Here is a 1135837-nt window from a genome sequence, read left to right as displayed (position 1 = left end):
TAACAAATTTGTGTACTGGAATCCCCCCATGTTTAAAATATTTAATCACACGGGAAAATATTCGCCAAACAGTATGCAAAATTGCAGTTACAAAAAAATCCCAATTTTGTTTGTTACAAGGGGGTGATCTCTGCATAGCGTAATTACAGGAGCTTCTCCCCTTCTTGTGCATTTTTATATTTTCAAAAAGTTCTATAATGAATTCTGTCATAAACAGATCAACTTTTTAAGTCAGGAAAAGGTAGTTTTTCTCAAAAGAGATGACCTTCTCTTGGACAGCTTTTTGGTGTGTGAAAGTTTCATCTACACCCTCCATGAAGTAATCCCTGAGGTCCTGGCAAGACCACCCCCAAGGGCCCCTTTGGACCTTTAGTTGAGAGTGTGATTATGAAACAATTATGTTTCCCCACAGGCTTGTCGCAATACATTTTCTACATCCTGAATATGAATTTGCTATCTCTTCAGCTTGGTCTCTTCTGTTTTACCTCCCCAAAGAAGTTCACATTCATTCCTCATCCCCACACTGGACTTCCACAAGGTCCCTGACCTCGAAGGAGGTGGAGATTGTTATGCCCATTTTCCAGGAAGATATACAGTGATCAGCCCAAAGCCACACAGTAGCAGAGTCCCAATGAACACTGGGAATGACAAGCTGGTGCCCCGAAAACCACAGGATTCATGGGGGTGAGGATGAAGGTAGGGAGCAAGTGCATTTTCTCCAGTAGAAGCCTCTGGTGCCCAGAATTCACTTCAATCCAAGAAGACCAGAGTTTATGGAGGTTTGATGTGCCCAGGGCACCAGACAAGGGGCAATAGGAGCAGCTTTTCCTTTCTACCCTCAATTCCAACCATCCATGGAGCCCCCAGGAGAGAAAGCAAATCAGATTACACATAAATACACAAATGTCAGGTATATTCGCTCACTTTTAAAAAAATATCCTAGTATTTGGGCATACTAAGGATCATAAAGGGAATATTGACAGCCCTGGGGAAGGAGAGAGTACCTCATTTATTTATTTGCTCAACTATTAAATTTTAATAATAACTGCTATTATCTACCTATTATTGGTACTGCATGCCAGGATGGTGCTAAGCACTTTATATGCATTGTCTCATTTAATTCTCACAACAAACTGTATATGAGGTAACTACTTTATTATTTGCATTTTTTTTTTTTGGTTGGGGGAGGTAATCAGGTTTATTTAGTTTTTTGTTTTTAGAAGAGATAATGGGGATTAAACCAGGACCTTGTGCTAAGCATGCACTCTACAGCTTGAGCTGTCCTCTCCCCTACTGCAATTTTTTAAATAGAGGAAACTAAGGCACAAAAAAGTGAGATCTGTCTGACTGGCTGGTACCCAGTCCTGCCAGGCGATAAGACAGGCAGCTTCTACAGATGTGGGACTCACAGTGCAGCTGGGTTCCAGCTGGAGGGATCATGGAGATTTCTGTGAGAGGGACCTTGAAGGTTCAGAGGATTTGGCTTTGGGATGGTGGAACATTTCAGGCCGAAGGAACATTTGGAGCAAACCGTCAAAAGTGAGAGAGAGTAGGTTGTGCTGTGGGTTTTATTCAATGGACTTTGGGGAATCAGGAAGTTTCTTAGGTAGGATAGTCATGATTAGATTCATATTTTATAAAGGTCACTTGCAGGACAGACTGGAGAGGAGAGAAAGAGATGAATGCAAGATAAGGTAAGAAATATTTCTGTCAGTGTTTTGCAGTAGACAAAATAATGCCCCCTAAAGATGCTCACATCCTAATCCCTGGAACTTGTGACCATGTTACCACACACGGCAAAGTGGACTTTGCAGATGTGATTAAGTTCAGGATTTTGAGATGGAGAGATTATCCTGGATTATCTGGATAGGCCCAATATAATCACGAAGGTCCTCATAAGGATAAAAGGGAGTCGAGAGATCCAGAGAAGATGGGGTGACACAGCAGAGGTCAGAGCAGTGTGATGGCTGGCTGGCTGGGGACCACAAGTAGAGGAATCATGGCAGCCTCTGAAGTTGGAAAGGCAAGGAAAAAATTCCCTCCTAGAGCCTCTGGAAGGAATACACCTTCTGCCAACACCTTGATTTTAGTCCAATAAGGCCCATTTTGGACTTCTAACCTCTAGAATTGCAAGATAATAAATTTGTTTTCTTCTAAGCAACCAAATTTGTTACCGCAGCAGTAGGAAACTAATACATGTTCTTTGGAGGCAGGCAACAGAAAGACTGGTTACATTAAGCAAGAAAGGAGATAATTGGTAGGAAACAGTTGTATAACCCACAGCCTCAGGAATGGCAGGACCCAGAGCTGCTTTGGGTAATCTAGGTAGCAGGAACAAGGGGACAATGCCTAGGGGAATATTTATTTCCTCCTCCAGCTTTTTCCATGTGAAGGGACTTCTTTTAGAGTAACACTCTGCTTCCCACCTCACCTCCTCACTCATCCATCCTCCCAAGAGGAGGAGGAGGAGGAGTGACTGCTCTGATTGGTGAGTTTAGGGAGAATGATTAGAGTTAACTCAGCTCTTCCTCCTTCTTTCTCTTTCAGATCTACTTGCCCACAAGAACCATGCTTTTTTCCTCTCTTCCTGCGTGCTCTAAATTTTCCGGAGTCTGACCCTCACAGGGAAAACTATGATTTTCCAAGTCTGCCTGAGACTGGGTAGAAAAGATTAATTTGGGGGTTCAGCATTAGCAAACCCACATGTCAATAAGACCTAAAGGTATATTTCTCAGGGGAGGGTATAGCTCAGTGGTAGAGTGCGTGTTTAGCAGGCACAAGGTCCTGGGTTCAATCCCGAGTACCACCACTAAAAAATAAAACAAAATAAAAAATTAATTTAAAAATACATATAGAATCTAATTACCTCTCCTCCCAAAAACAAAAACAAAAACAAAACATCTCCAAAAACTTTATCAGTAATGAAGCTGATACTCTGATCTCCCTCTGCAATACGTCTTCAACTATCTCTTTTGGTTCTAAACTTGGGTGAGGCTATCCCAACACCTAATAAACAATTTCTCATGGATGCTACCATTGGAATGACTGAGCTCATTTTTGTTTTTTAAAATATCTGTGTCATTCTACTCAAATTTAAAGCTTGGATATCATGTTCACTCTTTGGCAAAGGTGGTGAATACCTTGATTGACAGTTCCCTCAGACTGCAAAGAATGGGAGAAGTAGTTGCCAAAAACAAATGACAACTTCCAAAATAAGAGGAGAAAGCTATTGGACATACAGAAAGGACAGATGTCCACCACAGGGAGCTATTGCAAAGGCCAAGAGAAAGGTAATGAGGGACTGGACTATGGAGATAGAATTAACGGGACTTGACACCAGACCAGATGGGGATGAGAATGTCTTGGGGCCAGCTGACTAGGGGGATGGTGGTGCCATTAATATTCATCTTATTCGTTCTTTACTTGATTCATTCAATATACATTTAGTGAGCATATATTATGTGCCTAGTATTGTGCTTGGTGCTAGAGATCCAGTGGTGAACAAGGAGGGCAGGGTCTCCTCCCTCACAGAACTTGTAGTCAAGTGGGGGAAAAAAAAGAAAAGATGGTGATTTCAGTACAATGGCGGAGGATATGCTGGGGGAAGTCCAGGCTTTAGTGGGGACACAATAGAAGGGCACCTAGCCCAGATTTGCGGGGAAATGACATCTAAGAGAGATAAAATCTCAAGAATGAAGAGAATTTGCCTAGAGAAGAGAGAGGGGACAAAGGGAATGGTCTGGATGCAAGAGAGACTATGGCAATTTGAGGGGAAGCAAGGTACTCAGCAGATGAATGCCTCTCTTATGTCGTGGAAATCCTATACTGTAAAGGGCTTGCGGGAAACAGCCACATTTCACCTACAGAAGCTAATAAGGTGGACTCTTGCCTGCCTCCCTGGCAACCAGGGGATGAGCACATGACCAGGCTTGACCAATGGGATGTTCTTGCCCAGGACTTTGACATTTGAGGGAGAGAGGCAGAGTGGCAGGGCCTGTTCTTTGAAGGAAGGGGAGAGTCCCACAGCAGTGGGTGGCCAGTAGTGGCTGTCCAACCAGGCTTTTCCTGTGTCATGTCCTTGCCTATGTTCTTTGCCTAATTGCTTTTGGTTCCTATCCAGGTTTGGAAATTGTGAACACCCCACATTATTCAATAAACTCCTTCACTATTTACGCTAGCCACAAGAACCCTAATTGGTACAGAGCTGAGAGAAGGTCAGCATGGCTGGAGTTACAACTTGAGAGGGTGAGGGAAGAAAGAAGAGGGTGGGGAGGCAGGGACTCATGGGAATTTTCCAGAAGGTTCTATGGAAGGCTCTCCTCTCCAGTAAAAAGAGAGATGCCAGGAGGAAAAATCCCTTCCTGCTTGCCTTTGGATATTGAGGGAGAATGCAATGCTTAGCTTAACAGCCATCTTGGGACCATGAGGGGAGAGCCAAGAGACTCAGAGAGAAGCTGACCTAGAATCTGCAGATCACTGAGCTGCTCAGTTAAACCACCTGGATGTCACCCTCCTCTAGATTTCTTGTGATGGGAGATAAACCCCTAATGCTCAAGCTACTTTTGTGTTTTTTTGTGTGTGTGTGGGGGGGTGGTATTCTGGTACCTGCTGCTGAAGGCACTTTATGTGACTCAGGCAAGTCACCTAATCTCTCTGGGCCTCAGTTTCTCTCTGCAAAGTGAAGATGTTTATACCTGCCTCACTGATCATAGTGAATATTGAATTAGATAATGGATGTAAATTATTTAGCACAGTGTCTTAATTATTACTATCTGCATCAAAACCATGGAGCAGATGAATTTGTCCTTGGAGAGGATAGAGAAAAGAGAAGGAGAATGAAGACTCAACCCTTAAGGGGAAAGAGGTAGTCAGAGAAAGAGTCAGGGAATGATTAGAGAGTTAAGAGGAAAACTTGAAATTTCATTCTAGCCACCATACCTTTTTTCATCTGGAAAACTCCTGCTCATCCTTCAAAGCCCCAGTTTACATACTCCCTTCTCTATGAAGTCTTCCTGGGTACTCAACCCACAGCCTCACACTCTGAGTTAGTTGTCCTGATGCTCTAGCTCCCAGAGAAGAGCCTTCTTTTCTCTCACTTGTCATGATTTATTGTGATTTTCTGCTTTTGTATCTGTCTCCTGCCTCAGACCACGAATGAACTCCCTGAGAGCAGGGGTGCCCTGACTTGGTCTTCTGCCCTTAACATGGGGCCTGACACCTAGGGGTAAGAATAATAGCTAACATTTGATGATTGGTTACCCTGTACCAGATACTGTGCTAAGTGCTTTGCACATATTAAATAATTAATCTTCATGACAACTATATAAGTTAGGTGCTATTATTAGTCCCATTTTACAAATGAAAAAAAAATGGAAGAACTGAGAAGTTAAATACTTTGCCCAGGTCATGGCTAGTCAATGGCAGAGGTGACATGGACTACAAACTCAGGTGGCCTGGCTCTCTAACCTGTACTGTTAACCATACACTACATTGTCTCTCATGTGATTTGGGCACTGATAAATATTTGTTGATTGAAATGATAGGAAGGAGTGTTACCGAAGCCAAAGAAAGAATTTCAGGGAGTACTTTAATTAGCTTTAGCTAAGTCATGCTGCAGTGACAAATAATCCCAAAATATTAGCTTATGGAAAGGGGCACATGTCAGCAGCAGATCAGCTATAGTTCTGTTATACATCAGGGATGCTGGCTGAAGGAACAGCCCCTATCTAGAACAATGTTGTTCTCAGGGGGAAAAAGATACACAGGTGTGTTGGAGTTGGCTTGAGCTAGCAAGAACTGATAATGTGCATCTCTTCCCAACTCCATGCTCAGGGATGTCACACTGGTAGTTTGAAATCAGTCACAGTGGGAGCATTTATACTATGGAAATCAACAGATACTTTTTTCCCCTTAGAGAGAGAGTTGTTAAACATTTACTAGCACAGCACTGGAAAAGGACAATGATATAGTGTCTCAAAGCTTCTGCCAGAAATGGTACAGGTGGTGGAAGTGCCACAGGTCGTATGCACTCACATTTTACTTACCAAAGCAAGTCTCCTGGCCATTCTGCAACCAATGGGACCAAGAATATATTTCTTCCACTGTGAGGGCCCCAGTGGGAGGGAAAGTGAATATTCACGAACAATAATATAATCTGCCTTCATGAAGGGGTCAAAGATGAGGACTGAGAAAATCCCCTGGGATCTGGCCTCAAAGAGTTTGTCCATGACCTTTAATAAGGGAGCAGTTTCAGTTGGGGTTTGGGGTCGAGGGTGGATGGGTAAGGTATGAATTGAGAGCCCACATTCTTGAGGCTATGGAAGGAGACAGGTGAGCTGGTAACCTGAGGAGTGGCCAAGTGGAAAGCAAGATGTCTTCTAGAAAGAGGCAGTGTGGTTATCGGTGGGTTCAAACGTCATTTTTAGTGTTAACCAATCTCTTTCTGCAACTGTGGTTTTTCCACCTTTATGCTTCATGCCAGGGATGACATTGGGGAAAACAAAGCACAAAAGAGAAAGAGTCTTACTTGAGGGTGCTAAAAGCTGAGGTCCTAGCCTAAGGAAAAGAAGAATGGAAGAAACAAAGTCAGTTTCCCACTGCCAGAACCAAGCATTTTCATGCCTGTGGGGTGCCCTGGGGGTGGGTGGCTTGGGGAATGGCAGTGATAGGATTCCCAGGCAAGGGTGGGACATTCTAGAGCAGGAGAGGATCTGTCATTTTTCTGGGGGCAGAGGGCGGGGTGGGGCGGGGAGCAAGAAAGCACAGGATCTCAGAGCCCTATCTCCACTCATGATGCAGGGCAAGGCCAAGGACCAGAGACACGAACTCACTCATGACCCCATGTGCTTCAGGGGCATCAGAAGGTGTAGCTGCCCATCGTGAGTTGAGGGGCAGTGGCTGGTGACCAGGGGACTAGAAGAGGTCTTGAGGGAGTTATAAGGAGCCTGTGGTAGGGACCTCTGTGGACTGATGGGCCTCTGTAAACTGATGACTGGAAAACAAATGGGGACAAGGTCGATCCTGCCTGCCCTCTTAGGAGGAGCCTGGTGTAGTGGTTACCTGCTGCTGTTATTGTTACAGGGCCCCAGTCCCTTATCCAAAACCAAATGTGATTCAGAACTTGGAATCCTTTGGGACTTTAGACAAAGTTGACACAGGGCACAGCAGGGTGTAATGTAACCCTGCTTAGTGTGGTGCAGCCCCATGTGATGAAATACATTAAGGTTTCTGCAGTAAAATGCCTAAAGATCAGAGTCTCATCTCTTTCAAATCAGAATGCCTTTCAGGTCAGATTTTGCTATCAAGTAAGTTTTGGTGCCAAATTTAAAAACTCTTTCCTAGAACAGTCCCAGGAGTTAGACTGACTCCTTCTTGTCCCTCCTCACCCTCTCCCAGATCCAACTGGCCAGCAAGTTCCACCTGTCCTGTCTCCTAACATCTCTCATGTCTATCCCCTTCCTTCTAGCTGTCCTGCAACATCCTGACTCAAGCCACCTTCCCCTCTTACCAGGATGATCATAGCCACCCTCTAGCTGACCTCCCACAGTCTCCAGTTTCTCCCCGATACCGTCCTTGGAGGCACTACTCTAGCATACACACTTTTGGCTCACCTGGGGTGTTTCAACTGGAGAGTGATCTGGTTAACAAAAAATACTAGCAGAACTGAAGAATCAACTTTCTTTAATGGCCCTGGGTATGGAAATATATGTTTGGAATCCACTAAATGGAAGACCGCGTACATGACCCCAGATCGGGGGGTTGGTAGCTCAGGCCTCCAAAGTTCCACACTGAGATGTAAGCTGCTGTTGCCCCACAGAAGGAGGGTTCTGTGAGGTATGAGAAGCTCCCACTTCCCATTCTTGGGAGTCTGGTTCCCTACTGGCTCCTCCTGACTGCTCAGGCAAGAGCCAGTTGTGCACCTGACTGGTACAAGCAACTGATACTAAACACACATCCCAGAGTCAATTTCTTAGGCCTAGAAGAATGAGGCTTCAATTTGCATGACAGCTCTCCTTGCAACCCTCCAAAATCCAATGCTGACCTCCAGAGAGCCTGGCTGGCCACATTTATGGTCCTGTTTCACAGGCAAGAACCCAAGCAGGCCAAGAGGTCAGCTCTGCCTACTCGGGCCAACAAAAGCCAAATAAAAATCCCAGGTCTTCCCAAGCCAGGGCAGCAGCCCTTGATCCCAGCTGCTATATGTGTGAGAGAACGAGAGAGAAATGCAGCTTAAGTTCTTACTGTTCCAGCCTCTATGAAGGAAAGGGCCACAGGGCCTCCATTTTAATTTTGCCTTTTGGCAATCAAGGTTCTCCGTAATTTAATTTAAAAAATTGTGTATTGAGCAAGTATTTATACCAAGCCCTGTGTTCAGCTCTCTCCGTATAATCTCACTGAGTCATCACAATACTCTGGCTATGTCAGAACTATCAGTATCTTGTTTTCTGCTTGGGAAAACCAAGTCCTAGCATGGTTGATTGGCTTGCTTGAAGTCATAAAGTTAGTGAAAGCTCCCACCACATAGCATTTTCTTCGGTGGTTCTTCACAAATAATTGATGTGTCTCCCTTGTACGTATTCCTGCCCTGTGAAACTTAGGTGAGAGCACAGGACTTGCTTTGGCCAATGAAACAAGAGCAGAAGTGACATGCATGCCACTTCAAGGCAGAAGCTTTTGAGAGCTAGTGCAGGATTTATATGTTCTCGTTTCCTTGCCTCTGTAGTCATGGAAACCTGTATTGAGATGGAACCTCCATCAGCCTAGGTCTCTGCGAATCAACCTTGAGGTTAGACCCTTAATTCACATGATTATAGAGTATAAGCAAAAAATTTATTTTCTTGTTTCAAGTTACTGAGATTTCCCCCGTTGTTTGTTACTAGAACAAAACCTAGTCCATCCTAACTGATCTATCCCTCATTGGGGTCAAAATAAAGTGGCTGGATAAGAAGTTCTTGCCCAGTGAGGCAAGACCTACTTACTTTGAGTTTCAGTTACCTCCTCCCACCTGCCAGAACACACTCTTTCTTCTGTGTCCTTCTGGGGCTCCATAGCCCCTCCTGACCTAGCACCCACTTCCCAGTTTCTGTAACATGCTTCCTGTTCTTTGCCATCCAAACCACAATGCTAAGATGTGGTTTTCTAAAGAACTGGCCAAGCCCAAGCCACCTGAACAAGTAAAGCCTTTGAGCTACTGCTATGAGGTCACTGTGACCAAATGTTAATTTCCATAAATGCTGCCAGTCTACCAAGAAAAGGCTTATGATGTTAATAGTAACAAATAACATGCTTTGAGGGAAATGCCGCACATTGGACACTGCCTGTGAGGAAACCCTTGTGGAAAAAGCCAGAAGTTCTATTAGAAAGTGATGTTGCAGAGCAGAGGGCTCTGGGTTAGAAGAGCTCCTGGAACAGCATTTATTGAGCATCTACTATACCTGGCAGTCAGAACTCTGTGTTCCCTGTGTCAGGGAACTCAGATGATGGTGAATTTAGACGAGAGAGTGAGCTGAGGGTGATAGTACAGTGTGATCAATGAGGTTGCTTGGTTAATTTAATCGTTCATTCATCTGATGCATATTTATTGGGCTTTCCTGATATGCTAGGTACTGGGCATTTAGTGCAAACAAGACAGGGACTATCACTGCTCTGCTGAAGTTTATAGTCTATCAAGACATGAGAGAAATAAACACAAAGTGCTAAGGAAGCATTTAACAGAGGCAAATAAATTAATCTGGGATGGGGTGGGGATTCTGGGATAACTTTATAAAGGACGTTACGGCAGAACTGAGTCCTGAAGGATGAGCAGGAATGAAGCAGCAAAGAAGAAGCCAGAAGGGCATTCCACGCCCTTCTGGGAAGAGTTTCAGCAAAGGCCTCGGAGCATGAATCAGCTTAGTGCATTTGGTAAGTGCAGGTAGTTTGGTACAACTAAAGCATAGAATTTAAACTGAAGAAGGGCAAGAGATAAGGTAAGGAACTAGGCTGACGGGCACTCCATCTTGAAGGGTCCTAGGTGCTGTGTTCATGTGCTTGGACTTAACCTGAAGACCATAGGAGCCTCTGGAAGTTTTGAGTTGGAGTGTTTTTAAATTATTAAACATGCTCAGCTACTATAATGAAGACTCCAAAATAACAATGGCTTAAACAAGAAAGACGTTTACTTGTCATTTATGTAAAAACCTAGGTGGGTAAACCACAGTGCCTGTGGTGGCACCAGAATCCTCAGGGACCCTGGTTCCTTCCAGTCTGTTGCCCAGACATCCTTAATATACAGCTTCTTTCTTGTGGTCCGAGAGGGCAGCTCCAGCTCCCACCATCACTTCTGCATTGCAGTCAACAGGGAGGAGTAAAGGGGCTGTGGAAGACAGACCCCTTCCCTTTAAAGTCGTAACCTAGAACTTCACTGTCATTCACATTGCTCTGTCCAGAATGCAGTCACGTGGCCACCACTGGGAGCCAGGGTGCTGGGAAACGTGGTTTTTATTCTGGACAGACGTGTGCGTATCTAAAATGTAGAAGCTCTGTTACTAAAGGAAGGATGGATGCTGGGGGACAACTACCTGTCTTCAACAGGGTGTGATAATCCTATCTGCCTGTTGGAAAGATCTTTCTTGGGAAGGGTGGAGAAGGGACTGGATGGTCAGAAGTCAGAAGTCAGAACCAAGGGTATAATCCAAATGGGAGCTACTGAGGCTTGAACCAAGGCAGAGACATCTGGGGTCGGGGAAGTGGACAAAAAAAGTCTTAAGAGATATTTCAAGTTAAATAAACAGGATCTGGTGGCCAATTGACTATACTTTTAATTAACTGTACTTAAGACAGCACTGTGCCTAGCACACAGTAAGTGCTTATGACTGAATGAATATATGAGGGGAAAGAGGAATGAGTGAGTGAGTGAATGAACGAGGTGAAAGAGGAGCTAATAATAATAACAACAACAACAACAACAACAACAACAACAACAATAATAATGGCTCTGGGAACTAGTTTGATTGGGGAATATCAGCATTTAAAGGTAAATATCAAGGAGTTTAAAAAAATAACACACCAACTGTGATCTGTCATTCGCCCTTCCCTGATGGGCACTTGGCCCCCTCCATGATATCTCCAGCTGGTTCCAAAACTTTCAGTCATTTTTAGTTTTTCATGCAGTTTCTTGTTTGGGGCATTAACCTGGTCTTTCTTTTTACAGCGGAAAAATTTCAACGTGGAATTCAAAGTCCCAGCAGGTAGGACGGGTGGAGATAGGCATGCTCTGCTATCTCTTCCCTGCCCTCTGGTGGAGGAATTAGAAGGAAAAAAAAGACTTGTTTCCTTAGGTGTCCCCTGCTGGCCCTTGGCTGACCTTTCCTTTCCTGCTTATCGGGTGGCTGTGTCCCTGTCATCACAGCCGCTGCGCACATTCATTATCTGCAGACACAGTGTGCGGGGGCGGGGCCCCCACAGGCAATGCTGATCAAGGGCTGGGTGCCAACGAGCTTCCTCGGTCCCCGCCCCACCCCCGCCCCCGTCAAGGCTCACCTCTTAGCCCCCGCCCACCTGAGCCCTCATAGCTTCTACCCTCTGCAGCCCCAGTCCCGGGGCCTGTGGACTTGGGCAGAATCTTTCTTCCTCTTCTTGCCCATTTGCCGCTTGGTCACCTCCTTGGCCATCTCCCTGTGGTGCCCTTCCCCCTATTTTGGTAGCACCAGGGCAGGGCAGCGAGGGCGGTGGCTCAGCTGACAACCACTGGGCAGGAGCGGTCAGACGCCCCCTGGTGGCACCCCAAACTGGACGAATAATTCTCTTGGCTCTGTTCTTGTTATTTACTGCTGTGTAATAGACCACCCCCAACTTTATAAACAACTACTGTTTGATCATGCTCATGGATTCCGTGGGTCAGGAATTTGACAGGGCACAGGGGGGTGTCTGGGTCCTGCTTGCTGTGGGCAGCCCCCAAGGTGGTTCCCAATGACCCCTGCCTTACGGTTTTCATGCACTCACGTCGTCCCCTCCCACTTTGTGTCAGCTTGGTCTGTGTAGCTAATAGAATATGGCAGGAGTGATAGTATGTCATTTTGGAGTCTAGGTTATAAAAGATACTGTGGTTTCTGCCTCTCTGTCTTTTGGATCACTCACTCTGGGGAAGCTAGCTGCCATGTTGTAAAGACAATCATATATGGAGAGGTCCACCTAGGGAAGAATTGTGGCCTCCTTCTACCCCCAGAGAAAGCCTTAGGTGATCACAACCTTTGGCCAACAGCTTGATTGCAACTTCACGAGAAGCCCTGAGTCAGAACCACCCAGATGTGCTGCTCTCAGACTCCTGAATGTCAGAAACTGTGTGAGATGATCAATGTTTGTTGTTTTGAGCTGTTACATTATGGGTGTAAGTTGTTACACAGCAATAGATAACTAATACATTGCTCCCTGATGTCTGGGCCCTTAGCTGAGAAGGTTCAAATGGCTGGGGGCTGGGAGCTGCTTCATTCATGTATCTGGTCCCTGAGCTGTAGTGACTTGAAGGCTCAACTGGCACTGTCACTTGGAGGGACAACACATGGCCTGTCCACGTGGCTTGGCTTCTTACAGTATAGTAGCTGAGCTGTGAGAGGGAATGTCTTCAGAGGGAGTGTCTGTGGAGTAAATTTTCCAAGAGACTAAGGAAGAAGATGGAAAGTTCTTTTGGCCTTGCCTCAGAAGTCATGTGGGGTAACTTCTGCTGCATTCTGCTGTTACAAGTGAGTCACCAAGGCCAGCCCAGATTCAAGGGGTGGGGATGTGACTGATCCTCTTGATGGAGGCGAGATAAGGTCATATTGCAGAAGACCAAGTGCGATGAGAGATACTACGGTGGCCATAGTTGGGCATAACTGCCCTGCCTCAGGAAGAGGAAACAACCCATTGCTCCCTGCTCTTCCCCTCAGGGAGAGAGCCACACACCTCCAGCCCTGTGGGCAGTGCTAGCTCTGCTTAAAATGCGCTTCCCACCAAGCCCTGAGAGGAGTCACTAGTCCGCTGAGCTTGGAAGGTGGAATACTTCTGCCTTTGATTCTCAGCTCTGGATTCTGGCGTTATTTCTACCTTTCTGGGTAAATAGGGAAGGTCCCATCTGGCATCTTGTCCCATCAAGTCACACTACCCTTTCTCTGCTAGCCACTGGACTTAGCACTTTACCTCAGTCAGTCCTGCACTCACCCATTTTACAGAAGAGACTGTCATCTGGCCAAGGTCATGTAGCCAGAAGGTGGTAGAGCAGGGATTCAACACCCTGACCCCTAAGCTCAAGGGGCCCTGGGATTCCAAAAAGCCTACTGGGTGTTGGAGCCACAGTTCTAGTCTCCTCAGGGCCCTGCCGAGGGTGAGGCCAGTGAGCAGTGTGAGAGGGAGGGGCCGTAGGGAGGTACTCAGTGAGGCCCAGCTTCAAACCCCTGCCTGAGGGTTGGGGCTAATTGTTAGGTGCCTTGTTTGGGTGAAAAGGGAGGAGAAATAAGAGAAGGAGAATCAGTTTTTACTTTCTTTTCAGGCCTGTCCTCAGGTCAGTGACCTTTTCTCAGTGGCCGGAGGGCAACCTCCAGGGTGACAGCCCTGGACTCATTGTCCCTCTGTGTTTGTTGGACTGGAAGTTCCTCTCTGTCCTGGAACCTCTAGTTGGAGTTCCCTCTGGGCTCATGGGGCCTATGGGCACTGGGTCTTGGAGTGATTTCTGGCCCCAGTGAACATGTCTCCTGCCAGTGTCCGGCCTGTCCTGCCCTGCCGCTCCCTGCAGGCCCCTACTTCCCATCAAGCAGCTTTTCCAAGTCTCCGGATGCAAGAGTTCCCAGCACCTCCTGCCTGCCAGGCACTAAGCTCATGTTGGGAACTCAGAAATAAATGAGATTCAGTCCAGTAGAAGGAGAAACACACAGAGTTAACTGCCAGATGTCAGGTGTTGACTGGGGAAAAAAGCACAACATAAAAGTTATGAATTATGTTTTATCCAGCAGACATATGGAGGACTCAAGCCCAGGAGACAGCCTCTCAGATAGTTCTGAGGGACTGTTCTGAAGAGGTAACGGAGGGACCAGGATATACAGGAATTTTGCCAATAAACAAACAAACCCCAGGTTGTCAGAACATCAAAATATTACTGTTAATTAAAGGAAAAACAGACATCTCAAGTTTATGAATTGAACACTTTTCTATGTATGGGAAGATGCAAAAGTCTGGGCTCCTTGGAATCATTCCTTTGCTATGCATCTTAACTATCTAAGGCCAGGATCTTGTTTTTCTCCATCTGGAATCCCCTCTGTGTGCACAGTCTGGGCGGCTGCAGTGGCCGATGGCTTGAAGTCTGCAACGTCCTTTGTTTATTGACATGGCAGGTGACATTCTTCGTCCACACAGTTTACAGGGCATGCTGAAGAAGGTCAAGAATCACACTGAGGCGAGATTGCCTCACTCAGCAAAAAAAAGAAATGAACATTGATGCACACAACAAAGGGCACATCTTACAAGCATGTGGAACACAAGAAGCCAGACACAAAAGACAATTAAAAAAGACTGCCTGCTTCCATGTTTATGAAGTTCTAGACCAGGCACAATTGTGGATTGCGTATCGATAGAAATGAGATCAGCAGTAGCTTGGAGTGAGGGGGGATCAACTGGGAAGAGGCATGAGGTGATGGATGTTCTGAGGATGAAGAATGAGGATGAGGGGTGTTGTGAGGTGATGGAAATGTCTTAAACCTTGACAGGACTGTCAGTCATGGGAAAATATCTGATTGTTAAAACTAATCAAGCTGTACACCTAAGATCTGTGAATTTCATTATCCGTAAATTATACCTGTGATGGGCAGCATTCAAAATAGCTCCCAGGGACCCTTGCCTCTGGTGTGCACAGCCTGGTATAATTCCCGCCCATACATTGTATCCGGCTGGCCTGTGTAGTGGATAGAATATAACAGAAATGATGGTTTGAAATTAGGTTATAAAAGATGCTGTGGTTCTTTTTTGGACTTTCTCTCTCTCTCTCTCAGATTGTTTGTTCTGGAGGAGGCCAAATGTTGAGCATCCCTATGGAGAAATACACGAGGCAAGGAACCAAAGCCTCCTGCCAATAGCTCTGTGAGTGAGCTTACAGTAAGTGGATCCTTCAGCCTCTGCTAAAGCCTTCAGATGTCTGCAGCCTTGGCCAATTGCTTGACCACACACTCATGACAGATCTTGAGTCAGGCCACCCAGCTAAGCTTCCTCCTGATTCTTGATCCTCAGAAATTGTGTGAGATAATAAATATTTGTTGTTTGAAGCCATTATGTTTTGGGAGTTATTTGTTTTGCAACTGTGAATGACAAATACAATATTTCAATAAACTAAACGTGGGGAAAACATCTTCTAAGGGCTCCTGGCCCAGATGGCTTTCCCAGAGATCTTTAAGTGCTTTCTGTGACTCAGACTTCTGGGCTCAGTCTCCAAGATGGGGAAATGAGGAGCCTGAGTTCTGTCTAGACCTCAGGAACTGGTGTCTCCAAAATAGCCACAGCCTCCGCCCAAGCCCACAGAACCAGCCAGCGGCACGCAGCCCCCAGGTCCACACCTGTGAAGCAGAGAGGACTCCAGAAATGCTCCCCCAACCCCGGCCCATGTGTACCTGCAGGAATCCACTCAGAGCTCAGAAGCTAATAGCAGCTACTATTTTTAGAATACTTTCTATGTGTCAGGTGATATGCCAAGCATTTTGTGCGGATCTTTTTTTCATTTACTCTTCCCAACAACCCTTGGAAAAAGATACTACTAAGCCTATTTTAAAGTGGAGAAAGCTGAGGTTCAGAACACTGAAGCAAATTGCCAGGGCCATAGATCTACTACTGTGTGGCAGCTTTAGACTTAAACCCCGATTTGCCTAGTTCCCAAACTGGGAGGCTGGGAAGCAGCAACCCCCGCCCCGAAAATACTTTTCTCAGCTATTCCTGGTAAGAACAAGCCACACGTTCTTCCCTCAGAGAAGAGGCCCCAGTCTCAACCCAGATTCCCCAGGGCAATGATGTAAAAAGACTGCAGAGGATATTTGAGCCACCAAGAGTCTCAGAGGAGGAAACTGAGACCCAGAGAGGAAAGTGACTTTTCCAAGGGCTCCTGCCCAGTGCTCTTTGCACCGAACTGCTCTGTCCCCACCACACAAGAGGGGAACGGTTGCCACATGGGGGAAGCACATTGTGGGTAAAGCGTGGCTTTGGGGTGGCAAGAGGAGAGAACAAAGGAAGATAAAAGTCACAACAACAAAATTGAGAACTTATCATTTTATCTTGGGTTATCCCCGCGTGGCTAGGAGCTATAGAAACCAGCTTCACAGGTGGTCCCGTTGAGAGCCTAGGCAGCCCCAGAGGACTTCAGAGAAAAGCACCAAGAACAGAGCCTGGCCTGTGGCAGGCCCTAGTGAAAAGCGCTGAGTCATCATTTGCTGTGACCCTGAGTTGTCTCATTCATTCATTCATTCATTCAATAAGTATTTATTGACTATCTGCTTTGTGCTAAGTACTGTTTCAGGAGCTTGAGATATTTCAGTGAATACAAGATCCTTGCCCTTATGAAGCTTAAAGTACATAGACTTAAGATATAAATTCTGAAGTGTTCTAGAAAGTGAAAGGTGCTGTAAAAGAAGAAAATATAAGAAGGGGTAAGAGGACTGAAAGTGACAACAGAGTGTGTGGAGGGGGTGGGTTGAAATCTTTAAAAGGGTGATCTGGGAGGCTTCCTTGAGAGGTTTCATCTGAACCTTCAAAGACTTGAAGGAGGTGAGGATGTGCCGTATCCAGACTGAGCCACCTGGACACCTGGAGGAAACCCATTCCAGGCAAAATACACACTGATGTATTTGCTGTGAAGAGGAATTATGTCTACAACTTAGTCTCAGACAGTTCAGAAAAAATAAGTGATGTACATAGAAATGGGTATACACAGATAGATATATAGAGAAAAGGAATGATAACGTTAACTTTTGAGGAAGCTAGGTGAAGGGGATATATAATTTTTAGAAATTTTCTGTATGAAATTCCAAAATAAAATATATTTTTAGAAAGATTTATTTTATTAAAAAAAAAAAAGATATTCCAGGCAGGGGGGGCAGCCTGTGCAAAGACCCCAGGACAAAATTGTGTCTGAGTGTGTGCAGGAAACACTCAGGGTGCTGGCAAAGAAAATGGAGACGGTCCCCAACTTACAATGGTTCGGCTTAATTTTTCAGCTTTATGATGGTGAGAAAGCGATATGCATTCAGTAGCAATTGCACTGCGAATTTTGAGTTTTGATCTTTTCCCAGGTCAGCGATAAGCGGTAGAGATGCTGGGCACCACAGTGAGTGGCAGCTTCCAGTCAGCAGCGCGGTCACAAGGGTAAACCACAGATACACTTAAGACCATTCTGTACCCACACAACCATTCTCTTTTTCACTTTCAGTACAGTGTTCAATAAATCACATGAAGTAGTCAACACTTCATTATCAAAGAGGCTTTGCGTTAGATGATTTTGCCCAACTGCAGGCTAATGTAAGTGTTCTGAGTACGTTTAAGGTAGGCTAGGCTAAGCTATGAGGTAGGTTAGGTGCATTTTCAATTTACGGTGGGTTTATCAGCATGTAACCCCATCTTAAGCTGAAGAAGATCTGTAAAGAGAAGGCATTGGTGTTTATGATCTGCCTAGAATGCATCTTTGGGTAACAATATCCCATTTTTCCTTTGGGGAACTACCCCTTCCCCACTCTCCTTCCATACTGATCCCATCTGCCGGTGGGAGGGAGGGAGGCAGCTGCAGAACCAGAACTGGCCAGTTAGAGATGGATACATCTTGCAACAGGGCCAAGGAGACAAGAGTCCTGGGTCCCGGGCTGGCAGCTGGGGTGAGAGCCTGCCTTAGGAGAAAGCCAGTGGTGTGGAAGTCCACGCTGAGACTTGAAGCAAACACTGTGTCTGAGCTTTTATCCCTTGGTGGCTTAGTTATAAGAGGGAATGCATTCCCTTTTTGCTTGAGTCAGTTTGAGGTGGATTTTCTCTTGCAACAGAAAAATGTGTTGACTGATCCCAAGGGTGAGGGCCAGGCTCTGAGGAAAGGGCATTTTGGCAGAGACCTGAGGTATGAGCTGCGGTTGGTCTGGTGAAGAGGCGGGGATAACATTCCAGGTAGAGGGATCGGCAAATGCAAAGGCCGCAGGAAAGGAAAAGGCGGGGCAAGTTCAAGGAGCTGCAGGGAGGCCTGGAAGGTGGTGGCAGGGAGACGGAGGAGCTTGGAACTGGGTCCCTGATGCAGGGCCTCAGAGGCTTCGTTAAGGATCTGGGATTTTCACCCAAGAGCCGTGGGAAGTCATTGCAGGATTTAAAATAGGGATTGACTTAATTTGCATTTGACATTCTTTGTATTTTAATAAGAATGCTCTGGTGGAGTGTGGGACTAGATTGGCAGAGGTGAGAGGAGTGCAGGGGGCTCCCTTAGAAAATTACTGCAGACCTACAGGCTAGAGATGATGATTTAGAGCAGGGGCTGTGGCTATGTAGAGACTGGATGAGTTTTCTGGCTCTGGTCCCCAAAGATCGCCCCCAATAAACCAAGCTTCCCAATGGTCACACCTTGTGTATGATCTCACATTGAATCTGGAATAGCTCTGTGACACGCTGCAGCCAACAGAATGCAGAGGAAGCAATGCTATGCCTTTCAAAGGCAGGTGGTCTGGTGTCCATGCTATAGAGGACTCTGCTATGTGGCCTCTGTAAAGGGGCTTACCCAGTGGATGCGGGGCCTCTCATGGACACCAGGCAGGGCTGGAAGCCTCAGAGACAGAGGCAAACAATCTTTGGGTCCCTCAGGAGTGGGTTCCACTGACCCTGGTTCTGACCTATTGCCTGACCACAGTCTCTGTGTCTCTGACGGTCAGTTAACTGGAGGCATAGGGATGCTGTTTGATTCCATTGGCAGTGGGGCAGGGGAGCAGGAGCCCGGAGGTACAGATGGGGCTGCCGGGCTCCACACCTCCCCGGAGTTAGTGAGCGGTTTTCAAGGGGAGAACATGACACTAAAGAAATTTAGAAAGAGGCTCAGTGTGGCTCAGTCAGGCTTCCATGACTCAGTGCTCAGCCCATCAGCTCTGCCCCTATGAAATCCCATGGGGAATGGAATGGACTTCCACCACCCATCATCTCACACTGTGCTGACTCTCTTCCTGAGCCCCTGATCCCTGCTGGGTGTTCCTCAGCCCAGGTCCCAGAACCTCCCTGTGAGGCTGTTCCAGCAGTATCCCTCCAACACTTTTCTGGATTTTCTACTCTGGCCCCCTGCACCCGGACTCAGGGTAATAATACTAACAGTTACTACTTAGAGTAAATTTACTAATGTATGTGCTGGGCACTAGGCAAGAGCTTTTACATGCTCATAAACTCCTTACACCCATTCTAAGAAGTGGGTACTCTTAATATGCCCATTTTACAGATGAATAAAATGAGGCTCACACAAGATAAATAACTTTGCCAAGGTCACACAGGCAGTGAGTGCGGCCCCAGGAGATGGAGTGAAGCTAATACTCCCATGAAGTTTGTTCTCTAACTATCTAGAAACAGGACAGCCCTCAGCTAGCCCAGGTTGGTTTTTGCCCCACCCTACTTCCCGGCCAGAGGGGGGTTGGGCGTGAGAGCCTGATGCCTTCTTTCAAGGATAAACAGCTTTGACATCTTGCCTGCTGTGCTTCAAGGTCGTTCAGGCCAGGGGTTCCCAAAGTGTGGTTCTTGGGCCCCCAGAAGCAGAAACACCTGGGACCGTGTCAGAATGCGTATTCTCTGGCCCACCCCAGACTTCCTGAATCAGAAACTCTAAGATGGGGCCCAGAACTCGGTCTTTTAACAAGGCTGCCAGGTGCTTCTCATGCACATCCATCTGAGAACCATTGAGAACACAGAAGAATCAACATCTTTTCTCATTCTTCTCCCAGATGTCTCCGGAGACAGCAGTTGGACAAAGTGAGAATTTTCAGGTGAATATTTTTTTTCATTCAGTTTTTGTTGTTTCCTTATCACATTTGTCAGAAATGACTCAGGTCTGCTTGAGAGATAGTGTGTGAATTTCTTAATTGCCGCACACCATTATTATTTTTTCACATATGTGTTCAGCCTAAAAGAGAGTGAAAATAAACCTAAAGAAATCCGAAGTACTAAATTCAGCATCTTACCATCCTATCTGTCTAGGGAAAGGTTGTGACTATAATTCCACATTCAGTCAACACACTCAAGCTTTGCCTCCTTGGTGCTGGGTCCCGGGCTGGGCTCTGAGGTACAGACTGGGTCTCTGGTGTGCCTGCCTCCGTGTCACCTAATAACTAGAATTTGGGGGTTCCAAGAGTTGGGGTACAGAGTCTGCTCCAACACAACCCTGGGCCGCACCATTTCAAGTTCCTCATCGGTGCACAGCCCTAAGTTTGGATCCACGCTCTGCCACTTACCGTTGTGTGATCCTGGGTGAATCACCTGGCCTCTCTGGGCCTCAGGTTCCTCCACTGTGAAATAAGAGTAATAATTCCCACCCTGCAGGCTTGTTGTGAGGCTGGAGAAAATGCGTGTAGCATTTTGGTGCCCCTTACTCGCTGTGTGACCTTGAGCGGGTGAGTTAGCCTCTTTAGCTGTCTCTTGCCCTGTAATACTAGTAGCACAAACCTTATCGGGTTGTTGTGAGGTTAAAGGTTATATAAATCTTGCCACAAGGCTGCAAGATAGTAAGTGCTCTGGCAATCTTAGCTGCTATTTTTATAATTAAGCACACAATACGGTGCCTGGAGCATAACAGATGCTCAATAAAGGTGTGGCTACTGTTAGTACTTAGTTTCCATCTGGGCTTGAAGACAGCTCTGACCTAACAATGCCTAATGCTGCTTGCAGTTTCTGATTTCTGATTACTTCAAGGTCTCCATCTCACTGATGTCTTCAGGGAGTTTGCAGGGCTGACTTGGGGAGGATGCCTTTTCTGCCAATTTGTCTTGTGTCTGACTCTGAGTTTTATCCTCTCTCAGGTCTCCTGCTATTTGCTCTTGGCTTGGTCTCAGCATTCTTTGTTCTGGCTTCATGCTGCATTCCCAGGGTGCATCTCATAGGCATAAAATCATTCAGACTAGAGTTAAGCCCAAGCTCTGTTACTCACTAGACAAAGGATTTAATCACAATTTTGTCATCTGTAAAATGGGACTAATCATGCCTATCTTGCAGGGTTGCCTAAAGATTAAATGCAATCATGCATTCAGCATGGTGCCTGTCATCCAATGGGTGCTCAGTAAATGTTTATTTACTTTTCTGTCACCTCTCCCAACGAAGTAAATCCCATAATCATTCTGAACTGGTATACTGATCTGTAAAAGGAGGAAATAATCTTTCCTATTCATGGCAGAGTCTCCCAGTCTCCACACAACATCCAGTCTCCCTTTCTTCTTTACTATTTTGACTTTATTCAGGGTGGGAGGAAGCAACAATGCACCCAACTAAAGACTACTCCTTCCTGCCTCCCTTGCAGCTATGTGGCATTGTGTATCTATGTTTTATCCAATGATATGAAAGGAAGTATTGGATGCTGGTATGGCTTGAATTGTGCCCCCCCCCGCCAAAGATGAGTTAACGTTCTAACCCCCAGTATCACAGAATATGACTGTATTTGGATATAGGGTCTTTACACAGGTAATCTAGTTAAAATGAGGTCATTGAGAGTAGTTCTTGTCTTGTTGCAGAAAGAATTCAGAGATGAGACACAGAGGTCAGGAAAGTGGAATGAGGATTTATTTAGTGATAGGATGCTCTCAAGGGGAGAGTGGGCAGACTCAGGTAAGTGCTGTGCTGAGTTTCTTTGGCAAGCTGGTGATACAGGGTGTAAAAATGAATGGGTGGAATATTCATTGGGGAGGGGGGGTTTGGGATCATATTTGCAGATTTTCATCCTAGCTCCACCTTTCCGAAGGGAGGAGGGATATTTGTCCTTATTTCATTTCAGTCTTCATTAGGAGTGTCAAGACTTTGGTGCATGATGGGTCCTTCCTATGAAAAGCTACTTTTATTGTAATGAGGGCATAATGAGCAAAAGGTACATTCAGATGTGGGAGATTCCTGTCTTTTCCCACATTTTTTTGTCTGCCTCCAGGACAGACAAAATGTTACCCCAAATTGTGTGATTTCTTATCAGTCTGGAGGTTCCTGCTTTTCTCTGTCTGCCCAAGGACCCCTGTTATTCACAAGAGGTATGGTTTCCTGCCATTTGACCTGTGCCCTCCTTTCTCTGCTCATATCTAGCTATCTGCTTGATCTAGGTTCAGGTGGGCCCTAATCCAATATGACTGGAGTCCTTATTAAAAGGGAAAATTTGGTCACAGAGACTGACATGTACACAGGGAAGATGACGTGAAGGCACAGGGAAAAGAAGATAGCCGTGTGACTGGGGTGATGCACCTATAAGCCAAAGAGCACAAAGGATTGCCAGCGTCAACTGAAAGAAATGCACAGCCTGAAAGCTGAGAGTTACGTTTTATTCAGTGGACATTTCTGAGGACTCAAACCCCTTGGAGCCCGGGATGACAGCCTCCCAGATCACTCTGAGGGACTGCTCTGTAGAGGTAGGGGAGGAACCAGGATATATAGGAGTTTTACAACAAAGACCAGGTAGTCGGAACATTAAAAGATTCCTTGTTAACTGAAAAAAACCAGACATCTCAAGTTAAAGAATTTAGCATTTTTCTATGTATGGGAGGGAGCAAACATTTGGGCTCATTGAAATCATTCCTTTGACAAGAATCTAGCTATCTAGGGCCAGCATCCTGTCCTTTCATATTCTGAGTCCCCTCAGGCTCCAGAGGCCAGGCTGCAGGCTGATCTTCACTGCAGGGGAGTGGCGGCAGCAGCTGACGACTTGATGGCTTCAGCATTCTTTATTTACTGATAATGGTTTGTAGTATTTTTCATTCACACCAGTGGACACCAGAAGATAGAAAGGGCAAGGAAGGGTTGTCCCCTAGAATCATCAGACAGAGCATGATATTGCCAACACTTCGATTCTGGAATTCTAGCCTTCAGAACTGTAAGATGATAAATATCTCTTCTTTTAAGCCACCCAATGTCTGGTACCTTTTTAAGGCATCCCTGGGAAATTAACACATGTGGAATTTGGGGGTGGCTGATTCCTCCTGCCTGAAATGTGCAAGGTTGGTGTTTAAAATATTTAACAATCAGTATGGAGATGGGCACTGATTGATCAGAAAGGACACTGACCATGAACAATTTGTCTGGTCACATTCGTGTGGACTAGTTAAATATTAGCCCTAGGAATGTGGCTGGAGCCCTTGCAGCCATTTTGGACAATGAGGCTAGAAGCCAGGTAGTGAGGATGGCAGAGTTGAAAGAGAGGAGGCACCATGGTTCATGATGACTTTGTGGAGCCGCCACACAAGGTTTGGACTGCTCACCTCCAGTGGTATATACTGCACACATATTAGAATAAACCTGTGTTTGTCTATGGCTCTGTTACTTTTGGCTTTTCTATTTTCCTCAGCCAAACTACGTTTAACTGATATCCAATTCCATAAAGTACTGGGAAGCCCGAATAAAATGATGAACTGGAAAGCATTTTACAAACTCTCCAGTTATATGTATACAGAAGGCACTTTAATTATTGCAGTGTTTATGATTACACTTATGATTGGTTTAGGAAGAACAGGTTGAAATTGACTGACATGATTCTGGCCAAAGATCAAAGGCTCTTTGTCCTGCTTCAGTAATACATTCTTGAGTGCTCTGCGTAGCATCAATGGATAAAGTGACATGAGAGACTACAGCAGGAATAGAGCCACCAACCAGCCTTTGTAATGGATGCCAGCAGGATGACTGGGTGACTTTTTTTGAGCTGGGGTCTGAATGGTCAGCCACTGGTTGGCAGTTAAGCATGAAGGTTAAATTCAGGCCAGATGGGTTTAAATTCTGGCCCCACCCTTCCTTGCTGTGTGACCCTGGGTAAGTTACTAAACTTCTCTGAATTGCAGATTCCTCACCTGTAAAATGGGGACAATTATAGCCCCTATGACATAAGGTTGTCATGGAGATTCAGTGACATCACATATCCAGTAGGGAAAAAGATAAATCCACAGCTTATTAGTATACAGCCCAGGGGACAGAATTTTCTGCTCTGACTTGACAGATTACAAGTGGACAGATTGGATTATGGTTTGTTTCTTTTTACCTTTATTGATTAATTCAGTAAACATACTGAATGTATCTATTATGTACCAGGTGATGAAAAGAGGTAGTGAGGCTGACTTAGACCATGACATCCAAATACAGCCAGCTCAAAGAATGATTAGAAAAAAGAGTAGAGACAAAGTTTGTTTGGGTGTCCCTCCCCTTCTCTTACTGTTGTCTTTTCTTGAGGACTCCCTTTGAGATCTACTCCCTCTCAATCAAGAGATGCTTGTTCTTAGGAGGGCTTCAGTCACTAATTCATACTATGCTACAAATGACTACAAACCTCTCAAAACATGGACCTGCAAATGACCCTTTTAGTAAAGGTGACTGCCTCCTGAAAGGCTGTGCCTATGCATTGAAGGCAAAAATGTTCCAGGCAGAAGGGCCCAGAGAAATCATTCAGTCTGAACCCTCTCAGTTCATATGGGTAAATCAAGCCAGGCAGAAGTGACCCTGGTCTCAGCAGGATGATCCAACCAAGGATATCCAGCAGTTATGTGGCCAAGCTGGGGGTCAGGGGGCAGAACAGAAAACGTCGCTTCCAGACTCCATGGTCACTACTCTGCACCATCTGTGTGATGAGCATGCTTTGATTAGGTTGTACAAGATGCAGAACAAGAAACACCTCTCGCTTTCAAGAAGCCTACCGCCTGACAGGGGACATGAACCCATAAGTCAGACTAAAAGCCCTTTGGCCCTGCTGATCTGAAATGCTGCCTTCATTGTATACTGAATTCTCTAAGTGCCAGCACTATGTGGTTTTAAAGACCATAGCTTTATAAAATATTTTGATATCTGGTAGAGGACATCCTCTTTCTTCTTTTTCAAAAATGTCTTGGCTGTTACTGTACAATTACTGTTTGAGAAGAACTTTTGGATTAGTAGCACAGATGTTGAATCTTCCTCAGTACTCTTGTTTACGCCAGGCGCTGGGTGCTCTGAGGAGCCAGGCACTCAGATCCTGCCCTTGGGAGCTCACAGACTAGCTGGGAAGTATAAAGAAGTTTAAAGCAAAAACAGGAATCTCATACGATAGGTAACAAAGGCCAACAGAGTGAGGAGTCCACACAGATATAAATGCTGTGAGTTCCATTGTTCCTCCAGGTTAGGAAAATCATGGGAGGCTCAACAGGGGAGGTGACATTATACTGGGCTTTGATGGATGTGTAGGAGCATGAGTTCATTAGGTGTAAAAGAGAAGAAACGCTTTGCATTGAGGAAGTCAAAGGATGCTTCTTGGAGAGGGAGACATATTTGATTTGAGAGGTGAGTAGGAGTTGGTCCGATCAGAAGGTAGGATGAAGGAAGGGACTGCCCTCAGTTGGGAACGTCACAGGAAGGATCTCTGAAGATTATTTCAGCTGGGTTTTGAGTTGGAAGAATCAGAGACGATGTTGGAAGAGGCAATTAAATAAAAAGAATTTTACTAGAAAATTAATACAAGGAGAAGTTATTTGACCTGGGCTTCCAGGGATGAACGGGCAGTTTACCAGATAGGAGAGGAGAGGCACCATTGAAATGAGGTCGTCACAGAAAAGGCTTCCCGGAGCAAACAGGAAACCTCTTGGCTTCCTGCCCACTCTCTAAGATCCAAGATCCAGGAGCTAAGCGTCTCACCTAGTGGACGCTCGTGATTCTGAGCGGGTCGCCCTGCAGTTCCGATTTCCTAGCGTAGGGTGGCTGCAGAGGCTTCTCGGGAGGACTGAGGCTCAGGTTTGCCGGGTTGTCTCGCAGAGTTGAACGCTTTATGTCGGAATCGACCAATGGGATGGCGGCACCCAGTTACCAGGGCTACGGAGGTGCCGCAGAGCGGAGGCGGGGCCTGAGCACTAGGGGCGGGGTCTGGGCGGGGCTTATATAAGTGGGCGGTGGAAGGAAGGCGTGGCGTGGGGTCGGTGGCTGCTGGGCGGGCGGGGCGCAGGCCGCGGGGCCGGAGCCGGGGGGAGCCAGCGAGAGGAGGCGCCGAGAATCCGATTCACTCGCTGGGGAGACCTATGGACCGAAGCCGTGTAAATGCGTTTTAAGGCCAGTGCCGGGAGTGGCTCCGGGAGCCTCGGGGAGCGGGCGCCCTCGGCTCCAGTGTTGACCTGCTCCCTGGCCCCTCTTGCCTCCTCTCAGCAGGGGCCTCGGCTCCGCAACTGCCACTCCTCCTTGGGGTGTTGCGCAAGTTTCGAGGTCACCGGCGACCCCCCCTAGCAGCGCGCCTGGCTCTGGCCCCCGCGAAGGAGCACGGGGCTTGGTAAGGGGGTTTAGGGGGGCGGGACTTCGAATCTACACCCAGGAGGGATCAGCCAGACGGAACCGCAGTCTTCGGATCTTGCCAGGGAGCCCGGGGTCCCCACCCACTATGTGGGGCCCCCATGCACGCTTAGAATCCTAGCACATCAGGACCAGCCCGGCCCCTGTTTACAAACGGGGAAACTGAGGTTCCAAGAGGGGGACGGGACGTACCAAAGGCCACCCAATGGAAAGCACTCTGGCTTAGAGTCCTTGGTACAGCTACCTGCAGCCACTTTAGGTGGGCGTGGTCAGGATGGGGAGCATTTGGAAACTTCCCCACTCGACTTTCCTGCTCCTTCTCTCTCATTCTTTCCCTTTTTACCAAAACTCGAATTTCAGAACTGGAAAGGATCGCCAAAACAATTCATCCATTTTACAGATGGAGAAACTGAGGCTTGGAGAGGCAGTGACATCTAGGCAGATAATACATAGTCCTAGTACAGGATTCCTGATCATTCCCCGTCTTCCCAGTGAACCAGAGCTCCGCAGGCTTGTGCTGAGGGCTGGATGTGACAGGACTGGGTGCCTTGGCCAGGGGAAGTGAGGGGTGCAGGGGAGGCCAGCCCCCCAGCAGCCCCCTCACTCTCTTGCCCGCAGTGTGTTGCATACTTTTTAAGGCGGCCAGAGGAAGCGGCAGCTCCATCCAGCCCATCGGCTTCTCCTCGGCATGGCTGGCTACCTGAATGAAACGGACTTTGTGATGGTGGAGGAGGGCTTCAGCACCCAAGACCTGCTGGAGGAGCTCACTCTGGGGGCCTCACAGGCCACCAAGGTGAGGGTCTGGGAGTGGGGGATGGGTCCTCTGTCCCCCTCAGCAGGCCCAGCGCCCCCCCTAGGGCCCTCATCTTATTCTTTCACTTATTTGGCATTCAATCCTTGCTATTTCCAAGAGACGGGCTATTTCATCACCAGTTCCTGGTCCTTGTCCCTGGACCTGCTCGTCCTGTGTTCCCTTCCTTCATGAACAACACCACCACCATCCACCCAGCCCTCTAGGTCAGAACCTGGGAGTCTTCGCTTCCCCGTCCCACACCTGGGCATCACCAAGCTCTGTGAACTTAGCTCCTTAAATTACCCTTCAGTGTGCTTTTCTGGAACTTCACTTTGTTGTTTAGGCTTCATCTCTAAAGGCCCCCTAACCTTTTCCCTGACGCATCCCACCCCTTCAACTTTAGCATAGCCCTGCTCAAAATCAGAATTCTTTGGCAGATTCTCACTACCTACAGGATCCAAGTCAGAACCCCTCTGCCTTCATAGTCCCAATTCTGGCTTTTCCCATGGCACATATTTCCCACAGCACATATCCATCAGAGCTGAACTACTCTCCTCATATTTCTGGATGATTCCATGTGCTCCATTATCAGTCCTTTGCCCAGACTCTTCCTTCTGCCTGGAACACCCTTCTCCCAGCCTTTCTCCCTCTTATCTATTTCTTCTCATTACTTATTACTCATCCTTTCCTGTCACCTTTTCCTGATTGCCCCAGGTACATTTTGTACTTTCCTTCTCTGTGGCCCCTACTGCATTTTGTGGAAAGTCCCATGTAGCATTAATGGAATGGGCTTGTAATTGCATAAGGGATTAGTTTCCTCCAGACCCAAGCCCCTTTAAGGCTAGACCCTGTCTGGTCATCTCTGTCCCTTGGTATATTTGCATAAGGATGCTTAGTCAGACACCAAGTGGGTGTCAGTAAAAGAAAGTGTTGCCTAAAAGAGAAGCTGAGTCCCAGGAAAGGTTTAAGTCGTGTTGTGTCACCCATGGCCTCGTATATGTTAACCTTCAGCAACCAGCTGTCCACAGGAATGGCTTGCGGTGGCAGTGGGACTACACCAAGGCTTCGCTGAGCACCTAAATGTGAAAGGCAGTGGCTGTAGGCCATAGCTTTGGTCTTCAAGGAATTTATCTGTTTTTTGGAGAAGACAGATGTGTATATACACAGTTCTGATACTTTGGAAGCATGTGCAAAATGCAGTGGCAGAGAGTTTCCTTATTGGTTTAAGGGAAGGTGGCATTTCAGCTGAAACTTGAAGGTAGATTAGGTCTCATTTGCCAGACACCTGTTGGGGAAGGGTATTCTCCCTGGAGGGCACGGCGGGTGGGGAATAAAGGCTGGGAGGTAGGCAAATGATCAGGATAGAGCTAGAGTTTGAGCTGCAGTGAGGGGAGGGACTGGAGCTGGATCACAGAGCCTCAAATGTCCTGTAGGCTTGGGGAGCCCCAGAGAATTTTAGAGCAGGGTCCTTAGGAGGTACTTGGGAGGACTGTGGATGCAGCCCAAGGCAGGAGCTGGGTGAGATCTCATATTCACCCTTCTTGTTGTGCAGGATGAGGTTGCTGCTTTCTTCGTGGCCGACCTGGGTGCCGTAGTGAGGAAGCACTTCTGCTTTCTGAAGTGCCTGCCGCGAGTCCGACCCTTTTACGCTGTCAAGTGCAACAGCAGCTCAGGCGTGCTGAAGGTCCTGGCTGAGCTGGGGCTTGGCTTCAGCTGTGCCAACAAGGTGAGCCTCTGCCCCGCACCGGCACACTGACCCCCGCTGCTTACTAAACACAGGGCCTGGCTGCTGCGGGTGGACCTAGGGAAGCAGGAGTGACCTGCAGTTGGCCCCTGATCTCTGGGAAGGGCCACCACTTGGGAGGGGCTTAAGGGGTGAGGGAGGGAGAAATAAGCATGGAATTTGGCAGCCTTGAAGTTCCAAACTGGAACCACATGTGCTGTGTCCCTGGGCAGGTGGGTCTCCTTTTTAATGGAGATCTTCAGACTTCTTGGCATAGAGCTATACATGGTATTTTTCTAATTGAAACAAAACCAAACCACCTTTTTATCATTGAGGGGAGGAACTGGAGCTGGATCACAGAGCCTCAAATGTCCTGTGGGCTTGGGGAGCCCCAGAGAATTTTAGAATTTTTAGAAATTTTTAGAATTTTTCTTTTATAATCTTAATAATGTGTGACTGTACATTTTCTTAACTAATCCTTTTAGAGTTTTGTTGTTGTTCCCAGTTCTACAGCCTTTTGGATTTGATTAATGCTGTTGTCTTAATTCCCCCTGCTCTCTTTAGGTTTACTTTGCTTATTAACTATCATTCTCTATTCACTGGAGTCCTGCAATGTGCTAGACATGGTGCTAGGGAGGGCTGGCAAGACAGTGTTGATTAAAACAGACTCTGTTTTCCTTGAGTTGCCTGCTTAGCTTATCTATTTTATTTCTATTCTTGGTAAAAGCCTTAAGCTATGACATTTCCTCAGAGTACAGCTTTGGACATACTTGTTCATTTATTGAGCACCTACTGTGGGGCCAAGTACTTTTCTAGGTAAGGAATGAACAAGTGAACAAAACAAAAAGACCCTTCTATCATGGAGCTTACTTCCTAAAGAACAAACAAGTTAAACAATGAAAATCTATGGTATTTTAGGTAGCAAATGCTGTGGAGAATATTAAAGCAGGGAAGGGAGGTAGGAAAGAGACATGGATGTTGAGAGAAAGGATTGTATTTTTAGATAGGTTAGCCAGGGAAAGCTTCACTGGAATTTGAACACAGACCTAAAGGAAGCAAAGGATCAAGCCAGGTAGATAACTGGGGGAAGGGCATTCCAGGCAGAGAGAACAGAAAGTGCAAAGGCCCTGAGGTGGCAGCAAGCTTGGTGGGTGTTGATTTGTGATACTGTCATTACTGTTATTTTTTTTAATGGTTAATAACGATTGTTTTGAGGGGGAACCCCTTTTAAACCATGGTCAGCAATGTGGCTAGGTGTTGTGCAGAGGATTCTAGGAAAGGATCCTGGAGGAGACAAGAGGAAAGCTCACCTGGGCAAGATGACAGGGCTGGAGGGATTCCAGGTGGAGAGAGGTGTGCACCACAGTGGGTGGTCAGAACCAGCAGGTTCATCTTTATCAGAGACGTGTATTACTGTCCTTAGTGGTAGGTGAGTCTCCGTCGTGACACCCACAAAGCCCCTTTGCATCAGCTCTTGCTTTGCATGCCTAGTTCCGTGTGTGCCTCACATGAGGTTCCTAGGGGGAGAGATTATCATTTTGCAGTTGAGGAAATGGGGGGCCAGCTGCACACAGCTTGCTGAGAGTAGAGCCAGGACCTCCCCTCTGCAGCACGCCGGGCTTCTGCTCTGGCAAAGGAGGACAGGGACCCTTTTCCAGCCCCCTTGGTCTAGGGATGAAAAACAGGACCAAACCCCACTGACTAGAGTCCTGCGTTTCTGGAAACCCAGTGGTGGGGCACTGTGCCTGGCCCTCAAGCTTCAGAGCTGGCCTCCAAAGAGCAGAGCCATGGGGTGTTAGGAAATGACCTTGAAGTCAGTGGGGGACGTTAAAAGCATCTACCGTTTGCTGAGCACTCTTGTGCTAGGAGCTTTGCCAAGTGTTTTCTGTACTTGATCTCATTTTATTCTCGCAAGAACCCTGTGAGGTAATTATTATTACTGTGGTTCTGACAACAGCCCCGTGAGAAACATTTACTATGTGAGGAAAGGAGGCACAGAGGTTGAGGGAGGCACTGGTAAGGGCCCGCTTGAGTATGGCTAGGGGTCTCAGACTCTACTGCTGCTGTCTTCTCCAAGGTCCTCGTGCAGGAAGTGGTGGAGCTGGGGTCCCTCCCTGTACATGGGCTCATGTAGCCCTTGGGTGCCCAGACTGAGAGGTGGCTCAGGGAGGCACAGCTTTTCTTAGAAGGCCGAGGCTGCCCTCTTCTGGTTGGCCGGAGCTGGTGGCCACGCTGTACAGCACCATGCCTTGGTGGACACTGACCTAGGGTGAGGCCTGAGCTGGGGCTGTGTGTACAGATAAGCATCAGGCAGACTCCAGGGTCAAGGGCACCAGCCGTGCCTTGTACGGGGCTCAGGTCCACACACCCACTGTCCCAAGGACCTTGTGCCGTCTTTCTTGCCCCATCCCTTGCCCTTTCTTGCTGTCTCCCTCAGCATCCTCCATCTGAAAAAGCCTTCCCTGGGCACCACATCATCCCCAGCCCAATCTTGCTCCCTCTTTATGGCCAAACCGACTTGTTCACACTTGCTTGTCTGCACTCACTTGTCTCTTTCCCTTGGTTCCCACTCCTTAAGCCATTATTTCCTGACCTCCTCTCATCCATCATTCCAAGGAATGTCCTCTTACCAATGTCCCCAGAGATGTAAAGCATCACATTAGGGTGGGGGAGGGTATAGCTCAAGTGATAGAGCGCATGCTTAACATGCACAAGGTCCTGGGTTCAATCTCCAATACCTCCTCTAAAAATAAAGGAATAAATAAACCTAATTACCTCCCCCCTGAAATAAAACCAATCTAAATACATAGTCACTCTTCAAAAAATAAAAAGTAAACTTAAAAATATTTAAAAAAAAATCACATTCGGTGCCTGCTTGTGGTAGGTGCTCAGTGACTGTGGTTGCTGTCACCACCATCATCATCGTTGTCTGTATCATCAATGCAGCAATCGGGTGGAGCACTGTTCTGGGAAGTTGTGGAAGAGGAGGCCCCGTGGGGAGAGGGCCTTACTGGAGCCACCCAGCCCAGTGCCATACACAAAGCAGGTCTCTGGGTCTTGGATTACCTGTGTCAAAAAGACTCTTGGTTGGTTGAACTTTCTAATATATCAAGTGGTATTCTCTAAACATTTAATTCTGCCAGAAAAATGTGTCAGAAACCTGTTTTCTGGGCCACCATGAATCTGATAGTGCCTTTGTGTGAACTAGAATATGTATCACTTCCTTAAGACATGCCATTATTGTGAATACACTGAGTGAGATGCTTTGTTAGAGCGAGTTGCTTTAGTATTGGGAAGTTGTAATAAACATACAAATCCACCATGTATTCTCTGAATAGGATCCCTCCCTCCCTGGAATTGTGCAGTTCACCACCTGCACAGCTGTACGTGGCAGCCCTCCTTGTCAATGGTGAACCAGCAGGAGTCCTGGTTTTTGTATATCTATTGTCTAAAAGTAAGGCCCACTTCTTAAGTACCTCCCCTAGGGATAGCTGCGACTCTGCCCCTCAACTGTGCTTCCTTGGCCTCTGTGGGCCCAGCAGGCCCTGGCGCTTCCTGATCACCACCTTTGGGACCCCACAGGCAGAGATGGAGTTGGTCCAGCATATTGGTGTCCCCGCCAGTAAGATCATCTACGCCAGCCCCTGTAAGCAAATTGCACAGATCAAGTATGCTGCCAAGCATGGGGTCCGGCTGCTGAGCTTTGACAACGAGATGGAGCTGGCAAAGGTGGTAAAAAGCCACCCCAGTGCCAAGTAAGCTGAGAACCACTCATGTGGGAGGCCAGGCTGTGCATGAGGGTGGAGGGAGTGGGTGGAGTAGGGTTGGGGCTGAGGACCCTGCCCTGGACCCAGCCACAGTCACAGGAGGTTGGGCAGACACTCCTGGACTGGACCCAGGATGCCAGAGCCTGACTAGGACAGAGGTAGGAATGATGGATAACTGCCCAGGCAGAGCCAACCCACGGTACTCTGGAGGTCAAAGTCATGGCAGAAGGAGCAAGAGGGATGGTCGGGAAAGTTTCACGGAGGAAGTGGCATTTGAGGTGGGTCTTGAGGAATGAACAGCATCTGGGGAGGGCATAAACAGTGCATCAGAGTGAACTGCACGAGCAAACGCATGAAGGTCAGAAGCAGCACACGGGGCATTTGAGGGATAAGCAGAAATTTGAGGGATAAGCTGGAATACACCACGTGCGAGGGGTGGAGGAGAAGTGAATGACGCTAGTCACGGGGCAGGGGCTCAATGCACGTGGGCTTTGGAGGGGGTCAGGGCTGGACATTTTGCTCAGGATGTGGCTCTCACTTGGTCACTGGACACTCTGGGGTTTCTAGGGGGGCCTTAGGTTCCATTTTGTCTGTTTGACATACTGGGGATGTCAGGGTTCTCAATAAGACTGTTTAAATAAATAGTCCCCTCACACAAAAAAAGTTGGAAAAGCCCGGCTGGTGTAAAGGCTGATTCAGAGGAAGCAGGGCTGCCCAGGGGAGAACTGGTGAGGTTGGGACCAGGGCAGAGGCCCCAGGGAAGTGCCCAGGGATGTTTAGGGAACTGATTGGACAGTACTCAGAGGCTGACAGGCTGTGCAGGGGGAGGAAGGGGTCAGGGCCCCATGGGGTTGGGTAGCTCTGAGCCACGAGGGTTCACCTCCCTTGACTCAGGGAAGATGTGGTTGGGGTGGGGGAGGCAGGGTCCCCCTGCAGAGGTGCACTGCGTGTCTCCTCAGGATGGTTCTGAGCATTGCTACTGATGACTCCCACTCCCTGAGCCGCCTGAACCTCAAATTCGGTGCGTCACTGAAATCCTGCAGACACCTGCTTGAAAATGCCAAGAGAGACCACGTTGAGGTGGTGGGTGTGAGGTAAGTGCCCTGGAGCCCCGCCATCCCCACCCATGCCCACTTCTTCTTTCCTGGGAATTGATCAGTTCTGTGTGAGACCTCCCCTGGGGCCACCAAGGCCGGCCTGTCCCTGGGCCTGGAATTCTGCCACTTGAGAGTTTCCTCCCTTTAAGAAAGAAGGTTTAGAGTGTCCCACTGCCCCGACCTCACAATCCCCAGAAGGTCCTGTCCCAGGAGGATCTAGGAGGGACCCTTCTTTGCAGGAGTTTTCCCAACCTGAGGCCGAAGGTCGTCCACCTTGGCTCTGCTTGTTTTCTGGGAGGCATATGGAGGACCTAATAATATAGCTTTCCTTTATTCTGGACTTAGGATGTGCCAGGCACTGGGCTAAATGCCTCATTGTGCTAAATGCTGTGGAATCTTATCCCCACTTTACAGATGGGGAAACTAAAGCATGGGCAGGCCACACTGCTTGAATGTACATCAGATCCGGCTGACTCTGGGGCCCTAGCCCTCATCTCAGAAGGCTTAGCCTCAGGGGCAGCATGGAGGGATGGGTGAGGCACCCAGTGCCAAGGGACCTTTGCTGTAGTCTCCTGTCCACTCCTCATTTGCTACTTGGCCCTTGGCAACACATTTAACCTTTTAGGCCCTTAATCACTACATCTGGAAAATGGGCACAGTGTCCAGCGTGCTTGTCTGAGGTTGCTCCCGGCTGGGGCTGAGGTGGTGGGTACTTGGGGTCCTGCATGTAAGCCGAGGCTCTTCCTCTCTTCCCAGTTTTCACATTGGCAGTGGCTGTCCTGACCCACAGGCCTTTGCCAAGTCCATTTCAGATGCCCGGCTCGTGTTTGAAATGGGTGCTGAGCTGGGGCACAGGATGCACATCTTGGACCTCGGTGGCGGCTTTCCTGGAGTGGAAGGAGCCAAAATGAGATTCGACGAGGTAACCCTGGGGTCGCAAGTGTCACACCGAGTTTGGTGGGGGTGGGGGTGAAAGCAGGGAGGGTTATAATGATCCTTGAGCTCACTGTGAGTGGGTCCCAGGTGCTACGTGCTTGGTGCTTTACCTGAATTATCTTATCATTAACCCTGTGTTAAAGCTGAGCAAACTGAAGCTCACAGAGGTTACTTTACTTCCTGGCTCCATGGCAAAGCTGGCTACACATCCAGCTCTGCCTGACTCCCGCCATGCACATATTTGAGGCTTAATCAGGCTATATTTGCATAAGTCATAAGGCTCTTTGAGGGTCTGAGTATGCCCTCTTCACCCTCCAGTGGGCTGATGAGAAATCAGGTTGGAGGGCAAGGGAAGGAAAAGCCAGCCTTCTGTCCACTCCCAGTCCACCCGTTTCCGTATCGGTAACATGAAATCAGGGAAAAGGTGTTATTGCAATCCCCACTTCAACCACTAGGGGTCGCTTTCCCCTAGTAAGTGCTTCATTCTGGGACATTCACATCGTGGAACCCACCCTAAGAAAATAATGTGATGGAGACAAAGAATTAGCTTCAAAGATGAGCATTGCAGCCTAGTTCATAACAGAAGTCCAGTGGACTTCCCTGGTCCATCTAACACTCGGGGATTGGTTAAGTTATGGTATATTTTTATGGTGAAAACATTTACACACATGGGGAAGTCATTCAGTTTATTGAATATAACAGATTATAAAAGTATACACATATAGCCCTATCATGTTAATAATAAAAAAAATCGAGACTCAAAGGAGCTTCTTCTTTTTAACATTTTTTATTGAGTTATAATCATTTTACAATGTTGTGTCAAATTCCAGTGTAGAGCACAATTTTTCAGTTATACATGAACATATATAAATTCATTGTCATATTTCTTTCTCTGTGAGCTACCATAAGATCTTGTATATATTTCCCTGTACTATACAGTATAATCTTGTTTATCTATTCTATGTTTTGAAATCACAGTCTGTCCCTTCCCACCCCCCAGGAGCTACTTGATTAGGTTAACCTGGGTGATAAAATTAGGGATGACTTTGATCTTTTTCCTTCATTGTATTTTCTGTAAAAAAAAAAAAAAAAAGTGTTATTTAACATATTGGTTATTTGTGAAAGAAAGCTCCACATCAGGGCTTCTGGAATCTGACACCAAGTGTTAGATTAAGAGTGCCTTTTCCCAGGGGATGGGTATAGCTTCGTGGTAGACTGCGTGCTTGGCGTATACGAGGTCCTGGGTTCAATCCCCAGTGCCCCCATTAAGGGGAAAAAGTAAAAAAAAAATTTAAAGAAGTTCCTTTTCCCATTGTGGGAGCACTGAGAGGGTGATTTACACAAGTGTGAGGGGCTTGACCCAGCTCTGTCTCTGCTTACCTTCTTGGCCAGCTGTCTGCAGTTACCAGCTGGGGCCTTAGCAGCTGCCAAGTCATTCTTCATGGAATCAAAGAGGCTTTCAAGAAATATATTTGGAGCCGTAGCAAGTCTTCAGCATCAACCCCACATTTCAAATGTGTGATTGTCTCCCCGCCCCCGTATTACCAGATTGCTTCTGTGATCAACTCAGCCTTGGACCTGTATTTCCCAGAGGGCTGTGGTGTGGACATCCTTGCCAAGCTGGGGCGCTACTATGTGACCTCAGCCTTCACCTTGGCAGTCAGCATCATCGGCAAGAAGGAGGTTCTTCTGGACCAGCCTGGCAGGGAGGGTAAGTGCCAGGCGGGCAGCTGAGCCCCTGAAGGCAGGGACAGTGGCTGGCTGTGCAGGGTCTGGCTTTAGGGGCTGGGGGACTCTGGAGACTGGGTCCTTGCTTTAGGGAAATTTATAATCACATCTCCTCACTCCCAAGACAGTCATTTAGTATCTTTTTTTCCCCTATGCACATTTCTATTTTATGAAGATTGAGATCAAAGCAACTTGAGGGAGAATTAGACATTTGATTAACCCCGTTGTACAAATGAGGAAATTAAGAGCTAGAGAGAATACAAGTGAATTTTTTAATAGCTAGTAAGTGGTAAAGCCTGCATTTGACCCATATTTGTCTTCTCTCCAATGTACAGGCTCTTACTCACCCTACTGCTTCTCGTAACATAATGAAGATAATTAATGACAACTTATATTTGTCTAAGCCCACTTTACAGATGACAGAACGTAGGCAAGGAGAGGCTGAGTCACTAGCCCAAGGTCACACAGTTGATAAGGAGCAGTGCTAGGGTTCAAGTCCACGTGGGCTGACTCAAGTCTCCTCTGCCCACACGGCCAACATTAGTGCTCTTCCCTGACCTTCCAGATAGTTCAGTCCTCCCAGCAGGCCCTTGAATGAGAGGTTGACTCTGATATCGGGGCTTTGTTCTCTGCTCTGGGGCCTCCCGGCAGGAGAGCCTGTGTACTCTTCCCCAGGGAGAATCCATGTGGAGGGGTGATGGTCTGTGTGTGTGTACGTGCGTGTGTGTAGTGATGGAATTCTTCTGGCCTCCTTTATGGATCTGGGGGATTATCCTATTAGCCAGACCTGGCTTCTCATTCCAGCTCACGTACTGCCCCATCATGTGCTTCTGAGCAGGTGGTTTAACTTCTTGGGGTTTTGGGCTTGGGTGGGCTGCTTTTCTTTCTGCCTTTGCTGGGGCATTGAGGGGGCTCAGATGCAGGCAGGGAGTGTGTCCTCAGCAGGATTGCTCAGCTGCAAGGTATTTCCAATGCAGCAGTGAATCTCCTGTCACAGGAGGAGGCAGGAGCCACCCAATAGCTGAAAAAGGGTTAGTCCTTTCTTTTCAGTAACCTGAGCTCTGCCGAGCTGGCCACTGTTCCGCCCCTCACCTGCTTGTGCTACCCTGACCCCTCCCCTCCCTGCAGAGGATACCGGTTCCGCCCCCAAGACAATCGTGTACCACCTCCACGAGGGCGTGTATGGAATCTTCAACTCAGTCCTGTTTGACAACACCTGCCCTACCCCCATCTCGCAGAAGGTGAGCCTACCCAACCCGGGCCTGTGTTCAGCTGTGTGTGTGCATTTAAATAACATTATTTTGTGTACTGCTATCTAATTTTTAAAAAGTAAAACATATTCACTGTAGAAAATAGGCAATAAGGATGAAAAGGTTTTCACCCATAATTCCACCATGAAGAGATAGATTCTTTGAATGTTAGATTTCAATCTTTAAAAAAATACATTATACTTTTTTCCTATAAAGTTGGGATCATATTGATTTGTAACCTGATTTTTTTAACATAATATGGGGTGTAGCTCTTCCACACCATTAACCCATCTTTGATACCGTGCTTCCTGATGACTACCTGATATTTTAACCAATCTGACTCTAGTGATTGGCCATTTGGTTTCCTGTTTTTGAGCTTGGTGGGTCTATCTTGACACCCCTCTCTGATCATGGCTCTGGAGTTAATTCCGAGAAGTAAAAGCAACAGTTCATCTTGAATGGGTTTTTCCCTATTGACAAGGGGACAGGAATAGACAGAACATTCCTCCTAGTCTGCGGAGTCCAGCCCACGACCTCTGGCCACTTTACTTGGCATTGTTAAGAAGGGAAAGGAACTCAGGCACACCGTTGTATTTTCACATATCCTGGCCTTTGTGTGGTCCTGCTTCCGGAAGGAAACTTAGGTGCCTAACCAGCACTTAGACCATCATGAGCTTTCAATATGTGATTTGTTCTTCTTTCCCTTTCCATCCTGCCAAGTTTTTCTAGATGCAATCAGATGTGGGCTCCTCTTTGTAGATCCTCCTGCCCCTCCTCTACTGCAGGCAGAGGGCGCCCCTCCCTCCTCCACGGTCCCCCGTCCCACCCATGACTTGATGGGTCCTCATTCCCTAGCTGCGTTGCTGAACGTGGTTACTTGTCTGAGTAAGCCTCCCGGATGGACGTGCTCAGGAATTCAGTTTTCTACGGTGGTGCACTGGCATTGCCTGCATTCCTGTGGTCTCCCACATCCTACCGCACAGAGAAAGGACCAGGCCAGCCTAGGCCCGCCGAGCCCCAGGTTACACAGCAGGCAGCAGCTGCTCCCTCGTTACTCTTCCTTCCAGCCCCTCTCTCCTTCCTAGTCCCGTCTTCCTGTTGCAGGCCATTCCTGACCCCATGCCCTTCATCAGCTCTTCCAAGGAACAGGGCTGTGGTCCCAGCCCCGCACCACGCCCCGCTCCAGGCTCTCCGTCTTGATCAGTCTCCAGTTGGTGTTCCTGACTTGGGTACCAGGATGTAACTGGGACCCTCTCTGTGGTCGGTGCTGCTCCTCCTCTGGTCAGTGCTGAGCTTTCTTCCTTCAGGCTGTCAACCACTCAGGAGTCCTGCCAGGTGACCATACCCTGGGTGGGGCCCTCAGTGTGGCCATGGAGATGGACACTATGTAGGGGACAGTATACAGAGTAAGTTAGCTACAGTTGTGCAGAGAGTATGTCAGAGGGGCCCAGCTTGGCCAGGGGTATCTGCACTTTCTTCCCCAAGGAAGGTGACTAGCCAGTTCAACAGCTTTGCACCCTGCTCTTTGCTCCCAGGGACTTTGTTTTTGGACCTCAGGTAGAAAAAGTTGTATTAAACATAATCCTTGGTTCAAGGTATATTTCTCATCATTGGAATGTGCTTGGCCCTTTTTTGGGATGTTTCTTTTCTTTCCCCTTCTTTTAATGTAGAAAATTTAAAAAATTTTATTTATTTATTTTAGGGGGAAGATAATTAGGTTTACTTATTTATTTTTAGAGGAGGTACTGGGGATTGAACCCAGGACCTTGTGCATGCTAAGCATGTGCTCTACCACTTAAGCCATACCCTCCCCCGCTTTTAAAAAAAATTCAAATATTTGAACACCCTCCGTATGCAAAGTGTTGTGCTGAGATCTATGGAAGATAGTAGGTGAGGAAGAATTGTGCCTTGGAAACACAATCCTGCTGGGTAGAAACATGTGAGTGTGTATGTGTGTGACAAGTATACAAACTACAACAGTGTTATGAGAAAAGCACAAAAACTACAGAACAAAAGTTATGGAGCTTTTTTCAAAAATATTTTAGTACTTATCACTACAAAATAAGGACTTTAAAAAACAGCAATGCCATCATCAAACTAAAAAATGAACAATTCCATAGTATCCCCTGTCATCTAGGTAGTGTTCAAAATATCCCCAATGTCTCATAAATGGCTTTTCTATTTGATTTGCTGAAATCAGGAGCCAAAGAAGATCCACATACTGTGTTAAAAATTTTTTTTTATTGAAGTGTAGTTGATTCACAGTGTTAGTTTCAGATGATTCAGTTATACATGCACATACATGTATATATATTCTCCTTTCAGATTCCTTCCATTATGTTATTACAAGAAATTGAATATAGTTCCCTGAGCTATAAAGTAGGTCCTTGTTGTTTATCTATTTTATGTAGAGTAATCCACGTACTGCATTTGGTTGATTTCTCTCCCTCTTAACTATAGGTTTCCCCAATCCTTTTTTTTTTTTTTTTTTTAATTTGTTGATGAAACCGAGTTGTTGGTTCTATAGTTTCCTGCGTTCTGGATTTCCCTGATTGGTGAATTCTCAAGACTTCCCTTTGGTGCTACTGAACATGTTAGCCATACCCTGTATTTCTTTGAAACTAGATAGTCAAATTTAATGGTTTCAGTAGAGTCCCAACCAGTTTTTGATAAAAATACTTCATGGGAGGTCTTGTCTTTGCTATCTTTTTAGTGTAATAAGCATCCTTATCATTTTATCACCTCATCCCTCTGTCTCTTCCCATGCAAAGTACCACAGTTTTGACTGATGTGTTATCATTTTATACAGAGTTTTTCTTTTTTTATATAGTCTTTTTGTGTGTGTGTGGTAAGAACTCTTAAGATCTACCTTTGTAATAGATTTTTCAGTGTACAATACACTGATGTTATCTGTATGCACTGTGTTGTACAGCAGCTGTCTAGCAGCTTACTTATCTTGCATAATTGAAATTTTATATTCATTGATTAGCGACTTTGTTTCCCCTCCCCTCAGTCCCTGGCAGCCACAATTCTATTCTTTGCTTCCATGAGTTTGACTATGTTAGATACTTCACATAAATGGAATCACAATTTGTGCTTCTGTGACTAGCTTGTATCAGTTAGCATTATTATATATATATTATACATCAACATTCATCCAGGTTGTTGCATATTGCAGGCACCCTTCTTTTATAAGGCTGAATAATATTCCATTGTATGTATCTACCACATGCTTGAATCCATTCACCCATCGATGGACATTTAGGTTGTTTCCACATCCTAGCAATTGTGAATTGTGCTGCAGTGAACTCGGGAACAGTGATGTCTCTCAGAGATCCTGATTTCCATTCTTTTTGACAAATACCTAGAAGTGGAATTGCTGGGTCATATGGTAGTTCTATCTTTCATTTTTTGGGGAACATCCATACTGTTTTCCTTACTGACTGCACCATTTTGCATTCTCACTAACAGTGTACCGGGGTTCCAATTCTCCACAACCTCACCGACATGTTGTCTCTTGTTTTTTGATAATAACCATCCTAACAGATGTGAAGTGATAGCTCATTGTGGCTTTGATTTGCATTTCTCTTACGATTAGTGATGTTGAGCATCTTTTCATATACTTATTGACCATTTGTATGTCTTCTTTTATAGTTTTCTCACATTGAAATCTATTCCTAAAATGTATTTATAATTTATTTTGCTTTTTTTTTTTTTACTTTACAAAAAGAATGTTATGATGTATGTTACCTTTGGACTTTAAAAAAATACTTAATATCACAGTCTAAGATCCATCAATCCTGCTGTATGTCTCTAAAGTTCATTCATTTGACAACTTTTTAACACTCTGTTGGTGAATATGCTGCAGTTCATTCGTCTGCCCTCCTCTCAAGGCACTTGGATTGCTTCTAGGTTTTTGCCACTGTGAATACTGCTGCTATGAACATTCTTGTTGTGTCTGTGACATGTGAGCAAGGAGTGGACCGCTGGGCACAGGGTATGTGCATGTTCAGCTTCATGAGATGGTGCCACTGGTTTCCAGAATGGTTGTGCTGATTGACAACCCCACTAGCAGGGGTGAGAGCCTGGGTGGGTCCACACCTCCCCCCACACTTGGTATTGTCAGACTTAAACATTTTTCTAATCGAATGGATGGAAATATCTTGTGTCTTGATTTGAATTTCCCTGATCACTAATAAGGTTGGATAGCTCTTTGTATATTTATTGGACATACATATTTCCTCTTCTTTCAGAGACCTGGTCTCTTTCCTTTCAGCAACTGCCCCTCCTGTCTGAACTTCTTCACCGAGTGGTCTACATGCCCAGCCCCTGCTACCTCAGCTCCCATTCACTCTTCAAACCTCTCCAACCTGATAATCTAGGCCCCGGCTTCATAGAAGATGCTCTTGAAAGTCACTTCCATGTTGCTGGCCCAGTGGGAGCTCTTCTGTCCTCAGCGGCTGATCTTCCTCCGACTTCATGCTCCTGGCTCCTGTTGTGTGTGGGCTTTGCCCACTCCTCTGCCACGTCCACCCTATTGCTCTGGCATCTTTTCACTGCTCATCCTCTCGTTGTTGACCGTCTTGGGCCTCTGTCCTTGATCCACTTCTCTGTCTACATGCATTTCCTAGATGAGCTCTTCTAAACTGAGGCTTTAAATGTCTTCCATCCTCTCATCAGCACCAAATTCATCTCTCTGTCCCCTACCTGAGCTCTGGACTCGTGTATCCAACTACTCACTTGACATTTCTATTGGGTGTCTCACAGGCATCTCAAATTTAACTCATTCAGAACTGAACTCTCGATTTCCAACCCCAAACTTCTTCCTTTATCCAGTCATCTCTCAGTAAATAGCACTGCCAGTGAACCAACTGTTCAAGCTGAAAAACTTTGACATTACTCTTGATTCTTGCTTTCCATCTCTTCCCACATGCAGTCCACCTGCAATTCTTGGGTCTAACTCTAAAATCTAACGTCTTCTCTGCCACCACCCTAATGCAAGCTACCATCGCCTCCTTCTTGGGCTACTGTAGTAATCACTGACTGGTCCTCTGGCCCCTACTCCTGCCGTCCTGCTGCCCATTCTCCACACCACAGACAGAGTGACTTTAAAAAACAACCCCAAAGATTATGTATTTCTCTGCTTAAAACCTTCCCATTACTCTCAGAATAGAATGCAGACACCTCACTGTGGCTGGCCAGGCTCCTGCCCATCTCTTCAGTCACAACTTTCCCTGCTAAGCCCCTTGCTCCCCTGCTCCAGCCCCACGGACCTCCTTTCTGTCCCGAAAACACCTAAGCTCTTTCACACCTGGGTACAGCTGCATTCACTTCCACTCACTCCTGAGATGATGGCTTTTTTCTCTTCGGTCATGCCCCAGTTTAGATGTCACCTCTCTGGGGACACCTCTACTGACCACTCTCTCTAAAGCAGGCTTGCTTCTCACCATCCGATCATTTGATCACCCTGTTCCTTTTCTTCATAACGAGCCATAATCTGTAATTATCTTGTTTGTTTTCAAATACTCGCTTATAGTCTGTCCTTCCTACTGGCATGTAGGCTCTGGCTGAGGTAGCCACCTTGGTCGGTGTCCCCTCTGAATTCCCAGCACATGGCAGGGTGCCTGGGACACAGGAGGTGCTGGGTAAATATTTGTTGAGTGAATAGCTGGCCCACTCTCCTGTGAGCCCATTGAGGGCAGAAACCGCTCACATCTATTTCCTCAGTACAGGACTTGGCACACAGTGGGTGCCGGGTATATGCTGGAATCCATTTTTAAAAATTATATTAGCAACCTAAAATTTAAAGAAACTTAAAAGCTCCTGCAGTCCTCCACCCTAATACAACTCTATTCATTTTTCTGTAACATCACCCCTTCACCCCTTCTTTTGCCATATGTAAACAGTGTTTTGTGTCACATATATATTGACGGTGGCTAAAGTATTATAGCAGGTGCTGTACTAAGCATTTACATGGCGTTACTCTGTTAATCTCTATAATAATCCTGTAAGGTAGACACTATTATCAGTCCCATTTTACAGATGAGAAAACTGAGACATATGGAGGTGAAGCAAGTTACTCAAAGTCGCACTGTTAATAAAGAGTGGAGTTTTTAAACTGTAGACCCTTGGGGTAGAGTTCACGTCTTACTCATCTTTGAGTATCTGTCTATTGCCCAAGAACAAGCTCTTAACTACTTACCTATAAAATGATTGCCTCCCTATAAAATTACTGCCTCCTTGTAAATTTTCCTCATCACTGGGCATTTGGGCATTGCTAATTTTTGGTTATTCTTATTCATGTTTCTGTGAGAAATCCCTCCACCTAAAATGTTCTTTTTTTAGTTTTTTTTTTTTTTTTTTGGTATATATATATTTTTACTGATGTATAGTCAGTTTACAATATTGTGTCGATTTCTGGTGTACAGCATAATGCTTCAGTCATACATGATCATACATGTATTCATTTTCATATTCTTTTTCACCAATACAAGTTACTGAATATAGTTCCCTGTGCTATACAGTATAAATCTGTTGTTTCTAAAATACTCTTTGTTAGTCTCTTTGTGCTGCTGGCTCAGTGTCCCTGCTTAAAGTGTATTCCCTTTGAAAAGACCATTTTCTTACGGTGAGTCTCTGGAGTAGGACTGCCGGGTAAGAAGATGTGAGCATTTTGATGCCTCTTGATACATATTGTCAGACTGTTTTCCTCAGAGCCTGGACCAGTATTTATTGTTACCAGTTGTGCTATTTCACAGTGAGCTCACCTGCATTACGTGCTGTGACCTTTTTCTTGTTGGCTAATTTATCTGAAATGGTATACCTCAGGATTTCTTTCATTTTTCTCTCTTTGACAAGAATAAACTTTTTTTAATGTTTATTTCTTTTGATGTCAATATTTTTTATATTCCCTGTTCACCTAATTTGGGAGATCTTAAAGTTTTTTCCTTACAAAGGAAGATGAGCTTGCATATGCATGTGTGTTTAATATAATATTTGACAACTATTTTTTCTCAGTCTGATGGTTTATTATTCTAGTTCTGTGATTTTTTGTTATCCTTTCATAGAAGTGTCAACATACTATCATGTGTCTTAACTAAGTGTGCTGCAATTAGAAGTAAGGAAATCTGTCCCTTTCTACCTGCTCTGTGGATTATAGATATACCATATATATGTGTGTGTGTGTGTATATGTATGTGTGTGTATATATATATATTTATATATATGGTAATATATAGTATATATAAATTATATTTTTATATATATAACAAATAAACCATTTATTGGAGAAAATTTACCACCATCAGTAAAATAAAATAAACTACTAATTCCACCATTCAGAAACGACTATTGTTAAAACTTACTTTGATTCCTTTTTAAGTGCCATAGTGTACATTGTTTTTAACTTTAAAAAATACATATTGTGAGCCATGGTTTTCTTTAAATACTGATGAACTTTTTATTTATAAACATTTTAAATGTTCACTGAGTGGTCTAAAATATTTAAGGTATAAAGGTGCAATTCAGTAAATGTGTATTAGCACTTCATAAATGCAAGGTACAGGTAGGTGTGGGGAGGGACCCAGAGGGGGCAAGTACCATGGTATTCTTACGAGAATCTTGGGAAGCAAAATTCAGGGTAAAAGCTCTAGTCACCCTACTTTGTAGAGAGACACTCTCCCTCTGTTGCCAAGATTGGGCTTTTTTACTGGCCACTGTATTTTATTCTAATTATTTATGGTTTAAAAAGTGTGACTCTGTCTGGAATGTGTATTGCAATAGCACTTAAATCTGGATCTGGTTAGTTCTTGTCTTAAAAATTCTTAAGTAATGATTTCTAACCTTTTTTTGTTTTATTTCTGCTTTGCCATACTGTACATTAGTTTTGTTTTTTCAACGATCTCTAGTTTTTAACTCTGTTCTTTTGATAATTTTATTTTTTGTTCAGCCGATTCTACACTGTTTTGACAACAGCTTTGTGATACGTTCAGAAAGTGGGTAGGGTGCCTTCTGTTTCCAGCAATGTGTTAGACTAGATACTCTGAACAGCCTCCCGACTGACAACAAAGAAGTCTGTGTCCTGACTTACAAGACAGCAGGGAATCTTCAGAGGTCAAAAATAAGTGAAAGCAGGAATCTCCCTTTCACTTAGAGTAAAAGCCAGTCAACCCCCCAGTCTGAGGAATCCTTTTAAAATGTAAGTCAAATCATGTCTTTTCTCTACCTAAAACCATGCTTTGGCTCCTGTTTCACTCTGAATCAAAGCCAGAGCCCTTCTAGTAGCACCCAAGGCCCTTGTGATCTGACCCTGTGTCCTCCCTGACCACCTTCCTCATCCTGCTCTGGTCACACCAGCCTCCTACAGTTCCTTGAACTCACCCAGGCATGTTCCCACCTCAGGACCTTTGTACTGGTTTCCCCCTCTGCCTGCATCATTTTTCTTCCAGGTACCACACTGGTTCACTCCTCACCCCCTTTAGGTCTTTGCTCAAAGGTCATTTCCTCAGTGAGGCTTACCCTGACACTTAGTTCCTTAGTTAATACTATAACCTGTACCCTCCCCCCACAACCTGATCTGTTTTTTTAAGTTACTTTATAACATACTATATATTTTATTTATTTTATTGTTTTCCTCCCCCCTGCTAGACTGTAAACCCCATGAAGACAAAGATCTTTGTCTGTTTTGTTCACTAGTGTATCCCAAGCACATACAAGTGACTACTCAAATATATGCTAAGTAAATTAATCCAGAGAGAAAACCTAACTCTGAAACTGGCATTCTCTCTGGGGGTGTATGCTGAATCCTTTTAGCACTGATTTTCAGTTTCTATAGCTGTGTGTGCTCCTAGGGACTGGTCAAGATGGAGAATCTGATAGGATCCCTCACATAAAGCTGGAAATCCTAAAAACATACATCATTATTAGTGTAAGAGAATATTAGAAAAAAAACTCCCACAGAGGAGGACAGCAAGGAAACCTGTCTGTTTTGATCTTGTTAATGATTGGAAAAGGTCAAAAAATTGAGAATTTGAAACCATAACCCAGCCTTCTTGGGTTTCTTACCCAGATTCATAGTAACTGTGGTCTGAAAAACCTCAAGTATGGAATTTATTCTATCTTGCAGAAGCAAACACAACTTCCCTCTGGAGAAGGAATCTTCAACCTAGGCTTTTAATAATTTTCACAGATGAAGTTCCAAGGTACATGAGCTCACAGGAAAAAATTACTGAACACAGAGAAACAAGTCACCATGCAGGGGAGCCAGTAGAAGCAGTAGACAGGAGATTCAAACCTGCAATTACTTTCTGTATTAGAATTATCAGATGCTAAAAATAAAACAAAAAATACTTACAATGCTTAAATATATAAGAAGTTGAAAATATGACCAAAGAGTAAGCAAAATAAAAATATGGCCTAGGAAATTTTAAAAAGGATTAAGTAGAACTTCCAGAAAGCATGTCCAGCAAAAATCAAGGATTAGAATTGCTGGGGGTAGGCAACTGGTAGCCTCTGTCAGAAACAAGATAGACTAAAGCACTGGACAGCAACAGCATGTAAGTTGGGAGGCAGAGTGACCAAGCTGGTGTTCTAAGGTCTTGAACTGTTTGACTAGAAGGTAAAAATACTGATTATTTTTAGACTTTATATTAGGTATGCATGTTAAAATGTAAATATCTAGAGTAACTACTAAAATAGCAGAAGTTTATTAAAATAGTTTAGTTTGGACAGTGGCATAAAAACACAGACCAGCAAAACAAATAAGAAAAAAAAAGGTGAAGCAGAAGGCAATAGAAATACGGGCAAAAGACCTTAACAGGCAGTTCACAGAAGAGGAAAGCCAAATAGAAAATGCAAAAGCGCTCAACCTCATTGGTAATCAAGGAAATGCAAAGTAAGAGGAAAACAAGATACATCTTCTACCAGCTAGATTAGAAAAAAAGTTAAAAGCATGATGATATCAGGTGTTGGTGAGGATACAGAGAATTGGATCTCTTAGCCACTGCTAGGTAGGAGTTGGTACTTCTACTCTAGGAAGCAAGTTGGCATTATTTAGGTAAAGTTAGACATATGTATACTTTCCCCTCCGGCAAGTTCCTAGGTATATGTTGTATAGAAACTCTTGGCATGTGTGTTGGAAGAGGTGTCAGAATGTTCATGGGAAGAATTAATTAATATAAAACATTGGAAACAACCTTAATGTTGTCTTGATGCAGGGTAATAGATGAATAAATTACAGTGTACTGCACACAATGAATTCCATATAGTGATTATGAGTTAGGTCTACATGCATCAGCTGGATGAATCTTGGGGATGTAAGTTTTCAACTAAACAAAAAAGCAAGTTGCAGAGATTACATACTCTATATAATTCATATGAATTTCAGGATTATGCTAAACCAAATTCTAGATTGTTTAGGGTTAGGTATATTATTGGAAAACAATGTAAAGCAAGAGAATAATGAAAGCAAAATTCAGGATAATGGTTACCTCTGGAGGGATTAGGGAAAGGGCATGTCTTTGGAGTGGGGATTTCAAAGATACAGGAAATGCTCTATTTCTTTAGCTGGGCAGTGGGTACATAGATATTCATTTTATTGTTATTTTTATTTTATACATGATACAAATGTTCTTTTGTATGAATTAAATATTCAACAAAAGTTGAGTCTGCTAGGGCTTATTAATATTCTCTGATAGGCTCATGTTTATTCTTTTATCATACTGTTTCTAACATTTAGAAAAATGTCTTGGAGATTTCAACTAGTAGTAGCTTATTTAATCTACTCATTAAATTGGGAAGAATTCTCTTTTTTGCTTTACTAAGTTTTTCCAGCTAGCAGAGGGTAGAGCTCTTGTATTTTATCTCCCCTTTTAAAGTTTTAATATTTTCTTTGAATAAGTACTATTGTGATCCAAGCACATCCCAGAGTTTAATAACTTAAAGCTCTCATTATTGTTCTGAATGAAGACAGTTCCCTGTGTGTTTGAGCTGAGACACTGGATTGTATGCTGAAACTCACTGGTTTCCTCTAGTAACTGCCTCTCTCTACTTTGGATTTTCCAGGTTGGCAAATGTTATCTGCAATGTGATATTTTATTTCTTCATTTTCTCTACATCATACTTTTTTTTGTTTCTTTTCTTCCCTAATAGCTATTGCCAGCATTTCTCATGCTATATAAAATAGAAATGATGACAGAAAGATTCAGACTTGGAGTCAGAAGACAGGGTCCAAGTCCTGGCTCTGCCATCTAGTTGCTGAGTAATATTAGGCAAGTTACTTAACCTCTTTGGGCCTTGTTTCTCTTGTTTCTTCATCTGGAAAATGAGGCGGCTGACCTTTAATTACTAAGGTTGCTTCTGGTTCTGAAATGAGGCCATTCTAGTGTATCTCCAGTATGTTAGAGTTGGCTCCTTATATTAAATAGTTTCTCTTTATTGCGGGGTTTAGTTTTGTCTGTAATTTTAATAAAGAAGAGATTCTATAGGCTATTGAATGCCATGTTGACTTCTATCGGAAAAATTACATTAGAATTGTAGATCTAAGTTTCCATATTATGGTAAACCCAATGATCATATCATCCCCGCCTTCCATGATAAATTATCTGATCATTGAAGGTGATTTCTTGACTACGAGTGTGTATTTGATTAGCGAGGATTTCATTTTGGATTTTTGCCTATATGTTCACAAGGGAGATTTTGATCATAGATTTTTGTTGTTTCCTTTTTCCCTTTTTGTGTACTGCCCTTGTTCATCCCATGTTTTTCCTTTTAAAATATATTTGTATAATTTAAACAGTATGGAAATTAATTTATTTATTCTTTAAAAGTCGGGGAATTATTTAGGGATTCCATTAGAGCCATGTGCTATTTTAAATGTTTCATTTCTGCATCTGCTCACTTATTGGGTCTCTTTGACGAAGGCAGCAGGGAGGTGCCTTGTCTGGGACCACTTGGAGTTCTGCTACTAATTAACTTCAGAACCTGGAGCAGGTCCATTTTTCTGAGTTTTCTCATCCGTAAAACAGGAATTGCATCTGCCTCCCAGATGAGGTGTGCGTTAGTGGTGGGCACGCTTTGTAAACTAGGTACCCTTTTCCCTCTTTCAGAGGGGGCCCTACTAGCAGACTGGGCATCTTGTATTTTTACAAGTGCTTGACCATTTTCACCCAGTTTTCTGACTCGTAAACAGAGCTGAGACGTAGAAGCCTGTTGCCATATGCTTTTAGAATATTTATTTTGCAGATTCCTTTTTGTTTCCTTTAAAAAAAACTTTAGTAAAAGGGTAGCTTTGCATTATTTCCTGTGAAATTTTAAAATCTTTTCCCCCACCAATGTTTAATTTACACCACTAATAAGAAGTGAGAGAACTCTGATTATAACTCAAGGGTGCCCTTTCTTTTTATTTTATTGCAGAAGAACCTTTGAAACCTATTTTCTCAAGGATCCTTATGGATCCATTTATATAGCATTTCCCCTCCCAAGTCTTTAAAAGTTAGCTTAATGTTTTTTTTTAACAATTGGAGCTAAGGGAAATAATTTAGAGCAACTGAGATGAATTTTACTCATTAGCAAGAAGCCTGTAAACAAGAATTTTACATTATATGAACAAGGATGTATTTGTTTGTCTCCCTCTCCCAGAATGTGAGCTCCAGGAGCACAGGAACTTTCATTTTTCTGTGTTCACTGATGCATCCCCAGCTCCTAGAGCAGAGCCTGGCACATAGTAGGTGCTCAAGAAGTATGTGTTGAATGAGTGAATGAATGAGTATAGGATAGTTCTCATCCTTGATTTTAGTAACATGCATATTTTTCTTTGTTAATGAGGACGATGGCTTATTCATTAATTTTTGTCATATATATGAGTATTATTTCTGCTTATGGAACTTGTTGACTCTTCTTTCTCAGTTTTACTCATTCCTGTTCCTGATTAAGGTATTGAAACACCTTTCCTTCTTCCCCCATTGGTCTTCTCCCCTGCCTCGTTCTAGGTTCTTTGGATGGTTTCTAGTCATAACCTTCTCCTTTTTCTTTCTTTCTTTCTCTTTCTCTTTCTCATTACTCATGTATTTCCTATTCATTAATTTAAGATGTACCATTCACAAAAGCCCCAGCTGTATGCTAGACCACTAAGCACGGAGGAGATGGTGGTAAATAAGACTGTCATGATCTCTGGACTGATGGAGTTTATACTCTGACCAGGAAGACAGGCCTGGGCAGATACATTTCCTAAGTATCTAATAATAAATTACAGTAAATGCTGTGAAGGCAAAGCTTGGGGAGCCTTAGGAAAGGCTTCTATGAGGATGCTGAAATCTAAAGGAAAATTAGGAGTTGGCAGGTTTTGGGCCACAGGGAACAGCAGGGGGACAGTTGGGGGTGGGGGAAGGGAAGCAGGGTTTACCTGGGGAGCCCAGAGCAGCTGGACTAACTGGAAGAGGGCCTTCCAAAGGCAGGATTTATTCAGGACTCACTCATGTCCATCTTTCGGTCATGACTCTTCCTTCAGGACGTGCCTGGCAAGATCCCTACACTGTGACAAATTGCACTATCTTTTTCCCCCATTTAAAAAAATAGAAGTATAGTCAGTTTATAATGTTGTGTAAATTTTTGGTGTACAGCATATTTCATACACATATATACATATATTCCTTTTCATACATATACATACATGTTCCTTTTCATATTCTTTTTCATTATAGTTTATTCCAAGATATTGAATATAGTTCCCTGTGCTATATAGACTTGTTTATTTTATATATAGTAGTTAGTATCTGCAAGTCTCAAACTCTCAGTTTATCCTTTCCCACCCTCTTTTCTCCCTGGTAACCATATGTTTGTTTTCTATGCCTGTCAGTCTGTTTCTGTTTTGTAAATAATTTCATTTGTGTCTTTTTTTTAGATTCCACATATAAGTGATACCATATGGAATTTTTCTTTCTCTTTCTGGCTTTCTTCACTTAGAACGATGATCTCTAAGTCCCTCCATGTTGTTGCAAATGGAATTATTTTATTCTTTTTTATGGCTGAGTAGTATTCCATTGTATAAGTATACCATAACTTCTTTACCCTGTCATCTGTTGATGGATATTTAGGTTGCTTCGATGCTTTGGATATTGTAAATAGTGCTCCTATGAACATTGGGGTGCATGTATCTTTTCAAATTAGAGCTCCTTCTGGATATATGCCCAGGAGTGGGATTGCTGGATCATATGGTAAGTCTGTGTTTAGTTTTTTGAGGTATCTCCATACTATTTTCCATAATGGCTGCACCAAACTACATTCCCACCAACAGTGTAGGATAGTTCCCCTTTCTCCATGCCCTCTCCTGCATTTATTGTTTATGGACTTTTTAATGATGGCCATTCTGACTGGTGTGAGGTGGTATCTCATTGTAGTTTTGATTTGCATTTATTGAGCATTTTTTTCACATGCCTATTGGCCATTTCTGTCTTCTTTGGAGAATTGCTTGTTTAGGTCTTCTGTCCATTTTTTGGATTGGTTTGTTGTTGTTGTTGTTATTAAGTTATATGAGCTATTTATATATTCTGGAAATTAAGCCCTCATCAGTTGCATCATTTGCAAATATTTTCTCCCATTCCATAGGTTATCTTTTTGTCTTATTTATGGCTTCTTTTGCTGTGCAAAAGCTTATAAGTTTAATTAGGTCCCATTTGTATATTTTTGCTTTTATTTCTACTGCCTGGTTAGACTGCCCTAGGAGAACATTGCTAAGATTTATGTCAAAAAATGTTTTGTCTGTTTTCTCCTAGGAGGTTTATAGTGTCTTGTCTTATGTCCAGTCTTTAAGCCATTTGAGTTTATTTTTGTGTATGGTATGAGGGAGTGTTCTAACTTCATTGATTTACATGCTGTTGTCTGGTTTTCCCAAAACCACTTGCTGAAGACTACATTTTCTCCATTGTATATTCTTGCCTCCTTTGTCAAAGATTAGTTGACCGTAAGTGTGTGGGTTTATTCTGGGCTCCCTATTCTGTTCCACCGATCCATATGTCTGTTTTTGTGCCAATACCATGCTGTTTTGATTACTGTAGCTCTGTAGTATTTTCTGAAGTCTGGGAGGGTTTTTCCTCCAGCTTCATTCTTTTTCTTCAGTATTGCTTTGGTAATTCTGGGTCTTTTGTAATTCCATTTCATTTTAGGATTGTTGTTCTACTTCTATGAAAAATATCCTGGGTAATTTGATAGAGACTGCATTAAATCTGTAGATTGCTTTGGGTAGTATGACATTTTTAACAATATTAATTCTTCTAATCCAAGAACATGGGATATCTTTTTATTTCTTCAGATCATCTTTAATTTCCTTAATCAGTATTTTGTAGTTCTCTGTGTATAAGTCTTTCACCAACTTGGTCAGGTTTATTCCTAAGTATTTTTTTGTGTGTGTGTGTGTGCACTGTTATCTTAATTGTCTCCAAAGGTCTGTATTACAGATTTCTTTTCTGGATTTGGAAGTCACGTACAAAAAAATTAAAATTTTATGTAATTGTTAGTTGTGTCTTTGGGCAAGTCACTTAACCTCTCAGGACATTACTTCCCCTGAAATGGGAGTAATTCTGTCTACCCTGTGAGGTCCTCTATGACCTCTGCCAGGTCACCCAGTGATTGTCTGTGGGATGCCCATCTGCCTCACCAGACCAAGAGCCCAAAGGAGGGAGGGTCTAACTCACTTGTGTGCTTCTGGCTCCTATAACCAGGCCTCAAGTGGAAGGAGGGGATCATGGAGGCTGGGCCCAGAGGTCAATCTTGATTTGAGGGAAAAGGAAGGGCTACAGAGGTGAGGACACACCCAGGGTCTGGAAAGTGGCAGATACACCACTGAAGACTGAAGCTGGCAGGTAACAGCTACACCAACAATAAAGATGATGGTGCTAATTTACTGGGCCTTTGCCGTGTGCCAGACACAGTTCTAAATGCTCTACCCAGACTCATTTATCCTCTCAGTAATGCTATGAGGTAGGTACTGTTATTATTCCCATTTTACAAATGAGCAAACTGAGGCACAGAGGGATTAAGTATCTTGCCCAAGGTCACACAGTTAGCACGTGTTGGAGCCTGGATTGATGACCAGGCATTGTGGCTTCAGAGTGAAAGAGGCAATGAATACAGAGAAGTGGGAGGGCCACAGATACCAGGCTAGGAGGCCCATCCAGTCTTTATCCTATTGGTTCTGGGAGCCATGAAGGCTTTGGAGGGAGGGCGTGCTCAAGCTGTGCACATATGCCCAGGAAAGCTGAACATGGCCATCTCTCTCCTGCAGAAACCATCCACAGAGCAGCCCGTGTACAGCAGCAGCCTCTGGGGCCCAGTGGTCGATGGTTGTGACTGCGTAGCTGAGGGTCTGTGGCTGCCGCAACTACATGTAGGGGACTGGCTGGTCTTTGAGAACATGGGCGCCTACACCGTGGGCGTGGGTTCCCTCCTTAGAGGGGCCCAGACCTGCCGCATCACCTATGCCATGTCCCGGGTGGCCTGGTAAGGGGGCCCTGCTGGGAAGGGGAGTGGGGGGAGGAGGAGGGGGCAGGCTGGGCAGAAGCAGTGGGGGAAACCCGAGGTTTGAGACCCTGCTCTGGTGTAATCCAATGTGACAAGTAGCTCTTGGCTGCTGATTCCAAGAGAGGCCTGTGCTTGGCACCTGGCTGTGGCCATGAATGAGACTGAGCTTCCCTTGAGGAGCTCAGAGTCCTGTGAGGGACACAGAGAAGTAGACCTGATAACACGGTGCTGGGTGGAGGGGGTGGGCTCTGGAAGCTTAGAGCCCCCGGGGCCCAGATCTACCTCCCTGAGGAAGGATGAGTGGGAGTCAGGTGGCAGGAGGCAGGAGGCAGAAGGGGTGGGAAGGGGGTTCTCGGAAGAAGGAACAGGGAGCGAGCATGCCTTCCAGAAATGACATGAGGTTGGTCAGGGCTGATCTGGGAATGGCCTTGAAGGCTGAGCTAAGAGCTTTGAGCATTTGGATTTTTAGAAATACCACTCTCACCACTGGGTGGATTCAGGGAGGACATGGGCAGATGCAGATGGAGCCAAACAGTTGGGTGGCTGCTATGTGACCCAGGAAAGACCTGACTGCTCATGGAGCTTGCCCTTGCTGGGCCAGCGTTGGGATCCAGTGAGGCAAGATGGAAAGAAAGTCACACGTGTTGAACCTTTCTGTCAGACCCTACATTAGGCATCTTATGATGACTTCCTTTTATCCACATGAAATGCTATGGGACCAGTGTCAACACAGAGGTCACTAGCAGAGGTCACTACTGGTCAGCAGTGTATAGCCCCTCCTTTGGGGGCTGGGGAGATGCCTGCAGAGGGCAGGAGCACTTGGGAGGGTTTATGCTGGGGTCTCAGGGGTGAGTGCAGCCTGTGTCCCCAGGGATGTGCTGGATGCTTGAGGGCCCGCAGGGACAATGCTACCAAACGCCAAGTCTGACGGGTTCAGTATGAAAGTTGCATGTCATTTATTCAGTCAACAAACCTTTGTTGTTTCTACTCCCTGCAGGGGTACAGGATAGGCTGATGCAGCTATTTTGACATCAGGGGTGTTTTGACAAGGCCTAAAAATCAAACTTAAGAAAACAATAACCACACAGGCTTTATACCACCCTGGCCCCGTCATCAGCAAACATAAGTGGATGAGGCTGCAGTAGCACTCACTACTGGGAACAAAAATTTCTGATGTATTTATATATTTTTTAATTTTTAAAATTTCTTTTTTTTTAGTTTTTTTTTTTTTTTGAGGGAGGGGAGGTAATTAGGTCTATTAGGTCTATTTATCCAATAATTTTTTTAATGGAGGTACTAGGGATTGAACCCAGGACCTTGTGCATGCTGAGCATGCACTCTACCACCTGAGCTATACCCTCCCCCTCTGATGTATTTAAATGGCCATGTCAAAGAAATTCCCTATATCAAAGGGGCCTCATTGAAATGTCCTGCTTTACAGTGTGGCTCTGTGCTGGGTCCTGGGGGGAAAAGAGCCTCTAAGAATGTGGTGAGCCAAAGTATGCACACCTGCACACAGCATAGAGAGGGCAAAGGTCACTAGGGAAAGAGGGACAGCAGGCTGGGGAGGGTGGTGAGGGCTGCTTCTCAGGAGGCATTGCCTGATGGGTAAGGAGGAGTTAGGCAGGCACAGGAGGGCCAGGCAAGATGACAGGAGGGAGGTCGTGGCCGAGAGGTGTAGGGGCTTCAGAGTCCAGTTCATCCACAGAATTTTAAGTAGCTCTGTCTGGCTAGAGTGGCATGTGGGGAAGACTGGATGAAGAAGGACCTTGGAGGCCCTGGTTGGGCTTGATCTTGAAGGCAGCAGGGAGCTAGTGAGAGGTTTTAAGAAACTTATCTTTCAAAACCCATTTTGCAAGATGAGGAGACAAGAGGCTCAGATAGAGGATGCTTGTCTCAGAGAGCCTCCCACCTGGAAGGGAATGGCCTGACCAGATTCTGTGCAAAGATACTGACTACTGATTTGCTGCTGAATTGCACACATCAGCAAAGAGGGAGGCCTTCCTGCAGGGGGGGACTGGAATAGGCTGGAAGTATGAAAGGAGGATATAGATGGAAGAGGGAGGTTCTTGTGGGGAAGCAGATCTAAGCAGAAGTAAAGGACAGGCTGTCATGCCACCCTCCCTCCCCTCAGGCCTCTTGATACAGCCCAGGGCTCCTTCCCTGTCCTCACACGCAGCGTCCACCCCTCCACCAGTAAGCGTTCACCATGTGCCAGCCTGCTGTTGGGGGCACTAGGCAGTGAGTAACTCAGATACGTTCCCTGCCCTGCTATAGCTGAAGGAATGTTGGGGAAGCAGACACTAAACCCTATTGTTATCAAGGAGTGCTGGTGCTGTGGGACTCAGCAAAGGGACGGTGATGTGGGGAGAGGTACAAGCATGTGCAGAGGCCTGGGATGGGATGCACGAGAGCCCAAAAGACAGCTGCTATGGATGGCAACCAGGTGGCACCACTGCCCATGGTGGGAGAGACTGGCAGGGAACAGATCTTGGGGGGCCTGAGAGTGGAGGGAAACTGCTGGCAACTCAAGAGCAGGGATTTACTTTTAGAAAAGATGGACCTGGGTCAGAATTGTCTGGAGGGGGCAAGAGCAGATTAGGGAGACTGTGCGTTCTCGGATAGAGACGGTGGTGTCACTGGGAATGGAGAGAAGTGGACACCTGTGAGGATGCTCTGGAGGTGGGCTCAGGAGGGACCAATGGGGGTAGGAACGAGATCCCCAGCCTGGGGCTGGAGCAGGAGCCATTTATTTACACGGATGTGCAGGGGAAACAGCTTGCAGGGCTTTTGAGGGGGGCAGATGATTTTTGAGTCCTAAGCTTCGGGTCTGAAGAATGTGGGCTTTGAAATGAGCGCTGGGTTGAATCCTAGTTCTACCACATTCTGGGGATATGACCTTGGGCAGGTAACTCCCAAGTCTCAATTTCCTCATAGTAAACAGAGATGATAATGTCACCCTTACAGGGTTTGGGGACATACAATTAGGTATTTTAAGTAAAGTGCCTGGCACAATAATGGGCATATCAGTGAATGTGGGTTCCTTCTCCTTGTGGGCTAGACGACCAGGAGAAGGGAGCAGGGGGGAAAAGGGCTTAGCAGGCCTCTCCCTGCCCCCTCCCCCAGGTCCTGGCCCCGGTGGCCCTGAGTCTTCCGCTAGAGGGCCATCAGGAGTCCCTGAAATGCAGACCTTGTGCTGGCTGCTTCCAGTGCCCCCTCTTGTTTGCAGGGAAGCCCTGAGAGGGCAGCTGCTGCCTGCAGAACAGGACGAGGACGCCGAGGGCATGTGCAAGCCGCTGTCCTGTGGCTGGGAGATCACAGACACCTTGTGCATGGGCCCTGTCTTCACCCCGGCGAGCATCATGTGAGCAGGCCCCGTTCCACCCGGGAGAACCCCAGCGGGGCCGCAGAGATGCCTCTGGGAAAGGTGGGGAAGGCGGCAAGCAGGGGCACCCTCTGGCCAGGACTCTGGTGCTTGCTCTGCCATCCCTCACGCTCCACCTGTAGTGTTTCTGCCCTGTAAATAGGACCAGTCTTACACTCACTGTAGTTCAAGTATGCAACATAAATCCTGTCCCTTCCAGCTGTGTCCGCCTCCTCTGCAGCGCCTCTCCTCTGCACACCTCTTCTGTGGTGGTGTTCTTGGGGTCTTCCTTGGTCTCCTTCCCACCTTTGTAAATATGAAGCAAATAAATATTTAGGTTTTACTAATACTCCAGTGGAATCTGGCAGTTCAATTCACAGAGCAGCCTGGGTTAGACCAGGGCCGAGGCCTCCCCACCCTCTGCTTCAGTCCTGCCCGGGCTGCAGTGTGGGCATCTCCTACTGGCACCCAGCTCCTCTGACTCCTCTCTCTTGTTTTCACAAGCGTCCGTGCCTGGTGTCATGAGGAAGGGTGAGCTGTTGGGCTGGGGTGTGGGGGCAGGGTGGCCTCTCTGCAGCACTGGAGCTGCAGCTCATGGCGGGTGAGGGGGTCTCTGTGTGAACCCAACACCCAGCTGAAGGCCTGGTCCCAAGTGGGGACAATCGAGTATTTGACACAGCTTTTGGAAATTCATACCAAAGACAAAGAGCAAAGAGATGGGTATCTGGGAGGTTTTGAGGAGATCCTGTTCCCCTCCTCTCCTTGCAGGTCATCATGGCAATCAGACTGATGCAAATGCGTGGTAGTTGGTTTTCCTTATTCAGGCGGTAATTTGCTAGAACACCACTGGCCGTGGAGTAACTGGCACATCCTGTGCCAAGGGCCCTGATGCTGGTGGGCAGTTCTTCTCAAGACAAAGGCTCCCTCACATCACTCGGGTCTCAAGCTCTGCACCTGCAGTGTGTGAGCTGCTCAGCAAAGGAGTTCATATTTTAGAGCTCCCCCAGCTGCTACAGGTGACCCTAAACAATTTTCTTCTGGAATTGAAAAAAATTGAGTATAATTCACATGCCTTAAAATCCACTCTTTCAAAGTATAGATTTCAGTGGTTTTTAGTGTACTCACAGTTTGTGGAAATCACCACTGTCTGATTCTGGAACACGTTCATTACCGCAAAAAGAAACCCCGTATCCATTAACGGTCACTCCCCGTTCTCCCCTTCCCCCAGCCCCTGGCACCCACTAATCTATTTTCCACCTCTGTGGATCTGCCTGGTCTAGACATTTCATTGCGATTGTTTTTATATCTTCACTTGAGTGTCTCACTGGGTAAGCCTGGTAAAATGTGTGTGTTTTGTTTTCCACACCACCAAGCAATTCTCTGACACCAGCTGGGTGTCCTACAATTCAACTCAATTCTGACACTACCTACCTAGAGATAGAATCAGATCCCATGGGTTAAAGGCTCAGTCTTACAAATCTGAACAACAGAGCAAGGAGTCTGAACTGAATTCTGCAGGCAGTAGGGAGTCCTAGATCCTTCTGGGGCAGAAGCATGACAGGACCTTTGAGAGGATAACTGACAGTATATTCAACAGGGGCAGAGGGAGGCAACCCAGTGGGCTGGTGGGAGCATGCACATCCTTCACCCCCTGGCCTGTTTAAGGCGAGCCCAGCCAGGGATGGACGACACAAGTTGTCATCTCTGCCTGCCCATGCCCCGGAGGAGATGGTGGCTCTCTGGGTGTCACCCTTCCCTAGGAAACTCACCTGCTCAAGTCAGCTCATTCCAGCTGTAAAGGGACCGTAGGGAAGGCAACAGGACGGGAGTTCCCAGTCAACCCTTTGCTCCATTTTAAACCCTCTCCCTGGCACCTATGGGATGAGTAGCTAGGCTTGTGTAAATTTAACCAGCAAAATTATGATATAGGCTCCTAGCAGTCAGAGGGATCTTTTTGAATCATAAATCCGACCTTGTCATTCCTCTGCTGAAAACCCTTCAGTGGATTCCCACTGTGATGCCAGTAAAAGTTAAATTGCCCGAGATCTCCATCCACTTTTCAACCTCATCTCCTGCCACTCTTTTCTCACCACGCACCAGTCTACTGGCCTCTTTTCAGTTCCTCACATTTACCGAGTTCTTTCCTGCCCCCAGGACTTTGCCCTTGCTGTTCCCTCTGCCTAAACAGCTCTTCTTCCAGCGTCTTCCGGGCTGACTCATTCTCAGCTTAAAGGGCTCATGTTAAATGTCGCCTTCTCAGGAAGGCCTTTTCTGTACACTGTATTCAAAGTGCTCCCCCTCATCTAGTTATGTGGAGTCATATTTTACAACAATTAGATTCTAAAGGCAGTATTTAAGGCAAGAAACACATTATCAAAGTTGTCATTGAAAATCCCGGAGGAAGCTATCATATTGCAGGCAGTACCTCATTCTTCTCTGTGTTCCTGATATGCAAGGCACATTTCCTTAAAACCCCAAATAGCTCCATGATCTCTCTCCTTCACACCTTCAGGTCTTTGCTCAGATGTCACCTTCTCTGACCTTCCTGACCACAGTCTTTAAAACTGCAACACTCCTGCTCCCACCTCAGCATCCCATGATCCCCCTTATAGCCTTACCTTTCCCTCTCATAGCTCATCACCTGACATACATTTTACTTAAATTAAGCTCTGAAAGGCAGAGATGTTTATTTTGTTCACTGCTGTGTTCCTAGTGCCTAGAACACTGCCCCACACAGATGTTCAATAAATGACTGTTGAATTAATCTTCCAAGTCTCAGCGTGGTATCTCCCTTTTCTCTTACTCTATGCCTGGGTACTACTTCTCTAAGCTTTCACAGCATGCTGTATTCACCCACAGTAAAGACCTGCTGATCACAATGTATTGTAACTTTTCTACTTGTCTTTCTGCAAATCTGTTAATTCCACAAGGAGAGGGAATGTTTCTCTTACTTGCCAGTATCACCTGGATCCTGGGTTTGTACTTGGGACAGAGTAAGTGCTTAGAGTCTTTTGAAGAAACTAGTCTTGGAGGATCGGGGATACCCCTGAATCCCCAGGCAGGGGTATCCGGTCCCTTCTCCTCAGCTCCTGAACAGCAGCCTAGATCCTGCGAAGGGCAGACCACTGACTGTAACGGGCTGGGGGCCCTGCAGGCTTGCAGGCTTACACCCAGGAGGAGCGAGGGGCCACATACCAGGGCGCTTAGGCGGGGAAGCACATGGGATGTATCAATAGCTCTTTCTTCCCTTCCACTCAGCTGGGTGACCATGAGGTAGGACTGCCATATAAAATACAGGATGCCCAGCTAAATCTGAATAAAGATAAACGGCAGCTACTTTTTCAGGAAACGCATGACCCACGCACTATTAGAGATATCCCTATGCTAAAACACTGTTGTTTACCTTAACTTTGGGCGTCCTGCATTTTAGCTGCTAAATCCGGCAACCCTACTCCGCAAGTCCCTGTCTCTCTGGGTTCGTTTCCCCCATCTGTGGAATGGGGGTATTTCTGTGACACTTGCCTCAGGGACTCCTCAGGCGAAGCAATCCCCCACCTCCCGCAAGGCTGTCCCTCCCCTCGGAGGAGTGGGAAGCGCTGATCTCGGGAGACGTTCTCGGTGGGTAAATATGAACAAGCCACTGCCTCTAGGAACTCCCTTTTCTCATCTGAGCCTTACGACGCTCTTACGCACCGCTTCGTGGAACTCCGCTCGTTCGGCTTCCAGGCGCCGGAACACCCCATCATCCCTAGTCCCAGCCGGCGCGGATTTCCGGCAGCGTGACGTCACTTCCGTGTCAGAGAGCCTCCGAGGCCTCGAGCCCCGCGCTCTGGCGCCCCCTGTCTGCCCGGAGGAGGGCCTGACTTTACCAAACAGGGAGAAGAGACAGACGAGTCCACTGGCTGAAAGACGGACGGACGCAGCTCGCAGCCTCCACCAATGGAAGACCGAACCTTCGCCGAGGGCGGGCCTCCACGGGCCAGGGGTCAGTCTGGGACCCAGGCTGCCAGGAAGACAGGGACCCTGTCCCGGCCCGGCCAGAAAGGCTAGCCGGAGCAATATCGGAAGTGGGCTTCTGCCCACCAGCTACTTCCGCTTCCCCTTACAAAGTAGGGGGATACTTGAATAACGAGACCAGAGAGCTGTATGGATCTCAGGTGTCCAGTGTCGTCCACTCTCATCCATTTCATTCCCAAGAGGAGACACGTGATGAATTCACGCAGAAAATCGTAGGCTTTGAATGAATTCTTGACCTGGAGGCCAAGGTGTTTTACGTTTTAAATAATAAAGAGTACTTACTTTGTTCCATGCCCTGCCTTCGCCTTTCACTCGCATTTTTTCGTTTAATCTGCACAGGCCGGTGAAGTGGATATCGCGACACAGAGTCCGACCCCTCAGTGCCTGTGTTGGGATCCTGGCTCTGCCAGTTACAGCCTGTGTTTCCTGTGCCACAATTTTTGCATCTGTCAAATGGAATCTACCTTATACCCTAGTTCTAAGGATTAAATAAATTAACATATTTAAAGTGCTTAAACAGCAGCTGATGTATCCATAGGAATCACTTAAGTTATGCCTATTTATAAATTAGAAAACTGAGGCTTAGCTATGAAGTAACTTGCCTAGAATAGATAGTAAGTAGTGGAGGCAGGTTGGGAAGCATCTCTACCTTTCAGTCGTACTCACCCAGCCGTCTTCCTATGGAAGCCTGTGGGGACCATAACTGCCTTTAGAGCAGCACATGTATTTATTTAGTAGGACCCTATTACCAAATGACTGCTCTGGGGGCATTTTAATAACTCCAGTTAAGATGGTGAGGTTCTATAACTTGTTCTATACATCTCCAGTGAAGATAGGCTGTAAGATCCAACTGCTAAATCTCATTGATATAAAAATTAGCAGAAATGAACTTCTGAACATGTTCAATTTGAGATCCTGTGAGAGATCCAAGGTGTGATTTGGTGTGATAAGTAGTATGCTAATGGAAAGCACAGGGTCCAAGGAAGTCTGAGTAGGGATAGAGATAACTACCTGCTAGAGTTAGGATGGACTTGGCAGAAGCAGTGGATAGATGTAGAAACATTTATGGATGAGTAGGAGTTGCCCAGGTAAAAAGTCTGGGGAAGTTGAGGGAAGCATTCCAAACCAGGGAAATGGTGTGTAAAGGGATAGTGGTGTGATAATTCAGAGCTCTTTCTTGGGAACTGGAGTACCAGACGGAAGATGAGAATTAAATGGAGATTGAAGCATATTGTGAAGGGTTCTCTCCTGATAGCAGCAAGTCAACAGACGTTTCTGAGCAGGGGTGAGATCAGCTTTGCAGTGTAGGTGGCTCACTAGGAGGCAGTGAAAAGGATGCAATAGACAGTCTCTAAAATGCCCCCAATAACCCCAAATCCCAGCATTCCCACCTTGTATAATTCTCTCCCCTTTAGTATGGACTGGGCTGACTGATTCCATTCTAATGACTTGAATATGTTAGAAGTGATGGGTTATCATTTCTGAGACTAGATTACAAAAAAACCTGTAGCTTCTGTCTTGGGCACCCTCTCTTTTTCTCTTGCTCACTTGCTCTTAGGGAAGTCATCTACCATGTGATAAGCTGCCCCATGTGTCAGGAACTGACATCTCTGTCCACAGCCAGCAAAGACTGGAGGACTTCTAATCACCACATGAGTGAGCTTGGAGGTGGATGTTGCCCTAGGTGAGCATCAGCATGACTGTGGCCCTGGCTAACACTTGATGGCAGCCGTGTGAGAGACCCTGAGCCAGAGGTACCCAGCTAAGCCACACTCAGATTCCTGACCCACAGGAACCATGAGACAATAAATGTTTGTGGTTTTAAGTTTTAACAAAAATTTAAGGTGATTTTTAACACAGCAATAGATAACTAGAAAATATAAAGAGATTAGAAGCAAAGAGAAAACAGGGTGATTAGGAGAGGACACTTGTTCCGAGCCATGGAAGAGGTGCAGAGAATCTGAATTAAGGCAGTGGCTGTGGGGGTGATGAGCAGAGGATGAATCTGAGATACGTCTGGGGAAAAAGAGAAGGCATTTGGCAGTGGAATTGGTTGTGGGGATGAGGGAGAAGGCAGGGGAGAGAACACCACCAGTGTTTGGTAACACAGGGGATGGTATTAGCTAGAGTTGCCAGCATGCAGGCCACTGGGGATGAGTTTAAAAAGTATCTCCTTGAGATTTCTAGCAACAACAAGATAGATCAACAAACAGACTCTAGGCTGGACAAAAAGAAGACAATCTCTGTGGTCTGGGAAAAAATATTGCAGAAAAATAGAATCGAGGAAGTAAAAACTGGAAGGAACTCTCTTCCCTCAGTTAGATTTACTTGTCAAAGTGTACAGCGTACCACTCTCCCCTTCATCCAGTCATTCATCTGGAAGATATGTATTAAATGCCTTCTCTGTGCCAGACACTGGTCCAGGCATTGGGGACATAAAAGTGAGCACAAAAGTCCCAGCCTTCATGGCATTCATATCTTTGTAGTGGGAAGAGAAACAATAAGACTTTCAGCTCCTGGCTGTTACTCTCCCCAACATTGCTTCTGTCTCAATCTTTGATGATTTCAATACACACAGAGATGACCCTTCTAACACTGTTCTCTCAGTTTCTTGCTTCAAAAATCTTGTCCTCTCTCCACCTCAGGCATGCACTCCATGGTCATACCCTAGACCTTGCCATGAATCTAATTCTCTAAGCAACACCCCATGCCTTTCCAGTTATTCTCCCTCCCATTCTGACTTCATCAACCCTTCAATGCTGTTAATTTGAGTTAAAACTTTTTCATTAAAAGTAATAGAAACCGACTTTGAAAGGAAACAAAAATGAAAAGTTTGGGGAATTGGTTGCAAGGGCCTTGTGAATCAAAGGCATTGTTGATTAATGGGTCTGGGAAGGATCAGGGCAGCTCCAGGCAGCCGCAGCAGCAGAGGTTCGCAGACATTAATGTAACTCAGCTCCATTCTGGGTCTTACATTCCACATTTCAGATTCCTAGGAAGAGAGAAGCTGATTAGATCAGTTTAAATCAGGTGTGTCTATTCCCGATCAGTCCACTATGGCTAAGGAAAGAAGGACCCATTGTGAGCTGTCTGTGGCGTTGTTCACACCTCTATCCTCCAGCCACTGTATTCCTAAAAGGCAGCATGAGCTCTCTGAGCTCTCGGAGTCAGCAAGCTTTTCTGTCGAGAGCCAGATAGTAAATGTCTTATGCTTTGTGAGCCATAGTGTCTGTGTCACAACTATTCTGCTCTGTGTAGGGTGAAAGCAGTCAGAGACATTACATAAGTGAATGACCATGACTATGTCTCAATAAAACTTTATTTATAAAACTGGGAAGTGGGCCATAGTTTGCCAATCCCTACATTGTACATTCTAGATTTTTTGGCAGGGGGAGCTAATTAGGTTTATTTATTTTTATTTATTTGTTTTTCAGTGGAGGTACTGGGGATTGAACCCAGGACCTCATGCATGCTAAGCACATGCTCTACCACCGAGCTGTAATCTCCCCTTACACTGTACTTTCTGTTCCCTCTCCTGTACTGTCCTTTCCTACCTTCTTTCTAGCAAGTGCTTAGTCATCCTTCAGGGCTTGGTTTAGATGCCACTTCTTAGAAGCGTTCCTTAACTCTCCTCCCCTGGCTGGTTAGTGGTCTCTTCTTTATGCTCTCCCAGACTCCTGTAACCCATCCAAGCACTTCTAATACTCTGTTGTCATTGTTCTGTTCCAACCACTAGATTCCTAGTCTGTTATAAACCCAGCATCCTGCATGTCCGGCACGTGGTACACACCTGGGTATCATTGGATGAGTGGAAGAAGCCATGAACCTGTGGCTAGTGGACATTTGGAGCAGACATTCTGAGATCCTAGGGAGGTGGTGAGAATTCTGGGCTTTTGTATTAACTGTGTGAGATCCATTTCCTCACTTTGTTGCCCCTCTGAATTCCAGGGCTCAGGCAGTAGTTAAGGGAGAGGGGAAGCTCCAACCTGGGCAGGGGTCCAGGGACCCCACAGTTTCTATGCCCTCTGAGCCTTGCCTGGCAGTAGCCCTAGGTTTATGCTCCCCACAAGAGCCATGTAATAAGCTGAAATTCCATGACCAGGAAAGCACAGGTGATGTGAATGTTTTAAGATATGAGAAGTGGAAAATTGTAAGGACTGCAAGCCTTGGATAATATGATAAGCCACAACCCAGCTGGGGTGAAACCAGGAGTGCTCTCATCCAGTCCCTGGAGGACAACTTCCTGCTCCTTGGTAAGGTTCCCTGTGGAGGCCCCACCAGGCAGGGAGCATTGCAGGGAGGTAGAGGGGCCAGTGTGTGGCCAAGGGTAGCTGTGGTCTCACAGTCACCCAGAGCCACAGTTACAGAGGCTGCAGAATGGGATTCCTGGACCTGAAGGTTGATGAGTAACATCCAGAAGAACCTGGACAAGGGCATGTGGTTGTGGCTCTGTGAGGCTTTATCCAGCTCAGCACATCATCCCCTGTTGCCTCAAGAGAGTAAGGAGAGTTTCTCCTCTTGACTTAAGGGTCACATGTCCCACCTTTGGGCAATACAGACACTATAGGGCTTTTTCCAAAGAGATAAAGAATAAAACAGAAATGGAACCCCCCTGTCCTTATGGACCTTGAGTGGCTTACCTGGGCCCCTCATGGGGACGGCGGGCTGGGGTGGGTGACCTGAGACCACTGACGGCAAGTTTTCCATAAGATGTAGCTGACGATCAGCAGAGTGGACAAGGAGAACAGGGTTGGGATGATGATCACTGCAGGCTGCAAGCCACCCACGTCTGGCCAAAGGGACGGAGTCATCAGGGCAGGGGTAATGGATTGCTCCCCAGGGGCAGGCTGTGCCTCTGCTCTTAGTAGCTGTGACCCACACAATACTGGGGTCCCAGGTCTGGGGGAGGCATGGTACAAGAACAGGCTTAGAGGCAAAGACTGAGTGACCTTGGATAAGTAGCCAATGATTCTTTTCCCTCACTGTTGGGCACTTAGAAGGTGCTTGGTACATACTTGCTGACTAAAAGGGAGAGAAGTGATGCTTATAACACAAGGTGCTTAATATACCTTGTCTTATCCAACCTGGCACAATGTCTTTGCTATTCCCATTTACCAGATGGAGAAGCTGAGATGCAGGGGCTGGCTGGTCCAAGGTTAAAAAGTCCATAATGGTGGAGGCAGGATCTGAACCCAGGTCTACATGTAGCCAGGCCTTCATGGTTCAAGCATGCTTTGAGCACTTGCCATGGGCCAGGCGTGGGGCCCAGTCCAGTAAGACAACACCTGGGATACATTAGCCTCTCAGTAAATTCCAGCTCTCATTAGGTATTACTATTAGTTTGACTCATTTGGTCCTCACAGCATCTCTGCAAGGGTAGATGTTATTATTCCTATTTTCCAGATGGGAAAACTGGGGCTAGCCAGGTGAACTGTCTTGCCTAAGCTCAGCTGGCTGGTAAGGCCACGGTTTAAATCCAGGCTGACTCTCCTTTTCCCATGTCAGCTAAGGTGTTTAGGTAGCAGAGGGATCCAATACTACTGGATCAGTTTCTTCAGCTGAAGAATGGGAAGGCATTTGAGGGAAAGGAGTAAACAGAGGGACCTTTAAAGTGCTGTCCTATGGAAAGGAGGCCAGTCTTTTCTGAGGAGCACAGAGGACGGAACTAGGACCAGTGGGGACACAAGGGGACCCATGTAAGGAAAGACCTGCTAGTCATTATTGTCCAGTAGTGGGTGGGGTGCTGCGGCACTAGTGAGCATCCTGCCACCAGACAGGTTTACCCAGGGATGCTGCGGTGTGGGAGACTGCGAGAATCAAATTCTAAGGGCTATGCTGGTGTCAGGAACAGTGAGGGGGCTCTGGGTCTTGTTCCACAGAGCTGCCAGCTTGCTGTGCCTGTCCTCTCTGGGGCTCTTGAAACAGGGGAGTAATCCAGCTCTGAGACAACCCCCAGTGCTCCCAGGAGAATCCTCACTTTCTCCATCTTCCACTTCCTTCACCTCCCCACCAGCCTTCTCTCTGGACTCCCTGCCTCCAGCTTTGCCCTGCCCTATGCAAAGATGACCATATCTCTTCTCTGCTGAAAAGCCTTGTCATGGCTCCCCATGGCCCTCAGACGGTTCACGGAATGGCATGACCTGGTCCTGCTTTCCTCTCCAGCTTCATTGCTCTGCCTCTCTGCCTCCTACAGTCCTCAGCCACTAGACCTCATTTCCAGCCTCCGATCCCTAGCACATGCTGTTCCCTCTTCCTGGACTCCTCACCAGACTCTTACCCATGCTGCATGTCTCGGCTTCAGTGGTACCTCCTCCAGCAGGCCCCCTTGTACATGTTCCTGAGCCTCCTCTCTTGTCCTAGCCCAGCCCTCGGTACCTGTGCTGTGACTGCTTGTTCACTATCAGCTCTTTGATGGAGACCTGGGTTGCACCGTCCCTTGCTTATCTCATTGCTGGCACATAGTAGGCACTCAAGAGGGGTTTTTCAGGTAAGTGGCTGAATACGAGTGTGAGGGAGTGGAGAGCACAGTGGGGCTGTCTAGGAGGAGAGTGGGGAAGGAGCTCCAGGCCCCACCTCCACAGATAATGCCACCTTTTCTCCTTCAAGGCTTGCCCAAAGTCAACACTTCTCTGGATTGAGCTGGGGGAGGTTGGACCCAGGCTGGGCTGAACAAACACGGGCTTCCCCACCTGACTGCCCCACCCCCATTCAGTTCTGGGCACTTGACTCCAGCCTCAGGGCTCTTTCTGGTTCACAAGCCTCCCTCTTTGAAAACTAGCCAGTGCTGGGCAGGAGGTGAGGGTGGGCTGGGGGGCATAAAGCCTGTGTTCACCTAACTCTGCCATGAACATGCTGGGTGACCTTGAAGAATTCACTCTTTCTGTCCTCAGTTTCTTCAACTGTAGCAAGGGAGGAATGATCCTTGCACACATTACAGTGGTAAGGGGATGAGAGGACAATAAGGAGTGTGGGTTTGGGAGTCACACAGCCCTGGGTTCAAATCTGAGCTTTACCACGTAATCAGAAAACCATCTTAACTCTCTGGACTTAATGTTCTCATCTGTAAAATGGGGATAAAAGTGGTACCTCCTCTCAGGCTTGTTGTGAGGATTGAATGAGATGAAGCTAACAGTATTCATGATGTTCATGATCCCACAAACAAGTTCTGGTGCACAATCAGATTCCACAGATCATAAGGTGTGCAGGAGCATGGAGAGAAAAGAGGGCATTTGAAAACATGGGTTCGAATTGGGTTACAGAATTCCAGAGCTGGGAAGGTGCCTTAGGAACCACATGGTATGTTGGTGAGGAGACTGAGACGCACTCCTCTGCCACTGCCCACCGCCTCCCCAACTCAGAGTGGAGAAGGGTCTTGTCCAAGATCACACTTAATTCCACACTACTTGGCTGGCAATTCCTGGGACGGAGCACGGGCTTGGGCTGGGGAGTTGGGTATTTGCTTTGGGAACCAGAAAACTTTCAAGTGGCTCAGCTCCCACCTCCTCCCCCTCCCCCAACCTGCCCCTGTTCCTCCTCCAGTCCCGTCAGTATGAGGGAAACTAGCTGAAGTGCAAGGGCAAGTGGCACTCCTCCTCTCCCCCTCCTTGATTCCAGAGGCCCTCCTCCACCTCAAGGTCATGATCACTCACGTCCCCCATCCCCTTGGATCGGAGGAGCCCCGGGTCCAGGAAAGCGGCAGAGGAAAGGGACAGGCATCTACTTACCACACAGGTGGGCAGCAGTGGAGAAGTTACAGGTGGGCTCCGTGCCCATCAGAGGGATGCTGGGGCCTCTGCTCAGCCTTCCCTGGCCTTCCTTTCCTGAAAGTGGGGCACAGGCCAAGGTTACACCCTGGAGCAACGGCTCCAGTCGACTGTTGTAGCAGGCTCCCTACTCAGATTGGGGGTCAGGAAAAGCAGGCTTCTAGAGGGCACCCAGAGGTCAAACATCTCTTATTATATTAAACTGACACTGTAGAAGACTATTTAGTAACATGGAAAAATGTACACAATCTGTTATTGAGTGGGGAAAAAATAGACTATGGAACAATAGCATACTGTGTTCTAATTTTTGTAAATAAACATATGTACTTACATGATAAAAAAAAAAAAACCCTGTAAATCTTATCACCAAAATGCTAGCAGTGGTTATCTCCGCACAGTGGCTCGTGGGTAATTTTTACTCTGTGTGCCTTGACAGTATTTTTCAAATTTTCTACAATAAACATGTTATAAGAAAAAAAATTTACTTAGGAAAGCATCACATTTTAAATGAGCAAGACTTTAGACCAACAATTCCATTTGTGGGAATTTACAGAACACATAGGAAATGAAGAATGAGAATATTTTTGTAAGAGAAAATTCTATTTTTGATTATTCTTGCATAAGCAAGAATGCCTGGAAGGACTTACACCAAACTGTTAATAGCTATTGACTTCTGGGAACAGAATAGGGGGACTTTCTGTTTTAGCGTCTTACATTTATTTGAATTTTTTTTGCAAGGAGCAATAGTTATTTTATAATTAAAAAAAAGACAAATAATCAAACAACGTTCCTAGTCTTTGCCGGCTCTCCCTGGTTCTCCCTGTGCAGAATCTGGGTGGGGGCAGTTGGTGGGCTCACCGTGGGGGCTCAGCTTCCACCTGAGCGTCTTCAGGGAGGACCTATCCCTGGCCTCTAAGATCCCTCCCATCTTGAAGACGGAGTGCTTTCATGATTCCAGCTTGGACACTAACCAGTTTCAGCCATCAAATATTTTCTGATGGTCAGTGTGCTTCAAGGGCCCAGAACATTGTGTTCTCCTGGAGCTGAGTCACCAGGGCAGCTTTGTCTTGAATGGGACATGAAGGATGAGTAAGATTTCAACAGGGAGAAAAAGGAGGGCACAGGCATTCTAGGAGGCGGAGGTTAAGCAGAGGTTAAGGACCAAAACATGCTTAACACTTGCCACTTGGGATCCTAAGATTCTGAGTACTCTGTTTCTAACATTACATGCACAGCTTTTTCTCCTCTACCAGGAGATCCTGAAAACAAAAATGCAGTGTTGTGTCACCATTAGCCTGTTGGGTGTTGGTGAAGGGGAGTAAGGCTAAAGGCTGGGTCAAGACTAGGACTGAGGTTGGCTCAGTGCATGGGAGCCAGGTCTGTGCCCACAGGGTAACAGCTGCTGCAGTGCTGCCCCCTCTCTGGAGGTGGGGAGATAGCTCAGAGGTAGAGCGCATGCTTAGCATGCTCAAGGTCCTGAGTTCAATCCCCAGTACCTCCATTAAAAAAAAAAGACTATTAAAGAAAAAGTAATTATTAAAAAAATGTCCCCTTTGCCTTCCTATTCCCCACTATTATCTTTCCCACACCTGCTTGGTGTGGTGCCTGAAATCCCACCACTAGTTGACACTTTAAAAGAGGTTCCTACTACAAATGTGTATGAGTCAGGGAGGGAGGCATCGCAAACCGTAAGTCGGTGACCCTGAGGGAACACAGAAGAAGGGTAAGTGTTGATGGAGGAATAAAGAGAGTGGAAGGGAGCATTCTAGGTGTGTGACAGAGGGAGACCCCTAAAGAAGAAGAGAGACTGAAAGGGGGGTGCTGTTGGGCAAACCCCACAAGGCTGTCTCAAGATAGAATCTTAGAATGGCGGTGCCCTCAGGGCCACCCATCTCTCTCACTGAACCAATGAGAGTGGACACTCCTAAGGTGAGATGCAGGGAGCTGCCCAGGGTCACTGGTGGGTCAGAGACTGAGTCGGGCCCACTCTAGATTTAGCAGGTTTGCCCAGGTCTGGACACACAGTCCACACCTGTCAGACACCTCCAGCTGGTCTCTGCTTTTTCTGGGACCTCCTGGGGCCCTTATCTGCTTCTCCCTACTGTCCGTGGCAGGGGAAGAGCTGATGGGCCCCTGGACCCCATTCCTGGTTGTAGAGCTGGCAGCTTGGTCATGGAGGGGTTTGCCTGGGGTTTGTAGTCGGCAGAGGAAGCAGGTGCAGGGGCTCAGCTTATAGGGAGTTAGGGGGCAAAAACCCCTTCTGTGGGAAAAAAATTCCAAATCCTCAAATCACCTGTGGTACCGGGGCTGACTCTAGTGCCAGGGAATTAGGGGACCCCCTGGGCCGTTGCCCCCAGTGTCCCCACGTACCTGTGACTCCCTGTGGCTCCAGCAGCTGCGCAGGTGGTTTTGTCCCTGCTGTGGCTGGTACTGGGTCTGGTACTGGCTGCCAGTAAAAGAGGTACCAGGTGTGGGCAGGCACCAACTGGCTCTGCCCTGGAGGAGGGGCCATTGGGGTCCAGGCCAATTCTCCATTCTCTTCGGGGAGGAGGATGGAGAAAGGTACCCAGCTCTTGGTGCCTGGGGCTGCGGGCACCCTGGCCACTCCCCTTTTCTTTCTCCTCAGACTTCAGGTTCCCAGGGGGCGGGAGGAGGCATCAGAATCCACAGATGGAAGACAAAAGGTTGCATGAAAAGAGCCAATGGCTGTGAGTCTGGAGGCCTGGGTCTGGGCCTGGCTCTGCCTCATAGGCTGCTGACTTCCCATCCAGATCTCAGTTTTCCTACCTGTGAAATGATGGGGTTAAGATCAGAGGTCTCTTAGCAGCCATCCTGGAGTCTGTGATGCTGGACGGACAGTATGCTCAGCTGGGCTGTCTCCACCACAGAGAGGACTTCCTGATTCTGCTTTGTTCCTCTTCCTCTCTGAGGAGTTGCAGTCCCCAACTCTGAGGGCACCCCTGTACCCCACTGACCTTTTAGTGATGGGGGTCCTTCTCCTCTGAGCACCACCCTCTTTAGCCCTGCTCCTGCCCACTTCTGGCTGGCCCTCTGTGCTCCTTTTTCTTGCCTAGGTGGGGCCATTCTCCCTCCTCAGTTACTAGGAGCCAGGACACCTGGATTCTGGCCTTGGTGCTACCGCATGCTAAATGATCTTAAGCTAGAAGCCAACCCTCCCTGGCCCTCAGGCTCCTCCAGCATTCAGGCTTGAACACATCACAGTGCAGTTTTGGGGAGCTCACCAGGGCCTGGGCCTCTGGCTCCAACCTCTTGAGATACCTTCCCTTGTCATGACATCAGAGTAGGTTCTCTGTCCCAGGTTCTCTGTCCAGTGTCAACTCTTCCCCTACTTCACTGAATTCCTAGGGTGAATTGGGGGCATTTTGAAATAGTCAGAAATATGATAGAACTGTCAAAATTTTGAAAGAAGATGGACGACTGCTCTATTCTCTATCTAGGGTAAAAAAAAAATCCACATAATTTAATCCAGAAAAGAAAAACAAAGGAAAATGAACACATTTCAAAATAAAAGACTTTCCTCTCCTGCTATTTTTTTGGAGGCTGTGCCTCCTGAATGCATCTCTACTTCTCTCCCTCTCCTTCTCCCTCTCTCTCCCCCTCCCTCCCTTCCCCTCTCAAGTCTGTTTTGCTTCCCATCATGCCCTCCTTCCCAGAGACACTGGCTAGAATTGTCGATGTCCCAGAGTAAGGAGAAATAACCATGTCCGGTGGCCAATGACAGTTCAGCACCTTGGCCAGCACTCCACCCCTCCCCCAACCTCACCCCACTCCTGGTCCCCAGCATTTAAATCTGTGATATGGCGCTTTGCAATTGACTTTCTGGTGGAGCATTTGGGGATAGTGAACAGAGCCAAGATTCAGGCAGGAGGGCAGGGAGCCGGGAATGCTGCCCAGGTGTGAACAGTCAGCCTCCCAGGATGGCCTCTCTGGCAGGAGGGAAGGCCCATCCCCAGAGCCCCTGAGCTGAGACTGTGCTGCCAAGAGACCTTATCTCTGCTGTTTTCTGTTCCTACTGCTACCCTAGGGAGAGACCCAGAGCTAATGGCCTTGTTAGGTGCTGAGCATGCCAAGCCCTGGGACCAACATCAGACTTATAGAATCCTGGACCATCAGAGCTACTGCCTTAGCAATCAATTAACTAGATCCCTAGCCCCTCCCGATATAGATGGGGAAACTGAGGTCCAGGTAGGAAGGAGGATCTGCTCAGGGTCACATGGTGCCTTCATGTGTCCACCCCTTGACTCACAATTGCATAATTCAATGGTGTGGGGCCTGGGTTAAGCTCCCACTTTGAATCCTAGGGGGACCACGGTTCTGGTGGCTGCTGCTTGTCATTGAAGTGGTCCTCAAAGTTGAGAATCATTTCCAGGGAGGTCAGTGAAGAGTTGGGCTTTAGCTTTGCACAGGCCTGGGTCTGATTCCCAGGTCTGCTGAGTATTGGCTATGGGTTCCCTGAGAAGTGGTGTTTCCCAACTCAAGCATCAAGATAATGATGCCAACCTCATGGGCTTGTCTCGATGTTAGATAAGGTGCAACAAGTCCCAGCATTTTGCTTGCTGACCACAAACAGTCATCTGAATGTGATTGCTGTTGTTCTGTCAATCCTTTCCTGCCCTGGGTGGGATCTTTGCTGATCCCTCCTTCCCCTCCAAGGCTGGGCTGCCTTTGCCTCCTCTCTTTGCTTACCTGTGTTAAATGTGGGGTTCCTAGCATGAGGCTGATGACACCAGAGTCTTTCATTCAGGAATTCTCTGGACACATCCTACTTCTTGGAGGTACCCCGATTTCCCAGAGTCCCCAGCTGGGTGTTCAAATTAGGCCCCAACAGTTACTACCAGACACTTGGAAACTGAAAGTAAAGACTGGGCTGTGACCAGCATTTCTTGGACCTGGTGCTGACTGAGTGGGGGAAGGGGAAGGGGAAGGGGAAGGGGAAGGGGAAGGGGAAGGGGAAGGGGAAGGGGAAGGAAGGAACTGGATGGGGTGCTTCTCCTTCAGAGGACAGATTCACTAAGCAAAAGTGGAGGGGTGTGGCTTTGGGGAAGTCACAGGGATCTGAGATCCCTGGGGAGGGTGGGTGGGAACACTAATCCTGGTATCACCCTCTACAACTTCTCCGTAAACTGGGGTGCTCTCCATCAGCCAGTCAAAGACCTCTTCCTCTGCCCTTGCCAGCAACCCCTCCCCCTCCTGTCCCTCTTCCTAGAACCCTAAACAAGTCAATGACTGGGGTAGGTCCCTCTCTTCTCTCTCCAACTCCAGGTATAGGTGAAGATCTACCTGGTGCCCCAGGGAGCAGCTATCTAACCTCCCTCATTCTGCAGGAGAGGAGACTGAGGAAAGGACCCTCAGGGTACTAAATGAGTCAGCACAGAACTAAGACTAGGCCGAGGACTCCTGTTTCCAAGGCTGCTGCCCTGCATGACTGCAGGGGGCCCCAGTGGCCTTTCTCCTTATAGTGTGTGCAGCCTGTGTGTCCACACGCAGGGCCCTGACGCCTGGCCAGGCTGCTTCCCCATCAGTCAGAGGTGGGATGGACCTCCTTCTACACAGCAGACCTGGGGATCTTCCTGGCCTAGGCGGTCCCACACTCCTCACATGGCCCAAGGAAGAAGATAGATTCCTTAGGGGCAGAGCCAGCCCAGAGGTTCAGAAAACCCACACAGTTCCAGGCACTGACTCTGGGAGGCAGCTGGAGTGAGAGGCAGGGCCTTCCCAAGTACACTGCACTTTGCAGCTCACCAATAAATTGTGTGAGATTGGTGTGATTATCCCCATTTTCCATGTGAGAAAACTGAAGTCCAGAGAGGTTAAGTCATTTCTCTAAATGTACACAGTGATGGGGCCTGGATTTAAGCCTAGGTCTGTGGGGTTCTAGTGACCAGGCTCTCGCCACTGTCTGGTGAGCTCCCCTGTCTGCTCGCAAGACTACTACCACACCCTTCTCCAGGCAAAGGCTGACAAGTGTCCTGGCTGGTAAGTTGTGATATATGTGCTTTGGGCTCACTCAGTTCTAAACTCACTTACCAGTGTGGGACATGGGACTGTAGGCAAGTCATGTCCTCTCTATGAACCTCAGTTTTCCCCCTCTGTAAAATGGGCATAATACTATTTACCAGTAGGGTTGCTTTGTGGATTAGCCATGCTAATGTACATACATTGCCTGGGCCAGAACAGGTGGGCCTCTGTGTTTGTCAAAATGAATGGAACTGACCACTCACAGCCTGTAACTTTAATTTAATACAAATTCATCATAACTCACAAAATGGGCAACATTTAAAATAAAAATACTGCTGGGGGTGGCCCAGATTCCCGTAGCTGAATGGGTGGGGTGAGACTGAGGATTCCTCCTGCCCAAGGGAGGCCCTAGTGGGCAGCAGTTGTGAGGTGGGAGCCCCCCAGGTTCAGCTAGTCTGGCTCCTTTGAGATAGGTGTGGTCAGAGACCCCAAATTCAGAATCTAGGCTCCAAGACTAGAAAGAAAAGCCAAGGCCTGGGAGCCATTTCAGCCTGGTCCTGTTGGTCCACTTCCTGGGCTCCTGTCCTGGACAGGGACAAAGCCACGCAGTAAGACACCTGGAGGCTCTGTGGCTTCAAAGCCAAGGCCTAGAGATGGATTCCAGCGGCCAAAACTGTAGATGGGCTTGTTCAGCATCCGTTCTAGCTTTCTTCTATTGTGCCTTTTTGTAAGGATGAGGTTGGAAAGAAGAAAAGTACATTTTCCAGACTCCCTTGCAGCCAAAGTTCTGGATCTGATTTAAGTTTCCCCAAACAGAATCACTCATAGAGATCTGGATCTGGAAACTGAATTGAATGGAGGGAGGCAGGCCTCAGGACATCCATTTCCTGGCACAGACAGCAGCAGAGGGAGCACAGTTCTGCAGCCAGTGGCTTCTTGATGCAGCGGCTTCCTGCAGCAGGGAGCAGTGTCCCTGGTCACCTTAGACATGATGAATTTGGCGGCTGGGAGCTGTTCCTGGAAATTCAGTAGTCTGCTCCTCCAGCCCTTCCAATGATTTTGCAAAGCCACTAGGGACCTGGTAATAAATCCTTGTCTAATTAAACGAGCTAAAGCAGCTCTTGTTTTCTGCAACAGTATCCCGACTGAGACAGATACCAAGATTGATGAGGGGGCCCCGTCAACAGCCCATCCAGTGCTCAGCATTTGACTAAAACAATTGCTCCCCACAGACCTGCTACACCCCAGACTGGTCACAGAGGCCTGGCTGGACCCTTGTTCGGAGCTGCTGGGGACCTCCAGCATCCAGTGATGCTTGTCCTACATCAGCCCCGGGTGTGCCTTCATCCTGCCTGAAGATCTGTGAGTGTAACATGTGGGCTCAACTACTGGGTGATTTCCACAGGCCACAGCATCATTTCTACCCGCAGATAAGTGGGAAAATCAGGAACCATAAAGCTCTTAGTACAGGGCTGGAAGGAGAGGGTGGTTCTCAGGCAACCCGGAGACTAGCTACTGCCTGTGTCTACCATGGGTTAGGGTCAAGGATAAAACAGCCCATCACTAGGTTGGCCAGGGGCAAGTCTTAGGCCTGGGACCGTAAGAGGGTTCTGTGTATCTTTCCAGCTGCCAACTTCTGACAACCCTCTGACACATCCTGAGGTCAGGGTGTGTGGGAAGGAGGAAGACAAAGGGACACAGTGACACAGTCCCCTGCCCCTGAGAGGAGGAAGAGGAGGGTGGGGCAGGGGCTGCCCTGAGGAGAAGCCATGTCACATCCTTGGACCAAAGCTGCATCCCCATTAAGGTCAGAGCTACATAACGTCAATGCTGGGAGACAGTTTCAGAATTATGGAGCACATCCTCCACTATACAGACAGGGAAATGGAGGCCTCGGGGTAATCAACCGGCCTGAGATCTCAGCGTGGCCAAGCTGGGCCACAATCCAGGTCTCCTGTCTCCCAGGCGGGGCTCTTGCTAGTGGCCACTCTCAGGAGCCGCGGTCCCCCTTCGACGCACTAGATGCGGACGGTGTTGATCCGCAGCGGCTGCACGTTCTTGCCGTTGGCATGGCTCTGCCCTGGGCTGAAGTAGGAGCAGAGCTTGCCGGGGAACTTCTCGCGGAAGGTGTAGAGCCAAGACATGTCATCGGCGTTGTAGAAGATGAGCAGGCCTTGGTCGTAGTCCAGGAAGACGCCCACCTTGTCGAGCTTGTCGCGGACGTTGAGCCGCGTCCAGGGCTCGGTGCAGGCGCTGTACTGGTTGCCATCGTGCATGACGATGCAGTAGAAGCCGCGGCTAGGCTGGATCTGGATGCTGCCCTTGCGGCTGGCGGCCTCGTGGGCCAGCCCGATCACCCACTGTGTCTTCTCTGCCACCACCACCTCCCAGTAGTGGACGCCGCCACTGAAGGCCTCGGAGCCCAGCACCGACACCTCCACGTCGAAGCGCTTCGGTGAGTCCTGCAGGGGCTGTGGGTGCAGGTTGCCATAGGCCACGATGGTGCAGTCGTCGGACAGGATCAAGCGCTGGTGGGCGGTGCCCGGGTCCAGGGTCAGGGCGGCTGGCACTGCGGGGACGGAGGAGGAAGAGAAGATGAGTGGAGAGAAGGCTGTGGACCCACCCTACGGTTCCTCCCTGAGGCTGGGTTCTGGGTCCCTAAGAGGCTGTGTGATGCTGAATGCAAGCCTGCCCTCTCTGGGCCTCAGCTTCCTCCTCTGTGAAATGGAAGGATGACAGCTAAGGCCCTTTCAGATTTAAACCTGGCTGCAGGGACAGGAGCTATGGCTGCTTGTTCATTGATGATACCCTGGGACAAGGCATTTCACAAAAATTTGTTGTATAAATCTGAATGAGGTCCAGAGTTGGGCAATTTCAGAGTTGGTAGGGAGCCTTAAAGATTATTCAGGTGCTGGATAATCTCCCTATGGGGTGATTAAGAAAGCTGTGGGGGTGTTTGGGTGGTCTCAATAGATGGGAACCAGGGATGCTAAATGCCCTGTATGAAACACACAGGGTGGCCCCATGCCCCACCCCCCAGTCAGAATTTCAAATGCTTCACCAGGTATTTACGTGGATGAAAAAACTTCTTTACCATGATCTGAAGTTATAGCTTAACTCCATGTGACATATAAACAAGAAATAATTTTTTGTGCACTTTTAATATATACTGAATATTCTGAAACACAACTACTATGTAAAATGGGGGATAACTGAATTTGTTTTGTCTGGAACCTGACTAAGAATTGTTCACTTTTTTGGAAAATACATCTCCAAGAGCAACACCATTGACCACTATAACCTACCTGTCTCAGACTGCATTTGAGGCAGAATGATGTTTTATCTGTGGTGTGAGCACCTGACTCTTTCATTGTTTTCTAGTGTGGTTGTAAGCATCTACATATTAATATACACAACATTTTATTATAAATAAGCAAATGTTTGTTATAAATAAATATATATCATATATATATTCTTGAAATTGTGAAAAGATCTTATTATCTTCGAGAAATTACAAATTATTTGTTATGAAAAGCAGATCAGGGGTCTGAAAGAGTGAAAGAGTTGAAAACTACTGATTCTAGGCCAACTCTCCCATTTGACAGATGGGGAAACTGAGACCCATAGAGGAGGCATGACTTGTCTCAAGTCACTTAGCAAATGTTGGCAGAGCCAGGACTAATCAAGACCATGTGCAGTCCATCCCCAGGCTTCTCTTCCTGCCTGCCTCTCACTTACCATCCACCACCCCACTCAGGCCCAAAGCCTTCCTTCAGACTGTTTCCTCCACCAGCTCCTCTCTGCTTGTAGTAATCACACCTCATGAGGCTCAGTTCCAGGGCCCATCATCCTCAGGGAATCATTCCTGATTGCCCAGCAGGTGTGCCCACTCCTTCCTCCAAATTGTTTAGCTTTGTTTGCACCCCTCTCCTGATACATGGTGTAGTTTTCTGTGCCGATATCTTAACCCCATTTACACCAGGAGGGCAAGAACTGGGTACTATCCAACTAGGCTCTCCCTTGTGTGCCCAGTGCCCAGCACAGGGTCTGGCATGCGGAAGGTTTCCAGAAAGGTTCACCAAATTAAACTGACCCTACTTGTGTTGCTCTTTGGGCAGGCAGCACGGGCTGGGTCAGCCGGCTCTGGGCTGGCCACACTGGCTTAACAGGTCTGGCTCTCAAAGTCTCATGAACTCTTGTCAAAGACTCTGTTTACTCTTGCTTCCCTGAGGGAGCTGATGCTTAGCCAGAAGGAGGAACCTGGGATTGGCTCTCCTTAGTTTGGATGACCATTTCCAGGGCAGAGCACGACAGAGGGGAGAAAATGAGAAGAATCCTGCCACCAGTTCCTTGGAGCAAAGGAAGGGCTCCTCTCTCTGAATCTCTGATGCTTTCCTTATCCAGTGGAGGGGGGCATGATTACACTTGGCTGGAGGTTACCTCCTACTTCTGTCACCTCTGCTGGATGTGTACATGCACAGAAATAAAATGCCTCGATGATGACAATCGTCCCCAGCAGGGAGTGACAGCCAGTCCCTGAACTGTGCTCCTGTTCTTATGTCCACTGATAAAGCTGACTGTTGACTTATAGCAAGGAACAGATTTAGTTTTGAATTTTACACTCTTCTCTCCTGTTCTTAGAGGTCAGAGCCCTGTGAATAGAGGGGTTAATGGAAACACAATTCCCTATCCAGGGACACAGAGGAAGGGAGCCATGAGAAGGAAGACACTGAGTCAGTGGATGGACGTTTCATCCTGTTCTTGGTCACAGCACAGCCTGTCGGAACCAGAAGGCTCCTGCCACGTGGAATGTGGGGACTGGGTCAGCCAGCTCTGACACCCCACAGTGGGGTCGGAGGTAGGAGGTGGAGGGGCTATAGGAGGGGTGTGTATGTGGGGGAGCTCAGGAGAGAAAAATCTAATCAGACACACGTGGGGCCACTCCTACTGGCTGTGGAATGTGGGTCATACTCAGCGTCTATGGTGGAGGGGCAAGAGGGGCAGAGCGGACACAATGCCAAGGGGTGGGCAGCTGCAGTTCTGAGTGCCCCGTGGGAAACTGTGTCTTATACCTGAGGTGCACGGGATGATTTGAGAGGACTAGAAACAGGCAGAAACTGAGGCTCAGGGTAGAAAGACCGGGGGGAGACGGGTACACGGGCAGGAGGGCTCAGCCCCACACTCTTAAGCTTTAAAGTAGGGCAATGAGGGCCACTTCTGGTGCTGCTGTTGAGTGGGGAGAGCACTCAAAGAGGCAGCCAAGGGGACTTTCAGTGGTTCTGAGATTGAGCCTACAGAAATAAGCCTATGGGACAGAGGAAATCCATGCTGCACTGAGTGCCAACTCCTAGACCCTGATCTGCAGGCTTGAAGCCCAGAGGCCTGGATGAGGACAGGAGCGGACACTCATTAGGTGGGCCCAGGGGCGGGGTCTACCACTCATTGGTCAGTTCTGGCAGTAGAGGCGGGGCTAGGGGCAGGACTTGATCCACAGGGGGCAGGGCCCAACATCCTATAGGGTGGGCTAGGGGTAGGGTCTGGCATTTTTATTAGGCAGAAGGTGTGGCCTGATTCTTCGGCTTTTACGCTCCAAAATGGTAGGCTGAAGTCCACCTTCTCATAAACAGAGGTCCTGTCTTTGGGCCTCCCTCTTGGACTCTCAGAGGCTAGGGCTGGCGGGAATAACAGCCTTCAGACAAGAGATACCCAGCTGGGGACATGGCAACACCTTTTTCCCCTCTGAGAAGTCAGTACCTGTGCAGGGACTGGCGATCCCTCCACCCATCCTTTATCCTCAGAAGAGGTGACAGACCCAGTGAAACAAATCCTGTCGCCTGGGGTTCACAATTTTACAGGTCAGAGCTCTTTTCCAGGTCTTAGGATACTGTTTTATAAAAACAAAAAGCAGGCTCTGAGGCAGCCCATCTGGTTTCCAGGTGTGTTCTCTGTCCACTTAAACCTCTTTGAGACCTCAAAATCAAAAGGCATTCAGGAAGGAGCATGGACTCTGGAGGCCCAGGAACTGTCTCCTGGCCACCGTCAACCACATATCACAGTGTCCCAAGCAGCAGAGAGACCCCACAGTCCAGCGCCATCACTTGGCAGCAAGTGGCTTGTACCTTTGTTCTTAAGGACAGTGGCTTTGAGGCCTGACTGGGCAAGAAATACCGTCAGCTCTTTCTTCTGGCCAGACCCTTAAAAAGTCCAGTCCCTCAGGCTTCCTGCCTATTCAGGCCCTCAGCTGCACAGTGAGGTCATTTGAAAAATATTTTCACACCCTCTAGCTCATGGGAACACCACAGTAGCTCCAGGAGCACAAATTACTGTACCCATTTTTCAGAATAGGAAACTGAGGCTCGAAGGAGACTTCTTTGAGTTAAGAGGCTTACTCAGATTGTGACTTGAGGTGGAAGCAGAGCTAGAACTAGAGCTAAAATCTTTTCACACTAGGTTCTTTCCTTTACGTGGCCCCAGAAATCCTGTTCAGCAAGACTAAGGAACCAAGCATCTGGTGATTCATGACAACCATAACAAACAGGTATCAAGTACTTACTAAGTTCCAGGATTATTATCACAAAAAATGAATCTTAATTCTCCTACCTACCCTGGGAGATAAGTCACACCTTCCCCATCTCTGTTTTACAGATGAGGATATAGCTTGGAGAGGCAGAGATTTGCCCTGGGTCACACAGCTAGGCAGTGAGCATGCTGGAACCCAAGAGGATTGGATTTAGATAAGCAAGTGGAGGAGAGAGCAGCCCAGCAGAGGGAGGTGGTAGGAGTAAAGGGAGCAGTGTCTGATATCCTTGGGACAATGTCACTGGGCCTGGGTGGGGAGGAAGTTTGTGCCTGGGAGCTGGGGCCATCAGGCCGGGCAGTTGGAGGAGGGTTTCCAATGTCAGCTGAGAGGTGGGGCAGGGTGTGGGTGGTGGGGCAGAGTGGAGGATCCAGAGCAGGGGAGTGACAGGTGTTAGACGGAGTTCTCAGGTGACCCAATAGGAAGCCTGAGCTGGAAGAGGGGCAGGCAGGAAGCTGCTAGAATCCAGGGCTAGGTCCCTGGGGGCACCTGCCCCTCCCATCTGGACATAAAGGGCCTTGGTTTTGGCAGAGGAGCCAGAGCGACTTCACAGGCCTTACGGACAAAGGAAGGGGCCCAGCTAACCAGGTCACTGTTCTCTGAACCCCCAGGGGCCACTGTCCTTGGCAGGATGTTCAGGGCACACACTGCTGCTCCCTCAGCCCCTCTCCCACAGGTAGCTTTCTCTGGGCTAGTGGTTCTTAACTAGGGCAATTTTTCTTGCAGGGTACATTGGGCAATGTCTGGAGACATTTTTGGTTGTCACAACTGAGGGATGGGGTGCAGCACTAGTTGGGTTGAGACCAGGGATACCACTAAACTTCCTACCATGCACAGGACAGCCCCGAAGGTAAGGAATTATCCAGCCCCAAATGCTGATGGTGCTGAGCTGAGAAACCCTGCTCTGGGGCAATTGGGAAGTTCCCACATCTGTTTGTTCACTTGTGAGGGAGTGGAGAAGGGAACACTAACATTCTATAATACAGAGGAGGAAATGGACTCAGAGGGAGGAAGCAACTTGTCCAAGGGTGTATAGCAAGTTCCTTCATTCAACAAATAATTATTGAGCACCTTCTTAATGCCAGGCACTATTCTAGTAACAGAACTGAGATCAGGACTCATTCACTCATTCATTCATCAACAAACACTGTACTGGTTGCTGGGGATGTATAGTGATGAGTCAGAACCAGCCCCTGACCCCTTGGAGCTCACAGTCCAGTGAGAGAGATGGCCACACAGACATTATTAACAAAACAGTGAGACCAGGAAAGCCCAGAGCTACCTGGAGAAATCAGGAATGCTTCCCAGAGGAGGTGTTTATCAACTAAGATGTGAAAGAGAGTAGGAACTAGTCATTAAACATTGAGGTTGGTGTAGAACGTTCTAGGCAAAGGGAACAGCAGGTGTAAAAGTGTGGGGGAGAGGGAATATAGCTCATGTAAGACTGATGGTTCAGTGTGGCTAAGTGTGATTTAGAGGGAAGAATGAGAGAATGGCAGGGCTCACATCTCATAGGACTTTGACTGTCAAGCTGAGGTGCTTGGATTGCCTCTCTGAGCTATGGTAGGGGTGGAGCAGGTGGCAGCTGAGGTAAGTAGAGCTCTGAGACCATCTGCCTGAGGGGCTTCCCTGGGTCAGGGAAGGGAACAGGACCCTTGGATGGGCTTGTTGCCTCCCTGAATTATGCTGCTTCACCCATGTGTGGCCCTCACCCTGCTGGGTCCCAGTGTGGAGGCCCCTCCAAGGCTGGGAGCACACAGAGACCCCCCCATCCCATGAGGATAGCCAAGAGCCCCACCTTGTCTGCTAGAAAATGGGCCCTTCCCCCAACTACTGTCCCCTTTGTCAACGAGGGTACAGATCCGGATTTAAGGGTACTAAGATGTGTCCCTTCACTTCTGTGAAACTGGCAATGATGCATCAAGTAAGTTCTTCAGTCACCTACAGGGGAGCCCCATCTCTGTCCAGCATTCACACCCAGTGACTGCCCTCAGCCCCTGTCCATCTGCACCTGAAGGCCCAATCGTGAACATCTTGGATCATTCATGCCCCTGCCCCGCCCCCCACAGCCTTTGCCTATACAGTTCCCAACGCTGGGGGATGTCCAGAGGCACCTCCAGGCCCCACCCTTCCCTGAATGGGAAAGTCCTCAGTTTTCAGCACTCAGTTCAAATATCATCGGCTCAGTGTTTCCCTGGCTCCGCCCCTGCCCCACCCAGAATCTCCTGTTGCCCCTCTGGGCTCCCAGGACTCTGTGTAAGTCCCTCATCATGGCCCCTGTCCCACTGGACTGCCAGGGAGTGTTTGCCCATCTGTCTCCCCTAACCCCTGAAAATGCCTCGAAGGACTTTCAATGTTTGTAGATCAAAAGAATGGATCCAGACAGGTGTAAAGAGCTCCGACTGCTGGGGGGGAATCCATGAGTCCCTCTGAGCCTGTCTCCCCAGCAGGGTTTCTCTTCTTGGGTTCGTATGAGGCCAGAGAGTGCCTGGTTAGCTTAGTAGGTGTGGGTACAGGCTCCAGGCTCTTGACAGATTTGCGTTTAAATCCTGTACCGTTGACAAGTTGCGACCAAGGACAAGTTCCTAATAGCCCTGTGCCTCAGTCTCCTCATCTAAAAAATGATAATAACAGTGTCTGCCCCTTAGGGAGAATTCCCTTCTGTATCTTTGTCTCACCTCTAAAAGACATTGTGCTTGATTCAGAAACACAGAAAATTCCCTGCTGCCAATAGGTTTGAATCTGATGCCCTTGTGGGTCCTGTGACTTTGGGAAAGTGCTGATCTCCCAGTCCCGGGGTCTACTAACTCTCCTAGGAACCCACTTCACACCTTCTCCTCTCTGGGCGAACCTCCCATCACCTCCTCTACCCCATCCTCATCTCAGCTGACAACCTTGCTTCTGACCTTGTTGGGAAAGGTGAAACTGGCAGAAGAGAACTCCCATGAGCTCCCACCACTGCTTCCTCTGCTTTGGTGCCCATTTGTTCTACATTCTCCAGGCTCCCAACAGAGGCAGCGGTGGGTCCCACTCCTGGCCGTCACTCCAGCAACTCTCTGGCTCCTACATCCTCAATTCCGCCTTCTCCTGGATCTTTTCCATCCCCCTCCCCCGCTCCATATGCTGGCATTTCTTCTATCTTAAACAAACAGCCGCTGCCACATTCTCTCTCCTTCCCTTAAATAAAACTCCTTGAAAGCACTGTCTCCACTTCCTCTCTTGTTCTCTTTTGGATGACCTCCAGTCAGGCTCTTGCCGCTACTGCTCCACCAGAGCAGCTCTTGTTAAGGTCACCAAAGACTTACAGGTTGCCAGACCCAGAGAACCATCAGTTCTGGTTCTCCCATACTTGGTGTAGCAGCATGAGCCACCACTAGCCACTCTCTCCTCCTCGAGACACTTTCTCCACTTGGCTTCTAGATGGACCCAGGTCTTCCTCCTACTTCTCTGGCTATTCCTTCTTGGTCTCCTTGGCTGGTCCCCCTCCTGTCCTTGACTTCCAGGAGTGCTCCAGGGCTCCAAATGTTAGAGTGACCCTCTCTCTTTTCTCTTTATCCTCACTTCCTAGGTGATCTCATTCAGACTCATTCAGTACCATCCACATGCTGATGACATCAGCCCTGATCTTCCTGCCATCCTGCAGACCTGTCATTCCCACTAGCTTCTCCATGTCTGCACTCAGACATCTAATTGGCGTTGCTAACCTCATGTGTTGACAGCTCCATCCTCCCAGGCACCTCGGCCAAAATCGTAGTCTTCTTTGCCTTTTTTCTCTTACACTTGAGATTCAATCCATTAGCAAATCCCATTGGCTCTCTGTTCAAAATAGATCCTAACTCCAATCCCTTCTCACCACTCTGTCACCACCATCCATCTCCAAGCCACCCTAGTCCCTCACCTGGATTACACCCTTTACCTCCTGCAGCCAATTCTCAGGGCAGCAGCCAGAGGGATACTTTAAAAACTTAAGTCAGCTCGTGTCACTTCACTGCCCCCCAAACCTCCAATGGCTCCCACTTCACTCAGCTAAAATGTAAAGTTTTCACATGGACCTAGAGGTCCTCGTGGTCTGGCTACTCCTGTTTCCCTGACCTCCTCACCTCCACTCTCCCTCTTACTCATTCCACTCCAGCCACTCTAGCCTCCTTACTGTTCCCTGAACATGCCAGGCTCGTGCCTGCCTCAGGGCCTTTGCACTTGCTGTTCCCACTGCCAGGAGCACTCTTCCCTCAGATACCTACAGGGCTCACTCTTCTTCTTCCTTCAGGCCTTTATTCTAGTGCCTCCTTCTCAGTGAGGTCTTCTAACTGGATCCCCTGTCAAAACACTCTATCCTACCTACACATCCCCAGCCTTCTTCCTTATCTTTTATCATTATCTGATAAACTATATATTTTACTTATTTAATTTTATTTTCATTCTCTCTCACAAGCTAGCATGTAAGAAAGATCCACAAGGGTAGGAATTCTTGTCTGGTTTGCTCACTGCTATACCTCCAGCACCTAGAATACTTCCTGGTGTGAGGCAGGTGCTTGATATATCCTGTACTTATATAGAGTGAATGAGTGAACTGCCCAGGGCCTCGGTCCCCTCATCTAGAGAATGGGTACACTAGTGGAACCTGCCTCCTGGGGTTGTATGAAGGTTCACTGGGTTGAGTGATTGCACAGGCGCCCAGCACAGGCCCTGGAACATAGCAGGTGCTCAGCAAGGCATTCTCCTCACCCCTCTGCCCTGCCCCCATGCTGTGTGTAAAGCAGAGGGCTGGGCTGAGAGGTGCCCCATTTAGCTCCAACCCATGAGAATCCTTGTTTCTTCCTGGGCCTTCTTGGTGAGTGGCAGGAAGGGCCTTACCTGGGTGGATGTCCTGGAACAGGGACTTCCAGATGGTGTACTGCAGGGGGCCTGTGTACTTGGAGGTTGGGAAGTCTTCATAGGTCAGATTGGTCTCATGGATTTTCCCTTTGAGCCTGGAAGGAGAGCAGGAGAGCAGGCTGCACTGGGGGCTCAGTTCTTGCCCCGGCTCCTTCAGGGCAGCTGACGTAGGGTGAGGTCATGCGTGTGGAGTCTGCCGGGCCCAGACTCAAGTGCCCACTTGTGCCACTCCCTACTTCTCCAGCTATTCCTCTCAGTTTCCTCATCTTTAACATGGATACTATGCTAACAGCTGCCTTCTAGGTTTGTGAGGATTACATGGCATAACGTACGTAAAATGCTTAGCATGGTGCTCGGTGCATGGTCGACACTGAATATGTGATGCCAGCTCTCGGTGTTGATCATTAACAAACCAATAATTAAGTGCTGTTACTATTATTAAAGGTGGCTAGGGAACCAGAGAGACCTGGGCTTGAATCCTGGCTCTCCTACGTACTAGATGAAGGGCCTTGCCAATTGCTCCAGCTTCTCTGTGCCTCAGTTTCTACATGGGTAAAATGGGGATGACAGTGGTAACTACCTCCAAGGGGCTAGCAGGGTTATAATAATATAAATATTACTATTTATTATACATAATATCAATGTTATTAGAAATAATAATAGATAACATAAGACACATTTATAATATAATATAAATAATAACACAAGTAATATATTATAGGATTATAAATATTATATATAGTAATTATTACAATTATCAATAATAAATATATTAATATATAATAAATGTATTATTTTATTTATTATATTATTGTACATTAATATATAATTATACAATTAAAATGATTAATTCTATATAATAATTATATAATTAAAATTACTAATTATATTTATTATTTACAATAACATATTTATAATATTTTAACAATTACATAATTTATATATAATAATACATATATATAATATATAATATATAATATTAATACATAAAGCCTTACCCCAGGCTTTGGCACATACCAGATGTCCTGTGTGTTTGACAGAGATTTTAAATGAATGAATTCTCTGCTAACCACCCTATCTGCCTCTATTCCCACCACCCCACAGGGGCCAGGGAGGGGAAACTCACCCGGGGAAGACCCCTGAGAGGCGGGCACTTACCGCTCAGATAACGAGGCCACCCCGGCCAGGAAGGTGTGCCGGTCGGTTTCGGCCAGCCGCTCCTGCAGGATCTGGGCCCCCTCCTGCACCTTGCGCAGCTGCTGGCTGTAACGCTGGACTTTCTGCTCGATGTCGGTCAGCGTGCGGGCCGTGTCTGCCTCCAGCTCCTCCAGCATGGCCTTCTGCCGCTCCCGCAGCAGCCGGTGCAGCCGCTCGAAGGCCTCCCCAATGGTGGTCCTCAGGCTTTTAGTGGAAGACTGTGGGGGCATTCATCATGGGTTAGGTCAGGGAGAGTTTATGGGGTGACCCCTGGGTGAGAGGAGGAAACTGAGGGCTGTGGCACACCAAGTGGAAAGGGCAGGAAAGCCACGCTTGGTGGGGGGATGGCACCTGCAAAAGCATGGTGGCGGGAGAGGACTGGCATGGCCAGAGACAGCAAACAATTTTATCTGGTCCATTAGGAGACTAATGAAATGGTCCAGGCAAGACAATGAATCTTGAACTGGAGGAACAGCAGAGGGACACGACTTGAAAGACATTTATGGGGGAGCCTCTTTGGCCCTGGTGACCGATGGCTGGCTGCAGGGATGCAGGAGAGACAGGGTGAGGATGATGTCCAGATTTCTGGCTCAGGGATGGGAGGGACAGGGAGGCTGGTGGAAGACTTGGGGAATGGGGAGAAGATGCTGAGTTCAGCCTGGGAGACAGTGAAATCTTTATTTTTAAAAAAGCACTTATGGTGCAGAAATTTCATTAAATAACTACTGACCTATCCAAATAAATAAATAAATAAATAAATAAATAAATAAATAAATAAATAAATAAATAACTCATGGGGCCCAAGCAAAGATGACCAGGGGACCACAGATGTTAGAAAGCTTTAGCAGAGTGCTGGGCAAAGCTTGGTGGCCACTTGTCCTGTCCCACCACCACGAGCCCCTCTGGTCAGCGAACAAGAGCTAGAGGTGAAAGCCATCATCACAGGAGACAAGTGTGGGCTCGCGTGGTTCTCTCTGCCCCCACGGGCACGGCCAGGCCCAGGAGGGAGTTGAGTGGTAAAGGGCACAGCTTGCGGGCCCAACAGCTCTGGTTCTCCAGCTGTGACAACCTTAATTGTCCGATATCTCTGAACTTTAGTTTTCTTATCTGGGAAAGGGTAACCCAACTACACTGCAGAGCTGTGGTAAATGAGGGAATGTTCACAAAGTGCACGGCATTGTTTGAGGTGCAGACAAAGAGCCTGGCTATGAAAACAGTCAAACCGGCACATCCTAGAAGTCTTCGTGGAGAGCTGGCTTCTAAGCTGGGGCCTGGAGGATGTCAATTGGCGGTGCGGGGAACAGGCTTGGGGAACAGCATGGGGCAGAATGACACAGGGTACAGAAGTGTGGCCAGGCTGCAGCGTGTGGGGCCTGCCTCTGCAATTTGACTTTGTGGGATTCTGGCTGGGAGTTCACAGAGTCAGAGACCCCGCTGTGTTCAGTGCCCAGGGCTCTGTGGGAGGCTCGACAAAGGCTCAATTAGGGCCTGTTCCCTCCCCATCTCAGCTGCCGCCGGCAGGAAGGACTGCTGGCAGTGGGCCAGCCTCCCTGCGCATGCCCACCCAGAGCGCCAGGCAGACAAAGCGGGTGAGGGAGAGGCTGGGGATGAACAGCCAGGCTGCCTGTGGTCCCTAGGCCCCCTCATCCAGGGGGGCCCAAGGCTCTCCAGCAGCAGGTCATGGCGGAGAGGGTGGGGCCTGCTATCCCTGCACCATCAGCCACTGCCCTCCAAAGAACCCCAAATCTCATGGCCTTGCATCCACCTCTTCAACCAGTCTGCAGCAGCACTTGGCCCAATGGCCGCCCTCTACTAATTGAAAATTCTGGTTTACCTCCCACCTCTGTAGCTGCTCCTGCTCTGCCACTCATGTTCCTCAGGCTGGCTCCTTTTGTTCTCACCCTATATGCCCTCCCTCGTTTTCAACTCCCACTGCTTTGAGGATGGCTTCCAAGTCTATATCGAAAGTCTTACATGTCTCCTGAGTGCCACATTCATCTTTCCACTTGCCTCCTCCACACTTGCCCCCTCCACACTTGCCCCTGGAGTCCCACCAACTCACTGGATCCACATGTCAACACCACATCTTTGCCAAAAAACTTGCCACCAGAGTGATCCTTCTAACATGCAAACAAACTGGATTACAGCTGATCTTGTGTTTGGGAAACTTTCTTGGCTCTTTCATGACTAGTACAATGCTAAATTCCTTAGCCTGGAATTCAAAATCCTCAGTCTGATCCCAGCTTACCTCTCCAGTGCCACTACATTGTTATTCCACCTGCCTGGAGTGGACCCCTCCTCCAACAAATACTTTATTCAATGGGCAAACTCCTATTCATCCTGCAAGACCCAGATCAAAAGCCACTTTCTCTATGATCTTTTCCCTAACTTTTTCAGGCAGTTGAACAGTTAAATGTTCCCATGGCATTCTGTAAATATTCTTGATATACTGCCCTACATTTTATGTGGCTCACAGGCTAATGGATGAACTCCTCCTGGGTAGGAATGACATATTCCTTAGCCCTGCAGCCCCTGTGCCCATCTGAGCCTGGTACAAGGCTGGCAGTCAGGACCTGCTTGAGAGGTGAAGGAAGAAAGGATCTTGCCCAAGAGAGGTGGGTGCAGACTCTATCTTCTTTCCAGGGTCGGAGTACCCAGTACAAGAGGAGAGGAAGAGGTTGGGAGAAGGCAGCTCAGAAGTGGAGCATCAGAGTGACAGCTACTCCAGAAGCCCTAAGTACGTCCCTTATGGGTTCTCCAGCTTGGTTCTCCAGCTTGGTTCTCCGACCCAGCTTGTAGCCCACAAAGCCAGAGATCTTGCTGAGGACACCCCAGCATGAGGCTGGAATATGCACTAGGCTTGGACAGAATTGGACAGTAAGCTCTCAATTAGCTACTTACCAGCAGTGGGCCTGTGGCCTGTATCTCAGCTTCTGTGTGCTTCAGTTTCATTCCCGACAAAATGGAGATAACAGTTCCTACCTCAAAAGGTGTACTTTTCCCCCACTCTTTTGTCCAATGACTATTGTGTGCTAGACACTGTGTAGGTTCTGGGGGATCCTGCGGTCATAGGGGTGACATTCTGTGGGATTCGGTGAGACAGTGAATGGGGAACACAATTCCCAGCACAGAGAAAGTTTCAGCTAAACTGGTGTGCCCCATTTACTCTAGTTTTTTCTAGGGCAGAGCCGGCCCCCCACCCTCATCCCTTTAAGGCTACCATTGGGAAAGCAGCCCCACCCCGGCCCACCACAGCCCTGGAAACTCACTGGGGCTTGGAAGACCTGGGGCCATTTCAAAAAAACACCCTGCCAAGAACCCGTCACTTGGTCAGGCCCGACCAAGGAAAACATTGGGCCCGGGGAGGGAGATCAGACAGGCCCTCAGGCAGGGCCATTGGAGGGGCAGGCGCCGCAGGAAAGCCAAGTCAGGCACCAGGTGAAATACGACCTCTAAAGCATCCATAGGCATTTCTTGTATAAACACCCCGGTCCAGACAGGAAGCAGGGCTGGGGGATCTGGAGGGGAAGGGGGGCCCCCCAGGACCCCCCAGAGGTAGACAGATGGACAGGAAAGCAGGGGAAGAAGAGGTCAGTGGAGAAAAACAATGGGGGGTGGAGGTGGAGAGGAGAGAATGCTGGGGAGAAGAACAGACCATAATATTCCCCTTTCCTCCAGACATAGGCTTCCATGTGCTTCTCTTCACCTGAGAGGTGCAAGATCACCTTGGCAGATGGGGAAACTGAGGCCGTGAGAAGCAAAAAGGCCAGAGTCCTATGACTGTTTCTCATCTGTTGCCCACTGAGGGTTCTGCCCAGAGGCACTCTGGAATGTTCTCTGAAGAAATGTGTGTCATGACCTCCCTGAGACCCCACAGTGGGTTGGTAGCCAAGCTGGGGCACGGGATTGAATCTCCAACGGCCTCTCCGGGCCCCAGGGTGACCTCTGGGGGCCCAGAGCATTCCTAAGGCTCTGTTCCAGCTGCCCTGCCAATGGAGCGGAGCCGCACTGAAATCCCCCAAGGGCTTAGCAGCCCGGGCTGCGTCCCCAGTGCTCCGTCCCAGAAGTACGGCAGAAATCAGAGCAAGGCTCGCCTAGTTAGTGTGGTATCTGTGGGGGACTTGGAGGGAGCCTCTTGGAAGAGTGCTAGGAGCCAGAACATCAGGGCTGGAAGGAGGCTGGTAGACCCCACTGCACAGATGGGAAGACCAGGGGTGCAGAAAAGTACGCAGTCTACCCAGAGTCAGACAGCGTGGTCGTGCTGGATCAGAAACTATGGCCCTCCTCTCAGGTCAAGGAAAAAGGCTTTTCTTTTCAAACCATTGTGATCAGAACCTGCAGGGTCTGGCCCTACTTTTCAGAGTCTGTATCTTCACAGTCTGAGTTTAAGAGGGGAGCTGATATCAGGGCTGAGCTATAAATCATAAGGACGGCTTTGAAGGAACATTCTCACGGTTGGCTCCTCGGGCAATGTGTGTGTTTAATAATGGGAGAGGAAGAAGAGACTAGGCACGTTCTTCCAGCCCTGCAGGACGCCAGGGTCTTCCAGAGGGTCTCTGGTCCCACTTCAACATTCACCCAAAGCAGGAAGGGAGAAGGGGTCCCATCCTTAACCCAGGCACGAGCCCAAATCACCTTGCCCTCGGTCACCTTGGAGTGAGTCCTCGCCCCATTTACCCTCATGGAAGCTCCAGCTTCCGTCCCACCCTATGCCCCGCCCCTGTCAACTGAAGTTTAGACCCTCGAAGCCCCGCCCACACCGCTGACCAGCGTCCCCGCCCCTCAACTTCCCAATTGGCCCTGCCCCACGAGACCCCGTCCCCGGCCTTGGCAGCCCCGCCCCCGCGTCCAGGCCACGCTCACCTTGGTCTCTGCCAGCTGTCGTTTGAGCAGCTGCAGGGCCTCCGTGTGCTCCCGTTCACTGTCCTGAAGGGCCTGAAGCTGCTCCTTCAGCTCCCTCTGGAACAGAGACAAGGCTGGGCTGGGGGCCAGAGTTGGCCTGGGTATTGCCTTCTGATGAAGAGCCCAGGCCTGCCAGCTGCCGGCGCTGGGAGTTATCCTGGTCCAGTTCTTCCCTTCCCCAAGCACCCTCCTTCGGTCTCAGTTTAACAACCAAGTCCTGGAGACTCTGTCTCCTGAGTATCTCCATAGTCTGTTCCCATCTTTCATCTGGAGTTTTGCAACAACCTCCTCTCTGGCCATCCTAAGAGCTTCTGGATTCCGTTTCCAATCCACCTCCACATATGTTCTGCCCCACACTGATTTGCTGGCCAAGGCTCCTTGCTTAGAATCCTCTGGTGGGGACCAAGGTTGTACCACTGTCCATGGCAATGACTGACTGCCAACCTCCTCTGAGCACTTCCAGTGGGCTCTGCACTGTTCTCAGAACTTTGCTTGTATTGGGCCATTTAATCCTCTCAATAATCCAGAGGTAGACTATTATTATCTCCATTTTCTGATGGAGAGACTGGTACAGAGAGGTCAAGAAACTGGCCCCAAAGCATACACCTAAGCATATAAGGGTATTGCCAGAATTGGAACTCAGGAAGTCTGGTTCTGGAGACCATGATCGTGACATCACATAACACGTTTTCTACAGTGATGCCACACCTGGTGAACAGCAACAAAAATCCATGATAGGCAACATGTCAAATTTTTAAATGGCAGGATCCGTGTCCCTGATTTCCCTTTGCCCCTCGTTCCAATATGGCTCGGCACGGCACTGCTAGTCATCTTGTCTTTATTTTAAAATTTGATATTTTGTTCATCATGGGTTTTTTGGGCTTGATTTAAAAATTTTTTTTAACATTTTTTATTGATTTATAATCATTTTACAATGTTGTGTCCAATCCCAGTGTAGAGCACAATTAAAAAACTTTTTGTTTATTTTTTGGGGGGGAGTAACTAAGTTTATTTATTTATTTATTTAATGGAGATACTGGGGATTGAACCCAGGACCTCGTGCATGCTAAGTACTTATTCTACCACTGAGCCATACCCTCCCCACCATGTATACCCTCCCCTCACTGGGCATTGATTTTTCAAAATTGCATTAAGTATTATTCATCTTGATTATTGGGTTTTTGGGCTCTTAAAGCAAGTGTCTCAGTCCCCTAGCCCTAGTCCCATTGCTGTCTCCATCACTCCCATCCAGCCAAAGCGGTCTTCCTCTTCCTCACTCTGGGCTTGTTTCAGCCTTCTGACTTTGCACTGGCTGCTTCCTCTGCCTGGTGCACTCCACTCTCAGATTTTATCCCTGCGATTCTTCTTGCATCATTACAGTATCAACTCAGATGCCACCTCATCAGAGAGGTCTTTCTTGCTTGACCAGCCCATGCACAATAGCATTCCTTACACCCTCTGTCCCACCCTATTTCATGGTCTCCATAGCACCTCCTGCTGTCCGTGATCTAGCTCATTTATTCAACGATGTGTTTATTGCTCACCTCCTCCACTGGAATGTGTTTCATGAGGGCAAAAATCTTGTCTGGCTTGTTCATTGTTCTATTCTCAGAGCTTAGAATAGTGCCGAACGCACAGCAGGGCCTCAATAATTATTTGTCGAATGAATGGGGTATAGGGGTGGGTCCCTTCCAGTACAGGGCCCAGCTGTTTGCATTTCTGGACATTTGGCCCACTGTATCATAGCTAGTTGTTTTCCTGGCTGTCTGTCTTCCATCCCCACGCAGGGTAGCCCTATCGTTTCCTCTCTCCAGCCCTCCGCACCCATCAGCGGCCTGGCACTGAGATGGGTCTCAAGGAAGTTTGCTTCGGGAATGAGTTTCTGTGGAAAGAGCCAGCAGGGCCAGGGCTCCCCAGTCAGCCGAGTGTGAGTGATGCTGAGAGCTGACTTACTTGTTCACGTTCACCTCCTGCCCACTCATTCATCTCATTAGAGCAGGGAGGGCCCTCAGAAAACATCCAGTCCAACTAATTTTGCAGACTAGATAGCAATAGGAGAAAACGATTATGATGACACACTAAGGAAAGAATGTGGAAAACAAAATGATCTTTGCTTATTATCCCTTATTCATTCAACAAACATTCATTGGGCAATTATTATGCACCAGGCACTGTTGAGGCATTGGGGATACAGCAGAGAACCAGACAGACACAGTTCCTACTGACAGAGCTCTTCCCGTCTGGGGAAGACAGATAATAAACAAGGAAAATAATAAAAGCATCATTTAGTTACTGATTATGGTCTGTGCTCTGGAGAAAATAAAGCCGTGTAGGATGGGTGGTGAATTTAGGTAGGGTGTCAGGGAAGGCTTCTCTGGGGATGTAACACCCGAGATGACAGCTGAAGGGTGAGGAGGAGTCAGCCACGAAAACACGAATTAGATAGAAAAATGGGAATAGCTGGTTTTGTGGGAATAGAGAGCATGTGTAGACATGACTGGAACTCTGGTGGCCACCTCAGGGCACAAGGCAATCAGAAAGATGGACACTGCAGGCAAAAACTAGAGAAATATAAGAATGAGGCAGCCTGGGTCCCTGACCACTGTGAGGTGGCCACACCACCACGGGACTCGGTGATGTGCTAGGAAGCTTGCCCTATGGAAAAAAGAAAAACAGCCTCAATTTATAGCGTTTGCCAGTTTCCATGGTGGAAAGGCTTCCACCAGAGCCGATTTCAAATTTTCAATGGAGGTCCCCGGACACGATGCTGGGAAGAGGTTTGCACGATTGGCTCTAAAGAACCGGCACAAGCTGGCTGTGGTGCACCATCGCCTGGGGTCCTTTCCTGTTTTACATGAGGAATAAATATGGTCCATTTAATTTCAGCTACTATGTCAGGCCTCTGTGACTAACAGCTGGAAGTCATTCCCAATAGGTTCGTGTGCATCTGGGCCACTGGGACAGATGGATCACGTTCACCTTAAAGGACAGAGTGACTGCTCATCCCTGATGGCCTTGGGTCTGTCCAGCTTGGGACACAGTCTGCGTGAGATGCAGAAGTCTGAGATGAACCAAGCACTCCAACCCTCCCCCTTGGAGGTCCTCATGGGCCCACAGGGGACCCAGCCACCCAGGCAGCTCTTCAGACTCTCCGAGGAAACTGCCCTAGAGGCTGCGTTCCTCACATTGCTTGGGGCACCCCAGGGAGCTGGACAAATTCCTCCTTGCTTTCAGGGCCAGGGAACAACAGGATCCTGGGAGCAACAGGACACTCATTTGTCCGTCCACAAACATGTGGCCCCACATGCTGCTGATTCAGCAACATGGAAAGAGATGGGGACAAGTCCCATGAGGCCTCATAGCAAAGGACACAGGCATTAACATCACAGTGGCTGCTGGAATAGTGGTATGGGACCTCCAAGCTGCTCCTCCTCCTGTGTCCCCCATCTCAGTGAAGAGCACCCCCACGCCCACAGCCACCCAAGCCAGGAATCTGGGATTCACCCTTGACACTGCCCAACCATCAATCCAATCAGTCATTAAGTTTGCCCTGGAATTTATTATCTCCTTTCTACACCCCAGGCCTGGTTCAGTTTTCATCACTTCTTTTCTGGACCGTGGCCCCAGGCTCTTCCCTGCCCCTGTGCCCCTCTGCAGGATTTCCACACTGTCTGGGAAGAAGGGCATAGCCTGAGCATGGCGTTCAAGACCCTTCACTCCTGGCCCCAAACTTCTGCAGCCTTTTCTCTTCATCCAGATCTGCACTGTTCAATACAAGAGCCACTAGCCACATGTGGCTATTTAAATTCAAATAAGTTCAAATGAAATAAAATTGAAATTCAGTCCCTCAGTTGTACCAGTTACACTAGGTTGCACATTTCAAGGACTCAATAGCCACATGTGACCAGTGGCTACTGTATCAGATGGCACAGATGCAGAACACTCCCATTATCCCAGAAAGTTCCACTGGACAGCACTGCTCTAGACGCACTAAGCAACTTGCAGTGCTTGCCTCCAGGCCTTTGCACATGCTGTTCCCTCTGTCTGGAATGCTTACCCGTGTGGTTTTCTCCACTTGTTAGGTACATGCACATCTCGTAATACCTAAATCAGACATCACCTCCACTAAGAATCCACACTCCAAGTTCCATTCTGTCCTCAGACAATCCTGTGTGTGCAGAGCCTGCCCTGGCACTGTATGGTACACACTGCACTTTAACTGCAAGGTTACCCGTCAGTCTGTCTGGTGAGACTGCAGGATCTTAGGGCAGGGACTGTGTCTGTTAGTTTCACATTCTCAGTACCTAGGAGAGGGCAGGACACAGTTTGCAGAATGCAGGAAGAGGCTGGGCTGGTTCTGAGCTCACCTCTGAACGGGTGGGCGGAGACCCCAGGCAGGCAGGCAGCTCTCCCTAGGTGAGACTGAGGGAACAGGTAACTTGGGAAAACGAAAACCTGGAACCCACAGAGCAGGACGAGGAGGCAGTCTGAGCTTTGTTACCTGCCTGCCTCTTCTCCTTTCAGTCCTGGGGTCAGACCTGATCCCTTGGGTTAGGAGGCTGGTTCTGCCACCCTCTGGCTGTGGGATCTTGGGCAGGTACCCTAACCTCTGTGTGCCCCTGTCCCTCGAGTCTGAAATGGGGATAATAATCCCTTCCAGGGTTGTGACAGTGAATTCAGTGATAGTAAGAAGTGTTCAGCCTCACAGTGGAGAGCCTGGCATATACCAGGTGCTCAGGAGACAGTGATCACCATGTCCTACATGAGGCTCCTTGGTCACTTCTCTGCATCACCTCCATTCACTGTCTCTAGGCCCTTCCTTTCCTCCTCAGATGGTCAGAGCAGGAAGGGGCCCCAGGGACCATCTGGTCCAGCCATCTGGAGTTCTAGAACAGGAAACTGAGGTCCAAGAAAAGGGAATGAGTGGCTCATGGCCACACAGCTTGACAGAGAACCAACTGGAAAATTTCCTCCTAGCAGAGGTCAGATAAGAAACAGGGAGCTGCTGATAAACTCCTAAGGGAGAGAGCTAACGGTGAGGGAGGACACTGGCGAGGCTGGAGGCTCAGAACCAGGTCTGGAGGTGGTGTGGTTTGGGCTTGAATTTCACAGGCGTCATGTCAGCTAATTCTTACAACAACCTCATGAGGTTAGTGCCTTTATTACCTCTGTCTCACAGAGGGGGAAATGGGGGCTCAGAGAGGTCAGGCAGCTTGCCTAAGGTCACACAGCTCCTCAGAGTCCGAGGTGGGGATCTGAGTGACTCCAAAATCCATGCTGGAAGCCACACAGCCTTTCTGCCGCCCGCTCAGTTCAATGCAGCAATCACGTCTGGGCACCCACAGTCAGGCTCTGTGCCAGCCACTCCGGGGGCTGCAGACACAGTCCTTGACCTTGAGGAGCTGGCAGTGAGTCAGGGAGGCAGAAATGCAAACAGGTAGACCCCAAGGGAGAACAGGATAAGCGTGGAGGGAACACCTAGGAACCCGGCTGCTTGTGACACTATCCCTCCACCTCAGTTTCCAATTTTGTAAAATGCAGCTAATGACAACGCTGGCTCCTGGCTCCATGGCAGCTGTGAGGATTAGATGACCTAATACACAACCTGACCTGACGCACAGGAAATATTCAGTCACTCAGAGTTATTGTCATTACCATCGCAATCACTATAATTGTATGTGAAGTAGAGACTCAGAAAAGGGGGGAGCTTCCTGGAGAGTGCTGATTATTGACGGAAGAATCAGGGAAGGTGGATGGATGCGCAGGGTCCCTTCCAGTCTCCAGGGTGGGGCCAGAGTATTCCAGGGGCACACCTGGTGTGTGCAGGAAGTGAGGGGCTTTTGGGGATGATGGAAGCCAGGTTTGTGGGTAGAGTCACAAGCTGGAAAGGCCAGTGAGGCGAGCTGGGGTGAGGGTGGAGTGAGGGGGGTGGAGGAGGCCTTGGAGGTCAGCCTGGGGGAGCTGGACTCTGCAGGTCCCATCAGAGCTGCGGCAGGACAGCAATCGGGGATGGGAGGGACACCCCTCCCTCTGGAGAGGGGGCAGAGCCAGGCCTGGAGCAGAACTAAGCACACAATTATGCAAATATGTCAGCTGAGAGGCTCTGGGGCTCCCATAGGATCGGAGAGGCCAGGACTGGGGCAGCTGCTGCGGGGGAGGACAGATAGCCCGGGCTCACGTGCCCCCAAGGCCAGACCTCCCCTCCTGCAAGGCCATCCTGCTCCCCGCCCAGAGGACAAAGCTGCTGAAGGAAGCCATCTGCCCTGGCTTCGGGGACCTTCTCACCCCCATCACCAAGCAGTGCTGCCCAGTGGAGACAGCATGAACTCTGGTGTCAGAATCTGGGCTGCGTGCCCCTGTGGGGATCACTTCTTCCCCTCTCAGGGTCCACCTCTCAGGAGCCTTAGCTATAAAATGAGGATGGGAGACACTCACGGGGACTGATGAGGATTAAATGAGATGACACCTTTGAAAAGTCATGGTGTGGCCCACTGTAGATGCTTAAGGCCCCCTCCCCTTCTCTGGGCCCGGGACTGCCTTCTCTGCCCCTCTCTCACCCAAGGAGGGCTCAGATCTTCATGTAGCAAACTGAACTTGCCTGTCTTTTCTCCTTTCCCCCAAGTCCCTCTGCTACATCCAGAACCCCTGATGCTCCTGCTCCCGACAGACTGAACTCTTATAAATCTGTCTTTGAGACCCATTTGCCCCTGAGGCTCCATATAACACCTCCTGACTGCACCCCTTCCTCCAGGCTTTCCCACCAGTACCCCCTGCATGCTGCCCCTTAATGTATATCTGACCAGGCCAGCCTTGTCTGCTCAAACCTGTTCCTTGCTCTCCAGCATCAAGTCCAAGCTCCTTGGGTTGAGGGGTGGTGCATTCAAGGCCCTTTATGAGCTGGTCAGACCTCACTTTCCCACATACACCTCCCCCTCTAGCCTCAAGGAAGCACCTGCTCACCTCAATGCCGGTCACTGATCAGACTCAGATAACCTGAGTCCAAGTTCCAGCATCATCGATACATATTGATTGTGTGGCCTTAGGTACAGTTTCTGAACCTCAGTTGCCTCATGTGTAAAATGGGGTGATGAGGCCCACCTCATATGGCTGCTGTGAGGATTAAACAAGAGAGGGTGCCTGCACTGTCTGCACCCAGGCAGTGGTGGCAGTGGATGTTTTTATCTTCTCAATCCTTAATGCCTTCTCTCTCTGCTCTCAGGACTCAGCTCAGCTGTCAGTTCCAGGGGAACCTGGGCAACCCTCAGTTACCACCAGAGGAGACTGGGACCTGACCTTGCAGCTTATGGGCCTGTCCCCCAAGAGCCACAGCGGAGTGTCAATTGAAGAAATTATTGAATGAATCTCTGAATCCAAGATGAAACCCACTTCCAAACCCTCCACGCCCACCCCAGTGTCCAAGCAGATCTCAGGGTCCAGAAGGTAAATGATGCTGTGAAAACATGACTGGAATGAGGGTCCAGGGAGCTGAGCTCTGAACCAACCTCGGGCAAGTCAGTTTCCCCGAGTCTTAAGTGGGGAAAGGACAGAAGTGGATGGCTTCTGAGGTCCCTCCCCACTTTGAATGCTTCCTGAAGCCATTAGGGTGTTGGTGAGGAGGGTGAGTCCTGAGCTAGACAGATCTGAGTCTGATTCCCAGCTCTGCCTCCTGTTTGCGGTGTGATCTTGGGCAAGTTACTGAACCTCTCAGCCTCAATGTCTTCATCTTCAAAATGGGCTGATCACAGTCTTATTCAGGGAGCAGGGAAAGGGAAAAGGGCTGCTGTGAGGATTCAACACCTGTAACAGCACCTGGTACATAGCACACATCCAATACACTCTGGCTTGTGTTTTTTTTTTTTTTAGAGTGGTTATTATTTCTGTTGTCACTTCCTACCAGATCCTTTTTATAAACGTACTGAGACCGCAACTTCAGTTCTGAGTTTTGACACCATGGCTAGTGCTTAGTCAAGGTGTCCTGGATGAAAATGGCTTTCCTGGCTGCCCACAGATACTTGTGAAGAGGGAAGTAGTGATGCCAACAGCGGCCCTGGGTCTGACTCAGTGCCAGCCTCACCCCCGTGGAGGTCGCTGTTTGCACACAGATCTTGTCCTCTCCTGGGAAAAGTAGCAGCAGAGGCTGCTTCCCCAGGACACAGACAACCTGGACCCCTCCCCATCCACGGTACAAAATGACGTGCCATCGCATCTGTTATCTCTTTGGATGGGCAGCAACTTTTTCTCTCTCTTTATACATTATTTAGACAGTTTTTGTTCTTACTTCCACTTTCCAGGTTGGGAAATGGGGCAGGGGAGGCAGTACCTTCTACTCAGCTGGAAGAAGTCAGAGCCAGAACTAGAATCCAGTCCCCAGATCTGCTCTTTCCCTGGTGGCTGCCTTAGCTTCTGTGGACCACCAGGCCCAACTCATCGGGGCTCCCATCCAGGGCTGATCCACTGCTGTCTCCCTTGGCATGAAGGAGGCCTTGGGAAAGTTTCCAGTGATCACATGAGGCCTGGAGGGGGTGGCTGGGACTGAATCCGATCCCTCCTCTGGAGGTTAGGAAGCTGAGAAGGCCGGAGAACCGGATGCCATGCCTGACCAAGATGACATCCAGCACCTGCCCTCAGTGCATCAGCTGGCCCAATGTCCTTAGCCTGACCCTGTGCCGAGTACACTCGAAATACAAAGACAGGCAGGGCATGGGGCAGACAACTACCCAGCCCTCAGAGGCAGCTCGGAGGCCAAGTAGCCCGGTCAGACTGGCTTCCAATCCTGTCCCTGCCATTTACCAGCTGGATGACAGAACAAGTCACTAAAATCCTCTGAGCCTCTGTTTCCTTATTTGCAAAAGGAGCAAATGATGGCTCCCACTCGACAAGGCGTTATGAAGATTAAATGAGGCAGTACAGGGAAAGTGCAAGTCCCACGGAGTAGGCTAGGACTCAGCAAGTATTGGCTGAGAAGCCCCAAACCCTTCTGAGATGGGGCTCCCTCCTGCCCCTTTGCTCTGTGGTCCTGTGCTTAGCCATGAAAAAAAAGGGAAGGCATGCACACACACACTCACACACACACACACGCCCACATGCTGTTTACACAACAAAAATGCTGTAACACTATATAGCAAATCTTTAAGAAAAAATCATGTTTTTCTATGGGGTAGGATTATGGGGACTTTTACTTTTACATTATATAGCTCTTCTTATCATGTTAATTTTAAATCAGAAAAAAATAAAGATATTTAAAAATTGTTGTATGCTACTCTGTGCCAGGCACAGTATCAGGCACTTAAAAAAATTTTTTTTTTAAATTGAAGTTTAGTATCAGGCACTTTTGATCCAGCCTCCCAAACCCTTACAACATCCTTCTCAGGGAGGTCCGATTGTCTTCATGTTATAAATCAGCAGGTGGAGGCTGAGAGAAGTGAAGTGACCTGACCAAGGACACACAGCTTATCAGAGATGATGCCAAGAACTGACCTCAGTATTTGAATCTTGAGTACAAAGCAATTTCACTTGGCAGGTCAGGGAAAGCTTCATGGAGGAGGTGATATTTGAGCTGAGACTGTAAAGCTGAATAAGACTTCTCTCCACTAGAGTTCTCAACCAGGGGTGATTCTGACCTCATGGGACATTTGATGATGTCTGGAGACATTTTGGGTTGTCACAGCTTCAGGGAAGAGGGGGTTGCTACTGGTATCCAGTGGGTAGAGGCCAAGGATGCTGCTAAACATGCTACAATGAACAGGACTGCCCTACACAACAAAGACATATCCAGCCCCAAATATCAATAGTACAGAGTATGATGTAACATAATAGAGCTGTCATTTATCGAGTGCTTACTATGTGTCAAGAACAGTACCACATTCTTGAAAATGTCATCTTATTTAATCTAACCTCATTATTCCCATGCTCTCAATGAGGGACCCGAGGATCAGAGATGGTCAGGAACTTTCCTAAGGTCACACAGCCAGAAAATGGTAGTGCAGGACTAGAGCTGCCTGAGTACAAAGACTGAGCTCTTAACCTTTCTGCTCTGCTGCCTCTGGGATTTATAATAAATCAAAAAAGCTCCAGGCTAACTGCTAGGCGAGGTGTGAGGAGACTCCGGCTGAGCCCAGGAGTAACCTCCTCTGGCCTCAAGGACTTGGGAAAGATCTCCTTCTTCCCTCTCTGTCATTTCCCCATCTGTCAGATGAAGTTTGCACCAGATGATCTCCAAGGCCCTGCTGGCTCTGAGTCTGTTTTTCTCCAGGAGAGGGGCTCAAGCCCAGCCTCCAGGAGCCCTGGGGACAACCGCCAGCTGCTGAGAGAGGAGGGGGTGTGCCAGGCAGGCTTAGACTCATTTCTAGTGCTTAAATTGCTAATGAGCCTTGAGCCCCCATGAAAGGAGAGGGGGGTGGGGGTGGGGAGTGGCTTGAACTTCACCCAGGAGCTTACTTCTCCTGGGGGGGAGGCATGTTTCTCTGCTACTTTCTTGCCAAGCCCAAAGGAGGCACCGAAGCAAGGCCCTCTTCTCAGGTGAGAGGCAGGTCTGGGCATTTGCCCAGCTGGGTGCATGAGTTCTCACAGGTAGAAGGAGAAGGGTTGGGAGCGGGTGCTGCCCCGGCCCCCACCATGTGCCAGGCATCTCAAATAGTAGGTTCATCTCAGGTCAGCCTCATGAAAATCCTGGTAGGCAAGAATCATCCTGACCCCAGTTCTTACGGAGAGCGTCAAGGCTGCCATAAAGTGACTTGATGATCACACAGACAGTGCTGAAGGAAGGTTTGGAACCAACCAAGACAGTACAATAGAGGGTAAGTAAATAGCAGTCCTGTTTTTCTTTTAACCAGAGAATGACAGTGTTTCAATGATGTTTGGAGAAAATATATGTTCAGTTTTTCCTGCCTGCCCCAGGACATGGGATAGACTGCAAAAAAAACCCCAAACACAGTAATTCAGATTTCCTGGCTTGCAGGTGGGGAAACCAAGCTTCAGAAGGCAGAGTTCTCTCCAGCTAAAAGTCAGACAGGGAGAGGAGGGGATGAGTGGCAGGGGTGGGATCTGGCCCAGGTCGGGCTGAGTTTTCTAGCCCGGCTCTCTCACTGCCTGACAGTGTGGCTTTGAGTAAATCACATCACCTCTCTGGACCTGCATCTCTACAATTGCATAATGAAGAGGCTGGGCAGATGGTCTCAGACAGAGTCCCTTCAATCTCTCACGCCCTGTGCCCAGTCCTGTCCAGGGTTCTCTCCTCCTCCTTGTTTATGTGACTTCATAGTTGGGGAGATGGAGACACCAGTGCCTGACACAAGGGGCTCTGGGGGCAAACGACAAATGCCAGCCTTACACAAGCCCCCAATGTCCCCAACCCTTGCTCTCCACTCTCAAAGAGACAGACTGGAAGGGAGTCTGTTGTGGTTTGGGGATTAAATGGACAGAGAGGGGGTGAGGTGAACATGGGGCCATTTCTCTTAGGGCCGTGGGCATCTGCTGGTGTAGGCTGACTAACAGAGACCCATGTATAAGGTGTGTGTGGGGGCTGCCCTACGACATCAGGGCAGGTAGTTATTTAGCTCCTGCTTAAGCATCTTGAGGGTCAGGGAGCTCACCACCTCCCAAGTTAGCCCACTTGCATTTTCATAAAGTATTTGAGTCAAAAACCTTTTGCTTCCAAAGGCCCCACAGTCTGGGCCAGCTCAGATCAGGGCTGATCATTCATTCATTCAACATTTAATGATGCGTGCTGTGGGCCAGGACTTGTGCCAGACTTTGGAGCCATAGATATGATGACTAAGAGACTGTCCCTGCTCTTGGGGGACTGTGTGCTGGTCTAGTATTCCAAGAGCAAAGACACAAGGCTGCTAGATTTAAATGGTTTACCTTGAGAAAATGGTTTAAGTTTAAAGAAGCTTGGGAGTCATTTTATTAAACACAGTAAAATGGGTTTCTTTGCTACAAGATTTGCCTTTAATATGCAAATATATGCCAAGAATCCTCCAAGGAGGGTATAGAGAATACCCTATAATTCCCAAATATAGCTGATCTTGGAACACTACTTTTTGAAAGATTATACTTATCAACAAAGACTATTTAGGGGAGATACAGCTCTAATGCTATTGTTTTGGCTGGTGGAGCTTGGAGAAGGTTTATACAGAGAGGGCATTTGAACAGGGCTTTGAGAGTTGAGTAGGAGTTGGTCAGTGAGGATGGGAAAGCTTAAGGGAGACCAGTTATAGTCCTAGCCTGACTATGCTCAGATTACTGTGCATATACTGTTTCATTTAGTCCAAAGGTCCTGATGTGGGTGACGGAGCCAAGGAGGTCACCAAAAGTCCCTGGAAACTCCTAGAAGTCCACTTTCCTCTGTTTTCTCAAATCACCTCACCTCTAAATCTTATTGTCCAAATCTTGAGTCTTGTCCTCATTCTCATTCTGGCCTCTACTCAGATTTAAACCCAATGGTTCTTAGAGTGTCTGAACTTGATCCCAGCCTCAGCCCCTCACACACCATGGCCTAGCCCCTGACACCCAAACCCACCCCCTCAGCAACTTGATGACCCTCATTTAGACCTTCTCTTAGATTTAACCCTGACCTGTCCAGAGCAATCTAGCTCAGGTACTGCTCCCTAGGTCCAGATGCATACCTGATTGAACCCTGGGGCATAGTGCCCCCAAGTCTGCAGCTCAGCTACTCCATACAGTTCAGACTCATCCTCATATGGCGATCCTGCCCCCTGTCTAGCCCCGACTTTGTTCCCATCCCCATCCGTGTCTTTGTCCCCAGCTCAGTCCTGATCCATTCTTATGTGGCCTTGTCTCCAGGTCCAGCTCCATGACCCCTCACAGTGGCCCTGCCCTTGTCCAGTGGATTCGGCTCCATCCCTAACCCTGCTCCAGTCAGTACCTGATCCAGCTTTTATTTCATTTGTCCCCGCCGCCGTCCCACTCCGGTGATCTCTCCGCCTACCATGGACCCACCCCCCCACTTCAGGTCTATCCGAGACCCCGCCCAGTATAGACGGCCCAAGGCCCCACCCTCAATACCGCCCCCTCTCCGCGGCCCCGCCCCATCCTAATTCTGATAGGGCCCTGACCCTGCCGGCAGCCCCGCCCTGTGACAATTATGACTGAGCCCTGCCCGTGGTCCAGCCCTGACCCCGCCCCTGGCCCGGCCCCCCCCCCCGCCCCAGGCAGGCGGGGCAGCCCACCTGCAGCTCCTCGAAGGCATCGTCGATGCCGGTGACCTGGTGCTGCTCGTGCAGCGCGGGTTCGTCGCAGAAGAAGCAGAGCAGCGCGCGGTCCGTGAGGCAGAAGAGCTTGACCTTGTCGTGGGCCTGGCAGGGTCTCGCGGCGCGGCGCGCGCTGAGGATGGCGTCCAGCGGGAAGGCGCTGTAGCGTTCCACGATGTTGGCCAGCTTGAGGCTGGGCGCGAGCGCGGGCTCGGCAAACGTGCGCCGGCACTCGGGGCAGTCGCGGGCGCCCTGCGCCTCCTGCCTCACCCAGTGCTCGGTGATGCAGCGGCGGCAGAAGTAGTGCTCGCAGCCTAGGCTCACCGGGTCCTGGTAGATGCTCAGACAGATGGAGCAGAGCAGCTCGTCCTTGAGGCTGCACGCCATGGCGCCGGGGCTGGTGAAGAGGGTCCCCTGAGATGCAGGGGGGCGGCTGGGAAAGCGCGGCGCTGTCGAGGGCAGCACCTCGGGATAGAAGAGCAGGCCCGGAGAGACAGGAGCTACAGGAGAAGGAAGGGGGTGATGTCTGGGAGAGAGGTAACATGAGTAAGAGTAGCAGGATAGGGACTACCCTGGAAGTGAGCCCAGAAAGGTGGTCTCGAGGTAGTGGATGACCAGGAGCGATGGGTGCTGGAGGGAGGGTGCGTTGGGTGTCTGAGGGAAGGTGCTCCTGTCAAGAAGCTTCTAGGGAAAGGGACAGTTCGAAGAGATGGGTGCTGGGAGAGGGAGATCTGGGAGGGGGTGAAGGTCTTGGGGGGTTGTAATATCGGGATGGGTGCCCTGGGGGGAGGGGGAGAAGCTGAGGATGGGGAATTCTCGCGGAGGGGGAAGCCAGGCGGAGCCGCACCGCGGCTCTGCCTGGCAGAGGTGAAGAGGGGTGTGAGCACGCTCAGCTGCCCGATCCCGGCCCCAAGATCCGGACCCGCGCGGCCCCTTACCCTCGCCGGCTCAGCGGCCACTGCTCCGGTCCGAGCGCAGCCTCTCAACCCGGAACCAGCCGAGCTGGAGCTGCCGGTGGCCGTGGCTCCCTCCCCGCCCCTGCGGGCGGGGCCCAAGCGACTCCGCCTTCGCGGCGGGCGGGGGAGAGGAGGGGCGGGGCCTGGCCTCCAGCTATGGACCCCCCCTCCCCGCCCCCACCATTCTCTAGCTCCCCGGGGAGCGAAGCCCAGCTGTTTCTTCAGGGTCTGCAATTGGAACAACATCCAGGTCTCGCTTGGGGGTCCCTGTGGTGGGAGGGGGGGCAGTTAATTTGATAGGATAACGAGTAAAGGAGGGATATCTTTTTGGATCATCAATGCGAAGATATGGGAAAAATAATATTTTGTATTAAAACAAAGATACATTGTGTAATCTGCATAAAATAACAACTTTTGCATAAAATATTAAACTAAAACTCGAGAATTACCCTGCTTGCTTAGAGTAAGTTCAAGACCCTCACATTCCCAAGCTTTGGGGTCCCATTTCCTCTTCACTTTCTTGACGGGTGCTTGGGGGAGACGTTTGGAAAGCCCTGGCCCTGACTAATGTCTGATCCAAGGAGTTGTCTCCACTCAGCAAATATTTCTGGAGGGCTATACTGTGTGTGTGTGATGAGGGGTGTAGGGAGTAGGGGTGGGGGAGTGGAGCAAGAGAGGGAGAAAGAGTAATAGGAGACCTTGTCTTGTTTGCCAGATGGAGAGGGGATAAGGGATTTCTAGGCAGGGGGGCAGCAGGAGCAGGAGCATGGAGGCGTGAAAGGGGAGGGCACATTTGGGGGAAGAACAAGTGGTTCTTTACTGTTGGGGGTGGGGTGCAGAAGGGGCTAGGGTGAGATGGAGGGCATTGAGGGTCATGGTAAAGGATTTCCTGAAGGCACTGGGCTTTCAAGCAGGGGATTGACCTGGTCTGTTATGGGTTTCAGGAAGTCAAGGAGCAAGATGAAGATAGGGACCCTTTCTGATGTGTCTGCGTATGTGAATTGCTCCGCGAACAGTGAAGGTGCGTAGCTGAGTAACAGTAGCAAAGACGTGGATTTCAGGAAGAGAGACTGGGCCCCAGTAGATCACTGTTGGCATAGTGCCTGCAGGAGATGACAATCTGAACTGGGGCAGTGACAGTGAGTAAGGAGAGAAAGCCAGGGTACTGAAAATACAGACACTGTGAACTTTTGTAATGGATTGGATATGGGGTGAGAAAAAAGGAGGCATGAGGGTGACTCCCCAGTTTCTGGCTCTTTCAGCAATGTCTTCACTGGAGTTAAACTTTATTGAGGTACAATTTAAGAAGCAGCTTGAAGTTTACTCCTCTGCTACTTACGTGTCCTCTATTATTACATCATCACCTGGTTCAGCGTCTCCATCATTGCCAGAAACAAGTTGGTAGCTCATGCAACAACCATTCATTGACTTTTCCTTGCAGTCAGAGCCCTGGTTTTGTTCAGGTGGCCCCCTTCCCCATGAGACCAAGGGACGGCTGACCCCAGCCTAGCTCTGGGAGTAAGTCCTGTTTGGTATAAGTCCATCAAGGTGGTTGCATTCCTCTTGCCAGTGATGATTTGGGTTTGGAAGTATGATGCAGGTCTGGCCTGAAAAACCAGAGAGGAAGCCTGGGGATGGGGTGGGGATGGGGAGGCAGCTTCTGCAAAGGGTCTCTTCCCTTTCAAAAACAGTCTGCCCCCTTTGCTGGATGTAAATGTGTTTGGTGGTGATACTTGGAATTATTCCCAGTCTGAGGATGCAGCCAACACATGACAGAGGCGGGGAGAATCCTAGGGAGCTGGTGCACTGATGCAGAGCCTAGACTTTTAGATATGTGAGATGGTCCATCTTATTGTTTAAGCAAGTTTAATAGCAGTGTGCTCTCTCTCGCCAAACAAAAGAATCCCAAATGATGCACTGACATGCATCTCTATTTTTTTTTTATTGTAAAGAGGGCAGGTCTAAATTATTGAAGAATTTGAATGGAAATGAAAAAAGGCTTGATGATGGATGAAACAGTGGGCTTCATTTATTCAACATGTAATCCATCCTCCTCTTTCAGAGCAATATAGCAGCTGGAGAAATGGCTGGTGTGCTAGAGCTCACGTTTTCCAGGCGCTCTTGCAGCTGAATGTGGCTTTGTGACTAAATTCTTTCCAATAGAAGGTAAATAGAAATAGTCCTTAAGGCTTTTACTCTTCCTCTCTCTGTTTTCTCTTCTTTTGTTGTGGAACACAGATGTGCCAGGAACCCAGCTTCAATAATGCTTCAAAGAGGCTACCAGTGCAAAGATAAGGAAGGAACCTAGGTTCTTGAGTGACTACATGGAGTGGAGCCACCCACCAGTGTGGACTTGAGAGTGAGAAATAAACTTCCGTTTTCTAGAGGCCACTGTATTTTGGGTCTCTGTTGCAGCAGCTTAAGCCCTGCTATCCTACAGCTCTTTACAGAAGGGGCTTCGGTACTGTTGTATAGTATTGTCTAAATCCTTTGAGGAGGTAAGTTCCTCTTAACATCTAGCACCAATGTCTTCCAAAGTGCATAGAACATGGTTTTCTCTGGCTGCAAGTCACAGTCTCTTTGACCTTTCACAATACATTTCAGCTTTTATTCTTTTCACCCTTTGAGCTGTTCTTCTCCTGAACTTACCCCGTTAAGGTGCTGAACGCTACACTCAATGCAGACTGTTGGTTATATTTAAGCTTAAGTTTGGCAATCATTGCTTTTTCTGGATCTGTTTCCCTACCCTGATGCTGTTGAGAGATCTGAACCAAGACTTGGTGATCCCGACTTCAGTGCATGCCATCCACTTTCATTCATACTCTAAAAAATAACATCAGGGTTTGTTTGTTTGTTTGTTTGTTTGACAGTCACCCAAGAGATGCTGTTGAGTGAAAAAAAAAGAAAGGAAGACTCGAACACACACAGACGCACAGACACAGACACACGCAGTCCTACACATGTGCACAGGCATTATCTGTATAGGAAAAAAATCTATAGAATGCTATAGTGATCCTACGTGTGTTTATCTGTGGGCTAGGGTGGGGGGAGGACTTTACCTCTTACACTAGATAGCTTTATTTGTTTATTATTTAATTTTATAATCAGAAAAAAGACACAGTCGATTCTCATCATTCATGGATTATTCATTCATTACTTGCAAATTCACCTACTCCTCAAATTTACTTGAAATCCCCAAGTCAATACTTGAGGTGTTTTCACTGTCATTTGTGGACGTTCGCAGGCCCAGGGTGGCCAGAATTTGGACTGCCCAGCACGTGTGTTCCCAGCAGAGGTGGGACTGGGGCACCACTGCCTTTTTGTTCCAGCTGTCGTGCTGTCAGCTTTTCATAGTCAATTTGGTGCCACATTTTTCTCACTTTGGGGCTTTTGGTTGGTGGTTTTGCTATCTTAAAGTGGCTCCCAAGCGTAGCACCAAAGTGCTGTCTGGTGTTTCTAAGCATGGGGGCTCTGACGGACCTTGGTGAGAGAATGTGTGTGTTTGATAAGCTTCATTCAGGCATGAGTTATAGTGCTACCAGCCCTCAATTCAGTGTTAATGAGTGAACAACATATATTAAATACAGCATCTTTAAACAGAAACACACGTGAAACAAGGTTAGGTATTGATCGGTTGACGAAAATGTGGCCAGAGGCTCCCAGGAACCTAATGCTGTATTTCCTCAAGGGGCAATGATTCAATATTCCATATTTCCATCTTTGCAGCAACTGAATAGAACAGAACTACATGAATGTCAGGGAGTCACCTGTATTTAACGTTGTGTCTAACAGCATCCATCAACACGAGGTACCAACCCCCCATGCCCCTTTCCATCCAGGTAACATAGGCTCAGGCCCATTGAAGGGGGAGGGACAAAAGAATGAACGTGGATTGAGCCCCTCCTGCTTGCCAGGCTGCTTCCCGTCCATTGCTTTCTTTAATCCTCACATCAGCCCTCCAGACTTGAAGTTTCCCTCCCCCTTTGCAGATGAGGAAACTGCAGCTCAGAGCGCTGATGCAACTTGCCTGAAGCCAGAGCAAGTAAAGGGCACAGGTTTCTCCACCTCCAGCTGCTGGAGAAGATCCCACAGTTGCACAGCTTGGCACTGGGCCAGATCTGGGCTCTCAGCTCCAACCCATGACCTTTATAAGGGTCCAGCTAGCCCCCCTTTCTCAGTCTCTTCCTCTCCATTTCCAGACTCCAAACCTTTTCTGGTCTCCTCAAGGCCCATAGGGACACCCCTGCTTCTTTCTCAGTGGGGGACCTTGCCTCCCACACCAGGAAGAAAGTGCCTCCAGGGAGACTTCACCTCCGCTCCCCTTCAACCTACCAACGTATCTGAAGAAACCCCTCCAGTCCTTTGTGAAATGAGGCTGAGTATAAAATAAACAAGTAGATGAAATCAGTGCGTTTATAACTCCATTCATTCTCACCTCCCTTCCTCTAGTCTGAGGATGGAGTTGCCTTCCATTCAAAATGAATTCCTCCACCTGGGCCCTGGTCTCATTCTCGCAAGCCTCCTCTGGGACCTGACTCCTTCAATTCTCCCTGTATCCTCTTCGTATTTTTGTTTCCTTCCTTGGCATTCACTGGCTTCTCCCCCCCAGCCTATAAACATGCTCGAGTTTCTCTTAAAACAGCCCTTTCTCCAATTCCCCCACCTTCAGCCACCTCATTTCTTGCCTTTCTCTAGTCCAGCCTCTTAAAAGAATCGTCTACACACTCTCCCCTGCCATTCATCAGCCATGGCAGCCTGGCTCTGCTCCCCACCACTCCACTGAACTCACTAATAATCTCCTAATTGCCAATTAAATATCACTGCTAACTATGCTAACACATAGTTGTTGCTGCAGAAAAACAAAACACAGAGACAAATTAAAAGGAATTTGAAATATTCATGATCACACCACCCAGAAAGAACTATTGTTAGTACTTGGTTTACATCCTTACAGGCTTTTTTCATGTATTATTCATGCTTGTGTATGCACACGCGCGCGCACACACACACACACACACACAGGAAGAGGGGAGGGAGGGAGAGGGAGAGAGAGAGGAACATGGGAAGGGAGAGAGATTTTTTAAAAATATAAATGAATTCACTTTCTAAATTATTGCTTCTCTTGAACTACATGTGTCTTTATCATAGGTTCTTCCAGGAGCTGATCTGGAGAAAATAGTTTATTTGGAAAGTGTAAGTAACACTCCAGGGAAGTGGGAAAGTGATACAGGGAAGGGGAGGCAGCCCCATGAGTCTGCACCATTAAGCTGCTAGCACCGAGGCAGCTGAATATTAATCCTGCAGGGAAACTCTGGGAAATGGTATAAAGCACATGCCTCAGAATGATCCCATGCAAAGGACAAGGGAGCCGGGCATTTACACACCGTCTTTGAGTGTTGAGGCTGCTCCCCAGCACTTGTGACCTGTGTTGTATGCAGTCAGCTTCCTGCAGTTCTGGGGGAAAAAAAACCCCTCAGCCCCAGATGCAGATGCTGGCAGTTGGAAGCCTTGGGGGCACACGGACAGGTTTAGGGGATAAGGGCAACAACTGTGTCTGTTACCCTCCACCCCTTGCACCTGTTCAGATCAACTTGCACTTGACCTTCAGTTTCGTGTCCTACCACTGTTTCTTCAAGGTAGTGGCCAGTCACAATTTATTTTTAAAAGAAGAAGACAAGAGGCATGGTAGTGGAACAAGCTAAAGATCTGCCACTTTAGCTGGTCCTGAGACTAAGTGATGCTCCTCAGTTCCCTTCTCTACCACCCATTTGAGATGCCCCTCACCTGGGCCGGCTGGGGTCACTTACCCTGAAAATTCAGTAACTCCTGTCTTTGCCTGCTGGTCTCCTGGCATGAGAAGCTCAAAGTTGCCAGGGGTCAGATATAATTTTAGATTTAGTGAAACCATTACAGTGTCCTCTGGTAGGAGTGTTCTCTCTCTACCTTCTGGGGACTAGAATCTCTAGTCTAACAGAGCCTAAGGGCTTGGGGATAGGAAGTGTAAGTTTACCACATGGGCGACTGGGAATAAAGGTGAAAAGGGCCACTTCCATGGTTCCCAGACTTGTATAATCTACTGATCAGGAATATACATATATAGAGTATACATGTGTAGTGTAGGTACAGATACATAATGGCTATTGGCTGAAGTTATAGAAATGTTTCTTGGAAAAGAATCTGAAAAGAAAAAATATATATGTATGTACATGTATAACTGAATCACTTTGCTATACACCTGAAACTAACATTATAAATCAACTACACTTCAATAAAAAAAAATGTATCTTAAGGAAAGCACCTCAACCTTGTCAAGCTAATACCTTAGTTATACCTTTAAGAGATTATTCCAATCTTTTCTTAGGATGGTGGCTTCTGGTTGATATGCCAAATAGTAGGTCCATTGGATAATATGGTCGTGTGTCCACTTTCATGGTCATTTTATTGGGGAGGGGAATCCCAAGATGATAAATTAGATACTCTGGGAGCCTTCAGATAGTTATGTTAGCCAAGACATTATAAGTGAGAAGGCAAACCTGGATCCATCCCATGAAGTCATAGAAGAATCATGTTCCCTCTGAGATGGTTGGGTTCTTGGTAATCAACCTGTCGTCATGCACCTGGGTGCTCTCCTTCAGGGGTGGGACCATGTCAAGAGGTTGGCATCAGTCTTTGCTCTGACAGACTGGAAACTGAGTTGTATCTAGATCAGCTTTGGTGAGAGGGAGCCCACGCAGGTAGGCCATGCATGGCTTCCATCCTTGCCACCATGGCTCCTTGGTCCACGGGCCCATTGTGCACGCTCTGAGGTGAGAGGGTGGCTCATTTTAGTGGGATGAACCATCTGTCTACCTGGCTGTTTGGTGCCCCCTCTGCAGTGGGCCCTGTCTGGTAGACATTGATATGAGACAGAGACCCATATATTTTGTACCTTCCCTTAGAGGTCAGTCCACAAACTTGTTCTCCAGACTTCCTGAAATCCAGTTTTTCAATCTTACCCTTTGCAGGTTCATAATTAACCAACCAAACCATCACCACTGCCCAGGAGTACTTTACTCAGGCCACTTCTTTTCAGCAAAGTTGAGGACTTAAAGCACTGCTTGAAGTTCTACTTCCTGGGACAATTTCCCTTTTCCACCATCCTGCAGGTCACCCCTTAGTAGGGCTGTAGTGCAGCAAAAGTTTTTTTTTTTCTTTTTTTGTCTTCTGTCAACCTATTGTGCTAATTTAGGGTAAATGAGGCCCTAGATTTTTCCTCCTCTGAGGATGGACATAAGTAATCCCCCATGAGTTCACAGGAGCAAGCTGAACGAGAGGTTCCGGGACAGATACGGGTGCTAACGTGGGGTCTGGCCCACATGTGTAATTTACGTGTGACCTCTGATCCTGCTCAGGCTTGATCTTGAATGTTCCATTTCCATCCTACTGTAGCTTGCTGTCGCACCTCTGACTTTATGACCTGAGGGATCTGACCACACAATTAAAGCTCTGGCCAGAGGGTCGGGTGATCTCTGGTTAGTTGCTCAGTCTCTGTTAAGAATCCAGTAGCCTGCCAGTTGTTAAGTTTTAAAATATTGAATGATTTCCTGCTGCATAAAGCATACCTTGCTCCAGATTCCTAGAGGTCTGCCCTGAAACCTCCTAGTGGGGCTTGCTAAAGGCTCCATGTGTGTCCTTACCTACTATGAATAATTCTATCACCACGGCATCTGGGAAGTGGATTGAAACAGTATTCCCACATGAGCTATATGCTGTCTCCAAAATCCAGAAACCTGTCGAGTGCCTCTTTCTTGGTGGTAAGAGATACAAACTACTTACTTGTCTGTTACTTTAGAGGGAGTGTCTCTTCATGTCCTGGATCACTGAACCCCTTAAACTTTTACCATTGTGTCAGAATCCCTGAATCTTTTTATCTCCAGCCCTCTTGTGCATGTGCCTTAGAGGGCATTCCAGACACTCACCACTTCCTCTTTCCCGGGTCTGATTAACATGATCTCATCAGCATAGTATTCCTCAGAACCCTGGTTCTGCCATTCTGAGGATGTCTCTATATCGTGAAGTTAACATAGCCCTGGGGCAAGTCTATGAATGTATACTGCTGTCTGTTCCAAGTGAATGCAAATTGCTTCTGATCTTCCTTCCTAAAAATGACTAAGGGGAGGGGTGGAAGGAGGGAGGGAAATGCATTTGCCAGAGTAATTGCTGCATCCCAAATGCCAGAAGCTATCTTAGCCTATTTTAGTAAAAATATCCCATCTAGTAAATATATCATATCTTGAGGCTACTACTTACTTAAGTTTATGATAGTACACCATCAGCCATCATGATCTATCTTTTGTTCTGTTTTGTTTTCATGTTTATTTTTGCAGTGGCCAGGCTGGTGAATTAAATGGGAATGCCGTGGGGACCACCGCTCCTGCATTCTTTAAATTTTTGAGGGCAGTGCTAATCTCTGCCATTCACTACAGCGCAGTATTGCTTCTACCTACCTAACTACCTTATCTAGGGGCAGTGTGTGTGTAATTTCAGATGCTGCCATTTGGCCTTCCTATCATTGTGGAACTTTCTTGTACAGGTTAAGAAACCAGTGTGAGCTGTCTACAAGCTGCTAAGTTTATTCATCCCAATGAAATATTCAGGGATGGAGAATTTACTGCAGGAGGGTGTACAGATCCAACGGATCCCCTGTGAGATGGGCTTTGGCCAAGATTCCATTTATCATCTTGCTTCCCTACGTCCCTACTTTAACAGGATGGCCACAAAGCATTTTAGATGCCCTGGTATTAGTGTCAGCCCAGACCATATATCCAAAAACCATAGAAACATCTGGATATTCTTCACTATTGTAGTTACAATAGTGGCTACACTGGCTGAGGTCCTTTTGGGGAAAGAGCAGGGGAATCAATTCTGCATATACTTACTCTGGCATTATACTGCCCCTTTTCAAAGGAACCTGGTCTTTCCTTCAAATGATGGGCTGTGGGTCAAAAGACAAGTTGTAGGCATGGAAAATGGGTAGGGGGTAGCAGTTTTCCATTGTGATTGTTTGCATTCGTCTTCAGATCACATGCTCGTGACGTGTTTTGATTACACTGGTCAATTGTACTCTTGTTGGTTGTCCATTGATCTTGCCCTTAGGAACTCCAAGGTCTGTTAGCTCTCTCTCAGAACTCTGTGGGTAAGGCTCCCTTGGCAGCCTCTGATGGTTGAGTTCCTGGCACCTGGCCTCTGCTGTTCTGAAATCCCATTGTCACACTAGGGTATCCAGGCACATGGCAACCTCCTCTACTGTCCACGTATCTTAGAAAGGACAGCCACCACTGAGCTGCTCCGTGATGCCAGTGTCCCCTTCACAAGCTCATTTCGTATCATTCCAGTGAAAGGCGCTGGCTGAGAACACCTCGGCTAGAGGGTCCTCTGGTTTTCGGTATTACTTTTCCTCTAGGGAGCCTACCTCTCTGAACCTTTTGATTGCTTTCTCCCATTCTGGCAGCTCATGCATTGCTGCGTCGTTGGTTGTAGCTATTCTGTTGGTTGTTTAGCTATTGCCTGAGCACCAAATCCTGTTGTTTAGTGCTGGAGCCAGGACTCAGAAAATCCTACTTCAGTATCTCCACTAGCTCCCTGTTATACTCTGCAAATAAGGAGTTCCAGAGGGAGTTGACAAGGCTAAAACATGAAGGTGGGACTTGCTGCTTCCCACTGGATTCCTTTCGGCTTCCTGTTCTTGCGAGCATCACCCTGGTGAAGCTTCTTCACCCTGGCACAGCAGTGCCTTCCCTTCGTGGCAGCTGAATCCAGTTTGTTTTCCCAGCACCCTATAGCACCAGTTTCCATCACTTTGGTGCTCCTCCTTGGAGGTCTGAGTTTTAGTTTCTTAGACTCTCTCCTCTAAGCTTTTCAATTTTGGTAATTCTACTCTCTGACCTTGTTTCACCAGCCCTGGGCATGGCATCTGCCCCTGTGATTGCTACTTTGCGAACTTAGCGATCTCCATTTTCACCCGTTCAGTTACAGGTTAAGAAAGCAATGTGAGGTTTCTACTAGCTGCTAAGTTTATTCATCCCAATGAAGTATTCAGGGATGGGGAAATTATTACAAGAGGCTGTGCATATAGTTAATAGCATTAAAGTCATTAATATCATTACGCCTACTTAATTCGTTATACCTACTTAACAATACTTTACATTAGATTCTACTTAAATTAGTCTTGTGGTTTCTGTCTCCTCACTGAAACCCGATCACTTTTTTCCCCAAGTTTCAAGGAGTCACCCCAGCTCCAATTGCCCTTGCCAGGATGATAAATCCAGAAGCCCAGGAGAGTAATTCCATCTCAACGAACTTCTCTAATCCAGCCCCATGGTCCATTCCCCCCACCGACTCAATACCCTCAGTATCCATTCCCAGTTTTCCATTGCTACTTATTAGTCAGATCCTGCGATTCTTTTTGCAAAAATACAAATTCTCTGAGCAGAGATAGTACTTCCTCAGTGGTGCCATGCTGAGACATGACCCTTGTGATTAGCCTGGAAGTCACAAGAGGAAGTAGGAGCAGGCCTTAAAGAGGGCAAGTATCTTCTTGCAAGGGATCTGCCTTAGGGGAGGTCTCTGCCTGGTCTCTCGGCACGGAGAGGGAGCCTCTTATCCTCTAGCAAAGGGAAGTGGGACACTCCTGCTGGCTCCTGGGCCTGGCTTTCAGCCTTTTCTTCCCTCCAGCGGCAGGAAGATGAGATTTTTAAATGCTGTCATAGAAGTCTTCTGGCTTTCGTGCTGTGCCCTAGACTGATAATTGGCTACTTCCAGCCTATCATTTACTTCTTTCATCACATCAGTGGTATTTAACAACAACCAACAAACCTCACAAGCTCTTCTAATTACTATTGCTTCTGTATCTCTCAAACATTAGAGAGGCTCTATAAATGTCACATCCCCTTACACTTGTATCCTACCTAGCCCCCCATTCACTGCAAGTGAGCATCCCTGTAATGGGGCTTCTGCGCCACGTCAAGGTCTGCTAACAATGGGATCTTGTTGCTGTTGACTGGCAAGAACTCCATCCTAAGGATCTGCTTCCTAACCCCATTCTGGTACAATCTGCCCAGATTTGACAAGGATTTGAGTTAAATTAGCTTATTTGGGAAATATCAGTTACCTTGGGAGAGAGGTGGGAGGTGACAAAAGAAAGGAAAACAGACAAGGACAAGGAGAGTGCACTGTTAAGCCAGCTACCACCATTGGTTTTCAAAGCTTCATCCAGCTGGGAAGGTCTAGAAAATAGTACTATACACATGCCTCAGAAATAACCCATGTGAGGGGTGAGGGAGCTGGGCTGTTTATATATCAACTCTGGGAGTCGTTGGTTAGAGGCAGATGCCAGCAGTTGGCAGTTGGCAGGAAAGGTCCGAGGGATCTGGGTGTGGAACTGACAGTATCTGCAACAACCTGTATCTATATCTGAGTCATCTAATTGCTTGGTTAAAAATGCAGAATTCCTTTTTTATTAGGATTATTTTATTTTATTGGTGGGAGAATTAGGTTTACTTAATTGTTATTTTTAAATGGAGGTACTGAGGATTGAACCCATGACCTCTTGCATGCTAAGCACGCACTCTACCACTGAGCTATACCCTCTCCCCAAAATGCAGATTTCATGTTCTTTTGTTTTTTTTGTTTAAAAAAATTTTTTTTATTGTAGTATAGCCAGTTAGAATGTGTCAATTTCTGGTGTACAGCACAATGTCCCAGCCTTGCATATACATACATATATTCATTTTCATATTCTTTTTCATTAAAGGTTATTACAAGATATTGAATATAATTCCCTGTGCTATACAGAAGCAACTTGTCTTTTAAATCTATTTTTATATATAGTGGCTAGCATTTGCAAATCTCAAACTCCTAAATTTATCCCTTCCCACCCCCTTTCCCCTGGTAACCATAAGATTGTTTACTATGTCTGCGAGTCTGCTTCTGTTTTGTAGATGAGTTCATTAGTGCCCTCATTTTTTCTTTCTTTAGATTCCACATACGAGTGATATCATATGGTACTTTTCTTTCTTTTTCTGGCTTACTTCACTTAGAATGGTGATCTCTAGGTCCATCCATGTTGCTGCAAATGGCATAATTCTATCCTTTTTTATGGCTGACAAAATGCAGATTTCTAATTGGGGGAAACTATGAAGAGCATACAAGATTCCTCTGCAATTTCCTGCTGATCTATAATTATTTCAAAATTAAAAGTTAAAAAAATAGATAGGATGACCAGAGAAACCAGTTATATGGAAAACCGGTTATATGCAGTTAACAAACTATAAATACTTAATGTGGGTTTTGGGGTTTCCTTTCAGTAAGTATGGGGTACACAGTGAAGAAAAACCCCTTTCATCTCCTACCCTAAATGAACAGAAATGATGGATAATATACAACAAGTGTATTTTTAAATATGTAGCTGAGCTCAAAAGCTGTAGGTAGAAAAGTCAGCTGGGAATAATTGTAATCGCAGCTTGCAATAGTGTGGGTGTGGGAATTAGGTTTTCTTTAACAATGCAGTGGTGGTGGTGGTGGTGGTGGTGGCTGGGCAAAAGCTTAGCCAAGAAATTGAAAGAAAATTTATCTTGGAATTGGTTAAATGAATGGAGCTTCTTGTGAAACTACCCATGGCACACCTCTGCAATTTAGGGCGCACGGGACTTCTCTAGAAACAGCTCCCACTAGTAAAACATTACAAAGTGTGAGAAGAGAAAGATTTCTAGGAGATAAAAGTCAGAAGATGAAACAACTTGGATAATTTACATGCTGTGTTAGTTGGGTCCTCCAGAAAATAAGTGCAGGGTTGGAGTTCTCAGTGCAAGGGGTTTATTGAGGGGTGATGCCTGTGAAGGATGAGATGTGAGGAAGCAAGATTGGACAGCAAGAGCCTCGGATGTGATGCAGATCTGATGAAGTTTTGGCTAACCCAAAGGGGAGCTACAGAGCAAGTATTGCCCATTCGAGGAGTCCCATGCTGAGCAAAAGTGGTGACTCCAGTACCCTGTTCATAGTAAGTCATTGCTTAGAGACTGTCCAGGGAGAGCATCTCCTCACCTCAAAAGCTGAGGCAGATCCTGAAGGCACTAACAGCTCTAGGTTGTCAACTAACTGCACACCATGTGGCCGAATGGCAAGTTTTTTAATGAAGGGAGATCTGAGTGGTGCACACACCAAAAAGTAGGATAATAGAACAATCTGAAAGACTTTAATAGAAATTATATCTCAAGAGATAAAATTAGGACTAGAAGGCATCAGGCAAGAAGAGGCGCTCATGAAAAAAAACAACAACAACAACAACCAGAGAGATAGTAGAAATAAACTATCAAAAACTCAGTAAATGTTTTGAAAAGTAGAGTAGGCACAGACTGGAGAGCAAATTAGTAAACTCAAGTTGGTCTGAAGTCACACCCAGATTGCAGCACATAAAGCAGCACAAAAAGATGCAATTATGACAGATGGTATAGACTATTAGTGGAGCACATGGGCTCTGAAGCCACATACCTGGGATTAAATTTCAGCTCTGCTACTTACTAGTTATAAGGCCTTAGGCATGTTTTGAAACCTCTTTGTGTCTCAGTTTTCTCAAAGATAAAATAAAGATATTTTAGTTCCTACCTCAGGGTATTGCCATTAGGATTAAATGAGTTTATAGTTCTTATCAATGAGTTATAGTTCTTATAGCACATAGTAAGTGCTCAGTAAACGTTATCTAATATTACAGAAGAATGGGAAAATATGAAAGCTAATTTAAAAGTCATGGTGGAGAAAATGAGAAGTTCCAACATTTATCTATTCAGTCCCAAAAGGAGAAAATAGGTAAGAAGCAGCATTTGAAGAAATGATGGTGGGGAATTTTCTATACATGAAGGAAAATGAGCCCCTAAAATGAAAAACACTGAGTTCTGAGTAGGTTTTTAAAATGTCATTCCTAGAGATGTAGAGAAATTGAAAAATGTAAGGAAAAAAGTCTGAAAAACTACTAGAGAGGAAACAGATTATCCACAAATGAATGACATTCTGCTGGAAGCCAATTTCCCTTTAGCAACAATAGATGCCAATGGAGTGATCAGAAAAGCAATTAGAAGCCTGCGTTCAGCTAACTAGCATTTAAGGGTGAATGTGAAATAAAGAAATTTTTGGATATATAGAGACTGAGAGATAAGGGGATCTTATCTCAGACTTACACTCCAAATTTTTGGAAGAGTGAACTTCAACAAAAAGAAAATTAAACTCAGAAGAAAAAAGCTTCTCTACCAGTCCAGATGGAGTAACAAGAACCAGACTTATCTTCCAGCCTGGAAAAACAAACAAACAAAAAGCTGGACAAAAATGTATGAAACATTGGTTCCCGAGGCATTGGATATCAGGCAGCAAAGGGCAGGGATCTCTGAGAGATGGAAAATAAACTAAGTGGGCCACCCTACTGTTGCTCTAGCTTATTGCTTAGAGAATGTTTCCAAGCCTCAGTGCGGGGAGGGAGAACTCACACAAACCCTGAAGTTCCTCCTGAGATAAGGAGACAGAGCTGGGAGTCCAAGATGGCCAAAGAAGCTGGAGTTTACAGGACAAAGTACTGGATAGGGGAGAGCTGCACAGTACTGAGTACCAATCAATGCATGCATACGAGAAAAGGACTCAAGGCTGGGGAAACAACTTCCCAGAAAGATTAGAGGAAAAAAATTCTCAAGTTAACATGTAGCCAGGAATAGTACCATTTCCACCAGCTAGAGTGCAAAATATCATAATTCTTGGGGCACTGAGTAGAGTACTCAGAATTGTTTTGCCTCAGTAATGGGGAAAATTATCTCTAGACTAAAAGCTACTCTAGTCCTGCCAAAAAAGTTTAAAAGCAAGACCTGAAAGGGTCAAATTATTCCCAAGTAACTTAACCACATCCAGAACAAAGCTAAAGAATATATATAGGAATACAAAAATTTTCCAGCACCAACAAGGTAAAATTCACAATGTCTGGCACCCAATGAAAAATTACCAAATTTTAAAGAATCAGGAAAATACTACATATAAAGAAGGGAAAAATCAATCAAAGCTACTCAGAAATGACACATGATAGAATTAGGAGACAAAGACATTAAAACATCCATTGTAGCTGAATTCCATATGTCCAAAAAGCTAGATGAAGGATTAAGCATGTTAAGTGGAGTCATGGAAGATATAAAAAAAGACCAAAGTCAAATTTCTAGTAGTGAAAATTATAATCTTTGAGATGAAAAGTACACTGAATAGGATTAATGACAGTTTTGATGTTGCTGAAGAAAAGATTTGTGAGCTTAAAATAGTTCTTGAAAATAGTTTTTAATTATTTGTGAACTCAAAATAGTACAGTTTCTTAACTATAGAAACTATCCAAAATAAAACATAGGAAGAAAACAAAAAGACTATGACAAATGAAAAGAGCATAAGCGAGATGTGGGATAACTTAAAGCAGCCTAGCATATGTGTATTTGGAGTCCCTGAGTGAAAGGAGATGGGGAGGGACAGAAAAAAATTTGAAGAAATGTCTGAAAAATTTCCAAACTGATGAAAAGTATAAATTCACAGATCCAAGAAACTCAATAAACCACAAACACAAGAAACATAAAGAAAAATACACCAAGGCACATCATGTCAAACTGTTTAAGACAAGTGGTAAGAAGACAATCTTAAAAGCAGCCGGAGTAAGAAGACACACTGCATCCAGAGGAATAAAGAACGATGACGACTGATTTTGTATTGGAAACAGTACAAGCTAGAAGACAGTGGATCCTCAAAGATCTTCAAGGTACTGAAAGAAAACTGCCAAACTAAGTTTGGTAACTTAGATAAAATGGACAAATTCCTTGAAAGTTGCAAACTACCAAAGGTCACTTAAGAAGAAATGGATAACTTGAATAACTCTACAAGTATTAAATAAATTTAATTTGTAGTTTAAAACCTTTCCACAAAGAAAACTCCAGATCCAGATGGCGTCACTGAGGAATTCTTCCAAACGTGTAAGGAAGAAATAGTAACAGTTCTACACAAAATCTTCCATAAAATCAAAGAGGAGGGAATACTTCCTGATTTATCTTATGAGGCCAGAAAATTGAATTCAACAAAATATAAAAAGGATACTATGTGATGGTCAAACAGATATTACATGCCAGGAATGTAGTCAATATAATTCATCATATGAACAGACTGAGAAAGAAAAGCCATAGGATCACCTTTTTCCTTTTTAAAATTCTTTATATATTTTTCTTGTTGGGGAGGGGATTAGGTTTATTTATTTTTAAATGGAGGTATTGGGATCCAGCCCAGGACCTTGTGCATGCTAGGCATGCACTTCACCACTGAGCTATGTCCATCCCATCCCCATAAGATCATCTTAAAATATAGGAAAAAAAAAAAACCATTTCACAAAAGCCAACATCCATTCTTGATAAAAAAAACCCCTAATGTTCTAGGAGTAGCAGGGAAATTCCTCAACTCAATAAAGGGCATTTATGAAAAATCTATAATTTCTATCATACTTTATGGTAGAAGACTGAATGCTTTCCCCTAAGATCAGAATAAAAGCAAAGATGTCAGCACTCATGACTTTTATTGAACATGATACTAGAGGTTCTTGCCAGTGCTACTGGAACAAACAAGTGTGTTTAGTAAGGCTTGACACAAGATTAACATGAAAGAATCCATTTTATTCCTGTTTATTAGCAGCAAATAATTACAAACAAATCACAAAATTTAGAACATTATTTACAGAAGAATAAAATATATGAAACACTTGGGAATAAATCTGACAAAAGATACAGAAGTTCCTGTACACTGAATACTAGAAAGCGTTGCTAAGAGGAATTAAAGATGACCTGAATAAATGGGAAGATATACCATAGTCTTAGATTAGAGGACTCAGTATTGTTACATATCAATTCTCCAAAAATTCATCTGTAGATTCAACAGAATCCTAATGAAAACCCTAACAGGGTTTGTGTGTGTGTGTGTGTGTGTGTGTGTGTGTGTGTGTATATGTGTGTAGAAATTGACAAGCTAATTCCAAAATTTATGTAAAAATGTAGGGAACATAAACTAGCAGACACTTGAAAAAAAGACAGGAATGTTGAAGGACTTATTATAAAGCTATGGTAAATAAGACAGTGTAGTCTTGGTTTCAGGACAGACACATAGATCAGGGGGACAGAATAGAGACTCCAAAAACAGAGCCACACTTAAATGATTTTTGAAAAGATGTGAAGGCAATTCAGTTGAGAAAGGATCGTCTTGTCAAGAAATAGTACTGAAACAATTAAATGTCCACAGGCAAAAACCAAAAACAAAAGACTCAAAATGAATTAGAGACTTAAATGTATGACATAAAACTACAAAACTTCTAGAAGAAAACACAGAAGAAATGCTTTGTGGGTCTTGTGTTAGGCAATGATTTCCTGGATACAGCACTGAAATTGTAAAAACTGGATACAACAGGCGAGAAAAACTGGATAAATTGGATTTCATGAAAATTAAGAAAAATTTATTCTTTGAAAGACACTGTTAGAATAATGAAAAGACAAGCCACGGACTGGGAGAAAATATTTGCAAATCACATATTTAATAAAGGGCTTTTATCTAAAGTATAAAGAACTCTCTAAACTCAATAATAAGAAAACACACAGCTCCCCACCGCCCCCTCCAAAAAGTAGGTAAAAGATTTGCACAGACACTTCACCAAAGAATATATATGGATGGCAAACAAGCATATAAAAAGATGTTTGACATCATTAGTCATCATTAAAATGCAAATTAAAACCACAATAAGATACTACAGTGCACTCATTGTAACGTCTTAGACCGTGCCAAGCCCTGGTGGGGATGTGGAACCATTAAATCTTTCCTACGTTGCTGGAGGAAAGGCCCAATGTACAACTATTTTGGAAAAAGGCTTAGCAGTTTCTTAAAATGTTCAAAGTACACCTACCATATAACCCAGCCATTCCACTCCAAGGTACTTGAGAAATAAAAACATTGTTTCATAAAGATCTGTATGCAAATGTTTATTGCTGGTTTATTTATAATAGCTCAAACTGGAAATAACTCAAAGGTCCCAAATCAACAGATAAGTGGATAAACAAAATGTGGTGTATCCATACAATGGAATACTACTCAGCGGTGAAAAGAATAAACTATTTATAGATTCAACAACTCGGTTGAATCTCAAAATAATTGTACTGAATGAAAGAAAAGAGACCAAAAAGAGTACTTACTGTATGATTCCATTCATATGAAATTCTAGAAAATGAAACTAATCTATAGAGACAGAAAGCAGATCAGTGGCTGCCTGGGGATGGGTGGGGCAGGAAGTGGAGGGAGGAGGGAGAAATTACAAAGAGTCACAAGGAAAACTTTTGGGAGTGACGTTCATGATCTTGACAGTGGTGATGATTCTACAGGTGTATACATATGTCAAAATTTATCAAAACTGCTCACTTTAAATCTGTACAGTTTATTATATGCCAATTATACCTAAATCCCAGAAGGAAAGAAAGTAGGGGAAGCAAGAGGTAATGATGAACAAAGAAACTGACAAATGTGTTGGTGAATTTAAATAATGATGATAATTATAAAATGGAATAACAACATCTGATTTCGTATTGGCTAGTAGAGATAAGGCAAGGGATTTTTACTCAGCTCTCAATTTTAAGTGTGCATTAGGTATAAGCTTCACTTCCATGCTAGCTGAAAGAACAAAGGGGATTTTTTAAAAACATCAATTCAAAAGGAGATGTGAAAAGAAAAACAAAGTAAAGAAAAAGCAGGTAGTAATTGAAGTTACAGGAAAGCAGGTAGGAAGAGTTTAACACGCTGCCTTAAAAATTTCTGGGGTTGTGGGAGGAGTCTAAGAAGGCTTCCTGGAAAGGGGGACATTGATTTAAGATGGTTTAAAAGAATGAGCAGAAAGTATTCACCTAGAGGAGGCAGAAACAGTATAATACCTAGAGGAGGCAGAAACAGTATAATACCTAGAGAGGGTTGCGTGAGCAGATGCACAGGGAGGGAAAAAGCCATGCTAGAGTCAGCATGTAGACTGTGACCCCAGTGGAAGGGGGCTGGAGGGGATGGGCAGGAGGCTGCAAACCCAGGTTGGGGCCACATCACTGACGGCCTTGAATGAGGGCAGTGCGGAGCCACAGAGATATTGTTCAAGCAGAGGTGACATGGTTGGAGTGGTGTTTTTGATGCATCCGTCAAGGGCGGGGTAGAAAATGAATTATTGGGGCAGTACTGGAGGCGGGGGAGGGGGCGGTGAGGAGGGCTGAGGGGAGGCCACAGGGACAGAGAGAAGAGGCCATCACTCATTCCCCTACAACTCAGCTTCCTGGTCAGCACTGGAGAGGCCTTTTAGGACAAAGATATCCCCAGGGAGCTGTAATTTCCTGGCTCATAGATGAGACTGAGTTGGAGAGAACTGTTCTCCCAGCCAGTCGGTGGTAGCACCATTTCTGAGGAAACATGCTGTTTAAAAGTGACCTAACTTCTAACCTCCAGATCTGCCTTATGAAGTGAGCACAACCAGCAAAGAGCCCTGGCCTTGGGTCTGAAGGCCTGGGTTCTGGGGGCCAAGTTAGCACTGGCTCACTGTGTAACCTCAGCCAAGTCCCTTGCCCTCTCTGAGCCACTATCTGATCTATCAGCTCCTGCCTCAAAGTGAGGGGGTTAGACAAGCAGGCCCTCCCATCTCTGATCACCCAGGACTCACTCCAGGTAATTTCACAATGTCAGCAGATCTGGCCCCAATTCTGTCTCTCCTTAAAGTCCCAACCCACTGGCATGCCCTCCAAGTAGGGTCACCCCTCATCCCCACCACTGTGCTCCACCTCTTGGGGAAGCAAGGCCCTCTAATTTCTTTCTTTCCTAAAATGAAAATAGCATTATTGTTTTCATTATAAAAATAATGAGTTCATTGTTAATAATTTAAACCATAAGAGAAATATAAAGGAGAAAGTAAAATTCAAGTGCAATCCTATTATACAAAAGTTCACACACACACACACACACACACACACACACTTCAAACACAACTTTGAGTAAATGAGATCATAGTATTTTAATTATGTTGTAATCTATCTAAAAAGTCTATTTTTTCACTCAGTAATATGTCATGAAATCTATGTAAAAATATTTTCCTTGTTATTTGATTAAAAAATTTTTTGATTATATACAGATAAATATACCATTGTATTTATACAAATGCATAAATGGATCAGCACGAACATGAGCAAAACCTAGTCCTCTATTTTTGGTGGCTCCTTATTTTCCTCTATCAGTGAACAGACAGTAAACACTGCTACAATGATCATATTTAAACATATCGTTTTGCATTTTTAGGAGAAATATCCAGATGTGAAATTGTTGGATCCAAAATGTGAACATTAAAATTGTTTATGTATATTGCTCAACTACCATCTCTGCACAATTAGTTCCAATTCTCACTTCTACCAACAATATGAGTGCCCCTTTTTGGGTAGGTGGCAGTTTCAATAAGCAATGGAACTTACGTATGAGGCTTGTCTTGGTCAACACCCTTTTTTTTCCTTTTTTTTTTAACTGATGTATAGTCAGTTTACAATGTTGTGTCAATTTCTGGTTTACAGCATAGTGTTTCAGTTATACATATATATACTCCTTTTCATATTCTTTTTCATGATAGGTTACTACAAGATATTGAATATAGTGCTGTGCTCTACAGTAGAAACTTGTTTATCTATTTTATATATAGTAGTTAGTATTTGCAAATCTCGAACTCCTAATTTATCTCTTTCCCCTGTGGTAACCATAGGTTTGTTTTCTATGTCTGTGAATCTATTTCTGTTTTGTAAACAAGTTCATTTGTGTCTTCTTAGAAAATTCCACATATAAGTGATGTCATATGGTATTTTGCTTTCTCTTTCTGGCTTATTTCACTTAGAATGATGGTCCATTCATGTTGCTGCCAATGGTGTTATTTTATTCTTTTGTATGACTGAGTAGCATTTCTATCTATCTGTATATAGATAGATAGATATATACCACAACTTCTTTATCCAGTCATCTGTCAATGGACATTTAGGTTGTTTCTGTGTCTTGGCTATTTTAAATAGTGCTGCTTTGAGCATTGGAGTGCAGGTATCTTTTCGAAGCAGAGTTCCCTCTGGATATATGCCCAGAAGTGGGATTGCTGGGTCATAGGGTAAGTCTGTTTTTAGTTTTTGAAGGAACCCCCATACTGTTTTCCATAATGGCTGCATCAAATTACACTCCCACCAACAATGTAGGAAGGTTCCCTTTCTTCTACACCCTCTCCAGCATGTATCATTTGTGGACTTTTTAATGATGGCCATTCTGACTGGTATAAGCGGTCAATACCCTTTTTTAACAGAAGGAATTATCAATTTCTAGTGTAATAGGTGAACATGTCATTTCATTGTTTTTATGTTCATTTTTTTGGTTATTAGTGAAGCTGATTATCTGCTTACTAGCTATTTTGATGTTTTCTTTTGTGAAATGGCCGGTTTATATCCTTTGTCTATTTTCCTGTTGGGTACATTGTTTGTTATCTTCTTGCTTTTTTAAGAGCTCTTTATATATTAGGGGTTTAAGCTCAGACCACCAGGCTTTCTGGGGTCCCTAGAGTTGGCAACACAGTCCCCTGCAGTCAGATTCCCAAGAGACTGGAGCAATTCTGCCTCTGGTCAGCGGAGGGCAGCAGTGGGCAAGACCCACTTTCAGGCAGGACATACGCAGGCCTTCCAGGAGCTGGACACACACATGCCACGAGGACCCTTCCAGAGAGTTTCTCAGGAAACCACTTGGTCTGCTGACTCTTACGGGTTCCCCAACACAGATTATTTCACATTAGTCTTTGGAGACAGCTGTAAATATTGAAGAGAATCAGGCTCCAAAGTCAGACTAGAGTTCAAAATCCAACTCTGTTACCTCTTGGCTGTAGGTTGGGTGCAACCTTCAGGAACCTCCCCACCTCTCAGTTTCCTCATCTGTAAAATGGGTCCAGTGATACTCACCTTCGCAGGGTGTGCAAGTGATTGGAGGAAGGTTGTAGTCTGGCATGCGTAGGTGCTCAGAGATTATGAACCTGGGCCTGCCCAGGCCACTCCCTAAATCCCGTCCTCTCACTGCCTTAACTGAGAGAAGCATTGGGTCCTGCTGTCCCTGCTGGGTTTGCTCTTTCCCAAGCCTGCTTCATGTTTGATCAATTCTGTCTACAGAAGATCCCCCTTGGGCTGTCTGTGTGGAGGGAGATTGCGGGAGAGGAGACCAGTGAGGAGGGGGAGAGCTAATGAGGACCCACACCAGGGCAGTGGGGAAAGACTTGTGGGCAGGAGGGACCAGTGAGGAAGAAAAGGCCAGTGTCTGGTGACTGATGAGATGTGCTGACCACAAGAGGAGTGGGCTGGGGCTCCCAGGTTTTCTACCTGAGTCACTGCAGGGCTGGCTGAGGGAGATACAGTTTTGTCACAGAGGAGAAAAGTTCTGCTTGCATTGTGCTGAGTTTGGGGTGCTAGAGGGACTTCCAAGACCCTCCCGGAAATCATGGCTCTAGCCTGTCCCCTCTCCTCCTACCTGCCTTACCTTTCATTCTGTAGGCCCACAAAACCGGGGTCCATCCCTACGCAGGGATCAGAGCTGCTCGAGACCTAACTCAGACCAAGAGAGGGAAGGGTTCCTTCCTTGCTTCCCCTCCCTTCTCCCCTGCCCACCCCCTGCCCTTGCTCCCCCAACTCCCTCCAGGTCCCAGGTCTGGGGAGGGGGACAAGAGGGAGAACTTATTTGACTTTGGGCTGCCTACCACTCCCTTATGCTAGGAGCGAGGCAGGGCCCACGGGGCCCCTGACTCAGGAGGGGAAACTGGAAAATTGGGTTTCTGATGGGTACAACTATGGCCTGGAGGTGGGATGAATCATCAGTCATTAGGCAGAGAGGGCAGTGAGCTGAAGGAGAGGGCTGGGCCCAGGCCCCTAAGCTGTGGGCTTTGTGGGGAGGAGAGGGAGCAGGCAAAAAGCAACGAGGTCCTGGGACGCCAAGATGGCGGCAAGGTTGGTGGGGGTGGGGGAGTGGGGCTCTTCTATCTCCAACCTGGTTCTGGGGCTGAGGCAGGATTACGGACCTTTATTCCTTTGTTTATATGAATGGTGATGGCAGTAGCATCTTCATTTATAGATTGCTTACTCTATGCCCCATCCCTTGCTCAACTCTTTATAAACATTATTTTATTTAATCCTCACTTACCTTATTGTCAATCTCCTCCACTTTACAGATGAGGTCACAGGAGCTCAGAGAGTTTAAACCATTTGCCCTGGGTCACAAGTCCTCAGTCAGGGGGTCAGGGCACAGCCCTTTTGACCCTAGAGGCTAAGAACTCCCCTCCTCTTTCCCCGTCCACCTCCACAGTCATGATTGGACTGTGTCCTGCTCCTATCAAGATCAGGGGGTTCCCACCTGGGTCCTGGGTACCCAGAGTCCTCAGAGTTACAATCAAGGTGAAGATTCCCAGAGCGTGATGGGTATATCTGTCCACCATTAGGTCATCAGGGGCACAGTTTTCCTAATGCCAAAGGATTCTGAGCATGTTTTTTTAAATGTGTGGGCTTCATAGGGAGGAAAGGATTGAAGCTGGTTGGTGCTGGCTGGGGAATGTGTTAGGGGGTGGGCACCAGATTGGCAGGGCCAGGGTCATCAGAAGGAAGATGCTGAGGCTCTTCAGGGATCCTTAAAGCTGTGCTCTCTGTGGTTCTGTGAAGAAGGGGCGGGGGTATGTGCATATGGAGGGGGGTGCTGGCTGTCACCCTCTGCCATGTGGAGGGGGTGTGTTCCCCTCCCATCCAGCCTGAGATAGGCAGTGGGTGGTGATGTGGCTTCCTGAATCTTATCAACCCCTTAGGAATGTATGTGGCTTTAGCAAACCCCAGCCGCAGGCAGAGGAGTGGGGTGCAGGCTAGGGCCTGTCCTGGCTGTGGGTGGGGATACTGGGGAGGGTCCCCACCTGGCAGGCTTGGGCTAAGGCCAGGTTTTGGGTGGGGCTGACCAAGGGAACTGCACAGAAAGCCTCCAGCATCCCTGCCCTCTACCCCAAGCTGGCTCCCCTCCCCCTGCCAGGCTGGATTCCAGCTTCACATCTCCCCACCCATTTCTCCCAGATCAAACCCAAGGTGGGTACTGCAGCCCTTGTTATGTCCTCATTTATCAAAGCATAGAGTACCTGAACTGTGTCAGGCATTTTTCTTCAAGCTCTTGTTTAATCCTCATAAACTACCCAATTACATATTTCTAATCACGAGTTTATAGATGAGGAAAAATAAGTCCCAAAGAAGTTAAGTGACTTGTCCAAGGCCACACAGCTACTCAATGTCAGAGCCTTGTGGAATCCAGGTGTCTGCTCTAAAGCTGATTAACTTTTCATTTCCACTAAGCTAGGGGATCAGAGGGAATAAGATATAGTCCTTACCCTTGAGGGGTATCCAGTATGTTCCTAGAGGGATAAACAGATAAGTCTCACACAACACGAGTGATGGGCATAGAATACAGAGGAGCTCTGGCTATGGAATGGCCTTTCTCCCGCTCTAGACGGTTTCCTTGGTGAGAGTGGCATGGCTGCAGTTACTCCAGGCTTAAATCATTCCTGCAAAAGAGGAGAAGGAAGAAGAAAGGAAGAAGGAGGGGGAAGCGGGGGAGGATGTGGAGGAGAAAGAGAGGGAGAAGGAGGAAGAGAAGAAGGGGAATAGAAAGAGAGAGAGTGTGTGAGTTCTGATGACAGAGCGCCTGGATCTAGCTATCCATGAGGGTATATTTCCCAAGAGATTCAGCCAATAATTTCTTATTTTTGCTTAAGCCACTTGATACTTGTAACCAAAAGACACCAAATTAATGCCACTTATATGGCATGTAAATGGCTTCAATATGGAACTCGACTTTTATCCCTCAAACCTATGCCTTCACCATACTTCTCTATCTTGGTATGTGGCACCACCATGCACCCAATTGCTCAAGCCCTTGCCCTCCCACCCCATACCTAACCTAACAACAAGCCCTGTGAATCTTATCTCCAAAATATATCTCCAATCCATCTATTTCTCTTGATTTGCACTGCCACCCTAGTAGAGGCCACCATCATCTCTCTCGGATCACTGCAAATAGTCTTATCAATGGTCTCTCTGCTTCAATTCTTCTGCTCTCACAAATATTTCTCTAGCCAGGGTAAACCTTCAAAAATATGAACCAGATCATGTCACTCCCTTGTGTAAAATTCTTTAATAATTACCCATTGCTCTTGGAATGAAATCCACACTTTTTGCCAGGGCTGCTAATATCTGACTCTTATCTACCTTGAAATGTCATCCTGTCTTCTTTATATTTCACAAGATGTCAAGCTAATTTCTACCTCAGGGAATGTGCTTTTGCTGCTCACTCTGTTTGCTCACTCTGTATCTTCACACAGCTGTTTCCTTCTCATCATTCCGGTTGGGTCTCAATATCACATCTCTCAGAGGCCTTCTTTGCCCACCTTAGTTAAGGAGGCATCCATGTCTCACTCCAATCCCAAATCGCTCTCTATCATTCATTTTATCTCGTTCATGGCATTATTCACAGTTTGTAATTTTGAGTGAATCAGAAATAGACTAGCCATTATAAACACTGAAGACCAGTTTCAGATCAGCTCAGTCCATGATTGCATTAAGGTGATCAGCCTCTACTACCTGTCAAAAGTGAAAGTATATTCTTTCTTGAGGAAGGGAACATGAGCCAGAGCTTCAAATTATCTCCACATTTTTAATACACAAAGTCAATTTTTTTTTTGAGATTAGAATGTGATGGGAATTTATTACTTGGAATGAAGCTCAGCTTAAATGAATAAAAAGCCCCAAATAATGGTGTGCTAGTCAAACTTTAATAAGAGGTTACCAAAAATAAAAAGAGACATGGACCAACAAAATCAAGAGAAAAAATATATAATAGAAAGAGACCCACAGGAGACCTATTAGTATTACCAGACTTTTCGATAACAGTGATTAATATGGTCAACAAATTAGATTAAAAGATGGAGATTTTCATCAGAGAACTGGAAAGTTACTAAAAATAAATTCAATAACTTAAAAACATAACAATTGAAATTAAGAACTCAACAGATGTGCTTGACAGCAGATTAGACACAACTGAAGTAAGAATTATTAGACTGGAAATAGGTGAAAGGAAAACATGCAGACCAACGTAAGGAGAGGATAAAGGGTGAAAAAATACAGACAAGAATGTAAGAGACACATGAAACACAGTGAAAATGTCTAAATTGTGTGTAATTAAAAATCTCATGAAAGGAAAGAGAAAATAGGGTAGATATAATATTCTAAGAAATGCTGGTTGAGAATTTCCAAAATCAAAGAAAGACCTCAAGTCATAGAATGCATGAAACACTATGAACCCTAGACAGAATTAATACAAAGAAAACCAAATTCACATAATAGCGAAACTTCTGAAAACTAAAGACAAAGAGAAAATCTTAAAAACAGCCAGAGGAAGAAAGATACATTATCTTCAAAGAACATACAATAAGACTTGCAGTGGACTTATAGACAGAAACCATGGAAGCTGGAAGACAATGGAATGAATGAGAATCTAAATTGCTGAAAGAAAAAAATTGCCGATCTAGAATTCTGTATCCATTACTATGACCTCATCTTTTACTCTCCCCTGCACTCATGTAGTTCCATTCACACTAGCTTTCTTGTTATTCCTTGTATATTTCAAACATGTTCACACTGTAGGTTCTTTGCATTTACTGTTTCCTCTACTTGAGTCATTCTTCCAATAGATATTCATGTGGCTATTGTCCTCATCACTTTCAAAAGTCTTTTTTCTCAAATGTCACCATTTCAGTGAGGGCTACCTTGAACACCCTATCTAAAACCCTAACCTACTTACTCCTGATCTTTTTTTCCCTGAATTATTTTTCTCTATATATTATTATCTTCTGACATATATACCTTATTTGTTTATGATTTTTTAATCTCCTTTGACTTTAATAGAAGTTGGTAAAAGTAACTGATTCATTTAAAATAAATGTTTAAAATGACTCGTTTTTTCTTTTTTTTTTTAATCAGGAGGGTCAGTAAGGATATTGAGGATGCTATGACATCAGAAACAGAAGTCTCCCTTCATTACTTGTTTAACCTTGTTCTGATTTTTCCCTATGTCTTTTATTGTAAGATAAGATTAATCCTCTCTGGAAGTAGATGGGAGAGATAGATAGATAGATGGATAGAAACTGATAGGTGTTTAAGCATGGATGTTTTCAGTTGCATGTTACAGGATAGCCAGCTACAAGTGACCTTAAAGAAAAAAGATATTTATTATCTTACATAAGCAGTTGTCCAGAGGCAAGGCTGTTCCTGTGCCAGTTCAAGGCTGACATCAATTTGATTTCCATTTTCACATTTTATCATGCTCATGAGAAGACATGAGACTATCTTGCTAAAGATGGATAGTTCCTTCTTCACCTCTTTTTAAGGGCTAAGAAACTCATCCTCTGCAGGACTCCCAGTAGGCCTCTTTCCTGTTTCATTGACCAGGCCTGTATCTCTAGGCCAATCCAAAACATTTACAGAGAAGAACAATGGATTATTGTGATTGGCTTAGACTGATCATGATTTGTCTGCTATGGTAGGTGGGGTCCAGACTTATGAGGCAGATGCCTGCTTGATACTTGATACTTGACAAAAATCAAGTTTCTGTTACCAAGACAGGGAGTGCAGTTGGGTTGGCTGCCCACAGGATCTCTCCCATAGCATCTCACAGATTCTCATTTTAATAGTCACTTCAAATCCTTGAGCTCACTAATCTTCACCCATTCATAGGTATTTTATCATGGTATTTTGCAGATGAAACTTGGCAATATTGGGTGCCTTGCTGAAGGTCATAGAGCTAAGATGTTGTTTGGGGTCCACCTGAGGATGTCCTGCCTGTGAATCTGTGATGATTTAAAAAAAATTGGCCACAAAACTCATACATGAGTGTTCATAGCAGTATTATGCATAAAAGTCAAAAGGTAGAAACAATCTAACCGTCCATCAGCTGATAAATGGATAAATAAAATATGGTATATACATACAATGAAATATTATTTGGCTATGAAAAGAAATGAAGTTCTGATACATTCTTCAACATTGATGAATCTTGAAAGTAGTATGCTCAGTGAAAAAGGTAAGTCACAAAATACTATGGATGTGGTACCATCTATTTGTGATATCCAGAAAAAGCAAATCCATAGAGCTAGGAAGTAGATTAGTGGCTGCCAGGGGCTGGGTAGAGGGGTGGGAGTATTGGGGACAGTGGTAACTAAAGGATATAAGGTTTCTTTTTGGGGTGATGAAAATGTTCTAAAATTGATTGTGGTGATGGGTTGAACCCTCTGTGAATTCAAAGCCATCGAATTGTACACTTTAAATGAGTTAATCATATGACATGTGAATTTTGTCTCAAACTGTTACTAAAAAAATTGGCTGTAAATTGTTTGAAAGATCTTCTTATGGAAGGGTGGGGTCTATGTCCCCTCCCCTTGAGTCTGAGTGGGCCTGTGACTGCTCTGACCAACAGAGTATGACAGAAGTGACAATACGTGACTTGAGGCTACACCTTTTAGTAGCTTCTGCCTGGCTCTCTGTAGACGCTGGTTCTTGAGACATTCCCTCTCAGAACCCAACAGCCACACTGTGAGAAGCCCAAGTCACATTGAGAGGCCACATATAAGCCCTGCAAGTGTCATTCCTAGTGAAGCCCAGCCTTGAGCCACCCAAGGCCAGGAGCCAGACATGGCAGTGAAGGGGCCTTCAGGTCATTCCAGTCTCCACCCACTGGCGCCTCCCTAGCTGAGGCCTCAGACATCATGGAGCAGAGACAAACCCTTCCCCCTGTGCCCTGTCTAAATTCCTGAATCCCAGAATCCATTGGCATAATGAAAATGTTGTTTTATGCTACCAAGTTGGAGCGGTTTAAGCAGCAATAGAAAACCAGAGAGTCACCTTCCTCCTCCCAGGTCTACAAGCCCTATTTCTGTCCCATCTGACTCTTTCCAGACCCCTCAAGAGTCCGTCATTCAGGAGCCCTGGAGAAGCAGATGATGCTCAGATCCGGGAGGGCAAGGGGCTTTATTTCCCCCTCACCCAGTTCTCCTCTGAGGTCAGTTTCCCGCACATTATATGTGATTGATGGTCTCACCTGTGGGTTCAAGTCCCTGTTTTAATCCCTGGAACACCTGCACTGACACCTGTTTGCCCTCACTCTGGAAATTGGGAAAAGGGCTCAGGTGTGTAGAGATTTGCATTTCTTTTACATAAATTTGCTGGAGCTTCAGTTACCCTCTGTCTCTGTCTCCTGCCCAGATCTCTCTCCTGAGCTCATGACCTGATGGCCTCCCAGCCCAACTCCTGTCCCTCGTGATGTCCTCCAGTGCCTCAGGCTCAGGGTGTCTGTGCTGAACACATCACCTTTCCTTCAAAACCTGCTCCTCCTCTCCTGTTCTCCATCTCTGAGAAAGGAAAACCATCCTTCCAGTAACCCAAGCCTGAAACCCAGGAATCATCCTTCTCCCTATCCTCACTTTTAGACCTTCTCATCCAATACTTGGGCTTTAAATATCACCTATACATTGATGACTTTAAAATTTTTGTCTCCAGTCCTGACCTCTCTACTGAACTTCTTTCCAGCATGTCCACCTGTCTATTTGACATCTCCACACAGATGGCTGAAAGGTATCACAAACTTAATATATCCAACACCAGCCCCTGGCTTCCCTTCTACAGATCTGGTTCTCCAGCAATCTTCCCCTTCTCAGGAAATGTCAGCTCTAATCTCCCAGTTGCACAGGCCACAAATTTGACTTACCCTTGACTCTTCTTCTGCACTGCACATCTCGTAAGTCAGGAAATACTGTTGGCTCCATTCAAAGTACATTCAGAATCCAACACTGCCCAGTGTGACTCTACCACCCTGGAAGCCACCATTATCTCTCCTCTGGATCATTGCAAACTTGTCCTGGCTGGTCCTTTGCTTCTAATATTGCCTATGTCTATTTTCCACACAGCAGCCTCAGTGATTCTTTTGGTGATGGCCAAGCCTGTCACTCCTCTGTTGGAAACTTCTGCTGGTGTCCCATCTCACTCAGAATAAGAGTCCAAGTCCTGGCGATGCTGCCATCATTTGCCCCCCTTGCCTCTCCAATTCCATCACCTCCTGCTGCTTCCTTCCATCCCCCCCCCTCCAGCCACCCTGGCCTCCTTGCTCTTCCATGACACCCAAGATGCACTTGTCACAAAGCCTTTGAGATTGCTGTTCCCTGTGCAAGAATGGTTTTCCTCAAGATCCATGCAGGGTTGCTTCTCTTGTTTTCTTCCATCTCTGCTCAACTGTTTCTAAAATAGAGTCCTTCCCTGGCTGCCCTCCACCCAACCTTGACACTCTCTGTCCCCCTCACCTGGCTTTGCTTTCTGCCATAAACTTTCCACTTAACACCTGACTCCTCCGGCACTGCTTTTTTATTATCTGCCTTCTCCCAGTTGAATGGAAGCTCCATGAGCTTGGGGTTTTATGTGTCTTGTGCAAGCTGGTTCCTAGAACAGCTCCTAGAACACTTGTAGGAGACTTAATAGTCATCTGTGGAATGAAGGAACGAGCCAACCAGATCACTCATCCATGTCCAGTCAGTCACAGTCATTTCTATTCTCGCCTGTACCCACCACCCCCTTCACACCCCGGGTCAACGCCACGGTTCTCCCCGCTCAACTATTGCAATTGTCTATTAACCATTGTCCCTCCCTCTGCTCCCCATCCATCTAGGCTCTTGCTCCAGCCACGTAAAACATTGATTTTGATTATTTGTCTCCAGTAGAAAAGTAGTGCATGTTGCTAACGGAAAACTTCTGACACAGATCAATGAAAAAAGAGGGGAAAAACCCCACCCATATTCTGCCATTTAGACATAAGCACTATTTACATTTTTGAGGTGTTTTCCTGATAGTCTTTTTTTTTCTGTGCACAAGCTATTAAATTTTGCACGTTATTACATTAACTGTGCTTCTGCTGATTCTTCAGATTTATGCTCTACTTTGAAAAAAACCTATAATCATGGTAGCTAATGTTTAAATTTGTTGTGTGACTTTATGTTATTTCACCTTCTTGTGCCTCAGTTTCCTCACCTGTAAAATGGAAATGATATTAATTCCCACCTTCTCGGTAGGTTGTGAGGATTAAATCTGGAAGTGAACCTGGTAAGTACTCAAGATGTGTTGACTATTATTATGGTTGCCGTCGTTGTTTCTGAGCGCTTCCGCTGGACCAGGCACCATTCCAAACAAGCTACATGCGCTAACTCAGATAATCCTCATTATCACCCTATGAAGTAGGTGTGGTTATAACGTAACGTGATAACCTTAAAGAGGCTTCAGTGGTTTCACAAAGGGAAGGGAAAGCAAAGCTGGGGGCTCTCTCCAGCTTACAGGAAAGTCTGATACTCCTACCATCTGGAGGACGCGTAGTATCAAAAACAATAGCTGGTGTTCCCCAAACAATTAACGTCCGTTGGGCCCAGTGCTAAGTGTTTGCGCGAGCAGGCGTTCCTCCCGCAGCGCCAGTTTTCATAACCTGAGCTGCGCATAGCTTGATGGATCAATTAGGGAACACAATTTGCATCCTGCGGCTTGCGATTGGTTCTACACCGCTGCAGGCTGGAAGCAGCCCGGAAGTTGCAGCTGCGTGCGGCTGCTGGCTGGGTCTTGCTTTGTTTATTTTAACAATGGTTGCTTCTCAAGGTGTGTTATTGATGGTGCTGGAGGTGACAGAAATAGGCAGTCCAGGACTCCGGAGGAACATCTAGATGTAATCAAACCCAGAGATGCTCTGGGACGTTTAACATTCATAGCTGTACCCTTACTGCTGGTACAAACACCTTTAGTGTTAAAATGTCAGCAAGGAAAATGACTTTGCAATTGCTAGGCAAACTCTCATTCGACCATCTTTTCACATCCGTTTTTATGGTTAATTTCAAAACAACAACACAACAACAATAATAACCTTAGTCAACATTTATTGAGCTTACTATGCACCAAGCCCTGTGCTAAGAGCTTTATATACATAATCTATCTAATCTCTACAACAAACCTATTTGTTATTGCTGGTTCCCAGATGGGAAAACCGAGGCATAGAGAGATGTGGCAATTGCTTGATGTCACACAGCTAGAAGGGGCAAGAGCCAGGCTTCAGACTCATGTGGTCTGACTTGAGCTGGAAGCCTCAGCCCCTGCAGTACTACTGGACAGTTGATAGCATGAGGTTTCTGCGTTATTGCTTGATGATTGAAATAGGCCACAGTACCTCATTTAGTTTTCCTACTTGTCCCAGGGGACCAAGCCTATTATTTCTGCTGTTTCCCAATGAAGACCAAGGCATAGAGATGTCAAGTAAATTGTCTTTGAAAAGTCACACTGCTGGTAAGTGGCTGAGCCTGGGCTCAGAAGTACACCTGCTGAATCCAAAGTCCTTGAGCTCCCTGCCTGGGTTAAGTCCTCCTGCTATTTTCTCTTCTGGCATCACATGCCGGAAACAGTCTACAACTGGATCCTGGTTGTCATTCTACACACACCTGTGTGGTTATTTGATTGTCTCCCCAACTAGGGGGTAGGCTCTGCAAGGACAGGGTCTGTGTTGAGTTTTTCTCATTGTTTGTCCCACCACAAAGCAGGTGCCCAATTCATATTTGTGGATTGAATGAGTGAATGGTGGAGTCTGCCAGAGGCACTGAACTGAACTCAGGGGCACAGTCCTACCGAGGCCGTTTCTAAGGCTCAGGGCATAGGGCTCAGTCTGTCCTGACCTCAGGGGTCATAAAATGATCTCAGCATCTGAACCCACCAGGAAGTGTGGCCTGGAATTACCTTTATTACCCAGAGTTTGGACCCAGGTTGTTGGAGTCCTGTTAATAATGCTCATGGCCTAGCCAAGTCTATCCCTACTTCTTCCTTGCTGGAAAGGCCTGTTTTGTTTGGGTGCCATCCCCTTGAGGTCAAGCACTCATGGGACAGTCCCCTCCTCAGCCCTGGGGCATTAATTGTGATTAGCTTAAGACAATCATGGTGATTATATTCCCTTTGCCAGTATTGGTTTAACTGAAAGGTACGTGATCTAATCCTGGCCAATGGGAACTGACTGGGGAGGGGGGAACTGATGTGGGGGTGGGGGGCTTTAAATAAAGGTTTTCTTCTTTTAAAGATGCACAGGAGAAAATACCTTCTTCATTGACCGTTGTCATGTCTGCAGATGATGGCAGGCACTGCTGCATCCATCTTGTGGCCCTGAGGCAAGCCATTGCCAAGATGGGACGGAGGCTGATGTATCTTTGAAGGCATCATTGAGCCACTGAATTTCCAAACTCTAGAACATCTCTCTCATTATGTAAGAAAATGAACTTCTTATGGCTTAAGTTATATATTTAGTTGGAGATTCTGTTCCTTGCTGCTCAAAGCCTCCTTATTGGTTCCTGTGGCATTTGTAGTTGTTCAGCTGCATGTTGAGTCCTTACTTAGTGGATGATGTAGGTTGGAGACTAACATATTTGAGATTCCTACTACAAATGCATTGTCCCCTTTCTTTCACTGCAAAGTAGATTCTTTTACTTCCAACTTACTGATTAGGAAACTGAAGTGCTGCTATCTGGTCAAGTGACTTGTCCAGGGCCACACAGCTATCCTATGCCCATAGGATAAAACTCAAACTTCTTACCATGGCATTCAGTGCCCTTCAGAATCCTTGGTCCCCTCTGCCCTCTTCAGCTTCAAGTCTCACGATTCTGCACTCCCCACCTCACTCTAAGCTCTAGCCAGACCGATCATCCTTTAGTTCTCCTGATGTCCCCTTTGCCCAGGACAATCTATTTCCTTTCTGCATGACTCTCTACTCACCAGGCATTAGTTTTGCTGTCAGAAGCCTTTCCTGACAACCCGAACTGGCTTTGGCCTGCCCTTCCTCTGCATGATTATGGTGCCCTTACCCATCACTCATCACACTTTATTATAATTGCCAGGAGTCATGTCTGTCTTAGCATGAGACTGTGAGCTTCTGGAGGCTTCCCAGGGCAGTGTGATGCAGTGCTCAAGAGTTTAACTGCCAGCTCTGTCTCTTCCTATCTATGGGACTATGGTACACCTTCACCTCTCTGTGCCTTAATTTCATTCCCCGTAAGATGGACGTGTTTAATAGATTCTACCTTGCACAATTGTTGTGAGGATTAAATGAGTTCATTCATGTAAAATACTTAGAACAGTGCCTGGCACATTGCAAGTTCCCAATAAATCTTGTCTCTTTTTATTATCTCTGTAGTCAAAGCGCTTGGCACCTACTGGACATTCAGCAAGTAGTTGTTAAATGAATGAATGGAGCAGTTGTGATGGTCAGTTTTGTGTCAATTTGACTAGGCCATGAGATGCCCAAGTATCTAGTTAGACATTATTTCTGGGTGTGTCTGTGAGGGTGTTTCCAAGAAGAGATTAGCCTTTGAATCAGAAGACTCCAACAGATCGGGGAACTTCTCAGCCTCCATAATCCCATAATGAGTCAACTCCTTTTAATAAATATCATCTATCTGTTTATCCATCTATCAGTTGGTTCTGTTCCTCTGGAAAACCCTGACTAATACAGAGATGAAATTCAGGTTACCCAGAACACAACCCCTTGGGCACTGATGTAGCCTGAAGTTAAACATTGTTAAGACTCTTGCATCAGACACACTTGGGCTCAAATCCCAGCTGTGTGACCTCAAGCAAGTTACTTCACCTCACTGGGCTCCATTTCCTTATCTGTAAAATGAGGAAACCAATTCCTGCCATGCAAGATTGTTATGTCTATGAAAGATTCGCCTGGCACAGAGCCCAGTGTGTAGCAGTGGCTCAAGTACCTTAAGTGTCCCTCCCGTGTCATAATTGTTGCCAAGGGCCACGTCAGAAGAAAGGATGTTAGGAAATTGGCTTCTGTCCACTTAAAATCTCAAAGGATAAAGTCGTCTTTGTGATTTAAAGACCCACTCCCCACCCTGTGCTGTCAAGGCACTGCCCCCCTGCCCCCCTTCCCACTATTCCAGGAGCCTTTGAACTTAACTCAGCTTTGACAGGAAATGGGCCCCCCACAGCCAAGAGCTTGGAAAGAGCAGGCCCTCCCTGCTTGCTTCCCGCTGAGCCAGAGGAAGCAGGAGGAGCTTTGAGGAGTGGCGGCAGCCCTGGGTGATCCCTGAGGCTCCCTGGGTGACCTTGACCTGGGCCTGCACCTCTCAGGGCTCGATTGGCCCCATCTGTCCAATAGGGTTGGGCTCCATGACCTCTGAGGTCCCTTCCGGAGCAGGCATTCTGGGACGCAGGAAGTGGGACCCCTCGGTTGCTAGGGAGATCAAAGGGTGACTCTCCAGAGGAGGCCTCCCAGCTGCCTGGCCTCTGGAGCAGCTCCTGGCTTCCTGCTCTGCACGGAGCCTGCATTGCAGCCCTGGGAACTGCGGAGTGCTCTGCCTGGACATTGGGCTTCCTCACTCCCCTCCTAGTCTTGAGTCATAGGCTTGAGATACTTGACTCCATTTTCCTCTGTTAGCCACCTGTGATGGAGGCACCGGGCTGTGTGTTCTTCAAGTTTAATTCCTAGGAAATGCCTGTCTGTGCCTTAGGACACTGGGGAAACTTCCCACTTCATCCTTCCAGATCTCGCAAGACTCTGTATGTGTAACCGATCCCGTCCACACTCCTCATCTGGCCTCTGAGGCCCATGACACCTGCTTTGCCTGGCTTCCCATCCTCTGGTTCCGGCTGGTTGATTTCTCCTTTCTCTGCTCAATGCCACCTCTGTACCTTTCCAAGGGCTGTCCCTGCCCTGCTCTGCCCCATGCCTTCCTCCTCAGATACTCACAGCCAGACACAGGATTGGTACTTCTCTAGGCCATCTCACTTCTACCTGGCAAAAGCCTCTGAGGGAGACAGTATTGCCATCTTTTTTTCCTGGCAGAGTCGGAAAGGTGAGGCGCCTTGTTGAAGGTCTCCGGGCAGCTCCAGGCTGAGCCCAGTGTAGGACCCCTCCTCCTTTCTCCATATCCATTGCCCTGCTCATGCTCCCTCCTCCCTGCTTCTGTTGGCCCAGGACTCTTGGCTTTGCATAACACAGAAATCCAACCTGAAGAAGCTGAAGCCACAAGGGAAATCACCAATTTATTAGAAGGATATTAGGGTAGATTTTAGAGTTAGACCAGAGTTAGTACAAATGCTGACCGTGTCACTTCCTAACAGTGCAGCTTACAGCAAGTGATGTCCCCTCTTGGTGCAAGTCAGTTTCCCCACCTATAGGATGAAGCTTGTAATAATACCTTCTTCAATGGGTTGTTGGGAAGGGCCAATGAATTAGAGCAGTGACTGCAACCCACAGTAAGAAAGCTATTTTATATCATGATCCAGTACACCCCATACTACAAAAGAAAAGTCCATAAAACAGTATTTGTCTTTATAATGTGTGATATACGCTGAAATTTTCTGCTGTAGTTTAGTCTAGTTCCAGTTCTAGTTTAGTCTACTCTATTTTGTTTGTTAAAATATATTGATATCAACTCCTTAGAATGATTTCATGACCCCTCCCCCGCCCTGGGTTGTGGTTTGAGTTTGAAAATTGTTAACATCTAGTAAGAGCTTAGTAAAGCATCTGGCACATAATAAGGCTGCAATAAATGTTAGCTACTGTTATTGTTGTTATTCTTTGCAGACGACCAAGACCAGAGAAGGATAGGTCTGATCGTAGCAGACACTTTGGTACTATCAGGATTCTCTCTCTTACCTCTGTCTCTCAACTCAGCTCCTCTTTCTGTGTGTTGGCATCTCTTCCTCACTCTGGCTTCCCATTCAGTTGGCGCTATGGTTGCAGCTGCTCTAAGATGACATCAATATGTCTCTACTACAAAAAGAGCTCTTTCCTTTTTCACCTCCAGCTTCAGTAATAATCATAGCTAACATTTATTGAGTGCTTTTGAGGGCCAGGCATTGTTCTAAGTATTTACAGTTTTCTCTGACTCAGTCCTCATGAAAACCTGAAGTCCAGAGCAGAGATTGGCTGGATGCTCATCAGATACAGTTCCTCTTCCTGGATCCACAAGTGAACTACATTTCCCAGGCCCCTGCATCTAGATGGGGCTGTGTGACTAGTTCTTGTCAATAGAATATGAGCAGAAGTGATCTCTGGTCCAAAGCAGTTAAGAGTGAATACTCTTCTGTGCTATCTTTTCCTTTAATCTGCCAGAGGGCTAGGGACAGGGCAACCTTGAAGCCATGTATTAAAGATGGTGGAACCACATGGTAGAATGAATGTGGGTCTCGGAATGCCTTCACAGAGCAGAGCTGATACTCACTGTGCCACTTGCCTCTGACCATCAACAGGGGACTATGAAGAGCAAAAGAAATAACTTCTTTGTTGTGCTAAGCCACTGACGTACTGGGGTTGCTCATTATAGCAACTAGCATTGCCCAGCCTGACAAATACAAAATTGCCTTTTTGTCCATATTTTACAGATAAGGAAACTGATGCACCAAGATGTTAAATTATATATATTTGTTTTTGTTTTTGTTTGCAAAGATAGCAAGTGGTGAAACCAGGATTTAAATGGAGAAATCACATTATGAGCCCACATTTTATGCACTATTCTATGCTGTAGATCAGAGATCAACAAACTCCAGCCCACCATGGGCCAAATCCATTCAGGACTGTTCCTTTACATACTGTCTTTGACTGCTTTCACCTGCAAGGACAGAGTTTAGCACAGATTTAATAGTTGTGAAAGAGACCAAAAGTTGAAAATATTTACTATCTAGCCTTCTATTTTAAAAAAATTGGGACTCTAGCTCTAAATTGAAAAATAAATTTCCTTGGAAAGCCACTTTGAATCATGTGCTTATGGATGGACCAGTCATCGTAGCTGAAGAGAGTAAGGTGCTGTGATTGGCCAAGCTTGGATCAGGAGCTTGCCCCTGAGCCAATCAGTGCAGTCAAGAAGGCAGGGTTGTATAAAAAGATATATAGGTAGAGCAAAAGGAGGTGTTATGGACTAAAATGTTTCCCCCTAAGATTCACATGCTGAAATTCTAACACCCAATATGGCTGCATTGTTGGGCCCTAATCCCATAGGACTGGTATCCTTACAAAAGGAAGAGACAATAGAACTCACTGTGTCTTTCCATGCAAAGACTCAGTGAGAAGGTACTGCCTGGCTGCAAGCTGGGGGGAGAGGTCTCACCAGAAACCAAACCTTCTGGCACCTTGATCTAGGACTTCTGGCCTCCTGAACCAAGAGAAAAGAAATTTCTGCTGTTTAAGCCACCCAGTTTTTTTTGTTATTTTGTTATTTTGTTATGATAGTCTGAGTAGATAAATACAGGAGGAGTGGTTTTCCAAATGGTGAATTAACACAAACATGGTGAATTAGCACTATTTTCAACTTTTGGGGAAAGGAGGATATGGTCTCTTTCACTACTATTAAATCTGTGCTACACTCTGTCCTTGCAGGTGAAATTCTCATGTTTGTGTTCCCAAGCCCCCAACCAAATCACCGCTGTGAGCCAAGTAACACCCACCCCAGCCCCCAATCTGTATCTGTTGCACTATTATCAAACACTATTAACAATAGAATATTATAAATAGTGGATAATTACACCATTGGACAGAACAATGGCAGCAAACTCACTCAGTGGGACTTGCAGACAAAAATTGAAAGGAGATCTCAGATTTGCTCCCTCCTGCCCCAAGATTCTTGGAAAGACCCAACACATGAGACCCAGTGGGGGCCCCCAACATTCCCTCTAGGGTCCCTTAGGTCATTTTCCTGGCACTCATATACATATTGGTCCACAGACACATACTGGTATACATAGACATATTGGTACGCATTATACATACTGTTACCCAGAAAGTAAGGAAGTACTCCAAAGAGTGAGGGGATCTACCAAAAGGACCCAGGAGCTAACTTGAAGAGGTTCCCACTGGCCAAATTAGAGACAATTTGAACATCAAAATAATAAATGATAGTAGTGGATTATATACCATCAAATAAAATAGCAATCTACGAGTCCCTACTGATATGAATGAATGAATGAATGAAATGGAAATGTTTTTTCCCCACCTAGAATGCCAACTACTAAATATAGGAAGAGTGAGAGTTAGAAAATCATCAAGAGATGGTAGAACTAGTGGGTGAAAGCCTGATGAAGAGCAGAATATTAATGGGGTCTCAGAGTACTTCCTCTATGTTATCTATTAGTTACAAAAGGAAGCATGGTACCTTCACCTAGTGATTGAGGTAAACACCACCAATATTAGGATAAGCTGACATGGTGTGCTTTCTGATATGATGCCCTGGATCAGTGGTGTGCCAAGGGCAGGGCTGTGTGGTGGGGAGTTGACTGCCCTGGGTGCAGGCAGTGAAGGGGTGAACTGTACTTATAAAGAATTTAAAAATAGTGAAACTGACTGAAATCAATTCGCTCTTTGTGATGACCATGTGCCAGCAATTTGGTGATGAAGCACCTGAAAATGCTTAAGCTATTGCCTTTACTTTTGAGTTTTAATTATGTATTTAGTACACACACACACACACACACACACACACACGTGCACATCTTATGAACATATTTTAATTACTTATCTTTTAATAAATGTTGGGCTCAAAGAGGGAATGTGTTTGGTGAATTCCCAGTTGTACAGTTGGCCCTGTCATATGTGGACTCTGAAAAATGTGGTTTATTCTGCTTTTTTTTTTTAGAGTAAGTCAATTTCAGTTTTTAACCATTCAAGCTAACTTGAGTGAAGTTTGTGCCTCCAGTCTCTATTTTAGGGCATAGCCTTGCATTTATTTATTTTAACGAAATGTTTTTAAATTTTTATTTATTTATCTTTTCTGTGCCTAGAGCATTTTATTTATTTCTTAAATTTTTATTGAAGTATCGTCAGTTTACAATGTTGTGTCAATTTCTGGTGTACAGCATAATATTTCAGTCATATAGGAACATACATATATTCATTTTCATATTCTTTTTACCCATAGGTTACTACAAGATATTGAATATGGTTCCCTGTGCCTTACAGAGTAAAATTGTTGTTTATCTATTTTATATATATTAGTATGGTACTGGGGATTGAACCCAGGACCTTGTGCATATGCATGCTAATTATGCGCTGTACCACTGAGCTATACCCTCCCCTGACCCCTGTATTTAAGTAGAAGACTCAGAGTAATGGCAAAGAAATCGATCCTGAGTTAGTTTAATTCTGACATTCTATGTGACTGCCTGGAGTTTTCAGTTTTCCCTCTATGTGTGACTTTTTTTTTTTTTAACTTTAGACAAAAATGTAGTCATTCTTTTCAGGCTCATTTCATTGATGGAAAATGCTGCAGAAGGAAGAACAGTGAAAAGACTTTCCCAGACAAAAAAAAAACCGATCGCTCCACACGAAGCTGTGCATGCAGCAGAAACAACATCGGGAAAGTTAACCTTAACCTTTGAAGAACCGTGTGATCCAAAGGGAGATCGCTTCAGATTTTGCTCTCTGCTGTGCGTGACAATTTTTTCCCACGTTATCTTTTATCAGTTGTGAAGTTTTAGGGGAGATCTATCAGACACAAAAATGTTTGAATCAGCTGGACTCAGCCGTGATCCCTGTACAGTAAAACGTCAAGCTTTAAAATTGCCTCTTGAAGGTTGGTGAACGGAAATTGGGGAGAAGCTTGTTAGCTGTGCATCAACAAAGGTAAGGAAGTGAACATTTACGTAGAAATAATAATCGAATCTCAAAAGAGAGAGCTGGGAAAAAAACAACACAAGATGCCAGTTTTTCCCTGCCAGAAGAAAGAAAAGGGAATGCGTGAATGCTGCAATCGTTTCCCCCAAGAATTAGATACTCTTGAAAAACAATGGATCATAAAATGTCCATTTTCAGCCATTTTGTCTGTTTTTGCAAAAGAAAAACTTTGGAAGTGTTTTTTAAACTAAGCATAAGAGAAATATTTGATAAATTTTCTGGTGAATCTATTTCAGTGGAAATTTTCTGACTATGGAGCTGTTTGAATCAGTATCAATCCGAAAGAAACAAAGCAGCAGTGAAATTTCTTGGATTTATTGTGAAAGGGGATTTTTATGAGTGTCTTCCAAACTTCCCCCGTTTAAGACATTTTCAAACTCTTTGTTAATCTGTTGATGCATATGAAAGAAACTTTCCTAAATTCAAATTAACAGAAACTATTCTTGGATCAGCTATGAGTAAAGACAGGTTTACAAATCTGGCCATGCTCCCCATTAAGCATGAACACATGGATAAGATCAATTCTGACGAAGGCAGGAGAAATTTTTAGCAGTTGAGGCACAAAAACAGAAACTATAAGGTTATTATGCATATCAGTGACAGACCAATATGTAGGCTTATGTTTTCCCTCTTCTAAAAATTACACTGATGTAATTAAAAATCATTAATCCATTCATCTCTTCTTTAGTCCTAGAATATTTTTTAATATTTTATTTCATTGTATTTTTACTGGCATTTCTGTGTTTCTTTTCTGGGCCATCACTATCGTTCATATAATTTCATGAGTATTTCTGAAAATAATTGTGTCGTATACAAGAGGAGAGTGTTAATTTAAAAAAAGGTCTGTTCTGGTTGTTGGATGCCTTAAGTAGGACACTGAGAAGGTACAATCTTCAGTGGTATTCCTACCAAAAATGTACAACCTAATTCTGATCATGAGGGAACATCAGGCAAACCAGAATTGAAGACTTTTTTTTTATAAATTGAAGTATAGTCAGTTATAATCTGTCAGTTTCTGGTGTACAGCATAATGTCCCAGTCATGCATATATATATGTACATATATTCATTTTCATATTCTTTTTCATTAAAGGTTATTACAAGATATTGAATATAGTTCCCTGTGCTATACAGAAGAAGTTTGTTTTTTATCGATTTTTATATATAGCGGTTAACATTTGCAAATCTCAAACTCCCAAATTCATCCCGTCCTACCCACTTTTCCCAGTAACCATAAGATTGTTTACTATGTCTGCGAATCTGTTTCTGTTTTGTAAATAAGTTCATTAGTGTCCTCTTTTTTCTTTTTAGATTCCACATATGAGTGATATCAAATGGTATTTTTCTTTCTTTTTCCGGCTTACTTCATTTAGAATGATGATCTCCAGATCCATCTATGCTACTGCAAATGGCATTATTTTATTCTTTTTTATTGCTGAGTAGTATTCCATTGTATAAAGAAACCACAACTTCTTTATCCAGTCACCTATTGATGGACATTTAGGTTGCTTCCATGTCTTGGCTATTGTATAGAGTCCTGCTGTGAACATTGGGGTGCATGTATCTTTTCGAATTAGAGTTCCCTCTGTATGTATGCTCAGGAGTGGGATTGCTGGATCATACGGTGTTTTTTGAGGGATCTCCATACTGTTTTCCATAATGGCTGCACCAAACTACATTCCCACCAACAGTGTGGGAGGGTTCCCTTTTCTCCACACCCTCTCCAACATTTATTATTTGTGGACTTTTTAATGATGGCCCGAAATTGAAGACATCTTACAAAACAACTTCTCCATGGAACCTTCAAAAACGACAAGGTCAAGAAAAACAAAGAAAGGCTCAGGAATTGTTTCAGATGAGAAGAGATTAAAGAGATATGACAATTAAATGCAGTGTGCCATTGTAGAGTAGCTCCAGGACTAGGAAACAACAGTCATGAAGGACCTTATTAGAATAATTGACAAGATTTGAACATGGACTATGGACTAGACAACAGAATTGTATCAGTGTTAAATTTCCTGGTTTGATGATTGTATTCTTGTTCTTTAAGAGACTACTTTTGTTCTTAGGAAATATACTCTGAAATATTTAGTGGAATGTCACCATATGAGTGTGTGTGTGTATATGGATGGATGGATAGATAGATAGACAGGCAGATATAGAAAGAGAATAACAGAGAGAATGAGGCAAAATGTAAACAGTTGGTGAACCTGAGTAAAGGGTATTTGGGAGTTTCTCATGCTATTGTTGCAACTTTTCTGTAAATTTGAAATTATTTTGAAATGAATATTTATCAATACTCCACCACCACCAAACCAAAAAACCCTATACAGGTTAAGCTGGATCAGTGATTTACGGAGTAAAGGAGAACAGACAACTCTGGGCCACCTATTATGGGTAAACAGAAAAAGAGAGAAAGAGAGAGAATGAGAAAGAGAGAGAGAATACATCAATTCAGCAAGAAGAGTTGGGGGAAGGTGACGAGGAGGCTGTGCACAGGTGGAATCTCAGGCCCCTGAAGGATAACCAGGGGATGCCACAGCACACCATTGGGTATGTGGTCCTGGGGCTGGAGGGACCCATCAGGGTGGGAGAAATAACCTTGTGCAAGTCATGAGAAGGATGGAAGAAATTACACAGAGGAGAGAGAACCGGGGATGAACCCTAGGGAGAACAAGATTTAAGAGCTGGCTGAGAGAAGAAGTCAGCAAAATAAATAGAAAGGGAATGATCAGAGAGGAGAAAGGAGAGTTAAATGACAACAGTATCACAGAAGTCAAGGGAGGTGAGAATTTCAAGCAGAAGAAAGTGGTCACTGGGGACAAATGCCACGAAAAGTCAAATAGGACAAGGACAAACTTCTGAAGTGGATTCCAGCAAGCAGTTAGTGATACAGCCACAAACATACCTATGAAGATGCAGGAAAGGACAAAAATTCATTAAGGCATCAAAAACCAGGTTTAGAAATCAAGCCATGGTTGGTATCAAGACTTCCCACTGATTAGAAAGTGACGGAGGTGGATTAAGAAGTGGAATTAACAAGCCACAAGTGATATTTGATAGGAAAGGACAAGCTGTAAATATCTCATCCTTCTTTCCCTCTCTGTCCCTGGGTCAGAACCATAAGGTATTTTGCAACTAGAAAAAATGGGGAGCTGGGTTTCTAAGGCATAAATGCTGCTTTTTGGGGAGCCAGAGTGTTGTCTCTCTTCCTCCACAACAGTCCTTAAAAAAAAAAAAATCCACACAAAAATTGCAAGTCCTAAAAAATGATGGAGTAGGAAGTAGAGGGAGGGACCTGGGAGTGCATTGCATCCTGAATTGGGGGATTCTGGTTAATATTTCTTTTTTCTTTCTCTTTTTCTTTACGTATTAATTTTATTCATGTATCATAATGAAAAAAGAGATTTTCAAAATAATTATATGTAAGTTTGTATATTACCAAATGATCACATTTGGAAAAACGCCTTTGTGAAAATGCCTGGCAAAAAAAAGATTGGAAGAATATCCTTCAAAATATTAGTTATCAAAGGAGATATTTTTCCATCTCTTCCTTCAACTTTTACATAGTTTCAAATGTTCCCATCATCAGCCTGCAATGCTTTTATAATGGAATGAACTAAATGTAATTCTTTAAAAGGAAAAGAAAGATGAAAAAGTGTCCATGAACTCGGAGATTGGTGAAAGAATACGATGGGAGAAACAGAAATGCAGTTCCTATGAACAAGTGCTGAAATTTCTAGAGCACTTTCTGTTTTGCAAAGTGCTTTTACAAACATCATCTCACTTTGTAGACTTTGCTGGCTGGCTGGGACTCAGGGTCAATGCCAACACTGCAGCACGTGGGACACCTCCCTGGGAGTCTGCAGTGGGTGCTGGCCCAGCTCATGTGTTGATAACAATAACCAGTTAAAGTGGCAAAAGTGCTGGGTACTCAGCTCATCTTTATACAAGTCCTATGAAATGGGAAACAGTATTAAATCATCTTCACCTTATGGGGAAGGAAGGTGTGGCACAGAGAGGCTAGGGGACTTGCCCAAGGCCACACAGAACCAGGATTTGGGCTCAGAGAGTGTGGCCCCACAGCTCCTCTGCAGTCCATGTACACGCTAAGACTCATCCCAGCACCTTCCAGCCCCCCATCCTCCCAGCGCCTCCCAGCCATGCTGTATTCCTGGGTTGTGCAGTGGTAGCCCTGCGGCTGTATTTCCTCCCTACTTGCACCGTGCAAGGCACAGGAACACCGGGGTCGCACAGATACCTCAGTTCCCAGACCCCAGGACCCCTCAGCTGGAGCTCCCTTCTCAGTGGTGGTGGGGTCCTCCAGCATTCCAAGCTTTATTTTCGTTTCCCCTCTGATTCTCCTCTCCCTCCCTTCATTCCCAGGGTGGTGGGTGCAGAGGGGTGTCTCCCAGTCTTGGGGATCATCACATGTTCCCCCGAATATTTGGTCTTGGTTCTGGGCCTGCCTAGGGTTTCAACACAAAAAGTTCGGAACAGGAGCCCTTTGTTAGTCCTGTTTCCATGTCATCCCTTCCCTGAGGCACTAACCACAGGAGTGCCCTCACTAAAGGAATTATTTCAGGCAACAAATATTTATCGAGTGTCAGCTCTGTGCTGGAGACGGTTTTAGGCACCAGGCAGAGAACTGCGACTCAGAGTCTGACAGAGGAAGGACTGAGAGCACGAGGGCACTTTGTGGGGAAGGAAAACCCCTCAGTCAAGGTTTCAGAATGCTATCCCCTGCTGCTTCTATGTGCCCTGAAGCCACTGTCGGAGGGAAAAGAGACGCCCAAGGGGCAGTTAGCGTTGCTGATGTGACATGGTGGAGGAGACAGGCGGAGCGAATGGAACTGGACCAGGCCCCACAATTCACTTGCTTGTGGCCTTGGGCCCCTGACTTCATCTCTCTGAGCCTCGGCAACTTTGTTGGTAAAATAGGGATCACCAAAGCTGCCTCACGGAATCATGCCAAGGAGTAAAGAGGGGGCTGAATGGCCTGCACGTGGAGCCTGGCTCGGCGGAGGAGGCAACCAGCAGGGAACAGCTATCAGTACTGTGTTTTCCTTGTCTCTGGGGTTTTCTTCCGTGGCTGTGAATCTCATTTAATCGGCCTTCAGGTTCCTATCCTTCTGTAAGGCTGATGGGCTTGGCCAGAGGCTCTAGCCCTCAGCTCTGAAACTTGATTTTGTCAAGTCCCTAGGGCATATTCTTGGGAACTTGAGGGTGAACCAGGTGCCAAGTGGTTGGTTCCTTGCGGTGATCTGATGACTCCATCCACCATCGGGCCTGAGGAGACAAGCTGGGGCGGAGTGTGTCTTGCGTCTGTGATGCTTCATCTAACCCACTCAGCATCCCTGTGGATAGACAGACGGCCCCGGGTTTACAGGTAGAGAGCAGACACTAAGGCTCAGAGAGGGATCGCACTCCTGGAGAGGAATTGGAATTAGTTTTTAAAGTGTTGTTCAGAGCCCAGGACCAGAACGAAGGGATGAGGACTGATCCCTACCTGTGAGTACGTACAAGTGAGAGTGATTCTGGTTACAAGGACATATGCCTGCTGCAGTGGGTTGAATGGTAGCAGACCCCCCCACACACACACACAAAGTATGTCCCTGTCTTAATCCCCAGAACCTGTGAATGTGACCTTATTTGGAAAAAGTTTTTGTAGATGCAATTAAGTGAAGGATTTTGAGCTAAGATCGTCCTAAATCTAATGACAAGTGTCCCTATAAGAGACAGAAGGAGAAGAAAGCCATGGGAAGACACAGGCCAAGACTGGACATCTACAGCCACAAGCCGAGGGACACCTGGAGCCACCTAAAGCTGGCAGAGGCCAGGAAGGATTCCCTTCTAGGACCTGAGGAGGGAGTGTGGCCCTGTTTACATCTTTATTTGAATCTTCCAGCCCCCAGAAGTGAGAGAGGATAAATTTCTGTTGTTTTAAGCCACCACGTTTGTGATCATTTGTTACAACTACCCAACAAAACTCATACACCTGCCCAAGGGGAATTTGGCTCATTGGAGCCAAACCAAGTGAGGGGCTTGTGGTTAGGCCGAATCTTGGGGTGGCTGGGTGGAGGCGTGGGGGTGCTGCCAGCGCCTTCTTCTCTGGACTCTGGCCCTCTCAAGATTTCTATTCTATTTCTATTTCTCTCAGGCGGCTTCTGGGGCCATGGCCTTAGGTGCCCAAGGAAAGCCTGGGAGAAGGATTCTGATTGGCCTGGTTGGGGTTATGTGACCCTCCGGTCCCCACTGGAGCTACCTGGTTGGAATAAGAGGCACAGCAGTTCCCCCAAAGAAGGAGGCTGTTGCCGCCAGTAGGAGGTAAAGGCCGAGCAGGCAGCACGAATCGATGTCCGCTCACAGGTATTTCATCCAGGCCATTGAGAAGCCTGGAAACGGCTTCTATCCAGGGCGGTGAAGTGCACAAAGGGGATGCTCAGGGAGGACTGAGTACCCAGCTCAGTGGGCTGAGATCTGAAGTCAAGCCTGTAAGCTCTCCCCTTCCTGCCCCGCCCCCAGGTGAGCCCCTGGTATTTCTGCATTCCTGGGGATTTAATACCACGGCTTTGGTTTTATGATCCTCCCTTTCACTCTTCTTCAGGCCATGTGCAGGGATTTTTGTTTTAGTGAATGACCATGATTTTGCTTGCCTACTGCCGCCTACTATTCCCAGGGCAACTTGCCCCTTCTCTTGCTCTTATCTCTAACGCTCCCATGAGATATTATAGATGCTGCCCTACTGGGTGCAGTTGATTGGTCCAAGGAAGGCCATCTGATTCAAGCAGGGCCAATGAGCACAGACTCCCTTAAGTGGCTGAAGCTCTGATATGCAGTTGGGGTAGCTGTTGGTGACCTTGCACCCTGGAGAAAGATGGAGGAAGATTAATGCTGAGTGCCGAGGAAGGCAGAGAGGAGGGAGGCCTGGGGTGTTCTAGCCTCTGGTTCAATTTTTCCTGAAACCTCTGCTTCTTGTACAGCTTGTCTGTTCAACATTTTCTGGTATTCTATGAGCTGGTAACTCCCTTTTCCTACCTATTCGCTAGCCTGAGATGGAGTTCTGTTTCTTAAAATCTGAAGTGTGCAAAAAGAATTGCTCAATACTGTATGAATGGAATAAAGCAGCAAACTCATGGCAGGTCAAGTGTTGGCTCCATGTCATTTTACCTATGGGACAACTGAAGCCCAGAGAGGGAAGTGACCCATCCACAGCCACAAAGCATGTGAGCAGTGGAGCCAGGACCCCCAACACAAGCCCCCAGTTGTCTGCCACTCTGAATCACTTCTTCAAAAATCTTTCCATGATTCTGGCACCCTAATTTGTGTGTGTCTTAGAGACTTATTCCTTTCTTTCTTTGCCTCAATTTCCCCAACCCATCCCTGTAGGCACACAATTCCTGGCAGAAAAGAAGGGAATCAGATGTTATGCACGAGGGCTGCTTTGAGTTCTCAGGGCCTGCAAAAGACTATTATTATTTAATTACTGCTAATGGTAATTATAAGGGAAAGTAATTGTCTGCCCTTTCATTACAGCACTTCTGCCCTTTTCCTATGGCAGCCCCTGAGCCAGTCATAAAAAAGAGCTGGGTCCAGATCCACGGTGACAGCCCATCACTGGAGGTTTATGGAGACCAACTAGGGAGAAGGGCTGAAAATAGTTACTGCCATCACTTTCTGAAGGTGATTTGTGGATGATAAAGCCCTTGCATACTCATGAATTCCCTAGATCCTGTAGGGATGGGGGAATTAACACTCCCTGAGCACCTGCCAGGTCCTGGACCTTGTATTGGGCACTCCGACTTCTCCAGGTGAGATCAGCCCACAGAAAGCCCAGCAAGATGCCTCACTTATAATAAATGCTTGGTAAATGGTGGTGTATACAATTTCTAACCCTGACACTTGTCTCTGTGAAATAAGGATTATCATCCTCCTTCGATAAAGCAGCAGACTGAGATGCCCTCAGGTCCTAAAGCTAGTGGGAGCCAGTATTTGAACCCTGAGTGTCTGATCTCAAAGCATTCATGCTTTTCACTTACCCTTTGCCACAGGTACTATTGGCCCATTTCATGGTTGAAGACATTGAGGCCCAGAGCTGCAACGCGGTTTGCTCCAGCTCACTGAGGTTATTTAACAGAGTCAGGACCAGAATCCACATGTCCTGCTCTGCCTGGTTGGGGCTCTGACTTGCTTCTGGCTCTGCTCTGCCTCCCTGCTTTTCCATTTGCCACCTCCCCCCGTCCCCCTGTCCCCAGCTCACTACTGGTGGTAGAGACACACAAGATGACTAAGATGTAGTCTTTACCCCCTGGCTAAGCAAGCACTAAGCTAAGTTGCAGATCTGGAAACCCCTGAATAAGGCTGTCCCTGCCCGTGACAGATATTATGAATGAGTCACAATAGTCTTCCTGTTTAGAGGCCAGATTCCTAATCCTTTGCAATTTAAATAAAAATTAACTGGAATTTCCTACCTCAATTTTGGTGGAAATCCAATGATGTCCCCAAGTTTTCTTTGAATTTCAGAGGACTTACAGAGTCCTGGTCACTTCCAGCTCTGACTTCCTACTTCTAGTGCATCCTCACTCTCTCTCCTCTGTCCATCTTTCCTCTCTACTCTGTGCCAATCCAGGCAACCCAGTGTCAACCTAACATGGATGAGTGTGGCCAGGCCGGGGAGCACATGCCAGGAGGAGGGTACCGCAAAGGCCACGTGCCTTAAGGGACCAGTGTGCCTTGTATGAACTCACAGGAGGCCTGTGTGGCTGGCACACAGCAGCCAAGGGAAAAAGTGGTCCTGGCTGGGGACGGAGAATTTTGGTAGGAGCCAGACCTTGGAGAGACTTGGGGGCCAAAATCCCCATCATTTTTTCAGGTAGAGCAATTTAGGCCTCCATCTCCTGCTCAGCTCAAGGCCAACCTTGGTAAATCCCCAACTCCATTCATATCCCTCAGGGCCAATGCTCAGACTCTCCAACAGGAAGTGGTGGAAGTTTTCCCTTCCCTGTCTCACCTCCCAAGAAGGTGGGAAAGGAGAGCACAGAAAGATTTGGTTTCACACTGATGTGAATTATGCCACCACCCTGAGAAGATAGAGAGGCCAGTTTGGGACTTGAATGATACCTTTCCTCACATTTATATCTTGGACAGTATGGCGGTGAAGGGCTTGAGAAGTTCCTATTAGGGTGGGTCAGTGTGGGCTGGTGTTCTCAGGGAAGATTTTCCAGAGGAGATGAGGTGGGAGTGGATCCCTGAAGGACAGATGCTGCTATGGCTTAACCCACAACTGACCTCATTTCGTACCTCCTCTAGGAAGTAGGTAATGTCATGCTCAGTTTGTACGTGAGAAAACTGAGGCCCAAAGGGTGGGAGAAACTGGCCTAAAACCACTAGCCTATAAGAGACAAAACCAAGGGTCAAACCTAGCTCTATTGAACTCTTAAACTGAATCTATTAACTCTAGACTCTGTGACTTCTTGAGGGAAACAAAATGAGCAAAGGTGAAGAGGGTGAATGGGCAGAGAACTCACATACTCATTCATTCATTAATTCATTCACTCACTCAGCTGACACCCCATAGTGCCCACCAGGCACCAGGCACTGCAGTGAACAGAGCTCTGGACCAGGAGTGGGAGGACCTCAGTGAAAGCCTGGCCCCAAACTTAGCCAACTATTTTCCCCCTTTGGGCTTCAGTTTTCCCACCTGTGAAGTGGGGGGATAATGTCCCTGCCAGCCATCCTCCCAGGGATCCTGTGGGGCTCCAGTTAGAAAATGCCTGTGTTGATGCTTGATGTTGTTTTAGTTCTGATGGGAGGTACACCCCAGTTTGAGGGATGAAGAGGCAGCTAGCTTGAGCAGAGAGCAAGGAGAGGAGGATGGAAATCTTGATGTCAATGTCCCACTGTGAAAAGGCTGGGGACGCAATGCTATGAAGCCAGCCTCGTGCTCATCATGATGGGACTGCAGCACCTGGGAGGTGCCTGGATGCCTCTTGCCTTCTCACACCTCACGTCTATCAGTCACCAAATTCTGGTGACACGGAGTCCTTAATATGGCCCACATTTGTCCACTTTTTTCCACCTCTCCTAGTGCCACCCTGGTCCAACCCATCACCGTTGTTTTCTAGGCAGACTTTGAAAGTCTCCCTCCTGGCCTCCCTGCTTTCCTGGTTTGCTCCATTCCAGTCCATTTTTCCCCAGCATGGACCTTTTGAAAAGAAATCTGACCACATCACTTCTCTGCTGAACGCCCGCCTCCCCATGACTTTCCATTGCTCTTAAGCTAAAATCCTAAATCCTTGCCAGCCCTGCCTGGGACTTCTGGCTGTGAGTGCTACTTTGCAGCCCCTCTCATTCCACTCCAGCTCCATTGTCTTTTTGGCCTTTCAATATGGCAAGCTCCTCTTTGCCCCAGAATCTTCACATACTGTTCTCTCTGCCAGAAATGCTCTTCTCTCATCTCTTCCCTGGTCTCAGCTTAAATGGCCCTTCCTCTGTGAAGTTTTCCTTGATCTTCTCTTACTCCCCAGACACCTCAAACCTCTCCTTTGAAGCTCTTACGAGACGAATTAATTATTTGCTTGGTTATTTGTTAAATTCTGTCTCCTGGAACAGACTGTGGGAGACCGCACCAAGGTCCACTTCTTTCCTCCTTCCAGAGGAACTCTCTGCTTCCCAGATTCCCTTGCAGACTCCCTTCCCATGTGACTAGTCTTGGTCAATGGATGGCCAGGATTTTCCAGTCTCTCTTCTCCTGTCATGGTAACTGAGAAAGTCATGTGTTACTATGGATGCAGCTTCAAGATGGTAGCGATGCCTCAGCCTAGGTCTCTGAGTGACTAGAGAAGAGGACCTAGGATGAGCATATGACACACATGAGAAATAAACTACTCGTGTTATGTCACTGAGGTTTTGTGTTATGTCATTGGAGGTCTTTGTTACTGCAGCATAGTTTGGTTTATCCTAACTAATTATTTATCGTAACTAATGCTCTAACAGAGCAGTGCCTGGGCCTTGTTCACTGCCTTTCCAGAGCCTGGGACCCTCACTGCGACATAGAAGTAGGTGCTTTGTGATTACTTGTTGAGTGAGTGAAAAAGTAGAACATGTAAGATGTGGTTTCTTCCTCAAAGAATTTAATCCAAGAGATGGATACTCACACACATAACAGAGTATAATCAGGGGCTAAATTGTAAAAATTAAAGAAGAGGGAGGGAGGTCAGTGGGTTGAAGTGGTCATGGAGGGCTTCCTGGAGGAGATTAAGGAGGACTTGAAGATTGGAGAGGTTGAGAGTGGGCTTGATGCTCACCCCGTCGTTTGTCTCTCCATTCAGCAAATATTTAATATCATGAACTATGATAAGTGCTTTGCCAACAGTGTGACCAGAGGACTGCAGTGTTCTTGGGAACCAAGGGAAAGCACTGCTCTCCATACAGAGGACCTAGAACAACCTCCCAGAGGAAGTGGTAAGTAGGTGTTCCCTAGGGAGATAAGAGATGGGCAGAAAAGAACTAAGGATCCTGGGCAGAGGGAACAGCAGGAGCAGAGGCCTGGAGGCATGAAGGTGCACAGTGTGCTCAGGGACGGGGCAGTGTTTAGTGTGGCTAGACCGGGGGTAGAGGAGTCTGGCAGTGGCAGAGAGGAGTTCAATCTCTTCACCAGTGACTTCTCATACCTCAGCCCACACGGATTCCATTCAGACCATATTAAAAGCATCTTGGATGATCTCAGAAGGCTTTTTAGAGAACACCTAAGTTAAGACCTGAAGGATGAGTTAAAAGTGACTAGGAAAGGTGGGAAGAAAGGACAAGGGAGGGTATTCTAGGCAGAGGTGACAGCATGTGCAACAGGAAAGGGCCAGGCCTGGGATGGCAGCTCACTTTGGCTGAAGTGCAGCTTTCCAGGACAGCTTTCCTGGTTAAAGAGGAGGCTGGTGAAGTGGGGCCAGATCCAGTTGCCCTCCCCCCATAAATCTCTTATAAAGATTCCAGCTCAGCAGCCATCAAAGCCTTCAGGATTCTGCCTCCCATCTCCCTCTGCACTCTAAGCTCCAGTGCCTTTGCATGTGCTCTATTCTAAGTGCCTAGAATTACAATGATGATAATAATAACATAATAACATTTGTTCGGCCCTTGGAATATGTTGGGTGCTGTGTCAAGCATGATTTCATTGAATGAGATCAACAACAACATGGGTTGATGCATCTTTTAACGATTTTTTTTCTTACTAGACTTTATCTTTTAGAATAGTTTTAGGTTTACTGAAAAATTGAGAAGATATTGCAGAATTCCCATATGTCCCTCCACACCCCTCCCCCATCCAGTTTTCCCTATTACTAACATTTTATGTTAGTATGTGATGTTTGTTTTAATTTGTTGCAATTATTGATGGATACTTTTATTGATTTATTATCATTAATTGAAGTCCATTGTTTATTAAGATTTCCTTAGTTTTTACCTAACGTCTTTTTTCTGTTCCAGGATCCCATCTAGGACACGCGTCACTTTTAATCGTTGTGTCTCTTTAGGCTCCTCTGGACTGTGACAGTTTCTTGGACTTTTCTTATTTTTGTTGACCTTGACTGTTTTGAGGAGTACTAGTTAGGTATCTTTTTCAGCTGCCCCTCTATTATATCTAGAGAAGAGGACCTAGGATGAGCATGTGACACACATGAGAAATAAACTACTTCTAGGTTAGTGGGGAGAAGACCACAGAGGTAAAGTGTCATTTTCATCACATACCGTCAAGCATGCGTACTGTCAACATGATTCGTGGCTGCTGATGTTGGCTTTGATCACCAGGCTGAGGTCGTCGTCAGGTTTCTCTACTGTGAAATCATTCTTTTCCCCCTCGTTTTCAGACTTTCCGTTGGAAGAAGTCCCTGTATGCAGCCCACCTCCAAAGACTGGAGAGTTGTGTTCCACCTCCTTGACTGTCTACATAAATCATTACATAAATTTTTTCGAATTCTTCTGCACGAGAGCTTTGGCTTCTTTCCCATTTATTAATTTATCATTTCATGGAACTTCTCAACAATGGGTGGATACTTACCACCCCCATTTTCCCAGAAACTGGAAAACCCTTCCTTCTTCCCAACCCTGCTCACCCCAGACCTAAATTCTGAAGAAATTTTCCACCTCCCTGAGTGGATAAAAGTAGGTTCTTCTGTGTCTTCTACATGCCCCACCCTCATACACAACAAGTTCCCTCTACACATATGTATTGTGCTCTGTACTGGGCTAGGGGCTTGAACACGAATGGTCCACGTAGGCCCTATCCTGTAGTTACTCACTGCCTTGACCTCCAGTGCTAGACTAGAAGCTCCATGAGGGCAGAGACTTTGTCCAACTTGCTCACAGCTGCATTTCGAGCCAACCAGCATGGCGTCTGATAGTAGGTCCTCAACCACTACTTACCGAATTGGGAAATGCTTTCTGGCGGAAGGCAAACCCTGGCAGGTGATTGTTTATGTGTGTTACCTTCCCTGGGGACTGGATGCTCCCTGAGGGCAGGGCCAGCCTTGATTCGTCTGACCCAGAGAGGCTAGTGGCAGTGAGGGTCATAGGAGGTCTGAGCCCAGTGAAAGGACCCAGGGACGGGTCGCCTCCCCAGGTAGCAGTTAAGTTTGGAAGCTGACACAGCCCGAGAGGCCGAATCCGGAGGACTTGGTGACTGATTGGCTGGGGAGGGTGAGGCGGGAGGAGGAGTCACACACAGATGGCTCTGAGGTCTGGCGCTGGGGACAGCCGGTGCCACCTCTGATAGACTCAACGAGGAGAGCCGCTGACAGTCTCCGGCGGCCCCACCCTTTGGGGGCTCGAGCCTAGGACCAGGGAGGGCCGGAGCTTCCTGAGGGAGGGGTGGCCTGGCCTGTACAAACTTCTGCCCCCCATCCCCTTGTCCTCATCTTAAAAAAAAACTCAACCTGGATTTTGAGCACGATCGTTGGTTATCAGGTGTGGGGGCCCATCCTGGGGGTCCCCTCCTGCCTGTCGCCTGCGAGGGAGACCCCCAGGGGAGGCCTGGCCCAGCGCGGGCTCGGCCCGGTCGGGGCCTCGGCCCGCCAGGCCCAGCTTCCCCAGCCCGCCGTGGCCGGGGAGGGGGCGGCGAGGCGGCGGCCCGGCCTGGGCGGGACAATGGCCGCGGCCGCCGGGGCCCCGGGAGCCCCCGCGCTGGGGAAGGGGCTGGCCTAGGGCCCGGGCGCCGGTGCCCTCCCCGCGCGGCTCGGGCGGGCGGAGGGGGGCGAGGAGTTCCTTTGTGGCTCTGCCTTCGGCGCGGCGCGGGCGGGGGGCGCAGCGCAACTTTGCGAGGCGGCGGCGGCAGCGGCGAGCGCGAGACGAGGCCCCGGGGCCCGAGCGGGGCCCCCAGCGCGCGGCCCGCCCCCGCCCCCCGCCCGGCCCCCTCCCCTCGTGCGCCGTCGCCCGCGCCCGGCGCTGCCCACTCGCGGGAGCCCCCGGGGCCGGACGGGCTGCGCAGCCGGAGAGGCGGGGGCCCGACGCGGCCCCCCCCGGAGCCGGGCGCCTGGCGCGGGGGCTCGCCGAGCGCACGGGGGGCCGCGCGGCGCTGCAGACCCAGCCTCCCGCCGCCGCAGCCGCCGCCGCCTCGGCGCTTGCAGAACCCAGAAGTGAACAGCAGGCGACCCGGAAGGTTTGCGCGCGGCTCCGCACCGAGCCGGAGCCGGAGCCCGGAGCCGGAGCCCCAGCCCGGCCCTGCTCGGGCCGCCGGGCGCGGGCTGCGGCCGCGTCCGGGAGCCGCCGCCAGCACAGCCAGGTCCGTGCGGGCCCGCGTCGCGGGGAGCGGGCCCGGCGGCGGCGGGCGCCCGCCCGCGGGAAAGTTGCGCCGAGTTGCGGGAGGGGGGCCGGCCGGGGCGCGGGCGCTGTCAGCGCGGGCCGGGGCGCTCCGAGGGCCCGGGGCCGCCTGCGCCTCGGGCCGGGCCCGGAGCAGTGGCGGCGGCGGCGGCTGCGCGCGGGGTAGGAAGTGTCTCTGGCGGCGTGTCTGGTCTGCTCTCCCGAGTGTGCGTGTGTGTGAGTGTGTGTGTGTGTGTGTGCGCGCGCGTGTGTGTATGTGTGTTTTCTTAAGCCGGGCTATTCAAACCTGCTGCAATTCTCCGGTAAACAATGATTCATGGGGCATAATGCAAATAAACGGATTGCAAACGGCGCGGTTCGCGCACTTTGCAGCCGGCCGGGTGGAGCGGCCAGTGCCGGATTTCTCCCTTTTTTTGCAGATCTGCAGAATATGGCGTCCCTGTCCTGTTTTAAAAATAAGCCAGGCTGCCATTTTTGTTTTTCTTTTGTCTGAAAATTTTAATAAAACTGTCTGAGAATGTGGGAGAGGCGGCTGGAAGCAGAGGGGGCACCCGAAGGGTTGGCTTTTTTCCTTTTCTTTGGCGAGAGCCGCGAGCCTTTCGGGGAGGTGAGACACAATGCAATTGCACTTTAAAGAAAAAAAAAAAGGAAGCCGCTGGGCGATTTCGGGGGGAGGGTTGGGAATTTAAAGTTAACTTCGAAAGTTTTTTTTTTAAGCTTTTTTTTTTTTTTTTTTTTGGAAGTCGGTGAAATGCCGCGAAAGGATCTCGGGGCGCATTTCTCCCCCCAGCCAGTCGCCTTTGCGGGGGTTTTTGGGAAAAAGTTAACTGCCGATTTCCTCAGAACTGCGGGTGGGGGTGGGGGGATGTGGAGGGTTGGGGATGGGGGTTTCGGGAACCAGGAAATGTCTTTTGGAAGAGGCCTATTAAATGGCATAGTAAGGAACTATATTCTCAGATTTAGAGGAGATGGTTGTCAGTAGGGGCTCTGAGTGAGCCCGGGGTTTCCAGCTAAGACCCTTGGCATGAGAAAATAATCCTGCTCTCCCCTACTCTGCCCTCGAGCAGTGTGGAACCCTCAGCTGTGAGCTGTGTCTTGAGGGGTGGGTCTGTCTCCTTCATGGGTGGCCGGGGCCCCATTGTAGGCGGATATCCTGCCCTGGGTGCTGGGGTGGCTCCCTGAGCCCTCAGGCAAGTGTGCTTGGTAGTTGGAGAGCCCCTTCCCTGACTTGGTAGGCCTCCTGGCCCGGGTTGGTGGCATCTGGTGGTGAAGTATCTCTCTGGACAGGTCAGGGCTTGCTGGCTTTCAGACTATAGAAAGGTTCTGAAGGCCAGGCCCACAAGGTCTGGGGTGGCTGGCGCTGTCCAAGGCTCCTGGGCAGCTTGGGCCTGGTCTTTCCCTCTTCGGGAAAGTCTGTCCTTGGAGGACCCTTAGCCTGTCTAACCCCTGCCCCAGAGTCTTCTGGAGGGGAGACCCCTCTCGTCACTCTGGTCTGAGTCCTGGCTCCACAGGGCAGTGTGAACTCACTTTGGGCAGAGTCAGGCAGGGGTTGAAGCCTGGGGTTTGGGGGTTTAGGATTGCAGAACTTGGTATATGAGGGCCAGAGGGTACCAAGCCAAGCACTTTTCAGATCGGGAAACTGAAGTCCAGAGAAGGCAAGTGACTTACCCAAAGTCACACTGCCAGTTGGAAGGAGAGCTGAGACAGCTACTCAGATGTTCAGGTTTTCCCTTCTAAGCTCTCTGCACTCTTCTCTGTTGGGGGCCCTGACCCCTGCAGGAGTCATTTTGGACAGGACTGGACTGAAATGGGACAGCATGTCTCTTTTCACTCTCCCCCTCCCCCCATCATAATCCTGCCTGGGTGAATGGAACTTTACAGTTTGCACAGTGTAGTGCATGGTTGTTAGTTATCACATCAGGTTCTCCCAGAAACTCGGTTGGGTGAAATTGTCGAGGTGGGGGTACTTTACTTCATTTTAAAATTTAGGAAACTGAGGCTTGGAGAGGTTGAGCTGTGGCAGAGGAGGGCTTAAACTCCAGCTTCTGGATTCCTTGTCCACAGAGCCTCTTCCTGGTGGACTTTGGTGCTTGTGGACCGATTTCTTTCTCAACTTGTAGTTTTTGATCTTTCAAATCCTTCTGTTGACCCTATGTAAAAAAAAAATCTAGAAGCCCACCCCCTAAAGAATGTCAGAGTTAGAAAGGCCCTGAGAGGTCATCTGAGCTCAGAGAGAGGAAGCCACTGGCTTGAAGTCACCCAGTGATTTGGGTCCCAGGTAGGTCCAAAGAGCCCTGGTCTCCCATCTCTCATTCTCTGTGAGACACTACTTACTGCCAAACTCCACTGGGCCCAGAAGGCAGTGATTGTTGGTGGTGCTGGTGGTGATGGGGCTGTGGGCACTATAATGGCCAACACTTGGTGGACACATGGGTTTGTCCCAGGGGCTGAGGAATAGGCTATCTGTGGTCTTGGGGGATGGAGGCAAGATGGTCCCAGGTGGAGAGGAAGCCGATGTGTGGATGAGGTGTAAACTGGGTCTGAGCTAGCCTGGCCCCAGCCCTTCCCTGGGCAGACACTTACTTCCCTGCCTCTCCGTAAAGTGAGAGTCATTCATTCCTTCATCTCCATGCATTAGTTCATTCATTAGTTTGCTAGATCATTCCTTTGTTCTTTCATTGTACATTCATTAGTTTACTGGTTAGTCATTTCAGTAGTTGTCCATCTGCCGGTCCATCCATCCATCAGCTCACCTAGCCCAGGTTGGACAGCCATGTGAGATACAAGTGCAGTCCATCAGGGCCTCAAGGCCAACAGGGTACAGAAAGCACTAGCTAGGGCAGTATTCATGGATGCCTACATGACTCCCCAGGGAAGGTCCCTTGGAGAAACGGAGGCTTGAAAATGCCACAGGAGTTCCACAGACTATCACGATGGTCAATCTGGGTCCTAGGACCGAGACCCATTTGTGAATTGAAATTTACAGTTTGTGAAGTGTGGTTGGTGTATGGCTTGTGTGACTTTGGGCATATTCTTCCCCTCTCTGAGCCTCAGGGGTTTTTTTGAGCCTCAATTTCTTGATCTTTAAAATGGGGTAATTTCTGTGATCTCTCATAACTGTTGGGAATGATCACAAGGTGTCTGCTAAGTCTCCCAGCCCTGGCCAGGCACATGGTGTTTTCAGAATGAGCCACATGATCTGGGGGCCCTGCAAACCTTGTTTAGCCTTGTCATTCCCCTGCTGAAACTCTTCTAGGCATTTTGAAGAAGAAAAATCTAAAGTCTTTTGTGAGCCTACAAGGCAACAAGGCCCTTTATGGTCTGGGCCTGCCCACCCTCTACCTCAGCTCCCCTGCCTGCCCCTCAGTCTCACCACTTCCAGCCACGCTGGCTTCTTTCAGCACCTTGAATTTACAAAGCCTGTTGGCAGGGCCTTTGCACATCCTCCTCCATCTGGGATGCTGGCACGGCTGGCACCTCCTTGTTTCACAGGTTTCCACTCTGTTGGGGCTTCCCTGGCCACCTGCTCTGTAATAGCTTCTCACTGTCACTTTCGGCCACATCAGCCCTCTTTTATTTTCTTTTGCAGCTCTTATTGGTATCTGAAACTTTCTCGTTTATTTGTACTTCTTGCCTGTCTTGACAGCTGGCACGTGCTTAAACCCCATGCAGGCGAGTGGGCAGGTGGATCCAGCCCAGGGTGGCTGTGGCTTTTGCAGAGGCCCAGAGATGCTGGGAGGTGGGGTGGGCCCGGGTGTGGCGGCTGCCTTGGCCGTGGGACAGCGCCTGGGAGATGAAGTGACACGGAGCTCTGCCCTTTCCTCCCCTGGGAGGCTCTGGGCTGTTGTCGGGAAATAATGAGATGATTAAATCATGGGATCTAAGAATCCTGGTCTCTTCCAATCTCAGAACCTCAGCATCTGAGAAGCTTTCTGCCTCAGAACCTTTGACACTTGGAGTCCGCACATGATCCGATCTGGGATTTGGACTCTCACAAAGGGGCTCTCACTGCCTTACTTATTGAGTTGCACACAGTACTTACTTTGTGCCAGGCCATGTTCCAAAAGGCTTTATAAATGTTGACATATTTAACCCTCATTGTTATTACCCCCATTTTATAGCCAAGGAAGTTGAGGCACAGAGAGGTTAGGTAATTTGCCTAAGTTCACAGAGCTCATCAGGTGCTTTGTGGGATGTGAACCCAGACTCTTTCTTAGAATCCCACAGCTGTTGAGGGGAAGCCCAACCTCACTCAACCCCTGCACAGCGGGAACCCCCTTCCCGCATGCTTGACAAAAGGGCCTCTGATCTCTGCTGGAGTGACAGGGAGCTCCCTCCTCACCAGGCCCCCTGGCCTCCCTTGGTCAGACATTTGTCATTGCTGGAGAGGTTTTCTTAACAAAATGTAAAGGGCTGCACCTCCCCTGTGAATTACACTTGAGAAGTGAAGTTCATGTTACGGTTTCCCAGTGCATTTGACTTTGTGGTTTTGTGACTTCAGTAGCTTCTTCCTCCCCACTGGGTTGTGAGCATCTTGAGGGCAGGCAGCCTCGGGGCCCGGTGTTGAGTGTATGAATGAGTGAAGCTGTGAACAAAGCATCTGTGTCCCCAGCTCCTCCTATCTGTGCAGCACCATGCCGGGCACTGGTCCAGGGTATTGGACAGGCTTGCTGTACTTGTGGAAAAAGGATGGTTATCTCTCTGGGTAGCCCCATATACCCAGTTCTTGGAGAACCATTTGAGATCTAACGTCATGCACTAATTGGAGAGAGGGGGACATCACAGTTTATCCAGCCAAACCTTAGTTTGTCTGTTGAGGAAACTGAAGTGGGAAAGGAGAGGAGTAGACCTTGTCTGAGGCTACCCACACCTTCTGATGCTTTGCCTGGTGGGCTTTCCTCTCCCCAGGTGCCAGCAGGCTGCCACAGCATGTACCTTGGGGTTTCAGGGCAGCAACAACCCTTGTTGGGAGGCTGCTCCCTCTGTTGCACCGGCTTCCTTGTCTCCACGATGTGGGTAGCATTCCTGGATACATGGGGCTGTGAGAGGGACCAGTGCCCCACCTGGCACGTGGGCGGGATTGAGAAGTGGGTGCAGTGGAAGTGGGTGGGGGGCTGTGGCTGTGGCTTCCTGCAGCTAGGGCTGGGGCCGGACTTTGGAGGCTGGGTAGGATTTGGGAAGGGGGTCGAGTGGTGTCTTGAGTGGATAATGTGCGTCCTGCCTTGTCCCTGCATCATCTGCGTGGCAGGATATCTCTGGGAGATGGTCCCTGCCATTTGGGTCCTTCCTTCTCTGAGCTTTGGGCAAAGGCTTCCTGTTTCTTAAGGGGACAGTCTCATCATTTCAGTTTCTGGGGTTCAGTGGGGAACACCTGACTGGGTGGACACACCCCCTGGACACACTCAAATACACACTCACATGTATTCACACTATCAGCCAATCTACCACCTTCAACCCTGCTCCCCCACCCCACTTTTGCCAATTTGAGGTGCTCCCCTACTGTTTCAGAAATGCCACCAGAGGTGCCCCAAACTGGACCTATAGAGCTGGGGGTTCAGGAGACAAGTCCTCTGGAGTGTGTATCCACACACATGGTACACACCCATCACCCTGCATGCACCTCCCAGGAGACAACACATAGCTGCCTGCCTGCCCTCCTCGCGTACTTCCACACTCATGTACATGTCACGTTTATCACCTGCACACAGGCATACTTGTGCACATGTGTGCTTTACACGTAGGTGCACCTTATACCCAGGAGGATGCAGCCTCACTTTCTGGCTTTGCACACGATCCCTCCCGCGCTCCCATGCACTCGTGTGTGCCCATGCCCTGCCTCGACCTGCTTGCAGCCTGCCTGGACCTCCCGCCTTCATTCAGCAGTACTTGAGCATTGAATGTAGACCAGGCCCCATGCGCGATGCTGGGGACAGTGGTGAGGAGAACTGATGTGGTCCCTGCGCTGGTCCAGGAGACAGACATTAGACAAACACAAATGATAATATGATTAGAGACTTTGATAACTGCTGGGAAGGAACCACTTCACTATGATCAGGGCTTCCCTGTAGCTTTGTGCTTTTAGATTTACTATAAGAAGCACCCATAATGGTGTGTGTAGGAGGGAGGTGCTTCTGGGAGGAAGTGTTATCTGAACTGGCTTGAAGTTTTCCAGGTGAGGGCATTCCAGGCAGAGTGAACAACCGGGGCAAAGGCCTGGAGGTGAGAAATCGAGAAACATGGAGATGGCAGTAGCCCTGAGGCCTGGAGGAGGGTGTAAGAGACAAGGAGGTGGGTGGGGCCTGGTCTGCCGGGCCTTGCAGTAGGTCTTCCCTGGCCTCTACCCCAATCCGCTCCCTTTGCTGCCCTGCCCTGCCCGGGGCCCACTCATCGGTTGGCCTCCACCTCCGGCCTGAGCCCTGTCTGTCGTGTTCCACAGGCTACCCAGCCCAGGGGTCCTGAGATACAGCATGAGAACAGGCTCTGATCACCTGGAGGTTCCTAGCCTGAGACCCCTAGGATCTGTCTAGGAAGCTCTGGGGAGCCAGGCCACAGCTAGGGTTCAGCAGCTGGCTCTCTTGCTCTGAGTTAATCCCAGATTTGTCTCCCCATCAGTCTGCCAAGCAGCCCCTGTGGGTCCTGAAAGGTTCCCAGAGCTGCTGCATTCCCAGCCCCTTAGACGTTACTGGTTGGTCAGATTTACATGTGGGTCTTTGGAATGTTGGGAGAGTCTCCCTGTGCCTTGGAGAAGCTAGTAACAAAACAACAGCCCGCACAGAATCCTTACCATGTAACAGGACCTGTTCTAAAGGCTTTATATGTATTGACTCCCTGAATCCTCACCACAATGCTGTGGAGATAGCATTAGCACCCCCAGTCTGGTAACAGTCTCTGGGGCTTCGACCTAGGTTGTCTTGTTCCAGAATCCATACTTTTAACCCTTCACTGGCCACATTGCCCCTCAGAAGGCCCAAGAACCCAGGCTGTGATTTAGTTGAATCTCTCTTTTATAGAGGAAGGAACAAAAGGCCCAGAGGGGAAATGGACTTGCCAAAGGTCACACAGCAAGCTGACGGCAGAGGGGCCCAGCCTCCTCAGCCCTCACCAGTTGCACGACCTTGGGCAGGTTACATCTTCTCCGAGCCTCTTCCCTGCCCCAAGCAAGGAAGAAATTGATGTAGAAGCCAGCAGGGTGGGACCTTTGTGGCGTGCAGGGAACTGCAATTGAGAAGGAACTCAGGGTGGGGGCTTCTGGGTGCCCTGGATGTGCACTTTGTCATCAGTCATTAAGTTGCTCATTTTTGTTCTAAGCATCTTTCTGCACATGGATTATATTGAAGTGTTCACAGCATCCACATCACAGGTCATTAAGGAGCCTGAGTGAGAAGTGCCTGGAATGGAAAAAGTGCTTAGTACCTTCTTTGTAGTGTCCTTTCACACTGGCAGAAGGCATTCCCTGTGGGGATGGGAGCTAGGGGTCCCAGGGGGAAATGGAAGTAGAGAGGGGTATGTGTTCAAAGCCTGCGGTATGTCCTCATCCCTGAGAAGGCTGTCATGGCCCATTCTCTAAGGGAGGGCACTGAGGCTCCTGGAGATGGTCGCCACCCTGGGTGTCTCTAGGGGGCTGGTGGTGAGATAGAGGAGGGACAGGGGGGAGGGGGCAGCATCCTGGCTGCTGGCTGCCTCAGCAGCCCCATCGTGCTGTGATCAGCACCCCCACCGCAGTGAAAACAGCCCTCCCCAACCCCTCAGGGCTGCGGAAACCCAGCCTAATTGGATCCAGGACCCTCGGGAGCCTCATTCCGCACAGGAAGTTCCCAGGAGTGAGTTTCCAAGGCTGGCCTGGGTCTTGGAGGGTGGGGTGGGGCGCAGCAGCTGGGACTCCGGGCTCTGGGCTGCATGGATTGGGGGCACATGGAGGGCAGAGGGATCGTGGGAGGAAAACTTTGAGCACATGGGGATCCCCAGGCTCTGGGAAGTTGGGAAATCTCAGCTTCTCTCTCTTAGACCATCTCCTGCTTGTCCCTTCCAGGCCCTCCTTCTGGCCCCGTTATGACATGTCCATTGAAAACCTTGACCATGGCCTTTCCCTGCTCAGGGACCCCCTGAGCATGGGCCCCCATGGCCTTTCATCCAAGTGTCTCAGCCTGGAACTTTGGCCCTTTATGAACTGCCCCAGCCACCTCTCCCTCCACCTGTGAATTCCTGCCCTGGGCCTACACCAGACCAAACATCAAGCTGTGTGCTTTCTTGCTTCAGGGCCTTTGCACGTGCAGTTCTCCCCACCTGGCCTGCCCTTCCCCAGCATCTATTTCTTGATGTCTCCCCTTCCCCCTGTCAGTAAGTCCCACCTTTGTGCAGTCTTTGTTCATCCCCCACTGGGATGAACTCATCTTCCAGGGAGCATCCCCACCCCTAACCCAGCCATACCCTGGCAGTAGCTTGTTGCCTCTCTCTGGAGCAGGGAGCGTTCGTGAAAAGGCTTTGCTGTCCTAGGAAGCTAGCAGCTATCCATGCCTTTGCACACAGGGCCCCTCTGCTTGGAATGCTCTTCCTCTACCCTCTTGCTCTTCTGGCAAACATTTCAGTCTTTGAGGCCCACATGGACAGACCCCCCCTCCTCCCTTGGGTTCCCTCAGTGAACACTATTGAGCAGCTCGGGTGAACTAGACACTTGAGCACCTACTATGTGGCCGGCACTAGGGTCTGGGGCTGTGGCGGTGGCCCTGTCCTCAAAGATCATGGCAGGAGGGAGTATTTAGAGGTGCAATACAGAGGTGGGGTAGGAAGAATGCAAGGGGTGACAGGTGTGTGTAACAGAAGAAGGTCAGAGAGTGACCTTCAGCTGAAATCTGAAGGAAAAGTGAGGTGAGATGTATGCCGAGTCTGGGTACAGTGTTGTAACGAAGAACCAGACCCCTGCCCTGATCTCAGGGAGCTCACAGCCACCTGGGGACTAGGTGGATAAGTAACTCAGCAGTTCTAGGGTGGTGGGAGCCCAGGAAGCTGTGGGAACTCGGGAGAGGCTGCAAATAGGGCCTAAGATGGGGATGGTGATGGTGATCAGGAAGGTATCCTCATGGCAGTGACACCTGAGTTGATTTCTGTTGGTTGATGGGCACCTGTCAGGGTTCCAGCTGGGGGACTGCCCCCAAGTGGGTTGGCACAGCCTGTGCAAAGGCACGGTGGCATGAGAGAGCAACTTGTTTTGGGAACCTGCAGGTAGTTTAGTGAGGCTGGAGGGAGAGAAGCTGTGGGGGTGCACCTGTTGGGATGCATGTGGTCAGCAGGGCCTCCTTAGCAAAGGCCTCTGGGTCATGCTGGGGAGTTCGAACTGTACCCCAAAAGTTATGGGAACCCAGTAGGGATTTTAAGCAGGAAAGTGAGTGACCCAGGAAGGCTTTCTTTTGTTTGGCTTGGTCCTACCCCCTGAAGTCTCTGGATAAGAAGGGGAGTCCCTCTCTTCATGACACTCCTGGCTGTGGTCTGGGGTGGGGCTTGAAGCTCACTGTGGGACTCTGAGCAAGCCTCTGGCCCTCCCTGAGCGCCACTGTCCTTCTGGGTAAATCTGCAGGGCCTGAGGCCGGAGTCTGTGTGGGGCTGTGGGCGGGACCTGGGGTGTCTTGATTGGCCAAAGCTGGCTGAACCTTTAGTGTTTAAAAAAACTCCCTTAAAAAGTTACGTAGCCATGCTGCAGAAATGTCAGAGAATTCGGAAATGAAATAAACCAAAACTCACCCCCATTTCTGTCCATCCCAAGCCTGGAACACACCACTGCTAGTATTTCGGTATTTCTTTCCCATCTTTTCTCTCAGCACCTGGATTTTTGTATGGATGTCATTGCCCTGTCTTTACAAATAGTTTTTAAAATCTTCCCTTTCCCCCAAGTAATGTTGTAGCATGAGTATTTTCTAAATCACTGCAGGGTGGTTTTAATCCTTCTTCCTAATGGATCTGGTGTCAGGGTGGAAAGCATGGGCTCCAGAGCCCGACTTTCTGGATTCAAATTGTACATGCACTGCTTGACATCAGGCAGGTTACCTCATCTCTCTGTGCCTCAGTTCCTTGCAGGGTTGATATGAATGTTAAATGAGTCATTACGATGCCAGTAAACATCGGCTATTAATGACTGTAGACTGTGTCACTGTTCAACATGATTTACAGAGCCATCCCCCTATTGTTTAAAATTTTGGCTGTTCCAGGTTTTTGCTACTGTAAAAATCCACTGGAGCAAACAACTTTGTGTGTAAAACTTTGTCTCTATTTAGGGTATTTTCTAGGGACAGATGACCAAGAATAGGATTGCTAGGCCAAGAAGTCTGAACATTTTTATAGAGCTCATGACACATTACCAGATTGCTGTTGGAAATGATTGTTCCAATTTACACTCTCAGCAATAAAGCGTGGGAGTGCCAATTTCACAATACCTTTACCAGCATTGGGCATTATCATTTTCTTATTGCTTTTTGCTATTTTAACCACGTGAAACTCATTTAATAATTTTCACTGTTAGGGAAGCAGAACCATTTGCTGTGTTTATTATCTGTTAACAACTTTTTTTGGTCTGCTAATCTTTACAGCACACAGCCTCTTCTCAGGTCAATTAGGAAGATAGGGCTTAGGGAAGAGTGTAACACAGGGGACATACAGTACCAGAGTGGGTGGGGGGTACTCAAGAAGGGGAGGGGACTTTTCCTCTGTCCAAGCCACGATACTTTCAGTTCCCTCCACTTAGACCATTCATTCACCCAAACATTTATCAGGTACTGTTTGGAGCTTAGAAGGTAAATGACTCAGCTTTGATTCTGCCCTGACAGAAAGCATGTTCAGCAGCAGAGATGGGTGAGAAAACAGGCAGAATATGGAGTGACAAGTGTCTGATAATGGAAATGCAGGGCACCTAGGGAGTAGGCCAACACATCCTAGGGGGTGTAGGGGGAGCAGTCCTGGAAGGCTCCCAGGAGGAAGTGACCTGTAAACTGGGGCCTGAGGAATAAGTGGTAGTTAACCAGTGAAATGGAGAGGTCAAGGAATTCAGCCAGGGAGAGGAGGCAGCCTGACTGGAGTGAGGAAGTGGGAAGGAAGTGGAGTGCTGGGGGAATGGTCAGTCTGGCTGGGCAGAGTGGAAGGTGGGAACAACCAGTCAGGCCAAAGAGGTTGGCAAGGGTCAGACATGGAAGGCCTAAGGAATCCAGACCTCGTCTGAAGGGAAGGAGGGAGCCATGGAAGGTTCTCGGTGGGGGAATGTTGGGATCTGATTTGTATTTTAGAAATATCACAGTGACTACTCTGGGAGACCAGGACGGGGCACATGCGTAGAGGTGCAGAACTCTGGAAGGAGGCTTTTGCAATAGCTGAGGCCACAGCAGAAGGGGGCCCGGACCAGGGCAGGGAAGGTGGTGGAGATACTCCCTGTAGAACCCTAACCAGCTTCAAAGTGCCAATTGAATGTCACCTCTGCCAGATAGCCCTTAGTGACATCTGCCATGACCCTCCCAGGTCTGGGAGATGGGGTCTGTGCGAGGCATGGCATGCAGTGGTGAGTCGAGTGCCTGCCATCACTGACCCTGACTTCCCCTTGCTCCTCCCAACCTCCAGACCTTCCATCTGTTACCCCCACCCCCTTGGCTAGCAATAACTTCTTCCTCTCTCTCCTTTTTTTCAAGAATAAATTTATTGTTTTCATTATAAAAGCAACAACAACATTGCAGAGTATCTGGAAATCAGAGAAACAAAGACAAAAAACCAGATCAGCTCCAGCTGCCTCCCCCAGTACTCCCAGCCTCCCTCTGGGCGTGGTTCCCTGCAGCTTGCTTTTTCTGACGCAGGTTTTTATTTTTGCCTCCTTGTAATCATAGTATCGGACAGTTTTGGGTCCTGCTCTCTCCCACTTGCTTTGTTGGAAGCTCGTTCCCCTGTGGCCATGGGGTCTGGGCAAATCTCATTTTTTAATGTTTCTGGGCTGGTGGGGGAATGGGAGTGGGTGGGACAAACGTTGCTTCACTGCACCCTCCACCTTATAGTGGGCAAGGCTGATCACATTCCACCTTGGGCTGCCCATTCTCTTTGTTTGTCTAGGCCTGAACCTTCCCAGGTGGCAGGGCCCCTTCCTCAGTGTCCCTACCCCCTGTACCCCCATGTGGAGCTCACTAGGCTGGCCTCAGGAGGGTGGGAAAGGGTGATGGACAGACCTGGTTTCAAATCCAGACTCAGTTCTGTGACCTCAGGCAAGTTACTTAACCTCTCTGGACCTCAGTTTCCTCATGTGTATTATGCGTCTATTGCAACAGTAAAATAATTTCTATAAAATGCCCTGATACCATTCCTGGCCTATTGTAAGTGTTCAGGAAAAGGTAGTCGATATTATTGTACTTTTTCATTCTCCAAAGAATTTCTGAGGCCACCTTGGACAAGACAGTGGAATGGCAGAGGTAATGAGCACCAACTCTGCCTGTGAAGAGCTCACAGTCTAGTGGGGAAGTTTCCCAGGGACACATAACTGCTCCAGGGTGTGATCAGCTCTGTGGGGTTGCACCAGATCTGGGTGGTGTCCTAACTCCCGTTATTTGCTAGCTGTGTGACTTTGGGCAAGTTGGTCGACCTCTCTGAGCTGCAGTTTCCTCTTCTGTATAACGCACATCTCACAGGGTCATTGGGAATATTCAGTGACATGATGCATATAACATACTCAGTACAGTGCCTGGCATATAGTAGGCGTTGAAATCAACAGTAGCTGCCATTTTATTATTATTATTGTTATTATTCCCATATACAAGGTGCTGTTGGGAACACAGAGGAAGTGACTGACTGGGGGTTCAGGGAAAGCTCCGTAGAAGAGGGAACACTTGAGCTGGGTCTTGAAGGATGAGTAGAAGTTCACCAAGTGGGAAAGGACACTCTAGGTAAGGAGCCTGTGATTCCAGGTTGAAATCTGTCGAGGGGTTTGTTCTTTGGGGGACCAAGGCATTGTGTTCATCCCAACTTCCCCAAGTGCCCCTTGCTGCCTCCCTCCTGGTCTGCCTGGGGGCTGTGTGTACTCACCCTCCTGTAACAGTATCCCCTGTCACTCTGTCCTGGTGGCTGTGGGGTCCTGTTTACGGGAGTTGCTGTGTCCCCATTTGTCCAAGTTTGGGACCACAGGTTTGTGTCCCATGTGTTGGAGTTTGGTGCTGTCTGTCTGCATGTTCCTGTGACTCTGTTTGTCTGTGCCACACCGTTGGGGGGCAACCTGCCAGCTTGCTTGTCCTCCAGCTCTAACCAAATAGCCAGGCCTTGGTCACTCTCCTCCCTGGCCCAGAGTAGGCCCTGCCTTTTACCTCCGTTCCATTCCCTGGGGGCCTTCAACCTGTATCCTCCCATTGCCTCCTCTCCTGACTTCTCCTCTCCCTCCTACACTTAGCAGTCAGAGGGGTCTTTTAAACCACAGATGCTGTCCCATCACCCACTGCTTCAAGTCCAGACCCCAGGCCTCGGATTCAGGACCCGCCTTTCTAGGTGTGGCCCAGGCTGATGGCTCCGGCCTCATGTCCTGTCTCCCAGTCCACACCGATTGCTATGGCTCCCTTCACACATCATGTGGCTTCTCACCTCGAGGCCTTTGCTCAGGCTGCTGCTTCTGCCAGGAATGCTCCCCACTCTTCCTTTGCCTGGCCAACTCCCACTCATCCTTTAAGACCCAAAGCACGCATCACCTCCGCTGCTGGGAAGTCCTCCCTGATCCTTTCTTTCCATTCTGGGCTCTGGGCTGCTCATCCCTTACTTGGGGAATAGGAGCAAGTGACTTGCCCAAGGTCACACAGCTGTTGAGTTGGAGCCAAGATTTGAACCTATGTGCACTGGGCTCCAAATAAAGTAGGCCGTTCCATGGTCCAGGTGAGGTGATAGTAGCTAGGACTTGTGTAGAGGATTGAGTGGATTTGAGAGTGATTTTGGAAATAGAATCCCGAGGATATGACTGGGGGAGGGTCTGAGCTAGGAGGGCAGGGAGGGGACATATTGTGGATCAGTGTCTGTGGCAGGAGCATCCAGGCAGATGGGGATGCCTGGCTCCGAGCTGGGGATGGCTAGAGGAGCACACGTCTTACATCTTACTGGAACACCAAGTCCAGCTCAGGCCGGCTGAGTCCGCGCAGCCCACGAGCAGTCAGGGAGGTAACTGGAAGGTGGCCTGTCGGCTTTGACTGCATGGAGGTTCCTGATGGCGTGTGACGAGTCTCATAGGCAAAAGTTCTTTTATGCAGAAGCTTATGGGTCCCATGTCTGCTTCTTCTTCTTGGGGCAGGGTTCTTCTATTGGCCTTCAGTTCCCCGGCACTGGTCCTCACTGTGGCCCAGAGGATGGATCCAGAACGGGTGGATGGGCAGATGGGCAGACTGGCTGACTGCCAGCGGGGTGCTGTTTTCAGAGGCAGCTCTAGGTGTTTCATTCATTGACCCATCTAACTTTTTTCACCTTTTAGAGCAAGAAGAACAAAATGACAGCTTACTGGCCCCACTGTAAGGATCAGGGCTATGTGTCTCGGGACTCACAGCACAGAGTCTTGGCTTCTGTGTGGGGCTTAAAGCCCAGTTTGCATGTCCTGCCCGACCCCCAGCGTGTCTCCTCTGCCTGTCCGGCATGGACACTCAGCCCCAGCCCACCTGGCTCCTTTGCCCCAGCTTCTCCCTCTGACCTCAGTCCTCTTTGCTTCATTGTTCCCCCGCCCAGCACACTCTGATGCCTTCTCACTGCCAGCATTTCATCCCAACCCCTAGCTCGGCATTCAGGACCCTGCCGACTGGCCTCTGTCTCTCACCACCTCATCACTCCCCAGCTCTCCCCTTGGTGCCAGTGGGTGGCTGCTCACTCTCCCAAACCTGCTTTATACTTTCATTCCTTCACAGCTGCCCTTCTGCCTTGTCAACCTGTCCTAAATGTACATCTGACCCGTCTCTCTCCCGCTTAAAATCTCTCCCTCAAGACAAGGTCAGAGCAGCTGAGGCCGGCCCTGGCCTCCTTCCCACCATGTCATGCGGGTCCCCCAGCTGCCCGGGTGCACACTCACGCCTCGCAGGCTTGTTGTGGGGCTCACATGAGATCCTCTTGATGTGCCCCCAGCCATGTGCTCAGTAAGGGCTCAGCTAGTGCTCACCCTACCACCTGCCTTCCCTGCACTAACACACAGATGTGCACCAGGGCCTGGGTCACCCACCAAATCGTGAAGTTACTTAAGCTCAGCCAGAGATGGACACAGAACAATGAAGCAGAGGCTGTGCCAATCGGATTCCATGACCCAGGCCTCTCCCCTCTGCACCCTTCCCTAGCCAGGGTTAGGGGTGGTCCCTGACTGACAAGAGGCCTGAGAAGTGGCAGAGAGGATGCTCGATCCCAGCTGTAGGACCTCCTACCTCCCTGACCAGGGTGGAGCTTTGGAAAGCCTAAACTTGGCATTGAATTGAAGAGGAGGTGGAGAGGGCAGCTCCCCCAGAACTGTCTGAGGAACAGTCGGGTATAGTGGGCAGTCTTGGGCCAGGGCAGGAATGAGGCAGAACAGCCTGTTTCAATCCCATTTTACAGATGAGGAAAACAGACTCAGAGCCAGTGCCCTATACTGCAGCACAGTGCTCCCTCCTGTTTCCCTGTCTGTGCAGCCAGCAGCAGAGTGCTGCCCTCCTGGTACCCTCACTTTTTCCTCTGTGAAATGGGCGTGAAGATGTTCCCTGCTTCCTAGGGCTCTGGTGAGAATGCTGCTGGGTACAGAGGGCTTTGCACACTGTCAGCAGTGTTGGATAATTGTGTGGGATGCCTTTAAAATATTTCTGATTATTTATGCCGTCATTTATTCATTCTGTCACACAACTCATGCTGCTGGTCTCCTCTGGGCCTGGGTGCCGGGGAGGCCACAATGAACCAGACAGGTGTATCCAATTCCCAGGCTTCTCTGAGGCTCCCCAGCTCCCCTCTCCCTCAGCCCTGGTGCCTTCTCACCCAGGAGCTTTACAGCTCAGACCCCCTTCATGTTTTCCTCAGCGGGCGACAGCAGGAGAGGGACAGGTGTGAGGCTGCTGGATGAGCCTGTGGGGCTGTGGCCGTGCCATCCTAAGGCATAGTCACAATCCTACAGTCAGGATGCCTTGTCATTCCCTGAACAGCTAAGACTGATGAGCTGGACTTGGGAGTCGGCAGCTTAGAGTGGGAATCTCAGCTCTCTGCTTACTTGCTGTGTGACCTTGACCAAGTCACTCCATCTCTCTGAACTTCAGTTTTCTCAGTTGTGAAATGAGGATGATGAGAGTACCTGCCTTTCAGTGTCAGGGAGCCTGGCACTTGGTAAATGGCAGCCTCCTCACTGTTACTGTGTTGAGGTCTTTCTGAGAAAGGAGAAGTCCCAGTCCAGGGATCTGGAGCCGTCAGGGAGAACTCCAGGCAGGAAGTGCTTCTGGTATTGGGCTGTGAGGGATGGGCAGGGTTGGCTGGGCAAAGGGAAGGGCAGCTTGGTGTCTGCGGGTGGCAGGAGCAGAAGGGCTCTTACAGCTGCCCCAGCCACTCCAGAGGAGGCTCTTCTGATCCCCAGCCTGGCCAGACTCAGACCCAAACCGGCCCCTAGTCTGGGAGTGAGAGACAAGGATTTTTGCATACAGGTATTGAGTTATTTGCATGTGGATAATTATTCCACCAAGGACTGAGGTTGGCAAAGAAAATTTCCCGGGAGGAACCAGCTTGAGCAAATCTGATTTCTAGTCTTGACTCTGGCACCCTAGCCCTGTGGTCTTGGACAGGTCTCTTCCCCTCTCTCCAAGCCTCAGTTTCTTCACCTATAAAATGGGGTAATACCTCCTGTACCTACTTCTCAAGTAAAGATCACAAGAGATAATTCATATAAAAGATCATTCTTATAAAGTATTGAGATTAAATGGTATCCATATTGAGGGTCTTCTCCTGAAACCCTCTGCCTACAGTTCCAGTAAGAGCTTCTCCAGCTTGTAGGGCCAGGAAAAGAGGTTAAAGGCACTTCATTTCAGCCTTGCCTGTCCAAAGAAACAGTTCCGTTTAAGCAACCAATATCAGTAGGCATTTAGTAATTTCTGTAAGAGAGAGAAATAAAAGAAGTTTGATAGGGAGTGAGACTTAATGGAATAGCTGTGGCCAGCATGGTCCCTGTAAGTCACTTCTTGACTTACTCTAGGGTTGCGGGAAGACTCAAACCCTCTGGAAGACAAAGAGCTTTAAGGCCCACCCTTCGTACTGCCCTGGTTGAAAAGGCCTAACTGCACCGGGACTTGTCAGCGGTGAGGGCCACCAGACACATTGTCACATGCTTCTACTGAAGAACCTAGCCTCAGGCCTCCTCAACCCCCTCCTTAAGCACAGCGTTCTGACACATCCTTCTAGGGAAAATGTACATGGCCATGCTTATTTCTTGAGGATGACTTTCCAGAGGTACAATTTCTTGGGTCAAAGGGGAAAACTGTAATCCCTGGCTCTCCGTAAATCATCCTGCCAAATTGCCCCTCAGAAAGGCTGTATCTGATGACCCAAGTTGCCCTCTGTGTTCCAAAGGGGCTATAGGTCAGAGGGCAGGTATCAGGGAGGGGCAGTTGCCTCTGCTCTGTGGCCATTTACAAAGTTGCCCCAGGACTCCTCAGTTTGTCTCTGGACAGCAGGCTTCTGTGTAGAATCCCTGGTCCATGGGGTTGGCTGTGGAACCGAGGGCCCTTCTGTGAAGTAGGGATTGGTCTGCCAGCATCACAGTGATGGGGGAGCTGGGAGTGCTCTGTTCTGGATATGACCTTTGTTCTCTGGGGCCCACTGAGGGAGAATTCCAGACTTTGCAGCCTGGAGATGTGGTACTCTGGCCTGGTAGGAGGCCTGCTCTGCTGCGGGGTGAGGGTCCCACGGGGGCAGGGATCCCAGACACTGGCCCAGACTTGAGTGGGCGTTGCTGATGGGAGCTCGCCCCAGGCCGGTGGGGAGGGCCCTCTTCCCTGTGACAGTCGCTCTCTCCCCGCAGGATGGCCGAGCCTCGATTTAACAACCCGTACTTCTGGCCCCCTCCTCCCACCATGCCCAGCCAGGTAAGACCGAGCATCGCCCCACCGGCGCCTTCCCCCTCTTGGAGCTGCTTTGCTTTGCCCCTGGGCTTTGGCTGCGGCCTGCGGGGCGAGGGTCTCCTTGCGGGTGGCCTGGTGGCCCGGGGCCGGGGCCGGGCGTGACCCAAGCCCCCTTAGTCCCTCTCCTCTCCTGTCCACAGCTGGACAACCTGGTCCTGATTAACAAGATAAAGGAGCAGCTGATGGCAGAGAAGATCCGGCCGCCTCACCTGCCGCCCACGTCGGCCTCATCGCAGCAGCCGCTGCTAGTGCCGCCCGCGCCGGCGGAGAGCAGCCAGGCCGTCATGTCGCTGCCCAAGCTGCAGCAGGTGCCAGGCCTGCACCCGCAGGCAGTGCCGCAGCCTGACGTGGCGCTGCATGCGCGGCCGGCCACCAGCACGGTCACAGGTACGGCGGGTCTGGGCGGAGACTACCTGGGAGGGGCGTGGCCAGGATAGCCTGGGACTCGGGAAGGTGGGTGGAGGGGCTCGGAGCGAAAAACCTGGGGGGATCTCAGATCCGGCTAGTCACAGCCACCTGTACCAGGATGACCTGCCCCACTAAGTGGACCAGATAGGGCTGGAGCGGGTCACTGCCCGCAGGAGGACTCGCCAGGGAAGCCAATCCACGTAGAGAGCTTTAGGAATCCAGAGGAGAACCCTAACCAGACTTGTGTCGTGGGGCGTGAGGGAAGACTTTGTTGGAGGAGTCCATATGTGAGGAAGGGTTGGCGGCTGACAAGAGAAATGGAGGAGGAAGTAGCATGTGCGAAGCAAATATGTGTGTAGAAAGCAAGAGCAGGACAGTGTCCAATTGGGGAGGATGGAAAGATGATGATGATAATGTGGCAGCTAACTCCAGGTGAGCATGTGTATACGTATGTATAACATATACAGTAGTCGTGGCATTACTCCCAGCCCTTCTGTGCCGTGACTACTGTGAGCGTTAGGTTGCCTTACAAAGATAGCAGTTTTGTGTGGTTCACCCTAACATCTCCACTCAACAGATGAGCAAACCAGGGCACAGTTTCACAGCCAGTAAGAGGCAGAGGCAGGCAGCGTGGTTCCAGAGCCCAAGTGGGAACCCTTTGCTCTACCTGGTTCAGCCCAGGCTGGAGAGGAAGCAGGCACCAGAATTGTGAAGGGTCCTGTGGGCCACCCATGCAGTTTGGCTTTACCCCCCGGGCAGTGGGAGCCGCGGAAGGTTTTTAAGGAGGCGAGAGAAATGCTCAGATTTGGGTTAGAAAGCTGGGTCTGGCTGCTGGGTGGAGGCTGTCTTGGTGGGAGACAAGCATGGGGGCTGGGAGAGCTGCAGGAGAGGGTGGTGGCCTGGACAAGGCAGTGGCAGTGGAGATGGAGAGAAGGGGACAGGTGTGAGGTATGTCGAGGAGGAAGAGTGGACAGGGCTGGGTGCTGGGCTGGATGTAGGGGTAAGGAGCGGGAGGAGGCAAGGGAGACTCCCAGGCACTGCCTGTGAGATGGAATCGTGTAGGAGGAGGAGTGGGGTGAGGGAACCATGTGAACCCAGTCTTGGATAGGTTGAGGCTGGGGGCAGGGGGCACATCCTGGGCAGGGTCCTGGGGCTGGGCTGCCTGGTGCCCACCTCAGAACCTGGCGGACAGGCTTTCTGGGAGGCCACTGTGGCTGGGCTTTTGTTCCTCCCCAGCTCACCCTGCTGCCAGCCAGACCCCCCTGCCTCTCTCCCCCTCTCCCTCCTCCCTCGCAGAGATACCCAAGAATTATGGAGCCCAGTGAGCCTCCCCCTGGTGAGGCCCCAGCCACACTCTGCACGTTTCTTTCTTATGATTTTATTAAATTTATTTTTCATTATAAAAGTTATATTAAAAAAGTAATATAAGCATATTAAGGGAAATTTGGGGAAAAAAAGAGAAACTAAGAAAAAAAATCACTCATAATCCCCAGCTTGTAACCCAGTAGCTTAGAGAGACTTTTAGTCCATTTCCTTCCTTTTGTATCTTTTTTATTTTTAATATGTGTGTGTTTTGCTGAGCTTGTGGTAGGGCTGTACCCATGACTTTAACCGTTTTTTCCTGCTCACCATTCTATCATAAATATATTTAGTGCATTCTTTTTAATTATAAAGGGAATTCACAGCATTATAAAACATTTAGAAATTGCAGACAGGGTGAAAGAGAAAAAAATTTGCCCTAGTCCTGCTATTGTTAGCATTTTCATGTCTTCTCTATAATTTATTTTATTTTATCCTTTAATCACAGATGTAAAAAATGGATGAATTCACCAGGTAAAAAATTTAAATAATATGGAAGCAGAGAATCAAAGTATGAAACTCTCTTTTTACCAACAAATTCTCCTCCCTCCCTAGAGAGAACCATAATTTACACACAATTTAGTTTGGGGTGTCTCTTCTCAGATCTATTCCTATGTTTTCACACACATTTACTGTCTGTATATACGTATGTAGTTTGGATTTTAAACAGAGGGGTTCATTCTGTCTGTGATTTGCTTTTTGACCTGATAGCACGTTTCTCTGTCACTGCACGACACCTGTCTTATTTCCGTGGCTTCCCATTCCTCTGTATTGAAGATAGCACACATCTCTTTACAAAGCCCGTGCTGAGGACAAGCAGGTTGTGTCCAGTTTTGTTTGATCACGGTTTTGTATGGATGATCTTTGTGCTCATGTGCAAATATCTCTTTATGGGAGATTTCTACAATTAGACTTGCTTCATCAAAAGTTATGTACATTTAAAATTTTAATGGCCGTTGCCAAACCTCTTTCATTAACGTTGAGAAGCCTTCCACCAGCATGTATGACACACAAAAGATACTTGTGCCAACTCTGGATATTATCTTTTTAGTGCACAAAATTTTATGTTTTTTTTTTTTAAAGCAGTTTAACCACGTAATAGATACCATTTTCATCTTTTTGTCTATTCAACCTGATGTTGTAAATGTTTCAAGACCCCTCATTTTTAAAAGAATAACTTTTTACTGCGGAAGTTAAAAAAAAAAAAGAAAAAAGTTCATTGTCAAAGAATCAGAAAATACAATTAAGCCCTTAAATTTTTTAAAAAATTACTCTTAATTCTATCACCCATATCACATTTTGGGGCATCTCCCTCTCCTACTTATTTTTCTGTGCCTTAACATTTTCTTTTTTTTATGAACATAATCTCCTTTTTAATGAGCAATTAATGTTCAGTAGAGAAGATTGATAGCAATTTATTGTACCCCTTCCCTAATAGTGCATATTTCAATTGCCTCTAATTTCTGCTATTATAAATAACACAATAGTGAACATCTTTGTGCCTCAGTTTTTTGTTTGATATTTTTGTTTGAATGAGTTTTAAAGTGCTCCTTCCTTCTAACTCAGTTTAGGCCCTAGGTATCTAAGGCATCTCACACATCCACAAGCTCTCATTTAGTTACAACCCTGAGTAGTAATTTACAGAGGGAAAGGGAGGCTCAGAAAAGCTGGTGAGGTGCCAAAGTCACACAGCGGGGTGGCGGGGGCTGAGCCGGCCTCTGCAGCTTCCCCTCACCCCATCCCCTACCCCCATGTCTTCGCAGGTCTGGGGCTCTCCTCCCGGACCCCGGCTGTGAGCACGTCTGAGTCGAGCGCAGGCACGGGTACCAGCACCCCGTCCACACCCACCACCACCAGCCAGAGCCGCCTCATCGCCTCGTCCCCCACCCTCATCTCAGGGATCACCAGCCCCCCCCTCCTGGACTCCATCAAGACAATCCAGGGCCACGGCCTGCTTGGCCCCCCCAAGTCCGAGCGCGGCCGAAAAAAGATCAAGGCGGAGAACCCAGGGGGGCCGCCTGTCCTCGTAGTCCCTTACCCCATCCTGGCCTCGGGCGAGACTGCCAAGGAGGGCAAGACATACAGGTGGGGTTCTCGGTGGGAGGGGGGTCCAGGTGGGCTTGGGGCAGAGGCCAGTGCCCAGGGCTGCTGCAGGAGCCCAGCAGTAGGGGACTGGGAAGAGGAGCCCCAGAGGCTGAGAGTGGGGGCTGAGGTCTGGAGGGATGTGGTCTCCCGGCCAGCCTCACCCACATCCCCTTCAGAGGTGGTCTCTGGCTGCAGCAGCCCCCACCCCAGCCTGGGATTGTGAGAGCCCATTTCCTCTTCTCTTCAAGCAGTGTTCTTACCCCTCAAGGTTTGAATCATCTGGAAAGCTTTCCAGAATGGAGGGTGTGTGGGTTGGGAGCCTGCCCTCTATTTTTCTCAGGGGGCCCATGCTCCCAGACACTCAAAGGAAGGCTCTGTCCCTGGTGTAGGGTCTCTCTGATGTAGAAGGTCTCCCCTGAGCTGCGCAGGCGTGGGATGGGCGGGTCTTCCCAGGTGTGAACCTGCCTCTTGCCCACAGGTGTAAAGTGTGCCCGCTGACCTTTTTCACCAAGTCAGAGATGCAGATCCACTCCAAGTCACACACAGAGGCCAAGCCCCACAAGTGCCCGCACTGCTCCAAGTCCTTTGCCAACGCCTCCTACCTGGCCCAGCACCTGCGCATCCACTTGGGCGTCAAGCCCTACCACTGCTCCTACTGTGATAAGTCCTTCCGACAGCTCTCCCACCTCCAACAGCACACCAGGTGAGTGGCCTGCCTGCTGCCGCCCTACTGCAGCCGGTTGCAGCTCAGCACCTGCGCCTGGGGCCCGGACCAGGTGCACGGAGGGGCAAGGACTCCTCTAGGTGCCTGTTGCCCTCAGGGTCAAGACCAAATTCCTTTGCTTGGCATTTGAGGCCTTTTATGATGTGGCCTCTGGGGACCTCACTGGCCTCGGCTCTCACGACTGCACTGCCCTTTCCACTGTTTTTTATCTGTAGGTTTTTGCATGTGCTGTTGCCTTTACCTAAAAACCCTCCCCCTCCTTTACCCTGTTTCTCTGGCCCTCTCCTTTCCATCCCTCAGTCCAGCTTCCTCCAGGAAGTCCTCCTGGGTCCCCCTGAGCTGGTTGCACAGGCCCTGGCTTTCCCCATCCCAGCAGTAGTAGACTGTCTTTGGCTTCCCTGGTTATTTGCCCACCACCCCCAATATATCGGGAGCTCTTGAAGGCAAGGGCTGAGTCTCCTCCATTTCCACATCCCCAGTGGGTGGCATGTAATGAGCATTGAGGCATTTGTTTAATATTTGTGGAATAAATAGAACTAGCTTTTATAAGGCAGATGATTCATCCATTTAACAGGTATTTACAGAGCCTCTCCTATGTGCCAGACATGCCCCTGGGTGCTTGGGAATACGTCAGTGAACAAAACAGACACAAATTCCTGCCCTCTTAGGGTGTACAGTCTAGTCAAATGTGTGAAAGGGAGATTCAGAGAGCCATGCTTTAAGGAAAGAGAAGTTTTTGCAGGGGAATGCAGACATCAGAAAGGCTGGCTTGCCAAATAAAAATACCATAGGTATTTAAAGAAATAAACTAAAGGTTACCAAAATTACAGTTCATCTCTTCAGAGGGGAAGAAACACAGCGGTTTTCTCACCTGGTGGTTATCATATCCATAAGCGTGGCTGTGTGCCTCCCAGTATTGGCATTGTGAGAGTCGGAGGTGAAATTGTTCTTGCTGGGGAGGTTGCAACGCACAGGAAGCGCTCAAGGTGTTCTCTTTGGGGGATGAATGCTAGACAGAGGGTTTCTGTTCTGTTGTTGTGGTTATTTATTCGTTTCTCTCCATCAGCTTCATATGCTTCATCCCAGGGTGTGAGATGTTTTGTCTGTTTCTCTGACTTGGGGGTGTGATGAGTGGGTTTGATAGTAAGAAACAAACATCAGGAGGGCAGCAGGACACAGCACGTCTGCTTTTCTTGTTCCCATGCCCCCTGAGATGTGGGCTTGACTACACTGGTGTGTTTTGGAAGCTTTCTAATTTTGCCATTAATTTATGTTTTTGAAGTTTGGCTAGTTTCCGTACACAGGTATATGTCACGGGGTGCAAATCAATAAACAAAGTCCTCCTGGTTGTATGGTTATTAAAATTTGAGTATGTGACCCCAAGGTTTGAGAGTTAACTTCTGCCAGGAGACTTTGTAAAGCATCTAAGATCTAAGTTCCTGTCTAAAGTACCCTCTCCTCTTGGAGACTCCCCACATTGGTCAGTGTTTCTGGGCTGGCAGGAATGGCTTTTTCCATAATCTTAAAGGCAGGGATTCCACAAGCCATGCAGTGGATTCAGTCGAGTTTCCTGGGAGCCAGGGGAGGCTGCATTCCCACTTACGAAGTCCAGGCCTTGTTTCTTATTATCAGGCTTGTCATGCCTAATGAAATGAAATTTGTTTTTAAATGTGACATTTCTGGCATGGTCATGGTTACAAATTTGATTTACTAGATTATAACTTGTTAGAAGAGAGGACAGATTTCTTAGTGAACCTATTTACAGAAACTAATGGTCATGAAAAAGACAAGGTCTCAGTAAAGGCACTTGGGATAATTTTTTTTAGCAATTGTTCTGAGTGGTTTTATAGACCAGGCCAATTACATGTTTTAAACAATGAAACTATTATCTTTAAATTTCCTTGCTAATTCATTAGATATATCTAATTTTTATAGACCACCCCCCCTCCAGCCCCGCCCGTCCCCTGAATTGTGAAGGGTTAGGTGGAGCAAGGCACATTTAAGGAATATTCCACTCCAGTTTGTTCAAATATAGCCTCCTAAATTGAGGCTTAGAGATAGATCAAAGAAAACAAAAAGGTTTCCTCATATGCCCATTAGAAAATAGAACATTAACCACACTGAAATCACTTTCATCCAGTTCTAGGCCATAATTCCTGTTTCTTGGCTAGTTAGTCTGTTTTGCAAAATTGTCTGCTTCTGTACCCAAGACTCTCGGATCCTGCCTTGGTCTTGGGCAGTGTCGGGTCACGGTGATGGGTCCACGTGGGAGCCTGTGCCTCTCTGTCTCTTCCCCGAAGTATGGAGAGCCAGTGCGGTGGTACAGTCCTCCACTGAGGCTCATCTCATGATGTTTCTTTCAGAAGATTCAGTCCCTGACCTGAAGCACAGGTGTGAGCTGGGGAATAAGACCTGTTAATAAGACTAAACGACTCTGGTCCATTTATTATGTAATCAACACATTCAGAATGGAGGAGAATGGAGTCCTCCATCCAGGTATAACGCATGATCAATTTTTCAGATTCAGAGCGTATTCTATGCAGCAAAGGCATTGACCCATCGTCACAGCCTTTTAATTGATCTCATAAAGCATATTTTATGATTGGCGCTAGTAAGTGTAGTTAAATCTAGGGAAAAAAAAATCTTTTTAAAGACATTTGTCGTGGATACTTGTGGTGCCAGCCTCTACATGAAAAGAAATTGTTGGGTTTTTTCCTCTATCTTAAGAAGTACACACACACACATGTATCATACACAATTATGTATTATATATGATATTACTCTATATTCTATTTACATAAATTGTATATAATTACACACACACACACATCAAGTTAACTCAGGGAGATGGAGCGTCTCTTCTTTGGATTTGCCAGCTTTCTTATACTGGAAACTTCATAGGACAGCTCTCACTCTAGTGCTTGGCTAATTAAAAATGTGGAGAATACCAAATATGCCCTCATTGGGAGCTTTTATAAAGCGGGGGAGCAAATCTCTGGCTTTGCCCAGTGGCCAGGGAAACTCCAAGAGCATTTGGCTGTAAAGGATACCTTGACATCTTACTATTTTGAACGTGGGGCCTGGATTTGAGAAGGGCCGTAGCACACAGTTGGCGGTGGAGACCATGTGAGCGTCAGTCTGCTAGGAAATAAACACAGTAGCAAGTAATAATTAGTGAGTCCGAGTGTTTTCAGACATCGATGTTTATTTAAAAATAGTATTTAAGACCATGACCAAACAGGCAAAAAGAAATTAATAGGCCCTGAGGGAGAGTATTTTATCAGAATGTCCCTTGTCCAGGGATCCTATTCTGTTCCTAAGGGCACAATTTTTTCTCTCTCTGTCTTTTTTTCTTTTGAGTCATTTGAGTTCATGGTGGTTGGAAACCAAACCAGCAACATAAGAGGGTCCTATCAACATATAGAGACAAATTAGTCATCCCGTGGTGGCATATATAATTAAACCAGTGCAGCCTAACCCAGTGACAAAGAGATGAGTGTCCCAAATGCCCTCAAGTCCCAGAATCATTTAGACAAACAAGCAAAAGAAGCTAAACATGAAGAAGCCACCGGATTCCAGGTCGCTTGTGCCCTGCCATTCCACGGAGACTCTCTTCTGGTTTGTGCTCCTCAGTAGGGAACCAGATAGTCAGACATCTAATCAAATCCATCTTCCCAACATCATGCCAGTCATAAGGGGGTACAAGAAGGTCATGTCCAAAACGGAACCAGCCCCCATCATGTAATAAATGTCGGTCTAGAAGCAGGATGAGCAGAAACCCCCAGGAGGTGACAATGAGCATTTTCAGGGCAGGTAACATCATTGCATGGCCCTGGCGACCCTGGAGCATCTTGATGGGACCTCCATCTGTCAAAAGAAGGCACCACAAGTGAAGAAAAGCAGGTGTTTGCACAGCGTTTGCAGAAATCCAGACTCCAGAAGGGTCAGCCTGGTAAATAATAAAGACCACATGTATTTAAGGAGAAAATAACAGGAATTTGTCCTGAGGTCTGTTCATGATATACAGCAGTTGTCTCGTGCCGTTAGCATCTGGATAAGATCACGTATCCGTAGATGTCGTGATGCTGGGTCAGGGGTAGCGTGGCTCTACAAGGCAGTCAGGGAGGTATAGGGAGGGGCTCAGCGTTTTTCCTGTTTGGGGAGCATATGCTGGACACAGTGACTCTGGATTTGTTTCTTTACTTCCTCAGGCTGCAGAATGGTTTGCGCCTTTGTTTTTCTTCTCCTGGCTGTGATGTTGTGTACCTGTGTGAGGATAATTGTGATAGGGGCAGGTGTTATTCTGCTTTCTCGAGTGTGATGATGGAAGTGGTAATAACATCTTAGCAACAACTATTCCCCATCAGAGAGCTCCCAAGTGTGTGGCCCTGCGTAAGGTGATTACATACAAGGTGTCCATAAAGTCCTTGCACAGTGTGAATTTGTTTCTTAAATAAGAGAAAATGAATGTGAAAAATGCAACGGAAAGGGAACCAACTCAGGGAAGGTTAACTTTCACTGTATCTCCCATCGTTTCAGTTAGGAAGCACAGCATGACTGAAGCCATTCGATAGAATGTGCCGTTTATTACCTGGAAAATAAAAGATAAATGATAATTAACGAACCCTCAATAATTTTATTTAAACATCAGATAAATTCCCCGTTTGTTGTTTTTCATAAATTGTTTATCTTAAATAGACAAGAGTGTATTAAAAACTAACACTGTGGAGGGGAGGGTATAGCTCAATGGTGGAGTTCTTGCCTAGCATGCACGAGGTCCTGGGTTCAATCCCTGGTACCTCCACTGAAAAATAAATTTTAAAAACTTGATTACTTCAATCCCCCCCAAAACAAACAAACAAAAACAAACAAACAAACAAACCCTAACACTGTGAAAATATCTTCGGCATGCCCTTTATGTCAGTTACATAATCCTTATTACAGTCCCCATTTTAGAGGCAGGGAAACTGGGGTTCAGGGTGGCAAAGTCACTTGCCCAAGGCCACCCTGCTAAAAGGAGGCAGAAGTGAGGTGCGAGCCAGAGCACCAGCGAGCAGCCCGTGCCTCTGAGGAAGGCTGGAGCTGGGGATGTCAGGCTGCCGAGGAAGCTCAGGTGGGGGCGGGGTGCCAGGCAGGAGAGCAAGGCAAGTCTTTGGGCCCCAGGGTGGGGCTGGGGCCGTGCGGGTAAAGGAGCAGCCCAGGGGCACCAAGTTCAGCTCCACTTCCCTGCGTTGCCCATGCCTGGAGGTGGTGGTGAGGCCCCGTCACTGCAGATGTGGGAGTCAGGGCTGGACGCTCCCCTGGTGGGAAGATGCCCTACAGAGAGAGGGTTCTGATGTTGGAATTTAGGGCTTGGCCCTGACTTGAAGTTCAGGAGCTGAAGAGCCCACAGGCCATTTACCAGTGGGAACTTTGTCTCCCTGAATCCCCTCTGAGCCAGCCCAGTGCTGGGTGCTACGCATAATGACAGACCAGTGGTCAGAGGTAGGCTCTGGGCCAAAGGAACTCCCACCATGACCTGGGAGGCTGGTGAATGTGAACATTTCCATGAACGAGGGAAGTATGTGATGGAGGTAGGGGAGGATCATTTGAATTGGGTGTTGAAGGATCCATAGACCTCCCTGGTGAGAGATGGGAACAATGTTCCTGGCAGGGGGAGTGGCATAAGCAAAGGCTCAGAGGCTTGCTGGGGATATGTGTGCACGTGTGTGTGGGGAGGTTGGTAAGATGTCCCAAGGCTCCACTGGGGAGACCAGTGGTTGGGGGGAGGGTGCTTTAGGCCTCGAATGATGGAGTAGGGAATTTGGATTCCACCCTGGAAAGGGGGGATGCAAAAGTGGGGGGTGCCAAGCCAGGCTGTGACAAGGTCAGCTCCCTACGCTGCTGTAGTGGTGGAGGTCAGGAGGGGAGAGGTTGAGCCTGGGAGTCCCGGTAGGAGGCCAGAGGGGATGTCCCCTGGTCAGGAGGGCTTGGCTGGGTCCCCAGGGAAGGACCTGAAGTCCCTGGAGGACCATCAGTCAGTTAGTCAACAAACACTTGTGAAATGCCCCTGAGGAATGGGTAGTGGTGATTATGTGGAGCATATTACTGTTGTCAGTGATGGACTTCAGGGGGAAAGAACTCCCCTGCCCTCTTTCAGTGAGTCCTTTCTGCTGAGTCTGTGCCAGGCCCTGGGATGATGGTGCTGGATGAGACTAAGGAGGGAAGCAGCCAAGAAAACAGTGACCAGATGTGGACACAGTACGTGCCCACACACAGACTTCTGCTCAGGGGTGAGCTGCAGGGGCCAGGCCTAGTGTGGGGGTCAGGAAAAGCTACCCTGATCAAGGGGCTTTCATACTGAGAATGGTTGTCTGGGTTGTAGCCAGGTGCTGGCTGAGGGAAAAGTGCCTGGAAGAGGAGCAGCCGTGGATGACAGACAGGGTCAGAAGGGATGTGCATGCTCGCGGGGCCAGAGGAAGGCCGGCGGGGCTGGAGCCTTGGGGTCGGGGAGAGGTGTGGCTTGGGCAGCAATGGGAGGTGAGTACTCAGGTGGGCATCGTGCGGTTTGAAACAAATCAGTGCATGTCCCGTGGTCCCTCGGTCCCCTCTGCCACCTGACCCCTAGCTGACCAAGTTCTGCAGCCTTGGAGGGGAACGAGGATTGGGTAAAATGGAGGGGATTCTGCAATAGGTGGAGCTGGTCCAGGTGACCCTTAAGGTCCTTCCATTGTAGAGACGGGATGCAGTAGCCTGAGATTATGTCCCCAAACATGTAATGCCCCCAAATGTACAGGTAGAACAGGGATCCTCAGAACTGGGCCAGCCCAGCTCCACCTGGCCAGTCTCCTTGCAGCCTCTGGACTGGGCCCTGGGCCTTGCACCTGAGATGAGCTGTCCCTGCCCTTGGGATTCCCTGTCTAGTAGGGGAGACATAGGAGGGGCGGCCCCGTTGCTGAGGACATACTCCGGGCACAGGGGTGGCGGGCAGAAGCATCAATCAGACACGGTTGCCAGACGAGAAATGTTTCTCTGACCAGGACACAGGGTGCAGGAGCAGGGAGGTGAGGCCAAACCACACATGAAGGGCCTCGAATGACACACTAAGGAATCTGGACCATCAGTCACGGTCCTGGGCTTACTGATGGCAGGGACTTTATCCCAGCCTGACCAGCATGGGACCTGGCTGGACGGGCCTTTGTTTGTTTGATGAGTCTGTTCCTGGGCAGAGCAAACCCAGGCAGTGAGGCCGGCTGGTGCTTCAGGGGAGTCAGACCGCATGGCCAGAGCTGAATTTTCCCTCCACCTTATGCTCATCGGCAACTTAGGCAAAAGAGGTTCGTGTCCAGCCCGCATTTCATCACCCACCTGCTTGGCACAAGATTCACTGGAACAGATGATTGAAGACAAGCCTAGGAGAGCAGGGAAGGCCTGACATCCTGGCCTCCGTGTGTGCCCCACTCCCCAGCCCACGTAGGCACCTCTCTGCGTCCCCTCTGTCCTCATCTGGCTGGTAGACAACACAGTCTGCAGCAGCTGACAGAAAACAGCTGTCAGCCTTCAAGTCACTGCTCCCAAGTCATCTTCTCAGTGGGAACTCTGACCACCCCATTTAAGACCGCACCCCCTGTCCCGGTTCTCATGACCCCCTCACCTTACTCTGTTTCCTCTCTTAGCACTTACCACCTCCTACACGTGCTTTACTGACTGACTTCATGCTTGTTGTTTGTCTCCACGAGGCAATGGGGTTTGTCTGTTTTGTTCACTAATAGGTTCCAAGCACCCAGGTTGGTGCCTGGTGCATGGGTACTTGATGTAACAATTGTTAAATGAATTAATAATAATAATAATAATAATACTGGCAAGTGTTTTTGGAGGGCTGACTTGGTTAAGCCCCTTCCACATATTATCTAATGTAATATTCACAAAGCCCAGCAGGGTTGGGACTCTTTTTTTTTTTTTTTTGCCCATTTTGCAGATGTGGAAACCGAGGCTTGGTAATTTGACCAAGGTCACCCAGCTAGTAAGTGGTAGAGTTAGGGTGGTCACAGGGGCTCATAGGGAGGACATGAGGGCCTGACCTTCAGGGCCATCTTGTCCAGCATTCTCTCAGTAGCTGGGGTGACCAGGTAGCCATCATGGACATATGCCTGACATGGGGAGGAGGCAGGAAACAGAAATTTGAGGCCAACTGGAGGGAGATGTCTCCTTCTGAGAAAGACGCAGGATGGGCAGGGAAGGTCCTGGCCAAGCTATGAATCTTTTCAGTGAGTGGTCTGCTGCTGGCTTTTTTAGAAAAGGGGCAGAATGTCTCTGTGATGATCGGGAGTCCTGGGCCGGGTTTCTGAGTCTGTGCTGGTTCAGCGGGGACCTGCAGGGACCGTGGAGGATCTGGTCAGACTGGAGGTGGGAGGCCAGAGAAGAAAGTAGGGAAGGCCTTTGAAGGCCCAGCTCTTGCTGGGGCTCCCTCGGCAGGCTTGGGGGCCAGAGGTGTGTGCGGGCCAGCCAGGGGCCATGGGGCTGGAGCTGGCCTGGGGGATCTGCCAGGGGCTCACCCTGACAGCTGGCTGCCCGTTGCAGAATCCACACAGGCGACAGACCCTACAAGTGCCCACATCCTGGCTGCGAAAAGGCTTTCACTCAGCTCTCCAACCTCCAGGTGAGTGCCTGCCCACCTCCACCTGCCAGGCGCACACAGCCCCTCTCCTGCCCAAAGGGGAGCATGGGGATGGGGTGGGTCTGGGGGAGCCCAGCCCCTCCCGACCCCCTGCTATGCTCCCCGCAGTCTCACCAGCGCCAGCACAACAAGGACAAGCCCTACAAGTGTCCCAACTGCTACCGGGCCTACTCGGACTCCGCCTCCCTGCAGATCCACCTCTCCGCCCACGCCATCAAGCACGCCAAGGCCTATTGCTGCAGCATGTGCGGGCGGGCCTACACCTCGGTGAGTGCCCGCCTCCTGTCCCCGGCAGCCTCCGGTCTGCACTGACTCTCCGCATTCCCCAGAAAAGGAAACTGAGGCCCAGAGAGGGGCTGTGCCTCCCCACCCCAGATCACAGTGAGTGGGAGAGCCACGGCTTCTGCCCCCCAGTTCTGTTTTAGGGCACCTCAGGCAGAGCTCCCTCCAGGCAGCCTTTAGCCTGGGTTCCCAAGGTGTGGTTTCTCCCCTGCAGTGGTGAGGGGCCTGGCACCCTGGTGAGAGCCAAGGAGGGAGAAGCACCTTTCCTCACTAGGGAGGCTGCAACCCCCATCATGGCCACAAGGTGGCACAGTGACCTGGCCCAGAGCCACCCTCATCTCCCAGGAAAGACCCAGACGGCATCAGAAAGGTGCCTGCCTGCTGTCCCTGGGTGGGAATCTCCCTAAACAAGGGCTTTTCAGACCAAGATGAGGGAGTCCAGGTGAGTTACTTGAGTGTGTGTTTCTGACTAATCAAATATTCTGGGTAACTGACTCCCATGTATACCTAGACAGAGATCACGGAGTCTCCATCTGCAAAATGGAGGAGGTAATAGTTCCTCAGTTGCAGGGCTGTTGGCTGGCAGAGTCTATGCCTGATAAACCTTAGGTAACACGAGTCTACTCACTCACTGTTTACTGAACACTTGTGCCAGGCACTTGAGACTCAGGGTGAATCAAACAGACATATTCTTTGCCCCAGGGAGGTTGGAGTCTACTGCTGGAGACAGATAATAAACAAGTACCCACACAAATAAATATGTAATGACAAACTGTGGTAACTGATCTAAGGAGGGTTTCTCAACCTCGGCCTGTGTTGACACTTTTGCTGAGGGGGCTGTCCCGTGCTTTGTAGGATGTTTAGCAACATCCTTGGCCTCTGCCTACTAGCAGCCCCTCCCCAAGTTGTGACAACCAAAAATGCCTCCGGACTTTCCCAAGTGTCCCCTGGGGGGCAAAACCGCCTCTGAGCCACTGCTATAAAGGAAAAAGGAAACACATGTTTTGGGCTACAGCCTCAGGGATGGACGTTTAGTTGGGGAAGGGAGGTAGGGCGGGGTAGGTGTCTGAGGAAGTACCATTTAGAAGAGGCCTGAAAGGGTGATTAGCCAGGTGAGGAGGAGAGGAGGGGGAAGAACTTTCCATGCAGGGGCAGGGTGAATGCAAACACCCCAGGTGGAACAAACATGGTGTGTTCCATGAACTGAAAGAAAATTAGGTCCCATGAGGCTGCAGGGCCCTGTTAGGGAGTTTGGATGCTTTTCCAGGTGAAGTGGGAAGCCATGGGGAGGGTAGTTTTGAAAGTTCAGTTTGTCTGGAGGTGGGCACGTGGATTGCACCCTCCTACACATGTCCACTCCCTGAGGAGGGGCTGCCAGCGTTCATGGCTGTGGTTCTTAGAAGGAATCTGAACTCCTGTGGGGAAGGGGCTGTCAGATCTCATGTGGCCTGAGGCCCCTCCCTGAACCGGGCCTGACTGGACTCCACAGAACAAGAATAATCACCTTTGGTTTTTAAACAGACATTTTAGTGGATTGACTTTTAAACTCCTTTAATACATAAAAGAAACATTTTAGAATAGTGACTCCTCATGTTCCAATCAGCCCCCAGAACCTGGCATCAACCAGTCCTACTTCATCCATATCCCTATGTTTTGAAATAAAACTGATGACATACTGTTTCAGCTGAAAATTTTCATAGGAAAATTTTCTCACGGATGCCATCATTTTATTTACTTACACATTTTATTTTTTAATCAAGATCCAAGTAAGATTCTTACATTGCACTGGATCACTTTATCTTTTAAACTCTTGGTCCCCCACCCCCACTGCCTTTTTTTTCTTTGCAATTTACTCATTGAAGAACAGTTTTCTGGTTTGGATTTTGCTGATTGCTTCCCTCTGGTGTGGTCTGATACACTTGAGGGCTTCCTCTCCCGGATTCCGAGCAGACTGAGGTATGAGGCCAAGGAGGGGCAGGTGGGAACCAGAGCACCACCTGGCAGCTTAGTGTGAGGGCCTGTGGGCCTGCAGGTGAGCCTGGGGCCACCTCACCCACCCAGTCTTGGGTGCCCCAGGTCAGACTTAACAGAGCCTATGCTCAAGGAATGAGCTGAGCACGCCCAGTTTATGCTTCCCAGAGTCACCAATCAGATCAGGCCTAGTTTCTTCCCAAGGGAGGATGAGGTCTCGGGTACAGAGGCCTGGGCTCCCACCACCACCTGGAATGAAGTGTAGAGACTAGGGAACCAGTGGTCCCCTCAACCCTACTGCATGCTGAGAGCTTTACCCACATCACCATAGCAACCCTTTGAGGTTGTCCCTTCCCCATCCCTGCCTGCAGAGGAGGAAGTTGAGGCTTGGAGGGGTGAGGTGACTTGCCCAGGAAGTACCAGAGCTGGGCTGGACCAGGACCTATGCTTTGCCCTCATTGGGAGCATTAGCCAGATGGGGGCAGCTGTGCTGCGTTAGGCAGGCGGGCTGAGGTGGGGTCTGCAAACTCACTGCAGCCAGCGGAAAATGGCAGCTGCCCTGGCCCTAGGGAGTTCCACTGCTGATGCGCAAGCCTGGTGCCTGCCGGCTCTCCAGTCAGCACACTGTAGGCTCGGACCCTGGTCAGTGAGCCACCCCCCCACGGCCAGCAGCAGTGCAGCGTCCCTAGAACGGATGTGGATGCCCGCCACTAGCCCGCCCACCTACCAAGGAGCCCTCTAGTGGCCGCTTATGGGGACTGCAGCTCCCCCTGCATCCCTTGCCAGCAGTTGGTTATATGTTCTGAATCTCATCCCTGCCCACAGGAGACCTACCTGATGAAGCACATGTCCAAACACACGGTGGTGGAGCACTTGGTGAGCCATCACTCGCCCCAGAGGACGGAGTCCCCCGGCATCCCGGTGCGAATTTCCCTCATCTGAGCCGACCCAAGGCACCACCCCTCCCTGCGCACTGGCAGACAGACCCAGGCAGCACCAGGCCCTGACTCCCTCCAGGAGCCCTCCAGGAACAGCTGAGCTCTCTCATGACCTTCCTGACCTTCCAGAAAGCCTGGGCCACAGAAGCCCTGCCCGGTCCAGCTCTGCGGGCGGCCAGGCCAACTGCAAGATTCTAGACTGTTTTGGTGGCATCCAAAGACGATCTCAGAGCACTTTGAACCTCTCTGCTGGGTTTTCCTTTTGTTCCCCACCCTTCACTTGCTTCACTGTTTTTTTTTTTTTTTAAGTTTGTTTTGGAAATAACAAAAAAGATATTTATTGGCCAAGAAGTTGGTGCTGCTAAGACCGAGAAATTAAAAGAACCGGACAGATGGACACAGAGAACCAGAGGGCAGCGTGGGACCTTCTCTTGCCATGGCCTCAGGTCTTGAGGGGGAGGCTCAGGCCGGGGTTTCTGGACTGCAAAGGGGACCCCCAGGTGGGAGGGGCAGGAGGCAGCTGGAGTGACCCACTCGCCCCTGGGTGCTCAGCTCAAGCCTCTGGAGCTGCGCCCTGGGCATCACTGAGCAGAGGAATGTGGCAGCTACCAGGGCTGCCCAGGCTTCAGGAGACAAACGAGAGGCCGGGAGGTCCGCAGGACCAAAGGGTGCAGTGCGTTGGGCTGAGCTGGGTGCAGGCCCAGGGAAATGGGGTCGGGGTGGGCTGGGTAAGACCTGGTGCCCCCACTGCCCTGAAGACCACCCCAGTCTACCTCGGTGCTGGCCAGAAAACCTATTGGCTACCTCTCCCACCATCCCAGACTGTGGGCAGGGGGATGGGGAGGGAGGGGGCCTGGGGCTAGGACCCCCTCTCCAGAATTTCCTCCAGATGGGGCAGTGCCCAAGGAGGGGTTTTGTCTTCCCTGCCATGGAGGGGACTCCCCAGCCCAGGCCCCAGGTCCCTCGGCAGGGAAGGGACCCTCGGGGAGGAGGGTCCCCAGGAGCAGACCCTGCCCTCAGCCCCCACACACACACCCCAATCTGAAAGCCATGCGTGTCCGTGTATATAGGAACAATGTACAGAGCCTGGGGAGGCCCCCCACATCCCCCTGGGGGGAAAAAAAGAAAACTAGACAGAAACTCATCTATATATTCTGTATCTGGAGTTCCGTTTTGAATATTAACTGTGTTATTTTTATACACTTTTTAAGCCTTAACTCGCCATTGATTTACCAGTTTAACGTCTCCTGGGCTTTCTTTTCCCACGGGGTTCTCTGCCCCGCCCCCACCCCTTTGTTTGACTTGCGTCGTCTGATACTCAGTATTGTAGCTTTTCGTCCGCATGTTACTACCCTGTAAATACGCTGTTATACATACTGTTAACACCCCTTTGCTTTTTTCTATGGGACCTCCAGGCCACCATATTTAGAACTAGTTACCTTATTAAAAAAGAGAAAAGAGTGTTGGCTTCTCAGTCTGCATCGTGGTGGCAGGGAGGTGAGGGCAGGTGCCCCTCAACGCTTCAGGAAGGAAATTTGCATTCTATTTAAGAAAAGGGGTGGGGAGCAAAACAAAAGTCGAATGTGGGGGAAGACACTAAAGGGGGCAAGAAACAAAGGAATTCCAAACCCTCTGCTCTTTGTATTTCTCTGTTGTGAAGAATAAACTGTACCTGCAGCCGGGTGGCGGCGGTGTGTGGTGTGCTCTGTGCGAGGGGGGGGCTGGGGGGCACCTTTCCACTGCTCCTCTCCCCTCCCCCGCCCCCCAGATTTGGGGAAGGGAGATGGCCCACCCTGTGTCCATCACTTGTGGCCAAGGACCATGAGGGCTCAGAGGAGTGAGCTCCCAATGGTGAGCCCCACGGTGATTCATGGCTGAGTCACTTTCTGTCTTTCCCACAGTGAGGCTAGTACAGGGCCAGCCTTGATAAACTCTGGGGGATTTCCTGCATTTCCCTCCAAGGCAATCGAAGCACTGACCCCCTCTCCCCATGGGGAAGATGTCTGTGAAGGGGACTTCTTGGTCCCCAGTCCAGAGTAGCTGGGGGCTGTGAGGCTGGAGCTACTGCTGCTGCGGAAGGAGCGGGGATGAAGCCGACTCAGAACAAAGCCAAGTGGATAGTTGGAGACACATTATCCAGCCCTGCAGCTGGCCTGACCCCAGCTCTGTCCTGTTCACAAGCCAATAAATCCTCATTTGGATCAGCCTCGTATTCCTCAAAGAGTCAGTTGCTCAACATTTACCAGCACACCACTGGCTGCCTCTCCAATCAGATTCTCTATCCAAATTAGGAACGAGTAAGGAGATGGTGGGCACCTGGACTGTGGACAGGAGGTGGGGGTGGCCGTGTTGGCCAGACACAGACAGAAGGAAAAAGGAGGCAGAGAGAAGCCAAGATGGACAGATGAGACTGAGAGCCAGTGGCAACCTCAGCTCCTGACCTTCAGTCTTCATCTTCTGGCCAGGTTTAATTTCCTGCTTATTCTCACACTAATGAATTTATAAGTTGCTATCGTGTGCCACTGGGTAAATTACTTACTCTATGCCTGACTTTCTTATGTAAAACAAGGGAAATAATAGTAACCAATTTATAGGGTGGATGTGAGCATTAAATGAATGGATAGATAGCTGAGGCTTAGACCTGTGCTAGCACATAGTAAGTACCCAATAAATGTAATTGTTTTTATCATTTGATGTAGCCCTGGTGGATCCATGTCCCTTATGATCAGTGAACCCTGACTACCTGACCAGAGAGCTGACGACGTTTGGGAATCTCAGGGAATGGGATCTGAGCTGGCATGGCAGGGTGGGACAGCTGGACAGGTGAAGATTTTGCATGGGGCAGTGACACTCGGGGGACTGGGTGCCTGATTTTCACCAGCTCATCTGGAAGCTCTCAGGAGCTTCAGCGGTCCCTGAGGGTCCCAGCATGGATGCGGAGGACAGTGTTGAATGACAGGGACACTGATGGAAGTAGCTGCAGAAGGAGCTTATTCCTTGTTATTCCTGAGCTGCCCTGAGCCACTCTCTAGCCCCTACCCTGACTGCCGGCCTCCGGGTAAGACAAAGAGGGAGTTGTTCCCAAGTGATCCTCCACTCTGTTACACTGCAGCTTCCTTGACTCCAACCCCTTCTCAGGAAGGTCTTGACCCGCAGCATGAGGCTGCCCCAGCCCAGCACATGGTAACTCCTAACTTGTGCCATCACTTCCTCTTTTTTTTTTTAATCACTTCCTCTTGAAAACAGGAAATGGCTGTCCTTTGGTGAACCCTTTGCACTCCATGAACTCGCAGGAGAGGGGGCAGGCAAGGAGAGGGAGAAGCTAAGTTATTTCCTGGAGCACCACAACCCCTGCAAGGAGGGTGACTGCCACCCCCATTTTATATATGAGAAAGCTGAGACTCAGCAAAGGTAAGGAACTTGTCCGCAGCCACCCAGAGAGTCAGAAGAGGAGCAGGCTCTATCCAGATCTCACTGGCTCGAGCTCAGGTCTCTGGCAGCCCAGGGGTTGGGGTGTGTGGCCCTTGGTGAATGATGCAGGGTTAAGGTGGAGGATACTCTCCCACCAGAGGAAAGGATGTTCCAGCTCAGTCATCAAGCGATAACCCATTCTGAGGCACACCTGGCCTGTTCTTATCTCTAACCCAGAGTCCAAAAGGCCTTTTCAATTTTGCTAATCTAGTTTTGAACTGCTTTTGAGGGAGATATTTATCTCACATCAACTGGAATGGGTTTGTAAAAACTGTCAGCTTGTAGAAACCATCAGAGATGGCTTATAGTCAGAATTGCTCTCCTACCTGGGAACAGTGTTAAAAATGCAAGGCCTATGAGAACACCTCATGCACGATTCAGGAGACCTGGAGGGAAATCTCACCCTCTCAGGGCCTCCGTTTTCCTAACTGTCAAACAGTATCTCTGAGGCTTCCAGCAGGTAACTTCCCTGTTCCCTCTGCTATTTCCTGGAGGGAACCACCTTTCCTGGAAGGCCTGATGACTTCGCGGTCCTATCCCGGGAGTGTGTTTTTCCTTATTGAGGATGAAGTCTGGATGGCAGCCATGGATGAGGAAGTTCATCTCCCAGATACTGTGGCCAAACAGCCATATGGGTCCCATGGCAAGGAAATGTCACTTTAGTGGACTTTGTTTCTCTAGGAGAAAGGGCCATAAGGGCACTTTGGAATAATGTATTTTATTATAATATTACTTAATATGGACAAACTGTGCCGAGGCTGGGGAGGTGAACCGGAAAAGTCAAGGAACGGGATGCCACTGTTTCTCCAGCTGGGGTTCCTGCCCAGAGGCAGCTCTATTTGGCCTGAGAGCCAGTCCTGGCTCTCCAGCTGCTGACATCACAGACTGACTGACAGATCCTCTGGTCCCTAGGCAGTTACGATCCGTTTCTGTGCCTCAGTCCCATTAAAAAAAAAAAGTGGGAGGATATGGGGTGGGGGGGCTAAAACATCTCTTCAGGGGGCCCCAGCTGAACTCAGTAAGGTCAGAGGTGAAAGGTCTCCAGGCAGCTGGAGTTGCCTGGGTCGTGGAAAGTCAGGGAAGGGATGGATCTCCCTCCTCGGGGAGCCGCTCCCCAAAGGCCGGGCCTCCTCCCGCCACCCCGCGGCGCGGGCGGGTTTCACGCGGTCTCCCCACGTCCCCAGTACCACGCAGCTACCAGAAGGGGCCTGGCCGGGCCGGCGTCCGGGCCGATGGCGCCGCTAGCCGCGCAGCAAGGCGTACTCCTTGGGCGCCCAGAGCAGGCGCGGCCGGCGGATCTCGGCGCGGCGGCCGATGTCAGGGCTCCAGCAGAACTCGGGCGACAGCAGCTTGGCGGGCTTGTAAATCCAGAAGAACTTGTTGAGGTGGCTTTCGTCGTGCCAGCGCGCCTCCAGGCCGCGCGCGCGGTCCCGCCGCAGGCCCCGGGCGCAGTGCGCCGTCAGCCGCCGCAGCGCCGCCACGCTGCCCCCGAACACCGCCGCGTGGTAGTAGAAGTCGCCCTCAGCCGGACCCAGCGCGGCGGCCGAGCGCGCGTCGCGCTCGAAGGGCAGCAGTCGCCGCGGCCAGCGGTAGTGCCAGGCGTGCAGCTGCGCCACCGACTCGGCCAGCGCCTCGGGCCCGAAGGCACCGCTGAAGTGCTGGTCCACGTCCATGCAGAGCACAAAGCGCGCCTCGCGGCCCAGCCGCCCGCCCAGCGCCGCGTGCAGCGCGCGCATGCGCGCCATGGACACGTCCTGCCAGCGCCGCTCGCGAGCCACGCGCTCCACGCGCAGCCAGCGGCCCGGGCCCAGCGGCACGCGGGGCACGGCGGCCGGGCGCTCCGTGAACACATAGTACACGACGCGCAGGCCCACCATGAAGTGCTGCTCGGCAGTCTCCAGGAAGCGTGCCAGGTACTTCTCCAGGTACCTGCCGGGCGGGGCGGGGCGGGACCGAGTCAGTGTGGCCGAGGCGCCCTCCCCCGTCCGCGGAGCCGTTGGGCTTCCCAGCCTTCCCCACACTGGTCCTTGTGACCCTGAAACCTCCGTGCCCGGAACCCCAGAGCTCTCCAGTCCCAGAACCGTCAAAGCGGGTTCAAGATGCTGGCCGACGGTTTGCCACCCCTGCCTCGAGGGGCCCGGTATTCCGTCCGTCCCAGACCGCTTTGATCATTAGAGTCCCGAGGAAGGGATGCTGTGCTAGCTCTTGGGAGGACCTGCGCGTTAGCCTTTGTCTCTTTATAGTTCTGACCCTTCGCTAAAGAAGCCCCAGAACTCAGATGCTGCGGCGAAGTGAGGAAGCCCAAGCTAGCCACGGAGAGAGGCACCCGCCTGCCTTCCGCAGGCTGGTGTCCCAGTGGAGACCCAGACGTTTGGAAGCAACGTGGAGCCCTTGCTGCTGAGACCTACCGGGATTTCTGACCCACAGAATTATGAAGTATGATAACAATGAATTGTTTTTAGTCGTTGAGTTTGTGCTGATTCCTTACAGATAATTGGGACATTTGGAATACTGGAAACTTTGTATGAACAGACTTTGGGTTCTAAAATAATAGTAATAATGCCTGCTATTTTTGAACCTTTATCATGTGGCACAATGTTCAAAGTAATTTGCATTATCTCATTTAATCCTCACCAGTATTGTCTCCATTTCTCAGTAACTTGTGCTAGTGTATACACAGTTGGTAAGAGTAAAGCCAGGATCTGAGCCCAGCTTGGCACTGGAGCCTCTGCCTTTACCTGCACTTGCTCTGTTCCTGGTGGAACTGTGAGAAAGTGGAATCAGAGACCTAGGAAGCCTCAGCACCCCAGGGTGTTGGACTCTTGGAACCTTGGAACTCAGGACCCTGGAATTTCTAGACCCAGAGACTCTGACCCCTACGGCTGATGCAGGAACATCCCACTCAGCATCTGGAACGGAAGTGGGGGCACCAAGGCCCTGGAAGAGGCCAGCAGTTCTACCCAGGCGGCCCGTGGGTCAGCCCTTGGTCCTATTTGCCCCCTTGCCTCATAGGGGCCCTCCTGGCTTTCTCTCCCTTCTAGAATGTGGGGGATGGAGTGGGAGGGGTCCTGAGCAGTTGTTGGGGTATATGATGACAGAATTCCTTCCCCAGACTTTTGGATATCTTTTCCTGGAAGGAAAGCTCTCACTGCCTTCCCAAAGCAGTCTGTTCCATTATTAAAACTCTTCCTTAAACTGCCCTGAACTCTAGCTCTCTGTATCTTAGGATCTGATTGCCACCCTCAGCCAGGAGTCCCGTTAACATCATTCCTGGAAAGTGAATACCCAGCTTGGACACCCTGCCATCGATAATGGGGAGATGGGGAGGCCAGTGCCCTTGAGATTTCTTCTCCATCTACCACTTTGGGTTCCTTCTTCATACCTGGGGGCACCTCAGCCCCTTGATTGGCCTCCTCTCCTGTGGTGATTCTGTCCTCCACCCTCCTCAGTCACCTGCCCCCATGGCCTCTCCCTCAGCTTGGTCATCATGTGCCTTACCCCACCCCCCAGAATTGCAGCTTCATCCGTCCCAATCTGTGGGCATCCCCATCCTTCCAGCCCGCTTCCTGTGATACCACCCATGACAGCCCTTCCTCCCGGAGTCCCCTCCTCTGCTGACCCTGCCACTCTCAGTATCCCGCTTTCTTCATGTCCCTCTTTACTCAGCTTAGATTCATTCTCTTGCAAAAGCCCTCAGCTCCCAGACCTGCTTTGGGGAGCTCCCCCTCTCCTTACTGTGTGCCTGGGCCTGAGCTGCTGACCTCCACGATGTGCTTACTGCAGCCAGGCCAGCCTTCTGTCTACCTGCTTGTTCTCCCCTCCCCTCCCCACTCTCACCTCCATCATTTTCTCACCACAAAACCAAGGACTTCAGGTGGACCAGCCCCAGGCCCTGAGCAGTTTCCTTCTAGGACATGCTTCTGAGCCCTGGGCTGCCTTCGCTGTGTGGGCTCCACATTGTTGGTGTCCAGGGAGGAGAGGAAGGGAAAGGAGGGGCCTGCCCTCACCCTGGGAGTCTGCGACAACGACTGCTATCTTTGCCTCCTGTTTCATCTTGGGATCCTATGGCCCAAGAGAACCAGGTGCCCCACCTCTTGCATCACATGGCACCCCTCCCACTCCCTGCATGGACAGCACCGCTCCCCTCCCTAGGCCTTACCTGCCTACAGCAAAGACAGTCAGTCCAACCGTGAGGTTCTGCTGTACCGCCTCTTGCTGGGCCACATCTGGGTCGAAGGTGCCATCCCAAATGATGGGGGCCCCCCAGGAGGTACAGGTCAGGACTTCAGGCCGGGCCCTGGCCAGGGCAGGGGTGGAGAGACAGGTCCATTCATCCACCTGCGTGGTGAGTTGTCACTGCTACCTCCCCAGTCCTGGACCCTAGGGACCCACAAATGGGTCACACACAGGCCTTGCCCTTGGAGATCCCTATCCGATGTGTTACCTGATGGGGCCACTGGGTGGAGTGCCTGGTCCTGCCAGGGTTAGGGGTGTGAGGAGGGCAAGGGACTTGGGCAGAGCTCTGTAGAGGGTGTGGGAGGGATGGCAGCTTCTTACCAGGGATGCAGGGGACCCGTGAAGTTGTCTCTTAGCAGGGGCATCCTGGCCAAAGGGCAGACACCCATGGGGATGAGGACTTCCAGATGCCTGTGAGGTGGGAGCAGCAGTGAGGGGGCTGCCAGCCTCCTCGGGAGCCCTCTCGCTTTGCTCCTTACAAGGAGGGAGAGCCCACAGGACACTTGTGTGGGCCCAGACAGCGCCACTCCCCATCCCTCCAGGAGGCCCTTGGAAAGAGCCGCTTTAACCCTGCCCTGGCTGGTCCCACTGCAAGTGCTGGGGGGAGGGGGTTGTACCTGACTGCAGGGAGCCCGTACAGGAGCAGCCCTAAGAGGCCAAGTGCAAGTAGGATCAGCCGCCAGAAGATTCTCTTCCAGGCCCTAGAGGGTGGGGAGAGGCATCAGCAACTCATTTATAGATATATTTTTAAACACATACATGTGTGAGAAATTACATAATTTAATGTTTCACTTCATTTTTTTTTGGAGTGTGAATATATTATTCTATTCACGTGGCACAGACATTCAGAGGTACAAGAGTATAGACAGTGCAGTCTTGCTGCTCCCAGCCACCCAGTTCCTCTGCATGGAGGTAGTCTGTGCATATACAGGAAAATATAAATATGGTAGCAAGTTCTCTCTCCCTTCCCTTCCTTCCTGTTTTTTCCCACCACAAACAGTAGCATGTGCTGTGCTGCTCTGCACCTGGCATTTTCCACTGACCATTGTGTCTTTGGGGTTATTCCATCTCAGGACTTGGAGCTCTTCCTCACCCTTTTTTTCCAGCTGCCTAATACGCCATTGATTGAAGGTAGCATAATTTACCAAACCAGGTCCCTTCTGATGAGCATTTAGATATGTAATTCTTTGCTTTTCCCAGCAGGCATATTTGGGGGTGGGCAGTAACATTAGGGGTTGAGGTACTTAGCCTGGGTAGAGGGTAGGAATGACCTTGGATGGGGAGAGTCTGGGAGGGGATTTGGGGAAGTTTGTGGCTTAGTGGCTGGGAATTGAGAGCTGTCAGGGGCTTGGAGATGAGTTTCTGGGCTGCATGGAGGTCTGGCTGCAGTCAGGGACCACGTGTCTATCGTGGCTCCAGTCACTGGGCCAGGTCCCTCCAGCAGAGCTCAGTGGCCCAGTTTCTGGCATAGAGGAGGTGGACCTTGGGATTTGTCCATGGTTGGTTGTTTTCTAATAGGGCCCTAAAAGTTGAGAATTTTAATAGGCTCCTCCCAGGGGTCTCCTCCAGCTCTCCTTATCCCTACTGGGTGCTGGTGTCTCTAGCCAGTTGGACCCATATGGTGAGGAGCATGGCTAGGCCCCTAGGTTCAAATCCCAGGCCACCACTCCTAGCTGTCTGACCTCAGGCAGGGTTCTGGGCTTCTGCACTTCAGTCTCACCTAGAAATGCAGATAATAAGAATACCTACCTTAGAGGGCTGTCGTGGATATTGAGCTAATACCCACTAAGCAATTAGAACGCTGTCTTGCAAGTAGCAGAGCTCGGTAAGCCTTAGCTGTTGTTGGGTATCATTAGCGTTAGTCTTCCAGAACAGGTCCTTGTGATTCTCCGCACAACCTCCCAGCTCCAGTCCCTGCCCTATGAATCCTTCCAAAATCAGCCTCACCTGGTCTCTTTCAAGAACCCTGCCTGATCGGACCTTCCTGCACCTGCCTTTTCTGCTACCCCGCTTCACCAATGAAGTGTACCCAGATTGAAAAGGCACCTTGCAGCTGTGTTTGTATGTGTCCACCTGTGTACCATCTCAGCGCAGACGCCTCCTTCTGTTCAGTTGACCAAACCTGGGTGCACCCCGACCCCTCCCTCTGCCTTACCCAACTGTCTGCTGTCAGTCCCCAGGGTGGGTTGACTGAGCCTCTTTGATCTGCCTCCTCTCTGCCCCTCCTCTTCCCCCAGCCCCCACAGTGACCCTGCCTGCTCCTCCCTCACCGGGACCACTGCAGCAGTGACCTCCCTGCCTCCAGTCACTCCTGACACAGCCCCCAGAGTCATCTCATAGAATGCCAGCCTGTCTCAGCAGAGTCCATGTCATATGAACAGGTAAATCCTTGAAGGGGAAATGCATTTAGTAGGCAAAGATATGGAAAGATGTTCACCCTCACTAGTAATCAAAGACTTACAAATTAGAACTCGGCGGGATGTTTTGCCTGTAAAATGAGCACTTTTTAAAAAGAAAGAAATATGAAAATAGCCACACTGCAAGAAGACAGTTGAGATAGACACTTTTACACCTGCTGGTGGAATGTAAATTGCTACAGCTCTTTTGGAAAGCTACTTAGCTATGGGAACCCAAGCTTTCAGTACTCATCCCCTTTAATCCAGTCACCACAACTCCTGGAAATCTGTTCAAAGGAGATCATCTTCAGCACGGAAACAGTGTATGCGCCAAGATGTTCACTAGTTTCTGCTCGTTCATGCGCTCAGCCTTTACTCACTGGTCATAAGCTCAGAATCAAGCACTGTGCTAGGTCAGGGATTCAGAGGTGAGCAAGACACAGATCTTGTCTTCAGGGACTAGGGTCAGAAAGATGTGGGTGGCCAGGGAGAGAGGAGGATGGGTTCACATGACAGACCACAAACAGATGAATGGAACACAGCACTGTGAAGGCTGTGATTGGTGTAAATGTGAGATGCCATTAAGGGCAAATTGGAGGCTGGCACCTGAGCCTTGACAGATGGGGAAGAAGTTAGGGAGGCTTCCTGGAGGAGGTGATCTCTAAGCTAAGACCTGAAGAATTAGAAGTTATCCAGACAAAGAAGGCAGTGGAGGGAAAAGGGAGGTCCATGAAAAAGAAACAATAGTGTGTAAAAGTGAGGTGAGAGAGTTTGGAAAGTAGGTGGAACTGCAGGTCTTTTGCAGGGGTGGAGAGCAGAGTGTGGATGGGAAGTGGTGAGAGTTGAGGCTGGAGGTAAGCTGGGGCCCACACTCCGGGCTAAGGGGTTTGGACTTCATCTTGAAGGCCATGGGGAGCCCTGAAAGGTCTTTCCTCCAGGGAGGGATGCAGTCAGATTTTTATTTGAAAAATACTGCTGAACTGTTTAGCTTGGATGTGAGGCGGGGTGGGCAGGGAGCACTGACTGGAGGCAGGAAGACAGGTCAGTGCTGGCAGTGGGTTGGGGAGAAGTTGGTGATGAATGGCTGAGAGGGAAGTGGGATGGAGAGGATTTGAAGGTCACTGATGAGAGGGACAGGGCTGAGGACCGGGAAGGAGATGAGGCCTGATTGTCTGGTTGGGGGTAGGGGGCTGGAGCCCAGAAGGCAGGCAGGCAGGCTCAGGAGAGTTCTGTGATTCATGGAGGGCAGGGATGGAAGGAGGAGGGGAGAGCGGGGTGGGGGAGGATAGCCAGGGCCCAGGCACCGAGGGCAAGGATGGGAGCGGGCAGAGGTTAGGCGACTCTTCAGAAGTCTGGCTGTAAAAGGAGAGACGGGATGGTAACTGGAGGGGCTGAGGGGCAGGGATCAGTGGAGGTGCCTGGGTTTCTTTTACACAGGAAGACGTGAGCTTGGTAGAAAGCACTGTGGAGAAGGCATTGTGTAGGCCACTCAGATACAACCAAAAAAGGCCCTAGTGTCCAGCTGAAGGGACCCTCTAAGTGAACTTTTTATGAAGACTCTGCAGGCATGTGGAAAAATGTTTACACGAGAACTTTAAATGAAAAAAGCAGGATCTAAAGTTGACAGGCCCTCTGATTACAACATAGCAAGGAAAGCACGCACTGACGAATAAGACGAAAAGGAAAAACTGCAGTGTTGGGGCAGTGAGTTATGGGAGGGTTTTTTCCCTTTACTTTCCCCCTAGTTGTCTGTAATGTGCGCTTATTGCTTTTTTAATGAAGGAAAAATGCAGAGTTGGCCATTTAGAAAAAAACAAGTTGTTTCAAGTCTTCCTAGTGACTGTAAGATTAAGTCTACATCTCCCAGCCCTGCCTGAGGAGCCTGCAAAATCTGGGTCCTCAGCTGTTACCTTTTAAACACTCACCCCAGACCCAGCTTTCCCACCTCTAGAAATAGAGTCGTCACAGTGGGCAGGCCCAGGAGGTTCTCCGAGCATTGCTGGAGAAAGTGAATAGATAGAAGTGAGGCCCCTGTTTGTCAGTGGGGAACTGGATGAATGAATTAAGCGTGCCTATACTATGGAAAGTATGGCCATTGAAAAGGATCAGGTTGGGGGAAGGCATAGCTCAAGTGCTAGAGTGGTTGCTTAGCATGCATGAGGCCCTGGGTTCAATCCCCAGTACCTCCTCTAAACATAAATAAACCTAGGTACCTCCCTGTCCTGTCAAAATAAAAAACGATAATAATAAGTAAGGTATTAATAAATAAATTACTTCAATAAAAAAGAAAAGGATGAGGTCGATTTACATGTACTCTATGGAAAATAGGGCCTAAAGAATTAAGTGACTGAGGAAGTGACAGAACTGTATGTGGACGCTGACCTCCCTAGGGAAAGCTCCTCCCCCTGGGACCCCGTGCGTTTACAGACGTGTTTATCTGTGTGCTTTTATAAAAATGTAGGAAAAGAAATCTAGAACAGCATTGTCCAATAGAAATATAATGGGAGCCAGGAATGTAAATTAAAATTTTCTAGTAGTAGCCGTATTAAAAAAGCAAAAAGAAGTGAAATTAATTTTAACATTTGAATTTAACCCAGTATATCCAGAATATCATTTCAATATGTAATCAGTATAAAAATCACTAAGATACTGTACATGCTTGTTTTATACTAAGTCTCAATATTAAATCCAACGTGTGTTTCAGTTGGAATCAGCCCCAGTCCGAGAGGCTTGGTAGCCGTATGGGATGGGTGGCTGCCATGCTGGGCGGCGTTGATTCAGAGGAAGACACACCAGTTAGTGGTGAGCTGAGACTGGCGGGAGGAGGGGACTTGAGCTTTTCACTTCATGTACTTCGTAGCAGTGGACTGCACGGTGGGCATGTGCTGCTTTTGTTATTTAACGAAAGACAGTGAGCTCTGTGTCTTTACGCTCATCTCTTGCCCAGCCTCCCTTGTGTTCTAGCCACCTTCTGGGGTGTTTTCCAACATCAGCACCAATTCAGTTCTCCAACATCAAGCAAATGTCCAAAAATTTAGCTCCGTTCTGACCCCGTCTACCTGGAGTTAGCATCAGATACCACAAGTTAGAGGGCTCAGTCCCATAAAACCACCACCCCCACTTCAGATGCCATTGCAAATCCCGGGGCTACCCATAGTTCCAATTGGCTGTAATTCAGGGATTCCCACAACTCCCTCCTCAGGTTCAATAATTTGCTAGGAAGGCTCACAGAACTCAGGAAGGCACTTTACATAGAGTCACTGGCTTATTGAAAAGGATACAAATGAACACCGAGGTGAAGAGGTACCTAGGGTGAGGTCCAGAAGGGCCCCTGGCTCGGCATCTGTCCCATGGGGTTGGGGTGCAGCACCCTCCTGGCATCTGGATGTGTTCCCAACCTGGAAACTCTCACAACGTTGTTGTTCATGAGTTTTTATAACCCAGTGGGGCTGGAAGTTTTAAGCCTCTAATCACCGGGTCTTCCTGGTGTCAGCCCCATCCCGGGGCCCTGCCCTGAGTAACCTGGTGGCATAAACGCAGCTGTGCTAGGGGCTCATTGTGAATAACAAGACACTCCTTCACTCTGGAAATTCCATGGGTTTTAGGAGTTCTTTGCCAAGAACCAGGGAAAAGACCAATGCTTATTCTACCACACTCTCTATCAGACTTCTCTCCTGGAACTGGGGTCCCTGGTGGGGTTGATCGGGGCATCGTGGGTGCAGTGACAAGAGGACAGCTGGGGGCATTGGTGCCACCCGATCTCTGCACTTCAATGTCTCACAAGCATCTGAAACTTGTGTGGACAAAAAGGAACTCTCCATGTTCCTCTGACAGCTGCTCCCCATTCAGGTCTCCTCCATCTTGGGAAGTGACATCACGGTGCTCTAGCCCATTCCTCAGCGGGAGGCCTGGGAGTCCTCCCTGAATCGTCCCTCCTCTCGCTCCTCACGTGCAGTCCTCCGGCACACCCTGTGGACCCCCGACCCACACCCCTGGTTCACCCTCCTGCCTTCACCTCCTCTCGGTCCAGCCCAGGCCATGGGCTCTCTCACCTGGACAACTTCCACAGCCCCCTGCCAGCCTCCCTGCTTCTATCCCTCACCTCCAACAATCCATTGAGCTTTCAAAACTATAAATAGAACACGCCCCTCCCCTCTCCCAGACCTTCCAGTGGGGTCTCACTACTCTTAGAGCAAAATCCGCACCCTGGACTCTGGTCTGCAGAGCTCCATGCCTTCCAGCCCTGCTGCTCTCTAGGCTGCTTCCGGGTCACCCTTGCCCTCGCCGATGGCCCCAGCCTTCCTTTGTGTGGCGTGCCCTTATTGTCACCATATGTCAGTCCGACTCTCTCTCCCAGAGACTCCCTAGTCTTCGTGTCCAGCCCAGCCCCCTCCCCCTCAGGGCTTCTCCAGCTGCACTTTGCGTTGCCCTCACCTCTTCGTCCTCCTGTGTTCTCTGTGATGGTCCCAGTCACCCGGGGGGGGGGGCCCTGCTCCCTCCTCCCACCCCACTCTCCCTGAGCTCTTTGCACCTCATGGTTCCTCATTGGGATTCCTGTGATGACCGCCCACCAGGCCGCTAAGTCTCCATCTCGCTCCATCTTGTGAAGTTTCCTCAACTTGCCACGACCCTGTGTCCTCCCCGCTCTGGATCTTGGCCCAGGTTGCTTTCTTCCTATCGGCTGCTGCCAGTGCCTACTCAGTCCTCAAACCTCAGCTTCCTCCCTTGTGAAGGCTTCCTCGGCTTCCCCACCCCTGGTCCCCGCCCCCCAGCGCTCCTCTGTCCTTGGCCGAACCTCTGGCCGTCTGCACTCTGGAACTGTCCACTGGCCCCGCCAGGCTGTGGGTGTCCAGCTTCATTAGACTCTGCATTCCAGGGCCAGGTCCAGACCCCAGAGGCTGCCTCATAGTGGTGGTTAGTGGTTACTTGTTCAGTAAGTGAATGAAGCAATGAATGAGTTCCTTGTCCTCATTCTCTTTCCCAAATGGTTACTCCTTTGCCTAAAACGCCATTTTCTTCACTCTTTATGAATAGCCGCAGACACTGATGTGTCTCATGTCCCCACCTCACTGAAGTCTGACACAGCCCCTTGAGGGAGATGTTATGATTACCGCCACCTTATGTGTGAGGAGACCGGGGCTCAGGAAGGTTAAATCTCTTGCTCAGGGTCACACAGCCAGAAGTGGTGGGGCTGAGGTTTGAACTTAGGTATGACCTCCAGGCCAGAGAGTGGCAATGGGGCTCCTTCTGACTCGGCCCCAGCTCAGCCCTGAGGCTTGTCTCCCAAGGGTCTCCACCGGGTTATTCCTCCCCACAAGCCTGGCTCCTCTCAAGTCACCTTGAGTTCCCTGCCAGTCAGTGTCCCTCCTGCAGGAAGCCTGCCTGACTCCTCACTCCCCGCCCCGCTCCACGCCAAGCTGCTGGGGGACTGGCTGCAGCTGGGCCTCTCTGGCTCCTGGGAGCGAGCCCCCAGGTACACTATGGGAGGTGTTGGGCAGAAGCCTGGAGCGGAGTCCTCTGCCCTCACTACTCTCCCAACCCTCTCAGCCAGCCCCTCCCAACCAGGGCAGCCAGGCAGGGCTGCCCAGGGGGGTCCAGGTGGGCTCCAGCCGACACCCAGGCCTGTGGTCGGCACATACCGGCTCCTGCCGCCCTGTCCTGTGCCCCAGCCTGGGAGCCCTCAGTCCATGGGGGTCCCTTTCTGACCCATTCCTCCACATTCCTTGCTCAGATATTTTCAAAAGGACCCCCTCTCCACCCCACTTCCACCTGCAGGTGGTCCCTCTAGCCCACCTCACACCTTGCTCCTGTATGCCTTCCTTGCTTTCAGGAAGGGGTTAAAGATCAGTAATTAGTTCTTAAGTGGGAACAAGGTTGCAGTCCTGGACAGTCACTCCCAGTGGGAATAGAGAGCTCCCAGTTACACTGGACAACACACCCCAAGTCTTCGTCCTCTGGTTCACTAAGAGGGCCCAGAGCTCAGGGCGGCAAGAGGAGTGGCCGAGCTCTTCACAGGCAACAAGACCTCCAGGGATGCCATCTTCCCCCACCCCACTGTTTACCCCCTGGACCATCCCTACCTCTTGGGCGATATTCCCTCTCAGGCCCCTTCTCCCTGGACCTCTATGGCTCAGCTGGCCTCCTCTTGACTGTTCTGGTCATCGGGCTGGACTCCTCTCAGGTCAGCGTCCCACCCCGTCTTCCCCTGACACTGACAGTGTCCCCACTCACCTGAGTCCTTCTCTGAAGGCCATGTACAGAAGTTGGTGGGACAGCCTGCCAAGAACCTTCTCAGCTCAGAGCCAGGGAAGAAGTGACCCGCTCTGGATGACTGAGACAAAGCAGTTCCAGGCCATCTGTCAGAAACCACACCCACAGGAGCAGACATGGATGAACTGCCCTGAGAGGGCCTTGCCTGGGGGGTGGTGTCTGCTGGGAGAAGCTGGCCCCCGAAGGGGGTGGGGGCTGGGAACCCTGCTGGGGCCAATCACCTGGAAGAGGGTGGATCTGAGGAAGGCTTGCTTTGGTTGGCCGAAGGCTGAGACATTTTGTACTAATTCCTTTTCCTCCCCAGGGGCCCTTGTGCCCCTCTTCGTGTGGTGGTCCTGGGAGAGGTCCTTGGGCCAGGCTATGGTGTTTGCCACCCAAAGAGAACATTATTCTGCACAGAGCTTCTGTCAGATCTCAGAGGCACCAGTCACCAGATTGCAACCTTGGACTATTCACCTCGAGGAGCCCTTGACCTCCTGAGTAAAACGGGGTGTGTACTCCTGTCACCCGGACTGGGTAAAAGCCACACGAGATAGTAATATGGAAAAGTTCTGGGAAGTTTACATGGGGCAGGGTTTTTTAGTGTAGGTTATGATCTATCAGAGGGCCAGGAAATCAATTTCATGGATCATGACTGAGATTTTTAAAGTATTAATAGAAAGGGAATTGTAAGGTCAGAGTGTATTGTACATCAGGGTAGGTAGTGTTTTGGGAAATTTTTGTTTCAGTTATATATATTTAAGTACGTATACAAGGGCAGGAACCTTTTTTTTTGAACTGTTGATCATGATCAAAAATGTTTTGCAAAATCCTGTGTAAGGTGTAAACACCAGGAGCAAAATGTTGAAGGAAGCACACTTCAAACTGGGTTTCACCCAGACTCAAGAAATAGCACCAACACTTACCTGTGTAAGCCAGTCCCTCAGATCCATCAGATCCTCCTTCAGGACTTTTGGTTCCCTTCTGCACCACATACATAAGAACAAACTCAGGTCGGGCCTGGCTTTGCCATCCAGAAAGGCCAAATCAGGTCCAGCGAGGAGACTTGCTGAGCCGCACAGGGAACAGCCCACCGGCCACCTGGGAGAGTGGCACAGGGGCCCCCGGGGTGCCCTCCTCACGAGGTACCCTCCCTGAGGTTCTTTCTACCCTCCCGCTCCCCCTTGGCCCAGGGTCCCGTGATGGCCCGTCCTGCCAGCCATCCCCTACCTCCTGGAATACTGGGCTTTTCAGACCCAGCTCCATCTTCTGGGTCAACTAACCCGTTTCCCCTCTTTCTCCAGGTAGGAGCTTCCTCCAGGCTTTCCAGACAGGAGTTACCAAGGTATGGGCATTGGCTCTTAAAAGTCCCCCAGCTAGTTTCCCTGTGCCCCGCCGTTAAGAGACTGACTGTGCAAGTGGTCTGTGTCTGGAAGGCGCCTTTTCCTCTATTTGAGGCTTAGGCGTCACCTCCTTGAGGACAGACTCAGTCTGCTATTCCAACATCCAAAAAATGCTCAGGTGTTGAGTGAACTGAAGCCATCCCAAAGGCAGTGCTGGACACAGAGCTGCAACCACCAAAGGTGTCTGATGGGGGATGGAAGGGTCTGAGCTCTGCTCAGGTGACCTAGACATTATTGGTCCCACAGTGTCATGTCTCTCGGTGGGGATGGTGGGTAGTGGGGCTCAGAGTTGAAGGGGCCTGGACCCTCCCACTCCAAGGGACACCTGTGTGAAGCAGCATCTGCTTTTCTTGTGTGAACTGGGGCGAAGGGCAACCTCACGTGAGCCGACTTCGGCAAAGCATGGAGGTTATGCTGTCCAGTTAAGGTGGTCGTCCCTCTCCCAACCCAGGGACAACCCCACCCCTTACAGGTGAAAAGTAGCCATTCAGGATCAGAGAAAGGCATCCCCAGGGGAGAAAGGCACAGAAGGAACAGATTTTACAGATTTATTTTTAAAAAACAAAAACAAATGGTTAAAAAAGTCCTTCATTTCCAACCCTGCCTGGGGGTGTGAGTGGGGAATAAAACAGGTGGAGAAGGCCGCCCACCCTCCCCCCGGGGAGGGTCCCACTCTCCCCGGGGGCCTGCAGAGGACAGGGCAAGTCAGAGGCAGGCCCTCGCCCTTCCTGCCCTGCCTCCTCCATGGGCAGCTCACGTGGCTGCCAGCAAGTTCCAGAGGCAAAGAAGCGAGGGAGCCAAGGCCCAAGGCTGCCTTCTTCGCCTCAGTGGCCCCTCCAGCTCTTCTACCCTTAGACATTCGCTCTGCCCACCCCTGGGCTCCTGGCCCACCAGCAGCTTTCTTAATGCCATCTGTGCCACAGCAGGGCAGTCAGGGGGACGTCACAGTGTGGGGAAAGGGCTTCGGAGACACCTCGACAATCTGGAAAGGAAAATCTCCTAGTCGTCACTGCTTTCTGACCTTGCCTCTCTGCACTGAGGCCGCCCTTCTTGTGTATTCCCCATCCTGAGGCGGAGTGGAGTCCAGGACAAAGCACTAAGTGGCTGTTTGCTACAAAACACCTGGAGAAGCCAGAGGGGGGCTCGCGGCCTGTCTGCCAGTCCAGGCTCCCACACAGTCATACAGTCACACACACAGCGTTAAGGCGTCTGTGCCAGCAGGCGTGGCCACACTGGGCCCAGCTTCTCTCTCTCCACCTGCAGAGGGTAAAGGGGGAGAACCCTTCTGGCTGCTTCAGAAACAGGCCAAAGTGGGAGAAGCTGGCAACGGAAGAGTCAGCCAGGCCCGGAGAGAGAAGTGGAGGAAGGCGGGCAAGGGCTGCCGAGGCCTCTAGCCAGGCCTGATGGCTGCCCCTGGAAGTGACCCAACTCAGGTTGGGGAGCCCTGACCATATACCCCCTGGAAAATGGGGGACAGAGAGAGGGGAAGAGAGAGGGGCTAGAGTATTGGGACTTTGGAGGAAGCCAGTGCTATCAATATTTACAAGCATAAAGCCCCATCTTCTGCGCCACCTACCTCTCTGCCCCTCCCACAGAAAGAAAGGCCCCTGAGAGCCATCGACGAGGTGCCGAGACCTCCTCCCCAGCCATGCCCCACAGGGAGGGCCCTTCCCTCGACCGACCGCCCGTTGCTGGGCCCCCAGGAGTGTCCGCTGGCTCTACTCAGCCGGGGGGAGGAGCCCGGGCGAAGGCGCCGGCCCTAGGAGTCCTTGAGCATGCTGATGCGTGCGTAGATCTTGAGGGCGGGCCCCAGCTTGATGTTCATGGCGCTCATCAGGTGGTCCTCCTTGAGCAGCAGCAGTGCCTGCCCATCGATCTCCTGGGCTCGGAACTCCTCTGCTATCTCCTGGCAGCCTGAGGGGATGCCACCAGAGACAGGATCAGTTAGTCACACTCGGCAGCCACCGCCCTTCAGGGGCGTCATCTCACTTGAGCCTCGTGACCACACCCTGAGGAAGCTGTTGCTGTTCTAACTTTACAGTCTGAGAGAGGCCGACTGACTGACCCCAGGCAGCCAGACTCCACGGTGGTCCTGTGACCCACGCCTCCTCGTTCAGGCGTGTGCCTGTTCCCACCCGTTAAATGAACCGGGCTGACCCGGGAGATCGCAGGTGTTGCGGAAGTGATAGTGCAGGATTTCCTAGGCTACATCATCAAGGGCACAGCAGCTTCACCCCGGTCTTTCAGATAATTTGTTTTGGAGTGAGCCAGCCACCATTCCGTGAGGACACTCAAGCAGCCCTCTTGCCCACAGCCAGCCCCTGGGGCCATGTGAGTGCAGCCCCTTGGAAGGGGCTCCTCCAGTCCCAGCCCTCAGATAACTGCAGCTCTGGCTGCCACTGCGACACAGACCCTGTAAGAGACTCTGAGCCAGAAATGCCCCACAAAACCCCTGAGATAAGAAGTCATTATTGCTTTAAGCCACTAAGCTTTGGGGTGATCTGTTTCACAGCAGCAGATGACTGATGCAGATTCTGGTACCTGGGAGAGGGGTGCTGTCACACCCAAACCTGAACAATGTGGGTGTGGCATGGGGTAGGGGCTGGAGGACTCTGAGGAGAGTGTCAGTGAACGTCTGAGGTGCCCAGAGAGACTGAGGAGACATCTGACGGCCTTTGAGGAAACTGCTGGAGAGGCTTAAAGTGAGGAAAGTGTTACTGGAAACTGGAAGAAATGGGATCCCTGTTATGAAATAGAAAATTGAGCAACACTATTGCTGGCGTTAATCTGCTAAGAGTGAGACACCTCCTGAACCCAGTGCTCCAGCCAAGGAGACCCCAGGCAGAAAGCCAGGTGCTGCCCGGCTTCCCACTGTGGCTGTGGGAAAATGTGAGGACGGACGAGGCTGAAGAAAACTGGAACACAAAGCAGCCTGGATTTGTGGTTTTGAAAATCCTCAGCCTCTCCAGATGCAGATGATGCTAAAATTGAGAAACGGTTTCTAGGCAAAGACCAGATCGAGGACACAGTCGAGAAAATACAGTGTAAAAATGAAACTGAGGGTGTGACTTAAACCTTGTGTTAAGTCCTCAGAAAGCTCTAAGGTGCTGCCCCAGAGAGCTGCTGGATCACAAGGCTCCCTAGGGGCTTTATGGGTGTGCCTCACAGAGCTTCTCCATTCAACAGCCCGGCTCCTAAGACTATTCAGGGTACTGACCCTCAGCTTCAGAAGAAGCCTAATGTAGAGAAAGGCTTGTCCTGAAGACATTTTTGGATATGGTTCTTGTCTAATGGGGTGAACCCCAACAAAAAGCCCACAAAGATTTTAAGAGAACAGTATTTGCAGAAACACTGCTCACTTGGACTGAAAGGGTCAGAGGTCATACAGAACAAAAGCAGCACTGAAAACCCGGGCTACCTTTAAGAGCAAAGGAAGTATGACTCAGGGTGGAGCCAAGAGTGAAAGAGAATCACTCCAGGCTTTGAGTCCCAACCAAGGCAAGGCCAACACGTGCCCTGGTAGGGATCAGTGACTCCCACAGTCCCCCGTGTTTGCCCTTCTTGACTGGGCGTGTCTACTGTGGTTCCCCTGTGCCTGTCCCACCATATCCTGGGCTTATGGAGGGAATGGATAACCTGTTCCTCGTTCTCAGGTCTTCAGATTCAGAGGAGTCGTACTTGAGGAGCTGGACCCAAGAGCCTCATCTGTGCCTGGACCCAAGTTAGTGGATGACATCCTGGACTTCAAACCACTTCTGCAATGGGATGAGACTCGTGGGGACTTGGGTGGGGGGGTGAGGGTAATTTGCCTGAGGGAGGAACATCAATCAGTGGGATGAACTGATCAGCCTCCAAATAGCTCCCAATAATCCTTGCTTCCCTTTCATGCCTTCCTGAGTCCCTCACGATGAATGGGGTTGACCTGTGTTATCTGTAGATATTATTGGGGTGACAGTATGTGACCTCTGAGCTGGATCGTGCAGGGCATGGTGGGTGGTTGCCCCTTGCTGTCTTGGATCACCACTTGTGGGGACCGCTGGCTGCCATGTCACAAGAACACTCAAGCATGAATGTTCTGAAAAGACCCACGTGGAGAGTGACTGAGGCTTCTTGCCAACAGCCATGCCCTCTTGAGAATCATGTGAGCAAGGCACCCTGGCAGAGGACCCAACAGCCCCAGTCAAGCCTTCAGATGGCCTCAGCCTTGGTGGACACCTTCATCACAACCTCAGAAGAGTCCCAGTGGCAGAACGGTGCAGCTGGACCACTCCAGAATTCCTGACCCTGGGTGCCTGTGTGATAACAAATTTGGGGGATACAGCGATAACTAACCTGGCTTAAGTGGCAGAGCCAGGATTTCGGCCCAGTTCTGTTTGACTCAGAATTCCGCTCTTAACCCCACTCCAGTCTCTGAGTAAACAGGCATATAGTTGCCACCAGTATCTGACCCGGTCAGTGGCGGGATGAGACTGGCAGGAAGAACAGTGGAGAAGCTCTGGGGTCTCACCAAAAGCAGTCGTGCAGATGTGAGGCTTGTCTTTCAGGGCTCACTTCTAGACCCTAGCCCATGAGACCACCTGCACTGCACACCCAGGGTTACGGGCGGCTCCCAGCTCCCTCACAGGCTTGCGTGTCTTCATGCCTCTGCTTAGGCTGCTCCATGATATGGTCTCTCCATCCGGCACAGGCCTGCCTGTCCACTGTCATCCAGCGTAAATTTCCTTCATTTTGATGTTCTCCTTGACAGATTTCCTACACTGCCACTTGACACTCCTACCAACCAGCCCCGAGAGACACAGAGTTGGGCATGTCATCACCTTCCAGAGACCCCGTGCCCGTGCGTACCTGTGTCGGACTACAGCCACAAAATACTACTTTCAGTCTGTGTTCTGAGCTGGAATGTAAGCTCCTACAGGCAGGAACCTCGTGATACTCATCTCTGCACCCCTCTTCCTGAACCTGAGTCACTCACTGAACTGCCCAGTCTCTCCTGGTGGTGGGCAGTGAGGTCTCTCACACCCTCTCATTCCCTGCTGTTCCAGGCAGGTGTGGAACCTCCCAGGGCCTTACCTGGCAGAGAGCGGATGAATTCGTAGACATCCTCCACGTTCCATTTGGTGGGCTCACTTGGCAGGAAGTGGTGTCCCATGCCCACTAGGTCCCGCATGTGCATGTCAGGGAGCTCCAGGTCCCGCTGGCCTTGTCGCCGGCGGGAGGTGGATGAGCTGGCTGAGATGGGTGACAAGGGTTCCTCATAGCTTGAGTTATCTGAGCAACGGCTGGAGTCTTCCTGGCTGTGTGTTAGCTGCAATGCAGCAGTAACTGAAAGGGGTACAGTGCCTGTAGGCTGGGAGCAGAGACAAACAGTTTTCTTTAGGATGGGGGAATAACCATCTCTAGCAGAGTGATGGGCAAAGGCGGGTATATTCGCCCTTTTCTATGTGGTCTGCTACTATGTATCTTTGAATTCTAGATCAAAAAGCATCCTTTGCAATGCTCCTCTCTGATCCTAAGCAGAGTTAGTCCCAGTACTGGAGCATGTACCACACTGCACTGCAATAATCTGATTTGATGTCTGTACTTTCTTCTAGATGTGGGGTTTTAAACCCAGGCCCTGTGGGTTTTGGGGGATGGTCTATGAACCACCTGAGAGCATGTAAAATTTCCTGTGTATGTCCATTTTGGACCACAGCTTTCATCAGATTCTTAAAGAGGTTTATGACCAAAACAGTAACAATAAGCAGCAAAATACACTTAAGAGCTGAAGCATCACGCTAGGCTGTGAGTTCCTTTAGCACAGTTCATAGCTTTAGTGCCTAACAGAGTTCCTGCCACGTAGCCAGTGCCAAAACATGCTTAGTGAACAATGCCCACGCCCCTGGTAGGGACCTTCAAGGAGCCGGCGCTCTAACGTTCAGAGGCAACAAGGGGTGGAAGGAAATGGCGTCGGCTGCCTTCTCCCCCAGCCCTCTGCGTAACACAGGAGCTGAGTGGGCCAGCCTGTCTCCTCATAGGGCCAGGCAGGGAAGCCCCACTTCCACATCCCCAGAAGTCAAAGAAGAAACTAGAAGAAAGGGGTAAAGTCAGGGCAAGGTCACGGAGAAGGGAAAGATGAGCACACGTGGGTCTAGGTAAAGGGACCTATGAAGGGACAAGGGGAAGGCTTGACCTGATGGATTATGAGAAGTGAGTACAGGAGGGAGCACTGACGGCAGCAGCAGCAGCAGCAAAGAAAAAGCAGTGGGCATCCCGGCTCCGCCAGCCCTCACCTGCTTCTTGGTATCCTTGGTGAGTGTCGGCAGACTGGTTTTGCTGGCCCGACGGCGGTTGTGGGTCGTGGCTCCCGCCTTCTGCAGCTTGCTCCGGTCTGAGTGGAAAAGGCCCACTCGTTTGGTGCATCCCACGTTGTACCTGCCAGAGTCAGGGAACCGGGGAAGTCAGGGCAGTCGCAGGGCGAATGGGCCCCAGAAAGAATAAGAGCAGTAAAGGTATTTGGCAAAATTTGAGTCTGTCTACTTGCTCCAGCCTGAAGTCCACCACTTACTACCAGCTGTGTGAATCTGGGCAGGTCCCTCCACCTCTGAACCTGTCTCCCCATCTGGACCTGGGGATGAGACCACTCGCTTTCTGTAACTGGTCTGGCAGTTACAGAGCTAATGTTTGCAAAGTGGGACACACCTTGGGTCATGGTAAGAACTCAGCGCTGCCACGTTCTACTTCAAACATTACCTGTGCCAGGAAACCAGCGTCCACTGTCCTGATGGAGAGTGGCCTGGCAAAGTGCCACAAAGGTGCCGGGACGACCTCCAGCACAGCCTGAGGGGAGGAGGGCCGGGGAGAGCCTTACTCTAGCTGGTGTGCAGAGCACCTCTGCCCGGGGGCCCCGGGAGTTCTTCCCCTCGGGGAGCTCGGGGCCTCTTCCAGCTTGGTACAAAGACCAAGGGGCTTGGAGTCAGACTGGTCTAAGTCCCCAGCTCTAGGACTTCAGGCACAATATGTCTCCTTTGTGCCTCAGCTTCCTAATGTGTATGAAGGGCACAATGGCAACACCTGCTGTGAGATGAGATGATGTAACGCGGGTCAGCCCCCGGGCACGGGGACCTGTGCACGGCCGGCCTGCTGGTTTTTACTGTGCTCATCAGCCTTCTAAGCTGGGTGAAAGCTGGCGAAGAGGACATGTGTAACCAGTGCAGTGGCTCTGGGCAAAGCTTCCAGCGGAGGCTGAGGTAAACCCTAAGGAGAGGGAGCTGCAAGGGCAGGTGCTGGTGGGCCCCAGGAGGGCCGGACAGGCTGGACACTGCCTCTTTCCCTTGGACTCTGTGCCGCTCTCTCTCTGACCTTCTCATGGGAGTTCTCTGGTGAATGAGTGACGTGATGTTGCTTCCAGGCGGGCCGAGGAAGTAGGGAGCTGGACCCCAGGGAGCAGTCCTGAGCAGAGGGAAGGGCTGGGCAGGGGACTGGGGCCGCAGCTCTCACCTTTTTGCACAGGCCATGGAACAGAAGCGCTTGGAACGCTTGAACTTGTAGGCAAAGTCCACCCGGCCACAGAGCTCACACTTGAGTTTGAGGGGAGTACCCTCCTCTTTGGATTCTGAAAAGCATGAAAACTGGTCATCAGCGTGGAGAGGGAGTAATTCCCACCCCAGGGCCTCTCTACTCTGTCCTGCCTGTTCCTTGCGCTCCCACAGCCCTGCCCGGCAGCCGCAGCAGCTTGGAGAAGGCCAAACTGCTTTCGTCATTGTGTTTGGAAAGGCTATGGCTTTGGCCCTGGAAAGAACCCAAAGGTGTCCACAGATTGCCCTGGACCCTTGACAGGTTTTTCTTTGAAGGGCTGTGAGACAAAACACAGTTGGGAAAATCAGTGCTCCCCTTTATAACCCCGGGAGAGTGCAGGAGGCTCAGAGGGAACACTGCTGCCATCACACTGCTTTGGAATCACCCTGCCCTTCCCCGAGGTGTCCAGTCAGCTGCCAGCCTGGAGAACAGAACCCAGGAGCTTGGCAGCCTCTGCAGACACCCTGCCTGCCCCCATTTAGTCCACAACCCATGCGGCAAGTGCAGCGCCTGCCTGGCCACCACTGTGCCTGCGAGCTGGCCCCTGTCCTGAGCACAGGCTCCTGAGGCTGTGGGTGTCGGGGGCACGAGCTGCCTGGGCTGCCCCTACAGTCCTACAGCTTGCCAGTGATTCACGTGGGAATAGGGACTCCTGGAATCCTGGGGCTGGAGGAGAGGCAGGGAGAGACAGTTCCCTGGGGGCAGGAGCTCCTGCCTACTTTCTAGGGACAGGGCTGAACAGGCACCTGGGGAAATGTCCAGTCGACTGACATGTTCACACACTTCCCGGCTCAGAGCCCCTCCGTGGACATCAGGAAAGGACTTGCCAGCCTTGCCTGCGTCCTGCCCAGCCCTGTCAGAGCCCTAGCATCCAGGGTCTGAGACGCTACCTTGCAGATAGGGCTCTTCCATCTCTGAGTCAGTGGTGGTGGTATGGTCCTGCTGCGGAAGTTTCTCAGGCAAGAACCCCTGTGCATACTTCTTCTTGAGATTCCCCACCAGCAGGGACGAGCGTCCCACCTAGAGGACAAGGTGACACGGAGGCCGTGAGGGTCAGGTAAGCACACTTCCTTGCTATCAAGCCTCATCAAAATTACATGTAAAAAGCACCCAGGCGCAGATGCCTGCCCCCGTACCACCACCTAAGTACACCCCGCTCAAGGCCTGTTTTGCTGTTTAGCTCATGAGGCAAGATGCCAACGGCCATCAAAATACAGGGATGGAAATGGCTTTAATCCAGGACCAATGGATGGCTTAGAAGGTCAGGAGAGCATCTACTCTTCCAGGTATCTTGGGGGCAGAGATGAAGGCAGGGACCAGGTTTCCCACACCGCCAGAACCACGGCCAGGCCCAGGCCCCAGTGCCCACACGTCACGGGGCAGGAACACAGCTGAGGCCGTGTGTGAGTGAATGTGAGAGAGAGAGACTCAGCCGCCATTTCTGGATGTCTTACTGTTCTCTCTCTCTCCACTGCCCTCTCCAAGCCAGATGGATAGGCAGCCACGGAGGAGGAGAGGAAAACGCGGACGCTGGGCCCCACCATAAAGCAAAGGCCCTCGGTGGTGCCAGGATCCTGCATGGGCTGGTTCACTCCCTTTGTTGCCTTTTGTTCAGGCAGCCTGGTGGCCAGATCTCTAGGGCAATGCTGGGCTGCTATCCAATCTGCATCTACCCTGCGAGATCAGCTGGTTCTGGTGTTTCCCCAGGAGACCAAAGGGAGGACCTACTCTAACAAGGGAAGGGACGTGACAGGGCTAGAGCTACTTATAGCCGAGGTGCTCCTGGCTGTCTCTGCCACAGGCCTTGAGTGACCCCCAGAGGGAAAGTGGACAAGAACCTATCTTGGCATTTTTGTCTTTTGGCATTTTAGAAGGGCAGGGCACCCAGCTCAGTTAATCAAGCTTTGAGGCTCCGGCTGACTATTCAGACCACTCATGGATCCAAAGAATGTACAAAAGACAGATGGCATCCCATGAAGATGCTGTGGCTCTACCAGCCAGTTAACTTTATCACGAGAGGGGCTGGAGCGCACCTGGCTCTGGGCTCCTCCCACCGATAGAGCAGGCCACCTGTCTCACAGATTCACACTGCACACCATCAGCTCTGGGTGCTGTGTTCCAGGAAGCCATTTTCTTGATTCTTCTGTATTTCCCCTTGGTCTTACGCTTTCATTTGAGACACCTGATGAAGTGCCTTTTTCTGAAGTGCTCCTTACTTTCCTCACTGTCCCCAGGAAAGAAGCTTTAGGCTATAATTCTGTTCTCTTATCTTTCTTTCAGATAGATCTTGAGAATTCTCTTCTACACAGCTTCCTTTTGCTCACAAACTGGTCAAAGTGTTGCCATGTGGGGGTTTAGGCATTCAAACCTGAATGAGGTCTCATTTCCCAAAGTCCATCATCCTGCACCAAACACTCCAATGTGAACCCCCCTCTAACCAAGGGGGTCTCACTTCATCAGGCAGGGCCACAGCTGAGTCTGTGTGCGGAAACCTCTAACCCAGGGGCCCTGCCGATTATTCTTAATCACTGACCCCTTCTGGACCTTAGGAAGACACTCAGTCCTAGAAAGAAAATAGCTCTGACATTCCTTTGAGGGGAGATTAGCAAGGAAAGAGCATTATTTTTCACATTTTCAGAAATTTTACATGGAAATGTAAAAATACTCTAATACACATCCAAAGTATACTTATAAAAAAAAAAAAAGAGGGGAAAAGAAGTAGTCCGTACCGGGAAAGGCTCCGCCCCCTCCTGGATCACAAACCCTTCGATAACATGCGTCAGGATTTGGGGTTTCACAATGGCCTGTGGTGGTTTATTCTCACCATTCTGGGGGGCAGTGCCGGTGATGCTGGAGGCAGAGTTTCCGTTCCCTGAGGTCATGCCGGGGCTGCTGAGGTCGGTCAGTGCATGAACAATGCCCTGCCCTGTCTCTGTACAAGAAAAAGCAGGAAAACACAAGCAGGGGAGGTCAGAACCAAGTCCAGGCCAGCGGAAGGAGAGCGGGGACTCAACATCTCCCGGTTTTTCCCTTGGAGCCAAATGTCAATGCAAACCGAGCAGGCCCCTCCCTCAATGACCCATTCAAAAGCAGGACGGTTTCAAGGAACACGCCACCAAGTGTGACTAACTACAGTCAGGTCTCCAACAATGCAGCTCATCAGCTGGCAGTGTTTCAGTGTTTCTTAATTTCCCAACTGTGCCAAGAAGAGTTTGACTAGGTTAAACAGGCAGGAATTCTGTCTTTAAGGAGCTAAGACCTTGGTCAATACTGATCTGGACAAACAAGTTAACATTCAGCTCAAGGGAGAAAATGTATTCAAGGTGATATCTAAGACAGGATGAAAAGCTGAACTAGGCTTGGGTGTGATGGGGTTTGAGGGAGAGAGGTTTGGGGAGAGAAGGGTTAGATTTTAAGTGTGCCATGAAATGTCAAAGTACTGAACCCCAAGTAAACACTATAATGTAGATCTGTCTATCAGGAGAAACTGGTTATTTGGGATCACTGCATTAAGATACATGTGTATTCTACTTCTCCAGCAAGGAAGCCACAGGCAGAACTGAGGTTTTCTATGCTGCTTCTGCAGGTCCAGTTCTCAGCTCCCTATCCAGTCTTGTCCTCAGCCAACCACAGACTCTGCCCTTCCATGGATAGCCTTGCCTACGTTCTCCTCTCCAAGGGCCTGCCAGCCTTCATCTGAAAGGCTTGCCGGAGAACTCCAAAAAGTGTGACGAGGTGCCTGGACAGAGCCAAACCACAAAGTATCTCCTTTCTACTTCAAACAGCACCTCTCATGAGTTGTTTCACTGTTTTAGAAGCAGCTCTTATATCTTCACTTTTGTAACTCTCTCCTCACCCCTTCCCAGGGCCATTCTCTACCACCATCAACTGTGTGAACTGAGGTTGCCCTCAACCTGGAACTTCCTAAAAACGAAAAAGAAAAAGAAAGAAAGAGCGAGCCACTTCTTTATTGCAATGAGCCTATTAATAGTAAGCATAACCCAGTGTGCATGTATGTATTACACTCCTTAAAAACAATTTCAGTACATATATTAGTTATTTTTGCACAAAATTTATATGAGGATGCTCTTATTTCAGGTTAAAAATCTAAAAATCCCACCACAGAATAGGAATTCACCATGTCTAATTACATAGCATGGAGAAATCAAAATAAACTCATTTTAGGGAAGGTTTATAAACTGGTTCATTTTATTACCAGTAGTCCCAATGGGCAATAAACCAGGATAAATCTTTTTCTGATGAAAGAGTTGGCCATGACATACACCTTCAGTACTCAGACCTCTATAATCAACTATAATAATTCCAGAGATGAGCAGATGTCACTTAAGAGATGTGATTAATGAGATTTTTTAAAATTAATTTTTGTTTGAGACACAGTCACACCAGCAAGTTAGAAAAATTCCTTTAAGTGTTTATAGTCATTTGAAAAAAAATTTTTTTGACAGTTTTGACTTTTCTATAGAGATGGAAAATTTCTCCTTTGGAAATCAGTCTTTCTAAATTGTATAGGTGTTTGGGAACTGAAAACAAAAATCTTTCCTTAACAATCCACGAATAACTGGGAGGGCTGAGTTAATTATACAATCAATCAAATTAAGTTTCTTTGCTTTTAAATTTTAGGTATTTAAGTCTATATTTATATCCCTACATTCTCTGTACTTTTATTTTAAAATATCTTAAATATGCAAAGAAACAAATCTATATATTATTTAAAATGATGAATAAATGTTAAACTAGAAAGCTTACTATGTAAGTTAAAATTCTATCTTTAGATGATGACTATTTCCTTCTAATTAGAGCCTAGTAAAATATCCCCTGGTCTCTAATCAACTACAGATTATAGAATCACAGGATTAGAAAGTCTGGTTCAACCCTCTCCCAACGCTTGACCCTTCTCTGTAACAGCCCCACCCAGTGATTTTCTGACATTTACTTGAATATCTCCAGTGACAAAAGAACTCACTACCTCTGAAATTGTTTGTTCCCACCCTGGGCAGTTCAATTAAAAAGTTCTTCCTTATAATGAACCAAAAATTCTACCTTCTGTAGAATTCTGGTTCTATTCCTCAAGACCACACAGAAAAAAGCTGCTCATATTTGTATAATGGGCAAAAAACACAGGTTTAGAGACTGGTCTCTATCACACAAGTGAATTAGGGGCAAGTCCTCACCTGTCTCTGAGCCTAAGTTTCTCCAGCTGTAAAGTAAGGACAATAATAAGACCTACCTGCTAGTGTCGCAATGAGAAAGTGAAAAGCAGGGCCCTGTCAGCGCACTAGGAAATGCTCAAGAAATGCTCCTGGTGCACGAAGGCTGTCACTCCAGGCCACAATTCCTTTGCTCCTTCAACTATTTCTTATATAAAAGGTCGCAAGTTCACAATCACCCTTGGTCTACTTTGCCAGTATCTTTTAAAGTCAGGCACTCAGTCAATACTAACATAGTATGTCAAGTGTATTAAGAGATCCAGTTGGTAAGATTTTTGTTTTCTTTTGAACACAGCTGCATTGCTTGCTGAGCACACCAATGGAGGGAAACGAGTGACTCCCTTGTTTTCATTTATACTACTTCTATGGGATTAATCCATTCTCCTCTGAATTCTGGGATCACAACTGCCTCCCGCTTTTCACTGATATTTATCACCAAACAGCTGCTGATACCCTGTCTCCTCTTCTCCTTGCCCCCCAGCCCCTTCCCTCCTGTCTCTCAGATCTGTGCCTGCTAATGTACACTGCAAGACCAGGGATAGCTCTTGAAGTCAGTCCTTCCTCATGCCCAACACAGTAGCAAACAGACATTCACCAGCTCAGAGGCTACAAAGCCAGTGCTTAACTCTGGGAAGCAAAGACTTTTTTGGAAGCAAAGACTTTTGGAGTCCAAGGTTTTTGTTTTGTTTTGTTTTGTTTTTTAAAGGATCTTATTAATAAGCAAGAGAACAAACTAATAAATCCTTTCACCACAACATTAGAAGTCATCACTCTCCATAACTCTGGGTTAAGTTACAGGAGAGACAGGATCCAAGGGTCGGAAGGGAGAGTGCTTTATGACTATGCAAAGATTTTGCAGCTACTCTGCTTCGCAGTTATCTTGTAGGCCAAGACCTCACCACCTGCTTTAGTAACAAAGGAGTTTGGGCTATTTCTGGAATGACCAAACACAATCTCACCCCCTGCCAAGCTCAGCACACTGAGATTAATTTAATCTGCTTCCCGCTCTCCCAGACTGCTTTGCGGCCTGCTTAGGGGAAAGCAGCTTAAACTTGCGGAAACCTGCCCTGCTGGCCCTGAGGCCAGATGAAAGAGACAAAGAAATACTCTATCTTTGGAATTCGTCCTTACTCAATTCCCTTGACCAGTCCCGAGGCTGTAAGTGCTGCCAGGGATTCCCACAGGTCTCAAATGCCTTCATACAGTTGGGTACCTGGATCTGAAAAGTGGAGGCCAGGACACCCTAAGTAGGAGAGGCTGCAGGAGGGAAGTAAAGCCAAGCTTCAGTGGTGGTTGGGGTGGGGGGAGGTAGAATCTAGCCTTTAATTGAAGCTGACCACAAAGGGCCAAGTATTCTGATCAGAATGAACAAAGCCATGTGTTCCCGGGGAATCATTACATAGTATATGCCTCCGCCTCTAGATTGCCTCTCAATCCCTGGTCTTGTAGGCTCTGGCAGAAATAGCCCTTCTAGGGACTAGATAAAATAAGAAGGACCCTCGGTGGCTCCATATGTGAAATTATCTGCTGCAGGGCTGGTTTCCTCTGCTGGGCAAAGCAGATGCCTTCAGGCTAGGGTGTCTGGGTCATTCTTGTATCTTCGGGGCAAACTCAGTGTCCAGTTTGTGACAGTTGTTTAAGGGCTGCTAAACTGGAGAGTGTAGGACCTGCGGCCTCAGTCTTCACTGCTGGCCGAAGAGCACAGGTATCCCTGGTCTTCCAACAGCGACCTGCCACCAGCTGACATTTGTAAATCACTTTGAGGCGATGACTGAGAGTAGCTTGGCTGGTGCCTGCCTACAGGAGGGGCATTTCAGGTATCTCACTATAAAAAAAAGAGTTTAGAGCTCCTTAGCCCATTTCTTTATTTTTTTTAAGTTTTTTTTGGGGGGGGAGTAATTAGGTTTATTTATTTATTTATTTTTTAATGGAGGGACTGGGGATTGAACCTAGGACCTTGTGTGTGCTAAGCATGTGCTCCACCACTTAAGTTATACCCTCCCCGCATTTCTTCTCTTTAGAGTGGAGACTTCTTTGGCAGAAGGGAGACACAGCATTAACTCATCCCCAAAGGCTGGAGCTCTGGATTCCCTGGCCCCTTTGAAACATTCACGTGGGCTTCAGGCATTTGGAAAGGCACGATGACCTCTAGAGGCAGAGGCTGGAGGCACCTATAATAGCGTCCACCCCCAGGGCGGGTAGGTAGGTGTTGAGAGGCTGAGCTCTCTTGCCCACTGAGGACACAGGTCAGGCTGGCCCCAGTTTGCACGATCTGGGCCATGTCAGACCCAGCTCTGATGTTCTTTACAAGCACAGATAAGATCAAAATCACCAGTTATGCTGAAATATGGTTCAGTACTAACATTTATTGCCAGTATTCCAGATGACCTGGTCATTCGATCTGTCCCTAAAATAAGTAGCCTTGAAGACCTGACTTCAGAGGAAACAGAGGGCAGAGCCTCTCTTTCCACCCCTCAGCTTGGCTAGTGGCTATTTCCCCTTTCTCTAGACACAAGGAGAAAGGAGTATTTTAATTTACAAGACTTCTAACTACCTTTGCTTCCGGTAGCAGGAGGAAGACAGAGCTAACAAAGTTAATGAAGGATTTCAGGAAGCAGAGCAGGTGATAACATGGATCATTTGCTTGCAGCAGATTCTGCTCGACAAATGGCAACACAAGGTCGCTTATACAACACAGAGCATTCTCTCCAGGCCGCTGGCTCTGAAGTCCTGCTCACTGTGCGCCACTGTGGCCAGGAGGGGACAGCAGGATTCCTGAACAACTGCCTGCTCTAGAGAGACTGAGTGGAGCACCTGCAAAGTGATGCCCAGGGAAGTCATGTCCTGGAGGCCGAGAGCAGCTGATGCAGACCAGAGTCCACCTGGTGCGAGCAGCAGGCACTAACAGCACAACAGGCTGAGGGTGGAGCCCTCTGGAAAGTCTGCAGCAGCCCTTTACAATCTCATTAGTTATATTTGGGCCCCTAAATAAATCAGTGCCACTTTGAGGTAAAATATCTCATTAAGCACCAATTTGCTGAGAGAGAGTGGAGCGGGGGGAGAGGGAAGGAGGAACGAAGGCTCTATCCTGGGACCCTGACAGAGCTGTCAACTAAAGAGATTCATTTGGTTAATAACCTTCTTTAAAATGCAAATATACACCTGTAGTCATTCACACCTTGCTGCGAATCACGACTCAGAGAAGCAAACAGCTTTTCTCTCAATTTAGGGACAGAGAGCTTGGTGGGAGGGGTGGAGGATGAAGAGTGAATATTTTGGATCAGGGGCCCCAGATCACAGAGCACTGGAGTTAGAAGGGTCTAACAGCTTAATTTTCCAGTGGGGGGAAGCGGCGCATAGTTAAAACTGTACATTTTAGAATCAAGGCAAGAGTGGAAGGCACCTAATTTGGAAGACAGTACCTCCTAAAACACATATAAAAGGAGCTCTTAGAGGTGGGAAAATTGTAGGTCCCTTCCCACCTGGGTCTCCAGAGAACCAGAAGGCAGGAGGCGCCAATGCCAAATGTTTGCAATTTTTGCAATTCTGCTAAGGACTGTGCTGTCAGACATATAAGAAGCCCTTGCTTTGAGGACACACTGCAGGCTGTGGCTCTCACACAGGTGCCATCACCACCCTGCCCCTCAGAGCACCTCTGTCCTCAAGGGCAGCTCCCGAGAAGGGAAGAAAGAGCTGTGACAGGAGGATCCCTTCCGGGTGCTTTGTGAATCACAGAAGGGCCAGGCCCTGGGCCCACACCCGGTGTCTGCAGGGGGGCTGGCCAGCACAATGAAAGGGAGGCTGAGCCAGGTGGCCCCAGACGTGCCTCAGTGTCACTGCAGAGTGACCCTGTTGAGTCTGGGTTAAGAGGATTGGAGAGCAGACAGGCTTCCTGGATCTTAAGCATCTGGGTCTGTTAGGGAGGGCTCCTCCTCCTCCCAGGAGGCCATTACCATACAGCTGACTTTCATGCTGTCTCTTAGGACACAGGCAGAGAGAGCGGCCCTCCTGACTCACCCACAGTCCCCAGCTAAAGTGTACATAAGCTGAATTGTAAACAGCTGAATCTTTTCCAAGCGGCCACCCCCGGCTCTGGAGGAAGAAATCAATGGAGTGAACAGCCACCCTTCCCCTGGGGCCACAGATGCCGGGAGCGAGGGGGTATTTCCAAACAGCTGTGGGCACTGCTCCCCGGTGGGGGCCGAGGACCAGGTCATAATCAGCAGCAGCACCTGCACAACCGCTGGGTGACTTCCAACAGGACAGGTCAATGTTTAATACGCGAACTGACTGCAGGGATCCAGGGAGTTTTCAAAAAGAGCTCGACTCACTGGAGCCAGTCCTGAGGTATCCAGTGCCAAGTTGAGGACTCCCAGATAGCCTCACATCATAGTTCTTCAGCAGACACCATGACAGCAAAAGGTCTGGAAGCAATGGGAAAGGCTCTCCCCTAGAGACCTCAAGATCACAGAAGACCAGAGGAAGACTGACAGAGTGGAAACAGCACCGCTCTGGGTCAGACCTGGGTTCAAGCACTTGGTACCTGCTCTGAGCCTTAGTTTCTCCATCTACAAAAATGACGATCATACTGCCTATCTTACTGTGTTACAGTGACAGAGTTTATATATGTGAAATGCCTGGCGCTGACTACATTTAGAAGCTGTGTTAAATAGCAGTTAAGACTTCGGGATCAGGGAGACCCTAAGCTTAAATCCTAGTTTGTAATCCCAGGCAAGTTACTCTAGGCCTCAGTTTCCTCATCTGTAAAATGGGGTACTTATCCCATCTCATATGGCTGTGGTGAGGATTAAGTAAGATAATGCAGTTACAACTCAGTGGAAGAGGCCTGACATGGCTGTTGGAGGGCTCGCATCACTGAGACCCAAGAAATTAGGAAACGGCCCTAGTCTCACTCACACTGAGCCCGGCCTCTTGCAGCCCCAGAGCAGAGCTGCTCTGTCACTGGCCCAGACTCAGGTATCACTCATGTCTCTCAGAGTGTCCTGTCCTTGCACTCTTGATGTCAGCCTTCAGTAAGAAATCTTATTTCCACTTTGACAATGACTACAAAACCAGGGAAATGCACCTGCCCTTCAGGGCCGACCACACGTGTCAATTCACCTTCAACAGTCGTTAATCCTAAAGACAAGACAACCAACCACCAGATTCCCTTCCTATGCAGTTCCTTCACAGAGAGTCCCGTGGTATCCCACAAAAGAACCCCAGAAACCAGAAAAGAGAGAACTTTGGAACAAATAAAGAACCACCTTTCCTAGAGAATACTAAATGTATGGACCTTAGAACGCCAGGATGTGGTTTAGCTTGTGAAAAGAAATTAATTTAAAAGGCTGAAGATAAAATCATGCAAGATGGATTTAATAATAGTTTAAAAAAAGAACCAGAAATGTTTAGAAAATCCCCTAATTATTTTCAGGTTGATAACAAGGAAAGGCCATCATTTTGCCTACGATGCCTTATTTATTTACCAACTGCAGGAGCACTAATCTTCTTATAGGGGTGAGAGCAAGAGTGAGAAACAGGAAAAGGAGAAAGGAGAGAGGAAAGAGGGAAAAGGGAGAGTGAACGAGTGCAAAAGTGAGCTAGAGAAAAGTAAGCCTCAGTTACCTTGCCTATATAATGGGGTAGATAACATTTATCTTGCAAATTAACCTTCCTGGTAATTTCTGCTCTTAGAAAACATTGCCCCCTTCCTTTGGTAACCATTGTTTAAATTTTCAATCACTCTACTTTGCTATCAATCAGCTGACAGAAGAGATTAATACTGATTACTGGAGGCCTAGAAGTGTGGACTTCATCGATTTTTTGAAAACTAGTATTTGATTCACATTAGTTTTGTTTTAAAGTGTCATTTGCTTTGATTATTTTAAAATGTCTTAATATAGCTGTGTAGATTTAGGCCACATATGGATGGTTTCAAATATGCTAAAGAGATCAGTAACTCGGGATAATTATACAGTATTTGAGACATAATAGCCATGCAACCGGAGCTTTAAAAATAACTCCAGCAGTCATGAACTCTCATTTTCTTGCCAACAGTCTCAATATTCAGCATCAGGCCTGCTCCCCCTAATCTACTGGAGAAGAGTTGGTTACGACATGGCATCTAACAGTCATCTTAAGAGAAGCTATGACAAATTTCATTGCTAAGAAGACAAGCATCCAAGAAACAGGTTTTTTGCTTTAACGAAGATCATAATAGCAAACTGGGAGTCTCTTCAACATCTGGATTCATCTTAGAACACTGGCAATCCCTATTTAAAAGCAATCATTTCTTTGGCAGATGTAGAAAGAATGTTCTCTTTTACACTTATCTAAACTAAAAAAGTCATTTGGAAATTGAAAGCATAGCAAAGCACAACCCTTTTCACTAACTATAAACAATTTGGAAGGGGAAGGAAAAAAAACCCAAACCATTAAGTTTACTATGCTGGCCTAGATGGTCTTATAATGAATCACATAGCAATAATTTATTATTAAATTATATGCTGTGTTTCTTACAATACTTTTTAATCTTCAAAAATGGATCATTCTTAATTGTATAACTCTTGATTAACTATAAAACAGCCCATTTCTTGACCATATCAATTACATTCTACTTTTGTTACTGATGGGGAAAAACGCCAAGACAGTTGTCTTGGATAAACAAATGGTTGATTACTTTCCTAACAATTCCCAAAAGGTCATAAAGTTGAACTAAAGATGGTTTGCTTGAGTTTCTTTACAAGTGTCAAATCAGTGTTCTGATGTAGCTTAATTAAAACTGAAAATTTTAAATAAGTCAGTGCTTAAAATGAACCCTGCATCTATTTGAATTGTGAATAAGTAATCTTAAACAGGCACACTTTTAAGAATTTTTAACAGAACACATCCTCAGAGTCTTTTTAACCAGTGACTCACATTGTAGTATAAATCATATCTTAAAAACACTGAAAACATAAATCGGTATACATTCATACCTCTACCTTGAGGGGTAGTCTGGCTTTGATTTCCATCAGACAAGGTGCTAAGTCACTGCAGAGAGTCATCTCTGTTACTGGTACAATGGCCTCATGAGAGGAGATTGCATAAGGCAGCCAGTCCTCACCCTGCTTTTCCACGGGGGTGGAAAACACAAAAGCATCTCTACAACCACTTTTGTGAGATTCCTCCTGACCACAGAAAATCATCTTCATCTTCCAGTTGCAAAATGGCACAAAAGAAAGGGGATAAAAGAGAAATCATGCTTTTATGAAGGCTCCTTAGTCTCGTTTCCCCACTCTAATCTCTGGTAGATCTGTCTTTCCAGAAGAGAATCTTTTTCAGGACAGAACCAAATCGGTCTGGAGAGTAAATGGCATCGCACAGCTGGGAGAACTTTAATGGAAACTTGGACTGACCCAAAGGAGGAAAAAAACCCCTGGCAAACGTCATACTAACACGGAGCAGCACTACCAGTACTGGAGCTGCCATCCTATTCCTGACTTTTTTCTATTTAAATTTTATGTGGGCTTACTGATCCATGCTAGCTGACAGTGAAGGACTTGGATAGGAAGGGGGTGAACTTGGCAAATGGTTACCAAATGCCTAGCATGAGGCCCAAAGCCCAGAGGAGGACAGAGACTTAGAAGAATCTAAGGTTGACAAATTACCCTCTTCATACATTCACAGCAGGAAAAAACAAGAGATGAAAAACACATTCACAAACTCACAGGGAAAGGTTCTTAGTTCTGAGCTAGTAATCTTTTTTTTTTTTCCCTGAAACAAGAAAACCTAGGGGAGGGGCAGCCTATGTAAGAGCATGCAAGACCAGAGGCAGGAACAGTTCAACTTTATAAAATCATCTATCTACTTGTTCCTTTTAGTGTATTCTCTCTCTCACTGAAAGATCCAGGGGACCCAGAGGATCTGAGACAGGAAATGAGTAAGGCAGGAAAAAGGATGTGGTCTGAAAAAGAGTGGATTCTGGGGCTGAGCCAAAGCAAGTCATAGTCACCGGGTCACAGATGGGGGAAGGGGTCTGGGTGGCAGGAAAAGAAGTCTCAGGATCACTCAGCTCAGTGAGTGAGGAGGTATGTCTGGAGAGGCATAACAATACCTTCTTAAAAGGTTATCCTCCACTGAAAGAAAGGCAGAGGAACAACGGCTGAAGAGACCTACAGCCAGGAGAATCATTACTGGGGCAGAAGAAGGAAGAGCTGGAGTTTCCCCCTTACTTTGAGGGAAGCGGAAATAATATCTACTGAGTGCACCTGACAAAGGTAAATCAGAAATTAAGCCAGGACCTGGAAGAGAAATGGAAAGGGCTGGGAGGTGAGCACATGATGAAATGCCAACATTCACGAAGCATCTACGTGCCACCTACAATAAGATAACAGCTAAAAAACAAAAAGGAAGAAGGTGATTATGACAGCAGCGGCTGCTCATGAAAATGCAGTTGGACAACTGAGAAACCAACTCAAGAATAGAAAAGTGGGCTAAGGAACTGCCTACTTTCTCAAGATTAATGCCAGCGAAAAAAGGCATCTATTCCTCCCAGTGTGTATGGACAAGCCTGGAAATAGACTTTGGGTGGGCTGAGAGGCAGCGCTCACGTGATAAGAGTGCCTGGAAAGGGCAGGTGCCACACGAGCACCATTACCCATCTGCTGGGCCCTCTGTGAAACAAGCCAGCCCTTGTGAAGGAGCCAAACCAGAAGGTCTGGTTCCCGCCTCGCAGGGACTGGAACTTAGGTATAGAAACAGTGGGAAATAACAGTGGGAAATAATCAGTTGATTCAAAAGTGTGGCTGTTTCCAAATATAGACCCAGATGTTGAGGCCATGTGGGAAAAATCACATTTATATTAGCCACAGGGCCTAGGACAGTGCTTTACAGGAAGCAGGAGCCTGATGAAGGTGTGTTCAATCTGAGTGCAACCAAAACTATTTAGCTCTGCAGGTATCGTAAGATCCAAGACAAAATCTCCTGCCCTGTAGCAACACAGTAAGTTTGTTTCTTTCCATTCTAGAGCCAAAATGATATGAAGCCCTGCATCCCTTTTGACTTCAACTTAAGCCCTAATCAATACAGACTACCACAGGTCTGAGGCCCTGCAGCGGAATAAAAAATGGGGAGGGCAGGGGGGCAGATATATAGGAACAAGGAAGAATTTCCTTGCCTCATTAGCCCGCAATTTTCAGACTCATCTAGAAATCCTAGCAGTTCCAACATTTGGGTTGACTCAGGAGGAGATGAAAAATCCCAGGTGAATGATAATTGGATTACCCAGCTATGCCCCAGAGCCAAATGGCTGGAAAAGGCCAGGACAGCAGGGTCTGATACAGTTAAAATGGCATTATTTTCTAAACCAAAAATCGAGACATCTGGCTGATAGACAATGGGATGGAATATTTTAAACTGGGGTTGTCCTAGAAAAATCGGGGACATATGGTGGATTTAGGTCGGTAGCTTATATCACGACAAGGGATCCTCTGGGCCCAATATGCTAATGGGAGGGGATTAAAGATCTTGGATGGGACATATTTAAGGGGAGAGCTGTCACTGATTTGTTAAGTAGGAAAAAGAATAAGAGTTATGTCTGCAGACGGCACAGGAAGAAGGTCACCGTTCTAGGTATGGAGCAGGAAGGAAAGGAAAGTTGATCAGAACTGAAAGTACGTCAGTGAAATCTGTTCAGGTATCAAAAGCAGCCTTGGGGGCAGGGATGGTGAAGGTTGGGATGATCGGGGTATCACTGCCACAGACTGATATCCAACAATACAGGAGTCGGAGGCTAAGAGTCCACACTGTAGGTCCACCATTAGTTTGCAACCTGACCTTGGGCAAATTATTTCCCTCTCTGTGGACTTCAATTTAAACAGAGAATCTCACAAATCCCGATTTTAATGTAAAGAATCAACAATACAATATGCCTTCATTTGGCATGAGGAGAGAAAACGCGCTTCTAAAAATGGAAGAGAGGACAGACACAGAACAGCTTGTCCCTTTCCATCCAATTAAAAACCTCGTGAGACTGAACTAGATTAAAAACAAAACTCTCCAGCGAACCCGCAGGCCCTCTAAGATAGGCAGTCCCCAACCAAAGGGTACAGAGGACGCCAACAGCTTGTCCCTAAACGGACGGTCCATCCCCGGGAAAGCGGCGTCCAGGAGGACGGAGGCGAGGGTGGGGTGTGCGGGGGATCGGGGTAAGGACGGGGTCACACGGAAGCGTTTGTCACGCCGAGGGTGACATAGCGGCTGCCAGGGGAGTGCGGGGCAGGCAGAGTCCTCGACGAGGGAGGGAGGCGCAGGACACCTCCCCGGCGCCGAGAGGGCGAGAGTCGCGGGCTGGCACGGCATGGCAGCCGAGTAGGCCCGGGCCGGGCAGGAGTGGCACCGAAGGGCGGTGCCTGGTGGCCGTGCGACCGACGCGGGCCGCGGACCCCCTTCTGGCGAGAACCCCTCCCCCGCCAAGGGCACTGACCTGTCCAGGGCCCGGCTGGGCCTGGCCGGGCGAGGCCTACGCAGCCCCTCGGCCGGGCGCCGCCTCGCGCGGGGTCCCGGGGCCGGGCGGGCCGCCTCCTCTCCGCCGGGAGCCTCCGAGCCGGGGCCCGGGGCTGCCGCGGCGCATCCGACCGCACCGGCCGGGCCGGCGTCCACAAAGGGCAGCGGGGGCTCGAGGCCGGGGTGGGGGAGCGGGCGGCGGCCGGGTTGCGCGCGCGCGGCGGGCGCTCGAGGGCTGCAGCCGCCGCGGAGACAATGCGGCGCGTCCCGGCAGAGCTCCCGCGGCCGCCTCCGCCGGGGGCGGGGCGAGGCGCGGGGCGGGGCATGGGAGAGGCGCGGGGCGGGGCCTCCGGGAGGCGGGGCGCCGGCGCGGAAGCCGGGCCGCGCGCTTCCTTTGTGCGGCCGCACCGGCCCCGCCCCGCGCCCTCCGGAAGGCGCAGCGAGGCCCTAACCTGCGGCCGGTTAGGGACGTCGGTTTCGGTTTAGGGAGGCTAGCGCCGCGGGCGCCACGCTGCCTTCTGCCCTCGCCGGGTCAAAAGTCCCCCGTGCGGTGGTGGGCTGTGATCCCGCCTCGACCAGTTCGGAGGCAGGAAGAATAACGACTAGCAGTAATTGAGTGCTTAATATGTGTCAAGCCCTACGAGCATGCACACTCCTCTTAGTGTTCACAATGACCCCACAAGTAGTCATTATCCTCCCCACTGGGAACTGAGGATCAGGGAGGTTAAGTAATGAGCAAAGTGACCCAGTTACACCTCCATAAACGGGGATAATGCCTACTCTTTAGGCTTACTGTGAAGGTTAACTGAGGGCATTTATACAAATTGCCTGTAGAGCCTGGCACACAGTTGGAACCCAATAAATGTTACTTCTCCTCCTAAACCACACCGGTTTAAACGGAATTGTCATGGGGAAGCACATTCATTCAGTAGCTATGCTAGAACTTGCGAGACTCACAAGTCTCACTGTCGCCCCTCCCCACCCAGCTTTATTCTGAATAGACGACCCGAATTTCTCTCTCCATGCTTGACTTAGATTTCCAACATTTTCTCCTATTCTTACCTTTCTTAGCATTCCTATCCCCACCTCTTTCCCCTCAGGCCTCATCCCCTTTTCTTTGTTTTCACATTTTACATTTACTTTATATTCCCTGATGGTTTACTTTGCCCCTTTTATCTTTTCCCTTTTCCCTGTCCCCTTTCTTCCCTTCTACTATTTTTCAAAAATTTCAAACCCTTTTTAAATTAATATTCACGTTTCCTCCCCCTTTCTGCCTTTGCATTTCTTACACTTACATTTTGTTTTATACGTGAAGGTAGTAACACACGATTGAATACTCAACTTCTCTATTCTGTACACATGCCCACACTTCCCTGCCTCCCTACCTTGACTGTACTAGTCCCTTTTGGAATGCCCTCTCCCCACCTCCACATGTCCAGGTCCTACCTATCTTTCAAGAACAGTGGTTGGCAAACCTTTTTGTAAGGGACCAGAGAATATTTTAGACTTTGCAGGCCACGCAGTTTCCATTGCAGCTACTCACCTCTGCTATTGTAGCAGGAAAGCAACCACAAACACCACTACATGAAGGAATGTGGCTGTGTTCCAACAAAAGTTTACTGATGGACACAGAAATTTGGATTTCATATAATTTTCATGTATCACAAAATATTCTGAATTCTTCTGATTCTTAAACATTTTAAAATGTAAAAACTGTGACTAGCTTGTGGGCTGTACAGAATTTGGCCCTTGGGATGTAGTTTGCCAACCCTTGCTCTAGAACAATGCCACTTCCTCCCTGCAATCCATCCTGATAACCTCTACTTGGCAGTAACTTTTCTCTTAACTTCTAAAGCACCTAGCCACAATCTTTTTATGGCATTTATCCTATTCTAGTTTTTACTGTATTTTTTCCTATGCATTTCTCATCTTTCCCAGTAGACCTTGAAGGCAGGGTTACAGACCTGATTTCTCTATGTATTACCTCCCATCCCACAGTGCTTTTGCACAGAGCAGGCATTCACCATATACAGAATGGATATTTAAACCTTGGGTGGTTGACAATTGTTTCCACTGTGTAAAACTTACTTTTTTCATGAGCTAGTACCTCAGGAGCAGGATGCTTTGTTATGTGTGTAGCATCTTGATTAGATTTCAGAAAGAGATTTTTGAGAGTTTTATAGACAAGACGAAGAACGGTCGGCAAATGTCAGTCCATTCAGGGGTTGTTGGATAACAAATACTTGAGCAAAGACTGTTGTTTATCATCAAACTGCAGACAGGGCATGTGTCTTCACTCAGGTCCTAGTCAATATTTCTATCAGCAAATTGGTTAAAGACAAAGAAAACATGCTACATAACTTACAGATGGCAAAGTTAAGCAGAGGAGTTAGTATAATGAATAACAAAAATCAGGTATAAAACATTCCTGCCTCACTACTTATTCTCTCTGTGGCTCAGTTTCTTATCTTTAAAATGGGCATGATAAAAGTTCCTGCTTCAAAGGGTACTGTCAGGATTAAATGAGAAAATGCATGTAAAGCTGGCAGAGGGGACTCATGAAATGTTAGCTATTAACTATTACCATTTTCTTGCTAGGCTGGAACTGTGGGCTAAATTCACAAGATAATATTTAACAGAGATAATTAATCATATTTTGGCTCAAAATAGAAACTGTACAATTTGGAGACTGAGGAGACCTGAAATGAGAGCAGTTCCTGTTTAAAAAACTGCAAAAACAAAAACAGAAACAAAAACCAAACCCAACCCCACTGGAATTCCAGTGACACAGTGCTCTGCAAACCAATGGTATCACTCCCCTGGGTCGAAGGGGTTAATGTGGGGCCATAGGTGTGGCGTCCTGATGTAGGAAGGTGGCGGAGTTACCCCTGCAGCCAAAGTCATGGTGCTGCCCTTTCATAGCTGTGTGACCTGTAGCCTCTGCAAACTTTTGTTTCCTTCTCTAAATAATGGGGACAATAATATTTCTCTCTCAGGGTTATCATGAGTGAGTAAAGGAAAACTTAGAATAGAACTTGGCACATAGTAGGAGTTCAACAAATTTTAGTCCCTCTCTATGCTACCACCCAGATCTAGGCAACAGTCTGCCCTTGGAAGGGCTTATAAAGCTTGGTCCAGGTGCCAAACTATGGTGACTAGCGGCTTTTTATATTTGGAATTAATGTGCTTAGTTTGGGGGTATCACACTTTAAGAGAATTAGTGAAAAGGTGGAATGCAGCTAGACGAGAATGATCAGCGTGGTGGGAATGGGAGGAACTGACACGGGACAGGTGAAAAATAGAATGTCTCAGATGTTTAACCTGGTAATTTTCTCTCTCTCTCTCTTTTTTTTTTTTTTAAGTGGGGGATGTGGTGAGGGAGCAGAAAGAGACATAACTGTCTATAAACACTGCAGGAGATGGATTCTGTTACAATCCACAAGACAGAATCACAACCATTGGTGGAAGTCCCAGGAAAGCAGATTTTGCCTTAAAGTGAAGAGCAATTTTCTGATAATTAGAGCAGTTGCACAATGGAATGGGCTGCTTTTCAAAAATGGTTTCAAAATCCCTTAACACTGCAAGTGTGCCAAGGGAACGACGGCCTCCTTGCTGTCTTGTACTTTTTCTAATATTCTTTCTCCATACGCCTTTACTTTCCTTTTCCTTCATCCCATCCTCTCTTCCTTGTAGGGCACTTATAACTACTTTGTCCCCAAGCACTTTTCTTCTCATGTCTCCCTCTTCCGTTTCCAAACCCCTTTTCTCTTGGCTCTCCCTGCCCCCACTCCCAGCACACATTTAGTCTGATGTTGGAACTGCCTCCCTGAGTTGTAGGTGGCCCGTGGCTCAGACTGTCACTGAGATCTGGGCCACGATTGCCCTGCACACTGGCAGAGAAGGAAAGGAAAGCCAATAGATCTCCGAGAAGGCAGAGGTACTGCTGTGACTCTCCCACCAGGGCAGAGGGATCCAGCAGTCTCTGGTCATGGAGAAGCCTGCCTGTCACTGAGCGCTCACAGAAGACAGAGCTCAGAGCTGAGCTCCATCCCTCCAAGGATGCTTTCCATAAGCTGAACTCATTCTGACTCGTTCTGAACCCCATTCTGGCTCCCCGCAGGCATTGCCCTTAGCTTTGAGCTACGCAGCCATCTTGCCATACTTACAACTCCACGCAGAGGATGGCGACAACTGGATACCTATGTGAACTTGCAACCTGGCATGTGGATATGCAGATACATCTGACAGCAGTGACATGGTGGCCTCATCTAGAACTTTCAATTCTCCTTTTCCTTCTCTGTCCTTTTATACCCTCTGGGTCCCCTGTCTTTATCCTTGCTTCATCTTCTCCCCACCCCGCCATTTCCCCCTACCCTGCTTCTTTCTTACCTCTTGAGACTTGAGATAGTTTCCCTCCCATTCTAGCTGCCCAAGGGGAATGTGCCAGGGGATGGCAAGCAAGGCGGTCTCCTTCCCCTCCCCCAAGGGCCCCACTACACTTCATACCGTGAGCTGGGGACTGCTGGACATTAGGGCTCTTGGGTACAGGCAGGCCACCTGGCGTGGCAGTGATGATGGCTTGCTGATGCGGTGATGGACCAGACCGAGTCTCAGGCCCACTCTTCTCGGCGGTTCCCACTTCCTTCCAGTCATCAAGGGTGCACTGCTGGGGCTGTTAGAGGACAAGACAGAGATGACCATCTCGTTAATTGCCTTGACATTCCTGGACACATCCCCTGTTTCTGTGGAGCTTGGGTAGAAGGCCAGGGTGTTAAGATTCAGCCAGCCCCAAATTTGGGAGCTGGAATATCCTTTTCTTTCCTGGAATACCCAGAGAGGACGTCAATGCTCAGCTCACAGAGAAACACATCCAAATGGGGGCTGTGGGGCTCCCTGGGCTGTGTCCTCCCCCTTTGTTCCTGGGGCCTTGGAGTTGGCTTACTCACCACTGGCGAGGCAGGCTGGAGTTGTAAGATCACAGCCGAAGCGTGCTGGAACCTGCGTTGTGGGGTGTGGGACAGGCCCTCAGGGTATCCATTGTGAGGCCCAGTGTCTGGCGTCGGAGGGTGGCACTGCTGAGTGCTGCCAGGCTTGTGCAGGTTACCACTGGAGCACTGGAGAGGCAGAGTGGATGAGACCGGGCCTAGTGGCATGGCGTGGGCCTCGGGGCTAGGCTGCAGGGCCAGGCTCGGAGGGACTGAGGTGAGCTGGGGGTGGGACTGGGCTTGGAGCCCTGGCCGTGATGGCTGGGGTGGCGGCTGCTGCTGTGATGGTTGCTGTTGCTGCTGCTGGATCACAAACTGGGGCTGCAGGTGCTTTGAGGATGGCTGGGGGAGGAGCTGGTGTGGCTGCAGCTGAGCATAGGCTGAAGAGGGAGAGACGGGTTAGGAGGCGTGGCTTGACCTCATCTTCTGCCATGTCCCCCAACTCTGCCCCCTCCCAGGTCCACAAAAAGAAGGCTTCCCAACTCAATGTCTCTTGCTTTCATCTCTTTCATCTTCTCCTAGAGCCCAGCCTGGCCGCTGTCACGGCCCAACTGTCTCTCTCCATTTTCTTACTTTCTTCCTAGGCTGAAATATTGGGCCCTTGGCTGTCCCTCAAAGCCCAATACAAAGCTCACCTCCCCTGTGACACCTTCTTTGATCAGTCCAGCTGTTCAGAGAAACACTGGCTTTTGCAGTGTGCTATATTCTCTCTCTCCTCCATGCCCTTCACTTGTTTTTCCCCATGCCCCCAACAGATGCAGCCTCCCATGGCCCACCCCAGCTCTGGAAGGCTGGTTCTTATTCAACCTTTGGGCTCTACTCAGGCTGGGCCTCCTCCCAGGAGCACGGGTTGCACACAGTGGTCCTCAGAGGCAGCCCAGGGCTGGGGTGCTGGTTCCTTCTGTTACCTAGTGTGGGACCTTGGGCTAACTACTTAACCTCTCTAGGCCTCAGCTGCCTTGTGTGAAAATTGGAAACAAAAATAATTCCTGCCCAGAAAGTTGTAAGGATGAAAGGAGAAAAAACTGCACAAATAAAACGAGAGGAAGATGGCATAATGTGCCCAGCCCAAGGCCTGGCACTCAGTCATGGTCAGTCATTTCTAGCTCTAATTAAAATAATTATTTCAGGCTAGGTTTAGGTTCTCACAGTACCCTGGGCTTACCTCCACCATAACGACATGTATCGCAGTGGATTATAATTGTTCCCTAGCTGTCTTCCCTTCTAGATCATGAACCCCTCATAATCAGAAACCATCATGTATCTGTTTACCCAGAACCTCGCATGATGCCTAGTATTAGATGGGGGCTAAATAAATAATTGGTTTGTCCTGAACTGGAATTCACGTGTTGCCATTTGCTGCTTGCCCTTTCTTCTTCCATCTTAACCAGGCTGGCTCTTTGAGGTGAGGATTCTTAAGACTTTTTAGTAATTCCTCCAGTGTCCACTGCATGCCTTGCAGACAGTAGGGATTCAGGACACTCAGCTCAGAGATCAACTGTCCTCAGGCTGCTCGCTCTCTGTCTAGTGGCATCCAGGCCAGCTGAGTATGAAGGCCACTCAGCTGAATCTGTCCTGCCTAAAACCTGTCCTCCGCAGGGATTCCTGTGGCTGGAGGGCCAGCAGAGGGAGGCGGTGCCGTGCAAGGGCACAGGGGGCCACGGCTGGAAGCTCACAGACAGATTTTCGCAACCAAAGGCTCCCAGCCAATGAGGAGAATGTAAATTCTGGATCTTGAGCTAACATTTAAAAAGGATCCCGTGACACAGGGCAAAGTAAGCAGATTTCAAACAGAGTTAGGGGAGGTACCTGCTTTCTTGGATTTTGTTTATTTATATGCGAGTTTCCAACTAGCTCATCACAGCCCAACAAGGAGTTCTAAGCAGAATGCCAATAGGAATAGAAAGGAAGGGATGGAAACAAGAGGTGTTAAGGAAAAACAAAATGCTCCCCAGTGAGGAGTTGTAGGCAGAGGAGGAGGGAGTATGGATGGCTCACTGCCTGGATGACAGGGAGTGATGGGAGAGAGAAACATGGACAGTGATGAGGTTTTGAGAGAAGCGTGTGGCATTTGAGGTGACGGCAGAAGGTCCAAATGGAAATTGCCAACAGGCATTTGGTGATTATAAATTGCCCCTGACCCCAACCTAAGCTTTGTCTCCTAATTTCACACTGAATAGCTCAAAGCTTAACAATCAAAGACTGTTATTCAGGCAAACTTAATCATCAGGGATTTTTGAGACGACCCTTGTTAAGACACCAGAGAGGTACTGCAGACGCCACCAAGCGCCTGGCTAGGCTCCAGCAGCCAAGAAGATCTGCAGAGTGGTGGGCATCATGGCTGCAGACTCGAGTAAAACTTTCTCCCTTAATACAAAACAGTGAATTCCTGCCCCAGGAAGAGAGTCCCTCTAGGAGCTGCCCGTCTGAGCCGAGAGCTGGAGATGGTGCTGGTGAGAGAGGCTACGAGGGTCAGAGGCTGTCCTGCTACCAACTGGCTGTGTGGCCTGAGACAGGCCCTTTCCTTTCCCAGGGCTTCAGGGTTTTATCTGTGAGGTCAGAGGTTTGGGCTAGGTGATCACACAAGTCTCTTCCAGCTCTACAATCTGATGGGGGTGGCTAGCATAGGAAAAGGGTTTAAAATTCAGGACGTGTAAGGTGGTAAAAGGAAGGTTAGAGAAGAAGGTTCTAGACCTACAGAACATAGAGAGTATAGTTGGGCACAGGACACATTTGTTTACCAAGAATGGGAGAGGCAACTGCTGGCCTCCTGGCCCTTAATCGCTGGGCCTCCCCTCTGTCCCACTCTCTGCCCCACCCTGGGCCACTTGTGGAAAACCCAAGGCCATTGTTTTAGAACAAATGATGCTAGGATATGCCAAGTCTGGAAACAAAGCTCATGAAATCTTAGATAACTTTGTAGATCAAAGACCCCAGGGTATTTTGCAGGGAGTGTACCCCCTTAACATTTTGAGGTTAATTAAAAGCGAAGACCACGACTGAACTCCAGCATTATCCTGAGTCAAATTCCTTTTATTTAAAGTGTTGCAATAGCTTTCTAATTGGTCCTTCTGATTCCAGTTTCTTTTCACTATAATCCACCTTGTAGATAGATCACAAATTAATCTTCCTAGTGCTCAGATCTGATCCCTGATTAAAAACCATCAGAGACTCTCCTTTGTCTGTGGTTGTCTAAGGCCCCTGGCATTCAAGATCTTCTTACAACATCAACTAACCTTTCAATTTTCACTCTTTGATCCAAGCAATCTTTACTGTTCACTGCCTGCTGTATGGAAGTCTGTGCCTTGTCTCATACTGTCTAGAGGGCCATGAACCAAATCCTCATCATCATTTTCCTGCCTCTTACCAGCAGTGGGAGGCTGGGCAAGTCCCTGGACCTCTCTGTACCTCTGTGTCACCATCTTTAAAGTGGGAGTAACAATGATATCTGTATCTCACAGTAATCTCAGTCAGCAACTCATCTCCTTCGATAGGCAGAATTTAGGATTTCTTTGTTCCCTCCAAAATACCTGGAATTCAGTAGATGCTCAACCAGTATTGCTGCATGAATGAATGAATGACAACACAGTGGGACTCCAGCTTGTCTGTCCCACCGAACTTCTCCTCTTCAGAGTCAGAACATGGACGAGATGGGTGTAACCCCACGGACCATCTGGTTTTATCAGCACTCTGCTTTATTGAAGACCCTCCTCCCGACCAAGCTCTGCTCGCTGCCTTCCTGCACTCACCTTCCCCCACCCGACTGCTCTAGTCCTTGTCCTCCAGCATCACTTTCACTTTCCCCGGTGCCTCTTTGGCTCCGGTTTCAGGGCTTCCACTTTCTGGAATGCCCTCCTTCTGCTTCAGTGATCTCAGTAAGGCTTAAGCTCCTCTGGCCCAGGCTCAGCTCGTTTTCTCCCTTTACCTTAACCCTCAATTTTCCCTCAGAAGTCCCGAATGCCTTGATGGTTTGTTTGTTTATTCATTTGTGATTTAACATGTGCTATCTGTGTATGTATCCCATTGATTCTTACTCCCGACCCCCATTTAATGCCTTTAGAATTGGGATTGCATATTAGAGCTGATGATGTTAAACTGGTAGTGCTTCTCTTTCTTAGAGTTAAAAAAAAATCATGGCACATCTTACAAAGTGGTGTCAAACTGGAATACTTTTACGCTTTGTGTGTTTATTTCCTATCTATCTGACCAGACTATATGCTTTTTGAGTCGAAGATATGTCTTATGTTTCTTTTTTTTTAAACTTAAAGATGCACTTTAATTGAACTAGGTTTTTATGTTTCTTTCCCCTTCCACATGACAATCTACATGTCTGTAGATGCTTAGCAACTATCTGCCATTGATCACAGTGGGATCAATCACTTCTCCTCCCTCTCCCACGTCCTCCCAGCTCAGCGTGGGGTGGTGAAGGTGGGTACTTCACACTGAAGCCTTGACACCAGAGGAGGCCACATCCTGCTTCCCTACAGCTAGGATGGGGCATATCAGTTTAAGAAATATTAATGCACAGAAATCTCTCTGGACCTTTCTTTATTTTCCCCTAAGATCCAGTAGCTTCATTTCTCTCCTGTATCTACTTTGGCTGCCCCATCCTCTGCAGCTGGAAAGCTCATTGCTTCTCAGGAACAAAAGGTTGTTTCCATGGGACCTCAGCCACAGCTTTGGAAGGCCTCATCAGCCCTTTCTTTAATGGAGCAGAGGAGGGGCAGGCCTAGGGCCGTCACAGATTAGGGCCTCCCTAAAAGGAGAGACTCCAGGCAATGCTCATTTTCCCGTCCGGTGCTCTAACCTTGACAGCCTCCTTAGAATCTGAAGAGGCCAATTCACTGTTCCCCAAACAGCTGGTGGTTAGCAACAAGAGGATTAAGATCCCCCATGCAGGAGGGCTGACTGTGAGGGATTACTGGCACACCCTGCTTGCTGTATCCACTGCCAGAACCTATCAGTAATGGATCTCCATTGATCCCAGGGCTTCAGGTATGCAGGAAACAGCTCACTGTCCAGAAATGCTAGGACTCCTATTTCAAAGTACACGGGAGCTGCAAGCATCCCAACCATAGGTTGGAGATTTGCTCATACATTTATTTTTCTATGGTTGTAATAATTGACTAGTGTTTGACATTACCTGGACTATGAGCGAGGAGAAGGTGCCCATGAGAGAGGAATGGCCTAACTTTTTATTACCTGCTACTCTTCAAGGTTTAGAGAGTTGAATGAAGAGATATTTTCAATCATTCATTCACTCAACCAACATTACTAAGCACCTACTACCAACTAAATTCTATGTTTGGTGCTGGTTAAAACATGGTCCCTAGAATAGGTTACAGTTTAGTAAAAGAGACAGCTGGTAAACAGACACTCTCGACGTAACTTGGTAAATGTTATGACGAGATAAGTGCAGATTGCTGGGAACACAGAAAGGGGGTTCAGCTTGGGAAGGAAAGCAGAGAAGGCTTCCCAGAGGAAGTAGGTGCTGAGCATGATTCAGAGTGAGGAAGAAGACAGAAGGAAGAACAGGCAGGAAAACTCAGAAGCATCAAATACCACGGAGCATTCAGGGACCCAAAGGGCATCCTGTTCGGCTGACCCTGAGGTGACTACACAAGAGAAGCCAGAGAGGAGGCAGTTTTAGGTTGGGTCTAATCTATGCCAGCACCCTCAAGAGGCTACTCATCTCCAAATGTCTCTGTCTCATGTGATCGGGCTGCAGGGAGTGGCTGAGACTGACATTGACTCTAGAGGTCAGAGTCCCATTACACAGAAATAGACGAGGAAGCTCCTTTTAGGAAAACCTATTTTCCGAGATGTAGTCCTTCCAGGCTGAGGGCTGGGAGGAATACGAGAGGGGAAAGGGAGCTAAGGGAAGTTCCCTTGGAAGGGGAAACGAGGTTACAAAAGCAGGGGTGCTGCCTGCAGGGCCCCTCTGTGGTGGTCTGTCTATGCCTTCATGTCTTCAGGCCTGCTCTGCAGCTACCTGGCAAGACCACCAAATGTTCTCTGTGAGCAGGATTCCTTATAAGGTAGCTTACAGTATTAAGAAAGAAACTACCCACCCACAGCAGATTGGCTAAAGGGAGAGGGTTTTAGAATCAGAGAGATCTAGTTTAAATCTTGGGTCTGCCACCTATAGGCTGTGCAACTTAAGGCAGACTGTTTAACCTCTCTGAATCTTGACTTTCTGTTCTGCAAATAGTGATACATACTTCACAGACTAGCTATTAGTATCAAATGGAATATTATGTTTACACCACAAAGAGGAGAGGTTCACTGCCTTTGTTCATACATAGTAGATGCCCAGTAAATGGTAGCTATTCTTAAAATACTACCATATGTATATTGCTTTGAACTTCTCAAGGCATTCTGATAATTTAAGTCTCATTCATTCCTTACACTCAGCCTCTGAGGCAAATGGGCAGTGTTCCCTTTTTACAAACAAGGACAGAGAGTTGTTCCCAAGGGCTTTCTACAACGCAGCAGATTCAGGGAAAACTGACTTCATTTGACAGACGAGGCATGGTGCCTTGTATTTAACAAATTTCAAAAAAATGCTGACGGGCGAGTGAATGGCACAAGTCAGCAAGCACAAATTAAAGCGGCAGGGCTTCGAGTATTAGCTGGCGGCTGTTGAGAACTTTGGAGGTAATCTTGGAGGGATGACAACAGAAGGGGAGGTAAAGGGTCTGCACAGGTCGAGTAACTCACAAAGGGGTGGGGGTGGGAAAGGAAGAGGCAGAGGATCTGAGTGAGGAGAACTTGGGCAGTAAGTGGTTCATGGGGCCGCTGGGGAGGGTCTTGAAGGCCCCCACCCCTGTCACAGTCTGTCAGAAGTCATTAGCGTGCTGATGATTGAATCCTTCCTATAGACTGGGCATTGCAACTGATACAGTGGGAAATAAAGACACAGTGCAGGTTTCTAAACAAGAAACGACTAAAGTCTCTGAGGAAGGTGATTCTGGCAGCTATGAGTGGATGTTCTGGCCGCCAGTTAAGCCTCGTACAGTCCGCAGGCCTTAAGCAAAGTGGGGAGCTGACACAGAGGAAGACATGTCAGAACCTGGTGATAAACTGGGCGGTGACAGAGGGTGGGAGTGAGGAGGGGAAGGGAACGATATGAACCTACTGTGCTGGTCTCTTTTGCAGGCCATCTCATCCATCCTTACAGCGTGTTGTAAATATAATCATCTTTGTTTTACAGATGAAGAAATTGGGGTTTACGGAGATTAACTTGATGATGGGTGTAAAACTAGTAAGTGATGAAGCTGGAGTCCGAAACCAGGTCTAACTCCGAAGCCTATGTTTTCCCATTAGAACCCTCTGCCTCCCTGCTGAAGGGAGATAAAGTCGAAACAACCCTGAGATGGTTAGCCTGGGTACAGGAATACCTGGTGACAGTGGGCAGTGGTCAGGGACCGGGAAAGGGGGAACTTTCCGTAGAGGAAGACTTTCAGGTTTTTGCTTTTGTTTTGTTTATCAGTCTCCAAATTTTAAAAAATGTGTAGGTAGGTGGGGTGATACCCACTTGGGAAGGGCCTATAGACAGCTGGAAATCCATGGGGAGCGAGGAGGAGGACAGAGATAGATGCATATTGAGAAGTCATCTGCGGACAGGTGGCTGGTGTCTAAATGGAAAGACAGACAAGCTCCGCTAGAAGGTAAGTGTTGGAGTCAAACACTAGGGCAAACAGATTGTGTTGGGAATCCCACAGCTAATGGCAGTGGGGCCAGGGAAAAGCAAGGAGCTGCAGGGCCCACCCACGTGCACAGATGGTCACACCTACACATGGCCACTGGGCGTGGGTTCCTCCCAGTGCCAGCTGAGATAATCCCTCTTCAGATCTGTTCTTGAAACTTCCTCATTTCTCAAGGTTTAACTCAAATTTCCACACCCCCTCTTAGAATTTGCACTGTTCAACTCTGTAGCTCCCATATGGTTGGCATCATGTTTGGCACATAATAGGTGCTAAATGAATAATAATTTTTCAGGTGGAGCTGAACAATTAAAGAGAGATAAACTATATGGAGATGGTAGTTAATTATTTTTTTTCTGAGCCATGTCTTCTTCATTTTATGAGATGAGTAATTATTGTTAGGATTACATGAGATATGTAGGTTAGGCATTCAGTAAAGTGCCTGGAACGTGGTTGTGCATTCTCACTATTAGTTGGCAGCAATGAACATAATAGGAGCTTAGGGTGAAGGATTTCAGGAAAGAAGGGATGCTCAACAGCTCCAAGGCCCTTTGTGTGTCACAGTCTGTTTCTTCTCGCTCTCTCACATACACACGTACACACCCATGGAGAGGGATGTTAAGCAAAACAGAAAACTCCTCTGCTGATATCCGCTGGCTTTTCCCCCCTCATATAAGGAGGAGACGCTTTCCCTTAAGATAAGGAGTAAGCTAAATCTGGTCCTAAAGTGCATAATTGAAATGACCTTCATGGCTGGTTGCATGATTTTAGCATCAAAATTGTTGGGGATTTGATTCCAGCTAGATAACAGCTGTATGTTTTGGTTTCTGTTGGATTCTCTAAGTGAAAGTGTATCTACCCCACAGTTTGGCAGCTGCTTTGGGAGGGAAATATGGTACCCAAGAGTCCTAGAATCAGCAAGCATCACGCTGTCGAGCCTATTGCAGACAGAATCACCACTCCCTGACACAAAACCTCTTCTGTGATAAAACAAAGCCGCTGTGTGGCAGGCCTCCCCAGCAGTGAATTCTCTCTCCTTCCTGAGACCTGAGGAGGGATGAGGACATGGAACAAAGACCTGGCATCTGGAGCACAATCGTGGGGAAAGGGCCCAGGATTTTCAACGGCGCACAGTTCTCTTTCACCACAGCATCTCCCTCCTGGTCAGCCACTTTCTCCTCACCTTTGAGCCTGAGTGTGCATCCAAGGCCTTGAGTTTAGCCACTAGACTGAGGACTCCAAGACCCCAGCCTACTATCAGGAGCTGTGGCGTGGTTTCCCCTAGGTCTCAGCTTCTCTGGAAGCCAGGCCCATGGGACCTTGCAGCCTGTCCCTCTCTGCCCTCCTGGTTCAGTCCTCAGATCACAGAGAAGCCCAACCTCTCAGGCTCTGCTCTCGGCCCCTGACTCCCCTCCCCCACCCACCCACCCCTTTTCAGGGCATAAGGGACCTTTTCTATTTGCAGAGCCTAAATAAGCCCGTTGCCAAGGTGACAGGAGCAAGAACAGCAGGGAGCTTGCCATGGGGGAGGGGCTTTGCCCCCAAACAGCTGTCAGTGGGAGCGGTCCCAGCTGGGACTAGAGCAGTCTGCCTGCTCTGGGAGGAAACAGCCCCCAGGAGGACACATTCCTCTCTGCTCTCCTCCCTCCTCTCCCCCTCCATCCACAAGTCTCCACTGGTTACTCTCCCTGGGGGCAACCAGCCAGCCAGCTCGAAAAATGCTCCAATAACAAACAAAAAACCTGCCACTCCACTCCCCCACCCTCTCTCCCCACCTCCTCTCTCTCTCTCTCACACACACACACACACACACACACACACACACACACACACACACACACACACACGCTGATCCCTCAGCACATTCACAGTGGCTGGGCAGGAGGCCAGAAGTTACCTCTGCCTGGGGAACTGGGCAGGTGCTGCTCCAGGCTGCTCCCCAGCAGGTCAAGATTATTTCAGTCTTTTTTTTTGTTCTAGAGGCTCGGAGAGGATCAGCAGCATCTGAAACTCCCTGCTGCCTTCCATGTGGGCAGTGGGGGTGGGGTGTGGAACCACTGAGAAGGGGTGGGAAAGGAAAGGAAGAATAGGAGGGGGCAGCGGGAGGCAGGAACAATGCAAAGCCCACTGATTTGAGTCACTGGGAAGAGGGTCTTTGTGGTCTGCAGCTCACAGCTGCTCCGTAGAAAGTTTGGGGGACCTCTGGTTTCTGTACCACCTATAGCCACAGACTGTAAGTCCCAGGAGACACGTGGGGCCCTGGATCTCAGTCTGTAACTCACTGGCCTTCACCTTAACCAGGCTCAAGAGAAGAGAGCCCTCTACTAGACTCTATAAAACCTAGAACAATCTTAAAACTGGCAGGCTCTTTGAGCTTTGGGTCAGGAATAAGAAAGGCCTAGGAAGCCCCAAATTACTGTAAGAACTGAAAGAGGCAAGTACGGCTTGATGATTAAGAGCACAGGAACTGACTCAGCCAGACGTGGAATTGGTTCCCAGTTCTGCCACGTAATACTTATGTGACCTTGAGTGACATACATAGTAGTTCTCGGGTAACCTCTTTGAGCTTCAGTTTTCTCATCTGTAACGATGGATAAAAACATCTACCTTACAGGGTTCTTCTGAAGGTTACAAGAGGTAGGGTACATAAAAATGCCCAGTATATTATCTAGTGCACAGCAGAGGTTTTATCAGGCTGATCTGCTTTCTGTCCAGTTTTCTTGAGGCCCTAAGGTTGCCTACGAGCCCAAGGAAGAAACTTAAAAACTAGTCTTTCTTTGGATGGGTCCTTAGAATCTGGGGGGCTGGCTCAAATCTAGGGAGGGGGTTACATTTTGGCCTGGGCAGAAATGGGGTTCTCAGTAAGTTCTGAAGCCCCAATGCTGCTCTGTGGTTTGTAGATTGCGTGAACAGGTAGAAGAAATGCTAATTTGGGGTCCTCACTCTACTCCCGGCAGCTATCAACTCACACTGTAAGACCCCCCAGACTTCCTCCTCTGAGCCTCAGTTTCTCTCTCCATGAAAGGAGAGGCTGGACTAGTCTCTGGAGAGAGCAGTGCCAGACACTGAGAAACAGCCGGAGCCACAGGGCAGTGAGGCCTGTGCAGGGCGGTGCCTGTCTCGGCTCGGATTGGCCACTGGAGGCAGAGGCCACCTCCGTCCTCGAAGCCTCAAAAGGGTGAATAAAGGACTTGAAGTCACATTCTCCCCAGCTCAGTGTCACAACGCTCCGCCTGTGCCTCCCGTGTCTGTCTGGAACTCCTTCCCCTACTTTGTCTGTTGGGGAAATGCTCCTGCTTTAACACCCAGTGCCATTTCCTCGGAAGGACAGCACCTCTGCCCAGTCCTGCCTGGCACTGGGGTGCCCAGCTGGGCCCACACTTACCTCATACTGACTCCTACAATGGAATTTATGCAACCGAATGGATTTGCTTATATATCTGGCTCCCTCCTTTTGACTGCACACTCCTTTGGGTAAGAAATCACATTTTGACCATCTTTGTTAATCTAGTAACAAGCACAAAGTAGGCTCTCAAGAAAAAAAAAGATGCAGGTTAGACTGGATGGTAAAATGGTCTGAATGAGGATAGGATTAGTGGTTATTTACGGGATGTGACCAGGGTGATTCTCTCTGTGATGCAAAGTCGCGTGGCCCACCACTGTATTTCTGTGCTGTAACCACAGCGTGGTCTTATTCCTGAGACTGGTAAGTCTGGCTTCCAGGGCTCTTGGCTGATTTTCTCATTAAAGATTGCCTACAACAGGCAGTGCTGGGAGAATTTTAGCAGGCAGGGAAAGAGACTAGCCCCAGGGAACACTGATTCATCCCCTTCACAGAATTTGCCTCACAAGTCATCTGCTGGATTATTACTTTTTTAATCTGCTAGATTTATTCTCAAGTGTCACCTTCCCTGGCAAGCTTTTCTTGGCTCCTCTCCCCAAGGCTAGATAGTGCCTCCGCGTCCCTCCAGGGCTCAGCGCTCACACGTATTATAGCGCTTGGCACACCATATCGCATTGTACTTGTCTGTCTCTCCAGACCGGATTCTCCTTGGAGGGCAGGGTCCAAGTCTTACTTCTCTCTGCGCACCGAGAACTGGCAACATAGTTGGTGAATATTAGTCAACAAATGTCTGTCGAATGATGAGAGAACAAGCTTCCCACTTCCTCATCTCCCTGTGTGGTTCTTACACACTTCTGGCTAGCCCCTGTTCTTTCTGCTGACTCTCAGAAAATTTCAAAATAGTCCAACTGCCAAGCTCCACTCTCAAGGTTAAGTGCTATGATTGTGTGCTCGGAGAATCACATGGTGCCCACTGTAAAGAAGGTCTCATTTATCCTAGCTGATGTGGCTGCCTTCTCTGAAGCTAGATGAGAAGAAGCATAAAACAGAATCTGGAGCTGACGCACATGTCAAGATTGTAAGAGGGAAGACAGAGAGACGCACATACGGCTGACATCTTAGCATGTCCATGGGAAAAAAGAAAGTCTGATAGGTTCCCTCTGACCCACAGGCCTTCTGAGTTTTCTGGGATAGGATCCTTCTTCCCGGAGCCCTTACCTGGTGCAATGAGGGGGTGGGTCGCCACAGCGGGCACCATCCGGCTGAGCCCAGCCCGGCCCTCCGAACTCCCTGGTACACTGCCGTTGCCCTCTACTTTCTTGAGTGGCTCCGTCACACTGTCAGTGGTGCCAGGCTTGGCACCTGCAGGGGAACCCTGAGCAGTGTTTCTGCCCTGTGATGGGGTAGGCAGAGGCTGGCTGCCACCTGGCGTGGGCTTCAGGGCCAAGCTGGGCAGGACGGGCTGAGTGGGGGTAGGGCCCGAGGCTGCTGCAGTTGGTGTCTGCTGTGTTCGGAGGGTCAAGTTCTGAACCTGGAAAAGAGGGGTCTATAAGAGTCCAGAGAATGTGGGCAGGAGCCATGCCAACACACAGTTCAAAGAGGGAAGGAGTTAGGGATGGATCCAGGAATGGGTGAATAGGACAGTGGGTTGTAAAATCAGAAAGGAGAGAGAATGAGATAGGGGCTGAAAGAAGAACCACAAGCAGGTAGAGTTTTTAAAGGAGACAGAAAGAGTGCTAGTGACTGGATTCATCAGCAGAAGAAGTTAAGTTCTGAGCAGGGATGTCTGTCCAGGCTGGGGCAGGCTGGGGCAGGCCGTGGCAGGGAGGCCAGGCTCTCTCTCCTTTCTGTTACCTCCCCTCCTCCCTCAAACTATCAGGATGGGGTGCACCCCACTTAGAAAGAATTCCCAGATATGGCGGGGCCTGGGGCTTCCCACACTGGAAAAGGCAGAGGCAAAAGTGAAAGTTAATTGACTAGCAAGACCCTCCAAAGGATTATCCTGTCCTCAGGACAAGGGTTACAGACTCCATGAAGGGCGTGCTTATTCAACCTGGTCCCTGGTGCCCTCTGCTGGACACTTGGAGGCTGTGCCAGACTCGCATCTGACAAATCTGATTGTCTTGTTACCCTGTGGGTCCCCATCCTGAAGCTGAGGACGGTTCCTCTCCCCGCTGCCCATAGAATCTTTACATCCACAGCAATGTCTGTCTGCTCCCAGCAGAAGGTAGGGACCCAGGACCCATATTTGCTCCCTCTTGGTCCATGCCATTTTTCCCTTCCTAGAGGTGCTAGCATGTGTCATCAGAGTGGAATTTCCCTCTTAAAAAGCAGCAACAGAGCTTCTCCCAGGGACGGTGTCAGGTAAAGCAGTAGTATGACCACCATGACTTGGCCTCAGTGCGCTGCTGGCTCCCGACCTGTGTTCGGGGCATCAAGCAGAGTCAGGGGTGGCCGAGGACTTCTCAGCGGGGAATTAGGAGCAAGTCTCGGAGCACTGGGTTGTCCTGTCTCCCCATTGCTTTCCTAGAGGACCCCAACATTTCCAGAGATTCAAAGCTCTTCCAGGGCTTAGGACCATACCCAGCATTGGTGCCCCTGTGTGGGGGTGCCCACCCCCCTGCCCTCCCACAAGCAAGGACTCCTCACCTGGGCGGGGGTGGGGGGCCGGGCGGGGGAGCCAGTGCCGAGCTCAGGCTGCACAGTAGCGACGGTGGCCGTGGGCGTGAAGATGAGCTGAGGGGACAAAGGAACAGTGCCGCCTAGGCTCCTAGCTACCTGCACCAGGTTACCTGGCTGGGCCTGGAATCACAGGAAACGAGGCGCCTTTTACCTGCCCAATGTGGGCTCAGCCACAGGACAACAGTTTAGCCAGGGAGCAGAGTGGGGAATCAGGGGGCACAAAAGGGGAAGAGCTCAAGGGCATCTCCTGAAAAACCTATTTAAGAGGCTCATCGCGTCCTGACCCCGGCCGGGCAGTGAAGGGGTGGGGGTGGGGGATGTCCTGGGGCTGCACCTAAGTCAGATCTACTTCAGAAGCCTCTGTGAGAAGCTCTCCCAGAAGGACAACAACCGCAGGACCCCCTCAAGACCCCCTCTGCAACATCGCGGTCAGCAGGGACCGTGGGCAGAGACAGATGCCCTGGGACCATGTTCTAGATCTAACCTACTCCGGACTCCAGGTCTGGGTCAGAACAGGACTCTCCGTCAGAAGGGATCAAGTTAGATGTACTCTTCTGGCCATTTTCCAGTCAAATTTAGAGTAGGCTATGAGCATGTGTGTGTGTGTGTGTGTGTGCCCACAGAGACAACAATGCTCGAGGAATGAGAGTGCCCAGAGCGAAACTCAGATCTGCTTCTCCTTCTGTGGGGTGCAGGTGACTGAGGGTCTCTGCGTGACATTCCCACCCCTGTGAGTCTAGAGTGGTGTGTATGTGGACACATAGTGTCCGACAGTGTGCCTGCTCCTCTGAGCTTGTGTACCCCGCTCTGGGGAGGAGGATGGCCAGCCTGCAGGGCTCCAGATGGGGCTGTTGAGCAGACAAGGGGCAGAGTAAACTGAAGACAGAGCAGGCTTGGGCAGTGTCACGGGTGGCCGCCTGGCTCCCTGGAGTGGAAGTCTATTCCACACCGAGGGTCTACAAGGCTGCTCCCTGGGAATGGCGCTGCATCTCAGTGAACTCTGAGTCAAAAATGGAAGTGCTGGAGCTGGACCAGAAAAGCTCCCAGGGTCCATTTCTGGCTGCAGGAGCCAAGGGAGAGGTGGGGGTGTATAGTCCTCAGGATATGTGTCGAGGAGCTGAAGGAGAACTCTTCAGACTGGGAGACAGGAGACTGGACTCACAGTAATTGGAGCCCAGGGTAGAGCTAGATGTTCCTGCCTCCTCAGGTGTGTGCTGCAGTTTTCCCAGGACATTCTGCTAAATATTAGGAACCTCCAGGTTCCTGTGGACCTCTGTGACCTCTCAAGGGTAGGTGTGAAGGAGGGACTCTGGGCATGCACGTCCAGGGCCACTGCCATCCTGACTACATTCAGCCCAAGCCAGCCCCCCTGATGAACGTTGACAGGGTGACCCTGGTGAGAATGGGGGCCCAGCTGGAGGGCATGTTCTGAAACCACTGCCACCTTCACCACCTGGGCTGGAGTGCACTTCCGGCCCTGAACTAGAGGTGGCCAATCCCTGCGAGGACTGTCACAGTGGGATAAGACCCCACTTCTGTAGGGTACTTGGACCACCTGGGCACAGGCCCCTGCATTCTCTACCTTAACTAATTTTAGGGCGTGGTTTCTGATAAGAAGAGGGCAATTCTGTTTCCCTCTAGGAGGGGAAGGAAAGGAAGCATCAGGGGTAACTTTATTTCGACCTGGAGCCCCACCTGTCCTCAAGTCATGGAGCCCATACCAAAGCTCCAGCTCAGCCTTCCAGTCCCCCTTCTTTATGCCAATTGCCCCTCAGCACTTCTCCCCAACCCTTCTCTCAACCCCACTCTTCTCTAATCGCCCGGCTCCCCACTTCTCTGCCTCCGTCCTCCTGGCCCACCTGAGCTGTGGCCCAGGCTGGGTACTCACCATCTGTGCTCGCAGATACATCTGTGCTTGGCTTGCGGTCAGGGCGGGAGAAGACGTGTTGCCCAAGAGCACAGCCTGCTGGGCGATGCCCGAGGCTGCGGCTGAGTTGACACTCTGAGCCCGGTTGATGAGCTGGGCTGCAGCTGGGGAGGCTGCCAGGTTGATCTGAGGAGAGAGGCATGCGCAGCAGAGAACAGGAGGCTCTGAGGGTTAACGCTGTGCCCCTTCGTCCGTTCCTCTCTCTCCCCCCTTCCCTTCCTTGGCAATTCAGCCTTCTTTTGCACCGTCTCTGGTCCTTGGGCCCTGGGTCTCCCCCAGCACTGCTGCATCTGGCCTACGTGCAGAGCTGCGGGGAGGATGCAGTGGGGAGAGGACTGAGCTATGAACAGAGAGCCTGACACTGGAAAGATGATGGGGAGTAATTAAAGGGAGTTAGAAATCAGCCTGCACTTTAAAAATTTTTTCCTCGCAAGAGTAATAGATACTGGCCATGATTCTACATGGCTAAGGATTCACCACAGTTGGGTCTGGAAGCATTCTGGACAAGGAGGGTGGGGCTGGTCCTGAAGCTGGGGGCCCTGCCTGCTGTGCTGTGTCCTACTCACCGAGGATGCTGGGGCCGGGGCCTGTGCAGACACGCTGCTTCCTGAGGTGCTCCCCTGTCTGTTGGCCACCAGGCTTGCCTAGGACAGAAGAATTCTTGTCACTGGAGGAGCCGATCTCCTCCAGTCATTCCCCAGGCTCTCACCTTCCACAGGAAGCACGACAGGGTGGTGGTCAGGAGTCAAACCCTTATTCTGTTTCATCTATGTGATCTCAAGCAAGTGTCACAATTTCCTTTTTTGTAAAGTGGGGGTAGGAACAGTATTTACCTTGGAGGGCTGCTGAAAGGGTCACACGAGGCAGAGCATTTACACATAAGCACTCAAAGCGTCAGCCATGACTGTGACCTATGCTTCCTGCTCTCTTTGCCCCCCTGCTTCACCCCACTGCTCACGTCAGGCTCACGGGCCTCCACGTGGATAGCTGGGCACATACTGTCTGGAATGTCCAGCCTGCCTCTCCTCTTGGCCAGCTTCTCATCCCTCAAGTGTCAGCTTCCTTTTCCTCCAGCAGACAGGCTCCCCCAACCACCTTGTCTAAAGCAGCCCTCCCTGTCACTCACTCACAGCTGACTGCTCTTCTCTTTCACAGGGCTTATCACAGCCATGATATTTAGACATGCTGTTTCCTTGTCTATATGAGTTTCTGTTTACTTGCTGTCCACCCACTATAAGCTCCAAGAAGACAGGGTCCACAGTGCACTCAATGCAGGACATACTCTCTGGCAAACAGCAGGCGCGTAACAAGTTCTGTTGAATGAATGACTGAGCTCTTCTCGGCCACTAAAGGCAGACAGCAAGCTGAATGGGTGATGGGCTTCTCCCGTGGACACCTCCCTGGGCCCTCGGTCCCTTCCCTGTAGGCAGTGATGTGTCAAGGCAGGCCGTCCCGGTCCCTCCGGGCCACTTGGGCTGTGAGTTCCAGCCGCTCCACTGGAGAGCTGTGTGGCCTCGGGCAAGGTGCTTAACCTCCCAGAGCCTCTCTCCTCATCTGCAGAAGGACGCTCATGACGATTGTACCTACTTCACAAGGGCTCTCTGAGGGTCCAGTAAGAACTCGTGGGAGCCCGTGTGTAGCGCCTGCCTCTTCTCCCCCTCACCTGGGCGGCATCAGCGGTGTTCCTGTACCTTTGTCTTACCTGCTGCACAGCTGCCAGGCTCTGGAGCTGGGCGCTGCTCAGGTGCTGCTGCTGCAGGGCCGCAGTCTGCAGCATGAGGTGCTGCTGCTGGGCTGCATACATCTGCTGCAGGTACTGGGCCGCGGTGCTGGGCTGCCTGTGCAGGGCCTGCTGGATCACCTACGGAGGGAGGGGAGGACCGGGGGCAAGCTCACTGCAGACCTGCCCCTTCTGCAGCGACGCCACCTGCTCAACCTCCTCTCTCCCCAGCTGCTCAGAGAAGGACAAAGCCTGTGATTCCCATTCTCCAGGGAGTGGAGGAGACCACTGTTTGCAAAGCTTCATACGTTCCTGCCTTGTCTATCTTGCATTTCTCTTTAGCACATATGCTCCCTGCTCCCCCTGGATCCGGGCGGCACATGCTGCTCTGACCAACAACCAGGGCTGTGGGAGCTCGGAAGGCAGAAGTCCTTTAAGCCTCCAGTGACTGGGTCCCACGCCAGTCTTGTTTGTACCCCTTTCCCTCCGTTCTGCAGCCTTTGATGGGGGTAACTGGACCACAGGGATGACGACAACAAAGGGAAACGAAAATCAACAAGGCTAAGAGGAGGAAAGGGGTGGGAAGAAAGAGACAAGTCTGAAGAAGGGCCTACTCCACCTTTGGCCACACAGCCAGCCAAACTAAAACCTGTTCAAGGGCAACACCCTCTCAGCAGCACCTGCCCTCACCTGCTTGAAAGTTCATATCGGTCCCTCAGAAGACGGTTCCCCTGGCCTTGCAGAGCAGGGATGCTGCAGCCGCCGGGATGCTGTAGCTGCTGGGATGCTGCATTCCTCTTCACTCTTTCCCTCCTTCTCTCCATCGCTCCCTCTTTTGAGCCACCACCTCCCATTCCCTGGCCTTACTGCTATTCCCACTTTCCTGATGGGACTGGCTGAGCCACAGTCTCTAAGAAACAACATAAGATTGCTCTTTGATCCCCTCCCATCTTCCCACCCTTCAAAGCATCTCCCACCTCCCCAGGAATGAGGAAGAGCAAATGCCTTTCCCCAGCCCTGAGATCCTCTGTCTTCTTCTCATTAGCCCCAGAGACATTTCTCCTCCCTTCTCCCTACCTGGTCACCCTCCTTCCATCTTCCTATGGGGTGCCCTACACAGGTCCTGGCCAGGCTTTGGCCCACTTCCTCCCCTTAGCTCTGCTGAATCCCTGGCTACAGGGCTGCTCCCACCCTGGATTCTGCCCCCAGCACATGAACCTCCAGTCTGGCTCTCTCCTGCTGAGCGTGATTTCAAGGGGCTGGTGGCTCTAGGGTGAAACAACCTCTGGGCTCAGATTCGGGGTTCTGTAAAAATAGGCTGATATCACAGATCCTCCAAGGGCTCTCAGGTCTCCCCAGATCCCCACCCCCACCTAGCTCCTCCACACCTTCTTTCAGTGTACTTTCCCCTCTGAGGGTCCTGGTTTACATGAACTCGGTTCTTTTTATCCCTTGTCCTCCCCAGAATTCCTTCTTCTTATTCCCTTTGTCTAAGCCTCTCTGTTTCCCTTAGACTCCTAAAGGCAGCTCCCAGCCATCCAGACAGCAGTAGTAGAGATACCGTGAGTGCTCCTCACCGAGGGGTGTCAAGGAGTAGAAATAGGAGGAGCCCCAGAGGTTCTGCTTGGGGGCGGAACACAACCTTGGGTCACTCCATTTGCCAGACCAGAAACCCCAAATCCCTCCTTCTTAGAATTGTGGTGAGGGGCAGAGGAGAGCACATCCTAAAGTCAGCTGCTAGAAATTGGTGCTAAAATACTCATGTGCAAAAGGGCCAGGGGAGGAAGCCTGGTGGGGGTGGGCAGCAAGGATGGAAGCGTGATTTTATGAAGTGTGAGGCCGAGGTAACTGGGAGATTATCTGTTAAGGGAAGATTTCAGAGTATCTAATGGGGTCATCTTTAACCAGATTTTCCAGGCCCTCTCACCATCTGCTGTGGCTTCTCCTCCATTCCCTAATCTGGGCCCAGGGCCAAAGCAGGATGAGGTCACTTGTCCAGTGCACCCAAAAAGTGACAGCAAAGTTCTCAGAGCAAACACTTCTCAGCTGCAGTCTCTCTTTCCTGCCAATTTTATCCAGGAGCCTCAAACAGACATTGTGGTGAGGAAGGACACAGGTCTGCGGGGCGATACTCAGGTTCAGCTTTTTTGTCTTTATCTGAGTGAACCTGGACAAGTCACTATCTTCTCTAAGCCTCAGTTTTCTCAATTTTAGTATTGTGCCTAATAATACCCATTCTCACAACCAGAGGAGAAGATAACCAGGCAAAATGCTTCGTACGCTGTGGGGCACATGGTAGATGGTAATACGTGGTCATGATTGCATTTTGGGACCATGTGTAATCACCTGGAAGACCTCACAGATGACATTTTGCAAACTGCTGTTTTAGGGAAGAAGGTAAAAAGCTGCAAAGACAGAGGATTGTTTTGGGGTTCTTTTTTGGTTCACTGTGTGTACGAAGCTTAGATTTGTTACAAAGTAGTGATCATTTAGATAGTGGGTCTAGGACTGAGCAGCCCTCAGTCACTTTTTCTGTTCGCTATTTTTATTTGTCTGCCCCTTAAACTTTCACACGCCTATCCTCCCCAGATGGCGCTCTGGGACCTGAATCCCAGGTGAGACAGGAATTTTTCAGATCTGCTAAGTATCCCCACTCTCCCCCAACTTCCTCGACTGAACCCATGTGGCATCACTTCTCCTCAAACTGTGCACAAATATCTGCCCACTGACATACTCTCTTATGCCTATGCTAGATTCGACACCCAGGTTGTTCTCCAGACCATGGAAGCTGATGTAGTACCTAGGTCAGGTGGAATCTTACCTGCACTGTCTGCCGGTCAGGAATGCCACTGTACACAGAGATCTGGGGCCCCGTGGGGCGGCCACTTCCACCACCGCTGCTGCTACTGACCCCGCTGGTACTGCTGGTGACACTGGCGCTGCTAGATGTGTGGGGGGCCGGCAGCTCATTCTCCATGGCCTACAGGATGGCACTGTCAGGGTGCTCGGGTGGCAGAAGAGCAGGCAGGTGCTGGGAGGGAAGAGGCAGAAGTGAAATGTCAAACAAACGCTGACTAGAGAAGCACACGTAGGCATCGCCCTCCACCAGCCTGAACAGAGGTCTCGAGCCGCACCTGCCACCAGGAGGGCAGGGCCAGGGTTGGCTTGCTAGGCGAGGCCTGAATCTAAGTCTGTTACTCTGCTAGAGGCAGTAAAAAATCAGGCACCGAGGCGGATTCCCTATGACCGGCTTCCTAGGAGGGATCTTAGGGGTCATCCTCACACCATCAACTTTTTCATCACTAGAATGGAGAAACTCAACACTAGACACATTATTATTTGTTCATATTTATACAGGCAGTTCTTGAAAGAAATGGAATTAAAAATCTAGAGCGAACAGAATGAGAGACAGAGGCAATGCAATAAACTGAAGTGTTTATTTTGTTTTGTTTCCAAAGCTGGAAGAGCTTCGAGTATGCCTGGAGTCCCTGTTTCCTCCGTGGAGTACTCACTGAGTGCTCTCTGATCTAATGCTTCATTGAGCATTTTGGTTAAAATCATAGGTTTTGGAATCAGAAAGACTTGGGTCTGAGTCCTGGCTCTGCCACTTACCAGCTGGGGAAAACTGGCGAGTCACACTTCTCTAACCTTCTGTCTTAATCTGGCAGACATATGAGTGTATGGATTGTTGGGAGGATACAGTGAATTAATGACACGAAGTGCTTAGTGGGGTGTCAAGCACATACCAAGTGTTCCTTATGCACTGGCTGTTGTTGTGGTTGTTAAAGCTGCCCCCAGCTAGGTTCCCATTGTCGGTCCCAATAGATCAACCCTCTTCCAGGTGGAACTGGCAAGCCTCTTGGAGCTTTTATCCCAGTCACTAAGGGACACCAAAAATGCCTTCAGGGGCCATCTTATGATCAGGATTCAGAGTTGGAAGCTGCACACCCCCTCAGGGAAATGTGTTCCGGAGTGGAGAAGGGCTGGGATGGAAGGAAGGCAAAGGCATACCTAGGTCTGAGGTCAAGTGCCTCTCTTTTTCCTTCATGCTATTCCTAAAATCCTAATTTTCATATATAGAAGCGTTTCCTTCTACCCATTTCTTCCTCCATCTAAAAACAGCACTTTTGTTGATGGATATTGACTGGATAAAGAAGCTGTGATATATATATACAATGGAACACTAATCAGTCATAAAAAAGAATGAAATAACGCCACTTGCAGCAACATTCTTGGACCTAGAGATTATCATACGATGTAGGCCAGAAAGAGAAATGCCATATATCACTTATATGTAGAATCTTTTAAAAACAACACAAATGAACTTACTTACAAAACAGAAACAGACTCACAGACACAGGAAACAAACTTATGGTAACCAGAGGGGAAGGAGAGGGTGGAGGGATAAATTGGGAGTTTGGGATTTGTAGATACTAACTAGTATATATAAAATAGATAAACAACAAGGTCCTACTGTGTAGCACAGGGAACTATATTCAATATCTTGTAATAGCCTATAATGAAAAGGAATTTGAAAAGGAATATATATATGTATAACTGAAGTTATGCTGTACACCAGAAACGAACATGACATTGTCAACTGACTATACTTCAATTAAAAAAAAAGAAAAACAGCACTTCTTTGTTATTCCATCACAGACATTCAATTCTCTGCTTGCAGATTATACCACATTAATAAATGAAGAAAATAATATGATTTTCTCACACTATTGAGAGAACTGGTGAGTGCAAAGAACTAAAATAGTCATTAATGTCCTGACATCCTCTTCCCAACGCTGCTCAGTTTGGAGGCTGTCAGCGTTTCTCAGGATGCCTTCTTCAGACAGGGGTGGGGGCGGTTTCACTAGGGGCTGCAAAAAGTGTCCATGCAGGCTCAAACACAGAGCGTTGGGGGTGAGGAAATCTAGGCTCCTCCCAGTGGGCAGGGAGCAAGTTGAAGTCTAGAGGCCTATGGCGTCTGAGGCAGTGTAACAGCCTGCAGACGGCACGCGTGATCTGGGGTCCTTAAACAGGGATTTCCTTTAATGCTTGTATGTCTGCTTTTACTGCCACTGGGCAAGGCCCTCTTCCGTGAACTCCCTTTGTCCTGAACTGCACTCAGTCCTGGATCTCACTTTGACCACCTGCTTGTTAAGGATGCTTATGTTGTCATGATGGTGCAGGTGGATGAAAGAGGAAAGTCAAGTATTTCCTGTGCTCTGCTCAGTCGACATCTACCTCATCTCACTTTCCACGGAAGGAAGGGTAGCCTGGATAGAAAGCAGTAGACGGCATAATTCTGATCTTGCAGAAACCGAAAAATTAGTTGAAGAGACAAGCTGAAGTTTTAAGGCTCACCAAGCTACAAATCAGTAAATGAGAGTTATGTTCAAACTTGGAACATCCCAGAGAATCCCAGAGTCTTCTCTGTGTTAAATGCCCATCTCCCTTTCCCAAATTATTGATCAGAATTGGGTTTCAGTTCTTGCTTTGCATCCCGCCCTAGGAAATCTCCATGGAAATACATATAAACATAAACAGTAAGATGGGAAAAGAGGGCAGCGGCCACAGCAAATTAAGGAGAGGGAGTCTACATCCTGGATGGTCAAGTCTCAGTTCAATTTTTTTTTTTCCTTTGCAGCAGCTGAGCCGATCTTGGGCACAGTGTATACTCAATCTCTGGTGAGAAATAAAGCAAGACAAAATTCTAAAGAGAGCATGGCATCCCTTTATGGAAAAACAGCAACTGCTCTCCATGCCCGGGAGGGAGACTGACCTGAGCAACATGGGGACACAGGCACAATGCATTTCCCCAAATCTCTTGCCCGTCTGCCCCCTTCCTTCTGCTGCCACACATGCCTTTCCTTTCTCTCTTCATCCCATCGTTCTTGGCTTTTGCACCCTTCCTTCGTCTTTCCCTTTTCTGTCTCTCATTAATTTTTGCCCATTCTTGCTGCCCGCACATCCCTATCCTCCCACACCCGAGCCCACGCCTGCCCTCCCTCTCAGCTGGCTAGCCCTCTCTGTTCCAGCCCCAGCTTTTGGTAGCTACAGCTGTCTCTCCAGTGCACACACTCTCCCTCTCCTCTCTTCCCCCCTCTTTTCTGGCTCCCTATCAGTCACTCCTGCAAAGCAAAGAGGAGGGAAGGACAGACCCTGCCTAAGAGATGAGGGAACACTTCAAAGGAGACGAAACATTGAGTTGACTGAACCCACGCTTTCTCTGCTTTCACAGCATAAAGCTGCCCTGTCCCATCTTCCACGTCTTGTCAATCACTTCTAGAAGTTCCCCCAACCAACATGTTCCTAGTTTTCCCACAATCTGAACATCTATTGAGCATCTACTGCATGCAGGGTATTCTCGCTAAGAACTGACAATAGAAAAGAAGTAGAAGACATGGATCCTCATTTGAAGATTTTGAAACCTCTTGCCCCAGAAAAAAAAAAAAATGCAGACCTATGAAAGATAGGCTTACAATTGTAGGGGTAAGCGAATGCTTTGAAGCCTGTCCATTAACACTGGATTCTGTTTCTTAGTAGGTAGGGGGCATGAAGTACAAATTTAAAGATAAGACGACAACCTACGGAATGGGAGAAAATATTTGCAAATGATGCGACTGACAAGGGCTTAATTTTCAGAGTATATACACAGCTCATACAACTTAGTACCAAAAAACAAACAACCCGATCCAAAAACAAGCAATTCTCCAATTAAGACATACAAATGGCCAATAGGGATATGAAAAAATGCTCAATATTGTTTATTACCAGAGAAATGAAAATCAAAACTCCAATGAGGTATCACCTCATACCAGTCAGAATGGCCATCACTCAAAAGTCCACAATCAATAAATGCTGGAGAGGGTGTGGAGAAAAGGGAACCCTCCTACACTGTTGGTGGGAATGTAGTTTGGTGCAGCCATTATGGAAAATAGAATGGAGATTCCTCAAAAAAACTGAAAATAGATGTACCATATGATCCAGCAATCCCACTCCTGGGCATATATCCAGAGGCAACTCTAATTCAAAAAGACACATGCACCCCAATGTTCACAGCAGCACTATTTACAATAGCCAAGACATGGAAGCAACCTAAATGTCCATCGACAGATGACTGGATAAAGAAGTTGTGGGATATCTATCTATCTAGCTAGCTAGCTATCTAGCTATCTCTAACTATCTATCCCACAACTTCTTTATATATACATATATACACAATGGAATACTACTTAGCCAAAAAAAGAATAAAATAATGCCATTTGCAGCAACATGGATAGACCTAGAGATTGTTATTCTAAGTGAAGTAAGCCAGAAAGAGAAAGAAAAATACCATATGATATCACTCATATGTGGAATCTAAAAAAAAAGAAAAAAAGAGGTCACTAATAAACTCATCTACAAAACAGAAGCAGACATAGTAAACAATCTTATGGTCTTATGGGAAAGGGATAGATTTGGAAGTTTGAGATATGCAAATATTAGCCACTAAACATAAAAATAGATTTAAAAATTTTCTCCTGTATAGCACAGGGAACTATATTCAATATCTTGCAATAAACTTTTATGAAAAAGAATATGAAAATGAATACATGTGTGTACATGCATGACTGGGACATTGTGCTGTACACCAGAAACTGACACATTTTAGCTGACTGTACTTCAATTAGAAAAAACATAAAAATAACATTGCCGACCATATGCCGAGTTCCAAATGAGAAGCTTAGACCACATCTGCTGGCATTCAGGAGCGTGATACGTTAGAAATGTGTGCACCGTGATAGGTAGGAAGTGGATGCATGCTACTCCAGGCTTTGTGAATGTCAAGACTGACGCTACTGCTGAATAGTCACTGCCACAAGGTGAGGAGATCACCTTGCCTCTGGGCATTCTCTGGTGGCTCAGTTTTCCCAGGAGAGTCAATGTGCTAAAGGAGAAAAGGCATGGACTTAGGAGTCAGGTAGTCCTAGCTTTGGGAAGGCCAGCTCTACTGTCACTAGTTGTACGACCTTGGGCAACGCAGTTTAGCTCTCTGAGTCTTAGTTTCCTAATGTGCAAAGCTGGGTAATGAGAATACCTATTTGGGGTGGTGGTGGTGGTGGTGTATGTGGGTGAGGATTGATCTCCTAGCTTCATTCTACCTTTCTAACCTAATCTTCTACAGCAGGAGTCCACTGCTCTGGTCTGGTGGATCTGCTTTCTTTCTCACAAATACCATATGCCCACATACTCGTGATTACCTTCTCTGCTCTTTAATTTTGATGAAGTCCAATTTACCTTTTTCTTTATAGAACCCCCATGAACTGACCCTGCCTGCCTCCCCAGCGTCATTTTCTACACTGCACTCTCACTGGGATGAGCATTATTTCAAACAACTTGACGTTGTGGACACCTAGGTTATTTTCTTCCTTTGAAGTTTTACTTTTGCTGTTTCCTTCCCCTGAAATGCCTGCCTTCCATTTTTCACTTAACCAACTCCTTAGATTATCAGAACAAATTGAGTCTCCTCTGTGAAACAGTCACTGAATGCAACTTCCTCTAATGTTTCTCTTGCTTCCTTCAAACTAGGTCCTTATTCCTTCCTTAAAGCCATCCAGTTGGTTGACTTCTCCCACCACACTTTGTGCCTATCTCTCTCCTAGCACTTGAAATGTATTACAAGAAAGTGATTTGCTTATGAATCTGTCTTCCCCACTAGACTCTGAACTCCTGGAGAACAGGGATCACATCTTATTTTCCCATATATATCCAGTGTTTAATTTCATAAATATTTGTTGGATAGAATTGCTTGAAATACACTGCACTCCAGCCTACTTCTCATTTGAAAGCTCAGCTTAATTTCTACCTCATCTGCAGAATTCTCTCCAACTACTTTCAAACATATACCACTGGTGAGCTAATTTCAGTACCTTCCATCAGTGGTATCTATACCAATAACATTATTTATTGAGCACCAATTATGTGTCAAGCACTATAGTAGATGCTTCATATATACTTATGAGGTAGGTATCATGGGGTAGATATTATCCCAATTTTGTCAATGAAGAATTTATCAAAGTAACTTATTTAAGGTCATCACAGAACTAGGATTCAACACCAAGTCTGACTCCAAAGCCAGAGCTTTTCCCACACTACACCCTGTGAGACTTCACCCATAATCTCACCTTGGGCAATTATTTTGGTGACATTGGCCAAAGTCTATATCAGAGCATACTAGATTTTCAGAGGTAGAAAGGGACTGCGATCACTGAATTTAACCCCTAATTATCAATTAATGTCTATTAAATATTTTATACCTACAAAATAACCTCTCTCTCTATAATGTACAAAGGGTAATATGCATGTATACCCACTAATCAATTTAAGAAACTGAACATTACCATAATCTCCCTTGTTTTTCCATGCAAAAACTGAAGCCTAGTTTTGGGGGAAGTGAGTCACTCAAGGAGACAGGACTCTGCTGACCGTCCTCCAGTAGCATGGACATGGACGGCACCCCCAGAAAACCTACCAGACTCATGGTGGTGGGGATTTACTCAACCAGAGGGTCGGAGTTTGCCCTGAGGAGAAACCTGAAGCTAGGGTCCTGCCATCTGTCACTTTCTCACTGGTCTCCTAGTGGGAGGGATCTTGGGTTAGAAAGAAACAGAATTAATTAGGAAGCGTGGAACAATATGGCAGCTGTCAAACGTTTTCTACTACAGTTCCCCTCTTTAAACCCAAGCTTTCAGGGCCTACCCACGCCAACCCTCCTTCTGCCTCAAAGCTCTGCTTTGTGGGAAGGAGGGGAGTGCTCTGAAGTCTCAGTGAGGGCCCCTGTGGTGAAGTCTCCTTACACACCCTGGCCCTGGGGCCCCACATTAGAAAATCTGAACAATTTAAACTTTCTCATGTCTAAGCTCTAAGCATTTTACACACCCCTATTCAATTTCCTTTTAATTCCTACCCTTATTCCTCCCTCCTCCTCCTTCTAACTAGTTCCTTATTTCTCCCCCAAGGCCACCGATCCCTGCGGACTCCCACTATGAACCACAGCCAAATCTGATTAATAGCTAACATCTAGAACTGGAAGTCTGTTTTTCTCTGGGTTCCAACTCACTGTGTGGTTTTGTGTGAGCCGGAGGTCTGTAGCCTGTGATTCGTACTTGAGTCAATTTTCCCCTCCCAACCGCAAGGGACCACTTTGAATGATGTGGCAATGATAGTGATCTTATTACAGGTCTCTGCTGCCCACAGGGCCTGAGACCAGCAGCTGGAGAAATGCTGATGGTTCTGCCCTCCCAGGAGCCACCAAGTCTGGGGAACACTAGGTCTTTGTCCCGAGGGTCAGGGAAATCCATTTGCTGCGGATTACAGCTGTGACCGAGGTTCCAGGAAAGTTGAGGGGAAAGATACTGAAAACAGAGCTCTCCAAATGGAGCTTAAAGCCCCAGGGGGAAGTGGGGTGGGCTTTTCCTAATGGCAGAAGAGACCGACGGGAGGTGAGAGGTCTAGTCCTCCCCACAGAGGCTGCTGGTGTTATCGCCCCGGTAGTGGCTCAGGGATGGAGAGTTTGAAAAGGCAGGTGAAGGTCGTTGTTCTTTGCTGTGGCTCTGCCTCTCCTCTGGCTGCTTCTCTGTCCACAGTATTAGTCAGTATTAGCAAAGTGTTCAAGCTCTCTTGACTCAGGGGCTGGAGGGGAGGCCTTCTTACACCCCTAGTTTCTGCAGTAACATAAGTGTCCTGATCTGTACTAATCCGATGATGCCTCTGGCAGCTGAGGTTACTGATACGCTGCAAACAGTCCACATGGATTCAGCTCAAACCTCCTCAAAAAGTTCCCTCTCTCTCCCCAGTTCTCTGCATGCTGTCTCCTTTAGCATCTCTAGAAACTGAAGTAAATAAATCAGGGCTAGCAAAGGCAGAAATGTAAGCGGAGAAGTTAAAGCTGATCACGTAGTCCCAGCAATCAAAATAGAACAATTTCATTGTGAAACAGAACCTAATAAATAAGTAAATTTTTAAGAGAAGCACTGGGGTGCATTTATTTATTTTGCTTTGTACTTTGAAATAATTTTAGACTTACAGAAAAGTTGGGAAAACAGACAAGAGTTCCTAGATACTCTTCACCCAGCTTCCCCTAGTGTTATCATCTTATGAACCACAGTATAATGATCAAAACCAGGAAAGTCACATTGATACACTATTATTAACCAAACTACAGGCCTTATTTGGTTCTTTATCTGGAGCAGGATATCACGTAGCATTTAGTTCTCTCATCTCCTGCAGTCCATGACAGCTTAGTCTGTCCTGTCTTTCATGTCGTTGACATTTTGGATAAGTACTGGTCAATTACTCCGTAGACTGTTTCTCAATTTGAGTTTATTTGCTGTTTTTTCCTCCTGATTAGATTGAGGTTAACCTTTGGAGCAAAAATACCACAGAAGTGACGCTGCCTCCTTCCCAGCACCTCATCTCAAGGGTCATGTGATGTCAACAGGTCTATTATTGATGACATTAACCACAATTACTTGGGAAAGGTCAGAACCCCATAAATTTAAATGCAGAAACTTTTTCTGAAACTTCATTGTTTTCCTTATAATTTATAGAAGACAGACTCTATCAAGTACTTCTTTAAGCTGGTGCCAGTTGGCTTAAGAAGATGGAGAGGAAAAAGACCTATGACCTATGACACAGGGATTCTGTCTTCATTCCTCCCACAAGAACACTGAGGTTCAGAGAGGTCCAATGATTTACGTGAGGCCACGGAGTTTGCAAATGGCAGGTGTAGGATCTGAAACTAGGGCTACAGGTACACACACCTGAGGCAGAATGACTTGTGCTCACTCCAGTCTAGGCCTGTCTGGGCCAGTGAGTTCTTACCAGTTGAACTTGGCTCCTATAGCCTTCTGTCTGACCGGCTGTCCCACAGGCGTTATCTCAAGCCAGGGTCAGCCTACGGCAAAGCTGTCAACTGTACCTCTCCCAGAAGTCACACGTGGAGTACTAACTGGGGCACGTCTAACATCAGTAGGCCTTTCCTGTTCCTAAATTATATTATTTAGATATAAATCTGGTCCTGTTAGTGGTGTTTACAAAATCATTTTCAACCATCTAATAGAAAAGTAATACAAAATGAAAACAATCACACAGTCCTTGGGTGAGAAGGGGTGAAGGAAAAACCTACCTTCGTCCAAAGCCCACGATGTGCTGGGCACAGTTTCAGAAAGGCAGCATGATTTAGAAGAAAAAGAAAGTTCCACATTCAGAGAAAGCTGGTCTGACTCCTGCCTCTGCTCTAGCTGGGAAACTTTAGACGGGTTACTTGAAGTCCATGGGCCTCAGTTTCCTTGTCTGTAAACAGTGCTAATGATATACATTTTTAAGAGTTATTGGGAAAAAGTAAATAATAAAATGCAAGCAAAACACCTAGCTTGATGTGCAGTGCAGAATGGGCATCGAATAATCATCAGCCTCCCTCTGCCTGCTGACTCCTTCTGGCATCATTCTGGAGTATGCTGAGGAAACAGTCTCTCAACACTTTGGGCTTTTACTCCTTTACAATTATTGAACATACTCTTAGTCCAGGCTTGATTATAGGCTTTTCACCAGAGCCCAAAAAGCCCCATTCTCATATCTTAGGAATTCCCTTCCTAAGAAAAGGAAAAAAAGAAAAAAGAAACCTACCTCACCTACAGATGAAGTTGGAGGCAGTGATAACCAGGTAGACTTAACCATGGAGTGTGTGGTGTGTGTATGTGAGGGGCGTGTGCACACGTGTGCACTCATGCACGTATGTGCTGGGGAGAAAGGGGGAAAGCCAGAGACTAGAAGCTTATTGGCATCTGCTGTTTCTAGACTACGTGCCCCACACAACTCCAAGCTCTCCAGTAAGTGCTTTAGAAATGCAGAGAGTGAGTGATCAATGAATGTTGTTCTTGGAGCTATTTTTCATGCAGTGATTGATTTGTCAGTTTGCAAGGTGTCTGGATGAGTACTAAGCTTCCATTATATCGTGAACAGGTTTACATCTTGAGATTTTAGCCTCCTTCCTCCACCCTCTCCTCCCATCTTCTTCGGGATAGTTCCCTCCCCTGGCCCTCTCTGCTTTGGCCCTGATCGCCACGTAAAGGACTCGGCCGTACCTAAGAGGCTTTCTCTTGCTGTTTGTGCCTTGGCAACTTGTCATGGTAGCTGTTTCATAGCTTTGGAATCACAAAGCAGCTCCAGAGTTCCGCTCCCCCCAGGCCCCCACCCCAGCCTAGCTCTGGGGCTTCCTTTCCCTCATTTGTCCCAAATAATAGCTTCTAGTGCTATGAGCATTTCTCTTTAGCAGAAACCTACTGCTTGTCTGTGGTCAGCCTATGACCTACTGACCACCAGTCTTTTGCTTCCTATCGTATTTGGAATGTTCTGTTCTGCTCCATTTGATACCCATATGTTTGCTTTTCTTCTCTTGGCATAACTGCTGGCATTTAGCTTCTTGTATTTCTAAACCATCTTGCTACTGTTTGCAGAAGAAAACTATCTAAATGGGGTAGATCCTCTCAACTTGCCACTCTTTCCAGAAAAGTATACACTTACCCTACTTCTTTTCTCTTATTTGTAAAACTTAGGTAGTGAATTTTGATAGCTAGAAAGGGACTAGAGTGAAAATTGCAAGGAGATAGTAAACACTTTTTTTCTCTTGAGTTGAAATCTAAAGTTGGAATTGTTAAAAAGTGGAATGCCCTGCTTTGTGAAGAAGTGAGTTTCCTGTTGGTGGAGGCATTCAAGCAGAGGGTGAGCAGTGGCAGGTGTGATCATGCAGCGTGGCCTCTAGGGTCTCTTTTAATTCTACTAGTGTGTAACTTCATGAAAAGCCTTTACTGGACACCAGAAATCCAAGGGAAAATTTAAGCTTTTTTGCTTATTTTTAGTACTTCTGTTTATGAACATTCTAAATGCTAATCTTGTTTTTCAAGTGGTAGGACAGCTTCTACCTGGTTTTCATCATTCTACTTACTTACTAATGAAAAGAGCTAATTCTATTAGTGTGACCTCTTGATTCTCATCATCTATTCAAATAAGAAATTACTGTTCTGATTTCATGGATAAGGCAGCCCCAGAGTGGCTAAGTAGAAAAGCTGATCATCTCTTTCAGACATCCAGAACACTGGTTAGCCATGCAACCCAGCCAACATCCATCTTTTCCTTGTTTATTGAACAATTATTATGTGCTTGGTACTGCATGGAATACAACAACATTCAGATACTGACTCTGGAGTTAACAGTTTATAAGAAGAAGTAAGAAAACTACATAAATAAATAGAGCAGGAACTGGCAAACTCTTTCTGTAAAAGGCCAGATTGCAAACAGTTCAGGCTTTGGGGACCACATATGGTCTCTGTTGCATAATCTTATTTGATCCCCCTCCCTCAACCATCCCTAGTTTCCTGACCTCTGAAATATAATAAGTTGTAAAGTAATAACCTATAGTCAATTAAGCTAGTAGTTTCATTTGGGGTGGGCCTTCAAAGGTGGGTTTGATTGGGGCTTTGGAATTGGGGAGGGGCATTGTAGGTGGAAAGACATCATTCCCATTACATGTTGTCTCCCGTTTTCTATTCCCAGAGCAGAGATTTTCAAAGAGTGGTCAGTATCATCCGGGAACTTACTATAAATGCAAATTTTCAGGCCTACAGTGACCCCCAAACTTTAGCATACCTGAGAAATCACCTGGAGAGTTTGTCAAACCAGAGCGCGGGACCCACGTGCAGATCTCCGAAGCTGCTGGCCCAGGGACTGCACTCTGAGAACTGCTGTCACATCTGTACACAGGGCGTGCATGCCCTGCCCTGCACCAGGTTCGTGCTGTCTAGTTCTACTCAGAAAGGTGCTTTGAGCCTCGGGAAGTTGGTGATGGCTTTTTTCCCTCTGGGGCAGGGGCTTTAAATTTTGTTAGGTTCACCCACGGGAGGCAGCTGGTCATTGTGGGGGGCTGTGTGCTGGGAAGGATATTCCCTTCTGAGTTGTGGTTACTGGCACACATTCTGTCTTGTTCCTGATATACATGTGTGTGTTTTTATCACTGTTACAAAATGGTTTCCTCTGCATCTGCATTGTGCCCAGGACTGCCTCCATTGATTAGGCAGAAAAAAAAAAAAAAAAAAGAAAAAGAAAAGATAGTGTTTCTATTTTAGCATTTAAATGAAATGACCTCTAAAAACTCAGATCTGGAGCTCAGAGAGACAGCTGAGGAGCGGGTAGAAGGGAAAGACAAGCCAGAGAGAGGACACAGAGGAGGCTGTGGGCAACCAGACACAGGAGTCATTAATCTGGCAGACAATGAATGGTAAAAGGCAATTAGCTTGCCTGGGGTTGGAGCAAGCTGATGTAGTACACAGTATGGCAACTGAGGGTCTAGTGTAAGGGCAGAGTCATTGCTAGGGAGCTCAAAAGGAGGACAAGATAAGGGAGGTGAAAGGTAGGAAAGCCATCTGGGACTAGCAGGAAGGGGAAGGAAAGTGCTCATAGTCTCCATGGATATTCACTGTCCCTGTGGAAGTGTCCAGGTGCAGCTGTACACTTGTCAGGGCTCAACATGCTGCTATTGGAGGATGCCACCTTGAAAAAGATCTAGGTGATTCAATGCACTTGTGCATGCACATGTGCACGCACTGGCACACACACACACACACTCGCCACACACACACAAGAATGCTCTCTTCGTATTACTTTTCATTCACCAGTCTAGCCAGGCAGAAGGGTGGGCTGAGGACAGCCTGGCTGAGTAACAGCAGGACCACATGCCTGAACATCGGCGGAGTTATAATAGACACAGTTCCAAACTTCAGTTTACGGGGCTTCCTTCCACATTTTAAAGCACACTTGTTTTTCCTAGTCACACACCTCATTCACATGCACATTCTCACGTCTGTTCCCACAGGCGTTCTGCAGCCACGCTAATGGAGTCTCATCCGCCTACATACGCTCTCCCGACACACTCATTTATTCCTCACTTGGAGTCATCCTCATATACTAAGCACTACCTCCTGCTTCTAAAAATCACTTCAAATGTCAAAGTTGCATCCATAGCTTCTGTTCCTGCTGTCTGCAGGACCTGCTAGTTTTGTCATTCTTACAAGAAAGGAAAATGTACCAATATTGGCTTGACTGAGTAAAGAGCCCAACCCAAAGCAGATTGTCCTACCGTGGGATGCAGGTTTGTGGCTGTGATGTCCCCGCCTTCAACACCATCCCATTTATCTCTCTTTGTTCCACTCCCTCTCTCTTCCTGCACAACGCTGCAATCACACACATACTCTGGGTTGGAAAAAAATAAAAGGACAGCCTAATTTCCTGATGATTATGTTGTTACCTAGCAACAGCCAATCAGCGGCTGGGCTTTTTGCCTGCAGTATTTCATGCAAATAGTTTGGAGAAATTGCAGGGTAACCCAGGCTGCTTAGTCTGTCTTCTCAGGGGACACATTACAGAATAAAACCAGTCCGAAAGGGGACTGTTGAAGCCAGGCACATGCTCAGAGCAGGTCACATGCCATCTGATCTCTTTCTCGCACCCCCTGTGCCCTGTACCCCCTAACAAAAGCATACGGGTTCCACAGATACTCAGGGAGGCCAAAAAGTTGAAAAGGGGCTCATGAGCAGCCATCCTTTACCGTAGGTCTCTGTACTGCTAACTGGAGCCCAGAGCAACCTCTGATACTCTGGAAACCCTATTTCTCCGGGAAGTTAGGAATGCTGCCTTCTCAGTAGTTATCTGCAGAGGATGTGAAGGAGGAGCCTCCACAACCCTCCTGTTCAGAAAGGAGCTCAAACCTGGCACTTCTAGCCTGATTTAAGAGCCTCATCTATGCCCACGCTAGTCTGTCTCACGTGGAAAAACCCATTGTTCACAACTGCATACTTTCTGATGCCAACTGGCAAATCCTCATTCAAACAGTTGAACAATGAGAGAAGCCACATCACCCACAGGACCTCTTAAAGAGATCTTTGTTGTTGCTGGTGTTGTTTTTCCAACAAGTACTGAGCATCTGATGTAAAACATAGCCAGGTGTCACACAGACCAACCTTCTGTAAGGCTCAGGGGGCAGTTCACTCAGATCTGAACTGGTATCATAAAAGGTGAACTCGGAAGACAGTGCCCAGGTCTGCCCGCCCCCTGGGGTGGGGGAACTGGGCCAGGCTTCAGACAGTAGGGATCAGGTTTCAGTGGTTTGTTTTGTTGTTGACTCGGTGCTCAGTAATCAGCTGCTGGATAGCTCCTGACTGTTGTCTTAATACTGACTCCAGCCAGCAGTCTTGCAAAGGTGCATTGTTGGTTACACGGTGAACAGATAGAATAGCCCAAGTTACCATCAGGACAGAAACCAACTCAGAATCCTTACCCTACTGACTTGTAGCTTTTACATATTTGTAAGACAAGAGATAATTATACTCCAACCATTATAGGGAGGTGGTGACAGCTCTCCAACCTCTGACATTCACAGTCTCACCACCCAGAGCTGTATTATGGAACCAAAGAAAGGAACTGTCAATCTGCCTTTGTTCAGAAAGGCAGTTAAGGAATCCCACTCATCTAGGGATTTGGAAACTCTATTCCCACCCAGATCCTATGGATTTCAGAAAATTCTTTGAGTCAGGCACTTTTATCCTCATAACCTTGGAATGCATACAATAAGCCCCATTTTATAGAAGAGGAAACTGATGAGTAACTTGGTCAAAGTGGGAAATCTGGGATCAGAAAGCTCATCTTTTTACTCTGAAGCCTGCACTGTGATGTCCAGATCATCTTAGACCATGCCCAAGTCTTTCCAGCAGTAAAAATAAAGGGAAAAAAGGAAACAGCAACAGAAAGCCACCTTTCAAAGTAAAAAACAAAATAAACTTTTTGCATTTAATATACTGCAATATATCTTCAGTGATTCTTACCTCTGGATGCACATTAGAACCACCAGATGATTATGTCAGAAATACTTACACCTCGGCCCCGATCCAGACCAATTAATTAATTAAGAGTTTCTGGGGATAAGGAGGAGGCACTGATTTTTAAAAGCTTCCTGGGCACAACTGCTTTGGAAAATGGTCTGGCAGTTTCTTATAAACCAAACATGTACCTCCCCTCTAACTCAGAAATTTCACCCCTAGGAATTTATTCAAGGAAAATGAAAACATCTGCCTGTAAAAGTGTTATACAAACATGTCTCTAGCAGCTTTATTCATACTAACTAAATACAATCCATACAATGGGATACTACTCAGCAACGGAAAGGAACAAACCATCCATATGGGCGGCAACATGGACGAATCTCAAACATGTTATGCTGCATGAAATAAACCTTACACAAGCATGCAAACCATTTAGTCCCATTTACATGGAGTTCTAGGAAAAGGAAAAGTTAACCTATGGTGGGAAAAATCAGAGTCAGAGTGGTGGTTACCTCTGGAAGTGGGGGGTGGGGGAGGTAACTGGGAAGGGGGCACGAGGGAACCTCTGGGATGATGGTAATGTTCTATATGTTGATGGGGGTTGGTAGTCCATCAATGTATGTCATAGGTATACATAAACATGGTGTACGTATCTGTCAAAGCTTATAGAATAGTGTACTTCAGATCTGCACATTTCATTGTTTATAATTTTACCCCCAAAAGAAAAAGAAACAAATATTAAGCTCTAGGTAATGATATGCATGTTGAAGTGTTTAGGGGTGAAGCATCTTGATGCCTGCAACTTACTTTGAGATGCATAAAAAAGAAGACGGACTCATGGATGGATAGAGGGATGGATGGTTGGATAGATCTGTGATACAGCAAGTACAGTAAAATGCTAATTGTAGACGCTAGATAAATACATACATACCATATTCACTGTATAATTTTTAAACTTTTCATATGCTAAAATTTTTTCAAAAATAAATAAATTTTGGGGTGGGGGAAGCTCCCCAGGTGATACTCATGAGCAGACATTGGCATAAAAGACAAATTTTAATTGTCTTAGTTGAAAAGTATGGAATGAATAATGCTGTGCCCCTAATCTCCAGAGATGATTGCATTCTCCCCGACCTCCCAACACAGAGAAAAGAAAAAAAATTATCTGAAACCCTAGAACAAATGGGCAAGTTGAAATAAGACTCCCTAGAGTTAGGCTAAATCTTATGGAGACCCTATGGCCTACTTCATACTGGACTTCAACAGGACACATCATTTGATACATGGTCTGATGGGACATTTAAAGCCAGGACAGCTCTGGAAAATCTCGGCAATATGACAGCTATACTTATGTTCTATACTTATGCCCTTAAACCAAGCTCAGCAAGTATGAGAGTAAAGTGCTATTAACTACTCTGTATTTGGCTTAAAAGCTCCCACTTAAGCCTCTGATTCTCCTCCAGGGCTTGCACCTCTAGTCTTCACAGACTGTAATTTTCCCTCCTCCATTTCCCCCAGTGGACCACAAATCCACAGGGATGATGCGGGGTCAGGCATCAGAGAGGGAGAAGCTGGTGTGTGGTGCCCCAGAGGATCTGAATGGAGAGCTGATTTCAAGGGGGTGGGGAAAGAGTGAGGGGAGGAGTACTGGGGGAAATAATGCAGTCAAGTGCAATATGGAGCCCCTGTTCCCCGAGCTGCCCCATTTATTCTGCATAATTGCTTCATTTCCACTGGCAGTGCATCTCAAAATGAATTTCATTACTGGTGCCTTGGATATCATATTGATTACCAGTTTCATCGATTCTTATCTTGCTAATTAGCATATAAATTAGCCATTTGGGGGAGGCATTAGGCAAAATTGAATTTTCTCCTTAATCTTCTTTCAGAAGGTAAATGAAAATGGATGTGGCCTGTTAAGGCCCATGGCCTTCCCATGACACAATCTAAGTGCTGTTCACAGACAAGGAAGCCTCTCATTGGGGAGAGACAAGGCTCATGGAAGCAGCCTTCCTACCCTGTTGGCTGATACTGCTGCTGTCTCAGAACCCCCTCGGAGTTATCAAGAAAATTTGAGGCAATAGCTAGATCTGCCAGCTGAGACCTGTTCCCTTGGAGGAGACACTCTGAACTGATGGACAACAGTTCCCCCTCCCACATACACATGATGCAGTGGCGTTCACTTCCAAGGCTTCTGAGAATGCCATTCTGCTCTTTGGTTCAGTTGTAAAATGAGGGCTCTGCAATCAGATAATCTGGGTTGGACTCTGCCCCCTACCAGTTATGTAATCTGGAGCACTTCAACCTCTCTAAGGCTCAGTGTCCTCATCTGTAAAATGGAGACCGCCATGGCACTGACTTCACTGGTTAGCTGTGAGGATTATGAGACAGAATGTACTTAGAGCGCTGAGCACCATGCCCGGCACACAGGAGAGGTCACGGAACATCAGCATTCTTTAGCAGAGAAGAGTCTTAGGAAATCAGATCCTAGGGTTCTCCAGACAGAGCTGCTCCACTTCAAAGTAAATGTTACTTTAAATCTCAGTTGCTTAATCCCTAGAACAGGTCATGGGTCATTAGTCAGGCCAGTGTGGTCCTTGCTACTCAAGACCTGAGCCTCAGACCAGCAGGATGACATCACCTAGGAGCAGGTTTAAAATGAAGACTCTTGGCCCCCATCCTAGATCAGTGGAATCAGAATCTGCATCGTAACAAGATTGCTGGGTGCTTCATATGCATATTAAAACTTGAGAAACACTGTTTTAAATTAACCCATTATGGACTGAATGTTTGTGTCCCCCCAAAATACATATGTTGAACCCTTACCCCCACAGTGTGATGGTGTTAGGAGGTGGGGCCTTTGGGAGGAAATCAGGATTAGAGGAGGTCATAATGGTGGAGCCCTCATGAATGGGATTAGTGCCCTTATTAGAGCTACCAGAGAGCTTGCTTCATCTGCTCTGCTCTCTGCCATGTGAGGATATAAGAAGTTAGCCGTTTATAACCCAGAGGAGGGCTCTCATCAGAACTGATGATGCTGGCACCCTGATCTCAGACTTTCTGCCTCCAAAACTGTGAGAAATCAGTGTCTTTGTTTATAAGCCACCAGTTGGTGGTATTTTGTTATGGCAGCCCAAGCTAAGACATCCTCTTAATTAATCTCTTGTGGTTTGAGAAGAAAGGGACTTGGAGATTATCTAGTTAAAACCTGCAGCTCAGAAAGGTTAGGTAACTTGCCAAAGTCAGTCCAGGGCAGAGCCCGGACGAGGCTTTTGGTCTCCTGACCCTGAGACTGGTGCAGGTTCAGCCATGCCTCCAGCAGCAAGAGTGCGGCTCCCTTTCCTTGCGGTAGCTCCAGTGCCTCGAGATACAGCCACAGTGGGCTCTGGAAGGGGAGATTCCATTTTGTTTGGAATATTGTGGGTGGGGGGAGGTTTGCATCCTAGTTACTCGGATGACCTCAGCAGAGGATACCGATGTGATGGAGGGAAATACTGATGCGCTTTCTTCTTGCCCTTGACGACCTCTGCACACTCCTGACCTCTGAACTCAGAGTGCTTCAGGTAAGGACACACAAGAACTTGTGACAGTGATGCTCCAGGAGGGTGACTAGGTGGCTAAGGATCTTGGGGACTGGGAGATAGGGTAGGGGGGGCTGTTTTCATTGTATACACTTTTATATCTTTTAAATTATGTTCCCTATGCATGTAAAACATATTCAGAAATTGATTAGTCAACAATAATTTAAAAAAGAATGCCTCAGAGAGATGTGCAGTTAAAAACAGTACCCATCTGGCCCTGCCATTCGATCATCTAGCTCTGCTTACAACTGTACTTTCTCTCCTCCTGAAACCTGAACCTTTAAAGCACCGTGGAAAGACAGAATCAATAGTGGTGGAAAGGTTCCGAGGCTGGTGTGCAGATATAGACTCTGATCTTGCCTCTGCACCATGAGTAAGAATAAGTTTTTTCCTCATTAGGATGTGAAGTGCTTTATAAACTTTTAAATGACATTAAATAAGTGTAATTATGACTTAACCCAACCCCACCCTGCTAAATCAGAGAGAGAGGAAGGAGAGGATTTTTCTCTAATAGGGCTTTCACTAGATTTGGAATAACCAATAAAAATGGAAGGGGACGAAGCATGTTACAAACATAGTATGCACAATAAAATCTAGGTTTTGTTAATTACATGTTACTGAACGTACAGCTAGCTGGGAGGGTATACATCAAAATGTTGAAAATGGTTGCTAGGTGTGGTGTGGTTACCACTGACTTTTACTTTCTCATTTGCGCTTTTATTTATTTTCCAAATAGGCTTTATTTTTTTTTTAAAGTATCTGGGCTTAAACACCACAATACTCTTAGCATAAAATGTAAGTGAAAAAGGAAAACCTCAGGGAAAGGATGTTCATTCTCCATCTGAACAACTCCAGGTCATTCAGAAGCTGGTGGCGCAGATCTGTGCACAGGGTCCAGACACCTGCTGAACTGGGGCGGGAGGCGCTCCTTGTTTTTTAAATACACATTCCAGTGGACCCAGGGACTGTTGGGTGGTCTTCAGAGCTAGAAAGCACACAAAGATGGGAAGCACTGGACTCCTGGGGTCATCTCCCAGCAGAGAATGCAACTCCTGACCCAGATGCTCCCCGTGAAGGGGCCTGGAGCAGGCCATTCAATCCAGCTCACTTCGCTGGCCTCACTTACTCAGTGCTGCTTGGATGGTAGGTGGAAAAGACACGGTTTCTGCCTTCAAGGACTTTGACAATATTGTAAGCACGACAGAAATACAGAAAAGGAACTACAATGCAAGGCAAAACAAGGAGAATCCTACTATGGACGTACAAAGTGAACAGTGGGACACAGCAGTGTGGGGTAGTGGCTTTGGGGTTACCCAGGCCTGGGATGGGTTTCACTGTCTTCCACCATCAGGGTGACCCAGGACAAGGTGCTGCACCTCACTGAGCCATGAATTCCTCATCTATAAAAGGGAATAACCACCGTTGAAGGAACATTGTGAGGAATAGACAGGATCCCTGTAAAACTTCCAGAACAGCACTCACACACAGTAGGCCCTCGTGAAAGGTACTACAGTTGCTATTACTTTGGATGCTAAGCTGACAAGGGCCACGAGGGCCACATTACAGGATGTTATCGTCACCACTGTCCCCATTTAGAAAGAGTTCTATGGAGCCATACAGTTATAGGTGAATGGGTACCAAAAAGCTCAGTCTTTCCAAGTCTTCCTGGCTGATGCCATACAAACAGGCCAGTCTTTTCATCTGCTGTAATAGACTTGAACACTGCCCTTGGAGATGTGTAGAGTCTGCTTTGACTCTGGACAGCTTTTCTTGTTTCCGAGCTGTACATGACCCAATGAGTGGTTTATATCTCAGGACTCTGACTACTGTGCCCCTCTACCAGTCACTGAATTTGGCAAAGAAGCTGGTGCTATTGGGGAGCAGGGGACAGGAGAGAACTTTCAGGTGGGAATGATCAGGATATATGTGGGGTTGGGGTTGGGGTAGGGTTGTAGGGGAGAGGGAAGCTTTAAAATATTTATAAGGTAATACTAAATGAATGGAACTCATTCACAGTTATGCCTAATTTTCCCAGTAACTATGTTTCTGAAAATTGATGTGTTAGTATCTGTATTTATAAGGCTCTGGGGGCTCATAGAAATCAGTAAGAAAAAAACATATAACTTAGTGGGCAAATAGGCAAAGGAGGTGAACAAGGCAAAGTACTCATCATCATTTGTTTTAAAAAAAGGCGATAAACCTATAAAGGATGTTTAACCCCACCTATGTTTAAAGAAGTACAAATCAAAATAATACCTTTAAGACTGACAAACATTTAGAAATGTGACAATACCCAGGGCTGATAAAAGGTGGGTAAATACATTTCTCACACTGCTGGTGGGAATGTAATTTGAAATATCCTTTTTGGAGGGCAATTTGGCAATAGATATCAACATTTTAAAGCACATCTCCTTCAACCCAACAACTCTGCTTATAGGAATTTACCCTCAAGGATATACAGCCCCAAAGTATTTTAAGATACCTGTACTAGGATGTTCACCACTGTTTCTCAATCAAAAACCTAGAGATAAATCAAGTATTCATCAGCAGTGCCCTAGTAGGAATAATAAAAATACCAGCCAGAGGATGCAGGAAAATAGTGGCAGTTAATATTGAGCACTAACTATGTGGCAGGCAGGTTCTAATGCTTTACACGCATTATCTTATTTAACCTTCGCATCCACTCGAAGGTAGGTATTGTCACTTGTCCAATTTATAAATGAGACTCACAGAGGTTAAGACACTGGTCTAAAATCATACAGTAGGTGGAAAAGCAGGATTCTGAGAGAGGCAGTCTGGTTCCAGAGCTTATGTTCTTCATCATTAACACACACACACACCCCAGAACACTCTGCATCAGTTAAAAAGAATTAGAACTGCACACGTTGATATGGAAAGCTCTCTAAGATATATTACTAACTGAAAAGATCCAGGTTGGAATAATGTGCCTTAGCTAGCCCCTCTGTGTTAATAAAAAAGGAGATATATCAATGGGTCATTTTATCATTCTTCTTTATATTTAAAAATAGTAAATAAATAAAAGCACTAGGGGAATTGGTTGAGAATCAAAGGACTCCAGTATAAATATAAATTCTTTTATAATGTTAAAAACTGCAACCATTTTGTTTGAGAGGAGGGCTGGTCAGTGTAAATTTTAATAGTGAGTTTTCCTAAAATAAATGATTTCTTTAGTATAGGGAGGGAATGAGAGTTCAAAGAATGAGGGAAGGGTCAGGGAAGGATTGGTATTGAATCTTGAAAGCCAAACTAAGGTCCAGATTGAAAGTGAAACACACAGAGCCATTGTAGATTTGCTTATAAAAAGAAGTGATGGGTCTGATTAAATTTTTTGGTGAAGATTTTTCCAAGGGCCATGTGCGGGCTAGAGCAAGCTGCAGAAAAATAGGAAGAGTGTGTGTGGAGGTTATAATAGCAAGGTGAGCATGAGGTCGATGAAATCTGGGTCAGTCTTGGTTGGGAGATGCAACACAGTGGACGTGTGTCTGGATGAGACTGAAGTTAAGCCATGGCTCTTTGTGCATCTGGTAGCTACCTGTCCAGTTTCTCTTCTCTCTGTTCTTCTGCATTCTGATCACTACCACCTTAGTCTGGGACCTCATCAGAATGTGGCTGAGTTACTGTTATGGTTTTCACAGGCTTTCCCTCTCTTTTTTTGGTGGGGGGAGGGAATTAGGTTTTATTTTTTTGTTTATTTATTAATGGAGGTACTGGAATTGAAACCAGGACCTCATGCATGCTAAGCATGCGCTCTACCACTGACCTATAACCTCCCCCTAGGTGTTTCCTCTTCCTAATGTCACCTCTCTAATTCATCATGCCCAGCTCCACTGGCTCAATATTTCTGTATAACTCTATTTTTTACCAGCTTTCTAGCCCACTCTCTTAAAGACCTGAATAGTTAAACCTTAGGAAAGAATTCATGTACTTGCCTCCCAACTGGCCCCATGCATCCCACATCTTTGTTCACTCATTCGACAAATCATTGAGCATCAACTATGTGCCAGACACTGTTTTCAACACTGCCTTGAACAGAACCTAATCCTTACCTTGTGGTTTACACTCCAGCTGGGGGAGACAGAAAATGAGTATTTGGCTGTGTTAAACACTTTGGAGAAAAGTAACGCAGGGTCCAGGAACAGAAGTGCTGGGGTGTAAGGGGAGGTTGCTATTATATAGTGTGGTCGCAAAAGGACTCTCCACCTAGGGATATTTGAGCAGAAGCCTGAAAGAAATGAGGGAGTGAGCCATGTTAGCTAATGGGAGGAAGAGAATCTCAGGTGAAGAGAAGAAAGGTAGTGAAGGGCCTGAAGTGGGGGCACGCTTCAAGTGTTCAAAGAAGTTAAAAAAAAAAAAAAGGTAAAACTAAAGACTCCAGCATTGCTGAGCTGAGGCCAGGGAGACTGAGAGGAGTACAGTGCAGATTGAATTATGTGGGCCAGTAGTTCTCAATTGAGGGCGATACCACCCTCCAGGAAATACTGCCAATGTCTGCAGACATTTTGGGTTGTCACCACTGGGGTTGGGGTGCTACTGGCATCCAGTGGGTAGAGGCCAGGGATGCTGCTAAACGTTAGTTGTGAGCAGGATGGCCCCTGCATCCAAGAAGTATCTGGTCCAAGTGTCAATAGTGTTACGGCTGAGAAACACCAATGGAGGGCCTCGTAGGCTACTGCAGGGACTTTGAGTTTTACTCCAAGTAAGCTGGGAGCCACTACAGGTGTGACTAAATGCTGATAGGATTCTTTGATGCCATCGAAAGGAACTATAATCTCCCGGCCTTCTTACCCTACCACCTACATGCCAAGCTCATTCCTGCTTCTGTTCCTGCTATTCCCCTCCTCCTACCCTGGCATGCCTTTCTTATGTGGGCAAATAATAATTTGGATTTCAGGATGTCAAGCAAGAGCCTTTCTTAGCCAACAGAGCCCTCTCTTCCAGAAAGCTTTTCTAGTCCATTCCTCAGTTTAAAATTCACACCTCAATTTAATCCTCAGTGTGCTTTTCATTGGACAAATATATATTGAGATGCCATACTCTATGGTGAACCCACGGAGGAGGTGCCTGCTGTCACCACTTTGTTAATACTGTACTGGTCCTAGCCACCCCAATTGGGCAAGAAAAAGAATTCAAGTATAAAGGAAAGTATAGCGAAGGAAGAAACAAAATTGCCATCATCTGCAGATTACATGATTGCATACATAGAAAATCCAACTGAATCTACAATTAAATGATTAGAATTAATAAGAGTTTTAAACACTTCTGACTATAAAATCGATACATAAAATTCAACCGTATTTCTATATACTAGAAACAAAGATTGAAAAATGACACTTAAAAAGATACAAAAAATACAAAGTGCTCAGGAATAAACTTAACAAAAGATGCTGATAAACATCTATCATGAGCTCAAGGCACTTACAAGAAAAAATTATAAAAACTTATTGAAAGACACTTAAAAAGACTCCCCAAAATAGAGACATATACTATGTTCATGGCTTCGAAAACTCCATATTATAAAAATGTAATTTCTCCCCCAATCAACCTTTAGGTTAACTGTAATTTCAATATAAATCCCACTTTAAAAAAAGAAACATGATAAGCTGATTCTAAAATTTATATGAAAATGCAAAAGACCAATAATAGGCAAATCACTCTGGAAGAGGACAGTGTGGCGAAACTGCTCTACCAGATATCAAGCTATAGTAATTAAGAGAGTTTAGGATCAGCACTGGAATAAACCCTTCTCTTGAGAGCCCATTGTTGGCATCTCTTCCAAACTTTGCATTCTGTGATGTCAAGTTGGTAGCTTGAAACTGGTTATGGTGAGAGTATTTATACCACAGAAATCAGCAAATGCCACAAATCAGGGCTTGTTTGTGTGTAAAGGAAAGGAGAGGGAAGAGCTGATTGCTAAACATTTATCAGCACACCACTGGATGGAACCAAAAAGAAATTCCCAGAACAGATCCACACATTTATGAACACTTGTTACCCAACAGGTGGGTATGTCAGGTCAATAGATGAAGGATGGATATTTCATTAAACAGTGCTGGGAAAATCAGGTCTCTATATGGGAAAAGAAATGAGACTGATACCCCATTTCACACCAAACTCCCAAATTACTTTTACATAGATTAAATATTTAAGTGGAAAAAGATAAAATGTAAGATTTTAATAATGACTTCAGAGTAGGAAAGGGTGTTTTTTTAAATAAGAAAAGATTGATAAATTTGACTATATTAAAATCAAAAACTTATGTTCATTAAAAGGCATCATAAAGTGAAATTCAAGCCTGACACTGAAAAAAAGTATTTTTGACACACATAACCAAAAAAGAATTTGCTAAAGGGAGAAATTGATGAAAATACAGTAATAGTAGGAGACTTTAACATCCCACTACATCAATGGACAGATCTTTCAGACAGAAAATCAGTAAAGGCAACAGAGATCCTAAATGACACAATAGAACAGTTAGACTTAATTGATATTATCAGGACATTGCATCCAAAAAACCCCAGAATATACACTCTTTTCAAGTGCATATGGAACATTCTTTAGGGTAGACCACAGATTAGTACACAAAAAGGAGCCTCAACAAACTTAAGAGGATAGAAATTATTTCAAGCATCTTTTCTAACCACAATACCATGAAACTAGAATCAACACAGAAAGAAAAATGACGGGAAAAAAAAAAAAAAAACAAAAAACGACTGTGTGCAGACTAAACAACATGCTACTAAATAAAACCAACGGGTAAATGATGAAATTAAAGAGGAAATTTAAAAATATCTTGAGGCAAATGACAATGAAAACAACCACACAAAATCTATGGGAGGCAGCAAAAGCAGTTCCAAGAGGAAAGTTCATAGTGATACAGGCCTTCCTCAAAATACAAGAAAAATGTCAAATAAACAACCTAACCTACTACCTAAAAGAATTAGAAAAAAAAGATGAACAAAACCTAAAGTCAGCAAAAGGAAAGAAATAACAAAAAATAATTTGCATCCAAAATATTAAAGAATACCTATGAATCAAAGAAAAAAAGGTACAACAGAAAAACAGACAAGACATTCAATTGGGTTTTTTCTTTTGTGAAAACATGGCAATAGGTGTACAAAAAAAGTTCACCTTATTAATCAGCAAAACAATGCAAATTAAAAACATAATGAGATAAAATTTCATAGACTGGCAGCAATTTTAGAGTTTGACAGTGTCAAACATTGGGGAGGATCTGGAGCAATGGTTACTCTCACAAAGAAATGGTAGGTGTGTAAACTGACACGTAGGGAACAGCTTGGTACTTCACAGTTGAGTTGAGCATACCCATGTGACCCAGCAATTCCACTCCTACGTGTACACTCATCTTAGAAATACTCTTACACAAGTTCATAAGGCTGACCCAAATGTCCATTAAAAGCAAAATGTAAAAATAAACTGTATATTAATTCAACAGAATACTGTACGATAGTGAAAACAAATGATGTGCAGTCTCATCATCACCACAGACAAATCAGAAAAACATAATGTTGAGCAATGAAAACAAGACCTAAAAGAATGGATACAGCATGATTCCACTTATATAGAATTCAAAACAGTCAAAGCTAAAAAGTATATTGTAAGAATAACAGTGTATTGTTTAGGGAATCATTCATATATGGTAAAAAGGATAAAGAAAAGCAAGGGAATACTTATCATCACCGTTGGCAGAGTGGTATCTCTGGGCAGAGAAGAAGGTGGATGCAACCAGGGAGGGGCAGACAGGTGTCTTCTAAGGTTCTGTTAACTCGGTGATCAGTAAATGTTGTTCACTTTATAATTATTCCTTAAATTCTACATATACATATTATACACTCTTCTGCATTATTAAATACCTCACAGTAAAACAAATGAAAAACTAGATCTAGTGTAAAGGCACTGTGGATGCAAAGCTAAGCCTGACTCAGATTCTACCACCACTCGCTGAAACTACTTTCACTGACATCCCAGACTTTAATGCCAGTAAATCTAAGAAACATTTTCATTCCTTATTCTTTTTGATGTCTCAGCAGCCTTAAACATTGCTGAACCTCCTCTCTCTTCATCCATCACTGGAATCTCATTTCTTTCATACTTCCTTCCCTCTCTTGAAATTCACATCCACATTCATGGCTTCAATTACCTTCCGTACATCAAAGATTTAGATCTTCAGCTCAGACCTTTCCTCTGAAATCTAGGCCGATATAGCCCATTATCTAGTCAACATCTCTCTCTACTTGGATGTTTCAGAAGCCTCTAAATCTTAACCTGTTAAAAAAAATGAAACTTATAATTTGCCTCCAAAATGGGTTTTCTAGTATTCTCTCTCTGTGAATGGCCCTACCAGTAATTCCAGACAAATATTACTCCACAAAAGCAAATAGCCTTTCATTCCTATAGAATGAAAGAACTTGCTCTTTTCTTCCTAGGAGAGAGCTGAAAACAAGGAAAATTATTTTGGTTACAGCTCTAAGTAGAAATGAAACCTTTCAAAAAATAACATCATCTGGCAATTTAGACTTCCTATGTAGAGGGAGCTCAATAGTTAGTTCCTTTCCCTCTAATTAAAAGAGCTTTTCTGAAACACAACAGCACTACTATATAATTAAAGTATTTTCCTTCCTCCTCCTTTCAACCCATTGTGCACATTTTCTTGTCTCTTCTTCCTCTTTTAAAAAAATACTATATTTTGGTATACAACAGGTTCCTAAATAGTTCAACTTTTCTTCATTTTCTGTTTCTACTTTTCTCCTATTTTTCTTAGTCCACCTCTCCCTGAGTGAATCAGAAGATGGTACTTCAATCAACAAATATTTATTGAGCATCTACTGTGTTCAGTCCAGGACAGAGTGGTGAGCAAGATAAGGTTCCTACTCTCATGTGTTTTATAGGTGGGGCAGGGAACAAATAATTAAAAATTCAGATAGTAGTATGTGCTAATTAGGGAATTAAAATTGGATCATGTGATGGGGAATGACTGCTAGCCACATTAGGCTGGTGGTCAGGAAAGGCCTAGCTGAGGAGGTTATGGTTAAAACTGAGATCAAACTACAAGGAGACAGTCATTGCATCCCAGAAAAAGAGATGAGTCAGTGCAAATTCCCTAAGACAGAAACAGACTTGGCATGTTTGATGGCCACACAGTAGACAGGAGAGCAAGTGGTATAAGAAGAGAGGAACACAGGGGTTAGATCCCACAGGGCTGTGCCCATCCAGGACAAGAAACTGGAGTTCATTCTTTTAGAAATATATTATTTTTCATGCCTGCAGGTTCTATAGGGATGTTCTCTTTTTCATTCTTGATGTTGGTAATCTGTGTCTTTTTCTTCATTAGTCTTTATAAGGATTTTTAATCTTATTAGTCTTTACAAAGAACCAATTTTCTGTTTTGCTCATCTTCTCTATGAATGTTTTCTCTTTCATTAATTTCTGTTCTTGTCTTATTTTCTTCCTCCTGCTTTTTTTTTTTTTTTTTTTTTTTAATTTGCTATTTTTTCCCCTAACTTCTTGGAGATGGGTGAGTTTAAAGCTATAAAATTCCCTCAAACTCAGCTTTATTTACACCCTGGAAGTCTTTTATATATCATATTTTTCATTATTATTCAGTTAAAAATAACTTCTAATTTCCCCTGTGATGTTTTCTTTGACCCCTGGGTTATACAGAAGTGTACTGCTTAATTTCAAAATATTTGGGGCAGAGTGTGTTTCCAGTCAGCTTTTTCTTATTGTTAACATAATTATACTGAGGTCAGAGAACATAATTATGTGCACTTTTAATCCTGTGGAATTTGTTGAGACTAGCTCTACGGTCCAGTATATACATAGCCAACTTTTACAAATGCTCCACATGTGTGCTGGAAGAGAATATGTCTTCTGCAGTTGTTCCTTACAGTGTTCTACCCGTGGCCATCAGGGACATTAGTTAATTATTATTCAAATCTTACATATTCTGTTTTTTTGACTGCTTGTTATATCAAATACTGTAAGAGAAATGTAAACATAAAACACCTTGATTGTGAATGTTTTTGTCCTGCAAATTTTTGCTTTATGTGTTTTGAGGCCATTTTATTCTACCCTTTATGTCTCTTATCCTAATTTGTGTATGTTTACCACTCTGTCTCCTCTCCTGCATTCTAGTTAACATTCTTCAGCCCCATCTTTCAGTTGTGTATAATCTGTTGATTAATAGGTTCACTGAGTTATTAATTTTTGCCATTGTTTTTCAGTTTTAGAAGTTCTGTTTAGTTCTTTTTCAAATCTGTTACAACACTTGTTCATAGATCCCTGTTCCTGCAGATATTTTCAAGCTCATTAAAAAATAACTCCTTAAATTTAGTCAGCACAGTTGTTTTATGGTCTAAGAACTGCAATATCTGAAGTTTTTTGTAGGACTTTGTGTTGTCTGTTGTCTCTATTGGTTATTACTCAGGGTAGATAGTTTTTTTTTTTTTTTGAACTGATTACCTTTCATTATACTAGTCATTATACTTGAAAAAAATCACTTCTGAGATTAATGTGAGTCCTAGGATGATGGTACAATCCTCTAGAAAGGATTTTTCTTCGCTTCTGCCAGGCACCAGTGGATACGACTAGTATTCATTCTGGTCTAAGTTATTAACAGTTTGAGGTTCCCTGGGCCACTGTGTCAACACGTCTGATGCTCTAGGGGAGCTTTACTTCTTCTTTACTCTTACTCTGAAGGCAAGAGTCCAGCTTAAAGAAGGGGAGGGTTCATTAGATTTCTTAACCCAGGTTTTGACTCCTGTCTCCCTTGCCCTATAAGGCTACCACAACTCAGTTTGATTTCATAGATACTTCTCCCAGATTAGCAAAGGTCTTCAGAGGAAAAGAGGATTTGAGCTCCCAGCTTACCTCTCTGGGTTCTTGCTTTACCCTAGATTTTAACTCAGGTCTACAAATCTTGCTCTTTTGTTAGCTCTTCAATACATTTAAGAAAATTAAGAAGAATATTTCTCTCAACTTTTCTAGGTGTCCTGGGTGGCTCTAATCACCTAATCCACCATTACCAGAAATGAAAATTCCTACATAAAGTGTGGTGGGAGGCCAATAGAGGACTTTTCAACAGGGGAGGGAGGTGACTGACTAGTTTTTTTGGTCACATTCTGTCAGACTCTGTTTATAAGTAGAATGGATACATACTTAAAACATTAACCAATTAGAAAATAACAGTTTGAATTATGTGAATTTGGTATTCGCACAATTTCTGCTGTTCATGGATGTGTGTTTTCTCCAGACTAGACAGTAAATTCTTGAAGATTAAACATCCTTTCTGCTTAGCAAGCATCCACCCCTTCCTCTAGGACCTAGGACAAAAAAAAATGCCAGTCTTCCTGCCTTCCTCGTCATCATCCTGGGGCTTCAGGGTACCTTAGGAGAACTAGATTCTCCAGAATTCATCTATTCCCTCATCTCCTGCCTCCCTGTGGTTGGGCATTAGCTGAATACTGACAGCAACGAAAATGGCTTTACATCAAGTTTGAGGATTTAAAGAATGCAAGGATGTACAACTGGGTAAATACAAACACAGAGTTTGATGCTGTTCAATTAAGTCCAGCTTAGAAGTCAGACTTTCCTTATAAATTCACTGAAAGCGCTAAGATAAAATCTTAACAGTATCATTTTGGGGTGGTGGGACAGCAGGTTTCTTCCCCCCTGGCTTTTCTTACTCCCTCCATAATCTTCTTTAAGGAAAATGCATTTTTTATAATAAGAAAAAAATCGATTGTTACAAAATACAGTTCCTGTCCCTTATGGATACATCTAATTAGCCACCTCAGACCAGCCATTTTCAGGTCCAATCCATCTATCACTAATTAGCAGAGAAGTCTATGTTCTTCTAATTCCATCCTTTCTCTATGCTTAGTCCATACACTGCTTTTTGGGCCACCCAGAATCAGCAGTGGGTAGGTGGCTCATAATATACATCTGTTGAACTGAAAACAGATTGCTAAAAGCCAGGAGTTTACCCACATAATGGTAACAGAATATCACCTTTTAAAAATGTGATTATTTTCTACCAAATAATCTGCATTTAAAGCTATAATTATGGCATTATTATCTCTCACACCCAAACTAAAAAATATCTTTTGAGAGAATGAATACCCAAGGTGAAAGATACTGTTGTGGCGACTTCATGTACGGTCCCTGAAGGTCAGTCTGTTCTGTACTTAGTACTCCTGTGCCACGCTGCTCAATAAGGCTTAACTGCCTCTCCTGCCTGGAGGGGATCCTACCTGCCCCCACTCCTTCACAGAAAAAACACCTGCCCGGAATGAGCTGGACTTCCCAGGATAAACATCCGAGCTCAATTCACACCCCTGTGGGATGACTGCCCTGATGCCATTTTCAGTGTGCCTTCCTCTCCCCCTCTGGCATCATCTGCTTCCTCACCGGCTCTGCTGCTTCTCTGAGAGCAGACTGTCTTTGTGGGTGATCCGCCCAGGAAGCATATGCAGGACAGGCACACAGCCTTCCTCCCCAGAAACACGGGAAAAAGCTGGAGAATGGGCTGAGAGCAGCTGCTTAATGGACTGGGTCAGGCCGCTTCTCCAAGATGAAGAGGCGGATTCTGTAACGGAGTCGATGAGAGCACCTCTCCAGGTTCGACCCCATGGGCCCCGTGGGTGCAGAGAGGGCTGGGAAATGCCACTCTGCACATGAGCAGGGAAGTGAGGCTCTGCGGCTGCTCTCTAGACACACTTACCCACTCATCTGTTTGATTCAATTTTATTTGTACAAAAGGTCGGTGGAGGCGATGGCAGACTATGCCTGCAGAGACCGTGGGGTATGCAAACTGAACCGTAATGGAAGATTAAATCAGCGGAGGTCCCCCTCAGTGCTGTTTCCATTTGTGGGACTGAAACTGGCAGCAGGAGGGATGAATCACTCTTGCTATATTTGAATGCCTTCCTTATAAAAATAGCAGGCACTGTAATAAAGCAGGCCCAGAAATACCTAGTAACAAACAATAAAAACACCTTTGTATAAAGAGAATGAACATCACGTTATGGATGATTAAAGAGCAAGCATGATAAATCAAGGTACTAACTCTGGGGTCCTCTTTTCCTTTATCACCAGATGAGGAACCAAGACTTTCTTTACCTGGAAACATCTGCTTATTATGATTATTGCTCCAAAATAATTTCTTAACATGCTGTTAACTGCTTCTAAACAACTATGTATTACCTAGCTAGCTTCATTACCCAGTATACTCATTTCTTTAAAAAGTAAGATCTCAAAAGAATTAAGATTACTTGTCTGTGGATTGTGGGAGAAGTAAATGATCTGGAAGCCAATGTAAATAGTATATTATCCTTATACCGGTTCAGATTTCATGAAAACATATTTAAATCATTTATCAGGAAGATTCAACATAATCATTTGTTTAACCCCCAAAAGGTGTATTACTATTGATTATCATGTCTTTCACATATAGCTTTATAACTGAGAGCCAACTACAAAATAAGTCTAGAGATTTTAAATTACCTTAAGAGATTGCCAGTTTCTAAAAAAAGAAAATGCACAGAAATATGTGCTGGAATAGCTTAATATATATTATGTCTTTAAAGAAGCAGCTTAGGGTTATCATCAGGGACTTTACATATGGATTTTTAAGTAGTTATAATCAAAGTTATACCATAAATAACATGACTAGTAGGATAACTGGCATTGCTAAATTAACAAAGTATTTATTGAACCTACTGTGGAATACTGAAGTCTTGAAATAGAGCCAGTCTACCAACACTGGACAGGGGATAGGCAGGGAAAAATTACAGCAGGAGACTGAGGTAGTTTTGTCATGATGCACTAAATCAAGGAAACTGCTAGTAGATAAAATTATATGAATTCGGTGTAGGACCTTATTTATTTAGCATGGCACAGCTGGAAAACAACCACAGAAAAACCATTCCATGTTGGCAATCTCAAATGTGAAGGCTCTTTATGAAGATCAAAAGTTTAAAAGACAGAGTTGCAATCGCTGTTAGGCTTTCCTAATACTGACCACAATCACAAACTAAAAGGTCTGTCTTTGAGTGACAGGTGGTATGCTATTGAGGCTGTATCAGTCTTTTTCAGTTACCCCAACCTATATGGATAATCATATACTGCCTTGTTGTTGTTTCGTTCCACTATATGTAAAGAAGAAGTTGGAATTCTTTTTCTAATGAAGGACACTGACTGTGTGCCCAACTCTGTCTTACAATGCCTCTTGTGGCCCAGAGTACCTATGTGCAAGATGAATGGCCTGAAGCTGTGTTTATGGTCTGTTGATAATGGAATTATGGTGCTACTGAGGGTAATACAGTATAGCATCATGAGAGGTAGCAAGGTGTAGTGGGAAAAACCTGAACAAGTCACTTGGTATCTCTGGATGTCAGCTTTTTCATTGTGTACCTAATATGTAATACCTAAAAGCTGAATTTATAGGGTCATTATGAAGATTAAATGAGATGTCTGGCACATGAAAGATGCTAAATAAATATGTGAGCATGCATACTTGCATATGTATGGCCCCCACCACCCACATGCGTGATCTTTCTCTCTCCCTCTCTCTCACACAAATACATATACACGTAGACACGAAAGGTTAATAGTTGAGGTTGATTTATTGCCCATAACCTGGCCCAAGGATAGACTGTTGTAACTGGCCTCATTAATTTTCAGTGTGGCCAGCAAAGACTTGGAGAAAAATAGTAATTCTGGGGCCAGTAGGTAGTTGGTGGAGGGTTCCATAGTTTAAACACTGTTAGCATTTTCTTTGTCTGACCTGCTCACTATAGTTTTGATCTTTATCTCAATGGTTCTGAGTGTTTCACTCCTTGTTTGAATATTGGGATGAGGCATCAAACTAAACATTTAAACACTGAAGACCTTTGACAAAGAAGGAATTTAAACAGATAGCAGGGCAGTTAAAGGGGTTACAGTCAAGGCTCAGTGAATGGTTACAGCTCTGTACAACAGTGGAACCGGGTAAATCACAATCTGGGCAGCCTCAGCCCTATTTTTAAATGCCTTGTCAACTCTTTGACATTTTAGTAACAATGAATTAGTCTCTAAGTCCCCAAACTCTATTTTGATTTATCTAGATGCATGACTTTGCTACTTTAAATACAGATCTAGTTTTTAACTATACAAGAATCATGTCTGAAGTGACAGAGTTTCTTTAAAGAAAGGAACCTACTATCAACATGTAAGGTGCCTAGAAAAGATGTTAGAGGCTTTTACTTAAATATTAGAGAAACACGGAACTTCCTTCCTCAAACAACTAAAAACCTGGACAAAATACATAAAGCAATGCTCTTCAGGCATTGGTTGACAGACAGTGCAGGCCTACGATCTGAGAAAAGACAAACAAAGTGAGCCCTGAGACTGTGTCAGCTTACTGCCTGGAGGTGGTTTCCAGGATGCATCACAGGGATGGGGAACCTCTCACTGGGCTGAAGAGACTGACATTAGAGATCCTGGAGGGCAAAGTGGCTACAATTTGAGAAGCAGAGAACCAGAGAGAAGGATGCTGCACAGAGAGAAGGAGAAAGAGAGAGAGGAAAGAACACACTCTACCACTCCATGTCCTATTTATAGACAGACCTCCCCAGAGTCTTTGGCTGAGTACAGATTTGCCCATGGATGAGAGGAAGCTACTCAAGACTACGATAAAGGAGTTAGGAGAACAATTCCCAGAGTTCACACAGGGCTGGGAATGAGCTGTGTTCACACCAGTCAGAGTAGAAAGACCTTGTAACATACAAGGAATCAGACAGAATCTGCAGAATGGTATTGCCATAGTAGTGTGGGCTAAATTAGTCCTAGAATAAAGGCTGCTTTGGCCCCACCAAAACAATGCTTAAAAGCAATCCCCAAAGGCTCAAACTGATCCCAAGTAACCTAACTACATTCCAAAGCAAAATCTAGCAACCAAGAATACAAAATGGACAATGTCCAGTATCCAGTAAAAAATTACCAGGCATGAAAAGAAATTCATTAACCAGGGGAAAACAATAAAAATAAAAACATATCCAGAAACGACAAGGATGAAAGAAGTAGCAGACAAGGATATTAGAACACCTGTAATAACTATGTTCCACATGTTCAAGAAGTAGAGGAAAACAAACACAAGGACAAGAGAAAGGAGATGTTAAAAAAAAGCTTAAACATCTAGAGACTAAAATACAATATCTGAAGTTACAAATACAGTGAATTAGATTAACAAGATTCATAACAGAAGAGGGACTTCAGAAGAAAAGATTAGTAAACTTAAAGATACATTATTAGAAACTATCCAAAATGGAGCACAGACAAAAGACAGAATAAAAAGGAACAGAGTATCAGCAGCCTGTGGGATAATATCGAGTGATATAACATTCATGAATTTGGAGCTCTAGAAGGAAAAGAGCTCTGGGGAGGAAGAGGACAGGAAAAAACATTTGAAGAAATAATGGCTAAAAATTTTTCCAAATTTGATGAAAATTATAAATCCACAGATCCAAGGAGCTCAAATCCAAGCAGAATAAATATAAAGAAAACAATTCCAAGGAACATTGTAATCAAATTGCTGAAACGATAAAAAGAAAATCTTCAAAGCTGCCAAGCAGTGGACAATGGGTAGACATCTTTAAAGTACTAGAAGAAAAAAACTGTCAACTCAGTAAAAATCTCTCTCAAAATGAAGGTAAAATAGAACTTTTAAAACAGAAAAGCACTGAAAGAGTTAATTCTAGCATACCCGTACTACTAAATATATTAAAAGAAGTTCTTTATGCTAAAGGAAATTGATCAAAGATGGAAACACAAAGGAAAAAAAAAGTGTCCAAAACAGTAAATAAGTGGGTAAATATAGACGTCATGTTTTCTTATTTTAAAAAGATAATTGATTATTTAAAACAAAAATAATAACAACATATTAAAAATATATGATAATAGCACGAAGGACAGGAGGGGAGAAATGGAAGTATATAGTTTTAAAGTTCTACCCTATACATAAAGTGACAATATTACTTGAGGATAAACAAGGATAAGTTAAAGATGTATATTATAAACATGAAAGCAACTACTTAAAAAAGATAAAACAAAGACATTGGCAATAAACCAATAATAAAGATACAACAAAGAATAAATAAGAAATTTGAATAACCCACACCTGGGCGAAAAGGAGTAAAAAAAGGAACAAAGAACAGATGGAATAAATAGGAAACAAATAGCAATCCAACCATATCAATAATTACGATAAGTGTAAATTGTATAAACAGCCCAATTAAAAGGCAGACATTTTCATGCTGGATTATAAAGTAAGACCCTACTATATGCTTTCTAAAAGAAATTTACTTTTAAAATAAAGACATATACAGGTTAAAAGTAAAAGGATGGAAAAGATAAACGACGTAAACAATAACCATAGGAAAGTTGCAAGGACTGAATCAATATTGGGCAAAGTAGACTTCAGAACAAGGAATATTACCAGGGAAAAAGAAGATAATTTCATAGTGATAAAGGGGTCAATTCATCAAGAGGATATACCATCCTACATGTATATGCATCCAGCATCAGAATTGCAAAACATACAACGCAAAAACTGATAGAACTAAAAAGAGGAAAAGAAAAATTTACAGTTATAGAAATTTAAATTCTCCTGGCTTAGTAATTGATAAAACAAGTAGACAGAAATATTAATAAATATATAAAAGTCTTGAACAACACTACCAGTCTAATTTAGATATACAGAACACTCCACTCAAAGACAATAGGACACACATTCTGGACCATAAAATAAGTCTCAATTTAAAAGAATCAAAATCACATAAAGTATATCCTCTGAGCATAACAGAATACTTGAAAACAATAATAGAAAGCTATTGAGAAAATCCTAACATTTGGAAACAAAACAACACACTTCAAAGAAGAAATCACAAAGGAAATTAGAAAAAATTTTGAACCAAATGAAAACAAAAATATTCCACCAAACTTTATGGGATATGTCTAAAGCATTACTTGGAAGAAATTTTATAGCATTAAACACCTACATTAGGAAAGAAGAAAGAGCTTAAATTATTAATCTCAGCTTCCGCCTTAAGTAGAGTGGAAATCAACAAGATAACAGAAAAACTATAGAGAAAAATTAACAAAATGAAAAGCTGGTTCTTTGGAAAGATCAATAGAATTGATAAACCTCTAGTCGGACTGATCAGAAAAATAAAAGAGAGAAGACACAAATTATCAATAATAGGAATGAAAGAGATCAGATAGACATTATAAGGATAATAAGGTAATAGTATGAACAACTTTGTGCCAATAAAGTAAACAACTTAGGTGAAATGGACAAATTCCTTGAAAGACAGAAGCTCACTCAAGAAGAAATACATAACCTCAATAGCCCTTTATTTATTAAAGAATTTGAATTCTTGAATTCTTGGTTTAAAATCTTTCCACAAAGCAAACTCCAGGCCCAGATGGTTTTCCTGGTGAATTCTATTAAAGATTCAAGAAAGAAATAATATCAATGCTATATAAACTCTTTCAGAAAATAGAAAAGGAAAACCCTACCTACATATTTTAAGAGGCCATAAGTACTCTGATACCAAAACCACACAGGATATTAAAAAAGAGAAAAGATATGAACGGACCACACATGGAAGAAGACAAATGCAGTGAACACAGCAGAAAACACAGAGAGGAAGTGGCCAGAGTCTTGAAAAGGCTTTAGACACTGTGCCAGTGTCCTCTGTTGAATGCCTCCCGAGCTCAAAGTGGACTTCTGGAGCCAGACTACCTGGGTTCAGATCCTGGTCCCACTACTTACTAGTTACATAAATTGGCCACTTCTCTGTGCTCCAAAGTTGTCATTTATAAATGAAGATAATAATAGAACTCCTCTCTCCAACCCCATAAGGTTGTTAAGAAGATTGAATTAGTAAATACATTTCAAATGCTTATAATCGTGCCTGGCACATAGTAAGAACTACACAAGTGTTTGCTGAAATTATTATTACCATGCACATTATATTAGTTGGTAGTGACCTTTATGAAGTCATGATATTTGCCCTCAAAGTGAACTAAGCAGGACAAGAATGAACTATTCTCCTTATATTAGTTCACTGTGGCTGGCATAACAAATTGCCACAAACTCTGTGGCTTAAAACAATAGAAATTTATTGTCTCACAGTCCTGGAAGCCAGAAGTTCAACATCAGTTTTACTGGGTTGAAATGAAGGGGTTGGCAAGGCTGCACCACTGGAGATTCTCAGGGAGAATCCATTCCTGGACTCTTCCACCTTCTGGTGGCTGCCAGCATTCCTTTGCTTGTGGCCACATCACTTTAATCTTTGCTTCTCTGGTTATGTCATCGTCTCCTCTTCAATTTAAGTGAAATCTCCCTCTGCCCCTCTCTTATAGGGACATACGTGATTGGATTCAGGGCCCATCCAGATACCCAGAATAATCTGCCCATGTCAAGATCCTTAACTTAATCATATCTGCAAAGACCCCTTTTCCTCATAAGTAACATTTACAGGTTCCAGGGATTAGGACCTAATTATCTTTGGGTAGCCATCATTCAGTCTACTACACTCAGCACCAGGGGTAGACTGATCTTGTGTGGAAATTACAATGCAAACAACATTTTTATAAAGGGCATTTAGCTCTCTCTACAACACACCTGTTAGGATATGAAACTATATTCCCAGGGACAATGTATCCACCTGGAGGTCGGTCCCCACACTATAAGCATAGTATCCACAATGAACCATAACACCTCTACACCATAAGATGCAAACTCAAACCTATGAAATTATGACAAACATTAGACTTTTTGGGGGGATGTTACTAGAAACTTACTATACCATTCTGTGATCCAAATAAAATAGCTTATTAAAATGACTAGTAAGAATCAAGAAAGTTGGGAGAAACTAGATTTGATGATGGCAGTTATGACTAAAGGGAGGTTGAAAATGACTGGCCCACTCTTAATGACCGTAGGTGCCTGCACTCAGACCCTGCATGTCTACCCTGCACAAGACCATAGTGAAGGACTTTGCTTCTGGAATTGGATAGGCCTGAGTTCGAGATCTGGCTCTAACCTGTATTAGTTATATGATGGATATTTCACCCCTCAAGCCATTTTCTTCACCAGTAAAATGGGAGTGATATGAGCACTTGCCTTGCAGAGCTGCTGTGAGGATTAAATAATGTTCTAACATGGCAATTAGCATATATAATAAGTGCTCAATAAACTGTTAACACAATTTATCATTATGTGATAAATACTACTATTCCTCATAAAACTCTGTCTTCTATTCTACTGCAAATAGAAATATCACCTCATCTTCAATTTATTGGTTTTTCAAGAGGGGAGGAGTTTTTCCTTTGGGGGCTGTGATCTCATGGCTGAAAGGCCCTAACACCACATAGAAAACGCAAAGAAAATCACACAGTCTGCAGTTCTGGCATGCACGTCTTTGAGGAACAAGAAGAATGAAGAAAGCAAGGACTTTGTAAGCCAGTAAAGGACAGGAAGTAGGGTCCAAAGAGTTTAATGTGGGACTAAGACTGCTAACATACAGCACTTGAGGTGTCGGGGAAATGAGAGAAAATTAAGAATTTAAATAACAGAAGTCTAAACAAGGGATGTAATAGGTTCATTTTCTGTAGGAATTCATTTAATGATTGGAACTTTACACTCTGGAGAGATGAAGGCTGAGAGGAAAGAGTTACGATGGGGACAATAAAATCGAGAAGACGAGATAAACACAAACCAGCTCCTTTTTACACCCGAGACACCCGCACTGGAACTAAGGTGAAGCAGATAGACCAGGAAAGCTGAAAACTCAAAAAAATTTTGGTTCAGGACAAATAAAACACTGCAAGCAACTCCAAGATATGGATGGTTGTTGATCTGAGTACTTCCAGCAGTCAGCCCAGCACCTGCATGTCATCAATAATCTGGATTGAATGAACAAATGGAAATGCACACAGTCGATAGTAAAAATACTGGCAGCAGATGAGAAGCTGAACTAGAGCTCCCTTCTAACTGCAGGGTTCTGTCACCAATCTCACTCCTGCCCAACCCAGCCTCTACACTGCGGATGGACAGGATGCTCTGAAAAGGCAGATCTGATCACATTTCTCCTAAAGTGCTCCCCCAGCTCCCCGTGGTCTCCAACGTCAAGTCCCAATTCCTTAGCCTGGAAACAAGCCTTCCATGTTTGACGCTGGCCTACTTCACAGCCTTGTCTCTGGCCCTGCCCTCCTCATGCGTTAGGCTCCTGCCACTCCGGGTGACCGGAATCCCCCACGTGTACTACGCTCTTGTACCCATGCCCCACCTTTGCACATACTACCCTCCTCCCTGAGATGCACTGTCCGCCTGAGGGACTCCTCATCTTCAGACGTCATCTCAAATGTCACCTTCTCCAGAAGGTGATACTTCTAAGCAGAACTCATATCACCCCTCCTCTAAACTTTCAAAACACCTTGTCCATACTTCTATTACGGCACTAAGTACAATACCATAATCGATGTTTCCATGTCTCTCTTACTTTAGAAACTTCTGGGGGGGGGGGGCAGGATTGAGTTCAAGTCATCTTTGCAACCTGAGCAACTAGCATGGGGGTACAGAAGCTTTAAAAATGTTTTGTTGAAAAAAAAAAAAAGAACAGATTTTAAAGAACAAAGATAGAAATAAAGTTTAAATACTTGGGTGAACAAGACACAGCAGGATATTAAAAGACAGTTAGGGATGGGCAGGTCCATCCCTATAATTAGAAGGTTTCATCATGGATGGCAGCTCTGATACTCCCCTCCAACTGTCCCTTGTGTCCACGATCAGAGACAGAACCTTGCGCTGGATATGCTGCAGGCCTGACTCGTATAGCATCCCTATCTTATATTATTGCCAACCACTTCTCACACTTATTTTGCCTTTGTGAAAGCAATTTCATTTTCAGATGCTTTAGTGTCACCCTCTTCTGCGAAGTAACGCCTATTTCAAAATGCTCCAAGAGCCAAGCTCCTCTGTTGTTCTCGAATTTTCATTTTCTCTGTCTTTTATTAAGTAGAGTGGGACACTTCAGCCCTAAATTAAGGATGAAAATAACCTAAGCCCAAACTTAGTGCACAACTTTAGGGAAATTATGTCTCCCTACATCTCAACAGTCTCCTCCTTCAAATGCAATCAACCCTACATAGGGTCCCTATATAGGAAAAATAGTTAAGAGGGAAAACTTACATAGCACCTACATACACTGCACGCATATTAACTTGTTTAATTCTACAATCCTTCGAGGTAGGTAATATTATTATCCCCACTATGCACAGAAATCCTGGAACACAGAGGGTGAAGACTTGGAGGGGGCTGTGAAGTCATAGCTAATGAAGGGTAGAGGCAGGGCTGGAACCCAAGCAGTGTGGCTCTGGTGTCCATGCTGTTAACCATGATCCTCTACAGCCCAGTGAAAGGCACTGTGCTCGGTGCAAAACTCCAGTACGTCCAAGATAAAAGAAGACATTGAATGGTAGGCCTTGGGTATAGGACAGTGTTATGTATTTCAATCCAAATGCATTTTATAGCCAGGATTTTATGCCTCAAACTATCCATCATTTTTAGCTAAAATAAGGTTCTCTTGTGATCTGAGCCATCAAGAAGATAGATTTGTCCTTCGCTGGGACGCCACCTATAATTTAGATGACACTGTCACTACATGACACTTGGGGTGTAGCTTTATGGATCAGTGAGTTAGGTTTTCTTCAGGAGTGACCATCTGTGAATAGAGATGGCAGAAGATATAATCAAGTTCATGCTTTTTCTACAGAAATAGAATTTTATTTTTTTAAAATAGCATTAAATATTTAAGTCCACATCACCCTCTACTCAAAAAATTAATTTAGATAAAATTTAAGGAACATCCACTAGGTGTAATACAATACCTTCCAATGGTTATCAGTCTCTTATAATCATATTCCCTGATGGGTGATGAGCCATTTTAAAAGTGCTAAATAAATATTTGTTGAATGAATGAATGCTATTTCACAGGTGGATTTGGAAAAGCTCTGCATTTCCAGATGTTTTCTCAGAAGGAACAGGTGCCTTATAACAGTCCTCTTTCCCATGGAGAAAATATTTAGTCCTGCTTCCAGAGGGAGAATTTAACCCCTCAAGTCTCTAGAAAAGCCTCAAGCCACTTTATCTGTACTCATGATTTCTACATCATTTTCTTCCCCCATCAGAAAGAGAACAGAGAAAGATCGGGTTACACTGGTTCTTGGGCCTGTATAAATTCCTGTGAGGTTCTCTCTTCTGTCAGGGAAAGTTTCCCTGGCAACCATATTTACACACTCAGTTAATTCCCTCTCCTCCCTTGATTTGCTGGTTGGTATAAAAATTAATTTGCACTGAATTGCTGAAGCTTACAAGTTAATCAGTTTAACAGGCTCACAAAATTTTAGAACTTGTTTTCTGGCCGAAACTCACTTCTTTTGAAATCTAAATGTAATTCTCTTCAGTTCAAATATTTTAAAACACATCAAATATGTATGCTGGATATTTCTGGCTATATGTAGGGAAAAGAATATTCTCCTAAGGGCATCTGGCCAATATTATTGGTTAGGAAGATCAAGAGAGGAAGAGGCACTTTACTTAGTTCTGAGTTAAGCAAGATCAGCTTTGATAAGGAAGTGGAAGAGATGAGACAAGGACCAAGACAAAAAGTCTGGGCCATGTGAAATGATGAAGTCAGATCTAAGACTCTGGGTGATCAGAGCTCAGGACCTGGGTAAAGGAATGGGATGTGAATATCAAGAATGGAGCATCACTGTTTCAGTCACCAAGTATTTATAACATCTAACAGGGCATGGTGCTGGGAATACAGTAGTAGATCAGCCCAGACCCCGATACTGCCCTCATTATGTTTTTTGTCAGATATTTAAATAGTGAACTGATGTTGGCTCTGTCTCTGGGCTAGGGGCTCATTATATGAGTTCCTACAAGGGCCAGGATTGGTTCCAGAGTATGGATGGAGCAGGGACTTACAGATAGAAACAAGTTCAGGAAGTCTTCCCTGGAGAAGGTGAGTTGGCAAGTCAAGAAGTCTCTGACATACACCATGCTTTTTTTTACATCTTCAACAACAATGATACACAAGCTTCTAGATAGAGAGATGAAAGGTGTATTTATCACAGGGCACAAAGCTAGGTACTTTGCATTATACATACGTTTTCTAAAGAATAGAGTAAAAAGTATAGAAAAGTACAAGCCAATTCTTAAGTATATTCAACAACCATTTATTGAGCATCTACTATGTTAAGAAATGGTTTTAGGAACTGAAGCTATGGATGTGAAAAAGACAGAGTCCCTAGCAATTACAATGATGTGGTAAGTTCTGTAATGAGACGTAGGGTCTCCATAAGGCACCCTAGAGGTTGCCTAACAGATGACCCTACTAGCAGCACAAACAGGAGACCATGGAGGACGCCTGGCCATCTAAGCTATTTCATGATGGACACCATAGGTCACACTCTGAATCTCTTCCTATTGTTAATCTCATCCTCTTAGGCTCACTGACCCACGTTGGGAGTAGAAAGTAAGAGTAAGCACTCTTGTTCTGGGACGGGAGTGACACAGGTAACAGGAGGAAGCAACAGAACCTCAGCCTTGTCTGATATTCTTCGCAAAGGAATCTAGGTTGGATGGTGTCAGGCCTTGGTCAAGTGGTCGGCTGGTATCGAGTGGTGTCAGGACGTGGTCAGTACCTGGTCAAACGATTACTAAGAGAGACCAGGAGTGGGAGGAATCTGAGGATGCGTAAAGGCTGTTTTTGAGAGAGAAATAACCATGAAAACCAGAAAAACTTAATTTGTTGTCGGTTCCAAGCAGTGATTACAAAGCCACAAATGACAGACTGTATCAACAATTAAGTTTTTCTGGTTTTCATGATCCATATGAGTAGAAGAAGGAACAGAGTGGGCAACAAAGGCAAGAGTGGGATGTGAGCATTCAAGACAAACATGGTAAACAGGCCAAGTGGTTCAAACCGGCTGGGTAGCCCCTGGCATGGGCATCAGCCTGGATAAAAGGACAATGGATTAGGGCAGACAAATTGTATTATATCTATTCGGCCCCAATTTCTGTTTCAGTATGTTGGAAAATGGTCTTCCTGGCTTCCTAGCAAATGTAAACATCTGCCTACAAAATGAATAGAGATTAACCATTTCTTATTTAAATTAGGGGTAACAACAGGATCTGGACAATAATACTCTCATGAGATGATGAATGAGTTTCCAGAAGCCCTCCTGGGTAAATAATTCCTTACCTCCTTTAGTCTCTATTCTCTTCATACTGGCTACCTACTTGAACTTCAAAATATCCCCCTATGTGCTCTTTACACCAGGAGTCCAAAATGACAAATGATAGGAAAATGTGATCATGTACCATGACACAGCAAGGGCTTTAGGCTACGCAACCAAAAAGAAGGACACAGCACAAAACGCTTTCCCAGCTTCAGCAGATAGTACTCATACCTTCAGGTAGAATGTGTTCCATAATTTGTGGGGCCCAGTGCAAAATGAAAATGCAGGTCCCTTTGTTTAAAAAATTATTAAGAATTTCAAGACAGCAACAACAGAGCATTAAGCCAAGTGTGGGGCCCTTATAAATGCAGGGCCGTGGGAGACCACACAGGTCCCATACCCATGAAGCTGGCCCTGCCTCTGGGGACAGTCAGTACAGCGTGGTCCTTTCATAGGGCTTTAGAGTCAGACCTGGGTCCAAATGCCATCTCTGCCCCTCATTAATGATGTGATCACACGCAATCATTTAGCCTCTCCATGCTTCCACGAGGCTGTATGATTGTAATCTAGTATCATGAGGATCCAATGGGATAATGTGGAGAGTGCAGACAAAGTGCTTAGCACAAAGTAATAAGCACTCAATAAATGGTAGCTATCTTATTATTGTTCAATGAAATGTACAGGTAATTCTCAAAGTGATAAATTTAAGAAGTGAATTGCTGAACTGCCATTAAGGATATGAAAGGATGAGAATATTTTAGGACAATGACATAATAAAGCAGATAGGGAAGAGCAGATCTTTTGCTTGACTCTTCTAACCCTTTTCCTATTTCTCTTCTTTCTTTTACTGCCGAACATACAAAGGGTGATCTACACGCTGTCTCCATTTCTTATCCACATCTCACGCCACAATCCTCTCTAATCTGGCATTAATATTCCTATGGCCACTCCCCACAGAACGGAAGCTATTCTTTTCAAAAAGTTACTAATTACCCCCAACCTCCCATTTACTAAATATAATGGACATTTCCCACTTTTTCTGTAAAATTTCATACTGCTGACTGATTCCTCCAGCCTGAAGCCCTCTCTCGACTTGACTTCCGTGATATGACACCCTCATGGCTAACAGCATGGCTAATCAGCCTTGCATCCATCAGGTACACAAATAAATGGCTGTGAAGAGAATGCATTTGTTGGGTGAATAAATTATATGGTTCTTCTGCTTTTCTGGCATTCCTTATTTTTCACCATATTGTCTCCATTTCTTCTTCCTACCTCCCTGAATGTGGGCAATCTCCATGCTTCAGCCTTGATTCTATGCTGTTACCCCACTAAGAAGTGTGAACTAAACTAATCATATGGCCTCAATTATCACATACATATAAGACCCCTGACTTCTCTTTTTTGAACACTAGCCTTCACCCCTCATTTCCAAAGACTTATGGGACACATCCACTTATACATTCCAGTATCAACTCAAGATATCTAGCACTGAATTCTTCCTTCTCTCCCCCAAGCTGGCTTTTCTGTCTGTCCTATTTCTGTGGACATTGTCACCCATGTTCAAGGCTATATTTGATTCTTCCTTGTATCTGGTCCTTCATATTTATCAGCCACCGACTCCTGTTTATGTTTCCTTTATAATAGTTACTGAACACATCTCTTTTTATTTCCACTGCCATCACTCTAATTCAATTCCTTATCCTATCACATCTGAACTATTTGAATAACCTGCTAACTGGTTATACAGTTCCTTTTCTATCCCTATTAAAGTTTATTCTCCACACTGTTACTGAGAATCTTCTTAAAATACTACCTTCATTCCTTAAAAAACTAAAAAGAGTTACCATATGATCCAGCAATCCCACTCCTGGGCATACATCCGGAAAAATCTCTAACTTGAAAAGACACTTGCACCCTAATGTTCATAGCAGCACTATTTACAATAGCCAAGACATGGAACCAAACTAAACGTCCATTTACAGATGAATGGATAAAGATGTGGTATATGTAAATACAATGGAATACTACTCAGCCATAAAAAGGAATAAAATAAAGCCATTTGCAGCAACATGCATGGACCGAGCAATGATCATACTAAGTGAAGAAAGTCAGACACAGAAAGACAAATATCATATGATATCACTTATGTTAATCTAAAAAAAGTGATACAAGTGAACTTATTTACAAAACAGAAAGTCTCATAGATATAGAAAACAAATTAATGGTTACCAAAGGGGAAGGGGGGAGGGGTAAATTAGGAGTTTGGGATTAACATATATAAAACAGATAACCAACAAAGGCCTACTGTATGGCACATGCAACTATATTCAATATCTTGTAATAATCTATACTGAAAAAGAATAGGATAAAGAATATATTTATATATATGTATAAATGAATCACTATAATGTACACCTGTAAACATTGTAAGTCAACTATACTTCAATTTTTAAAAAATGAAAAAAATGCAGAAAAAAAGGCTAGAATAAAAATTCCATACTAACCTACCAAAAGAAATACTACTTTCATGATCCCACACTTCCCTAACCAAACATTCAGATTTTTCCACCATATATCACAACTCTTTAGTTCTGCATTCAACGCCTGTTAAAATTTGACCACAACCAACCCTTCCATTCTTACAACTTCTCCAGTTAAACTTTCTGATCTTGCCAGATTGGTCAGTCTCATCAGCTGACCCATGAAAACTTTCTTCCCTATTCTGATCCTGTGTTTTATGAACATTATTTTTCCCATCTAGAAACCTCTTCCACTGTCCTTTTCTCTTTCTAACAAAATTCACCCTGACTCTGAAAAAAATAGTCCATGATGATCTTCCTCTTTTTAACTCCTATATCATTTGTTTAGCATTTTAAATATTTACTGAAGTATTGTTTCACATTTAATCCTTACAAGTATATGAGGTAGGTGGCATCATTACAGATGAAGAAACAAAGTCAAATAACCTGCCCAAGTCACACAGCAAGTAACTGGTAGAATTGGGGCCCAAATTCTTGTTCAGCTGAGAATAATCCCCAGACTACACCACCTATCTCATTTTCCTGTCTCTTCCAAAGTGCAAATACAGCACAGTATTTGCACACAAGCAGGTGCTCAGGAAACATGCTGATTGAGAAGATTGCTTAAATAGCACCCGTGATTCTCAGGCACTTACGGAACTGTCAGTCTCAACAGGGCACATTAGGCATATCCCCGCAGTGTCACCTTCTTTACGTGACTTGATCTGTTACATAGAGTTCAAGGCAGGGGGTTTGCCAAAATTTCACCACAATGCATTCTAAAAATAAATTTTGGTTTAAGCAAAACTAAAAGAACTTTATCTGATTCAAACATTAGGTGAGTTTTCAGAATGAGGTCTCTGGGCTCATCCTTGCTCTGTCCCCAAATGATCAGGAAGTAAAACTGGGCTGGCTACTTAATGGCTTATGAGGTAAAATGGACTATTTATAGCTCTAGAAGTGGATGCTAAGGCAGCAGAACAGGATTTTCTCTACTCTGGTAGCTAAGACCTTAGTAAAAGAAGCCTAATAAAAGTGAAGCATAGGTGGAAACTGGGATCCAAAGAGGATAATAGTGAGGAAGGAGAGAGAACAAAAAGAAGGAAGTTCTGGAAATAGTCTATCGAGATGGCGCTGCCCTTTTCTGTGGTTGCTTGAACCAGTCAGATCCAACCCTGCTCTACGCAGCTGGCACCACGTACCAGCAGGCTCCATCATCTCCGTGTGATTCATGGTCCCAGTCCCGAACTACTTGTCCTGACCCACATCACAGTCCAGATCCTCTCTTGCTCCAGATCCTTCCAGCTTCTGATCTGATTACTCATTTCCCCGGGTCTCAGATATCTGACCTCACAGATTTGACATCTGGCATGGCTTCCCTAGGTAGGACCTATATCCTCCTCTTACTGTATGGTTTAGATTTGCCCTTCTGGGATGGTGCCTCTAGTCTCACACCTTATGCCCAGTTTTCAGGCTCCCTACCTTGGACCTACTGCAAACTATCCCTTTCCCATCTCCATATGTTGGACTCTTTTGGAAAGATATGAATGACAAAGACCAGGAGGGAAGCTCAAAAAAAAAAAATGATGAGGCAAAAACATGGAGAAGAACAAGAAGGAAACTATCACTGGAAAATGTGGTAGGAATTAGAAATTCTAAGTTACTTTCTCGAGGAAGGAAAAAGGCCCTGGCTGCAATATAAAGGCATTGCCTAGAGATATATCATACTCTTTAAAGTTTTCTCTGCTTTGGCTGCCTTTCCCATCCTTCCCAATCTTCTCTGCAAGGCATACTCCTATTCATCTGTTAAGACCTTATTTAAATGTGTTCTTCTCTGGTAAGCCTTCCTGGACCCTCTCAGATAGCTAATTGTTCCCTCCTCTGTGCTTTCACAGCTCTTTACATACACGTCTTTTATGCTGTTAGCACTTTCACTGGCAATTTTATTTCTGTCTCTCCCACTACTTCTTTTGAGGACAATGACTAATTATTTTATTCATCTTTGCATCCCCAAGACACAGCAGAGTGCCTGGCATATAGCAAATGTTTGTTGTTGTGTGATAAAAAGCCATCAAGAGCAACATGAAAGGGCAATTTGTACTTCACTTGCAAAAAATCAAATTGGTTCCTGGTACTTTTCCTGTATAACCACATTTTGCCTTGGTTTAGAAGAAAGGACTTCAGACTCGTAAAGGAAATTCTATTGAGATCACTGGCACATTAGCCAGTTTTTCATCTGCACTGGTGCTAGAATCATCCTCCTCCCACCACCCCCCACTTCCAAGAAGCTCCTAGGGCAAGCTTAATATTAGTGGCACATGGTCCATCCTACCATTTATATTGTAGTGAAAGCTAAATTACACTGTAAGCGTAAAGCTGCCACCAATCTTACTGAATTGGTGGGGGGGGGGGTAGGATGGTGGACAATTAAAAGAACACACTTCCGTAGCAGACCTAGGAGGAGGGTAAGGGAGGAAGATGAATTTAATCCTGGCCTTATAAGAAATTTGTTAGAAACTCACGCAAAACAGCCGCTTTCTCTGGACATGACAGACCCGAACTAGGTGCCAGCACTGACCTTTTCCCATGAGTGTCAGGTCATCACCCAGCACAGAAAACAAGAGGTCAGTGCCCTTTTGGGGCATCCTTCCTTCTGAAACCTGGCAAACCTTGGGGCCTGCTTTTCTTTTAGGGGATTGCCCTCTCCTCCCAGCACCGACAATCCCCATTTCCCTCGGCTGGTGCCCCTCAAGCACCTTTCTTGCCTGGTCCCACCGGGGCCTCAGCTTGACTCTAGGTCAAAAGTGCCGCCGGCTGGGCTGTCAGGCCGCGCCTGGGGAGGGGGAGCCGAGGTCAGGCCCCACCCCGGGTTTCCTCGCACTCTGCGGGACGCGCGGAGGAGACGCAGGCCGCGCCAGGCCACGAGCTGACGAGGCGCTGGCTTCTGCGCGGGAGGGGCTCGGCGCTCCCCCCCCCCCCCCACCAACCTAGAGAAACCGAGCGACTGTCGGTACTTCAGCCGGTTCCCCGCAGCCTCCCGCGAGCCCCGGCCCCGGGCCGCCCGGTAGCCTTCGCTGCGGCTGGGTCCCGGCCCCCGGGTGCGCCGCGGCCAGTCGATCCGCCGGCCCCGGCTGCTCGGCCCCCGCGCGGGCCCCACGCCGCGGGTCCCGGGTCAGGCCGCCCGCCGCCTGCCTGCCGGTGCCCACGGCAATGCCCCGCCCCGCGCGGCCCAGCCCGGCCGTGACAGCTGGGTGCCCAAAGGGTTAAGCCGGCAGCGCGGCCGCCCGAGTGCCCCGCGCGCTGCCAGTCCGCCGTGAGCCGGCCCCAGCGCGCACGCGCCCGCCCGTTACCTGCGGTCGCGTTCGCGCTCCTCCTCCACCTGGCCGCTCTCTCCCGGGGGCCGCCCCTCAGCCCGCCCCCTCGGCTCGGCGCCGCGCACCCTGCTGGCTACTCGGCCAAGGCCCGGGGAGGAGGGGCGTGGGTCGATTACCATATATTAGCATACAAGCATGCATCACGTGTCCTCTCCAGCCAATGGTCACTCTGGAAAGGCGGGGATTGGGCTGAACACGCCTAGGTGCTGCTCCGGGCCTGAACCGGTGGCCATGGCAACGGCTGGCAGGGCGGGGGAGTGGGGAGGCACAGAGCATCTCCCCTACCTGAGCTCCGTGTGGAGGAATCCGCACATTTCCCACTCCGCGGAAGGAGAGGGGCTGGATTTGGTTCCTCTCAGGATTGAGATTTAGCAAACATTTATGCATTTACCATATGCCTAGCACTTTTCTGCAGAATATGATTCTCGGGGTAATCCTGTTAATCCCACTTGATAGAAGGGAAAAAGGAGGCTCTGAGAGGGTATGTCGCTCACCCAAATGACAAAAGTGGAGAACTGAGTCCATTTCTGACTTCGAGCCCGGGACTCTCCTGAGTTATTTTCTCCAGCAGGGGTCTCCCAGTACCTCACAATTCCAGGTATACCAAGCAGCTAAGAAAATTCTCATACAAAGTCTGTACAGTGCTTTAGTGTTTCCTTACAATGACCTTTGAGATTAGTAGGCAGACCAATTATGCCCATATTGCAGATGAGGAGAAATGAGGCTCAGAGAGGTGATGGTGATCTGCCTTTGGTCAAACAGCTATTAAGAACTAGTGCTTAGGGAAAAGGTGGAGAGTGCACACTTAGCACGCATGAGGTTCTGGGTTCAAACCCTAATACCTGCATTAAAACAAATAAACCTAATTACCCGTCCAAAAAATAAATAAATAAAAAACCATAAAAAACTAATGCTTAATTACTATGACTTAGACACACTCAAGCTCTCTAACTTTATAAACTTAAATTCAGTCTTCTCTATATGGCAGTATTGCTATGACCATTTACACATTAAGAAACTGAGGCTTTGAGAACTTAAGCAAATTGCCCAAGGTTATGCAGGTAGAAAGCAGCAGATGAGGGGTCAAATCCAGGTTTATCTAGCTCCAAATCTGGTCTCATGGAGTCTCATTGTACCAGGTTCGTTTAATTCAGACTTGGACTTTAGAACCCCTTCTCTAACAGAATTTTCTCTCTCCTCTTAAGATATGACTATGTCCTCTCTTAATCCAGCAAAATATCACATGATGAATGATATGTGTTAGGGTCACAGAGGCTAAATGTTAAAAGAAAATAGAGTCTCCCATGCAAGTGGCTTAAGGACACTATAATTCTTGGCTCTTCATTTTTACCCCTAGGGGTTTGATAGTTTACCAAAAAGCAAAATATTTTAAAAGCATACACATCTGCATATAGACATTCCTTCTGCTCCTTCCTTTAGTTTAGCTCAGTGGTGCTCTAACTAATTATTAGACAAGGCTATAAGCCTCAAACCAAATATACTAAACTTTATAGGCATTTTAAGGGATTATCAAATGTAATTTTGAATATATGTACAATTCACCTCACTGGGCTGACTTAGAACTGAATTTCCTCCTAAGCTGCATTGTTTGGTGCTTAAGAACACAAACATACATACTTGGGTGAAAATCCTGACTTGGCTGCTCACTAACTGTGGGACCTTGGATGAGTTACTTAACCTCTCTGCACCTCAATGTCCTCATTTGTAAAATAAGATAGGAACGGTGTGAATTAAATAAATTAATGTATGAAAATCATCTAGCACAATCTCTGGCTCAGAGATAAAACTTCCATAATTGTTAGCTGTTATTGATACAGGAACTTTCATAGGAACAGGCAACCCACATGTACAGAATCTCTCAAGGTTTCCTAGCTGACTTTGGAATTCTGGAGCTGTCTCTCATCCCTTGCGGCATATTAAACAGCCTGTTGTGCTAGTGAGGGCTTGTTATCTCTCCAAATGACATTCTGTCTTCTTAGGATCATAAATAATTCTTGGACTCAAAGGAGCTGGTTTCTCCTGCACATCTCCTAGCACCAAATAACTGGAGTAGCTCCTTGCAGAAGGGGATTTTGACAAACAGCGGAGCCATAAGTCAGGCTTCTTGAAACACTTTTATGAGCGCCTTAACGAGGGAGATGAGCTGTCATCAGGAACTCTTCCCGTCCTTCCTGGCCACAGGAAATGAGCTGTTTGTGCTCAAAGGGTTTCCAAAGCTAAGGCGCAAAGAGTTTTCAGGAAGTGGGCCAGGGATGAGAAGCTGTTGACTCAGAATCCCAGGGCTAAACAGCCCCCATCCTGCCATTCACCCTATGGGGTCAAATTACTCACTGTCTTATTGCAGCAATAGCACCAAAGGGTGGCTTGTATGTGTGTGTGGTGGGGGGTGGGGGGCAGTGTTAATCCTCTCCCCTTTCTCCTATGTACACACTTCAACAGCCCACCCACCACCACCCCAAAAGATAAGGCAGTATGGAACAGTGGCTAAGAGCACTGTCTCTGGAGCTGAAGAAGCAAGTGTGAATCCTGCTTCCACTAATCACTATCTGTGTGACCTTGGCAAACGTGCTTAACCTCTGTCTCAATTTCCACATCTGCAAACTGGGAATAATATAGTGCCCACTGTATAGGCTCTTGTGAATATAAATGAGTTACTAACATAAAGTGCTAAGAACACCCTTTAGTAAGCCCTAGAGATACATTTGCTAATTAAACAAAACAAACATGTAAGTTCAATATAAACAATGTGCTTTCTATAGAGTCAACCACAGCCTTAAGCAAAGTGCTCTAGGCCGTCTCAACCATATGCTGCCCTCCACCCGCTCTGACTTGCAATAGGAAGAATAAGTGCTTGGGAGTCTGAACCCAGACTCTGCCACTTTCCTTGTTCTGTGAACTTGGCTAAGTTATTTTACATCCCTGAATCAGAGTTATGCTATTTGTAAAAAGAAACTCACTGCCTCCCAGAGTTGTTCTGAACATTCAGTCAGATAGCGTCTGGTAGGAGGAGATGAGGGTCTGAACTGGACAGAGGTTCTGCTTGATCACAATCACCTTGCTTTTTTACAGAGCTGTTTCTGGTGAATGTCTGTGCTCTCCAATAATGAAAAGAACTAACGTTTATTAAGCACTTACTCTGGCCCTGAAATATATCTCTAGGGCTTACTATAGGGTGTACTATATGCATCATTTTACTTAATACTTACAGTAAAATGAAGACCCAGAGGGATTAAGTAAATTGTCCAAGATCACAATGGAAGTCAGTGGCAAAACCAGGATTCAAGCCAGGACTGTCTGGTTGCCAAGTCTGTGCTAATAGCCCACCATGCTACAGTCTTTCTGCTCCAGCTCATAGAACTCAGGGACTGGGTGTTATATTTCTTTGGCATTCTTCCCCCACCCATGCTGTCTACCGGTCCCTGCCAGTGCCCAGTGCAGTGAGTTCTCCACGTGTATTTACTGAATGAGTGAAAGTAAATGACTGTGACATCCTCTTCTAGTGATGAAAGCCCCCTTTTTCTTGGGCTGTCCCCAGTGGGGGAGAAAAGCAGCTGGCAACCCTTCTCCCCACCCCCTAACATCCTCTTCCTGCTAAATAATCTCAAGGAAAGCCTTCCTCCTTCCCTCACTGGGGAGTCAGGCTGCTGCTCCCCCCTACCCCAGAAATCCACAAGGGACACAATGATAGTGCATCTTTAGTGAACATTTGGAAAGATGTCAGGGCCACTGGTGCTTTTTAGGGCTCTGATAACCTCCATCAGTGGGGTGATTTCCAAATAATGGCCTTGGAGAGGCATATTAATTTCTTAGGGCTGTTGTAACAAAATACCACAAACTAGGTGTCTTAGAACAACATAAATTTACTCTTTTACTATTCAGGGGGTCAGCAGTCCAAAATCAAGATGTCAGCAAAATTGATTCCTTCCTGTGGGCTGAGAGGGAGAATCTGTTCAGTGCTTCTCTTCTAGCTTCTGGCAGTTGCCAGCAATCCTTGGCTTGCGAAAGCATCCCTCTAATCTCCATCACCACGTGGCATTTTCCTTGTGTGTCTGTGTCCAAATTTCCCCCTTCTTATAAGGTGGTGGGTGGGCTGTTGGAGTACAGCCCACTCTATTCTGGTATGATCTCCTCTTAACTTGATTACATCTACAAAGATCCTAGGTTTTTAAAAGTTGTTTGAGTTCTGAGGCTCATTACCAGCTCCTCCAAGCTTCCATAGGCTGGTCCAGTATTTGAGGGACTTTGGAACCTCAGACAAAACTAGAACCATCCCCTCTGTGAAAGGGCAATCCTGCTGACTTTCTTCTCTTCGGTCCAGTTCATTGGGTAATCTTGGAAACATCATCTTCTCTGAATCCCACAGAGAAACTGAGCATAAGGGAATTTCTTGGGGGGCAGACACAACATCTTGTTCATCTTTTTTGCCCCAGTGTTAACACAGAAACCATCACGGAATCAGCTCTCAATAACCATTTGTTAATGAACGAAAAAACATTGCTCCAGTTCGTACCATGGGCTATTTATTTCTCATTGTTTCCATATCCCAACACTCAGCGACAGTTAAGACACCTGAATTCCACTCTGAAAGTCACAGTTCTTTTGACATAAATATTCCATTGGTCATGACCTTATAGAAGAGAATTATCTTGCTCCCATTACTGGTGGCTGATACGAATATTGTCCTGCCTCGAGCTGTCATCCTGTGAGCAGCCTGGAGCAGTGAGGCTGAAAACTGGGGCAGGCTGGGGTCAGAGATGGGGTCAACCCAGCAGGAGTTGTCAGATCAGAGCAGGGGTGAGAAGGAGGTCAAATGGGAGATCAAAGTCCAGGAACTAGGCAGGTACACAGTCAATCCCCAGCGCTTCTGAGGACGGTGGCCTGTGGCTGGACCCCCTTTGGAAAATATAGGCAGGTCCCTTGAGCTGGCCTTCAGCTGGCAGGTCCCTTGAGGCTTCTTTGTAATTGATCTGGGTTTGGGTTCCTTCCTCACAAAGGGGATACAATCAGTCAACATTATTCGGCAAGCCTCATGTTCATGTGATCAGATAGACTTTAAAAGCCTGGAAGCAGCCTTACTTGTTTCAGTCACATGGCCCCAGGCTTACTGCTAATGTCTAGGCTTACAGTTTCAGGTCTAGTTCCGGCTGTGCATCAGAATCAGCTGTGAAACCTGTTCAAATACAGATTCCCAGGTCCCACCCCAGAGGTTCTGGTTCTCTAAGTCTGGGGTGGGCTGCTGGCACCTGAGAGGCTTTGTGGCACAGAGGTTGAGCATGGAGGCTCCATCAGAGCCAGACTGCTTAAGTTTGCGATGATTCTGCCACTAACTTCTGTGAACATGGGTGAATTTCTTAACCGTTCTGAGTTTCAGTGTCTTATCTATGAAAGAGAATAATGATATTCAGCTAAATGATGGTTGTGAAGATTCATAATTTGATAATGCAAAGTCTTAGAATACTAAGAAAATGTTACTTATGATTGTTATCTTTCTTTGCATCAAGCTCTACAAGTGATTTAGAAGCACAGCCCGTCCTTCCTTCCTTCCATAAATAATTATCAAGGACTTCTACCTGCCAGGACCCATTCTAGACACACATTCCTCCCTGCTTATGTCTAACAGGAAAGCCGGGATTGGGAAGCACCGGTCTACTCACTGACTTGGGGTCTCTGAAACCTTATTAATGTCTGAGGCTCTGGGCCTCACCTCTTTTTTCCTCCAGGCACAATGACCTTCATTTCATAACCCTCAAGTGGAGCAAAATGGAACATAGGAGTCATTTGAACTTGGTATGCCATTTTCTAGCTGTGACACTGGATAAATCACATGCAGATGGTACCTCTGTCTACTTCCCCGCCCAATATCCCTGTCCTAGGAATGTCTCCGTCCCTTCTGTATCCACAGGGCTGCGAGAACAGCCAAACACAGCTGTGACTGCCCCCATCCCCAACTCAGGCCACAGATGATTGGTCAGGGCGGGCATCTGACCCAAGCTGAGCCAATCACATCCCATCGCCAGGACCCTGGAATGGTGCTGAAGCCCTGCTGCCTTGCTTGACTCTGCCTGCTCCCTTGAATGAAGGTGATATAAATGCAGGAGCTGTTGGTGGTGGACATTTTCTGTCTTGCAGACCAGGAAGAAGGACCAGTTAGTCTGTCGCGAGAAAGAAAAGCAAAGCCAATGCTTGGATTTCTCAGGGCGCTTAGGTTCCTGATTGCCTCCCTACTGCAGCTCCCAGCTTTGGATTCTGTGACACATCCTCTAACCTTATAAATTCCTCTTTGCGTTGAGGTCTGATGTAGGGTATCTCTTGTTTTCACCTGGAAGGCAAGCTCTTCCCCCAGCTGCTGGTTCCCCCATGCTCAAGAGGTCTGTTTCTCAAGGACTGCTCAAGGGAGAAGCAGACCCAAGGGTCTTGATCTGGAGTCTTGAGACCAAAGGTCCCTAGCCCAGTTCTGGAGACTCTCTCTCTACTTTGAATGAGCTGTTGGGTTAGAGAATTTTAGAAGCACAGAGAGGAGGAAAGGGCCTAGGGTCCTGCACACGAGTGGGGGCCTGGGCAGCCCTTCCATGGGAGGGACCTCTATTTCTAACTTCCCTTAATTAAAGAGGAAACTTCTGGAGAGCCACAGTCTCTCTGGCCACCTGGTCCTGTTTTGTACTTTCATATTCGCAATTTCTCAGACCCTGGCACACTTTCGAAATGGAGCTGGAATTCCCCCCGACACCTGGCACTCGTTACTAAGACTTGTTTATCTCTCTCAGGGCTGGGAGTTGGGGTGGGGAGCAGGAAGGTGAAGGCAGCTGTTTCAGTCCTAGTATTTCCTAAGCTTCTGGTGTTTTCTTTGTCTCAGGCCTGCCTCTCCTAGCATGTCATGGAGCTGATTGATGTCACCTCTCCCAGCACCCCTTTTGATCAGCTGGGTATCAGTTCTTCCATTTCACAGACAGCGAGGAACATTTAGCCTGTTTGCACCAATGCGGCCTCAAATGCTTGCTAATTTAGTGACACGTGTTTATCGATTGCTGTTCCAAATCCTCTGAGTGCCCCTCCAACTCTCCTTCACCCCACTTTCTCCCCTGGGATCCTCCAGATTCCTGCACCATCCAGCAACTGAAGGGTTTAATACCTGGCACAGCAGGGACCTCCAGCATACTCGCTGCTCTTGAACTTGGCTTGAACAGTTGGCAGGCTTCCTGCTGTGTTCCAGCCCCTGCCTTACTAGGTAGATATTTTAAACACTCTCCTTGCTCATAGTTAAGTTTAGAGACAGTAGCTAACTTAACTCGCTTTTTTACTCATTCATTCTTTCATTTAACACTTTTTTTAAAAAATGGAGGTACTGGGGATTGAACCCAGGACCTTGTGCATGCTAAGCACCTGCTCTACCACTGCTCTATACAGGCCCCCTCCCCCCACCCCCGCCATCCTGCTACACACATACATTTGCTTATGCCAGGCCTGGGCTCAGTGCTGGAGATAAAACTGAGCAACACTAACTTGGAGTGTCCCAATTAGTGCAGGGACAGATGAAAAATTAGAAAGGAAGTAGATAAAATAGTAGATATAAAAATAGTGGATATCATAAAAGCCTGACTAGTGCTACAAAAAGATAGATCAGGGTGCTGTGGGGGAGAATCATACAGAGACCTGCCTTTAGGTGGGAGGCCTCTGAAGGACTTCAGACATTAAGTAGACAAAGAGAGGGAAGAACTGTTTGGGGGCACAGAAGGCGCGGTGTGAATGAAGACTGTGGCGTTAGGTGAACTTGGCGTTAAGCCAAAGCCACCCAGCTGAGAAGGGACAGGGCTGGGTTCTGGGTTCTGCTGGACTCTGAAGCCTGTGTTCTTTCTTTTCTACTGGATTGTCTTGCCTTTGCTCAGCCAGCCATCTTTCCTAGTTCCTCGGATGTGGACCTCAGGTCTCCTGCAAATCTCTGCTGTCCTGTCTTTACTACAAAATGATGCCCTCATGATACAAGGCATGGCCTCAGCCAGAGGACTTCTGCTGCCTCAGTAAATGTGTCATTTACCAAACTGAGCCATCTCATCACAAGAGGAACAGAAGGAGTGTCAGAGATGTGGAGATGGATGGTGGTGACCCAGTGTCAGGAAGGTATTTAATGCTCTTGAGCAGGACACTTAAAAGTGGTTAAGATGGTAAATTTTGTCTTTGTCTATTTTACCAGAATAAGAATATTTTTCTTTACAAAAAGGAATATTAGGAAAATGACACAAGGCGAGCCTCCTACAAGCTGAGCTCGGTGGTAGGGGCAGGGAGAGGGCTTTCACTCTGCCGCACATGGTGTCACCTTCTGGTGCCTCTGAAGGCAGCTTTGTGCTAGGTCCCTACCCTGCTCCTCCACCCCCGGGCAGAGCTGAGTAGCCCAAGTGTGGGCCCCTGGCCCCAGGGCAGGCAATATAGAGCAAGGAAGGGACAAGAACAGACAAGCTGTACTCAGGAATTTGAACCAGGGAGGACTTCTTGTAGAACAGAAGGTGAGGAGGATGCTAAGGAGTGAGAGAAGTTAGCAGAGACAACAAGAAAATGTGGATCAACTATGGCAGAGTCTGCTGGTTGCCTCCCAGTATCCACTATCCGTGGCACTGGCAAATGTTTAGTAACGGGCTCTTCCGGCAGGTTGGGATGGGGAGGGTGGGGGCGGGTGTCCAGATTGGTAGTGTTTGCCAATGTCGGTGGTGCCAATATTCTCACTAAGGCTGATTTCCATTCACATCAGTGAATATGGAATCGGGGGGGAAAACACATGCAATTGACTCTTGTGAACCTGGTGAGCCAGCTCCAGAACACTGCTGAATTATCCCCTTCTTCCTTCTACTAACAGGAAGCCCCTTTTGCGTTTCATCAGGGCACATTGCCGCCTGGCTAGAAGGTAATTTCCCAGTCTTCTTGTATTAGCTTTGGCCATTTAAGTAAGATCTGGTCAGCAGATTGTGAGCAGAAGTAATGGGAGCAACTTCTCTGTACATCTGATAAAGGATCACTGGTCGTCCCTGCCCTCTCTTTCCCCCTCCCTGCAGGCTGGGATGTGGACGTGGAGTGGATGAGGATAACACCATAGAAGGTAGCAGTGCACCAAGTTGGAAGGACCTCTGGACAAACCCATGGAGCTGAGCTGCCTAACAACTCCAGATCAGCCACTTACCTCTGCACTGTTTTATGGGAGAAGTCAGTGTGCATCTGATTTAAGACTTGTGTTTTGGAGTCTCTTTATTATGACAGCTTACTCGGCCCACTAGCTACCACTTAGCCCAAGGACTACCTGGGATTTGCTGCATTTTACAGATATCTTTACCACAAACCCACCCTCCTTTTAAAGATGTCCCCAGTGAGTTTATCTGTGTTATAAGCAAAAAATTATTAGTTGGCATTTGCTAGGCTGTGCAGCAGAAAGCACCCCCACAGTCTCAATGGCTGACAACAGCAAAGGTTGATTTCTCACTTACGTTACATGACAGTGGCAGGTCATTTGAGGTTCTGTTCTATATGTCTTCACATTTTATGTCTCAGAGTGAAGGAGCAGCTCCTAAGGCAGTCTAGAGATGGGAGGAAAAATGCTATGGATGAACCTTGCAATGGCTCTTAAAGCTTCTGCTGGGGTGTGGCATTGGTCACTTCCACTCCTGTTCCATTGGCCAAAGGAAGCCAATGGCCCAGGCTGACACCAAGTGGGCAGTGAGGTACGTTCCCCCCACAGAGAGGCACTGCAAGTCTCATTGCAATGGGCAGAGATGGATAATCCTCTTACCAAGAGTCCAGCAAATAACTGGGAATAATAATACAAGAGGCTAAAGTGAAAAACAATGCATTTTGTTAGGGCAGGTGCATTTTGTTAGGTCCAATTTTTCAGATGAGAAAACTGAGGCTTAGAGAGAGGATAGGGGCCACACATTCATATAGTCTTGCTCTTAGAACTGGAAATTTCTGAGAAGCTCCTCTCAATGTTTTTTTGTTTGTTTTTTGCTATGGGTTATGTTGTTGTTAATAAAACCTTCTATAGCCTATTTTTGGAAGCCAAGCTTGGGAGTCTGTGAAGAGCTCTCTTAAGCTCAGCATCGAGAAAGAGAGGAAAATGCCGTGGACTAAAAAGTTAGGAGGTTTGGGGCCAGTCCAGGGCTCTGCTACTAAACCACTGTTCAACTTCAGAAAGTTATTTTACCTCTCTGGGTCTCAGTTGTCTGCACATGGCCAAGCTCAGAGTGCACAGTTAGGGTTAATTTTTCTCTAAGATGCTAATATCTAATTTCACTATTCCCAGTGGAACTTCAGGGGTTCCTCATAAGAAGCCCTCTTCTTTATTTAGAAACTCCCTTGAAAGATACCCATCTATGTTCATTCAATTTTTCATCCATCCATCCATCCACCCACCCATCCATTTATCCATCCTTCCATTCACTCATTCATTCATCAAAGGTTTATGGTGTATCCTCTGTGCCAGGCTCTTCTCTAGGCATTGGGAGAGCAGCGATGAGTCAGACCCAGGCTTTTGTCTCTGGGAGTTCACTGTTTATTAGAGGAGACAGACAGAGATACAGATGATGGTAAAACCTGCAGTAAATGGTCCTAATTATAAAACAGGGTGGTCAGGGCTATAAAGGAGGTGTAGAAAGATGCTGCACTGGGCCAGGGGGGAAGAGGCTTCCTCAGCCTGGGTGTGGTGCCCATCAGTGAGGGGGAGAAGAGCAGCAGAGAGAGGAACATGATGAGTTCAATTGGGGGCCTGTTGGGTGTGCGGGAGGAGGCACCCAGCCGGCTACTGGATAGCTGAGTCTGAGGCTGGGGGAAGATTTCCGGTCAGGATGTGGATTGGGGGTCATTCACAAGTGGCTGATCACTGAAGCCACGGGAGCACATGAGATTGTGGTTTTTCTTTTGTACACAGTCCCTGAGCTCCCAGCAGCCTGACCACACAGGGTGGCCACACACACAAACCTTTCCCAGAGTGGGTCCTGCAGGGGATTGACCTAAGCTGGGTGCAACTGTACAAGTCGGCCCTGCAAGCAACAAACGTGCAGCACCAATTCCGTTTTATGGCCTTGTCTGATGCTGGAACACGTAGAGAGGGCACCAGGTCATCCTCAGTGCAGCAGGGACATAAATCAGACAGCATCCTGCTTCCTGAGGCCCCGGCCAAAGAAGACCAGGCCTGTCCAGCTCTAACTGGGATCAATTACAGACCACTCCTCCGCCTGCCAGAGCTTACTCTCACAGATCCATGCAGGCCTGGCCCCGGAGGCCCTGTGGGACACAGCTCTTAGGTTGTGTCCCTGACAAGATGCAGGCCTCTCACCTGGACAGGGCACAGGACAGAGAGCTACTTGCCGAAGCGAAGAAAGTAATCACGATGCTGATGGAACAACGATCTCCACCTTCATTAAATGCCACACACTGTGCCAAGTGTTTTATGTACATTCTTTCACTTTAACCTCATGACAACCTTCAAAGGTAGGTTCTACTGCTGAGCTCATTTTACAGATGAGGAAACTGAGACTCAGTAAGATTAGGTGACTTTCTCAAGGCCACCCACTTAGGAAGCGGTAGAGACCCGAATTCAAGCCCAAGTCTGCCGGCCTCCAGAATGAGTATGGCAGGGACAGTGGGCCTAGGCAGCTTGTCCTTTGAAGTCAAATCATCTTGGGTTCAAGTCTTGGCCCTGCCATGTCTTAACTGTGATCTGAAGCAAGTCACTAAACTTCTTTAGCCTCAGTTTCCTCACCTGTAAAACAGGGAAAACAGAACCTACCCTGTGACATTGTTATGAAGATTAAGAATATCAGATGCAAAGTGTGTGTTAAGTGCTCAGCTGTGGTAGTGTTGTTAGCATCCTCCTCACCATCCTCACCCTTGCCTCTTACCTTTGCTTACCTCTTTCAGGTAGACGGAAGAGTGTGTGCAGAGGTCGCAAGCATGAGCCTGGCAGCCCTGAAAGTGATCTGACGTGGCTGAGAGTGAAGGCAGAGGTGAAGGAACTGACAATTGAGGTTCAAAAAATAAATAGAGGCTGAATCGTGCTGGGTTGCCTTTTAAACCATGATAAGGATTTAAGGCTTTATGCTGAGGTCAATTAGAAGCCACTGAAGAATTATTAGCAGGTAGAGGAGGGACAGACCTGACTTTGTTTCTCAGAGTGATGTTTTAGGCTGTCTTTAGGGGAGATGCTTATTCCCCCAGGTACCCCAGTGCATACAGCAGTGCCTAGGACGTGGTAGGTATTCAAAAATACTTGTTGAATAGATTTACCCACAGCTACTATTTAATCCAGGCCTGCTTGATGATGGGAAACAAGAGTGCACTCTTGTTAGCCCAGGGAAAGAGGATGTATTTTAGGGATAATTGTAGATGTTGTCAATGGAAAGCCAGGAACAGAGACAGGGACTGGGAGATAATCCCAGATCCAGGTGGCTGTGGGGCTCAGCAGACAAGAAGCCCAGGTCCTCACTGGTACGGTCTGCCTGCACTTCACATACCTGCTTTTTCCCTACCTGCTGGTGCCTCTCAGTCTTAGTTTGGGCACGTGGTCCATTGTTACCTCACGGGCAACCTCTGCATTGTGAACTTTCCATCTTAGAGCCTTTTGATAAATGGCTCATGCTTTGTTTCTTACTTCAGAATCTAAGAGAGAGGCTCTGATTGGCCTCAGCTCATCTTTTTGTGCAACATGAGTCTGAATGAGGGAAGCACAAATACCTGCATAATATCAGGATTCTGTGAGATCAAAAGAAGGGAAGGGAGACCGTTGCTGGGAAGGTGATCAATAATGGTCCCTACATTACACAAGCAATGACTTAATCACAAGTCGTGACAGGTGCTTTGAAGAAGGACAGGGTGCTATAAGAGAGTGTAACAGGAGGACCTAAGTGAGATTGTGGGGGAGGTGGGTTTTCGAAGGTCTGTGGATTGCCTGCTCTTGAGTCAACGCCACAGGCTAAGCTACCGTAAAGTTCCAAAGTACAATAGCTTAAATGTGATATAAGTTTATTTTTCTTACATGAAAAGCCTAGATCTGTGTCGTCCGTGGTTGGCAGGGCCAGCTCTGTCCCAAGAAGTCATCTGGGACCCAGGTTGGTGGGTGGATACTACTGTCCTTAAAACAAGGCTCCCATTTCTGGGTCCACAGCGCCAAGGGTAAGACCAAGAAGCTAGCCCGTCACTTCCGCTCACATCCTGTTGGTAGGAACTTATTGTGAAACCCCTAGTTGTAGGGTGAGGGGGCTGCTGTGGAATGGAGGGTCCAGTGGGGCAGCCATGTCCTCTGTTACAACCCTGGGGCGGGGGTGGGGATTAAAAAAAACAGACAGAAGGGAGCCCGCTGAGGGCAATTCCAAGTCCCTGCTTCAGGTACCCTGCCCTTGAGGGAGGAGATGGAGGCTTCAAGTGGTACTAAATAGTTAAATGCAGTAGGTAAGGCCAGTAAGGTGAGGACAAATGGTACCCACTGGATTTGGCATTTTGAGAACTTCATATGATCCCAGAAGGGCAGGGTTGAGGATGAGAAGTGAGGATATGGAGCTAAAAGAAAAAGACAACTCTTTTGAGTGACTTGGGGGTGAAGGGAAGGAAAGAGACAGAAATGCAGCCAGCCCTCTGTATCTGTAGGTTCTACATCTGCAGATACGAAGGGCAAACTGCATTACACCATTTTTTTCTTAAGGGACTTAAGCATTCCCTGATTTTGGTATCTGTGGGAGGTCCTAAATCCATTTGCCTTTGGATACCAAGGGATGACTGAGGCACATATAAAACAAAGGAGAGCATTTTATTTTATTTTTTTAGCTGGGAGAGCTTTGAGAATATTTACAGGTAGGAAAGTATTTTAGTAGAGGAGAGTTTGAAGATGTGGGGAAAAGGAGTTAGCCTTCTGTACGAGGTAGAGGCAGTTCTCAGAGCAGACAGGAGGGGGTGGGACCAAGAGCAAAGATGCAGAGATCAGCTTGGAACAGAAAGAGAAACATTTCTTCTGAGTTGAGCAGAAGGCAGAGAGGATGAATGGTGAAGAGGTCATGCTGGTGGATGTGGAGTCGGGGTGAGGTCAAGCAGTTCCTGCCCCTTGGCTCCACTTTCTCAGTAAACCAGGGGGAGGGTGTTCCCGGTGCAGAGGAGGTGTTGGAAATAAAACAGACTAAATAATGTGTCATCTCAAAACTCAAGCAGTGCTGCTGTGATTCCCCTCTAAGGAAGCAGAGCACAGTGGAGAGAGAAGTTTCTCTACCCTCTAAGGAGTAAAAAACACAAAGCCCAGTGTGAGGGGCACTGGCACTGATCAGAGACCAGCAGATAATTCAGAGGCAGTCGGAGGCTAGCCCTGCAATGTGAGCATCTGCCGAAGTGCTGTCCAGGGCAGAGCAGAGGAGGCAGCCTGAACGGCGGCCTTGACCGATGCAGAAGCATGCATGAGGCCGCCGGGAGTCCCGGAGACGCCAAGGGCAAAGTAACCTTGTGATGACTCTGAGCCCGGCAGTTGTCCAGGTTAGGGATGGGGCAGTACTGAGCTGGCAAAATGTGTGTCCAGATAATACGGTGTCCTCCTTCATCCTTGCAGGCTGTTGAGGCCCCTGGGGTCCAGGTTATCCCTATAACACAAGCAGAAGAAGCCATTCTCCCCTGTTCTGCCTCCTACCACTGCATATCATCCGGGGCCTTGGGGAGCTGCTGGGCTTAGGGGATCACAGGAAGGTCCAAGTACCAGATCAAAATATAAGAAGTTGACAAAAGCCCAATTGTTTTCATTTATTTAACCGAAAAATGAGAGTCTGCTGTGCATGCCGTGCTGTGCCCAGCAATCAAGCAGGATTGGACTCCTCGGGCCCTGTGCAGCGTGGCTGCAGGCCTCGCGGACAACAGCTGGACATGGCGGGAGCAGCTGTGTGAATCAGGATCCGAAGGCTGGGTCAGCTCAGCAGAGAAGTGTGGGGAGGGCCGAGGGTCAGCAAGATGGCAGGGCTGCCATGGGAAGAGACTCATTCTTAAGCACAGGTGAGGTGTGCCCTGGGAACCAACTGAACTCGGTGGGGACAATTTGCAGGGAGCTGGAGGTATTCTGATCACTCAAAATCACTTTCACAAATGCAAGCAGATCCTCCCCTCTCTTACCTCTTCCTTAACAGCTGGCTTCCAGCAGCCTCACTCTTCCATCCTCTGGGATTTTATTGCCTAGAGGCAGTGCGTCCTGCCTATTTCTAGGAAGTGACCCCTAGATCTCAATAGGGAAATGGGAAGAAGTTCTTCCCCACAGGAAGGTTTTGGATTCCACCTTGGATAGGATTGTGTGAAGTAAGCCCCTGAAAGATGGAAGGAGGCAACTGGGAGTCAACTTTCCTGGGGTCCAGAGAGGAAAAGTTAGCTCAGACAGTGAAACAGGATGAGAGGGAGCACAGAGGCACAGTCGGATATAGGATGTTCAAGGAGTTCTATGGGGTGGTGGCAAAAGGGGCACCTGGTGAAAGATGGGGCTGGAGAGAGGCCAGGGACCAGATTATGCTGCAAGATGTCATGTGGGGTGCTCCTTGCTGCTGGAAGGAGTCAGAGCCTGGCCCGAGATGACCCCCATCTCAGAAGGATGTGTCACTGCAGTCATGAGATGCATAGTAGCTTGGGATGTCAATAATTAACGAACCATTTCTGTCTGTGGCTTTCCAGCATACAAAATGCTTGCATGGGTTCCTAGTGTCCCAGCTCTCTATTGCTTCATAACACACCAACCCCAAAACAGCAACATTCATTTTGCTCACAGACCTGAGCTCCACAGCTCAGGAGTTTCATATGTTTTCTTCACTGTTTATTCACTCTCACTTAGGGCTTGGAAAAAACAATTCATCTCTGCTCCACTGGGTATCAGCTGGGACAGCTAGGATCATCTGAGGGCTCTGTCACTCACACCTCTGGCGGTGGATGCTGGGACCTCAGTGGAAGCTGTGAGTTGGAACCCTTCCATGACCTCTCCTTTTGGCCTGAAAATTTTCAGAACATATTGTCTGGGTTCTGAGGTTGAGTGTGCTCAGAGTGAGAGCCAGGCAGAAGCTTGGCTAACTCAGCCTTGGGAGTCAGATTCCAGAACTTCTGCTGTACTCTGCTTGCTGGCAGCTGGGCACCCACATCTGCCCAAGAGCAAAGGGAGAGGAATGAGACTCCACCTTTGGTTAGGAGGAGCATCCAAAAATTGTGGACATGTTTTAAACATACCACACCCTGGAGGTAGGTCTGATTAGGTCTACATTCCATAGATGCTGGGTGACTTGCCGAGATACACAGCCACCAAGAGTTAGAACCAGGTTTAACTGTGACATACTTACACACAAAAATTGCTCCCTTCTACACATAGCACTTTATGTCATTTGACGTCATCACTACGATATGTTATAGTCATTTTAAACGTAACATTTCCAAAGTTGAATTCCTAATTTTCCTAAGCCTGTTCTCCCACAGTCTTGGCATCATCCTTTATTTCTCTTTCTCCCACATTCTACGTCAAAACCCATCAGTCAGTGCTGTGAGTTCTGCTTCAAAATCCATCTAGAATCTACCTATGTCTTTCCCTTCCAAGTCTACCACCATGGTCCATGCCAACATGACCTCTCACCTGAGTTACTGCAATGGCTTCTTGCTTGTTTCTATCCTTCTGGTCTCATCCACTGACAGCCCTCGCCATTCTGTTCTCATCAGAACAACCTCAATGATTCTTTAATAGTATAAATCAGATAGTGTCACTCTTCTTCTGAAAACCTCGTAATGACTGTATATCTCACTCAGAGTAGCCGAAGTCCTTACAACAACCTCTCTGACCTCATCTCCTACAACTTCCCTGGCTGGTTCTACTTCAGTCACCTTCACCTCCTGTCTTTTCTTCTAACAGGCCAGGCACCCTCCCACCTCAGGGCCTTTGCACTTGCTCTTCCTTCTGCCTTGAGTGTCCTTTGCCAGGGAGATGCTTGGTTCTCTTTCACAGGCTTCAGGCTTCAGCTCAACTCATTAGAGAGTTCTTCCTGGACCACACTATTTAAACTTGCAGCTCCATCCCCATCCCTGCTTCTCTCCAATCACTTTTATTGCTTTATTTTTCTCTAAGGAACTCATGATTATAATACATATTACGTATTTACTTTAAAAAGTGTCTTTTCTCTCCCACTAAAAGTAAGCTCCACAGCTCAGGAGTTTCATATGTTTTCTTCACTGTTTATTCACTCTCACTTAGAACAATGCCTAGCACATAGTAGACTTGAACGAATAAATGAAAACTACCATTTTTACTTCTGGCAACTCTTCTTTACTTTCTAAAAGCCATGGTTTGTGTGTTTTGCTCTAGTAATATAACTTTTATTATTTCAACATGGTCTTGTTTAATTCTAATGACTTGGTTTTAAATTCTATTTTGTTTTCTCCTCTTCCTCCTCCTTTTTGTTCTTCTTCTTACCAAGTCGTGGTCTTCTCTCCCGCCTCCCCTTCTATTGTTGGAAAGACTTCAAAGTGTTCCCTTTTGTTTTAGCTTCCAAGTCATGTTATCTGCTAAGAAAATAGTGTAGGGGAACAGAACCTCTAAATGGGCTAAGAAAATCGTTTTGTCTTAGGCAAAAAGTTCCTACGGTGGTTACTCATAGGCAAAGTCATTAGTTTTGTAGCATTAACTCGTGATTAGCATAAATAAACACACACACACACACACACACACACACACACACACACACACCTCTCAAAGGTGCGTAGAGCTTACTAGACAAAGGGAACAGCTATTGCAAAAGGTCTTGGGTGGAGGTGGGCTTGGCCCTTCTGATGAACAGAGAGAAGGCCAAGTGTGGCCGGGGCGGGGTTGGGGGTGGGGGGAACAGAGGGAGAGATAGAGAGAGAGAGAGAGTTGTGTGTGTGGTATTTGATGGTGGCAGAGAAGGCTCAGCTCAGGGAGGGCATTGTAGGTCAGAGTAAGAAGTGAAGTTTTTATTCTAAGTGTGACGGGAAGCCATGGAAGGGATTAAGCAGGAGAATGACATGATCTGGTTTGTATTTTTAAAAGCTCACTCTATGTGGGCTTTTATTCTATGGATTCTATGTGGGAAATGGATTGTAGTGGGACAGCAGTGAAAGCAGAGAGCAAGTCAGGGTACCACTGCCATCACCTAGGCAAGAGATGATGGTCACGTGATCTAAGAGCCTAGCAACAGCAATGGAGAGAAGTGGGCCGATTCGAGATGGGTTTTGACCTGGTATTGACAGGGCTAGCTGCTGGTGGGGAGTCAAGAGAAGAATCAGGCATGTTTCGGGTTTGTAGATTGAAAAACTAAGTCAATGATGTTGTGCTAGGAACTGAAACAGCTCTTAAAATGTAGACACTTGGAGGGGAGCTGGTTGGGACGGGTGTGGCAGGGCAGGAAACCAGGAGTTTGTTTTGGCTAAGTTGTTTCAATGGCCTGTTTTACCTCCAAGTGAAGATGACAAATAGGCAATTGGAGATAAGAATCTGGAGCTCAGGAGAGAAGTCAGCAGTGCTGATATAAATTTGTAAACTCATTTCAAATAGATGGTATTTAAAAGCTGTGAGACCGGATAAGATCACATAGGGAGAATGTACAGATGAAAGAAGGGAGCTTGGGGTGAGAGACACAGCTGTGTTAAGGTTGTATGGGAAATAGGAGTCTGGGGAGAGCAAGTGTCCAAGGGCTGGAGGTCCACGGCAGCAGACAGAGGTGACAAGTTGTTGCAGCAAAGTGTGTTACAGCTCCGTGTTACAGCTCACTCGTAACAGCAACCTGGATCCAGGTGAGAGACCAAGCAGCACTCAGAGGGTTGGAGAACTCAGGTTTATTATGCCAGCGAGCCCAGAGGAGTTAACACTCCAAGCTCTGGACCCTGTCTGTAGGTTTACACAGGCTTTTAGAGGCTACCAGTCTAGACTTTGCAACACATTGTAACATCATATGCAAATAAGGTATAACAAAGATGACTAATTAGGAACAAGCTTTGTAGAAATGGACCAATTAGGAGTGAGGGAAATGGACCAATCAGGAGTTAGCTCAGGGAAACAATAGAATCTTAGGGATAAGTTCCGCTTTCCTAGAAGTAAGCCATTTCAGAGCTTAAAAAGCGAGATAATGCCGCAGGGCCGGGGAACCGAATGGTGCTGGCAGGAGGTGTCCCTGCCTGGGGGTCCTGCCTGCTGTCTTTTTCATGGGGCTTCCCACCTCAAAGTGACAACCATATGAATAGGTGGAACATGTAAGAGTTCTCAGAGATCCTTGGGCAAGGGAACTTCGTAAGAGACTGGATTTCCTGAAATCTTACAGACTGAGGGTTCAGTTTATTGCTGCTTATGCATTAAAGAGAAGTGTGACCTGCCAGCAGGAGAAACAAGAGGACATCTGGGTCACTCTTCTTTTCATGGGTTTGCTGCTCCCACCTACCGTGAGCCTCCCAAGGGTGGGTGCTCTGCCCCCTTTGCTTCTGCACACTGTGTTCAGCTCTGAAATGCTGTGATGTGAATGAGGGAATAGAATGAATGTCTAACAGGCATTGCATAAATTGTCTGAAAAGGAGACTGTCCAAATAATGAGATCTGCAGGCCAACAGGAAAGGGGACACTGAGAGACCAGGACCAGACAGCTTCATACAGCCCAACCTGTGAGTCCTCAGGAAGGGAACAGCAGCATGCTTTACTGCTTCCCTGAGCAAGAAAACATTTTGCTTCCCTCTCCAGAACCATGGAGAAACCCATTCATCCTCAAGCAGAGCATCCTGCAGGCTCACAACATAGACAGTGTACCATATGGTGCCAGATTTCTCAGAAGTCCCCAAGGAAGGAAGATACTGGCTTTTCTTCGCCATGAGCTCCCTGAGTGGATCCTGGTGGAGGGAGTTTGGGGGAGGGAAAGTATCAAAACCAATAGTGGGGAGGGAGCTTGAGCAGATGTGGTGGTGGGAGGGGGGTAAACGGCTAGAGCAGGGAGGGGTGGAGCTTCTGCCCTCTCCAAAATTGCCTTTTGGTTTGGTTCAGTCTGGTGTTCCCTTGGGATGGGGTGGCCTCATCAGCTATGAGGGTGTAGAAGCAGAGGTACTGTTTAGGGGAAAGGGGAAAGTTTAAGTAGAGATGAGAGAGAGAGAGAAATTTCTAGAAGGTCTCCAATTTGGCTCTTCTCTCTGACTCCAGGTCTTCCCCAGACCCAGCTGATTTCAGATTCCATGAATTACCCCTACATCTTCCCAACAGATTATGCCTGGGGTATTCTAAGTCGATTTCTGTTCCAGAACACAAACGGAACTTCAACTAGGACAGCAGAGTAGCCCAGGCTCCCCTTGGTCTGGCCTCTTTCCCTTCCCTTGAAGGGCTGGTGCTGCAGCAGGACTACGGGGTGCTCGTCTTCGAAAGCTCTGCCCAGCCACCCCTGGTTGGATTCCCATTTGTTCTGTGTATCAGTGAAAATATCTCTTCGTCCTGTATCCCTTGTTTAGACTCCGCTGCATGTCCTTGTGATGTTTGGAATAACAGGAAACAAACATTCAAGGCTGTCTGGGAATTACACCTGAAAACAGCAAAGCCACAATGGCAATGACAAAAAAGGAGCTCCCAGGCAAACCCCAAGTGTCCCTTGGAAACTCAAATGGAGAAGTGATAACTAGGGCATTCTCACCTTTCACAGAGGAAGAAGCTAACTACCCCGGGGACCTTGGACAGGCCGCTGAACTTCCCTGGGCCACAGTTCTCCAGCCGGAGGATGTCAGTGGGGGTGGGAAAGAAAACACACACAAACTGGGTCATTAGGACAAAAAGAGAGCATGGCGTCCAGGTCATAGTATGCTCTCAACAAATGTTTGTTATTCTTATTATTCAAAGGAATTCTAGATAGTCCAAAAAAGGGGGATTCTGGGAAATAAAATACTTCTGGGTTTATTTTATCTGAAGTGCCTCTCAGGATGCTTGACATATAGAAAAGTGCCAAAAATGGTAGTTATCTGAAAAATGTTTAAAATTGGGACAAGCACTGCGGCAAACTCAGGCAAGCAAAAGCTATTTCGGTTGGTGGTGGAGCTGTGGGCCAATGTTTCTTCTTTTTATTTAGAATTCTTTTCTTTTCTGTTCTATCTCTATTTTTTATTGAAGTATAGTTGATTTACAGTGTGTTAGTTTCTGGTGTAAAGCATAGTGATTCAGTCATACATACCTATATATACATATCCTTTTTTCGTAATTCCCTGTGAATTCTAGTGATGTTCCTTGAATGTGGTTATGCGATAAAATTGCTGAAAGCTTGTGTGATTAAAGATTATATTAGTTGACCAGTTAACAACCCACACAGAAGGCGATCACTTGGGTTGTCAGAAGTCCGTCCTCCAGGAGGGCAGGAGCGCCTCGGTGGGGTGGGGAGGGAAAGGAGGCGGTGGAGAGAGGATCAAGGGAAAGCACGGGGAGAAAGGGTCAGCTGAGCGTGGGGGCAGGAGAAATGGATGAATGGAGAGAGAAGGAGAAAGCCCCTCCAGAAAGTGGTCCCCATATGATGAAAACAAAGGCATTTATTTTATTTTATTTTATTCTATGTCATGTCATGTTATTTCATGTCATTTGTTTATTTGCAAAGCTAGTTCCTCAGTCATCTTTCTTCCCAGAGCCCTTCTCTGGGCAGCCCTGGCCAGATCACACATAAGAACTGGTCTGACATGAGCCTCCTTCCATAAACTCCTCATGTCCCAGACCAGGGAGGGGATGGAAAGATCCCTGTCTTCTGAATATGTGTGGGGTGCAGCGGGCCAGGAGGATGGTGGGAGGGGTCTTCTGGACTCCAAGAGCTTCTCTTCACTTCCCATGGTTGGGAGTGGAAGTGGCTTGTTGCCACCAACACTCCGTCCCCACCTGGCTGGATTATGACCCGGGGATCTGATCCCAGCTCTGCCACTTGCCCTCTGCTCAGCCCTGTAAAATCCCCTTCTTCTCTCTGGATCTCGGTTTCCCCACCTGAAAAGGGAGAAAGGGAGGTGTCAGACTGAACGAGCTCAGAGGGCTTTTCCAGCTCAGTCAGTCTGTAAGTCTCTGAAGTCTCTGAACTACTGGGGAAAGGAAAGAAACAGAGGTGGGGATCCCACAGCTTCCCATCGGATGCCGGCCCTCTAACCCCCGACTTGGAGATTTAGGGTAAAGCAAGTTAATCTGGTTCCTGTAACACAGGGAAAGTGAGGCGGTCTCATTCTAGTATTTCCTTCCTTTTTACCTGACTGCAAATTCCACTCTTCTCACATTTAAAGAGGTAAAAGCTAGGTGGGCAAACACTAAAAGGGTAAAGTCCATAGTTTTTCATTCTTTATCTAAATGCTCTGGATTATGTCCTAGGGAGTGACACAGTCGGACATGGACCTAGATGTTGTGGTGCATTATAATGATCTGTTATGTCTCTCTCTCCCACCAAATGGAGAGCTCTCCAGGGGCAAAGGCTATGTCACATTTAGCTGCAAAACAGTAATAAATATTAGTGGGTAGAGGGGCCTCCTTTCCATCCCTGACTTATGAACCAATTGAAAAGTACACCAAAAAATAAACTCTCCTCTTTCCTACTGTAGAGTTGATATTGGAGACTATGTCGTAGAGCTGCAGACGTAATAGTGAGTCCTAGTTTTATCCATCTAGTAATAGACAGTGCCAGGAATATGCACATCTCTCCATGTGAGGTCTGTTCTTGTAAAACCTGGTGCATGAAGCAGATGTGAATGTGTATTCCCAAAGGGAGAGGAAGGAAGGAGGCAGAGAGCCCCAGACAGCCATGTTCTCTCCCAAACTCATCAATAATGTAAGTCCCTCTTCCTCCAGGAGGTGTAAGGGGGTGAAGACCCAGAAGGGTTATAATAACGGAGGCTTCTTCACATGGAAGGAATGGGTAAGAAGCGTTCTCCCCTAACCACACAGTTGTAGGCATGTATCATGAACTCGGTAAGTTTCATGTGAGGCAGTGGATATTCACCATCCTCTTGACTGTCCAGTACCCAAATCTTTCCCTATGTTTCTTTCTAGGGGAGACAGTGCACCTTTCACAGGGAGGTAGAGCTTACTTCTCATTAGAGAAGATGAAAAATGCCAGAGGCTTGCATTCTCACCCTCTCTTGAACTATAGTGTAGACCCATGGAGTAGTATTTACCAATCAGATAAGTCTGGTTTTAAATCATAAGACAGTGACATTAAAAAGTCGGGACTGAACAGAATCCCTTTTCGGTAGTGGGGCAGAGGGGGCAGCAGGGAGCTCTATCTAGTTTGTAGTCTAGCAGCAGCTCCAGCATCCAGTTTCTGCCAGACAGGCAGAGCAAGCCAGCCTCGGCAATGGCAGGAGTGATGTCCCCACTGGATCAGTCCTGCAGCACGATTTGGGATGTTATTCCTAACCGTGTGGCCGTGGGTCTGGTTCTGTTTCTAGAAATTCTTGAATTTTCTATGTAGACCGTCATAGCATCTTATAAATGACGACCTTTTTGTTTTTAAAAATACTTATGATTTTAATTTCTGTTCTTTTTCTTTCTTATTCTCCTGGCCAAGGTCTCCATTATCACGTGGAACAGAAGTAATTATAGTTGTCGCATTTATGGCTTTCAATGTAATGCAGTCTATGGTGCACCATTAATAGTTAAACTAATTGTACACCTGGGGTAGATACCCTTTTGTAAGTCAGGCAATTTTTCTTCTCTTTGAATTTATTGTTTTAAAAAATCATGATCAGGTGTTGAGTTGTATTGAATGGCTTAACTGCATTGTTTGAGATAATCATAAATCTCCTTTCTTTTTCTTGTTCTGCCCTCCCTTGGGGTCTTGGCTCCATCCTGGTAGAAGCACATCAAGGTCGAGGACATGGAGACTCTTCCGTCTCGCTCCAGCCTGGAAGGGCAGGAATGGAGCCTTACAGTCCTCATGGGTAAATTTTGGGCTTCTGGGAATCTTCCATGTGCAGCATCACAAGATGTCCATGAAGGCATCATTTTGATGTATTATTTTACTTATAAAACATCTGCTTTTTAAAAAAATCCTGATTTACTCAAGACCTCCTTTTTTTTTTTAAAGCAGGGAGAGGAAGTAGTAATGAGTGTGTCGAGAAGAGAAACCCCATCTGGACACCCGTATGTAATCTGCAGCAGTCCTATGAAGCAGGTAGTGGTGTTCTTGGTTTACAGGTAAGGAAACTGAAGCCCAGGATCTGCCCAACAACGATCTGCATCCCCTAAACCCCAGCCACCATCTCCTGTTTGCCTCAGTTGTGGGAGCTACTTCTTCAGGGAAATCAGCTGATTTGTCTGGAGGACCAGGTATTCCAGGCTTTAAGGAGGCTGGAGGTGTTGGCTTTGGCCAAGAATCTACTGGTAGCCCTGGGTGAGGGCTGGTTGACTCCGCTGCCTGCACTGACCACCCTAAACCTGTTGGAGACCTGCATGGCGCTGAGCCCAGCCTGGGACTCCCAGGGCCCAGAGCATCCACACAACTTGAGCTTCCAGCTCCTTCCTGGCCCTTGAGGGGGTAGTATTGTCCTTGCCCGTGAGCTTGACCAGCTGGGAGCTTCATGGTTCCTCAGGCAGGAAGCCTCGAAGCTGGCTGCTGCTGTCTTTCCAGTCTTGCAGACCTTGACTCTAAATGGTTGGGGGCTGCAGCTGGGGATGTGGAATGTCACCGAGATCTTCCCTGCCCTTTGTCAACTCTCCCTGCTTGGTGATAGCTTGCAGGTGCTCTGCTCCCAGGACACCTCCCACTTGTCCCTCTGGCAGCTCCCCAGGCTCCAGTATCTGAGGGTAAGAGGAGATGGACACAGCCCCAGGCCCCGCCGCATCTCGGGGCTGCCCAGCCTCCGGGAGCTGAAGCTGCAGGCACTGCTGTCCCGCACCCGGCCCCTCCAGTGCAGCTTGAGGAGCTGACGGGTGAGCTGCCCAACCTCCAGGTTCTGCATCTGGTCATAACAGGGGTTGGAGACACTGTCAACTGCTGTTTTCCAGGGCCGGGGAAGTCTCCGGGTCTTAGTACTAGACTGGGAGACAGGCCTCATGCGAGACGGTAGCCTCCAGGAGCAAAGTCCCCAAATGGCCCAGTACGTGTATAGTCTGAGTGTGTCCTGGTCCTGCCAGTATGCCAGTGCTGGGTCGGGCCCTGGCTTGAGTGGCACCCCCAAACATAAATGCACATAGTATCACACCAGCTGTGCCAGCCAGAAACTGGGGACTACTCCAAGAATCCCATTTCTTCTTTTCTCTGGAGCCACTGCCCCCAGATTTTGGACTTGGAATTCTTTTTGGGCAGCCCTTCCCTGCTGCTTCTGCTGATCTCCTTGGCCTTTCCATAGGAAGCCAGGAACTCCTGGATCCTCCATCTCTACGCCTTGTTCAGGGCTTGGCTTCAGGGTCTGAGGAGTCGGAGGGGTGAGAGCAGGAGTTTCCTTTATGATAAGTTTGTGTCCCACTGCAGACAAGACCAAGCCTGGGTGATCTGGGAGCTGCTGCCTACTCTGGAGGGCCGCCCTCCAGCAGGCTAGGGGTTGTGCCTCTGCCTCCCTGAGCGAGATTTTGAGCCAGGCAAGGATGTGGCTGACAATGTGGCAGAGAGCATGGCAAATAGCCAGATCACGCTGTGCATGCTGATTCATTGGGACCTGCACACCCCATTCTGCTGCCTGGAGCTCTGCCTGGCCACCTCCCTTCTGCTGGCTGCTCCCTGCCTCTCAGTGCTGCTGCTGGTCTTCGTGGAGCCTGTCTCCTACCACCAGCTCCCTCACTGCCGTAGTCACTGCCTGGCTACTACTCATGTGGCCCAAAGACGATGAAAGAAAGGGCGAGTTCTGGGCTTGGCTGGGGAGTAGATTGGAGCAGCGTGGGTTGGGCTAGTGTGGGTGACGTGTGTTGGAGGGTGGGGAGAGGGAAAGCAGGCCAGCCTAGCAGGCAGATAGGGGTACATGTGAGTGCGTGAGGCTGACTTCAGCTTCCAGTAGGAGGTCAGGGTACTGCGTGTGCAGGGAGGATCAGTGGGTGGCTTTAGGGACACAGGCTTTGGGAACACAGGCTTTGGGAAGGCTCTGGAGGCTGAATGAGAAAATTTGGGAGTTGGCAGTTGGCAGTGTTGTATGTGATGTGATCTCAAGATCTCCAAATCCCCAGTAAACTCACTAAATCCATGAAATTCTTGGCTTAATTGGACCTTTTGTTTTTGATGGAAACCCACATGAGGCAGAGGGCAAAGGGGCTGGGGTCATGAAAACTGTACCCCAGAGGAAATAAAGTTGGGAACTGATGGAGAATATGGGGATGGAAGGAGGGCTCTGAGCACTTCCAAGTTAGGGAAAGGGGTCCAGGCCAAGTTCAACCAGATCTTTGAGGGGCAAAGGGGCCTCCTTTGCCATCTGAGTTATAGAGGAATTGGCAGCTGAGGACCAAAAACTGGGAAGCTGCCAATCTGCAGATTGATTGCCTGTTCCCTCAAGAAGAACATGAAGGCATGGTCATTTCTGTCATCTTGTTTGAGCCTCATAGAAACATTGGGGTGGGGGAAACCACCGCCTTGACACTCTGTGCTCCAGCCATGCTGAACCACTCGTAGCTCCCAGAACGCCATGTGCTCTTGCCTCTTGGTCTTTTCATGTGCTGCTCCTTCACCTAAGAACACCCTTTCCCCTCAATCTCTTTCTCTGGGAGAACTACTACATATCCTTTAAGATTCAGCTCAGCCATCACCAGAAGCCATCCTGACCTCCCTGACCTCTGGGTAAGCTGCTGCCCCTGGGTTCCCACGATTTCCTGCACTTCCCTTTCTCAAAGTACTGGTCACACTATACTGGCCCTCACAGATCTGGGAGGCTCTCGAGCAGTGGGCTTCAAAGAAGGGTGCACAAGATGAGTCACTGGAGTTTAGGAAGAAAGTGTTGTAACTTCTATTTCTATTTTGTTTTTAAGCTCAGTTTATTCTGGAGCTAGACTGCCTGCTTTTTAGCCATATGGCTTTAGTAACATGGGATAGTATTAGATCTTCCCTCAATGGGTTTTGAGAGGCTAAATGTCCTTAATATGTACAAAGCACTGAGAGCAGGACCTAACAGTACATTATAAATGTTTGATAAAAGTTAGCTTTTCATGTATATATACAATACGTATATCATTTAAAAGTAGATAAATATACATATGTTGAGAGTGTGCTCAAAAATGTTTTACTAGTAGGAAACATGGCTAATTTACTAATAGGAAACTCGATTGGGAAAGTTCAGAGATCAGGTTCTGGGGATAGGGACCAAGTTTCATTCATCTCTGCATCCTTAGAGCCTAATGCTGGCCCAGTGTAGAGAGGGTTTTGATAGACAACTGCGGACAGAAAGAAATGTTGGTGGATGCTGGAGCAGAGAACTGGGATCTAGTTCAGGCTCTGTTGCTTATTTCTCTATGACACTAGGTGGGGCACTTGGCTTCTTGGGGCCTTAGTTTTCCTCTTTTGTAAAATGCCAGGCATTAATTAGACAAAGGCTAAGGGAAACCATGGAAGAATTCCAAGCTGGATTTAGGTGAGGGGCGCCCTCTTGTGTCCTAATGGTGTCTTACTCTCCCTGTGCATCCTCATCTCCATTCCTCCTCTTCAGGGCAGAGGATCCTGAAGAGGACATCCTTACCTGACCCTGCAAAGCTGCCTTTCCAGCTTCAGAGCCCGACACTCAGAATCCTAGATGTTTTCGGCCTCCCAGCACCTCACACTGCCACACTGTCTCTCTCCCGGGTTAACACCCTCTCTATCCGTGATCCTTTTCTTATGCAGTGTGGGGCTGAGAAGAAACATTTGGAGTCACATGCCCTGCAGTTCAAATCCCAGCCCTGGCACATATCAGCTATGTGATCTTGAGTAGGTCGCATCATCCATCTAAGCCCTCATTTCCTCCTTTAAAATTAGGGGTAGTAATACCCACCTCATAGGTTTGTTGTGAGACTTCACTAACAAGGAGTGCTTGTAGGTTGCTCTTACAGTCACCGAGGAAAATCCCACAGTTATTACTACAAATGAGTTGGAACATATTTTGCAAAGGAGAAGCATTTTGAACTGGGTCTTTAAAATCAAAATATAGAATTCCACTAACTTTTTAAAAACTTTTTTTTGTTTTTTTTTTAAGGGAGGTATAATTAGGTTTACTTATTTTTAATGGAGGTACTGGGGATTAAATCCAGGACCTCATGCATGTTAAACACATTACTATTGAGCTATACCCTCCTCCCAGAATTCTCCTAATTTTAACAATAGCTAACATGTATCGAGCATTTGCCATATGCCAGATACTGTCAATTTTCCCAAAGTCTCATAACCATTCATAAAAATAATAATAGCTAATGATTATTAAACTCCTTCCGCCAGACACATGCCAAGCTCTTTACATATTTTCCCCCACTTATTCCTCTCACAAACCCTATCATGTAGATGCCATTATTATAATTCCCATTTTACAAATAAGAAAACTGAGGCATAAAGAGGTTAAGTAATTTGCCCAAGGTTTCACAACTAGTGAGTGGCAAGGCCTACATCCTGCATTTGAAAGTAAGAAGTTTCAGACACAGCAGCTTGACTTCAGGGACCCTGCTTTACCTGCATTTTCTTATCTAATTTTCACAATACCCTGTAATGTAGGTTCTGTTATATCACTTGCATTTTACAGATGAAAAAACCGAAGGCAAAAGAGAAGCAGTGTGCTCGGTTCAGCAGCACATATACAAAAAAACCTGGAACGATACAGAGAAGATTAGCATGGCCCCCGTTCAAGGATGACACGCAAATTCGTGAAACGTTCCATATTTTTTGGAAAAAAGAAAAAAAGAGAGAGAAGTAGTAATTAATTCAAGGCCACACAGCTATGAAATCTTTGGGCTGGGATTTGGATCCATGCCTGACTACAAAACCCACATTCTCAACCCCATGTTAGATTGGTCATACCCCAAAGTATTCACAACGGAACAAAGCAACTGCATTTATATTAAAATTATTCTGGATTATTATTCTAATACTGATTAACATTCTTTCAACACCCACTTAGTGCCAAACTCTGTACTAATTTACATAAAAATAGCTAATATTTACTGTGTACTATTAGGACCCAGGTCCTGAGCTGATCGTTTTGGGTGTATTATCTCAGTGAAGCCTCACAAAAACCCAGCGACACGGATGCCATTATAGCCTCATTTCACAGGTGAAGAAAGGGAGTTTCACAATTGATCCAAAGTCACGCAGCGTAACTGAACTGGAAATTGAAACTACAGTTTTCCAATACTCTCCCGCCCACCAGTCTGGTCACCTTCAGTCACCCTCTCTCCTAAAATCTTATTGTTTCCGCTTTGACCTCTCCTGGCCTTGGGCTCTCACATCCCCTCTTGAATACACCCCGCCTCTTCGGCTTGAATGCCCCCCTGGGCGGTGCGGTTATCTCAGAGCCTGGGGAAAGGACCAGGATCGCAACAGGCCCCGCCCTCACGCTTAGACTCTGTTTCGATTTGTTCCCGGGCGAGGACCCGGAGAAGATGACTCATCGATTGGCTGGCGACACCTGGAAGGCCTCTAGCGGAGGGGGCCGCCCAACGGCGCTCTCGCGGTTCTTTCTGGGAGATGTAGTCTCAGACGCGCCATTCCCGGGGTGGCGCCGTTCGGACTCCGCGTCCCAGCATTCCCCGCGCGCGCTCTGGAGCACTTCCGCCCTGTTGTGAAGTGGGTGTCTCGGTGGGTGAGTCCGGGTGGCGGGGCGGGGGCAGCTGAGACTCAGGCTCTGGGCTGGAGACTTAGGAGGTGGTGGTGTCACAGGGGGCCGGGGAAGGTGAGAGGGGGAAAAAGAAGCTCTTATGTGGGGCGGGGGTGGTGAGGGGCGGTCAGAGGATGAAGCCTCCGGAGATGGAAAGGGTCACAGAAGGGTCGGGGATGAGGAGGGAGATAGAAGGCCCTAGGAGGGTCTTAGAAAGGTCCTTAGGTGAGGGGACCGAGAGAGGTTCTGAAGGTGGAAGGGTCTGGAGAACTCATCGGGAAGGATTAGAGGGTTCTGGGGCCCTGGCAAGAAGTGAAGATAAGAGGGCCTGAGCTTCAAGCCCGACGTTAAAAATAGTGTTCCAATCTCTACCTGCTCGTCTAAAACGACCGTATCTAATTTGATACCCCCTTACACTTTAATGATTGTGACCTCTGGAACCCCGTGGGTGGGACTGGCTGTTGTGTTCCGCCCCAAACCTGCACCTCTTTCCTTCTGCCTAATGGAAGTGAACGGTTCCAACATCCACTTAACCCAGGCGTGCTCTGAATCCTCTTGCATTCTTCCACATCCAGGTATCTTCACATCTTTCAATTTCCTTAATGTATCTTGAGACATTTCCTTGTCAAGGTTTTTCTGAAGCCTATACCTTTTCACCTCCCCAGCCTGGACAAACACATTGTAGCTCCTGTGATCTATTTAACCCACAAATGAGATGAGGCTTTCTACTTTAAAAACTTCATTAACTCCCATCACCTATCGAATTAAGTGCAAACACCTTAGCCTGACATTCAAGACCCTTCATGAACTCCCTTTACAGCCTGATCTTCCTGCTGTCAAGGTTACTCCCATACCTTGGGGAGGCTGTTTGGTTTTTCACTATTACACCTGGTGTTCTCTCTGCTTAGAGTACACTTGCCTCCCCGTTTTTTGCCAAGAGAACCATTCTTTCTTCGAGAACCAACTCAAATGTTAACTTTGTTCATTTAAGTCACCCCGTACCCCAGGTCCCAGAGGCCTCTTTTATTGCATTTGCCACATTCGATCATAATTATCTGTGACCTTTTTTTTTTTCTGTCCTTCCATTATACTGGGAGCATCTCCAGGACAGGAACAGTTTCTGAGTCACCTCTATTTCCCAATTGCCCAGCCCAGAGTAATAAGTACTTGATGTAAAACAAGTAACTCATTAAATACTTGATGAATGTGTGAATAAAGACCATCCCTGTTGAGTTTTGCTTTACCAGGCTTGAAGACTGCTATTTCCAGTGGATTTCCAGGGGGATGAGCTTGTTAGTCTTCTCCTGCCTGTCAGGGCTTCAGTGATTGAGTGCCTCTGGGAGGGTAAGCCAGGGGTGACAAATACACAGAATATGTGCTGGTACTCCCCCTCCTGTGTCTGGCAGTCACATCTTATTGGTCCCAGCACATGTTCCCATGGGATTCAGAGTCCTTAACCCAGCTGAAGTTGGTGCTTTAAATGAAACCCATTTGCTCTCCCTGGTTTAAGCACTTAAGTATAAGATCAGGCTGCTGTAAGCAGTAGCCTGGACTATCAGCCAAGTTAGCCTGATAGGCGTCGAGAACTCCCAGTTTCTTTCTCTTTGGAGGTCACAGACTAGTCTTGGCCTTTCCAGTGGGACTGGGGCAGATCTCCATCCCACTGTTCACTGGGCTCCCATTCCTCATGTCCACATCCATATTCACTACTGCAGGAGCCAGGATGCCCCTCAGCTTCCCTGTATTTATAAAGGGATCCTGGTTTTGATGGCAGATCCCTCATTGCTGAGGGGAATGTGTCCTTTCTAGGCCTTCCTGGATACTGGAAGAGACTTTTGAGATCATTTAGCTGAAAGGTTCCAAAATGACAGCTCATGCTGAATGAAGCCTACCATCATGCACTATTTGTTTATTTACTTAATTTTTAAAACTTTTATTTATTTGTTTTTAATTGAAGTATAGTTGATTTACAGTGTTGCATCATTTTCAGATGTACAGCAGGGTGATTCAGTTATACATATATATACTTTTTCAAATTCCTTTCTGTTATATGTTATTACAAGATACTGAATATAATTTCCTGTGCTATACCGTAAGTCCTTGTTTATCTATTTTATATATAGTAGTGTGTATATGTTAATCCCAAACTCCTAATTTGTCCCTCCCCACAACCCCTTTTCCCTTTGGTAACCATAAGTTTGTTTTCTATGTCTGAGAGTCTGTAGTTTCATAAATAAGTTCATTTGTGTCATATTTTAGATTTCACATATAAGTGCTATCATATGATATTTGTCTTACTCTTTCTGACTTACTTCACTAAGTCCATCCATGTTGCTGCAAATGGCATTATTTCATTCTTTTTTATGTCTGTGTGTGTGTGTATTCCACATCTTTCTCCAGTCATCTGTCGATGGATGTTTAGGTGCTTCCATGTCTTGGCTATTGTAAATAGTGCTGCTGTGAACACTGAGGCATCATACTTTATTTAATCCTCATGGTGTTTGAAACAATTTTGAGTTGGTTGCCATCATTTAGAAATCCAGAGTTCTAGCTTCTCCTGGGAAAATTGGAAGGCCTGGGAACAATGTATCAGTGTGTGTCCTGGTGCTCTGTAGTTAACCTCAGTCTCCACACCACTCATTTACTCATTTACATTGCCTGGGGCCCATAGCTATTTAAATTCGTAGCTACTGATTCTTGCTTCCCTATTTGCTCTACTCCCACGTTACTAATGGGGGCACCTGGGGCAACTGCTGAGTAGGGTCAGGCAGCTGCCAAGGCCAGATGACCTGTCCAAAGTCACACAGCTGGTAAATGGCAGGAGTGGAACTGGAACCCTGAACTGCTCATTCCTGCCTTCCTGTTCTTTCCACTTTCCATACCATCTTCTCAGGAGTTCGGGTAACTGGAGACCTAGAGGAGGCTCTATGGGATGGTTAAGAAAAATGACAGGAGAAAACAAATCTGGGCTTAGATCCCAGCTCTACACTTGCTGGTTGCAGAACCTCGCATGAACCTTCTTCACAGAAGCTCAGTTCCCTATATGTAAATTAGGGATGTAGTGAAGTCATACCTTACAGGATAATTATATTCTATAGTCAACACAGAAGGTGAAAATCACTTTTAGCCAAAAATCACAGCTTGAAAATCCTTGGCAAAGAGCCATTTAAAAACCAATATGCTGTCTTTCAATAAGCTGATAGCACAGCCAGATTTTCTTGGTTGAATGAGAGACGGAAGAGTTGGCTTGTGTTTAGGGACCGTGAAAGACACTCTGCTCACACTCAGTGGACACTAAGAGCAGCTTGGGAGAGCTCGACCTGTCTGGGCACCAGCAGAGTCATGGGTGTCATCACCACATGCTCTGGAACGACATAGAGTGAATGGGAATGACTGCACTCTTTACATTATATCTTTTCCTCTTTTTGGGGTCTGTATGTAGTGTGATGCGTGTAAGTTACAGATCAGGGTAAGGCAACTCAACACCAAGCGCTCTTCAGTTGCTTGCCTGGAGGATTCTGAGATTGTGAATGTAGCCAGGCACCGCAGGGGCACTCGGTAAATGGATACTCTTTGAGGTTGCTGATCCTAGTGGGCCCCCGATATTTCTGGTAGTCTCAGGACTGAGGCATGCCCTTGTGCATTTTGCCTCTGTCAGCTCTATGTGAAGTCTGCTGACTATGTTGACCTCCCTCTGTGGATAGACTGCTGTTCATATCTGTCTAAGAGAAGAGGAGAGACATCTTTCAGATTGTATTTGAAACTAACCTGTGGGACTTTCAAATCTTCCCAGAAGGAAATACCTAATATTTGAGACCCTGGACTTTGTGCCCAGTGGGACTGTTAATTGCCTGTTTTTGTGTCTGTTCTCTGCGCAGGAGCATACACCTCTTTGCTTGCTTTATCGACTGTCTCTCTGTTTAGATGGTAACTTTGATAACAGTGGAGACTGTCTGTCCTAGTTACTGTTGGCACTCTAGCTCCTGGTACAGTTCAGGGTCCATAGTGGGACTCTGCAGATGACCAGTGAATTTGTCTTCATATGAGACAGTGATGCAGATATGTTTGGGCTAGTGCATGATTAAGGGTGTGGTTAAAAGAGAAATTAAATTTCACCAAAGTTTCATTCTTTAGCTCAGTATAAATTATGGATCTTCCATAGCCCATTAGGCTTTGATGTACCTGATTTACTGTTTTAATAAAAGGCAAAACTCCCAATGGCCCTGCTATTTATCAGACATGGGGTTGGGCACTGTGGATACAGAAATGGGTCAGATACAGTACTGGCCCTAGCAGTACAACCTAACAGGACTGTCAGATGTAAGAACAGGTAACCATAGTAGTGTAGGATATCACCTATGTTAGAGGTATGTGCCAAGTGCTTTGGGAACACAGGGTTAGGGGAAGTGATTCTTGAAGAGCAGGGGTGAGGGGCTGGGCATGACAAGGTCAGGTCAGGAAACTCTTAGCAGATGAGGTGACATTGAGCTGGTAGCCGAAGGATGAGCAGGAAGTTGCCAGGTGGCCATGAGTTGTGTCCTAGCCTCTCCCTGTGTGTGTGTGGAGGTCTTTAGGACAAGCCTTCATTTTTCATCACTCTTGCCTTGTTTCCAGACAGCCAAGTCACATGGCCTAAAATCAAAATTCCACCCTCCCTCCATTCTTAATTCAGCTGTGTCCTTCCCACTTGGAAGCAACTAATAGCCTCCTTTGAGTGGGCATTTTTAATGTTATCTGTATTTGTTACGAGTGACACAAAGAACCCATTTTTCCAGAGAACCCAGCACGAGTGTTGTCAGAGTCTTCATTGTGTGAAAGAAGCAACCCTCGGCATTCACTCAAGAAGCATTTACTGAGAGCCTCCTGTGTTTAGTGCACTGTGCTTACTGTGGGCTGGGGGAGGGGAGGGGTGTGGAAAAAGAAGTGAGGAATAAGCTATATTCTTTCCCCTCGGTGAGGCTGTCATCTCTCCGGGGACACACGTGTCCACACACCCCTCTAGGACAGCGTGGAAAGTGGCAAGTGTCACAGAGATGGAAATAAAGAGGAGAAAAGAATTCCTTCTGACTTAAGCAAGAAGATAATTTATTTTTTTTAAATCTAGAAAGGGATTAATTATAGTTTTTGCTTCATGACCCATCACCATCATCCGTTGACATTATTCCATTATTTCACTGTTCATCAAGTGCTTCCTCTGTGTGCCCATCCATGTGCTAGGTCCTTAGGAAGCTTGTGATCTAGTGAGTGAGGTAATTACCATAAAGTGTCATCAGGGTAATGGTAGAGAAAATCTAAGGTGGTATGGAAGCCTGTGGCTGAGGACTGAATTGTTTCAGGGCACGGGAAGGGCCACTTGGAAGAAGTACACTTTCAGCTGACGCTATGGGATGAAAGGGAGGAGACTGTTCCCAAAGGAGATGGTAACGTGAGAGAGGGTTCGGAGGGCAGCCCGACGCTGGAGCTGTGAGCCGTGCCTGAAACACCCTGATGGGTGGGAGCATGGTCACGAGATGAGATGGAGACTAGGGCAAGGCTTGCCCTTTATCCTGAGGCAATGGGAGGTCCCTGAAGGTTATTAGCCGCGACCTGGTCAGATTTTGATCTAGTCAGGTTGTGCAAAGAATGGACCAGGTGATGGGATGAGAGGAGTGAAGGCAGGGACATGAGTTAGGAGGCTGATGAAGTGAAAAGCATGATGATTCCTTGGACAAGGTGGTGGCACTCGGGGTGTAGGTGCTTAGAAGGCCAAGTAGACCCAGCTTGGTGGTGAGTAGATGTGGGGGATCTTGGAGAAAGATGATGCCCCGGTTTCTGGCCTGGGTAACTTGGTGGGGGGTGGTGCATTTGTTGGGTGAAGAATTCCAGAAGAGGGACAGGTTTGCAGGAGAAAATGACGAATTCAGTTTTGACCCATTGAGTTGGAGATACCTAAGAAAGAGTCAAATGGAAGTGTGCTGTTGGACTTTGGGGGTCTGGAGACAGGTCCTGGCTAGAGTTTTGGGAGTCATCAGTTTAGAGATGGTCAAAAATGGCAGATGAGTGGGATGACCAAAGGGGAGTGTAGAGTGAGAGGGATTTTGCAGGGAGAGCACCCTTAGAAGAAAGCTTAAGGGCCAGGAAGAAAGGCTTTATGGAGGGGGTGACATTTGGAACACAGCTTAAGGGAAGGTCAGACTTGGGACACGTGTAGAGGCTTTGCTGGGACCAGAGCATGGAAGCCTTGATACCCAGCTAAGGCATTTAGGGCATCCTGCAGGATTCAGTGCCATGCTGTTTTCCTCTGAGGTGTACTGGCTGCTGGTTTTGGTGGCAGATTGTGGGCTAACTTCCTGCTTATGGGAAAGGGCCTCTCTTAGCACCCCTGCCCCCTGTGCAAAGCAGTGGAAGGTGTGGGGAGAGTGAGATTCCTGGCCCTCCTGCTTACACTATGCCTTGTCTTTCTGCCTTCAGAACCTGGGGGAGCATTTCCCCTCCCAGGAGCCCCTCGAAGGACACACTCCAGATGCAGGAAGACGTTGGACCAGGACGTCCCAGCTGAAGGGAGGCGTCTGGGAGAGACCATGGCTGTATCCCTGGAATGCCAGGCCCAGGCCTCTCCCCGGCCAGAGCCTGAAGAACTCCTGATTGTGAAGCTGGAGGATGATGCGTGGAGATCAGAATCTCAGCCCCGGGAGAAGGGTCATGAGCCTGTCCCCGGCCCCGAGGCCTCCCGCCAGCGCTTCAGGCAGTTCCAGTACAGGGATGCGGCAGGACCCCATGAGGCCTTCAGTCAACTCTGGGCACTCTGCTGTCACTGGCTGAGGCCAGAGATCCGCCTCAAAGAGCAGATTCTGGAGCTGCTGGTGCTGGAGCAGTTCCTGACCATCTTACCCCGGGAGGTCCAGGCCTGGGTACAGGCACGCCACCCCGAGAGTGGAGAGGAGGCGGTGGCCCTGGTGGAGGATTGGCAGCGAGAGGCCCAGGCTGCAGGGCAGAGGGTGAGGCTGATGGTCTGTTCTCCAAGGAGCGGGTCCAAGGCAGTGGGGCTGTGACTAGGTTAATAATTGCCAAAGCCACCACAATAATACATAGTAATAATGGTAATTATTATTATCAAGTACCTGACATTTGTTGAACACTGCTATGTACCAGGCACTGTTCTAAGTGCTTTCCATGTATTAACTCATTGAATCCTGTCAACAGTTTAATGAGATAGGTACCGTTACCTTAATTTTAGTGATGAGGAAACAGACAAGGAAAAGATAGGTAATTGCCTCAAGGTCACTGGCTTCTAGATGGTAGAGGCAGGATTTGGGTTCAGGCAGTCTGACTCTGAAGCCAGCATTCATAACCACTGCTCTAAGCTGCCTCCCAGTACCGTATTCACAGTACGTTTGATTTGTATTGTGTTTTATACTTAACACAATCTTTTTATGTATGTGGTCTCTTTGGATGCTTACAGCAATCATGTGGGTGGGTAGAAATAGCATTATTGTCCTGATATTTTAGATTAAACTGAGGCCCCCTAAGTCAGGTGGCTCACAGGTCTCAGTCAGTGTGAACCAGAGCCTAAACCCTGATTCTTAGGTTCCAAGTTCATTGTTATTTCTACTATACGACAAATGCCTCATCTGTGGACCATGGGAATTGAAATACCTCTGAGTCATGGCTCAAATGAGATATTAACTGATATTTATTGAGCACTCACTGTGTGTCAGACACTGTTCTAAGCTTTCTTTACGTATTGCTCATCTAATTACTCAGCAACCCAATAAGGTAGATGCTGTTTTCATCACCATTTTTCCAGTGGGTAAACAGACTCGGGTAAGTAACTCGTCCAAATTTATGTAAGTGGTAGAGCTGAGATAAGGAAAGTGAATGCATTGTGGATTTAACATTCACAGTTTAAACAGTTTGCAAGAGGCCCTAAAAACCCGTGGTAATAATTTATAATTTTGCTGTGACATACATTTTGAATCCTGCTTCGACTCTGGTATGTGTAGAACAAGTCCTTCAGGTGACTGTGGGCTGAGCCAGCCTCCCAGAACCTTTATCTTGACATCACTTTGTTGCTTCCACTTATAATATAGTCAATAATTCTTGTGGTATTATACTTAGTCACATTTCATTGGCGGAAATCACAGGTTTGAGAACAAACCCCTTGCTTGTTGCAGGGGTTTCCTCTTTGTTGTTAGAGGTAAAGGTTTATATGGATGTGAGACTAGGGGAAGAAAGATTTATGGTCTTTGGCTTTGCTTTTTGAATTCCTTTACAAACTGATTGAAGACACAGAAAGCATAATATTTAAAGTTACAGAACTAAATAGGAGGGAGTATACCTTATTTTAATATACCACCCCAGCCTCCCAGATTAATTCTTTTAAAGAAATCAGCTATTTATTATAAGTGGCAGTGGAAACAAATGGACATCTTAGGACTTCAGAGCTGGAGGGTGAAGAACTTGAAACCCAGAGATAAGAACTGACTTAAATGAAGGTCTTTATAATTCTTCATGTGTACAATGAGAAGGTTGGACTAGACCCAAAGTTCTCAAATTATACCCCTGTGAACTGAGCAAAGGTTGAACTCACTCTAAAATTGGAGGGGAAAAGAAGTAATAGAGTCTTCTCTATAATGTATTTTTTTCCCGTGACTTTTATTTTTTAACTTTTCTATCTGCTTCTCAGTACTCAGAAATGTCAGAACAAATGGATAAGTAGCAAAGAAGGTTGTTTTTTTCCCCAGGCACATATGTTGTTGCTTGTGATCTTACATTGCAAGGTTAGTTACATTCACTGCAGGTAAAATTTGTCCCCAAGTCTTAGTAGTGGAATGAAATAGATTAAATATGTTCCTCAGAGAGAACCACCACCTGAAAAGGGTTGCTGCTTACTGGGCTAAATGACCTCTAATTGAAAAAAAAAAAAACTTTCAGTTTTGCTATTTTGTGATTTTTAGCTTGTTTATTCTGTTGTCACCCTCTTGCACAACCCCTCTCCCCATCAGGTGCCTAGGCATTAGAGAAAAAAAAGAAAAAAGGCTATTTTCTAGAGCAGTTTGAGTTTCGTAGCAAAATTGAACAGAAAGTACAGAGTTCTTATTTGCCCCCTGCCCCCACACATGCACAGCCTCCCCCACTGTCAACATTCTTTTCCGGAGTGGTCCATTTGTTACAATCCCTGAACACTGTTATCACCCAGAGTCCATAGTTTACCTTAGGGTTCACTCTTGGTGCTGTATATTCTGTGGGTTTGGACACATGTGCAATGACATGACTACATGTCATTTGTATTGTGGATACCACCATTACGGTGTCACGCAGAATAGTTTCACTGCCCTAAAAATCATCTGTGCTTTGCCTGTTCATACCTCCTTCCCCCTCTAACCTCTGGCAATTACAAAACCACAGATCTTTTTACTGTCTTCATAGTTTTTGCCTTTTCCAGAATGTCATATAGTTGGAATTATGTGGTAGATAGCATTTTTCAGATTGGCTTTTTTCAGTTTGTAATATATAATTAAGGTTCCTCCATGCCTTTTCATGTCTTGATAGCTCATTCGTTTTTAGCGCTGAGTAATACTTCATTGTCTGGATGTACCGCTGTTTATTTGTGCATTCACCTACCGAAGGACATCTTGGTTGCTTCTAAGTTCTGGCAATTCTGAATAAAGCTGCTGTACACATCTGTGTACAGGTTTTTGTGTGGTGTACAGGCATTTTTAATGGCTTCTTAATTCACCCTCACCCTGGCCAGTAGCCTGCTGATTTTTTGCCTCCTCATCACCACTTGAATCTACATCTTCCTGTGTCCACAATTACTATCCATGAAGTCAGAATCTTGGTTTAGGTGTAGCAGTAGTTGGAAAAGCTAGGGAGTGAGGATTACTGTTGGGGCTCCTGCAGAGTTCTACAGACTATAAAATTGTAATTATAACAAAGTTAATTTTTTCTTGAGCACAAAGTTGTTATTTTTTTAAACAAAATGTTGATGAGCAGATGTCATTTCTCTGTGAACCACACGGGACACTGATAGGTCTTCTCATTTGGAATGGCTTTTGATGTGCATGGCCCAATGATAAAATTCCTGTCTGTGAGAGTGGATTTGAGTTTTCAGATTGGCCAAACGATTTTTGGAGTGAAATTTGGCAAACTCAATAATAAAGTTTGAAAAAGATGGATATTATATGGGGTAAAAAAAAAGATTCAGAGCAATGTATATAGTTGCGACCTTTTGTGTAAAAATGGGGAAGAACAAGACTATGTATTTTTAGTTGCTTATATATAAAGAACCCTGAAAAGACGCAGAAGGACAGTGGTTTCCTGTGCTGAGGAGTCGGGGGAGACACTGGGCAGGTGGAATGGAGACAGGTGGGGATGGGGTGTTTTCACTGATTATATCCTTGTATATTTTCCATTTTTGAACCATGCGAGTATTGAAAATACCTACTGGAAAAAAATTGAGGTACTTTTTTTTTTTTAGAGTTAGGTGTTTCTGTTAGGCAATAAAATTGTTATATTGTTGGGATTTTAGGGCCAGGAAATAACATCTCAGCCTTATACCTCTGAATTTGGAATCAATTTTGAGACAGAGATAAGATATTAGCCTTAAGATTGATAAAGCTGAATGGGGCAATGTTAGCTCTTAACTGATTATTTCCTTTTATTATATATCTATTCTGTATATCTCCAAGTACTTTTTTGCCTGTACTTCTACACTGAAATTAAAATTGCCAAGTGTGTTTTCTTTTTGAGTTACAGCGCCTTGCCTCTGTGTATCCTTTTGTTTTAAGATCAGGTGTGCTTTTCTGAAAAGCGCATACTTTTATTTCATTTTAAAATTCCATCTACAATTCTTTGAATTTTCTTTGCCTTTCAGCAGGAATATTTAGAGCATTTACATTTAGAGTTATAGTTGTATCAGCTCTTGTGTTTTTCTTTGTCTTTTAATATATACCTGATTAACTTTTATTTTTTTTATAACTTAAAAACTAAACCTGTTTTTTTATGTTTAGAGATTTTTTTTATGCCACAGAAATTTTACATAAAACATTTCTGGATCATTAAGAGATAAATTGAGTAGTAGTGGCCTCATTTAGACACTTGTCTAGCCTCTCTGTGTTGATCATGACAGTATTTATTTGGTGATATAAATGCTAGTCATTTACTGAAGTCAGTCTAATGGCTTTGTCGTCAAACTTCAAGCCATTTTTAGATTTTAAAAAGAGCCTGTTAACCTTTGAACCACAGTTGTACTCAAAAGAACATTCCCTGCCCTACCAGTTATTGAACTTACAGTTGGGAATTTTGGCCGTCTATGTGTAGGAACTGGAGTTGTGTGCAGAAGAGACCAGGTCCTTAAAGGCAATGAAGGGATCTCAGAGCTTCCAGCTGGAGCCAGCAGATCACTGGCCAGAGGGACAGTCCCAGAAGCAGTGGGTGAAGAATCCATATCCTGACCTTCCTGAGCATCTAGACACCAAGATGGCACCACAGCCCTTGAAAGAGAGTGGTGAGTACCAGGAGCCAGGGAGGAGGGGTGACGGGTGGGGGTTAAGGGTGCACGAGGAGGAAGGATGTGCAGAATTCAAGGCAAGGGTTAGAGGAGTGTGTGAGGGACACCCTGAGAAGGAAGGCCAGTAAGCGTTGTAAGAGAAGGTGAAGCCCCGGTGGTGTTAGCACACCCGCCTGAGCTGAGTCATGTCGCAGGTTCAGGCTGGAACTGGGGCAGACTGGTGCTCACAGGAGTTCAGGGCTGACATCTCACAACGACTCAGGAGCTGGATACTCTAGAAGGGAAGTGAAAGTGGAAGTCTGCACTGGCTACCGGGAAGGGCTCAGTTTGATCCAAGCAAGGCTTTCGGAAAGCTGGACCTCAGAGGGAGGTGGTTTGTGGGGAACCAGAGTTTGGGTTTCAGAGCTGTTTTCTCTTCCTCAGCTGTCCTCACTCCCCGAGTCCCTGCTCTCCCAAAGATGGGGAGTGTTGGAGATTGGGAGGTGACAGCTGAGTCCCAGGTGAGCTGCTCTTTGTTCTCCCTTTCCTGTCATTCTTTCTCCCGTGTTCTTGTCCCTGCTCCTCTCCTCTCTCTGTGGCCCGCCCTCAGCAAAAGGGCGTCAGGTGCAGGGCGTTGGCCCCTGGCCCTCCACCCCCAGAGCGCTGGGCCTCTCCTTGGTCATGCTCCTTGTGATGCTCGCCTCACACATGGTTTCACTGTGCCCATTATTATCTCTCCTGGGGCCTGGGGGGACTCCCAGGCTGTTTTCAGGGGTCAGTGACATTTGAGGTCCTTCTGTCATACATCTCACAGGAAGCCCTGGGCCCTGGCAGACACACGGAGAAGGAGTTCTGCAAGGACCCCGCCGGAGACAACTATGGGAACGGCGTGTCCCTGGGTAAGGAAACAGTGCCCTCTGATAAGAGATTGTCGGGTTTCTGGTACACTCCATTCCCAGGGAGTGTTTCGTCACTCCCTTGAGACTCGTGGCTCTGTGAAGTCTCTGGAATTTCAGACCTAGGAGGGAGCCATGCTCTTTGTGGCCAACACTGTGGAGGCAGGGAGGGCGCGTGGGAAGTGGATAGAGGCTGGCAGGCTGGCGGCCCAGAGCCTGCCCTCTTGGGGCTCGTTCTCTTCATTTCCTCAGTACGTTCACCACCGTCCTGGGGCTGTGCCCAGCCTGCCGTCCCAGAATTCCAGTCTTCTCAACATCAAATAGGGTCCATCTCTCGGGCAGATTCAAGTAAACTAAGCCCATGAGTTTGATGTATTAAACCACAATGAGAAATAACTGTCACAGGGCTCAGAATACTTGACTCCCACATGACCAGCACGGACCCCTTTCTCTGTAGGTGCATCTCCAAAGGAAGTCAAAGAATATGAACATTTCCCCGTGGAGCTGGGGTCAGTGAGAGGGGAGTTAGACGTGAGAGTGGGATAAGGTAGAAGAGACAGCAGTAGGTCTGACTTGTGGCAGTAAAGTAGGATACTAGGAGCTTGTTGGCTGCTTGCTGGGCAGCGTGCCCTTTTTACACATGATGAAAAGTATGCCCTTCTTACACATGATATCTGGGGAAAATCGTGTTCAAAGGAACCACCTTCGGGAAATGCTGAACTAGATAATCCTTACGCCTCTTTTAGCTCTAAACTCTTTTCATCTAGTTTCCTTCAAATATTTATTTTAATTAAAGGCTCCCTATTGGAAGGGTTAGGGCTGGGAGCTCCTGGGACATCTGTCCTTTAAACATAGCTAAGTATTTTAAGAACTAAGGAAATTTATTTTCTCATGCGATTGGCAGTCCGGAGGAGAGCATGCTTTAACCACAGCACAGATGGGCTCAGCGACCTGGGTTCTTTCTTCTCTCTGCTCTGCCATCCTCTGTGTCAGCTCCATGGTAAAGCTATTTGCTGTCACAGTCAAATGGTAGATGCCAAAGGCAGTAGAGGCCTGACATTTCTAGCAAGGGAGACACACCACCCACACAGATACACACACAAACGTTTCCTCCAATCATTAAATTTATTCTGATTGGGTCAGTTTAGGGCACGTACCCATCTGTGGACCAGTACCAGTTACTCTTTTGTATGATATATTTCATTACACAAATGTTCAAAAAAACATATGAACAAAGCAAGCAGGTCAGTATGTTTCTGGTGAGGTTACGTCTAGTTTCCTCTCCCTCTCCCTCCAGACCTTTTGAGGGATTAGCATGGGAATTCCTCATTAGTTTCTTGCAGGAAAATGATGTATTTCAAGGACATTTTAGACAAACACTTGGCACAACAGATCATTTCTACGTAATCATTTCTCTTCTTCCTTTTGTGTAGGAGTTCCAGTTTCAAAACCAAACATCCTGTCCCGGAGGGAGCAAGGACCAGAATTTTGGGGTCCAAGGCTTATAAATTCTGGAAAAAGGATCCCTGCAGATTATAGCTTGGATCCTGAGCAAACAAAGTCAGCTCAGGCAGTGGCCTGGAGGGACTCCAGGGCCTGGGAAGAATGCCAACGGTGGGACGTGGAGGACGTGAAGGTGTCAGGTGTACACTGGAGCTATGAGGAGACTAAGACTTTCCTGGCAATTTTAAGTGAGTCTCCTTTCTCTGAAAAACTCCGGACTTGTCACCAGAACCGCCAGGTATACCGGGCCATTGCGGAGCGGCTGAGGGCACGGGGCTTCCTGCGGACCCTGGAGCAGTGTCGCTACAGAGTCAAAAACCTCCTCCGAAATTACCGGAAAGCCAAGAGCAGCCACCCACCTGGCACCTGCCCCTTCTATGAGGAGCTGGAGGCCCTGGTGAGGGCTCGGACAGCCATCAGAGCCTCAGATGGCCCAGGAGAGGCTGTGGCTCTCCCCAGGCTGGGGGATAGTGACGTGGAGGTGGATGAGCAGGAGGAAGGGGGCTGGGAGCCTGAGGAAGCAGCTGAAGACTGTAATGGTGATGACCTGGCCACTGAGGAGTCCATCCAGGGGCCGAGGATTCCAGGAGGCCCAGCTCTATTCCAGAGTCGTATTGGTAAGAACATGGGGGGCATTAATTGGATCCATGTTCTAACCCTCTTAACCAACCAAACCTCTGCTTTTTGAGTTCAGGGCGCAGATTGAAAGGCTGAATTGATCCTACGGGACTAAGGTCACCTTCAAACTCCTACTCTCTTCTCCTGTGATCACTTCACCCTGATGAGTTTTCTTAATTATAGAAGCAAACACTTTTAAAACCTTAAGGGACCTTAAAGAGCTAATTCAGTATTTCCCAGTGTGTCACTGGTAGTTTGGGGGTGATCACAAGTGTTACATGAGTGAACTTTTAATTTTAATGTGTATGAGCACATCAACCTGTGATGTCACAGCTAGTGAAGTTAGGTAAAGAAAGATACTGAGTGAAATATTTAATAGATACAGCAGAAATCATGACAGTAGGTACTTGAACAGCTGATGCTGAGGAAATACCCAGTCACTGTGAGAGTGAGAACATCGGAGTCCGGGCTGTGAAGGGTGGTGTGTGAAGGTACACGGGGATCAGAGTCCAGGGCTCCTGCTTCCAGCTTTATGTGGTTTTCCCTCCACCATGCTGCCTCCCAGGCTGCATCATTTACCTGCAGGGGAACTGAAAACAGACCACCTCCTTTTCCTCCTTCTGCAAAAGAGGAAAGGGTATCCTCAGTTGGACTCTATTACAAGCTTATCTGAAGTCCATTTGTGTCTTAGGGATTCTCAGTTCCCATGTTTGTTAAAAGGAAAATTCATAAAGTAAGTAGAGGACATGTATTGAATGGTTATAAAGAGAGTCTCTTGTATCTCAGTTACAGGCCTTTCCCTCAACCAGTCAGCTGAAGCCCGGGGGTAGGTCACCTTGTATAATACGACCACTTAAGTCCTCCCCTTTGGCCAAGTTTCTTAAGCGTTAATAGAACCTCTTAGAAGGGAGTGGGGGTGGGGGTGGGAAGCCTTGAGAAAGAAGGGCCTGTCCTTTGCTGGTGCCCCAGGCACCTAGACAGTTTCTGAAGTGTCTTTGTTCTAGGTGTTTAGCAGGGCAGGTGACCCCGATCCCTGATGCCTAGGCAAGTCTCATCAAGTCTCTCAATTCTGAACTCTTCACTCCTGACAGCAGGTGTGCACTGGGGCTACGAGGAGACCAAGGCCTTCCTGACCATTCTCAGTGAGTCCCCATTCTCTGAGAAGCTGCGCACCTGTCACCAGAACAGCCAGGTGTACCGGGCCATTGCAGAGCGGCTGTGTGCACAGGGCTTCCTGCGGACACTGGAACAGTGTCGCTACAGATTCAAAAACCTCCTTCGAAGCTACCGAAAAGCCAAGAGCAGCCACCCCCCGGGGACCTGCCCCTTCTATGAGGAGCTGGACTCGCTGATGAGGGCTCGGACTGCAGTTAGAGACACAGGGACTGGCAAAGAGGCCGTGGGTCTCCCTACTTCTGGGCAGAGCAGTACCGAGGCTGGCAACCAGGAGACCTGGGGTGAGATGGCAGATGAAGATGCCATCAGACCTCCAACCCCCAGTCCTAAAACCCCAGACACTGGTAAGCTTGAAGCAATTAGATGTCCACAAAATCTGCAAGCATGCAGACAATGTGGGAGCCAGGCTTATTATCTTTTCTCTGAACTAAAGGGGATAACAGAGTTGAATTAGAATCTATGCTTTGCTCAGATTATCCCATCTCTAGCTTAGTGCAATCCTCCAAGTGAGGCAAGTAGTCAGGCTTAGATTTTACTTGGACTCATCTAGGCAATTAGAGAGTTTATTCAATCTCATATGACACAGGATGTACTGAATGTACTAGAAGAAGGCAGTATTCATTGTTGACTAATGTGATGGGGTAGTTAGTTGGCCAGGGAGACTGACTGGCTGAGTGCTTGGGCTGGGGCTCAGGGCTCCCAGGTGGGATTAGCATGTCCCAGGCTCTGCTCTGCAGCTTTACAGGTGAGAAATGCACGTGTGCACCAAAACTCGATCAGTTTCATGTTAGTCACATTTATAAGATGTGTGATGTAAGATATACACACACATTCAAATTAGCCGAATTCCCGAGACACAAGATCCAGATATGTAAATAGACATTCACTAATGAAGGAACAAGAACTGCATTTCTGTCCACTTTTCCAGGTTTTGAGATGAGGCATGATGATGAAGACCAGATTTCAGAGCAGGACATTTTTGAAGACTTGCCTGGAGCCTTATCAAAATGTACTGCAGAGGATGATTGCTGCCCTCACGATTGGGAGGAAGACAGTGAAAATGAAAATGAAGGTAAAGGGCAGTGGGGAAATCCGTCCCGGGCACAGTGGGAAGAATGTTGTTCTGAAGAGGACCTAGAAAAACTCATCGACCATCAAGGCCTGTACCTTGTAGAGAAACCCTACAGGTGTGACACGTGTGTGAAAAGCTTCAGTCGGAACTCGCAGTTAATCGCCCACCAGCGGATACACACAGGTGAGAAGCCCTACAAATGCCTTGAATGTGGGAAGAGCTTTAGTGACCGCTCCAACTTCAATACCCATCAGAGGATCCACACTGGAGAGAAGCCCTACAAATGCCCTGAATGTGGGAAGAGCTTTAGCGACCACTCCAACCTCATTACCCACCAGAGAACACACACACGGGTAAAGCCCTATAAATGTGGAGAATGTTGGGAAAGCTTCACCCAGAGCTCAAACCTTCTGAAACATCAGCGGGTCCACTTGGGAGGAAATCCTGACCACTGTAGTGAGCCTGGGGAAAACTCTGGCCAAAGCCCATCCTTTAGTGCTCCCTGGAGGAACTCAACAGGGGAGACATCTCCGGAACAACCTCAAAGTGCCAGTAAGAACTTGAATTCTCCTGGACCGCAAAGCACCAACTCAGGGGAGAAAGTTTATCAGTGTTCTGAATGTGGAAGAAGCTTCTCTAAGAGCTCTGCCCTCATCAGTCACCAAAGAATCCATACGGGAGAGAAACCCTACGAATGTGCCGAATGTGGGAAAAGCTTCAGTAAGAGCTCCACGCTGGCCAACCACCAGCGAACCCACACCGGGGAGAAGCCGTACGAGTGCGCGGACTGTGGGAAATGCTTTGGGGAGCGCTCCAAGCTCATCACCCACCAGAGGGTGCACACGGGGGAGAAGCCCTACAAGTGCCCCGAGTGTGGGAAGTTCTTCCGTGACCGTTCCAACCTCATTACCCACCAGAGGATTCACACAGGAGAGAAGCCTTATAAGTGCAGGGAGTGTGGGAAATGCTTTAACCAGAGCTCCAGTCTTATTATTCACCAGAGAATCCACACTGGGGAGAAACCCTACAAGTGTACAGAGTGTGGCAAAGATTTCAACAACAGCTCCCACTTCAGCGCCCACAGGAGAACCCATGCAGGAGGAAAGGCCTCGTAGGAGATACCTCCCCCCACAGCAAAAGAGAGAAACTCAGATTTAAATCTCCCAAGATCCGAAGACGTACGCTAGAAAGAAGCTGTCCCAATTTGTAAGCTTGATGTGTACCCGGGATGTTATCTTGGTGTAACCCAGGTAATTTGGAAGTGAATTACAAATGCTAAGGATCCAGATTTGAAGGCACTTTTCTTTAGTGTAATGTGTTTTTATCCTGCAAAAAACCCACACAGAGTCCTCAGGCTGTCCTTATATTTTCTGTCATGTAAGAGCTTTATCAGTGTTTGAGCCAAACTGGTCACTTAGGGGATTACAGGTAAGTCAGTGGTCCTGAGCAGTGATTCCAGACCTCCTGTGCCTTCACACCGTCCACTTGTCCACACGCCCCATCGGTGTCCGTCAGCAGATTCTCATCTGGCGCAGTTTTCAGTTGGGGCGTAACCTTCTGGGAGAACTTTGAGACCCCCGGTGAGAGGAGCATAACTGAGACTCAGTGGCCTAGAGCAGGCCGCCGTGAGCTCAGCAAAGGGGTGGGAACAACAGTGACGTCATTTCTAAATTGTTATTGATAATTGCCAGTTAGCCAGCATTTATGGAGCTCTTCCACAGGCTCTGTGTAAGCACTTTATACACATCATCTCATGTACTCCTCACAGCAGCCCCAGGAGGCACTCATATTTCCCCTGGTTCCCGGAAGAGGAAAGTGACTGGCTCGGGTCACATGTCTGAAAGTGGCAGAGGCGGGATTCAGCCAGATCTGTCTCTAGGGCCCGAGGTGCTCACCGCTATGCTGAGTCCCCTTCGACATTAGGGCAGGTAACTCAGGTGCCAAAGCGCTTTGTAGACCACGCTTCCTGTTAAAATTTCTGATGAATTCTCCTTTTATAAATATGGACACCGAGAATCCCAAAAGACTGAAGGACTTGGGATGTTCCAAGTTGGTGATGTGCTTTGAGCAAGGCTGAGCTGTCATCAAAGCACGGGATGTGAATTTCCATCTTCACAATAATATGGATGAGAGGCAGAGGTGGGCGGAGATTCGGAAAAATATGTAGCCAAAGTGATGTTTCTTCTAATGAGTTACTGCTTTGGCTGAGGAAGTGGGGTTTTTAAGAATTCCCCTTTTGTCTAGGGGTCAGTCCTGCTTCTTGTTAAACTTGGCTGGATCGTGGGTTAAACCTTAAGAAACCTGGGTTTCCTCGCCAGTGCTCACGCATCCATGTGTAAACGTCTGTGTCCTGGTCCTTTCCCTCTTCTTTGTTCCTGGTCCCCACCCCAGGACAGGCAGAAGGGAGGTGGGGGAGTTGGTGTGTGTGGCGTGCCACGGAGGGGGCTCTGAACACTGTTCTGCGTTCCGGGTTCGCGGTGCAGCTTTACCCTGAGCCGTCTTGTCCCAGGCCCCCCCAGTGCTTTCTAGTTGGCTGTGAAGACCTGCCTCCAACACGGACAGGTTCAGTCAGAACGACTCACACAGGATGCTTTTAGAAGTTTGCAGCAGTTTGGCCTTCAGAATTTCTCCCTAGTAAAGTTTAAAAATGTTGACCAACAACTCTGGTTTCCATTTTAAAGGCAAATCCCTCTCCTGACGCCCGCCGTGATGCTGGGATGCCATTCATAGCCTGGCTGTCTCATGAACTCAGGAAGCACCTAGTAGGCAGTAGATGTGGTGGCACCTTAGAGAATGGAACTTCCTGGTCGCATGTGAGGAAGTGAGTGGAGATTTGCACTCCCACAGAAGGTGATCACTCCTTAGCCCCTCCCTCTGCTTCCCAGGAACCAGCTCCCCTGGGATCACTGCCTGTCACCTGCTCACCTTTCCTGGCTCACACTGTCTCTGAGGAGCAGGGGCGGTGGGTGAGCCCTGGCTTCGAACCAGCAGATGTCAGTAACTGCAACAGTAAGATGATGGGGAGGTACCATGTGAGCCAAGAGGAAGGAACCTGAGGCAGGGGACGGTAGGTCCAGGGAAAGACACGGTGGTGTGGAAGAGCATGGATTCAGGGTCAAGGCGGGGCTGTAGCCTCCTAGCACTACTTGGGTGTCAAGTGGGCAGTGGGGAATAGTAGGAGCTGAGGTTGGAGGGGTGCTGGGGCAGGGTCACCGAGGACCTCGTGGCCGAGGGGGGTGTGGTCACATGTGCATTGTTGAAATCTAATTCCTGAAGGCAACGTGGATGTGCTGCACTTAGGACGACCTGTTGGGGCACTGCTGCAGTATTCCAGCTAAGAGCGCGGGTCTGGACTAGCGCCGTGGTTACGCTGAAGAGGAGGGGAGGATTCGAGGGGCTTCACTGGCAGCACTGAGGACAGCAGGCACAAGCTGGAGGCCCAGGGTGGCTGCTGGAGCCTGCCGTCTTTCAGGACTGGGGCCATGAGGAGGAGGTGCAAGGAAGGCAGGAGGGCAGGAGAGAAGTTTAACTGGGGACATTTTGAACTTGAGGTGCCTTAGGGATATCCAAGAGGAGACATGCAGCAGGCATTTGGCTACCTGGGCCTGAAGCTGAGGGAGGTTAGGACTGGAGAGTCGTCTGCATGCATGGCTATTAAATTCATGAGGAGGGCAGGATGTTCAAGTTCAAGTCATCGAAATACTGGGCCTGGGACAGAACTTGAGAAGCAGCACGTGTAGAGGAAGATGCCCCTCGCAGGATATGTAGACCACTCCCCAGTCTCACGCCCCCGCACGCTCCAGTCAACTTTTGGACACTGCCTCAGTGGCTGCTGACATCTGAATTCTGAATGTAGTCCTGGATTTTCTGGAACCTTCCCTGTGGAAGCCAAGCTGAGCTCTGTGTAGAAGCGAGATGGTAGCCCTCTCCCCAGCTCAAGTGTCACCCATTCCCCGCCTCTTGGAAGTGTACTAGTGTCTCATGTTCTCAGCTGAACAGTTTTGAGGTTTATTCCTCCCATCTCATAACTGGTGACTGTAGGTTCAGCCGTGAGATGGAGGGCAGTGTGGGCCCGGGGAGAAAATGGCCCAGCAGGACCTTCTCTCCTTGTGGACCTGACTCTTCCTTCGGTGGCTTCCACGCCTGGGGCCTGGCCCATCACTGTGCTGGGGCACCCAGACAGCCTCCCGCAGATCTCTGCTGCTCGAGTACACTGACATCTGGCTTTACACGTCCTGAGCTTTGTTACAGTGAGTCTGCCCTTGGGAAGTAGGTCCACTCTGCAGGACGGGCAGTTTCTCAGCCTGCATGGCCACGGATCAGACCCTGGTCATGGGAGATGGAAGCAGTGAATGCTGCTCAGAGAAGGTGTTATGTGTGAGCTGCATCCCCTCCCATGATTTCTGTACCCTCCACCTGGGGAGGGCGTTGGCTCCTCAGAGGTGACTGAAAGGCACCACAAACACTCATTCCACGGACTCATCAGCAGGCAGCAGACCAAAGCTACGGGCAGGGAAAGGTGGGCCAGGCCACTTGACATACCCAGTTTTTTTCTTCGGCCTTGGCCCCAGCACCTGAAGGCATGGTCATGGCTGCCTCAGCCTTAAGTGTCCCCACAGCCCCCGTCTGAAGGAGCGTAAGGTAAGCAGGGTCCTGCCTGTGCTGGAAATTGTAGCTTCTGGGACTGTGGGTCCCTGGGTTCGCCTCATCCTGGTCTAGGACCCCTGGTCGGGATAGCCCTCCACCTTCAGGCTGCAGAAAAGGGTGCATCTGTAGTCACTTTGTGGAGACGAATAAGACCGTTTGGGGGCAGGGACGCAGAGGTTTTGAAGTAGTGAGTTTGGTGATGTCTGGAGTGGGTGTGGGTGGCACGTGGTCTCACGTCTCCCAGGACTCCCTGGGTCTCTACCCCAGATTGGGTCCCAGGCCTGCTTCTCTGTTCGCTTCATTCACTCTGTTCTGTTTGCATTTTTTTCTGCTGTGTACATGCTTATAACTCCCAGGCTGCCTGCTGGCCAGTCCTACTTGGGTCACTCTGGACCCCTCCAGCCCCACACCCACCTGCTGCCGTCTCCGACCCCCTGGCCCACCTGCTCAGCCCGTGCATTTACGTGCACACTCGGTGGCCCACAGAAGCCTCTGCACATCCCCAGTGAGGTGTACATGCTTGGACTTGGAACAGACGTAGTCCCCTAGACGTGTTCTCCCTTCTAAGGGCATTTTCCACCTGGGCTGTGATTGCCCAGTGGCCTGGGAAGTCCTTTTCTGAACAGACTCAGTTGGAATTCACCCAGTGAAACACCCCATTACCTCAATTGAAACCACCCTCGCTTTGGATGTCCCTCAGCCCCCACCTCTTAGCAGCAAACACCCTCTTAGGCCCCTGCCCCAGTCTGTTACTGGAGGTTAGTGCTACTGATAGTGGGAGGTCTGGAAGGCAGGAGAGGTGGGGCTCAGGCCGGGCCTTGGAGTCTGGGTGACAGACGTTTTATGCTTCTTCCCTTGGCCCTTGGCTGGTTCTCTCTGCGCACCCCCAACACCAGTATTACCCTGAGTGTGCCTTTAACACCACCCCCCTCACTCTGGGTTTAGGCAAATCTGGAATCACCTCCCAGTGCAATTTTCTGAGGGTCAGGTTTCTCACCCCACTGTCCCTTCCCCTAGCCCACACTGCAGCAGAACAATGACCTCTGCTCATCCCCGGCAGGTGCCTCGCTCACCTGGTCCCGTCAGAAGCCCCAGTGACCCGATCCTGTGCTACTGGGAGGGAGAGGCAGAGCCCCTCTTCTCTCTGTACGCGGTCAGCCCTCCCATGTCTCAAGGCTCAGAGCTACTTTGCTCTAAGAGCCACGTGGTTAAGTCCAGGCCAGAACCCAATTAAGCATTTGGCCTACACTCACTAGAATAGGGATCCATGTAGACATCGAGTTTCTAATCAGGCTAGCGGTTCTCCTGGCATGTGAGGATGATTCTGATCTTGTCTGCCATTCCATCATACTTCTTTCCAAAGTCACGTTTATTTTTCACATTTCATCATCGTTTCATTATTTCAGTCCGTAATCTTGCCATCAAGAGGGTGAGGGTCCTGGGAAGGAAGACAAAGAAAACGAGTCTACCTCTTGGGCTGGTTCTGGACCAGTGTTACGGGTCCGTCTGAGAGCCAGCAGGCAAGGAGCCACAGGCGGGGGCTGATAGAGCTGTGGGCACTGAAGTCGCTGGGGCTGAGGGAGCCCCACTTTGGTGCCAGGTGGCAAACGTGACACGGAGAGGAAAGGGCTCTTCTCCCTCCTTCCACACAGGGCACGGCTTGGCTTTCATGCTTTGGGGAGTTCGTGGACCACAAAGGAGCGCCTGCGCATTTAGAGGTGGGGTGTCAAGGGGGTGCCTTGGGGGCCGTGGTGGCAGGCAGACTTCATTCACCCAGGGGGCCAGGCTGGGAGAACCTTCTACAACCAGCGCCTGGTGAGGGCTTGGTCATGATCACATACGAAGTCCCCGACCAACCCAACCCCACTCCTGAAGTTTCCCAGAAATAGATGGAGGGGGGGAGGCTACCTGGGCTCAAGGTCACGTTAAACCCACCTGGCACATCCTGGGAAGGGGGAGGGAAAACAGGTGTTATCTCAGGGAACTTTCTTGAGCAACTGATTTTCACGGAAACCAGACATTTGTGATCGATTTTTGTCTTAGTGACTGTGGAATTAAAATGGATTAAATTTTGGCCCCTAGGAGGCTCAGAGATTTAAGGTCCAAATCTAGAAACAGAACTGGCTCTTTTGATTTACCATTTGTGCATCCACCCCGCCTTCATTTTATTTGACTTTGTTTTCACTTCTCCATCCTTTATTATTTCTTCTTCCTATGAGATTTTGTATCTTTTAACACTAGTCAGATCCTATTTTGGAATGAAGTGGCTTGATAAATTAATAAATTATACAAATTGAACGGCAAAAAAAGGAACTTGTTTTGGGTTCTTCTGGCATCTTCCTGGTTACACCAAAAGCACGGAGGAAAGCAGGAGGGGAAAAGTGAGGGGGACACAGTGAGGCTGTCGGGGAGGCTTGGGGCTCAAGATCTCACGCCCCTTGTGTTGGACTGGCATCTTCCTTTCATGTTCCCTATGGCTCTTCAGACATGAGTGGATATTGCAACCCAGAGTCATTGCCTTTTGTCTATAACAGGCGGTTCCTCAGTCTGCTGGCCTTCCTCACACATCTTTGCTTTGATGTGTCCCCCAGGATCTCTGTGCTAGGGAATCTGAGGTATCTGGGACCTAAATAACATAAGGATGAAAGGATGAAAAGAAAAGGTGTTCCCAGGGGGCTGAATCCTACCTGACTCTTCCGATCTGCTTCCCAGTCCGGGAGGAGAGCTGATACACTTTGTGCTGGAGAAGGAGGTGAGTGCTGGAGGGTTTTTATGGGAATTCTTTCCCCTCCTTCCTCCACCCACTCCCCTTCTGGTAACATTCAGAAGACACTGTAGCTCAAGGTTGAGGTCTCCTTTAGAAACTTTTATTCTTTCATCCTTGTTGAATGGGTTATAGGCAACTTTGCCTTTTAGAGTCTGATATCCTTGAATTCTGATTAGGAGTTAGAGAAACAGTGATATTTCAGAGTTTGACGTGACTTTGATCAGAAGCCACAGGAAACTGTTTCTTCCTGTAGGAGTCAGAATCTTAAGTGGAAGCTTAGTAGCGGTTGGACTGAGTGTACTGATGCTCTGTTCATCTTGGGACAAAGATGAGATCTGGGAGAAAATGAGTCATGGTCTCCCTGAAGGAGAAGTTCCAGCTCTCGCTTACATGTTTTCATGTAACTCCTATCTAGCAGTTGCTCCAACAGCGAGCAGATCCACAGGGCTTGCTTTCCTCGGACAGAGGCCACAGACAACTCATTGTCATTCTCTTGCTGTTAGCAGGGCCCAGAGGTCAGTTTCAAGCGTAGGGTCCACCAAGCCTGACCAGCTGGAACAGGAACTCTTTAATCAGTTTCGACAAAGAGGCAGCCAGTGCCAGCGTTACCGAGAATATAACACTAGGAGAGAATCCTCACCTGCAGGAGATGCCTATGCACTGGGCCGGCTCTCTGCTGGCCCCACGTCCACAGGCTGCTGGGTGCTCCTGTTGCCAGAAGTTCTGGGCTGAACCAGGAATCCAAACGGCAGGGCACCTGGTCCCCAGCTAGGCAGTGGGAGTCACCAGGTAAGAGCCTGATATCCTTGGGGAAGAGGAGGTGTGTAGGATCCAGTAGTTTCAGGGCTCAGGCAGCTTGAGGAAGGGGCCAGGTCAGGGTCAAAGGAAGGACTGAGAGCCGAGAAGGGAGCGAGTCGGAAGGAAAGGGAGCATATGGGGAGGGCAGAGAGGCAGAAAGGGGAGAGGAGCAAAGGGGGAGGCTGAGGAGGAGGCAACCAAGTTTGGGAGAGAGGAAGGGCAAGAGGTAGAACTTGGGGTTGGCTGTCCTGTGTGTCCCTGAGTGAGGTGGGGGGTGGGGCAGGTGGAACAGAAGAGGGGAGAGAAGGCATTGGAGCAGGAAGAGGGGGAGGGAAGTGGGGAAACAGAGGCGGCTCCTTCATGGTTCCCAAGTTAGAAATGGAGGGCTGGGCTGCTTGGGCCAGTACTCTGCACCCTCCCCCTCTTCCATTCTCCCATGATCCAGACTCGATAGTAACCAAGACCAGGAACCCTGGGCTGCGCTGTCCTGTATGGTGGCCACCAGCTACAAGTGCCATTGAGCCCTCTAAAGGTGACTAAGTCTGAGCTGAGATGTGTTGAGATGTGTAATATATACACCAGATTTTGAGCAATTCTATGAATAAAAATGTAAACTATCTCAATACTTTTATTTTGGTTACATCTTGAAATGATAATTTTTAGGATATATTGGGTTAAATAAAGTATATTAGTAAAATTAATTTCACCATTTCTTTTTGCTTTTATAACTTGGCTCCATCCAGTCAGTGCACATGCAGCTTCATTCGTGGCTTGCATTGTATTTCTGTCAGACAGCATGGCCCTAGGGCATTTGAACTAGAAAAGACGCCCCTGGAAGTCTCATTTTATAGATGAGGGAATTCAGTCCCAGAGGCTTGTTTGTGGTCACCAGACACACACAGCAGCTCTTGGACGAGGATCCAGGTCTGTTGATCCCCACTGGTGCAGGGCCTTCTCCTTGGCTCAAGCTAGTCAGACATGACCAGGCCTGTGCCCAGGCATGAGGTTGCCCCCTGCGTGTTGCATGAGAAACATGAAAGGCAGACCCGTTGCCCCCACATCTACCTCTTTTGCAAGACTGGAACCTTAAGTGGACCCATTATTGCTCTTGTTGGGAAGGCCACTGAATGATGGGCCGTGTGCTCCAGATAAAAACAGTAGTAAACCTGACCTCCCCAGCAGGCAGAAACTGAGCATAGCTGCGTCTGGGTGCTGGGGACTGGGAAGAAGCTTCTGAAGATGAAATAAACTGAAGGAGAGAAGTTAAAAGTCACAATTTCAGCCTGTATGTCACATCTCAGTTTTCAAACTCTTTTCAGAGTTTATCCCATTGAAACCTACTCATGGGAAGATTTCGAGGGAAAATGTTACACCCTTTTTCCAGGTTAGGAAACTGAAACTCAGCACAGGACCTTGTCCAGAAGTCCCCAGTCCAAAGAGCAAACACCCAGCACAGCAGATGCCTTTCAGTCAGGCTTCCCACTGTTGCTTCAGTGCTCCTTCCACTTGGTAGCCAAGAGCCAGATGGCTAGGGTACCGGGCAGCAAAAGGAAGGCTGCTGGCCACTAGTGTGTGCTGTGCCCACTGTCTTGGCCCCAGGAAGGAAAAAGAAAGAATCGTGGGTACTTCCAGTCAGGACTTTACAATGTTCATTTACTCTTTCTTTTTTAAATTGAAGTATAGTCAGTTTACAATGTTGTGTCAATTTCTGCTGTGCAGCGCAATGCTTCAGTCATACATGAACATACATATATTCCTTTTCATATTCTTTTTCATTATAGGTTACAAGATATTGAATATACTTCCCTGTACTATACAGTTTAAATTTGTTGTTCTATTTTATATATACTAGTTAGTATCTGCAAGTCTGTAACTCCTAATTTATCCCTTCACACCCCTTTTCGCCCTCTAGTAACCATAAGTTTGTTTTCTATGTCTGTGAGTCTCTTTCTGTTTTGTAAAATGTGTTCGTTTGTGTCTTTTTTTAAGATTCCACATATAAATGATGTCATATGGTATTTTTCCTTCTCTTTCTGGCTTCACTTAGAATGATGATCTCAGATCCATCCATGATGCTGCAAATGGTGTTATTTTATTTTTTATGGATGAGTAGTATTCCACTGTGTGTGTGCGTGCGTGTGTGTGTGTTTGTGTGTGTGTGTGTGTGTGTGTGTGTATATGCTACAACTTCATTATCCAGTCACCTGTCAATGGACATTTAGGTTGTTTCCATGTTTTGGCTATTGTAAATAGTGCCTCTGTGAACATTGGGGTATGTGTACCCCAATTGGGGAACATTTCAAATTAGAGTTTCCTCCAGTTATATGCCCAGGAGTGGGATTTCTGGATCATATGGTAAGTCTATTTTTAGTTTTTTAAGGAATCTCCATACTGTTTTCCATAATGGCTGCACCAAACTACATTCCCACCAACAGTGTAGGAGGGTTCCCTTTTCTCCACACCCTCTCCAGCACTTAACAGTTTGTGGACTTTGTTGATTTACTCTTGGTCTCTGCAGGATTCTAGGGTGTGGAAGATGGATTCCATTGCCTGCCCCAGTCACACAGGCAGGGACTCCTATCCTGTCTGACCTGTAAACTGAGTCAGGGCCAAAGTCCACCCAGTGCTGCCCACCCCAGAGAGCCAAATGGCCCAACTCAGTTCTCTTGTTCCTCACCCTCTGGTACGTGTGCTTCTGCAGGGGGCTACTGCTCCACATCCTCTCCTGGACCTCCTCTTGCTGTCCAGAGAATAAGAAATAACTATATCTGAATTCTCTGAGACTGAAGTGCCGTGTCAGGACTGCCTCCACCAGCACCTCCTCACACCACTGATTTTATTGATCAACCTCTTATAACGCCCTGGGTGGCTGCTGCTTCTTTGAGCCAGCCTCTTCAGACTCTTGCCCTTCCCCGAAACCCGTCCATTCCAGTCCTTTAGAAATCTTGCTCTACATTGACCAATCCCTAGAGCCTCCGTCTCTTCACCTGACCTTTGCTGCACCACCAAATTTACAGAAGCCTGCCTTTCTCGTAATTTTTGTTTAGGCAACTCGTTCCTCCCATGAAGCCCACATGCCCCAGGGCTTCCCCTACTCCCACTTCCAGACTCCAGCCTGCTCCCTCCAAAGGTAATCCCATTCTCCTTGTCCTGTTCTCCATCTCGGAGCATAATCAGCGAATCAGCCATGACATTCCTGTGATGACAGGAGATGAATGGATGATCAGAAACGGATGGCCCAATTTGTGCCAAGGAGATGAAATAGCAGGTTGGCGGGGTGGGACTAGAAAATTAGTTTCAGAACTTTACCACCTTGGGACCAGGCTGCCTGGAGCCACAGCCACACACACAGTATAGCTGAAGGAATCCAGGAGAAACGGAGCTGGAGATACTGGCTAAGCCAATGCCCACTTGGCTGCCAGACTCTGTGATGTGAGCCAGTACATTTTTCTTGTTAAGTTAGTTTGAGCTAGGTTTCCTCTTCCTTTGGTCTCTAGTACATTCTTTCCTCAACGCCTCCTTCTTGTCTTCATATCCCTTTCTACCCAACTTAAGTGCCACAGTTCAGAATTTCAACCTTTCTTACCCATATCCTTGCTTTTCTTCCTGCTGACTTCTGTTACGTCTGCCTGGCATAAACTCAGTCATCTAAGAATACAATAATGCAGCCTCTATTACCTTGTCCATGCTGCTGATTTTTGCTGGAAGTAAAAAAAAAACATTATCAGAAAGATTGGTACCATAATAAATTCATGGTCAGTTAGGTCCTAAACAATGTCCAACAATCATGCTATGAGGTTGTTCATGGCAGCTATATGATGATACAACATTCTATAATTGAAACATCCAATAAAGGGGAATTTAATACAAATTATAGTACCAGCAGGCAACAGAAAACCAAGCAGCTAGTTAAAATGTGAAAAAAATACATAAACACAATGCATATTAAAATGCCCACAATAAATTGCTAGGTGACAAGAGTAATATCACAAAGATGTGGGAACAGAAGCACTTTGAAAGTTACCATGGTAATATCAGGGTGCTAGAATTACAGATTTTTATGGTGTTCTTTTGTAATTTTTATATAATGCTCAATATTAATATATCATAAAATTTAAAACTACATTTCTTTGAAATAAAAGCAAAGACCAAAGATGACCAAGAGTCCTTGCCAGGGTTCTAACATCCACCGCACCCTTCCTTTTGTTCTTAGACTGCATTCCACCAGAGATGTATAGACAGGGTATTGTGTTACAAATAATTTGAAATAATTATTTACCAATATTCTTTGTTGTTAGGCTCATTTATTTCATTTTATTTTTAATTTAGGGGATTTATTTTTTCATACTATGGATTTGGAGGGGGATTTCCTTCTTTTGCTGTTCTTGGGAATAATACATACATACATGTATTTTAAAGATAAAATACATCCTGAGATTGTAGTGATATTTCCGATTCAAATTCAGGACTAAAGAGTTTGACTTAACCTCATCTATGTTAAACATGAATCTCCTTTCTTCTCTGAGAAAAATCCTGGTTCCCAACACTAACAAAATTATTCATGTGCTTTCCCTCATAATACACAAAACAATACACTATCATCATCAATATGATTTCTGAAAACAGTTAGTTGTTTGCAGTTTTTTTTTGCCTTTAGTTCTACCCTGCTAGGGATACACAGTTAATTTACTGTATTTATAAAACCATTTGACATAGTTCCTTTCCTACGATCGTTCCAACTTCATAAGAAGGTGTGTTTATTTCATTTTGCTTTCAATTTGTAAATCTAGTCCTCTGCTTTCCTACACAGAGTACCAAAATGTACTCTTGGTATAGTAAGAGTGTTAACAGTTTATACACGGGTCACCTCCTGAGATTTGATACACTGAGGTTGTTTCCGGTCTTTTGTTTTTATAAATAATACTGCTAGAGTAACCTTGTGTGTATGTTAGTTCATATTTGAGGAGGTATATCTTCAGAAAAATTCCTACAGGTGGGATTGCTGGGTCAAAGCATAAATCATTATATTTTGTTATGCATTGTCAAATTCTGCTTCATAAGAATCGGACCAGCAGCATCTGAGGGTGTTTCCCCTACATCTTTGTCAGCAGAGTGTGCTGTCTAGCTTTTGGATTTTTGCCAATCTAATAGGTGAGAAACTGTATCTCTGAGGAGTGAAACTGAGCTTTCATATATTTAAGAGTTTTTGCTTATCTTTCTTTTCATTGTTTTTGTCTACTTGCTTATGATGCTTTTAGTCTTTTTTCTCAGTTATGAGGAATATTTTTATGAATGGGTCATGCCTCTTTCAAAAAGAATATTCTCTAATACCGAGTTGCAGTTTGACATGTATTTGTTACCAACTCTTGGACTCCTTAATCAATAGAAATTGATAAAAGGCCAGACTAGAATTCAGGCAGGGATTTACTGGGACTTGTGCTGCAGCACCAGGGAGTGAAAATAGGTATCAGGCTCCCTTGCTCCCTCTCTGATGCAGGTGAACTGGTTGCTTAAATGGGGTAAGGGTTGGGGAGGGATCTGGGGGTAGGGTTAGAGGGGTTGCTGAGGTGGTCTGCCCACCCCCTTGGCGGTGCTGTGTGCAGGGATCATGCACAGTACCCTGCTTCTCCTGGTTACTCAGAAGTGGCAGTTGGCTTGTGGCCTTTTTGTATCTTATTGTTCATAATTGCCCCAATTGCAGTGTGTGCAGTTATTTTTAGGTCCTGATAGTTTCTTTGTATTCTGTCAATTGTTGTCCAGGTGCAAGTACTCTGGTAAGGGTCCCAGCTCCTGGCCTATCTCACAAAAACTTCCTTATGATTATTTTGTTTCGGTCTTCTACAACCATACATTTTTGTTGTGGTTGTTACCTTGATCTTTTGTGTTCTGAGAGAGATGAGTTAAAGCTCCTATGACTGGTGTGTTTCTATTTCTCTTTGCATCTTCTACTTTCTGCTTTGTGAACGTGGGTGATGCTTATTTGGTGAGTAGTTAATATCTGTTATATATTCGTTGTGAATTGTGTCCTTCAGTGTTATAAAGTGTCCTCCTTTGTATTCTTTAATGCCTTTGAGCCTGAATTCAGACTTGTCTGATACCGAGATGGTGATCGCTGGTTCCTTGTTTGCACATGCTGGCTCTTCCTTTGCCCATTCATAAACCTAATTACATTTAGTGATGTAAGTGGTATGTTTTCAGATCTGTCATACTGTAACGGAGCAGGACCCTACTGTCATCAGTGACCACCTGATACCTGTAATGGTGTTTGCAATTGTGTAACTAAATGATGGTTTAAAGGGCTTTCCTCATGCTCTTGCTGACCAGGGTTGGGCTGGAGAGGAGGGAGGCTTGGGTGGTCCACCCAACCCCCTCATGGTGCTGCTGTGTGCAGGGATCATGCTCAGTGCCCGGCTTTTGCCCCCAGTGACCTCCTCTTGACCCCTGTGCCCTCCTCTTAAGCCGTTGTGGTTTCCTTGTATCCTGTTGTTTGAGCTGCAGGCCTCAATCTGCAGCAGGAGGTCCCAGGCCTCAGCCTGCTTAAAAGGCTAAAAACATTTGTCAACCTGACTTTAGCACAGCTTTTTCTCTAGAGCTCTCTTCCATAGACCCCATTCCTATGCATCCTTTGTTCCAGGTAGAAGAATAGTAAGAGTCCCAAAGCTGGAGGTGGACTTCATACCCAGCAGAGGGAAGGGGACCACTACATCTGCAAAAATTTGTTTGCAACAATTTGTTATCCTGTATGCGATCTCTGTGGAAACTAGCTCCACCCCTTGAACTCTTGGATTTTATTATAAACCCCTCTGCCTTCTCTCCCCATTAGGCTCACAGTCTTAGAAGCATTAGGCCACTGTGACCTCCTTTGCCTGGCAAAGAAATAAAGCTGCCTTTTCTACTTCATCCAAAACTCTCCTTAAGTCTCAACTCAGTAAACAGGATACGGAGGCCATGTTTTGGCAACAATATTATTTTATGTTGTATTTACTTCGTGCATTTTGTTATATTTACTGGTTCTCTCACAATGTGATACTCTGGGTACTTGGAAAATACATGTATTAATATTTAGAATAGTATGTATTTTTATTTCAGTGATTTTCTATATACTAATACGTTTATGTAATACCCTTAGTCCTCTTTTTCTCTATTTATGTCCTTGCTATTTTATTAGCTTTGTATCAGTGGTTTTTCAATGGAGGGAGGGTATGCGTGTATGAGTGTCAGTCTTGCTCCCCAGAAGACATTTGACAGTGTCTAGAAGCATTTTGGTTGTCGCAGCTGGGGGAGGGGAGCTACAAGCACCTAGTGGGTGGAGACCAGGGTAGCCAGTGCACAACTTATAATGTGCAGGACAGTCAAGCCCTACAAGAAAAAAGCATCAGCCCCAAATGTCAATATTGCTGAGTTTTGAAAAATCCCTCCTTATACCATCATTTGGCTCCCCCCTAATATTTATGTGGCAATCAATGAGTTCCTGTTACAGCCCCCTTTTCTCTCCCTATTAATAAATTATATTATTTCCACTTTGTTAGACATATGACATTTACATTTCTTTATCTCCATCTTCATTTTAGATTTCGATATAATCAATTATCAATGCCAGTCCTTTGGCTGAAGTTTTCCAGTTATCACTTGGTTGGATAAAACTTGTCCTCCCATTAGATTTTTGACGAAGGGCTCCTGAGTAAAATAGCACCAAGTTCTTAAATATCTAATACTGTATTTTCATCGTCTTGATGCTTAAAAAAAGTGAAAACATTGATTCGGTCCTGTTTTGCTTTGTGTGTTGCTCTTAAGAAATCGAATGACAACCCGATTTTCTTTCCTTGCAACTGACTTAATTTTTAAACTGGATCACGAAAATGTTTTCTTTTTCCTTATAGTTCTGCTGGGCTATGTCTCAGAATTGCCTGTTCCTGGATAATTTCCCCAGAACATGGTGGGACTTCCAATAAATAGGTTAAAGATTTTCTTTTAGCTCTGGAACGTTTACTTAGCATATAACTATATATATTAATTCTGTTCTGTTATTTATATTTCCTTCTTCAGGGACTCCTATTGCACATAAATTGGTTTATCTTCGTCTGTTGTCTATGCGTATCCTTTTTTGCTCTTTATTGATTTTTGTTTTCTTAAATGCTTTAATTTTCTTCCACTATGCCCTTTATTATACTTTCTGTGTCTAGTATTCCTCGGACACTTCACAGGTTGGTCTTAATTTCTAAGATATGTCCTTTTTTGGTAAGCTCTCATTTCACTTCTTCCTGCTATAAGTCCATTTCTATTCTGAGTTTTTGAATTTCTTATTTGTGTTGTACTGTAATATTTGCAACTGGCTGTTTAATTATATTTAATGTTGAAATTCTTTTTAAAAAGTATTCTCCTTTGTTTATCTTTTGGGGGAGTGTTTTCATTAGCTAAAATGTTTCATTACTTATTTTCTGTTTTATTCTTATAGAAATGTTGTAGATGTGTTGAGTACCCTTTTTCTGCCTGTGATAAAATAAATGTATAGGATTTTTCTAGACCAGCGATAACAGGTGATCCTATTGGAGTGAGGGATGGAGTGACTTGGGTTATTTGCTTTGTTAGTTCAAGGGCACTCTCTTTTGTTATTGGGTGATCTAGGGACAGTGTAGCTTGTCTCACAGGCACTGTCCCCTCTATCTATGTCCTTAGGCTTATGAAAGCCTGTCCTAGCATGATGTTCGGAAGTGTTCCTCACTCTGAGGGGTGTCTAGAAATTGTAATTTATTGTAAAGTGGATGTGGGGAAAATTTACATTTGGAACTCAGATTTAATACTTGCTACCTGGCGCTCCCAGCTTCTAATCCAGCAGTTGCCTGTGTTTTACAACAGTTCAGTTCCTAACCCTGAATCCTAGCCAAGCTACCTAATGTCCCTGATGGGAGGGTGGGGTCTACCCGGCTGGTTCCCTGTGGACAGGAGATAAATACAAGATGTTATGTCCCAGATGACATGATGCCTTTTTTAAAACTGGGAAAGTTCATATAAATCTGATGATTCAGGTGATCGAGGGACAAGGGGGGCCAAGATGCAGTGCGAAAGTGAAGGGTAGTGGGAGTCAGGAAACAGAAGGCAGTCTGGGTGAATTTTCCATATAAAATGATGACTCCTAATAGATATTTAATTTGGAGAAGGAGGCTTCTAGCTCTCGTCAGTCTTTCCTTTTCTCCCTCACTCCTTCTTTAGTGGCTTTTCCTCCTGGATGGTCCTCCTGTTTTAGCCTTTCTCTGCTGTAGATTTCCTGTTGCCCAAGCCCACCTGCCCTTTAGGCTACAAATCCTTTGCACTGACCGCCTCAGTCCAGGCCAGGCCAGGCCCCATCCCCGAAGGGGAGCAGCTTCTTTGTCCCCAGGATCCTGCCCTGAGCTGACCTGGGCACCACTATAATTTAAAAATTTATTTATTGTTATTTATGCCATTGTATGTATATACACATACACATTGTCTTGATCCTTTAATCCACTGACAGACACTTAGGTTATTTCCATACCTTGACTACTGTGAATAATGCTGCCATGAATGTGGTAATGCAGATATCTTTTCAAGATAGTGATTTTATTTCCTTTGGATGTAAAAGTGGGATTGCTGGATCACATGGTAGTTCTATTTTTAATTTTTCTGAAGAACCTCTACACTGTTTTCCATAGTGGCTGCACCATTTTACATTCCCACCAATAGTACACGAGGATTCCAATTTCTCTACATCCTCACCAACACTTGTTATTTTCTGTGGGTTTTTTTTTTTTTTTGATAGTAGTTATTCTAATGGATGTGAGGTGGATATCACTGTGATTTTGGTTTCTGTTTCCCTAATGATTAGTGACGTTGAGCATCTTTTCATGTGCTTGTTGGCCATTTTATATCTTTGGAGAAATGTCTGTTCAAGTCATTTGCCCATTTTAAAATCAGGTTATTTGTTTTTGTTGCTTTGGTTTTGTTGTCGTTGAGTATAGGAATTCTTAATATATTCTGGATATTAATCCCATATCAGACATATGACTTGCAAATATTTTCTTCCACTCCATAGGTTGCCTTTTTACTCCGTTGTGTCCTTTGATGTACAGATGTTTTTAATTTTTATGAAGTCCAACTCACCTATTTTAAATTTGTTGCCCATACTTTTGGTGTCATATCCAAGAAATCACTGCCAAGTCTAATGTCACAAAGCTTTCCTATATTTTCTTGTAAGCATTTTATAGTTTTAGGTCTTCTGTTTAGATATTTGATCCATTTCAAGTTAATTTTTTACATATAGTGCACTATCAATCACTTTGCTGGGGGTTCCCAAAATGTAGCAGAGGCAACACAAGTTTAAGAAAGAGATGTCCACATTTCTACCCTTGGCTTTTAGTCGCAGATGTGTCTTTCCTCTCCTTCCGCAACAAACCCTTGCCCCTAGCCATGACAAAGGCCATAAAAATGTAAGAAAACCAATGCAAAAATTTATATTTTATTTGAATTCAAAAAATTTAAAATTGCTTTCAAATTCAGGAAAGTACCATAATAATGCAGGACCCCAGGGAGGAAGCCTCATATACAGAGACAGATAAATTAAATGTATATACTGCAGACAAGCCAAGGTGTGTAGATTACATATTTACAGCACTTGATGTTTTCTGAAAACCATATTTATACATTTTATTACATTTACAAAAAAGGCTTCCACTACCGTTTACCTACAATAATGAAAAAAAATTTACACCTTTTTTTCTTTTCTTTTTTGGTACTGTACAAACTTTGTATAATAAAAATATATCTCTGTACAAAAGATTTTTTTGTTTGTTTTTGTTTTACTTTTTTTTTTTTTTTTCCTCATGGGATGGTGGTGGGTATATGGTGAGAACGGTGGGTGAAGGGCCTAGTCTGCCCTGGTCGCTTCCAAGCCTCTGGAGGTGGAGAGAAAATGCCAGAGGTGGGAAAGGGTAAAGCACAGCAGAGTGCTGTGTGCCCCACCAGCATGTGCTCCTTGGGCATCTCCTGGGACTTCACAGCGGGACACAGGGGAGGGGCAGAGGTGGGGCTGAAGGAAGATTCCACTGGTTGGTCTCAGAGGAGCATAATAAGAAGGGGGAAGGGAGCAGCCAAAGAGCTTCCTGCACTTGCTTCCAGAAAAAGAAAGAGATGAGCGTGTGAGTGCGTTTGTCTGGACTGGCCCTCTCGCCCAGGGATGCTGTGACCTGGAGCGGTGCGGGCAGCTGGGCCCCTGGCACGGCCAGACCCAGCTGCATCTGCTGGAAATTGACACCTCTCACTTTAGCCCACCTTCATGGTTCCAGCTCAGAATATGCTTACAAACCGGGCATCCCCACCACTCCATTCCTGCGTGCTTCTATCTGTCATTTCAATATGCGTTATGAACATCTGAGGCCAGCCGGTCACATGTGCACAGGGGCTGAAGCCCGTGGGGACCTTCCCGAGGACAGAGAAAGCGGCTCTAAGTGCCACAGTTTTATTTCTAAACTCATTAGCTTCTCAGCAATACTTATATGGAATTCATCAATGACCCAAGCACGATGAAACTCAAAATAAATCAAACCTACTTGCAAGGAGTTGGAGCGAGTGTGACTCACCCACCTCATTCTTTTCAGTCAGTAGCTCCTAGGTCCTGTCTGCTATGGCAGGGTCCTGCGGGGAGCCCAGGGGCTGGCACCAGCTCCAGGAAGCCTGGGGCACTGGGTCCTTGCCCTGATGCTGCCAAGGTGGAGAGAATGGAACCCAGAAGGACACATGGGTCCCCTGCCTGGCCCAACAGCCCTGGCCACAGTTCTACTTAGAGATTCATCTGCTCCCCCCAGTCTTTGGTCCCCCTTTGAGACATGGGTTTCTGGCAGCTGGTGTAGTAGACTTTGGAGTCAGACCCGTCTGGGTTTGTAACCTGACTCCACACTTACTGTGTGGGTGACGTCTCTTTACTTTTCTGGGCTTTTGCTTTCTCATCCATCCGGAATCAGATGTTCTACATTCTGGGGTTGCTGGAAGGTCTAGAAATGATACACCTAAAGTGTCAGGCACAGAGAAGAAACTCAGTACATGGCACCCATTATTGTTTGGACCTTGGGGCAGGCTCGCTTTCCTGGCCCTTCCCTCACCTCTCCGATGCCTGCAGACTTGGTGTCCCTGTTTGGGCCAACTCTCTTGTTTCTCTTCTCTTTGTCAGTTGACAGTCAGACTTGACCTTGGGCTCATGGCCGGCTTCCTTCCCTTACCTCCCCTGACGTGCCCTACTTTTTCAGTGTTACCTTCGACCTAGAATGCCTTTTTATTCACTGGTTTAGAACTCAAGAAAATTACGTTAGAAAAAAATAAAGAAACTGATTTCCAAACTATTTCTTAGGATTGTTTTCTGCCCTTGGGGTAATCCCCGCTGGCATTCTGCAGCCAGGACTGTCCGTTTACAGACGGCTGGTCTCTGGGTACCCACCGCCCGCCTCGAAAGGCATCCTGCTAACACAGCCACTGTGTCTGCACAAGAGGGGTGGGCATGTTGGTTTCCAGGCCGATGGGCCTTATTCTCCTTCACTTCTTCTCTGTGTTTGTGGGGAGCAGGGCACGGGACATCTTTCATACCCATTTCTCTTTTTTAAGCTTCTGTGGTCTCTTCCGTAGGACTCAAATGGAGGAGAGGTGTGTGTTTGTGTGTGTTCAGGCCCATCCACACACGTGCACACCCACAAAATCCTTTGCTAGTTTAGATCCATAACTTCCTTCCCCCAGTCCGGGCGGAGTGGGAGTCCTCTCCAGGGTGGCAGTGCGGATGGTGGCAGGGCGAGGGCCCAAGTCCCAGCGGTAGCAGACACGGGCGGAGAGACGGACGAAGATGGGCACTGGGCACTGTGCTCAGGGGAGCTTACTTCCTGTCCCCTGGAGAACTGGGAACACAGATCACACCAGAGTTTGTAAAAGAAGGGGGACGGCGAGCAGAAGGTAAGAGAAAAGAGGCAAAGCGAAGGGTTGAAGGGGGAAGAATGAAAGACAGTTAGTTGCCTTGATCTTATCTTTGATTTTTAATCTTCCCAAACTGAGGGTGGGAGTGTAGGCAGGGAAGGGACATGGAAGAATACACATTTTCCTAAGGTTACTTTTCTCCCAGGCAGGGCCGACTCACCTGTTACCACAGGAGACCCACGGCTGCTACACTTTTACAGGCCCAGAAAAATGTTTTTCAGTTTCTTCCAAAATCAGAAGGTAAAAAAAATGAATATAATAAAAATGGCCATGGAATAATGAATCCAGCCTGGATTCTATTCATCTTTATAACAACAGAGTTGTAAAGTATCTTTGTTAAGATATTACTCAAACAGAGGAAGGGGTCCATGCAGGTCATAACACAGCCCTGCTCCCAAGCGCCCTACTCACTGACCCCGCAGGCCTCAATGACATCCCTGTGTGGGGTTTATTTTAATTTCAGCCATTAGCTCTTGTGAAGCATATCACCTTGCCACTCATTTAAAATGTATGTGTGTCTATTCAGTGTGGATTTTCATGCATCTTTTTCCAGAGCCAAGCAACCCATTCTCTGTGCTCCAGGTCTGCGGGGGGGGGGGGGGGGGGGGTCAGAAGTGGGCGGGGGGGCCCTCCGGGAGAGCCTTGGGCTGGGCGGGATGCTCAGGTGCCCACTGTTGGGTCAAACATCAGTCTAGATGTTGCAGTGAAGGAATTTGTTAGATGTGATTAACATTTAAATCAGTAGGCTTTGGATAAAGCAAATGACCCTCCCTAATGCAGGTGGGCCTCACCAATTAGCTGAAGGCCTTAAGAGACAGGGCTAAGGTCCCCTTGACAGAAAGGAATTCTGCCTCTGGACTCAAGAGCACAACTCCTGATGGAATTTCCAGCCTGCAGGCTTGCCCTTCAGACTTGCCAGCACCACAGTCACTAAGCCAATCCCTCTCCCTCTTTCTTTATGTCTATATATACCACATAAATATGTATACGTGCAATATGTCCATATATACTCCCCCTAGATAGGTAAGTGTATGCATATTTGTATGTATTTAAGTATGTATGTCTCAAGAATTCTGACTAATACACCTACTGGGTGTATTTGCTGAGCTCAATGGCTAAAAGCACATTCTTTGGAGCCGCCTGCCTGGGCTTGGATCCTGGCCCTGCTACTTGTGAGCTGTGTGATCTTGGTCAAGTTAACTCCTTTCTCTGTGCCTCAGTTTTCCCATCTGCAAAGCGGGTAACCACAGTCCCGGTCTGAGCTGTGGGGCGGTGCCTCCGTGGCTGGCACGTGGCAGTGCTAGTGCACGGGCCCTCTTACTGGCCGTGTCTGTTGTGGGGGGCTGTCCCGGGTGCACGGCCACCTCCCACCCCCCTCTCACCGGCTGCCGGAGGCGGGGCTCTCGGTGGCGGAGGCGAGGGCAGCCAGGCCCGGGGGCTATACCGCTGTGCACACCGTGCTGACTGTGAACTCCGCCTCAGTGGCCATGATGTCTGTGGGCTGGATGTTGCGGTCGTACATGGGGTTCTCAAACGTGGCCCGGACATTCGTGTTCTCGTGGCCAGCGTAGCCATTGAAAGGAACTTTGGGTCTTCTCCTGGGAATAAGAGAGTGTAACCCAGATGTCAAAAGAGGAGAGACTCAGGTCTCTAAGGGGGGGGTTCAGTCTTCCCTTCAGACGTTTGCAGCTCTGAGCCAAGAAGCCGCTGGGAGGGGGTCTGGCAGCTGCCCTGTCACCTCCCATTCCCGGGCCTGTCCCTTCACTCACCTGTGCTTGTAGAGATAGAGCACAAAGCCCGCAATGATGAGGGCGATGAAGGGCACCAGGATTGCAGCCGCCACCGAGCTGCTGTTGGAAGCAAAGTGGCGGCTGATGGACTCGGGGTCTGACTCCAACAGCCTGAGGTCTGCAAAATCCCAAAGCAGAAACCTCAGGTCAGGCACAGTGGCTGCCACGGAAGGGGAGGCTGCGGCTGGGACACTACCTTCTCCAGCTCATTAGGGAGAGGCCTGATGCCCAGAGCACCACCACCCCCACCTGCCTTCCACATGCACTTGGACATCCCCCTGGAGAAGGGTCTCAAGTGTGCAGGTCAGTCCCAGGGAAGCCAATCTACAGGAGAACCTGAAACGGGGTCCCAGAATAAAATCTTAAAAGAGTGCAGCCCTTTAGAAGTTTCAAAATGTCTTTTGGCCATAGGAGCCTTTTATCCCATGAAACCTTACAAAGAAGCCAAAATATGAAACAGACAAAGATGGAACTGTTAAGCAGTCAGATAGAAATGAGCACTGGGGAGGGGGAGAGGAAGGGGAAAGGAACAACTCAGAAAGGGGGAGAGGAAGGGGAAAGGAACAATCCCTATGTCTGCAAGCAGGATAAGGAACTCCAGAGATGTTTACTTTCTCTAAATGAGGGCCAGCAAAAGAAGCCAGTTAAAATCAAAATGCTGCAGCTGCGTATGAGAGAAGGCCCCGGTGTAACTTGACCCAGTGCTCATTATAATGCAATTAACATTGCAGTTTGAGCCCCCACTCATAGGTTTCTCTGTGTAGCTTCAGGGGTAAAAACCTGCCCCAAAGGGGATGGGCGTGCCAGAGCACAAGGAACCGGAGTTGTCAATTAACCTAAGCACAAGGAACCTGAGCTGACAATCAGCTTGATCACTCAAAGAACCTGAGCAGTTAATCAATCAATCACAAAAATGGCCCTAAGCCAGGATATAAGACAGAAAAACAAAGGATCGGCGCCATTTTTCCTCTCCTGGATTGGCCCGTCCTGTTTTCGGGAGTGTACTATCTTTTACTACTTTTTTACTTTACTAATAAAAATCTTGCTTATATCACGCTGTCTGTCTCTCATTAAAAATTCTGGTTTTTTTTTTTTGGGTGACTAAGAACCAAGGTAATTCTTATTTCCCCTTTCCCGGTAACAGAACTGCTCTGGTTGGGGTGGGAGAGGGGGTGCTGAAGCTTCTGCCTCGGGAGGGTCCCTCTCCTCCCTGCCCCCTCCCTCCCCAAGACTGGGAGGGTTCTGTAGTCCCCTGGACGAGCTGGGACCCCTGTTAAGTGCCCCACCTAACTGAGGGGGCTCTGCGAAGGGACCGGTCTGCTCTGGGAGGCTAGGAGTTAATTGTGAGACCAGGACAAGAACTTGGGTTTCCTGAGGTCTCTCTGGTGTGCAAGGCTGAGTATTTGAAGGGCTGCTGTATGGAAGAGGAAAGGCTCTTTCTTTATGCAGCTCAAGAGGGTGGAGCTCAGAACAACTCTGAGGAGGAGCAGGGTGGAGTGGGAACCTGATTTCCACTTGAGACAAGGAGAAGTTTTCTGAAGGTCAGAGCTGCGTGAAAACACAAGGTACTGCCTGGCAGGCAGGCGGAGGCAGGACGACTGGTGGTGTCAGCCCCGGGGTGTACAGAGCTGGCGCTCAAGCCCCCATGCCTGCCTCCTGTCTCCTCCTGCACTGCTTCTGAGAAGTCAGAACATGGCCCTTCCTCCCATTAGAGGCTCCGGGTCAAGGCCAATCTCTGGAGTAAGATTGCTTGACACTGATGCAGGCAGGGCACAAAGATGCCAGGGAAGAACTAGGGAAGGAAGCCTCCTTGCAGCTCAGTTTTCTCATCTGAAAATGAGGACAGCAACACCAGTTTCCCAGGACTGAGGGAAGACTCCCCTGAGAGCAATGCTCGGGGGGTCTCGGGGATGCCCCAGGGCTGGCCAGATAGTGTTGTGGGGACATATCTGAGACCCAGTGTCCCTTCAGCTGGGGGCTCTCAAGTCTAGGGTTGAGCATGAAACTGTTTGGTAAAGGCAGAATGTATGCATTGTGTATTGTCCTTGTTTCCGGGGAGATATTCCTCCGTGGCTTTTATCAGAATCTCAGAGGCGTCCCTGATCCAAAAGAGGCTAAGAACCCCCGTCTTAGACTGCTGAACTCCACCAATCCCCACCCTCCATCCCCACATGCTGGTTTCTTCCTGCTGAGCTCACACCCCAGGGACAAATGCTAGTTACCAAGTCTTTGAAAGCCGAACTGCCCGAAGCCTTGGCCTTTGACAGAGCCTTGGTAGATGAAGGTGCCTCCGGAGGACTCTGAGGAGACCTGTGATGGTGGCAGCAGAGAGAGTGAGATGGGAGGCATGCTAGAAGGAGCTGGAAGCCCTGCCAGCCAGGCCAGAGACACGCTCCCAGGTACACGCTGCCAAACGGGCTGGCGTCACCCCCACCGACATCGACTCCCTGCCTACACCCAGGCCGGGATGGAGCACGACCGAGGTGCTGGGGTGGGGCAGGGGCACCCACTGCAGACTGAACATACTTTGGAGGGTTCATTCCAGTTCCAATAGCTATTAATTTTGAGGGGCGGGGACTTGGAGACTGAACTGCTCCGTGCTCCCTCTTCCCCTGCCTCGTGATGCTCATGGACCAGACACAGACATGCAAATCTGTGGGCTGGGGGCTGCTCAGCTGAGGGCGTGCCTTGAGGATGCTTGTGCTACTGGTTTCCCTTCCAACTCATGCTCCATCCCAGGGTGCAGCCCTCTGTCTGTTATGCTCTAGGCTGACCTCCCCTCCCATCCCCCCAGACATGTCCTGGGGGACACAGAAGTGGGCCTGATGGTTGACTGTTGTCCCAGGCAGTTGCTCAGCTGTTCCTGGCCCTCTGGAGCTCCATTTACATCTAACACTCTAGCTTCAGCTCCCAACTTTGACCCTTGTTCTCTGACCTCTGGCCACCATCCCAGCATGATGGAGTTTGTTGTCCTCCTGCTACTGATGCTAGCCAAGCCTGGAATACCCAAGGGGGTCCACAGGATACTCCCGAGAATCCCAAGGAATGGACCCCATGTGCCCAACCCTGGAGAAGCCACTTGCTTCTTCTTAGGTGTTTATAAGCAGAGTCACTAAATCCACAGTCCTCTACCAGCCCGTACCACCCACGAGGATGCACCCTGACTCCTCAGCTCTCTGCTCCTCTGGCTGCAAGACCTCTTCCTCCTTTCCACCCCTCCTCTTTCAGCTCCAATTTTCCAAGTCAGGGAAGCTGAGGATGTGACAGGTGACTGCTCTATTCCCCTGTCTGTGAAATTAGAAGGTCTGGGCAAAGCAGTTTCACTGGGGACCTGGATTCCACTTCAAGAATGCCCTTGAATGTAACAAGTCTTTCCCACAAGGGAATGCAAAAGAGTTGTCTCCTTTTCCCCAGGTCCTGGTCCCTTGAGCGGTGCTAAATGGCACACCACGTGCATCCTCAAATGTGAGAAGATGCTCAGTGTTCATCAGGGACTCACCAGCTCCTCCGGGCTCCCATCACCACACCAAGACCTTCAACTTGCTTGAACTTACTCTTGTCCAGCTGACCTCCATTTCCTTGCTTTCTGCTCAAACATCAGAACCTGCTTCATCTTGCTCAGATGTCCTGAACTCTGCACTCTCAGCCTCTGGTCGTTTTTATCTTTTCCTTTGCTCGCTTCACTAGCAGATGAGGACTTCCTTGGTCCCAGTCCTCGCCCCACAGAAAACCTCCTCCCCAGTCTCCATGTTGATCCTAACAGTTCCCACCACCTTCCTCCCCTCCTCCTCCCTGCCAGTGATCTGGGAATCAGGGATGGGGCAAGGGCACAGGGAGGTCAAGGACTGAAGGAGATTTTGCTGAACTTACATGCCCATCTAAAGCCCACTGGTCATCTTTAAACTTATTCACGAAGCTCTCCACAGGCCCTGTAATCTGGTAAACTTGGAGGAGGAGATGGAAATCTTCTCTCCTGTAAACTCCTGGGAAAAGAAAGTTCAGTGGGTACACTTGAAAGATCTGGGAAAATTTCAAAACCCAGATTTGGGGGTCTGTGGGTGTGAGTGTCTGTGTGCGATTTCACGTGCAGATGTTGATAGAAAAATCCCATGTATAATTGGAATTGGGTAAGTATCGTGTGGCCTGTGAGTGTGCGTGGGCTGGATGTGAGGGCACACAAGAATGTGCACATGTGGTTAATGAACAGCAGGATTACTGCCTGGTGGTTGTGCTCCTGACTACACCTGACTTCCTCTGAGAATAAAGGGGATAGGATTTTGTACATGTTAATGGGTCAGTAAAAGCATGGATGTGCTTACAAGTCAGTGGCTGCAGGAATGCAGGAGGGGGTATATCCAGGTGTATGTACATGGGCTTAGGACAATGTCTGAGAGCAAATGAGTGACTACGAATGCTCAGCTGTGTGTGTGCACACATGAAGGAGTGGCTAGGACCGCCTGTGGGGTTGCATCTGAGTGTGTACAGTCCTTCCCTCGTGCATTCACTGACCTACCTATCTAGTCAATGAACACTTGTTTTCTAAGATATTTAGTTTTTCTGAGTATAGAAAATTTGAAAATTGGGGACATCTTGGAAAATGCAGAGACGCATGAAGAAAGAAAATTTCCTCTTGATCCCACTTCTGAGAAATAACCCCTGTTAATGTTTTGGTGTCATTACTTCCAATTTTCTTTCTTATGAATATATATATTTTTTCCTTTAAAAACTGGAGTCACCACAGACATAGGAAACAAACTATGATTACCAAAGGGGAAGGAGGGGAGGGATAAATTAGGAGTTTGGGATTAGCAGATACACATTACTGTATATAAAATAGATAAACAAGGACCTACTGTACAGCACAGGGAACTATATTCAATCTCTTTTAATAAGCTATAATGGAAAAGAATCTGTATATGTATATATGTATATATTTGTGTAACTGAATCACTTTGCTGTACACCTGAAACACTGTCAATCAACTACTCTTCAAAAAAAAAAAAAATCCCAGTAAAACAGGGAAAAAAACTGGAGTCACATTCTAAATGCATTATGGTGGGTATATTTCTTCCCAAATTGGCATAATATTTTATCCAGCATACACAATTATCTATTTCTTTTTAGACAGTTTCTAATCCCCAGTTTTTATGTAATACAAATAGCTCTGTAATGTGAACATTCTTTATTCATAAATGTTTCATTTCCTCTATAACCATTTCTCATGATAAAAATTCTTAGAAGTGTAATTAATGGGTCCAAACATTTTCATGGTTCATGGTACAGATTACTCCCTGGAACTGCACTGTTTTATACTTTGACCAGCACTGCATCAGTACCTTCCATGGACCAGCACTAAGGGTTGTCGCTTAAAAAAGAAGAATCTTAGTCGGGTAAGTGAAAAGTGACATTTTGTGTTTACTTTTTTTTTTTTTTGGATTATTGCTAAAAAATATTTTTCCATTTGTTTATTAACTGTCTGTACTTTGACTTCTGGGAGTTCTCTGCCCATATTTTTGTTCGATTTTAGGGCTATCAGTCTCTCTTTATTTGTAAGCATTCTCTGTATGTTCAATTTATTAATGTTTGGCATTTAACCAATTCCCTCTAGTCTGTGGTGCTTTTATAGTGGAAACAAAGAAGAATAGACACTCCCTCTTCCCCCTCCTGCCAGATGAGGCTGAGCCTTGCGTGACAATACAATGAGTAGACTCATCCTTGAAAAGACTGTGGCGCACCCAAGCTCACCCCCTGCAGGCTTTCCCGGAGGCATGCCTTACCAGCCAAGTGCAGCTCCACACCACTGTGGTCAATCATGGTGGCATTGACCTTGCTGTTGATGACCTGGAAGCCAGTCACTCTGAGCATGGCTGGCTGTTTCTTCCCCTGGTACTCATAGGCCCCTTTCCATAGGGAATTCTTAGCAAAAACATCCCCAGGAACTAGAGGAATTGAGAAACAGATGTGAGAGGGACCCTCATGTGCGCCGGTAGAATTGAGGACACCTGGTGACTGATCCCAGTTCCCTCCCTGAGATTATCTTCCCCAACACCTAGCACGGGGGAGGTGGTGGGGTGCTCTGGCCCCCTCTGCGTCTCAGAGTGGATGGGTGGAGGGAAAGAGAGAGGGGAAAAGTGGGTAAGAAAAAAATGAGAAAATGAGTAAGAAAGAGAGATGGAGAGAGAGAGACAGAGACAGAGAGAGACAGAAAATGAACTAAAGGGAAGAAAGAGGACAGAAGGGGTTGAAAAGATGGAGAAAGCAAAAAAGAAAGAGAGAAACCGATGTCAGTATCACATGGTAGAGAGGAACTTGGGTGAATGAAGTCAGGCAGACCTGGATGCTCATCCTGGCTGTCACTTATCAGTTGTTGGATCATGTGTAAGAGCCTCAACTTCCTCACCTGTACTGGGCACACCTGGAGTTCTGTAAAGCAGGTCAGTTCTCCACTCACCTCATCAGGGCTATTATAAGGGCTAAATGATTGTGCCACACGATGCTGGGCACATAAAAGCACATCATGAATATTAGCTACTAAAATTATTATGTATCCTTATAATATTCTCTAAGGAGAGTGTGAGGATCCGTATTTTAATGAAAGGTAAACCGAAGCTCAAGGGGTGAAGCTTATTCGTCCAAGGACACAGCTGGTCAGTGACCAAAATGGAACTTAGAACTGAGTATGAGGCCAAATCTAGTCTTCTTTCTTGTATAGTACACGTGTTAATATAATAAATAAAAGTATAAGGTTCACAAAAGGATATGATAGTCTAGAATAGTTGTGCACTGGTCAGGCCACACCTGTAGTTGTGTCCAGTTCTGGACGTCACACTTTGAAAGACACAATAATTGTCTTAAAATCGTAACCGTTTCCAACAAGCTCCCCGGGCAGGGCCTGGGTCTGTGTGTCTGTGTGACCAGATACTGGCCAGCCCTGTACCAGGAGGGGTTGGGGTGATCAGTAACTCCAGAGCTCAGCGCTCTGGATGTGCTTCTCAAATGCCTTGGCTCTCTCTTCTGGATGTGGTTTTTGCTTCCTTCAAGCTCACTTCCTCCTAAGGTCTGCCTTGGGTCGGGAGGTGGGTGGGGAAATCTGCTGTCCTCCATGGAGTTTTTAGGCCGTTCCTTTGAATTCTCAGAAACTCATGTGCACGTTTCTGGGTAACCAGGTGAAGGAAGCAATACCAGTTTCCTGAGTCAAAGATCTGGACCACACATACCTGAGGCTTGGGTGAGCGGAGGCTCTCGGGCAGTGTTGACGGGTCTCCCGCTGGCCCGGACCTCTGCTGGGGAAAGAGAATGGAAGAAAGTGGGTTCAGCCTCTGGTCTCTGCTCTACTGGAAAAACAATGGCCTCATTTTTTGACATGAGGTCAATGGGTTCTTTGAGATCTTGCTTTAGACTCATCCTCTTAGACCAGGAGGCGGACTACTTTGATGGTCTGGTGATGCTCAGGAGCCCCCTCAGAACAGTAAAGAGTTAAAAGGAAATCTATTGATCAATTACAGTCATTGAAGCATTAAACCAAGAAGTAGAATACAGTTATATGTGATTCTTGATTACTACATTAAATAACAAGATCAGCAGTGGGTCCAGCAACTGTCATAGTCTTGGAATAGTCAGGAACACAAACACTACATCATGATACCAGTAACAGCTGTAGTGTGACATGAAGATCTCTGCACTTCTGCTGGTGACAAATTCACAGGTATTGCTAACACTGCTACAAGTTTTTGTCTACACCCTAAATTAAAGAAATGTTAAATTTCAGTAAGAGGTAAAGGGAAAGTAAAGATGTCTATTTCCCATCCTAGTACACAGATCTGCCAAGAGCCTCTGTTGAGGACCCTTAGTTGAAAAGCACTTTCGTCCCAGAGGCCTGGCACAAAGGAGGGCCTTCCACCAACCAAAAGTGAAATCCTTGTCCCCGGGTGGGGGTTTCAGTGGGGTGCTTCCGTCCCCTGGAGTGATGATATTAAGACTGAGAAGCCCTCCCAGGCAAAGGCCAAGTCAAAGGTGAGGGCTTTGGGCCTGAGCCCGACCCCTCAGGTTCGGTCCCCACAGTGCTCCTTAGTGATCGTGTGACCTCGACTGGTCCCTTCACCACTCAGAGTCTTGTCTCCTTGTTTGAAACGTGAGAAAATCCTAAAACCTATCTAACAGGGCTATGCTGAATACATGAGGTTATGAACATGAAAGTCACAGTCAATAAATATTAATGTCTTTTCTCCTTTTGTGGAGAAACAACCGGGATATCTATCTTGTCGCCAAGTAAGGGCGGACTCCCCCCTCTGTCTTCTTTGGGAGGCCTCAGAGCTTCAGCACGCCCCTTCCAGCTCTGGAGGTCAGCTTATGTTTGCGTACACAGCAGGCTGTGGACCAATTTTCCACCATGACTCCATGAAGGTACACTTCTCAACAAAATGCCTTTATTGTCTTAGGTTTTATAAGATGAAGGGAACAAAGAAGGAGAAAGCATTTCATGAGCCAGACACTCTGCTAGGCACTTACTTCATTTACTCTTTCTCTCAGAACTGAGGTAGACATTATTATCTTCATTTAACAGAAGAAAAACTTGTTAAGAGGCAGAGAGGTAAGGGGCCTGCCCAAGGTCTTACAGAAAGGGGTTGAGTTGAGATTCAACTGCATCTAAAGCATTTTGTATTTTTAAATGCAAGCACCTATAATAGCATTAAAAATAAAGGAAGTACAAGACTTGTACATTGAAAACTATAAACCATCACTGAAAGAAATTAAAAATCTAAATAAATGGAAAGATAGCCCATGCTCAGGGATTAACAGACTTAATACTGTTCAAATGGCAATACTCCCCAAACTGATCTACAGATTCAACACAATCCTTATCAAAATCCTAGTTGTCTTTTTGCAGAAATTGGCAATCCAATTCTAAAATTCATATAGAAATAGAAGGGGCCCAGAATAGCCAAAACAATCTTGAAAAAGAGCCAAAAGGAGAATTTACACTTCCCAACTTCAAAAGTTACTACAAAGTTATAGAAATCAGGACTTTGTGATAAAGGCATAAGGACAATTATGCAGACAAATGGAGTAAACTTGAGGACCCAGGTATAAAGCTCACACATTTGTGGTCCACTGATCTTTGAAGAGGGTGCCAAGACAATCCAGTGAGGAAAGAATAGTCTTTACAGCAAATGGTGCTGGGACAGTTGGATAGTCACATGCAATAGCGTGAATCTGGGCCCCAAAACTCTTAGAAGAAAACATAGGCGCACATCTTTGTGACCCTGGATTAGGCAATGGTTTCTTTGATATGATAATAAAAGCACAAGCAAGCTAAGAAAATATAAATAAATTGAAGTTCATCAAAATTAAAATTTCACTAAGTGAAAAAATTCTAACTCATCAAGTTGCATACATTAAATACGTGCAGTTTTTGTATATCAATTATATCTCAATAAAACTGTAAAAAACTCATCTGAAAAAATTTAACACAGGACAAAACAGAGCTTAAATATTAGGTGATGAATGAAACAAGAAAGTATTGTAAATTAAAAAGAAAAATAAAGTGAAAAGACAACCCACAAAATGGGGAAAAGATTTGCAAATAATGTATCTGATAAGGGTCTTATATTCTAGATGTATAAAGAACTCTGGAAGGGACTCTGGACCAAGATGGTGACATAGGAGGCTCCCGAATGCCCCTCCACACACAGACACACTGAATGTGCGGAGAGACAGATCAATTCTCTCTGAGAAAAATCCAGAAACTAGCTTAGTAACCCCTACACTTTGTGAGACTGAGAAAATACCCACATCAAAACGGGTAGGAAAGGTGAGACACATTCTGGCCATAAACCCCCACCCTGGCACAGCGCCATGCAACCAGGAGGAGGGAATCCCCAGCTCCCAGCACTTCCCTGGAGTGATGAGTTTGTCCCACACACCCAGCACCTTTGATAGATGGGTGCCCAAGGCACCCAGCTCTGAAGGCCAGTGGGGCTTGCATTCCTGAGTTTCACAGGACTACAGCAAACAAGCCGGTTTTAAATGGATGCAGTAGAGACCCCTGTGGCTATATACCTGGGCTCATACTGACGGAGCAGGTAAAACTCCCGCCTCCCAGTTTCCCCCTGGAAGGGTTTGACTACATACTTTTCCAGCTGCTGCCTGAGGGTCTGCTAATCAGCCTGCATCTAGGTGCTGACTGTGGTCCTCCCCTGTGGGACACTGCTGGGTCTTGGTACACCCTCAACTGCTGGAGCCACTAAGAACAAAGACGGCAGCTTAGACAATAACAAAGGCTTGAGAGGCACCAGGAGCTTGGGCTGGGCTGATGAATGAGGGTCATCTTCCACACGAGACCAGTCTGTCAAGATTGGGAGAGCTGCCTGTTTTATCTAACGAGCAGAAACACACACAGAGAATCAAGGAAAATGAATCAACCAGGGAAAATGTTCCAAACCAAAGAACAAGATAAATCTCCAGAAACTCATCATAATAGAGAGTTCAAAATAACCCAATAGAGAGTTCAAAATAATGGTCATAAAGGTGCTTGCTGAGGTCAGGAGAGCAATGCACAAAGCAAGAATTTCAGCAAAGAGATAGAAAATACTTTAAAAGTACTAAATAGAGATCATTGAACTGAAGATGTGATAACTGACACAGGAAATTCAGCTGAGGGGTTAAACAGCAGGAATGTGAACTGGTATAGCCACCATGGAAAACAGTGTGGAGACTCCTCAAGACATTAAAAATAGATCTACCATGTGATCCAGCCAACCCACTTATATATATCTAAAGGAAATAAAATCACTATCTTGAAGAGATACCTGTTCTCCCATGTTCATGGCGGCATTATTGACAATCGCCAAATTATGAAAACAAACTTAAGTGTTCATTGATGGATGAACGGATAAAGAAAATGTGGTGTATACATACCATGGAATATTATTCAGTCTTAGAAGGAACTCGTGCTATTTATGACAACATGGATGAACTTGGAGGGCATTATGCTAATAAGCCAGACAGAGAAAGACAAATATTGTATGTTACCACCTATATGTGGAATCTAAAAAGAATAAAGGTCAAACTCATAAAAACAGAGAGTAGAATGGTAGTTGCCAGGGGCTGAGTGGGAAGAGGGGAGAATGGGGAGAGGCTGGTGAAAGGATACAAACTTTCAGTTACAAGACACACATGTGTAACCAGGTAACCATAGCAGGTAATACTGCATTGAAATTTGCTAAGAGAGTAGAACTTGTGTGTTCTCACCAAAACAAACCAAACAAACAAAAAAAGAGATAAATATGCTAGGTGATGGATGTGTTAACTTCATGGTGGGAATCCTTTCTCAATGTATATCAAATTATCATCTTGTATACTTTAAATATATTTCTATTTTTTTTTTGGCAATTATACTTCAATAAAGCTGGGAGAAAAGAAAGCAACAGGATAAAAAACGGAATCTTACAACTCAACAATAAGAAGACAAATAGCCCAATTTTAAAAAATGGGCAAAGGATCTGAGAAGACTTTTCTCCAAGGAAGATACAGCAATAGCCAACAAACAAATGAAAAGATGCTCAACATCGTTAGCCATTAGGGAAGTACAAATGAAAGCCACAATGTAATATTGCTTTACACCTACTTGGGATGGCTGTCCTCAAAAAGATAAACAATAACAAGTATTGGCAAGGACGTAGTAAAATTAGAGCCCTGGTGCCTTGCTGGTGGGAATGTAAATTTAAAGTCACTTTGCAAAACAGTCTGACAGTTCCTTACACTGTTAAACATTGAGCTATTCTGTTCCTAGATAGACACCCAAGAGAACTGAAAACATATGTCCATACAAAAATATAGACATTTATATATTTTAGCATTACTCATAATGGCCCCAAGGCAGAAACAACCCAAATGTTCATCAGCAGATAAATGGGTAAACAAAATGTGGCATATCCATTGATAGAATATTATTCAGGCATAAAAAAGAATGAAGTAATGACACCTGCTACTTCATGGATGAACCTCAAAAAAATAATGCTCAGTGAAATAATCCAGACATGAGAGGACAAATATTGTATGAATCTACTAACATGAGGTACATAGAATTGGCAGTTCATAGCTATAGGAAGTACAACAGAGGTTATCAGGGGCTGGAGGGGAAGGGGAGTGGGGAGCTATTGTTTAATGCGATGATGGAAAAGGTCTGAAAATGGATGGTGGTGATGGTTGTACTTAATGCCATTGAACTGTACGCTTGAAATGGAAAATATTATGTTTTGAATATTTTACCACAATAAAAACTTAAATCAACGTACTCTAAAAAAGAGACCTTTATCACTACCCTATGTGGAACAAAAATATTACTTTCCATAAATAAAAGAAATTGACAACAACTCATACAATGAAAATATATTTAAATTTCAGCTCTGATCAAGGCTGTGAGCCTGAAGCCTTCTCTCTCTGGGGGGCAGGACAGCAAAGTACTTAAGAATGTGGATTCTGAAGTTACACCTGCAGAGTTTGAATCTTAGCTCTTTCCTTTTATCAGTTGGTGACCTTGGGCATGTTACTTAACCACTCTGTGCCTCAGTTTCCTCATATGTTAAGTGGGGATATGAGTAACACTGCCTCAAAGGTGATTGTGAGGATTAAATGAGTTAGTACACACAAAGTACTTAGAACAATGCCTGGAATATTGTGAGATCACCACCTGTAAGAGAGAGTTGAGCACCATCCCAGCACCAGACTGATCCTTTATCTTTGCTGCATTCTTCACTTAAGACTGGACTCAGATCACCTTCTCCAGGAAGCCTTCCCTGATTCTTCCCTGTCCCTCTTAGGCTGAACTAGTGCCCTTCCTCCTCATCCCCCCTCCAAGTATTCAGTGTATCCCTATGTTCCTGAAGGTACTGTTCTGTCTGATAATGTGTGTGTCTTCTGCAGCTGAACGTGAGTTCCTTTAGGGCAGGGTTTGTATCTTCCACCTCCCCATCCCACATGCCCAGCACAGGCATGCACAGTGGGAATGCTCAATAGAGACAAATGAATGAAGACGAGGAGGAGGGAGGTCTGGGACATCTTGGTTATCCTGAGGGATCTGTGAGTGGGTGCTGTTTTATCAAGGGTACGATATGTGTAATGTGTTACTCCAGTTTGGTGGAACAAAGAGCTTTTCTCAGCCTGATGATTAAATATAATCCTGGGGGGATGTTTAAGCTCAGGCATAAAGCAGCCAAATAAAACTGGGGGTGGCTTCACCATGTGCCTCTTTAGACTGCTCTGGTTTCATCTCTAGACTCTACTTTCTGATTCAGAAAATCAGAAGCAGGATCCAGCTTCTGGAATTCACCTTTCTTTCTTCTCCTTTGCCCCCTTTCACTCAGGCTCAGCTGTCACCCTTGGCCTCGGGCCCCAGAGAGGTTGAGCGAGGGGCGCACTCACCCAGGCAGATGGGTGGTTTCCCTGTCCAGCTGCCGTCTGCTTTGCAGGTGCGGTGCTCGGAGCCACCCTTGAGGGAGAAGCCTTCCTGGCAGGAATAGATGAGTGTGTAGCCCATGGATGGCAAGTCCAGGGCCCCGACATTGGCATGGGTTGGCGTCTCCGGCTGCCTGCAGTGGTGGGCTGGATGAGAGGAAAAACATTGTTGGGCGTGGGATTAGGGTCTTCAGGAGGTCCCTCCCCTGCTCCCCTGTTCCTCGATGGAACTTCCCCTTCCTTTCCCTTATGGGCCCCTTTCCTGTCCAGCATCCCCTCCCTAACTCCCACTCCACCCCAGCCTTGATGTCTATACCAGTGGCCCAGATGGAGATCATGCAGACACTGGCTCAGCCAACCCTATGGGAACTTAAGCCTGCAGCACTTTTCCTGAGGGGAGGGGAGTCATTGTAGTCAAAAGCCTGAAATCTTTCATCCTGAGGGCTGGCATTGTACTTGCTAGTATTTGCTGCCATGGGAAAGTTCTTTCTTTCTCTTTGCTAAGGCATAGGAATTGCCTTCAAATATCAGAAAGGCTTTCTTGTGGAAATGTCTTCTGTGGGTCCCCAAGGAGTAAGGATGACAAAAAGACCAATATTGGTCTCAATGAGAAGTTGTGAGCTTTCAAGCACATCCTGGATGCCCAGCAGGAGTAGATTATGAGTTGCCAAGAGGAGTTTTCTGGGATGCAGGCCAAGTCATCACTCACGGACACAGTCGGGTGGGGTTCCGCTCCAGGTCAGGTTGGGGAGGCAGGTCCTGGTGGTGGAGCCCTGAAGCAGGTACCCTTTCTGACAACGGAAGAGCACTGTGCTTCCAACCTGTGGCCAGGGCGGAAGTTCCCACAGTCACCTTCCACCCAGCCACGTTTCATACCCATGACTTGACTGCTTACTTTCTCATGACCCTACTCCTCCCCACCCTTCTGTTTCTCTGCCTGGTTAAATCTTACTTGTCCCTTGAGGCCACTTATATTATGCCTCTTCCCCAAGGCCTCACCCAAGTCCCTGGGCCAGATCAGTGCTCTGGTGGAATATATCAGACTCCGCTGCGGTGGACTGCATGCCCGACTCAGAATCAGAAGACCCTGAGTTTGAGTTTTGGCGTCCACGTTTACTCACTGAATGACAGGCTGCAGGAAACCCTCCACACCTGAGCCTGCCTGTGTAGAGCTGGGATGACCAGCTCTGCCATGATGACACTGGAATGTTGTGATACTCAAATGTAATGGTGGATTTGAGAGCATTTAATAAAATGGGAAGAACTGTGCAAAAGAGAATGTTACTGTATGTATCTCTTCCTTCTATGAATGTACACATTCTTTTAGGAGATGTTCCCTATAGAATCTGGAGCTGTGCTATTTACAATAGCCAAGACATGGAAGTAAATGTCCATTGACAGATGACTGTATAAAGAAAATGTGAGATACACACACAATGAAATACTACTCAGCCATAAAAAAGAATGAAATAATGCCGCCTGCAGCAATATGGATGGACCTAGAGATAACATACTAAGTAAGTTAGACAAAGACAAATATCATATGATATCACTTATATGCAGAATCTAAAAAAAAGACACAAACAAACTTATTTACAAAACAGAAACAGGCTTACAGACATAGAAGACAAATCAATGGTTACCAAAGGGGAAGCAGGGGAGAGAGGGATAAATTAGTTTGAGATTTGCAGATACACACCACTATTTTTAAAATAGATAAACAACAAGGCCCTACTGTATAGCACAGGGAACTATATTCAATATCTTGTAATAAACCATAATGGAAAAGAATCTGAAAAAGAATGTATATGTTTCTGTGTGTTTGTGTAACTGAATCACTATGCTGTACACCAGAGACTAACACAACATTGTATTGTAAATCAACTACACTTCAATAAAAAAATCTGGAGCTGTCCTTTGTAAATATCTCTTGAGCAGAATTGCCACTCTCCCTCCACCTCTCCCTCCGCTCAGTTGCTTCCCCACTCTTACCCTCCACTGGCCTCACTGTCCGACTCAACACCCCTGCAACCACCAGCTCCACCTCTCCATCTCTGATCTATGCAGCACGATGCTGCCAGATCAGCTTCTTAAGCTGACTCAGATCACACTATTTCCCAGCTCAAGACACTCAGGTGTCTCTATTATCTCTGGGAGTAAATTCAAATGCAAAGTGAAACTGAATTTCTGCTCCCTTCCTCCATGCCGACCAGTCTTTCTGCTGTGTTTCATCACCTCATTCAGCAAATGACACCTGTATCCACCCGAGTGTGCAAATCAAAAACCTCAAGTCATCCTTTTTTGTGTGTGTGTATACACGTATATATATTTTTTATTGAAGTAGTCAGTTTACAATGTGTCAGTTTCTGGTGTACAGCATAATACTTCAGTCATACATGAACATACATGTATTCGTTTTCATATTCTTTTTCAGGTCATCCTTGATTCCGTCTTTTCCATCCAATCCATCAACGCATCCTCTTGGTTCTACCTACAAAACACATCCTGACCCCTTCACTTCTCTCCATGTCACCCTCTTATGGCTCCATCCTACCCTCATCTCTCTCTCAAGCTGCTGCAAGTGTCCTATTTGTCTAAGTGTTTCCATTCTGAACCCTTGACTATTCATTCTCTCCCCAGGGTCCTGAGCAATAGTTCAAATGATAGATCAGATTGAGTCCCCTTCAAATGGTTTCCCATGACACTGAAAAATAAAATCCAAAATGCTTATCATGGTCTCAAGGCCCTACATGACCCAGTCCATGCTGTTCTCTTTTCAAAATTTATTATGTGATATTTTCATGCATAGAAAAGAATATATGGAACACATATAGACATGAATCATCCTAATAAAATGGACACCCTACGCTGAGCCCACTACCCATCTCAAGTGCTAGAACGTTCCCGTCAGGGCTGTAGCTATCTGTGTGATCCTTTCCTGCCCCCTTAGGGATAACCACTATCTTGAATTTTGTGTTTTCCATTTCCTTGCTTAGTTAAAAAATAAATCTATCACATACGTATACATAGATCTCCAAACAAGGTAAGTTTTTCTTGGTTTTACTCTTTATAGAAATAGTACCATATCACCTTCATCATTCAGTATTATGTTTCTAAGATTCATCAATGCTGTGTCGAGCTAGAGTCCCTTCATTATCACCGCTGTGTGATGGACCATCGTGTGACCACATCACGAGTTTTCTCATTTCTTGGTAACATGCACAAGAGTGTCTCGGGGGTTGGCTGGTTTCTGTGAGCAGAACTTCTGGGTCAAAAGACGTGCGGACATTTAACTTCACAAGACGGAGCCCAGTTGTCTCCAAACCCAGCCCAGCTCTCTAGCATCACGTCCTTCTCCTCTCCTGCTACACTCCGGACCTGCTGGCTGGCTGCTTTCTGGTCCTGCGCCCTGCAGCTTCCCTGCCTGAGTGCTCCCCTGTCCCCCAGCTCTGCACAGAGCTGGCCCCTTCTCATCTTGGGCTCCAAAGTTCAAGTTCAGGAGGCCTCTTCTCTCACTCCCTAAAGAGCAGCCCACCTGGTCACAGCCCTTTATATCATCCCATGTGAATGCTTATCACTCTCAGAGGTGGGCTTGTTTATTATCACTAGCCAAGGAGCTCCCTTAGAGCAGACACTGGCCTGTCCTGTTCCCACTGAATTCCTAGCACCTAGGATAGTTGGTGGCAGTGAATATTTGCTGATTATGGATTGAGTGAATAAATCCCATTCCTTGGCCAGATCCCAACCTGCCATTTCCAGGCTAGTCCCTGATAGTCCCCTGGGCACATCCTGGGCTCCAGGGAATTGCCCTGCCTTGAACACAGCCACACTTTCCTGCTTCCATCTGTTCAGAGCGTCCCATGCGGGCTATCTGAACTCATTCCTTCTCCGGAAGCTCATTCTGAGACGTGTCCGGGAGCCTGTATCCTACTGGGATGGGGCCTGTCTCCCATGTGGTATGTGCTGGCTCCTGCCGCCCTGCCCGAGCCCCCGGTGCCTTGGGAATGGAAGGTTCATCTGTCTGTCTCACTCATTTCTGTATTTCCACCAATGCCCTGCCCCGACGACACGGGGTTGCTGGGAAGCATCTGTGGAGCTACATGTGAGTCTGTCCTTCCCCTTCTGCTACTCGGGTTGGAGTGAACACCTTCCTGTTTCTGAGTGGGGCTCCCCGGCAGTGTGGCTTGAAGAGACAGGCTGCGTTCACTCTTCAACTTCTAAGGTCTTGTCCCTCCTAGTACTGTCCTGAGGAAGGTCCCAGGGCCCTCTGAGACTGACAGGAAGGGACAGGAAACACAAAGGCCCCCTCCTGGTTGGTCTCATTACCTGGTAGCCCTGGGAATTGTTCTGTATCCCAAACTGCGGCATGCCGGGGTCTGCACACGTGGTCAGCGTCGGGTCTGGATTGCAAAACAAAGGAACAGAGCATGGTCACAGACACTCTCGTTACCTCTGCTCACTCCGAGAAACAGACGCAGGAAAGAGAACGGAGCCACGTCCTGCCTTCCCTGCCTTTTGGTATCTCCACCCGAGTCATCCCCCACGACTGGACTATATGATTCCCGGCAGCACATCAGCTCTGGCCAGTTCACATCCTGTTCTAAGTAGCTCAGAAGAGGGCTTGCCCCCTTTGCAGATGAGACCACTGAAGACAGGGAAGGAAAGTCATCACCGCAGGCCCCGAAGAAGGATGCCCACCAGCTGGGACACTCTGCTCCAGGTCACCTCTCACCTATGCAGCTGGGCTGGGTGCCACTCCACGTCCCATCTGACTGGCAAAACCTCCGCGGAGAGCCCACCAGCACCAAGGGTGGCTGGCAGGAGAAGGAGACAGACGACCTGTAGGAGAAGCCTCGGTCCTCTCTCCTCCCACGGGGTGGGACCCCGGGATCTCCGCAGAACACAGCTGGGAAGACGAGGGAGAAAGGCAGGTCCGAGTGACTTCTGGGAACGCAGTCTGCCTGCCCCGCACTCACCCGCCACCCAACCCCGCCTCTGGTCTTTGTACTGCTTTCCTCCTTGTTCTACTGGACTTAGGAAGGGGCGGCCCTGGGCAATGGATGACTTCTGCTTCAGTGCTACTGTGTGTTTCCTCTCCTTCCCGTGTTCAAATGCTCATTAATAACCATAACCGAGCAACGGAGCAACATGATAGGAAGTTAGAATATTGAGGAAAAAACTATCATCCTACCACCCCAAATTTTTCCCCCCATTTCTGTGCTCTTTCCCTTCCAGCCTTTGCTCTGTTGTATGGAAGTGTGCGCATGGCTCAAAACCCAGCGTCCACGCATGTCTGCCTTGCTTGGTTCGCTTGATATTCTGCAAACATTTCCCATGCTTACGCCATCTCTATCACTTATTGGTGACATAATTTTGCAGTGAGATGTTGTACCGTAATTACGGTTTATCATAGCCCTCTTATTAGGCATTTTCTATGATTATAAGGTTACATGTGGCTTTTCTTTAACTTATTTTCTCTGGGGGATTCTCTGTGAGTGAACTTGTCATCCTTAAAGGTTTGAGCGTGTGTGCAGCTCTTGACGTACTGCCGAGTGCCTTTCCAAAGAGTGTGCACTTACCCTGCAGTGATTAGTGTCTGAGTGTGTGCATTTCATTCAGATCATCAGACAGTATCATCAAAAATTGACTACAGAAGGCAATGTTCCCCAAGACATCACTTTAAGAGTGAGGAATATTCTTTACGCTATGGGATGTGTGTGTGCATGTGTGTGTGTGTACACAGAGTCATGAGGTTCACAATCAGATGCAAAATCAGATGGAATCCTGGACTTGGAAGCTGGGGAGTCTGGACAGACCAGTCAGAAGTCAGTTAAAGCCAGAGCCGCTCAGAAGTCATCACATCCAGGAAGAGGCAACTCAAAGAATAAGAGATACAAATGGATGACAAAGAAAGAATAGCTCAGTGTCACTAATCAGCAACGTGATACCAATTTAAATACTGAGATATCTTTTTAAACTCCTCAGGCTGGTAAATATTAAAGATACGGACAAAATCAGTTGGTAATGAGGGTGTGAGTCAAGCAATCTTCTCATCAACTGCTAGTGGGAGTGTGAACTGGGGCTCTCTTTCCAGAAGACAGTCTGGGAACATGTGGCACACATGCCGTCTGGCCCAGCGTCCTCCCTCCTAGGGCTTGACCACAAGGGTAAAGAAATGCTATTCTCGAGGCCATTTATTGCGGAGCTGCTTCTAACACGATTAAACTGGAGGAACCCAAATTCATCATCAGTAGAAGATTAAACCAGTTGCGGCATCTACAAGAAGGAAATGCTTTAAAGCCGCTAAAAATGATGACGTGTAGATTAGTCCGTATTGATAGAGCCAAGGGGTGATGGCCAATCAGTGAATACAAGTTGTGAACAGTATGACTCAGTATTGCTCATAGAAAACTGTATACAGATGGCTACACAGACAACACTGCACAGTGAAGGGAAAAAGCAAGACTTCCGAGTCCAGACCCGACCCGGAGACTTGCTGCCTTCCTCATGTCTCCCTGGAGGGATGCAAACCGCACATCAGACATTCCCTTACCTGTATCTACTTTTCCTGGCTCTCATCTTTGCTGAAACTTCCCAAATTGAAGCAAATTTTCAGAGGTCCCCAAATAGTGTCCTGAATATGTCGATAGTTTTCTGAAGCATCAGATAAGTGCCAAGGAGAAATAAAAAAAATGGGTCCTACTGTTTCTCCAAAGCATGGGCACTGAGAAAACCTTCCAGAGCCCGGTTACGGGGTAAGTCAAGAGTAAGTGACCTGGAACCTGCTTCTTTTGGGGACTCGGTAAGAAATGAGCCCTGGAATGTGACTTTGAGACACACTTGGCGACGCAGATAAGAAATAGCTCTTTCACCAGGAAGTCACAAGTGCCCAGAGTCTTCGGTGCAAGGGATTTCCCCTGAAGACGGGCACGTCGCTTCTCGCAATGCCCTGCCTGCCCGGCTCCCACCCCGACCTTCTGGTTCCATCCCATCCAGTTAATGATATTTCAGGTTAAGAACACCCCCTCCTCCCCGGGTATCTCTGGTTTAATTTCCTTCTGCTGTGACTCTACACAGTGACCAGGGCTAGGGCTCCATTCAGACATCTCCTTTTCTTCCTTTAAAAGCCCTTCCTTCTTTAATAGTGTCTCTGACAAAGCTCTTCCCTGATTTCGGGGAGAGGACCCTTCATTCCAGGCCTTCCAGCGGCAGAGCTCTGAGGAGGGAAGGGGGAGGTGCCCGCAGATGGGATGCCCCGGAGGCCCCGTGAGCAACACTTACGGAAACACTGAGGCAGCTCCCCGGTCCAGGATCCGTTTCCCTCGCAGGTGAGCACCGCGGGCAGGGAGAGCTGGTACCCCTCCAGACAGGCATACGTCACGCTCGAGCCCCACATGAAGTCGGACCCCACCACTTTCCCGTTGGGGATGAGCTGAGGCGGCTTGCACATGATAGCTGGGGGAGACCAGAGCAGTCTGAGTGCCGGGGCTGTCCTGGTCCCCAGTTGCCAGCACTGATGTCCCTGGCTAGCCTGGGCCTGCCGGGAGTCTGGGCTAAGTGGGAGGACTCAAGACTGACCCCTCTCACTCTGGCACCAGACAACTCCTCTCTGCACGGCCCTCTCCTTGGTGTTCAAGGCCCAGGCCTTTCCCTGGGACCATCCCTTGCTGATGTTCAGGGACTAGTCCTCACCCTGCCCACCCCCGATGTTAGGGCTCTGCCTCATCCCCACCTCCTGTCTAGTTGTTCAAGGCCCCCCGTCTCACTTTTGTACCTGCTCTGGCCCTGTGTCCCCATCTGCCGCCCCCAGACACACCTTTGCACACTGGCTTGGTGCCGTTCCACGTCCGATCCTTTGTGCAGCTCAGCACAGACACCCTATGTGACTCCATCATGTAGCCGGGGACGCACTGGTACGTCACAGTTTTGTTGTACCTGAAGTCATTGCCCAGCCGGAGGCCGTTGGCTGGAATCCCAGGGTCACCACAGTTTATGACTACGACGAGGAGATAGAGCCTGTTCACTCCCAGCACGGACCCCTCTCTCCCCAGCATCCCAACGCCATCCCCGTCACTCCCTGCACGTGTTCGGGAAGAAAAATTGTCAGATCAGGGATGTCCTGTCTCCTCACAGGTTCCTAGTTGGGCGTCCACTCTAGAGTCCCTTCAGCAAAGTCTCCTTGCAAAGTCTCTCCTCTGTCCTTCCGTCCTTGCCCACACCATCCTGACGCACCCCAGCAACCTGGGCTGTGAAGCGCATCCTGTTTATTAAAGCCACACCCCTACGAGGAAGTATCCAGAGGCTCACTTCATACATGAGGCTGGGGGCCAGGGAGAGGGAGGTTTCCAGGTTGAAGAGACTAAGGTGAGTTAATAGACCGCATAAGACACTTGGTTTGCTGAGAAGGGCATCTTACCCCTGCTCTTCTGTCCAGGAGGCCTCTGTGGGCCCAGGGGCCTAGGAGCAGGGTCTGGTGACCTATGCAATGGTCATACCGATGTTATGATGTTACAGTATCAAGTTAGGGTGGGGTTGGGGAGCTCTGGCCTCAGAACAAAAGTGAACTCGACAGGGGATTGCAGATGGGGCCTGAAATCACAGCCAGGACTTTGACAGGGAGAATGCTGTCAGATTCCCTTATCTTATCACTTCCCTCCATCCGGGCCCCACCGTGACTTGCTTTTCAAGGAAAAGGGTCTGGAGCTGCTCTGAAGTGAAGCAAGAAAGGGAGCTGTGGGGCAACCCCATGCTCAAATCCAGGCTGTGGGGAGAGGTCCAAGGGAGAGGAGGAAATAACAAAGACGGTGGATGGCGGCAGCTTTAAAGTGGAAAGGGAATCACGCTGAGCACTGGGGGGTTGCCCTAAAAGAGAAAAAGAAAAAGCCCAAGGAACTGGCCAGAGTCTGAAAAATAGCAAATATGTATATTCTCAACTTCTTGGAGCCCCAGTTGTCTCATATGTAAAGTAGAGCTAACAGGATCTGCTTCACGGGGTCGCGGTGAGAATCAAAAGATGTAATGCTTACGAAACAAAGCCCTTAGCTCCGTGGCTGTCACATAGTACATGCTCAGTAAATGGAGGCTATCTGTATGATTCTCATTCAGGGTCAAGTCCCACCAGGCCAGCCTTCCCAACCTCCCAAGGACAGCCCTCTTCTTTGCAACGAAGGGGCCCGATCGCCTTGGCCATCATTTGCCCTGGAGCCTGGGGGCCGATTCTCACCGATGCACTCCGGGTCGCTGCCTGTCCAGGTGCCGTTGACCGAGCAGTGCCGGCTGAGCAGGCCTGTGGCGTAGTAGCCTTCCCGACACTCGTAGACAACGGAGCTGGAGAAAACCAGGCCGTCGCTGAACAGGACTCGGGCATTGCTTGGAGTTCCAGGGTTCCCACAAGAGATCACTATGAAGCCGAAAGAACACATTACTCATCAGAACAAGGGCAGGTGTCACGGGGGGGACCAAGCCCTGCCCTGTGTGGAGACCATGTGCTACGTAAGGACCCTGTGGACTGAAGCGCCTCCCATGATGCTTTCCTGTCTGATCATCTCACCCCCAGAAGGCACAGAGAGACCTGTGGGAATTTTCTTCTGATTTCTAAAATATAAAGACTGTATCTGCTTTATTATCATACCTAAAATTTTAAACAATTCCTTAATATCGCCAAGTATCCAATCAGGGCTTAATTTCCCTCAATAGTCTCTCTCTCTCTCTCTCTTTCTTCTTTATAGTGGGTTTGTTTGACTCACAGTCCAAGTAAGGTCCACACATGACATTTGGTTGGCAAGTCTCTAGGACTCTCTGAATCCAGAGATGACTGGATTACCCTCTCCTGTAATTTATGTTTCAGAAATCAGGGCATTGATCCAGTAGAATTTCCCCACCTTCTGGATTTTACTAACTGAACCAATGAGGCATTGTTTGACATGTTCCTCTGTCCCCGGTAGCTCCTGTAGTCAGGTTCTGCTTTTTGGCAAAGGTACCTCACAGGTGGTTTTGTGTCTTTCCTATTGCATCACACCAGGAGGCACAGAATGTCTACCTGTTTCCCTGTTCACGGTGTTGAGGCTGATCAGTGGGTCAGGTCTGCCTGCCTAATCTGGCGTTATAAAGTTCCTATCAGTTTTCACTGAATGGTTTTAGCAGAAATTGAATATTGTTGATCAGATCAGTTCTTTCATTAGGGGATAGGAATGGCAATACTCCAATTGCATAATCCTTTCTGCTTTAGCTAGGGTTCTATCATAAAGAAATTGCCTATCCTCAAGTATTTGCTTACCCTGAAATAAAGTGCATAAAGGAAGGCTGGACAATGCTTGATTTTTTTTTTTTTAAATCAGACATCAGGACAATGAGTTGGTTCCCTAGCAAGCTTCAAAGGTGACAATCATTTGAATTCATAGATTTAAATTTATTTGCTACATTGTCCTCCATTGCCCCTCATATTTTTATTTATGCTCAAATTATTCCATCTTTGGCTAGTGGGAGCCTCTTCAAGTTGACTCCTGTGTTCCTTTGACATGACCCAGTTCTGTTTGCTAGACCCCTTGCTGGAGTGACAAGATGTTCTATGTTCGTCTTGTATATTTCCTGCCCCAGTCATGGAATCAGCCACTTCTCTAAAGAGTTCTGGTTCCTTTTAATGGAGAATACAGTCAGAAACTACAGTTTGGGCATCAAGGGCACTCATTGCTACTGAGCTGATCACTGACTCTTGACTTTCAGAGTGGGAAAATAACTTTTCAGATTGAAGGCACATTATGCATGTATACTGATACTACCAATCCACATTTAAACCTGAGTTTTCCCTTAACTTTGTGATTTTTATATGATATCTCTTTTATGTTGAAAATCTTGGTTCTTAATGACCATAAATAATTTAACTTGTTTTACCCACATACATTACGATATTATACATGTAATAGTTTTGAAATAGGAATGCCAACGTTATTGGTAACAACACAATCGCTAAAAACAGTTTAAGGTTTCATTGCAGGTCTTTGTCCTTAGGATGTACAGGCTATAGTCAAATTTCATTTTCTCAAGTCAGTTGAAGGAATGCTCTGGGTTATTAAATCATCAACTTGATGGAGTTAAGTTCATTGGTTTCCATTTTGATTTTGATATTTAGAGATGACTGGTTTCTAATCTTTCATTTAATTTTACTTTGTATGTACATTTACATGGTCCCAAAGTCAGATCTACAAAATGACTCCTATGTAATTGGTACAAAAGATAGGCCCTAATATCCATCCATTCAAAAATGTTTGTGCTGCCTACGTGCTGGACATGTGATGACCAAGCTGTGTCCCCTGCCTTTGGGGAGCCCAGTCTATCTTAAGAACCCTATAAACAGATGAGTTACAATATGATGGGATAAGTGCTACACTTGAAGGAAAAATAGCACTAATAAGGGAGCAGCTTTTTGAGGCTGGAGATAAGAATTTGAGTAAAGCCTTGAAAGATAAGTGGGAGCTTGCCGAGGGAAGCTGTGTACACAAAGAGCTGTGTACATGTTACACGCACACACACACATTCACTCATTCAACAAACATTCACTTCCAGGTCCAACTCTTAGCCACCCACTTTCTGTTCCCTGAACACTCCTGACATGGTGGCTGACTTCACCCTGGACCTGAGTGGCAAGAAAGGGGACCTGGACTCCAGTGGCTATTTGAGAATATCCTAATTTTCCTCTTGCCAGTGTGCTCTCCCAGGACCACAAACCTCTCTTACAATGCCTGTGAAATCCTGTAAAAACTAACTTTGCACCCCTGGAAAGGCAGGGCTTTGGACAAACAAGAGAGAGAGGGCACTGACTCCATCTGTATCATTTCCTGGGCAGGTGTCCCCCGATCATGGGCCAGAACATCTCCGCTTGCTCTGCAGGACTGTGCCACAATCTCAATTTCACATTCAATTTCCCATTCACGAACTGCTGCCTTTTAGCTCTTCAGCTTACTCTGCCTGGAATTCATTCTCTGGTGACTGTTTAGTCCTATTGGGACCTATAATCCATGGATCCTACCACCTTTTCACTGCCTCTTATACCACTCATGAACCTGTTCCCTCCTTACCCAGCCTAGATGTAGGACCCATCATTATGACTGCTTTGGGTACACCCTCATCTTCTTGCCACTTTCTGCAAATGTCTTAGTCGCCTAATAAAACCCCAGCCCTACACCTAATGTTTCACTTACCCTGTGCCTGCACCTATGTATGAAATGTGTTAGAAAAAAAATCCAGACCAGTGCTAACTACTTTCACTTTAAATGAAGAGCTCTCACTATAATGAGCCCTCGGTGCTGCCTGGCAATGACACATTCCACGATTCCATTCCCACTCCTCCCTCACTAGGTGATGGTTTATATTGCCTCCCTCCTCTTCAACACCTTCTCACTCAGTCTTACTCTCTAGCTGCTAAACTGCTTCCTATCTACGAGAGTGGGTTTTTTTTTTTTAAAGTATAGTCAGTTTATAATGTCGTGTCAATTTCTGGAGTACAGCACAATGCTTCAGTCATACATATACACACATATATTCATTTTCATTATAGGTTACTACAAGATATTGAATATAATTCTTTGTGCTATACAGTATAAACTTGTTGTTTATCTATTTTATATATAGTAGTTAGTATCTGTAAATCTCAAACTCTCTATTTATCCCTTCCTACCATCTTCCACTCCTGGGAACCATAAGTTTGTTTTCTATGTCTGTGAGTCCCTGTTTTGTAAATGAGTTCATTTGTCTTTTTTCTTTTAGATTCCATATATAAATGATACCATACAGTATTTTTCTTTCTCTTTCTGGCTTACTTCACTTAGAATAACAGTCTCCAGGTCCAACCATGTTGCTGTAGATGGCATTATTTTATTATTTTTTATGGCTGAGTAGTATTCCATTGTATAAATATACCACAGCTTCTTTATTATGTTTCCTTTTTTTTTTTTTTAAACTAGGACAGTGTCAATCAGGCTGTATTTTACAGAGAGAAAGAATGACATTAGAGGAACAGCTACAAAAAGTTGGATTCTGGGGAGAGAAGTTTTAAAAAAGAGTTTTTTCAGAAATTTAGGAGTGTGTGGAGAAATATAATTTCCCCCACTGGAGCAGCCTCAGGAAACATCAGTAAGGGCTTTTATTAAAGGGTTTTTAAAGACTGGATTTGTATTTCTTTTGGCACTTTGGATGCTTGTTTAACCTTAAATGTACACTCCAAGAGGGCAAGGGTGTCTGTCTTGGTCACCATTATGTCTTCAGCGCATATTACAGTATTTGGCATATAGTTGTTGAATGAAACTGTATGGAAATAAATGAGTAAATGCACTAAACTTAGCTTATTCTGGTTTCTTCCCTTCTTAGGTGAGGGTGGGGAATATGCTTGCCTTTGGATTACTAATGAGAATGAACGTGAGCTATCTGCAAATGTCCACCATGTGCCAGGCCAAGGGTTCAAATGGGGCCCTGGGGCTTGTCTGTGCATGTGAGGGCAGGCGCTTGCGAGCAGGAAAACGGGGGGAGAGCCTGGGGTGGGCAAAAGGGAAAAGCAGAATGGTCACATACATTACCTCCACACTCAGGCTGCGTGCCGCTCCACGAGCCGTTGGCCTGACAAGTTCGCTCTGACGACCCCCGGAGTGCGTGGCCAGCTTCACAGCTAAAGCGCACCAGGCTGCCTGGGGCAAAGCTGTCCCCCAGACGGATGCCGTGGGCTGGGATGCCAGGATCACCACAAATCCCCACACTGGTTCCTATGGACCAGAAACAAACCCCATCTTGTTTTCAGCATGGAAGGGGAGAGAGTGGAGAAAGATGTTGGTTCATTGCTAAGGGGAGGCAGTGGGCTCTAAGAATGAGGGCGATGAAACTGACCATGTGTCTAGCCCAAGTTACCTGGACAGGCTCCTGCCTTAGTACTCAGTGATCGAAGAACACACAGCTCTGAGGTCACGTGTGAGTCTCTGGGGACCACACAGAAAAGGGAGAAAGAAGGCAGAGGGAGGGCTTTGTGGTGGAAGTCATGCCTTCGTTCTTTGGCTTGTGCCAGAGTGGAATGCCCGTAGTCCAAGCTGGCCTTCTCCCTTTTACCTCTTCTCCACCAACATCTGCTGATTCGATCCCCTTTGCAGTCCCAGTTCCACTGTCTTAGCTCAGATGCTCAGCATCTCTTGCCTGAACTGCACTGCAGGAGCCTCCTAACTAAGGTCCCTTCCTCTTAAACCCTCTCTCTAATCCACCTTCCACTTTATCCTTACATCTTAACAATGAACAACCACAGCCATCTGATTTTGTTTCTTTCCTGCTGAAACACCCTCACCGGCTTCCCGTTGCTACTAGAATAAAGCTCAGACTCTTCAGCATGGTTTCTTCTCAACAGCCCAGCCTGAATCTTGATCCTATGCCTTTAATGGAGGATTTCCTATTCATAAATTACACAACACAGGAGAGCTCTAGATTGGATCTCTTAGATCCCTCATTTCATTTTTTCTTTGCCCCAGGCCTCCTGCCACATTTTTGTGTTTATCTGGCTTCTGATATGGTACAAACCCACCCCAGAGAGTGTGAAGGACCCAAGAAGTGGAGGAGGATAGGGAACAGGAGACAAAGCCACAAGATCTAGTGCCTGGGGGAGCCAGTGCGTCTCAAAATACAGAGATGTGCAGGAGAAATCACTGGGTCAGACGAGGCCATGGCAAGCTTGAGGGAGGAAGAAGAAAATTAAGGACTAATTTGGAAACTGCATGAGAAGATCAAGTTCCTGGCTGCTGTGGAATGTATCTTCTCATGAATCCACCTGAGTAGGCATCAGTGGTGACATCTGAGTGATGACAGTTAGTTTGTTAGTTGGAGTAAATAAAAGCTTAAGTCATATACACCCTTCCATTTGAGATGTCTCTTCTGCTCAGTCTTGGAATTACTCCCTTTTCTAGTCTGGTCTCAGAGTTTGGGAGTACTCTATAACCCCACATCCCCCATTCTGCTGCCTACCATGGAAGGGAGATTCATTCAACTCAAACACTTGAAAAAAGAGAGCCTATCCCACTGGGCCAGGTTTTCTTATCTTTTGAAGTTTTCAGGATGCAGCTCAGGCAGCAGGCAACGCTGGGTCCCCTTGCAGGCAGCCCTGACGGGGAGTTGCTGTAACTCTCTCACTGGCTAGCTGACCTTGGCTGGGGCCAGCGCTATGTGCAACAGGCCTGAGGGTGGCCTCTCCAGTCCTGGGCGTTACCTGAGAGAGCAGCCCCCAGGGCAGTGTGCGGGGCTCTGTTTCTGTGATAGAAGCAAGTCAGGGACAGGATATTGTACCCTGGGCAGATGGCAACTGCTGACTCTTTACTGAAGAGCATCATCAGCAAGATGACGACACCACAGAGGTGGGCAATGAACTTCCTGAAGTGTGTCTCAAGTGCCAGAAATCTCGGCATGTGCTTGATGGCCCAGGGACTTATGACATTTGTTACGTATCATTTGGGTGCACTGACTGCACAGAACAAGGCTTGAAAATTTGACCCTGGAACTCCTGAAGGTGTATTTTTTTTAGGACTGGCCGGTGATGGTGTTGCAAAAGATGATCTGTGTAAGTTTCAGGAAGGGAAGGATTATATTCTACTCACTATTGGGCACAACGAGTGTACTTCCTAATCACCTATTCTTTTCATCTCTCATTTTCTTTTCTAAAACAAATATTTTATTTTATTTAGTTTTTTTTTTGTTGGGGGGAGGTAACTAGGTTTATTTATATATTTACTTATTTATTTATTTTAAGGGAGGTACTGGGGATTGAACCCAGGACCTTGTACATGCCAAGCACATGCTCTACCACTGAGCTATACCCTTCCCCTCTCATCTCTCACCTTCTTATCTAAGGCATTTAAGATTCATTCATTCCTCAGCCTAGATGTTTATGGACTCACTTCTAATCCTGTCCTCAGGGGTCTCCAGGAAAGCTCTGCCCATAGTTCTGGTCTCCTACATGTCTGTCATCCTTGTGGAAGACACAGGAGGGGTGAGATTGCCAACTGTTCTTCAGAATATTTAGGATCAGGGATCAAGCAGCTTAATGCAACACATCTCCTAGTAAGTGGGGTCCATGTGTTCTGAACGTTCCTTTCTGGCTTCTCACTTGTTCCTGTTCCCAAGGTGTCAGCTTGTTTCTAGTCTCCCCTTGACCTTCGATGTGGCTAAGGAAGAGTCCCTTCTTCCTTCAGGACCAGTCCTTAGGAAGCCACAAAATTATGAAATCTCAAGGTTAAAAGGGTTTTAGAGAGTTTCTAGCTTTGTTATCTACTCCAGACAAGAACTGTTTCTGTACTATTTCCATCAGGTCATTTCCCAGCCTTTGCAAACACAACTTCAGAGAAAGGAAATTATAGTTTGGTAGAAAAGACTTTGGAGTCTGTGCTTTGGGTCCAGAGAATCACTGTGTGGTTGCGTACATATGCTAATGGTAGGAGATGCTGAAGGCTTTCTTTCTGGTTTCTTTCTCCCTACCTTGTACTTCCTTTTCCCAAGGAGAACAAAGACCCCAAAATAGATAAAGTAGACCTTAAGAACACCATTAGTCCCATGTGCTACTGAAGTGTCTAGAGGGAGGAACTTCATGCAAAAGGACTAATTCACCAAAGAGATGGGGGCGAATGCATGTTTGGATGAGCATCTGGATGGGAGACGTGTGACTCTCCTCTTTGGAGTGCCTCTTCCTCCTGGAACTCGACCTGTGGATAACTCAGGAGGCTTCAAGGTACATGATCCTTGTCTTCCCTCAGCCGTCCTCCCCAAGACACTTCCAAAAGAAGTCCAAGCAGAAGGAAGTCTGGGGCCCAGTTAACAAGCTCTCCTCTAGTCCAGGCTAAAGAAATCCCAGTGGCTCATACAAAGTCCTTCCCAGTTCATGAACTGGGTGATTAATGAGATACATAGGGGTGAGAGGCCAAAGTCCTGGGTGGGAACGGAGGGACGTGTCTGGGATTGATCCAGGCAGCCGACGGCCTTTTGAGACAGTAACCAGTGCTTCGGGAATTTCTCCTTCCTGAGGAGACCTAATGATATCTGGTCTGAAGTCTGTCAGTGCCCTCAGTTCTGGAAGACAGGCTCATCTGGGAAGCCCAAACCGCAAGAACAGCTGCATGTCTTGTGGATGAGGTCCCACTTTAAGGAGAAGGCTTCTGTATTAGGAGGAGGTCAGAACCCTTACCTCTGGAGGGGATCTGGCATGGGAAGGGATGGAGTGAATTTCAATGCCCAGGTGGGCTCCCTGTGGAACATCAAGCTACATGAACAGCTGCCCTCTTGAGGGCAACCTCCCGGTTGGGATCACTCCTTGGGGCCAGGCAGGCTCACCTTCCAGAAGACAAAGCTGTGGGTGGCTTGGTGGTTTCTGCCATTGGTGGGACAATTCAATTTCAAGTATTTTGTTCTGTTATGGCATTTCAGATGAATTTCTGAACAATATGGACATGAGAACTTTGGCAGTTCCCTACATTTGCTGTGTTGATAACATCTGTCAGTGTCTCTGTGGAGATTAACAGTAAAACAAATTCGGGGAGGCGGGGAGGGTGTAGCTCAGTGGTAGAGTGCGTGCTTAGCATGCATGAGGTTCTGGGTTCAATCCCCAGTACCTCCATTAAAAAATAATAAATAGAAAATAATAAACAAACAAACCTAATTATCACCCCCTCCCCCCCCCCCCCCAAAATCTGGAAAACAAACCCCAGTAAAACAAATTCATTCATAGGAAAAGTCTGGGGGCTGGTGAGTTAGTGCCTTGGGACAAACTGTATCTCACCATGTAGCCTTGACACAGGACAAATGTGAGGCAGTGATGGAGAAAGGGAAGTAGGCTGGGGCCTAGAAGTCCCAAACAGGGAAGGAACAAACACAGGAGTGGGTGTGGACCTGGGCCAGACAACAGGGAGGCTTGGGCTATTCCAGGGACCTCACAGAAATAAGTGTCTGGACAGGACTCTGGCCATAGGTGACCTCATAGACTGTGTCCTCACTCGTTTTGCAATCTTTTGACTGTGTGGGCTTGGCCAGAGCTGATGAAGGGGGTGAAGCTGGGCTCAGACCACCCAGGGCTGAAGTCCAGCTGGGACCTCTGAGAGCTGGGCTCTGCCTGGGAGGGACATGACAAGGGTTCAAGAGGTTGGCTTCCCTCCCGTCCAACTGTCACACTCACATCTTGGGAGCTCACCCACCTCCTCTGAGCCAAATGTTCCATCGAACCCCTCTCCCCGACCCCAGGCCCCCTACCTGAACAGTGGGGGAGGGAGCCAGTCCAGTGTCCGTCCAGCCCACACATGCGGGTGGCGTTTCCCACCAGGGTCCGCTTGCCGGTGCAGCTGTAACGCACGACCGCCCCCACGGTATAGCTGTCCCCGGACATCTGGGAATGGGGCGGGGAGCCCGGATGGCCACAGGACACCACTGCGGGGAAGAGCAGACACCTCAGCCACTCCGCACAGGGATGGATCGTCATCACAGGACATGTGCTAGGCTCTTCATGTGTCCCGGGTACCTGTTGAAGCCAGCTTCTGGCTGGCACACCCACCCGACATCAGCAGACAATGCCCACCTGCCTCACAGTACAGTTTCTGTATCTGTGAAATACAGAGCAATGTCTGTTGTTTTAGGAGTTGAATGAGATAATATGTGTAAAACTGCTCAGCCTGTGGTAGGGACACAATCACACTCATTTCTTCTTTCTTGTCTCTATATAGAAATAGATAAATCTCTATATAGAAATAGATAAAGATGGCTCATGGTTTCTATAGATACAGATATATAGATATAAATCTTATCTGTATCTATGATAGGTATAGATCTTATCAAAGATCATATCATCATATGTATGATACATACATATACTATGTACCTATATGTATCTATAGCTCTATATAGAATATACTCAAAAATATCTCCTATTGGTTCTTGGTTCTATTTCTCTGGAGAAACCAAGCTAATGTACCTCTAGGCCCTACCTGAATTCCTGATCTATAGAACTGGGAGAAGACAAAAACGGATGCTATTTTAAGCCACCATCTAAGTTTTGAGATGGTTTGTTACACAGCAATAGATAACCAATACAGTGAGTTTCAAGGATTATACTACTATTCTTTAAGACAACCCTATGAGGTAGGTACCTTTTTTTTTTTTTAAAAATTGCCATCTTACTGATGAGGAAATGAGGCACAGTGAGGCAAAATAACTTACCCAAGGTCACAGACCTGTTCAATGGTAGAATTCGTTCTTAAAACCAGGCAGGTTGACTTCAGAGGCCACACTCTTAATTACTATAATGGACTCTCTTTTGCGGGGCTGTTTTAATACTATCAACAAATTCTCTCTTTTTGAAAGGAAGGAAGCCTTCAATTATAATTCAAGTGATCCTATGACTGTTTATTAGAAATTTTGGACTTCTAGAAATTATCCAATTTTAACTCTCTAATGATTTTTCAAATAAATTCTTTTTTAAAGGAAATGCAACCCACACAGAAAAACACAATAGTCATATGTATACAGCTTAATGAATTGTCACAAAGTGAATACACTCATGTAACTATGACCCAGTTCAAGAAAAGAATATCACCAGTGCCTAGAAGCCCCCTCACACCCTCTCCCTATCACTGCCTCTCTCCCTCCCCAAAGTAAACACATCATTAATTAGTTTGCCTGCTCTTGAATTTTTTATAAATGGAATCACATGGTATATATTCTTCTGCTTTGGCATCTTTCACCCAACAGTATGTCTGAGATATTCATCTGTGTGTAGCAGCAGTTCATTCATTATCACTGTAATATACCAGGGGTTAGCAAGTGCTTTCTGTAAGGGTCCAGACAGTAAATATTTTAGGTTTTGAGGTTACATACAGTGTCTGCTGCATATTCTTACATTTCTTTTTTGTACAATATTTTTAAAACATTAAAAAAATTTCTTAGCATGAGGGCCGTACAAAAATAGGCCATTGACCAGATTTGGCCTGTGAGCCAAAGTTTGCTGACCCCTGCTATGTAGTATACCATTTGTATTAGTTATCTATTACTCTGTAACAAATTGCCCCAAATCTCAGACCATAATAAACATTTATTATTGATCATGGTTTCTGTGGCTCAGGAATGTGGGAGTGGCTTAGCGGGTGGCTCTGACTCAGAATTCCTCATGCAAAGAAATCTACCTATCTATTTATCTGAAATCAGTATGCTGTACACCAAAAGTTATCACAACATTGTAAACCAACTATACTTCAATAAAAAGAAATTCCTCACGAGGTTGCAGCCAGGATGTTGACTGCATTCATCTGAAGGCTTGACTGGCTTCCTCCAGAGTGACTGTTCCTAGAAAGCAAGGTGGAGGTGGTATATCTCTTATGACCTAGCTTTGCCAGTCACCCACTTCTCACAGGCCAACCCTGGTACAGTGGGGGAGTATGTACATAAAGGCATGAATACTAGGAGGTGGGAGTCTTTGGAGTTCAACCATCTTCAAGGTTGACTGTCACACTGCTGTGTGAATATGCCACACTTTATTCCTCCATTTCCTGTTGATGGACATTTGGCTTGTTTCTGGTTTTGGACTCTCATGACTAATACTGATAAGAACATTTCTGCTCATGTCTGTTGGTGGATATATGTACACATTTATGTTGGCTACCCAAAATGATTTCTGTGATAGCAACTGGTTGTTTTTTCTGATGTTCTTATTTGGTTTTAAAATGTTTCTTTAGGAGAATTTGAGGATAGTGTTAAATTACAGTAATATCTAATAATCTCTGAAAATGTATATGCCATGTCTGAAATTATTTTTTTCACTATTGGCTTGATCTAGGCTACTTGGGTATCTGGAAAATTAGCAACCAGTGTATACTTTACTGTTTTATTCCCTTCCTGTGGTTTGCTCTTTTAAAGGAGGAAGTAGTCAACAATAATAATGCTTGGGGCAAAAGGAAGATTAATGACAACACAATTTGGCTGCTGTGGATAAGAAAAAACAAGAAAAGGACATGTGATAACAATAAAGATAAATGACTTACATTTAGGAAATATTTGCACAAAAAGGGTGAAGAACAAGGCAAGCTGAGTAGCTACTGTTGCATTTCTCAATTTGTCAATATAAGAAAATTAACATTTTTAATGTTCATGCCCATGTCCAAATGGGCTCTCTTTGGATCATTACAGTTTCTGCAGTGGCTCTTTAGCTGATACCTGAATATTAAGCTTAAATATGCACATAAAAATAGGCAAGATCAATATTTAGCACTCCTAATAGTAGTAGATTTTCTTGCATTACACAGAATGCACATATAACAGGGGACTGTGAAAGAATTAAATTGTCATTAATCAAAAAAACAGTAATACAGATCAGCAATTTATGGTTAGGTGTAGGCTTATGCTGAGTCCCCCAGCAAAGTGAAAAGGATCTCTACACTGGTCCTAGACCCTAAGTATGCGAGTTGCAGTATTGGCCCGCCACCTCCAGAGCTGCTTCAGCTTCTTCAGCTTCTTCAATTTCTAAAGCACTTCAGCAGGGAAACGGTATCTAATACAGACCCAGATCACGGTATTATTTTTTTGGCCTCTGCATTTCCACTCTGATTAGAGCAGTTTGCTATCATCTGGAAGGAACAGCTGTTATTCATGGACTCGGTTCATTAGAGAATATGTAAAGTCCTCTATAATGTGCTGCAACCCTATTCACAGATAACTGAATCTTCTCAAAGTAGAAGTGAAGTCAGTCCACTGAAATAATGTCATGGTAATCATGAAACACCAGTGAAAGTGGTTTTACTGGGAGTCACCTGGGATCTAAAGCCTTGTAGCCAGTGGAAATTCCTCAGGGCTGGTGTTTTAAAAATATTCTCACCAAATCTAGGGGAAAACTGCTATTATTTTTCCCCATCAACAAGTGAATAGGCTAAATGGATTCTGATGGTAGTATATCCCCTTTCTGGGAATCTTGCTGAAGCTCATCTTTAGAGTAAGTAATAGACATTGCTGTCTCTGAATGGGGCCTGCCTTGGGAAAACAAACTCCAGAAAGAACTGTTCTTCCCCTTGTTTTCTCTTTCCCTAATAACAATATAATGTGATGGTCTCGGTAATTAGTATGAGCAGAGTTTAGCACCTTGTAAATCCCAATGAGAAAAAGAAGTGACTGCTGGCTTTCTAGAGTAAAAAATTTCAGCAACTGTTGAGCAATAGCTTTTTTTTTTTTTTTTTTTTTTTTTTTTGAGAGATTATGCCTAGCCTGTTTTCAGACTTTGGCTTCTACCAGACTCAGAGCCTGGTTCCTGATTCCCACAGATTAGATCAGTCAAATAAAAGATCACAATGTAAACATAATAAAATAATGAGAAACAAGTCACCAGGAGTGAGAATCAACAGAAATGACAATAGCAGAATTTGACTCAGAAAGACAATGATTTTGAAAGTATCACATATAGAACACACAATAAGTGTATTTAATATGCTAAAGATACAAAAAGAACAAGTTTACACAGGAACAATGTACTGGGGAAATAATTCAGCAAAGACAAAAAACAAGTATTGCATTTATTTCTCAAACACAAAATAAATAATTGGAAATAGGAACTCAATAAACAGTTAAACCTCAGCTTACACCTAGCTAAAAAGATAATTATTGAATGGTAAAATAGATCTGGGGGAATTTATCAGAGATGGAAAATATGAGTGAGAGTTTCAGAGACACAGAGAATAGCACAAGAAAGTCTAATGTTGGAATCTAGAAATAGTAAAGGAGGAGAATGAGGGGGAGACAATGTTTACAGAGGTAACAGGTAAGAATTTTCCAGATGTCAGAAAAATCCTGGAAGCCCAGTGAATTCTAAGAAGGATACATGAAATATCTAAATACAATGTAGGAAAATTCAGAATGCTAACAAAAGAGAGGATCTTGAAATCAGTGAGGCAGAAAAAATAGACTACCTAAAAGGTACAACAATTAAACTGAAAGACTTCTTATTAAAAATGAATGCCAGAAGACACTGCCAAAAGAAAAGGTGCCAACCTAGACTTTTGATCCAGGAAAATTATCATTTAATAACTAGGGAAAATTCAGAACATCAAAGACACAAAGATTTTTCCAAGGAGTGAAAGACTGACAGCTGGCTTTTCAACAGCAACAAAAGAGGTCAGAAAATATTAGAAAGATTTCTTTAAGGGGCTGAAAGAAAATAACTGTCAACTTGGATTTCCAAACCTATCAAAAATATCTTTAAAAAATGAGAGACAAATAAATGTATTGTAGACAAACAAAAACTGAGAGTGTTTGCTACCAGCAGATCTCCATTAAATAAAATTCTAAAAAATGTCCTTCAAAACAGGATAATGATCCCATATGGAAAGTCAAGATATGAGAGGGAATGAAGAGCAAAGAAAGCAGCAAATATATGGGTAAATCTAAGGGAACTATAACTGCATAACAACAACAACAACAACAACAACAACAACAACAACAACACACTGTGGATTTAAAAAACAAGGCAAAATTAAGATGTAAGAAAATAATAACGCAAAAGTCAGGAAGAAAGTAAATGGACTTAAAGTGTTCTAATGTTCTTTTATTATATAGGATGAAGAGAAAGACACTGATCAATTTAAGACTTTGATAAATTAAGTGCTTCTATTGTAATTTCTAACGTACCCATTAAAAAGTAGAGTATATACTTTATTCATTAGAAGAGAAGAAATAGATGAATTATAAAATAATTATTCCAACAATGAAAGGAGAGAAAAAGAAATTAATGGGTAGAACAAACAGAAAATAGAAATTAAGAAGGTAGATTTAAGAACTTGCATATATAAGCAATTTGACATAATTAAAGTGATAAAAAAAAAGTCTATACTCTGCAAAACTATCCTTCAAACATGAATAGGAAATTAAGACATTCCCAGATAAACAAAACAGAAAGAATGCATCACTAGGAAACCTAGAAAGAAATTCTAAATTACAAAGAAATTCTAAAGAAAATCTTTTAGGCTGAAACGAAAGGACTTGAAGTCACATGAAGAAATAAAGAGCACTGGCAAAGGTAACTACTTAGGTGACCATAAAATTTAGTATAAGTGTATTTTTTTGTTTGTAACTGTTTTCATCTTATCTGAGAAACTGCATAAAGCAGTAATTAGAAATCCGTGTTGACAGCTATAAAGATGTAATTTGTGTATTAGTACAACACAAAGCAGAGGGGATGTAATACACCTATATAGGAATAAACGTTTTATAGACAATTTGTATTAATCCAAGCTGTAAATTAAGTTGTTACCTATAATTCCCAGAGTAACTACTTAAAACTTAAAAAACACACATAGTAAGAGAAAGAACAAAGAAATTAAAATGGTACATTAAAAAAAAATCTATTTAAAACAAAAGAAGGCAGCAATAGAAGAATTGAGGAACAAAAAAAGATATAAGATACATAGAAAACAAGTAGCCAAATGGCTAATGTAAAACCTCCTTTATCAATGATTACATTAAATGTGGATTAAACATATAAAAGGCAGATACTAGGAAAATGGATAAAAAAAGATGATCTAAAATAAGCTGTCTACAAGAGACACACTTAAGATTTAAAGACACAAAAGGACTGAGAGTAAAAAGATGGAAAAATATATACTGTGGACAGAGTAACCAAAAGAGAGCTGGAATGGCTATTCTAATATCAGACAAGATAGATTTTAAGATAAAAATCGCTACTAGACATGAGAAGGACATTCTATAGTGATAAAAGGATCAATCCATCAGAAAGATATACAATTAGAAACATATATGTACTAACAACACAGCCTCCAGATGCATGAAAAAAATAACAGAACTGAAGGGAGAAATAGACAAGTCAACAAGCATAGTATGAGATTCCAACACCCTACTTTAAATCATGGATAGAACAACCAGAATATAGAAGATTGACAAGGAAAGACAGTGAACAGCACTATAAACCAACCAGACCTAACAATCATCTATAGGACTCTCCACCCAATAACAGCAGAATACACACTCTTCTGAAGTACACATGGAACATTCTCCAGGATAGACCATATGTTAGGCCATAAAGTGAATCTCCATAAATTTAAAAAGACTGAAATCATACAAAGTATGTTCTTCAACCATGGTACAATGAAATTAGAAATAAATAACAGAAGGAAATTTGGAAAATTCACAAATATATAGAAATTAAACAACTCTCCCCTAAATAACCAATAGGTCAAAGGATAAATCAGAAGATTCATGAGAAAACACTTTGAGGTGAAAAAAATGAAAACATAGCATACCAAGACTTATGAGATGCAGTGAAAGCAGTGCTCGGAGGGAAATTTACAGCTGTACATACCCACGTTAAAAGGAAGAAAGATGTCAAACCAACAATCTAACCTTCTCCCCCTAATAAACTAGAAAAAGAAGAGCACACTAAACCCAAATCAAACAGAAGACAGGAAATAAAAAAAAGTTAGAGTAGAGGTAAATGAAATAGAAAAATAATAGAGAAAATAAACAAAACTTGGTGCTTTGAAAAGATCAACAAAACTGACAAATGTGTAAGTAGTCTGATGTGGAGGGCGGGGAGAGAGCGAGAGAGATGAGAGGGGGCTGGGGGAGAGAGAGGATTCAAATGTTTAAAATCAGGAATGAAAAGGGGCATAATACTACCAACAAAGTTTACAGGAGTAAAAGGATTATAGGCATATACTATGAACACGAGCAGTTATAAGCCAATAAATTAGATAACCTAGGTGAAATGACAAAAAAAAAAACAAACTAGAAACACACAAACTACCAAAACTCACTCAACAAGAAATGAAATATCTGAATAAATTATAACAAATAAATAGAATAAGTCAACAATCAAAAAGCTTTTAACAAAGAAAAGTCCAAGACCAGATGATTTTACTGCTGAATTCTACCAAAATTTTAAAGAAGAAATAATACCAGTCTTTCTTAAACTATTCCTAAAACTGGAAGAGGGAGAATTCCCAACTCATTCTATGAGGCCGGCATTACAAAAGCCAAAGATGTAACAAGGAAAGAAAACCCAGACCAATATCCCTTACGAACATACTGGAGTGGCAAAAATCCTCAACAAAATACTAGCAAACGAAATCCAGTAAAATATTAAAATGGATTTTACCGTGACCAAGAGTGATTTGTTCCAGGAACACAAGAATTGTTCAACATATGAAACTCAATCACTGTAATACACCATAATAATAGAATCAAGGGGAAATGGACATGATCATCTCAATAGATGCAGAAAAGTCATCTGAAAAAATTGAACACCCTTTCGTGGTAAAAATGTTCAATTACCTAGGAGTAGAAGAGACCTTCCTCAATCCGATAAAGGGAATCTGCAAAAAAGCCCACAGCTAACATCATACTTAATGGTGAAAGACTGAAAGCTTTTCTCCAAAGGCTAGAAACAAGACAAGAATGTCTGGCCACTTCTATTCAACACTGTACTGAAAGCTCTAGCTAGGGCAATTAAATAAGAAAAAGAAATAAAAGGCATCAGGTTGGAAAGAAAGAAGTAAAATTATGTCTATTCACAGATGACATGATATTGGATTATGATGTGACATTGAGTAGGGCAATGGTTTCTTAAATATTCCATCCAAGGCACAAGCAACAAAAGAAAAGATAGGTAAATCAGACTTCATTAAAATGGAAAACTTTCATGCATCAAAGGACATTACCCAGAATTATCTTTAGTAGAAAAAATTCACAAATTATGTATCTGATAGAGGTGTAGTATTCAGAATATATAAAGAACAGTTAAAACTAAATACTATAAAGACAAACAATCCAATTTTAAAAAGAGGCAAAGGACTTGAATAGACATTTTTCTAAAGAAGAGATACAAATGGCCAACAAGCACATAAAAAGATGTTCAACATCATTATTCATTAGGGAGATACAAACCCAAACCACAGTGAGATGCTTACCTCACACCGGTTAGAATGGCTAAAATAAAAAAGATGGACGATAACAAGTGTACATGAGGATGTGGAGAAACTGGAAACTTCATACCCTGCTGGTGGGAAGGTAAAAAGGTGCAGCCACTTTGGAAAACAGCTAACCTTAAAAATTAAACACAGAGTCACCACAGGATCCAGCAATTTCATCTTGGGTGTATATTCAAGAGAATTGACAACATACGTTCACATAAAAACTTGTACATAAGTGTTCACAGCAGCATTGTTCATAAAATCCAGGAAGTGGAAAACAACCCAAATGTCCATCAACTGACGAATGGATAAACAAAATGTGGCGAATCCCTACAATGGTGTAGTATCTGGCCATAAAAAGGAATGAAGTAGTGATATGTGCTACAACACGGACAAACTTTGAGAACCTTACGCTAAGTGGAAGAAGGCAGACACAAAATGTCACACATATAACTCCATTTATCTGAAATGGCCAGAAGAGGCAAATCTACAGACAGAAAGAAGATTAATGGTCACCAGGGGATAGAGTGGTGGTGAGGAATGGGAAATGACTGCTAAAGGGCTTCCTCTTGGGGCGACAGAAATGCTCTGGAATTAGTGGTGACAGTTGCACAGTTTCGTGAATATATTAAAATAACTGAATTATATTCTTTAAAGGAGTGAATTTTATGATAAGTGAATTGTATTTCACTACCAAAAAAGGAAGAAAAATGCAAATAAATTAAATCCTCCTAAGGAAGCTGGTTATAAATTATGTTAATGCAAACCCAGATTGATCTACCTCAAGGGTCAGCAAGGCATTTCTGCTTCAGTCCTTTGAAAGAAAGGGGTTCATGTGCTGTCTTTCTGGAAAAGCCAGGAGGGGGTAAAATGGGAGAAATGTCCTGCTAGGCAGCCAGGAACCCGCAAGGAAGGGAACCTTGGAGGCTGAAGAGGTTGGTGGCAGGACTAGAGAGAAAAGAGAATAGGCCAGAAGCCAGGAAGAAAGCGTGGGAATTGGTATGGCCACTAACCCAACAGGGGCCCAAGAAGAGCTCTGACATCCAGGGAGCAGCCAGAGTGACCATCATCATGATGTCACACACACACCACACAGAGGACTGTTCTTGGATGGGGACCATCCCGTTGTTCTGCACAGGTGATCTTTTTGAATAGATGACATCTACTTACAGAGACACTGGGGGCGGGGGCGGTCCCATGTGCCGTCTCCCTGGCAGCTGAGCACTGGGGTGCCCAGGAGGTAGAAGCCGTGGTGACACTGGTAAGACACGGTGGTGCCATAGCTGAATCTCTGTGGGCCGCTGGCGTGGATTTGACGAACGCTGTTCTCTTGGTGCCCAGGATCGGTACAGTTGATGACTGCAATGGAACGGGACAATGAGATGCAGGGACCCAGACGTGAGGCTTTTCTCACGCTTTAAAATGAGGATTCAGAAGGCCACACAAACCCATGTTCTCAGGATAGCAAAATTTCCAGGCCAAGAGAGGCTACACCAAGCAGATCCTGCCTGGGGGAGCGAGCTGGTCCTGAGGCCGCTCTACCTCTCCCCTCACTCTGATCACCTGGGTAAGGGATTCCTTCTTCCACGTCCAGCTAGACCTCATCTCCTTGCAGAAGCCTTCCCACCTCCTCCCAGAGTGGTCAACCTCTTCCTCCTCAGTGTTCCCTGGTACAAACTCTACTGCTGACTTGACTGGCCCAGATTGTGTTTTGTTAGTCTTTACCAAGCCCTGGGGTGCACGAATGCCTCATTTCCTGGAGCTGACCCCTAGTTCCATGTGTTTCTCACAGTAAAGCTGTGCAAGGGGGTTGGGCTCTTTTCAAACTGATTTAATCACTTTTATGAGTATTTCAGGGGGAGATTAGCTTTTAAGGTGGGAGCTATTTTTACTTCTGATGAGCCTCTCTGAGGCTCATAGAGGTTGGCATCACAAAATGAGTAAGCAGCATTTATCCATTCATAATATTTACTGTGATCTACTGAGTGCCAAGCTTTGTGCTGGGCAGTACGGATATGACAGCACTTACAATCTGGAGTAGGGTCTCTACTTTGGCATGATGGACATTTAGGGCTGATAATTACTGTGGGGGCAGTCCTGTCCATTGTAGGATGTTTAACAGCATCCCTGGCCTCTGCTCACCTGACGGCTATAGAAACCCTTGAGCTATGACAACATCTGTCCCCTGTTGGGGCAGGGGAGCAGGTAAAATCATCCCCAGTTGGGAACTGCTAATCTAGGGAGAAAGGGACAAATGAGCAATTATCCTGTTTGATCAGTGCTCTGATAGGGGCAGCAGAGAATGTTCTGGAAGCACAAAGCAGAGCATCTAGCCCCGTGCAGAGAGTGGAGCAGCAAAGGCTCCCAAGAAGGTTTAAGCTGGCTCTTGATGACTGGGTAAAAGTCTCCCAGACAAAGAGAGGGTGAGAGGGGAATAGAGGAGAATGCATTCGAGGAAACTGTGTGGTGCCCTGGGGGTGCTGTGGGCATAGGGACCTGCGAGGAAATGGAAGAGGTTCAGTGTGGCCGGGACCCAATGCAGAGGTGAGGCTAGGGGCAGTGGAAGTGGAGAAGAGGTGAAGAGGAAGCTGGGCCAGGCCTCGTGGTCCCCACAGACCAGTGGAGGTAAGTACTATTATCTCAAGGGCAGTGGGAAGTCCTGGGAGGTGTTCTGAACAGGGAGTGCCTTGACCCGATTTGCACTTTAGACAGGTGACTCTGTCAGGGTGGAGGATAGGCTGGTGGGGAGCAGGACCAGAGGCCATGATTTCCAAGGAGTTTACCCCAGCCCTCTGTTTCTAAGACCATCTCTTTAGCACAGTGCCCTGGGAAGGAGGCGGGGTAGGGTAGGGGGTGGGGTGCTGAAGTTGCAGGACAGCACATTGTTGGGGGGACAGAACACAGCTCTTGAGAGGAAGGGAGCATGGGATAACAGCACCCTGAAGCATCAGTTCTCAGCCCTTCCCTGCCTGGACAGGTGCTGGAAGGAAGGTACAGCACAGGTCAGGGCAATTTTCCCTGGTTCCCTAGAACTTTCTCTCACTCAACATGCCACCTTGAAATGTTGAGACGAATGTTATTTTTGGGTTGGTTGTGAATGTATCTTGACTTATTTTAAAACATCATTTGAAAAATTGGATTCTTTAATATCAGTTACAGATGACTTGTGACAGATTGCACAGCCAATCACCGTGCAAGGAGGAGCCGTCATCTGATGCAGTCTCAGCCCAGTTGTTGTGAAGACCTGATGATCCTCCAGCCCAGGGCCGGGCTCGTCCTATTCAGCCGGCTCTGACTCTCCATTCTAGCATCAGTGAGCCTGCCAGGCCACTCTTGGGTAGAGGCAGACAGCTCCATCGGCCCTTCATTGCTGTGAATAGCCTTCTAAGAGCTTTAGAAGCTATTTCCTAAGTAGCCCAGATGGGGCTGGAGTTTCCTCTGTGCAGAGTCTCCCCTTGAGCCTGTGGTTTCTCCTCTTCCCTCCCCCTTCATTCCAACCCCTAGGCTCTCTGCTTTTTATCTTTCATTTGAACCTTTCTGTTTCTTTTCTTTCATCAAGAATGGGGCTTTATATGATAACGATGTGTTATTGGTTCTATGAAATGTAAACAGAAGATTGTTTTCCATTTCTATTTTGAAAGTTGAAACTTCCTTTGCTTTCTTTAAATAACCAGTGAAGAAATTTGACATGGCTGCATCTAGAGGTTGAGAAAGTCCCCATTTATGGCCCTTCTCTGCCCCCAAGTCTTCCCCATTTGAGTCAAAATGGTGCCACGACAGAATCCACTGGCTTTTGCTCGTGGGCCACAGACCACAGATGACAGAGGTACTGGGGGCTGGGTGGGAGAAGGAGGGTGACTCACTTCGGCAGGTGGGCAGCATGTCGCTCCACTGGCCGCTGGCCAGGCACTGGGACCGAGCAGCCCCCTCGGCCACATAGCCAGGGTTGCACACAAACTTGACCACATCGTTGAGGTTGAACTGGTTGCCCTGGGTGAGGCCGTTGATTGGGTTCCCTGGGTGGCCACAGGTAATTGCTGTAACCAAAACAGAAGAGAGGTCAGCCCTCCTGATATTCCACATCCCCCAAAATCCTGCCTCTCCTCACCTGGGGTTTCTCAAGCCCATCAGTGAAATTCAGCCTGTAGTATAGCTTTCCCTTTATCCTTGAAGGCATGTCCACAGCTCAGACAACTGGAGAGATATCACTCCAGGACTTCCACAGGGCATGAGGCCTGCCTGCACTGTAGTTCTCAGTCCGTCCTGCCTCATCCCCCCTGCCCCTTCCCCTTGGCTCCCCATTCCACTCTTTGCTAGATACACTGGTGTCTACTACCTCTCATATAACCCAGAACCAGCCACGTTCCTGGGCCAATCTGGATGGAGCCAGAGTTGATTCTAACCAAGCCTGTGAAGAGGAATTGGTCACCCTGATGGACCAGTGGGAATCAAACTTCTTAGGAAGCATGACCCCTCCTCCACCCCTTCCACATGAAGGGAGTTCAATTTGTGTAATTCCTGGCCTTTCCCTGTGCTTTGCCTTACTTTGCCCCAGGTAACCTGGAGCCGCCCATCTCTGCAATTTGGGAAGAATGAAGGCTCGGCCCTGCCTCCCCCTTCTTGGGACAGAGCTGACTGTGGGCAGCAACGTTCTCCACAGCACCTCCGGAGGCAGGCTCTCCCCAGTGATGCAGAGGACTGTCACAGACCCAAGGGGAGAGTTCCAGACTTGTCAGATGTTCCCAAGAGCTCTGTTTTTCTGGAGAGCCCTGGCTGATATAGGTGCAAAGGGAGAGAGAGAAGATACCAGGAGAACAGAAAAGAGGGGTCCTGGTGAGGCTGGGGCTCTTAACTGTAGCTTAAGCCATGCACCACAAGACCCACATTTCCTGAGGGTAGAGACTATGGCACATTCAGTTCAGCTTTTATCCACAACACCAAAACCTTAACTAGGGCTAAGGAAATGCTTCTTGAATTTGGTCTTACAGGCTGAAGGAAATTAATAGAAAAGGAAGGTCCACAGGACAGAGGAGAGAATTAAAAACAGATGAAGCTCACTAAGAAGGCAGAAGGGAAGGCGGCCCAGAGACTCATGGAGGGATTAGCCTTGGGTCTGGAGAGAGACTCTTCTCCTAGGTGGGAGGGAAGGGAGGAAGGCAGCCAAGGACAGACGTGTGGGTGGGGAAGCAGGAAGTGGAAGGAGTTACTGTCTGATGGCTTCTAGTGTCTCTGCAAAGTAGAAAGTGAGATTATATAATTGGCTAATAAGCATTGGAGTGTATACGAATTATTTCTTAATCCTCACAACCCCATGAGGTAGGTACCATCATTATCCTCATAGGAAAGGAGAATTTCTGAGGAGTCTGGGGACTAGACTGGGGACTGGAGAGTATGGGTCTTCAGAAGAGAGGTGAAATTGTGAACTAGCTGTGTGAGGAATGGACAGGGGAGCCAAGTGAGGGGATGGAGAAGGGCAGTTGGAAAATTCTGAGTCTGGTTGATATCAGAAGCCTTGAAGTCATACGTGGTGGCCCTCACACAGTCCCTCCCACAGAGCAACCACTTATAAATATTTGTTCTTTTGCTCTTGCCTTCCTCCTCCAGATACTTCCTAAATCTCTGTGCTCCAGGAGAGAATGGAGCTTGGTACAAGAGATCCTGGATTCTGTGATGTGACAAAGTGGCATCACCACTACCATCATCACGGGCATCATCACAATGGCAATGGCCAGCATCTGACCATTTCACATGTATTAATTTATTTAATCCTCACAATGGTCTCTGAGGTACCTGCTTTTCATAGATGAGGAAACAGACCTAGTGAGATAAACTAACTTGCCTAAAGTCATAAAGCCATATGCTATGTAGTGGTAGACCTGGGATCTGAACCCAGGCAACCTAGGTCCAGGGTCCCAGTGCCCAACTGCTTTACTACACTGCCCTTCATTATGGACCAGGTGTAAAATTAAGTATCTTTAGGTTAGGTAGACATTCTCCATTTAATTTCAGACTCCAACATTCTCTGTTATTTATAGCCCAAATCTCTTCACACATATTCTGTGTCAATTTCCTGAAGGCATTTGAATTTGTATTTCCTGGAGGAAACTAAATATGTTTTGTTTAGACACATCTGGAAGGCTGACTGACTATAGATGGGTCTTGCTTACTGTAAACCTAATATTTAAGATGCTGTTAAGGACTGATTTCATGAGTGAGTCTCATGATGCCATTGCTCCATCTCATATATGAAAAGCCAAATAAAGAAGAATTAAAAGCAAAAACCTGCCTTCAAAAATTAAGAACAGGGGAGGGTATAACTCAGTGGTAGAGTGTGTGCTTTGCATACATGAGGTCCTGGATTCAATCCCCAGTACCTCCCTTAAATAGATAAATAAATGAATAAATAAACCTAATTACCTCTGCACCCCCCCCCCCCAAATTAAGAACAAACCCTGCACTTTACATCAAAGCTCACTTTATGGAACTTTAAAAAGTGAAGAATTTTCCAGATTACTTTCAGGCAATTGAGGAAAATAATAGTCCAAAAAATGTAGACTAATAACAAGAAAGACAAATAAAACTGTAGAAAGCACAGGCCTGCAGCAGAACCAGAAGACAGAGAATGCTATAAACTTTAAATTATGTGTAAGTAGAAAAAGAAACACTAAACCCAGGCAGAACTCATGCTTCTCTCATGCTTCTGCTGCAAGCCTTTGCGGAGAGCAATTCTGTTTGGAAAGAAGAAGAGAGGAGCAGGGGAATATCAATTTAAAGTCACTGCTGGAAAGAGAAAGTCCATCTTCAATGTGAATATACTGAAGAAGGATCCTTGTATGTCACTGCACTGACTACAGGAAAGGAACATAAAAGTTTATAACTTTTCCTAAATACGGAAAGAAATGGAAAAAAAAAAAAAGCAAAGTGAAAAAAAGCAAAGAAAACATATCATACAGAGAAAGAAACAGAGTTATTGTATGTATGATATTTTACACATAATAATTAAACACAACAAAATTAAAACCAAACATGTGTCATAACAATATATGTGAATGAATCTGACTAACCTAGTATAAGAAAAGGATTTTTAATTGGCCCAGAAGGCAAGGCCCAACTTTCTGATGTATACAAGAGACACATCCAATTTAAGTGATTCAGAAAGGCTAAAATAAAGGGATGGTGAAAGGTACACCAGGCAAATGGGAAAAGAATGAAAGTAGGGGGTGTAAGCCTGATTCAGGCACAGTACAATTCAAGCTAGAAAATATTAAAAGTGACAAAAAAGACATTTTTAAAGGCTAAAACCACAATTTGCAATGCAGATATAATAACTATGAATATCTATGTACCAATTAACATAGCAATTAGCTTTATGTAACAGAAACTATGGGAAATGCATGGAAAAGTAGATAGAAGAACATTAATAATTGAAAACTTAAAAACACACCTCTCAGAACAAAACAGGTCACGTAAACAAAAAAAAAATAAGTAAGCATACAGAAGACACAAACAACAAAATCAATAAGGCACATCTTATGATTATATACAGAACTTCACACCCAAATACTCTTTCTTCTCAAAAGCACGTGGAACATTCATAACAACTGATCAAATATTATGCCACAAGGAAGCAACAGTAAATTCCATGAAGTAGAAGTATTACATGCAGTGCAATAAATTAGAAATGAATAGCAAAATAAAAATCAAAAAGGCCCTTCCATCTGGAAATAAAAACCACACATTCTTCTATTAAAAAAACTTTTAGGCAAAGGGAAGTCTAATACCAAAATTACAGAATTTCTAATAAACAATAAAACACAAATTTTTATAATCTGTGAGATACAATTAAAGCAGTGATCAGAAGAAATTTTACAGTCTTAGACACTAATATCCATAATAATCAATAAAAATGAAGACTAAAAATAAATGAATTAAACTTCTAGTCCAAAAGCAAGAAAATGAACAAAAAAGTTAACCTCATGGAAGGAAATAATAAAGGTGAAAGCAATAATTAATAATGTAGAAAACTGAAAGCAATAGATGTAAGGATTTGTGTCTTTGAAAAACATTAACAAAATATGCAAAAACCTCTAGCTAACCAAATCGAGACGACACCAGGGAAAGTCCACGTGGCCCCTGAGCCCACAACTAGGGAGAGTGGGTAACATACTTACGCACACAGAAAGGGGTCTTGCCCGACCAGTGATGATCCTGCTGGCAGATGCGCACGGACATGCCGATGAGCCGGAAGCCAGCGTTGCACTGGTACACCACGCTGCCCCGGTAGTTGTAGTTCTCCCCGTTGATGTGCCCATTGACGATGGGCTCAGGAGTCCCGCAGTGGCCGGCTTTGGTGGGACATGGGGAAAGAGAGTAAACTGGAGAGGAGCTGCTAGAAAAGGAGGTGGGGCTTGATCAGGGCCAGGACAGACAGGGAGGGTAGGGAAAAGGACCATGTTACCCAACCACCCATCGTTTCTCCCATCTCCCCCTGACAGCAGAACCAGGAGTGACTTCGGGAATCCTAGACGTGATAGAAATTGTGTTGAAGGCTTGGCAAACCCAAATCCCAAGGTTGCATGCCAAATGACTCTCCATCTCTGAGCTTTAGTTTCTGCGTCTGTACACAGGTGAGAAATGATCACTGTTACCGCCCTGCCTCTGGAATCATCCCTCTCTTTTTCTCATCATCCAGGATTTCTGGAGCATCTACTGCATGGGGAGCACTGTGGTCTACATTAAGGCAGTCAAACCTGGTTGTGCTGAAAATAGCCATGTACGAACAGGTGGCATGGCTAAATTCACCCTTCCTTGTCCTTGAATGGCAAGGAACACAGACAACGTAAACCTAGGTGAGTTATTTTTGTTAAACAGTGTTTGGGTAGAATGTATTCCTACTGTTTCCATTAGCATTTTTGGCTCTGTGTAGAAATAACTCATAGCTGCATCTCTAACAGAGGCCTGAGACAGTGGGAGGGAAGTTTTTTTCACTCTGAAACAGATTATCCAATCCATGCTATTGGGTCTGTGTAGCTGGGACCCTCCTTTGGACTTGAGGGGTCCAAGAAAGGATTGAGAGAAGACAGAACTTTAGAGTCTAAGGTTTAGGCAAGGAATAGATTAACCATGGAGGAAATGATAACTTAAAAAAAATTTTTTTTTGGAGCAGGAGGAGGTAAGTAGGTTTATTTTTATTTATTTATTAATGGAGGTACTGGGGATTGAACCCAGGACTTCAAGCATGCTAAACATGTACTCCCTCACTGACCTATACCCTCCCCCCAACTTTGTCCTCTGTAAGCCAGGTTGGTTTTTATGCTCTTGTCATACACCGACATATTTTTGTCATAAAACAAGATAATGATAAAAATGTATATATTATAATAAATAATACAGTACATGTAATACTATATATTTATAAAATACATATGTATGTAACATTTGCTAATATATAATAAAAATGGTATTTTAGGTGTGTTGCAGGACTATGTCTCTGTAAATTTCCCTGGAGGTTGAGATGGGGGCTTCCCCATCATACAAGGACCAATTAAAAGGGGGTGTCTTTTTGATCAGAATGAGAACCCCTCAAAGGTTTGTCTCATCAGACCTGAAGTCCTTTTCATTCTTTTGGGTGTTCGTAGGGAAGCTGGTTCAGGGGTTTAGTCACAGTAGACGCCCCATAGCTAGTGTCCGGATTAAGCATTTTATGGTAGTAGGCAAAATAGCACTGTTCAAAGATTGGGATCCAGCTTTGGAAAGATCTAACCTGTCCTGAGGAGGGGAAAATGGACGGGATAGGCCCGGGGAGGTCACTTACCAAGGCAGCGGACTTCGGAGCCACTCCAGAGCCCATTGGCCATGCACTCGCGCACCCTGGAGCCCACCAGCGTGTAACCGGAATTGCAGGAGAAGATGGCCGTTGCCCCGTAGACGGACAGTGTTCCAATGCGGTGCCCGTTGGGTGGGATGGGGAGCTCTCCGCAGGAGATGACTACAAAGATCACAAAATGCTCAGGAAGGCAGCCCCGAAAGAAGGGACACGTGTTGCTTCTGATTAGCAAGAATAACGACAAAAATAAGATCTGTTTACACATGACCAGAATATGGGTTGAGACAGTGACCGTTGTGCTGTTACACTGGGCCAGTGGTTCTCAACTGGAGATGTCACCAGAAGCACCCGAGGAGCTTTTAAAACATCCAGGCTGCACTCTGGACCCATGATTGACAATCTCTGAAGATATGATTCAAGCATGTGTATCAAAAAATATTCAGGTGGTTCAGATGTGCACCCTGGTTGGCAACCACTGCATCAGAGACATGGCAATTCTGTGGATGCTCCTTGCCTTCCAAGGCAGATGCTGCAGGTCAATTTCCCTGTCCCCTGTACTGAGCCCAGCAGCAGCCTCACACTGTTCCCCACAGAGCACTGCAGATGGTGGCTGGTAGACTGAGGTGAGGCCAACGGCCAAGGCTGTTATCATCGTAATGAGCTGTTATACGCTCCTGACTTCTACTCGGTTATGCTGCGGAGTCTGCACTTGGATGAACAGACAACAGTGTCTTGGGTCATAGACGTTGGGAACACACCACTTCTCCCACTCAAGCTCAAACGTCCCCCTGCTCACTGACAAGTGATCGCCTTCTGTCCCTTCACAAACACTTACTTTCCTCTACCACATTCTCATTGCCTGAGTCAGTGTCATCAGTACATCCCTATTGGTGGCTGCTGCCATGAGCCACTCAGATCCCCCTTTAGGACTGAAGGATTTCTTTCCCCACCTGCTGGCAGACAACCCTCAGCTGTGAGCCCTTTTCAAATTGCATTGGTTAAGAAGTCCTCTTACCCAAGGTCGCGCTCTCTTCCTGGGGCAGCCTGCACCCAGTGTTTGGTCAGTGTGGACATATAAAGGCCCCCTGTTCCAAGCTGAGATAATTCTGAAGGGCCACCCAGATTCAGAGCTCTTTATCAGCTGAGGCCTTCTCTGATACTGCATCAGAGACCACCTTCCCTATCTTCCCAGTCCTACTTCCCTCCCTCCCCTCCTCTCTATTCCTCTCCTCTCCGCACCTCTCCCCTCCCCTGCTCTTTCCTTCCCCCCCACCGTGGTGATCCCAAGAGCACTTCCTAACAAACCTCCATCTCATAGTTGCCTCCAGGGACCTTCACCTTTGAAACTATCTTAAAGAACCAAGGACAAACAATTCACAATGGAGGAGAGGCAGGTGGCTTTAGGTGGCCTGTCCCTTGTGCCACACTCATCCCTCCTACACATACTCCCATTATAGGTCTTACTCATCACATTTCATCATCCTTGCTTCTTTATTGTCTGCCTGTCTAGGAGACTGCAAGCTTCTTGTGGGCAGGAACCACAACTTCTTATCTTCATATCTCTACAATACCTGCTATGAATGTTGAATAAGTGAATTAGTGGATGCTCACCTGGACAAGGGCAACTTTTTAATAAGTTGACAAGATGCTAAGAAGTACTTCCTTAAAGGAGGAGGCCTCTCTCCAGCTCCTGATTCTAGGTGAGTGTTCAAAAAGAGGTTCACTGCAATCCCTGCTTATATCCCTCTTCTCCCTGTCCCCAGTCCAGCCCATGTATGAGACGGTTCAGGTTGGAGGCACAGTGCTAAACCTGCCCACCCTCCCCTCCTGGCCTTACTTTGGCAGGTGGGCAGAGAGTTGCCGAGGCTCCATTTGCCGTTGGCCTGGCAGCGGATGACCCTCTGGCCGGTGTAGTAGTAGCCGGGGTCACAGATGAGCATCAGCTGGGCCTGGAACTGGTACTGCATCTCAAAGATGAGCCTCCATCGGCCGTGCTCCACACTAAGGCTGCTGACATCGGGACAGGACACCGCTGGGGAGAGACGAAGAAGCAGACAGGAGGATGAGTTAATTAGTTATGGAAGACACAGGCAAGAGTCTGGAGCTGGGGACTGGGAGACCGTAGTGCAGTGATGATGAATCCAGAGTCTTCAGTCCCCAGGATGTGAGCTGGGTGGGGAATGCGGCAAACTGGGGTGGGCAGATCTGCTAAAAAAAAAATAGAAAAGTAAAGAAAAAAAAAAAAAGAAAAAGAAAAAGGGAGGTGGCACTCAGTCAGTGTTGACTGATGGATGTTAAGACTGCAAATTCCAATTGGTCAGGTCTGCCTTTTTCAAGAGAAGCTAGAAAGATAAATTTTTATGTAAAATTTCCTGATTTAAAAATGTTGGGGGTAGGTAGGTATTGCTCAGTGGTAGAGCACATGCTTAGCATGCATGAGGTCCTGGGTTCAGTCCCCAGTACCTCCATTAAAAACAACAACAACAACAAAGAATTGAAAATCAAATAAAGCAAATACATTTAAAAAAACGTTGGGAAGAAATTAAAAAAATTTGCATAGGCCAAAGGACCAACACAAAACAAAAGAAAGACACAAACCCCTGTATCTTTGGACAGGCTATGGCCCATGAGGCATCCAGTTTGTGACTCTGGCCTTAAGCTGAACTGTGTATCTGTCATTTCAGAGTTTTGTGGTCAAAGGACACTCATGCAAACTTTCTGATAGTTCTTCCATTTAAAGGAAGTGGACCAGTTATTCCTAAGTTCTGTGATGGTTTATGGAAACATCTCAGGGAACAGTGGTCTCTCAATGCTTTGAGAGCCAATACAAATGGGAACCCAGGTTGGCAGATGGCACTACCTACCCGTCTCAGCCCCGAGTCCCCGACCTCTGTGTGAATGCTTTCCCCCATCACTGAGTTTTTAGCTCACTCCTTTGCCAGGACGATTTTCAGCTGCTTACCCAGCCCCTCGCCACACCCGCCACCACTACTCCAGGACTCACGGACACACTGCGGGGGGATGTTGCTGTTGCTCCACAGGCCTGTCTCCAGACACTCCGCTGTGGCCTCGGCACCTGCCTGGAGGTGGTAGCCTTCGCTGCAGCTGTACACGGCCTTGGTCCCCACTGTGTACTCTTTCCCAAACACCATTCCATTCTTGGGGGCCTCGGGAAGCCCACAGGAAAGAGCTAGTGGAGAAAAAAAACGTCATGAGCACATCTGCTTCAAGATGGTGTCCTGAGAACACATTTTAATCTTTTTTTCTCCCCTGAGGCCCTAATAAAATTATAGTAAAGACTAATAACAAGGAGAGGCCTTATAACAAAAAAGGAAATGGGAAGACCATCAGCAGAGGAGGTGGAAAAAAACTTTGGAGGGTGAAATGCAGATGAAATGTGTTGACCGATTAAATGAAGTCAAGAAGCTGTAGCACAAAACAAATGGGAGGGAGCTACCGGCTGAGACCAGTCCCCCATCCTTTCCTACAGATACAGTGGAGAGACATCCAGGCAGCCGTTCTCCCAACTAAAGAGAGAGGGTTTTCTTTCCCACTTAAGGAAAAGAAAGAAAAAAGAAAAGAAAAGAAAAGAGAAGAGAAGAGAAGAGAAGAGAAGAAAAGAAAAGAAAAGAAAAAAGAAAAGTAAAGAAAAGAACTTCCTTGAGAGAATTAGGGATGCTGAGTAGGAGTAGGCATCCCAGAGTAAAGCCCCCTTTTTTTAAAACCGCTTTTTATTTATTTATGTATTAATTTTACAATATCCTATTTTTTAAACTGAAGTGCAGTTGATGTACCACATTATATGTTATAGGTATACAATATAGTGATTCAGAAAGTTTTAAAGGTTATACTCAATTATTATAAAATACTGGCTGTATTCCCCATGTTGTACAGCACATCCTGTAGCTTATTTTTATACCTGATAGTTTGTACCTCTCAATCCTCCACCTCCCTCTTGCCCCTCCTCCTTCCCTCTCCCCACTGGTAACCACTAGTTCCTTCTCTACATCTGTGAGTCTGTTTCTTTTCTGTTATATTCACTAGTTTGTTGTACTTTTTAAATTTTTTAATTTTTAAAAATTTTATTGAAGTATAGTCAGTTTACAGTGTATTTTTTTAGACTCCACATGTAAGTGGTATCTTACAGTATTTGTCTTTCTCTGTCTGGCTTATTTCACTTAGCATAATGCCTTCCAAGTCCATCCATGCTGTACACCAGAAACTAATATGACATTTTAAATTAGCTAGTAAATGTTAGCCATTATATATAAAAATAGATTAAAAAAAAGTTTCTTTTGTATAGCATAGGGAACTATGTTCAATATCTTGTAATAACCTTTAATGGAAAAAAAAAGAAAACCAATATGTATGTATATGCATAACTGGGACATTGTGCTGTACACCAGAGACTGACACATTGTGACTGACTATACCTCAATAAAAAAATTAAAAAATAAATTAGCTAGCAAGACTCTTAATGCAAGGATTTAAGGGCTCTCCGCCTAAAGGCTGCTCCTCTGTCTGCTTATCTCTACCACATACTCAACTCAACTTCTTTTTTTTTTTTTTTTATAATATAGTCAGTTTACAATGTTGTATCTCAACTTCTTATTCATGGGAGAAACCCAGTAGGTAACAATATCTGCGGATACTAACAACAAAGGTAATCCACATCTGTTACCTGGGAAAAACAACCTAGCCTTTACTTAAAAATATGAATCGTCAAAAATCACTATGCACGTGAAGAAAACCAGCAGCAGGAAGAGATGAACAAAGATAAGATTAAAAACAGGGGGAAAAAAAGTCTCTCCTAGGAAACAGACTTAGCTTTGGTAATAGAAGACATATAATGGTTAAACATCTGATTGGTACTATCTTGAGAAAGTCAAGGTGACATTAATATATAAAATGCGAACAGAGTGCTTTGAAAAAGAACAACAAAAAAATGAACAAGGAGGGGCTCCTTTAAGTTAAAAATATGATCACCAAAAGAAGCATTAAATAGAAGGGGTGAAGGGGCAGAGATTAAAAGAAATTTCCCAGAATACAGACCAAAAAGACAGAGACTGAAAAATGAAAGAAAAGGACCAAAAGCACAGGGGATCAATCCAGGACGTCCAACAGTCAACACGTCAGGGGTCCAGAAAGAGAGAACAGGAAAGTGGAGAGGATGGAATTATCAGAGATGAAAGTTCCCCAGAGCCGAAGAGACAGTCTTCAGACTGAAAGGGGCCGAGGGCAGCACTTCTCAGCATCCCTGGCCTGGCCCTTCTGTCATGAATAACCAAGAGGACAGAAGATAACGTTTCAGCCTGAGAGACTAAAAGGCTGTCTTGTGATCTCCAGGCCAAAACGCAGTCCCCACAAGCCAGAGGTAAGAGGGACACCTCCTGGAGGTAGGAGAGGAGGGGACAGAGTCACAAAGCTTGTGGTGGAGTGAAGTCTCTGAGGGAGAGGATGGGTGGTGAGAGCACCCTCCCTTCAAAGGGCCACGGCATCTGTGTTCTCACAGCCACAGTCTCCGTGGAGGCAGAAGTGAAGAGCACCTTCTGGGTGGTGGCCGAGGGTGCACGCTTGTCCGCATGGCACCAGGATTCCAGAGAGCAGGGACGGGATGGCTGAGAAGGGGCACACCGGAGGGGAGCGCGGGGCGGGGAGGAGACGCAGCAGAGAAGCATGGGGCTGAGTGGACGAAGCCTAGAGGGGCTTGGTTTTGGGAAGTGACAAAAGAGAGAAATGAGAGGCCTGGCTGGTTCCAACTGGAGTTTTGGAAAAAAGACTTGTCTGTGTTGATACCATTAGAGAAATGGAAACTAAAGCCAAACGACATTTGCCATTTGTCAGTTCTCTGTGATCTTTGCTTAGAGCATCAGACAGAATATTAAAGACGCATTGTTTCTGTTCTTTGAGAAAACTTGGGCACAGGCCAGAGAAGGTCATGAGGGTCAGAGATAACAGATGTCATTAAAAAGTACACCACTGTGCTGGGAACCAAAACGCAAGAACATCACATCAAGTGATTTCCTGTTTTTGTCTATATAATTGGTAAAAATTTTTTCTTTCTTTCTTCTTTTTAACGTTGTATATAATGTTGAGAATGTGGGAGAGAAGACAACTTTCACTTGCTGTTGGTGGAAATATAGGTGAAGGCAAACTTTCTGGACAGCAATGAGTATCAAAAGTTGTAGATTTTGGGGGGGGGTTTGATTCGACAATCTCATTTCTGGGAATTTATTTTAAGGAAATAAATATGGATGCTTACCAAGATGGAAGTATAATTTTAATAGAAGCATTGTTTACGGTAGCAAAAATACAAAAATCCAAATGACCAGGATCCTGGAATAAATAACAGTTTTTCTATGCAACCATTAAAAATACTGATGAGAAAGTGTATTTAACTACGTGATAGATGTTCACAAAACATGAAGACACTGACAATGCCATTTTTGTAAACAACATATAGAAGACCGCAGGAAATGTGTTGACATGTTAACAGTGGTGATCTCAACTGATGGGATTATAGATCATTTTTGCTTTTTCCTTTTGCATTATCTATAGCTTTTTTCCTTCAGATTTCTAGTCTGAATGTGCATTACTTTAAGGAAAAAAAAACCCCATAAATGATCAAAGGTATATATATACCATGCAAACTGGTATATATCTGAGGAGGGGGTAGTGGCTGCCCACCCTGCTGCCCTCTGCCCCTCACCTCCTCCGACCTGAGTTGGTGCTTCAGCCAGCCCAAGCTGCTTTGCATCTTTGTGATCTCTCTGGGAGTCTGTGGTTTTGCAAATGATCGTGCTGTTGCCTAGAATGTCTTCCTTGGCACCTCCCCCCCCCCCCCCCCCCCGCCACCGTCCCCCTTGCTCTATAAGCCCGAGCCCAGGCATCCCCTTTTCTGGCCTCCTAGCTGCCCAGAAGCAGGTGGGTACCCTCCGTGGGCTCTCTCAACGCTGTGCTCCTGATACAGCACCTCCTTCCTCTGTCATTTTGCATTTCTGCGGCTATGTATCCATCCCCCTCATTGCTCTGGAACACCGAGGCTGTGTTTTACATGTATGTCCATCCCCAGGGCTCCAGATATTATGGCTCCGTGACATACATCCACTGAAGGAATGAATCCATTACCAATGAGGAAATCCGCACTTGGCAGTGATCGGTCCTGGGAGAAGCCCAAGTTGTGAGTAGGAGCAGAGCCACCTGTCACCTCCTTCCCTCCTGCTTCTCACCTTGACAGAGAGGAATGGACTCGCTCCACAGGTAGTAGCCCTGGTGGTGCCGGGTACAAATGGCCATGCTGTGTCCCACCAGGCGGTAGCCAGCGTTGCAGCTAAAGTGGACGGAGCCTCCGGGCTGGGTGCTGGTCTGGCCCAGAAGGAAGCCATGGAGCGGGGCCCTGGGCAGGCTGCAGTAGGGAGCTGGACACAAGATGAAGGTCAGGGGACGATGCCCAGCGGGAAGGCAGAGATGGCCCTTCATGCAGGCCCGTCCCCTGGCTTCTCCCCCAACCCCTCTCCTTGTCTTCACCACTGCCATTTAGGAAGGCTTGAGTAGTCGATACTGAAAAACAGCCAATCAGTTTAGGGAAGCCAGGGAAAAGAAAAGAAAAGGAGAGAGGAGAAGAAAAGAGAAGGAAGGGAAGAGAAGGGAAGGAAAGGGAAGAGAAGACAAGGAAAAACAGCCACATGAAGCACTGGGTCCCCTTTGCAGCCTGGGGGCAGCACTGGTTCAGGCTCTCGACTCCCACCAGCTCCCAGTGAGACACAGGAAATAGAACCCAGCGGGGCTGGTCCCAGAAGGGTGTGACCGCAGGGCTGAGGACCCTGGAGCCAGGGCTGCACTCGGGTCCCACCTCTGACCTGTCCACAGGCCTGTGACCTGGAACAAATCGCCGAGGTGCTTTCAGCTCCTTTTCTCTCTCCTGTCCGTTGGGATCGGCAATACCTCCCTTACAGGTTTTGGGACAATTAAGTGAGGTCGTGCCTGTAAAGCCACCAGCCCCAGCGCAGGGCACTCAGTGCTCAGTAAACTTTGGTCCCTGTCCTGCTTTCTGTTGTGTAGCGTGGTGGCAGCAGGGCGAAGGTGACTATGACAAACCAGGACAGAAAATCCACAGTCCTCATTCCCCCTCAACATATGCCTTCAGCTTATTTCATTCATTCATTCATTGATTCAACAAACAGATATCGAGCGTCTATTCTATCCCAGGGACTGTTCTAAGTGCTGGGAATATAGCAGTGAAGAGAACCGATGAAAACCCCAGCCTCAGAGAACCTTTAACGAAAACCTCCCCCAGGGATCCTCAGGGGAAGTGCTGTGAGCCCGGGAAGGAAGGATGACCAAAGGAACACAGACAGCGAGCCTGTTCACTTGCTCTAAGAGTCCCTGGCCGGGGCTCCCAGGTAGACACTGGATAAGGTAGGATGAGGATGCAGGACCCTTTGTGCATCCTTCCCACAGTGCGGTCCTCTGGCCTCTTACGTGATCACATCCCTCTGCTGGTGAAACTGAGTTTTAAACACCTCCCTTCCAAGCCGGACGCGCTTCCTTGCTCCTGCCTTGCCGCCTGTGCCTTGAGCTACACGTCTACCTCAGTCAAGAACAAGCATCTCAGTTACAAAATCTACTCCATCACAAGGCTAGATGCCTGTGCCAATTACACGGCTCCACTGTATTTTCATTAAGGACTCACTGTCTCATCCTGTAATTAATTCACTTTCTACATAGCGTATGGACTGTAATTATAGCTGACTCATTACCCACCAACATGTGATTAATCTTTAAAAGCATCAAGGAAAGGGCAACCCCTTCATGGCTTTTAGTTCAGGGTTTAGCAACTAGCAGACAGAAATGCTACTAAAATGCCTTATGTCTTTTTTGTGTTAGAAACTTAGCTGGAATCTCCCTGACAGGTAGCTTAAAGTTTCTTTTTCATCATGAGGAAATGGAGACCTGACCTGAAGAGGCTGAGTGACTTGTTTAATAATCATCCAGCTCAGTTGGTGACAGAGCTGATCACCGACCCTGGGGGTCATGAAGCCACCATCTCTCTTGTGCGTGTGGAGGAAAGGGATGTGGGATCCACTTTGCAGAGGAAATGGATTCTGAGATAGCTTAGGTCCTCCTCCTCCCAGGCTCCCCGCAGCTTCCTCTGGTTGGCGCCCCGCTGAAGCACACCTAAGAGCTTCTTAAGATTTCAAATGGCCCGCTAAGTTTGGGCTGGCCTTCTAAGTTGGCAGGCTGTGAGAAGGGACGGACTGAGACAGGTGGTGACTCGGGCTGCCATCTGACAGCCCATCTAATCGATAGGCTTTCAAGGTTTGTCCAACATTTGTTTGGAATGTAGGCCAAATGCAGCCGGGGGCAGCCTGCTGAAGGGGGCCGACGCCTGGGGGGATTTGTCACGGTCTTAAAGCAATTCACATCTGTCTCTGAGCTCCCAGAGCCCAGCCAGCAGTTCAGTGGACCCACTGCCCTTCAAAATGGGCAGCAAGCAGCTTTTCAGATTTTCTTTCCAATGACAGACAGTAAACCCCATGATGGGAGTTCAGATAACTTTGATTTTTCTCCATCTCATTACCTTTCCAAGGATATTTTTGTGCCCCTTGTAGACTGTTGGCCAGTCATCCGTCTGGCTAGCGTGGCCCTTGATCTCACTCTGCGTATGAGATATGGCTTGCAGAGCAGGAAAGAGGCTCCTGGACTCAAAATACCACCTATCTTTTGCAGCCTGTCTAATACTGGTCAGTTGGAGACCTATGTCTTAGGGTTTTAGGGAACTTTTATTAACATTGCAACAGTGTTAGGGATAAAACCTCATACTGGCATTATAAGATCATGTATAATTAACTTATCCAAAAGACACAGACAGGCAGTATGAGCAGAAAGAGGGAAGAGGTTGAACGTGGGGAGAAGTACAGAAAAGGGGAGGAGGGAAAACATCAAGGACACTGTGCAGCCATAGGTGAGAGAGACTCACTGTGCAGTTGTAAGTGAGAGAGGCTTAGGGGAGGAGAGAGGCTGTCAGCCCCTAGGCCTGCGGAGGAGCTCCGCCATGGATAAGGAGATGCCCATGGCTTACTGGGGTGTTTTGGGTGGGAAACTTAAGGGGCTCAGGGGCTGCAGCCCTTCTCACAAGTCCTCATGTTCTACTCACCTGAGTACCGAATCTTAAAGCCCTTCCGATTGTAGGCGTGGTCTGACGACCAGCGCAGGTACACAGAGTTGCTTGAGCTGGTGACGACCAGGGGAGCCGAGTAATTGCCACTGAGGGCTTTCAGCAGAGGACTCTGTCCTGAGGGGCCTGGGGGGAGAGCGCGGACACAGGATTACAGACCATCACAGCTGTCAGAGACATCAGAGGTGATACCTTTAACATAACCACCTCCCATCTTCCCCTCCTCAAGTGAAGCCGCGCAGATGCGGGATGGTACCGAGCACCGTCACTGGCCCGTCTGCTCCTCTCCCAGCATCCTCGGGCCTTGCTCTAGGTGCTCTTTCCTCCTGAGCTCTAAAGCAGTGCTCCGAGACGTCCCTGCCAGTGCACAGCAGCTGGCAGTTGACATGAAATCCATGTGCCCCCCTGGGACTTGCCGAGGGCCAAGCAGCTGGCTAATTGGAAGAGCTAGTTCTCAACCTGGGAACTTTTTTACCTCCCCATCCTACTTCACTTGTGCAGACTAAAAACAGCTCAATGCCTGCCATATAGAAAAAATATTTATGTATGAATTTACTGCACTCAAGCTAGAGGAAATGTTATGCCTCAATGTCATAAACAACCAATCTCCCTGATGTTCCTTTCCAAGGCTCTTCAGGAAGGCCTCCCTCTTCTTTTCCCAAACTTAAATGTCTGGAAGTGTATCCTGAGGGGGCTGGGTCACGGGATGCAGAGTATACAGCTGGATAAATCCAAAACACAGGATTTATCATCCTGGAAAGAGCCCTGAGTGATGGTTCTAATATGCTGCTGAGACGGCTCTTGGGAGCTTGGCAGAAGTAATGGACCACGTTAAACAAAGCAGAGGCATCCGAACTGCTGTGACAAAATACGCAGGAAGGGGTCAAAAGGCTCAGGGAAATGGCACATCCACTGTGTTAGACCAGAACACCCACTAGCTGACCATGTCCTTCAGGAAGATCTGGAGGACACTCCGGCTCCCAGAGCAAAAAGGCATGCACAGGTGCGGGGGTGAGGACCAGCATCCCCCACAGCCCAAGTAACGGCCGCCGGCTGAAACTGACGGAAGGAGATGCTGGCGGAGCTGGGCCCCCTAGTACTGATGGGGAGGAGAGGGGCCTCAATACGCAGGCCAGGAGGAAGCACTGAATCGTCAGAAACAAGGGTGGCATAATCACTAAAGTGGGCAGCCAGGTTGGAATGCCAGCCACAAGGGCCTGATCTGCAGGATCCATGGAGATGGCTCACAGAACTTGGTATTCCTAAGGGCAAGAGAGATGGGCAGGCCATAAAAATACGAATAAAACAGATCATAAATATGCAACCAAAAGGGTATGGACAGCTCCAGTCCCTTGAATAATTTGGACACTTGAGCCAAGTTTCATTTCTTACTCCAGAACACTCTGGCTGAAGGAGAGGCTGGGTCCTTACGAAAAAGGACCCTGCAAAATAACACCAGGTGTATAGAGGAGTGATTGCCTGAGTCCTTATCCCAAAAGACCTACCACTAATAACTCAGGGAACTGAATACTGGAGAAAAGAGAATGTCTAGATATTTGGAAGACTTCTGTATATAAAGTGTGTGAATTGATGCTATTTGGGGCCCAAAGCACTAGCATGGCTCCTTTTTTACAACAGGGGTGTGTGTGAGGGGTGGGATGGTAAGAAATAGAGTCCTATCCTGGGTCCATCTCACAGTTCAAATTTAACCAAGTAGTAGCCTCAGCTTGCAGGAACTATGCCAGATGTAGTATCTTCATGAGAGCAGATTAACCTAGCCTTGGTTATACGGAATGCAGTTACTGATCTAACAATGCATGCTTTTCTATAACCACCAGAAAGGAGGATCATAAGCAACTTGCATTTACATGAAATAGACAACAATATACATCCAAGGTCTTGCCCCAGAGCTATGTTAATTCTCCTGGTCTGTCACAATGTAATATGAAGAGATGTGGACCATCTGGATATCCTGATATAGCATATTGATTTACTGTATCAATGACATTGGATTCATTGGATCTGATGTGCCAGAAGGGAAAATTAGTGTACATGCCTTTGCAAGACACATGTACTCCAGAGGGTAAGAGATAAATCCTACAAAGAGTCAGGTGAATTTTTTAGGAACCCGAGGCCTGGAGCATGCTAAGACACTGCCTCCAAATTAAAGAGCAGGTTATTGCACTTTTTCTTTCCTATCACCAGGAAAGAAGCAGTGTCTGGTAGAGCTCTTTGGATTTTGGAGGCAGTCTACTCTTCATTTGGGAGTAGCGCTATGACTCATTTATTGGTTGACATTCATGACATGCTAGCTTTGAGTGATGGCTAGATTTATGAAAGGGTGCTGGAGCAGGTCCAGGCTGTAAATACAAGCAGCCCTACTGTCTGGGCCTTACAACTCATCAGCTTCCATGCTATTGGGGTTTCTGTGGTAGAGAAAGACATTGTGTAGAGCACCTGGAAAGTTCTAACTGGGAGGCTGCATCATAGACTCCTAGGGTTTTGAAGCAAGTCTGTGCTATCTGTAGCAGGGAATGATTTGATTTACTTACCATCAAAGATCTCAAACTCATCATACTGCTTCTCACTGAGAAAGTACTCCACTGTGAGGGTGATGTTATACTCAGGCTCCACTCTCACCAGCCAAGAGCAGGTCTGGAACTGGGGATAACTTCCAGGGTAGCTCTGACTCAGGATCACACCCGTGGAGTCTGTCAGAAGCTCATTCGTTGGGCAGTGCACTTGGAGAGAGAAAGAGAAATACCAGGTACATGAGATGGCGATGGAACTAGGGTCAACATACTTGCTTTTCTCTGGTGCAAAAGACAACCAGTCAGTATCTGAGCACATTCAAACAAGATTCCAACACTCATCGTTATACTGCTCCATGGTGTGAGTTGATCTCAGATTCGGTGTCAGTGTTACTAGATGGCTGAGGCTCAGGCTTGGTCAGTTGGTTGGAATTAAACTACTTAGCTCAGATATGGGTTTTGGAGCAGGTGGGGATGATAGGTACATACAGACAACAGTAAGGCACCCTCAATCCAAGAGTTAAGTGGGTTTGATTTAGACAAAGAGAGTATAGGGCAGAGGCAAGCACATGGGATTTTGAGTCAAACACACCTGGATTTACAGTCCACCTCTGTCACTTACTACCTGTGTGGGTCTTGAACAAATTATTTCCTTTCTGTGCAATGGCTTCTCCATCTCCAATCTAGAAAGATAACACCTACCTTACAGGGCTGCTGTATTACACAGAAAATTATATAGTTATATATCATGTTATATGAAAACATATTACAGTATTACACTAAATAATATATTTAAAGCATTCAACATTGTGCCTCCATAAGTTGTAGAGATGATGGCAATTACACTAGGAACACAAGGAAACAGCAGAGTATGGCTGTGACTAAGATATCTAGAAAGAAATTGAAGATGACACAAACAAATGGAAAGATATTCCATGTTCATGAGTTGGAAGAATTAATATTATTAAAATGTCCATACTACCTAAAGCAATATACAGATTCAGTGCAATCCTTATCAAAACACAAATGGCATTTTTCACAGAACTAGAACAAATAAGCCTAAAGTTAATATGAAAGCACAGCAGATCTCAAATAGCCAAAGTAATCCTGAAAAAGAACAACAAAGCTGGAGGTCACACTGCCTGACCTCAAACTATACTACAAAGCAATGGTAATCAAAACAGTGTGGTACTGGTACAAAAGCTGACACATAGATCAATGGAACAGAACAGAGAGGCCAGAAATAAGTCCCCACACATATGGCCAATTAATCTATGACAAAAGAGGCAAGACTGTACGATAGGGAAAAGACAGTCTCTTTAAGAAATGGTGTTGGAAAAATTGGACAGCTACATGTAAAAGAATAAAACTAGACTATTTTCTCACATCATCTACAAAAATAAACTTGAAATGGATTAAAGACTTCAGTGTAAGACCTGAAGCCATAAAACTCCTAGAAGAAAACACAGTAAACTACCTACATCCTCTTTGAAATCAGTCTTAGATATATATAATATATATGTATAAATAAAAACATATAAATATATATATATATATATATAGCTATATAAATATATATATATATATTTGGATCTGTCTCCTCAGGCAAGGGCAACAATAAAAAAAATAAACAAATGGGACCACATCAAACTAAAAACTTTTGCACAACAAAGGAATCCGTCAACAAAATGAAAAGGCACCCTACTGAACGGGAGAAGATACTTGCAAAAGATATGTGCAATAAGGGGTTAATATTCAAAATATAAAAGAGCTCATACAACTCAAAAAAATCTGATTAAAAAAATGGGCAGAGGACATGAATAGACATTTTTTCAAGGAAGACATACAGATGGACAAAAGGCACATGAAAAGATGCTCAAGACAGCTAATTATTAGAGAAATGCAAATCAAAACCACAATGAGATTACCATCTTGCACCTGTCAGGATGGCAATCATCAAAAAGACAAGATTTAACAAGTATTGGCGAGGATGTGGAACAAAGGGAACCCTTGTGCACTGTTAGTGGGAATGTGAATTGGTACAACACTATGGAAAACATCATGGAGTTTCCTCAAAAAGGTTAAAAATAGAACTACCATATGATCCAGCAATTCTTCTCTATGGTATTTATCTGAGGAAAACCAAACCACTAATTTAAAAAGATTAAGCATCCCAATGTTCATTGCAGAAATTTTTTTAAAACTTACAATAGCCAAGGTATAGAAGTGACCTAAATGTCCACCAATAGATAAATAAACAAAGAAGATGTGGTATATATACACAATGGAATATTACTCAGCCATAAAAAATAATGACCTATTGCCATTTGCAACAGCATGGATAGATCTGGAGGGTATTATGCTAAGTAAAATAAACAGATAAAGACAAATACTGTATGGTTTTACTTATATGTGAAATCTGAGAAACAAATATAACATGTCAGAAACAGACTCACAGATACAGAGAACAAACTAGTGGCTGCCAGAGAAGAGAGGGGTCAGGGGTTGGGCAAAATAACTGAAGGGGATTTAAAGGTACGAATTACCAGTTACCAAATAAGTGGTAACAACACAGGGAAGTGATGTACAGCACAGGGAATATAGTCAATAATATTATAATAACTATATGGTACATAATCTACAAAAATATCAAACCACTGTGTTGTGCACCTGAGACTAACGTAATGTAAGTCAAATATACTTCAATTTAAAAAGGTATCTAAAGAAAAACATCCCACCCTAAGGAAGGTGGTCAGTGTGGAACTTACAAAAGGAAGAAGTGGAGGAGGAAGTTAGGAATTTTAAGAGAAAAAGAAAAGCAAATGGCTTCTAGGAGGAAACCAGCCTGGCTTTTGAAATGCTCTGGATTTCACTAACCTGATGACCTACAAAGGTCACTGAGGTGTGGTGATATCGGGTGTGGTGATATCTGAGTTCCCCTAGTCTGCTTTCAAGCTGTTTACCTTTCTACTTGAATCTGCCTCCATCAAGAGGAAACAGGCAAGCTCTCTCAAATGAGATTGGTGCCCAGATTTGCCTTCTTGTCTGTAATTTTTTCAGATTTAGGCATTAGTGTCTACAAGTTTTTGTTTTTTTTTAGTTTGGTTTTTTTTCCCCCCTAAGCTTGTGATGTCTAGCCTTTGAAGATTTAGTAGTATTCCTCTGTGAAACCATCTAGTCTTGATGTTTTTGGTGGGGTTTCCTCTGATAACATTCCCTATTTTATTTTTAGAGAATTCGGAAAGTATGAACTTTCTATCTATACTTGGGTCAATTTTATTAAATTATACCTTCTTCAATAATCATTCATATCATGAATTTATTGGCATGGATTTGTATAAAATAACCTCATAAGTGAAAAAAATTCTTTGGTTCAATGATTATATTCCACTTTTCCTTTCTTACTTTTGTATACTCTCTTTTTCCCTTTGTTCAGTTTACCTGATGGTTTGATTATTTTGCTACTTTTTGTTTCAGGTACTTCTTTTTATTTACCAGTAAGGCTGTTTTTCTGCTTATAACTCATTAATTTCTTCTTAAAATTCAAAAGGTTTGAGATATAATTTAACTACAATAAAATGCATGGATTTTTAAGTATACAATTTAATGAGTTTTGGCAAATGTACATACCTGTGTAACCACTACCACAATCAGGATATAGATTATTTCCATTATCCTAGAAGGTTCTCTTATGCCCTCTGCAATCAGCATGACCTGTCTCAATGCTCCAGGAAATTGATGGTGTTATTTTTATTTTATTTTATTTTATTTTCTTAACATTTTTTTATTGATTTATAATCATTTTACAGTGTTGTGTCAAATTCCAGTTTAGAGCACAATTTTTCAATTATACATGAACATATATATATTCATTGTCACATTCCTTTCTCTGTGAGCTACCATAAGATCTTGTATATATTTCCCTGTGCTATACGGTATAATCTTGTTTATCTATTCTACAATTTTGAAATCCCAGTCTGTCTCTTCCCACCCACCACCCCCTTGGCAACCACAAGTCTGTATTCTATGTCTATGAGTCTATTTCTGTTCTGTATTTATGCTTTGTTTGTTTGTTTGTTTGTTTGTTTTAGATTCCACATATGAGCGATCTCATATGGTATTTTTCTTCCTCATTCTGGCTTACTTTACTTAAAATGACATTCTCCAGGAGCATCCATGTTGCTGCAAATGGCGTTGTGTTGTCGGTTTTTATGGTTGAGTAGTATTCCATTGTATAAATATACCACCTCTTCTTTACCCAGTCATCTGTTGATGGACATTTAGGCTGTTTCTATGTCTTGGCTATTGTAAATAATGCTGCTATGAACATTGGGGTGCAGGTGTCATCCTGAAGTAGGGTTCCTTCTGGATATAAGCCCAGGAGTGGGATTCCTGGGTCATACGGTAAGTCTATTCCTAGTCTTTTGAGGAATCTCCATACTGTTTTCCACAGTGGCTGTACCAAACTGCATTCCCTCCAGCAGTGTAGGAGGGTTCCCTTTTCTCCACAGCCTCTCCAGCATTTGTCATTTGTGGACTTTTGAATGATGGCCATTCTGACTGGTGTGAGGTGAGAGGTGATACCTCATTGTAGTTTTGATTTGCATTTCTCTGATAATTAGTGATATTGAGCATTTTTTCATGTGTCTATTTATCATTTGTAGAGCTACAGTCATCAAGACAGCATGGTATTGGCACAAAAACAGACATATAGACCAATGGAACAGAATAGAGAGCCCAGAAATGAATCCACAAACTTTTGGTCAACTAATCTTCGACAAAGGAAGCAAGAATACACAATGGAATAAAGACAGTCTCTTCAGCAAATGGTGTTGGGAAAAATGGACAGCAGCATGTAAAACAATGAAGCTAGAACACTCCCTTACACCATATAGAAAAATAAACTCAAAATGGATCAAAGATTTAAACATAAGACAAGATACAATAAACCTCCTAGAGGAAAATATAGGCAAAACATTATCTGACATACATCTCAAAATTTTTCTTCTAGAAGAAATAAAAGCAAGAATAAACAAATGGGACCTAATGAAACTTACAAGCTTCTGCACAGCAAAGGAAACCAAAAGTAAAACAAAAAGACAACCTACGTAATGGAAAAAATTTTTGCAAATGAAACTGACAAAGGCTTGATCTCCAGAATATATAAGCAGCTCATACGACTCAATAAGAAGAAAATAAACAACCCAATCCAAAAATGGGCAGAAGACCTAAACAAGCAATTCTCCAATAATGGTGTTATTTTTATAACCATACATTAGTTTCACCTGTACCAGAACTTCATGCAATTAAAATCCTATATGTATTATTTTTGTGTCTTGTTTCTTTATGATTTTAGTAAGGCAATAACTTTACTTTGTCCTTGTGTGCCTGAAGATTTCATTAATTCATTCTCACTCATAATTGATAATTTACAATTATTTTTCCTGCTGCATTTTATCTTTAAGTAGGTATTACTTTTGATGCAAATAATGCTACAAGTCTGATTTATCTTTTCTCCATGATGGCTTTAACATTTTCTCTCTGTCCTTGATGTTCTATAATTGCACTGTAATGTTTTTAAGTTTGAATTTCACCAAGTTCTCCATGTTGCCATAGCAAGAAGCATGCTTCCGAGATAATAGAAAAATGTCTGATCCTAGTCATAGGAGACTAAGACTTCACTGGACAGGACTTTAGCTGAGGCAGAAAAGAGAAGGATAAGCCAAAAGGCAGAAGAAAGTGGTACATTGAAGAGATTACAAATGGAAAAACATCCTATATTCATGGTTTGGAAGACTTAATAGTGTTAAGATGCCAGTGTGACCCAGACTGATCTGTGGACTCAACTCAATCTCTATAAAAATCCCAGCTGGCTTCTTTGCAGATATTGACAAGTTGATCCTAAAACTCGTATGGAAATTCAACAGATTCAGAATATCCAAAGTAATCTTGAAAAAGAAGAATAAAGTTGGAGGATTCACACTTTCTGATTTCAAAATATATGATCATGCTACAATAATCAAGATAGTATGGTACTGGCATAAGGATAGTCTTAGATACAGATCAAGAGATAAGAATTGAGGATCAAGAACTAAATCCCCAAATTTATAGGCAATTGATTTCTACAGGGTGCCAACACAATTCACTGGGGAAAGGATAGTCTTTCCAGTAAGTGGTACCAGGACAACTGGATATTCATATGCAAAAAAATGAATTTGGACTCCTACCTCATGCTATACATAAAAATTAACTCAGAATAGATAATGGCCTAAATTTAAGATCAAAAACCATAAACCCTTAGAAAAAAACATAGATGTAAATCTTCTTGACCTTGGATTAGGCAATAATTTTAGATATGCCACCAAAAGCACAAGCAACCAAAGAAAAATACATAAATTGGACATGATTGAAATTAAAAACTTTTGTGCTTCTAAGAACACCATCAAGAAAGTGAAAAGAGAACCCACAAAATGAAAAAATTTTCTGAAAATCACATATCTGATAAAGGACTTGTATGTAAAATATATGTATATTTTTAAAATTCTATAATTCAATAATTAAACAGATAAATAACTTAAAAATGGGCAGAGGATCTGAATAGACATTTCTGCATACAAATGAACAATAAGCACATGAAAAAATTCTCATCATTAGACATTAGGAATATACAAATCAAAACAATGAGATACCCATTACACTCACTTAGGATGGCTGTAATTAAAAAGACAGATAATAATAATAGAGAGGATGTAGGAAAATTAAAACCCTCATGCACTGCTGGTGGGAATAGAAAAATGGTTCAGCCACTGTGGAAAATACCCTGACAGTTCCTCAAAATTTAACATAGAGTTACCATATGACCCAGCAATTCCTTTCCTAGATTTACACCTAAGAGATATGAAAACATGTTTCTCACAATAATTTGTGCATGAATGTTCATAGGTGCATTATTCATAATAGCTAGAAGTGGAAACAACTCAAATGTCCATCAGCTGATGAGTGGGTTAAAAAATGTGGTATATGTACAAAGGAATACTATTTGGCAACAAAAGGAATGAAGTACTGATACATGGTACAACATGAATGCATCTATAAAACATTATGCTAAACGAAAGAAGTCAGTCACAGAAGACCACACAACGTAGGATTCCATTTATACGAAATACCCAGAATAGGCAAATTCATAGAGACAGCAATTAGGTTGGTGGTTGCCTAGAACTGAGGGGGCTGGAAAGAAATGGGAACTGACAGCTAACAGGTAAAGGATTTTTTTTAAGTGGGGAGTGATTTACATGTTCTAAAATTGATTGTGATAATGGTTGCAAAACTCTGAATATACTAAAAACCGCTGAAGTATACAGTTTAATAATGGATGAGTTGCATGGTATATGAATTATATCCTGATAAAGCTGTTATCATAAAAAAGACTATGAAGGGTCACACCTTGGGAAGACAAGTGTGCCACTAAGACTTAGAGGAAAGTACGAGGCTGAGAACAGGGCGTAAATCTAAAGAAGACTGGAACCAGGAAGATATAGAAACAGAGCAAGAGATGAGAAACTATGACTGGAGCAAATCAAGGAGGTTCTGGAACCGATGAACCTGTTACTCACTTTTCCTGGGGGCTGGCCCCTTGGCATGTGGATGGGTCAACTCAACTGAAATAAATACTGAATTTCTCAACGCATTAATCAGCCTAATTCTGGGGCTTGTGGCCCCTCTTGTCCTCACTAATAATCCATATTGCAGTCTCCCTACTCCTGCTTTCCTAGAGATGGAGGAGAAGCTGACCTGTTTCTCCAAGGGCTACTAAATATCTGTTAGTAGCAACAGCACTGGAAGCACTAGCAAAACTAGTAACAATAATAACAGCCCACATTGAGCAGTTACAATTTGTTAGGCATAGTTCCAAAGTGCTTTACATTATTAACCCATTTAATTCCTCATAATAAGCCCATGGCATAAGTAATATCATTATCCTTATTTTACAGATGAGAAAACTGAGGCACAGGACAGTTAGGTATCTTAACTCCAGGTCAGATGCCTCATGAGTGGAAAGCATTGTCTTTGGTCTTAGTTGGCATAACGTAGAGAAGCAAATTCATCTTTGGTCAAGGCATCACACTGGAATGAAGACAACTGTGGTCTCTCAGTTGCCTCGCTCAGCACTCAGGGCCTTGAGTACACTTATGCTCCACTAAGGCAAGGTGTGTGAGCGCCTGCCCCTACCAGAGATCCCACAACTTCCTCTTTCTAATGATCAATATGCCATTTCCAGGGAATATTAGTTAGAAAAAAAGGAAGACAGAAATGCGGTCACAATGGCCGATTCACAGCCCCAGACCTAGGAGCTGTGCAGAGAACTTACCTAGAGGAATCACTCTCCCACTCATTCAAACAAACGTTTGCCCAGTGACTACTTACTTCCTGGGCAGGGAATGAGGATAGAGAGAGGAGAAAAACAAGGCCTGTGTTGTGGAGGAATTCCAAGGTGTGGCTCAGTGCAATTACCTTCACATATGGGTGGTGGTCCTTCAAACTGCAGGTAAGTTCCAAGTTTGCAGGTCAGGATTTCATTCCCCACTAAGGTAAAGCCAGGGAGGCACCTGTAGCGTACGATGTCGCCTGTCAAGGAGAGACCAATACGGGGACTCCCTGGAGACGTCTAGGCAGGGCTGATCAGCACCCCTCAGTACCTCGAGCCCACTTCCAAGCAAGACGACCAGCGGCAGGTTGTGTTCTGTTCAGACTTAATAACTAGCTCATCTCCAATCAAATGACCCAGATGACTGTGTCTCCCCTCTCATAGCTCCACCTTGCTGAGCTTAAGAAAGTTCTGTATTCTAGAGATATTTTATAGTGTCTCACATGGACTTATTTCTCAAAAACAGAGGGACTTGAGCCACAGAAGAAAACTGCTTTTCTAGCTCATCTGCCTACATATGGCTAAAAGGAAGAGTTATTGTATTTGGGATGAAACTCAGTTGACAGAGTATCAACACTCTTGCACTGGGCCTATGTTTTCTCACCATGAACAGGAGGGAGAAGAGCCCCACCAGCCAGCCCCCACCACTCCCCGACCCCTCCTCGCTAGCCCTGTCCTGGGTGGTTTGGGAGGTGGTACCTATGTTGAATTCTTCATTCTCTGTGACGACTTCAGCGTTGGGGAGGATGGTGGGAGGAGGGCATTTGGTGAGCGGATAAGCTGAAAAGACAAAAGCAGATGAGTTGGTGTAAGAACATCATTCTTGGGGCACATGGTCATTCGTTTGTTCAGTGCTTCATGTCCTCACTCCTCATTCATTCTCACAGCAGCTATGAATGCGTGTTTATCTATACACAGGGCAGGGCTAGCCAAGGATGATTTTGCTTATCTGCAGTCATTCTTTTTGGTTGGCTTTCAATGCAAAAACCAGGAACCATATATCAAGAGTCAAAGGATAATGGGAGCTTGAGATTTGCAAATGTTAACCACTATATATAAAAATAAATAAAAAATAAATATCTTCTTATAGCACAGGGAACTATATTCAATTTCTTGCAATAACCTTTAATGAAAAAGAATATGAAAATGAAAAAAAGGGGGAAGACACAATAAAGGAGAGAGGATCCGAGGGGGCAGCACCTGTGACTAGAGCTGAGGGGAGGGGACAGAAGCATTTACTGAGCACCTACTATGTGTCAGGCACTGTCATACGTGGTCACCTTGAACTCCCACAATAGCTGATCCCCCTGCAAGGTGTTCTACTTACGAGGAAGCTGAGACACAGAAAGGTTCAGTTACTTCTCCAGGGTCACACAGGAAGTAAGTGGCACAGGCAGGATCTGAATCCAAGTCTGGCTGCTCTCAAATCCCATGTTCTTCCTGTGACTTAGCATCTAAATACTGTGTGTGGCTTAGGTGAGCGCCCTAAGTCAATCTGGCTTCAGTGCATTTTCTAAACTGGAAGCCATCACTCTGGGCAGAGATTAGACTGTGCGTGGAGGGTGATACTGAGGCAAAGGTCAGTGTGGGTCATGACTTGGCTTTCTTTCCTTATTTGGCACACAGTTAAGTGCTGTACGTGTTAGTGGCTGTTGCCACCACTGTTGCTGTTATTACTCCCAATGTCACCTTGACCCTTGCTATGTTTTTTAAAAACAGCAATCTTTAAAAAAAATTTACAAATGTAACACATTATTACTAAAGAAAATCTCAGATTTTCTTTGAAAACTGTAGGAGGAAAGTTAAACTCATCCATTGCCTTCTAGAGACAACCACTGCTAATCCTTTAGTGTAAATTCTCAGAGTCTATATTTTCTACACAAGTATTTTTCTTTACAAAATTTGCACCATATTGTATACTTTGTGTTGATCCTTGTGTGCTTACTATTATATGGCAAGAATTTTCCCACAGAATTACGTTTTTTTAAAAATCTGATTGAAATGACTTCATAGGATTTAGTCATAGAATTTGACTCACTAAATTTATTTAACTAGTAAATAAATTCTAGAATTTATTTAACAGGTACTCTACTGCTAACCATTTAGGTTTCCAAAGTTTTGCAATTTAAAATGAAACTGTGATAATATCCTTCTATATATGCATCTTTTATAGTTTCTCTTTTTTTAAACTACAGATGATGAAAGTGTCTGAGCTTTTTAAAGTACAGGCATCTCCTACTGGATGTCAGGAATCCATTCCCAGAAATCAGATGTTCTGTGTAAAGATGCCAACTAGGATCTTATTTGCTATTACTTTCAATGGGAAAAAATTATAACGCATAATCCAAACCCCCCAAAATATTTAAAACAACAAAATACCTATATATATGAAACAGAACAATATGTTAGAAGGTAAAGACTTAAAACACGACCACCCAATGATTGACGTGGTTGTAACAAAACAGCGGTTCTACGCATCGTATATTGCACCATAGACATTTAGGGCACCAAGCAAACTTTTCAGCTTGAGGCAGAAACCCTGGGCAGAAACAAGGACTGGCTATGAAAGACATGGCGAGAAAATGCTGAGGACCGTGCTGGTGGGGGAGTACTCCTCACAGTGAACGTCACATTGTGACAGCTCTTGGAACCAGCAGCACCTGGAACACAGTTCCACATGTTCACGTGGCATTCTTACCCTTTACCAGTTGTGGCTGGAATAGAATGTAAGACTTTTCCTGCATGCAGTTTTCCTTGGAATGTTGCATTCTGTTTGGAGGATTTCACTTTGTTTTTCTACAGATGTGTCAGCTGAAAAATGTCATTTTGAAAGACACATAGCTTTATGAAGTGTGAGTATTAACACTGAGAGGCACTTCTTGGGAAAACCAAACAGGTTTCATTTTGATTTCACATAAACCAGGGAGGACCAGGCTATATCTGATGCATGCTTCCATTTTTTTTCTCCAGGAAAATTGCTCCAACAGATACTATCAACAGAGAGCCAGTTTCTCCGTCCCTGGGTGCCATAATTCTTGACCCATTTAATATTACCCATTGAGAGCCTGCCCTGGACCAGGCACTGTTAGGTGCTAACAGTGCAACAGTAAGTAAACACAGTCCTCTCCCTCTCAGGACTTAGAGCCATGGGCCAACAGTCCTCAATTTTAATCTTTGACAACTTGATAGACAACAAAAAGAGTACTACTTCTTTCCTTTTAGTTAGCATTTGATAACTAGTTGGGATAAATATTTTTTCACTAATGGACTATTTGCATTTTTCCTTTTTAACTCTCTATCCTTTGCCTCTATTTTGCTTACAAATTTGAAAAACTTCATGTATACTTAAGATCGATCTTTGCCTGGTAAATCTATTTTCCCAACTTATCATTTGCTTTTACTTATTTATGGCACTCTTGATTTGTACAAGTGTTAAATTTTCATTTAGCCAATTCTGTTTTCCTTTATAGATTTTTTTTTTCCTATTTGACACCTTCCATTCTCAGCCTCCTGCTTACCTTTAAAACATACCTTCTAAAACATTCTAAGACACACTTAATTTTTCCCAGAAAAAAATCAATAAAGAAATCTCCACTTAAACACAGGCTGGGTATTTTACCTTTGTGGTTGTTAGTTGTAATGGGTGATCTCCCATTACCTTTTTACCATGAATTTTTAAAATTACAAATTTCTGCTCAATGAAGAAAGCTTGGTGGAATACTGAAAAGCAATAAAAATGAAACTTCCCCAAATCCCACCACCTGGGCATATCCATTGCTAGCATTTTGGTGTATGAATTTTGCTCTTTTACAGACAACTCCCCTCCCCAAAATACACACACTGGAGCTACCATGTTATTGCTACAGAACTCGAGGGCAGGGGGGCATTCAGGGCTCCTGTTTCCTTTTGTCCCTCCCCCTCTTGCTCCCCTGGGATGAGGCACTGGTACAGCCTAATCAGACTCCGGGACATGTTAACATGCTAACTAGCGGGGAGGGGTCCTTTCCGTAGGTAAAGCAGCAGTCAGCTCAGCAGTAGCCATGGTGGGTCCTTATTACACTGTACTCTCTCTCATGGACTCTGGATACTTCTTCCTCATGCTGATGGGTGTGTTGGATTGACCTTACATCTGAAGCTTTTAAAGCCAAATTAGCTTCAGGAAAAATGTGGTTCATATGGTTTGCTTCAGTTTACCAGATGACTCCGGGCTCTGCATTCGAATTTGGGGTCCAAGCCCAGCTGATACTAAAATGCTTTCCTTTGTCATTGTTCCTTGTGTATATCTCTTTCCCAAGAACCTCACAAGGAGGGGTGGCTGTGGTCTAGGTTAGCAGTCCCTCCCTTATGACTGCATCCCTTGGTTATACCATCATCGGAGCTCCCAAAAGAATGTTATGCTTTTTTTCACTGAACAATATCAACTTTTCTTGTAGTCAATGAATTATATTCTACATGAATGATTTTTAATGACTATATTTTCCTCCATTTGTGTGTGTCATAATTTGTACACCCAATCTCTCCTATTATTTTATATTTGGACTGTTTCTAATTTCCTTGTTATAAATAGAACTTCAAGGAATACCTTAACACACATATCTTTGCACAGTTCCCAGAAGTAGGATTAGTGGGTCCTAGATCATTGTTAATTAGGAACCTCGGGTATAAGTAACATAAATCAACTTAGGGCAAAATAAGCAAAAAAAAAAAGCCTCTCAGAGAAGAGGGAACCCAAGGGTGGATCTGTAGCCAGACTTCATAAAGGTAGAGGACAAAGAACTGAAGGGCCACCAGGAACTTGGGAAACTCTCCCACGCGTCTTGGAGATTCGCTTTGTACACATAGGACTTTTCTGTTTCCCAGTCTCCGTGTACAGTAGAAGATAGGTGATCCATTGCTCTTGGATTTATATCTTCTCTCTTCAGGAGATAAGTCCAGGCAGAACCAGAATCTCTCAGGTTCAATTTCAAGTCCCCAAAAGAGAGCATCTGATTATCTCTGCTGGAGTCGGGGCAGTTGCTCACCTTTAGTTCCAGCTACTGTCACTGGGGTTGGGGGTACATGGAGAGATGTCATGATGTACAAACATAGTTGAAAGGTGCCCACATGAGAGGCGTGGTTGAGGAGACCATTGTGAGTTGTGCAGACACCTGGAGATGTTTCGACTGTAATTAATCAATTGTGTTAATCTTTTGATATGTATTCTTCAACTGCCCACTGTCAAGTGGCCTCTTCCTGTAAGCTTCCCAATAGAATTGTTATTTAAAAATTATCATTAGAGATTATTATCTAATGTTAAGGAATCCACTTCTTCCATTTAATGCTTTTTGCTCTGAATCCTGTTTTTTCCTTTAATTGTTATTGTTTGTGTTTGCCAAATATATCACCGCCCAGACTTTTATTTTAAAGCTGTCACATTGTTTTAGTTGTATTCCTGGTATGGAAAATCTGGTTATAATATTTAGCGTAATCTAAGAGTCTTTGAGTTTTTAATAAGGTACTGGGCTTTAATACATTTGCATTTGTCATAATAATGGAACTATTTTATTTTCTGCTCATCCTGTGCTTTCTGAATCTTTGTTTCTACACAGTTTCCTTTGTTTTCTACCTTTTATATATGAATTATGTTTTGCTCAATTTTCTTCTTTGAGTGATTTGTAAGTACTATAATCTATTCTTAATTTATTAGTGACTAAAATAAATACTTGGAACCCTTATTTTTATAATTATAGAAGTTAATGATTGAATAATATCTATTGATCCAACCCCCCATGGAAGAGAAGGACATTTCATTTCTCTCCCTTTTCTAACTACTTGGGCATTTGCTAATATGAAATTACTATTTTTAAACTTTTAAGAATTATTATATTTACATTATTTTGAATCTATTTTCAATTGTTATTAGACTTACATCTGTGATTAGCTAGTCACTGCTTCCCGTTTTTATCTTTCCTTTCAGGCAACTTCTCTCTATTGAGTTCTATTCATCCTTCATTAGGTGGCTGCTTCCTTGAGTAACAGTTCAAATTAAGACTACGGGTGACACTAATTTTAAGCTCTTGGATATCTGCGAATGACTCTCTCTTGCCTTCACATGTGATACTCCCAACAACTTTTTCTTTTGAACATTCTAACAATGCCTCCTTTTATTTTGTGGAATCAAATGCTGAAAATAATTAATCTGAGAATTGTTGATTTTGGCTCCTTGCGGTGAACTTTCTCTACCTGGATGCTAGTAGATTTCCTCTCCCCCTCATCCTTCTAACTTGGAAAATGAGCCAGGCTGTTTTTGATTTCTCCTGGTATCAAAACAGTGAGCTCTTTTATCCTATATGAGCAGGTTTTCCTTCACTTCAGGGTGTTTTTTTCCTTTATTTCTATTCCATCCACGAGGTTCTTTTTCTCATAAATACTTTTTTACCAGTACGTTGGTTCTTTGGTTGCTGGGTCTCTATTTACCATCTTCTCCCCTATCATTTTCAGTTCCTCGCCCTTTTCCCTCTTCATGTGGGCTTTCTAGGTTGTCCTCCATATCTCTGAATTGTTTTCTACAATGCCATTTCTGCTCTTTGCTGATTCTTATGTCAGTTTAAACTATGCAACAGCATTTCTTTTAAACCTTCCTTTTAAAATAGCTAATTCCCCTTGTAAATAAACATTTTGACTTGAAACAAAGATATAGGAAAAGTTGGAAGCATAAGACACAATATTTTTCTCATGAATCAACTGAAAGTAAGTTGCCAACATGATACCCCATAACCACAGAATATTTTAGTGTATACTTCCTATAAACAAGCACATTCTTCCACATAACCACAATACAACCACCAAAAAAGGAAATTAAAGGGATATGTTGCTGCCATTGAATCCTTACATTCTGTTCAAGTTTTACTACTTGTCTCAATAAAGTCATTACTAGCAAAAGAATCCAGTTCAGAATCATAAGCTGCATTTCACAGTCATGTTTCTTAGTCTCCTTTAGTCTGGAACAGTTGCAAAGTCTTTCCTTGACCTTAGTGACTTTTACACTTTAAAAGGTTATATGCCAGTTAATTTCTAGTATGTAACACTATATTACATTACCCTCAATTTGGGTTTGTCTGATTCCTCACAATTAGATTCAGGTTGTGCATCTTTGACGGGACGATCCCATAAGTGATACTAGGTTCTTCTCACTGCATCCTATCAGGTGGGGTATGATTTCAGTCTGTCCCATTACTGAGGATGCTCACTTGGATCACCTGATTAAGGTGATGTCCTCCAGGCTTCTTCACTGTGAAGCTTTTCCTTTTTCCCTTTATAATTGTCATGTGAGGAGGTAGTTCGAAGCTACTGAGTTACTGGTTCATCCTTCATTGGGTGGCTGCATCCTTGAGTAACAGTTCAAATTAAGACCATGGGTGACACTAATTTTAAGCTCTTGGAATATCTGCAGATCACTGTCTCTTGCCTTCATAAATGTCCTGTTCCTCATAAAACTTTTAATCAATCACTCACTCAATCAGTAATTAATGTCTGTGTGGTTTTACGTGGTGTCCTGGTCTACTCAACAGGTTACAATTTGTTACCAATTTTAATTCCTATGATGCTCAAATTATTGCCATCAAGGTCATTGGGCGCCCCTGGAAGCCAGCTTCTATGTCCTTTTGGCATATCTCCATCATTCCTGGAGCACTTCCTCTCTTTCTGCCATAAGATGTTGCAGCCTCATCTTGTACTCTCTCTGCCTAGTCCTGGAATCAGCCATTTCTTCAAGGACTGAGCCTTGGTCCATTTTTAGTGGGAAGTGGTATTTAGAAACCTATATCTGACACTAGATGTGTTCATTACTACTGAGGAGTCATTGCTTCAAAGCCCTCTTAGTGGAAGGGGTAAGGAATATATGTATGTGTACACATGCACACATACACCCCTATTTACTTCTATACCTGTCTGTACATCCTGAAAACCATGGCTCACACTGATACCTTTAATTCAAATTCAATTCACTGAGTATATTCTGTTTGCTCTTTTCTTATTTCTAACCCTCCTCTCTGACAGTGAGACACCTGCTTTCTATTGTCCTTAATATATTAACTTATTTGATCAATCACCTGTATGGATCCAAGTTCCCATCTCTACTGCCACTCCTCCCTTGAGTGAATGTCCTGCCCGCCCCACTTGGGCTCTGATCGATCCTCTTTGTGGATAACCTTCTCACTCTGCTTCGGCTCTGATACCCTCCACAGACGCTCCCTTATTTTGTTTTGAGCTCTGATATCCCATGCCAGCCCTGTCCCTGTATAGATACCTTCTCACCCCTCATGGGCTCCAATGCCCCATGCCAGGCTGCCCCTCAGTGTGGGTCCTTCTCTCCTCCAACACCCTGGCCTGGGCCATGCCCTGGCAGGTGTGGGTGCCTACGTTGCTCCATCCCATCTAATAGCTTTAGAAAGGATGTTCAGGAAGGACAGGGGAGAGATTTAGCTCCCCTTTTATTAATCTCTCAGCCAGATACCTCTTATTTGGAGTCCATGTTACCCAGAGTCTTACGCTGGAGGCAGATGCTTTTCAAAATTTGCTTCTATTTCCTAAACTGTATATTCCCAAGGGCATTTTTCTCTGCAATTCAAATCCTCTTTTCTCATTTAAAAAATACTGTAGAATGGAATACTACTCAGCCATAAAAAGAATAATACCCCTTGCAGCAACATGGATGGACCTAGAGATTGTCATTCTAAGCGACGTAAGCCAGAAAGAGAAAGAAAAATACCACATGATATCACGCATATGTGAAATCTAAAAAAAAAAAAAAAGGGAAAAAAAGGACACTATGAACTCATCTATAAAACAGAAACAGAAATAGACTCTCAGACTTAGTAAAGAATCTTATGGTTACCGGGGAAAGGGGGTGAGAGGGGATAAATTTGGGAGTTAGTTTGCTATTTAAAAATGTTAGCCACTATATATAAAAATAGATTTAAAAAGTTTCTGCTATACAACACAGGGAACTATGTTCAATATCTTGTAATAACCTTTAATGAAGAAAAATGAAAACGAATATACATATGTATATGCATGACTGGGACACTGGGCTGTACACCAGAAACTGACACATTGCAACTGATGGTATTTCAACAAACAAACAAACCCCAAAACCGTGTTTTGATGAAGGCTAAATTTAAAAAAATACTATAGAATATTGTCATAAGTCTCCTTTAAGGTTCTTTTCTTCTTTTTTGGTTCTGATATGAAAAGAAATTTATTTAGAGCTAATGTTCACCTACAAAAAGGCAAGCATTCTTTCTCCCAACCCAGTCCTAAGCCCTACTCTTTGCAAGTCTAGCTCCTTCTTTTTCTATAATTCTTGTCTCAAATATCACCTCTTAAGACAAATTTTCCACAATTATTCTACATGAAGTAGATTCCCTTTTTGTTTGCTATCTTATTTGTTTCTTTCATAGCACTTGTTACAAATGGCCAAGGTTTTATTTGTCTGCTTACTTGTTTGTTATCTCTCTCTTCTTGGAGGAAGAAAGCTGGGGGGGCAGGTACTTCACAGAGCAGGAAGCATGAATAGTCAATGAAGTTATGAAAGGATGCTCAGCCTCATCATGAGCATAAAAGTGAAATGCTACCCACTGGCTTGGCCAAAATTTATAAGTCCAATAAAGCCCAGTGTTTGCAAGGATGCAGAACAACAGAAGCTCTACCTCAGTTGCTAGAAAGAGTGTGAACTGTTATAACCACTTTGTGAGATCACTTTGGCATTACCTAGTAAAACTGAAAACATGAATACTTAAACAACTTCACAGTTCCACAGAGGCATGTATTCTAGAGAAACTCTTGTACATGTGCACGAGAAAGAATGGACAACAATGCTCATACTGTTTGAAATAAAATACTTAAATGCCTACCAACAATAGATTAGATAATGACTGTATTTCCGCACAATGGAATACTATATAGCATTGAAAAATGAACTAAATATAGTCACATGCATCAGCATGAATTTCAAAAACTTAATTTTGAGTAAAGAAAGCTGGTCACAGAAGAACACTTACTAAACAATTCTATTTCCATAACAGAAATAAGATGCAAAATAAAACAGTATCTATTTTTGGAGACACATAGTAAAAGTATAATGAAAAGCAATGAATGCTTAACAAAAGATTCAGGACCGTGGTTAACTCTGGGGTGGAGGGGCAGGGGGATGCGTCGGAGGTGGTGCACAGGGGCTTCAAAGGCACGAGTATTCTTTTTCATAGGCTCAGTGGTGAGGGTTCATCTTATACTTCTCTAAACTGTACACAGATGTTGCACACACTTGTATTCCTGTATTCCAGTGCTGTATTCCACACTTTACCCAAAGCTCTATGAGTGGGTGTAACGAGCCTCCCTGCTCACTCAGCCCCTAGCACAGGGCCTCTCCCACTCAGGCCTGCTGGCTTCCATCCTCTCTTGCTCTGGCCCTTGCCTGCTCCTCTAGGTGATGAGGCCTTGCACCATGGTTTGAGCCAGCACCTGAGTCTCATATCTCATCTGAGGGCATTGAGGCACTGTGGCCAGGATACACACAGGAGCGGTGTTCTCCTGGGCAGACTGACTCAGGAGAACTCGGGAACAAGGATGGCTGCGGGCAGGTCTGGGCCTCCTTCCCCTGGTCCTGGCACAGGTCAAGGCTCGAGAGCAGGAACCAGCGATCTAGCACTGAGGTGACGTCATACTGATCCCGGTAATCTCGAAATATAATAATGATGATGATGGTGGATGATGATGAAAACTGCCACTTACCAAGTGCCTTTTACACTCTGTGCTAAAGCGAAGCATTTCCGTGCACTATTTCATTAACTCTGTGAGGTTAGGTACTAATATTCCCATTTTGCGGATAATGAAACCGAGGCTTAGAAAGGTGAGAAGACAGACCCACAGTCACACAGCTGGTGTGCGGCAGAGATGTGAACCCAAGTGTGTGTGACTCTGGAGTCCACACTCTTACCACTCTGTGAGCAAGTCACATAGAGTCAAACCGCATTGTCTTCAAAGCCTGGGTCCCATGAACAGGGTGAGGGGTGTGCCCAACAACGTCCCGAGGCGGGCCGCGAGGGCGGGGTCTCACCGCCCTGACGCGCGCACCTTGGGCCCAGGCTCCCTGGGAAAGGCGGCTGGAGCTGCCTACACTCTTAACAGTGTTTTTTGTCTCTGTCTCCTTCTGTCTCAATATCACTGCCTGTTCAAGGACTCGGGGCTGAGTGTATTTGAGTCTCTCCAAATGCACATGTGGTGCAGAAACACCGCGCAGCCCCACCAGGGCAGATAGCGCAGGCCTTGGAGGATGGTGTTCTCGTTCCGTTTCTGTCTGTGTGGGTCTGGCAAGTTCTCCAGCCTTCCTCGGCCCTCATTCCCTGGTTTGTAAAGCGGGGTAATAATATCTGCCTTACTACCTCACCGAAGTCTTAGAGCTCACAGTCTCCAAGCCCCTCATTCCGCCGGTGAAGAAGCTGAGGCCTCACACTGGGGAGAGACAAGGTCAGACACTTGGCCTGAGGTGGACCCAGGAATAAAGTCATGTTTTCCTGACTTCTAGTTCAAATAGGTGTCGTGTGCTACAGACTATAAACTGTATTCCACAGCTAGGCGCAAGCTCAAAGAGAACTTTCTATAAGCTTTTCTATGCTGTGTCCATTGTAACACAAATGAGGAAATATCCAGGCCCATAACTTTGGGCTCTTAGAAGAACATAGGCTGTTGATAAGGACAAACAACCTGAATGGCTCATTCTCCTCAACCTGAATTCTCCATGACTTCGTTGTGCACAGCACTTCCTGCGGGGTTGACAGAGGCCCTGGATTTTTTTGGAATGCGACAACCCCCTGGAATGTGCTAAGGGACGAGGTGGCACACAGGTGAACGGATAACCCAACCACTGAGCTGATGTGAAGGATGGATGAGAAGCCACACCCTGCTGCCTCTAAACTTGAACTTGGCACCAAGGATCAGTGCCATGTACCTCTGTGCCCCACTGTGTGGAGGGGAAGGAAAACTCACCTTTATGGAGCCCTGTGCTGGGAGATCTCACACATGCTACACATTTAATTCTCAGAACTCTGAGGACCCTGAGGTGGAAAAGCTACGTGACTCACCCCAAACCACATGACTGGCAAGGGGTGGGGCCAGGAGTCAAGCCCAGGCTGGACTTGTGAGCCTGGCCCTTCCCCCCCAACAGGCTTCCATACTGACCTGAGAAGGCAACGGCAAAGATCCCGCCTGTGGCCGCATCGCGGTGGAACTTGAGCAGAACCTGGTTGGATGAGCTGTGCATGGTTTTCTTGGCCGAGCTCCGGCTGAAGGCTCCGAGCTGTGGAGCTGTCTGCTGTGGCCCATCCCTGCAAGAGGAAAGGAGGTCCCACATGTCACCAGTCACCATGGCTGCCTGTTCCACTGGGCGCGTCAGTGGCCTTGAGTGAGTGGCTGACTGTGGCTCCTCTTGCACCCAACACTGTCTTTCCCCCCATGCTCTGAACTCCTCTGTCCAATCTCCCAACTCGGTTGGCCAACAAAGTTGATAGAATCAGCAAAGCCAACACTGATTGCTCATTTTCACTGGATTCTCCCCGAGTCCAGCCTCCCTAACAGGCTCTTGGGGCAATACTCTCACCCAAGAAGCAAGAGCCATGGGGCAGAGCTGTGGGTCTTACTGCAGCACTAGGAGGGGGCTAGGATGCAGGGAAGTGTGGGTGGCTCATGCTGCTGTACACGCCAGCCCAATTTCCTTGTCCCCCAAGCAGAGAGACATACCCGGGTTGCCTTCCCAGGGCAACGGATTTCATCCCTGCAATCTTATCTAGCCCCTCCCATTTATGCTTAGCCTTCATCTGAAAACTAAGTGGGAAATTAAACCAGGGCAGTCTGGTTACAGTTATCCAACCCTGGAAATTCTGAGAAGAGACTCCCACTGTCTCCTGCAGATTCCCAGAATGGCAGTAACTTCCAAACAAAAGAATTTTTAAAGTATAGATTTGTCCAAAGATTCAGTGGCTTAGAAAAAACTGTCTAGGAAACTGCACTTATCAACTAATAATTCATATTCCCATTTTAAAGTTAACTCAAGATACTTTAACTATATAACTCAGAGCTGGGCTGTCCAGTTTGGTAACCACTAGGCCACATGGCAGCTATTTACATTTAAATGATTCAAAACTTAATGAAGTTTAAAAATCAGCTCCTCAGTCACTCTTGTCACATTCAAGTGCTCAATAGCCACATGGAGAGAGAGTGGCTACCATCTTGGACAGCACGGAGATAAGACATTTCCATCACGGCAGACAGTCCTGCTGGCAGTGCTGGCTCAGCATGGGATGGCCAGTGGGACATCGCAAAATCCCACCCCAAAGCTCATTCATTGGTCTGGGTAGGTTATCTTAGGTAAGTGAAGAATCTTGGTTTGGACTCTGGAAATATTGAGAAAAGTCGACTCATTTATGCTCACTCCTATTCTCACATCCATTGGTACTTTGACTCTTTGACTGACCCCTAGCAGGACTCCAGGTTGGGAGCCACTGCCCTGCCATTCCTTTCCCTTCAAGGAGTCATAAAGGACTAATTGAAGCTAAGTCCTCATTCCACTGTGTTTATTTGAGACCCAGGAGGCTGACAGCCACTTAAAACCATTCAGCTTTTGGTTTTCCGGACAAATAGATGGGCAATCCAGTTGAGAGCCTGGCTAATGCCCTTCCTCATCGGCTGTTGACACGGCGGCTGGCCCTACCAGACGGTGATGAAGTCTCCAGAGGGCTCTGTCTGCAGCAGGCTGAGGTTGAGGCGGATGCCATGACCGATGGGAACGGTGATCAGCCAGCCACAGTCCTGTGAGCTGGAGTACGGACTGGGGAAGCCCGGGGAGTACACCGTGCCATTGAAGGAGGTGATGTTCCCGCCACAGGGGACTGCCGGGTAGAGGACACAAACACAGATGAGTGCTGAAGGTCACCTCCCACCTGAGACTTCAGATGACTTCCTAATGCGGTCCCGGATCCCAGCACCAATCATCCTGCTCCAGGAGGAGGCGGCACTGAGGATAGCTGGGCCCGGCTTTCCTCACCATTCCTGACACATCACAGCCCGAGTGGTCCCCAATCTTCAGTGCAGGGCCTTCCGTGGGCCTGCCTCAACCCCTATATCCCCTCTATCTCTCATGGAAAAGACCTGCCCAGAAGGAAGGGCACACCAAGGCTACCCCCTCTCCTTTCCTAGGAATGTTGGAGTCAGGGCTCCAGCACTTTTGCTGAGAAGAGGTTAGAAGTTATGGTATGATCTCTCTTTCTCTTTTTATTCTAAGATTTTTGGCCCAGTCTTCTTGGTCTTAAGAGTTGAGGATTCTTGTGGTGAAGCTAAGGTTGGGTTCAAATCATGGCTAAACCATTTACTGACTAGATGACCTGAGACAAGTTGTGCAGTCTCTCTTTTTTCACCTATAAAATGGACAAGAATCCCCGCTCGGATGAGGTGGCAGTCAGATGAACTGACACATGTAGTGTTCCGCTGGTACCAGCTCACGGAGAAGGCATTTGCTGCAGAGATATGATCCTCTCTCCCTGTCTTCTGGTCTCCTCACTCTTAGACTCACTCTGATCTAGGCTTCAGGTAGGGGGAAGGAAGAGTCCTGGACACTTGCATGGCATTCATATTTAGTCACCAGGGAGGAGAACAGAAAGAGATTCTGAGCAAAAAACCCTGGTGCAGAACAATGAGCGTATTGGCCGGCCTGGGTCATCCAGAGATGTGGGCGGGGCAGACCAGACTGAGAAGAAGGAATCCAAACGCCTCCAAGGGGAGGCCGGGTTCCTGCGAATGCAAACGTATCCTGAAAGTGGCGTGCATGGACACGCCATCCTTCCTCCGTGTACCGAACATCCACTCAGTGGCAGGCACGGCTGAGGGAGGCAAAGGACAGCAAGGATGCCATGGCACAGGATTCTGTTCCATGGCGCTCACCATCTGCTGGGACACGGCCACGCGTACCGGCATCTACAGCACAGGCTGGAGCACGCCATCACCATGGAATGCCACGGGAATGTGTCGGGGAGCCCCTCCTCTAGCCTTTGAGAGGAGGGAGGGAATCCTGGCAGGATTCACATTTAGACTCAGACCTGAGGGAGGATAAGGGCTAAACAGGTAAGGCAGGAGAGAAAAGCCACGTTTTACAAGGACAGAAGAGCATGTGCTCAGAACCAGAGGCAAGAAAGTACGGGACGTGGGGAAAATGGAAAGTATTTCAGCTTAGCTGGAGCATAAGTCTGTGAGTGGAGAACAGCAGCAGGGATGCAGGGACAGGCCTGGGGCACAGGCTGTGCTGCAAAATGCACAGGAGGCTGGGATTCCCCCAAGGGAGATGGGGGCGCCTTGCTGGCTTCTGAGAGGGGAGTGTCTGGAGTATATGGATGGCTTTGAAGGCTCACTCTTACTTCATTATGAAAATGGACTGAGGAACACAAGACTGAAGGTTGGGAGCCCAGTGAGGAGCCTCATCCCAGTGGCAGCCTAGATTAAGGCGGAGGCAGTGGATAGAGAGAAGTGGATGCATGTGAAGAGTAATTAGGATATAGAATTAGCAAGACTCGGTGTAAATATCGGATAAGTGAGAAGGAAGATGCTCAAATCGATGGCTGAATAAGCAGGTGACTAGAGGTGCCCTTCATTACACGAGGATTTCAATGTAATGGCAAAAAGACGATGACTTCAATTTTGAATATGTTGGGATTTAGATGTCTCTGGATTACTGAAGGTATTTAGTAAGGAATTGGATACATAGGTGCAGATCTTAGGAAACAGAAAAAGGTTGCAGGTACAGATGGCATCTGGATATATGAAAGAAGGGAAGAGAATCTAGGGGAAAAACTTCAAAGAATAACACTTACGGGACAAAGAAAAAGATGACCAAAAAGTTGGCAGAAAGGTAATTGGAAAAGCAAGAGAATATGGCGTCCAAGAAGCTGAGGGAAGAACTTTCTCAGGAGGGAAAAGGGCTTCCGGCTCAAGATGTCTGATGAAGAAAGCACTGCTCTCTCCTCTCCCCTGTGATGCCACAGAAAGGAGAAAACAGGGAACAAAAGGAAAAAGTCCACAGTGAGGGCTGTCCCTGAGCATGTGACCAACCAGCAATTCCAGGATGATGCACCAGTTACGCATAGGAATAGTTTTGAGACTCTGAAAACTAACTGGGGAGTTTGAGAAATTATGGTCTTATATTCCAACACCAGAACAGCTCAGTTCTGCAATAAGGTCTCTTTTTCTAGGGAGAGTTAATACTTTGAGCTCATAATCTGTGAGCCAGTTACCGTTCAGGGTGCTTTTTACGTGAACCATCTTGGAACCCTCTCAGCTCTTACAAAGTAGAGGTGAGAAGCCCCATCGCACTAAGGAAGAAACTGAGGGTCAGAGAGGTGAGGTGGTTCAGGGATGAAACCCAGGGCAATCTGACTCCAGAGCCCGGGCAGTTTCTCCTAGACTCCACTGTCCCCCTGCCAAACCTTCCCCTTTCAAGACAAATCGCAGCTTCTCCTCCAGGAAAACGCTGGGCTCCAAGGGTAGAAAAGGAAGGAAAATGAAACTGAGGTGTGCAGACAGGGGTCGGGGCAGCACAACCTCTTGGTCTTCCTCCATCCTGGTTCTGGTTACTGAAGACGCAGAAAGTGCCACCTCTAGCTCCCTGATATTATCAGCTCAGATCTCTCTAGCCTCATGTAGGAGAAGGAGAAGAAGCTGGGGTGTGTGACGAGAGGGACAAGAATTTCCTAGAAAGAGACTTTATTCTCTTCTCCCTTTGGGATACTGGTGATTAACTCTACCCCTCCACACACCAGTGGGCTCCTACACTCTCCTGCAGAGTCTTCCCCTCTGACTGGGGACACCTAGCCCATGGGGTTGGCTCTTCCCAAAGGCTGAGCGTGTATTCCTTTGGCTGGGCCACACATCTCCTCCAGGTCCTCCTTAGCGTTGGCCCAGAGCCCTGTCCCTGGGACCTTCTCCCTGGACAGACTCGGTCCCATCTGTATGAAAACAGGATGGATGAGGTTTGCTGGGACCTCCCAGCTGGGGTGATCCATGGAGCAGGCAGGTGGAGTGTGGAACTGCTCTGGATCAGTGTCCCTAAAAAGAGTCACCAGGGATGAGGGAGGGACATACCTTCACACCTGGGCAAGGGGTGGTCCCAGTTCCGGTTGGTGCCATGTTGACATGTAAGGACAGGGTGGCCAATGAGTTGATACCCCGGGAGGCACTCGAAGGTAACTGACTGCCCAACATTGTAGCCAGCTCCCCTCACAATGCCATTGGCGAAGGGCTCTGGGTCTGGGCACTCTTGAAGTTCATAGGCTGGAAAAGATCAGGAGGAAAAGATTACTCTCTCTGGGCGTTTTGTCCCCAATCAGAGTACAGTGGTGGAGAACCAAGACTCGGACTCAGATGGGCCTTTGTCCTTTTCTAGCTATTGGCTTTGGGCAAGTTACTCAAGTTCTCTGCGCCTTTGCTTTCTTATTTAGAAAATGGTTATTGTGAGAATTAAGTAGGATATTATATACACAGCTCTTTGCACATGGCAAGAATGCAATCAATGTTATCTATTATTATTGTTTTCGGGGGGAGAAGGCGGCTCAGGGAAGAGCAGGTTAGACTGAACCATTATCCTTTGAGCACCTCGCTGAGGCTCAGCATGGACCTCGGCTCCTTCATGTGCTTTCTCCTCCAATCCTGACCACAACCATCAAGGTCACAAACACAGGAAGCAGTCGGGTGAGGTCTTGAGGGGGGTCTTTCTGACTCTGAGAAATTAGAACCTGTCAGGAAGGGAGAAACTCGGTGGGAGGAAAAGCCACACCTGCCTGTGGCAAGGAGAGGGAAGAGCTGGGTGGGAAGGAACGTGTGACTGTTGTACTTGGAAGTCCCTCCAAAGAACAGGAACGTTGCTTCCAGAACAGGTGCACCTGCCTCAGACAGAGATGCTTCAGTGGAAGGAGCTGCGGCCTGTCCGACAGGGAGAGGCCTCTGAGGGATTTGCCTGAGCGCATGCCATGGAGCAGGGCCTTCAATTAATTGGATCCACAGGACAAAGAGGGACAAAGAGTGGCCTTCAGGGCAGGAATTAGGCCCACACTACGGGATATTAGCAGTGGAAGCAGAGGGGGCGCTCCCACAGTGGGAATTCTCAGTGGGAGTCACTGAGGCCAAATGAATGCGCCATGGAAGTGAATGACATTCAGCACACGCATTTACAACATAAATGACCGTGATCACAAAGTGGACATGTCCCCAGCAGCCCCTCTGTCATGGCGGCTGTGGTATGTATTTCCTTTCGGCATCGTGTAGGGAGGTCCCGGTGGGAGGACCTGGGCACGTTTCACCAGGAAATCATCAAGGTAATTCGGTGTATTGAAAAATCGGGCAGCTGCAGAGCGAGTGGGCGGGCGGGTCAGCCAGGGAAGAGGTGGCTCTCTCAGGCCGCACCAGAGGGTTTGGGCAATTTGGCAAATGAAAGTCTTAGTGGAAGCAGGGAGACTGTTGCCCAGGGAGGTGGCTGAATGCATGAGCTGGGCCTTTAAGAAGAAGCCTCAGTGGACCCAGCGAGGCAGAGGAGCCTCAAGTAGCCTTGAGGATCATGGCTGGGTCTCTCTTATAGGACTGCAGATTGCCTCCAGTGGAAAGACCTGGGCTTTTCAAAAAGAGAGACACCGGAATGAGGGTACCAGGACTACTTTCATATTGAGAAAAATCTCCAAACCAGAGGAAGATTCAAAGGGAGAGTTTGGGCCTATGGGGCAGACATGAACCCTAAGAAATGGAATCATTAACTTTGTCTGGGTTTGTCCCAAAGGGAGATGCTACAGTGGGGGCAGATACAATTTCAAATGAAGGGCCATTTAAAAAGTATTAATAATGATGATGCCTGACATTTTGGAACAATTATCTGCCTTTCCCTTTTGCTAAGTTCTTACAAATGTAATCTGCTGAGAAATTTTAATGGAGTAAGTTAAGCCTGTCACACTAGATACCTGGGGAGCAGTGGTTTATGCTGTTTTAAAATCTTTACGGGAATATTTAGATGAAGAAGGGTAAGGGAGAACCCCAGCCCAGGAGGTTCAGAGTGTCTGACGGGAGGAATTTTGAGAAAAGTAAGGAGTTAAGAGTTCTTCCAAAGAAAGTTGAGGGACCACAAAGAGCTAGGCGTACTGGATAGAAACAGCCTCCGTGGTGGCAGGTGACTCTTTCGTGAAGCAGGTCTTTGCATAAAGGAGAAACTTGGGGTGAGTGGTCAGAGCCTGTCTACAAGGTAAAACTCCAGTAGGTGAAGGAACGTGGGCTGACTGGGCGGGGGGATGACTTGGACCTGTCACATGCTGGGAGGCCTCCGTGGGGGTCCCTCGACCTCAGGCTCTGGAGATGACCCAGTCGGAGATGCGGGGGTCACCACAGATGAGAAGGCTTAATGGAAGCCGAGGTCCGGTCCTGAGGGGAAGCAGCTGCCCCGATGCCAAGAGTGGCCCCACGGGCATTGCAGGATGGTGCTGAGGAGGTAGCTGGGCCTGTGACCCTGGGAAGTCTCTAGGGGGTGAGAGTGAGAGAGAGGAGCGGAGCCCATCACAGGGTGGGAACCCAGTGGGCGTCGCTGGGCGTCTCCACAGTCGGGCCAGCCCCTGGTGAAGGCACTGGGGCTCTGCAGGCATCCTTAGAACCCCTCCTCCTGGCTTCCACCCTCCACATGCCGTGGAAGTCCTCAGAGGACTGGGCCTCTGGACATGTGAGACCTCAGTGCAGGTACCGCTAACCCAGAGTGTGGGCCTGTGGTCTGGAAGCCTCGGTGCAGGGTCCTGGGTGCAGAGGAACCCAGGTGAAGCTCCTCAAAGGGGAAGGCCTGGTGCATGTGGGAAGGGCTGAGCCCGAGACCCGGGCCCTGTGGGAGGGGTCAGGGCTTCTCTACAGGGAGGGAGCAGATGGAGCCCGAGGGACTCAGGGGGCAGCTTCGACAGGGACAAAGTGGGCTTAAAGCACAGGGGATGCAGCGAGTGTCTGGTCCTATCACGCGAGCCCAGTGGGCAGGTCTGTGCCGGTCACAGGGGTGACGCGCAGAGTGTGGGCAGGCCCTAGGGCAGCTGTTCCGTCACAATGGGGACAAGCGTCATCAGACCTTGCATTTACAGGAGGAGGAGCTTGGGGCTTGTCAGAGTCGAATCGCCTCCTCCCCAAACTCATATGTTGAAGTCCTAACCCACCCCGCCTCGCTCCCCGTACCTTGGAATGAAACCTTATCTGGAGATAGGGTCTTCACCTACCTTTGCCTAAATTAAAGTGAGGTCTTTAGGGTGGGCCCTAATCCCAATGACTGGTGTCCTTATGAAAAAGGGGAAATTTGGAGACAGACAGACATACAGGGAGAACAGCATATGAAGATGAAGCCAGAGACAGGGGTGTTAATTCCAGAAGCCAAGGAGTGCCGGTGGCCAGGAAACCACCAGAAGCCAGGACAGAGGCGAGGCATAGATCCCCCTCACAGTGCTCAGAAGGAACTGACCCTGCCCACACCTCGATCTCGGGATTCCAGGCTCCAAGACTGTGAGACAGTAACTTTCAGTTGTTGAAGCCACCCGGTGTGTGGCATTCTGTTAGAGAACCTCTAGCAAGCTCAGCCTGAGAGAGGCGTGCGTCTGCCCCAGAGGGCATGCTGACCCAGGGCTGGGGCCCGAGTCTCTCCCAGGGCAGACCATGCCGGGGATGCGTCCTGACCCACGGCACAGGCTGCACACCGCCCGCCCAAGCTGCGCACACGTCACAGGTGCAGGCTAGTTAAGGCTGGCCTCCCCGCGAGGTGGGAAGCTTCGTTACCACCAACGACGGGGCACTTTCTGGGGAAGAAGCACAGTGTCTCCATTGGTGAGAGAGGCCAGCTCCTCCTCCTGAGGCTTCCCAGGTGGTGACAAGCCCGACCACACTCAGAGAGGTTCTCTGAGGGGGCAGCGCCTGTATAACTGGTCTAACTGCTCCCATCTCATGGGTACCCTTTAAGGCTTTCCGTAAATGCCAAGCCCAAATCCTTGGCTGGTATTCATGTTTGATAAGGGATAAAAAAGCCAAATGTCAGAATGGAATGTATATAGAACCTTCTATATTGCCATAGAAAACACAACCCCAAAAACCATGACATACTACATATTCTTCACAGCTCCATGTAACATATGTATGGAAACATATGGGAAAAGATCACATCAAAACAACAGCGGTCATTTCTGGGGAATAATTCTGGGTTTGGAGGCTGTAGACAAAGAAAGCTTGGCCTTACCTGTAATGTTTTAATTCCGTCCTTCCTTCCTTCTTTCCTTTCATCCTTTCTTCTTTCCTCCCTTCCTTCTCCCCCCTCCCTTTCTTTTAAAGCAAGGTGAATGTGTTTGTGAATTGTTTGTATAATTAAAAATTAACTTAAAAAAAGCAAATTGTAAAACAGCATCCACAGTGTGATCCAATTTTGGTTAAAAATATAATAATATAGTCACCTCAGTATATGCACAGAAAAAAAAGGGAAAATCAAAGTGTTAAAAGTTGCTACCTCTGCATATGGTGGGGCTGGAGATGGGATCATGGCTGAAGTCTGACTTTCTATGATGCACTTATAAAAACTTCTGTAATGTTTTATTTCTTTGACAAGCATGTACTAGTCTTGGAAAATAGTCTAAACATACGAAAAAATTCAGGGGAAGAGTCTGGGCAAAGGGATTAGAACACATGGCTCCATCAGTCACACTAGGAAAGCATCTGGGGGAAGCTGGGCCTACCCAGGGCGCCCCCTGACCCAGTATAGCGGCACAGGTGGGGCCCAGCGGCACAGCCGCAGGTGAGGACCCTGAACAGCGGAGCCCGAGCCGCGGTGGGTGGGGCTGGTTCCGCGAGGGGCGGGGCCTGTCACTGGACTTCAGCTCAGGGCGGAAGAGCTTAGCTGCCAGTGAGCTCTAGCTGCCAGTGAGCTCGGTCGGACCTCAAACAGGGAAACCCCTGGTGGGAGTAACAGCACCCATCTCGTTGTGAAGGCTCAGTAGGCCCACCTGGGACTGTTACCAGAATGGTTCCTGGAATCCTCCATCAAGTCACAGGAGGATCTTTGCCAAGAGTAACTGATGTGAAGGGGAAGACCCAGAGGGGTAAGTGAGCCTCTCTGGCACGGCATAAGAGGCTGGTTGGATAGTCGGGGATGCCCGAGTGGGATGCTGGGTCACTTGCTCAGAAGAAGCAGTTGGCTGTCAGGCCTGGACGGGGTGGAGGCTGAGAGGGCCCTTTGGGGCTGTCACCCTGGAAAAGCTTGTCAGAGGGGTTAGATATCCTCTGTGAGGCGACTGAAAGGAAGCCTCCGTGGACAGGCCCACCCCCCCACCCTTCCTGTGTTCTCTCTTCCCCTGGGACGATGCAGGTAAGAGGCGGGGATGGATGGGGCCTTCCCTGTCCTTACCCTGGTACTCCAGCTTGAATCCCGGCCGGTTCTGGGAGTGGTCACTGTGGAAATACACGGTGGTCTCGTGGGACGTGGAGAGCAGGGAGCCGGGGAGCTCACTCCCACTGAATCTGCCCATCATGCGGCTGGTCTCATGGGGGCCGTTTCGGATTTCTATGAAGTCATGGTTGGGCTCGGTGGAGAAGTTCAGGAACTGGATGTGAGCTCCTGGGAGCAAGACAGAGGCAGACAGTGCCCAAAGCAACACAGTCCTGCTTCTGATGTGCCGCCTCCTGGAAGCAGGGCCTGCCAGAGCCCATGTGCCCCGACTACCAACTTCCCACCCGTTAGGGTTCCTGGAACACACTTGGGGAGATGCCGGTCCAGTCCAGTCTCTTGTCTTCAGGCAGGACTGAACTTAAAAGTATACTATTCATTCACAATGAAGAGCACCAGTCATTTCAAAGCCCCGTCCCGAGTCTATTTTATTTTGTGGAAAAAGAAGTTCAGGGTTAACACCTGATTTAATTTGGGATTCATATGTCTAGCATCAGTATAAATATAGCTTTGCTAAAAGAAACTTTTACTTAAAAATACCGCTACTTAAAAATAACTACACCCAATCAAAGACATTAACTTCAATACTGGTATTTTCTAGAATGCTTATGATAATTCAGAAATTAGAAGAATATATTGTCCCAACTGTTCTGTTAAGAGGCCGAGTGAAGTTCATACTCTGCGATTTTATTGGATGAATCAGGACCTCCCAACAACCCAAAAGGTGAAATGGATCTCATCAAAATCTTAACTCACATATGAATATATTCTTTGTGGAATAAAGGTAGGACTATTGATAAGATTTCTCAAAATTAGGCTGCTACTAAAATTGATAGTGAAGAAATACATTTCTGAGCATAGGAAAATGTTTCCAATGTTAATTGTGAAAATCTGACTGCAAAGTAGTGTGTAGCACACAATTCTAATTTTTGTATTAAAACATTAGGAGACTGTTCATCGATTCACTACCAATATTTATTGAGCATTTGCCAGGCATCAGGGCTGTGCCAGGCACTGCACAGAGAGGGACGAGACCTGCAGGGTCCCTGTCTTCATGAAGCTTACATTTTAATGGTGAGGACTAAGCTGTTACTGATGATTTCTACATGGTGGGACTCAGACGGATCTGAACTTTTATCATTTGCTCATCTGTACTTTGTTATTTGCTTAGGATGAGCACACCTGTGTGAATTTTTTGGCATCTGATTAGGTGAATAAAATAACACCTGCTTTGACATCAACTGCTGAAGACTCCCATTCCCCTTCCTCTGTCCACAGCGGCAGCCAATCTCATGAATTTGGAACACAGCCTTCCAGTTCATGGTTCTGGATTCTTAAGTCTATATCTGGTTTGTTTTAAACATTTGCATAAATGTTAATATATTGCATGTACGGTTCTGTAAACTTCTTTTTTATTCAACATTGTGGTTTTCAAGGTCTACCCTTGTTGCTGTAAAAAGATACAGTTCATTGATTTTTAACTACATATTAATTAATTCCATTTAATAAATTATCCAACCACACTATTCATTCTCCTATTAATTAACATGTAGATTGCTTCCAAATTACAGATAATTTCGCATTGAGCACCTTTGTTACCTCTAGGAACCTGTGCTTCCCAGGCCACCGCCCAGGCATCCTCCCAACCCCCAGGGTGGCAAGCCCATCAAAAGGACTCTTTAAATATGAAAACGAATATATATATGTATATGCATGACTGGGATATTGTGCTGTGCACCGGAAATTGACACACTGTAACTGACACATTGTAACTGATGGTACTTCAATTAAAAAAAAAAGACTCTAAGGATAGCCAAATTTCTGAATTGAGCTGCTTAACTGCCGCCATCTAGTGGCAGAAGTTTGTAACTGCAGTAGCTTTAAAACACTGAAACCAGGTGCCATCAGGGATTGTTTGGAGTCCAACACTAACTTCAAAGCAAGGGGATCCTGGACTTGTGTGACTGGCCCCCACAGGAGGCTGATTTCCCCGGAGGACTTATAGATAGACAGCTCTGGGGGCTGAACATCAGGACTTACAGAGAACAGTGATGCACCTCCCACTTAAACTTCTGTTTCCCTTTCGAGGTTGCCCTCCCCCTAACCTTTTCTCATCTGAGGTTCTTCTGGCTCAAACCTGGATGCAGAGCTATAGAGTCTCCCAGCTCCTTTTTCCTCAATGTCTCAAAATCTGGAGTTTCCCAAACTGCCAAAGTCATCATCATTTTACACTCCAATCATCCATCCCCAGCTTCCTTCAGAAGATGCTACTTCATATAAGACTCCACCTTTTGGGGGGTCACAACCTTGCCCGTCCCCTCAGGTAAGACTTAGAGAAGTCTCATGAGATTGCTTTCTCTTGAAAGCCTCTTCTCCATCAGAAGACCCACTCTAGGCTGAATAATAAGAGTCTCATGCTCTACCGACTGAGCTAGCCGGGCGCCTAGGCCGAATAATAAAGGACAAAAGAGTTGGTCTTCGTTCCTGAGGTCACAGAATGAGAAAGCACAGGCCTGTGCAGGAGCGATCCCCTTGGGACACGTGGTTCTTAGGAGCAGAGCAATGACTCGGGCAAGATGATCTCTGTGTACAGCCTGTAAATTCCATGTCAACACAAATCCTTTATCCCTTCAACAGAGATATCTGGGGTTAAATGACATTCCCAGTGCACAAGAATGGCCAGTCATTAAGTTTTGTACCTAGATCAACGCCCTCCACACCCCACCAACCCCCAAGCCGGGCATACTCCATCTCCACACACACACACAACATCTCCCAGTCTCTAAGGCCAGCTAAAATGTGACTATAAAGAATGAAAACTCAACTTCACATTGACCTTGGCTCAATTTAATTAGGATGAGAAATTGGATACTGGAGTTAAAAGCACAGGTTGAGGTCTACTCTCTGTAAAATATATGTTTTTTTTTCTTTTGTAACCATCCCTGGTTATTTCTCATTCCACATTCCTGGGTTTTAGCTCACTCCCCAAATAATAAAAACAGTAATGGCAATCTCTAAGGTCTTTTCCCTAGTTTATGTTCCCTAAGCATCTCTACTATTCTTTTTTTTATTCTTGAAGTATAGTCAGTTTACAATGTGTCAATTTCTGGGGTACAGCATAATATTTCAGTTGTGTGTATACATATATATACATGCATGTATTTCTTTTCATATTCTTTTTCATTATAGGTTACTATGAGATATTGAATATATTCCCTGTGCTCTACAGTAGAAACTTGTTCATTTCTACCATTCTTAATTGATCCTCACAATTGCACAAGAGGTCAACAGATGAGCTTGTGGAGAGGCAGAGAGCTCAACTGACTTGGCTAAGGTTGTGCTGAGTGACCACAGCAGACAGCTGGTTTAAGCCCGGAGGCATGGGCGGGAAGACTTACCAAAGCCCACGGGCAGCACTATTTTCCAGGAGCAGTCCATGTTGCTGGGGTAGTTGCCCGGGAAGCCTGGGCTCAGGATCACCCCCTCCATGTCTTCCACTGCTCCGCCACACTGCGCTGTGACCGTGAGACCAGACAGAGGGTTAGGACGGCATCAAGGCGAGTACAGGGCCATGCAGCGTTTGGACTTTTCTAAGTCAGTTTCCCTTTGAGAATCCAAAGGAACCTATAATTCATCTCTCTAAAACACTACCCCTGGAGGCAAAACTGAGTATGCAAATCCAGGAAGGGAAGCACATCCTAGGACTGCCCAAACCGTCCACAAACCCAAGGTACAGGCTCTTGACCTTGAGAGTGCCCTTCAAAGGTCAGTTTCCTTAGTGAGGCTGTGCAGCAAAAGTGGTCTGCTCAGAGAGAAGTGTGACCTTCTCCTACAGCATCCCCCAAATCTCCCTCTCCTCACTGTCTATCGACTATTCTGGGACTGAAAAATAGGATGAAGGAAGGGGGCTGGCAGGCATTGAGTCCTCGCTCTGTGCAGGCACCAGGCCAGGCTCCTTACAAATACACCTTCCATGGGGTTAGGGTTGGGTGGTCAGCAGAGAAACCCCAGCACCATCCCACCCTCAGAACTCTGACACACACACTCAGCCAAAGTGCCTGTGATTATTCCCTGGAGAGCCAGCCAGCAGGGGCCGGGGCATCGGAAACTCCAGTTGAGATGACCTCAGCCCGAGCTGTGTGAGGATGCAGGGCTGGGGCAGGACTGCAGCCTGGCCAGTTGCCATCGATCTCTTCCTTTTACATCTTACTAGGGACAGGTTGTGTGAGTAGAAAGGGGTGGCCAGTCATGGAAGGCCGGAGAAAGGTGGGGTGGGGCGGTTATCTGGACTGGGCGACTTGAGCACACAGACCTGAAGGGAGCAGGGCCAGGTTCAAAGCAGGGGCTCTGGCCTTGACCCTCGGGCTCACAATCCCAATGCTCTCACTTCCTGTGTGACTCTGGGTGAGTTCTAAACACCCCTTCCACCAACCTCCGTTTCCTGCACCCTGCACCTGTGTCTCAGGGTTGTTATGAGATTACAACAGAAAGGACTTCTCTTCACTTGGGACAGGGGCCGGCAGGCACAGTAAACCCCTACCCACAGCAGCTGCTGCTCCTGAGTGGGTCCCCGGGCAGGGCCTTTGTAATACAGAATTGGGGGAAGGGCCTGGAGCTGACCAGTCACCTTTCTGACTGCTCTGTGGGCCACCAGGCCCTGCACCCTGGGGAGATCACAGAGGAGAGATGCCACTATGCTCGAGTGATGCTCCCTCAACTCACCTCGCTTCCTACCCGAAGGTTAGCCTTGATGTGCCCTTGCAGCTGGCAGAGCATCAGGGAAACCCAGGTTTCCATTCCCGACTCTGCCACTTTCTTTTTAACCCTAAAAGCCTTAGTTTTCCTACTTGCAAAAATGAGGGGATGATATCTGCCCTGAAGATCTGCAGTGAGGAGACAGGTAGCTCCATGCCTGGCACGTGGGACGCACTCAATAATTGGGTGTTCCTCGTGCCCCAACCTGATTAGAAGCTGCCAAGAGTGGAGACCCTGTCTTTTCTTGTATACAGTGAACTCTTCATCACTGCTTAGCACAGAAACCAAACCAAGCTAAATCGTTTCACAGGGAACCCCCAGCCTTCCTCTGTCAGTGGATTCTGTCTGTGCCACGGAAGTCACAGGGGAAAGCCCAACGTGCCCAGAGGTTCCACTTAGGGTTTGGTGGATGATCTGCAATCAGAAAAGTCATCATCGTATTTTCGAATGGGCAGGGCTCCTGTCACGTTTCATTTGGTGGATAAAGGTTTCCAAAGGTCATGAAATCTTGAGAGTTTAAGCTTACAAAAACATGCCTGAAACTACCGTCTTCGAGCAGAACTGGAATCCCAAACTTCCTTTGGATTTGAACTTGATCCTGGTGATATGTGACCAAGCTCAAATCCTGGTAGAAACAGATTTGAAGGAATTGGAAAAGTCAGGGCTGTCTTACCAATACAGAGCGGAGGAGGGAAATTCCAGCGCCGCACGGTTCCGGGCATACAGGAGATGTGGGCGTGGCCCTGGAGGAATCAGGAACAGGGTGGGCTAGCAGCCCCCACGGGCACAAATGCATGTACAACCCAGAGCAGGGGGGCTTGTCCTAGGGCCTTGGGTTAAGGAACAAGATACAAGGATCCACTGTGGGACAGGGAGTGAGGCAGAGGGAGAGAGGCTTGGGGAAGGATGCTTAATAACAGCCATCACTAAAGAATTCTCATTATTAAAGGTTCCTTGTGAGATTCCTTTAATTACTAGATTCCCTCATGGCCTTGAAAGGAAAATTAAATTTTCCCAGAGTCTAATCTAACCAAAACTTTGCAGGAACAGATTCAAGATCGATTTGTGCCAAATGGCTAAAGTCATCACTTTGTCTTTTGTGTGAACAGCTCCAAGAGGGGATAATGGTCCCTGGGGAGTTGGGGGCTGGGGGGCTTCTTTCTGTTCTGTGATGACTGTAACTCTGCTGGTGGAAGGCTGGCTGACCACAGCTCAGGGGATACCTCCCCCAGGGGTCATGGTGAGCTACCTGGAGGGCATAGCCTGGCTCACACTGGAAAGAGACCACGTCGTTCACCAAGTAGCGCTCGCCTGTCTTCACCCCGTTACTGGGCACAGCAGGTTCTGGACAGCTGCTCAGGCCCACCGCTAGAGGAGACAGAAACAGACAGACAGGAGAAGGGACAAGCCCATCAGGTTGATGCACTAGTAGGCGGAGAACGATGCTGGTGGCAGGGAGGAGAAGCTGCCTCCAAGTTGTGCCTTCTCTACTTTCTCTCCTCTCAGCCTCTAGCCTACTGCTTCCCAAACCTTATAGCTCACAGTGCACGGAGGAAATCAGAATTTATATGGCACAGAGGCTCATCAGACCAAAGCCTCCTAAGGCAGGAGGTATCATCTGGGAACTCTGGCTGCCCACCTGCCCACTGGGCTTAAAACTACATAACATTGCTATTACTCCAGAAAGTTCCCTCATGCTCTTCCCAGGCAATTTCTGTCCCACAAGTGCCTTCAAGAAGTGAATGTTAGAAATGAAAGCTGTTTGGTCCTATGTCCACAAATCTCAGCATCTGGGACAAAAGACCCCAATGACAGTGTTAAAACAATAATCGAGCTGAATTTAAAGATAAACAAAATTATATTGTACAGCACAGGGAAATATATACAAGATCTCATGGTAGCTCACAGCAAAAAAAAAATGTGACAATGAATATGTGTATGTTCATATATAACTGAAAAATTGTGCTCTACACTGGAATTTGACCAACATTGTAAAATGACTATAACTCAATAAAAAAATGTTAAAAAAAAAAAAGTTCTTCATCTTGGATGTTATCTTGTCTTTTTTTCTCCTCTCCTCCCTGCACTCCAAGTAGAATGCAAGTCAGTCTTTAGTGGGGGTGATCACAACTTAGTAACCCAAGACTGATTTACTGGAATGGCAGTGGTGGCCAGAAGGAGGAGGGGCAGAGAGAAAAAGAGAGAAGGCAAGAGCAAAAGAATGTGGTGGGCTTAAAAACGGAGTGAGGAGAAAGGTGAGGACAGAGAAAAAGGAAGAGGGAGGCAGAGAAATCCATTCTAATTTCTCTAACATTGCACAGCTTGATTTTATTTAAGCCATGCTGACAACAAAGGAAGACTTTTAAAACATCATATGCAATTTATTACTTTTGAGAGCATATTGTTCCATTTCCATTTCAATTAAATAAACATTAAATATGAGTCAGCAGTAGATGGGACTTTTCAGTACCCTTCAAAACCATTTGCCTCTACAATGGCAGTTAATTCTCCTCTTTTGTACCCTCTTTGTAGATTGTCTACAAAACAAAGACAGAACAGCAAGGTCTTGGCTCCTAGGAATTTTAGCCTCCAAATACTAGTGGGGACCGGTTTTCCCCTAGCTCTTTCCACTGTGAGAGGACAGCGCAGGATAAACATCAGCAGAATAACGACAACAACAGCACACAAAATATGAAGAGGTGAATTTTTCCTGGGAACGAGGCAGTAGAATGACAAAGAAATTTAGGAAGGAAGTCTGTCTTTGGAATAAGAAAGAAAAGAGAAGATTCTAGGAGGTTCAAATTTAAATACTGGGTAAGGAAATTTAAATATTGGGTAAGGAAACAAAACTGGAGAGAACAGAAAAAGGTGGGTAAAAGGAAAAGTGTGAATTATTCAAGAGACCAGAACACTTCACCCCGCGAGGTGAGTGAGGCTTGAGAGGTCCGCGGGAGGAAGGTCTCGGAGGCCCCTGTCCTATGCTCTACCCTTCAGGGTCTTTGCTTCGAGCTGCCCCAGGGCTTTCTGACAAGCTACACTCTCAGTTCTCTCTGGTAATGAGCATCCTGGGATCCAGCTAATCCTCTCCCAACTACCTGGACAAAACTCATTCATTTTGGAGACCAGCTGGGTGATGCTGACCTTATCAGGCCTCTAGCACCAAGTGGGGCTTCTTCTGCACAGGCCCACCCTGTTAAAGATAGTCCAGCCCGCCATCCCCTCCCACATGTCTTCTCTTTCCAGACCTAACTCAGGCATCCCTTGGCGTACAGTCTCCCCTGGCCAGGTTGGGCTCCCCTGTTCCGTACTCCCCTAGCATATCAGGTTGCACTACAATTCTTGCTTCCACGTCCATCTCCCCCCAGACTTTCTGCGTTGTGTCTTATTCAGCTGTGTTTTGTGGGCATCTAGCACAGGGCATGCGTGCCACATTGTCTTCATGACATTCACTTCTTCAACCAGCCCCGGGGACAAGTGACTGTTCTGTCCTTGGAACCACCGCTGCACCTCCTGGCCACACCCCTGAGAGCACCTGGCATGCCGTCATGCCCTTCTCGGTCTGCCTCTCTCCCAGGGACTCTGAGAGGACTGACCCATCTTGATCTCACCCAATCCTAGCAAAACCCAGCATCGCACCTGGCACATTGTGAACACTCAGGTAGGATTTGCTGAATGAATGTGTAACAAACACTGCTGCTACTTATTTCCTGCACCCAGTGGGGAGGGGGATGGGCAGGCAGTCTCAGGATGAAAGCAGCTACCCCAGCAACCTCTGTCTTTGCTACTCCACAAGGCATATCTGCAACCCTTTTTCTTTTCTTTAAAATTAAAAAAAAAGTTTAAATACAATTTAAAAGGTTACTCTCCATTTACAGTTATTACAAAATAGTGGCTGTCTTCCCTGTGTTACATAATACATCCTTGAGTTTATCTTACGCCCAGGAGTCTGTATCCCCTACTCTCCCTGCAACCCTTTTTCTGGAAGAGTTTTTAGTTGTGACTCCCTAGGGATGCTGGAAGCCAGGATGTAAGGTTTTGAGGGTGAAGGGAGAAATCTGGTGGAAGAGAAATGAAGTTTCCAATGAGGAGAGGAACTTAAAGACAACTGCATCACCGACCAGTTGGAGAGGTTAGTTTTTAGGACTGGCGGAGAAGAGGGCCTGGGCTGCGGCCAGTGACCGGGCCCCCTTCCCACTCCTGTGTGGACGCCAAGGAAGCACGCAGGCTTTTGCGTCACAGACCCTGGTTCCATCGCTTACTGGCTGTGCGTCTGGAGGAGGTTTCAGGCCTTCTCTGAGCTTTAGTGTCCTCATCGAGGTCTGCGTAAGGCTTAAGCGGGGTGGGGAATACACAGCCCCAGGGTAAACCCTGCTCAGCAAGGGACCTTGGGCCCTGTCACTTCCCACCCTGACCCCTGCGTGCAGCTGAGACTGGATCCTTACTTTTGTACTCCAAGTGGAAGCCAGCTGCAGACACGCTGATGTCTGAGTAGAAGTGAAGGTAGAGCTGGTTGGAGGTGCTGTTCAGAAGGGCAGGCACGGTCGTCCCTAGACAAGGACACAGGGACCACTCAGGCTCAGCCTTCTCTCACCCCCGGGCACCTCCCCATTTCTCTTGCTATTGCTACCTGCTGACATTCTGCTCCCACAGTCCCCAGATATCCCCAGTTATCAAACGCCCTAAATGACAAATTAGCACCCCTCGGAGTGCTGGATTTCCGATGGCTGAGGGAGGAGAGACTCCAAACAACTTCCTGCAAAACAGCAGTGGGAGAGTCCCACACCAGCAGTAGGGTAACTTCCTCATGTGGCCTATGAGTTTGGTCCCCTTCCAGCCATCTTCCAAGTGACTCTGACATGGATAATCCTCTGGGCAATCCAGGCAGTGTAGACAGTTTATCTAGGGGCACATGACTCTTTCTTATATTTTGATAACATGGAGTCCTGGGGTCTAAAAGACCCAGATAATTGCCCTGGATTCTGGGCAAAAATCATACACCACACTTAGAAGTCCATCACTGGGATGGAAAATGGTGCAGCCCCTCAAAAAAGTTAAATATGAAATTACAATATGATCCAGGAATTCCATTCCTAGGTGCATACCCAAGAGAACTGAAAACACGTTCCCATGGAAACTTGTACGTGAACGTTCATAGCAGCATTATTCATAATTAGCCAACAAGTGGAAACAACCAGATGGATAAATGAAATGTGGTCTCTCCATGATGCAGCGCTAATGTGCACTGCCACGTGGTGACCTTTGCAAACATTATGCTGAGTGACAGAAGCCAGACCCAGAAGGCCACATATTGTAGGAACCCATTTATATGAAATGTCTGGAACAAGCAAATCCATAGAGACGGGCAGTGTATATAGATGGTACCTGGTTTCTTTTTGGGGTGATGAAAATGTTTTGGGATTAGATAGTGATGATGGTTGTACAACTTTGTGAACTTACTAAAACCCACTAAATTGTACACTGTAAAATGGTAAGTTTTATGGCATGTGAATTATATTTCAACAACAACAACAATAATAATAAAAGTCCACCACTGTCCCTCTGAGTCGAGGTCCCTGGATACCCCACCTCACCTGAGAAACTCCCCAGCATGGTTACAGTGTTGTCTGCACCGTCAAACACTTCCAGTGAGTCCCAGTTCTGCTCCGTGACAAAACTGATGACTTGAATCTGGGAAGGCAAGGGGATTGAACTGTTGATCGGGCAGCCCACGTCCCTCCCTCCTCCCCTCACTCCCCTCTCCTCCCTTCACACAGTTCATTCAGTTATTGAGCACTGAGACTGGACCTGACATGGTGCTGAGAACTTTGTTAAAAGTGAGAGGCAGCCCCTGTCCCCAAGGAGCTCCGGGTGCAGTCAGGGAGAGAGGTGTGAAGTGACTACGAGACAGTAAGTGTGCTTTGTAAGGCGGACGATGGGGAAAGGAAATTCCAGGAAGTAGGATGACTTCCATCTGAATGGCCTTCTCATCCCTCCAGCACTCCTTGGGTTTCCCTACTTCGTGGTCCCGGTTGCACAGACACCTCTGCAGCAGTGAGCAGGTAACCCACTCCCAGCCGGACCTCTCCACCTCCAATCCTGCTTGCTGCCTCTCTGTTGGCCTTGCGGGCCCTGGACAGTCTTCCCTGCCACCACAGCAACTCTGGGTCTCCCCTACTCGGCCCTTACCACTGGGCACCAGAGAGGGCCCTGCTCTGCTGCTCCCTCAGGCTGTTTCCATGCTTGTCGGTCTGCTCCTTCCCCTCACCTGCAGAGCCCCCTGTTTTCTCCCCCACAACCTCAAGAACCCTTCAAGCCCTTTGATCACCTACAAATCCTCCCCAGTCTTCACACTCCAGCTTCAGGCCCACTTCCTTCATCTGGCTTTCCTGATGGCCGAGCCACCGCCCACCCCTCATCCTCCCTGATTTACGCGTCCCTCTCAGGCCCCCTGAGGCTCCTGGGCCGTGAGCTGCTGTGTTTTCCTGTTTGTGGGCCTCACCACTGCACCTGGCCTGCCGGGCAGGGACAGCTGCTATGTCTCCTCCCAGCCACCACCCCCGACCCTGAACTGAGGCGTCTCCTCGCCCTTACCTGGATGCCAGCACCTTCGGGGACCACGATCTTCCACACGCAGTTGAGGCTGTTGAGATAGGGCTCCGGGAAGCCGGGGGACAGGATGGTGCCCCTGCGCTCCGTGAGGTTGCCTCCACAGGGCACTGCCAAAGAGGCGGCACTGGTCAGAGGCTCCCCCTTCACCACGCTGTCCCTGTGGGTCCCCAAGGGGAACCTCCCCAAGCAGACTCCTCCCAGGGCTCCCTCGCTTCGCTGTGACTCCTCCCCCTGCTGGCTGCTCCCATGGGCCCCCCTCCTGCCTCTTCCCCATACAACTCTCCTCAGGGACCAGGATGCTGCTCCTGCCCTCACACGTGTCCCCCTCCAGCACCTCTCCTGCTGCCCCTCCTTGCTGTCTCCACACTGACCGACAGGACAAGTGTTTGGCACCCTCTTAGGTTATGCTGGCCGGTGTTGCTGCTCCCCCCAGGGAGAAAAGACTGTTTGCTGGCCACCCTCTTCCCCAAGTCCTGGTTGTCCATTACTCACCCACACATGTTGGTGCTGACACATTCCACTGGGCCAAGGCCCCAGGAACCGGGAGGCACTCGATTTCTGGGGACCCCTGCAGGGCATAGCCCGAGTTGCATTCGAAGCGGATGACAGCCCCCACGGAGAAGTCGCTGCCTAGCCTCCTGCCGTAGCGGGGCTCCGGCACAGAGCTGCACTGGGTGGCACTGGTCCGGGGCACCGCTGCAGGGGACAAGGGCACTGAGGGGCTGGAACTGAGACAGTCTGGGTGGGGCGCTGAGAGGCTCCAGGCTTTCCCTTCGGGCAGGGGGAGGGGGCTTTCTGGGATGGTGCCTTTTAACCCAGCGCCCAGGGAGGGTGTCCCAGTGGCAGGATCAGCCCTGAACAGGGCAGCCCATCGTGGGCAATGGAATGACCAGGGCCTCTCTTAGAACCTGGGCCCTAAAAGAGTGGACATTCTCCTGGACGAAGAGAGGCTGGGGCCTGCAAGTGAAGGCCAGTGTGCGCCAAGACTTGCTTGTCCACAGCCGGCTCACTCCAAAGCCTACGTTTTCCCCACGCCTTTCCTGGGCCTTGCAGACAAAACCAAGCTCCACAGGAGAGGGTCTAGGTAAGAGGCCTGGGCTGGTCCTCCCAGTGCCACGAGGACCATGCCATACACTGGGGAGTGGGGGAGCTGCGGGGCAGGGAGGCCCAATTAGCTTCCCATCTCTGCTCTCTCCCCTGATTCAACATGGAGTTTGGCCTAAGAATTGTCTGTTGGGTACATGAATGTATGAAATTCAACTGAATTTCAGGGAACTGCCCCACAAATCAGTAATTGTCCCCAAACACCCTAAGAATGAGGCCAAGACTAGGGGTTGAAAGTCCCTGTTCCTTCAGTCACAGAAGAACCAAAACGGCCTTCACACTTCCTGTGTCCACGTCCTGCATACCTTGGTAGACAAAATGGAAGCCTCTGGCTGGTACTTGGCCTTTGGCACTGAACTTAATGAGGACTTGATTGGAGGTGGCCAGGGGCAGCGATTCTCCTGCCGAGATAAAGGGTGAGGAGGGGAGGAAGACAGTGAGTCCAGCCGACAGGCCCAGCTGATAAGATCCTGGCCAGGAAGGAGGGGCCTGCCCACACCCCACAAAGCAACTCCTTCCACCTCCCAAGTCTTCCTGAAAGAAAACCTCGCATTTCTACTACACTTTAGTTTAAAGTTTACAGAAAGCTTTTGCCTCAAGGTCTTACCTTGACCTATGGCCAATGAGAGCTTGGCATGACAAGAGTTCAGTACCCCAGTTTATAGATCAAGAAAGAAAGGTTCAGAAAGATGAAATGACCTGCCTGGAAAGGAGGAAGCTTCTCAAGATGTGCTGACCCACTGGGACAGGGAGAATGGTCATCACCAAACTGACTGGCGGTTGACTTGGAAAACTGACATCAATCTGATAAAGTTAAAAAAAAAAAAAAAAAAAAGGCCGCAACTTCTGGGAAGGAAGGTGATGTGATCATCTGAGAGCAACTGGCTTTTCCTAGATGTCCTGAGAAATGACTGATAACCAGAGTGATCACAGCATTTATTGCTTGTATAGGGACACTTGGAGGAGTCAAAGGGCATGCTCTGAATAATTATGCTGGGACAACCAAGTGAAAGCTGGGACTCCCCCAGGCAGAGTGGGATGTATTGTCAACCAACCAAGAGCACATAAATTGGGGGAAGTCTGCACAGGCACAGGAAGCCAAGGAAGCCAAGGAAGCCCAACAGCCTTTACATCGGAAGCTAGACATGTCTACTGCTTGGTGTGGTGCAGATGGATGAGGGTCAGGAAAGCAGCGACTGCACCTGCCGCCATGAGGCACGGTCCTGCTCACCAACCCCTTCCCGGGGAAGCTGAGGGCGAATGTGGATTGACAGGCAGTGGTATGGCCACTCTGCATGCTTCCCCCTTGCACCCTTATGGACCCCTGGGAATGTCTGCTGACCCCACCATCAGAAGGGAAGTAGGCTACATCTCCACTGTAGTGATGGCTGGAGTCGGGAGCCAAGGAGCCACTGGGAGGCACTCCAGAAAGCCCATGTGATGCTACTGGCCATGGGGAGTAGAGAGCCTTTTGCACAACACACTTTGATTTATGTGGGTCCCAGATGGCTGAGCCTAGGAGTCATTGCCCCAGCTAACTTCTGGCTGCCAGAGCGAAAAAGAAAGTCATGAAAAAAAAGCCTCTCTTGATTATCATCACCATCTTTAGCTCCTCCTCTCAATGTGAGCAGAGCAAACTCAACTTTTCCATCCTCCTATCGCCTGGGCTGATACATTTGCAGCAGGACCCCCATAATCTTGCACAGAATCCATTTCAACTTCCAGCCCTGGACATATGCAGATTTCCCACTCCAGGGAAAAATCACTGGACTTAAGAAAAGACTCCAGAATTTTAAGGGAGGAGACCTCTCAGAAATCAAAGCAAGTATCTTTCTGTGAACTACAACAAAGAACAGGTAAAAAAATCTCAGAAGATTTTCAATCATGGTTGTCACAAGATTAATCTAGCATTGCATCTCTGAAATCAGAGGAGGAAAATGTACCAAAGAACAGATCTGACATCAATAAAGGCTACAAGGAGATGAGAAACCCTAGTACACAGAGCTGGATTCTGCAGAAATTGAACAGCCAAGTGGAGATTAAATTTGGGGAGTCCTTCTAGACTCCACAGAAGAAAAAGAAAGAGATTAAACTAATAAGACAAATGACAAGTGACATGGAAGATAGATAGAAAAAAATCTAATGTGCATACATCAAGAATTCTAGAGAGAGAAGACAAGAGAAATTAAAGGAGAAAAAAATAATTTGAGAAAGAAGACAATTTTCCTAAGCATAAGAAAGACTAGAGGTTTTGAATGCAATTGTTCACAAAGAGACAAATCTAATTAATGAAGAGAGATTTCCACCACAACACATCCTAGTGGGCTTTTCAATTTTAAAAATAAAGAAAAAATATGAAAGGTATTTAAAAGAGAAAAGCATGGATTGCCTACAAGGACAGAGAATCAGGTTGGCCTTCAACTCATCTGTAATATTAACTGTTGGAACAGAGTTAACTGCTGCAGTTTTGAAAGATCCATAATTTGATTTATAATCAGGTTATCATTTCTATGATATGTCAAAGGAAAGGCATTTTCCTACATGCAAGGTGACAGGAAGTACTGCAGTTACGAGCAATACTAAAAAAAATGAACCAAAGTAGGGAAATCAAAAACTATCTGGGATAAAGACAACTAGCAAAATAGAGTTAAACCCCAATAATTATTGTTAATGAAATAACCAAACTAAATGCAAATGTTAAAACTTGCTCTTGGGGAAGAAGCCCACAATCATAAAATAATTACTAATAACATCGATAAAATCCAAGTGTATCAACCAAAACTTGGAAATCGGAGATGGGTCAGCTGTGAATGGAAATGTGAGGAAGCAAAAGCAAAACAAAACAAACAAAAACCCGGGACAAATAAAACAAGATGACAGACAGCAGGCCATATGTGTCACTTCTAAAATAACTTAACTTCCTTCTAAAAGAAAAAGACTCAAAGAAAACGAGAAAAGATAAATCAGGCAAATACAGATACAAACATTGTTAGTAACACAAGAAGACAACAAAATGTCACAATTGTGGTGGGAGATACTTTCACACAAATTCTCACTGATGTGTTCAATAGAAAAACAAAATGAAGTTTGCTGAGAACAGTCCTCAAGCTTTGCTTCCCCTCCCCCCACCACCCAACACACACTTGAGGGACAGGGACACAGTCCACTCGCATTAGTACCAATGGCTTGTCATCAATGTTTCTCCCCATGAGGAGAAAGAGACTATCTGAGTATACTGATGTTGATACATATAGTTCCTATACTCTGTCTGCCTACCTGTCCAACCATCCATCCATCCACCCACCCATCCACCCATCTGTCCATCCACCAATCCGCCATCTATCTCCAACCCTATTTCTATTTCTATTTCTATTGGTCCTATACATCTATATCCATACCTGTATCTATACTCATATTTTTAAATTATGACAAAGTATAATTTATTATTTTTTCCTTTGAAGTTAGTCATTTTGATTCTTAAGGGATATATCCATATTTATATCTACAGGTCCTAAGTGTATACCTATCTCTCTCTCTCTACCTGTACCTACACTTAAACTTCTATATCTATGTCTGTCTATCTACCTATCAGTTAATCAAGAGATTCTGCAAAAGCATCCTGCTCCCCCGAATCCTGACTTAAACTCCTGATGGTGTGTGTATATGTGGGGTGTCCTATTTCATTGAGAACCACTGATATCTTGGGTTTGAATAATAAAATTGAGTAAGACTAATCTAACAGCTATTACAAACCTTATTTAATCCTAACAGTAACTCTAGGAGGTAGAATTTTCGCCTTCTGCACTTTATACATGAGGAAACTGAAGCTCGGGGTGGTCAAGCATCGTGACCACAGGCACCTAGCAGGCAAGTGGGAGAGCTAAAATGAGAGACCGGGCAGTGCGACCACAGAGTCTCTCTACCCAACAGAGAACACACATTCTGCTCAGACACCGAAGGAATTAAAAAAAAATGCCCTTGGCTACTGAGAGGACCGCACTGAATTCCCCAAGTAAGAATGGCACAGGCTGCATTCTCTAACCATCTGGCAATAAAAATAGAAATTAACACAGATGTTTAAATGTAACAAGAACAAAATCCAGGTTCTTGGAAGTAGGGGAGGAGAAGAGACCATCTTAAACAACTCTTGGGCTGTAAGAATAAAATATGATCACAGATTATTTAGAAAGTAACGATGAAGAAAATAGCACATAGCAAAATTTATGGAATGAAGCTGAAACTATGCTTAGATGTGAATATATATATATATTGCTGTAAACATGCTTCTTTATTATATGGAAGAAAAAACAAAGCTCTCAATTCAAGAAATTAGGAGAAGAAGAACAAAATAATTGGAAGACAAAAAGGAGAGACATTATGAAACAAAAGCAAAGGCTAATTAGAAAATAATAACATTCTACTGAAGAATTAACAAGTTGAAGCAGCAAAAAACAGAACAAAGCAAACAAAACAAAACAAAATAAACAACATAAAACCCTTGGTCCAGCCGAGAAAGAAGGGCAACTATGAATACAGCATTCAGTCAGTGGAGTTTGTTATTATTTTCTAATTAATTAACCTCTGCTTTTGTTTCATCATGTCTTTCCTCTTTTTTTTTCTTCAGATTATTTTGTTCTTGTGTATAACCACTAACACAAAGGAGATTAAATATCATCACCGGATATTATGTAAGCTGCAGTGTTAAATTTAAAATAATTACAAAATGGACTTTTTTAACTAACATAGAAAATATTGATAGCGATATTAAGGTAATATACCTGACTGGACCAATAACCATGGAAGAAAATAAAATAAGAACCAATGAAAAGAGATAAAATAATGAGACAAATTTATTTGTAGATGATACTGCTTCTTGCCTAAAGGACCACGGAGATTCAGTCAGCAGGGCTAACCTTATTACGGAGGGTTCAATGACTTTACAAAATGAATATGCTCAAAATACCAGTCTTCTGATATACTAGCAAAGACCAGTTAGAAAAGATACTGGCAGGGGTTGGCCAGGGACCAGGGGAGGGGGGAAGACTCACTTACAGTAGCAACAACAAAAATTTCCATGAAATATTTAGGAATAAATAAAGTTAGCAAAATGAATACTGCCTCAGTGAAAATTATAGCACCTTTCCAGAAGTTTTTTTTTCTTTCAAAAGATAATAAATAGACATACCATGTTCCCGACAGGAAATAGAATTACTATTATAAAGATGTGAATTCTCCCCCAATTAACCTATGCGTTTAACGGAATTCCAATGAAAATTCCAAAGCAATTTTTTTTAACTTGACGAAATATTTCTAAAAGTTATTTGGAGGCAAAATTAAGCAAGAAAATCCAAAAAAAAAAAAAAAATCAAAACAAAGAATGACAATGGGGACTTAGAGTACATGTTTAAGATTATTATAATATTAAACATTATTATTACATTATGCTAATTAAAGCTTTTTGATACTGATATAAGAATAAATTGACATTCAGAGGAAATGGGTAAAAAGTCTAGAAATATTTTAACTTAATAAAAATTTAATGGATATAAATCTGGCATTTTGAAAATTCCATTAGGACAACTGATTGACTAAATCTGTAAGAATATTAAGTCCTTATTTCAGATAATTAATAAAAATAAATTCTAAAGCTATTAAAGGAAACAATAAAACAAAAAAGAAGTAAAGGAAAACACAGCAGAATATTTATTTAATCAGCATAAAACTAAAAGAGGAAAGAAAACATTTATAGATTTGATATCATGGGAAATTCAGACTTTCTGACATTGAAACACACCCTGAAGAAAATTAAATGGCAAATGACAAACTGGAGGGAAAAGTTTTTCATAGCATACACTATAGACAAGAAGTTTTTATGGCATATAATGGGTATAGCTTACAATAGTATCAAGCTCTATTAAATAAGCAAGAAAACAAATGCTAATAGAAAAATCAACAGTAATTTACAAGTGTATTCACAAAAAATGCACGGGCCAATAATTACCTTATAAAAGGTTAACCTAACTAGTAATTTAAAAAAAGGCAAATTTAAAAATGAGATATCATTTTCACTTTTCAAGCTGATTTTTTTGTTTTTTTAATTACTGAGTTTTTGTGAGAATCAAACATGCCCTCTTATTTGTTGGTGAACAAAGTGGCAAGAATTTTCTAGAGGGATATTTGACATTCGTTATAAAAAGCTTTAAAGATCACACATTTTCTTTAACTAGGCAATTCGAATTCTAGATATGCAAAGGTAATAAAGATGTATATAAAGCTATGTGTATAATGCAGTGAATTACTATTCATGACTGTGAAAAATAAGAAACAATCTAAATGTTCAATAATAGAAAATTCATTACATACATTTAAAATAACTATATGACAGACCATTATGCAGCATTTAAAAATACTATTATAGAGGAAAATAAGAACAGAGAAATGTGTACCATGAACATTTTAATAAAAATATGTATATTGTTGTATTCAATAAAATATATAAAAAATTAAGCCTAAGTGGATATAAAGACTGGAAGGAAATACACTCAATCTTTTCAGTGGTTCTTTCTGGGTTGTTTTTATTTTAATTCTCTGTTTACAAAGATTTTGTCTTGCCTCTGTTTCCTCCAAGACAAATACAGTATGTTTATTATTAGAAGAATACGTTGGGTCTCAATATAAACCCACAGGGGACTGCTCCACCACTTAGGGGCGGTGTAGACACAGCTTGGGGTGAGTGTAGCCCTTGAACCCCCTTCTATGTGTGGGTTGTCAGGAGCTGACTGCTGTGTTGCAGAGACAGCACCAGCACAGGACAGACACACACACAAAGGTGTGATCGCACCTGTGGCCACGCCCAGCTCACCGGGCCTCCTGCCCTTCCGCTGCCCCTGTCCCCCACCATCCCAGTGCTGACAGAGCCCAGTACCTGTGTGCGAGCCCGAGAGGGAGCTGAGGAGCCGGGAGTGCTGGCTGTGGCCGTCGTGCACCTCCACCACGTCGTTGAGGGCCGTGTGGAAGAAGGCAAACTGTCCAAACACCACTGTGGAGGAGACACGGTATGGAGATCTCCATGTGGAAGACTGGGTGGCCACGTTGGAGGAAAGCCCTGGGGGTCGGGGTGCCCCGGGCCAGGAGCAGGGCAGCCTCAGAGGAAGTTGTGGGGTCTGGGGACTGACTAACCACTAGCTGAGCCCTTCTTCTGGCTGATTGGCACCCTGGCCAGACCCCAGGCACAGGGATGCGGGGAGCTGGGAAGGGCCTGGCTGGGACTGTACCACATGGATCAAGATGACACTGAGGACTGCACCCAACAGCCAGGCTGGTGCAGGTGGAACTGAGCTAACTCTATTCCTTTCTTCTTTTTTTTTTTTAAATATATTTTTATTGAAGTATAGTCAGTTTCCAATGTTGTGTCAATTTCTGGTGTACAGCATAATGCTTCAGTCATATAGAAGCATACATAGATTCATTTTCATATTCTCTTTCACCATAAGTTACAACAAGATACTGAATATGGTTCCTTGTGCTATACAGTATAAACTTGTTTATCTATTTTTATATTTTAGTTTATTCCTTTCTTTTAAAAAATTTTAAAACATTTTATTTTTTATTGAAGTGTAGTTGATTTACAATGTTAGTTTCAGATGTACAGCAAAGTGATTCAGTTTTTTATATATATATACACATACATACATACACGTATTTTCAGATTCTTTTCCATTATAGCTTATTACAAGAAGTTGATTATAGTTCCCTGTGCTATACAGTAGGTCCTTGTTGTTTATCTATTTTATATATAGTACTGTGTATCTGTTAATCTCAAACTCCTAATTTATTCTTCCCTTTTCCCATTTGGTAACCATAGGTTTATTTTCTATGTCTGTGAGTCTATTGCTGTTTTGTAAACAAATTCATTTGTATTATTGTTTTTAGATTCCACATATAAGTGATATCATATGATATTTGTCTTTCTCTGCCTGACTTACTTCACTTAATATGATAACCTCTAGGGCCTCCCTTCTTTCTTGCTCATCCTACCGACCGCTGCGGGACCAGGCTCTGGCTCTCACATGGGATGTAAGATGTGTGAAGTGGCTCCCAGCTCCCTCACCTGTACTTTTGAGCTCAGCTCCATCGCACTCCTTCCCTTCTTCCTGCCCCTCGGCTGCCCGCCCTGGGTCCCGGTTGGCTGGCCGGGGTCTGCAGCACCTCTCTTCAGACTCAGGCTGTGCTGGGTAGCCCTTGGTGCACCCCTCCTTCCCCCATCCTGCCTGGTTCCTCACTAACCACCCAGCCCTTGGTTTCAGGGGGTCTCACTAGCGCGCTTCCTCCCTGGTGTGTCAGGAGTGTGTTCTATAGCCCACTTCACGGCATCCGCGCTCAGCTGTCCTGTGCGGGAGGCTGTCTGCCCATTTCCACCACAGGATTGGATAAATTGGGAGTGGAATTGGGACATGATTGGGAAGGGCCTAAGGAACTGGAAGGAGTCAGAAAATATAAATGAACAAACATTAAAAAAAAAAAACCAAAAACCATACCATAGTCCTTGGGCACGGTGACAAAATACAGGCAGATCTGTCCACTGGTGTAGTTCTGGGGGTAGTTGGGGGACAAGACCACGCCATCTGAACCCACATACTGTCCTCCACAGGGGGCTGAAAGAGAAATCAGGTGGAGGGCCAGGTGACCCTGTGGGCCTCTCATCAGCTGCCCATCCTCCATTCTGCTCACTCCCAGCCTGAGCTTCCGGCTCCTGTAGCTGACCCAGATGCCCTTAGAGTTAGCCTGCCCCGCTGGCCTTAGTTTTACACATCTGAACTCTTGGAGATTTTCCCTAGGTCAAGGAACAATCTCAGGGTCACCTTTAAACTCCCATCTCCCTGCTGTGGGCTGCTGGCATGTCTGGGAGCCACTGTGGAGGACATCGATTTGAGTGGGGCTGGGGATACTATGTGATCTGGGAGAGATGCCCCATTTTCAGGGACGGGTACACCTGGTGAGTTCCCAGCCATTCTCATTCACCCAAGGAGCCCTCCTTAGAGGACCATGTCATGCCCCACCTTCCTCTCGCTGACAGCCCCTCCTGCCCCTGGCATGCCCTCGCCCCCTCCGCCCCAGCCCCGGCCCCACCACCTGTGCACACTGGCCGGGGATGGTTCCACACGGGCTTCCCATCGGGCCCCAGGATGCAGCTCAGGGTGGACGAGCCCTCCACCTCATAGCCCCCATGGCAGTAGTAGGTGATGGAGGAGCCCAGCTTCAGGTCGGATCCTACTCGCGTGCCGTTCTTGATGGAACCAGGATCGAAACATGACTCCCGTGGGTTTTCTGGAAAAAAAGAACAATAAACACACACACACAAACACACACACACACACACACAGAGATTGCTCATTAGTGACCTAATTCCAGGGCACAGTGCCTATGGGGAGACCCTGATTCTCATTAGCCACAGAACACGTGGGGATTTGGGACTGATGGTCCTCAGGTCTGGAAACCTCTGTAACTCTGGTTAGAAAGCTAGGGCTGGAAGTCATGTTGGAGAGTGAAATTTCCCTTCTTGTCCCCACATTCTTGCCTGACCTGAAAAGGGGAGTGTGGCAGCTAGACCTTTGAGGCCCTCTCTGCCCCCTGATTCACTCCTCCCTGGGGAGGCAGGACCTGCTCTGATGGGCGGGAGCTGACAGTCCTGGGATTGTATCTCAGTTGTGACCAAGTCTCCGTGCTTGGGCACAATCCACCCCTTTGCCCATCTCTGACCCCTGCACCCATCAGGGCAGCCTCCTGGTCTTCTGTCTCTGTGGGGGAAGTGGGGCCACTTTTGTAGATGACTTCTCCTCATCTCTTCCTTTCACCGACAGCGGTGCTGCTGGCTGGGCAGGAGGAGCTGGCACTGGCTTTGCAGGCCGTCATATCCATAACTTGCAGGCACTTCTGAGTGTATGGGTACCGATATTACAATTTAGGAAGAAACTAGGACAACCACTTCAGCCTCTGGGATAAGTCCAGGTCTCCAATACAGTTTTCCAGGGCTTTGCACTGGGGGTATTGAGTGCTGGCTGGTTTATTAAAACAGCAGTATTTTTCCATTTGGTTACTGAAGCTTATACGTCTTCCCAATCAGGCATATCATGGATGTTTCTAATAGGCATCCACTCTGTCCCTCTGCACTGGACAAGAGTGAACTTGATGCTGCCTGAGCCACTGAGAGTATTCGTCTGGGCCCCGGATCTCTGGAGGAAAGCACTCCACAGCCTCCCTCACCAGCAGCTGGAAATTCCGAGCAGATCTTGGGAGCCAATGTTCACTTCCATCCACTGCTGCCTTTCCACATCCTCCTTGTTCCAGAAGCACTGATGGTCAAGAGGCCTGTCATCAGGGTTGGGCAGTGTCAGGACACAGCTGAGGGTGGCCAGTATCAGGAAAACGCAACGGAGTGTCAGGGTTCCACTGGAATCCTGGAGGCTACACTGTGGAGGAGTCTAAGGATGGGGATTCACCAAGAGGTGCCGACAGCCCTTGCAGAAGGAACCAGAAATTCAAAGAGCAGATTCAGGGAGGAAAGACCCAGAACAGAAGATGGATCAGAGTTCAGAGATAAGGAGCTCAGGAGGAATTTTGCTGAGGGCTGCCCTTGTCACCTGGGTAACTTTAAGCTACCTGTACAAGAGGCAGTCACAGCTTGAAGGTATCGTTCAGGGCCGATCAGCCTGTTGACTGATGGGACAGGACCCTGAGAGTCTGTGATCCAGCCAAGCCTAGCCACTCTTGCATCTGAGCCCTTATGAAGGCCCTGCTCGCTGTCTTTGCCTATAGCTTGGGGGAGGGGGTAGTCCCAGATACATTACTCAATTTAAACTCAAGTTGGACCCAGAAGATGGTCCCTCACCTAGCAGTGGACACCTCAGTGTTTTCTTCTTGTGCCCTGTGATGTTGCCTTGGCCCCAACACCAAATCTGTCCTCCCCCAGAGCTCAGTGGCTCTGGCCAGAATGCAACTGACCACTGGGTGGCCCATTTGTGAACTGCAGAGATACGTGTCACCACATCTTATATTCCATCTGTCTTTTTTTTTTTTTTTTATAAATTCAGAGTGAGCCAAAGCTTATTTGAAATTCAGAAAAATTAAGCAACTTAGAACCAATTTCACACAGCTCATAAGAGGCAGAGCAAGTTGTCAATATCTATTCCTTCCTCCCTTTGTCCTTAAATAATGGAACCGGATTCCACCCAGAGTATCAAGATACCAACTAATATCTACACCTTCCAACCTCCCAGGCAGCTGATCTGGTCAAAGAGATGTAAACATGGTCAGGTCAGATGACTGCCTTCCATCTAACTCAGAGTAAAAGCCCAAATCCTTACAAGTCTACAAAGCTCTGCATGTTAGGCTTCAGTCTTCCCTCTGTGACCTTGACTGCTATTGTTCCTTTGCTAACTTTGCTCCAATCACCTTGGCCTCTGTGTACAGAACATCCGCCCATCCACATGGCTCCCTTTTCACCTTTCAGGACTTAGTTCAGTAGTTCACTGTCTCTTTCTCATTGACACATTCCTGACCAGCTCTCTAAAATTGTGCTATTCCTCTCCCCAACACTCCCCACCACCCTTCTCTGCTTTCTTTGCACTGCGGTCATTACTATCTCATGCACCATATAGTTACCTTATGTTTTCCTATGTCCCTCCTCTAGTATGTAAGTTCCATGACAGCAGTTTCCCAGTTTGGTTCACTCTTGTGTCCAGGGCCTGGCATATGACAGATGCTCAATAAATATTTCTTAAATGGATGCATGAGGGGCTTCTAGAAAGTCTGCTTAAGGGAAGGTGACCCAGCTGAGAGAATGCTCATTGACCTTCCTTCTTTCCTTCCTTCCTCCGTGCAATTTGGAGCTTAGACGTGATGGCTGGAACTCCAGTTGCCACTCTGGATCCTGAGATAACCTTGAGGATGGGAGCCACGTAGCACGGTAGAGCAGAAAGACAAAAGGGGCCTACGGGGAGTCCTCCAGCAGCCCAGAAGAATAGACTTTGACTTCATATTAACAACTGTGCTTTTGAGTGATGGCTGCACTGGCATACCCAGCTGGGTATGTCTGCCCGGAACTTCACACTGTGTCAGAAAGTCCTTTCCTCCCGTTTCCTCCCGTCTCTTTCCTCCTGTGTGACAAACTCCTATGCTTTTCAAGGCTACCCTCTCTGAGCAAGTGTCCTGAACGCTGCCTTCTCTCTGGTAGAATTTGATTTTTCTTTTCTTTTTCTTCTTCATCTTTTTTTTTTTATTGAAGTATAGTTGATTTACAATGTCATGTTAGTTTCAAGAGTACAGCAAAGTGATTCAGTTATACATATATATGTGTGTGTATGTGTGTGTATATATACACATACTCTTTTTCCCGATTCTTTTCCATTATAGGTTATTATAAGATATTGAATATAGTTCCCTGTGCTATATAGGAGGTCCTTGTTGTTTATCTATTTTATATATAGCAGTGTGTATCTGTTAATTTGAAGCTCCTAATTTACGCCTCCCTGCCAATTCCCCCTTTGGTAACTATAAATTTGTTTTCTATGTCTGTGAGTCTATTTCTGTCTTGTAAATAGGTTCACTTGTATCTGTTTTTAGATTCCACATATAAGTGCTATCATCTGATATTTGTCTTTCTCTGTCTGACTTACTTCACTTAGCATGATAATCTCTAGGTTCATCCAATGTTTTTCTTTTCTTGATTATAGCACGTATGACATTATTTTGGTTGGTAAGTGGGTAAGTCTATTTCTTTCCAGTGGGTTCTGAACTCCTAGAAGACAGGGATCAATCACTTGTTCTTCTCATAACTCTGGCAACTGGCACAGAACTTGGCACTAGGGCTGGCCCTACTGGGCACATAAGAGGGGCTTAGGAAATGGATGCTGAATTGATTGGCTGAACACGCTTAGAAAATGAACAACCACCTCAATGATTCCACCTACAGATTCTCTTCTACCAGTCCTCACATGTCAGAGCAAGAAGAGCTCATCCTGCCAGGCATGATCACATTAATAACAGTGGCAGGGATAATGATGATGATAATGGGCCTAGACACAGGAAGATCACTTCATAATTCGCAAAGCACTTTCCAATCTGTTATCTTATTTGTGTCTCACAATAGCCTCTGCAGCAGGCAGGGCCAGGTATGCTCCTGTTCAGATTAGAGATGAGAAATATGTTGATCAGAGAGGCTAAATGAGTTTTCCAAACCATTCAATTATTAAGAGATAGAATTAAGACCAAAACCAGGTCTTCAGTTGGCTAAACCAGAGCTCAGCTGTGGGTGATAAAACTAAATGACTAGAACAGTATCATGATAATAATAAATTAACCCTAAGCACTCAAATGGGAAAATTAAAAGAACCAGATTCTCTTTGTCCTGGTTGATAAGGCCCATTTCCAAACACTAATAGTGAAAGCAACAACCCAAACAGTAAGGAACTGGTTAAAAAGGTTGGATTAGAGCCACTCAATGAAATACAAGCAACCTTTAAAAAGAATGGCAAAAGTCTTCAAATATTGATATGGAAAGATGGCCAAGATCTATTGTTGGGCAAAGCCCAAAACAAAGCAAAAAAAAAAAAGAAAAAAGAAAAAATCCAATCCATGCTGCAGATTAGTATATACGGAGTGATTCCCATTCATATAGAACAGGGATCTGCAAACTACAGTCCACTGACTTGCTGCCTGTTTTTGTAAATAAAGTTTTATTGGAACACTCATTTGTTTACATATTGTCTATGGCTATTTTGTTACAACAGCAGAACTGATGGCAACAGAGATCATCTGGCCTGCTCAGCCTGACCTCAGGTATGGGTTTTACATTACTTTACATAAATGCCTGGAATGAGATAACAAACCATTAGTATTGGCACTTCAGGGGAGATGTTTTGTTTCAGGGGAGATGTTTTATGGGGAGATGCTAAGTTTTTAGAGTACATCTTCTGTATTTGAATTTTTCCAACAAACACATGTGACTTTTGAAATCAGTGTCACTGACGAGGTTTCCATTTTGAATGTTGAAGGAAAGACCATGGCAGAGATGAGTGGTGGCGGTGGTGATGGTGGCGGGGAGCAGATGGGGAAATCTGGTGATGACTCCTTAGCCCACAGGGTTATTTCCAAGGGCTTGAAAGAGAAAACAGGTACTTTTTAGCACCTTCTGGTAAAAGTTGACTCACTTTTGCCTTTCCTGGGTTATTTCAGATTGTCTAACACCTGCTCTGAACTCTTCATCCCTCTGTCTGAAGCCCTTCCCACTCCTGCTCTTACACAGGGGGCTTCCTCTCAACCTCTAGGTCTCTGTTCACATTACCTGCTCGGTAAGGCCTTCACTTTCAGCAACTACCATCCTGAAGGGGGCGCCCCATTCCTCTTCCTCAGAGTAGTTGGTTCTTTCCTATCTTCTCATGCTTCTTGCTTCTTGCTTGTCTACTTATTTACTGTCTGTTTCTCTCCTTACCTTTATGTTACCTAAGGGGTGGGACCATGACCCTTTTGCTCACTGCTGCACCCTCCACATCCAGCACAGGCCGTGGCATGAAGTAGGAGCTCAGTAAGCACTTTTTGGATAAATGAATGGTTCCTACACAGGTGCTTGGATGTCCTAGCCTGTCCCTGCCCAGGAGGCCACCACACCTGCGGGAAGATGTGAATAAAGGTCCCCATCCCTCACTGGCCTTGCATTCTGCTGATTTCTCTGGCCTGGGAAAACATAATAAACCTCCCTGGGACTCATTTTTAATAATTGTGTTCAAAGGACAGGATCCTCCTCATCCCCTTTGCACCCTTCTAGCAGAGGGCAAAACTACCCCGGAGGCTGAATTCCGATGAGAAGTGCCCCAGAGCATGGTCTAAGAGAAATCCACAATTGACAGGATTGCATTCAGAATCAGCTCTTAGCAGGCCTGCCCAAAGATGACTAAGACAGTACAGCCACCTTCCAGGGGCGACTGAACCAAGACACCTACAAACCGACCCATCTTTGCCTTACGATTAGGTGGGCCTCCAAAATCCCATCTATGGTAGAAATGCCTGTCAGTCTAGGATGTGAACTCCATGGAGGCTGGGACACTGTTTTGTTCCCTGTTCTGTTTTCAGGCTCTGTAACAGTGTCTGGTCCATAGCAGGTACTCAGTAAATATTAATCAATTAACCAATGAATAAAAATGCCTGATCTGCCCTTGCCCTTTATGCAAAAGCCTAATTCCATAGCACTGCTCAGTGGACACCTGACTTAAGCCTGGTCAATCTGATGGTCCTCTGGGATTTGGAACTGGGATACAAACTGGGAAGTGATTCAAAGCCAAGACTGAGGCAGCACTACTTGTCCTAGGAGAATGGAGAAACAATGAAAATTGGTCTGCAGAGGGAGGAGAATGTAGCCAGGACTCAGAGAGGGGCAGGGCAGAGACCAAGCGGTCCTGGAGATGGAGGAGGAGAATTTCAACCTCCAGTTCTCCCAACCTGATTGTAATCCCCTTGGGAGGTCATGCTTCCTGCCCTTGGACTCTCATGTTCTAAAAATGTATTCATATATTCAATTTCTTGTGATGGCCATAATGGAAAAGAAACTGAAAAAAATATATGTGTATATGTATAACTGAATCACTTTACTGCACACCTGAAACTAAGGTTGTAAGTTGACTATGTTTCATAAAAAAAAAGAATAAAAATATTAAAATAAAAAAGATATTCTTTCTGGTGTTAAGTTAGAGTGAGTTTTTATTATCTGTATGGTTAAAATACAGAATGCTTTTCAGTTTGAACCAGCTTGGCTGTTAGTTGTTTTCTTATAATAAAGACTCCTTTTTGTCTCAAGTTGGTTTGAGTGTTTCTGTTTTTCACATTTTTATAATAAATTACCCCCTTTTCTGCTTACATTGGTCTGAGTGAGTTTCTTGATTTGAACTAAATGATCCCTCACTAAGATGCAACCAAACTGTTTCTGCTTCCTCCTTGGCAAGTTGGCAGGAAATGGGGAAAGGCTCCTGGTCTGCCTGCCCTGGATCAGAGGAGGGCTGACCTGGGTCAGAGGAGGTTTTCACTGGGCTCAGCCCAGCGGGGTCTGGCAAAATCTCTCCAGGTGGGTCCTCTCACCTCCCAAAGCAGAACCCTGAAGCCACAGCTCCTAGGAGACCCAGAAGCTCAGCATTAGTGGAACCCTGGATCTCTCAAAAGACAGGATTCTGCCTTTGGACAGAAGATGGCTTCCAGATAGACGAGGCCAATTACTCTCTTCCTAAGAATCCAGGCCTGTCTCCATGTGCAAGTCCTCAGTGGGCAACTTCTCAATCTAAGGTGTTCCACAGACTCACAGAGTGTAGTGTCTCAGTTCTTTGCCATGGACTGGAGAGGTATATAGGACACACATCCGTACATATCACAAATTCTCATGTTATACATAACCCCCACGCCCACATAGATATGTGTACAAAATATCATATTTGCACTTTCTATCTCCCATAGACAGAAAAGAATGTGTAGTTCATTCTATCAGCCTAGCCCCACAAAGAGAGGTTTTCCCTTCCTAACAAGGTCAGATCAGATGAAACATCCATCACACGTGAAAAAAGGCAATGAAATGAAAGAGGGTGAAACAAAGCATGTGTCAGCGGCCTCCGGGCACTGGGGCCCTGGTAGGTGCTGTGCTCATTTACCAGTCCTCACAACCCCTCCATACAGTGTCACTGCCCCTCTTCGACAGATGAGGAAGTGTTGCTGAGAGAAGTTAAGCAACTTGTTTAAGGCCATATAGGTAGTAAGTGGTGGTGGTCTCCCCTACATAGACACTGAACAAAGGGGGATACTGTCAAGGTCCTGGGATCTGGTAGTAGGGGAGACCTATTCCAGGAATCCTGAGATACAGAGAAGGAAACCATGGGGAAAGACAGGGTGTTCCTGGGTTCCACCAAATGGGCTGCCTGACCAGAGGCTGGGGACAGAGTAGAGGGGTGACTCATGTTAGGAGGTGTGCAAACTGAGAAGGCAGGAAGGCAGCTCCAGGTCTCACCAGGTATCTCTCACCCCAACAGACACATTTCTCTTGGTACTTGCACCGTGCACCCTCATAAGGAGGTGGAGGGTGCATGGCTGGGCTGTGCCCCCCTATTCCTTCTCCCCAGCAACTGGCCTCCTTCAGCTGCTTGGCTGGCTCAGATGGCCTTATTCCCTGGGGTTGTGTTTTAGATCTGAGGACCCCTCTAGAGATGGTCTTGGGTCAACAGCTGACAGTGCAAGGGGCTTCTTTGGGGAACAGGACCTGGAAGTATGGCTCCAGCACGTGGATTCGTGAAGATCTGGGGGTGAGGTGGTCACAGCCAGGCTGCCATGAACAAGGTGACTGGGAGGAAGCTGAGGAAATTTCTGCCCAGCAGCTACTGTATCCAGGGATGGTGAAATGCAATCATCTTGTAAGAAGGCTGAAAGTGGTGACATTTGGGGTGAAAATTTTGGAATCTCCACCAAGTAGAAAACCCAGGTGGGACGAGTCAGATGTGGCTCTGGTTGCTGCTAAGCCTTGGCTGGAGGTAAAAGATATCACTTGTAGGGGCTCCAAGTGCCATGTTTATGTGACTTCTGGCTGTGCTCAGCCACTTGAGTGTGAATTTAATAGAAGGGGCAGTTTTGCTAGGTTTGTGCAGTTGAGCAATCAGGGGACAGGAAAATTGAGGGTACGGATGAGAGAGTGATTAAAGAGATGAATAATAAGAATGATGATGATGATGACGATGACGATGACGATGACGACGACATGGCGTGGGGATGGCGGTGGGTGGAGTGATGGGGGTCCCGGGCTGAGTCTAAGTCATGCCCTCTGTTGGGTTCCACAACATGTGATCGAGTTTGTTGATATCAGCATGTGGAGACTGAGTACAGGAGGTTTACTGAACGGTGGGTGTCTGTCGAAAGAAAAGATGGCAAAGTATCCATTTCCCAGGCCAACCTCACGAGGAAAGATGATCGTGGGCAAAACATTCCTTAACTTGTACACCGAGCATCTTCTAGAATGGTATCTGATAAATAGCAGGCAATCAAGAGTCACGAGGATTTTGATGTGATGATGGATGCAAAATGCTTAGGACGGTGCTGGCTGTTGGCAGATGCTAAGTGAACTATAATTAGGATTGGGATTATTTGTGAGCTCATGTGACATATTCCCGGGAGTTGCCACACATATTTAATTAAGGGACACTTCACAAGGTTGCTGAGGTCCTGCATTATGCGAGTGGGGGACACGAGCCAGGAACTTCTTAATTTTAACTGGTAATGTAACCCCGTTTGTACACACAGGCTGACGAGGCCTGGGTGAACTTGGGCTGCAGGAGCAGTAACAAAATTGATCATCTCCAGAATATCTACGGTGTTTAGTACACACTGGGCATCGTCCTCATCTGTGTCATTTCTGTGTATAAAATATCTTTTAATTTTAATCTTCTGCAACAAAACTATTATTACCACCATTTTATAGATGGAGAAATGGGTTCCCGGGGATAATAACTCGCCAAGCTCACAAATCAAGCAAAGCATGGAGCTCGGAGTTGGCTTATGGGGCCTGGGATCATCAGAGAAGAAGAAGTCAAAAAGAGGATAAGAGAGTAGAACGAAGTGGAGTGTGGACTCTTCTTGGGGCTGCTACGACCTGACCATTAGAGAATGTCTGGAATGCCCAGGCCACAGATCAAGGCCTTTATTCCTGGACTCACTGATGCTGCTTCTGTAGGAATTAGTCTGCCATCATTTGATAGACGAAGAAATGGATTTTTTGAGAGGTTAAATAAGATGCTCAAGGCCACACAACCGTTAAGTAGTAAACATGGGCCCTGCACCCAGCTGGTCTGACAGTCTATGCTCTAGACGGGGTAGAGACCACGGCCTGTTTTCGTAAGCAGATTTTTATTGGAACACAGCCACGCCTATTCCTTTATGTTTTGTCTTTGGCTGTTTTTGTGCTGTAATAGCAGTGCTGAGTAACTGTGTTAGAGATTGCATGGGTTACAAGCCTAAATATTTACTGTCTGGTTCTTTAAGAAAAAATTTGCTGACCCCTGCTCTTGACCCCTGCACGATTCAGCTGGCCTTCATTCATCTAAAAGTGGAATGAGACTAAAAGAATGGGACAGCTGGAGGGATGAGAAAACGTGATCAGGAAGTCTCAGAAAGTGTGCAGTCTGTGACAAAGTGCCAGAGGATGGCCAAGGAGTGTCCTTGGGACAGAGGTCCAGGCACTGTGACCTCAGGAGCTGGGTGGGCTTCCACCTGAGTGGTGAAGCTATCCAGGAGGTGGGAGGCTTTGGGGTACAGAGGAAGATTGGGCCTCGTATCAGAGGCCTCAGCAAATGCAGGGGAGATGTTAGCTGATCGTGCGGGCTGAGCTTACAAGACTGGAGAAGGGCTAGGAATGAGGCTCACAGAAAAGGCAGTGAAGAATAGTGATGTGGACACAGAAATGAGGTGTGAGAAGAACACTGGCCCCTGTCCTTCCAGGCCCGGGGTACCTGGGGGTGAGGGACCCAGCTACCCAGAGGGCCGCAGGAAGCCAGGTGCTCGCAGGTGGCAGCGGTGTCAGGATTGGCGTGGGCTCCCTGTGATCCAGTCCCATGCTCCCCTCATGTCACAACGCCTTCCCCTCTACCAGGTCTGGCTGGCCCTGCCTTTGGTCATCGTCGCCACCGGGGACCTTACCTGTGTAGTCGATGACGAAGCCGGCGTTGCTCACGGAAGCGTCGCTGCGGAAGGCCAGGAATAGGCTGTTGCTGCTGCTCTCAATGCGGCCTGGGAGCTGGGAGCCGTAGAAGCTTCCTATGAGAGGGCTGAGAGAGTCCCGTCCGTCGTAGATATGGAGGAAGTCATAGCCAGGCTCCAAGTTAAAGCTGGGGAACAAAAACATCCCGCCCCCACCCCACTAAGGTCAAATAAAGGCTGGTACTGGGCCTCAGGCTCAACCAAAGGCCGGGCCTCCCAGACAGCAGACCCTCCCTCCCACTGGCACCCAGCCCCCAAGACTTCCCGGTGGGGAGGGAGAGGATGCAGTCCCCATGACCACCCAGTAGGGAGGGAAGATGGATAAGGCAGGCTCGGGCAGTGGAGCCAGTCAGTGTCCAGAAGGCTGGAACTGAAAACTTAACACCCTCTTTAAAAAAAAAATTTTTTTAATTGAAATCTATTTGACATGGTGTGTAAATTTGAGGTGTACAACATGTTGATTGGATACATTTATACATTGTGATAGGATTGCCACTGTAGGAATAATTAGCACCCCTAGCACATCACATAATTACCATTTCTTCTCAGTGGTTGGAATAATTAAGATCTAGTCTATTAGCAAGTTGGATGATTCTACCACAATATTGTTGTCCACATTCACTAGACTGCGCACAGAAGGGAAGTCAGTTATCAGCTCTGCACACCGCGGGATAAGCCAGAGCAGGCCCGGAACCCAGGTCTCTCACCTGCCACTGAGGTTCTTTATACCGTGCTCTGCTGCACCTCCTTCTCTGATGGGAAAGACCCCCGCGGGGACCCATTCCCAGGCTGGGAGGGGGCTGTTCTCACGGAGGACCCTAGCTTCCTTCCTTTATGCCCCCGCCAGTTCTCAGTTCTCTTTAGGACCTCCTACCACTCCACCCCTGCACCCATGTTGGTGCTTCCTGCTTAGCTATCCTGACCCTAGTCTAGGAAAAAAATCCATTAAAAAACTGTCTCAGTTTAGCTCATTGAATATTAGAGTTCTTGAGTGTAACTCATCTCCTTGGAACGGCTAGAGTGAAAGTGACGGGAAATACCAAGGACTGGCAAGAGTGCGGAGCCACTGGAACGCTCACACCCGCTGTGGGGAGTGTAAATTGGAAAGCTGTTCTGCAGTGTTTACTAGACCTGAACACACGCCTGCCCTATGATGCAGCAACTCCACTCTTAGGGATACACCCGACAAAGGCAATGATACCAACAAAGGTGCGAAGATGGAAACAACAGAAGCAGATGAGTCTGTGGAGAACAGAGTTCCGATGCTAACTCGTTCGCAGCCCAGCCATGGGCTGGGACACTCACATACTCCGTTTGGTTGGACTGAGAACAAAACGGCGGTTCTACCCTTTAGCTAAGACACATGGCAGAGAGAGGAGGCCATGAAATAGCTAGGACAAAGTAGGCAGGGCTGGCAGGATGGGGGTCTGGGGGCATTGGAGGTGGAGCCAGATTATGCACTGGCCTCCCTCCTACACAGCACCTTCTCACATGGGTGTCAGCTGTAGGGTCGCCCCACCATTGCTGGGTGGTGTGGTCTTCCTGCCCCCATAATTCTGCTTCTTCATCTGCTCTTTCAAAGGTCACCAGGGCAGGGTTTGGGAGGGAGTCAGTTTGGGTCACAAATTATGGTTCAGTTACTTCTGAAATGCTGTCCATCTGCCCCTGCCTTCCTTCAATCATCAGATTGGATCTGAGAACACGCAGTATGCCGGGTGCTCTGCAAAGTGCCCAGGACACGAGGGTGTGTCAGACACCACCCCTTCTTTAAGACAGTGATGGATCTGAAGGAAGTGACAGGCATGAAGACGACAGAGTAGTCTCAAGTCTGTATAGGCGGATGGGAACACAACACAAAGTTTGTCGGGGAGGATGGGAATGAAGCTTGTCTCGGGACATTGAAAGACCCTTAGCGGTTGGACAAGGAGGGAAGAGGAAGTTGCTGTGGAAGAAGCAGCAGAAGCAAAGTGACAGAGGCATGAACCAGGCCGGAAGCTGCGAGCAGGCCAGTCTGGCTGGAGCTCAGGGCTTAGAAGGGGTGGGGCAAGGACGGCGGGGAACCAAGTGAAGAGGTAGGCAGGGGCCAGATCGCTTGGGAAACTCAAAAGCCTGGACCAAACTACCCCCCCCCCCAAAAAAAACCCCAAACAAACAATTTGGATCTTAATTTATAGAGAAGAGGGGAGCCATTATAGGCTTCAAAGATAAATTCTATGCTTTCTTCTTTCTTTTTTCGTTTTTAAACCAAGGTATAATTTTCACACTGTGAAGCAAGCAGCTCTTAAGTGTACCACTCCCTCAGTTTTGACACATGTATATCAAGACCCAGAATATTTCCACCAGCCCCTAAAGTTCCCAGGTGCCCCCTCCCAAACAGTCTCCCCCCCAACAGAAGATACCACTGAACTGATTTTTAGTTTTATAGATTCCTTTTGTTGATCCTGAAACTTCGTACGAGTGGAATCGTTCATTATGTGCTCCTGTGTGTCCATCTTCTTTGGCTCAGTCTGATGTGCTTGACAGTCACCCACGTTGTTGCACGAGTCAGTAGTGCATTTCTTTTTATTGCTGAGCAGTACATGATCGTATGTGAAAATGGACAACGAGGTGCATATTTGAGCATTTTCCAGTGACAACATCGCTCTGCAGATAGCTAAAGATGAGACTGGCACAAAAGGCAAGATGGGGCAGAGGAACCAGTCTGGAGCCGACAGCAGCAATTTAGATAGCAAACAACCAAGACAGGAGCTGGGAAGACGGAGAAGAGGGGGAAAGAGGAGGAGGCAGAGGCAGCAGAGGTCCCACACCTGGGTCACTCACGGAAGAAGCAGTGAAGGTGGGCAATAGTGCCACGCCCCGATTCTCAGACTAGAGCTCATCTGAGGGGAGAAGCAATACGCTGTTTCGTACGTGTTGTATTTGAGAAGCCTGCAGGCATCAGACTGAGAATGTCTGATAGTGGGATACAGGAGCTTGCAGCCCAGAAGAAAGTCCAGGAGGGTTGGGGGGGGCGGTGTCTCGAGTTTACAAGAGGAGAGAGCAGTCATCAGAGTAGATGAACTTGTTCAGGAAGGAGGCGTGGGTGAGAAGAGAAGGGGCCGGTGACAGAGCCTGGCAAAGGCTGGAAGCAGGGTCACAGAAGCAGCTGGAGAGCCAGAGGGAAGTAACTCCACAAAAGCTGGAAGAGAAGCAGGGGAAGGAGGGGTGGGGTGACCAAGAGGTGCAGTCCGGTAAAACACGGAAAGTTCTATTTGGTTTGGCAATCAGGAGTTCATGGGTGTCTTTTATCAGAGGGGTTTCCAGTGGAACCATGGAGGCAAAAAACAGATTTCAGTGATCTGAGAGTGAACACGAGGTGAGGAAGGTGAGGAAGGCAGAGACAATTCTTTGGAGGAGTTTTTGTCTAAAAGAAACTGGGGAGATGATGCAGAAGCTTGATGGGGGAGCAGCTGAGAGACACCTGAGCTGTTCCTAGGCTGGGAGGGTGATGGGGGAGCTGGGTGAGAGCAGAGAAGAATTCAGAAGGGCAGGGGAAAAAGAACCCGGCAAGGCCCTATTTTCTGAATCTTAGCATCTTTGGAGGTTAAAAAAAGAAGAAAGAATAATAGCTACTTCCTAAATGAGCACAAGGCTTAAATCAGATAACAATATGTGTAAAAGCACGGAGCACAGTGCTGGGCACACAGGAGACATTCAATCAGTGCCCGTGTCTCTCCTTTTCTAAGTCACCGCCCCTGGAATGAAGACCTCTCCTCACAGCAGACCTGTGTATACTCACCCGGAGACCCGGGTCTGCAACCCTAGCTGCTCTGAACCCTCCATCTCCCACTAGGGGAAAGGTACATACATGTTAAATACCAGGGCGATGACGTAGTCTGGTGAGACGGTCACCTTCCAGTCACACTCCTTGCCCGGTGGGTAGGGTTCTGGGTAATTTGGTGACAGGATGACTCCTGATGGTCCAGTTAGGTCTCCCCCGCAGGGAGCTGAGGAGAGAGGAAGACGAGGGTGAGACTGTCCCCTTCATGTGGTCACCTTTCCATGGGTATCGGTAAGGCACAGCAGAGAAGGGACTGGGTCTGATGGACCTAAATTAGAACTTGGCTCTAGGGTCCAAGGGGAGGGTGGAGTGCAAAGGGTGTGAGGGTTTACCTTGAAGTGATGGGGATGCCTGGAACCAGATGGAGGAGGTATATATATAGGGAAGGTACAAATGCCACTGCATTGCTCATGGTTAATTTTATGTGATGTGAATTTCACCTCAATAAATTATTAAAAAACCAAAACAAAATACCTGGCTCTGCTACTTCCTGGCTGTGTGACCTTGGGGAATTTACCTAACTTCTCTGGACCACAGTGTCCTTCCTCTATTACAGTGATAACACCTCTTTCACAGGATTGTCATAAAGATTTTGGAGCTATCTGTTAAAGCATCTGGCATACTGTAAGTGGTCAGACAGCACCTGGAGCCATCACTCGGTTTTTAGACACATGAAATATATGGTCTCCTTCCACTGCCTCATGTCCAGTTTCCAGGCGAGCTTTGCAGCTATTTACCACAAATTCCTGTGCACTCGATGTCAGGAGGAGCAGAAGACTATCCTGTGTGCCTGCCAAGCCTGGCTGGCCTCCTACACTGCCAGTACTCTTGGCACCTGCTTGGGGCTGCAGATACCTTCCAATTTTCTAAAAGGCTTTTGTCCAAGAGAGCATGTGTTCGTCAGTTGTATGAAGATATTACAAACCCCCAGTTAGTCCATGGTGGTCCTCCTCTCCTGAAATGACAGGCCTTTCCAGCAGGCGGGGATGGGGAAGGTGGCTGGTGACAGAGCACACTGCTCGTCCAGAGCCCTCCAGGGCACCTCCCAGGTCCTGAGTCCGCCTCTCCCCCAGACGGCTGGGTTACTGCACCGTCGCATGAGGGTTTGATAAAGTGGGGGCTGGAGGTAGCTGGGGCCGTTATCATGAGAAGATGGCCGAGACTATAAATAGGCCTTGGTCTGGAGACCACGGGTCATCATTGGAGGTTGGTGGGCGAGTAAGGCCCGCAGTGAGCCCACAGAAAATCCAAGACTGGAAGTGGAGGTGGGGGCCAAGGGTCCGTCCAAGACCGCACTTAAGAGCGGCCGTTTGCTTGTCCCAGAGCCGAGCTTTATTGCGTCAGGCTGCAGCTTTCACTCAGGGAGTGGATAGCGGGCCGGATCAGCCCCCAACAGGGGCTCTTTACAAAATGGTAGGCCTTCAAACCAGGCCATAAAAGCCCTCCTGTGGCTGAACATAAAACCTGACTTGTCCTAAGAAGTGTGCTTCTTCCCCTGCGGAAAATATACCCCAAGTTCCAATCTGAGTACCAGAGACACTCCAGTGGCCCCTATGAACGTACCCCCCAGACACGACGTACAGCATTTTACATGCATTATCTCATTTCTACCCCATGGCAACCCCATGAGCTACACATTAGTCTTCCTGACTTAGAAAGGAGGAAATGAGGCTCAGAGAGGTTAAGTATCTTGCCCAGAGTCACATCCGTCTGGCCCCAAAGTCCATCATTTCCCCATTCTTCTGTCCTGCCTTGGAATCCTTGGTGGCAGTGGGGGTGGAGAGGACTGTTCCTCCCCCAAGGCTGGGGGGGAGAAGCCCCAGGTGAAGAGCTCCTAGGAGTGAGGACGGTTCCTTGAGTCAGGTCTGCCTTGCATCTCACTCGCTTCTTCTCCACTGAGCCTTCTCTAGACAAGATGGCTGGACTCCTGGGCTGCTTCACTCACAAGACAGGTCCCGCTGCTCAGGTGGGCCTGGTTGAGGGGCATGAAGCCCCCTTTTCCCCTTCTAGGCCCAGGTATCAGGGCCACTGAGCTGTAGCAGACTAAACGAGGCCTTGGTGACATCCCCGTGGCCCCCCATCCTTTCAGCAGGTACTCAGTTGGGGCTGGCGCTGGGACGCCAAGCTGGAACTAGAAGCCAGGTTTCTCTTCCAATCCTTGGCCCCCACTATGATTTAGAAACAGAAGGCAGGCTCCGCCCCGCAGGCCCAGGCTTGACCTTACAAACCACGCTGCCCAGACGGGAGTGGGAACAGGAGCTGGTCGTTTCAGATGGCCAAAGAGTGGGCAGGCTGTACTGAGGGGTGAGAGTTGTGAAAAGGCCATCAATTTTGATGTTACACAGTCCTGCTTTCAAATTTTGACATGGCTATCTACCAGCTGTGAGTGTGGACAAGCTAACCCACCTCTCTGAGCCTCCGTTTTCTCATCCACTTAAAAAAAAAAGATAGCAATAAGGCCCTCTAACCTACACAGTGTTTACAGGCACAGTTCTAAGCGTTTATGGTATTATACAACCCTCAGAACAACCCTATGAGGTAGGTACTATTACTTCCCCTATTTTACAGGGGAGGAAGATGAGGCACAGAGAGATTAAGTAATTTGTCTAAGGCCACACAGCTTGTTGGGCTGAAGCTAGACTCAAACCCAGGCAGCTGGAATCTAGAAGCTGAGCTCTAAACTTAGCACACAGCGATTTCATTCGCGGTGATGGAGATGCAGCGTCCAGCCCAGGGCCCATCATGGGGATAGCGCTGAGTAAACACTTATCTTCCTTTGCTTCCTCCCTATTTTGAAGGAGTACGAAGGCCGGCAAGGCCTGTCCTGGCAGACTGCCACGGGAGCTGGAAATGAGGGGCCTGTCACTGGGATTTCCAGACTGAGAACATCCCCTCACGCCGAGCGCGGAAGACCGGGTAATGAAAGCTGAATTAACCTCTTTGCCCTGCTGGCTGCACATTTACTGCTCTTGGCAGCTTAACGGAGTGCAGCCCTCCTCTTCTGCCTGGGACAGTCTGTGTCAGACCTGCTTGTCTGTTAAGATCAGCACACCCTTGGAGAACGCTGAGTCTGGAAGGAGCCTCAGAGGTCCTCTGACTCCCCAGCCCCGGGCCTCACTAGAATGCCCTTGACCAGATGGAATTCTGGTTCAGGGAAGGGAAATGAGTCCAAACACTTGAAAGAAGGAAACAAAGAAGGGAAGGAAGGAGGAAAAGAGGAAGAAAGGAGGGAATCCGGAGAGAAATTAGCATCTCTTGAGATTAGGGTTAGTTGTGCCCTCACCCCACAAAGCCACGAGGGAAGTATATTTACCTTCACTTTACAGATGAGGAAACTGAGGGTCAGAGAGTTGAAGCAATTTCCCCAAGGCCACTGAACTAGTAAATGGCAGAGCCAGGAACTAAGCCTTGATCCATCTCTTATATCCCATACTCTTTCAACGTATCACAACACACAGTTGAAAACCCCAGTCTTACCTTCCTGGCCTCCATACAACACCAAGCTCCTCCCACACATACCCACGTGACTCCTCATCCCCACCAAGGGACAGGACTCGGTGTCTCACCTTAAATGCCAGGCCTCAGAGCATGACCAGCAAAGGCCAGTCCTCAGATGCCCACACAGCGCCTCCCACTGAGCCTGCATGCAAAGAGGTCTGGGGCATCCGCCGCCGCCACTAGGGAGGGCTAGGTCTTGGGAAGTGCCCTGAGCCCGTCTCCAGCGTGGGAGTCAGTGTGGGAGGTAGGAGATCAAAAGGCTTTGCATTCAGACTGATGTGGGTGTAAACCTTGGCTCTGCCGTATCTTGGCTCTGTGATTTGAGGTGAGATTTCCGAAGTGGCCTAAGCTTCAGTTTCCTCCACTGTAAAAGGAGGGGATGGTGCTCTTTACAGAGAGCTGTAGGGAAGTTAAGTGAGGCTGTGTAAGTATGTGATCAGGACAGGGCTGCACACAGTAAGGACCCCATGACCATCAGTCTCTTCTAATATCCATCACTGACGCAGGAGAGAACGGCCTTCAGTATTTTGTCTGGGAAAAAGAGCCAGGTGGGAGCGAGCACCTGGAATGTTTTTTTCTATTTCTCCTTCTTTCCTGTCCTCCTCTCCCTTCAAATTCCTTCCTCTTCCCCACCTCAAGGAGCCAGGGAGCAGGACTGATTACTCAGGCCCCAACCCTTACGAGCTACATGACCTTGGACACATCTCAGAACGTCTGCACCTTCATCTGTCAAATGGGGAGGTTTAAGGACTAAGGACAGATCGAGGGAACCAAAACCTGGGTAACCAATCATTTCCTTGAGGAGAGGAAGAGCCAGCGTCTTTCCTTTCCACTCAGGCCTGCGGGTGCCCTCCTAGGGCTTTAGGTAACAGAAGGGTCATTTCTGAACCTGCTGACCCTTACTGCCTGAGGGCACCCATGGTCCTCCTTCCAGCTATACAGTCTGGGCCAGGAGAGAAGGGACAGACACACCCGACTTAGAAATCTTCGGGACCATTTTGGAGAGTGTGTTGAGTGTGAGTGTGTGAATGTGTGTGTGTATCTACAAATGCAGGCAAAGCAGAGTAAACTTTGAGTTTTCTGCAGCTTTCAGCTACTCAGATTCTCCAGGCCAGGCTCAAGATGCAGCTGCTACTTAAGGGGGTGGGGAGTCTGGAGCCCACAGGAAGTGGAATAGAGGGCAGGGCTCACGCTGCAGCTGCTCTGTACCGATGCACGTTGGTGGGCTGGGCTGCCAGAAGAATCTGTTCTCGATCTTGACACAGCTGATCTCTGCGCTTCCCTGCAGTGCGTAGCCAGGGTCACACTGGAACACCGTGGAGTCGCCAGCTTCCCAGCTGTCGCCACTCCGACTCCCATTCTGGGGGACCCCAGGGTCATTGCAGGATGTTGCTGTGGACACTGAGACAAGAAAACAGAGGGGGAAGCGCCGTTGCTAAAGTGTTTGACAGACAACGAGGATCCCAGCTCACCACTCATTCGCATCACCACTTCCATCACTGGGGCCACCGCCAGAATCTCCGTCACCTCCCACCAGTGTTGTCAGTGGTAGCAACAGGACCAGCACCTCCGTTCTCACCCCTGTGACTGTCAGTACCTCCACTACTGCCTGTGACCACCACCCAGTCTCCCAGTGCCTTCACCATCACCACCATCCACCTGTCACGAGACACTGTACATGAGTTAAGCACGACGGCACCGCTATGACTATAGGATTGAGTTCAGCTTGATTTAACGATACAAGCCTCGTTACACAGATAAGCTTGGTGATTTTGCAAAATGTAGCTAACATGATCAGTATGAGAGAGTGACAAGGTAATTAAGTATAAACTCCAATATTCAATCAGAAAGGTCGGCAAAGGAGTTTGGGAGATGGCCTGTAAAGATGCTTGAGGTCGGGTGAAGGCCACATGCTCTGTTGCATGGCAAACACCCAACGACCCATCAGACTGAAACCCAGGAGAAATCTGGTGTTTGTAGCAAGTGGCAAAGTAGAGTTCAACATAAACGTAAGTAGCTGGGATGTATTACACATTCTAAAAACTCAGGGATTCAGGGGATGTTTGTAGTCTAATACCAAGCAGCGTAATACAGAGAAAGTGTTTTAAACGCGGACATCAAATGAGTGATGGCAGGGAGGAATGAATGAATAAAAGCTGGCTGAGTGAACGTGTGAACAAAACGCAGCATGAGAAAACACCCCTAAGGAAATGGTAGAAGAGGAAGCTCAGAGAAAGGATTCTGGGGCAGCTGCACCGACCCCGCCGCCTCCACGGTCCCCTCCTAGGTCGTTGCTCACAGATTCAGACCCCTCACCTCTGTCTCTCTCAGAAGGGGGGAATGAAGGTCTATCTTGTTTAAAGGAATCTCTTGTCTTTTTGAAAAAGTACTTTAACATGTTACTCAATAGGAACATGTGAAAAGACCTGGAATCATGAAGAGACAGCCAGCTCTGTTTGGGGAATGATGAAAAGATTAGTTTGGTACCCACATGGGGACTCAAAAGTACAGATTCCCGTGAGACTGTGAGATGATGCGGGAGAGGCACACTTGGCCTGAGCATTCCAGACAATTGTCTGTCAAACCTGGGCTCCTCAACTTAGTCCCCTGGGCACCAGGGAGCTATAAGTGCTCTAATGTCTCCTGAAACATCTTCTTTTGACAAGCCAACACCAGAGACTACAGCATGGCAAAAGCGGAAAAGGATGGAAGGAAAGGAGAGAGGGAAGGAGGAAGGGAAGGAAGGAGGAAAAGAAAAAACATGTGCTTTAGAGTCAGAAACCGAGACTGCTAAATCTTAGGTATACGAATGTCTACAAATTCCTCTGAACTTCAATTTATTTAGCTTTAAAAGGGAAACAGTGACATGTTTGCAGAATTATTTTAAGGACAAAAGGAGATCATGTAAATAAAGTATGTGACATATGTTTAGAAACCCCATAAATTATACTATTATCAATTAAAAAAACCCAAAACGTTCATTGGCTTAGAGGGCCAATTCTGGCCCTCTCAAAAATTCTGGGAAAAGTAACTTTTACACTAAAACAAATGAATTTATTATGGAGTAGAATGTAAAATTCACATTTTTTCTTAAGCAAACCAGGAAGCCTCAAAGCGGTGTTATGTCTCCTACACCCTCCAGATCTCCTGGGGATAAGCGTTCAGTCTACTCTGCTATTAGGATGACTTTGGTGGAAAAGTCCAGGGCAGCTCTACACACTGATATCACTAAGTATAAGATCTAGGATTGCACGGGCGAGTCTGGAGTTGTAGCATCTAATACCTTACACCCAGTAACGCCTAAGACATTATGTGACAAACTGAGGCCCACCTCCAAATCTGGCTCTATGCCGGTTCTTGCAAATGAAGTTTTATTGGAACACAGGCATGCTCATTAGTTTGCATTTTGTGCTCTGACAGCAGAGTTGGGTTTTTCTGACAGAGATCACATGGCCCACAAAGCCTGAAATATTTACCACCTGGTCTTTTACAGAAGAAAGCTTGCAGACTCCTGGAATATGATATATGATCTTAAGGTCTCCTCTTTTGAGATCACATTTCAAAACCTTTGTTCTGATCCAGCTTCAATTGTGAACACCATCAATGATCTGCTGTCGCTCTGCTCCAGCCACATTTGTAAAATCTCCTTCCAATACAGCAGACTCAGTCCCTTCCCTCACTGCCCCCAGCCCCAGGGCCTTTGCACCTGCTGGCCCTGCTGCCTGGAATGTTCTTGCCACAGATCTTCCTAAGCCACCTCCATCTTGCCATTCCATTTTCAGCTCTGATATCCTCTCCTCCGACAGGCTTCTTTGATCACTTTCTTCCAGGTTCATCCCTTAACTCCCTTCCATCAGATTCGTCAAATTACCTTGTTCGGCTCTTTTTCATAGCACAATCTGTAATAATCTAGCTAGTTCATTTGTCTGCCTCTTTATGGTAGGTCACTTGTGCTCTCCCTGGAAACAGAGACCCTGGCTGCTTTGCTTCCAACTGGGCCTAGAACAGCACCCAGCACACAGTAGTGTTCAGTAAATATTTCCTGAGTGAATAAATAAACGAACAAATCAGACACTTACTGAATTTATGTATAAAGTCAAACAAGAAGCAATCGTCTTCTTTCCCAATTAAAGACAGACTTGGCTTTCATCTCTAGCTTTACAGTGCACTGTACACACGTAAATGATTCCCGGGAAGAAGATTAGCTCAGTGTTTTGATCATACTCAGAAAGATTATTTCCATGGGAGGCAGTGGAGTGCAATGATGAAGAGCCTAGGTTTGGGAATCAGACATTTGGGAATCAGACACAGGGGTTTTGAAATAGGTTCTGTTACTTATCAACTAGATGACCTTATACAAGAAACCTCTCTGGGCCTCAGAGCCCACATCTGCAACACAGAGAAATAATGATGCCCATACATTACGGTTTTTGTAAAAATTATAAGGAATAATGTCCAGCATTTAGGGTGGGGCTGGCTCCATAGAGGGCAGCGATTATCTCTCCTTTCCTTCGGTGGGCCCTCCCATCTTTTTTCCTGCTCACTTTCTCCCGTTAATGCTCCTGAATTTGAGCTGCTTGGCAAAGCCTCCAGGGAGAGGCTGAGCCACGTGGTACAGACAGGATGTTAGATGTTACACAGTCATGTTTACTCAAGGAAGCCAAGCCCGCACTAATCATCCCTGGCATTTCTGTTCAATCCCCTGTCAAACACACACCATAAAGTTAGCACGGCGTGAGCCGTTCTCACCTCCCTAGAGTAGTCCTGGTATTTGCTAACCGATGACAGCAACAGAGCAGGTGACCTTTCCCCAGCCCCGGTTACACCAGCACGCCGGGCCAGGTTGGCATGGCCTTCCTGGAGCTTAGTAGTTTTGCCCACTCCCCTCTCCGTGGACCTAAGCAATGCTCAGGGTGACCTGCCCAAAGAAACCCTTGTGTTAGAGAGAACCATCCATTTGTCTGTTCACATCTTCGTGTGCCCAACTGTCCAGTAAGTGGTGAGTGAGCTCCTGCTGCATGCACTCGCTGTGGACAGGTGGGATGGGCACGAGGTGGCCCCCACCCTCTAGGAGCTTTCTGTGGGACGGCAAGGCAGTGGCCAGCTCCCAGACAAGGCAGAGTGCTCGGGATTGGCAACGTGCCGAAGAAATAAAGTGCTGGGGGCGACACGGGCGACAGCAATTTATTCTGAATGGGGAGCTTAAGATGAAGTGGCATCTGAGATGAACCTTGAAGGAGGAATAGGACTTCTACGAGCTGGGTGATGCATGTGAAAGCAGCCCACGCTGCTGGGCGAAGACAGGCGCGTGAGAGCGTCAGGGGACTCTGTCCCATGCGGCAACACTGAGGACACATCGGAAGTCAGACAATGCAGATCCACGGGGGAATGTGCCAGTGAACTAAGGGCTTTTTTTTTTTTTCTTTCTTTTCTTTTTTAGAGCCTTACCCATCTGTTTGGGCACAGTCAGAGAAAACACACATCTGGCTTAATTGTCCACAATTCCCCTCTCCCCAGGGAGTGGACGGGCTGTCTCTCTAGCATCCTACTGTCCTCACTGCAGGGAGATCCTTCTACTGCTCATCCCAGGAATCTCCCAAGTTTCTTCCATGAAATGCCAGTCTCTTGAGATGGCCAAGGAAAAAGCCATCCATGGTGAAATACGTTTTGAGAATTGTGACCTACCAGACACCTTCTGAATTTATCTGCATTAGCAGAACAAATGTTCTCAGAGGTTCCAAATCACAGATAACCTCTTTAGATCTGCCGCAGTCTAAGCACCTTCCCAACATCACTTGATCACGTGGCCTCTTTCCTGCAGTACCGATTACCTGTCCGTGGAACGCCTGGGGAATGGTGTTGGGAAGTGCTTATCTAAAATGACTCTATTGTGGCCCTACGGTGGGACCCTAATCTTAGGTGAGCTCAGTTTTACTCAGTGGTCCCCAGGGACTCTCTTCATGGGTTAGTGCGAGCCTGAATTTCATGTAAGAAGACCGCCAATGAACCCTGCAAGGAGCTATTCCTTGCAAGGCTGGAAGCTTGCACGAGTGTTAGGTGGGCAAGTTAATGAGTATATAGGAACATGATCCTGGAGACCCTCACCCGCCCTGCACACTGCTAAGTGCTCATCTCCATGGGGAAGACAGATGCATAAAAGAGCTAGAAGTAGGATCTGTAACCACATTACAGCCTTACTGGTGCTCGAGATATCCCCAACCTCCCTTGGCTGATACACCCACCAGGTGAGAGTGTGAAGGCAAAGCCACAGTCCAGCCTTGCTCTGGGATCACCATGGAAACCCCATTCACACACACGCACGCACACACGCACGCACGCACACATGCACACGCACACACAGAGAGTGGAGGAAGGAGATAGTAATGAAGACAGCTGCTGTATAATAAGCCTAAGTGTAGACCGAGGCAGAGTCACCTGTGCAGGGAGATGAGTGATGGAAGAGGCACTTCAGAGGAGATGAGATGATGCATCACAGGGAAAGGCAGGACCAAGCAGGGAAATTATCTAATATTGGGACTTGGATGTTTGAGCACTGCCCATTTTGGGATAGCTCTTTGGCACACTCCTCCACAATTGGCCACCACTGTACATAATTAATTGAATTTAGATTGCTCATATTTGGCTTCCAATCCTTCCTAAGAACTGCACTAAATGAAGAACTAGAGTGGGTGACATGTCAGATCAGCTCTTCCATGACTATGCTCCCGACCAATGCCAACTTCCACCTCCCCTGCCTCCCACCACGCGCTCCACATTTCAGCTGCAACTGACAACCTTCCACTTATAGAGCCTCTTCTCCTCCTGCCTCTGCCCCTGTTCACATGCTCTTTGCAGCCAGGATGCCCTTTTCCCTCTTTGTCATCTAATAAGGACCCCTGAATACTCCAAGTCCAACTCCATGGTAACTCTAAATCCACATCATAGTTGACTACCTTCTCCTTGAAATACTGTCTTTTCTTCTATAACTTCTACCCATCCTTCAGGTCTGAGCTGGGGCATCATCTTTCCTGGAACATCTTCCTTGATGCTCCCAGGGGACCACCCTAGTTCACATTTCTCCCTCCAGATACTTATCAATCTGTTCGTGAGTGTCTACTAATCTGCCTGTCTTCCCCCTCAGAGTAAGCTCAGCACAGACACCCACGTGCCCGGCACACAGTGGATGCTCATTCAGTATCTTCACACGAGTGGAGAGATGGAGGAAGGCAGGGACTTGAGGAGGAGGTAGGGAGGTTGTGGCAGGACAAATGGAGGGGGGCCGGCAGAAGGCAGGCGGGCACAGACCTGAGAACTGAATGGCAAAACCCTGCTTGCTGGTGAAGAAGTCGGTGCTGAACTGCAGAACGACTGAGTTGAAGGTGCTGTGCAGGTCCTTGGGCAGACCCGGGCCACTGAGCTCCTTCAGCAGAACCCCGCTCTCCACGGGCCCGTCCCAGATGCGCAGCACGTCGTGGACCTCCTCCGTGTCGAACACCAGGAAGTGGAGCCTGGATGGAGAGAAGAGGCAGGCGGTCACTCGGGGCTCAGCCCCTTCTTCCTGGGGGCTTCTGGTCAGGGAAAGTCAGAAACCTTAGGAAGACTTGCAGGAAGGGAGAGGAAGCAGTGTCTGGCAGCATCCTCACGATTTCCATGCAGTCTGCCCCTCCCCGTGGAGGCCGCTAGAAAAGGGGACAAGGATGAGGGAGGGTAGATGTTGTGCATCTTGTCTATTATTAGGACCTTCATGTGGCCACTGTCAAACCCCACCCATCACCTCAACTCTATCCAGAAGTCCCCAGACCTCACTCCTTGGTCCTTATCCGTATCGTTCCAGATGGGGAGAGGATGCAGAGAACATAGGGTAGGGTCTGGGGTGGATAAAGGGTATAGGTAAAAAACAAATACTCAGCTAGTTATTTCATGAATATTGACAAACTGATTCTAAAGTTTATATGCAGAGGCAGAAGACCTGGCGTAGCCACCACAATACTAACGGAGAGCAAAGTTGAAGGAATGACACTACCCAATGTCAAGCCTTACAATAAAGCTACAGTCATCAAGACCATCTGGTATCGGTCATATAAAAGACAAATTGATCAGCGGAATAGAGCAGAGAGTCCAGAAGTGGATCTATATAATAAATAGAGTCAACTGATCTTTGACAAAGGAACAGAGGCAACAGAGCAAAGATGATCTTTTCAACAAATGGTGAAACATCCACATGCAAAAAAATAAAACTAGACAGTCTTTGCACCCTTCACAAAAATTAATGCCAAATGGATCACAGACCGAAATGTAAATGCAAAACTGTAAAACTCCTAGGAGATAACATAGGAGAGAACTTAGATGACTCTGAGTGTGGTGATAACTTATGAGATACAACACCAAAGGCAAGATCCATGAAGAAAACAGGTGATAAGCTACAACTTCATTAAAATTAAAAATTGCTGTTCAGGAGAATGAGCTGATGAACCATAGACTGAGAGAAGATATTAGCAGAACACACATCTATTAAAGGACCGTTACGGAAAATATAGTTGACCCTTGGTATCCATGAGGGATTGGTTCCAGGACCCCCATGGATACCAAAATCCATGGACTGTCAAGTTCCTTATATAAAATGGCATAGTATTTGCAAAGAAACGACACACATCTTTCTGTATACTTTAGTGTACTTACAATACAATGTAAATGCTATGTAAATAGTTGCCTGTGCATGGCAAATTCAAATTTCGCTTTTTGGTACTTTCTGGATTTTTTTCCCTGAATATTTTCAACCTGTGGTCGGTTGACTTTTTGGATGCAAAACCTGCAGATATGGAAGGCCAACTGTATAAAAAGAATTTTTAAAATTCAACAATAAGAAATAACACCTTAGCAGTTATCTCACCAGAGAAGATCTGCAAATGGCAAATAAGCATATGGAAAGATGTTCCACATCATATGTCATCAAGGAAATGAAAATGAAAAATGCAACAGGAGACCGCTAAACACCTATTAGAATGGCTACAGTCCAGAACACTGACAGCACCAAATGCTGCTGAGGGTATGGAGCAACAGGAACTCTCATTCATTGCTGGTGGGAATGCAAAATGGTACAGCCACGTGGGAAGACAGTTTGGCAGTTTCCTCCAAAATTAAATGGACTCCTACTTTATGGCTCAGAAATTGTGCTCCTTGGTATTTACCCAAAGTAGATGAAAATTTATTTCCACACAAAACCCTGCACACAGATATTTATAATTGCTTTATTCATAATTGCTGAAACTTGGAAGTAACCAAGATGTCCTTCAGTAGGTGAATGGATAAATAAACAGTGGTACATCCAGACAATGGAATATTATTCAGTGCTAAAAAGAAATGAGCCATTAAGCCATGAAAAGACACGGAGGGATCTTCGGTGCATATTACGAAGTGAAAGAAGCCATTCTGCAAAGGCTACATACTGTCTGATTCCAAGTATGTAACATTCTGACAAAACTATGGGAATAGTAAAAAGGTCAGTGATTGCCAGAGGCTAGGTCAGGGAGAGGGGATGAGTTGCTGGAGCACAAAGGATTTTTAGGGCAATGGAAAGACTCTAATGATACTATAATGGTGGATACATGTCATTGCACATTTGTTTAAACTTTTAAAATATGGGCACCAAGAGTGAACCCTGATGTAAACTATGGACTTTGGGTGATAATGAGGTGTCAATGTAGGTTCACCAATTATAAACAAATGTACCACTCTAGTGTGTAGGGGGGTGCTGGTAACGGGGGAGGCTGTGCATATGTGGGGACAGGGGGTAAGTGGGAAATCTCTGCACCTTCTTCTCAGTTTTGCTGTGAACCTAAATCTGCTCTAAAAATCTAAGTCTTAAAAAAGGTGTGTGGAGGGGAGGGTAGAGCTCAGTGGTAGAGTGCATACCTAGCATGCACAAGGTCCTGGGTCCAATTCCCAGTACCTCTATTTATAACAAACAAACAAACCTAAAATTACTTCCCCTCCCCCATTTAAAAAAACATTTAAGAAAGGTGTGTTGGGTTGGGGGAGTAAAGGTCAGGGGTTGCAGTGGGATCTCTGGGAAGCTGACCAAGCTGTGGTGAGGGCAAGGGTGAGGCTACATCTCGGTTTCCCAGAGCAGAACTTGGATACCAGCCTGTCTCCCTGGCTCTCTCTCCCCTAATCAATTTTTTATCTTGGAATAATTTTAGACTTACAGAAAAGTTGCAAAGATAATACAGAGAATTCTCACAGGCCCACCCACCACTTCTGCGACCGTTAGCATCTTATGTTTCCCTGGTACATTTGTCACGACTTGGAAACCAACATCGAGACGTTACTATGAACTCAACTCGCGACGCGATTTGGATTTCACCCGTTTTCCCACTGATGTCGTGCTTCCGTGCCAGGGTCCAACCCATTTATCACTACTCCTTTCAAAAATATTTTCTAAAATTATAAAAATAAGGCAGGCTTCAGGCAGAAAAAGGCAAACAACATACAGATGCCCTGAATTTTTAAAAAGTCTCTGGCACACAAACCAATCTGTTCTCTAGAACTTTCCACTTGATACTAGGTTTGCTGCACAGCTTTCCAGATTTTTTTTCAGTGTGCACACATACATTCCCGCCCCCCACCCCACCGTGGGAGTATATTTTACATAGTTTCATGTAACTTTCTTCACTTAATACTGTATTATGGACACATCCATCTACTTCATTTTTTCCCTAGAGAAACATACATTGCTATATTTCACATAGGACCGAAAGGGACACTCCCATCTTTATGCAGTGTTTCATGTTCCTATTAGTATTTCAGTTGACTTATAGGAATAATTCTTGAGGGGATGGGTATATATCTTAAATTTTTGATAAAGCTGCTAAATTACTCTCTTGACTGTATCAATCTACATGCCCGCTGAACAGTATTCATATGACTTTTCTCTCTAAATTTCACCTTACCAACATCAGATATTACAATGGTAATATATTCTATATTAAAATACTTACCCATCTGCTAAACTGAAATGGAATCTCACTTGTGTTTTAAATTTAGATCATTTAATAAGGTTGCATATCTTTGCATATATTTACTGGCATTTGTATATCTTCACATCCTTTATCTGTCTTAACTGACTTATTTGTCTTTTTAAATTCTGTTCACACATAATTTTCATTACTTTTATGTATTTTTAGTCCTCTTTTATATATATGTTGCTAGTATTTTCTCCTAGCATCTGGTGTCTCTTTTTCCTTCAAATTTTGTTTATTGTGTCTTTTGTGGTCTAGAAAAGACACACATACTCATTCTATGTAATCAAATGGGTTAATATTTTCCTTAAAGGATATGAGATGTCACGTTATGCTTGGGCAAACCATTTTCTTCCAAAAATGATGAAAAAGCAAAACTTTAATATTTTTGCAGAATTTGTATAGCTTCATTTTTTTGAGGTTTATAGGTTCATGATTTTTCTAAATGGTCCCTCGTTTGTCCTACCTACCTAAAGCAACCTCTTCCATGTTCTGACTATCAAAATGCTCTGTTTACTTCCTCCTTTGCCTTTATTACATCTATCCTTATTTAATTTATTTGCCTACTACACTTCTGTCCAGCCAGAACACAATTTTCATGAGTGTGGGGCCAGGTCCTGTTCACTGTAAGCTCCACTGCCTGGGATGCCCCTGAGTACCTGAATGAAAACACCTGGGATGGAATAAACCATGCTCTCTCTCAGTGGGTCTGAGTCTAGACTCTCCTCCGTTCCAGGGCTCCTTCCTTGGCCAAGACTGGATTCGTCTCGTGGTATCAAGAGCACAGCTACCCAGCCTCAGTTCTCAGTCTCACATTTTGATAGTCTGATGGGGCAAGTTCCCCTTCTTGTTTTTTTTTACACAAAATTTCATAGCCAGTTTCCCAAATTCATCCCTTCAGGTGAACTTCGCATGATCAAATTTCTCCCAATCCTACTGATTCTATGATTGGAATCACACACCTCTATTGATTAATTTGGGCAAATATGGTATCTTCATGTTACTTATTTTCCCCAGCCAGGAACGGTGTAAATATCTCAGCTTACTTAGGGCTTGGTTTATGTCCTTTGGGAAAGTTTTGTTTTTCTTCTTTGCACACTTCTGAGATTCATTTTTTTAGTGTTCAGCTCCATTGTGGGTGGGATTTAATTACTAGTTATATATTTATTGTTGGATATATATACGTGTGTGTGTGTGTGTGTGTGTGTGTGTGTGTGTGTGTGTGTGTGTGTGTGTGTGTATTTATTTTTAAGCCACCAATTAAGTTCTAGCAGGATTCCAGTTAAGCTCTTGGATCTCCTAGGTGGATGCTTTTACAGATGCAGCTGGAGATTCCTCAGTACCAGAGCTCTGTGGTTTCCTCAGTGGTTGTGTTCCAGTGCCTCTGGCAGGCGTCCCCTCCAAGGGCTTCTGACAGTGAAAATAGCGGGGCTTCTCTGCAAGGGATTTAGCAGAGGACAGACTGGCAGACTCAACCCCCCACTTGATGGAAAGGGGAGAAGGGGCTCCCCCGGAAGCAGAGCAAACAAGTGTACTCACTGCCGTGCTAATCTGCCCCCTTGCTTCTCTGCCTTCTCCCTGGGACCTGATGCACTGTGAGAGCGGCAGGTGACCGCGGGGGCAGAGGAAGTGGTAAGCTGTGCAGAGCTGCTGCCCGTGCTCTCAGGGAAGGAAGGTGCTCGTGGGCCAGACTCGTCAGGGAAGGAAGGAGGAAATGACACTTGAAGTTTGGGTGGCGTGAACGGGAAGGTGTTTTCTTTGGATTTAACAACATGAGACGGGAGCCAGTGCCTGGGAAGAAAGGCAGCTCCCACACGTGAGTTCTGGTGGTGTTAGGATGTCACGGGGCTAGAGCTGGACTGACAGAGGGGCCTCAGTGTCAGCTAGAGGAGTTTGGGTTTTATCCTCTTCTGGTTAGAGAGCAACTGAGGTCCCTGCGTGTGAAGAATGGAATGAATGAGTGAGTGACCTGATGAATGAAGAAATGAAATCCTAGGAGGACCAGTCTGATAGGAAGTATGAAAAGAGAATATGGAGACTAAATAGAAAGAAAACATATTTACGCAACTACCACTGTGTACAAGGCAATTTCACAGTATCCTATTTAGCCCTCACAAGCATCTTAATTCTGTAGGTAGCATCATTATCATTCCCATTTTTAAAAATGAGAATACTGAAGTTCAGAGAGGTTAAAGCACCTGCTTGAGGGCAAGGGCTGGTGAGAGAGCGAGACAGAATCACATTATATCATCACTGTCCAGTTCAGACTTGGGCGCTTCCTCTCTTTTGCCTGACAATGCCACTGGCACCTCCAGAAGGAAGAGGCTGCGGTAGAGAGCCAGGCGTGCTTTGGAGAGACCCCATCAGTAATCAATAGTTTACATGTGAGTCATACACAAGGTTAAAGGGCTGATATTCAAGAACCTGAATTAAAAGTTCCAGCTCATTACATTCAGCTTAACTGATCTGATAATCGGACAAAGTCAAAGCCTTGGCATTGATGAGGTCAACAGAGGTGGGAGGAGGAGGTGAGAGAGGGGAGCTGGAGGTCCTTTGCACACGGAAACTACACAGCTTGGCAACAGAAAGGATGTGAGCTGAAGTTCTGGACCTCTTACCGCCTTCGTTCATGTACGCACCTCCTATGCGCCGGGTGCTGGGAGATAATGGAGAAGATGACAGACAGGGTGTCATTTTCCATTTGTTTCTGGAGATGGGTGATACTCCCGCATACAAAACCCCATTCAAAGATTAGCAGCTGTGGCAGATGCCGTGAAGGAAAGAGCAGGGAGCTGAGACGGAGAAACTGCATTCGACAGACTGGCTGGGGAAGACCTCTCTAAGGAGATGACATTTAAGAGAAGGGACTCAAAAGGGAGCCAGCCCTGTGAAGAGCCGGGCAGGGCAAGAGGTGGGAGGATGCTTTCTGTGGATAAAGGGCAGCACGAGCAAAGGCCCTGAAAGGGAACAGGCCTGAGGCATTTGAGCAACAGAAAGGTCACTGAGGCTGTCACTGGGTCAAGAGAAGTGGGCAGAGGCCAGGTCAGGTGGGGCCCTGGGGGTCAGAGAAAAGTTTGGATTTTATTCTATGGGCTAACCGACGTCACTGAAGGATTTTAAGCTAAGGCCTTACAGGATCCCGTTTTCATTTTAAGGTCACGCAGGCTGCCCAGAAGAAAGCAGCCTGGCAAGGGCAAGATCGGATGCAGGGGAATTAGCTAGCAAGTGCACGTGACCTCTTTTATCATAAATCCTTGATGCTAGCCAGCGAGGACTTGCTTTGCCAAACTGATCGCATGTACTAAGACTCTTCTTGAAGATGTTTTTCACCCTATAGGAATCAAAGTCTTAAAAATGCTAATTAGAGGTTCTCATTGATATGGATAATTCTAGGCCCAGACACTGAGGTTTGCCTGAGCGGTTCCCCTGCATGTGAACAGCCAGTCTTCTTCAGGCTTTTGAAATACTGCAGACCGTTTGAGGCCCCGGCTCCACCGTGCTGGGGAAGGGTGATCCTTCATCGTGACGCCTCGCTCATTTGTGCACTCGTATTTTTGGGCCACAGACACAGCCCAGGCCGGGGAAGAGGGCTGAGGCGTGTGGTGCCTCACGCTCGATGCTGAGAGCTGCCGGAACCTGGAAGGCTGTGTCTCTGCCCTGGAGGCTGCTGCTGCTTATTGAAAGAGACGCACAAAACATAATAATGTGTGCAGGAGGTGCTGAAAGCGTGGGATAAATAAAGAGCTATCAAAATAACCGGAGGAAGAAGAGAAGTAATCATTCGCTGGGAATCTATGTGCCAAGTGCTGTATGTATACTGTCTAACAGCCTCATAACAAGCCTGCAAGTTGCAGCCTATTTTCGCCTTCTTGCTCATGTGGGAACTGAAGTCCCTAGGGCTTAACTGGGGTGACTTGCTGGGGGCGGTGGGGGAGCGGTTGTCAAACAGCTCGGAAGGGTCAGAGGCAGTATTCAAATCACGTCTGTCTGGGACCAAAGGCCTTTCTTTTACATCGTCTTCTTCTAATTGAGAGAGGCGAGGAAAACTTCAAGGAGGAGATGTCTTTGAAGCAGGTTTGGAGAAAGAAAAGCAAAGCAGGAGGAAAGTGAGAGAGAGGAGGGCGATCACAGGAGAAAGCGCAGCAGTGCAGAGGCACCCAGAGTGCAGCTGGCCTTCCTGCACCCAAACCCCCTCCCATCCCCTCAGTCCACCTTCTCCACCAGGGCCAGGTCACCTTTCTGAACCTCACATCAGACCAGTCATTACTCTTTCCTGACAGAACAAAGTCAGGCTTCCGAGGGGACATTCCAAGCCCTCCATGAACAGCCCCAGTTGCCTTCCCCCTCCCTCTCCCCCTTCACCCATTTCCTTCTTTCTCTGCCTTTGGGGACTCCCCTCTGCCTGGATGTTTCCAGCCCCTGCCTATGCCCTCATCCCACCTGCTGTGGGTTGAATGGTCTCCCCTACAAAGATATGTTCAAATCCTAACCCCTGGTCCCTGTGAATGTAACTGATTTGGAAATCGAGTCTTTGTAGATGTCATCAAGTTAAGATGAGGTCACACTGGATTAGGGTGGGCCTTAAGTCCAGTGTCTGATGTCTTCAGAAGAGAAAGGAGAGGGGGATTTGGATACAGAGGCACTGAAGGGGCACAGGTAAGAAGACCACGTGAAGAGGGAGGCAGAGATTGGAGTGATGTGTCCACAAGCCAAGGAAGGCCAAAGACTGCTGGCAACTACCAGAAGCTGGGAAATGAAACAGATTCTTCCCTAGAGTCTTCAGAAGGAGCATGGCCCTCCTCCCTCCTTGATTTTGGACTTCTAGGCTCTAGAACTATGAGAAAATACATTTCTGTTGTTTTAAATCATTCATTTTCTTATAGCAGCCCTAGTAAACTAATGCACCATCTGACTAACACGTACTGGTAGATTCCCCACCTCCATCTGGGAAGCTTTTCCATGGGCTCCCCCATATCCTCCCCAGGGCCCAGTCGGCTGAGGTGCTCCCTCTATGTGCTCCTGCGTATCAGCCTCATCCATTATTCACCTGTCTTACTGAGTCCCTTAACTGTTGTGTTTGTGTGTCCCTCGTGTCTATATCTTTGGTACCGCACACCAGCCTGACCCACGCTAAGCTCTCGGCTTGGTTGGATTGATGAATGAGTGAATGGCTCATTAGCGTTCAGGAATGCCCATAGTTCAGCCAAACTCCCCCACTGTCCTTGCTGTGTGTGCCACTTGGCGATGGGCAGCTTAAATCCTATGTGCTAAGGAAGGTCCTGACATCTCCCTTTACTGCCCACATCCAGCCCCTTGAATCTTACAGCTACGACTTTGGTGTTCTACCACCACCAAAGAGACAGGACCCGGCTGCACAGACCCTGGACCGGAGCTAGCTACCTGGTCTAAAGGCAGGAGACATGGGGACGCTGCAGCCATGGTCTCACACTCTCTAAGTCCAGCCCTGTAAGTCCGCTGACCAATATCCACACGTGCAATCAATGGACAGTAGGTACTAGGTGCAGATAGCACTCCAGGCACTAGTGATACAGATAGAAATATGGTGTATTTCTGCCCCTAATTGTGTTGTGATGAGTACTGTGGTACAGATATGCACAGAGAAAGCTTCTGCCTCAGGCCAAGGGGGAGGCAAGGTCCCTTGAGAAGGGAACAACTAAGCTGAGTCTTGAGAGGTGAACAGAATGTGTCCAGATGAAGGGGGTGGTGAGGACTGTGACAAGGAAGGGGAATGGCAGGCAGAGAAAAGAGGCCATGCAAAGACACAAATGGGAGGGAGAGACTGGCCCCCTAGGAAGCTACAGGTTCTTCAGGAGGACGAGAGCATGGGTGCAGGAGGGTGAGACCGAAGCCCTGGGTTTGGACAAGCCCACCCGATGTGAGCAGCACACAGAGAAGGGAGCCTGGAGATCCACGGCATTAAGGAGGAGCAGGGGAAAAGAAACCCACGAAGGAGGCTAAGAATGAGGAGTGGAGGAGGTAGAAGGTAAACCAGAAAAAGGTGCAGCCAGGGAGTCAAGAGGGCGGAGTCTCAGGGCTGGGGAGTGGTGTCTTGGCTGCGGAAGAAGGCAAGGCAGGCGTAGCCCCTGGGATGCTGGTGAGAGCAGTTTTCCTGGTGCTGGGGCAGAGAAGGGGGAGCCCAGTTTCCCAGCAAGGAGGGGCCTTGGGCTGGTCTCGGTGCCCTAGGTCTGGTATCGGTCTGCCTGGGCTACAGCCTGGGTGTTGACGATGACCGACAAGTATGCCAGCTCAGCTAACCAGCCCCACTGGTCTCTGGTTCTTGTTCCCGTTCCCCTGGGGGCAGCCCGGAAACTGCTTGCTTTCTCTGGGGCTGAGTCTTCATTTGAGGGGCTGCCACCCCTTCTAACTGCAGGAAGCCCCGGATTGTGGAGTTGCCCCTGTTCCGGGATCTCTGCACACCTTTACGTCGTGGTGTTTCCACGGACTTCCACCTTCCAGCAAAGTGTCCCAAGGGCGGGTCCCCAGGTGAGGGCGCCCCCACATGGCGCTCACTCCCTTACCTCTGCCCACCAGCCCACCACTAAGACTCCCTGAAGGGGAGGCTTGAGACACCCTTAAGATTCCCACTAAGGTTCATGACACTCAGCTTCAAGCACCGGCAGAGCTTTATGACCAGAACCTCCATCTAAAAGCTAGGAGAGCATCAAACTGTCATCGCAGGAGGCTGCACTTCTGAAGTGCTGTCCACATAACCCTTCTGGGATAATGGTCTTCCACTCTCTCAGTCTGAAGGAAACTTTAACATGTTGGGCACTTCTTGGATACTGCCCACCTCCATCCTTAGAGATGGTTTATCTGTATGCATTACACATTAGGTGGATGTGCAAGAACTAGGAAAAAAATTCATAGCATCTTTATATGTTGATTTCACTTGCCTTCTAACTGGGCCCCGGAATATGAAAGGGTCTCGGCGGCTTCCAAGCAACTGTCACCACAGCATGAACACAACGGATGCTGCACTGCACCGGTAAGAGTCATAACAGCAGATCTTTATATCAAGGGAAAACGGCATGTGAACGAACAGCTGCTGCAGGGGGATGGGGGTCAGCAGTCACTCCTGTCCCCAAATGAGAATGCAGCTTAAATTATCCTCAGTGACATTGCAAATGACAGTAAGAAAATAATACTTGTTTTACAAAATGCCCCCCTCTGAGCCACAGCGCTGCAACCCAACAATTAAACCGTGATTATAATAGCAGACAATAATAATTAAAGCATCGTGCTATCCAAAGAGCAAACACTGAGAAGACGGACCAAAGCCCAAAGCAAGCATTGGTGTCTAGAGCAAAATTAGGAGCTCTCCTTTCCTGGCATCAGCTGGTATTCAACAGGAAAAAAAGGCTTTTGTTATTTTCTTAAGTGAAAGAATAAACTTGGGCTTAGGTCCCAGAAGAAGCTGCGGTGTCGGGTGTTCTGGGAGGTCAAGGCAGCGCGGAAACGCAGCGCTTAAGCTACTGCCTTGGCTTTCAGTCTTCCTTGCTGAGTAACCTTGGACCAGTGACCTTCTTGGCATCATCACCCTGTTCAGGAAGGCTCTGTGACAGCCTGTCGTTAGCCAGAACCTGCCCTGGGGGTGTCAGGGACTCTGTGAGGGGCAGATGTGTCTTTATCTTTCTTGGAAGAAGTGTTTTCCATGACATGAAGCTCTGCCTCCTGAAAAGGTTATCTAACAAAGTGGCCACGGGGTCAAAGACTTGGGTTCAAATCCTAGATCTTGGTAACTAATTGAGTGGCCCTGCCGAGCCTCAGTTTATCCCTCTGTAAAATGTCAGTAACATCATCTGTCTAGCAGTGTTGCCAAGAGGATTACTGAAAATGAAATCACATATAAAGCACCTAGCACTGAGCCTTGATACACAGTATAAATCAAAAATGGTAAAAACCACCTAAAACAAATTGCAGTTTCGTTCTATTGATTTATTTCCTTTACTTCACTAAGGGAGATGTGTTCAAGTCTCCTACGACTGTCAATTGCTCCTTGACAGATTTTGCTTTATGTTTTCTTGTTAAATTATTGGGTGTGTAAAGATTCATGACTGTTGGCCTTATTGTGGACTAAGCATTTTATCACATGAAATAATTCCCTCTGTCCCTTTATATATGTTATATTATATATATTTCAATTAACGACTACGTATATTATATATGAATATATATACACTACCCTGAATTTTACCTTTATTTAGAAAAGCAATATTGTGACCCATGTTTTTATCTCATGCTATCCCTTTGTCTCGAACTTTTATTTTTAATATTTTATAGTTCTTCTGTTTAGCAGCATTTTTTTCTTTACCTAATTTGAGCGACTTTTTCTTGCAGTGTGGAAGTTTAACCTGTAGGCACCGGCACGTGGCTCCTTACAGCTCCCTCCCTGCCCACAGGTTGGTCAGCACAAGCTCTGCGTGTAACAGTAGAGGCTCTTCCCTTGTGCCATCTATCTTGGGAGTATTACCTACTTACCCATTTAAAATCTCTTCTGCCTACTAGAGTAATGTCTTTTCAGGAAATATGTTTCTATTTCTTTAGGGAAATGGTTCTCTTTTTAAAGAATGGTATGTTTTAAGTGGCATTACAAGTTTTTAATTTAATTCAGTTTTTGCTTGTTTACTTATCTTGTGTTTTTTTGGCAAGGAGGAGAGGGAAGTAATTAGCTTTATTTACATATTTATTATTATTATTACTTTTAAGGGGAGGTACTGGGGATTGCACCCAGGACCTTGTGCATGCTAAGCATGAGCTTTAGTGCTGAGCTATACCCTCCTCCTGTTTACTTACCTTTTGAAAGGGAGAGAGCTATATTGGCCCAATGTGGCCAGCAAACAAGGTCTGTATTCCTTTGGTTACACTGTTTATTCTTTTGCTAAAAGATATTGGAAAGCATTTCTGGGATTGTAAACTGGCAGTCAAGTTGATGTCTTCTGGCCAACTAGCCAGTGTAGCTCAGCTGGATTATTATTCTTGGATAATTTGAAGTAGTTTGCGCTTCTTTTTCTGGAGGTAATCTATGAAAAGCCAAATTGCCACAGAACACCACCACTCTTCAAGCTACACTTATACCTACCAGGTTATCTACAACCTCTCCTTCAAAAACTTGCATGCTCTTTTGGCTTATTCCCTGATTTTTTGAAACCTTAAATCTGACAAAGCAATACCGCATCATGTTTGTACTTATCTGTTCAGTTCTTTCAGGAGGTCAGCTCTTGCAGTGTGAGTACACGGACCTTCTCCGTTTAAGGTTTGACTTACTGTCACTGCATGAAAATAAACCTTCTGGAAGCTGCTAAACCTGCAGCCACGATTCCTGGCAAGAGCTGTGAACAGAAGCTTTACTTCTGGTGCCTTCTGCCTCTTCTGGGCCAGCTGCCCACTTGCTGGCTAAAGGGAAGCGACGCTGACCGCAGCAGGGGATTGTTGCCTTGTGACTGATATGAAACTGCAGTGGGGGAATCTGGGCTCTCAGGCACAGCCAGATGTTCTGTCTAGTCCAGCATCCTCCCAGGAAGACAAGCTCCACTGGGCAGGGGTTCTGGTTAATCAAAACCATGGCCCCCTCTCTCAGTAATCCTACTGCTTTGTAACCAACAGCCAAGAATGGAGTTTCCAGGTTGCCCTCTGCATTAATCATTAAGAAGCATCTCTGCAGTTAAACATCAACAAACTGGGACTGTTAACCAAATACGAGCTTTATGACTAAATGGACAGTAGGAGCAGAAATCATAGGTTCCAGGAACAATAAGTTCTCCATCCTCCAAGTGCCCCAGATCTCTTTATCGTAAGCATACCCGTAAAGGACGGTATCTTCTCCCTCCTCCTCTTCCCTCCCTTCCAGCCAGCTACAGAGAGCTCTCAACTCCAACCTAACGTGCGCTCAAGAAGCAAAGCTCAAGTCTTCTGAATGTAACCAGGTCCCATCAGACGGTTATACTAAACAGATTCCTCCCTGGTTTCCCAGTCGATGTACCCACTGCATTGCCACCACTGAACCTCCTGCAGTGGAGATACCGTCAGGACACACCAGACAGTGAGCTCCTTCAGTAGAGCTTGCACACCCACCCCGTCCTGCCTTCCACATGCCTGGAAGGTCTGCACCTCCAGTCCTCATGGTGAACTATCAGTGTTCTGTAAAGCGTAGCGAGAGCAGCGCTTCCTCTCTGTAACACGCTGTCCCCAGCTGCCACCTGGAATTATGAACTGGCCTTGTGCATGCCTTCTATTGTGTTTTGTACATACCCCTACGATAGCATTTATTTCGTTATACAAGCATCTAAGCAGGCACTATAGGTGGGCTTATCTGTACTCCATTTCCAAACCTCTCATCTGTCTCCACTATTGAAATTGTAAAAGCAAAACAAAATTGATTTTTTACTTTCCCTCAGCCAGGCATAGCAAGTTCAGACTAGTGGAATGTAGGAAGATGTCTGTCAGGATGGTGATTCTTCGCCAATAAATATGTAAACCCTCACTGGGAAAAAACTCTGTTGCCTTTCCTCTTACCTCTTATGTTAGACTGGAACACAGACGCAATGCCTGGAGCTGCAGCAGTCGACTAGGTGACTAAGAGGACGAAAGCCTAAAGATGGCAGAACAAGAAGAAAAGTGATGCCATCCTGAGCAGCTGCACCAGGTCTGGATAGGACCTTCAGATCTTTTTTTCCAGGAGAAAAGTGAACTTCCATCTGCTGAAGCCAGCTCTGGCCCATTTTTCTATTTCCATTCCCACTGGATAAAATTTCTATCTATAAGACCGAGACCTTCAAGGGAAAAGACTGTTTCTTGTTTATATTTATACCCTGAGTGCCTGGCAGAATGCCCGGCACTGAATAAATGCTCCAAGTTTTTAAGTTGAACTGAATGTCCTTACTGTATTCAAAATATTCCGATGGCTCCCATTTATATTGAGAAATCCATTCAGAGTTTTCGTCTTGGCCTTCGGGGTCCTGCAGAGACCCCTCTTTACCCATGCATGCCTGTCACCCCACATCCAGCCACGTCACATGAGGGCTGCCTCCTCCTTCGTGTACAGAACTGAGATTTTCCCCTGTGTTCATGCCTTCACTCTCCTTCCCCTCAGCTGGAATGTCTGCCTCTACGCCTCCAGGCGCAGCTTCTCTTCCTCCTCTCCATTGCTGACCTTGGCTTGCAATTACTTACAGCATCTGCCTTGCCTTGGAGGTCCCTGTTTGTCTCTCTATTTCCCACTAGAACGTGAGCCTCTGGAAGACAAGGACTGCACAGCATCACACAGTCTTATGCACAGAGAAGGTGTTCAGTGCATGTTTTGTTAAATGGAACCAAACCAGAGTCAGAATGTTAGACTGAAGCCAAACAGAATGGATTTGAAGCTCATATCACTGGGTAAGGGTGAGACATTCATCCTTTCGGGGCCTCAATGGTCTCACCTATAAAATGGGGACAATAATAACTGGTCCAGAACCTGGTATTCTGTAGAGATTTGAAAAATGTTAAGTAGATGGGAGGACCAGGAGCACAAGGCTTTGCCTCCCTCTCTTCTCCAGTTTTCATCTAAGCTGGTCCACTGATGATAAAAAGGAAAGCTTGGGGCCCAACACTGGAAACTGAGAAGAGGTCCCACCCCACTGTGACGACACAGTGAGGGGTGACGTGAAGGGTACAGGTCACTGGTCTGCTCTCCTGCTGTTAGCTGCCGGGCCTGGATGGAGCTCATCAGCCAGCCTGTCCCACTGCTGGCACTCTGGGAGAAACGCTTGCCAAGCGCTGGAGATGCCCTCCGAGTTCAAGGGCAGGGTCTGGCTGCCAGCCCACTCTGGTCATGCATGACCAGGCAGGGCCCCCCCGGGGTCAGCCTGGACACTAATCCCTGCAGCCACCCACTGCCCCTCCTGGGCACTCCTGGGGTGCTTGCTGGGGTGAGGGGACCACAGACCCCTCTGGTCACCTCCAGTGCTGGGTCGAGGCTGGGGTGGGGTGGGGAGAGGCACCTACAAGTCTTCTCCTGCCTGGGCCCCTGGGGACAGTCTCATGGACTGGCCTGTGGTCTGTCCCATGGCCCCTCCCATCTGACACATCCAGGTGCTTCACACCTGCTCCCACCAACAGCACGGCACCCACCATCAGTGTCTCTAAGGGGTGACTTACAACCTGCTGTGCTTAGGGAGGCTCTCCTGAGTCAAAGGAACAGCCACCTACCAGCTCATGGAGGGGGTTCTCCACATTTGGGAATTACGTCTTCGGCACGGTTCTGGGTGTTTAGATATGTTATTGCACTTAATCCTCAGAGCAACCTGAGGTGGCAGGTACTATTTCTAATCCCCACGTTGCAGATAAGAGAGCTGAGGTGCCCGGTGCCCGCCTGGAGACCTTCCCACGCTACACAGCTAGTAAGAGTGGTTGCTAGTGTGGTGTCAGAGTCCAGCTCTCAGCTGCAACTTGATACTGAATGAATGACAATCAGTCCGACAACTGGGACATAAAGATAATTAGCTCTTTATAGGAATCCAGCTGAATAATCAGACCAAATGGCCCAACTGCAGAATGCTGTCGATGCAGGGAAAAACAGGAGCCATTGTAAACAAAACAGAAGTGGTGTTCTCAGAGAGATGCAAGATGATAATACATTGATAAAAACAAAAGTAGGCTGTCAAGAGCAATCTGCAAGCAGAAAACGCAGTTTTCTTGAAATAAAACAGAAAATGAAAACAAGATTTTCAAAATAAAGAGGGAGAAATAACAGGCTAAATACTGTTGAAAACAGAATTAATGAAAACACAAGATCACTGGCAGAATGAAAATAGGATACAGATCTTTCAAATCCCTATTGGAGAAACAAAGCCAATTAAATCAAATCAGCTAACAACAGGAAGAATTAAAGATAAAAGAGAGCCATAAAAAAAAGCATCATATATTTCGCTCGAAAGACAGCATAAGAAGTTTGATGTAGAAGGAATGTATAAAACCCTGTACTCTTCAATTTCTTCAAATATACATGGAATATAAATAAGAGAAAATTCAAAAAGTGACAAGAGCACAATGCAGTAAAAATCGAATTAATAAAAGAGGTGATACAAAATATATAACAACTTCAGTAACTTTTAAAACATTCTTAAATACTCAAGGTTAAAAGAAATCAAAACTAAAATTATAGACAATTTAGAAATGAACCCAGCTGAACAGTCTATATGAAAAAAATAAACTCCCCCAAAGAAAAATACACAAAGAACTTGAAGTAGCAAAGACAATTAAATATAATTTTGTCCATCAAACTGGTAAACACTGACAGAATTGACAACATCTAGTGATGCAATGTCGGGGAGCTGGCTTTTGGCAGATGTGTAAATTGCTGTAATAGCTAGAGGGAAATCTGAGGTCATATATCAAAATTTGTCTCCTAAAAATAGATCCTAAAGAAATAATTGGACAACTGTTTAAAGATTCATATATAAGGATGTTCACTGAAGCGAGAACCTGAAAATAGTCACTTTACCAAGAGGGGAGTAGTTAAATAAGTTATGGTTGGACAGACAACAGAATTCCTCGTAAACCATCAACCAGGATGCGGCCGATCTATACATATTGACATAATCAGATGATGATATATGATTAAATGGTAAAACAGAAAGCACGTTATTGAGCCACACTAAGAGGTGCTCTTGTTTGAGAAAACACAATTATTGCATCCGCTTTCAGGTGGGCGTACAAAATATCTACAGTATCTCAAAGAGTAAGTAGAACAGATGGAGGTCAATGGCTATCTGATGGGTGTCGGAGGGGAACAGAGTACGATGCTGGGCACGTTGGATTTCTCCTTTATAAACTTCTTTATTGTTTGCATTGTGAATTTTAAAAAATGAGTATCTCTTTTTTTTATATAGAAAAAGTCCATGAAGACATTCTCACTTAAATAATAATGAAGTCTTACTCTGAATATAGGAAGTCTGATTAGGAAGTCCCTTAACTTGGCTGCCGGTTGTTCCAGGGGTGGTGGGGTGTCGGGGGTGGTGAGGGAGAGAGAGGAGGCGAGGGTACAGATGCACGTGTGGTCACTACAGATGCTGTTGGGAAGGCAGGCTTGGGTGGAGGGGCCGGAGGAGGAGGGGAGAGTGTCCCGTCACTCCGTCCCCATCTTTCGGCTGCTGTCAGTGCAGCGGGGAAGCCCTGCTTTGCTCATTTGGGGTTAACTCCTTTGAGGTCGTGTGGCTCCAAGAAGCCTTCAGATGGAGGACTGAAGTGACGTTCAGCCTCTCCCCACCATTCTCCATCTCAGGGTCCTCACACACACCCAGCAGGCCCCCTTGTAGGTCTTGACATGTCACTCTGGAGGGTATATTTCCTCTGTTTGTCTTGATCCTCTCTTCCTGAGGGCTAGGAAGGGACCTCTGGTCTCCTCTCCAGCCCACCCCACACCTGTCATTCCTGGAAGTGATGAGAGTACTTCCTCCCAGAATCCCGTCACTGACTCCTTGTGCTCACCCCGTCAGTGGCTCCTCCAGTGCTTGTCCTAACCCTTAACCCTGGGGATTAATGTCACAGGTCTTGGGTCTGCTAAGGTTACTACGACAGGGAGAGGATGCATGCTGAAATACTTCGGAAAGAAGTATCGAGATGTCTACAATTACTTTCACGTGATTCAGCAAAAAAGAAAAGAAAAAAGAGAGAAAGCAAATATGGCCAATGTTTACAGCAGCTGTGAACTAGAAGACCTGGGGGTAGGTCTACAGGTGCGTGGCCTTCTGTTCTTTCCACTTTTCTATTTTACGTTTTGTATGTTACACAACAGAAACTGGGGAAGCAGATGGAACCTCAGCGTCCATATTTACGGAGGAGAGAGCCCAGCTGGTGTGACCGATTAAATGTCTCCGGAGCTTATCCTTCCTCCCCATCCCCACCGCCACTGGCTGGGTTCAGACCTCCTCACCCTGGTGATGCTCTGGAGACAGCCTCCTCCTCCCTGGGCTCCCAGACCCCAGCTGCCCCTTCCCCATGAGGCTGCCTGGAGAGGGCCATACCGAGCGTCACAGCCCCCACGGTCCTCCACACACAGCCTGCTCCACCAGCTTCATCCCCCACCGCTGCCCCTCCCTCTACCAAGCCGCAGGTGATGCTCCAGCCACGTGGACCCATTTCCAGCTTCTTGAACCTGCCCACCCTGCCTTCCCTCTTCTGCCTCTTCTGTCCTGCCAACCTTCCTCCTTGGCTACCTGGCAATCTCCTTTCCATCCTACAGGACTTACTCTAGTGTCACCATTTCCAGGGTAGCTTCTCTAGTTTCCTTCCTGCCGTCCAATCCCTCACCTCCTTCCATCACCTCTCTCTGTGTGTACACATGCTTCTCCTCTTTGCCAGCAACAACATGGTCTCATTCATCTATGCAATGCCAGCACCTCCCAGAGGCACTGCCGTGTATGAAACAGACAGCAGTTACATGGAGGAACGAATGAATGAATGAATGAATGAGGGATGCGCCAGAAACGTGGGAAAACCTCCTGATTTGCATATGTAGACACTAAAGTAAAGGCATCATGACGCTTATGATGCCCTCATTGTTCATTTAATATTTACCGAAGGACCCTCATGGATCTGCTAGTGATATAACCAGCTTTATACCTGGGTCCTGCTTGTGTCATTCATTCATTCAACATTCGACACGTGTTATGTTTCTGCCAGGTGCCGGGGGCACTGAGATGAGAGCTGGGAGACTTGCAAAGATAAATCAGGCAGAGATTTACAGCTCTGGTTGGGGAGGTAAAGTAGGAGCATAAATAGAGGCGAAATGTGGTCAGCGTCATAAAGGAAGCACAGGCCATGGAAACGGGAATCCAGAAGGGGAGAGAGGACTCTGAGGAGTCTCCAGAGAGCGGATCGGGAGACTTCCTGGGTGAGCTGACATGTGCACTTGACTTCAAGACATAAGCCTTTGGAGGTAGGCGGGAATTCCAGGGAGGGCAGAGTGGAAACTGAGGCACAGAGCGAGGCCATGAGTACATGTACAGGGCCACCAGCAACTGAGCTTTGTCACTGAAGAAAAGTTATGAGAAACAAGGTGAGTTGAGGTCCCAATGGTCTTGAAACCAGGATAAGATGTTCAGCTTCCGTGAGCACGGGGGCCAGGCAAGGTTTATAGTTAGAGGGCAGGCTGATCAGGTGTGACGCCAGCAGTGGTGTGTAGGATCACTCTGTGCATTTGACTTGTCCCAGTAGCACAAAATCCCTAAGAGCTCTGCTGACCTCATTTTGCACAGAGCTGAGCTCAAAAACTTGCAAGTGGCAAACACTTCATACATTCCTTTAATTTTAATTGCACCGAGTCTAAGGATGCGTGTACATCAGTGAATGTACAAACAGCTGTATCTCCGGCAGCAACACACCCATTCAGCCAGTTCCCGTAACTGAGCACTCTCCCAGGCAGTGAGTGTCTCCTGGCCACACTCTGCCTCTTGTCTTGACTCCCCATTATTCTAAAGCCTCAACACTGCATTCCTGGATTATTGCAACAGACCCTTGACTGGTTTTCTTGCCCTGAGCTCTCTCCGAGATAGGAAGGAAGGAACAGGGCAGGGCAGAGCCATTGAAGGAATAACACGGCAATTAACACCAGAATGGCAGAAGATTCAACCACCAGTAGGCCCTGAAGCTCAAGATGGTGGGAGATTTGACTTCTAGTAGACCTTGAGTTTCATTATACGCCCATGGTAATATATTAGCATGGTAAATAACATGCCCACAGGTGCCATGACGGTTCCAAAGGTAACCATAAAAGGTCAAAGAGTGGGCAACGGCCAAATTCGTGGGAATCCCAGTCCCTTCCCCAGGGTAATTAGAATGGTCCTCCCATTTGTTAGCATATGAAGCTACCAGGCCCATAAAAACTGGCACCACAGCTCCTCGCCTTGTGGCCACCTCTCACTCCCTCCTCTTCGTCTTCAGAGTGTGTAACTACTTTTACTCTAACCTGAGCTTCCAACCCCCACACCTCATGGCCTTTCTCTTGACTTACACTCTATGCAGCTTGTATCTCTCTAAATAAATCTATCTTTACTCAAGTGTGGCTCACTCTTGAATTCTTTCCTGTGTGAAGCTAAGGACCCACACTTGGCAGGGCACGTCCCAAGGACTCCACCGAGATCTGGGACACAGCCCTTCTCTTGCCCCACACCCGTTTTTCCTGCATCATCTCCACTGGAAATAACCCTCTTAAGAACCTACCATGACTCCCTCTTGTTCACTGGCATTGAGAAGCCTCTGTAACCAGGCCCCACTGTGAATCTCTCTGTCTCGCCTTCCTTATCCACCTGCATCCCCCACCCCAGCCAGACTGCTTCCTCTCTGATTGCCTGGTTCAATCCTCCTTCCACACCTCCATCCATCCGGCCACACCAACCTACTTTTTTCCTCACGGCACCTCTGAACCCAGCTTTGCCAGTGGCGTGATCTAGTGTGAAGGTTCAGAAGGACCTGGCTTCACCCCCCAGCTTTCTGATTCCCTGGGCGAGCTTAGACACACTGAGCATTCTCTTGGAATCTCGGTTCTCTCATCTAGAAAACAGGAGTAATGAGAACGTCTACTTATGACTAGGGCTTGCCATGAGTATTCATAGGGCTATTGTGAAACTCAGAGGAGAAAGGAAAGCCGTCTGGGGTCACACAGCTCCAAGCTGACCCCTACTCCTGTCAGAGAAATAACCACAGAACCAGGATGAGATGTTTACTGTGTTCCAAGGACTGTGCTGAGTATATTACATGCAACGTCTCACTTAGGTGCTTTATCCTGGGAGGCCAGTGTTCTAACCCACATGTTACAGAAGGAGCCAGTGAGACTCAGAGAGAATAAAAGATTCACCCAAAGTCCTACTAACAGTAAGTGGCAGGGCTGAGATTCTAACTGGGGCTCCCTCTGCCCTCAGCCACCGTGCTGCAACTGTGCCATTGAGGCCAGTGAACCGTCTGAACTTGCACGGTAGCCTTGTGATGCTGATGCTGGCCCTTTCAGATTTTCCATGGACCCCAGCCTGAGCCTAGGGTCAGAGCCACCACTGTCGATCACAAGGGCCTCCAGGTGAGGTGGGCATGGCCAGCCACTGGCTGGGTGGACTGGTGGTGACTCTGGTGATGACTCCCCAGGACAGCAGGCCGTGGTTCCTGTGCCACCCTTGACACTTACCCAATGGTGCAGCCGGCATCGGCCTCGATGGTCCAGATGCAGTTGAGGTTGTGTTCATAGGGAGCTGGATACCCGGGTGACAGCACCTGCCCCGACACCTCTCCTTTCACTGTCCCTCCACACTCAGCTGAAAGAAATCCCAAAAGAGTGAGCTTCATGGGGTGACCTGTGCTGACAGCAACAGCTCAGTGGCCGCTCCTGCCTGTGTGCCCGAGTCCCTCTCGTTCTTTCCAGGTGACTGAGTGCAGCATATGGAAAGTCTTCCGGATGAGACGTGTACCCTGGATCTACAAAAATCCCCTACAACTCATCAGTGAAAAGACAAACAGCTCAACTGAGAAACAGGCAAAGGCTCTGAATAGACATTTCTGCAAAGAAAGTATACAAATGGTCAATAAGCACATGGAAAGATGTTTAACATCGTAAGACATTAGGGAAATGCAGAATAAAACCACAAGGAGGTACCACATCACACCCACTGGGATGCTACAATAAAAAAGACATTAACAATCTTATGATTACCAGGGGAAAGGTGGTGGGAACGGATAAATTGGGAGTTCAAGATTTGCAAATATTAACTACTATATATAAAAATAGATAAAAACCAAATTTCTTCTGTATAGCACAGAAAACTATATTCAATATCTTATAGTAAACTTTTATGAAAAAATATGAAGACAAATATATGTATGTATATGTATGACTGAAACATTATGCTGTACACCAGAAACTGACACATTGTAACTAACCATACTTTAATAATCATAATTAAAAAAGACACTCGTGTAGGTGAGGTTGCTGAGAAACTGGAACCCTCAGGCATTGCTGGTGGGAATATGAAATGATACAGTTGCTTTGGAAAACAGTTTCCTATAGAGTTCCTTAAAATGTTAATTAAACATAGTTACCATATGACCTCAGCAATTCTGCTTTTGGATATATACTCAAGAGAAATGAAAACGTACATTCAGATGAAAACTTATACACTGCTGACCACAGCAGCATTATTCATAATATCCAAAAAAGGGGGAAAAAATCCAAATGTCCATCAACTGATGGATGAGTTAACAAATGTGGTACATGCATACGGTGGAATATTATTTGATCATAAAAAGAATGAAGTACTGACATATGATACAATACGGATGAACATGATGTTGAAAACATTATGCTAAGTTACAGAAGCAAGGCACAAAGGCCACATCTTGTATGATTCTATTTATATGAAATATCCAGAATGGACAAATCTTCTGAGACAGAAAGTACATTAGTGGTTGCCAAGACCTAAAGGGGAGTGAGAAGTGGGGAGTGATTGTTAATGGGTACAGGGTTTCTTCTGGGGGGAAAATGTTCAAAAATTAGATTGTGGTGATGGTTGTACAACTCTGTGAATATACTGAAAAAACATTGAATTGCACACTTTAAATGGGCCAGTTGTATGGTATGTGAAGTATATCTCATTAAGGCTATTGAGAACAAAAGGTCCCTGACTAAACTCCTAGTTTGTGACCAAATGCCTTGAAGTCTCCTGGAGGACGTGCAGACACTTGAACCTGTTCGTTGACGAGCTGGGCGGGTGCCAGGTGCCAGGAGCACAGAGGGAAACCAGACACGACATCCTTCCTCCTGGAGAGCTTCTGACCTCGAGAAGGAGACAGCCACAGCGCATGCCATGTGCCCTAACCAAGCCACAGGCGGCAGCATAGTGGAGGAGGTGACCAATTGCCTCTAGCACAGGCAGGGAGAGGCAGGGAGGGCCCTGACTTCAAGGGCATCTTAAAGGGAGAGGCCAGCAGGAAGAGGACACTGCAGACAGAGAAGAGTATTGCAAACTCCCCGCAGGTGTGAAACCACACGGCAGCTTGGGGGACAGGGTATGGGATCGGGTGTGGTGGGAGCCGGGGCTGGAAAGCTGGGCAGGCGGCATGCGTCAAGGGGCCCTGCACACCAGGCTGCTGCCTGTTTACCGCCATAGCAGAACTGTAGGCTTCTGCACGTGAGTAATGGATCACTTTACACACCAGTGCACTTTACATGTCAGAAAGAACACCCTGGTAGCAATCTGAAGGGGCACAGAGGGGTGGGCCTGGAGACAAGGGACCAGTGAAAGGTCGACACTCCCCATGAGAGCAGTCACCTAAGTAGGAGCTGGTGATCCTCCCCACCTCCTACCTCCCCCGCATCTAATCTGCTCTGAGACCCAGGGCCTGAGCCTCTGAGATGCTTTTCACACTTGACCCCACTCTGCCCCCATCATTAGAGTGATGGCTCAGGGCCTCACCATCCCTAGGGTGGCAGAGTTGCCCATCCTCAGCAGTGCCACCAAAAAGATCAAAAATAAGAACCAGCCATGTCACTGCTTGCTTTAAACCCTCCTTCCCAGAGTGAAGTCTTAACTCCTTAGGAGGGTCCATCGAGCCCCCAGAGGGGCTCCTTTTGGCTTTTTCTAGCCCCCTCCTGATGCCCCTCAGTCTAGCCAAGTGTGAGGAACTCCACAAGGCCAGGCACACTGGGCCTCTAAGGGCCTCTGCCTGGAAGGACAAGCCAGCCAGCATCTTCCCCACGAGACCTTTTGTGACACCCTCCTCTCCCCACATGGAGTTGACACTATCCTCTTCTCTGTCTCCATTATAACGTGAATGGGTTTTTATCACAGCACGTGTAACAACTTATCAAAATCACATCTATCTCTGCCACAAGACCAGACACTCCTGAATCTACTTCAGGATGACACCTGCACCCCAATGTTCATAGCAGCACTATTTACAATAGCCAAAACATGGAAACAGCCTAAATGTCCATCAACAGGTGACTGGATAAAGAAGATGTGGTATATTTATACAATGGAATACTACTCAGCCATAAAAACCGACAACATAATGCCATTTGCAGCAACATGGATGCTCCTGGAGAATGTCATTCTAAGTGAAGTAAGCCAGAAAGAGAAAGAAAAATACCATATGAGATCGCTCATATGTGGAATCTAAAAAACAAAAACAAAAACAAACAAACAAAAACAAAGCGTAAATACAGGACAGAAATAGACTCACAGACAGAGAATACAGACTTGTGGTTACCAGGGGGGTGGAGGGTGGGAAGGGATAGACTGGGATTTCAAATTGTAGAATAGATAAACAAGATTACACTGTATAGCACAGGGAAACATACACAAAATGTTATGATAACTCACAGAGAAAAAAATGTGACAATGAGTGTGTATATGTCCATGAATGACTGAAAAATTGTGAACACTGGAATTTGACACAACATTGTAAGATGATTATAAATCAATAAAAAAATGTTAAAAAAAGAAAAAAAAAAAAAAAAAAAGACCAGACACTCCTGGGTAGCAGGGACCTTGCCAGACTTACTTCTGTAGATCGAGTGCCTGGCCTGGTGTTTGGCACATTATAGAAGGTGTAACAAATGTTGATGGAATGAATAGATGGGTGGATGGTCAAGCAAATGAGAGAAACTTATTGCTTCCCAGGCAAATTACTATTAACAGTCTGAATCAAGGGAGCATGAGTGAACGTGGCGAGGAGATTTGTTGCAAAGCTTTTTAGGAAAGGGAATGCTGACTAAGCCAGCTCTTAGAAGATGGAGGAGAAAATGTGCTCAAGGTCATAAATTGACCTTCACTTGTTGCGACAAAGGCCCATAAAGCATCTCATCTCTTGGGCCCCATGGCTTGACAGGGGACCACTAAGGCAGGGTTAGGGGGGTCCCTGCCAGTCAGCCTGCTCCCGAGGCCAGAGCCTCTCCTCATGCTTCACTGCCTTCGTGGTGATGCTGGACTGGCAGGTGCCAACCTGACTGAGAGATGCAGGACTGAAGGGGCCCAAGGCAGGGAGGGGTGTGTGGGTGAGGGGAGGAGCTATATGTCGTGGGGAGGAAGCCTGCCTAGCCCCACAAATGGCAGAGGCCACCAGGAAGGTGGCAGGACACTTCCTTCCATATTCCACATGGACAAGCCCCTCCTACTTCCCAGACAGTGAGTGTCTGGAGGCAGCGGCACTGGGAGCACTTCCCCGTGGACACGACTGCTTCTTTCTGCAAGGGTCACTTTATCTGGGGACTGGCTGCGGGGAGGGGGTGGGGGCAAGTGGCCAGCAAGCAGCAGATTCACTGACAAGACCTCTCGACTCTGATCTTTGCGGTTGTCTCTCTTAGTCCCATCCTGGAGCCTCAGCAGCTTTGTTTGGGCTGTAGCGTCCACTTATTGACTTAGAAAACATCTGGGTTGCAGGGGGAGGTCTAGCCCAGCGGAAGAGCATGTGCTTAGCATGCATGAGGACCTGTGTTCAATCCCCAGTACCTCCGTAAACAAACAAACAAACCTAATTACCCCCCCTTCCAAAAAAAAAAAAAAAAACAAAACAAAACCCAAAACCAAACCAAACAAACAAAAACAACAACAAAAAAGAAAACACCTGGGTGTTTGAGCTGTAATGATCACTTCTGGTAGACCATGATCAAATCTACCACAACATGACCTGTGTAAAAATCTACACACACTGTCCCCAGTACATAGCCTCCCACCCCTCAGTGGGGCCTGAGTGGGGCCTGAGAGGGTCTCGGGTTGGGGGGTGGGGGGAAGGCCTCCGAGGTTCAAGGTATAAACACGTGTTCTGACACTGCTTGAGTGGATCCTCTAAGTTCAGTCCAACGGGCACATGTGATATTCAGAAGAAGCTTACAGTGAAATCTGTCTGCAAAGCAAATGACTGTCTCACAGCGTGTCATCATCTTCACATTTTGTCTTCCCTGGCCTGCCAACGGCATCACACTGTTGTCTCTTTATGCCCCAGCCTCCCTCTCTGGCCTGGGACCTGCTTTTCTCTGTATTCTTAGCAGCTGGTGTGGGGCCTGGCACATGATGGAAGAAGGGGATAAAGCCAGGGATGCGGGAGAAAGGGGCAGGGCGTGCCTGCAGGCGGGGTCCTCCTTAAGCACCAAGAGAGAGGAAGATTCTAAAGGCTACTCAGAGGCCACACTCCTGGTCTGTCCACTGTCAGGCCTAAAATCTTTGCCTTTAGCCCCTCTGTTGTGTAAAATGTCAAAGATCTTGTTAAAATGGAGTTGTCGAGGGGAAAAGAATATCGCCGTTACCACTTCCTGCCATGCTGGTCCACGCCCTTGGCCCGCACACGTGCTCAGGCTAGAAAGTCCAACTTCCCGGCCCTCCCCTCCCTGAATTCCTACCCATCCTTTCAAGTCTCAATGGGCACATCACCTCCCATGAACCATTTTCTCGTATTCCCTCAACGCTTGGCACCTACTCTTTGTACGGTGTTTACCTTGTATTACAATGATCTGTTTATGTGTCTGTTCTCTTTGCCCGGGGATGGACTCCCCAAGAGCAGGAAGAACGCGTCATTCTTTCTTTTTTTATTTCTCTGCCTCCGCACATCCCCAAACACACACCTGCACCAACTGCGGCACATGGTGCTTGGTAGGCACTTAAATGTTCTTCCAGTGGGTGTTCTGTTCTTGTAAGATTAGCCAGAGCTGCACAGACAAGGTGAGGCTGTGGGCCCTGGGGAAGGGGATGGAGAGATAGAAAGGCTGGTGCTGAGGTGGGGGATGCAGGACAAAGCAGTGTGGTGGAATCCTGATACCAGGGAGGGTACCACGGGCGGTGAGGTGAGTGGTGAGAGGTGGAAAGGCCAGACAGACAGAAGGATGGCTCTTGCCTCTTTCCCACTTCTGCCTTAGACGAGGCTTCTCTGTCGTGGGACACGCGGGTAAGGCTTCCCGAGGGCCTGCGCCGACATTCTGGAAGCACCTTGGGCCTAAGGAGATGCTAGTTCTTTGTCGTATTCTTTCTTAAGAGGGAAACAGATGCCAGCTCAGAATCTTACTCCTTCTTACTCTTTCTTTCAACATTCCTCTGGAAAGTGGGGCATGAGCCCCATTTTACTTACAGAGAAAGTGAGGCCCAGAGTGAGCTGGAGACTCATTTGCGTCTTGGTGTTGCAGAAGCCCCTGGAACCACACAAGGCCCACCTCTTCCTTCTAAATGACCCTCCCACCTCTCCTCCACCGCCAGCAGCGCAACTCGGAGGGCGTGACTCGGCTCTGGTCCCACTCACTGCACGTGTGACAGTGGCAAGCCACCGCCTGCCTGACTGTGCTGCTGCACTCATGTAATGAGGTGTGCAAGTGAGGCAGTGTTGCAGGGTGGGTGGGGCTGGCGGTGATTCCCGTGAACAGGAGGCCTGCAGCGTGGGGTCCATTGGGAGACCCTACGAGACCAGAGCCTGGAATTTGGGATTAGGGGACACCCAAGGGCTCCCTGGAAGAACAAGAGGCCTCCTACCGACACATGTGGGAAGGGGCCAGTCCCAGGTCCTGCGCTCTCCGCTCAGACACAGCAGCTCCTCGCTGCCCCGCAGGCTGTACCCAGGGTTGCAGCCGAAGGACACAGAGCTCCCTGCAAAGTGGCCTCCATCGTGAAGCTTGTAGCCAAACTGGGGGGTTCCTGGGTCCTCACATTGAATGAGTTCGAAACCTGGTGATGAAAGAAGAGACAGCATGAGCGAGACGCGCCGTGGCACAGACCATGCTCCCTCTGTGGCCTCAGCGGGCATGTCCTGATGGACCCACGTGGCTGTGCCCGGGTGACAGTACATTCCTGAGTGTTCCTGCCCCTGTCGCTCTGTGTAAATGATTTCAGCTATTTCTCCCAGGACAGCTTTGAATAGTTTTCATGTATAGGGTCAGGGTTTTCTTTTTTGGTTTGTTTGTTTGTTGGACCCCATAGCATTTTGATAGCTGGAGTCACTCTTTCTGTTTTGCTCACTGAGACACGGCGACAGGAGAGTGTAATATGGGAGTCACTTTAAGTGTATGTTTCAAAGCTCATTTACGTCCTGCTTAAATACACTCTGCTGAAACAGCCTGGAGAAGGAAGCCTCTGCCAAGCTTACTCCGAGCACCTGGTGCGGCCCCTCTGCTCTCTCTCACTCATTACCCACAGGAGTCTTACCGGGAGGGGTCACGATGCCCCCTACAGCTGAGATCATTGACTCGGGAAGGTCACATAAATTGTTCCACAGTCTCAGATGACAGAAATGGAATTTGAATATGACTCTATTTAATCCTCTTCCACTGATGTGCCTCAATGCCCAGGCAAGAGGAATCTTGAGTAGACTCATTGTCTTTTTTTTTTTTCCCTAACAGCTTTATTGAGATATAACTCATATACTAAACACTCTTCCATCTAAGGCGTACAAGGTAGTGCCTTCCGGTTTATTCACAGAGTTGTGCAACTCTTGTCACAATCAACTTCAGGACATTGTCATCATCTCAGAAAGATGGTGATGCCCCCTCAACTCCCTTACCCCTAGGCAACTAACAATTTTCCTTCTCTATGGATTTGCGTGTTCTGGACAGTTCATATAATGGATCATGCAACACATGTGACCGCATGTATTGTGACTGGTTTCTTTCACTGAGCATCATGTCTCCGAGGTTCATCCAGGTTGCCACATGGTTCAGAACTGGATCTTTTTTTTTTTTTTGCAAATCTCAGATTCCCAAATTTAGCACTTCCCACCCCTTTCCTCTGTAACTATAAGATCGTTTACTATGTCTGGGAGTCTGTTTCTTTTGTAGATGAGTTCATTAGTGTCCTCTTTTTTCTTTCTTTTTTAAAGATTCCACATATAAGTGATATCATATAGTATTTTTCTTTCTCTTTCTGGCTTACTTCACTTAGAATGACCAACTCCAGTTCCATCCATGTTCCTGGAAATGGCATTACTTTATTCTTTTCTATTGCTGAGTAGTATTTCATTGTATAAATATACCATAAGTTCTTTATCCAGTCATCTATTGATGGACAATTAGGGTGCTTCCAAATAATATTCCATGTATGGATGGATATATCACATTTTGCTTATCCATTTATCAGTTGATGAATACTCACTGGATTTAAAATAGTCTGTAAAAGCACATTTTTTTTGGATCTACTGGGCAAGGAGAAGCTCAAATAAATGAATAAAATGGCTGTGAAGCCAACATATGGAAATGTAATCCCAAGTACTCTGGGGCTGTGTACAGACCTCGGTGCTTTCTGTTTTTGAAATCTCCAGCATAAAGGAGAAAGTTAAAATCATGAGAAAAGGAAAAGAATCAAGACTCAACTCTTTAGGGAGTTGTAAAAAAAGAACATAATTATACATCAGTGTTTGCATTTTTTACATCTGACTGTAGCTGAACATTATTTTATAAATATGATGACTAGGAAAGGCTACTCTCTGGTTGCTTTGAACAAAAGGCTCAGTGATTATGATTCTTAGTGAGTACAAGGTGTGTGGCGACTGTCAGTTCAGTTAATCATGGGTGTAACCATAGCGCTGTTTGCGACGAGGCAGCTTATTCCAAATCGTGGGCACAACATCTTAGGGGCAATAATCAGCTAAGCATGTGCCAGTTAGAGAAAACCAAACCTACTGATTGCTGGGCGATGTCCCAGAGCCCAACCTCCCTGTGTGTGGAACCAGGGAAAGCCCAATTTTGTTGTCCATTCAGATGCGAGACAGACTTACTGGAAAACTGTAGCTCAAATCCCTGGCTGGTGTTCTCAGCATCGGTTATGAAATCAATCCACAGACTACTGGATGTGCTGTTCAATGTCAGCCCCAGCATCTCGGAGCGGCTGAACACCCCCAGCAAACGGGCAGAGTTGTTGTTGCCATCGTAGACCTGGACACAGGAGAGCCCAACTCGATGTCATCAGTGTGGCCTTACCTTAAACAATGGCTTCTCACCCCACAGCCCACATTCCCAGAGCTTGGCACCGATAACGACTGTTAGAAGGGTAGTGAGTCATCAGATGCAAGGAAGATGGCAGAGTGGAGCTAGCCACTGAGGGACTTATCAGCCCCTCCCATCTGCCTCCACCTCGTGCCAGTTCTGTGTCCAGCCTATCTCCGTGTGAATCCGACCTCTAGGAACTGGTTGATGCTGTTCTCACCTTTCCAGGGGAGATCTGGTCTTGTTTCCCCCAATCCCCATATGGTACTAGCCTATTCTTCAGTAAATTGGGGAGGCCAGGTTGGGGCTGCTTGAGTGTCCAAGCCATCTGTTTCTGCAGACAGGCAGGCTGCAAGCATTCGACATTTCTGCCTTGCTAAACACTCCATCCTGTCCTTCCAGGAGATGAGACAATCTCCTTAATCCTCCTCCCTAATCCCACCCTGCTGTGGCAGTGGCCTCAGTCTCAGCCACTCTGCTGGACATGGCCCCTGGGATCCAGGCGAGACAGAGGTAAAATGGCCAGCATGTCAGGTGACATGGTATATTTCCCTTTCCCAAGCTCAGCCCCTGCCCCTTCCCTCCTAAAATGAGGGCTCCGGTGAGGGCCTACCGGGGTTGCCAGGGGTGGGATCTTGCAGGCAGCTGGCTTCCCCAGCTCCCATCTGTCCCCTGAACTCCTGAGCACCAGCAAAGACAACAATCATCAGAATAATGAACTGGCTCCCCAGGTTCCGAGATTGCTGCTCCTTTCCAGATAATTGTACAAACAACAACAGAAGTTGTGATTGAGTGAAGGGCCCCCTGGTGCTTTGGTAAATATCAAAGATGGGATCTATGGGTGGGTGATGAATATTTGTGCATGGCACAGGATGTGGTGCCAGCTGCCAGCAAATTGGAACAATATTTCCATCTACTATTTATGAAGCAAAGCTTTCTAAAAGAAGCCATCCTTCAAGCTAACAGTGCTATATATTACAAAGATTTGTTGAGGTCCCTGGGAGCCTCAGAAGCCTTGTTTCCAGATCCCATGTGCCATTGCTTCATATCACGGATAGACTGGGAGAATTCCGGAGTGTCCAGACATACAGATGACACCAGTTCAAAGAGTCTGGTCCACTGCTGCATCCAGACTGTTATAAAAATAGTTTTACCCATTAAAACATATCTTTTCTAACTAATTGACTAAGGCATGAATCATTGACACTTGCTAACATCCCAACAAGAGAGACAACCAGACATCATGTGCTTCTTGATGGAAGACACACCAATACCTATGGAGTCATTTTGCCAAAAAAAAAAAAAAAAAAAAAAAAGTCAGACCTGAATCAGATCAAGCCACTGGGTCCATTTTCCAACTCAAAGGAAATATGGAGGACAGACGAACACATACAATGAATAAATTATAAATAAATAAATTACAAATAAATAAATAACAAGTAAATTATAAGAGGGTAGAAAAAAGAAATGGAGGTAGAAACCTAAAGACTACAAAAATACTTGCGGCAATGAATCCAATGTACAGAACTTATATGGATCCTGATTCAAATAAACTGTAAATTTAAAAAACACTATGACATTTATGAGATAATTAAATATTTGAACACTCACTGGATATGTTATTCATTAATAAAAGTATGATGGGAACAGGATTTTTTTCCTTAATTTCAAAGCATAGTTCATCCTTATTCATTAATAACAAAAATGTTCTTAATGCGTCATTATGATAAAATATTCATTGCAGAAAACTTGTAAAACAGAAAAACACAAAGGAAAAGCAACTTCCAGCACTCATAACATTTTGGTGACTATGTTTCTAGCCTTCATTCTATGCATGTCTTTCCTTATATATTTTTAAAATTAATTTTTAAATAAGAAACAAGATCAAATTATAGATAGTATATGGTAACCTGCTCTTTTACTTAATATAATGTGTCTATTTTTCAAATCATTAAATATTTCCCACAACAGCATTTAGATAGCTGCAGAAATTTCCATCACAAAATGAACTCAACCTACAATGTAATCATTCTCATATCATTGTCCAGAATATGTGCCCTGGAACATGAGAGGCACTCAATAAATATATAATAAATAAATAAACCAGTGTTTTCTTTTAGTAATTTCTGTCCTTAAATCCACCTGGAATTTATTTTGGCATAAGGTATAAGATACTTTTTCTTCCTGGTTGATTAACCATTTTTAACTGAAAACTCTGTAAATATTCTACGCACCAGCAACATTAAATCCACCTTTATCACATATATACTTATGTAAATGTAAATTTTTTGGTCAACTTTCTGTTTCACTGCACTCATCTATGTGTCTATTCCTGGTGTATGATGTACACTGTTTTAGCTACTGTAGCTTTGTAATATATTTATTATTTTTATTATTCTTTTTCATTATAGGCTATTAAAAAGTATTGAATATAGCTCCCTGTGCTATACAGTAGGTCCTTGTTGGTCACCTATTTTATACACAGTAGTTAGAATCTTCAAATCCCAAACTCCCAATTTATCCTCTCCCCCCGGTAACCATAAGTTTGTTTTCTACGTCTGTGAATCTGTCTCTGTTTTGTAAATAAGTTCATTTGCATCCTTTTTTTTAGATTACACGTATAAGTGATATCGTATGCTATTTGTCTTTCACAGTCTGACTTCATTTAGTATGACAATCTTCAGGTCCATCCATGTTGCTGCAAATGACATTATTTTACTCTTTTTTATGGCCGAGTAGTATTCCATTGTATATATAAATACCACAACTTGTTTATCCAGTCATTGGTCAATGGACATTTAAGTTGCTTCCATGTCTTGCCTATTGTAAACAGTGCTGCTATGGACATTGGGGTGCATGCAGCTTTTTGAATTATAGTTTCCTCTGGATATATGCCCATGAGTGGGATTGCTGGATCATAGGGTTAAGTCCATTTTCACTTTTTTTTTAAGGAATCTCCACATTGGTTTCCATAAAGGGCTGTACCAAACTACATTCCCCCTAATAGTGTAGGAGTCAGAATGTAGTTTGGTGCAGTGATTTGTCTTAACTTAAAAAACTAATCTCCCATGTTTATTCTTTTAGATAAACTCAAGAAGAATTTTCTCAAATTCAGAGAAACAACTCCCCACCCCAGTCCCCCTAAAAGATCCAAAACAATTTCCGTGATTCTGACTGATTAACATTAAACATATGAATTGATAAGAGAGAAAACATACATCTGTACGATATTAAATCTTCCTATCCATACACATGGCATCTGGTTCCATTTAATCAAGTCATCTTTTGTATCTGTCAGTAAAATTCTGTACTTACTTCTGGGTATTTTTATATTTTTTTAATTGCTATTGGGAATTGGGCCTTCATATACATTTATTTCCTAACAGAATATTGCTTATCCATAAGAAAATTGCTTTGATGTTTCAGTTCATCATTATACACAGGTGATGGATTTATCCCTGAGAAAGCTGAGAGATTTCTATCTATATATATCCAAACTTCTTTCTTTTCTTCCCATTAGATGTTTCTACTTTTTCAGCTTTACTGACATGAAATTGACAAATAAGAATTTTATATACTTAAGGTGTACAACTTGATGTTTTGATATACATATACCACTACCTCTAATAAGACAGCTCAGCAAGATGGCTGGATTCAAAATGAGTACGTCGAATGGATAGCTTTTAACACACGGTTACAAACAATGTAGCACATATACTTACATTCCTGGAATCAATTCTATTTGGTCATTTTTGTTTTAATACACAGCTAGATTCAACATGATATAGTATATAGAATTTTAGGTCTATGATCATAAGTAAAATGGACCTAATACTTTATATTGTCCCTATTCAGTTTGACATCAGTATTTCTACTTGCCCCACTTAAATAAAATGAGTGGGGAGATGGATGCTAATTCTTCTTTTTTCTGATACAGTTTAATTATTGCTTGAATTGTTCCTTGAAGTTTTGTGAGCTTACCTGTAAAACAGTCTAGACAATTTTGAGAGAGAAAATGGGAGAATTCCAATGTTTTAAATGGTTATTGGTTTATTCAGAGTTTTCTTTTTTATTCCTTTTTTTTTGGAGGGGAGGTAATTTTTAAAATTTTTAATTTATTTTTATTTTACTTTAAAAATGTGTTATTTTTTGGGGGGGAGTGAAGTAATTAGGTTTATTTATTTTTATTTATTTATTTTTTAATGGAGGTATTGAGGATTAAACCCAGGACCTTGTGTATGCTAAGCACACACTTTACTACTGAGTTATAGCCTCTCCACTATTTTTTCTTGTTATTAGTACTTTTATCTATAAAATTTCTATTTTATCTAAGCTTTCAGATTTTTTGGCTTATGCTTTTTCCTCAATATTATCTTATTATTTTCATAATGTCTACCTTATCTATGACTATGTTCTTTTTTCATTCCTAAAATTATATAGTTGTGGTTTCTTTATTCCTTGATCAGTCCTGCAAAGTTTTGTCCATTTTATTAGTTATTTTTTAAAGAACTAATTGGCTTTGTTGATAATTGTCACTGTTTTTAGTTTTCTTTTTTTCAGTCATTTTTGCCTTTAAATGTATCTTTCTTCTACTTTCTTTCGATTTATTCTGTTATATTATTCAAGCTACCTCAAACCTTATCTATTTTTAACCTAAGTGATATGTCAGAGACTAACAGAGGTGTATTAAATCTTCCACGATGACTGTGACTTTATTAAAATTTTTTACATTCCTAGCAACTTTTACTTAATTTATTCACGCTCTGTTACTTGGCACATAAAGTTTTACTGTGGACTGATTGTACATTTTATTAACATAAAATAATTCTCTTTTTCAGTTCATTTTGAAATGCAAGAGAAGTTCTGAAATTTATCTTATCACAAACTGATTTCATTTTTTGGTGGTTTATCACCTTTTGTTCATTGCCTTCATTCCATTTTTTAATTGGGTGATCATGTTTTTCATCTATCTTCAATCATTCCTCATCTCAGATTGCTCTGTTTTTATTATTGCCTATTTTTGTGTCATAAATATAATATTCTCTCAAATCCTGTTAAGAATACAAATTAGAAGCTTTTAAAGTTTTTTTGTTTTCTTTGCTTTGCTGCTTACAGAGGGGCAATTAGCTGTGACTCCTTAGACAGGTCCCCTTCTTCTGATCTCCTGAATATTTACACATATCTGGTTCGTTTTCCTGTCAGTGCATCATTACAGAGAGAGAATAAAAGTGCATGATGGAAACACCCAGTAGTCCCTAAATTGGGGTAGAAGAGTTAAGCCAGAAGAAGCCACAGTAGGAGCTTCTCCTGTTTCTGGTGCTAAAGTGTGTGTATGTACGTGTGCCCGTGTGTGCACCCATGCATGTGTGCTACCATGGCCGCCTCTTCTCTAATCAGCCTGATCACTCCCGTCGGGCCCTGCCCTGCTCGATCCTACTTTCCAACAACAGCCAAATAAAATCCAGAATGTCATGTCTTGAGGGAAGTGTGGCTCCATGTGACCTCTCAGACCATGTACACTTCCAGAGAGCTAGTGGGATTGAGACCTGGTCCCTGCCAAAGGTCCCGTGCTGTGTCCTCGGCTCCAGGCGCTGGGGCTGTGAGCTACGTGGTCTTAGATGCATTTTCCCTTGAGGCTTCTAGTACTTCAGCCACAGGTAGGATTTCACTTCACTTACGTGGATTCCAGTTGGATTAGGCTCTTTCTCAATCTGGATCCCTTTGGGGGGTATTCCACTTGGCAATAATTCTTTTACATTGTATGTGAAAGGCACCCTTGCCTAATTTTCAGTGCTGAGCCCACACCCCGCAACTGTTATGTCCCATGAGTCACTTTAGTGGGAACTTTTAGAGGATGTGGTTATACACATGTACTTCATTTGTCATCTTGGGCTGGGAGTTGTCTTTCCAGACAGTTGCATTTTAAGGCCTTTCCTGTCTTGCAGATGCCAAACAAATGTCAAATTTTGGTGGGAGCCAAAATAGAAGAAATCAGGTGGTTGTGGGACACAAGCTGCAAGGGTGAGGTCTAAGAGATTTTCACTTATTAAAGGTAAGGAAGAGAGCAGGGGTCACATATGCAAGAAAATGGTCATTCCATGGGTCAGAAATGGCCTGTACAGGAGGTTTGGAGGGTTGGTCAGTGCATACGTGGAGGAGGTGAGGGTCTCCTGGGGCAGGAGGAGTTCAGGAGTGCACTGGGGCTACTTTGGAGGGACAAGTCCATCCTGGGGTGGGAAATACACCCGTGTTCCGGCAGATGGGAAATTACACCAGGGCAAGGCCAGGTTGTTCCTGGAGGTGACACTGGGTGCCCCTCCTGCACACAACTGTGTTGAGGTGGATCAGAGCGATGGGTTTAAACAGCACTGTTGCTGCCACTGACAGGGTGGCAGTGGGGGGTCCTACATGGGAATCCATAACTGTGCATTTCCTGTGGTTCCAAACTGCTCATGTCCCAGGGTCTCCCTCTGGAGAGAGAAGAGTTAGAGCGGGGAGAAGCTACAGGAAGCCATGTGATCACCCTGGGTTCCTTGCCCTCCCTTTCCTGGACCCCTTCCATAGAGACTCTGCTGGTTACAGGGCACTGTGAACGGCCTTTCAGCCAGCTCAGAGCCACTGCCCAACCTCCTGATAATGGCACTACAGAGGTCTAGAAACAGGAGGAAGAGGCCCTTCGGTAAGAAGGTCAAGCCTAGTATCAGAAGGCTGGTGACAGGGCCAGCTGGGCAAGTGGCTGCAGAAACAAAGTCTGAAGCCTGGGAAGATCCCACTAAGAAACGCAAGCAATCATCCCACTGTCCCCACGGCCCTGCAGGACTTCCTGAGGTCCTGAACTCTGCACCAGGCCGCCCTGATCTTTGAGCTGGGGATTAGCCCCATGTCCCTCCCTTCTGACTCTGAATGCCTTGGAAAGTCTCTCTTCTGTCTATTAAGCTGTTCACCTGATCCCGAGCAGAAACTTGACTGTGCAGTGGGGTCTGCTGACTACGTCTTAGGGGCTACTCTGAATCTAGACCACCCTAGAGAGGCAGCTCAGGCCCCAGCCATGCTCCGCATGACCTCCAGCAACTGAGGAAGAATTCTGCTGGTCTTGTCAGGCCACACGCCCAGAACTGCTGCTCAAACTCCTCTCAAAACCTCGAAATTATAAGTTAAGCCTCAAAAATGCCTTTATCTGCAGGGTTGACAACAGCCTTCATCTAAGAAGTCCTCTGCATTGTCCAGCTTTCCTCAATTCCACCTGCAGCACTAAAGCAAGGAAGTCACACTGGACTTCCTGTCCCTGGTTGAGTCCTCTGAGGCTCTGCTGTCGATGGTGAACAAATGGACAGAGAGAACTGAGATCAAGGGGGATGCCTGAAGACACAGCCCTTGGAAAGTGTGAAGACCTACCTACTGCTCACCAATAGGGATGTACACACTTTCTTCTGTGTCTGTGGAGCTCAGGGGTCGAAAAGTAGAGCTTAAGCCAATGATAGGGCCCCAATCCTTACTGGACCACTTGGCCATATTCTGTTCTATTTCAGGCATCTCTGGTCCCATCTGGTCATCTCATGGGATATCCTCTTGGGTTCAAGGATAATTAGGCAAGTGTGAGAAATGCCTTCCAAATGCCACATCAGAAAACATGCCACAGAGGGTGGGTCAAGAGTATCATCTTTGCATAAAAAGCATAGTATATTCATCACATCTAGAGGGAGTCCTAAGGGACGGGGATTATTAATAGTTTCTCTTTGGATTTTCTAGACTAGTGACCTTTGGTTTTTACTAATGCCTAGCCTCCTCTGGCTACAGGGAATAAAAATACATTAGAATAAGCTAAAAACATTTCTTGGCCCAGGATGAAAATGGACAAGCTCTGTGTGAGATTTTCCTTATAATCCACTTTAATAAGGCAGCTTTTTGATAAATCCTCCAGAGTCAACTCTTGGATTACATGCATACACACACACCACGTGTTACTGAAGGTGCACACTTATCACACACACACACACACACACACACACAAGGAAATACAAGTCATATGTATATTCAATGTCTTAACAACTCCTTCTCTATAACCCTTCCTTTAGTCCAAGTCCTTCCACTTCGTTTTCTTACATAGCTCTTGAATCCACTTTTTTTTAACCCCCACTGCCACAGGCAGGCCATAACCAAGGCCCACTGAAGCTATTGACACAGCCTACAAGTTTACTGAGACATAAACTCAAAACATACACAAATGCACACACACAAAACAGACTGAGACAAGTATGCACAGATCCCCCAAACCAAATCCATACACAGACACAGATTCACACACATGTGGAAATGTCCAGAAAAACACATCTATACCCACACATATCTACACAAATGCACACACAGACATATCCTATGAGCTCTTCATTACCAAGCTGATGGACAGAGTTCATAATGGAAAACCCAATCCACTGGCCAGTCCAACTGAATTTAATATGATGAATTATTCTGCCACCAACCCCTACTCAATTACATACATATTTGAGAGCAGTCAACAACTAAGCAAAGTGTAAAGCCACACTCTTAGACACTCACGTGCCCTTCTCTTTTTGGGTCTCACTTCTCATGGATAAGCGAGGCCAAAATCACGAAACTCAGCAAGGAAGAAGCAAGCCAGGGTCATTGGCACAGAGGTCTGTGAGTAACAACACACAGACTACGAAATCTCCCAGTTTTACCTTGAGGACGTCTCCTTCGGCAAGTTCAAATGCCCTGGCTTTAAGCTGAATCCCCTTCCCCGGTTGGGTCTGGATGGAGTAGATGCATTCGTGGTTGTTATTGTAGTTCACGGGGAAGTTGGGGGACAACAAGGTGCCCTGAGTGCCTGTGACTGAATTCCCACACTCAGCTGGAAAGAGAAATACAATAATCACAGATTAACCCCCATCGGCTACACCTGGAAAACAACTCACAGCGCTGGAGAACCTCACAGAGAGGACGAGCTGCTTGCCTCTCTAGCTGCCGAAGTGCCTGTTTACCTATCCATTTGCCTGCCCATCTATCGGACTGCTTACCAAGGTTTGTTCTAACACCTGCCCACCTGTAGTTCTGCTAAGTTCCTTTCTTTCTGTCATTTGGTTTGTCTGTCTTTCTCCCGTGGAAATAGAAACGGACCCACCAGGCACCCTTTACCTGCATAGTGTTATAAAGCAGCCTTTCCCCCACCTGTTCATACAGTATCATAGCAACCAAAATGACTGAGGAGGGCGTCAGGGGAGGATGCGGCGGCCAAGTGAGGAGAGATGAAGCCTTTCAGGATCAGAGGATAGAAACTCAGGGGAGGATGCGGCGGCCAAGTGAGGAGAGATGAAGCCTTTCAGGATCAGAGGATAGAAACTAAGAGGGGACAAGATCGAATAATAATTGCTAGCATCTTCCAAGCTTTCCAAGGATCATTTCAGGCATTAGCCACAACAACCAATCCCATAAAGTAGGCACCATGATCATCCCTGTTTTAAAGATAAAGACCCTGGTACTTGGCAATTTAGATCAAGTCTCTCAATTCAAGAAGAGGAGGCGGCTGAGAACTCAGCCCTCTCCATCCTGGAATTTAGGGCCTCTCAGGTTTGAGAAAGTTTTGGCATGGACCCATGGAAACCCTGTTTCATTCAACAGCTAATGAATTCACACCTTCCCCTCAAAATTTGTTTCTCCTCCTCCAGAATGAGTCCTTCTTTCCCCATTGTTCCCATACTTTTATTTATAGCAGTCATCACATTTTACTTGACTTATTTGTTAACATTTCTATCTCCTCCACTGCACTGTGGATGCTTTAGGGCTTGGTCACATGTCTCTATCTCCAACACCCACTCAGTGGCTGGACAGGACAGGCATCAGTGGATGAAAGGGGAGGTGGCTCAGGGGCAGGGCACATGCAGAAGGGTCTTTAATAACTGTGAAGCCTCTCCCTGTGCTTCCCTGGGGCGGAGCATCTACCATATTACATCAGAATTGCCTGTGACCTCCTGGCACCTCTACTCAGACTGTGAGTTACTTGAGGGCCAGGGTTTTATGCTTAATGAATGCATGAATTTCCATGGCTGAGCCCAGACTGTCTGTAAAATAAACATTTGCCAAATGAATGAATGGATAAATATGGAGGACACTGACCTCAGAGGATGTACAGCTCTAAAAATAATTAGGCTCTGGAAGGATGTAAATACGAGTCCAGATGGCAGCCCCATTATTTGTCTGGACATATGGGGAGTCTGAAGCAGGTCTTGAATCTTTGAGGTTGACGGTGGCAAGTCCTTAGTGTCCCTATTCTAGGCACAGTCATTGGCGGGAAGGACCTTGAGTTCAGCCAATGGGCTACTGACCAGTGGGCCCCATATTCAACCCTAGTTGCCCTAAGCCTGGAATGTTCTAGGCCAAAGCAGTGCAGAGGGAGCATGTGATACAGGAACAGTCAAAGCTGAGCCTCTTGTGTGCTCAGTTGTACCTTTGTGTGTTCTCTTGTCCCCAAGGTGCTCCTTAGACCTTTGAAGACAGTGACCATGTCCCATCAACCAGTCCTGTTTTTCCAACAAGCCCTACTCCCTGGGCTCTTTCCAGTTCAGGACCAGCTTCAGTTTCCTAAGACTTGCCATAAGCCATTACTCTGGATTGCATGTTTGTGTGTTCCTTGCAAAGTCACATGTTGAAGCCTGTACCCCCGGTATGAGGATATCCAGAGGGGGAGCCTTTGGGAGCTAATTAGGTCTAGATGAGGTAATGAGGGTGGAGTCCTTATGATGGGATTAGTGACCTTATCAGCAGACGAATTGACAGAGCCCCCCGTTTGTCTGATGGCTGCCATCTGCGAACCAGGGAGAGGGCCGTCACCAGACACTGAGTCTGCTGGCACCTTGATATGGGAATTGCCAGTCTCTGGAACGGTGAGAACTAAATGTTTGTTGTTGAAGCCACCCACTTTATTTTCTTATAGCAACTTGAACTGAAGAAGACAGCCATCATTTGTCTTGAAGGAGAAATCTCAATTTGCAGTAATTTAAACTCAGCCTATCTGCAAAGTGTTCAAATGCTCAGAGGGCTGAGCTGGGGCATAAAACTAAAGTGGCGGTGGTGGGGGGGGCGGTGGACAGGCTCCCTGGCAGCTGCTGATACATTAGGTGGATGTGTTCCTAAACACAGTGTCAGTATTCTGGGTGCCCACAGATGAAGAGGGGCATTTGGGGACTGGGTGTTGAGGGCTGCACACATTTTTATGCAGTTATTACTCAGCTACATCACACGAGCAGCCCTCTGAAGCAGCTCTCCACCATCTCTGGGGTCATACACCATTCCTTTCCATCGAGGGAAAGGCAATGGTGCAGCGGGATGAGAATAGACTTTGGATACAGAGAGACAAGTTACATCAACTCTCTGAACCTCAGTCTCTTCATCTGCCTTGATCTGGACAATAACAGCAACCACATAAAACTATAGAGAATAAACAGATGAAACTTTGTGATAAAATCAGTGAACATATAGGGAGTAGCTAGCACATAGCGGGCACTCAGCAAGCATTATTCCTTTCTCCCCCATCTATCCTGATGGCTCTGGGACTGGCAGAAAACCCAAGAAGCTTGTCAGGAAGCAGGCATTAGCTGCCCGACTGGTACAGCACCCTCACTGTTCCTGATGCCTCTTGCTCTCCACCTAGTTCCTAAAAGTTGGTTTTCCTTAAACATGGGTGTTGGCCTATTTTTTGCACCTCCTTCCTGCCCCTGGCTTGCTGCACAATAGCTCCATGCCCTTCTCTGCCCTCTAATGGCCCTCTCCTCTTTTCTACCTGCCCAGCACCTTTCTGGGGAGGGAAACGGCTGACGGCTTCAGATGGGTCCAGTCCTGGGCCAAACACCTGGTCCTGACCCCCTGCCAGGGCCTTTTTCCTGGGCACCAGGGAGTGTCCAGGAGATAGAGGGACATGGTGCTTGCTTCTGGGAGAGTTTCCAAAGGAACAGGGGAAGTGAGCAGATGCACTGAAAAGCCAAGTCCAAGCATAAATGGAAATAAATACACGTTCCAGAGACACAAACAGTCATATGCACTGAAAAGTGTTGCCTCTGATTCAGGCCTCTGCGACTTCTGTCATCCCCATCAAAGGGGTCTCATCAAGGGCAGAGGCTGTGTCTTATCCATCAGTCTGGGGCTCCCGAGGCGGAGAGTTAGGTCTGCTCCATCACACTGGGGCTCCCAAGGACAAGGCCATGTCTCCTACTGCAGAATGGGGTCCTCTGGGGTCAGGGCTGTCTATTCCACATCAAGTTCAGGGGACCCTGAAGTCAGGGGCTGTGTCGTCCTGTCACACCATGAATTAGAGCCCAGGGCTCTCCATCTCCTTCTCAGCAGGGAATGTTCCTGGTAACACTGTGTGGGCTAAGTCATCTAATTTATACCTACATTGCATATGGCAACTGGGAGCATCTCCCAGGTGGGCATTCCTGAGATTCCTCCAGCCTGAGGCTCTGTGGCAGGGCTGGTAGTAATTAGAGGTGATTATAATTGCTATGCGTTATTAATAACATACAAAACAGAAGACAAATGTAATAATGAAAATATTGTGAGGGGCCACGAACAAACAGTAATTGGAATAATAGGTTAAAGAATGAGCTTTTGAAATGAGATCAATGAGGCAAGCGCTCAGGGTGTGTGCGCATCTGTGGTCCTGGATAATCCCGTTTAGGAATAATTTCCCCCAGAACCATTTAGCTGAAGACATTTTCCCAGAGGAGAAAAGAGCTGCTAGCAGCCAGATAGATACTAAACCTACTGATCTGGGGGATACTTGTGCGTCTGAATGTGCACCCAGGTCGGGGTGGGGGCGGATGCTCTGGGGGATGGTTACAGGAGAAAGGATAAATGTGGGATTAGTTAACTGGTCAAAAATGGGATTCTGTATCTATTTGTCCTTATGTTTCCCCTCTGAGATCGTAAAAGGTTATTGGTTATTGGCCATCAAAAAGGTTATTGGCAAAATGATGATAATTATACAGTACTCCATTGGTTTATGTAAATTATGTCATCTAATCTGGAATAAAGCCTATGGGTTGGATACTGTTATCTCTGTTCTGTAAGCAAGGAAGCTGCAGTTGATGAGGTTTGGTGACCTGCCCAAGATCTAACAGCTGGTCAGTGGCAGAGCAGAGCCCCTACCTTGGGCCTGTGTGACTGTTCAGCCAGGGCCCAGCCCATCTTGCCATCCTGCTTATTACTGTCCTCCGCCCCGGGGGTCTGTGGTGCTGTCTCAGGTAAGGCTGATCTCAGGGGCCCTTAAGACGCCGGCCCCCGGTTCAGCCAGTGCCATGCTGCTTTCATCTGTTTGGTATATTGGGTTTTATGTAATATTTCACTTTAAGCACGAATTCCTAGTGGCTCACTATGAGCATGGTAGGTACTCCTCGAATCCAGCCTGTGTTCCATCTCCCCCTACACTGTGAGTGTCGAGTGAACAGAGCCATGAACCTTATAAATGAGGGGCATCCAGCAACTGTCCCCACTTCCTGGGATATCACCCTACTTCTCTCCGCCCTCGGGACCTGGAGCCCTGAACAGCCTTCTTGAGCACTCTGCCAAGGAAGCTCCCGGAACCAACTCCATCAGCTACCTGATCATCTGCGTTCTCTCTGTTGCTTGCTCCAGACTGGCCTCCAAGTTGAACCTCAAACACTGAGCATCCGCATGGCTCAGGGCCTTGGCACTCTGTCCCTCTTCTCCCAGATACCCGATTAGCTCCTTGAATTCCTTCAGGTCTCTAATAAAATGTCAACTCATCAGAGAAGCCCTTCTTGACCACTTTTTATAAAAGCCTCCCTAGTGGGAGGGATGAAGTCTTCTAGAGATCCTGAAAATATCACAGGCTCATTGGACTGGTAAACTCAGCCCTCTACTCTACCAGATGGGGGCTCTCCATGGACAAACATCATACTCCTTCCTAGAGGTCCACCCAAGCCCCACCCAGGCTTCTCTGCAAGAGGCATCCCTAAACCACAGGGACGTGTGCTCAGGGTGGGAGGGAAGAGTACGGATATCAATTTCATTTGGGTGCCTACTGTGGATCCACTTTGTAAAGATCAGTTCAGGCTACAGAACAGACCACGAAGCAGGCACGGTCAACCCTTCGGTAGAGATAAGGAGGCTGGAGTGGAAGGAGGTTAGGCCACCCACCCACAGTCCCACTGCAGGTAACTGTATGCTAAGACAGTCCTTAAACCCAGTCCTGTTGGCCTCTTGGCCCGTGTGTGCTCCACTACCTCACCGCAATTGACTAAAGTTCAGCCAACCCCATTAGTGAAGCAAAATGAAAGCACGTGACCACCTACCAACACACCTTGGCAGAGGCGAACTCCACAGGCGCCGTCTGCCCCCCAGGCACGTGATGCGGGACGTGCCCTCCAGACGGTACCCGGGGAAGCAGGAGAAGGTCAAGGTGTCGCCTACGCTGAACTGCAGGCCCTTCCGGATGCTGTACGCTGGGACCTCGGGCTCCTCACAGGGCTCCAAGTCATATTCTGGGAAGGGAGCAGGAGAGCCAGGGTCAGAGACAGAGATGGGAACACACAGACGAAGACACCAGGGGGAAAAGGGCCAGAGAAGGAGACAGACAGAAGGACCGAGTACACTCTGATCCATGAAAGGTAAGGAGAAAAGGAGAGAGAGCCTGTAAGGAACAGAGCAGGGGAGGAACAGGCAGGTTGTGGTCTGGGTGGTCTGAACGCCGTGGAACCGTGAGCAGTGGGAGAGGGCACTGCAGTTCTGGAGACCCGCTCCCCGGGAATATTTCTGAGGTTGATCCTTCCCTCCTCTGTCCCTTCATCTTCACATTAACCCCAGCTTCAGGCTTGCAGACTCTCCTCCCTCTTTCTCCCTAGGCACTGAGCCAGATGCATGCAATCCGCCTGGTTCTAGAGGGTCAGAACATATGACCCAGCCTGGGGCAGCTTACACTGGGAAAAAGAATCCAAGGGCTTTGCCTGAAGCTGTGTCTTAATAATGCTGGCACGTGAGGCAGATGACACAGAAGTACCTATCCCCTTGTCCCTAAGGGCATCTCCCTTCTGGGACACAGTGCCCTGGGGCTCTGTGTTGTGGGGAGAAGGAGGGTCTCACTCAGATGGGATGAGGCAGACTGGCTGGATATGTCCCATCGGCCAGACACATGGCAGGTGGCATCTGCTGGAGGGACAGTGTGGGGCTAAGCTGGGCCAGGTCCCATTTCCTAGAGGTCAGGTATCTCTAGCCCAACCCCGGGGGGCATCCATCTGCAGCTTCCTCTGTTCCTGGCTGGGAGGGGGTGCTCTGGAAGCAGTGGGCTGAGAGCAGTGGGAGGACGTGGTAATAGAGGAGTGAAGGGTCCTCTTTCCTCCCTGAATGTGAATTAAAGAGCTTTCTCTTCAGGATTCCTTAAACACAGAGATAAATATCCATTGTTACTAAATTAGTCTTGGTGAACAAGCCCCTAGAGAAGACTCAAACACTCTAATGTGTTAATTTCAACTTCCCTTCGTTTTCTTTCTTTCTTTCTTTCTTAGATTGCTGTGGTCATGAAGTAGTGGAAATGGAATTAGAAGAATCTGGAATGACTCGGGCAGGAAGGGACTTTTCCGTGAGGTCCTCTAGTTCAATCAGTTGGGTGGCTCATGTTCAGAGTGAATCCTGCATACCGTCACAGAAAGAGATTATCCAGAAGTACTTCCAAGCCCATGATAAGGAAGTTCATCTTTGTGTCTAACTCAGATATCTTGTGCTGCATCAGGGAGGTCACTGGCCCAGAGGCTGGGGAGCAGATCAATAGTCTTCTCCTGGGAAGACCAGTGGGAGAGGCAGAATGCTTGGCCGTCTCTTCTCACCCCTCCCTGCCTCCACACCGGGACCTTCCAGTGCCTTACCTGAGAAGGTGATGTTGAAGCCTTCATAGGACATGGAGAAATCAGAAATGAAGCGGACCTGGGCGGTGAAGTTGCCATAGAGTCCGGCGCTGATGGGGGCGGGCAGCCGCGAGCCGGTCAGCTGCCGCAGGGGCTGCGTGAAACTGCCGTTCTCCGTGATGAGGAGGTAGTCGTGGCCGCTCTCCAGGTGGAAGGTGTGAAAAGTGAAGAACACACCTGCTGAGAGACCAGAGGGTCAGGGAAATGCCGGCAGGAGGGCTGAAGGGGTCCAGCTGCACGACGGGGTCAGTCCGAATGTTTCCCATTTACAAATGTCCATCAGCGTGCAGAAGTGCACGTGTGTGTGATAAACACACACGGGCCAACCTGAATGAAAGAACCTAGGGGGACCGGACATGTCCTTGCCCACAGGTCCAGTCAGGGAGGAGGATGCTGCTTTATAGTCGTCCTGGTTTGAAAGGGAGATTTAGGGAGATTCATTCAACAAGTATTTGTACATTTGTTGGGTGCTTCCTAGGGGCCAGGATCCATGGCCAGGTGGGCGCAAGGGGGTCTAGCTACACTGCAGAGTAATGAATGCAGATCAGAGTGAGCTGAGGGGCAGAAGGCAAAGCAGTCTGCAGCAGGAAGAGGGCAGGGTAGGACAGCCTAAGGAGTGAAGATTTGGGTCTTAAAGGATGCATAGGAATTAACCTGGTAAGAGGGAAATGGGCATCCCAGGCAGGGGACTTGCATGTGGGAAGGGACAGGGCCACTGTGGATTCCAGGGCTCAGTGAGCTGCATGGTGTGGCTGGACACGCTCAGCAGGAAACACCTGGAAGAGAGGCTGGAAATATAGGCTGGGCCAGACTGGCTATTTTTCTGGAAGCATCGAGAAATCGTCTTATGCAGAGTGGATCAGATTTTAGATCAGCAAGATGTGGGTGGCTGTGAGGAGGAAGAAGTGGAGGGAGGAGAGGGAGCAGTTAGGACGGCAGCCATGCACTCGGAGAGAGAGGACAGGGGCTGGCAGAGAGCAGGAACGGGACACGAGCCCTCAGGAGATTGAGTGGACAGGGATCAGAGGCAACAGATGCAAAGGAGAAAGGAAGGGGTGACGGAGAGCGGGGGTCTTGACCTGAAGGACAGTGGTGTCTTTCATGACCTGGGGTAGGACACACAGGAGGAAGAGGAGCAGGTGGCAGAGGGGTAACGGACTTAGCTCTGAACATCCTGCATTTTCAGTGTTCAAGCATTGCAAGCTGGCGGACAACTAGAAGTATAGATTTGGAGTTCAGGACTAAGGTCGGATTATAGTGCTAGACCTGGGAGCTGCCAGCGAACAGGTGCAGGAAGAAGAGGGCCAGAGAGGGCCAGTGTGCGGGGCAGAATGGAAGCCCAGGGTGGAGTGGCCTCAGACAGAAGACAGGGAGGAGGCGGAGCGGTGCGGGTGGGGGTGGCGCTGCGCAGGTAGCAATCCCTGGAATAAAGACAGTAATATTCACGAACACTTTCAGCCCTAAGTATTTGTGTGTTATTGTCCTGCACGTTTTAGTTGCTCTGAAGTCAGCGCCTATCAATCGGAAAGGAAGACACGAAAGCTCATTTAATCCTGCTAATCACTCTACAGCACGGGCGCGATTACTCTCGCCTCCACGTTACACATTAGGAAACCGAGGTACAGAGACATGACATCATTTGTCCATGGTCACCCAGCTGTAGGTGGGAGAGCTGGGATCTAAGTTAAGGCAATCAGACTGCGGAGGCTGTGCAGAACCGCGCTGCTTCTCCCGCGGCAGAAAGAGCGCCCGCGGTAGGAGGGGCCAGGAGGTGGGAGGGGCCCGGGGGTGAGAAAGGATATGGAGCGGCAGGATCTTAACACCCAAGGCAACTCTTGAACTTGTCCAGGTGGGTGGACGTAGGGGGAATGCATGCCTGCCCACGAGTGAGCGTGCTCGTGGGAATATACGCCAAGGATTCGTGAGGGCAGGATCTCGGGGAGATGAGGACGCTGCATCTACGTGCTATCCAAAGTCCAGGGACCAGCAGCCTGGGCATTGCTCAGGAGCTCGTTAGAAATGCGGAATCTCAGCCTCTACCACCAACCTCCCGAATCAGAATCTGCATGCTAACAAGATCCCACAAGAGATCTGTAGGCACATATACGTGTGAAGGATACTCCTCTGGATAAATACTGACACGTTTTTGATAAACGATGGTTAGGGCCAAGGTCTTAATGCTAAAACATTTTACATGTTTTCATATTCTTGACTCTCTGTGGAGAGATACTGGTGATCTTGGAGTGTTTGGGATTCTATGGGTGGGGGAGTTGGGGGAACAGAACCCAGGAGAAGTGGTGGGACCAGGGATGCGGCTTGTAATGCCCTGTGCCCAGGCAATTGGGACACATCCATTTATCTGTTTGCTCAGAGAAATAGATCCTGAGCCCCTACTAAGTGTCAGGCCTGTGCTAAGCACAGAGAAACATCTGCCAGCGTAGCGCAGGAGACAGACACATCAATAGTGAGAACCCAGAGCGGGGGCACAGAGGGAGAGTGGGCGACTGTGCCCCCGGGGTTGGGAAGGCTTCACGACCTGTGACATGAGGGGTATAAGCCTGGAGACCCACGGGTAGGTGTGCTTGCACTTTCCTGTGCTCCCAACACAAACACGTGTGCAAATGGGAAACACTGTTCTCAGTCTGCAGAGCTTGGGAGAAGGCTGGGTGGAACAGAAGTCCTTTCCCTCCTGGCCAGAACACGGGGCTGGGTGGAGGGTGGGTCAGACACAGTAAAAGGCAGAAACGAAGCTGAATTGAGCGCTGCACCTTCCCTTTGTTTTTCTAGCATGCAAATACAGCCCCTGCAAAGGAGTAAACATTTGGCAGGGATTCTAAGGATGAGTAAACTGAGATGAAACCCCTGGGTTTCCCAGCTGTGCTGGTTGCTTGGGGCTCTTTTGGCCATTGTGAGAAAATGAAGACGTTGTCACAGAAATAGAGAGGCCCTGTGCTGGAGTTTGAATCCAGATTTGGTGTGACAGATGACCATACAAATGAGGACTTCACTGGCAGGAACCATGCAGAATCGTGCAAAGGACATCGACACCATACTGGAGCAGAAAGATCAGGGCTGTGGGAGAGGAGGGGCTTTGGAGAGAGGCTGACTTGGATCAAAAGCCTGTCTACCAGCGGAAGGGTCTGGACCAAAGCTGCTCGGTGAACCCTGAGTTTGAGTTTCCTCAACTGTGATATGCAGATGACAGGACTTCCCTTACAGGTGACATTTAACCTTTGGAGTGAAGAGCACTGTGCGTAGCACTTGCAAAGCCCACAGCACAGTGCCTGGCACATAGAGGTGATCTTTGCACTCAGTGTGTCTAACTCCCAGAGAGCCTTGGGGGTTAAAAGATGTCAGTCCTGGGGTCTTGGCAAAGGCATATTCTCTGGACCACTGAACTGGCTGGTCCTTTGGGCTGGGCATGTGGTCAGTTGAACAATTCTGAATTTCACAGTTTTGAGTTTCCCCGGTCTGTTAGGGAGCAATCAGAATTGGCATCCCCATAGGTCTGTTAACCCAAGAGACTGTTACAGGCAGAGCCTGAGGAGTGCCCTCTGGAGAAGTGTGTGAGTTCAGTTTAATTCAGTTCATATAAAGATTTCCTTAGTTTCTTATGTGCCAGGCATCAAGCCCAAAGCTGGAGAAACTGCAGGAAACAAGGCAGACATTTCTCTCAAAGAGCTTAGAGTCTGTCCAGGAGACAGATGATGGAAATGCAAGTTCTGTACAGTGGGGTGAAGTCTGGGACCGGGATGGCACAGGATCCCGTGGGAGCCTGTGGAGGGGATCCCAACCCAGACCCAGGGCCGGGGGCAGAGGGTTGGGAAGGCTTGAGAGAGGAAGTGAGTTCTCTGCTGACTTGAAAGGGAAATGGTACTTTGTTACTGGTTGAATATGCATTTTTAAAAATTGTTAATGGGGTTGATGTCTTTTCATTTGTGTTCCCTTGATTATGAAGTGTTCATTTATAGCTTGGCTTATTTTATAAGCCTGTAGACCTAGGTATATTTTTCTTAGAAATTTTTAAGAGCTCTTTATGCTTCGGGTTGGTAATCCTTAGATGATGATATAGGTTGCAAATATTTTTGTCCATTAACTATTTGAATATTTAATGGATTTTTTTTTTAAAAACATAAATCCATCCAAAGTGTTCTTTAATCAAATCTAACCAATTTGCCTTTATGGATGCTAGTTTTGATGCTACTCTTTCAGTTCATCCCACCTGAGGTTAGACGGCCAGGTTCTTCCAGGAGTAGGATTAAACGTGGTTAAATGTGTGAGGCATGATTTGGTTTTTCCTTTTTTTCCAAATGGTTAAGCCCACTGTTTTAAAACCATTTATTAAATAAGCCATCCTCCTTTTAATGGATCGGAAACGACACTTTAATCATATACTGAAGACTGTCTCTCTCTCTCACATACACACACATTCACAGAGGAGTCTATTTCTGGATCTTTAGTCTCTCCCACTGATTGTTGTGTCCACTCCTATACTCATACCAGATCGCTAAAGTTATTTTAGCCTATAACAACATTTTAATATCTGGAAGGGTTACTCTTCCCTTTAAATTTTTTTCTTGGCTTTTCTCCACGTTAATTCTTTTAGACTAGAGGTTCTTACTTAAGGGCATGCATCATGATTACTAGTGAAGTGTTCCAGAAACACAGTTGCCCGGTTTCCACCTCCATCATGGAAAATCTCAGCCTCTCAGGTGCGGTCCACCATTAGAGCATTTGCCAGACGGCAGAGGGGTAGAGAACCTTGACTCTGGATAAGCTTCTGAGGGTAGAAGCCACATCTGCCCGCTTTCTGTTTATTCTCAGCTCCGGTGTCTGCCGCCACATGGGTGGCACACAGTCAATATTTGTTAAATGAAAGAGTATATGAATTAATGTTTCTTTGTAACCAGCATCCTCACTTTGAACTTGGACTCTCAAAGATCACTTATGTTAGGGAAGGCGGGGCACCAGTCCAGCCTGGTGAGAAATATGAAAACACTCATCTGAGGAACAGTGTGAGTTCTGTGAGAAGAGGGTTGCTGCACACAATACCTGCAGGCTGGACCCGAGGAACAGGGAGCAGATACATCCTGTGTTCCTCCAGGACACGACAGGTACGCAGTTTCAGGGACACCTCATAGGTTATTAGGAGGGCTCAGATCCATCAGAAAATGAGAACAGGCGCCCGTATATTGAGTGGATTGGCCACCTCTCCACCACTGGGGGTGTTTACACGGAGTGTGTGTTGCCACCTTGTGGGGAGTGATTTAGAGAAGGTTCCTGCATTCAGTAGCTTTTGAGAGCTGGTAATGTCTAAGATCTCTTTTAGAAGGGAAATTTTTGATTTTACAAATATCTGTTGAATGAGTTCTGCGATTCAAAGAGATGGGAAGGTTCTGGGGGAGTTTTCTTGTTGGTCAGAAGTCACTATAGAGGTCACCATAGAGGGAGATCCCCACCGAGGTCATATTGACCATGAACATGTCACATCCCGAGACTTGTTATGGGACTGACACTCACCCTTGCCATGTGATGTTTCGATAATCCAGGTGCAGTTCAAGTTGTTGGGGTAGAAGTCAGGGAATCCTGGTGACAAGATGGTCCCACTGGAGCCTTGAATGAAGCCACCACAGAGTGCTGGAGAGGAGTGGAGAGGACATTGAAAGACCAGTGGCCCAGGGAGCTCCCCCCACAATCCTTCCGGGATCCCATCCCCCATCTCCTCTCAAACCCCCAACTCTCACTGACAGGGTAGGGGAGTCAGTGCCCCTTCCAGCCATTGTGTTTTCACAGCAGGAAAGCAGTCATTTACTTGAGCGTCCCCCTTACGGTGTGTCTCACCTTCACAGCTGGGCAGGGCCCGGCTCCACTGGAAGTTGGGCTCACACTCCAGGGGCTCCCCGTCACTTAATGTGTAGCCCGAGTCACAGCTGAAGGTCACCAGGGCACCCACATAGAAGTCGTTCCCATGACGCTGCCCGTTTACGGGGATCCCTGGATCCAGACAGTGATCGGACTGCAGCGTGACAGCTGGAAAAGAGAGCCCACCGCTGGAACAGACAGCTCCCTGCCAGCAGAGAAGGACCCCAGCCGACTCACAAAGGGAGGGTGGAGAGCCCAGATTGAGAAAAGGCCGAAGTTGTCTCCATCCCTCATCAAATGTGGCTGTCAAGATCCACTGAGGATGTCTGAAGACTGATCTTCAGAGAAAACAAGTAGGCTCAATCTTTGCTTTTTCATCATTCATTCAATAAACATCAGTTGAGTGTCCCCTGTGGCTCAGATGCCACGCGAAGGGTCATGGATACAAACCTGAATAAGAAAATGACCCTCTCCTCATGGTCCTCTCAGCCACAGGTTTCTACAGTGGTCTGCAAAGAACTACATCGACATCAGTCTTTTTAAGTCGAGGCACCCGTGACGAAGGCAGGTGATGAGAGAGGATGAGTGAGTGGGAGACGACACCTCACTCCAACTTCATCACCTGTCAAATACTCGGCCCCCGGAGTGCCCAGCATGGCGGCACGGAGGAGGACCTCTCATAGTTTCTAAAGTTGAGCTCTGAGAGATGCTGAGGGCAAGAAGCCCCTCCCAAGGGGCCCAGCCTAAGTGAGGACGCCCCGTGGACATGGCCGAGCCGGGGCCTCCTGGTGGAGCACCGTCCTGGGTCCTCTCACCCACCCGGCCTCCCCGAGACTCACTCTCGTAGCGGAGCTGGAAGCCGATGTCCGAGTGACTCTTGTCGGTAGAGAAGAGGAGGTAGAGGTAGTTGCTGGTGCTGATGAGGAACTGAGGGACCTGGGTTCCATGGTAAACCCCGATCAAGGGTGCCGAGTATGTCCGTCCATCTCGCACTTCCAGGGTGTCATAGTTGACCTCGGTTTTAAATCTGCAGAAGATGGGAATGAAGATGACTTGAGAAACCCAACTCGTTAATTTGCAAATGACAAAGGGCCCTGCCTGACCCAGGGCTTCAGAGCCACCTGACGTGGGCAGGTTGGGCTATTTTAACATAATCCGCACACGCTCAGTAGAGACTACTGTTTTGAACCCTCCTCGTCCTCCTGGGTGCAGCGTGGAGCCAGCTCTCCCAGCCCTCTCTGTGGCCTGGGCCCTGACCCATCTTCAGACCTAGAGGCACAATGACCAGCCTCATGGGAGTCAGAATGTTCTAGGCCAGCATTCAGCAAATTACAGCCCCAGGGCCAAATCTGGTCTATAGCCTGTTTTTGTGTGGCTTAAGGGCTAAGAATGATTTTTACATTTATAAAGGAGTATTTTTTTAAGGCAAAACTATGCAACAGATACCCGTAAGTGTCTTATGAAACCTGAAATATTTACTACCTGGCCCTTCACAGAGAAGTTTGCGACTGCTATTCCAGGCCACGAGTGCTTTGTTCAGAAGTGTGTGTTCACCCTTGGGTGGCTACTTAGCCCATTTGGGGGGCACAACCAGGGTGGGAGCTGGAAGTGGGACATAGGAGCAGGATTGGGGTCTGAGGGGAGGAAGATGGCCTTCCCACCCTGGGAACATCAGGACTCTGCTCCTAGGGTGCTAATGCTGGCTTCAGCGCTGGATGGGGGGTTAGGGGAGAGGAGGGCTCTGACATCCCCAGGGATACCCCAGCCTTCTCCTCACCCCTCCAGACATAGTTCTCTAAACAGCACAAACCCCACTACTGAGATAGAACCAAGGCCAAGGGCAAAGCGCATGCAGGCTGTCCCCACCCAGGGCAGTTGATTTGGTGTCCTCTGACCTTGCTGATATTTCAGCATTGGTGCGAGTTCCCCACCCACCCGAATCCAGAGATATCACCCCTGCCCCCGCCCCCAGGCTGTAGTTACAAGCACCTGTCAAAGGTGATCTTGATGGGGTAGCCTGGCTGGGCTTCGATCACCCAGGCGCAGCTCAGGGCATCCTTGTAGAAGCCAGGCCAGCCCGGAGACAGGATGGTCCCAGTAGGCGCAGTCAGATGGCCACCGCAGGGAGCTGGGGGGACAGAAGGGAGAGAAGCAGCTTTCTTAGGGGGACAAGTGGATACATTTAAAAACCTCTTTATAAAATGTGTCTGCCAGCAAGTGTTGTGTTTTGTGTGTGTGTGTGTGGAGGATGACATAAACAATATAAACCGTGAGTTCTGTCTTTGGGGACCTTTATGGATATATCCAGTTACATCACCTGCAGTTTCGTGAAGGGCCAGAGGAGAAAAGAATCCTTCAAACAAAGACTTTTGTCATTCTAGAAGGGCTGAAGTACAGCTAGTATTTGGGTCGCACTGGTTCTTTCTTTGTTCCTCACTCAACTGTCAGGCCTCTGGCAGAGGGATCAGCCTGGCCCACCCCCACGCAGTCAGCACCGGGTACTCTGGCACTGGAGCGTGGTCGGAGCCCCAATGCTCAGCTCAGCGCCCCTCACAGCCTGCTCTGCTACGAGCTCCCTGAGAGCATGGACTGCGTGACTCGTCTCACACAACCCGGAATCCCTGCATCCCCAGTCCTCAGCCTAGTGCTTGGCACACAGGTGTCCTGCAGTGACTACTGCTAGAATGAGTGAGTGAGTGGATGGAGGAATGGTGAGCGTGGTCCATGGCAGGTAAATCCACAAGACCTGAGGGGGCCAGACGCACCTCCTGGCTCTGAGCTTGCAGACCATGTCCTCTCGGCCCCTTCTTTCCATCCCTCAGCTTCCTGTTCTCTCTCCCACCTTCCCCATCACTCCTGCCTCTCCCTGCAGCCAGCCCCTTGGCCCCTGTGGTGCTCATCAGAGCTAGTCCAGTGCTCCGCCTTCAGGGCACGTGGCTGGATTTCACCATCCACCCCTTTTGTGTCCACGTATGCAAGGCCACATGACATCCCTGACCCATCAAATGAGGGCAGAAGTGATGTGGGTCATGTCCACATGGGAACAGGAAGAGCCCAGCACACGATGTGCAGTTTCCTGCCTCACTTGGTGACTGTGGGAGTGACGTCTAGATGGGAGGCCCGCCAGCCTGGGCCTTTTGGTGACTGAGAAGCGGAGCCCTTGATGACCCATGTTACACAGGTAGCCTGAGTAGCTTGTGTGAGATAGAAACTCCTGTTTTTAAGCCACTGAGATTCTGTGTGGTTAGATTCTGACGGTCTAACCACGCCCACCCAGACTGAGACCCCTCCCTCCCCGACACCGATGGGTGAGGACATGGACTTCCACCCCCAAGGCTGGGGCTGCTGTTACCACCACCACGCGGGCTGAGCCTCACCTGTCTAATGCTGTTCACTCTTCACCACACACAGACTCCGTGAGGGCACAGCTACTATTACCTCCACTTTATGGCTGAAAAAGCTGAGGCTTACGGAGGTGAAGTAACCAGCCCTTGCTAACTAGGGTTAGCAAGTGGCAGAGCTGGGATCTCAGACCTGGGAAGACAGCATGAATCCAGAGATCTTAAGTGAAGCAGATTCCCAGTTTTAAAGGAACCCCGGCTTCCTCGGAACCCCTTCCTAGGGGGCTACTAGATGCCAACAGTGCTCTGAACAAGACTGCAAAGGAAAGGGGCCGAAGAGCTACACAACACTCCTATCTCTGCAAATTTCCCCAAGTAATCAGCCTCAGAAAACACAACCAAATGGATCACCCTTTTCACTCTCAACTCTACAAACTTCCTGAAAATATCCAAAATAATTGTCAAGTATTCTTGACAGTAAGTTATATAAGGAAGTTTAATGAACAAAGAAGATAAAAACAATAAGAATGGTAATGATGTTAATAGCAGACAGCTCATACTGATGGCTTAGGATGCTAACTGCTTGTTATTATGCTTATAATCTCCTTTGAATGGGCACAGCATTTATGAAGTTATCCCCATTTTACAGAGGAGAAAACTAAGGCTGAATAGGCTAAGAGACTAGATCAAGAGCTCATAAAGTTAGAGCGGAGATTTTACCTCAAGACCTCTGTCTGCAAATCCTCCTGCAGCACATAACATACTACAGCTGCAGCTGGCCAGTCTGAGCTCACGGGTATTGCGTTTACTACGTGCTGCGCTTTACGTGGATTTTCCTTGTGACAACTGCAACACTAAAGGCAGATACCATTATCAACCTCATCTTACAGGCGGGGTGATTTTGCCACTTTCAGTAAGTTGAGGCTTGCCGAAACTAATTACATAGCGCCGATACCAAGCGTTTAAAGTGTAAATTGCCTATAGGTACCGATTTCAAAATCCATCCATCCACATCACTGAAACTGCTCATGCTTTCCTCTACTTTCCAACGGACTTGCAAGACTTGGGAGGTGGGGAGGGGCGTGCCTACTGCTGTGTGCCTGGGTCTCCGATTGGGGGGTGGGGACTCTCTCTTGGCTCCCAGTCAACATAGACCCAGCCTCTTTGGTTGCTGGACGGCGATGTCCTCACTCACTTTTCAGGAAGCCACAGATCACCCCGTCACTACTGCCTGCCAAGGCTACTCCCCATCCAGTCATATACATCGATGAAGCCCTGCCTAAAATCTCCAGAGAGGGAAACTCACATCTCTCCTTTGGCCTCCGCCATTTTGTTCTCTTCCTCTGCTGTGTTGTTTCATGACCCTGGCTAGTCCACCTCTTCTCCCGCTCAGGTGAAGGGCACACAGCCTCTCCATTCATTCAGTCCTTCCCTCTCTTTCTAGTTCATTTTCACATCCCAGAGTGGCAGTTGCCAGGCAGGGAGAAGGAGAGGATTCCTAAGTGCAGTGTCTCATTAACATTTGAGAAGATGCTCAGCCTCACTCTTACTAAGAAAATACAAATGAAAACTACACTGGAAAGTTATTTCTCCTCCATCAGATAAAACCCAAAGTCTGACGACACGTGAAGCCGAGGGATAGTAGGAATTCTAGTACTTTGCTGCTGGAGATGCAAAAGGGCACCATCCCTGTGCAGGGAAATTCGGTAACATTCAGCAAAATTCAAAAGCATTTATGCTCTCACCCAGCAACTCTACTTCTAGAACTCTATCCCAAAGATATACTGGCAAAAATATGAAAAAAAGTATATCTATATATATACACACACACACACATATATATATAATATGTACCAGGTTATATAAGGCAGCTCTATTTATAACAGCTAAAGAATAGAAACAAACCCAAACGTTCAGCAGTAGGGAGCGGACTGAATGAATTGGGGTAATCAACAAAATGAACTATTTCTGCAGCTATAGAACACGAATGAGGAATATTCTGTACAATGTCATGGTCCCCAGCATATTTTATGAAGTGAATAAAAGCAAGAAAGAGAGGTCAGAGGTAAAAGCAAGGGTACAGTACAATTCCATTTACCTAAGAAAAAGGTGGGAGACACACATGTATTTACTCATATTAACAATCAATGAAAGGGGAAACCCCAAACTCAGAAGGTTACCTGTGGGAGGAGGGAGGGGCCAGGGTAGAAGCTAGACTTCCTCAGAATGTACCTTCTTGTAGAGGTTTAGCTTTGGAACTACGTAAATATTTTACATAATTTAAAAAGATTTAAATTTGATAAGCAATATCTCAGAATTTAAAAGCAGAGTAAAATAAATAAATGTAATACTGTATCAGTTGGTAGCATAATTGCACATGAAGAAGCTAGTTAATGGATTTTAAAACATGGGAATTTGCTAGTCCATCCCTAGTAGGATGGAGAGACAAGAGGAATTGAAAGGAAAAAAACTAAAACGATTTTCAGTAATCGTATTGCTGTTGGTAGTAGTGGTATTACGACTCTGGGACTCCAGGGTGTATATCACGGAATGGGAAATTACGTTGGTATAGAACTGGGATTATCAGCAAGGATTAAAGGAGATACAGATACAACATTGAGGAATTTAAATGAAAAAGTGTTCTTACGTTTGAAATGAAATCAACTCATGATGCATTTTATCTTTTAAAAAGTATTTCTTGGCTCTGGTCATTGACAAGTCTTAGAAATAAGAACCTTCTCAATTGTAACAAGTGCTCCCAGTGCCCAGATTCTAAAGATCATTTCTCACCAAAAGGAACCAGGACTCTTTGGGGAAACAGTTGCTTCTAGGTCAGGGACAGAAAATGTATAAGATGAGGTTGGGCCAACTTCAGAAGCCCCCCACCAGCCAATGGGACAATTTAAGCACCAACTAGAGTAATAACTACGATGGATTTAAAAGGATAAAACACGTTTATATCCTTTGGATTGTAATGATGCTAAAAAAAATGTTCGACTTTGGAAGATGTTAGAATGTCAATTCATTAGTATGAAAACTGGTAAATAAGGGAAAATAATTAAGTATTTCCAGCTTGTGAAAGAAGAAGAGATAGAATGTTAGCATTTTGCCGTGTCTAGGCTATGATCACTGATGGCTCCTAACATCACCCAAAGAGAAACAGCCAGACATGATGTGCTTCTGACGGAGGCCCAGAGCCCTACCTGAAAAGCATTCTGGCCAAAATACACAACGTAAATCTGATTGGGCTTCTAGATCTTACTGCCAATTAAAGGAAACCTAAGAAAGAGAGGACCACGCCTGACAACCTCCCAGGGATGTAATCGCCAAAATTCAGATTGCAGGAGACTCCCCAGGATAAATGTCGCCAGGGAGTGGGGTAGATGCCTACAGATGGAAATGGACTTGAGACATCTCAGCCAGTTGTGATGGATGAACCTCCCTAGGATTCTGACTTTTAAAAAAATATTATCAAAGGAAGGATTAGATAAATAACCATGGAAAGTTGATGGCATTCAGTAATTATTTTTTATATTTTTTAAGATCCTGGAATTGTGGTTCTGTTTTAAAGAGTTCTTTTCATCTGTTAGAGATACCCACTGAAATGTTGTGGATGGAGTATTATGCCTGAAGTTTGCTTCACAATAATCCCAGAGCAGGGTCATGGGGTCGGGGGATGAATGAAACAAAACAGGCCATGGGTTTATAATTGTTGAAGCTGGGGGATGGGTACACGGGGATTCTCTATTCTATTCCCTCTGTTTGAAATTTTCCATTAAAAAAGGTTAGGGTGAAAAGAAGGAAACACATACACACACACACACATACACACATGAAAAAGAAAAGAAAGAGGGGAGGGTCCTGCCTTGAACTGGGAGAAGAACTCAGCAATAAGACAAAAGAGGGACCCAGTGCCTTATCCCACTGCCTGGCACACAGTAGGTGCTCAATAAATATTTTGTTGAAGGAATGAAATACTAGTTGAAAGGTAGAGATGCCAGATGTTATGATTGCACTGTGTCCCCCCAAATTAATAGGTTGAAGCCATAACCCCAGTGTGAATGGCTTTGGAGATGGGCCTTTAGGGACATATGACGGTGAAATGAGGTCAAAAGGGTGGGTCCTAATCCGATGGGACTGGTGTCCCTAGAAGAAGAAGAGATACCAGAGGTGCATGCACACAGAGAAAAAGGCGATGTGAGGACACAACAGGAAGATGGCCACCTGCTAGCTAAGGAGAGAGGTATCAGGAGAAAGCAACCTGCCAGCACCTTGACCTTGGACTCCCAGCATCCAGAACTGTGAGGAAACACATTTCTGTTGCTTAAGTCACCCAGTTTGCGGTGTCTCATTCCAGCAGCACAAAATGGTGAATGTGCTGAGCTTCTGATGAGGGGCTGGTGTCCCCTAGCTCTCCTGACCTCGAGTGCTAAGTTGGATGAGGCAAAGGGCAGTTGGGGATGGGGATGGAGCCAAGTGACTCCAGGAGCTGGTGCTCCTGAGCCCTCCCCAGATGCCGGAAGCTCACTCATGTGTGCGTCTGCTTTTCCCGTACATTCACCCTCACAAAACCTTCAGGTGGATACTAGTGTTAGCCTCACTTCACAGTGGAGGAAACAGGTACAGAGAGCTTGGGTACTGGTCCAGAAACGCACAGCCAGGAAGTGGCAGAGCTGGGGCTGAAACCCGGGCAGTCTGGCCCCAGAGCCTGAGTTTCTACCCACTATGGGTGGACGTGGTAATGCCCACCCTGACCACTGCCCTCACAGGGGTCTCAGTGTGAATGACGAGAAGCAGTGGAAGCTTTTTCCTTTGCTCCCTCCAGCCCTGCCTCCCCACCACCCGCCCATACCCCTCACCACCCATTCTTTATTTTGTGGTAGAACGAAAGGAGAATGAACTTAGGAGTCGGACAGACCAACCACATTTAGTGGTTAAAAGTAACGCTCATATGTGGAATGCAAAAAAAAAAAAAAAAAAGAACATAAATACAAAACAGAAACAGACTCATAGACATAGAATACAAACTTGTGGTTGCCAAGGGGGCGGGGGGTGGGAAGGGACAGACTGGGGTTTCAAAATATAGAATAGATAAACAAGATTATACTGTATAGCACAGGGAAATATATACAAGATCTTGTAGCTCACAGGGAAAAAAAAAGTGACAATAAATATATGTATGTTCATGTATAACTGAAAAATTGTGCTCTACACTGGAATTTGACACAACATTGTAAAATGACTATAACTCAATAAAAAAAAAGTTAAAAAAAAAGTAACGGTTCTGGTATCAGAATAATGGATTTGAATCCTGATTCTCCCCTCCACTTAGCTGTGTGATCTTGGGTGAGTTACTTAACCACTCTGGGCTTCAGTTTCCTCATCTGTGAAATGAAGATCATAAGAGAACCTCCCTCATAAGGTTGTCAAGAGGCTTGCAAAGCACTTGACTGAGTATTTAGCAGATAGTAAATGCTTAATGATTACTAGCTGGTTGATCTCAGGCAAGTCAATTCACCTTGCTGGTTTGCAGATTTCTCATGCCTACAGCATGATAATCTTTCTCACAAGAAGATTAAATAAAAGAATCTTAGAAACTTATAGCTACCCTTTTCCTGTCCTTAGAGGCCTAAATGAACTACCATCATCACTTAGCTTCCTCTGGTGGGAGTGGGAAGAACTGACCTTTCTTTTTCATAGGGCTTTTTTTTTTTTTTGTAATTATAAAAGTAACACATTTAGTATACATACAGAGAGAAAAAAATGTGGATGTGTTTACAGCAAACTGTTAAACTATTTTTCTCTGGGGAGTGGGGTTAGGAAATAAGTATTTTTTCCCTTTAACTTCATTGCACTTGTGTATTGTTTAAATTCTTTTACAACCACCAAGTATTGCTTTAAAAATGAAAATGCATACTCCCTTTAGATAATTTATCTCCTTTTTGCCCTGTATATTTCTTGTAAGCAGCATATATTTTTTTTAAAACCCAGTGTGAGAGTTTTTGTCTTCCAATAGGGAGTTTAATTACCTTTATTATCATAACTGATATGTTTGTCTTACTGCTGTCAGTTTGTGTTATGCTGTCAATTTCTGCTGCTTCCATGTGGTGTCCTGTTTTCTTTGTCTTTTGTGATAGGCAGTATGTTTCCTTTTGTTTTCGTTTTCTACTGGGATATGGAAAGGGGAAAACCTGCATTTCATCCTGTTTGTAGACGCATTTAAGTTTTTCACAAGCATATTTGAAATCATATTCTCTCTAGTGATAGAATTCAGGAAAAATACAATAACAGGGTAGCCAAGAGCCTGGGTTTGGATGCTGGTTCTGTCACAAGCTGGGAGGACCCTGGACAAGTGACAACTTCTTTGTGCCTTAGAGGGAAAGTAAGGACACCTACTTTCTGGACTGTTGCCTGGCTGAAATGAGGTAACGCCTGTAAAACATTGATCATGGTGATGTGTGATTAGTTACTGCTTCCTTAAAAGAGACAAGAAAGAGAGGAACGGAGGGGGCGGGGAGAGAACCTCGCACTCCTTTGTAGCTGCTTCACTACTTGGAAGTCTTTCTTAGGAAATTTCTGATGTTAAACATATGGACCCCTTATGTCCTCTGTTCTCTAGATCGGGGTCCTCAAACTAGAGCCCGAGGGCCAAATCAGACCCATTCATCGTTTTTGCATAATGATGGCAGAATTGAGCTGAGATCACATGGTCCACAAAGCCGAAGACACTTCCTAGATGGCCCTTTAAGAAGAAGTTTGCTGACTTCTGCTTTACATCAGCCAGACGATCATCCTTCTTTCTAAATTTAGGAGAAGGAGCCATTTTCTCCCTTGTCCTATTATAGCCTCTCAAAAGCAAAGAGGCTCTTAGCATATATTAAAAGATTTTTTAAAAGACCATTAGCTCCCATATTTAATTGTCCACAAGGTGGGGATACTTAATCAAAAACAAAACTAGAAAAAATGGAAAGACAAAGATGCTGATTACAAAGCAGGGTTCTCCCAAGGCTCGGATACAGGAGGGAAAGGGGCCAAGGAAGGGCCAGATTCCAGGGGTTCTTACCCTGTCTGGTTTCAAGTCTGGACCTGGCCACCCAGTGTCTGGCTCTCACTCTGCCACTCTGATCTGCTGCTCCTCAGGTCCACAAAAATCATCAAATGCCCATCACTGTAAGAAGACCCAGCAGACTTCCCCTTGCGCCAAGTCAAGGTCTCTCCCACAGGCTGCCCCCTTATTTCTGGTTGCCTACTGTCCCCCAACCTCAGCGTTTCCCCCTCCAGGGACAGAATAAATGAGAGAGTTTAATTTCAAAATTAAGACTCTGCCTGTGAAACAGTGAACTGCTTTCAGGTCCATTAATGAAGGCTGACTTCTGTTGTGCATTTATGTGGCCTTTGAGTGTTTCATTGCCAGGGCAAAACTGTGGCCTAGAAGCACCTGATTCAGGAGGGTGGGCAGTGGGGAGAAGTCCCTGTAGTTACCAAGTCCTGATGCCTGCCAGGGGGGCCCATTCTGCTGGACTGAGCCCCTACAGGCTCAGTGGCACTGGGGCATGGGCTTCTGCCCAGAAGTCCCACAGTCTTGGTAGGGAGAGAGGACCTATGGGACTGGTAAAGAAAAATGTGATCGTGGTGAGACTAAGGGTCCGATAGAGTGGTCTGGTGGTGGCCCATGAAGAACAAGAGAACCAGGAGGAAGGAGAGATGAGGTGAGTGAGAGATGCCAGAGAAGGTGTCCTGGACCAGATGGACCATGAGGAAAACCAAAGGGGTCAGAGGAGCTGGGCGCGCACAGGGAGGGAGAATGAGGGGCTTGATCTGAAGGAAAGGTGAGACCACCAACCGGCAATCCGCTAGGCCCTGCGTCCTGCTTCCCCTGAAAACAACCGCATCACACAGGCATGGTTATCCCCCTGCTGCTGACATGGGTGGGTGGGTGGGGCTCAACAGGTCCACAGCTGGGAGGGATAAGGCTAGGAATTCACATTTCTCTCACACCAAAGCTTATGCTATTTCCAGAAGCGCTCACTCTGCTGGGTAAAAAAAAAAAAATCAGATTTGGGTCTGGGACTGCAGGTGGAGAGAGGTCCCTTAGGTCTCCACCCTCTGTCCATCATGTGAGATGAGGAAGAAGCTTTCTGGCTCCCAGAGGAGGGAACCCCAGCCCCTACCTCCTCGGACACCGCCACTGCCTCCAAGGGGCCTGTGAGGGACTCATATTTCATCCACGATTCACAAGTATTTATTGAGGGTCTATTCTGTGCCAGGCATTGTGCTTGGTGCACACATTTGAGGTGATTCCTTTCCTCAGGAAGCTTAATTTGTGTTTTCAATGCCTGCAGCTTGGTGGACCAGATGGCTGGTCTCTGAAATGGAGTCCAAACCCGTCTGCATGGCAGGCCAGGACCGAGGGGACACCTTAACAACCCTCGTGCTTGCTTCAAGCTGGTCTGTCCTTAGTCTCCAGGAGATTGACTGCAAGGATATCAAGGCAGCATTTAACAGAGGCGGCCAGGCCAGGCCTAGGAGATGTCCGAGGGAACTGGGGAAATTAGCATGTGGGGGAGGAGAGAGTGGCAGGCAGCTCGGAAGACTGGAAAACTCACAGCCCCACCAGCACTGCTTCGGGCTGAAGGTGGTCCCCTGGGAGGGAGCTGGCAGCAGGGCTCCTAATGGCTGTGATACTGAGGGCATTCCCAGTAGAAAGAAGAGGTGTTTTTGATGCCTGACAGTCCAGAACCAGTGTTTCTCCAGTTTAATCTCTGGTTGCAATTCACATTTCTGTGCCAAGTGATCCTAGACAGCCCTGGGCATTCCAGCGTGAGGGTGAGAGGAGGGTCCTGGGTCATGGGAGAAGAGGACCAGCAGGGTTTGGTCCCCCTCTTCAGCTGCTCCGGCCGATAGCCTGAACCCCCCGCCCAGCAGGCACGCACCTTCACAGCGCAGCACGGCGCTGTTCCAGACCACGCTACCCTCCTTCAGGACGCAGGTGATGGTTTCCGAGCCTTGGGTCCCGAGGAAGCCTTCGTCACACAGGAAGGAAATGGAGCTTCCCAGCTGGAGGCTGTCGCCAAACCGTTTGCCGTTGACTGGAACGCCGGGGTCGGGACACTCATTGTGTCGGAAGGCTGTGTGGGTGAGGGTCAAGGACATGATTAGGCACAGCTGGTGTGCCGAGGGACACCCCCGGAGAAAATAAGCTTCCTTAGGATGGTCAACCCTAGACCTCCTCCACTTTCCCAAGAACCTGGCATGCTCGGTCGGGGGTGGGGAGCTACATACCCAAGAACCACATGGGGCATAAAGCAGGTGCTTGTCAAACCTCATCTCCTGCCTTCTTAAGCATCTGATCCAACTTCATTCTCACGCCTATTTGTAGATCAGGTGGGGTGGGGGCTGTTTCTCACCTTTGCTCATTTACATCAAATAATGATTTCAGGAAGTAGGTATCATGACTGCAGTTTACAATTGAGGAAACTGAGGCCCATCCTGGTAAAGGAGCAGATCTGTGTCCTCAATGTCAAATCCATTCCATGCTTCCCTAACTTCAGACAGCTATGGGATCATTTATATTGCTGGACACTAAATCCTATGACATGAGTGGACACTGAACACAGTAAACAGGTGCCCTGGAATTAACCCTGTCTGAAGCCATTCCCTTCATTTCCTTGCCTCTTGTCAGGCTGCCTCTCACTCTGCCCAGACAATTGATCAGACAGTGGGGCAGTCGGGGTGGGGGGTCGAGGAAAGAGTCAGAACACTTTGGGGTTTAATGGAGCTTTGCCTCTTATTAGTTACATGGTTCTGGGCAACTTACGCACTCTTGCTGAAACATGTCTCCTGACCTATAAAATGAGATCACCCTTCACTGGCCGGGTCATTTGGAGACAGGAATGAAATGAAGGTTGATTTGAATTTGAAAGTGGAGAATGCCTGGTACAGCACCTGACAGGTGGTAGGAAGTCCTTAAGTCTGAGTTCCCTCCTCCTTCCTGTTCCCCGCCTTCCTCCATCAGGGATGCCCAGTTCTCACACTTGAGTCCCTGAGGCCATGCCCTATTGGCATCCCTGCTGTTTCAAGGACGTGGCGTTCCGGGGGAGGCCAGGCCCCACGGCTGCACGGGCATGTGACACTTTGAGGAACTCCACTTAGAAGCCTCTGAAATTCCCTAGTGATGGAAAGACTGGCACTGTCAGAAACAGGAGCAGCCCCGGAGGCTGTCAGATCTTGCTGGAGGCAACCCTAGTGATCCCTCCTCCTGAAGGTGAGCTGTGGGAACACCTGACATGGAGACGATCACGATGGCCCCTCGCAGAGCCTCGCTGGAGTCCCTGACACCCTTCCCTCCGAGACTCAAAGCCTATGTCAGCCTGGACTTCAGCCTCCCAATCTTGCTCCATTAGGAACTATGACCATGAGATTGCCCTGACATTTAGAAATACGGAGTGGGAAGGATAGTGGTGCTTGGGGCCCAGACATCCAGACGTTTGTCTATTCAAAACCCTATCAGTCACACACCACACACAAACACACACACACACACACACACACACACACACGTACACACAGAGCAGGGATATGGAGCTCTTTCCAACGTCTTGGAGCAAAAGTTGTAAGTCAGGGATTTAAATACTGCCCAGTTCTAAATGTCTAGCTCTTCAGTCTCAGTTTCCTGGCACGTGAGAGGGGACAGATCTTAGCTGATGAAGTTTATGTTGTGACGCCTGTGGAGTGCCACACAGTAGGTGCTCAGTTAACAGCAGCTACAATCATCATTGTCCAAAATACTCCACGTGGACGCAGAATCAAGTTTGCTCTAAGGAGCTCTGGGGGTGGAAACGGGGCCCCTGATGCTTGTTACAGGGACACAGACTTCAAGTCTTCATGAAGGGAAGCACCAGCTGTGGAGAGGGGGTCTGGGGAGGCGAGCTCCCTGACACCCATCGGGCAAACTCAAGCTCAGCTTAGAGGATCGTCAGTTGGGTCATGGCCAAGGAGATGAATGTCCTGGTGGGGAGAACACACTAGTTCCCAAACACTTGCCCGTGGACTATAGTCTCACTAGCTGTATCGAATCACCTCAAAAACCTGTAAAAAATGTAGATTCTAGGGTCTCATTCCTTAGAGACTCTGACTCAGCAGGCCTGGAATAGGATCATGTTTAAAGGTTATTTCTACCTATCCATCCAACTCTGTCCATATAGATGCACAGAACATTATCTGATGTCTGTAACCGTGGTCACCAAATGTTGGCAAGAATCACCTCCGGGTGGGGGCATCTGGGGTGGCAGTCAGCATTTCCTCCTTGACCTGCCCCTGTATTTGACTACTGATGTAGTGGACGCGCATCATGTTTACAATTGGGGAGGACCCTCCAAGAGAAAAGCTGGGTAAGAGCACGATCCTCAGGCCAGGTTCACTGCTTTCTGCCTCTTCTTCCCAAGAGGGAAGGCTCTTCTCCTCGGCTGGGAAGTGGGGACTTACTAGGATGTGGTTTTCCTAGGAGACTGTGAGTACCTGTTTCTGCCCCAGTTCCCCACTGTGTGTCCACACCTACTCTGAATCCGTGGGGTCGTCGGCCCTCACCTCCCTGGGTCAGTGGGTTCCAGGGATAGTGCTTCCCCTTCTCCTGCTCCCACCAGGGGGAAGAAAGGTCATCGAGCCATTCATGGATCTTTCCTCTCAATAAACATTTACTGACCGTAACCATGACCGGATCCTGCCCTGGGCAGAGGGGATAGAAAGATAAGTAACACACACCCACATCTGTCCAGAGCTCACAATCTCATGGGAAAGTAGGGGTGAGGATAGATAATCTAAAAGCTAGTGCTGCAGTGCTGAATGGGGAAGATGAGGGGAGACAGAACTGGGCTCTGCCTCTCCTGCCCAGAGGTGATGGGAAGATGAGAGCCCTGGAGGAGGCATCTGTGGGAAGATGGGTTGTTTATATCAAGTCCAGTGTCCTGAAGAAGGCGTTGAGGGAAACATGAAGGAAGGGCTTTGGCTTGGGGGGGGTCCTTTGGAATCTGGGGACCCCAATGACCCCCCCACCCTGCATTTGGCACTTATTGTCTTCAGCTTAACTAGACCCCAAAGACAGGTGGGCCGAGGAAGCAAGACTTCGATGCCAAGGGTGGGAGGGGCGTTGGACAGAGATCAGTTCTGCTGGAACATACCAGAGGGACGAGGTCTATGTGTGTGCTGTGTGCGTGGGGTGGAGCTTGAACTGGGGACTTGCCTTTCACAAGCAGCCTCTGGGAAAGGATCTGGTTAACTACTTAGGCGGAACCATCTTCAGCCCCATTTGATTATGTGCCATTGGCCGAGTTCACCGGGTCCAGGGCTGGTTCTGCCCTGATCAGCCCTTCTTGCTACCTTTGGTGGCTTGCTGTTTCCATTCTCAAAGCTTCTGTCCCCACCCCCAACCTCACCAAAACCTCATGAGACACAGAAATGAAAATAATCATTGCTGAGCATCATGTTACTTCTGGACAAGGGGCCCAGGGCTGAAACTGGAGGTGACAACTTTGGGACTGTGGCCCTGAGAGGGGCCATGAGGAAATGCCCCAAGAGCTGGCTCGAATAAGTCTCAGAGCCAAACAGAAACACTGCTTCAGACCTTTGTTTCTGATCTGACTCTGGGAATGGGAACTGGGCAAGGTGTGGGCAGCCCCCCGGGGAATAAGGGACGTCAGCAGTGAGTAGGCGTCCAAGGACTGGGGGAAGCACCCAGAGAGCCATGGGTAACTAATGAGAGGATAATAGGGGGCTTGCTCTCTCTGGGGCCCTTCCTGCCTCTAGCCGGGCCTTCTAGAAGGAGGAGGGTGGGAGGGAGAAATGAGGCCCAGGCCCCTTTTACATTCTATGTCACACCTGTAGGAAATAGATGCTCAAAGCAAGTGATGTCACAGAAAAGAACACTCGCCCAGCGGCTAGTGCTTCCTGCTTTTCCTGGTCATGCTGGAGCCTCATGCCTGGCACTGCAGCCCTGCAAGGCCCGGGGAACCGGCCCACCCACATCAGCACCCCTCTGGGGGAGCCCCCTCCACCGGACATCCTCGGAGGCCGACACTCAGAGGGGTGGTCAGCTGGAGGCCCAGGGCGGACTCACTGGTAAAGGTGATGTTGAAGCCTCTCTTCCCCGTGGAGTGGTCAGTCTGGAACTCAAGACGGGCCACGTGGCCACTGCTTGTGATGGAGGAGGGGAGCTGGTTTCCTGAGAAGGTGCCCAGGACTGGAGCCTCGGCGGTGGCCCCGTCCTTGATGACCAGGAAGTCAAACTGAGGCTCCACATCAATGTCATTGAAGGCCAGGTGGATGCGGCTCTCGGGCCGGGCGAGGATGAGCCAGACGCAGTGGAGGTGGTTGCCGTAGTCCTCCGGGTAGTTGGGCGACAGGACGACCCCAGAGGGGCTGGTGAAGTTGAAGAAGCAGGAAACTGCAAGAGAAGAGCGGGGGAGGTCAGTAGGCATCCCCGGGTATTCGGCCTGGACCACTGAGGGCTGGGGGAGGGGAAGCATGTCCTCAGCCTAAAGAGCAACAGAGAGAAAGGGCACCACAAGGGCTGGGCTGGGCTGGCTGGGCTCTGAGCTCTAGGTGGGCGGCGTGCTGGGTTTCATGCTGCACAGGGTGCTGGGAAGGGGATCTCTGGCAAACTGCAGACTTGGCTGAGTTGCTCTTCTCTGGACCCTCTCCCCTTCCAGGGAGCCCACCCCAGGCAGGTGTCTGCATGATTTCGGTCCCTTGTGTTGGGAAAAAAACCACCATTCAAGCTTAAGTGTAGTCACAGTGTCTGACTCCTCTTAGCTGGTGGTGACCCCCCGGTGGTAAACAGGGGTGGAGATAGTCCAAGTCCATTTCTGTCCTTTGAACATTTTTGGTGGGGGAAATGATAGGGGTGCCCGGGGATTCTGACAACCTCAAAGCTACAAAACTATGCTAGGGAGGTGCCAGGTAAGCACCATCTTCCAGAGACCAAAGCTTTGGAAGAAATGGGGGAGAGGGGAGCAGTGCCTAATCTTGAGACCCGGCCCACTTCCCAAGGACCAACTCTTCTGAAGATCTTTATTTTAAACCCTTTTCATGCCAGTAACTAATAGACCTTGGAACAAGGCTGAGGTAAGTGCTATAAATGGAAAAACAAACACTAAACCAAAATTAAAAAGTAAAATAATAGAATGAAAAAAATGCAACAACATGCCAAAGGGCAACCATCAGTATTGAATTAGAGCTTTTATAATTATGTAAGAACATCGTCAAGATGAGCAAAGAGTGTGCTCAGAGGGTTCTCATGAGAGAAGGTAGAATTAAATGAAAACACAGTCCATTGGCTTCATGGAAACTCGTATGTATTTATTGCCAGTTGCCCAGAAGTTAATATAATCCTTTGGAAGAGAGTGTATGTATTCTTATCAACTGCCATGAAACAATTTAAATATTCTGACTCGGTAATCTCCAGGAATTAGTTGAAAAGGAAAAGAGCCACATGGACAAAGATGTTTCTAGTGACATAAATTTTATTACAGAGGAAAACATGTGAACAACCTACATGTCAGCCCAATAATGTGAGGTAAATTACAGCCTTTAATGTGATGCGGTTTGAACTCAATCATTAAAGTGATAAATATGACCCCGTGGAAAGAAGCACGCTAAACATTTTTCAGTGAAACAGTACATCATAAAATTATATGTATACTTTTGATGATAGCTATTAAATATTTATTTATCTATGGGTAAAGACTGGACATGAACCCCCAAATAAAAGCTGATTAGGGTAAAAGGTTTTGGGGTGGCGTGTTTTCAAAATGAAAACAGTATTTAATTTTTCTGACTGTGAAAATGATATAGGCCCATTGTAAACATATTTTAATATATAAAAGCATAAAGAAGGTAGAAACTAATATGGAGAAATATTTAAATGCTTTTAGAACACTTACATTGATGTTTGGTGTTAATAATATTAAAATTTAAGTAAGTATAATATTTGACTTATTAACAATAATGAAGCTAAGGTGAAAAACAATAATAAAATCATGTTTGCAAAAGAAAAAAAAACTGCACAAAACTAAGGAATTGGTGATTCCTTCGGCTGAGAGCCGCTTCCCTCTCCCTGACTCCACCTGTCTTCCTTTTTCTGCATTAGGCATTTCTTTTCCGACCTGCTACTCAAAGCCCTCCCATCAAATTCAGCAAAGTGAACCTGGTTCCTAGGACACACGCATTCTTCTCCCTGTACTCTCTGTATTTTATAAGTATAGGAAGTTGGAGCCAAGGGGAGAGAAGGACATGAAAAAGCACTTAGGCAACTCGAGGTATAGTTAATAGTAATTGTCATTCTATGCTGTTGGGGCTGACTAAGTGCAGGCACTGTTCTAAACACTTTCATTAATTACTCAATTTAACAGTCACTACAACAGCATGAGAATAGGGACTGTTATTAATCCCATTTAAAGATGAAGACACTGCGGCATATAGAGATTAAGTAATTTGCCAGGGTTACAAGGCCAGTAAATGGTAGCAGCAAATTCAGATCCACGCAAATCTATGCAAATTTAAATCCATCTGGCTCCTGGGGCCAAACCCTTAGCCACCCGTCAACACTGTCTCCCAGTATGAGAACAGAACTACTCACTAAGTCTAACAGTGGAGACCTGGGGGTGTTCTTTCTTAGAATCTGCTAAAGAGCCTTCTGTTGACCCCAAACATCGTATCAGTACTGAACTGGAGGCTGGAGACTGGACACAGATGCCACCCCCCACCCCTCACATAGCTATCCCCTCTACAGCTTTGTGATAGTCCAGCTGGGAGCATAATGCAGATACTGAAGAATCCTAAACCAACAGAGCCAGCTACCTCGAAAACAGAAGGGGAAGACCCACATGGCCTGTCTACCAGTGGAACAGCATCAAGGCGGACCGAAGGCAAAGAAAAGCTCTATGATTTCAGAGGAAAGACCACCAGGGGCACCGCAAGTATGAAAACAAATGGATTTACTGCAGAGAATTTAATTAACATCACCTGAGTCCCTACCCCCAACTCCATCACTTTATCACTTTGTAATTCTTTACTTCATACCTTTTTCCCAGAGTTGCCCTGTTGTAAAGCTCCGGGGGCACCATTTTGAGCAGCTATATATGGTAGCTCTACCTATCACTCTCCAAAATTATCTTGTTCACTGGTTGGCTTAGGGTCTGTCCCTCCCTCTCCCCAACACATACACATAAATTCCATGAGAGCAGAAATCTGGTCTGTTTGATTCCTCTGCATCCCTAATGGCTCCCGCAATGCCTGCCACACTGTAGGTGCTCAAAGACTATTTGCTGAATGAATCAATGAGTATTTAATGGTTGACACCATCTGACAAGATGGTGATATGAATACACGTGCCTCACATCCCCATCCCGTTCCAAGCCCCAAGGATGCCTGTGTCAGCTCTGGAAACGAGAAAAAAATACTGTGCCGTGATCCTCGGTGCATTTCTCTCAGACACAGTACAGATCTGTCCCTAAATAATTTAGAGCAGAAAAGAGTATGATCCAGCCAAATTCTTAAATAGCAAAGACAACAGAAACTGCTTCCCATATCAGATTTCAAAAAATATATTATCCATACAACATTGAAAAAAAACAATACTTGAAGATGCTTTCAACCCAATCAAGAGATGAATCAAAATGCAGAACTCAAGCATGGGAAAGTTACGGTTAATAAAAAATGAAAAAAAGATTGGTAATAAGCAAATAAACCACCTAGCAAAGATCTAAATAATTTCTATAAACGGATTTAGAAAACAGAATGCAAGTGTAAGAAGTATTTGTTGGAAGAGAAGATCTAAGATATCACTCCTGCCCAAACCCCAGGGTAAAATACTGCAGATTATACTGACATGAAGTATAAAGTTGAAGCAAGGAGATATGCTAATTTCCTCATTTTGCAAGAAATTCTGTTACACAGTTTCTGTGGTTAATCAGAGAAATATAGGTTAGAGCGTGTTTTTAAGGATGTTAAGTGTAATTAGTAATAGACTATAAAGTAGCTTATCTTCAAAATTACCAAAGGGGAAAAAGCAAAGCAGTTAATTTAGCAAAAAAATGGAATTCAAAGGAAACAACAAGGACTCATAAAGAGGGGAAATGCAAAGTAAGATGCTGAGAAAAGGGAAAAAAAGAGATAACATCATTCATGATAATAAATGTATACAGGTTAATCTAGCCTAGAAAAATATAACCCTCATTTTGGGAAAAGAAACACAACTTAGTGACTCAGAAAAGTCACAAATAAGGAAACGGGCCAAGATTGCTCAGACTTCAGATTAGAAGAGTGTTATAATTTACCAATGCCCAGGCCCCAAAGAGTCCTATTCATTTGGTGGGAAGCACCCAAGGCACCACGGGTTCTAAAAGCTCCCCAAGTGATCCTAACACACAGTGAGCATCTGAGAACCACTGGTGAAGGCAAATGCAAATCACAAAAATAGGAGTTTTAATATTAATAGCAGACCCTTGGATATTACAATGTCACACTAGACTCTTGGATGATCCTCTTTTTTTCGGGTCAAGAGTCCTCTAGACATCTACTAAGACACATTTTTTTTCTTGTGCCTGGAAAGAGATGGAGCTGATATACTGGTACTGATAGAACAAAAGCATGGCCCTAGAAAGCTTGGTCTTCTGTCCCTAAGTATAATTCAGACTTGTTGCAACAAGGGCAGGAAAAGGGAGTGTGCATTGTCCAACAAAGGTCTAATCTCTCTTGCTCTGGAAAATTAGGTTTACATGTTACATTAAAGTGTTTCTGTTGGAGAATAGAGTTTGCTTCTCAGTGTCCCAGGTGAGGATAACAAAGTGTATTGTGATTGGATCTCATCACTATCAATCACTCAGGTAAAAGAGGGACATGAGGTGCCCTCCCCCTTTGTGAGTAGTTACTGGGTTGTGCTCATGGATCTTGACCTTGAATAAACCTTTAATGGTTCAGGCTTTTGAAAAATAACAAAGGCAGAAAACTCATTAATAAGCAGATGTGTCATTACTGCATATAATATTGGATTATTATTTAACAGGACCTTGAGTAGGAAATAAAAGTTTTGTTGAAAACCACTCTTTCATTGTTTTTTCTTTTGGTGTTCTTACTGCTAGTTTCAGAGCTTGCAAAATGATAATTCAATTACTAGGGATCTGACAAGGCAAAACAAAATCCAAAATCCAAAGACGACAGTAAAAAAAAAAAAAAAATGGATGACGTGCATATTCCAAAATGAAGTTAGTACAATTATGATACATTTTGCCCCAAAGCACTGAAGCAGACAGAATAAACTATTTTAAAAATACAAGAGTTGGAGAAAAATATACTAATCTGAAGTCAAGAGTGAATAAAGACAAAGGGGCTCTGTAAAATACTATGAGTGTGTATGTTACGTGAAACCCTTCAACCTTCAAACAAAGACCACCACCATCTTTACAAGTGCACATGGAATATTACAGACACGGACCCTACATTAGGCTACAGAGAAATCTCCATAAACTCCTCCACAAAGCAAAAAATTTGGGACACAGTGTCCATTCGCAGTGCAAATAAACTAGAAATCAATGATAAAAGAATAAAGAAAAATCCCTAAGCACCTGAAAATACATAAAATCCTCCCCGAGATAAGTTCTTGAATTCAAAGAGGGAACAAAGGCTGTCAATACAGGCTGCTTATAATGATGATGATGATACTAGGCCAAAGCTATATTTAAGGGAGAGCTCATAGCCTTGTCCATTACTAAATAATAAAGAAATAAGTGAAATGAGTGTTCTAAAAAAGTGACAAAGAGAATAACCAAACATGATGAAGGAGAAAAGGGAGAATATACTTAGTAAAGATAAAAGCAGAAAAAAATTAACCGAAAAGGCCAAACAGAAGCTTCTCTTTGGTCTACTCAAGAAATAGAAATGATACACAGACAGAGATAGGATAATAAAATTTGGAGATAAAACAATGATAAAAGAATAGTATGTATAACATATTAATAATTTTGGAATCTTGACAAAATGGAGGATTTCCCAGGAGATTTTTAAATTACAAAAATTATGTGAAGGGAAAAACCTGAAGATACTGGAAAATATTTAGGGAGTAGGCAGTGTCAGGGCCAGAGCTTTACAATTTTAAACAAAGAGTAATAGCCATGCTATTTAAGTCAGTCTTGATACAAATATTGCCATAAAATCGTATGTTACGATACACACACTCACACCCACCGACTCACACATCAGTACATTCAGAGTGACAAAACAACCCTATATGCAAAGAGCTATCAAGTCAAATTCAGCCCTAAAACAATAAACAAACATGATCTATATAACGAACACAAAACTTTATTGATAGGCAGAAGATAAAGTTGAAAAATGAGAATCTTTTCCTGCACGACGAGTTCATATTGTTAAGATGACAATTATCTTCAAATCATTGTATACATTTAACATAATCCCAGGCAAGACCCACACCAATTTTTTTTTTTCCTGGACCGTTAAACAACTGTAAGATCCATCTGTTGGAATAAACAGGTGTAAACAGCCAAGCTCTCCTTGAGGGAGACAAGGAATAATAACATATGAGGTGCTAGCTGGCCTTCCAAGATGTCATATGTCTTAACCCAGCACCCATCACAGCAACCCTCTGAGGTGAATACTAGCATTACCCGCATTTTACAGATGCAGAAGCCAAGCGTGGGTGTTGGAGTAACCTGCCCACAGTCACAAGGCATGTAAGTGATGGCGCTGAATGTGAACCCAGTCAGGCTGGTTCCAGAGTCCAAGCTCTCAATCATGAGACCCATTTCCTTCTAGTGGTAGGAAGGCTTGTCAACTCAGATAGTAAGACATATCATAAAGCTGCAATCATAAAACCTGTATTGTATTAGTTTCAAAGGAGGGATCAGTGGAACCAAAAAAGAAAGTTCAGAAACAGACACAGACATCTAAAAACGTAGTATATGATGAAGGAGGCTTTTCAAGTTAGCAGGGTAAAGGCTGATTGGTCAATAAGGGATGCTTGGACAAATGGCTAATCAGTTATAGAAAAACTGGACCCACATCAGTGTACCACATAAGTACTAGAAGAAAACATACAGAATATCTGTGTAATCTCAGAGGTGGGGAAGGACTTTCTTAGCATTACACTAAAGTTAGAAATCATAAAGGAAATACTTTCTAATTGCAGAAATGAAAAATTTTTGGATTTCAAAAATCACCATAAAAGGTAAGTAGTGAAGGAAAAATGGAGAAGAAATATTTGCAAGTTATTACAGTTAGATATTTACTATGTTTAACATATGAAGAACCACAATTCAATAAAAAGATCAACACTCAAAATAGAAATATGGGCTAAGGAAATTAAGAGGCAACTGACAAATGAATAAAGTTGTTCCATAAAGATGGGGGAAGAATGTGCAATATTGTCAGAAAACAAAACCTTTAAACAGCAGAGTTATCAAGTTGGCAAATTAAAAACAGACAGCATGGAACTCTGCAAGTGGATGGGGAGAAGCTGGCGGGGCAGATGGAGACAGAGCAGCCGAAGGTAGGAGGGAAACAGGAGAGTGGATTCCAGAAGGAGGGGAGGGTTATCTGTCCTGAAATACAGTGGAGCATCTGCCTAAAACCCATTGGGTTTCAGCAACAAGAAGCTCATGGAAGACCTTGGTGAGAGCCATTTCCAGGTATGGTGGACTTGGGGCTTAGAATGGATGGGGTAAGAAGGGACTGGGAAGTGAGGAGTGGACCCAGCAAGGGGAGGTATCCTGCCAAAGAGGTCTGGATGGGAAGGAAGGTATTAGAGAACGGGCAAGAACATGTGAGGTGTCAAGAAATATCTTTATGTTTAAGAGAAGAGGGATCTGAGAACATTTAAATGTTGATAAGAAGGATGTGGCAGAAGGGGAGAGGCTGAGGAGACCAAGAAAGAGGATGAATTACACGAGGCATAGATTCCCGAGAAGGTGGGAGGTGAGGAAGAATCTGCAGCAAAATTTTTGAAACAGTGACTGATCATGAAAGCAAGGTGGTAGGTCATGAGCTGGACGGTAAAAAAGAAAAAAAAAAAGGAAGAGAATGGAAAAATATCTGAGTTCGTTACAGGGATAAAGGTGAGTACTGTTTGTGAAACGAATGTTTCAGTTATGTGTGAGTATGTGTGTGTGAGTGTGTGTGTGTGAGTGTGTGCATCTCTTACTGTGAGTTTAAAGGTGCTCGAAGGTCCCTGATCTTAAAGCCTAAATGGGCTGGATACTCTACAGAGGGATTGGTTTTTGATGGGAGAGAGGAGTGAGCATCTCCGGTATCAAAGGTGATGGGAAGGTGAGAGGAAGGAAGGATGGGAATGGGTAGGATCTGCAGGCTCGGGGTCTTTGGAACTTGGAAGTTGAGGATGCTGCCTGCTGGGTGGAAGACAAGCTCATTCCCCAGTGTCAGGTTGTAGGAGGGGCTGTTTACAGCATGGAGGGGAGTGGAGAACGCTTGGGATGGCTTCCATGGGGAAGAGAAGAACAGACCGACTTGAGAAACACAGATGGATGCTGGGCACTGTTGCAGGCTTGACTGAGATTGGTGACCATGAATTTGTAGCAGCGCCAATTTGCCTGGTTGGGCGATTCTCTCCAGCAGTGCTCACCCAAGCGGGAGACACCCAGTCAGATGGTTCTTGCTTCACTGTGCGTCTCTGGACCAGTAAACTGAGGCACCTCTGCTGATGAATGCTAGAGCCGAACTGGAGGCAGAGGCTTTACAAACCCACTGAGGAATTCCTTTCACCTCTTTCTGCACAGAGGCTCTAGGTGGGGTAATTTTCATATGAGTTATTTTAATATCTCTGGCACTGGAGCTGGTGGAAGTTATTAGCATCAGTGGGTCTGAGGAAGCCTGGCAAACTTTTCAAGGTCACACACATGAGGGCTGAAACTGGTCCTCCAGCCGGGCTCACCCTTATCATAAATGAGATCAAGTTAATGCGTGGTTCTCTTTGCGGAGAATCCTGAGGATGCTTCTAGAAACTCACACATGTTCCAAAAGGAGCATCGGGGTACACGACGACACTGCCCACGTATTTCCTGAGCATGGAACATGTCCTCTTAGATTCATATTTGATGTAATCTGATTGAAAAGCCATGACTTGTGCTCAGGTTTTGGCATTTCTTTGTTTTCTCCAATCCCCATCTCTCAGGCAGGCAAGACTTGGGTGCTGGCATCCTGCATTACGTGAGCAGGGCACTAGGTGAGACCTGAGCCCTCCCTCGTTCCTGGAACACTTCCTGTCACACCCACTCCAGGCTTTCCAGTCCAGTGCTGGCCGCCCCTGTGCAGTCACGTGAAAGCTCTCCTCTCCAATCTGACTTTCACATTTTGCAACATGAAAGGATCTCTTTCAGGGTTGTCTTCTCCCATGACACGGTCTTTGAATGTCTCCACCTCGTACTAATGGAGCATCTGCTGTGTAACAGACACTAATCTGGATATGGGGTGGCAACTAACAAGACTGATCAGCAAGTCCTCAGCTGGCATGAAGTTTACATTCGAATGGGTGACAAGGAACATGAGACAGAGTGAAGGGAACAAGAGGGAAGGGAGGGGAGTGGCTTACTTTCAATAAGGGGGTCAGAGATGGCCTGTCTGAGGAGGCATCCTCTGAGATGTGGCCTGATAATAAGGAGCCAGTTGTCCTAAAGGGAAATCACTCTGGGTGGCAGGAACTGCAAGTGCAAAGGCCCTGAGGTAGGAGTGAGCGTGGTATATGTGAGGGACAGAAGAGAGGCCAATAGAGCAGAAGAAAGTCAACCATGGCGCCAAGAACACAAAACGAGTTGGAGAGGATGGCAAAGGTCTTTTAGAGCCAGGAGAAGGAGTTTGGATTTTATCACAGCAAATCAAACTAAGTATGTCCCAAACTGACCTCCTAGTTTTCTTTCCCAAACCTGGTTCTCCTAGATTCCAGCATCTGGAATGTTTCCTGTCATCAGTGAAGGATTCAGGCTTGAGGCCACCCAGTTATGGGTTTTCCCTTGGCCCCCTTCTCACTCTCCACCACTCTTCCTTACCCCATTGCCTCCCAGATAACACTGGTAGCCCAGACCCTCCCGCACAGTCAGACTTGCTCTGTAATTGTCTGATGTACATCTCTACCGGAGATCCCCCTGGCACCTCGAATGCATGTCCAAAATTGATCTCTTTATCTATTTTCCTAAGCCTCCTTCATCCCTTATCTCCATGAATGATAATACCCAGTTGCCTAAGCAAAATATACCAACTCCTTTTCCCTCATTCCCAAATCCAGTTAGTAACTACCTTCTGTTGATGCTATCTCTTCAGGTTCTCTTGTACATGTCACATCCTCATCACACCCCCTATTAAGTCCAGGCCCTCTTCCCACTGCAACAGTCTACCTGGTTTTCCATCTTTAAATTTCATTGCTTTTGAATCCATCCTACATATCGGCTCCAGGATGAATTTTGTAAATCACAAATTCTCATGATGTTACATCTTTGCTTGGAACTCTTTAAAGACTCCCCGTTGCGCAGAGGATGAAGCCTAAACTTCTCAAAAGGGCACGAAAAGACCCTGAGGGACCGAAGGTTCTTGCCAAGCTCCTTTATCTTTATTTTCCCACCTCCACCCACTGCCCCCAACATGCCAACCATATGGGACTATTGCAGGCCTGCACATGTGCGAGGCTAACGCCAGGTCTTGCTCAGGATACACTCTCTTTTTAGAATGTTCTCTCCTCCTGTCCATCTGGAAAATTCCATTAAGCATCATTTCTGTTGAGTGGTGTGGGTCCCCTATCCTCCTTTAATCCTCCCTAGCCGCAGCCAGAGAGTCGGTATGCCAGGCTCAGCCCTCTCAGTGCCTGCGAAGGTTTGAGTGTTCGTGTCTCCCCAAACTCATACGTTGAAATCCTAATGCCCAAAGGTAATGGGCATAGTAGGCGGGGACTTTAGCGACATCAGCAATGAGGGTGGAGCCCTCGTGAATGGGATCAGTACCTTGTAAAAGAGGCTCCAGAGAGCTCCATGGCCCCCTCTGCCACATGAGGACACAAGACTGCGACTGCAAGAGGGTCCTTGCCCACCAGGCTGGCATCCTGATCTCAGACTGCAAGCCTCCAGAACTGTGAGCACTGCATTTCTGTGGTTTCTAAGCTCCCCAGTCTGTGGCATTTTATTATAGCAGCCCGAATGGACCAAGGCCGTACCGAAGCCACCCTTGGCCACAATCTCACCAGCCTGAGAGCTACAGGATGAAATCTAGGTGGCCAAGTGTCTTCAGAACCAGGACCCCTCCTATCCCTACCTTGTTGGCTTTCTCTGTATAACAACACCAATACTAATATGATTAATAATAAGTGTAACAAAAACAGGAAACCAGGACTCACTAAAAACTTGCTATATGGTTGGCATTTAAGATACAAGATATATACCCTCAGGGAGTTTCCAGTCTACTGAGGGCACCAGGCAATCAATAAATGACTAAGCATAGCTCGTTGTGCTGGAGTGTGTTACTTAGAGTGTATCACAGTCATTTGTTCCCTCCCCTGCTTCCTTTCAGGCAGAGCCCTCTTGCCCACCTGTTGACTTTGGGCTTGGCCTTGGGACTAGCTTAAATCCAGGGAAGGTGAGTGGACATGACATCGGCACGTCCCAGCAGGCATGTCCAGAATGAAAGGCTGTGTAGAGCCCATCTGAGCCCCACAGAGCTGCAACTGACCTATAGCCTTCATGGGATGAAGTAACGAATAAATATTTGTCGGTGCCATTCATTGAGATTTGTGCACTGTTGATGCCACCGCAAAAGCTGACTAATATACTTATGGAAAGGTTCTATGGAGCAATCAGAAAGCGAAGGATAGCCCTTTTAAATAGGGTGGTTGGACAAGGCCTCTCTGGGGAGGTGACAGTTTTAGGGGCAATGAAAAGGATCCAGCTTCCTGAGAAGCATTCCAACGTGGGGAACTGCAAGTCAAAGGCACTGAAGTAGGAAAGAGTCTGGAGTATCTGAGGGTCTGAAAGAGGGCTTGTGTATCTGGGAAGAACAAGTGAGGGGTGAGTGGCGCAGGATGAGGGGAGAGGAAGGAAGGGGTCAATTATAGTGCCTCTCAGGTCTTTGGCTCAGAGATCATCCAGCATCCAAAGCACTCAGCTGAGGCTCAATGCCTTCCCTGGCACAATGTCTGCTGGGTCATGGCTAGGGAGGCCACATAATACAGTGCCCAAATTGGGACACCTTTGAGAATGAAAGATGGTACCACTAATAGCTACCTTAGGATAAAAGATGGCAGTGGGATGGTCCCAAGCAAATATGGAAGTATGGTGACCCCACACATGGTCTTTTAATCCCCCTTCCACAAAGGTGTCCTTTATCCTGAGAAAGTAGCTTCTGCCTCAAGTTCCTCATTCACAATCCAATCCCCTTCAGGAATGGAATCTTAAACCGAAGCACACTGGGAGGGGTCTGACCACTGCTAAGTTCTTGCCTCCTTTGATTGGACCCTGATCCCTGTACCCCTTTAGAGGCTGACTAGCTTCTTGGTATAAACTACTGCTTATCAGCCCAATGCCAACGTCTGGGAATTACCTGCTGCCTGGAATCACCCTGCAGTTGTCACTGATTTTTGCTACACCCCTGGGACATTGCCCACCCAAACCATTCCTGGGGCTTACTCTAGGCTTTAAACCCTCCTCAGACCTGCTCCGAGGTCCTTGCCAAAGCCAGCCTCTGAACTGGGGTCTCACATTCTCAGCAGCTGGCTGAGGATCTCCAGTCACCAGCTCCCAAGACAGATCTGGTCCCTCATGGAACAAAGCATGAAGAAAGTCCCTGCTCTGCACTCCTGGGAAGGAACTGAGTCCACACTCCTGGGGCTCAGCTTTTACCTTGAAAACAGACCATAAACTCTTTGGAAAATATACACAGCCAAACCAAGCCACCAGCCAAAGTTGGAGTAAACATGAATCCTGAAAAACTTGTGTTTGCCTGTTGTTTTTCACTTACTAGCTGTACAACACTTTTGGGAGTAGGGGAGGGTTCTGTACCTCCCATTCTTTTTCCACATATAGAAAAAGTAGACTAACCACTTCTAAGTCACACTTTTGTTGTGAAGATTCATAATGATGAAGCTTCTGAAGGCACTGAGTGAAAGCATGGGGAGTTATGCATTCAATTTCTGTTGAATTTCAAACAAGAGACATTTCTCAGATCTGCTGCTGGAGGCCAGGTCTCCACATGGGCTTCTGCTCAGTGTGTCTCCAAGTCTCAACCAGCGTGCTGAGGTAGCGGGAAGGGGGTCCCTCCACCTCTCCCCAGCAGGGAGCCAAGCAAGACTCCAGAACAAAAAGTTTGCACTCCAGTCCTCAGTATCTCTTGGAGGTAACTCCAAACCCAGAGGATTCTGACCAAACTCCTCATTTGTGGGAATGACTTCTTGGTTGCTAACTCTGACTTGGTGTGCCACCTTCTCTGGGAAGACCAACTTAGGAAAGGAGACGTAATCTATCCGCAGTGCAGAGGTATCTGGGGCTAAACAGCTCGAATATTCTGTCAGCTTGAGTTCTGTCAGGGAGTCTGATGACCCTGTGCCATGCAGGGTGAGTCATGGGTGCCCTGATGGCTCAGTCCTTCCATGTGCCAGGCAAAGGCTACTCAAAAGTACTTCTCACTGCTATGAGGTCCTCCAGCTGCTCGTGCCAGCCCCCAGAACCCCTGAGTGATACTCATAAGGGATGCTCCTCATCATGGGGCGGATCTCAGTTGGCCTCTGTGCCCTCTACTGGGGTTAGAGTAAACTATTCTTAATTAACCTCATCAGCCAGACACAGGTCTTAACTGGTGAGAAAAGTATGTTGGCATGATGTAGCCCAAGAACCCAAGCCTTCCTGTTAGCTCAGGGGAATTCAAGACAGGGTCTAGACTACATTCCCAACAGCTCAGAAGGTGCCTCTAGGACAGGTCATTCAGGCCCTCAGGGCCTGTTCTTCACTTGAGCCCCCGAGCTTTAGATGTCAGAGAGCCCCGCCATCTTCTCCAAGGCTGTTTCAGTAGAACGTCTTCACTCAGGGAGTCTAGAGCGAGCCATGGTCCTAAGCCCAGTCATACCACAGATCACCAGCCACTGCAGACTGGAAAAGAACACTTAGCGGCTGTTCAACTTGATCAGAAGAAAGTATTTTGGATTTCCTTCCAGAAGAATCTATGATGATACAGGGAAGTTTATGGTTAGCCTAAGAGAGCTACCTTCAAGACCATGGGGAGAGCTTTACCTGACTGGGCAAGATGGGAATTAACCAGGTAGCCTAGGGGAGCAGTCTGGTATCTAAGCCCATCCCCTGAGACCCCCAGAAGATTGCCTTTGTGCATAGAACTGGAGGAAGGACCAATGTTCCCTCAAGAGGGGCAGCTTAAAGCTCTCCTTGAAAGCCAACCCCTAGAAAAGTTGAGCAGTGCCTCCCCAGGAACTACAGAAGCCAAGGATACCCCCAACACCCAGCGCTGATGAAGATGTACTTCCGACCAAGTGAGATGACAAGTTCACCCAGAGGCTCACAGAATGGCAGGGTACTGGGAGAGCTGCAAGCCCCAGCTCCTGAGCCAGCAGCTGTGAAAACAGACCCTGATTAGAGAGACTCTGAGCAGACACGCAGAGCTCCGTGGAGAAGGCGCTGTCCATGGTGCTGCATCAGAACACACTTGGCATACACATGATTTTCAAGAATTTTACAGAGAGAAGAGAACGCGTTCATTCTGATCCCAAAGCTGCAAGCTGACTTGAGAATTTCAGAGATACCTATTCCACCCACAAGCAGAGGTCACAGTCTGGGGTAAGATCCCTGAAGCTTGGTCAGTTTCTCCAGCCCCCAGTCCAGCTAGGTGGCTGTCGTCCCCAGATACCTTGAACCAGGAACCTTAGCTATAGGAATATGGCCTTTGGACTGGGCCTTGTTCTATGCTGTGTTGCAGTTTAGTTCTGGACGGATTCCTAGTTTGGACTGGGCTGAAATTTTGCCTGTGCTATGATCCTCCAAGAAATCTTCTGAGAATCTTCCAATTGAAATAAATTTCCTTCCGTACATTCTGGTAGCATTTTGTGGCAACATCTCTAAATGCCAATAATTCTAATATTGCTTTGTAATAAAAGTATATACTTGTTACACTCACTAGAACATGAGCTCTTGGAGAACGAGAACCATGTTAGAATTATGCCCATCCCTCCCACAGTGCTGAGCAGCACAATGCCGGGTGTGCAGCAGGCCCTCCCCTCCACATTTTGCCGCATTCAAAGAAATGAAAGGAAGGCAATCGCAACATCAAGTTGTAACGTCACAGTTTGAACTTTGCATCCCATTCCTTGGCAGGATATCAACATGGAAGTCGACCTTCCTTGGACCCCAGAAGGCCACCACCATCATAACGACTGAGTTATGGCAGTCTCAGCCTGGCCAGCCTTTCAGCAACAACATATGACCACAATGTACCACCACAGACATCACAGCCACACGCCTCAAGGGGCTGCTGTCTTGTTAGGGGACCAAGCCCCTCAGGAATGATCCCAAACTCCCCCGCAAGCAACTGGCACACAGTAGGTATTCCTTATGAGTAGGGTTCACTAATCTAATCTAGATCACCTAGGAAAGTGTTCGAACAATAATTCCTGGGCCCCATCCCAGATCTACTGAATCAGAATTTCTGGGAATGACACCAGGATTCTGTACTTTTTAAAACCTATGAAGTTTTTTTTTTTTAATCTCCATACTTTTTTCTACAGTGGCTGCACCAAACTACATTCCCATCAACAGTGTAGGAGAGTTCCCTTTTCTCCACACCCTCTCCAGCATTTATCATTTGTGGATTTTTTAATGATGGCCATTCTGACTGGTGATACCTCACTGTAGTTTTGATTTGCATTTCTCTGATAATTAGCGATATTGAGCATTTCTTCACATGCCTATTGGCCATCTGTATGTCTTCATCAGAGACGCATAGACATAGAAAACAAACGTATGGTTACCAGGGGGAAAAAGGGGTAGGGAGGGATAAATTGGGAGTTTTGGGGATTTGCAGATACTAACTACTATGTATAAAATAGATAAACAACAAGGTCCTACTGTATAGCACAGGGAGCTATATTCAATATCTGATAATAACCTATACTGAAAAAGAATATGAAAAGGAAAATATAGATATATATATATATATATGTATAACTAAATCACTATGCTATATGCCAGAAACTAAGAGAACACTGTAAATTGACTACACTTCAATTTAAAAAAAGAGTCTATGAGTGATTCTAATGATTAGCTGGGTTTGGGTCCATTTTATATTGGGCAGGGCCCAAGATACCCCTTTCCCCCATAAAGTGTCTATTTAAAATAAAGGTAACAAATGATATTGGCCTGGGAGGAAAAGTGCTGACTCTACTTCCTTGGATGTGCTGGTAGCCTCCTTTGTGAGTTGTCCCTTCACATCCAGTCTTTGCCTGATCAGACCCTATGGGGTACACTGAAGACCTTAATTCCACGGGCTCAGTTCTTACAGCCAGATCCCGAGCCCAGGCCAGCCCAGCCATGCCTGACGGTCACAGGGAAGTCCCATCCCCTCAGAGCAGATGTGAGTATGGCTCCAAAGCATCACATTTGGTGGGCTTGTGAGGAGCTCAGCACAGCCACAGGCCCGCAGAGTGTCAGGACCCTTCCTGCCTGCCATTGTGCCTCACCATGTGTGTCCATGCCCAGGGACTGGGTTTCTGTTCTGGTTCTTGGTTTCCTCTCCAGCTTCTGCTGCGAGTGAAGCTCTCGGTGAAACTGCAGCCTCTTTTTGGGGCAGGGATACCCTGCACGGGGAGACCCTGTCCCTTGGGTCAGGACCCAATTCAACCCAGAAAGCAACTTCCCCCATCAAGTATCTGCCAATTTAAGGATAAGTGTAACAGGTGATGTGTGAAGTTGAACACATCGGCCTGGGAGGACAAGTGTTGACTCTGTTGCTTTGGATATTCTGATAGAAAATGCTGGTAGACACCTGTGTGGTCAGTTCTCCCAGCCCCGGCCTCCCTCAGCTCTGGGTTACCCTTACCAGGCTGCCCCTGTGGCCCCGGCATGCTTCACACCCAGACTGCAGTGCCCATTCCCCACTGCAGGATCAGACACACAGGCTTCCCACCTTCCGCCACCATCAGGACCTTCTGCTCAAGGAAACGACCCCTTTGGATCCCTAGGGGTTCTTCTACAGAGCAGGTGCTCCCAGCTCTGAACATCACTAGCACAGGGAGACCACAAGTCTTCAGTGTCCAGGTTCTGGGGGACTGGGTAACACAGGAAGGGGGCTCGGAACTACATGTGCTAGTTTTCAATTTCTAGCAATTGACCTGAAATACAAATTTGGACCAAAGCAATCCCCAGGTTCCCCGCTTCTCTCCCGGGGCCATGTATGGGTTAACAGGACCTTTAAGGAAGCCCAGAGAAATGAGTAGAAGGTTACATCAGCAGAGGAAGCTCACACCGCCCTTGCCATGGCCCCTGCCCCTGCCCACAAGCAGTTCCCATGACTATCATCACCTACACTGAGGCTGATGCTTTCAAACCTCAGTTGATCGCAATTCTGGCTCTGAATGTCTGAAAAAGGCAATTTCCAAGGACTCTGGCTATTGCGATCTTATCTCCCAGGACAAAGGAAAGGGTGCTTGAAATTGCACTTGCCCTGGAAAATCTAGGATTATATATTTATGGAGAATGCAAGGGTTCAGCCACAGAGAGGAGGGAAAACGAGACATGTCTCACCTGTGCACAGGGCGTCGAGGTGGGAGGGGAATGAAAAAGCACCTGCCTATTTAAAAAGACAGCTAGCAAGCGACGTGTGTGACCTATATGAAGAAAACCACAAAGCTGTTATATTTAGAAAAATGAAAGTAGATGAACAAAGAGAACGACACACCATGTGTCTGGATGGGAAGGCTGTGTAGGTTAAAAAAATGCTTATATTCCTCAAATTAATTTATAGTTTAATAGGAGCACACACACAAAATCCCAATAGGATTTTTTTTTACTACGACAAAATGATTCTAAAATTAATCTTGACCAGCAAACAGATGAGAATAACAATGAATACTCTGAAAGAGAAAATAATTAAGGGAGGAAGGAGCAGTTTCCAGCTCTGCCAGATATTAGAACATATTATAGAACAACAATTAAAATTATTCAATACCAGTGCTAAGATAGAAATGAGCATCAGAAAAAAAGCGGTGACTCAAGAAATAGACTTAACTACATTTGAGGATTCAGTAAGTGGTAGAAAAATTCATTTCCCTCAAATCAAAAGGGAAATGAATTACTTAATAAATTGTGTTGGAAAACTGCATAATAGTTTGGACAATATCATACACTCATCTAAATAAACTCCAGATGGATTAACAAGCTATATTTTTTTTTAAAAAAAGATCAAATTACTGACAAAGAACCAAAAATAGAACAAACTGTTTCTCAGATCTGTGACGGAATGAGAACTCTGTCAGCTTTGAAAAGAAATCACAAATATTGAGAGATTTCTGTATATAAAAATGTAAAACCACTGCACAATGCAAAACAGCAAAACAAAGAGAAAGAAAGGCGAAAACAAGAGACTGGGAAAATATGTATACCAAATACCACAAAGAATTTCTACCCACAATATACAAAGAGCCTTCAAACCGGGAAGGACAATACCAACACAACATTCTTGTAGCCATGTGCAGTACAGACAGTTGTTACATATGGGCTGCAAATTACAGACGCCCCAAGTCCCTCCTGGGCAGGGCTGGACCCAGGCCAGCTGGACAAAGGCCAGGACTGAAGTCTCTGTCCACGGTCCTGGGATGGAAATCCTACTATCACATTCATACTTCTTGCTCCAACAGGCACATGCGTCCGGCCCGTGGGTACCCAGCAGTCTCTCTCCAGACCCTACTCCCATGGACCCCACCTCCCTTCTTTCACTCACATACGTTTGGCAGCAGCCAACCCCTTTAGGAACTGTGGTAAATCAAGTACTCAGACTGGCAGTGCATTGTGTGTGCATATATGTGAGTATCTGTGGGTATGTGGGTCAGTGTATCCAATGAAAATCCTTCTTTTGCAGAGGCCCAAACCCCAGGGCCTCCCTCAGAACAGAGTACTGCCTCTAGGGTATCTCCCTTCCCAGCAGGGCCCCAGCTCTGTCCCCCCATCTTTGAGGCCCAACTATCCTAACAGTGATGATGTAAGTCTATGCTCTACGAGAAGAGGGACTGCTGCTCTCTTGTTCTGCACCCGCTATGACGCCTACCACGTCGCTGGCACTCAGCGAATGTGTGTGAAATAAAAGAACGAATCTTCACGGGGCAGGTTTTAAACACATCTGATTCACCAATGCTTCCTAACTGAAAAACTAACTTTTGAACCACAAGAGTCCCCTTTAATTTGCATAATTACATCTATCTTCATGTGAGAGTGGGCTCTTTGAGGTCAAGGGCTGTGCCCAGCTCATCTCCAGATTCGCAGCACTTATTGTAACATTTGGCACTTGGCGGAAGTTGACAAGGGTGTGCTGGAGGGATATATTCAACTTATGCCTATTAAATCAGTAACTTTTGAAAGGCCACACAAATACTTGAGGTTTGTCGATGCTGATAAAAGTTATAAGCGATACATGTGACCTATGTGAAGAAAACCACAGAGTTGCTATACTTAGAAAAGTGAAGTCGATGAACATAAAGGAGAAATACATGTCACATTTCCGGGTGGGAAGGGCATGCATTCTATGAATCCTGTTCTTAACCGTTAAGCTTTAGCTATTGAGATTATGAACTGGCACAACATTTTGGGGGAGCAACCTGAGTATACATCAAGAATTATTTTTAACCATTCATACTTTGGCACAACAATCTCATTCCTGGAAATTTATATTAAGGAAATAATTCAAGAGAAGAAAAAAAAAGGCCATATGCTTGAGGATGTTCGTTACAGCCTCATATAAAAATAATTGAACATAATTGGTTGACTGAGTCATGGTCCACTGACTAGACAGAATATTCCATAGATATTAAGAGTGATTGCTATGAACGACACGTAGTAACACGGCAAGATAAGCAACATAACAGGAAGTCTTTTAAAGTTTTTAAAGACAGAATGCAAGATGGTATATTCACCTCGATTAAAACCATATGAAATACGTGTGTATATGGGTAATAATCAATAAGGAATGACCAAATTTGAAACTGGTTTTGTTTTAAGGAAGTGAAATTTAGAGTATCTTATGTCTTTAAACCTTTACATTTATTTAAGCTTTTAAAATACCAGAATATACCAAAAGCCTATGTTAAGTCATGGCCCTTGAGCTCCAGATACTTCTTGAAAGAGTTCCAGCACATTCTCCAGGACATGACACTAAGAGATCGCCCCTTTAACCTGAGTGCAATCATCCCCAGAGGCCCTCCAGTTTAGAATTTTCCCAGGAACAGCCATCTCCTCTTATGCAGCTGACCTTGTACACAGTAGGTGCTCAACAAACCAAAATGGATGGATAAATGGATGAGTGGGAGGAATGAGAAAAAACAAAGATGAGGAAATGCCTTTGACACTGGTATATTGCATATTGGTATGCGATACTAGTGTAGTCCCGACAAGAGCCACGGGTCTCACCTTCATGAATTTGTTTAACTCTTGTCAATCAATCTCTGTCACTTCATGGGAGTAACTCAGACAACAGTTTGTTTTTGTATTCTGGCCTAATATTTTTGCCCTAAGGCTTCCTTGTCCTTCCTGCTGCAGGTGACCCCTTGAATTCTGGAAATCTGGTGCAATGGAGAAAGTAAAGGATCTGGACTAGGAGTCTGGTCTGTCAATTAATATTTTAAAATCCAGCCCATCATTTCATAGTTTTGCAACTTCTGAGCCTAGTTAACTAGTCTCCTTGAACTTTATTTTCATCTGTAAAATGAGAGAATACCCCATAGAGTTGTAGGGAAGATTCCTATCTTCCCAACGACACAAAACATGGAATAAATACTGGCATCTTCCTTAGCCCATTGCTTCCTCACAGTGGAATGGATTTTAGTTGTAGCCTAACTTAAAGTGCAAACACACAGATGTTACCACATTTAGCATTTGACAGGACTGGGTTATCCTAGGCTGGTGGCTCTCCATCTTGGGTGGCTTTTTCCCCAGAGGATACATGGCAATATCTGGAGACATTTTTGGTTATCACAACTGGCAGTGGGAGGCTGGTGTTGCACTACTGGCTTCTCACGGGTAGAGGACAGGGATGTTGTTAAAACATCCTACAGTGCACAAGACTGCCTCTCCCAAAAAGAATTACCTGGTCCCAAATGTCAGTAGTGCTGAGGCTGAGAATCCTGGTGACCCTAGGACTTAATCCATTCCTCTGTCCAGAAATATGTGTGTGTGTGTGTGTGTGTGTGTGTGTGTGTGTGTGTCCAGAGTGGGGGGAGGGGTAATTAGCAGGAGGAACTCAGCTGGGGAAAAGACAGGAAGGTACTAGGAGAGGACCACTTCCTGTAGTGGAATACCCTCTTTTGCCTCCCAAATCTTCAAGACCCAGCTCCAGCCCTGTATCCTCTGTGACATTTTCTCTGAGCACCTAAGGACCCACTTCTCCCACCCTTGGTCCCTCAAGGTTCAGCTGCTGATTTGTAACTTACACTGTATATATTCCAGTGTATTCACATTTCACACATACGCCATATATGCCAGGAACTGAGCAATTAGGATTCACACCTTCTCGAGGTGGTTTACAAAATGGTGAAGGGAAGCTTGCATCCGTACAGTCTTGGCATTTTTCTGGTGAAGGCTGTTTTGAAACATCTTCTGAAAGTGGCTGCTAATGGACTGATAATTGGTTTCCTGGCTTCCTTAGGAAGACTGAAGTGTTCTGCTGGCCTGTCAACAAAGCATCAAGTGTTGTGCAAACCACCATCAGAGTTATTTGTATCTCCCTTCCCTTGTATCTCTCCTTGTGGAGGAATAAGTGGGAGGGTTGTGTGGGAAAGGCTCTCCAGTCTTCTGTAAGGAAGGGGGCGAAATGGGGGGGACCCTCTGGGAAGGTGATGAGCACATGCCCCCCAGGGTGGCGCCTTCTCACTAAGATCCTGGGTTGAGCACATTTTCCAGGCAGAGCCCGAAGAGCTCCGACTCCCATGCCTGGCGCTTGGCATGGGGCAGACTTGCAGTAAACACGGCTGGATGGATGGAAAGTGGTACTACTGGCATCTGACTCAGAGCAGCGATCCCCGGAGATGTGAATCAACCAAGGAGGAAGAGAGAGTAAAAGAGTCTGGCTCCATCTTTTTCTTTCAATATGATTTTTTTTTCCACCGTGAGAAACACCATCTTCTTTCAAACCGACACACACACAAAAAGACCATCTATTGAGCATCGACTACGGTGAGAGTAGCTCAAAAGCCAACGAAATGATTCTGAAGTCTCTGCTTGCTACAGAAAATGTTTTGGAACATGAAGGAAAGCGTGTGTTTCTATCGTCCCGGCAGGCCAATTCCCTAGTAAGGAGTTGTTTTCAAGAAAATGTTTCCAAGAAGAAAAGAGATCTGCTGTGCGCGTCTCTGGGCTATTGTTCAAAGAAAGTTGAGCCATCAAAATAATCCCCCCAACCCTCTTCTAAACCCTACGAAGGAAAGAACAGTACTGTTTGCTAAATCTTGTGTTAATATTTATCATGACTAATGTGTGATAAAATTTAGGGCACTTAAGCTGACTTTTGCTAGAGACGCTTTTTTCAAAAGTTATTTTTTAATTGAAGATAGTCGGTTTACAATGTTGTGTTAATTTCTGGGGTACAGCATAGTGTTTCAGTTACACGTGCATATGTTCCTTTTCATGTTCTTTTTCATTATAGGCTATTACAAGGTATCGAATATTTCCTTGTGCTCTATAGTAGGACCTCGCTGTTTACCTGTTTTATATATCAGAGGTGCTTTTTATATGTACATTTCTGACCACTTTATAAAACATAGAGATGGACTGTACTGCTTTATATTTTTATAGATGCTTCTAGATGTCCCTTTTCTACTGATCACACACTGTAGTATATTTGATCTGGGGCCAGGAGCAGGATGCCGAAGTTTAACATTATCCCTCGAATGATGAGCCAGTCTATGAATGATCCGCTCTAAGAAGTGATTTCCAAGCACTCATCATGGAAAATGTGAGGACTGTCCATGCCATCGTCTTTTTCTGTAACTATGATTATAGAGGCTTAGAATCTGGGGACGGCCACCCTATCGGATAGATGAGTAAACCGAACTCCGGAGAGAAGCTGCCCTGGCCATTGCCACGAAGCTGAGCCGGGCCTAAGACACAGGTCTCCAGATTTTGAACCCAAAGTTCTCTCAGTGCACCAGGATTTCCTTAGTAACATCTTTCACCACCAGTTAGACTGCGAGCTCCCTGAGGGCAAAGCCCGGGACGCGTCGGCTTAGAGGCTGGGTACTCAGTAGAGAGCGGACAGATGGCGCTGCCTCGTAACCTTGCCGCATGGTGCAAAGGCACGGAGCCAGCTGGCTCTCTCTGGTCTCCTCCCCTGAAGCCAGCATCTCTGAGACTCAAGCTGTGTCTGTTACACCCAAATGACCAGAAAAACCTGAGTAATGGGAGTACATTGGGGGCACCATCCCTCATCTCCCAGAATCATCCAGAAGAAGAAATGCCATGCCAAACCCACCCCCTTCCCCACCAGGGTCTGTTTCACAGTTTTCATCAACAAGCCTCGGGCTCCTCTTCCTCATTTTAAACCACAGAGATCCCCGCCCCAGACCTTCCAGGATGGCTCTGCCCTGCTTCTCAGCCGATTGTAAGCAGTGCCCAGCTCGCCAGAGGCTGCCAGCTTTCCTTCTGGAAAGAAAGGGCCTGCTGAGCAGCACTTCACGGTCTTCAGTCCTTAATGAAGGTTCTAGAAAGACTTCCTGAAACTAATTCTAAGAGCCAAAGGGTCAAGTAAGCTCCTGAAGGGCTTGGACGACAGCCCCCCAAGGTAGCATTCTGCCACCTGTGGCTCTCAGCTTGTGGGGCAGGGAACTTCATCCTGGTCCTGAGTAGCTGGCGGGCTCGGCTACACACTTCGCTCCTGCGGGCTCTCTGCCGCAGATGCCTGACCCTGTCCAGTTCTCCCTGCCTTGTTTCATCTAGATGGATGTCAGAGATGGATCCCTCGTGGTACCTGAAGCTCCCACAGTCTGTACCTTTGCCTCCTGGGGCCCTGCCTCCAACCCGCCCTGCAGAGCTCCACGCCGCCCACCTACTTGGCCCTGAGCTCTGTCTAGACTGTCAGCCCCTCTGTTCCCACTTGCCCTGAGCTGCTCCCTGCTAACCTCCCCTGCCCCTCTGGGTCCTGTCCGTTCCCAGTGTGCTATGAGGCCAGCACTGTCGGGCACTACATTCCTACCACATTGGGCCAGAGATGGGCAGATTTCCTGCAATTTTATTTTTTTCTGTAAGGGTGATTTGCTTAATGTGTAGCTAAGAGCGATTTGATCTTTAAACCTCTGCAAGAATTTTTACATAAACTCACAAGTAATCAGAAATACTTTGTCAACTAAATAAGGTGATTTTTTGGTTGTTGTTTGGAAAGCACAGTCCGCCGTGGTATGATCCAGCTCATCAACTCACATGCCAGATTCTCAGTCATCACTGATATTTCCTCATCTCCTCCCACGTTCTTCCTCTCCCAGCCCCAAGGGGCCACCACTCTCTAGTGTGCAGCACTCAGAGGCCCTGAGATGCCCACTGGGGTGGGAGAAAGGACAGAGGGTCAGGCTGCCCCTGGCAGAAGCAGACTGTAAGGGATGGAGGAGGTAGGGCGGCGAGACTGGGAGAAGACGAGGTGACAGCCCAGAGAAGAACCTGATTACCCAACAAAGACCAAGCCTGCTCCTCCTACACACAGCCCCTCACACCGGCCAATCTCCTTGGGAGCCAGGACTTTATGTACTATTTGCACCGGAAAGTGTGGTCACAGCATCCCAGAGGAAGGAAGAAGGGATTCGTTGTTCTCTCTGGAGAACAGAACACCTGATGCCAACCATTTCTCCCAAAGATCAATAATCCAAAAACAGCTCAATCCCCATCTCTCCTTAAATCCAATACAAGAGGAAGCAACTTGATGAGACGTCTTGTACCCTGGCAAGGCCATGGTCTCTTGCAGTACCCCGACCCTCAAGGCAGAGCCTGCTAACTTACACACTTGCCACTCCCTCCTGCCCTGGCTCAATTGTACAGTGTCACTGACAGCAACAGGGGTGAGGAGGAAACGCCGGGGTCTGAGCCTCTGCCCTGCTCTCAAGGGTCACCAGGGGGAGTAAGACGGCACTGAAGAAGGCCCCCAAACGTTCAGAGCAATGATTCTCGGTGCTACGGTCCACGTTACCGCCAGGAATGAGGACCCAGCCAGCAACGTTGTGCAGAGAAGAAACCAACCAGAGTGAAGCTGCCATTATGACCTGCAAGGTTCCCAAGGGTGGGGCCCCTGGATTAGCTAGGACACAGGTCCCCGGCCTCTCGGTGGAGACCCCCCAGCGGCCCCCTCCCCGCTCACTTACACACGCAGCCTGGCTTCTTAGCCGACCACTGGTTATTCTTTTGGCACGTGATTGCCTTCTGCCCCACCAGCTCAAAGGCAGGCTGGCACTCAAACTTGAGGGTATCACCGTGGTGAAATCGGGAGCCTTCCCTCTGGCCATAGGCAGGGATGCCAGGGTCTCCACAACTGCCCTGCTCGATCTCTGAAAGACAGGGAAAGAGAAAACAGAGACACATGGTGACTCCACGCCTCCCGGAGCTGGAGGGCCATGTTGCAGGCTCTGCTGGACCTTCGCCAGGAGGCCAGGCTGGGAGCAACCCCCTCCCAGGTGGAGCTGTAATGAGAAACCCTGCAAGGTCCTGTTTAACACAGCATCCTAGAGGGGAACAGACCTTCCAGCTCTCAAATGCCTGAGACTCTGTGTCCACAGAGCTTTCCAGGTGCTTGGATTTTTTTTCATTCAGGGAAGGTGGGTCTCCATTCTTGGTGAGATATCCAGCCTAAGAATTCGCCAGTTTGCAGTTTGGAGACTCCTTTACTGACCTGACCCTGCATTCAGATGACTAATGTTGCCTGATGGAGTTTAAGCTCAGTCCATTCCTGAGCTGCCGAGGCAAGCACGGGATGAGAAGGCCGCTGATGCTTCACTGCCTGCCTTTCCCCCAACCAGAGATTAAGTGAGAATCAATACTCACCGCCTTCTGATACAGAAGCACGTTCAAGAAGATATATTTTTAATTCAATTCAAGATGGGAGCAGGTAAAATGAAACAAATGACTCATTAAACATGCTTTTAAAGTTCATTTGCTTCAACTGACCGTGGTGAGTCAAACATGTAGTGGTCTCCCTGAGACGGCTCTGGGGCCTGGGCTCTGGGAGCAGAGTGGGCCAGCTGCCTCATGGGAGAGCCACGCAGGGCCCTGATTATCCAGGAAAGGAGTCTGTCCTGGCCAAGTCCCTGGAGTTTCCTCCAGAGTCACCCCCACTTCCACCAGCCCTGTGCTTGATGCTGTGAGCTGCAGGGTGGGGAGGGAGTGGGGAATAGGAGAGAGGGAGGCAGGGGAGCAGCCCAGTTCCCAGGGAGGAAAGTGCCCTGTAGGATGGACAGGGAGTCATGAATGGAAGTGACAGCTGGTGAGGTGAGGGCTGCAGGAGTCCTGTGATTTGGGAGAGAGGGGGTTGGAGTATTGGGAAGATTTTGGACACCTTCCCAGGACTGTCAAGTGAAAAGGGACCCTGCCTTTTCCTCAGACACCATTATGGGCTGTCAGGAGCCAGGTCTCCAAGGTGGCTGTCCGTGGTCCTGAAGGCGTGATCCTGCCAAAGCTTTCCTACCCCAGCTGGTGGGACACGTGGGCCTGTCAGGTTAGCCCCCAGCACGGCCTGCCTTATGTGGACGGGCTCTTGACTGTCATGTTCGTGGTACCCTGCAAACCAGTCCTCTGCTGAGAGTCAGCAGAGGGAGACGTGCTTTGGCTGGGATTGCACGCGAGTGTGTATGTGTGTGTGTTTGTGACCTGAGTCAAACAGTGAGAGTCCTCAGGAGTAGGGGGAAAGGAGAGGGTCTGTGTGACCAGACTCCAGGCCAAAGCACTCAAGCCCAGGTCATCTTGCCCACCTCTCCTCTCACACGTGCCCTTGGCCTCTCCCTCTACACACACCCGAAAGCACAACTGACCCTCCTGGGAAGGGAGCTCATGCCAGGGCTGGGGGAGGGGAGCCACTGGGGCCTTCCCGGGAAGGTGGCCCCTTTGCTCCAGGCCACAGAGCCCCAGGGGATCTGAAGGAAAGGAAGAAGGGGTCCCTGGGACAAGTCAGCCTGGAGAAGCAAGCAGCAAGGCTCTCCTTCCAGGGTTCTCCAAACATGCTCTCCCTGGGATGTGAGACCCTGGTGAGGACTGTCACTGTGGGCACTCTGAGACCTGGTAAAAGTTATCCAGTGTTTAAAGATGGAGCTGGAGCTTATGGCCTGGGATAGGACCCAGATTTAAGGTGTCCTGCTGAGGTCCCACTGTGTTGTAGAAGATGTAAAAGCAGGGTACACCTGCCTGCATCCCAGACCACAGCTGCTCATCTGAGGGTGTGATCAGCTCAAGAGAACAGGTGTCCTGAGGGGAGGAAGGGAGCAGCACAGAAGCAAGTAATGAGCACCGACTGTATGCTCATCCCTGCGCTAGACACTTGAGATTGGGATGTGGGCTCTGGTCTCAAGGACAGAACAATCTAGACAAGGAAACAAATATTTATGACACAGGGTGATTTGTGCTGTGGAAGGGCCTAGGAGGGTCACCCAATTCAAATGTGGAGGGTGGGGCTGGAGATAGGGTACGAGAGAGAGGCACTCACCTTGGGCACAAAAATTGAGAAGGCACCAAAAACTCAGGAATTAAGACAAATAATATCCTAGTGCAATTTTTTTTAGACAATCAAAATTGATACATAAAAATCAATTCCAACATGAAGGAAAATACCAGAACTTAATATAAAGGCCAGACCTGACCCGGCACTTGTACAACTCACCTCACATGCCTTACCCCCATCCTGGCCATCAGAGCCTGTCATTATGGAAATGTTGATTTTTTTATCCTTGATATTTTGCATTAAACTTAATTTTTTTAAAATGTTACATTAAAATATTATTTAATGGTGACTTTCTTAAAATTATGCCCAAGGGGAGTGCTTATTTCACCTCAGCCCGGTCCCAGCCCTGACATCAGGGAAGGCTTCTTGGAGGAGGTGATGTCTAAACTGAGGCCTGAAGTCTGTGCAGGAGGTGGCAATTGAAAGGAGTAAGTGGGATTCATTGCAGCATTATTTACAATAGCCAAGAAGTGGAAACAACCTACGTGTCCAGGGGTGGAGGAACAGGTAAAGAAAGTGTGGAATACATATACAGTGGAATATTTTTCAGTCACAAACAAGAAGGAAATCTTGCCATCTGTGATGTGGATGAAGCTTGAGGGCATTATGTTAAGTGAGATAAGTCAGAGAAAGACGAATACCGTATGATCTCATTTATATATGGAATGAAAAAAACACGAATTCCTAAAAACAGAGAGTAGAATGATGGTTGCCAAGGGTAACGTGAGGTGGGGTGGGGAAACAGGAAGGCGGACAAAGGACACAAACTTCCAGTTATAAGCTGAATAGGTCCTGGGGATGTGATGTGTACATGGTGACTATGGTTAACAATATAGTACTGTGTATTTGGAAGTTGCTAAGAGAGTAAATCTTAAAAGTTCACAACCCCCCACCCCCGCCACACAGAGTATATGGTGATGTGACAGGTGTGGTAACTAACCTCACTGCAGCAATCACTTAACAATATATACACAGATCAATCAACATGTTGTACACCTTAAATAGACATGCTACATGTTAATTATATCTTGATACAGCTGGGAAAAAAGGAAAGGAATTAGTAGGAGGGAGAGGAGAGGAAGGGCCTTACAGGTAGGGGAAGAGCTCATGCAAAGTCTCAGAGGTCAGACATTGAGAGGGTCACAATGACACCAGTGATCCTAACTAGTTACTAGTTATGATCATAGCAAACTAAGTCATATAACTCATCAGTCTAGTGCTGACTGTGCTGGCTGCCACTCTGAGCCCTTTCCATCTATGGACTCACTTCATCCTTACAGTAACACTCTGAGCTAGGGTCTAGTATCCCCGTTTTACAGGTGAGGAAACTGAGGCACAGGGAGATCATGGAATTATGCAGGTCACAGAGCTAGGAAATGGTGGATCTGAGATCCAAACTTGGGTTGTAGGGTTCCAGGACTCTTCAGCATCACGCCACATTGTTTTTCTACAAGCACGAGTTTTCTACTAGGTGATGAGAGATGAGGCTGGAAGAGGCACGCAGGGCCAATGCATGGAAGGCCTGTGCCCTTTGTGAACGAGACTGAACCTCAGAGTGTAGGCAATGGGGAGTCAAGAACAGCTTTCACCACTATGCTGTACACCAGAAACTGACACATTATAACTGACTAAACTTCAATTTAAAAAAAAAAAAGGAAAGGCTTTTACATTACTTAGCATTTCATATTGGGTATTAAAAGATCACCCTGTCTGCTGCCTGGGGAATGGTCCAGGGGCGGCAATTCTGGAGGAAGAGAGATCACTCATTCATTCAACAAAAACCTGAATATCTGCTTCGCGTGAACCACTGCATGGGGCATGGGGCTGGGGCAGGCAGGATGCTACGGGGAACAAGGCAGACACAGGCCCTGCTGCCACAGAGCTTCCATTCCAGGAGGAGGTGCACAATCTTCTGGGAGCTGTATTGATGGCATCCTGGATGGGGCACAGGCAGAGGGGATGGGGAGAGGCAGAAGGCTTTGGGAGGTCTAAAGCAGGGAGAAGCCACAGGCCACACTGAGAGCGGAGGAGATGGGGGATAAGGGAGAGGCAGGGGTCTGCAGGGCTTGACCTGGCACTGGGTGCGCTTTCCCCTTCACTAGATGCAGGAGGAGGGGCAGGCCTGGAGGGTCACGCAGCATCTCCACGTGGACACATCTAGTAGAAAGTGGCTCCGCGAGGCTTACATTCAGGAGAAATGTCTGGTCTGGAGATGCAGAATTTGGGATGCAACTCACAGACGGTAGAAGAAGCCATGAGAAGAATGAGGCCACCCAGGGGGAGCAAGAGGAGACATCAGTCCTGACAGCAGTTAGGGACACTGCAGGGACAGCAGGACACTAGTCTAAGATCCTGGGGAGAGCAGGGTCCCGGAAGCTTAGAGAAGGATGCATTTCAAGAAGGAGACCAACAGCATCAAATGGGGGAGTTTAGAAAGGACTAGAAAGCAGGTCAGTGAAAGGAGGCCACTGGATCCTGGCGGGAGACCGAGCGAAACGATGGGGCCAGCTCCGGATGGGAAAAGAGGAGGAGGACGCAGGTGACTTGTGAGGAAGGCACTTCTCGGAAGTGAAGGACTGGAGAGAAGTCAGGTGGTAACTTAGGAGGAATATGGCCTTGACGGGGCAGCGGAATGAACTTTTTAAGGTCGAAGAAACTTGACCATAATTAAATACTCGGCAAGGAGAGAAAGAGAGGGAATACAAAGGAATGAGAGATATTGAACGGTTAGCTGAAGATCCAGAGGAGAGGCAGGAAGTGACAGCACGGGGCTCTTGAGAAGGCAGGAGGCTGGGACCAGCACGTGCTGGGGGGCTCACCTCAGAAACTGGGAAACTCTCCTTCCCCTGTGACAGGAGGGAAGGGGTGACCGCAGTGAGCTCCCAGGTAGGAGGGCGGGAGTTTGAGGGAGATCCCATGATGACACAGGCTCTCCTTCCAAGTGGAGGAGGAGGTGTCATGGTCTTTGCTGAAGGGGAGGGACCAGTTGTGGGGAAAAGGATGTCTGCCGCCATCACCCTGAAGAGAAGACTGACAGCCCTCACCCCCGGGGCCCATGGAGGGTGCGGACAACTCATTTCCATGGGCACCACCAAGCAAGGCTGTGTGGCTCTTCCCAGAGCCCTCATCACTTGGTTCAGGTACAAGTGGAGACGTGGAAGGATGGCGGTGGGCAGGGAGTTGAGGATGTTGTCCAAAGAACAACAAACAAAGGCTGACGGGTGATGCAAGGGGCTTGGGCTAACAGAAGGAAGGAGGGGGTGGGGATGGAGACGGAGAGGCCAAGAGAAGGATGGCAAACAGGACTGGAGGGAGGAGTGGGTGGAAGAGCGGAGGGACGAAGGGCCCAGAGCAGGATGTGCGGAGTCATAGCCCAAGAGGTGCCGGACAGCAAAGTCGGCCTGTGCCAGAGTGGAGTGTGGACAGGAGGGGAAAGGAGGGAAGGAGGCTGAGAGATGAGAGGCTAAGTGGCAGCACTCACTGAGTGGGAGAGGAAGGGGGTGGTGACACTGATGGGGGGGTAGCAAGTGGCAGAGGTGGAGACAGCTCTGGATCAAAGAAGAAGGCTTCACATGTGGGCGGAACGGCACTGGAGAGTGAGTGCACGCACCACCCCTCTCACATGTGGAGTTCATGGTGCTGCTGGCACTGGAGGGGGCTGCTGGCAATGGTGCCTTCGGGGGGCAGGGGGGATGGCGGGTTTAAGGGCACATTTGGCAAAGAGGTCCAAAGCATTAGAGGGGGCATGTGCAGACCTTAGAACCAGGCTTGGGAGCAGTGAGGGGGAAGAACAGGGCAGGGGTGGTTTGAGAGTTTGGAATCTCCTTTCAGGAAGGCAAGGGGACAGGCTTCCGGCCCTCAGACACCCCTTGTTCTCATCTGGACAGTCTCTCCCAGCCCAGCACCAACCCCTGCTGGAAACACGGGAACTGAGTCCCCTTGCCCTCCTGCCGGGGGCTCCCTGGGCTCTGTGGCAGGAAAACGCACTTGACCTTGGCCCTCCTGGCAAGGTGCCAAGCAAGTCTGATGTCAAGGGCCAGAACTGCCCATCGATAAGCCAGATTCTGACTTGGAGAAAATCATGCATGCAGCTTTCTGTTATCTGGTGTAACAGAATTCCATTTTATAAGTGTTTATCTTTCTCTCTCTCCATCTGCCTGCCAGAAGCAAGCGGGGAAACCCGAGATGCTTCAAAGACCCTCAGAATTCCATCATGACTGGGCTCGGCTGTTCAGCATATTTGCTTTCCCCCTTCTCGGCTGTTTTATCCCTATCATCTGTGATCAACCATACTGTCTTCTCCCCAGGTTTTTCAATTTCTAATACCAAATTGGAATCCTCTTTCATGACAACATCCAGACAGAAGGAACTGCATCTCGTGTCTATGAATTCACTATTTGCTGCTCCAAGGAGGGCAGCACCGCGTGGAGGGAGAGGGGCGTCCCAGCCTGGGCTGCAATTCACTGCCTTTCCAACCAGGTGGGACTTCATTTGTTCCTTCATTTATTCACTGTTCCCTCAGCCGGGACTACAGCTTCCTCCCCTCCTCTGTGTCACAAGGCCAACGGCTCACACTACAGACTTCAGCTTAAGACGTCACCTCCTCAGAGATGCTTTCCCTGACCATGGATCTGAAATACTTCCCTTTTTCTTTGCTCTCTCGGTGCCCATCTTTTTCTTCATAGCACTAATTGTTCTTTGTTTCATCAGTTACTGTTCTAGGCATTGCAGGTATAGCAGTGGAAAAAAGGGCAAACATCTCCACCCTCCCAGAGCTGACTGTTTGCTGGGCCTCAGGTACAAGCTGATTCACCTGCTCAGTCCCCCTTGCACCCTGCAGCTGCCAGGCTGGCCTCCTCATTTCTCGTCTCCCCACTGACTAGTGTGTAAGCCCAGTGGAGGCCGGCACCGGTCATACGTTGCTGATCACTGTGCACCCAGCACTGAGCACGGTGCCTGGAGCACAAGAGAGCATTCTGCTTCGCGAGTGAGCATGGCTAATACTGGCTGCACAGGAACTGTGCCACCTGCCACGCTCAGCAGTAAAGATACAGAGCTGCTGGACCCACGGCCCCCGCCCTCACAGACATGTGGGTATAGAGACAGTTACAGTGTAAATGACGGGGGCCACGAGGTGGTGTGCCTCTGACCACACAACCTTTGGGGACACAGGAGAGGAAGCTCTGGTCTTGGGCTGGGGCTGGGAGAGGTGGAAAGGCTTTGTGGAGGTTGCTCAGGCAGACACGGGCATCAGCCAGGATTCCGCCTCCCCTCCCCACTGCAGCCCTCACTAGCCACCTCCTGTGGGCTCCTCCTCCCACACATTCCAGCACCTTCTGCTCTCCATCCTTCTCTCATCGCCTCTGCCTACTCCTTGAAATTTCTCACTTGGGCGTGGCATTAGGCAAGAGCTGTTCCCCTGCCTCTTCGTCTACGTTGTACTCTGCAAAGCAGAGCGAGATTGTTCAGAAACAAAAATCCGATCATGAGTGTGCCCTGCTCATTAATTCTTCCATGGCTTCCTCTAATCCACAGATGAAAACTCTAACTCCTTGGCATAGCAGGTCGTTTGCCTACCTGCTCCCACCCCAGCCTCATCTTTTTCTACCTCCGATCTTGAGATTTATACACCACAAAACGGAGCGACCTGCAGGGAAGTAAAATAGTGTCTTGGTAATGAGGAAGGGCGCTGATGTCAGAGAGTCCTGGGTTTGTATCCTGGCTCTGACACTAGGTAGCAGACCTGGGGCACCTTTCTTATCCTGAGTCCTAGTTTTGTCACCTGCAGTATGGAAATGATGATAACAACAGCCACCCTGCAGGACTGTTTTGAAGATTAAATGAGTTTTTGTGTATAAGATAATTGTCAAAGTGGCCGGCACGTGGCACGTAACCAGTGACCAGGAGGTGTTTCCTCATGGTCATTATTGCCTTGTTGTTGGCAGACCCCAGCCGGCTCTCACAGGCTCTAACTTGGCACCTGCTGTCCTCTCTTCTTGAATGGACACCCGCGGTTTGTCTGCCAGACAAAGAATCATCTTTCAGTGTCAGCTCAAGGGCTTCCCACTCGGGGATATCCCCTTGAATCGCCCAGGCAGACTTAGGAGCCCCCCACCCCCTCCCAGCCCCCTCAGACAATTATTTATTTACTTATCCAGGAGAATAGTTAGAAGTTCAATGTGGCAGGATGTGATGAGAAGGGATGAGGGGAGAGAGATGGTCTGGGGAGACCATGAAGAGCCCACATCAGCTCCTCAGAGCCAAGGATCCCATCCCCTCTTCTCTTTGTTTCTCCGGAGCCAAGCACTGCATCTTATACATCCTGAGTGCTCCAGACCCACTGTGTAACCAGCACAGACTCCCGGCGAGTAACCAGGACATCTCTGGTGCATTAAGACAACCTCTGGGCATGCCCGGATCTCATGGATTCCTTAGAACCACATTCCACTCTGCTTTTCTACTGATAAAGGGAAGGGCACAAAGAATGGAGGGACACAGTGTATCTTTAGGTGTGGCTCTGGGTATCAGTGCATTGTTCTCTGCACACAGCTTTCATGAATGGGATGGAGATGTGGGTGGATGAAGCGGGTGCCACTCATCCCTCCCACCTCCTTCCTCCACCACCCCGTTATGGGTGTGCCACAGGCTGAAGGAGGCTGGGGAACAGGGTGACTATGGAGACAGTAGGATGAATGTATACATGCAGAACATCCAGATAGCCTTAAGCTGTCTGCATTAGCCCCAAACTGGAGCTTGCTATTTGCAAAAGCCCATGTATTTAGAGAGTATATCTCACTGACAGATTGCTTCCTGCCAGATTTTAAAGGTGCAGCATCCTCTGCTCTTAACCATCCCCCCTCCCTCCCAGGGGTCAAGACAGACTTGGGTGTAGTGTGGGTCCTGCTGGGACTTCCTGAGAGGAGGCAGCTGCTGTTTCTAGCTAATCTCTAGCTCCTAGCTTCTGAGGAAGCTTGAAGGATATCGTGGAAACTCAGTGACCATCTTAGGAACATGCCTGGTGCTATTCCTGGCTGAAGTTGGAAAATTTGGGCCTCTGAGCTTATGGAAATAAAACAGGAAGAGGCAGAGGTTCTGGAAATTGCAGACCAGAGGCTGACAATGGCCACGTGTTTGACATTCTGGTAGGAGGAAAGGCAGGGGACGACAAGGAGGGAAGCTGGGATGCCGGGCTGCTGCCCCGTTTCAAGCCCAGCCCCACGGCCATCTCTTCCAGGAGGCTCTGCTGCGCCACCGCCAGAGTTCAGTTCTGGAGAGGGCGAGGGAAACACCGCCTGCAGAGGGCTAGTCTTGGCCGTCTTCTCCCTATGTGCTCTCAAACTGTGTTCCGCGGAGGTCTTAGCTTCAATCCCAAGCACATGTCAGCCAGAATTTCAAGTCAGCCCGTTCTCTCCCTCAGGGGATGTATGACCAACTCCTTTCCATCCTTCAAGCAAGTCTCAGTTTCAGACACCAGCTGCTCCAGGGAGCCTTCCCTGATGCCCTCAAGTAAGGTCAGCTTCCCCTCCTGGATAGTTCCCCGTCTTCTCCCACTTCCTGGGCTCCAGTGACGACAGACTAGGACTTGGATGCAGGCATAGATTATCTTGTAATCTTATAAGAAACGAAGACCAGAAGGGATGGGACCCCTGGCTGTGAGGAGCTGATGCGGGCTCTTCATGGTCTCCCCAAACCGTCTCTCTCATCCTTATCTCTTCTCATCATCATATTGAACTTCTAACTAAATTATTCTCTGGAGTAAGTAAATAAATAATTGTCCGAGGGGGCTCGGAGCGAGAGAGAGAGGGTCATGTAGCCCCTTGGAGCCTGAACACTGTCTGCAACACATAATAGGAGCCTGGACAATGCTGAATACACAGGTGACCTAATTTCAACCCAAGTCCCCAGACTACTGGGCATCCTCCCTGCATGATCTCCACCAACCTGCTCCTCCATGTCTCCAGGGTCAGGTCCCAGCTCCTTCCTCCCCTGGGCCGGCCTCCTAGATTTAGCATTTGGCGGCCAGATTCCAGGCTCCAAGTTAGGAAGTGAGGAGACTCCCAGATTGATGCTAAAACTTGTTAGCAAGTTGTATGTAATTTTATAATGTTTCTGGTAAGTGCTAATTGCCTGTTCCTTAAATATTTCTTGTTCTACTGGGAAGCAGAGCGATTGCAACTATGAATGCAGTTCCTACAGCTGGCTGCCCTCGTGGAGGGGGCCTGAGTTTCTAGGCTCCGAGTACTCAGATATTGACGGAGTGGGAGCGCCTCCCCAACACCGACCTGGGACTGGGACAAGTAGAACCAGAAGAATTTCTGGGAAAGAAATTCCTCAAATTTTCCCACGCAGGGGTTCACCCTTTTAATAAAGGGGAGGGCTGATTCTGCAGTGTCACCTGCCTGCCCCAAGGAAATTCTCTGGACCTGAACTGGAGCAGAGGGGATGCTGGTAATGGTGAGGCCAGGTATGCCTGGTGGGGGGGGTCTCTGCCCTCAAATGCCTTCTGCCACTGGTGGAACATATGCATCCCAGGCACCCTCCCATCCCTGAGCCAAGACGCCTGTCCTGTAGGGAATCCCCCAGGAGCTGGGGTAGGAGGAGGGCTAAGACAGGGGTGGGGGTGGTTGTGAAGCTTTGGGCCATGAGAGCAGTTGGAAGAAGAGCTGAAAGACCAGGGAAGCAGGGGAGGGAAGCAGGCTTTTCACTGAGTGTTGACTAAATGCCAGGTCCCATGCTGGGGGCTCCACTGCACAGATTCCTCACAAGACCCCTGTGAGGTGAGTGTTTATCTGCCCCTCTTCACAGATGAGAGAACTCAGGCTCAAGGATGCTGAGGGGCTGGCTGAAGATCACACACAGAGCCAATGGCAGAACTCAGTTAGAAATTGGTCCTGTCTGACCCTAAAGCCCCTGGCGATGGTAGAGAATGTGGGCTCTTGGCACCTGAGTGCTGGGAGGTAGAAAAGTGAAACAAAGGGGGTTGAGAGGGTATGAAGAAAGGGTGCCTGACTGTGCCTGTGTAAAACATCATTACAATTTAAGCACGTGTTGTGTCCCAGGCATTGGGCCAGGTCCTGCAGGACTGGCTAGATTAATAAACTGTAATCCTGCCTAGAATGGGTTTACAGGAGCCCAAATTTGGCTTGGAGGGCCTTGGATGTCACGTGAACGTGCTTTATCCTGAAAGCAACGAGAAGGTGTCATTAAAGTTTTTTTTTAAGGAGGTGGGAACTGTGCCAGATCTGGATTCTAGGAAGATCTCTGCTGTAGGAGGCAGATGGGTGGGGCTGGGAGAGAGGCCTGGAGTCTGGGGTGCCGGGTAGGAGGGCTGTGCTGTCACTTGAGTGAGATGTGACGAGGGCCTCAGCCACGGAGGTGAACGAGGAGCTGGGCCACTGCAGAGGGAGAAGTGACAGGATCTGGGGACCAAGTCAGAAGTGGGAGAGAGAGGAGGTGGAGGTGGAGATGAGGCCAAGTGATGGCGTGGACAGTGGTGCTGTTCATCAAGACGGGGATGTGGGCACAGGGGGCCTGGGGGTGGGAGGGCAGGTGGAGAGGGAGAGCTTGGTCTGGGATGGTTTTAATAGACTGAATGTTTGTGTTTCCCCAAACTCACATGTTGAAGTCCTAACTCCCAATTGGCTATATTAGGAGAGGGGGCCTCTAGGGAAGTAATAAAGTTAAACAAGTTCACAAGGGTGGGGCCCTGGTCTGATAGGATTAGTGTCCTTACAAGAAGGGGCAGCAGAGAATGTGGGCTCTTTTCCTCCCTCCACATGCACACACGGAGGAAAGATCCGGAGGTCACCAGTGTTCAGGTTGAGATTGAAGCTATAGGGTAGATGTGATCAATGGTGGAAGGTTCTAGAAAAAGAGGATGAAAACCGAGGATAGAGCCTGAGAAGTGCCTGCCCTGAGGGGGCAGTGGGGAACCACACGGGAGCTGTGAGGGGCACCAGAGAGGTGGAGGAGACCCAGGATGCTGCAGGGGAAGGGAACCCAGAGCAGATGGGATGGGACATGGTCACAACAGGACCCCAGGGAACTCGGTTAATCCTCATTTTCCACAGAAGACGGTGCCTTGTCAGATGGAGGTGTGAGATCGATGGGGTCACCCCTCCAGCAAAAGGTCAAAAGTGGAAGGGACAGGAAGGGAAAGGCAGGCTCCTCCTGACACAGTCCTTCCCAGGCTCTTCTTCCTGCGGGACCAGGTGTGAACCCTCCTGCGTGGCCCTCGGAGACTGGGGTCTGCCTTCTGCCACTTCCGCACCCTCCACTGTGGCCACATGAACCATCTCTCCCAGCCAGTCTGGGGACAGAGGGTGAGGCAGGGACCGAGGACCAGCAGGGAGCCACGTGTTCCCAGCAGAGAGAGATGCACTCTGGAGGGAGACCACGGAACTTCAGCAGCCCCCAGGGGAAGGTACCCCTGTGCTAGGAGCCTTCTGTGATCTCATTTCATAACACTTCATAACAACGCTGGACGCCTGGCATTATTGCCTCCATTTCATGAGTGGGGAAACTGCGGCTCAGAGAGGCTGGATGACTTGCCTAAGGTCACACTGTTGAGAGCACTGAATAAGATGAAGCGGTACTTTGTAGTGCTTAGGTACAAATCCACTCTTAAAAGAAGGCTTATACGAAGAGGAGAAGAGATGGAGGCAGGGTCGGAGCCCTCCCTGCTAGGCATCCCCTATCCCTCCACCTTGGTGGTCCCCGAAGGGACCCCAAGTCTTTGCCTGACACTGCTTAAAAACCCTGAGACCACGAACACGTGGCTTCTGGCACGGAATAGGCTCCCGACAAATGGCACGTCCCTTCCATTTTCCATGAATTCACACCAAACAAGTCTAATTCTTCTTTCCCAGATAACAAGCCTTCCAATATTTGGATATAGCTCTCAAGTCTCCCCTGAGTCTGCTTTCTCCTGGATGAATAAACATCCAGAGGGCTGTTAACCTTTCTCATTGGGCTTGACTTAAGCCGTCTCCTTATCCGTCTCAAGCTGAGTTCCCCACGTGTATGCCCACTTCTCTGATGCCTGATCAGAAAGGACTAAAGCACCACTCCCTCCCTGGGATAAGTTCTAGTAGCTAATTTTTTGAACCCTCAAATAGGACTGGATATTTAGTCCTACTTCCTCTTATCCTAGTAGTTTAACCAATTGCCCTACCTCGTCGAGATCCTTCTGCTGTTTGCTGACTGCTGTAACTGCCATCCATTTCAAGCTCATATTACCTTTGTCTTAGCCAAGCCATTGAGAAAAATCGCCTTGCAATTTGCAACGCTTAATCTTCACGTTCTTTATCTAAACTTACTCTTCACAGCAGCCCTGTGACCGATGGCATGTTACCTCCATTTCACAGATGAGGAAGCAGAGCCCTAGAGAGGCTCCCGGGCCTGCCATGGAGCTAGAAAGTGACAGAATGAGCATTTGAACTCAGCACCTGTCACCCAACAGGGGTTCTCGGTCTGCTGTTCTGTCTCCCTTAGACGTATGCTTTCTATTCTTAGAGCAGCACATCCGTCATCCTGACCCCAGTGGGCATCAGGGTTTGACAATGTGACCGCAGGAAATAGGAGCTAGCCTGCTGTTACAGATTGAATCGTGTTCCCCCAAAAGATGTGCTGAGACCTAACCCCTGGTACCTGTGCATGTGACCTTATTTGGAAATCAGGATCTTTGCAGAAGTAATTGACTTAAGATGAGGTCACACTGAAGCAGGGCAGGCCCTTCATCCAATATGACTGGTGTCCTTATAAGAAGAGGAGAGAGTGACATGCAGGGACGTGTGTGACCACAGAGGAAGAGAACAGAATGATCTCCAGCTACCAGGGAAGGACTGCTGGGCGGCGCCAGAAGCTAGGGAGGAGCAAGGAACACTTCCACCCAGAGTCTCAGAGGGAGCTTGACCCTGCTGACACCCTGAGTTCAGACTTCTAGCCTCCAGAACTGGGAGAGAATAAATTTCTGTTGTTGAAGCCATCCAGATTGTGGTACTGTGTTAGGGTGGCCCTATGAGACAAATATACCTCCTGTGCACCCAGTTTGGTGATCAAGCATGGGTCCTGGTACAGGAAGCGCCCTTGGTCCCCTGGGGGTGTGAGGCACACGTGGTGGAATACGAGTCCTTCAGAGTCGCTCCCCCTGAATAGTGCAGTGTAGGATGGCTGGGTCTCTGAGTGGGGTGGGGAAGGACACCCTCTCTCCCCCTCCACTGCTTCCTGTCTCTCTAGTAGCCACCTTGCCATTTTAAGGACTTAAAGCTCACTCTCTTGATAAAGGCTTTCCCGATGCTCCGGAGAGGAGGACCGCCCCTCCACTGAGCCCCCACTGGCTCTGTTTGCTGCAACTGTCTTGTTTTAGTAACTGCTCGTTTGTTTCCCCCTCTGAGAGCGCAGACCCCTGGCGGCCAGGGCCTAGGTGTGACGCGCCTGTTCCTCCGGTGCTGGCCTAGGGGCTGACACCTACAGGGGCCTTAGCAACTGCCTGGGGGGCGGCTTCCGCCCCGCTTTCTGTGGGGTCTGCACCAGCAGTCACTGGCCAGCAGGAGGCTTGGCGGTGTTCGGAAGGGTGATGGCGACGGCATCTCTTAATGCCTGTTCCCACCAAGAGATGAAGGTCAGCCTTGTCTGTATCCGCCTCAGGTCGCCAGTGGTGTGTGACTGTCCCTGACCCTGGGGACACGGTCACTCATCATCATGACACCCAAATAGGGTAGCTTGGGAAGCTACTGTCTCCAGTCTAAAGATTTTTAAAAAATAAGCAAGGTTCAGAAAGTTTATGGGGACTTTCGAAGGTCTACACAAGCCAGGTCCGAATTGGGGGTGGAGCTGATGTGTGTGCCTGGTGCTATGTGCCCTGCATCTTAAGTGATTTCTCCCGGATAAGCCTCCAAACAGCCCAGGAGACCCACTGGACAAAGAAGGAGGCTGGGACTCAGAGAAGTCGAACCAGGTGCCTACAGGGAGAAATCCAGCACAGGGCAGAACCAGGATTTGAACCCAGGGCTTGCTAACTCCAAACCCAGTCCCCCAAGTTCATGGGCTCCCCAACAGCAGTTACCTTCGTAAGAAGCCTTGAATCCCAGGGAGCTGCCACTGCTGTCAGTCTGGAAGAGGAGCCACATTTGATGGTGGGTGCTGACAATGAGATCTGGGACCGATGTACCTGTCAGGCTGTCAGGAGAGAGAGATTTAGAGGCATGCACCCACCATGGTATCCCAACAGAATGCCTGTCTGACCAACAACAGCTAAAGGAATAGGAGCCAGGCCCACCTGGGCAAGTTCGGCCCCACAGTGTCCCTGGCATCAAGCCCAGCAGCTCGTGCTCCCGTGCTGGGCGTCTCAGCACCTCACCCTTCGGCCACAGGCAGAGTTAGTTGCATCTCAGCCGCGGCTCCCTAGCCTGGGCTCAGGAGAGAGACGTGCATCCTCACTTGCTCAGGGGAGGGACAGCTGGAGCCAGATCTAATCAAGGGGGTGTCTACACTCCTGCAACCTCTCATCTCTTGTGTGAGCTGTGTGGCAGAAAAGACAGACAGAAACCCATTTCCCCAGTGGGAACCCAGCCACTCCTTTAAACGAGACATCTCCTTCCCTTCCAGGATGAGAAGCGAGGCTTAAAGCAGAGCTGCCACCCTGGGGCCACATTCTTTCTGAAGAAGAGAGTTAAAGTATGGAGAGGATTCTGATTCAGTTCACATTCACCAGGCACCTACCCAAGTGAGACCATTTCCCTTCCATTGTCTCATTTAATGTCCCCAAGAGCCCAGTGAGGTAGGGGTTGTGTTAGCCCCACTGTACAGATGAGAAGGCAGAGGTGCAGAACGGGCAGTGGCTTTCCCAAGGTCAACCTGCTGGAGAGTAGCAGAGCCAGTCCCTAGACTGGGGTCTCCAGAAGAAACGTGGCTTCCGTTGTCTGCTGAGACCAGACAAATTGCCAAGCACATATGGGTGAGGCGGGTTGTGGAGGGTTGGATGGATGAATGGGCCCTAATCTCTGCTCCCCTCTGGGGTCTCACAGCCTGAGGCGGGCTGCTGAGTTGGCTGCAGAGAGATGAGTACACCCTGAGTGCTGTGGGTGCAGAGCTGGGACAGACCGCCTGGGACACCGCAGTCTGGCCCATGTGACATCCCTGGGCTGGGGGCCCTGACGTTCTGTAATGAGTAAGGATTGACTCCAGGGAGGTGGTGAGCAAGGAAGAAGATCAAGATCTCTGCTTGTCCTCTGTGTGACCTCATTATGACAACAAAGGAGCCCAACTATTTTGCATGTGTTTCCGTAAAGTTTTGAGATTGACCTTGCCCTAAAGAGACCTGAGGGTGGTGGGAAAGGCCCTGGGCTGCTAGGGAACTTCTTGGGAGGTCACTCATACTAGACTGGTCCAGAGACCTGGGTACCAGCCCTGGGTCTGCCATTCCTTTGCTGTGGGACATTGGGCAAGTGGTTGGGCCTCTCAGAGATTTTTCATTTCATGTTAAATGAGGGGGTTGAATTGTATGACCCCCTCAGAGTCTTTGCAGATCTACTGTTTCAAGGTCATCTCTATGACAGTGCTCAGTGGGCATGGGAGGAGACAGAGTGGGATCCCGGCCTCTTGGGCACAGGGAGCTGATGTATCATATGGTCAGCACACGGAGGCAGGTGAGTGACGGGGCTGCACCAAGAGGAGGGGTGGGGCTGGGTGTGATGGATAATTTCTGTGTCAACTTGATTGGGCCATAACGTGCCCAGATATCTGGCCAAACATTATCCCGGATGTTTCTGGGAGGGTGTCTTGGGATGAGATTAACATTTAAATTGGAAGACTGAGTCAAAGAGATCACCCGCCCCAGTAAGGGTGGGCCTTATCCAATCAGTTGAAGAACCGAACAGAACAAAAGGCTGACACTCTCTCAAGTAAAAGAGAATTCTTCCTGCTTGCCTGACTTCCAGCTGGAACATTGTTTTTTTGTTTTCTGTTTGTTTTTTTTTTCCTACTGCCTGAACTTGAACTGAAACACCAGCCCTTCCTGAGTCTTGAGCCTGCCAGACTTTGCTCTAGAACTACATTCCCAGCTCTCCTGGGTCCCCAGCTTGCTGACTCAGCCTGTGGACCTTGGGACTTGTCAGTCTCCATTATGCAAGCCAATTCCTTATAAGAAATATCCTGGTTCTGTTTCTTTGGGGAACCCTGATCAGTGCAGTGAGAGTAGGGAGTAGGAAGATGCCCTTCAGGCTGACACTCCATTCCTTGCTCTTGAGATCCCAAGTCCCAGTCATGTCACCTGACATGGTGGGTGACATCATTCAACTGCCCCAAAAGGATCTTTCCCAGGTAGGTGTGGGGAAGGTACAGGAAGAACTCAGAACAGAACAGCTCCTGGACCAGCCAGCTAATACTGAATAGCCATTTCTCATTCAGCATCAAAACCAGAAGGCGTTAGCCTGGTTGGGAGGGGGCATGGCACGGGACGCCGTCCTTAACTGAAATCAAAAGACATGAATGCACATGCTGGTTCTGCTGCCAACCATCTTTGCACCCTTTGGGCCTCAGTTTCTCTACCTATTAAATGGGGATAACAGCACCTTCCTCACAGGGCTGCTGTGAGGACGGAATGAGATAATGGATGTGAAAGTTCCATCCCATGTAGTAGGTGCCCAGCGTGTGAGAACTGTCCCCTCCGTCTTGGCAGGGGAGGCGGACGAGGTCAGGCCTGTCTGTCTCTCTGACACAGGGCCACACACACAGAACAGGAGCATTTTCCTGCTTTCATGTCAGGCTAATTGTGGTGGGCAAAGGAGGGGCCAAATGTACCCCAAAGACCGAGGCCCAGTGTACTGGAACCTCAGGACAGCCTGGCACTATCCTCTCTCTTAACTTGACCCCGTCATGCCAAACTTTCTGGGCTCAGAAAATGTGGCCACTAGGTCTACTCAGTCCCAATTCCCTGAGGACATCCAAGTCTCAGACTGGGAAGCCAGCAAGACATTTCCACCATCTCTGGCTCAAGGCAGACCACCACAGATGCATGTGGCCTTGAAGAAAACTCCTGGGTGCCAGAAGCAGGGTCTACAAAGAAGCAGACAGCCATGTGGAACGTTCTAGATCCGTGTGACAAACCTCTATTTCCCCTGCTCCCTAAGGGGCCGCGCACTCTGTACACTTTCCCTGCGAATTCCTAGTGAGAATCTGGCTCTGTGCTCTGTTTTCCTTGGTGGAGGTAGAGAGAGACAAGAGGGGTTGTTGCTGAAATCAGGAGTGTGGCAGGACACTTGTCCTTGTCACAGCATGGTGGCAGGGGGTGGCGCTGGGTAGAGGGGACCAGGCAGGACTTGGCAAGCCCACCCCACCGCCCCCAGCCCAGGCACAGGTGCTTCAGCCCTTCCCACCACGTGCTCCACTTCACTTACATGTAGAGAACGGTTTTCTGGTCCCCGTCCTGCCCGCCATCCCCGACTGTCAGGGTGTCATAGCCCCTCTCCAAGTCAAACTCCTCGAAGGCAAGCTTGATCACCTAGGGAGGGAGCAGGTGTTAGGGAGCAGCAGGGACTGCTGGGAGTGACGTCCACAGCCGTGAGGACAGCGAGAAGTTTCCTCGTTATGTCCCTACGCCCAGAGGACCCGCGACACCACCCCACACACCCCTCAATCCAGCCTGAGCATTTCTGTGCCATCTTTCTGAGTGTGAACTTTTTCTCTCCAGGCCATGCAGTCTCTGGGGTCCCCTGATGTTTTCCAAAGACGTTCACAGCACATCTGGCCAATTCCGGGGGCTGCCATGGCAACACCAGGCACATCTGGCTGACTGGGGGATGATCAGACTCCTTCTTCATGCTCCAGGGCACAGAAATCCCCGTGGAATCGGTGGCAAACTTTCAGGCCACATGTGGAATCTCAGCTATCTGGTCCCCAGGGACCTTCAGAAGTTTCTCTCAGCTTGTCCTCTGCCTGCTTTTCTCCATCCATTTTGTTTGTTTATTTGTTCAATAAATGAATGTTCCAGAGAAGAGATTTTGACAAGATTCTTCTCTTTTAACTTGTTTTAGTCCTGCCTTCCACAATTATTTACTAAGCACTCGCCATATGCCAGCCTAGGAGGTGGGGTTTCAACAGTGAGCACCACACGGTTCCTGCCCTCGGTGCGCAGGAGAGACAGAAAAGTAAACTGATAACCACAACACCTGGTGACAGACGCCACGGCGAGGGCCTGTGGCTCCCTGGGCCCTGGTGTGGGGAGGAGGGGAGACTGTTCGTGATGTGGGTGGTGAGGATTCTGAAGGCTATGGAAGACTGTCAGGCCCAAGGAGGATGGATGCAGGCAGAGGAACGGGTCAGGTGCACAAGGCTTGAGCCGTGGCGGAGATGGAACATTCCAGAACAAGTGTTCAGTGTCTGTCAGTGCAGGTCCACGGACTGAGCACAGCTGCCAGCTGCCTCACTCTGGGGGACAACATGGTTGGGCTTTCAGCGCAGGAGGTGACTCAAGAAGGCCCAGAACTTGAGAAGTTTGCCTGGAGGGAGGTCCAGAGGATCTCACATCCCACCTGCCCCAGGGGGCTGGGGTTCAACGCGGGGTGAGGGGGTAACAGGGACACTGAGGTGTTGGAGAGGAACATCAGTCTGGCTGCTCATGTGGAAACTGATGTGGCAGAAGGGAGGACAGGGCGAGGATTTAGCAGGAGTCAGGTGAGCAGTGCGGGAGAGTGATGGGGATGGAAGAGGGAGACAGGTCCTGGATCTTTAAGTCTCTGTGACTGGATGGATGTGGGGGAATCTGGGGTGACTCGCAGGTCTCTGGTTTGGACAACTGGGTGGTGGGTGATGATGTCACTCACAAAGAAAGGACACACAGAGGAACCTCTCCTAACATCAGTCTGGCCTCTCTTTGTCCATTTCAGCCTGGTTTCGGTCTGATGAAGATCTTCAGTCTCCCAGCAGGGAGGCTGAAGGTGCTGCCTTTTCTTCTATTCTATGACCCAAGGGGTAGCGACTTCCCGTGGATGGTCTTTCCCAGTTGTGCAGGCCCCCTCTGTCCAAAACAAACAGCCCAGCAGAGCCTCACCCCAAGGTGCCTCTAGGTACCTCAAAAGGAAACTGCTGCTGTGTTTGCTCATGAGGCCGGTGCCGTGTGTGCAGGCCCCCAGCTCCCCGCTGCACGGGGCGTGGGAATCACAGTGAGGAGCCTCTCTGCAGAGGCGTGTCCGTGAGCACAGATGGATGGATAGGGAGGCGGGGGGCCACTGACTTGCGGGAGGCTAGAGGGGGCTTCCTGGAGGACATGAAGCCCAGGCTGAGTGTGGGAGATGGACCAGAGCTCAATAAATGGAGAAGAGCGGGAAAGTAATCCAGGCAGAGGGGAGAGCAGGTGCACGGCAGAAGTGTGAGGCGCGTGAATTGTCCAGAGACTCCCAGTCAATCTCGAGTTATTTCCCTGAGAGGGAAGCAGAGGGTGGTGATGTGAGAGGAGCGGGAGGAGCCAGATTAGGAGGGGCTGTCTGTCACGCTCCGGATTTGGGCTTAGTCCTAAAGGCAAGGGGCGAATCATGGAAGAGTTGTAAGTAAAAGTAGGGCGTGAGATTTTTGTTTTAGGAACAATCGCATTGACGAATGGTGGAAGACAGACCGATCCCTGGGCTGTAGAATCCTGTAGGTCAGGGAGGATGTGGGTCTGTAGCAGGCAGCGCTGAGGTCTGCTAAAGAACAGGGGATGGAGGAGTTAGGGATACTGACCTTGATTCTGAAAAGAGACACTCGGGAGGGGCAGATGCAGGAGCAGCAGTAACCCTGCCCAGCTCCAAGGGCAGAACATGGAGATAACAAGGGGCTGAGAACCAGTTCTGTGATGGTCAGAACCGTCCACAATGAAAAGATCGCATTCAGAGGTAGTGAGCACCCTGTCACCAGTGGTATGCAAGTAGAGTGAGGAAAGGATTCCTTCTTCAAGCTCTCAGACAATTTTGACAAAAATACTACACCCTGATGATAAAAATCCCACTTGGTTCTTTGCACACGTATGACAGTGGGCAACCTGCAGTGAGTGGGGAAGCCTTCCTTCTGGTTTTCCCACCGAGCAGGCAAGCTCACCTCCCATATCCCCTGAGGACCAGCGACACCATCGTGGGATCATCTGCTCAGGCTGGACGCTCCTTCCCATCTCTGACCCTCCCCGGTCCTGCCCTATGTCATCATTCCCTAGCCTGACACACAAGGAGGGGCCCTTGCACCACACAGCACGTGTGACACCTCTTTTGACGGGCTGTTCATAACTCTGGTTTGCACAGACTCCTCCCTCACCCCTGGCTCCCCTAACAATGTCTCCACATCCTTGAGTCCTGGTCCAAGCGCTTCCTGATTGTCCTTTCTCTCCTCTCCATGTCAGGACTCACCTGCCAAACTGTGACTGCTCTGTTTCCCTGGTCTTCCACTACACCATGAACTTCCTGGAGGGCTGGGGCCAGGTCTCATGGCCTCGAACCATCAGGGCCTGTCAGGGTGCCAGGCCCATGCCAGGGGCTCAGACAACATCAAACAGAAGAATGTTTTCCAAACCTTTCCTGACTCTGCAGCATGGACTGATTGCTAGGCTCTTGGACCCTCACAGAAACTATTATCTAGAATAAAGGTCGGCAAACTGTTCCTGTAAAGGGCCTGGTAGTAATTATTTGCCCCTGCGCCTTCCATATGATGTCTGATCCAACGACCCACCTTTGCTGTCATAGCGTGAATGGAGCCATGGCTACACACATCCACGTAGCACGTATGGCCATAATGCATCACACTGATACATATACACGAATGCGCGAGGCTGGGTTCCACTACAACGGAGTTTATGAAAACAAGCCACAAACTGGACTTGGCTCAGAGGTGGTAGTTTGCTGACCCCTGGTCTAGGAGGTTCTTTAAGACACTTAATCACAGTTTTGGAGCATCTTCTCTTGAGAGATTTCATCACTACAAGCGCTGACACCTACCACACACTCGACTCTGTTCTGCACACTTTACACTCGTCAGCTCACGGAAGACTCACAACCACCGCTGCCACGAATGCTTCCATTCTACAAAGGGGAAAGCCCAGCACAGAAACCTCAGGCAGCTCGCCTAAGACCACACAGCTCAGTGGTAGAACTGGGACCCCTCAGGCAGCCAGAGGCCAGGCTCTTGGCCCTCTGCTCGACTGCCTGACAGCATCCCGGTGAGGTCTCAGGTCCACAAGGGACCGTAACTTATCCTCTCAACCTTACCTAAGCTCTTTTTCTGGATCCCAGCATCTCAGGCAACACTTGCTGCATATACAATCCTGCCAGGCCAGTCGTGGATTCTGCAGATGGAGGGGTCTTGCCTTTGTGGGGAGTCAGGGTTCTGTCTGCACCTTCTCACCACCATCACCTCCTCCAGCCAGCCTTGGGGCCAAGGACGTGGGCTCACCAAGCCACCGCCAAGAAAGGGAGCAGGCGATTACCATGCCTATCATGGGAAAGCATTGCTTTGAAGGCCAGAACCCTGAGCCACAAAATGATTCTCATTGCTGTTTAGAGCAGCCATTGATGTGAGCTGCATTTTAGCGCATCTGACCCTAACATAGGAGCTAATTACACCAAGTAGACTGTGCAACATATACAACGCTGAAGCTGTGGGATGGGCCCCCAGTGCACCACATACCGGTGCTTTTTAATTTTTTTCTCTTCTCTTTGGCCTTTGTTTAAAGACAGAATCCTATAATGATTCATTAACTAACATGCAGATTAATCAAGCTGGCAAAGTGTCTTTCTGTGGCAGGAGAATAGCAGCACATGAAATAGGCATGATCAAAGAGGCACGTTTGTACACAGCTCAGACATCCAATTTGCACCCATTAGAGAAATGAGTAAACGAACTCGTCACTAGGACATAATTACTGAGCACCTGCCATGTGCCAAGCACCGAGCTAGCTGCTTCCCATAAGTTATCTCACTTGCCTGACAATTTAGAGCAGAATCTGAATGCCAAGGGCATGGTGCAGATGGTGAGTGCTGGAAGTTCTGGAAGGAGGGAGAGATGAAAGGTGTTTGCATGGAGAGGGTGGGCGGACTGGTTCCTGCAGGATGAAGGGTGTGAGCTCAGTCCAGGAGATGCTCTGAGCGGTGAACAGGGGAGCAAGGAGCAGGGAGGGCAGCGGAGGTAGGGCAGTGCGGAGAGGCGGGGGCTGGAGAGCAGCCTGGCAGGGGCTGGAGAGCAGCCCGGCTGAGTCTGCAGTTGGCTTTTGCCTGGCAGGACAGGGCAAGCAGTCTGGACTTGAGAGTGGAGATGGGTGGTGGGGTGGGGCTATAACTCAGCCTAGAGAGACGGCTGGAGGCAGAGAGACCTGCTGGGAGGCTGGTGCAGGGTCCAGGGGTAGGAGGAGGGCGCAAGGGAGACCGCAGCTGTGTTCACTGCAGGGGGTGGGAGGGGAGGGAGTCCTGTAGACTGCAGCCCTCAGCACACAGCCGCCTTTCCCGAGAGCCATGGGGGGTGGGAGTGAGACCATGGAGGACGGCCACTCTGGGTTCCAGTGGACAGTCTTTGCTTCCTGAGCACTGTCCAGAATCAGCCAGAGGACAGGGACCCCAGTCTGGCCAGCCTGTGCCCAAGGTCTTGGCGAGTCTGCAGAGGATCTGACAGCTCACGGGCATATTTTGGGAAGCAGGAGTCCCAAGAGACCTAGACTGAGGCTGTTTTGTCCAGTGACTGCATTTCTACCTCCTCCTCCTAGCTGGGCTCTGGCCTCTGCTGTCCATCCTTCACTTTGTACTAAAAACCCTGTGCCCACAACCCCTTAACCCCTTACAGCAGAGGGTGGAAAACTATGGACCTTGGGCCAGATCTGGCCTGTGGCCTGTTTTTGTATGGCCCCTTGAATTAATAAGTGTTCTTACATTTTTAAAAGGTTAAAAAATAAATAATCCACTAGAAAGAAGAATGTGCAATAAAACCTCACATGGCCCTGAAAGCCTAAAATATTTATTATCTGCCTCTTTACAAAAAAAAGTTTTCCAATCTCTGGCCTAGAGCAATGGTTTTCAAACTGGGTTCCCAGGCACCCCAGGGTTCCATAAAGGTAATACAGGGGTCACCAAAAAAGGTGAGAAGAGAGCCAGAGTGGGCAGGGCCTTGCTCCAACCAAAGCAATTCCTTTTTATCTAGTTCATGTTTGGGAATTTTGTGACAGACATAGACAAGGGTTTACTCAATGTCTCTCCCACTGTTTCCCATTCTTAATAGAATGCTGGCTTTGTTTAGGGTGTGACAATGGCTAACCTCAGAGCTAAGGATATCTAAGTGACAGGATTCTGGGCAATGAGACCTGAGCTGAGGAGTCCTCAGGGCATTTTCACTGTTTTCTCCTTGCTTTCCTGGAAGACAGATGTGAGGACAGAGGTGGAGCAGCCTTCTTGTGACCATGAGGATAAGAGACACATGCAAAGGATGGCAGAGGGGAAAACAGAAGATGCTAGAGACACTGAGAGAATTACTAAACCATCCCTCCCCGGACTCTCCACTTCTGGACCTTTAGTATGTGAAGAAAATAATCTGTGTTTTGTTTAAACTTCTGTGGAGGAGTTTTTTGCAACTCCAGTCAATTACAACCCAATGACTACAGGTTTTGAAGAAAGGCTTTTGTCACCACAGAAAAGTTGACCAACTATTGAACCTCTGGATAAACTTCAGCTTCTTGGCTTGGAAACTCTAGGCTTTACATGGCCTTCCCCTGCCCCTTCCCAGCTAGGCAGAGACCCTCCACAGTCCTCTGCTCCAGGCCTACTTCCCCATTCCTCTTCAGAGCACTTCTCTCAGCTCCTGTGGGCTGACCACGGCCCCCCAGCCTCAGTTTACTAATGCTGCTGTCAGCCTGACTATTAGCTCCATGAAAGGAAGGGAACACCGTTTCCCTGGGCACGGCCTGCATGGTGACTCCTGCCTGCGTCTTGCTAAGGACCCAGGACAGGTCTGGAGAAGCGGCTCTCAGGGTAGGGAGGAGGGGAGGCTGGTGGGAGGGCTGACTGGAACCCTCAGGAGTTAAGCAGAGAGGCCTCCAGCATCTCTGAGGAAGGCTTTTGAGGAGGTTGGGAAAGAAAGCCCAAGGGCAGAGACTGAGAACTTTCAGAGGTTCTGGAACTTTGGTCATTACTTCAGGTCTACTTTTGGTGGCTCTGAAAGTAGTAGCCCTTTTTATCCATTCATTGACTCACTCACTCACTAATTGATGGGTTCACGTATCTACTTATTCATTCAGCAGTTAACACACTTTTGCCAAGTGCTGGGCTCTGGAGAGGCAACAGAGGCAAGACAAACTCAGCCACCATCCTGAGAGCTCACGGTCAAGAAGAGGAGACACATGGTACATGGGAAACAGTGCAGGCTGCAGAGTGCTGCAGTCAGGGGAGCCCGGGGTTGGGGCAGATGTGAGGGGCACAAAGTCCTGGCTAGAGGAGGGAGCAGGGCTTGTGTTCCCGGAGAGAGGAGGGGTGAGGGGACCGGCTCTAGGGGAAGAGGAATGTCAAGTCTGCTGGGAAGTGATGACAACTGGAAAGAGGAGAGCGATCAGGTTTAGGACTCAGAGGAAGCCTTGAAGGGGTCCCCCCAGAGCAGCCCACTCATGAGGGATGAGCTGTGGGGCCACTGAGAGACAACCTCTCTGATCGCCAGCCAGCATCTCGCATGGGGCCCAGCACAGAGAGCGCAAGAGGAAATGTTTGCTGAATGGATAAGTCAGTGAACAAATGGGCCAACACATGGGTTCCTGACATTTGCAGGAGAGACTGATGGCTGCCTGGAGAGTTATTTCTCAGTTCTTTGGGTCTACAAAGGGAAGAGTGACACTGATGACCCCCAAGGAGTGAATAATCAAAACGCTGTTAACTTTGGCTTTGAAGTTCATGAAATTCACATTCCTTTCCCTCCCTCTTCCAGGCCACCTCCTTCTCCCTCGAATCCTCATCCTTCTCCCTCTCATCTGTCTCTTTCTCTCCTGCCTCCCTTTTACATCTTTTCTAGCAAAGGTGGATTAACTGTCCTGATCAAATCCAGTGAGGATCACATGCAAATTGAATCCTATGTCTTGAGTTGATATGAGAAGCTGTGAAGGAAAGGCAGATGTGTGCAGGTGGGGGGCACTGACCCAGGTCTGGGTTTCAGCCTGACCATGGAGATTTCATCACCCACGATGTTCAAAGTCCTAACAGAGGAGGCTCTGGGGACCAGTATGGGCGGGGTCATACCAGGAGGAGCTACTTGACCCAGAGACAGGTCTCCTCCATCAATTATTGACGTATTCAAACATCTACCGAGCTCCTCCTCGGTGCCAGGCGCTGTTCTGACTGTGGGAGAAATAAACAGAACGCTACCCTTGCTTTCAGGGCGCTCATGAACTATGGGAGAAAGAGACTGTAAACACAGTACAACGTGATACACACATGCAGACAGAAGCTGCTGCTGAAGGGTTGGAGGAACAGAGGCAGGACTAAGACCTGGTGGAGTTACAAAGGCTTCTCCGAATAGCAGGTATCTGATCCTTGTCTCAGACGGGGGTAGGAATTTGCCTGGAGGAGAGGGGAACGCACAAGGGATAGGACGGGCTGGACAGAGGTCTCAAGGGGCCAGGCGTGTCCATGAACCAGGAGTTCAGTGTGGCGGAGGCTACCTGAGGGGGGCGGGGCGGGTGGCCGCTGTGTGCATCACTGGGAGGGAGGAGGGTTGTTATTTATCACATAACCTAGGCTGGTCAGAACCACCAGGATGCTCTTGACAAACACAGGTTCCAGATTCCCAATTCCAGGTCCACTGAATCAGATCTTTGAGGAAAGAGCTTAGGAATGTGTGTCTTTAAAGTCTCTCCAGGTATTTTTGATGATTAACCAAATTTGGGAACTACTATCATGGGCAGAATGACTACAAAAAGTAAGACAGCCCAGCTGGCCAGGGTGGAGCTCACGTTTCTCAAGAGCATCTCCATCAGAGTGAGAATGTGGTGCTGTGTGTGGAGTGGGCCAGCATCACTTGCTCTGAGCTTTTCTGTTCTCTTTTCCATGAACCTGCCAAGCTTCCAGGAAGACGGACCGGGTGGTTTTAGCTCTTTCATTCTTAGTTTATTGAGTAGAGACATACCCTTCGCCTGTCTCCCCAGTACGACTGTCCGTTCTTGCTCCCACCACGCAGAGCTGCACAGCCTGGCGGTGTTCAGTCAATGCTGGGATCTTGACACAGGTTCTCAGACACTCCTACGCCAGATCATTTTTGTTTCTCTTTTTGGACCTTCCTATCACCCTAGGGTGCCTAGTCTGGAACAGTCCCAGTTCCCTCTCAAGCTCAGCCAGGAGGTCCTATAAGGGGGATGAAATTCCAGGAAGTTCCTCATGCCCACACACATACAGATGCCTGGGATGCGTGATCAGTCCATGATTATAAGGAGACCAAGGGGCACATGATCCATTCTACACTCCTGCAGGCCAAACTCTCAGCCCTTGCTCCTTGTGAAGGGAACCCCTGCGTTCTCAGTCCAACTTGCTCTCCCTTCACTCACCATCCTCTTTCTCCTACATCTTCACTCTTTTCTCTTTGCTCTCTTTGCCCTCAGCCTACAAACATACTCAAAAATTCCAATATCCTGAACAAACAAACAAACACTAGAGTCGCCCCAAGCTTTCTATCCATCCTGTTTCCCTTCCGTGCCCTTCCTCCTTTCTTCACTTCATCATGAAGTTATTAAAATGGTCGTGTACATGCCTGGATTCTAAAGCCACCCCCACTTCATCTGTTCACTTCCCATTCCACTGTTGTTTCTGCCCCCAAAGCGCCAATGAAAGGTCTTCTTCCAAGGCCAAAACCAATAGTCTCTTTCCAGACCTTTTCCAACAAGACCTTTTCCATCATCGCCATCGTCAGACATATCCTGGTTAGAGATGCTTCCTGTAAAAGCCATGCCTACTGCTCTTTCTGTTTCTCTTGCTGGATCTCTCTCATCTGTAAGGATGGCGTCCTCAGATCCATTCTGAATCTTCTCATTCTCTTTGCTCTTCTAAGAAGTGATGTCCATTCCGTAAGTTTCTGTTTCCAACCGTATGCTGATGAAAGAACACTCAAGTCTCTCTCTTGAACCCAGATGCATCCAGTTTCCAACCAGTATATCTACACATCATTGGATGAAACTCAGGCATGCCAAATGCACCATGTTTCCTTCTTGACTGCTGCCAAGCATGTTCCTCCTCTTGTTATTTCATTTTAAAGCCTCCCATTGGTTCAAGTCAGAAAGCATTGTGTCATCATCCATTTGTTCACTGAGTACATATTTACTGAGTGCCCACTGTACGCCAGGCAGTATGTTGGTAACTTGGGACACTATGTTGAATGAAACCTCTCCTTCTCCCTCCATCTTCACATCCAATCAGCCACCAAGTCCCATCCCAGTCCCTCAATTCCTCTTCAATCTGTCTCCCCTTCCATGTTTCCAAAGGCTTGTTTGATGACTCCACTTTTCTTACTTGGGTAACTGCTTCAGCCCCCTAATGGGTCTCACTCCCTCCAGTGTCCCTCTCCAATATCTCCACTGCTGCCAGAGTCATCTTTCAAAAATTCAGACCTTCCTGCTATTGCTCTGGTGCAGAAGAAAGAGTGGCCCTCATCCTTCCCAAGGCTGATCCCAGTGCTGTCAGTCCCAGTCCCTCCCATCTCCGCTGAGACCTTGTTCCATCCAGCAGCACAGCACAACTTAAATTCATGGACAATGGGCCCAGGAAGACTGGGTTTTAATCCCAGAGCTGCCACTCACTGGTTATGTGCTATGACTAAGTTTCCCAACCTTTAACGTATCCATGGTTCAGTTTCTTCATCCTTCAGACAGATCTATTAAAACCTAATTAATTGTGCTACAAAGAGAAGGAAATGAAGTAATTTATACAGCAGGCCTAGCTCAGTGCTTGGCACAGGATAGGCTTACGGTAAGAGATAGCTATTATTGTTACTACCAGCCTAAGACATCTACCCTTAAAAATCTGTTTCAGGATAAAACCCAAGCCTCTCTCCCAAGCAGGTGGGTTCACTGAGATTTAAATCTTGCTAACCTTTCCAGCCTCATCTTGGTATAGGCATGTTGAATTATTTTCAGTTCTAAGAGGCTGGTCCAAACCTCAGTGCCTTTGCACATGTTTCCACTCTGAGGCACTGATTACTAAGCTTACTCATCCTTCAAGATCCTGCTCAAATGTCATCTCCTTTGTGAAAAATCCCCTGACCTTCCAGTTATGAGCTCTTTCCTAGATATTCCTGTAGCACTCTGGACACACCTCCATTAGCACTTATCCAAACTCTAGCTTTACATTTACATGCATGAATTCTCTCCTATGTGCGTGTTCCTCAAGGGCAGAGGTCATACCCATGGTCAATAAATGCTCATCTCAGAAAACATATTGGGAACTTGGAGAGGCTGTGATTTTTGCTAAAGGAGATGTCCCAAAGGTAACTGGACAAGCAGTAGTTGGACACACTTATATCTCTCCTGTGAGCCAGTGGACAGGGATAGGAACACAGTATCATTTCCCCTGCTGTTTGTAGGAAGGCAGCTCCGATGCTTCCGTCTTAGAGTTTGAGTTTCTACACTTACACCCTTCTTTCTGTACCGTATGCTCCCTGACTCTCCTCCTGTGTGGTGTCAGTAAGGAAATCCCTTCAGCCCTCCTGGGCTCCCCCATCACTACCTGTAGCCCACCAAGAACACATAAAGATGCTAAGAACACCCTCTGCACAACTTGACTCTGAAAGAGTGCCCTTCAGAGGGGATGCCTTCAGAAACCCAGATTGGTGTGACCTCCTGTAGGACAGGTAGGGTAGTGGCCAATATGGGGCCATTGACCTCCACACACCAGCCAAGGCTAGGCCTTCTGAGGGTAAATCAAATTGTTCCTCAGAAAATTCTCAGGCCTTACTTACACGTCCCCCTGTTCTCCACCTTCAGGTTCAAAAGAAAACAGAGATAAGTATCTTCAACAATGTCCAAGAGGGAGCCCCCTAGTCAACAACTTATGAACTTCCTAGTAGTAGGACCTTCTTCTGCTTTAGCCTCTGTCTTCACCCCCGTGTGACTGAAGTGAAGCATGCTTCTCCATTGCCCAAGTTCATCATCAAATGATTTGTTAAAATATGAATCTTTCTTTGTAAAATGCTCTGCAGAGGAAATTTGTTTCCAGGGTTCCAAGTACTATGGTCCTCAGCATTCTTGAGCAAATAATTTTAAAATGTTGAGTCAAATTTCAAAAGAATAAAAAAAAGCTTTTTACAAGTTAGTAAGTGTTGTGAACTGAATAATATCCCCCTAAAATTCATCTCTTGAAGCCCTAACCCCCAATGTGATGATATTTGGAGATAGGGTCTTTAGGAAGGTAATTAAGGTTAAATGAACTCATGAGGGTGGGGCCCTAATCCAATGGTATTGGAGTCCTTAAAAGAGGAGAGGAGACACCAGAAAGTCTCTCTCTGCACATTCACAGAGGAAAGGCCATGAGGACACAGTGAGAAGGAGGCCGTCTACAAGCTGGGAAGAGTCCTCCCCAGAAACCAAATTTGCTGGTACCTTGATCATGGACTTTTAGCCTTTAGAACTGTGAGAAAATAGATGTCTCTTGTTAAGGCCACCTAGTCTATTATATTTTGTTATGACAGCCTGAGAAAACTAATATAGTAAGAGTTATCGGAGTCCAAAATCTTGTGAATGTAGACAGGCAAAATATGATTCAGAACATGAAGCTGGCTTTGACCTTGAGAGCATTTAAAAAAACTGGTGAAGTAGAGCTTTGGTTTTCAGGACCTTGTGGAGAAGAGGGAGTAGGAGACAAAGGGCAGGGCCCACCAGAGTTGGGAACTCTCAGGTGACACCCCTGAACAAAGCTGGGCTAGTTAAAGCTGAACCCTTAGTGTGAAGATGAACTAGAAATAAGCCTGCCTTCTTTCTCATATGACACTGATACCCTCTGGATGGATCTGGAGGCTGATTGTTTATCTCAGACTTTAACACTGAGTGATCAGTCAACAGAAAACTTCCCCTAAGACTCCATCATTATAAGTCTGCCTTCACAGGGGTTTGCAGTCTTTATATTACTTGGATGGTTTGAAACCTCATACTAAGAATTTAGACTGAAGAGGTATCTAGCTGGTAATGACCCCAGGCACTGAGCAGAAGCAAATACATCACCTTCTACCCAGGTCTCAAAGAATTCCCACAAAGTTTATAATTCTAACCACATAGTCAAAAATTACAAAACAAAGAAAGAAACTTGGTTCTCAGGGCAACAGGTGAGAAACAACAGGCAACAACGTGAAATTTGCTGATTTCATATACTGGGATTAATAGACACAGAATATAAAATAAATGTGTTTAATATATTCAAATAGTTAAAGATTTAAACATGTGTAAGGAGCAAGAGACTACAGAATAAGATCAAGAAGCATTTGAAAAAGAACAAAATAGGATTTCATAAACTGAAAATGATGATATTTGAATTTAAAATAAATCTTCAGTGAATGAATTCAACAGAGATTAGACATAACTGAATAGAGAATTATTGAACAGAGTTTAAGAGAGAAAAATGATAGAAATTAAGAAACAAAGAAGATAGAATAAGAGATATTAACATGCCTTGTCAGACTTCCAGAAGCAGTAAAGAGAGAGGATAAAGGAGAACCAACAGCTGAAACAGATAATGGCTAAATTTTTTCCCAAACTGATGAAAAATGCAATACATAGATTCAAGAAGCTTAATGAAATTAAAAAGGACAAATACTAAAATATCCACAACTATACATATGATAGTGAAATTGTAGAACACTAAAAACAAGGAAAAGACCATAACAGCAGCCAGAAGAATGTCACACAAAGGAATGATAATAAACTTACAGTAACAATGGAAGCTAGAAGACATTGGAATAATATTTCCATATGGAAAGAGAATGTAATTATCAACCAAGAATTGAATATCTCATGAATACCAGTGTTCTTTCAATAACAAGGGGGAGAACAGACATTTTAAGACAAATAAGAACTAAGAAAGTTTGTCATCAATAGGGAAATAAATTCTAAAGCATGTACTTTGGACAGAAAGAAAGAATTCCATAGAGAAGGACTGATATACAAGAAGGAATAGTGAACAAAGTAGTAGTAAATATGTGTGTAAATCTATATGGACACTGGTTTTATTAAACAATAACAAGAATGACTTCTGAGCAAAAGTGAGGCAAAGTGAAAATATATACATCATAGAATATAAATTGGGAGGGAGTAATTAAAGTAATAGTGTTCCAAGACCTTTGACTTTTCAGGAGGAATATAAAACTGCTATTTATATTAGACTTTACAATATATGCATATTCATATTCATATTTCTAAGGATAGAAGTTAGTGTATAATTTAAATGGCCTAACTTTTCTAGTTAAAAAAGACAGATTTTCAGAGTGGATTTAAAAAAAATCCAGCTATACACAAAACATATATGAAGCATAAAAAAGCAGAAAGGTTTTAAGCAAGAGAATAGAAAAGATTTATCAGACAAAAACCAACAGAAAGCTAATATAATAGCTGGGGTGGGGGAAGCTTTAAGGTCAAAAACTACTAAAAATAAAGAGAGTCATTACACAATTATTTTTGAAAAAGTTCAATTCGCCATAAAGATGCATAATTCTCAACTTGTATGCTCCAATAACACAGTCTCAAAATATATAAAGCAAAAAATTGACAGAACTTCAAGGAATAATAGACAAACCCACCATCACAGTGGGAGATTTTAATATGCCTTCCTCTGTAGTTGACCAATCAAGAAGACAGAATCAATGAAGATAAAAAAGATACAAGCATAATTAACATGCTTGATGTAATGGACATATTAGAATGCAAAAACTATGAAAATAGTTTATTTTTTCAAGCACACCCAGAATATATATGAAAAATGACCATTTCTGGTTCAAAAGCACTTCTCAACAAATTTCAAATGATTCAACTCAGACAATGTTCTCTGACCACAAGCTTTAGAATCAGTAAAAAAAAAAAAAAAAAAAGATAGTTGGAAAAAATCATTTGTTTGAAAATTAAGAAATATTTCTAAATAACTCATAGTTGAAAGGTAAAAGAGCAATGGAAACTGGAAAATATTCAGAAGTAAACTCCAGCAGAAATACTACACATCAAAACCTGTGGAAATGCAGCCACATAGTTCTTAGAGGGAAATTTATAGCCTTAGATGGTTAAGTAAGATTGAACAATAAGAAATTCAGCATCAAAAGAATAACAGAATAAACACAAATATAATAGAAGAGAAGAAATACAGACGAGAGCAGAAATTGATGAAATAGAAAATAAATATATTAAAAGAAGTATTTTAATTAAAAAAAATCAAAATTAATCCTTTAGAAAAATAACAAAATGTGAAATGTTTGGCAATATTGATTAAAAAAAGATACAAAATTAGACATGAAAAAGGAAATAAAGATATAATAAGAGATAATATGTACATCTTTGTAACCAATAAATTAGAAAATTTAGTAAAATGGACTCAAGAAAAAATATAATCTAAATAATTCTTTAGTCATTAGAGGTATTATATCTATAGTTTAAAACTCTTCCAACAAAGGAATACCAGACCCAGATAGTTTTGCTGAAAGTTTCAACAAATTTTTAAGGCAAAATTTATTTCAATCTTCCACTAATAACTACATAGGATAGAAAGAGAGGAAACACTCTCCAAATCATTTTATGAGGCTACCAATATCTTGACACAAAAATCTAGCAAGGGTGTTTGTGTGTGTATTACAAACTAGAAGCAAATTACTATACAAAATATTAACAAATCAAATATAGGCATGTTTAAAAATGATAATACTAAATGACCAGGTTGGGCTGATCCCAGGAATGCAAAGTTAGTTTAACATTAGAAAAATTCACCACACAGGAGAATAAGGGAGAAAATCATATGATTATATCAATAGTAAGGTGCTCAATAAAACCCAACATTCATTCACAATAAAAGCTCTTGCAAACCAGGATTAGGAAGAAACTATAAATTAAAAGAAAGACTTCAGCAAACAATCTACTTAATGGCAAAGAAGTAAAACATTCTGTTTAACATCAATGGCCAAAGTACCCACCCTCATCACAATTATTTGACATTATACCGGAGATTCTAGCCAGAACACTGAGGCAAGAAAAAGGTTGAAGAAAAGGTATAAGAATTGAAAAGGAAGAAACAAAACCAACATTCTCTGCAGATGATGATTGTCTTTATGTAGAAAACCCCAAAGAATTCACAGATAAATTAATTCAGAATAGTTGTTATATACAAAAATCAAAGTATAAAAATTAATTGCATTTCTAACCACTATGCAAGAAACAGGTGGAAAATAAAATTTTAAAAGATATGATTCATAAAGGCAACAATATCTTATATATTTATAAGATATCTAGGAATAAAAATATCAAGAAATACACAAGATCTGTAATGGAAAAAAAATTACACAAGTTTATTGAAAGACATTAAAGAAGCCCTAAGTAAATAAAGATATACCATATTCATGGACTAGAAGACTCAGTATCACAAAGATATCAGTTTTTCTCCAACTTATCTGTAGTTTTGGTGTAATTAAAATAAAGATCACAACAGATTATTTTGTGGATGTTGGCAAGATACTTGCAAACTTTATAAGAGAACAACGGTACTTCACAGGAAAAAACCCACTAAATGGGAAATAAGATGTGAAAAGATGTAGACAGCAGTGCAAAGTGGCACACAACAACACAGATAAATCTTAAGGACATAATTTTGAGTGAAACTCATTAAGACTATATACAACATGATTACATTTATATGAAGTTCAAATGCTGGCATACTAAACATTGTATTTTAGGGGGCTACACACCTATGTGCTGACTATAAAAAAAAGCAGAGGAATAAGAAAGTACACAATTGAGGTAATAGTTACTTGAGGGATAGAAAATGCAGTGAGGTTAGTGAGGGACACATGTCACTAAGATAACTGCTGTTTAATTTTCCTTGAGCTGAGAGATGGCTACCCAGGTGTTTGTTGTATTGATGTTCTTTATATCTTATATTTTACAGATATGTGTCTTATCTACTTGCTATTTAATAAAAACAAATTTTAATCACTGTCTGCAGAGAATCTACCACAACCAAGTTCTGGGCTTGAAATCCCTCGTAGAACAACTGTCCCCAACCCAGTCCTGCCCATGAGACACTCTCCATCCTCCCCAAGAGCCTTACCTTGGAGGGGTTGAGTGCTGTGATGATCCACACACAGTGTGCGTTGTTGTCGTACTGGATAGGGAAATTGGGGGAGGTGATGATGCCCGAGGGGCCTCGGAGGTGGGCATCACACATGCGGGCTACAGAGAGGAGAAGAAAGACAAGCATTTTAGTTTAGACTAGATCCAGTTCCCATCCCCACCTCCCACCACCATCCCAGAGGAGATGGAAGTCTGCACAGTCCCACCCCACACGTAACCTACTTCCTATTTCCTTTGCCCCTAGTTCTCAGCAGGCTCAAAGGAAGTCAAAGCTCCTTGAGCCCTAGGGTAGGGATAGGCAACACATGCCCTGACCCATAGCTCTCTAGGCAGTGATGAACTTCCACAGTCAGGCTAAGCAAGCCCCCCTGCCCTGATTCCACTGTGATCCAGCAGCTCATCTCTACCAAGAAGGTGTGGGCTAGCCCTACTCATGTCGACCTAAAGCTAGTTGGGCCCCAGGCACCTACGAGCCTACTAAGCTGCCCACCTCACGCACTGTTGACCTGTTTCCCCACTTGCTCTCAGGCCTCCTGCAGGAGAATCTCAGCATGTCCTTGTCAAGACCGCCCAACTAGGTATCAGAATGTCTGTGCCCAAGGACTCTGCCGAGGCCCCTGGCTCCGCCCAGTGCCAGGCACCCAGAGTGACGTCCGTGCCAATCAGGTACTTCCCCACCTCTTCCCCACACTCAGCACATGCCCGAAACAGGCTTTTAACTGGAAGCATAAAGATTCAAGGTGAATTAGAAGTGCTCTACTCAAGTAGATATAAAGTGTTATCAATCACAGCTTAATCTAATTAAGCGCTTTAAAATAGCTTCTGAACTAATTAGATTAAGTAGTGATTGATAACAGTTAAGGTGCTACATGGTACCTAGGTGTTTGCCTTCTTTAAAAACGTGTTCTTCAGTTCCAGACACTTCATTCTTCAATGTTGGCGCTCAGCTATTTTAATAAAGAGTTCTATGAGCCTGTTCTGTTGCTGCCCACATGGCAATTTATCCTAATTGTAGGCAAAGTGCCTAACAGTAAAGAAATAGTGAGCAAACGCAACAAGACTAAGTATGTAAAATGAAAGTGGTGTCAAACCTGGCCTCCTCTGACAAGGCAAAATATTCTAGAACTCCCCTCTGTGTGCAGACAGTGCCGTGATAAACCTTTCCCTGGAAACCCTGCCCAGGAGGGTCTGGGAAGGAGGCTCCCCAGCTCCAGGAAGTAATTAATCTCTTCTGATTTCACATGCTCATGCCTACACTCATTCATTCCCAAATTTACTGAGTGCCTCTTACAGGCCAGGCGGAGTGTGGGGAGAGAATAATGTCTAAGACACAGTCCCTCTTCTCTGAAGGGCCACCACCAAGTGGAGGGAATAGGTGTGAAAACAGTTACAACTAAGAGGAGCAAATGTTGTTGGGGGGTTATCTGCAAGAGACCAGTGGGTCGGAATTGCTCCTCTTCTCTCCTATCTCATCACCCCCCAGTGAAGAAGTTTCTTCTTGTGGCTCACCCCCATTCTGCACCTGAAGAATTTTCCTCCTCATCCTGAGCTCAAATGTTGAATCAAGTTGGAACAAAGCCCTAGGGGAACCCTCTGCACCATTCCCCTCCTGTGCATCTGACTGCTCCTCTAACTCTGTGCTAAGAAACAGTTACACTCACAGACTGTGCTTGATACAACTGGGCCTGAAGGTGGATCAACATGGTGAGGAGACCATGCTGTGGGGTCTACTAGCTTAGCATTCTGGGTTTTAAATTTACTCATTGGTTGTTTAAGTCTGGGTAAGTTATAAAACTTCCTCTCTGATTCTCCTTCATCTGTAAAATGGGACTAGTGATATTGCTTCACTGAGGCATGGTGAGGATGAAATGCTATGAGATATTGGATATGAAGGCTCACCCAGGACCTGGGACATCATCAGTATTCAACAAAGGGGAGCTGGGACTGTCAGATTCTGATTGCCATGTTCATTCCATCTCACTATGCCTAAGATTTCCCAACGCCAATGATCTTTATTCTACCTTTCTGAAAGTTTCTTTATAGGATTTCTCCCACCCTCCATGACTGCACTTGAGAATAACAACATTTACTAAGCAAATTAGAATAAGATAATCAAAACCAGAACCATGATCCCAGCCCACCTTTGCAAAGAGAGCCTGTGGATTCAGAACCCTAGCCCTGCAGGGAATCCTTACAAATCTCTACCAGCACCATCTCACACCTCTTCTGGAGAGTTCGGTTTTGCTGCCAACAGCCCTCAGCTTCAGACTCAATTTATCCTGCACTTGTTTCCAAGAATTAGATGGTATTTGCGGTCTGTTGAAACGTGCTGAAGGTAATTAGAGAGAACAGGTCAAAAAGGCATTTACCACTTTAAGGGCTTAGAGGGGTTTAATTAAAATATTACAATCTGCAGCTAGTTAGCATGGAGGAGCTAAAAATAGATTCAGAATGGAGCGTCAGCGACTTTTTTCCCTCTGCTGTCGGGGTAAGGTCAGGAGGTCTGCGGACAGACAGACTTCCCCCTGAGCAGCCAGCGCCTGGGACCCCACCAACAGATGGATAGCTCATTGCTGCAACCCACGTGGGCTGGCAAAATGGGAGATGCTCAGACAGTGACTGCATAAATGAATGAACACATGTTTATGTTTCTCTGTTTGCCTTTTCCCATCAAATTCTCTGCTGGATCACTTTCGGGAGACTTTTCCAGGACCTTCCCCGCCTAAGCTCTACGGCCACTCTCAGTCCTCCTCTGGACAGCACTACAGCACACGACACGGTCAGTATTCCAGGACACTTTGGGGAGACACCATTTGGACCTACAGCCAGTTCTGGCACCAAAACAACTTGAGCTAAACATAGAATGTGGATATGACCACCTTCCTTGTAAAGAAATTATGAAAAATGGGGAGAGGGTATAGCTTTAGTGGCAGAGCGCAATGCTTAGCATGCACAAGGTCCTGGGTTCAATCCCCAGTCCCTCCATAATAAATAAAACAAACAAACAAATAAACATAATTACCCCCTCCCCCCAAAAAACAAACAAAAAGAAATTATGAAAAATGCTTACTAGAATGCTTTATACAAGTATACATAGCTTAATAAATGGGAGATTTATCATTAGTACATATGTATAAGGTAGAGGACTCAGGGAGCCATGGGGCATGTGTTCTCTTGAGGTCAGTACGTCACCTGTCACCCGGGGAGAATCAGCACAGAGGAGAGGAAGGTGGGGGTGGCAGCGGGGGAGGGGTGGGGGTCGGGGAGAGGGAAGCAGGGAGGAGGGGAAGGAGTGAGAACAGAGAAGTGGGGGGTGAAGACAGACCTCTGAACAACATTCATGTTTCAGGGGCATGCCCAGGAAGCTGATCACGGAGAAGGAAGACAGCCACCTGTAATTTTCACGGCCTTGAGTTCAGTGGGTTTGTGCAATATTTCCCACATTTCACTCCTTCCTTAGGAGAGTGAGGGAGAAGATTCAGAGCATTTCTGTAATGTGCCCTGTGCCAGATGGGATGTTAATAGCCAGGTTGGAACTTGAACTAGGTCTCTGAGTCCTGAGTCTGGTGTTCTATTTACCAAAAAAAGCTTCTATTCTAGGGGAAAAAATAACGTATGGTTTTCAGTCGATTATCTCCTCTGTGACTCAGTCACTGTATTTCATCTGGGGCTGGTACTCCATCCCTATCCTCTGTCAACAGTAATTTGTGGTCACAAGAAACCAGATCTCCTGGCTGTCAATGTGGTCCTCTTCACTCCCTCAGTGGTTTGCAAACAATGTTCCCCAGAGCCTCAGGGGTTCCATGGAAGTGGCTGAGGGGCTCCTGGAAGTGGTGAGGAGGGGGTAACTCCAAATCCCTTGCCCCTGCTTCATTGAGAGACGTTCCATTGCATCTGGTTTATTTATAGAGCTTCTGTAAAAGCTCATTTTAAAACACTGGGCTCCACACAGAGAGTAGGTTGGACAAGACCTACGTTATACTACCCTGCCTGTATCTGAGGCTGAACAGAATCAGTATAACTGCATAATGGTGTTTCATGTTGTCCTCAATCTCTTGAATGATCACGATTTTCTAGTAGTCCAATTAGAAGCTTATTTCTTCTGGTGGGAGGGCAAGGGAAAAAAAAAGGCCTGTGACTACCTAATTTCCCATTCCAGAATGAGGGCGTGGTCCCATACTGTTCATTCATTTCAATCACTGATTCATTCAGGTTGTCCTCAAACATGCGTTGAGAACCTATCATTTGCTGGGCCCCATGTTTTAGTAGAATTAATTGTGTGGAAAATGAATATGTAAAATCAAATCTTATTTTAAATGCATTAGAAGGAAAATAATACCACAATGTGTGGTGGTTAATCTTCCAGAATGTGATCATTTGGTAACCTGCTTACTCGTGGAGCTATCGTGGAATTCAAAGAGTTTTGTCCCTTTCTACTCTTAGAAGGAGGTTCACTTAAACTCTCCTTTTAAAAAATCACAATTAGAAATATAACTCTGACTAATTAAAACAAAGAGATTTTTAAAAGAAAGACTTTCAAATCTGCCAAAATAAAAGGATCCTTGAATTTAGTATCGATCTCAGCCCTTGATCTTCAGGGAAGCCCAGGACAGATCATCCAAATTCAAACATGGGAACCTTGGCTTCTCTCTTCCTCCCTCACAATGACCTTGGGAGAGAAAGAAGGAGAGAGAGGGGGCAGGAAGGTGAACCCCCTCGCCACCACAGCTGGTGCCGGTCACTTTCTATAAAATGGCTTGTTGAAATTTTGTAATTACTAAGCACTGGAGGTTTTGTTTTCCCAGTTCATAAATGAGGGCCCCGTGGCTAAAAACAATGAAGGAACCATCCCAGGGCCAGCAAGCTAGCAGGTGGCAGAGCTGGGCTCTAGATCAAGGTCCCTGCACCTCCCAGAGCGCTCAGTTGCTATGTTATTGGATGGGACAGTGAGGAAACAGGCTTCTAAGGGATCTGGGGCCACTAGAGGCTGAGCGTGTGTGCCAAGGGTTGGGCACGCTGTCTCCTGACGGTGCTCAGTAGTTTAAACCAAACATGCGTGCACAAGAGTCTCACAGGAAAGCTGGGATCATTTCTAAGTGAGCATTTTCATGTCCACTGCCTCTAGGTCTCGCAGTAATGCCGTAAAGCAATGTTCTCTGATCACTATCTTTCAGCTGAAGGAAAGAGATTTGGAGAGGTGAAGAGATGGGCCCAAGGACACCCAGCTAAAAAGTGGTGATAGTTGGATTTGAACCCAGTTCTGCCTGGCTCTGTTTCCATGATTTCCCCCGACCTCCTGGGGCAGAGGATGGGATGGGAATGGATGTGGAAATGCTCAGCCCAATGCTCAGTCGACAGTGAGGCAGAGACTGGAGAGTCCAGTGGGTCAGAATGACTAGGGGCGCCTGATGGGGGCACACAACGTGTCTGGAGAAAAAGATGAGCACGTTATTTGACTGCGAACTTTCTTCTGAAACACCAGCCCTTCCACGCTCTGGGCTTATTCATGTGAACAACCATCATTGCTAAGAGAACAGCCTGCCTCCAATGAAAAGGTCTTGGGGAAAGGTCAGATCCCACCACTGCCAAAAGGCATCTTGTTCTGACTCTTCAAAAGGAATTTTGAAATGACAGACTGGCCAAGGGTCCCTTGATCCTCAGGCTTGATAATTCCACGCCTGTCCATTCAGTTGGTGTCGTGACTCCCCGGAAATGGAGCGCTATGCTAGCCAATGATTGATTTATTCAACCATCCATTCAACATGTGTTCCTGAGTACCTACTATGTGCCTGGCTGTACCCTAGGCAGTGAAGAAAACAGAAGTCCTTGCCCTAGAGAGCTTACATTCTAGCACAAGGATGTTTGTTTTCTTGTCTAACACTTCCTAACTCATAACGCGTTTCCACGTCCACAACTCCTCTTGACCTTCACGTTAACACAAGATGGGTAGGGTAGGAACCATGATCTACATTTAGAAGCAAGAAAACAAGCCCAGGGGAAATAGGAGGCTTGCCAAATTGTCCACGGCCAGCTGGTGGCAAAGCGGAGAATTATACCCAAGAATTCTTCTTGTGTTTGATTAAAAAAATGTATTAGCTAAGTGGAATCTCTGAAATAATATAGCTAAAATCAGTGGGGACGCAAAGTACATTATAAGTTGTGGATCGTGGCCACCTCAAAGTTGAGGGAGAATGAATAAATCCAAGGCTTATTTGAGAGAGATTTTCATGACCCTCTTCCAGGGGGCTTATAACACATTAAAAAAAGGGAGTGGGTCTCAGCTCTAACTTGTCCCTTTCTCAGCATAGACGTGATCTAGGTTCTTATCTCAGCTAGATCCTTCTTACTCTGCATGAATTTCATCTGGATGAACGTGCCCAGAGAGAGGCCAAGAATTTCCTTCTTAAACTGGAACGACCCAGAAGGTAAGTTTAGTGGGCCGATCCTTTCTTTTCCAAAGAGGCACTCCAAAGATCAACTGTTATCTGTATTAACACACTAGAGTGATTCCTTTCTCTTGCACCAAGAACTGTGAGTCCTGGTCATGTATGCAAAGAACAGAAGAAGAGAGATGCAGACAGTGTGGGAAATGAAAAGCTGTCTGGTGATGCCCTAGCGGACAAGGCCAGGGGCTTCTCTACCATAGAAGCAGCTGCTGTCCTGTTCCGATGAAGAAATACACTCGGGTCTGATATTGTAAGATTATCTGGGGGATGGGGACTCGGCCAGCCCACCCTTGGTCCTTCTGACACCTGGCAGTGTGGGTGGCAGGGCCCCTGAGAACAAGATGTCCAGGTGTGGGGTTAGAAGAATCCCACAGAGAAGCCTTTTGAGGCCGTGGTCCACGTTACTCCCGTACAGCTGAAAGCATTCTCTCAGAAGTGACAGGTCTGTTTATTATCAAGTCTGTGGAAAGAAACAAGGGCTTTGAGATGGCGGGGTTTAGGATGTCTGTGCCCTATGGTGGAAGGATTCAAGGTAACATTATACAAGGTGATGGCCCTTCCTACCTAGCTGTGGCTGTAATACCTTCGTGCAGTGGGCTAGCAACCTGCTCATTTGTGACTCCCCAGTTAGACTGTCAGGTCCAGGACGGGCAGGGGCCACGCCCCTCTTCCCCACCTGTGTCTCCTGATCCTCCATAGGCCTGGATACAGAGGAGGTGCTAAATGAATGCGCTGAGTGAATTAGTAATGAATGCAGATCTGAGGCCTGGGGAGCAGGGAAAGTGTGGTGAGCTAGCCTGGATGAGAGCCTGGACCTCTGCACCAGGAGCGGGGCTCCGTCCTCCACGCCCAGCCCGGCTTTCTGGCCAGCCGCCCTCTCCAGGGGCGCCCTCACCTCGGCAGACCGGCCTGTGGTCACTCCAGGCCGCAAAAATGTCGCTGACTTTCATACAGGTGATCCGTTTGGACCCTTGCAGATCATAGCCCTCGTTGCAGGTGAACTGGACGCTGGATCCTAACCTGGGAGACAAGGTGTGTCTGTGAGCCCAAGCCGCGGGCCTGCCAGGTCCCGCCCCGGGGCCTTCCTAGTTCCCCAAGGAAGTACCACGCTGAACTTGACTTCTCCTCGGGCCCTTAGTCTGTACTAAAACCTCCACAGTAAGGTTCTGCATCCTTCCAACTGCTCTTCTTCTTCCTTTTTCTTTTTCTTTTTTTGACCATTTAATGGTTTTAGGATTGACTGAAAAGGTGACTTTGTGAGCAAACAGCAATCCTCTGAGATAAGTATCATTTAGGACAGCTAAGGGGGGTGGATGACACCCATACACTTTAATGAAATTGGAGGATTATGGGAGGATGCCTTGGTAGTTAGAAACTTTACAAAATGCACCATCTCAGAGCCCTAGAGGTGTAAGCTGCCTGCTGGCACGTCATTACTGAGGAAGGCAGGCCTTTGTACCCTGGGTACAGGTCTGCTGGGTGACACTGGCAGTCTACAGCCCTCCCCTTCCCCTTAAGGTGTGGCCACTATTCCCAGGACTAGACCAGGAAAGAATGTTAAAGGCCACAGCTCTCCTCCAGAAAGTGTTCCTGCATCTACACCGTCCTTTCCAGTCCGCCTCCAGGAAGGTCAGTCCCTGCTTCCCCCCAGCCAGGCCACCCCACCCTCCTTGCAACAAGAACACCCCCGAACAGATCTTACCTGAAATCCGAGCCTAGTCTTTTGCCCCTTTCAGGTATGCCAGGGTCTGGACACATATTATGCCCTTGGGACACACCAACCTGAGTTACTACAAGGCAAAAAACAGCACACACAGAGATGGAGAATCACAGAAGGGCACCAGCCGGGGCAGTGTCTCAGGGTGGGAGGTGGACGCAGAGACAGAAAGAGGCCCGGCTCTGCTGGGGCCTGCAGGGCTGGGCTGCTGGGGTCTCTGGGGCTCGGGTCTCCCGAATGTGCAAGTGGGGAGCTGCTTTTGACAAATTCCTTTGGGGGCAAAGTCCAAGTGAAATTCATCAAGAGCATGTGGGCTAAGAGGCAGGCACCCCAAACCAACAACCACCCCGTTCCCTTACCCAACACCAGCGGCCAGGGGTGGACAGTCCATGGCCCCTGGTGACCTCCCCACCCTGTGCTTCCGATCTGCTGATGGCGACTCTAGATGAGATGATCCCCCCAACCTCCACCCCCATGGAGAAATGACTCAAAGAAAGTTAAACAAAAGGTGGATGCGTGGTCAGAAACGGTAAAGAATGTAAGAGAAATCTACGGTCTGAAGTTCAAAGCAGGGACTTTAGCTCAAACATAGATATTTCTGCTGAGATACCGCTTCCCAATAGACATGCCCAACACAGAGTAAGCCGTAACCAGAGCATCCCCCAGCCAGTGCCAACAGCCAATGCCACCAGCCAAGTGCACCGGGGTGGCACCTGCGGTGGTTCTGGCAGGTGGTGTGACACCCTCACTTTTGCCAACACCAGTGTCCTGTTTTTAAAAATCATGTGCACAGTCATCTCGGCTAAAGGAGAAGCTTGGTCAGAGGGCGGCGGATACACAGTTTTCTCTTATCTCCAGTGGAGAAGGTGGAAAGCCTCAGGCCTCAGCAGTTCATGGTGCTTGAGATGCTGTGAGGCCCCTCACACCAGGCGCTGCGGCCAGGCAGACGGTCTGGCCAGAGGAGTTCCAATCAAGCCCTCATCCACCCCATGATCCCAACAACCACCTGTAGACGAAGGATGACAGGGAGTCTGGAGCAACCATCCCTGAATTATCTCATTTCCCTCCCACCCACTCAAAGTCTCACAATATGAGCAACATGCTCTATCACTCACTCACACACTCATTCCTGTACAGGTACACAACAAGCACTGATTGAACACCAACTGTATACAAGACTCTCTTTGGATACCCCTGAAGATGCCAGTGTCAGATGTCAGATATGACCATTCCAGTGTTCTCAAGGAGTTACCAGTCAAGTGAAGATGTGAACCATGGAAACAAACTGTGGAACCACAATGAGGAGGTGATGAAAGATGCAGCTACAGGGAGATTCAGAGAGAAGCTGCACGCCATATTGCTGAGAGAAGCACGGAAGGCTGCCTGGAGGGGGTGGCATTTAACATGAACTGTCTGAAATAGTAGGATTTAGACACATGGTAACAGAGAAATGGCATTTCAACAGACAGGTGGACATGGGGAGTGAGGCAACATGGAAACAGAACTGTAAGTTGTCCAGCGTGCCAGAACAGGAGAGCAGGTCAGGGAAAGACACGGAGGAATGAAGGTGAGGTTTCGGGCGTCAGACTTTACAGGAGTTTGAGTCTGATCCTAAAGATGAGGGGAAGTCACTAAAGAGTTCAGAGTGGGGAAGGGCATGGTGAGATCTGGATTGCTCAGGGGGAGGCCGGTCAATAAAGAGTTCAGAGTGGGGAAGGGCATGGTGAGATCTGGATTGCTCAGGGGGAGGCCGGTCAATAAAGAGTTCAGAGTGGGGAAGGGCATGGTGAGATCTGGATTGCTCAGGGGGAGGCCGGTCACTGCGAGATGAGCTAGGGAGTTCTGTGATCATCCAGGTAAGGGACAACAAGAACCTGGTGGTGGGGATGGACATGAGGTAACGGGAATGGAGGTGGCAGAGGAAGACTCGCCAGGGCTCATGGGAAAGCAGGGCATGGGGAGAGGGGGCAGGGGATTCCTGGCCTGGGGACCAGTGAGGATGCAGCTGAGTGGATGGAAGTCAGGCAGTGGGGAGTCCCATTTTAGACTTACTTAGTCTCACGTCAGACCCGAGTTTGAAGCTCATTTCTACAGTTAGAAACCTGGTGTAGATCCTGTTCAAATCTCCAGGTACTCTAGGCTGTGGCTGGCCAAGGGAACCTGGGGGTCTCAAGCCAGAGACTGGGTACCCTTTTGGTTGTGTGGTGACGAGTGCAGTCACTCCCACTGGATGCTTGTTCCTTAATCCCATCCCCTTCCTTGCCAAGCCTCTACCTCCAAAGCGTTCATATTCTAAACTTAGCAACATCACCATTCCCCCCAGTCCAGGACCCTTCAGGGGTGGGTAATAAGATGGAAGTGCCGTCTGCAAAAGCAGTGTAACCCCCTGCCTTCTGGAGCCTTGGTAATTCGCCAGCAGTGGGGAGGAAGGAGATAGCTGGGGCTTCCAGGAGCCCTAGGAGAGGGAGGGAGGGAGTAGGCTTTGCTCTGAGATGAGGATGTCAGCCCTGGGCGGTACTTGCTGGCCATCTGTTGGTAAGCCAGCCTTGCCGTGATCCATCCCCGCTGAGGATTTCTGGGCTGAGCACCCACGTCTTTAGGTCTTGCCTACTCAAGCTTGCACACCCACCATCCCCAGCCTAAAGTCGCTTCCCACCACCGCATGGGAACCACACACCACCTTGTAGCCCATTAAAGATGCACACCAGTTTCCTGCCTCCTCCTGTCCTGTCATTCAGTACTGACACCGCCCGGCGAGCAGAGCAGAAGGCTGACGGAAGAGGATGCGGCTGGACGGGAGAGGAGAGACCATGGCGAAGGCCACCCACCGAACAACAGCCCCTGACGTGTGGAGCAAACCCTGCTGCCTCCCCTTCAATCAGACAGCCTAAAATCAGGCTCAGGAGCCATCCAGGAAGTTACAAGTCCAGCCGTGAGCAGCTCACACCCGCCAGTGCCCTCTCTCCCTGGGAGGACTGAGCAGGAGAGGCATCCCACATGGGCCTTCAAGGCCCCCCAGAAACAAGCAAACTTAAATCCCAGTGAACAGTTTACTGTCTGAGTTATGGAGGCAAAAGGCTTTTGCCCTCTCTTTCCTGAGTTCCAGCCTCCCCTGCCGATTCAAAACCAGCCCGTGTGCTTGCAGCCATAATTTGCTGTTGGCTACAGAGGGAAGAGACGGGAAGGGGATCCTTACCCCTGTCCCTATGGTGACGAAGAAAGCGCAACACACTCCAAAAGACAGTGCCTTCCACCGAAAGTGAAGGGAGGCACATCTAGATATGTGGGTGGTCAGAACCAATGGCCGGGGGTCCGTGGTGCCCAAGGACTACCTGGTGAAGGCAGTAAGTGTGGTTCACTCATCCCCCGAAGCTCAGGATATCTGTCCACAGGGAGTATGGGCAGGACACAAAGGGCCAGAGCCCTGCAGACAGCTGGTGACCTGCCTCCAAGGCAGCTGTAGTCCCACACCCATGCTTCTCTGAGGGAATCTCAGAAATGAGACCAGATACATATTTTTTCAAAGAGTTTTTGAATTTTTTTTTTAATGAAAGTGGGTTTCCTTCATCTTTCTGAGCGAGTTTTGGGAACCTGGGAGGACTAATGAAGACCATAGATCCTGTTCCCCCTAAAATGCACTGACAACGTCACATGATTTTTTAGTGAGTTCATGGACCTTCTGAGGTCTGGGGTCAAGAAGGCCCATTTCAGATCCAACAGCATCCTTGGGAGGAAGGGACAGTAAGATTTTGCATCCCCATTTTACAGATGTGGAAACCAAGGCATTAGTGCCCAGGGTAACCCAAGGATACAACTAGGATAAAAACTCACTATCCCAAATCAGAGCAATTTCCTTCAAGTTTGCCTGTGGCCTCAGGGCAAACTCTAAAATTGAACTGTACCTGCCTCAGTTCCTCGGGCCTCCTGGGGCTACAGAAAGGGCCTGTGTGGGCCCAGGCCATGTTTCGAGCCTTCTCGCAGACTCCTGACCTAACCCTCAGCTCCTTCTCTTGGCCCCTGGTCCAGCACAGAAGCAGGGCCTCCTGGCTGCCCTCTGCCATCCAGCCTCGCTGGGGTGGGGTGACCAGAATCAACGGTCCCCAGAGGCAAGGAGTGATGCCTATCTCCAATTGGAGGATTTGAAAGACCAGAGGAAACCCCACACCCAGGCTCAGTTTCATCAGGACCAAACTGCCTCTCCCCACCCCTGCTTCCTGCCACACACAGCACGGAGCTCTGGAACCACCAATGGCCATTCTCTGCCCCTCTCCCCAAGTACTTCTAGCACCTCAAGAGAAGTGATCACACAGAGGTGAGAAGAGGAAAGGAGAGGATCAGCAGGGAGCAGAGACAGAGAAAAAGGAGGGAGGAGCAAACAGAGGAAGAGAGGAGGAAGGTGAGGAAAGTGGAAAGAGGGAAGACAAGTGGAGGGAGAGAGAGAGGACACGAGAAGCAGAGGACAAAGGGAGGAGAAGGTAGACCAGAAGGCCCAGTGCTTGGGGGACCAAGGAAGGCTCCCTACCCTCACCTCCAGAATGAAAAAGGAAGGTTTCTTGGAAAAATCTGCTCTGCTTTCAAGTCGAATCTTCCGGGTAGCTCAGAACCTTTCGGAAACCCCTCTTGTGCCTTAGCTCAAAAGCCCATTAGCACAGGCTTTGATCAGGTGCTTTGGGGACAACACTCCAGACCATTTCCCAGCACTGGACCACCTCCACTTTTGACCTTTCAAACACCAATAGCAGAAACATGTTCCCATAGACATCACCCTCCCCATGGCCAAGCGGAGACCCCCCCAGCACTGCCCCATCGGCTCAAGAAGCAGGACCCCACCCTCTAGCATACTCTTTGCCCAGCCAGGGCCAGGGACCCTGGTGAGGGTTCTAGGCATTCCCCTCTCTCCCCTTCCCAGTCTTGCCTTGGGAGCTGGAAATGGGACTCTGAAGCCTCCAAAATCCCAGCTGGAGTTTACTGACCCCTTGTCAAGGAGCCAGAAAAAGGTCTGTCTTAGCAGGTGGAAGTGATTCAAAAGGAAAAATAAAGAAAGAAATGTAGCAGTAATGACTCCCTGGACTGCAGTTAGGATGGGAAGTGAGGGAGAAGGAAGAAGAGGAGGGGGATGGGAGGAGGACGAGGAGACGGCAGAGGGGAGGCCCCGGGGCTGCTCGCTGGTCACTGGGACAGTGTGCCCGCACGCAGACGCAGACCCAGGTGGGCGGAGGGGGAGTCATCGCAGCGGCATCCGGCTTCCCGCGGTCACAGTGCCGGCGGGTCTGACCTCAAGCGAGAGGCCCGGCAGGGCGGACACTTACACACAGACGTCTTCTGGCTGTTATCTTTGCTGGGCATCAGCTTCACGCCTCGAGACTTCAACTCGATTTGCTTCTTGACTAGAAAAGTGAGAGGAAAAGCGGTTTGAAGTGTTGTCTGGGGCTGGGGCCGGGCCCCTCTAGCTCGATCCCTCTCTTGGCTTGGGACTTTCTGCGGTGGGTCAAAGCCCGAAGCTCCTCTGGGCAGGGATATATCGAGGGCAGTGTTCAAGTGCAGCAGGGTCTCAGACATGGAGTAGGAGCTGCTATCCAGGCTGGCCCTCCGGGGGAGGCAGCCAAGGTCATCCCCCCAAAAACTTGGAGTGAGCCCACCCTCTGCAGTTCTGCTCCCCTGCAGATTCAGTCCTGCCCAGTTTCTGATCCAGCCTTGACCAGGGGTGTTCAATTGGATTCTGGCCCCAACATGTCACCGTCCCTGTATCCACACCCATTGCAAAGTGACTTTGTAGTCCTTTCCATTAAAGAGGTGGAGTGTATTTCCTCTCCCCTTGACTTTGGGTTTGGGCATTAGAATTTTGTAGGCCTTGACATAGCCAAAGGCTTGAAAAGTACCTGCTGGATGAGGCTTGCCCACTCGAATCTCTGCCATCGCTGGGAGGAGACATGGTTGGTCCCAGGAGGATGAGCAGAGACCATCAATCCAGCCCAGCCCAGCCTACACCAGCCAACCTACTGAGGGCAGCGGAAGCTGAGTCCTGGAGGTCCCTGGGGTGCCTGGCTCTGGTAGTGCCTGATGGACTGAAGTGGGTTTCGATCCCAACACTACGTCCAGTCCAGAGCTTATCAGGACTTAGCCAAATAGCCCACAAAGGGCGGCAGAGCCAGAACTCCACAATTCCTAAGGCCATTCCTCGGAATCCATCAACCTCCTTTGGGTCTGAGTATCCCTGTTTCCCAAGGCATTCTGCTGGCCACCAAGGGCTTCATCCTGTCTCTGGTTAGATGGCTTGGTCTATCTGTCCAGTCCCAGGCCCCGGTGCTGGATGACTCAGCCTCACTCAGACTGGTACCAGCAGTGTAACAACTGTGACCAGTACTTCCATGTGTCAGGCCCTCAGCAAGTTCTTTATTTAAATCAGCATCACTGACCCTTCTCTCTCTCTCACACCCACACACGATCTATCCACAAACCCTTTCAAATATATCCCAAATGCAATTTCCACATCTGTCACCCTGGCCCAAGTCTCCGATACATTCCCTCTTGTGGCCATGGCCTTCCATCTTCCACACTTGCCCCCATCTAATATGTCCTCAACACGAGAGCCGGAGGGATTCTGTTAGAACAGACGTCAGACCAAATTACATCTCTGCTCAAAACCCTTCGAGGGCAACCCGGCTCTCCTAGAGTGAAAGCTAACATCTTTAAAATGGCCTGCCTGGACCAATCTGCCCTCTCTGTGCCCTCTTTGCCCCTCTCTTCGACCTCAATCACTTTTCTCCAGCCGCAGGGGCCCCTCCGATGTTCCAACAATACACCAGTGTGGTTCTCGCCTCACCCCGCCAGTTCCCTGGAATGTTCTTCCCCAGACAGCATTAAGACTCGCTCCTTTTTTTTTTTCCCTTGAAGCCTTTGTGTGAACCCCACTTCCTTGTGGAGGCCTCCTCGGACTCCTGCACTTGAAACTATGCCTCCAGCCCCAGCTCTCCCTATCCCCTTGCCTCCTGTCCCTAACTTTCCAGCATACGTATTGTTTTCTTAGGGATTTCTGTCACCCCGTGTTGCAATGTAAGCCCTCTGAAGGTAGGGATTCTTGTCCGTTTTTGTTCATCACTGTGCCCTCAACACCTAGGGTAGCGCCTGGCACATAGTGGGCCCTCAGTAATCATTTTGTTTGGTCCTTACATGTTCAACAACTTTGAGCAGTAGTTGCTATACCTACTCGAGAGATAATAGAACTAGGGTTCGCAGTGGTTTAAGTGATTTACTGCAGGTCACACAGCCAGGAGGCAACTGTGCTCTTGGCTGAACCTCAGCATCTTCTCTTGTGACCCGTCCCCAAAGTAACCCCAAGGGTGTGGTCAACCTTCTCCAGCATCTGCCCCATCCCCGCTCAGCCCCTGAAAATTCAGGTATTCACTCTGCCCTTGAGATAACATCTCAAGCCTGAAACTAAAGCCCACAGTGATCAGGGGTGCAAAGGGGCCCATCCAGCAGTCCCCTGGGCCCCCTGCACATTCCTGCTCTGTCTATATCAAAAACTCCCCACAGGTTTGTCCCCCAGCAAACTGCTGTCTCAGCTGAACGCCTGATAAAATTCAGTTACTATCACAAAGTCACCGCTTCCCAATGTGCATTCAAATCCTTTCTATAAACGTGCATTACTCTCCATGTGTATCCAGCAGGAAAATTTCCAATGAGCACTAACGGGGACCCATTATCAAACAGAGAGTATTAGTAGGGAAACATGCATTATTCAAGCCTAGCTAATAACAGTGCGGCGGGGGAAAAGATTCCTCGGATTCAACATCCCTAAGGGAATAGGAGAGGTCCCCACACTGAAAGAACCGTGCAAGCTCTTCTCCCTGATGCCCCAGTCCTGGGCAGGGGTGGCGGGAGGGGGTCTCTATGACCCAGCACCGCCCATCTGGGAGCAGGTGTGCAGAGAAGGCTCAGGGCATCCGGCAAAGGAGGAGGAGGCGAGTGAGAGTCTTCCCAACCCCATTGCTGCGGCTTCCAGTGTCCACTGGAGGAGAGGGGATATATAGGGAGCCAGTGCCGCATGGGTGCTGTCCCCAGGGGCAAACGCTGCTTGGGCTTCCTTGCAGCTGCTGAAGGGGGACTTTGAGATGCAGGTGGACCTGCTGGGGTGGCTAAGAGGGAGCCCCCATCCTCTCTCCTCAAGGCTGCTTTGGCGAAGAGGCTCTGGCTCCCCACCCTCTCCAGGCCCCAGAGGGAATCGTTCCAATGTCTGTGTCCACCCTCTCGCCGCGGTCCTCTCCCAGAAGGACTGTCTAACCCAACAGATCAGTGCTTCAGAGTCATGGGGTGGCGTCACCACGCCTCCCAACAGGAACTCCCTGTGCTCTTCCTCTTTTGCATCCTGCTACTCACGACAGGATGGGGTTTGTAAAGGTGACGGGAAGAACTGGATGAGAAGAGACCTGAAAAGCTGCAGGGGGTCCTTAACCCACACACAAACCTTGGGACCGTTTGCCCCTCTGAGCTGGGTCTGCGGGGCTGTGTCACTAGCGTTGTCTGTGGGCCCTATCTGTTAGCTGGGGAAACGCAGGGGCCGCAGCTCTGTGAACAAGGGCTCCTTACACCAACAACACAATCTCTCAAAGACAGACGTCGAGGCCCAGCTGGCCCGGGCCCAGGCTCTGGGGAGGTGGCGCCTACAGCTGGCCCACTTTGTCACCAGAACTGATGAATGGGTTTAAGAAAGCATTCCAGCTCAGGGAGGGTATGCACTTGTTAAGATCCACACCGCCAGGGGTGTTAGCACCCAGAAACCACCTCCACCACCTCTGCGGTCACAGTTGGGGGCAATCCCAGGGACTGCAGTCGTGTCCTGAATCATACCCAGCTGATTTGTCTCTTTAACAGTCTGACCAAGTGCGTGATGAGTGACCCTGGGAAGTCAGCCTTGAAATGAGCTCATGGAAGAAGAAGCTGGCCCGACCAGGGCAGACCTGGGCGCGAAGGTCAGAGAACAAAGGTATTTTTCCCTCTTGGTCTCCATGGTGCACCACTGGCAGACCTAATCACGAAGGAAGGGCAAAACACCAAGGGCCTGGAGAATTCCTGGGTGTACTTGTTCTTGTTTGTACATTCATTCGTGGAGCGCCCACTAGTGTAGCACCTGTAATATGACACCGAAGCACTGGTCTCTATAAAGGATTCTGTAAGTTGGGATGCAGTGGAGATAAAATGGAAGGGGTGGGGGCTGGCTCCTTGGTCCTGGCTACACTTGAACGCACACCCTTGATGCACATACGCACACTGCATATCCACGCAGACATGCAATCCATGTCTACAAGCAGCACGCACACCCACAAGAATACATTTGTGCCCCTGTGTATGCGTGGCTACAAACACTCACATACAAATATAACTCACACTTAAACATGCATTTGTACTGTTTGTGAACAAAGTCAGGACTCCCAAGAGAAGAGTGCTGGCTTTAACTGGTTGATGGAAATCTTCATAGGTGCTTTCATCTCCTCTGAATGATAATGAGTATCGGAGACTGCCAGGCTGCTCCATTCATCCTTTATATTCTGGTTAATTACAAGACATTTCCCCACTGTTGTAAAGGTTAGCGGGACACATGGTACACATTTAGCTAGAATCTGGCACTACAAATGCCTCTCTAGTCAGCAGCATCAGTTATCGGGCTACGCTAGTGGGAGACAAGGATCTGTTAGTGGAAGAGACAGGAGAGGGAAACCTAACCTGTCTCCATGCCTCTGGGAATCAAGAAGTGGATGGAGCCTACAGCTTCTCATCCCAGAGGATTCAGACTTCCTTCCTAAACAGTGAGCCCCTGCGCTCAGCTTGATCACTCACCTTTCCCCACGACTTGGCTGTTTTGCTGGCTGGACCAGCCTTCCTCTCTCCTGACACCTGCATCTACACGAAATCCAGTTCATTCAACCTTCGCAAATTTCTCCAATGTATTTCCTTCTTTCAATGTTCTAAGCCACTCCTGCCCTAAACTCATCCTTTTTTGCTTGGTTTTGCTTTACCAATTTACCCTCTCCGGCTCACCTTAAAAAATGTTGCAGATGGTGATCTTTTAAAAACCGAAATCTGATCTCTGCTTTGCAAACTGGGGTGTGCGTCCTGCACCCTGCCCCTCCCTTGTCACTGAGAGCCTGCCTGGCCGCCTGGCCACCAGCCCTGCAGAAATGCTTTCATGACTCACAGTCCTTTGCTAGATAAAGCCAGTGTCTAGCCTGCTGGCTCCTCATCTCACTGAGATTTATGCCAAAGATGTAAAATTCCGTGCGGATACCTAAGACCTAATGCCTTAAGATATAAACTTTCCAGCAGATGTGGAAGCCCTTACTATGGAAAAGAACAGTGGGAAGGGCAGTGATTACAGAACAGAGCTGGGGATCCTTCAAAGTAACAAAAGATGAGGTATCCGTTGCCAGGTCAACTGACTTAAATGATAAATATGAAATTATCACACCAGACTTGATCAGGATGCTGCCAACACACAAATGAAGAGGCTGGGGTGGCACCACCACTGGCATGCTTGATTGCCATGGGAGGATTCAAGAAGATCAGCAAAGGTGTTAATCCAGTGGAAATCAGGAAAGGTGTCATGTTGCATGTTGATGCTGTAATGGCAGAACTAAGGAAGCAGCCTAAACCTGTGATCGACCCTGAAGAGATTGCTCAATTTGCCACGATTTCTACAAAGAGAGACAGAGAACCAGCAACATTGTTTTTGATATAATCACAAAGGTTCAATACAGGGCTTACAATACAGAGCAAGAAAATATTGAATGATGATTTGGAACCTGAAGGCACAAAAGCTGACTGAGATTACACCTCTCCCTTCTTGAATTACACAACAGAAGCTTAGAAGTGGGAATTTTAGGACACTGTTGGTTTCCAGCATCCAGTCCTTTGTACCCACTCTTGAAATTGCCAATGCCCAGTGAAAGTCTTTGGTTATAATTGCTGAAAATGCTCTCAGTACACTCATTTGGAAATAGGATGAAAGTTGGCTTTTGGGTTATAGCAATCCAAGCTCCAGGTTTTGGTGTCATGGAAAGAACACAGCGAAGTCACTGCTACTGATGGTTCAGGATTTGGAAAAGGGAGCTGAACCCTCGATCTTGAAGGTGTTTTGTTTTATGACCTAGGAAAAGTTGGAGAGGTTATTGTGACTGATGGTGATGCCACATTCTTGCAAGAAAAAGGTGACAATATTCAAATTGAGAAACGCATTAAAGAAATCACCGAGCAGTTAGAATGTTATTATTAGTGACCACAAAAAAGAAAAACTAAACAAACATCTGGCAAAACTTCAGACGGAGTAACTGTGCTGAAGTTTGCTGGGACAAGTGACGTGGAAGAGAATGAAGAGAAATAGACACAGACACTCTGAACACTACAAGAGCTGCTGTTGAAAAAGGCATCACCTGTGTGCTTTACTTTGGCGCACCCCAGGCTTGGGTTCACTGCTCCAGCTAAATGAAGAGCAAAAAATTGGTGCAGAAATAATTAAAAGAACACTCAGAGTTCTGGCAAGGACCATTGCTCAGAAAACAGGTATTGAAGGATAATGGACAGTGGAGAAATTTTTGCAAATTCCTCAGAAGCTAGTTATGCACCACACTGGGTGATTTTTAAAAATATGGTGGGAAAAGAAATCATCAACCCAACTCAGGTTGTAAGTAGGGTTCTGCTGAAAGGTGCTGGTACAGCTGTGGGTTAACCACAGCCAAACTCGTGCCACTGGAATTCCTAAAGTAGAGAAGGACCTTGGCATGCCGGATGGGAGGCAGTGTTGGGGGTGACACATTCTAATTCCTAGAATAGTGCTTTGCTGTTATTAATGGACTGTGCAGCCGTCTTCACAAACGACTTCCCAGAAGTCAGCTGGATATGAAAACGAATATATGTATATAGATGTGTAACTAGGACATTATGCTGCACGCCAGAAATTGACACATTGTAACTGATTATACTTCAATTAAAAAAAAAAAGTCAGCTGGAGAAAACGACAGGAAGAAGGATGTCCAAGGGAATCACTCTGGCCATCGGTTATTGGTTTCAGTGGCCTTTGCAATGCTGTCCTTTCTCCCTGGAACATCCTTTCTCCTCTTCTCTGCTTGGCTACCTCTTGCTGGTCAAGGTCTCACTCTGAGGTCACCTCCACTCTGTGGCCACCTCTGCTTCTCAGGGAGAAGTCATCACCCTCTCAAGGCTTCCTTGGGACCTCTGCTGAAACCCCCATCACACTGCCACACCATGGCTTGTTCTAGCCATCCGCCCCCTGAGCTCCAATGTCTGCATCCTGTGACTGACACAGAGCCGGGCGCATGGGAGGTTCCTGGCAACAGCTTGCTGACTGAGTGGCTGAATGAGCGACGGTTAGAGGGTATGTGCTTCGCATTCATTTCTGGCAAAAGGAACGGGTGATCCTAGAAGCCTGGTGAGGTGAGGGGTGCCGCGCCCTGTGCTCATGCTCACTTTTCAGCTCACACTCACTCTTGGCTGAACTCAGAAGCTTAGCTTTGTGGGTACCTGGCCCTGGGCTCCTGAGATTTGTGCTGAGGCCCCCAGAGGCCCAAACCTGGAAATGAAGCTGGTAGGGGTCTGGAGGCTCAGTGGGCCAACAAAAATAGGACAAAAGAGTCAGAGCCTGGACCACAGGATGCTTGAGGCACTTCTGCCCTGGCCCAAGACTGTGGATCAGTCACAAACAAGAATGCAGTATGTTCACGTGCAGAACAGAAGCTTCAGCTTGTTACTATAAAAAGCCTTAAGCATCCCACTAAAAAGAAATTGTTCTCAAATGGAAAAGTTTATTTGGCAGACATCTGAGACTCAGCACAGGACTTCTAGAAAGCAGAGGGGTCAATGGCTTTCGTGATGGAATGTCTTCCCTCTCCTGGTCACCAGCATTGACTTGACAAGAGAGGCAGTGAGGGGGACAGCAGGGCCAGGCTAGGAGCTGGCTGAAGGGAGGGACTGGCGCTAGAGGATGATCATCAGGTCAGAGTGGCAGCAAAGGGGGACCAGCTCGCTCTCATTGCACAGGGGTTTCCCATGTAACAGGGAGTCGAGGTGACTGATGGGGTATGAGGCTTCAAGTTTCCATTTCCTGAGTGCCAGCCACATGCCAGGATCTCCTCTACTTTCCAATAGCCCTGTGGGGTTAATATGATTCCTTCTGTAGACGAGAGGGCGGCGGTAGTGAGGGGTGCCGGCCTCCCTGCCAGAGAAGCCCCTCACCCTCTGTGATCATCGACCACTGGGGGTATTTAAGAAAGGCTCCTCTCACGGTCATTCCTTGTAGGATTAAAAAACAAACAAACAAAAGCAGGAAAGCAATGAACACTCTGAGAGGGCTCCTTGCCCAGAACCAGAGCAGGCTGTAGTCTGCCGACCTGTGCTCTAAGCTACGCAGATATTTGTGTTTCCTTAGACTTGGCACTTGCATGTCTTCTTGCCTTCACTCTGTCTGGAGTGCTGCTTCTTATAGTCTGTCTGGCATCTTGTTGAGACCCACACTGAAGTCACTGACCCTTTTTCTGGCTTTCCTTCAGTGCCTCCAGCAAAACTAGGTCCCCCTTTATCTCTAGTCCTGGAACCATTCATCAGGCCTCAGCTACAGCTCTCCTCCTGCGGCAGAGAGGTTGTAGATTCACACCTCTTCCTCCCTTTAAGCTGTCCTCCTTGAGAGCAGAGGCCAGCCTAGCCGTGTTCATCTTTCTGTGCTGTCACGTGGTATTGTCCCACGGAATATGCTTGTCAAATGAAATGCAATTGCCCATCTTCCAACAGCCAGCTCAGGGCAGAGCAAGACTAGAACTCAGATCCTTTGATACTGCGTGGTATTAGTTTAAATTGTGTCTGGCCATGAACAGCCCTAAATTCTGATTGGACTGAGACAAGAATGAAATGGGTTGTGTTGTAGGTTATTTGTTTGTTTCTCTGGACAAAACACCCATCAATACGATTAGGAGTTGATAATTATTGGCTCGAAAGTGCCACACATCCTTTGAGACTCTAATGTCACAAAGCTGAGCACGGGTGACACTGATCCCGTGTTGATGACCCCTCAGGTCCCCTCTTCAAACGTCTCTGCCCTGCTCTGTCCCCCCAGAGCCTGACCTCCGTGGATGGCTAGAGAACAAGGGAGCCCGGGTCAGCCTCCCAGGGCACAGAGCAGGCCAGAGCAGGGCCTCTGTTCCCTTGTTCCTGGTCTCCCGTGGGGTTGGCAGATGGGAGGCATAGCAGATGTGAGGGAGAGGGAAGAGTAAGATCTCGTTACTGATTCCCCGGCCCCCTCCTCCTGCACTGTGGGTTCTTTCAATCCCACCCTAAAACCTTCTCCAGTTAGAGACATGCGGTATGCTCCTGTCTCCTGCTCGAACCTCTCTCTGCTACACTTTTGGACTGAATTTGCAAGCAGCAAGACTTAGATGGGTCTCTAGTGGTTCCAAAGTCTTCATTCCTTTGGAGCAAAGATTTTCAATAGGGGGTGGTTTTGTATTCAAGGGACCTTTGGCAAAGTTTGTAGACTTTTTGGTTGTCATGACTGCATTTGTGGGGGGTGTGACTGGCATCTAGCATCAAGCATCCAGCAGGTAGAGGCCAGGGATGCAGCTAAACATCCTGCAATGCACAGGACAGCCCCCCTCCCCAGGCAGAGAGTCATCCAGGCCACAATGTCAATGGTGGGGAGGTTACCAATTGAGTTTCCAAATGATTACTGTAGACCCTTGCAGTGTGTACCCTCAGTCTGGAAAACATGGAAAAAGAAAGTTCCCAGGGGAGAATCATGTGTTAACACAACCAGCACACAGCTCAGTCTACTAGCATCCCAGATCTGTATGAACACCACTAGGGTTCAAAGCCTGGCTCCAACATTCTACCCATGAGACCTTGAGCCAGCTTTGCCTCTCTGCAGCTCCCATTCCTCACCTGTAAAACTGGGCTCATATGGTTCAACCTGCTTCATACGGTTGCTGTTAGGACTGAATGAAGTAATAAATGTCCAGCTCTCGAAACCCACAGGGCCCTCCTTAAAACTGGGCACACACGAATGTGCAATTCCTGCTCTGGGCTGTGTTGAGGGAGACCGAGAGAGGATAAGAAAGTTCATAACTAACATAGGTTTTCAGATTGTGGGCTGGTCCCTGCTACAGACTTGTGGAATTGACCGAGAGGTTGCAACTAACATTAAAAACTGGAAAAGAAATTTTCCAGGTGCATCACACTTCATAAGGGTAAATACCACTGTGTGACATTTTCCTCTTTCTTCTACAGATATGGATGTGTGTACTGGGTTGTGATGGAAAGTGTATTTTTCCACGGTGGGGTGAGATTAACAAAATAAAGTTTAAAAGATACCAATCAAATAGGAAAACTTAGGCACCCAGAGCACCATATGAGAAGGCCCTGTGACACTGTAGAAAAATTCACATGGCCTGTGGATGAATTCCAGCTTCACCACTTATAGGCTGTGTGATCTGTGTGTGTTGGGGAAGTTACACAACATCTCTGAGCCTCAGCTTCCATAACTGAAATAGGGGGAATTAAAAACACATTTGCCACTGCGCTGCGGGGAGGATCAGATGGGGAACTTGTGGACAGCACCTCGTACAGGGCTGGCACACAGGAGGTGTGCAATGCATGTGTGCCCCGACCTTCCAGAGACCACTGGCTCTGGCTCTCACTGCCTGCTGTCTGGCAGCAAACCTTAGCTTGTGACCACGACAAACGGGCCTTTAAGAGCCTGAAATACTAGAAACATTCAGTACCTATTTAATCAGATGAAATGATAACACGTATCTCTGCTTTTCCATTTTGGAAAACACGACAGAAAGATCCAGACAGGTGCTTCAGGCCCAATGTCAGAGGAAGAAAAATGTCTCCAGGAAAGTTTTTGGAGCGAGGCTTTGTGAAATTCATCAGACCGGGTGGGTTCCCTGTTTATTTTTTACATTTTTTCAAGGGTGCCCTGCTTACCTAAGGCCAAGGCAATGAGGCTACTCATAAAAGATTCAGATTTTTAAAGTAATGCTTCTGCTTCCAGTGCTGCTTTTATCCCAGTTTCCCTCCTGAAAGCCTGGCCCTGGGGGCCTCGCGGTGGAGGCCCCCGCCCTGCCTGTGTCACCTCCAGGGCGGGCTGTGTGCTGCGCTGCCCCAGCCTGAGCCTTGGAGCCTCCGAGGTGGGGCTCGGAGGGACCAGCTGCCAAGATCTCCTCCGCTGGGAGCCAGTGCCCCACCCCGCCCCACGCACACCTTTGGCGGTGAGGCAGTGATCAGAGTTCACTCTTCTGTCTGGCCTGAGTCCTGCGCACGCCGGTTTACCCCACTCTGTCACTCACAACACAGCCCCCTCCTCTTTTTACTCCCCAGGGCCTCATACAGGGCCGTCTACTTAATAGGCAGGCAATACAAGTTCACCGTCGAATCAATTAGAACCAACCTCAGTTTGTAATTGGTGTTAGTTAAAGGCTTAATGAGCAAGTTATGAAGCCGACCCTTGGTGTTTATAAATTTTGTACCCTTTGAACAAACTCAAGGTTGAAAAGGAGTTTTGTTGCCTACCCCCACCTATCCGTTGGATTTAGGGGTCTCCTGCAGTCCTGAGGAGCTCCCTCCTCCATGGGTAACCATGCCTTTTTATGGGCAGCTTTTTGGGGTTAGGCAATTTTTCATGATCGGAGCAGAAATCTGCTTATATGCAGTTTCCACCTGCCATTCTCGGTCTGATCTCTTGCCACCAGACAGCTCTTCACAGATTCGAGCATCTAAGCTGGAGAGCTCCCTAAAGCTGGTCTGCCTGTGTCTGTCGCACATCCGTGTTCTACATGAAATGAATCAGAGTTGAAATGTGGGCACTCTCCCACTTTCTACCAGGGTGGGCTAAACTTGGGTGGTTAAGAAGGAGGATTCTGGGTTCAAAAGGCAGGAGTTCAGATGGCCTTGGGAAACTGGCTCAATTTCTCTGGGCCTCAGCTTCCTTGTCTGTCAAATGGGGATGGTGACAGTACTTACTTCACAGGGTAATGATGACGATTAAATGAGACAATGCTGACCGAGTGCCCAGCACAGCGCTCTCGGAAGACACTCAGTATAAACTATTACGATAAGCCTGGCCTGAAGAGGCTCAGCTGGGGACACCCCATTCTACACAGTTCGAGAAGTGTCACTCCCTGGGGCAACAGACCACAGTGGCAGATGTGCAGAACTCGGGGTCGGCAAATAAGAGCAGGACAGCAGACGCAGGTATTCTCTGAAGCCACACAGGACCCAATGTGGGGACTGGTTGGGCCCCGGGGGTCATCTCTGCCCTCCCCCGCAAGGAGGCACAGGAGCTGGGCCCTGCCTACCTTGATACTGGGCGCTGAAGCCACGCTGCCGGTGGTTGCCATCTGACGTGAAGTGCAGCCGCAGCCAGTTCTTGCTGCTGATGACAGGGGCCGGGAGGCTGGCTCCAGTGAACCTGTGGGGGCAGGAAGCGAGCAGGGTCAGGGACTGCAGCTGGTGGGGACTGGGGCACCCCCAGGGGGCCCCCCACTGCCCAGGCTTGGCAGGAGGAATGGGCTGTGCTGCACCAGCTGTGTCTGGTAGCCTGGGGCCTGAGCGGGCTTGAGCCTCCTCCCGGGGCTCTTCCCACCACTGGCTTTCTCTGAGATGCTGAGAGGAGGGGGCGGACCTTTGGGCCCAGAGTGGAGGCCCATCCCCCTCCAGCTGATGTCTAGCACCCCCCCCCCCCCACCAAGGAGAGAAGTCCAGCCCTCCCAGCGGAGGCCCACCCACCCCCAGGGATGTCCACATACCCGCCCCCAGCGGAGATCCAGGCGTCCCCTCAAAAGACCAGTCCCCAGCTCTCCAGCAGAGGCTCAGCCCCCACTTCTGGGCAGAGGCTCTGCTACCCCAGGGCAAGCTCCCCAGGGCCTCCAAGGAATCAGGAGAAAGGGCTTGGGCAGTTGCTATGGGCAGTGCAGCCCTTCACAGCTGTGAGAGCCCGTTTGGTCTCCTCTGGTCCCTGACCCTGTACCTGCTGCCTCCCCAGGAGGCCTCTCTGTCCCTGCTGGGCTCTCCTTGCCTCCCTTAGATTAGCCTCCTCTGGGTTCCAGCCAGCCCGGTGCAGTGGGTGGGGCACAGGACATCCCCCACTGTCGCCAATCACTGCCCCGGCCTCCTGACCAGATGCTGTCCCAAGCCAGCTTTCAGATCAATCAGATCGCTCCTCCTAGAGCTGCTCAGAGCTCAAGAACCTTCTGTGGCTCCCCAGTGCCCACACAAGACTGGCCTTCCAAACTTTCCACCCTGTCCCTTGCCTGAACAGGCCTCTGCTCAGCACTGGCCCCTCTGCCACACTTGGGCTAAGCCCCAAAGCCCCTGCTTGCTCTGCTCCTTCCCCTGCACCCCAGGAGCCCCTCCACCTCCTCTCTTCTACCCCACAGCCCCCAGCTCGATGACAGCCAGTGTCTTCCTGCTCCTCCTCCCTGCGTCTGAATCAGGTACAAAACCTCCTGATGTCTCCCTTTGACACCGTCACTCCTCACTCCTCTGCTCGCACCCTGCCTGGACATCTTACTTCCATCGAAGCATTCCAAGCTTTCTCCTTTTCTATGCCTGCGCTTTTCTGCCTGGAATACACCCATGCGTAGCCCTCTCTCCTGCACCAGCCATGTCACTGGAGATGCCTTCGGGACACCCTCAAATACCACATCCCCAGGAGGGTCTTTCCTATTCTCCTCAGCCCTGAAGCACCACAGATGTGGGTTCAGATCCAGGCTCTACCACATATGACCAGTGTGACCTGGGACCACTTACTTGATCTTTCTGAAGAAGAGAATGATAACCCCAACCTGGAGAGTTTGTGGGAGTAAATGTGAGGCCTCACGAGCAAAGAACCTAGTATTTGATATGTATTAGTTCAATAAATATTATTTTCCTTTCCCCTCTGTGATACCACAGTGTGTTATTCAGATTGTAATGTATTTATCCAGGTGTGCGTCTCCCTAGGATAAAGGCCTCAGAGAGGGTGGTAGTGCAGCCTGGTGGTGGGGGCACTCGGGCTCTAGAGGGATCGGCTGTGTTATCTCATGAAAATTACCTAAGCTCTCTGTGAGTTTATCTGTAAAATGAGGATAATGACAACCTCTCCCTCAAAGGGTTGCGAGGATTGAATGAGATAATACACCAAAAAGACGTTGGCTCGGTCTCTGGCCTGTGGCAAGCTCTTGGTAAGTGGCAGCTGCTATTCTATCCTTCATCATTTTTATTCTTCATCTTTGTACCAAGCATCTAACAACACTGCTTGATACGAAGCGGGTGTGTCAGGATTCCAGCAGAAAACAGGCGGCACAGATATTTGAGAACAATTCCAGTTGAACGAGTGGACTCTTTACCACCAGAGATGGGGCAGTATCCCGAGGCTGCTAACACAGGGGCTGGTGACTATTCAGAGGCTTGGAGAGGAAATGGTTATCCTTGAAGGAAAGGACTACAAAGAAAGGGCCACCATGAAGGACCCAGATCTGTAGTCATTTGGGATTACAGCCAGGGTGAGCAAAGAATGAAAACCAGCTACTCATTCTCCTCCCTCCCCTCTTCCAACCTACTGCTGATGCTTCTATTGATCTAGTCCGATTGGAAGCCAGAGGGCAAGGGAGTGTACTGACGCAGTCTCACAGTAAGTACTCCTAACCCAGGAACAGGATGGAGAAGGGTAGGGGGATGATCTGGAGGTGCAAACGGAAGAGATTCAGCCTGGTGGGTCTCCATAAATGTGTATCAGACCAAGGAATGATCCAAGGAGCTTCACATCCTGCAAATTTGAGTTTTTACTATAATGAAAATGCTGACACATACCAAACTCCAGGAATATCCACCCATATTGCTAGGGTAAGAGCTATTACAGAAACCAATTACTGTATTTCACCAGATCCCATTTAAAATAGTTTATTACAGACTGAGTCACTTAAGTTTTCTAAGGAGCAACAAACAGTACTGTGGGTTTTCTTTCCCCCAGGCCAAATTCAATTCTATCTCAGTGACAAAGCTTGGAGGCTATTTACATAAGGGCAGTAGAAATAGGGAGAAATTCCCAGAATAATTCAGAACCAAAAGCTGTTTATTGCAAAATAGAATGAGGGGAGGGTGCTGGGATCCCAAGAGCGGGAAGAGAGTAATGATCCAGGCTGTAACTGGAAGTCAGTTAGTCAGTGAGGTTTCTCCAGCCCTGGGATCTGCTCTAACCCCCACCTGCACTTGTACAGGCTGGGGGAGCGAAGGGTCACTGCCCGCCTCCCATTGCTCCCACACCTTCCCCCGCTCCTAGGAATCCTGTGAATGGTTCATTCCCAAGGCTTAGACTCTCATGGCTCTGTGCTGCCCATGCTTCTTCACTGCCCTCCTCCTGCTTCCTTGGACATAAGTCAGAAATTCGAGAGTTTGTCTTGGCATCTATCAGGGAATTAGAGGCTTCCGTGTGGAATCATCCCATCAAACCCTGCCACTGCGATGGTGTCATGCCTTGCTCAAAACTCTCCAGTGAGGAGGACAAATTCTTGATACACACAACAACGTGAATGACAATCAGAGCATGCTGCTGAGTGATGAAACAGTGTGTACTGTATGATTCCGTGTATGTGAAACTCTGGAGAAGACTAACCTACAGTGAGAGAAAGCACAGCAGTGCTGGCAGCGCCGGGCTAAGGGGTACAGGTGGGGCTGCCTGGGAAGGAGTACAGGGGAGCCAGCTGGGGTGATTGAAGTGCTCTGCACCTTGAATGAGATGCTGGTTATACGGCATGAACACATTTGTCAAAGCCCCAAGAACAGTACATTTTAAATGGGTCATTTTATTTCATGCGAATTGTATCCTAATAGAGTTAATTCAAAACAAACCTTCAATGGCTTCAATCCTTAGAGTAAAAGACCTTATCAGGGCCGATAGGCCTTAGAAAAGCCAGTGTGTCTTCACCTCTCCTGTCTCCTCCTCTACTTATTCTGTATGCTTCAGTCACATGGGTCTCCAGACTGTTCAAAACTGGCCAGGCCCGCTCCTGCCCCAGGGCCTTTGCACTTGACGGTCCCTCTGCCAGCTGGCTGGCTCTTCTCCCAGATCTCCATCTGGCTCACCCTCTCACTGCCTCAAAGCCTTTGATCAAATGTCACCTTCCTGGTCTTACTCTTGCCTGCCTACCCTCTTAGAGCACATCACCCCCCACCCCCCAAACACAGACACACACACCCCATTCTCCGGTTAAAAGAAGACTTTACATGAACCTGAACACACAGTGCTTTTTTGTTTTTCTCTGCCTTTGCCCTTGCTGCTCTTTATGCCATGGCGCCACCTGGCTGCACAGAGAGGGTAAGAAACTTGTACAAGGCCACACAGCTATTAAGTGGTAGAAATGGGATTCAAACCCAAACCATTCCATTTAGAACCTATGTACTCAGGGTAGGAAGGCAGTGGGACAGTTTAGGCTGAATCCCATTCTGTTCCTTTTCTTTCCCTCCCTCCTCCCCCCAGGATCCTCTTTAATTTTGCTCCCTGTTAGAATCATAATTAAAGGAGAGAAACACAAAGAGAGATTCTCCCCTTCAAACCTTTCTGTCCACATTAACTTCATTACGTGGGGCCTAGGCAATTCCAAGTTCGCCCAGGAAATTGCTACTGCAGTACAACATAAAATGTATTTAAGCAATTACGCTCATTTTTTTTCTTTTTGGTAAATTGACTTCTGTTAAATGGGGCTTCATTAATGGAATCTGGCTTGGGGAGAATTGAAAAAAAAATCACTCCTTTAAATGCACGTAGTTGATTATGGAAAAAGTAGTCTTGAGTTCCTCTGCAGAAAGCTCTAAGCTCTGCTTTCGGTAATAGGAGAGCTCAGAGCAGATTGTGCGGAAAGCATTCCTTCTTAAGAAGCTTCTCATATAGTTGGGGTGCTGAGAGACGCCCCCGCAAGATGACAACAGTGACTCTGCAAAGAAATGCTGTCTAATTTTAAACTGAGAGGGAGGAACACTGGGAGATCTTGGTTTGAATCTCAGCATTCCCTAAAATGGGCATCCTCGGGGGAATGTTCATTCATTCACTCACGAAGCACATCTTGCGTACAAGCACTGTGATTGCCAGTGGGTACCACTCCCACTGTGCTTCCCCAGACATGGGAAGTTCCTGCAAAGCCTATCATCTACAAGGTACAGCTTCTACGTCTCCTCTGTGCAATCTCCACTCCTCAGTCAATAGCCTCTGGCTTCTGTGTTTCCAGTGCACCTTCTGTGGGCTTGATCTATTAACCAAGCTACGTGCACAGCCTAGATCTGATTCAGGCTTGAAGAATCTTCCAGGGCTAAGCATAAATCACCCCTCCACCCATAGGCTGCCCGGGGGAGAATATGACATATAGGAGATGCTTGCCACCCCACTCCCAAACCCTCTACCCTTCCCTCCTGCCATCTGCTCTTCTCCCCAGGGGATGGGGAGGATGCTGTGCTGCAACTAGGGAAACCCTTCTGGAAATGTCTTGGTGGCGGCGGCAAAGGGTACCCAGGCCCTTGTTGGAGGCTGACTCCTGTTCCCCCTCCCAAGCTCCCTCTCATCCCTGAAGTGAGACTTCATTGACTCAGCCCTGACATCCAGTCTCAACACAAATGATTTCCATATCAGTTTTTCTTTAGTCAAATGTCTAGGACTCTTGCTACGTTGAGAAAAACCCTTTGTCCAAGACAAACCCATGATGTTATATATTTTCCAGGAAGTGGGTGAAGGCCTGGCATCAATGCAAGTTTCCTTTGGCTGTAGGCTGCTAGTCCCCAGCCTCTAGACTTATCTCTGGAAAGAGGCCCCTTGGCTTCCCAAGGCTCTGGTTCCCAGCAGTGCCTGCTCACCCGGGGTGTTGAGGCAGTTCTGAGAGGCCTGAGGCATCCTATAAAGATTCAACAAGGTCCTACTGCATAGCACAGGGAACTCCATTCAATAGCTTGTAATAATCTATAATTAAAATGAATTTGTGTGTGTCTGTGTGTGTGTATATATATAACTGTATCACTATGCTGTACACCAGAAACTAACACAACATTGTTAATCAACAAAACGACAATAAAAAAAAAAGATTCAACTCCTGGCTGCCTAACTGTATGTTTTAGGGGTTGTTTACTGTGCTCTGAGCAAACCAAAGCTTCCCTGCAGTGTTCCTGCTCCTCAGTGTTCTCTCTCCCCATGACCTGCCCCCTCCTCCCAGTCACCCAACCCAGATATCATCCTTCATTCCTTCCCTCCTTCACTCCCATGGCCAACTGTGATCAAGTCTTCTCCACCCCATGACGGCATCACCCCTCACCTGCACTAGAGAGACAGGCTTCTGATCTGCCCTCTGCCCTATCTGTTTTCCAGACTCTGTGAAGGTGTCGGGGAAGCATTTGCTCAAGTTGCTGCTTTGCTGGAAACCCAGCAGCAAAGGTCCACTGGCTCCAGGATCAAGACTAAGCCTTTTATTGTCTTCCCTCTCCAGCGATACCCACTTTGAGCTCCAGGTACTTTCATGTTTCCAGCCTTTGCATATGCTATTCCCTCTACCTGGAATGCCCTTCCCTGCTACCCCACCTGACTACCTGGGAAAACATCACTGATCCCATAAACCTAATCCCATGCCTCTTTTTTTCCACCTTTCCCTCTCCCTGCCCCTAGGGGAGGAGCAGTTCCCTCCACCACTGTGGTGTTCCCTTTGCACCATGGACACGCCCCACCTTTGCACTGAGCCTGACAAATTGCAATCATCTTTTGACTCAATAACCATCTCCCTGACTTGAAGGCAAACCCCATAAGCACAGGGACAGAATTTTGTTTGGCTCAATGTGTCCAGCCACGTAGCACAGTGCCTGGCACACAGAACAGATCAGTTCCAGAGAACAGGGGTTGGCAAACGACAGCTTGCTGTCTGCTTTTGTCAGTAAAGTCTTGCTGGGGTCACAGCCACGCTCCTTCATTTACATAGTGTCTGCTTTCGTGCTACAAAGGCAGAGCTGAGTGGTTGTGACAGGAACTATCACCTGCAAAGCCAAAAATATTTATCTCGCCCTTTACAGAGTTGACTGACGCCGACCATAGAAGCCTTGTAGATGATGCAGATGGTAAAAAAAAAAACAACACAACTTCTAAGTAGGGATTAGTAAAAGAATACATACACAGCTTAAACATTTCACTGTAATGTAACAGTACTTAAAGGTACATTTGTCTGCCAGTCCATTCATGCAGGAGTCAGGTCTTTCCCTTGACCATGGTTTCTTTTCTGTATTGTCTATCTTACATAAATGACACTCGTAATGCATGGCTCACCAGTTCCAATTTTGCCACCGCTCATCCAGTCAACAAATATTTGCGGAGCACCCGTGATGGGCCAGGCATTGTGCTAGGCACTGAGGATGCAGCTGTGGACGAGACAGACCTGGTCCCTGCCCCCGCTGGACCTGGCTCAGTGGGGGGCCGTTCTCTCACTCACTCGCACCTAATATTTAGGAAGCAATTCTTTTTAGAGATTCTCCTTCATGGAATCAGGCCAAAGCATTCAATTTAGTTTCCACAGATGCAACTATACTTCCTTTCACACTCATATTTCATCAGTTTATGTGATGTTTAATTTAAATCCCATAATTACAATAACAAGTATGACTGGCACCGAGAGAGTTGGCAGCCAACCCATCTGATTCTCAGAAAGTGCAGGGCTCAGCTGGCGGGGGCCCCGAAGTGCATGGGCGCTGAGGGTCGGGGTGGGAGACAGCCAGCAGGCAGCCAGGTGCTCCGAGTGCCACCGGGCATCGGAAAGGAAGGTCTATCAAGGCTGGGAGTACCAGCCACTCCAGGGCGCTGCTTGGGTAGAGATGGTGAAAGCACTTTTATTACACATGTAATGAATGAATGAAGGGGAAAATGAATGCACAAACCAGCAAAGGGCAGTCTCTTGCTTTCAAGAGCAGGGCATCTCTTCTAATGAGCTCCCTTTGCTGTCAGGAGTGGGAACCTGCTGGTTTTAACATCTTATTTGAGAATTTCAAGGGCCTTCTGCTGCCCAGCTACATATGAATCCCAGCTCCTTCATCCTTGACAAATGGTCAGCCAAGATCTGTTCTGAATGTTTCCAAAGATCAAGAATTCACCTGCTGGCCACACTTTCCCTGTCCACGTTGACCACCCCTACCCTTTTTCTAGCTACTTCCTGTTCATCCATCAGTGTTATCTCATGGCCACTGGCTCCAGGAAGGCTGGTGGGCTTCTCCCTGGTACCTCATCCTCTCTTGCAAAGAGTCCTAGCACTTTCTCCACCACAGTGTTTGTCTCATTAAGCATCCTTCAGGGGTCTGCTTCCCCATCAAACTGAGCTCCCTGAAGACAGGAGTGGTTTCTTCCTTGTTCAGTTCTTTCTCCAGTACCTTGTGAGTGCTGGATAGAGGAGAAGGGCTCAGAAAATACTGTTCATGGGAAGAAGGAACGTTTGAGTAAATGAACGAATGAATGGGGTCCTGCTGGAGGAAGTGGAGGGCATGTGTGGGGAAAGCAGAGGAAAAGACAGGTAAGCTGGGAAGCCTGAGGACAGCAGGGAGGAGCTTGGAAGCCACGCTGGGGTTCATCTTGATCTCCCATGAAGACAGGCTGCCCCACCCCCTTGGTCCCTCAGCCCTCGGTCCCCATTTTCTTGGCAGCTGCTGGTCCCTTTTTGGGAAACTCTTCTCATGATGACGTATCCCCAGAGCAGTAACAGTGGAGTCTGGTAATCAACATGGGTAAATGTTCCTTCTTCCCCAGAAGCAACTCAATAAACTCAACAAATTGTTAGGGCTCCTCCCTGCTCAGCTAATTGTGAGCTCCAGGGAACCCACACAACCTACATCAGGTAAATGCTTTTCCTCCAGATGCACTGCTCCCTGGAGGGTGAGTGCCTGAGCCTGGGAGTGCTGAGGGACAGGGCTCCTGGCTGTGCCTGCTGTTGGGATGAGAGTGTCATCATGATGTCCTGGGGCTGTGCATTGGGGGGCACACTGAGAAGGTCTGGGGAGTGGCTTGGGGTGTCAGTTCCTTCCATCCCCTGCTCAGTGGGCAGGGCTGCTGGGTGAGGCGTTTCCTGACTCTGTGGAGAGGCAGTGCCCATGATGCTACAGTGAACAGAATGGGGTTGGGTCTGGAGATGGGAACTGGTGCTGGGGGCCAAGCTCTGGGCCAGGGGGCTTGTGGTGGGTCCCCAACAACCTTTCAGAGGATGCCCAACTCTCTCCTTTTCTGTCTCCAGGTCTAAGTCAGGTGGTTGTACCCTTTTCTGAGTGTTAGATGGCTCTGAAGATCAGTCTCCTCCCTCAACTCATGGTTCCTGAAAGGGGCAGCCACGTGACCCTAGGCCACAGCTGATTGGATTGGGGTGGCCACGTAACCCAAGCTGAGCCAATCAGCTGATGGGACTGTGCACTCATGTTGTCCAGGAGAAGGCCTGGCTCTCCCGGGGGAGATCTGGGAAAAGGGTGTCCCAGCATCATCTCTTCCACCTCTGCTGCTGCCCCCAACCATCACTCTTATAAGATGTCCTGCACCTCATGCATTCGTCCTCCTCTGGGTCCTGTTCCAGTCAGACTGGGACAGAATCTAAGAGCAGTCCAGGCCCTCACCAGCTGCTGGGCCCTCAGCTGGCTGTTCCTTGCCCTCAGCCTGAGTCTCTGTTGTTACAGATTAGACCTGAGATGCAACCTAGAGAACTGATGGTCTCCATGCCCGAAGATATTAAAGCCTACCCCATCAGGCTTGGTCCAGTATCAGGGTGCAGGTCTTAGAAGCCTGGTGACCAAGGCTCACTCATGCTCTACCTAGACCCTCTCCCCTTCCTGGCTCCAGTCTCTGCCTAGATGGAGACACACCTGTCTAGTTCATCACCTGTCTTGTTCCCCTACACAGAAGCAATAGGTTTAAGAAGGTCAAGGGTTAAAGGCCCGGTCTGTGGAAACAGACAGCCCTGTATTTGAACCTGGGCTCCACTATTAACTAGCTGTGAAATGTGGGCATGTGCTTTAAGTTCTCTGAGCCTCAGTTTCTTCATCTGTGAAATGGGATTCCTGTACTCTTGCACATAATGTGTCCAGGACTCTGCCTGACACACAGTAGGTGTCTCTATAGATGTAAACAATCTTACTCCCATGTTTAGGTTTGAGAAGGGAGGAAATGGGATCTTATCAATGCCTTGAGCCCTACCCTCCAGAGCACAAAGGGATTAAGCAGACCCAAGAACAGCCTGGCCTCATTTCCCTGGGGACGTAAAGATGTCTGCATCCACTCTGGTGACAGGACAGTGCAGGGGCGAAGGGGCAGGGCACTCTGGGGTACCCAGCATAGCAGATGCTCCTGGCGGCCACCTTCCCTCTCTCCCTTGGGCAGCTCCAGCCTGGCCTCCACGAGCTCCGGCTTACTCAGCCGTGGCCAGCTTCTGCCTGTCACCACAAACCTGACTCAGAAAAGGGACCTGCCTCTATTCCAGGGAGGGTGGCAGTGTATGCCTTGCAGAGTCCTCTGGGGATTACATTTGGATAATACTTCTCGAGAGGAAATGTTTGCAGATGGCTTATTGAGAAGCCTCCCACGCCAGCCTTTGCCTGCCACTCGACTGCCATTCTGAGTTGGAGCCTCCTCAACACTCTCTCTCCTCCTCCAGGAGGCAGCTGGCCAGCCCTGCCTGGCAGCTGGGCAGCTCTGAAGCCCTGGCTGAGGGAGTGAGCCTCCCAGGAGGCTGGAGAATGGATGGGCTCAAACGTCTCGGGGATCAGGGACACGAGGTCAGGCAGGAAGCCGTCCTAAAGTCAGATGCAGCTGGATTCTGGTCCTGCCTCCAAATCCATTGGCTACGTGACCTCGGGGAGGTTGCTTTACCCCCCTGAGCCCTTCTTTTCCCAGTGTGCATCTCAGTGCAACTGTGACGATTCAAGGTGATGCAGTGGTGCTCACAAACTCCTGCTGGGGGGAGGGCATAGCTCAAGTGGTAAAGCGCATGCTTTGCATGCACGAGGTCCTGGGTTCAATTCCCAGTACCTCCATGAAAATCAAGAACCCTAATTTACCCCCCCACCCAAGCCCCAGTACCTCCGTGAAAACAAATAAATAAATAAACTCCTGCTAAGACTTCAAGACACAGCAGCCACAATTCTTGGTCATGTCCTATCTCGGTACAGCAAGGGAGACTCATGGGCAAAGGGACTAACGTTTACTGAATACAGAGCAGTGTTGGGTAGAGATTAAGCAGGTGGGTCCTGGACGGCACCTGCCTGGGTTCAAGTCTTCACTCTACACTTCCCAGCTGTCTAACTCTGGCCAAGTAATTGACCTACTTTGGGCCTCAGCTTCCCCATCTATTTAATAAGGCTAACAACTGCACCCACCTCTTAGAACTCTAGGAGGTTTACGTGAGATAATGGGTTTCGGAGCTCTCCGTACAAGGCTTGGCACACAGCGAGTTCTCAAAAAGCATTGGCTGTTATTGAGGGCCACGATGTCCTAGTGTCCGTACATACAGTGTGAACCACACACCGGAGACCCAGCCATTACTCTGCTGGAGCAAACACAAGTAGAGCGGAGAGGAAGGAGATAGGAAGGAGATGGGAAGTAAGAATTGAAAAACAGGGGAGGGGAGTTCCTGCCTTCTTATATCATTCACCCCCATCATGTCTAAGTTAATGGTTTACACTTGTGGTTTCAAGTGGCAGAAATCCAGATCAAATCCAGGTGAAGAAGAAATTATTGGCTGCTGTAGCCAAACCGTAGCTGGCCCCAGGGATGACTGGACCCGGGGACTCAGATGCCACTCAGATGCCCTCCCTCTGTGTCCTGTCTGTGCTGTGCTCTGCCTGCAGGCTCCACCCTCTCTCTGCAGACGGCAGCTGCTCAAGGTTGGAACTATGGCCACCCCTTCTAGCTCCCTGAGTCACCTTTTCATCTTCACCTCCAGGGAGAAGACAGAGATCTCTTCCCTTGGTCCCAGTTAGAAAGAGCTCACTGGAAGCCTCCAACTAGTCTAGCTGGAGGGTGCACCCACTCCTGGGGCCAAGGGCATGGGCCCTGCTGGAACCCACTACTGATCTGGGGGGCAGTCTTCCCCAAGAGGGGATGTGCTTGAAAGAAGGGAGGGGTGCCAGCAGACAAAACAAAAGATGCCCACTGTGGTTGAAAGAGGCAGGGGCATGGTCAGAAAGATCTGGGGCCACTCCTCCTACTCTGTGGTGTAAGGGAGTGGCTTTGTCAAGGCCCGTGAGGGGTCTCCACAGCTCGCTGTGGTGGTGATCTCCTGAGCTGGTCTTGTTCTAGAACTGGTCCTCTCTCCCGTTGCTGCATCCCGCCAAAGGTAAATGGGCATGCCTAGCCCCACCCCGTGCTGACCCGATCCTTGTGCCTGATCACCTGTCCCATTTCCTGTCCATCTGGTCACTAGTCCACTGGGCTGAGTGCTGACCCTCACTCGGCTTCGGCCAGCCTCCACCCTTAGGAGTGGACCCAGGCTCCACGTGTACCCCCAGATGCCAGTGTGGTTCAGTGGGCCACCCAGGTCAGTCTACCTGCTGGACTCAGGGCTTGTTATGAACTGGGGATAACTTTGCCAGATGCGTCTGGAATCAGAATCAATGCAGATAAGAAAAGTCTCCCCTGAATCCCTTAAGTGTTGAGATTTAGATCCCTTATCCCAACCCTTTCTCCTCCTGTAATACTTGGCCTTGTTCCTTCCTAGCCTCCTCTTCTCCTTGGCCCCAGCCAAGGGAGTTCCTAGACCACCAGTGGAGGCTAAACACATTGACTTAGGAGTCAAGCCAGCCTGAGTTTGAGGCCTGGCTGTCACTTACTGCTATGAAATGAGAACAGAGTTTCAAAGACAGTACAGAAATGTCCTGTATATCCCTCCCCCAGCTTCCCCTAATATGAGCATCTTACATAACCACACTGCATGTATCAAAACTAAGAAATCAACGTTAGCACAGTGCTATTAATTTAATGCAAGATATTATTCACATTTCCGCAGTTTTTCCACTAATGCCCCCCACCCCGGTTTTTGTTCCAGGGTCCAGTCCAACATTTCTCATTTGCCCTGGACAAGTTAATCTCTCTGGAGATGATATACCTAAAGCATTATCATTTTTTGTTCAAATACCAGGGTCACATCTGATGGAGTTACAGCTCTTGGCATGCGGTCAGTGCTGAAGAGCCTTGATCTAGCTTCTTAGGACCCTGCCTTCCCCGCCAGTCTGGTTTCCAGGAAACTGCAGATTCTTCTCTCTACCACCATCTCTCTTCCTGAGACATTCATTCCCTCAGTGGCCATCAAGGCAGCAGCCACACTGCTCCAGCAACTCACAGCTATTACCGAGGTGTGTGTGTGTGTGTGTGCGTGCATGCATGTGTGTACATGAATGGTGAATGAGGGAGTGAATGAACTGAGAGAGTGAATTAGTGACTTAATGAGTCTATGAGTAAGAGAAGAAGCGTGTAAAATTGAGTAAGATTGCACCCCCTGTTCCCTCGACTAATCCAATATGCGGCGGCATCCATTTCTCATCTTTATTAACCCAAGTAGGGGTTAAGAATAGCACAGGAAGAGTTACAGACCCCCAGTTGGATGAGAAAGATACTGTGTTCACTTCCTATTGCTGTTTTCACAAATGACGGCACATTTGGTGGCTTGAATCAACAAGGTTTATTTAAGCAAGATATATTATCTTACAATGCCGGAGGTCAGAAGTCCAAACTGGGTATCACTGCACCAAAGTCAAGGTGTCTACTGAGCTACGCTCCCTCCAGAGGCTTGAGGAGTGAACAGTTGGTCTGCTCTTCCCAGCTTTCAGTGGCTACCTTCCTTTCTCAGCTTGTGGTCTCTTTTTGCATCTTCAGAGCCAACTGCGTAGCATCTTCAAATCTCTGATTCTGACCCTCCGCATCTGAAATCACGCCTCCATCTCTAAGTCTGACACTCCTGCCTTCCTCTAATGAGGACCCAGGTGATTACATCAGGTCTGCCCAGGATAATCCAGGATAATCTTCTCATCTCCAAAACCTTAACGTAATCATATCTGGGAAGCTCCTTTTGCCATGTAAGGTTACATATCCATGGGCTTCGGGGCTCAGGAGGTGGACATCTTCGTGGAGCCATCATTCTACCTGCCGTAGAATCCTTGCTCAGAGGGTGAGTGCAGCCGCTGATTCCCGCCCTCCAGGAGGAGGGGCAGCAGTGGGTTGGGGAAGCATCACAGCATTGATCACACGCCTCCGCCAGCCCTTTGCTCTTCCTGTTGTTGTGGTTGTGGCCTGGGATTTTTAAAAGCTCCTCAAATTTGACACTTGCCCCCAGATTTGAGAAACACCGTGATGAAAGATATGCCGGGCCACGTTCCTTCCATGTGGTGTTATCACTGCCGAGCACAGGCTCTTACAACCTCCGAGGTGGGAGCCCCGCCCAGCCCGCCTAGACAGTGTTTTGCAAATCCACCCATGGACTGTGACCCTAGAGGAGGTCATACGATCAGTCTGTGGGCTGTGTTTTAAATACAGAAGATAAAGTAGAAGAGATTATAACGGAATAGAAAAGAGGGTATCACTTGCATAGTAAGTACAGTTTTGTAAAACGTCTGCTTCTGAAAAGTCTCCGTGCTAGACACCTTATCTTGATAATGGAGATACAAATAGCACCCCCGACCCTGTCCCCAACACAGGGTTGTTATGAGGGTTAAATGCGCTGATGTATAAATATTATTATGAAGTTGGCACACACATGAACGGGTCGTGGTATAAAATACATTTCTCATTGTAGACTGCAATGAAAAAGTTTGCAGATGCCAAACTCACATCTCTAGCCTGGGGTTGGCAGGCTTACAACCCCTAGCCCACCACCTGTGTTTGTGAAGTTTTATCGGGGCACAGCTACTCACTGGTTTCTGTGTTGTCTCTGGCTACTTTTGAGCTACAATGGCAGAGCTGAGGACGTGCAACAGAAAATGTGTGGTCTGCGAAGCCTGCAACATTTACTACCTGGCTCTCTGGAGCAGTGCCCCTGCCTAGAGGTCATCTCATGACACAAAGGACGTTAGACGCTTCTTGGCAAGCCATGTGGCCCTGTCCTGCTGCCGCTGCCTGGCAGGCACACTGGCCCCTGCAGACCCCTCGAGGCTGTGTGACTGCCCAGCCCTTGGGCCTCCAGAAGCTCTCCTTTGGATTGATGCCCGCACTTGCTTTACTCACCCACCTCCACGGCTGTTCACAGTGGAAGGTTAGAAACATGGTACACCGGTCAGGAAGCCAGCAGGAGACAGATGGCCACTCAAATTAGAATAACTTGAGGAGTGTTTAATAAAGAGGCTATTTACAAAGGGAAGGACAAGGTATAAGAAAGCCACAAGGGACAGCAGACTCCTCAGAGGCTAGTAAAAGCAGAGCTCTTCCCGCCCTCGGCAGGAGGGGACAAGGAGAGGCAGCGGTTCCTGAATGTGGGAGGAGAGTGTCATTTAGAGAGGACTCCTTAAAAGGAGCCGGGACCTTCAGTCTGGGGATAGAGAGCCAGCTCCAGGCGAGCCCGCGGGGAGGGAGGCAGAGGATGAATGCCTTGACCTCACCTCCCGCCCTCCCTGATGTCCTGTTGGGGTCCCCGTTGGCCAAACTGAAACGGAAGCCTGAGGGCACAGGACCCATTCATGTGGTCCATACCCGTCAGCTTCCCAGGGCTGAGAGCAGGGTGGCGAAGGGCAGGAAGGGGGTCTGGAGGAGCGAACTTCAGACACCAGCACACAGCATCGATTTAGAAAGTCAGGTATATTCACTCCTTTGCAGCTCCCCCAGACAAAGAAGCCCCCCACTTCACCCCTCCAAGTCGGCAGTGTGGCCTAGACACCAGAGGACTGCCATAGCTTTTATCCTACTGTCTTCTCGCCCTACATCTGCTGTGTTCCAGATGGCTCTTGTGGGGTTAAGCTTCCTGGATCCCATCCTCCTGAGAGGAGTGGAAGGCTGTGAACAGAAGCACAGATGAGCTGCTGGGTTTTTCGTGAGTCTGAGCTGAAGCTGATTAACTTATAGGGGCGTTAGGCCAGTTCTTCCTACAACCCATCCGTCTGTCTCAGGAAGCAGCTCTGTCTCACGCATCTTGGCAGCCCAGCTCAAGTCCAACAAACAGATGAGTCAACCTCTGGCCCCTCAAGAGAAAAAACCAGAGCGAAAAAAAGCTACCTAGGCAGAAAAAAAGCATCCCCAGTACAGACTCTGTTACCACTGGCCAGACCTCTCAGCCCCACCACCAGCCCAGACCTCCTGGGCCGGCGTCTGCTCTCTCACAGGCCTCCAAATCCAGCCACAAAACTGCAGCATGTCACCTGGCGGGCCCTTCCTGGCCAGTGGCACACTGATGCCACGACACCCACTTCAGAGGCGAGAAGTCGTAGGCTGACAGGAAGGAAGGGGCTGGCTTGGGCAGCCCGGCCGGCCACCTTGTGGCGAGCTGGGGCTGGAATTCACGGTTGGAGACGCCAGCCAATGTCCATCTTTCTTTTGCACAAGATGGAGGCGGAAATCAGTCTGGGAGCCTTGGGCATGGCCTTGGCAAAAATTCAGAATGTGGCCTAATCTTCGGCAAAGTTTCTTGTGAGGCTCAGCTGCTGTGACCTCACACCCGGCCCCTCGGCCCCCGAGATGGCTGTCCCGTGTGGGCAGGATGAAGGGCAGACTTGAGCCAGAAACGTGGGTCCAAGTCCAGGCGCCAGCCTGCTAGTGGCTGTTTTACCTGAACAGCCTGACTGTCACCTTAGTGATGCTTAGCGTTCTAGTCCTGTAAAAAGGCTCCATCAGCGAGCGCTGAGTCGTAGCAGCTCTGTGACCAAACAAGCCAGTACCTCGCAGCGTCTGAAGGTCAATAAACGACACCTTTATTCTCTTTCCTTTTCTGTCCAGTTGGGAAACTGGTGGAATATTTGCAACTCTTTTATTTTTTGAAAAGCCAGAAGCCAGATGGTTGGAGGGTAGCTGCGGGAGCTTTGTGTTCTTGCCCCAAGAAACAGGGACCCCTGAGATGAGAGTGGGTAGCCTCCCCAAAAGCTGGGGGTTTGATCTTACTTCCAGGGACTCCAGTGCAATCAGTAAAATCTTCGGGTTCTCCTCCCTTCTTCCCCTGCCCCCCAAATTTCTTCAGAGAAATGAGGAGTTCAGACGTATAGCCCAAGTGCTTGGGTTTTAAATTAGACAACTTTGTCCTGACAGGCGCCGAGTCACAGCTGTCATATCCAATTATTTTTAGAGTTACTACTAAACTCTTTGTACAGTGTGAGCTGCCGCTGTTCAAGGCAAACAGAAAGACTTCACGTTTCCTTGTGACAGCCCTGGAACCATCCACCTCCTCACGTTCATTACTTTCAGCCTGTCTTTGGGAGGGATGACGCGGCATCTTGACAGTCGTACGGCGAGGCAGGCAGACCCCGTGGCTCGTTACTACCGCCGAGGGATGGAAAACTCCCCGAACTGAGCAAAGCCCTCTGCCTCCAGGAGGCCAAGGAGAAACACCCCAAGGAAAGTCACTGCTGTGAAGTTTTCTCCAGGTGAACCATCATCTTTCAAGAGTAGCAAAGAGTGACCTCCAAGTCTCCAACCAATGAGAGTCCCTGTATGTAAATGCCTGGAGCAGCCAGCTTGGGAGTGATGTCACAGTCCCCTCTGACCCAACAATGCCACCACCACTGAAAAGGCCAACCCTGACCTGCAGCTCTTACAGAGAGAAAAATTCACCACAAGCAGAGCACCTTCTAATTGCTCCTGGAGTGTAGGGACAAAAGTCTCTGCTGTCCAAGTTCCTGAATCCAGGAAAAAAGATGACCTTATGAACATGGGGAAAGAAATCCAGCTAAAACCCAAGGTAAATGTCTCTTCTTACATCCACTTTTTGCTGAATTACAGAAGCAAGTTCAAGGAGCAGCAGCCAAATGCCTGTGTTGGCTTTAAAGAGTTCTCTAGGAGGTGCTCGGAACAGTGGAGGGCCATCTCAAAGCACGAGAAGGCCAAGTACGAAGCCCTGGCCAAGCTCGACAAAGCCCGGTACCAGGAAGAGATGATGAATTACGGTGGCAGGAGGAAGAAAAGGAGAAAGCGGGACCCCCGGGCACCCAGACGGCCTCCATCGTCCTTCCTACTCTTTTGCCACGACCACTATGCCCAGCTCAAGAGGGAGAATCCAAACTGGTCGGTGGTGCAGGTGGCAAAGGCCTCGGGGAAGATGTGGTCGGCAACGACAGACATTGACAAGCAGCCCTATGAGCAAAGAGCAGCTCTCCTGAGAGCTAAGTACCACGAGGACCTGGGCGTCTACCGTACACAGTTCAGTGCCCGGAAGAAGGGCCTCCAAGGGTCGGCTAAGAACCAGCGCAGAGGGTTCGAACAAACTGAGTCAGACACGGCTGATGAATCCAATTAAAATAAAAATGCCATTCAACTGTTTTGCCTGTCCCTGGTCTCATGTGTGGCGTTCGAGTGGCCACTACTGCCACTTTGGGAGAAAAATGAATGGTGTAGTGGAGGTGAGATCAGGGTTTGGAAACTGATCCTGAGAGGGGCTGGCTTTGGGAGAAGGGGCAACGGCGTCCCAAGGGGTGTGTGTGGTCAGTATTCACCGGGCTGGGCTGGGCCAGGTGGGGTGGGAGTCTCCAGGTGCAAAGCGACTAGGAGTCCTGGAGGTAGGAGCATCCCGGTCCTAAACGGTAATCCAGGTCGGGGGAACCCTACCCAGAGTGAGGCTCACAAACACCAGGAGCGGAGAAGGCTGGACCTCAGGTCACGCTCCCACTGCAGGCCCCAGTAGAGGTTCGGGGACTCAGTGTCTCCAGTAATTCCAGAATGGGTCTTCCAGCAAGGCTTACATACTATTAGTGGACCTCCATGAGACTCCCGTGGTGGTCCCTCTCCTAGCCGAGATGAAGCTCGGGGCTGATTTTACAAAAACAGGCATCTGACTCTGCCCCAAGGGCTGCAACTTGGAGAAAACCCTTTTCTTGACATTTTGGTGGGCATCCACCCAGTCATTTTTCTGTGGATATAAGCATAACACACAGTGGACATTTGCTACCTTTTGGACCACACAGCATCCATTCCTTTTCCTCCTGCTCACAGCACACCAGCTCCATCCTGACCAAGGCTTGAGCAGAAGGAATTCCCTTGGCCACAGTGACAGGGTCAATGATGGGCACGGGACACACGCTGGTCAATCACAGTGGATCTCAGGACTCGTGTAAGGAGGCCTAAGGGAGGAGGCAGCCCTGGGGAAGGGGAGGGGGTGTTGGCAGCCATTTGCCTCATTCTCGGCCCAGAATGTTAGTCCCTTTGGCATCTCAGACTTTTGATTGAAGATGAGCCTACGTGCTTCTTTTTTGTCTGAGACGGTCTGAGTTAGATTTCCTGCCACTTAAAATGAGTCAAAACTGGTAATTTGATATAAATAGAATTGTTCTGTACTGTAACTGTACTTTTCAGGAAACAATATACCGTGGGCAAAATTTCATACCAATCAATATAGATTGATATGGAATATTTTGAAATGGTGCTTGACTTCTGATGTCAAAAAGACGGGGCCAAGATGCAAACTGCTTTTCTGTCACCAGGTTCTGTGTGCAACAGACTTCCCTAATTCCACCTCTAACCCCTATTCCTTGAGGGACTCTCGTCTTTGTAATCTGCTGTTGTTGGAACTTTTACTTTCAGAACAAAAGTAAAAATACATATTTTTGAAAAGTCTTTTAGAACCGGGTGAGCCTTTAGGAGGTGAGAGGTAATATAGTGCAGTGATTTAGAAATTCAGGGTCTAGAATCAGGTAGGCCATTTATGAAGGGCTCCCATGCACCAGACCCTGTGCTGGGCACCAGGAGGACCAACACCGTCTATTGTTAGGTTCCTGCCCCGACGAGAGGAGTGGATGCCGGCATGAACCACAGCACTACAAAGCCTGAGGACAGGGAGGACTACACAAAATGCTGAAGGTGGGAGGGAGTACCACCCACCAAGGCAACTGCTGACGTCTTCTCAGAGGGAGCAGCTTTATCCTCCTCGGCAACCTTGTACGGATGCTGGCAACATTCCGTTCCCCATTCCCCATTCCCCACAGCTGCTCTTCCAACTTGGCTCTGCTTCCCTCCAGCCCAACTTCCACTCTCTTAGGAGACACCCTCATTTTCTGCTTCATTGAGAAAAGAGAGATGACAACAGAGCACTCTCAATCTTCTCCTTCCTCAACGTGTAATCCACAGCCATCTTTCCTCCTGGTCTCACATATCACAGCTAGAACCCTCCTGCCGCCCCTTCCCCTATTTCCCCAGGGCCTCTGCTCCTCACTGGAAAGATGCTGACTCTCCAGCTTCTCTGCTCACACAGGTTAGCTTGGTGTCCCAGCACACGTGGTTCTGATCATTGGCAGGACCTTCTCATTCCTTCGTCTCAGGTTTTTCATCTGTGCAAAGGGGACAACGCCTGCCTCACAGGTTGGTTTAGTGATTAAATGATGTAACACACACAAAAGCATTTGGCACACTCCTTAGCACATAAGAGGTACTGTGGTGGATCCTCTAGGGTGACTGTCCCCTGGTGTCCCCCTCCTGGTGTTCACACATTTATACGATCCCCTCCTGTGAAATGTGGGCAGCATCTGTGATCTCCTTTGAACCAAAAGAATAGGGCAGGGGAGATGGGATGTGACTTCTGTGATTATGTCATGATGTATAAAACTCTGTCGTGCTAGTCGATTGGCTCCAGAGATCATCCTTGCTGGTTGGATGAATTAAGTGGCCAGACTGGGGAAGCCCATGTGGCAAGAAATGGTGGGGAATCTCTAGGAGTTGAGGGTGACCTCAGACTAACCGCCAGCAAAAAGCAAGCTCTCGGTCCCACAGACACCAGAAACTAAGTGCTGCAGGAAACACATGAGTGGGACAGTGTGACCTTCCCCAGTCGAGCCTCCAGATGAGAACTCAGCCCTGACCCACGCCTCAACTGTAGCCTTGTGAGACCTCACGCAATGGACCCCGCGAAACTGTGACTAGATTCTGAGCCACAGAAATGGTGAGATAATGAATGTGTGTTTTTTAAACCAACATGTTTGTGATAATTTGCCACAAAGCAACAGATAATTTATACACTATGTAATAAATGCCAGCTTCCTCATAACTCTAAAAGAAACCATCTTCAACCTTATTTCTCCCCTACCTGTTTAATTTTTTTCCCTTTGTTGCCAACATCTTGAAGGTGGAGAACCCCCCCACCCCCCGCCCCGAGTACTAATTAGATCCTGATCTGTATGACTCCGGAGCGGTCCGAGTGGGCTGTGGGCTGTTGTGGGCAGTGGCTGTGTGTTCCACTGCAGTCCTCTCTGGGAAGAGGGCTCCCACACAGCTGGGCCCCAGCCCTCCTGCCACCCTTCTCTGGTTTCCTGCGTGATTATGTGAATGTGGGTGGCCAGTCAGAGTTTTGACAACAGTTTGCAGTGCCCCTGCTGAAAACTAACTCTATTAGTATTCCTTTATGAAAAAGATGACAGGAGGGTGTGAACCTGCTGGCTTCTAATGACAGTAATGTAATGACAGTGAAGGGGAGGGAGAGGAGGAGGAGGAAAAGTTGGGGGAGTCTGGGCCTAAGACAATGGGCGAGGCAAAAAGCAGGCAGATTATCTGGTGTGGGGCCAGCATCCACTGGGGCCGAAACAGCTGGGCTCAGGGGCCCTGCCCTCGGGAAGAAGAAGGCAGTCTTTGGGCCCATCGCTGTCTTGATGAATCACTCCACTTGGAAACTTATCTCCGAGGGCCTTTTCCTGTGGCCATTTATTCATTCATTTATTCAACAAATATTTATGTAAATCTTATGCCGGGAACTGTTCTGGTGCTAGGGATGCAGCAAGGCCCCTAAGCTCTCATACTCCAGTGACAGGGAGAGAGGTAATACATAAGTCAACAAATAAGCAGCCCAGGTCATTTTTTGATACTGTCAAGTGCTCTGAAGAAAATAAACCAGGGTAATGAGATAAACAATGACAAATGGGGTTAAGGGCACTTTAAATGGATGGTCAGAGAAGCTGACATGTGCGTTTAGATTTAAAGAACAAGAAGGACCAGGATGCCAAGGTCTTAGGGAAGAGTTCTTCAAGAAGAAGGACAGCAAGTGCAAAGATCCTGAGGCAGGAGTAGCCCCAGCACATTAGATGGCCAGAAGGGAGGCCAGAATGACTGGAGGTGTGAGTGAGCTGGCGAGATGCAGTCGGAGAGGGACAGGCTTTGGCAAGGCATTTACTTTGAAATCTAAGTGCAGTGAGGAGCCACAGAGGGTTTTTCTGCAGGGGATCCACTTGCTTTATTTCTGCTTCTGCTTAATGGTCATCCTAGAGTCTTCAGAGACTACCAAGTGCCAACAAGGGGAAGCTAGCCCCTCTAAGGTCTGCCAGAGAAAGAGACTAGGCCAGCAAATACCAAACCCACGGCGTTTTTCCCTTCCGGAGGGAGATAATCAGGAGCCTCCACGTGGTCCTCCTTGGAACACAGCTATAAGCTAAAAACCAGCTGTGGAAGCTGTGAAGCTCTCTCCCTGTGATTCATTTTCCCGGGGGTGGGGAGAAGGCAAGGTGAAATATTTCGAACACTTCTTCCTAGGCCTCGTGTTTCCCTGCAGAGCTGTTCCCACTAGACCAGTGGTTCTCAGCTTTGAGCCTGCATTAGAATCACGTTACTAAAACACAGAATGCTGGGCCTTACCCGTGGAGTCTGATTCAATTTTTCTGGGAGTTGGGCCTGTAATTTGTGTTTTGAGACGTTCCCAGGTGATACTGATGCTGCTGGTCCCGGGACCAGGGAGTTCTTTCCCCTCGAGCAGCCCTGGCATTGACTCTGAAGAGGAGGCATAACTTATCTGCCTAGTGACTTCGAGAGGAGGGGCTGACCTGCTTTCCTCTCTCCCCTCACCATTCCCCCTCAACCCCACCTGCAAAGTGTGTTCAGGTCTGCTCTCTCATCAGTTCATCAGTAATAAAGGTGACCGGCTGATCCTCGTCTGTCTGTCTCCTTCATCTGCCAACTGATTCTGAACTTGACAGAGAAATAAGTGTGTGTGTGTGTGTGTGTGTGTGTGTGTACACATACATATATACATACATACATATATATGTATATGTGTATATATTTGTATACACACACACACACACACACACACTTCCCTCAAATCCCATCAGAGAAGTTGATCCCAGTTGCAAACAATTGACTAGCATCTGGGCCACACAGCAGCACTGGGATCTCAGAGTTGATTTCAGCCTCCACTAAAGCATCATCTGAGGACAAAAAGGTCCAGTTTCTGGGCCTCTAAGACTGGGGATGAGGTCCGTGGCCAGGGTGAGGTCATCAGGGTGAAGTCACAAAGCACTGGCACCTTTTTGTCTTGTCATGCACCTCTAATCACACGCCCATAGACAATACCTGCCCTACAGGTGTGCTGGAGAATGAACGAAATGTGTGGGACATCACTGCAAATGGAGTCTGTGTGTAAGAAGCACTCAGGCGAGAGGGGTGCCTGCCCTGGCCTCTAAAGGATGGTTTAAAGAAGGTGAGGGCAACACACGCAGAGGCAGTTCAGGCAGGAGGAAGAGCAGGGCAAAGGCCGAAAGGGGGTCATAGGACCATCCAGGCTGGCCTTGGCCTCTGGGTTAGATTAGTGACATGATGAGCATTCTCATGGGGCATTTCCTTGCAACAGCTCCCCCCACCCATTGCTCCTTTCCAATCCTTCCTCTGCTCTGGCTGGCTGCGTGGCATTTTAAGACTCTCCCCTTCAACAGTGAAAGGTTTCCGGGTGGCCCATCGCCACGGGGTCTGACGTGGCACAACCAGGCTGTCGCTGCCCGGCGAGCTGTGCTGTCGCAACCACCCGGCTTCTGAAATGGCTCCCAGTGAAGCCCGCCTCCTGGTATTCACACCCCTGTGTGATTCCTCCCTTTGAGTGTGGGCTGGACCTAGTGACTTTGTTCTAGTGAACAGAACAGGGCAAAAGTAACCAGGACATCCCTTCAGAAGTGACTTGGCTACATAAAAGACTGTCTCTCTTGCTTGCTTGTTTGCTCAAAGCAAACTGACATGGTGAAAGCTACCCTGTAGAGAGGCCCACACAGCAAGGAATTGAGGGTGGCTTCTGGCCGACGCCCGGCGAGGAACCGAGGCCCTTAGTCAACACAGCCTGCCAGGAACTGAATCCTGCCTGCACCCGTGAGTGAGCCTGGGAGCGGATGGTTCCCCAGCTCCAGTGGACACCTTTGCCACTGCTTTACGACAGGCCCAGCTAAGGCGTACCTGATTCCTGACCTGTAGAAACGAAGGTAACAGATACTGTTTCATGGCACTAAGGTTTGGGGTAATTTGTTACAAACTGAAATAGATAATGAATACAGATTATGGTATCAACAGAGGGAGAGTGTCATGGAAAATACCGTAAAAAGTGAGATGGCTTTGGAACCGGGCAGAGTGCAGAGGCTGGGAGTATTCTGAGGAGCTTGTTAGAGAACCTGGACTTTGAGGTGCTGCCAGGGAGGCTCAAAGGGAGGCAGGGAACCTGTTACTGGGAACTGGAGGAGGGATCCTCGTTATGTAGGGAAGAAAGCTTAGCGACAGTGTCCCCTGCAGTCACGTGGAAGCCCGGACATGTACCTGATAAACTTTCTGATCTCGCTAAGGAGCTGTCCCAGCAGTGTTGGATGTACTGCCTGGTTTCTTTTCACTGCTTACATGAGAAGAGAGAGAAGTTGAGGGAAAGGTGGTTAAATAAAGAAGCCAGCCTTGATAGCTTTTAAAGTTCTCAGTCTCCCAAGACAGCAAAGGATGCTGAAATTAAGAAATGGTTTTCTCCAGGTCCATCCATGTTGCTGCAAATGACATTATTTTATTCTTTTTAATGGCTGAGTAGCATTCCATTGTCACACTAAGTGAAGTAAGCCAGAAAGAGAAAGAAAAATACCATGTGATACCACTTAAATGTGGAATCTTAAAAAACAAAAGAGACAAATGAACTTATTTTCAAAACAGAAACAGACTCATAGACATAGAAAACAAACTTGTGGTTACCAGGGGGTGGGGGGAAAGAGAAGGAGTGGAGGGATAAATTGGGAGTTCGTGATTTGCAGATGCTAGCTATTATATTTAAAATAGATAAACAGCAAGGTCCTATTGTATATCACAGGAAACTGTATCTAATAACTTGTAATAGCCTATAATGAAAAAAAATATGAAAAGGAATATATATATATATATACACACACACACACACACAACTGAATCACTATGTTATACACCAGAAATTAACACAACATTGTAAACCAAGTATACTTCAATTAAAAAAAAATAAAAAACAAAGCAATACAAAACAAAAAGAAATGGCTTTGAGCAGTGTCAAGAAAAGGTGGTCTGGAGATAAAGCTGGGGTGTGACTGTGCAGCCTTTGGTTAAGAACACAGGAAGATTAAAGGATCATAGTATTATTCAGTCACACTTGAAGGTCTTTTAAAGAGATTAGGGTGGGCCTTACAGATCCTCAAGATCAAACAGTAGGGCCTCTGGGAAGCATTAGAAGATTGTCCCTTGGCCATCTTAGTGGAAGCCCAAGGTAGAGAAGAGTCTGGTTCAAAGAAACTTGTGCTTGTGGCTTTTGTGTGATAGACTGAATCACAATGAAAGTTACAGAAATCCCATAAAGTTTCTGGGAAAATTATTGATGAAGAAACACCATCAGCTTGGACTGAAAAAGACAGAGACATTCCAAAATAAAAAGAGGTCATTGGATTCCCAAAATTCTCAGCAGAAAGCAGGCTGAAGAAAAGTCAGCTTCAAACATGCACTTCCTTTCATGAAAAAAAAAAAAATTAGGAAGACTCAGAGGGAGAAACTAAGAGCTCAGAAGGTGGAGTTAAATATGCCCAGATTTTGAAACTAATCAAGAAACTTCTAATGTTTTCCTGGATGGATTTCAGAATTGCAATGGGCCAAGGGCTTTTTTAGGCCTCACATTTCCCTGCCCTCCTTTTGAGTATAGCCATTGTCCTGTGCCTATCCCCACACTGTAGGTGGGGTATGTGGGGGCAGACAACTTGTCCCTCTAGTTTTGCAGAACTAGGGGTCCAGAGTAACAGTGGTCGAGGACCCGTACTTAAGGCACCACACCCAAGAGCCTCATCCACACCTAAACTTGACTGAGATGATGAAATTCTGACTTCAAGCTAATGCTTTCATGGGATGAGACTTCTCAGGACCTTGAGGAGAGGTAATTGTATTTTGCATGCTGAAGGGACATGAATCACTGTGGGCTGGAGGGCAGGCTGTGGTAGGAAGCTTCAGAAAGGACTAAATGATCTTTGTCTCCTGGCTTTCCTGCCTTTGGACAACCTCTCGCCTTGTGTATGGGCTGGACCTAGTGACTTGCTTCTAACAAATAGAATACAGTAAAATTGATGGGCTGCCAGCTCTGAGATTAAGTTGTAAAAGACTGTGACTTCTGTCCTTATCTCTGTCTCAGATTTGCTCAGATGAAGATATCAGCCATGTTGAAAGCTGCCCTTTGGAAAGGAATTGAGGCAGTGGCCAATCAGCAGCCTGGAGGAACTCAGCCCTTCCAACAGCCATGTGAATAAGCTTGGAGCAAACCCTTTTCCCCAGCTGAGCTTTGAGATGATCACAGCCCTGGAAGATTTGTTCATGGCAGCCTTGTGAGAAACTCTAAGCTGGAGAACCCAACTAAGTCACATTCAGATTCCTAACACATAGAAAAATGTGAACTAATAAATATTTCAAGCCAAAAGTTTTGGGGTAATTTGTTACACAGCAATAGATACTTAATACACCTACCCTAAGGTCCTGCTCTACGGTATTTCCTCAAGAAGCACTATACTCTTAACACCCTCCTCAGGGCCCTTGCACATGCTACTAGAGGCTGAACTCATTCTTCCTACCTTTTAGGTCTTGTAAACTTCCACCTGCCAGATAAGACTCAGGTTTAGTGTCCCTTCCTCCAGGAAGCCCTCTTTGTCCCTCCCACCTCCTCTGTGCTCCCATAACACATCACCATTGCATTGCATATCACATCTTAACTGGTGTTCATCTCCTTGACTTGCAACGGAGGGCAAGGGCCCTGCCTTATTTATCCTGGTACCCTTAAACTCTAACACCATGCTCGACATGCAGTAAGATAATACTGGAAAACTTTTACCTATGCACCTATGCCATGCCTGGCACTGTCTGAGGCAATTTACACGTAACACCTTATTTAATAATAAACTCAATGAGGCAGAAACTTTAAACACCCCCATCCTGCAGATGAGGAACTGAGACTCTATGCAAGGTGCTTAGCCTGCTTGCTGGAAAATAAACAATGGACTCCTGAGAAGCACTTTGCTCCCTCTGTCCTGAGCCTGGCTCTGGTCAGTCTCCTCTTCTCAGGAACACGACGCCCAGCAGGGTTGGGCCAGGAGGCCTCCTGAGCACCCAGACACACGATCTGTGCTTGGCTGGTGACATAACATGGAATTTCCAGAGAAATACCTGGCTCCATCCATTGGTGCCTCCGAGGAAGGGCTTGGCTGTCACCCAAAAAATTTGTTGGGCACCAGAAATTACACCTCCAGCTCTCTGCTCACAGCTGTGCCTCGGGCCCACAGGCAGAATAAGCATTTTCCTCCTCTCACACCCTGTTATTACAAACCACGTAAATTCCTCGATACTCATGTTGAAATGAACAGATGTGGCTCTGTATTTTTAATGCATTATCTGCAATTAGCAGCAGTGGGCACGAAAGAACTCTGCAGCCCCTGGGGCTGCCCCTCGCGGATGGATGCAGCTGTGAGTACATTTGCACTGAAGAATCCAGCCGGCTCCTCTGGCCCACGCGGCTCTGGCGAGTGGGTGATGGAAATTCCATTTGCACAGCATTTGCTCTGCCAGGAAGCAGAAAAGGGCTACTGAAGCCTGATGATCACTCCACTGCCGACCTGGCCCCGCTGCCATCCCCGCTATGTTGCCTAAACACCCTGACAGAGTGTCCTCCACGGGGGCCCCAAAGGGCAGACAGCAGAACCAGATGTCATGGGCGATAAAGGTTATCCCAGGATCGGGGTCTGCAATGTGGAGTTAAGGTTTGTGAGGAGATGCGAAGGGGGCAAACTTAAGGGGGTGCCTGCACAGACTTCAGAAAAGAAGGTGCTGGTTGGTGAGAGGTACTGGGTGTGCACCAGCTTTGTCCAAAGGAGGAAGACGCTTTTGGTGATAAATACAACGCTAATAACCAGCGTGTATTTGGCACTTACTTACTATGTTCCAGGCCCTTATACTTGGTACTCTCCAGGCATCATCAGATTTAATTCCATAAGGTAGTTCAATGCCCTTCCCCCTCCCACACCCAACCTCAAACCACAGCCAAAGACCACCAGGAATCCACCAGCAGTTGAACAAAGTTGGGATTACTGCCTTTTGGCAACAAGGGAGAATGCACAGCCCTGGGAACTGTGGGGTGTCTCAGTAAAAGGAGGTTGGAAAAAACTCACTGTAGTAACTAGGCTTGTGTTAGGTGATTTGGGGGAGGGTTCAAAGAAGCAGAAACTCCTTGGATGCTGTCAGGGAGTCAATGTAATTCTATGATTGGGTACTTGATAAGTTTTATCTAGAAGATGAGAGGAATGAAGTAAGACGCCAGTTGTAATTGGTAAAGAAGCAGCCGTCACTCATGTTAGCCAGGATGCAGACAGAGGGGGATGTTGGGTCATTTTTGTCATTTGGTAATGTCCTTGTTTGTGTCCAAGTTCAGACATGATTACGAAGTGGTCTCGTTGTCTAAACCCTTCATGGTCATGGACTGGCCTTGTCTGGGGCTGATGTTCATGTCCAACAGCAGAACACCAAGGCCTAGGTGTGGGGCCAGGCCAGTGTCCAGCAATATGGGTGCCTGCCTGATAGCACCAGGCCAGTGTCTGGCCCTCAGGAGCTGCTCTTCTCTTTCTCAGCAGGCCCTGTAATTGTGCCAGTTGATGGAAATAAAGAAATTGCAGCTCAGAGAGTTGCCAAAACTAAGAATTGGTGCTGTGATTTCAGGGTCACTGAAACTGGAGTGGGTGCTGAGGGACTCTGCAGGGGGGACAGGAGGGGAAGGGGACAATGATGGGAAGCCAGGCTGACCACTAAGGGGACTGGCCATGATGAATGAAACAGAGAAAACATAGGATTTGGAGCCAGAGACTTCCACCTTAGATATCTGTCCCTGCCACTTATTAGCTATGTAGCTCTGGGCAATTTACTGAACATCAGAGATTCAATTTCTTCTTCTACATGGGAATATAAAAATCTGTTTCCCATGATCATTGTGAGAAAAAAAAAAAAAAAGACAGAGTATAAAGTGCCTTTGTAACACCTGGGAACAAAAGATTCCACTCTGAGCACTTCCTGCACTCCGGCCACTGTTCTGAGCATCTCATGTGCACTGACTCATTTAATATAGCAACCCCACAAGGCAGATTCTGTTACAGTCCCAGGTCTGCAGGAGAGACGATGGTGGTACAGAGAGGTTAAGCAACTTTTCTGAGGTCACACAGCTGTTAGGGAGCAGAACTCAGGCATTCTGGCTCCAGCACCCTCACCCTACTGCCTCACAGTAGCTGTTGGGTCTCTGCTCCTTCCCTTCCCTTCCCTTGCTGCAAGGACTTCAACTTCAAGGAGTTGTAATCATATTTTGGTGGTGATTTCATGCTCTGGAACTCCCCGGCCCCAGACTTTTGCTTGTGGAAGGGTCTAAGCTGCTTGCTTGGCTCTGGTTCGGAGAGCACTCGTTTCCTTTTAGAAGGTCAAAACATTCTCGGCGTGCCAGGTAATATAGATTCAGGTCACCGCAGTCGATAGATCAAATAAAACATAGTATTGCCTTATTGGTATTCCTGTGTGTTTCAGTTAGTACTGAAGTCAGAGAAAAACACTGAGAAATGAATGAAAAGTAAAACGGGTGGGTGAGGGTGGGGAGGATGACTCAGCGCTACAGCCAAAGCCCTCTGGTGGCAAGGCTGATGTGTGGGCAGAAGGCTGCTGAGAGGAAATGGGCCCAAAGTGGCCAGTTTCCTTCAATCCTGCCGCAGCAGAAAGCTGTTCAGAGTGGCCGCAGTACCACGGTCCAAGGCTGAGTCAATGCTGATTAGGCCTAACCAGGTGAGTGGGTTTCTAGGTTGTGTCACCAGTTCTGGGAGACTGGGAGGCAAGGACTCCTGGGTCCAGTGACGCCAGTAACCAAGGTCCTTTCTGATCCCTACAATCTGCCTTCCACCACCCCTGGGGGAGGCGAGGTCCATGGTGCCGACTGATCTGTCCCCATTAGAGAGGTGGTTGCTCCCATCTCCTGTACGCGGAGCCTGCGGGGCCTGGCCTCGTCTTCCACTGAGGCTGGAAGGAATGCATGATGTGTCAGAGAAAATAGCAGGAGTTTCAGGTTATTTCTGGTGCCTCCCACACCTTCATGCATTAGTGGTCTTGTGGGATGGCTCCTGGCTTAGAAATCCAAAGGGTTTATCGGATAAATAAATGGGACAAAAAATGCCAGAGAGAAACTCCCCCAGGTAACATGGTCCACTCCCCTTCTCTCTGATCATTCATCAGTACACATGATGGTCCCAGATGGTCACTCCGATCCCTGAGTCTTCCTGACCTTCCAGCTTTAGGGACCAACTGATGGACTTCCAGTCTCTCCATCTCTTGCCTTGAATTATCAAGAGAGAAAATCTGGTTGGCTCAGCTCATTAGTCCAGTGTCAACTTCTTGTCCAATCAGCTAATACCAAGAAAGCAGACGCTTGACTGCAACAAACAGAGCTGCAGGAAGGAGCCCACCCTTCCGTGTAGGCAGCAGGAGGGGCAGCAGGGCCGTCCTGAAAAGAGGGCACTCAACCCAAGGCATCTCTTCTATGTGGCTTTCATGTTTCCATCTTCTCTTTGGTCTCCTTCAGGAGGTAATGAAGAAAACTACTTTTTTTTTTCCTTTTGTCTACCTCCTTGAGCTAAACAGAGTAAGACTGACTAAGGGCCTGGCACTCTGTGAAGAGAACTTGAGAGCAATTTCAGGGTGTCCTCGCCACTACAATGTTGTCTATCTGGCTTTCACCATCTACAAAAGGAAGCTTTGTAAATACCAGAGATCACTGTGATTACTGCGAATCCTCTAAGCAGCTAAATTCCCCAAATTCTCACAGTTGTAATGCCTTGGGATTTAGAGACATAATTAAGAACAGATGAGCCTCAAGAAGGTTGATGACGATGACCTGGGGTTGTACGAAAGAGCAGAGAGAATGTTGATGAGAGTTCCAGGACCTTGTCTTCCCAGGGGCGGTGGAAGGCAGACTGTAGGGGGGTCAGTGGCAGGAAAGACCTTGGTTACTGGTGTCACTGGACCCAGGAGTCCTTGCCTCCCAGTCTCCCAGACCTGGTGATACAACCTAAAAACCCACTCAACCATCCATCCCAGAGACCCCTGCTGGCCTTTATCAGAAGCCAACACGGGCCTCCCCAGAGCTGCTGGGCTGTGGGACACAGCTGCCCCTGACCTCCCCAGCTTGAAGGCAAAGGGCTGAGACGAATCCCTGCAAAGGAGCCATTGTTATGACACAGAACAGCCATCTGGTCCCCCCATTGATCTGACAGCAGAAGCAGGGGCGGAAGGCAGCAGACACGGAGGCCCCGGGAGGACGATGCGATGAAGAGCCCTCATTGATCCGTTTACCTGCCTGCTGGCTGGCCAGACTCTCTGTGTTTAAAAGACAATCATGGAAGGTCAGGGATGGAAGGGCACCTCAGGGAGGCCCTGGGACAGCCCAGGATTGTCACAAATGGGAACAGCAAGCCCCAAAGACACTAGCGAAGTGTGACCTTCCCATTTCAATCGAGGGAGTCTGAGTAGCTCCGGTTGTTTACTGGGCAGTTTTGGGGGGAAAGGGGGGTGTTGTGCTTCGTAGCCCTATGTTTCTGATAGGGAGAAAAGCGAAGAAAATATGTATTTATGTATTTTTGTGGAGTCTGGAGGACTGAATCATTAGCTCTTAGACTAAAAAGAAAACAAAAAGCACACAGTTACCACCAAAGTAGCACTGTGTTGTGCTTAATTCGGAAGCCCCACCACCCCTGCTCGAGGAACACAGACCAGCACAATCAGATTCCAGACAGAGTATACAAGACTGTGGCTTCCATGATGACAGCTTGTGCCAGTGTATCTCTAGCATAAAATTCATCACAAGCCCCTTGTCCTCTAGTCAAGCGGATTCTGGAAAGGCCCTCCCCTACACCTGCCCAATCCAGGGTGCCACGGGCTTTGTGGGAATCTGCCCCTGGGGCCATGGCAGCCTGTGTCATTAACAATCCCACCTGCTTGGGGCCCCTCTGCCTGACTGGTCTGCTCTGGTCTCTGGTCCCACTTTTGCTCCCTCATGGGCTGGGAGCTCTAATCAGAATCACCGCAGTTAGGAGCATTGGCTTTAGAGTGAAAAGAGTTGGCCCTGAATTCTATCTACAGTACTGACCAACTATATGAATTTGGGCGAGTAAACTAACTTCTGCCTATCCCATGTGACAGGTGCAGAGTATCGGAGACCATAAATGAAATAATGAATAGAAAGAACTCAGCACAATGTACCACACATAATATTAATATGTAACATTCATTGAGAGCTTTTGTTAAATCCTGGACAAACTGGTAGTAGGTGATTTGCACAGTCATCTTGTGAAATCCTATTGTCCCAAATTTTTAAAGGAGACATCTGAGGCTTGAATGGTAAAGTGAATTGCCCAAGGTCAACAGCTGGTTAGTGGCTGAGCAAGCACTGACTGTGATCGTGCGGAGACGAAGATTATGATTTATCTCGTTTAATGTGTTAGTACAATGTCTAGTATATAGTAGGCACTCAAAATCTGTGTGTTGGATTAACGCATGGCTCCCAAGTCAGTGCTCCTTTGCATAACTGGGTTGAGAGCTCAGCTTTATCAACCGACTATTTCTGTCTCTCTCTCTCTCTCTCTCTCTTTTATTTATTTATTTTTTTGCCATAGGAGGCACTGAACTGTTCATCTGTGTTTTATTTCTGCCAGCATTTGTATTCTTTTCCCTAGTATGGCTATTACTGAATTTTTAATACATTCAAACCTTCTATCTGAATGGATACCCAATTTCCATACCACCTACTCTTTAAGCAGAGTACTCACAGATTCAGCACTTTGGACAGAGCTAGGATTTTTCAGTTAATATGGAGTCAGTATTGTATTTGCATTTAAAATTATTTATATTAAGTATGTGACCCACATATAAGAAAATACTGCATTCTCCACTTGGAATTCAGTCGTTCTGACTCTCTCTTCCTCCTCATAGTCTATGAGATAAGAAAAGAATGCCATAAAGATTTTATGAGTCCAAGAGAAACATTACTCAAACAGGATTTATTTCAAAGGCATCATTCTGAAACTGTGGCATGTTGTCTAAAAGAGAATCAAAGCTCATATTGGTGGAATATTTATACTCAAAAGAATTCCAAATGTTGCGGAAGATCCTCTTAATGCCTACCAGGTGAGCAACTTCTTCAGTTTGGTTCAAATCAGCAGAAAATTTATAGGGTATGTATTTTCAGCATCTTTGGGCCTGTTCTTGAAACCAGTGATAAGAGACAAGAATATGATCTTTTCCCACTTGCACTAAGACAAGGAGAACGGTAATTACTTGACTGGTACTTTCAGACCTTCATAGTCCGGGACAAAACTGTGTTCACAGTGCCCAGTATGCACCGGGCGCTGTGCTGAACACTGCAAAGAAAACAAGGCACATCTTCTGTCCCCAGGCTACTGTCTGGTTGGGGTGATATACATTCCTCTATGTGGCACACTAGGCGGTGAGATAAGGGTTATGCTAGAAATATGTACAAGAGCTTGCCCACTGGAAGCTTGTTCTAGAATTATGTGGGATGTCTTTCATCCTTTGTCTAGCTGATGGACTCCTATTCATTTTTTAAGAAGCCAAATCAAATGTCTTCTCCTCTGAATCCTTTCCTGACATTCCAAGACAGAATTAGTCTTCCCTCCTTGGGGTTCCCACAAAATCTTGAAGAAAGGGCAAGGGGGGGGTGATAGACACTAAATAAGTAACTATGAATACATATATACACACACATATATTTCTGCAGGGGTAAAGAGCAGGAAATAATGAACTGTCAAGGAAGGGGTGGAGATACTCGAATTGATTCTTGAAAAATGTGGAGAAGGTCATTCCAGATGGAGAACGCAGGAAGGGTAAAGGGCGTGACAGGACGCATGGTTCTGATGTATTTCTATAAAGGCAAGAAGCTTGGAGTGGCTAAAGCAAGCCCACGGGAGTGGTGTGGGGAGCTGATGATAATGCAGAGAAGTGGCAGAAGATGAAACTGCTGCAGTTGGGATGGGGTCAGATTATGAAAATCCTCTGTTAATACGTTAGTTCCTCATCCTGCAGGTGGTAGGAGCTACCAAAACATATTTTAACTCTTACTGATTTTTCTGCACCCAGAAAGTAATAGATGCTTGTTGTAAAACTTAAGAGAATACAAAAGAACATAAAAAATACACTGGTACCCCATTCTGAGCTCATGGTGTTAATATTTTTCTTGTCTTCTTTTTTTTAATGACGATTGTATATATATGTATGTAAAGATTTTAGTTCATACTATTAAGTTTTTAAAATTGAAGTATAGTTGATTTACAATGTTGTGTTAATTTCTGGTGTACAGCATAGTGATTTAGTTGTCCATACATATATATATATATATATTCCTTTTCATATTCTTTTTCATTATAGTCTATTACAAGGTATTGAATAGTTTCCCGTGCCTGTATTCAGTTTTGTATGTTGATTTTTTTCACTAAATATCACATTAAGCATTTTCCAATTTCTCTGAACATTCTTTGAAATTAATTGTTACATGTTTTATCAGCCACATGTATCGCAGTTTATGGAATCACTAATTTTGGACATCTACTGTTTCCTTTTCCCCACTATAATAAATAACACTGCAAGGAACATCCCTGTATATTCCATTTTACAAAAACCTCTATTTTCTCAAGATGAATTCCCAAAAGTGGCATGCACCTTTTACATTTTAATCACTCTGTCCTGTCAAAGTACCTTCCAAAAAGGTTGTGTGCCAATTTATTATGCCACCAACAGGGCATGAGGCTCAAAGAGGTTAAACGACTTGCCTAAGATCAAACAGCTGGTGAGTGGAGGTCTAGAAATCAAATGTGGGCAACTGGAATCCACAGGGCTATGGCAGAACTCTGGTGGAGAGATGGGGGATGGGGTGGCAGAGATAATTGAGTCTGGAGGACTGAAACTGACTCGGGTGAAGACGGATGCTCTCATGAGACAGCTTCAAAAGATGGGCTGTTCAGTGGACAACACTTGTAATTTCATACTCTCTGTAGCGCTGCCTGTTTCATGACTTCCCACTTGAGGGTGTTCAGACCAGAGAGAAATGGAATGTATCTACCTTTCTCTTGACTGTTACTCCTTTGTAGACCCAGGCCTTGGGCTTGCATCAGCGGCCATGGCGCATGTGAAAACTTGCCTGGTCACCTGAAGAGCGATTCAAGGAGGATTCTTGGTTTAATGAACAAGTGGACAGTAGGCATACCTTTCAGTCAGCCATAAGGAAATCAGACGCACACGTCTCTCTGGGGCTACTACGTGTTTTCTGTTATCTCATGATTAAGAAATGTCTCGATGAGGGATAAAAGATTCAAGATCTACCACTGTTTCAATCCTCACATCTTGAACTAGCTGACTTCCTTCCCCCTCCTTCTCTCCTGCTTCTTCCCTTCATGGCCACAAATGCAATAACGTAAGACTAGGCAGAACATGAGGACCAAATTCAGGAATTCATCTCATCAAAGCACCGTATCTCAGACATGACAGGTTGAGAGGGATTCAGAGCTGCACAGTAGCTGATTCCATGAACCCCTGCTATGACACCGCCAACTAGCGTTTGTCCAGCACCTACTTAACTCCAGGGCTATTCCATTAGATCTTGCACTGAGCCAAGGTTTGACTCTTGCAACTACCCATTGTTTCAGTTTCTGCCAATTATCTAAACTTTCTTCCATATGATGGACATTTAACTACCTAAAAACAGGTGACATTTGCCTCTCTGTAGATGAGGTGCTAGAATATAAATGTCTTAGGCTTTGGGGTCAGACAAACCTTGGGTTCACTTCTTTTTTTTATTGAACTATATTTGATTTACAATGTTGTGTTCATTTCTGGTGTACAGCAAAGTGATTCGGTATACATACATATATATATATGTAATATATATATATATATATTACTTTTCATATTCTTTTTCATTATAGGCTATTACAAGATCTTGAATATAGTTCCCTGTGCCATACAGTAGGACCTTGTTGTTTATCTATTTTATATATAGTAGTTTGTATCTGCTAATTTCTAACTCCTAATTTATCCCTCCCCCCCCTTTGGTAACCGTAAGTTTGTTTCCTGTGTCCTTGAGTCTGCTTCTGTTGTGTAAATAAGTTCATCTGTGTCATTTTTTTAGATTCCACATATGAGTGATATCGTGGTATTTATCTTTCTCTCTCTGACTTCCTTCACTTAAGTATGATCATCTATAGGTTCATCCATGTTGCTGCAAATGGCATTATTTCATTCTTTTTTAACAGCTGAGTAGTATTCCATTGTGTGTGTGTATACCACCTGCTATGAATGTTGAGGTGCAGGTATATTTTCAAATTATAGTTTTCTCTGGATATATGCTCAGGAGTGGGATTGCTGGGTCATATGGCAACTCTATTTTTAGTTTTTTAAGGAATCTCCATACTGTTTTCCAGAGTGGCTGCACCAAACTATATTCCTACCAACAGTGTAGGAGGGTTTCCTTTTCTCCACACCCTCTCTAGCATTTATCGTTTGTGGACTTTTTGATGATGGCCATTCTGACCAGCGGAGGTGATACCTCATTGCAGTTTTGATTTGCACGTTTCTGATAATTAACAACATTGAGCATCTTTTCATGTGCCTTGGCCATCTGTATGTCTTTGTTGGAGAAATGCCTGTTTAGGTCTTCTGCCCATTTTTTGATTGGGTTGTTTCTTTGTTATTGAGTTGAAGAGGTGTTTGTATATTCTGGAAATTAAGCCCTAGTCAGTCACATGATTTGCAAATAGTTTCTCCCAGGCCATAGGTCGCCTCTTCGTTTTGTTTATGGTTTCTTTTGCTGTGCAAAAGCTTTTAAGTTTAATTAGTTCCCACTTGTTTATTTTTGCTTTTATTTCTATTGCTCTGGGAGACTGACCTAGGAAAACATTACTACAATTTATGTCAGAGAATGTTTTGCCTATGTTCTCTTTTAGGAGATCTATGGTATCTTATGTATAAGTCTTTAAGCCATTTTGAGTTTATTTTTGTGTATGGTGTGAGGGAGTGTTATAACTTCATAGATTTACATGCTGGAGTTCCACTTCTGACACTTGTAATCAGCTGGGTGTCTTGGGACAAGTTGCTAAACACCTCTGAGTCTCAAATTATTGGACCAAAAATGAGGATGCATTTGCCTTACTGGAGGGGAATGAGGATGAAATGAAACGTGGTGGGTGGCTGCTAGATGCTGGGTCCCCTCACAACTGTAATTTTCTAAGTCAATAATTCTCACAAATGCTCTGACCTTTTGCATCAAGATGGCTTAGGATAGGTATTTAAAATATAGATTTCTGGGTCATAGCCCTAATCTACTGAATCACATTCAGTGAGACTGGGATCTGGAAACTTCTATTTGTTTAGTTCAGAGAAGCATTCATGTTCCAAGAGGTTGGAAGGCCATCTCCTATGGGAACTCTCCAAAGCTGCTCAGGGGTCCACACTCAAGGGTCCAGCTGATCCCTGGGTGAGATGCCACACAGAGGACACGTGCCTCCCAACTGGGAAACAAGGCCTCGTTTTCAGGGAGTCTTGCTGTTTTGACTGCTTTGCTCACTCTCAGAGACAGGCCTTCCCTCTATGTATGGGGTTTGGAGTGGGGAAGTGGGGCCCGGGGCTGGGAAAGTGCTGCCATGTAGATCGGGGCTTACACTATTTTGATAATTTTCATATTGCCAGAAGAGAAGCAGCCCTTGGAGGGGGAGAAGCAGGGCAGGGACTCATGGGCCAGCCAAGCAGACTGATGTTGACGGCATACTCCACACCAGGAGGGAGCTGGGGGGCCACAGTGACCACAGCAGACACGCAGTGGACGACAGAAGGCCCAGGCCTTGCCTGGACATGTTGCATATCAGTGCAGCCAACTCCAGACCTGCCCTCTGGAGTGAGTCCTCACACTTGTAAGGTTCCTATTTACCCTTGAGTGCCCTCACTCCTCTCTCTTCCCTTGCGGTCTCCCAGGTGTAAGTTCTCTCCTCGTGCTCAATTTTGTGCTGACGGCTTCCAAAAGTCTATTTTCAACCTACACCCCTCCCCCAAGCTTTAAGTCCTCACCTCCATCTACCTTAGATGTCCCACAGGCATCTGAAACTTAACATGCCATCACTCCCTTCATCACCTCCTGCCGTCCACCAGCCACTCCAGCCAAGAGTAGGAGCCATCTCTATTCCTCCTCCTCCTCGGTCCCTCAAGTTCACTGGATCACTAACCAAGTGATGCTATGTTTCTGGTCTTCCAGGTTCTTAAATCTACCCCTCCACTCCGCCTCCACTGTTACCATCTGTGTTGATTCAGGCCTCATCGTTTCTCACCTGGGCTACTGCAACAGCGAGTAGCCCGTGTCTGTGCCTGCATTCGTCCCTGCATCCGTCCCTGCATCGGTCCCTCCATCTTCTTCTCCAGCAGCAGTCAGAGTGGTCTTTCAAAAACTGCCAAGCCGATCATGTCATTCCCCTACTATAAATCTTTCAGTGCCTCCCTATTGTCCCCAGAAGAAAATACAGATGATCTGGCCTCCATCTACCTCTTTGGGTTCTCCCCTTCCTCAATTTTCCACACCCTTCAGCTCCATTTCCAGGCATGGAACCTGGGAGCTCCCCCTGCTTCCAAGGCCCCTGGGCTGATCAGTTTCCACAAAGACCATGCTTCTGATTACCTGCCTCTGCCTTCTCCTTACTGTCACTGCCCCCAACCCACCTCACGATCCAACTCAGCACAGACAGGTGAGATGGGGAGAGAACAGTTATCATAATTATTATCAAAACCTGTGAGCGCTTCCTATGTACTACTGTGCATAGGAAGTACTTTCCATGAAATTTCTCATCTTAATCTTCCCAATATCCCTATGGGACAGAGACAGATGAGGAACCAGAGACTCAGAGAGGTTAAGTAACTTGCCCAAGATCATGCAGCAGTACAAGTGGTGCAGGTGATTCTCAAGCCCAGGTTGTCCGACTCCCGAGACGTATCAGAAGGCATCAGAGAACACAGCTCAGATCTATTTCCAATGGTATATGCAGAAAAAGCTCCCCTGCCTGAACAGAGACCCCTTAAGACATACTACCCTCAGACACCGAAGTGCTTAGCCTGGCTTATGGAGGAGGCGGTGTTATCTCCCACAAAATGATTAGGACAACAATGAACTTAAATCCCAGCCACTGCTGGAGAATATCTGCTTCTGAATTCAATTTGGTTCAATTCAATCCAATTTAATTCAGTGCAGTTATCAAGTGCCCACTATCCCCCTTGTAAGGGCTGGCTATGGAAGGTCCAGAGAGAAAGGCAGAGATCCCCCTCGGGAAATCATAACTAGCCCGGGCATGGAGTATCGCATGGAGGAGGAGGCAGGAACTGGGGTGCTGGGACAAGGGTTCAAGGCAGGTCTCTTGTGGTCAGCCCCGGAGCACTCAGGAGGTAGAGAATTTGCCAGGGTCTTATGTTAGCCCCTGGTCCGTGCTAAGTTTTGTAATTTTGCTAATTAGAATTGTGAATTCTATATCCATATTTCTTACAAAGTATGAGTATAGCAAAGACACCACCAGTTTAGTCTAATCAGGATTCTCAAGCCTAATACAAATGGAAGAAATTGGGATTAGCGAATGGTTGAGGGCATGGACTCCAGTGACAGAGAATTTGTCCCTCTTACCTCCTAGCAGAGCCACCTTGGGCTCTGTTAACTTACTGAGCCTCAGTTTCCTCATCTGTAAAAGAGGAATGAATAATACCCATCTCACAGAGCTACTGAAAGGGTTAAGGGATATTATTCAGATAAAGTGCTTATCAGCACAGCAGCTTTGCGTTAGCCAAGACAATTCTTACCCTGGGCTGTTAACTTGAAACAAATCATAATTATACCTACAATGCCTAGCCTGGAGTCTGGTCCTTGATACTTAATAAATGTCTCTTAAACAAAATGCATCAGGTGGAATGCACACTTTAGGAGTGAGAGCCAGCTGGAAGGGCCCTGGATGCTAAGCTAAGAGTTTGAACTACACTTGGTGGCAGACAGCAACCACTGAAGGTTTGCAGGTGGGAAATGGAGAAGCCAGATATGGGCTTTTAGAAGGATCTCCCTGGGCCAGAATAGAGGACAGGCAGGAGGGGGAAACACTGGGATGAGTAGGAGGCTGCCTCAGTGTTCCAGGTGTGAGAGCACCTGAGCACGGTTGGGATGCTGGTGTTACAGCGAAAGGGACAAACTGGATGGATATTTAGGCAGTAGAACTAACAGGACTTGGCAACCAAGAGATGTGAGCAGAGGACAGCTGCCCTGCTGTGGAGCTGGTTCAACGTCCATGAAAGAGAGGATCCAGCTGGTGACTCGGGGGAGGAGCTATGTCCTCCTTGAAAGCCCCAGGCCACCGTTTCCACTGGGAACGCTGGCCTTGCTGCTCTTCCTTGTCCCCAGGTTCATGAGGTCGTGAGTGGCCCATCCACAGAGTGGGGCACAGCGGGCAGCCCATAGGAAGTTCTTTTATGAAAGAGGCCTTGGAGCTTACAGCTGGGCGAGTGGCCCCAGAGGGAAAGGACGTCCCCCTTGGCAGACAGGCCTCGGCAAAGGGACAGAAGTCACTCTAATTGCAGCATGTTTTTCAGGGGAAGTCTCAAAAGCTAATTAGAAAAGAAAAGCCTCTCAAAATAGTCCAGATAAAGGGAAAAGGACCCTCATTTTTTTATAGCTACTTTAAGCCAAGCACCACCACCCACTTCTCCTCATTCAGCCTGCAGCATGGCTGCGGAAAGGGTTAGCCGCGAATTTTACAGACAGGGAGACTGATGCTCAGAGAGATGTCCTTTCTTCCGTCCGTCCGTCCGTCCGTCCTTCCTTCCTTTTCTTTTTTTAATCTGACCCAGTTTGTCAAAGGAGGAACCAGCTATCTGACTCCCTGGCCCATTTTCTTTCCTCTGCAGCATATTTTATAATCTTTAATTTTAAAAGCCCCATGTCTTCAGACATTCACATTCTGCCGGTGGCCATGCGAAATGATCGAAAGCTTTTAGAAAGCAATTTGGCAATAAGAATCCAGAGTCTTAAAAAAATATTCATTCTGGGAATCGCTCCTAAAGAAATCATAAATTCAGGGGGAAAAAAGGCTTTACACACTACAATGCCCTTCACAGCAATATTTATAACATGAACAACTGGAGATGATCTAAATGTCCACCGAACAAGGAGTGGTTAAGTAAGTTGTAATATATCCATTTAGTGGAATATTTGGGGGCCAAGGGTTTATAATAACAAGGAACATACCAACGTTGTAAGTGCAAAATAATCAGGATGCAAAATTATACACAGCCTCATCAAGTGATGGTGCTATAGAGCCACGTGGGGTTCCAGTTTTTGGCTCTTCCCTCTCCAATTTCCATGAGCCTCTTTCTAAATCACTCTAGATTTTAGAAATTAATAACCTTATTTAATGTGAACAATGCATAATTGATCAATCTTACACAAAGCGGGAATATAATCATCTTTAGGAAATTTGCTCTTTTTCTTGTTCTGTAATATAGAATTTAGGAAAAAACTATGCTTGCTTTTAAGTTTCTCCTATGCAGAAATCGTAGTGCGGCCAAACCTATCATTTCTCTTTAATACAGTTCCAGAGGCACTAGCACTGTAAGAAGCCACAGGGAAAAAAAAAGTATACGTATTGGAAAAATCACATTACTTGCAGCTAACATGATTGTCTAACCAAGAAAATCTAAAATAATCAACTTTAAAACTATTAGAGCTAATGAGAGAGTTCAATAAGATGGTCGATTATAAAAGAAATGTACAAAAATCAATGGTTTTCTTATTTACCAGCAATAAACAATTAGAAAATGCAATGGCAAAATGATACCCTTCACAACAACAGTAAAAGCTATAAAACTACCTAGGAATAAACCTAACAACAAACTGACTAGGCCTAAATGATGAAAACCATAAAATTTTATTAAAGAACATAAACAAAGATCTGAAAAATGAGAGATGTACCATGGTCCTGTATAAAATATTCACTATTCTAAAAATGTTAGTTCTTTCCAAATTCACCTACAAATTCAGTGAAATTCTAACTAAAATTACAATGGAATTTCTTGGGGGACACCTGAAAACCTTATCCTAAAATTTATCTGGAAAAGTAAATGCACCAGAATTGTCAATAAAATGTCTTAAAACTAATGATAAGGGATGACTTTTCCTACTAGAAAACAAAAATTACTGTAAAGCCTCAGTAATTGAAACTATGTGACTCTGGCACAAAAATAGAAAAACAGGTAAGTGAAATAGAAGAAAAAAAAATCCAGACATAGAATCATGAATAGATGTGAACTTAGTTTATGATAAAAGGGCCATTTCAAATCAGAAAGGACAGATTTGGGAACAGTTCATTATTCATTTGGAACTAAAAGTTAGATCTGTATCTCACACCTGGCACAAAATCTAATTCAGGCAGATTAAAGAGCTAACTGCAAAATACAAAACGCTGAGAGTTCTAGAAGAAGTAGAGAATATTTTTTAAGTCTCCAAGTAGGGAAGTCTTCCTAGCCAAGACACAAGACTCAGGAGTCACAAAGGAAATGAACAACGGATTTAGTCAGAAAAATGTAAAACGTCTGCTGTGAGGAATAAAACAAAGCTGAAAGACAAGACTGGTAGAAAATTTTTACAACACATAGAACAGACTGGTACAGACTGAATGTCTGTGTCCCCCCAAACTCATATGTTGAAACCTAACCCTCAATGTCATGGTGTTGGAGGTGTGGTCTTTGGGGGTTCATAAGGTCATGGGGGTGGGGCCCTCACAAATGGGATCACTGCTCTTATAAAAGAGGACTCAGAGAGCTCCCTTGCATCTTCCACCAAGTGAGGACACGGCACAGAGATGGCCAACTATGAACCAGGAAGCAAGCTGTCACCAGACCCAAAGTCTGCTGGCACACTGACCTTCAACTTCTCAGCCTCCAGAACTCTGAGAGACACATTTCTGTTCTTCATAAGCCACCAGCCTGTGGTATTTTTGTTATAGCAGCCTAAACAGACTAAGACATAGACACAGTATTAATATTCAAAATATGCAAAGAGCTCCTAAAAATCAATAGGAAAAACACACACAACCCAATAGAAAAATGGATAAAGAATATAAATAGGCAATGTAGAAAATAAAAAGGACTGTAAACACACGAAAAGATTGTCAACTGCTACTGATAATAATTAAAGGAGTAGAACTCAAAAGAAGAATGAGGTGTTATTTTTCATCCATCAAGACAGATTAAAAGTAATGAAATTTTAATTTGGGAATGATATAGGGAAATAGCCAGTCTCAAACATGGCTGATGGAAACAGTAAAGTGGCACAGCTTTTTTGGAGTATACTTAGGCAAAATCTAAATTAAAAAAAAAAAATACATTTTGACCCAGAAATTCCAGTTCAAGGAAGCTATCCTATAAATGTTCCAAGATGTGCACTAAGATATATGCATGAAGGTGTTAACTGTAGCCTCATTTGAAATGACACAAGGTGTTAATTATTTGGCAAGCGTTTAAAAAATAAGGAGTCAGAGATAGGCAGGAAAATATCTAACATGTGCACTTAAGAGAATATAAACAAGCTGAAGAATAAACGTCTATGTTTAACCCCCTAGCCTGTGTGTGTGTAACACATAGAGACAGGTCTACGGAGCTACATACCAACTTGTTCATAATGTTTGCCTCTTGGGAGGAGAGTAGAATTGGGGTAGGGGGTGGACAAACAAGAGCGAACGTTTTATTCTGTACTCTTGGGTATGTTTTGAATTTTTCACGATGAGCATGAATTGCTTTGGTAAATAACAAAAAAGGATAGATAGATTAACTTCAAGAACACAGTTCTTTAAAGGAAAAACAAAACAAAGCCAAGGCTAGAAAAAAGGAAGGAAATTCATCAAAATGTTCAAGCCCAAGAGTTTCTTTCTTTATTGAGTTTCTCTCTATTTTCTAAATTTTCTTTAACGACCATGTGTTACGTTTATAATGGAAATAAAAAGACTGAATACTCTGTATTCCTTTCAAGTTGTTTTCCTTTTGCTGGAAACCAACTGAGTAAAATAATTGCACTTTTGCTCTTTTCTGCTAAGGCTGGTCAGGTGGTTCTGGAGCAGAAAGTGGGGGGTATGGCGTCCCTGGACCCCAAGCATGGACTCAAGAGCATTTGTAAGAAGTGAATGACCAAATGTAGACAGAAACCGGAGTAAATGCACCGGTGAGAGGGTTGATGTCACCCCCTTAAAAATGATGAATGGAATGCTCCTAGCATAGGTGTAGTTGTGCAATGAGTTGGTGATGCTTTGTGATGATCTGAATGGACCATCACACTATCCATCCAGCCACTCCTCACATCAGTAGAAACAGCCGGGCTACATCTCTGCCTGGTCCAGCCTGGATGGCCAAGGGGAGACATGGAATTAAAGAAGAGAGAGAACTTAAATGACTTATGAGGAAGGAAGGGGTGGGAGGTAAGTAACGCCTTACTGAGCATCTACTGTCTCTTGAACGCCATTTCTGGCACTATTACACCCATTTTGCAGAAGGGAACATGGCGAAATTAGTCCCTGCCCCAAGTTGCCCAGTAGGACTTTGTTTATCTGACTCCAGGTCCTGGGCTTTGCCCCCTGGCCTCCCAGCCAGAGGGTGGGAGAGGAGGGGGGATGGGGAAGTGAAGGGGCTTTCACTGCATTAGAGTAAATAGGTCATGAGTGTGTTTGAACTCTGAGCCCTTTTCCTTCTCCCCCGGCTGAGTTCTGAAACTTCTCATGGTGGTTCCAGAAATGATGAAGTGAATGCTGGGGCGTGTCTAAATAAAGGCCCCATGTGGGCGTCCCTGCTCAATTATGCATGGGCTCGTTGTGACTTCACCCCTGGTGCCTCCAACTTGTGGAAGAAGCACGACTTCATTTGATGCACAGCCAGGAAAAAGCGAAACTTTCCAAAAATATTTGAATGTTGACAGCAGATTCTTGCATCCCAGTGAATAACTGGTTTGTGTAAATGTGGATGTGTGTGGATGTGACCTAAATCCACAGAACTTGTGATTCTGTGACTACAAAATAGGTTTTGTGTCCCTGAGTTTCCCAGTCTCAATGGGTAATTGCCAAGCTAGCAGGCAGCCTCGCCTTTTCCCAGGACCCTAGGGGTAGTTGATGTTGGTCCCTGAAAGGGTCCTCTTGTTTGCTGGCTGCAGCCTGCTGGAAGGGCTGGAGATCGAAACACACCCTGATACCGGGTCTCCCCTCCTCCTGACCCAGGGCTGTCGTTTGACAGTAGTGGGGAGGGGAGTTAGTGTCACAGCAGTGGGGCTACCTGGGTAATGGAGTCCTGCTGTACCTGCTCACCAGAGCCACTGCCCCCTCTGCAGGCTTCTGCGGATTTGCCCAAGTCTCAGTGGCTTCTCAAGGTTTAAGAGATGTTCCTTCTCCAAGGTCATGTTTAGTGAGCTGGAAGCCACCACAAAGCTGCCTAAGCCCCAAGAGTCACAGCTCTTTCAGTGCATCTCCACTCTGCCCTTCGAATTCCTTTAGACCTACAGCAGGTGCTGCTACTGTCTGGCCAATAATCCTGGGTCTTTCAGAGTGGGCCAGTTGACTGCCAAATGCCAGCATTTGCACCCATGCCCAAGTGCATTTTTCCTTATGGAAGGTCACTTTGCCCATGTGCACAGTAGGCTTGAAACCTCCTAAACCTCCAGAAGCAGTCTTCTATGAGTTTGGGGAATTGCTGTATAAATACCCCGACTCCCTTAGTCCTTGGGTGGGGTAATTCTAAGACCTAGACCTGGGGTCTGCAGATCTGGGTTTCCCAGAGTATTCCTGTAGGTTATGCCCGGGCTCCCACTGTGACAGCTGGTGTGATCACATGCCCTTTATTGGCTTCACGTCCTCCTTCTCTGCTGGTATTACCTGCACCTCCTAATAAACTACTTGCCCCTGAAGCTTTGGCTCAGGTCTGCTTTTGGGAAAATGCAAACTAGGTCCATATCCTGGACCTAGGGGTGGAAGAATCCCAGCATCAGACACAGATGTGCCGAGAAGCAGCCTTCCTCTGCTGGACCGCAACTTGTTGGGGTGTCCAGATCACTGACTGGGCCCCCATCTCCTGCAGGGCAGGCTCCTCTTGGGAACTCACATCTTCTGCAGGGTCCCAGATCCTTTTCTCCCAAAAGGTTCATGAACTTCCATGGAGAAGACGTGCTGCCTTGTTCCCCTCAACCACATCCTGACCTCAACACCTTTGAGCTTCCATTTCCCCACCAGAAAAGTGGGCGTACCGGTCCACCGCAGTCAGTGGCTATGAGAATGAATAACAATACATTACTACTCAGCAGAGTGTTATTTACATGCCAGACATGCTTAATGTTAATATGAAATTCACAACAGCCCTGAGCAGTATAAATGATTATTTATATATAATAACATTTGTAATAATGTAAATTATTATACTAGGCTGACAGCCCTATTTTAAAGCTAAAGAAATAGAGGCTTAGAGAGGTGAAATCCCTTGCCCAAATCCTGGAGTTGAGGCTTGAACCCATGTCTGACTCCACAGCCCTCCAGGTAAACAGCCTCTTCTGAAGTCAGTGGCCATGGCGGCACTGGGCAGGAGAGCCTGAGGGGTGTGGGTGGGTGGGCCTATAGATTTGTGAGTCAGGGATGAGGAAGGTGGAGAGAGGCAGGCTGGCCCTACCCTGGGGGTATGAGGCACAGTCTGAGTCCATGAGCAGAACTGGCACAGTCCGGGCCCCCAGCGGAGTCCGGTGGGGCAGGATGCACGGTGGACAAGAGGAAAGAGGCAGGGGGGCAGGATCCTAAATGGAAGGCATCTTAGATGCGACAAGAGATGAGCAGCAGCAGGGCCAGCCCTGGGGCCTGGGGCTGGGGAAGGGAGGCTCAAGGCTGCTTGCTGAGCCCAGGCCTTCCCTCTGGCGAGGTGTGGGGACCCGGTGAAGGGATCGGGCTCAGATGGGCTTGGCTGAAAGGTGGCTGGGCACACTGGCTATTCCTCCAGGAAGGCTCAGAAAGGGGGGCTGCTGTGTCTCCTACAGATTCCCAGACATGGGTGTGGGCTATTCTCAGCCCCCCCCCGAGTCTGTGGGGTCATGAATGTTGAACAAGTTTGCAGCCAGGGCTTTCTGGGATAGCGGGACTGAGGCTGCGGAGCTCTGCATCCCAGGGGCTGACCCTGGGCAGCCCGCATCCTCTCAGCTGAAGTGCCCGCTGTACCTTGACCAGGTCCTGGGAGGGCTGCTTGCACCATCCCTAGCCTGGAGCCAGCAGCAACTCCCACACTCCCCAGAACCGTGGAGGCTGGGAGCCACGCGGGCTCCTAAAACTGAGCTGGCTTTTCTCTTGTTAAGTCACAGGATAAAGCACTTTACATATTAATCAGGTTAGGAATCTGAGAGCACATATCAGGGGATTGAAATATGTAGATTTTGATGATGAATTCATGCTCATCAGAAAACCAATGAATCATCCTAACTTCATTATCAGAAATTATTTGATGGGGGAATTGGCAGGGGGGATAGGGGAGCGGGGAGGGGAATGCCAAGGGGGAGAGTATTTCTTGGTTCTCAGCCCAGACTGTATTCTCTTCCAGCAACACATTTCTGCAGCAGGACAATTTGTTTCCATGATGTGTGTCCTGAACACGGCCACTTCCTGGAGGCCTCAGTGAGGCTCAAGGGCATTGCTTAGTGAAGTCAGACCTTGAGGACCAGGGCGAACCACATAGACAGACACAAATAACCCTGAGAGCACCTGCCTTTACTGTTGCTTTAAAGTCAATGGGCACGGTCATGCCTGCGACACTAACTCCAGTGGTGACTAGTGGCAAACCACCTGCCACCTCCCTGTGCCTTGGTTTCCTCATCTGGAGAATGAGGATGATGCCTGTTAAGCTTCCAAGGGTGGAACCAATGAGAGGGGCTGGAACCCCAAATTCCAGCTCCTTATGTGCTCGGCACTCTTTTAGGTGTGGGGATCCAGCTGAGACACAGACATTCTGATGAGTGAGCAGAGGTACTTGTGATTTTACATAGGTGGTCAGGGAAGTTCTCACCGAGAATGTGATCTTAGAGGTGATACCTGAAGGAGGTGAGGATGGGAGGTGCTGTCTGGGACCTGGAAGGAAGAGCATTCCAGGTGGAGGGGACAGTATGTGCAAAGGCCCTGAGGTGGGAGAGAACAGCAGGGATGCCACAGAGTGTGGCTGCAGGAGTGGATGAGAGACAGAGAAGAAGGAGGTAAGGTCAGAGAGGTAAAGGGGGAGGGAGTGGGCTCCAAGGGTGCAGGGGCTTTCAAAGAGCCTGTTGAGGGCAAAAGAATATTAAGGAAAGGTCAGAAGAGGACCTAGAAGATAAAGTGGCCCCTCTATGGAGTAAACTGAAGCACCGGGGCACAAGCAATGGGGGAGTCAGGACAGGCAGACGGGAGGGGAACATGGCATGAAGTACGGTTTGTGTGGGTGCAGATCTTGCAGAAGAGGACACTGCTGTGACTGTCTCACGTGAAGCCTGGCCAAACGCTGGTCCAGTGGGAGGGAGCCTGGAAATCCCAAAGGTGCTAGAAACAGGGCTGGGTCAGACTCGGAGAGCCTGGGTTCCACCCTGGCTCTGGCACGTGCTTGCTGAGTGACGCTGGGACTCAGTGTCCTTATCCATGGGATGAGGCAGTAGGGCCACAGCATACTTCCTACAGAACTTCCTGGAAGCCTCAGGTTCTGTTATTCCTCCTGGTCTTCGCTTCCCGGGGATAAATGGGTGGAGCCTGCTCTCTCCAACAATGCAAATAAAAAATCTGTGGGGTTTACACTGAGTGTGTCCACGTCATATGGTCAGGTGGACTTTGGGCACTGGGTCCCAGGCTGTGGATAAAGCAGGACCACTGAGGTCAAGAGGTGACTCCTCCCCTGTCTGAACTGCTTCCCTTGGGGGCCACGAGAGTCTCTGCCCCAGTGTACTTTACAATCACCTGGGGAACTTAACACCCAGGACAAAATCAGCTCCATTCTCTCAGGTGAGGGTGGGGAGCAGGAACAGCTCTCTCCAGGGATCCTCACCCGGCTTCTTGGAGGGAAATACAAAATGGATTGATTCAGGTTTGACAGACGTGTTAAATGCCACCCCCCCCCCCCCGCAGTCAGGGTGCTTTCACCTGTCCTCATTTGATCCTCTCAGAGCCTTGAAGGAGGGATTTCCTCCCTGTTTTGCAGATGAGGAGACCAAGGCTCAGAGCAGTGAACTGGTCCAAGGACTCCTGGCTGGTACGTGTTGATGTAGGTCATCCCAGTCAAACGTCAGTTCTTAGTCACTTTACCATAGTACACCAATTTACTTCTAACCTTCCCTCCCCGGCCCTGGGAGACAGATGTAGAGAGGAGGAGACTGAAGCTCAGAGAGGTTATGCGCCTGTCCTGAGGTCGCAGGGACAGAATGTGCCCGAGCTGGCATTTCGTGCCAGCCCATGAGTCAGGTTGCTAAAAAAATGCTGTTTCTCTTGCAAATGTCCCACTCTCCAAATACCCATCTGGGGCCGTGGTTCTTGCTGAAGGGATGTACTGGAGTCATTATCAGACTCTGAAGAGATAAAGCATTGCAAATTGAATGAGAAAATCTATTTTCACATCCTGATGAAGACATAACTGACAATGAAAGAGTGAATTGTTTTAGAGGAAAACACAGCCCCTGGTTTTCTCCTTTTTCAAAAAAAAAAAAAAACTTGGAGTTACGGCTTTAGAAAAATAGAAGCAGCTGACTATCACAGATAAAAATGCCCTTTTGCCTAATTGGATCTTTAATAAGGAATCCTAATTAATTCCCCTGAATAGAGAACTTTTACACTGGTGTTATCTCGGCCCCGTGCTGATGGGCAGGGTTATTTCCAGATGCAGAATAATGAATCTTTCCCAGCCGGGCTAGGAGTCGCCAGAGACCTGTCAACTTCCCTATGAAAGTAATTACTTGCCAAGGCGCCAGGGGGAAACGGACCTGGGGGAGGGGCTCGGGGAGGGTGGTTACAAGCAGAGGGATTGGGGGATTTAGGGGAGCTTAGGAGGGCATTGCTGGGCAAGGGTTGGGAGAAGATGGGCAATGGTGAAGGATGGAGGCCACATTAGCATCCAGGATGCCATCCCCAGCTTGGAGCATGGCCTAAGGGACCCTTTTCCTTTTTGTGAAAAACATCACTTGATGGAGCTTGACAGGTCTGGATAATTGTGAGAGCTGGATGGGCAGCAAGCAGAAGTCAGGAAGCAGGGCTGCCTGCATCTCCTCTTGGTTGGGGCCACGGCTGGGCTGTCATTGCCCGGGGACCTCTGTGGCATCCGTAAAGACAACACTAAATGAAAAGGGTTATCTGGACAACTCAGGCCACAGACCAGCACTGGGGAGGATGTGGCTGAGTGACACGGGCCATTTGTCTGCAGTGACAGGGCTCTCCTGCACGTGAAGGCTTCTGGCAGTTTGTCCAGTGCTCACAGGGTGACTTCTTGGGAGCAGGAAGCCAGCCCGAAGCTCTCACCATGCACAGCTCAGAGGACAAAAGCCACACCAGGGGGAGGGACTGGGAGCCGAGGCTGTACGCCTGGGGGCACCCTTCCAGGACACCTTAAGTCTCTTCCCAGCTGGAATTCCCACCCCAATGTGGCAGGACACAAAGACGAAGAGGCTGGAAGGCAAAGGGCCCTGGCTTTGGTCTGCACATTGCCAGCGCTGTGCCCGGGGCATTGACTTTCCTCAGTCTCAGTTTCTCAGTTACTTGAAGATATGAAGGAAGTAATGAGTATAGATGCCTGGCACAGAGCTGACACTTCACCAAGAGTACCTGTCTTTTCTTCAAGCCCTCCCAGTTCTAGAAAAATCTCTGTAGGGGACGGATCCTGCTGGAGGGGAATCCTTGGTGCTGTGTTTGAGAAGTTAGGAAGTCTCTGTGCCCAATCTGCCGGGTCCTAGCAGGCTGGGGGGAGACGGGGTGGGGAGGGTGCGCCACCTGCCTTATAAAACGGGGGGGAGGGGTGGATCTGCTGATGTTCAGAAAGCTGAGGGCGCCACTCAGAGGAAGAGTCAGAGACATATTGTTCATTCCTGTCTTTCTCCGTGTGCCCTTGAGGGTGCTGTCATGTGGCCCTGGGACTGCAGAGCTGCCTGGCCCGGAGGGTCACGACAGCCCCCTGCTATGGCCTCCTGCTGGGGCCAGCTGGCAGCTGCCACCCTGACCAGTCAGCCGCAGGGGCTGAGACCCATAGCACCTGGGAGTCTCTGAAGGGAGCCCGTGCAGCTGCCCACAGGCACGGAGCGCCTGCGGGGCGGCTCCAGGAGGGGGGTAGGGGTGCGCAGGGTGGACAAGGCTGGGCTGGGGAAGGGGGAGGAAGGCCTTTCCAGATGTTTCAGCCACGAAAGGTTGGAGGAAGGACACAGGCAGGATTTAAAAGCTGGGAAGCCGGGTCTGTTCAATGTCTTTCTGGCCAAGTGTTCCTTGTATGTTCTATGTAAGGCCCCGAGAAGGTAAGTGAGGCTAACTGAGGTCACCCAGTTAGTTGGCAGCAGAGCTGGTGTTTGAACACAACATGACTCCTAAATCCACGCTCCATCTCTTGCTCAACTCTGCCTTCCTTGAGGTTCAAGGGTGAGCAGGAAGTCCTGGGGATCTTTCTCGGGATGCTGAAGGGGAGACCCTGATATGTGGTCCCTTTCTCAGCAAGGTCTGCACACCTGGGCTCAGGGACCAGAGCTGGAGCTAGAGCAGGCCAAGCCCTTGCTGCCTTCTCACTTGGGCCACAGACACCTGGAGCATCATGGGAAAGGGCTGTGGGCATCCCACTAGGACGACCAAGCGTACTGGCAACACGCAAGGGGCTAGGGGTGGTCAGCACCCAGCTCGGGAGTAAGCAGCCCAGATGCCCCCTGGGCAAACGTTCTCCCGGTGCACCTGCCACAAACATCTCTCAAGGAGGTTTCACATCTACTTCATGGAACCAGCAATACAGGATGCAGGAGGGAAAACTGGGCAGAGGGAGAGGCAATGGGCAGAAGCTGCATTACACCCACCCCCTACCTGGGAAGCAGCCTGTAAGTCTCAATGGCCTGCCATGAGAACAGAGCAAGACTCCAGTGTAACTCTAGGCAAAACTGAATGCTTGATTCAAGAGCTGGGGGCTTGCTGCAACTTGGACTATCCTGGGACATGAGGAGAACTGGGTTGGAGATGCAATCCTGGAGGTAAGGCGGTGCACAGGGGGCAGGGACCACACTCTGCTGGCTGGGACCGAGGACTGATTCTCTACAAGTTCACAGAGGGAGGATAGAGAGAACCTGTGACTCAAGAAGAAAGAACCAAGAAGCCACATGAACCTCTGATGGAGTCGGGACAGAAGATTAATCAGGGCTCAAAGGAACAGAAGAGAGAGGGGGGTAGCCCAGAATTTAGAGTCTGGCAGGGGCAGTGGGGCAGGGGGTAGTGTCCAACTCCTGGCTCAGGTACTTACTACCCGTATGACTTTTGGCATCCCTGAAAAAGAGGGATGATGGTACAGTCTTAACAAGAATTCTGCAGGGATTGAATGAGATAATGCACATGAAACCCTTGGTACAGTGCCTGACACCCTGTAGCTCTTAAAGACCATTACATTCCTGAAGGTATATCAAGGCAGGAGGGAGGCAGATAATCAGAAACTCGAAGAGGCCAGCTAGAGAGCACCAGCGTCTGCTCTAAGGGCAAGGAATGGCCCCAGGAGTGGCTGGCCTCTGGTGTGCAGAGGGAATGGAATGGGAAGAACTGAGATGGAGAGGAGAGTATTTGGGGGGAGGAAGCTGAGCCTCTGAGGCTCAGTGTCGTCTTCTGCAAGATGTGGTATCTAACTCGTAGATGCTGGCAAAGAGTCAATGAGACAGCGTAAGTGATGTCATTCAGCAGCTAGCTCAAGAGGCAATCAAGAGGTATCTGCCTGCTGCCAAAGGGCTCTGAGATGACACAAGGTGGGCCCAGGTGCTGCTACCGGCCTTTCTTCTGGTGCTGGTGAGATGGGGCTGTGAGGAGGGTGCCAACTCTAAGACGTCAGAGGCTATATGAATTCAACCAGCTTTCAGCAAACCTCAGTGCCTGTCTGTTCCCCAGGCTTTGGCCGAGCACTGAGGATTCAGGGATGCTGGGACAAATTCAGGCTCTTTGAGAGTTCATGTTGGGCGAGGGACGCTTGCTAGAGAAGCTAAAGGGGTGGTGCCATGCAGCCTGGAGCTTGGGGTGGGCGGGGAGAGGGAGGAGGGAGGGCAGAGATGCTACCATGTCTCATGGTTTCAGAAAGGAGAAGCCTTTGTGTGGGCCTCCACCAAGTAGATAAGGAGGCGAGACTAGACTTCAAAGCCAGAGGGCTGAGACTTTCTGGTTCAGCATCGTAATCACGGGGCTTATCACAGAACCCAGCACAGAGCAGGCAGGCAAAAACATTTGTTAAATAAACTCATAAAGTCTGTGAGGAGTCAGTGTACTTTGTTTTAGGTAATAAATGTGCTCGCCCAACCTTGTGCATAAACCATAACCAAACATATAACTCAAATACAACCAGGAATTTCCATACCAAGAAATTCAGTAATGGACCCATTCATAAGACTGGGCAAAAACCCATCCCCACCCTATTATTGCCCTGGAGAGAGTTCTGTTTAGGCCCAGTGTGGCTCTCAAACTGTCATCTACTTCAGAACACCTGAGAGAAGAGTCACAAATGCTGAATTTGGATCCAATCCTCAGACATATTGGAGTTAGTAGTCTGGGGTAGGACCCTGGAATCTGCATTCCCAACTGCCTCCCACACAAGTCTTCTGAAGCAGGGAGTTGCTCGGTGCATCACAGTTTGAGAAACAAGGGTTGCATTCTAGAGGGTCTTTTTAAAATTGGGGGTATAACTGAGATAGATCAGGAAATTCAGGGCTCCTGGAAGCTGCTGTGTCTGGCTGCCTCTTCTCCCTCACCCGGCCTGTCACAAGACAGACAGATGACCCTCTATTTCTGAGGAAGACAATCAACTGAAAAGCCCATTTCCTGCTTTGCTCTTGGATCTTCTTCATAATCTCTTTCCCCGAAGCCTCCCACGCCCCATTGTTTGCGGTTCCCCACTTTAGCGCATACCAGGATCCCATGGGGACCTTTAAAAATACTGATGCCTGGCACCCAACCCCTGGGCTTTCTGACTTAGTCAGTCGGGGTGTCTGGTTCTAACGAGCATCAGGGTGGTACCAACTGCACTAAGTCCTTTATCCCTGGCTTTCCTCTGGCCCAGAGATCAGCATCAACGAATCGCCCTGATTTCTTTGACTGTCCCCCTCAGTCGTATCACCATTGACCAGAAGAGGACTCTGGAGAAGAAAGACCAGCCTTGGAGGATGGAGGATTTAAAGGGGTTCTGAACGGTCACCGAGTTCACTCCTGCAGTGGGAAACGTATTCATCACCCTGATTGCCTTTTCGCCCGTCTCCCTGGGGTTTGTAGGCAGGAGGCAAAGAGCACTAGAAGGACTCCTGGTGGGATAGGTTGCCTGCAAATTGATTTTGCCCCAACCCTGGGGCAGGTAGAGTGAACAGTGCTCATCAAACCTCTCACCTCCTTCCTGCCAGGCCCAGTGTGCAGCTGCTCAGATGAAGGGATGGGAGAGCTGAAAGTGACATGGCTGCAGAAACTGACATCAGGTGCCAGACAGGCATTTGCTTAACAAACTGGCTAATTTTAACCTCTGTCTCCCAGACTAAAACTCTTTTGAAGGGAAGGAACAAAAAAGAAAGTGATATTTAACACATTTCTATTTCTGTGCTACACTGTCTCTCTCTGAGGTGGCAAGTTTGAGCCTAATTGATTTCTTAGTCAAAAGGGAAAAAAAAAAAAAAAAGAAAGAAAAGACAAAGAGGAAAAACAACAACGAGAAACCTCACCTCGCTCATGCTGCAATCAAACCTCTCCAGTTCTGCTGACTGCTGAGCTTTTTATTTTTTTAAGACTGGCCAAGTGACTTGCATAATTTAAGATCCTTTCTAGCACTGATCAGCCTGCTCTGGCCAAGCAGTTTGGCTGATTAATTATTAATCAGACTGAGTTTAGGATGAGTAATCAGCAAGAGTCAGGGCTAATTTGCAAATGTCCCCCAGGAAAGTTATTACTTAAAATACTTGGTGGAAAGGCTCCATGTTAACCTTTGCAATTAGCCACAGGACATTGTTACTGGTGAGGCAGAGGCAAGTTTCTCCTCCCAAGAAACCAATCTTGGACACCTACTAAGTGCCAAGCCCTTCCTTTGGAGCTTTTCAGGGTTCTGCAGGTAGTGTCAGCAGAAGGAAAGGAACAGGAAAAAGACAAATGCATAAGTAAGCCAGAAACTCTCAGGGACTGACAAATGCCTGAAATAACACAAGATGCTATGATAGAGAGTGAGGGGTTACTTTAGATTGCATGGGCGGGGAAAGCCTTTTAAAAGAGGGGATATTTAAATTGAACTCTGCATTTCAAAAAAGCCAGGTCTTTTTTTTTTTTTTTTTTTTTTTTTTAAACTTTGAAGGAAGAGGATCTTAAGCCCTGGGAACAGCCAGTGCAGAGGCCCCCTAGGAAGGACTCCGCTTTGTCCATCCAAGGGACAGAAGGGAAGTGAGTGGAGCTGGGGCACAGTGAATGGGCTTGGGTGATGGGATGGAAGTCAAAGAGGTGGGCAGTGACCCCATAGTATAGAGTCTTCTTGTAGGACTTTATTCTGTGTGATGGGAAGCCTTTGGCAAGACTTTGATGGAGAAGACACGACATGATGTGTGAGCATCTGTCATTCCCTTTGCTGTATGGAGAATGGATTACAGAAGGGGTAGAAGCTGGGAGGCAAGACCATTGAGCAGCCAGATGCTGATGGCATGGAGGGGACAGAGCAGCTTCCTGTGGGGAGGGGACAGAGGTGGAGGAGGCTGGGAGAGGACAGATTTAGGGGAGGTGGGGATGTCTTATGTCCATGGGCAGATGAATGAATAAACAAAATACTGTACATACAGACCATGGAATATTACTTGGCCTAAAAGGGAATGGAATTCTGATTCATTCTATAATATGCATGAACCTTGAAAACATTACACTAGGTGAAATCAGTCAAACACACAAAAAACAAATATTGTGATTCCACTTACATGAGGTCCCTAGAGTAGTCAAAATTCATAGAGGTAGTGGTTACGAGAGGATGGGAGAGGATGGGGAGTTATTGCTCAAGGGGTACCAAGTTTCAGTCAGGAAAGTGAGGTAAGTTCTAGAGATGGACAGTGGTGTTGGTTGCACATTGGTGTCAATGTACCTAATGACACTGAACTGTACACTTAAAAACCATCAAAGTGGTCAATTTTACATTATGTTTATTTTACTATGATAAAAAAAAGAGTCTGTTTTGAGATCCTGTTAAGATTTTGAGATTTCTATTAATATATATGGAACCCCAAAGGTCCCTCAGGGCTGAACATTTAAATTGAGAACCATTGGTGTATGGATGATACTGAAAGCCAACTAGTGATTCACTGAGGTTATCTGGGAAAGAGGGTAGATGGAGGGGGTTCCCAGGACCCCTTGGGTTGTTCCCACGTACCTGGTGGACAGAGGTTGAAGAGTGGAGGAGGGAGCAAAGAGACTGAGAAGGAATGGCCACAGGCAGCTCGCTAGCTATGTGGTTTCAAGTCAGCCAATAAAAGGAACTAGTTCAAGAAGGACAGATGGCCAATGACGGACGTTGCCAAGAAGCCAAAGCAGATGAAGACAGAGAAGTGACACTGGATTTGGCAGCCTGGAGGCCACTGGCAATTTTCCCAAGGTCAGTTTTAGTGGCAGGCAGGGCAGATACTGAGAAAGGGATTTGTCTCAAGAACTGGCATATGTGAAAGGCTCTGAGTGATGGGGGAGTTTGGTGTATGCTGTTTTTGTTTTGATTTCAGATGGTAGCTATTAGAACATGTCTCTATGCTGTTAACAATGTTCAGGAGGGAAGGAGAGAAATAATAAATGCAAGAAAAAAGATTAATTTAGCAGAGAAGTCTTTGGGAAGGATGAGATCTCGGAGGGGTTAGGCTGGACCATGTGACTATTTCTGGTCAATGAAATGTGAGTTGGGAGTGATGTGTATCATATCTGGGCTGGGGCAGTGAAAAGTCCACTCTCTTTCCCTGCCATGGCATTGGAGAAGGCTGCATATTCCAGATTGTGCAGCTACGAGATCCTTAAGCCTGGACATCCACCGGCATGACTATGTGGATCAGAGCCACTCCCCTGACTCATGATAGCATGGGCAAGAACTAAACCTTTAAGGTGTTATACCATGAGTGTTAGGGTTAATGAAGTTCAAAGAAGGAAGTGGCAAGAGATGAGGCTGGGGTGGTAGGCAAGGGCTGGATCAAGAAGGGGCTTGGGTTACCCTATCAAGGGCTGGGATTTTATTCTGTAGACAATAGAAGATGATTGAAAGCTTTTGCCTGGGGCTAAGCATGTCAGATCTGCATTTTAATTAAACCATTTGGGTAGCAGTGGGGAGGATGAATTGGAGAGCTCCAAGAAGCTGAGTGATCAGCAAGGAGGCTATTACAACCCACAAAGAAGGAAAGATGATGGGCTGAACTGGGGGAGTGGTGGTAAACACGGAAAGACTTGCTACAGGAGGTACAATGGGAGAACTTAGCAATTAATTGAATGTGGCTGGTGAGAGAAAGGGATTAAACAGGGATGATTCCCAGAGTTTTCAATGAATGAAGTAAAGGGTGGTGCCAACAATTAAGAGAGGGAACAAACTCTGACCATTTGAGTCATCAGTTATGAGTGAAGTTGGGACATGCTGAGTTGGACATACTGCTGGGACGAAGGTGGAGCTGTCCAACAGGCAGCTGGCTCCACAGTCTGATGCTTGGTGGGAAGGCCAGGCCAGGGAGCCAGATTTGAGAGTTGCAGACAGACGGGTGGTTTATCTGAAGCCCCAGGAGCAGATAAGCTTACCCAGGAAGAATGTGTGGGATGGGCAGAGCAGTAAGGCAAGAGCAGAATCTGGGGGACATCAAAGAAAACAGAGAAGGAAAGGTCAGAGAGGTCAAGAAGAATCAGAGAGAGCAGCACGAGAAAGGAAAGAAGAAAAAGGAAAGTTATGAAAGGAGACATAATCAACAATGTAAAGGAATGCCAAAGCGTCCAGTAAGATGAGCCCTAAAAACTATCTTTTGTCTTTGGCCTTGGAAGTGGTAGTGTCTAGGGAGTGGGGTGGTTCTCTGCTGATGATCTCACTGTGAATGGTTTCAGGGAGCAGCTGCGGGGAGAAGGCATGGTGAAGCAGGTAGGAATTACTGCATACGGAAGACTTAGAGGCAGCCAGGACAGATCGCGCTTTCAAGAACTTGGATGGGAAGTTCCCAGACACGCTGGAGACTCCTGAAGCCTACCCTTTCCCTTCCCAAATAACAAAATCTGTTGAGTTTAATGGTGATCATCTGCCATTTCAACAGATTGTCAAATGTGAGTTTTCTGTGTAAATCTTGCTTCCCTGGTGAGTCTGTGGGTGTCACGCGCCAGCCATCAGATGAGGAGAAGCTGGGATTCAAAGAAGGGTAAGCTCAGAGTTAGAACCAAGGACTTATTAGGTCAGTCTTAGGAAGCCAGAAGAGGTTGTAAGAGCAAGGGACAGGCAAAACAATGTGAAACCTGGGACAGGTGACACCAAGAGAGAGCAGAACAAACATGCGTGGTCAAATGTGAAGATGGAGACCAGGACTGGGGCCCAGAACATTCTGAATGAACTAACATCACTGGAAGGCAGATCATGCTAGTATGAGGGGCCTCTGGAAGGGCCCCGAACAACTCCTTCCACCTGTCTTGGAGGCACCATCAGGCGTCTGGCAGCTTCTCCAGCGAGGTCGAGAAGAGCATCTTGTTGTCTGGTGCCCTTCACGGGCCTGGCACAGGCCGCCACGCCGACGCCGCGCTCATTATCGACCTGTTGCGCGCGCGCAGTCAGACCCACGGTGGGCAGGCCAGCTGCCCGAACGCGGCTTCCCACGCACACCACTCTGCCGCCCCGCTAGCTCTCGTGGAGCCGCTGGGCCGACAGCGGGCACCCCCGGCTCACTTCCTGCCCCTTCCAGCGGCGGCTCATGTTCTCTTTCTGAGAGCAAGCTCTCACCCATGCAGAGCAGGAAGTCCCGCTGACGCTCCGTGGAGCGTGTGGGAGCCCCGGCCCCCGTTCTCCAGCTCTCTGGACGTATTCGGCCAGCAGCATGCCAGGGCACTAAGCCTCTCCTACAGCTCGGCGGCGGCGGAGCTGCTAACGCTACATCCAGCTCCGACAGGAGCCCAAGATGAGATTTTAAAGGGCTGGTTATTTATGGCCTGGCTCCTGACGGATACAACAGATGTAATTTCATGGGCTCTATCAGAAGAGAACGGCTTCTTGGGCTGGCTTAAAGCATGGTGACGTGGCAGGGAAGGAGAGGGAAGCAGGAGTGTCACAGATCCATGCAGAGGCAGAAAGTTCTGCGTCGCGGCTGGAATAGGCCCATCTCCTTACTGGCTCCAGGTGCCATTGGGTTTAGCAGCCTCAGACATGTACCATCTCTGCTGCTTCCTGAGCATCTCTGCCAGCCTGAGACCTTGACCTTGCCTTGCTCCTGACATTCAAACAGGCTGAAACCCCGGAGGACAGGCATAGGCCTACACCACTTCTATATATGAAGTTCAAGGGACAACAGGGCATTGTGATGATGGGCCTTTGCATGTGCAATTCCCTCTGCCTGAAATGCTGATCCCCGAGTTCCTCCCATGGTGGCTCCTCCTCAATTGTCAGGTCTCAATCTTAAATCCTACCCTCTCAGAGAGGCCTCCCCTGACCCATTTCTCTTAATAAGGTCTCCACTGCTATTGTTCCTCATCCTGTTCATTTCTTTCATGGCACTCATCAGACGTGTATGGCTCCCCCAGGTAGACCAGAAGTCCCACAAAGCTAGCAGCTTTGTCTCCTCTGCTGTTGTATGTCCAGTGCCAAGCTCAATGTCAGACAATACAAGGGCCTAAGTAGTCTGAATGAATGAATGATGCTGGAAAGAGGTTGGTGATAAAGTTGGAGATGGCAGGGCTGACCGTGATGTTGAAGGAGAGACTGCTGACGGAGATAATGCTGGTGTGGATCCTAAAGATGACTTCTCCCGGCCAGAGTATTTACTAAACACCAGACTTTTCAGCTATAGCTACTGATGTCCTGTGACCATCTCCACTAGTCTTACCCCAAAGACTGTGTATCACTAATCAAAGGCACCACTGTCCCTGTATCCAGGCTCATCTCCTTTCCTGCTGTGGCCATAACTTCCCTCCCCATGCCCATTTTGTGCCAAGGGCAGGGGCTGAGGGGGGCAGTGAGCATCAGCATTCCCCACTCCACCCCAGCCCTGCTCCTCCACTGTACTCCTCTGTTCAGTAAATGATCCTAACATAGTCTTCTAGCCAGAAATTTGGGTATTAACCCAGACTCCTCCCCTTCCTTCATTCCTCCTGTCCAGTGAAGTCCACAGGGCAGTGGATTCTGTATCTGAGATGTTTTCTGATGTCACCCCCTCTGCTTCATCCTTTTACAACTGCCATAACTCAAGGCTGTATGGTCTCTTACCTGAGTGGTCACAAAGTTTTATAGCTGGTTTCTGAGCCTTCTACTTGGACCCAATTAAAATTCAGGATGATTATATTACTCCTCTGCTGAAAGCACTTCAGTAGCTTTTTACAGTCTCTGGAATCCTCTCCCAGCTCATGAACACGGGGACAACGTTCTTCACGACCCACACTCTTCCTGTGCTCATCTCTGGCCTGTATCCCACCCATGGTCTCTTGTACCCTGCATCCCACTTGCAATGCTCCAAATGCGCCAGAACTCTTTCCTGCTCCATGCTGGTGGCAAACTTTTATGCACCTCTCTGTTCAACTCAAAAGTCACCCCCTCTCAGACTTATTTATCTGAGTCCTCCCAGGAGCCTCTCCATCGTGACAGGAAGACTGAGAACTTTTCTGGAGGACAGCCTTTGTTTCTGTCTTCCCAGTGACCCCATATTCCTTTGGTAAACCACCACTCCTCCACTCCCAGTCAGAGGTTTGGGCAGGACAGATGGTCATGTGACCTGGGCCTGGCCAATGGGAACATCCTCTAGCTACATTGATGTTGAGAGCTGAGCACATGATTCAATATGGTCCAATGAAGGATCTTCTGAGGGCTTTTGTGGAAGACACACCTTCTTTTTGCTAGAACTGCTAAACCAGTAGGATGGAGGAAACTGATGGTGGTCATCTCTGCTACCTCATGGGGAAAGCTTGCCTGAGAGTGAAGCCGATCCACTGGAGAGCAAAGCTGTGGAAGGACTGTGGATGGCATTATTTGCTCACCTTGATCCAACAGTGCCTGAAGCCAATCCCTGGACTTCTCTGTTATAGAAGCTAATACATTCTCTTTTTAGCTTGAGTCAGCTGGAGATGGGTTTCTATTTCTTGGCCCAAAAGAAACCTAGCTATTACATTTCTTTTTCTTAGCCCCTATGGAAAATTCTGTATACCTCTTAAAAAAGTACTTAACATATGAAGTTGTAAAGCATTTAATTATATCCTGCCACTTCATCCTGACTGTGAGCTCCAGGGTCCTACATGGTGCATGGCTATTACATAAACATTTATGGAGTAAATAAATAACTCCTTTGGGATGGGACTATGTCTTTGTCTAGCACTTTCCTAGCACCTGGGAAAGCCTAGTTCATAGAAGGCTCTCAGTAAATGATTACTGAAAATAAATAGGGAAAAAGTAACAAAGAATGAAAATGATCTAAATCAATGGTTTGACAAAGTATATGTGAATGAATAAATAAGTGAATAGTTATTATTAACAAATCCCCAGTGGCATGCTGTTCTCATTCTAATTATATCTGAATCTAATGACTCCTGAATGAAATATCTAGTTAAAAGTTGCTGAGATCAAATGATTCTAGTTGGCTCAAATTCCATGTGTGAAATGCTTAATAATTAAAACATGGTCTTTCAAGAGGAGAAAGAGTGTTTCTGGCAAAATTTCCAATCTGTATGCCTGAAAAGTAGATGGGAGTTTTTGTATCCCCACCTATAAAAAACAAAAACATACAAATGAAGGAGAATGCAGTAAAGAAAACCCCTCAAAGTTGAATCTGAAGAGTAGGTAGAACCTGCTTTCCAGGGAAATTCTTTTTTCAAAAACAGCCTGGGTGGGATCACCAAGAATGGTCCTGATGAGGCTCCAAGTTGCTGGAGATGCTTCATCTCCCCCTCTTCCCCTTGAAGAGTAAGTCCCTGCCTCTGGTCTCCATCCCAGGACAATGATTCCTACTATGAGCCAGGGAGCAGTTTATGTGTTAGCCCTTTCAACATGCTTTTGTAGATTAGTAAGATGAACCCTGTATTTCAGATGAGGAAACTGAGGTTCAGAGAGGTTAGTAAATATCTCAAGATTACACAACCATTAAGAGGTGGATCTGGGTTTTGAGCCCAAATCGATTAGATGCCAAGACGCAGGCTCAATGCCTAATCCTGGAGACACTGCACAGACCTCTCCCGTGTTCTTGGGGGCGGGGTGTGGGGGCACATTTGGCTCTCTCTCCTTCCTTGTCACCCAGAGGAAGTGCCTGGAGAGAGTTAAGCAGGAGGCAGAGGGAGGAGGGAAGAGATGCTGGGTGGACTTCAATTCACTGATTTTCTCCACAGTGGAGAGGCCAGCTCTGTAATGGGCTAGCAGTTCTCTCTCCTTATGATAACATTATCCTGATTTCCTCGGGGACCCAGACCCTGGGTTTTAAGAGAGTCTTCTGCATTCCCCAGTCCCAGCACTCCAAGAAGTCCAGGAACTTAGGAGAAACTTGAGCAACAGTGAGAGTATTTTCCTAGAATTGGAGGGGAAGGAATAGGGCTCTAGGAAGGTCACAGCCAACGGACTGGGTCAGAGTGGAAGAAAGACCACCACCCTCAGGAAGGATCAGTGAGAGAGAACCTGGCCCCTAAGTTGAGTTCAGTGAACTAGAGCTAGAAGTATGTGTGGGTAAGGGGGTTTGACTTGCTGGTGTGTATATGATGGTGAGTTGGAGGGGTGTGTGTCAGGGCTGATTTGGCTGTGTGTGCGGGTGTGTCTGTGTGTCTGGGGAATAATACCAAATCTACTGTCTGGATTGCAACTCTCAGTCAATTCAAACCCAGCTTTTGCTCACGGTCAATCACACACACACAAAAAAGGCAATTAACTTTAGGGAGAGTAAGCCTACGATACTTGGGAACTTCTCAGCATGTCAGAGTTGCAGCGTTCAGTGTTCACCATAGTAACAGCCTTCTCCTGCTCAAAACAGATATTGTCGGATTCCCAGAGGCCAGCCATGGACGGGCAAAACAGGAAGCAGGAGTCCATTGACTGCTACGCACACATCACGGGACTTTGCAGTCCTGGGCCTGCGCCGCTGCTGTGTGTGCTTCTCCCACCCCGCCCCGCATTATGGCAGTGTAATTGATTACATCCTGTCACATCTTTGTCTTTGATTGTCCTTTGTTTTAGGAAATAATGTCTGAGGAGGCGGCGGGTTTTTTTTTTTCTTATATCCTATTTGACAAAATTAAAAACTATCAACCCGATGTTTCCCCAATTGTTTGGAAATTTTACTAGTCCAAGAAATCCAAACCACTGGAAAGCCTAATTTAAACCTTAAAAATAATTTGTATCCCACTTAGGGGAGGAGAAGAGTGTGGAAACTGAGTCAAGGACAGTCCGAATCACCCCCTTCACCCCCCACCGCTTCTCAATGAACGGGAATCTCCTATCTGATAAGGAAAACAGTGGATTTTTTCTCTCAAAAGTGTCTCTGTTTTCTCAACAGGTGAAAGGATGCCCAGTTATCCAAATTCATCTTTTCTAAGAGGATCTGCTGTCTTTCTGTGCCTTGGCGCAGAACTCAAGTGAACACCCCAAAGTCTTCAAGTGTGCTGGTAAGAGCCATGGGCTCATAAGACAGGGGCACCCTATTTTCACAGGAATCTGGGGATCTGTACAGGAGAGGGGCTGGGGAGAGAGCAGGTTCTTCACACATACGTCCTGGGCCTCCAAGTCTGTTTACCTGTAACTACTGTGCAGGTATAAATCAGAACCACAAATGCATCCTGCCTGGCAATGGTGACGCCAGCCCTGTAAATAATTATAATTTAATCTTACAACAAAGAGTTCTGAATGACTCCCTTAATGATTTCCTCTGCTTAATTCCTTCCCCACAGAGGGACTTAATGGGAAAAGGAATACTCTTTCAGATTTGTTTCACTCCAGAAGTTTGGACAATCATGTAGACTCACACCTCGGGGGCATGTGGGAGACCATTTGGCCTACAGTTAAACAAGTGAGTCAAAGGGGCCTTGGGACTGCGAGGGAGGAAACTGGTGAGGATGTTCATCGTGGTGTCTATTTACGGAAGTGAAAACCTAGGAATAACCAATCAAGAGATCTGCCTGAGTAAATTGTGTCAGCCTCGCCAGGGAACGCCACACAGCCACGGCAATCCTTCACAAACGGAGCATGACGCAGTGTGCTGACCTGGCTAAGAAGATGGGCTTTCGAGTGCAGCTGAACTGGGGCTGAATCCCAGCTCTGCTCCTTCCTAGCTGTGTGACTTCACGCAAATGACATGACCTCTCTGGGCCTCATTTTCCTCATCTGTACAAGGAGGAAGATTACATTACTTACTTCATAGAAGAAGAAATGAAATTACAGCTGTAAGAACTTATAACCAGCCTGCCACATGCTGATAATAAATACTCAACAAATACTGTTTACTTACTAAATTAGTATTATCACATCTATTATATTTTGGAGGCATCTGTAATGATGTAGGAAAAAATTTCATGATACAATGTTAAGTTTAAAATACGTAACTACAGATATACTTTAAGATCCTAATTTTGTAATATTTTAATATTAATTTAAAAAATTAAATTATCAAAGTTAGCTGGCTTTAACAGTTTATGTTAAATGAATATAATTAATATAAATTATAATAAATAACTGGAAAGGAGATAACTGCCATGAATTACAAAAAGAATAAACACAAAATTGTAAAAGAAGACATCTAAATCATTAAGAGTGGGAGAGGGAAGCAAGGAAAGTCACTGTGGAAAACAGTATGGAGATTCCTCAAAAGACTAGGAATAGACTAACCATATGACCCAGGAATCCCACTCCTGGGCATATATCCAGAAGGAACCCTACTTCAAAAAGCCACCTGCACCCCAATGTTCATAGCAGCACTATTTACAATAGCCAAGGCATGGAAACAGCCTAAATGTCCATCAACAGATGACTGAATAAAGAAGATGTGGTATATTTATACAATGGAATACTATTCAGCCACAAAAACTGACAACATAATGCCATTTGCAGCAACATGGATGTTCCTGGAGAATGTCATTCTAAGTGAAGTAAGCCAGAAAGAGAAAGAAAAATACCATATGAGATCGCTCATATGAGGAATCTAAAAAAAAAAAACAAAACAAAGCATAAATACAAAACAGAAACAGACTCAGACTAGAATACAAACTTGTGGTTGCCAAGGGGGCAGGGGGGTTGGAAGGGACAGACTGGGATTTCAAACTGTAGAATAGATAAACAAGGTTATACTGTATAGCACAGGGAAGTACATACAAGATCTTGTGGTAGCTCATAGCGAAGAAAAAAAAAGTGACAATGAATATATATATGTTCATGTATAACTGAAAAATTGTGCTCTACACTAGAATTTGACACAACGTTGTAAAATGACTATTACTCAATAAAAAATGTAAAAAGTGAAAAAAAGAATAAATAAAAAAATAAAAAATTAAATTATCAAAGCTAGCTGGCTTTATAGTTTATATTAAATAAATATAATTAGTATAAATTATAATAAAAATATAAAATATATTTATGAATATAAATATAAAATATATTTATAAACATAGATATAAAACATTTAAAAACAGATGTAAAATATATTCATAAATATAAATATAACAATAAATACTATAATATAAATAATATATACTAAACATAAATATTTAAAATAAATATAATAAATAAAATTAATTTAATTTTAATAAGTGGCCAGCTAGCTTGATCGAGGCAAAGCAAAAAGGCCAAAGGGGCCTTATTCATTTCTCTGAACCTTCTTATATTTTCTATCTTTTCTATAAGGAGCATATGTATTACACTTACAATCAGAAAAATGGGTATTTTACAAAAAGAGGCAGGGGGACAGGTCTTCAGGCTGTGCAGGTCCCTGGGAGTCCAGTTCAGAGCGGAGTCGTCTAGCCTTTCACCAGCCCCGAGCACCAAGCCACTGTCCCTGAGCTGGTTTACAGAACACCAACCTCCACGCAGCAGTTTATGCCTTCGGCTCACCTGAGCTTCTCTCAGCACCCCTTCCAGGGTAGTAAATGACCTGACCTGGCCAAGATCACGTGACAAGCTCATGTCGCCAAGGTCTTCTGACTCCCAGGTTGGCTCGCCTTGCACTGCCCCCAAAGCTCAGAGTTTTGGGAGGAGTCTGTTTCCACATTATTCCTCTCCAATAGTCATACTTGGCTCCTATCATGTGTTTGTCTGAGTTTCTCACCCTCAAAGGGCCATGACTTACTCAACTGGCCTTTCCATCACATAGCGGGAAACCAGATACAAAAGAGGTGTTCTATATAAATGGACACTGGTTTCTTCCTCCCCAGCCCACTGACTGCCGTATCTGTCTCCCCCAGGCACCGTCCAGCCCTGACTCTTGCAGCCACCACTATCTGCTTTGCTCGGAGCCCTCGGTTACACCTCCTCTGTCCTCAGTCCCCGGCACTGCGCAGTAGTGCAGGCTGTATAGACGCATAACTGAGCACATCCTTCTTTTGGCTCCTGATGTGCTGACACAGGTCCCCCAGGGCCCTGGTCCTGATAACAGAGACACAAGGAGAATACGAGAGCGTTCTGAACACCACACCACCACTCTCGAGGCTTGTCACCAAACAGGAAGCCAGATGCTCCCCAAGCCAACCTCAGCTTGGGGTGCCCCGTGTGTCCCAGTCTGGGAGACAACAGGCAACTAAAGCCGCTCAGCCTTTGTCATCCCTCTCCTCCCAAACCCATCAACACCGGGAGTCTCCACGGCGGCGGAGCACACTGCACAGCAGCCATCACTTTGTGGTAAAGCCGGAACGATAGGGAGAAGGTTCATCCTTCCCACAGAAACTGAGACATAATGCCTTTCCCATCTCAGAGCCCTGGCAGTGGGAAAAACAACTGCCGCTTAAGGTCCTCTTCCCCTTGTTGGATGCTGTGAGTATGTCTTCCAGAATTGGAACAATACTTCAAATCATTGCACTGAGACCCTGTCCACATCCTAAGATCAGAACATTGTTAATCTTAATGCAAGTTACTCAACCAAGGCCCGTCTTGAAATTTTTCAGCAAGGACATGCTTCAAATCAGATACCAAAATCACTATAAAAATTTGCCCCGGCTCTGAAAACTCAGTGATTTCTCACTACGATGAGAGGAAGACTCTCCAACAATGGGTTTAGGAAGTGGCCAAGGGGCCTTGGGCTGCAGGTCCAGGTACTGAGGGGCCTGCCTCCCAGGGAGCCACCATGGTGGGGGACAGGGGCAGGGACCATGTGCTTACCAGAGGGAGGAGCCTTCGGTCCCCGTGACTTCCAGAAAGTCGTAACCATCCTCCAGCTGGAAGTCAATAAAGACCAGTGCGATGGTGTCCCCCAGCTCGGCCAGGATGGTCCAGGTGCAGTCGGCATTGTTATGGTACTCCGCGGGGAAGTGCGGGCTGGAGATGATGCCGCTCTGGCCCCGCAGGGTCCCACCGCACGCATCGTCCGCTGTGGGCACAGAGACAAGAGGCTCACATGAGTTGATCTGGTTCCCAGGCCCTGGTACTTATGGTGTGCTTCACCCATGAGAGGCAGAGTGGGTCCTGGAACATGATGTACAGACAGGATCCTAGTCTGAATTAGCCTAATAAGAATGATACCACAGCCCTTAGCGTGCGCCAGGCCCTGTCCTGAGAATTTGAGATATTATTACTGTAGTTGAACAGATGAGGAAGCCAAGGCACAGGGAGGTTAAGTAACCTGCCTGAGGTCACACAACCAAAGAGCTGAGATTTGAACTTTGACCTTCAGAGCGCATTCTTACCTAGTACACCACACTGCCCCATGATGACCAGGAAGGAAGGCGGAATTGCTGTCACATTTACTTCCATGGTCACAACTATGGTAAATAGGATGTATTTTTCCCAGCAGATCTTAGTAAACCTCAGATATGATGGAATAAAACATCTCCCTGGGGCAAAACTCAAAGGGCATTCCAGGCCCATCATGGCCTGGCCGGATCTCTGCAAGCTTTCTTCCTGCCCTTTGGCCCCAGGCGGGCTCTGTTGTAGCTCTGTGTGTGGTCAGACCTCCTGCCCTCTGTTCACATTGTTCCCTCTGAATAGATGCCCCCTGTCCAGAGCAAGTCTTCTTATACTCTGAGATACAACTCCAACACCGTCTCTTGATAAACCCCATTCCCCCAAGCTGAGTAACCGCTCTCTCCTCTGCTCCCGCAGCAGCGTGTCCGACTTCAGACATGGTGCTTGGCATTGTGTGAATGACCTGTTCACATATCTGTCTGCCGCTCTGGGTTTGGAACTCGCTGGCCATCCCAAGGGCAGGGAACATGTCTTACATATCCCCGCAGCACATCTTGGTGCAGGGTCACTGCTCCGCCCTAAACGCCAGCTGAGACTTAATATTCAGAAACAATGATCCAAGGAACATGCTCTGACATATGATAGTTAAGAGCACTGGCTTTTCAATTACTGCAGGCCTCAGTGTGAATCCCTCTCCTGCTGCTTCTAGCTGGGTGACTTGGCGGAAGTTATCCAAATTTCCTAATCCTGCCCTCCTGGAGCTTGTATGCAAGTGAGTGATTATAATCCACTTAGCATCTGCTGTATTAGAGATATGGACTAAATTACAAAGGAAGGGAAAATGCGACATCAGGGTTCAAATGTGTATCAGAGGCAGCTGAGTAACAATAAAAGCTGATTTACTGAGCACTTACATCATACCAAGCGCTACTGTGACTACTCCATGTATTTCATTTAATTCTTACTATGACCCTATGAAGTACCATTCCCATTTTACAGGTAAGAAAACCAAGGCACAAAGTGATTCAGTTACTTGCCAAAGGTACAGCTTATAGTGATTAAAGAAGCTGGGATTTTAAGCCCAACAGTCTGATTTCAGGGACTATGCTCCTAACCAACACTCTTGTCCCCCAGGAGTTCAAGTCACACTTTGATGTCAGAGATAAAACAGCACATTACTTTGCTTGGGTGAGTCAATTTGGGCAACAAATTAACAGAGATGCCATTAGAGCTGGGTTTGGAAGGATAAATAGGAGTTCACTAGATACAGACGAAATGGAAGGGCATTTAAGAGAAAAGAGAACTAAAGGTCATAAGCGTGGAAGCACAAAAGCACAAGGCATATCTAAGACAAGCAGTTCTGGCTTATCACAGAGTGAACAGAGAAGACAGATGGGCAGTGGTACTGGGCATGCAGAAGGAGCCACATGACAGAGAACACTGGGCCCCAAAAGATATGGAAGCAGAAGACAATACTGGAAAGAAACTGGATTTTAGGGTCATGAAGGTCTAGATTTGAATTTAGGTTCCACAATTTGCCAGCCAAGTGACCTTGGTTGATTTATTTCTGGAAGCTTCATCCTGCTTCCCTGTACACTGGTTTCGTGTGACAACTGAATGGGATGACTACTGTGACAGTACCTGGCATTAGCCAGTGACTGGCATGCGCTAGATGCCCAGCAAATGCCAAGTTCTCCTTTGCCTTCCACTTCATCTTGAAGATCAAAGGCAGTGAAGAAATACGATTATATTTGCATTTTAAAAAGATCACTGTGGCTGTGGCATAGAAGAGGTCTCAGTTGGGGGAGGGGCAGGTGCTTTTGGTAGCACAGAGTCAGTCACCCAAGTCCAGGTGAAGTCAAATGAGATCCGAGCGAAAGCCACGGGGAGGGTGGGGAGAGGACCTACCTGAGAGATGCTGAGGAAGCAGAGTCTACAGGACTAGCAGTTGGAGGGATAAATTCCAGGTTTCAGGTATGAGCATTTCCTCTGGCAGGGAACCCAGGACGGGGGCACCTTGTGGTGTGGAAGGCAAGCAGGGGTCCAGTATTGGACACCGGGGCTGAGCATGTGCAGGCACATCCCAGTGGAGAGATGGAATTAACAGCTGGACGTACAGTAGCAGTGTGGGATGGAGATATATGTGAGTTTATTCAGTGGCCCTGAACTATCCTTACTAAGGTCACGCCACAGGGTCAAGTTCTATTTCAAGAGAATGAACCTGTTTCTAAATGTCAACTCTTAGGTATATACTCAGTAGGTACTCATGAATGTTTCCCTCCTATACCCACTAAACAAGCACCTACTGTGTGCCAAACACCGGGCAAGGATCAGCCCTACGTCATGAAAAGCTTGATTTCATCCTTGCCCCAAGTGTCTCCTAGAGTGGGGGCAGCCAGGCTAGCATGCAGTGGCTCCCTAGAATTGTTAGAACCAAGGTGTGAAGGCGCGGCGACAGCAGATGGGACTCAGGAAGGCTTCACGTGGGAGGCAGCATTTGCGTTGAGCCGTTCATTCATTTAACAAATGTTTATCGAGGGCCTACTGTGTGCCAGATGCTGTTCCAGGTGCTGGGGATTCATCTGCAAATAAAACAAAAATCCCTACCTTCATGGAGCCTCACATTCCAGTTGGAGGGAAACAGATAATACACCAGATAAATAAGTAAGCCGTCTGGTAAATGAGGGGGTGATAAATGCAGAAGGGGTATGGGGAGCATCCTGCACTGAAAGGTGGGGTTTGGACACTGCAAAAAGGAGGGAGTCAGGGAAGGCCTCACTGAGAAGCTGACATCTGAGCCAAGACCTGAAGGAGACAGAGGGAAAGCCAGGTGGGTACCTGGGGGAAAGGCACTCCAGATGGAACAGCACAGACAAAGGCTGTGGTGTGCAGAGACCCGGCACTGTCGCCGAGCATCGGGAGGTCTGAGGGTCCGGGACAGTGGGCGTAAGGAGGAGAGCGCAAGGACGAGGCCCCACGAGGGCCGCAGAGGCCACTGCTAGGGCCGGGCTTTCACTTGTGTGAGAGGAGAAGCCGGTGGAGGGTTCTGAGCAGACGACACGATCTGGTTTGTGTATTAACAGGACTCCCTGAGCTGCTGTGGAGACAACGGACCAAAGAGGAAGAGGGCAGAAGCAAGGGGTTTGCAGAGGCTACTGCAATGATTCAGGAGAGCGATGATGGTGGCCTGGACCAGGTGGTACCAAGGCGATGGAGCCAGTGTCTGGCTGCATTCTGAAATCTGAGCTGACAGAATCCACTTCAGTTGAGGGCTGCCTGCCCAGGAGGACTCAGGCAAGAGGGTGTCCTGGACAGAGGAAAGACAAGAGCAAGGTGGCTGCAGGGGTGAGTGTGGCATTTAGGGACTTAGGGCTGTCTGAACTCAAAGGGCTAGGCACAGATGGCAGGGCTGGGCTGGGCGGGAAGGCGAGGGCTGTGCTGTGAAGGGCCTCGGATGCCTAAGAAAGGAGTGAGGTTCTATTGTCCTTCTCCTCATCCTCCTCCTTCTCCCCCCCCCCCTCTTTCGCCACCTCGAATCCAGGTGCCCAGGCCCCGTGAAGGAGGGAGGGAGGGAAAGTAGGCAGCTTTGCCTTGCCAGGCTTTAAATCCAGTTTGCTGGCTATTTGCTTGTTGTAGCAAGCTGCACAGTATTTCCACCCTGGGTATCTCTCTGCCAGGAGTCCATGAAGTCTGACATCCAAGGCAGAGTTTGTCTCCTGATGTAAATAACTTCACCGTGACCATTACCAGGGAGATAAGCAACAGGAGCCAGACAGCGAGCGGGAGGTCTGTCAATGCTGCTCCCACCCAGCAAGCTCTGGGCCTGCCGGCCCCCAACAGTCCTGCACTGGCCCCGTCTACACCAGGTGGAAGTGTCTACACTCCCAGCCACAATGACTCAATCGTGACTGCACTGGAGGTCAGGAAAGTCATGGTGAAAGAAGGGACGCTTAGCTGGGACCTCGAAAAAGCAGTGGGAATGCATGGGAGGGAGGAAAAAAGGGGTTCCTGCAGAGGAAACAGGGCACTGGGAGGCAAGGGGGCCTGAATGGGTGTGGCGTGCTTGGAGAACAGCCACCTTTCTACCAGATGAAAGGTAGGACGCACCAGATGGGTGGTGAGCTCAACGAGACGGAAGGTGGAGTTCAGCTAGAAAGGCCTTGACGGTCATGCTAAAGGCAGGGAGTCTACCCCGCAGGTGTTGGGAGCCTTGCAGGGGTTTCAGCAGCGAGTAAAAGGCCAGGCCTGCCTGAGAAAGACGACTGGTGGACAGATGCTGTGGTTTGAGGGTGTGAGGGTGGCAGGTGTGGACACCGCAATGAGAACAGTGAAGAAGTTGTTCTAGTCATCACAGCCTGAACCCGTGGCCATGGGAGGGAAGAGAAGGAACAGAGGAGATTCAAGAGCCAGGCTAGGGGAGCGGCAAGAGGATGTGGGCTCTACCCGGGAGTGGCCGTGGAGGAGGGGGTGGGAAAGAGGCCCCAAGGTCTCTAATGGGGCAGCGGGGCTGATGATGATGCTTCCATGCTGAGCATGAGTGCCTGAGGGGTAGACAGCGGCTGTGCTCCTGGGCCTGGAGCACAGTGGGGAGAACCCGGCGCCCGAGAGGCCAGGAGTGAGCAGGATGAAGAGGGAACTGGAGTGGAGAAAGCCAGGGACAGAAGCGACATTTAATAAGCATCAGGCAGAAGCAAAGGCACCTGTAAGGAGGCTGAGAAGGAGCAGCTGGGTGAGGAGGACTCCTCGGGTGGAAGCGGTGTCAGGAGTGCTGGGACCCTGAGCCGGCCCCAGCGCTGCACGTGCAGAAGTCTCTCCCGTGCCCTCGTCGGCGCGGTCTCCTTTAATCTGGTCATGCATCCAGATGCCACTGCAGCAGCACGGAAGGCAGGAGGGGAGGCAGGTCTTGGGGAAACATGATGACTCCACAGACTCCCGCCTAGTTCTGGTCTTAGAAACCCAACTAGCTATGCTGTGTTGTCCTCAACCCAACTTGACCGAGACAGTCCTCGTCCTCTCCTCCCACTGAACTCAGCCTTCTTCTGAGCTTCCTGTCTTGGAGGGAGGGTGTCAGCACTATTCACCCCATGCCCCATGCCAGAGGCTGGGGGACGTCTTTGACCCCTCCCCACACCCAGCCAGGGACCAAAGTCTGTCTGTCCTTCTAAGTGGCTCTTGATTCCTCATCTCCCATCTCTACTGCATTGGCTCTAGTCTAAGCCACATCGTGGTCCAAGTCAGCTTCAGCTGTGGAGCCTCCCTCCTGTCTCCAAGCACCCCTCCTGCCCTGGCCAGCTCATTCTTTACACAGAGGTCCAAGTGATCCCCATACGTACAGACCTGATAACGCCATGCCCCTCTGTAGGAACCTTCAACAACTCCACTGTCACTCATAGATAAAGTAGAATTTCGGTGGCTGACAAGGACCTCCCCTCATACTAGCCTCCCTACCTAGTTCCGGTAACCACACTGGCCTCCTCCCAGCTCTTCTGATGCACCAAGCATCTCCCTGCTCAAAGACCTTTGAAAGTGCTGCTTTCTGGAAACTTCTTCCCTAGTTCATTGGGCCTGGCTGGCCCCTCCTCAGCCTTTAGGTCCCAGTCTAAGTGTCACTTCCTCAAAGATCTTTCCAGAAACAGAATACCCCTTCTCCCCATCATACACTTTTAGAGCATCACATATTTTCTCATAATTAACAGATCAGTTCTGTAGTTTGCTGTCTAGACAGTAAACTCCATGAGGGCAGGGGCCATGTCTGTTCTGTCCCCAGCACCTCCCACATTTCCTAGTGCATAGCAGGCACCCAATAAATATCTGTTGAACAATTAAGTGAAACAGAGAAATGAAGCTCAGAAAGGTTCAGTAACCTTCAGAAGGTGATGCAGTAGGTGCCAAGTCAGGATTCCAGGTGAGACTCTCTGGGACCAGGACTGTGGTCTTCTCCACTATGTCACACCTAAAACTGAGCAGGACCATGTGGGATCTTCCCAGGGACAGATCTACCCCCTGCCCCAGGACCTCTCACCTCTTGTTTCCAAAAAAGCTTTAGCCTCCCAGGCCTTCCCTTAGTTCTGAAGAGTACAGTTAATTAGAAAAGTGAGAAAATGCAGAAACAAAGGAAAACAGTCAAACAAGACGAAATAACAATAGTTTAGCCTTAATAAAACAAAGTCAAGGGCCTTTACTTCCTCCTCAAGGGCTATAGATAATATCCTGACCTGGATCCTTGAGTTTCTTTGCAGATACTAAAACCCCTGCCAGGTGGAAGAAGTTAACTGCATGCTGACCATCAGTTCATAGACCCCAACTGGTTGGAACCAGAAGGTTGATGATGTTAACTCCTGAATTACCATTGGTTACCTCTCCACAAGCTGATCAGGCATCTTACAGCCCTCTCCCTCACCTGGCTGTTAAAAAACCGCCCCTGAAAGCCAGCAGGGAGTTCAGGTCTTTTAAACATGAGCTGCCCATTCTCCTCACTTGGCCCTTCAATAAATGCTGTACTTTCCTTCACCACAAAGACTGGCCATGCTGTGCATCAGGCGAGCAGACCCAAGTTTGGTTTAGAAACATGCCTTGCTTGATAGCACTTTGGTGAGCCATCCTGAGATATGCAAACTTCCCAATTTTAGTCAACGATTTCTAGACCGTGCTGGAACGGAGGGAGCTTGAGACCCTGTGGCCAGAGGCACCAGTCTACTCTGAAGACGGCACCTTTGCCGTTGGAGTCTTCCCTGCCTCTTAGGCTGCTCTGACACCCGTGTTCCTGCACTGTCCTGTTATGATTGAAGATGCTGTAAAAGTTGTTTGGAGATTTTTCTCACACTTTAAACAAGGCATCATATTTCATGGTTACAACTTCAGAGTTGTAAAATATAACCTTCAGCTGACACCACACTCCTAAAGTATTAATTTACACTTTCTCCTTTTCTGACAACGGGCATCCTCCATCGCCATTAAGTCATGTAGATTCTGGGGTGCAGTTGTGTTATGCCAATAGCTGCCTTTCCAAGTTTATGACTTTATTTATGACCATCTTTAAGTGCCACTGAAATTCCCCCAATTATCTATAATTTGGAGAACTATCCTTCAGCCCCCTTTGATGTCTCCAGCGGCTCACAAGTTTCAGGTAGGGATGGAGGGACCTGCATCATACTCATCCCTGCAATCCTGGATGCCTAGAAGCTTTGGGGTCCCTGGCACTGGGGTTCTGTCCACACCCTCCCCATCCAGGGCTACTCAGCCTCTGAGGAAGTGAAAGCCTCAATAGGCCCCCTACTGGGGAGAAGCCACCAGCCAACAACTCGAGTGCAAGGTGAGAGAGCCAGGGCATGAGTGCCCCAAAGCCGCCGGTAGTGCCTCCGCTTTCCCTGTACTGTGTCACTCAGTGTCCCTGGCTAAGGTCCCCTGACCTACTCGGCCTCATCTGTCCCCTCTTCTGGGGGCTCAGGATTCTGCCCCTTCATCCTTGGCTGTCCCAGGGACACTCCTTCTTAAAATGAAGAAACTGCTTATTGCCTGAGAGCATTGCTACTTCTGCCACCCCCAGATTCCTTCCTCAGACACCGCCACCCGAGGTGACCTTCCGAGAGGAGGAATGGAGACAGGACACTCTGCTCAGTTAAGTGACTCTTCCCTGCGCACTTTCCTTACAGGCCAGGCGTTGTGCTAAATAGTTCACCTGTGTTTTCTCATTTAATCCTCAAATCGCTTGAAGAGATACGTGTTATGTCACCCACATCTTACAGATGAGGAAACTGAAGCTCAGAGAGTTTTTAAAACCTGCCCACAGTCATAGACAATGGCTACTAAATGTTGGAGGCAGGCTTCAAATCCAGAACACCCTGACTCCAGCCCCACGCCATCATCCCCCTATTTCTCTGCTCTCAGGCTTGGCCACTGTGATGCCAGCCCCGGTGTGGGCTTGGGCGGGCTCCTAGAAGCCCCGGATTCTGGAGAGATTTCCAGGGGTGAAAATCCCCCTCTTGCTCCCCAATCCCTCCACATGAGGGCCTGGGGCAGGGGCTTGGTGCTGCCTCCCCCGCGAGGGCCCAGCCACCCATGCTCAGGTCGAGGTGGGTGAGTCTTCTTCCTAAGAAACCTTGGCCCTGACCCTGAAGCAGCATCTGCCCAGCTGAACCACCTCAGGCCCCTTCCTTGAGGCAACTCCATTAAGGAGAACGTGGGCCAAGTTCAAGAGGAAGGTCAGAGGGGAACCGCAGGAGACTGGCAGTCCCGGGCAGGGGAAGCAACTGGGAGAGGACCAAGCTCTCTGGCCCCGGACCAACCTGCAGGAGCTCTGGAAGTAACGCTGTCATCATGAGTCTCCTGCCATGGGTCACAGGCCACTGTCCTCATCCGCAGCAGACGGCAGTGGCCAAGATCATGGCTGGCAGGCACGCAGACTTGGGTGGAATCCTGACTCCATCCGCCTCTAGCCGTGCGATCACAGGCCAAGCACCTCACTCTCCAGGCCTCAGTTCCCTTGCCTGTAATATCTGCACCTCTGGGGGGTTTTGTGAGGATTAAATGCCAGACCCTCACAGGATCTGGCACATAGTTCATGCCGGATAGATGCTGGCTGGTCGTGGCTGTCAGGATGATGACAGCTACTGAGTCTCATTGAGTCATCACTGTGATCGAGGCCCTCTGCTGCATGCGGAGCGTTCACCAACTCAAGCCACACTTCCTTATGAGTTAAGTACTGTTGTTATTATTACTCACAGCTTAGAAGATGGGGCACAGAGAAGTTGAGTAGCTAGCCCAAAGTCACTCAGCTAATGGGTGTGAGTGGCAAAGCCAGGATTTGAATCCAGGTGATCAGACTCCAGAGCCTGGGTTCTGAACGGTTCTGCTACAGTAATAGTAGTGACAGCAGAGGTGACAGGAGAGGGACTAGGGACCCCAGAGGTAGTAGAGGAACCCTGTAGTTAGGGATGGCATCTGGGCGCCACAGTCCAGGCCAAGGACCCATGCTCAGAATCACTCAAGGTCCACACTGCCTGGCATGATATCTGGCGTTTCTCGCATGTTGTATGATTTGATCAGCACAAGGAGGGTCAGCATGCAGTGCCCAGACCCTCCTGGCTGTCTCCCTCCAGGGGTCTCATCCCTCTCCTGACCTTCCTAGCTCAGAACTGTCCCTGGCTGCAGAAATGATAACCCCACGTGGATGTGTCACAAGCACCTCAAACTTGACCTGGACAGAATGAGCTCTGTTAAACGCCTTTAGGGCACACGCTTCCTGCTCCCTGACCCAGCTGTTCCCATCTTGGTCACAGGCATCCCCACCCTGCCAGCACTTCAGACAGAGCTCAGGAGTCAACCTGACCCTCTGTTCCATCAGCACTTACATGCAATCCATCAGAGAGACTGTCAGCTGTGCCCCCAAAGCACGGCCTCAACCTACTCCTTCCCTCCATTTCTACCACGGCCACCCTTGACTGAGATGCAGCATCTCCAGCCCACGTACCTGCAGTAGCTGCCTCCTAACTGGTTTCCTGCTTGTGCCTCTTGCCATCTACAATCCCTCTTCCTTCTAAGATCCAGAGTGATCACTGGAAAAAAAATTGAGTTCAACTGCACCATTCCTCTGCTTAAAACTCTTCCCAGGCTCCTTCCTGAACTTAGAACTGAAGCCAAACTTCTTGTCCTGCTTCACCACAGCCCCACCCACTCCCCTCGCCTCCTCCCCTGACTCCACTTTGCCACATGGGCCTGTTTTCTGTTCCTCTAACATGTCAAGCTCTCTCCTGCCTCAGGGCCTTTGCACCTGCTGTTTCTTTTGTCGGGAATGCCCTTCCCCAGGTCTTCATGGAACAGGCCCCTGGTCATTCAGAACTCAGTTCCAATGTCACCTCCTCAGAGAGTCGTCTCCCGACAGTTCCCTCAAAAGCAGCCTTCCTTGTCACTAGCTGCTTCCTTCTCCTCATCATTCCCAGTGTGATCTGAAATTTGGTTTTTGTCTGTTTTCTGCCTCCCAGATGGTAAATGGTAAACTCCATGATCATGGAACTTGGTCTAACTTGTTTATCACTGCGATTTCTCTGTGTCTGGAACAATATCTGGCACTTAATAGGCAGTTAATAAATATAGATTGAGTCAATGACTGGCTGGCACACAGTAGGCACTCAATCAAAAGTTGTTGAATCCTGAATGAATGAACGAGTTAGCAATCGACACTTTAAGGCCACTACTCATGCCTTCGCTTTAAAACTCAGAGAGGTTTAGCGGCACACCCGTGACCCACAGCTCTGAGCTGGCATGGCTAGTGTGCAATGTAGGCCTGTTTGATTCCATGTTCTTTCTGGGCCTGACACACTTCTCCTGTCTCATGTTCTGCAGATTCCACCCCCGGGGCTAGAAAACTTAGAATGCAGCTGGGCACTTGCCATCCCAAATGCCCGTTTCCCTGGGTTGGGGGCAGCCTGTAGGGTTTGGCTTGGACGTCAGAGGCCAAGTCTTTCTTGTTAGGCTGCTTTCTCTCCACCACTTGCCTCTCAGCCCCCAGCACATCTCAACCCCATTCCTTCCCCACACAGCCTCTTAGACTCAAGGCCATTGCCCCTCACAAGTCAGAGGCCGGCTGCTGAAATCCACATGGTCTTCCTTCTTGCAGATCAGAGGTTCTGCAAGGTCCAGACCTCCCAGGGACCTCGGCCTTTGAAAAGGTGCCAGTGACACCGAGTGAAGGGAGAGCCTGCCTCCTTCCCTCTGCCAGCTGGGCCAAGACTTGATGGGCCAGTAGCCTTGGGATGGGCCTCGTTGGAGGTCAGACTCACACCTGCTCTGTCCCCAGAGCCCCACTGGTCCCCATTCCCTCTTGGTCTGGGCTATGTCTCCAGACCAAGCCCACCTTTCAGCCAAGCAGGTGTCATTTCCTGTTTGAGTCAGAGGAACCTCCAACCTGCTCTGGGAAGCCTTGGACCCAAAGAGCTGGTGTGACTCTGAGCTGCAGGGCAGGTGGGCTAACCCAGGCCAGTATCTTCCCTTTCTGGCTCGTATGCCTACATCGTCCTGATGGAGAATTAGACCCATCCAGCCATCCGTTCACGCAGCAAATATTTACGGACCATTGCCCAGTGGATGAAGTTTATCCACTCACAGATGCCAGCCCTTGAGAGTTCTACATGAGAGAAAGAAAGGCCAAAAGGCTTTAATTCTCCCCGAGTCTGAGCCCGTTAACTCTGGCATGACCGCCGCTCCTGGCACCGCGCGCACACGAGGAACATCCTCCGCTCCTCTGAGCTTGGTCTCTAAGGAAGGGCAGTTTGGAAAGGCACTTTCAGAAAATCGCAGACTTTACTGAGGATGTTTCTCAGGCTATTTTTGCAGAGTGTGGTGAATTGAAATAGAGAAAAGGACCCAAAATGCAGGGAGTGGGGGGACATCGGGGCTCCGATAGTGGGATAGTGTTTCATTCCCTCCCAGTCTTTGAACAGAGTCTTGTCTCATTGCTCAGGCCCCAGGGAGTCTCCAGGGCTTAAAGCCCTTCTGAAAGCAAGACTTGATGTGCTTGGCTGGCTTCCCTGGGGTGTGCGTTCCGGAAGGGAGCATCTCTGGCGTGGCTAATTGCAAGCTACTTAGAGAGGACTTAGAAAGTTTGGCCTGGGACTCTTTCCAGAAGGGCCCTGTGCTCCGTGCTAAGGAATCTGAACTTGACTCTGTCGGTGATGAAGAGCCATTGGCAGGATTTTAAGCAATGAGTGAGTCTGTCAGATCCGTGTCTTAGGAAGTTTGCTCCAGCAGTGGAGAATGGATTGGGATGTGTGTGGTGGGGGGACTGCAGGATGGCTGCCCAATGAGGGATGCTTTGCAGTGAGGCAGGTGAGAGATGAGAGAGCCTGGACCATCAGCAGCAGGGTCCCCTGAAGTGGTAGAGGTGTGGAGGGGAGCATTGGTGCCAAGAAAGATTTACCAGGACACAGTGACTAAGAATGCAGGGATCAAGGAGGGTGAGGCATGTAAGATGCCGCTAGAGTGTCTGGCTTGGCCACCTTGGATGGTGACACTCTACCCCGAACTGGGGAAGGCATTAGAAAGAGCAGGTTTGGGAAAATAGAAAGTTAGGTTTTGGATGTGCTGCATTTGAAGCCCCTTCCAGGGATGAGTTCAGGAGATTTTGCTATCCATGTGGGCCTGAAGCTGAGGAGAGGGAAGGGTTGGAGGGACCTCGAAGAGTCGCCCCAGCAAGTTAGAAGCCATGGAATGGATGAGAAATTCCAAGAGATACAAGAAGTTCCCAGAAAAGGCCACGCTGGGCCTCCAGCATTTTGGGGGAAAAGCGGGGAGAAAAGTCTGTGGAAAAGAAGGAGGGAAAGAACCATCATCTGAGAAGCTGAAAGAGAATCAGGAGAGACCTGGGAAAGAGTCATGCCCTCCGCAGGCTCCCCACGCCCCTGCATGGCTGCTGTGATGTGAACAGCGGGGGCAGCAGGACGGTCACCCAACCCACACTGCCCACTGAAAGGCCAGCCCTCGCCGCCCCCAGGCCCCAGCAGACCCAAGGCCAAGGAGGACCTCCCTGAGGTGGCCTTATCTTAGACCAGTGGGTTAGCATACAAAAAAGGATATTTTAACAGCCAGCCCCAGTGTTTCTTTCAGGTGCAAAGCTCTCAGTGTTCGGGGGAAATATCACCCTTTACCTAAATAGCTTGGGTGAAGAAGGAGGACTTTAGTCTGTAAGGAGATGGCAAAGCCAAGAGGGAACTGGGCTTTTGTGCCTAAGAAATCAACAAGGGTCCTGAAGGGGGGCCAAGGTTGGGGGACAGCAAGGTGGAGGAGGCGGGCAAAAGAAGAGAGGGGGCCACGCACATCACAGGGAAGCTGGAGCCTGCCAAGACAGAAGCCAGGGAGGAGCTTGCAGGGAGAGCGGCCCAAAGGCTTTGGGGCTCGTGATTGCTCGGACTGAAGCCACTTGCATTGCTGAGATGTAAACTCCCTGCATTGCCACAAACCTTCAGTAAAGGCTGTGCTACATGCAAACTCCTTTGTTAGTGGTTTTTGCTTTTTGGGGGGGGGGGGTGTCAAGAACAATGGGCCAAGTTTTCAACTTAAATTGGCAGAGCAAAAGGAAGGGAGGTGAGGCATGGCAGTGAGTTCAAGGTTCAAAGGATGCTGAGCTGACAACGGTTCCTGAAAATACCAGGAGGGATTGTGGATTCCTACCACACTAACATGGGATATGGATGTGATTTATACCTCATAGAAGAGCAGTTCAGCCCTTCTGCCTCTCACATTCGGGCTACATTTGTTTTGAGTTTCCATATTGATTAAAAGAGTATGATGTTTATAGTCCTGGAAAAAGAAAGAGAACTAAGTCTTTTTTGTTTCACAGCTTAAATACTTAATTGTATTGACTATCATGTTCCACATTCTATTATCACGTCACAACTCTGACACCCCTCCTTGGAAGGTCAGTGTTAACCTGCAACATCTTCTGGGCAGGGAGTGGGTAGGGGGTGCTGTAAGGAAGAGTGGATACAACAGCTTCAGGCCACTCAGGGCCACACACCTGTATGTAGGGGCCAAGATCTCACCTGACTGGTTTGGTCATTCCTGGTATCGGTCACATGAAGAGAAGCATGTCCCAAGTTAGAAATGGGCCTGGAAGGAGGGGACTTGGGGAGGCAAGAAAGGAGATTCTCGCTCTCCTGAGCTCCACCAAGAAGGAACAGGAAGACTGAGGCCAATACTATTGGTTGAAGAGGGCTAAAGAAACGTGGAGTCAAGTGGCAACCCAGATTGACTGGTTATGGCTTGTCTGCAAGGAAGGAATTCACAGGTACATCTGGACTCAAGCAGAAAGGGTGCTATGATCAATTAATTATGTCTGCCATGGGAGTGGGAGAAGAGGAAGAGATCAGTGTGCCAGGTATTTTCCATCCCCTGCACAGACAGTAAAAAGAGTGGGAGAAGGGAGCTGCTTCTCCCTGAGCTAGTCTTCTGACAGTAATTACAGAAAACCTGCCTCCAAACTTGAACCCAAGAGAGCTACTCATTCCAATCATGTCTCAACTCCTTGAAATGATCCTCCCAGACATACTTGGATGTTCTGGGATCCATGGAATTTAAAGATGAGAGTTTCAAGGGGGGAGGATACAGCTCAGTGGTACAGTGCCTGCTTAGCATGCACGAGGTCCTGGGTTCAATCCCCAGTACCTCCATTAAACAAAATAATAAACAAACAAACTTAATTACTCCTCCCAAAACAGCAACAAAAAGATGAGAATTTCAAGAAGAAAAGAGTGGTCAGTAGTGCAAAAGCCTGTTGAGAGGTCAAGAAAAGCACAGGCTAAAATAATTTCCATCTCATTTGGCAACATGAAGCAGAAAATTGGCAGCAAAGGCCGGTCTGTAGAGGAGTAAATGGCAGGTGAGGAGAGATAAGCCCGAATGAAGCTTCCAAGATGCTGGGCATTGCTGGTGGCGTGGGGAAACCCTTCAGTGTGATGTCATAGTAATTAATAAGGTGGGTAAAAACTATCTGAATGTATTATAATCTCAACTATGTGTGTATTCATAATAAATGCATTTGTGCAATACGTATTAGAGGAAGATGGGAAGGAAATATATGAAAATCGTGGTTAAAAATGGGTAAATTTTGTTTTGTCTTTATTCTCTCTGTATTCTCTAAGGTCAATTAAAATGATCATGGGCTATTTTTGCCATCAGATAAGAGGCATGGGAAATTATTGTATAAATGAGCTTGGTTATTATGGGAGGTGGGCAATAAGAAATAGACTGGGAAGAGGGTGACCAACTGTCCCGGTATGCAGGGGCCTGAGGGGGTTTCTAGAACGCCGGCCTTTTGGGGCTAAGAAATGAGAAAATGCTGGGGAAACCAGGACAAGTTGGTCATCGTAGCTGGGAGGCTGAGGCCCACGTAGCACTGAAGGGAGGTGGGTTTTTTTGGGGGGACGGTGCTGCGGCAAAGAGGCTTTGAGCATATTTGGAGGCTGAGAGGAGGACACTATTAAATAGGGAGAGAGGCTGATTTGATAGAAAAGGGAAAAGAATGACTGCCAGGGTGAGGTCAGCAGGAAAGCAGCTGGGGGAGAGGGAGCCAAGGCACAAGAGGAGGACCTCTGTAACAGGAGGAGAAACGATGTATCTTTTGTGATAGGAGGGCAGGAGGTGGGGACAGCCTGGCTAAAGTATCTGTGGATGGAGGGGAAGGAGATTAAAGGAGTGCAAACCTGAGAGTAGGAGGTCCAGTGAGGGCTAAAAGCCCCTAGAATGCCTGGGGACCCTCAGGACTCTTGGTGGCCCCTAGACATGGGCTCTCCATAGTGGGTACCTCACACCCTGCTGGAGTGTATGGAGACTGGGTCCCACTGGAGTCTCCAGCATCCCTCCGGGACGCTGTCCCCCCCCAGACCCCTCCTGGCCACCTACCTCTGCAGGAGGGCAGCGGGAAGTCCCACATGGCACTGTTCTCTGAGCCAGCGTGGCAGGTGAGCACGGCATGGCCCTCCAGGAAGAAGCCGGGGTTGCAGCTGTAGCGGACCTTGTCGCCGAGGTTGAAGGTTGAGCCCTGCTGGACGCCGTTGGGCAGCCGCCCGGGGTTCCCACATGTGTGGCTGGGGAGAACTGTGCAGAGAGAGACAGACACGCAGGCGTGAGCTGGGTTCCGGCCCAGACACCCCACGTCCCAGCAGCACCTCCCTGGGCAGCCGTCCTTCATGGTCTCCAGTCTTCTGTAGGACAAGGTCGCCGCTTCAAGGCTGCCTGATCTCTGAATACTCACAGACGCTAAGGAGGTGCCACACATGCAACTTATACACGGCCATCCAGGTTTCCTGCCTTCCTCATGCTCAGCCCTGGACATTAAGAATGTCTGAACCTGTGGGTAAGCGTCAGTTAAATCCATTTCACTTGTATCCTGCCTTCACCAATCAAGGTCATTTTAATTGTTGCTACAAAAGGCTTGCACGTCCTCCAAGTGGCATGGAACCCAAGCAATAAGATGTTTGCCGGAGTTGTTTTCTAGGAACTTGGAGTCAGCTGTGTCTAGTCTGAGCTGAGCCAGTTAAGACTGGATAGGACCAACGATCTTCCAACTGGGCATGCGCAAGTGTCCCTTTGGCGACCTTTTGACGTCAGAGGGCAGAAAACTCCACCCTCATATCGTGTTAAGTGCCTCCAAAAACGTGCAGAGGCGTAGCTCGTAGTTGCGCCGGTGCAGAACGATGAATACCTTTCTCCACACTCCCCACATCTCAGACCACTCTGCTTCTTTAGTCTCTATCCCATAAATACCCTGAGCCTCTTGCCTTTGGGGAGACCTATCTGAGACTTGTTCTCCCATCTCTTTGCTTAGCTGTTTTGTGAATGAACCCTCTCTTTGCTGCGAACCTCAGCGTCCTGTCAGCGTTTTGGTTTGGTGCACATGGGACAAAAACAAACCTGGTTCAGTAACACATCCATCCCACGTCACTCGAGATGCCCCAGGAAAATCACTTTACTCTTGGATTTGGCTGCTCTGATTTCAGACTCCACAGCCCTTCTCACTAAACAGCATGGAAGGGACACAGACAGTGGCAAGGAGTAGGTTCTCAGTAAACCCGATGTCCTTTCTTTCATGCACGTCTGCCCTGGCAGCCAGAGGGGTACTTTGGCCCAGCGGGTTTGGGGGAGTTGAAGGGGTTGTTAGTGCTGGCATGGGCAGTGAGGTGGGGAGGCAAGAAGCCAAGTTCTGATCAGACCTGTTTAAATGGGAAAACGGGGAGCTGGAGAATACAATGTAAAGTGTGCCATGCGAGCCAGAGCCATCACGGCTGGCTCAAATGCGCTCTTACAGTGTCAGCGAGGCTGTGAGAGCATCATGGCCCGCCAGTCAGGAGGGAGGGAAGGAGAGTGCAGCCCCTGTGTTCCTGAGCCACTTCGTCCACCTGGCTCAGCTCCCCCTACGCTTCCTTTCTTCCCGGAGTTGGAACTGCCTGTGCCAAGAAGGTCACACCTCCCCCCCATTCCACACCTCCCCATAAAGGGAGGACAAGTGGTCACAGCCGTGTCCAGGCTGCCATCCAGCTACCTCTGCATTAATTCATCTGGCAATGATGATTTCTTCACGCCATCCCTGAGAGGCCGCAGAGCAGGGTGGTGGAAAGTACAGACTCGAGACCCTCAGTGCTTGGGTTCGTATCCCAGCCTGATAGCTTACTACCTTGGGAGCTAGAGTAGGTCTCTTTACCTCTCTGTGCCTCAGTTTCCTCATTTGTAAGAGGCAGTTCACAACAGTACCTTCCTCTGGGGTTGTTGTGAGAATGAAATGAGTGAAGGTATGTAAGGCACTTAGGACAGAGCCTGGCAAACAGTGAGCACAACTTCAGTGAATCTAAGCTCCCAGTTCAGTGGGAGATGTACACGATTAAAGGTCTGCTAAGTGTTATGATGAGATAGGGACCAGGCAAGGAACCAAACCCAGTCTAGGGTAGTCAGAGATTGCTTCCTGGAAGAGGTGACATCTATGCTGAACCCTGAGGGATTAGTAAGAATTAGCTTAAGTTAAAAAGTGTTCCAGGTAGAGGGGATATCATGTGCAAAGGCCCTGAGGCCAGAGATAACCTAAGAGCCTAGAATGAGAGGGGTGGTAATGAGGAAAGGAGATGAAGTGGAGGTGGCCAGCCTGGATTCTAGACAGCCTTCCAGGCCCTTCCAGTAACCTCTTCCCACACATTTTGTTGTCTTCAAGGACCCTCTCTTCCAGCATTGCTGACCTTAGAGCCCTCAGAAAGAAGGGCTTCCTTCCCTCTTATTTTCTCCTTCCAGGAGGAGACAGCTTGTTGCAGAGGAAAAGGGCAGACTTTCAGACCAGCTTGAGCTGGTCTGAAACCAGGCGCAGTCACTGTCTGACTCTGTGGCCTTGAATCATGTGACTCTGAGCCTCAGTTTCCTCCACTGGGAAAGGAGGACAGTACTATCTAATGGTTGGGTTACTGATACCTGAGGGATGGATGGCATGGTGCCCAGCACATAGTAGGTGCTCCAAAATGGCAGATGTTATCCTTCCACTGTGCTGTATTGCCATGAGGGCAGAGCCCTGGTCTGGTCCATGAGTGTGTCCCAGGAGCCTAACACACTGCCTGGCACTTGTAGGGACATATGTGAGTGTTCATCGGTTAGTTGTTTGGGAGAGTTACTTACTGATGTATTCATTCCTTCATGCAACACAAATTTATTGTGGGCCTACTGCACTTGGTGCTGGGAATACAGCCATGAACTAGACAAAAAGGGCCCAAGCCCTTAAATGGCTTACGTTTTGGTGGGAGAGCTATTTTAAGGGCTAAGAGCTCTTCCCTGCCCATTCTCTGCCTCTGACAAGTGAGATGCACCTGATGAAAGGATTGACCTCCATCACCATGGCTACTAGCCCAGCTTACAATGGTCCCCATGATCCCTTGCTGCTGGCTTCCTTGGAGTTTCCCATGATCCCTTGCTGCTGGCTTCCTTGGAGTTTCCCATGATCCTACCTCAGCGGAGGTAGTGATGTGAGTGATGTGAGTGTGTTTGTGAGTGTTGGTGGTAGGAGGGGTAGGTTAGGTAAACATTTGGAGAAGAAAGCAAGCTAGGTGAGGGGAGGGAGCCAACCAGGGAAAATGGGCCGAGAACTGGTGTAGAACTAATGTTTCATTTTCTGCAACAAGTTGCAAAGACCCAATTTAATTAAATTACGAATGTCAAATTTTTAATGAACCTGCTTCTGCTTTGGGCTTCCTTCCTTTGAAATTAATGGCTGGAACATCACTATAAATAAAATTCGATTCTTTTTAAAAAGTCACTCTCAGACACTCGTTGCTCTTTACCTAATGAGCTGTTCATAATCAGACCACTCTGAGCTGGCACCTCCACTGGGACTTGGGTGTCATAAGTGCGGGCTCATTTCTAACCCCACCTCCATTTCTTATCTTGGAGCTTTGCTCCTGAGAGGCCACACCGTGAACAGGGAGAGGGCAGATGTTGGGCTCAGAGAGGATTGGGTTTAAATCTCAGCCCATCTACCTCTAGCTGAGTGACCTTAGGCCATAAACTTTACCTCTGTGGGCTCCAATTCTTCATCTAAAAATGAGGATATTTTTCTTTCTTCCTATGGAGGGGGGTGAATTGTATTAGCTTCCTAGGGCTACTGTCCCAAAGTACCACTAATTAGGTGGGTTAAAACAACAGATATTTATTGTCTCACAGTTACAGAGGCTTGAAGTCCAAAATCAAGGTATTGGCAGGCTGTGATTCCTCTGAAGCTTGTAAGGGAAAACCTCCCTTGTCTCTTCTAGCTTCTGGTGGTTTTCTAGCCATCTTTGACGTTCCTTGGTTTGTCAATGCCTCTGTCCAATCCTTCAACTTCAAATGGCATTCTCCCTCTGTGTCCAAATGTCACCTTATTATGAGGACACCAATCATATTGGGTTAGGACATACCCTAATTGTCTCATCTTAACTTCATCATCTGCAAAGTCCCTATTTCCAAATAAGGTCATATCCACAGGTACTGGGGTTAGGACTTCCAACATATCTTTTGGGGGCACAGTTCAACCCAATAACAGGGCTGTTGTGCAAATGAACTAAAGTTAGATTTGTAATGCCCACCACTGAGTTCCTGGGATGTTTTGGGCCCTGGGCTACAAGTTTATTTTACTTAAACCTCAAAACGGTCATGTGGGATACCTCTTATCCTCATTTTACAGACGAAAAAAACCGAGGCACAGAGAGCTTAGGTAACTTCCCTAAAGCCACAGAGCTAGCACATGGCAGAGCAACTTGCAAATCGAGGTCTTTCTGGCTCCATCCTTGAGCATTCTTAATTTTGGAATACAATACGGTTCCTGACAGAGATAGTGCCCAGCACATAGTGGGTGCTTAGTAACCAAGAGTTCCTCTCCTCCCTTCATTGTTCGAGACACTGAGACGAGATGAAGGGTGATTACCTGATTGTCCAGATTTAATTGTCTGTCTTTTCTTCTCCAGTCTGATTTGCCAATCCTGTGCTCTTTAATCATGTCAAGGGCAATAATTAAAGTGTGGTCTTTTGTAATGTGTCTGATGCACAACTTGCTGGACAGACAGAGGAGATGGGAGATAAGCCACAAAGCAAGACTTCCTAAGGCACAGTGTCCTTTGATTTTTGGATTTTGCCCGTGTGTTTTTGGGCACAGATATTATAACTGTTCATGCTCTCCCATCTATACAACTTCCCTTTGATTGCTTACAAAATGAAGAGTGGGATATTTACATCCAAGGCAGCCCAGAACAATATTACTGAAACGGTGCCTGACACTGAACAATTCCATTGTAGATTAGCTGTGGGGAATTTTGTCTCTTCTACAAAGCCCGGCTCTTGCCAATCAACATAATATTCTCAGTGATTGTATGACAATGAATCTCCTTGGTGGTTGGAGTGCAGCAAATCTACATCATGCCTTCTTTTATTTTTAATTTGAGACTTTAGTTCCCATATTATAATGAAGAGGCGTTTATGCTCTGTGGACAAGCACCCTCCATATGTTTTTGATTTCTTAGCTTCCATCAAGTAACTTATTTCATTCCTATGGCCATACGGTTGATCCAAAAAGGCAGGATGGCTGGGACAAAGGATTCAGGGAAAAGGATTTCTGTGTGCGCGCGCGCGCGTGTGTGTGTGTGTGTGTGACTTGCAGGGTGGTGGGCCAGGGGAAGGAGGAATAAAAACCACTACCTTTTGAGTACCTACTCTGTGTGCTAGGCACTTCATCGTGCACTATCTTAATCTTTAAAACTCTCTTACTTCTAGCTATTTGGCCTTATAAACATAATTTATTGCATCCTTACTCTGTGCCATCCTCATTGTCAAGTGCTTGGTATATATTTCTATCCCAAAGAATTTGCTATACTTGCTGTCTCCACGTCCTCTCCTCCCAGTGACATAGTATATAGTTAATCCATTCATTTGTTTATCGTTTGTCTCATTCTGCTGCAATATAAGCTCCATGAAGACAGACATTTTTGATCTATTTTGTTCACTTCTGTGTCCCAATTCCTGGAAAAGTGCCTGATGTATAGTAATACCTAAATAAAAGTTGATTGACTTAATGACCTCATCTAATCCTCCCAATAACCCATTGAGAGAGGGCTCTATCCTTTGTTGAAATGAGTGTGGTTGCCAGTGAGGTTGGCACATTTCCCAAGGCCCCAAAGCTCACTGTGGGTAGAGCTGGGTGTCTACAACAGGACCCGGATGCTGAGCCCAAGTAATTTCTGCCTTTACTAGGTTTGTGCTTGCACTGACCATTCCACATAGAGTTCATGGTGACTGGTGTACCCCAAAACACTCTCATAAGGGACTCATACTCATTCTCCTGGTGGGGATGACTTGGTCTGACAACCAGGTCACCTGGCCTGGTCCTGTACATTTCTTGCTACCTGTCAATCAAACAAAGGCAGAGGTGCCAGGACCTCACATGGGGTATGCCGCCCACAGTCCACAGGGTCCTCCCTGACATAAGCTCTCCACTGTGAGCCAGTTCTCTTTGCTCACGTTTGCAATTTTGCAACCTTCAGCATCAGAATCACATGGGTAATTTCATAAAGATATGATTGCCAGGATCTGTCCCCAAACCTATTGAATCAGAATTTCAGAGGTAGAGCCTGAGCTCCTCTGGAAGACTGCAAAGCAGAGCTGAAATTGAGAACCACTTACAGTCACCTATTCATGTAGGTTATTCCATTAGCCCAGTTGGGTTATCGCCCTGAGCTGTGAGCTGTTCAATTTCCAGCACCTTTCTTGTTACTGGGCTTTGACTTCCGGGAGCAGCAAGCCTGGCTTCTTCCTGGGACTTCACTGTCCTCCGTAAATCACACCTGCCCTCTCCTTCCCTGTCATCTGAAGGTCCTCATCATCTCTCCCCTGGACTTCTGCACCCAACTCTGATCTCCCTGATGCTGGCCCTGCCCCCTTCAATGCATTGTCTCCACTGATGCTGGAGAGAGCTTTCTAGAATGGCCAATTCACCATGGCCCTCCCCTGTTACCCCGTCAGGCATACCTGTGCCAAAAATGGGCTCCCTACCACCAAAGTGCATGGGCAAAGGCAGACCCTCTGGTCCTTTGCGTGATGAATGCAAGAATAAATAAAAATTTGAAAGATTAACAGAAGTAAATAAAAAGAAAGAAAAAGACAACCACGAGACCCTCCTGTTGCTGTCAGGATAAATCAGCTCTTAGGTTTACCCAGCCCCGTCCTTCTGTGATCTGATCCCTGCTGCCTTATCGCCTACTCCCTAATCTTGTCCCCCCACCGCTTCCTCTGTGAAGCCCTTTTTGGTACCCTGAGTGTCTTGTATAAACCGTCAGACCCCAGGAGAACACATCCTGATAGAATGCAAATTCAGGTGTAATGTCGTTGGCAACTGGTTCCTAGAATCCTGGGATTCCCAGCCATTAACTACCCAGGCTCAGTCTGATCATTTGGTTAGTTTTGCAATCTCACAAGCCCACATTTTACATGATTGGGTTTTTTGGACCCCACTTGCTGAATTAAGTTGGGGTTTTACTTGCGCTTCAATTCCAGCACTTGTCATACGACATTACAATTCAATCATTCATTAATTTACAACACCCTGGCTTCCAAACAGGCGCTGAGCCTGCTTGTAATTGTTTGTTTAGGTGCCTGTTTTCATCTCCAGGCCTCCTCGAGGGGCAGGAATGACGGATTCTTTATTTATCTAGTGTTTGATTTAATGCCTGGCAGGAACAGAGTACCATGATGGCATGTGTGGAATACATATATATATAATTTATATATATGCAATTTATACTATATGCATATAAAATATGCATTATATATAGGCAGCAACAAACTAAAGCAGGGTGGGCAAACTTCTTCCGTAAAGAACCAGAGAGTAAATACTCTTGGCCTGGCCTAATGGGCTCCGTTTCAGTGATTCAGCTTTTCCACTGTGGTTCAAAAGCAGCCCCAGACAATACATGTTCCAATCTAGCTTCACTTATGAAACAGCGCATGGCTTGGCACCCCAGAATTAGTGTTTATTCAGTTATGTACTCATCCCAGGTGTACGATTTAGATCTCAGGAACCTCCTATCTCCCATAGAGAAAGAGAACTAAGAAAAAGGTCAGTTTTGCCGGAGTCAAGGACGGGAAGGGGATGTGAGGACAGTGGGCTGTGCAGGTGAGGGTGCTGGACAGAACGTGACTGCAGGACGGGGGCAGGGAGAAGACGGGCAGTTGGCACCTGAAGGCTGAGACCAGAATCAAATTTCCTTTCCCCTTCAATCTGGCCCTGGGGACAGGGGGCATCGTGCTGGCTGCGGGGAGGGGCTTGTAGGTATGTGTTCTGTCCCCACTCTTTCCCATTAAAATAGGATTTATGTTTGTCCTCATAGCCACTCTTTAGGTTGGTATTTATGAACCCCATTTTACCGAAAAGAGCTGGGTTTAGAGAGCCGAAGGGTCACATAACTAGTTGCAATAATAATAATAGTCACCTTTAGGGTGTTTAATATGAGCTGGGCTCTCTGCTCAGTGCTTTATTTGGATTCTTCTCTTTCCTCTTGTCCTGCCACAAGTCTGATGACTGTCCCCTGGGGGTGGGGTGGGGTGGCGGGGATGAGAACAGTGGAGCCACTGTGACCCAGTGTCACACTGCTGGTTGGGATCAGGGCTGGGGTTGAACTTGAGCCATTTGACCTCAGTGCCTATGTCCTTATCAGGTTGTAACCTTCATCTTCAAGGTCTGTTTGTTTTGTTTCCCTACTTTCCCAGAATACAGGCAGTGCTCTGGGTACCCGCATGGACCCCATCCTCACCAGGCAGAGAGCACACCTGATCCACACCCAATCAGATCCCTCACTGGCCCCACCCCTCCACCCTCCCTGACCACCTGGGTCTGCACAGATGTCCATCATCCCCCCAGCAGGGGCCACAGAGGGGCCATCAGTGGGAATTCATAACCACAGGGCCCCATGACCGCCTCTCTTTTGTCTTCAGTTCTTTAGAAGCAACATCAAAAAAGTTAACAATCCTGAGCCCCAGAATAGAGTTGCCACTTAAAATACAGGACGCCCAGTTAAATTTGAATTTCAGAGAAACACAAGTACTCTTTTAGTGTAAGTATATCCCGTACAACCTTTGGGATATACCTAAACTAAAAATTACTTGTTATTTGAAATTCAGATTTAACTGGGCGTCCTGTATTTTAATTTGTCCTCTTTATCAACCCTGCCTCAGAGGAAATCTTCTCTGCATCAATGACTTCAGCTTCTTAAGGAACTGGGGATTTCTCTGGGGAAGAGGGGGAGAGGACCAGGAGCGAGGCAGTCCTGCCCTTGAGGAACTCAACACTGAGCCAGAAGGGATGCTGCAGAGAGAGAAGGTCAGATCCCCCCAGGGTGGAGCCTGCAGGAGTTTTGGGGAGAGCAGGACTCCAGGGGCGCAGCAAGCTGTGCTGCCCCCTCCCTCCCCCAGTCACTAACTAAGGGGAGCTCCGTGTGTTACTCTGCACCACCTTGCCCCTCTCCTGTGTCACGGGACTGCGGCATGCCTTAGCCCCTCTGACGAACAGCTTTAGGCTGGCACCAGGTCCTCTGTGATGCGGCCTCTGTTGACCTCCGCAGCCCCAAGCCCTGCTGTTGCCCGCTCGGCCCTCCCTGCCCCCATCACCCCCTAGCACCGGGACTCTCCCACTTGTCTCCACAGAGCAACGCATGGAGCATCAGTGGTACCCTATGGGGAAACACGGCAAAATACTGTCAGTGTTAACGCTTAGAATAGGTAACTATGCAGTTTGGGGCTAAATCTGATTAATTGCCAAATGACACCTAGAAATGTTTCCCAGAGTATGTTCCATATAATACAGGCTGAGCAATAAATTTCATGAGGAAAGCATTCAGTGGGTCAAGCAACTTGGGAAAACTGCTGCAGAAATTCTCTCTTCAGGAAGAAACCCATGCTTCCGTGTTTATCTCAGAGGTCCTGCAGGAGAGAAACCTGTTAAACCTTGCTTAAACCAGAATCTCCAAACATTTGACCATAGAATCTCTCCTCTCCTTTTTTTTTTTTTTTTTTTAAACTCAGAAACACCTTGTGGCTTCTGAACTGTTCTGTGGAGCACACTTTGGGAACTGCTAGACTCTAGATGAGATAAAGTGAGTTGCTTTGTTCTCCTTATTAATCACCATCATCCTAAAACAACAGCAGCAAAGACAGTTGACGTTGCCATCGACCTGTCCAGGTTAACATGCATTGTTTTTATAAACACGATCTCCCTTTGGCCCCTCCAAACCTATGTTTTCCTGTGGACTGGGACGGCCTGACGTTTCTCACGCCCTCTTGGTCAGAAGCTTTGGGGAGTGGGATTGATTCTTACCAAAGAAGTAAACTTATCACTGGCTGTTGAATGCAGCCTGTGTTACAGAAGAGCAAATACAGAGGTTCCTTCTTTTCATCTGACAGCTTATAATTATAGCAGGGCACATTTTCTGTTTGGCTGGGACAGAATGACCCCTGGCCTGCTGGGCCTGTTCGTCCCAAGGTTGGTGGCCAGGGCCAGCCATGTTTGGTCCTCAGCCCTCCCAGCTGCAGATAGGAAGGGGGCTGACCCACTGGCTGTATAACTGGCTGTGCTCTCCCCTTAGCTTCCCCCAGGCTCTGCAGCCCCCTCCCCAAAGCTGGGTCTCCCCAAAGCTACATTCTGCTGGCCAGCAGGGAGGTGCTGTCTCTGGGTACAAGTACCGTTTGGGATGCCCACGGCAGTACCCCACCTGCTAACTCCAGCCCTGTGGACAACAGAGCTTAACAGCCAATATGCACAAAGCCGTCCAAGGACTCGCCTTTCCACACATGCCTGTGAGCACACACATACTCCTACATTCTCACACACAAACATGCATATGTAAAAACACACATCCAGAGTGCATCTGTCCGTAGCTCTTGCACTCACATATGACAACAGACACAACACATTTTCCCACATATACAAATAAACAACTCGTGTCTATGTCTCAAAATCACCACCTGCTTCTGGATAGACTCTTTTGGGCTAATGACCCTCTCTCACTGATGTCCCCTTCTACGCCCAGAGCACCTCTTGGAAGCCAGTGTCACTATCCCTCACTCTCACAGTCCTGTCTGGCCCCTGTGTTTAAGCTCTTGTCATCGAGGGCCCAGTAGAGAATGCACGGGTGGGGGTGGAGGTGGGGATGTACATCTGACCCTAGAGGTGCTTCAAGCAGCTGTCAGCTGAGGCACGATAAATGAGGTGGGTGGCAAGGGCTATCGGGGTCCGGGAGGCACAGAGCATCATGGGTCAGAGAACGGCTCTGGCATCCCATAGTCCCAGGTTTGAATTCGCCCATGCCCCTTCTAGCCGGGAGTTAGCAGTTATCACATAAGAAGCAGCAGAGTGCACGGGTCAGGGAGTGGACTCTGGAGACAGATAGCCCCCGTTCAAATCCCAACTCTGTTACTTAATGAGCAAGTTACTTCACCTCCCTGCACCTCAGTTTCTTCACCAATAAAACGGGGGTAATAACAGCTCAGAGCTGTTGAGAGGATGAAGTCAGATGAAGTCAGATGTACCCAGCAAAGGACTTAGCTCAGTGTCTGGCACATAGTAAATGCTTAATAAATTTGGGACATGATTATACATAAGCCCCTAGAGCTTCCTGGGAGAAGGCGCTGGGCAGTCCGGGAGCAGCCAGAGCTGTAATAAAGAGAAGAAGCTGCGAATCGTAACTGGAGAGAGCAGATGGGCCCTAGGACCTGGAACGCAGGAAGCCATCCTGGTTCTCCTGGGCAGGTGGCGTCACTTGAACCCACATGGCTTTTACCGAGCCAGGCAGGGGCCTGCTGCCTTCTGTCTGAAAGGCCTCCCCTCGATCCTAATAAGAATCCTGCGTGAATGGTCCTGCTAAGCCCCAAAGCAACTAGAGAAATGCAGACGGCACAGAGGCCCAGGGGGCCCAGGGCCCTGCCCCTTCCTTCCCGCCCTTCTCCTCACCGCCCTGTGCTGCCCGGCCAGCACCCAGCCCAGGGAGGGCGGGAAGGAATCATTCAGAGATGTTTCCTGGAAGAAGCATTCCGTGTGGTCTTGGCAGAGAAGGGAGGGTGTTCCAGGTAGAGGGGCTGGCGCACGTCCAGGAGCACACAGCCCCTGTGTGTGTTTGTGGGGGGGGGGTGTTGTGTTTCTGTGTTCCAGGCTCTTGTCCCTTGTGTTACGGATTCCCAAATCCCTCTCAGTCAAAGTCCACACTCAGACATTCCTCCTGACCATGAACCCAAGTCTTACTACCTCGGGGCTTCTCCACGGGGAAGTCTGACTCTGACAGGTGCCTCCAACTGCACGTGGCCCAACTGAACTCCAACCCTCGCCCCAAGCCGCCTGTCCCCTGGGCTCTGAGGGCCTGGCGCTGGCCTGTAGTCTGGCCAGCCCCACTCAGTCTCTTGAGTTGGCTTCCCTTCATCTCCCTATCTCTCCCTGCCTTCCCTGGCCCCCCTGCTAATGCCCAGGGACGCCCCCCATCTCACCTTGTTCTCAGGGGCTTGGAGACAGCCCTCTCCTCACTGTTCCATCTCTAGACTTGCCCAAGTACCACCCATTCTCTAAACAGCTCCTAGGACCACAGTGCTTCCCTCTGAAAGCCCTGTGCTGGCTCCTCATATTTTACGGGTGGGTCCAAACTCCCTGGCACGTCACTCCAGGTCCTCTGCCAGCTGACCCAGCCCATGTCTCCAACCTTAGCCTCCATTGTCTCCCCGCACACCCACTGTTCCAGCAGTACCGACCTCCTAAGATTTCTTTCCTATTTGTGGGATATGTGTGTGTGTGTATCTCTATGTATTTATGTGTTATAGGTGTATTTATGTGGAAGAGACTGTTGAGGATGGGGACCAAGGGAGACAGAGTCAGGAACCCCGTGGCTAGCCCAGTTGGGCAAGAATTGATATTTACAGCGGAGCTGGACTGCTGCTCATCCCCTGGGAACCAGGGCCTGGGAGTCAGGAGCCACCAGCTTCCACCCCTCCTCAAGTGAAATCAAGAGAGCTGCACCCTCCTCCAGACCTGGCCTGCAGCCATTCTGGGGCACAGGGCATGTGCATGGAGCCAGAGCCATGCCCCAGGGCCCTGTGTACCACTCCGGGAAGGATGGAGGCCAGAGGCACCAGAGAGCCTGAACCACCCTCTGTGTCTCCCAAGAGCTGCTGTGGCCCCGTCACTCTGCCGCTGGGATTGCTCCCCTGACACAGACAAGCTCTTAATCCTGGCTCCAACTGCTTAGGGCCTGTCTGGAGTTACAGCTTCAGCCAGAACCTCCAGTGTTTTTGTAGACCCCAAAGGACTCCCGTCTCTCCTTCCCCTTTGTCCTGGATCTGAACTTGACCCCCAGTCGCTCCTGCCTGCTGTAGGCTGGGTCTCTGACCTCCTTCCCCCGCTCTTTTTCTTGAGCCAGTCTGTTAGCAGCATCCCCAGAGCTGGAGGAGGGTCTGGAAGCAGGTCTGGTTCTCTCTGCCGAGTCTCGAGCAAAGCAACAAGCATCTGTCTAAACGCTGGGGCTGCTGTCACGCCCCACTGTCCCCTGCCCGGGAGGCATGCTGGCTTTAGTAACAGTGCTCATTCATTCATTCTTTCTTTCACTCAATCCACTTCTTGGCGCATGGGCGCCGTGCTGAGGGCCCACAACGAGCACTCCCCCACCCTCATGACACTAACATTCTGGAGATGGTGCGCTTTTATTTCAGAAACTATCAGAGCCCACCCCAGGCTGCAGCCCCCACCCCAGGAGGTGAGGCAAGGGCATTTGAGGGCCTCCTCTGTGCCTAGCATTATGCCTACTTTATATACTTGATTGCCAAGAAAAATCTCTCTTTCCAGGCCTACTCCTGCCCAACCACCCGGCCTCCATTGCAGGGTTCCTGCCACCCTCCCTCCCTTCCCAGCCTCCATGCTGCTGCCACCGTCATCTGCCTATAGAACAAATCTGGTCACTGTTCTTAAGCTTCCTAGGGCTCCTTGAGGCTGGCAGAGCAAACTGTAAACTTCTTAGCAAGGCATTCAGGGCCCTTCCCAATCTGGACTTGGCCATCCATCCAGGCTTTTCTCCCAGGATGTCCATCCCTCCCCCACTGTCAACCATGCACACCCCTGCCCCTTTGGAACTGTCACCTCTCCTTCCCTGACCTCTCCCTTTAGGGCCCTTCGTGCTCCGCGGCCTCGGCATTTCCTTTCTCCTCTGAAATGTTCTTCTGTCGCTCCTATCTGGCAACATCCTACTACACCTTTTAAGACTCTGATCGAATGTCACTTCTTCTCAAATGTCACTTGTGGGAAGCCTTCCCCTTCTCCTCCATGCAGCAAACAGTCCTGCATGCTTGGCACTGGCCTCTGTGAAGACACTCAGCACCAGAAGCTGGTAGGGAGACCACGGCAGCAAAGGCAGAGAGAACAAGAGTCCTAGGAAACCTGTACCAACAGGAATGGGTGGGCCAAGGGGGCCATGGTGCCCATGAGATGAGAACACGGCCAGCAATGTGTGAAGTGCCACTGGGAGCCCGTGGCAAAAGAGGAACAGAGCCATTGAATTTGGTGGTCCAGTTACAGAAGCAGTGATTTTAAACAGAGGAAAGCAGTGGGGCAGAGTTAGAGATCTGAATAAGCATGATGGTAGTGGTGGCAGATGATCCTTAAGTATCTTGAGCTCTTTTCTGCCCCAGGGCCTTTACATAGCTTTCCCTGGCCCAGTAGTGCTCTGGCCTCCTCTCTTTGCATGGCTCATTCATGCTCATCAGTCAGATCTCAGCTCAAATGTCACCTCCTCAGAGAAGCCTGCCCTGACCCCTAACCCAGCCTCAACTAACCTCTGTCTCACCACCGGTTATGTGACCTTCAGAGCATGGATTGCAGTGTGTAATCATTTTGTGTCTTCTGAATTGTTTTTGTTGTTGTTTTTCCCCACTTTCCATTAGTATGGAATCCCCGCGAGAATGGGAAACTTATCTGACATTTTCCATCTTTGTCCCAGCATATGTAGCACAGAAACCAATCCAGAGCAGATACTTGAACCAATGACTCTAAGAATAAAGGAATGAATAAACAAGCGGACGGATGGCAGCCTCCACATTCCTGGTTTTCTGTGAGATCACCTGCTGTTCATTTATAAACCCCTCTTTACTGAGTTTGCTTCAGTGGGCTTCTGTTCCTTAAAGACTTCCTTAGGCAGTAGGCATCAGAAAATGTTGATAAAATTGCCTGCATGTGGCCAAAAAAAGCTAGCCGTCCAACCCACAATTCATCCTCCCTTCTCTGAGCACACAGCGAGATGGCACTTCCCATACTCCCTTGCAGTTAGGTTCTGTCCAATGGAATGTAGGCGAAGGTGATATATTTGCCACTTCCAGGCTAGGTCCATAAAAACCTCCGCAGCCTCCACCAGGCTCTTCCACATGGGCTGGATGTCGCTGACCAGAACCCAGGGGACGGTGAGTCTCCAGGATGGAAGGAGGCTCCGTCCCTGAATAACTACATGGAGGAGCTCCCCCACCAAACCGAACACCTGCCCAGGACTGACACAGGAGGTGAAAATGGGCTTCTATCTGCTGGTCATGGAAACTCAAGTATCTTTTAGCTACCATGGCCTAGCCTACCAGTCTCAGGGCTCTGACCTGATCATCCTTACAATCAAGACCAGCCTCTCCCACCCACATGACCCGAGTCCTGGCTGGTTCTGTCTGTCCTGCGGCCATGGCCTGCGCTGACTCACTGTGCTTCTGTGATGACTGCAGCCTGGCTGACCCAGGAGCCTACCCCTCTCTGAGCTTTCAGTATAACATCATCTCTTCTGCTTATAAACCTTAGAGCCTGTGGCCCTTTCTGGCTTCCACAGACTTACAACCCAACTGGGTTTTTGCCACTTTGGGGTCAGGAACCTTTTGAGAAATGATGAAACACTCCTCTTCCCAGGATCCCAGAATTCACAGATCCCTGAGGTCAAGCATAGATCCCTCATGCTTTTGCTCAGCGTGGCAGACCTGTGAGTCCGGCCCCAAGTTCAGAACATCCAAGGCAAACAAAACTCTGCTCCCTGGAGGAGATGGATTAATTTCATCAACCCAGGAGCCAGCTACAGCCGGGTCCAAAATTTATCAGTCTCATCCTCATTTGCTGGGTATTTCCTGTGGACTACACCCAGGGCTAGATAGATGCCTTCCGTGCACGGAGGGCAGGATAAGGTATTAGATAAGAGTGCAAGCCCGTGCTCAGAATCCCAGCATCACCTCTTACAGGCAAGGGCGTCACCTCCCTGAGCCTCAGTTTCCTCATCTAGAAAGCAGATAACTTTATAGATACAATTATAGTAACTTTAATTAATTACCCTATACTGCCACATGGGATTGTTGTGGGCTAAAGTCAGACAATCTATGCAAGGTACCAGCATGATGCCTGGCACAGAACAAGGCTAGTACTATCTTCTGCAAGCCCTCCTCTTATGTGAAGTAGATACTCAGAGGATTCCAGCTCTACAGGTGAAGAAACTGAGACCAGAGATGTAAAATACTTGCCCAAGGTCACCAACCTGGTAAGTGACACAGCTGGGACTCAAACCGCTACACTTGACGGCCTTTCACAGCTGATGGACACAGGGTTGCTATGGAAACCTGTAGGCCCAGGGGTGAGAAGTGGTGAGGAGTACGTGGGGGCATTGTGCAGAGTGGCAGTCCTGTGGGGGACACTGGCTTAACCTGGCCACCTCAATACCCTGATTATACAGTTATGGTCGAGCCTGGGGTGGAGCAGGAGGCATGTTCACAGCAGGATTAGCTTCAGTGGCCAAAAGGAAGAAGTAACCCAAGGGTCCTCTGACAGATGAATAGGTAAACCAAATGTGGTGTATCCATACAATGGAATATTATTCAGCTTTAAAAAGGAAAGAAGTTCTGTAACCTGCCATAACATGGGTGAACCTTGAGGACATCATGCCAAATGAAACAAGCTGGTCACAAAAAGACCAATGGCGCCCCTTCTACCAATATGAGGTCCCCAGAGTCGTCAGATTCACAGAGAAAGCAGGAGGAACGGTGGTTGCCAGGGGCTGTGGGAGGGAGGGATGGGATGAGTATTTTATGGGTACCGTTTCAGGTGGGGAAGATGAACAAGTTCTGGAGATGGGATGTGGGGATGGTTGCAGAGCAATGTGAATATTCTTGATGCCACTGATACGTACACTTGAAAATGATGAGCTTTCTTACCTCTATTTTATTACGATTAAAAATAATCATTTTTTAAAGGAAGAGGCAAAGGTGTCCACTCATACCTCAAGGGTCCCGCCTCCCTGGCTGCCCCAAGAAAGCAAAGACGGTGACCCCAAGTGGAAACGGTCAGCCAAGCTGCACTGCCCTGATCGCCCTCTGCCTCCCTCCTGCCTCATTTCCAATTCCAGAACTATTTATCATCAGGAAGCCGCCGGAGATGGAATGTGAATTAGGAGCTGAGCCTGATTTTGTTTTATCTTGTTTTCCCCAGAGGTGCTGTCTGAGCAGGGCGGGGCGCCAGCGAGCCAAGCCTTGTTGTGACTTGTCGCCAAGCAGAAGTGGTGTCAGCTTCCACGTGTGAGGCTGGGGGCCTGTGCAGAAGATGCTCATTCCAGGAAATAATTATTCTGTGTCCCTTCCCGTTGGCCCAAAAAACAGAACTCCGAGAAGCCACACAATTTTCCCTTCTTAGTCTCCTTATTTAACCTGGGCCATTACTAGAAAGGTATCTGGAGACAGACAGGCCAAGCTTTGGATGTCTATCCCCACTTACTGGCAGGTGGCCTTGGTTGAGTCTCTTAATGGCATTTGGCCTCAGTCTTCTCATCTGTAGAATGGGGATAATGTGGGTGCCTACATTGTCAGGTTATGGAAAGGACTGATAAAATGTTATATGTAAAGGACTTGGCACACATGTTCATGTGTGGGAGCTGAGTTTTCATCATTTTGTCATCATCATCACCATTAGCACCATCATTTCTATAAGGTTGCTTTGGGGAAGAAAGTATATATATATACATACACCATCATTAGACAAAATGAAGTGCTGGCATTTGGTCTTACTTCTCCTGTTCCCCTCTCCATTCAAACTTCCCACAAGCAGGTGCCAAACCAGCCACAGGTAGGATTGCTGTCCTCCCTTGGTGGCCACACAAGGTGGGAATGACCCTCCCTTTGGTGCTGGGGCCACGGGTGAGCTCACACACAGGCTGGGGCCCTGTGTTCCTGGAGGCAGTTAAAGATGCCAGATGTGGCGTCCACTGGGCCCAGTTTAAAACCAGGCTTGACCTCTTACAGTGGTGTGGTCCTGGGCCTGTTTTTTATTTTTTCTTTAATTGTGGGAAACTACACTTAGCACAAAATGGACCACCTTCACCCTTTCTAAGGCACAGTTGAGTGGTATTAAGTACATTCCCACTGTTGTGCTGTCCTCACCGCCATGCATCCACAGAGCTCTTCATCTTGAGAAACTGAGGCTCCATACCCTTTAAACACTAACTCCTGGTCCCTCCTCCCCCAGCCCAGGGCAACTGCCATTCTACTCTCCCCTCTAGGAATCTGACTGCTGTCACTTCGCACAATGTCCTCAAGGTTCATCCATGTTGTAGCACGTGTCAGGCGATGGTGGGCCTGCTTTTTTAACTTAAGACATGCAGACAGCAATGCACCCTAGCCTTCTTAGGAGGATGGAATGTCCATCTACCTCGCTGCTCACACCAAAAACCTTGGAGTAGTCCAGAATCTTTCTCCAACCCCCACATCCAAATCATCAGCCAGCCCTGCTGACCACACCTGAGTCCATCCACTTCTCTCCAGCTTCAGTGCTGCGTCCATGGCCCAAGCCACCAGCATGCTTCACCCGCTCCCCACAGAGGTCTAGTGACTGGACCCCCGACTCCACTCTTGTCCCCACACAGCTATTCTTTGTGCAGCAACCAAGGTGCTCTTTTAAAACCCAAGTTAGGGCATGCATCTGCCTTGCTGAAAACATGTCAAAGGCTTCTCTTCTCCCTTCATGTAAAACCCCTAGTCCTTACCTCAACCAACAGTCTACTTGGCCAACCTCTGATCCTGCTCTCTATCCCTCCCTGGCCACGCTCCATACACACTGGCCCTTCTTTCTGTTCCTCAAACTCACCAAGCCAGATCTTGCCTCAGGGCCTTTGCACAAGCTGTGCCTTCTCCCTGGAACTGCTTTTTATTCTGATGTCTGCTTAAATTTCACCTCCTCAGAGAGGCCTTCCCTGGCCACACAAATCAAAGAAGGCCCCAGGCCGTCCCTCCAACATGGCTCTGTTTTAAATATCTGTGTGGCACTTACCGCAATGGGTCATTTTCCTCCTTTTGTTTGTTGTCTGTCTTCCCCCAACTAGTATGTAAACTTTGTGTCTAATTGCTTCATAAGTGCAGACCCAGAGCCCAGCACAGTCATTGCCCAATAAGTATTTGCTGAATGAATTGACAAATGAGCGGTTAGACACGATGGATACAAAGCACTGTGAGTGGGGCCTGGCAAGAAGTCACAGTAGATGACAGTCATTATGATCACTGTTGTCAATATAATTATTACCCTGGACCTCCTGTCTCCTTGATTTGCGGGGCCAATGCTCACTTCAAGATTTGGGATGAGATCAGTAAGTGTCCTGGAGTTTCTGTGTCAGGATGGGAGCTGAACTCCTCAAAAGGGGCTTGGTGACCAGGTTCAGAGCCTTCCTGAGACCCTTGCCCAAGTTTGACTTCCTTGAATTCTGCACTGGCCTCGCTGTCTCCCTGGTCAGGCCAAGGCACCAAGACTGCTGCTATGAGAAGGCCCAGAAAGATCATGGCCGGGATGGGGCCAGGAATGTAGACCTGGTGGAGGAAAGAGGGAAGAAGCTGGGAAACGGTTCCCTCTCGACCCACAGCGAGTGAAACCTAACAAGGACCTGAAAGTTTCCCCAGATCTGGGTTCTCTTCAGCAGGGACACTGACCAGGCCCTGATCTAGCCAGTGAGCATATTGCTTTATCAATGGACTCTCCAGACCTCCTGCCACATGCCTGCCACTCGACCCATTAACTCAACCATGGTGCGTGCATGTGTTGGTGCTGCTGCTACGCGTTTGCAGATGCCACCTTGAAAAAATAATCAAACAGCTTTTTAAGGGATGCTTCATGCAGGGTTTCCATGGTAACACTCTATGAAACAGCAACAGGAACTTTGTCGGGCTCCCCTCCCCTCCTCCTTCCCTGACGGCCACAGGGATCCTGGCTCCAGGAGACTGTGCTTTGCTAAAGCACTGGCTCCTTCCAGCTGTGCACCTCCAGCTTATTACTTACCCTCTCTCTGTCTCAGTTTGCTAATTTGTAAAATGGGGGCAATAGCAGTACCCTCTCATAGGATTGTTCTCAGAATCAAATGAGCTGGTGTGTTTAAAGAACCCCTTACATGGCAGTATGATAAGCAGAATTCTAAGATGGCCCCCAAGAGTCCCACCCTATAACCTCCTTTCCTTTGTGTGGGTAGGACCCACGAATATGATGGGAGGTCACTCCTATGATTAGATAAACTTACTTGGTAAAGGTGAAGGAATTTTTTTTTTGCAGATGCTATTAAAGCCAAATCAGTTGACTTTGAGTTAACCAAAAAGGAAATTCCTCTGGGTGGGACTGACCAAATCAGGTGAGCCTGAGGGTTTGAAGCAGCAGAGATTCTTCTGCTGATTTTTTTTTTACTGAAGTATAGTCAGTTATAATGTGTCAATTTCTGATGTACAGCATAAAGTCCCAGTCATACATATGTATACCTATATTTGTTTTCATATTCTTTTTCATTAAAGATTATTACAAGATATTGAACTTAGTGCTGATCTTGAAGAAGCAAGCAGCCACAGTTCTACAGCTGCAGGGACATGAAGTCTTCCTACAGTCATGTGAGCTCAAGAGAGGTCCCCAAGCCTCTGATGAGACCCCAGTTTCAGCTGACACTGGCTTACAGCTTTGTGAGACCCTGGGTAGAGAACCAGCTGAGCCAGGCCCAAACTTCTGACCCACACCATGAGATGATAAATGTGTTCTAAGCGGCTACATTTGTGGCAGTTCATTACGTGGCAATGGGAAGCGGATACAGTTAGTGTTTAGAAGATGTTCGCTGTTGCCAGCATGACAGCTCCCTGACTATGCAGCCCCTACCACCCTCACCAGGCTGTGCTGAAGCTGCCCCCTTATCTCCATCTCCTGGTTACCCTGTGACCTTCCAACTCAGGTGTGCAAAAGGAACCTCGGTTCTCTTTTCAGGTGACCTGGGCTGCAACAAAACTTCACATAACATGCTCTTCCTTCTCTGTTGCAGTGAAATGACATACGGAAATGGTGTCCTGTTGATCTGGATGGAAAAAGAAGAACCTGTTCTGATGGCTATAGACACTTTCCTTTGTTTACCCCAAGACTTGCTGGAAAATGCCAAAGAGAAAGCACGTGATGACGGTGGCTTAATCGTCGACATGAGAGACCACAAGAGCCCAAAATCTGTGAAGGCAGGACTGTGTGTGCTCCACCCTTGCTCACTGTCCAGTGCAGCACCAGGCACAGAGGAGGCATTCAGAGATACCCGTTAAATAAAAAATGAGGAAATTCTAACTCAAAAAGCTACGTGCACAATGTTTATAGCAGCACTGTTTACAATAGCCAAGACATGGAAGCAACCTAAATGCCTACTGATAGATGAATGGATAAAGATGTAGTATTATGGAATACTACTCAGCCATAAAAATGAAATAATGCCATTAGCAGTAACATGGATGGACCTAGAGATCATCATTCTAAGTGAAGTAAGCCAGAAAGAGAAAGAAAAATACCGTATGATATCACTTATATGTTGAATCTAAAATAAGGACACAAACGAACTTATTTACAAAACAGAAACAGACTCACAGACATAGAAAACAAACTTATGGTTACCTAGTGGGGAAGAGGAAGGAGGGTGGGGGGATAGAATGGGGGTTTGGGATTTGCAGATACTAATTACTATATATATAATAAACAACAAGGTCCTACTATATAGCATAAGGAACTATATTCGATACTTTGGAGTAGCCTATAATGAAAAAGAATATGAAAAGGAATGTGTGTGTGTATATATATACACACACACATATATATATATATATATACGCAACTGAATCACTATGCTGTACACCAGAAATTAACACAACATTGTAAACCAACTATACTTAAGTAAAACAAACAAACAAAAACAAACAAATACAATGAGTGGCTGTCTTCCATTCCCATCAAGTGTAGAGTAAAACCCAAACCCCTCAGCGTGGCCTCAGGGGTGGCCCCAAGTGTTCTGCACCCCACACTTCCCCTACAGCCCCGCCACCTCCTCTCTGTTCTCCTGTCCCACTTTTTTAGGTGCCCAACTCAGTCCCAGTTTGCCTGGGACGTTTCCAGGCTTAGCAGGGAAAGTCCCATGTACTGTGAAACCCTGGGTCAGGACACAGTGAGTGGCACAGTTGGTCACCTGCCCCCTCCCTCCCCATAGAGCCCCTGACTCCTGTCACTCAGGCCTTCCGGCAGCTCCTCAAACATTCTGCTGTGAACCTGAAACTGCTCTAAAAGAATAAAGTCTATTAAAAAAAATTTGGAGCATCCCCCAAATTCCAATGTTCCTGAGCTTTGAGTCTTAAACTCAATAAACATGGATGGATTCAGACTGCTAAAAAAAAAAAAAAAAAAAAAAAAAAAAAAAAAAGCCAAACTCAGAGCTACCAAAGCAGACGTGTCTGCATCTCTCAGGTTTCTGTTCAAGTGTCAGTTCCTCGAAGAAGCCCTCTTGGACTGGCCTGTCCAAAATAATTCAGCTCACCGCTGTCTTTCCCTGGCCCTGCTTTGGTTTCTGAGCACTGCTTACTCCAATCTGAAATTCGATGGCTCATCTGTTGACCTGTCTCCACACTAGAAAGTCCACCTCCACAAGGTCAGCGACTGTCTTCTCACTGCTGGATCCTGGTGCCGAGAACACGAGTTGAATGAATGAACAAGGCCTGACCTTCTACCTGGACTTTCAGCCCCTCTCCAAATACTAGTCCTCACAAGATACAGCCCTCTGGGTCTCCGGGGAGGGCTGCCCTGCCCCTGCCCCCTTCTGTGGTCCTCGGTGCTCCCAGCACCGGCTGTGTCCTCTATTGGAAGCTGTGGCCCTCCCACTGCCTTTCTTCCTCCTTAGGTCAGCCTCTCAGGGATCCCCAGAGGATGAACCCCCAGGATGGGTCTCGACCTCACCCCTACCTCCTCTGTATGGAAACTGTCTTTCACTTGTCAGGTTGGAGAAAGCTCACATCTGCTCTGCCTCTGGCATACCTCACTCAATTATTCAACACTAACTCCACGGGAGCCCGATGCACTCACACAGGCATCATCAGACCACTGGCTCGGAACCTCGGTGCTCTCCGGCAGCCCCTTCTTCCTAATTATTCATTCATTTACCTTATAACTCTATGGAGCAGCCTGTGCCAGGCACTGGGGGCCGGGCCATGGATCAGACTCAGACCCCGCCTTCCAGGGGCTTGTGGCTTTGCTGGGGAGACAGATGTATAAGCAAATAATTACAGGAAGACGAGGGTGTGCTGGAGCAGAAGCCTGCACCGGGTGTTGCGGGAGCCCAGGGCCACCGTCACATCCCATGGGAATCGAAGCCCAACTGTTCTGAGCTTGAGAATCAGACGCTCCCTCTCTCAGCTAACAATCTTTCCGGAGGAGGAGAGCTTTGCAGTTCATCCTCAGTGTGCTGCAGAATCTACACATCGGAAGTGTTTCGAAATCACCCCAATTGAGGACAAGCCTAGTTTGAAGGCGACTCTGCAATTAGCCAGGTATTGGGAGGCGGCGCTCCAGGGCACATGCCCAAAGGGGGACAGGGTCCAGAGTGGGCCGCATCGCCCATCTTTTTTCCTATCTCTGTGTTAGCCCAGACAACCCTTTTCAGGACTTCTGCCTCCATCTCCTGTCAGTCTCTCCAATTCCCAGCTGCACTGGAACTTGAACTAATTCCAGTTCACCAGTGTGACAGAGAGCATCACAGCCCGCCAACCCTTCGCTAGCCAGCTGGGGTCCTACTTTCAAAGGACAAAATACCCAGAACTCTGCCTGGTCTCACCCACTGTGTCAGACCCTAGCAGAGAGATGAGGGGAAACTTTGGGGCTCTGCAGTTTCCTTGCTGGGCACCTTCTTTAGTGTCAGCAGCCTGGCCACTTCCCCCAGTTCCAGCCCTGCCTGGCCCCCAACCCCACGCCCTCCCCACAGTCTCCAATGATGTCCCATTGTGCCTTGGACTGCTGGATCTCTGTGCTCACTAGGAACAGGTTTCCTGGCCTTGCGGGCCCTCTCCAGTTTAAAAAGCAGTGGCCACCAGTGTCTTAGTGACACTTGGGAGAGGGTGGCAATGTCAGGTAGTGGGTCCAAGCAGGGTCCAGGAGTCCGATAGACATCGGCTCCAGTTTAGCTGTGTGAGTTTGAGAAATCCCCCGCACCTCTCTCATCCTCAGGCGGCATTGTCTGTGAAATGGAAGTTACTAAGACCTGGAGGTGTTGAGAGAATTAAATGAGATAGATGCTGTAAAGGATCTTATCACAGATCCCGGCACACAGTAAGTGCTCAATAGATGGTATGGCAGCTGTGTGGGCTGGCTGGGATGGAAAGCACTCAGCAAATGCTTGCAGTTTGGGCTAGAGAAAGAATGTTCTGGCTCCTTTGTTCAGGAGCGCTGACTGCAGGGCCAGCAGCCTCAGTCTCACAATTCACATTTTCTTTGCGCGTTTCCTCCCTCTCTTTGCTGGCCTCTTGCACTTTTAATGAGGGTGAGCAGATCTGCCTGGCAGGAGCCCCCAGAGGAGGAGTGGGAACTGCAGGGGGGCTTGTTGAGATCTGAGGGCCTTGTTCGCTTGCCCAGAAGGGTTGGGGGTGGGGGGACAGAAAGATTTAATTTGGTAAAAGCAGATGTCTGCAAATGGTCCTGCTCCATGGGAACCAGCCACCTCCAAGCAGGACCGTCAGGTCAGCCTGGGTTCTCGTCGCGGATTCGAAGCTGGATTCACTTGACAAACATCTGATTTACAAACAACTCTGCAGGAATAGATTTATTACCCCTCCTCTCCTCAAAGGCTCCAACAGCGTCCCCTCTCAGTCAGAGTAAATGCCCAAGTCCTTGCAAAGGCCTGCAAGGCCCCACACAAACCCTTCCTGCTCTGCTCTCCTCTCTACGGCTCTACCCCTCCCCCTCCCCTCTCCTGCCTCAGGGCCTTTGCACATGCAGTTCCTTCTGCCTGGAACCATCTTCCTCCCAAAGATAAGAAGGTTCACTCCCTCACCTCCTTCAGCTGTTTCCTCAAATGTCAGCTTCTTGGTGAGATATTTCCTGACCATCCCATTTAAAATCAGAAGCCCCACCCCTCATCCCCCTTTCCCCATCTCACATATTCTGTAGTAATTTAATTCTGTTGTTTATAGTCTCTAGAAGGTAAGCTCCTTGGGGGAAGGTTTCTGATTCATTTCTATTTTTGGAGCTTCAAGCAGTGCCTGGCACATAGTTGGCCCTCAGTAAACAGCTGCTGAATGAATGAGTAAGTGAAGGGAGGTAGGAATAGCAGGTACCACCCACCTCAGAGCAGAGGTCCTGCTATCAAGGGGGGAGACTCCGGATCTCGCCCTCCTGTCTTCCTCACTGCGGCTCCCAGAGCGGTCTGTCAAATGCATCCTTGACCACATCTCTCTCTTCCTTAAAGCCCCTTATTGAGTCCTGCACCCAGTCTCTGTGCTACGCCTAAGCCTTCCCAGGTGTAGGAGAGCCATGTCTGGGAAAGGGTAGTGTCATTATTTGATGAGCTTTCTCTCTCATCCTCAAGAGGACCTTCAAGATAAAGGCCAAACTCGGCAGAGACTTACCCTGCCTATGTCGGCCTCTCTGGTGTTCTTGGCTTTACACCCCAAGGCTGCAGGCAGCAGGCTGCCAGGACATTCCCGCTTGGAGGGAGGCTGGTCTCTCCATGCCTTTGACCTTGGGGCTGCCCATTCTGCCTGGACCACCCTCCCTACCCTGGAAAACTCCTGTTTAGCCTTCTAAACACCAGCACTTTGTGTGTGGTCAGCCGTCACCTGGCTGAGACACTGTCCCTGACTGTGTCCAGGCTGGGTTCAGCAGCCCTGCTCTGAGCACACCTCCCCAGGTGTCCATTGATGCACCTATTTTCCCACTGCATCGGTGCGTCTGCATCTTGGCAGCCCCTCGGAATCTCCAGGAGAGCTTTAAAAACACCAGGGAGGGTTTTTAAAGCTCCTGAGATGGCGCTAATGTACAGTAGGGGCTCTACACTACACAGATCAACAAAGTCTTTAAGATCGCAGTGGTGCCGTGGAGTGATTGAGAGAAGGCTCTGGAGCAAGACTCCCTGGGTTCAAATCCCAGCTCTGCCACTTACTAGGTGTGGCATTGGCCCTCCTGTGCCCCAATTTATTTGTTTATAAAATGGGGATGATAATAACAGCACCTGTCTCAGGAACTTACTGTGAAGATGTACACAGAATGTGCTTAAAACAAGCCTTGCAAGATGGTCAGCGCCTCATACATATTTGCTATAATCTTTGCATCTCTGCACTTCTGGCTCCTGGCAAAACTTGCATGGCACATGTTGGGCTCTCTGGAATCGTCTGCTGGGTGGACAACCAAGCAGCTGGAGTGGGGCAGTGGCGAAGGTTCTAGCATCCTCAAGGTGCTCACATTCCAGGTTTCTGATGCCTTTTGAGATAATTCTGGGACTCACCCCTCCCACTCCTATCAGGACTTCTGCTTTTCTGTCTCTATTCCCAAGGATGGGGACACAAGCTTCCTCTCTCCTCTGGCCCCATCCAGGGGCACTTATGCACAACTCCCTCCCTTCATACGAAAGCCCCTCTTCCGGACCACCCCCACCCCCGTCCCAGGCCACTGAGGTAGAGCAGGGGCTTCTGGGACCCCGGTGGGTGAGGGGCAGAGAGTTGCAGCACCAAGTAGGTCTGGGATTACATCCTTGTTCTGCCCCTAAGCAGCTGGGTGACCGTGAACAGGTCATCAGATCTCTTTGGCAGCTGTTTCTTCATTTATGAAACGGTGATACTCTTTACATCTCCCTCATAGGACTGCGGACAGTTGAATCAGAGCTCATCTGTAAGCATTCAGAACTGTGACAAGTGACACATGGAAAGTGCTCAGCAAATGCCTTCTATTATTTAACCTCCAAGAGGCAGAGGCATTGGGCTGCAGGTCTCAGCACCCGCCCTGTCTCTGTCCATCCTGCTCACCTCTACTTAGCAAGCATCCCCTGGTAAACCTGATAGAGCTTGAATCAAAGTCGCCCAGGCTGGAATTAGAATTCTCCTCGCCACTCAACCTCTTCCCTTGTCCGTGAAGCTCAGGCCCCCTCTGCTCCCTACTCCCCTCAGAAGGCCTCTTGGGACGAGGCCTGAAAAGCTCTAGTCGATGGTGCTGTGCCCAACCTGATTTGCGAGGTGTCGTCAGAGCCCGTCAGGCCCGGCTTTACCACCGTCTGGCTTTGAGATGATGCCAGAGGACAAACACCTTCCATGCTCAGAGCCATAAACACACAGTCTTCAGGAGTAGGTCTGGAGTTATGGCTGAAGAGTCTCCTTGGGTGCAGGGAACCCTCTCCTCACTTTCAACTTGCCCCACCCAAGGCCAGGGGTTTAGGGCCAAGGTAAGGATGTCCCTGTGCCTAGGCCGATGACAGGTGCTGTCAGAAAGTGCTGAATAACTGTGGTCCCTGACTTCAGAGATTCTCATCTAATGTCATACAAACATGGCACATCCAGGCGCACCAACCCACCAAAACCACTGCTTGTCCGCCATTGTAGTAAACCCGGACGGGATCAGCTACATAATCTGCAGAGCCCAGTGCAAAACACAGGGCACCTTCTTCCAAACACAGTTAGAAATTTCAAGACAGCAGCAGCAGAGCATAAAGCCACAGCTGGGGCCTGGCGCCCTGGGTACTGCAGAGGCCGTGTACCCACAGAGTTGGTCCTGAACACAGGGAGCTACGAAAAAGGCACATCCTCTCCCTGAACCATGGAGCCACCAAATGAAGGTTGGGATGAGGATGAGACGACGTCCTGGCCTTCAGGAGTTAGTCTCACGGGACACGGAGAGAAGTCTGCAGGTAAGCCCAGCACGGAGCGACAGGCCCAACGGCCGAGGTATAATGGGAGTAGCAGGGACTTTGTCAAAGCAGCTGTGTTGCTCTGCAGAGGCCAGGGAGAGGTCAGGGATGGCTTCCAGGAATAAATGATTCAAGATCTGGATTTATAGGACAGGAAACCTACAAGGGTCCCGGAACTCCCAGGGAGTTCCCTGCTCCAGGGAGTTGGACCTTGGATCTCTGATCTGGACCCCAGACTCCAGACAGCCCACTAACCGTGACACCTTCTAGACCTCAACACTAGGCCAGCCTTGGTCCTACCCGCACATGTCCAACCATAGCCATGGAAGTTTTCTACCCTCCGACTGCAAATCCTTGAAGGCTCAGTCTCCATGAAGAATATCGGACCCAGGCCATCACTCCTAATTATACTGAGGCTTAGATTTGAACCACACAGGAGGGAGACACTCAGCTAGTGAGGAAAGCTCGCTGACCACTCCACATCTCCGCTTCCATGGAGTTCTCTTCTTGGGTTTATGCAGTGATTCTTGTCAAGTGATGAAAAATCTTTATTTTATTGTGAAAAATCATTTCCCAAAATAGAGCCAACTGCCCAGGGTGGTAATGGAAGTGAAAAGTGAGGGAGTCTAAGGAAGTAATGGTTTTTAGCTAGAAAATAGAAGCTGTGGGTGAGTTAAGGAGTGGATGTTGAATTTGATGGTGGCTCTGATTTGCGCGTGTTTGAAAACAAGAAAAAGACGATTTATAAAATCACTTCAGCAAGTGCTTTAGCCGGGGCAAAAATTGCTCATTGAGTGGGAATGAATACTTTGGTGACAGCTAAAAGGGCGGTTGAGTGTTGTGAGAATTTGCCCAGGGAACCCACGATTCTCCATGGAAATGCTCTTGGAATACAGCTGGGAGCCCCATCCACATTTCCACAAAGCGCTGAGTGGCAGAGGCAGTAGCATGCCTGTGGACTGACCTCTAAATACAAGGAAACGTTCTGCAAAGTGTTTTCCTTCCCACTGGAGAAGTTAATAGGGGCGTGATGTTATCATTCATCATGGTCCCATTTCAGCTTAGGAGCTCTGCTTAAACTCCACACGAGTGTTGGTCGAGTAATGATATGAGGCAATGGAGAGGAGAGTTTATTTTAGTGGAGAATTGATTTTAATATTTTATAAATGGCTTTGGTCTTTAGTGATGGAATCATTAAAGATCTGAAGAGGTCATCAAAATACTTTTTTTTCCAAGTACACGCTTTACTCATTTTTAATTGGGGAAATATCCTATCAAGCTATTTGAGGATCTGGGAATGTCAAGTTCTCAGAATGTACCCTACTTGAATTTCAAGGATCTACACACACAGGGATGCACATTCACCCTAGCGTGACCATACGCAGGTGTACTCTTGCTTAATCACGCAGCACACCTGCACTCACACCCTCAGGCTCAAGTGTGCACACCCCTCTTTCCCTCCATCATGTAGACATTTCCACCGACTTCTTTCTCTTTCTGTGGTGACCCCACTTTCTCTTCTCTATTCTCCCCAAGTCAAGTCATAGCCAAAAGTCCATAAAAGTCACTCAACAGGTGTTCTAGAGGTATCTTGGGGAAAACACATGAACTCTTTGTGACCTCACCCTCTCCCCCAGACAGGCGCTAACCAGGAAGTCAGGGCTTCCATGTTGGGAAGAAATGTCCCATAGGACCTGCCCAGTGAGATCGGGGCCAACTGGCTTACAGTAACCCAATAAAAATGCCTCATCAGGGGCAATGGGTCTCAGAGAAGATCACAGGTCCCGCTTTTTGCTTTTCTTCTGTTGTACTTTCAGACGCCCAGTCTGTGAAATAGAGCCTTGGTGGAGCAGGACAAACTCAAGATAGAGGAAAGAGGGCTGCTTTGAAGGGCTCCATGCTCTAGGATAACAGAAACTCAGGAGGATACCAAGTATTCCTTGGCTGCTTCTCTGCAAGGAGGTCAGAAACCCTAGGTAAGGGACCGTCCCTGCTGGCACACTCTGAGATGGATGCTAAAGCAGGGGGCCTGCACACGCTTGTCGTCTTCTCAACCCCTGGCCAATTGACGGGACAGGTTCTTCGTGCACCCAGGCTGGGTCGGCACCTAAGCGCTCTGCAGCTATGAAATCAAAGGTCTTTACTAAACTTTGATTGGCATAAAGAATGGCAGCAGGTGTAAGGGAGAGAGAGGGTGAGTTGCTCTGCATTGCTCTTCACTCTGTGGCCAGCATAACAGACAGCAGGAGGGGGACGAGCTGGAGAACTGGAAAACCTGACTTTGACGTCCAGCTGTGCAGCTTGTCAGTGAGATCACACAACCACTCAGATCTTCAGCTTCCTCATTTCTAAAATGGGCATGACCACCCCCATCCTGACTGTTGTTATCAAGATCCAGGAGGCTGGGGACATGAAAGTGTTCAGGAGTCTATAAATTCCACTGCACGTGGAAGGGGTTACTACCTAGCAGTGGGCCTGGTGCTTCTTCCAGCTTCAACATAATTGTAAATTCCTTTTATGGTTATTGAGAGCAGGTCTTTACCCCCCTTCTATAGAGGAGAGGACATTTCTGGTTTCTTCCCCTACCCCCTATTTGTTCCTCCTCAAGAAAAGAGGAAGAACACAGCTGGTTATGGAGAGCCTGGAATCTATCAGGCTATATTTAAAAGCAAAAGGGCTGACTCTTGCATTTTGCTCTGATTTAATCTGCCTCCTAGAAGAAAGCACCCCATTCTCTCCTTCTGATCCACCCTTCGTGTGTGTGGCCGGTGGGTAAGTCTGGTCAGCCTTGCCCCTCAAGCCTGTCTGCCTTTTCTTTGAGAAGATGGGCAGCCCCACTGTATTCTCCCATCTGTCCTGATCCAAGTGCCCCACTTTGACGAGTCTGTCCAGAAATTAATCAAGCTGGTTCTTTGATTCCTGTTTGGTGAGTTATCTTTGCATGTCTTCTTTCTTTGACTTAGAACCTCCATGGGAGGAGGAGTGTCTTAAGCCCTCTGAACTCTTGTTATTCATCTTCACAATTTTTCACAAATCCCAGGTGACATATGGACTTCAAGGTGACCACCCCCCAAGAAAAAGAAATTCCCTGCCTTCTGATGTTCATACCTTTGTGTAATACCATCCCCTCAAGTGGGGCCTGTGTGTTGCTTCTAACCAGTAGAATATGGAAATGATGGGGGATGTCACTCTCAAGATCTTGGCACATTACATAAGACTTAGCAGACTGGAGAGAGAGACACCCCTTTGCAGGCTTCATGAACTAAAAGGCCATGTGGGAGGAAGCCCTCTGGGACCCAAGGACTTCTTCCAGAACTTGAAGGTGGCATCAGCTGACATCTAGCAGAAAGCTGGGAGTCCTCAGTAACACAGCTGCAAAGAAACAAAGTCCTCCAGTGACCTGAATGAGCTTGGAGGAAGATTCCTCCTTAGTCGAGCCTCCAGATAAGAATGCAGCCCAGCTAACACTTGACTGCATCCTGTAAGACCCTGGGCAGAGGATACAGTTAGTCTATGCCCGGATTCTTGACCCATATAAAACGTGATAATATTATTAGTTATGAGATGATTGTGTGTTGTTCTAGGTGGCTAAGTTTGTGGCAGTTTTATACCTGTGAGAATCTGTAATTGTGATCACTGCTAATTGGGATGATAACACTTCACCCATTTTCTGCTAGGACTTTACCACCTGAGGCTCCTTCCTTAGGCCTCTGCTCACCTTCACCCTTACTGGTTATGTGCCCCTCTTGGCACATTCTGTGTACATCTTTTCTGTTCCCCACCTCCCTGGAAAATGCCCTGGAAGGCTCTCCCATCATCATTCACTTAGAGGTGATAATTGAAACTGTGGGAGTCGGTAAGATCACAGGAGAAAGAACATGGTGAGAGAAGAACAGAAAAAGGATCAAACCCTAGGGAATATTTACATTTAGAGGGGATTGCTCTGAATTGAGGTGTGTGGTAAGTGTGAGATGCGTGCCCAATCCCAGAGACTTAGTGTGAAAGGAAAAATGTAAAATATCTCATTAACGTATTTTATCATGACTAATGTTTAAAGGATAATATTTTGAAGTGTTGGCTTAAATAAAATACATTATTAGGTTTAATTCACCTGTTTCTTTTTAATATGGCTGCTAGAAATTTAAAATTACATATATGGCTCACATTTGAGGCTTACATTCTGTTGGACAGACCTATAGATAGATGGATAGATAGATAAGGGTTTTGGAATTATTTATTGAGCATTTACTGGTGCCAGGCATTGTGCTAACTGATTTGTGACCCTATGTCGTCTGATCCTCATTGTAATTATTAGGTACTATTATTTCCATTTTACAAATGAGGAAGTTGAGAGTCTGAGATTGAGTGACTTTTCCATGATGGCACTAAGAATTCATAAAGAAAGAAAGAGTTTGAACCAGGTTCATTGGACTCAAAAGCCTGTGCTGATATCCACTGATGCTCTGCTGACTCCTTAGATGAATGAATGAGCGAATGAGTGAAGGAATGAATGAGTGTATATGTTTCTGATGGTGATGAACGGCAGAATGACTCCAGCTCTCGCCACCAGGCTCTCTAGGCCAAGGCAAGCCCTGTCAGAGACGGCACCCTGGGCTCCCTCCCTCCCACATCCCCTACACAGCCTCCCTCAGGAATCCCTGTGTCTGTGGTCATTGATTTGACCATCATTCCAGTTCTCCCTCTGGTCTGTGCTCTCATCAAGTGAGCCCAGCTTTGCAGAATCACAAGGCGACACCTGACGGCACCTAAGACTGAGTCCACTTGGGAATGGGCAGCTCTGCAGAATCCCCCTCCTGCTGGCACAGTGCCACTCCCTGCCCTGCCTGGCAGGGAAGAAAAGGCATCCACTGGACAGAGCAGCCCTGCTCTGGAAGGAAGTGGCTTCCCGCCTATAGGGACTGAGCCCACATGTGCAGGTGCAGGGCTGAGCCCCCCACCCCCAGGGAGGTGGACCCCTGTGTGCCCACCTGCTCTCTCTTGCTTCCATGAAAGCCAGAGCAGGGAAGTGACTTGCCAGGCCACTTAACTGGTCAGTGGCAAACTCTGGATTCTAATCCAGATCTGTTTAACTCTAAAATGCGTGTCCTTTTTTCCACAACCCAGGCTGCCTCCCTCCTGAACTTTCCATCTGCATCATTCATCTCTTCGCTAAGCCACGGTTTCCTCGCCAGGATAATTGAGCTGCTGGGAGGATGCACTGGGATGAGGCACGTAAGGAGCTCAGCACAGTCCTGGCACTGCCCGACACTCTGTAAACCAGTGCAATGGTCATTATCCTCATTGTCATTATTACGGCAGCCCCTGTGGGACTTGGTGGAAGTCTCAGGCAGTTAAGACGATCTCCTTCGAGGCTTCCAGTGCAGCCCCCAACATACCTTCCTGGACAGTATGACTTAGATTAACCTGTGGTGCATGAGCACAGGGTTTGTCCTCCCTGGAGGCCCTGCCTGGGCTACATCTGCGGTCACCTCCAGAGTCCCTGAGGCCCCCAGTACATGGTGAGCTGGTGTAAGTGGCCCCGTGGGCACTCATGACTGACGTTCCTTCAGCCACGGGATGAGCAGCCATCCAGCCAGCCCTGACTCTGCTCCCAGGTGGGAAGGTCGGCAGCCCCCCAGAACCAGTGCTCCTGTCCTGGGCCTTTCTCCTGATCCCCATCACTTCAGCTTTTGGGTGACGCCAGACATATTCCAATGTCCTTTCTGCTGCGTGTGCAGGTATGAGCAGGTCACCAGCTCCCGAGCAGCTCCGGGAGGCACATCCGTGTGAAACACGGCTGGAGCTGCTATTTCCCAGTGAAACCCGGTGGCAGGGAGGCTGAACGCTCCTTTGCCTTTTCCAGAAGCTTTGGGAAGGCCAAGTGGGACGTTCACGTGCCTTCAGCAGGATGGGTGGGCTCTACTCTGGGGAACGAGTGAGGGAGAGTGACCCTCCTCACCTTTCTGCCTGGCTCCTCAGAGGCTCCGGGGAGCCCTCGAGCGTTGGTCATAAGACCTGCTCTTGGAGGACTTCCAAAGAGGCAAAGAGTCTACTGTTCCCAGAGATGCTGAGGACTTTTTTCCAAAGGATTCGAGTGAGTTAGAGAGAAGCAGCACAACTGACCAAATAAATCAGAGCTAGATACTTCTATCAGCCCAGGAGACAAAGATTTACAATATTTATATTTACATTACTGACGCTCCCCAGGGAAGATGATCTGTGTAGGACCACATGCTGCTTAGGAGGTAAAAACATTTGACAGTTCTTGAGGGCCGCTTTTATGGTTTGGCAACCCTTATAGGTCCCCCAGCCAGGGACACTGATGCGGACAGAGGGGTATCTGTTGGGGTGGGTGGGGATGGACAGAGGGTGGTTCCAGAAATGGACACCGTGGGGATTTCCAGATGGCAGCTGGTGCAGTGAGAACTGCCCCAGCTTGAGAAAAGGTGGGGAAATGTGGCCTAGCCCTCTCTCTCCCCTTATTATACCTCTCACAGCACAGAGAGGGTAAGCCACCCATCCAAGGTTGCAGAGCTCTAAGTCAATCTTGGCCTCTGATCCCAAGTCTCAGCTCCTAGGCACCCATCCTGACCCTGTCTGCCTCTAAATCCCTCTTCAACCCGACTCCAGTCCTGGCCCAGCCAGAATCCAGCCCTGCCAGGCCCTCCCTGGCCACACTGACTCCCTCCGGATGCTCTGGGCCTGGCTTCCTGGCATGGCTCCAACCTTCAGCACCAAGGGCACCAATGCGTCTCTACGCTGGGCGGGAAGCAGAGACAGAGGAGGGAGTGGTGCAGCCAGCAGGGAGGGGGCCATTCCTTCCCACTAGGAGGCTGGCCAAGGAGGCTTCCAGGCCAAAAGGAGATGGGTCTGAAATGGCTTGGCGGGGTCAGCAAGGAGGCTGAAGATGTGTCTCATTCATTACTAGTTCATTCATTCAGGTCATTCACGCCACCAACTGCCCCAGGCACTGCAGGGGAACCTGGGTTAATTGAGACAGCTTCTTGCCACCCCCAACTCCTACTCCAGGGGCTCCCAGGTCAGTTGAGGAGGCAGCGGTCTGAGAAGTGCAGTGAGGAAGTGAGGCACAGCTTGGGCGCCTGAACACGGTTTCCCTGTGCCCTCAGCCAGCCTGTCGCACACAGGGAAATGTCCTGGGTGGAGCTGGAGGAAGCCTCAGAGGAAGGGCCATGCATCCTGCCCTCGTGGACTTAGGACCTGGCTGGGAGACAGGACTCCGGTGCAGGAAGGCCCTGAGCCCGAGTGGTGCCAAAGCACAAGGCAGGTGCACACGGCGCAAGGTCCTCTCCAGTTCAGGGATGGGGAGTGACATGGACAGACCTCAAGGAAAAGGCTAGGTCTTTTATAGGAAAAACTTGGACCAATTGAGCGAAGTAAGGAAAGAAAAGGGGTGGCTCAGAGTAACGGGCTGCTGCAGTTTTAGTGGGAACTGCCCCCTGCCTGCATGTGGCCGCTGGTCCACTTCCTCTGCCCCCACCCCTGAGAAGCTAACAGCCCTGAGCAAAGGCTGGGATGCTGTAAACACATCGTTCATTTGCCTACCTTCAGGGCGGCTTGTAAGTCTTTCTTTGTGTATGTTTTCATCAAGAAGTAATCTTTACAATCACAAAAAATCGTCCAATAATGTTTCTCTCCCGTGGCAAAAGTCTCTCATATATTAAAGGCTTGAATACACGACGCAGAGGCTTGCGGGGACAGATGTTGGTGAGAGCTTTACAGCAGCCCCCAGGAGCTGTCTGAGGGTCACGTGGGCTCACACAACTCTCAAGTGACTTCAGAAACTGCTAACCCAGCCCGCAGAAAAGATTCCTCCCTCCAGGTGCTATTCTGCCTTTCTTCTGGAAATGATTCTCCAGGCCAGGCACCGGGCTGGGCACAAGGGACGCAGATATCACCAAGTCTGGCTGCTTGTCCCTGAGGACTGCTTTTGCTGTGAGCTGTGCTAAGCGCTTTGTAAGCTGTAACTCGTTTAATCCTTGCAAACGTTTCCAAAGGTCCTCTGACTCTCCCCATTTTACAGATGAGGAAACTGAGACCCAGGACAGTTTAAGTAACTTGCCTAAGGTTACAGAGCATCCCAAGGTCAGGGCTGAGTGTTGTTCATCTAGGCATAAGGCTCAGTGCAAAACAGTTCTTAGGAAAATGATGGCAAATGAATGAGCATGAACTTGAGGGTCAGAAGGGACCAGAGGCCCATCTTAGAACCTAACTCCTACACTGCAGTGTGAAGCCACGGAATCCCAGAAGGCAGAAGGAGCTTCTCCAAGGAGTGACCTTTTTAGGACCAGAGCTTCCTGGCCCCTTCCACACCAGTACATGCGGATGTTTGCACACTTTTTACGTGTGAGTGTCCCTAATAAGCCAAAGAAGGAGGGCACTCTATGGACGAAGCAGCCGCCGTGAGCCAGACACGACATCAGGTGCCCGACATGTCCACCCAGCTCACTTCTCAAGGGAAGAAGGGGCTGGATCCACTCCGCTCGGGGGACTTTGAAGTTGGGTGCTTTCCCCTGCATGGAGCTCTGCTCAGCTTGCCCCTTGCTGGGCGTGCACCCCCCAACTCCTTTCAGGGGTCTGGCATCGAGCTAGGTGTAGGAAGGAGGCTTGGAGCGGTCACTGAGTCTCTCTGGGGTCCATCCCCATCACCAGATGACCTGGCTTTCAAAGGCATCTGGCTCACACCCAGACCTACTCTGCAAGGTGCAGTGAATCCAGGGACATCCTTCACATGGACCAGAATCCACGCACTGGCTGCACCAAGGGCTCCTGATGGTTTTGGTGTCACATAGCCCACAGCACTGCTGTCCTTCTCTTTCCATCTTCCTTGCCAAGCTGCATTCTTCACAGCACGTAGACCCACCAAGCACAGTACTGATGTGCTTGTTGGTGTATTTGTTCTATACTCCTAGACTTATTTCTAGTTTATATTAACTCATATTTTATACTCCTGGATTAGAACATCAACATACTGTTCACTGCTATATCCCAAGTGCCAGGTACGTAGGAATTGCTCAATAAAATTTAAAAAGAAATAATAAATGGACCCTTTTCTGAATTTGAAGAAATTCAGTAAAGCTACTGATCCTCCCTCTACCAAGTGTTCACACACACACACACACACACAAAACTGCATAAATATCTGAGGTTCATCAGGGTTAGAGAATTCCTCACGATATCTGGTCATCCATGTTCTTCCCCTGATAAAATTCCTGGCAGCCAAAATTTCTAAGCAGAGACAATGTCACACAGGTGCCACCTCTAAAGGAGCCACTGGGGGGGTCTTCCCTCCAGGTGGGACAAGGACACTGGGAAGCCATTTGGATCTCCTTCCAATGCTCCACTGTGGCCCCCGGGGACACTCTCCATGCCCAGCCATGGCCCTTCCTAGGGGTTGCAGAAGTGAGTCTGAGCTCTGCTTGCCTCCTGATAGGGAGAAACCCGGCTGGTGGAACCGATTTATTCTCCGCTCCCACTGCCGCTGCCTCTAAGCATGGCTAATGAGTGCGCTTGACCTCACATGCTCACCCCAGCAGCTCTGCACATGTCATTCAAGGTCCCTCCCAACAGCCAAATGCAGAGGGCACAGTATTTTAAATTAAGAGTTATATCCTCGCACGTTTCGTTTCTCCACTCTTTCAAAAGCAACTTGCTGATAGATCCGGGCCCTTTGATGCTGAGCCAGGGGACCAGGGTCGCTTTCTCACCTGAGTAGAATGTACCAATTTAGCTTTCGGAGAGAGCTCGGGCTGTGGATGGCTCAGGGTTTCCACTGGCCATGGTGGGGCTCAGAACAAAAGTGTGTCCGTCCTGACCAAGGGCTGTGACTGGGGCACAGAGACAGGCTTAGGAGCAGGGGCAGGATGTGACTGAGGACATGGTGACATGGATCCAACGGATGCTATGAGGGCATCTCAGGATCCATCAGGGAATCCCTGGTGTAAGGTAAAGCCTTGGCCACCACGATGCATCTCTGGCCTCTGGCCTCTGGCCTCATTTCTACTCTGACTCAACACCACTTTCGCAGTTCTGTCTGAAACAGATGCCCATCCTGTCTGGGGCACCCTCTGACCCAGGGGAGTTGGTGGTCAACTCCAGACTCAGACCAGGGCTTCCCTGACCCAAGGCAGAGGGATGGAGGCACCGCAGCTGGGGTCTGACGTAAGTGGTCTGGGAAGGTCTCCAAAATCTCTCTCCCACTGTCTCATCATAAAGCCAGAAGTTCTGTCCCTACACACTCTTTCTTTTGATGAGGCCTCTGGCTCTGCCAACATGGGACGTTGGGCAGCTCTGAGCTGCTCTGACTCTCGTTAATAAGATGGAAACACTCATATCTACTTCCTTGGGTTGACTTAAAATTTAAATGAAGTAATCCACGTAAAGTTCCTAGTGTGGTTCTTGGCACATAAAAGGTGTGCAATTGACATTGGTTCCATCAACACCTCCCTTTACCTTCTTCAGGTGTCTGAGTTCAGAGCTTTTCCAACAAAGGAGTGGCAGATGAAGGGGTGAGGGGAGATGGGGCAGGGGAAAAGGGAGAGAAATCAATCCATAGCCCAAGCCATTATTTGAGAAAAGCGGTAGAGAGGGAGGAAAGAAGGCAAGGAAGTGAGTTAGGAGGAAAGGAATTAGAAAGTCCGCGAGAAAGAAGGAAAGGAGGAAGGAAACACTTCTTATGCTGGGCCAGGCGCTGTCCAGGGTGCTGGAGCTAAACAGAGAGGCATCACCTGCCCATACAAGTCCCAGTCTGGTAATGAGGACACGTGGGGAGCAGGCAGGGTAGCAAACAAGCCTAGTTACTGTGGTGTGGTGAGTGATGGCTGGGGAAACAGGGTACTCAATCCAGGTTGTTCAGAGACACCCATCATGACCCAGTAAACTCTCCTCTATCACGGCGACGGTTCAGGTCTGCCCTACTCAGCTCTCAGTGGTGCACTGTTCTTGTTGGAGTCCCAGTCCTCACCATGAACCCATCATAACTCCCCTAGTCAGGACCCCACCCACCCCTCTGCCCCCTTCTCCACTCCCCTGGCAGCAACACGATCACCGAGCTGTGGATCCCATGCACACACTTCTGAGCCTCCAGGCCCTTGTTCCTGCTAACTCTTCTGAAATGCCCTTCCCCAACCCAACCCTCCAGCACAGCTGACCCTTCAGAAGAAGCTCAAGAAACAGAACCTATTATCGTGGGGCCACAAGTCTCAACTCCAACGTCTCCTTCCCACGGCTGTCCTCTCAGACTGGGGTTTGGGCTTCTCCCTCCACTGTGTCTCCTCTGCTGTGCTCCCCAAGCCCCTGATCACCTGCCATTCATCCCACGGCCGGTAACTTTCTGGTCCATCTTCCAACCCATGTCTCACTCACCATTGCACCTGCTACATGCAGCTCAATGTCTATTGGTGCACTGGGTGGGGCTCAAGAAAAGTGTATTCATGATGGGCACTGGCTGGGCTCTGGGGTGAGAAAAGCCGATGAGGCCTTGCCCTCAGGAGGCTTCCCATGAAGTCTAGTGGGAAGATTGACATTAATCAAATTTAAATGCTGATTAATTAATAATGATAAGCAATAATAAAGTTGATGGAGAACAGATTCTGTGTACCATGGGAATGGGCAGCAGGGAGCTATATCTAGTCTTGGGGTCTGGAGGATCTCTCTGAGGATGTGCCCTTTGAGCTCGTAGCAGGATGAGAGGAAATTAAAGAGGAGGCAGGCCAGAGGCACAGCACTCCAGGTGGAGGGAATAGCACTGCCAAGGCCCTGAGGAGATGGGGCATTCTGAGAACTTAATGAAGGCCAGTGTGGCCAGGACTCAGAGAGCAGAGGGAGTATGGTGAGGGTGGGGCCATGAGTAAGCACAGACCCTGTCTGCAGGGCCTTGTCGGCCATGCCTGGCCTTTGGTGTTGATTCTGAATCCTAACCTCTGTGGGCGTGGCCTTGAGGCATGGCTGGACCATCATGGAAACTGGTGCTGCTTTCAGATCTGAAATGGGGAGGCATTCATGCCAGAGTTTTGGGTGATTTGGGGTGGGAAGATTGCCAGATATGAAGAAGACCAAGCTAGCAACCAAAGAGATGGAAGACAAACTTAGCCCTGGGGAAGGGGATGGTGGGAGCTACAGGATGTCAGGACCCAGAAGAAAGTTCAAGTTTGGAGGAGACTGTGAGCCCCAGCCAGAAACCAGAAGAGGAATTAGGACATCCAGAAACAAAGACTGAGGTCATGTGGAGGGCTATGAGGTGGAGAGAGGGATGGCCTGGGTCCCCCCACAGCACACACACACACACCAGCATTTATTCACAGGCCATTCAGCTGAGAACAACCCAGCCAGTCCATGATCTGGAGGCTTTGAGACTTCCTGGCCACCTTGGGCTGCCTGAATAGGGCTGTCCTGGTCCCAGGGGTGGGGGCTGAAGTGGGGGGACTGATTGGGCCACGTGAGAAGCTGCAAGCCCAGCCACCCAGATGGGGGCCAGAAAGCCACGCACCACTGCCAGGGCTCAAATTGGAGACTCCATTTTTTTCTAACCAACATGGCTTTCATTTCTCTTTTTCTAATCTTATACTTTTTTGCTTTTGGTTTGGACATAGGATATCAACATTAAATCAGCAGCTTCCACAACCTACTAAAACAGTCAACAGAAGAGTGAAAGGGACGTGCTCGAGGCAGACACGATTCCCAACGCAGGCAGGGGCTGCTAGGTGGATCATCTAGTCTAAGATGACTAACTCAGAGCTCACTCTGGGCCAGCCCCATTCCAAAGAATTTCAGAATATTAGCTTGTTCATCCACCCAACAACTCATCATTAACATTTTGTGGCTAGGAGCCTGAGGATGAGAAAGGTGAAGTGACTTTCCCAAGGTCATGCAGCTCTTCAGGAAGGAGATGGGGTTAAAATTCAAGAATTCTGAGTCCACAGCCTCTGCTCTTGACTACACCACCCTCAGCATCTCACTATGTCTTCTAGCTGCTTAGAGTAGTGCCCAGTTTGGTCTTCAAGAGGCACTCAGGTTTGATAGGACAAGAGCTGACACATGAGTGGTTCTTTCATTCATTCCCAACATATTTATTTAGCACTCACGGTAGGAATGAATCCAGAGAAGAACCGAGGAACAGTGCTTAGGTGGAGGGAACAGCATATGCGAGGCCAAGAGGCCAAGACATCCAAGGAACTGAAGAAACTCAGGGTGGCTGGAGAGACACAAGGACACTCAGAGCCAGCCTGGCCCCTGGCACAGTTCCTTCTATCTCTCCTTCCCCAAATGCACCCTCATCACCCTCCTTATTATCATAATAGGAGCTAACATCTATTGCATGCTTAAGACATGCCATACTAAGCTATTGGCAAGATTATCTTGTTAAATCCTCTCAGCAACCCTTGGGGGTGAGTACTATTGTCGTCTGTATTTTATAGAAGAGAAGCTAAAACACAAGGAGTTAAGTAACTTGCCCAAAGCCACACAGCCAGTAAGTAGTGGAGTCAGGATCCATGGTAGGCAACCACTGTGACCCTCCTGTCTTCACTGTCTGCACTATCGTGATGGGTACATACCCTGTTCTGGAAGCTCCTGGCCTCCATCCCCACTTTCCCATTGCTCTATGCACCTGCTCGCATCCCTCCTGCTGGTTTGCTCCACCCTTTCTCAGTCCTGCTCAGGTTCCCCTGTCCACCCCATGCCCCAAACCCTGCAGGTCAGATGCTGCGCCTGGTCAGATGCTATGCAGGTCAGATGGCGGGACCCCGGCCATCTCCTAGCCGCCTGGTTCCTTCCCTTGCTGTGTCTGACACCAGCTGGAGAAAGGGGTGCTGGTTGGTACATAGTGCCTGCAGGCCTGTTTGGGTTTGTTTTTTTTTTTTCCTAACAGGTTTCCTAGGCATCTTTGAATTGATGGGACAGAGATAAAGGAGGCATTTCAGCTACTATCCACAGCAGCTGTCAAGCCAGGTCAGGGGCCTGCTGAGAAATAGCCCTGCCCCTCCCTGCCCCCAGCCGTGGGTACCTGTATCCAAGGGAACTGTAGGCTCAGTGCTTCTGGAGCCTCATTTCCAGCCAGGCTGGCAGAGAGACCGAGAAAGCCAATCCAGAGGAGCCTACCGGTAACGAGAGCCCCTTTCCGGCTTTGCGCAGAGCCGCTGCCAGCTGAGCCCAAGTGTGCTGCAGGAGAGGAAAGAGGAAGGGGGCAGGAGCCATTTTGTTGGCTTTCCTGAAAAATGCCTGTGTGTGTTTTGCGTGTGCGTTACTTCTATCAGCTGGTGTGTCTAGTGGTGGGTGTGTCTGGGCGTCTCAGATGGTGGGTAGGGGTCAAGCACAGGGGCTCCGAGCCCACCTCCCTGAGTCTAAAGCCCTGCCCTGTCACTTACTAGCTGTGTGACCTTGGGCAAGCTCCTTAGCCTCTCTGAGCTTCAGTTTAGAGCCACTAGCCAGTGCTTTCAGGGTTGAGTGTTGTTATGATTTAGGGTCTCTTAGTGGGTTTACATGCTAGGGTGAGTCTGGGCTCTGGGGCTGCTTTATGGATCTGTGAGATTCCAGTAGGCAACTCGGTGCATAGAACACATGGCCTGGAACAGGAGAGCTCTCATCGTGGACCCCTTCACAGCCAAGGCCGTGGACATTCGTGCCCAGACCCTTTCACATCTGGAGTCTGAGGGCTGGGACCCTGGGGAAGGCCTGGCTGGTTCTGGGGTAGATTCAGGAAGTGCCCGGAGAAATCAGTCCCTGACTCAGACTATCACACCTGGCACAGTCCTCAGTGATCACCTAGGAGCCCCACACCCCTCCCTTAAAGATGGGGAAACGGAAGCCTGGGGTCCTCGGCTCCTTCCTTGCTGTATCAGAGGCCAGTGCACGAGTGCGTGGCTGTCCGTGCAGAGCACCGTGGCCTGTTCTGTTCTTTCCCGATAGATTTCCCATCAGGCAGGGTCCGCAGTGAAGCAGTGGCTGAGCCAGAGTGGGCGTCAAGGTCTTCAGCCTCCCTGGAGGAACACAGTGGTTTGTGCATATTCATCCTGAGCGCTAACTAGAAGGGGAAAGCTTATCCCAGGGCCATGTTATACGTAGGCACTCAGTAACTGCTATTTACTTTTTTTGCCCCTGCCTTGAAGGAACTCTCCATCCCTTCTGGGCCACCCCTTCAGTCCCTCCATCCATCCATGCACCCATCTCCCAGTTAAGAGCACCTACTGTGTGCCGGGGTGGGGATGGGGGGCGAGATGCTAAGCGTCCAGTGGCGAGACTAGTCATGGTATCTGCTTTCACGAAGCTTACAGTCTAGTTGGGGAGCTGGACATTAATCAGAACCCCCTACAAGTGTATGCAAAAGAAGGAAGAATCATCGCCGTTCTTGCTGAGGAAGAAGAAATGAAGCAAGAGGGAGAAGTAGAGCTCAGTCTAATGAAGTGATAATGGAACTCGGACCTGAAGGTTGGGGCGGGGGTTTCCCATGGTGGGGTGGGACTGGCTCATGTAAAGTCCAGGTGGCGGGAGGAAGCCCAGCCCAGGTGAAGAACTGAGAGAGGGTGGTGTGCCTGGGACACAAGAGGAGCAGAAAGAGAGAAATCGCCCAGGTGATCAGACACAGCCACAGACTGGTCTGTGGGCTCATGGGACCCACCCTGGGGTCTCAGCCCGCTCTGTTTGGAGAGAGGAGGATGTGTGTGTGCAGGGTCTGGGGTTCGGCACTGGCAGATGGGGTGTGCAGCCGGTGTGGGAGAGCGAGCCGAGCCCACACGCATGCGTGCCTGTCTGCCTGCTGTTCCGTTCCCCAGTTATTTGCAGCCTCCCCTCCAGTTGTTTGCAGCCCTTCCTCCTAGGTGTTTGCAGTTCAACACTCCAGCTATTTGCAGTCACTATCCACTTCTTTGCAGACCTTATCCTCAGGAGTGTGCAATCACCACCCCAGCTGTTCACAGTCAGCACCCTCAGATATTGGCAGTCACCGCACCAGCTGTTTGCGGCTCCTGCCTTCAGCTCCCAATAATCCCCCTCCAGATGTTTGCAGTCCCCACACCAGTGATTTGCAATTTCCACCCCAGCTTTGGGCATCAGGTAAGGCTTGTTCAAGATTAGTCCTAACAACAATAATTACTATTAGCTAGTAATTGAGAGCCTGATTTATACAATGTCTGTACCATGCACTTTTACACACACACTCTGGTCTGATCCTACAGACCTGATCCTATTTCAGGTGTGCCTACTAGACATCAGGCACTGACAGGTGCTGGGTAAAGAGTAAAGGTCAGACCTATAGAGGCTGCTGCCCTCCTGGAGCTTTTGGTCTCATGAAGGAGACAGGTGTTAATAAAGCAATGACACTGGTAAGTGTGTAATCATAAAGCGAGACCAGTCCATGAAGAAAGCCAAGGTATTTGAGCTGAACAGATGATCAGAAGAGGTCCCCTGGGGTGATGAATCTTGAGCTGGGAGCTGAAGAATGGGCACAATTCGATTCAGTGGGGGTGGGGGTGGGGTGAGGGCAGATGGGGGTGACATGTGCAGCTGCTCAGGAGAGAGGCTGACAAATGGCTAGGTGGCAGGAGCATGGACAGTGAGGGCAGAGCGCGAGGCCAATGGGAGCCACGTTGGAGTGACCTGGTTAGACTGGCTGTGAGGCTATTGGTTTATGCAAACAATGACTTGCAGAGGTACAAGTGTGAAAGCAGCAACCGTCCAGCTGAGAAAACCTTGGAATAGGAGGTGCAGGGACTGGAGAGATGTGGACAGAGGTGAGAGATTTTAGGAGCAGACAGACAGGACTGGGTGGCAGGGAGAGTAGAGATCAAGACAGCTTCCAGGTTTACTATTTGGGCTAGTGCATGACCAGGGGTTCCACCCTCTGAGCTGGGAGCAGGGAAGAGGACCAGGGCAGAGGAGGGGAGCAGGAGGATGTGGGGTGAGGAGCTGGATGACCTTGAGAAGAGGCCTTTGCAACAAGGCTGCCCAGCAGCAGGTGCCTAAGCCTGGGCTCTGAGTCAGACACTGCATTCAAATCTTAGCCTTCCTCCTTCTAGTTGTTTCTCTGGAGCAGGTCATTTAACTAGTCCTCATCAGTAACAAGTCAGGGAGGGGAGGGATGACCCCAAAGCCTATTGGTCCATTAGTCCTTTAAGTCAGTTGCTGTGGTTTATAACCCAGACCCTAGCCTGATACATGGCATGTGGTAGGACTTCCCTGAACTCTTGTTGTATAACTGAATGAACAATGGGCCAATGAGGTGGCTTCTGGGGTGAGCTGTAGGAGACCTGCCATGGATCGGAGAAAGGGTGTCCTTGGCTAGGGGAACAGCAGGTGCACAGGCGGAGAGGCCCAGAAGGCATGGTGCACTCAAGGCACTGGACATAAAGTAGTCTAGGTGGAGTTTAAGACACGTGGAGAGACAGGCAAAGACTCAGGCTGGGGAAGCAGGCAGGGACAAGGTCACAAGGCCCTGTAAGTCCAACAGAAGTGTTTGGACCAAACCCTGAGAGTCCCAGGGAGCCACAGAGGATCAGAGCAAGGAATGGCAGGACCTGGAGACCCCAAGAAGGATGAATTAAAGCAGGAGAGATGAGGGGCCAGGGTTCATTAGAAGTCTTCTACAACAATCTAGGGCAGGGATTTTTTTTTTTTTTAATTCAGTAAGTGTTTTTGAGCACTTAGCAAGTACCAAAAAGTTGTCCAGGGCTTCGTCCTCCAGGGAATGGATAATCCTGCTTGTCTGATCACCTATCTCTCCCCTCCCTGCCACCTCTGTGGGACATCGTCTCTGTCCGTGGGAACACTTTGCCCAGTAGGAAGGTCAGCCAGGGCAGGAAGGACAGGAAAGAACCAGCAGCAACCGCTTGGTGAGTGGTTACATAGAAGGTGATTTGGAAGAGTCTGCAGATCTGGTCTGAGACCACAGCTGCTCTGCTGGGGACAGGCCTGGTCCCCAGAGTGTCTGCTGTCTTCATCCTTCTCTCCCTGAAGCTGAAGAATGTCTCCACGGTCAAGGCCAAAGGGAGAACGTGTGAAGCTGTGTGTTTCACCCACCCCACTGCCCTGGGGGTCAGGGACCTCAAGGGAGTGTGTCCCTGGGAGGAAAGAAAGGTTTCCCAGGAAAGCTGGTTCGCCAGCCAACCTCCCTGATGCTATGAACAGAGCACAGACATTAGCATCCCAGGGGGCAGACGGAGGCCTTGAACACAGGCAGGGTGGTTGGAAACACGTAGACTGCTTGGGCCTTGCCCTAGTACTGAATCGGAATCTCATGAAGCCAGGCCAGAGAGTCTGCATTTTACAAGCTCCCCGGTGAGTCTGCCTAAGGCTGTGCTCCTTAAATGGCAGAGGGATCGCCTGCGCATCTTCTAAAGCACTGGTTCTGATCCACTTGGTCTGGGATGAGGCCTGAGATTCTGCATTTTAACAAGCTCCCAGGTGATGCCCATGCTCCTGGTCTATGGTCCACACCTTCAGCAGCAAGGCACTAAAAGTTGAAGCCTCTGATTCCCCAACTTTTTTTTTTCCAGAGAGAAAAAATCCCTTTCAAAAGAAACCTTGCACAGAATCCCAAAGCATGGAACAGATGGCATTAATATAAAAGTATTGTACACACACGAATGTGTGATGCTTGCTTATTACAAAACCTGTCAATGAAAACCAGGCAGTTTTGATGAAGACAGAAATCTGATGTTGAAGATTTCAATTGCTATTTCATGGACCTCATCATCCATCGTATTCTAACCAAATACGTGCAGCAGCCCCAGTGCCACGGCCTCGAGGCTGCACCTGCAGGTGATGGAGGAGAGGAGGCCCTGGTGCCCCCATTTCAGCATAAGGACTCTTGAAGGCCTGTGGACTCAGCCTTCCTTCCCTTCTCCATCTACCCCGCCCCTCCCTGCCAAGTAGCCACTGCTAAATATAGCCCATGGTGGCTGGGCTTTCTAGGGGAGGCAGGAGTACAGGGAAGCTGCAAGAACAATTGCTAGTGCTCACTGGAGTCCACAATGCCAGGCCCACTAATCAGTGGTTTGGCAGCTGGGGAGGACAGGAGGGACTGCAGTGGGGCAGGCCCTGCGGCTGCCCGGGCTCCTCTGGAGGAAGGCAGGATGTGGTGGCGTCTGCAGGGCTTAGCAGAGCCCTGGGAGTGGCCCATCTGTTGAGAAGGCATGAGGCTGGCAAGAGGGGGCACGTGGGCAAGATTAGGCTAGTGGAGCCGGAAGGACCCCAGTGGGAACCTTGGTGGTGTCATTCACTCGCCGTGTAGCTCCAGGTAAGTTGTTTGACTTCTCTGGGCTTCAGATAAAAAAGAGATACATTAAGGGATACTCTGTACCTGAAGAGGGGATTAAGTGGGATAATGTTTGTGAAAGTCTCTGCTCCCTGGTAGATCTTCGGCCCTTGTGTTTCCCCAGCTGGAGGTCAGTGTTCTCGGCTCTCCCCAGCTCAGTCCTGCCCATGTAAACCTGTGCTCCCTTTTCAGCATCCAGTTCATACAGCCTCTCTGATCTCCCCATCCTTCATCCGTCTCAGTCTACACATGGGCTTCCAGGCCACAGCAATCAATTCTCTGATGGAAGCAGCAGGCAGAAGCAACCACTCTTTCATGCCCTGGCACCCCCTTCTTGAGCATCACCTAACACCTTGGATGGAGATGCCCCATTACTTAGACTGACTGTCCCAACACCAAGGAGCTCCTTGAGGGCAGAGGTGGCAACTCATTCACCCTGGCACCACCCACGTCTAGTCCAAGGTCAATTCCAGAGCTGGCACCAGTGAGGATTTATAGAATGACAGTGGCCAGTTCCTTTCCTCTTTCTGCCCGGGGCCTACTAATCCCTCCATCATAGCACCCTCCACGTGGCTGCGGTGCAGGGCTCCACGGCTGACACCCCTATAGCGATACCCTCCTCCCTCTGCTCTCCCAATCCACTTCCTGCCTTGTCTCCCAAATACTGCTGAACGCTTGCCTTCTACAGGACGCCTCCCCTCCCTGGGGAGGCAGAGGCAAGGAAAGGAAGGCACTGCACAGGGTTCTCACAACAACCCTGGAAGGGCTGTACCAATCTCATACCCACTTTACAGCTGAGGAAACTGAGGCTCAGGGAGGCAGGGCATCTTGCAGTAGAGCATGTAGGTAGAGCCCAGTTTCCAGCCCAGGTCGGCTTGCTCTCAGTGCTAGACCCACTCCCAACCTCCAGGGCTGGCTGTCTTCCTGCTTCCCCACTGGGCCATGACTCAACCGGCTCCTTAACCCTGGCTCCTGTCAGAACTCCTGGCCTCTATCTGTGCTTTATTTGCTAATAGCCTCAAGTCCTTCTAAGTCTGCTCTCTTGGCTGCAACCCCAGGCCACCATGTTCCCTCTGCCAGGGCCCCTGACTAGCTCTTATCTCCAAATGGGGCACCTGCAGGATAACACAGGCCACTGGGCATGGAGAATAGACTTCCATCAGCACTGACCCAAAACCTCCTTTCTCCCTCTGTCCTGGACTGAGGTAGGAGACACACAGCCTCTGACTGAGACACAGCATCGTAGGTATGAGAGGAACATCACGCCACAAAATGCCAAAGGTGTTCCAGGACCATGTGCGGACAAGTCCCGAGTGAGTGGGCGGGGACTTCAGAGCTAAGGGTGCCCTGAGGAGGGGGGTTCCTGCGAACTGGAGTGGTCAGGGGAGGCTTCCTGGGAGAGGAGGCGGGTGGGTCTGGATCTTAAAGAGCCAGGGCATCTGGAGGAGGTAAGAAAGGCAATGTCTACTCATGCATGCATAAGGCCTGCAGGCTGGGCTGCAGGGTCCTCTGGCCCCAGGCTGGGGATGGGACATAGATGGTGATGGCTGATGGCATTGTGATGAAGGCTCAGTCAAGTGTCAGAACTCCACTGCCCAGAGGGGCTGAGTTCATCAAGAAGCCAAAGAATGCCCAGGCCTTTTTCCACAATGGGAGACAGGCTTGCATGGGAGACTGGGTTCAAGTCCTGGTTCTTCCACGTCCTGATTCCATGACCTTGGGTGTGGACCTGTCAGACCCTGAATTCCCCTATTTGTAACATAGGTAATGAGATTCCCTATTTTCTAAGTGTGCTGTGAGAATTAAAGGACATTGTAATTAACTAGCATTTATTGAGCACCAAGTAAAACACAATTCTAAGTGCAGTAAATGTTCTAAATCATTTAATCCTCATAATACTCCTCCAGGGTAAATTGATTCTTACCACCCTTTTGAAAACAAAGAAGCAGAGGTACAGAGAGGGACCGTGAGTTGCTGGTATGTGGGGGTGCTGAGATTTGATTGCAAAGATTTGAAGGTCAGAGTCCAATGTTTTAACCCCTCTATTCTACATTTAGCAATGTGCTGGGTGCAAAGTCTGACAGAGTGGGTAATTTGTTTTCCTAATTTTATTTTTTAATTGTAGTGTAGTTGATTTACAATGTGAGTTTCAGGTGTACAGCAAAGTGATTCAGTTATACATATATACATAGATATATTTTCAGATTCTTTTCCATAATAGCTTATTACAAAAAAAATGAATACCGTTCCCTGTGCTGTACAGTAGGTCCTTGTTGTTTATCTATTTTATATATAGTAGTGTGTATCTGTTAACCCCAAACTCCTAATTTGTCCTTTCCCTCCTCTTTCCCCTTTGGTAACCATAGTTTGTTTTCTATGTCTGTGAGTCTATTTCTGGTTTGTAAATAAAATTTGTATCTTTTTTAGATTCCACATATAAATGATATCATATAATATTTGTCTTTCTCTTTCTGACTTACTTCAGAGAGTGAGCCATTATTTAGACACCTCCTGGGAATACCTCGTCTACCTCTGTCGTCAATCATGATCTCCGTGTAGATGACTCCCAAGGCTTGACCTCCAGGCTAGACCTCCTTCTTGAGCTTTGGACCTTCGAGTGCAATGAATTCCTAGAAATATCTACCGAGTGCACCTCACTCTCAGCATGCCCCGAATGAGCTCATCTTCACCCCAGCCACCCATTCCAAACTCGCTCTCCCTCCTGTGTCCCCTAACGCAATCAAGGGCACCACTAGCCCCCTTTGTTCATGTTAGAGATCTGAAGTCACTGGAGAGTCTTTCTCCCCTCCTCCTTTATCCCCACTGCTTTAATTTGTACCCACAGCATGCCCTGCCTGGCCCATTGCAACACCTCCTAGGCTCAGCCCGACTTGTCCCCTATTTCCCTCCCCACCCTCCCCAGAAAAACCAAGAGCCAGTAGGTGCACCACAGCAAGAGCGGTCACTGCCTCATGATTAAAACTCAAAGTCTGAGCCGCCCTGCCTCCAGACAGACCTGGTGCATTCCGTGCATCCAAGACTCTCCTTCAGCTGGCTCTGGCTGCAGCAGTGACTCAGGCCCGTCCCCCAACCTTTTCCCTTTTATTCATTCATCTTTGTCTCCCCAGGGTCAAGCACAGTGCCAAGCACACTTGGTGTGCTTAATATATGCCTTTGGTTACAGAAATAGGTGAAGGAGTGAAATCTATTAAGGTCATTCCCAACAAACTGACAGCAAAATCACTGCTTTAAGATGCAACTTTGTGAGCAGTGGTTAGAGCAGTCAGGGCATGGAAGAGGCCCGACAGGGCATCTGATGGGACACAGGACTCTGCAGAGGTCCCCTGCCACAACAAGGGGTCCTAAGGGGCTTCTGAGAAGCTGAGCTGGAAATGGGGGGAAGTGTTTGGAAGGAGGACTTTCTCTTAAATGCCCATCGGCAGGGAGCCTAGTCCCTGCTCTCTCCTTCCTTCAGGCCTCCGCGCCGCTCTTCCTGTCTCACTCTAGCAAGTCCTGTGTTCTGTTCCTGAACTCTATTTATTTATCTAGCATCTGGGAAACTATTACTATTTCTGGTTAAATTGTAGATTGTCTGTCTCCTTGCTCTAGCCTACAACACCCATGAAGGCAAGGGTCTTGTTCCACCTTGTTCACAGCTGATGCTGAGCACTTAAAACAACATGAGACACAGCAGAAACTCAACAAACATTCGTTGATTTAAAAAAAAAGTGAAAAAATTAAGGAGCTGATAGGGAATCAATCATGTTGCATCTTAATCAAAATATAATTTAACAGTCTTTCCAACCAATTGTGCTAGAACAACTATACACACACACATACATATGTGTATTTTTATATGTATATATGTATTATGAATATATATATAAAGTCTTATAACTCACTTATAAGAAAAACAACTCAACAACTCAATTGAAACATGAGCAGAAGACTTGAACAGACAATATCCAAATGGCCAATAAACACAGGAGGAGATGTCTGTATGACTGGCCATTGGGGAAATGCAAATACAAATTAAAACCTCACATGAGATACTACTACACACTTATTAGAACGGTTAAAATTCAAAGACTGAGAATACCCAGTTTTCTCAAGGGTCTGTCCCTCACACATGCCTGATGGGAATGTAAAATGGTACAACTACTATGGGAAACCCTTGAGCAATATTTTACGAAGCTAACTGCACTCCTCCCATGTGACCTAGCAATTTCATTCCTAGTTATTTACCCAAGAGAAATGAAAACATACAAAGACTTTTATATGAATGTTCATTCATATAAAATGAATGTTCATTCATAGTTATTTCATTTATAATGGCTCAAAACTTGAAAGAAACCAAATTTCCATCAACAGGTGACTGGATAAACAAATTATGGTATAATAATATAATGGAATATTATTTGGTAGTAAAAATGAATGAACTACCAATATACATAACAACATCGATTAATCTCAAAATCATTACACTGAAAGAAGCCAGATGCAAAAGGGAATATATGTGGTGTTATTATGCTGTCTGATTCTATTACATGAAACTCTGGGAAAGACAGACCTAATTCCAAGGGGCAGAAAGTAGATCAGTAGATGGGGCTGGAGGAGAGAGGTGGACAACCAAAGGAGGGACCCAGAGGAATTTTCCAGGGTGACGGAAATGTTTGCATCCTGATTGTGGCGGTGGTTAGCTAGGCAGATGCACAAACTTGTCAAAACTCATCCACTTGTACACTTTAGATGGATGCATTTTAGTGTATGTTAATTATATCTCAATAAAGATGACCTTTTTAAAAAATTGAGAAAAGGTATTAAAAAAAAGTGTGAAATATGTAGTCATCAGAGGCCCAAAGATGCATACATGGGCTGTGAACTCACTTATGGAAATGGAGTCAGATCCAATTAAATACTTATTTAGTTTGAATTAATGTGGATTCACTCCATTTAAGGTGATGAGAGTCTTGCAGAAAACTCACATCATTCTTTCTCCATTGAGCCCCTCCACACAGAGAGCCCATGTTATAATTGACTCACACCCCTTGCTGCTCCAGGACCTTCTCTTCTCCTGCATGTAGAGAGGCCAGAAAGAGAAGGCTGGGCCTCCCCAAATTCAGGGCACATGGGAAAAATCCTGGGCTCTCCTCTCAGAAACATCTGATTCAGATTCTAGCTCTGCCAAGTAAATTGATCCCTTTGTACCTTCCATTTCTAAATTTAAAATTTGAAGGCATAGTATTCTATTTATACAATGGAATACTACTCAGCCAAAAAAATAATGCCATTTTCAGCAATATGGATAAATCTGAAGAATGTCATTCTAAGCGAAGTAAGCCAGAAAGAGAAACAAAAATACCATTTTTCACTTACATGTGGAATCTAAAAAAAAATGACACAAATGAACATATTTCAAAACAGAAACAGCCTCACAGACATAGAAAACAAACTTATGGTTACCAGTGGGAGAAGGGGGTGGGAAGGGATAAATTGGGAGTTCGAGATTTGCAGATACTAATTACTATATATAAAATAGATAAACAACAAGTTTATACTGTAGAGCACAGGGAACCATATTCAATATCTTGTAGTAACCTATGGTGAAGAGGAATATAAGAACAAATGTATGTATGTTCCTATGTGACTGAAGCATTGTGCTGTACACCAGAAATCGACACAACATTGTAAACTGTACTTCAATAAAAATATATTTTAAAAAATGGAAAATAAGGAAAAAAGAAGTGTTGTCTTTCGGTTGAGGCTGGGGGGCATGGGGGAAGGGGAGGGATCCTGAGCCTACTCAGGTGCCCCGACCTTCCCCACTTCCTCCAGGTTGGGTTTGCCACATAAAACACATGTCCCAGGTTAAGTCTGATGTCAGAGAAAAAGTGAATGGTTTTTGAGCATAAGTAAATATTGCCTGGGGCACACGAAGACTAGAATGTTACGTGGGACACACATATACTAAAAAAGTATTTATTGTTTACCTGAAATTCAAACTTAACTGAGTGTCCTGTTATTTTTATTTGTGACATCTGGCAGCCCTAGTCCAGGTGGCCCTGATACACTAACCTAGACTCCTTAGCTCCAGCAGGTCCTAAGCTAACATGAGCTGTGGGCTGGTAAATCTTTGAAATCCTTCCACTGGGGCACAGAAGGGAGATGAGGGATGTGGAGCAGGACTGTGCTTTGTCACCACCACGGGTTTCCCTGCCTCATCCAGCTCCACAGCTTCATAGAACTTTGTGTGTTCCATTTTACAAACACCCCCACCCCAACCTGTGAACAGGAGCCAGGGGGTCACAGCCTTGCTGTTCTGCAGAGGAATTCTGGATCTGGCAGAATAAGCCCTGGGAATCAGAAGCAGCTTTGGGCAAGTCATTTAAAATCTCTCTCTTTGACTCCATTTCTAAGACAGGCGTCAAAACAAAGTTAAAATACAAGTTACAGAAGAGCAGGAGGAAAAAGTCACAACAAGTATCATGGTCAAAACAGCGATGCCCAGAATACATTATGAGATCCACAAATTAAGAAAAAGGCAAATATCCTGACATTAAAAAAAAAAAAGGCAGGTGATACAAACAGGTAATTTACTGAGAGTAAGCATATGAAAAGAGGCACCTGATTAATATCCAGGAAAATGCAAATCAGAACCACAATGAGACAGCACTATTTGACAATCAGATGGGCAGAAGTGAAAAAGACTGATACAATCTAGTGTGGAGGGAGGGTAGGGAAATCATCTTAGGTCACTGGTGGGAATGTAAATTAGGATGGCTTTAGGGGAGGATGATTAACAATATGAAAATGATAGCCTGCAAACTCTTGGACCCGGCAATGCCACGTCTCGTTTTGTATCCGACTGAGAGTCTTCACATACGCACACAAACAGGTGCGGGCAATGGCATGTCCTGCAACATTGCTTTTAACACAGACCATTGAAGCAACTTCAATGTCCATCAATAAAATAGATAATTTGTGGCACGGAATTCCTTACAGCCACCAAGAAGAATAAATATGAATGGAGAAAGAGCTCTAAAGACGTACGACATATGGAAAAAAAAAAAAAGAGCAGTCTCAGACTAGTACATTTTGTCCTCTCCAGTTTATATAAGAAAGCACAACTCTATCTGTGTACATCTGCACCTGTGTATACGTATACACCTCTCGGGAGCTATACCTACAATGGCATACGTGTACAGAAAGATGTAGAAGATTACAAACCAAACTGAAAATCTCTGTGAGGCAAATGCAGGAGAAAGTGGAAGAAGGGGGACACGGATTCTACTTTGGAGATTACTGCACGGTTTGGAAAATTTACAGCAAAATACTATATTCACACATATACTTTTATCATTCAAGAACCTGGTGTGCAGAATTGGAGTGGGGGGGTGGGCAGCGGGGGTTGGCTCCCTCCCTCCCTCTGTTTCTCTCCTTCTCAGTGTCTGTTACGTGGCTGACTTCCGCTTGCCTCCTGCCTGGGAAAAAAGCCTCCCTGCCCCTGTCCATGGCGAGCCGCTGGGCTCAGGCCCTCAACCCCATCTCTATCAGACACTCTTCTGCATCCTCCACACCACCCACCTTCCACTTCTCTCTTCACCACCTCTGCCTCCTCCAGCTGCCATCCCTCTCGCTCCTCTTACTGACCAAGCTTCCTGAAAGTGGGCTCCATCCCCTTGATTCATGACTCCATGTTCTCTCTCCTGCCAAATAAGGAAACACGGCTCCGGAGATTCCCCTAAGTTGCTGTCTCTTGAGCCTCATGCCCTCAGACCCCCTCAGCAATATTTAATATCACTCTTGGTCTGCAAGGGCCTCCTCCACCCACCCCTCATCTCCAGGAAATCCCTCGCTCATAACCACCTTTCAGTGGTTAACTGAATAAGGCACATGTTCTTCAAGGAAGGCTTTTGCCAGTGGACGGAGGCAAATCCTGAAGCCAGGATGTGTGAATTTGTGAAGGGAGACGCTGGAGGACAGTACATCCATGAGGGGATCCTTTGAGGACATTGAGGGAGAGATATAAAGACTACTATCGAGGTAGAGACAGTGGGGGCAGATGAAAGGGGTTAGATTCCAGGGACTGATGGGAGGCAGAATAAACAGGATGTGCGACCAACTGTATACAGTAGGTGTGCTGTGGGTTAAGAGGGTGGGGAGGTGAGCAGGAGGAAGTGGGGAGAATGGGTGATGGGAAGGTGTGGCTCACGGAGCTGGGAACGCCTGCCCTGCCCCCCAGCTGGACCCCTTCTCTCTCCAAGTCCAGGCTCAGGGATCTCCACCTCCCACCAGACCAGTTCTCCTGACCTCCTGCTCACGGCCCTGAGGGCTGCGCCTCAGTGGTCCATCCCATAGTTGTTATTTACATGTGTTGATGCGTTCCTTGATTAACGTCTACTTTAAAATCCACCCAGAGAGGCATTGCATCTGTTTTTGTTTCTCATTATATCTTCAGAGCCCAACCCAGTAACCAACTCATGGTAAATAGTCCATAGATATTCACCCAAAGAAAGGAATTTAGTTAACTGTTAGTTAAAACTCCCTTCACCCTAGAACCTCTTCCCCAAAGCCACTCCCACTTCTTATATATGGATGCACCCAAGTATCTCACCTCACTGTCCTGATACATCAACCAACTAGTTTACAAACTTGAGATATTCCAAGAGTTCCCATCAGTCCCAAACATGACAGGTACCCGGTCAAAGGGTTCCTCAATGATGAAGAGAAAGAGAAGCTCTCTAAGTTGGTATGTTCTCATCGAGGATCCAGGTAGACTCCCCCAGAATTCATACTTGGACTGTCCTGTGCTGTCCCGGCTTCCCACAGAATGAGCATCCCCAGCTGTGTACACACTGGGGGACCTCTGGCATTAAGAATCGTCTACTTTAAACCCACCACTGCCATGTGGTCACCTTCAGAGGCTGCCAAGTGGCTGATTCAGGCAAGGCTGGTGGCTTCAGGGCTGTGCTCCAGGACGGCAGCCCTGGTCCCTGTGGGACACCGCTTCTGACCAGCCCCGCAGTCTGGGCCAAAAGCCCCTGCCTGCCTCCTGCCGTAGGATTTTGCTTCTGTAACTGGCCTCCTGATCAAGATCTCAGGCTCGTGCAAAACCTTCGTGCCTCCCAGAGCCCTGAGGTCAAGCTTAGCTCTCAGGCCATAAGAAAATGTGCCCTCGCTTCTGGATTATTCTCCTGTTCCCACTCAGTTCCCAGCTGCAGCAGGATGGTGAGCATTCACCTTGTCACCTGGGAAAGAAACGAACTCATTCCAAACAGGAAAGGCAGTGCTTTACAAACTCCGAAGTCCTGTTGTGATACTCTCCAATCATCTGGAGCAGCAGTTCATCTAGATGTTTTGGTTGATGCACACCTGACAGTTCTTATTCCCAGGTGTGACCCCAACCACCTGCAACAGTGCCCGCCCTGGGGCGGATGCATGCCTGGCTGACGTCAGCGGAGTGATGTGCGTGGTGGAAAACACACCTGACCAAGTCAGGACGAGCAGCCAAGTGGGAGAAAATATGCACAATGTACATAACAAACAAAGAACGAATGCCTGAATATTATTAAGACCTCCTGGAAATTACTGAAAAGGGAAACGAAATTCAAGTGACCCAAGAATTCAGGCAAAGGCTATGCGCAGAAAACTCACAGGAAAGGTAATACAAATGGCCCATAAACGTGGGCAGATGCTCCAGCACAGGGATAAGCAGAGCGGTATGTAAGGACCACACCCTCTGGCTAGATCGCCACCCCTGACTCCAGCCCCCATCCAGACACACACTGCCCCCTGACATGCACAGAGGGACGAAAAACTGTGGACAGACGATGAGAAGCCACATTCTGTCAAGCTTTGAGCTCCTCTCTCCTAGCTGGTGGCCTTTCCACAAAAATCTCTGTGCCCGCAGATTCTGGCACAGGTGTGAGGGTTCTGCACACATCAGCTGTCAGGGAACAACACTTGGGGAGCAAACAGAACGTCGTGGCAGCTGATCCTAATTGTCCTGCTGCTACCGAGAGCTGGGCGGACAAGAGGGTTGGGCTAAGCACATCCCCTCCCCAAGAAGGGGGACAGAGAAGCTTTTAAAGACTGTTAGAAAAAGGGGTACTGGCCTCAGGGGCTGCTCCGGAAGGCCATTTCCAAAAGGTGTCATCCCTCAGTGGGATGCGTTTGTGGGCCTCCCCCAGACTATCAAATAAGAGAAATCGTGGAGTCAGTTTTATGAATCGACTTAGAAAACTGGAGCCGATTCCATGAATCAGAAAAGAAAAAGGAAGAAATGGAGGGAGGGAGGAAGGACAGAAATCATAGCTAACATTTATTGCATTTGCCACTGTGCTTTGGATATATCATCTCATTTAATTCATGAAACAACCCTTGGAAAAAGTTACCCTTAACACCTGCAGAAACTAAAATTCAGAGTGATCAAGCCACTTACCCCAGGTCATGCAGTGGGCCAGCGACAATGCCAGTTCATCAGACTCTGAATATTGTGCTCTGGACCACTGCATCTCTGAAGCACGGCCTGTGTGTAGCGCTCAGTCCTAGGCATCCAGGGGGCAGTGCAGAAACCGGAGTTGGAATTCCTGCTTATCAGTGGCTTGGAAGCTGCCTGAGCAGGCCAGGCCCAACGGGGAAGGCAAGGCAGGGGAGAGATGATGGATTCAGACTGGCCGAATGGCTGAATCGTGACCTGTTACTCAAAGATGACTTCCAGTCCACGTCTGGTTCCTGTGGGTACCTGTGGGTGCCTATGTGTCCTTAGTAATGGCATTATTATTCTCCTCTTTCGGAGCCTGGTCTGATTAATCTAATTTGCACATGTGAACGAGAAGCTGCTCTGATCCATTTAATATGTTGGGACCGCATCTCAGTTCATTTGCATGGTGGGTCTGGCCAACAGAGGTATCTCCTGTTCCCTGCCTTCCTCCCCTCCCTAAATCTTCCCCTCCCATCAGGCAAATTCTTGCTGAGCAGGCAAATGGTGATCTGTGCTGTTGCTTTTAAGTCTTAAAACCCATTAGGAGTGTATTAGCAGACGTGCTGAGAGCTCATTTGAGTAATAAAAATCTTTTTGTGTGTGTGTGTGCAGCTAATAAAACAGAAGAAAGAAAAGAGAGAAAGGGAGAGGCTTAGACAGGGAGAGAGAGGGAGGCCATCTTCCAGCCACTGTTACGTAGGAAGGCTGGGATCTGTCTGCACAATTATTAAAATGGGCTCCTTCGCTTTGGTGATGCTACTGGTGATGGGAGAAAAACGGAGTGAAAACCTAATGAATAACTTCTTTGCTCACTGCCTCCATCAGCGGGCTGAAGTCCTCCGGGAAGGCTGAATAGGCATCTCTTCTGCCCTGCTGGGGCAACCCTGAGTCCCCCACCCCCAGCTCCCCGTGGTGGTCTCTGCAGTACGACCAGTTGCGGCAGCTGCAGGCCCGGAGGGCAGTCACCTTGTCCAGGTGTCCCTGTATCTGCACAGTGGCATTAGCCTGGCTGCTGCTCTCAACGCCAGGCTGACTGGACTGCTGCCTGCAAGATTTGAAGCCTCAGCCCAGCAGCCCTCAGAGCCAGGTCTCTGCTGCTTCCTAGGACAGCCTCAGCTAATCGAGGTGCAAGAGCTCGGGGCCGAGTCCGGCACACGAAGGACCAGCTACACCATCAGCGTCCAGGGCAAAGCGAACACGTAGGGCCCCTTGTTCAAGTGTGATTCACAGTTTCAAGAGGGCAACAGCAGAGTATTCAACCAGGACAGGTCCCTTGCCTGTGAGGCTGGCCCTGGGGACATGCGAGGTACTCAAATTATGTGTTGTTTGCGTGTGAATGCCGCCAAAGAGTCGGTCCTCAATTTAAGAACATTCAAATATTTGGATCGCATGAGCAGCTCAGACTCTCAGAATCTGCCTTTAAAGAGGACATTGAAGAAGAGGCTTTGGAAGGCCCTCCCCTGCATGTCCCAGCCTCCCTAACGCCTCCCTCTGGTTAGGGCTGGCCCCAGACACTCCAGTCTCCCCTAATGGCCCATTAAGGCCCCATAAGCCAAGACTTATCTAAGTCCTTTTGTGTGAATCCAGGAGAAAAGCTGCCCAGAAATCCTCTTACAGTTAATCCCTCTGAGAACAGGGGTTAAATCTACAAGAATGTGGAGCCAGAGGAGACAATAACATATGAGGGCAGGTCTTCCCTGGGTGAACAGAGAAGCAGGCTTGTGGCAGGCAGACAGCCTCGAAATGGGGTCTCCCCGCTGGGCTCACATTCGCAGGGTCACTGGTAACTAGATTTTTTTTTTTTTTATCTTGGACAAACCCCTTACCCTCTCTGAGGTCTTCCCCTGGTTCTTTAAAATGAGATGAGGGCAACTGGACAAATATCCAAGGATATGCATCATGGCATTGTTTATATTCAAAGAAAAAAAAAGAGAAGAAAAGGAAACATAAATGTCCCTCAACAGAGAATTTTAGAAAATTAAATATTGCTAATTGGCAGGGTAGAATTCTATGTGATGGTGATGCCACAGAAGATTTCTTTTTAAAGATGTCAAGTAAAGGCTTTTACGCTTTTTATTTCTCTTGAAATCCACTGACAATGTCAACAGAGAAAGACAAAGACATAGGGGAGTAAAAGCTGCATCTTTGGCAAGGAAATGGTCCCAAGCACGAGCCATTAAGCATATTGGACAAACTGCAGAATCTGGACCTAAATGAAGGGGAATGCTGACAGCATCCTCAGACCCTCAGCCAAATGCAGATTTCCCTAAAATCAAGTATCTCAAGGCCCCGAAAGGCTTCAGTAAACTTCGGATGAGACTGACAAGATGTCAGAATGTGGACCAGCCGGGGAGAACTGGGAGTGTCCAGCAGAGACCCCAACAGCCCTAGAGGCAGGAAGGGAGGTGAGGAAGCTGGGGAGGAGGACCTGCTGCCTCTCTTCCTAATGACCTACGGCCCTGCCTCTGTCCCGGGGAGGCTGCAGAATAAGGCAGCGAACGAGCGAGGTATCCATCCCCCAGAGCACCATGGAGAACTTCTGACACAGAGTAAATCAGAATACTGGATTTGTTGTGAGAATATCTGAGCCACAAAACCTAATCTGCAATGCAGAACTGATCAGTTCATAATCCTTCATTTTCCCAGGTCCCAGCGTTCTGCATGGTATTTTTCAGCAAATATTTAGTCCTATTTAAAAAACAGAGCTAATTAGTAGGGAACCAGCCAGAGAAATAGAAGAAGAAATCACAAAATAAACAAAATAAGAAAGGAAGAAATTAATAAAGTGAATGGCTATGGAAAACCTATACCTCAGAAGGAATTAGCAAAAGAAACAATATGAGTTCAGAAAAACAGGGTTCTCTAGTCTCAAAGAATTACAGAATTTTTTAGAAAAGAAATTCAAAAAAGAGTTTCAAGGATCTAAAAAGGAAATTGTAAGATAAGCAAAAGACATGGAAGGTGAGTTTGTGGAGCAGGGTGGAAAAAAGAAAGATCGCAATGGAAGCAACTGAAGAAGGAAGGGGAGGGGTGGGGAAAGAGGAGAGAGAGGAGGAGAAGGGGAGGGGGGAAGGGAAGGGAGAATGGGGGATGAATGAATCAACCACATTTGAAAACCCAAATCAGGAACTTGGCAGGCAAGTTTGGGAAACTTAATATAAATAAGTGGAAACAATCAGATAAATAAACATGGTTACAGAGAAGGTCACAGATATGGAATATTGATGAAAGACACCCAACATATCCATCGGGGAAAAGATCCAAAGACCAAAATCAATAAAAACATGAAGTAGAAAGAGCTGAATCTGAAGGTCAAAAGGGCACATGATGTATCCAAGACTTTTCTGTACAGTAATCACCTGGCGATGCTACTGAATTCCAAGGAAAAAGGATGAATCCGTGGGCCTTCAGGGAGAAGAACCAAGCTGAACAAGAGAGAAGTCAGTCTGGTTAGCCTTAGATCAATCCAGTTGAGCTTTGAGAATTATGACTTAAGAACGGTATACCCAGTGAAGTTATCACCTCAGTGTTTAGATAACAAGCAGACTTTCTTGAGCTTATAGGAATTTGGAGAATACAGTGCCCATGAGCCCTTCTTGTACAAGGTACTTGACAGTGAACTTCAACAAACCAAGAGCCCAATCAAAATACAGAACTCTGGAATATAAAATAGGTGGTAAGAAGATGGGTGGGTGAGTGTTAAGTCCTTTTATAACTATGGAGTTTTTATAAAAATTTTGTGTAAAATTGCACAATTATGAAAGTGACTGTATAGGAGAAAATATAAATGTTATACACCTTGCCAGGTCAAATAATGTTTTAGAATATTTAACCAGGAGATTGAGAACATGAGAACAAGTATAAATGCCCTAACCTCCTCATCTTTCAAGGCAGGGGGTTGATAAATATTGTAAAAAGAATAATAATAAAAATAATAGTAAAAAATAAGAATAATAGTCATCGTGACTGCAGTTTCTCGGTGTGTTCTTTAATTTTTGTTCTTTGCTTTAGAGGTGAAATTTAAGAATTCTTTCCATTTTTCTTTAATTTTTTTCCATCTGTTGAATTCAAGTGAAATTTTCAAAAAGTAAAAATAAAATGGAGAACATGCAGCAATTTCATTTTATCTAGAATTCTTCTTTCCAGCGATCTCGAGAGCTGGTTTTCTCCCTAGGTGGCTGAAAGTTCAGGATGACTCTCTCAAAATGTTAACAGTGTTTGACGTTCAGATTGTTGGAATTTTGTGCGATTCCAAGACGCACAACTGATACGTATTTATAACTTTACTGTATCTCTTTAATGTTCATAATAGGCATGACTCATGTAAAAAGAATAAAAATCCTGAGTCCTTTTCACATGCAGATGAAGTGCCCCCACCCTGGGCCTATCTTAGGGCAGTGGTGGGAACCAGCTTTAGACAGACTATCAGGTTCAACTTTCTGCCAGTCTATTAATTCCTTGGTGCCTCAGCTTCCTCACCTGTAAAATGGGGACAATAATAGTCCCTAGCACCTGCCTCAGAGGATAGTTTGGAGAAGTAAGTAACATAATGATCATAAAGTGCCAGGCAATGGAATTGCTTAGTAAATGTTCTATTCAGAGTGGCCACAAAGTCTCAGTGATGCTAATAAGAGGTGATTTGTATGCTTCCTTCTATTCTCCACATAAATTTAAAATGTCCCCACGTTCTTTGGGGACCGGTGGCTGACGGCTGTCTTTAAGTCTTCAACTGTTGTTAGGCAGAGCTGTTATTCAACAAATAATTAGCAAAGGACCTAATCTCACACAGGGGAACTCTGTGGCCACTCTGAATTGTTCTATGGGTATTGCCACATAAATCCGTTCTCGCTAGCTCTGTTAACTGAATATATAAAGTTTTCAAAAATTGTTTTAAGTAGTTCTAAAACAGCCTATGTGGCTGGATGGAAATGGGTAACAGGCCATTTGTAAATAGGTCCTGAGTCAGCAGTGGGCAACGTGGGTCAGCTGAAGGCAGGTGTGGCTGGGAGGGGAGGGGGCAGGCTGGTTCTGCCTCCCCCAACCCAAAGAAAGGATTCCCGTAAAGATCATCTCTGGGTCTCTGCCCTGAGTCTGCAAAGGTAAAAAAGTAGGAGCCAAGGTCTAAGTGATCTCCAAGGGGACACTTCTGCATCTTCATACCAACCCCCCTCCCTTCTCTGACCTCCTTTCTCTCCAACCCCCCCCCCACCAGCTACCCCCCACCCCCAGCACACACACACACACCCTCTTCCCAGGTACTTAGGGGCTGGAGGAGAATTATCCTAAAAGCAGTGCTGAGATTTGTGGGAATTACATCTCCTCCTTCCCCTTGAGGCCTTAACAGAGGAATTGGATTTAATCTATGAGAACAAGTGCTCTTGTTTCCTGGTGGAAAAAAAAAGAAGCTTTTGATTTCCATGAGATAAGGTCCCTTTGTGGTAACACAGTTTTGTGCCTTTCTGTCATTGCTTTTTACAAGGTGACTAATAAATAATCCTCATTACACAAACACAGCCTGCATCCATCACGCCCAGACTGCAGGCGCTGAGGGATGATCCCTAATGGGTAATAATAATAGCTACCATTTATTGATTGGGCACTGGGTACCAGGCACTGGGCTAAGCATCCCCATGCATTATCTTCACTGAAGATACGGTCTCTCCTCTGCCTCTTCCCTCCTGTTGGTGCACTTAGGCTGCCCTGAGCCTCTCCAGCTATTTTGTTCCTTCTCTATAGAGACTCGTGTCCCCTTGGTGGGGACGTGCCCAGTGGCAGCCCCAACCAGGCAGGGCACTGAAGCAATGCCTCTTCCTCTCTATGTCCTCAGTCACTCTGATGGGCTATTCCAGACTGGCCCTTCCTTGAACAGAAGTGCTAAGAGTCAAGTCTCAGATTAAATTTGGGTGGAAGAACTCTGGTTCTAGGCCCAAGAGTGGACAGCTACAGCTTCTATCTGTCCAGCATTTCTCTCTTCCCATTGAAGAACTGCCTTGCTTCCATCCCAGGTGGCTCTGTGTGAACTGTCAATCCAATCGCAACATCCTGCCGGTCTTCTAACCACACAAATGGCTCACAAACATGGCATCTCACCCCCAACCCACTGTGATTTCTCTTGGAGGTGGTATATAACCCAAGCATGGCCAACAACAGTTTTTCCATATAGATTCTACATGGATGTAGCCTCTTACTCCACCATCATGTAGGCCCAAAGCACCCAGAAGCCGTCCTGTTGCCACATAAAAGACATAAAGCAGAGCTGAAAGAGGAAGACTGTCCCAGTAACACTGGATCCAGCTATTCCTGAAGCCGTCTATTCTCTGGACTTCCTTGGAACCTAAGCCAATAGATTCCCTTTCGTGTTCAAGTTTCTTTGACTTGGCTTGCTCTCATGAGCCACCAAAAGAATCATGGAAGCATGAGAGTGAAAGATAGTTTCACTGGGATCCAGCCAGCTCACGAGAGCATTTGGAGCCACAGCTTTATCTAGCAATCAAGGGTTCCTGTGCCAGCTTCATTCTCTGTATATATACCATAGTTCCTTGATTTGAACATGCCATCAGTAATGACACCCGCTGTCAATTTAATTAGAGCTTTCCTTTTTTGGAAAAAGAAAACTACACCATGAACTGCATGTGTTGATTGTTTAAAGGTTTGTTTCGAGTTCAGAAGGGTTAAACTATTGAGTGGAGTGTAGACGGGCAGGAAGTCCATCTTAGAATCAAGAAGAGAGAGCGCTTCCCTAGAGGATTTTTCAGGAAGGGATGGTCTAAGGTAGGTTCCAGGTAGTCCTGCAGCCTAGGCAAATACCATCTTAATTCCACTCAATTCTATTATTTCCAACACTCTCCTACACCTGGGAGCATGGTGTGGTCCTGACAGAAGTTTCCCTCTCTGGCTCTGGACTCACAATCCTCACTCTCCCTCCCTCTTGCACAGCACACACTTCTGCCTCTGTCCCTTCTAGGCAGGGCTGGGCAGCCCAGGTCCTGCTGCTATTGGTCATTCGCCAATTACCACTGCAGACAGTGCACAAGGCGAGGCTGCTGCGGGAGCACAATCTCCCACCACTTGCCATCCACGGCTCTTCCTACTGACGTGGGCAAGCCATGAGCCGAGTCCCCATTTAGGGATAAACGATCTCTCCATAGGGAAGCTAATCAGATCTGAGATGGAGAAGTCTTCCCAGAGAAATACAGCTTGCCCAGACAGACGCACTTTCAGCTACGGTGCCTTCCCTGCCTCGGCCGAGAGGCTGAGCGGGGAGGAGAGGGTTCCTTCCTGGACGTGATAGGTCCTGTGCTCACTTCTGGCATGGGCATTTCATGGGACCCTCTGATGATGGAAATGCAGATGGTGCTTAGGATACAGGAGAGAATTTCATTGGGAAAGAAAGGGAGACTTTTAAGTGCTCCTAAAACCTCGCTGACCAGGACTCCTCCTAATTCCCCTGTACATGGCTGTTCCATGACACATTTGCAACTAGATGTGACCCATGCAGCCCCTGCAGGGGCAGAGAGGTCATTAGAAGGTAGAGTCCAAATTACAAATGTGACCACAGGCTCAATGTCACAAGTCAAGGGGAGCCCACTGAGCTGGAGCCACCTTTGCCCTCGCCTGGGTGGCCTGGCGTACAACTGGGCTCCTGCCTCCATTTCCCTGACTGGTGCTTCAGCTCTCCTAAGACTGGAAACTTATTTGAATCTGGTCACCAAGCCTGGGACCCTGATGCTCTGCTGAGCTCAGACAATCTTTCTTCCATGGATAGCCCCGGCTCCTCTGCCACCTTGGATTTATATTCCAGGGGGACCTATGCAGCCCCCTTCCCAGGGACAAATGTAAATCATGACGCTGTCCTCTCTGCCATCCAGATATGTCTTCTGTGATGCCTGAGATCAGGGATGACAAAAATAGCATACGTGCCACCATTCCTCCCATCCATGCCCATGCGGGCATCACTAACTGATCTCTGAACTCTTCTCAGTGAATCTAGATGACGCCTCAATACATAGTCCTTGGCAGCCACCACCAATTGACTGATACTGGCATTCAAGGTGAGAGCCATTTGCCCTTTTTGCTGGACCCTTCTATCCATCCACACGAGGCCCTCTGTCTTTTAGGCTCCAACTAATCTTGGTTCATCACTAAGCCCATCTTGATTCCCAGCCAATTCAGACACCTTTGGGGCAGTCCTCCCAGGCCACCTCACCCGATTGCCTCAGTCCCTAACTTGGAGGCTAATATCCTGCCTCCTAGGAGGGAAACACTCCCCATTGCACCTGGAGAATTCTGTGGCAGCTCAACCCTACTCACACCTGCTCTGATTATTCCAGGAGCTTCGACCAAGGGCTGCCACCAAGCCAGCTGTTTATAACCCACCCATCCCATCCCAGTTCTGATTACCTGACTCCAGTTCCCCATCCCACCCTGGGTCCAGAGGAATTTTTTCTACAGTACAAATAACAGGTGAAGATGGGTGAGCAGCCCGCGCCTCTGGGGTCTCAGGACCAGAGGTTCTGGGCTCCTCCCTCATGCCCGTGTTTGTGATTGCTGGTTATGAGCTTGTCTGTCTTACTGGGTGGTGAGTTCCCAGAGGGACCAAAGGACCTGATCCTGCTCATCTTCATTTTTCTCTTATTATCAGCAGAAGTCAGGGATGGAAAAGGGAAGGCACCCCAGTTCATTCTTGGAAACCGTCTCGGGAAGTTTCTGCTCTGTCTCAACTTTTCCCCGGGGACCTCTGGCCACATCCAGGGTGGGGACATGAGCATTCCCAGGTCAAGCAGGGCACAGCCCTGGCTGTGGGAGAGTGGAAACCCTCAAGGAATAACAAGAAAGCACTGAGGAGGAGGGTAAGCGTCCTCCAGGGAGCCAGCTGGCCAGACTATGTCCAGCATGGGCTCTGTGAACACTCCGCCAGCTCACTGCCTGCAGAAAGTCTGCTTCTTGTCTGGAGAGAGGCAGGCTCCAAGAACAACAGAGCATCCTGGAATATAAGTGAAGCCCCAGAGCAACCCAGCATCTGCGCCTAGAAGTACATCCAAGAGGATATGCAGGGGACTGGCCGTCCCCAACCTGAAATGCCGTCTCTTTCTCCCTCTCTCTCTGTGTCTCTCTCTCTCCAGGACTCACATGCCCCTGAGCTTTGTCACCCCGTCAGGCCTGACTCAGCCTCCTGGGGGTGCCCTGCTCTGTGGCAAATGCACAGGTGCACTTGCGCGGTCCTCAGTGAGTGAGTAGCAGGTCCACAGCCCCAGACCGTGGCCGTGAAACAACAGTCTCCTGCAAAACAGGAGCTCTTCTACGATTCCTCCAGCTGCTGGGATGCAGGCAACCCCTCAGGACTGGCATCCTCTGACCCCTGTTGGTGAACCATCTTTTCCTTGTCAAGCTGGTGAACCACTGTTGAAACATGTTAATATTCAGTGTCGAGGAGGGTGTGAGGAAATGGGTATACATTGCCGGCAAGAATATAAATCTTTCCGGAAAGCAATTTGAAACTGCCTACCAAAAGTCTTTGAAATAGCCGTGCCCTTATGGATTTATTCTAAGCAGACAATTGGCTGCACCCAATGATTTATGTATAAAAATTTTTCACTGCGGCATTATCTATCATAGGAGAAAAGTGGAAACAATTTAAATTTTAAACACAGGGGATTGGTTAAATGTATACCAATATAGATATATTACATATATTTAAAGTTCTAATTTTATGCTCACATATACACACAAATGCCTGAAAGGATAAATAGCGACATATTAATTGTGGTCCTCTCTAGAGGGTCAGATCAGAGCTGATTGTAATTTTCTTTGTGCTTTTTGTGCATTTCCCCATTTTGCCCCATTAACATGTAATACTTTCATAATCTGTAAAAGCAAGACGTGTGCTCTCGAAAAACACCGAGCATCTCCAAGTCTGGCTGTTAAGCCTCAGTTTGAGTATAAATCGTTTGACTCTTTGAAAAAGCCTAGTGATCTCACTGAAACTAACAAATGATGATGCTTTATAAAGCACGCAAAACACAATCAGGGCTCTGAAAGGTGCTGCCAGTTCTCTGCGCTTATCAGTCAGTGGGCACAGGTGAGAAACAAAACGCACAGCTGTGCCGGCACGTGACGTTTCACCAGGCATCTTCCTGCTGGTTCCTCATTTCACCTCCCCAAATACCGCGTGAACAAGGCATGACAGGTATTAGCACTAACCCCGTTTTTATAGAGGAGGAAATGCATGTACTGAAAGGTTCAGTGTCTCGTTCAAACTGGTCGCTCTGGTGAGGAGCCCGGCGGGGCGTGATCCCGGTGTCCTGACTCCCACGCCCTCAGCAGTGCCGTGCTGCCTCTTGTCATCTGGAGCACGGTGGGTGGGCAGAAGTTTCTGGGAGCCAAGATGGCCAGGACTAGGCGACGACCTAGATAAAGTCAGTTGACTTTCATCCAGCTGAAGGCAGTCTCTAGTGGTCTGCCACAGGGCTCTGTCATTGTCCTGGCCCCTTCAGTAGAACTAAGCAGAACAACAGGTTTAGGTACCAAAAACATCTCTCTCAACTAACCACACAGGACATGGTCATCCATTTCTCTCCTTTCCAGCAAGCTCGTTCTCAGTTTTCAAACCCACCCTTGTCCCTCCTATAGGAAAAACAGACACAAACAAACCCGGGGGCTTGACATCTCTCCTTATCATTCAAACGTCTCTTTGACGCAATGGAGTAAGGGAGCCCTCCATGGCTAGCTAACTCCACTCACCCCCGAGCAGTGCCCAGGGAGCCAGGTCCAGCAGACACTGACATTCGGCTACACTGACCACTACAACTCCCCCTTCGCCTGGAGGCCCTGACCCCTTGGGACCCATGGACCTGACTCCCGGCTCCCCCAGGGCCTCCATGATGGTCCCGCAGTGTCAGCCTCTTCCTCTGCTTCCCTGGGTATCTCCCAGGGCTCCCAGCTCTGCCCCCTACTCTCCCCACTGAGACAGCCTCTCCCTAGGGGACCTCATGCTCTTTCATGGTGACGACTACCACCTCGTGATGGTTAATTTTATGTGTTGACCAGCCACGAGCTGTCCAGATTAAACATGATTTCTAGGTGTGTCTGTGAAGGCATTTCTGGAGGGGATCAGCATTTGAACTAGTGGATTCAGTAAAGCAGACTGCCCTCTCTAGTGTGGTGGGGCCTCATCCAAATGGTAAGAGCCTGAATACATCAAAAAGGTGGAGGAAGGAGGAACGTGCCCCTTTGTTTCCTGCCCTGCTGTTTCAGCTGGGACATTATACTCATCTTCCCCTCCTCTTGAACTGGGATTTACATCTTAGGCTCCCCTGGTTCTCAGGCCTTTGGACTCAGACGAAATCACACCACTGTCTCTCCTGGGTCTCCAGCTTGCAGACAGCAGACTGTGGGACTTCTCACGTAACCATGAGAGTCAATTTCCAATAAGAAATATACATCTATCTCCTCTTGGTTCTGTTTCTCTGGAAAACCCTGACTAATCCACACATAAAATCTCATAACTCCTAAATCCACTTGGAGTGTCTTTCCTAAAACTGATTGGCCTAGAATTTTCTGGATCTTCCTTTCCTTTCATTGCCTCCCTCCTCCCCCCACCGAATTTAATAAACGTTAAGTTCTGCTGATTTCATTCCTTTGTGACTCAACCCTCGCCATTCCTCTCCATCCCCATCTGCATTACTGTTATTCCAGCTCAGGCCACATCATCTCGCACCTGGACCAATGCATCGTTTTCCTAGGAGAGCCCCCACTTCCCATTTTGAACTTTTACAGACTCCCCAGTGATCTTTCAGAACGTCTAATCATGCCACTTCCTCGCTTCTAAATGCTGTTCAATGGCTCTCTGTGGTCTGCAGGACAACATTCAGATCCTTAACGCTCACACAGGCCCCTATGCTCCAGACCCTGCCTCTTTTTAAGCACCATCTTGACTCCTTCCTTCCCTTCTAATTATTATTAATTCATTATTTACACTGAACCACATGGAGTTTTTCACACTCACCATGCTGGCCTTTGCTGCCGAGTCTTGGCTCAGGCTGCCCCCTTCACCTGGAATGCCTCCCTCTCTCTGTCTTTCCCCCTCCCTCAGCTCACTGGCCCTGAGCCTCTTCCTTTAAGAGGCTGTTCTTCCTTAAGACTTTTCCTTAGACTTTTTTTTAAGGGGACACCACCTCTAGGAAGCAGAGCCCAGGTAGCGAGTTGCGTTCCACAGCACCCTACCATCCCGGACTGTAATAATGACACATACCATCTATGGAGCATTTATAACATAAGAGAAGCATTTTTCTGCATTCTCCTATTGCAAAATCCTCATAATAAGTCTGTAAAGTAAGTTCCATTGTTATCTTTACTCTAAAGATGAGGAAAGCGAGTCTTAGAGAGATGCAATGACTTCCCCAAGGTCACAAAGGTCATAACCAATGGAGCTGGATCTGAATCCAGGTTGATAACTGCCAGAGCCCATCACATGACTCTCATTGATTTGTTTACAAGCCTCCCTCTGCCTCTTAGAGGATCCTTCTCGTCCCCTGGGCCTCTGCTTTCTCTCGGAAATCTTCTGTAACCGACCCACCTTAAGTCTGGCTCGACACCCATCCTCTGCACCCTGCCAGCGCCCTGTCAGCCGCATCACAGCCCTGGTCCCTGTGCGTGACTCCTGGCCCAACCCCCAGCTGAGCCTGGAGCTCCATGAGGCTCGGGCAAGGGCTGCTTTTGATCACCAGTGAATCCCCACTGCCTTGCACTATGCCAGCAATTCCTGGTCAAATTACTACACACTTTGCTTCTTTTCCCACTGGAGGCTGAGCCCTAGTCTAATAGCTCTGTCTAATAACTTCTAGATGTAAAGGTGGCTGGAAGTGAACAAACGTCAAAACTGTCCAAAGTCCAGAAGTCAGCCTGGTGAACGGAGCATCAGAAGTCCCAATTTCCACCTGCTCTGGGTGATTTTTTTAAAACACCTTTATTGTGGTGTGGTTTCTGTACAGTAAACTACACATATTTCAGATCTACAATTTAATTAATTCTGGTAGATGTATACACCAATGAAACCACCACCACAATCAAAATAGCTAACATTGCCATCACTCCCCAAGAGGTGCAGTTTTCGAATTCACCTGCTCTGGGGTGATGTTTTTAAATGCTTTCATCAGATGGGGAATAAAAACAAAGACAGTCTATGAGCATCCTCTCGTGAGAGTCCATCCTTTCCTCACACTAGTTCTCTGGGCCTTTCCACCAGTTTTGTCTTTTGTTCTTTTCCAATCGTGAATGCAATGTCTGTAAACATTTTCTGAATGATGAAATGAGTTGAATAAAAAAGAATAATCTGGATGTCAAGGGACCTGAGTGTTAGAACCATGTCAGCTCCTCACAGCTAGACTAGGGACAAACCACTTGGCCTCGCTGAGGTCAGTTTCCTCATCCAAAAAATTGGGAACTTAGGTGGAGTGGCTCAACGTTTTCTTCTAGTTGTAGAATATTCTATCAGGGCCTATGTCACTTGGCTGGTGGTCTCTCTGATTCTGCCTCCTATTCACCTTATGACCACTCATCCCCTCTAGCCACCCTTGACTCCTTAGTGTTCCTTCTATGTGTCAGGCCCACCTCAGGGCCTTTGCACTTGCTATTCCTGCTGCTTGGGTCACTCTTTCCCCAGACATCCTCCTGGCTCACTTCTTCACCTCTTTCAAGTCTTTACACAGTTATCACCTTCCTAAGGAGGATTTCTGGGTTACCCAATCTAAAATTGTAACCTCCGCACCCTGAACCCATCCTACCCTCTTTCTCTTTTCAGTTTCCTCTGCATTCGTCAACATCTGTATCCTAAATATTTCACTCATTTAGTTTGTCCATTATCTGCTCCATATTCTCGAATGTAATCTCCAAAAGGGCTCTTGTTTTGTTTACTGCTTTAAGCCCCAAATTTCAAATTGCATTTGGCACACAGTATGGGCTCAATAAATATGTGTTAAATGAGTACGTGATTCTCCATCAAAAATATACAGTCCCATAAATGAAACCAGTGAAGTATCACCAAATCCCAAACAGTTCTTTCACTAATAGCTTGGGAACAGACGTGACCCGTGTGCCTCTCTCTGAGCTTGGGTGCATTTCACTGTGACCAGGACCGGCCACTGTTCTCCTGGGGCCCCCACCTGTGATGTGTCCTCAAAGCCTCCCTTTTATGAACCAAGGCTTAGCCTTTAGCAAAAAAAGCCCAAGGCCAAGCCCAAGCCACAGTCTCACTAACTGTCCTCCGTGAGCTCGCCTCGGCAAGCTGGCTGAGCTTTCGGGGACATCTCCAAAGGCACAGCTACGGGAGCCGAGCTTAGATTGGCATTCCGGGGAACGTGGCTTTGAAAGAAGACGTCGCAGGTTTCCTTTCAAGTATTATCATTCACTGTCATGCCCGTTATGGATTTTTCAATCCAAAGTTCCCCGGGCAGCAGGTGCCCACCAGGCAGTTTCTCTCCCCGTGCTGCAGGCGATCCTTTGTCTGTGCTGCCACCAGCACCCTGCACCCAGGCACGCACATCACCTGCCTTGCTGCTCAGAACACAGGCCTCCTCTTGTTTCTCTCTGGACCTCAGGGTAGAACCCATGAGGGCTCTCCCGCTCTCCCAAGACCCTGCATTCCTCTGCTCGGCCAACATTTCCTGAGCCCCTCCTAGGCGCTGGGCACCTGCACCTGCTTCAGGAAGATATGAAGGGAGCCAGTAAGCCCCTCGGGGTGGGGACCAGCTATCCTTTGCCAAGTTCAATGCTGTCCCTGGTCCTCCGTGCTCTGCAGGCTGGCCTGCCCTCTCCCCTCAATCTCTGGAAGGAATTGAAGCTCTAGCTACTGCAAGAACCGGGGAACTGACATAACTGGTTCCCAGGGGCACACCCTGGAAAAGGGGTGATGGGCCCTCTCTGAATACCACAGGCAAATGCAGTTTGGGGGAGTAAAGAGGATCCCTCTATTCTATCTCTACTCCCTCTCAGTCATCTCATCTAACTCGTGGCTTCAGACACTGTCTACAGGCTGGGAGGCTCCAACTTATACCTGCAGACAGGCTCTCCATCCAACTGCCTACCAACCAGGTCCTCCTGATGCCTGGCAGGCACCTCCCACCTCACAGTCCCAACAGAGCTCCCCATCTCCGCACCCCTGAGCCTGGCCACCAGGGGCTTCCCCACCTCGGTTAAGAGCAGCTCCACGTTGCCAGCTACTCCAGCCAAAACTCCTGGAGGCACTTTGATTTCTCCCTAACACCCCACATCCAATCCGCCAGCCGACTTTGTTGGCTCCTCCTGCAAAATCTACCTGGAACTGGCCCACTTTTCACACCCTCCACTGCCACTGCCCTTGTTGTGGGTCCCTTATCTATCTGTCCCCTGCATCTCTGCAGCTGAGCCTGCCAGTCTCCCCGCCCTCACCCTTGCCCTCCTCTGTAGGTCGGATCAGGCCATCGTCTGCTCAGAACCCGCCAGTGGGGCCCATTATGCTCAGAGTAAAAGCCAAGTCCTCCCCACAGCGCGGAGGCTGTGCCAGACCTGGCCCATCACTCCCTCTGACTCCATGAAATCCTACCTGTCTCCCACCACTTGCTCTACTCTGGCCACGCTGCCGCATCGCTGTTCTTCAAACGCGCCAGGCAAACTCTTACCCCGGGGAGCTGAGGGGGCTGCTGACTCAGCCAGGAGATTCGCCAGCAGAGGGTGGTACGGAGCCCACCAAGCAAGCGTCCACCATGCCCCCGGCCCCCTCCCTCAGGCAGTGATCACACCGCACCACAGCTGTTTGGTTTCTTATCTGTCTCCCCACCTAGATCATGACTGTGCAAGTCCAGGACCAGGTCTTGCCCATCTGTGTTTTCCCAGGCCCCATTCAAGGCGTATTTATGGATGGATGGACCAAAAAGCTAGGTTTTCAATGACTTTTACACTGTTTGTGACAGTTTCTCCTCAATGCTTGATTGGACAGTGAGGGACCAGGATATATATGCTCTGTGTTCCAAGAAGCCACAGGCAGAAGCCAAGAAGTCCACGTGCTGCCTCGAAGCAGCGTCTTTGCTGTTCTCCAAGACTGCTGAGTGCAGCACAGAAAAGTGGACACTCTCCCTGGCTCAGGAAAGGTGAAGCTGCCGAAACCACAGCCCCCCAGACGTATTTCCCAAGGCAGGTGGGGAATCTTCCCATATCTCACCTTCCATTTTAGATGGACAGGGAGGCCTTAGAAGAGTTTCACATGGTCCCAGAGCAAGAAGGGAACCAGAGGAGGAAGCAAACTCTACCCCTTGGGCTTGGTGATGGATGAACACGGCAGTTAACTCTGCTCATATATATTAAGTCTATTTTACAGATGAGGAAACTGAGGCTCTGAGCTATTATAAAGCATTCCCCAGGTAACACACAGTGCATGACAGATGAACACAAGAACTATTTTGTTCCAAAACTACAAGCTTATTCTACTGTCCCGGCTGCTTCCTGCTTCCCCCTGCCTCCAGAAAGGGGTAGGAGACTAGCTAGGTGAAAGGCAGGAGCAGGCACTGCGGACACTGGCTCTAGGCTTACCCGTGCCTGAGGAAGGCTGATGCCCCAGGTGAGGCTGCCCTGCCTTCTCAAGCCCTCCGCAGCTTCCTGGATCACACAGGGCTGCGGCAGTTCCACCGGTGCTAGAATGCGGGTCAGGAGAGGGTTGTAGGATGGGGGGACTGGCCATGTGCCTGTATCACTGCAGTCTCAGTGTTAAAGGGACTTGATTGGCAGGGCCCAGGGCAATACTAGAGATTAGAAAATGCTTGGGAATCAAAGTCAATCGAATTAAAGGATGGGGAGTTGCTGATTTAAAGTCTTGAGTTACAGGATCTCAGAGCCATTGAATTAGCAACTCTGAGATTTGTCATGAATTTTAGAAGACGTCTAGGGAAACACCCTATCCAGTTCAGCCAAGCTTCTCGCACCAAAGAAATCTCAGCAGGAAAAGAACCTGGGTGCATGTACCTGGGGTCCAGGAGTTCAACCTAGTGTGGCCAGCCACTAGCATGACCTGTTTCTGAAGGTTCCTGTTTTTTTGTTTTTTTTTTTTTAAACAAATGTCCATTTGCATTTGACTCACCTCCCTCTCTCTTTCTCTCCATCTCTGTGTGTGTGTGTGCTTGCATGTGTTTTTTTCTTTCTCAGTGGTGCACAAAATAGGAGTGCATCATACCATTGATGGAATGTTAAACATACACTAGTTTGAGAGGTATGTTAACAGCATCTCTAGCAGATCTTGATAAATCAAACCCTTGCTTGATCACCTCTAGAGATGGAGAGCTCACTACCTCACAAGGCAGCCTACTCCAACTCGTGACAATGAAGGCCATGGAAAATTTCTTCTTGATTCTTGGCTGAAATTCACTGCTCAGAGGGGCATCTTCTCAGGAACACAGGCCTTCTCTTGTTTCTCTCTGGACCTCAGGATACAACCCATGAACTCTCTCACTCTCCCAAGACCCTGCATTCTTCTGCTCAGCCAAGTTTTCCCAAGCTCCTGCTGGGCACTGGGCACATCTATTCATTGGACATTGTTCTCTTTGGAATAATCCAGAAAAAAACATTTATTGTCTTTTCCATGACAAATTATCAAGTCACTTCCAGGTCTTCCTTTTAATTGTTCTTTGTGGGATCATCACTACGTCCCTCGTTCGTTTCTCCCAAACACCTGTTCTGTGCTGAGTCTTACGGGAGATACAGTCCATGACCCTTGAAAGCACCTTGTCCTGATCATTGCTTTATTATGTGGGGAGTCTATACGTCTATCCATCCAGCCATATGATAATCAGCTCACCTCATTCACAGCCAAATGAAATTTTTATGTAGTTTTCACAGACGCCAGGACTTCATTGCTGTTGATTTTGGTTTACTCTTTGATTCTGAATTTTCTATTTGCTCTTTATCACACAGTCAGCACTAGAGAACTCATAAAGTGGAACTTAAAATAAAAAAATCACCCACAATCCCACTGTCCTCCCATATCAATTATTTCCTTTTTTATTTCCATCCTGTCCCTGTCCATATAAGACCTAGTTTCCACGGTGGTAATAAATATGGGGAAATAATTCTGTATTCTGCTTTTTTCACTGAAAAAGATCATAGACATCTTTCTGTATCACTAAATAATGCTATTATAATTGTAATTGGCTGCATAAATCCATTAGGTAGATATACCATAATTTCCTAGCCATTCCCCTATTGTTGGACGTTTTTACAGTGTCCAATTTTTCATCATTATAAATAATGCTGAAATCAACACTTTCATGCATAAAACTTTCTTCTGTTGAATTATTTCTGTAGGATTTAATCCCAGGAGGGGAATTACTGGGTCAAATGACATGAGTACTTTATGACTCTTGATACACGTTGTCAAATTGGATTCCCAAAGGACTAATTTCCATCGCCACCAGCAATGTGTGAGCATTCCCATTTCTCTGCAACGACCCAGCACTGTATCATGTCCTCACAAGGCTCTTCGAGCTAATTTACTAGGGATAAAGTGTTGTTTCATTGTTTTAATTGAAATTACTTTGATTACTAGCAAGACTGAATAGCTTTCCTGTGTGTTTACTTGCTGACTCTATTTCCTCTGGCGTGAACTCCAGATAGCTTTCTTACCACTTCGGGGCTGGTTATATAATATCGAGATTAACCCTTTCCGGCCATATTTGGCATAATATTATTCAACATCAGCTGTGTTTCTTTCCACTTTTAGATGGTTTCTATTTACATTTGAATATAGTCAGATTAGTGCATCATTTCCTGTTGTTAGATCTTTCAAAGTAAAAACCTTGGCATTATTGTCAATTGTAGTGGAATACTTTATTTTGACCCAATCATCCCAGCTTTGTGAAACTATTTTATTCTTTTTTGCAGGCTGAAGTCAAAAAACCTCGGTTCAAACTCACACTCTACCTCTTAACGAGCTGTGTGACCTCAAGCAAGTTACTTAACCTCTCTGTGCCTTATCAGCAAAATGGGGATAATAATAGTGCCTACCTCATAGGACTGTTGTGTGGATTAAATGTTAAAATGTAAGGCACTTATAAGAGTACCTGGCACCTGATAAGAGCTGAAGTGATGTTAGCTTTCATTGCCATCCTTACAATGATCGCTGTCCAATGCATTTGCTCTCCCTCCCTGCTCTGAATCCTCTGCAAAATTTCCAAGTGTGCTCTCTACGGCTTCATCAACATTGCTTATAACTGGAGACAACAGCCCTCGAACATTCAACTATTCACTATGACTTTTTTTTTTTTTTTGCTTGTTTGGTTTTTTGGGGGAGGGGGCGTGGTAATTAGGTTTATTTATTTATTTTTAATGGAGGTACTGGGGTTTGACCTCAGGACCTCATGCATGCTAGACATGCACTCTACCACTGAGCAGTACCCTTCCCTGTCATCGGGACTCCTAAGGTGAGCTTGTTCAGTGGGTTACAGTTACATCATGAATGTCTGTAGACCAGACAAGAATATCATAAATAGTTTCACTTAAGCCATCAGAAGAGCCAAGCTGCTCCACATGTGGGACATTCCTTCTCTTCCAGCAGCTTAGATCCCCACCCACAGGGAATGTGGGCAGGGTGGGGTGAGCCCGAGGATAGCTCTCCCCTTGTCCTGGCACTCTCCCCGGTACTGATGAAGGTCTGGGCTGGATAATGGTCCCTGCCTGTGACCGGCTCCTTTGCCTCCGGTATCCCCTGCCCTCCTCACCATCTCTAAAGCAGAAATCTCACTGAGTCACCTCCCTGCCTCAGACCCTTTGGTAATGGGTTCCCTCTGTGAATAAAGCCCCAGGCTCCTTCCGGGGCCTCCCAGGCCCTGCACGAGCTGACCCCTGACCCCGTCCAGCTCAGCTCCTGCCACCCCCATTTCTCACGCTTTACACATGGTTCCCCACCTCAGGATTCCTTGCAGGTCTCAAACACAGACACTCTTTTTTTCTTCTGGCCTTTGACTTCTTTCACTCATTCCTTCATTCATTCACCAACTATTTCTTAAGCACCCAACATAGGTCATAACCTGTTAAGAAGCTAAGGATTCAGCAGAGAACAATAACAATGCAAAAGAAACAAAAGACCCCGACTCCAGAAAATTCAACTTTGGAAGGGGAAACAGACAGTAGGCAAGTAAACAAATAATTGTATCATACCTCAGGGGGTGATGGGAAGTGATGGGTTGGGGTGGCTGTGTTAACTCCTGTGGTCAGGAAGGCCTCTTTGACAAGGGCTGTTTCAGCAGACACCTGAACAGGAAGAGTTCCCCAGGAAGAGGGCCACGGGGCCACCAGGGTCCAGAAGTACAGGCAAAGGGAACAGAATGTGCGGAGGCCCCGAGACTGCAACGTGCTTGGCTTGCCCGTTCCCCGGCCCCCCTCCACTTCACAAGACTAACTCCTGTAATTTAATGCACTATCAAGTCCAATCGACGTGACTCCTAAAACGTGCTGGATAAAGGTCTTAAGGGAGGACTGGACGTGAAGAGCTGGAAGGGAGGTTGAAAAGCAGGGAAGCAAAGCCATTGTCCGCAAGACAGGGTCTCAGGCAGCATCAATGGCCTCAGCAAGACTAGGCTGGGGCCAGCAGGTCCTGGGAGGCGCTCCAGCATCACGTCCTGCACCCCCTGCCTCTCCAGGGCCCCTTCTTTCTGTAGGGTCGGAAGATGTGGAACTTGGGAAACTGTATGGAATGCATCTGGGGAGGCAGCACTGAGTGGCGAGAGGTGGGAACCAAACCAGTTTTCAAACTGCTCATAACCCTCAGGTGCTGTATAACCTCAGGCAAGGTAACTAACCTTTCTGGGCCTCGACTTCCTTCTCGGTACAATGGGGATTCCTGAGGCCTCGTTCACCAGCTGGTGATGTGTCAATGTCCTACAAAGCTCCCACTGCACTGCTGAACATGTCACGTCAAGGCCGCTCGACAAGATCTGGGCCCCCTGTTTTCTTCATCTCAGAGGCCCTGGGCTCAGGGACCCAGGGCATGTATGCGGATACAGAGCTGGCAAACAACGCCTGTCATTCAGCGTGGTGTAACCTGCCCATCACCAGGTCTCCAAATCAGAATCTCCTACCAACGCCCTGAGTGCTTTCCTCTCCTGCTGTTCAAATGGAATGTCAGGGGGTTCAACCGTCAATTATCCACACTAATGAAGGGAAGAGCTGGAAAGAATACTCCAAAACAGTGGCTAATCACCCCCCAACCCCAAGTCATCAATTAATAGGAAGAGGTGGATGGGAATATCCCATCTGATACCAACTACCTGGACGCATTCTCTTCCCACTGCTGCTCAGCTCCTGGGATGGGAGGTAAGTGCCCCCAAGGAGGAGGCAGCAGAAGGACACGTATCCCCTGACCCTCCAGGGCGAAGGTCAGTTGAGGAAGCTCTGATGGGATCACCTGACCCAGGTCCCCAGGAAGGAGACAGATGTGTGTGTCCAGCTATAGTCAGATCAGGGCAGTGGTTGAAGGCTGACCCTCCCACCTCCCACCCAAATGGGAGAATTACATCCAGGTCCCCACCCAGTGATGTTCTTAGTGCCTTGGGGTCATTGGAGGAGGGGCTGGCAGTGGTCCTGAGGGAACCATGTTTAGATGCTATGGGCTCCCCTGACTTGTCTCCCCTGACAGATACAGGAGGCAGGATCAAGATCAGGGCATCCCGCTGCCTCCTGCGAGATCGTTTATCAGCTGAAGACCTGTGCTAATAGGTGTTCAATAGAGTTCAATGCAGAAAATTGAGAAGTAATGAGACTTGGGGCCCAGAGAATACATTAAGAGGTGATGGCATGTCCAGCGAGAGCCACCGCTTGAATGCTGAAAAGAAGAAGCCCTGACAGTCGGAGAGTCCTGGGTCAGAGAAGAGTTCAGAGCAAAGAGCAAGGCTGGGGGCGATCAAAAGCAATTAAGCAGTTACCATGTTTCACAGTTCTAGGGAACACATTTCTCTACACTTTCATATGTTTGAAATTGGGACGTCTGAAAATCGATGGCATGTCATCCTTCAATTGGCAGCACGTTATTCTTTCTTAATGGTACATCCAACAAAGCTGCATCTTATAACTGAGGGCATCTTGGATGCAATGGAATATAGTCCCAGGTACCTTGAGTAAATCTCTTTCCTTGTCTGGATCTTTTACCTTGGGTGAAATATCCCATTCACTTACTTAATCATTATTTACTGAGCATCTACCAAGTGTCAGACCCCGGGCTAGGCACAGCAGTGAACACGGGTCATAACAGCACGCACGTCTGCTTTTTGAATGTCTGATCCACACCAGGCACTGTTAGGAACCCTTGACACGTGTTGTCTCGTTTGTTCCCAGCGATAATCCATGGAGTAGGGATTATTATTACTACTATTGTCCCTGGGACAGCGGAAGTCACAGGTGGTTAAGTGACCTGCTCGAAGTCCTACACTGGCTGCCAAATGGCTGAGCCAGGAGTCGATTCTTCCCCCAGCTCAGTCTTGGTTCTCCCCTGCGTGTTCTGGCTATCTGGGAGCACACACTGCGGGGGAGAAGGCAATACACAAGGGACCCATGTGATGGAAGGAGACACGTGGGGAGCTAAGAAGGAGAGTAACAGGAGTGTTGGGCACCCCCCAGATTTCGTTTAAGCAGAGACTGGAAGGAGACAAAGAGGCAGCGAAGAGTGGCCACGTAGGGGAGGGAAGGTTCAGGAGAAGGGACCCAGCATGTCTGAGGGATGAGTGGCGAGACAGAGTGCAGTGCATCTGAAGACCAGGCCAATGTGGCTGAAGGAGGAAAGGGGTGGAGGTGGGGTGGATGCCCAGGGCTTTCATGGCCAGGTAAGGAGTTTGTGCTCCATTCGGGAAGTAATTAGATGGTTTTAAGTAAAAGCTCTCCAAGATCCTTGCACTCAGCCTCTAATGATTCTTCGTATCATGGGTGACTGTGGACTCCTAGGAGGAAGGCCTTGCAGCAAGGCTGCCATGGGCAGCTATTCAGGCTGAGCACTGCAAAAGGGTACCTGGCAATGGGGTGATGAGAACTAAAAACCAAGCCTGCACTCCATCCACTAAGTTGCACACTCACAGGGCTGTGTCCCCTCAGGGTGGCCACTTGTGCTAATTTGCACAAAAGCCCTCTATGGGCTGGCAGAGATCCAGGTTAGGAGAGGCAAGCACTGGTTAGTACTGCAGTGTCCCTACTGTGTGCCAAGCCCTGATGACACAAGAGAAGAAACAAAAAATAGGTGACACTCCTCACTCTTGGAGATCCACAAGGCTTGACAAAGGTTTTGTCATAGGAAAGAATTTTTCTTTTCATTCCTCCAAAATACACCAGCCCCTATTCTAAGAGTTTCCTTTGACCGAGTGCCTACTATGCGCCCAAAGTGGTGCTAGGTGCTTTCTGTGCCTTACCACTAATGCTCACACCCACCTCGAAAGGCAGAGATTACCCCATGTCCCATAGGAGGCAGCTGAGAAGCTCAGTGCCTTGCCCAAGGTCACACAGTGGGGACATGGCACTTGATCTCCAGACACCCAACCAGGCATGAGAGCAATTTCCTCCATGAGGCCAAGGACTTGGTGTTTCATGAATAGAGACTCTGAACCAGGCACTTTCCAGGCATTCAGTCTTTGAGTCCTCATTACAAGCCATTGGGGTGGGCCTTACAGTTTTTTTTTTTTTGCAAAAAATCAGCTCAAGGAGGTTGGGAGGTGCCCAAGGTGTCATGGCTAGTCAGGGTTTACGCCTACCTCTTCCTGAGCCCTGTTCCTCTGCTCTTACTCACTCCTCTCCAACAATTTTAGGTCTCAGAGCTTCTCGAAGGTGATTCATTCATATTGCTCAAAGTCTACCTTGGGACCTGGTACAGAGCAGATGTGCAGTACATATTTGTCGAATGAATGAACAAACGGAACGGAGAAGTAAAGTGGATGCACACCTCACCTGCAGGTAATCCAGCCACCTGTGGAAGCTCTATTCCCCTCATCACTGTATCTTCTGACCCCCTGACCTGAGGAAGGTCAGGGCACTGGAATCTGGCATGATATATCATCTTCAAGCTATGTTAATTCTTCCCCAAAGGGGTAAATATCACTACATATGATGAACTGTTTGTGGGATTGCTGAGAACGTGAAATGAAATTCATCCTGATTCCCCACTTATTGAGAGGCGCTGCCCAATTTGTCTCAAATGTCACATCTGTGTGTCTTAATTTGCTCCTCTACTGTACTGATTAAAAGGAATGCTCTCCCACTCGCAAGGCAGAGCCCTCAGCAATGGAGCGGGTTCGCTCAGGAAGGAGGCACGCACGGTCCCCTCCGGGCAGAGGGAATGGCCATTCATCGCCTCCCCTCCGAAGGGGGCCCCCTGCCAGACGCGCTGTTCTAGCCTGGCTGGGCTGAGAGGTGAAAACTGCATATTCAGTGTCTATGTGCATACGGTCAAAGAGCGTCCATTAGCCCAATTTTGAGCTGTCTGTGGAATGCCCCAGGATGGGGGAGCTCTTTCAGAACAAGGAAATTGTCTGAGAGGCCAGGACAGGGGAATCAGCAGGTCTAATTACAGGAGGGAATGAAACCAGGAAGGGTCCATTTCTGGACCTCAATTTCCCTGTGTGCAAAGTGACATGATCACCTCAGCCCTGCTCCCTGCTCCAAAAGCCAGGAAAGCACACTCTGTCCGGAACCTGCCTCTGTCTCCTGGCAGAACGACACACGGAGCTCCGTCTCCATCTGCCGGTCCCTCCAAGATGCGTGTGTCTGACCCCATTTTACTAGGCTGTGGTCTTTAGAAAGAGATGACGTTACTGACCTTGCAACTGGGAGCAAAAGCTCACCAAGAAGTGACACTAAATCGAGCTCTTCCTCTTCCTCCCCCCTGTTCTGTTCCCTTTGGGAGTGTGGATGGATAGGAGCGGAGGGGGCAAATTGTGACTGTGAAGATGAGGCTTGGCTGAAACATCAACGACTGCACACAGTAGGCTCTCAAGACGTATCAGCTCAGTAAATGAAAGAACTTCTACCATTAACTTTATGTGTGATGTCAGCCTCACTGGGCTCAGTTTTTCAGGTGGACCAGTGGTTCATGGGTAGACTTCAGGACATCTGAATTATATTTTAAAAAATACAGAAAAGTATTGTGTTTCTGTGAGTGTGTGTGTGTGTGTGTGTGTGTGCACGCACGTATGTGTGTGTCTGGAGACAGTCACAGCTTTCAAGTCCATGACCTCAAAGTCTAGGGTCTGCTGAATGTGTCACTAGTACCATTAGCTGTAAAGCCACCATCTCTGGTACAAAGAAAAGAGACCATGAAAAGACTAAGTTCCTGGGATTGGCCTCATAAGCTCCAGTCTACCAGGTGACAGGGCCAGCAACCCCAACGGGCAGTGCTGGGGCTCATGGATATGGAGACTCCTCTGCTCCTCCCTCACAGAAGTCACGGTCTGTTTATAAGCCCAGACACACCATGAACAACTGGGTTGAGGATTTTATGCAAACTCAGGAGCCGAGGGTCTGGGGTAGGGCTGGGATTCTGACCTATGGAATTGACATCTCTTTTCTTCCATCTCCAGAAATAATCCCAGGACAGGGAGGTCAGGATGAAGGTGACTTCATTAATTCGCTGACATTTATGGAGCACAGACAACTCGCCAGTCCCCGTGCTGAGTACCTCATGTGACTTGTGTGTTCTCTTCCTTAGTCTTCACAATTCTGTGGAGTATTATTCTTACCCTGATCTTACAGATGTTCAGAGAAATGAAGCAACTTGCCCAAGGTCACACAGTAAACGAGTGGCAGAGATGATATTTGATTCCAGATATGCTACAACCCAGAACCTGAGGTCTTAATCATTGTACTATGCTGCCCCTCCCCTTATGGCTGCCAGGGAGTTTGCAAAAATACATGTTCCTCATCCTTCTAGAATCTATGTGGAGATAATAAGTGAAATAGAACAGGTCTGATTTTTAAGGAAGGCTCTTATATATTTGAGAATGAGAACCCAAGATGGCACTTAGATTTAGCTAAACAAAAATACCTGTTTTTATTTTATTTTTAAATTAAAAAAAAAATTTAGTTAGTTAGTTATTTGGGGGGGGGGCAAGTAATTAGGTTTACTTCTTTTAATGGAGGCACTGGGGATTGAACCCAGGACCTCATGCATGCTAAGTGTGCACTCTACCACTGAGCTACACCCTCACCACTAAGTACTTGTTTTTAGATTCTAGCTGATTATATAGCTCTAACTGACCGAGACCCAGCCCTCAGACATGGGATCTCCTTCACGAAATGAAGTGTCAGAGTGGCTGCTCAAGATTAATGCTGTTAAAATGCAAAAGGTGCAACCAGGGTTAGGCATTAAAGCCTGCAGAGACTGCCGTCTAACTGACATTTCTGATCTGCTTATGACTCTTGTCTACCTGCTGATCAGCCTGGAAGAGGCAGAAACCGTCCCATACGATCTCTGAGAGCTGTGCGTGGAGAAGGTGTGAAGCCTCGATGCTGGAGGTGGGAGAAACGATGTCTAAATGGCAGCAAGACTAGAAACATCGGGGAGAGACAGGCTGTGGGGGAGAGGGGTGGAAATCGGGCAAGTCAGAGGCTTCCACACACTAGAAGACAGACACAGAAGGACACACAGCGAGCACTGGAGAGTCGGAGACAGAAAGAGAGTCACTGAAGCCAAGACTGACACAGCTGAATTCTAGAAGGATTTAAAAGTGAAATGTAAAAATAAAAAGCTAAAAGACTAAGATGAACATCTAAATGAATATTTAGCTGGTCTTGGCATGGAAAAGGTCTTTCTAATTATAATACCGACAGTTTATTATAAAAGAAAAATTAAAAATTTAAAAGTTAGTGACATAAAAATTAAAACTGCTGCACATCAAAAGGAAACTCAATGTATTAGTATTCTTAATATGCAAAACCAGTCGCAAAAAAGATAGGGAGAAGTACTAATACCCCAAAAGAAAAGTAGGCAGAGACAGGGACAGGCAATTTACAAAATGATCTACAAAAGGCCAGACAGTGATGACAGGTACTCAACCTTCCCTATCATCAGAGAGATGCAAATTATAACCACAAATGAGATTTCGTTGCACCCATTTTAATCAATGAAACTGACTTGAAATGCACAACATAGGTAAAGAGAGGGGATGGGCCCGCTCCAGCCTGGTGGGCGGAGGTGTGCCTCAGCAGAATCTTTCTAAGGACACCATGGAATTATGTATTAAAACGTAACACTGACCCACTCTTTGACCCAGCAATTGCACTTTCAAGAATTCACTCTAAGATAATTAGATGAGGGTTTAAGTTGTATGTATAAAGATGTTCTTCACTTAAGTGTCCACAGAAGATGACTGGTTAAATAATTGTGGTACAGGCAAACCACAATGGCTTCCTCTCTGATATTCATTAGGAAGAACAAAGCAGGGCTGCTTTTATTAACACAGAAAAATGTCAGCCTTGTTAACCAGACTATGGAAATACGCAGATAGCATAACCCCAAGTGCACACGGATCTGCATCTCGGTGCACGTGTTACAGGGTGCAGAGATTTGTCAAATGGACACTCCCTGGAATAGCAGAGGCGAGGCTAGGACCCCCTGGAGTGGGTGGGCAGTCCAAGCCAGGCAGAACAGGACAGGGGCGAATCTGTGTGTCAGGAGGAGGTAAGTGGGGTCAGGGTTCCTGGGGAATCAGCACCAGAAATGGGGATGCAAGGAAAAATACAGGATACGCCATTCAGTTTGAATTTCAGATGAACAGTGGATAACTTTTTAGTATAAGTCTATCCTGTGAAATATCTGGGATAGACTTATACTAACTTTTCTTCTGAAATTTTACAAACTTGAATGATTAAAATTCAGATTAACTGGGCATCCTTTATTTTTTCTGGCAACCTTAGCTGAGAAGTTCTGGACACATCTCTTGTTGCCTCCCTGGATGACCCACACCAGCCTGGAGGGGCAGTGACACCAAGGCAGGCTTCATGAGGGTCCTCCCTACCACTGACTTAGCTCCAGTTCACCTGCCCATGAGTCACCCGTCTCTGCTTTACTCCAGGAGTCTGGCAGGGAGTGCAGTGCAGGAGAATGGTATAGTCTTTCGAAAAGAAAAGCCAAGTGAAAATTCCTGGCCATTAAGTAGCCTTAATCTGAGCACAAAATCCCTGAGTCACAGCTCGAGCACCTGTCAGGTGGAGATAGCAGCGTCCGTCCACGGGGCTGCTGTGGGGATTAAATGAGATGATGTACGTAAAGTGGCTGGCATACAGTCAGCACTTAATACAAGCTGATCCCCCTCCCTCCTGTCCTCGGCCGCAGCCCACACTTTTGCCCCGGGGGATTACACACCTAGTATCTCCTATCATCTTGGGCTTTGATGGTTGGCCTTTTTTGATCTTTTCCTTGAAGCAGCAGCAGCAGCGATGCGCTGACACTCTTCACCTGACTTCACCTTGCTCCCAAATCCCCAGCAGCAGTTCAGCTCCTTATCTGCACTTCTCACTCTCCCTAGGAGGGCGGAGGAGGATCACACTGGCTTTGATAGCTGCCTTGTAGGGATGTCAGCCAAGGGGAGCTACCAAGAGCAGGGCCTCGATGCCATCTGGAAATGGGTCCGACGACATCCATAGTCGTGACGGTGAGGAGGCCACCCTGACTCGGGGCAGCCCAGGCTAATGGGGCTGGGGGCCCTCTTGGAGCCTGTCTGTCCATCTGTTGGCTGTCCAGCGAGAGTGACTCAGGTGGGCTCTATCTACAGTGGAGGGAGCAGCTGACTTATTTCCCTGAGAGCCAAATCTTCACCAGGTTTTGACTAGTGGATCTCCCCTATCCCCAGTGAGACCCAGAGAGTTTAAAAGATCTGCCCACGTTTACCCAGTTAGTCAGTTACAGGCCCAAGAAACGAGTATTTATCAGGAAATCCCTAAATATGGGATTATCCTGTGTCTTAAGTCCAGTGATAAAGAGGGCCCAGGCCCCCACTGTGGCCGCAATATTTTACGGGGTTAATCCCAGCAGAGGCTGCCCCTTCTGGTCCCTCCCACCTTCCCTCTTGGCCTCCCCACTCTGAGTGTCCCAGAAGTCAGTGCAACTCACACTTTTCTGGATGCACAAACTGCCCCATGGTCCAGCTCAGAGCCAGATCAGTGGACTTTGGTCACAGCCTCAGCCTTGGCTTCTCCATACCTGACTCCCTTGTTAGCTTCTGCTAACATCTGTGGGCCCCTCCGCCAGGACGCAGGAAGCCAGCAGCCGCCCAGACTGTGGAGCTGGCAGAAGCCCTGCCCAGGTGGCCACGTGGAGGCGCGCTCAGCTACAGCAGCCTGCTTGGACCTGTCCAGGACTTGCCTGGGCCTTGCCTGGAGCCTTTGTCTTCTCAGGGCCAATGATTTGGAGACTTGCCACCATCATGTGGCTGAGGGAGGGCAGGTCCTTCCTTCTGCCCTGTTGGTCCTGCGCCAGGATACCAAGCATTGTCACTGCTAGGCTGCCTCCGCTGGGCCAAGCAGCTGGGAAGAGGAACCCACCGGGCTCCACTTTGTCCTAGCATTCCGTAACCTTTGAATCCAGGAGACGGAAGCCCTAGCCCAGCCCTGTCTAGGAGGATTTTCTGAAATGATAAAAATGTTCTCTGTGCTGCCCCACATGGTAGCCACAGGCCACACATGGAGGCTGGTGCAACTGAGAAACTGAATTCTAAATGGCGTGAAATTTTTATTAATTTTAATACAAATAGAGGCATGTGGTTAAAGGCTACTGTATCGGGTAGCACAGCTCTAGACCAGGAATCAACCCCCTTTTTTGGTAAAGGGCCAGATAATAAGTATTTTCAGTTTTGCGGGCCATGTGGTCTCCGTGGCAATAACTTAGCTGAAGCTGCAGTGCGTACAGTTATAGGCATTGTTGGCAAATGGGCTTGGCTGTGTTCTGATAAACTTTATTTACAAAAACAAGCCAGGAGCTGGATTTAGCCAAGGGGACTATAGTTTTTGATCCTGTTCTAGGCCCTTCCAAGAGAAAAATACACATATCCTTATACACTGTGGATTCTGCATCTAATTTCAAGGGATTTGAAGACATTTGACACTCTGCTGTAGACCTCTCCATGAATTCCAGGCTAAAGCCTCTGATTTTAAAAGGCTCTGTGAATGTATCTTCAGCTCTGCTCTGCATGGTGGAGAAACACTTGGCATCGTTTCTCAGAGAGGGAAGTGTGGTCAGGGATCAATAGAACACTTTTCTCCTAAAGCCTCATGAAAGTTCTGGCCTCAGACAAATATCCACAAGGATTACTAAATGAGGACGCCACGACTCCCAGCCGGGTCCCCCTGGGTGTCAGCCCCTCCCAGGATCTCTGCAGCTGCCAGCTCTAGTGTCAATGATTCATTATCCGCACCAGCCCCAAACACAGCCAGCCTCCCCAAGGCCAAGAGACTGTGGGAGGAGCTCATGGCCAGAGAGACTCTTAAGAAGCTTCCAGAGAGGACTCCCTTAGTCAGGAGGTTGTAGCTCAGGCTCGGAGAAAACTTGTCTGGGTTCTGGGCCAAGGGTTCAGGGTGGAGACATAACCTGGATGACCAAGATCACACACCTGATTTGGGGAGGAGATTATTATTTTGCCAAAATAAGCTGGGCTCTGTCAGGAGACTTCACTTTGAAAGACAGGCAGGTATTTTCAGGAGCCCTCAGTTAAAGCAATCTGGAGTTGAGCCAGAAGCCCTCAGTTAAAGGCATGTGAAGCTTTCTCTGGAGCCTTCTCAGTATCTTCAGTTAAAACTAACTGAGACCTTCTCGGGAGCCCTCAAATACTCAGGTTAAAGCATCAAACTGTGTTCCCCACACCCCCACCAACAGGAGGTAGACTCTGCCCTCTTTGCGTGGTGTATTCCTAGCCAAGACAAAGGTGGTATCTATTTCTGTATTGCTATAGCTTCATTCAAGAAAGAGTCTTATTCTTCAGTTCTTAGAGGCAAGAGGAAGAAAGCTTTCGAATAACTGGCATGCTTTACCAGGGTGTTATGTCATTACTGTTATTAATTATCACTAATAGTCTTAAAATATGCCTATTAATGATCTCAACATAAAATAGCAGTATGAGTCTTAGCCAAGAGCAGCACAATTACCTATTAATGAGATGTAAATTTCCCAGGGAAATGACAGAGATCTAGAAGTACCACCTTCTGAACTAACATAATAAAGTTAATAATAATAATAGTGTATAATCTGAAGATATTAGTGTTAATTTGAATGCTAACACCATATTTAAACAGGCTGAGAGAAGTGGAAATTATTTGCATAACTCAAACCAAGAAACCCTAATCTATGCTATTAAGGAAAAATGGATTGTTCTTCTCTGAATGATCTAAAACTGACTCTTTGCAGTCACTATATGGAGCAAAAAATTTTTTTGCCAGCTACTTCTTTCATTCCTTTTACTTAGGGTTTATATCTCTCTTATTTCCTGAAACCAAGCTGAGGTACCTGATAATACAATTAAGCCCAACAGGAAACAGAATTAAAGAAATAAAAACACAGCAATACCCAGTTAAAGAGGAAAGATAGAGATGTTACCAGGCCCCCGGGATAAAGGACCGCAGCTCAGCTCCAATTCCAACTCTCAGTTTCCTGGAAACGCGGCAGGGGCAATTTAAGTAACTGAGTTACTGGTTAGTAACCAGCTTTGCGGGGACAGGTACAAGCTGAATCTGAAGATGTCCTTCCCTGCAGCGGAGAACAGCGCAGCCCGGCCTGCAGCTACTACGACCTCACACATCAGACTCCCGACGCGGGGCCGAGACACTTACCTTCGTAGCTGGCGTGAAAGCCCTGGGCACTGACCGCGTAGTCACTGATGAGGCGCAGAGAGAGGGTGGTGGCTGCGCTGACGATGGTGGCTGGCAGCTGAAAACCTGTGAGCCTGAAAGACAAGGAGGTGAGATTGAGGGAGGATGACCCCCTTCGGAACTGCACATCCTTAAGCATTTATTGAGCGCCTACTGGATGCCCGATGCTGATCTTGGGAGGACAGTGAAAGAAGCTGAATGCCAGGCACATGCAAGGTGTTCAATGACAGTGATTCTCCGCAGAGGGGGTGGAAACCAGCAAGCCTGCCGTCACAGAAACATGGGGGCTACTGCCCCCAAGCCACGGGTTACCCCTGACCTGGAGGCCTGCCTCATTTATGTCTCTTCTCCTGCTCCAGTTTCTTTTCCTGACCCTTCCTTTTCTGGCTGAGGTCCTCTGAGGCTCTGGGTAGACCCCGCCACAAATTTTCAACAACTAATCGCCAATAGACAATATTTATTCACATACAGAGGGAAATAGATCCAACTCAAGCAGAAGAATGTGGATGTGTCTTATCATAGACTTTATTCTTTAAAAGGAACAGGTCTGCTGCTCTTACAGACATAAGTGCTTATTATTTTTAAAAGATGAAAGCAAAAAATAAAAACCCAGTACAATCTAGAAATAATCATTCTTGACAGTTGACATACAAAGAGATGGAAGGATCAGTAGTTCGGATCATATTCAATGAAATAATTTCATACAAATGGGATTGTATTGTACGTGCTTTTAAAATTAAAACGCTTAATTTTTTTTCCTGCAAGTTAAGTGGAAAAAAAAAAGAAACAGAGGTGTAAAGAAAGGAATTGTTGAACCTGAAATAATGTTTTTTGCACAAGAGAGTAATTTTTAAAAGATTCTTCTAATGTGAAAAAGATACAATAATGAAGCTTTCACTGAATACTTGGGAACATATTTTAGGAAAGAAGTTGTCCATTGCTGGGCATCCACACATGGTGGCCCCCATAGGTGATGTTATGGTGCACAAAGGTGGGGGGGGTGGCCAGTCTCCTGTCCACCTTTCTCCTTTCTCCTCTACCTGAGGCTCATTTGCCTATCCCCACCCCAGCAGAGCTCTGGGAGGGAATTCAAGGTGTACCTTTACCTCCATTTAAAAATTTTTTTTTCTTTTTTTAAATTATTTCTTCGGGGGGTGAGCTAATTAGGTTTATCTTATTATTATTTTTTTTTTTTTAGAGGAGGCACTGGGGACTGAATCCAGGACCTCATGCATGCTAAGCATGCACTCTACCACCTGAGCTATACCCTCCCCTTCTTTACCTCCATTTTAAAGTAGCCTGGGTATCTGTGTAGCTCCTGGATTCATCTCCATACCTCCCATGGCTATATAATATCTGAGTGCCCAGATGTCCCCTGGAGGGCACAAGTATTGGGTTCAAACAAATTAAGTCAGATATTTGCTAACCCCACCATAAAAAGCCCTGTGCTCAGTGAAGCCCTGGCCCTTCCCACCATCCTAATCATATAGGACTCCTGTTAACTTAGAATAAATTCAAGGAAAAGAGAAGGCAAAGTAATCAAACTGTAAAACGAGTGACCAAGTAAGTTTCAAAGTCATCTTCTCTTCAGGTATAAAAACACCCAGCAAAGGGGCCCCCCACCAGCCCATTTTCCTGGCCCCTCCTCCCCTGTCTTTCTGTCTCCATCTCCCTCATTTTCTCACATGGGCCAAACATTCATAGGTAAAATAACGAAACCATACATGTTAGAAGAAGACAAACTATTTTCTAATCATCTTATGCTGGGGAAGGTGTTTCTAAGCATGACATGTTCAGACAACTCCTTTGGCTTCTACCTGCCCAGCATTCTTTCAGAGAATGGTCATTGCAAGGGGTTCTGACAGGTACCCCACCTGCTCACTAGCCAGAGCACTGGGCACATGAGCAATCATGACACGTATCTCATCTTTATGGACTGGTTCAAGGCATGGAGAAGAGGGAGGAGGATACATAACCCAAGCAGAGTCATTCTGAGTCCTTCCATGGGATGTAATATACAGACTTCGAGAGTCTTTTATTGTTAGATTCTAAATCATTAGAACGTAAGCTCGGGACTGCCAGCACTCTTTTTTTTACCATTTCACAGAGACTATCTGCTTTAGAGAAAATGATATCTCTTGTAGATCAAGACAAAGCTGAACGGTGAAAAGAGAAGAGAGATGGAGTCCTGATGAAATATCATGAAGATTCTTAATCCAGCCATGCAGAAAGATCTGCCTCTGCAGAGCCAGTTACATGAGACAACCTTCCTTCCCTCCTTCCTTCCTTCCTTCTCCCTTCTTTTCTCTCTTCTTTTTCCTTTCTTCTTTTCTTATTTCTTTTCATTCAGTCTAGTTTGATTGGGGTTCTGTCTCTTGAAATTGATGAAGTATTGATGAATACAGCATAAAACCCCGGAAAGTCTTAAAGGAAAATATTGAACGATTCAATTACATGAAAATTTAGAGCATGGATGTGGAGGAAAAGAAAGTATCAAAAAGATATAGAGAAAAGTGCAAACTTGGAAGATTATGTAAATATATATGAGCTGAAGAGGTTTAATATTCATAATCTATAAAGAACACTTATAAATCAATATGAAAAAAGATAAACAAGGAAGGACGAAAAGAGCAAAGGATACAAAGACAGAAAGACGCTCTACCTAATAACAAAAATATGAAAAATATGAAAACTCAATACACAAGGCTCATTTTTCACCTATCAGATTGGCAAATATCCAGAGCTGGCAAGGGTTAAGGAAAACAGACCCTGTAGTTATCAAAATGATAATAAAGAAATACCACAGATTACACACATACATTTGTGTGTGTAAATTAGATGAAATGGACCTGTTCCTTGAAAAGCACAAACTACCGTAACTTTCCCAATATGAAATAGATCATTTGAACAGCCCTATAGCTATTAAGGAAATTGAATTAGTAATTTAAAAACTCCCCAAAAAGAAATAACCAGGCCCAGAAGGTTGCAATAGAGAATTCTTACAAAATGTATAAAGAATTTACAGCAATTCTATACAACCTCTTCCAGAAAATAGAGGAAGAAGGGTCAGTAACAAACATATTTTATGATGCGAGTATTACCCACACCCAAACCAAAGACAGTACAAATAAAGAAAACTAAAGACCAATATCCCACAGAATGTAAACACAAAATGCCTTAACAAAATACTAGCAAAGAGAATTCAGCAACACATAAAAATAATTATACACCATAACTAAGTGGGGTTTATTCCAAGCATGCAAGACTGGTTCAATATTTGAAAATCAGTCAATAGCCACCATATTAACAGGCCAAAAGTAGAAAAACCATATGATTGTATCAACTGATGCAGAAAAAGCACTGGACAGAATTCAACAACCATTCCTGATTTAAAAAAAAAAAAAAAGCTTTCATAAAACTAACAGAAGGAAACTCCCTGACTTGATAAAGAGCATCTACAAAAATACTACAGCTAACATCACACTTGATGGCGACAGACTGACTGAGATTAAGGCAAGGATCTAACAGTCCAATTGGAAAATCGGCAAAAGACACGAAGAGACATTGCACTGAAGGGGATATCCAGGTGGCAAATAAGCACATGAACACCATTCACCATTAGGGAAATGCAAATTAAGACCATGATGAGAGATTGCTTTGTATCATTAGAACAGGTAAAAATAAAAAATAGTGACAATACCAAAGGCTAGTGACAATGCAGAGCGGCTGGGTCTCTCATAATTTGCTGGTAGAATGTAAAATGGTACAGACACCCTGGAAAACAGGCAGTTCCAAAAATATCACACATACACTAATCGCATAACTCGGCAATCACACTCCTAGGCGTTTATCCCAGAGAAATGAAAACCAATGTCCACACAAAAACCTGCACATGATTGTTTGGGGCAGCTTTGTTTGCTTGTTTGTTTGTTTTTGTAATAGCCCCTAACTGGAAACAACCAAAATGTCCTGTATCAGGGGAATAATTAAACCGACTGCAGTACATCCATGCCACGGAATACTACTGAGCAATAAAAACGAATGGTCTTCTGATATGTGTAACAACTGGGAGGGATCTCTAGGGCATTAGGCAGAGAGGGAAAAAAAGCTTATCTCAAGAGATGACATACCAGATGCTTCCATTTATATAACATTCTGGGAATGACAACATTCAAGAGACGGGAAACAGATTAGTGGTTGCCCGGGGTTAGGGATGGGGAGGGGAAGGGGAGCGGGGTGACTATAAAAGGGTAGCACGAGGGAGATCTTAGCGGTGATGGAACAGCTCTGCATCTTGATTGTGCTGGCGGTGACATGAATCCACACGTGATAAAAATGAATTATGCAGACACATTGTGCCAACGTGTTTCCCGGCTTTGACACTGTACTGTAGTTACGTGAGATGTACCCATTGGGTATCGGGTACATGGAACATCTCTGTACTATCTTTGCAAATTCCCATGAATCTCTTAATTGTTTCAAAATTAAAAGTTTTTACCTATCATATATGTGGCTTACATTATATTTTTACTGGACAACACCTTGGTCTTCCATTAGATCTGACCTAAACTCACTACTTAGATTGAGCCTTGGTCCTTGGTGGGCCCCTCCCTTCAGCTGCCTCCTGTTCATTCCAATCCCTACATTACTCCCTCAGAAACACACACACCTGCATCCCTGGCTGGATCTTTGCTGGAAATGCCTCGCCACCAGGACCATAACCCTGGCCTCCAGATCACCACTCTTTGTGCCCTGGCTTCCCACCGACTTGCCCGTGCACCAGACATCCTTCCCCAGACCCAGACAGTCATGTGTGCAGATGCCAGACTGGCAGCCCCAATGGATCCCGATATCAAAATACTAAGTTATCCCCAAAGGGGCCAGACCTCTATTTGGATCTGATCTTCAGGCTCCATCCCAGCTGGCCCTCATTTGTCTCTACCTCCAAGTGGGCCCAGTTCACAGTAGCTTCAACTTGCCTCTCACCCACGTGCACCAGAATTACGTCCCAGGGCCCTTCCCAGATTCTCAGTCCAAGAAGAGGCTTTCCTTCAACAACACACAGCTTCGCGGAGGAAACTCACATCTCACCAAAGCTTCTCCCAGAATTCACCTCTGGGAATGGCATTCTGCCCATTGAATAGAACTTGTTGATTTGATTCCCCTAGCTAATCCCACGATATCTTTGAGGTTCCATTAAAGCTTCCCAGACCCAAGTTTCCTGGTACTATATTGGCACAAGCTGTGAACAGCTAATGTACACTGTCAACAAACAATTAGTTTTATCACTTGCAATATATGGAATTGCAGCTTACTAGGCATTTTCTCTAATCAGATATTTACCACTGCTCTGCTATTTCCCAGGCTTGGCAGTTAAAATTTAGCATGGAGGAGGGGGCGGGATAGCTTGCTTCTCCCCATCTGGATGCTTGACTCATCATTCCTCTGCCCCACTGACGGCTCTTCCCTCACCCACTCCTTATCACAGAATCGATTTTAGACAAGCCGATGAGCCCACAAGTCAGAAGGAGTTATCATGTTGCATGTTGGAATAAGCAAATAAAATTTTCAGACTTTCCCATCTTTTACCTGACAAGTCTAAATGCTATATTGAAAGGAGTGAGGAGGCATCCTTCAATAGCGCAATCCAGACCTATTAGAGAAATGGTGTAAAAGGAAGGCAAGAAAGGCCAGAGACGCCTATTACTGTTGGTTATCTCCCTGTTGACTCTGACACGTGCAGAGAGCAGCTTGTGCCAACAGGTGGCACGGCCACAGATGTAAGCTAATACTCTTCTTTCACTTTATCAAGGCTTCTTGTCTCTGCCACTTCCTCAAGAGCCTTCTCTTTGCTTTTGCCTCCCTGCCCAGAGTAACCAAGAGTCTTGGAAACTGGTGATGCCCATGACGCCAAACTTCACTGTCCCAGTTCAGAATCCATCAATGGCTTCCGACTATCCTTAGAATTAAGGTCAAAACCCTAAGGATGCCCATCAAACCTGCATGATCGGCTCCTGTCAGATTCTCTCCCCTACACCCTGCCTGGCACCAACCCCCTCAGGCTTCTTTGGTCAAGGGCGGGGCAGTGGTCAACCCAAGTGCGGGCGGTAATGGGTGCATTTCCTGTGCAGAACTTGAAGACCATAATAAAACAGACTTGGAATTTCCACTTCTTATTATCACAGGAGTCCGCACTCCAAACAGTGTCAGTGATAAAATACTCTTTCCCGCCTCTCTCCCCGCCCACCACCTTCGTACACAGCTGGCTTCAGTTCCCTCAATGTGCCAACCCTCCCCTCCTCCATCTTCAGGATCTTTGCACATGCTGTTTCCTTTTTAGCACACTGTCTCACATCCCCTCCACCTGCTTGTCTGGTTAACCCCTTCTTATTATTCAAATCTCACTGCAAATATTTCAACACTATTTTCAGAAAGATACGTTCCTGACCTCCCAGACTAGTCTATTTTGCATTCTCGAGGGTCCCTGTGTAAGTCACTGGTACCCCTCACGTATCTTCAGCTTTCCTTCCAGACTCATGGTGGCATAGCCCCTCCCGACCCTTGCTGAGGACAGCCTGGCCATGGCATTGGCTTTGCCAAGGATGCGTGAGTAGCAGCCAAGTGTGCTGTTTCAGGGAAGGAGTCTCAAGAAGACTATATTCCTTTTGCTGAATTCCTCTTCCCTTTTCCTTGCTGCAGTGATACTGAGTCTCTGTCAACCGGGGTCTCTGGGTGATCCCTCTAAGCAGACAGCCCTGCAAGCCATTTTTGAACATGCAATATGGCAAGAAATAAACTTTTCATGAGCTAACTATTACTGTTAATAAGTGACTAAATTCGGGGAATTTTGACAAACACATCACATCTGTGTATAACTACTAACCCAGAGAAGACAGAGAACGTTACCATCACCCCAAAAAGCTCCCCCCGTGGTCCTTTCTCAGTCTGTCGCCTAACGCACCAGGGCAGTTGCTCATCTGATTTCTATCATTAGAGATTCATTTTGCCTGTTGCAGCTGGTGCTCCAGGCCTCAAGTGAAACCAGAGATCTAGTCAGCTCCAGGGGCATGATGACTGGGAGAGACAGAGACAGATTGTCCCTTGGGTCATGTGGCTCAAAGCTTTGCCCTTGCAGTAATGGGCCTGCCTTTCTCTCTGCCTCCGCTCACATCTCTCTTCTCCTTGCTCTCTCCCCTGCACCCATACTGGCCTCTACCTTTCTCTTGAATGTTCCATGTTTCTTCCTACCCCAGGGCCTTTGCATATGCTGCCCCCCCCGGGGGGGGCTGCATGCACTGCTCTTCTGCTTAGCCACTGAAGCCATCACCACCTCACCCACCCATCTTCCACTAGCTTCTGGGGTCTCAGTTTGAATGTTACTTCCTCTGGGAAAGAATTTGGGGATCCCTGAGAAGGATCCTCAGAGGAAACATCCTCTGAGAAGAGAGTACTTCTCTTTTGCAATATTCATTCAAATCATAATGAACTGATTTTCTTATTGAATTACCTGTGATGTAGTTGTCTTTCCTTCTCGATGGTAAGTCCCTCAAAGGTAAGGACTACCTTTAATTTCTTCTTTGTATCACTAGCATATATAAGATGGACTATTGTTAATGGACTGAATATATCCCCCAAAATTGGTACGTTGAAACCCAACACCCCCAGGGAATGTGATGGTATTAGGAAGTGGGGCCTCTGGAAAGTAATTAGGAATCAATGAGGCTGCGAGGGTGGAGCACTCTTCAATGGGATTACTGCCCTTACAAGAGTCTCGGGAAAGCTTGCTTCCTCTCTGCTCTCCACCATGCGAGGATACAAGGAGAAGGTGGCAGTCTGCAACCTGGAACATGGTTCTTACCAGATCCTTACCGTCCTGGCACCCGAAATCTTAGCCTTTCAACCCCCAGAACGATGGGAAATAAATCTCTGTTGTTTATATAAGAAACCCAGACTATGGAATTTTTGTTATAGCAACCTGAGCTGATTAGACAAATACATATAGAATGAATTAATATTCAGCTACTAGAAAATGGACAGAAAAGGCTTGACCGTTGCCCTTTGAAATGCCAGTTTACAGGGCTGGCCCTTGGCTGGCACCTGGAACATGGATTTCAGGAGGATCCCCACAATTCCCAGGACTGATAAGAGAGTCCTAAACTATTGGTACAAACATTGTGGTTTATACTGACCACCTGGCTCCCTCTGGGAGTCTGGAACTTTGGTACCTGCCAGGCAGAGGGTGCCTATACACTCTGTCCCCAGTTAAACCTCTGGGCACTGAGTCTCCAATGAGCTTCCCCAGGGGGCGACATTTCACACGTGCTGTCACAGTTCATTGCTGGGGGGAGTAAGCATGTTTCACGTGACTCCACTGGGAGAGGACTTTTGGAAGCCTGTGCCTGGTTTCTGTCCCCAGACTTCACCCCATGCATGGTTTTCCTTTGCTGTTTTGCTCCGTACCCTTTCACTGTAACCAGGAGAGCAAATATGCTGAATCCTGTGAGTCCCCCTAGCCCATCATTGTAAGAGTGATCTTGGAGCCCCCAACACAGGGGTGACAAATGAAGACAATCAGATTCTTCTGGAAAGTACAAATACTAGCTTATACTCCAAAGGATATCCTAGGGTGTTCAGTGGTTAAACAGAAATGGGAAATGCTGGGTTCAACAAAGTTAAGCAAAGATTTTTCACAAACAAAACAAAAAATAAGGTACTTGTGGAGGTTTTTAAAAAGCTAATAGTAAACTTCCCAGGCAGGAATGGATTATGTAACAATTCCCCAACATAGTTGATCATAAACCCTTTTATTCTTATATAGACTGGGGTTCTGTGGAACCTTCTCTAGGAAATGATATGCTCAGAGTAGGCAGGTCACAGAACTTGAGCTGATTGCTCCATTGGGCCAGGAGGCTGCTGGGGATCCCAGTCTCAGAAGCCCTGAAACCAACCCATAGGGACACCAAAAAGCTGAAGACATGGTTCCTGTGCTGCCCCAAGACCTGGAGCTCCTCATAAGAAATTCCCATTTCTGAGGGTGACCCGTGCATGTCTTCCTGGCAATCTTAAAGACCCCAACAAATATAGAACTACCCAGGCATAAACAGTAATACAACAAATTGGGCCTTTATTGAGTGGCTCTTATTTAAGGCTCTTAGCACATCAAACAGAGATATATACATATAAAAAAAAAAAGACATGTCAACTGACCTTGGGAATAAAAGAGTAAATGTAAGCAGCATTTGTCACACTGACAGGCTTGGCAAATAGTGTTTTGATTTGCCAGCAGTCTCACTCCAGACAGGAGCTACTAGTTAGATACATAAACCATTAAGCTAAAAACAGAACTGTCATTACAGGTATCATCTAGTAATTTTCAGGTAATTGATGGACATTAGTCATAATCACACACAATACACAGACACACATACACACCCCTACAGACGCATGTCCTCTCTAGTAATTCCCATTTGCATTTCATCAAGAGCTGCTAATACCGGGAAACCTGGGAAACTTGGCCTTTCTGGCCTTTTAAGTCTATATACCATAAATGCTTTTTCCCCCCAGAGCATCCTATGGGCTGGGGTTCCATGAAACACTCTCTGGGAAATGAAATGCCCAGAGTGGGCAGCTCTCGGAAATCATGTTGCTGCTACATTGGTTATAAGAGCACTGACACTGACACCCTTGGTCTCGGAAGCCCTGAGACCCACAATAACCAAAAATATGCAGAGATGGTTCTTCTGCTGCCCCCAGGATCTGGGGATCCTTGTAACAAACCCCCATTTCTGAGAGTGACCTGGCATTAGCCAGATAGCTGCTGAAAAACCCCAGCTTAAGTCCAAAGGATCTTCTTGCAAATGTCCCAGTCTATCCAGAAAACATGGTTGGAATTACACAGCTCTGCTTTCAGCTGCACGTGTCCGTGTATTTTTTGGAGGCCAGGAGACCTGTCCTACATATGGGTGGGTGGGAGCAATGCCAGGCCCCCAAATATCCACGTACCCTTTCTAGAGTCATGGCAGGCCCACCTGCTGAGGTCTAAAAATAGGGGAGCAGCACTGTAAGCTCCAAATGCAAATCCTCTAGGCACACTTTGTCAACACCCAGGAGTACTTCCCGTGGAACTGCAGCTTCTGGCTCTGCAGCAGGGAGTTCTAGGTATTCTTGCTTCCTGCTCTCTCTCCACAGTTCCCCAAACCCAGACCACGGAATACTATCCAGTGTTCTGTTAACAGGTTTGCCTGAGAACACGCGCCAATGATCTGGGGAAACGCTGCACGCAAAGTAGCACCATAGTTCCCAAACTGTGTGCCACGGTAACCTAGAGGGGGTGCCTGCAGGGGTATTTTAAGAGCGTCGAGGGAGATTTTACATTTTCAGGGGAAGCTGTGATCGTCCATATTTGCTGGACACACAAAGTATTAGCTCAAGGTAGCTAAGTTTCAATGTGAAGCTACATTCCATTAAATGACATCATATCTTTGCAGACCTGAGTGTTTGGTGGTTGGTGTCATATAAAGTAGGTGCCTGGTGACAATCAGTAATGAATAAGATATGAGGGTAGGAGTGTCCAATCTGATTCCAAGGTTTGAAAAGCTGTGTAGAGCCCAACAAGTACACACATTGCATTAGTAAGTATCTGTGGTTATTTAAGGACGAAATAAAAAGTGAGTTCTTTTCTTTCAACTTACAATCACTATTGTTTCAAAGAGCTACAAAATTGTTCAGATATATATACTTATCCAGCTAGTCGGATCCTACTACATAATAAATGAAGCTGATTAGGTATTTCTTTTATCCATGGAGAACTATGGAAAAATTACTAAAGCACTTAGCACCTTAAACTAAGAAGTGTTGGGAACTTGTGCATTACTGCATTAAAGGCTCTGAGAAGTCCTGCAGCAAGAAAAATAGCATTGGAGCCAGTTTGCCCCCCACTTCTCAGTTCAGCACACCCACAAACAGCCTCCTCTATGATGTCAGCTTGGGAAATCTAAGTGGATGGTACCCAGGATTTGCTCTATGATCTTATAGGTTCAAAAAAGAGACCAGAGTCTGATTATTCCTACTATTAACATTTAAAAATGATTTCTCCTCAATCATTCATTCAACAAATATTAGTCGTGTGCCCTATTACTTATTGTGTACTATGCTTCAGTCTGAGGATAGAAATTTACAAGACAGGGCCCTGGCCCTCAAGGAGTTCACCTCAGAAGGCAGCATTCACATTAATTTATCTGGAAATTCAGCCACTTCTCATCACCTTCATTACTGCCATCCTGGTCTAGGGCATCTCCATCTCTTACCCTGGGTATTGCAATAACCTCTTCATTGGTCTCCCTACTTCTCCTTTATCCTTCTACAAACCATTCTCAACACAGCAGCTAGCATGATTATTTTGAGTCAGACTGCATCACTTATCTGCTTAGAACCCTTCTAAAGGTGTCCCAGTTGATTTCACAACAATTCTAAAGGCCCTGGGCAATCCTCTGACACCACTGCCCACTCCCACTCCATTATCTCTCTCTATCTATCACCAACACATCTCTCCCTGCTCACTCCCTCCAGTTGTGATGAACACACCTGGCAAGTTTCTGCCTCAGGGCCTTTGCACTTGCTGTTCTTACAGACTTCCCCAGCTACCCCATCTCTTCCCAGACATGTCCATGGCTGGTTCCCTCCTCTTCTTCAGGTTTTTGCTCACGTATCACTTTCACACTGAGGGTTTAAATGAACACTCCATTTAAAATTTCCACCCTCCCCACCACCAATTCATGGCTTCTGATCTCTGACCCACATTTCCTCCCTAACACTTATCACCATCTGACATACTGTGTATTTGATTAATCCTTATTTATTAAGTCTACCTTTATGTGCTAGCATGTAAATTCCACGAGGGCAGGGATTTTTATCTATTTGACTCTCCGGTTTACAGCCAGCATTCGAGAACAGTGCCAGGTACACAGCAGGCATTCATAGCCAATTTTATTATTGTTGAAGACACAGTGATTATGCAGTGATAGAGATGTGTCCAGGGATTGTGACATCACCAGCCTGAGCTGATCGGAAAAGATCAATTATTAGCCGATCATCCAAAGGGCGTGGAGGGTAGTGGGAGGATGGGGGGAGGGGGTCATTTCAAGCAAAGGGGATGGCATGAGTGGAGGAAAGATAGAACCCAACTTTACATGTAACTTATGAAATTGTTCTCCAACCAAAGACAGAAGAACAAAGGGAGACAACCAGCTGTTCATCTTTCACATGTTTGCCATGACTGCTTAATTACCAGTCTCCCCAAGAGGGGATTTTTCTGGAGGCTGCTCTGCCTTCTAGCAGGTGCAGACTTATTTGCTTCCACAGGATCCTAGAAACCCCTTACCCAGCTCAGTCTTCCACGACAGAGGCTGAAGCATCCATCACAGTGGGTCAAGAGGGGATGCTGGGATGGAAATGTGAAAGGGGGCTTCGAGGAAGAGGGGCCTTCACATTCCAGAGGCTGCCTCTGCATCCACCTCCCCCATATCAGGCCAGTGACATCCCCTGTTTGGGAAGGATAGCCGTCCTCTTTCGGTCAAGGCTGCCTTTAAAGTCTGAATCACCTTAAGAGGGTCCATGGAGCAGCTGGGACCTCCCTAGGGTATCAGATGGGGCCACCCTAGCATTGGCAATACGTGGAAGACCTTTGCATTTTCTGCTCCTCACGTACCAGGGAGACCAACATAATAACCGTTGTCCCAATAGGAGTGAGTGGTCAGCAGTATCTCTCTCTGAAGAGTCTCCTTCCTGAGGACTTGTGCCCGCTTAGCCTCTGCAGAAGCCGCCCTGCGAAGGGAGCAGATGGGGCCTCTGTGAGCTCTTGCAAGGGGCGGGGGGGGGGGGGCTCAAGATGCTGAAAATATCTGCAAGAGGGTGGGGAGGCTGTACTGAAAGAGTGGGGTGGCCCCCCTGACCTGCTCCTGCACCCCCATGCCCTCCCTTTTGGCTATCAGAGCCTGTTCTGAGGAGTCAGGTCTGAGGAGTTCAGGTGTCCATATTAGAGACAGAACTTACAGTGTGCAGCCCCTGTGCCCAGCTGAATGACAACTACCATTGTCACCAGCTGCTGCACACCCACCTCCAGTAGATACTGGATGTGAAGCCAAGGCACTCAGGCCCTATCCTTGTGACCTGGCCAGTAACGCCTTTGGACTTGGATGGAGGACAGGGCCAGGACAAGGACACCCAGGGTACTGTTTTCCCAGGTGACCGGTGATGGTAACAGTGAACAGCAGAGGGTCAACCTGAATCATCATATTGAAACAAGAAAGATGCGTGCTTGGCGTTAAAGAACCCTTCCCTGCGCCCTCACCTGGGGACTTGGGAGGAAGAAGCCACAGGGGCAGTGAGACAGTTTGGTCCCCTGGGATTGTTTTGCAGGGGCTTTGGGGAATCTCTCAGGCTCTATCTCCCAGGGTCTGCATGATTCTCTAAGTCCCTGTGGCTTCCAGGCCCCCATGGTGCACAACTCCAATGGGCAGTATTCACACCGTAGTCCATGGCCCTGGATTCGGAACTGTAGCCTTCTCTCTGATTCCTGTCTCTTTGCCTGGAGCCTCAGACTTAGTCAACTGTCAGCCTGAATTTGGAACTGGGTTTCATCCCCTGGGTGTCATCTTTTTGATCATCTTTGGTGCCAAACTTTGCAAAGCAGAGACTGATCCAGAGCAATCCCGTAATCCCCAAGATCCTGCCCAAGTCTACGGAGAGTGAGAGGACATAAAGGAAGACATGGAAGCCTGGAGACAGCACCAGGATTTAAGGGACAGCTGTGTGAAAGTGATGGAGGTACCACGTCCATGGAGGGGTTCCCATTGGTCACACCTCCCATCTAATCACACCCTGTCATCATCCTCCATCAGTCACTTGCTCTATTTCCCCATGACCCTGAATGGCTTCTTGATAAGTATTTCTTTGTGAATCGCCTATCCCCCTCTGCTTGAATGTAAGCTCCATGCAGAGCAATGACGTGGTCCATCTTGGTTACCTTTGTGTGTTCAGGGCCCAGCACGGTTCCTGGCACACAGGAGATACTCAAGAAACATGTGTGAAATGGAATGAAAGGGTGAGGAGTTGGTGGTGTCAGAGAAGCTGGTAAAAGAAAATGTTTTAAGAAGAACAAGGTCAATGGCAGCAGACACCGTTGAGGGGTCTGGTGAGGGAGGGTCAGAGGGTTGATGGATGTGGCAATTAGGACAGTAGTGACTTTTCCCAGAGCCATATGGTGGAGCAATCAGACTGGAACTCGGCTACAGTGGGGAAACCGTTAGCAGGAAGACAGGAAGTAGAGACACTGAGTCTACATGGCTTTCTCAAAAAGTGGCGTTGAAAGGAAGAGGGTCAATCAGAAGCTGCTTTTAAACAAAAGCCTTGTTTGCCCCTAATCAGAAAATGCTCATTTCTACCTCCCTCTCCTGCACATCCCTTCCTGTGGCTCCTCTCAGGGCACATACCATTAATCATCTCTCATTACTTTATTGTTTAATAGAATAAGCAAGTTCATGGGCGTTTGTTTCAGTCTAATATTCATTCTCTTGGCAGGATAATAATTGATACCTTAAGTGACCTCATTAATCAGCAGGGACAATTAGAATGATGTAAGTGGAGGACAATTTGCTGTGTCGCCTGTCTAGGAAAGACTGAAAGGTACCCACTATCTCTAGGTCAGAATGGGACACTTCCATGGGTGACTGCATCCTCATTAGTCCACCTTCTTGAGTCCTTTTGAGCAAAGTGGAGACAAGAAATCTCTAAGGAAGGTTAAAATTTAGTGGCACACGTAGGGTCACAATGGGTCCCTATTCATCGCTGGGCTCTGCCACCCTTGAAGCCTTCTTCCTGTCTTTCTTCCTTGGGGAAAATATGTCTGCATTGCTCTACAGATTTCTGAAAAGGCCAATGAAAATACAGCTTTAGTAGATGCACTTCATAAAATGTGGCAAGAAACCATGCCATTTTCAATCTACAGATTTAATGCAATCCCTATCAAATTACCCAGGACATATTTCACAGAACTAGAACAAATCATAGTAAAATTTATATAGAACCATCAAAGACCTAGAATTGCCAAAGCATTACTGAAGAGAAAGAGGCTGGACGAATAACTCTCCCAGACTTCAGACAATACTATAGAGCTACAGTCATCAAGACAGCATGGTATTGGTACAAAAACAGACATATAGACCAATGGAACAGAATAGAGAGCCCAAAAATGAACCCACAAACTTTTGGTCAACTAATCTTCAACAAAGGAGGCAAGAATATACAATGGAATAAAGACAGTCTCTTCAGCAAATGGTGTTAGGAAAACTGGACAGCAGCATGTAAAACAATGAAGCTAGAACACTCTCTTACACCATACACAAAAATAAACTCAAAAGGGATCAAAGACTTCAACATAAGACAAGATACAATAAACCTCCTAGAGGAAAATATAGGCAAAACATCATCTGACATACATCTCAAAAATTTCCTCCTAGAAGAAATAAAAGCAAGAATAAACAAATGGGGCCTAATGAAACTCACAAGCTTCTGCACAGCAAAGGAAACCATAAGTAAAACAAAAAGACAACCTACGGAATGGGAGAAAATTTTTGCAAATGAAACCGACAAAGGCTTGATCTCCAGAATATATAAGCAGCTCATATGACTTAATAAGAAACCACCAAACAACCCAATCCAAAAATTGGCAAAAGACCTAAACAAGCAATTCTCTAAGGAAGACATATGAATGATCAATAAGCACGTGAAAAATTGCTCAATATCACTAGTTATCAGAGAAATGCAAATCAAAACTACAATGAGGTATCACCTCACACCAGTCAGAATGACCATCATTCAAAAATCCACAAATGATAAATGCTGGAGAGTCTGTGGAGAAAAAGGAACCCTCCTTCACTGCTGGTGGGAATCCATTTTGGTGCAACTACTGTGGAAAACAGTATGGAGATTCCTCAAAAGACTAGGAATAGACTTACCGTATGACCCAGGAATCCCGCTCCTGGGCATATATCCAGAATGAACCCTACTTCAGGATGACACCTGCACCCCAATGTTCATAGCAGCACTATTTACAATAGCCAAGACATGGCAACAGCCTAAATGTCCATCAACAGATGACTGGATAAAGAAGAGGTGGTATATTTATACAATGGAATACTACTTAGCCATAAAAACCGACAACATAACGACATTTGCAGCAACATGGATGCTCCTGGATAATGTCATTCTAAGTGAAGTAAGCCAGAAAGAGAAAGAAAAATACCATATGAGACTGCTCATGTGTGGAATCTAAAAAAAAAAACAAAAACAAAAAAACAAAGCATAAATACAAAACAGAAATAGACTCACAGACATAGAATATAAACTTGTGGTTGCCAAGGGGGTGGGGGGTGGGAAAGAATATAAACTTGTGGTTGCCAAGGGGGTGGGGGGTGGGAAGAGATAGACTGGGATTTCAAAATTGTAGAATAGATAAACAAGATTATACTGTATAGCACAGGGAAATATATACAAGATCTTATGGTAGCTTACAGAGAAAAAAATGTGACAATGAATATATACATGTTCATGTATAACTGAAAAATTGCGCTCTACACTGGAATTTGACACAACATTGTAAAATGATTATATAAATGATTTTAAATCAATAAAAAAAAGTTAAAAAAAAAAAAAAAAGAAACCATGCCATTTCAAGGCAACCTCTGGTGAATCTTGTTCAAGTAGAATTCTCTCTCCAAGTGCATCTTCATCACATTCATTCCCTTTTGAAAAGAGTTACCAGGTGGGAAAATCAGGAAAAGATGACAGATGTAGGGTATCCTGGTTTCAACAAGGCATAAACACACAAGAAGAGGAAAGGTGGGCTAGACATTATCATAATAATACAAGTCCTTAACTGGCTCAATGATCATGCCTAGATGTCAACTGGGAGCAGGGATGTCCTGCCCTGTCCGCTATGATCTTTAAATAAAGTCCTTATTTTGGAATAATTTGAGGTTTACAGAAAAGTTGCAAAGATAGTACAGAGAGTTCCCATGTATCTTTCATCCAATTTCTCCTAATGTTGACATCTTCCATAACTATGGAATTGACCAAAATAAAGGCATGAACAGATGACTCAGTGAGTCAATATAGGTAAAATGTTTGTCATGGTGCTTAGCACATTGTAAGTGCTCAATAGCTATTTTATAATTATTTCTATCAAAGTTTTTAGCACCTGGTAGCTATAGTCACCTGGATCAGGTTTCCACAAAAGTAGGACCTGGGTTAAGGATTTGGGTGCAAGTGAGTTTATTTGTGAATTAATCCTAGGAAGCACAGTGAGGGAGATGGGAAGTGACTTGGAAAAGAAATGCATCCTACAAGAGGGTCCTAGTCAAACAAGGTGCCATTGCGAATCCCACTGGGGAATGCTGGGAGTAGGTGCAGAACAGGCAACTCAGCAGTTACTCTATTGAAGGGGGAGGAAGTTGGGGTATTGATCCACCATCCGCCTTCCTTTGTTAGTTGTTGGTTGCTCCCGAGGACATTAGCTCCAACCAGTGACCTTTGGTCAGGACATCTACTGTGTCCACTGGGTCTCCCTCCACTCCCATCTGATAGTTGAGCACATGATCTAGGTGGAGAGTGAAGGGGCAAATGTCCAACAGGACTTCTGACTGTGCCCCTGGTCGCCTGGCTCCTGCTCTCCCCAAGTCTGTCAAGAGCCACTGGCCCCTGCCGGTCTCTCCCCCTGACTCCATCCTGATCACAGCTTCCCAAGGGCTGGCACCGCAGAGATGCAACAGCCCTGAAAACTGATCCAGTAACCAGCCAGTAAGCCACACCATTCTTAGCATCAGGCTGATGACTTAGCAGAAAGCATCCCTTCTCCCTCTGAGACCCCCTCAACCCAGGGCGTCCCTCACCAGTCCCATTCTGACATTTTTTTCTGCAGCGTCAGTAGCAATGGCTCCGGTCTCTGGCAGGACCCACTGGCGTACAGCCCATTATGGTGATTTGTGGCTGGGTCCCCACCCCCTCCCAGCAGGTGGCTCAGAGGCTGGGCCTGAGAGATGTGGGCTGGGAGAGAATCCAGCTGCCTGCTCCTGCCCTCCGCCCCTCCTCACCTCCTCTTCTCCGGCTGCCGGCTTCTCATTACTCCCTTCCACAACCCCCTGGTTTGTTTGTCCCTGGTGCCTGGTAATTAGGCTGTGTTTATTAAACCATGGGCTCTGGCTCTGCTCACGAACTCTGCTTACCGTAGATTTTCCTGCGAGGACTGCAGAGATCGTAAAAACAACAACCCACCTTGTCTCTCTGGCTTATTTACTAACTTGGCCATAAATAATCAGGGCGATTTGCATATTACTACTTGGCTTTTTATAGCACCACACATCTGAGCACTGGCAGGCAAGCTGGGGGCGGGGGGCAAGGAGGTGAGCCATGCTCTAGACTGGAAGTGACATTGGCCAGAGAGGTTTCTGATGTCCTCCTTTAAGTCGGAGTGTCTGGCAGGCTTGGCTTCTCCTGGCCTGATAACAGAGGGGGAACCAGTGTTGGGGTGGTGGAGGGGTAGGAAGGGGAGCTGGGCGTAGCCACCTGATCAGGGCGGAGGTGGGCACAGCTGTAGCAGGAGGTGGTAACTCCAATATGCCCCTTTGCAAAGGATGGTCTTTGTGCCAGGAGAGCAGAAAGGCCCATCTCCCCAGGGTCCTCCATCAAATAGGAGCTCATCCGAGCGGAGGGCTCAAATACTTGAAACAAACCCTGGCTCTGCCATCTACTCCCTGTGTGACCCTAGGCAGGTCACTTCTCCGCTCTGATCCTTGCCTCCTCACCTGCAAAATGGAGAGGATGATGGCACCTACTTCAGATGATCTTCGTGATGACTCAGTGAGTTAACACAGGGAAGGTGCTGAGCAGGATACTGGCACAGAGTAAGGGGTCAAGATGATGATGATGATGATGATGATGATGATGATGATGACGACGACAACGACGACGATGATGACGACGACGACGACGACGATATAAAAACAAATCCTCTACATCCCTACAGCTATCAAACACATCTCATCTGCGTGAGGTCACACATCCATCCCTCCATCCCCCCGCCATGCTGGACCATGGAGCATCTTCATACCTTCACCTCTGGGCTGCCAGAGGTGGACCCCTTGGGTTCTACCACATCTGTGAGATGGAGAAGAAAGGGAAAGAAGAAAGAGAGGAAGCCAGGGTGCCAGCATCTGAGGGTGAGGACCAGGACCGGAAGGCCCAACGGATGTGATGCCTTGGAGGGCAAGGAGTGTGAGCTGTGCAAAGACCCCAGGGTGAGGTGCAGGTTTGTGAACATCTGCAAAGAAGATGTGCAGGTAGGGGCTGCAGGGCTCAGAAACCAGCCTTCAGGAGATGACACAGGCCTGGACAAAGAGAACAGAGTTTTCCTGGGGAGCCTTTTAGAAGTGGAGGGAGGAGAGAGCGAGGGCATTGGGGAGGGGTGGGGCTGGTAGAAGTTTGAGAGAGGGATTTTTTTAATTTACCTTTGAAGAATGGTAATAATGAAGCCAAGGCTGAAGTGCAGGAGCAGGAATGCAGCAAATGAGAGATGCAGAGAGCTAGACAGTCAGTGGGGAACAGCGGGGAAAGCCAGGGAGAAGGGTGGCCTCAAAGAAAGAGGGATCGATAGGAACCTGACAGGTCTCTGAAGCAGAGAGGCCTCTAAGAGGACCTCAGTAAAATGAGAAATGAGGCCTTCTAGTCAGTGCGAGACCAGTCACGTAACATGTGGGGCCCTGTAAAAATTAAAATGCAGGTCCTGGTTCAAAAATTATTAGGAATTTCAAGACAGTTGAACCAAGAGTGGGCCCTTTCCAAGTACAAGACCCTACGTGACTGCCCAGGTCCCACATCAGGAAGATGCAGTGGGATGTCAGGAGATCAGAGGAGGTTTGGAGAGGCCAGCAAAGACTTGTGATCCTGGAAGCAGGATGAGGATAACTGGGGTGGTCTAGACCACAGGGAGGACCCAGGTAGCCAGGGCAAGGCTGAAGTGGAGGTGCCCAGCACACGTCTGCAGCCCCAGGGACCCCAGAGGCAGATGGTGGGAGTTATCCGGGAACTGTTCATCCTCAACGTGGTCGGCAGGACAGAGTGCTTATTTCTTGTAAACTCTGAACCTCATCTCTCAAGATCCATCCAAGCATGCCTGGCATGGTCCCTCCTCCCAGCCACTGCTCACACTACACCCCCTCCTCTCTCTTGTCCTGTCCTTCCACCTTCATCAGATTGATTCTTCGAAACCCAGCATGGGGCCCGTCTTCAAAGATAAGACAATGCCTTGTGACAACGCTCAGGCCATCAGTGGTGCTGTGACCCTTTCCAGCCTGTGAGCGCTCATGGGAGGTGGGGTGGAGGTGGGGCATTCTGCCACTCATCCCTGTCTGCCCCGGCAACACTGAGCTCCAGGGAGTTCATGGCTGGTAGGATGAGGGGCGGGGGAACCCCAGAAAGGCTGGACTCTTCCCATCTGTCTAGGACAAAGTAAATGGGGGGGAAAGAAAGTAGTTATAAAATAAGATGTACAGTATGATCTAGTTTTGGTAAACACAACGTGAAAGTGTATGGGGTGTTACCAGTGGTTCTTTTGGGGTGGCAATATTACAGCTGATTTTTCTAAAAGTCTCCTTTCTCATAGTCTGCATTTTCCAAGTTTTCTATAATTAGACTCTGTTTATCTAATGAAAGCATATGGATCAAACGAAAGGAAGGGGAAGGACTCAGAGGCCGAGGATGGGGAGGCCCTGGAGGAGGAGAGGCGGGAAGGCAGGGAGGGAGCCCAGAAGGGTGGCGCCTCTCCCCTGCTCTCCCGGGGACCGCCCCACCCCCGGGGGGCCTGGAATTCCTCCTCTGAAGCCAGTCTGCTCAGCTCTAGGGCAGCAAATGGAGGATTTGTGCAAGTCATGGGGCTCCCTGCTTCTATTTTTTCCTTCTCTCCTCCACTTTGTATTTTGTAAGACTCTAATTTTAAACTCTCCAGATGCCATAGTTTTGATCTTTTCAATTGATTCCTTGCGGAAATGGAGTAACAGAAGCACCATGCGTCTTGTTAATGGGACAAGATACGGAAGCTGTGAAGGCTTGGGAAGTAGTCACTGTTCCGTCCCCCTCTCAGTCTGCCCTTACCTTCGTGCCCCCACCCCACCCCTGCTTCTTCCTCGAAGCTGAGATGCACAAGGGCCCCACCCACGTGCATCCCCAGGGACAGAAAAGCTGGCTTCTTGCTGCAGTTGCAGGCAGCTACTTGCACAAGAGACCATTACCTACAGGTACGGATAAGACCTTGGGACAGACGGGGAGCTCACCCCTAACCCGTAGAGCAGTGAGCCTCAGGAAGGAGCAATATTCCCCCCACTCTAGGGACACCTGGCAATGCCTGAAGACATTTTTTGGTTTCTCTAATGGAGGTGAGGTTGCTACTAGCAAGCCAGGGATGCTGCTAATATCTTACCACGTAGAGGACGGCCCCCCAAAAAGGAAGAATTTCCCAGCCCCAAATGTCCGTGGGGCCGCAGTGGAGGAAGGCTCCCTGCAAGCCCTTTCATGGGAACCTCCTCCTTCTGGCCTCTGTCTCTGCCCCGTCCTTGGGTCACCCAGACACGCATCAAGGCTCTCACAGCAGAAGACAATGCCCTGGCTTCGCCCAGCTTCTCCCAGGCACCAAGGGCCATCGCTCACATTTTCTGCGCCATCTTACTGTTAAGAGTGGGCTCAGGGGCCCAGCTGCCTGAATTCAACTCCCAGTACCACCACTTAGGAGTCACTTAATGTCCCTGTGCCCCAGCTTCCTCATCTGTAAAATGGGGAACACCCACTTCATAGGGGTTGTCATAAGACTTACTATATGCAGGTGCAGCATGCTTACAGCACCACCTGCTCCACAGCGAGTGCTCAGTAAAGAGCGGCCAGTGGTGTGAAACTGATCACTGAGCACCGTAACTCACCACAACTACACGGCATCCCCACCACACACACACATACACACACACACACACAGGAGCACACACTGGTTCTGGTTCCCAAAGACCTCCTGGAGGCCTTAGAGTCTGTGACTACAATTGCCATCCATGTGCAGAGCCCGACAGGTCAGAATCCCCACTTTCCCAGTAGGAGACTGTTGGCTCAGCTGGGTGAGGGGCTTGCCCCAAGCCTCTCCGCATCTGGGTATGGGATTCCCGCAGCCGGGATGAGACAAGACCTCCTTCTGGAGAATATGCTGGTCTCCCCTTCAGTGGGGAGTCAAGCAGGACAGATGTGGCTCTTAGGACCCTCGACTCCCAACCTTGATGACTCTGAAATCAATCAGAGCACCTTCTAGCATGGTCTTTGACCTCACCAGGACCCAGGAGCTGGCAACAGCTCAGGACTTGACCTCGCAAGTACCCACCAGGCCATCCCAGACGCTGCAATGGCATTTTCAGGCAGACATTGGACCCGGGATAAAAATAAACTGTAAAGCCTTCAGTTATTTTTATTACCAAGTAACACATGTCCCTGGCATCTATCGGGGTGTCCATGGCACTCATGTCTGGTAACAAAAGAGTGGCCTGTACATTCTGACATTGTCCCTTTAATGTGGATGCTTTAAAATGGCCAAGCCAGGAAGTCCTGCTGGGGCCATGTTTCAGGATATACATTTGAGCTTGCCTGAGCCAGCAGTGTGGAAGACAGGGGACGCAGAAGACAGGAAAGGTGGTGGAGAGGCCAGAGGGAGGGGCAGTGGGGGAAGGACCATGAGCATGAGAACAGAGAATCAGGACCCGACCCAGAGGGTGGGGCAGCGGGCAGGGTGGGGGACAGCCAAGGGCAACCTCCAAATCTCTGCCTTTGGACTTGGCTCCACTGTGGCCAGTCCTGCTTGATGGCCCCCAGCCCCATGCTTGCTTCTGCTGGTCTTTAAGACCCTTCTCTGACTCCACAACTGACAGCCACTGAAGAAGCAAAGCAACAAACCTAGATGCAGAAACCACCGCCCTAACCCTAATCTGTGAGAGGACCCTCCTCCCCTCCACTGCCCCGAAGCCCTCCCCTTCCCCACGGCCTCCCTCTCTCCTTCTGCCCTCGAGACTTTCTGTCCCTTGAGAATGTCTTCTGGATTTCCTGGAACAAACTTCCTCCTCCCTCCCATGCCCAGTTCTGCCTTGGGGCCTCCTGACTCTGCCCTCCTTCCCCTCAACCCCTGCCCCTGCTGTCTTCTGCTCTCAAAGGTGGGGGATCCCTGCAGGATGCGCACAGAACCCATCAGGCCTGGGCTGGGGTCAAACTATCCAAGAGGCATCCGTTAGAAATCACTCCTCAAATCTCCATTTCTCTCCTGCAGTCTCAGTCAGCGTGGGTTCAAGGGCACCGCCCAGCCCTCTGCAGGGTGGCTGTGGGGCGTACAGGGCACTGGCTTTGGAGTCAGCAGACCTGGGTTTAAGTCCATCTCTGGCGCTTACCAGCTGCTTGAGTTTGAGAGACTAACTTGGCCTCTCTAAATCTCAGTTTTCTTTCCTGCATAATGAGGTGATTATTCCTCCTGGAATTACTATGAAGAATAAATGAGATAATTCCCAGAAAGCCTGTAGCACTGTGCCCAAAACATAGCAAATGCTCACAAATACACATTTCTGTTATGATTATTGCAATTCATGTCAACAGCCCCTAAAGCAGGAGTTCTGAACCTGGGGCTCAAAGATGGGTCTCGAGCGGTTTATCTGTCCGTCCACTGAAATGAAATGCACATCGTCAATGACTGTGCGTGTTTTTGCAGGGAGAGGAGAGTCCATTACTGTCATCAGGAGTTCAGAGGGGTCCATGCTCCCCATCCTGCCAAACTGGGAACTTAGGACAATATTGCATAGTGGTAAAGACTATGAGCTCTGAAGTCTGACCACCCGGGGCCAAATCCTGGCTCTGCAACTTACTAGCGACATGACCCTACTCCATTACTCCTCAGTCCAATTTCTGTCCACAATGTGGGGATGATAACAACACCTACCTCACCCACCTGCTGAGAGCCCTGAATGACATGCTGCCAGCCAAGCTTGGAAGAATGCCAGACACATCATGTCCATGGTGTGTGTGTGTGTGTGTGTGTTTTATACAAAATCACATATATATACAAATAACATGCATATAAATAATTATATATACATAACTGTATGTGTTATTTTTCAGTATCTGGAACCACTGTCCCAAAGCCTGCTTTTGATGTTCCCTGCCTCCTCCTTGCTTGTTCCCCCACTGCTTCTCACTTTCTGCCTTGAAATTACCTCTCCCTCATCATCCCCTGCTCTTTGGCATCATAAAATACCCTTTACATAGGCAGAGGGAAGGGGCAGAGGATGGAAGGGAGGGAGAGGAATCAGAATTAGGGTTTCAGCAACCATTCTGGTGGAGTGGGAAGCCCAGTGAAGCTGGAGGCACAAGGCCTTGGGGGCTGGCCGGGACCTGGCGACCCTGTCTGTCGTGGAGTCAGGAGTCGGAGAAGAGTCCAGCCTCGGGGAGAAGTGGGCTGGCGAGAGTCACATGGAGCCCTGGCCTAGGGAGCAGGGCAGGCTGGGGCCCAGCAGGCATGGACCACGTGCACCTCAGCACAGCAGGCACCCAAGTGTCCGGGGTCCCTGGATCCTGGGCCCAAGATGCTCAGCCCTGAGTCACCCTCTGCTAAAGATGGGTTCTCTCCACAGTCAGGCTGCGGCAAGATGGGTTGGGGTGTGGGGAACAGCACTGTCTGCGGCTGAGCAGCAACGGGAACAACGGATAACGATACTGAATAATCAAATTAGAAACATCACAAATTCCCAGAAACAGAGTGCAACGACTCTGCTCCGAGGGACCAGCGATTGACGGCATTGGCAGGCTCCTGGAGCCTGGATAGATTGATGGAGAAAGTCGTGCTGGCTCCATCCACCAGTGACAAAGGCATGTTCGAGGAGGAGCAGGCTCCCAGGAACTGGGCCCCCAGTGGGCAGCCGGGGAAGGCTGGCCTTAGGGGATGGGCTCCAAAAACAACCCTGCTCCCTCACACAGGACTTCTTTCAATGAATCACAGCTCTGGGTAGCGATTAGAGGGGAAAATATTGAGAAACACATGTTTACTCAATTCCTACACTTGATCAGAATGAAACATGCATCATTAGCCATAAAAGCAGGATTAAGACAACAAAGCATTATTTGCAAATGATCCTCAGTCATGGACACAGACATAAACATGTGCAGAAGATATAAATCTGGGCAAGAAACGCCTGGTTCTATTGCTCCTAAAACACAGTTCTTACATCCAGCCTGGATTCATTTGTGTCTGCTCTTCATTCTTACTTGCTTCCTCTCCATTTAACAGACTCTATAAAGGATGGACCAAAGATGCAGACATAAGCTACTGATACTCTGCCTTTCTAGGGAGCCAGGGTCCCTGGAGCTGCCGGGAAGGCTCAGAGACCACCCTGAACAGGCCGTGAGCCAGCAGCAACCACATCACCGGGATCTTCATGGGGAGGTGCAGAATCTTGCCCTTCCCTGCCCCATGGACCTGCAGAACCTGAACTGGCACCTTCCCCAAGTCCCCAGGTGACCTGCCTGCACGCTCAAGTTTGCCGAGCACCCATCTGAACCACTGTGTCAATCTTTTAAAACCCTGAGGCCCCTTGTGATCCACAGAAAATGATCACTTCCTTCTTTAATGAGGTTTAAAATTTCAAAATAAAATGCATACAAACAAATCAAAGGAACGGTTATTCTGAAGATGCTTTTGAAACTGCACGTCTACCTCCCCTCCGGCTCCTTCCTGGAATATTTGATGCAACACCACTCCTCTCACTCCAGGGGTCCAGGTTGAGAGGGGGAAGGCATGTCCCTAGGTGGAGCATCACTGATCTATAGAGCAACAGTTCCTGCTGGACAGGCAGGGTATCTGTGGCCCAGAGGGGGGCATCCCTGGGAGCCCCGGTGTCTGCACTGATTCTTCCAGAAGCAGGAAGCTCGGTGCCTCGTGAGGCAGGGAGCCCCACTTCTAGAGAGATACCAGAGTTCCACGTGACCTGAAGTTTGCTCCCTTGTCCTTTCCATTTCACAGCCTGAGTGCCGCCATCTGATGTCAGCTTTTGAGTCCTCTCCCCAAGCCTTTGACAACAGCTATCATCTCCCCTAAGAGTCTCCTTCCTCCAAGTAAATACCCTGGAGTCCTTCAACTTCCATCTTGCAACATAAACAAAATCCCTCTTCATCCTGGTCATTCTCCTTTGGACCCACTTCAGTTTGTCATGGTCCCTCCATGGGCATGCGTGGAGAGCAACAGAGTTAAGTTTTTCCCTCTACATTGAACTTTGTACTAATTGAAAATGCATTCTTATTATAAAAATAAAACCACAATATGACAAAAAAATTTAAACAAAGATGACTAAGTAACTTATAATCAATCCTAATGCCTATATTATTAGCAGGCTGCTGTCTTTCCCTCTAATCATTTCCACCCGGGTCTATGTTCTTCCTTAGTGATGCACCGTAGGCACAGTCAGCTCTGTAGCTTGCTTCGCTTTGCTTTCTTAACTCCAACATTTTAAAATGCTGTGACAGTAGTGACGATCATCCTTAGCATCCCCTTCCAGTGTGTAACAGAGGGGAACACTCCGTCTCCTGTCCTGGCATGGTTTGGCCAGTTCGGAAGAAAAGAGAACGGTGTCTCCCACCCAGGCTCTCAACTGGCAGCCCCCACTGCACTCTTCATACTGTGTCCAATGGGGACCAAATGCCCTCAGGGTTTCATGAATGGAGCCCTCTCTTCCACCTTGTGATGGTGTTACCTACTTTGGGGGAGACCTAAATGCACATGGTATTCATTCATTTACTCATCCACTGGGCAAATATTTGCCGAGACCCACCCTATACCAAGCACGGCACCAGCGGCTGTTTTGCGATGGTGAGCAAGACGGCTCTGGTCTCCTGAGCTCACAGAGCTTCCGCGGGGGTACCTCCAAGAGGTGACAGAGCACAGAAAGGGTAAGAGACGGACAATCAGTGAGAACCCCCCGCAGGTTGGGCACTAGCTGTACATGCACAGCTCATCTGTTCTTCTCAACAACTCTCCCATTTTGCAGATGAGGAAAATAGGTACTTACCCAAGGTCCCAGGCTGCGATTCAAACCCAGGACTGCCTGACTTCAAAACTCCTTCTGAGTTCTCTAAATTCACACTGAGATGACAGGAGGCTGCCTTTCTCTCCTGCCCCTCCAAGGGCTCCCGCAATTGAAAAAGGCCATTAACAGACACTCCCAACAGTGTGCTTCAATTATTTCACAAAAGAAAGACAAAAATAACAGAATACCGCCTGGTCTCACGGGCATGATTACATTTGGAGAAAGGAGGGGAAAGGGAACTTTTCTACAGAAGCACATCAGCCAGGAGCCCGATTTAGATGGAAGTGTAATTTAGAGACCTTATTTTTCATTTGACCGGCCAGCAAACATTTGTGCAATTTAAACCTTTTCAGAAACTACTCTGACAACAAGTATCCAGGGCTTGACTCAGGCTACTTCTTATCACCACCAGGCTTTGAAAACTCCACCTCCCCCTCCATAATTACTCCAGGCAATCAGCACCAACTGATCAATCAAACAAAGAAAATTGCAGGTTTGAAGCTTTAATTAAATCTATCCGGCACTATCTAATTAAAGAAAATCTTTACTCTTCTACATACTCCAAAATAGAAGGAACCCACTCCTTTGGGGTTGTGCAAATAATTTGCCATGTCGAGGTCTTCACCTAGCTTACATAGGGGAACAGCACAGCAGAGAGAAGACAGTCATTCCATTCTCCTGTCCTTTTTGCCCAAATTCAGGTAAATTCTAATACTGGCGGGGTGGCGGGGAGCTGTGGAAGCGGGGTCACATTTCTTGTAGTTCCCCTCTCATCCATCGTGGTCCTTTAGGGCAGATGGCTCTGTGCTTAGGCTGCCTTCCTTCCCCCCCCCCCCAATGCATCATCATCTAGATGCCTGCAGGGCACTGACAAAGAGCAGGGATAAAAAGCTGAGAACTCAGCCACCTCCTGTTAACATTGTACATATTCGTCATTCTGAACCTCATCTTTCTCTCCTGCAACATGGGACCAAAAAAGACACTCATGCAATTGTTGAGAAGTAAACAACACAAGGTGTCTGGGAAGCTCAAGAACCCAACAGAATAGGGAGGAGCAATACTATGTAGTCAAAGGGGGTTGTTTCCAAGCCTGCCTTCATCTGCAAGAATTCCTCTGGTCTTCATTTCTCCACCTAACAAGGGTCTGGGCAGCTTTCTCAATTTATCTGTGGGCAGGGATGAGTTTCTGTTATGACTGAAATACAGCTGGACTCTTGGAGCCAGGATCTGTCACCTTTCCCCTTTGCTATGTCAGATTTATGTAAGAGTAGGATCCACCTTGTCTGGGATGTGTGGCTGCCAGACTTTGGAGAAGAGAGAAGTTGAATGTGCCGCTACCAATTGGCCAGGGGATCACAAAGCCCCCAGATCACTAGTGGAGAGCCTTTTGGGACAAAATATCAAAATGGAAAAGTGGAGCCAAATGGATACCCTTCCTTCCCTGATAAGGCTTCTTGATAAAACAACCACTGCTTATTAAGGGACGAAAATGGTGATGGCGACGGGAAAGACCAAATCAGGAGGGGCCAGGGAAGAGGAGCGTGCTGACACAAACCCACAGGCAGGATTGAAGACACAGCACTGCCAGCCTCCAAGATGCTCGGGGGCAACATGAGATCAGAAATTGCTTCTGTGACTTCACCAGCCTTCTCTGCCTCGGTCACATTACCCTGGGCCCCTCAGTCAGCACAGCTCTGGGGGACAGAAGCCATAACGTGTGCCTGAGTGTCTATCATGTCACCTGAAGTTACCAATGAATACTTACGTTTCCTCTTCCTTCAGTTTCCATAATAAAACCTGTGAGGCCCTGAGAAAGGGAACACAGGCAAGGCTCACAACCCAGCACAAGAGGCGCCGTGGAGCCACCTGAAGATGAGCGGAGACACCAAGGACACCCTGTTTCAGGGTTTTACTCGAAAGCCCCCTTCTCAGTGACAACGTCCTTGGCCACCCTATTAAAATTTTACCCCTTACACTTCACACTCCTTCCCTGATGTGTATTTTCTTCATAGTGCTGATCTAAGTAACTTTGAAAATTAGGGGAATCTGTAAGACTAAAGGCAAAAGATCTGTACATAATCACTGTCCTCTAGTTGAAAAGTTGTTTTCCGTGGGGTTCAGGTTAACAGTTCTGAAACCACTGTACCTGTACCCTGGAATTAGGCCGGAAGAGCCTAAGGAGACAGAAGGACTAAACATTACGTGGGGTCCCAGATGGGATCCTAGAACAGAACCAGGATGTTAGGCAAAAACTAATAACGAATTTACTAGGGGATCTGAATAAAATATGGACTTACGGTAATAATGACAAATCAATATTGGTTCATTAATTGTGACAAAAGTACCAGACACATGTAAGCTGTTAATAATAAGGGACTCTGGGTGAGGGGTATTACATAGGAATTCTCTGTACCGTCTTCACAACTTTTCTGTAAACCTCAGACTAGTTCTATTTATTTTAATTAAAAGGTCATTCTTTTTTTTTTCTCATTGTAGCACATATTAAAAGTGATTTTTATTTATTTTTTTAGCTTTTTTTCTTTTTTTATTGACGTATGTTCAGTTATGCTGTGTCAGTTTCTGGTGTACAGCATAATGTCCCAGTCATGCATATATATATTATATACATATATTCATTTTCATATGCTTTTTTCAGTAAAGGTTATTACAAGATATTGAATATAGTCCTCTGTGCTATACAGAAGAAATTTGTTTTATATCTATTTTCGTATAAAATGGTTAACATTTGTACATCTCAAACTTCCAAATTTATCCCCTTCCACCCCCTTTCCCCAGTAACCATAAGATTGTTTACTATGACTGCAAGTCTGTTTCTGTTTTGGTGATGAGTTCATTAGTGTCCTCTTTTTTCTTTCTTTTTCTTAGATTCCACATATGAGTGATACTAGACGGTATTTTCTTTTCTCTTTCTGTCTTACTTCACTTGGAATGACGATCTCCAGGTCCATCCATGTTGCTGCAAATGGCATTGTTTTATTCTTTTTTGTTGCTGAGTAGTATTCCATTGTATAAATATACCACAGCTTCTTTATAAAGGATTACTCTTTAAAAAGGGTAAAAAGAAAAGATCCTTCTAGCCCCGGTATTAAGGATAGACTGAAAGTGACAGAGACAAGAGCAGGCAGACCAAGCAGGAGGCTGTTGTGATAATTATAGCAAAAGATGATGGTGGCCTGGACCATAGTGGTGACAGTGGAGGGAGCTGGAAGGGATGGGCTTTGGAGAGGACAATGATGACAAGAAGACTAACATTTACCGAGTGCTTACCACATGTGCAGCATCTTCTACACACTTTATGCCTTGTAGGGTAGTTGAATCTTCACAACTTCCCTGAAGAGAAGGTACTACTAAAATCCCAACTTTGTAGATATAGAAACAGAGACTCAAACTGAAGTGACTTCCTCAATGTCACACAGCCATTAAGAGGCAGACTGGAGCTTGAACCCAGGCAGGCTGGCTCCAAAGCCCCGCTCCTAACCTCCACATCACACATGTGCTCAGCTAGGGATGCAGGCAATGGGAGAGGGATACAGACTACCAGAATCACATTTTGATGCCAAGAAGAATCCACCAAAAGTCAGGAACACACTAAAAAGCTGCTTAAAAAAAAAATCGTACTTTATGAGTCAATGGCCTAATTTTTAGGCACAAAGGCCAGAGCATCCAGGCCTATCATCTCCCCAAAAGCAAACAAGACCAAGTGCCAATTCTGGGAAGCTAATGGGCTCTGCTATCTAGAATCCTCACCTACCTCTACGTTCTAAAATAAATTTCTAAATGCCCAGACCCAGAGCTTGCAATGGCTGAGGAAATAACTAACAACAGTGATAAATAAACCCCGGACTCTCGGAGGTCCAAGAGTGTATACAAGTTTATGCCTCACTTATCTGAAATACAGTCAATCAGTAGCAGTCGGGGTAGGGGTGGGTTCTACTTCACACAGTCATCCAGGCATTCAGGCTCCTTACATCTCCTGTCTCCAGGGAAAGAGACAGAGCAGATTACAAGGGAGCTCTTCTGGACCTCGCCTACGAAGGGTGCACAATGCTTTTACTCACTTTCTACTGACCACTAAGTTACACGGCCCCACCTAGATGCAAAGGAGACTGAGAAATACTGCCCCTGGCTGGGCGGCTGCTTCCCACGGAGAACGCTGCCCTGTGGAAGAGGAGCAAGAATGATGGCAGACGGTTAGCCTCCTCTGCCACAGTGCTTATCAGGGCCCTGGAAGATAAACCCTTCTGCCAAAGACAAACGGTGAAACTGTTGAAAAGGCCGAGAGCGGTACCTGAATAGGGCAGGAATAACCCAAGAAGATCAGGAGTATTTTATGGCCCTTCTACATGCATCTCCGGCATCACTCAATCACACAGTTTAAGAACTGGAAGCAGCTTTGGCATTCTCCTGGCCTTCAGTCCTCAATTTGTAAGTCAGGAAAATGCAGCTGGCTCTGAGAAGGGACGGGACTTGGTGAAGGTCACAAGTAAACCAGTGGCCACGCTGGGATGGAACCCAGGTATCCTTGCCTCAGTCCTGGAGCTTGGCACCTCCTCTTGTGGCAGCTCAGATCCACCCAAGGGAGCAACAGCTTGGCTCTCTGCTCACATAAAAGCTGTGAATTGGCTTTTATGTTAATACTTTAAGGGAACGAGGAGCTCAGTACTTGGGAGGTGCTTATTTGGGTACCATTTCTCCTGAGAAATGGACCAAATGCTAAAATCGCAAGTCCAAACCTGCCTCTACCCTGAGGACAACATCCCCGGGTTACCAGGGCCCCTCGCACATTGATTTCTGTTGCCCCAAAGGTTCAGGGAATAAGAGTTGAAAATAAAGAAGGGGACATGTTCCTATTTCAGGAACACCTCTGTGGGCCACCACTTGCAAGAAAGGGGCAGATGAGGGTCAAGGGGACGCCAACTCTGTTCTGGGGTAATGTTGCATCTCCAACAACACCTGGTGACACTGTGGGCAGGACCGATCATGGGGAGGGATGTAGGCAGCAAAGCCTTTTGGCCCAAGACTCAGGCTCTGCGGGGCCTTAAATTTTGGCTGCTATTAAGTAGCGGACTTGGCAAACGATGGAGGTGAGTCTTTGCCACAGCATCGCTTTGACCTTGAACCACAGGGTCCTGCTGTGAATGGAGAGCTTGCTCAGGACCCCAACACTGCTGCCCACCTGGCTTTGTATATCACCCGCTGCCAACCCCTCCCCCACCACGTCTGCCCAAACCCACCCTTTGGCATTAGGGGATGGAGCACGTGGCTGCCCATGGGTCACTGCAGTTGGTATCCTGAGCCCTGAGCCCAGCAGACCCTGCTTCCTCCCTTCTGCAGCCCCCTTCATCCCTGGTGTGGTTGTGCCCACTTGTGTGAACATGGGTGTCAAGCAGATCTGGGGTCTGAATTCAGCTGTCCCAAGGCACATAGCCTCTCTGAGACTCAGTTTCCTGAGGAATAAAAACAAAGATGATAATTCTTACTTCCGAGTAAGAATCCGAGAAAATCATGAAGACCAAATGAGACATGGTACATACAGCATCTGGCACTCAACAGATAAATATTTATTCCAACCCTCCTGACCCTCCTCTAAGTCCATCTAAGTCATCAGAGCTCATAGTTCAAGGATATAAACAGAATGTTTCCCCTAAAAGCCCTAGAGTGTATCTTGGCCCAGTACTGCCCCCCAGGAGCTCTGGGCCCACAGGAGGGTTCGGCGATCTCACTGCGGACCTCAGCAGGCCCCTCAAAGCTTGCCTGGAGAGATGTCATGAACCAAGCCAACTGCAGTAACCCAGAAAGACAAGCTGCTGTCCTGTGCCAGGCAGCAGCCCCCAGGCCTTGGCCTCTGCTAACTCTTTATTAATCACAGATAACTTTCCTGATTAAATAGGAAGCTCCTACCAACAGGTTTGCCTCCGGATGGCAAATTTGCCCGCATTTAGGATGAATCAAACATATTTACTTTTCAGATGTTAGGGGTTTGATAAAATCCATAATGCTTTTGGCCTCAAGCCCTCTTCCTATTAATTATTAAACCCTTGTGTGTTTCGAGGGTAATTGAATCCATGTTTCTAATTAGTTTACACTTAATTCATCAGAACAATTTTTAAAGGGCTGATGGATGCCCCAATAAGCCTCATGGGCAGTTTAATGAATCTTTATTTAAAAAGAAATTGGACACATACCAAACTGTTAACAGTGGTTACCTTCAGGGAGCAGGGCGAGGACAAGGGCCCAGCAAAGGAGATGCTCGCATTTCTTCACTCTAGACATTGCTGCACTGCTCGACTTTCTTAAAGTAGTGAGTTCCTGTTACTTTTACTATTTTAAAGAAACAACTTGAAAAGGAAAATGGAATGAATTTTTTAAAAAGAAATGGAGTGAATGCAAATGAATCCAAAGCAGTGAGAAGGCATCTTGGTGTGGGGAAAAAAGCCTGGTTTCTGGCCCTAGGAGACCCATTGTCCCCTCCTCCACTAGCCACTTAGCAGCTAAGAGATGCTTACTTAACCTCTGCAAAGAAAATTAATACTCCCCATCTCATGCGGGAGTTGTTGAATCGTTACATAACATGTGTAAAGCCTGTTTAAGATCTTTTGGTGTGCCCCCACTTCCAAGGGACATGTGACAAGCTCCCAGCATGGCATATAAGGCCCCTGGTGATCTGGTCCGGCCATGCCCCCACCTCCCCACAACACCCACCCACAGTGGACCCTCTGCACCTCACCTTTCTCCTGATTTTGCCTTGACCTGAGCACATACCATTCTCTTGGCTTAAAACACTCTCCCCACCCCTCCTCCTTCCACACCCTATTAGGGATCCCTTCCTCCTGAGAGCACTCATTCATTCACTCCCTAAACATTTGTTGAGCACCTCCTATGGGCCAGACCCCAGAGATGCAATGGAGAATAAAACAGAACCAGTCCCTGTAGTCAAGGGGCTTACAGCCTTGTGAGCGAATGGGCAGAAATCGAAGAATCACACACATGAACCTGTAAAGCCGTGAAGGATGGATGTGCGGGACCTGAGGGGCATCACAGGTCAGTCTGCCCAGGTTGGAAAGCAGGGGTGTCTCAGAGGAGTTCCCAAGTGAGAGAGTGACAGGTGAATTGAGATATGAAAAGTGAGTGAGCAGTAACTAAGCAAAGGGGCAGACGGAGGGAGGGCATCCTAGACCCACAGATCAGCATCTACAAATATCTCCCCAAGACTAGGTCAGGTTCCCCAGCCGTAGTCTCCTGGACTATCTTTGCCTGCTTACTATCTGCCTCCCTAAAGAGACTGAAAGTTCCTTGAAAGCAGAGGCTGTCTTGTTAACTGCTATAACTGCGCTCCTGGTAGGCATTCAGTAAACGTTGAATAAATGGCCATGGGTGAATGAGTGGATGAATGAATGTGTCTAGCATGGTGTCTGGCCCGTAAGAGGTGCTCAGTGGCATCATTTCTTCTTTCTCCTTTCCAGTGTCCTCCCTCTGTTTCAGTCCTCAACAAGGATGCCCCCGCATCCCCACGGGCCCTTCCAGCCACCTCCTGCCCACAAGAGCACATTCTTAAGGCACTCTGGGGAGAGCACCCTCCAAGGACAACCCTATGGATGTGCGAGACACACTTTTTAAGGAATCCAACAGGCAGGTCCTTTAGGGGCCTCTGCTGCAATACATAGCCATAAGAAGACATTAAATCTGGCAAATTTGTGGATTTTTTACAACTTCCAAACAGGTGTCTAATGCCAGTTGAGTGAAATCTGTCACCAGCCCCATATGACTAAAACTGCATTCCACCTTAGGCTGACGACAGAATGTGTATTGCCAGTAATGGAGGGAACGAGTTGCAGTGTTTCCCACCACTTGAGCCCAGATGTCTAAACTGAGGGGTGCTTAGCTGTGCTTAACGGACGCAGTCATCACCCATGCCCTGCAAACCCGCCAACGCACAGTGATGTCGTTTATCAGCAGCATCTCCATAGATGATGTTTGCTCGCATTCCATTAGAAAACTTCATCCCACATTAAACCGCAGTACAATAGGATGCTTGCCAGCCCAGAAAGGCCAGCTAATTGTGCAAAAGCCAGGATGTGGGGATTGTTTCAGTAATTCATCCAGGCAGGGCTGACATTGCGTTATCTGGGAGGCTCTTTGTTCTTTTCTTGCTAATTTCCAAACTCCTACAGGCTCCCCAGCCTTCAGGACCAGCTCCTGCCCCCATTTCCCACCCTGATCCATTATGAGAAGAATCTGATCAGCTTCTATTGTAAATTTAATTTCAAGCAGCCAGATGCTGCCTTCTGGCACCCTGGGATGTTGCTGCTTGTGACTAGCTTTAGATGAAATGTGAGATGCTTTCAAGAAGATGGCAATGAACTCCTGGTGGAGAAAGGGAGTCATTGGGAGATGAATGGCATCTGCATGTAGAACAAGCTGTGTGCAGTGAGCCTGTTGGCACCTCTTCGCTAACGATGCCAGGTGCAACTGCCGCTACAGAGCATCCCTGAGAGTTCCCCATTTTGCAGAGGAGGAAATTGAGGCTCAGATGGGTTGACTCACTTGTCCAAGGTCCCTGACACAGAAGTAGGGTTAGCACTTATGGATGTCTAAAGACCTTAGCTCCTTAATCACCTACCTTGGGATTTCTCAGCCTCAGCACCACTGGCATTGGTTGTTGGCGGCTGTCCTGTGCGTGGTAGGATGTTTAGCAGCATCCCTGTCCTGGACCCACTAGGTCCCATGGCCCCTCTCCAACTGTGACAATAAAAAGTGTTTCCAGACATTGTCAAATGTCTCCTGGGGGTCAAAATCACTTTCAGTTGACAACCACTGTTCTACCTCATGTCTTATAAATTTACTGGGTTTTTGTGTGTATGTCTTTTTGCTTTAATTGTGTTTTCCAATGTTTTTCTACCAACATACAAGTATTCCTTTTATTTATATCTCATCACAATTCAACAGTTTGTGCACATTATTTAATGTAACCCTCACCAACCAATCTAAAGGTAGATACTGAAATACCCACTTCATGGATGAGGATACTGAGGATATGAATCAAAGTGACTTGTCTATGCCAAGTGGCTAGTGAGGAGCTGGAACTCAAACTCACATCACCCACGTGCAAGATGTATATTTCACCGCATGGCTTGGCCACAGCCAAACATTGTAGAAGGATTGACTCCCAGCCTCGAGGAGCTTAGAATCTAACCAGGAGGGAAACTCATTGCTCACAACACAACCCACGAGCAAGCAGGTGGAGAAAGGTGAGTTTAAAGAGGTTGGGGAGTGAGGTGAGGTGGTGACGCTTTAGCCTTTTGTTGGAATGCATCCACAAACAAAGGGGAAAGGATTGAAGGGAAGGGAAGAAAGGAGAAATGCATTAAAATGCACAAAGAACAGAACTGAAAACTTAGTGCCTGTCAAGTCTGAGACAGAAAGCCCCAGTGATGCAGAGAGGACCCTGCTGCAGGCTTCCTGCCAGCCCTGCCCCACTGCTGGGCTACCGTGCGATCTGTATCGCCACCCACAAGGAATGACTTCTCCTGAGCCCACCCCCTTGTTCCGTGTCCATCCTCCATATCTGATCTAAAATGGGTGGACCACAGAGGAAGTGTCGTGACAGGTGCCAAAGCCCTCTAGAGCAGCCTGAGTTCCTAGGTCTTAAGAACAGAAGGAAGGACGTGGAAGGATGCAGATAATGTTTACGGAGCACTCAGGGATGTAGAGTAGGTGGCTCACGTTCAACAACCCCATAAGGCGGGTCAGTGTCACCTCCATTTTACAGATGAGGCTCAGAGAAGCCAAACCTTGCACAGGTCACAGCACAGATAAATGCAGAAGCCAGCTGTGTATAAATCTAGGCTTGTCACCACCGTACCCTACTGTCTCACAGAAATACACCGTGAGAGGAGGTGACCTACCTGTTCTTGGAGATGAATGAAGAAAACAACAGTGTACAAAATACCCTGGAGAACACATTTTACTGGAGACTGGAATTCACACCATGTTTTCCGCTTCCAAGCCAGACACCGTGGACTCATCCTCCACCCCTTCCTTTGTCATGCACCCACTCCACAATTCCTGTAAATCCCCGCTGAACTCCAGGGACCACACTTTCCCATAATATCATACAAACCCAGGCCATCTCCTCTAGCTCAGGCCACCACCATCTCTTGCCTGGCCTGGCAGCCACCAGTCTGGCCCCCACCCCAATGCATTTTCCACACTGCAGCCAGATTATGCCAAAATCCTCTGCTTAAACAATCTTCATGAGAAGGGCGTCTACCAGATGCCTACGGCTAACAGCATACTTCATGATGGAAAACTGAACATTTTAAGATCAGGAACAAAGTAAGGATGTCCACCCTCAGCATTTCTAATCATACTGTACTGGAGGTTTTATCCACTGCAGTTAAGCATAAATAAATAAACAGCATCCAGATTAGAAAGGAAATACTAAAACCATTTTTATTGACAGATATTAAAAAAAAATCTATCTGCGCTATTAATAACAAGTCCAGCAAGGTCACAGGATACAAGATTAATACACAAAACTCAGTTGTATTTCTACATATTAGCAATAAATAATCCAAAAATAAAATAACTCTATTCACAATAGCATCAAAAAGAATAAAAATCTTAAGAGAAATTTCCAGATCAAGATGGAGAGTCAAGACAACATGTTAAACTCCCCTAAACTCTCCTTCAATCTGACCTCCTAAATTCTCATGGAAATAATATAAGGTATGTAAAAAGAGAGACTATATATGCCCAGGTGGGAAACTAGGAAAAAGAGACATGCACCTACATGCTACAAACAGCAAGGAATTTCTACAAAATGCAGCACTGGTGACACCTAAGAATGAGACCCACTAGACAGGATGTTAACAGAAAAATACAGCTTAAAATGTGCTCTCAAGAAGTAACATTAACCACTAAGGGAATAAAAATCATAGAAGAGGTAAAGAAAACTTGCACTTAAAGGTGAAAAAATGGAAATAAGGAAAGTAAGGAAGGAAGCTTAAAAAGAGAAAGTATTAAATATTATATAAGAACAAACACAGCAGTTAATCACCAAAAAGCCTGAGTGAATTAAACTTTTCTGTTAAAGAATAAAAACCTTCACAAAAGATTTAAAAACAAAAATCTAAGCGATACATATAAAGCAATGACATAGAAGTATTAAAAATAGAGGCATTGACAAGGATGGACAATAAATGCAAAAGAAAACAAAAGTGGTACTATCGCCGTCAAAGTAGAATTTAGGCAAAAAAATGGGGGATACAGATAACTTTTATTCTGAAAAAACTATAATTCACTCTGAAGATCTGATGTTTAAAAATACTGACATGCTGAAGAGTATAAACCTAGGGATAAAAGGAGACATTGTCAAAGACAATAGTGAAAATGTGAAGACAACACATTGCTGATCCTTGACAGACATCACTTAGACAATGAACAAGAAATTAGAAAAATCAAACAATATTAGTAACACGAATTTTTTCACCCTTCAACTGCAGAGTATATTTTTCTCAAATAGTCATTGAACATTTACCAAAAAATGATCTTATACTGAGAGAAAAAAGTCAACAAATTTCCCAAAATAGAAATCATAATCTGGTCATAATGCAATACAACTAGATAATAACTTCTTGAGTATAAAAAATACTACTTGGAAAATTTGAGGGAAAAAAAAACCCTAGAGTCAAGGAAAGAAGGAACAAAACTGCAATTAGAGACTGTTTCTAAAATATCAACTATCCATCAAAATTTATGGGATATGGTCAAAGTTGTACTTAGGGATAAATGCCTCTTAATGTTTTTATTCTCAAACAAGAAATAGTGAAACTAATTCAATTCATGGAAACAACAAAAGAGCAACACCAGCCACAGGTAAGTGGGAGAGAAGAATGAATAAAGATAAAGGAATCAGTAAGTTAGATAATAGGAAAGGAATAAAATTGATAGCCTTAGAGTTGGAACTTTGGAAAGACACATAAAACAGGCAAACTTCCAGCAAGACCAATTGAGTAAAAAGAAAGAAAACACAAATGCACAGAGCAGATGCTAGAAAGGAGATGGGATCTCAGATACTGTGGAGGCAGAGAGCTTGCGTGGGAAAACTGTGTAAGATTCTGAGATGAACCAAAATGAGCACATCAGGAAGATGACAGGGACGAGGGGCCCAAGCAGGGGGTGACCCAGTGAAGGTAATGGGAGCCTTAATTAAACATGGCTGGTTGGCCAGCGTGGGCTGTGCCCTGGCTGGGAACACATCCAGGGCCTTCCCTGCCAGGACCATCTCCCTAGGTCATGGAAACCCCCACCCTTCCAGGCCAGAGCAATCCTCACCTCTGGGGTCTTGTACACTTCACTCTCAGAATCAGAAAACCCAAGTGTCAGAAAATAGAGCTCTGACCACACATGCGCGAACTCTGCCTTAAGAGCAAAAAGAGCTGGAAGGTAACTTCAGCCATCTGCACCCCAACCAACTGCCTCCCTGGCCTGATCTGCCTTTCTGTCTTTCACATTCATCAGCAAGCGTCTATGTGGGTGCCCTACAGATGGTGTCACCTGAGCTGGACATCTGATGCAGGGGACTCACTCCCATGGGCCTTCATTCAGGCTCATGGTTTTAAGTACTATCCAGTCCCAGTCTCCCGATTTTATATCTCTAGCCCCGATGTCCTTGAACTCTAAATTCACACATTCAAGTCCAGGCCTGCCTCCCCAGTTAGCATGTAACCTCCAGGAAGACAGTGGCTTTGTTTTGCTCCCTGCTGCCTCCCCAGCACCCAGGCCAGTGTCTGGGATGTAGTAGGTGTTCATGAAACATTTAGGGGATGAGTCAGTGAGGAGGACTCCAGTCCCTACATCCAAGTTTCACTGAACACCTACTGTGCGCCAATCACCAATCACTGTGGAATGTCAAGGGTGGATGGACAGGCCCGGTCTTGTCCAAGAGGGGCTACTAGTCAGGGGAGTCCCAGAGGCCCGTCCCTGCTGCAGGCTTGGCAGTCTCAGCTCCGCACTGCCTGAGAGGGCAGGGAGTGAGCGGGAAGAGGGCTGGTGCTGTCCTGGGAATGCTGTTTGTGACTCTGCTCCAAGAGCATCTCAGACAAAGCCTTGAGGTTAAGGGCTTGGCAGGGAACTGCTCATTAGTGCACCATCAGTTAGCACCCTGGGCTTCCCAGGGCTTGGCTGGTAAACCATTAACTCTTTGTCTCCCTGGGGAGCCCAAAGCCTATCCGGTAGGACCAGGACAAGACTGGTGATGAAGCATGGCAGGCCGCCAGGGCAACAAAACCTGGAGGGCTGTGACTCCGGGATCTTTACCTTTGCCCCAGAAAAGCCTGTCCCTTCTGCAGAGGCCTCCTTCCCTGTCTCCCTCCTTGATATTTCGCCCTCTTCATAGTTTTCTCATCCATCAATTGCCATGGGGTTGGAGACAGTGGGAACTTCCCCTAAATTCCCAATTCTACATCCACAGCCAAGACCACACAGAGACAAATTCCAATAAAGCATTAATGGTTTTCGAGGACAAGATGCAAGTCCTAGTCACTATTAGCCTTCAACTCCCATCTGCTGAGCCCAAAGGAAGAAAATATATTTCTCTGTGTGCAAACAGATATACCGACATGTACACAGATGCATGCAACGTCAGTTTCAATAGAAGGACTTGCATTTCTCTACATGCATTCTATCTAGACTTGCCAGATGTCCTACCCATCAATCCTGCCTACTGGGAACCTCCAAGCAGGAGAAAGGAGTGGGGAAATGTAAAGAAAGCAGAGGAGTTGAGGGCGGGCCTCATAAAACAGAGATCTATGTTGATGACCATAAACCTTTCATCCCAGCTGGCCGGTTGGTTCTTCCTCTTAGTGAGCCTGGCTCAGGGCCCAGCTGTCGGCCATGGGAAGGGGTGGGTGGTACCTGGTTCGCAGGTTCTCTGGCTGGGGCGGCCCATCAAACACCGACAGCACGTCAAAGTCCTCCTCCAGGGCGAAGGACTGGAACACGAGCTGGATCCTGTGCTGGTCCTCCGCGGTGATGGTCCATGTGCAGTTGGCGTAATTGGGGTAGCCATACGGGAACCCGGGGCTCTCGACCGTCCCATTGGGACCCTGCAGTTGGAACGTGCAGTTCTGGCCTGGGAGAGAGAAAGGGAGCGGTTCATTATGGCCGGCAGATCTCTGAGAACCTCCCGGAGAGGTGGGAGCAATGTGTTAGAGGGTCATTTACCCACTTTTCCAAGGGCTTCCTCCAGAACCGCTCGGTGCTCAGCACAGAGGGAGGGGAGGGGGGTGACTGACGCTGAGTGCCAGCTGGCTCGTGCCGGCCACTGTCCAGGTGACAAAATGTGCATCCTTGTACTCAAGCCTCAGAACAATTCTGTGAGGTAGGAAACGAAGGCTCAGGGAGTTTGAACTAAAAGGCCAGCAGCCCAGACGGAACAACCTCTTTTACAACATTAAATGCTAGAATGATGATTTCAAACCTGCTCCGTTTTCCACAGCCTCCTGACCCTCCAGGCCCCTCCTCCTACCCCCTGCCCTCTCTTCCCACTCTCCACAGAAAATGAAAGCCATCAGTGGGGGTTTCATTGTCTCCCCAAAGGCAAACCCGTCTAGCCTACTCCACACTGTCTTAGATGAACCTCTGCTCCTTCCATCTAAGCACATTCCTTCCAATGTGCACTTTGGATCCCATCCCTCCCTAATCTTCAAGAACCTCATATATGTTCCTCTCTTATGTATGTTATATGTACGTGTTCAGTCGTTTCCTCTCCACTAGAACTTTCCCATTTTAAACATGCTCAAGACTCTATTGTTAAGAAAACAGCTCCCCCTCCACTCCTCACTTCCCTCCAGCCTTGTCACTCTCTTCCCCTTCACAGCCGAATTTTTAGAAAACACAATCTGTCTATACTTTCGGTCTTCATTTCCTTACTTCCAGCCCTGTCAGTTCTGCGTTCTGCTCCTGTTGATCCACCCAAACAGGTCCACTAAGGTCACTGATGGGTCCAGGGGATACTGTTCGGTCTTCATTTTCACAGACCTCTCTCTCAGCTGCCTCTAAAGCTGCTATTCGCACCTCCCTTTGGAAACAGCCCTCCCACCGCCCAGACCAGAGCATCTCAGACTATGCTGTGCACAGGCATCGCCTGGGGACCTGGGTGAAATGCAGATTCTGGGGCCTGAGAGTCTGCTCGTCTACCTGGCGCCCTGGTGATGCAACAATGCCTTGAGCAGCATGGACCCCAGCTTCCTTTCGCATCACCGCAATCTCCATCTTTCCTCCCACTGCTCTTTCTCTGGCTCCTTTCCAGGCTCAGTGTGGGAGCCTCTCCTCCTCTCTGTCCAGTAGAGGATCTGCCTCCTTGTGCCCCAATGACTCACAACTTCACAGTCCAGGCCAGACCTCCCTCTGAGCTCCAGACCCGACACCTCCTTTGGGATGTTCAGGCTCGTGACGCCCCTCCCTACCCTTTCCTTACATCTTCCTCTCCTTCACAGCCACATGGACAACCTATCACCCTGTCTCTATCTCCACTTCCCCTAACCCCACATCATTCTCTCCCCTAGACTGCTATAATAACCTCCTAATTGGCCAGCCACATTTACTCTGGTCCTTGCCAACACAACAGCTCGGGGTGTCTTTTCAGAACAGAAATCTGATCAGGTCACCTCCCCTTTCCCCCACCTACATCAACCCTTCCATGGCTCCTCAATGCTCTTCAACAAGGAAAAATCACTTGTAGACCTGTGAGGCTCTCTGCATGGTCTGGTCCTTAGTGACTTCCTAGCCTCATGTCCACCAGCTTTTCCAGTTGAACCCTGCCCTTCTAAAGGACCTGAATAGACATTTCTCCAAAGCAGATATACAAAGGGCTAAAAGGTACATAAAAAGATGCTCAGCATCACGGGTCATGAAGGAAATGCAAATTAAAACCACGGGGAGATAGCACACCTGTTAGAATGATTGTCATCAAAAAAACAACGGATAACAAACACTGGCATGGATGTGGACAAAAGTGAACCCTAGTGCACTGTTGGTGGGTTTGTAAATTTGGTATGGCCAGTATGGAAAACAGCATGGAGGTGCCTCAAAAAATTAGAAATAGAACTACCATATGATCCAGCATTCCACCTCTGGGAATATATCCAAAGGTAACAAAAACATTAACTTCTAAAAGGTATCTAAACCTCCACGTTCATAATAGCAGTATTCACAATACCTAAGACATGGAAACAGCCTAAGTGTCCATTGAGGGATGAATGGATAAATAAGTTGGTAAACAAATATAAATAAATATGTGTACACACACACACACACACACACACGTGCATGTGCGCACAATGGAATATTATACTGTCATTAAAAAACAAGGAAATCCTACCATTTGCAACAACATGGATGGACCTTGAAGACATCATGCTAAGTGAAATAAGTTACACAGAAAAAAACAAATCAAATACTTCATGATCTCATTTACATGTGGAATTTAAAAAAGCAAACAAAACCCCAAGCAACAACAACAACAACAAAAAACAAACTCATCGAAAAAAGAGATCAGACTTGTGGTTACCAGAGGTGAAGGATGGGGAGAAAGGGGAATTGGAGGGAGCTGGTCAAAAGATACAAACTTCCAGTTATAAAATAAATAAGTACTAGGGATGTAATGTAAAACATGATGACTCTAGCTAGCTCTGCTGTATGATATATGGGAAGGTTGTTAAGAGAAAAGATCCTAAGAGCTCTCATCACATTTTTTTCCCTTTATTCTTTTCTTCTTTCTTTTCTTTTCATTGTTTCTATATGAGAAAATGAATGTTAGCTGAACCTGCTGTGGTAATCACTTCACAATATATGTAAATCAAACTATCATGCTGTATGCCTTAAGTTTATATGGTGAAGTATGTCAATTATTTCTCAATAAAACTAGCAAAAAAAAAAAAAAAAAAACCCCACCCTTCGCAGTCCTTTGTACTGGCCACAGGACCTTTGCATATGCTGTTCTCACTTCCTAGAACACTCTTCCCTCCCTTTTTGGCATATTTATCTTTCAGCTCTCAGTCAAGTGTCTCTTTGACTAGCTCACACCCCCTATTACATGCTTTCATGACACCAGTGTCTGTCTTTGGTAGCACTTATCATAGAAGCAAATTTCCATGCTTCCATGTGATTGATTCATAAGCACCTGTCTTCTCACCAGGCTATAAGCTCCATGTGAAGACAGACCATCCTTGAGATTTCCTATCTCTAAATCCATACCCCAAGCTCAGTACCAGACACAAGGCAAGTTTTCAATCATTTAATATATTGCTTGTATTCAGTGAGTGTTTAGTTAGACTCTCTTCTAAGAACTTTATATATATTAACTTGTTTAATCCTCACAATAGCCCTATGAGGTGGGTACTGTTCATATCATCTCCATTTTACAGATGAAGAACTAAGGCAAAGAGAAATTAAGGGTGGGGGCCCAAGTCACACTGTTACTCAGAGATGGGATTCAAATGTAAGGGGTCCACTTCAGATCCACCTTCTCAATTATGATACACATAAACTGACTCAACACTAAAATTTTCTAAAGCCCACTTTAGGGATTAACTGACAAAGGACAGTTAATCTCTAAAATGACTTTACTATTTAAAAAATCTCTTTTAAAAAAGAAGGATAGCACAAACTATCCCATTAAAAGAGAAAAACAGTTAAGGTCTTCTGAAAAAATGCTAAATGAGCATTTAATAAAATTAGACATGTAACCCTGATTAAAATAAGCATTTGGAAGTAGGAGAAAGAATATTTCCTTAGCATGATGGAGCATCCATTTTAGAACAATAACCCATACCGCACTTACAGTTGAAACACCTGATTAAGATCAGGAATGAGATAGAAATGTTACTATCACCTCTGAGATTTCACACCTTATTGGAAAGCTAATCCATGCAACCCACGAAAAAGAAATGAGAAAGGAGCCAGCAAAAATATGATTTGCAGATGATATATTAATATACCCAGAAAACCCAGGAGAATCAATTAGAAAGCTATTAGAACTAATAAAAAATTTTGGTAAAGTAGCCAAAAGCAAAGTAAGTACACAAAATCAATGACATTTCCATATGGCGGTGACAAATAAAACAGAAAGAAAAAGGGTCTTATTTATGATAACTACAAACTGCATATAATAAATAGAAATAAACTTAATCAGAAATGGGCAGTCACTGTATAAAAATAACTTTTAGAGAGGGATAAAAAATTTGAATAATTGGAGAGACATAACATAATCTTGAGTGGAAAGACGAACTCCTGAAAGGTTAATTTAGAATATTAACCTTTTGAAAAGTTATTGAAAAGTTCATTTATAAGCTTAATGCAGTTCTGATCAAAAGCCCAGCAACCTGTTTTAAATTTAGTAAAAAAGGATACCTAAGTTTAACTGGAAAAATGGACAGTCGCAGACAACGGTTATTTTTTGAAAAGGCAGAACTGTGGCATTCTAATCCTACAAGATACTAAACAGAATCACCAGTGATGTTTATGCAAATAACATGGAGGTGGTCCAAGACTGGACAGGCAGAACATGAAACAACATTACAGGAATAGCCCTAAATCCACATAAAAATTAAAATATGTATATGACAGCATTAAAAATCAATGAGAAAAGAAAAACACTTTGCAAGGTCAACTAATTAAATGTCTGAGGAAAGAATTAAGTTACCTCGTCAATTCACACCATGTACTAAAACAAATTCCAGATGGAGTAAAGAGTTAGAAGTTTTTTTTTTTAAAAAAAGAAAAAAGGCAAAAAAATAATTAGAGGAAAATATACCCAAATAATTATCTGACTCTCATTTTCTGAATGTAAAAGCTATGGAAGATATTACAAGATCGATAGTTTATACAAAAAGCATGTGTAGGTTAAAGAAAGAAATAAAATCAAAGGGCCCACCAAGAAGTTTTGTGGATAAGTAATACGTTTAATAGAGAAAGAACTATTACTAATCCTAGGAAAACAACAATATTATAATTGAAAAACTGGTCAGGGTCTTGAACAAGTTAGTTCACAAAGGAAGACATAACTAGCCCAGAAACCAGAAAAATACTCAACTACAATCATAAGGAAATAAAGCTCATCTCTACAACCTTCAGCGGAGCCCCCAGTTCACTTTCCTGAACTTCACCTCACTGACAGATCTACTTGGCTCACGTCTCTAAAACCTGTCTGGTGATGTCATCACACCACATCATTCATTCTTTCATGCATTCATTCCTCTAGGTTAGACCCTGTGACGGGCCATGGGGCCTGGATCATAGATTGGGCATAAACAAATACCTCCATGTGGCAGGACCGAGGTAAAGAGATGCCCAGAATGATTCTGGAGCATTGACCCCACAGGGGCCACACCTTAAGGACCATCCGCATTCGTGTCCTGGGCAACCATTGACACCAACATTCACCACCACCCCCAGCATCCCAACAGCTGCCTCCTCCCAGGCCTGTGTGAGTCTGCAGTTTCTGATTCAGAACCTGGATATGATCTCCCGCTGTGGAGAAAGAAACTAGAGGGGCTCAGAACAGAGCCCCTGGGAACATCTTTGGCAGATAGGGACAATAAAAGTGATAGAGTAGGAAGCAGGGAGGCTGGTAGAATGGTGGGAGGAGAACCAGAGGGTAGTTCCATACAGGAGAAAGGGACTCCATTGGAAGTAAGGATGCTGAGAATGGGAGCCCCGTCCTGGTTCCTGCTGCATCCCCAGTGCCTAGAATTCAGTAAGTATTTGCTGTATGGATACATGAATTTCAGTAAAGACAGGTGGTGGGTGACAAGGTGGACAGAGGCCAGATTGTCATAAATAAAGGCAAGATTGGCTAATGAGACGGCAGAGGTCATTATATTTTAAACAATAGTGAATACAATTTGCTCCTTGTAGAAAATTTGGAAAATAGAGGCAAGAATAAAAAAGAGGAAACATTACAATCTCACCTTCCTTCCAGAGGCAACTGCTGTTAATATTTTCTTTATTTTTTCCTAAAATGTTCCATGCATATTTCACATCATTGCAATAATATAGTATATGTAATTCTGTGGGCTCTTTTTTCAGTGAATTATTCTTCAGTCTTATGTGACAAAAGGCAACGTGCACTTGTAATATGCCAGGATATGCATACAGGCAAGCCAAAGATGTATTAAAAAGACAAATGGATCTCTGATCTCGCCCCCATCCACACACTCCAAAGCTTCCAAAGTTAACAGGCAGGTATGTGTCCCTCTCCAACCTTCTCCTCTTTCATGCAAACAAATGGACACATTCCACGCTCCGGGAGAATTTGTATCACTTTGCTTTAAAAATGAGATGGTACTTTAGCTCATTTCTCTGCAACTTGCTTTCTCATTTAACAATACATCAGGGACACCTTCCAGGTCAGTAGATACATATCTAACTTATTTTTTTATATAAATGTGTAATATTCCACCGCATGGATGTATCTCAATTTATTGAACCACTCCCCCGTTGATGGCCATTCAGGTCATTTCTCGGTTTTCTTTTGCAACAATTCAGTAAACATTATAACATGAGCTTTTCTCCCAAGATATTGAATCTATTCATACACAGCATTTTAAAAGGATGCACCACATTCCAGTATATGGTTATACTACAGTTTACTCAACCATTCTTCCTATTTCTAAACATTTAAATTGTTTCTGGGGTTTTTTTTCCATTATAAATGAGACCTGGACTCTTAGTAAGGTCTGGTGACAGCATGCTGGTCAGTGCAGTGGAAAATGCTTTTCCATGGCCAGAGTCCCAGAATGAATGTTCACTTATGCAGGAACTGTGTCCAGCTTTGGTTTCCGGCGGGGGGGGGGGGTGGTGAGGGCGGCTGTAGGGTATTGTCCATATGAAGCTGGCTGACCTCAGTGGCAGGTGCCGTTGGAGATGGTTAGATAGGGCTGGATGCCAGACTCGTTTGGAAGTCTCCCTGGAATCAAATGTTGGTTAGTTACTGAGCTGACAAAGTTAAAACCCTGAGCAGCCACACCAGATTGAAACGTCGAGTGGGAGGCCATGCCCAAGAGGCTCGATGTCTTTTCATGCCTATGAAATGCTGAACTGCATCCAAGAAAAGGGCTACCTGTTCTTCACTTCTGGTGACCAGCCCTGAGACAGGAATGCTGCTGTGAATTTTCATCCAAAGACACCATGCTTCTCTTTCTCAGTACCCAGCTTGGGTTGTCTTCTCCCACCCATGCCTCTCTCTAGCCAAGGCAGCTACCAAACACAGCCGAGACCTGTGCTGGGCTCTAGGACAATCCTGGAGAGCTAGAGTCTTCAGGTTGTCATTCATGCACTTGTTCTTGGATGATTCACTTAGGACAGACTTCCAAAAGCACAGGTTCCTGGGTCAAAATGTACGAGGATTTCTGAGGCTTTGGCTCTGGATCACCCAAACACTTTCTAGAAAACATGTACCAATCACATTCTCAACAGCCACGTCTAGGAATGCCTGTCTCAAGGCATCTTTGCCAACATTGTGTATTATCTTATTGAGAAGTTTTTGCCTACCTGACAGATGCAAAAAAATGCTATCTTGTTCTATTCAGCATCGCCTTGTGATTCAAAGTTTACATCTTTTCAACTTTCCTCGACCATTTTAATTTCTCCCAGATAGAGGAACTATCTGACAAAATTTTTGGCTCATCTTCCATTGTGATGTTTATCTTATTGATTTACATTTTTGTATCTTCTATGCATCATACACCCTACATATACATTTGTAGACATTTTGGCCTTTAATTCTATGATGTCTGACATACAAAGGTATCTAAATTTTATGTTCCTATTCCATAAGTTCTTATTGTTTTTCTTACCAATTTGTACTCTTTGTAGAATCAGGATTTTACTCTTTTGTCATTTTGGTTGCAAATGTTGTTTCTCACCTGTCGTGTGCTTTTTGTTTGGTTTAGATTTCTCATGTAGATTAAGATGCTTGGTTTTTACAGGTAGTCAAATTTACTTGTCTTTTTCTTGATAGTATTTTTTCCTTTATTGACATTTAGAAAGATTTCTCTCGGGCTTCACATCCTACTCAACATAAAAGCCAAATTTCTTGCCATACCTCAAAAGCCCTACCTCAAGGGACACCCCACTGCTCCTTGACCTCCTCTCCTGTCTCTCATCCCTTTATCCCTGTCATCAGCCAGGCTGCCTAAGCCCATCACACACCCACCTTGGGACCCTGCACTTGCTCCAGCTTCAGCCCAGAAAGCTCTTCCCGAAGAGTTATGTGACCCACTCCCTCACTTCCTTCAGCCTGAGTCAAAATGCCACCTCCTCAGAGATCACTCGAAATAAAATCCAGGCCTCCCTCCTCTCAAACCAGTGCTCCAGGTGCCTGCTTATCTTTCCACAGCACTTAGCATTCTCCAACATCTATTTCCCTGTTTGTTTATTTTCTGTACCCCTCCAGCCCAGTTAGAATGCAATCCCCATGAGAGCAGGGGAGCTGTCTTGTTCCCCCTCTCTCTCCAGTGCCCAGACCTGTACCTGCACACAGTGATGCTCACAGAAGAGTCGCTGGTTAAATGAGGGATCCACACATATTAATTGCCCAGCCAGCTCTCTGCACTTGGAATACTCTCTCTAGTTCCCTTGCCCAGCTAACTCCAGGCACTTTAAGGCTTGTTACTTCCTCCAGAAAGCCCTCTTGGGACCCTCAAGCTAATAACAAGTATTCTTCCTTGGCTTGCTCATCCTTAGTGAATTAACTAGTGAACCAGTGAATATCACTGGCTTCACCAATGGTGATATATGATGATATGTGTACGTGGCTTCTCCAGCCGTAGACTCCTTGAGATTTTACTCACATTTTTATCTCTAACACAGAGCTCAGTACTTGTCTACAGTAGACACTCTGTAGGTATCTTTGGAATGAATGGATGAGTGAAATGAAGAAATCTTTTTATAATACTCAGACAGCACCTACCAACTTCCTGTGTCTGTGTATGTATGGTGTATTCTGGAGGTGGCTTCGTGAAACGGTTAAGAGCTTGGGTTCAAATTTTAGTTTTGCCACTTAATACTTTGTGGACAATTTAAGTAAACTCTTGAAACCTCCATTTCGACATCTTTAAAATTAATACCCTGCTAGGATGCTTGTACAGATTAATGTGATAATATCTGCTAAATGCTCAGCACAGTACCTGACACACTATACGTGATGGATAAATACCAGCTAATCTTTCAGTAAAGGTTTCTATTTTTCTTTATATAGGTCCTGTCACATCTTGTTAAGGTTATTCCGAGATATTTTATGCACTTTTTGTTGCTCTAGTGAATGACATTTTTTCCCATTATTTTTTTCTACCTGGTTATTACTGATATACAGAAAACCTATTGATTTTTATATATTCATCTTGCATCCAACTGGGTTTCTGAACTCTTATTAATTCTAAAGATTTCTGAGTTGATTCCCTTGGGTGTTTTAGGTACACAATCATGTTGTCTACAAATAATGATAATTTTAAGGAGATAACTCTTTTGAGAAGTTTGGCAGGAAAATTCAATTCAATTCTGCAAATATTTATTGACTGATAAGGTCAATTTTTGGACAAATTTAGTTGGAGAAGCCAGTGGGACATCCAGACAGAGATGGCCAGAAGGCAATTAGGGCTGTAGACTGGAATGTGAGAGTGCAGTCTGGGCTGGAGCTACGGATTTGTAGAAGGAATGTAATCAATGAAATTGCCCTAAGAGGAAATGCAGGAGAGCCTTGCAGATGCCGGGTAAATCATGCCCACTGAAGACGTCTCACCTGCACATGGAGAGCTGACCATACACCTCACGTCTACAGTGGGACTCTGAGCCATCTCTACACCTGCCTTCTGCAGAGTTACCTGGTCTGGAGAGATGGGAGAAGCAGTGCCAACAGTGTCTTTGGCCTCTGCCATCACCCACTAGGAGCAAACAAGAGGCGAGGGTCATAGAGATGCTGGCACTAGGCCTCATCTTAGCCCCTCTCCCCTGCACATTATGCTTGTCATACCAAATAGCCCATCATCTACAAACACCCCAGGCTCTTTCAGGCCTGTGCAATGCTTGGACCATTGCTTGGAATGCCCTTTCCCTACCTTTTCAGCCTAGCAAACCTAACTCACTCTTCCAGGTTCGTACAGCACCTCCTCTGAGAAGCCTCCCCTGGTTTCCTGGGCAGTTACTCTCTATGCTCCCCCTGCCCCTCACTTGCTCACTCTCACTCTCAATCATTCACTGCAATAGCCATCCACCAAATTCCATGCCTCTTCCCTCCCAATCTATGCCTTTCAAAAAACAAAACAAAACAAAACAAAACAAAACAAAACAAAACAAAAGTAGCCAGCTGTTTTTACTTAAAATCCTTCAATGGCTCCTCTGGGAAAAGCCCTCAGTCCTAAATATGGCACACAAGACACCCCACAGAGCCCCTGAGCCAACCCCCGCTCCTCTCCCGGGCTTCCTTTCTTGCCATTCTTTCCCTTAAGTGACACTCCAGCCCAAGCCAGGCTGGTGTGGTTCCTCTGATGCTCCATGTTCTTTTGCTCCCTCTCTTCAAACTTGCTGCTCCCTCTCTTCAAACTTGCTGCTCCCTCTGACTGAAGCATCCTTTCCCCATCCTCTCGTCCGGCCAACTCCTATACACCTTTTAGGTCTCAGCTGAAACTTCAGCTCCCCAGGAGACCATACTGACATCTGTACGAAGGTGTACTGCCCTCACCCCAACACTCACCCAAGCACACATCCCGCCATGTGTCCCCCCAGAGCCCTGCATCTCCGTCATCACTCACAGCACACGTCATGGCATCATTTAGTGTCTGTGTCCCTGAGAGGTGTGGATCCCACAGGGGTAGAGACCATGATCTGTCACAGTCACATGTATCCCTAGCACCCAGCACATTGCCTGGACAACAGGTGCCCCCTTAGAGATTTGCATAATTGCTGTATCTTGCATGCCACTCTACTGGGTCATGCATCCTACTAAGCTGCAGACCCAGAGCTCCTCCAGGTGGGACTCCTCTCTGCAGTCTCAGCGTCCAGCTCCTGGTAGATACTGTAGATGTGCAGTAAGTGTTGGATGAGACAATTATCACAGGTGTTTCTAATGAAGTTGTGCATCGATTTTTTTTTTCCCTAGAAATCTTAACAACCCGAGAAATTTCCATTAATGTGTGATGGTCTAGTCCAAGGTTTCTCAGCCTCAGCACTATTGACGTTTGGGGCAGGATAATTCTTTGTTGTGAGGGATTGTCCTGTGCATGTGAGATGTTTCGCAGCATCCCTGGCCTCTACCGACTGGATGCCAAGTAGCACCTCCCAGTTGGGACAACCAAAAATGTCTCCAGACACTGCCAAATGTTGACTATGAGCAAAAGTCACATATACATAATGACCTAGCCTCCCACCTTTTTCATTCATTTTAGGGGATTTGCAGGCCAAAGAAGCCCACCCATGGACCTCCCAGACTAGATGTTCTTCACTTTGTCATGCCACGGCCCCCTTTGGCAGCCTGGCGAAGTCTTCTCAAGTGATCTTAATAAATGCATACAGTAAAATACACAGAATTACAAAGGAAGTCAGTTATACTGAAATATAGTTTTCAAAATATTTCTCAAGTTTGTCATACAGTAATAAAGGTGCTCCTTTATTAATGCATTATTAGCAAGATCTAGCAGTGGGCCTGATAAATACTTTAGCTCAAAGCATAAATGTTCTTTCTAGATAGCTGCAACTACGGGAATGTTCTATGAAAATACCTGTGATTTTATCAGTGACAAATTCACAGGTACTGCTAACACGGCTGTGCTTTGTTGCCTACATGCGTGATTAAGAGAGATGCTAGGTTTCAGTAGGAGATTAGTGAAAATAAAGATGCAGCTTTCTCCATCCATGTTAGAAATGCCCTGGATTCTATCCAGAATCCCAGAGTTTCAAGCCAAATTCCAGCTTTCGTGTAGCAAGTCTGGGGAGAGCAGCCTGTTCCAGGCTGTATATGTGTGGAGGCGGGTGCATGGGGGCTGCAGTGGGCCGGGGGCAGATCGGAAGGGGTCTATGCCCTCAAGGAGGTCACGGTGGAGTACAGGAGGAAGACAGACATGGCCCATCTTACTAACCGTGTCTTCACTTGATGAGTGGTTCAGGGAGACCTCGCTGTTGGATCCCAGGGGAACAGCAGAGAGCACATACACACTCAGAAAGACGGGTGCTTTTGTGCAGGTCTGAGAAGGGGACCAACATTTATCCCTAACATCCCATACTTCCCTAACATCATCTCCCTAACATTAGCAATGACCCTTTGAAATGGCTGTTATGCCCCCTCCCCCACCCTGCCCCCACTTCACAGGTGAGGAACCAAAGCTTCTAAAGGCTTGAGAACCTGCTCAAGGTCAAAGAGGTAGCTGGGATTCAAACCCAGGTCAGTGTGAAAGCAAAGCTCAGGCTCCTCCCTCTGCCAGGCTGCAAAGATCCACACACCATCTGGGGACACACTTCCTGAGCTACGGTCCTGTTTCTACTCTGCACCCAGCTCCAGGGGCAAAGCCTGGGATTTAGTGAAAAGAGCTTTAGCGCAGTTGTTGTGCCTCAGGGACATGGAAACAAAGCAGGGTCTCCATCTTCCTCTCAAGCTGGGGATGTGTGCAGCAAAAGCACAAAACAATGCATGGGAGAGGGGTAAGGCAGCAAGCCTGTCCCTGTACCACATCCAATTGCTCTGTGGGAATAATCCCCTGCCATTCAGCTTCCTAATTCTAACTCCAGGCTCTCTGATTCTCCTGGACATGCTGAACACAGAAGCCACCACCGTGGACCAAATATGATTTTCCCTGCCTGGTGATATAGATGCAGCTCATCTGTCATCATTTTGAGCCAGTACCAGCCAGGGGTTGTTTCTTATGTTGACAGGGAATCCTGGACCAGCAGAGGTACCTCTGCATTGCTGACGGCAGAGCCTCTCACTCTGGGGCTTGTGCTACGTCCCTGGATCAGCACCAAGAGAAGAGGCCAGGTGTACCTGGGGACAGGTGTCTCTGCCAGGCTGGCCCTGCTCCCGGCTGGGTCTTTCAGAGCAAATCTAGGGAGCTATCACTGAATTCTCCTCAGCTGAGAAGACACTTGAGACGTGGCTTTGGTTCAAGGGACAGGGCCCACACACAGCAGTTCAGGTCTTAGCAAAGTCATTTATTTACTCATTTTTTAAAAAGTATGGAGCAGTCACGGTGTCCCAGGCACTACCCCTGCCCTCATAGAGTTTAGTCTAGTAATAATAGACCATTCAACATTTTTCCTGTGCCAAGTGCTGTCTTAACACACTTTACATCTAATAACTCATTTCATCTTCACAGCTGTACTAGATAGGTCCTATTATGATTCCCATTTTACAGGCAAAGAAACTGAGGCCCAGGAAGGTTAAGTAACCTGTCCAAGGTTAGACAGCTGATAAGTGGTGAAAACAGTACTCAACCCCAGGCAATGTGGTGTCAAATCTTGTCTTCTTAACCTCTACTCCATGGATGGGTGGACAGATTGGGAGGTGGGGGTGGGGGACTAGATGCCCATTTTGGCCGATGTGATAAATCATCTCTCTTCCTAAAGCACTCTGATAGACAAAGAAGGTTGCCTTGGGGACCCCTTTTGTTAAGTGTCAATCATTTCAGCTCAAACTCCTAAGCTTCTGCCCTACTGCTTGCCTTTTGGGGGTTGAGCCCACTATAGTGAGGCTCAGCATGGCATCAGAAGGGAGGCTGCATGGGGAATTCTGCACCCATTAGGTTTCCCGGAAGAAAAAAAAAATAACTTGGGAAATAGGAGTGAACTGTCAAAACCAAGCTTGTTTTGTGAAATTGTGAAACCAATCTTATGTCTCTGTCTCTCCAACACCCTGAGCGCCTCATGATGGCAAAGACCACATCTGATTCACTATTAAATCCCCAGCATGGAGTTTGGCATTTCACAGACACTCAGTTAATATTTGTTGAGTAAATAGATTAACATGTCCAGTTGTTATCTGTGCTTTTGTTTTTTTCCTTTTCATTTGTTTCTTTATCTATCAAAAGCTCATGGCTGCTATTTTTCTTCTAATACACACATCCATGGTGGTACCGGCCTCATCTCTAATGGACAGAGGCAACCTCAAGCCCTTTGGTCTCATGTGACCCATATTTGAAAATTAATTTTAAAAAATGGGGAGTGGGGAACCTAACATGGTGCAATGGAAAGAATCTGAAAGCCTGGGTTCTTAATTTGCCACTTCATAGCAAAGGATATGATCAAGTCCCTTAGTCACTAAGGCCCCCACCCCTCTGTCTGATAAAGGGGGTCTCATGGTCACCTTCACACAGATGCCCTGAGACAGCTGACCCAAGTGAATGGTTGCGCTGCATAGAGCAAAAGAGCCCTATCCATGGTCCTGATCCATTGACGTCCTCAGGGACTGTTTCTCCTGACCCTGGGCCACTGGGATGCCTGTCCAACCACTCCTAGGATTTCTGCACAAGGTGAGAAAGGAAGAAAAGAGGTGGAGAAATGAAGAAGCAGAGGAAAGAGGGAGAGCTGGGGTTAGGAGCAGATAGGTCAGAGATGAGGGCAGAGAGCACGGGAGCTCCAGTCAGGTCCTGAGTGCCTAAGACAACATCCTCCAGCTTTAGGCCAGACAGAACCAGAAGTCACACTAAAGATGGATTGCACAGGAGGCCTGGGGTGAGGAAGAAGGGGGAGGTCCCTTAGGAGTATATTCCTGAGTTGTTCCTAGCACTTAATCCTCAGCAGCCAGTAAGGAGTGGGACAGGTGGGAGACTAGCTCTCTGGAGATGAGGGGCGGGGAGACCTGAGCTAAAAATCAGACATCCTGAAAGTCAAAGTAAGAGAAGACATGGCACGTGGTCACCGGAAGTTGGGTGCAGCCTCTTCCTCTGCAGATGGCCTACCCCCTTCATTCCTCCAACAGCTTCAGACTGGACATCTGCTGGGAACTCACTCATGGAGACTTTCACAGCAGCTAAAGGGGAAGTTCAGTACAGACTTTTTTTTTAAATTAGGCATTCAAAGGTCATCTGTAATTTCATTTTGTTTTTCCCACTCCTCAGCAGATGTGCCGTTCTTTTTACACTTTAAGGAAAGGGCTTTGTATTTTGATGTTCCTTGACTGCACATTTGAATTTTATACGAGCTCTGTTGGTGATTTGAAAATTGTTCCTATCAGCAGGGAGAGTTTAAATCAGCCTTCTCTGTTCAAGCAAATTAGCAATGGGTCAGTTCTGGCCTGGCCCGGCTCAGACCAGCCTAGATGCCAGTAAAAAGTCATTCATTCAACCAATACTCACTGTACTTTTACCACCTGCCAGGCACCAGGCAGACACACTCTCCACTCTCATGGAGATTCCCTGCCTTGCTCACCCCTCCCCGGCCGTGCTTGCTTCCCTCCTGTTCCTCCTACAAGCTGCCACGCTCCTGCCTCAGGGCTTTTGTATTTTCTTTTTCTTCTTCTTGCAAAGTTCTTTACCCCAGACAAGGCAATCCGCTTCTTCTCCTTTAAGTCTTTGCTCAATACTTCCTTCTAAAGGTGTCTACCCTGACTACTCTTGATAAAAGTACACCCCACCTCCCCACCTCCACCCCTAGAACCTCCAATCTCCCTCATCTCTTCTGTGTTTCCTTCCTCCCACAGTGTGTATCACTCTGTAGCACCCTATGAATTTACTAGCATACTGTGTTTATTGTCTATTTCTTCCCACTAGAACATTCACTTCACAAGAGCAAAGTCTCTGTTTTATTCACTGATGCGTCCTTAGTGCCTAGAACAGTGCCTGGCACATGGCAGGGCAATAAGTGTTCCAGGAATGAATGAACTACAATCCAGTGCACTCACAAATGCACAACTCATATGAGCCCAGCTCTCTAAAGGCTCAGGAAGCCAAACCAGCTGGTGTGGCTCTATCTGAAAGTAGTCTGGAGTAAAAGACTCACAGATCCAGCCCACAGTGGAATTAGAGCTGGGGAGTGAGTGCCATTGCTCACTGCTTCCACCTCTCCACCAGAATGAGCTCCTTGAGGGCAGAGAGCAAAGTCTGCATTGTTCGCCACTATATCTTTGAGGGGCCAGCATAAGGCTGCCAAAGGAAGCATATATCAGCAAGCACAGGGTTAAAGGAATCTCAGCCATCATGTATCAGACACTGACTATGTGCCACACACAATGCTGAGTTCCTTACTCACGTTACTTCTTTCAAACCTCACCACACACCAAAGAGGTAGGTATTACTTTGTACCCTACTTAACAAATGAGGTTTAGGTTAAGTAACTCGCCCAAGTTCACACATACAATAATAGGTGGGAAAGTTGATGTTCAAACACAGGTTTGTCTGACTGCTGAGACTGATACCTCAAAGCATCTGCTCTACCACTTCACTGGGATGAAAGAGACAGAGGAAGGGAGGAAGATGGGGAGGGAAAGAAGGATGGAAGGAGAAAGGAAGAGGGAAAGATGATGAGGCAGGCCATATGCCAGCTGCAGCATGGAGTCTAAAAGAGATTACCAGCTTCTGGCTGGATGTGATTCCATTACAGCCCTGTCCCCCTCACCCTTGACCTGACCCAAGAGAAAGCACAGGGATGACATGCCTAGTCCTAGAAGAGACTTTAATTAATTTTTTAAAACCTCTCTCTCTCTTTTTGTCTCTCTGAACTTGAATGAACTGAGGGGAAAATATATGAGTGGGTAGATAGATAATCTAAAAATTGTGTCAGGGAGTAACAAAGAAATGTACTTCCTTGTAGAATCTCCTTAAAGAGAAATCACAGCTCCATTGTTGCTCCTTACCCATATGCATGCAAGTCATGGTGAACAGCACAATGAGGCTGGACACGTGGAAGCATCTGATTCAGAAGTCGCCCCAGTGACCTCAGACTTCTGCTTAGAAGAAATCCCCAAGGCTATTTCCTCAGATGCCCGGTGCTGGCCTTAGAGGTCTTCATTCACCCTGAGCCTCCTCTAACCCAGGCAGGCCCTGCTTACAACTTGCCTACTGTGCCAGTAGCATCCTTGTTCCAGCTGAGAGCCCCATCCTCGGACACTCAGCACATGAAGTCACTTAAAGGGCTTCCCAGAGAACTGCTCTGCCAAGTTCTATGGATGAGAGATCCTGAAGGGTCTCCAGAAATCCTGAAGAATCCTCCCTTCTCCTGTGGGCACACCAAAATGGTCTCACTATGCCACAGACTGGCAGAAATTCCCAAGGCCATCTGCTGGGTGGCCTTGAGAAAAATCAAAAGTGTATGTTGAATGTATGAATGAATGAATGAATAGGTCTTCTAATAGGAGAATCTGTAAAGAGGAAAATCTTGTAGGGCCCTCTACAATCTACTTGGTCCCAATGCTGGGGATTTGTGATGAAGCACACTGGCTTGAGGAGTAGCAAGGGGCTACAGAAAGAACAGAATTCAAGCCAATTCAATGGATATTTACTAGAGCCTTCTACAAGGCAATCTGACCCTTCCCTGAAAATATTCTTGGTTGAGTGGCAGCTAACAAGAAGGTGTATAACAGGGAAGGGCAGGGAATTTATAGAAAGGAGAAAAGAGGGACATAGAGCGAGAGGTGGAGCCAGCTTCATCCTCACTGCTGTGAGCTAAGCTTTGCTCTGGCTGGGTCACCTCTTAGGTCCAGTATGTTAGCATAGGCCGGGAAATCTGTTGTCTCTGTTTCCCACAGCCTCCCAGTGACACTCCCATGTGGATTCTTAGGATATAGAAGTACCCATTTCTCCTTGTACCTCCCAAGAAGGAAGTGTGAGTCTGATCATGCACAATTAGAGAGAAACCAGAAGTGTCACATCTATTGGAGTGGTGGAGCTGGTACCCAGGACCTCTGACTCCTGACAGATCTCACAAGTATAACATCCTCTCAAAACACATCTGTCCCTAAAATGGCTAAGAGCACATGTTCACCTGAAGCATGCAGACCATACAGGATGCACTTGGTCAGACAGAACAGAAACACGCTTACGTTCAACCGTCACATGCCCCGTGGTCAACTGTTGGGCGGGAGAGTATTTATTATGGCCCAGCAAGGCCTTCACATCCCTTACAGTACAGTGGTCTTTGCTGAGGGACAGAGGGAAAGAGTGCCTAGAGGAGGGGCTTTTAAAACGGGGCTAGAGAATGACATCAGCAAAATGGCAAAATAAGCAGCTCTGGGCTTTATTCCCCAACAGATATCCCAACTTAACAATATATGGCCTAAAAGTCTTCATGAGAACTCCAGAAACTTCTTAAGAAGTCATGGTAGCCCAGGCAAGCTCAAATTCAAAAACAGTCACAGGGAAACAGTTGAGAAAGGCCATTTCATGCCAACCACAATAGCTCCAAGCCAGCACGGCTCAGCACAATTGAGAACAGTCCAACTAGCAGCCTCTCCCTTGGGAAGGAACGAGAAGAGGGGAACATAAGTCCAATGCTCCAGATTTTCAGAGAACTGCCCAAGAAATTGGTTTCTGTCTTGTCTGACCTGGAGTACAAATAAGGAATCAGCATTGTTGGATGCCTGGGGGCCACAGAGAACAAAAGAGAGCTCAGGGCTTGTTGCAGGACCAGGGAACCTACAGTGACACAGACACCAGAGGGAGCAAGACATTACAAGCTCCTTAAAAAGCAAATGGCAAAGCTCTGTAATTGAGAAACTACATGCACAAGCCCAGAGAAGACATATCCCTGAAAAAGGTTTGAGTTGCTTCCAGAGGCTCAAGCCAGGTTAATTGGAGGTCTTCCCCTGTATGAAGCCAGTTTATAAAGATGAGGAAAGGTGACTACTTTTTCAAACGCACAAATCACAGCAAAAAAATAAACAAGAACATAGAGAAAAACAGGGAAACATGGCTCAATCAAAGAAACAAAATTAATCTCCAGAAACTGAACTTAAAGAAATGGAGATCCATGAGCTACTGACAGAGAATTCAAAATAATCATTTAAAGACAGTGCACTGCAAGGGAACACAGATAGACAACTACATGAGTTCAGGAAAATAATGCATGAATAAAATGAGAATATCAGCAAAGAGGCAAATTATTTAAAGAAATAAAAGAACTAAACAAATTTTGGTTCTAAAAAGCTAAAGAATACAATAACTGAATTGAAAAATTCACTAACGGGGTTTAACAGGAGACTTGATCAAGCAGAAGAAATAATCAGTGAACTCAAAGACAGGTCATTTGAAATGATTAAGTCAGAGGAACAAAAAAGAAAAAAGGATAAAGTGAAGAAGGCCTAAGGGGCTTAAGGGATATCACAGACTGGACAAATATATGTATTATAGTAGTCCCAGAAAGGGAAGAGAGAAAAGAGACAGACAGCTTATCTAAAGAAATAATCCCATATATGAGGGAGGAAATGGACATTCAAATTCAAGAAGTTCAAAAGGCTAGAATGAACCTGAAAAGGGCCACACTGAGATATATTATAATCAAATTGTCAAAAGTCAAAGACAAAGAAAGAGAGAATCTCGAAAGCAACAAGACAGAAGTCACAAACAATGGTGCTCTCATAAAACTATCAGTGGATTTCTCAGCAGAAACTTTGCAGACCAGAAGGGAGTGGGAAGATATAATCAAAGTGCTGAAAGATTTAAAAAAAAAAAAAAAAGCCTGCCAACCAAGAAAACTGTATCAGGCAGAACTGTCCTTCAAAAATGAAAGAGAAATAAGAGCCCTTCCAAACAAACAAAGCTGAAAGAGCTCACCACCACTGCCTTACAAAAATTACTAAAGGGAGTCCTTCAAGTTGAAATAAAAGGACACAACACAGCAACACAAAGACATACAAAATTATAAAGCCTTCTGGTAAATGTAAATATATAGAAACAAAGAATCCTGTAATGCTGAAATGGTGGTGCAAAAATCACTTTTAATTCTGGTATAGAATTAAAATATAAACACATAAAAATAACTATACCTATACAACTAAGTTAACGGATACAAAATGTAAAAGATGTAATTTGTGACATTGATAAAGTTGGAGAGGGGAGAGATGTAAAGGAGTAATTTTTGTACGGGATTGAAGTTAAGTTGTTATCAGTTTAAAATAGATTGTATTAACTATAAGATATTTTATGTTATCCCCATGGTAACTATAGAAGATTCACAAAAGAAAATGAGAGAGGAATGAAAGCATGCCACTGCAAACAAATAAATAAAACACAGGAAGGCAGTGAGAGAGGAAAAGAGGGACAAAAAATAACAGCAAGATACACAGAAAACAATTAACAAAATGTTAATAGTAAGTCCTTCTCTATCAGCAATTACTTTGAATGTAAATGGATTAAACTCCCCAGGTAAAAGATATAGAGTGGCTGAATAGATGAAACAACACGATCCAACTATATGCTGTCTAGGAGACTCACTTCAGATATAAGGACATACATATGCTGAAAGTGTGGGAAAACATATTCCATGCAAATAGTAACCAAAAAGAGCAGAGGTGACCGTAATTATATCAGAGAAAATAAACTTTAAGTCAAAAACTCTCACAAGACACATGAAAAGGACATTATATAATGATAAAAGGGTCAATTCACCAGGAAGATATAATAATTATAAATATATATGCACCTATCAGCAGAGCACCCAAACACATCAAGCAAACATTAAGGAATTGAAGGGGGAAATAGACAATAATATAATAATAGTAGGAGATTTTAATACCTCACTTTCAGTAATGGATAGATCAACCAGCAAGAAGTTCAATATGGTAGGTCTTTTAATACAAGACTGTAGACTAATTAGACCTAACAACATATACAGAACACCACACTCAACAAGAGCAGAATCAATATTCTTCTAAAGCACACACAGGACATTCTTCAGGATAGATCACATGTTAGGCACAAAATAAGTCTTAACAAATTTAGGAAAACTAAAATCATACTAAGTATATTTTCTGACCACAGTGAAATGAAACTGGAAATCAACAGCAAAAGGAAAACTGGAAAATTCACAAATGTGTCAAAATTAAACAACACACCACTGAACAACCAATAGGTCAAAGAAGAAATCACAAGAGAAATTAGAAAACATCTTGAAACAAATGAGAATGAAAACACAACATACCAAAACGATGGGATGCAGCAAAAGCAGTACTAAGAAGGAAATTTATAGCAGTAAATGTCTTCATTAAAAAAGAAAATTTCAACAACAAAAAAAGTCAAATCAACAACCTAACTTATATCCCAAGGCAATAGAAAAAGAATAACAAGCTAAAGCTAACGTTAGCTAAAGGAAGGAAATAATAAAGAGTAGAACAAAATTAAACAAAATAGAGAATAAGAAAATAATAGAAAAAGTTAAAAAACAAAGATTTTTTAAAGGTCAACAAAACTGTCAAACCCTTATCTAGACTAAGAAAAAAGGGAGAAGATTCAAATAACAAAAAATCAGAAATGAAAGAGGAGACATTCAAACTGATGCCACAGATATAAAAAGGATCACAAGAGATTTCTATTCACAATTATAGGTCAGCAAATTGGATAACCTAGAAAAAAAAGGAATAAATTTCTGGAAACATGCAATTACTAAGACTGAATCATAAAGAAATAAAAAATCTAAACAGACCTATAACGAGTAAGGAGATTGAATCTCTAATCAAAACCTTCCCAACAAAGGAAAGCCCAGGACTCAAAGGTTTCACCAGAGAATTCTACCAAACATTTAAATAAGAATTAAAACCAATCTTCCTCAAACTCTTCTGAAAAATTGACAAAGAGGAAACACTTCCAAATTCATTTTATGAGGCCAGCATTATGATTTTGATCTGCTATCAAAATCACACAAAGATACTACAGGAAAACTACAGACCAATATCCCTGCTAAATACTAATGCAAAAAAAAATGCTCAACAAAATACTATCAAGCTGAATTCAATAGCACATTAAAGGGTTTATACACCAAGGCCAAGTGGGATCTATTCCTGGAACACAAGAAAGACTCAACATACAAAAATTAATCAATGTAATACATCACATTAACAGAACAAAGGTTATAAAAACACCTGATCATCTCAATTAATGCAGAAAAAGAATTTGATAAAATTCAACATTTCATAATAAAACACAGATAACCAGGAATATAAGGAAATTACAACAACATAATAAAAAGCATGTGTAAAAACCCCACAGCTAACATCATGCCCAATGGTGAAAAATTGAAAGCTTTCCCTCCAAGATAAGGAACAAGCAAGGATGCCCTCTCTCACCACTTCTACTCAACATAGTACTGGAAATCCTAACCAGAGCAATTAAGCAAGAAAATGAAATAAAAGCCACCTAAATTGGAAAGGAAGAAATAAAATTATCTCTGTTTGCAGATGACATAATCTTTAATGTACCAGAACATAAAAACTTAAAACACCAGACACACACACACACACACACACACACACACCTGTTAGAACTAATAAACATATTCAGCAAAGTTTCAGGATACAAAATCAACACACAAAAATTAATTGTATTTCCATACATTAACAATAAAAATCCAAAAAGAAATAAAGAAAACAATTTCACTTACAATAGCATCAGAAAGAATAAAATAATTAGAAATATACTTAACCAAAAATGCAAAAGACTTACACTCTGAAAACTATAAAATAATGCTGAAATAAATTAAAGGCAATAAACAGAAAGCTATCCTGTGTTCTTGCATTGGAAGACTTAATATTGTTACTATGGCCATAATACCCAAAGCGATCCACAGATTCAATTCAATGACTATCAAAATCCCAGTAGTATTTTTTACCAAAAATTGGGGTAAAAAAATCCTAAAACTTATACAGTATCTCAAAGGACCTCAAATAGCCAGAAAAATAAAATATTGAGAAATAAGAATAAAACCGGAAGTCTCATATTTCCTATTTCAAAACATGTTTCAAAGCTACAGTAATCAAAACAGTATAGTACTGGCATGAAAGCAGACATATAGACCAATGGAATAGAATAGGGAGCCCCAAAATAAACCCTCACATATACAGTCAAATGATTTTCAACAGGGGTGCTAGAGCTACACAACAGGGAAAGGACAGTCTCTTCAACAAATGGTGCTGTGAAAACTGGATATCCTCATGTAAAAGATGACCTTGAATCCTTACCTCACACCACATTAAAAATTATCTCAATATGAATTGAAAATCTAAATATAAGGCATGAAACTATAAAACTCCAAGAAGAAAACAGAGGGAAAGCTTTATGACACTGGATTTGGCAGTGATTTATTGGACATAACACAGGCAACAAAAGCAAAACTAGACAAATCATAAAACTTCTGCACAACAAAGGAACTAATCGACAAAGTGAAATGGTAACCTACAGAATAGTAGAAAATACCTGCAAACCATATATCTGATAAAGGATGAATATCCACAATATATAAAGAACTTCTACAACTCAATGACAAAAACCTAAATAATCTCATTTAAAAATGAGCAAAAGACGGGAAAAGCCATTTCTCCAAAGAAGATAAACAGATTACCAATAAATACATGAAAAGATGCTCAACATTACTTATCATCAGGGAAATACAAATAAAAACCACAGTGAGATAGCACCTCACATCCACCAGCATGGCCACTAGGGGGAAAAAAAAAGATAGTGTTGGTGATGATATGGAGCAATTATAAATCTTGTGCAGTGTTGGTGAGAACACAAAGTGGTGCCACTGCTATGGAAAACAGTATGGAAGTTCGTCAAATAATTAAAAATAGAATCACCATATGATCTAGCAATCCTACTTTTGGTTATAAACTCAAAGGGATTGAAATCAAGATTTCGAAAAGATATTTGCACACCTATGTTCACTGGAGCATTATTCGTAACAGCCAAGGAGTGTAATCAGTCTAACTGTCCATCAACAGATGAATTGATAAATAAATGTGGTATATACACACAATGAAATATTATTCAGCCTTTAAAAGGAAGGAATTCCTGACATGCGCTACAACATGAATGAACCTTGAGGACATTATGCTAAGTAAAATAAGCCAGTCACAAAAAAAGATAAATATTGCATAATTTCTCTTATAAGGGGTATCTAAAGTAGTCAAACTCTTAGGAACAGAAAGTAGAATGGTGGTTGCCAGGGGCTGGGGAAAGGGGATAAAGGGGAGTTGCAGTCCAATGGGTAGAGCTTCAGCTTTGCAAGATGAAAAAGATCTGCTGCATAACAAGGTACATATAGTTAGTGCTACTGTGAACACTTTCAAAATGGTTAAGATGGTAAATTTTAGGCTATATGTTTTTTACCATAATACAGAAAGGGTGGGAGGTGCTTGGGAGTTGGGGTAAGATTTACACACATCGCAGTGTGAGGAGTGTGGGACAACCATCAATTGGAGACTTTAATTTCACCCCTTCCAATTAGAAGGAAAAAAAGCATGTCTGACTCCTCCCATATGTTCAGAAAGGCCTTTCCAATTTCCCTTTCCCCGCTTTATTTTTCTTCAGAGTGACTATCCCCATCCCACATAATGTTATATATTTACTTATCTGTTCATTGTCTGCAAATAACCAGACAAGCAAGCTCCCTGAGGGCAGGAACTTTTTTTTTCTTTCTTGTTTATGACTGAATCCTCATTGTCTAGAAGAGTGTGTGCCGCATACTTGAGGCACAATGGATAGTTGAGGAATGAATGAATGAAAGTGGGGGTGGGGAGGGCCAAGGTGGGGCATCTGAAGCCTGAGGCTTCTATCCTGCAACAGTCATTCTTCTTGGTAAACAGAGAAAAGGAGGAGAAAAACAAGAACAGCATAGGACGAGCAGATGTCTTTTAGTTGGGCCTGTGGGCGCAGCCAGACCAGCTTCCAGCGTATGAGGGATGGGGAAGGCCCATCCAGTTGAGGGTCTCTGCCGCGGTCCCTTCTGGGTCAGCAAAAAAACGTAAGAGACTATGCCCACTAGCTCTTGCCAGTTGGATGTAGCTATCTTTCCTTAAGGGCGTGGAATCAATAGACTCCACCTGCTGGACTGAAAGGTCCTCAGCTCTCCCACTTTTTATACCCCAGGTCAGTGCTTCTCAAACTTTCATGAGTGTAAAAACCATCTGGGCACTCACTAGATTGGGTGGGGCCTGAGAATCTGCATTTCTAACAAGCTTCCAGGTGACACTGATGCAAAACCTAGCTTACGATGGCTGGTTCTCAACCTCGTGGCACTTGAGAAGCTTTGTAGACTCCCAATGCCCAGGCCCCCGACCTGGACCATGTATATTAGAATGTCTGGGAGTGGGACCCCAGCAATGGTGCAGCCAAGGCTGAGAACCAGCACTCCAAGGGCTTTCCAAGGGCACTACCTCCCATGGAAGCAGGGCCACTGCTCTGGACCCTGCAGTCCTCACCCAGCCATTGTGCCCTCCCTCAACAGCCTCAGGGCTACTGAAACTTCACTCCTGCTGCCTCGGGTCTGCTGAGAGCCACGTGTTGACACTGCCCGACCTTGATCTGAGACACGTGAGAGCATTAACATACTCAGGCATCTGGAAGGAAATTTCCTGTTTGTTCCCACCTCCTGACTTCTACTTCTCACTTCTCTTTCCAGCTGGGAGGGAGCTGTCATCCCCCTCCAGTCTAGTAGAACAATGGTTCTCAACTGCAGGTGATGTTACCCCCTAGGAGACATTCAGCAATGTCTGGAGACATATTTGCTTGTCCTTGATCGAGAGCCACTGCCTTCTCTTGACCTTCAAGCTATGGGGCCCTGTCTGGCCCCTTACTCATTCACGGTGAATTTTCTCTCTGGTGCCACTTTATTTCACCCAGCACTTTAATATTCACTGAGCTCCCCCGACCCAGTGGACTGGGTCTACATGTCTCCAAACCCCATGTGTGATCAGGATTCAAGTTCTTCCTCATGAAACTCCTAAACCCCATGCAAACCAGGGTTGTGGACAATCACTCATGACTGTTCCATGAGATGTAAGAAGATATCTGACCAGGGGACAGAGAGCCCCACTAGAAAGGGTGTGGCCTGATTCCTAAATGCGTTAATACCTGAAACTCAGCTGTGACTCAGCAAAGATGCTATGTCACACACATCCTGGGCACTTGCTATATGCCCGGCCCTGCTTTAAGTGCTTTGCCTCCCAACAACCCTCAGAAGTAGGTACCATTGTTACCCAACATATAGATGAGCAGACTGAGGCACAAGGACTAAGTTGCCTGAGGTCACACAGCTAGGAAGTAGCTGAGTGAGGATGTGAACCCAGGCAGTCTGGGTCCAGAACCCATGGGTTTAACCACTACACACTAGATGGTCCCTCAAGCATTTCACCTCAACAACTACCCAGGCAGCTTGGATTCTGTTCTTGATATTACAGATGGAAACCAGATTCTCAAAGGCAAAAGGACCTTTCACAATCATTCAGCTAGTGAGCAAGGAACCTAGGATTCAAATCTAAGACAGACTCAACACTCATCTAAGACAAGCTCGGGTCAAGGAAGGAAACAACAGACTGTATAAGACGGAACCATTCATTCATTCATCCGTCCATCCATTCACAAGGCCCTCAGCACACATATGCTGATGTTTCTTGAAGTCACACGTTGCATGTTAAGGATCCAGAGAGAAATCAGCATGACCATTCTGTTCAAAAGCTCACGTCAAGTTTGGGACACATGCTGCAGACTAGGGGGTGAACTGGGGAAGAAGGGGAGGGCACAGGAGGGCAGGGGAGTCCTCTAGAGACTAGGCAGCTGTGGGGAGGAGGTCTGGGGAAGCCCAGGTGGGCACTGCTCGTGAACCGCGGTGCCACCTGGGTCAGCACACAGTCACGCACACATATTCCCATGGCCTTGTGTCCTCCCCATCCGTCCTCCCCTGGCTTACTCAGAACTCCAAACACACAAGCACAGCATGGGGAGAAGCCAAAAGGGGCTCCGTGCCCCGCCGATGGGTCAAGGCAGGCTTGGCGTCCCAACTTATCATCCTGAGGCCCCAGAGAGAAACCCAATTGTAACTGTCAGGAACACGACAGAACTGTCAAAAGCAGACAAAATCAGCCACGTCAATTGTGAAACTGAAGTCACAGTTCTGTTTGTTCTGCCAGAGTGAGCACCTCACTTTTTTTTTTTTTTTTTTTTTTTTTTTGTCAAGACAGAAAATAAAAACAAAGACTAGGAGCCTTGTAAGTGCTTCATCTTTGAGAAGAAACCCACCAGCACCGCCTCTCAGTTTCTAGCAGTCCCAGCCCCCCAACACCCATATCCACTTCCATTCAGGAGACACTCAGGGAGTCTTGCTACAGGAGTGTGTGGGTGCATCATCAGACATGGTTATGACCCGGTCCCTGCCTTTAAATAAATTATGGTCTTTTGCTCTGAAGACAATCCTATATCCAGCTAACAAAATGAGGATATATCGCCAGACCAGACAGAATAAAGCAGGACAACCCAGGGGGTGACTAATCCCGCTATAGTGGAATCAGAGATGGCTTCTCGGAAGAGGAAACACAGGCACCAGGCCTTAAGGGATGAATACAATTTCACCTGGAGGAAGAGGGAAAGAAGGAGACTCTAGAGACAGGGAAAAGCTGATATGAATGCACAGGGGCTGGAGGGGCTGGAGCAGGCTAGAGAAAGGGACACGCACAGAGTCAGGAGATCCTTTGGAAGTCGAATCTCCACTCTGTGACAACCAGGCTAGGAAGAGTCCTCCACACCAGGGATGCAGGGCCATCAGGCATCCAGGACTCCCTGGTTTGGAGAGTGGATGCAGTCCCCCGGGTGCTCCCAGGCACAAACATGCAGGCTGTGCACAGGCGGTGCAAGCACACTTCCCATCAGCCCCGGTCATGCATGTACATGTGTGTGTGCGTGTGTGTGTGAGCTGGTGGCGATCCGGCAGGCCATTCTGCAGAAGCCCTGCAGCACTGTTGCTGCTCACCAAAATAGCATCGAGCAATTTAGGTCAGGAAGGAAGGCCTGTGTTATTATTACTAGTTACTGGTGAAGTTATTTAATAAGAATGTCACATCCAATTGAGACCATGGTGGGAAGTGTCAGCAGGAAGAATGTAATTACACTAACTGGAGGCACTCTAGGCCCCCGCTGCATGCACACCTCCACAGATCCACAGAGCTGGACTCGCTCCCAGCCCCGCGGCTGCCTGGAGGGCGTTGCCTCCGAGGGGGCCTCTTTGCCAGGCCCCTGAACAGCCAGACCTACGCTGTCCTGTCCAGCCCCCAGGAGAGGCTCCTGAGGGGGCATCTCAGGACCCACTGGGACCCCCTTAATCACACCGTCTATGGCCCAACACCCCAGTGAAAGGTAGAAAGATAGAAAGACAATGGCTGAGAAAACCAGGGACTCAAAGGGAAAATGAGCAGAAGAGAGATGGGCAGATAGAAAAAAAGACACAAAGGCAGACCCGGTGAGAGAGCGCAAGAAAGAGGGACACAGAAGAAGAGAGAAAAAGACAAAAAAGGATGGAAGTGACAGAGACAGACACTGCACAGCAAGTCCAAATCAGGGCAGAAAAGGCAACAGTAAACAGAGAGATGGAGACGGACGGAAAGCCAAGAGGAGGGAGCCACAGGTCCCCGGCCTCGTGACAAAGGCTGTCAGTGTCTCTGAACACGCAGGCCCCATGCATGTTAATTGGGAAGAAACAGGGACTGAGTGTAGGCACTGGGAGCAGCCTGGCTTTACCTGGAAGGAGAGAGCAGTAGCCACAGCAAGTCAGGGCCCAATGAGAGCACCCCTTTTATTTTGAAAATATTTCAAAGAATACAGTCGGAGGAGAAGAAAAATAAGATGGGAGCAGTGGACGGGGAGAGAAGAGCTAAATCCCAGAAGTGGGAGAGAGAAGCGGGGATCAGAGGTCTGGGGACGGGGCACTGCAGGAGGGACCCCATCTTCCCCGGGGAGTCAGGGGAGGGGAGGAGAGGCCACAGGTGCTGGAACAGGCTGGAAGGGCGGCAGGACTTGGGAGAAGCCCATTCCTGATGGTCTGCATGTTCTCTGCAGGTGCTGGCCAGGTCATCTTGGCCTGGACCCAGGAATTGGTGTCTTGGAATGGCCACTCTCAGGACTAAGGCGGGAAGCTGGCCGGGCAGCCGATAGAAGGCAGATTCAGCTGGGCCGAGCTCAGAACGCAGTGCAGCAGCATTTACAGCCGGCGAACTGATGTGTGCAACTCACCCTGGGCCAGGTGTTCGCAGCAGGGGCAGCAGAGGACTAAAGGTTGAGGGTCCCAGGGGGACAGTGGGGACCAGCCTTGATACCAAAGGAAAGGGACTGTCACAGGGTCGGAGGTCTCCAGCTCCTAAAGAGGCCTCGCACGGCTGGCGGGGTGTTGCCATCATCCCACCCACCGCACGTGCCTTCTGGTTCCTGGGCTCCCCTCTGCCCAGCCCCAGCCGGCCATGACCTCAGTTTGCCCTTGGCTGTGGTTCCTGGTTCGGCCCCTGGGGAAGTGGCGTGTCCCTCTGCCTTCTCAGTAGCCAGCCTCAGGGCTCCCTGGCCCCACTCTGCTCCATTCCAGGCCATGGACATCCTTTCTCCCACGTTCTCTTTGGACTCTAGGCTCAGTCTGGACAGGTTCAAGGGCTTCTTTGCTAGAGACTCAGCACTGATTGCTCAGAGGCATAAATAAAACCGAGGCAGCACCCCCCAGCCCGGCCCACCCACCCCACCTCTGGGAGGTTCTGAGGCTCCTCCTCAGAGCACTCAAAGGGCTGAGTGTGAGGAGACTGAGGCAGAAAATTTGTAAGGCTCGTGGAAACTGAGGAATCACATCTCCTGTGAAGCCTGCACCCGCAGGAAGAGCTGCTTCTCTGGGGTCTCAGGTCGTGTCCCCTCACCTCCTCCTCCGCCCAGAAAGCATCAACTATGCTGGCTCTAAGCCAGCAGGTTCTCAAAGAGGCAAAGTCCCAGGTCCTCAAAGAGGCCTGAAGTCCAGACAGGCGCAGACCCCATCCTGCTGATCTGGGAGCTCCAGGCCCATGCCTCCCCCAAGGACCCACACGGCCTGGCAGGCTCTGGGCAGCTGCTGGCCTGGCTGGGCCCTGGCTGTTGCCATGCCTGGTTGCCATGCACAGACTCCCATCCTGGGTCATCGGAAAACTCCCTGGAGATGGGGAAAAAAAACCCTGGTTGTGGTCTAAGAAGGTCCTGGCCCGAGAACTCTCAGCACAGAAAGATGGTGACCGGGGGGGGGGGGGGGGGGGGGGGGGGGACTTCAAGATCAAGGCCTGAGCCATCCTTGGAACTGGGAGCTGGGAATGTGGACCCAGGCCATGCAAGGTTTTCAGGACACCCAACTTCTGGCATCTGCAGACCCAAACACCCACATCCACTACATACACACCACACACACACACACACACACACACACACACACACACACACACACCCCTTGCTAACACAGCTCTTCAATCCACGGCTTCACACCCCATCCTCCCAGGCTTTGGCCCCACCATCCCAGATGGAGGGCTCATGGGCCCTCCTGCTGTTCCTCTCTCTCCACCAAGACCCCCATGGCCTTCTGGAAGAGTCAGTGCAAAGCTCTGAGTGTCTCTTCCCGCTGGTGCTGTTTGTGAGCGGCAGAGGGATGTATGTGTCTGGGGAAATGGTGCTTACACACAAAGTTAGCATACACAGGAGGATGCACCTGAGTATGGAAGAATATAAAACAGCCCACGAAAGCTACAATTTAATCTGCACTGCTCCCACCACCGCAGACACGCACACTGTCCAGCACCGCTCGGGCCCAGGCCCTGCTCCTGGCACACGCCCACCAAGCATCCCGCAGCACGGCAGTGAGGAGCAAGCTCAGCCTAAGAGTCAGACCGACCTGAACCCACAGCCCCGCTCTGCGACTTGCTGGCTGTGTGACCTTAGTCACCCTGCTCGCCCTCTCTGAGCCTCAGCTCCCTCCTCTGTAAGGGAAGGATAATGATAGCTCCCTCACAGGCCTGCTGGGAAGATTAAATGAGATTATGGATGTGAAACACCAGGCACAGGGAACTAAATAAACATTAATTACCACACTCTTTCCCTTCCACCCACCCTTGTGCCTTTCATGCATGCAATTGGTAAGTATTTATTGAGTGCTAACTGTTTGTCAAGGCTGCTGTAGGCACTGGTGGTGCAAATCCCCTACGCACATCCTCACACAGCTTGTTTTCTAGTCGGGAGACAGTTGGAAGCAAGTAAACAATAAGAAAGAATAGAGCGAGCGTGATCAGAGCTATGAAGGTGACGTAGTAGAGCTTCACCTGCAGTGGTCTACCACTGAGAGTGGTACTCTGGAGCAGAGACCCAAAGGGAGAGTAAGAGGGAGCCACAGTAGATCTGGGGGGGAGAGCATTCCAGGCGGAGAGAATAGGCAGAAATGCCCAGAGACAGGAACAAGCTTGTTGTTTTCAAGGTAACAGCAAGAAGGCCAACGCTCCTGGGGGTTAGAGAATGCCGCGGAGGGCGGTGGAAGAAGAGATGGGGTGGATCAAGGCCAGATCAGATCAAATAGGGATGGTTTTAACTGTGTGTGCATGAGGGGAGGGGTGGTCTAGTCCAATTCTGCACATTTTGGGATCTCTCTCTGGCTGCTGCATGAAGAATGAACACAGGTGAGCAAAAGGGGAAAGCAGGCAGAGCCACTAGGGAGCTACTGTCTCCAGGGAGAGACAAAGAGGGTTTTAAGGACTTACCCTGCCCCACCTCTAACCCTGAAGCCCTCCCCACCTCCCCACCATCTCCTACCCTCCTACCCATCCTCCGGCTCCTCTCTCAAGATGTCTTCTCTGATGACTCCTGACTACAGAGGCCACTTTGCAACTCTTTGTGAGCCAGGTTTCCAAAGGCCACCTCTCCAGGAGACCCTCCCTGGGCCACACCTCTGAGCATCCACAGGACTTGGTTCCTTCCTAGCTTAAAGGATAAACCAATGCCATCCTACCTAGGACTCAAGAACAGCTATGGTGTGATTCTCCTTTGTGTACCTCCCACTACATACAGCACACGGTAGGTGCTCTGGGAACGCACACTTGCAATGTGGCACCTGTCCTTTTCTGCCCAGAGTTTTGCATCCCTCCCCCAGTGTCCCTCTGCCTCTGACCTCACCACCGGATGCTTTGTTTTTGTTAGCAAACATTATTAAGCACTTGCATGTGCTGAATCTTTCCAAGTGCACATTCTTGTTTCACCTTCCCAACTATCCTAGAGACATGGGCTGTTACAGCCCCACCTTACAGTTGAGGAAACTGAGGTAGAGAGAGAGTAAATAGCTTGCCCCAGGTGGCACAGCCAGCTAGTAGCGGCGGTATCAAATGACAGCCAAGTTGTACTTGAGCCAGAGTTAAAGCTCTGCCTGCTCCACCGGGGTTGTGGGGGAGAGAGAGGCAGAGGTCATGTCTTATTTTTTAAAAAATAAACAAATGGGTGAGTATATCTTGCAAGTTATTTGCACAGGCTGGCCTGGTCTGGGGATTTCTCCATCCTGCCCTCTCCAGGACTGAGCAGAGACTAGACTTGGTCTCAGCATCCTGCACCTTCTTGCTCAACTCCACCCCCAGCACCCAGCTTGAGAGGGGCTTGCCCACCCTCAAGAACTGAAGAAGGTGGAGAGCAGGTTGAAATTCTCTGACCCCCACCCATAGCTGGCGGGCCCAGGCCCTCTGTGAGCCAGCACAGAGCGGGAAGAGGTGGGCCCAGGGAGCCCACCATCACCAAGCTGCTCCTTCCCTTCCAGGCCTAAAAGATCCTTCTGCTTTTCAAATGGGGCAGGGCTTATCTCTCGGTCTTTGTACAGGCTCATCTCTCAGCCCAGAATGACGCAATGTCAGGACTTTTTGAAAATATCTCTGGGTGTTTACTCGGGGTCCCCTGAACCGTGAGCTAGCTGAAACCAGAAGCACCCAAGCTCAGCTTCCCAAGGGACAAGGAGGATGCCAACTTCCCACAGGCTGCGAGTTCCCCAGGTACAGCACAGCAGACCATCCTAGACAGATCTCATAAACAGCGCACTCCCAAGCAGCATGTGCCTTCATGGATAGAGTGGTTCAAGTGCTTAACTTGGAAGGAGGAAGAGCAACAGACAGGAAGGGCCCTCCTCTGGAACACCAGCCATGTCAGGCAGAGCACAGTGGCCCCATCTTGCAGACCCTGCCTTTGTCAACATTCCCTTTCCCCTGCCACATGACATTGTAGAATTCATCCTGAGCCCTGCTGAGCAATGGATGGCACCCACAGAGACCCACCTCGCTTCTCTCTGTTACATTTTGTCCTGTTAAGACTCAAATATCTCCTCCTGTGTTACCCCCCCAAGCAGAGTTACCTGCCCCCTCCTCTCTGTCCCTTAAACTCATTCAATCATCGAACGTTGGCGAAGCCCCAAGCATCAGGTTTTGTGCTAGGTCCTAGGACAGAATGATGGATAAGACATGCCCTCCCCTCGTACAATCTGGCACCTTCTATGAGCACCTCTCTCCCTTTTTACAAATATCACTTATGACCATATCTAGCTGTCCACTAGGCTGTCAGTTCCTCTGAGGCCAGTACTACAGCAGCTGGTTAAGGATGTCGTCCCAGCACCTAGGACCTTGTTCCAAAACCCAGTGCATGAAGTTATCTGAATAATGGAAAAGGCAAGCCTTTCAAAATCGTGAGGGTTCCATTAATTCAGTTGGCCCCTTTTTATTGATGCATGCTTTATTACAGATTGTGCAATAGGCCATGTTTCACAATTCCTCATGCCTGGTCCTCCTTTCCAATGGGCAGCCTTGCAGCTCAGTGGAGGAAGGTGTGCCCGAGGACAGGGGTGTGCACAGGAAAGCCTGGGGAGCTCCAACAGCCAGTCTGTCAGAAGGGGAGGGAGCTTTGTTTGCTATGCTCCCTGACGCTCGTGGCCTCCGCAGTTCTCTCTGTGCCTCTTTAGAAACATCTGTTTGTCTGAAAACAGCCTACACACTTTGCCCTCAAACTTCAAAACTCTCTTTTTTTTTTTTAATCTCAGTGTATCACAGCAATAGCCTGAAGAGGAGAGAATCATCAAATCGGGGTTTCTTTTCTCTCTTACAGGCCCAAGGGATGAAGAGGCTGAAAAGATCCCTTCAGGTTAATTCAGAAATATGAAGACTTCACATTTTCATTTTCAATTAAGTAATTACTGTAGTAATTACTACACTGCCATAGTAATACTTGCTGCCCTCTAGAAATTTTAAAAAAAGCATTAATACATATTCATTGCTAACTTTTATATAATCTTAGAGAGAGAAAGACCTTTCTCTAAGTATAACACAAAACTGGAAAAGTAAAACATAGACAAATTTGATTACATAAAAATGTGGAACCTCTATAGGTAGAAAGAGAGAGAGAGAAAGAAAGAGACAGAAAGAATCACAGAATCTAAAGACAAACTCCAGACTGGGAAAAAAGATTTGCCACACTGCTACAGATAGAGAGCCAATGTCCTTCCTATGCAAACAGTTCTTATAAATCAATAAGAAAAAAAATGAACAATGCCATAGAACACAAGAATGAGCAATGTCCATGAATGACAATTTGCACAAAAAGAGATAAAGATAACTAAGAAACATGAAGAGATGATCAATTTCATTTATAATTAAAGAAAATGCAATAATAAGATACATGATATATTATCAGATTGGCAAGTTTTTAAAAGTTGCTAGAAAGGTATTCAGTGGTTCCTGAACCAGCACATCAGCATCACCTGGAAACTTGTTAGCAATGCAGATTCTCAATCCTGTACCAGACCTATTCCATCTGAAATTTACTGGATCAGAAATTCTCAGACCTAGAAATCTGTACTGTAACAAGCCCCCTGAGTGATTCTCATGCACGCTGAGATGTAGAGAAGCCAAAAAACTCTCAAATACTATTGATAATATTTAACTGAATATCATTTGGCACTTTTATCAACATAAATTCACATACCTGTTGAGGCACAAAATCCATTCTATAGACTAGACCATTCATGTTAAATTCATACACACACATAATTATTTTATTTAGCTATTTGGGATCACCAAAAACTAGAAAAAGACTAAACAATAAAGGACAGATTGAGTCATTGATGGTAACTTGTGGAATACTATGCAATCATCAGTAAGAATGAGATGAATCACTGTACTCCTACCCAGAAAGATGCATAAGAGATATTGCCAAGAGAAAAAAGCATGTTACAGGAGTGTATTTGATATACCTGGAGTAATCCCATTTGTGTGAGATATAAAGAATTTGTGTCATATTCCTACATATGTGTTTTGAAAATCTCTGGAGTAATTCAGAAGAATCTATTAACAAGTGGGACTTGTTAACAAGTGGGACTTGCAGTGGGGAGAGGAGATTTTTCACCATATGCCTTTCTATGCTGTCTGTATTTTTGCCCTGAGGACATACTACTTTTACAGTAATTGAAAAGTAGTTATATCTAATTCACTTAAAACAAAGAGAAAGAGCAAGTAAGAGAAAGAAGCAAGGGTGGGAGGTAGACCATTTGGGTAACTGTACCCTGGACTATTCAGATCCCCACCCAGAACCTCAGAGACCTCCATGTGCCTTATCTTCAGCCACCCAGGCTGCTTTGATCAAGAACCACTAAAAACTCTGTTTTACAGAACTGGCAGCCTTCAAAATAAATTACTCGTTTAACAAAGAATAAAACCCCACGTTGATTAAACAAGGCAAGGGCCCCTGAGCTACTTGGTTTTCCTTCCTGTCGGCCCATCCCACCCAACTGTGTGTGCTGTGGACTGTTAGCCATTGCATCTCATTTGGTTTCCAGCAGAGCACGAACAGGTTGTTTCCATTACAAATTATGTGTGAGTGTAAACGCCGGTGTGGACATATCTCGTATTTGCATGTCAAAGTCAATAAAGATGATGTTTGTGCATTAGAAGAGACACAGAGGGATGTGAACACAGTCGGTGTTGGTGTTCCAGGCCTGATACACTAAGAGTTTTCACTAAGGACATCTCAGGAATTGATAAGAGAATGATGCAGAGGAGTTCAGGTTCCTACCCTCAGGCAGTCCCCCTAAGAAGATAATGTATTTTATTCTCCCATTCAGCCTTTAACTCCACTTTTGACCAGACAGCCCCCAAATGGGTTCGTTTGAATAGCAAATTATGAAAACCCTGATCCATCCATTATCCAATCTTTCCATCCATACATCCTTGGATCTTTTCTTTTATCCATTCATCTATCCAAACACTCTTAAATGTACCCAGCCCATGAATCTACTCATCCTCCATTCCCTCAGTCTTTTCATTCAACCATCACATTTCACCTGTATAATCTATCAAGTCAGTCCTTCCATTTATTTATTCACCTTTCCATTTATTCATCCAATCCATTCACCCATCCTATCTACCACAGCTATCCTTCCATTTTATCAGCTTGTCAATCAACACCCTTATTTTCATCCGAGCCATCTACACATTCATCCACCACCTCCATAGAATAGCTCACCCATATATTCATCCATCCCACATGCCCATCAGTACCGTCTCACTATCCATCCCATCCACCCATCCATCCTGCCATCACCTACCATCCTATTCATCCATCCATTCGTTCATCCACTCACCCATTCATCAATTGCATCTCTTCATTCCATTCCATAACCTCGACCTGGTTATACTTCTGGAAGTGAAGAGACTGGGGCAACCACAGTCAAATGACTTTACAAGGGAAAAAAGGTGATTGAAATCCTGCTACTTTCCTTAAGGCCTACCAAGCTCCATTCACCCAGGACATACTTGAGCAAAATCAATAGCAAGTCTTCATCCGAACCTCACATCCCTCCTCTTTCTTTCATGCCCAGACTCCCCTATTGGTCTTTTATCAGCTGTGGCTTCTAGGTAACAACATGAGCAAAAACATCCAGCTCAAAACCTGCCTGCAACCTCTAGTGCCCATCCTGGGCCCAGGTAACCACGTGCTCCTTTCCCACCTACCCTACCCACACCTTGAACCCTAGCCTAGGGTAAAGCCCCAGCCATGATATTTGTGCCCCTGGCCCAGTTTACTTCTTGGTCTGGCCTAAAACTACTCACAATCCAGTGCCACTCAGCAAGCTTTCAACTGAAGACTGTGTCTTCCAATTGGGAAGACAACACCCTAACATTTAATCAGCGCCTTCTACAAGGCAGGAGCTATGTTTAGGCGCTTGCTATTTGACATCTAATTTCACCTTAACTGCAATTCTCTAAATCAGACAAACAGTCTCAGAGGAGAAACTGAGGCTCAGAGAAATTAAGTAATTTGTCTGAAATCCCACAGCTGCTGAGAGGCAATATCAGAGTTCAAACCCAGATCTAACTCCAAAGCTTTGACCCCTTCTACTCCCATCAGCTGCCACTAAGAGGACAATGTCCGAAGTAACTCAGAGAGAAGAAACTAGAATGACAAGGAAGAAAAAGACTTAATTTCCTAACCACTTCTCTAACCAAGAAAAAGACGATCACGTGAATTACAAGTCATCGTTCATCATGAGTGCTAACTCCGTGTCAGGGGCTGGCCAAAAGCTTTCAGTGGATTATTTCATTAAAAAGAAAGTGAAGTCACTTTGATGATCCTTCTGAGGGTCCCTCCACACACTATGGTTGAACAGGTCCCAGATCAAGGTGCCAAGGGTCAGGACAAGGACGTGAACAGCAGATGTGCACCCTGCTGGCAGGCTTATCCACGAGGCAAGCATTCTTATGTTTTTGTAAATGCATCAAATCCTGCTGCACCACTTACTTCCCAGGTGACTGTGGCCAACTTGCTTCACCTCCCTGAGTCTCAGTTTCCTCCATGGTTAAAATGGAGATGATAAAATTACTCCCGTCTACAGGACTGTCATGAGAGGGCAATTTAGTTTTCAACATCACATTCTGTTTCACCTTTCTCTTATTGTTGGCTACTTAGTTTATTCCCATTTTTCCCCTGTGTTTTAAAAAATGCTATGGGTCTTACACAGAAATGGTTGACTGCAACTCTTGTTATTTCTTCAGGGTAAATTCTTTGAAATGAAACACTGAGTGCAAACATACGAATATTTTTAAGGCTGTTGATAATGTATTGCTGAGTTGCTTTCCAGAAAGTTTGCAACAGTTTACACTCCCACCAGCAGTTTACAAAAGTGCCCATCACACCGCACCCTTGCCAGCAGCTAGTACTTTTTTCTGGAACAAGTTTTCTATTTCTTTTTACATACACGTTTATATATAATCTTGCATGAATACATTAAGTATCATCTGATTATGCATATTGAGTTTGTAGTGCAATTTTACCTTTTACTTTCCCTTTCTTCACTTGGCTTTTTCTCCCTCACTCCTCCACCTCACTTACCCAAACTACCCACTAGCCAACACACAGCCCTAGGTAACCCATATTAACAATTTAGTTTGCATCTTTCCATATTTTTATTCTGGCTCGTAAAACCATATACAGACAAAAACTTACTCCCAAATACACATTTACATATATAGTGGGGGTTTGACACTGTGTATCTTTTTAAAACTGGATCATATTATACACACTTCTCGGCATCTTGCTTTTCTCACTCAGTAATAACGACATTTCAATTAAATGAAGTAACATCTACAGCGTACTTAGCACTACAACTAGAGCACTGAGGATGTATTATTTATTATTGTGGTGGTTGTTTTAAGTTTAAAAAGAACTGGCATGCCTTCTACTGCCATTAGGTTCACGGGTAAGGCGTCTTCCCAGTCTTGCTTGGGAAGGAACAGGATAAGAATAAAACCAGATCACTGCAGTTGTATGTGTCCCTTCCACCTTCCCTCAGTCATTCTTCACATTGATTGAGAACCTACTATTCACCAGGGACTGTCGATGTCTAGAGATAAGCCAGACACAGTTCCTACCCTCCTAAAGCCTACAGTCTATGAGGAAAGTGATAACAATAAGTTAATGACTCTGATTGATGTACAATCATCACTGAGATAAGCTACCCGAGGGCAAGGAACACAACTCGATGCAAATGATCTAGAGGGAGGGTCCAGGAGGTGGAAGTGAAACTTTAGCTGAGAAAAGTCTCGGTTAATGAGGTGAAATGGGGCAGGGACAGTCTAGACAGAGGAATCAGTATGTGCAAAGGCCCAGAGGCAGGAGGGAGCATGACCCTCTAAGGACCTGAAGGAAAGAGCAGGCTGGAGGGCAGGGTCTCTGAGCAAAGGCGTTGACCCTCATAGGCGAGTAAACGTCTGGAGAACCCCTGCTGCCCGCCAAGAGCTTAAATAGCAAGTTGTCTCCCAATGCTTCTGGATCCCACTCGATTCAGCAGGCTCGTTGCCTTGGCAACCATGACCTAGTACCAGGCCAGACCTAGGTGAGTGCTTCATGTACATCATCTCACTGCATCCCTACAAAGATTTTGTGAATTAGGGCTTATTGTTCTCATTTTAGAGATGGGAACTGAGGCCTAAAGAGATGATTCAGTCTCTTATGCAGGCTAGCACCCAGCAAGGCCAGGATTTAAGCCGGGGTCTCTCTGAAGCTCCAGCCTGCACTTCTAAGAACACCTCACCCCTGTTCTCTGAGGTCCTGAGTGATGACTTAATAGCACCTCAAATGGTGACCTATGAGATCTCCCTGCAGGGCTGGAATGTGAACCCAGCCAGGCTGGTTCTAGGGTCCAGGCTCATAATCACTTCCCAAGAAGTGGCCCCACCGCCCCCCTCCTCTGACACCTGCCCCTCTCCAGGCTCAATGTGCAGCCACAGCCACAGCACAAGGCACACTCCCTCCACACGGGACTTCTCCTCTGCTCCTGTCAACAGCCGGCCCCTTCAGGTCCGGGGGCTCTTCCTGGAATCACGTCCCCTCTTCTTCCCCTGAAAATTGCCTGCTCCTCCTATATGTCCCACCTCCCACGTAACCCACCCAGTGACCCCGCCCACCCACCCACCCACACATAGAGTTGTTTGCTCCACCTTCTGGGCTTCTGTAAGCCTTGGTTCTCTCTATATATTTTCACTCATTCAACAACCAATAAATAGTCACTGAGCCTCCACTATTCTAGCCTCCACTATTCTAGAGTTGTGCATACCACAGGGGGCAAACGGACAAGCTCTCGGAACTTACTTGAGGAGACAGACAGTAAATGGCGGGAAATGCACATATAACATATCAGGCAGTTAAAAGGACTATGAGGAGACCCAATGCAGAGTAAGAAAAGGAGGGCATAGCTGTGGATCAGGGAGTCGGGAGGCCTCCCCAAGGAGGCGACCTCCAAGCTGGAGCCCCTGAGCCTATCTATCTGGCGACACTGAGCCCAAGACAAATGACCCACCATCAGTTTGTCTCACGAACAGCAGGGGAGCCACTGGTCGGAGCAGAGTAAGCTGGACAAGTCTCAGGAGAGATGAGATCAGGGAGGAAGCCACGGGCAAGGAAGGGGAAAGTACCTTGACTCATTTCTGAATGTGATGGGAGCCACCAGAGGGTTCTGAGCAGGGGGAAATGAATGATCTGATGACACTGTTCAAAGCTCTTCTGCTGCTGGGTTGGCAAGAGGCAAGAGTGGAAGAAGGGAAACTGCAGAGGGGCATCTGCAGAGCTTCAGGCAAAGGAGATGCTGGCTCAGACTCCAGGCGTGATGGAGGTGGCAGGAGGGGGTGGATCTTGGCTGTATTTTGAAGGTGGAGCCAACAGGGTTGGCCCATGGCTTGACAGTGAGGTGAAGAAAGGAGAAAGGGAAGCTTCAGGGATGACTGCCGGGTTCCTGGGTATCACACTGGTGCTCCATGTGTGCCTCCCCATGGCAACGTGAGCTCCTCAAGGTGGGAACAGCATCCGTCCACCTCGGCAGCACTGCACAGAGCTAGGCCCATCAATGTGAGCTCTAAAGTGTCCCCGAGCAGATACTCTGCACCTTCCTCTTGCTGTGTGGCCTTCAGGGAAGAGACAGGAGTCATCCTGTCCCAGTCACCCCGTCTGCCTCCAAAGACAGTGGTAAACTTCCACATCTGTGCACATCCAAGAAGTGATGGATTTGAATGATCAGATCAGACAACTCGTTCCTGGAGCCAAGGTCCACAAATTGCTCCTTTCTGACCTCTCAGTCTCTTCCCAGACACCCAGCCCTCTGGAGACAAGAGCCCTGAATTTCAACTACAAGCGCCTTATGGGCCCAATGAAATCTGGCCTTCACAAGGCCCTGGTAAACCTGCTACCATCCTTGTTCAAGGCAGGCAGGGATGACTGTCCCCTTTATACAGATGAGGAAACTGAGGCTTGGAAAATGTGCAGGAGGTGATACAAGATGAGAATGGCCCCTTCCTTCCATTCTTGTGTGAAATGGTACAAAAGGAAGTAAATAATGTGCTGCTCGGCACGATGAGCTTTGGGGTCATCAGTCCTAGGGTCTAATTTAGCTCCAAAATTTACCAACCATGTGTGACCTTGAGCCATTAGTAACATCACCAAGCCTCGGTTTGCCCATCTGCAAAATGGGGGAAATAATGCCGTCTATCTTACAAGACTGTGGTTAGACTTAAATTAGATGGTGCATATAAAATGCTTGGCACCGTGGCTCACAGTAGGAACTGCAGACATGAAGACAATCTTATCACCATTATTATTTAAAAAAACAGTTTGTGATGAGTGTCAGTGCTGAACCCTCTCCAGAGGTACCGGGTTGTGTGCTGTGGTGGAAATAGCTGGAGAAACACTCAAGAGACCCCACATGGGTGGTGATGTGTGGCAGCAGCAGTCCCAGCTCCATCCTCTACTATATGACTTTTGGGCAAGTCATTTCATTCCTCCAAACCTCAGTTTCTGGTTCTATAAAATGGGAATAACTACACAAGCTATCTCAGTGGGGGTTTGTGGCCCAGTGACTGGGTACAGAGATGTGCCCAACACAGAATCAGAATCTCGCAGGCACCCTACTCAGGAAACACATGTTCACCCCCGAGAAACATCCTCAGCCCTTTACCAACACAGCCACCAGGTAAAGAAGCCACCGTTTCCTCTTTTCTGTCTTCCCCAGACTGACTCCCACTGGACCCTGCTGGCTCTACCTTCAAAGTACACCCAGGAAGTCATCCCTGGTGGCCCCTGGTTGGATTTCTGCCCTTCCTCTGTGCTCTCATAACCCCCATCCCAGTCCCGTGCTAGACTCTACTGTGATACGCATTAAAGTTACATTTGGTTATTCTGCCCACCCCAGTGGTGATACATTAGAAAGAATGAAAGCTGAGGGGGTGGGGATGGGGGTACAGACACCATATATGTCATCACCTCTAGATCCCAGAACCCCACACAGAATCCAGCACAAAGTGGGAGCTCAACATGAAACTGAATGGATGCACGGACGGCTGGATGAATGGAAGGAAGGGAAAAAGCAGGAAGGAAGGAAGGAGAGGGGAGGAAAGAAGGAAGAAGTCTTGGCATTGCTACTGTTATGCTAGTAACTTTCCTCGTCACCCCCCACCGGCTTCTCTTGCTTTGGACCTATTACTCCACTCAATTTTGGTCCTTCATCTGCAAAGCAAATGTATGGTGCCCGGCCCTAATCGGACATCAGTTTCTATCAAGGAGTTAACCAAGGAGAATCTGGTCTGACTCCAGAGCAGATGCATTTTAAACAGCAATCCCATTTCCTAACAATTCACTTGGATGAAGCACATTCTCTGTCCACTCTTCCAGGGGACAATGAAGGGAAAAGAAAAATGAACAATTTATTTTCTTATTTAAATATGTCACAGAGATAAGCAGGCCAGACGATCAATGTCTCAGTCAACATCTCGTCTCAGTCTGGGTAAGGGCTTGGAGAAATCTCCAAGGATGGCTAGCATCTATGGCTGCACCCTAGGTAGGTGGGGCTCTGACCACCTCTCCCGGGTGGGAGGGTGGTGGGTGGGACAAGTCACACCTGCCCCAGCTCCCCTCAGCTGCAGGGGATGCTGCCCTGCTCTGGCCCAGATCCACCACGGCCAGATAGAAGAGCACATGCTCGCCCCCCCTCCCCGTCTCCATAGAGGGGAGAGAGTTCCCACTCTATGCCCCAAGGGACAAAGTACCGTAAGCACACGTATTTCTCCACGCTGGAGGGGAGCGACCTGTCTAAATAGTGAGTTTGCAGGGAGAACCTGGCAAATTCAGCTGAGCCCCACCCACCTTGCACCTCCCTAAACTTAGTTCAACAGGCCTGGCCCCTGTCAGGGAGGCCCCAGGTTGTCTCCTTGTCCCCTTGAATGGGTGGGTAAATTTCTCCTATTCAAGAGTGATGTATTAACAAGCCAATATCCAAAGCCACATTCTCTAATCAGCTCTACCAGTAATAAGCTGACATTTTGATCTCTCCATTTGACTCCTCTTGTGTTCTTCACTCATTTGGTTCCAAACTTGATAAGGAAAGAAAGGTGTGGCGGGGAGGGGACTGAGGGGGAATCGGACAAGATCAGCATGCCCTACCAGGGGTTCCCAGACCCCTAGGGGTCTTCAAAGGCAGTAATGAGAGTTTGTGAGCTATTTTCAATACTTCAAAGAGCCTAACAGAAACTGCATTTACCCACGATCAAAATGCACAGGCAAATAAATGCCAAGTGTCTGCTCTGGGCTGGATCTCATCCCAATCAGCTGAGGTCACACTGCCCTTTGTCCATTCTGATTGGTGGGATGGAGTGGCGGGCCTCTGAGGGCCCCACAGGCTTGACAATTAAGAGGCATTAGCTTCCCCAGCCCTTCTGCTTACTGCATGAGAAACTTAGCCCCTTGGCAGGGAAGGGGAAGTGCAATGAGGTGGGTTTGGCGGAGTGGATGGGTGTAGTCTCAACCTTAGATAAAGGGAATTCGAGCGAATTCCCAAGAAGATGCTTTTTCCTAGGGCTGAAGATCAGAATCACCCAAGTTAGGAGAGTGAACATTTCACGACCTCAACTCAGACAACAGGTGGGAAATAAAGGCAGGCCAGGGCCGCAAGAAGGTGGGAAGGGGGCTAGGGTCCTGAAACAGAGAGCTGAAAGGTAGAAGGGAGGGGCTTGGCTTTCCATGGGCTGGATGTGGCTTCTACCTCCTTACTCTAGGGGCAGATCTGAAGGAGGCCCGGCTCTGCAGTGAACCTGTTCTGGCCCACTGACACAGTCTCCCGTGTCTGTTTCCGGGTGGGTGGGAAGTAGGGGGAGAGGGTGGATCAGGGCCAACAGACTGAAACAGTTGGCAGTTATGGAGGTATTTTAGGAATAAAAAATGGGGAAAAGAATCCACACCCCTTTTGATAAATGCAGTCTGGTGGAAACGGTGCCTTGAAATACACGTTTCTCGGGAGGAACTCGGAAAATGGGAGAGCATCCCCAGTCGCGACACAGTTGGGCTGTGTTGAGGGAGGGAGACGTTTAGGGGCCTTGGCCCCTTCCTCTCACCTCGGAGGTCTCAGCACACAGAGGAGGGGGCGTCTCCCTTCCCCTCTGCTAAGGAGGGCTCAGGAGGCAGTTTTGCCCCTTGCCCTGTCCTTCCTCACCCCTGCTCAGGCCCTGTTTTACCAGCAGGCGGGGGCACTGAACTGAAAGTCAAAGCGTGCCCACCAGATGCCCCCGTCCTACCTAAAACCAGCAGGTGGAGCGGGCCCGTCGTTCTCATGCTGAGAGCTGGCCGGGAGGGGGACACCGAGTGTACTCTGCAGACCCTGTCCCAGTCCTAATTCTGCAGATGACCCTGCATGCTCAGTTGCCAAGATTTACCCTCACAATGGAAGCACCTCGGGGCTCAGACTTGAGCCACGCTCTTCAGCATGGTGGATCAAAGGCTTGTGCTTTGAGGGGTATCAGACACATGCCCAGCTATTAATAAGTGAATCAGGACTTTCCCTTCCTCTCAACTAGCACTCTCTGTCCTTAAATCCCATCAATCAGAACCCCAGAAGGGAGGGGGTGCTAGGGACAGGTGTCCTTGGCATATCAGCTTAAACTCCTTCCAAGCCTCCCTCATTCCAAAAGCCTGAGTCTTTGCTGCTTCTTCAAGGGCTGCCAGCTTCTCACCAGTCTTTGCCTTGCCCCTTCCATCCAGAGAGTAAAGCCACTCTCTATACTTCTCTGACCCAACTATGTGCCACCAACTAGAGGAAGACAAGAATGGATGTGGCAGACCATGCCATTGCCACTGCTGTTGCCAGAATGCTGGGTCCCACGTGTCCAGGAGCAAAGGGTGGGGCCCGAGCCCCAGCAGCACCAGTGAGGATGAAGGAAGGCTGGGGAGCTATTTGGGAGGTGGAATCCACAAGATTTGATGAGTGAAAGGGAGTGGGTAGGGCTGGAACTCAAGGATGATTCCCAGATTTCTGGCTTAGGAAGATGCATGGAGACGGGTCACAAAAGAATATCAGATGGTCAGATTGCTGGGGTCAAGGGATGTGATAGAGGTGACAACAGAAAGGAAGAATTCAGTAAACGGCCTGCTGAGTGTGGGGCCATGGACCATCTGGGTGGTGTGTGGATCTGGAGTTCACAGGCAAAGTCTTCACCTAAATGCAGGATGTGGGGATTCTTCAGCATTTCGATAGCAGGATAAAGTCACAGGGAGAAATGAATGTAGAATAAAAAGAGAAGTCAGCTAAAGCCGAAGACCTGGAAACACCAATAGGACAGCCAGTTTTAAATGGGAGGGAGTGAGGTCAGTGTCAGATGCTGAAGAGGCGATAGGACAGACGGAAGGGCAACAGACAGGCTGTGGCCAGACTGAGAAAGGTCTAGAAGCCAAGAGAGAGGTTTGGATTTGGGAAACAGGAAGTTGCATGGCGCCCTGGGCTGGAGCACTTCCCCCAGAGTGGGGAGTGTGGAAGCCAGATGACATGACGGGAGCTGAGAAATGCACTGGCAGACATTCTCTCAGGAAGCAGGACCGGGAAAGAAGGAGAGAGACGGAGTGACAGCCAAAAGCAGGTGCAGAGCCAAGAAGGGGTGTTGTTTAGTGTGTTTTTAAGTTGAAAACAAAGTGTGTTTCTGGGCTAACGGAAAGGAAACAGGGGGAGGGGTTAGAGAAATGAGGAGCCAGGATGCAATTACGGCCACAGTTTTCCTGGGTAGCGTAGGGCATGGCATCCTCAGAGCTTTCCTACTCAAAGTCAGCAGCAGGGTTCATGCAGCCTTAATGTCAATTCTCCTGGGATGTAGGAAACAAGGTTGTTCGGGAGAATAAGTGGGTGAGGCTGCCCCAGAGATGAGAACAGTCCCAAGATGGAGCCTGTGGTTCAGAGTGGCCCAGAGGCAGGGGCAGGATGGATACACCAGGGACTGAGCTGAGGGGGAGAGGCCAGCAAGAGCTGAATCAAGAGAAAAAAAGGAGCAAGGTTGAGTCAGATTAACTTCTGGGTTCAAGATCTGAGGCCTGGGGACATTGGGTAGGTCCAGATATACCCAAATCTACCCTTTACCACCCTATCTGACCCTAATGTCTCCAGACTAATCAGCTCATTTTTTTTAAACTAAGGTGTTAATGGCTAACACTTCTCAAAATATTGAATTTAAACAATGTCTTCCAACTCAAAGATTTCAGCAACATCAGGACCTTCCTGAAACACAGGTTGACCCAGAGCAGCTATCCCATTGCTCTCCATCAAAAACGTCCACCGCCACCTTGCCCCCACCTCTCGGCAATCCTTCACCCGGGGAAATCTACCATCATCTGATGCAGCAACAGAAAACAGAAAGGAAATCTGCACTGTGTCTCTGCTGCTCAGAAAGTGGCTTCCAGGGAGCTGAACTGGTCCTGATGACCACCTGATGAGCATTCGTTTACTCACTAAATATTGACTGAGCATCTGCCACCCTCCAGGTACTGTCCTAGGGGCTGAGGACAGGGGGGTGCATAAAAGAACCCAAACTCTTGTCAGTGGGGCATGGATTTACGTGGACAAAGGGGCAGGAGAGCTGTGTGCTCAGAGCCAGGCAAACATTGACCTTTATGGACAGAGCTGCAAAGCTGTATTTCTAAGAAGCTTCCTAGCAAGACCTTGGACCACACACTGGAAACCATGGGCCTAGTGTTTCCCAAATTCATCTGATCACGAAATCTTTTTCTCCCAGGGCACTTATTTAACAGTCCTTTTACCTCCTTTCTGAAACCCAAGAAACGCTTGGCCAAATGAACGAATACATGCATGACCCCCTCCTCCTGGACTCCCAGGGTCTCATACTTCCTGTCTGAACATCCCTATTTGCATAACCGGCCCTTGGCCTCTGTTGCCTGCGGAGTCCCTGGCTCCGCACAGAGACCACAAACTCCCTAAGTGTCCCTCCACTGGGCTAGGGTGCCTCCCCTGGCGGCTGGGTCCTGCTCCAGCCAGGACCAAAGTTGAAGTCCCTGGCCCCACCCTTGGGGGCTTCCTCCCCAGTCTCTTCTGACCCCGCCAGGCAGACACGCCTCAGCCTGCCACCCTGCCTCAGTCCTAAGATGCCAGCTGCCTCCTACGAACAGGTCCCGCAAAAACGGCATTTCAGTGCTTTGTGTCTGCTCTTTGAGTATTAAATCTGGAATAATAGGAGTTAAGACACAAGGGAGTGGAGGATAAGACTCCCCTGAGTGCCTTGCTTTCTCACCTATCAAATCAGAGGTTGGTGGAAGGACGCGGTGAATCAGGAGCGCCAAGCTGTCAGGCCCACCCTGACCCACGGGCCTTCTGTTAAGTGTGCTGAGCAGTTTAGGGATGTGAATGTGGGCCCGTGGGGCTAGTACATTTCCCCAGTCTCCTCTGGGGGCCGCCTAATCTCAACAGCACTAATCTGGTCACCTCTGGGGTCCCAGCTCCGTCAGGGCAAGGCTGAGAGGAAAGGAGAAGGGAAGGGGAGCAGGGAGCCCTTCATCTGTTGATTCTTGGGCAAGGTCAAGACCAGGGTCATCACAAGGTGAGCAGAGGAGTGGATGGTTGAAGGTCCATCTCAGACCTGGGTGCCTAAGAGGTTCCTGGACAGACCTACTGTGAATCATAATAACAGGAACTTGTTAGAGATGCAGCCTCCATACCCTGCTCCTTGACACTCAGAGCCAGAAGACCAGGGGAGGGAGGACCCAGGAATCTATATTTATAACCGAGAAACCTGGGTACAGAGCAGGTTAAGGCTGTGGCTCTGGAATCAGACTAGGTTTAAATCCAGACTCTCTCCCTCCCTGGCTGTATGGTCTTGAGTGAGTAACTCAATCTCCTTAAATCTCAGTTTTCTCAACAGCAAAATGATCACCTTCTTAGGAGTGTCACAAGGTTTAGGGAGGGGAATGTGCAGCTCTCTGCATGCGGTCTGAGTGTTTCCTAAATTTAGGACAAACTCCAGCTTCCAAGATGATGATCTGGATGCAGGGAGATGCAAACTTGACATCCCCCAAACACAGCTCTCTGCCTTAAGCCTTGGTCCAGGCCACTCCCTCTGCCTGGGACCTCCTGCCCACATGTTATCTGCCTCTAAAGGATGCCTACTCACTCTTGGAGTGAAGCCTGCCCTGCCACCCCTCCCTCTCTTCTATTCCCTTCGAGTTCCCATATGACTGTCCTTGGGGAGGCACTTGGTTTTACATGGTATTTGTATCCCTGACCCTCAGGCCAAGGCCACTGCACTAGGTGCTCAGTGAATGTTGCAATGACCCAGCCCACTGGCCCTAAGATGGGAGTAGCTGAATGCCTTGAACATTCTCCCGATTCACACAGCTGCTGGCCTGAAGCCTGGTTAATGGAAAGGCCATGGAGAGGGTAGGTCCTAGGCGAGGAAGAGGTGGAGGCAACAGGGTCAAAGCTCAGGAAAAGGCTCAAACTGATGGTGAGGCTGGGGGTGGGGAGTGAAGAGTCCTGTACCAGGGAAATAACAGCACAAGGAGGGAGCAGAAGATGACAGGGATGGGAGACAGATGGAGAGGCTGGGAAAGGATAAGAGAGAGAAACGGAGGAGGCAGAATGACCAAAACGTTGAGGGGCACCTGGACCAGGCAGAATACAGCAGGTCTCCCCACCAGAAGATACATTGGAGTGGCTTGTGGAGTCATCCCCAAGCAGGTAGATTAACTATTTTTATTTCCTTCCTTGAAGAAAGCTGTAGGATGTTCTCACTGAGGCAGGATTAACAGAAGTGTGACTTACAATCCCGACGTGTGGCGGGGGTTTCAGGGATCTTTGACAGTTCTATCAGATGTTCCACCCTCTCTGGGAAGGCAGGTGACGGGGTAGGAAAAACGAGGAAGGAAGAGGATGCCTTCGTCCCCTCCTGGCTGACCTCTCCCCATGGGCTCCAAGCACCCACACTCAGATCTGCCTTCCCCAGCAGGGCCTTCATACACACCCTGCCCTCAGTGTCACCTTGTCCCTTCAGAGACCTGCACCCACCAACCCAGCCGATCGGGCCACACTCCTGCTCCAAACCCTCCAGACTCCTCATTGTCTTTATTCAGATAGCAGACCTTCATCACACTGAACTTCTCCCAGACCTTGAACATGACTTGCTTCCACTCAACCAAGAGCCTGTGTAGATACGTTTCCATTGTAGGACTACTTCCCCCCTGCTGCCTCTCTCCATCTGCTCTCTGCTATCTACCCCACAAGTCTCAACCTAAACATCACTTGCTCTAGGAGCCCTCCCTGACCCCTTGAGGCTGGATAGTTACCCCTCTTTCTTTCTAATCATGGCAAAGTATAAATAACATAACAGTTACTATTTTTAAGTGTACAGTTCATTGGCGTTAAGATCATTCACATTGTTGTGCAACCATCACCAGCATCCATCTCCAGAACTCTTTTCATCTTGCACAACTGAAACTCTATTCATTAAACAAAAACTCCCCATTCCCCTCAACACCCCCAGCCCCAAAAACCACCATTCTACTTTCTGTCTCTATGGATTTGACTACTCTATGTACTTCCTATAAGTGGAATCATACAATATTTATCCTTTTATGACTGGCTTATTTCACTTACAACATCTTCAAGTTTCATCCATGTTGTAGAATGTAGGATCACCTTCCTTTTTAAGGTTGAATAATATTCTACTGTATATAGATGCCACATTTTGTTTATCTTCTTATCTGTCAATAGACACTTGGATATTTCCACCTTTTGGATTCCGTGAATAATGCTGCTATGAACATGCGGGTAGTTGCCTCTCTTACATACCCTCATCTCTGAAGCTTGTCTATGGTCCCCAGTGCATCTGGGAGCTCAGACCCAGCACAGACCGTCCATAGGTGCCTGCAGAAGGACTGAGAAATCCCTCACAGTCTCTAAATGTGGCACCCATCAAGTAATTAATTTGTACTTTAACTGGTACCTTCTGAAAACACAGGGCCTTGAGTCAGAAGAAAGACGTCCTATAGGATTTGGGAGCCCATATGGACAGGAAGACTCTGGGACTCCTCAAAGTCCTCCATACGGAGAGCCAGTCCTGTAGGAGGGAGAACCCCGGTGGGCCTGGGGACCCACCCTCCTCCTTAGCTCATCAGTACTCCCATATGTCCTGATTTCTGCCTTCCACAGAACGTTGATGGATCTGACAACATCAAAATGAAGCATTTCTGTCCAAAGAAAGACATCATAAACAAAACAGACAGATGAAAGATTGGGAGACATTCTTTGTAACCTCTAAAATTGACAGAGGGCAATATCTGGAATATAAGAGGAACTTCTGCAAATCGACCTCAAATTTTTCTAAATTAAGACAGGAAGTCCAACTTTAAAATAGGCAAAGAAGAGGGACGGGTATAGCTCAGTGTCAGAGCACATTCGTAGCATGCATGAGGTCCTGGGTTCAATCCCCAGTACCTCCATTAAATAAACAAACAAACAAACAAACAAACAAACCTAATTACCTACCCCTCCAAAAAAAGCGAAGAATATGAATAAGCAATTCGCAAAATGAGAAGCTCAAACAGCTAACAAGCATACAAGAGATATTCAAACTTATCAGTAATCAGAGAAACACAAAATAAAACAAAACAATGAGATGGCACCTTAAACTTATCAGAATGGCAAAATTAGAAAGGTGGACGATATAAGATACTGGTGATGAATGACATGGGAAGACAGAAACTCTCGTGCACTCTTAGTGGAAATGAGCCCTAGCTCAACCTTTCTGGAAAACATTATGGTAGAACTGGAAAATCAGCGTTAACCCAGGGATCCCAATCCTCCATTTGTATAGCCCAGAGTTATTCTCACACAGGCTCCCAAGACAGCACAAACAAGGATGTTCTTCAGAACTTCATGGGTAGCCGGGAGGAGCTCCAGACAAGCCAGGGGTCTATTCCCAGGGGAGGGGATACACAGAATGTGATGGATGCACAACTCAATGCAACACAGGACTAGACACCAACAAGGAGCAGGGCTAGATCTCTTAAATCTTAGTGCTAAATAAATAAAGCAAGAAATTAGATGAAATTTATAGTTTACTATCCTTTATGTAAATTCACATAGGCACACAAAACAACCCTACATATTTTATAAAAATCCATGCATATTTCAAGATACATACAATATTAGAGTGGCTACTGATGGGGAAGGCAACAACAATCTTGGGGTTGGGGATAAAGGGAAGAAAAGTTTTCAAATAAAATAAAGAGAGGAGCCTTTTGTAGACAGATGATCATAAAGTGTCATGCTCAAAAAAAAAAAAAAAAAAAGCAGAAAACGAAAAACACCCCAGTGTCTTCCACGTGACGGAGAAAACTATCCTTGTAATATTTTCCTCTCTCCATGTTGCCTGGAACAAACCGACACAAGAGATGTGAGTCCCAGTGGTCCTCGAACACAGGGAGTTTTCATCTTACTAGAGTTAAAAGGCCTCAGGGCAAATCTTGTCCCCTGGATGGATGTGTTAGTGAAAGTGAAGTGCCAGCAGTCAGCACCCCAAGACTGGACTCAGTGATGCTGCCCCGGGTGGGTGGGCGGGGAGAGGGGACGCTGCAGTAGACGTCTGATGGGTGGTAAAAGGGAATTGTCTGCATTCTTCCTTTCAAGTTCTCAGGATCAGCCACTTGGAGGGAAGAATGGATCAGGGCCAGGAAGCTCAGCCAGTCCATCCTCCCTCACCCACTACCCCTACGCCCTGAAGCCTAGCCAGGCAGGCTGTCTACAGAAGTGGGGAGATTTGCATCCCTGGAATGTCAAGCCAGCCTGGCCACTGGGCAGGATCTCCCATTGGATGGGGCTTAGACTAGTGACCTATCCTAAAATCTCTGGATCCTTTTTGTCTTGTTGGTTAAAGAGCTTCCAAGTCCAGCATTACATAGACAAGGTGGGTATTATTATCCCCATTTTACAGGGAAAGAAATGCAGGCCCAGGAAGATGAAATGAGATGAAGAGGCACAGCCAAGGCTGGAGGACTAGTTTCCCGACTCTCAGGTCAAATTTCAAGACATATATCAAACGTATCAGAACATTTTCCTTCCAGCCATGCATCTGCTGTGGGTCAGCCCTTCTAGGACTGCACCAATGAAAAGGGCCGGGAAAGAGGGCTACACAGGTCCCTGGGAGGAGGGATGCCAGCCTGGAGGTGGCAGTTTTCAAGCCAGGAACATTTTACCATGGATTGAAAATGAATCATTAAACTTTCACCTCATTCTTATTGCCAAGTAACGTGCCAGACACCCATATATCATCACCGAGCCTCACCCAATCTCTCAGCCTTTCTCCATCCTTGACTCCCACCCCTGACATGACGGAGGGAGCAGTGAGGGTCAGTAAGTGGTAAGTAAGATTCAGGCTGGGGTGGGGAGTCAGGCAGCAACCCACAGACGAACCTCCAGGGGCCTGAGTCAACCCTACCACACTTGCTCATCTCTGAAAGGACCATCAATCATCCCGCAGAAAATGTCTGCGCAGTCTCTGATAATACACTTGTACCTCAAATGGTCTCAATTCCAAAGTCTCTGCTATCTCCCTTTTAACTCACCACTGTCACACTTGCTTACTTTCAATCAATAAATAGATGGAGCTCCTTAATAATGGACCTTATTCTATTTCCCATTTGAAAACCAAGAAGATGGACACACAATTTTTTGAGGTTTCTGGATGATAATTGCACTTAATTGAGTATAAATGGGACATGGGCAGGGAGGAAGGAGGGCTATTTGTGCCACAATATGAGCTCTTATTTTCTGCTCCAAACCACATGGGAGATTCTCAAATAAATTTTAAGAGTTATCCTGTTACTCTCAGTAGTTTTAACTATACATACATTATTTTTAGCATCATAAGAGTTCCTCATAATGATGATTTTCAAGGGTAGGATTGACATCTCCTTAGAGATCAATTCAGTTTAAAACCTTCCCACAATACAGAACCAAATAGGTAGAAAGGGAAAGGCGGTTTCCAGTGGGGAGACTCCTCCAAAGAGGGGGCCACAGAGGGGAATCCCTCCACCACCCAGAGCTTTGCTTTCTGTGGGCACAGGCATCCCACCAGCTCTAGGCTGGGCACAGTGCCCTTCTCTGATGCTGGGCTTGTCACGGGATGCACTGGGGCTCTTGGCACGTGCCTGGCATACTTCTCTGATAAGGTTCATGGTGGTGGCTACACAGGACTTCTAATTTCTCCCTGAAGAATGACCCTTAACAGCAGGAGAGTGGAGTTGCCAGTATTTTAGGGTCTACACTGGGGCAGGGACCAAGGGCTACCCACCTGCAGGGAATTTCACAGTTCAGGCAAATAAGGAACTGGAGGAAGATGCAGGAGCTACAATAATATAAAGCAGGTTAATTTATTTCTGGTGCCCTTTTTCATTTCCCATCTCCTCATGGAGCCCACTCAACTGGCTGTATAATCCCACCACATCTCCCAGTACCCCATCCCAGTTCACCCACCCAAGCCACCCCCATACATCTTGACTTACCCCCATCTCACCCCATCCCACCACAACACAGTCACCTCCACTCCACCATGTCCCAATTGCCATTCCACCCCAACCCAACTCCCCCATCCCATCCCATCCCAGTCCATCTGACTCATTCCTACCCCACTCCAGTCCATCCTATCCTAGTCAGTCCCCTGAATACTCTAGATCTCACCTTCTCAATCCCACCTCCAGGCATATTTTACTCAGTCCCATTCCATTTCATTCCTCCACCAACCTTAGTCCATTGCAATTCATTCTATGTATTCCATCGCAATACATCCCAACCCACTTTTGATCCCACCCCAGCTCACTCCTTCCTACTTGATCTCAATCCACCTCATATTATCCTATTTCTCCAATCCCACACCATCACCTTCCATTTCATCCCCTCCTCTCTCATCCCCTGATTGGCCAAAATTCTCATTTGTGATTGTATATAGGGCATGACCACCCTTCATGTCATGTGAAACTACACAAGAAAGCCAAAGGGCCCCAAAGATCTAAGAGCTAAGTGTGTATTTGGTTGGGACAGGAGAAAAAAAAAACAGTCTCATCTTTAAAGGTAGGGTATGAAAAGGTAGGCCAGGGGGTTGAGGTCCCAAGAATCCAGAAAGAAAATAAATGTGAGTTTCATGCTTCCCTTAATATACAAGAGCCAGGAAAGAGCTCTAAGAACCACACCATCATTTTCAAGTTGAGAAACTCCCACACTGCAGAGCCTACTGTGGGTCCAAGGGAAAGCCAAGTTCTATTCAAAGCCAGTGAATCCTGAGGCAGTGTCTCTGTGAGGTGGAAAACTCTGAAACAATCCTCCATTTGCAGGTTCACCCAGATGTTCCCCTGCTGTCATGGAAAATCTCTGCAGCAGGCAGAGAAGAGGGCTTGGAGGCCATAGCTCACTCAGAGTGAAACCCAAGACAGGCGGTGTCAGTGACATACTCCCACCTCTAGGGGGAGCAAGAGGGCCCTCCCTGTTTACCCCTCTAGGAAGAGGAGCAGAGATAAGGGCTGATGAGTGGTGAGTTGGCCAGGTTCTAAGGCGTCCTGTTTTCAATGGGAGGAGCAAAGAGGAAAGACTCCTGCTGATGCATATGGTGGCATCTTAGAGTGACATAGAATTAGAGCTTTTCCTCTTATAATTTTAAGAGGCTGCTGCAGAAAGCAAGTGGGCAGTAGGAGTAGCCGCAGTAGTAGAGGCAGCACCTAACACACCCCAAATGCCAACGTTTTTCATGAATTAAAAGGATGGGCCCTAGAATCAGGTAGCCCTGAGATTCAATCCCACCTTCTCTCCTAGCTTCGCTATAACCTTGGCCAAAGGCTTAATTTCTGAGCCTCAGTCTCTTCAAATATGACATCATAGTGCTTGCATTGTGAGAATTGAATGGTCACGTCTATAAAGCACTCAGCCAGCACTCAGTAAAGGAGAGCTATTATTAGTCATATGCAGAAGGACCTAGTCAGATGCCTCCCACCTAGGGGATGCCCCTTCACCACTGCCCTCTCCTCCAAGCCCCTTGCCTTGGGAATGCCCAAGAGGGCAGTCAGAGGGGAAGGGAGCCTGGGGCTCCAAGAACCTGCCTGATCCTTTCAACAGGTGTTTACTGAGTGTCTGCTATGTGCTGTGATCCGGACCACTCTGCTCGCCTGAGTTCATAGAGCCTTAGGGAATAAAGGCGGGCATTGTCTCATTCAGCATTCCCATACACCCTGATGAGTTTTACAACACGAGGAGTTTGCCACCCTGGGGAGTCGTGAGAGCCCACAGCAGAGTTCAGCTGAGATGGGTGTTTAGGACTCGAAGCAAATCAAGGATGATTTTGCAGTCACCCCCCAAGAGCTGTGGGGGAGACGGATGGACCACGGCTGCTTGAAGAGGTAGAGGTTTGGGATCCAGGCCTCAAGGGCACAAAAGCAGCACAGCAGAAGTGATGGGGGCAGTCCAACGGGAAAAGCGGGACCGAGACAGGCAGCCTGGGGGCAAATAAAGAGTCCAGGACTGTAGCACCAGCTGGATCTCCTTAGAAATCAGATAACAATGTGATTACCAGTAGAGGATTCAGGATCAGGCAGACCTGGCTTCAGTCCCTGGCGTGGCCACTGACTGGTTGTGTCGCTAAGTTATATGTCCTCTCTGAACCTATTTCTCCATGTATAAAATGGGGACAATAATATTGCTAGCCTCACCGGGTTGCTGTGAGGATTGAGTTAATACATGCAAGCGCTTGGGACGGTGTCAGCACACAGTGAGGACTCAGTGCACATCAGCTGTTAGTGTTACTCCCCTGGGAACCCAGACAGCTTTCTGAGCAGGGAGAGTGGAGAGGAATGTCGTGAGGGCGCACAGACCTCCTGGCCTCAGTCCTCTGTTCCTGATCCAGCCCCATCTTCCACTTAATGGGCACATTCAATAGGCATGTTCTGGGCGTGTCGCACTTCTGATTTCTAATCCTTTCCAAAATGCAGGGATGACTAGTCCCTTTTGTGGGTGGGCAACCTGAGCTTTGGAGAGATCTGAAGATCAGCTAGTTTTCCAACAAGGAACATCTGACTCTGCTGAGTCATCAGATTCCCTTAATCCTGCTGGCGTGACAATGATGTGTGAAACAGAAGCAGGTGAGACTTGTGAGGCAAGGTGGTGTCACTGAAGCCACCTGCTGGACTCTCCTGCAAGCACCCAAACCTTGTAGTGGCCGAGCCCCAGCCATCTGGTTCTCTAGGGCCCTTACACATCATTTTAGTCTCACCTTCAACAAAGCCACACAGTCACCCCAGATATGGTCAACACTCTGCTGTAGTCAGCTTATTTTTTATAAAAAAACCATAAACCCACAGCTCAATTGCAGATGAAAAACGGAAATTCAAGTCCATACGCTGGTGCCTTTCCTTGGTGGAGGCAGGTGTATACGCAGGGCTTGTTGCTGCACTGGTTCTAGAACCTTAGATGTTATCTTACCAGTCTGTGGCACTTGCTCCTGAGGCAGGGGTGGGGAAAACAACTGGGGATCAGGTGCCTTTGTCATCTTATTACTTCAGCAAATCATCTGGCTTCCTTGATTCCCAAAACTCTTGATTTACATTTATCAGTCCCTAGAAAACTATCCAAGAAAAAAAAAATATTTTATAAATCATCTGCTGATTTAACCACCATCTATCAGGCACCAGTTCTATGCCAGGTCCTGAGCTGGGTGCTGGAGATACCAAAAGAAATAGAGCACTGTCCTTGCCTTCAGGAAGCTCATGGTTCAATCTGTGAGGCAAATAAATAACTACTTTGAATACAATTCAACCAGTACTGTCATCAGACACGGGACGGTCAGTGCTCTTGTTTGTAAGAGACCTCCAGAAACAAGCAAAGCAGGGAGGGTTTTTTTGCTGTTTTGTTTTTTTTTAAGAATTTGGTATTTGACTTTTTTTGAAAGCAATGAAGTGGTTAGCATGGGAAAAATCAGAACTTTGTCGGAACTCCTTATACTTACAGTTTACTATTGCCTTTGTTTTAAAAGACTTATTAAGGAAATGGGGAGCGTAACAGCCTTCTCAACGCTCAGAGCTTCTTAATCCAGAGAAAAGTAGCGAGGCTTAAAAACAATTAAGAGAATGAAACTGACAAAATTTGATGGCCACTTGATAAGAAAGGAGTTGAGGACAACCCTAAGGTTCCTGGCTGGGTAACTGGGCGGCTGCAGGTACCACCAGCCTACGTGGGGGATCCTGGAGGTTTAGGTGAGGAGCTAATGAGTTTGCTTTGGAAGGGAAACATCTAGGTGAAGATATCCAAGAGTCAGCCGGATATATGGGCTGTTTAGATCCAGAGCTTCTGTGGGCTGGGAAGCCAACAGACATATATCAGGAGAAGCATCTTGGCAGGAGAGATCTGTCTGGAAGCTTCAGAGTGTGGAAGTGGAAGAAATGGGCCTGGATGAGCTCACCCGGAGAGTGGTGAAAGGAAATGAGGAAAAGCATAAGGAATGGAAAGCTGCAGGAAGCCACACTTTCAGGAGGGAGTAAGTGCTACTATTAGAAACTGGGAAGGAACAGCCAAGAGGCAGGAGAACAATCAGCCAAGCAGGGTGTCCCAGAAGCCCAAAGAAGAGAAATTTGGAAAGAAGTAATCCAAATTGTTCACGGTCACAGATAAAGGAAGAATAAGAAAGAAAAGGTAGGTGGCTTTGGCAATTAGGGTGGTCACCCTTGATCTTTCCTAGAGAGTTTCAGTTCTGGGGACAGAAGCCAGAAGGCAGGGCGTGAATAGTTGCAGATAAAGCAAGTTGAAGACCCCTTTGAAGAGAGTTGACTTGTAAAAGAGAAAGAAAGATAAGATGGTAGCCAAAAAGGTCAATAGGGCCAAGCAGTCTGGTTGGCCTGTTTTCTATTAAAGATTAAGTTGTTTATAAGCCAAGGGGAAACAAAAGAAGGGAGAGCAGATCTCTCTCAGGAGGCTGGGGGTGGGACACAGATGAAAGGGGTGAGGAGGCTCCCCCTTTCACATCCTATATTCATTTTATCCAGTCTTCACTGGCCAAGGAAGGGAGATGGCTCAGTCCTGAGTGTCTCTTAAAGTCAACAGTGTGGGGAGAACACAAAATAAATGTACTTCCCCCTCTAATGTGTCAAATTAGTCACCAAGTCCGTTTCCAAATCTCTGCTGCTTGCAAGGCCAAACAGCACATCTACATGCGGGAAGGGTTTAAAAAGAAATGCACTGCAAGCATGGGAAGCCAGAGCAGGGAAGCCAGATCAGGCCCGCCAGAGAGCAAGGACCCCCTCCCCCAAGGCACTCTGCATCCCCATCCCCAAGTTCTCTGCTGACCAAAGAGCTGCAAGCCCTTGGACCTCTACAAGGCAGGATTCCAGCACAGCCCAGCAGTGTGCAAGCTCTGGTGAGTAGGCCCTTTTCTTTCCCTGAGGGCATGACATACCCAGGGGGCAGGGACAAATCTAGCCAGAAAACCAGTTGGATGGTATTAGGGGCAATCTCAGGTCTGCTAAGCCAGAGCAGGGTCCACACCTGGACAAATGTCTGAGAGGCCTCACAGCCGATAGCAGCGGTACCTCCATCGCCCATGTGACAAGACAGGGTGACCAGCGGCGTCGTTAAGAGTGCAGCCACCCAGTGGGTGTGGGTGTGCGCGAGGCCTGAGCTCCGAGGCACGCGCACCGCGGGCGCCCCTCTCTGGGTGTCGGCGGCTATGACTCTTAGCAGATCCTGAGAAAGTCCGGTCAAGCAAGGATGGGAGAGCTAGGGCTGGCTCAGGGCGCCCTTTTTGACCAGCAACCTTAACATCTCCGGCCAAGCAGCTGGCGACACGATTTGCGCGGACGGGCTCACAAGATCCTGGAGCCCAGAGCAGACCGAAGAGCTCGCCAAGGAAGGGTCGCACTTTCCAAAAAGGGGGCCCAGGTGGCTGAGGGGCTGAGGCCAAGCCTTCAAACGTTCAGTCAGTGATTTAAAAAAACTAAATAAATAAATAAGTAAATTTTAAAAACCAACACGACTCCAGGCCAGAGGCGCCCTAAGTCCAAGCTTGGGCAGCAGGTGTTACGGGTTTTCTCTCCTAGTGGGTGTCAGCCTCCGTGCTAAATGAAAATGCGGCCCCAGGCATCGCCCGTTGGACCCGTCCCCACCCGGGGACACAGAACTTTCTAGGCTGTGGCTAGAGCCGAGTCTCATAGGGGTGCTGAGGATAAAGTGGGAGGGCACCAGACAGGGCCAGTGGTCCCCAGTGGGGACTGGGTTCTCTCGAAGGTCCGCGTGCCTTCTCAGTCCGCAAGCTGCAGCCAGACATCGGCGAAGTTCCGGGACTCCCCGCACCCGCCGGGCCTGCCCCCGTCCCTGACCCGGTCGCCGGGAGCAAGTCCCGCCGTCCGCGCCGCCGCTGCCGCAGCCCCGGCGCTCGGCTGCAGCAGGGCGCGGGAAAGGGCACTTTGGCGCGGAGTGAGAACCGAGGGGAATGTGGCGGCGCGGGGCCTGACGGCGACACTCCCTCCCCCGCCCCCGGGCACAACCCCCGCCCCTGCCTGCCGGTCGCTCCGCAACCTCCAGCCCCCACCTGAGTCCTCTGGCACAGCGTGCTCGGGACCCCTACCCACTTTACCCCCTCCTAGCCCAGAGCGCGGAGGGAGGGGGGCACTTGGGGAGAGGGGTGGCGGCCGCAGTCTCCGGGCGGCTCTGACGGGGGCGCGGGGCTTCAGTCCGGAGAAAATGGGCGGGGGCAGGGAAGGGCAGACCCTGCAAACGCGGAAATGGGGAGGGGGCGCGCCATTCCTCTCCAGCACCCAGGACGGGTGTGCCAACCTGGATTGGGAGGCGGGGAGGGCTCCAGGAAAGTTTATCGGGGGAAAGCCTAGCGCCTTGGGGGCTGGGAGGCTGAAGAAACTGAAGCCACGGTCCAGGCGCCCCGCAACCCCGGGCGGGGATGTCTCTCTCCCAGGTCCCCACGCCGGCCGGAACCCGCCAAGTTGCGGCTGGGGTTGGGGGTAGCAGTGGTGGTGAGGGTGGCGGTGAGGACGGTTGAGGGTGAGGGGAGAATGGGGAGCGACAGAGGCGAGGATGAACAGGAGGGTGGGCGTTTGGGAGGGCGGGAGGTTAAGGGGGAGGGCGGAGGAAGGGACAGGGACGGGGTCGGAGATGAGCGGGCTCGGGTGGGGCGCGCGGCGGCCGCCGGCTCCCCGGCGCAGCCGGACTTACCCGCGGCGGCTGAGGCGCTGAGCAGCCCCCAGCCCAGCAGCAGCAGCAGCGGCGGCGGTGGCGTTGGCGGCGGCGGCGGGCGGCCCCAGCGGCTCCCCGCGCCCGGCACGAGCGCCGAAATCCCGGCTTTGCCGCGAGCCCTCCCCGCGGGGCAGCCGCAGCGCCCCTGCTCCCGTCCCCGCGAGCGCGGCATGGCGCGGCCGGCAGCGCCGAGGGAGAGGCTCAGCTCGCCGCTGAGGAGAAAGGAGGTCAGGAGAGCTCTGGAGCTTTTTTCTGCTCGGAAAAAATCCCGGTACGCGGGAGCCCTGAGCTTCTGCGGCTGGAATGAACCAAGTGTCCGCCCGGCCGGGGAGAGGCGCGCTGCGCTCTCGGAAATGACTCGCTCCAATCCCGCTTCGCGGGGTTCGCGCCGGGGGGCGGGGGGGTTGAATTATCCCCGGATTAATCACTCCGGAGCCGCTTCTCCGCCGCTCCAAATGCTGGGGGTGGAGGCGCAGCAAAGGAAAAAAATATTGGGGGGTGGGTGTTCCTCTTCAGCGCCACCTCCACCTCCAGACAAACCAAAAATTACATCTAAAGGGTTGTTTATTCCTGTTTGTTTTACAATTGACCAGTTTCTTTTAAGTTCAGTCCTCTCGTTTCCATTTATAAGATTACCCATTAATACACCCCCCTGTACACACACGCGCGCACACACACAGTGATATTGACACACAGGCACTCACACACAGGCGTGCACACACACACACACACACACACACACACATACACACACATACACACACGCTTCTTCCACGTTTGGAAATTGGAATACTGTCTCAGGAAAGGTAACCAAAGAAGGACGCGGTTCCCCAAGTCACTGCTCTTACAAGCTGATTTTGGGTGGTGGCTTTGAACTTGCAATCTGGGCCGGGGGGCGATGCTTACCAGCCCCCATTGGCAGTAGCCTCCTACCCCATTCGAAGAGTAGGATGTGTGTGCTTAGACCCATGATTAAGAACTGGAGGGAGGGTGGGGTGGGGGTGGGGGTGCTCATTGGTTCGGCTCTGTAAGGTCCTTCCCCTATCCTAAGGCAAAACCTCGGGATGGAGAGAGGAGAGCGTGCGTGCGCTTGGGTGGGGGGGGGGGGTGGGGATGAGGGGGTAGATGAGGTTGGTGGAAGGACCGTGCAAGAGTAACTTATACAATTTATCCTCAAAATTAAATAACTGGGCCCTGCTTCTTCTGTCTTACCCTCCCCCTCCCAGCCATGGCCCCAAACCAGACGAGTTTCTCCCAATGGCGTGAGCCCCTCCCCACCTCTTCCTAGTCGCCGCTGCCGCCAGGCCCCAAGGGCTCAGAGTCGGTCCCCACCCCATCCCCCACCCCAACTCGGTCGCCGTCTCAGTCTGGTCTCTCCTAGACTCCTCCGTCAGTCACGATGGCTCCTTCACTGTCTACGCCAAACTCTCGGCGGAAAAGAACAGACGCTGCTGGGGGGGAGGAGGGGTATGGCGGGGTCGAAGGTTGGGGGGACGCGGAGGGGCAGGACCTTGGGAGGAGGTCCCCGCCTGCGCGTCCCGCGGCGGAAAGGCACTAGCGGGTGAGCACCCACCCCTTTGCCCGAGGCACCCGGGAGAGGCTGCGATAGGGGCTTAGTGGCGTTGGCAAGCCGGAGCTCTGGTATCCTCGAGCCCAGGGGACAATGGTCTGTGGTCGGTGGGGCCTGGGAATATCCGGGAAAGAGCACAGAAAGGGCTATGGGTTTGTCGATCCCGAGTGGGGAAGGCGGTGGACAGGGCCGGAGGAGTAGACGCTTGTCCTTTCTCCCCAAGAAAAACTTGCCCCCTGGAGCCACGATCTTCCAGCTTCCTTGATGCCCGTCTCCTTCCTCCACCCCAAGTTGTTCAGGCTTCCCGGTATGAGCTCATCCCGCAGCTGGGGAGCCAGCCCGGTGGCCCCGGGCCGGTGAGCTTCCTCAGAATCGTCCGGCCCCCTCCCCACCCCCTACACGGGGGCTTTCTCGCCCCTCCTGACGCCGCTTCGATGGGTGCCAAGGACCGACCAGAGCGGCCAGAACTCCACAGTGAAAGGCCTGCTTTATGTCTCCCGAGCAGCGAGGAGGGGGTTCCTCGCTTCTCATTGTCCAAGCCCAGCCCCCAAAAGAGAGGGCTCAGCCAGCCAAGCCTTGGCCTTCCCGGTGCTGGAGAAGAGGGAGGGACTGGCTGGGCCATCAGTGGGTGGCAGCCTTGAGGGGTGGGGGCTGTTGGCGGGGCCGTCTCTTGGTGGGGGGAAAGCCCAGGCTCCTAAGCTTGGGCATTTCCCCTCTCCTCCAGAGAAAGGAGCTGGCAGAGCCCCAGCCCTCCCCTGCAACCCACAGCTGAGCAGAGGGGACTCTGGGCTCCTCCATAATTCTGGGGCTCCAGGCCAGTGGACTCCCCCCGCCTTTCTCAGCCCCAGAACTTTGCTCTGTGGCTGCAGCCCACAGCTGATGTTTACCCCGGAACCCTCCCTGGCAATGCAACATTTGTCATCCTTCTCCCTGGGGGCTGTAGAGGGCAGGGAACCCTTTTTATCCCTGTCACCAGCCCAGCCACTCACTTCCTCCACCATTCCTCCCTTTCTCTGATCATTTTGGGTCCACATACATTTACTGAGGCCTCCAGAGCTCTGGGCCCTGTGCCAGCCTGTGCTGTGGGCAATGCGGAGATGCACAGTGTGTGGTCCAGCGTGGGAGGATGTGGGGCAGAGATGGAAACCCTCACACAACCCATAAAGTCAGATGGTGCTAATCACCACGACAGAAAAGGCATGTTACAGAGACGTATCAAGACAATAAGTTTTTCTTGGATGTAGGGGATCATAAGGCTACTTTAAGAAGGGAAGTAGGATTGGGGCTGGACCCTGAGGCCTAGAGAGAGACTTTGACAAGATAAAGATTGATTTCCTCAACAAATATTAGTTAAGCATCATTACATGCCATACACTGAGCCACGTATACACCCGAGTGATCTGTCCCTGACTTGATGAAGGTGATAAATAAACAATTATATACAAAGTTACTAATTAAAGATGCTATGGTGAAAAAGTTCATGGCGCTTTAAGAAGGAATGCATGTGGCATGTTTTAAATTGGTGGTCTAGGAAGGCCTCTCTGAGGTGGTGACCCTGAAGGTGGGATTGAATATTAAACAAAACAGCCATGCAAAGTGTTGGGAAAAGGAAGGGCCTGGAAAAGAGAGGGGGACTGAGGAAGGAGGCTGGGTCTGGGTCAAGGGGAATAAGAGAGACACCTAATAGACAAGAGAGGGGATAGAGCCAGAGTCATGTGGTGCAGGGTCTCCTAGGGGATGGTGAGGAGTTTGGACTTCATCTTAAGCGGAGAGAAATACGAGGAGTATTCACTTGCTAGGGCTGCCCCTGTCACAAAGTACTACACACTGTGTGGCAGAAACAACAGAAATTTATTATCTCACAGCTCTAGAGGCTAGAAGTCTCCAGATCAAGGTGTTGACAAGACTGGCTCCTTCTGAGTTGCCTCTCCTTGAGTTGTAGATGGCTGTCTTTTCCTTACATCTTCACACGGTCTTCCCTCTGTCCACGTCTGTATCCAAATTTCCTCTTCTGATAAGGACACCAGTCATACTGGATGAGGCCCCACCTTACAGGTTGAGTTTTAGCTGAATTACGTCTTTAAAACCTGTCTCCAAATATACTCATATTCTGAGGTCCTAGAGGCTAGGACTTCAACATAGGGATTTTGGAGGGACACAGTTCAGCCCATAATAGGAGGGAGGACATTACAGGTGGAGGGTGGAGGGTGGAGGGAGGAGCGAGGAGAAATGCATGGCAGTCAGAAAATACATTTAAAGAGATGCCCGTGAGGCTGTGTAGAGTGTGACTGCTTTATCAGGAAGTACTCTGAAAAGGTGGATGGCTCTGAAGACCAGAGAGGTGAATTTTCATTTCTAGGAAATAGAAGCCGCATGGCCCGGCCTGTCATGTACTCTGACTTCTCTGCAGGGAAGAGATGGCTAAGGAAGGGGCAAGGTAAAAGGAGATCACTTGGGAGTTGATTGCAACAGTCCGAGCAGGAAGTGATGTGGGCAAAGGCAGAGATGGGGGCCCTGGGAACATTTGCAGGGCAAGCTAGAAGCGGGAGTCCAAGAAGCAATAACAGCCCTTCCCCTCTAGCCTAGGAGAGTGTGGCTCTGGGCCAAGCCCCCAGGGCTGGCTCCCTGCCTACCCTTTCTGGTTTCCCCAGGAGCAATCGGCAGCCATGAGTCAAGGTCTCTCCATAACATCACATTGCAAAAAAGCCCAATGAAGTGTGGTGGCTCGCTAAGATAAGTCCAATATCCAGATAAGATCAGAGTTTGTTTCAGAAAGAAAACAAGGCCTGATGCTCTGGAGAACTTGGCCTGATTCAAATAGGGGCTGTCGACTTGATGCCCTGAAATTTTCATTCTGACCCAAGAAGAAGATAAAAGAACCTTCTGAAGCCCAAAGACAGAGAGCAAATGAGTGTGCAAATGGGATGCTCAAGAAATGAGGGCAGGAAGGGAGACTGAAGGATGAGCAGGGCTGCAGAGAAGTGCTGCGGAGCAAAGGCAAGGGCTCAAAGGAAAAGCCTGGGGTCTAAGTGGAGAGTGGGTATTTTAAAATGATGAGCACGATCAGACAGAAGCTAGTATTTCCCAAGAGCATGGCTATCACTTTAGTGATGACAGTGATCTGCTTCCCAAGGAAAGGTGACAGAAGGGGTTCAGGAAGAAAGAACCCTGAACAAACTTGAGAGAGGCGCAACACAACCAGGAGAGAGACGTGAGAAGGACCCATCGTCTGGACCATTCTTCCAGCGCTACCAAAGGCTGGGGCCACCGAATTCTGCCATTTCTTGCAGAAAATTCTCTGTTTGTGAAACAAAGAGACAGAGCTCGCTTCAGTGGCAGAAGAGGTCAGATGTTTCCTCTGCTTGTCAGAGGTCAGAATGCACAGGGGAGGGGCTATTCTTGGCTATCATCTCTTCTTGAAGTTCCTCCAATCAGCTAGGCAACCATGCCCCCACACCTTCACTCACACTGCTCCCTCCGACTGCAACACCATTCCTCTCTCTCTCACTGTGTAGATGACTCCTAATCCGTCAGCTCAAGTGTAACAACCCCGTGCCCCCATACACTCCCTCTGCTGGGTTAGATGCCCCTTGCAACTTGGACCCCTAGCTGGACACCACTCACCAGGGGTGATTTGGCCCCCAGGGGACATTTGACAATGTCCTCAGATATTTTGGTTGTCACCACTGGAGTGTGCTGCTGGCACCTAGTGGGTAGAGACCAGGGATGGTGCTAAACATCCTACAATGCCCCAAGGAAGCTTCCCTCCACCCTAAAGAATTATTTAGCCAAAAATGTCTTAATAGTGCTGAATTATCACTGAGAAGTTGTTGTCCAGCCAGGGCTACATTTTCCAGTCCCCTTTGCAGCTAGGTGCAGTCATAAGGTTCTCGCTAAAGGAATGTAAGAAGTTGTGTGTGTGTGTGTGTGTGTGTGTGTGTGTGTGTGTGTGTGTGTGTGTGTGTGTGTGTCACTTCAAGGCTTATCCCACACACCCTTTTTCCTCCATGTGCTGGCTGGACACAGAGCATTTAGGATCCTTAGGGGATGGCAAAGCCCGAAGAAGACGGGATGCCAAATCACTTCATGGAGGAAAGCCATCCACCAATTAGGGACACCTGAATTGGATTTTTAGGTGAGAAATGACCTTTAACAAATGGCATTAAGCCACTGGCATATTGAGGTGTGTTACAGCAGCTAGCAATATCCTCATACGCCCTCCATGTTTTTTTCTGCAGTATCCTGTCATTTGCTTACTCTTCACTCTTCCTTCATTTGTGCAGGTCACAAACATTAATCTACATGTCAGTCTTTGTGTTAGATGCTGAGAAAACAAATATGAAGAAGAATAAGATATGACAAATGGTCTCCACCCTCAGGAGGTTGATAGTTTATTGAGGAGAGAGTTACACAGCAAAGCATAATTAATTACCTTGAGAGAGATACAGGCTGCTGTGGAAATGAGAAGGGCTTCTGGGGAGAAGGGCTGGTGAGAAGTGGCACCTTCCAGGAAGGATGCAGTGCGGGCAAACCCGGGGAGGTAGACACAGCGTGGGCAATCTGCAGTGTTCACAGCGGTCCAGGGTGCTGGAGGGCGGGCAGGAGGGGCGCGGCAGCTCTCCAGTCTCTATAATTGATGGTTTTCTCATGTGTCCCCCACCTCCCCGCAGTGGACGGGGAGTTCCCTATGGCAGAGACCCTCTCCTGAAGGTCTCCTGGGTCCCTAGTGCTTGTGTGCTGTCTGGCATTCTCAGCTCTTGGAAGTCACACAGGATGCTCTGCCCCAGTTTGCTTCCAACTGAACTCATCTACTTCTGACCCCTCCCCACAACCTGCCTGTCTGCCCAGTTCCCCACACCAGGAACTGATTTCAACATCCACATGGTTCCTGAGCCAAAAACCAGGGGGGACATCCTGGACTTCCTCTTACTCAGCCCCCACATCCAGGCAGTTCCCAAGTCCTCTAAATTCTGCCTTCTTAACAGCTCCCAGGTCCTAGCCAGGGCCCCCACATCCTTCTTCCAGGTTTCTTATAACAGCCACGTAACAGGTGCCCCCAACTCGGCTTTATCCCATCCAAAGTGTCTTCCTCTTTGCCACCAGTTATCTTTGAAAACACTTACCTGATTTCACAGCTCTCCTGCCTTCCCTGGATGTTTCCCCGGATGTTGGTGAAATCTAAGCCCTCTGCTAGACTCTCCCAGCCTGCCCCTCTGTCCTCTCTCTCGTGACTCTTGTGTTTCCAATTTCTACCCACCATGCTCCAGCCATTTAGAGGCCCCTGCGCTCCTGAAATGAGCCGTGCTTTCTCTCTCCCTCCCCTCTGGGCCTCTGTGCACACTGCTCCCTCTGCCTGGAACGCTCCCCTCTCCTTCCGTGTGTGGCATTCTCCTATTTGTCCTTCAAAACTCAGTCCAGGCGTCAGCTCTTACATGAAATCTTCACCAGTGCCATTCAGAGTACCTGGTACATGGCTGGCATTCAGTAAATCTTTGCTGGGTGGATGGATGGATGGATGGATGGATGGATGTGTGCTTGAGCAAGTGCTCAGTAATATTTGTGGAATGGACCCAAAGGGGTCTCTCCTAGACTCCATTATCTGAGTTCCTTAAAGAAATGCCTTCTGAGTTATGATTTAATGTTATGCTCTCTGTCTTCAAAGAACCCTGATGTGAGAAACTGACCAACTTAATGGCATTTCTGTCTTTATGAAAACAGAATTGAATATATTGCCCACTATGTCACTCAGTGTCCTTTATACAAGGACTCATGATAAATTCATGCTTGGGGTTATTTCCAGGAAACATTTTGTCTCTGTGGATGAAGATGTGTATTTTCTGCTGTCAGAAAATAAAAACTCTGCCTTCCGACGTGTTTCCACTTTTGCTTTAGCTGACAAATAGGGATACCCAGTTTTATTACCTGATTACTGCCACGCGTTCTGACCAATTCAGGTACCTGAAAGTAGCAACCCTTTTCTGCTTTTTTTAGATGTAATCAGTTCCTGCTTTATTCTTCAATGCTGTGTTTTTCACTTTTTAATCTGAAAGCTGCCTCAAATCATCTCAGCAGTAACCTACTATAAATCATAAATGAATTCATACTGGTGACCAATGTCCAAGCATGGATGCTATGGAGGAAGGGCAGAGCACCAGGCTTCAACATGAGAGGGACAGAGCCTCTCCAGAAATTCTTGGGGGCACCTATCATGACAGGGATCTGGCAGGAAGGCCAAAGTAGGAAGCGGGAGACCAATTGCATTGACTCTGTTGCCACCTTCCTGGGCCACCGCTGCCAGGTCATAGTCTCTTCCTCCACCAACTATGGTCTTCCTTTTCCCTAACTTTAAATGGAGAGCTCATCAACCGCCATGTTTGCATTAATAGCTAATAATAACAATAACCAGTATGTTTTATTGAGCTCCCACCATGAGCCGAAGACTGTGCTGCAAACTCTAATGGATGTCCCTCTTTGAACCTCTCCCAATCCAGACCTGTCGATTGTTTCCATCACTTTGCAGATGCTGGAATGCTAGAGGCGTTTGGCATGTGCAAAGCCACCCGTCAGTAAGTAGCAGTGCAGGAATTCAAATTTCAGTGTGTCCCCTGCCACGGCCTATGCTCTTAACAGTCTCCTTACATGTGGGCAAGGACTGGAGGCAACAAGAAGGGATGGAGTCCCCCGGGAAATGGTGGGGATTGCCAGGAGAGAGGAGACCCAGAGTCACAGCTTTGCTTCGGGAACACTCTGGCGTTCTTTTCAAAGTCCCAAAAAGGGTTGGCTGCTCTGAGGCCAGGTTCAGTTGCTGGGACAATAACCAGGGGAGACCTAGTCCCATGACAAATGGCTGCACTCTCCTCTTCCTCCAGTTCTGATGGTTTTTCCCACAAGCCTGCAGTCTCCTGACCCACAAGGCTCCCTCTAGGCACTGTGACCCTTTAGGCATCGTCAGCATAGTAACGAGGGTGTCCGTGGTTTTCAGGGGTCTAAAAACATTCGAGGCCTGCACTTATTATTATTAGATCTGCAATACAAAGAAGATAACCACAACACTGAAATCAGTAAATGTTTAATTAAATGCAAAATGTGCCATTCTGTCAATTTCATTAACTGTGGAATTTAGTAGTCATAAAAATTTCGTTGTATTTGATAACAAGTTATAGGTTGGAGTTTTCTCACTGTGCAAGAGTTCCCGGGTATGCCCCAAGATTGGTGACCATAAACTCAATAAATTACTCATGGCCAAAAATTTGCAAAAGCAAAATGGCAAAAATCCTTTCAATTTTTCTTTTACAGCCAAAAAGTTATATTTATGGTGAGAGGTGGGTGTGTTTAAAATACGCTAGAGGTGAGACAGCGCCTATGAGAGTAAGCTGGCGTAGCGCCTAGGAAGATCTTGAAAGAGGGTAGGCTGTGCCCACCTTTCTGAGTTCTCCATCCTGGCCGTGTTTGTGTCTGCAATGGAAGCCAGGTGAGTAGAGGCTTTGGCTGGGGAGTAGGTAGAGACAGTTGATTCCTCCTAAGGCTTTCCTGGTTTCAAAGAGAAAAGCAGGAATCCCAGACACCTACATAATGATGGCTAACATTCTCTAGGTATGTAGCACATGCCAGACTCACCATTCTAAGTACAGCTTGTGTATTATCTCAATTGTCCCAAAATTCTGTGAGGTCAGTATCTTATGATCCCTGTTTCAAGATGAGCAAACTGAGGCATAAAGAGGTGCAACAACCTGCTCAGGGTAGCAGAGGTACTCTTGGGTAATTTAAGAATGTGTTCACACAGATTGCACCCACTCTTCAAGATGCTGAAGACAGAATAGGGAAGCCTGGTACCTGCCTTTTTTAGAGCTTGAAGTGAAGCAGTCAATGGTCATGAAGACCATTACTCATGCTGGGCACATGGATATTTATGTGCTGGAGGATTGTAGCTATACACTGAATAGAAAGTGAAATAAGCTCAGTATCAGGCATTTACAAACTGCTTTGCTCCTTTCACTAGCCTGTGACAACGTGTAGGCTAGAGGTCTTATTCGTCTCCCAGCTCTTTCTTTTGAACAATCTTGGCCATGGTTGGTGCTAAAAAACCGACAAAGCCTAGAAAGGCTTAGTTGAAGATTGGAGTCCTCCATCACAAAGCAATTTCCCCAGGACAGCAAAAGTTCTCCCTCCCTACGCATAGCACAGAAACTGTTACTGAGAAACTCCAGTGGCACACATTTCAATGTAACCAACAAGGAAACTAATAGACAGCATTTTTATGTATCTCTTATGTGCCAGGTGTTGTTTTAGGGACTTTCCGTGTGTTAAGTAATTACTTAGTCACAGAACATCTATAACAATTCCACAAAACAGATGCCCTTTGTTATCATCCCATTTTACAGATGAGGAGATCAAGTGCTATAAGCTGCATGGGTCCCTCCAAATTCAGATGGTGAAGTCTTAACTCTTAGTACCTCAGACTGTGATTCTATTTGGACATAAGAGCAGTTAAGGTACAATCGGCTCTTTAGGGTGGTCCTAACCCAATATGACTGGTGTTCTTATAAGAGGAGGAGGTTAAGACATAGACACATAGAGGTAAAACTGCATGAAGACATAGGGAGAAGCTAGCCAGAATATATAAGCTGACCAGAGAGTTTCAGAAGGAACCAACCCTACTGACACCTTGATCTTAAGCTTCCAGCTTCCAAACTGTTAAGGAATAAACTGTTGTTGTTTAAGTCACCTTGGTCTGCAGCCCTTTGTTACTGCAGCCCTAGCAAACTAACATACCAAGGTCCAGAGTACCCTGCCTAAGGGGTAACCTTGCCAGGAAGCAGGAACTCAGAATTTGAACCGAGGTAGTCTGGTCCTAGAGTCTATCTGTTTTTCGATAGTGGGAGTGTTCTCTGTGCTATCCAAAATGGTAGCCACAAGCCACACGTGGTACTTGAAATGTGGTTAACAAAACTAAGGAACGGAAATTTTAATTCGATTTACATTAAAATTAAAATAGCCACATGTGACTAGTGGCCACCAAGTTGGACATAGCTTGATACTGGTTCTAAATACTCCACTTCAGTTGTTTGCAGATTCTTCTAGCAACCTCAGCTGTGTGTTCCAAGAAACATGCCCCTATCCTTGTTCCCTATGCTTGCTGCCTTCCTTTCTTTCTTCCTTCCTTCCTTCCTTCCTTCCTTCCTTCCTTCCTTCCTTCCTTCCTTTCTTTCTTTCTTTCTTTCTTTCTTTCTTTCTTTCTTTCTTTCTTTCTTTCTCTCTTCCTTCCTTCCTTTCTCTTTCTTTCTTTCTTTCTTTCTTTCTTTCTTTCTTTCTTTCTTTCTTTCTTTCTTTCTTTCTTTCTTTCTTTCTTTCTTTCTTTCTTTCTTTCTTTCTTTCTTTCTTTCCTTCCTTCCTTCCTTCCTTCCTTCCTTCCTTTTTTTTTTTTTTTTTTGCAGTCTTCTGCCCCTGTTGCCAGGTCTTCTATCAAAGGAGAGAAAGAACAGGAGAAGGAATGAGTGAGCTGGCTAACTTTCCAGAATCCTGTAGCCTGGGCAGTGCAGGGTCATTGGCGTTCTGCTCTAAGCACAGGTGTTAGGCAACCAAATGCCAAGCAGCACAAACACAGAGTGACATTTTCAGAACTATTAATATTTCATCAGAAATGATCACTTTTCCTTTAAATACACTATCTTAAAAGGTTTTCTACATTCTTCACTATAATTTTATTCAGTCTAGGTCCTCGGAATTTTCCCCAAAGGAACACATCTTTAATTTTCATATGAAAATCAAAGGGGAATCAAGCTCAGTTTTCCAGACTTAAGAGTCAACATTTCCAGGAACCCAGACCCTCTATAAAGAGGGCAAGGTTGTGCATTGAGCACCTGCTGTATACCAGGTACTCTATACAGTAAGTAGCCCATAAATTCATCAAACACATATTTATTAGGTGACTACTGTGTGCTGCAAATGTGATCTTTGAAGTAATTTACTAACACCTTTTGATAGGAAAGGACTCTCATCCTTCTGTTTCATCTCCAGTGTTACCTTCCCTCCTCAAAGAGGCCTGCCTGGATGGGCATCTGAGGCAGCCTCCCCTCCTCTGCCCATTCCCTCACTTTATTGATTAGTTTCCATCAGAGCCCTATTTCATCGGTAATTACTGCTTATTTACTCGCTCTGCTAGTTGTCGATCCATCCCCTCCACTAGAAGGTAGACTCCAGGAGAGCAGGGACCATGGCACTTCTGCTCACTTGCAGGTTTCCTAGGTGCGCGGCACGCAGCGGCACCGAGGACGGCTTAGTCAGTATCTGGGGAAGGAACGAAGGGTGGGAGAAGTGCAGAAGGCCGTTAGAGTCACACTGCTAGGAAGGAAGGGTGGCACAGGGATTCAGTTCTCCCTGTACATAGGCTGCCATCTAGTCTATTCGAGTCCACGCTTCTTTCTTCCTTCCCGTCATCTTGCTCCTCCTTTCCTGGGGAAACACTGGAGGAACAACCATTGACTCCTGGGGCCAGAGAGCCCCAGGCACGCGGAGGTGCCTTGTCAGTTTAAGGAAGCCCCTCCAGCGAGGGGAGGAGCCCACCGAGCAGCAGACAGCGAGCTTGGCCCTTCTCCCTGCACCTATGCCCAGACCCTGGAGCGCTGAGAACCCAGCGCTGGAGGAACCGTTTATCTCAGTAGCTGGCAGCGTGGGGCCAGGCCTGGGGTCCCTGGGTTTGAGCCCCAGCCCCTCGCTTCCTAGTGGGCCTTGGACACACTCCTTTTCAACTCTGAGTCTCGGTTTCCTCAAATGTAGCACGGTAATACATAATGATACTGAGTTCATGAGCTTGTTCTGATTGAATAGCACACAGAAAGCCCGGCGCTTGGCAGATGGTAAGCGCCGGAGAAAACGGCAGTTAGGGGGTGAAGGCAGCGATCCCGGGGCTGGGACAGGCAGGCGCCCGGGTGAGTGCGGAGCAGCGGCGTGGTGAGGCCGAGGCGCGGTGCCCTAGACTTCTAACGGGGGAAAGCGCTCTGGGGGCCTCCGGGGCCCCGCCCCCACCCCACCGGAGGGCCAGGGGGCGCCCCGCGCACCTAGCCGTTGCGTTTGAAACCCACCGAGGAATTCCAGCGCAGGACGGGAAGGGTGTGGGAGCCACAGGCAGGCAAGACAGCGCCCTTTTAAGGCGTTGGGACCCTCCCGGGGTCGACCCCGCAGCCCGGCTGCCCTGGCAGGTGTCTGCTGAGGGAGCCTAGCACTCAGGAGTGTTCCCGCCAGGGGTAGGGGTGGTGGAGCAGCCAGAAGAGGGGGGCTGGAAGGGGCAGTGGGGCGAGCAAGGCGGGGCTCAGCCAGGCGGGGGCCGCTGGCCCTCGGTGGGAGCGGGATCTCTGGGAAGACGCGGGAGAACCCGATGGGGGGCTCCCAGCCCCACGGTGCCTAGCACAGTGCCAGGCCCTCACCTGGTCGTCAGTGAGGCTTAGCGGCCGACGATGGGCTGAGTCCCAGGCCCCGCAAGGTGTCAGGGGTGTTTTGCAACGAGGGAGAGCCAGGGACTGTGGGGAGAGCCAGCCCTCCCCCTGCAGCTGTTCCCAGATGTCATTCTGCCCACCCAGGCCCCTGGTTCCTGAGCTCCAGGGGATTCCAAGGTTACTAAGCTACTGGTTTTTGTTGACTTTTAAATATTTTCTTCTAAGGGAGAGGGGGAGGGGGGCCAAAGTCAGGAAAGAGCAAATAAAAGCAAATCAAAATAAATTCCCCCTCCCCAAAAGAAAGCTGCCCTCCATCCACCCCTCATCCACAAATCGAAGGCCTCTGAACATAGTCACTTTGCTGGACCAACAGCCAGACAGGACTGACCTGCTTCTGCCCCATCCTCACCTCCCTCTCTGGTGAATGAGGAGTGGTGGTGGATGGTCCCCCTGTCTCCGAGCCCTGGGTGGACAAACAGCCTTCTGGAAAGAAAAGAAGAGGATGGCCAGTGGAAATGGGCTGGCTTCAACCTCGGCCCTGGTGGCCAAGCGCCCCTCCGCCCTGGGCCCATTCCCCAGATACATCTGGATCCACCAGGACACACCCCAAGACAGTCTAGACAAGGCTTGCCATGAAATCTGGAAGAGAGTTCAGGGCCTGCCTGAGGCCTTGCAGCCCAGAACCTCAAAGGAGCAGCTCTCTGCCCCCATGGCAGGGACTCCAAGAGACAAGAGGCTCAGCTTCCAAGAAGAGTGAGTGTCCCCCTGCATGGCTGGCACCAAGGGAGGAGGGAAGAGGGAGGAGATGAGGTCTGACCTTGTCAGGGAATGTTCTGTTAGTCTGGCTAAACCCTAAATGCTGTATACTTTTCCTCCACCCACCATGGTCCTTTGTCCAACCTTTATTAGAGCATTGATTGGGGCCTTGAAGGGACCTGGGTGAGAAGCCAGACCAGGGTTGTATTTCTGCTGTCTCTGTACCAGCCCACTAAGGGGACATTTCTCATCTAAAGGCATAGGCATCCCAGATCTGAGGACCTTGAAAAACCACCCTAACCAGGGCTGAGGGTTAGATGTCCATGGCTATCCCCAGAGGCACTAGAAGCTGGAAGATCCTTCTCCCCTCCCGCCCCCAGAGGCTAGGCATTGGCACAGATGAGTCTGGTGGTTTTAAACCACATCTGGAATTCCCTAATACAGGGAGCAGCTGTCCCATTCAGCCTCCACAGAAGCTGCTGCAGGAGCACACATCAAAATATTTACTGGGAAGGCATTGACATATTCAGAGGACATAATAGAAAATTAAAGTGTGGGAAGATGGCGGTAAATAGCCTGTTTCCTGGATGGGAAATCCTGTGTCTGGGAAACACAGAGCTAAATGTTTCTCCATCAGGGCAAAGTTGGGCAGATATTGTTGGGGATGGATATTAGAAAGGAGAGGAGGGAACAGAGAAGAAGGGACCTCGTTAGGAAAAGCAAGTACATCTACAGAGTTATTAATGCCACCAGTGAGCACTTGTTCACTGCTTTGCATCTTTAAAGTGGGCTGCAAACATTAATTAATCCTCCCAGAGTCCCTGTGAGGCAGGTATTAGTGTCCCCATTTTACAGATGGATTAAGTGTTAATAATTAGGTGCTAATTAAAGACTAAGTGATAATTAAGTGTTGCCTGTTCCAACACAGGTTCCAGCTCAGCTCAAAGATGCTCTGGAGTGGGGGGACCTCATTCAGGCAATTATCATCTGCGTCTGGTTTCAGGGATTTCTAGGCAAGAGCTAAGGAAGGCAAAGTATAACTGCTCCCTAGTTCTGCACTCCTGCTGTCCCTTTTTGTGCTTACTGGAAGGCACTTTGGCTCTTACTACCTCCCCTGCCCTCTGCTCAGCAGGACATGACTGGGATGAGAATGGCCTGTCTACAGCCAAAGCCCTGCTGTCCGGCCCTCCGGTGGCGCTGAGCCCCTCCACCCCACCCACTGCCATCTGCTCTGGGACAGGGCCTTGGCAGAGGGCCCGTGGGGCTGTGCTCAGCTCTCAATGGCCAAAGAGCTGATTGTCCACTTTGTGGACTAAGGGTCAGTGGCCATTTCCAGTAGATGGCACCCTCTCTGCCAGGTCACACTGCGTTAATGGAGACAGACTCTACTTCCAGTCTGCACTTGGCCGAAAAGTGACCTGGCACACCTTTGGCCTGCCGCTTGACTCCAGTTGGCCTTGATTTTCTCATCTGCAGATGGAGGATGATATGCCCTGCCTGATCCACCTCAGCATTGATAATGAGGATCAAATGTGGTGGGAGAGAGGAAACAGGAAACCGGAAGCTGCACTATACAAACGAGGCTGTCCCTGAAAGGAATTGTCAAGGTTCAGGGATTTGGTTGTTGTTTGTGTTACCTTCAGCCTGGGGTCTTCACACGATGCTCATAGACCCGAGGGTGCTTCAGGGGGCCCCCCTGGAGTTGAGTGGCCTGATTGCTGGGCGCCAAGCCCAGCTTTAACCAGAGCCGTTCAGCTTTTTGTAAGTTTTACTTACTGAAGTTCTGAATGAAGGCTACATTTGACAAAAGGTAACTGCTACTGAGAAAAGGGCTAGGAAACCATTGCCTCAGATGAGTGAATGATATTATCGTGCGGATATCAACCAAGCAGAACACAATGCGCTGTTCCTGAAATAAAGGCAGCTGCAATGGTGGAGTCAGATAACTCTGGTTTCAGATTGCATTTCAGCCCAGTGCCAGCTGCGGAACTTGTTTAATTTATGTGAGCTGCAGTTTCCTCATCTGCCAAATGGAGATGATTACTGTGCATTTCATCCAGTTGTTGAGATGATTAAATGGGATATTTAAACATTACCAGTAATAACTAAGATTTGTAAAAATCCCTTGTAATAATGATGGTGATGATTTCTTTAAGCCCTACAATTATTACATGAAGTGGGTGCTATTTTAAACTCCCCCTCTTTTTACTTTTTGTTATGCAAATGTTCAGACGCATAAAATGGAGTAGTATAATGAATGTCTATCAATCAGCCTCATTGATTATCAACTTTGTGCCATTCTTGTTTCAATTCCACCGTCCCCCTGTTTTAAAATCAAATCCTTTTTACAGGTAAGGTAACAGGTTTGGAGGGGTTAATTTCTTTGCCTGAGGTCCTACAGTTAGGAAGTGGTGGAGTTTCAGAAAACGAACTCCGGACCATGTGTGATAGTGCTGGCTATCTTCCCGTAGGAATTGAGGCATTTTTTGGAGAGTCATAATATTTGTCAATGTCATGTTCCAAGTGATCACATATAGATAACAGATTTGAAAACCAGGGAGCTGTCCAGTGCAGCTGTGGGATGGCTTAAAGGCCCACAAAATAGCCTCTCAGCTAATCTTTCCACTGTTTAATTTGTAGACCCAGTGTTGGTGATGTTTGCTGCTGTAGGGGCAGCTAGACAAATAAGTTCTAGAACACTTGTTAGCCAGAATTTTTAAAAATTTGTCCCTATTTATCATAGAAATCCAGACATCTCAAGTTTAAAAGGGATCTTGGAGGCCATCTGCTGCTGCTTGAATGCCTTCCTCAACATCCTTACCAAGTGGTTCTCCACTTGTACACTATCTTAGATGGGGAGCTCACCACTTCCTAAGGTAGTTCCTTCCCCTGCTATGAACCCAGACTATCAAAAAAACATTTTCTTCCTGTGCTGAAATCTGTCTTTATCAAACTAATACCCATTGATCTGGATTCTGCCCTTAGAGCTCCAAATTAAATCTATCCCTCCTTCCTCTCAGTAGCCTTTTAGATATTGAAAGATGGCAACAGTATTCATCCTAGGACCTCTTGTTCTACAAGCTGAGTACCTCTGGTTTTCTGAATTTCCTGCCCATGTTGCTGATCCCTGGGGCAGTGCAGCAACCAAAACCAAGTACAGTAATCCAGGGATGATCCTATCTGAGCAGACTGGATCCTCTCCATCTATGTGCTGTATTCCTGTTAATGGCAGTTAACACCACATTCGCTTCTCTACCCAAGCTAACTTCACCCTATGGACGTATTTTGAGTTCATTCATTCATATTATTCATTCAACAAACATTTATTAAGCAGCTACTTTGTGCCTGGCACTGTGCTCGTAGAGCTAGTGGAATAGAGTAAACCAGATAAAGTCCTGCCTTCCTAGAGCTTACATTTGCGTAGTGGAGGAGAAACAGAAAATAAGTAAATAAAAGAATATGATAACATAAGAATGGGAAAAGAATCGGTATTCTAGTTGGAAGAAATCAATAATAAACACATAAGAATAAACCAAATAATTTCAGATAGCAATGGGTGCTCTGGTGGAAGTAAAACCAACTAAAATAGTAGGGGCATCTCCTTTTGATGGGGTGGGCAGGGAAGGACTCTCTGAGGAGAGGTGGTCATCTGATACCAAGAAAGAGCCAGGCAGGTGAAGATCTGAGGAAGGAGGTCTAGGCAGAAAGGTGAGCAACTTCAGAGACTCAGAGATGGGAGTGGGCTGGAGAGAGACAGCGTGGCTGGGGTGTAGTGAGTGATGGCACGAGGTGATACAGAGGTAGGCAGGCAAGATCTCAGAAGACCTGGAGGATCCCTATAGGGAACACGTTATGGGACACCTTTGAAGGTTTTTAGGAAGGCGTTGTAACACGATCACATTCGCTGGTGTATTAGATGTCTCCAGCTGCTGCGTGGAGATGGTTTGTTAGGTATGTGAAAGAGTAAGTTGGGAGAACTCTGGGAAGATGCTGCAATAGTCCAGGTGAGCACGATGGGTGATGGTGGCTGGACCAAAGTGATTGCAGTGAAAATGGAAAAGGTGGGGGGATTCGGTGTGCATTTGGGGAGGAACCAACAGAGCCCACTGATGGCTGGGGACACACAAACAGATATCAAGGCTGAGTTGAGGTTTTCAGCCTGGGCACTGGTAATATTGTAGTACACTTACTGAGGTGGGGAAGAAATGGAGAGAAATGGGCTATGGGGGAGCATCTGTAGTTTTGCCTAGTGTCAACTCCAGAACCTTGCTCAGTTATCTTTTAATTAGCCTTAAATTTGGGCTGAGAGAATTGTGGAAAGCCACTTACTGACTCGTATTCTAGGACTACGTATTCCTTCAATCCCCCTGTTGCTAAAGCTTCACAGCCCCAGAATGAGGTTTGGGATTTGCTGTTGACTCCATTGCCCTGACTATGAAATGGCATTTGTTCGTTCCTTCATTTATGGATTCATTCAACAAACACTCACAGTTGGCTTCTGGGTGCCAGACCCAGTGTTAGGTCCAGGAATACAAAGACATGTAGGACAGAAGCCCATCTCTCTGAGAGCTACCAGTCTAGTGGGTGGGGGGGGACGCAGATCCATGTGACAACAGAGACGTTCAACAAATATTTATTGTGCGCCTACTGCATGCCTGACAAAGTGTGAAAACCACACTGATGAAAAAGATGGGGTTAGTCTCTGAACTTCTATATGGACCTTCAGTGTCTTGCGAAAGGCGGATCACAACACATGACGACTGTTCTGATGAAGGACCCGTACGCTGGGAGCACACGCTGGGGACGCATGACCCAGGCTTGGGGCTCAGGGAAGGCTTCCTGGAGGAAGCTAGGGGAAGTGAGCTGGAAGGTGATTCTGCGCCAGTCCCAAGTAGGAAGATAAGTCTACAGAAAGAAAGGAAATCCATTTAAGCATTTAAAAAAAGGAAGTGATTTCCTGATTGGCAGCCTTCTGGGTATCTGTTGCAAGAAGGATGAGGGCTGATTTGCACTTGCTCTAGTGAATCTCCATCCACTGTTTGCATCCGTCCGCCAGTCCGAGGCCAACAGAGTCACTGGGGCTTGGAACCCAAGGAGCTGCCTTGTTTGAAGTGCTCTCCCAACAAACCAACCCTTTGCTGCTATTGTTATTTAAACCGTAAGAGAGCCACCTTTCCGCTCTCATCCATCCCCATGGGCTACATGCCACCCCCAGGGAACTTCCCATCATTCCCTGCACCTACAGGACCCTTTCTGGAGGTTCTCTTCTCAGGACGTAGCGCAGGAAAAAATTGGATGAGTCATCCTAGTTACCTGGAAAAGTTGCTTGGAATATATCCCCACTTTTATTTGTTATTATTGTTATTTTTTTAAAAAGCTTGAAACCTGGTAAGAGGAATGACGAGGACAAGGCTCACACATGGAAACTCAGACTGATGTCCTGGGGCAGAAACCAGCTCTGGAGGCCTGTGAAGTCTAATGCTAGCATTTTCTCCTCTTTGAGGGGTCAATCCCCTCTTTGAGAATCTGATGGAAGCTGCCATACACCCTTCTGCCTGAAACACATCCTTATATCCCTCGATGTTTTTGAATGCTAGAGACCCCTTGGACCCCAGGGTGGAATCCTTTTCTCCCAGCTACTCAACTGTCTCCATCCCTCAAGCTTCCCAGGGCTGAGTCTCAGCCATTGCTATGACCCCACTCACACTGACATCAATACATCCCCCATCCTGGTTGTCCCATGAATTCGTGCACGAATGGTGCTGCAGACCCAGGTTCGAGGCCCTGGACCCTCCCTCCTCCAATCTCCTTACACATCCTGTCGGTAGCCTTCATGGTGGGCTTTGACTCCTTGCCTCCCTGCTGGCCTCTCTCCTGCCATTTTTGGAACGTCTCATCTTACTGTATCTGGTTCCTTGCCCTCCTGGATGTCCTTGGCCGGCTTCACCTTCCTGAAGCACGTCAGCAGCACTTCTCAGGCATCTCCCATGACTCATTCATTGTCTTCCGGACTCCTCGGCCTGGTCGTCAAAAGTCTGTGCTGGCCCTGCCTACACCTCTAGGTGCACATCTTGCTGCTCTTCTCCAGACTCTCTATAAACCAAGATGAGCCATCAGAGGTGCACCTTGCCTTTGCTCAGGTTATTTCGCTACCAGGAGTGCCTTTCTTCCATATCTCTGTATTGAACGATCACTCTTACTCATCCTCAGAGACCCAGAACTGGGGGAAGGGTATAGCTCAGGGGCAGAGCACATGCTTAGCATGCACAAAGTCATGGTTTTGGTCCTCAGTACCTACGTTAAATAAATAAATAAATAAATAAATAAATAAATAAATAAATAAATAAATAAAAAACCTAATTACCCTCCCCAAACACCAAATTAAAAAAAAAAAAAAAGACCTGGAATTAGTGGGTCATCTTCTGAATTTTTTACCACTCACTCCGTTCAACATTTTTTTCCCTCCTTCTCCCCTATTCCTCTTTTTAATTTAAATAAATGATTATGTTCCCTCTCTTTCCTGAGATTTAAAGGTGGCTCACCTTTAAACAGATGGATCAGAATCCCAGCACACTTCATAACTGCAACCAACTTTCTCAAACTTTCTGTGCCCTATTTTCCTCGTCTGAAAAATGCAAAAAGTCACAATGACCACCCTAAAGGATTATTGTGGAGGTTAGTGAAGGAATGCAGGCCAAGTTCACACAGCACCTGGCAGAAAATAAGGACTCCAAATTCATCATCTTCTTCACCACTATATTATTGTTACTTTCAAGGATAAAATGACAAGGGTTAAGTGATCAGGAATGGTATGGGGAGAGGAGGCTTAGGTACCAGCAAACCTAGGCTAAAGGAATGTACTCAGTTGAGGCCAGCAGGTTGCTTTGAGATTCTTGGCAGCTGGGGCAAAAAAGTGGGAACATAAGTCGTATCATCTAACAGGACAAAGCAGGAGAGATCATCGGCAGAGGCAAACACCGCCTTAGCTCTGAGGACCGCATGGTAGAGGTCTTTATAGGAGGGTGATGGAATGGAAGAGTCAGTTTAGAACTGGCTCTTGTGTTGACCGTTGGCCAGAGGGAAGGACACAGAGTCCCAGTCGGATGTGTCAGAGCAGCCCTGGCATGGGGTTTCTGATGAGGTGGTCATCTGGCACGTACTGTACACTGCCTGAGGCAGCAGTCCCTCATCCCCCACTTGACCACGGCTCCTTAAGGGCAAGGACTGTGTCTTACTCATCTTTGTCTCCCCAGTGCCCAGCCAAGTTCCTGGCACTCGGTGGCAATGCAGTGTATATGAATGAATGAGTAAGTAAATGATGGATGAACCATAAAAATGCCACTGCAAGGAGAGTAAGGCCCAGAGGTGGCCAGGAGCCAAGCAAGAGGTCACAATCATCAGAAGAAGACTGAGTGACGTAGGGACAGGATATCAGGAAGCCAAGACATTGGCAGAGTATTTTTCCTCCTCATGCCTTCAGTTGCAGGAAGGGGACTAACATTTTCTTGAGCACCTGATATATGCCAGGCTATATGAATTTCAATTTTCTGTTTGTCTTATTGTCTTAGCAACCCTTCCCAGTTGATGGTCAATATTATTCCCATTTTACAGATGAGGAAGTTGGGGCTCCGAGAAGTTAGGCAACTTGCCCAGAGTCATCCAGCTCGGAGGGGGCAGAACAGGGATAGGAACCTCGTGGGGCTTCAAGGCCAGAGCTCTTTCTGGACACCAAGAGCCCTTCAGAATAGCCCTTCCATGTCTGCTTAGCACTGGGAGCCATGAGCGGTAGAGGGAAGATGAATTGTGATTAACGTCCCAAGTCCTGTGTTCCCCTTTTTAATTTAATCTTATAGTTTCGGGAGCTGTGTCGCAGGTTGTGGGAGCCCGCAGAGATGGGCCACCAGTGGTTTGGTTTAATCCCCTTTTTAATATCTTTGTTGCAGCGTTCTTTCCAATTCAACTCCCAAGTCACATTAAAAAAAATACCTCTTCCTTAGGGTAAGCCTCCTCTTATTAAACAGATGCAAATGAAAAGTTTTAAAGATAATTTGAACAATAAGAATCACTCTACAACTCCCAGCCGAAGCTCCTTTATTGCTGTATTTATTCCCCAGTATTTCCTGTCTCGTTCCCCAGCTCACTGAATCCTTCATCCCCCAACCCTTCCAGTCCCAGGCCCAACCCCTGCTGCCTCCGGCCTACTCCCTTCTTTCCCCTCTAGGGGGCTGGGGAGTCCAGCAGGGTCAGGGTGGGGGGGGGTTCTCATTTCCATCTGCCACTCTGCCTTCTAAGACTGTCCCATCAGTCCTGAGGGGTGGTCAGGGAGAGCTGGAAAAGTGTCTGGAAGGAAGTTCTCACCTGGATGTGTGTCTCCAAGTGCATCATTTGCATCACAACTGTGGCCAGAGGTGGGGGTTGAGGGTTAGAGGATGGAGGAGGGATCCTTGCTCAGAAAGCAGATACCTGGGCCCCTTTCTGGACCAACTGAACTGCCTTTTCCCCAGGAGTGCCCAGGAATCTGCATTTGAAACAAGCACCACAGGTGACTTCTGTGTGTACTTGTAGAAAGTTCTCTTGGGGGTCAAACACGATGGACCCTCAGGCTTAAAAGGGACACAGCTTTGAGAAGGAGGCGTTGCAAAGAAAAGCGTGAAGAAAGGAGACTGACGTTTATTGAGTTCCAAGTGGATGCCAGGGATGTTGTGAAAAATTGGCCCTACTCTGTGTGAAGGCCTTTGGTAAGGAATGAGACCAGGAGGAAGTCTAGGTCTGGCACTGGAGCAGCTGAGCAACTTCCCAGCGTTGCCTCCCTTAACCCCGGGTGGTGTCACCATCCCCACAGCGCAGAGGCTGACACCTGGGTTTCAGGGACTTCCTGACCGTCCACCCCCGGCTGGCCAGCCCTGGGCTGTGAAGGGTCAGCGGGCTCCACGCCTGCAGCCGGGCTCGCCTCTCCGCACCGCATGTCTTTCTCGGTCTGTTGGTCGGAGCCGCTAACATTTGCATAGCGCTGGTTACAGTTTACCGAGCGCTTTCGCATTCATCATCGCACTTAATCCTCACGCGGCCTGGAGAGTGGAGGAGGGGCGAGTCGGGAGTCAGTTTTCTGAAGGCCCTCTGCCCACCCTGCCCCCCCCCCCCCCCGACCTGAGAGGCGCCGCAGACAGAACCCAGTGGGTTTCCGGGTACCTTTGGGATGCCCAGGCCCTAGGATGGCAACTGAACCTGCAACTTCTCTCAACTGCTCCCTTCACCCCCAAACTGAAAAAAGTTGGCCCAGGCCCCTCAGGTTGTGAGAGAGGTGGACCCCACCCTCCTTCCCCCTTCCCTTTCTTCTTGCTGGTTTTCTACAAGGCTGTGGTGGCCTGTGCATGTGTGTGCAGGTGTGCATGGTGTATGCGCATGGTGATGGGGTGTGTGTGCATGGCTGTGGGTGTGTGTGTGTGTGTGTGTGTGTGTGTGCACAGCTGTGTGCATGTACATGACTGCTGTGTACATGCACATAGGTTGGTGTGTGTGTGCATGAGTGTGGGGTGTATATGGGGAGAGGGACTCAGTGCAATTCAGTGAATCCCAGATCTGGAGAAGAGGAGAGATGTAGCTTTGGCAGAGGTGGCTGTGTCCCTTCCATTCACATCAGGCAAGGGCCACCCTAGGGAATAGAAGATGGGTCCCTGTTCCCCACTCAGACAGGAAGACCCAGAAATGTCCACCAGCCTTGGTCAAGTGAGGGTGAGCGCCTACTGGGGGTGGTGCCAGGCCAAACGCCAGAGTCCCTGTCTCCATGATGGAGGCCACTCCTTGTCTGGGGCCCTTTGGTGCCTCCCCGCCTCCCACAGCCGTGGCTCCTGAAAGTCCGTGAGCGGGACACCCACCTGCCAACTGAGTTCTGCTTCTGCTGCCTCGTCCTCCTAGTCCCTGGTTGGCTCTCTGGCCTCTGCACCTTCTGAAGCTGAGACTCAGAGAAGGGAAGTGAATTGCAGAAGGTCACCCCATCAGAAACGACAGAGCTGGGGTTTGAATGCAGCTCTTCCTACGGCAGAGGCCCCACTCTTTCTCCCACTTCTGCTCTTTTGAAGGTGCAGGGTAGTGGCTAAGAGGAGGCTTGGAGCACATGGACTTGGGATCCAATCCTGCACCAACATCTCCTCTCTCGGGTAAACTTGAATTCATCTTTCAAACTTCCTGAGCCTCCTTTTCCTCTCCCTAAACTGGGAAAGAAGATGCTACCCATTTCTTATGGTTGTTGTGGGGACCAGGGTCAAATACACCTGGTACCCAGTAGACACAGCACAGATCCTGGCTCAGGCCTCAGACCCCTGCTCTCACTCCTCAGAACTGGAGAAAGCCTTCTCACCCACGGAAACCAGAGCCCGACACGTGGCTTCTGAAATCTCTCCAGTGGTTTCCCTGTGTCTTAAGAGTAAAATCTTTCAGCATCACTCCAAGGCCTTGCAGGTTCTGATTCCCGCCTTTATCCCTGACCTCACTTCCTGTGAGCCCCTCCACCCGGCCCATTAATGTGCCCCGCCCACTGGAGCATCAGTCCCATCTTTCCCACCTTGTTGATGTTTGCACCTGCTGTTCCCTGTGTCTGAAAAGCTCTTCCTTGTATTCTTTCCCTGGTTAAATGCTCATCATCCTTTAGGCCTCAGCTTAAATGCTCAAAGAGGCACTTCTTGCCCTCCTGACTTAAGTACCATCCCCCAGTGGACTCACACACAGCATTTCACTCTTGGTTTTCAGAGCAGTGTAGCTTAGTGGTTAAGAAGTGGCATCTGAAAAGGGTTGCCTCAGTTCACCCACTTTGTCCCTTCTTCATTCTATGGCCTTGGGAAAATTTCCTAACTTCTCTGCCCCTTAGCTTCTTCATTTTAAAAACTGGGATAATTGTATCTCTCTGAGTCAGTTAGCTTTTGATATACAATCATCCCTTGGTATCCACAGGGGATAAGTTCCGGAACGCCCACAGTTATCAAAATCTGTGGATGCTCCAGTCCCTTATATAAAACGGCCTAGTATTTGCATATAACTTCCACACACCCTCCTGTGTACTTTAAATCATCTCCTGATTACTTATAATACCTAGTACCATGTACCTGCTATGTAAACAATTGTAAAATACACTGTAAATGCTATGTAAATAGTTGCCAGTGTGCAGCAAATTCAAGTTTTGTCTTTTGGAAGTTTCTGGAATTTTTTCTCTAATATTTTTAATCTGCAGTTGGTTGACTCCGCAGATGCAGAACCCGTAACTGTGAAGGGTCAGCTGTGTAACAAACCACCCCAAAGTTTAGTGGCTCAAAACCACAACTATTTCCTTAGCTCCCGTTTTTGTAGTTCAGCCCTCGCTAGGTTCCGCTGGGTGATTCTTCTGGCTAGAGGCGTGGCTGGGCTGGGCTTGGCAGGAAGTGGCTCAGGCTCACCCACACATCTGCAGTCAGTTGGGTCTGGCTGACTGTCAGCTGAGACTTTGGGGTTTTCCTCCACGGGCTGTGCCATCCTCCAGCAGGCTCTTCTGGGCTCGTTCATGTGGAGGTTGCTGAGTGCCAGGAGAAAGGGGGTCAAGCCCTTAACACTCAAGCCCTTTTCAAATCTCTGCTTATTACTGAATCAAGACCGGTGGGAATGACCAAAGGGTCATAATGATCATCAGTCTTCACATCACCCCACTGGGGCTGTTGTGGGGATTAAAATGAGAGTTTTGCAGGAAAGTGTTCAGTGCAGGGCCTGGCTGGTTAGTCAATTCTCCATAAACACTCATCCTTCTGATTGTGTGAACTAGAATTTGAGGCATAGACTTGTTAGGCAGCTTGCTTAAGATCTGGCCTCCCCTCCCGGTGGGGATTTGAATCCAGTTTCTGCCTACTCCCAGGGACTGAGCTCTTAGCCACTAGGCTCTGCTGCTCCACCCACACAGACGTGTAGAGAAGTCCATCTCACCTGCAGCCACGAGGCCAGTCTCCGGGTGGAGTGGAACCCTTCCCCGGCTTCCCTCTTCAATCAGCCGTGTTGCTTGGGCACCAGGCCTGGGTACCATGTTTGTCGTTGATCTGAAATGCCATAGTGGGAAGAAAATATTTGTTTTGGTGTTCTCTTCCAGCACTAACAATTTCCTGCTTGCATTTTTCTGTTGTTTGGCTCCAATGAATAGCAGTTTTCATCTTTGCTCTGTGTTATCATGTACACAGAGCTGCTGTCGGGAGCTAACAGCATGCTTGCTTAGTCATTATTCTGGGAAGGGGTGCCAGCCAGTCAATCGCCTTCATTTTTATATGACTCTTTATGCTGCAAATACAGAAATGATGCACTCCACCCACGTACAGAGTCGCCATCAGACACCTACTGTTCTGGAGGTGGGCACAGCAGAGGTGGTGGTGATAGCTGGAGCCATGGCACTGATTCTGACTGTCTTCCTTTGTCAATGGCCCGGAGCTGGGTTAATCTCCCCAAATGATTCCCTGTGAGAGAGTCTGTAGCAGATTTTATGGTTCTTACCAACTCAAAGAAGAAAGCAAATAGCACGGGACAGGTGCCAGCATCGAAAAAACTTCTTAGGAAGAGAGGAGAAAAGATGGATTCCGGGAAATGCAGGTGGGGCAGGCTTGCTGTTGAACCCAGCAAAGTTACGGGGAGGGTGGAAAATCTTTCTGTGAGTCCCAAGGTGTTCGCTGAGAGCTGTGTGGGGTCTGCCGTGGGGCTGCCTTACAGGGGTTGGGAGTTCTTAGAATCAGGCCAAGCAGCTGGTCAGTATCATCTGGTCAGTTCACAGGGATGCCAGGCCCCACGTGGGGCATGAAATGAGAGGCCAGAAAATGGAATCAAAACCATTTTCGTTGCCGGTTGTAGCCATTGAAGGAATTGGGCCGTCTTTAGCAACACAACACTTGATTTCCAGAGTTCCAAGAAATGGACAAGGGTGAAGACAAGCTCGTGAGCCAGTCCATTCATTTATTCGATAAATACTTACCGAGCCCAGTGTTATGTGCCCAGCACTGCTCAAGGTCCTGCGGCCTCTTTGGTGAACAAGACACAGTCCCAACCCTCAGGCGGGATGTATTGTTGTAGGGAGTAAAGGCATAAAAATACTATATGATGGTGATAAATATTAGGAAGAAAGTAAACAGATTGATGGAGCTGAGATTGATGGAATAAGAGCCAGTCAAGGGATAAGCTAGCATCCACAGGAGGTGCAAAGGTCCTGGGGATGGAATGAACTTGACATATCAAAGAATAGTTATAAGATCAGAGTGGCTGGAAGAAGAGGAGTCAAAGCAAGAGGGAGAGATGGGGCCACTTTGTGTGGCACCCTGAGGATCAGAAAAGAGTTTGAATTTTTATCCTATCTGTAGTGAGATTCCACATAAGGGTTTAAGTAGGTGGATGATTTGATCTAAGTTCTGAGAATGTCCTAGCTCTGTGGGCATACAGTTTTCTAAAACAAGAACAAACAAAAGAGCAAATAAATCATGTTTTCTCGGAGGGTGGAGAGGGCAGGTAGGGCAGACCCTTGCTCAGGGACTTGCAGCTGTGTGCTGAATCTTGATGGCAGCGAGGTATTTAATAAAGGCTGTCTTGGACAAGTGGAGAGAGGATGATAGTGACTGGACTGATTTATTCCCCCAAAGTGTTGACCCAGGATTACTGTCAGACTCGGGGGAGGGTTTCTAGCAAGGTCCCTAAGGCTCAGCCCTGGACTCTCCCCTTCAACATTTCTATCTGTAAACTGGCAGGAGACTCCAAAGACTTGCCCATCAGACAGGCAGGTGACACAGAGCTGTCAGGGACAGCTAATGCCATGGATGACAGGCTCAGGACTCGTGGTGATGGTCCTCCACAGGCAGGAGTGATGGGATGAGCCTGGCAATACCCCTCACTGCATTCAGATTGGGGAACAAAGCCCAGCCATGGAGCAGGGAACCAGCCCTGGAAAGGAAGCCGGGTGGGGTGGGAGGGGGTAGTGAGGTCAGCCAGACCCAGCAGCACCCCTACACCAGCCTCTTCACTTTCTCAGTGACAAGGTGACAAAGTCCTTCGCCTCTTTCAGGCTCACGTTTCCCATCTGTAAAGTGAGGAGGATACTGTCCATTGCCCAAGGGTGTGGAGAGGATTAAAGGCAAGCGTACAAGTGAGGCCAGCCTTTCTCTGGCCTGTAGTGGATTCATGGCAGATGGAAAGGGAATAGGAGTCTGTAGAGGCTGTCCCGGGGAGAGCCGGGTGCTCGGGGCCAGCCTTTCAGGGGCACACGAAGGACCCACGGCCAGATTGGCACTGCCTTTTCTGGGAATGCCAGCTTCCTAAGAGGCCCGTTGACCCTTGTAACGTGTCCAGAGGAGAATGACCAGGGAATACGAGCAGGGATTTGCACGCAGCCTCTGCGGGATCCTCTCCGCCAGCCTGGCTCTTGGGTTGGGGAGGGGTAGGAGTGTCCTCTCAGTGCGGAGAAGGGACCACCTGTGGGGTGGTTTTTGGTACAGGGACCTCAGGACCTGTGGGTCTTTTAGAAGCTGCTTTGATTTCCCCTTGGAACCAGTACTTTAAAGCAGTCAGTGGTGAGACTTCTGTGTATACATCTATTGTAGAACATTTTTATTCTAGGAAAAAAAAAGAAACCAAACACAGACAAAAATAGAGCAAATACTAGATCATGAACCCAAGTACCCATCGCCCAGCCTTAATGATGACCAACATAAGGCCAATTTGTTTTATCCCCTCATCCCCTCCCCACTTGCTGGATTAAGTTTAAAGCCAATCCCAGACATCATGTTATCTGTAAATACTTTAGCATGTATCTCTAAGAGATAAGGACTCTTTTTGTTGTTGTTTAAGTGGAACCACAATACCATTATCCCAATTTTTAAAAGTTAACATAATTGTGGTCTTTCTAATTCAGAAAATCTGTTGGTATATGGCTTGCTTTGCAGGTTTTTTTGGGCGGGATGGGCAAAAACCGGTTCTTCAAATGCCGGGTTTCTGTGACTCGAGTCTCCCCTGTTCCCTCTGAGGAATGATGAAGAGGAAGATGGGGTCTACAACTCGGGGCTGTGGATTGGCAGCCTCTTTCTTCCAAGTGTTCCCAGGGACCCAGCAGTAAAAGTGGGGTCAATTTATGGACCAAGTCTAGACATGGGAAGGAGGAAAGGATGGGAATAGGAGGAAGAGCAGGGGGAAAGTGAGAGAGCAGAGTGGTGGCCTTGGCCTGATGGCCTCTGGGAGCTTCCAGGGCCCGCCCACGCTAGCTGCCACTCACAGCTGCCGTGTGCCCAGTGTTTCCTGTGTGTGCATCAGTGCTGAGCCCACACATGGGTTACCACCCAGGGGGTGGGTGCATTTAGTGTCCTGCTCATGTCACAGGTGTCATCCCCTGTCACAGGGGATCCCCAGGGTTCTAGGACCTGACATGACAGAAGCAGTGGTGCTGGATAGTGATCTCAGTCTGTTTGGCTGGAGGCTACTTTTCCTGTCTCCACTCTCTGCCTCCAGACCTGATGAGGCTACCTGTGGGGCTGGTGTTCACGAGGTGTGCTGCCTCACTTGTTAGAATAGCAACAAGCTCCCAAGTTTTTAACTCTTCCCTGTGCTCCCCAAGTGCCCTGGCCACCCAGTACCTTTTCCAGGACCCCCTTGGTTGTCATCAGGACCCAGTAACTAAGGGGTTAATGCCCAGCACATAGGAAGCCTCTGGGACTACAACCTGCTCCCATTCTGATTGGTTGTCAAATACTGTTCCCTGGTTCTATGTGTGGTGACTGAGTCATCGTGTGCCTGCGCTGCACGTGTGTGTGTATGCGTGTGTGTGTGCGCGTGTGCTCATACAGAGCATTAGCAGGAAGGTGCATCCCTGCTGGGAACATTCCGTAGTCATTTCAGGTCTCACTGCACCCGCAGAATGGGTTGTCAGAGGAGGAATGTGCTCTCAGCCTCCCCAAAACTCCACTCATGGGGCGCTTTAGTTTTTCCCTTGCCTCTTTTTCACCATTTTCACCACCTTTTCCCAGGGGTAGAGTGCCGAGCAGTTTCCAGAATGCTCTGCATAGACCACCTCATCCATCTTACACTGGATGGGGATCCCACTCAGCAGGGACAGCAGATGGCTCTAAGCTGGGTGGCCATGGTCCTCCTGGAGTGCCAGGGTGCTGGTGGGGCAGGCTGGGCCACAAGCCAGGCCAGCAGGATTGCCACCCTCTTCTGCATTGGAGAGAGCCAGCACTCAGCAGCCTAGAGTCCATGGGACCATCAGGCCCCATCAGGCTGATGCCAGCCAGCAAGGGTCCAGCTGGAGGCCCCAGGGCTGAGGTGCAGGTGGAGGCCAGTGTTCACATGCAGGGAGATGCTTGTGAACTGGTACAGGGATCGAGCAATTGCTGGTGCTCCCAGGAGGTGGGGCCTGGTCTGGAGGCCGTGATCTATCTGGTCAGAGGGCCAAGCCAGCCAAGGTGAACGTGGGCATCCACAGAGCCACTGTGCGGAATTCAAGATCCAGGGGCCCTGCCAAGCTGGCAGACGTGTAGACACACTAGCTGACACTTGTATTACCCTTATTCTGTGCCATACACGGTCTGAAGCGTCTCTGCGATACCCCTGTTAGCCAGGAGACAGTGGTGACAAGATGCGGAGCAATGTGTCCAGGGTCACATAGCTGGGAAGTGACAGAGCCGGGGTGTGAGCTCCGCTGTTTGCCCCGCAGCCCCTGCTCTCACCCTGCCACCCTGCAGTGTGTCTGGGGGCTCCAGGACTCAGCCCCAGCCCTCCGGACACCACGCTCAGAGCTGTGGGCTCAGTCTTGACCGCTTAGCTGCTGGTTTTTACTGCTTCAAGTCCTGGGCACGGCTGAACGGGGAGAGACGGGCTGAAATCCAGGCTCGGCTGTCTCAGCAAGTTTAGTACCGGGAGAGGACTCAGGTGTCCCGAATCCCAGAGCCTCACTCGTGGTACTGTGCCCACAGGTGTGATGTGGGAACTCGTGGAGGCCACTCTGGTCCGTTTTCTCTCTTAAGAGGCAATAGGTTTCTCACACCTGGAAATGACTTCTCCACCCGCTTCCCCCCCCCGGGGCCTGCGCCCCGCAGCAGAGCCACCCTCCGAGAGCTGGCACTGCAGCTGTCCATCTTTCTGACCTGTTCACAGGGCTCTGGAGCTCACCAGCAGCAAAGATGAGATCTCCTTGTTGGTGGAGCAGGAGTTCTTGAGCCTCACCAAAGAGCACCTCATCCTGGTCACAGAGGGCTCAGGGGAGCTAGAGGAACTTGGCAGCTCTCCTGAGGGGCCCAGACTGCCGGCTCCCCGCCTTCTTGTGCCGTCTCTGATGGCGGGCAGCAGTGAGCGCTCAGGAGCCTCTGTGATGGCCGGCGACAAGCTTCTGGAACCGAAGGTGGCCGTATCTGTTATTGGCAGCCGGCAGGACTGTGACTCTGCCATGCCTAAGGTCACGAGCATCCTGCGGGCTGCCAAGGTCAAGAGTGCCAAAGGGGCAGAGGACAGGGGCTGCAGCCTGGGAGCCTCCAACATGGAGATCGGCCAGCTCCTGGCCCAGTTCCCGCTGAAGTCCACCGAAATGCCTAAGGTCCCCGACGAGATGGTGTTGGAAGAGACTAGGGTCATCAAGGACTTCCTGCAGAACAGCATGTTCAGTGGCCCCGGACCCAGGGAGCCCGGGGGGCTGGGCCCGCTCCTGCTGCTGCCTCCCCCGCCTCCTCCCGCGCCTTCCGCCAAACTCGACAAGCTCCTAGAACTCCCTGCTCCGAAGAAGCAGCTCCCAGTGTTTGCCAAGATCTGCTCCAAGCCCGAGGCTGACCCTGCTGTGGAGGAGCACCGCCTGATGGGTGAGTGGGGCTGGGAGCGGGGCTAGGGAGTGGGCCTGCAGGGAGAGAAACTTACTGGAAAGCAGGTTGGGCTGCATCCGGCACATGCGCAGAGTAGAATGAGGTGGCCTTGCTGGTGAGCGTGGTCCCCAGGCGCAGGCTGTTTTCAGCCCCATAGGCCTCCTCTGCTGGATGCCCGTGTCCAGGGCACAGGTCGCATAGGCAGATACGATGCTAGCCCTGAATCCAGTGTTCTTTGGGAAGAGGGGTAGGCACCTTTGGTAGCTGAACACAGTATTTGAATCCACTGGCACCCAGAGTACATTGAAGGAAGCATTTGCCCCCGCTGAGTCCAGGGGGACACTGCAACGTGGGGACTTTAAACTGGACAGGAGAGAAATTTGACTGGCTTCTGATGGTGGTACCTGTTCTGGCCACAAGGCCTGGTCTCCTCTCTCTGGGGCCGGCAGTGAATGCGTAACAAGTGTAGTTGAGACTGTTGACCCTGGGATTTGTTCCCAGGGATTCCAGGGTTTTGGGAAGTGCTTTCCCACCCCTGTGTTGAGGAGTCCACATCCTCCCCAGGGAATCCAGCCACCTTCCAAGCTTCCCCCACTCCACTCCCAGGATTCTGCATCTTGTGCCTGTTCTGATCCACCTACTCGGAATGGACGGTTCTGAGAAGGCAGACTGATGGCAGTGGCATTTGGCTGCCGACAGCAGTCACTTGGAGGAGCCCAAAAGAAAAATCCCCCCAGGCTGTGAGCATGGACGGGTAACCGAGAGACACCTGTGTTGGGAGAGTCCAAACCCATCTTCCTGAGAAATAGGAGCGTGCTCACCTAGAGAACGTTCTGTGCTCTGAGCCTTGTAGGAAAGCCAAGGCCCCCGAGCTGTGGACAGAAAGCTGGACTCTGGGTCTCAGGCTGGCCTCTAGGAAACCGAGGACCCTGAGGATGATGGGCTGTATGTGTGAGAGGGTTGAGCCCTGTCTGGGGGAAGGGACGTCCCTCTCACCTTCTCCTCCAGGAGGGAGGCCTGGATGTCTCTCTGTCAGATGGGGCTGCTGGGTTGGAGGCAGTCCTGTCCCACTCACCCTGCCACCATTTCCGTCTGTCTGTATGAAAAAGTGTATGGGCAAAGGTGTGCCAAGGGGAGCTTTGCGGGGGTTTGTGTGTTTGTTAGAGAACACGTAGTGTGAGTGTGTCTGAGTGTGACCACGTGTATGTGTTTGTGTGTGTCCGTTCTGTGGGTGGAATTATGTGTGAGTGAGCCAAAGGAATGACAGGCAGGAGTGTGTGTGGGGGGGGTATATGTGTGCGTGGTGTGTGTGTGTACACAGACGTTAGAAGAGTGAGCGGCAAGCATGTTTCAGGTGACTGGAGGGGTGTGTGTGTGTGACTGCAGGTGTGTGGGCCTCTGGGGAGATGGCTATTATTAGTGGGTATTGTCATTTCAGCACAGTGGCCGGGGGCTATACTCGGCAACCAGAGGAACTCTTGGAAGAGACTCCAGGGACGTGTTTTGCAAAAAATGTTATTTTCTCCTAAATTGGCTCAGACTACAGCAGCTCTTTCCTTTGCTGGGATGGCACTCGAGGGCTGGCCCAGTCCTGCATTCTCAGCCCCAAGGCCACTGGGCTAGTGGGGCCAAGAGCTGGTGGGATGAGATCCACTTCCAACAGGGAACACTGGGCACAGGTCCTCTGATGCAGCCACTATCAGTATGATCCGAGGGGCTGGTTGTGTGTCCAGTGCCGTTTTCCAGCCAAGCTCCATGGAGATCAGGATCTCCAGGCTGGGGAAGGTGAGAAGATGCTGGGAGAGCAAGGCCCTCTTCCCTGCTTCCACCAAGCAAAGCCTGAAAAAGTTTATATGTGTATATATATTATATACTTGCATTTATATGTAATATTTATATTACATATAAATGCACATATATATTTTCCCTACTCCATACTTACTTTTGTCAGAAGAAAGAATTCTATTGCTCAGAAGGAAATAGGGGTGAAGACCCCTGCTGTGGAGGGTCCCATGATGATCCAGACAGTGTCCTCACACTGGGGGAACACCAGGTTGATGTGGAGAGAGACCTGAGCAAGGTGCTGACCACATCCAGTGACACTCTGTGTCTCTCTGATGCCTCTGTGTCTTTGCCCATAGTCACCCAGAGCCCTGGTGTAAGGCCTTGCTGAAGGCCCACTTCCTGCTGGAAGCCCTCTGACCTTCTCAGACAGGAGCTGTCTCAGCCACCCTTTTCTCCCGCTGTGTCCCTCTGTCACCTCCCGGTCCCCATCTGCCTTGTCCCGGAGCTATTTCTGGGTCTGTCTGTCTCTCCCTCCTTGTTGTGAGCTCCTGCAGGGCCAAGTCTGGCTCTGACTCATCGCAGTGTCCCCAGGACTCAGGTCAGGGCCTGGCGCTGACGAGTGTGCTGAGCATCAAAGCAGGGGTAGAATCCATGACGAGGGACCAGACTGCAGCTCAGACTGTGTGTTCTTTAGGAACGTGTTTCCCCCCACTAAACCAGGTGCTCCCCAAAGTCTAGAGCTGTGTCCAAGTCAGCTTTGTACTTCGAACCTTGGTACACCAACCTATGGAGGGTTGGAAGGAAGAAAGGGAGGAAAAAAAGAGGGAGGGAGGGAGGAAAAAAGGTAGGAGGGAAGGAAAGGAGGGAAGAAAGGGGTAAGTTGGGGAAGGGATGGTGGAAGGAAGAAAAGAAAGAAGGGAAGACAAGAAAAGAAGGGTAACTGGAAGGAAGGAAGGATGAATGGGTGGATGGAAGGAAGGTAAAAATGGATGTATAGACGGATGTACAAGTGCATGAGAGAGGAAGACCAGAATGGGCCTTGGTCATGAAGGCTACAGGGATTGGACTTGGATTGAACTTGGCTGGGAGGGAGACCCCAGAGTGATCTGAGCCTCAGGTGTGCTGTGGAGGGTCCATCCCTTAGTCCAAAAGAAGATGCTCCCCACACCCAGCTCTTGGCCCTCCCAAGTCACTGACTCAGTTTCCCTCATGCTGTAGAATGGAATCCTGGCACCAAGGAGCTGACCAAGGCTCGGGAGAGCCTCTTGCTTAGTCAGTGGACCCAGAGCCAGAAGGACCCCTTTGGTGAGGAGGGTTGCAGTGACCCCGTGGGCTCCATGTCTGTGGCCCTGCCGACCAAGAAGCCCGCATGGCCGGCTGAGAAGAACCTGCTGTATGAGTTCCTTGGGGACACCAAGAACCCGAGCGGGCAGCTGAGGCTTCGCAGCAAAGTGGAGGTGGACGGGCTGGAGCTGAAACGTAAGCTGACCCTGCCCAGGGAGAGCCTGAAGGGATTTCAGAAACTGTCATAGGCCCGGGACCAGCTCTGCCATCAGATGGCTGTCTCACCCACGAGCAAGTCACTGCCTTTCCCTGTGTGTCAGGTTTTAAACCTGTAAAATGGGGGAAGTGACTTTCTTCCTATGTCCTCTGCAGGGAATATAATTGCTAGAGAAACACAGCTGGCTCTCAGGGGTCACGTGAACATCACTGGTGGTCATTTTGAATATTTTATCCCCTCAAGTTGCCCAAGCAAAAGAAAAATCCATGCTTTAGTATTGTTTCTACATTGAGATTATTCACATCCTTGCTTTCTCTGCCTTGCACTCCTACAACTGTTTCAATCAAAACCCTTTTCCTCCCAAAAATATGCCCAATAAGGGGAAACTGACGCCCCATCTCTGACTCTGTAAGCCCACAGGGCGTACTGTAGAAGGAGAGAATCCAGGTTTCATAATCTGAAACAACTCAAACCAAATCTCACTCATTCAGACCAATTTTGGGTCCTACCACACTGAATTCTAATTATATGATCTTTTAAACTATACATGATTCCAACATAGATGTAACAGCCTGCGCAAGGTCCTCCTCACTGCTGCAGGTACATGCCCTCGGGGGCTGCTTTGATAATTTGGTAAGAATGGCTTCCGATGGCATCACAATTGTTGGTATCAAACTGGATTCTCCTAAAGTGCTTGAAAGAATGTGGTTTTGTACGTAGGTGATCAGGTTTACTGTATTCTCGAGCTGAACTTCCTCCTTACTAGTGAGTGATGGAAAGTGACCTTCTATGCCAACTGTGCCGGGATTTTCACCCCTTCCGAATCGGCGAGATGTGAACTAAAGATATGGTCCTAGAGTTGGAAATTCACCTGAAATTTGAAGACCCCTCTGGGAGCTTAAAAGACCTGACTTCCTAGAACATTAACCCCAGAGGCAGTCATGGTGCTGAGGGCATCCTGGCCTCTCCCTCCCTCAATCATGGAAACACTCTACCTCTCCTGTGACTTACAGTTAACCCACCAGCGACGGGGGCCGACAAGAACAACCTCAAGTACACAGGGAACGTGTTCACCCCACGCTTTGCCACCGGCTTGACCTCAGCCACCCTGAACCAGCCGCTCTGGCTCAACTTGAACTACCCACCTCTGCCCGTGCTCACGAATCCCGCCACCTTCCCACAGTGTCAGGTGAGTGAGTGTGTCTGGGGCCAGGCTCACCCATGGCCATCCACGGAGGGGCAGTGGCTTCCAGGGAGCCTAATTCACAAAGAGCCTTCGGACGCGTTAGTTCATTTCTTCACTGTGGCCACATCAGACCAAATACTTGGTACACACGCGTGCAAACACACATGCATGGGTGCGTATATTTCTCATTTTCCTTTGTCTGAATTCCGGTTCACTCTGTGCTGTGTCTTCCAGAGCTGCTTGGCTAGTTTGGGCCTGTGAAATACTTGGGCTCCCAGGAGAGGATGATGGCATACAGTCCTTGTATCCCCCCACCTCCTGTGACTTCCTTTACAGTCAGATGACATGTGTCCTGGATTACTTGGGACAATCCCAATTGAGGTCTTTTGTCCCAGCATAATTCTTAATTGCACCTGCTTTCACTCTCAAGTGTCCTGCTGTGGATGACAAATTATGTGGCCACGTCATTTAAATGACAACCCAACCGTCTCAGCTTCTCCCAGCTAAAGTGTCTTGGTGCAGTTTCTTGGTCCTGGGACTCAGAGAGAACTCAGGGCCAGACAATAAGGAATGGGTGAAACCCTTGGATGTTTTACTCACAGAACTTATTTATGCAGGGAAAATGTAATTTCTTTAGTTGGCCTATTTAATTTAATCTCCCTGAAGAGCTGCCACCCACTGGGTAGAAAGAAGAAAAAATCTAATAAATGTCCTCTCCGGTTTAAACCGTAGTCCAAACCAAGAGCTTAAAGTAGTCCTTTTAAGTAGTGCTCAGTTCCTCCAGGAAAGGTGCTAGTGTCAAAGATTCCCCAGTCTTCTGTCCCCTCCCTGGATCCTTTCCAGCATGGTGTGCCAGTGTATGGGGTGGGGACCAGGTGCTTGGGAACCTGCTGCCCCAGCCTGGCCTGGCAAAGCCTGGAGAGGGCAAAGAGAGAAGGAAATCCCCTGAAAATCATCTCATCCTGTCTCTGTGCCCCTTCCCCTGTCCTTTGGGCCCCTGTGTCATTTCCTACGTTACAACAGAGCAGCGAGTCTCACGGAGTGGGCGTCCCACGCAGAAGGTAGATCTACTCCACACAAAGCCTCTCTGCGCTGGTGCACCCGGCTTAGCCCCTGAATCTTAAATGGGGACTAAAGTAAAGGAGTTTAGCACAGTCTCTCTTTTTCTTTCCGAAGTTTTGTTTCCAAGCTTTTTTTTTTTTCTCGGTTCGCTCAAGAGAGCCCAAGTGCCCACCCCGTCCTCTCGAGGTGAGCAGTTGTAGTGAAGTGTGGCGCGCGGGAAAATCAAAGTGCACCCGTCCCATGTCTACGATTTGTTGTCCTTGCACAGGTCTGGAGAGAAATGCCCTGTTCACATACTCGTGGGTCCACCGACCCCTTCGCTGATGTTCCTCCACCCTTGCATTTGTGTGTTTGCTCACTCACACTCATCATTCGTCCACCCGCTCGTGGATGGACTCCTCTTTGTATTCGTTCTTTTCATTCATTGAAGTAGTGAAAAACCCTTCCTTCACACTGACTATAGGCCAAGCATCAACTCGATCAGGGGATTCCGAGGTGACTAAGAAGCTCGGAGTCGAGTACAAGCCAGGAACAAATCAAAGGCCAGCACCGTGTGCACCCCCACCTCTGAGAGAGAAAGGATTTGCACAATTTATTTAGTGGAAACCCATGCACTCTCAGGGCTCACCATACAAAGCTAATTCACAGTGATTTGTTTTATGAAGAGAGGATGGTGTCTCACTGCCATGTTAACTTCTACTCTCTTGACTTTTGGAGCGGGTGAGATACGGACATACTTTTCGAGCTTGAAAGTCCTTTGTCTTCAGAGATGCTGGTGTTGGCATCACAGTGCCGACCCCGAGGTTCCTGGGCCCTTGGGTCCTACGCAGCAGTTTAGACACTGAATGGGCCCAGCTAAAGTCCACTGCACACGCCGACCCTCGCGGGTGGGAACAAGGGTTGGTGTAGTTTACGTTCTCCCAGCCCCTTGTGATCGCACAATGCCACCCAGCTTCAGGACGGCTGGTCCAGTGGCCTGATATAACAAAAAGAAGGCAGGTTTTGGAATCGTCAGGCTGGGGTTTAAGGAAATTCTGCTGCTTCCAAGCTGTGTGGCCTTGGGCAAGTTAGCCAAATGCTCTGAGCCCTGGTTTCCTCACCTGTGAAATGGCCTAATAATTACAGCAGCGGCAGCAGCAAATGCTTGAGTCAGCTGTAAGGTTAATTGAATCCATGGATGAGAAAGGGCTTTGAAAAATCCAAAGCGTGATACAGATGTTGGTTTGTATTATTATTCATCCCAAATGTTCCTAGGAAGCAGGGTCAGGGAGCTCTGCAGACCTTGAGAAGACAGAGAGGAGAAATGGGGAACAGTCTATCCTGGTCTCCTTCTCTGCTTGGCGTTAGGAATAAAGATGAGGTCCCAAATCCAGTGTACTCAGAGCTCCACTGTGGAGGGTCGCAGAGCACTGGAGGACTAAGTCCCCAGCACCAAAGGGCTCCAGAGGCTCCGGGCTGCTCAGCATAAATGACCTCGGCTCCCAGTGAAGGAGGGAGCGCACGGGGGAGAGGCCTTGGCCTCAAGCAAAGAGGAGCGAATGTTTGTTCATCCTTGCTCATGATTTTACAGAGTTGCGATTTGAACAACTAGAAATACCTTCCAAGTCGTGCAGTGTCGCTCACACTGATGACTCCTGAAAATCCACCCAGGACAGAGCGGGTCGTAGATCCTGGGTGTGGGGAGGATGGTGGCCTGGGGAGCTGGCTGTGGACAGCAGAGTGGGGAGGGAGTGAAACCGAGGAGGGACACTGAGAACCTGGCCCTGGAGCTGAGGGCTGGGAACAGGCATGGCGGCCCCATCCAGCTGACTCCTCTGTCCTGGTTCAGGTCACGGTTGGGGTCACAGAGCCCAGACTGTGGTCATGGTGGTAAGTGGGGCTGCCCTGGGCTGCAGGACTTGAAGGAAAGGGGGCAAGTGCACTGGTTTCAGGTGAAGGGGTTGGTGGGAGTCGGGGAGGCCCAGCCATGGTCAAGTGTCAGGTACACGGGAGCAGAGAGCAAGGAGGCTCTGAGAGGATGTGCGCTCTTGGAGATCTGGAAGATGGGCACCAGGAGACCTGGGGGACTTCCCAGGCCCCTGCAGCAGGGATGCAAAGCCTTTTATGAGGAGGCTTTGGGCTCTGAGGAAGTTGTCAAGGGCATAGTGTCAGCCATCAACACTTTGACAACTGGCACAAGCTGAACCTAGAATGGAGGCAGTGTCTTGGGGTGCAGAATCTTCTGCAAAAACATATGGTCTGAGGGATGCTTTGGGTTTTGGACTGTATCTTATGGGGTAACTAACTGGATTGGCAGGTAGAGGTAGTCTGGGACTGGAGGGGTCATGGGCTGACCCCACCCACAGGAGCAGTTCTGCTGTGCGTGTGCGCGTGTGTGCATGAGCGTACACGTGGACATGTAAGGCCACGTGGGACAGAGTTGTGTGGTTTCTACTTCCCACTGGGCTGAGCTGCCAGACAGCCTCTTCAAGTGGAGGGCGTGGGGTTGGGGGAGCAGTGAGAGATGGTAAAAATACCTAACTTGCAGAATCCTTGTTATGTGCTGTGCACTGTTCTAAGCGCTTTGAGTGGAGGAACTCATTTATCTTCACATCATTCCTCCTCGTCAGGTACAGACACAGGTGTACGTGTGGGCACATAGACGCACAGCAGCAGAGACCCAAACGCATACGCCCAGGCTCACAGCTGCACATTTGTGCACAGAAACCCACAGCTCCAGACACAAATGGAAGCACACGTGCAGATGCGCTGAAATAAACATGGAGGCAAGCTAGCACACATGTACGCGGATGCACACTGGCACCTCATGTCTTAGGGCAGGAATGGGGTTTGGGGAAAGGCACATGGAAAAAGGGTAAAGATAGCAACAAAGATAACTTGACTATTGTCACAGGCTTTACATGCTGAACACACATCATTTTACAGACAAGAGAAAAGATGCTCAGAGAGGCAAAGTGATTTGCCCAAGATCACACAGCCACTAAAGGGCAGATCTGGGATTCAAGAGGCAGGCAGGTTCCTGAAGCTCTTATCTTAAATATTCACTGAAAAGGCTGTGAATCCTGCTCACCAGGGGCTTCCTGTGTGGTCTGAGTTGTGCTGGCTCGACCTGATTCCAGCTGGACTAGGCAGCTAGAGGGTCTAGCCAGCAGTGTGGTGGGATGGGCTCAGCTGTCTGGAGACCCTGGCAAATGAGCTGGAAGCTGAGCTGAGTGGCTGCTGCTCTCTGGCTGGGAGCCCGTTGCCCCATGGCGCTGAGCCTCCCCCTTCTCTCCCCAGGGCCTGTACCCACAGCGGGCAGCCCGGATGCCTTATCAGCAGACCCTGCACCCCCAGCTGGGAGGTTACTCCCGACAGGTGAGTACATGACTTCTTCACCTCTGAACCAGCTCCACAAAGGTCTGCAGGTTAGAAGGACATCTGTTCCCTTGCCTTTGTCCAGCTGGTCACCCCCTATAATTACTGGCCCACCCTTGACCCCAGATCACAGACACAAACACCAACATGGGTGTAGAAACAAACCAGTGTCCTCAGGTGACTATAAAAGCTGGCGCTTACAGAGCCCCTACTGTGTGCCAGGCCCTTCTCTAAGGGCCTTGCCTGCGTTAATTTAACCTTCAGAACCACCCTATGGGGTAGATTAGAGGTGAAGAAACCGAGATACAGAGAGATTAAATAATTTGTCCAAGGTTATCAAGGTAACACATGTTAGCTTTTGCTGTGGCAACAAACAGCCTCAATATCTTCAAGACTTTCAGCAATAAAATATTTAATTTTCACCCACAGTCGACAGGTGGGCTGAACTGGACTGGGACTGGGTTCAAGCCTGTTCCACGCGTCCTCGTTTTGGGCTCGTGCTGAAGATACAGTAGTTCTTGCTGTGCTGGGTGGCTGGAGTGCCGGAGGGCCAGGCAGAAACACCTCTGGGAGGCCCAGCTTAGACCCTGGATGTAGTGATGGGTGCCCGCCTTCCACCAGCCAAAGCAAATCACGTGGCCTTGCCCAGCATTGGTGGGGCCGGGAAGTTATCCCTTCCAAGCCAGTTTGTCAGTTAAAACACAGACACCTAATTCAATTTAAATTTCAGATAAACAGTGAATAAAATTTTAGTAGAGCTATGTCTGAAATACAGCATGGATCATACCTACCTGAAACAATATTTTGCTGTTTTTCTGAAATTCAGCTTTAATTGGGTGTTATATTTTGGTTTGCTAAATCTGCCCCCCCCCCATGCCCATGGGTAAGTCATTGATCAATATCTACTTGACAGTGACACAAAAGCAGAACTGGGATTTGACCTTGGGCAGCCTGGCTTCAGGGTCCATGTCCCCCCCCCCCCCCGTAACTGGTTTACTGCTTTTTGTGTACAGATACACAAAAATATAGTATCAAAGTAAAGCAGCAGAGACAAAAATACTAATACACACTCAGACACAAATAAAGATACAATTACATGCATGTGGCTCAGCTGCATGTACACACAAAACACAGAACAGCAGGTCCTGAGACAGTGACACCCTGGGGCAGGGATGGAGGTGTGAGGGAAGGAGCTGAGAACTGGCCGCATTCTCGGTCTGGCCGTGAACCTTCGCGTACAGACCCCACACTCACACCCACAGACTCCTCGGCCTCTCCTCTCTCCCTGGGGAGCCCTACCCTTTCTCTGAGAAGCACAGAACGTCCCCGTTGGCAGAGGAGGGCGCAGGGGTGTAGGCTGCCCTGTTACTTGGGCTGGTCCTGCTCTTTCAGTAGGAGGAGCTTTGCGTCCTGCGATGACGTAAGCGTGAGGCAGGCTCGCAGAATCTCAGCGCGTCCACTCTGCCCCACGAGCAGTGACTCCGTCCGCCTAGCTCCAAAGTGGATGCTTTTAGACAAAGTTATGTATGTGCATATGTTTGAAAAAGTAATACAAAAACATGGTCCAAAATTTGCAGAATCTTAGAGGCAATCACTGTTCCTGGTGTCTTCGGTACCCTTGCTGTTTATACGTATCGATACAAGCATTTTACACAGATGTGGTATTCTGGGCACGCTGCTCTATCATTGCTTCTGTGAGCAGAGTGTATTTTGGAGATGATTCCAGAGCCCTGTGCACAGCTCTGTTTTATGGGTTTTATCAGTGACATGTGGTTTAGGGTGCATCTTTGAGTAAAGCTTGTATAAGCTCTGGGACCTGCATCTTCTCTTTCATGTCAGTTTCCTCGCAGGTCCAGGTCCCCCTCCCCCAACTGTGAAAACCAGGCACATTTTCTGCCACGCTGACCCACGGGTGTCTGTCCTGGGAGATGCCTTCCTGGGTTCTCTCCGTGAACTCTGGACGCTTTCTGACCTTTAGCTCATCCTCTTGGGGTTTCAATGCCCGTGTCCAGCATTAGCAGGTCCTACATGTCCACTAAGGGAAAGATGGGGAAGGCAGGAGGGAGGGGCTCAGGCTTTCAGGAGGAACAAGCATAGAGGTACGGGTCAGAGCCACGGGGCTCTGGGCTCACCCCACTGGGATTCCGACAAAACTCAGACACTTGAAACACTGAGCAAGTTGCTTAACTTCTCCGAACCTCAGTTTCCTCATCTCTAAAATGGCCCTACCTCCCAGGGCTGTTTGGAGTTTAATTGAGAGAATCCAGAGGAAGGGTCTGGAGTACCCCAAGCACTTAATAAGTGCTAGCCTTTGTCATCTTTTTAAATTATATAAGAACGTGCAGGATGAGAGAGGGCTGTCAGCACACTGAACCCCTGAGCAGCTTGGACCTCAGACTCTTACTGTTAAAATGGAAATCTAGAAATTTCCCCAGTTTTGACCAAAACACACAGGAGGTTGGATGTCAGCTCCACACAAGACATTCAGAGCTGTCAGTGGTAGAATCCAGTGCTCATGATGTAATGAGCTCCCCATCATCTTATGTATTCAAACAGACACTTAGTAGTTTCTTCTTTCCTCGCTGCCCCCTCCTCTCCCTTTCCTGCACTCATTCATTTAACACATGTTTATTGAGCAGCTACTGTGTGGCATTGTCTTAGGGCTGAGGATAAGTCAGTAAATAAGACAGATGGGGTCCCTGCCTTGCCAGAGGCAAGATAGTGGAAGCCCTGCTTCTCAGTGGGGGTCTGATCCAGGAAGTCTCAGAAACCCAGTGAGTTCCTATTTTCTCTAGGGTTTGAGCTGAATGCCGTTGCCTCTTGTCCACTCACCCTGTCCAGCACTGTAACCACCAGCCATGTGTAGCTATTTAAATTTAAATCAATTAAAATTCAGTAAAATTTAAAATTCAGTCACACTAGCCCCATTTCAAGGGCTCGATAAGCACACTTGTGTCTGATGGCTACCATATTGCACCATGCAGACACAGAAGATTTCCATCATCCATCACCGGAGTTTCCACAGGGCAGGGCTGTCTTGGACTTGGAGTCTGGTGAGATCCTGAGCTAGAAGCCAGGAATGTATAAATCTCAACAGCCTTTACTGAGATAGTAAAAAACTTAAAAATGAGCAGGTGGTTATTGACCAAGGGGAAGGTAGGGGAAAAGGAATGGACATGATGGAAGTCATATTCATTGGTTGTTTATTATATGCCAGTCTCTCTACATATGTCAGCTGACTCAACCCCCAAACAATGGAGATAGTGTTTGCCCATTTTATAGATAAGGAAACTGAGGCTCAGATAAATGAAATAACTTGCCTGTCTCACATTCAAGAGCTGGGTCCTATGCTTTTTCCAGCTCAACACATTGCCTTCTATGCACCTCATAGCAACTGAGGGGCACAGGGGCTGAGGGGTGGGGGCTAGGGCTAGGGTTAGGGCTGGGGAACTGTGACGTTTGGGAGCAGTGGGCATTGCTGGACCAAGCCCCTCTCCTCTCTCTCTGCCCTGCAGGTGACACCATACAGTCCACAGCAGATGGGACAGCAGGTTTTCCACTCTTCCTACACGCCCCTGCTGGGCTACATCCCCTTCGTCCAGCCCAACTATCCGTACTCTCAGAGGACGCCGCAAAAGCTGTCCAGCAATCCCCGAGACCCTTCCCCCATGGCAGGAGATGGGCCGCAGTGCCTCTTCCCCCAGGCGTTCAGGTGAGTCTTCAGCCCACACTGGAAGTCCAGTTTGTCTCCAGGAAGCCTCCAAACGGGAGGTGGGTGCTTGGGGCCCCCTGGGTGTTTCTTGGTACGTATGTCCCATGGCTGTGGGGAGGGGAGACCTTATGCCTGGGTCCAGAGACTGGGTCCTGGATTCCAGAATCTGATGTGAGGTGAACCTGATCTGAATCTGGTGGGGCCCTTTTGGAGGCCCAATTTGGGGCTGGGGGTGCTAGAGTCTGGTGCAGAAACACAGCTGCGTGGTCAGGAATAGATGGGGACACCACCCACAGCAGGTGGCAGGTCGTGGAGCATGGCGAATATGCCCTTACCCACTTGCTTGGTTCACAGCCAGACATGGCCAGGTAATCCTCTTACAGCTCTCTCCCCTGCTTACCGCATCCTGAGCGCCTCGCCAGGCTCCTCTCTCGAACATCCCAAGGACTCCGTGACTGGTGCTGCCGAAGGGCCCCCCGTTGCTTATCAGGCTGCTCACACTTTCCACCCAAAGTACCCCAAACAGCAGAGGAGGGGGGCTGAGCAGCAAACAGCCAACACAAACTCAACATTTTGGCTGGAAATTGCACACAAACTTTACGTGCTAGTCAGTAAGAAATGTCTGTTGTTTTACTGTAACAACGCACAGTGGCTCATTCTCACCCACCATCTCTTCACTACTGATGCTCTGAGATGCAGGCAGTGCCCTGTCATTCCTGAGAATCCAAGTGCCTGGGGGCACACCCCGGGGAATGTGTGCCCTGTTTGAGAACCTCCATTTATAGGATAAGGACCAAATTCCCCAACTGGACATCGATTTCCTTCCTCCCCATCACTGCCCCTCACTGCAGTGTCTGCAGGTGCCCCAGACTCTTACCCCTTCAATCAGTGTTTCCCCGAATGTCTTGTTAAAGGGGATAAATGCTAGAAAGAGGTTTCTACAGTCAGATCTGTTTGGGAAAAGAAAGGTGGAAACAGAGATATACAATTTCTTAACTGTTGGAATTCACAGATTATTTAATTTCCTAGGGTGCCTGGAGAACATTCAAGAAGGTGATTGATTGTATCATTTGAACATAAAACCCATGACCCCTTGTTTCTTTTTCTCTCCTTTTTCTTTTCCTCCTTCCCTCCTTCCCTCCCTCCCTTCCTCCTGCCCTCCCTTCCTCCCTCCCTCCCAATCCTTTCTCTCCTTCCCTTTTATTGTAGAGTACATCATGGTGTTTCACCAACACACTGTTGAAAGCTCTGTCTCAATTCACATAGTTACGATGAATTTAGCCTGTAGGGGACCATCGATGAATAGGATGTGTTTCTCCCTTCCGAGGCTGAGAGCGGATGAGAAGGGGGAGCAGTGATGTTAGTGCCCTGACAAAGTGAAGGCCATCGATGTGGCCCAAGGACAGAGGAGGGATCCCTGCTGGGTGAACAGTGAGGGCTGCAGGAAGGGGAGGAACCTGGTTGAAGTACTAGATTTATCCCTGAAAAAGGTGGAAAATAGGAAAAGGAAGGTTAAGCTTGGATGATTAAAGGCTGTGACTGGTGGGCCTGGGGATCCAGTGCAGATCTGTGAACGTCAGACTGAACTGATGGGATGGAGGGGAGACTATACGCAGGAGAGGGTGGAGTCTGGAGGTGACTGTAGAGTCTGTAGGAGTGGTTCTCACCTCCCTGGAGGCAACTGCACAGGGAAGGCAGCCTACCTGCAGGCTGGCAAGCTCCCTGCTTCCATGCTGTGACTCCGGGCTCAAGGTAAGAGAGACTCTCTGGAGAAGCCAGAGCTGGCTGCACTTGGAAGGGAGTGTGGTCCCAAGGTCTCATCGGTCAGCGGTTGGGCCGCACTGATTGGGAGCAGTGAGAGCGGAGGGTTGAGACCTGGCCTCTGGCTGTCTTCAGAGGGGCAAGGAGGGGAAATAGAGCGAGCAGGAGACTGAGGAAGGAGCAGTCTTAGAAGTGGGAGAGGGCCTGGGGACACCGAGGGCAAAGGAGGAGGGTGATGGGGAGGAGTAGCGATCAGCAGAGGGGAATGGTGGCCTGAGAGTTTAGGAAGACCAGGAAAGTGAGGCCGGAAGATGGAGGCCCGTGTCCCCCAAAGGGATGATTGTTCACACAGAGTAATTTGTTGAGCCTCTTCCATGTGCCTGGCACTACTCTGGTTACTGGAGTGAACAGGACCAAGTGCTTCCCTCTGCCCTGCCAGGAGGAGAAATAGACAATATGGAAATCAGCAAACATCATACATGTCAGGTGCCGGGGAGGAGGGCTGGAGAGGATGACGGGACGTCTCTTGAGCCAAGATCTGAATGAAATGTGAGGATGAATCATGCATAAATATGGATGATGAGCACTCTGGGCAGAAAGAAGAGAAATACAGTGTCCCCAGGATAGGAGGTATATCTGGGGCACAAGGAGTGGGGGAGAGAGAGTGGGCAGAACCAAAGTTGGAGAGGTGGCAGGGCCAGACTAGGCAGAGCCTGGTAGGCGTGGAAGGAAGAGCAGGGAGAAGCCATCAATGCTCCGAGGTTCTCTGTGTAAGGAAGATGACTCGACCAACATACGAAGAGTGGACTGTGAAGTAAGAGCTGGTGGAGGGAACCAGAGGAGGAGCCTTTATAGCTATCCAAGCAGGAGGTGCTGGGGGCGTAGACGGGGACAGTGACCATGGTGGGGAGACAAGAGAAGAGAGCTGGAGTGTTAATTTTATTGGTAGAATTGACTGGACTTGATGATGACTGGATGCAGAATGAAGAAAAGAGAGGAGTCAATCATGACTCTTAGGTTTTTGACCAGTGTCCGGATAAGCGGCAATTCCAAGCTACTAAGGTCCAGATGACGAGAGCAAAGATCTGCTGATCAGGAGTTTGGTTTTGGATATGGAAAGTCTGAGATGCCTGTTAGACACATGAGTGGAGCTGTTGATAGGCAGGTGGATATATGGGTCTGGGGCTCGGGGGAGAGTTTGGGGCTGGTAATATAAGTTTGGGAATCATTAGCATATAGATACTATTTAAAGGCATGGGATGGGACGAGATCGCCCAGGGAGTAGATGTACCCAGAGAAGAGGAGAGGCCCAAGGACTGAGCCCTGGGCGCCAACACGTAGAGAGGCTGGGGAGATGTGGAGGAACCAGCAAAAGGTCTAAGAGGTGGGAGAGAAAATAGGAGGCTGTGGAGTGCAGGAAGCCAGGTGAAGAGAGGGAGGGATCACACCATGAGAATAACACCTGGGCGCCGTAGGATGGAGCGTGGAAACGCTGAGCACAGTGGTGGTGCTGGGGGCTACAGTCGTGCTGCAGAGGCTGCCCTGGACAGGGAGGGAGGCACAGAAGAGAACCAAGAGACTAAACCACATGAAGTGGGAGAGGAAGGAGCAGGTCACCTCCATGTTCTCAGGGAGGAAGGACGGGAGCCCTCCCTGCCCTCTTCATACAGCCATTGGGGTAAGATAACTGTACAACTTATCTTCCAAACAGTAATCAGTTTGAGAGTTAAAAAAGAACATAAATAATAATGACACTGGAAATACCAGTGTAGAAACTGTCCCAGGCCAACTAGGACAGTTCACTATGCTCGAGAGGCAGTTCAAGCTCCTCCTCCTCCTCCAGGAAGTATTCCTTGATAGCTGTAGTCCACATGGATTGCCCAGCTCCCTGACCCTCTGGTGTATGTCCTGTCCAGACCATGCCCTTGGCAGCTGATCTGACAAGAAGTTCTAAAGCTGAAGGGCTCAGATGTGTGGGGTGTGGCAATCTGATAGGAGGTATGTCATGAGTAATTTGTTCCCAGTGATTATTAAATAGTTAAGAATGTGTTGTAGCCTTTATTTTATAAATCAGAGTGGAATTCAGAGTATACGTATAATAACATCACTTTCAATCATTTCTTTTCCAGTATGATTTTTGAAAAAGAGCAAAAGAGGTGGGGTTACCACTGGCATTAATTGCTTATCTGGTTCCTACCTTTTGTCAGGTCCTGGGCTGGGTGCTGGGTGTAAAATGGTGAACAGTCCAAAAAATGTCCCGCTCTCATGGAATTTATTTTAGTGAGGAGGGAATCAAACAACCCCAAGCCTAGCTTGTCCACGGCCGCTCACAGTGACCAGCAGATCCCGACACCAGCTGAGGCATTAGAAATTAATGCGATGGTTTGTTCCCATTGCTTCTACCTTGCTCCCCACCCCCTCCTTTTTGTTTCATCAGTTCATGGGAGGGCGCCGCGAACGTGAGCATCTGTAATATGCATCTGCCCAGCAGAAAAGTGGCTGAGAATCCCTGGATTAGACTAAATCTAGCCGTTGGCTCTGCCGCAATTTGTATGGAGCTCCGTTCCATTCATTCAAAGTATCCTAGCAGATGGGGAAAGAGATTGCAATAGGATACCAGAAGTGTGAGTAAACGATTCCATCTGGAGAGGTCAGGGAAGGCTTCACAGAGGAGATGACTTCTGAACTCTCATTTGAAGTATGAATAGCAGTGTGCTGGGGAGAAAAAGCGGCAGCGTGTGTATTTCTGCTCTTGGAGGGTGAGGCTCAAATCTTCTTGCCTCTTCCTCCCCCAGGGGTCTGGCAAAGTCCCATGCACCCAGCAATGCCTCAGTGCTCGCTTCTCGGCCAGCCTGGTGTGGAACTGGAGAGCCTGACTTAGCTTGGTGCTGAGAAGGGGAGAAAGAGCCCTAGGATCGTGCGGGATCTCACACTGGGACGTGGCCCTGAGTTCTCCCATGTTGTACAATTTTCTGAGGGACCCACAAGGTCCTCTAAGGCCAGTAGAGTGGCCGTAGGTCCACAGGTAAGGTGCTCAGATCTGGAGAGGCTCCCTCGTCTATGGTCCTGGAGAGAGTATAAGCCTGGGAGAAATGGTCCCTACAGGCCGCCATCCTGACCTAACTAAGTGGCAGAAGCTCTTTATTGTCCTCTGGTTGTATCATTTTAATATTTTATTTTTTTGTTATTGCTAAAACTTTCAGCTTCCAAGCCTGTCCTGATCTTCCCCATCTCTGACAGCCACAAAATGAATATTTTCCTTTTCCCAATATCTCGGCTGAAGTCAGGAATTTCATCATGACATGCGTTTCTTTCTCTTCCAGGTTCGGCTCGACGTCTGGTGGCCCCCTGATGAACAGCCCCTATTTCTCCTCCAGTGGGAACGGCATAAATTTTTAGATCTCCGTCTCATCCCCCTCCTCCTGCCTTAGCCCCGGGATCGGGACTAAGGGCTCTCCAGGATTCTGGGTTCTGCAACAGCTTGGTGTGAAGTTTGGAAAACCAAGATTCCGACCAGGTCGCAGTCAGAAAACAGCAAGACCAGATGCATCTCTCGACCAGCACTCACACACACAGCCTCCCCTGCCACACGCGGCACAAACCACACACACACACCCCCCTCGTATTCATACTCACTTGCTCAACCACATATGCATCTGTATTTAGCTAACATGAGTGATTTTTGTTTTTGTTGTTGTTGGTAAAATAGAAGTAAGACACTTAATTTTAGAAAGTTTGTATCTTATGATAAAAGTATGAGCTGCTTGAAATGGAACATGCCCATTTATTTTCTGTGATGTTCTGCGTAATCTTCCCTGCTTCTTTTCCCCACGAGACTCAGCGTTTACCGGGGACCTAAAGAGAGACCACAGGCTGCCATCCTCCAAGTGATGCTCTCTAAATAATGGACCCCAGGGATCATAAACTTGAGGGCTTATCTCTCCCCTTCTGTGATCCACTCACTTCTCAACAGCCCAGTTTATGCAACTCAGGAATGGATGTAAAAGAGATGCACCCTCCTCTGCCCAATCCAGGTGGTAGTTTTATAGACAAAGTCTCTCTTGGGCAGAAGATGGGAAAATGTGCCTGCAAATCAATTCCAAATATAATTCTAGATGTGACAGACTATTTTTAGTGACTGTACCTCAGTGCCCAAGCTAGAGGTCAACCTCAAAACTGCCCCTAATGGTCCTGTCCCTGGACCATTCTCAATCAGCTTTTATCAGTGACTTGAATAAGGACATTGAGAGCATCTTGATCACATTTATGGAGGACACAAATCTGAGAAGAGGAGATGGCCTGAGTCAGTGGTACACATGTCCTTTAACACTCCCGTTCTACACAGGCATCGTTAAGCAGCTATTCTCCTGAGTCTGGACAAAGCCACAGAATCATTCTCCCTATGGTGGTCCACGCAGCCAACATGATCAGGGATGGTCTATGAAATGAAACTCAAGTGCAATCCTTTGGCAAACCCTAACATGATGAAAATAAACAAAGTTAATGTAATGACCTCCTCTCGGGTCTAAAAAATGAACCACGCACTTACAGGTGGACCAACTTTGTCAGTTCTAAGTTGCTCTATTGCCACCCCTGTACCTGAAAGCTCCAGACCTCCCTGGCCGAGGCCAGTGAGAGCCAGGGCTGGGGAACATTAGGAGCCCAATCCTGACTGTGATGAGAGGCTAGGGGTCTGGAAGTCACCAGTGTCTTGCGATGGGCTTAAGTCCAGTGCCCACAAGAGCATTTCTTTTGCCTTCGCAGTGTGACATGATTGGCCTCACTGGCTTTTCTTCCTAGATCCCTGGAAACCAGTTTCTCTCCCAAGTCCTCTTAGGACTTGTGCCTTCTCCCCTTCTCCCTGGTCTAAGTCTGAAATTCCCCCTGAGTCCTTCAGCCCCTTTCCACAAAGCTGACCCTGCTTCTATCTAGCACATCGTGTTCTTGTTGACATCCTTGGTTAACAGTCTAGACTCTCCACTGATTGGGAGACACCGGTTAGTTAGAAGTTTTCACAAATTCAAGAGCCCTTCTGTTCCCTGAAGGGCTTCCTCCTCTTGTTCCTGTAGGCTCTAACCCAGGCTGGGCCATAGTTTACCACCCTCTCCTGATCTCAGCATGCTTTCAGGCAGGAGAGACTAAGAGACAGAGCATGGATTTGTCCTTGGCCAGACGTGGGTTCTTAGCCACTTTCCAACTCTGATATTGGGCAAAGAATTTATCCTCTCTGAACCTCAGTTCTACTAATGATAATGTTAACGGCTGTGAGGATTAAAACATAATTAGTCTCAATATTGGTTTAATGTCTACTTAATGTACCCTTGTGGTTTTAAGACGGCAGAGTAAAGATATTTCTGTCCCTCTTCTCTTGAAATTTACCCCCAAGTAAGAAGGAGAGTAAGAACGTCCATGCAGACTCCGTTCTCAGTGAAACCAGGAGAAGCCAGCAATTGCATCTGCCATAGACAAGGGCAGAAGTGGGGTGGAGGACGGTACATGCCTTAGCAGAAGAGGGACAGATCACACCGAAATGCCTGCCAAAGTGCTCACCAGTCAGCAAGAAGCAAGAACCACTTTCCCCCAGAGCCTGTAAATCTCAGCACATGCCGGGTGCCGGACACTATGGATGATGGGGCTGAAGAGAGATGAGAGCAAGGAGCTGATATAAGAGGTGACTTCTATCCTGGCCCCACAAAGCCAGTGGCCACAGACAGTTCTATTGGAGATAGGAGGTACTTTCTCTGAAGAAACTTACAGATCATGCTTAAGGATTGTGGAGATGAGGGTGCAGGTGGAAAATGGGCATTAAGTGAAATACACATACACACCCAGTGCCAGCAGCTAGACTCTACCCAAGAGGCAGGAGTTTGGAGAACTGCCCAAAAGGCACTTGGCGCTACCAATGAAAATGACCCTAGGCTCACGCCCTTTCACAAAGAGCTTCCAATCAACTTTTAAGGACTTCATGATTAATAGGAACGGACAATCTCCAACAAGAAAGACATAGATCAAAATAAAGGTAAAAAGGAACCAAAAAGAGAAGGGGAGCATAATATTCTCAGGGAGATAAGAAAAGACAGTAAATTTTAAAAATAAAACAATATGCTATATGATTATTTTTAAAAATCAGAACAAGAAAGTGCTTTTGAAATTGAAACAGTGATAGCTGATTTAATTTTTTCAGTGGAAGGGGTTAGAAACTAACATCAAAGAGATCTTATGAAAAGAAGAATATTTTATTTTATTTTATTTTATTTTATTTTATTTTATTTTATTTTATTTTATTTTATTTTATTTTATTTTATTTTATAGTTTGAGAATTTTTTAAAGACACAGGGATGGATTATAGGAGATAAAAGATTTTTTAAAAATGAGATCAGTCCAGGAGACCAAATATCTGGCTAATGGGAGTTGTAAGCAGAACAGTGAAAATAGAAGGAAGGGAAGTATCAAAAGAAAAACATAAGAAAATTTCCCAGATTGACTAGTCCAGACCAGCGCTCAGCAGAATGAATGAAAAAGAGCTACATCATGGCACATCACTGTGAAATTTCAGCATATCAGGGACAAGGGCAAGATTCCAAGATTTTCAGAAAGTCTTGTTCACACACAAATGTTCAGGAACCAGAAAGGCATCAGATTTCTCTACAGTACCATTGGAACCTAGAAGATCCTGGGATAAAGCTGTCACTGCTTCGAGTGCAAATGATTTTTAACTTGAAAGTCTAAACCTAAACTCTATCTGTGAATGTGGAATGAAGATGTTTTCAGATATGCAGAGTTTCAAAAGATTTACCTCCTTGTACCTTTGTCAGGATGCTGAGGAAGGATGCACCCCATGAAGACAGGTGGGTAGACCAAGACAGAAGACATGCAAGAGAGGAAACATGTATTCTCAGTGGGAGGGAGGCTGAGCACCTGATGAAAAAGGAAGGTCTTAGCTCAAGAACCATAAAGCAGAGCGTAGAAAGTCACCACCACCAGTCCAGATTAGGGTGAGAACCTGGAGACCTTAGATGTTGTGTGTTGGCAGGAGGGACTGGGCGGGACTGCAGAAAAAGAAAATGACAGTATATTCCGATAGAATTGACTGTGTGGGAAGTTGTATTGAGAGTTGTTTTATAGCGGTTGGTGGGGGTGGGAAGATTCAGCTCTAAATTCAAATAAAAAGTGAAACAATTGTTATTAATTCAGCAGTGAACAGTATTTATGTGCTCATAATAATAAAAGGCCCAAATATGGATTTAACCAAAATTTGTGTAATTAGTATTGTGCAAGGATGGAGGTGAACAGAGGGGTGTGAAAAGAACTGAAATCCTTTTTATCATGATAGGAAATCTGTAGGTAACATCTAAAATGGATGATTCGAGAAACTGTGGAGTTCCTATAATGGTCTACAAATGTGGAGGTAAATCCCAGAACAAAGAGTCAAGAGAGTTGACAGAGTTGCCTGTGAGAAGAAGGATGGGTTAGTGAGGGATGGTGGCCTGGGGATTGCTGTCTTCTTTGTGAATCTTTTAGTCCTTAATGGTTTTTAAAACTTGTATGTATCACCTTAATAAAAAATAAGCCTTCATTTAGAAAAAGAGAAAGTGCGTGCAGAACACCATCTAGCGTGGTGCCTGGCACATGGTGGGTGTCAAAAATGCTTGTTGAATTGTATTGAGCCACATTCTGACCCAGCTAGAGCCCACTGCCCAAGCCCTTATTCCAGGATGTCTGAGAATCTGATTCTCAGAAGCCTCTATGAATTTTTTCCCTAAGAAATTCTTTGAGGGGAATCTTAAGGGAGGTCTGGAGCCAGTGCCCTGAATTTTTCCAACACATCGCACTCCTTGACTCTGCTCACGTCTCAGAGAATTTCAAAAACACTTTGGGGAGTAATGGGAACTGGGACCCTAAGGACTGGGATCCTGAAGTCTAGGAGGGGATTGAAAATCCCCATCTCTTCTCTGTGTTCCTTCCAAAACTCTTCTCCTCCATTCAGCACACATTCATTGGAACTTTTTCTTAGGGATACAGCAATGGGCAAGACAGACACAGTGCCTGCCCCCATGCACCCTAACCTTAGGCATTAAATCACAGTGACTATGAAAGGCGATGAGTTTATCACAGGGCTATATGGGAGCACACAGCAGCACTCCCACCACAGTTCAGAGCATCAGATAAGTGACGTCTGCTCTTTTTAACATTCGTGGTCTCTGCAGCTAATTCTCAAATCGGATATGTTTTCAAGTCACACCACCCCCTCCCCCCTGGTCTCATTCCTCAGAACATATTTTATTTGCAGATCTTGAAACTAATGATAGTCCGTGTGTGGTTTAAGCAACAAAATTGAAGAGTAGCAAAATTGTGGGTTCCAGAAATACTTAATAAAATAAAAACAGCTACAAATCACTGAGCACTTACGATGAAACAGACACAGAGCTATCTATGTCACCTTTATTATCTAATGTAACATTCTTAATAACTCTGTGAGATATAGGTAGGTAGGTAGGTAGGTAGGTAGATAGATAGATAGATAGATAGATAGATAGATAGATAGCATGTGCAGAAGCTAAGGTTCAGAGTGATTAAGTATCTCATTTAAGGTCATATGGTGATTCAAAATCGATATTCTTCTCCCCTTTTCCTCCCACTTCCCTGTTTGTAGTAACACAGCCGAAAGTGAATGAACTTCGTTGGAACACATACCCTATGGTTAATGACTATTAAGTTTTCAGGCGACCAAGACCTCTAAGTCGTTTTCCAGTATGAAGCCACTGTGGGAGAAGAAGAAATGGGAGGCAGGGGGTGAGGACTAGGGGGAAGCAGCCTTCTGGAAAGGGGTGGGGGTCATCTGGAGCAACTCCTCCCGGACTTCAACTCCTCCTCCAAGGCTCCCTCCTTCAGGAGGGCATCTTCAGCTCTGTGTTATCCGTTCCTTATTATGACAGGAATTTCCAGCTGGCATCAAATATTACATTTCCCCCTTCCCCTTTGTAATAGAACTCACTTTTCAGATTGGCACAGAACCACCTAGAATATGTAACTTGTTTCTGGCCAAATGGGATGTAGGTAGAAGTGTTATGTGTGATTTCTGGAGATTGAAGCTACGTTATGAAGTTGGCAGAGCAACAAGGGAGAAGGAGCTGAGCTTCTGATGGTCGTGGTGGCGCCGGGCAGGCCCTGCAGTGCCTGTCCCTGGACTTTGTTGACGTGAGAAGAAAGTGAACACCTTTGAAAAGCCACTGCTATTTTGGGTTTCTTTCACACATAACCAACCTAATCATATTAGACATGCTCACAGGGTGAGATGGTAGCCCCTACACGCCAGGGCAAGATGCTTCAGAATGGAACCTAACTGGCTGGCACCTTGACCTTGGACTTCCCTGACCCCAGAACTATGAGAAATACATTTCTATTGTTTAAGCCAGCCAGTTTATGGCACTTTGTTATGGCAGCCCCAGTAGACTAAAACATTCCTCAGTGACTTTGATATGGAAGCTTTTCAAAGTTGCTCAAATGCTATGAAGTTGTCAAATGTGTAAGTGACCACCTCAAGAGTTATCTTCTAAGGCTCACTTCAACCAGCTCCCCAAGTCTTAGAGAAGCGTGTGTGGGTCCTCTTGGAGATCAAGCTTCCTTGGACAAGACATTTTTTGCATGACGTTTCTCCAAATCTTCATTGCCCAGAAATTACCTGTTGTCCTTCAGGAATCACGCCTAGGAAGTGGGGGAGGCGGGGTGTTGGTTGGGGGAACGATCAGAAACTATTAATCAACAGCCAAGTCGTCTTCTTTCTGCATCATAAAGTCTCAAGGCTTGGCTGCAGCAGTTTATTAAATTACCAGAAAGCCAAGAAAAATAGCTTTAATAACACATTTCTGCCTATCTATTATTTTTTTATAACCCAGAGTGGAGAATTAAAAGGCTCCCTACCATTTAAAATAGCATTTTTTAAATTAAAATGAACATGTTAAAGGGATCTCTTCTTTTTTTTTTTTTTTTTTACCTCAAAAAATAAGCCATTGATTCCGGATGTGATGACTCTAAGCCTAAATTTTATGGCTAAATCTTTGTTTGGTGTAAAAGAAGGAGAAGAAGTGGTTTTCCTTAAGAGGTTTAAAAGTATATTAATTAGAACAGGTGGACGGGCGGGTCACTTTGTCCTCACATGTGGTTTGGTGTTATAAACACTAGTTTCAAGAATTATGATGTTAAAGAAGCGGAGATGGAAATGCCTTCTAAAGAACCAGCTGGCTACCCAGATGGGGCCTCATGGGGGGTGGGCAGAGCTACGGTGAAGTAGCCACAGTTCAGACTCTGCTTCTGAGCTTTGCAAATTCAAGAACATTACCAGGGTCCTTAGATCTGACCAAATTCAGGGGTTGATGTATAAACCCAGCCACAATTTATTTCTAATGAGGGACCTCAGCAATTTTTGATAGTCATCTACTGAGCTCCAAATATGAGACAGACACCATGCTAGGAAGCATAGATAAATTGGTAAACTAACTATGGTCTCTGCCCACAAAGAGCTCGTAGTGTGAGTGATGGAGAAGATATGGACAAATATAACCCAAAATATTTTTGTAATAGTAGAACATAGCTGTGGAGATACAGAGGATTGAAATTTTAGTTTCCTATTGCTGTGTAATGAATTACCAGAAACATAGTGGCTTAAAATCACATTTATTATCTCACAGTTTCCGGGGGTCAGGAGCCTGGGCATGGCTTAGCTGAGCCTTTTGCTTCAGGGTCTCTTACAGGTTGCAATCGCAGTGTCTTTCGGGGCTGAAATATTATCAGAAGGCTCAAGCGGGGCAGATCCACTCCCGATGTGAGTACTCATGTGTTTGCTGGCAAGATTCAGTGCCTTGCAGGGGCCTCCCCTGAGCAACTCACAAAGACGGGAAGCAAGCAAGAAGACAAGAAAGTGTGCCAGCAAGTGTCCACTGGCAAGATGGAAGTCACAGTCTTCTCTTCATGAACCTAATCATGGAAGTGGCGTTCCATCACTTTTGCCATGTTTTGTTCATTAGAAGTGAGTTACAAGGCGCAGCCCACACTCAAGAGGAGGGGAGCACACAGGGACTAGGGGCCTTCCCGGAGCAATGAAGCCAATCGAGCAGAGCAGTCAGTAGCAGTTCTAGAACCATCTGGCCAGAATCCAAAACCTACAGTCTTTTCCTAAGCCTCTTCTCTAAAATAGATGGGTTTTATTTAACACATATTTGTTGAATTACCTGCCATGTGCCAAGGACTGCTGAAAGCTATGAGGATCAGCAGTGAAACAAAGCAGAGTCCCTGCTCTCACGGGGTTGCCGCCTAGTGAAGGAGGAGATGAACCTTACGACTCTGATCAGTGGCATTTGAGTGGAGACCAGAAAGAAGTGAGGGAGCAGTCTGCAGAGACCTGGAGAAGAGAGCGTTCCAGGCGAAGGGAACTATAAAGGCAAAGAACAATAACAGTGCTTACTTCAGATGGTTGCTGCCAAAATTAAACAAAATACATGCTACAACCAGTGGTGATAAGGGGCCATGCAGAAAAGTAAAACAGAGGACGGGATGAGGACCTGGGGAGTGAGGTATCCCTATTCTCTTGTCTTTTCTTTTGCTAAATTTGATTTTCCAATAGTTTCAAGTATACAGGAAAGTTGCAAGAATAGTACAAGGAGCTCCAGTATGTTCACTCAGGTCCCCTAACTATTAACATTTCACCATTTTATTTTATTATTGATTATTTACTTTATTTTATTATTTTATTTGCATCTGACAATAAGATATGAAACCCTTTTACCCCCTAAAACTTTAAAGTGTATTTTCTAAGAGCCAGCCACTTTCTTTACACAGCCACAAGACAATGATCAAAATCAGGAAATTAATTTAGTACTATCATCTATTCTGCAAACTGTATTAAATTTTAAACAGTTGTACCAATAATGTATGTATTTGAAAAAAAAAAGGCTCCATTTTCTGGTCCAAGATTTAATCCAGGATCACGTGTTCCATTTACTTGTTGTGTTTCTTTAATCTCCTTTAATTAGGAACAGTTGCTCAGCTTTTTCTTTGTCTTGACATATTTGAAGAGTCTAGGTTAGTGACCCCTCAATTTGAGCCTACCTGTTAAGACAGGAAAACCACCGAGGTAATGTGCCCTTCTCACTGCATTATATTAGGATGCACATGCGGTAGCTTTATCCCATTACTGGTGATGTTAATTCTGATCATTTAGTTAAAGAGGTGTTTGCCAGCTTTCTCCATCTTTAAGGCACTAATTTTTACTGTATAGTTAATAAGTATTTTGTGGGGAGATACTTTGAGCCAATATAACCATCTCGTTCTTCATCAAAATTTTACTAATTTTAGCTTCGCTGATGATTGTTGCCTGAATCAATTACCAATATGATGGTTGCCAAATGGTGGTTTTTCTAATTCCATCATTCTTTCTGCATTTATTGGTTGGTAATCAGCCATACCAATTATTTTTAGGTAGGGTCATCAGGGAAGGCTTCTCTGAGAAGGTGACGTTTGGAGTGAAGGAATAAACATGAAGATTATCTGGAAGAGTGTTAGGCTGCAGGAACTCTAAGTGCAAAAAATAAAAATAATACGTACTTCATATGGCTGCTGTGAAAAGTAAACACAAACATATATGCGAAGGGTGGTACACACCTTTTAGAAATAATTCAACCCAAGAAGCTACTATTGTTATTAAATAGTGACATCCAAGCCAAGAGAGCTAAAAGGTAAGAAGGCTGGGGTAGTGAAGGTGAAGGGGAGCTGGGGAGAATTCGGGGAGTCTGTGGTGGGCAGAGTTCTAAGATGATCCCCATGGAGCCTCACCCTTGTAGAATCTTCTCTAACTTGAAGTCAGAGGAACCTGTGATTTGATGGGATTGTCTCCCATGCTTAGGTTATATGGCATGGTCGACTGAGAAAGGGAGATTACCTTCAGAGAGCCTGCTTACCCTCATCGTAGGAGCCTTTAAAAGGGACCAGGCTCTTCCTGGAGAAGGAAATCAAAGAGAGATCTGAAGCACAAGGGGGATTTGATGTGTGAGAAGTTCTCTATTGCTTGCTTTAAAAATGGGGTTGCCCAGGTGACAAGGACAGGAGAGTGGCTTCTGGGAGCTGAGTGTGATACCCGCGGGTGCATCTCCAGGAAGGAACTGAGCTCTGCTAACCACCTGAATGGGCTTGGAAGAGGACCCCTGAGCTCCCAATGAGAACACAGCCAGCTGACACCTGGATTTCAGACTCATGAGAATCTGAGCAGAGAACCCAGGTACCACGTGCCTGGACTTCTGACCTGCGGAAATCGAGACGTGATAAATGAATGTTGTCTTAAGTTGCTTTGTTTCTAGTAATTTGTGATGCATCAGAAAACTAACACACCCAAGGAACAAGGTTAAGAAATATCTCGAAGAGAAAGAGGGCACGAGTACACTGGGGGAGTGAAATAGCTCAGCACAGCTGAAGAGCCGTGGCGGATGAAGGGATGGTGATGTAGAGGTAGGTGTGTTCAAGCCACCAAGGTGTTCACACCACTCCAGTTCAACGTTTACTGAGGACCTTGGTGCTGGAGGTAACAGCCCGTTTTGCTCCCTAGGAGCTCGCGGTCTGGTGGAGGCATCAACTCAGTGGATCGTTAGAGGCGTGACGACTGACGGCTCCCTGAGAGCAGCCTCTTGATTTGTTCACTTATGTAACTCAGTGCCTGGAACATGGCCTTGCACAAGGCAGGTGACAACAACTATTTGTTGACTTGAATGGAACTGAAGTGATATTTCATCTCAGCCGATGATTTTCAACCAGAGGCAATTTTCCCCACCCCCCCCCCAGGGCCAATGTCTGCAGACATTTTTGGTGGCCACAGCTGGAGAGGTGCTACTGGCATCTAGTGCGTAGAGGTCAGGGATGCTGTTAAACACCCTGCAATGCACAGGACAGCCCCCCCGCTCTCCCCCACCCCCACTACACAACTAAGAATTGTCTGGTCCAAAACAGTGCCAAGGCCAAGAAACCGTGGTCTAGATGGCGGTGAGATCTGATGAAACCTTTGCTCTTCCCAGCAGGAGACAGTTCCCTAAGGCTTGTTATGCCATCTCAGTGTGTCCTCTCCCTTGGGCAGGTTGGATAAACAATGACATTCCCCTTTGCTGGATCCTCTCAGGGCCTTGTGAAGTTCAGCTTCCTGCCACTGGCATTTCTTATAATACTATCAATGTCATTGATTTGAACCCAATGACCTCTTAGGCTCAGTGCCTTGGTTTGGGAGGTACCAAGTGGTGTGCTGGTCAGTTTTAACAACCAACTCTCAAAAAGATACACACATACTGTACATACGTACGTACATTTGTTAAAATTCTACCAATATAAAGGATGTGTTTCACACAATTTGCAAATAATTTCATATACAACACTATTTATCATAAATTCCATATAGCTAATTGATTCTCATAGAATGCTTTCACGGGTTTTTGCTGAACACGTGTATCACAGGCAACCCAAGGAAGCACTGGTGAATGGGTGTAGTCCTGACACGAATGTTGGCTGATATATATATTTTTTTACATTAACAAGTAAGATGAAAGTAAAACAACAGAGGCATGCCGGAACTCCATTCGTTCATCAGTGATATGAGCGACTGCTTTGCTGAACCAGATAATCGTTTTCAAACATTAGAAGAATATTTCTTCAATTATTGTGCCATTCACAACGCAACGTTTGCAGACGGACAGGCTTTTAAGTTTCATCTGCATTATTAGCATTTTCTTCATCACTTTCTTAAGTCTATACAATCAACAGAACATTAAATCGTGTCCTGATTTGTAGCATTTTCGGATTTCCATGGTATAAATACTCCTTGGCTGATGTCCAGCCACCTACATGATGTCGCTGAACACTGAACGGGGAAGACAAAGCAGTCATTCACCTCTATGTAGTATTTCCACCATACAGATGTAATCGAAGTAAGTAACTTCAAGAGCATAGATAGCAGTAAAATGCAAAATAATCTGGGAAGTATGGGTTCTGAGTATTTGTTATCTTTGGTTTTAATAAAATGTATTTTAACGGTAGGCTTAGAGAATTTAATTTTTAACAACTGTGCTTAATAACTGGCTCGCAAAATTCCAGAAAATGTAACAATTGACTGTTGAAAGCTGGTATGAGCTGACTGTAGCAGACCTCTCGTTTACCTAGTTAGAACCTTGTGCTGATAGTCAAACTTACTGTCTAGTTGACACTTTAAACAAGACGCCTTCATGAAGAGGTATCTTACGTCTGAGTTCTGGGGACCGTACGCTGATAATATACACACAGCGTGAATGTCGTAAGCACGCAGGAGCCCCTTCTGTCTGCATTTCACGTCTGCTGGCCCTGTTGGCCTCGGTGTAATGGGAAGAAGACACCTGACTTTCAAAACCTGGCGGAGGCTGTAGACGTTCCTTGCCTTGCTCCCTGTGGGTGCCCTTCCAGGCAGCAGTAGTGGTGAGCAGGACAGGAGAGGAAAGGTGGCTTCACAAACCCTTAATGTATTTTTAAAAAATTTTTAATTGAAATGTAGTTGATTTGCAATGTTAGTTTCAGGTGTACAGCAAAATGATACATATATATATATATTTTCATATTCTTTTCCATTATAGGTTATAATAAGAAATTGAATATAGTTTCCTGGGCTATACAGTAGGTCCTCGCTGTTTGTCTATTTTAAATATAGTAATGTGTGTCTGTTAATCCCCAACTCCTAATTTATCCCTCCCCCACTCTTTCCCCTTTGGGAACCATAGACAAATCCTTAATTTATTAGCACTGGCTACCACATGCTTGCAGGAGAAACATGCAAGAAAGTAACTTGTTCAAGAAGACCTCAAGCACACAGGCTCAGTATATTGTTTTATTAATCAGCCGTCAGTGTCATCCCCATTCGAAGCCACATGTCAGCCTCTCCCCAAAGCCCTCCTGTGTCCACCCAATTCCTCTCCATGGTGGAGTTACCATGGCTTCTTGTACCAGCCCCATTTGAAAGTGGATTTCCATTTCTGGTGTAATTAGCAGAGGAGCAGGGCAAGTGGAGTGGTGGCCACCTCGCTGAGCCCTTGCGAGGTCCTCTTTTCTATTTATTTGGAATCCAGCCATGTCTGTAGCTCACCTCACTCCTGTCCAGCTCTGTCTGTAGCTCACTCAGAGGTGAACAAGGCATTCTCTGATCATTCTGCCTGTTCTGTCCAATGCCTTAGTAAATGCTCCACGTTTTCTTGAATTCTCCATCCTAACAGATTAAAAAAAAATTTTACCAGCTAAACATAAAACACAAATCATCCCTAAACATATTTATCTACATAATTATACCTTATCCACTACCGAACCTCTTACCAAATGTCTTCGATACACTTAATGCTTAACCTACAAGTTCTCTCCTTCTAATGCAATGCATTTCCCTCTTAGCCAATTTTAGACGTTAAGGACATTATTTGCTTTATGGAAAGTATTTATTTATGCTTTTTAACAAGCATGAATGAATGCCAGGCTCTGGGCTAATGTCTGGGGCTATATCAGTGAATAAGAAAGACCTACTCCCTTCTCTTACAGGCTTTTAGTTTGATGGAGGAAAACAACATTAAGCAAACATACACACAAATATATATAGTTAAACCGGTAAAAAGTGCTATCAGGGCAAAGAATGGATTTCTATGATGAGAGAACATAGTTTGTACTGGGGGCCAGAGAAGGCATTACTGAAGGATGAAAAAGAACCAGCCGGAGGAGAATCGGGGGCAGAGTGTGGAGAAGAGGGCTCCAGGGACAGGGAGCCACTTCATCCAGGACCCTAGGGAAAAGAAGGAGAAATCTCCAGGGCAGGGATGGAGGAGGTGGGTAGAATGAGGTGGACTCAGGTCCAGGAGAGTCAGGCCTTGCTACAGCTTTTATTCTAACCTCAACGAACCACTGAAGTCTTAATGCAGAGGAGTGAGTGTTCCAATTCAGTTTCTAAAAAGATCTCTCTGGGTGACAGGTGGAACGTGGACTGTGGAATCAGGGCACACGGAGAAACAGAAAGATAGCTGGAGGGAGTTGTAGGGGTCCAGAATGGAGATAACGGTGGTGTGAACTGTGGTGACCGCAGTGGGGAGGAACAGAAAGGGACAGATTTGAGAAAATATTCAGGAGATGGAAATGACCGAATATGTGGGGGAAACTCATGTTGAGGGGGATGAGTGAATAGGGGGTGTCAGGGATGGAGGCTGAGCAGAAAGCGGGGTCATTCATTGAAAAGATGGCGTACGTACCAGCCTAGAAGGACAGTGTCTAACACAGAGGAGGGGCAGTTTTGCAGGAAGCAAGGAGAGAAACAAGATGACTTGAGCTAATTCCTTTCATATCTTTCATCAGAAAGGACCGATCAGGCAGAGGTAATTTTCTGTTGACAAAATATACTGGCTGTTTTGCCTCCTAATCCCCTCAATAGCCAACTAGTTCTCAGTCTCACTGGCTTTGGCCATTCATTCTACAATTCTGGCCAAGTTCAAACACTCCAAGACAGTGCTCCTCGAAGTGTCGGGCAGGTAGCACTGGCGGTATACCAGATGGTTGTAAGCGGCACGGAAAATGACTTTTCAGTGCTATTTGGATATGGCCTCACATCACATCGAATCACACAGTGAGAAAGTAATTTCCTTTTCAGTTCTTTCGTAGGCCTTTTGATTACATCAGGGAGAAAGGCTCAGTTTGGTGTTAGTATGTCTTTACACCTCTCTAACACTTGATAATCTCTCTTTTTAACCAAGAGAGAACAAGGCCACAATCTCAAAGCATTTTTAGCAGCCCACAGTCTCTAGTTGGAATTTAATAACACTGTTTTGTTTTCACTGTAAAAAAAGAAAAGTTTAAGATTACCTCCCATTTATGGCAAGCAATACTGGTTTTTCGGCTACAGCAGTGACATTAATAAATTTATTTAGAAATAAGGCTGTGAGTGCAGAAAGGGAGTGGTGACAATGCAAAGGAATAGCGCACATGATACGTGAATATAGCATGTATCACAGAGGAACACAGGGATGAGTCTGGAAAACACAGCCTGACAATGAAGTGGACGTTTATTGTTCCTGCATCTGCCTTTCCTTCTCGGGGCAACATTTCCTGACTTGCTTTGGTGAGTCATCTCTCCCCCATGATCAGACTACTAAGCTCCCAGCAAAGCTGATTTCACACCTGGGTCCCAGGGGTCAGCACTGGGTGTTCCCTCACCTTGGCCAGTCGTTGGCTTACAGATGGACACTTGATCCAAACCAGGCCAATCAGACCCAGGGCTGGGATTTGAACCCAGACAGTTTGGCTGCAGAGGCCATGCCCCAAACCGCTGTGCTCCCCTCTCTCCTGTCTACTATGGCTTTTGAGCTGAGATCTGAAGGATGGGCAGCAAGAGTTAAGATAGTAGATGAGGGAGAAGGGAGTAATGTGATGAAACTACAGACCCATCAGGGACCAGACCACGATGCCTTATAGACTTTGGTTGGAATCCAGTTTTTTTGTTTTGTTTTGTTTTGTTGGTTTTTGTTTGCTTGTTTGTTTTTAGTTGAAGTATAGTCGATTTACAATGTTGTATTAATTTCTGGTGTAGAGCATAGTGATTCAGTTATACATATATTTATATATTCCTTTTCATATTCCCTTTCATTATAGGCTATTACAAGATACTGAATGTAGTTCCCTGAACAGTAGGACCTTGCTGTTTATCTAAGAACCCATTTTGAGCCCCATCCTAAAAGCAATGGGAAACCCTTGACTGGTTTTTAGCAGGAGGGTGGCAGGCCGAGATTTACATTTTTAAAGACCTCTGTGGTTTTTGCATAGCACTTAACATGACGTCCAGCACCTAGGAAGCATGAGTATTAAACTGGAGTATGCCCAGTATTTGCAGGGTACAGAACTGGGGCTCAGTAAATGTGCACCTCCACCTCCTCCCCCCACTGCTTGTTCCTGAGGCTGCTTCTATCAGAAAGAGCCTCCAGGAAAGCAGAGTCTTAAGTAGGACATAGCCTTGCCTAAGGGCACCGAAGTTTAGATGGAGCCTGTTAGCTGAGGCCAAAGGCAAGAAGCAAAGGTGTATGCTCCGGATACTTTTAAACTTGTAAATTTTGGTTGTCACTGAATTTCTACAATTAAAAAAAAAAAAAGAGTGGAACCGTGGAGTGAAGAGTTAATGAAGCAAATAGAAATTTCAAAGAAAGAAAGAAAAAGCATAGTCAGTGATTGACAGTTGAGGGAGGAGGTCTGACTTAACAAAGGTTACTAGACTCAGAAGCACCCCTTTTCTGGGTCATGGCCAACAGGCAGACAACATGCTTAGCCTACAGGAAACAAGGCTTGTCGGCTTGCAGTCCCTGTTTGCACGTGGGAATGGATGCACAGCTACAGGAGGAAGATGAGAGTGTAATTTGGAGATAGAAGTAGTCAAAGGAATTCAACTGAGAAATAACATCCTGGCACAAACTTAAGACATAAAAATAAAATCAATTTCACAAGACCCAGAAAGCCTGATTCTTGTGAAGTGTCCTCATATAATCTCAACAAGCTTAGGCATCTCCAGTCTCCTAACCCCTCCCTCCACTGTGCCTTTGCTCCAGCCTCCATGGAAATTTGCAATCTCAATCCCTCACCTGCCTTTGTCCAGAGGGGGCTGGGGCCATCAATCCTGCCACTGCCCTACTCCCATCCCAGGCCCCCTGGGTCCAGAGATCCACCAGACCCACCCCATTCCTTCTGGCCTCTGCCTGGCCTCTGAACTTGGATTTGCATCACCATCCCCCCCTGATGCCCAGACAATCTCCCATGTCAGGGCAGTGTGGCTCAGTAGTTAAGCATAGCATCTCAGTCAACGTCTGGATTTGGACAGACAGAGCTGGGGTCTTGATTAATGGCCAAGAGAGCAAGTTTTGGTGCCCGGTTGCCAAGGTGTAATTCCTAGCTCCCCCCACTTACTACATGTGTTATGCTGGATAGGTTATCTAACTTCTGTGGACCTCAGTTTTCTCATCTGTAAAATGGGGATACAATTTTGCCTACCCCTCAGGAGCCAATAGGTTTATGAAATGAATTCATACATGTTGTGAACTGAAAACAGTTTTTGACACCTAGCACATGCTCCATTTATGTTGGATGTTATTCTTTGAATCCTCTCCGTACCATTTACGGGCGGTGAAACCTTGTGCACGTGATTTAATCTAAGCTCCAGCTTCCCTCCTTGCCCCCTGCAGCCACGCATCATTCCCATGAGCTAGTAGGGGTGGTTAACAGGCAAGATTTGTCCTCTAGGCTCAAAATGTTTTCTGTTTATCGGGCCATGACCCAGATAATGACTACTTACCTGTATTTAGTAACGTGTCATTCAGTCTCTTCTCTCCCCTAAGGATTCATCAGTAGTTATACCATTTAACTTCACTCCTTTTGCCTCTATGTCTCAAACATTTGGTCAAATTTTCATGCCTTTTGTGTGTGTGTGTGTGTGTGTGCGTGTGTGTGTGTGTGTGTGTGTGTGCGAGCGCAGAGTTTACTGATATTCAAATGCAAAGCCCAGGCCATCTCAGGAACGGGGTTAACCATAAGATTAGAGGAGATGTTGCAGGTCGCCTTCAATGAATGGCCTCAGCAGCTATCAGAGCTGGAAAACCCGGAGCCATCCTGGACCCCCTCCTCTCCTCCACCTCCGATATCTAGTTGGTCACTAAGTTCCATCAATTTTGACTTTTAAAGATTTATAATTTTTTAAGACAATTTTTAAGAGAAGTTTTAGGTTCACAGCAAAATTGAGAGGAAAGCACAGAGGTTTCCCACACCCCCTCTACCTTCCTCCTCATTATTAACGTCTCCCACCAGAGTGGTCCATCTGTTACAACTGACAGACCTACACGGGTGCATTGTAATCACCCAAAGTTCACGGTTTACATTAGGGTTCACTCTTGGTGCTGTGCATTCTGTGGGTTTGGGCAGATGTTGAATGACATGTATCCACCACTTTGATATCATTCACAGTATTTTTACTGCCCTAAGAATCTTCTGGGCTCCACCTATTCATCCCTTCTGTGACTCAAGTCTGACTTCTTAATGCCTCCTATGTATGCCTCTTCTGCCATCTTCACCATCTGACCAAGGCCACCTGTGTCTCTCATTCTGTCACTGTAAGAGTCCCCACACTGATGGCTCTGACTCCAGTGGGGCTTGCCTTCTGTAATCCATCTTGCCTCTGTGGTGGCCAATGTGACTTTTTCAAAACAGAAACTGACTTTGTCCTTCCCTTAATTAAAACTGTCTCATTTCTCCTCATTGCCTCAGAAGATGCCTACGCTTCAATCATCTCTAACAGAAAAATGTCTTGAGACACCTCCCTGCTCCTCAAAGCATGACAGAGGTTGTACTTTTGGTAACTGTCAAATGGGAAAATGCCTAATGCAAACAAATACTTTGACTATTAAATGAATCTGAATTTTAAAAATCATGGCCATGTTTATTTACACTTAGAAATAGCAGCATATATATTTACAGTATTTATTCATTCAACAGGCAATTCTTGGTGCACATAAGAATTTGAGAACTCCTTCCCTGTAACTTCATGACCCCCAGAAGTTCTCTGAGAACTCACCGGCTAAAAATAATTGGCCCAGAACTTAAACTCTAAACTTCCTGCCCCCTCCAGCTGTTCTAAAAGGCCTCTGTGTACACTACCTTCCCATTTACATCCAAGCTCCAGCCACAGGACTCTCTGTTTCTCTAGTGCATTCCAGAACCTTCCACACCTTCTCCGCGGATCTCTGCCCCCACCTTTCTCTCTGGCAAGTCCCTATCATTTTTTCGAGCCCCCAGCTCACATGTCACCTCCTCTGATGAGCCCAGTAGTTTTCCACCTGTTCCTCTGCACAAAACTCAATTAGCCCCAAGCTTAGTGTGTTGCAATTATATGTTCATGCATATTTTCTCCCTTTGTAAACTCTTTATGGGAAGATACCCTGTCTGCCTCATCGTCTTTGCACCTCATCCACTGACACAGCGCCTGCACGTTGATACATGCTTAACCACCTGTGATGGACTAAGGAGTGGTGGAAGGAGCAGCCTCTAAAGAGATCTGATCTCATCGGTGCACATGTGTTAATGGGAGAGAGCCAGCAGGCCATCCAAGGTAAAGAATGGGCATCTTGATGTAGTCCTGGAGGAGAAACAGATGATGAGTTTCTCAAGCCAACCAGGAGGGTGGGTGGCACATGGAGACAGTCTTTTCCAGAGAGACTCTTGAGCCCTCGCTTTGTATCAGAGGCGGTTTTCTGACTGTGGTTGGGGAAGGGAGCCCAGGGGACTGCTCCTCATTTCATGGAGAGCTTGGCCCTGAGATCCCAGCTGCCTCAGGGTGAAATGAACGTGGGCTGATAGCCAGCACCTTCACTGTCTACCACCTTCACTAGGAAGGAGAAAGTCCTCAATGTGGCAGGGATCTAACCTGTGTAGGGTCTAATCTACTGTCTAATGTCCTAGTGCCCAGAGGAGATATTTGATGGAGAGAAGAGACAGCTGATATTAACTGTATCCATGGATGATGGAAATAGCAGGATGAAGGCTGTCTCCCCAGCCAGGTACTGCTCTGCCTCCCTCCCACAAATTCAACTTCAACCTGGAAGCTGAGTGATAAGATCTGCTCTGTTCGGGGTCCATAGTTTCAAGATCTCAGGGGTCAAGAGTTTTGGGGTCAGGTCCCAGTTCTGCCACTGAAATGCTATGTGACTTAAAAAATTTATACTTGTAAATATTATATTCATACAAAAGAATAATTATAATAAATGTTTATAAAAAAGAAGAATAAAAATCTGTGTTACCTTTATTCGGCATAAGAAGCAGAACATTGCCAACACTTCTGACTTTTTCTTTGTGCCTCACTGCAAACCCGTATTCCTTCCTAACCCTCCCAGAGGTAACAGCTGTGTTGCATTTTACTTTTGTCATTCTCTTGCTTTTCTTTATAGCTTTCCCACATACATAAGCACATAGATGATATATATGTTTATGCACTTTATATATGGACTCCAGTCTGTATGAATTCTTCTGTAACTTGTTTTCTTCAATTGATGTTATGTTTATGAGATTCAGTCACGTTGATGTGTTTAATAGCAATAATTCAGGCTGATGTATGAATAGACTATAATTTTCCTGAAGTTAAGTCTTTAGAATGTTTCTAATTAATGACTGTTATGAATAAAGCTGCTATGGACATTTAAGTATAAGTCTTTGTATGGACAAAGGTATTCATGTCTCTTAGTTAAATACTTAGAAGTGAAACTGCTGGGTTTATGGAAAGTGTAGGTGTGATATTATAAGAAACTTCCAAACTGTTTTCCAAAGTGGTTGCACCGCTTGTATTCCCACCAGGCATCTACGAGAGTTCTGTTGCTGCATTTCCTTGCCACCACTTAGTATTATCAGTCTTATTTTTAGCCATTCTAGTGGATGTCTAGGGGTATCTCATTGTGATTTTCATTTTTATTTTCCTGATGACTAATGATATTCATTATCTTTATATATGTTTATTTTTCATTCATATACCTTCTTTGGAAAGGTGTCTGTTACAGTCTTTTGCCCATTTTTTAAAGTGAGTTTTTGTCTTTCTGTTATTGGGTTGTAAGAATTCTTTATATACTATGTATACAAATCCTTTGACAGATACATGCATGTGAATATTTTCTTCTAGTCTGATGCTTGCTTTTAATTTTTTAATATCATCTTTTGAGATAAAAGATTTTTAATATTGATGCAGATCCATTTGTGCCATGGAATTACTTTGGCATCTGGGACAAAATAATGTCTCTGCCCCCAAAAGATTTCTGTGTCCTAACCTAACATGTGAATATGGTAGGTGATATGGCAAAGAGGAATTAAGTTTACAGATGCAATTAAGTTTGCTAATAGAATGACCCTAAACTAGGGAAATTATCCCAGTTTGAGCTGACTCAATGTAATCACAGAGGTCCTTGAAAACAGAAGAAAGAAGCAGAATAGAAGTTAGGATCATGCAATGTGAAAAGTTCTTGACCCACCATTGCTGAATTTGAAGATGGAGGAAGGGGCTGCAAGCTCAGGACTGAAGGCAACCTCTTGTAGCTGGAAAAGGCAAGGAAACATTCTTCTCTAGACCCTCTAGAAGGAACATAGCCTTGTTAACACAGTGACTTTAGCCCAATAGACCTGTCCTGGACTTCTAATTTATAGAACTGTAAAATGATAAATTTGTATTATTTTAAGCCACTAAGTTGGTAGTAATTTATTACAGCAGCAATGAAAAATTAATACAAATGCCACCAATTGACCATATACATGTGGATCTATTGCCATACTGTTTCACCAATGTATACATCTCTCTGTCTTGCTTACTAAACCTTTATATTTAGTTTTATAGCAAATCTTGATATCAGATAGTTTAAGTCCTCCATTTGTTTTTCTTTTTAAAAATAGTCTTTGTTATTCCGGTTCCTTTGCATTTCCATATCAATTTTAGACTCTCCTTTTCAATTCCTGTATAAAAGTCTACTAAGGCTTTGGTTGGGTTTGCATTGAATTTATAGCTTAGTCTGGGGAAAACTGACAAACATCATAATAATATTGAGTCCTGAGCCACATCTGTAAACATGATTTATCTTTCCATTATTTAGTTTCTTCACTTTCTTTGTTTTTCAGTTTTTAGTGTATAGGTCTGAATGTATTTCATTAAATTTATCCCTAAGTATTTCTTGTTTTGTGATGTTATTGTAAATGATACGGTTTTCTTATTCCAATTTCCAATTGAATGTTGGCAGTGTACATAAATACAGTCTATTTTGTATATTGATCTTGCTAAACTTGCTTATTAGTACTAGCGGCTCTTTTGGGTACATTGCTTAGAATTTTCTACTTACAACCTTTTAAAATCTTTTCCCTGCCCCTAGGTACTGCCTAGGACCATGAACACAATGTTGAATAGAAATGGTGATAGTAGACATCTTTGTCCTTTTCCCAGTTTAGGAGGTAAAACATTTAGTCTTTCACTACTAAGTTTGATGTGAGTTTTATTTTTGTTTTTGTTTTTGTTGTGCTGTAGGGTTTTTGCAGATGTCCTTTTTCTGGTTGAGAAAATTTCTTTTTATTCCTAGTTTGCTGAGAGATTGTATGACAAACAGGTCCTGAAGATTTCAAATGCTTTTTTCTATCTATTGAGGTGATAGCAAGATTTTTCTTTCACTCTGTTGATACGTTGAATTACAATTATTGAGTTTTGAATGTTAACCAATGTTGCCTTCATAGAATGAACCACAATTAGTTAAGAAGTATTACCTTTTTGTGTATTGCAGGATTAAATTTGCTAATGTTTTGTTAAGGCTTTTGTGTCTATGTTCACAAAGGATATTAGCTTACAGTTTGCTTTTCTTGTAATATCTTTGTCTAGTTTTGGTTCATGATAATTCCAGACTCATAAAATTATTTGAGAAGTGTTTCCTCTTATTCTATTCTTTGAAAGATCTTTTATAAAACTGGTATTATTTTTGTCCCTTAAATATTTTATAGAACTCACCAGCAAAGTCACCTGGACCATGTATTTTCTTTGGGGGAAGACTCTAAGAATTGAATTTCACTAATAGATATAGGACTATTCAGATTCCTTGCTTCTTCTTAAGTGAGCTGTAGTAATATTTTGTCTTTCAAGGAATTTGCCTATTTCATCTAAAGTACTGAATTTGTTAGCATAAAGTTTTAATAATATTCACTAAATGATATATAGTGAATGGTCCCTCTTTTGTTCCTGATATTGGTAATTTGAACCTTCTTTATTTCTTGGTCAGTCTCACTGCGGTTTTATCAACAATTATATTATTTTTTATTTTATTATTTTCCTAATTTTTAGTCTATTTTCTATTTTTTTAATTCCTGTTCTTATCTTTATTATTTCTTTCCTTCTACTTACTTCGTTCTTCATATGTTCTTCCTGCTGTATTTCCTTTTTTTTTATTGAAGTATAGTCAGTTTACAATGTTGTGTCAATTTCTGGTATACAGCATAGTGTTCCAGTTATACAGATATATATTCCTTTTCGTGTTCTTTTTCATTATAGGTTACTGCAAGATAATGAATATAGTTTCCTGTGCTATACAGTAGAAACTTGTTTATCTATTTTATATATAGTAGTTACAGTCTGCAACTTTTGAACTCCCAATTTATCCCTTCCCACCACCTTTACCCCCTGGTAACCATAAGTTTGTTCTCTATGTCTGTGAGCCTGTTTCTGTTTTGTTAAAAAGTTCATTTGTGTCTTTTTTTTTTTTTTTTTTTTTTTTTTTTTAGTTTCCACATATAAGTGATAACATGTGGTATTTTTCTTTTTCTTTCTGGCTTACTTCACTTAAAATGACAATCTCCAGGCCCATTCATGTTGCTGCAAATGACATTCTTTTTTATGGCTGAGTAGTATTCCATTGTATATATATATATATATCTCACATCTTCTTTATCCATTCATCTGTCAATGGACATTTAGGTTGTTTCCATGTCTTGGCTATTGTAAATAGTGCTGCTGTGAACATTGGGGTGCATGTGTCTTTTCAAATTATAATTTTCTACAGATATATGCCCAGGAATGGGATTGCTGGATCATATGGTAAGTTTATCTTTAGTTTTTTAAGAAATCTCCATACTGTCCTCCATAGTGGCTGCACCAATTTACATACCCACCAACAGTGTAGGAGGGTTCCTTTTTCTCCACATCTTCTCCTGCATTTATTATTTGTAGACTTTTACATGATGGCCATCCTGACTGGTTGGCTCTTTGTAGTTTTGATTTGCATTTGTCTAATAATTAGTGATGTCGAGCATCCTTTCATGTGCCTGTTGGTCATCTGGATGTCTTCTTTGGAGAGATGTTTATTTAGGTCTTCTGCCTATTTTTTGATTGGGTTGCTTTTTTGTTGTATGAGCTGTTTGTATATTTTGGAAATTAGTCCCTTGTCGATCACATCATTTGCAAATATTTTCTTCCATTCTGTAGGTTGTCTTTTTGTTTGTTGATGGTATCCTTAGCTGTGCAAAAGCTTTTCTTAAGATGGAAGTTTAGATAACTGATTTTAGAACTTTCTTCTTTTCTAATATAAAGAAATAAAGGTATACATTTTTTCTCAAAGCATTCTTTCAGCTTCATTTCACAAATTTTGATATGTTTTGTTTTTGTTTTCCTCCAACTCATAATATTTTCTAATTTTCTTGCAATTTCTTCTTTCATATAGATTATTTAGAAATATTTGCTTAAGTTTTCAAATATCTTGGATTTTCCAGGTATATTTTTATTACTAGCTTCTTATTTAATTCTCTTGTATTCAGAGAACATCCCCTACATGATTTCAATTCTTTTAAACTTATTAAGATTTGTTTTATGGCCCAGCACATGCACAATGTTATATTGTGTGTGTGTGTGTGTGTGTGTATAGTATACATATATATATACACACATATAGTATATATATACACAAATATGTATATTATACACACACACACACACACACACACACACACACATATATATATAAAACGTCGTCTTTATTCATTCATCTATTGATGGGCATTTCGGTTTCTTCCATATCTTATCTATTGTAAATACACTGCCATGAACACAGGGGTGCATGTATCTTTTGTAAACAATGTTTTTATTTTCTTTGGATAAATACACAGGAGTGGAATTACCGGATCATACGGTAGTTCTATTTTTAGTTTTTTGAGGCATTGCCGTACTGTTTTCCATTGTGGTGGCACCAATTTACATTCCCACCAACAGTGCAGGAGGTTTCCTTTTTTTCCACAGCCTTGCCAACACTTGTTATTTGTTGTCTTTTTGATAGTAGCCATTCTGACAAGGATGAGATGATATCTCATGGTGGTTTTGACTTGAATTTTCCTGATGATTAGTATGTTGAGCATCTTTTCACGTGCCTGTTGGGTATCTATATGTCTTCTTTGGAAAAGTGTCTGTTCAGATCCTCTGTCCACTTTTTAACTGGGTTATTTTTTTTAAATGTTGAGTTGCATGAGCTTTTTTCTTAATACTTTGGATATTAATCCCTTATCTGATATGTCATTTGCAAATATCTTCTCCCATTCAGTAGGCGGCCTTCTTGTTTTGTTGATAGTTTCCTTCATTGTGCAAAAGGTTTTCAGTCAGATACAGTTTCATTTGTTTATTTTGGCTTTTGTTTCCCTTGCCTGAGGAGACATATCAAAAAACAAACAAACAAACAAACAAAAAAACTAAGATTGATGTTGAGAGCTTACTGCCTATGTTTTCTTATAGAAGTTTTATGGTTTCAGGCCTCACAACATTTAAGTCTTTAATCCATTTTGAATTTATTTTTATGCATGCTGTGAAAGAGTAGTTCAGTTCTACTGCATGTATCTGTCCAGTTCTCCCAACACCATTTATTGAAGCACTGTCTTTTCTTGCCTCCTTTGTCATAGCATAATTTCCCATCTAAACATGGGTTCACTTCTGGGTTCTCCAGTAATGCTTTTTACTTTGAAGTCCATTTAATCGGATAATGCTAATAGAGCCATGAGCTTTCTTTTGTTTAATAATTAAATGATGTATCTTTCCCATCTTTATGTTTTAGTCTTTCTGTTCGTTTACTTTCTGTCTTATATACAGTATATAAGACGTTATTTTTCCTGATAACCTTTTATTATTCTGGCAATCCTTTTTAAATTCTGGTAACCTTTTAAATTTTAACTGGAAAATTTAGTCATTTTATATTTATTGGGATCACTGGTAGAATTGGACTTTATTTTGCCATTTTGTTTTGTGCTTTCCATTGGTCTTGTTGTTTTATTTTTTCCCATTCTGTTCTACATTTTGCCTTCTTTTGGATTGATTCCTCCCTAAACCTACTCATTATTCCTCAAGTGGTATGGAAGCTACACATCCCATTTTTGTTCTTTTAGTGTTACCTTAGAAATTATATTATGTATATTTAACAGAATAAATTAAATATATGCTTTCCACCAAAATAATTGAGATAATTTTAACTACAACTTACTTTAACAACAATTACTATCTTCTGACTAAAGGCTATTGTTGTTTAGTATTTTTAACATCCCAAATTACACATGACTATTATTATTTGTACAGTTAATGTTTATTTGGATTTATCCACAACTTAATATATTCCTTTTTCAGTTCTGGAAAAGTCCAAGTTATTATCACTTTGAATGTTGCCTCTATTTAATTCTATTATAAAAATGGCTGGAGGACAAAACAACTTACAAAATAGGTGCAGTATACATTTGTAGGGCCTTTTACCTGGCATCCTATTCCTAGAGACAGGGTCAGAACGTCAGACTCCAGGAGAGAGGCTCCACCTTGGGCTGTGGGAAGCTAATACGTACAAAGGATGTTGGGTAGAGGTATGCTGTGGTCATACTGGGCCAATTGCAAGCTGAGTACTCAGAGAGAAAAACTGATGAGAGGCACAGTGAGGCTGCTGAGAGAACAGCCTGGGTCCCCGATGTGCCAATTTCTGTCCCTGCAAGGCTCAGCTGTACTCTGGGGCCGGGCCTCACATGTTCATTAGATTGTCCAGCCGGAGCTAGTTTGACTGGCTTTTGGCTTTTGCAACCAAGAGTCCTGACTAGGACACCTGAGCCTTACTTTCTGTATCTGTAAGATGGGACATCTGCCCAACCAACTTTATAGAACAAAGTGCAATGGTGAGAAATAAAAACACAAGCAAACAATAAATAAAAAAACACCTTCATGGCTCCAGACAGAACTAGCCTGTCCACAGGAAGCCATGACATAGGGCGTGGTGCCCAAGGGCAACGGCGCATTCCTCCCCGAAGGCAGAGGGAGCTACCTTGTTTTCCATTTTCTCATTGAGACACTACTCCCACTCATGTCTGTTAGTTAACATTCTCTTTGTATAATTATTGTATGTATCAGGTGTTCGTATTTTGTGAGGCTGTAAAGTGGATGGGACTTTGAAAGGAAACTGAAATTTATTGACTATTTTATAGTGTGTAGTCTCCTTTTTACGTACATGATCTCACTTATTCCCTCCTCATAGCAACCCATTAAGATCAAATTAATACGCCCATTTTACAAACGAGGAAACAGGCTCAGAGAATTGTGCGACTTGGAGCTGGAATTTGAGTCCAGGTCAGTCTGATCAAAACCCCATGTTACAGCAACTTCATCATCATCCTAAATGTGAACAATTAGGGTTAACATGGATGAGTTTTAATAGGGGATGCTCCAGAGGTAAATGATATCAATGGCCTAAACAACACCATTCCCTGGACCTTAGGGTACCAGTCACTCTGGCCCCAAAGTCATGATGTGACCCTCTCAGCAGAGCACTGAACTGAGTGAGAAGTTTGGAAAGGAAGGATCAGTTTGTGGGGAGAATCAATTTGCATTGTTTGTGGGGAAGGCCACTGAACAAAGAGAATAAATAGCTTCTAGAACAGTCTTTCATTCACAGTAGGCACTTAATAAATAAGGAGTTGAAAACCACAGGGCCGTATAGGTACTATATAAATGAGTGAAGCAGGCTAGAATGTGTAGGTAGCTACACATTTAGGCTTTGGTGGGTGCCCAGTACATCTACAGACCAGAGCTTATGTCCCGGTTGACGGGGGCACCCATCACTCAGCTGCACCATAACTCCGTGCTAGCCAACTATTATATTACCACCCGGGAAAGCAGGCTAACCTTGCTTCACCTTCCAATTTTTCTAGGGTCCAGAAATCTAGAGTCTTGAGTAATATCTCCAGATTTTTCTTTTTCATGTTGCCTGTAACTAGTCAGAGAGTCTAATTTGCAAACAGACATTAGTCCCTCTCTGACATTCTTCTCTTTCCCAGCAACTCAGGGATTCAAAATGGCACCCAGAGGGGCCACAAATAGGCAGGGCATTTAGGGAAGAAGGAAAGACAGGCCTATATTCCCGAAGAGACATGTCATTTCTCAGTTGGAGGATATTGTCATAATCTTGGCTCACACTGTAGGCACCAGCTCAGTACAGCTCTTTTTGATACCTCTTTATATTTTGGGGGCTCATAAATGTAGACTTGGGAAGAGAATTGAGCTTACATTGTATGTGTTTCCTGTTATTTCTGTAAGCATTGTGTTTTGAGAACATGGTTCTCCGAGGAGAAGAAAAAGGTATGAGTCCATGAAATGTGATAGGATTGCCAAAAATGCGTGAAGTCAGTTATGGAAGTTGTGAAACTTACATCCTGGTTCCCCTCGTGCCATGATGGTATAAACACTGCCAATTTTGCATCAAGATATAAGATAAACATAGCTTTTTCCAGAAAGGTGTCATAATGATTCTTTCCCTCCTGCTTTCCTTTCTACACCTGGATCCCTCCCTTTTCCCTGTTTCCCAAGGTTCAAGCCTAGGGAAGGGGTTTCTGAGCGAAAAGGAAAGTGCAAAGCAAAGACAGGCCACTTTGAAGTCACGTAGTCCTAGTGTGGTAGGCTGTTTCATTTTACTGAAATATTCCCTGAAGAAGGAGTGTATTAACTTCCCGGCCCACTGACTTTGGGCTTTGCCATGGTACTTGCTTTGGCCAATGCAATTTGAGGGAACTTGACATATATATCTGAGCAAAAGCTTTTAAGTGTGTAGTTTGTATCAGCCTTTTGCTCTTCCCCTCTGCCCTAAGGATGGGTGTATTGCACACAGAAGGTGCTTTTTTCACCTGGGTCCCAGAAGATACATAGAGCAGAGCTGAGTAGAACCACAGCTGTCTGCAGCTGCCAACACGCAACGTGAGTATAAAGTAAACATATGTTGTTTTTGCCTTGAGATTTGGGGTTGTTTGTTATACTTCCAAGTTGACTCATAATCTGGTTTTGCTACTTCTTGGGTGTTGTGATTGTCAGAAAGTTGCTTCACTTATTCAAGCCCCAAATTCACTGATGCTTCCAGGATAGGTCCTGTTTTAGAAACAGGTGATCAAAGAAGAAGACAAGTCCCTGTCATTGGGGGAGGGCTCACTGTAGTGGAGGAGGAGAGAGTGCGTTAAGAGCTGTGTTAGGGGCCAGCACAAGAGTCAGGAGAAGGACCCCTGATTTGGTCAGTGAGATCATGGAAGATTTCCCGGAAGTACCCGTGCTAAATCTTGAGAAATAAATAAGCCAAGAAAAGGGGTAGGGGGAGAGCAGGGGAGTTTTTCTTGCAAAAGAAACATCACAGGCAGAGTCTCGTGACATTTTCACACGAGGGCTGCTTTGGATGGAGCTGCGACCAGATGGCCTCTGAGACCCTCCTCCCTCCTCGATTTCATCCGTACACTGAACCTCGCTGAGACAGCTCAGACTAACAGCCCAAGTCAGTAGTAGTCCCTGGTTTGTGCCTGAGGCTATGTCTAGACACCTAAATGACTACTGTGAATGGCTCTGCTTTGGAAACTGACCGAGGAGCAAACTGGCAGCTCTCAGGACTGAACAGACAGGCATTAGGCGCCAGGGCAGGAGGTGGAGAGGCTGGAGGCTGGGCTGCTGCGTTCTCACCCGGGTCACAAAGAGCGACTGATTCCGAGTGAATAATTTACTTGTGTTTCCACATTCATCAGACCAAATGAAGAGTTCCCTCATCTGAACAGAATGGATCGCCCAAGTGAATCCCAGAGTCTGTCTGAGGGAAGTGAAGCATGGTAGAAAAGTAATATGGCAGGCTTGCTGCTGGGAAATATATTGAGTCCAAACGGGAGAGAGATGAGCAAGAGGTGAAATGACAGTCCAGAAGAACAGGGTTCCTAGTGCTAAATCCTGCATTAACTCCACACAGGTTCAAGATATTTCATGACAGTCCTGACTATACTAAGTTACACTTTTTTCCCTATTTCTTTCCCTTTTTATTTTTATTTTTTATAGCTGAGAGCAAAGGATTTGAGCAGTATTAACCCAGACTTATTTGATTTCTGTCTCTCTCATTCTTGACTAACAACAAGTGACGACACTTGGCTCCCACAGACTGCTTCCCCTGGGTCATGAGTGCCTGCTCTGTGCCAGTCACTGTTCTAGGGGCTGGGAAGACAGAAAGGGTAAAACAGAGTTTCTGCACCCTGGAGCTTGCATGCTTCCAGAAGGTCTTTGGGTGCTCTCCTTTTAACGGACACTGATCAACACGCCCACCAAGGCAGCACCCTGAAACCCTGCCCCTGCTCCAAGATTCTCGAGTTTCTCTGTACCAAGTTAGCTCCAAAAATGTTGTCGCATTTCATCCTGACCATAACCCCGTGAGGTAGCTATTACTGATCCCCTCTCAGAGCAAGGACACCAAAACTCATGGCCAAGGGGTTTCCTTGGAGTAAAGCATATAAAAGGCCGATGGAGACCACTGCTGCTCTGGGCTCTTGTGCCTCATACCTCCTTACTTTCCAAACTCCTGCTGCTCTTGGCTGTGAAGCAGAATCTATGTGGGTCCCCCAGCACACTTCAAAAAGTCCCTCCTTAAATCCTGCCATAGGTAACAATATGGATGAACTTTGAGAACATTGTGCTAAGTGAAATAAACCAGCCACAGAAGGACAAATCCTGCACGATTCCACTCATAGGAGATATCTACAGTAGTCAAACTCAGACGTAGAAAGCAGAATGGTGGATCCCAAGGGCTGAGGGAGGCAGGAAATGGGGAATTGCTGTTCAGAGGATGTGAAGTTTTGGTTATGCAAGACAAACAAGTTCTAGAGGGGTGCTGTGCAGCACTGTGCTTGTCGTTAACAATACTGGACTGCACACTTAAGGTTTATTAAAAGGGACGAGCTCCTGTGATCTGTTTTTATCACGTACACACGGATCCATAAAAGGGTACGTTCTATTCTCCCATGAGGTGGAAATGCGAGCCAAGTAATTAAGACCCAGAGTTCTGGGTGAGTGGGAGGAAGAAGGAGAGGAGGACCACTGGCTTTCCGCTTGTTGTGGGGTGAGGTTACTTATTCAGTCAATCAACAAGTGTTTACTGAACACAGACTCTGGGGCAGGAACTCCCAGAGGCGACAGCAGAGCAGACAGACAAGATCCCTGTTTTCCTGGAGATTAGATTCTAGGGAGAGAGTTAACAAGTGAACGAACATCCAGAAAGATGGTTTCAGACTAAGATAAGGGCCCTGAAGGAAACAGACAGTGTGGTATGGCAGTGACTGGGGGCAGGGTTGTAGATACGGTGGCTTCTGTGAGCAGGTGCATTTGTACTGAGATCGGAGGAGTCAGAATAAGTCAATCATGCAGAGCATTCCAGGCAGAGGGAACAGCAAGCGGAACAGTCTGGAGGGTGGCGAGGTCTGCTGTAACCAATGAACAGAAAGGACCCAGCGTGGAAGGAACATTGTGAGCGAGGAGGGTGTGGCGGGATGGGGCTGGAGGAGTGGGCAGGAGTCAGGTTATTCTGGGCCTGTGTGCCACATCAGCATTCTGGGCTTCATTCTAAGAGCTATGGGAAGCTAAGGGAGGATTCTGAGCAAGGGCTGAGGGATAAAACATAAGCCCCATTTCTCTCTTAAAAAAATATCACTCCAGCTGATGAATGGAGAGTGGACTGTGAGGGGCGGTAGGAGAAGTAAAAAGAGTACTTTGGAAGCTATTGCAAGGAATGATGATGAGGCTGGAGCTCTGGAGGTGGGGGTGGGGAAGGAGGCAGGAGAAAAGATCTGAGATTAATTTTGGAGATGGAAGTGATCAGACTTGCCGATGGATTAGATGTACGAGGTAAGGGAGATCAAAGATCCCTCAGATTTAGGTCTGAGCCATTGAGTAATCGAAGGTGACATTTTAATGATGTGGAAAACTGGGGGAAGAACAGATCTGGGGCTTTCGGGGAATGGAAATCAAGAGGCATCGATTGAATACCCAAGCATAGACAGTCGTCTGCCAGTACCTGGAGCTGAGGCCAGAGGCTTTGACCATGTGGCATGTCTGGGCGAGGTGGTCGCTATGAACGTGGTTGGGCATTGTTAGAAATCTACTCTTCTGTGAACAAGAGGGTTTATATAAGGATGGGTGGAGTCCGAAGTAGGTTTCTCATTTTCACAGATGGTGTTTTCTTGAAGCAGTCATCATCTCCCCTCACCTTAGCAAGCTGTTTTTCCCCAGAAGGCAGAGGAGTTGTTAAGAGAGGCAAGGCTCTAGAGCCAGGCCCTCTGTCACCCCTATATCTCCTCATTATCAGTCTGTCCCTGGAATCCAGGAGCTGAGACTTACAGGCCACAAAGCGGAAGAAGACACTTGCTGAAGACCGATGCCATTGCTGTCCCCAGCCAGTCCCTCTACTGCCAGGAACAGCTGCGTGTGTGCAGGAGAGGCGTTCAGGGAGCTGCGGGCACACCATCCTTGAGATGCCTCTGGACGTGTCACCATCAGGCTGAGGAAGCCGATGGCCCAGCCCAGGGGTCGGCGAACTATAGCCCATGGGCTCAGTCCAGCCTGTGCCTGTTCTTGTAAGTGAAGTTTTATTGGCCCACAGCCACATCCATTCATTTACACATTGTCTATGACTGATTTCAAGCCACAACAGCAGAGTTGAATCATTGTGACAGACTATTTGGCCCTCAAAGCTGAAAATATTTACTATATTACTATATGGCCCTTTATAGAGAAAGTTTGCCAATTCCTGGCCCAACCAGTTAGACTTGGAAGTGTATCTGCAGGACTTGGTGGTCATGTCCCCCAATTGTCCCATCCCTGTCCTAGACCAGCTCCCTGGGCAAGGCTTCTTGTCCTTCCAGCAGATCCCAGGTTATAGGAACGACCCTAGGAAACATCTCCAGATAAGGTACATACCCAGGGACCAACCACACAGCCTCACAACCTTGAGACTGGAAGATAACTTGGGAACTGAAAGATCCTCTAGGACCCAACACTGCTAACCACCAAGTCAGTTTAGTCCTGCTCGTCTGCCTCCAGAAGCAAGAGTGTGTCCAGTGCTCTGCCATGATGGTGACTGGGACACATTCTTAGCTCAGACCTCCCCGTGTGTCTTCCTGCTTTCATTCTCGCTATCCTCTGCCTTGGGTTACTGTTCCCACCAGAGAGAGTTGGGTTGGACTTGTGAGACGACATTATCCTTCGAGTACAGCTTTCTGGCTAGACCGAGTCAGAGGCTACTCACAGGTCTGTAGCTCATCTACCCCTGTGCTTTCCTGCGGTGGCCTCCGTGCGGTCTGGGTGAGGGTGGTCTCATAATCCCAACATGACAGTTCTCGTAGACAGTCTCCAGAATAATGGGCTAATGGGCATGCCTGTTTGGGGACTGGATGCGCTCTGTAGTTTGATGAATATTGACCTGAGTACTGTTTCCTTCAGGTCGGTTGGAATAATCCCCAGAGCTTCCCATATTCAGAGGTGGGGGTCCACAGGACCTGCCTAGAGAGTATACCTGCCCCATAAACTCAATACCTATCACCAGCTAAATGTCTACTCCCCAGGGAGCAGTTTCTCATTAGAAGCTGGCTGACCAGGACAACATCTTTTATCCAATTTGCTTGGGAGACTGTGTCCACTCCCTTTCCTGCTTTTCATCAGCAAGGCATTGCTGTCCATAGAATTTCTACCCAAGTCAGCTTCTCCATGAAGCTCACGAGCTAGTCAGAAAGATCTGTCTTCCCCAAAGTCTTCAGTCAAGCATGAAAAATTCAGTCATTTGGCTCATTCAGACTTTCCAGATGCCTGATATTGGGCAGGAGAGGCACGCTGCTGATGGATGGCACTTTTTTACCTTCTGCCCACGTGTTTGACATCGTGCAGATGGAGGCATTTGAAAAAGAAGATTGATTTGTTTTATTAATGAAAAAGTGATGAAATAACACTGGAGAAAGTTTTGACAAGTCACACATGATCTCCACTGTTCTCATACAACCACCATCTCCACTTCTGCATATTTCCTTCCTGGTTTGGTTCACCTCAGATGTTATATATAATTGCAAATGCAATGCTCCTTCCATTTGGTAATCTGCTTCTTTCATTTATTATTTCATCATGCATATGCTTCCTCTGCTTTCACGTTACCTTTGAAATAATTGATCTTGATTTCATAGTAGTCCTTTGAAGTGGATATGCCATTTCCTTAGTAAACTGATTAATGGTCTTTGGGTTAGCCTGCCCCATTCAAAACATTGCTCTGCGACCTTGGGAAAGTTAGCAATTTAACCTCCGGAGACTCAGTTTCTATATCTATAAAATGAAATCAGTACTAGTCCCTGAGGGATGTTGTCAGGGTTAAAATGAGATAATATGTTTGTATCAGGCAGCATAGGTTATATGTTGCATAACAAACAACCCCAAGTCTCAATGGTTTTAAAAAACAAAGGTTTAGTTCTTCCTCATGTTACATGCGCATCATGGGTTAATTGGTGGCAGAACGGGTTGTTGTTGGTGTGGCTCTGCTCACTGCTGTTACTTAGGGACTCAGAACCACAAAGCAACAATATGTCACCTGTTTACAACTCTCCTGACAGAATTACATGGCTCCACCCACCAACAAAGGGGAGCAGAAGTACAAACTAACCTCATTAGAAAGGGGAACTAGAAGCATTTGATGATTTCCACAACACCTGATTGTGGAATTATATATTATTATGCTTATTTCTACAATATATAATTAAAATGGAACCATACAGATAAAGTTCTTAGCACAGTGTCCCAAGAACACAGGGAGCTCTCATTAACTGCTGGACACTATCATTAATGTTATTATTACTGTTGTTATTGTGTTTTCCAACTTTTTTTCCCCAATTAAGGTACTGCTTTGATGAATATCCTTCTGCAGACGTTTTTTGCTCCTATTGAATAGTTACCTAAGAATTAATCATCAAAAGTAGCATTAAGTGCCTAAGCTTTCAGATCAGGCAGAGGAGGATTCAGATTCTGGCTCTGAAACTTAATTAATAGGGAACCAATGCCAGAAGGTATATGAAGTGAGGACTAATTCACTGCTTTGGTTTTGTTGTGTCATCTGATTTAAATTTTTTTTACCCTTAACATAATATCTTCCATTTGTGGTGGTTTAAAAATTTCTAATTTGTATTTTGAGGTAATGAAGTTATGTTTTTTTTATAGTATGCCACACCTTCTACAACTAGTTTAATTTCCACCTTGTGAGCTAGTGTGTACAAGCTATTCTGTGTGTGATCTTGGCCTTGCTCAATTCTTATTGGTTGAATGTACTTGAGGTCTGCCAGCTGGTGATGTCACTCACAAGAGCTGAGGCCGAATTTAAAGAACTGCTTTAGTGGAGACAAGAGTGATGTGCACACTTTACATGGCAGGTAGTGTCACGGTCTCACCCTAGACCCAGGATCTAGCCTGAGGCCCCAGCTTGCATAGTCTGCCTCAGGGTGGGTGGATTTGCTTCTGACTTTGGACAAGCTACTTAAATATGTGCCTTCATTCATCCCTCGTTAAAACAGACACGGTAACATCTTGACATCTAATAGATGCGATGAGCTTTATTTCCCTTCTCTTGCACAGAGACAAAGTATCTCTATGGCTTTTGCTAAGCACATTCATTTTGGAAAGAGGATGTTTGTAGATTTGCCTATTAAATATTTAGATCAGTGGTTCATAACCCTCAACATCTATCAGAATCACCTGGAGGAACTTAAAAAACACTGATGTCTGGATCCCATCCTGAGGCATTCCGACTTAATTGGGCTGGAGTGTGGCCTGGCCATTGGGAGTTTTAAAAGCTCCCCAGGTGATTCTAATATTCAGCAAAGTTTGAGAACTGTTGACTAGACCAGCGGTTCTCAAACTTGAATGTGCTGCAGAATTCCCCAGAGGGCTTATTAAAACCCAGATTGCAGGGACCCACCTCCAGAATTTCTGATTCAGTATTTAGTAGATGGGGGTGGGGGGGTGGGGGGTGGAGCCTGGGAATTTGATTTCTAACAAGTTCTCAGGTGATGCTGATGCTGCTGGTCCAGGGTCCGCTCACTGACAGGCCCTGATGGATGATGCTATCTGCTGTCTATGCATTTCCCTCTAGTGAGGGGTTTCAAAAGGGGAAATTGGGGCAGGCCTTTTGGAGGCAGGAAAAATAGACAGAATGTCGTCCTTGCATCTTCTGCCGACCTGAGGACTGTGGGACTCTTACCTGAGATGCTGTCATTATGGGCAGCCTGGTCCACAGCCCTTTTCTTTTCTTTTCTTTTTAGGAGCTGGCAGCTGGCTAAATTGCTCAGCCCACTTGGCTCAGTGAGCTTGTGCCACCAGCCCTCCTGTGAACTGGAGACATCCGTCTCCCTCCTTCCATTACCTCCATTAGCACACTTATTTGTGGCAATTCCTCTTCCTGGCTGCTCAGGATATAAAATGCTGACTGTAAAGCCACATTTGCTGTTTGAAAGTTCCAGGACGGAAGGGAGGGAGAGGATGGTCTCTGACCCAGGGGACCAGAGCAGCATGAGGCAGGGGTGGGGAACATAACGAGCAGTAGCACCCCCCTGCCACGGGGAGAGGGGCTGTTGCAGGCAGGTGAGGAGCCTGGCCAGAGCCACTCTGGGCCAAAATATTCCCACATGAGCTGGCCTGAAGATACCTGAGCAATTTGAGGACAAAGCAGGGGATTTATTTCTCTATTATTATCCAGATAAAGGTAGTTATGAGGAGGTAGGGGGTGTTTGTGTGTTGGGGATGGGGGTTGGCAGGTAAAATGTGGAGAAATAGTGGAGAAAGAATAGGGATAAAAATATAATATTTTTGCCTATTATCTGACTGACTGGTGTGCTCATGCTGTGGCATGGTTGGGGGATAATTTCACCATCCTGAGTTTACAGAGGGAAATGCTGAGTCCCACAGACCTTCTGCTTTGGCAGACAAAAGCGTCTCAGAATGAACAATACCAAAGCAATAGTGATAGCTAACACACGGTACTGACTTGGTGCCAGGCGCTACGCTGAGCATCTTACGCCATTAGCTCATTTCATCTTCACATCAACCCTAAGAGGTAGGGATGGTTATTTTTCCTGTCGAATAGATACGGAAATTGAAGCACAGAGAGGTTCACTGACTTGCTCCAAGTCACACAGCTAATATGAACTCTGGTCCCAGAGTCCATGTTCTTAGCCCTGGAGGGGCTGCTTGTAGAGGATTCCGGCACCAGCTCACGATGTGCATCCTGAGTCCTTTTGAAATCTGTGATCAGGTTCTGAGGACTGAGAGTAGGGACGTAGCTCCTTCCTGGCCCATTATTCAATCAAGTGTGTAGCCTGAATCTCACTCCCTTCCTGGGTTGTTTCTTCTCCTGAAGTTTCCTCACGCAATGGGGAAGCTGGTGCACCTTAGGGAAGTGAGCAGAACTTTGGTGCGAGGGGGCAGAGCTTACCTCATTGCCTTCTTTTTCTGTGTCCAGTCTCTCCACCCTCTGGATGCCCTCGGGATGCCCCAAGCCCCTGTCGTCATGCATCCTCAGACATGTCTCCCGCACCCCTTCCCAAAGCAGCCTCTCCTTCGCCTTTTCCAGGCACATCATAACACCTTCAAATAAATCCAAGGGGTGTATCACTAGGGGAAGAAAATAGTAATTCATCACCCCGTCCCCAATTCCAGCCACCTCCAGCCCTAACTCACTCTGCCTTTCGTCTCTCACGTTCGTTTCTTACTTCTTCCATCCTCCAGTCATCGCTCTTTTCTACTTGGAAGATACAGGACAGGAAAAAAAAAAAAAAAGGGATAGTTGGTCAAGCAAAGATCTGGTCCAGCTCTGACATTAATCAACCATGAAACTGTTGCCAAATCCCACAGTATTGTTAGTGGCAACAAACAATGACTGTGACATCAGACAGACCTGGGTTCAAGTTCTGGCTCTGCCATTTTGGGACCTGGGGCAAGTGGCTGAATCTCTCCTCGTCTCTGGTCCCTGGTCTGCACAGTGGGGCCAATATCTATGATCTCCTGGGTTCTTGGAAGGAACAAGAGACTACACGTCGTGAAATACTCAGTACAGAGCCTGGCACGGAGAACGAGGTTTCAATTAGCAATAATTATGAGAGCTGTTAATATGATTACTCTCCTCCCTGGCCTCAGTTTCCTCAGGGTTGGACTGCTTGATTTCCCAGGGCCCTCGCAGCTCTGACATCCTCTGACTCATTGGCATCCTTCTTGTTTCGGGTTTTTTATTAGATTTCTACAACTGACTCATCTTTCTCCATCTCTCTTCCTTATCATCACCCTCCATGAGAAATGAACCTTCCTGCTCTTTGTGCTCAGGCACTTGCCCCATCATCTCCGCCCGGGGTTGGGGGTAGGGGTTGAATAACCCAAGTCAGCCAGCCCCCCTGAGCGCCACCACTGCTTTGAGTCAGATTCCTTTGGATTTATAAGGCACTGGAGGAGTAGGTAGTTGATATGAATAACCATTACATCGGGGAGGGCTTTTTCTTCTCCCTCTGACTGATGACAGCTAAATTACTGCTAAATATAGGCCCTGAATTTGCATGAATCTGCAGCTTGCCACAGCCAGGCTGGGGGTTTTATTGACAGCCGAGGCACTGGAGGCAGGCAGGCACCTGTTCTGATGCACCTCTTCCAGAGGAAGCATGGAGTCAGGCACAGCACACCCCTCTCTCACCTCCTCTCCAAGGCACGCGCACTCTTCTCCCCAAGCCTCCAGGCCTGTTGGTTCCAAGGGAAGAGCCTGGGCTTGGGGTTCGAATGCTAGATCTGCCCTCTAGCTGTGTGATCCTGAGCAAATCACTTAGCCATTCCTCACCCCTCCTCAGCCTCAGTTTCTGCATTGGTGCAATGGGTTAGTAATGGCATAGAATGGCTCATTTCACACAAAAAGAAGCTTGGAAACAGGCCATTCTAAGTGTCTATCTTGCCATACTAGCTCATTTGCTGTTTTTGTCCTTAGGTTACTGTTTCAAAATCCCAAGATGCTGTCATCAAATTACATCATAATCAAATTCAAGGCTGGAAAAAGGGGGCCGCCTTCCTTGTCACTTCCCTTTTCATCAAGGAGCATAATTTTGCACAGACACTCCAAGAAGACTTCCTCGTTGTAGCTCATGTCAATAACAGCAATAATAAAAAGACCCACCACAACAATAGTAACATCTATGGAGCACCAAGTACACGGCAGGCTCCTTCTAAATGCTTACATGGGTTAACTCGCTTAATTAAAAAAAAAAAACCAAAGTAATAGGTGCTAAGGTGAAAAGAGGTTAAAAATAAAACTTGCCCAAAGCTCTTCAGTAGATAATTGTCAAAGGTGAGGTTTGAACACAGAGAGATTTTCTGTGGAGCTCAGGCCCTGTAACTGGGGTGAATGAAGGTCATGTCTCTGTTCAGCCGTAGACTCTGACTGGTGGAAGCTGAGATGCTGGGGCTGGAGAAGGGACCTGCCTTCCTGAGCACATTAGGCTTGCCTAATACAGAAGCCAGACTGGGGTTCTGTAGACTAAGGAAGAAGGAGGAATGGCTTGGGGTGGAGACCTGAGGTGTCCACTGTCCTACCTCACAGGGTTGTTGGAGAAGTAAAAGGCAGGATGCCCCTGTCCTAGTCTGCTCAGGCTGCCACGACCAAATACCACAGACTGGATTGCTAAAAAAAATAGCCAGACATTTATTTCTCGCAGTTCTGAAGACTGAGAAGTCCAAGGTCAACGTGCCCACAAGGTAGGTTTCTTGTATTGAGTGGTAGGCTCCTGCCTTGCTGTTGTGGGCTCACATGATCCCTTCTTTGTGTGCATATGAAGAGAGAGAGAGAAATCTCTTCAGTGTCTCTTTGTATAAGGGCACTAATGCCATCATAAGGGCCCCACCCTCATGACCTCATCTAATCCTAATTACCTCCCAAAGGTCCCATCTCCAAAGTCCATCACATTGGGGATTAGGGATTCAACATATGAATTTGGGAGGGGACACTATTCAGTCCATGGCAGTCCCTTAGTGCTTTTTTCCGAGTACCTGTCCAGCAAATGAGAGTTGCCCTCTCCTTCTCCTCCCATCATTGATTCAAATAGTTAGTTTGAACATGTAGTCTGAGACTAACCTTAAGACACTAAACTCTAGCTCGGGAGAGAAGACAAAAAACAGTGAAGCCACGACTCATGATGGCATTTGTTTAAGAGCCGAATGCCCAGGCTTGTTCAGAAATGTACCAGATGAAGCAGCCAATCCAGCTTCTCCTGTCAATCACAGTGGTCAGTCTATTGAACATCCAGATCTATCCTGAGCTGAGATGCAACAGAGCAGACCTCAGTTAACTCAGAGACAGATTTTTGGACATCCTGGGCTAGACTATTTGAGGATAGAAAATCCCAGCTGGCAGAACCAGTTTTGGAGAAAGATGATTTTCTGTGCCTGGGGAAAGCTAGAGTAAATGTGGGTGAGGCTGAGGCTTAAAGCCTCTAAATATCATCAGAAGATATTTAGGGAGGGATCGCAGTGAAGGGGAGACAACGGACAGGGCATCAGGTCCAGCCAGGCTGCCTCTCGTTTCTCCGCTGGCAGAGCTGGGGGTGGACTTATGCTTAAGTGAGGATCAGACAGAGCCGTAGTGAAGTTTAGAAAATATACTAGTAAAGGAGGAGTTTTGGCATTGAGGGTCAGTGGCTTGGGGGTGCCAGTTGCCAGGTGGAGGAAGCCAGAGTGGGGGTGGAAATGCGGGAGTGCCAGCCTCCTGGAGCTGCTGCCACCATCTGAGGGAGAAAGCCAGAGACATGACCAACCGAGACAGAGTCCAGCTCCTCACCAAGGAAGAGTGTGGTTGTTGTGGTTGTCGGAGTGCCAACGTATGAAAGGCCATGAAACAGATGCCCCTGAGGCATCACTGGAGGAGCCAGGTCAGGACAAGTGACAAGGGGGCAGGGTTGCCCAGGGGTGCAGCTCCCAGACTGACTGGGTCTGAATCCCAGCTCTACCATGACTAGCTTGTGATCTTGGACAATGACTGACACCTCTCACCTGGAGGATTATAGGAGAAGTGTGTGCAAAGTGGCCAGAAGCGTCTGGCATTTAGCAGGAGGGAGACTGTGAGCGTTGTCTTTTTGAAGCTGATAGAGAGGTGGATGGAGACAAGCTGTCTCTGTCCTGTGGGCCTTTCTGCCAATGAGAACAGCTACCCCAGGCTTCCATGATGAAAGGCATCACGCTGGAACAACGTCACCCTGGGAGAAGCTCTTTGAACCCCTTCTTGATGGAAGATGAAGCAATGGTCAGCTCCGTCTCTGAGGCAGGCCCTCTAATCCCAACGTCTCATCTGGTTTTCTGCCATCTCCGAGGCCTCTTCAGGGGAGGTCCCAGCCCCTTTGTTCTGCAGGGCTAAACCTGAGAGTGGCCCATTTCCCCCTCTCCCATACGACCTGGACTGACCCTGGGGCTTGCAGTCTAGCGGTGTTGCTCAGGGCTCTGGGCAGCATTCACCCATTCAAGGCCCACCTTTTTGGGCATCCCTGGCCGGTGGCCAGCCCTGACCTCCCATTGAGTCCAATAGCAAGAGATTTTGTCCTGGAAACAGCAGTGAGTTAGATATAGTCTTGACTGCTCTTTGCAGAGCAAAACCAGAGACATCCCTGTGGAAGACTGGGGCAGCTGCCTGGCTCTTCTCTGACCAGATCCCTTAGGTTTTTCTACTCCCATTTCTAATCCTTCAGAAGACTGGCAGGGGGCTGAGGGTGCTCTGCTTCCTGCCTGGGTCTTCACCTTTCCACCAGGCCAGAGTGAGCCTAGTTTGGTTTTTCTCCTGGAATTCCAGGAAAGACCTGGCTCTGAGTCTCCCTCACCCCTAGTCCCTACCCTGCATTTCACAAACATTTTTTCCTGCTCCTCCTGCCAGAAGCATTTCTTCCTCTTACGCCCTGAACTGTAGATCAGGTCTGCTGGTGCCCTCTTAATTAGAGCTTGGACTCTGTCACCACGGCTGGCTTCCCTTGGCACTAGCTCAGTCTGCAGTTGCTCTGCACCCTTGCTAGCTCTTTATCTTTGTCCCTGGATGTGTCCACCACCTTCCCAGCATGGCCAGCAGCCACCCAATCCCTGCTCATCTGTCTTGGCCTGGGAGCGAAGAGGTTGGAAGCACGTGCTCTGGGACACCATCTCTCATTCCCCTGTGGACTTCAAATTTGGATATAAAACACTGTGTAGGTGTGCATGTCCAAAGCTTTCTTCAAGTGGTGTATGACTCACTAAAATATTACAACTCAGTGAATGAGAGTCCTTCTGAATACCCCCAATACCATAATACACCTTTGCAGCCAAAGGTAGGGCTGTGTCTTGTTCATCTTTGCATCAATTTTTCCTAGTGTCTGAAACAGAGCAGGTGCTCATTAAATATTTATCAGGAGAATAAATGATCAATGAATGAACAGACTGAGATGTGTACGTCTTAAATCCACTGGGGAAAGAAGGAACATCCTTTCCAAGGCCCCTGTAGATGAACATGCATCCCTGCAGAGACAGTTTCAGCTACGGGGAGCTCCCTCTTCCATAAGATAACTCACTACCCTGCTTTTCCTGCATAGAGCTGAGTCCTGTCCTTCTCCAAGCTCTGTCTGCTCATGCTCTGGCCTGGGAGGCTGTCCAGGATTCCTTCCACCTCTTGGGCCCTTCGAGGGACCATCACATCAGAGGTACAGGCATCACCTTCTTGGCCTTGGCCAGTGCCCCTGATGTTGGCTGCACCCAGTCAGGCCCCTCCCAGGATAAGCAGAGGAGTAATTCCCACCCTCTGGGAGACGTCAGACAGATCAACGCATGACAAGTCTCTGTTCCCATATGCACCATAATTCTCTTGATACAACAAAGTGTCAGAACAAAAAAGAATTTTAGAGCTCATCTCAACTGATCACCTTAATTTACAGACAAGAAAACTGATGTCCAGGGAAAGGAAATGATGCTCAGGCAACTGGAACCAGAGCCCAGTTCCCAGTTCCCCTGGCCCCGAGCCCTGTGTTCTTCCCTCTGTGCCCTCCAGCATCCTTCCTGCAACACATAGGGTGGCTGGAGTCTTGCATCTCCCGACCGGTTCCAAGCACATGCTCCCGTTGGATTGTCGAATTTTCCTGGATCTCCCAGGGTCTGGGCTCCTTCTTGCTCTGCTGACGTAAAGGGGGTCCCAGGGGTTAACTCTTGGCCCTATGTGGATGTGCTCTGGGCTGCCAACTTCAGACGCAGTTTAGGGTAGTGTTAAAGGCATAGTTTCTGGAGCCAGACTTCCTGGGGTTCAATCCTGGTTCAGTCATTTCCTAAGCTGTGTGATCTTGTGCAAATTATTTGGCTTGTCTGTGCCTCAGCTTCATCATCTATAAAATGGGATAAAATAGTATCTAGCTTATAGGGCTGTTTGAACCTTAAATGAGGATGACGTGTTGATCTCAGTGCTGGGTAAGTACCGGCTGTTATGAGCGCTGACTCCCGTCCTGAGTTCCCTGCACTCGCTGGAGCCGGCTCACCAATCCCAAGGACAGATCCTACAGCGACCTCGGTCAGGCAATCTTCTGTACCACGAAGAAGGGCCCCTGGTATACTCGAAGGGGAGCTCTGCAGGGTTGCCTGCCTCTGAAGAAACCTGGTGCCCAATGCTGCTTCTAACAAACCCATTCTACAGGCTGCTTTGCTGGGCAGTGGAGTTCCGTGGTCAGAGTCAAAGCAGGCTCTGGGCCCAGCAGCCTGGGTTCACATTTCAGCACCAGCACTTTCCTGACACCAGACCCGGGCAGGTTGCTTTGCTTCTCTTTGACTCAGTTTTCTTATCCACAAAGGTAGATGATGATACTTGCCTCTGAGCATCGTGTGAGAATTAAATAGGATAATGCAGGTGAAGGACGATGTCTGATGTTCAGTACATCATTGTTAGCAGCGATATTAGCTAATATTTATTGAGCACTTAGTGTGTGTCAGGCATTGTTTAAAGTGCTTTTAGAGAGATTAATTCATTTAATCTTTACAACAACCCTATGACGTAGATTTGAGTTTTATCCTATTTTGCCAGTGATAAAAACCAAGGCATGGAGAAGGTAAGCAACTTGCTTGTGACTGAGATTTGCAGCCAGGTACTCCGGCTTCAGTGCTCACCCACTTAGTTACCACTGGACACCATGGGGGCACCACACATGACAGCCATGGCTGCAGAGCTTTGTGGCTGGTATTATAATTTGCAATGTGTCTCAGACAGGCATGAGTCTGCCTGGAGCCATCTTTCTCCAGAAAGCCTGGGTCAGCATGGGGATACAGGTTAGCAAGCGTAAGGAGTGGGACAGGAAATGACCCCTGGTAGAGACTGACTACTAAATTTACCACATACTAACCACTGACCATGTGCCTAGGGTGGCAGCCCAGGGGCTGACCAGCTGCTGATGCCATCTCCTAGGGCGCACCTGGCAAAATCTGCTACCACGGTTTAGAACAGTTTAATTACAACTGTGGCCGAAATTGTTGTTGGAGGAAAGGGTGGGCAGTGCAGGGGCCAAGACAGGAGAAAGACAGGGTCTTGGTTCTGGTGACATAGCCTGGACTCCCCTGGAACTGACCCCGAGGGCGCATGTGGGTTTCCCTGATCCCCCTGGGACTAACTCGGCACATCTTGGGCTCCCATCTGTCAGCATTCACAACCAATCTCACATCTTCTGGCCTCTCCTGAAATGAAGTCAATCTATCTTTCTAGCCCTCAGCTTTCTGGGAGCTTGGCCAACCAAGATCTATATCCTGGCTGCTAAACTCACTCTGAGCAGCTCAGAAAACTGCCAGACCACCTTGCACGCATCTAAGTGAGACCTGTAAAGAAAGCAGGTCCTGTCCTTTGCTATTACTGCCAATCCTATAAGACTTCCACCGTGCTCAGCACAGTCGGTATCAAGGTATCATTGTGCCCAGCACAGAGTAGGTGTTCAATGAATATGTTACTGCTGTTGTAGGGTAGAGCTGTTCCTGGGGAAGATGCTGAACACGAGGTCAGATGCCAGGAAGAAAGAAAACCTGGTCTGAAATAGGAGTGGTTCATGATGAGGTGGTGGGGGGTGGGGGTGAGCATCCCTCCCAGTCCATCAGACTGGGAGGGATGATCATGTCTCTAAGGGACAGAGCTCAAAACCCTCATCACATTCGACGCTGTGGTCCATACATGTAGTACTCAGCCCTTGAGGGACCTGCTCAGTTTTCTGGCATCACGTGCTCAGGACTGGAGCATTCTGAACTCCAGGCAAGCAGTGCTCTGTGTTCCAGACAGACTGCCATCAGCCATCCCGGCAGAGCACTCAGGACCCCAGGAGGCAGCACTGAGCACTGCAGGCATCTGTTGGAGCTGATGACTCCAGGGGGTGGTACCTGGTTTTCCTGAAGGCAGAGTCTAGCACTCCAGGAATCAGTGCCTGCTACTCCGGGTGTTGCTGCAAACACTCCAGGAGGCAGCATTCGTGCCTGAGGTATGACTCAGGACTCTGGGAGCTCTGCTCCACACTACAGGGGCAACTGGTCATGGCGACACGTATCTGGGAATTGGGTTTCTGCCTTAAGGCTGAGAGTCAGGGGTCTGGCCAGAACAGAGTAGCCCCCATCCTTGCTGGGGGCTTGGTTGACCAAGGATTTTGGAGGATGAACCTAAGCAAGAGCCCAATTGTATGCTCTGGACTAAGGGCCACACCTGAAGAGCCTCACTTTTCAGGGAATAGATCTCCCCTCCTTTATAGTTAGAGTGGGGTCGGCCTGCCGTGGGACAGAGTGATCCTTTTTACTGTATAATTTTTGTACTGGCAGTTTTTCTTCTAGATATATTCTATGTATATATAGATTTTTTTGCATCAATGATGGAACATTCAGCAACTTGCTTTAAAAAATTAATATATCTATATCTTGGATGCATCTATATCATCGTCATCCTTTTTCATGACTGCCTAACTTTCCATTGCATCATGACCTATAATTTATCCAACTAGTTCACTATTGATTGATGTTTAAATGATTTCTGTCTGTTGCTATCACTACCAATCCTATAGTCATACGTGTCTTTAGCACACATGGAACATAGCTGAAAGATACATCCCTTAAAGACAGATTGTTGGGTTAAAATGTATATTTCTTTGGGGAAAGTTACAAGATTCCATATGTAAGGACTACTGGAAATATTCAAAGAAAACATGGTGAATCTTTAGGTATAGCTTATACATGGTAGAGAAGCTGGTTCCATATTCACCCATTTTTTGATGGAAAACATGTACATATCAGGTAGCGGATCTCAGAGAACTCACAAAGCGAGGCTCATTTGGGTCAACAGCTTGTTCGTGTAATTACTTCTAACAACAAATTCACAGTCTTGTTCGAGTGTAAAGCACACTGCCCTGCGTTCAATCCTACTCCCATTAGCCATGGGCTGCTCTCTCGGTTCTGAAGGAAGATCACCACCTTGTAGGCTCTGCAGTGCTTCTGGCTTCTCAGCATATTCCCCTCTCTTAATGGGGTTTGAGAAGAGAACCTTTGGCCACTTCATCCTGGTTAAAGTGATAAGATGTGGCCAGTAGAGGCAGGAGGCATAGCGCTCCAGGTTGGTCAGGGGTTGAGGGAGGTCTCCAGTGCTTGCGGTGGTTCAAGGTGATGTGGGGTCTTGGCAGTTAGCAAAGAAGAGGTGATCTTGGGGACCCTGCAGGGCTGGCCAGCGTTCAGCTCAACCACGGCTGAAGCAGGAATCTGCATCCACTGAGCATCTGACCTACTCTTTTCATTTTGACAGATGTCACCAAATTCCCCAGCAAAAAGCCTGAACCAATTTATGTTTCTACCAACAGGCATGAGAGTGCCTATTACTCTGCCCATGGTAGCACTGCGTCTTTTCAATTTTCTGAATTTTGCCGACCTGAAAGATGGAAAATAACTTCTCATTTTAAACGTGCATTTCTCTCATTATGAAAGATGATTTAAACATCTTTAAAATATATTATTAGCCACCTGCAGGTCTTTTTCTCTGAGTTGTCTGTCTTTATCTTTTTGTTTTGGTTTCGCTTTTGCTCATTTTTTATCTGTTGGGTTATTTGTCATTTTCTTATTGATCTATAAGAGCTTTTGATATATTAAGTCAGTCAGGCCTTTGTTTTTCACACAAGTGGCAGAAATTCTTTTTTCCCAGTTTGTTCTTTGACTTCTGAGTTTACTTACAGTATTCTTTGAAGTTCTGAAAAATTTTTATTTTTCTATCCAAATGAATCAAATCTTCACTTTTTCAGTTGAGAGTTTGTGTGTTGATGAGAAAGGCTGTCTCCACTCCATAGTTGTAAAAAGTCTTCCGTGTTCCTTTCTAGTGTTTTTATGAGTTTATTGTTTTTTATGTTGAAATCCTGATTCCATCTGTAATTTGCTTTGATGTGAGAAGTGAAGACAAGATCCAGATGGAAACCTGGTTTTCTCAACACCCCTTGTTGAATAATCCTTTTTGCCTAACTGATTTGAAATACTGTATTTGTTATATGCAAAATTCCTGTGTGTTCTTGGATTTTTATTTGGATTCTATTTTCCTTTACTTGACTGGTTTGTCTCGCTACCAAACACTTTTGAATACTATCGATTTTTATTGTTTCTTAATATCCTGGTAAGGCCTTTCATCTTAATGAGTTCTCTCTCTTTTTTTTAATTTCAGAACTTTTCTGGCTAGTATCATGTTTATTTTTCTGTGTAGACTTTAAATCAGCTCCTTCTAACTCCTCAAATCCCACGGATATGTTCAATGGGGTTATGTTGCCACATGAGTAACTCCCTTTCCCAAGGAGAGAGCAGACTCTCCTGGGGCTAAGAGGGCCCTGGGAGGGGGAGGTCTGTACTCAAGCTGGCCTCAGGGTAAAACAGTGTTGTCAGCCCAACATGTTGGCAGAGACCCTCACCTTTCCCCCAGACTTGACATTCTCAGGTGCTATAGGGGGAAGGGTTTAACGGTTAAGTAAGTTTAGGAAAGCTTGGGTGTTATAAAGTTAAGCAAATTTTTCTTGATCATCCATTTAGCAGATATTAATGGGTACCTGCCATGTACCGAGTGTTGGGCACCTGCCACGTACCAAGCAAAACGCCATAGGGAAGAAATCAGACACAGTCCTGCCTCTTATGGAGCTTAGGGTCTAGTTGGGGAGAAGGACATTAAACCAAAACAAACTCCAAGTATGCATTTGCTGAGGCTTGTGATTGTCAGAGCAAAGGAGGGAAGCCCAGGGAAGGTGCTACAAGAAGAAACGGCTGGGGTGAGAGCCTAAACTTCTCAGGCATGAGGCCAGGTCTTGCTGAGGAAGTGAAGTTTAAGCAGGTTTCATAGAGTTTTATCACACACCCTAGCAGAGGGGACCTCCAAAGCGGAGCGTTTCCCAGCTTTTGACTATGGAATTCCATCCAGGTGGCCTTTCTGGATGCGTCTCTGCAGGTGCTCTTCGGAAAATGCTAACCTTTTGCTCCACTCCAAGATCTATAACCCTGATCTGTCTCATCTCAGCTGGATGTCCTTAGAGAATTTGCTCACTCTCTCCGAGCCTCGATTTTCTCATCTATAAAATGGTGTAATAGTATTGCTGTATAAAGTAGTACAAATTTGGTGGCTTAAAACAACAAAAATTTTATTCTCTTATGGTTCTTTGAGGCCAGGGCACAAAATCAAGTCCTCAGAAGGCTCTAGGAGAAGATCCTTCACTGCCTCTTCCAGCTTCCAGTGACCCAGGAGTTCCAGCTGCGGCAGCATCCCTCCCATCTCTGCCTTCATCTCCATGTGGCCGTCTCCACTAAGCCAGTGTCTCTCATAAGGACACTTGGTCTTGCATTTAGGACCCACCTGCTGCTCCAGGATGATCTCATGTCAAGATCCTTAATTACACCTGCAAAGACACTTTTTCCAAATACCGTCACAATGACAGATTCCAGAACATATCCTGTGAAGAGAACAATTTAACCCTTCACAGGTGGGAATCACAGAACTTGTTTCAGAGAATTGTTGTTTGACCAGACAAGGTACGGGGAGCTGCCTGCCTCGGAGCGGGGTGGGTGCTCCATGCTGTCTCCTCCCCGCCCCCAGGTGTCTCTGTCCTCAAGAGGGTTGAGAACGACTATTTCACCGTGAAGTGGGAGGGGCCGAGGGGTTTCTTCTCCCACCACCCCCTCCACTGGAGGCAATTTCCTTTTAAGTGAGGAGTCAGGAGAGGGAAATGACTCCTCCTCTTTCTCTCAGAGCTTCCCCTTTCTGAATTCTGGGCCCCTGCAGGAGTTACTTATTCTCTTTCTTCCAAGACCGTCTTTGCCAGCTGCTTCTCTGCAGTTCTGGTCATCTCCAACCTGGACCTATCCTTATCAAGACATCTGTCCTCATGAAGAGATCTCTCCTTATCAAGACATCTGTCCCTATCACATCATCTCTCCTTATCAAGTCACCAGCGCCGCTGTTTCTGGGAGCTGAGGGTGCGGGAGCTGGCAGTCCCTGCCTGAGCCATTTCCCACTTCTCTGACACCTCCCAGGAGACTCCCATCTCCGAAGAGTGCCTCAATGCTTTCCTCATCGTCTCCTGGGTTTTCGCTGCAAAACAAAGACAACCTCTTCGACCCCTTCCCTTTTCTGACTTGCCTTGTTGAGATGTGCTTGTCAAGCTGACGGTGAGGGGCGTGAGCTAGATACTGTTCAGGAGAAAGGAAACAAACGCGCCAGGAAGCAGTTTAAAGGCTTCCATGCCTTTGGGATGTGTTAATGGCCTTGCCAAGCATTCCCATTCTTCCTGGGATGCTGACTTCTCCAAGCTTCCTGCCTCCACAGAGGCAGCCCCTGTGTTCCTTGGTCCCTCAGTCCTTCTGTCCCCTCCATCTCTTGTCTCCCCGCCCTCCTCCCCTGCTCCCAGGCTCCCCTCATCATGACAAATCGATGGTAATTGCTTAAGTGCAGCTGTTCAATCCTCAGACTGTTGAGAGAGAACTTAATGTCCAAAGAAGTCCCCAAGGAACCACATGCTGCTTGAATTATGTAAAGGTGAGTGGAGAAGGGTGAATTTCATATGCACAAATCCTTTCTGGCATTAAAGTTTCATGGGAAAAACTGAAGCCTTGGACTCATATTTCTGGTCAAAGCCTATCTTCCTTCATTCCATACACATTTGTTGGACTCTTATTATGTACAAGACCACTGTCTAGGTGGTCTAGGAGAAAAAGAGATCAATTAGTCAGTCTCAGTCTCAAATCTTTCCTGCAGGCTCCCTCACTACTACATGCATACACCTTAGAACCAACAAACTGTGGTATACATCATCCATCCATCCATCCACCCATCCATCCATCCATCCATCCATCCATTACTCACCCAGCAAGTATTTATTAAGTGCCTGCTATGAGCCAGGTTCTGTGATAGGCACTGGAATCACTGAGCTAGGTGCAAGGCAAGACATCTGTTGGAAGGCAGAAATGATGAAGGTTTTAGGGATGGTGCTGTAAAAGAGATGCTGTTTAAGCTGGATTTTGAAGGGCAAGTACAATCTGGGCAGAATGCTTATGTCCGCACCTATGAAATATGAGCAAGGTCAAGTCTCCCGTCTCATTTTCTTTCCTCTTCAGAATTTATGTGCATTCTCAAGGTCAAATCCAGCTCCCTCAGGAAGCTCAGCCCTACAGGCTTTCCCTACCTGCGGCCATGCTTTCTCTCTGCTTTATATTGACCCCAACTTGGCATCAACTTCTTGTTCTTGATTTCCGTGAGAGTCACCAACACAAAGCATTTGTGTGTAGTAGCAGTGGGTCCCTCAGTCCTTTCTGGCTTGCCCCACCTACAACCCAACCTGCAAATCTAGAGAGAGGCAGGCAGTGCCATCACTTTCTCATCCCCGTGTGGATCTCAGCAAGAAGAGAGACATATGAGGATTCATCTTCCCATTGTTAGAAATGTAAGCCCCTCAAGGGTGGGGAGTTTGCCTGTCTTGCTCACTGCTACTATTCCCAGGACCTAGATTGGAGCTTAGAACAGTGCCTGGCACATAAGATATATGTTGGGACTCAAGACATGTATGTTGAGTTTGTTGAATGAATTATTCCATTTCCCTACTCCCTTAAAACAACTCCCTTAAATGGGAAACAAGGAGGGGGACGTAACTGCAGCAGCAGCAATGGCCATGGCACAAAGCTCTCCAGCATTAGCCCATCACATTTAGAATAAAACCCAAAGTTCTCCATGTGATCTAGATGCTCCTTTTGGCGCAGGCTGCTCCGGCCACACTAGTCTTCTTGTGGCTCCCTTGACCATGTCAGTTACACTGCTGCTCTAGGACTTGGTGCAGAAGCCATTCCTCTATCCAAATTGCACTTCTCCATCACCCCACAAAGCTCACTCCATCACCTCCTTTAGGTCTCTGCTCAAATGTCACCTCCTGCCTTAGTTTCCTTGTTACGCATAATACTGCCTGCCGTTATCTTACATATTATTTATGCATTCCCTCTTTCCTTTGAGAAGAACAGCTCCCTAAGAGCATGGGCTTTATTTTGTTCACCACCGTACTCTCAGTGCCTGGGACCATGCCTGGCACACAGAGGACACCACCTAAATATTTGCTGTTGAATGAATGAATGGTATTGAATGAACATGGCCCCTACCACAAAGCTATGGATGAAAGCGGGACTCAGAGTGGCCTGGAAGAAAAGTCAAGGAGGTCGTTACTTGAATGAGGAGACAGAGTGTCAATGAGAATCTTGGCAACTGTATCAAGCCCTATAAAGGGAGATCAGTTAGACCATGAGCAGTTTTCCAGGATGGTGGGAAGGTTAAGGCTTCTGCTGGTCCACGTGGTGCCCTTGTGTAAATGAGAGAAATCATGCCGTTCCTCTGAGTGGATGTAGCCTTGTGCAAGGGGCTCTGCACGGTGACTGGGGCGAGGGCTGGATTTCAGCTGACACCCACCCCCGTGGGGCAGTGCTTTTGACCTGGGTGCATCTTTCTTCACCTTACCTGATGAGCTCAGGGCATGGGTCAGTCAAGGTCTTGTTAGGGACAAATATGAGTGTCCACCATGGCATTTCTCTGTTGTCAAGTTTGGAAAGAAAAAGTAACAACCACCCTGAATTTGAGCTTGGTGAAGAGACTTGCCTTAAGTCACGTGGCTGTTAAAGGGCAGGACTGGGATCTGAGCTCATTCCAATCAGATGACTCAGTGTGTGGACTCGCATCATCCTCTTTCGACTCAAAGTGCAGCCCAAAGACCAGCTGTACTGGCATCACCTGGGAGTTTTTTGTTTGTTTGTTTGTTTGTTTGTTTTAACATTTTTTACTGATTTATAATCATTTTACAATGTTGTGTCAAATTCCTGTGTATAGCACAATTTTTCAGTTATACGTGAACATGTATATATTCATTGTCACATTTTTTTCTCTGTGAGCTACCATAAGATCTTGTATATATTTCCCTGTGCTATACAGTATAATCTTGTTTATCTATTCCACAATTTTGAAATCCCAGTCTATCTCTTCCCACCCCCCACCCCCTTGGCAACCACAAGTTTATAATCTATGTCTGTGAGTCTGTTTCTGTTTTGTATTTATGCTTTGTTTGTTTTAAGCAGAATGTCAGACTCTGCCCCTGACCTACAGACTCAGAATTTGCATTTTTACAAGATTGTCAGTTGATTTTTGCATACTTTGAAGTTTGGGAAGTACTAGATTGCTCTGGGTTTTGAGCTATTTTATTATCTTTCTACTTAACTTGAGGCTGGGTCGCTTTACTTTGTCCCTCTGGCCTGTCACCAAATGTTATCCACAGGGCCAGCCAGCTTAGAGTTCTAGGAAAAAGCACTGGGCATTTAGTTGTGTTTCAGTGGCTGTGGGATGTTGGACAAATCTTTCAGTCCTAAGAGCATAGGCTTCCTAATCTGAAAAAAAAAAAAAAAAAGCAATAATGACACAGCACTTTTGTGGGGCTCAAATGACATGATGGATGTGAAAGTACCCTTGCCAGTCGTAAAATTCTATCCAAACGCACAGCATCATTACTGCCACATAGTGTAATGTGAAGGCCCCTGACGGAGACCACTCATCTCTAGGATGCTGCTTCAACAAATTAGAAGGAGGGAGAAAATGAATGGTCTAGAGTCAGCAGACTCCAATTAGCAGACTGGAATGGACACAGGAATCCACAGATTCATTTAGCTTAAGGACTGACTAGCTAACCCCTGGGGGTTTCACATAGGGCTTTGATTGTGGGGTTAGCTCTAGTCTGGGGAAATTTTGAAGGTGGGTAAAAGTTAAGTGAGACATTTTCCAGAGAAGGAGACTTATAGGGGTGCCGTGTGTGGTGAGTCAGTAGAAGGGGAAACCCCCTACAGATAAAGTGCCTGCACCCCAGCACAGCTGGGGACGCCTTATCACTTCTATGCTTGGCCACTGCGTGGCCGTTACACTTTTCATGTTGTGTCTGGACGGTCTGTGCCACGTGGAAGTGGTCAGTAGCACCACTTAGCTGGTCGTGAGCTTAGGGAATGCCATTTGTTACAAAAACGTAGTTCAGACCCCAGTGGTGTTCTTGGGAATTCAGCAGAGATCCATGAGAGAGATGGCTGGCTGGGATCTTTGAGATTCATCACTGCCCACCCCTATGAAAATGCTGGGCATAAGTGAGTGTTCAGTAAATTCTCAATAAATGAATGAATGAATGCAAACATTTGCCTTTAGGAAGCTTTCTCAGTCTCAGTAAGACCTACAACCTAACCCTTCTGTTTTAAATTTAAGCTCAACCATCTCTGCTGCTCTCCATCTCCCTTATCCTGCTCTATCGTTTTGTTTGTTTTTATCCATATCACTTACTCACCTGTAACATACCATATACTTTACCCATTTATTACTCTCTCTTTGTTTCCCACTTCCAAAAATGGAAATCTAGTAGAGTATGGATCTTTATCTCTTTTAATTCACTGATAGATCCCTAAACCAGTGCTTGCCACATAGTAGGTGCTCAACAAATATTTGTTGAATCAAATTGAATTGAATTAAAAGAATTTGAGAGAGTGACAGTGTCAGCCTTACATTTTTGCCTGATTCTGCCACCAAACTATTGTGTAATGAGGGGACATGCCGTCTCCTTTCTGGGCCGCAGCGTCCACATCTGCACAGTGAAGAGGCTTGGATCGATCTCCAAAGGCACTTTTGGCTCCAATTCAATTGCTTTTCAGGATGGGCTCGGAAGACTATTTGCACGAAGTGGTGAAGTGAGTCCTGTGAAGGAAGTGAACAGACCTAAGGGAGAGTTCTGCCTGACACTCCTTAAGTCCTGAGATTTTGGGGGGGAAACTGACTTCTATTTCATATATGATGCTCCCAGCACTGTTTCAGGCATGTCTTAGAAATTGATTAAATGTTAGCTTCTTCTCCCTTCTTCCCATCTGGACTTAGATATCTTGTTGCCAAATGAGCCTCAGCTCACACAATCATATAGCAATGGGCTGAAAGGACTTTGCAAACTGTGAAGCGTTCCTCAAATATAAAGGGTTATTATTACGGTTCCATACACACCCAACCCCTGACCTTCCTCCATACAGATGAGATTGAAACCATAGTTGCTATTTATACCCAAACCATCTCATGATTCACTGGCCTCCCTGCTTGTCAGAAATGTTGCACCTGACGAGACCAAATTCACACTGGGTTTATCAAAGTCTAATTAAAACTTGATCATCGTGTCTAACGTGTTGCCTTATTATTTTGGCTTAATTAGGGCGATGAGAGGAGGCTGAAAGCAGCAACTCCAGCAGTGCTGTGATACAACATCTGGAGAGGAATGGGGCTTAGCCAGGTGAGCAATTAAGTTGCGCTATACACGTAGCAAGGATCTTTGCATCTGACAGCTGTCTGGCCAGCCCCTCCTCAATAAAGGGTTTGTGAGAGCCATACTAGTGTGCCCTCCTCCACCTTCTAAAGTATCAGGAACTAGTCAGACCCTTCAGAGAACATGGTGGCAAAGCCAACACCATAGGGAAGGTTCTGCTGTCATGGTTTTTAGTTGCTAGGGGAAGAAAAAAGGGAGCATCTGGCAGCTAGGAGAAACTAATTCTCCATTTGGCCTTGGATTTGGTCAGCTGTGGTCATGACGTTAATGTGATTCACACCAGGAGAACTCAGTCCTCTTTGAAATGTCATCACTCATCTCTTCAGTTATGAATAAACTGAAATTGGGCACTTCTGCCTCTGCTCCCAGGAATAGGCAGGAAGCATAGGGTAAAATGTTCAAACCACCTTCCAAATTCTCAATAATGCCAAGGATGCAAACTGCTCCATTAGACTCACTGTACTAGGGTAGGTTAGCTGCTGTAACAAATAGAAGCTGTAGCAGGAAGCCACTGAAATGGCTTCCAGTGATCCCTGTCTCCCGGATTTCCTATTCTGTTTGAGTGTGAGCTTTCCCTTGGTTGGAATGTGAGCTGGACCTAGTGACTTGCTCAGTATTCAGCAAATAGATGGGATGTCAAGTCTGAGATTAGGTTATAAAAGGTTGTGTTTCTGTCTTGCTCACTGTCTCTCTGGTTCTTCTTGCTTGCTTGCTGTGATGAAGCAAACTGCCATGTTGTGAGCTACCCCATGGAGAGGTCCCCATAGCCAGGAGTGGAGGGCTGCCTCTGGTCAAGAGCCCATGACCCGCCAACAATCACATGAGTAAACTTGGAAGCAGATACTTCCTTCCCTGACTGAGGCTTAAGCTACTGTAGCCCTGGCAGACACTTTGATTTCAGCCTGTGAGGGACTTGAAGTAGAAGAGTTGAGCTATACACAGATTCCTGACCCACAGAAATTGTAAGATTATAAATGTCTTTGTTTTGAGACACTAAATTTGGGACCATTTGTTACACAGCAATAGATAATTAATACAGATCCCAATGTGTGTAATGGCTCAAAGAAAATAGAAACTTACTTCTAGGACTTGTAACCATGCTTAAAGAGCCTCTTATTTTCAACATTTTCAGTGGCTTCCAAGATTGCCCTGGTGTTGTCCCCATTTAAGCTAGTTGGAAGGAAATAAGAATGTAATGGGAACATGTATGGGAATTTTTGAAAAAAATATTCAAAAATTCTGATAAAATATACATATCATAAAGTCTACTGCTTTAACCATATTTAAGTGTATCATTCATTGGCATTAAGCACATTCACATTTTTGTGTACCCATCACTGCCATCCCTCTCTAGAGCTTTTTCATCTTGCAAAACTGATGTATAGGAATTTTTAAGAGCCAAGCCTAGAAGTGGTTCACATCATCTCCTCTCATATTTCAAGGGCTAGAACTTAGTCTTACAGCCACACCTAATTACAGTGGAAAGTGTAGTCTGTGTCTCCAAGAGAAGAGGAAACCATGGGATTTTGCTGAGAAAGAATACATACTTATGTACAAAAGTATTTACATTCCAAAATAATACAAAGCCATTATTACAATGTGAACACCACTAACTCAAGGACAAATTAACCCACAGCCCCACATGATTATGCTGGCTCCACAGCCCATCGCTGGTGTGTGCTTAATTTTAGAATTTTAAGAGAAGACTCTAAAAAGGTAGATGGCAAAAGATTCCCTGGTGTTTCTCTGACAAACTTAGCAAAATATATTCTAGACATGTTATATCACCATATCAGCATTTGTGCTTGCATGCTTTGTAATGGCTTTTTTAATTGCTTGGGACACTTACTAGAACCTAAGATTTTGTTCTCTAAAGGCTCTCCTCTTCTGAAAGCAGCTTTTTCCATCACTGTCTCATCACATAGAAGATGGCTGAAGTGAGTGGAATTGATGGCTCTATACAATAGGACACCCTCCGTTCCTCAGTTGGACGATGACTGCTTCTAAGACAGGGGCTCTAGGGAAGCCCCGCCTATCTAGAGAGGGCTTGCTTCCATTATCAAAAGCAAAGTGCCCTTTTGGGGCCATTTGAATTTTGCATTGCCTGAGATACAGCCAGAGTGATCAGTTCCATTCCTTAAATCTCTCATTTCCAGCACCTTTTAGAGTCTGTTTTCATGAGAAAGTGTCTAACGATGAAATAAAGAAGAAAGAGCTGGAACCCTGTAATCTCTTGCAGTTTCTCTTCAGGCCCACATATTCGAGTTTGGGGTGAGTGGCTTTGCAAATTCTCTGCCTGTGAAAAGTTCATTTTAAGATCCACTGCCTTAGAAATTGCCAAATGGACTAAAATTTCCATTTCTATATGAGTAGCTGACTTCGATCAGTTTTAGACATTCCAGCTTTACTTATTTCAGGCAGTGCCATGGTGGTATCTAAGCAACCACTCTTTTGGTATTTACTGTCTGGGTGAAGTGAACCTAGCACCCACTGACCCCATTCCTGGGGCCAGAGTCCCTGTCCTTGAGGGGGTCACAATCTATGGAGAGATATAACTTCAATATAATGCAGAAGTTTGCAGGAGATGCTATGGTGGCAGAGAGGGTCATCTAATCCATTCTTGGGGAGGGAGGGGAAGTCAGAAACTTCTTAAGGTGGAAATATCCAAACAGAGTTGTAGAAGATAAGTAGGAGTTAGCCAAGAAGAGCAGAAGGAGAGAATGTGTAAGGAAGAAAAGTCAACATCAGTACAGTTAGAGACATGAGGATGTGGTACATGCTTGGAATTGCAAGTAATGGGGAAAGGCACTAGAATGGCCACAATCATAGGTTTCTGGAGTCTGACAGACTTGGATTCAAGTCTACCAACTTCTTCTGTGTGATTATGGGCATGTCACTAACTTCTCTTTGCCTCAGTTTTTTCATTTGTAAAATGGGGTGATGGAAAAACCCACCACATGGGGTGGTTGAGAGGATGAAGGGAAAGGTGTGGGTAGCACTGCATCTGGACCAAACAATAAGCTGGATAAATACTATTATCTACCAGGCAAGTGTAGATGTGAGTCTGGCCTTAAGAAGACACACTTACGCTGGAGATGTAGTCTAGAAAATTATCACCATGTAGATGAACACTAAGGCATGAAAGGGAGTGAAACTCTATCCATTGGCTTCTGCTACATAGCAGATTATCCCAAAACATAGTGGCTTAACACAACTGTGAATTACTGTTCATGAGTTTATACGTTCTGTGTTCTCAGCCAGGCTTGGCTGATCTCAAATGGGCTTGCTCATGCGTCTCTGGTCAGCTGGCAGGTTGGCTGACGCTGGCTGGTCTCAGAGGGCCTCCGTCACCAGCTGCTTGTTTGGTTATTGGCTGAGTCATAAACTGTCACCCCCCAGGAGGCTGGCCCAGGCTTGGAACTGACACAGCATCGCTTTGCCATGCTCTGTGGGCCAAAGTTAAGTTAAGGCCAATCCAGATTCAAGAGGTAGAGAAATAAGCTCTATCTCTTGATAGGAGTTTCAAAGTTACATTATAAACAGCATAGATATGAGAAGCGGTAGAAAACCAGTACCATTTTTGCAGATAATCTACCATAGATCACATCCAAGATCAGGGCATAGAAGGGAAAAAGAAGAATGCTCAGCACATAACTGTCATTCAAGGTCAAGGAACGGAAGACTGAATAGCAGCCTAAGTGGACATGGGAAAACCAGGAGAGTGTGCCAAGGGGAGGAGAGAGTTTCTAGGAGGGAGAAGTGTTTAATAGCATCAGACTGCCGAGATCCAAAAGGCACAGTGACTGAAAGTGACAACTGGAATTTCAAATGGAGACAATTCAAATGGAAGGCAATGGTGAGGGCAGGTTCACAATGAAGGCAAGACTACGGTGGCTTATAGAGAGAGTGCGCAGTAAGGATTGGAGGCGCAAACAGTGTTCACAATATTTTCAGAAAGTTTTAAGGAGCAAGAAGGAGAGGAATGTGGCAGTAACTAGTTAGGGGCAGAGAGAAGACTAAAAAATTCTTAAGATGGGGGTGGCCTGACAAGTTTCAATGCATTTGGGAAGGAGCTGGTAAAGGAGTGGAGGAACAATATAGGGAATGGATGGGATAAGTAAGGAAGATTCCTGGAAAGTCAAAGGGAATGAGATCCAAGCTGAAGTGTTACTTTCACACAGAAGAGGAGGCATGTAAGAGGAGAGAGGTAAGAGAGGTTTAGACTTAAGTAAGGATATAGGTTGACAGAAGAAAGCTCTGGTATTTCTCCTCTCTGATGGCTTGTATACTCTCTGTGAAGCAGGAATGAATTTATCTGCTCAGAGAGAAGGGGAAGTAGCATTTAAGAGAGGGTTAAAATCTGCAATGGCCACTGTGGAGAATGAGAGAGCGCTGGCAGGGGAGTGGAGAAAGATTGCCAGGCAGCATTGAGGGTCCATTTGAAGTCGGAGACCATGAATTTAGAATGGCACCAGTGATTTATAGTGACACCAATCGGTATGGATTTCCAGCAGTGCTTAGCAACCAGAGATGAGTGATAATTGGATTCATCTGAAGTTGGTATTTTGCCAGAAGCTGAACTGGGGGAACACTGGGGCAAGGGTATTGGTAAAAGAGAAGTTGAAGTGATAAGAAATAGTACCTATGCTCTATGGGGAAGAAAGTAAAGACAGGAGGGGCTGGTAGACAGAGAGGAAGGAACGCTGGTGTTATGGTCCAGCAAGGTAACACCTCGAGGCTACCTCCAAGTGAGACAGGATGGAAGGGGGCAGGGCACAGCCATTCAAGTAATGCCACAGCAATTAACATCAAAATGGTGGAAGATTCAACCCCCAGGAGGCCTTGAGGCTCAGGATGATGAGAGATTTAACTTCTAGTAGATCTTGAGCTTCATTATATGCCCATTGTAATATTTTAACATGGTGAGTAACATGCCCACAGGCACCATGGCAGTCCCAAGGCTAGCCACAAAAGGTCAAAGAGTGGGAAATGGCCAACTTCCTGGGAATCCCAGCCCCTTCCCCGGGCTACTTAGACTGTCCTTCCACTTATTAGCATATGAAGCCACCAACCCCTTAAAAACCAGCAACAGGATGGCTTGTGGCCGCCCCTCTCTCTCCCTCTTCAGAAGACCCGCATTCTGTCTATGGATTGTGTACCTACTTTTAATCTGAGCACCCAACCCCCACACCGCGTGACCTTTCTCTTGCCTTTCAATGTATCTCTCTGAGTAAATCTACCTTCACTCAAATGTGGCTCGCTCTTGAATTCTTCCCTGCGCAAAGCCAAGGACCCACACTTAGCGGGGCACGTCCCAGGGGCTCAACCGAAGCCTGGGACATGGCCCTCCTCACGCCCCACATCTGTTTTCCTGCATCACAAGGAGTGAATTTCCCAATGCTTTATATAGGCCATGCACCTCAATCTTCTCCGTATTTTGGCATCTTTTAGTTTGCTTCTCAACAAGCACTCCATGCCCCAATTACTTTAACAACTCAAAGCCCACAAAGAGCTGGAACGGGCAGGGGATCAGAAAAGACAGGGCAGGAAGCCTTCATATCTGACCCTTCCACAGGCTGTCAGCAAATGAAACCAGCACCCACTCAGTTGCTCAAGTCAAAATCCTAAGAGTCATCCTTGATTCGTTCATATTGCCAAATCCATCACCAAATTCTGCTGGCTCCAGTCTTCAGAGTACCCCTATGTGCCTATTTCTCTCCACTGATACTGCCATGACCTGGCTCCAAGCCACCATTATTTCTTACTTGCACCTCAGAAATAGACCCACTGGCCTCTTTGCTTCACCTGTTGCCCTCACAGATTCTCTGTTCACATAGTAGCCAGGGTGCTCTTTTAGGAAAATGTCAGATCAGATAGAGGGTCAACCTTAGATCAGAGGAACCATGTAGTCATGCACTCTCAGTGAGCTGGATTACACGGGGCAACAGCGATGCTTAAAAATCCTTCAAAGACTTCCCATTGCTCTTGAAATCAAATTTCTTACCAGTGAGTTCAGGCCAAGGAATTACATAAAAAGTTCCTGTGATGTGAGGAGCAGAGTAAAGAGGGAAGGCTGCAGAGTCAATGCAGGTTAGAGTGGAAGGGGTGAGGGAACGAGGGATGTTCCATGAGGCAGAAGAGGCTGGACCCCTGGGGCCTTGGAGGTGGTGGTGGCAAGAAGCGAGGGGAGTCACATTTTGAAAACAGACCACTCTGGCTGCAGTGTGGAGGTCAGACAGACAGGAGGCAAGAGAGACCACAGTTAGGCCAGTTGTGAGGACATTATAATATTCGGGCAGGAGTTGATGGCAGCTGGGACCAGTTGGAGATAGAGAAAGCAAATGGCTTTGAGAGATATTTCAGAAAACAAAATGAAACTCTTGGAGCATCTATCCCACCCCTTGCTCCTATATTTTCTGGCTAATGCCTACTCACTATTCTGAGGTGAACTTCTACCTTCTCAGGAAGTCTTTCCCTGACATTCCAGGCGAGGTTATACAGAAGCCCAATAAATGTCTGTGGAGCTGACGTGATAGAAATTATTCTTGTAAAGATGGAAGAGACCTGAGCATTATATGGATGAAAGGAAAAGATCTAGTAGAGAGGGAGAAAGTAAAAAGATCAAAGAGAAGAGGTAATTGGTGGAGTGAGGTTCCCACATAGGAGAGGGGTGTGGGATCTGGAACCCAGGTAGAGGGTCAACCTTGGATCAGAGGAACCATGTAGTCATGCACTGCCAGTGAGCTGGGGTAGCACAGGGCAACAGCAATGCCGTACTTGTGACTAGACCGGTGGTTACTGCCTCTTATTTTAAGCTCTTTTTGAACTTCAAAATATTTCCTGGACTTCCATATGTAGCGATACTTTTAATATCCATTGATTGAGAAAACACAAAATGGCAGGAAGCAACACGAGTTCAGAAAATCTTTTAAATGAATTTTCTTCTTGTTAATCACAACTTTATCCTCCCTCCTTTAAAATAGCACATACATATGAGAAACGATTTTTTTTTTTCTAGAAAATGCTTAGTGCAATAAAACTGCAAATCTGAATGCCCTCTGCCCCAGACTCCTGAGTCTACAGGTCGGGAATCAGAATCTAATTCAGACAATCTTCTAATGGGAATTGATAACATCTGTGACTGTCGATCTTCCCTCTACACTGGGACATCATTAGGGAGAGGAGTCCTGCCTTTAAAAAAAAAAAAAAAATCCCCAGCACCTAGCATAGGCCATAAGATGAAAGAGGTTTTAAAAAATTATAGTTGTGGGGTGTGCTCAGAGCAGGGCTTCTGAAGAAATGGCTCCTCTGTTTACAACACACCCAGCAGGAATCTGGGTTCATTGTGACAAGGGGCACAAAGCTTGGGGCCTTCCTATGAACAAATACCTACATGTGTCCCCCTGCACCTCCAGATGGATGCTGGGCAGGACCGGTGGGCCAGGGCTCAATAGTGGAAGAACATCTGCAGTATTGCCACCTAGAGCCTGTCCGGTCCGTGCACGGGTGGGCCATGAGCGGTCTTATAGACATGAAGGCTTTGAACCTCTTTTCAAGGGAAAAAAGAAAGAGATTTCATATGCCATTTTGGAGTAGAGAAGTTTTTTAGAGTGGTAAAAATACTTTATACGACATTATAACAATCTATGTCATTATACTTTTTGTCCAAACTAAGGTGAGCTGTGGACTTTGGTGATTACGATGTGTCAAAGGGTGTTCATTCTTAGTTAAAAAAAAAGTACCACTCTGGTAAATAAAAAAATAACTGCATATGTGTGGAGAGGGGGTACGTGGGAAATTGCTATACCTTCCTGTCAGTTTTATTGTAAACCTAAAACTGCTCCAAAAAAAGTCTTGAAAACAAGAAAACTAAGGGTACACATTTTTGGGAAAACTTTGATTTCAGTTATATACATATATATTTGTGTTTTTGCTGGATTGTGATGCAAAAGATATTTTTTTAGGTCAAAAAGTTTGCAAGTCACTATAGTTAAGTTACACTGGCAAATAAAAGCAAAAATTAACCTCAAAAATTATAGTTGAATGAACAAAAAGAGAATTAGTCACACAATGATTTTATTATTATTTAAAGTGAGATGCCCAGATATTCTCATGTATTCTATTTCAGTTTTTTTTTTTTTTTTTAAGTCCTGGTATCTTTCCTCCTAGTGATTAAGATAATTCAAATTCAGCCCATTTCCTGAAGGTCCTCATTTTGGATTCCTGTCTGTTTAAGCTGAGGGAGCCTGCCCTGGCTCAGGTTCATTTTTCTGTTTCTAGACAGTCTTCAGCAATGCATCATCTTAGTAAAGTGCCAGGCTCATTCCACGGAGTAAAATGTACTAAATGTGCAGGCACATCCTGTCCTTTAGATGTTCCAGCTCAAAACTCACATTTCTGCATTTGCACATGCTTATTTGGCCAAATGTATCTTGTAGGACTAGTTTAAGCCACTGCGCACAGCTGACTTTTTATTTTGGACATTAATGGACAAATCTGAAGGGAGGAATCACCTGGCCTTACATGAATGAAATAAAGAGGCATTTGAGCCTTCGGCACTTTAATTGGATCTTTTTGATGAGAAAGGCCAACAGAGACACCAAATCCCAGGATGTGATTCTTCAACTTCAGGCTGTCCTTGGAATAATGGAGAGGAAGCTGGCAGTGTGAGCTCTTGGGGGCACGACTCACCAGGAACAAATTGACAAATGGATTTGAAAGTTCAATTGAAGAGTCACCTGCCATTTCACAGGTGGCCCAATTTTACCGTTGAGTAAGTGTGGTTCTTACAGCCACCGGGGTAAAGCGATGAAAAGGTCCCATGTGGGCAGTAGACAACGGGAATGATTGCTCTGGAGATGGGAAAGCCCGAACGGTGGCCTTCAAGTAAACAGAATGTACGCACGCACGCACACACACACTCTGTAGGGCCGAGGCCCAGACACCTCTAATGTAGACTCCTGCTCTGATTGGCACTCTCCCCTCTGTCCTCAGCGTCTTCTCCCATCCACCTCCTGCCCAGGTGAAAACATGGCGGTTCCCTGACGATATCATTGCTCAGACAGCCTCTCTGGTGGAAACTCTGTCTTCACGTTTGTATTTCCAAATGCCCCAAGACAAGGGATGGGGCCCTGGCTGTTCTCCTGACTCCTCGTGGCTGCTTCCCAGCCATCTCTGTCTTTTCAGAAGTCCCCATTTCTTTGAGACTCATGCATGAGGGTATCCCCAGCTCCCCTCATACACACGCCTCCATTGCTGATGCCACCACTGGCCTGGTCACTCACCCATTCACTGAAGACTTAGTCCCTGGTTCTTTAGCTTTTTCTAGTTGCTAAGTACCCTAAATAACTTACCTCATGCCCCATTGCTCTTGGCTGAATTGCATCCCTCAAGTTCACATGTTGAAGTCCTAACCCCTAGTACCTTAGAATGCGACTGTATTTGAATACTATTAAAAAGTTGTTCATGGCCCCTGTTAAGAACAAGTGTCTACCAAGGCAGACTCTTCAGGAGACTATTGCAACAGGTCTAGGGACTGCCCCACTGGGGTTTTGAGGTAGGTGAGAAATTGGGCTCAACTCTGAATACAACAAGCAAAAGTGGGGATTTTATATGCAAAGAGCCTAGTGAGGAGGGGTCAGTGGATGGAAAATCACTAAGATGAAACACCAGGGGATTGTGGAAAAATTGACTTGACAAGATTCTCGCTGAAGGCAGGCCAGGATGATCAGACATCAGCTGGTGTGTGGTGAAGGGTGAGGAATCTGATAGATGCTGAGGAGATTTTGGTTAAAGTAACTTAGCAGGGTTCTTGCTAAAATTGGAAAATGCAGTGGTAAACATGGAAACCCAAAAGTCAGGACCTCTTTAAGAGGAGAGTTCAAAGGATCCTGATTAGAGTGATCAAAGAGAGAATCTTTGTCAAGATAGGGCCTTTAACAAAGTGATTAAGGTAAAATGAGGACATGTGGGTGGGCCCTAAATCACTGTGACTGGTGTCCTATATGAAGAAAAGTTTAGGGTACACATAAACACAAAGTCTAAGGCATGGTCTTCTGAGTACGCAGTGACCGGACAGCTATCTGCAAGCCAAGGAGAGAGGTCTTAGAAGAAACCAAATCTTTATGTTGAATAATAAAGCAAACGAATACACTCATCTTTGGGGTTTTTGTACCTTCTCATCCTCCAAAGACACTTTGTTTTGCTCCAAAAATGATGCCAAGGCTTTCCTTTAGGCTTTAAATACAACCCCAAATTGTACTGCTATCTCCAAGATTCCACCCTGTGTCTGACTACAACGTATTACATTCGCTTTCTCAAGTGCCCCCACTAATCATTCTGAAATCCAGTTATTGATTCCCACCTCCCCTAACACACATACACTTTCCCACCCTCATCAGCTCCCTTTTGTCATCACTTCTCTTCTTTTATCACTGAAACTCCAGGGTCCACTGCTCTATCTACCCCCTTGCAAAGAGCCTCTACTCCCTTGCTCATCTCTTCATTTATCACACCCTTCTGAAAAGCCCCAACTATGAATAAACTCAACCATTTGTCTTCTCCATGTCTGCATCCAAGCAAGTTAAATGCATCACACATCCAAGCTGACCAGCTTCTCTTTACATCATTTTTAAAAATTTGACCCTGTTCTCCACTGAGACTCATGTTAGGAAATATACTGTGGCTAGGACTTCCAAGACCATGCTGAATAGAAGTGGTGAGAGTGGGCATCCTTGTCTTGCTCCAGATTTTAGTGGAAGGTTTTCAGCTTTTCATCATTGAGTACTACGCTGGCTGTAGGTTTGTCATAAATCCCTTTTATTATGTTGAGGTATGTTCCCTCTATACCCACTTTGGTAAATAGGTGTTGAATTTTATCAAATGCTTTTTCCGTGTCTGTTGAGACATCAGCATTGGCCTCTGCTGGTTTCCCCGATTTGACTCTTGGCCGCCCCAATTTATTCTCCACACGGCAGCAAGAGTAAAAATTGGACCATGATGTTTCCCTGTTTAAAACCCCTGATAGCTTCCCATTACACTTTAAGTAAAATGTATACTCCTTATTCTGGCTTAACTGGGCCTGTGTGACCTGGACCATACCCAGCTCAATGGTTTTCTCATTCTGTTCTGATCTCATCAACTCTTCCAGTCCTGCTGACCTTGTACCTTTTCAAACAGAACGAACGTTTTTTTTCACAATCAGGCTTTCCAGATGCTGGTCTAGCTGTCAGCGGCACCCTCGCCCTTACTACATGTGGCTGGCTCCTTCTTGTTCCATGTTTTATTCGTACTTTCAAAAATAGATCTTATTTTTAAAATAAAATTTATATATACAATAAAATAAACAAATAGAAGCTGCATAGTTTTGACAGATAGATACATCTATATTTTCCACATTGCTATCAAAAAAGTTCCTTCACGTCTTCTCTCAGTCAATTCCCACCCCCAATCCAAAGGCCAGCCTCTGTGCTTATGTTTTCCACCATTGGTTTGGTCTGTTTTAAAACTTCATATACATTGTAATATAATATGAACAATTCTGTATCTGGCTTCTTTTGCTGGATATAATCCCTGTGATATTTAACCATGCTGTACGTATCAGTGGCACACCTTTTTATTGTTAACTAGTGTTCCTTTGTTTGAATATATCACAGTTTTTAAAGCCATTCTCATACTGATCTACATTTGGATTTTTTCCTGGTTTTTGTTTATTAGGAACAAAGTTGCCATGAACAACTTTTTAAATGGACATTTGCTTTTGTTTCTCTGGGATAAACACCTGGAACTAGAATCAGTGGGTCACAGGATAGTTCTAGACTTGACTTCATAAGAAAGTTCCAAAGCAGATGTACTATTTTATATCCCCACTAGTAACACATGAGAGTTCTGGTTGCCCCACACCCTCAGTAATATCTTGTTGTCAATCTTTTGAATTTTTGCTGTTCTGATGAGCATGTTGTAGCATGTATCAGATGTCAGACATTTTGTTTTTGTCCTCTGGGTCCTTGAGGCCCTGTTCATTATTTTTAACCTCTATCCTTTCTATTGTGTGGATTAAATCATTCCTATTGACCTGTCCTTAAACTCTGTCTTTCCTCTGTCATCTCCATTCTGCTATTGAACCCATCCATTGAGTTTGTAATTTTAGTTATAATATTTTTCACTTCAAATGTCTTTGCAGAGACATTTAATTTTTCCATTTGATTCAAGAGTGTTTACATTGCTTGTTGGAGCATTTTTTTTTAATTTGACCCATAAAACACTTTTTATTTTTTAATTTTTTTTCATATACTCTAATCTACTATTTTTTTACTGAGTTATAGTCAGTTTACAATGTTGTGTCAACTTCTGGTGTACAGCACAATGCTTCAGTCATACATGAACATACATATATTCATTTTCATATTCTTTTTCACCATGAGCTACTCCAAGATGGAGCATTTTAATAAGAGCTACTTTCAGTCTTGTCAGATAATTCCAACATCTAAGCCATCTTGACACTGGTATCTGCTGATTGTCTTTTACCGTGAAAGTTGAGATTGTCCTGCTTCATTGGATGGTAGATAATTTTTGGATGGTATTCTAGACATTTTGGATATTATGTTGTGAGACTCTGAGCCTTATTTAAACCTCATGCAGATGTTGATACTGCTGTTTTAGCAGGCAATCAACCAGGTTAGCAACAAGCTTCAAGTTCAGGCCTTCTGTGACTTGTTGTCCCAGAGATAATTTAACTTTCAAAACACTCACGGTGCTTTTCCCCTATGTGCGCCACATAGAGACTAGTCTTGAATCTGGGTGTTGGGCTATCGGTTTAATACTCAAATTCTTTGATGTGCTGATATGGATTGGATTCATACACAAGTGCAGCTTGAGAGTGAATCCAGGGTTTTGGGGAGTTTTTTTGCATGTAGATTTTTGGGATTCTTTTCGTATTCAATCTTGTCTGCAAATATAGATTGCTTTTTGTTTTCCTTTTCAATATGTATGTCTTTTATTTCTTTTTTCTTGCCTTACTGCAGTAGCTAGAACTTCCAGCACTGTTCAATAAGAGTATTGAAGGTGGACATCCATGTGCAGTTCCACATGGGAAAGAGAAAAAAAGCATTTAGTCTTTCACTATTAAGCGTGAAGTTAACTGTAGGTTTTTTTTTTAAGATGCTTTATATGAAGTTGAGACAATTTCCTTCTATTCCTATTTTTCTGAGGGTTTTTGTCATAAATGGATGCTGGATTTTTAAAATAACATTTCTCTATCAATTTATATAATCATATGATTTTCCTTTTTTAGCTCATATGGTGGATTATATTGATTGAGTTTTGAATGTTGAACCAGCCTGGCACACCTGGAATAAGTTTCATTCTGTCATGCCACATATTGGTAATATAGTTGCTACATATTTTTATGTATTGCTGGATTCAGTTTAAATATTGGAAGATACTAGTGTCTAAGTTCATGAGAAATATCACTCTGATGTTGCCTTTACTTATACTACGTTTGTCCGGTTTTCATATCAGAGTAATACAGGCCTCATGAAACGACCTGGGCTGTGTCTCCTCCCTGTGTGAGCTTCCTGTTCATGGTAGTCTCCTGCTGCTACTGTAACAAATTACCGCAAGCTTATTGACAAAAAAAATTATGCAACACAAATTTATTATCTTACAGCTTCAGAGGTCAGAAGTCTGAAGGGGGATTCACTGGGTTAAAATCATCATGTTGGCTCATGTGCCCTTCCTCCATCTTCAAAGCCAGACGCATAGCATATTTAAATGTCTCTCAATCTGACCTACTTGTTCCCTCTTTCACTTATAAGGTCCCTTATGATTACACCAGGTCTACCTGGGTAATCCAAAAGAATCTCCCAATATCGGCACCCTTAATACAGCACTTTTTGCAATGTAAAGCAACACTCACACGTTCCAGGGTCATTGTTCTGCCTACCACACCTATTTTTTAAGATTGTATAAAATTAGTTTTAATTCTTCTTTAAATTTTTTGCAGAGATCTCCAGTGAAACCATCTGGGCATGGATATTTCTTTTTCAAAATCTCTATAATTATCAATTCAATTTATTTGATGATTTTAGGACTATTCAGATTGTCTTTTTTATTTTGGTTTTTTGTTTTAAAGGATAATTTTCATTTGTATTCTAGACATTTTTTCCATTATGTTAAGAGACTTCTGATCCTATTTAAATCTTTCATTTTCCTGGGCAGTCATCTTGTTTAGGTTTGTCTTGTGGACCTTGCCTATTGTAGACCATGCTTCCAATGGCAGTTTAATTGGAAGAGCCTTTGAGGTGGTGTTTTAGTCTGCTCGGTTTATTCGGTACTGTCGGGGCTCCCACTGGTCTCTACCAATGCTGTTGGGGTGTGGGGAGGGAGATTTCCCCAGATCACATGGCAAGGTGGGGAGAGGATGTGGTGGCATCCTTACATGGGTGTCCTCTAACAGCCTGGTTTCTCTGGGAAGGGGAAAAAGTTTTGTGCCTGTGGGGACAATGAGACATCCTGGACCATGCCACGCACCCTGACTGGGCCCCTTCCTTTAGCGCTACCTGCCCACTTTGGAGAAGGAGAGTCTCCAACCCTAGAGAAAAAAGGCTTCCAGCTTTTTGTATCTTGATGACTCCTCCGGGCTCAACTCAGTGGCCTCAGTATATTTTGGTGGAAAAGGGGAGCCTTAGACCCACCAGGGAAACAGTTTCTCCCTTGAGCAGTTGATCTCCCTTGTTGGAGACGGTGTACCTGATTTTTCTCAAGATTTCCACTTAACCCAGAGGAGGAATGAGCACACCTGGACTGTCTGCTGTTGTCAGATTGGGGGTCAGGAAGTGCAAGCTGGGTAGGGGGACTCAAGCCATGCTGCCGTTGTGCTGTTCTCTAGTCCTTGTTAGCACACCAGATCACTTTCTTCTTGCTACCTTATTACGTTAATACCTCCTCTTACCAGAATTCTCCTTTGGTTGTTTCTCGCACCATTTCCAGGGTTTCTGGTTGTGTTTAGTGTGGAGGAGCAGGGGAAAAATGGGTCTATGCCATCTATGTGAATGGGAAGTCCTGATAATTATTTTTGATTTGTCTCATCTTTTTGTTGTTGTTGTAGTTCCTCTGTTACTCTTTTCTGTCTTCTTTTGGGTTAATTAAATATTTTCAGTATTCCATTTTTATTGCTTTCTTGTCTATGTCTCTCTGCAATATTTTTTAGTGGTTGCCCTGGAGACTGTAACTTACGTCTTTTACTTCTTGCAACCTCTTATGTTATTTTCTGGGATGTGTATAGATTTGCATTTTACATTTATATCTGTGATCTATTTAGAGTGAATTTTTGTGAAAGGAGTAAGAAGTGTCTAGATTTATTTATTTTTTCTTGCATGTGGATATCCAATTGTGAGAACATCATTTGTTGAAGGAGCTATTTTTTCTCCATTGTATTGCCTTTGCTTCTTCATCCGAGGTCAACTGACTGTATTTGTATGGGTCCATTTCTGGTCTTTCTGTTCTGTTCCATTGATATATTTTCTATTCTTCCACCAATACCACAATCTTATTTAGTATAGCTTTATACTAAGACCTGAAGTAGGGTAGTGTCAACTCTCCAAGTTTGTTCTTCTCCTTCAATATTGTGTCAGCGATTCAGCTTTAGAATCACATCAACTTTAGAATCAGTTTATCTGTATATACACAAAATAATTTGCTGGGATTTTGACTGGCATTGCACTGAATCTATATATCAAGTTGGGAAGAACTGACATCTTGACAATGTTGAGTCTTCCTTTTCATGTATGTCAGTATCTTTCTATTTATTTAGATCTTCTTTGTTTTCTTTTACCAGAGTTTTACAGTTTTCCTCATGCAGATCTTGTACATATTTTGTTATATTTATACCAAGATTTTTTTTGGTGATAATGTAAATGATACTATGTTTTTAATTTCAAATTCCAGTTGCTCATTGCTTGTCTATATAAAAGCAATTGACTTTTATGGTAACCTTGTATCTTGAAAACTTGCTGTAGTTACTTATTAGTTACAGGAGTTTTTTTGTTGTTGTTGTTGATTCTCTGATATTTTGTACATAGAAAATCTGTGAAAAAGGCAGTTTTTATCCTCCTCCCCAATCTGCATGCATCTTCTGTCTTATTGCATTGGACAGGACCTCCAGTGTGATGTCGAAAGTGAGCAGTAAGCAGGGACCTTGTTGCCTTGTCCCTGATGTTAGCAGGAAAGTAGTTTCTTGCCAGTAAGTTTGATGTTAGCTGTCGGCTGCTTGTGAATGTTCTTTACCATGCTGAGAAAGTTTCCCTCTATGTATAGTTTTCCAGGAGTATTTACCATGATACCATGGGTGGGTTTTGGATTTTGTCAAATGCTTTTTCTGCATGTACTGATATCATCATACGATTTTTTATTTAACCTGTTGATGTGATAAATAACATCAGTACATTTTCATCCAGATTGCACTTATTACTAGTTGTACACACACACACACACACACACACACATTTTTTTATTCTCTGTCATATCCACTAAACTATAAACTTCAGCACCTAGCATATTATATATTTGATACAGATTAGTTGAATGAATGAACCCTCCCCAACTTATTTGTATCTATTGAGAAGCTAGGGGAGGAGGGTGGCAGTTTACTGGACTCCAGGTACAGGACAGAGATGGAAAAAACTGAAGGGAGAGATGCCACAATATCTGTTCCTCCCTAGTTCCAGATGCTAAGTTTAAGCCTCACTGGTTAGAGGGCTAAAGCCAACAGCTGATTGAGTTGTTTTGTTGATTAGTATCATGGACTCCAGAAACAAGCAGGCCTGCTTTGGGCCCAGGTGACAGAGTGTGACAGAGCTGTAGAGAAGACTGTGATCCTGTTTTATAAATGTCATAATCCAGCATGTGGGAACTTGGAGCCATGGTAATTTGAGCATTAAATGGGACCTCCTTTGCATCTGCAGTCTGCATTTGAGGTATAATATATACAATATACAAAACAATCAGAGCTCTGCTTGATATGCCTTAGAATATGTCTATATTTTAAAAAATCCAACCTATTTCCTTCCAGATTAGCTTATCTTCATGAGTCCTATGGAAATATTTCCACTTGACTAGTTTCACAGTTTCAGGTGTATAATCTAACAGTACCCAACTGGCTGGCGGATCCCTTTTCTGGGTCCATGTCCAGAAGACCTGAACTCCTATTACCTGAGAGCCCTCCATTGACAAGGAGTTCTCCAAGAAGACTATTTCCTTCATCTCTGCCCTCGATTTGCTTATTTGACTAATATTCATCATCAAGACCCTTGCCTGCTTGCAGTAATCCTTCCTCTTTGTTTTCAGAAAATCTTCAACTTTTAGGCTTTTAAAGGCTTCTGATTCCTGTTCCATAGTTATCCTTAGCTGTCTGTAGTGAACACCTGTGGGTTTGGTTTTTTTTTTCCCCAATCTGTTATTAACCCATCTTCTGACCTAAAAAAAAAAAAAAGAATTGGGGAGTTACTCTTTCTCCACTCTAAGTTCTAAGTACTTGGGGAAGGCTGCCCCCTTCCAGCTCTCAGGGTAGGCTCAAATCAGCTTAAACCAGTCAGTGTATGGTAAAACTTTAGGCACTGGGATTTGTACAAGTATACAAATGGCCTAACTGGACCAAAAAGAGTCAGACCCAGGACTTTGTGTACACTGTTGAGACAGAGGCTCTCTTCCTGCTGGATTTAGACTTCAGTACATGAGAGGTCTGGTGTGGCTTTAGCCTTCTTATGCCTGCAAAGGAGCAACCTGTCAAAGACAACACTGGGGAGAGCAGGGCTAAACCAAGAGACAGAGAAAACCGAGTCCTGGTGACATTGTCACTACATGAAGCCATGCCTTAAAATAATCCTACCCCCTGAACTTCTCAGTTTTGTGATCCACTAAGTCCCCTTTCGGATTAAGTCATGTTAGGTTGAATTTTCTGTGATTTGCAATCCCCCCAAATCCTAAGCAACACATTATTCATGTTGTCTTTAAACACTTCCAGCAAAAATCTCCCTACTTGCTTTTTAGCCTCTGCTGTGTGCTGGGACTACTGCTGGCCATGGGTGCACAGTCCTTGACTCTGATTTTTCCCAGGGACTTTGGATTTATAGCTCTTTGATGGGCTTGATTTTGGTGTCCTCTCATGGGAATGCCCGATCCTGATTCCGTAATCCCACAGTCCACCCACAATGCTGTCGCCTGAGTCACTGACACTATCTTAAGCCAGACTCTAGATTTTAGTTTCTAACCTAGTACTCCCTAGATTCCTTTTCTGGAACAAAGTTCATTCAGATTATTAGAACTCATTAAGAACTATTCACTGGAATAATTTTATTCCACTCAAAATTTATTCTGATTTCCAAGTGGTCAGAACTGGGCAAACAACTCCAAGTGTTTCTCCAGAAGGAACCTGAGAGAAAAGAAGAGGGGACCAGAGTGCTTGTATGTCTTTTAGGAGATGTGACGGAGATTGCCCAGGAGTCACATTCATCAGTTCCATCCAAACTTCTTCTAATATTAGCTGAAAATCTGTGTGTTCACATATGTTGATAAACCCTGATGAATTATCACAAAACCAGCATCTCAGAGTGTCTGTCCCTGCTGCACAGACACTCAAATTCTTGAAAGTGTCTGGAAGCAGAGGTGCCACTGAGGAAATAGCACTTCATCCTTTTGGATTATCCTGCAAGACAGAAAGAACTGTGAATTATCTTTTCTTGCTTTATAGATGAAAGTAACAGGGGCTGAGAATCAAGGGAGCACAGAACGTGGCAGAGCCTGAAGGGCCTAAAATCAGCTAAACTTGCTCTTTTAATATATAGATAAGGGAATCAAGGTCCAGAGATGTCAAGTGACTTGTGCATGGTCACACAGCCAGCTGGTGGCAGAGTCAGAATGAAGATTTAGGTCTCCTTGTTTCCAAAGCAGTGCCCTTTTGATCATGTCCCTCTGGGGCTTTATAATTAGCAGTAGAATTGCTTCAGGGTCCTGCATGGACATGTGACTTTTAAGGACATATCACTCTCAGGAAAAGTTCAGATTTGGTCCTTCATATGAGGAAGCACATCTGTTAGCTATTTTAAGGTAACAAACTACCTCAAGTTTAGTGACTTTAAACAACAGCCATTTATTATTACTCACAAATCCGTTGATAGGCTAAACAACTCTTCTGGTCCGGGGTGGGTCAGGCCACTTGCTGCAGTGTTTACTCATGTGTCTAATGTCTGATGCGGACTGACTTGTCTGGAAGGGGCTCAGCTGGGGTGGCTCATCTCTGCCCTATGTGGTCTTTCATTCTCCAGCAGGAAAACTTGGTCTTGTTCACAAGGCAGATGGGCAAGTTTCCAATAGAAAGAATGGGAGTGTTCAAGGCTTCTTGGAATGTAGTCTTGAAACTGGTGCCATCTCACTTCCATCACTCTCTGATGACTAAAGCAATTCATAAGGCCAGCCCAGATTCATGGGATGAGGAAATAGACTCTAATTCTAGACAGGAAAGTACAAATTCACATTTCCAGAGGCATGGACACAGGAAGAGAAATTATTGTGGATTTGCAAATAACCTACCTCAGGAGATATGATTGTCTCTTATTCCAAAAAAGGGCCTAAGCCATCCTAGTTCTTGGCATAAGTACAGCAGGGGTTTAATGCATGCATATTAAATGAGTTTTCCTGCCTCACTATTCATGAGAATACATGTAGATAAGTTTGTGATGTGTGTGTCTATAGGATGTGTGCGCGTGTGTGTGTACACAAACACATGTGAATTTGTGTTCTTTTAGAGCTTTTGAAATGCAGGCTTCTACCAGGACACACTGTAAAGACAGTTCATTTCAGGACCAAGGAGAGCAGCCTAAACTGAATGTGCGATGATGGCAGACCCCCAACAGAGCCCTTCTCAAGTGTCAGACTATAAATTGGACTTTGTTCCTGGTAGCAACAGCACATTGGGTAATACAGTTTTCATTTTCTGACATCAGAAAACACTCAAATTTATCTGCACACACACACACAAAATGTTTCCTGGAAAACCAGAAAACTATCTCAAAAGGAACACACTAGGGGAGGTCAGCTTTGTACACAGCCACCTTTGAGGGGTCTTGACCCTCAGGAACAAAACCCCTTCAGCCCTCTATTTCACAGGTTCTTGCCTGAGGGGTCATGGCCACCACCACTTCCAACATTCCAGGAGGTTCTAACCTACCATAGCTTTGTGGCCTCAGAGTGGGCAAAGTCCACTCCCTTAGCTCAGCTACACTGAGGTTACAGACTTTTCCACAACTAATATTTACTGAATAGCCTCTGAGTACCAGGCACTTGGCTAGGTGCTAGATCTATAGAGTGAATATAAGTCATCCCTTGTCCTTATATAGCGCACAGTCTGGTAGGAAAGGAGACAGTAAACAAGGAAATGTTGCAATACATAAATACATAAAAATTTTGATATGAAGGGAAACAACAGGGAGAATAAGTAGGAGCAGTCAGATTAGATCAGATGATTGGGAAAGATGCCATGTTCCGTCTGAGAGCTAAAGAATGAAAAGGGGCCAGCCATATAAAGGGAAGAGGGGACCATTCTAAGTAGAGAAAATAGCAGGTGCAAAGGTCCTGAGGCAAAAAAACATATAGTGCTTAAGCACCTGAAAAAGCTCAGTGAACCTGAAGTCTAGTAGTAGAAGAGGTAAGTTCAAGATGAGTGTAGGAATAGCAGAACCCAAATTATGCACGGTCTGGTAGGCTACTTTATGAAATTTGGATTTTATTGTAAGAGCAATAGTAAAATACTGAAGTGTTTTTTCAGAACTTCTCAGGAAATTCAGATATGGCCGCCTTCATCTCCTGCTGAGAATTTCTAGGTTAAGAAATGCTGTAGGGAAACACCTCTAGCCCATCCCCTGTACCCAAAGTGAACAGATTGCACGCCAACTTCCTCATCCTCAGGACCAGCCCAGACTCATGTAGGAAGTATCCAGCCTACATGGACCACACTGTACAACTGCATGTTGTTCCCCCTGCAAGACCTGGTGGGCTCCTTCTCTCCCAAGACTTTCCTTCTCTTCTTCTCATGCACTATTAGCCCAGGATGTGCTGCTCCCACCTGCCTCAGCCTCGGTCAGTCCTGCCGACATTCGCACCTCTTTCTCCTTGGTTCCTGAATTGCACCTCCACTGACTAAGTCTTTAGACCCTTCAGCCAGTGCAAACCTGATACTCCACTCCCTTACTCTCCCAGAGATCTTGCCCTCCTCTCTCCCCGTTTATTTGCTAAATGGCCAAGTGACTCTGTCTCTTGGGGAAATCTTGCCTCTGTCATTACTTTGAACCCATGGCAGCCAATATTATTTTTTAACATTTTTTATTGATTTATAATCATTTTACAATTTTGTGTCAAATTCCAGTGTAGAGCACAATTTTTCAGTTATACATAAACATATATATATATATTCATTGTCACATTTTTTTTCTCTGTGAGCTACCATAAGATCTTGTATATATTTCCCTGTGCTACACAGTATAATCTTGTTCACCTATTATACAATTTTGAAATCCCAGTCTATCTCTTCCCACCCCCTGCCCCCTTGGCAACCACAAGTTTGTGTTCTATGTCTGTGAGTCTATTTCTGTTTTGTATTTATGCTTTGTTTGTTTTTTTTTTGTGTGTGTTTTTTTTTTTTAGATTCCACATATGAGCGATCTCATATGGTATTTTTCTTTCTCTTTCTGGCTTACTTCACTTAAAATGACATTCTCCAGGAGCATCCATGTTGCTGCAAATGGCGTTATGTTGTCGGTTTTTATGGCTGAGTAGTATTCCATTGTATAAATATACCACCTCTTCTTTATCCAGTCATCTGCTGATGGACATTTAGGCTGTTTCCATGTCTTGGCTATTGTAAATAATGCTGCTATGAACATTGGGGTGCAGGTGTCATCCTGAAGTAGGGTCCCTTCTGGATATATGCCCAGGAGTGGGATTCCTGGGTCATATGGTAAGTGTATTCCTAGTCTTTTGAGGAATCTCCATACTGTTTTCCACAGTGGCTGCACCAAACTGCATTCCCACCAGCAGTGAAGGAGGGTTCCCCTTTCTCCACAGCCTCTCCAGCATTTGTCGTTTGTAGATTTTTGAATGATGGCCATTCTGACTGGTGTGAGGTGATACCTTATTGTAGTTTTGATTTGCATTCCTCTGATAATTAGTGATATTGAATATTTTTTCATGTGCCTATTGATCATTTGTATGTCTTCCTTGGAGAATTGCTTGTTTAGACCTTCTGCCCATTTTTGGATTAGGTTGTTTGGTTGTTTCTTATTAAGTCATATGAGCTGCTTATATATTCTGGAGATCAAGCCTTTGTCGGTTTCATTTGCAAAAATTTTCTCCCATTCTGTAGGTTGTCTTTTTGTTTTACTTATGGGTTCCTTTGCTGTGTAGAAGCTTGTAAGTTTTATTAGGTCCCATTTGTTTATTCTTGCATTTATTCCTACTGCTTGAGTAGACTGTTCTAGGAGAATATTTTTGAGATGTATGTCAAATAATGTTTTGCCTTTATTTTCCTCTAGGAGGTTTGTTGTATCTTGTCTTATGTTTAAGTCTTTGATCCCCTTTGAGTTTATTTTTGTGTATGGTGTAAGGGAGTGTTCTAGCTTCATTGTTTTACATACTGTTGTCCAGTTTTCCCAACACCATTTGCTGAAGAGACTGTCTTTACTCCACTGTATATTCTTGCCTCCTTTGTCGAAGATTAGTTGACCAAAAGTTTGTGGGTTCATTTTTGGGCTCTCTATTCTGTTCCATTGGTCTATATGTCTGTTTTTGTACCAATACCATGCTGTCTTGATGACTGTAGCTCTATAGTATTGTCTGAAGTCTGGGAGAGTTATTCGTCCAGCCTCTTTCTTTCTCTTCAGTAATGCTTTGGCAATTCTAGGTCTTTGATGGTTCTATATAAATTTTATTATATTTGTTCTAGTTCTGTGAAATATATCCTGGGTAATTTGATAGGGATTGCATTAAATCTGTAGATTGCCTTGGGCAGTGTGACCATTTTAACAATGTTGATTCTTCCAATCCAAGAGCATGGGATATCTTTCCATTATTTAAAGTCTTCTTTAATTTCCTTCATCAGTGGTTTATAGTTTTCTGTGTATAATTCTTTCACCTCCTTGGTTAGATTTATTCCTAGGTATTTTATTACTTTGGGTGCTATTTTAAAGGGGATTATTTCTTTACTTTCTTTTTCTGTTGATTCATCATTAGTGTAAAGAAATGCAACTGATTTTTGAACATTAATCTTGTAACCTGCTACCTTGCTGAATTCTTTGATCAGCTCTAGTAGTTTTTGTGTGGACCTTTTAGGGTTTTCTATATATAGTAACATGTCGTCAGCATATAGTGACACTTTTACCTCTTCTTTTCCAATTTGGATCCCTTTTATTTCTCTCTCTTGCCTGATTGCTGTTGCTAGGACTTCCAAGACTATATTGAATAGGAGTGATGATAGTGGGCATTCTTGTCTTGTCCCAGTTTTTAGTGGGAAGCTTTTGAGTTTTTCACTGTTGAGTACTATGCTGGCTGTAGGTTTGTCATATATAGCTTTTATGATGTTGAGATATGTTCCCTCTATACCCACTTTGGTGAGAGTTTTTATCATAAATTGGTGTTGAATTTTATCAAATGCTTTTTCTGCATCTATTGAGATGATCATGTGGTTTTTGTCCTTTCATCTTGTTGATGTGATGTATTACATTGATTGATTTGTGTATGCTGAACCACCCTTGTGTCCCTGGGATGAACCCCACTTGGTCATGATGTATAATCCTTTTTATGTATTGTTGGATTCTATTTGCTAATATTTTGGTGAGGATTTTGGCATCTATGTTCATCAGTGATATTGGACTATTATTCTTTTTCTTGGTAGTGTCTTTGCCTGGTTTTGGTATCAGGGTGATGGTGGCTTCATAGAATGAGTTTGGGAGTATTCCTTCCTTTTCAATCTTCTGGAAGAGTTTGAGAAGGACTGGTATGAGTTCTTCTTTGTATGTTTGGTACAATTCCCCAGTGAAGCCGTCTGGTCCTGGACTTTTATTTGTAGGCAGGTTTTTTATTGCTATTTCGATTTCATTTCTAGTGATTGGTTTGTTCAAGTGGTCAGTTTCTTCTTGATTCAGTCTTGGTGGACTGTATGTTTCCAGAAACTTGTCCATGTCCCCTTATCCAGTTTGGTTCCATATAGTTTTTCATAATATTCTCATATGATATTCTGTATTTCTATTTTATTTGTCCATTTTCTCCATTTCTCCATTTTCCTTTCTTATTTTGCTAATTTGTGCTCTCTCTTTTTTCTTCCTGGTGAGTTTGACCAGAGGTTTGTCGATTTTATTTACTTTTTCAAAAAACCAGCTTTTGGTTTGATTGATTTTTTTCTACAGTTTTTTTAAATCTCTATTTTATTTATTTCCTCCCTGATCTTTATAATTTCCTTCCTTCTGCTGCCTTTTGGGGTTTTTTTGTTTTTCTTTTTCTAGTTCTTTTAGTTGGTGGGTTAAATTGTTTATTTGAGATTCTTCTTCATTTTTGAGGAAAGCCTGTATCACTATAAACTTTCCTCTTAGCACTCTTTGCTGTGTCCCATAAATTTCGTGTTATTGTGCTTTCATTTTTATTTGTCTCAAGGCATTTTTTAATTTCAGCTTTGATTTCCTCATTGACCCATTGTTTTTTTTTAATAACATGTTGTTTAATCTCCATGCTTTCCTTTATTTCTCCTTTGTTTCTCTGTTGTTGATTTCTAATTTCATGGCATTGTGGTCAGTAAAGATGCTTGAGATAATTTCTATCTCCTTAAAATTGTTGAGGTTTCTTTTGTGCATGGCAGCCAATATTTTAGCACGAGTAACCCCTTTTATTCTTGTTGCAACCCTTTCCACCATCCTGTTATGCTGAAAGACATCTCTCAGACATATTGCATCTAATAACAATAGCTAACCTTTATGAACAATTTCTATATGCCAAGCATTGTCTTAAGTGCTTTCCAAGAAATGCCTTATTTAATCCGTGTGTAATACCATAATACAAGGCTGGCAGATTGTGTTTTCCAAAGGTTACCACAATATCTCCTGTTTCATATGCTCTTCTAGACCCTTCCCACTCCCCCACTAGGAGGCAGAGTTTAATTCTATGCCCTTGAAACTGCCTGTCCCATGATTCAAGTATAATCTATAGAGTGCAGTGGAAATGACTGAATGATTTCTGAGGCTCAGTCCCCAAAAGAGCTGAAGCTTCCCCTTGTTAGCTGAGACTCTCTTTTGGAGCTCTGAGTTGCCATGTAAGGAGTCCACCTTGAGACTGTTAAGCTGAAGAGGCCCTGTGTAAGCACTCCAAGGAGCAGCCCAGCTGTGTTTGCAGCCAATAGCCAACACTGACTGCCAGCCATGGAGTGAGCATCTTGGGTGTCCAGCTGCACTGAGCCTTCAGAGAGTAGCAGCCCTGGACAATATCTGACTGCGACCATATGAAAGCCTCCAGACAGATCTGCCCAACCTTCCCTTCCTCAAATTCCTGACCCACAAATTCATGAGCATCTGTTTTAAACCGAGAAGTTTGGGATAGTTTATTACAAAGCAAAAATAACCAAAACAATGGGTAATGGTCTGGCCTTGATTTACAGTTAAGGAATCTGGGACCAAAAATAAATCCCTTGCCCAAGTCAAAGAGCTAGTAAGTGGTAAGGACTGGAGTCTTTGGTCTTTCACACCACTTGGCCTGTGCTGTCAGACTGTAGGCTGTCACTGTCCGTCTATTAAGCAGTTGCCTTTGCCACCTGGTTATGGAGATGATACAAGGTTCTTAGCTTGTAAACTCTTCCTCCTCCCCATTCAGGGATGGATCCCAAGGTTGAGGGTTTCTGTTCTAGGTTCATTTTGGGGATTAACTTCAGGGATTTTCCTCTGGCCTCCAAGGTAGACCCACGTGTCACGGATGGTCTACATGCCACGCCCACCCTGTCCTGTAACTAGCAGAGCAGCATAAACTGCTGGTTAAGAACACGAACTGGCCTCTGCCATTAATGGCTGTAGAGCCCTGGAGCAAGAGGCCACTCCACCTCTCTGAGCCTCAGGTTTCTCAGCTAGAAAATGAGGTGATGATAGAACCCAATTCATCAGGATGCTTGAGGTGTTACATGAAATAATGTATGTAAAGTACTTACCATATTTCCTGGCAGTCGATATGTTTTATTTAAATGTTCCTTCAGGCTGGAGACAGATACACATTGAGCCTGGTGGAAAAAAACAGCCCCTCTCCCAACTCCTACTACTCCATGGAGGCTGTTTAACAGGACTTAATCCAACTGGTGGTCCTCACAAAAGCAGTGATTAAAGGGAGCACATCTTCCCCAGGGGGTAAGAAAACACACCCAGAGTGAGGGGAAACTGTCCTACTGCAGGGTCCCACCTCCTTATTTCTTTGCTTGAAGACGGGATTGCCTTCACAGAATGATTAAGAATTTGAATACCTAACTTCTGTGGCTCTCAGTCTCCTCAGATTAAAAAAAATGGAAATGATACTGATTACCTCACAGTGGAGGTGAGCAGTCAATGAGATGATGAATGTTGGGCACCTGGGACACAGAGCTTGGAGAAGGGTGACCCTCCCTCTCTGTTCTTCTCTGGGCCACTCTCTAAAGCACAGCTAAGTGTGACATCTCTCCCTCCCTCTTCTCACTGTAGCCAGAGATCTCCAGGCTTGTAGCAAGGGCTTCAAAGGGTTGAATTCCTTCTCTGGAAACTCAAGCAAAGTTGGGGGGCACCCTTCTACTCCATTCTTTCTGTAGTACTCAGGAGCCCCCCCCCCCACCACACTCCCCTGGGAGACAGGAAGATCTGGAGCTTCAGTGGGGCTCTGTGCTATCACAAGGGCTTTGGGAAGCCCAAGAGGAAGAAAAAGAATGGTAGCAACTTGGGGTCATGGGAAGAGTACTGGCATTGAGAGTCAGAAGACCTGAGTATCAGATTCATGACTCTCCCTTTTTATCCATTTCTCCTTGGCAATGGCGCTGAGCTTCAGTTTCTCCATCTGTAAAAATGGAGACCATAGTATACCTGTCTTGCCAGTTTCACAAGCTTATTGTGAGGCTTGAAGAGGAGAAGCAGGTATGACAGTCCCTGCTGATGCCCATTATTGCTGTTAGTCTTGGGCAGGAATCTCATCTACTTACACAAAACCAAGACAGCATCAGCTTGAGTCCTCAGAGAGGAGCTTAGTCCTGTGCACTGGGTATCACTTCCATTCTCCTGGTGTTTCAGGAAAAGCGGATGTGGGGTGTGAGAAGTACTGTGTCCCAGGCTTCAGGTGTGCCCCTGGGATGTGCCCCGCCAAGTGTGGGTCCTTGGCTTCGTGCAGGAAAGAATTCAAGAGTGAGCCACAATTGAGTAAAGGTAGATTTATTCAGAGAAATACACTGAAAGGCAAGAGAAAGGCCACGCGGTGTGGAGGTCGGGTGCTCAGATTAAAAGTAGGTACACATTCCATAGACAGAGAGCGGGGCATCTCCGAAGGAGGGGGGTGGCGGCAGCCTTGAGGGGCAGGGTTGCCCATTTTTATGGGCTTTGGTAGCTTCATACGCAAATAAGTGGAAGGATCAGTCAAACTAGTCTGGGGAAGGGGCTGGGATTCCCAGGAAGTTGGCCATTTCCCACTCTTTGACCTTTTGTGGCTAGCCTTGGGACTGTCATGGGCCTGTGGGCATGCTATTCACCATGTTAATATATTACAATGAGCGTAAAATGAAGCTCAAGACCTGCTAGAAGTCAAATCTCCCACCATCTTGAGCCTCAAGGCCTCCTGGGGGTTGAATCTTCCCCCATTTTGATGTTAATTGCTGTAGCATTCCTTGCATGGCTGTGCCCTGCCCCCTTCCTGTCTCACTAGAGGGGAGTAAACTCTTCGTATTATTCTCATCTTTCTTTCCCCTGGAAAGGGCACCATCCTAGCTAGGTCTGCAGAAGCATGTGCGACTCACCCTCTAGCTCACTGTCCACCGCCAATCATCACAGGTCTAAAGGATTAAATGAGAATAATCAGTAATTACAGGGCATTTGCAATGTGGGATCGTTCAAGTGCTTTACGTGGATGAACAAATTTCATCCATAGAGCGACCGTGAGGTAGGTGCTTTTATTATCCTCTGCTTACAGGTGAAGAAATTCAGGTGCAAAGGACTTAAGTAACTTGTCTGGGGTCACACCGCTGACAAGGAGCCCAGGCAGGTTTTGAATCCTGGAGGTTGACTCCAGAGCTTTTTCACTTAACCACTGCGCTAATGCTCTCTCACCACACCTGCCACCATCATCTCTTGCCGAGATTCCTGCAGCATCTCTTAGCTGATGTAACTGCTTTGGTCTTCCCCTTCAATAAAGCGTTCCCCACAGAGCTACCAAAAGACGTCTTTGCAAATGACAGTTCTGATTTCCCTCTGGCCAAAGCCTTTCAAGGACTCCCCATTTTCCCACTGAATGCAGTCCAGGCTCTTCCTGTTGGCCCAGAAACCCCTGCACGGTCTGGCTCCTGCCTGCCTCTCTTCAGCCTGAACCCTGCTTATCTTACACTCAGGGACACTGGAGTGTTCTGTGATTCTTCATTCTGCTACATCTTGGTGTATTCAATTCCTTATTCCTCCTGAAATGCCTCATCATCACTGGAAAGCTTGTACTCATACAATCCATACATGAAGTCCTCCCACCCTGGCCCCTCAGCTCTATTCCCTGCACATTGTTCCCATTACAGTGTCATCACCTCAGAATGCAACAATTTGTCTGCAGACCCTTCTGTCCCAGTGGACTGTGAGTTCCTGGAGACAGGATTCTCTTCAGCGCCCCAATACCTCCCACAAGGCCAGTACAATAGGACATTAACAAGTGCTAAAAAGTACTCTTTAGGGGTGAAAAATTTGTTACTGTTATTGTGCTGGGACAACACAGGTAACAGTGACCTCAGGACTCCAACCTAACACCTTGGCTTCCTGTAAGAACAGAGCCTCAGTGACTCTGCCCTGTCCCTCATCTTTTCCTAGGTGACACCAAAACCCAGAAATGCGTTTCAGCATCCAGACACACCCTCAGTTCATCACTTCATCTCTCTCCCTCTTCTCACTATTCCAGCCCCCCAGGCTCCTTCAGATCCTGGAGAAGAGAGCTCGTCACTTCCATCACCAACCCAGGGCGGGCAGGGTCCACTCCTGGTCCATCTTTTAGACCTCCTACCTTGTCACCTTGACTTAGTCAAAATAAGAAACAGAATTTTCAAGAGATGCATTTATTGAGCAACAAGGGAAAGCAAAGAAGAAAACAGTGGCTAGAAAAGGTAGGATTTTATGAACCCCAGGCTTCTTCTTATGTCTGCTCTCCACGCTAGGCTGTGAGCTTCTCCAGGGCATCTGAGAACCACTGGGAATATTTGTGGAATGAATAAATGAATGACTTGTTGAGTTGCTCACCTTGGCAGATTATTTGGCTCAGTGTTTTCATCGGGACACTGCTAAGAGAAGCCCTGCTGGGTCACGTGTGTAAGGGTTACTGGAAAACACTGCACTACCTGCCTTATGAGAGAAAGCTGTTCCTTCAGGACTTCCCAGGGCACCGGATGTCTCAGGACCACCTACTCATGGGGAGGAGAAGCTGAAGAAGGAGCACCATTTTCCCTTGGCCCCAGACTGGGATTCCAATTCTCCACCTGAAAGGGAGACCAACATCCAACTTCTCTCTGCGCCAGCCCTCGGGGTAGACCTGCGAGAGGCTGCCAGCGAATCTGCCAGGTGTTTTATTTTTCTCACTGGTGTGTAAATGACATCTAGCTGCCTTTTCGGCCAGAGGGAGGTTTCTGTTTAATTCAGGCTCTGGAGACACATCCCGGCAGCCCGCAGCCCCAGCAGTGAGGTTTACCTAATTGTACATGCGGGCCCACCTCCCCGTTCTGCTTCAGGAAGCTTTGCTATTTATTGCACATCACGCAATGCAGGAGCTGTCACCTCTTCTGTGAAGCCTTCCCAGCCACGTGGCTCACAGCCCCCCCCCCGGTGCACCCCCTCTCCCAGACTGCCTCACCCACGCATAGCTGAGCCAGGCACCCATTAGCTTTTGCTGCATAATAGCCACCCCACAACTTTGTGGGCTTAAAACATCAAGCGTTATGAGCTCACAACTGGGTGGATGGTTTTGCTGGGTTCCTACATCTTTGGTCACCTGCCAGTCAGCTAGGTTCTGTCGACAGGAGACATGGGGCCCCTGAGTCCAGGATCTCTCATCCTCCAGCAGGGTAGCCTGAACTTGTTCACATGACAGAGACAGGTTCCCAGGTGAGGGGAGATGCTGCGCGGCCTCTTGAGGCCTGAAGATGGAACTGGTGTAAGGTCTCAGTCTATTGGTTAAAGCCAACCACAAAGGCCAGCGCTGATTCCAGGGTCAGGGAACCACGTCCCGCTCTCAGAGCAAGGAACTCTGAATGCACATCCCAAAGATGTGTGCCTGTGGGGGTGTGGGGGGGAATCTGCCGTAAGTGGTCTGTTACTGCTGTTTCATTATTTCAACTTGAACTTAATAAGGAATAGGTGTGCGGCAGAAATCCAGGAACACGAGATCCAAGTAACTGTCAAAAGACAGTCTGGTGTTCAGCCTAGAGCTTGTTCTTGGGAGTCTTCAGACCGAGGTTCAAATGATGTCTCTGCCACATACTTGTGTGACCTTGGGCAAGTCACTCGCTCCTTTTGAGTTTCCATTTCCTTTTCTGCAAAATAAGGATATTAATCATTCCGACCTCACAAAGCTGGGCTGTAAAGCCCTTAGCACAGTGCCTGGCATGAAGGAAATGCATAGTATAAATGGCTTCTATTGTCAGTATTGTCATTAAAAACAACAGTCACCCTCTCGCCTGCCACAAACTAAAAAGATGAAATCCGTGTGCCAAATTTTTATACAGCAAGTTCCTCGAGAGCACAGACTGTATGTACGAAGTTATTCACCGCAACTTTGTTTATAACAGGAAAGAATTTGAAAGCAGCATCAACATCCAACAACAGGGGCTTGGTTAAATGCATTTTAGAACATTAGCCCAAAGGACTGCAGTGTAGTCATTAAAAATGACAGAGCTGGATGTGCTGACATTGAAAGCTGGACATGATGTTCTGTCAAGTGGAAAAGAAGCTTCCAAGACAGTACATATAATACATGGCCATCTGTGGAAAATGTACTTACGTGTAGATACACACATGGAAGTCCTGGTGGAAAGATAGAAGAATGTTAGTTACTGCGTCTGTCTTCACGTAGTGGGGCTATGGGATTCTTTTTCCCTTTTGTCTTAGTTTTTCTAATTTCTCTACAATGAAATGTGTTACTTAACTAAACTTAAAAGCATTGCAGCAGGAGAGCCACTCTGGGTCACCACGAAGGTGGGCTTCAGAACCACGGCCATGTGCCAGGCCTTGAACTTGGCGCTCAGAGCTTTTGAGCCTGTCGGTGTCGGGCCCTGAGCTGTGTGCCTGGTGTGAGGAAGCTGGTGTCTCCATGAGGCTCTGGGGCAGGTTCACGCCTGCCCCTCACTGTGGGGCTTTTTCCTCTGAGGGCACCCACAGCTGCTCCTGCCTCTTCCTGCTCCTTGCCACGCCCTCACTGACCCCACAAAGTTAGTGCTGGGGGACACACGGGTGTCTGTCATTCCCCACCCAAGCAGCCTGGGGATGGAAGGAGAAGGACTAGACCCAGATGGCCAAGCTTGCAGCCCAGGCCATGGCTGTGGACTGGGGCTGGAGGGCCTAGAACTTACGGGGAGGAGGGCCCCAGCTTCCTGCCCACCTTCACTGCAACGCAAGAGCAGCACGACCAACCACACAAACCTGAAAGGGAAGGAGATGACACTTGCCACCCTGTTCAGGGTGAGTTGAGCTATTTAAAAAGTAAGAATATCCATTAGCCATCATTTTCCCCAGGAGAGCCCTCAGACCCTTGAGGGAATGAACGGTCCACTCCAGCCAGCACTGTCTCCCCCACCTCACCTAAATCCTCCACTGACTTCGCTCCAGGGTTCTGCGCACTTTTCTGGGCCCTGGAGCATCTCTGTTAGGTCCCTCCTTCACTAACTGACCTAGCTCCTCTGGTAGGAGCCTTGTGGGTCAGTTTATCTTCTTAAGAGTTTGTCGAAAGCAACATTAACAACTGCAACCACTCACGCAAGAGAAGATCGGATGCTTTTTAACCAAAAATGTATTGGTCACCTCAGGGGCAAACATGCACCGTTAAGGGTGGGCTACCTTGATGACACGGCCGTAGCTGGATTCTGGCCCCTGAGAGAGACTGGGAATAGCTGCTGAAATGGCTCCAAGAGCACGGCAACCGGGGGATTCAGATGATCAACAAAAGAAGAGCTTGGGGGAAGGAGTATGCTGATTTTTAAAATATTTAGCCAAGGCATTTACCTAAAATCTCTGGGCAGATCGAGAAGTCCAGCGCCCTGGTTACTCCCTGAGAAGCGTGGTGGGTCTGGCATCCACCCTTGGAACGCCAAAATGCAAGCGTTTGTGGGTGTGTGTGGATGTGATGTTGAGTCACAATATTGTTAATTATGAGGAAGTTTAGGAGTCGAGGCAAACTTTCTCCCACCCCCATTTGCTGACAATTAAGGCAGGCTGGCTGTGAATTACCAGCCATCATTCTTTCCTTTTCCGACTCCCATAATTGGGTTAGAACGCCTGTGTTAAACAAGCATGCCTCCAGAACTTGGGCTAAGTTAGAGCCCTGTATAAATTAGGCAATAAATTGGAATATGTTTCCCCATCTGGTATCCAAACTTAGGGAATCTGCGATTTCACGCGAGGCACCGAGATATACGGCAAAACCCAGCGTTTCGTGGTGTTTCCGGCTGTTTGGGAGGCGTCGGGTGCGGCTGGAACCCCTGGGGTTTGTAATAACTGCTGAGATGCCACTTCCGGCTCTGCCATTTATTACCTGCATGGCCTTGGACAAGTGTTTTAAACCTCTCCGTGTGTCTCAGTGTTTTCATCAGCAAAATGGGAATAATAAGAGCACCTGGCTCATAAGGTCATCCTGAAGTTTAATAAGATCACCCGTATGAAGTGCTCAGGATGCCATCTGGCAGAGAGGAACCCAGCAAACGTTAACAACCTCTGCTACCACAATTAAAGGTCATAAAACTCCAAGAGCACAAAGGCATCTGAGTACAGGGGACCTATTGGAACAACACAAGGCAAAAGTGGCATCGGTGAGCGCCCTCTCCCAGACAAGGCAACCTCCCTGTCACAAGTGTCCATCTCAACCAGCTCAAGTTAAACCCAACTTTCTGCCCAGCTTCATGGCTGCACCTTCCAGCTGGATGTGGCTGGAGGAAAACCCCGAACCATGCTGATTGCTCTCTCTCTCTCAGCTTATGTCCACCCGCCTCAGACAGCCCCCTAGTACAGCCTGGTAATTATCCTACATGCCCCTGGCTCCTGTTCTCACCCCCACTCCTAGAAAACTGTTTCCACACTTCCTTCCACCCTCTTCTCCTCCTCCTCAGTCTAAGCTATACCGTGGCTGCCTAGTACCTTGAGAAAATGGAGATGCTCACAGGATAGCTTTCACAGGTTTCCAGCCGCTCATCTAACAGCCTGATTGAAACCTGCATCTTTACCCCTGACTTCAACCCACCCTCCTGTTGGCCTGCTCGTGCATCCGTCTTAGGCCACCCTCTCACCACTTGTGCACTGGATCTCATCCCTTCTTGCCTCTGAAGGATATCTGTCAGCCTAAAATATCTCCTCTATTTTCCCCATGTCAGTTTCCTTTTTCTTTTGGACCATTCTCACAAGCACCCAAACGTTGATTTAAAAAAAAAAAATGAAACCCTCTTGATTATACCTCTGTCACGCCAAATACTGCCCGTTTCTCACTCTTCCCCTGCACCGCAAGGCTTTTCAGAAGCATTGCCTGTCCTTGCTTCATTTCGTTCCCCTTGAACTCGCTCGACTGGCTTCCATTCCTATGGCTCCACCAAACAGCTCTGTCCTGGTCACCAGTGACTTCATGAAACCTGATCCAAGGTGGGTTCTCAGGCCCCACCCTTCTCAGCCTCTCAGCAGTCCTTGACACAGTTGGCCATTCCCTCCTCTCTGAATCACTGTCTTCTCTCAGTTTCTGATTCCTCTTTTTCTTGTTGGGCAAGAAGTCTCAGCCTCATCTGCTGACTCCTTCTTGGCTCCCTTTCCTTTCCTCGGGGAAGTGACGTTTAGCTCAGTCTCAACCTTTTTCTCTTCTCTGTCTGAACTAGCTTATCTTATCTGGTCTGGTGGCTTTAAATACCATCTGTCTCCCAACCCAGACATCATTTATTGACCATCTCCACTTGCATATCTAATGGCCATCTCTAACCTAAAGTACCCAAAGTTGAACTCCCGGTCGCTGTCTCCACACCAGCTCCTCTTGGAGTTTTTCCTGTCTCAGAAAATGGAAACTTTATTCTTTTAGTTGTATAGACCCCAAATCTTGGAATTCTCTCCACTGCTCTTTCTATCCTCCACATCCAATTTGTCAGCAAATCCTGTCAGCTCTTCTTTCAAAACTGAGTCAGAATAAGACTGCTTCTCACCACCACTGATGCTACTACCCTGACCAAAAAAACAGTATCATCTCCCACCTGGATTACTTCAATAGCCTTTGCTACAGGCTGAATACATGTCCTTGAAAAAAATAAAATAGATGTTGAAACTAGTCCCCAAGGTGATGGTAGTGGGTGGTAGTAGGAGGGCCTTGGGAGGAGATTCATGGGCAGAGTCCTCATGAATGGAGTTAGTGCCCTTATAGAAGAGGCCCCTTCCATCGAGTTAGGACACAGCGAGGAGACAGCTGTCTATGAACCAGGATGGGCCCTCACGAGTCATCACATCTATCGGTGCCTTGACCTTGGACTTCCCAGCCTCTAGAACTGTAAGAAGTAAATGTCTGTTGTTTATACACTGTCCAGTTTATGGTATTTTTGTTATAGCAGCACAGACAAAGACAGCCTTTTCATTAGTCCACTGGTTTCCACCATCATGTTCCTACATCTATTCTCAGCATATCAGCTAGGTGGGTTTTTAATCCTTTAGAAATACACACCAGATTATGTCACTTCTCTGCTGCAAATTCTCCCTTAATTTACTATTTCACCTCCCGAAAAAGCCAAAGGACTTGCAATGGCCTATTAGGACCAAAGACCCCCCGTCAGGACCTCAGCTCCTATGACTCTTGCCGACATTGATTGTCTTCTTGCCGTACTGGCCCCTTTGTTGTTCCCTGAATGCCTCAGGCAAGCACCCACCTCAGAGCCTTTGCACTTACTTGTTGTCCTCTCTCCCTAGAAAGCACTTCCTCCAGATGTCCATATGATGTACTTCATTCAAGTCTTTGTGCAAATGCCATCTCCTCAGAGGGAACTTCTCTGACCTCTTCACCCCTGGTCCCTAGCTCCCTTACCCCTAGCTTCATTGCTCTCCATACGACTTCCCCAATGGCAGGGCTTTTAATCTGTTTTGTTCCCTGCTATAGTCCCAGGACCAAGCACATTTGGTAGCTCTCAGTGAATTTTTGCTTAATGAGTGGATAAATGAACTTACCCTCCAACCCTTTGTCATGGGTTTGCAGCGGTTACAGTGCTGGGCTGGCAGTGTGATGGGGTCAGTGGAAAGGACGGGGGAGGTGGATACAATTTTGTAGCTTATACAATATTTATGTAAACCTCTCTCACAGGGTAAGGTTTGGCCTGGGGCATGAGGGCAATCAAGGTTCTGCAACTCCAACATTTCTGTCTTGATTTATATACCTCCTGGGGCCACTAGTCCTGGGGTCAGAGAGGATCCATGAATGGTGTGTGTACCAAGCATTTGCCACAGGTCTCCAGACCATTATAGAGTCTCACTCCATGGGCATGTTATGTGTCCCTTAAAACTCTCCGGTTGGCAGGGTGGGATCTTTCCTTTTTTTCTCCTCGAAACCCTCTACTAAAGGCTTATAGATCAAATGACTGCTCCAAAATGTAGAATCTGTAAAGGGCTTGGGAGATGGAGTTTACCATCTGACTCTGTAACCAGCTCTTTAACTAACTGATTGTCCTTTGCAATTATGGTGAGCTTGCTTACCCGTGTTCTTGTCCCAGCAGAGGTGTGTCAGACAGCATCAGTTATAACCCCTACATTTCAGAGCCTTAAGAGAATAAAGTTTATTTTTCACCCATGTACAGTCCAGTCAGGTGTTTGGGGAGTGGCCTTCCATGAAGGAATTCTGGGACCCAGATCCATAAGTCTGGTGGTTCCACCACTATTTAGGGTCCAGGAATCATCTGTCAGATCCCCTGCTGGCAGGCAGGGAAGGAGAGCAAGAGTGAAGGATTGTATGAGCCAGGCTTGGAAATGCAAGTGTGCCCGCTTTCATTCCATTGGCCGCAATGCAGACCACACCTCGCTGCAAGGGAGGCTGGGAGATACCCTCTAGCCTGTGGCCTGGACAAAAAGGAAATGCTTTTGGTGAGTAGCACGTTAGTTGTTGCCCCGAAAGAGAAATTGCAGGTCAACATTAGCCTATCCCAGGTCACATAATGACAAATTCTGTTTCTTGGCTAAACCTTGGCTAAGTTAAAACCACTATGCTTCCGTTTTCTTTCTCTAAAATTCCCCCCTCCCCTCCAATCCCATTATACCCTCCATGAGGGTGAAGAGTTTAAGACTTATTTACTTGGCTGTTTTTCATTCTTTAAGGTTCTGCTAACTGGCCTGTCTCACAACCCAGGCTGATGTCTGAGATCTGCTACACGGAGGCTCAGAGGAAATGTCCATCTTGGTACACTACTATTATCAGTTATTGAGAGTGTCAACAACATATGCAAAGACCTTTGGGCAGGAAAGAACCCAGGGTGGCTGAAAAGCATCTGTGGCTTGAGGCTCTGTGTGAGGGCTCCGGTCTCAGGCTGCGCAGGTCAACCCTTGAGCTGACCACTGACCAGTTAGCTGTGTGAACTTAGACATGTTACCTAATGCCCGGGGCTGTTTCCATTTCTATAAATTAGGACAATAGAGGCACTGGTCTCGTAAGTATATGATAAGGATGGAACGAGATAACACAACTGAGAGCACTTAGAGCTGTGTCTGGCTTGTTAGCTGTTAGTATTGTAATTATACCACCACTGTTTTATCATAATTAACAGCCAGCCTTTGCCTAGGACCTTGGTTCAGAGAACTCTTCCTTTTGGGTTGTTTCCACCTTTCTAATCCAGTCCCCAAATGGCAGAATCACGGCCCCCTGGGGCAGATCGTGCAGCTCAGCTGAAATCTAAGCTTTGGCTTTGTGGCCTAACTTTCCAGATGGCATGTGTCCTGAGCGCTTGAACTTTGATCACCGTAAGATTCATCTGTCCACTATTGCCCTGCTTTTCCATAATTGTCCTTGCTTTGCACAGCTTGGGTCAGAGTTACATTCATTGGATTGGCTGTTCTGGAAATCCTTACTTTGCCAGGAGTTTCATTTCCCCTATGCTGCAATTGTCTTTAAATTTCAGAATCAGAGCCAGGAGTTTCTCTGAAGCCCGTCAGAGTCAAATCCTTGTGAATGAGAAGAAAGTGGCCAGGGTTTCTGATGCTCCCTGTTGGCCTTCCTCCCCAGATATCCTTCCCTGCTCCTCGGGGACTAACTCCAGACAGACAGGGGTCAGTAGGATTGCCAGAAAGCTGGCTAGGTCAGGCCCTCTGGAAACAAGAAATCTCTGTACAACCAAGGGAGTCTCTAGCTCCCTATCTAATGGCCTTTCATTCCAAGCAACATGCAACAAACAGACGTTCCAACAGGACAAAGGGATTCCGACAGCCTGCGGAGTTCATTGTGGCAGATCTGTGAGCTGAACAGAGCTGGTTTGCTGCTGACATCCTCTGCAGTGTTCACCTACACGCAAGAAAAGGAATAAGATTTAACCCTTCATGGAGCCTGTCTCCAATTTAGCTCTAATTATTCATTCATGTAACCAGTTAATCAAGAACGATTTAATAAACACTTACTTAATAAACAAGTACTAAGATCAGCATTAGGAACACTAGTACAGATAAGGCTGCTTCTTTCCTCGAGGAACCCGTGGTCTAAACACACAACAGATTACATAATAGTGTACAAAATGCTGCAGCAGAACTGAGCATTAAGTATTATGGGAACACAGAAGAGGAACGGGACAAATTTTGCCTGCCAGGGGATGGTGAGTCAAAGACATCTTCATGGGAAAGGGGACATAGCAGTCTTGAAAAAACAGAGAATCAGGAGTATGTTGAATAAGATTATCCTGAATGCAAGTAAAAAAAAAAATGATCTGGTTAATTAAAATAAAAGAGAGTTATTAGAAGAGTCCTGATTGTTTCAAAGAATCCAAGAGAGATGAGCAAGTAAATCTCAAGAACAGAAGAACACAGAAGTTTGGGAAATCATGGCAGCGGGAATCTAGGATCCTCTTTTCTAGAGAATGTACATGGACATAACTCCCCCTGACCAACTCCTAGTCTCTGGGTGTCTCAGTCTGAAATTCCCCTTTCTTTGAAGAATCTGATTGGCTCAGCTTAAGTCAGAGGTCTGTTCCTGTTAGATTTAGCCATACCTGAAAACTGAGCTCAGAGAGTTCAGAACCAGACACTGATTCCAGGGTAGCTCCCAAAGAAGAGGGGTCATCATGGACTTAATGTCTACCCCAGGTGATGGCTACTGAACAGGGAGAGGACATTTGCTTGGAGAGAGCACTGTTGCCAAACTCATTGAGGCATGGAGGCAAAAAGGTGCATGGTGTGATTGTGGCAAAATGACGACTTCGCTGTTACTTGTGCCGTCTCTGTGACATTACACATACACTGAATATCCATTAATCATGCCAAATTTTGTATATGCCAAGGCGACCTATCATTTACAATCATTTTAGTTAAGATTTGTGGACGAACTTAAGCAAAAAAGGCATTTATTAGAAACCCAGGAGGGGCAAATGGTTGACCAACTGAAAGGGAGGTGAAAAAAATCACATTTGGAATTGGCGGTATCTGGACACCTCCAGGAAATCTTGGTGGCAGACACCTCTCCTACCTTCCTCTGATCACCACGGCTGGAATGAATGAACTTGAACAGTGTACAGTATATGTAATAAGGCTTCTAGTGAGCTGTCGAATTGAGGTTTTGACTTAGAGGATGAACATTGAAGATTGAATCATATGTCTCGTTATGTAGATGATAAGTCTCTCTTTTGCTGCCCAGCATTCGCCACCCTTTTCTAACTCCTTTTCAGTGAGTTAGAGGCAGTGGAGTGTGATTATCTCCTGGTAGATCTTCCTGATCAGGGCCTTAGTAGAGTCAAAAGTAAACCTGTGAATAAAGCCCATTTCTTCAGACTCTGTCTCCATGAACTCTGAATCATGAGCAAGGGCACAAGATAGAACACACGTTTTTTGGTGAGGTGTTGAATCCAGATGCCGACTTCTCAGCAAAGAAGATGAAGGAGTCCCTGCGGGAACAGGCCTATGGCCCGTCTTCCTCTAACTGCCTGTGGTTCAGCCAAAGGCATGCCTGCGACCGAGACTCAGTGATTCACATCTCCCCTCTCCATCTCCACTGGGGCCTGTGTTAGGAGAAGGGGGAGACAGAAAATCACCCTCCGTCAGCAAAACAGTTATCTGTCTTTATTGACTATGGGGAAGAAAGTAACTGAAGCATTTTAGAGTTTCCATAAAAAGGGGCAAAGCAAAATTGTTCAGGAGTTCATGCTAGCTGCCTATCATTTATAAAACCACTGTTAAGAGTTACAGGGAGAACCCAAGGGTGTAGTTTTGTAGGTCTGTTCAGGCAGTCATCCATTCTAATTGGACAGTGGACCTGTTTTGATGGGTCGGTGCATCTGCTCTGATTGGTCAGTGCAACATGCTGATTGGTTGGCACTAGCGTCATTTCAGCTGGTAACTATTTTGGATCTCATCTTTATTTACTATGTGTAAGGCACTCTGTCTAGTGCTTTACAGATGCCATCTCATGTAATCTTCACAGATTTCATTCAACAAATATTTATTGGGTATGGGTCTTTTTTTATGAATTTTGTTTATTCCCATTTCATAGATGAGGAAATGGAGGCCCCGAGAGACTGGTTCTTGGTCCCTTAGTAGTACAACTAGTGAGTAGTGGACTCAGGATTTGAACTCAGAGCCCACACTCTTCACTGCTTAGTTATCCCACCTCAATTACCTAAGATTACACACTTCTGAAGAACAGTCCCCACCCTGAGCTCTTTGAGCCATGGCTCGGAGTATTCTTTTTATCTTGAAGTTCATGATTTATCAGGTTGGCAAATGCAGGGAATATCTATGCAGGGGGAATTTGAGAATGTTAGAGAAAATAGCCTTGCTGGAGGTTCAGCTGAGGGGGTTGAACCACATCAATGGTTTTCAACCCCAACTCTGAATCAGCAGAACCCTCTGTACAAACAGTCTTGTACAGAAGCTCAGTGCTGACAGCACAATGGCTCTGACTGAAAAAGGACTCAGGATTTCAGCATGAAAAACACTTGTCCAAGAGACAGTTGAGATCCTCCTGGGTCTGACGCCCTCTAAAGGGAGGGAGGCCAAGGAGGCACGTGTCAGCACTCTTCTTGGCAAGAGCTCTGGGACAGGTATCTGGTACCCAGCCCTGGATGTCCTGACCCAGGCTACAGGGGCCCTGGGCACCTCAGTCACCAGGAGGCAGGGCCTAGAATTGGTCTTTCTGAAGAGCTGGAGACCCCATGTGAACCCTGGCCCCGCGGGCCTGCCCAGCAGCTCCCCGGCACCTGTCATACTATCCCTCTCTCTCTCCTCAAGCTCCTGCCTCCATTCTTTCTTCCCTCCACAGCTACCAGCGAGCTGGAGCCTTGTCCTAAACATCAGCCTGATCAGCAGGGCCCCAAGGCACTACTCAGTCCTTTCCAGGGCCCAGTCCTCATCACTTCTCATGTGCTCCTCTGAACAGGTTACTTGAATCACACTTTAGGATGTGGGCTTGGATACTCCAGAAGAAGACCCCAAAGACTCATGTGAAAGTCATTTGTTTTGAAGGGTTTATAGCAGAGGAGTGGGGGAGCAGGCCAAGTGAAGGAAGAAGCCAGGCAGGGTTTGCTCTCAGGCAAAATCCCACACAGGGTAACTTGGTCTTAATTCCACCAGGGAACTCCCAGGCCACAACTTCGAGTTGTCAATCAGAGGCAAAGGAGCTGAAGTATTTGTACCCTTCTGGCTCTCTGTATGCACAGGCACAGTGAGCTCCCGCAGCCCACAGCAATCCTCCAACAAAGAGATGCAGGAGCTGGGGAGGGAGTGAAAGCACTCCGGGAGCTGGGTGCACCGAATGGCTCAGGGATCCAGGGAGGTGTGCAGACCTGTGACAGCATGTGCCTCACACACTGGCCTTGGGGGCAGCCCCTTGTTGGCTGTTGCTCCTCTGCCCCCATCCACACTCCCAGTGGTTGACTTTCTTGCGTGTGAGGTGAGAAGACTCTGCTTATTGCCTCCTCCCTCTCTCTTTCTTGATCGCTGACCCCTGGTTTTGTTCAGGTCAGCAACATGCCCAGTGCTTGGAGATGAGCCATGATTAGTCTCTAACCCAAACATGACAATGCTAGTCCCTGCTTTCCTGACAATGAGAGCTGAGCTTTTGACTTTTGGGGGCTGTGAATTTTTAGATATATACAAATAGTATGTATATAAATTTATATTATATATAAAATATATAAATATATGGAAAATTTATATAGTGGCCTCTACCCTTGTTTCCTGTGACAAAGTTCCTAAATCTCTTGGAATTTCCTGGTTAATAGAAGTGTCCTTTTTTTTCTAATGAGGTGACTCTTGGTGGACTCTTGGTGGCTTCAGGAGGGGGCTGGACACCAGAAAGACAGAGTCTTGATTGACTCCCATCCTCTGGGAAGGGGAGAAGGGCTGAAGATTAAGTTGACGACTGATCATGTCTATGTGATGAAGCCTTCATAAAAACTCTTAAAGTACAGGATTTGGAGAGTTTCCAGACTGGTGAACACATCCATGTGCTGGGAGGGTGACACACCTCAGTTCCAAGCAGACAGAAGCTCCTACACTCAGGACACTTCTGGACCTCACTCTATGTACCTGTTCATCTGGCTGGTCATCTGTTTCCTTTATCATATCATAAACCAGGAAATGTGCATAAGTGTTTTCCTGAGTTCTGTGAGCCATTCTAGCAAATTATCAAACCCAAGGAGGGAGTCGTGGGAAGCCTGATTTATAGTTGGTTGGTTAGAAGTACAGATGACAACCTGGTACTTGTGATTGGCATCTGAAGTGGGGGAGAATAATTTTGTGGGACTGAGCACTTAACCTGTAGGATATGATAGTATCTCCAGGTGGATGGGGTCAGAATTGAGTAAAATCGTAGGATATTCATCTGGTGTTGGAGAATTGCTTAATGTATGGGGAAAAACCTGTATGTTTGGTGACCAGAGATGAAGTGTGGTGGTAGGTAAGAGTGAAGGAGAAACACAGGAGTGCTTTTTTCATGCACATAGGCCAACTGGACCTGCGTGGAAGTCTTCTGAGTGGTTCTGGGAGGGCTTCTACTACCCTGATTAAAGGGGGAGAAAGGCAGTGTTGGAGCAGTCTCTCCCTCAGCCCCCTTCCTCCTTCTTCCTGCCTTGAGCATGGGTGCCATGTCCAGAGCTGTAGGAACCATCTTGTGACCACAAAGCAAAATGCAAAGATAAAGTTTAAGAGCAAGTCAAAGGCCAAGAGCATCTCAGAGATGTGGCCTCTGACATCATTCAGCTGCTGAACCATTTCCAGAAGCCTCTTAACTCTAGGCTCCTTGTGGTGTGAGAAAAACAACCCCCTATTTGTTTAAAACACTTTAAGCCATTTTTTTCTGTTCCTTGAAGCTGAATACATTCCTAAGCAATACAGGAGCCTGTGGGAGTCCAGCCTGACCTCTCCATGCCCCTATAAACACTGCATACAGGATGGATGGCAACTTCTCTGGGAGGCCATCTCCAGAGTACAGCCACCTGCTCAGTCCTGGTCCCATCTGGCCCTGTCTCTGGGTGGATCATAAAAATGCAAATCTCTTGTGATCAATCATGAATAAGGAACAGGCAAGTTGGACCAGCAGAATCAGGAAGCAGAGCTTGGGAAGATTCCCAGAGGAATAGAGTGAGAGAAACTCTTTTATGAGGTGTTTGCTTTTAAGCCCATAGACAAAGAGAGAGCCAGCATAGACACTTCTAAGCATGACAGTAATACTGTCTTTTAAATACTACCATAAATGCAACTGGCATTGTTGAGCATCCACTACATGCTTGGCGCGTCACACTCACCTTATTTGCACAAGCACTCAATCCCGTGATTACTGTCGCATCTATGTCTCAGATGAGAATAGTGAGGCTCAGAGAGGTTAGGTCACTCACCTAAGGTCACTTCATTAGAAAGGGGTAGAACTTGAATGTAGAACCTGAATGTCCAGCCTGTCTGACTTCAGTGCCCATGGATTTAATCTCCATGGAGCAGAGCATCAGTAGGTATGAGATATTCCACTGAGGTAAAACACGGGCGGAGGGCAAGAAAGGGGATGCCCAACTCCACCTTGTTGGCAGTTCACTGCACACTTCCCAGGCTCCATGAGGTGCTTGGATCTCCTTCCACAGCCTTGAAGCAGTGGCCAGCTCAGTTGATAGCCTGGCTAGATGCTCCACATCAGCACCATCCTTTAGTCTTGTTTCTCAGAACAGCCACTCCTCCACAAAACAAGTGTTCCTCTAAAGTGTGCCCAAGCCAGGCCTTGGCAAGCTGTTTGCCTGAAGAAGTCTGAGTCTTTCCACCCACTGTCATTCTTACTGTTCCACTGTGGGACAAAGTTTCTGGGAAGAAGTGAATCCTCCTCCCCCGTCACCCCCCCCCCCCCGCTTCCTTGTCTGTCTAGCTTACACGTCTCTGGAGGCATCCTCATTAGACAGCTCCAAGCCTCCCTTGAGAGCAGAGTCAGTTTGGACTTCATAAGACCAAGGACCACGGAGAGTTCCTTCTTGGCTTGTAGCAATTTCAGACCCCCCAGATCCCTTTACCTGTTCACCACCTCTCCCTGAGCTGCTGCAAGTGCTGTGGTTAATGACATACAACTGTGACCTTCTTTGGAGATTTACCCTTTGCTGATAGAAGCCCCCCAGCCTGGAGAAATCTGGGAGGTTACATTGCCTCCCTCAAGGGGCATGCAACGCCTGGCTGGCAATGAGGGCACAAACACCTACCCCTTTGTCTCATTGAAGGATCACTCTATGATTTGATTTACACCCTAAAGCACCCCTTAGGTCAGACAAGGCTAGACTTTACCTAAGGCATTCAAATCCCTTAGGCTCTATTTCTAGGGAATCAGACCTAAGACAAACCCTGTGTTAAATCTAAATTTTGCAAATGTCATTAAGCCTTGGGTACCATTCAGGGACTAATGCCTGAGATCCATATGGAGCTTGTAGCCAGACAACCCCCCTAGTCTTGCAGCCTTGTCACTCGTGACTGCTCATCACACATATTAAAGACCCTCTCTCAACTCCTACCTCTATTTCCTCCTGCCCTCTCATCTCTCATCCCCAGACTGCTAACTGCTCCCTTACCTTTGATCCAACCTCACAGCACCTATTCTCCCAGTCCATCCCAGCCAGTTTCCCAAACAGACTTATCTATATGCTTGGACTTTTCCCAGAAAACTCCTTGCACCTCCTGCCTTAAATGAGAATGAGATTCTCCCTCCCACCCCCCACCCAGAGAACACTGCTTCCTCTGAGATCTTCCCAAGTCAAGGTTGCTTATTCTGCTAAGGTACAAAAGCTCAGGTCAGCATTCTCCTCACTCCTCATGACCGTTTCTTAAGCCATTATGCCTCCACTCTCATATTGAAACACATCTCTTTTCTTTCTCATGCCATCTGGCTATATCATTAAAACCAATCGATTGCATACCCTTTGACACAGCAATTTCTCCTTATACAAAAATATTAGTGCAAATATTAATGTAAGAACATTTGTAATGGCATTGCTTGCAACAGTTAAAAAAAAGAAATTGGAAATAATCTAAATATCCATCAACAAGAATCTGATCAAAAAATTGTAAAACAGTGGCATGGTGGGCCACCACACCTCTATTGGAAAGAAGTAGTAATTTTTTATACTGACATGGAGACATATGTGCATGATATGTAACTGCGTTGAGCAGAAAGACTGTTTGTGGACAAATATAGCATGATCTCATTTTGATAAAGGAAAAAATAGGCATATGTTTATAACATTAAGAGGATTGTTTTAGGCTGAATGGTCCTTGCTTAGCAATGTCCTTGCATTTGCTACTACGTTTATGGTTATAGAAGTTCTCAGAAGTACCACACCATCTTCAAAGTCCATAAATTGAGACCAGAAACCATCTTGCTCTTGATACAATATGCTGATGCTTGCTTCATCCTCCTGGCAGGGGTCTACTAGGTGGTAGTGAGATTTAATGACCCTGAAAGCCCCATTCATAAAGCTCTTTTAAATATACTCTGAAGTTGTGTATAGAATGAAGTCCTCCTCTTGCTACTCCAGATGGGAGAAATCCAGGGAGGTATCCATTCTGAGTGTCAAAAAGTTGTTATGAAATTCAAGCTTTATTGTCTTCTCTTCCTATATCAACACCCCCCCCCACCGAAATAATAATCAAGTCAGTCTAATATTGTCTCCTCCTCTCCTACTTCTTGTCAGTAGGGCACTGGTGGAAGCATGTGAAGCAGACACACTCATGAGGGAGAATATGAAGATGGGGGATTGGGGAAGAAACTTTGACTTTGCATTGGTTGCTTTGGTAATGTTTGTTTTTTAATTTTTATGTTTTTAAAAAAATTTTAGGGGAGCAAGTAATTAGGTTTACTTATTTTAATGAAGGTGCTAAGCAGGCACTCTACCACTGAGCTATACCCTCCCATCACCCCCACTCTGGTGATGTTTGAATTTGCTACTAGACTATGTCTCATCTTTTAGTAACAAATAAAGATTAAAAATAAATTTTTAAAATACCACTTGGCCTATCATGTACACTTACCTGAAAAGAAATCCCTGATAAAGAGGGTCCCATCAAGTGGAGTGGTTATAAACAGAAACTCTAGAACTGTATTTCCTGGGTTCTAAGCTTTCCAACCTCAGGTGAGTTACTTAACCTCTCTGTAGACTGACTGCAGTTTGTGCCCTACTTACCTCCAGGGGGCACCATTCGCACAGACCAAGTGAGAAGGACAGGCACCGTTGGAGTTGTGTGATGTGATGGCACAGGGAAGCCCTGCCTCTCTGTACTTTTAGCTTCCTCATCTGTAAAAAATATAAAATAAAATAAATGAGGCTTATTCTGGGTATTGGTGAATTAACACATGTGAAGTGCATAAAATTGTACCTGGCACATTGTAAATATGCAACAAATGTTAGCTATCATTATGACTACCATCTCCATCACCACCACCATAATCATCTAGAGAAGTCCAGGGAGAAGGTTTATGTCCTTATGTCCCAATCTGATCTCTTGAGCACAAACCCAAGCCTCTAACCTCTGTTCAGACAAAAGACCTTTACCTTTCCTTAGGAATGAAAGCTCCACTGGCCAACATTTCTGTTAGAGAACTCTTCTCCAGAGAGGCCAATGCCTGAAGGCAATGGTGCCTGCCAGAGATGGAGCAGGTTTGGAAAGCTCTGTGAAATTGCTACAAGCAGGGAAGGAACTCTCCATGGTCCTGGTCTTAAGAAGTCTAAACTGACTTGGCTCTCTCCACCCTCCAGTGTTCTGACCACTGGCTTTGCCTCAGGCAACCTCATCAAGAAGCTCCCCCTTTTAAGGCTTTGCCTGAACCCTGATAATGTGTTACCCTTATTAGAAATACTTGTACTTTAAAGGATTCTTAATTCAAATTAAAACATCTCAAATGATGGAATTTATAAACCTTTAACAGACAAAAGTATTTTAGATTGAGGTGGCTTCCAAAAAGCCCACCCTACAGATGGCTATCTTTAGCTAACCCTGAGAAGCATGTGTTTCTGTTATTCTTGCAAAGCTCTTCCTCGTGGTCCTATAATATGTCGCCTTGAGCAAAATATCCAGGAACAGAGAAGAAGGAGATGTGTACATGTAGCAGAACCTGTGCAGAGAAGCTGATGGCATGCGATCACATTCAATATGTTCTGTCCTGAGTGCTGCTCATGGAAAAGATAGGCAGGATCCTAGTCCTACAGCTGTAAATGATACAGAGGGAGGAAGTAGTAGGTTGTGGGAGACTTGGAGTTGCCCCATTCAAGGCTTATCTCTGGCACAATGACTTCTGGATCTGGTTGGTTACAAAGGAGACTTAGGGGAAACATAAAAAGTCAAAGTTGCAGACAGTCCTTATCTCAGGCTAGGAACTGGCTGTGACTTTGGATTATCTTGGCCATGGTGGGGAGGTATAGGATGGCTGTCCCATACCTATACCAGGCCCTAGCCCTGCAGCAGCTTCAACTGGCAGCCCTTTAGGTGCTGAGATTCATCTCCCAGGGGTGAGTTGGCATGCTTCGTATCACCTCCCCTCCACCCATCACCCACTCATTCTCTCCCTTGTTTCTCCATCATCCTCCTGTACCTCTGAGTTCACAGGACACAGCTCTTCTACCCCATACCCCAGCCATCAGAACCCTGGGTCACCACCCACCCCTCCCATATACCTTCCCAGTACCGGAAGCAAATAAGTAGACACTTTCTAGTTGTGCTTTGGAGATTTTCCTATATATTCCATCACATTGTTGTGCTTAGAATTATTCTCTGCCTTGTACAGTTGCTGTGTCTAATCTTCATAGCAAGTCAGTGAAGTTTCTTGTGGTACTCATTTCAAGACTGAAGAAATGGAGGCTCAACTCTCTTTATTTGTAAAGTGGGAAGAATAAAACCTGCTTTGTTTGGGTACTGTGAGGTTTGGACATAATGTTAGTGATGTGCACAGTATAGGACAAGGTGCTCCGCACACCTCGTCATGGCACCATATCCAATTCCCTCTCTAAGCAGTAAGCTCCTTAAGGTCTGGAACAATGCATTTCTTAGTTTTAAACTCACACTATTTAAGGGAGATTTTGCTTCTGAATAGAGTCCTCTAACAAGCTGCAGCCAGGGATCAAGAATTCATAGAATAAGTCTCTTTAGAGATTTTTATGGTCTCTCACATCAATGTGCTAATTTATTGGGGTAGAATAAAAATCATAATTATTAGCATCATAATTATTGTTGAGCATCAACTATAGGGCTGAGACTGTGCTGTGCATTTTACAAGCAAGGTGATATTTAACTCAAGCAATGCAGAAGCCAGCCCAGGTTCAAGGTTGCAGAAAAAGAGGTTACATCTGCATACCCCTAACTCCTTCCTTATATTCAGAGATTTATCTAGCCTTTCCTCCAGGCCCCATTATTCTTGAGGTGTCTGCCTGAAATTCTCCCTATCCTGGCTTTCTTGGCAGCTTAATTGCCCAGCAACTTATTTGGAGCCTGCAGAAAATTAAGATCTCCAAATGCTTCTATTTCCCCCCTCTTTTCCCCTAGTATCTCTAGCACTGAGTCTGAAATGCACTATCAAACTCTTGATTAGATATTGACTTCTAGAAATCTATAGTAATAGTAATAGCAGTTACTGTTTATTGAGCCCTTACTAACTACATTAGTGCATTTGGCAGCATGACTACTCTGAGTTGTTACTCTTACAATTCCCATTTTACAGATGTGCAAATCGGAGGTTAAGTCAGTTAATCAAAGTCACCCAAACAATAAGTGGCAGAGTCAACAGGTGAACTTATATGTGCCTCACTTCGTAAACTAAGACCTCTGCCACTGCGTCTGAGCCATTCAATCTTTAATGTACATCTCAGTGTTGTTGTCCCAACAAGTGCAGATACGTTGAGGACATGGACTTTTCCCGTGGAGGTAGTCTAATGTATAGAAAAATATGTGAGTTTTCCTTTTGAAGATAGTGATAAGCTTAAATCATAGCTTGCCAGATACTGGCTGAGAACTATGTCTAGTGAAGACAGAGAGATGAATTATGTATTAAGTTTTTATCGAAGGAATAGAGATGAGATATAAGAAGATGGACTATGATAGGTTGAAAATTTGGGGTCCCAGATAAGAACATATATAAATAAACCCTCTGTGGTAGACATTACTAGAACTTATAAGTATCTGGTTCTTTTCTTCTTCCTGGGAATCTTTGAAGTTAGGTGGTACCATGTGACTAAATTCTGGTCAAGACTGTGAGCAGAAATAATGTATGGCACTTGGGGGAAAATGCAGTGAAATACTCCCAAATGACTCCTTCTCCCCAGCCACAACAAACATGTGTTAAGATGCTAGAATCACAAAGTGAAAACCCACCAAACCCCTAAATCACTGTTTAGAAAAGAACTACCCTGGAGAGCCACTGATCCTGCTGCAGACTTTGCATGAGTGGGAAACAAATCTTTATTGTGTTAAGCCACCGATATTTGAGGGCTATTTATTATTGCAGCATAACTTGGTCTATCCTGACTAATGCCCTGGAATACCTTGTAAACTCACCTAGTCTGACGGTTATAGGGCTGGGGTGGGGGAGTGGTCCAGCATTGTCACTCACAATGGACTGAGCTGGAAAGATAAGGTGTCATTAGATTCCCAGAATGGGGACTAAGCAGTCTCAGATGCCTCTTGAGGAAGGGAAGAATATTCAGGATTGAACACCAAGGATGAATGCCAGGTGGCCAAAGCCAGAGGCACATTACCAAGGAAGAGGGTTGATTTTGCTTGCATCCCAGCCACCAGCCAAGGTCCTATGCAACAGGTATGATTGCTGCCATATCTGGCTTTCCATAATGTGCTGTGCTCCTGGGAGAAAGGCACCACGTCTTGTCCAGGCTGTAAAGCCTCTTCAGTGCTTTGTTCTCCTCATTGTACATCTTGAGTTGAGTGTATTGGAAAAAACTTGACAAGTTAACAAAGGGAAAAGTGAGCCTTGCTTGAACCAATTCTGATTTCCTCCCTGTGCTTCATTCCTTGGTTCCTGAGGTTGACCTAGACATTCCCCACAGCACACATTCTTTATCTGTGAGACTTTTTGATTAATATCTATCTACTCAACTCACATTTAACTCCATGTGTCCGGATGATTTCTAGATCCTACCAGAGTCTCAATAAAGTTGTTGAATGAATGAACGGACCACTGATATGTGAATTCAACTGCTTCTTGCCAACCAGGCTTGTCTCCTGGGCTGTCTTTTTTCAGTCTTGTTCTTTGCCAAGTGTTTAAAAGAGGTCATCCAAATCTGACTCTCTTTGTCCCTGGTGTGTTGACCTCACTGACTTCTGAAGAGAGATCTTCATCTGTAACTTCTTTGGCTTTTCAGGACAGGAGCAGTGAGAAATGGGCCCTTCATTTAGCTGATTGAACCAACAAAAGAGAAGTTTGAAACAGAAAATGAATATAGATCCAGCTGCAGCAATTAGAGGGGAAATCGATAGAACATCATCAGCAGCGTCAGACCCATGTAAGTCGGTGTCTCTGGGGAGGGGCTGGCAGAGCGCTGTTCATTTCATTTTCGTTTTCCTAACTTAATCCTCAGCAAGCGAAGAGGGATAGAAGTGGTGGATGGGGCAGGGCGGAGGGCTGGGGGAGAGGAGGAGACAGGCATGATGAGATGAAAAAGAAGAGCAGGAACTCTTCTCCCAGTGCTGCCCCTGTCCATGGTGAGTGAGTCCTTGATAGGAGGTCTCATGCCTCACGAGGCACCGGTTTGAGATTCAGAAGGACCTGGGTTTGAAACTCGGACTACCATGTGCTAGTATATAATAGTGCATGGGCAGCTGGCTGAGCCTCACTGAGCCACATTTTACCCATCTGTAAAATGGATGTTGAGAAGCTGGGCTCCACACAATTCTCATGAGGAGTACGTGAAAAAGAGATGCAGAGCCCTGAGAGTGAGTGCTGCTGGCACATAGTAGGTGCCGATTTCTCTAATGCTCCCTTGCCCTGTACTTTGACCCAGTTAAGTTTCTTTTCCACTTTTTTTTTTTTTTTTTTGGTCTACTCCTTATGTGAACTCCCTTAGCCTTTGGTGGGCCATATGTGTCTTTGAGATTTTAGTAATCAAATATAGAGGTTTAGGATTCACAGAGATCTGGGTTCAAATACCAGTTCCACCTCTTGCTGGCTGTATGATCTTGAGCACATTATTCAATCTCTCTGTGCTTTAGTTTCTTCACGAATAAGATGAATATAATAAGGGTGTCTGTCTCATAGGATTATCACCTATAGTGATAAGGATTAAAACAGTTAATATATGCAAATGCATTAGTACTTAGAACCGTGCCTGGCACACAATAAGTTTAAGTAAATGTTTGCTGTAATTCATAAAAGTGATAGAAACACCTCTATTAAAATGCACACAGGCTCACACATAGGCATACAGTCTTGTGGAACTGATCTCCACTTCTTGTGTAGTGATTCTTGCAGGGCCGAGTCCACACACTAGCCTGGCATCACTACTGTGCATTTTCTGGCACAGTAGTGCCACAGTAGTTGGATCTGTAGGTTTACAGAGGCCCCACCTATGCCATTATAACAGGGCATCTGCAGACTATCCCACTGGAAATCATTTCCACAGCTTTCAGCTCTGTTCACTTGAATGTCCAGATGAGAACTCTGCCAGGCAATGATTTATGGCAGAGAGTCTATTCAGGCTTGAGAGAGGGACCAGCAGTCCTGACTGCAAAGTTCAAGGAGCCAGCCCAATGATCTGGGCCAAGATCAATATCCAAAGGACTGGTCCCAGGGAAAAGGCAGCCATAGGCAGCCCCGATCATCTCAGGCTGGGAATACGCTCCGTGGTCTCGCAGGCTAAAAGAGAGGGAGTCAAGGCCAGCCTGGAGAGAGGCATGGAGGAACATTAGCAGATGGGAAGCAAGGCCCCAGCCAACAAAGCTGCTGTGATTCAGTTTAGAAGTGGAAGGGAAAACCAAGGGTTGGGTCAGAGCCTATCTGTGGAACAGAGCACAGGCCCAGGACAGGGAGCATGCCTCCTGCCCACGTGGCAGGATGGCTCTCTTTGGGGACGCTCTTTGGGACTCTCCGACCCCAAAGTGTTTCTGCCTCACCAGTAGATCTGACCCCAGGGGCTGACCCGTCTTACCCAGAAGCCCTGGAGACATCGTTCAGGACTCTGCTCCTCTGAGCCAGAGAGAGTTGGGAAAGGATGTGGCGGCCAGTGGGGTCAGGAGGACTCACAGAACAGAGCTGGCCTCTCAGGTGCAGCTGTGCCAGTGGCAAGTGAGCAGGAAAAATCCAGCTCAGCCTGATGAAGCCACCATCATCCTCCCTCAGGACAGGCAGGCAGGCCCATTGGTACCTTTAGCCTGGATTGGTTATATCTAGGGGTGTGATGGAGAAGCAGGAAGTGCCAGCATTGTCTGGGGGGCCCTACCCCACAGGGGTACAGTTCCTGCATGAGGTAGAATTATGTACCTCATTAACCACAGATCCAGTGTCCTCCTATGGAGAAAGTGGAGTAGAAAGAGAAAGGACTTGAGCATCAGTTAGGTTTAGCATCAGTGGGTTTGAATCCCAGCTCTACCACTTGGTTGCTGTGTGACTTTGGACAAATGATGTAACTTCTCTGGGCCTCAGTTTCTTAATCCGTCAAATGGAGGAGAATCATACCAGCTTTAACAAGGATCACAGCTTAAATCCAAATGAAATTCAGATATATGTGGAGTGGGCTCATCAGAATTGGCATGAATTGAAGCAGTGTTTTATTCATTCAGCCAACCAACCATTCAACATATATTTATTGAATGCCTAATCTCAGCCAGTTAGGAGAATCCCGAAAAAGGAGAATCAAACATACGAGACTTGACTCAGTAAAATGGTCTTGGGGTGAGTTCATGGAGCAGAGAGAGGAAGAAGAAATAGAAAAAGGAAGGAGAGGTCAGGGAGGTGTGACTCTTCATTTCTGCCGCTTGTGCTTGTCCCCGTAGCCTAGCCCCACTGGCCTCATCCCAGTGTCCAATGGCCGGGGTGTGTGTGACGGGAGCGGGGTGCTGTCTGAGCCATTTCAGTAACTATATTACAAATCAGGACACAAGCGGATCTGCTCTAGGCTCCACCAACAGCTTGTGGCATAGAGTGGAGGGGAGGGGAGAGGCATCTCCCCCAAATTTGCTGCCATGCAGAATGGCACACTGGAGGCTCCAATGCAGTGGCAGAGAACACGTGCCTGATGGCTCAGTGGCAAGGATGTAGGCGAGGTAGGCAGCAGCATGGAGACCGTGGAGCTTGGCAGAGCCTAGGAGCCCATATTAGATGGGAGCCCACAGAAATCTCTGTAGGGAGTGGAAGATTACACCCCAGCGCTTGGGGGTGGCAAATCTGTGAAATTTGAGTATTTATTAGTGAAGTGATCCCATTTGTACCTGAAGGTGGGCAGGCTGTGGTGATCTTAATTATACCCTCCTGCAAAGTGATTGTGTAGACATGCAATGGTATGTTTAAAGGGCGTGGTGCGTTGAAGACCCTTAAAATGGAAGCTGTAAAAATAGTGGCCATTACTGCTGCTTGTGTGATAATTATTATTGCACATACCTGGTCAGTAGGGTTGGCCGCCCCACTTCTGGCTGGCTGAGCAAAAAGCATGCTGGTAGAAGAAGGAAAAACCCAAATCACAGTTTTCTAGATTTGCATCAGTTTCAAACATTTCTGGCCCAGTGCTCTGGAATGGGGAGGGTGGGCTGACCTGCTGATAGCTGCCTGTGGTTTAGGATAACAAGCTGAGGGCTGCTGGGATGTTGGCACAGGAAATGCGGTGGAGTGGTTGGTGGATGAGCCTCACGGACACAGAGCCCCTGCCAGGCTGGTGAAATCTTGGAGGGCTTCCGTGACAAGCTCACACTGTGGGTGAAGGGGGTCACTCTCAGTCCTGAAGAAAAGGGTGGACTGACACATGGAAATTGAGGGAGGTAAGAAGGAATGGAAAGCACCTCCATCCTCACTTGTCAATGTTCCCAGTCCCTTCCAGCCTTATCCTACTTTCCGATTTCCATCTTTTCAATTCCCTGTTTTTAGCTAAAACTGACCTAATATCCATTCATCCATTCATTGATCTAGTCACCCATCCACACCCATCCATCCATCCCTCCACACACCCAAGCTTAACTACTGTTCCACCACATATTCTAGGAGTAAAGCTGAGTCAACACCGTCTGTACTGGGGGCCCTTGGGAGTTTCAGGCAGCTGTTTCTGGGGTTCAAGGTTAATACAAAATGTCTCTGTGTAGGTCAACCAACTGTCTCTGCAGTGAGACTGACAGAAAGTCCCTGGAGAGAGAATTAGGCCAGAGTGGGAGGGAGGGACATACATGGGGAAGAGAACTGAGGTGGAAGGTGGCTTCCGCAGGGCCACACCTCTGCTCAGAATCAGAGTACCTTGGTGACAAGAGCATTCTGCTGGCTCCTGCAGGACCAAGGAATGGGGTCTCCTTTTTACATGCAGTGAACTTCCCACGAGAAGGGAGAGGTAGAAGGCAGTTTTACCAGTTATGCCACTCATTCATACCTTCATTCAGCTCCTCTCCAGTCCTGTTCTGGCCACAGAGATGCTTAGGACTCATCCCTGCCCTCAAATCACAGATGGTTTCATATCACCAGTTGCTTCACACGGGGTGTCTTCTGTGGAACTCAGGTGAGTTTTGCTCTGGTTGTCAGTTCTCCACTTCAAGAGTGAGAAAAATCCAAGGCTGGCCCACCTTGGAGTTAAAGGTCTGTTCCTGACACTCAGCAATATACCATCACTTACGTTATTTTTGCTAATTCTACTAAATTCAATTATTTTGTTCACTAAATTTTGCTTTCCAAATGTAGAAGTAGTTCTTTGTTAATTCAGAAAATTTGGACAGCACACAGCAAAACACAGGGGAAATAAAAACCATAATCCACTGCCAAGTGAAAAGTAAATATTTGGAAAACACGTGTTTCTAGGTACACATACAGACACACACACACATTTATGGTGTTATCTATATTGTTTTATAGCCTGCTTATTTCACTTAGCAATATATTATAAACATGTCAGCAAATATTCTTTCATAACTTCATTTTAATGGTTCCTTAGCATCCTATAGTATGGATATTCCATAATTTAACCAACTGCCTATGGATATGCAGATGATCTCCAGGTTTCATTAACATAAATCATTCTTTATAGAATATACTTACACATGCACAAATAGTTGCATATATATTTGCTTTGATCATTTAGATCAATGCCTAGAAATAAAACTGCTGAGTCAAAGATCTGCATGCATGTTTTTAAGACTTTGGATAAATACTGCTAAATTGCCCTCTAAAAAGGTTGCACCAATTTGCACTCCCTCCAGCAGGGTACAAGAAGCCCCAATTCCCTACACTCATTGCTGATTTAATTTGCATATCTTCTGTTTCCAGTGGGGCTGAATGTTTTCTCATTTGCTCATTGTCTATTTGTAATTTTTCTTTAGTGAATTGCCTGCTTATGTCAGTTGCTGGCTTTTATGGGGTTGGTTATCTTTTCCTTTTTGACTTCTGAGAGCTCTTCATGTATATCAACCTTTGTCTATAATATACATTTATTATATTTCTTCCAGTGTGTCATTTGCCTTTTAATTTTGCTTATGGTGTTTTTTTTTTGTTTGTTTTGGACCTAGTGAAGTTAATTTTTTTAAGTAATCAAATTCATCAATTTTTTCCTTTATTGTTTTTGCTTAGAAATACTTGAATGCTTAGTGATACTTAGAAAGGCCTAACCAGCCCCAAGTTTATATAAACATTCCTCTAGAATGATCCTCTAATTCTTTTATGGTTTTAATTCATTTCTATTTAACTCTTTAACCACTTGAATTTTATTTTGTTGTATGCTATGCAGTAATGCTTTAACTTTTTTTCCCCAAACAGTTAACAACCCCCCACCAGCAACATGGCATCATGGCATCCTTTCTTCCCTTATTTGAAGCAGATCTGTGCAATTTAAACAATATCGGACAGCTCTGGCAGTAGCAGTGGTTTCTCTGAATGGGAAAGAAGTTTAAAGAGGGGATGGAACATGATGCTTTCATTTTTGCCTCAGCTGGTCCTGCAAGTCCATCATCATTTATCCAGCAATATTTACAGAGTGCCTACAATGTGTATCCTGGGAGGTGTTGTGAATGGAGGGAGAGTAACAGCACGTTTCTGCTCAGCACTTGCCAACGCCCACATCAGACGTGGAGTGGATGCTGCAGTGCCCTCCTGTAGGACTGAGCCGCCTACTCCCCAAGTGGTCAGGAATTTTGGCTGCTGACGGCCCACAATTTTCCTCCCTGGGAGTTTCCCTCCTTCCCTCAAAGGGTACTGCCTCACCAAACATTACATGCCTTCCCCAGGGGCAGCCCACATCCCGTAACTAGTCTGTGAGTAGGGTCCAAAGCCCAGCCCCCGCTGCCTAAGTTCAGGACAACTCTGAAGGGCCATCCTAGTTTCAAAACTCCCTGTGGGAACTGCTGAGATCTGTCACAACTACTGCCTCCCAGCTCAACCTGTCTCTCTCATTCATTCCCTTCCAGGTGTTCCTGAGGGCCCCCCTCTGCACCTCCGTCCTTAAATGTCTTGTACGCAAATCTCTATCTCTGGAGACAGGTGTAAGGCCCTAGCTTCTGCTTGGCAAAACATGATGGATGGATGCAAGGGTGACTCCTGGGGCCACAGCAGGCTGGCATAGGCGGGGCTCAACTCAGCAGGCCTGGCACCGTCCTCCTCATAAGAACGCTATACTTCAGCTGTTGTGTATCTCTTGAATTACATAATGAGCTCTGAACAGGAGAAGGAAATTTTAGCATCAAAATCATGAGTTTTAGTTTTAGCAGAAGAATTATGGCTTCCAAAGTCCTCTCCTAGAAAACTTGCACCAATTAGGCATTAAGCTCAAGGACAAGATATTAATAAATCCACAATTTAATTGGCTTGTCCTCGCCCAGTCCCACCTGGCGGAGCTTCATTTTTCTGATCTAAACAAAACTGAACCGTTGCTTTTTAGGCTTCAAGCATAGCTAGGTTCTTCTCATAAGAATATTCATATAATTGCTTCAATTTCTTGGCTCATGTTGACATGTGCATCTGTGTGTGTCGTGAAGTGCACGTGTGTGTGTGGTTTTTTTTACAGGAGGCATAAAGCCTGACACTGAGACCTGAATTTCTCTTCAAATCAATCACCACAAAGGAGGCAGAAGCACCAGGGCTCCTCCCAGGATGTCTATATCTAATCATGCATTTTGCTTTTTCACTTTTGGCTGCAACAAACTCAACTCAACAGCTCCAGACAATGAGAAGATTTATTATCTCATATTACAACCAGTCTAGAGGTAGGGCAGCTCCTGGGTTGATTAATTCAGTGGCCTATAGATGTCATCAGGACCCAGGCTCCTTTTATGTTTTCTCTCTGCCACCTAAAATGTCTTGGCTTTGTCTTAATTCTGATTCTTCCCATAGATGCAGCCATTTCTAGGCATCACATCTAGACCTGCTGACATTGAGAAAAAGACAATACCTTCTTTTCCGAGGGTCTACTTTCAAGAGCAGGTGAACCTCTCCCAGAAGATCCCCTGCAGGCTTTCCCCACGCTTTACCGTCCAGAATTGACTCCCAGGAGCCAGCAATGGGAATAGAATAAACAAGGCTGGTTTAGACTCACCAGGAAGCACCACCAACACTGGGTCCACACCTCTCAAGGTACAGGGCTAGCTGAGAAAAGTGGATATCCACCGAAATAGGGGCTCCACTGCTTAGGGGTGAAAACTGGGATGAGAATGGATATTGGGGATAGGCAACCACCATGTCTGCTCACCAGGCAAAGGGGAAGCAAGAATGCTTTGCTTTGAGGCAGTGCAAGGGAGAGGAACAGGGCAGGGTGGGCAGGTAAGAGGAGAGGATGAACCTCACACTTCACAGGTGTGTGGGGACCCGAATGCTCCTGTGCCCACTGAGCGGTTGTCCCCTTGTTCCCAGAGGTCTCCCCATTAGTGCACCCCTCCCTAGCTGGGATCCAAAGCCTGGTCTGTTTGAAATCAAGCCTTGAACACATTTCCTCTGCCTCTATTCTTAAAGATTCTCCTATAGCTGAGTAATCACAGGAGAAGGGGCTGGCAGGAAACAAGATAAAGAGAGCCCTAAATAGCGGGGCTCTCTCTGAGCTGCCCACAGATCTTCAAAAGCCTCGGGGCTATCACACGTGACCCCCAATCCTTTGGACAGATCTTTAGCATAATCTTTAGACTGTAAAGGTTAGAGCAAATATTAGTAGGGATAAAAGACATCCAAAAAAGGAGGAAGAGGTCACTACAATCAAACACTGAGCTACTATGTTTGTCCCTTGCCTGGTGGCCCAGATGAATGACGTGCTAAGGTATTTAAAAACACTGGCAAAGGCAATTGCCCGACCATGATTTGTTGATCTTTGAGGAATCTTGTGACTCTGGTAGTGGCTGCAAGTCTGGAAACAGGCAAATATCATTCACAATTTCAAAGCCTTGGAGAGGGCAAGTTTCCTGAGCCGCTGTCTGCACCCAGGAAAGCACCTCCACGGTCTGTAGCAGCTGGACGCTGAGTACCCAGGTAAGGACTCGAGGTGCACTGTCGGGCTGCACCAGCACACTGAGAACAAGTCATGTCAGGCTGACCTGATTTCCTCCTTTGTCAGGGACACTTAAGGCTGGAAACAAGCACACGTGGTAGACACGAGGTCAGGCCCTGCAGGCCCCAGCTCTGCCCAGCTGCACAAAATGGAAAATCTCAAGTCCCTCAAGGCAATCTCACTCAATATTTGCAGTAAATTGGGTGCTATGGAGGCCTCTGTCTGGTTCGCCCATTTGTCTCCTGCTGGGATATCCCAACCCTCTTCACCGAGGAGCCCAAACGAGTCAGCAGAGCTTCTGAGCCCAGCAGTCATCCATTTACTCATTCACCTCTTCTGTTACTCATTCATTCATCTCTCTGCCAAATATTTACAAGTGCTCACTGTGTAATAGGAATGATGCCAAATGCTAAGGATACAGTGGAGAGTAAAACAGACAGTCCCTGCCTGCATGACACGTACAGTCCAGAGAAGGGATGTCAGAGAAGGGCCACTGAATCCACTCCCTTGCATTTGGACAGCATGAGTACTTTTCAAAATTTAATATGCATAGAAATTACTGGGGGATCTTCTTAAAACGCAGATTCGGATTGAGTAGATTTGGGAAGGAGCTGGGATTCTGCATAGTTGATAAACTTCCAGGGGAAACTCATGCTGTTCATCCTTGGACCACACTTTGAGTAGCAAGAAACTAGAATGCCTCCCGTGGCAGGATGCTAATTCTCTTTCCTAAAAAGATAAAACCCCAGCTGTATTGGCAACAGCCTTGTTTCAGTAAGTCTGCTGGTGAGCCCCACCCTCCTGGATGTCCAGACTTCTTCCTATCACTGACCTCAGTCCAGAGAACGATTTTATTCCAGTCAGCTTAGTGCTGGTTTCCTGGAGGCTCCTTTGCATGGATGTAGAATCTCAGCTCCAAGGACAAGGAAGGGAAAATGATCCAGAAATAATCAATTCAACCAATTCCCATCTCTCTTCCTGAAGCTGCTCACATCACCATCATCACCAGCATCAGTCATCCTTAGTATAGCAAGCAACTTACACTGCACTTGCTGTAAGTCAGGCATTGTCCTTGGCATATTAACAAGGGTATTGACATATTTAAATCTCCCAAACAAGCCTAGGGAGGAGGTCCTGTATTAGGTAGGTACCTATTAGCACTCCCATTTTGCTACCCCAAGGAGCCAAGACACAGAGAGGTTAAGTAATTTGCTCAAGTTTACATAGCTAGCATAAAATCCAGGCTTCCTGCCTCTAAAGCCCATACTCTTAGCCATTTTGCTCTACATTATATCAGAAAAACTGAAGACTTTGCATTCCTCCATCATGAATTCCAGTAGAAGGTGCCAACGCCAAATGGGGAGGGAAGCCTCTGATCCTTCTGACAGGTCTCTGCTGTGGTACAGCTTGGGAGGGGGAGGAGGAAGAGGAGGGTGAGGACAGGGAGGGAAAGGGAGAGCTAGGATATACTGACTGGATAGCTTTGAAATCTTGGTGAGATTAGATCTGCCTGTTAAATTTCCTGTAACTGGTGGGTGGATTTGGGGAGCCAAGGGGTTGTGGAGGTGTGGAGGTGGAATGTAGCTGTTCTTGCATAAAGAACGGGCACCAAAGGAGACCATTTTTCTGGCTCTCGCTGCAGAAGACAGTGATACAGTCTGGGCGTGCAGACCGTGGGCCCCCAGTGGCCCTGAGTCCAGATGGGGGGTGCACTTCCTCGCTTAGTGTGGGAACCGCTCTCAAGGGCACCCTGTGGACGGGTCTGACCGAAGAAGAACCCCAACACACAGCATCACTTTGTTCTCCACTCCATCCTCTCCCTCCCAAAATTTTCTCAGTTTATAAATGATGCCCTGAAGGTGGAGGGGGGACCGGAGATTAAAACCCCATGAAAAATGAAATGAATTCATTTAAAATGTATTAAAGACCTTGCTTGTTTACATTATTATTGTCCCCAAACAATTTCATAAGCTTAAACTGACTTTTAAATTTAGCCTCGGGTTTCCCAAGCCAACTTTGATCTGTTGGAATAATTGACAATAACTTGGAAACAAACTTCACTCTAAATGCACTGTCCCAGCTGAAGCCTCAGGAAGATCAGGCTGATAAAAGACCCCTTCGATCATCCAGGCCTCGGAGGCTAGTGCAGATGACAGGTGAGCACAGTGGGGTGGGCTGTCTGAGCCCTGGCCATGGCTGCTTTGCATGGTTTGGACCCAGCCCAGTACAACCCTTGGGCGACTTTGACACGTGTGTCCAGCTCTTGATTATTCTGTAGGTAGGATTTCAGGAACAAAAGAACCACGATTTTTCCCTCTTCTAACTTTCCATGTAACCTAAAGTTTGCGACTTCATAATTCTGGAACTCCCTTCTCCACTTCTGTGAAATGGGAAGAAATTTTGACCTTGGAGTCAAGTGAAATTGTCTTGAATTGTCAGGAGACTCAGGCTCTCCTAGTTGAGTTATTCCACACTAAGAGAACTTGAGTCGTTGGTGTCCCCTCTCTGGATCCAAGTGTCTTAGTCTGTAAAGCTAGCGGGTTGAGCTAGATGGTCTCCAAGAACACTCAACTTCAAGTGAATCAGTGAGAACATCAGGTGGTGGGAACTGAGGATAGGGGAGGTGGCAGGAGATGGGGCTGGAGAGGTGGTGAGGGGTCAGATGGTGATGGGGTGGGGCTCCTGGTGTGTGGGCTGTGCAGCCATACTGGAGAACAACACGGTGGGACTTAGTCAACTGGGGAAGCTATGCCTCATGACTCCACAATTCCCTAGAGAAGTTCTCACAGCAGTCCACAGAGGACACACAGGAATATGCATGGTGGCATGATGTGTGGGGGAGGGAGTCAGAGGTAATCCAGTTGTTCTCACAAAGCAGTGGAAGCAATGGAACTAGACACATGCCCAACAGAGAGGACAAGAGTTAACACAGAGCTGAGTAGAGAGGTAAGAAACACGACAGATCTTGAGCACAGATCTGTTTGAGGTAGATTAGTACAATCTTTATTTTCCAAGGATATCTACAAATTGGAGACTGTATGTAAAGCACATTTGTGTAGTTGCCTACAATAAGAGGAATAGTGAGAAAGGAAAATGCACATAAATCAATGAAGTCAAAGGGGTCTTGTACAGATTATAACGTTAGCATCCCACAGAACAAGGAGTGTGTTAACTTGACCCTCTGTACTTGAGATCCAAAAATGATCCCCAGACCAAATCAAACATACCACACTAACAAAAAGCACTCCTTCCTATACCCTGTAGATAATAGGGAAAATTTTTTGTTTTTGTGCTTTTTGTCTTTTTAAGCAGGAGAGTAATAAAATTTTATTTATGTTTTAGAAAAATTTCTCAGGTGGTTCTGTTGGAGAATGGACCAGGGAAAGACTGTCTGGGGTTGGAGAGACCAGTGAGGAGGCTGCAACCAAGTCTAAGTGTAAACGGTCAAGCTTGAAGGAAGGTCATGACCGGATGGAGTGGAAGATGGGGAGGAGCAGGTGAGCCTCTAAGGAAGGGATGGGCTTGTGGGCTGGTGTGTCATCTGGTAGGTCACAGAGAAGGCTAGCTCTGGCATAAGGAACAGTATGGACTGGTCCTGACTCAGGGGCAGAGGTGCTATAGGGGGCAGAGCCTGGGTGAACTCATACTCTCCAACAGCCCAGTTCCTTTGGAAAAACTCACTGGGGACCTAAGGGCCAGGAGTGGGTCCCCCAGAACTAGAGCTAAAGGGTGGCCTCAAACAGTGTATCTGGAGCTGGGAAACAGGGAGGACCAGGACGTGCAGGATGGAGACACTGGTGTGCCGGAGCATGCTCATACTGGCTCAGGAATTTTGCAAGCCACTGGCAGCTTGAAATTGACCACGGTGGGGGCATTTACACCACAGAAATGAGCAAATGCTACTAGTCAGTGTTCTGCTTTTCCACAGAGAGCTGGGTAGCCTGCACACCACGGAGGAGTGGTGAGAGAGACACTGACCCCAGACTAGTCCTCCCAGAGGCTTGGCACTTTTCACCCACATGTGGAGGCCTCGGAGCCTGCCTCCACCCCAGAGGCCAAGGCCCGTGTGTGGGAACACACCTGGGAAGAGCCCTCAACAGCAGTCAGACTCTGGTTCAGATGGGGCCGGCAGGATAAAAGTTTGCCTTCTGGCTGGAGCTGGAGTTGGGGCTGGAGGAGAAGCTGGAAGAGCTTGCTTGGTGCTCATCAGAGAAATGGGAGACTTTGAGTGGATAATTTTAACAGGTCAATGTTTTTAAAATGGGGTAGGGGAAGTGGCACCAGAGAAGTGGACAGTACCTTTCATTTTGGCATGCGCCAGGCAGTTATTAACACTTACGCTATGCAGACTCTGTAGAATGATGATCTCTGCTTTGCAATTTCTGCAGGTTTCCTATACTCGGGACAATTTTTACTGTGTTTCCAACACTTAGAAAGTGTTTCTTTCTGGAAACTTGGCAATGAAGGGCACATAGGTCCCTCTCTTTCTCCTAAGTCTGTTTATAATGATAATAATGACATTTTATAAATCCTTCCCATATGCCAGGCTCCACAATAAATACTTTACAAGAGTGACCTCTCTAGACTTTTCCTTGTGAGAGTTATTATTCTCTTTCTTTACTCTTTTATTTTATGGAAAAAGTAATGGAGTCTCAGAGAGGTTAAGTAACTTGCCCAGGGTCATACAGCAAAGAGGCAGAACTAAACTGAACTTGGGTCAGCCTGCTGGAACCTTTATGTTCTTTTGGCCTCTTTTCCGGGATGCTCCTCACTTTGCGAGCAGGCTAGAAAGTCTTCGTTAAACCAGCGTCCATCCTTCTATCTCCTCTACAATTCCCTCACCCCCAGTCCTGAAATTCTCCTTCTTTCTTCATTTCTCTGTTTTAAACAACAAAGTCCAGACTGCAATCTCCTAAAGGCTTCTGGAAAAAGACAGTGTTGACCGAGCAGTAAAGGAAGACTCAGGTCTGGCTTCACCCATAAATATTTATGCATCTACTCCAGGGACTGGCAAACATTTTCTGTGGAGGGCCAGATAGTAAATACTTCCGGCTTCGTGAGCCACATGGTCTTTGTTGTAATCACTCAAATCTGCTGTTGTATCGTGAAAGCAGCCACAGACAGTATGGAAACGAATGGGCATGGCTCTGCCCCAATAAAACTTTATTGACAAAAAACAGGCATTGGGCCAGGCTTGGTCCACAGACCTTAGCTTCCTTAGGAAACTGGAGAAAGAGCACCGGCTGAAGGGCGCCGCCAGCGGGGAAGGCTTTTGCTTGGGTTACTGCCTGGGGCAGATCTGCTCTGGACACTTGTCATGGGAACCCTGAGGTGGCCAGGAGACCAGCTGAGGGCCCAGGTCCATGAGGCAGGGGAGAGAAATTTCAATTTGATTCTTTTGTCCTTTGCCTGATTCACATTCTTCTGGCTTAGCCCATTTATCAAGCCCCCCGTGACAGGGCTTTTCATCCATTACCCTGTCTAATCCTCATGCCGTCTTGGGGATTAGAGTCATGGCAGTCGACCTTGACCTCGGGCTTTTAAACCACATTGGCCCCCTTCAACCAGGCATAGATAAACTTGGGTCTTGGGCATTCCAGACTCTCTTGCATGTGCCCTCCCCAGCGCCCAGCAAGCATGGAACTCTTTACCTGGTTCCACACCTTGCTCACTCTGTACCTGCCTCCACCCCTCTTACTCTGCTTGCTCCTTAGACTCTCTGCTGGGAAACATTGGTTCTCCAATTCTGACTCCATGTCCCAAGGACAGGTACCCTATCATCTGGCTCCTCTCCATCCTGTCCACTTACCCCTGATCTTCAAGACCCCACACTCATGCCTCCTGGATGGTGTCTGGAAATTGTCAGTCAGACAGGTGAACGAGCTCGCCCAAGGCCACACAGCCAGTGTGAGTGGAGCTGAGCGGAGCCCAGGCACAGCCACCCCAAGCTTAGCGCTCTGGACACCACCTGAGCTACGGGGATACAGCCAGGCTGGCCCCAAGGTCAGGCTGCTCATCCCCAAGGACAATGGTATTTGCTCCCTGCCCAGAGCCCAGGGAGCCACTGGAAACAAGAGCTCAGAGGAAATGATTTTCTGCAGCAGACGAACCTCAAAGTTGATTTCCCAGGAGGAATCCAACAAGGCCCTTGAAATGTGGACATCAAGGAGGAAAATCAATCGTCTTTTAAGTTTTCACCTTGATGATTGATCCGCTGCTTCCAGCCCCTTTTTTCTCTCTCTCTCAAGTCTGTGAACGTGGCCTCTCTCTCACTTCCACATTTTACATCCTCTCATCTTTAAAGTGTGGGGTTTCCTGGTTCTGATCTGAAACCAAAATACGTTGCTTTATGCCAGCTAACCAGGTACTGGTCCCACGCTACCAACCTTTTTATTCTCTCTGGAGGAGAGGAGCCATGGGGAGCCTCCTAGGAGGGAGAAAAAACCAGCATCAGGGTCCTTGCTCGGGGTCCTCTCAGAGCATCACCAGGGTTAATTCTGCCCCCGACCCCATCAAGGCAGATTTTACTGGCCCCACACCTCAGATGAGGACCCTGGATTCAGGGCAGAGAGGTAACTTGCAAATGTGGTTTGCAGGCACTAACACAGAACTGAAATGGGAACTCTACTCTTCTGCCTCCCTTTTACCAGGACTGGGAGTGAGCACCCTGAGTGGAATGGAAACCCCAACTGGACAGCATTAAACCTCTCCTGACCTTGATCACAAAGAGATCAAAGTACCTATGAAAACAGCTCCTGAGTAATAGAGGGGCCCCAGGGTGCTGATTATTCATTCAAGATGTGCTGGGTGTCACCTCTTATCTCAGGCACTGTGCCAGGCACTGAGGGAAAAAAGGTGAACAAGACAGACACGATCCCTTTCTCTGTAGACATTAAAGTCTGGTAGGGAAACAGACCACTAAGACATCATGACAAAGGGTAATAATGTTACTGAACTCATGTCGGGCTGCTCGCTGCTCAAAAATCAATACTTGAGAGACACAAATGTTGATAGAAAGAAAAGTTGCTTTTAATCAGAATGCTGGCAATCTGGGGACATGGGAGACACAGTGTTCGCAAAAACCAACTCCGAAGATCCTGCTCAGCCATGAAAGTTTTAAAAGGGGAAAGGGGAAGTAATCTCAGTCATTGAGGTGCGGGGAGGGGTGGGTTGTCAGAGCCGTCACCGTCCCCCACTGCACGCACGCTTGTAGACTTCTCATGATCTTTTCTTTAGATGCTCCCTTGCTCATGCAGTTTGTTCATGATATTACTGGAGAGGAAGCTTGGGAAGAGATCTGGTCATCTGTTAATTACTTATTCTCCATTTCTACTTCTTTGATCTACAAAAAGAACCGACAGGTTAAGCAAGGTATCGTGTGATCAAAATTTTAAAAGTGTGCTTGGGACCAAGATGACTAAAGCATGGGGGTGCCTGGTTTAAGGTTAGCAACAAGACAAATGGGGTTTTCTGCTGAGGATGGTTTCCTACAAAGAGCTGCTTACAAATCACACCCCCCTCCCCGATATCACTCCATTTCTATGGGATTATAGGTGATGGTCTGTCTTCTGTAACTGCTTCATCCTGGGAAAGGTCATTGAGGTCTTAGGGTGAAAGATATCAACACGGGGTTGACACATCTCTTCGCTGACAGTTTAAGTTGCCTGCTTACACGTACAGGCAGAACAAGCTACAATTATTTTGATGCCCATAAAGATAGAGATTATTATGAGCAATACTATTAATCCCATTCTCTTAAGGCCAGCTCTTGGAACTGAGCTAGCCACAGATTCATTCTGCTCAGGTCGGGGCAGCTTCTGTCATGGCTGTAGTCTGGTCAGCATGCATTTAGCTTTTTCCCTCTGGTGGCGGTTACAGTGTCTGTAAAACATCTCAAGAATGTACATCAGACAGTGAGTCTGTGACGCTGTTGTTATCAACTGCTGGAGCCTGCGCTTTTGTGACTCAGGGAGGCCTGGGAGACCTCAGCTTTTCTCAAACAAGAGGCAGGGGCTGAGGGGCTCGGCAGAGCCCTGCTCAGGTCCAGTAAGAGCTACAATAGGGCTAATGCAGGGCATACAAATACAGTAGGGCTCAAGGGCACATATCCTGAGCATCCTGTCTTGGGGTAGTTGGAAAAGACTTCTCAAAGAAGAGACTGACTGTCTGAAATCACCGCCTTGCTCTAGGACGGATAAGAGTTACCTTGGAAAAGTGGGGCAGTGAAGGAGCCAAAAGGTTGGTGTGCCCGACAGAGCGGGGGGTAATTTTGAAACTTCAGTATCTCCTACTATGGGCCACGTCTGCTCCTTAGAATAGAGACCGTTCGAAGGGTCGTATGTGTGGTAACTCTTTTAATCTTCAGAGAAGCAAGTACAGAAGAAGAAAGCGAGGGACTAAAGGGGTTTATCAGGCCTGGGGCAGGGAGAGCGGAGGCTGCAGACGAAGGCAGGGCCAGAAGTAGAGGGCTTTGGAAATAGGGCTGATAAAATTCAGGACACCCAGTTGGAAGTTCAGATAAACAAGAAGTTTGTTTTTAGCATAAGTGTGTCTCAAATATTGCACAGGACATACTTACACTTAAAAAGTATTTGTCGTTTATCTGAAATTCAAATCTTACTGGGTGTCCCATGTTTTTATTTGCTAAATATGGCAGCCCTCCTTTGGAGGCCATTTGGAAGGGTTTAGACTTCAGAGCAATGGGGGCCCTTGGAAGTTTTAAAAAGAGGAGCGACACGGCCAGCTCTGTGGTGTAGAAAATTGCTTTGACTGCATTATGGAGGCAAGCCCAGAGGCAGGAGGGCAGCTTGGAGGCACTTCCAAGTCCACAACAAGCCCCTGGCACCCAGGTGACACATATCAACCAGATGTGCTACTTGCTGCCTTTCTCATCCCGCAACCCAAGCAGCCCAGGTGCCCATCAAGTAGGCACTGAGCACCTGCAATGTGCCACGTGCTGTTATGGGGAATAAAAACACACATGACATGTTACCTGCTTTCCCCAGGCTCCCAAACTGGCTCTTGGACCTGGACAGGCCACAAGAGCCATAGAGTGGTAAGCCCCTTAGGAGCCCAGGCTTTGAGCAGCAGGTGGCAAAGAAGCCCAAGTAAGGCTTGAGGAGGTGAGGCTTGAGCTGGGTTTTGAAGGCTGCATCCGAAATTTGGGTCTCTCTGTGACTGCATTTAAACTAGATCCTAAACAATGCTCCCTTTGGGCTGGGCCAGCTGCTACATCTGCTCTGGGTAGTTAGTTGTATCCTTCACTTTATATTAAAGGAACTCATTTCCTTTTCCTGTGGTTGTTGGCATTTCCCATCAACCATATCACTGTCACCTTGAGACAGTCACACCCTAGGGAATAGCGGGAGGGCATGCAAGCCATGGAAAGCATGTGCCTTGGTGTCGGGCAGCAAGATGCTTTTGGGAACTAGTGGTTCTCTCTAGAGTCAGGGGCAGGTGGGTGGGGATCGGGTGGGCAGAGCTGACAGACGCGGCAGGAGCCGGATCATGAAAGGTCTTATTATTTCAGCTAATGAATGGGAACTTGCACTAAATACTTACAGAGAACCGCTGAAAGGTTGGAAGCACGGGGCTGACGTGGTGTTAAGATGCTCTGAAGAGCAGTGAGGACAGCTCTGGCTTCTTTGTGGAAGGTGGTTTGAAAAGAACCTACTGTTGGTGAGAGAACATGGTGGGCGGTGGGGTCTTGGAAGGAGCTGGCCACAAATCAGATGGAGGAGGCAAGTGTCTGGGACCACCTCTTTTGTCTTTCAGAAAAAAGAGAAAGCAAGAGTTAGAGACCCCCCTCCTCCACCAAGAAGAGGCTGGGGCCCAATCTGTCCAGATTCACAGGTCTGAATTCACACTCAGTAGATTTAAAGGGTCTTTTTCCATCAAGGATTTGAGAGATGCTGTAAGGCACACGGGGAGCTCCTGAGGTTTTGGTGAGGCTTTTACTGAAATAATGCTACATTTAAACTACCCCCAAATCTAGTAACTTCCAATGGGAGTCATTCATTTTCAAGCCCGCAGGTCTAGAGGTCAGCTCGGGGTGGGGGAGTGGGGGGAGGGCCCTTAGTTCAGGCTGTGGGTTAGCTGGAGAGGCCTTGCTCCACGTGTCTCGCTCTGGAGCCCAGAATGTTCTTCTCAGAGCATAAGCTGGGTGTCCCCAGAGGGGCAAGCAGAAGTGTGGGGTGCCTCCTATGATATCTCATCTAGAGACCTGGACCTTGCATATTATCACTCCAATCCACATTCCATTGGTCGGAGCAAGTCACGTGGCCAGGCTTAATATCAACAGGGTGGGGGACCATACTCCACTCGTGAAGGTGGGGTGTCAGCAAGACATCACCTGTGGAATAAATATCTTACTTGCACAGTTACTACCAAGGAGCACTCGTTGACCTAAGGACAAACTTGCCTGGTGACAACAGGGAGAAGTACCACACACAGTCGTGTTCTTCTCTGAGCCAGGAGATTCCAGCTGGAGAAGACCCGCTGATCTACCAGAAGCCTAACCATCAGTCTTTTCAAGTAGCCACCTCAAAAGATCAAGAATGAGACAGAGATAACATGCATTTTACAGGGAAAGAGTATAGTAGAAGCCATGACTCTATCATGAATGTTATTCTCCCGGGGATTGGGGCATTGCCTGGGGCTGGTCCACTGCAGGTCCATTTTAATGGGACGCAGGAGGAGCCTATAGGAAAGCCACTCACCCTGGGAAAGGCTGAGTGGAGGTGCATGATGTGGTGAGTGGTCAAGGGGAGCTTTTGGGAGAGGGAGAGCCTAGCAGAGCACTTCATCTATTCCTTAGTGTAACTCAGCTTCCAGGAACTCCAGCCTGGGTATAGAGTAGGAAGATCTCCATGAACATGAGAAAAACCTCAGAGAACTGTTGCTATATGGTTTCCAGAGCTTTGGAACCAAGGTTTCTACAACAACAGGTGTGTATCGGCATAAGGCTCATATGCATGTGACATAGAGGTCCAATGAAATGAGTCAGACAGAGAGAAATAAATACTGTATGCTCTTATTTATATTTTGAATTAAAAAAGACACAAAACCCAAAAAAACAAAATCTGAACTCATAGACACAGAGAACAGATTAGAGGTTGTTAGAGGCAGGGGTCAGAGGTGGAAAAAATGGTGAAAGGAGTCAAAAGGTACAAACTTCCAGTTATAAGATAAGTAAGTCATGGAGATGGAATCTACGGTGACTGTAATTAATAATAGTATATTACATAGTACATTTGAAAATTCCTGAGAGTAGATCTTAAAACTTCTTACCACACAGAAAAAATTGAAATTGTGTATGGTGATGGATTTTAATTCAAATTATTGTGGTGATCATTTCACAATATATACATGTATCAAATCGTTATGTTATACACCTAAAAAGAATACAATGTTATATGTCAATCGTATCTCAATTTTTTTAAAGAGAACTCAGTGAAGACGATATTAACATTATAGTAGTTAATACCTATTTGTGTTTTCTAAGAACTTATTTAATAAATACGAAGGATAATTAGCTTGGCTTTTATTTTAAAAACACAAACAAGACCCAGAATGAAAATGGCTTAAACAAGCTGGTATAATGTCTCCATGAGGTCCTTAAGGAGCAAGACTCTGTCCTCCTCAGCATGTGACTTCCATTCTAAAGCCACCTTGTGATCTAAGATGGCTGCTAGGGCTCCAACCATCACATCAGCTACATTCTGGGTCAAATAAGGAGGAAGGGAGTGGGAAGTACCTTCATAGTTTCATCAATTTAAGGAGAAGTCACTGAAGTCTCCCACAGCATTTCCACGTAAATCTTATTGGTTAGAATTTACTTTCGCAGTTACATGTAGCCCCAAGGAGGCTGAGAGATGTAGTCTTTATGCTGGATGGCAATACGTCTAGCTAAAAGTTAGGGTTCTTTACTAAGAAAATAGAACATAATAGGTATTGGGGGACCACAGGCATTCTCCTCCACAAAGAGAAAGCACCAGCGTAGATACCCTTGATACTGGGCAGCATGAACCATGATCTTGAATCAGTAGCCATGCTGGTAGCTGTTGCAATATTGGTGTCTTCAGCATCCCTGCAAGAGTAGACATGTTTGCTATGGTTGGTGGCAGAAGTCATTTCCACAGTGACTTAGAGTGCATAGGAGGAAAATGATGAACATTGATGGTTGCCAAAAAAAGTATCTGAAGCACATATGGACCCTGGCAGAAGACTTCCAGGGAGTCTCAGGGTCTGTTAAGACCAAACTAGGGAAATGCTGTGTGTGCCTGAAACTGTGAGCTCTTCCCTGTCCCCAGTGGGATAACCCAAGAGACAAAGATTACAACCCTTCGCCTTGTCCCTTTGATGCTTTTATTGGTCACATGGCATCCCACACCTTGGCCTTCCTCCTTGCCAAATAGCTCTGCCCCTGCTTCTTGGCTGCCTGTGCTACTGAGTGAGGGAAATTGTATTCTGATCCACGGGGACTTCTTAAAGCCAAGGGCTGCTTGTGAGACCTGAAATTGTCCTCACAGTGATTTCATTCAAAGTAATAACAGCATCTGATGCTATAGAAATCTCATTCCCATGATCATAAGCATTTATAATAGCCCATCATCGAGCAAGCAAGGGCTTACATTGGAGAGGATTTTCCATGGAGAAAGTCAGTCTTTTCAAAAATGTTAATTCTTTTTTTGTGAGGAAATCAAATGAGATGCCAAATTGTCTCTGTCATTCTGTTGCCCTTCCCTCCTGAGCACTTACTGCTCTGATCAGTATGACATTTTCACATGCAGCAATGCAGATGGGGAAATTTATCTCCTGAGGGAGACACTTCATTTTTCCATTCATCAGGCCTGCTCAAGCATCCATCGCCTGCTCTGGTTTTACAATAGTCAGAGCAGAGGGGCAGAATCAGAGATCCCCAGGCCTTGAAGGTTTGGCCATCCACTGGAAGAGAAATAAGGGAGACCTTCCCCACAACAATGAATAAAATCAAGCCTTCGAGAAATAGACAGTCTTGGAATATGTGATTGAGGAATTTGGAGGAATTCAATTCCTGACCAGTCTTGCTTCTTTTATGGATGAAGGGATTGAGGCACAGAGAGGTTAAGTAATGTGCTCAGGGTCACACAGCTAGTAAGTGGCAGAGTCAGGTTCCATCCTTGGCACTCTAACTCCAGAGCCCTCTCATGCCTCGTTGCCTTTGCTTGTGCTGTTCCCTATTTGCGCATAGGATGATTTTCCCTTATTGTTCACTCAAAGTTCTACTCATCTTACAAGGTTGGCCATTTTAACAATATTAGTTCTTTCAATCCAAGAGCATGGGCTATCTTTCCATTCCTTCATATCACCTTCAATTTCCTTCATCAGTGTTTTATAATTTTCAGAGTATAGGTCTTTCATCCCCTTGGATAAATTCATTCCTAAATATTTTATTCTTTTTGATGTTACTATATTTTTTGTTTCCTCTTTCTGATAGTTCACTATTAGTGTTTAGAAAAGCAAGATTTCTGTATATTAATCTTGTACCCTGCAACTTAACTGAATTCATTTATTATTTCTCATAGTTTTTTGGTGGAAACTTTAGGGTTTTCTATAAATAGTATCATGTCATCTGAGTCTGCCTTTTATTTTTCTGACCTGAAAACTCACCTCTTATAAATTTTCTGAAGCTCTGCCCTTTTAGAAGGCACCCTCCTGTCTGTGGGCCTTGGCCTTGGGCAGAGCTGTGACCATCTGCCTGTGGTCATCATTTTGGCTGCATTGCCCAAACCAGCCAGGCCCGACAGACACCCTTACACCCCCTTCTACATTTAAGGCCTTTCTCTGCAGCCCACATCACCTTGCTGCGGTGACTTGATCAGGAACTCTGAGGATTTCTTTTTCCCATTAGTGAAAACCACCTTACTTTGTGGAAATTTGGTGACAATGCAATAGAATTTGTCAGTCCATCCGAGCCAGCATGGAACTAGAAGTGTTCAACTACATCAATATGCAAGCATGAACATCAGGACATATATATTTAGCTGGAAAATGCACAGGGGCTTCAGCCTTGGAACCAAACCCTTAGCCAGAGGGAAGACTTAGTGATCTAAGGAATGTCTTTTAAGCCAGAGTGTCTCTGGAGCAAAGGGTAGAATTACTCCAATGTAAATAAATCAGTCCTATTCTTCCAGGATCATGTAGCTTTGTGAACTTTAGTGACCCCAGCAACCCTGGATAGCCCGTTAGGGCTCAGTTGTTAATCTGAAAACAATCCTCCGTCTCCATCAAAAAGAAATACTTTGAAATGACATCGATTGTTGCCATCTTTGAAATAAAATTGTATTTTATTCTAAAAGTGCATGTTCACTGAAGAAAATTTGAAGATAAAGGATAATTTAAAAAAAAAGAAAAATAATAGTATCACCATTCTATAACCTGGACAGCAAAAACCACTATTGCAGCCTACTCTCTCTCTCCTCCCCACTCCCCACCCTCCCCACCCCAACCCTGCTTCTTTTTTTCACCATCTAGCCTTGTTTCCCTAGGAGGTGCATATGATCTATGTGTTTTCTCACAAAGTCCTGTGGCCACATGTTTGGTACCCTGTTTCCACACACACTTACAAACGTACTGTGAGCATTTAGTGATGTACTTTTATAGTCTCTGGGAAATATGGTTTTTACTACATTTACATTATTACTTTACTACATTCACATTATTTTTGCTCTGTGATATGTGTAACCATTCTCTTTTGCTGGGCATTTCAGTTGTTTTGATATTCTATCTCCTCGTCTGTTAAAACAGAAATAAATAACAGGATAGACCTCACATGGCTGCTTGAGGATAAAATGAAATAATGCATAAACATTAGATTTCGTATCGTCAATTTTGACCTGCTTTAAAAATGCTGTAAAAATCATCCTTGCAGGCAAATCTTAGTGTAAATCCTTGAATGTTTCCCTGGAATAAATTCCGAGGAATGAGGCTCTATACCAAAGATTATGAACATTTTTAAGGAATTTGCTGTGTATTGCTAGCATCTCCACCCACAGGTATGTAGCAGTGCCTGTTTCTCGTACCCTCTCCAGCCCTCAGTAACTGTGTATTCTCCAATCTATTTCAGTTTGTGAGTAATGTAGTTTGAATTTTAACATTTTTGTTTACTAATGAGATTGAAAATTTTTTCGTATGTTGATTGGCCACTTGTGTTTTTTTTTAATTCATCAGTTTGTGTATTTTGCCCAGTTTTTCCAGATAAGTGCATATTTTTTTCTAATTGATAACTTCTACATAGTCAGGACATTAACTTTGTGTGTGTGTGTGTGTGTGTGCGCGCACGTGTGAGAGAGAGAGAGACATCAGTTTCCAGTTTTGTTTCTTCTCCTTTAAACTTGATTTATGGACTTTTTGAAAAAAAAACTTATCATAATATTGTCATTATTTTAATATTTATATAGTTGAGTCCTACATTTTCTTTGTGTGTTTTTTTCTTTTCTTTTTTTTTCCTTTTTAGTCTAGAAATCCCTCTCTGCCAAGAGATCAAGCGAATATTTAGTTTCATTTTATCTTTATTTTGTTTTAGTTGTTTTATGGTTTTATCTTTTACATTTAACATTTTAATCAATTCGATCTTCATTTAGGTGTGTGCTATGATGTAGTGATCCAATTTTATTAGCAAGGTACTTCCACACAAAGTGTTGAATAATCTGTACTTTACCAAATTGTATGAAATGCTGCCTTATTTATGTGGGTCTCTGGAGATTTCTAGTATATTGCAGTGATATCTTCATTTTTATACCCATATCACACTATTAATATACCTTTAACATATATTTTAATGTCTAAAAATAAGAGCCTCCTTTATTTCACTGCTTCAATTTTTGTTTTGATTTCTACCATGTTTATCCTTCCAGAATCACTTAAGAATCATTTTACTGAGTTGCAAAACAATTCTATTTGAATATTTATTAGAATTGTATTTATGAATTAATTAGAAATAAATTAAATCTTTAAAATATTGAGACTTCTTATCAAAGAATGTGGTGTATTTTGACATTAATTCACTTTCTTTTATGTCCTAGAGTAAGATTTTAGCTTTCCTTTAATATAAACTTAATAGATTTCAATTCAGCATTTAATTGAGAGTCTTTTAATTTTAACAAGGAAGCTTTGCTCATTCACAACTGTTTTCACAATGAAAATTGGGTGGTTTTATTTCTGTTATTTTAAGCTTTTGTTTTTATGCTTACTTATTATCTTCTTTTATCTTCTTTTGTTGTTGTTGCTGCCTGGAATGCGTTTTCTCTGCTCTTCTTGTCTGATGAATTTGAATTTTATATCCTGCTTTTTATTGCTAAAAAGTTTATTTTAAATGTAAAAAATGACCCTACTTCATAACAACAACAACAACAACAAAATCAGCAAAACCTTTATCAATAGCTCCTTGTGAAAGAGGAGAAATCTAATAAATTTTGACTTCTCTCCTATCACCCCTATTTCTCAGGTAAAGAAAAAAAAACTATTAGAATGACTATTATCAACAAGAGAAGAAATAACAAGAATTAGAGGTGATGTGAAGAAAAGGGAGCCCTTGTGCACTGTTAGTTCGGATGTCAATTGACACAGCCACGATGGAAAACAGTATGGAGTTTCTTCAAAAAACTGAAATTAGAACTACCATATGATCCAGAGATTCCACTTCTGGGTGTTCATCCAAAGAAAATGAAAACACTGACTCGAAAAGATATCTGGACCCCCATGGTCACTGCAGCATTACTTACAACAGCCAAGATATGGAAGCAACCTAAGTGTCCATCAATTGATGAGTGGATAAAGCAAATGTGTGTGTGTGTGTGTGTGTGTACACAATTTAGCCATAAAAAGAATGAAATCTTGCCATTTGTTACAACATGGATGGATCTCAAGTGCATTAAGTCAGACAGAGAAAGATATATGATCTCACTTATATGGAAATCTAAAGGAAAAAAACAAACAAACAAAACCTTATAGATACAGAGAAAAGATTGGTGGTTGCCAGACTGGGGGAAGGGGGGGGGAGAAATGGGTGAAGTAGGTCAAAAGACACAAACTTCCAGTTATAAAATAAAGTCATGGGAACTATAGCTAATGATACTGTACTGCATATTTGAAACTTGCTAAGAGAATAGACCTTGAAAGTTCTCATCACAAGAAAAACAAACTTTGTAACTTTGTATGATGGCAAATGTTACCTAGACTCATTGTGATTGTTTCACAATGTATACAAATATCAAATCATTATTTTGTATACCTGAAACTAATTTAATATTATATGTCAATTGTACCTCAATAAAAAGTCATTTAAAAGAGAAATGCAGAGTATTAGATCTGGGTTAGAATTAACTTACTTTAAGTTTTATTTTTTTTTAATATTTCCATATTGTGAAACTTCATTAAAGGTGATCATTTAGCTATTAGCTTTTGCCTCATCTCAGTTCTTTAAATTATGTTTTCCACAGTCTTAAATTCTGTATTTAATTCGCTTCTTAAGCAATAAGCTATATCTTCAAGTGATTTTTTTTTCCATCCCCCCCATGGGAAGTGTACTTCTGAGCTCTTTGGTGTATGAGGAGACCTTTCTGCTGCCCTCACGGGAATGACAACCTGGACGACAATCAGAATTTACCATCGTGTTTTTCCTGTCCTATTGCTCCTTCTCACCTGGTATTTGGTTTTGTGGAAAGATCCAGAGCTAACCTGATTTCCCCCCTTTGTAACAAACTTCTGTTTTCTCTTACATCTGGTAAATCTTTTTCTTTATCACTGCGATTCAAAGTTTTCACGAGGTTGTTTACGGTTGTTGATCTGTTTTCCTTCCCTGTTGCTCAGGCTGTCCTTCCAATTTGCAGAAATACCAGAAAATGTTTTCCTATTTTATAAAAATAATTAATTCAACTTCATTTGCTCTATTTTCACTTACTCCACTTCCTATGTCTGTCTTGAATTTATTGTCCCTGTGATTTATGCCTCCTTTTTTTTTTTTTTTAAGATTTGTGATTTTCATTTCTTATTTATTTTCTTTTGAAATCAGGAAGAATTTTCCAAACTTGGTTTCCACTCTGCTCTCGGTTTCCTGAAGAATCTAACCTGCTGTCCTTTGCCTTTGTTTCTCTCTCTAAACTGGGCAGTCGAATTCCACTCTCATACACTTTCTCAAGAAGAATAATGTGTGTTGGGTGCATCTTGAGCACCAGGCACTGTGCTCAGTACTGACCGTACACTGGTATCTTGTTTAAGCCAAGCAACACCCTTGGAAGAAGCTCTATTTTAAATTTCCTTTTTATAGGAAATTGATGGACTCTAGAACTTGTCCAGGAGCACAGAACCAGCAAGTGTGGAGCCAATGTTGAGCTGAGGCTCCTTGACCTCACCCTGCATAGTCTTCTAGCCTAGTGTGTCCTAATTTGTCCTCTCTTCATATTTTCGTGGCTGACTTTCTGCTTTAGATTCATAGATGCAATGACATTTTGAATCTTGTTGAGAGGAATATTAAAAGTTGTCTAAAATTATCTTCTGCTCCTTCCCATAATTTTACTATTTAGGAAAACATGCTCTCCGATGTTGCAGATGGACCCCTTCTTTTGAACTTTAACTTTTTTCCCAGTGTCTGGTAATTTTCTGGACCTTCACCCTCACAGGGTCCAAGTTGGCTCACTCAATATTGAGAATTGAAATTAGTTCTGGCTGAAGTGGTCTGGTCAGGATGGACCCCCATTTATATCTGTTGGGTTCAGGCAAAGGGGAGAAGAAAGATCAAGTTAATTGTAAATGTGCTGGGTGATCTGAGACCCAGCAGTTTGGGGGAGAAGGGAGGGATGGAGGGAGGCAGGGTTTACAGGAATCTTTGCCTAAGCACCAAGCGCTGGCCATGCTGTTTGGGATAAAATGTCCCGAAACAGGAGAGCAGCGGCTCTTGCTTTCCCAGCTCAGCCAGGAGCTGATGTTGATACAGGAAAAACAGGGCACAAGAAGATGGTCATGTCCCAGGTCTTGGGCAAGCCCCTGGGATGCACTCTGCCAAGTGAAGGTCCTTGGCTCACACAGGAAAGAACTCAAGAGCAAGCCATAGTTGAGTAAAATTTAGACTTATTCAGAGGGATGCATGCTCCATAGACAGTGTGGCTCTGTCTGAAGGCAAGAGAGAGGAACCACAAGGTGTGGAGGTGGTTAGTTTCTACAGGCTTGGTAACCTCATATGCTAACAAGTGTAAGGACTATTCCAACTACTTTGGGGAAGGGGCTGGGATTCCCAGGAACCGGGTCACCACCCACTTTTTGACCATTTATAATTAGCCCCAGAACTGTCATGGTGCCTGTAGGTGTGTCATTTCCTATGCTAAT

At 47.0% G+C, this 1135837-nt stretch overlaps 9 protein-coding genes, 3 long non-coding RNA genes, 3 other non-coding genes and 2 pseudogenes across 26 annotated transcripts; 11 read left to right on the top strand and 6 right to left on the bottom strand.

The window, feature by feature from the left end:
* Window positions 1-26088: 26088 nt before the first annotated feature.
* AZIN2 (antizyme inhibitor 2) lies at window positions 26089-57976 on the top strand. Of its 4 annotated transcripts, none has more exons than XM_045514616.2 (10): window positions 26089-26437; window positions 27096-27250; window positions 28803-28976; window positions 32556-32728; window positions 33700-33834; window positions 34594-34759; window positions 36322-36484; window positions 37630-37742; window positions 54028-54242; window positions 57493-57631. In XM_045514616.2, the coding sequence occupies exons 2-10, from the start codon at window positions 27146-27148 to the stop codon at window positions 57629-57631; spliced, it is 1383 nt and encodes a 460-aa protein (XP_045370572.2). In that variant the 5' UTR covers window positions 26089-26437; window positions 27096-27145. The 4 variants fall into 4 exon arrangements, with proteins under 4 accessions (XP_045370572.2, XP_010950439.2, XP_045370573.1 ...); XM_010952137.3 differs by having other exon boundaries at window positions 27076-27250; XM_045514618.2 differs by lacking the exon at window positions 27096-27250 and having other exon boundaries at window positions 26096-26223; window positions 26317-26437.
* LOC123616061 (uncharacterized) lies at window positions 35542-61851 on the bottom strand. 2 transcript variants are annotated; one of them, XR_012511348.1, is made up of 3 exons: window positions 61321-61831; window positions 57809-57933; window positions 35542-35845 (listed from the first exon to the last, which is right to left on the bottom strand). It is a non-coding gene; the product is annotated as an uncharacterized LOC123616061 (long non-coding RNA). The 2 variants fall into 2 exon arrangements; XR_006723908.2 differs by lacking the exon at window positions 35542-35845 and having other exon boundaries at window positions 55203-57933; window positions 61321-61851.
* Window positions 61852-75645: 13794 nt separating this feature from the next.
* On the bottom strand, window positions 75646-107210 carry TRIM62 (tripartite motif containing 62). Of its 2 annotated transcripts, XM_010952136.3 has the most exons (6): window positions 107087-107210; window positions 106128-106648; window positions 92899-92994; window positions 87997-88253; window positions 86818-86933; window positions 75646-77955 (listed from the first exon to the last, which is right to left on the bottom strand). In XM_010952136.3, exons 2-6 carry the CDS (start codon window positions 106533-106535, stop codon window positions 77405-77407), a joined length of 1428 nt encoding a protein of 475 aa, XP_010950438.1. In that variant the 5' UTR covers window positions 106536-106648; window positions 107087-107210; the 3' UTR covers window positions 75646-77404. The 2 variants fall into 2 exon arrangements, with proteins under 2 accessions (XP_010950438.1, XP_074233012.1); XM_074376911.1 differs by lacking the exon at window positions 92899-92994.
* A 40515-nt stretch (window positions 107211-147725) lies between these two features.
* Window positions 147726-149476, top strand: LOC141579711 (uncharacterized). Its single transcript, XR_012511561.1, has 2 exons — window positions 147726-147949; window positions 149311-149476. It is a non-coding gene; the product is annotated as an uncharacterized LOC141579711 (long non-coding RNA).
* Window positions 149477-162487: 13011 nt separating this feature from the next.
* ZNF362 (zinc finger protein 362) lies at window positions 162488-198996 on the top strand. 2 transcript variants are annotated; one of them, XM_074376908.1, is made up of 9 exons: window positions 162488-162766; window positions 175578-175703; window positions 180791-180854; window positions 181031-181277; window positions 184421-184742; window positions 185221-185445; window positions 194026-194104; window positions 194231-194389; window positions 197201-198996. In XM_074376908.1, exons 2-9 carry the CDS (start codon window positions 175666-175668, stop codon window positions 197315-197317), a joined length of 1251 nt encoding a protein of 416 aa, XP_074233009.1. In that variant the 5' UTR covers window positions 162488-162766; window positions 175578-175665; the 3' UTR covers window positions 197318-198996. The 2 variants fall into 2 exon arrangements, with proteins under 2 accessions (XP_074233009.1, XP_074233010.1); XM_074376909.1 differs by lacking the exons at window positions 162488-162766; window positions 175578-175703 and adding an exon at window positions 167920-170624.
* Window positions 197846-198996, top strand: LOC105066794 (uncharacterized; annotated as a pseudogene).
* A 2754-nt stretch (window positions 198997-201750) lies between these two features.
* Window positions 201751-213670, bottom strand: A3GALT2 (alpha 1,3-galactosyltransferase 2). The gene is made up of 5 exons (XM_074376910.1): window positions 213648-213670; window positions 205638-205721; window positions 205342-205431; window positions 204944-205081; window positions 201751-202713 (listed from the first exon to the last, which is right to left on the bottom strand). The coding sequence occupies exons 1-5, from the start codon at window positions 213668-213670 to the stop codon at window positions 202026-202028; spliced, it is 1023 nt and encodes a 340-aa protein (XP_074233011.1). The 3' UTR covers window positions 201751-202025.
* On the top strand, window positions 202558-203983 carry LOC123616056 (uncharacterized). Its single transcript, XR_012511346.1, has 2 exons — window positions 202558-202697; window positions 203028-203983. It is a non-coding gene; the product is annotated as an uncharacterized LOC123616056 (long non-coding RNA).
* Window positions 213671-215602: 1932 nt separating the features above from the next.
* PHC2 (polyhomeotic homolog 2) lies at window positions 215603-313509 on the bottom strand. 3 transcript variants are annotated; one of them, XM_074376904.1, is made up of 15 exons: window positions 313387-313509; window positions 263520-263729; window positions 260681-260839; window positions 259545-259622; window positions 258940-259104; window positions 257019-257171; window positions 255588-255900; window positions 243282-243700; window positions 242842-243007; window positions 225352-225554; window positions 223513-223642; window positions 222545-222659; window positions 221338-221479; window positions 220139-220415; window positions 215603-216982 (listed from the first exon to the last, which is right to left on the bottom strand). In XM_074376904.1, the coding sequence occupies exons 2-15, from the start codon at window positions 263673-263675 to the stop codon at window positions 216828-216830; spliced, it is 2631 nt and encodes an 876-aa protein (XP_074233005.1). In that variant the 5' UTR covers window positions 263676-263729; window positions 313387-313509; the 3' UTR covers window positions 215603-216827. The 3 variants fall into 3 exon arrangements, with proteins under 3 accessions (XP_074233005.1, XP_074233007.1, XP_074233008.1); XM_074376906.1 differs by having other exon boundaries at window positions 257019-257105; XM_074376907.1 differs by lacking the exons at window positions 242842-243007; window positions 243282-243700; window positions 255588-255900; ... (4 more) ...; window positions 263520-263729; window positions 313387-313509 and adding an exon at window positions 238316-238591.
* Window positions 313510-342091: 28582 nt separating this feature from the next.
* On the top strand, window positions 342092-342201 carry LOC123616073 (U6 spliceosomal RNA). The gene has a single exon (XR_006723930.2). It is a non-coding gene; the product is annotated as a U6 spliceosomal RNA (small nuclear RNA).
* Window positions 342202-343033: 832 nt separating this feature from the next.
* ZSCAN20 (zinc finger and SCAN domain containing 20) lies at window positions 343034-373592 on the top strand. 4 transcript variants are annotated; one of them, XR_006723907.2, is made up of 9 exons: window positions 343044-343116; window positions 349582-350108; window positions 354433-354619; window positions 355046-355122; window positions 355416-355500; window positions 356931-357617; window positions 358710-359138; window positions 359723-361116; window positions 362548-373592. XR_006723907.2 is itself a non-coding variant. In XM_010952131.3 (8 exons), the coding sequence occupies exons 2-8, from the start codon at window positions 349692-349694 to the stop codon at window positions 360979-360981; spliced, it is 3141 nt and encodes a 1046-aa protein (XP_010950433.1). In that variant the 5' UTR covers window positions 343034-343112; window positions 349582-349691; the 3' UTR covers window positions 360982-361160. The 4 variants fall into 4 exon arrangements, 3 of the variants coding, with proteins under 3 accessions (XP_010950433.1, XP_010950434.1, XP_045370569.1); XM_010952131.3 differs by lacking the exon at window positions 362548-373592 and having other exon boundaries at window positions 343034-343112; window positions 359723-361160; XM_010952132.3 differs by lacking the exon at window positions 362548-373592 and having other exon boundaries at window positions 358713-359138; window positions 359723-361160.
* A 5034-nt stretch (window positions 373593-378626) lies between these two features.
* CSMD2 (CUB and Sushi multiple domains 2) lies at window positions 378627-954361 on the bottom strand. The gene is made up of 71 exons (XM_074376903.1): window positions 953966-954361; window positions 893366-893582; window positions 852198-852310; window positions 762836-763030; window positions 746921-747128; window positions 679089-679201; window positions 667041-667118; window positions 661717-661804; window positions 660910-661034; window positions 653546-653667; window positions 636689-636792; window positions 633358-633470; window positions 617950-618132; window positions 592462-592788; window positions 588284-588478; window positions 577999-578137; window positions 576849-577036; window positions 575989-576177; window positions 575668-575784; window positions 570109-570324; window positions 568543-568731; window positions 562918-563087; window positions 554011-554167; window positions 551778-551969; window positions 545456-545582; window positions 523568-523770; window positions 517472-517663; window positions 512792-512930; window positions 508885-509072; window positions 498307-498501; window positions 497712-497828; window positions 496100-496213; window positions 489480-489575; window positions 488563-488766; window positions 488053-488177; window positions 487053-487149; window positions 485904-486008; window positions 482711-482829; window positions 482135-482204; window positions 480105-480221; window positions 476668-476877; window positions 471366-471554; window positions 467950-468127; window positions 466422-466567; window positions 454905-454985; window positions 454292-454405; window positions 445802-445990; window positions 443229-443375; window positions 440302-440490; window positions 436077-436262; window positions 434910-435104; window positions 433061-433234; window positions 431418-431591; window positions 427110-427283; window positions 424417-424605; window positions 414545-414718; window positions 409861-410043; window positions 405516-405692; window positions 404109-404288; window positions 403574-403747; window positions 401025-401198; window positions 400619-400692; window positions 397002-397113; window positions 396260-396439; window positions 390055-390117; window positions 388615-388776; window positions 386708-386820; window positions 385060-385147; window positions 382817-382955; window positions 382430-382645; window positions 378627-380971 (listed from the first exon to the last, which is right to left on the bottom strand). Exons 1-70 carry the CDS (start codon window positions 954156-954158, stop codon window positions 382486-382488), a joined length of 10827 nt encoding a protein of 3608 aa, XP_074233004.1. The 5' UTR covers window positions 954159-954361; the 3' UTR covers window positions 378627-380971; window positions 382430-382485.
* TRNAA-GGC (transfer RNA alanine (anticodon GGC)) lies at window positions 412058-412131 on the bottom strand. The gene has a single exon. It is a non-coding gene; the product is annotated as a tRNA-Ala (tRNA).
* Window positions 671910-673301, top strand: LOC141579682 (60 kDa heat shock protein, mitochondrial pseudogene; annotated as a pseudogene).
* Window positions 696591-697175, top strand: HMGB4 (high mobility group box 4). Its single transcript, XM_010952130.2, has one exon. The coding sequence runs from the start codon at window positions 696591-696593 to the stop codon at window positions 697173-697175; it is 585 nt and encodes a 194-aa protein (XP_010950432.2).
* Window positions 954362-967412: 13051 nt separating the features above from the next.
* C13H1orf94 (chromosome 13 C1orf94 homolog) lies at window positions 967413-1003329 on the top strand. Its single transcript, XM_074377815.1, has 7 exons — window positions 967413-967741; window positions 984872-985566; window positions 988570-988830; window positions 989866-990041; window positions 994380-994457; window positions 997973-998169; window positions 1003254-1003329. Exons 1-7 carry the CDS (start codon window positions 967413-967415, stop codon window positions 1003327-1003329), a joined length of 1812 nt encoding a protein of 603 aa, XP_074233916.1.
* A 61640-nt stretch (window positions 1003330-1064969) lies between these two features.
* Window positions 1064970-1065098, top strand: LOC123618298 (small nucleolar RNA SNORA11). The gene has a single exon (XR_006726707.1). It is a non-coding gene; the product is annotated as a small nucleolar RNA SNORA11 (small nucleolar RNA).
* The last annotated feature ends 70739 nt before the right edge of the window (window positions 1065099-1135837 follow it).

The sequence above is a fragment of the Camelus bactrianus genome, chromosome 13 (genome assembly GCF_048773025.1).
Source record: "Camelus bactrianus isolate YW-2024 breed Bactrian camel chromosome 13, ASM4877302v1, whole genome shotgun sequence".
Taxonomy (NCBI): domain Eukaryota; kingdom Metazoa; phylum Chordata; class Mammalia; order Artiodactyla; family Camelidae; genus Camelus; species Camelus bactrianus.
This window is presented reverse-complemented; position numbering and strand designations above follow the sequence as displayed.

Coding starts and splice junctions, on each gene's coding strand:
- AZIN2 (XM_045514616.2), top strand. CDS start 27,146: ATGGCTGGCTACCTGAATGAAACGGACTTTGTGATGGTGGAGGAGGGC. Junction 27,251..28,802: donor GGGCCTCACAGGCCACCAAG/GTGAGGGTCTGG, acceptor CTTGTTGTGCAG/GATGAGGTTGCTGCTTTCTT. Junction 32,729..33,699: donor AAAAGCCACCCCAGTGCCAA/GTAAGCTGAGAA, acceptor GTGTCTCCTCAG/GATGGTTCTGAGCATTGCTA.
- TRIM62 (XM_010952136.3), bottom strand. CDS start 106,535: ATGGCGTGCAGCCTCAAGGACGAGCTGCTCTGCTCCATCTGTCTGAGC. Junction 92,995..106,127: donor ATGCCTTCGAGGAGCTGCAG/GTGGGCTGCCCC, acceptor TCTCTGTTCCAG/AGGGAGCTGAAGGAGCAGCT. Junction 77,956..86,817: donor GTTCCAGGACATCCACCCAG/GTAAGGCCCTTC, acceptor CCGTCCCCGCAG/TGCCAGCCGCCCTGACCCTG.
- ZNF362 (XM_074376908.1), top strand. CDS start 175,666: ATGAGTAGAAGTTCACCAAGTGGGAAAGGACACTCTAG. Junction 184,743..185,220: donor AAGGAGGGCAAGACATACAG/GTGGGGTTCTCG, acceptor TCTTGCCCACAG/GTGTAAAGTGTGCCCGCTGA. Junction 194,390..197,200: donor GCGGGCGGGCCTACACCTCG/GTGAGTGCCCGC, acceptor CCCTGCCCACAG/GAGACCTACCTGATGAAGCA.
- A3GALT2 (XM_074376910.1), bottom strand. CDS start 213,670: ATGGCCTTCAGAGAAGGACTCAG. Junction 205,722..213,647: donor GCCTTCAGAGAAGGACTCAG/GTGAGTGGGGAC, acceptor CCCACCCTCTAG/GGCCTGGAAGAGAATCTTCT. Junction 205,082..205,341: donor ACGGGTCCCCTGCATCCCTG/GTAAGAAGCTGC, acceptor TGCCCTGGCCAG/GGCCCGGCCTGAAGTCCTGA.
- PHC2 (XM_074376904.1), bottom strand. CDS start 263,675: ATGGAGAATGAGCTGCCGGCCCCCCACACATCTAGCAGCGCCAGTGTC. Junction 260,840..263,519: donor CTGACCGGCAGACAGTGCAG/GTAAGATTCCAC, acceptor CTCCCTCCGTAG/GTGATCCAGCAGGCCCTGCA. Junction 222,660..223,512: donor GGAAGAGCCCTATCTGCAAG/GTAGCGTCTCAG, acceptor CATGCTTTTCAG/AATCCAAAGAGGAGGGTACT.
- ZSCAN20 (XM_010952131.3), top strand. CDS start 349,692: ATGGCTGTATCCCTGGAATGCCAGGCCCAGGCCTCTCCCCGGCCAGAG. Junction 354,620..355,045: donor ACAGCCCTTGAAAGAGAGTG/GTGAGTACCAGG, acceptor TCTCTTCCTCAG/CTGTCCTCACTCCCCGAGTC. Junction 355,501..356,930: donor TGGGAACGGCGTGTCCCTGG/GTAAGGAAACAG, acceptor CCTTTTGTGTAG/GAGTTCCAGTTTCAAAACCA.
- HMGB4 (XM_010952130.2), top strand. CDS start 696,591: ATGGGGAAAGAAATCCAGCTAAAACCCAAGGTAAATGTCTCTTCTTAC.
- CSMD2 (XM_074376903.1), bottom strand. CDS start 954,158: ATGCCGCGCTCGCGGGGACGGGAGCAGGGGCGCTGCGGCTGCCCCGCG. Junction 400,693..401,024: donor CACCCAGCCCAGCTGCATAG/GTGAGAGGTGAC, acceptor TTTGCAATCCAG/ACCCGACGCTGACCACGTGT. Junction 385,148..386,707: donor AGTGGGCTTTAGATGGGCAT/GTAAGTTCAGCA, acceptor CCACCATCACAG/GTCTCCTCAGAGTCCTCCGG.
- C13H1orf94 (XM_074377815.1), top strand. CDS start 967,413: ATGAGGAGTGGTGGTGGATGGTCCCCCTGTCTCCGAGCCCTGGGTGGA. Junction 990,042..994,379: donor CCACCTTCCCACAGTGTCAG/GTGAGTGAGTGT, acceptor TTCTCTCCCCAG/GGCCTGTACCCACAGCGGGC. Junction 998,170..1,003,253: donor CTCTTCCCCCAGGCGTTCAG/GTGAGTCTTCAG, acceptor TTTCTCTTCCAG/GTTCGGCTCGACGTCTGGTG.